General features: G+C 42.3%; 5 protein-coding genes, 2 non-coding genes and 1 pseudogene across 11 annotated transcripts; 7 read left to right on the forward strand and 1 right to left on the reverse strand.

The window, feature by feature from the left end:
• Positions 1 to 1,590: 1,590 nt before the first annotated feature.
• Positions 1,591 to 30,680, forward strand: GLO1 (glyoxalase I). The gene is made up of 6 exons (XM_037063261.1): positions 1,591 to 1,760; positions 19,733 to 19,815; positions 22,506 to 22,646; positions 25,521 to 25,588; positions 26,408 to 26,497; positions 29,254 to 30,680. The coding sequence occupies exons 1-6, from the start codon at positions 1,677 to 1,679 to the stop codon at positions 29,340 to 29,342; spliced, it is 555 nt and encodes a 184-aa protein (XP_036919156.1). The 5' UTR covers positions 1,591 to 1,676; the 3' UTR covers positions 29,343 to 30,680.
• Positions 30,681 to 56,566: 25,886 nt separating this feature from the next.
• BTBD9 (BTB domain containing 9) lies at positions 56,567 to 527,003 on the forward strand. 2 transcript variants are annotated; one of them, XM_037063262.1, is made up of 11 exons: positions 56,567 to 56,663; positions 118,502 to 118,713; positions 121,738 to 122,101; positions 123,939 to 124,203; positions 144,243 to 144,462; positions 147,482 to 147,601; positions 362,383 to 362,492; positions 401,833 to 402,022; positions 450,045 to 450,152; positions 504,583 to 504,661; positions 523,265 to 527,003. In XM_037063262.1, the coding sequence occupies exons 2-11, from the start codon at positions 118,529 to 118,531 to the stop codon at positions 523,460 to 523,462; spliced, it is 1,839 nt and encodes a 612-aa protein (XP_036919157.1). In that variant the 5' UTR covers positions 56,567 to 56,663; positions 118,502 to 118,528; the 3' UTR covers positions 523,463 to 527,003. The 2 variants fall into 2 exon arrangements, with proteins under 2 accessions (XP_036919157.1, XP_036919158.1); XM_037063263.1 differs by lacking the exon at positions 56,567 to 56,663 and adding an exon at positions 56,876 to 57,237.
• Positions 114,919 to 115,277, forward strand: LOC118998943 (40S ribosomal protein S20-like; annotated as a pseudogene).
• Positions 527,004 to 539,415: 12,412 nt separating the features above from the next.
• Positions 539,416 to 876,209, reverse strand: ZFAND3 (zinc finger AN1-type containing 3). Of its 2 annotated transcripts, XM_037063264.1 has the most exons (6): positions 875,864 to 876,209; positions 779,360 to 779,400; positions 631,161 to 631,343; positions 605,729 to 605,794; positions 572,573 to 572,740; positions 539,416 to 541,678 (listed from the first exon to the last, which is right to left on the reverse strand). In XM_037063264.1, the coding sequence occupies exons 1-6, from the start codon at positions 875,932 to 875,934 to the stop codon at positions 541,524 to 541,526; spliced, it is 684 nt and encodes a 227-aa protein (XP_036919159.1). In that variant the 5' UTR covers positions 875,935 to 876,209; the 3' UTR covers positions 539,416 to 541,523. The 2 variants fall into 2 exon arrangements, with proteins under 2 accessions (XP_036919159.1, XP_036919160.1); XM_037063265.1 differs by lacking the exon at positions 605,729 to 605,794.
• On the forward strand, positions 659,858 to 659,992 carry LOC118998994 (small nucleolar RNA SNORA38). The gene has a single exon (XR_005069012.1). It is a non-coding gene; the product is annotated as a small nucleolar RNA SNORA38 (small nucleolar RNA).
• LOC118998980 (serine/arginine repetitive matrix protein 3-like) lies at positions 875,933 to 881,400 on the forward strand. Its single transcript, XM_037063322.1, has 2 exons — positions 875,933 to 876,569; positions 881,294 to 881,400. The coding sequence occupies exons 1-2, from the start codon at positions 875,933 to 875,935 to the stop codon at positions 881,350 to 881,352; spliced, it is 696 nt and encodes a 231-aa protein (XP_036919217.1). The 3' UTR covers positions 881,353 to 881,400.
• A 1,086-nt stretch (positions 881,401 to 882,486) lies between these two features.
• Positions 882,487 to 882,627, forward strand: LOC118998992 (U4 spliceosomal RNA). Its single transcript, XR_005069010.1, has one exon. It is a non-coding gene; the product is annotated as a U4 spliceosomal RNA (small nuclear RNA).
• A 92,222-nt stretch (positions 882,628 to 974,849) lies between these two features.
• Positions 974,850 to 1,030,777, forward strand: MDGA1 (MAM domain containing glycosylphosphatidylinositol anchor 1). Of its 3 annotated transcripts, XM_037063268.1 has the most exons (17): positions 974,960 to 976,006; positions 1,004,216 to 1,004,355; positions 1,010,194 to 1,010,368; positions 1,012,095 to 1,012,291; positions 1,013,063 to 1,013,195; positions 1,013,447 to 1,013,716; positions 1,015,809 to 1,016,138; positions 1,018,856 to 1,019,152; positions 1,019,722 to 1,020,006; positions 1,021,599 to 1,021,750; positions 1,022,625 to 1,022,802; positions 1,023,048 to 1,023,071; positions 1,024,039 to 1,024,191; positions 1,024,524 to 1,024,658; positions 1,029,084 to 1,029,214; positions 1,029,441 to 1,029,549; positions 1,030,245 to 1,030,777. In XM_037063268.1, exons 1-17 carry the CDS (start codon positions 975,940 to 975,942, stop codon positions 1,030,334 to 1,030,336), a joined length of 2,868 nt encoding a protein of 955 aa, XP_036919163.1. In that variant the 5' UTR covers positions 974,960 to 975,939; the 3' UTR covers positions 1,030,337 to 1,030,777. The 3 variants fall into 3 exon arrangements, with proteins under 3 accessions (XP_036919162.1, XP_036919161.1, XP_036919163.1); XM_037063267.1 differs by lacking the exons at positions 1,029,084 to 1,029,214; positions 1,029,441 to 1,029,549; positions 1,030,245 to 1,030,777 and adding an exon at positions 1,024,895 to 1,025,163 and having other exon boundaries at positions 974,850 to 976,006; XM_037063266.1 differs by lacking the exons at positions 1,013,447 to 1,013,716; positions 1,029,084 to 1,029,214; positions 1,029,441 to 1,029,549; positions 1,030,245 to 1,030,777 and adding an exon at positions 1,024,895 to 1,025,163 and having other exon boundaries at positions 974,959 to 976,006.
• Positions 1,030,778 to 1,153,433: the final 122,656 nt, after the last annotated feature.

Here is a 1,153,433-nt window from a genome sequence, read left to right on the forward strand (position 1 = left end):
CACCAGGGCAGGGCAGCCCACATCACTGCATTGTGGCCCTGCAATCTTAGTAAGATGGTTACAGAATCCCCTTTTCTCACTACAGTCTCAAGGACTCTTTCCTCCTCCTGTGCTATTTTGCTTGTAATGCTCTAGACACCCAGCAATCTTATCAAACTGAGCTCAGGACTGCTGAGTTGATTGGTGAAATATATCTTTCTTTCACTTCTAGCCTCCTATGTCAAGTTCTTTGTTAGACTGTTATGGCAAGGGCCTTGCCTTTATTTCCCCTCTGGCTGCTCATTCCTAGCTGCTACCAAACAGCACAAGAGTGTGAATACCTGGAAGTGGGGATTGTTACATTCGAAGAGCGAGTAACCAAATGTCCAGGCACTTAGAGCATTTAGATGTTATTTATTGGCCAAACTTTTAACCTGCGCAGGGGCGAACTTCCCCAACTGTGACCGGAGTCACCGTAGCTCCTCAGAGCTACAATATGGAAGTCGCGCCTGGCTTACAGACTAAAGGGTTTTTATAAAATACTGCAAGCAAGCAATATACAGAAGCAGATGTGGCTGTTAGCAATTGGTGCCATTGAACAATAGCCTCCTTACTCATTGGTGGGACCCTCTTGTTGGAAGGCAGAACATATTTTTCTTTTTTTTTTCCTCCTACTGGCCTTCCACATTCTCCTTATCTAGCTTCATGCCTGACTGGCCTTGTACATTCCCCTTATCTAGCTTCATGCCTGACTGGCCTTGTACACTGACTACATTCTGGGGTGGGGGCCTTAACTATATCCTGTTGGAATTTCTACTTGCAGCTGGCTCCTATCGTAGCTGGCTCCTGCAGGGATCATTGAGTCCATCTCACACCCACCTAAAACAGTTTCCATTTATTGATTGGAATACTAGTGCCATTATCACACTGTGTCACTGCTGCTTTATTAAATATTATCCAGAAGAGTAGGTTCCCCTACCTTTTTATTCTTTAAATGTGCCTTGCCTTTTGAGGGCTCTAAAAATAGAATCTAGATTTAGTTTATTTAGCTAATAGAAAACCCATAAGATTTCTATCTAAATTGATTTGCATTAATAATTTGTAAATGAATCAATATTTTAAGAAACTGAGTCTTCCTATCCATTCACTTGGTTTATCTCTCACATATTCTAGGAAGTTCACGGGGGTGGGGGGGGTGGGGCGGTGGGGGTGGTTAGAGTGGGAAGAAGAAAAAAAACAACCAGTTTAGGATGTCTTTTAAATAAAATATCTCAGGGAAATTTCTTTTGTCTGGGCTTGCAAACAAAGCCTAGACAAAACACCTATGGGTGTTTACTGAACTTAACAGTTAAACAGAAACAAAACCGGGTATCAAGCAAGCAGAGAAACCACTCTTTCCAGCCAGCAGCTTTTGGGGTTTTTGTTTGTTATTTTCTCCCCTCAAGCAGTCCTCCATTAGGCGAAAAGGATCTTGGGGGTTGTAGTCCTGGGGCACAGAGCTCTGTGGCTGGAGGCGCCGACTCACTGGCACTCAATTAGCACAGAGCCAACTTGCTCTCCGCACAGCTATTGGCTAGAAGTCAGCGGCCACCCGCCCCCGGGCAATGTAGTCATTGGTAAAGGCAACTCAGGGTTTGGGCGGAGTGGAGGCGCTTGCGAGTTTTGAGGACCGTAGTCCGTGATACAGCAGTGCCGTCATGGCAGAATCTCAGCCCGCATCTGGCGGCCTTACCGACCAGGTTGCCCTCGGTTGCTGCTCGGACCCGGACCCCAGCACCAAGGTGGGCGCAGAACCTATTTTTCCTTAGTCAGGGTCTGGTGTGGCGCAGTTGAAGGAGCAGATTCCCCAGTCTCAGCCAGCCCGACTGGCGCTGGATTCGAACTACGTCCACCGCTGCTGCACCTCTGCCCGATTTGGATGGGCCGGAGGGGGCTGGGAAGAGGGCTAATGGTCTCCGATGGGGAATCTGTGAGAGGATCCTTGTCTTGAGGTTGTTTCAAGGCCTGCAGCCCAGCCTGCAGTAACTTTTTAATTTGGGAACGGTAACTGGAAGCCACAACTAACTCTCAGGGTCAGATCCCTTATCTGTGAGTGTGCATGTTTCCTAGGTCAATAACCATGGCAGATAAGAAGAGCAGTTTCAGAGCTCCCGGTCTGGGTTCGAAGGTGCCGGCCTCTCCCTGTCTGCATCCTTTTTCCGTAACTGCCCTGGCTCCAGGCTTAAGCTCCTACAACTAATTTGATTGCTTCGAGTTTGACCACGCCCAGAATTTCGACTTTCCTTGGCTCTTAATGTATGCACACGGCCACAGTTCTGCCCTCCCTGTGTGGTGCGTGCTGGCCCCCAGTAGAGATGCCACAATCATGGAGCTTCGATCTGAGAGGAATTTTAGAAATTTCTTCATCAATCTTCTCATTGCAGCTGAGAGCCTGTGGAGGAATGACCTGTTGCATATGAAGGCTTTCACCCCTGCAGCCTGCTTAACATGTCTGTACTAAGTAAGAGTCAGTGTAACTAACTCACTGAGGTGTGGTGCATCTGTGTGTTGCCAAGATTAGACAAAGCAGCTGGCTGGTTTATTCCTGTGTACTCATCAGTGTCAGTAAACGCCTTCGTGTATTTATACAATGGGCTGGAAAATTTTTAAATTCTTTGAAAAATATGCTTTAGACAGCTCTTCAAGAGGAATGTATGACATTGGTCCCTGCTTGTTATATGCGTTCAGGACAGAGTCACACACCTCTCATTGCTAAAGCGTTTGAGTAGTATTTGGTATTTAGCTCTGGCAAACCTTAGTCACTGCAAAACTAAGGGTGAATAAATAAATTTATATATGTATATATATATATATACACACACACGTAATCTCTCATACTCATCTCACTCGTATACCTTGTACTACATAGTAATACCGAGTTATTTCACATTATATAGAGTCATTCAGGACAAGTTAATTTCCCAGATATCTAGGAATTTTATGTACTGAGCTATTAAAAAAAGATTTCAGGGAGATCTTTATAAAGTTTATTCAGTACACATCCTTGCCTTCTTAATTTATACTTTCCATAATCTAAATTTATCTTGGTGATTTGGAGCAGTTATTTTTTGAGATCAGTAGTTTTTGGCCTTTGAGGTACTACTACACACGGAGGACATAAAGTGGACCGTGTACTAGCAGCTGGCATATATTAAGTGTGCCAGGCCGTGGTTGTTGTCTTAAGTACATTACTTAATTTTATCCTCACAAAAACCCTTTGAGGAAGGCATAATTATCTCCATTTGACAAATGAGACCCTGGCACATAGGTATTGAGTAACTTGCCCAGAGAGGAGCCCACACTCCCAGCCTCTACCCTATTCAGCTTCTGGATTTCAGCAGTAATTTTGGAACTTGAAGGAAAGTAAAACAGCTAAATGAATTAAATGCAGCCTGATTGCTAATCACCTGCTGTATTTAAAGAATGCTTTAGGATACAGGGATGAACAAGATGTAGTCCCTTCACCAAACATAACATCAACTCTAACATTAAGTGGAACTGGGAGTAATGTCCTATTGAAGTTAGAAAGCACCCTGGGAGTACAGGAGGTAGAAACTTTTGAAGGCAGCATTTGTGGTATGATTTGCGCATAGGGCATTTGGAGTGTGAATACCTGTATTTGAATCCCTTGTTCTGTCACTGGCTGCAGTGATTTTAGCAGAGTACTTGGGATGAGTTTGTAAAGACAGCATAAAGAGGGCTGCTAGGATGATAAAGTGCATTGGTGTTCTCTAAACTGTGAAAGGTGATACAATTTAAGGTTGTATTTCAACTGGAGATCAGGGACTGCTAAAGCAGAGGGTGGGAGTGGGTGCATTCCTTGAAAGATGGATGGGATTCCAGTACCACTGGGACACAGAATTATGTAGGAGGGCATTCTAGGTGGAGGAAACATCTAAGTAAAAATGTGGTGCATGTTCTGAAGAGGTAAGTTACGCATTTTTGGTGGAGCAGTAGTGCAGAAGGCCAGAACGATAGGTTGAATCCAGATTTTGGAGAAAGCTTTGGATGTCACATCAAAGGAAGTTAGATTTTATAAAGGTAGTGAGGAAGCATTCAGGATTTTGGAGCATTCTGTTGAGTAGATTGGAGGGATCCAACCCCGAGGTGATAAGGACACCTAAAAGGCTCTTCCCAGAAAGTGACATAAGTGATGAGGGTCTGCTTTGAAAAGAAGAGAGCAGCAGTGGTGGAAAGTCAACTTGCTTGTTGATCATTTGCATCTGTCATAAAGGCAGACCAAAGCCTGTGCAGCCACACCACATCCTGAGCAGTCTTACTTGGCTGGCTAACTTTCTTCCTAAGGCCAAATGCTGCTTTTTCCAAGTGGTAATCTGAAATTCACTCTTTCAACTGTTTCCATCAGTGTCCTTTAGTCCAGTAATTTGGGGTGATAGGTGATGGAGTTGGGGAAAACTTTCGGGGTTAGTGACATTAAGACTTTGAGTTTTACCAAACACAAAGTGGGTAGCCAGGTAGAATTGGGTCAGGGGTAAGGGGAAGAAGAAATTTGAAAAGAAAGAAGGAAAGACATAGCTAGATGGACAAATAATCGTTCTAGGCAGAGAGAGCTATGGTATATATAAAATCACAATGACATCAGAGAACTGATACAAACGCACAGGTAATACATACAATGAGACTGAAGCTGCAGGTAGTGCACATTGAGGGAAAGGTACACAGTGCAGCCATTGGGATGCTCAAAGAAATTATGAGCACTTGCATTGCATTTGCTTGGTTTTCTCATCTTGTAAAGATTTTTATTTGGTAAGTAAGTTTTACAATATGTATGTTTTAATAGTATATTTGTACTTTTACACAATTAAAATAAATGTACATTTAGTGGGGTTCAGCTTGTTTTGAACTGATAAGGGCATGAAAGGAAAAATGTTTGAGATAGTTTAGGGGATTTGTGACAAAAAATGAAGTTAGGAAGTAAATTTATTTAATGAATAAACCATATGTACTTGCTTTTGAGACTTAAGTTTAAAAGCTGTGAGGCACCACTGAAGGATTAATTTTTAATCCATGAATGACCCAACAGGGTTTTCATTATATAAAGATCATTCTGGACTGCATTATAAACCACCCAGACAGGAAGTAATGAAGACTTGGTCAAGGCAGTGAACATTGGAAAGGCGAGGAAGAAGATTCCAGAGGGATGGATGTAAGCAGTTGGGTGGATGGGACACTTGGATTGGATTCTGTAGGGGTAAAGAGGGAGATATCTAGGAAGACTCCAGGTGTCTGACTTAGGCTCACGAGGGATTCTAGAGGCGTTCCCTAATGGAAATATAGGAAGGAGTGTTTATCTTGGCTGTGATGAATTTAATATTTTGAGCCAGGTGGAACTGATGAGTAGGCTGATGGAGACTTGAACTGAGGTTAGAGGTATGGCCTGGGGCAACTTGGGAATCAAAAGCAACAGCTTGTAGTGAAAACTGTAGGTGTGTTTTATAACAGCAGGAACAATAATAAGCAAAGTAGTTTGCTCTGGGCCAGGCACTATGCTAAGCACTTTGATGCATTATCTCATTTGCTTTTCAGCTGAACCCTAGGAACTGAGAACTATAATTATTTCCATTCAAAAGACATGAAAACTGAGGTTTAAGGAAAGTAATGATTTACTCAAGATAACAGTGGTAGAGTTAGCATTTGAACCATATTGCCAGGGAATATTTATTTCTCTCACAGTTGTGTTTTTTGTTCTCCTTTTGCATTTTGCATAAAATTTGAAAAGTCTCATGATCCTGAGGGCTTCTAGGGTTTTCCTGTTTCTCTTATGTTGTAAGGGTGGTCTGGCAGGTGTGTTTACTAATATCTCAGGTAACTTTTACATTTAGAAAACTTTCCTTTGTGTCTCCTGGCTATTTCTAGGGAAATATTATCTATAGGGAAAGTATGCTGGAAGTATGTTGTTGGCTGTGGAGTTATAGAATAGGAAGGAAAGGACCACAGAAAACCAATTTAGATAAGATAGAATGAATGTAGAGATAGTGGCTGAATCATTTTCCAGAACATTCTTCACATTCTGACAGGAGCTGAGTCAGGGAAATGACACTAGAAGAAGGAAGACAGTAAATATATAGATATAGTACCATGTGGTGCATCAGCCTGGTGCCCCAGCTATCACATAGTAATCAATTTGTTCCCCTCAGATACACTGTATTTCCCAGAGGATCTTCCACTGAAGGCAATTGTGATTCTAAAAAGTCAGGGAAAAAACAACTTTGTCACTTTTTGTTTTATAGGAGATATGACATTAGGGGTAAAGAGTTAAGCCCTTTCCCCTTTGATAAGAATGTGACTTTTGGGTCGGAATTTTTAACTCTAACTTGTTTCCCAGGAAACAATTAAAATGGTGTTTGTTCCTTGGGAATATTGTTTAAATGACTCAATGACTCATTTTAAAAATGACTCAATTGGTAAATGGCATCTGGAGAGGGAGACATCTAAATACCAAATGGGAAGGCACAGCTTTGGACTTCCCTGAATTCAGTGGCTCTTACAACGCTCTCTTGTGGAGATTCTGGAAGTGATGCCTGTGGAGTTGCTACTAGAAACGTTGGCTCCTCTGGGACACAGGGCTGTACACCAGGTGGTCCGCACGCCTGCCCAGTGTGGACCTTCTCCCCACCCCTGAGCTGTCCCACCCCTTTTAAGGAGTCCTGCCAAAGAGGAACACCCGATGCCGCTCTGTGGCAGGGGGTTTTCCTGACTGAAAGACACTTTCTGCCTCTGGTTGTCTTTTAAGTCGGAATGTTTAGTTACGCTGTGAGATTTCCTGCTGGGGGTGATGCAACACCTTTGAAAATGGATTGGGAGGAATTGTTCATGGGCTCCAAAAGGAATTGGCACCGCTGTTATTTAGGTCAAAATACACACATTAGGCCAGAGAAATTTAGATTTTCTGAAAATTTGGCTGGTGCTAATTTTTTTTAAATTTTTCTGAAGACTGAAGGGGATAGAGATGCTGGAGATTTTTATTTTAAATAAGATGTACTCTTATAAAGCTTCCTAGTAACAGTTCTAGAGAAATGAGTGTCTTCATCACTAGAAAGAGAATCTGAGAGGTAGAGAACACAAAGTCAAGCAACTTTTTTTTGCCATTTGTTCTGGCTTCTTGACAAGTTTTGCTCTACCCTGAAGACACATACTGACCAAACATGTCCCATTGTTGGGGGCCATTGCATAAAATTAATTTGGAGACTTCTGGAAGTGGAGTGTATGTACACTTCCCTGTGCCTCATGATAAGTACAGCTGAAACTCTGGGCATTATTTATATATATATAAATTTATATATATATATATAAAACCAACACAGGAAGACTCTGAAAAGTGAAGAGAAGAAGTCAGACTGGCTAAGAACAACATGGTAGTGAGTTTTGTCATTTTTCTTTTTTCTCATACAGTCCAGACTTGGAGCTAGAGAAGCTAGCAACCTGGGACTGCCAACGGGTACACACACACAAAAAGCCCAGTGAGAGCCTCTCTCTTGCCACAGGACCAGGAAGTAGGCAGTTTTTCCTGGTAAGACAGAAACGTTTAGATAGTAACAGCTCTGCTACAACCCGACACCACAGAAAAAGCTGTGGCTGCAGCCCCACTTATGCCGGCAAAGGCTGAATGGGGAGCCTAGTCTCCTGCCAACAGGCTATACTGAGGTGCCCCACCTTCCCCTGCTAGTACCCCAGCAGGAACCCTATCAGAGGGGGCTGAGTAGGGAGTCAGAACTTTCAAGTTACAAGTCCCCCCACCACCCCAATGCTGTATCAGTGGAGAAACACAGGAAACCTGAAAATCCACCACAACCCAGCTATGGAAACATTTTTTAAAAGAATATATTTTATTCATTATACCATTACAGTTGTTCTATTCCCCCCTTTTCATTCCCCTCCACCCGCACACTCCCTACCCCACCATTCTCCCCCCCTTAGTTTATAACCACTGTCTCAAGTTCTTTAGATTCTATATTTCCCCTACTATTCTTGCCCTCCCCTGTATCTATTTTCTACCTACCCTCTATGCTATTTTCTGTGCCTTCTACCCCCTTCTCCTTCTCTCACCCCCCTGTTTCTAACTAGCTGTCCTCTTGGTTTGCTTTTGTTTTAGATGTGGTTGTTAATAACTGTGAGTTTGCTGTCCTTTCACTGTTCATATTTTTCATCTTCTTTTTCTTATATATGTCCCTTTAGCATTGCATATAATAAGGGCTTGGTGATGATGAACTCCTTGAACTTGACCTTATCTGAGAAGCACTTTATCTGTCCTTCCATTCTAAATGAAAGTTTTGCTGGATAAAGCAATCTTGGCTGTAGGTCTTTGGATTTCATGACTTGGAATACTTCTTTCCAGCCTCTTCTTGCCTGTAAAGTCTCTTTTGAGAAATCCACTGACAGTCTGATGGGTAATCCTTTATAGGTGACTGTCCCCTTATCTCTTGCTGCTTCTAGGATTCTCTCCTTCATTTTAGTCTTGGCTAATGTAATTATGATGTGCCTTGGTGTGTTCCTTCTTGGGTCCAACTTCTTTGGGACTCTCTGAGCTTCCTGGATTTCCTGGAAGTCTACTTCCTTTGCCAGACTGGGTAAGTTCTCCTTTATTATTTGTTCAAATAAGTGTCCCACTGGTGGCTGTTTCTTTCCCCCTTCTGGTATCCCTATAATCCGGATGTTGGAACGTTTAAAAATGTCCTGGAGGTTCCTAAGCCTCTCCTCATTTTTTTTGAATTCTCATTTCTTCATTCCTTTCTGGTTGGATGTTTCGTTCTTCCTTCTGGTCCATTCCATTGATTTGAGTCCCAGTTTCCTTTCCATCACTGTTGGTTTCCTGGACATCTCCCTTCATTTCAATTAGTTTAGCCTTCATATGTTCCTCTAATTTGTAACTATAATCAACCAGTTCTGTGAGCATCCTGATAAACAGTGTCTTGAATTGTGCTTCTAAGAGGCTGGCAATTTGTTGGTTGCTGAGAGTTATTGGCTCTGGGACTTTGAGTTCTTCTTGCGCCATCTTTTGGGCTGTTCGTGCCTGTTCTGTAGCAGGATTGGAGCCCTAAAGTGTTCACTAGAGCAGGGCAACTCAGTCACTGGGTTGTGACGTTGTATGTGGGGGCGGGGTCAAAGAGGAATAATGGCGTCCCGTCTGCCGCCTCCCGCCGCTGCAGCTGCAGCTGCCAGGGTCACCGGGGCCCGCGCATTTCGTCCCACTGCACGTGAATGTACCAACGCCGTCAGCCGTCCGCCACTGGATTCGCCCTCTGGGGCCTGCGTGGTCCGTCTCACTGTGCGCGAATGTGCGACCGTGGTCAATCTGCCCCACACCCCGACTGGGTCCGGGCCACTTGCGAGCCTAGGTCAGGGGATCTTTCCTACCCAACCCTGCTCCGACCCTGTTCCACTGCTAGCTCCGCCCCCCTTACCGTCCCCATTGAATGGTTCGTCATTGTCGGACTTCCGTATAATTCAATTTTCTGGTCTTTGGCTGTGTCTTTGTTCTCCAAACCTTTGTTGTATTCAAACCTGGTTGTGGGAGAAGGCACAGTGTTTCCACCTATGCCTCCATCTTGGCAGAAGTCCTATGGTAACATTTTAAGACAGTTATAAATGGGAGAGAGTAAAGGGATGTAATGAGAGGTAAGGTTTCTGTACTTCACTCAAACCGATAAATGGTGGCACAAAGTGACTGTTGCCCACAGGGGTGGGCAAAAGTAGATTAATAATAATAAGTAGTACAATAATAAATAAATAATACAAGAATAAGCTCATGGACTCACAACTGTAAACCTCCTTTTGCCCACTCCTATATATAATGGAGCACCTAGGGCAACCACCAAAGAAACCATATAAAGAAGTACATGTGCAACTCTAGCCCTGGCTGCTGTGGCTCAGTTGGTAGGAACATCATCTTATAAATCTAAGGGTAGCAGGTTCAGTTCAGGTCAGGGCACATGCCTGGGTTGTGGTTCATCCTGGTGTGGGCGTGTGTGGGAGACAACCAACCGATGTTTCTCTCACATTAATGTTTCTCACTCTTTCTCTCCCTTTCTCTCTCAAAGAGATAAAAATAAAAGATAAAATGATAAAAATAAAAAGAATCAAAAGATAAAAAGAAAAAAATTTAAAAAACACTCTAGAGAAATCAAAGTGGAATTATTAAAAAAAAAAAGTTCCAGTAATCCACAGAAGGGCAAAAGAAAAGAAAGAACAAAGAGAAAGCAAAACAAAAATAAATAAAATGGCCAACTTAACCCCTAATATTTCAATAATTACATTAGGTGTAAATGTACTAATTAAGATAGAGATTGGTTAAGTAGATGTAAAAACATGCCCCAGTTTACCCATATATGAAGTGGTGGAATTTACTGTGATCATTTTGTAGCATGAAATCTAGTCATTATACTGTTAACCTTAAACTTACATTGTACTGTATGTCAATTATATCTCAGTTAAAGGGAAAGAAAAATTTTGAATGTGCCAGCTATATGCTACCTATATGAAACTCACTTCAAATATAATGATAGAGGAAAGTTAAAGGACAGAAAAATATATATTATGCCAACATCAATCAAAAGAAAGGAGGGGTGCCTATGTTAATATCAAATAAAGTAGGCTGTAGAACAAAGAAAGTGAACTTACAGAAGTACATTATAGAGTGAGAAATGGGTCAATTGACCTAGAAAACGTAACAGTCCTAAATGAGTGTGGGGTCAAACAGCAGAACTGCAAAATGTGTGAAGCGAGAACTGAAATATAAATGGAGAGAAGAATCAGATCCACAGTTACTGTGGGTCTATTGGAGTAATGGAGACTTTATTACTCCTCTTTCAGCAATTAAGAGAACTAGACAGGAAATTAGCAAGTAGATAAATTCAACAACAACTTCAACAAATAAGATCCAATCAGCAGACAAGACCTAATCAACATGTATAGAACACGCCGCCCAATATTAACAGAATACCTTTTTTTCCTCAGGTGCCCATAGAGAATATTCCAAGATAGACCATGTTATGGGCCCTAAAATTAATTTGCAGACTATAGCAAGGCTACCAAATCGAGAAGACACAAATTACCGACATCAGGAATGAAGCAAGGACTACCACTAAGGACTCTGCAGACATTAGAAGACAGTGAGGCGGCGATTTTCAACTGGTGCCCCACAAGAATTTTGAAAACACACAATATCTGGCTAGTCAGGGGTGCTGACCTCCTTTCCCATAGATTGTCAAGTAAAAAAAAGGACAACAACCACTACAACAATAGCTGTCCGGTGTGAATAAGTCAAAATTACATCTGTTTTTTTTGTCAGATTGGTAAAATATATTTTTTGGTTTGCCACAGAATTTTAGTAATTTGTTTATGTGTGCCATGAGATGAAAAAGGTTGGAAATTACTGCAACAGGGAATGCTAAAAACAACTATGTACACTAATTAGACAACTTATATGAAGTGGAACAATTCCTTGAAAAACACGAAACTGTCATAACTTACCCAATTTGAAATAATTTGAATAGCTCTGTAACATAAGGAAACCAAATTCGTAATCAATAATCTTCCAAAAAGAACATTATCTCCAGGCCCAGATAATTTCACTGAAGAATTCTTCCAGACGTTAAAGAAAAATTAACATCAGTTACACACTCCCTTCAAGAAAAGCGAACACAAGGGAGCACTTCCCAGTTCATTTCACGAAGCTCATATAACGAGACACTAAAACCACGTGAAGGCAGTACACAAAGAGAAAGCTACAGACCAATATCCCTCACAAACATAGACATAAAAATCTGACAAAATATTAGCACATAGAATTCAGCAATAAATAAAAAGAATTACACACCAGGACTAAGTGAAGTTTATTCCAGTTATGTGAGCCTAGTTCTATATTCAAAAATCAATTAAAATAATTCACCCCATTAAGAAGCTAAAGAAGAAAAACAAACATATCAATTGATGTAGAAAAGGTATTTGATACAATTCAATACCATTCATGGTTAATTTTTTTTAGAAAAGAATAGAGGAGAACTTCAACTTGATAAAGAGCATCTATAAAAATCTTACAGCTAACATTGTTCATAGTCACGATGCTTATTACCTTTGGGGAACAAGGCCAGGATGTCTGCTCTCACCACTCTTATTTAACATAGTGCTGGAAGTCCTATGGAGCACAGTAAGGCTGGAAAGGGAAATAACGGTATGCAGATCAGAAGGGGGAAATAAAACAGTCCCTAGTTGCAGCTGACAATTGTCTGTATCGGAAATCCTAAGGAATCCTTCAAAAAACTCTTGCAGATGACAATTGTCTGTATAGGAAATCCTGAGGAATCCTTCAATAAACATACAAAAATCAATTGCATTTCTATACACAAAGGATATGAGCACCAAGATTAAAAATACAATACCGTTTACAATTGCTAAAACAAAATTAAATACTTAGGTATATGTCTAAAAAACATGCCTAGGGCTTGTATGGTGAAAATTACCCAGTGCTGACAAGCCCTGGCTGGTGTAGCTCAGTGGATTGAGCATGAACCAAAAGGATTTGTAACTCAGTGGATATGGCCTGTGAACCAAAGGGTCACTGGTTCGATTCCCAGTCAGGGTACATGCCTCAGTTGTGGGCCAGGTCCCCAGTTGGGTGTGCACGAAAGGCAACTATACATTGATGTTTCTCTCCCTCTCTTTCCCCTTCCCTCCCCCTTGCTCTAATAAATAAATAAATAATCTTTACAAAAATTACCCAGTGCTGATAAAAGAAAAAAAGGTCTAAATACATGGAGAGACATACTATGTTCATGATTGGATGATTCAGCATAGTAAAGATGTCAGTTCTCCACAAAATGATATGAATATGTTTAACAATCCCTATTAAACCTTTTTATAGATATAAGCAATCTTATTCTAAAATTTATATGGATGGTGAAGAAACTACAGTAATTTTGAAGAGAATAAAGTGGCAGGAATTAGTTTACCTGTTTTTTAAGACTTACTGTATAACTACAGGAGTCACTATCTTTTCAACAAATGGTGCTGGAGTGTTTGAACATACATAGATACAAATGAAGCTTTAAGTAAGTCTCACATCTTATGCCAAAAAGAAAAGGAAAAATTCCATTTAGAGGTACTCAAAGGGACCTTGACCCTTTCTTTGGTTCATGTCCCTGCCCTGTCGTTATAATTTTGTCAGGATTATATTGTAGGCACATAGGACATGCACTAGAAACATTCTTTTTAAAAAAACAAAAACTTTTCATTGCATTTTTCCCATTACTATTTAACCCCTTTATGGTCCCCACTCCCCTACAATCACCACACTGCTGTCCATGTCCATGAGTCTTTTTTCCTTTTTTGCTCAATCCCTCCATCCCCAACCTCCCCCCACACCAGCTGTCATCCTGCTCTCTCAGAGTCTGTCTCTATTTTGCTTGTTCCATTTGTTCATTGATTCCACATGTAAGTGAAATTATGTGGTATTTGAGTTTTTCTCTGACTGGCTTATTTCACTTAGCATAATGTTCTCCAGATCCATCCCAACTGTTGCAAAGGGTAAAATTTTCTTTAATGTAACCAAGTAGTATTCCAATGTGTAAATGTCCCATAGTTGTTTTATCCACTCACCTACTGTTGGGCACTTAGGCTGCTTCCATTATCTTGGCAAGTGTAAATGACTCTACAATGAACACAGGGGTGCTTATGTTCTTTCCAATTAGTGTTTTGGGTTTCTTCAGATATATTCCCAGGAGTGGGATTGCTGAGTCAAAAGGCAGATCCTTTTTTAATTTTTTGAGGTATCTCCATATTGCTTTCCACAGTGGCTGTACCAGTCTCTACTCCCACCAGCAGTGCAAAAGGGTTCCCCTTTCTCCACATCCTCACCAGCACTTGTTTGACTTATTGATAAGAGCCATTCTGACAGGTATGAGATGCTATCTCGCTGTGGTTTTAATTTGCATCTCTCTGATGATAAGTGATGTTGAGCATCTTTTCATATGTGTATGTGCTGCCGAAGCGAGCACAGAGCATCTTTTCATATGTGTATTGGCCATCTGTATGTCCTCATTGGAGAAGTGTCTATTCAGGTCCTTTGTCCATTTTTTTATTGGATTGTTTGTTTTTTTGGTGTTGAGTTTTTTAAGTTCTTTGTAGATTATGGATATTAACCCCTTATCAGATGAACCAACGAATATGTTCTCCCATTCTGTGGTTGTCTTTTTATTTTGTCGATGGTCTCATTTGCTGTGCAAAAACTTTTTAGTTTGATGTAGTCCCATTTATTTATTGTTTTCTTTTGTTTTGCTTGCCTTGCCTTGGAAGATATATCAAATAAAATATTGCTATGAGCAATGCCTGAGATTTTACTACCTATGTTTTCTTTCAGGGTTCTTATAGTTTTGGGTCTAATATTTAAGTCTTTAATCCATTTTTAAAGTATATTTTATTGATCATGCTATTGTGGTTGTCCCATTTTTTTCCTCCCCTTTATCTTCCTCTGCCCTGTACCCCGCCACCCACCAGCATCCTCCCCCTTCCTTAGTTTGTGTCCATGGATCATACATACAAGTTCTTTGGCTTCTCCATTTCCTACACTATTCTTAACCTTCCCCTGTCTATTTTGTACCTACCAATTATGCTTCTTATTCCCTGTAACTTTTCCCTCATTCCCCCCTCCCCCTTCCCCTTACTACTAATAACCCTCCATGTGATCTCCATTTCTGTGATTCTGTTCCTGTTCTAGTTGTTTGCTTAGTTTGTTTTTGTTTTTTAGGTTCGGTTGTTGATAGTTGTGAGTTTGTTGTCATCTTATTGTTCATATTTTTTATTGTCTTTTTCTTAGATAAGTTCCTTTAACATTTCATATAATAAGGACTTAGTGATGATGAACTCCTTGAACTTGACCTTAATCTGGGAAGCACTTTATCTGCCCTCCAATTCTAAATGATAGCTTTGCTGGATAGAGTAATCATGGATGTGGGTTTTTGCCTTTGATGACTTTGAATACTTCTTTCTAGCCTCTTCTTGCCTGCAAGGTTTCTTTGGAGAAATCAGCTGATAGTCTTATGGGAACTCCTTTGTAGGTAACTGTCTCCTTTCCTCTTGCCACTTTTAAGATTCTCTCCTTATCTTTAATCTTGGGTGATGTGATTATGATGTCTTGGTGTGTTCCTCCTTGAGTCCCAAAGAAATTGGACTTTCTGAGCTTCTTGGACTTCCTGGAAGTCTATTTCCTTTTCCAGATTGGGGAAGTTCTCCTTTATTATTTGTTCAAATAAGTTTTCCAGTTGTTGCTCTTCCTCTTCCCCTTCTGGTACCCCTATAATTTAGATGTTGAAACGTTTAAAGATGTCTTGGGTGTTCCTAAGCCTCTCCTCATTTTTTTCTCTTTAACTCTTGTTTCTTCATTCCATACTGATTGAATGTTTTTTATTTCTTCTTTTCACTCTAAGTTGTTGGTTTGAATTCTGTTTTCTTTCTCTTCACTGTTGGTTCCCTGAATATTTTTATTTCACTTTTCATAGCCTTTATTTCTTCCTCTATTTTGCGTTCATTCTCAATCATTTCTGTAAGCATCCTGATTCCTGGTGTTTTGAACTCTGCATGTGATAGGCTGATTGTCTCCTCGTTGCTTAATTCTTTTTCTGGAGGTTTTTTTTCTTCTGTTCTTTATTTGAGCCATTTTTCTTTGTCTTGCACATTTGTACATTGTAGGGGGCAGAGCCTTCGGTGTTCACCAGGGATGCATTGTAGCTGTATGTGGGGAAGGGGTCAGAGAAGGAACAATGCTGCTTGCTTGGCTCTCACCTGGCTTTCAGTCACTTCCCCTGCACCCACAAGTGAACTGGGCCTTTTTGGTGGTGATTCCTGGGTGGGCCAGTTTGTGTGTGTTCTAGGACCTCACGGGTCCCTCCAATGGCTGTGAGACTGGGAATTTCTCCCACCACTGCAACCCCTACAGGTTTTTACACCCAGGTGTTTTGAGGCTTTAGTTTCTTGAGACTTTGCTGCCTGTCTCACTTCCCAGTTGTTCCTCCTGGTGTATTGGTTCTGGACTGTGGGACCGCCTGGTCCCCCAGTCACTGCCTTGCCATGCATCCTTTCTGCCCCAGCTGCCTATGTCTGCTCCTCCTACCGGTCTGGATGAATGTTTCTTCTTTAACTCCTTGGTTGTCATACTTCCATACAGTTCGACCTTCTGGCAGTTCTGGTTGTTTTTTGTTTTTAAATTTGTTGTCATCCTTCTTTTGGTTGTGTGAGGAAGCAAAGCGTATCCGCCTCTTTAATCCATTTTGAATCTATTCTTGTGTGTGGTGTAAGAAGGTGGTCTGGTTTCATTTTTCTGCACTTATCTATCCAATTTTCCTAATACCATTTATTGAGTAAATATCTTTAGCTCATTATATGTACTTGTTTCCTCTATCTTTAAAGGTGTGGATTTATTTCTGGGCTCTCTATTCTGTTCCATTGATCTATGTGTGTGTTTTTATGTCAGTACCATACTGTTTTGATTACTATGGACTTACAGTATAGTGAGCTATTAGATAGTGATTCCTCCAACTTTATTTTTCTTTCTCAGGATCACTGTTGTTATGTGGGGCCTTCTGTGGTACATAGAAATTTTTGAAATATTTGTTCTAGTAATATGACATTGGAACTGTGGTAGGAATTGCGTTGAATCTATAGATTGCTTTGGGTCATGTGGACATTTTAATGATGTTAATGCTTCCTGTCCATGAACATGGAATATGCTTCTGCTTATTTTAGAAGAATTCTTGATTGTACTTTTATAGTTTTACACACTATAGTTTCACACACTCAGTTTTTAAGTCAAGTTTGGAGTATACTCCCTAAAACTGGATTATTTTTATTATTCTTTTTTTTTTTAAGCAAAAGAACAAACCTCTGTTACATAGTAGTTATCCCAGAAAACCTAAGGATAATTTAGGCATTAAGAAATCTTACTTTGCCCTGGCTGCTGTAGCTCAGTGGATTAGGTGCGGGCCTTCGAACCAGAGTATCGAGGTTCAATTCCCAGTCAGGGCACATGCCTGGGTTGCAGGCCAGTTCCTGGCAGGGGACACACAAGAGGCAACCATACATTGATATTTCTCTCCCTCTCTCCTCTCTTACCCTCTAAAGATAAAAAAATAAAATAATTTTTAAAAATCTTACTTTTAGAATGTGATAGGGGAAAGACAGTTAAAAATTGTCTGATGAAGCGTAGGGAATTTAGTTGATAATATTGTAACTATGTGTGGTGCCAGGTAGGTACAGAACTTATCAGGAGGACCACTTTGCAAGTTATATAAATATCTACCCACTGTGCTGTATACCTGAAATTATTATAATATTGAATGTCAACTATAATAGAAAAAATTAAAATTAAAACTGAAAATAAAACATACAAAGGATTGTCTGATGAGATAAAACATGAATGTAAGTCTTTTAAAACTCAAGATATATTTATTTTAAACAGTATTTTATAACTATGTCAGTAAACAGTCATTTTAAGGAACTTTTTAAAAATGGAACTTTTTCTCAAGATCATTCAAGTGTTTACCAGAAGTACCGAAAGTTATAGAATTATACCTATATCATCATTTATGTGCCCGTACATCTCCTAGACAGCAGCCGCAGGTTGAATCCTTCCCATCTTGAAATCTGACTTCCTCTTCGGCTGTACCTCTCCACCCGTACCTTCTCTGCCAGGCTCTCACAGTCTTTTCTGTGTGGCTCTTTTAACATCTCATGGGAGTACATTGAACCCACCTGGATAATCCAGGCTAATCTTCGTGTTTTAAGGTCCGTTGATGAGTAACCTTAATTCCATCTGCAACGTTCTTCCCAGCAGCAATTAGTGTTTGATAGAATAAGTAGGAACATCTTTAGGATTCAGTCCCTGGCTGAAACTCCCTCCCTTCGGAGCTGCAGTGCAGTGGCTGCGCACCACGTCTGGTGTGAGGCAGGCAGCTGTCCTCCATGAGCCTGCCAGGGACAGCCTTCATAATTGCCTGTTGTTGGAGCTGTAGTTTGGCCTGGAGCTGGCCTCCTCAAGCAGATGTTGTAACTGATAAGACAAACGGCAGTCACTCATATTTGCCAGGAGGGAAGGATATTTGCTAATTTTGTAGTGTTCACAGAGCCTTTTTTAATTGCTGCTGCAACAAGAATATGAAAGTGGAATTGGTTCTGCTGCTATTTTGGTCTCAGTACAAAGGGCAACTTTGTAGGTGCGTTTGCACTTACATTCAGCAGGAGAAATCCAGACCTAATTGTGAGTGCCAGCCTAGCACCTGGATAGATGGAGCTGCTTTTCTCTTTTTCAGCTCTTTGCTGAAACTGAGACTTTAAGAAGTGTAGCACCTGACTGAGAAAAGCAATCCAAATATTTTAGACTTGTAATTTCAGAACCAACTGCCTTATTATATGAGATTATAAGCAGTGAATGAAGAATTAAGTTACTACATTCATTAAGATCAGCTTATTATGGTAGTTTTTAGTCTAGTTTTGTTTTTGTTTTAAATGAGACTTCTAATGCTTGAAATAAAGGTACATTTTGGTTACTGAAAAAATTAGCAAAAAGAAACAATGTAATTTCCTAGTGATGCTGAATGAATCACATATGTTTATATTTATATGATGTGAGTTGTAGGGGAGACATGTCTGTGTGGCTGCAAAGGGCGAGTTCAGGATTTTCCGGCCTGCCCTGTCAAGCCCTCGGGTGACAAGAATAAAAATTTGTTAGGAAGCACGAACTAATTAACAGACTCATGGTCTGGAAGGTACCTGTGAAAGAAGAAGACCCGGACTTAGAAAGTTGGGATAGTCGGTTTAAGCACCCTGGAGATGATTCTCACCTAGTAAATGGTGGTATTAGTATCTATAGGTAGTGATACCTCATAGTAATGTGCCTAATGAGGTTAAACCCTCGGCAAATTATTAAAGCTAATCATTTTAACTCCATGAGTTACACTCTCTACCCTTTTATCAGTCAAATCAAGCCTTTTGTTTCCTCATTATTGAATTGGACAGTTTCGCAACGGTGTTACAGATAGCAACTTTTTACCCTTTTAGTTACTTAGGAGTTTAGGATCTTGTGAGTAACTCCTTGCTATATATTGCTAGGATTACCAATATATAGTTCTGTGAGGGCATTTGTGCCTCCATTCAACAAATTTTAATAAGGTTGGACTCTTTATTTCTAATATCACTGTCTTAGTTAGGGTAACTTGAAAGCCAGCTGGAGATAAGGATTTGGTTCTCAGTAGTTTATTTGGGAGCTAGTGAAAGAAATTGCTATGGAATGGGAAAGAGGCAATAAAAAATCTGTAAGAGTAAGGACATTTTGGGCTTCAATCTTGCTAGGAAGCCTCTGAGAAACTGGGTAGAACATGCCTCAGAATTGCCCCACTAAAGGGCAAGGAAGCAAGGGTTTTTTTATCCATTATTGGCTGAGCATCATTCCTGGAGTGTAAATGCCCTGGCACTTTGGACCTGCTCCCCCCCCCCCCCATGACCAGAATATACATCTGGGCAGAGAACCCAGATTGTGGGTAGTAGGTGTAGAAACCGTTTCCAGGGGTAGGCAGAGGAGACCAAGTTGTTTTCTTCTTAAACATCATGTTACAACGGTAGTGTTTACATCTTGTTACGGTAAGCACAATTAATTTTGGTAACAAATGGTAAAGCTTCAAGGTATTTAATATATACTGTTTCTCCTTAGGATTTTCTGTTGCAGCAGACTATGCTGCGAATTAAGGATCCTAAGAAGTCTTTGGATTTTTATACTAGAGTTCTTGGAATGACGTAAGTAAACTCTTTATTGGCACCTATAATGTTTAAATATATAGCTTTGCAAATATAGTGAATGTTTTCATGTCTGTTTTTAAAAATAGGTTAAAGTTTGCTTCCTAAATCACAAAAGTCTTGGACAAGGCTTGCTGACCAGGGCTTCTGTGAAGCTCCTCTCCTCTGTCCCAGACAGGCTCACTGGACAGCAACTCCAGTGCCTATATTTTCTCTTAACTCCCTTCTGTCTGAGAGCTGCCAGTTAAGTCCTTAGTGTGTCCAGCCCTGGTTGGTGTGGCTCAGTGGATTGGGTGCCAGTCTGAGAACTGAAAGAATGCCAGTTCGATTCCTAGTCAGGGCACAGGCGTGGATTGTGGGCCAGGTTGGGGCATGCAAGAGGCAACCAGTAGATCTAGATGAATGTGTCTCTCACACATTACTATTTCTGTCCCTCTCTTTCTTCTTCCCTTCTCCTCCTCTAAAAGTAAATAAACAAAATCTTTTAAAAATTAATAAATTACTATTTCTTTATTAAAAAATAATGATACAAAATAAATCCTTGGTGTGTCCTTATCCTTTTGATGTTATAGCCACTTTTAGCCTCTTGTTTACTTCAGAAAACATATAGATATAAAAACATTAGAAAATGAATGACTTTGCCTAAAACTGGCCATGTGTCCCATTTTTATAGGATTTGGTTTTTTTGTTTGTTTTTTTGCCGGTTAAGTAAATCCACAGATCCCATAATTCTTAAAGTATTTTTGTTTATTTTTCATGATTTGAGGTTGTTGTTTATTTTTGATAATATACATAAAGTATAAAATGATTTTTAATGTACTGCCTAGATAACTTACATTGATGTTGAGAGAAAAATTTCAGGTAAAAAGTATGTCAATGTTTAGAAAATCCAACCAGTTCAGAAAAATACAAAATGAAAAGTAGTAACCTCCCTCTCCTAGTTCTTCTCCCCAAAGATAATTGCTGTAAACGATTTCTTGTGATTTTTTTTTCAAAAAACATTTTGCATATATTTATGGCATATTTAAAGGACAGAATGAAAACAAAGTAATTGCACACTTGCCATTTGCAGACATTTTACGTATTATTTCCTTCCATCTTCACAGTAGGCCTGGAAGGCAGAAACCAAAGCTTAAAGACATTAAGTTACTGACCCCAAATTTGAAGCTAGTTTTGATTGGCTGCAAGGTTGATCTTGTTTTTGAAGAGCCCCCGAGTAGGGAGCTTGACGTTGTACCGAAAGACATGCTCAGCTGAGGAGAGCAAGTTTCAACAGGGCCGTTTGCCTCATTCCCCACCTCACTGGGCTGTAAGGCTGGACAGTCTGCTTCAGGTGCAGAGACAGTTTGTCATGGTCAGAGTATTTGAGATATTTGATACTTTTATAAAGAGATTAGATAGAATAAATCTTATTTGCGATAAGTCAATGCATAGATAGATCTTAGCAGGCCAAGGCATATTACATAGCAGTGATAAGTAAAAGATTTGGAACAGAATTCTAGAAACTTTTGATTTGCTGTGATTATAAATGAGGTCATCTCGCAGCATTTAATCCACAACAATCTAAAGAAAATTTTAATATATGTATGCTCATTCTAAACTACTCGTTGTAAAATAACACGCTAAACTTACTTTATAGGCCATAACGTCAATGATCTTTTCTAAAACCACAGGGTTTAGTAATTCATTCTCTCTATCAGTCACTCCTTTCCACTGGCTCTTTCCTTTCAACGTACAAAAACGGTTAAGTCTTCTCTCTTCTAGGATAATTCTTGCCCTCTGGCCTCTTGCCCTCCTTCCCGTCACTCCCCACTGTCAGTGTAGGTAGAGCATGCTCGACTTGCATGGTCTGCCGTGGTCTACAAAAACCTTGCATGGTCTCTGACTTGCTCACCTTCCGCCCTCTCCCGGTGTGGGTAGTCCAGGCTCTGCTGCCCCACGCTGCTGAAACTGCCCTCAGAGGATCTGCCCGTATCTCATGGCCTGTTCTCAGTCTCAGTCCTGTTTGACTTTTTTGCGGTATTTGACACCATTAACCACCTTATTGTTGACATTCACATTTTTTGTGATAGTAGTCTGCCCTTCCTTCACTCTTACCAGGTAGCCTCAATTTTTTTCCTAGGAATTTTGGCTTAGTAAGAAAGCATACATGTATTTATTTATTTATTTACTCTTTTTCATTTAAATTTTATTTTTCAATTACAGTTTACATTTAATATTATTTTGTATTAGTTTCAGGTGTCCAGGTTAGTAGTTAGACAATCATATACTTTTAATTCATTTATTTTATTAACTGAATGTTATATATCTGAAAGGACAAAAAGTAATGCATTGTATTTTTCACTAAAAATAAAATTTTCTTTTGAAGATATCTTTTTGCCTTTTATAAACAAGTACCATAATTCCAGCTAAGTTTCCTCATGTTTGAAGAATTGATGATATTTAGAGAATTGATAAATTACAAGTTTGCTTTTTAAAAGTTTTTTATTTCACTGATATTACAGGTGAATAGGTTGCTTTTTTTTCTAATGAAAGCATTTTTATTGGTTTCCCCTGCTTTTCCTATTAAAATGGCCTCACTACACACAGGTCCTATTCTTAGTAGAACTTGAATACTTTTACGTTGATTTTAGTATGAATCCACCTTTCCTGTTGCTAATTGATTCAGGCTTGCTATTGTTTAATTTCAGGCTTCTCCAAAAACTAGATTTTCCCACTATGAAGTTTTCACTCTATTTCTTGGCTTATGAGGATAAAAGTGACATCCCAAAAGATAAAGATGAAAAAGTAGCATGGGTGTTCTCCAGAAAAGCTATGCTTGAACTGACGCAGTAAGTATGAGTTTTTATCTTCTTATATTCTACATTTTTTAAGAGCTTGGCTTTTTTTACACTTCTTTTCCTTTCAAGCTTAATTCAGACCTGGTCTACCCAATCACTTTGCATTTGTAACAATATGTTAGACTGTTTTTATGGAGCTTTTGGTCTTTGTATTGTTCTTGTGGCATAAGTAGAACAAGTTAGATCATTTGCTTATTAGATAATCTAAGATTGAAATGGCAAGATATTTGCCAAACTATAGCTAACAGATATTTAGATACTATAACTAAGGTCTTTATAAAGTGTTGAAATAGGTATTCCCATTCTTTTTATTCTTTGTGTTGTTTTGTGTGTTCTCTAACAACCAGTAAACAGCATTTGTTTCAGGGTCTGTGATTTCATGTGTCACTGGATGCACAGCAGCCTTGAAATCAGACAGACGTAGATGTCAGCCTTGACTCTGAACAAGTTACGTCATCTCCATAAGTCACAGTCTAAATTATAAAATGGAGAATCACTTCCGTGAAGATGGAGGCATAGGTGGAAACACTGTGCCTTCTCCCACAACCAAGTTTGAATACAACAAAGGTTTGGAGAACTAGGACACACCCAAAGACCAGAAAATGGAATTATACGGAAGTCCGACAACTATGAACCCTTCAACGGTAAGAGAGGCGGAGCCAGCAGCGGAGCTGGGTCGGGCAGGACAGATCCCCCGACCTAGACGCACAGGCAGCCCGGACCCAGTCGGGGTGTGGGGCAGACTGACCTCAGTCGCACATCCGCACACAGTGAGACGGACCACACAGTCTCCAGGGGGCGAACCCAGTGGTGGAGGGCTGATGGCGGTGGCACACTCGAGTGCAGTGGAACGAAACGCGTGGGCCTGGTGACAGTGGTGGCTGCGGCGCCAGTGGGGGCCGCGGCGGCAGGCGGCAGACGGGAAGCCATTGTTCCTCTTTGACCCCGCCCCCACATACAACGTCACAACCCAGTGACTGAGTTGCCCTGCTCTAGTGAACACTTTAGGGCTCCAATCCTGCTACAGAACAGGCACGAACAGCCCAAAAGATGGCGCAAGAAGAACTCAAAGTCCCAGAGCCAATAACTCTCAGCAACCAACAAATTGCCAGCCTCTCAGAAGCACAATTCAAGACACTGTTTATCAGGATGCTCACAGAACTGGTAGATTATAGTCACAAGTTAGAGGAACATATGAAGGCTAAACTAATTAAAATGAAGGGAGATGTCCAGGAAACCAATAGTGATGGAGAGGAAACTGGGACTCAAATCAATGGAATGGACCAGAAGGAAGAACGAAACATCCAACCAGAAAGGAATGAAGAAATGAGAATTCAAAAAAATGAGGAGAGGCTTAGGAACCTCCAGGACATTTTTAAACGTTCCAACATCCGGATTATAGGGGTACCAGAAGGGGGAAAGAAACAGCCACGAGTGGAACACTTATTTGAACAAATCATAAAGGAGAACTTCCCCAGTCTGGCAAAGGACATAGACTTCCAGGAAATCCANGGAGAAGGGGGTAGAAGGCACAGAAAATAGCATAGATGGTAGGTAGAAAATAGATAGGGGGGAGAGCGAGAATAGTGGGGGAAATATAGAATCTAAAGAACTTGAGACACGTGGTTATAAACTAGGGGGAGAATGGTGGGGGAGGGAGTGGGTGGAGGGGAATGAAGGGGGGGAATAGAACAACTGTAATGGTATAATCAATAAAATATATTATAAATAAATTAAATAAATAAATAAATAAATTATAAAATGGAGGTGCTCAATACAGCCCATGGAGCTGTTGTGAGGGTTTAATGAAATAAAATGTGCTCGGCACGATGAATGATAGTTGCTTTTATTGTTATCAGGATGCCTGGTTTAGTCTCCTTGGTCTAGCTAAAATCATGCTTTGCCCATTTTGTCTGTTTCCCCTTTCTGTAGTTGAAAACTTAATATTTACAATAGCAGAAATTAGACCAAGTAGATTAAGTAGCATATATATATATATATATATATATACACACACACATATGTATATATGTAATATACAGTACATATACAATTTTACGTATAGGTGTATATATACATATGTAGTATATATACGGGGTCAGTCCGTAAAGTATCCAGCCATGTACTATAAAAAATAGAGACATTTATTGAAGAAGATACAAGAACCCTGTACATAGGACAGTGACGCCTCAGTCCCCTTCAAAGCAGGCAACTTGGCACCTCAGACAGTTCTCCCAGTTGCCATCAGCTGCCCTGTTGTATTTTCCTGAATCTCATCAGTGGTCTGAAATCTCTTACTTTTCGAAGGTGATTTCTGATTTGGGAAAAGCCAGAAGTCACAGGGTGCCAAATCTGGGTTGCAGCGGGGCTGAGTCACCTGGGTGTTCTGATGTTTCGGGGGAAAAAACCTGCATGAGGTATGATACGTGAGCGGGCTTGTTGTTCTGATGAAGCTGCCAGTCATCACCAGTTGCCCATAGCTGCAGCCTTCTGAGTCATCCAAATAGTTTCTGCAGAGGAACATTTAAGTTTAACACAACATCTGATGCAGATTTGTTGCTCTGCTCACTCAGTCATTTTGAATGTGATGACCACACAGTACACATGCTCACTCAACAGCCTTTACTACCCCCGCTGACTAGTACAGTGAAGTCATTGTTCACACGTGCGCATTCCAGTCCACTCTCCTTGGATGCTGGTTTACATCAATGTCACACAAATTGTTCTCGTTATATTAACAATGGCTATACGTTTTCCAGACAGACCCCATCTATATAAAGATTTTGAAGACAAACTATTGCAAATTTCCTTTCAGAATATCTGCTCTACAGGTCACTTGTAATTACCTTTTCCCTCCTTTTATAGTAATTGGGGCACTGAGGATGATGAGACCCAGAGTTACCACAGTGGCAATTCAGACCCTCGAGGATTTGGTACGCTTCCCGGTTTGTATGTAATGTGTATGGATTTGTGTGCTTTTGCATTGTGTCCCTATTTATGATTATAACAAATCTAAAACATTAAGTATGATTAATTTATGGTTATTTTTATTTGTGCAAATAATTTTATTGAGGAGTTGCTTGATCTCATAGTCTCAGACTAAACTTCAGATCTACTCTCATAGTGATTTTCTTGTCTGTCTCTCTGTTATAGTGACTTTTTAATATTAAAAAAAATTATGGTTAATAATCTCGATTTTTGTTAGCATGCACCTGAGCCTTGAACTGAAATCTCTCAGTCAAGATAACAGCCTTAAATTGGCTGCTGTATGGTCAGTGTCAACCTTAAACCTTTCAAGTATGAATAAATGATTACTCTTTTAGTCTTAATAGATTAAACTATGTATGAGCCAGTATTGGGCATATTTTAAATAGTTTCTATCAGAGGAACTAATTAATTTATTATACCCCTCCAGTTAGACTTAGATTCTTGTTCTGTAATGCAGGATGGGGCAGGTTTACAGCTGTAAACCTGCAGGTTTACAGCAGGTTTACAGTTGTGAGTACACAAAACAGAGTTTATTCTTGTACTATTGTTTATTAATTATTGTATTGTTTTTCATACGAAGAACTGCAAATCTACTTTTGCTCCACACTGTATATTATCATTTTTGATCCTACTTGATTCAGTCTGGTTTTGGATGCCTTCTGGTGTAAAATGCACTAGTCGTGGAAGCCACTCGTGGCGCTTGGCTTCCCTGTTGTAATGATTTCTTCCTTCTCTCTGCCTTGTTTTGGGGATGGTCACCTCAGGTCACATTGGAATTGCTGTTCCCGATGTACACGGTGCTTGTAAAAGATTTGAAGAACTGGGAGTCAAATTCGTGAAGAAGCCTGATGATGGTGAGTCTGCTGCTTGTTTTTTCCAGGCCTCTCTTGTAGTTACAGAACATTTGCTAAGCACCCACAGAGAGGGGGCTGTTGTAGTAAAACCCTTTTGTTGGAAGTAACTTTGAAGACTTCTACTTCAACCAGCTTAAGGGAAGAAGGGAAACTATTGGAAGAAACCTGCTTGTTTTAGGGAAATGGAAGCCAGAAGCTAGGGTGGCTTCACAAGGGACTAGACACAGGATGTGCGGAGCCAGTGAAGACTTAGGCTCCCTCACCCACCCTCCAACCCCACCACGTTCTCTCACTGGCCACCAGCTTTCACTGTCTCAGTGGCTATATAGTCCCCCACCCCAAATAAGTTCTTTAAAGTCTACTTTTTCTAATATTACTATAAGTATACCAAATCTCTTCAGTTAACAATTGCCTGGTATTTCTTGTTCAGCTCTTACAACCTTAGCATGTCCTTACGTTTTATATGTCTCTTAAAATAGTATATATCTGGATTTGGGGATTTACAGGTATTAGGATTTATTTTACTTAAATCTATTTCTGCCATCCTAATTTATTATTTCTGTTTTCATTTTAAACTTTTCACTGTTTCATTTGAATCCTTTCTTTTCATTTTTTCAATTGAAAGATTTGTTATCCAGATATTCTGCCCGGTAGGAGAAGAACTTGCTGCCTTTTACTCCGTCATGTTACTATTGCCCATTCTGGAATAGTATTGATTTTTTAAAGATGGTAAATACAAGGGTGGGCAAAAGAAGGTTTACAGTTATAATACAAATAAAAAATGCAATGATTAATAATGCAAGAATAAATTGCTTCACGTACAACTATAAACCTACTTTTGTCTGTGCTGTGGATCAGGGTGTCTGGTCACCGTTTCTCTGTGCATCTTTTACAGCACTTTTTACTTTTCTGTCTCTTTGTTAAGTACCTCAACCCAAACTGTTTGCAAAGAGTTTTGAGGCTTTGTGTGCCTGGGAACCATGTCTTTGTACATGAATGGCAGTTTGGTTGAATATAAATTTTAGGTTTATTTTTCTTCAGTCTTGGAAATAGAACGCTGTTGTCTTGGTTTTTCATCTAGCGTTGCTGGTGAAAAATCTGCTATCTGATTTATGTTCTTTTGTATATTCTCTTCTGTTTTGTTCTAGAAGCTTTTAAAATTTATCTCTTTGTCCTTGCCTTCTTTCCAGGAGATTTACTCATACTGGCATACCAGTTAGCTAACATTTCTTCAAATGTATCTGTTATGATAACCATCTTTTTTGTTCTTATTTACTGTTTTATTTCAGGTACTATAATTTGGATTTTCAAGTTATGCTTGGTTCCTTTAACTTTTCTTCTTTTTTCATGTTGGTTATATTTCATATTCCATAAAATAATATGAAGTATAACCATGTTTTAATAGTTCTTGATCCATCACTCTAATATACGTTCTTCTGTTTGAATCTATAATCCATTGTTTGTTTTATGATTATGTTCCTCAGAATCTTGTTACTTTGGTCTTGTTTTTTTTTTCTGCAGCTATTAGCTGTTCAAGTCCATTAGGCAGTGAGAGTGAGGGGAAGACCAGATTCAGTCCTTAACAACCCACTGACCTCAGGAAGATGGGCTGGACAGAGACCCATAGACACCTGAAAATGAGAATTAAACATATCACGTTCTGCATAACAGTCTTTAAGTTAGATATTCTTGCTTTGTCTCTCGGGGACAAAGTGTTAGCAGTATTAGTAAGAGACAGTCCTGAGATGGTCATCCCTTAACCCTGGTTATGTAGAAAGTGTAGGCTGGAAATTACTTGGTTCCCACATGTTTTTCTCAGCTCCCCACAGTCTTCTGTAGTGTTCTCATTTACTCCTGAGGACATCTGAACCAGTAGCACACACCCCCTACAACCTGGGGTGGGTGCTGATGCCCAAGGTACTAGGAGAAACAGCAACCAAACTAATAGAATGCCCTCTCTTTATTTTCCCATAGCTATGATGGACTGCCTTCTGGTCCAGACCTAAAGTACCTCCGTCCACATAGACTGGTTAAAACAGTCATCCCACCCATCCCCACAATTCCTCTCCCAACCATCACCTGAAGGGTTCTTTTTCTCCCTACTTGCCATCTGTGTTCCTCTGGGGTAGACCTTGGAGAAAGGAACCAGAGATAGGAGTCAACTAATTCAGCACCTTGGTCCCATGGTGAATTTCTGAGGTCACATTTTTCCATTTAAGCAAACAGCTCTACTGCTGGACTTACTGGCTTTTCGGTCCCAGGTGTGAATTCCTGTGAGGAATTCCTGTGAGGAATCTGATGGGAAGACCTTGGGTTACGCAGAATAGTCCTGACAGGGCTGGTGTGACTCAAGCGCCTGGGTCTTCTGGCTGTGGGTGAGCCCTGCTCCCTGCTCCCTTGAGCACCTCCTTATTCTTCCTCTTTAAAAATAAGACAATTTCTGTACCTACTCAACTGGTAGCGTGAAGTGATATTGTGAATTGAAGTAATCACCTGATAACTAGAAGGTGTAGCCAGTCCCACAATTTATTTCATTAGAGTTGGTTTCCAGGTAAGTGTAGAAGATAATTAGTCATTCTGAAAAACATACATTTGGGCCACACTGACAACGGAATTTTTTAAAATTAAAACTAGAAACAAAACAATGTATTTTAATGAAGTGCAAATTGAAATTTGAAGTAATAAAAAGTATATTTTAAATTTTTCAGGTTTTTAAAAAAATCTTTTTAATCATGAAAATCATTTTTATTTTACAGGTAAAATGAAAGGCCTGGCATTTATTCAAGATCCTGATGGCTACTGGATTGAAATTTTGAATCCTAACAACATGATAACTATTATTTAGTTCTATGACAATAATGTTTTGAGATTTCAGTGAGAACACTGTGAGAGGTAAAAAAGTGAAACAGTGTGATTTGAGATAGATAACAGAAGCATCTAGGACTGATGTTTCACTGTCCCAGTTCAAATTGTTCTTAAGTCCGTATCCCCTCCTATTTCAGCTGTGTTTTTAACCAACTATTCAGTCATTCTAGTTTTAGAGTAGTGCTTTGTCTTGTGTCCTTGAACGTAGTTGTACAACATTGCTTTTTTAGGTACTAATTAGAACAGTTCCCTTCAAAGGCTGTATTTGCCTTCTCTCTCCTAACTATGACTTCTCTACAAGTCTACCTTTGAATCATTAAAAAAAAAAAAAAACATTTAACTTGTTCTTGTGGCTACCTTCTGGGGTTTTAGTTCCTCAGAGATAATTTTCACAGTAGAAAGTAAAGAGTGCTGAACCAAAATGAAACTTTCTGTGTTCTTCAAATAGTATAAAGTGTTTACAAAAGAGAAGGCACTCTTGGGAGCAGTTCAGAATCCTGCTGACAAGGACGCTGGCAGAAAAACTAATTTCTTCTTATTTATAAAGTACTTTCAAAGTTCAAGGACTAACCTCTTTAATTTGGGATGGGGAGGAGGATGGGGATATTGTTTCCTGAGTATAAATGTCACATATTTTATCTTGCTTAATCCTCCTGACTATCCTGTGAGAAAGGAAAGAGGCTAGACATGTAAAATAACTTGAATGAATTAAGACAATACAAATAGGCTCAAGTACTCAAGATTTCATCATAATTTTTAGTATTTAGATCGCACCTCATAAATTAGTACCTCAAGACACGCCCTCCGCTCGTGCCCTGTTGTGAATACCTTCAGTGAGCTAACGATGTTCTCTCAGCCTGGGAACCTCGGGGAGGGAAGCAGTCTGTAGCACCCAACTGCTCTGGGGATGCCCGTTGTCTTGTGTGAGTGCGCTTGTTTTACTTATGAAGCGCCCCTCCCTCAAGGTCTTTCAGATGCGAGTAATCATTTAGGATCAGTTATGATCAGTGACAACATAACTTAGTTATCAGAAATCAGCTTAGTGGTCTTCCCTGCCGTGATTGACATTTGTTGGATTTTTAAAAACTAAACTGATTTTGAAAACCTCCCAGGGCCCGGAGAAAAAGAACATTCAGCTGTGGTTTGACTACATTTAGATTTCCTGTAGACTGCTGGAAGGTCTTTGGGTAGCCGTGCCAACTGCCGTTACACTGCTAGGGGCACTTTACATTTCCTTTATGGATGGAGTGGATTTATGTGAGCAACTCAAACAAATAGCAATACTCATAAACCAAAATAAAATAAATATTTAATAAGACGATGTTTAACTTGTAAACTTCTGTCCAGCATGTTCTTTTTTGAAAAGTTGTTTTATTGTTGTGCAAGTACAGTTGTCTACATTTACCTCCAACCACTATCCCCCTACCCCAGCCACCCCCACCTCCCTCCCCTGATTCCACCCTGCCTTGGGTTTGACCTAGAGTCCTTGATAGTTGTTCCTGAAAACCCTCCCCCACCTTTCCCCCCATTATCTTCTCCTACCTCCCCTCTAGTTACTGTCAGATTGTTCTTAATTTCAATGTCTCTGATTATATTTTGCCTGCTTGTTTGTTTTGTTCACTAGGTTCCACTTAAAGGTGAGATCATATGGTATTTGTCTTTCACTGTCTCGCTTATTCTTAAAAGAAGTCAAAGGCTGCCCTCAGGGAGTGGTGCAAGGGTTTAAGGGACTTGCCGGCTCACTCTGAGCTGAGAGTAGATGTAGTTCTGTATCCCCCGCAAAGCAAATAGTTTCTATGGCACTTCTATGAAAGTGTGGGGTAGGTGGAAGAGGAAAGTAAATAAGGAGTAAAGTTGAGAGTGGGGGTTAAAAAATACAGAGAAAGCCCTGGCTGGTGTAGCTCAGTGGATTGAGCGCAGGCCTGCGAACCAAAGGATCGCGGTTCAATTCCCAGTCAGGGCACATGCCTGGGTTGCAGGCCAGTTCCCAGCAGGGGACGCACAAGAGGCAACCATACATTGATATTTCTCTCCCTCTCTCCTTCCCTTCCCCTCTGAAGATAAATAAATAAAATCTTTATTTAAAAAAAGTGCAGAGAAAGACAGCCACATATCAAAAGGTGAGTTGTGGGAACCAGCGAAGACCAGTTTCACCTGTTGGGTATGGAATTATCAAGTGAGAGGATTATTACATTCATAAATTCAAGCATTTAAACTTTATTTCCACAGATAAAGCCTTCTCTACTGCTAAGCTAAAACTTGTCAAAAGATAGCTCTTGCTTATTCCTTAAATTCATCCTTATATGCCGTGAAAAAATAGCTATTTGTATCACCAGGCTTTGCTAGGAATTAGGACAATTCACTAATTTCCAAATCAACTTACCTGAGAAGTGGTTGTGTGAAAGGGCGAAGCTGACCCCGAGAAGTGTTCTTGTTTTCCACAAATGGATGGCAAGCCTGTGTAGCCTACTGTCAATGTAAAATAAATCACTCCCCGACGAGCCCCACACAGCTAACCCTGGTACTCATTTCTACTATAGGTGGTTTGAAATAGGAGCTGATGGTTGAGAGAGAGTCACTGATGACTTCCCTCCGTAGCATTCTGACCAGCACTGTGTTCAGCGTGTACATACCCGTTTTTTAGTAACATAACTGCTTGTGAAGAGAGTTACATCAGTAAGAATGCTTGCTGCTGGCTGTAAGACTCTACTTTATCAAATGTAACAAGCACTTCAGAGGTTCTAAAATGGGTTGATATAGGGTTCGGAGATACCCAGAACCTCAGTTCCTTCCATCTCTCAGCCTGTCATTCCCAGTGGGGTTTTTTGGCGGTAGTAAATACTTCAGATCAAAGATGCCTACCATGAGTCCAGGTGTCAGATACACGCCAACAATGTCCAGTTGAAAGAAAACCTTTTGTTTCTCAACAGAATTCACCTTTTTTTCTTTTCTTTTTTATTGTATTTTTCTTCATTGCTTTTATCCCCCTCATACCCCTCCCTCCCCCCAGAATTCTTCCTGTCTTCATCAGCACTGGGTCACTTGCCTGTCTCTCATCACTGGCAGAATGAGACCACTGACTTAAATGGATTATATTTACCCAAGTTGCCTGCATGCAGGTACACACTGGATCAAATTTGAGACTGCCAGAATGGAGGACCAAATAAAGGCTTCTGAGTAGGCGTGAAAAGAAACTGCAACAGGGTGGAATTAAATATTGAGGACCTAGTTGGTGCAGGGTGCTGCAAGAAATAAAACACTTCCTGCCCTCAAAGACCTTAGTCTAAGATTGTGGTTCTCAGACTTAGTGGATTTTTTATTATAACATTGGAACATTTATAACACCTATCACTCCCACTGTCCTAAAGTAAAATTATACATAACTTCCCTGTATACACAGTTTTTAAAAGGGTCAATCCAATGCCTTTGTAATACAGAGGAGAAAAGATGAATTTCTAATCAAATGTGTTTCGATATGTAAAAGCTCAGACACTACACCAGAAAAAAGTGAAGTAGTCAGGTGCTTACTCTTAAATATGGAAGAACTAAAACCAGTAGAATACTGTTAACACTTTGATACTTTAAAATAAAGACTGAGTTCATAATTCATGAGCTATAATGTTACAACTTTAAATGCATACTGATAACAGGTGTGTTTTATTGGTCAAAGACCATGAATAACGCTGCTGTTGGAAACATTGTTTTTCAAAATGGTGATCACATCTTGCTGAAGTTTTGAATAAAAATAATACTCCTGTGTATAGGATAGTTTTGTCTCTAGTAGATAGTAATGTTATGTATACAAATATGTAAAGTAGAAGTTACAGGCTCACATAATAAAGAAGCTTTACAATTTTTTAAATTCAAATATTGATACACAGCATCGGTCTCCAACCTTTTTGGCACCAGGGACTAGTTATATGGAAGACAATTTTTCCACAGACGGGTGGTGAGGGACAGGAGGTAACGCCAGTGAAGCTGGCTTGCTCACCTCCCATTCACCCCCTACTGTGTGCCTGGTTCCTAAGAAGCCACAGACTGGTACCGGTAGGTGGCCCAGGGATTGGGGGTCCTTGATACACAACATTGTGAAAGTTTCAGGTGTGCAATGTGTTGATCTGATACACATATACTTGTGGGGTAACTCAGGACACGGCCCCTCTACAACCTCAGAACAGGTGGCTGCCTGGCCAGCAGCCATAAGGAACAAGGAAAACAGTTTGTATTTAGGTATCCCAGCCAACTCAAAGCCCCTGTGTCTTAAGGCTCCTGTGTTTATCACTATAGTGTAAGACTTTTCACAAGCTACTACCTCCCAAACTGTGTAAGTAGCACCAAGGCCGGAGGGGCGCGGTCCCGCCCACCAGCCTGCCAGCAGCGCGCTCCTCTGCGATGTGAGTAGTAAGTGGCAGGTCCACACGTGCCGGTCTTCCCGGCACGTGCCGGTGGTTTTGGAATGTCACGAACACAGGTGCGGCTCCCTGGTTTGGAGCTCCTCTGTAACAATGTTGTGCAATGATGACACCTGTGGCACGTCATGTAGATGTCATCAAATTTGAGACTGCTGGAATGGAGGACCAAATAAGGGCTTCTGAGTAGGCGTGAAAAGAAACTGCAACAGGGTGGAACTAAATATTGAGAACCTAGTTGGTGCAGGGTGCTGCAAGACATAAAACACTCCCTGCCCTCAAAGACCTTAGTCTAAGATTGTGGTTCTCGTTTCTTTGTGGTGGGATTGGTTGAAATCTGGTCTCAGCAAGTTTGAAGTTTATAATCCAGTGTTGACTAATCTCTATGCGGTGTGTGAAATCTCCAGGACTTATTTATCTGTGAGTTGCAGATTTGTATTTTACAATTAAAAAAATAGGTAGAATAGTTTTAGATTTATAGAAATGTTGCAAAAATAGTACAGAGGTGTATGCCAGACCCAGTTCCCCTTATTTTTAAAGTAAGGGGAATCCTTATTTTAAAGGATTGTATTTTAAAGGATGTCTGGCATCCCATGTATGCCAGACCCAGTTCCCCTTATTTTTAAAATCTTAGATTAGTATGGTACATTTGTCACTACTAATAAACCTGTATTGATACATTATTATTAACTAAATAGTCTATATTTGGGTTTTCTTTGTTTTTACCTACTTTTTCTATTTCAGGATCCTATATTACATTTAGTCACTGTGTTTGCTTAGGCTCCTTTAGAATGTGATAGTTTTTCAGACTTTCCTGAAACTATCACTTGTTTTGGTAGCTGGCAGTTTTGAGGAGTACATCACATACTTTGCAGAGTTTCTCAGTTGAGATTTTCTGAGAAATTTTTTTCATGATAAAACTGGGGTTGGGGTTTTAGGAGGAAGACTAGAGTGTAAAGTGCCCTTGTCATCATATCAAAGACGTATGGTGTTGACATGTTGACTCACTGGTGATGTTAACCCTGATCACCCCACTACAGTGGTAATGTCAGGTTTCTCCACTATAGAGTTACTGTTCACCCACCCCGTTTTTGTACTGCACTCTTAGGAAGGAAATCCCTATGTGAAGCCCTCATTTAAGGTGTGGGGAGTTATGCTCCTCCTTGAGGGGAAAAGTGGCATTTATACCTAAAGGAATACTCACTGAGACTATGAAAGTGTGCAAGTTCTTACAGGAAGTTTCATATCCTTGCCTCTCTCCACTAAATACCAATACTGAAACCCAACTGAAAATGCCCCATGCGTTTCCAAAACAACCCCTAGGGGTCAGTACTGCCCTGTTGGAACCACTGATCTGAGAGATCCAATTATAGTTTCTTTAGAAAAGGAATCCATAGTTTTTTGCTTTCCTTCTCATACACATTTATGTTTGCCACTGATTCAGCAATTTATTTTAGCTATTTGCAGCCCTTTGGAATGTTCAACTTTCCTTTTACATAAACTCACTGTTTTATCTCATAAAATTGTATACTTACAATTATGAAGATAACTGGCTTGAACATGGTAGTAATGGACACAATTGACTTGATGAGCATACAACTCATGCGGGAAGCGGAAGTACACGGGTGTCCTAGAACGTGGCCGGCTAGTAATAGTTCCTGAGCCTGCCAGAGCATCCGTTCTTTACCGAGGAGATGATGACTCAGGTTGATCCAAAAATTAGTGAAGTGGAGATGGGTTAAGAGAATTCTTGCTGAAAATGCATCAGTTTGAACCTTATCAGTATTAGCAAAATTATACAAGATTTTTTAAATGCTAGTGGCTAGAACTGCTGTAGTTTTGATGAAATGGGCACTTTCATAGACCTTATCCAAACTATTGACACACCAATTTTGCAATAGGTTTCAAGAGTCATTTCAGACTTTAAAATGTTCACATCCTTTGATCTGGTATTATTGTTAAATTCTGGGAAATTTGTTTCCTAGAAAATAATCAGATTTTAGTTTTAAAATTATATCCAATTCATTGCTCCCATCATTATTCATAATAGAAAAAATTAGAAACAATTTAAATGTCTAAAAATGGGTAAATAAGTTAACTATTATAGTACCCACGTGTAATAGAATATTATATCATTATACACCATTAAATTGTGTTTTTAAAGGTTATTTAAAGATGTGGAGAAATACTCATGAGATATTAAGTGAAAAAGGCAGTCTGCAAACAAATGTACAAACATTCTTGATTTTGTTAAGAAACAAGTATGCAAATAAATGGCTAGAAGAAAATGTACCAAACTGTGATTCTCTCTGGCTCCTGGAATTACTAGTGACTGTTCCTTTCTTTATATTTTTCTGTATTCCCTAAATTCTCTAAAATGAGTAAGTATCACCTTTATAATCTGGGAAAATGAGAAATACTGCTTAATTTGCTAACATTTACTGTTTTTACCTTTTGAGTAAAATGAAGTATTTTAACAAATATGTTCTTGTCTGCTACCTAAGCGTCTATTTAAGATGGTAACTTATATTAAAATTAGAAGATGCTCTTATATTATTTTAAATTGTTTAGTGTTTAAAATGACTTAGAATTCTAAATGATCAAGATCAAGTCAGTGATATTCAAACTTTATTTAAACATTTAGAGATAATAGTTTTTTAAAAGTTGAAACACGTTATTGATAACCCATGAAGGAAGTTATTATCTTTTTATCCACATTTCCTGCTCTTAGCTGACTGACTTTGAATGAACTTTCTTTTTGTTGCTTCATTCATTGTGCATTTAAAATTGTAGTTTGAAATTGTACCATAGCTACATGCTACAGTTTAGGCACAAGAGCTATGCTGTGTTTAAGTAAGAAAGTGCTAGTCAATGTATATTGAAAAACAATGTAGTGTAGTCATCTACCAGTATTTTGAATAGGTTCACTGTTCCAAGAATGGTCTCTGTACCTGCAGCATCAGCTACTTAAAAATTAAGCCAGTGTGACTCAGTTGGTTAGAGCATTGTCACATAAACTGAAAGTCGTGGGTTTGATGTACCCAGTCAGGGCACATGCCTAGGTTGTGGGTTCAGCCCCAGGTTGGGGCATGTATGAGAGGCAGTCAATCAATGTTTCTCTCTCACATTGATGTTTCTCTCCCACTCTCTCCCCCACTCTTCCCCATCTCTGTAAAATCAATAAGCATGTTCTCAGGTAAGGATTCAAAAAAACAGATTTTCAGGCTTCACTGCAGACATACTGAATGAGAATATTTTCGAAGGATTTGCAGGTGATTTGTGTGCATAATAAACCACTAATATCAGAGAAGTCGAGCTCCAAAAATAGGAATTACTTTCACCCACTGTTATAGAGTAAAACATTCATTTGTTGTAATGAATAGAAGCGTTATGTATGTAATCCACAAACTCAAGTGTGTAAGAAGTGGAATTTTTAATTGCACATAGTTAAAGTCCCCATTTTTGCATTTGCTAAAATGTCAAGTATCCTATTTAGTCCTTTGTCGTAAATCTGCGTTGCTTGCTGTTAGACCATCATTCATTCTTATTGTTGAGGCTGTGTCAGGTTTGGAACCTTCCTTGCTGCTTCATTCTTCAATTTCCATATAATGTTCGCCTACAGGGAAATCTTTGGGGCTAAGACCTCCACAACATTACCCAGGGAGCGCTGGATCATTCTGCTGCTTCTGCATCATGTGAGACCATGGGAAGCTCTCTCACAGCCATTTCTTCCCAGGGGTCTTGCTGACTTCCAAGGGTTCTACCTGGGAAGCCAAATACAGGGCCCCTGTCCTACATCTTCAGACACTTCTATCTCAGGACAGTGATTTGCCTTTATCTTAACCCACAGCTGCAGAGGAAGGTAGAGCCTCATAGGAACTCAACAGGTCATGGAGCTCTCCCTTCTGACTCCCCTCCTCAACCCAAAGCATAAAGGTTTTATTTTCTTTATTTAAAAAAAATATTTTATCTATTTATTTTTAGAGAGAGGGGAAGAGAAGGAGAAAGAGTGGGAGAGAAACATCATGTGTAGTTGCCTCTCATGTGTCCACTACTGAGGATCTGGCCTGCAACCCAGGCATGTGCCCTGACTGGGAATTGAACCAGTGACCCTTTGGTTCACAGGCCTGTGCTCAATCCACCAAGCTACACTAGCCAGGGCAGTTTTAATTTTTTTTTTAGATTTTATTTATTTTTAAAAATAGTTTATTTTATTAATTAAAAAACTAAGTTTACTTCAAGTGGAGTGGTCTTTTTATTAATATTTTATTATTTTATTGCAGCTTTCTCCATTTCCCCCTTTACCCTCTCCCTCCCAGCCCACCCACTGCTCCCACAGTCAATCCCCACTCTGTTGTCCATGTCCATGGGTCATGTATACTTGTTCCTTGAGTAGTCCCTTTCTCTTGTTCCCATCCTTTTCCCCCTCCCTCTCCATTCTGGTCGCTGTCAGTCTGATCCTTGTTTCCATGCCTCTGGTTCTGTTTGCTTGTTTGTTTGTTTTGTTCATTAGGTTCCTCTTATAGGTGAGATCATATGGTATCTGTCTTTTACTGCCTGGCTTTTTTCACTTAGCATAATATTTTCCAGTTCCAGCCATGCTGTTGCAAAAGGTTCTTTCTGCTGCACAGTATTCCATTGTGTAAATGTACTATAGTTTTTATGTCCACTCATTTACTGATGGACACTCAGGCTGTTTCTAACACTTGGCTATTGTAAATAATGCTGCTATGAACATAGGGGTACATAAGTTCTTTGGAATTGGTGTTTCAGGATTCTTAGGGTATAATCCCAACAGAGGAATCACTGGGTCAAAAAACAGTTCCATTTTTAATTTTTTTTGAGAAAATCCATGATGTTTTCCACAGTGGCTGCACCAGTCTGCATTCCCACCATCACTGCACTAGGGTTCCACATCCTCACCAGTACGTGTTAGTTGATTTGTTAATGATGGCCATTCTGACGGGTGTGTGGTGGTATCTCATTGTGGTTTTAATTTGCATCTCTCCAATTGCTAGTGATGTTGAGCATCCTTTCACATGTCTATGGGCCTCTGTATGTCCTCCTTAGAGAAGTGTCTATTCAGGTCCTTTGCCTATTTCTTAGCTTGTTTGTCTTACTAGTGTTGAGTCATATCAGTTCTTTATATATTTTGGAGATCAAACCCTTGTCCAAAATATCATTGGAAAATATCTTTTCCCATATAGTCAGTTATCTGTTCATTTTGATGATGGTTTCATTAGCTATACAGAAACTTTTCAATTTGAAGTTGTTCCATTTGTTTATTTTTTTCCTTTATTTCCCTTCCCATAGGAGATATATCAGCAAAAATACTGCTGTGTGGGTATCTGAAATTTTACTGCCTGAGTTGTCTTCCAGGACTTTTATGGTACCACTACTTATATTTCAGTCTTTTATTGATCTTGAGTTTATTCTGATGTATAATGTAAGTTATTGGTCTAGTTTCTTTTTTTTTTTGCATGTATAAGTCCAGTTCTTCCAACACTGTTTGTTGAAGAGGCTATTTTTACTCCATTTCATGCCCCTACCCACTTTGTCAAATATTAATTGACCATAGAGATATGGGTTTATTTCTGGGTTCTCTGTTCTGTTCCATTAATCTATATGTCTACTCTTGTGCCAGTACCAGACTGTTTTGATCACATTTGCCTTGCAGTGTAGTAAGATCTTTGGTATTGTGATCCCTCCTACTTCTCTCTGCTTTCTCAGGATTGCTGAGGCTATATGGGGTCTTTTTGGTTCCATATAAATTTTTGAAATGTTTGTTCTATATCTGTGAAATAGGACATTAGTATTTTAATAGGGATTGTGTTGAATCTATAGATTGCTTTGGGTAGTATGGGCATTTTAATGATGTTAATTTTTCCAATCCAGGAACATGGTGTGTATTTCCATTTATTTGTATCTTCCTTAATTTGTTCAGTGTTCTGTAGTTTTCTGAGTACAAGTCATTTACCTCCTTGGTTACACTTGTTCTTAGGTACTTAATTCTCCTTGTTGCTAGAGTAAATGGGATTTTTGCCTAGTTTCTGTTTCTGATATTTCATTGTTGATGTACAAAAATGCCCTTAATTTGTGAATATTGACCTTGTATCAGCTATTTTGCCAAATTTACTTATTAGATCAAGTAGTTTTTTGGTGGAGACCATAGGGTTTTCTATGTACATTATCATGTTATCTGTGAATGATGACAGTATTGCTTCCTTCTTATCAATTTGGATGCCCTTTTTTTCTTTTTCTTGTCTCATCTCTGCTACTAGAACTTCTAGTACTATGTTGAATAAGAGTAGTGAAAAACAGGCACCCAGGTCTTGGCTCCTGATCTTAGGGGGAAAGCTTTTAGTTTTTGCCCATTGAAAAGGATGTTGGCTATAGGTTTCTCATATATAGCCTATTATGTTGAGGAATGCTTCCTGTATTCCCACTTCACTGTGTGTCTTTATGGTAAATGGGTGTTGTACTTTATTGGATGCTTTCCAGCATCTGTTGATATATGATTATGTGATTTTTTTCTTTCATTTTGTTTATGTGGTATATTACATTTATTGATTTGTGAATATTGTACCATCCTTGCATCCCAGGGATGAATCCCACTTAATTATGGTGTGTGACCTTTTTAATGTACTGCTGGATCCAGATTGCCAATATTTTGTTAAGGATTTTAGCATCTATGTTCATCAGCAATATTGGCCTGTAATTTTCTTTCTTTTTTGTGTCTTACCTGGTTTTGGAATTAGGATAATACTGGCCTCATAAAATGAGTTTGGGAGTCTTCCCTCTTCTTGGATGTTTTGGAATAGTTTGAAAAGGCTAGGAGTTAGTTGTTCTTTAAATGTTTGGTAAAATTCACCTGTGGAGCAATCTGGTCCAGGGCTTTTGTGTGCCAGGAGTTTTTTGATTAGTGCTTCAATTTCACTAGTTGTTATTGGTCTATTTAGGCTTTCTGCATCTTCTTGATTCATTCATGGAAGATGCTATGTTTTTAAAAATGTGTTCATTTCACTCAGGTTGTCCAAATTCTTGGTATATAGTTCATAGTAATTTCTTACAATGCTTTGTATTTCTGTGGTATTGGTTGTAACTTCTCCTCTTTCATTTCTGATTTTATGTTTTGGGTCCTATAGATTCCTATAGACTCTATAGCAATCTATAGATTCAACACAATCTTTATTAAAATAACAATGTCATATGTTTCTTTTTTTCTAGATGAGTCTGGTTAAAGGTTTTGTCAATTTGTTTATCTTTTCAAAGAACTAATTCCTGGATTTATTGATGCTTTGAATTACTGCCCCCCCCCTTTTTTGTCTCCATGTCATTTAATGCTCCTCTGATCTTGATTATTTCCTTCCTTCTATTTGCTGTGGGGTTTGTTTGTTGTTGTTCCTCTAGTTCTTGTAGATGTAGGGTTAGGTTGTTTATTTGAGATTTTTCTGTCTCTTTTAGGTAGACTGCTATTGCTATTAACTTCCCTCTCAGGGCTGCCTCCTGTGTGTCCCAGAGGTTTCATGTTGTTGTGTGTTCATTTTCATTTGTGTCCAGATACTTTTTGATGTCTTCCTTGAACTCTTGTTAACCCATTCATTATTTAATAACATGTTATTAAGTCTCCATGATTTTGAATGTTTATGAGTTTTTTCCTTGAGGTTGGTTTCTAGTTTCAAGCTATTGTGATCTGAGCACATACATGATATTATTTCAGTTTTCTTGAATTTGTTGAGGTTTGTTTGTGTCCTACCATATGGTCTATTTTTGAAAATGTTCCATGTGCATTTGAAAATAATGTATATTTTGCTTCTTTGGGGTTAAAGGTTCTGTATATATCAGGTAAGTCCATTGATCTAGAATGTTGTTCAATGCTACAATATCCTTGTTGAGTCTTTATTTGGAAGATCTATTCATTGTTGACAATGGGGTATTAAAATCCCCTATGATGAGTGTGTTGCTCTTGATATCTTTCTTGAAATCCTCCAAGATTTTCCATACATATTTAGGTGCTCCTATATTGGGTGCATATATGTTTACCAGGGTTATATCTTCTTGGTGGACTATTCCCTTAAGTATTATGTATTGACTTTCTTTGTCTCTTTTTATCACCTTTGTTCTGAAGTGTATTTTATCTGATGTAAGTATTACTACCCCAGCCTTTTTTCATGTCCGCTTGCTTGGAATATTTTATCCAAACCTTCACTTTAACCTGTGTAGCTCTTTTGTTCGGAGGTGGGTCTCTTGTAGACAGCATATGTATGGGTCATGATTTCTTATCCATTCAGCTACCCTATGTCTTTTGATTGGAGCATTTAATCCATTTACATTTATGTTATTATTGCCATTCTTTTCATTTGACTTGTGTTCCTCTCTATTTCTCTTTCTCTTCATCTTTAAGCAGTTCCTTTAGTATCTCTTGCAATGCTGGTTCAGTGGAAATGTATTCTTTTAGCCTCTCTTTTTTTTTTTTTTTTGGTCTGCGAAGCTCCTTATATCACCTTCCATTTTAAATGAGGTCCTTTTTGGGTAGAGTAGTCTTGGTTGCAGGCCTTTGCTTTTCATTATTTGGAATATTTCATGCCATTCCCTTCTGGCTTGTAGTGTTTCTGTTGAGAAGTGAGCTGCTAGGCTAACTTGAGCTCCCTTGTATGTTACTTCCTGTTTCTCCCTTACTGCCTTTAGGATTCTCACTTTGTCTTTAAATTTTGCCATTTTAATTATGATGTGTCTTGGAGTCAGCTTCTTTGGGTTTATCTTGATTGGGACCCTGTGTGTATCCTGGACCTGCATGACTTTTTCCCTCACCAACGTAGGGGAGGTTTCTGTCATGACTTTTTAAAATAGGTTTTCTTCCCCTTGCTCCTCTTCTCCTCTGGCATCCCCATTGTATGGGTATTATTTTGTTTCATGTTGTCCTGCAGTTCCTTTAATGCCTCTTCATTCTTTTTGAGTCTTTTTTCATTTCGTTGCACTGCCTGGGTGTTTTTTTCTATCTTGTCCTCCAACTCACTGATTTGATTCTCTGCTTCATCTAGCCTGTTTTTAATTCTTTCTAGTGTATTCTTCATTTCGTATATTATAGTCTTCATTTCCTCCTGGCTCTTATTCATAGTTTCTATGTCCTTTTTCTTGCTGATTAAGTTCCCAGTAAGTTCCTTGTAGCTTCCATAGAGTTCCTTGTAGTTCTCACTGAGTATTTTGAGCTTCCTTATAGCCATTATTCTGTGTCTTACAGATTGCTTGCCTCAATTTTATTTAGCACTTTTTCTGGAGATTCCTCCTTTCTTTTCAGTTGGAAGTTGTTTCTTTTTCTCCCCATTTTAGGTGACTCATTTTGGTTTTTTCTGCATATTAGGTTGATCTGTTTTGACTCTCTGTTTTCATGGAGTGGCCTTCTGTGTTAGTGAGAATCCATGGTGCAGTCTTCGTGATCTGAGCTGGATGCTCTTGTGATATCCTTTATGCCATTTTGGGGGGCTCTCTTGTTATTGGGTTTTGGTTGTTGAGTAAATCTTTGGTGGGATCTTCCTTCTGGCTGGCTGACTGAGTCACACTGCTCACCATGTCTTATATGCTGTTGTATAGGCGCTGCTAAAACAAAACAAGCCAACCTATTAAACAAAACTCATACCTCCCCCCAAAAAAGCCCACCCACGTTCCGGCCAAGATGGAAGCATAAGTGGAAACACTGTGCCTACTCCCACAACCCAGTTTAAAGACAACAAAGTTTTAGTAACAAAGATGCAACCAAAACACAGAAAGTTGAACTATATGGAAGTCTGACAACAACGACCTATTCAGCCAGACCAGTAAGAGGGCCAGAGCCAGCAGCTGGCAGAGTGGGGTTGCGCAGGAAAACTCGGCCAGACCGACCCAGGCCTGAACGGTGGTTGGTGGATCTCAGGCGTGGGGTTGCAACGGGCAGACCCAGTGAGGGCACAAGGTGGCAGGCTGACCGTAGTCACACATTTGCACGCAGATAAACCAGGCGAAGGAGCAACCAGTGAGAGACCGCACAGGCCCCAGCAGTGGGAAGCAGCAGAGGGGACCACCATTGCCCCTCTCTGACCCCACCCCCACATACAGTGTCACAACCCAGCAACTGAGTTGCCCCGCCCTGGTGAACACCTAGGGCTCTGCCCCTCATACATAACAGGTTCGAACAGACCAAAACATTATGGATCAAGAACTCAAAGCCCCAGAGCCAGTAACTCTATGCGACCAAGAAATAGCCAACCTATCAGATGCACAGTTCAAAAACACTGGTGATCAGGATGCTCACAGAACTGGTTGATTATAGTCACATATTAGAGGAACATATGAAGGCTAAATTAAGTAAAATGAAGGGAAATTGATAGTGATGGAAAGGAAACTGGTACTCAGATCAAGGGAGTGGACCAGAAGGAAGAACGAAAGATCCAACCAGAAAAGAATGAAGAAACAAGAATTCAAAAAAATGAGGAAAGGCTTAGGGACATCTTTAAACGTTCCAACCTCCAAATTATAGGGGTACCAGAAGGGAAAGAGGAAGAGTGACAAGTGGAACACTTATTTGAACAAATAAAGGAGAACTTCCCCAGTCTGGCAAAGGAAATAGACTTCCAGGAAATCCAGGAAGCTCAAAGAGTCCCAAAGAACTTGGACCCAAGAAGGAACACACCAAGGCACATCATAATTACATTACCCAAGATTAAAATGAAGGAGAGAATTCTAGAAGCAGCAAGAGATAAGGGGACAGTCACCTACAAAGGAGTTCCCATCAGACTGTCAGTGGATTTCTCAAAAGAGACCTTATAGGCAAGAAGGGGCTAGAAAGAAGTATTCCAAGTCATGAAATCCAAAGACCTCCATACAAGATTGCTCTATCCAGCAAAGCTTTCATTTAGAATAGAAGGGCAGATAAAGTGCTTCTCAGATAAGATAAAATTCAAGGAGTTCATCATCACCAAGCCCTTATTATATGAAATGTTCAAGGGACTTATCTAAGAAAAAGAAGATAAAAAACGTGAACAGTGAAAGGATAGCAAACTCACAGTTATTAACAACCACACCTAAAACAAAAGCAAACTAAGAGGATAGCTAGATCGGGAGCGGAACTTATAGAAATAGAGATCACATGGAGGGTTAGCAACAGGGGAGTGGAAGGAGGATAAGGGAGGAGAAGGTACAGAGAATAAGTAGCATAGACGGCAGGTAGAAAATAGATAGGGGGCAGGCAAGAATAGTATGGGAAATACAGAATCTAAAGAACTTGTGACATATGGACATGAGCAAAAGAGGGGGGAATGGTGGGGGAGGGGTGTGCTGGGTGGAGGGGAGTGAAGTGGGGGAGAATGGTACAACTGTAATGGCATAATCAATAAAATATATTTTAAAAAATAAATTTAAAAATTTAAATTTTTATTTATCTATCTTTAGAGGGGAAGGGAAGGAGAGAAATATCAATATATGGTTGCCTCTTGTGAGTCCCCTGCTGGGAACTGGCCTGTAACCCAGGCATGTGCCCTGACTGGGAATCAAACTGCGATCGCGTGGTTCGCAGGCCCGCGCTAAATAAATAAAATTTTTATACTTTTATTTAAAATAGCATCTAGCCTTGGCTGATGTGGCTCAATGGAGTGAGCCCAGGCCTGCTAACAGAAAGGTCAACAGTTCTGTTCCCGGTCAGGGCACACACCTGGGATGCAGGCCAGGTCCCCAGGTCGGGGCAAGGCGACAGATTGATGTATCTCTCACACATTGATGATGCTCTCTCTTTCTCCCTTCCTTCTCCTGTCTCTAAAAGTAAATAAATAAAATCTTAAAAAAAAATAAAACAACATCTAAAAAACTCACACCAAACACCTAGAACTAAATCTAAGAAGATACACAAGACCTCTATAAACTAGAACAATAAAACTTCAGTGACAGGAATTTTAAAACACTTAAATAAATGAAGGAATATTCTATGCTTATAAATTAGAAAAACCAATATCCAAAAGTAAATTACCTCTAAATTAACCTTTGTATTCAATGAAACCCCAGACAAACTCACAGATGAATTTTTATGGAATTTGACAAGCTGATTCTAAAATATATATGGAAAGGCAAAGGGCAAAGCACACTTGGAAAACTTTTCCTACCAGATGTCAAAGCTTACTACAATGCTGCAATAAGTAAGTCAGTGAAGTATTAGTATAACAATAGAGAAATAGATCAAAAGGAAAGAATAGGAAATCCATAAACAGGTCCTCGGGTAGTGGGTACTAGACTTATGAGAAAGGTAGTGCTGCAGTAGGTAGAGGGCAATGCTGTAGTTAGGTGCCCAGGAAAAAGATTCACAAAAATAGATTGATGTGCAGGTCCTATATTTGGGACGGCTTTCAGGAAGCAGGCCTGTAATGAAGTAAAAAAACCACAGCTGGACAAGGGAGAGGTTTAGATGTAATGCAGTGGCGACAGTGGTCTCAGCCAATTCCATGAGGAGCTCTGAAGCTAGGATGGTGTCTTAGAAATGTATATTTATATACATTTATAAAGTTGAAGCAAGGGCTCCAGGCCTGCCCTTTGTACTCGTATGATGACCAGTCGTTTGATGTACACTGCCCCCAAAGAAGGAATCTAATCTTGGGCAAGGCATTTTCCTTGTGCCGTGGAAAATTCCTGGGGAGAGACAGTTGTCAGGAATCCAGCAGTTGAAGGAAAGAGTATCTTGGTTGGATGTGGGCAGTGCACCGCAGCAATCTAGTCCACCCCTTGAATCCATTTACTTTATATAATAAGTTTAATCCTTGCAGGAACCATTCCTCTAGGATTCCGATTGATTTCTTTTTCTGGTTCTTGGAGAAATTCATGAGATGAAGGTTAAGTGGAACCAACTGTTCTCCTCACCACTGCAACTGGAATTGTGACCCCAAATGATATCCATCTCTGTCCTTTACTGCTGCTACTCTAGACTCCCGTCATCCTTGGCTAGCGCCTTTGTTAGTGTAGGTAGCTAACCTGATGGAGTGAACAAGACTGTCATCCTTGAGGGGTCTGATCCCCTGGACATCATGTCCTTGTCAGACCAGCCAGGGTTGGAGCACCTGATCATTTGCCATCAAAATTGGGCACGAGAATACCAACAGGCACTTAAACAGGGTACATGGGTGCTAAGCATATTCGTAGCTGCTTTGGTTGTGTAGAAGCAGCCCTACTTCCTCCTAGTGATAAAGGTCACTTACTTCTGTCAGAATGGTGATTTTCTTCTTCCCCAAAGCAACCATAGCTTACAAGTTAATGAAACTCCCCAAAGCAATATACAGATTCAATGAAATGCCTATCAAAATGCTAAGAGCTTTCTTTTTTTTTTGCAGAAATTCATACTAAAATTCGCATAGAATCTCAAGTGACCCCCAAGCAGTCATAATAATCCAGAGAAGAAAAAAAAGTTGGGGGACTCACAATTTCTGATTTCAAAACTACTACAAAACTATAGTAATCAAAACAGTATGGTACTGGCATAAAGCCAGACATCCAGACAAATGGAATAGAGAGCCCAGAAATAAACCCTCACATATATGTTCAAATGATTTTTGACAAGGATGCCAAGACCATTTAATGGAGAAATGACAATATTTTCAACAAATGGTGCTAAGAAACTAGATACCCACATAAAAAAAAAGTGAAGTACCTTTATCCTACACCATAAAAAAAAAATAACTGAAATGGATCAAGACCTAAATGTAAAGGCTAAAATTATATAACTCTCAAAAGAAAACAGGGAAAAAACTTCATGACACTGGATTTGGCAATGATTTCTTGGAGATAACACCAAAAGCTCAGGCAACTAAAGAAAAAACAATAAACAGAACTTCATCAAAATTTAAAACTTTTGCATCAAAGCACAATGTCAACACAATGAAAAGGTAATGCACAGAATTGGAAAAATAATTCTTGTGAATCATATATCTGTTAAGGAGTTAATGTGCAGAATATATGAAGGATTTCTACAACCCAACGAAATAACAAAACAACCCTGTTAAAAAATGAACAAAGGCCTTGACTGGTGTGGCTCTGTTGGTTGGGCATCATCCCACAAAGCAAAAGGTCGCAGGTTCTGCCAATCAAAACCACAATGGGCTACCATTTCCACCCAGTAGGGTGAATTACTTTAAAACAAACTTAAATAGATAAAAAAAATTTTAAGCCCCTCAAAAACATAAAATTGCAAGATATTGGAACTCTTGTGCATTTCCAGTTGAAATGTAAAATACTTCAGCTGCTAGGAACTCCTCAAAAAAACAAACATAGTATTACCTTATGGTTTAGTAACTATCCAAAAGAATTGAAAGCAGAGACTGAAACTGATATTTGTATACCAGCTAAGGCCAATTTGTTGGAATTATAGTTGAATTGACTATGTAAATATATTAATAACAGCATTATTCACAAAAAGCCAAAAGGTGGAAACAACCCAATTCAAATGTCCAGTGATGAATGAGTATATAAACAAAATGTGGTATATACATAAAATGGAATATTATTCAGCCTTATAAAAAAGTGAAATTCTGACACATGCTACAACATGGATGAACCTTAAAGACATTATGCTAAGTGAAATAGGCCAGACACAAAGAAATAAATATTATATGATTCCCAGACTAGTCAAATTCATAGAGACAAAATGGTGGTTTCCAAAGGCTGGAAGGAGGAGGAAATGGGAAGTTATCATTTAATAGGTACAGATTTTCAGTTTGGAATGACGAAGAAGTGCTGGAGATGGGTAGAGTGACCATTTCACAACTGTATCAAATGTACTTGATGCCAGTGAATTGTATACTTTAAAATTATTACAATGGTAAATTTTACCTTTTGTATATTTTACCACAATAAAAGAAATCAATGGGACTCATGTTGTGTTGCCTGGTGAAAATGCTTCCCTTTGGTGAAGAAGGGCCCCTTGACAAACAGAACCTAGAGTGCAGCAACAGGAAACACGAAAGTTCCCAGTGGCTAATTGGGGCAATGGTGGTCAGAAGGGCTGCTCATATTTCTGCCCCCAACACTTGGTTTCTGAGTCCATGTTATACCTATTAGGAAGGAGTATAGCACTAAAAAGGATAATTGATTTAGGATATATAATGTGTCCTGTCAGATGGCACCTCCTCATTATAAGGTGTTATCTCTAAGCTGGCACCGCAGAGGCACCTTCAAAAACCATTTTATCACCATCTCAGACCAGCAACTTCTGAGTGGTGCAGTGGGGAAAGGCCCAGAGGGTTCCATGGTCCTGCCCTGTGCTCACTGCCACACCTCCTTTGCTATAAAATAGGCCCCATGGGTTGCCATCAACAAGAGAAGAACATCCTGCAGGGAGCCACTGCCCTTCCAGCCTGATTCCCAGAGCCACCCAGGTGTCCCATGGCCTAAAGCAGATGACCTTAGCTAATATGAATGAACAAGAATAAATGCTTATTGAATGTCACTGACAATTTTGTGACTATTTGTTACACAGCAGTTTGTGCCAATAACTGATCGGCACACTTCTATATCTCCCCTCACCACAGTTTCTTAATTTATATTATTTTGTTTCTAAATTCTTTTTAAAAAATATTTTATTTATTTATTTTTAGAAAGAGGGAAAGGGAGGGAGAAAGAGAAGGACAGAAACATTGATGTGAGAGAAAAACATGTCAGTTGCCTCTCACACGCATCTCCACCAGGGACTGAACCTGCAACCCAGGCATGTGCCCTGACTAGGAATTGAACTGGTGAGCCTTTTGCTTTGTGGGATGACACCCAACTAACTGAGCCACACTGGTCAGGACTTATTTCTAACTTCTTAAATAGAATGATTAATTTGCTTACTAACAGTATTTTTAAATCTCAAAGGGAATTTTAAAATATTTTTCCTCAGAACTGTTTTGGTTACATATAATAGCCTTTCATATATAGGCTTTCATTGTTATTCTTTTAGAATTATTTTTTTTGTAATTTCAGTTTTGATTTCCTCTGTAACTCAAGAAGATAAATTCTATTTGCTATCCTCTCAATGTTTATTGTAGTTTATTGCATTGTGATAGTGAATGCGAACTATATATATTTTTTAATTTATTGCAATTCACTTTGTGAAGAAGCACATGCTTGATTTTTGTCAATGTTCCTTGGAAAGAACAACAAGTATATTCTGTTGTGGGATACTAAGTTCTATTTAAAATTCTTAGATCCATGTTTATTGTGAGATTTGGAAACAGCCTAAGTGCCTATCAGTAGGTGAGTCAATAAAAAAACTGGTATATTTACACAGTGGAATACTGCACAGCAGAAAGAAAGAAGGAATGTCTACCTTTTGTGACGACATGGATGGAACTGGAGACCATTATGCTAAGTGAAATAAGCCAGTTGGTGAAAGACAAATATCATATGATCTCACTTATAAGAGGATTCTAATGAACAAAACAAACTAACAAGAAAAAAAGAGCCAGAGGCATGTAAACATGGAACAGATTGACAGCTGTAAGCAGGGATGGGGGAGGCCAGCCTTATTGAAAGAAGGTGAAGAGATTAGTCAAAGAACATACATGCATGACCCATGAACATGGACAATGATGTGGGGATTGACTATTGAAGTGGGGGGCAAGCTGGGTGGAGGGGGACCCAGAGTTCAATGACCTGGGTTTGATTCCTGACTCCATCACTTATTAATTGTGTGACCTTGGGTAAATTACTTAACCTTTTATGCTTTCGTTTCATAAGTTATAGTTGTGATTAATAATATCACCTACCTCAAAGGGCTATTATGATGCTTACATGGCATATTGCTTGTACTTCAAACAGCAACTGGAGCTTAGTAAGCTTCATCATTATTACATTAAATGCTAAAATAAAGAAGTGCAAACTCTTACCTTTTGCAACAGCATGGATGAACCTGGAGACTATTACACTAAGGAAATAAGCCAGTCAGTGAAAGACAATTGCATATGATACCATATGATCTCACTTATACAAGGAATCTAATAAACAAAATAAACTAATGAGCAAAATAGAATCAGAAGCATAGAAACATGGAACTGACTGACAACTGTAAGAGGGGAGAGGGTGGGGACTGGTTGAAAGAAGGGGAAGGGATTAGCCAAAGAATGTATATGCATGACCCATGGACATGGACAACAGTGTGGGCATTGCCTGAGGGATGACAGGGGTGCTGCAGGGAGAGAGAAACAAGGGGAAAAATTGGGACAACTGTAATAGCATAAACAATAAAAAAATGAAATAGCCCTGGCTGGTGTAGCTCAGTGGATTGAGCGCGGGCCTATGAACCACATGATCGCAGTTCGATTCCCAGTCAGGGCACATGCCTGGGTTGCAGGCCAGTTCCCAGCGGGGGACTCATATAAGGCAACAGTACATTGATATTTCTCTTTCTCTCCTTCCCTTCCTCTCTAAAGATAAATAAATAAAATCTTTAAAAAAATGAAATAAAGGTGTGCAAATAATGTAATAATACAGAAAGACACTTAAACCAACTAATGGTCTGAGGGAACATTTTCCTTGAAAGAAGATGCTTCTGCTGGACCTAAATCTTAATTATTTAACTACTGCTAGTCTAACCCTGGCTAAATCACTTAGACTTTGTATCCTCACCTGCTAAAACAGAGATATATGTCAGTTGTTAATATAATAAGCTGATGTTTACAAAATTAAATGAGAAAACTGGAGGAGACACTGTTCCAGGACCTGACTGCTATTTGTCCTGTGAGCTGAACTGGGGCCAGAACAGAGTTGCTTTCGGCACACCCCGCTTAAAGGTGTCTGATAGTCATGCTGACATAAATCAATACCCCTTCCTTGCCTCCTGCTATGTGCTGTTTCCTGGAACAGATTGTTGTCCTGACCTGGTGGAGCATGTCATTTCCCATATCTGATAGCATTTAGGTACTAGGACCCGTGACAATTCCCTCCTTTACCTTGTATAATTATTTGGCACCTGGCAGGTGCTTCAGGGATCCATTTTGTCTTGCAACCTCCCAATACATTCCTTATATGTAAGCTTCCCTTAACAAACTCTGTTAATTAGCAGACTGGAGTAACTAGCCTCTATCTTCAGTCATTCCCTGCCCTTTGCTTATTAGGGTATTTTCAGTCTTACGGCTTTCCCCCCCGCCTAGGTTTGTGTATACTAACAATAATATCCAAGTATTAGATGAGCAAATGTAACATAACATGGCATGTATAATGAATAAATGTTTCCTTTTGAATCTGGTAGAAAAATAAATAAATTACTTTTGCATTTAATTTTTTATGTGTCCCCCTTTGTTTACCAATTAAACAGTATACTTAGTTTGGATTTATTGGTATATAAATATTCAGTCAGATTACAACAAAGCTACTTAGAAAGTTAAATGATCAGCATTGGCTTAGCACAACTCCTGTTTTTGTTGTTGTTGTTGTTATTTTTAAAAAAGATTTTATTTATTTTTAGAGAGCGGGGAAGGGAGGGAGAAAGAGAGGGAGAGAAGGGTTGATGAGCAATAGATACACTGACTGGTTGCCTCTCACACACCCTGCACTGGGGACCTGGCCCACAACCCAAACATGTGCCCTGACTGGGAATTGAACCAGTGACCCTTTGGTTTTCAGGGCAGCACACAGTGCCCTGAGTCAACAACCCTGTTGTTGTTTTTAGTCATCATGGAAATACCTTGGTGTAGTTATGTCCATTTTTGAGGCACATTGTGTCTACCTCAGACAGTTGGTAAATATACAGTGACATCTATCAGACAAAACTGATCACTTCTTCATCTCTGTGACTTAATACATCCTTCATTTCATACAGAATTCTTTTGTAAAAAAGATCTTATTTGTTTATTTCTAGACAGAGTGGAAAGGAAGGAGAAAGAGCAGAAAAGAAGCATCAACTGTGGTTGCCTCACACGCGCCCCCCAACTGGGGACCTGGGATGCAACCCAGGTATCTGGTTGAACTGGGGACCCTTTGGGGCCCTGTGCTCAATCCACTGAGCTATGCCAGCCAGGGCTCATTTCATACAGAATTCTAATATAACACATGGTATGTTGTCATATAGTTCATTGAATTTATGCCTTGCTTTGTTTAAGAAACAACCCTGACAATCAGTTATATACTTATGTGTTTGTCTCCCTTCCAAAACTGAGTTTCTTGAAAACTGTCTCATATCCATATACTACTCTCATTGTTTGGTGAAATGATGTGAGTAGGATTTGAAATGTGCTGTTATAAACAAATGAGCTTATATTTATAAGCAAATAAAGTTGAGGGTATTATTTAGGAATTTATGTGAAAAACACATACTCAGCCAAATTCTCTTCTTTGGTAGATGAGAAAGCCAGCCTGGAATAGTTAAATGCTTTGCCTGATGTTATCTAGCTAGACTCTAAAACTCCCATTAATCAGTCCAGAGGCTAATTCACCACATTTACTTGCCTTTCAGATCCTAGTAATTTGGTGTCTATCTCTACTACCACACTAACACTACTATCATTAAAACATTTTTAATGAAACATCAAACTATCATCAAACACTTTTACGCCACTAAATATAGTCACTGCTTTTCAGCCTTTGAAATACTTGACCTATTTGTGGTCTCTGACTCTGATGGCACCCCTCTCCATTTTGCAATTCTTTCAGGCCTTGGCTTCAGAGGCATGGCTCATCTAGTTCTTTTGTCTCACTGTCCATTCTTCCACAGACTTCTTTTGGGCTTCTGTTAATCTGTCACTCCTTTCTTAAACAGTGTTTCCTGGGCTCACTCTACCTTTAGTCCTCTTTATTGTTTCTTCTGTATTTTCTCCCTGATTGATCTCATTCATGCCTAGGACTTACATGACTAATTTTAAGTTAATGTTCCCCAAATCTGTTTTATTTTAACTCAACTTCTCTCATCATTCATGGACCTATGTAATTCTACTGCTTACTGGATACTTCCCTCTGGATGTGGAGGTTTCTCCCATCAAATCACAGTCACATTGCAGTAATCTTTGAGGGAATGTAATTAATTGCACCCTTCTTTTCAGATCAAGGAGAATGCAGTCAGAGACCAAGTATCATCTTCAGTACTTGATGTGCACCCCAGCCAGCGGGGTCAATGTGTTGTGGCTGTGATGAACAAATGCACACAGACTGCAGAAGTCCTGTGGAGAAAAGGGACAGCATGCCCACTCTCTGAATGAGAGGGCCCTGACCCCTGTTTGGACAGGCTTTTATTGCTTTTCTGTGCTCATTACATCGAGAATGGTCCTCATTTACTATGCACAGGTTCGCTTTAGGTGGTTACTTTTTACATACAACAAAGAAGAGGAAGTTGCTAATTACTACAAAGAAAAAGGATATTTGCAAATGCAAAAGAAAAAGTGGTTGAACTGGTTACACTTGTCCTTTAGAGGTTTAGCATTTAGGAAGTTACTTTAAAGATATGCAGTAAACATTTGCTGCCTCCGTTCAGGGTGAGAGAATTTTAGCAAAAGCAAGCCTCATAGCAGCATAGGTACAATGCTGGCCTGATTCCCCACGGGAAAACCGATCTGTGGGCTTGGGTCCTATGTGATTAATCAGGGGCTCCCCATTGGTTTTTCGAATCAGGGGCTGGGCTACATTCACCATGCCATGTGGAATGCTTCCCTGTAACTACTGACTGTATTAGTTTCCAGTTGTAACAAATTACAAACTTAGTGGCTTAAAACACAAATGTATTTATTTTTAAAAAGATTTTATTTATTTTTAGAGAAGGAGGGAAGGGAGTGAGAGAAGGGGAGAAACATGGATGTGGGAAAGAAACATCGATTGGTTGCCTGACAGGGAACTGAACCCTCAACCTGAGTCACGTGCTCTGACTGGAAAGAAACCGGTGTTTCACTTTGTGGAATGATGGTCAACGAACTGAGGCACATCAGTCAGGCACAGCAACACACAAATTTATTATCTTATAGATTTGGAGATCAGAAATCTTAAAATCAAGTATTGGCAAGGCTGCATCCTTTCTGGGGGTTCGAGGGAAAAATCTGTTTCCTTGCCTTTTCTAGCTTGTAGAGGCTGATGGCCTTCCCCGGCTCCATCTTCAAAGTCAGCAGCGCAGATTCTCCAAATCTCTCATTCTCTCTGACCTCTGCTTCCATCACATTCTCCTTTTATGACTGTAACTCTCCTGCCTCTAGTCAGTCTGATAACCCAAGATAAATTCCGCATCTCAAGTTCTTTAATTTAACCACATCTGTAAAGTCCCTTTTACTACAAAAGGTTAACATACTCACAGGTTCTAGAAGAGTAGGGCATGAACGTCTTTGGGGGGGCCACTATTCTGTACACAATTGTCAAAGTTAGTATTGGATATTATCTGTGGACAGAGAGCTTCCTAATGCCAAACTCTGGAATTAAATAGCTTTACTAACTTTGTAGACCTGGATCTGGCACTCTCAACCCTACCCCCAGGCTCTGCTTCTAGAGAAGTAGGAGAACATCAGGACAGTTGTGTGAAGGAAGCTTTCTTTTAAAAGCGAAAGGATGGGATGGGTACACATTCTTTTAACTTCACTGCTTCGTAGAGGACGAGAGGCCACAAATACTACATTAATGGACATCACTCCATATGGAACAAGACATCATGAGTGGAGAATAAGTGTTTTCCCAGTAAACATACCTATATTTGAACTTATCATAATATCCCACAAATCTAATCATCCTCCTAGGACTGCCAGCACTAGTAATTTAAGATGAAAAATTTCTGGATAACCCCGACTCATTTTTCTTTGTATCTTGCCAAATGTTTCCACCATCTACCCCAGAACCTGTATTACAAACTTGGCCTACTCATTTATCCCCTACTCAGTGCTGTTAATTCTACCATAATAACAGTGCTCACATTTCCCCCTTCCCACTGCAAATGACTTAATTATGCTCCCACTTCTTACCTGGAGTACAGCAAAGGCCTCAAAACTAATCTCCCTGTCTTAAGTCCTGCTCTTCCTGTCCACTTTCACTCCCGTACCTTTACTCATGAAACTTCCTTTGCCTGGAATTATGGCCTTTCCAGTTACTCTCTCCAAACTCCTACACTTTGGTCACCCAGTTTGCTCGTGTCAAGCATAACTAACTATCCAACATCAGCCAGGAGAATCAGACTTGAACCTGATTCCAAAGTCCATGCTCCTAACTGCTCTTGCCCGACTGGCTTCTCGTATAATAAAACTTTACAAAGCACCTTTTCATACATTCTTTCCTTCCAGCCTCAAAACTCTACCATACAGGCTGGATAGGTATTGTTATCCCTATTTATAGAATGACGAAACTGAGTGTCAGGGACTTCACGGTTGGCTCGCTCATCAGTCTTCCACACTAAGCGCGCGCTCAGCTCCATTGGCTTTACTCCTTTGAGAACCTTCCTGCTCCTAACAGAAGTAGCCTGTGGGGTCCACGCCAGTCTGGATGAGGTCATTACTCTCCCCACCACAGGTGCCCTGTAAACTCGCCTTGGTGAGGATGATGGGAACCTTTTCATCTGCAGTGACGAGACCAGTGACGGCATACAGTGACGTGAGGCGACGTGACTTACCCGGAGCTAGGTGCCCGCAGGGCAGCTACACCCCGGGGCGCCCCAGCTCCGCAGAATCCCAGGTCCCGCTGGTGGGGAAAACCCGCAAATCCCGTCCCAGGGGACCTCTGGACCCTAAAACAGATTTCGCTCGCCAGCCGTCGATCGACTGCTTAGTGACGCCAGCGCGCCGAAGCGCGTGCGCGGCCACGGCTGTGTGCGTGAGGGAGGACGCGCGCCGCGGCGGCGGCGAGGACGGCGGCGGTGGCAGCAGTTGAGGGGGCGGTGGCTACGAGGGGTTGCAGAGAAGCCGGAAGAGGTTTCAGAGCCCGCGGCTGGGTCTCCGAAGAACGTTGTCGCGGTGAGTAGCCTGGGCCTCGCAGGGGAGGTGGGGCCTGGCCGCACCTGCTGCGCGGGCCGGGGCGCGGGCACGCGAGCCCCCACCGCACCCGCGCGCGCCCCCACCGCACCCGCGCGCGCCACTCCACGCCCCTCCTCTGCTCCCTTCGAGGACGGGGGCTGACGAGGGTCAGTTACTGGACGCAGGCGCTCTGGGATGCTGCTGCGAGGGGCCGGGGAAGACTGTAGTTTTGAAAGGTGTAGTGGGAAGTAGGTGTCTGGGAGCTTCAGGATGACCCTGCCAGACTCCCAAACTGAGTCGAATCAGGAGAAGCCGGGATTCCCCGAGCAGCCTCTCATCCTGCCTGAGAATGAGAGGAGGCGGAACCGGGGTCCCCGGGGTTCGGCTTCGGAAGTTTGGCACTGGTGGGGTCTTCAGTGCCCCTGCCCTGGCGGGGCCGGGAGGAGGAGCTGGCTGTTGTGTAGAGTTGTGAATCTGTGCCTACGTGCAGCGTCGAACACACCCACGACCTAAGGAAGGCGATCTGTCAGAGATAGGGGGCTGCCTACCTGTTGCCTAGTTTCCAACTTCACATGTATGTGCACGTGCTTAATGCACACCTAAAACTTTGTGTGCTCTGGGCATTTTATCAAGTTATTGCTACAGATTTTGAGGCTAAGGGGCGGATGTCCATTTTCAGTGTCTCCTCATAGACTCAAATGAACTGTTTCATTTCCCAGATTGGAGGCACTGTTTTTTGTCTTTCTTAAACGTAGAACAGGCTTACTATTTACTAGATAGAAAATACAGATTCTGTTCAACGTGTGGGCTGGAGAGTGTTGACGGTCAGACAAGCTTGAGTGTAAAGATGCAGCAAATAATCTGTCCAGTGCTCTCCTCAGTGTGCTGGTTGTAGTTACTGCCATTCTTGGGAGAGAGCAGAATTGGAGGTAGAGAAGAAGTCATTCTTTTCTGACTGTTGATTGAGGCAATGCTTAGAACCAGTAGAAAGATATACTATACTGAAATTTAATCATGATTTGTACAAGAAAATTGCTCCTCAGTTTTCATTAAGCTCTAAAATACTCTGGTTCAGTTTTATAACTGTGTATCTGTAAAGTATGTTGCCTGAAGTTCTTACATCTTGGAACCAGTAAAAAACCTTGCTCTGCAGCACTTACTTGAAATTCGCTGTCTCTTGCTCACTGGAGTACAATACATTTTAGGACAGGAATCACGTATGTTTTTGACATGGTTGCTTCTTCAGTACCGACAAAGGGCTTGCCACAGAGTAGGAAAGCACTAGATATTTGTTATAAATCACACTGTATAAGTGGTGTATAACAAACATTTAGTTCAGTCCTTCAAGTAGATAATATTTGTGCCTCTCTGCCCAGTGTTATGTAACATGTGGAAGGAGGATTGTGGGATTTCAAGTGACAGAAGACCTAGCTTTTGTTACTTTAAGAACAAATATCCTAGCTAGGAAAATAAAGCATATGTATAAAAGTAATTATGCCACCAAATGTGGTCGTATGTAAGTAGGTGCTACGTGAGCTGCTGTACTTTAAATGCAGCAGAGATTTAGAAAAGGTAAGAGTTGTGGTGGGCTGAGTTAGTGAGCCCTTTGGACAAGGTAAGATTTGAGGTGGTTTTTGAAAGAAGTGTAAAATTTGAATTAGAGAAGAGATAAGAAATCAGATGTTGAGTAAACAGCGTGATTTTGGTTTTGGGGGGATATATTGAGACACTTGTTGGATGAGTGGTCTCTGGTAGGGGAATATTGGAGAAAATTTAGTAGATGGGGAAGGGAAAGTGTTAAGGCTTAGGCAGGCTTTATCAGTATCCCACTGATAACAAGGTAGAGTCCACTTGCTGGTGGGATGGGGGTTGTGCTACTCTGAGTAGAGTCTTACACAAGATTAAGTGTTATTCTTATGTAAAGTGAAAGGATATTAACAGTGGGCAGCATCAGGTTGTTGTGTACTTCTGATTCCCATTAACCTTCTTGAATAAATGCCTCACTAATGTGTTGTATGTGTACAGTCAGCAGTGCATGTCCCCATTTCTAAAATATACCTGGTATGCTTGGGCCATTCCATTGGAAATTTACTGAAATGATGTACCCAAAGCAATTATCTAGCCACTCTCAGTGACATAGTTTTGCTTGGGATTATCTCTTATAGGGGCCTGTGAGGTTTGCAGTTACTGCTGATCCTGTAAAAATACAAATAATGTTAGCTGGGAAAGGAGGCTAGTTGAAGAAGGATACTAAAAAATATTGACAAAAAGATTTGAGCAAATTAAAGATGCTCCTGCTAAATATTGAATCTTTGGTCTTTACAATATCTTTTGTGGTTTAGTGAAGATTCTTTCAAATGGTATGTAAACCTGAAGTTGAAGTTAACCTAAGATGTGAAAAGTTACAGCACTAAATGTTTCATTATTTAACAACTCAGCAAATATTTATTGGGTGCTGGCTGTGGCTAAACAATGCGTTGGGTATTGGCAAGACAAAGAATAAGATACAGTATACTCCTGAGACACTAGGTGTCTGAGGAGACAAACCACTAACCATGTTATGTTATGGTAAGAGTTAATTACTTTTGGAATGAATAAAATGCTGAGGGAGTGGCTCACTTTGGCTGGGGAAAAATCGACATAGTCGAGGAAAACTTTAAAGAGAAGAGGAAGTAACTTAGTCCTAATGGTTGAGTAGAATTTTACCACATGTAAAAGGGAAAACGAGCATTCTAGGCAGAAGGGAGAACATAAACCAGTTGCCAAAGATTAAAAATTGAATAGGGTTTTGTAAAATTTTGACTTATTTCTTGTAGGCTTGTTGTATTACAGAAGTGATGGACAGGAAAGGTATAGTTGGGGCCAAATTATGAGAGGGTCTTCCATTCCATTATTTTTTTAAATTGAAGTTATTGGGGTAACATTGGTTAATAAAATTATATAGGTTTCAGGTGTACAATTGTATAATACATCATCTGTAGATTGTATTGTGTGTTCACCACCCGAGTCACATCTTCCTCCATTTATCCCTCCCTTCACTCTCTTCTACCTGCCCCCCCCCCCACCATCTCCCTTTCCCTCTGGTAATCACCTTACTGTTGTTTCTGTCTATGAGGGTGTTTGTTTGTTTTGCTTAATCTCTTCAGGTTTTTCACCCAGTCCCCCAACCCCCTTCACTCTGACAGCTGTCAGTCTGTTCTCTGTAACTGAGTCTGTTTCTATTCTGTTGGTTAGTTTTTTTGTTCCATTAGATTTCACATCTGAGTGAAATCATATGGTATTTGTCTTTCTCTGAATGGCTTATTTCACTTAGCATAAGACTCTTCAGGTCCATCCATGCTGATGCAAAAAGTAAGATTTCCTTCTTTTTTATGGTGGCGTAATATTCCATTGTGCAAATGTACCATGTTTGTTTTATCCACTGTCTACTGACGGACACTTGGGCTGCTTCCAAATCTTGGTTATTGTAAATAATGCTGCAATGAACATAGGGGTGCATATATTCTTTTGAATTAATGTTTCAGGTTTGTTTGGTTATATTCCCAGAAGTAGAATTGCTGGGTCATAAGGCAGTTTTATTTTTAATTTTTTGAGGTAACTCCATACTCCTTACCTCAGTGGCTGCAACTAGTCTGCATTCCCACCAACAGTGTGTGTGTTCCCTTTTCTGTAAATCCTAGCCAACACTTGTTGTTTGTTGATTTATTAATAATAGCCATTTTGACAAGTGTAGGTGATATCTCATTGTGGTTTTAAAAAATTATTGATTTGAGAGGGGGGGACAGAGAAATATCTTTTGATTATTGATTGTACCATTGATTATACCATTACAGTTGTTCTATTCCCCCCTTCATTCCCCTCCACCCACACACTCCCTCCCCCACCATTCTCCCCCCCTTAGTTTATAACCACGTGTCTCACGTTCTTTAGATTCTATATTTCCCCTACTATTCTTGCCCTCCCCCTATCTATTTTCTACCTACTGTCTATGCTATTTTCTGTACCTTCTCCTCCCTTCTCCTCCTCCCACTCCCCTGTTGCTAACCCTCCATGTGTTCTTCATTTCTATGGTTCCACTCCTGATCTAGCTGTCCTCTTGGTTTGCTTTTGTTTTAGGTGTGGTTGTTAATAACTGTGAGTTTGCTGTCCTTTCACTGTTCATATTTTTCATCTTCTTTTTCTTAGATAAGTCCCTTTAGCATTTCATATAATAAGGGCTTGGTGATGATGAACTCCTTGAACTTGACCTTATCTGAGAAGCACTTTATCTGTCCTTCCATTCTAAATGAAAGTTTTGCTGGATAAAGCAATCTTGGCTGTAGGTCTTTGGATTTCATGACTTGGAATACTTCTTTCCAGCCCCTTCTTGCCTGTAAGATCTCTTTTGAGAAATCCACTGACAGTCTGATGGGAACTCCTTTGTAGGTGACTGTCCCCTTATCTCTTGCTGCTTCTAGGATTCTCTCCTTCATTTTGGTCTTGGCTAATGTAATTATGATGTGCCTTGGTGTGTTCCTTCTTGGGTCCAACTTCTTTGGGACTCTCTGAGCTTCCTGGATTTCCTGGAAGTCTATTCCCTTTGCCAGACTGAGGAAGTTCTCCTTTATTATTTGTTCAAATAAGTGTTCCACTTGTGGCTGTTTCTTTCCCCCTTCTGGTACCCCTACAATCCAGATGTTGGAACGTTTAAAGATGTCCTAGAGGTTCCTAAGCCTCTCCTCATTTTTTTGAATTCTCATTTCTTCATTCCTTTCTGGTCGGATGTTTCGTTCTTCCTTCTGGTCCATTCCATTGATTTGAGTCCCATTTTCCTTTCCATCACTATTGGTTTCCTGTGCATTTCCCTTCATTTCAATTAGTTTAGCCTTCATATGTTCCTCTAATCTGTGACTATAATCCACCAGTTCTGTGAGCATCCTGATAAATAGTGTCTTGAACTGTGCGTCTGAGAGGCTGGCAATTTCTTGGTCACTTAGAGTTATCAGCTCTGGGACTTTGAGTTCTTGCGCCATCTTTTGGTCTGTTCGTGCCTGTTATGTAGCAGGATTGGAGCCCTGAACACCTAGTTCACCAGAGCAGGGCAACTCAGTCGCTGGGTTGTGACGCTGTATGTGGGGGCGGGGTTAATGAGAAGCAATGGCATCCCATCTGCCGCCTCCCGCCACCGCCGCCACAGGTGCCGCAGCTGCCACCGTCACCGGGGCCTTTGCGTTTCGTCCCACTGCTCGAGAGTGTGCCACCGCCGTCAGCCCTCCACCACTGGGTTCGCCCTCTGGGGCCTGCGTGGTCCGTCTCACTGTGCGCGAAATGTGCGACCAGGTCAGTCTGCCCCACACCCTGACTGGGTCTGGGCTACCTGCGTGCCTGGGTCGGGGGATCTTTCCTGCCCGACCCAGCTCCGCTGCTGGCTCCGCCCCTCTTACCATCCTGGTTGTATGATTCGTTGTTGTCGGACTTCCGTATACTTCAATTTTCTGTTCTTTGGCTGTGTCTTTGTTCTCCAAACCTTTGTTGTATTCAAACTTGGTTGTGGGAGAAGGCACAGTGTTTCCACCTATGCCTCCATCTTGGCGGAAGTCAGAAACATCTACTTGTTGTTCCACTTATTTGTGTATTCATTGGTTTATTCTTGTAGGTGCCCTGACTGGGCATTGAAACTGTAGTCTTGACATACTACAATGGTGCTGTGACTGACCCCCAGCCAGGGCTCATTGTGATTTTAATTTGCATTTCTCTGATAATTGGTGACATTGAGCATCTTTTCACATGTCTGTTGGCCATATGTATATTTTTTTTGGAGAAGTGTCTGTTCAGGTACTTTACTCATTTTTTAAATTAGATTGTTTGTTTTTTTGGTGTTTTGTGAGTTCTTTATAAACTTTAGATATTAACTCTTTGTCAGACATATTATTGGTAAATATACCCTCCCATTCAGTGGGCTGCTTTTTCATGGGCTGCTTTGTTGATGGTTTCCTTTGCTGTGCAAAAACTTTTTAGTTTGATATAGTACCATTTGTTTACTTTTTCTTTTGTTTCCCTGGCCCAAGAAGATATATCAGAAAAAATATTGCTATGAGAAATGTCTGAGTCTTACTATGTTTTCTTCTAGGACTTCTATGGTTTCAAGTCTAACATTTAAGTCTTTACTCAATTTTGAGTTTATTCTTGTATATAGTGTAAGAAAGTGGTGGTTTTATTTTTTGCAGTTTTCCCAACACCATTTATTGAATAGACTATCTTTACCCTATTGTTTGTTCTTGCCTTCTTTATCAAACATTAATTGGCCCTGGCTGGTGTAGCTCAGTGGATTGAGCGCAGGCCAGCGAACCACATGATCGCTGTTCGATTCCCAGTCAGGGCACATGCCTGGGTTGCAGGCCAGTTCCCAGCAGGGGACTCTCGAGAGGCAACCATACATTGATATTTCTCTCCTTCTCTCCTTCCCTTCCCTTCTAAAGATAAATTAATAAAATTAAAAAAAAAATAAAACCTATTAAAAAAAACCCGTTAATTTGCCATAAAGGCATGGGTTTATTTTGGGTTCTCTATTCTGTTCCATTGATTTATGTGTCTGTTTTTATGCCAGTACCAAGCCATTTTGATTACTATGGCCTTGTAGTATAGTTTGATAACTGATAGCATGATTCCTCCAGTTTTACTCTTTTTAAACTCAAGATTGCTGTGGCTTTTCAGGGTCTTTTGTGATTCCACATACATTTTTGGAGTATTTGTTCTAAGTCTGTGAAATATACCATTGGTATTTTGATAGTAGTTGTATTAATCTATAGATTGCTTTGGGTAGTATGGACATTTCAGTAATGTTAATTCTTCCTGTTCTTGAACATGGTATATGCTTTCACTTATTTATATCTTCTTTGGTTTCTTTCTTCAGTGTGTTACAATTTTTTGAGTACAGGTCTTTTACATCCTTGGTTAAATTATCCTTAGGTATTTTATTTTCTTTTTGATGCAATTGTAAATGGGATTGTTTTCTTAGTTTCCTTTTCTGATACAATTCATTGGTGTATAGAAATGGCAACTGACTTCTGGATATTTATTTTGTATTGTACTACTTTACAGAGTTCATTTATCAGTTCTAGTATTGGGTTGGCCAAAAAGTCCATTTCATTTTTTTCCTTAAAATAAAAACTACATTTTTCATTTTCACCAATAACGTTATTGATTTGGATATTTTGAGTATGTTGGCTATCTCCTACATGGTATAATGTTGATTGTTCTCAATTAATGTCTTGATTTGATCACTGTCTATTTCAACTGGTCTGTCTGGAGCATCATCCAGGGAGAAATCTCCAGCATGGATCTTTGCAAACCACTTTTGACATGTTTGATCAGTCGCAGCACTGTCTCACTGCACAAATCTTTTGCTTTTTTGCATTTAAGTTCTGTTTTTACCTTTCTTGAAATAATAAAACATAATATGCTTGAAAATACGCTATGAAAATGTTGTATATTTTCTTCCATCTTCAATATTAAAATGACTACACAAAATTTACCAATTTTGACACTTAAAAATGCACACTGGTGTGACAGCTGTCACAAAGACAATCAAACAAAATTGTTTTGAATGAAGTTAAAGACAAATAAGTGCCACTACAGCCATCTTTTTAAAAAATGTATTTTATTGATTATGCTATTACAGTTGTCCCATTTTTCTCCCTTCACTCCTCTTCACCCTGCACACCCCTCCCACCCACATTCCTCCCCTTTAGTTCATGTCCATGGGTCGTATATATAAGTTCTTTGATTTCTGCATTTCCTATACTATTCTTACCCTCCCCTTTTCTATTTTCTACCTACCATCTGTGCTACTTATTCTCTGTACCTTTTCCCCCTCTCTCCTCCTCCCACTCCCCTGCTGCTAACCCTCCATGTGATCTCCATTTCTGTGGTTCTGTTTCTGTTCTCATTGTTTGCTTAGTTTGCTTTTGTTTTAGGTGTGGTTGTTAATAATTGTGAGTTTGCTGTCATTTTGCAGCAAATGTGTGTGTACATTCTGGGACCCTGTGGGTCTCTCCAACAAAATCTCCTGTGAGGCTGGGATTTTCTCTCATTGCCTGAACCCCCACAGGTGTTTTCAATCAGTGGTTTGAGTTTTTATTTCCCCATGCTAGGGCCCTTGGTTGCGTAGTCCGACCTGCTCCCAAGTAGTTTCTCCTGGTTTATCTGCACGTGAATGTGGGACCACCCAGTCTGCAACTCACCACCTTGCGGGTCCGCCTGCTGCTGACCTGCCGGCCAGCTGCAGCCTTGCACTTCCCGTTCCACAGTCTGCAGCCTCGCTGGGTTTGCCACCCACCACCTTGCCAAGAGTCCTCTCTGCCTGGCTGCCTGGCTCTGCCTCTCCTACTGGTCTGGATGAATGTTTCTTCTTTTAACTCCTTGGTTGTTGGACTTCCATTTAGTCGATTTTCTATCAGTTCTGGTTGTTTTTTTGTTTTAAATTGTTGTTGTCCTTGTTTTGGGTTGTGGGAAGAGGCACAGTGTGTCTACCTATGCCTCTATCTTGGCTGGAAGTCTTGCTAGAGCAATCTTATGGGGAAACAAACCAAATTTTTGGCCACCCCTATAGTTTTTGCCATCCCTATAGTTTTCTGGTGGAATCTTTAGGGTTCTTGATACACAGTATCATGTTGTCTGCAAATAATGACAGTTTTACTTCTTCCTTTCCAATTTGTATGCCTGTTGTTTCTTCTTGTCTGATTGCTGTGGATAGTCCAGTACTATGTTGAATAAGAGTGGTAAAAATGGACATCCCTGTCTTTTTCCTGATCTTACGGGAAACACTTTTACTTTGCCCATTGAACATGGTGTTAGCTCTGGATTTGTCATATAGGCATTTATTGGGTTGATGTATGGACCCTCTCTTCCCACTTTGCTGAGAGTTTTTATCACAAATGAGTACTGTATTTTATCAAATGCTTTTTCTGAATCTGTTAGTATGATCATATGATTTTTATCCTTCATTTTGTTTATGTGGTACATCCCATTTATTGATTTGGGGATGTTGTGCCAACCTTGCACCCCATTTCATTCTTTAAAGCCTAGACTTCCCCCTTCCACTCCTATGCTGGCAATGGAGCTCTTTGGAAGGTAGAATAATCAGATCAGAAAGTTCACTGGCAGTTCACATGCAGATGTCATTAGAGTGGAGAGGCAGGGAGACCAGTTAGGATGTATTGGAGGTGAGAGATGCTGGAAGCCTGAATAGGGACTGTGGGAATTGATGGATTGTAGAGAAACTGGATTGTACAGTCCCTAAATATTATGACCAGCTGGAAGTGAGAGTGAGAAGCCAAAGACTTTTCTAGCTTGAATATCTGGAGATTATGATGACATTAAGTTAGAAAACACTAGAGGAAGAACTGATTTGTAATGGAGAGAAGGAATGATAGCATGTTAATTTTAAGGTCCTTGTTTAAAGTTTAGAGAAATAAAAAAAAAGTTTAGAGAAATCCACTATGTAATTGGAAATTTTACTCCTGATACAGTTTAGGAATAACTGCAGTTTTCCTGAGTGCCTCTGAAGCTATGGCAGTAGAACCACCAGGAGTTAGCATAGTGATTAGTGCCGTGGACTTTGGAGTAAGAAAAATCCAAGGTCAGATCTGTGTTATACCATTTATTTGGTTAGATTGGGTGACCTTGGGCAAGTTACTTAATATCTCTGAGCCTAAATTTTTTATAAAGTGTTGGGATAATAATACTTTAAATTCTTGTTCAGGGCCCTGCCTGGGTAGTTCAGTTGGTTAGAGCATTGCCCTGTCATGCCAAGGTTGTGAGTTTAATCCCGGTTAGGGCACATACAAGAAACAACCAATGAATATATAAACAAGTGGAACAACAAGTCAGTGTTTCTTTCTCTCTTTCCTCTCCCCTGCCCTCTCCCCTTCCTCCTTTCTTCCCCCTCCCTCTCCCCCTTCCCCTCTCTCTCTAAAAATCAATAAATTTAAAAAAATTACAAAATAATTCTTAGAGATTGAGATAGCATGTACACAGTGGTTACCCAACATGTAGCTTATAAACATGTGATAAATGACAGCTGTTGCTAGTAGTAGTAATAGTTAGAGTTGTAGAGGAGAGTGAGAACTGGAAAGGACAGGGATGGAACTTTTTTAGAAATCCCCAAGTAGATGAAACTTAGATTGGTTCTTAAACTTGAGCGTGCATCAGAAATACCTAGAGGCCTTGGTAACACACAGATTTCTGGGCCCCACCCTGATAATTTCTTATTTAGTACGTCTGAGTGGGGCTTGAGAATATAAGTATTTTTTGAACAAGTTCAGAGGTGATGATGATGCTATTTCCAGGACCACACTTTGAGAACTGCTGGCTTGGAGTGTGCATGAAAGAAAAAAAACCAGCACAGAGACTAACGAAAAGGCCAAGGTTGGTGGAGGGCCAAGGTTGGTGGAGAGCCAAGGGAGTTTAGAGAAGGAAGTAACAGCCTGCAGACTCTCTAGATCCACCAGTCTGCTTTCCAAGTACATAGACCTCATCTCATTCTTATTTCTTTCTTCTCCAGGATTTGGCATAATGCTTGGCACATAGCTTGGCATGTAGCTTGGCACGTAGCATGAACCTTTGAAGCTTAATACTGTTCTTGTGCATGATTGCATGTACTTCACACAGATTTCATTCATTCTCATATCTCTGCTGAGTCACAGAGAAGGTAGTTTCTAATTTTAGACATGGACATGTATGTGGGTGCAGTAATTACAGTACATTTCTCTCAAACAGCTGATGCATAGCTAGGTGCTTTGAATTTGTGTTAGATGCTCTTCTCCCACTATTTTTAATGTCAGAGTCCAGTTTGAAAAATAATTGTCGATGAGAGGTGTCAATATTACAATATGTGTTTTGTGTTAGGCACTTTGAAGGTTATTGGTAAGCAATTAACATTCTCTCTGTACCTGGGAAGTTTACAATAGGATGGGCAAAATGTGCAAGAACACAAAGGACCCTGGCTGGTATGGTTCAGTTGGTTGGGCATCATCCAGCAGACTGAAAGGTCACAAAGTTCTATTCCAGGTCACGGTACAAGCCTGGGTTGCAGGTTTGGTCCCCAGTCGGGGTGTGTGCAAGAGGCAACCAATCGGTGTTTCTCTCACATTGATAGTTTTCTCCCTTTCTTCCTCCCTCACTTCCCCTTCCTCTAGAATCAATAAAGAAAATAAAAATACCCCAAAGGACAGTAACAGGAGGAGATATAATCATAGAATTGTGGATGGAGAGAAATCTGCATATAAGTACTTATTTCTTGTTTGCCGATAATACTTTGGATCTTATGTCTCTTATATACGGAGGACTTTGGCATGTAGTACAAATGTTAGTTCTGATCTCTGATAGAGAGTTATAAGGGAGTCTACTGTATAGGAAATCAAACAATAGTTGTGCAAAGATAAGTTTACAGTAAAGAGATTTTAGGAGTTAAATGTAGCAGTTCACCATGTTTCTTGTTCTTCTTGGCCTCTTGTTCTCTCAAATGTATTCTTCCTGCTACCACTCATTAAGTATTTACTTTGTGTCAGAAGCTGTGCACAGTGCTGGGTGTAGAGAAATGATTGTTGCCCTGGGCATCTGACACTAGCTTTAGTTAGGGGTATGATACTGTCTGCATGAGTGTGCACACACATTATCGGGGTAGATCTGATGCCTGAATTTTATAATCTTAAGAATATATTGATATGAGGAGACATCAAAGACTTGAAGTTAAATTCATTCAGCCTCATGTATGCAAGGAGCCATGAAAAATATAGTGGTAAATGAATTTTTTAAGCATTCAAAGAATATGTAATTTGGTAGAGGAGTAAAAAACATATTTATAGTACTATATAGAATATAATAAGTACTATGTAAATATTCATCACAGATTAGATTCTCCAATGCTTGTCGAGTGCCTTAGTGTTCTGTTTTGATTTAAACTCATAAGCTGCTATAATGTTCCAGAAATTAAACATCATAAATCCCCATTAATCTCATAGGCAGCCTTTTGCATTTTTATATGATATAAAAAATATGCCAGCAGTCTGTGCCCTTATTTTCTTGGTTTGGGAAATGTACTTATAATACATGTAAGCAAAAAGGTCATTAATGACCGGTTACTGTTTTTTGAGTAGCTTGTATTAGGCTAGGCCTTTCTATATGTCCTTTAATACTGGTAATAACAACCTTGTAAATTGGACATTATCCCCATTTTACCAATAAGGCAACTGAGATTCAGAATGAGGAGAAGAGTTTTCCTGCAGTTTGTGGCTGGTGAGGTGGGACAGGGCTTCATCCCCAGGCTTGGACTCCAGGACCAATGCTCTTCTTGTCAGCTCCTGGTGTCAGCATGGGGCCTTAGCATGCAGATGTCCCGATGAAGTCCAGTCTTGTTTCCACTGACCTGGGAAAAGTTATTGGAGGAAATTAGAATTCTCATAAAATGGATTGAAGACAATTTGATAATATCATTAGGGATGGAGGGGGAATGGAGGAAGGCATTAAAAGGCCCTAATGGTGATTATTCTGTGAAGATATGCTGTATTTGACCCAAAAGTTTTAATTGACTGACAAGAGATTTTGCATAAATGTTCAGATTTTCCACTTCTCTATGTATAGGTGCAAACTATTCTGGAAGAGGAACTGCACTTTTCTAAACTAATGACATTTAAAGTAAATTCAGAGCTCCTTTTATTTCCTTTTTATTGAATTTATTAGGATGACGCCGGTTAACAAAATTGTACTAATTTCAGGTGTACAGTTCCACAACACATCTGTTCACTGTATTGTATGTTCACCACTCCAAGTCAGGTTCCCTTCCATCAACATTTATCCCCCCCTGCCTTCCTCCACCATCACCCCCTCAGTCACCACACTGTCATCTGTGTCCATGAGTCCTCCTTTTCGCTCAGTCCATTCACCCCCTGCCCCAGCTCCCCAAATTACACCCTGAACCGGTCATCTTGCTCTCTGAGTTTGTCTCTATTTTGCTCATTAGTTCATTTTGATAATTAGATTCCACATATGTACTTGTTTTTTTTCTGACTGGTTTATTCAGAAGTCCTTAAAGAAAAATTTCACCCAAGGGCAATTTTTTCCCCCAATTTTTTAATTTAATTATTTTTCAAGTACAGTTTTCTGTCTATTACTCCCATCCCATCCCATCCCCCCCGTTCTCCCCCCCTCCCTCCCATTTCCACCCTTCTCAGTTGTTGTCCATGTATCCTTTATATATGTTCCTCTAAATCCCTCCCCTATTTCCCCTGAAATTCTCTCCCCTCTTCCCTCTGGTCACTGTCAGCCTGTTCTCTATTTCAGTGTCTTTGGTTATATTTTGCTTGCTTGTTTGTTTTGTTGTTTAGCTTCCTGTTAAAGGTAAGATCATATGGTATTTGTCCTTCAACACCTGGCTTATTTCACTCAGCATAATGCTTTCCAGTTCCATCCATGATGTTGCAAAAGGTAGGAGCTCCTTCTTTCTTTCTGCAGCATAGAATTCCATTGTGTATATGTACCATAGTTTTTTGATCCATTCATTTACTGACGGGCACCTAGGTTGCTTCCAACTCTTGGCTATTGTAAATTGTGCTGCTATGAACATTGGGGTGCATAGGTTCTTTGGGATTGGTGTTTTAGGGTTCTTAGGATACAATCCCAGCAGTGGAATTGCTGGGTCAAAAGGCAAGTCCAATTTTAGTTTTCTGAGAAAATTCCATACTGTTTTCCATAATGGTTGTACCAGTCTGCAATCCCACCAACAGTGGACCAGAGTCCCCTTTTCCCCACACCCTCTCCAACATTTGTTATTTATTGCTTTGTTTATGATAGCCATTCTCACCGGTGTAAAGTGGTATCTCATTGTGGTTTTAATTTGCATCTCTCTGATAGCAAGAGATATTGAGCATCTCTTCATGTGTCTCTGGATCCTCTGTATGTCCTCCCAAGGGCAATTTTTTCTTTGCTTTTAGAGGGAGAAGAATGAGGTGGAGAAGGGGAAAGGGAGAGATACATTGATCGGTTGCCTCTCATACATACCCCTACTGGGATTGAACTACAACCTAGGCTTGTGCTGATGGGGAATTGAACCTGTGATCAGTCACTTAGTGAAAAATATCTTGCTTCTCACTCTAAACAATGTGTACTTGAGATTTCCCAGCTAATCTCCTCTTTCTCTATAGCACTTACTCCTCCCACCCAGCCAACTGTCTATTTCTTTTAAGATTTTTTTCATTTATCTTTTATTCATTTGTCTTTAGAGGAGAAAGGAAGGAGAGAGGGAGAGAAATATCAATGTATGGCTGCCTCTCGTGTGTCCCCTGCTGGGAACTGGCCTACAACTCAGGCATGTGCCCTGATTGGGAATCGAACTGCGATCCCTTAGTTCGCAGGCCCGCGCTCAATCCACTGAGCTACACCAGCCAGGGTGCCAACTGTCTATTTTTAAATCAGCTAAATTCTTGTCTGTATATTCTATTTATGGCTTAAAATTTTTATTTTGATTTGTTTTATTTCTTTTGCATCTTATTTTATACATTCCTGGAAGTATCAACTATATAGTTGACCCTTGAACAGCACTGGTTTAAACTGCATGGGTCCACTCCTTCATGGATATTTTTCAATAAATATAGTTGGTCATCCATATTCCTGGGTTTTGCATCCACAGATTCATCTAGCTGTAGATAAAAAACTATTTTTGATCTGTAGTTGTGAGTCTGTGGTGGATGTGCAGGACTGACTGTATGCATTGCTGTACACCGTGTTGTACACGGACTTAAGTGTGCATGGGGTTTGGTTTCCATGGTGGTCCTGGAGCTAATTCCCCAGGGATACCAAGGGACTGTAGTTAAGTTTTGGGGGGAGTTAAAAGTTATATATGGGTTGATGCCCCTGACCTCTAGGGTCAGCTGTAATTATTCTAGGGTCAGCTGTAATTATATTTGTAAAGCATAGTCTTGTTCAGCTAATTTCACAAAAAATTTTCTATGTAATTATTATTATACAGATAGATAAATGTAAACCCTGTATTAGTTATCATTGCTGTGTAACAAATTACCCCAAATTTTAGCAGCTTAAAACAACAAACGTATCTTATCTAAGCAGTTCTGTGGGTCAGGAATTCAGTTGCAGCTTATGTGGGTGGTTTTGGTTCAGCGTGTCTGATGACTTACGCTGTTGACCAGCACTGCAGCAGTCATCAGAAGGCTTCACTGGGCTGGAGGATCTGCGTCTGAGGTGGCTGTCTCACAGGGCTGTTGGCACGAGGCCTTAGGTCTTTTCATAGGGCTGTTTGAGTGTCCTCACAACATGTCAGCTGGCTTTACCCAGAGCAAGTGATGCAAGAGAGCAAGGAGGAAACCACATGTCTTATATGTCCTGTCTTGAATACACACATTGCCACTTCTGCTACGTTCTGTTATAAGTGAATCATTAAGTCTGGCCCACACTCAAGGGAAGACAACTAGACTTCACCTTTTTTAGGGGGGTGGGCAGGGAGGGGTTTTGTCAAGGAATTTATAGACATATTTTAAAACAATCATAAATCCCTTGTCATGTGAAACCATATCCTCAGCTGGAATTGATTGTCCCTATTGTAGCTCTGTAATGCTGTGATTTTTCTCACTTATGTATTCACAGTATTTTCTGGAAATGCTATGAAGAAAAGGTAATGGCTTTTAAAATCAAAAGCAAGTTTTCATAAACTACAGATTTGTTGGTGATTTATTGAAGTTTTGCATCCATCTCATTAGCTTTAGTCCTAATACAGTTAGAGTGCTTTAATTTTTATCCTATTTCTTGTATTCAGGTATAATTTTATTCACCCTTATTTAATAATTTCCATAACTAATCTTTTTTATGGGAGGTGTGGTTTTATTTTTAAAGTTTTTCCCTACATTTTATTTTATTATTTTTTAAATATAGTTTTTTGGTTATGCTGTTGCAGTTGTCCCAATTTTTTCCCCTTTGCCCCTCTTTGGGGCAGATTGGTGATGAACTCCTGCAGCTTTACCTTGTTTGTGAAGGACTTTATCTGCCCTTCAATTTTAAGTGACAGCTTTGTCAGATAGAGTGATCCAGGTTGTAGGTCCTTGATTTTCATCACTTTGAATATTTATTGCCAGCCCTTTCTTGCCTGTAAAGTTTCTTTTGAGAAATCAGCTGATAGTCTTATGGGAACTCTTTTGTAGGTAACTCTCTGCTTTTCTCTTGCTGCTTTTATGATTTTCTCTTTACCTTTAACCTTTGACATTTTAATTATGATATGTCTTGGAGTGGGCTTCTTTAAATCCATCTTATTTGTGACTCTGTATTTCCTGGACTCATATGTCTATTTCCTTCACCAAGTTAGGGAATTTTCCTTTCACTGTTTTTTCAAATAAGTTTTCAATTTCTTGCTCTTCCTCTTCTGCTTCTGGTACCCCTATGATTTGGATGTTGGTGTGTTTAAAGATGCCCCAGAGGCTCCTTGGCCTATCCTTGTTTTTTTGTTTTTTTTTTTTAAATTATTTTTTCTTCCTACTGTTCTGATTTAATGCTTTTTCCTTCTTTGTGTTCCAAATCATTGATTTGATTCTTGGCATCATCCCCTCCACTCTTGGTTTCCTGTAGATTTTTCTTTATTTCACTTAATGCAACCTTCATTTCTGTCTGGGTTTTTTTTATGCCATTGAAGTACCCAGTGAGTTTCTGGAACATCCTGATAATGCACAGTTTAGAACTGCACATTTGATAGGTTGCTTATCTCCATTTCACTTTGTCTTTTTTCTGGAGTTTTGTTTTGTTCTTTCATTTTTGCTATATTTCTTTGTGTCCTCATTTTGGCAGCTACCCTGTGTTTGCTTCTATGTATTAGGTAGAGCTGAACCAAAACCACCCACATAAGCTGCAACTGAATTCCTGACCCACAGAACTGCTTAGATAAGATACGTTTGTTGTTTTAAGCTGCTAAAATTTGGGGTAATGATAACTAATACAGGGTTTACATTTATCTATCTGTATAATAATAATTACATAGAAAATTTTTTGTGAAATTAGCTGAACAAGACTATGCTTTACAAATATTATCTGCCCCTCCAATGAACAGCAGTTCATTTTCACTGCTGTTTATGCAATTTCATGACTACATAATTATTGTAAAAGATTTTGTTTATTTACTTTTAGAGAGGAGAAGAGAGGGAGATAGAGAGGGAGAGAAACATCAGTGTGTGGTTGCTTCTCACATGCCCCCATAATTGGGGACCTGACCTGCAACCCAGGCATATGCCCTAACTGGAAATTGAACCAGTGACCCTTTAGTTTGCAAGCCAGCACTCAATCCACTGAGCCACGATGTGACTACATAATTTATTCACCCTTTATGTTGCTGATGGACATTTGAGTTGTTTCTGGAGTCTTTTGTTTTTGTATCTTGCAATGACATTCTGGCTCATGTTCATGAATACATCTTCCCTTAGGGTGTAATAGAGTAGAATTGCTGAGTCGTATGATATGAACATCTTCAACTTTGGTAGGTAACATCAAACTTTTTAAAAATGGCTAGACCAAGTAACTATTTCTACTTGTTTTTGAGCCTTTATGTTAACACCGAGCATCACTTGTATCAAGCCTGCTCATACTCATACTGCAGTTTCATTACCTTGCTAAAGTTTTAGAGATAGAAGGCAGCTTAATGAAGAAATCCCCTTTAACATCTCAGATACACCAACTCATTACCTTTTAAATTTTTATTTATTTTTTCCATTTTTAAAATTTTAATTGTTGTTCAAGTACAGTTTTCTGTCTTTTACCCCTATCCCAGCCTACCTCCCTCCAGCCCTCCCCACCTCCTGTTTGTTTCCACCCCTGGCCACCTTGTTATTGTCCATGTGTCCTTTATACTAGTTCCTTCAAACCCTTCCCCTCTTCCCCTGAAATTCCCTCCCCTCTTCCCTCTGGTCACTGTCATCCTGTTCTCAATTTCAGTGTCTTTGGTTATATTTTGCTTGTTTGTTTGTTTTGTTGATTAGATTCCTGTTAAAGGTGAGATCATATGGTATTTGTCTTTCACTGCCTGGCTTATTTCGCTTAGCGTAATGCTTTCCAGTTCCATCCATGCTGTCACAAAGGGTGGGAGCTCTTTCTTTCTTTCTGCTGCATAGCATTCCATTGTGTAAATGTACCATAGTTTTTCGATCCATTCATATACTGATGGCACCTAGGTTGCTTCCAGCACTTGGCTATTGTAAATTGTGCAGCTTTGAACATTGGTCATTACCTTTTTTAAAAAATCGCTTTTTAAGGATGTAATATATGGGCATGTACAAAATTTAAAAATACCAAGAAGTGTGCAATGGAGAGTAAGCCTCCTATTCATCCTTATCCCCAGATACTCAGTCACTCCTTCTGGAAGCAGCTACTGTTACCATTGGTTAATTAATTTATTCAACAAGTTTTTATTGAGTGCCATTTAAATACCAGGCACTCTTCTAGTGTTGGGAATAGAGGGGTGAGCAAAGAAAACAAAGATTTGCTCCCATTTATGGGTGCTTCCATTCTGCTAGGGGTCATTAAAAGTAATGACTCCTATATATCTTTTTAGAAATACTCTGTGTATATATGGCACATTCTTTTATTTATTCTTAAACACATGTTATCTACCATATTACTGTATTGCACCTTGTTTTTCCCTCATTATATCTTGGCAGCTAGTCTATATCAGTACATGAAAAGACTGTCTCATTCTCCTTAGCAGCTGCATAATATTCCACTGTATGAGTATTGTCAGGAAAAACTGTGAAAGACTATGCTGTGGGCACAACGGATTACTGACTGTTCTATCTAGTGTGCTCTTCCAGGTTATCTATACCTTTCATTGTTTTTGAGTTATTTTATATAACTCTAAATTATAGAAAACTGATGGTGCCCTGGCTGGTGTAGCTCAGTGGATTGAGCACAGGCCTGTGAACCACACGATTGCGGTTCGATTCCCAGTCAGGGCACATGCCTGGGTGGCAGGCCAGTTCCCAGCAGGGGACTCACGAGAGGCAACCATACAATGATATTTCTTTCCTTCTCTCCTTCCTTTCCTCTCTAAAGATAAATAAATAAAATCTTTTTTTAAAAAAGAAAACTGATGGTAATGCAGATGATTCTTGTCCATAGAAATACAAATGGATTTTGTCCAGTGGAATGCAGTTGAATGTTGTCCTAGGGTTATTGACCAGTTTTGCATCATTTTGTAAAGCAGTTTCAGCATTTCATATAGCCTGCATATATGTGTGTGTGTTCTTTGACATCTCCTTTGAATCTGTTGTAACTTACTGGATGCTTCGTTAATTAATGAGTTAAATAAAATCTTTGACGTATTTTATAGTATGTGTATCTGTCATGATTTTTAAAAAATGATCTTTTAACATATATTATAGTGTCCTTTATTTGATGGATATTTTATTTCTTTATAAAGCAACTCACATCAGTTTTAATCACTAGGAAAATCTGTGCTGTGATGAAGTAGTACTGGGATTCATTGCCAAGAAAATTAATGGATGAGACAGTTTTGATAATTTTTCCATCAAATATTATGTCCTAGTCCCTTGCTGTCTAGGATTTTATAGTCTATAGGAGGAGGAGTAGAAATGATATCAGATGAAGAGTAGAAGGAGTATTGAGTAATCTACTAAGAGAACTAAGTTTAAGTTCCCATAAGGGTGAGAAAGAACTGCATGGATTTGCTTTCCTTACTTTGCTAATAAGCAAAGTAGGCTTCACAGGATTTTATGCATTCTTTCTTAGGCCTAGGGAACCCGCCCTTTCCAGCACAGGGTGGCACCCACCTCCAGTATTGTTTTAGATTTAAGGCATTGTTTTAGGCTTAAGTCAGGCAGAGGAAGTAAGGCAGCCAAGAGATTAGGAGACTTTTGCAGACAAAATTAGGACTCAGGCTATGTCAAAGCCGAGGGGTGAGGGTCCATCACCCCCTTTTTCTATAGCCCCCCAAGTCCTTCCCTGGGCCCCCGTGATCATGCCTGTCTTAGGTCGTCCCTCCCTTGAGGAATCTTACCCATCATTGGCTAAAGGGTCATCTGCTCCGGGCCAAGCAGAGTGAAGTAAAGGGGGCAGAGGTGGTGCCCCTGCCAGGGAGATAAGCTTTGTCTCCTTAGTGGCTTATGGTCCGAAGGCTGCTCACTCAGCCTTAGCCTTGGGGAGCGGGGGGTGGGTTACAGCTTCTGAAACCAGACAGGGCAGTTCCCAACAGACAGGAGAGGGAGAGAGACAGACAGACAGACAGACATTGATATGATAGAAAAACATCAATTGGTTGCCTCCAGTATAAGCTCTGACTGGTGGGCGGGGTTGAACTCAAAACCTAGGTGTATACCCTTACTATTGGGGATTGAACCTGCAACCTTTTGGTTTGTGGGACAATGCCCAACCAACCAACCAAAGCACCCAGCCAGGGCATCCCTCCTTTACAGGTTTAATTACCTAAACATTAACATGTATACTTTGTTAACTGCTGAAGTAATTGTGTACCATTTATTTTAGTGGTTATTGAATTCTTTGGATATGGAGAAATCACCCACTGAGAGTTTTTTTAAAAAAGGTTTGATTCCTCTAAGGAGGGATATCCTGGACTGCCAGTTCTTTCTCCTTTTTAAAAAAGGTATTATTTTATTTACTTTTAGAGGCAGGGGCAGGGAAGGATAAAGAGGGAGAGAAGGATCAGTGTGCATTGGCTACCTCTTGCATGCTCCCAACTGGGGACCTGCATACAACACAGGCATAAGCCTTGACTGGGTATTGAACGGGTGACCTTTTGGTTCACAGGCTGACAATCCACTGAGCCATACCAGTCAGGCAGGTCTACCAGTTCTCTACCTCTCTGTTGTCGGTGTTTTACTAAAGTTTTTGAAATTAATTCTTCACTGCCTCCACTTATTTATCAGTGATTGAGAAATTTCTAAAACCATGTACACCTTCTGTGTCAGGCTTGATTATAACAAGGAGCATGTAGTAGAGTGGTGGGTAGCTCTCACTATTTTTTAAAAAAATGTTAAAGTATATTTTATTGATTATGCTATTACAGTTGTCCCATCTATTTCCTCCTGTTTATTTCCCTCTGCCCTGCACCCCCCTTCCCACCAGCATTCCTCCCCCACTTAGTTCATGTCCATGGGTTATACATATAAGTTCTTTGGCTTCTCCATTTCCTGTACTATTCTTCACCCCCTCTTGTCTATTTTGTACCTACCAATTATGCTTCTTATTCCCTGTACCTTTTTTCCCATTCTCCTCTTTCCCCCTCCCCACTGATAACCCTCCATATGATCTCCATTTCTGTGATCCTGTTACTGTTCTAGTTGTTTGCTTAGTTTTCCTTTTTTTTAGGTTCAGTTGCTGATAGCTGTGAGTTTGTCATATTACTTTTCATATTTTTTACTATCTTCCTATTCTTAGATACATCCCTTTAGCATTTTATATAATAAGGGCTTTGTGATGATGAACTCCTTCAGCTTTAGCTTGTCTGGGAAGCACTTTATCTGCCCGTCCATTCTAAATGATAGCTTTGCTGGATAGAACAATCTTGGATGTAGGTCCTTTCCTTTCATGGTTTTGCAATACTTCGTTCTAGTCCCTTCTTGCCTGTAAGGTCTCTTTTGAGAAATCAGCTGATAGTCTTGTGGGAACTCCTTTGTAGGTAACTGTGTTGTTTTCTCTTGCTGCTTTTAAGATTCTCTCTGTACCTTTAATCTTTGGCAGTGTACTTATGATGTGCCTTTGGTGTGTGCTTTCCTGGGGCCAACTTCTTTGGGACTCTCTGATTTCCTGGACTTCCTGGAAGTCTATTTCTTTTGTCGATTGGGGAACTTCTCCTTCATTATTTTTTCAAATAAGGTTTCGATTTCTTCCTCTTATTCGTCTCCTTCTGGTACCCCTATGATTCAGATGTTGGAAAGTTTAAAGTTGTCTCAGTGGTTCCTAAGCCTCTCCTCATTTTTTCGAATTCTTATTTCTTCATTTTGTTCTGGTTGAATGTTTATTTCTTCCTTCTGCTCCAAATCATTGATTTGAGTCCTAGTTTCCTTCCCTTTACTGTTGATTCCCTGTATATTTTTCTTTATTTCACTTTGCATAGCCTTCACTCTTTTCTCTATTTTGCGACCATACTTACCCATTTCTGTGAGCATCTTGATTACCAATGTTTTGAACTGTGCATCTGATAGGTTGGCTCTCTTTGTCACTTAGTTCTTTTTTTCTTGAGTTTTGATCTGTTCTTTTGATTGAGTCATATTTCTTTGCTTCAGCACATCTGTCACATTCTAAGAGGCTTTAGGTATTTGCCAGGGCGGGGCAACTCAGGTTGCTGTGTTGTGGTTATATGTGGGGAAGGGGTCAGAGAGGGAACGATGCTGCTTCCTTGGCTCTTGCCGTGCTTTTGGTCACTTTCCCTGGTACTCACAAGCAAATTGGGGCCTTCCAGTGCTGATTCCTGGGGGGTGGGTTTGTGTATGTTCTAGGACCCTGTGGGTCTCTCAAACAAACTGTCCGGGTGAGGTTGGGAGTTTCTCCTGTAGCTGCAACCCCCATAATTTTTGAAGCCAGAGGTTTTGAGGCTTTCTTTTCCCTGCACTGGAACCCTGGGTTGTGCAGTCTGTGTTGTTCCCCAGTTGTTCCTCCCGGTTTACCTGTATGCAAATGTGGGACCACTAGCTGCTGCCTTGCCTGGCTGGTCTTCCAGCTGCCACCTTGCCACATGCCCTTACTGCCTCCACTGCCCATCCCAGCCTCTCCTACCAGTCTGGATTAATGTCTCTTGTTTAACTCCTTGGTTGTCAGACTTCCATACAGTTCAATTTTCTGGCAGTTCTGGTGATTTTTTGTTTTTAAATTTGTTGTCTTTCTTTTGGTTGTTCGAGGAGACAAAGTGTATCTACCTATGCCTCCATCTTGACTGGAATTCGCTCTCACTATTTCTAATTCCTCCTTCTATGCAGTCATTGAATTCACATTCATTTAAATGTGAGTATGGTGTGACTCCTTTATGATAAGATTTGATCTAATTCAGGTGGAACTGGGGAGGAGATTTCCAGACAGCTTTTCTTTCATGCATGAAAAGATGTGTTAACCTCCTGCTCTGTGATTTTAAGTGCTGTGGATACACAGTGGAATCATTTTTGTTCCCTGAACACTAAGTATCTACAATCTAGGTAAATTTAAAATATATTTATAATATAAAATGATAAGTGCAGTGACACATATACGAGGTCTGTCTGGAAAAAGTCCAGCCATTGTTAATATAACAGGAGTGGTTTGCACAACATCGATGTAACTTGACAGCCAAGTAGGGTGGACTGGAATGCACATGTATGAATGATAATGACTTCACTGTACTAGTCAATGGGGGCAATAGGCACTATTGAGTGAGCATGTGTACCGTGTGGCCATTGCATTCAAAATGACTGAGCAAGTAGGGGGACAAATCTACATCAAATTTTGCTTTAAATTTGAACATTCCTACCCTGGAATCTGTTCAGGTGATTTAGAAGGCCGCTGGAGTGGGCAAGTGGTGATTGGCAGCTTCATCACAACAGTGTGCCCACTCATACATCACATCTCATGTAGAGTTTTTTTGGTGAAACATCAAATCACTCAGGTGACTCAGGCCCCCTGGAGCCCAGACTTGGAGTCCTGTGAATTCTGGTTTTTCCCAAAACTACAGTCACTTTTGAAAGGGAAGAGATTTCAGGCTGTTGATGAGATTCAGGAAAATACAATGGGCACCTGATGGTGATTGGGATAACTGTGTGAGGTCCCAAGGTGCCTACTTTGAAGGGGAGTGAGGTGTCATTGTCCTATGTACAGTGTTTCTTGTATCTTGTGTCTTCTTCAATAAATGTCTTTATTTTTCATGTTACATGGCTGGATACCTTCTGGACAGGCATTCTATATGTAGAAGACTGTAAGCTGAGTAGTTACATGTCATGAATACATACCGATACTTCTGAGGAGACATCTTAAGAAGCTCTGTTGTTCAGAGAAGTCTTCTTGGTTGAAGACTTCTCATTAGGCTGAACGAAGGTTTTACTTATGCAGGGGGTGAAAGGAATGAGAATTTATGTCAGAGAGATTGCAGAGTGTATCAGGGTAAGTGGATGCTAAGTTTGTTGTTGCTGAAGCATAAATGAGTGGCAGAGTTTCTTAGAGAGGAGGAAAAGTTCAATTCAAGGAGGGCTGTAAATGCTCTGTGAATTTGTATACTAGTCGAGTGACAGTAATACCATCATTAGTATTAATATCACTAGTAACTGCCATTTGTTTAGCACTTACTAAATGTCAGAAACTGTGTTAAGTGTTTTATAATTATTATCATTGAATCATCTGGGACATTCACAAGTGAAAATATGATGGCACAGAGAAGTCAAGTAACTTGTTCAAGGACATATTTAATGAGTACATAGAGTGGATTCAAAAGTGCAGAGTTTCTGACTCTAGAACCTCTTATTTTCCCATTCTTGTAATATTATTTTTTAATTTTTCATCTTTATTATACTTTTTCCATAACCATTTAGTCCCCTTATACTCCCCTCCCCCAGCAATCACCACACTGTGGTTTGTGTCCATAGTCCTTTTCCTTTTTGCTCAATCCCTCCACCCTCTTACCTCCCCACTAGCTGTCATCTGTTCTCCATCTATGAGTCTGTATATTTTGCTTGTTAGTTTAGTTCATTAGATTCCGCATATGAGTGAAATCGTATGGCATTTGTCTTTCTCTAAGTGGGCTATTTCACTTAGTATAGTGTTCTCCAGGTCCATCTATACTGTTGCAAATGGTAAAATTTTCTTCTTTTTCACTGCTGAGTAGAATTCTTTTGGGTAAATGTCCCATTGTTGTTTTACCCACTCATCTATTGATGGACACTTGGGCTGCTTCCATATCTTGGCAATTGTAAATGATGCTGCAGTGAACATAGGAGTGCTTATGTTTTTTCGAATTAGCGTTTTGGGTTCCTTTGGATATATTCCTAGAAATGGGATTGCAGGGTCAAAAGGCAGATCAGTTTTTAATTTTTGAGGTACCTCCATACTGCTTTCCACAGTAGCCACACCAGTCTGCATTGCCCTCAACAGTGCAAAAGGGTTCCCCTTTCTCCACATCCTCACCAGCACTTGTTTTTTTTAAATTTATTGATGATAGTCATTCTGACAGGTCTGAGATGATATCTCACTATGTTTTTTATTTGTGTTTCTATGATGATTAGTGACATTGAGCATCTTTTCATATGTCTATTGGCCATCTGTATGTCCTCTTTGGAGAAGTTTCTATTCAGGTACTTTGCTCTTTTTTTAAAAAATTGGGTTGTTTGCTTTTTTGGTGTTGAGTTTTGTAAGTTCCTTATAAATTTTGGATATTAACCCCTTATCAGATGTCTCAGTGAATATGTTCTCCCATTCTTTGGGTTTTTTAAAATTACTTTATTGTTCAATAACAGTTGTCTGCATTTTTTTATTTTTTAAAATGTCTTTTATTGATTATGCTGTTACAGTTGTCCCATTTTCATCCCTTCACTCTCCTCCCACCCACATTCCCCCCTTTATTTCCTGTCCATGGGTTGTACATATAAGTTCTCTGATTTCTACATTTCCTATACTATTCTTACCCTCCCCCTTTCTATTTTCTACCTACCATCTATGCTACTTACTCTCTGTACCTTTTTCCCCTCCTCCTCCTCCTACCCCCCTGTTGATAACCCTTCATGTGATCTCCATTTCTGTGGTTCTGTTCCTGTTTTCATTGTTTGCTTAGTTTGCTTTTGTTTTTGTTTTAGGTGTAGTTGTTAATAACTGTAAATTTGCTGTCATTTTACTGTTCATATTTTTTATCTTCTTTTTCTTAGATAAGTCCCTTTAACATTTCATATAATGCGGGCTTGGTGATGATGAACTCCTTGAACTTGACCTTATCTGAGAAGCACTTTATCTGCCCTTTCATTCTGAATGAAAGTTTTGCTGGATAGAGTAATTTTGGATGTAGGTCCTTGCCTTTCCTGACTTGGAATACTTGAGAAATCAGCTGACAGTCTGATGGGAACTCCTTTATAGGTAATTGCTTCCTTTTCTCTTGCTGCTTCTAGGATTCTCTCTTTCATTTTAATCTTGGGTAATGTAATTATGATGTGCCTTGGTGTGTTTTCCTTGGGTCCAACTTCTTTGGGACTCTCCGAGCTTCTTGAACTTCCTGGAAGTCTATTTCCTTTGCCAGACTGGGGAAGTTCTCCTTTATTATTTGTTCAAATAAGTTTTCCACCTGTTGCTCTTCCTTTTCTCCTTCTGGTACCCCTATAATTTGGATGTTGGAACATTTAAAGATGTCCTGGAGGTTCCTAAGCCTCTCTTCATTTTTTGAATTCTTGTTTCTTCTTTTCTGGTTGGATGTTTCTTTTTTCTTTCTGGTCCACACCGTTGATGAGTCCCAGTTTCCTTCTCATCAGTATTGGTTCCTTGTACATTTTCCTTTATTTCATTTAGTGTAGCCTTCATTTTTTCGTCTCAATTTGCAACCAAAATCAATTAATTCTGTGAGCATCCTGATTACCAGTGTTTTGAACTGTATATCTGATAGGTTGTATATCTATTTCTTTGTTGCTTAGTTATATTTTTCCTGGAGCTTTGATCTGTTCTTTTGTTTGGGCCATTTTTTTTTGTCTTGACATGCATGTTATGTAGAGAGGGGCGGAGCCTTAGGTGTTCACCAGGGTGGGGCAACCTACGTGGCTGTGTTGTGACGCTATATGTGGCAGCAGGGGTCCGAGAGGGAACAGTGGCTCTTGCTCCACTGTCTGCCAGATTTCAGTCACTTCCCCCACTTCCTACAAGCAAATTGGGCCCTTCTGGTGCTGATTCCCAGTTGTTCGGTTTGTGTATGTTCTAGGACCTTTTGAGTCTCTCCAATAAGCTCTCCTGTGAGGCTGGGAGTTTCTCCTGCTGCCTCAACCTCCACAGGTGTTTTTAATCAGTGGTTTGAGTCTTTATTTCCCTATACTAGGGCCCTGGGTTGCAAGGTCTATCCCGCTCCCCAGTTGTTTCTCCCAGTTTATCTGTGCAGAAATGTGGGACCTTCCAGTTACCAATCCATTACCTCACTGAGTCTGCCAGCCTCCTCCTTGCCACAAGTCCTCTCCATCCTGGCTGCCTGACCCCACCCTCCTACAGGTCTGGATGAATGTGTCTTCTTTAACTGTTTGGTTGTCAGACTTTCATACAGTTCAATTTTATGTCTGTTCTGGTTGTTTTTTGTTTTAAATTGTTGTCCTTGTTTTTGGTTGTGGGAAGAGGCACAATGTGTCTACCTACGCCTCCATGTTGGCCAGAAGTCTTGCTCTCTTCTTCTTAAAGTAAGCCCTTTAACGTATGTTTTAGTATTGAATTGGTATAAACAGATTCCTTTAGCTTTTTTCTTGTCTGGGAAGCTCCTTGTTTCTGCTTTGATTTTAAATGATAGACTGGCTGGATAAAGTAGCCTTGGTTATAGATCCTTGCTTTTCATCACCTTGAATATTTTATTCCACTCCCTTCTGGCCTGAAATGTTTCTGATGAGTAATCAGATGACAGTCTAATTGGTGCTCCCTTGTAGGTAACTACCAGCTTTTCTCTTGCAGCTGTCAGGATTTTCTCCTTGTATGTAAGCGTTGTCATTTTAATTATGATGTGTCTTGGTATAGGCCTCTTTGGGTTCAACTTGTTTCAGACTCTCTAAGCTTCCTGGAGTTCTGTGACTCTTTCGTTTGTCAGATTAGGGAAGTTTTCAGTTATTGTTTCTTCAAATATATTCTCAATCCCTTGCTCACTGTCTTCTTCTGGTATTCCCATGAAGTGGTTGTTGTTACACTCATGTTGTCAAAGATGTTTATTACTGTCACCTCGTTTTTTTTTCAATTGTTTTTCATTTTTGCTGCTCTGATTGTTTATTTTCTACCTTGTCCTGCAAAACACTGATTTGATTCTCTGCTTCATCCAGCCTACTGTTTATTCCTTGCATTGTATTATTTATGTCAGAAATTGCATTCTTTATTTTTGACTGACCCTTTTTTGTTGCTGTTGAGTATCCTTATAATCATTACCCTAACCTCTGGTAAATTGCTCACTTCCATTTCATCTAGTACTAGGAAATTCACTTGTCCTTTTATTTGAGGTCTATTTTTTTGACTTCCAATTTTGGCTGCTGCTCTGTGTGTTCTACCTTAGATAGTAAACTAATCAGTCCCTAAAAACTGATTAGTTGTTCATCTAATCAATATGTAATCCTCAGACAGGCCTAAGCACCAGAGAGTGGGGCAGAGTAATTCTTGCCAGTGGACTCTTGCTTTCTCTCAGGCTGATGCCGTTCAGATAGGAGTGGTCTGCCTGAGAGATACGGCTCCTGTAGTATGGGGGATGACTCAACACAGGGGTCCTGGCAGCTGTTCCCTCAGTTCTCTTCCCCAGAGCCACCCACTCTGCCTTCCCTTTGCCGGCATCCAGGGCAAGTGGCTGCACACAAAACTGTGCTTTAGCCCTTTGAAAGGCTTTGTGCATCTTCAGCAGTCTCTCCCTGGCTAACAAAACCCCTGCTGCTTTTTTCGTAGCTGAATGTTATCTGGCTTCCTTTCTGGCTCTGGTGCTGTAAGGTGGGGAGTCCAGCTTGGGATTTAGATCCCACATTTCTCATGGGGAACACCTGCAGCTGCTAAAATATGCCTCTGGCACTTCAGCTGCTGCCAGTGGGAGCCCAACCAGCCCTCTTGTATCTCATCCACACTCCCTACCAGTCATGTTGTAGTAAAGTGTTTTCTTCTGTTTGTCCATGGTTGTAAGGCTTCTCTCCAGCTAGTGTTCAGTTTGTTATTCAAGGTGATCTTTCTACAATTTAGTTGTAATTACAGATTGGTCCTGGAGAAAGTTAGTGTAGCTTTCACTTTACTCCTCTGCCATCTCGGATCTTCTTGGAACCTTTTAATGTGAGCTTCATTTTAAAAAATGTGAATTAGGGGAGTGGCATGATTATATCTTCATTTTTGATTGATTATTCTGCAAGCCGAGTGGAGATAGAATTGAGTGGGAGAAAATGGGAGACTGGAAGATAGTTAAGAAGCTGTTGAGGTAGTTTGGGAGAGATATTTGAAACCTGAAATAGAATACAAGTTGTTAGATAGGTATAGGAGGGTTGAATTAGAAGAATATTTAGGAGGCAAAATTAGAAGATCTAACTAATTGAATAGATAGGGCAGGATCAGGGTAAGGAAGGAGTCAAATAAGATTTACATATTTTTAGCATGGATTACTGTGTAGTGATACTGCATATTAAAATAAAGGACACAAAATGAAGATGTACGTTAAGTGAAGATTAGTTTGAAGTTGTTTATGTTGATTTGTGGTGCCAATGCGGACATGGCAGTGGAATTATATTGCAGGCATATGAATCTGAAATTCAGAGGAGAGGTCTGGCCTAGTGATAGATTTGGAAGTTAGTAGGTGGTAGTTGAAACCAGGAGGGTAGAGAATAAATTTACCAGGAAGTGATAGCCTGGGGAAACACAACTCTTAAATGAGACAGTAGTGAAAGAATAGACACATTAGAGGTAAAGGGAGAACCAGGAAAGGAGAGTGACACAAGGGATAGGGGAGTAGAGTTTCAAGAAGGGCATGCGCAAGAGTGTCACATGGTGCAGAGAAATCCAAGAAAGTAAGGATGGAAAAGTGGATCTTGGGTATTCCAATTGTTATGTGTAAAGCACAAGGCTGAAGAAATGACTCTAAGCTCTGCTTGCTCTCAACCTTGGGGAAGCTGGTTTGTACTCAGTCCGACAAGCTGAAAATCCTTGAATACTTTGGGGAGTGTAGACTCAATTTCTGAGGGTGGGGGTTAGCTGCTTCCTCTGTAGCGTTCTACTGAGTCTTTCTGTTCCCAAATGAACTATAATTTGCTGACATATATATTATTGATGCAGTATATATGTCTGGAAATTATCACCTAAGTACATCATCCTAAGTGATATTTTGGTTTAAAAAAATAAAAGAAGAAAAAGTAAAAAGTGATGGGAAAGATTGGGAGGGACGGGGAACCCTGGGAAGGAAAATGATAGTTAGGTAACAGCAGTTAAGTGTCAGGCTTTGTACCATGTTATTTCCTGTGTTTTATTGTATCTTATTTAGGCTCGTCATTATAGCAGCTCTGTTGGGGGTGGGGTTATCCCCATTTTCTAAATAGGAAATTCGAATTCTATAGTCATCTTTCTTTATCCCAAGTTTTGCCACTGATGGTTGTGACCTTGGACATCAATTTCCTTACCTGTAAAAGGAAATGGTTATAATCCATAAGTCCTTTCCAGCTCTAGGGTTCTAGGAATCTGTGACTGTTTACTAATAATGTTGCATTTTGGCCATGAAAAAAAGACTATTCAGGACTTCCCCCTGTCCCCAGTGAATTAATAACTTAATAGTAACACCGTCAGGTTGTCCAGGCTAAATAATTTATTTTCCTATCACAGAGTGAGAACCTGTTATGTGTATGGGCTTGGAAGGCTACTGTAAAATAAATCAAATAAATAGGCTTGGTGACAGGCTCTCCATCGATTGTTACTAGCCCTGGGCACATGGACAAATAGCTACCTGCAAGATTGTGTGATGATTTTAAAGTGTATTATGGGTTGAATGCTAAGTATTTTTATTAATTTAGGAAGTACTTTGGCATGTGGCCTTTAAAAATTACATTATTATATTATCATAAATCTTGATTAAGGCAACAAAATGTATTTACAATGACCAACTTCACAGCTGGGATGAAATATTTTATAGTATATATAATGAGCCACTAGATAATGGTGATTCTCTAAAAAATGAGAGTTGGGAAATGAAATAGAAGCTGTAAAGGCGTAGTTAGTTGTGAAAGTTAATTTCAAGGAACAGTATTATGTGCCTAGTGAGTACTTAATAATTGAGGAAGAGTAGGGAAAAGGGAAATTATGAGGCTTTCAAACCTTAAGTCCATTTTGGAAAAGGTTAGGATAAAAATAAATGCTAATGTGAATTTCAAATGCATGCTTTACAACAATGATATGCAAAATTAGCAACTATTAGGTTAACATTAGATGAAATACTTTCCCATTTTGAAGCCACGGTGTTCTAGACACACTGATCCTGTAAGGAGAGGTTCTCAGTGAATATAATTTCCACTCAAAGGGCATTTTGAAAATTTATAGGGGATTTTTGTTTTCTAATGTGGTTGAGCTATATATTATTTTATTATTAATTATTTCCTTTTGATTTTTCCCTTATAGTCAATGTATTTAAAAAAAACACTTAGGTTTTTAAACCTAAGTCTATTCAGTAGGTTCTAAATCTATTAATTTATTTCAAAATAGTAAGGGGAGTAACAAGATATTTGTTATAAAAAGTATGAGCTTCCAGTATGATAGGGTTGATGGCTATTGTGTTCATTTTCTACATTAGTTACGTTGTATTACTTTCCATACTAGTTAATGTGGAACAATGTACTACCAACTCATAGCTTAAAACAGTAGTCATGTATTATCTCACAGTTTTTGTAGGTATAGTCCTGGTATAACTGTATTGTTTGCTGAGGATCTCACCAGGCTGAAATCAGGGTGTCTGCATGGCTTTTGATCTCATCTGATGTGCGGGGTCCTCCACCAAGCTCATTGGTGGTTCGCAGAACTCTCTTCTTTGTGGTGATATATGACTGGGGTCCTCATTCTCTTGCTGGCTGTTAGCTGGAGGGTCACTCTTAGATCCTACAGGTCATCTCAGATTCTAACCATATGGTCCTCTCACAACGTGGTAACTTACTCGAAACCAGTAGAAAAATCTCTTCAATCAGCTATATAAGGTAGCCTAATTTTATGGGCAACCATCCCATATTCACAGGTACTACCCACACTAGAGAGGAGGGGATTATACAGGACATTTATACCAGAGGTGGACATCATGGGGCCATCTTGGAATTCTGCCTGTTACAGCCACTAGTATCAAGTCTTCATACTCATGTCGTTTCTGTATGTCAGTAGATTTCATTTATTTGAAATAGGGCCTCCCTAGCTACTTTAAGCACTCATACAGGTATCAAGTACGTATTGTGTGCCAGGTCGTTTTCCAGGCACTGAATGAACAGGGCAGAGTCCTCGCTCTCATGGTGATTATTTCTCGTTATATGTTCAGTGGAGAAAATAAAATGGGGTAGAGGATTAGAAGTGGGGTGAGATAGGAGTTCTTTTAGGTGGATTGGTCAGGGAGCAGAAACTTGAAGGCTGAGTAGCCAGTAGTGTGGACACTGAGAACAAAACATTCTGGCAGAGGGAAGGCAATTATTAGGACCCTGAGTTCAGGGATAAGCTTGTCTGTGTTTAAGGAACAGCAAGGCCAGTGTGGCTGGAACAGAATGTGCAGGAGAGAGAGGTAGGGGATGAGTTCCAGCCGGTGAGTGGGTTCAGCTTGTGCAGAGCCTTGTTGGTCTTGATAAAGGGTATGCTTTTTACTTAAAGTGAGATAGGAAGGCATTGAAGTGTTTTGAATGATGGAGTGACCACTCTGATTTACATTTTCGAAAGATTTGTATTGAGAAAAGGCCTCTAAGGTGGGGGAAATGTATGAATACAGAGAGATGTACTCTGTGAAGGAAGTGAATACAGCAGTCATGAGTGCAGATGACAAGGGACCCTGCCTAGACTGAGGTCAAGGAAGGCTGCCTGAGGACACCTGGGGGATGGAAGGTGAAAAGAGGAAGGGTGGTCCCAGCAAGGGAAACAACTTATGCCAAGACCAAGTGGCATAAGGAGCTTGTCAGGTGCCAGGGAATGTTAAGGAAAATGACTGTGGAGCCAGGAGCCAGATTCCTCACAATCCTTGAAGGCCTAGTGAAATATTTTTCCAATTGTTCTTTTATGTTAAGATCCTTGGAAAGTCACTAAAGGGTTGTCGAGGGAGGAGTGGAGAGAAACTGTTCATAATCAGTTTTATAATTTGACAGATTCAGGTTGAATACTATGTGGACAGCAGTTTGGAGTGGAAGCAGGGTGATCAGTTAGGAGCTAAGTTATGGGCCAAGTGAGAGACAATGGCGGTATGAACTAGAATGATCGCATAGAAGTTGCTAAGAAGTAAATGGATTTGAGAGCTCATTTAGGAGGTAAAATTAAAAAAAACGAAACTTGCTGATGGATTAGGTATTGAAAGTGAGGTTGAGGAAGGTGTCATTCTGGTTTCCATAACTGGATTCACTGAGCTGGGGCACATTGCTTGAGGACAGGCTTTTAGTGGAAGAGAGAATGTAGAGTATGAAGTGAGTTTTGAAATACCTTTGAAGTAACCAAGTGGAGATATAAAGTAAGCAGTGAGTTGTAGGAATCTGGAATTAAGTGAAATCTGATAACATCTATATGGCCTTTTGGTTATTTTTGAGGCTTAATAATGCCAGACACTATATTACATTCTGGCAATATAAAGCTGAGTAAGATGTTCATTCAGTATTTGTTAATTATCTACAGTCACTGTGTCACGGTTATTTTCCTTTGGGAGCTTACTTACCAACAAGACAAGTCAATAACAAAATCAAGTACAATATAATGGGGGCAGTGATACAGAAGCAGATTCCAGAGCATATAAAAGAGTACCTGACATAGATTGGCAGCATCAGTGAAGGCTCTTGCTGAAGGGCAGGGGCCTATTCTGAACCTTGGAAAAGGAGGCAGTTAGAGATAGGGGAATATAAGAATCTAATGGTAAAAGCTGTGGTTGTATGAGTAAAGCCAGTGGTGTCTCAGAAAAGCCAACAACTCTAAATCCCTGATTTTCACTGTAGACTAAACAAGTGGGATAGTGACTTCTGTGCTTAAGATGGATGTTTTGTGGTGGTGGTGGTGGTGGTACTCTGATGTAGCTCTTCTTGCTCTGCAACCCTTTTGGAAAGAGAAGACTATTCATGGCTGGAAGATACTTCAGGGAATTTTAGCCATTTCTTCTCATTCACAAATGAGGTTACTAGTAGCCAAAGAGGAGAGCTAACCTGCTGATACTTGGTCAGCAATTCTTTGTCTCCCAGAGTCCAGGCTGCAGGAGTGGCAGTGCCCTTTACTGTGTATTTTCACATTCTCACCGACATATTTATAAAGAAAGAGGATCTCTGGAAATACCCAGATTCTGCCGTTGAGTAATGCAAGTCTCCATATAGGCTTTGTCTTTGGGAGCTGATGCAAGCCTAGAGTTAGTTCCACTGTATGACACAGTGGACCTATTCCTTACTGGGCCTACCCCTTTGAATTTAAATAGAGTGTTCTCTCTGGACTGCCTGTATTTGTATTCTCTCTCCATCTTTCTTTCTGCCCACCTGTGTTTCTGTGTTTTTTCATCATATGAATGGTAATAATAGTATAGTTGTTGTAGTAGTGATAGTAGTGATTACTGTTTGTTACACATTTATTGTGTCATGCACCATGTTAATTGCTTTACTTTACCTCATTTAATTCTACCAGTAGCAGTCTGAGGTAGCTTTTTATTATTACCACATTTTACAGAAAAGGAAAACGGAGGTTTAGAAAGAGGTTAAATCAAAGGTTACAGAGTAATAAATGGAGATGCTAACATTTGAACTCAGGCAGTGTGACTCTGGATATTCTTTACTGTCTTTCCTATGACAGTCTTCAAAGCAATGCTGTCCAATGGAAATATAATGTGAACTACAAATGCAAGACATTTGTAATTCAAAATTTTCTAGTAGCCATGCTGAAGAGAAAATGCAGGTAAGATTGACTTAAAAAGATTTAAGTCCAATATATCTAAAATATTAACCTCTCAACATGTATTCAATATGAAAAAGTAAATGAGATTTTACTGAGTCTTTGAAACTACAATGTGTATTTTACAATTACAGCACATCTCAGTTTGGACTAGCCACATTTAAGTGTTCCGTAACCAGATGTGGTGAGTGGCTACTGTTTTGACCAGTGCAGTTCCAAAGGGACAGGAAGATGGGTGGGAAGTTCTGACCAAATTCGACAGCTAAGGGAGTCAGAGAGAAAAACCTGCTGAAAATCTGCAGATGAGGCAAACTGAATGAGAAAAAAGCAGAGTGGTAATTCCTGGGTCTGACCCAGGGAATGGACAAGTACACTGAAGCTAGTAAAGGTATCTTTTTTAATTCCTAAAATGAGACTCAGCATTCTCCCATATAGGTTAGTTTTTCTCATAATAGTTAGTTTCCATCCTTAAGGATTGCCATTCCTTAAGGCACTTTGGGAATAAGTAGCCATTTGTGGCTGATTATCAGATATTGTAACATTGTTTTTATGGAAAAGGGTTAAAAAAATCTAACCCTGGAGACTTCCACCAAGATGAAGGCATAGGTGGAAACACTGTGCCTTCTCCCACACCAAGTTTGAATACAACAAAGCTTTGGAGAACAAAGACACAGCCAAAGAACAGAAAATTGAAGTATACGGAAGTCCGACAACGACGAACCGTTCAAGGGGGACGGTAAGAGGGGCAGAGCCAGCAGTGGAGCAGGGTCAGGCAGGACAAATCCCCTGACCTAGGCGCGCAAGCGGCCCGGACCCAGTCAGGGTGTGGGGCAGTCTGACCTCGGTCGCACATTTCGCGCACAGTGAGACAGACCACGCAGGCCCCAGGGGGCGAGGGCTGACGGTGGTGGCATACTCGCACGCAGTGGGACGAAATGCAAAAGCCCCGGTGACGGTGGCAGCTGTGGCACCTGTGGCTGCGGCAGCGGGAGGCGGCAGACGGGACGCCATTGTTCCTGTTTGACCCCGCCCCCACGTACAGCGTTACAACCCAGCGACTGAGTTGCCCTGCTCTGGTGAATGGCTAGGGATCCGATTCTGCTACATAACAGGCACAAACAGACCAAAAAATGGCACAAGAAGAACTCAAAGTCCCAGAGCCAGTAACTCTAAGCAACCAAGAAAATGCCAGCCTCTCAGAAGCACAATTCAAGACACTGTTTATCAGGATGCTCACAGAACTGGTTGATTATAGTCACAAATGAGAGGAACATATGAAGGCTAAACTAATTGAAATGAAGGGAGATGTCCAGGAAACCAATAGCGATGGAAAGGAAACTGGGACTCAAATCAATACAATGGACCAGAAGGAAGAACAAAACATCCCACCAGAAAGGAATGAAGAAATGAGAATTCAAAAAACTGAGGAGAGGCTTAGGAACCTCCAGGACATCTTTAAACGTTCCAACATCTGGATTATAGGGGTACCAGAAGGGGGAAAGATACAGCCATGAGTGGAACACTTATTTGAACAAATCATAAAGGAGAACTTCCCCAGTCTGGCAAAGGAAATAGATTTCCAGGAAATCCAGGAAGCTCAGAGAGTCCCAAAGAACTTGGATGCAAGAAGAAACACATCAAGGAACATCATCATTACATTAGCCAAGATTAAAATGAAGGAGAGAATCCTAGAAGCAGCAAGAGATAAGGGGACAGTCACCTACAAAGGACTTCCCATCAGACTGTCAGTGGATTTCTCAAAAGAGACCTTACAGGCAAGAAGAGGCTGGAAAGAAGTATTCCAAGTCATGAAATCCAAAGACCTACAGCCAAGACTGCTTTATCCAGCAAAACTTTCATTCAGAATGGAAGGACAGATAAAGTGCTTCTCAGATAAGGTCAAGTTCAAGGAGTTCATCATCACCAAGCCCTTATTATATGAAATGTTCAAGGGACTTATATATGAAAAAGAAGATGAAAAATATGAACAGTGAAGGACAGCAAACTCACAGTTATTAACAACCACACCTAAAATAAAAGCAAACCAAGAGGACAGCTAGATCAGGAGTGGAACCATAGAAATGAAGACCACATGGAGGGTTAGCAACAGGGGGGTGGGAGGAGAAGAAGGGGGGAGAAGGTACAGAAAATAGCATAGATGGTAGATAGAAAATAGGGGGAGGGCAAGAATAGTAGGGGAAATATAGAATCTAAAGAACTTGAGACATGTGGTTATAAACTAAGGGGGGGAAATGGTGGGGGAGGGAGTGTGTGGGTGGAGGGGAATGAAGAGGGGGGAATAGAACAACTGTAATGGTATAATCAATAAAATATATAAAAAAAAATCTAACCCTGCCTGGTGTGGCTCAGTGGGCTGGATGTTGTCCAGCAAATGCTATTTCCTGGTTGGGGCATGTGTGGAAGGTAGCCAATTGATGTTTCTCTCTCACATCGATGTATCTCTGCCTCTCTTTCTCCCTCACTTCTCCTCTCTCTTAAAAATAAATCTAAGGCTTATAAATAGCTTGATTTTGGAATGTCTTCTTTTGTTAATCGTGGATGGAGTGAGATTGGAGAGGAAATTGTAGTGATCATTCGTTTGATGGTCTCTAATTTATAGGTGTTAAAGAACAAGGAAATGAGTTAACTTTTTTAGTTTCTATTTAAGGGTAATACTCATTACCTATTTACTTTCTTCTTCCTAGGGCTCCTCTTATAGTAAGCCTTTGCAAATTGTTTGTTGGGTTGAATATTAGCTAAAAAGCAAATATCCTCAGAACTCAGCTACTTGAATTGTTTCCTTCATGAACTTCTGTTCTTAAACGTTTACTTCCTGTGGGTCCTAACCCTAATAAAGAGCAACACAGGCTTATCCAAAGTAACATGGATGTGTAGAAAGAATGGACAACCCTATCCTTCCTCTGTTCTGAAAGTGCAAACCTGTGTACTGTCTAAAAGCACATCAACAGGATTTTTATATTTTTGTGAACTGAAAAATAGACTAGTAATATATCAAAGATTTTTATAGGAATGTTGACTCTCAGGATTATACTGTTCATGTTTATTTATGTATCATTGAAATATTTATATAATTTACATTGAAAAAACCACAAATCACTAAAGACTTGGAAAAAACAAGAAAGGTGCTACATAATAAGTAGTTTTATAAGTTTGGAAATATTTGAAAAATAGGAGAAACATTATACAAAATATAATGTAGGAGTATCACCTTGGTTAGTAAAATGTAAATTAGGAAACCACATAGCTGCTGAATATTAAGGGGAAGGAGAATTTCATGATGAAAACATTTGATTATAGATGGTTCATAGTTTTAAGATGAGCACAGTTCTATAATTAGTTCCTAAGAAAGCATGGAGTCCAACATTTTTGTGTATCATCTATGCTTAGATCATTTTATTTTGCTGTAATATTTGCTTTTCGAGTGCTGCTTTTGTGTGACATTGGGGAGAAAGACAGTCACTACTGCTCTCTAGGAATTTGTGTTTTGGCTTATTTTTCATTACCTCCTAAAAACCTGTTATCTACTAAAAATTTATTCTCATCACTGTTCACTAATTTCTGTTCACATTTACTTTTTCTGTTCACATTTCTTCTCAGTAAAGTGCACCATGTGAGAGCTAGTCTATATCAGTGTTTTCATCCTTTTTTTAGAAGTCTCCTTTTGATAAACATAAATATCTTATCACTTTTAAAAGTTTCCACTTCTTAAGAGATTTTGAAATATCATTTATATAAAATATAAATCAATTCTTGTTTTTGAAAAAGGAAACTCTTTAGAAGTATGTTGAGTTTAAACGTAAAACTTCCCATTCATTCCCTTTGTTCCCTCACTCCACCACCCTGCCTGGAGGTGCCTGCTGCTAACAGTGTGGTGTGTGTCCTTGCAGACCTTTTTTTCTATGTATATTTTTACTTAATTAGTTTGATAGATATTTAAGTACCTTCTTAAATATATACAGCCATCCACATACATTTACATAAGGGGACCATGTTGTACAGAGGCCTGCTCTTTGCACTCATTGTGTTTTAGAGTTCAGGTCGGACCTTTCAGATCTGTTCCATTCTTATTAATGGCTGTGCTGTGTGGATGCATTGTAATTTATTTTACACTTGCCATATTGATGGACATTTAGTCCCCCACAGCCTTTTCCTATTACAAGCAGTTTTGAATTAATAACCTTATATATTTCTAGAAGCACAATTGCTGGGTTATAGGAAATGTATATTTACAAATTTGACAGCTTCTGCCAAACTTACTTTCAAAAGACTGAACCAGCTTGTACTGCCAGCAGTATTCAAGACCATTGTTTCCTATGTGTATGGTTTAGTTACGAGTTTTAAATTTGAAGAGACCACAGAATGTAACTTAACCTCTCCCATCCCATCCCTTTTCCAAGATAGAAGCTGAGTGTCAGGGACTTGAGGTGATTTGCCTAGATCTTACCCAGAAGAACTATGAGTACTTCCTAGTCTTCAATATGTGTTCCCTTGGAGGCAGTTTACTTCAGACACATTTTGTATTGCAAACTCTACCAAACTGTTTATTATTGTCTCCTCTTCTCTGTTGTTACTCAAAACAAGCCTCCTTTTCAGCCTCACATTTTCCGACTGTACCACAAGACTCTGCCCTTGCTATCTTGTCTGTATGGAACATCTTTCATTTAATATCCTTAAAAAGCTACCTTCTTCCATTATTTAAAATCCACCCTATCCACAGGGTATATGGGTTACTTCAGATTTACCCATGGGTGTAGCAAAGTAAAGGAACTATTTTATGAATTTTGTTTCCTCAGCAGTTGACCCTACTCCGTTGACCAAATAAAACATATGCTTCTTCATTTTTAAACTTGGAAGAGGAAATAGATAGCAGACATTTGTTTTTTACAGCATTTCTGGAATGTGTGGTGGTTATATATTTGTCAAGTGTAATGGTATTTCAATTAAGTGATATCCAACTTTAATAGCATTAAAATTTTTTAATCATAATTTATTTTTTCTCTTAGAAATGAGGATGTATTCTGCTTATAAAGTATGAACAGAGTTTTTCTTCTTGTGTTGGTGTATTCATTCCTCAGGTCCATGCATTGTAGGCTTGCTTCTCTTATAAAGGCATGGTCCTAGCATCTTTTCTTGATGAGAATTTGTGTCAGTGACATCCCAAGTTGATGCTGCAGCTGAGCTGGTCACATATCAAGATTATGACTTTGGGTAAAGAATCAACTGATGCAATTCTAAGGAACTGAGATCAGCTTTGATGCATATTTTGATCATGACAAAAGAGATAGAATTCAGTAGTAGGTGTGAATTAAATTTGGTCCCTGAATGTTGTTCAAAACTGTGAATAGCAGTCTAATCATAAGCTCATCAAATATTCAGTGGCATCTCAGGGGTTCGAGTGCACAGAATATGGAAGACCCTTCCACTACCCTTCAGAGTTTTTCTAAAACAGAAGAAAAATCCCCATATATTATTATCTTTTTTTTAATGGATTTTATTTTCCTACAGTGTCAGTAAAGTTTATGTGTGTACCATAAGAGGGTGAAAGGCAGGCGAAATATTTGCTTATTCATGGGGGTTTGTAGAATATTTGGGGTAAGATTAAGTTTGGAATATTAAAGGGTACCAGTTTTACAAGAAAAGTCCATTTTCTTAATCTTAAGACACGTGGGACTAAGTTTTTCTGTTTCTAAAATGAAAGTTATTTGACATGCACTGTTCATTAGCTTATTCTTTTTTATATGATAATTCTATTGCTGGTTCTATTTTAAATTGAATTGGTTAGGATGACATTGGTTAATAAAGTTATATAGGTTTCAAGTGTACAATTCTATAATACATCATCTGTATATTGTACTGTGTATTCACCACCGAGTGAATTCTATTTCTGTTACTATTCATCCCCCTTTACCCTCTTCTCCCTGCCCCCACCTCCTTCTCCTTGGTACACACCATATTGTTGTCTCTGTTTGTGAGGTTATTTATTTTTTTTTGCTTAATCCCTTCACCTTTTTTGCCTAGCCTCCAACCCCCTCCCCTCTGTTCTTTGTATCTATGAGCCTGTATATGTTTTGTTTGTTTATTTTTATTTTTAAAAGATTTTATTTATCCTAATTTAGAGGGGAAGGGAAGGAGAGAGGGAGAGAAACATCATTGTACACACAGTGTTGTCTCTTGTGTGTCCCCCGCTGGGAACTGGCCTGCAACCCAGGCATGTGCCCTGACTGGGAATCAAACCTCAATCCTTTGGTTCGCAGGCCCGTGCTCAATCCATTGAGCTACATCAGCCAGGGCTGTTTATTTTTGTTCATAGATTTCAAATGGGAATGAAATCATATGGTATTTGTCTTTCCCTCATTGGCTTATTTCACTTAGTATAATGTTCTCCAGGCCTATCCCATACCACTGCAAAAAGATAAGATTTTCTTCTTTTTAATGGCTGGGTAGTATCCTACTGTGTAAATATACCACAGATTTTTTAAAAAATCCTCAGTCAAGGATATGTGTATTGATTTTTATAAAGAGAAGAAGTGGAGGGGAGAGAAACATTGATGTGAGAGAGAAACACTGATCAGTTGCCTCCCATATGCACCCCAACCAGGGATGGAACCTGCAACCTTCTGATGTATGGAATGATGCTCCAACCAACTGAGCTGCCCAGCCAGGGCTGTACTGCAGCTTTTTTACCCACTCATCTACTGGTGGACACTTGGGCTGCTTCCAAATCTTGGTTATCATAAATAATGCTACAGTGAACACAGAGGTCAGCATATATGAGGTCAGTCCAGAGAAAGTCCGACCATTGTTAATATAATGAGAATGGTTTGCACAACATCATGTAATCTGGCAGCGAAAGAGAGTGTCTGATTGCTACATGAAGAATGATGACTTCACCGTACTAGTCAGTGGGGGTGATGGACACTGTTGAGTGAGCATGTGTAATGTGTGGCTGTCGTATTCAAAATTACTAAGCAAGTGGAGCAACTAATCTGCATCAAATTTTGTGTTAAGCTTTAAAATTCCTCCACAGAAACTATTCACATGATTCAGAAGGCCACAGCTAGGGGCATCTGGTGATTGACAACTTTACAGTGCTCATGCATCATGTCTCTTCTGGAGTTTTTTGGTGAAACATCAAATCACCCAGGTGACTTAGCCTCCCCACAGCCCAGATTTGGCGCCCTGCGAATTCTGGCTTTTCCCAAAACTAGAATCACCTTTGAAAAGGTGGGGATCACTTTCAACAAATTCTTGACCACCTTTGAAGCATTTATGCCATGCTTTTATTTACACTGCACTCATTGCATCATTCAAGAAAGCCTCCTGAAATATCTGAATAGTTTTTGTAGAGCAATGTTCAAGCTTAATTCAAAATTTGATGCAGATTCATATCTGGTCTCACTCAGTCATTTTGAATGTGATGGCCATGCATTACACATGGTCACTCAGTGGCATCTACCATCCCTCTGACTAGTATAGTGAAGTTGTCATTGTTTCTACATGTGTATTCCAGGCCACTCTCCTTGGTTGCCAGGTTACATCGATGTCACACAAACTGTTCTTGTTACGTTAACAATGGCTAGATTTTTTCTGGACAGTCCTTGTATGCTTTCACTTATTTGTATCTTTTTCAGTTTCTTTCTTCAGTGTCTTACAGTTTTTTGGGTACAGATCTTTTACATATTTGGCTAAATTTATTCCCAGCTATTTTATTGTTTATTTTTTTTGATGCAGTTGTAAGTGGGATCATTTTCTTAATTTCCTTTTCTGATAGTTCATTATTGGTGTATAGAAATGCAATGGATTTCTGTATATTTATTTTGTATGGTGCTACTTTACAGAGTTCTAGTAGTTTTTTGGTGGGATATGTAGGGTTCTCTCTATACAGTATCATTTCATCTGCAGATAATGACAGTTTTACTTCTTTTTTTCCAATTTGAATGTCTTTTATTTCTTCTTCTTGTCTGATTGCTGTGGCTAGGGCTTCCAGTACTATGTTGTATAAGATGGTGAAAGCTGATATCCTTGTCTTGTTCTTGATCATAAGGGAAATGCTTTTTAGTGTCTGCCCATTGAGTATAATGTTGGCTCTGGGTTTATTATATATGGCTTTTGTTATGTTGAAGTTATGTTCCATTTATCCCACTTTGCTGAGAGTTTTAATCATAAAGGGTGCTAGGTTTTATCAGATGCTTTTTCTGAATCTGTTGATATGATCATGTGATTTTTACCCTTCATTTTTTTTATGTGGTATGTCACATCTATTGATTTGCAGATATGGTAACAACTTTGCATCTCTGGAAAAAAATCTCACTTGATCATGGTGTATGATCTTTTTAATATTTTGCTGGATCCAGTTTGCTAATATTTTTTGAGAATTTTTGCATCTCTGTTCATTAGGGATATTGACTTATAATTTTCTTTCTTTGTAGTCTCTGTACCTGCTTCTGGGATTAGGATAATGCTGGCCTCATAAAATGAGCATGGGAGTCTTCTCTCTCCTTGAATTTTTTTGAATACTTTGAGACGAGGTGTTCGCTCTCGAAATGTTCAGTAAAATTCACCTGTGAAGCCATTCTGTCAAGGACTTTCAGTTGTTAGGGGTTTTTTGATGACTGCTTCAATTTCATTAATTGTAATAAGTCTATTCAAGTTTTCTGTTTCAATTTTGGAGGATTTATGTTTCTAGGAATTTTTCCATTTCTGGCAGATGGATAAATTATATGTATCCATAATATTTTCTTAATAATCCTTTGTATTTCTGTGTTGTCAGTTGTTGCTTTTTCTCGTTTATTCCTGATTTTATTTATTCAAGTCCTCTTTCTTTTTTTCTTAGTAGTCTGGTTAAAGGTTTGTGAATCTTCCTTTATCTTTTCAGAGAACCAGCTCTTGGTTTCATTGATCTTTTATATTTTTTGTAGACTGTGTTTCTTTGATTTCTGCTCTAATCTTTATTATTTTCTTTCTTCTACTCATTTTAGTCCTTTTTTTCTAGTTCCTTTAAATGTAAAGTTAGATTGGTTTTTTTTGAGATTTTTTTGTTTCTTTCAGTAGGCCTGTAATTGTATGAATTTCACCCGTAGGACTGCTTTCACTATTTCCCGTAGGTTTTGGGTCATTGTGTTTTCATTTTCATTTGTTTCAGGGTGTCTTTTGATCCCTTCCTTGATCTTATTGTTAACCCACTCATTATTTAGTAACATGTTATTTAGTTTCCATGTCTTTGTGTGCTTTTTTCAGTTTTTTTCCTTGTGATTGATTTCTAGTTTCATAGCATTATGATCAAAGAAGATGCTTGATAAGACTTCAATCTCCTTAAATTTATTGAGACTTATATTTTGTCCTAACAAGATTTGCATGTGCACTTAACAAGAATGTATATTCTACAGCTTTGGGGTTAAGTGCTTTGGAGATATCAGTTAAATCCTGCTGGTTTAGTGTGTCATGTAAGGCCACTCTTTCCTTTCATTTGCTTATTTTTAAGTATACACTTTTGATTTGGCTGTAGTCTTGGCTTTACCTATAGATTTGGATCAGTGGCTGTGGTTTTGGACAGTAACTCCTAGACTACATGAGGATAATTATTTTTCCCATTGGAGTAGAGAATAGTATGTTGGAAGAATAAACACAATGCTCCCCATGGTGGGTGGGGCTCAGTTGGTTGGGTGTCATCCTGCAAAGTGAAAGGTTGCTGGCTTGATTCCTGATCAGGGCACATGCCTGTGTTGCAGGTTTGGTCACTGGTTGGGGAGTGTTCAAGAGGCAACCGATCAATGTTTCTTACATTGATGTTTCTTTCCCTTCCTTTCTCCCTCACTTGCTCTTTCTAAAAAATAAAAGAAATAAAATCTTTTTAAAAAGACAATGCTCATAAAACTAAAGGAAAGAGATTATAAAGGAGAAAAGAAGGAACAGAAGGAAGATTAGTATAATTTGTGAACATTTCCTTTAGATTATGTTCTAGAATGGCAACAAATATAAATCGAGATTTTAGGTGGAGTAATTTTTCAGAATTGATCTTTTTTTAAAAAAAATTCACTATCTTGCCCTGGCTGGTGTAGCTCAGTGGATTGAGCACGGGCCTGTTGAAGCAAAGGGTTGCCAGTTCGATTCCCACTCTGGGCACATGCCTGGGTTGCGGGCCAGGTCCCCAGTAGGGGACACATGAGAGGCAACCACACGTTGATGTTTCTCTCCCACTCTTTCTCCTTCCCTTCCCCTCTCTCTAAAAATAAATAAATAAATAAATAAATAAATAAATTTCACTATCTTGCAGCAATAGCCAAGATACAGGAGTTTAACAAACTGCGTAAATGTATGCATAGTAGAACATTTTTATAACATCTACAAATGAAAAGCCAATTTCCTTACAGAGATAATAATGCAATATTCACAGTAGCTTTGCTACATAGAAATTAAATTGTTGCAGTTGATGATTACACTGCTTTAATGGGAGTTCATGTTATAATAACCTTTATTAATTAGGAAAATATAATTTAATTTAAATCTAGGCAAGACTATTGCAGACCCATAAGTTGCCACTGAAGAAATTAAACAGAAATGGCTTGTCCTGTATTTTCGAGTACCATTACAACCAAGAACTTCTGTTCTTATCATGACTTTTTCATTGTTCTATGGCTCTAGGTGCATTTTTCTTCCTGTTTTCAGTATACAGTTCATGCAGTTTTCAATGGCTTGGGACCAAAAAAGACTGAGCCTGAAAAAGGATGGTTATAAACTCAGATCTATTAAGTGATAGCCACTTCTTAGAGTTGTAGTCTGTAGACTCATTATTTCCAAAGGCATCCTATCTTAAGATTTGCAGTTATTTTGGGAAAATTGTTTTAATTAGAGATTGGATTCAGAGAAACTGAAGAAGGCTTGAATTTAACATAAAATAAAAATAATAATGCAAATTATATATAGGGAAAAAAACAAAAAACAAATTATATATTGGGCTGTTTTGCTTTGGAATCTTCAATATTCTGTGGTTGAATATAGAGTAGCTTAGAATAGATATTATTGCCAAACTGAGCAACAGGCATTGCCTATCTAGGAGAACACATTTCCAAAGATGGCCTAAGACCACTGGTGGACCCTGATAAAAAAATATTGGCAAATGTCAGGTAATCTCATATCCTTTATATACATTTAGCAGCTTACTAATAACCAATCAAGTAGAGCATTAACATTATGCAAAATGTAGCATTCATAAATTCACATCAGCATAATACTAGAGTTTATAAAGGATTTTGATTTAATGTTCTACTGAGAAGTTTGGCTACTATGCAGTCTGTAGCAACATTGCAAAGCTCTAGTTCCACATGTGAATGTGCATAAGGTAGAATTATTTTACATTTTTGGTAAGATACATATTGTCAATGAGTTGGTTATGCTTTTCAGTTTTTTTAATTAAAAAATTCTTTTTATTTATTTTTAAAGTGTATTTTATTGATATGCTATTACAGCTGTTCCATTTTTTCCCCCTTAGTTCCCCTCTGTCCTGCACACCCCAACCAACCAGCATTCCCCAACCTTAGTTCATGTCCATGTCTTGTACATGTGTTATTTGGCTTCTCCATTTCCTACACTATTTTTAACTTCCCCCTGTCTATTTTGTACCAATCACTTATGCTTCTTACTCCTTGTACCTTTTCCTTCATTCTCCTCCTCCACCTCTACCTGATAACCCTCCACGTGATCTCCATTTCTGTGATTCTGTTCCTCTTCTACTTTGCTTAGTTTGTTTTTGTTTTTAGGTTCAGTTGTTGACAGTTTTGAGTTTTTTGCCATTTTAGTGCTCATATTTTTGGTCATCTTCTTTTTCTTAAGATTAAGTCCCTTTCACATTTTATATAATAAGGGCTTGGTGATGATGAACTCCTTTAACTTGACATTATTTGGGAAGCACTTTATCAGCCTTTCCATTTTAAATGAGAGCTTTGCTGGACAGACTAATCATGGATGTAGGTCCTTGACTTCGAATACTTCTTTCCAGCCCCTTCTTGCCTGCAAGGTTTCTTTGGAGAAATCAACTGATAGTCTTATGGGCACTCCTTTGTAGGTAACCTTCTCCTTTTGTCTTGCTGCTTTTAAGATTCTCTCCTTATTTTTAATCTTGGATAAGGTAATTATGATGCGCCTTTGGTGTGTGCTTCCTTGAGTCAACGTCTTTGGGACTCCCTGAGTTTCCTAGACTTCCTGGAAGTCTATTTCCTTTGTCAGATTGGGGAAGCTCTCCATTATTTTTTCAAGTAAGTTTTCAGTTTATTGCTCTTCCTCTTCTCCTTCTGGCACCCCAGTGCATCGGATGTTAGAATGTTTAAAGTTGCTCTGAAGGTTCCTAAGCCTCTACTTATTTTTAAAATCGTTTCTTCATTCTGTTCTGGTTGAATGTTTACTTCTTCATTTTGCTCCAAATTGTTGATTTGAGTTCTGTTTTTCTTCTCTTCACTGTTGGTTCCCTGTACATTTCTCTTCATTTCACTTTGTATAATCTTCACTTTTCTTCTCTTTTGTGACCATACTCAATCATTTCTGTGAGCATCCTGATTACTAGCATTTCGAACTGTATATCTGATAGGTTGGCTATCTCTTCATTACTTAGTTCCTTTTTCTGGAGTTTTGATATGTTCTTTCAATTGGGTCATATTTCTTTGTCTCAGTGCACCTGTTACGTTGTTAGTGCAGAACCTTAGGTAGTCACCAGGGTGAGACAATCCAGGTTGCTACATTGTGGGGCTATGTATGGGGGAGGGGGTCAGAGAAGTAACAATGCTGTCACTTGGCTCTCAGCTAGCTTTCTGTACTTCCCCTGTTACCCACAAGCAAATTGGGCCATTCTGGTGCTGATCCATGTGGGCAAGTTTGTGTATATTCTAGGACCCTGTGAGTCTCTCCAACAATGTCTCCTGTGAGGTTGGGAATTCCTCCTGCTCCCACAACCCTCACAGGTTTTTACATCCAGAGGTTTTGAAGCTTTCTTTTCCCACTCTGGATCCCTAGATTGCATGGTCTGTCTTGCTTCTCAGTTGTTCCTCTGCATGCGAATGTGGGACTGCCCAGTCTGCCAGCTGCTGCCCTGCGCACGCTGGTCCAACAGCTGCCACCTCCCCGCCTCAGTTCTCTAGCTGCCTCCTTGCCGAACATCCTCTTCACCCCTCCTGCCAGTCTGAATGAATGTTTCTTCTTTAACTCCTTGGTTATCAGACTTCTATACAGTTTGATTTTCTGGCAGTTCTAGTTGTTTTTTGCTTTTAAATTTGTTGTTTTTCTTCTTTTGGTTGTGTGAGGAGGCAAAGTGTATCTACGTACACCTCCATCTTCACCAGAAGTCCTATTTTTTTTAAAAAAATTACTCTTTAGCCTTATCATTGTCAGTTTAATTTGTTGTAGGTTGTTCAGTTAACTCTCTAATGTATATTGATGCATATTTATATAAACAATATTCTTGGTCTGCACTTTTCATTTACTAGAGTTTAAATTGTAGTTAAAATAACTTTTTATCCTCCTAGTAGAAAAGCAGATGTATATGTACTTTCCAAACATTGGCTTGAAAAATGACACTTTATTCATGTTACCCATGACATATTTTCCCTGGTTTGAGTAGGGTGTGTTAAAAGAAATTTGAGAACTTCTGGGCTAAGGAGCCAATTGGTAGGTCTAAGAGTCTGGGTCAGAAACATTTCTGATTCCTTTCATGTTGCTACAATATAACTCTTATAAGTTTAGGACCTTGACAGACCTTGGTTTGAATCTACTATTTATTGTCTGTGGCCATGGACAATTGCCTAATCTTGTTTGTGTTTCAATTTCTATCTGTAAATTAGGATTAAAAATTGTGGCTACCTAATCCAGTTCTTTCAATATTAGATAAGATGTTGTCTGTGAAATGCTTAGGGCTCTGCCTACCCTATAGTAAGTGCTCAATAAATACTTACCCTTATTACTAGGTGAGAAGTACTTTTGTGTCCCTACTGCAAAATGGTTTAGTTTCTACTAGATTGTAACTTCTTTTAAGCTTATTTTTGGGTTAAAACTTTCAACCAACTTTTATATGTTGCATATCTTTTAATTTCTTTTGTATGAATGTTCATTGCTAATAATCGTGTGTTTCAGATGATCTTATTTCAAATTTGTGATATTCACTTTTTAATTGAAATGTATTTGACATGTAGCACTGTGTAGATATTAAAGATGTATAACATGTTAATTTGATACATTTGTATATTATAATATGATTGCTGTTGTAGTGATAATTAGTACTTCTTTCATGTTACATAATTATCATTGCTTATTAGTGGTTCAGTTAAAGCTGTAGTCTCTTTGCAGTTTTGATGATTATACATAATACAATAATGTTGTCTATATTCACTGTACTCTGCAGTAGATCTCTAGGACTTATGACAGGGTCACCTTTAAAATTTAATTACTAGTAGTATTGTCATAACAGTCATTTTCTTCTTTGCTTACATTGGCATACATTATCTTCAATCAGTGGTTTCCTTGCAAGAATCTTTTTTAATCTACTTGTCATTTTTGTGAGTAGTAATTTAATTAAAATGAGATTACATTTGGAAAATTCTCATGAGCAAGCACACTGGTAAACCTGATACTTCCCTTAAGCAAATGAAGATACTACCTTCAGCACTGCCAATTTTGTGGGATTCCCGCTCTTCTCTCAAGACACCTATTTGTCTTATGAGATAAGTTTTTGACATGCAGATCAAGAGAGAGAAGCAATTCACCCACATATTACTAAATAATATTACTAAAGCTTAATTTTTCCCTTCTTTTTCTGGGTTAAAAATACATGTCAGTAGAAGGGTTAAGGTTTTCCTTACAAATTTCCATAGTTTGTATTGCACTCTCCCTGGAATGTGAGCACCTCATTTTGGAGAGCAACTTATTTACATAGGCAATTATTTGAATATTTACTCTTATTCTGATGCAAGAGTATAACAGGTAATTTTTTGAGCTCCTGTTTATTTAATAATCTGGCATAGCCATAGTTATTTTGGCATGGTACTTATGGAAGATAACTATATTTGACTTTCGAAAAATCATAAAATCATGGTCTGCTAGTTGTAGAATTCACATTATTTGTCATCTTGTCTTACCTTCGTTAGTAGACAGTGAGTTCTTCAAAGGTAGCAACTTTATCTTTTATTAATCTTTGTCCTTTTGTCATGTGGCACTGGGCCTGTATTGTAGAAGGAGCTCAATAAATCTTTTATCAAATGAATTATATATAAATACAGAAATTAGTTTGTCCCTTGGCAGAGAATTGGAGAATCAATGTGATAATTCCTAAATGGCATTAGATACAATTTCAATAAAATAATCTTGTCAAATATTTTTGTTGTGATATAATTCATTAGTGTTCCAAGCTAGGAATATCTATAAAATCATAGATTGACAAGAATTTGGAGCTGGATTGGATGTTGGAAATCATTTACTCTTTTCCAGAGAAAAACATTTCAGGAATCCTAAATAGAAAATGCTCATGGAGTCCAGTCATGTTTTTCACTGTAGCACTTTACTGCCTGGGTGTTATTACTCTTCTGCGGAGTTTAGATTGGATTTGCAGAACCAAGGTTACACTTACCAATATGGTCATTCTACACCTGTTTATTCAAACTTTTGGATAACATGGGTAGAGTATATATCAAAAGAAGCGAGGTATCCTTCCCACAAGAAATTGGAGGATGTGATGTTCTTTTTTTTTTAGTGTGTTTAAGATGCAGGCAGGACATCATTTATCTCCCCAAGTGATATTAATTTAAACTTAAAAAAATACTACTTAAAATTTCACACCACATGGGTACTACCAAGAGCAAAAAGAATTGCTGAACCATATGCTTGTAAATGCCATCTCTTTCCTCAAGAGAAAGATCATTTATATTTTGCAATTAAAGAGCAGAAGGTCTTTTATCCCATAACGGCCTTTCAGTCAGGAAATTTGTGGGATGGAGAGGGCTTCCCAGGGAAGATTTATACAGCATTCAAGGACTCATTGGCATCACCACCTGGTAGAACTTTGTTCTTTCTCTATTTGCTGATTAAACTCTGGAGAGCAAACTTTGATTCTAAAAAATGTAATACACCCTTGTTAAAGAAAGGTTTATAAACAGTTCTGCTGGAATTGAGCATTAAATAAAGAAATTGATGTTTAGGTCAGCTTGGTTTTTTCATACTCCTTAAGAGGCAATTATAGTGTTACAACATTATGAACTACATATGGTATTATCACTTTACTGATGGACGTTGCATATTATTTCTGGTTAGGACAAAAGGGTGTGGGTTTCTTACTGCTTAATAAACAGTCACTAACCCTGACGGTTTTCATACAGCTGTTTTAGTCTTTAAATTTTTTTTTGTATATCTGAATTCATGTTAAGTTGGCCAACCACAAAAAGTAGTGTAGGTCCTAAATCACCATTCCTGGTAAATATGAAGCCCCAGAAGCCTCACCTAATAATTGTGTATAATAGGCTGAATGGCACCATTTCTGGGTTGAGGGATCCCTGCCCTCTCTTAGAGTAAGTCCCTGTTTCCCCTGCCTTCCTACTTTTTCACTTCCTCCCTCTTTGAAGGAATAGTTTAAGTAAATAGATTACCCTTGCCCTATTCTGTGAAAGTCAGCAACTTTTGGTCTCTGGGGACTGTCAACAGGAGCAAATCTCAGAGCATTTTCTGTGTGTCTGAGGGCAATCTGCCTTAAGTTTAGAAAAAAGTCACGGTGAAAACCCCTAAGGTGAAGATCTTTAGTTGGGATGTATCAGATGGAGTGTCCCAGTAGGTCATGCTATGCAGGTGTCTGATATTTATTACTTTTTGCCTGTCTTAGTGTAATGAACTTTTTGTCTCAGCCTTCAAGTTGTTAATTAATTTTTTATTTGTGGAGATAATATATAGTCTCTTTGATTCTTATCCTTAGTCACTAGATCAGGTACTGCTGGTTGTAGCAAATTAAATCTCTTGCTGTCTCATACACAAACTAATTTATTTTGTAATTTTAGTGGCCAAAGTTATTGAAATATTTGTATATAGTTTTATTTAAAAATATGCTTGTTATGAAATTTTAAACATTGCAGAAATATGTATTGCATTATGTAAATTTTTTTCTCACATCCCTAATCCATTGGGTTAACCCATGTTAACATTCGATGTTTGCTTTTTATTTATTAAGAAATAGGATTTTACTATAATACTATTTTAATAGCTTGCCTTTTTGTATACAATTACATATATTTATGATTTTTATGCCAGTAATATCTAATTTCACTCTTTTTTAAAAATATATTTTATTGATTATGCCATTACAGTTGTTCTATTCCCCCCTTTATTCCCCTCCACCCTGTACACCCCCTCCCCCACCATTCCCCCCTTTAGTTTATGACCACGTGTCTGAAGTACTTTAGATGCTATATGTCTGCTACTATTCTTGCCCTCCCCCTATTTTCTACCTACCATCTATGCTACTTATTTTCTGTACCTTCTCCCCCCTTCTCCTCCTCCCACTCCCCTGTTGATAACCCTCCATGTGATCTTCATTTCTATAGTTCTGCTCCTGATCTAGCTGTCCTCTTAGTTTGCTTTTGTTTTAGGTGTGGTTGTTAATAACTGTGAGTTTGCTGTCCTTTCACTGTTCATATTTTTCATCTTCTTTTTCATAGATAAGTCCCTTTAACATTTCATATAATAAGGGCTTGGTGATGATGAACTCCTTGAATTTGACCTTATCTGAGAAGCACTTTATCTGCCCTTCCATTCTAAATAAAAGCTTTGCTGGATAGAGCAATCTTGGATGTAGGTCTTTGGATTTCATGACTTGGAATAATTCTTTCTAGCCCCTTCTTGCCTGTAAGGTCTCTCTTGAAAAATCCACTAACAGTCTGATGGGAACTCCTTTGTAGGTGACTGTTCTCTTATCTCTTGCTGCTTCTAGGATTCTCTCCTTCATTTTAATCTCGGCTAATGTAATTACGATGTTCCTTGATGTGTTTCTTCTTGCATCCAAGTTCTTTGGGACTCTCTGAGCTTCCTGGATTTCCTGGAAGTCTATTTCCTTTGCCAGACTGGGGAAGTTCTCATTTATTATTTGTTCAAAAAAGTTTTCTACTCGTGGCTGTTCCTTTTCCCTTTCTGCTACCCCTATAGTTCAGATGTTGGAACGTTTAAAAATGTCCTGGAGTTCCTAAGCCTTTCCTCATTTTTTTGAATTCTCATTTCTTCATTCCTTTCTGGTTGGATGTTTCGTTCTTCCTTCTGGTCCACTCCCTTGATTTGAGTCCCAGTTTCCTTTCCATCACTATTGGTTTCCTGTGCATTTCCCTTCATTTCAATTAGTTTAGCCTTCATATGTTCCTCTAATTTGTGACTGAAATCGACCAGTTCTGTGAGCATCCTGATCACCAGTGCTTTGAACTGTGCATCTGATAGGTTGGCTATTTCTTGGTTGCTTAGAGTTACTGGCTCTGGGGCTTTGAGTTCTTGAGCCATATTTTGGACTGTTCATGCCTGTTATGTATGAGGAGTGGAGCCCTAGGTGTTCACCAGGGCGGAGCAACTCAGTCACTGGGTTGTGATGCTGCTTGTGGGAGCGGGGTCAAAGAGGAGCAATGGCGTCCCCCCGCTGCTGCTTCCTGGTGCTGGGGCCTGCGTGGTCTCTCTGACTGCTCGCTCTTTTGCTGGTTTATCTGCGCTCGAATGTGTGACCGTGGTGAGCCTTCGTCCTTGTGCCCTCACTGGGTCCACCCGTTGCTACGCCACACCTGGGATACGTCCATGGCTGCCTGGGCACCTGGGTCGGGGGATCTTTCCTGCCCAACCCTGATCCACTGCTGGCTCCGTCCCTCTTACCAGTCCGGTTGAATGGTTTGTTGTTGTCGGACTTCCTCATAGTTCAATTTTCTGTGTTTTGGCTGCGTTTTTGTTTACTAAACCTTTGTCGTCTTTAAACTTGGTTGTGGGAGAAGGCACAGAGTTTCCACCTACGCCTCCATCTTGGTGGAAGTCTATCTAACTTCATTCTTTTAAAAATCATTGTAGAATATTCCATTGGGTAACTTATCATATTTGTTTATCCAGTTCTCTTTAAATGGGCATTTAAATGTTTTTCCAGTTTTTTACTGTTATAGGAAGTACTGAAGTTGACATCCTTATGTATTTAATTGTGTGCTGTTGTCTGAATGTCCAGCTTTTTTCAAAGTAGCTAGCCATATCTGTTATTTTCTCTCATTGAATTGAAATGCCACATTTATATATATACTAACTTCCCATGTGTACCTGGCTATATTTCTGGACTAGTATGTTCCAGTGATGTTTATCTGTAACATAACATTGTTTAAACTGTTCTAATCTGTGATTTACTTTCTCATCTAGTAAGCTGGCCCCTTTTATCACTTTTCTTTTTCAGAGTATACACCAAATTACATTTTTTCCTTCCATATGAACTCCTTTATCCCAATTTACTTTAAAACCTCTGTTGTGATTCTGATATAAGAATTACTTTTGATTCCTGTATTAATTAGAACTGTGCCAACTTAAAAAATCCTCTTGATAAATATAAAATTCTCACTTCTCATTCTCAGTTTTCTAATTGTGTACCTATCTATCAAATTATTGGCTTTTATTTTTTTAAAGATTTTTAAAATTTATGTTTAGAGAGATGGGAAGGGAAGGAGAAAGAGAGGGAGAGAAACATCAATGTGTAGTTGCCTCTTGTGTGCCCCTGGTGCTGAGGACCTGGCCTACAACCCAGGCATGTGCCCTGAATGGGAATCAACTTGTGACCCTCTGGTTCGCTGGCCACACTCAGTCCACTGAGCTACAACAGCCAGGGCAAATTATTAGTTCTTGTGTTTTACTACCAAGAATGTTTGGTTGAATTTTGCTTTCTGTTACTATTGTTTTTGTTCACAATATAAAGTAGTATAAAATATTAAAGATGCTTTTTATATAGTGTTTTAGAAATGTTTGGTCTCTTTACAACATTGTATCTTTCTATCTCCAAAGTGTATGTCCATTTTTTTCTTAAGTTCCTCAATAGAGAGTTTTATAATTTCCTTTACACATGCTATGAGTTTATTTCTGTGGATTGCATGTGTTTTCCAATTATAAATTGCAGTTCTTTCCTCATTTTCTAGATGGTTGTTTTGACATGGAAGGATTTTATATATTTTTATGTAATAATTCTTTTTCTAACCTTCCTTATTTTCTCTCATATCTTTTTAGTTGATTTTCATGGACATTTCATATGGTCAATTAGATTATCAGCAATAATGATTATTTTGTCTCTGTTTCATCACCAGTTTAGCTTTAACTTGGTTTTCTTAATTGCATTGTATTTTTTTTACTAAATTTTGGGGTGACATTTGTTAATAGGGTCATATTGGTTTCAACTGTACATTACTATGATACATGATCTGCATATTGCATTGTGTGCTCACCACCCATAGTCACTGTAAACCATCTGTCACCATATATTTGGCACTCTTTACCCTCTACCGTTTCCTCACCCTCTTCCATCAGGTAACTGCCATACTTTTTTTGTCTGTCTCTTTTGAGTTTCAGTTTCATATCCCACATATGAGTGAAATCATATAGCTTTTAGCCTGTTCTTATTGGTGTATTTCACTTAGCATTTTGTTCCTGAAAATTGTATGAAACATTCTTACCTTATTTTTGAACTGTCTAGGAATATTTCTAGTGTTTTATTATCAACTAGTTGCTTACATCTGTTACAGTTAGGCTATGCATGTAGGTATCAAGTAAAGGAGGAACCCTTTTATTCCTGTTCAATTAAAACTTTTAAAATTAAACTTAATGATTGCATTAAATGCTATTTTAGCTCTTATTGTGTTATTTACCTGACTTTCTAATTTGATGACAATTATTTTCACTAATATTCTTCATCCTTTTGGAATTAACTCTTTGTCATGAATCCTTCTGCTTAATTCTGTCTTCCAATATTTTACATAGGATTTTTTTTTCATTTATACTGGTTTTTGAGTGTGTGGCTATGGTCACATCTTTGTGTTAGGGTTATATTGCCTTCATAAGAAGCAGCAGAAAACTTTACTTTTTCCTTTGTGCACAGGAATAGGTTATCATTGGAATTATGTGATCCTTAAAGTTTTGAAGACAACTATCCATAAAACTGGATATGGCATATTTGGAGGCCAGTAATATTTTTGGGCAGGTGGGGGTAGGTTATTTTTTTAGTATACTTTCTTTTCTCCAAATCTAAGATTAAATAAGTGTATCAGCTAGGTTTATAGACTGGTTGTTTTCATTGCTTTTTCTAACATTGTTAGATCCTCTGGTTGTTTCTGGAGCCATACAAAATATGTTAGCATAGCAGGATTGAACTTTTATTTTTAAAAAGCCTGCTTGCAAAATTGTCCCTTTTCTAGCATCTGGAAACTTGGGTTTTAGGAGTTCCTGTCATTAATTGATGAGAGGGTCTCATTTAAGCTATACAAACAGAATGGTTTATGTTGAACACTGCTTTCCTTCATGGAGTCTGGGATTTGGATATACACCAATCAAAGGCTACCCACACTCACAGCCTCCCATTAAACACCCTAGGCACTGAGTCTCTGACACAGGCCATCATAGCTCTGCGGGGGAATGAAGCACATCCGATGTAACTCCGTTGGAGAGGTCCCTTGCATCTGGTTTTTCTCAGACTTTGCCCCACTTGCTTTTTTGAAACCTTTGCTGATTTTGCTGTGTATTCTCTTGGTGTAATGAATAACATTTGTGAGTACAACCATATACTGAAGTCATGGGAGTTCATTTCATATGATAGACCAACACAGTGACATTTAAAGGAAGTGGCAAAGTTAAAAAATATAACTTAAGAAAAACCTAATATAATCATTACAGATGTGGAAACAAGCTCATGGGAGTTAGAAAATTTGTTAAAAACCACATATATCATTAGTGGCAGAATAAGTTTCAAAACTGAAGAAAAAAGTCAATAACCAGTTTTACTCCATAAACTTAATTTTTTCAGTTTTAGCTATCAAATTAAAATTGGTTATTTAAAAAATTAAGTTTGTTGGTATGTGGTTTCTATAACATGCTTTTAAAAAAGCAAGCAGTGGACCCAAACTGTGACTTTGTAGGTAAGCTACAGCATAGAGTGAAAATGTTTTCTACATACAAGCTGTGGCATTGGTAACTTTGTTAGCAGTGTTTGCCTCTTTGCAATAAGACTCAAAATGGAATTATATGAATTTTCTTGGCTAGTATTTATTTGTATATTTGTGCATCTCAGTAAGGGCTGGGAATTTACAACAGAGTCTAAATCAGTGGCTCATTAGAATCACTTTAGAATAGTGATTACACATTCCAGACCAATTAAATAAGAATCTCTGATAGGTGGGGCTTAAGCATCTTTTTTTTTTAAAGCTGCCTGTGTGATACTAATATGTGGCAAACTCATTGAGAATCGTTGCTCTAATTAAATTTTTTTCTGTTGTGAAGGGTAAGAGCTCCTTTCTTTCTGCTGTATAGTATTCCATAATACTGTGTAAATGTACCATAATTTTTTTTATCCACTCATTTACTGATGGGCACCTAGGTTGCTTCCAGCACTTGGCTATTGTGCTGCTGTGAATATTGGGGTGCATAGGTTCTTTTGAATTGGTCTTTCAGGGTTCTTAGGGTATAATCCCAGCAGTGGTATTGCTGGGTCAAAAGGCAGCTCCATTTTTAGTTTTCTGAGGAAATTCTATACTGTTTCTGGGGAGCATTGTGCTAAGTGAAGTAAGCCAGGCAATGAAAGACAAATAACATATGATCTCACCTACAAGTGGAACCTAATCAACAAAACCAATAAACAAGCAAAATATAACCAGAAATACTGAAATAAAGAACAAACTGATAGTAACCAGAGAGGAGGCGGGAGAGGAATAATGGGGGAAAATAGGGAAAGGTCCATCAAGGAACATGTATAAAGGATATATGGACAAAGCCAAAGGGGGTAGGATCAAGGGTGGGAGGCAGGGGAATGGGTGGGGTGAAAATGGAGACAACTGTACTGAACAATAAAAAAACTTTTTCTATATGCCAATAAAATTTGTGTTTATTCCATACTAAGTGGCTATTTTTTATACTTGGCAATATTAGCTTTATGTCTCTAATTGGAAAAGCATAATTAAAGTATACATCTAGTAAAAGAAATTGTACTACTAAGAACCACAGATCTAGAGAACCTACTAGGATGATATTTACATGTGTAGCATTAATGTTCATTGTTTATTAGTTGAAGAATTATAAATTTACTCTTCAGCTAGTTAACCAAAAACCAGTTATTTTGTATCAAGAGTCATTTAGTCCCTTTTGGGGGGAAGACACAGTTGTAGCTACAGCTAAGAGCTGACCTACCCGCTCCTGCTTTTGACTCACCTCTGTTCACTCTCGCCAAAGAACAAGTTGGTCAGGAAGCTATGCTGCGGCGATGGCTTTTAAAGATACGGGAAAGGCACCCATGGCACCAGAGGTGGTGATTTCACCAAATTATAATTATTCCAACTGGCTGCACTACAAAGTCTTTGGAGAAGGTGTGTGCTGACTTGATCAGAGGCACAAAGGAAAAGGATCACAGAGTGAAAGGACCAGTTCAGATGCCTACCAACTCTGAGAATCACGACAAGAAAAACTCACTGTGTGGAGGGTTCTAAGACTTGGGGTCTGTTTTAGATGAGGATTCACAGGAGCCTCATTAACTTGCACAGCCCTTCTGAGATTATTAAGCAGATTACATCCATCACTATTGAGCCAGGAGTCGAGGTTGAAGTCACTACTGTCGATGCTTAAATCAACCTTTTAAGTAAATTGACTATCAGTTGTTAAAAAAAAGAATCGTTTAGTTAATTATTTGAATCTTACTCATAAGAGAGTGTATAACAGAGAATATATTCACTGTTAAGCATACTTCATTTTATTGTACTTCTCTTTATTGCACTTCACAAATGTTGCATTTTTTACAAATAGAAGGCGAGAACCTCCACCAGGAAACAGATTACAATTTATTTTATTGCTATACTCACTTTATTGCCATGGTCTGAAACTGAGGTATGTCTGTGTATGCATTGCATTTTTTCAGCCAGGAAAGCACCAATTTAATTCAGAGTCATGCACTATCACTGAAACATTGGATAGTGATGGCAAAATTTATGTTGGGGAGAAATGAGATTTTGCAACCAGGTATGAGTTGCTTTCAGAATTTCATGGTTGATATAGGAAATAACTATGTTGTTTTGAACATTGGTTGGGTAACCTAGCCAGAAATCAAAACAAAAAATAGAAACAATTTGAACCTTTGTCTAAGTCATAGTCAAACTTTGATCATATGTTAGAGCAGTGGTTGGCAAACTATGGTCTGAAGGTTAAGTCCACCCTTTTCCTGTAAATAGTTTCATTGGGACCTAGCCACAGTCATTTATGTAATTACTGTTTGTAGCTGCTTTTGGTTGAATAATATTGTAATGTAGACTGTAATACAGCTTACAAAAAACAAAAATATTTACTCTCTGACCCTTTGCAGAAAGTTTGCCAACTCCTATCTTAGACTGTGGTATCATACATTAAGTGATTGATTTACACATGATTTGCTGACACTCCTTAAGTTGATCCTCTTAAGCTGTCGTTCACGCACTTCACACACAGGTGACGAAATGATTCCATTTTTAGGGCTTTCCAATGGAGGTTGCAGTTGAGGGAAAGGTATTTGCCTTGGCAATGAGGGTAGTGTGCTTCTGGTACTCTGATGCTCCTAACATAGGAGGATCAGGAGCTTGTTCACTTACCTGGGGTGGTGTCTGTTTGCCTAAGCCACCCTCCATGTTCCTCTGCAGCACAGTCCTTGCTATTGATCCTTCTGTTAGGGGTGGTAACTGGCAGGTAACTGGCAAACCTGGATCAGGAGGATCTTCCACTGCAGTCTATGGGGATAAAGACCATCTGTAATGTACTTTGCTGATGTGTACCAGCTCGCAGTGCCTGGGGCATCATGGATGAGATATGAGACAGATTCACATGGACTACTGAGTCCTGTGGAGGAAAAGGGACCACACAGCTACTCCCTCAAGAGGGGAGCACCTCAGAGCGGCTTGGCCACCCTCTGAAGGGGGTAGCACCTCAGAGTGGTCTGGCAACTCTCTCAAGGGGAGAATGTGCTGACCCTTGCCTAGACACGCTTTTATTGGGTTTAAGTTGCTCAGGAATACAGGTACAGCTTATTAATCATTGTCAGGCAGTAAGGATCAAACCATAGATAGCATACAAAGAACTATTAGGGCTTCTTCTGACTCAGAGTTTACCAGCTAAAAGGCTACAAAACTTTGGAAAGACAAACTCATTTCCAGTTTGGGCCTATATCATTTAACTAAGAGCATTCTTAGCAAAGCAGGCTTCATAGGATTTTACTATCCTTTCTCAGGCCTGATCACTGAGGAGCCTGCCCTTTCCAGCTCACAGGGTGCACCACCCTCAGTCATTGTTTCAGGCTTAAGTCAGGCAGAGGAGGCAGATAGCCAAGGAATTCTCAGAGACTTCTCCCAGACAGACTGAGGACTCAGACTTCCTCAAAGCCTGGGGGAGAGGGTCTATCACTCCCTTCTCCATACCCCCCCAAGTCCTTCCCTGGGGCCTCCACATGATCATGCCTGTCTTAGGTGGTTTCCCCCTTGGGGAATCTTACCTGTCATTGGCTAACTGATCAATCATTGGAAGCCAGTTATGGAAAAAGGAGCAGAAGCGGTGCTCCTGCCAGAGAGATAAGGTTTTTCTCCTCAGTGGCTTAAGGTCTGGAGTTTGAAGGTCGCTCATTCAGCCTTACCCATGGTGGGTTACAGCTCCTGAAACTGGGCAGGGCGGTTCCCAACACTTTGCTAGTAGTGGGTCTAGATGTGTAAGTTTAAAGACTAGGAGTGACTTAACCTTAAATCCTTCCTGGTCCAGGTGGAGAGTTCTAGAAGGTGTGGGGGGCTAATGGAGAGATCATATCTGGCTCATTTCCCCTACTCTCTGACACAATAGAGGGTAGCTGGCTCATCTCTGAGCTGTAAGCCACATCGCCTTGGGCACCTGAATGCTAGTGAGGGCTCTCATCCACTTAGTAGGTTACTTATACCTGAAAAAGCAGTATATGTACAAGTACATTTACAAGGACATTAGAGATTTAAGAATATAAAAATTGTTAGGTTTAGATGCATATGACTTCCTTTTCTAACTTGTAAAGTTTTTAAGTTTTAGCTTTTAGGTCTTCAGTTAATGTTTGTTGAAGGGTATTGCAAACAAAAGCAAGGAAGTGCCTGTAAATGAGATTAAGTGTAATGAAGTCCTGGTACACACAGATAACATGACCAGTAGGGCTGAACATTTGGACCAGAAGTTACAGTCTTGAGAAAAATGTTTGGGGTTATTTTCTTTTGAGGGGGATTAGGATGCGTGATACAAGTTTTCATTAATAAATGTCAGGATATTTTTGTGAATACAGAAGATTATAGTTTTTTTCCTAAAATATTTAAGATGGCTTCTGACCAGAATTTCTCCTCTGAAAGCATTTGAAGTCTGATGATTTAGTTTATTCTATTTGTGATTTAGGTCTAGATCTGTGCCCAAATGCCTTTTCTCCTGGGTATAGTTAGTTATACCCTGCCTTATTAAATCTATGCTAAAAGAGGAGTTCTTCTGGTAGTTGACTTTTATTTTCCCAAGGTACTGAGAAATAAGGAACCTGTATTTGGGTGCAGCGTTCTGGATTGGGATAGCTCTCAGTGCTGCTAGTGTTTGAGGACCCTGGCCTTTGTGTTTGCTCTCCCAGTGTGATAGGGCAGTGGAGTAGTAGAGTGAATGGGAGCAGGTTGGATTGCTTCCCAGAATAAATGGGTTCATAAAGATGCCAGTAAGGATGAAATTTCTCTTACATGAGTGTTTTAAAGTAGTCTTAAATTTTACTTAGTTGTGTTTATGGTGTGTAATTTTCTGTGTGTGCTCCCCCCCGACCCCCACTAACTCTCATCTCTTCTTTGAACTAGGTCAGCAGCTGTTCTCTATTCTACAAGATGAGTAACAGCCACCCTCTTCGCCCCTTCACTGCAGTGGGGGAGGTTGATCACGTGCACATTTTGTCTGAACATATCGGTGCCTTGTTGATTGGGGAAGAGTATGGTGATGTCACATTTGTTGTGGAAAAGAAGCGTTTTCCTGCCCACCGGGTAATTTTAGCAGCGAGGTGCCAATATTTTCGGTAAGTCTGTAATACTTTTTGAAGATTCAAGTTAACTTGTGGAAATGTTGGTATTCTTTTAGTCTATAAAAAGTGATAAAACATAACAATAAATACTAGCAATCCTTGACTTCAACATCTATTAGGATTTTATCTTTGTAATAAGTTTTTGTTATTTTTTAAAAATCACCTTTCCTTCGGGAGCCATCTTAGAATTATTGGGTTAGAAGGCTCCTCAGGCTAGACTGTACCCAATCTATCAATTTTCAAGATCTCAAGAATATTTCTTAGGCTGAATTTTTGTTGCCCTCACCTTCTCCTCAGCATCGATTGCTAATTGGCAGATAGGCTTCTGGTATAGACAGACGACCCTCTGGACTTGCTAATGTACATGAATACCTCCTAGTTTCAGACTGTTGACATCCAGAACCTGTAGGTAGCTCAACAGATATACCTTATTTAAGATGAGCAATTTGATGCCCCAAATTAAAGGAAACTTAAGTACTTACTGAGACTGTTTCATAGTTACCCTAGAACTAAAACTAAATAAAATATGTATTTAATTAATGTAAAACTTGTGTTTATATGTGAGAGGTTTTCTTAGGCTCCACCGAGAAAGAAATGCCAATCAGCCATAAAATAGGCAATAAAGAGCTTTATTGGGGTTTGTGCACCTGGGTGAGATTCCACAGTCTACAGGATGAGGCCATGGAAGTCGCGCCCAAGCAGGGAATGTAGTGGGGTTTTATTTTCGTTGGCTCCCCGTGGAAGCTGGGGATTGGTGCCCTCTGAACAAATCAGTGATATAGCATTGGTGGTCTCTTCCTCAGACTCAGGTTACTGTGAGGATGTCCGTCTTGGCAAAGTCCAGACGGAGCTTCCTCCTATCCCCGCCCACCCTAACATTATGTAGCTTTTTTGTTACTCAAATCCTTAATTTCCAGGGTTACAAATGTTAAAGTGAGCTCTGATTACTCTGCATTATACCTAATGTTAGTTATAAGGGAATCATCACTGAGTGATAATTTATCTGATAAATCCATTGGTCTCTATAAAATCATTGATTTCTCTGGGAAACTTGATATCTCAGTTTGAGATACTGATGGTTTAGAGAAAAATTCAGTTACCTTCTGTGAAAACTGAAGTCTGAGTTTTATAGTCAGAAGTAACTGAAACAATGTAATGGGAACACCTAAAACAATGTAATGGGAACACCTAGAGTCACATAGTAAAGTGTGTCTCTTAGGAATATTTACTACTTAACAAGAACTTTTATAGTATTTTATAAAATATTTTAGAACATTCCATTTTTTTACATATAAAATGCCACTGTAGATGTAAGGAAGAGGTAGATGAAGTGAGGAGCCTAGAAAAGAGAAGAGTCTATTAGAGTTCTTGCTAATGCTCTCCTATTCCTCCTGCTGATGGCCTTGGTCTAGTCATTGTTTGTTACCAGCCTCTGTCCTCTGCACAGTTTTCCTTTTGTGTTTCTGTTCCATTTCTTACTTTTGGTCCACTTATTACCATTAAAATGTTTTCTGAAGAATCCTTTCTTTGTTAAGTCAGAATGCTTCAGCTTTATGTTTAATATTTGCTAATAGTTTTCACCTTATCCTCTTTAAAAAATAATTTGAGACAACTGTAACTATAAGTGGGTATCTTTTAGGTGATAAATATATTATTAAAAGAAACTCAAATTCTTAAAAAAATTGAAGACCATATTAAATGAAGGGGATATACTCCTCCACTTACTGACCTCATTCTTGATGTCTGTTTGTGGATATTGAACCTTAATATCCACAATTATCTGATGACTCATGAGGCTAAACTCAGAGTCCTTACCAGTGCTATCTTAAATTCTCGTTGCTGACACCATTCCTTTGTGAAGGTAAGTTAACTGTCAGTAGTCAGGAGAAGCTTTACTAAGTGTTGTCGTAGAGCCTGTCAATTCCTGGAGAAGGACAGGAGGGAACTTCCCACAAGTTGGGGATTCATATTTAGGGCCTCATGGGAGCTCCATCAAAACCGCCTTTAAAGCATTGAGAATCCATGTAAATATCATAGGTCCCACTGGAGTAAGTCTTGGTGAGGTCTTCCCAGGAAGGTGTTTTTAATCTAGTGATTCTAAAGTTGTGTTGGATATTCTCTGAATTAGATGAAACCTTAAGGGTGTTTGTAGGCAGAGTGTACCTACTGAAGAAGTATGCTCAGGATATTCGTGAATCTTTTGCTGGATGGTTTTACCTGTTTTACTGATCCTGGGGGGTGGGGGTGAGAAAAGTTCCTGGCAGGTGTGGGGGGGACCCTGAAATGCTAAACCTGCTGTCAGAATGTTAGGAGCTGGGGAAATTCCTTTTGTCCCCTTGTTCTGTTGCTCTCACTTTTACAAGTTTTCTTTCTCACTCCTCACTATTCCTTTTCTGTGCTCCTACCTTGTCATCCTCTGGCTGCCCTTTCTTTCCAGATAGATTGAAAGTTTAATTGGTTCATATTATTTCTCTGGAGTAAGAGGTAGAAATTCAAATCCATTACATGACTAGACATGACTGTCTAGTTTTCATTTTTTTAAAAATATTTTTATTTATTTATCTTTAGAGAGGAAGGGAAGGGGAGAGAGAGAGAGAGAGAAATATCAATGTATGGTTGCCTCTTGTGCGTTCCCTGCTGGGAACTGGCCTGCAACCCAGGCATGTGCCCTGATCAGGAATCGAACTGGTGACCTTTGGTTTGCAGGCTGGCACTCAGTCCACTAAATTACACCAGCAAGGGCTCATCTTTCTATTTAATGAATGTCTATTATATATCTTGAGCTTTCAGGATATTTCATTGATCTAGTTGTCTATAAAATCAATTCAAAATAGTTTAAAAATGATTTCTCTTAATGTTTTAAAGAACTATTTAAAATGATTACTATGCATTTCTTTACCTGAATCTTTATGTCACTTTACAAACTTCTGTTTGTATGATGTTGATAGCCATTATTTCATAATTTTGTACCAACTCTTACTTGAGGTTTTTCTCATGCATTTCTTGTTTGACACACAGAGCATTACTGTATGGTGGAATGCGAGAATCTCAGCCCGAAGCAGAAATCCCTCTTCAAGACACCACTGCAGAAGCATTCACAATGCTACTTAAATACATCTATACTGGGCGGGCGACACTGACCGATGAGAAGGAGGAGGTGCTGCTGGACTTTTTGAGCCTGGCTCATAAGTATGGATTTCCAGAGCTGGAGGATTCTACCTCGGAGTATCTCTGCACCATACTTAACATTCAGAATGTCTGTATGACTTTTGATGTTGCTAGTCTCTACTCACTTCCCAAGTTAACTTGCATGTGCTGCATGTTTATGGACAGAAATGCTCAGGAGGTGCTCTCAAGTGAAGGCTTTCTCTCTCTTTCTAAGGTGGGTCATTGTCTACGAGGAATTTACAGACATGCATTGTTTTACTTATACATGAACAGTAGAAATGCAACAATGAACTAAGAATAAAAAATAAAAGTTGAAGGTGTGGGAGAGGTTGTCTGCCTAGCCACCCTGCCTCTGGCTACTGAGACTGTAGATTATATAAGAGAAAGGTTGTGTCTGTTTTCTTTTAAGAATCTTTTGGTAAATTTTGTGTGCTGAAGAGACTGTGATGCTGTGTGGTTGTTTTCAATGTGATGACAGTCAAATGATGACAGTCTTTGTGGTATTATTGCATTCTATTTTTTCAATTTGTATTTCTTTGGTAAAGAGAATAACTCTTTATATTGAGAGAAAAAAATTCATAAAGAAAATCAGGTGTATCATTGGATGTCTTTAAGTCACTGTTTTGTATATATTGGGTTGGCCAAAAAGTTTGTTTTTTTCTATAAGATGGCTCTCATAGTGTTTAGTTGTCTTTAGCTTAATTTGAAAAAATTTTGTTTTGATTGTACTGTGACAGTAGTCATATTAGCATGCATTTTTTTTTAAAAAGCTTAATGCCCTGGCTGGTGTGGTTCAATGTATTGAGTGCCAGCCTGCTGAAGGGTCACTGGTTCGATTCCCATTCAGAGCTCATGCCTGAGTTGTGCGCCAGTTCTCCAGTAAGGGGGTGTGTGAGAGACAACCACACATTGATGTTTCTCTCCTTCACTCACTCCCTTCCCCTCTCTCTAATAATAAATAAGATAAAATCTTCAAAAAAAGCTTATCAAAATTGGTGAGTTTTTGTGTAGCAATTTTAATATTGAAGATGGAAGAAAATACTCAACATTTTTAGCATATTATGCTTTATTATTTCAAGAAAGGTAAAAATGCATCTGAAACAAATGAATTGTGCAGTCTGTGGAGAAGGTGCTGTGACTGATCGAATGTGTCAAAAGTGGTTTGTGAAGTTTCATGCTATAGGTTTCTTGCTAGATGATGCTCCACGGTTGGGTAGACCAGTTGGAGTTGATAGTGATCAAATCAGGTTAATTGACAGCAATCAAAGTTATACAATGCAGTATGTAGCCGACATACTCAAGATATCCAAATCAATAAAGTTATTTGTGAAAATGAAAAATGTGTCTTTTATGGGAAAAAAATAAAAGAACTTTTTGACCAACCCAGTATATTTGCTAGCTCCACATTCATTATTATTTGGTGTTTTACACTGTGTAATAGGGTAAAACTATTTTGCTCAAATCTTTCTCTGAACCCTGATGGTTGTCTCTCCTTTCCCTTTCTGTGTTCTTTCCTTTCTCATGAATTTTGAATGAGAACGCCTAATTTAGAAAGCTACATATCTTGTTTTGAATTTAAACTATGATTTTTATGATTCTACTTTATTTTCAGAGGCAAGGTCTTTGAGGGTTGTACTCTATTGCTGGAGGTCAGTCTGAAAATCTGAGAACCAAAAGTATGATCGTGCAGTAGTACTGTGAAACAAAAGATTTTGAATTTTAAATGCCAGATGTGTCTTACTCATAAATGTACACTCTCCTGAAGAACGTGTATGGAAAGACAGCTAGCTCCTCATGTTGCCATTTATTTTTCTTGTTATTTTATTAAAGATGGATGCAGATGTGTTGGAAAGATTGGATGTTTGCTGTAATGGTACAAGATACCTGCAGCTATTCTTATAGCCACAATGTGCAAGAGAGTGCATGGCACATGATGGAGAGAAAATGGTCAAAAAGAGTTAATTGTATACATATAGCTGACACAGTTTTTTTGGATAATGCACATGGTTGAGCTCCATATAACTGGAATTTTTTCTTGTTACCCTTTTCAGACTGCACTTTTAAACATCGTATTAAGAGATTCATTTGCAGCTCCTGAAAAAGATATTTTCCTAGCCTTGTTAAACTGGTGTAAGCACAATTCAAAGGAGAATCATGCTGAAATCATGCAGGCTGTGCGTTTACCTCTGATGAGCCTCACGGAACTTCTGAATGTTGTGAGGCCTTCGGGACTGCTGTCTCCTGATGCCATTCTGGATGCTATTAAAGTTCGGTCAGAGAGCCGGGATATGGACCTCAATTACAGAGGCATGCTCAGTAAGTACCTGTTCATCCTAATCTCCCCAAGGAGTTTGTTTGCATCATGTGACAGTCTCAGCTACAAAACTATAGTGCAGGTGTACATGGCATGTGTGGGTCTAAGAGCATATAGCTCTGCTTCCTGTGTAATGCCTTTCCTTGTCATTTTCCTACTAATTCCCCCCGAGAGTACGTAGCCATCGTAGATTCCCAAAGAGGTATTTCTTGCCATTCTTGGACAGATTTCTCTAGTCGTTCCCTAGAAAGTTGGAAATAGATACTTTCCTCAAAAACTTTTTCTCATGTGAAGACCTCTCCTCACTTTCTCCATCAAATCAGTACTAAGTACATGCTAGGTGCTTACTTCTTTATGCACATGAACATGGAGATTCTAAATAACCATAATAATAGCTAAATCTTATGTATAATTTCCAACCCTTATGTGGCAATTTTTCTTAATAGATAAACAGTAGCATTGAACACATAAAGTTTTTTGTCTCAATAACTGTCTTACATGATCATTTAATTCTCACAGCAGTCCTTTGAGGTGCATACCATTATTGGTTCCATTTTACAAGTGAGGAAACCAAAACACAGAGAGGTTAAGTAACTTGCCCAAGGTCACACAGAAAGAGTCATGGAGTTGAGAGTTAGACTTAGGCTATGGAATTAACCACTAAAATACACTAAATGCAAAATATAGTCTCTTGGATCCTTTTAATTTCGTTGTGGAAATAATAAATACCCCATGAAGAGTTAAATACAGCAATATTTAAGAAGGGTACATGCTCTGTACTTCAGAAGAGGGTGTGGCTTAGAATGATTGAGGAAAATTTCATGGAAATTATTAAGTTCAAAGTGAGCATATTTGCATTTGATTTGAATGGCACCAGGGTGGGGTGTATTTTGGATGGCAGGACTGGTGATGTTCATATTCAGATGAGAGCATTTAAAGACTGAACAGAGGAGCTTGACTGGAGTGAAAGGCTTATGTTGATTAATAACCAAGAAAGTTTGTAAAGGGTAGCTCAGGCAAAATCACGGAAGGCTTTGAAATTAATTTGGGATTTTGCATATGTGCAATGAGAAGATGATTTTAGAGATGGGGAGAAGCATGAATACAGTGGTAGTTTTGAAATATTGATCTGTGGTGGTGCTATACTTGATGATTTAAAATAGGGAAAACTTGATTAAAGGAGACCAGAGACCAGTGAGGAGGGTATTTAACCAGTGTACAACTGATACATCTTTAAACTAGAGTGGTGGCTGGGAAAATGGAAAATAATGGATGTATAGAGGAGATATTTTAAAAACCATATTTTGGTGATTCAAGGGATTTAAATTTGAAGATTATGTTTGGCAGAAAGTTACCTTATTTTATCAAATTTAAGAAACCAGAAATTCTGAGGCACCGTTGTTTATACACCTCTGAGACAGGAAACAATAATTCCACTTAAACCATGACACAGCATCACGTTTCAGAAATGTTAACATTTGGAAAAAAAGTGTATCTTAGAATTAATGAAATATAGTAGTTCTTTGAAGAAATCCTGAACTTATTTTTAGACTTACTGAGTTCGAGGGCTTCCGGGACATCCAGGTCCTAAGTTTTTTCTCATGTTAGTCACTTCCCTGAACAATCTTTTCTTTGACTGTGGCTTTAGACACTCTCTTGAAATATTGACTGATCTGAAATAGGTGTTCTAGCTGACTTCTCTCCTTACAGATTTAGATTTCTTTTCATTGAACATTGAAGAGAAAACATAGACTTTGGAGCCAAATTTGACTCTAAATGTCCAATTAGTCACTTACTAGTTATATAACCTGCTATTAAATTACCTAATGGATTTTACCTTTAGTTTTATATTTTCTGTTATTGTTATGAGAATTAATTGAAATAATGCACACAAATAATGTGTTTAAGCTGTATATAGGCAATTATTGTTATATTATCATTATTAGTATTCTTCCTCATCTCTGTATGTTTGTGTAGGAATTATCACATTATTTTAAATATTTTTTTACTTACCTTTAGTCTTTGAAGGTAGAGATGATCTTCATAAGCCCTATTAATCTTGATATACTTAACGGCATGTAACAGACATTTGGTGAATGAATGCAAGGAAAAATGTCTAATGACAGTGGATGCAGGTTACTGATGTTTAGGAAGCAATCAAAGCTGGTGACGAAAGAGTTGAAACCTGGGCCAGCGCATAGAGAAAGAAGTAAAGATCATAGTCTGCGATTTGCAGTAGGCCTATAGCCAGGGGGCTAAAGGCAGACAAGGAAGAGTTGGAGAGATAGGGAAAGAACTGGAAGAGGGTTACAGAAGCCACAGAGGAGAGAGCTTGTACATGGAGAGAGGGTGATCAGTGGTATCTGGTGATAGTCGGAGGTCAAGAAAATTGAGAACTGAGAGAAAACATTTGGATGTAAATGGTGGTGAGTTGGTGAGTAGTCTAGACTGAAGCTTGGTTAAACAGGGAATTAGGCCACAGACTTGAAAAGGTGGTAACTACAATGTGTTAACTGCCTGCTGTGAACACATTGGAGTGAAAGGTAGTAGAGAAGTAGTTTGGTAGCTGCAGGGAACAGGTCAGGAGAGGTGCTGGGAGAGATTTGAAAGTGCTAGAAAATGGTGCTAGATAGAGTAGGGGTGGGAGGGGGGAGAGATAACAAGACAAGTATTATGATTTTAGACTTTCTAAATGATCATTGTTGGAACCTCTTCTGTAAGCTCCCTTTTTTCCTTTATTGCCCTAGTTTTGATCTGAGGTGCTCATGGGGCCCCCTATCTGGATTTGTTCTTAAGGCTAGGCTTGGGACATTGCTGCAGGAGTACTGAGGTGCTTTGGACATTTCACATAGTAATTGGTAGCTTGGAATTGATCAGCTGCTCAGTATAGTTAGTTGTCTAACCTGGATTATGATAACCCATGAAATTACCGTGTAAGGGGGTAGTCAGTCAACCAGCTGAGGCGCACAGAGTTCTGGAATGACAAACTTACTATAATTATTGCTCATAAATCTTAAGCTCTTCATTTTGGAATGATTCTGTGGGAACTCAAGGAAGAGGTTATACAAATATTAGGGAATCTTTTATCTAACTTCTAAATTTGAGAAATGACTAAGTAGTTGGCTTTTTTTTTTTTTTTACCTTTTAGGTATATGTACAGTAAAAGCAATAATATAAATACTAAGGAAGCACATCACTTTCCAAAAAGCAAGTTAGCTGTTTCCAAAGTAAATGTTATTCAGACATTATATTATTAATTCTTTTATCAGATTGCTTTACTGTTAGGGGAAAAAGAGGATCTAAAAATTCAGAACTGTTTCTGAGGTTATTGTTCTGGAAAGATAATTCTGCTTATTTTGAAATTATTGAGCAAATTTGTTTGTTTTTTGTTCTTTCCTGGATACAGGTTCTTTGTCTTTGGGGACTTTTCATAAAGTGTAGAGAGCTTTTATCTTGGGACTAGGGAATAATATCCTTTTTAAATTTTTTTCTTTTAGTTCATTAGCATGGTTACTGGAAGGTTTAATTCTTAGAGCTGCATATCCTGAGGCTTTTTACCAAATTACAGAGGTTTTTATACCCTTAAAAAAAAAAAGAGGACCCAAAGGATGTTTTAACTTACCAGTGGTGGTTAGTCTTTTAGGGAAAGTGGTTCGGACTAGTTTTGTACACGCATAATGATGAACATTTGTCTGTCAACCTGGGGAAAGGGAATTAACTTTTAATGATAATATATTTTCCCCTAGGGTATTTGAGCTACTTGTGCTCAGACCATTCTCTCAATGTTTAGGTTTTTTTTCCCTTTTCTCTTTTTATTTTTATTTTATTTTATTTAAAATATTTTATTTATCTTTAGAGGGGAAAGGAAGGAGAGAGGGAGAGAAATATCAATGTATGATTGCCTCTGCCAAGGACACACAATGTATCGTGTGTCCCCTGCCGGGAACTGGCCTGCAACCCAGGCATGTGCCCTGACTGGGAATCGAACCGCAATCCTCTGGTTTGCAGGCCCGTGCTCAGTCCACTGAGCCACACCAGCCAGGGAAGTCAATGTTTAGTTTTGTCTTAGCTGTAGGGATAGTTATTTCTGCCTTGAAAGTTAGTGCCACTTTTTCTATTCGGACTAAGTTGTACTCATACTTTGTATTGCTTATCTTAGGTTTTAGACTTTGGCAAAGAGAAGAGTAATTTCTCATTTCTTCATGTTTATAGTATGGTTTATGTCACAACTTTCATCCTCAGGATTTCCTTATTGAGTAAAACTCAGTCTGTTCATAGGACAGCTTAGTTATTGATAAATATGTATAGGTGTGTTTAAGTCTGTGCTGTAGGTACATGGTAACATATATTTATTCCCACATTTTTCTGTATCTCAGACCAATGGAGTTTGCCACTGTAATACTAAAATTGTTGCTTTTCTTGGCCTAGACTCCTAGTAGACTGAGCTCCATGAAGGCTGTAATTGTGTCTTTTCACTTGTATTTTTCTAGCACCTAGCATAGTGCCTGAATCTAGACTTCAAAATAAATGACTGAATGTATTTATCCCTTGATTCTAAACTGGAATTTAAAATTTGTCTCACCTATCACAGAAAGACAGCAATGACAACAGTGACACATTAATACTTTTAAAACTCTTTGACTTCTATTACTAGTATATCTTCCCAACTATAGTTTATTGTATCTTCATCTGTAAACCAGGGGGTTCACGAATAATCTCTACTGAATGTTCCTTTGGGGAGGCAGCTCATGTCTGACATGAAGTCTTGACTCTGTTAGATAGTGAGCAGTTAGAGGGCTGAGTCTAACACAGGGGCCAGCATATAGAAAGCCACTTAGGATGTTTTTCCCTTTAAATAAATAGGATGAAGGTCCCTTTCAGCTCTTATATGTTTCCATTCCTTGATTTTTGTGAGTAATTTGCCTAAAATTCTCAGTGGACTGATGCCTGAGTTGGAACCAAAGTGCTGACTAGACTCATGAGGCCAGTGTGCTCTTCAATAGAGTCTGCAGCCTCTTTTTATTTTGTGGTGTTTGAGGACCAGAGCTGCACAATATCGAAGGGAGGCATGCAGAGAGTGGAGATAGTGGGAAAGGTAAGGTAAGACAGGAGTTGTGAAGAAAGTCATACGTGATACCACACTTGTTGGAAGGGAGGATTTATCATTCTTCAGGGAGGTCAGGTTGGGGAGAAGAGGATTAGGGGTCATCAGAGAGCTAAGTGTGAATCTAAAAGGTCCATTAAGGGTGAACAACTGTATCAACCTAGATGTGTTAGGTTGGCCAAAAAGTTCATTTAGTTTTTTCCATTAAAGACACGTTTTTCATTTTCACCAATAACTTTGTTGATTTGGATATTTTGAGTATGTTGACTCTTCTCCCGTGTGGTATAACATTGAATGTTCTCAGTTAATGTCTTGATTTGTTCACTTTCAACTTCAGCTGGTCTGTCTGACCACAGACTATCATCCAGAGAGAAATCCACAGCCGAAACTTGGCAAACCACTTTTGACATGTTTGATCAGTCACAGTACCTTTTCCATACACTGCACAAATCCTTTTTTGGGTTTCAGTTGAGTTTTTACCTTTCTTGAAATAATAAAGCATGACATGCCAAAATGACATTTTCTTTCATCTTCAATATCAAAATTGCTACACAAAAATTCACCAATTTTGATAAGTTTTTTAAAAAATGCAGACTGATATGACAGCTGTCACAATACAATCTAACAGAATTGTTTTGATTGAAGTTAAAGTCAACTAAGTACTACTAGAGCCATTTTATGGGAAAAAGCCAAATGAACCTTTTGGCCAACCCAATACTAGAGAGTTCAGTAAAAGACAGTCAAGAATATAAGACAATGAAAGAAAAACACAAGATAATTAACCTAGTACACCTAGTACCACTCAGATTTTGGCTTGTTTCTGCTTAGCTGTGAAACTTCAAAGCTTAACTCCTCCCCTTAATGTTTGTAAAATGCTTCAAAAATGACAAATATGTCTCGTCAAGATGGAGGCGAAGGTATACATGCTTTGCTTCCTTGCACAACCATAAGAAGGATCAAACTAACTTCAAAACAAAATACATCCAGAACTGCCAGAAAATTGAACCATGTGGAAGTCTGACAACCAAGGATTTAAAGAAGCCTTTTTCATCCAGGCGGGTAGGAGGGGTGAGACAAGGAACCAGGGTGTAGAGGACACGGTGTTGTGGTGGCAAGGCGGTGGCAGCTGCTACAAGAATGGGCGGTACTACAGGTATGTGTGGTAGATAAATATCAGGAGGGATACCTGGGGAGCAAGTAATCCCAGCCCCAGGCCAGATTACACAGCCCAGGGTTCCTGCACTGAGAAATAAATCCAAATAACTTCTGGCTGTAAAAACCAGTGGGGCTTGGGACAGTGGAAGAAACTGCTGGTCTCTCAGGAGAGTCCATTTAAAGGGCCTGCATGGTCCTAGAATGTCCACACACCCACTCATTCTGGGAACCACCACCAGGGAAACAGGTAGAAGGGCACCAGTCATATATGGGAGAGAGTGTGAAGTGACTGAAAATGGGGTGAGTGCTGAGCAAATCTCCAGCAGCCAGGCAGTGGCATTGTCCCTTTTATGACCCCTTCCCTATGTACAGTCACAAAGTAGTGAAAAGGGTTGCCCCGTTCTGGCAAATATGTAAGGCTCCACCCCATACGACTTAACAGGTGCGCTAAGACGGGGTCAAAGCACCTCTACCTAATACACAGAAAAAAATACAGGGAGGTTGCCAAATTTAGGAGACAAAGAAATATGGCTTAAATGAAAGAATAGAATAAAACCCCAGAAAAAGGACTAAAGGAAATGGAGATAGCCAAGCTATCAGATGCAGAGTTCAAAACTCTGGTGATAAGGAAGCTCAGAGAACTCACGGAATACAACAAGAGTGTAAAAGAAGAAATGAAGGCTACACTAAATGAAATGAAGAAAAGTCCACAAGGAACCACCAGTGAAGGGAAGGAAGCTAGTGTTCAAATAAATGATTTGAAACATAAGGAAGAAAGAAACAGTCAACCAGAACAGAATGAAGAAATGAGAATTTTTTTAAAAAATGAGAGAATAAGATGACTATGGGACTTCTCCAAAAGTCCCAACATCTGAATCATAGGGATACCAGAAGGAGAAGAGGAAAAGCCAGAAATTGAAAACTTATTTGAAAAAATACTGAAAGAAAACTTCCCTAATTTGTGAAGGATATAAACATACAAGTTTAGGAAGCACAGTCACAAACAAGATGGATGCAAAGAAACCCACTCCAAGACACATCATAATTAAAATGCCAAAGGTTAAAGATAAAAAGATCTTAAAAGCAGCAAGAGAAAAGGAGACAGTTACCTACAAATCCCATCAGACTGTCAGCTGATTTCTCCAAAGAAACCTTACAGGCAAGAAGGGACTGGAAAGAAGTTTTCAAAGTGATGAAAAGTGAGGACATACAATCAAGATTACTCTATCCAGCAAAACTATTATTTAGAATTGAAGAATTGAAGGGCAGATAAAGTGCTTCCCAGACAAGGTAAAGCTGAGGGAGTTCATCATCACCAAGTTCTTATTATATAAAATGTTAAAGGGACTTATTTAAGAAAAAAAGAAGATCGAAACTATGAACATTAAAATAACAGCAAACTCACAACTGTGACCACACTGAATCAGGAAAACAAAAAAATACACTAAACAAATAAGCAGAACAAGAACAGAATCATCGATATGGAGATCACTTGGAGGATTATCAGTTGTGAGGGGGAAGGAGGAGAATGAGGGAAAAGATGCAGAGATGCAGAAACTTAATTGGTGGGTACAAAATAGACAGGGGAGGGGGGTTAAAAATAACAAAATAGACAGGGGAATGTTAAGAATAGTGTAGGAAATGAAGAAGCCAGAGAACTGTATGCATGACCTATGGGCATGAGCTAAGTGGGGGGAATTGCCAGACAGAAGGGAGGTACTGGACAGAGTGGAGCACTGGGGGGGAAAATGGGGCAACTGTAATAGCATAATCAATAAAATATACTTTAAAAATTACAAATGTAAAGAAAACTATTGTTACTTACTATCTCCTTTAATGTCACTGTATATATTTTTGAAATTTAAGTATTTTATTGTTTATGCTATAACATTTTTCCCTCTTTGTTCCCCTCCACCCAATCCACCCACTGTTTCCACAGTCAGTCCCCACACTATTGTCCATGTCCATGGTCCTTCATATATATTCTTTGACTAATCTTTTCCCCTTCTATCAAACAGTCTCCACCTCTCCATTCCCCTCTTACAACTTTTAGTCTGATCTGTGTTTCTATGCCTCTGGTTCTATTTTGTTTGTTTGTTCATTTTGTTCATTAGAGTCCACTTAAATATGAGATCATATGGTATTTGTCTTTCACCAGCTGGCCTATTTCACTTAGCATAATAGTCTCGAGTTCCATCCATGCTGTCAGAAAAGTTAAGAATTCCTTCTTTGATACTGCAGTGTAGTATTCCATTGTGAAATGTACCACACATGTTTAACCCACTCATCCACTGATGGATACTTAGGTCGTTTCCATATCTTGGCTATTGTAAATAGTGCTGCTATGAACATGGGGGTGCATATATTCTTTTGAATTGATGTTTTGGCATTCTTAGGATATGTTCCCAGTAGTGGAAATGTGGGGTCAAAAGGCAGTTCCATTTTTAATTGTTTGAGGTAACTCTATGCTTTTCACAGTGGCTGCACCAGTCTGCATTCCCATCAACAGTGCACTAGGGTTCCCTTTTCTCCACATCCTTGCTAGCACTTGTTGTTTGTTGATTTATTAATGATAGCCATTTTGGCAGGTATGAGGTAATATCTCAGTGTGGTTTTAATTTGCATCTCTCTTATAGCTAGTGATGTTGAACATTTTTTTCATATGTATATGGGCCCTCTGTATGTCCTCCTTGGAGAAGTGTCTATTCAAGCCTTTTGCCCATTTTTAAATTGGATTGTTTGTATTCATGGTGTTGAGTTTCTAAGTTGTTTATATATTTTGGAGATTGAACACTTGTCTGATGTATCGTTGGTTGGCAAATATATTCTCCCATACAGTGGATTCCCTTTTCATTGTGATGATGGTTTCTTTAGCTGTCAGAAGCATTTAAATTTGATCTAGTCCCATTTTTAAACTTTTTCCTTTGTTTCCCTTGCCCCAGGGTAGATATTGGCAAAAATATTGCTGTGAGATATTTGAAATTTCTCTGCCTGTGTTTTCTTCTAGGATTTTTATGGTATCACAACTTACATTTAAGTCTTTTATCCATTTTGAGTTTATTTTGGTGTATGGTGTTAGTTGGTGTTCTAGTTTAATTTTTTTGCATGTACCAGAACAGTTATCCCAATGCTATTTTTTTTAAAGATTTTATTTATTTATCTTAGAGGGGAAGGGAAGGAGAGAGAGAAATATCAATGTATGGTTTCCTCTCGTGCGTCCCCTGCCAGGAACCGGAAGCTGGCCTGCAACCCAGGCATGTGCCCTGACTGGGAATCGAACCGCGATCGTGTGGTTCACAGGCCCGTGCTCAACCACTGAGCTACACCAGCCAGGCCAATGCTATTTATTGAAGAGGCTGTCTTTACCCCACTGTATGCTCTTGCCTCCTTTGTCAAATATTGATTATAAAGGTGTGGGTTATTTCCAGGCTCTCTGTTCTGTTCCATTGATCTGTGTATCTGTTCTTACACCAGTACCTGATTGTTTTGATTACAGTGGTCTTATAGTATAGATTAATATCAGGTATTGTGATCCCTCTAACTTTGTTCTTCTTTCTCAAGATTGCTGAGGCTATTCAGGGTCCTTTTTGATTCCATAAAAATTTTTGGAATATTTGTTCTAGATCTGTAAAATATGCCATTGGTATTTTAATAGGAATTGCATTGGGTCCATAGATTTTTTTTTGTAGCATGGGCATTTTAGTGATGTTAATTCTTCCAATTCATGAACATGGTGTATGCTTCCACTTATTGTATCTTCCTCCATTTCTGTCTTCACTGTCTATAGTTTTCTGAGTACAGACCTTTTTCCTCCTTGGTTAAATTTATTCCTATTTTTGTTGCAATAGTAAATGGGATTCTCTTCTTAGTTTCTCTTTCTGATAGTTCATTATTGGTATATAAAAATGCCATTGATTTCTGAATGTTGACTTTGTATCCCACTACTTTGCTGAATTCATTTATTAGGTCTAGTAGTTTCTTGGTGGAGCCTATATAGTTTTCTTTGTACAATATTTTATTGTCTGTGAATGACAGTTTTAATTCTTCCTTTCCAGTATGGTTGCCCTTTATTTCTTCTTCTTGTTTGATCTCTGTGGCATGGACTTCCAGCATTATGTTGAATAAGAAGCACGAAAGCAGACACCCCTGTCTTGTTCCTCATTTTAAGGGAAACACTTTTATTTATTATTTATTTCTTTAAATTAAAAATTTATCATTTTTAAATTAATGTTTGAATATAGTTGTCTCCATTTTCCCACCTGTCCTATCTCCCACCCTCAATCCTACCTCCCTTTGGCTTTGTCCAGGGGTTCTTTATAAATGTTCTTTGGTGACCCTTTTCTGTCTTTCCCCTGTTACTTCACTCCCTCCTCCCCTCTGGTTACTGTCAGTTTGTTCTTAATTTCAGTGTCTCTGGTTATATTTTGCTTGCTTGTTTGGCTTGTTGATTAGATTCCATTTATAGGTGAGGTCAAATGGTATTTGTGTTTCACCACCTGGCTTACTTCACTTAGCATAATGCTCTCCAGTTCCATCCATGCTGTCATGAAGGGTAGGAGCTCCTTCTTTGTTTCTGCTGGGTAGTATTCCATTGTGTAAATGTACCATCATTTTTTAATCAACTCATTTCCTGATGGACACTTAGGTTGCTTCCAGCACTTGGCTATTGTAAATTGTACTGCTATGAACACTGGGGTCCATAGGTTCTTTTGAATTGGTGTTTTGGGATTCTTAGGGTATAATCCCAGCAGCGGAATTGCTGGGTCAAAAGGCAGTTCCATCTTTAGTTTTCTGAGGAAATTCCATAGTGTTTTACACAGCAGCTGCACCAGTCTACATTCTCACCTACAACATACTGGGGTTCCCTTTTTTCCACAACCTCACCAGCACTTATTGCTTGTTGATTTGTTTATGCTGGCCATTCTCACTGGTGTGAAGTGGTATCTCATTGTGGTTTTAATTTGCATCTCTCTGATGGATAGTGATGCTGAGCATCCTTTTATATGTCCCTGAGCCCTCTGTATGTCTTCCTTGGAGAAGTGTCTGTTCACATCCTTTGCCCATTTTTTAATTGGGTTGTCTTCCTGGAGTGAAGTTGTGTGAGTTTTTATATATTTTGGAGATCAAACCCTTTTCCAAAGTATCTTGACAAATATATTTTCCTAGATGGTTGGTTCCCTTTTATTTATTTATTTTTTGCTAATGTTTTCTTTAGCTGTGCAGAAGCTTATTATTTTGGTGAAATCCCATTTGTTTATTCTTTCTTTTATATCCCTTGCTCTAGGGGACCTATCAGTGAAAATATTGCTGCACGGAATATCTGAGATTTTCCTGCCTGTGTTCTGTGGGACTTACATGGTGTTGTGACTTATATTTAAGTCTTTTATCCATTCTGAGTTTGTTTTTATGTATGGTGTAAGTTTATGGTCAAGTTTCATGTTTTTGCATGTGCTGTCCAGCTCTCCCAACACCAATTGTTGAAGAGGCTATTTTTCTTCCATTTTATGCTGCTGTCCCCTTTGTTGAATATTAATTGACCATAGAGATTTGGGTTTATTTCTGGGCTCTCTATTCCGCTCCATTGGTCCATGTGTCTGTTCTTATGCCAGTACCAGGCTGTTTTGGTCACTGTGGCCTTGTAATATAGTGTGATTTCAGGTATGGTGATCTCTCCTACTTTGTTCTTCTTTCTCAGAATTGCTGCAGCTATTCAGGAGCATTTATAGTTCCATATAAATTTTCGAAATGTTTGTTTTGTATCTGTGAAATATGTCATTTGTATTTTAATAGGAATTGCATTAAATCTGTAAATTGCTTTTGGTAATATGGACATTTTGATGATGTTAATTCTTCCAGTACATGAACATGGTATATGTTTCCATTTGTTTGTGTCTTTCATAATTTCTTTCTTCAGTGTTGTTTTGAGTACAGGTCTTTTACCTCCTTGCTAATATTTTTTTGAGGGTTTTAGCATTAATGTTCATTGGGGATATTGGCCTGTAATTTTCTTTCTTTGTTGTGTCTTTACCTGGTTTTGGAATTAGGGTAATACTGGCCTTGTAAAAAAATGTTTGGAAGTGTTCATTCTTCTTGAATTGTTTGGAATAGTTTGAGGTGCTAGTTCTTTGAACAATTGGTAAAATTCACCTGTGAAGCCATGTGGTCCAGGACTTTTGTTTGCCTGGAGTTTTATGATTACTGGTTCAATTTCACTAGTTTCTGTCTGTCTATTCAGGTTTTCTGTTTCTTCTTGGTTCAGTTTTGGAAGACTGTATGTTTCTAGGAATTTATGCATTTCAACCAGGTTGTCCACTTTCTTGGCATATAGTTAATAGTATTTTCTTACATTTCTCTGTATTTCTGTGGTATTTGTTACTTCTCCTGTTTCATTTCTGATTTAAAAAATATTTAGGGCTTTCTCTTTTTCTTCATGAGTCTGGTTAAAGGTTAATCATTTTTGTTTATCTCTTCAAAGAACCAGCTCCTGGTTTCATTGATCTTTTGAATTTTTTTTGTCTCTATATCATTTATTTTTGCTCTGATCTTGATTATTTCCTTCCTTCTATCACTCTGGGCTTTGTTTATTGGTTTTCTAGTTCTTTTAGTTGTAGAATTAGGTTGTTTATTTGAGATTTTTCTGTTTTCTTTAGGTAGGCCTATAATGCTATGAGCTTCTGTCTCAGAACTGCTTTTGCTTGTCCCATAGGTTTTGGGTTGTTGTTTGTTCATTTTCATTTGTTCCCAAGTGCTTTTTAATTTCATTGTTGATCCATTTGTTATTTAATAACATGTTATTTATTTCCACATATTTGAATATTTTTGAGTTGTGTGTGTGTGTGGTTGATTTTTAGTTGTAAGCTATTGTGATCCAAGAAGATGCATGACATGATTTCACTTGTTTTGGATTTGTTAAGATTTATTATGTGTCCTACCATGTAGTCTATCTTTGACCCATGTGTACTCGAGGAAAATGTGTATTCTTTTGCTGTGGGATGAAACATTCTATAAATGTCAATTAAATTCATTCAGTCTGGTGTGTCATTTAAGGTAGTTGTTTGCTTATTGAGTTTTTGTGTGGAAGATCCATCCATTGGTGATAGTGGTGTGTTAAAATCCCATAAAACGACTGTATTGCTGTCTATTTGTTTCTTAAAGTCCTCCAAGATTTTCCTTATATTCTTAAGTGCTTCTATGTTGGATGCATGTATGTTTAGAAAGGTTATATCATCTTGTTGGATTAATACTTTTAGTATTATGTAGTGACTTTTATTTATCTTGTTATGGCCTTTGAAGTCTATTTGTCAGATGTAAGTATTGCTGTCCTAGCTATTTTTGTCTCCATATGTGTGGAATATCTTTCTCCATATCTTCACTTTCAGCCTGTGGAAATCTTTTGTTCTAAGGTGGGTCTTTTTTTAAAAAATATTTTATTTATTTATTTTTAGAGAGGGGGGAAGGAACGGAGACAGAGTGGGAGAGAAACATTAATGTGTGGTTGCCTCTCACGTGTCCCCTACTGGGGACTTGGCCTGCAACCCAGGCATGTGCCCTGAGTGGAAATCGAACCAGCGACCCTTTGCTTCGCGGGCCTGTGCTCAATCCACTGAGCTACACCAGCCAGGGCTAGGTGGGTCTCTTATAGGCAGCAAATACACAGTTCATGTTTTCTTATCCATTCAGCTACCCTATGTGTTTTGATTGGAACATTTAATATGTTTACATTTAAGGTTATTATTGATAGGTACTTATTCATTGCCCTTTTTTCCTTTTGAACCTGTGTTTATCTCATTTTATTCTTCTTAAAGCAGTCCTTTTCTTATCTCTTGCAATGCTATTTTGGTATAAATATATTCCTCTATGTACACTTTTTTTTTGGAGCAAGGAGGTCTTTATTTTGCCTTCTATTTTAGATGACATCCTTGCTGGATAGAGTAGTGTTCATTGTAGGTCCTTGCTTTTCATTACTTGAAATACTTCATGCCAATCCCTTCTGGCCTGTTGTGTTTCTGTTCAGAAGTCAGCTGCCAGCCTTGGAGAGCTCCCTTGTAGGTAAACTATCTGTTTCTGTTCTACTGCCTTTAAGATTCTCTCTTTGTTGTTAAACTTTGCTCATGTAATTGTGATGTGTCTTGGTGTGGGTCTCTTTGGGTTCATCTTGATTGGGATTCTGTGTAATTCCTGAACTTGTGTGATTTTTAACTTCGTGAGGTTGGGCAAGTTTTCTATCATATTTCTTCAAACAGGTTTTCTAATCCTTGCTCCTAATCTCCTTTTGGCATCCCTGTGATGTGAATATTATTAGGTTTTATGTTGTCTCAAAGCTCCCTTAAACCATCCTCATTTTTTAAAGTCTTTTTTCTATTTGTTGCTCTGTTTGTTTTTTTCTTCTTAATCACTGATTTGATCCTCTGCTTCATCTAACCTGCTTTTTATTCCTTCTGGTGTATTCTTCATATCAGATATTGCATTCATTTCTAATTGGTTCTTTATTTATAGTTTGTATGTCATTTCTCATGCTGATGTAGTTCTCACTAAGTTCCTTGAGCATCCTCATAGCCATTACTTTGAACTCTATGTCTGATGATTTGCTTGCCTCAGTTTCATTTAGCTCTTTTTCTGGGGATTCCTCCTTTTCTTTTGTTTGGACATTGTTTCTTTGTCTCTCCATTTTAGCTCTCTCTCTCTCTCTCTCTCTCTTTTTTGTTTCTATGTATTAGATAGATCTGCTTTGAGTCACTGTCTTAGTGGGGTGACAGGAGTCCTGTGGGACCCAGTGATGCAGTCTTCTTGATCTCCTGAGCTGGATGCTCTAGGAATGTCCTTCTGTGGGTTATGGGCCCCCCTGTTGTATTTGGGTCCTGATTGTTGTTGGTACATTTGTTGTTGGGATCTCTTCTGCAGCTGGCTGACTGAGAGGCTCAAACCCACCATGTCTTATATGCTGTTGTACAGGTACTGACAGAACAAAGCAAAATGATACAAAAAATGAAACCAAAGCAAGTCTCCTCCTCTTCCAACAACAGCAAAATCAATGACAAAAGAGCAAAGAATAATAAAAATGGAAAGAGACATGAAATAGTGTAGTAAAGGAATGGGGGAAAAATAATAAGAGAAGACCAAAGGAAAGAAACGTGATTATGAGAGAAGAGGAAGATAACTAATATGAGTACTAAATAGAAAGAGGAAAATTTAGGAAAAGGGAAAAAGAAAGACAAAGAATAACTAAAGTAAGAAAATGAAAGAATAGGGGGAAATGGTGTAAGCCAAGGTCAGAGTAAAATAAGAGATATGAAAGAAAAAGAGAACAACAAAAATAGAAGAAAATTTTAAAAAATAATAAAAAGGCTATGAAAAAGAAAAAATCATGAAAACAGTGAAAAAGAAAAAACTGGAATTCATCTCAGGAGAGTTTAGTGCTTGCCTGCTGGGTTCTCCCTTTGGGTACAGCTTTCTTGTTGTCCGAGGCTGGTGTGTGCCAGTGTCAGGTGTGTGCAGTCCATGTCTAGCCCTCAGCAACCTATTTGAAGCTAGAAGTGATTTACAGCTTGTGGTTGTTTCCTCCAGGCTTGGCTGTGCATAGTATGGCCAAAGCTGTGCCATAAGACTGGTTTTATCAGCACTGGGCCTAGGGGTAAGTCAGCAAATGTCCCTAGGCAGGGCATCATCCGCCTCCACCCACCTCTGCCTGCTGGCCTGCTGACCCGACTGTTTCTGAGAGGGCTTCTGGCAGAATCAGGAGGATGGGACCCCTGGATCTCCTGTGGAAGGTGCCTTTCAAACTTCAAGGAAGTTGGTGGATGTGTTCCCTAACCCCCCAAGCCACTCCTCTGAGTCTGGGATTATTTCTCTGAACTTGCCCCCTATGAGGGGGCACCTCCAGAGCCCAGATTTGGGGTCTGCCAGAAACTAGGAGTGTGCTTTTCTGTGGCTTTCCCATAAAGGGCAAGGGCCAGTGTGGTTCCCAGGAAAGTGTATGGAATGGCTGTACTCTGAAGCCAGCCTCTGACACCCTCTGAGTCTGTGTATGTTGCTCTTTCCTCAGCAGGAGTTAAAAAGCAGGGTAGGAAAAATGAAACAAGGAAAGGGGGAAAAAGCAACCCCCCCAAAAAAAAACAGACAAAAAAGAGATGCGGAAGGGATGGGAAGGACTCCATAGGGTGGGGTGAGCAGTACCCCAAAGAGTGGGGTAATTGCTTTTCCCTTGGGAAGGGCTTGCTCTTCTCAAGAAAGATGGCTGCAGTGAGATCCAGGTATATCCTGTTACAGAAATCGTCACAGCTGCTCCCCCCACGTCTCTCCCCAATGCCTCCCACTGCAGACTATCCAGTCCGTGCTGTCTGCCCTTCACTGAGCCTAAGGTGAAAGGATGTGAACACAAAACCTGTTTTTTGGCCCCTTTAAGTGAAAAAACAAAAACAAAAAATCCCCAGTGGTTCCATCTCTCCCTAGCAGCCAAAACCCCCGTGGCCTTTCCTCGCAGGGTGCTACCTGGGTGGTTCATCCTGGCACTGGTGCTTCTCCGTCCTTGGGAGCCGGGTCTGAGGTCCAGGCTTTTCTTTAGGGGAAGCTCCCACAGCCACCCGATAACTTCAGCTCATGGGAATGGGCAGTTTCCCTTCACATCCCTGTCCTCCCTACCATTCTTTAATTGGTTCCTGGCTGTCCTTGGTTAAAAATCTCTTTTTCAGGTAGTCTTCATTTATTTGGGGTGGGTGTTCTCCTCTTTAGTTTTATTTCCAATTGGTTCTGGAGGAGGTGTGAGAAAGATCCTTCTGCCCTCCTGCCATCTTGCCAGGACCCTCCACCATATATTTTTAGAGCCTTTTTCTCTACTGATAGACAAATATAAGCAGTAAGGATATTTATAGTTTGAATTATTTTATTATGACTTGAATTTTCTCATGTTCAGCTTTTGTATTGAACTCATCATTTAGCTACAGCTTTAAAAAATACTTGGAGTTATATTTTTATCCTGGTACTCAGACTATAGTTACCATGGGAGAATTTGCACTGTGTAAATGATTCCCATTTTAAAGCGAAAGATACTTTCAGAGAATCTGTACCAAAAAGAGTTAGAAAATTTCTCAAGTACCCTTGAATAAACTTCAAAAGATGACTTAGACTTGTGCTAGAAATTTCATTTCTATTTTAGGTTTTTAGTTACAGTCACTTGAAACTCTTGTGCCTAGTGTGTTATTCCTAGCATGATAAATTTTAGAGGTGGAGACGCTTATGTTTATAGAATCAAAGGGTAATGGCAGTTTGTAAATCTGAAAGCTCATGTTCTCTTTTCCCCTTGGTCTTGACTAGTGATGTCAGAACTGGAAGAGATGGTTTCGCTGGTCAGCAAAAACAGACTTTGGATGGCACATCTTATACCTAGCAATAAGGGATTCATGTTTCCTTTTACCAAGTATTTACACATCACTGATACTTCAGAAGCACAAATTTGAAGCTTTTGTTTGTTTGCTTGGTTTATAAAGTACTTAATCTCTAGGAGGCACCAGGAGGGAGAACCCATCTGTCTAATTTATTGAGGTAGTCCCAGGGTACTCACGTGGTAGGTGGCACAGAATGGGTCTACAGTGAATGTTTTTTAACTGCTCAAATTCTTTGTACTTATACAGTATTTTGGCATATATTATTTATATCATAATCTTAATAGTAATTCTTTGGGTGGGTTGGGCAATGTGTTCTTTTTAGATGAGAAAACAGATTAACAGAGACCAAGAGACCTCTCTCAGGTAGTTGGTGGTAGAGCCTGTGTCTCAAACTTAAATTTTTTTTGCTGTAAGTCCAACTTTTTAAAAAGTATGCTATACTGTCTGTTTCTTTCCACTGGGTCTTAGATCACCTTATAAGGAAGGGGTTAGAGGGGGTGGATATGTTCTTCCCACCAGAAACCATTCACACGGAGGTGTTAGAATAGGGACCCTGGGGACAGACTGCCTGTGTTCTGGTTGCAACTCTGATACTTGCTGGCTGTATCTCCCTGGGCAAGAAAATCCATCTAAACTTTCTCCTTTCCCTACTTCCCCATCTGGAAAATGCATGTAGTAGTAATATTACACTCAAGTCAAAGGAATTAATAAGGTTTGTTAAATAAATGGAAGATAAGTATGAACAACATCTATGATTACCATGATCTAATAGAACTAAGAAATTATAAATCTGTGGCACTTAAACTTCTGGTGGTAAGAAACTGAGTATGGCTAGGTTTTATTTTGTTTTGCATCTGAGTTGCCTTAGTTTTTGCAAGTTAACTAAACCACCCCAATTGCATTTCACTTGTACTTATTATCGACTTCTGGAGCCATTCTCTTACCTGTCTTCGTTTGAAAAAAAAAATTAAAACTGTGTTTAATTAATTTGTGCAGAGAGAGGGGCCACAGGAAGAGAGAGACAGAGAGAAACATTGATTTGTTCTTCAGTTATTTAAGCATTTATTGGTTGATTCTTGTATGTACCGTGGCTTGAGACTGAAACCTGCAACCTTGGCATATCAGGACAATACTCTAACTGAGCTACCTAGCTAGGGCCTGAAAATTTTAAATCCCACATTTTTCAAGTAATCTGCAATAATGAATTACCTCCTTTCCCTGAGAGCCTAATTATGGCTCATACTTTACCCTATTCGTATCAGATAGCCCAGATGTATATGTACTGTGAGAATTCACTATTTATTTACAGTGTGTAAACTTACTTATTTGTTTTATTATTGTGTGCTTTTAAAAATATGGTTCATGATAATAATGGTGGTCTTTTTTTAGAGCTTACTGTGTGCCTTGCAAACATCATGTCATTTAATCCTTGAAACAAAACAAACAAACAGACAGACAAACAAAACAGAAACAACTGGGATATAGGTATTGCCCTACTGAGAAATTTAAGTTCAGAGGAGGTAGCGTCCCAAAGGGATACACTTGGTTAAAGGTGGAGAACACTATTTAAACTGTCTTTGAAGCTCACACCCTTGACATCTATTTCATTCTGCCTCTGGTCTCTCCGTGGAGAGTGTGGGTTTTAGAATGTTAGTACCTGGAGGGTGGGTTCCAGGTCTGTGAACCCACAGATCTGTGAACCCAAAAATGTGCATAGAGGACTTCAGAATCCCAGAGACATCGACACTTACTAAATCTACTGTTGGAGAAGGAAGGGTATTTACTTATAACCATAATACTGATTTTGATGAAAGAGTATCTGAATTTTCATTTTTAAAAATACTCAAGTGTAACGTATCTTCTTTTAAACATATATATTTTTAGGTAAATTCATTGATTTAGTACACTCATGTTTGACCAATAGCTCTGCTATATTGGAAACTCTCTTTTTCTGTTATTTTAACAGATGTCTGACCTGTTTCCTTTGCTTTTTCTACATTGTGTTCAGTCCTGATGGTATAGGTATAGGTCATCTTACCTACCATTTTTGTCCAGTAGATATTAAATTAAAGGTAGTAATACAAGGAACTCAGCAGAACTGATTTGTTTGTGTTAGTACATGTTCCCCCCCCCCCCCCAGTATTACCAAATTTTTCTTAATAGCATTAGTCCCAAGCACTTTGTGGCTATGATGGTGTCATTAAATTTAAACTGTGGGTGGTACTTTAATCCCTTATAGACATTCCATATCTTCTATTTCCATAGACTTTTCTCTGCCATTTTAAAATTAGATGCACATACAAGAATCAACTAGAATGCTAGCATTTTATTTTTTCCCCAAATTATAGAATAATTTAATAACTAACCATTAACCTTGTCTTTTTTGTATTTTTAACTGTAGTACCAGAAGAAAACATTGCAACTATGAAGTATGGAGCCCAGGTTGTAAAAGGAGAGCTGAAATCTGCCTTGCTAGATGGTGATACTCAAAATTATGATTTGGACCATGGATTTTCGAGGCATCCAATTGATGATGACTGCCGTTCTGGCATTGAGATTAAGCTAGGTCAACCATCCATTATCAATCACATACGGATATTACTGTGGGACCGAGATAGCCGGTGAGTCTATCCAGCTTGGAGAGATACTAACATTGTATTTTGTGGAGGTGGCCTCACCTTGTGGTCATTTACTTTGGTTTTATAGATTTGGTGATTTATTTCCTTGTGGTCACTTGACTGTTTCTCTTGAAGTTTCATTCTGGGGGAAGAGTTAAAAGATCTGTTCCTTGAAAAAATAACTTTTTTGCTTTTTCTGCTTATGAAAATGATGAATGTGTGTTTATTGTGGAAAACATAGGACATAAAGAAAAGTACAAGGAAATAAAAATTGCTGATAATCTCACTACCCATTATTAATCTTTGTATATATCAGTGTTTTTTGTTATGCATAGTATGTCTTTCTCTCTCTTTTTCCCTGATACATGTGCATGCAAAACAGAAACCAGTAAAACCACACTTAGTTTTACAAAATAAAAATTAGATGTGTCAAAAGCTAACTTCACTTTTAATTAATACATTGTGAATATTTTACCCTTTAGCGGGGAAGGAGAGAGGGAGAGAAACATCAATGTATGGTTGCCTCTAGTGCGTCCCCTGCTGGGAACTGGCCTGCAACCCAGGCATGTGCCCTGACTGGGAATCGAACCATGATCCTCTGTTTTGCAGGCCTGTGCTCAATCCACTGAGCTACACTAGCCAGGGCTGTTGTAAGACCTTCTAAAATGCATTTTGTCTTATGAATGAGAAAAACAATGTTTTTAAGTGTGTGGATAAATATCATTCTCAAAACAAAATAAATTTGTGAAAAACTTTGGTGGTCTCTAGCCTAGGAGTTCACTTACTTTTGCTGTAGCTTCAAGGTGCTATCCTCCTTCTAGCCATTCTTATACTTTTACCCACTGTGGTTTCTGGGGTTCAGCCATGATGGCCAAAGTAGCAGAGTGCTAATGGGTGACCAAGAACTGAACTGTCTCTCTCATTGCTGCTTATCCCTAACCGTACTTACCAAAAACTTGATGTACAGAGGGTCCCCTAGGTCCTACTTATGTCTCTTTGAGCCTGGGTGTGAAGAGCTTAATATTATTAGTGATGATACCTGGAAATCCTGCAGGTTAATTTATTTTTCTTGTTAGCACCACTGGCCACCACCGTGGCCATTTAGGTTATGAGAGCCAAGTATGAGGGAAGCTTTATGAAGTGGGAGTCAGCAATTCTTGTTCATGGGTCTTCAAGGTCCCCAGGTTATCTGTTTTTTAAAAAATTAAGAATATTTTTATTTTTATTTTATTTTACCTTATTATTATTCAATTACAGTTGTCTGCATTTTCTCCCCACCACTTCCCTACCCCAATATTTTTACTGTTGTTCAATTACACTTGTCCCCATTTTCCCCCATTACTCTCCCCTGCCCTACCCATGTCCCCCAACATTCAACCCTCTCCCACCACCCCTGTTGTCTTTGTCCATAGGTCCTTTATACATGTTCCTTGACCCTTCCCTTTCTTTCCCCTGTAATTAGCCCCCTCCCCTCTGATCACTCTCAGTTTTATTCTTCACTCAGACACTTTTATTCAGTGTCTCTGGTTCTATTTTGCTCACTTGTTTTATTGATTAGGTTCCACTTATAGGTGAGATCATATGGTATTTGTCTTTCTGGCTTATTTTACCTAGCATAATACTCTCCACATATCTTGTTGGATATAATATGATGCTTATTTGGCTAAGTGGAGATAATTCACATATCATTTCTAAGTTTGATTAATAATAGTGAAATACTTATACAACATTTTCATTGTTTTTTTATGGCATGAGCAATTATATAAACCTGTATACATATACTCACTCATTTAATTAATAATGAAATAGTATAAAAATGATAAAAGGTTAGTATGTTTGGAACTGAGAGTAGTGATGATCTTTTCCATGATGTTAAATACTTGCAGGCCACTTTGTTTTAGTATGTGTGTTTCATTCACAGGGGACTTAAGTTTACCATACAACATTCTTTTCTCACAGAAGTTGTCATTCTAAGCAACAGTGAAAAATTCAGAATCTTAAACTGAAAAGATTCTGACATGTGTTGTAACTTTATATCCTGCATTACTGATACCCCAGGGCAGGTTCAGTGAAAGGTTATAACCAGGCTGAGACTGAGTGATAAAATGAATGGGTGAGAGAGGACAGCAGAAAACGAGGGGATGGCACAGAGGAAGCTGACCTTTTCTGGTCACAGCTGTTGGTTGCAGGCTGACATTTATGGTCACCCAAATCTTCTGAGATTGTTCCTGTTGATATTACAGTATAAGTAATACTCATCTCAAATTTAAATTTGGCTTATGACAGGGGAATATAGATTTGTTCAGTATGGGACCAGCATGTAATGGTTCAGTGTAGCTGACTAGGGAAGGGTGGTAGGCTATTTTCATTACTGCCAGATTATTATCTGGCAAATTTTAAGTTGTACCCAAAATAAACCTGCATTATCTCTTCACCCATGTCATGTATTTTCCCGCAGGCTGTATGTGAGTGTGAGGTGGTAAGAGACAGGGGGGGAGTGGGAGAGAAGATGGCCTCTGTGGGGAACCGTTTGAGCTGGCTTTCCTCCAGGGAGTATAAGGCTGAGTTTCCAGGCCAGGGAAGGTAGAAGGAGAAGGGACACCTACTTCTGTTTTCTGTCCTGTCTCTGTCAGGACCTCATTAGTCTGCTGGTCGGGGGTGAGCCAGGCATCCTGACCCTGTTTGAAGAGGAACAAATGTCTTGCATGCGTGATATGTGCCAAGCACTGTGCTAGACCATGGATCTTTGAAAATGAATGTGGCATGGTATTTGTTCTTAAGCAGTTTGTGATCTAATACAGCAGACAGATGTGCTGAGAGAGAATTTCAGCACCTTGTGGTGAGTGCTGTATAATAGGGGGATCTGTATAGATTTCATCATTATCCAAATGGGATTGTTAAGCAGAAAATGTAATTCACGAATAGTATAGCTTTTGTGCCTTTTAATGTTTTATTAAAGTATGACATTGTGTTGTTATTTTAATTTGGTTCTTTTTTCTGCTTTTTTCTTTTTGATTCATAGGTCTTATTCGTACTTCATTGAAGTGTCAATGGATGAACTTGATTGGATCAGGGTGATTGATCATTCGCAATATCTATGTCGTTCTTGGCAAAAGTTATATTTTCCAGCCCGTGTCTGCAGGTTAGTTCTCATAGCTAATCAATTATTTTGATGTTTATTTATGGAGATTGGGACTTTGAGGAACAGATTTCATTTTTTGGCCTCACAGGAGAGTTTTCCAGTGCATCCCAACTAAAACTTAGGGAAACTATGGAAAATTGAGCATCTTAAAATATACAGTGTGGTGTGGAACTGTATGTCCAAAGTGTTTTGTATTGTTTTATATAGTAGACATGCAGAGGAATAAGGAGGGACAGGGAACACTGAGAAGTGGAAGTACTTTCTGAATTGCAGGCTGTACCTTGAAAGCAGTTCTTGTTAGGGGGTATGTGCTTCCTACAGAAGCCACAGGAGTATTTCTGGAGGCTTCTTTGGCAGTCCTCAGTGCCAGGAGGAGATTTGGGGGTGATAGTGTACATGTTTTGAATACCTGTGTTCTTTTTCTAGCTCAGTGGATATCCGTGGGATTTGATAGAGCAGGTGTTTCTAGTGGCTTTGGGGAAGGGGAGGCTGAGCTGGTGAGGCTTCAGGCTCACACTGTTCCTTCAATCAGAGCACCTTAGCTTTTATTGTTATTAAGTGTTTCAGTCCCATGTTAGTTTGTTTTAAAAAGTATCAACGAACTACTGTTCTACTGTTTCATATACTTTTTTTTAGGTGTAAGCCATATTTTAAAGTTTCTTCATGAAATTTTACAAAACCTATACTAATAATGAATTTGGGAGTTGGAAAAGGTGGTTTAAGGCTCCCAAAATTCAGTTGTGTGTTTTCCGTTGTAATTTTCTCTTTGAAAAGTGCCCTCAGATAGTCTTTACCTTAGAGTCAAAGGATCAAAGGCAGGTTCATTTGGTTAGGAGTGGCAGGAAAAGAAGGGGAGGGATATGGTAAGTGCAAAGCGGGGAGAATGTGGAGCTGATCCCTCACTCAGTGACCTCCTCACCCTCACCTGTGGCCTTGACTGCTCTCCCATTGAGGCTGATGTGGAGCAGGCGGGTGCCCCACAGCACTTATTCTCTTGGTTAGAAGACACCTTTATACTTATTAAATTTATGACATAGCGACATCAGGCTGAATTCTTACTTCTACCACGGGAACTTCAGAAAACCTTTCAGCCTCTGGTGTAGTAAAGAAAAGAATGTTGCCTACCTTTTTTATGGGTATGACTAGACAATATTGTTACCCAGTGATCCTCGTGTGAAGATGAAGAAAATCAATTTCATTCCCCCAAAGGGGGTCTAAAGTGTCTCAGGTATGGTGGTTATTCTTTTATTAGAGGAATTTTGAATGGATTAAAATGAGAGGGACAAGAAACTGAGTGAAGATTCTGTGTCTCAGACTTGCCTCGGGATACTTTGAGAGTGACAGAGGGGCCCTCATGTGGGGGCTGTGATTGAGTCTGCATTGACTCAGTTTATTGCTATTGTATTGGATTGAAAAATAAGCGGTGTAACAGGCAAAGTGTCTGATGTGCTGAAGGACTGTGTGCTTGTATTTAATTTGAAACAGTAAGAACGTAACTCCCAGAACAAATCATCATGAATGTAAAACCAGCCGTGACAGAGTCTCTGCGTTTTACCCATCTTAAAACATGGCCTCAGTTATAATAAGTCTGTAGCTTTTTAGAAAATATATCAAACAATGGGCATTATTTATACTCCTCTTTCCTTATTTTGTCTCTCCCATGTGGCCTTTCCTTTGTTGGTGTAGCTTTTATATGTTGTAGAACCTGGCTATATTCATGATGCTAGTTTTTGTCTTGGTATACCTAGCTCCCAGAGTGATACTGGGTGGAGGGAGTCAAAGGCGGGAAAATTGAGACAACTGTAATCGCATAATTAGTAAAATATAATTAAAAAATAAAAAAAATTGGGAAAAGGTGGCATTAGAGATGGTGTTAACAAGAAGAGGAAGGAGCCTTGATATTGATACTAATTTAAAATTTTTTAATATTTATAACCACTTTAAAGTACAGTATTGCCCTGGCTGGTGTAGCTCAATGGATTGAGCGCGGACCTGCAAATCACACGATCATGGTTCGATTCCCAGTCAGGGCACATGCCTGGGTTGCAGGCCAGTTCCCAGTTCTCGGCAGGGGACACACGAGAGGCAACCATACATTGATGTTTCTCTCTCTCTCTCCTTTCCTTTCCCTCTAAGATAAATAAATAAATTTTTTTAAAAAGTACTGTATTAATTACTACATTCCTTCATAAACTCTGCCTTTTGTAATAGGTTGGAATTTTGGTAGTATTTTTTAAAAGATTTTATTTATTTATTTATTTAAAAGATTTTATATGTTTATTTTTAAACAGAGAGGAAGGGAGGGGGAGAGGGAGAGAAACATCAATGTGTAGTTCCCTCTCAGGTGCCCCGGAACTGGGGACCCAGCCCATAACTCAGGTATGTGCCCCGACTGGGAATCGAACTGGCAGCCCTTTGGTTCTCCAGCTAACATTTAATCCACTGAGCCACACCAGCCAGGGAGAATTTTGGTAGTATTTTTAAGTGGACCTAAGAATAAGCCCACATTGATTATTAAAAGATGTCTTATACTTGGTGTTTCTTATTTTCACAATCATTTATTGATTAACCAATGTGCTAAATATACTTCTTTTATGAATCTCACTAGGCATATATTTTCTTAGCACATAAGTGTTTGGTTTGCATTATGTTAATTTGCATATTTGTATGTCACCTTTGCATGCTTGTCTTGCCTCTGATACTAGGATTACAAGCTCTTGGAGTCAAGGAGTATGGAATCTAATCTTTTAGTATTCTTACAGTGCTCAGTTATGCTTTGTATGCGTTAGGTACTCTGTAAGTGTTACCACGGGTTTCATGGGCACTGACTAGGTAATAAAGGGAGAGTTCTTCAACATTAACATGTGTATGTGTTCATTGGTTCTTTTATTTATGTATTTGTTAAACTGTATATCCCTTCCGGAAAACTCTTTGGAGTGGTAAATAGTTTGTTTTGTACTATTTGCCAATGTTACTTTCTGCTTTTTCTTTAGGAAACTGAATTTTGAGGTTAATTTCAAAGAATATGAGTGCCACGTAGTGATGAGAGAGTACATCAAACGTACACTCTGTAAATTGGAGAGTATGAGATCACCTAGCCCTCTCTCTGAGTCCAGGCTAGGCTGCATGTAGCTCTAGTGTCAGCATTTTGTAGGAGGAAAATGGTGGGCTGTAGAGTTAGTGAGAGCTCGTCTCAAGTCTTGGTTTCGTCTAATACTGACACTCTGATCTTAGCAAAGCTGTGGCTCTCTGAGCCCTTGTTTCTATACCAGTAAAACACAGGAATAGCCACACCCTTCATGGGGTCTGCTGTGGAGGGTTAGACGGCACAGGGCACATATGAGTACTGAGCACAACTAAGTGCAGCACCTGGCCCAAAATAAGCTCAGTAAATAGTTGTTTTTAGTATTAATTTTTTAAATTATTTTTTTCTTGTTTCTAAAACTCTTAACTAGTGTTTAATCTTCAGAGAAAAAGAGCCATCCCTGCCACCTTCTTTGGCCCCTGTGGCTCTCACTGTGAGGAAATTGTTCCTTATCTCGGGAGCCTAGTCACTTCAGTACTTTGCCATATTGCCAGTCCATGTGCAGTAATCCAAAACATGTTAAACAGGTCTGTTTATCTTAATAACCTGCCCATTTGTGTTTCTGGCTGTTTTCAGATATTTTGACTTTATAAATCAGTTTTTGTATGGTAAAATATATATAAGTAAACTTTTCTATTAATAAACCCCTCTATTTTGTGGAACGTAACTCAGTCAGCATTTCACCTTGCCTAGGTGGTAGATGTTGTCAGTGACGGTAAGTATAATGTCAGACTTCAGAGCCCGAGTGATTGTGCCAGCCGTAACAGTGAGTGGGGGGGATGGTCTGCTCTGTCTTTTGGGTCTTTTTAAGGTATGCAGTGTGTCTTAAGTGGGGACTACTCTATGTAGACAAAAACCTAGACTAATAATTCCTCCCTTAACCCCCACCTGGGGACGAAGAAAAGTGACTTGTCAGTTTTGGCACAATCTGTCATATATACTCAGAACTATGTTATGTCTTATTAGCTTTCTCTTTCTCTTTCTTAGGAAAAGGCAATTTCTGCTTTACCCATAAATTTTCCAACCTTCAAATTGTTTTCTTGGCTATCTACTAAGCTCTCATCAAGTCCTTCCACAGCTTTCTTAGATGGTAGAGCCTAAGACTGGATATTAATAAGGAATGGCAAATGTTGAGTACCCTTGGGGATTTTAAAAATTTTTTCTGGCTATTTCTTAACATGGAACTGGTAATTTGGCAGCCATATAATATTGCTGAAATATAAGAAGACTTGAAACATAGATGGGAAGGATAGAGAGAGATTTCAGAGCCTGCATATGGCTGGTAGCTGGAATTACAAATAAGTGATCTTGGTATGAAACCTAGAAATTGACAGAGAGGAACAGTGGCCCTAAAAGCAAAGGGAAGAAAAAGAGTAGATGGCAGACAGGTTTACCCCAGGGGCTGTTAGAGAGATTAGAGTAGAGTCAGGAGGAGGGCATTTTACTGAAGACAAGGCAAGAAAACGTGTCGAGATGGGTGCAGCTTGATAATTAGGACATGGTACAGGAAGAGTCAACTCAGTCTAACACAAAACTGGGCTTTTTTCTTTCCTCTAATTAAAAGAGATATTTGTTTATTATTTACTTATTATTTTATTTCTTAGAGAAGAGGGGAGGGAGGAAGAGAGGGAGAGAAACATTGATGTGAAAAAGAAACAGCAGTTGCCTCTCACATGCCCTCTACTGGGGACCTGACCTATAACCCAGGCCTGTGCCCTGACCTGGAATTGAACTGGCGACCTTTCAGTTCACGGGCCGGTGCTCAACTGATTCACTGAACCACACCAACCAGGGCTCCTTTCGTTTTTAATTATCAAAATGAAAGTGTCTTTTTAATGAAATTTTTATTATAAAATTAAAATGTACTATGTATTTTAGAAGTTGATAAAGCATGCTCTCAGGTAAGGTTGTACCCAGTTTGTACCAATAGTACATAAAAATGCCCCTGCTCCGAACCCTCACTAATAGAGGTGTCAGCGTTTTGCCAATATGATTTATGATTTGTAAAAAAAAAGGTTTATTTTAATTTGGGTTTCTTTTATCGGTGAGGTAGAGTATCTTTATTACTGTCCATCTATTCTCTTTTATAAAAAGCCTTTTTTTATCTTCTGCATATTCTTCTGGAATGATTGTGGGCTTTTTCAGCCATTGGTAACTTTATATTGGCATATAGATATAATAGATAATGCATTATGTATATACATATAAGTATATAACATATACACGTATACACATATACATATAATAGATATATTTATGTATATGTGTGTAACATTATTCTCTTGCCTGTCATGTATTGTGCAATTTGTTATTAGTTTTTTTTGTTTGTTTTATTGGTACTTTTTGCCATATAGATTTTTACTTTTTAAAAAATGTGATCAAATCTGTCAGTCATTTTTATGATTTCCAGTGGTCTGGTATCATGTTTAGAAAGGTGTTCCTCACTGCCAACATTAAAGAAAGCTATAGTTTTACAAATTTTTTCTACACTTATTATTCTATATGTAAGTGTTTAATCCAGTCAGAATATTTTTTGTGTGTATATTTTCAGGTAGGAATAGTCAGCTAGCTACAACTTTATTGAATGATTGTTTCTTACCATACTAATGTGAGTAGCCATATTTATCATGTATTAAGTTCTAGCATGTACTCTTCTCTGTTCCACTGATTTCTTTGACTATTGTTCTAGTGTTTTAATTATTGTAGTTTCCCTTTTTTTCTTTCTGTTCTTACAGTGAGAAATGAGAACGTGACAAATGTGTCATGAAAAAAGGAAGGTGTCGTAGAGCATCCGCCCACCTCTCTCCTGGTCTCAGCAACCACATTAGAGGCCACAAATCAAAGTAAACCTTTCACTAGAATGGTTCTGCTTTCATTTATAAGAAAAAATTAGGCCTGATTCACCAGCTAAGGAACTAGATTTTTATTCATTTGTTTATTTATTCATCACTCACTCATTCCACAAATAAGCTCCTACTTTGTGCCATGTATTATATATGATACTGAGGCCACGGCACTGAAGAGGACTACTATGGTTTCTGCTTTCGGAGAATTTGGAAGAAATAGATAAACAAATAATAAGAACACATCACATAATTATAAGTGTTGTGACGATGGCGTGTGACAGTGAGCAGGCCGAGGGAAGGAAGGTGGTTATTTTCAGTACGTAGTTGTGGAAGCCCCAAGAGGGGGAGGTGGTTGTTTTAAACTGAGATGAAGGGAGTGATATTCTCTGGCCAGTGTTTTAGGTATTTAGGCTTTCTTTGGTGTACATTTAATAGTATTCAGAAGTATCTGGCCTACTGTAGGAGTCCTCATTAGATGAACACTAAAACTCTACTGCTTTTGGTATTGGGCACATTAATCTCTTTTATTGCTACCATACATTTCAGATTCCTCCTAATCCATGCTGCTATTAGATGCAGCATAATGTTTTTTACCCATCTTCATTAGATTATAGTACCTACAAGGTGCCGTACATCTACAAGACATAAAACAAATGAGAAAGTAAACATTGTTATTTATGGCAGTGTTCTTTCCCTACAATGTTAGCATTATACAAAAGCATGTGTGTCTTCTTTCTTTTTTCTTTTGTTCTCTCCCTGCCCCATAACTGGCATTGATATGTTTATTTACTTTTAAAGGCAGGTACTTTTACACTACTCAGTGGTTTACCAGAGTGCTTTAGAACCATAAATCTTGAGTTACGGTGAGCCTTTACTTTCTTTATCTGATTGACATCTTCAGAGTTCAAGAAATGGTTTATTCAGGTGTAAGTTAAAAGGAACAATTTCAATTTTAAAAAGTAACCATTTTAGCTTATACTTAGTTTGAATTGTATTTCTACCTATAACTTTGATGTCATAATTGAACTTGCACAGAGCAACCCAGCATATAAACATTTTTCTAAGAATGCAAAGCAAAATGTAGCCACATGGTGTCACTATATCATTACAGTTTTACTTAGAGCCAAAGAGGTTGAAATTGCCTTTTTTATAAAACTGTATTTAAATATAAATTGTTCTGAAATCTGTCATTTGTGAAATAACATGTGAAACTATTTGTACCATTTAAGCTATTCTACTCATGTGGAGCATTAATTATGCCTGAAGTTTGTACAACGTAGATGTACATTGAGGTGCTAGCCAGCTCTTGACTTGTCTTCTGCAAAGTATAGCAGGTATGTAGGTTTCTATAGTACAGTTATTCAGTTTCATACAAATAAGTTTTTAAAAAATATTCCTTTGGAATTTTGAAATAAATAGAAGATTAACTCAAAGGGGATAGATCCATTAAATATTTATAAGGAATCAGAAAGCAAAATAAAAGAGGAATGAGGAAAAGAGAAAGAGGGTTATAGCACTTCAGGGGAGAGACAGGAAGGGAACAGTTTAACATTTATTGAGCGTCTGCAATGGGCCAGTCACATATTGTTGTCTTATTTGATTCTTCCAATAGTTCTGTGAGAGAGATACCATGAACTGTTTTTTACAAATGTGGACATTGAGCCTTAGAGAGGCTAAATGTGCAGGTCTGCCTAAATACACAGTTACCACCACAGTCTTACATTGCCTCTGCAGGATATGAGGTTAAAGAAATAGCTCTGCTTTGGAATAGGAGGAGACACACACAGAGCCCTGAAGAAGCTCTTGTTGCCTCTTTGGCGGGAGCAGTTTCCAGGAATGTTAAACAAGGCCCTGGTGTAGCCATCCTCTGCTCATGCGGGTCCTAGCCACCCAGGGAACCGTGATATTAATGCTGAGGATGGTGAGGGTGATGATGAACAATTGAGGAAGTTTTTCTCTTTTAAAATGCTCCAAAGGGGATGTAGCAATCCTTTATCTAGGTCTGTTTTGTCAGTTTGTCGATAGAGCTTTGAATTTGCCTGTCCCTTAGTTTCCTGTAAAATCATTTTAGATTTTATTATTACAGTGAACCTGATGTTCTTAACTCCTAATTTGTTTTGCCTCAGCTGTGTTTAGAAACAGATTTCATATGTTATAGAATTCCTCTTCACAAGATCTCTTCACGTCTTGAATTGCTTTTTCAAAATTTATTAATTTTAGAGAGAGGGAGGGAGGGAAACAGAGAGGAACACTGACATGTTGTTCCACTTACTTGTGCATTCATTGGTTCTTTCTTGTATGTGCTCTGATTGGGGATCAAACTGACGACTTTGGCATATTGGGAGGATTCTCTCACCAATGATTCTCTCTTGATTTTTTTTTTAAGTTGAGGAATTTTTTAAAGTCGTATTTATTGTTTTCACTTAGAATCCTCTTATTAGGCAGAAAACCCCCAAAACCTCACTGTGTTTTATATTTAGTAATACCTTTGAAACACAGATGATTGCACTTAAGTTACTCAGTCAAATCCAGGTTTCGGCTTTATTATATTTTGTTCAAAGGGTAATAACATGTTGAGGGTTTTTTGTGTGTAGTGGAAGAATTAGGACATGAGAAAATAAAACATGGTTGCCCTTTTGCTTTATGTTTTATTTTATAGTTTTAGAATATAAATGTGTCTCTTCATAAGCTGATCGCATGAGATGATATTAATGACACTAATGATCTGTTATTGTCACCACAGATAGTCGTCGTTTGTTTTTCATTCTGGAAGGATAAGAACTATATTTAGTGGTGCTAACAGTTTCTTCCCAAGTAGTTAGATCCAGTGTGAAGTCCAGATAGCACCTCCCTAGTTGACCACCAAACATGCTTTGTCTCATGCTTTTCCTTTTCTCAGTATTACTAAATTACTTATAGGATTTATTCATTTAGACATTCATTCAACAAACATTTATTGAACACCTGCTATATTGCAGGCACTTAGTTTAGGTGCCAGGCATAAAAGGATGAACAAGAATTTCATGATACAATAAGAATGACAACCTTCTCAAGGTTGATAAAGTATAATAGGTGCAATAATGCATAAATAAGTATAAATAAATTACTATATATGGAGAGAGGGAATGAATGAGAATGCAGGCGCATAGTTATGGGGGGAATTGTACTGAAGAGAGGATTTGAGCTGAGTCTTAAAGGACCAAAGGGTTGAGCAGGCAAAACGAGGGAGAAAGGATGTGCTGTGTTTGCAGGACATTTGCTGAAGGCGTAGTTTGCAATGGACTTGACCACATCTAAGCTCTTCACCCAAAGCTCTTCATCAGTGGGCCTTTCTGCTTCTCTAGCTCATCTTTGTTTCTTATTTTAAAGGCCCATCACTAGGCAATCTCATCTATTTACTTATACTTCCTACCTATGTACCTAAGCTCAGAGACTGTACATGAATGATGATCTTGTCCTCTTTATGTGACCTTGTACAACTGTTTCTGGGTGTCTGAGACTTGCTTTTAGTTAAAAGTTATGTTTTTTTAAACTTTCAACAAGATTAGAAGACTCTCTGTGAAGAATTGTAAATTAGGTTAATTTTTACAAATACTATTCAGGAAATAGTAAAAATTCCCAGGAAATGAAGAAAAAGTCCCTATTTTGGAGCCAGGATTTGAATTAGTGTCGTTTCCTCAGGAAAATAGTATATTTTCATAGGCATTGTTGGAATATGCTGCATGTACCATTAGTTTACCAATTTTCCTATCGGAGATCTCCCTTTGGAACCTGTTTTGAGACTGCAGCTCTCTCAGCACTTGATTATGGAACTTAGGACGCCCTGAAGCAGGAAGCCAAGTAGTGAACTACTGGGCAGTAGACTACAGAGCCATCTGGGACTCCAGGCCCCTTACTGTGAGCCAGGTAGGGAACAGAGTCAAAGGTGAACTATGGAACTGTGACTAGGAACCTGGGAATTAATGGAAATGGTGGGGAAGGTTTTCCAGGACCTTCAACTTGGCTACTAGAGTGAATAAGGAAATATTAATGGAGTAAAATTTCATTGACTTTCCTTTTTGGAAGATCAAGAACAGGGAAGGACAGCTACATCTTGGAGGTCAAAAAAACCATACTTGGACACAGATTTATTTGTTATTGCATAGTCATTTTTCCAATCCTGTTTACTTTGGAAATGGTAATCAGGAGGTATTGGTTAAATAGTTAAAATTCTCTTAGTGGGGAGTTAGACACACACACACACACACATATATATACACACACATATACATATACATATAAATGACACCCCACACTGCCCAGCAGTGATTGTTGTGACCTTTCATAGCATTTGTAGCTTGAATCACCCAATTTAGCCATTATCCATAATATATCTTGCATGCCTCTGTAATTATTTTTGTGATTCCTGGACTTTGCTGTATAATTTTTTATAGTAGTTGCAAATAAGATAGTTTGTTGAATCTCTTTAGACCTCTGACATCTCTGAATGCACATGTCTGGATAATAATCAGGTTTTCTAGAAAAATCCTGTTAACACTGCTATTTTTTCTCCCAGTGTTAGAGGGAGATACCAGGAAATAAGAAGATTTTATAATATTTCTTTCCACAGAAAATATGCTTAAAGAGAAGAGTATGTATGAGTCCCATGGTTAATAAAATCATTAGAGCTTTCCCTATGATCATATGATCATACAAACAGTACAGATTCCCTAGGCCAGTGTTCCTTCTGTGGTACAAGGTTGGCTCAGGGGAGAGTGGACCAGAAGTGAAACCAGATTGCTTATCAGCTGCCAGAAATTCTGGGCAGAGTGCCAGTGCCGGCCTTCGTTCACCTGCTAAAAATTCATCTTCCACTATGAAAATAGAGGGCTCGATCCCTGGAACAAATGGTGGTAGCACGAGCACTTGGACTTCTTAGGCTGAAAGTGCTTTATTGTTGCAAGGAAAGGTGGGGGAACTGATTACTGTGGACTGGTGGCTTTGACCTCATTTAAGAGCTGTAATATTTTCTTAGCAGTCTTACTTCATTATATTTCAAATTATAATTTCATAAGTTAATAATTGCTCTTCCAAATAATGTGGGTCATACATACACATGGATATGCTCTGCCTGATAGGAAGCTGTAGGTTTAATTTCTAATAGTTATAGAAATTCTATGCACATTATGAAGCTATTAGGTTTTAACAGCTGTTTTAGTTCATTTCACCCTGTAAAAGAAATGTGATACAGACTAAAATGATCAGTAATTATGTATTTTGAAAGCTAAGCCACCAGTTATAGAAAGAGCTAATTTACACATTAGATACTGATAAAACTACAGTGTGCTATGAGTTTCAAAGCTAGTGTTGTCTCCTGCCTAAGACTATGAAACTGAACCTGTGCCAAAAGACATTCTTCCCTCTTTAAAATTCTCTTTTGCATTGTCTGTTGTAATTTTGAAGTTGCAAATCAACAGTTATGAAGAACTGCTTGATATTTTTCTAAAAAAAATTAGAAGGACTGTTAGCAGGAGTAGGATTTAGAAGGATTGTATCTTATTTCTGTTGATCAGTGCCTACCATCTGCCTTCTGTTTAATGTTGTAGCAGCATGCATGCGTTTCCCAGTCTGAGCAGATGATGTGCATGGTTTGTTGAGATATATGTGTATTCTGGATGTGTGTGTATATATACCTACAGTGCTTAAAATCACACTTGAAGTGTAAAACAGATAATGAGTCTCCATTTCTGGCTAATTTGCATATTCAGCTCTTGTACACAAAACAAAAGACTACAATGACACTGATTTTCTTTTCTACTTTAGAATCAACACTAACCAGCTGTCAACAAATATTTTGATTAAACACTATTCTTTATTGAGGAACTTTGGGGCACATTTTTTGTATAAACATATTGTTTTCTTTGATTTCAAGGGACATATTTTCAGTATGATTCATGGATGCATCACACCGGTAAGCTGTCATGCACAGAAATACATTTTTCTCTGTAAACTTCCTTTTTACCATTGATTTCTCTAGGGAAAAAATATGATTCTGAACAGAATATTCCAACCCAAGATATTTTCCTGAAATTAAGGTGGGAAATAAATGTATAAGCCTGCTTTAAGTGAACTGAAAAATTTAAGGTATAGATTCATAAATTTGACCTTTCCAAGATTTTTAAAGATTTAACAGTTCCTCTAGTACATTTGAAATGTGGTTTGACTGTAGAAATTTTGTTTTTATTTTGACATATATTTGTCTAGTATTCTGTGTGTAACTGTTCATGAACATGTTATTTATAAAAAATGGTATTATGGTGCATACTGTATTGGAACCTTGTACATATATGTATTTACATTTGTGTGGATATTGTTCCATGTCAGTACATGCATATCTGCTTTATCCTTTTTAGGATAAAAGGGATAAAATAGCACAGTGTTCTAATGTACTGTTGTTTATCTAATTAGTTTTCTATTGAGGGACTTTTAGGATGTTTCCAATTTTGCTATAGAACAGTGTAGATTTGTGCACTTTTCTGATTATCTCTTCCCATAGGCAGAGTCCAAGGGTATAGCCACCTTGAAGTGTGAATCATATCTCTAAATACCAGCAAAATCATTGTACCAGTTTACTTCCACCAGCAGTACATGGTAGTACCTATCTCCTCACATCCTTATCCACAGTGGGCATTACTGTTTTAAATTTTTTGTGAAACTGACCAGCAAACCATGATCTCTCATTTGTTTTATTATGTAGAATTTTTATTATTTGTAAAGGTAATTGTGTGTATTTGCTGTTTGGCAAGCATCTATATTTTCATGGAATAGATGAAATTTGAGCTGGCCTGAAAGGAATGGTTGACTTCTTTTTAAATTTATTTTTTATTATATATTTTTTCTATTATCATTCATACCCTTTATACTCCCATGCCCCTTGCCATCATCGCACTGTTGTCTATGTAGGAATGGTTGACTTTTAATTGGGTAATTTTAGAAGGTTTTAACTACCAGCTCACCTAGGAAAGTGGTTCTCAGTCAGTGGTGATTTTGCCCCCTAGCAGTCACTTGGCCGTGTCTGGAGACATTTTTGGCAGTTGAGGGGCAGGGTGCTACTGGCATCTAGTGAGTAGAAGTCAAGGATGCTGGTAAATATTCTACAATGTACACGACAGCCTCTTACAACAAAGGATTATCCAGACCAAATGTCAATAATGCCAAGATGGAGAAACCCTGATTAAAGAGCAAGTTGTGATAATTCCATACATGAAGGGGGATTGAATTAGGATGTTTTTGCTTAATAGAAGATACCAATAGAAAGAGAGATCCTCTAGAAATAGAGAATAGCTGGGAAGGACAATTAGAAGGAAAAGCCAGCTAAGCTTGGTGACTGAACGGAAAAGAAAAAGAAATTAAGTCAAAAAGAGCTTCAAAGTTTGGAACCTAGGGTGGCTGGGAAGTGGGATGACATTAATGGACAGAAATTGTGAGGGAACCAGTCTGAACTGTTTGTGGAATTACTATTTCAGAAATGTATAGTGGCACTCCTCACTGTTTCATCTGCTTCACTTTTGTACAACAAGATTTTAATTTTACACTCGGTGTCACGATTTAACTGGGTTTTGGGTTACAAAATCTCTAACTGGTACCAAACATTTATTTGGTCTCAAACAGTTTCTTCTTCCTGAAATGTTCTTTCATCTCTTCTACTGAAATCATGTCTATTTTTTTTAGCAAGGTGAAATGCCATTTTCTTGGGGAAGTCTTCCTTGATCTTGAAATAAAAGTGTTTTGGTTTTTTTTTTTTCATTTAGTCAACAAATACTACCAAATGCCTGCTACAGGCCAGGCACTATGCTAGGTACTGTAGCTACAGTGGAGAGTTTTACACACACATCCTCTGCCTCGTGGAGATTACAGCTTAGTATAAGTGCCAGATATTGAAAAAAATAATGACATAGCAGAAGAATTACAATCTATGATAAATTCAAAGGAAGAAAAACAGAAGTGAGCATTAGTGGTATAACAGAAGAATACAGTTTCAATTGAGTGAGTCAGGGGTTTGTAGGTAAATGTTTAAGTAGAGACCTAAATGATGATTAGGAGTTAAGTAGGCAAAGACAAAAGGAAAAGGCATTTTGAAAATAGAGATAGGACAGCCTGGAGGGAGGAAAGAACTGGGCCTATTCAAAGAAATGAGAAGACATTAGTGTGATTGGAGGAGAGTGGTGGTGAGATAGAGGGAGAGAGGAAGGTAAGTACCAAGTTGTTCAGGCCTGGCAGAGCCACGTTTAAGGGATTGTAGTCTATTGAAAGGGTGGGTCCTGGGAAGGGCATTATGCAAGGATGTGACGGGTTTTGACTTAAGTTTAAAGACCAATCTCCTTTGTGGGGGATAGATTGAGGTGGACAGGAGTAGAAGCAGGGAGACCAGTAGGGAGGTCTTGCTGTATATAGAGGTCAGGAGGCGTATGGTGGTTGATTGTATAAGGATGGATAGATTTGACATATGTTCTTCAGCTTGTGAGACTTCCAAGGAATATTGTTATTTATGGGCTTGGAGCAGAAAAAGGAGGTCTGGATTGGATTAGAGGATGGAATTTGAAGCCAGGGGATTTGATTAGATTCAAAAGAGATAGAATGTAGACTTCTGGCCAAGATGGAGGCATAGGGAGATACACTGTGCTTCCTCACACATCCAAGAGAAGGACAACAACAAATTTAAAACAAAAAAACAGCCAAAACTGGCAAGAAATCAAACTGTATGGAAGTCCGACAACCAAGGAGTTAGAGAAGGAACTTTCATCCAGACCAATAGGAGGGGCAGAGATGGGCAGCTGGGGTGGGGAGGACTCATGGCAAGGTGGTGGCTGCTGGACCAGTGGTCACCTGTTTGCATGTGGATAAACTGGGAGAAACAAATGGGGAGTGAGACAGACTGCACAATACAGGGTTCCAGAGTGGTGAAATAAAGCCTCAAAACCTCTGACTGAAAAATCCTGTGGTGTTTGTGGTGGCAGGAGAAACTCTAAGCCTCATAGGAGAGTACATTGGAGAGACCCATAGGATCCTAGAATGTATACAAACCCACCTACCTGGGAATCAGCACCAGAAGGGCCCAGTTTGTTTGTGGGTAGCGTGGGAAGTGACTGGAAGCTGACAGAGAGCTGATTAAGTGGCTCAGTTCCCTCTTGGACCCCTCCGCAACATACATAGCCACAGCGTAGCAACCTGGATTGCCACACCCTAATGAATACCTAAGGCTCCACCCCTTACTATGTAACGGGTGCACCAAGACAAAAAAAAGAAAAAGAAAAAAGAATGGCCCAAATGGAAGAACAGATCAGAGCTCCAGACAAAATACAACTAAGTGATGAAGAGATAGCCAACCTATCAGATACAGAGTTCAAAGCACTGGTAATCAGGATACTCTCGGAATTGGTTGAGTATGGTCTCAAAATAGAGGGAAAAGTGAAGGCTATGAAAAATGAAATAAAGGAATATATACAGAGAACCAACAGTGACAGGAAAGAAACCAGGACTCAAATCAACAGTTTGGAGCAGAGGAAGAAAGAAACATTCAACCAGAACAGAATGAAGGAACAAGTATTAAAAAAAATGAGAAGAGGTTTAGGAACCTCCAGGACCACTTTAAATGTTCCAACATCCAAATCATAGGGATACCAGAAGGAGAAGAGGAAGAGCAAGAAATCAAAAACTTATTTGAAAAAATAATGAAAGAGAACTTTCCCAATCTGGCAAAGGAAATAGATTTCCAGGAAGTCCAGGAAGCTCAGAGAGTCCCAAAGAAGTTGGATCCAAATAAGCACACACCAGTGCATATCATAATTATATTACCCAAGACTAAAGAGAAGGAGAGAATCTTAAAAGCAGCAAGAGAAAAGAACACAGTTACCTACAAAGGAGTTCTCATGGGGCTATCAGCTGATTTCTCCAAAGAAACCTTATAGGTAAGAAGGGGCTGGAAAGAAGTATTCCAAGTCATGAAAGGCAAGGACCTGCACCCAAGGTTACTCTATCCAGCGAAACTTTCATTTAGAATAGAAGAGCAGATAAAGTGCTTCCCAGGTAGGGTCAAATTAAAGGAGTTCATCATCACCAAGCCCTTATTATATGTTCATGTTAAATGTTAAAGGAACTTCCCTAAGAATAGGAAGATGATAAAAAATAAGAACGGTAAAACAACAACAAACTTACAATTATGAGCAACCAAATGAACAAAACAAAAACAAACTAAGGAAATAACTAGAACAGAAACAGAATCACAGAAATGGAGATCATGTGGAGGGTTACCAGTGGGTAAGGGGAGGGAGTTAATGGGGGAAAAGGCACATGGAATAAGTAGCATAAATATTGGTAGGTACAAAATAGGAAATATAGAAGCCAAAGAACTTATTGTATGACCCATGGACATGAACAAAGGCGGGGGGAATGGGGGTGGGATGGTGTGGGCCAGGCGGAGGAAAATATAGGGGAGAAAATAGGGACACTGTAATAGCACAATCAATAAAATATATATTTTTAAAAAGACATAGAATGTCATAGAGCATAGGAAGAGAAGAAAAGAGGGCTTAGAACTGAACCTGAGGTGCTCCAGAATATGATAAGGTAGAAGAGGAGAAGCTGACAAAGGAAAAGAGGAGGGAGCAGCCAGCAAGAACCCAGGCAGGAAAATAGTGGCTGTGTGATCAAGTAGATGAGGAATGAGAAGTATCTGTTAGCTTTGCCTTGGCAATGTGGAGGACATGGTTCTCCTTGGCAGTAGCAGTTTTACTGACTTGGTAGGGGTGTAAGACAGATTATGACTGGTTAATAAGTTAAATGCAATTTATAATAAAATTAAATATGTCCATACTCCTTTTTTTACTTTTGATAAAATTCATTCAGAGGAAATATGTATGTAAGAATGCTTATTGCAATACTTCATAGAATCAAGAAAACTATAAAGTACCCCAGGGCCCACAATATGGGAATTCATTAAAATTAAAAGGAATGAATTGTATCCATATGAATTGACTGAGAAGGTGTTCCATAAAAATTGTTACAAGAAAAACAGATGATGTAGATAGTGTGTTAATTAGGACGTTTTCTACCTTGTGTATGCATATAAATGTTTGTATGGATTTATATAAGCATAGAGAATGGTGTGGAAGGATAGACATTAAACATTTTTTTAAAATAATAAGTGGAGGTTTTTTTTAATTTTTAAAATTTTTAAAAAGATTTTATTTATCTTTAGAAGGGAAGGGAAGAAGAGAGGGAGAGAAGTATCAATGTATGGTTGCCTCTTGTGAGTCCCCTGCAGGGAACTGGCCTGCAACCCAGGCATGTGCCCCGACTGGGAATCAAACCGTGATCCTGTGACATTAAAGTTAAATATTGATTAATTCAGGAAGATGAAGATGGGGTAATGAAAATAGAAAGATAGTATCTGATGATTATTTATCTTTTGTTATACTTGCTATAACATTTTATAAATTAAAAAGCATGTTTGGCTTTAAAGGATATGTAGGAGGTAAGGAAATGGAGAAATTAATAACTCTTTTGAGAAACTTGGCTGTGAAGGTGAATAAAAATATAGATGGAAACTAGAAGTGATGAGCCTTCTAGGGATGATGCTAAAACATGTTTAAATGCTGATGAGAGGATCCAGGAGAGAGAGACCGAAGAGGGGAGAAGACAGCCGATGGAATGAGAGACCCCTTTGTGTTGTGGGACAGGAGCAAATGGGAATGTACATCTCTTCCAGACTGTGAGTGCTAGTGTGTTGGTTTCTACTTCCTTAAGGATGTCTGGGACAAAACCATCAGCTGAGAGGGAGAAGGAAGTTGGAGGTTTGCGTGGAAATAGTTATTGCAGACAGAGGAGAAATAAGTTAACCAGGGAAACTTGGTGGCATGCCCTGCAGTTTCACTGTGTATGAGATTGGGAGGCAGGATCTGCCAATAGTGATTCCCTGGGCACTGTGTGGTGTTGTGTGGTGAAATTCAGTTGCTCGGGTTAATGTTTAGAGAAGTGAGTGGTTGAGGACTCTGGTGGATGAGAGGGGCAAGAATGTGGAGAATGTTTGCTAAGACTCAAAAGAAAAGTCTAGAGATAATTGCTGCTGGGATAATAATAATTGTTCATGTCCAGGTACTGTTTGCTACTTTCTTTTTATGTTGATATCACTGTTGACCACTGCTATTGGTTTTAAATCAATGTAAAGAACAGCTCTTTGACCTATTAACTATGAACAAGATATAGCTATTTTTTGGCTTTCTTCTGGTTCTTAGATCCCGAGGTTTATCTTTAAATATAAAACTTGTATAAAGCTTTGTGTGTTCCCAGAATCTGGAGAGAAAGCAAACTAAGAAAAAGTAGTGGATTTAATTGAAACTGAGAATTTGTCCCAGATGGTGTTTATTGCCATTGCCCACATTGTACAGTACTTAGAGGATGGTGTGTTGTTTGTGAACTTTTCAATTGCTTGGTCAATTGAGAGATTATTTTGAACATTGTCAGTGAACAGCACTCATGATTTGACTTTTTCCATTGGTTTTATTAATTTGTTATCTATGTTGTCATCTTAGAGAAGACATGACAATAGATACATCTTAGGAACAGACCTTAGGAATTACTGTCATAATGTGTTTTAAAATATACCCTACAGAATCTGGGTCTGAAAAATACAGGCTCACGTTTTGACCTTTAGAGGTTTTGGGTTTGTGTTGTTTTTTTAAAAATATAAATTGTTATTTTATTTTTAAAATGGCATTATCTGTGGAGTATAATAAAGACGGATGCCTTCTGAGTAGTAGGTGCTTTTACATAAAATTTTTTTTCAGTTCTTACAGTTCTTGGAGATTGGTTTGATTATTTTCATTTTACAAAATCTCAGAAAGGTTAAGTACTTTGCCCAAGATCTCAAAAACAAAAAGGTCTAGTATTCTTAACCCAGCTGTGGCTGGCTTCAAAGACAGTTGTAGCATACAATGTCACTGAGAAAGATCCCCTTTAGAAATTTAAATAACTTTTTTTTCTTTTATTTGTAAGGCTTAACAGATATGTGCTTGGGCCTGGGACCTCACTATTTTGGGGGAGCTTTTTTATAATACTGGCTTTCTCAAGGGGTTCTGACAATCTTCAAGTGATATCTGAAACCTTGTTTTTGTAGATAGGTAGAGCCTCATCAGGGACTTTGGAGGCTACGCACTGTCATAATGCCTGGGAGAAGGAGGAAAGTTACTGTTTATTAGCTAAGTTACAGTTGATCGCACAGGAAATGCCCACAATTTCCCAGAAACTGTAAGTATATCATTTGGTATTTCCTGGGAGCTGTGCATTATTGTCCAAAAATTGTATTTCACAAACGAGGAAAGTGAGATTTAGCAAACAGAACTTACGATCACACAGCTAGAACATGGTATCTGGGATTGAAGCCCAGGTCTGTCTGACTCTAAAGGTCTTTTTAACACACAGTGCTGCTTTTTTCCCATCTCTGTTTGTCATCTTATTGCATTATCTTTTTTTGTATGTGAGGTTTCAAAGATAAAAAAATTTATTCTGGACTTCAAGAATCTGAAGTAATAGCTTTTACTACAGGGTAATCAATACACACATGCTTTATAGGACAGGGATAATATTCATATGCTACATATTTTTTAATCTTCTAAAGGCACTTAGGGTCCTCAGTAAATCCAGATTCTGGCAGCTGTCAGATATACATTTGGATAATTAAGTAAATCAAGATTTTAATTTTGCTGCCATGGTTAGTGAATGGTGCCAGATTAAAATCATTTCTGTTACTAAAGAGTATGGTGCATATTAGGTATCATTTTATTCAGTCTCTTAATACTGTGATGATAGGACATGCAGACAGACAATATTAAATGTAGAATGTTAGGTTGTGCTTCTGGGGTGTGCTTCTAGTCCCCTGAAAAACTTTCTTAGTTCTTGAAGACTGAAGTATTTCTATGATGACTTTGGCCTTTCATTAACAGGGTGCCCTGTTATGAATATTCATTATCTCATGTCTTGCAGTCACAAAGGTTGCATAGAGAAACAGAAGTCATCATAATATTAAAATGTTCACTGATGAACTGTCCACATGTAAAATTAGTTTCCACTCAAACATTCATCCCTGATGAATACCATCCCTTAACAACCTGTTAGTTACAGTGTTTCAGTAATTGTCGGAAAGATATAAGATCATTGTACTCTTTTGCAAAGTCAAATGGCAGGTTTTACAAAAATATAGGAAATAAAAATTTAATGGAAGCAAGAGAAGTGTTGAAGAACTGCCAGACTTGTATGCAGAGCCATTGGCAAATGAAATTCTGGCAGTATTAGACCAGTGGCAATTGAAGAAGAGAAAATTCATGTTACGCATTTCAAAAGAAGGATGTGATATTAAAAATTAAGGGAAACATGGTGATGTTCATGTATTTTTAGAAGAATCTCTGTCATTATAATTGTGCTGAAAAACCTAGTCAGGAAATATTAGAAAAACTATACCAAAAGGTATTTAACAATTGTTTACTACTACTGCTACTATTATTATTTTGATTGCCACATAGTTGCATTTATTATTTAAATTTGTTAAATCGTAGATAAATTATATTTATATTTGATTTCTCAATTTTCTAATTTAATGAAACTTTTAAAATCCACATTCACTATGAAATTTGGCCCTTATTTTTGTGAATTGACTTTAAATGTCCTTTTTCAAATAACTCTTGTCTTGGAATAATGAGAATCTCCTGTAATTGGTTATATACTTGTCTTTATGTGTCTGCATGTCGTTCCTCTTCAGTTATGTCAGTAACAGGCAGCAGCAACAAACACTGATGTGGTGAGTTAAAGATAGGGATGCCTCATCCTGAGTAAAATTGTCTTTTAACCTGTGAGACAAAGAAACGGAACCTTGATGAGCCATAGTCTCTCCTAGAAGACTAGCTAACCAGCAGATTATATTTCTATCTTGGAGAAGGGACTTCAGGTCACTGCCTAAATCAGAGGCATTACATAAAGAAAAATGTCCATTTTGGAGGTGGTTCAGAGGACTGGAGTAGTTTTATTTTTGAATTCTTTGTTTCTCTTTGGTAGCATTGTCTGTACCTTTAATGTTACTCAGATTCCAAGATGAATGTGTATCTTTTGGAGCTTCTTAATCCATTTGAAAAGGAAAATGTGTCTGTGACTTTACCAGCCTTCATGTGGACCACTGGTAGACTTGGCAGGCTCAGCCGCAGCGGCGCGGCAGCAGTAGAATCTAGTACACCCTGCTGGCCACTGTCACTGCAGCCACAGTTCTGGGTGCCCATGGTTTCTGGGGATGATTGTTCCTTTTCAGGTTTTTTTTAAGTCGTGAAGTCTGTGGAATGCCCACAATAGTGTCAGTTTTAGAGAATTCAGTATTTCCTGGGTTTTGAAATATGTGTAAAGAACATGTATGAGTTGAAATTGTAATGTAGAGTTGATTTTCTGAACTTCAAACATCGTGCAATTGTTGTGCAAAACAGAGGCAGAAGATTGTTTTCTTTGTTTTTTGTGGGTTTTTTTTGGAGACCTGCAAAGTAATATGTACCTTAAAGCCATTCTCCAAGTAGAGCTCATTCATTATGACCCTGATTTACATTCATGGTTCCCTTGAACTTAGGCCAGAATACTTATCTGTGCGATTTAAGTAGCAACATCTTAGTTAAGTGCTTGGTTTAAAGTAGCTGACGTTTCAATTTATTTATTTATTTATTGGAAAAGGTTTTTTTTCTAAGAGGGTTTGAATTAGTCATTGTATAGTTTAGGTAAGTCACTTCATCTGGGGACAAAACATTACAGGATTTGGAGTTGTCTGTAGTGCCTGTATGAGGAAAATGTCATGGATTTGTTAATAGTTGTGAGATTGCTTTTCACTGAAAAGTATGACGTATGGCTGGCTTTAGTCATGTAGTTCATATGTCATGCTAACTATTAATCTTAATTTATATTTCTTTAAGGATTTTATTCTCAGGTTTACCTTCTCAGAGCTGAAAAGGTTCAATGCCATATGGTTTATTTTTATTAGTATGATTAAGAATGTATTTTTATTAAACTATACTATCTGCTTGTTATAAGAAGAAAATAGGTAAATACAGTAATTCCCCTTTATCTACAGGGGATATATTCCAAGACCCTCAGTGGATACCTGAAACCATGGAGAGTACCAAACCCTATATATGCTATGCTTTTTCCTATACATATATACCTATGATAAAGTTTAATGTATAAATCAGGCACAGTAAGAGATCAACAATAATCATTAATGATAAAATAGAACAGTCATAACATTATACTATAATAACATTTATGTGAATGTGGTCTCTTTCCTTTAGAATATCTTATTGTACTGTACTCATCCTTCCTCTTGTGATGATGTGAGATAATACAGTGCGTATGTAAGGAGATAAAGTGAGGCAAACGACATCAATAGTGTAGGCTCCCACTGACCTTCTGACCGTATGTCAGAAGTAGGATCGTGTGCTTTGGGTGGTCCTGGATCATTGAGCCAGGACAGTCAGTAGTTGGATGTCAGGGGCAGATGGTACTGATGGTTGGGGATGCTTAAGAGTTGAGGGTTTTAAGGGTTTTTTTCTGCAACCTCTTGATAGAATATAATTGGAAGCTATCTCTTTCTTTTTAACTCATCAAAGTGTTGTTGCAGAGGTTGTAATCCTTCAGTAATCATAAGGGTAACTTTATGCTGTTTCCCAACCAAGGATCATACTCCATAAATGTTGTAAGTAACAGTTACTTGAATACAAGCACTGCAGTACCATGGCAGTCAGTCTGATAACCTGGATGGTATTCAGTGATCAGCGGGCGAGTATTGTTTACAGCATGGTTATGCTGGACAAATAAATGGATGATTCACATCCAGTGTCAGGGGGAGCTGGTGGGGGATGGAGAGGGTCAGTGTAAGACTTTATTATGCCATTCAGAATGGCACACAATTTAAAACTTATGAATTTTTTATTTCTGGAATGTTCTATTAAATATTTTTGGAACAAAGTTGACTGCAGGTAACTGAAACTGGAAGTGAAATTGCAGATAAATCAGGGACTACTCTACATTGATATATTCATTTTTTTAAACCTCCATTCAATTAGCTAATAAGTATAAATCTCTTATTAGAGATTGGATTATTTAGAAAATATGTTAGAAAATTTAAAAATGTATGTGTTGAAGCAGTAGCTCCTTCAGGGAAGATTTTAGCCGTCTTTTTGACCAGCTTGTACCTTTGCATTATATCACATATATAGTAAAATTTCAGAAAATGTGTTGTAGTTATCTAACTGTGGTGTATTATATTATAAAACTATAGGAGTATATTATCAGAGTGGAATTACATTTAGCAGACTGAATGGTTAATGGTTTCTCATTCCTGGTCCAGTGCCTGGCCCAGAGTTGGCATTCCATGACTGTTTCTTGACTGAGCTAGCTAATTAGTTGATTGATTCTTGTGAGAATTTAGTCTGATGACTAAATGAAGTTTAAGAACAGTCATATAAACTTTATTATAATAATGTATTTTAATCCTTCAAGAACAGAATTTGGAAATTTTTTTCTTTGTATTAAGTTTACAGTATTTAAAAGAATACGCTATAGTCTCAAAAACATAATTTCTTTTTTTATCTTATAACTTACTATTTCGACCTGTGTGGCTTTGCTGTTTTTGTTGTTACTCTTTCCATTGATGCTTATAGGTAGTATTCTTTCTGCCTGGATCTCTGTTTTTAAATGAGCCCTCACTGGCTCAGTTTGTGTAGTGTAAGTACTGGAGCCTTCCGGTCCATGCAGTCTAGGTAAGAGTGCCTCAACCCCCACCTCCCATTTCCATGGTCTTTGGGAGTCTACACCTTTTCCCAAGATATCTGAGAAATCTCAGGACTTCTTTACAGCTTCCCCGACTCTGATCTTCCTTATCCTTGTGTCCCAAATTTTGCTGCATCGTTTTGTCCCAGATACTGGGACAAATACTGTTCAAGATACTGAAACTCAACATGGCTTCTAGTTCCTGCGGGGGCGTCCTCTCCAACAGAAGCATTAGTGACTGATTTAGTCTTTTCTGAGGCTTTCACTGGGAGAGATAAGGAAAGAATTAACACCGTTTATTCCATTAGACATTATTTTTAATTTATTCAGTGAAGCATATTTAATGAGTTAGGCCTTGTGCTGGGTACTGGGTAGTCAAGGATGAGCAAAAAATAACAAGGTCTCCCATTTTCATGGAGCTTATAGACCAGCAGGGGAGCCCAGCAATCATTCAGGCACACAGATTGATGTAAAATTCTAACTGTGATAAGTGCTGTTAAAAAGAGGATTGTGGTACTTGAGAACATTTAATGGAGAGTTTTGACCTTACTGGGGAAGAGGGTGGGTGATGATAAAAAGGAATTTATGGGCCGAGGAGGATTCAAGGGTTGGGGTGGAGGAGTAAGAGGTGAGAGGCAAAAGTGAATTTCTAGAATATCTTCACCATAATGCTGTTGTCTTTATTTTTTTTCTTGGACACTTCCATTTCTCAGTGTCCAGTCTGGTTCTCTTCTACAGGATTTCTCCTAGAGTTTCCAAGTTCTTCTTCCTCTGTTAGGCAGAGCACTTCTGCTAGTCTCCAGGTCCTATCCAAAAATTAATTTTTATAAAACATTCAACATTCCTGCCAAGATTTTACCCCCAGATGCAGGAAACTATTCTAAACCACACACTGGCAACATCATTCATTCAACAAATATTTATTGGGCGTTTGTTCTCTGCAGTCAGCCTCCTAGGAGCTGAGGATATAATCCTCAAGGATTTTACAGTCCACGTGGAAGAGCTCGTAGTTAAAACTCCTTACCAGACAGTTGGGTTTATGAAAAACAAAAATTTCTTCTTTGACATGTGAAGTAGTTAGTTATATATGTATATCATAGACACATCAGAATGAAATCCACCAAAAAATGTGGCTTTCAACCTAAAATAACGTTAAAAAATTTGAAAGTTGCATATAGCTTATTTTCAATATTATTCATTACCAAATTAATCATTATGTAAATCTTTAAAAATTTATTTATATATAAATATTATTTTAAAGCAGACTTGTTTATTTTTACTGTTAATGTTATTTCATCATTTCTGCACAACTGGATTACAAAGGCAATGACATCAGATACATGCTTGATTTTATTGTAATTAGAAGAGTTTTTATATTCATGTTTTCTCTGCTCTATACGCTAGTAAATTCTCCTGTTGTTTGATATTATATATTTTAAAGATAGGTGTGCTGTGTTAAAATCATTAATTTTTTGTAACCAAAAGACATATTTTTTGATAAGACTAATGAGTTTTTCCAGAGGGATTATTAGGTCTGACCAGTGGGGAGAGGTAGGCCTCTTTAGCAGAAAAATTGACACTATGAAGACTGAACAGTAAACAGTGTATACTGTTGAATATTTTCCATGTGCTGGGTATTAAGAACAGTCTAGAAATCTACTAGACCCAGAATTCCTCTTCCCAAGGGCTTAGTGATCAGTCTTAGATTTTTTAAGTTGTATCATCCAGCTAGATCACTAATGGGACCTCTTTTCGTTACCTCCTTTTTCTTTTTAAAAAATATTTTTTATTGATTATGCCATTACAGTTGTCCCATTGTTCCCTCTTCATTCCCCTCCACCCTACACACCCTCTCCCCCACCATTCTCCACCTTTAGTTCATGTCCATGTTTCACAAGGTCTTTGGCTTCTACATTTCCCATACTATTCTTGCCCTCCCCCTGTCTATTTTCTCCTCACCATCTATGCTACTTATTCTCTGTACCTTCTCCCCACTTCTCCTCCTCTCACTCCCCTGTTGCTAACCCTTCATGTGATCTCCATTTCTATGGTTTTGCTCCTGATCTAGCTGTCTGCTTAGTTTGCTTTTGTTTTAGGTGTGGTTGTTAGTAACTGTGAGTTTGCTGTCCTTTCACTGTTCATATTTTTATCTTTTTCTTAGATAAGTCCCTTTAACATTTCATATAATAAGGGTTTAGTGATGATGAACTCCTTGAATTTGATCTTATCTGAGAAGCACTTTATCTGCCCATCCATTCTAAATGAAAGCTTTGCTGGATAGAGCAATCTTGGATGTAGGTCTTTGGATTTCATGACTTGGAATACTTCTTTCCAGCCCCTTCTTGCCTGTAAGGTCTCTTTTGAGAAATCCGCTGACAGTCTGATGGGAACTCCTTTGTACTATCCTTTGTGACTATCCCTTTATCTCTTGCTGCTTCTAGAATTCTCTCCTTCATTTTCATCTTGGATAATGTAATTATGATGTGCTTTGGTGTGTTCCTTCTTGGGTCCAACTTCTTTGGGACTCTCTGAACTTCCTGGACTTCCTGGAAGTCTATTTCCTTTGCCAGACTGGGGAAGTTCTCCTTTGTTATTTGCTCAAACAAGTTTTCCACTTGTTGCTCTTCCTCTTCCCCTTCTGGTACCCCTATAATTTGCATGTTGGAATGTTTAAAGATGTCCTAGAGGTTCCTAAGCCTCTCCTCATTTTTTTGAATTCTCATTTCTTCATTCCTTTCTGGTTGGATATTTCTTTCTTCCTTCTGGTCCACTCCCTTGATTTGAGCCCCAGTTTCCTTTCCATCACTATTGGTTTCTTGTGCATTTCCCTTCATTTCAATTAGGTTAGCCTTCATTTTTTCCTCTAATTTGTGACTGTAATCAACCAGTTCTGTGAGCATCCTGATCACCAGTGTTTTGAACTGTGCATCTGATAGGTTGGCTATTTCTTGGTCACTTAGAGTTATTGGCTCTGGGGCTTTGAGTTCTTCTTGAGCCATGTTTTGGTCTGTTTGCACCTGTTACGTATGAGGAGTGGAGCCTTAGGTGTTCACCAGGGCAAGGGAACTCAGTCACTGGGTTGTGACGCTGTATGTGGGGGCGGGGTCAGAGAGGGGCGATGGCTGTCCCCTCTACTGCTTCCCACTGCTGGGGCCTGTGTGGTCTCTCTCACTGCTCGGTCCTTCGCTGGTTTATCTGCACACGAACATGTGACCTTGGTCAGTCAGCTGCCTTGTGCCCTCACTGGGTCCGCCTGTTGCTACCCCACACCTGGGATCCGCCCACGGCTGTCTGTGCACCTGGGTCGGGGGATCTTTCCTGCCTGACCCGGCTCTGCTGCTGGCTTTGCCCCTCTTACTGGTCTGGCTGAATAGTTCGTTGTTGTCAGACTTCTGTACCACTCAATTTTCTGGTTTTGGCTGCATTTTTGTTACTGAAATTTTGTTGACTTTAAACTTGGTTGTGAAGGGAGGCACAGTGTTTCCATCTACGTCTCCATCTTGGTGGAAGTCTCCCCTGAAACTTTTTTCAGTTGGTGGTTTTAGGCTTTATTTCCCGGGACTGGGGCCCTGCTTTGTGCAGCCTGTCTCACTGTCCATTTTTTCACCTGGTTTATCTGTGCGTGAATGTATTCTCGAAGTCAGCCAGCCACCTTGCGCTCTCACTGGGTCTGCCTGTTGCCACCCCACACCTGGGATCTGCCAACTGCTGCCTGTGCGCCTGTGTTGGTCCAGGAGCCACCACTTTTCCCTGCCCTGCCCCTCTCCGCCAGCCACCCACTCCGCCCCTTTTACCTGTCTGGATTAATGGTTTGTTGTTGTCGGAGTTCTGTACAGTTCAATTTTCTGTCAGATTTGGTTGTGTTTTTGTTTCTAAATCTTTGTTGTCCTTAAATTTGGTTGTGCGAGGAGGTACAGTATTTCCACCTGCGCCTCCATCTTCAAGGCCTGCTCGTTACCTCCTTTTTCAAGGGTGGAAGGATTATCTCTTGGTTCTTATGCTAGACAGTATCTTCCATTGTCTAGAATCTTTTTTAAAAAGACTTTTTGCCCTTGATCTTTTAGAGAGGCCATGTGTCCCACTTCTCAACTAATATTAATTAATAATTGAGGTATATCTGTCCAGCTTTTTCTTCTCTAACAGTCAAAATGTCCATCTAAAGATGCTAAAATTCAGGTAAAGTTGCAAAAGTGACAGCTTTTTTTTTTTTTAAATCAGTGACCAGCCTGCTCCTTCCATATCTATTCAAATTTGAGTTAAAATTATAGTTTCCTCAACACTTTCTTGGAATTAATTTGACTTTCAGATTTACAGACAAGTGTGGTGATCCTGTTGGTTTTTTGCCCCTTATTTTCATCACACTTTGTGTCTGGTGGCTTTTTAAAAATATATTAACAATATGCTCATCTAAGTGATCAGAGACCGGGACATTGGCCGTATTTACTGGTGAGTAAGGTTGGTGGATATTAAATGCTCACACAGCCATGTAATATTCTGATTTCCTTCTTCTTCGGGACTGGCCTAACCTTGCTGTTCTGTTCTCCCTCTTGGGGGCTTCTGCCTCTGTGAGGTACCTGCCATTGCTCTCTCCCTCTGGACTACTTCTCTACTTCCTCCTTGCATGTGGTCTGTGTGGTAAGTTGAACCAGAATTCTTCACGTCATCTGGACATTCATCTTATGATCGTCTCATTCTCTTTTGTTTCTTCAGTACATGACTTGAAAAGTGTGCCAAGCACAGACTACTTCAGGTTTCTGTACTTGTGGTTTGTCTGAAATGGAAAAAACCCCAAGATACAGAATTGGATTTAAGGAAAGGTGCAGGCCTTTGATTGAGTCTTCATCCTAAACCAAATGCTGTAGTCCAGCAGTACCGGATTCAGCTTTGTGGTATTTGGATGGTAAATTAACTGATGATAGAGTGATACTTTGATTTTTATTCAGCTCGTGATTTCTTTCTTTCTCCTTCCTTCCTTCCTTCCTTCCTTCCTTCCTTCCTTCCTTCCTTCCTTCCTTCCTTCTATTCCCTTCATTCCTTCCATTCTTTCCTTTCTTTTCTTTTCTTTTTTTACTCTAAATATATATGGAGATAATGGTAAATGGAAGAGCTGGAATTTCTGTCTTCAGCCACAACATTATCAAAACTTCTAATACTTTCTATATTCTGGATGTTTCTAAAATCTGTTTTCCTCCATCCTATTCCCTACGCTAAATTCTGACTTCAACATTTCTAGCCTGGATCTTGCTGTTCTCTTTGTCCTTCGCTCGTACTTTCTCCACACTGCTGTCAGGGTCATCTTCCTCACATGCAAACTGATCCTGTCATTCCCTTGCATAAAACTTTTCAGTGGCTCCTTCTTGTCTGTACCATGAAACTCAAGATCCTTAGCACAAAGGCAATGTAGTATAACAGGTAAGAGTGAAATTCTAGTCAGTTTGCCTGGCTTTATGTTTGCCTTTCATTTATTAGCTGAGTGACTTTGGCCAATTCACTTAACCTCTTTGTCCTCAGTTTGCACCCCTGTAAAACAGAGATAGCAGCAATGGCTTCTTTGTAGGAGAAGTATTGCTGTGATGGTTAAATTGTTTAAAAACAGTATTAAAGGAATTAAAACAATACCTGACATGCAGTAAATGCTGAGTAAGTGTTAGATCTCTGCTTACTTTTGTAGTCTCCTTCCTGCTGAAACCTTAAGCCAACCAAATGAGACAGATTACAGATTCCAAATGCATACTGTACTAGTTTATTATTCTGTATCTTTAAGCATGATATATCCTTTGCCCTGAATGAACTGCACTATACCTTATGTCTAATCATTACCTTCCCTATGAAAATTCCCAGATTTAGAAGCAATGAAGGTAGAGAAAAATGCTTCGGATTCTGTTATATTTTGAAGGTAGAGCTAGTCTTATTGGCTGGTAGATTTGGTATGGGATAAAGAAAGGAATTGAGGATGACACCAAGGTTTATGGCCTGAGGGTTTATCCCTATCCCCCTCCCCCTTCCCCCCTTCCCCAGACCCCTCCTTCCTCTCTAAATCAATAAATTAAAAGAAAAAAGAAAAGCGGTTGAGGACAGAAGGAGGATCCAACACACAAGACCCAGTGGTGCAGTGGGAGCGAAGCCAGGCGAGGATAGTGTCTTGGAAGCCAAAGAACGGAGTGACCAGTTGTGTTGTGCTGCTGAGAGGTCGTAGTAGGTGAGGACTGATGATTGGACTTGGCAACACAGTGATCCTGAATACCCTAGTGAAGTAGCCGTAGATGAGGTGGATGAAAGCCTAATTACAGTAGGTTCAGAAGAGAAGAGAAGAACTGAGAACAGCACATATAGACAACATTTTTGAGAAGTTTAATGAAAAAAAGAAGTAGGGCAGCAGTTCCCTGCTTTCTGGAGGCTTAGCAACACAATCACTTCTGGTACCAGCTGTCTGGGGAAAGTTACTTTTGCAGAAACCGTGTAATTACCATTAAGCTTTTTTCCCCCTCCTGACAGCTGTCATTTTGGGTTGCTTCCCTCACTGACAATGCCTAAGTTAGGACCTACTGAAATCTTGCTTTTTTTTCTGATCCTCAAATAAGATGCAAAAGTACTGAGAAAATACTGAGCCAGCCTTTGTTTGGGGGCAAAGATATGGTCCTCCAAAGCAGGTTAGCAGGAATGTAGGTTTGGAGACACAGCATTTCCTCACAGTTGGGGCAACAGTTTGGTGCGCTTATTTATCCAGTGCTGCTTCTGTGCCAGCACAGTCTGGGTGTTTTACATTATTATCCATTTAACCATAATAGCACTTTGGGGTGATGGAGCTTCATAACGAAAATCTTACAGATAACTAACTGGCATTTGAGACACCTTCTTAGAATTGTCTTATCTTACCAACTTTGGTAGCTCATTGAAATGCCCAGGGATATTTTATGAATAACTATGAAGGGCCAGGCACATGTGTGGAACTAGGCACAGAGACATTTAAAGGAGTTACATTGTGGGGTACTTTCTAAATATTATGAACTTCTGGTTAAGAAGCTCTTTTATTTGTTTGTTTGTTTATTTGTTTATTTAATTGAGAGGCTTGCTTTTGAGAAAAACCAAATGGAATGAAATGAAATCTAATGAAAATTATCCAAAAGATCCTAAATACGTAGAATTTATAGGTCCCTTTTAACCATGGGTTCTGTTGTCCGTTTCTGCAGTTATTGATTTTTCCTGGTGCCTTTTCTAGAGCTCTTGTCTGGCCGTACTCACTTTCTTATGGATTTATTGCCCATCTTTTTCACCCTGCTCTCTTTAGAGAAATACTATGTCAAACTTTTATCCCTTGTATCAGCTTACAATAATTAAAAGATAGATTGTGTTTCTGGCCTAAGCATGTTTAAAATGACCCTTAATGGTAATTGAATTATAGTGTGGTTTTCAGTTAAACATCTTAGTATACTGTGCTTTTTTTTTCCTTTTAATGTGTGGACTTTACTTTTTGACTCATTCACATATCCTTAGGGAACAATAAATGTCGGAATTGGTCAAAAATTTTTTTGCTCTGAAATTGCTCTATTTCATATTTTTTGGTGCCCTAGGAATGAACTATTAAAAAAATTTGAACTTTGTAGGCACATTTTTATTTTAAAACAAGATAGAAAATGACTTTTTAAAATGTGTTGGCAAAACCTGAAAAGAAACCTCTCAAAAAAAAGGACTCTAGCTTGACAAGAGAACAGGAAGAAATGATAACTGCTGATTTCAGTTTCCAGTAAATTACAAAGCATAAATAATAGGCTTAGAAGAGACATGATTCCTGTGGTTTACTTCATGCTGCCTTCACAGATAAGTGTGTAAATGAAGGGGAAGTATGAATTGTTTCAGCCTGGCAAATCTATACCATTTGGTGGAGTGAAAATGAGTGAAATTGAAATAATTCTATTATTCCTTACTGAAAATAAGACACATAAATGTTTTTGATGTGTTTCCAGGGAGTAGTACACTTGTAGATTTGCTGTAAAAAAACATAATAATAAATCAGAGGTAAGTAAGTATGAAAAATAAAAGTATAATAGTGGTTTATATAATATATACTATAAAATCTATGGCTAAGAATGATTGTTTTTAAACTTCTTAGAATTTAGCAAATTGTTTACAATGGGAAAGAAACTTCATATAACAAAAATTTATTGAAAGCCTACAGTGTGCCAGGTTATATTATTAATAAAACAAAGTCCCTGCTTCTATAGGAGGAGATGGATAATAAACATACAGATAAGTCTATCATTTCCTTTAAATGATATCATAGGGGTAGTGAAGGAAAAGACATCCACCCCGAGGCAATGGTGTTCAAGCTGAGACCTGAGGAATGACAAGGAGGTAACTGGTTAAATTGCAGCCTGCTCCTTATATACACATACACACTTACTGACAGTATTCACCACACTCCCTGTATCCCTTTTCACGATCTTTTTCTTTAGTCTTCACCGTCTGCTAATGTGGTGTATAATTTACTAACTTATTTTGTTTATTGTCTATCTCTTCCTACTAGATTATAAACTCCTTGAGGGTAGGGGTTTTTGGCTGTGTGATCCCAGCTCCTTGAATAATTGTAATATACATTTGTTGAATGACTGAGCTGTGTCATGTGGCATCCCAGGCTGCAAAAGAGGCAAGCCTCTAGATTAGCAGAAGTGAGAAAGGGATTGGGAGTTGGTGTTGACCAAGCCCACTTAAAGTTGCAAGAACTATTATGGTAGTATAGTGTTTATCTGACAAATATTTACTAAGTATGAAGCAATGGAATTACAGTGGCAAATGAGACATTTGTGGTTCCTGCTGTAGTAGAGTTTACATTCTGATGTGATATATATAATTGGTAAATAAATAAGCAAGATAATGTTAAATAACAGTGACTTCCAAGAAGAAAATTAGGTGAGGTGATAGAAAATGAAGGTAAGTTGTACGGGGGACACTTCTTTATGTTCTGTAGGCAGTGAAGACTTTTCTAAAAGGTGACATTTGAGCTGAAACCTGAACTGCAAGGAGAAACCAGCCACATGGATATCTATGAGAAGAGCCTTCCAAACTTGGGAACAAGGAAGAGAAAGGATAGTAGATGAAGCATGGTGAGTTAGGGGAGTGGCAGGAGATGAAATTGGACAGGTTAGGTCATGCAGGGCCTTTTAGGCCATGGTAAGAGTTTGGGTTTTTATTTTAATTTAATGCTAAGTCATTAGAAAGTTTAACCAGAGAAATGATGTGATCTGATTCACATTTTAAATGGAAACTTGTACTGGAGTGGGTTCACACACTCATTTGCTTTCAGTGGTTACATAGTGTAAAAGTATAAAACAAAATAATATTGAAACAGCATTAATAAATGGCGGCTTTCCTTTGGCCTAACTGTTGGGAGATAGTGGAGAGGTGGCTGACAAACAAACCATGGGCCCTGCGTTAAGAGCTGTAGCCCCTCCTGAATCCCACCAAGTTTAAGCCAAATAGAAATTGTATGCCAGCATTGCCAGGTCTTTTAATTTTCCAAGAGAAGCCATGGATCTGATTTGTTTTGTTAAACTTTTCAATTTTTATATGATTAGTTGTTAGAAAATACTGTGGGCCAAACATACCAGCCTTGCAAATACAGTGGGGTCCTATAAATGACACTTTGCAATCTCTGGATTAGGGTGATGGCAGTAAAGATGGAAGAAAGTAGATGGGATTGAGATATAAGTATTTTGAAGGTAATAATGACAAAGTAATGAAAGTGTGGATGTGGAAGATGCAGGAGATGGGGGTGAAAGGGAGGCCTCATCATCGACACTGGATTTTTGGCATGAACAACTGTGTAAATTGTGGCCCATTTACTTAGATAGAGAAATCTGGGGAAAGGCATGTTGTGGGTGCCATAAGACCAATATTTAGTATTGAGGCTTTTTAGATTTGAGATGCTTGTAAGCCATCCAACTGGAGATTTCCAGAGAGAGTTGGCTGTAAAGGACTGGTGCATAGAAAGTAAATTTTGGTTGGAAATAAAAGTTAGGAGTTACTGACATACAGTTGGATTGAAGCTACGAGAGTAGATAAACTCAACTAGGGTGAGGGATTGAGAGAGAGTAGAGGAGGGGTGTGTGTCCAACTTGAGAATCATAATTGTGCTCTCTTAATAAACATCTCTGCTCTCCCTTTCTGTAAACTCTATATAAGTTTATGGATTAAATATGTAGTTAAATTTATATGTTTCCTACTTGAGAAAATTCTGCTTTTATCTTTTTAGTAAATGTGACAGTAATCTTGGGAACCTCAGGAACCCCAGGAATTTTAACTTCTAAGGAGTTACACACACACAACCAGAAGAAATGGCTGGTTTTATAGTAAATATGCTAGAAATAGAGGAAGAAAGCAGGGCTAATTCTGAAAAGAGATTTCAGGATATGGATCAGTCTCAATGAAAATTTTATAGTTACCTTTATGTCCATGTTCTACTTATAAAATTCCCTCCTATTTAAATTTTTCTCCTTCCTGCCCTTCTTCCTATCTTCCTCAAGTATTTGAGCATCTGCTATATACAAGGCATTATATAAGCATAAGTAACACAAGAGTAGTAAAAAACAGCCCTGGCTGGCGTATCTCAGTGGATTGAGTGCGGGCCTGTGAAGCAAAGAGTCACTGGTTCAGTTCCCAGTCAGGGCACATGCCTGGGTTGCAGGCCAGGTCCCCAGTAGGGGACACATGGGTGGCAACCACACATTGATGTTTCTCCCACTCTTTCTCCTTCCCTTCCCCCTTTTCTAAAAAAAAAAATAAAATAAATAAATAAATATTTTTAAGGTTCTTAAAAAAAAGAGTAGTAAAAAACAAAACAAACAAAAAACCCATGAAACTTAGTGTCTATTTTCAGTAATAGTATCTGTTCAAGCATTTTATTATTCTGACATCCATTTTGTGATTTTTCATGCTTGTTATAGGGGTACAGTTAGTATGGGAGACCTAAAAATATAAATCAGAATAAATGTGAATAATATGCATTTCACTTTAGGAGTTGTTCACCTGAGACTACCAGAAACATTTCATTAAGTTTTTATTTACAATTTCACCTTTGTTCAACATTAAGATAGCTATTGTGTTTTCTCGCCTTTCTGTCCTTCTTCTCAAGCTGTGAATGTATGTGAAAGAGAAGGACCCTGCTCAGTACAGACCACGTGAGGGTGGTGCTGTGTGCAGGGTATTGCACAGTAGCATTTGGCCTCATAGAACACAGCAGGAGATACATCACAGCTCTGCTTTGCTTTGGAGTTAAATTCAGAGTAGTGGTTTTCTTTTTTAAAAAAGAATACTTAAACCTTGAGGTGTCTTAACACTGACTTCCGGTGAGGCACTGCCAAAGCCGTCCTGCTAATCAGCCTAAGTCTTTCCTGTCTAAAGATAGCAGTATTTTCTTGAGATAGACTTTTTAATAAATCTTTATAAAGTTAGCCCTTTTGGTTGATCTTCAGGTATAGAGCATACTGCTTTTTTTTTAGTGTTTAAAAAAGAACAAAAAAGTAAATCTGAACATAGCCTGGCTTTTCTTTTTGTTACAAGTTTGTACTTGCTTTTATACTGTATGTGTGCCTGGAGGCATCTTNACCTTGAGGTGTCTTAACACTGACTTCCGGTGAGGCACTGCCAGAGCCGTCCTGCTAATCAGCCTAAGTCTTTCCTGTCTAGAGATAGCAGTATTTTCTTGAGATAGACTTTTTAATAAATCTTTATAAAGTTAGCCCTTTTGGTTGATCTTCAGGTATAGAGCATACTGCTTTTTTTTAGTGTTTAAAAAAGAACAAAAAAGTAAATCTGAACATAGCTTGGCTTTTCTTTTTGTTACAAGTTTGTACTTGCTTTTATACTGTATGTGTGCCTGGAGGCATCTTAAGGTGGACGTGATTTTATAAATCTTAAATAAAAGATAAATGCCTTGTAGAATTGGGATTTGCAAGTATTTAACATGCTGTATGTCAGTGAATCTGTTATAATATAATGAATTCTATTGTAATATGAACCAATTTATCAAAAATATGGCTTGCAGATTATTAGCCTAATCCATAAAATGGGCCCCACTGTGGAACATTTTGTAGTAATTTATTATAAGTCCACCATGTGTATTATTACTTAGTACTTATTAAATGCCAGACATTTCTTAGGCACTGAACAGAGGCAGAAAAGGGAACTTGACCCAGGCCAAAAAGTTGTGTGACGTGCTGCGTGGGAGGAAGGCAGAGGAAGGCAAGAGCTGCTTGTCTGTGTGCCTCCTGTTTTGGTGCCTGTGTCCTGCTGTGCTGTCGACTCCTCGGCCACTTCATCCCCATTTTAAACTTGGGAGTACATGTAGCAGTGCTCATGACCCGTGTGTCCTATTCATAGTAAGTATTAATAAAGAACCTCGACTTTTAAGAGGAAAACACTGGTAATGTCAACATCTCTGCCCTTCATTCTGTGAGATACCTTTAAAACTGGCGATCTTGCCACCAAGGGGTTTCTAGAAATATTTATTTCCCTGAGCTTGTGAAATCAGATATAACACAAATTTTTTCTCTCAGAGTCTTAAATTTATATTGTGCTTAGTATAGAATTGTGTTTTAAAATATCTTTTTTTAAAATACTTATCATCAAGTCTCATTTATCTCTTATAGCTGGTCAGTTTCCATTTTTTTTGTGGTGAATTTTTATACCCATGTTTAATTGATTCAACTACCAATTATGCTTCTGTCATTTGGCTTGTACCCAGGGAACACAAGTCATTTTTCATATTATCCTGAGAAAAAGATAATGAAATCAATCTCTTTGAAAAATTAATAGATATTTCAAAGCCAACTATAAGTGATTTGCAGATTGTTTTTGATCATCTGTGCTTCTGCCTTCAGTTAACATAAATAATCGAAAGTTGGCTATGACACAATATCATTCTTGAATAGAATAGTGGTCATCTGGTTATAAATAATTTTAAACCAGCCATCTGTCCTAAAGGAATTCAGGCACCAGAGTCTGATTCTTCACTTCACTTCTACCCATCTTGGAAATTAGCGTTAACCCTGAACTCATTAGGTTAGAGGAATAAATACATTTAAATAAGGCTAAGGAGGGTAATAGTTGGTTGAATTAAGGCATAAATATTAGTTAATGTTTCATTAGTTGTTGACATAAATTGTTGATATTTAATGTAGTACAAGTGATTAACAATTTGGTAAATGAAAGGCTGTAGACTTAGATGAAAAAATTGATGAAGATAATTTTAGATATCAAAATTACTACTGTGTATATATAAGAAATATTAAAAGAATATTATGTAGATAACACTTGTCACTCCAAAAATGTATGTGGATTTCAGAATTAAAATTGTAGTGAATACTTTTATTATTTCTCCCACTCCTCCCACTCCTCCCACTCTCATTTCCTTTTTATTGCTACTGTTGACAATGCATGTGCTCCTCAGAAACCCCTTAATTTCCCCAAAGTAATTTGTAATTTTCTTGTCTCTTGGGACTCAACTAGTACTTTTTTTTTTAAATCTTAAGAAACTAATGAATTCCTAGGCATCAAGTGTGTAGGAATAAATTCATTCTGGATGACTTTTTCTTCTAAATTGGTACCAAAGTACCATGAATTTGCAGAGTGGTTGTAAGTTCTAATAAGCAGTTCTAATGTTTAATTTTATCCATGTCTGTATCAGTAAGGGTACAGATTAAGCTATTGCATCAAAAAGGCCCAATGACTTTGATAAAAGCAGAAGGTATCTTTCTCTCATTTAGTAGTCTAGGGCTGATAGGGAGCTTCTCCCTCACAACCTCGTGGAACTCAGGTTGCCAACTCAGGTTGGCAAAGGACTCTGCTGTCCTTTAGATGTGACTTCTGTGATTCCTGTGGAGACTCCATTGCAGCAGAGGAGCGCTTGCCTAATGTATTAAGACCAAGGCTTAGAAATGTTATACATCACTTCCACTCAGATTCTGTTGATTAGAGCTTAGCTACTGACCACACCTACTGGCAAGGGAAGCTGGGAAGTGTAGTCTCAGTTGAGTAGCCATGTACCAGCTAAAATTTGCTGAAGAAGGGAGAACAAATTTTGGAGGGCTGCCACTCTGTCTTATATCTAATGTTGTCTTTGTTCATACATAAAATTCAATGTCAATTCAAAGTGAAGCACTTGCCCCTCACTCTTCCTCCTACCTACTTCTCAAAAAATAAATGAAAACAAAAGAGATATACTAGCTCTTTTGTTAAAATGGAAGATTAACTTGATACATTCAACCTGCAAAATCAGCAGAAATTGGTAGAATTGTGGATTTTTTTCCACTCATTTGGTATCTTTAACTAGGGAGGGAAAATCAGAAAGGGAGCAGTCTGTGGATGGAATTATCAGATATCTTGAACATGGTTATTAGATTGAAAGGCCAATTGGAGATTGCCTAATGCCTGACCGGCAGTTGGAATGAAGGACTGAAGCTCAGGAGAGCAGTCAGAGCTGGAGTTAGAGATATGGCCGTCATTTCCTTAGAGCTACTTTTGGAGCCATGACAGAATCAAGATCTTCAAGAGACAGAATAGGAGGAGTTGAGCTTACTGCTTGAGGAACATCTGCTTTAAGACAATGTGACAAAACAGCCAAAGAATGGGGAGAAAACCAAGATCATATTAGCAATTTATATTAAAGAAAGTGCATAGTGGGCAGTATGAGAGGCCGCAGAACACTAAATGAGGCCTAAACTAGCTATTAGACATGGCAATAAGGAGGCCATTAGTAATCTTGGTAAGTGAAGTATCAGTAGTGTATAATAAATCAAATTTTGGGACTTCATTTGAGAAGTTTGGGTGAAGAAGGAGGATGTTTCTGGTAGGTTCAAATGAAGATTAAAAAAAAAGATATAGTATCTTTTTAGACACACAGAAGGAGAGAATAAAGATTTGGGGAAGGAGGTGGGATGAACTGGCCAGAAACAGATGTGAAGTATAAGGTGGAAGCTGTGAGATTGGTTCCAGAAAAGAGGAGGCCTATACTCTTGTCAGTGGCATCTTGTGTCTGGATCAGTGCTGGGCACCTGGCAGGTATTTGGAAACAAAGATGTGAATGACTGAAAGAAAGAAAGCAGGCTAGGTATAAAACAGATATTTAGAAATAGAGAGAAGGTGATAAAGAGTGAGTTAAGTCCTGGCCAGTGTGGCTCAGTTGGTTGGGCATTGTTCCACAAAGTAAAAGGTCACCAGTTCAACTCCTGGTCCGGGCACATGCCTGGGTTGCAGGTCGGTCCTGGGTTGGGGCACATAGGAGAGGCAACTGACCGATGTTTCTCTCACATTGATGTTTCTCTCTTTCTCTTTCTCCTTCCCTTCCCCTCTCTCTAAAAATAAATAAATAAAAATCATAAAAAGAGTAAATTAATAATACCTGATAAATTAAATTCTGTTGTTAAAGTAGGAAACAAGATCATCAGACAAGGTGTTCATGAAAATAGTAATGAATAGTCTATGTCTTTTACATGTATTAGCTAATTTATTTCTCAAACCTGTAAGGTAAGCACTATTTATCCACTTAGTAGATGGGCAAATTAAGGTGAGAAAGATGAACTAATTTGCCCTGAACCATACACTTTGTTTCATTGCCAAAAATAAGGGCATGATGGGGATTTGAACTGAATAGTCTGACTTCATGGATCATGATCTAACCACTGGACTGTCACTTTCCAGGCCTTGGAGAATGAATGGCAGATTTAAATATTCATGAACATTTAGAACATTTATGGTGGGAATGGTGCTCAGGAAGCAAGCATAAGATATATTTTAAAAAAATATTTAATAGTAGTGAGTTTTTTTAAAAAATGACTTCTTTTGTGGTTATTCTAAAAGTACTGTACACTTATTGGGGAAAACCTAGAAAATGAAATGTACATTTCAGCATAATAATTCTAAACCCAAGATAACCAATGTTGACAGTTTTGTATATTTTCATGTAACTTTTTTCTAAATTTATTTTTCTTTTTCTAAAATTGTATCCTATATGTATATCTGTTTGTATATACATGTATATATAGTTATGTACAAAATTGTATATCTATATAACTATACATAAAAACTATGTAGTTTATGCAAGGTCTGTCCAGAAGGTATCCAGCCAAGTAATATGAAAAATGGAGACATTTATTGAAGAAGACACAAGACACAAGAAACACTGTGCATAGGACAGTGACACCTCATTCCTCTTCAAAGTAGGCCCCTTGGGACTTCACACAGCTCTCCCAATCACGATCAGCTGCCCCATTGTATTTTCCTGAATCTTATCAGTGGTCTGAAATCTCTTCCCTTTCAAAGGTGATTTTAATTTTGGAAAAAGCCAAAAGTCTCAGGGTACAAAATCTGGGATGTATTGGGGCTGAGTCACCTGGGTGATTTAATGTTTCACCAAAAACTCAGTGCACAAGATATATTGCATGAGTGAGCTTGTTGTTGTGATGAAGCTGCCAATCACTAGTTGCCCATAGGTTCGGCCTTCTGAATTACCCGAATAGTTTCCACTGAGGAATGTTCAAGCTTAAAGCAAAATTTAATGCAGATTCATTACTGTACACACTCAGTCATTTTGAATGTGATGGCCACACAGCACACATGCTCACTCAACACATCTATTGCCCCTCATTGACTAGTACAGTGAAGTTGTCATTGTTCACACAGTGGACTGGAATCAGCTTCTTGGCTGCCAGGTTACATTGATGTTGTGCAAACCATTCTCGTTATATTAACAATGGTTAGACTTTGCCATACAGGCTACACACACACACACACACACACACACACACCCCTATAATGTAAAGTTTTGTAAGGTTTTAATTTAAAATTTTATTATTTCATGTCATCAAATATACCACAAATTTTGCCATTTTACTTTTGTTCAATCAGGTCATTTTGTATTTGATGGTTATTACCAGATTTGCTTTATCATGTATCTGTTCATCTAACAGTCCTGCTTTTTATCAGTGCATCTTTTAAAAATTCATTTCCAAGTAAGTTGCAGACATCAGTACATACCCACCTAAATACTTCATCATGCATATCATTAACTTAGAGCTCATTGTTTGTTTATGTTTATTATGTAAAATTGACATCCAAAAAATGCACACAATTTAAGTTTTCATTTGCTGACTTCTGACAAATCTGTACATCAGTAACCCAAATGTTATGAGACTCACTTTATGATCCTAAGATTTAAAAAATCCCAGGAAATTGTTCTGAATAGTCCATTTTGGGTCTGACACCCATCCCTGGGCTCCGAGAGTGAAGGAAGCAGCACTTCCCACATGGAAGAGGGTGCTGGACAGGTAGAACTATACATGTATCTGTAGGAGAGAGCTTCCTGGAAAGTGAATGACACGAACTGAATTTAGACAGCATACCTTTATGCTGTGCAAAAAAGCACGTTTATTTGTTTCATTCTTTTTTTAAAAAGATTTTATTTAATTATTTTTAGAGAGATGGAAATAGAGGGAGAAAGAGAAGTAAAGAAACATCGTTGTGTGAGAGATACATCAACCGGTTGCCACTCACACCCCCCCAACCAGGGACCTGGCCTGCAACTCAGGCATGTACCCTGATTGGGAATCAAACTGGCAACCCTTTGGTTCTCAGGCCAACATTCAACCCACTGAGCCACACCAGCCAGGGCTGGTTTCATCTTTTTTAGAAAGCTGACTCTTATGTCCCACAGTAATGATTTCTTTACTCTATGTACCTGTACTTCATCACTTTTTTTCTTTAATTGATATAGCACATGTTTTGTCTTTTGAAAAATATATTGCAAACTTTTGAGAGCAAAGACCATTTTTTCTTCCAAATCGAGCCTTATCCTTTGTATAATGGCATGTAGTGGTAGGTACTCAGATTCTTTATGCATCTGTGAAGGGGCTTTCAGCCACAAGTATTATAGGAAACTCTAACTAAAAGAGGCCTAAGTTATAAGGAAGTATACTTCCTTATGCAAAGGTACAGAGATTGGCTAGCTTCAGGACTGGTTAATTTGTGGCTTAATGACATGGTCAAGGACCTAGGATATTTCTGTCTTTAGGCTCTGCCATCATTTCTATGACAGCTTTGTCCTCAAACTGTGTTCTCTCACAGTTATAAGATGGCTGTTACAGGTCCAGGCATCACATCTAGAAGCACTAATATCTCTTCTGTCCCTCAAAAGAGCTAAGAAACCTTTCACAGAGGCCCCTGAGCAGGTCTCCATATGTCACTGGCTAGAACTAGTTGATATTAATGAGCCCCAATCAGTTACTGGTCAAGATAATGGAACCATGGTGATTTCTGGTCATTATTTATGCCTGGATAGGGCATTCCTTTATTTTTCACATGGGAGAGAGTGGACAACAGAGTGGATCACACTGATACAATCAGGACTCTGCTAGTAAGAGAGGAGAAATGTTGTATAGGCAGTAGGCATCACCTGTGTCACAGCATTGTTGAGAGTGCCTGATCTTGTTTGTCCTCTAAAGTTGGTTGTGGGGGGCAGGGCACATTGAAGAAATGCTGTATTTGACTCTTGTTGCTACCTGAATGCTTTCTCAGTCAGTGACATATGATACTGTACTGGCCCCGGTTTTTTAAGTTTTAGCCACTTAATATCTTCTACTTCCTAGGATTTCTCAATCTTCAGCTCCAATTGTATTTTGAAAAACTGTAAATTTTAACAGTTTCTTCTTAATTCTGGGGAAAATTTTCTTTAATTCTAATGTCAGAGCCTGGGTTCTCTGGCAAACAGAACCGGTGGCAAGGATTAAAGTCTTAAAGCTTTCTTTGAGAGATACAGGTCCAGGTCTGTAAGGGTAAGGGGAAAAGGAGGAGAAGCAAAGAAAGAGGGCGAGAAATTGATCTTGTGGATTGTAGAGCTAGTTCTTGCTTCATAACAAGCTGGGAAGAGACGTAACAGTTCACTCAGCAAGCATGTTCACTTGCCAATAGGATTTCTCTGGAAGGGTTGTAAGGACAACCTACACTTGTAGTGGTCCTTGGAAAAGAGAAAGAACGGGGAAATTTATCTGCCTACTTTCCTCAGGTCTCCTGTTCCTAGTTGATGGAGGTTTATCCCATGGGAAAAAACTCCTCCGCATTCCCAGGCTGCCTCATCCATTCCCTGTGTAGCTACTCAATATGCTAGATCCCATGCCCTACAGTGTGATGTTTCCTCCAAGTCCGAAAGTAACTTGGATAAGGCACCAACTGACAGAGAAAAAGAAGACATATAGACACAGAGGTGGTTGTATCTAAGAAGGTACACAGGTTTATGTCCCAATATACCTATGAAGGCTGAAGTTAAATTTTTTTGCCATAGCATTTTCCATTAAATACTTTGGTGTTTAATTATTTGGAAACATATTAGTTTCAGAAAATAAGCCAGAGACTGCTTTTGCAATACAAGACTGTGAAGTTTAGGTAATCACCCTATGAAATGTTTTACTTTTCTGTGGTCTTTGAATCTCTTACAAGAAATGTTGGCAGTGTTTCAGAGCCCATGAATCATATTGGCTGCTGTGGATCTAGGTCAGCATTGACTTCTTCGTAGTCATCTTAAAATACGGTGGAAGCTGAGTGGAGTGGCTCTGGGTACCCTTAGATTGTCCAGTCATTCCAAACAGATCAAGATTGATAGATTCTTTGGAGTTCTAGATACTTGGAAATTCTCTGATTATTGGCTTTGAATTCTGAAAATTCTTACAAACCTGATCTCTTTTCAATAAGAGCAACTTTTGCTTTTTATTCAGAGTGCAGAGAGAAAACTGTGTTGAATTGGTAGCAGAAAAGACAATCTGAGATCTTTTCTGAAAGATTGTCAGAAAAGACAATCTTTCTTGGTTGGTTTGGTCTCTGCACTTTTTCTAGGTTTCTTCAATTTTCTTGGATTAAGATCTCTTTGTTTTTTTCCATTGTGTACTTTACTCAGATCACTGTGACTTCTTAATAGGTATTACAGAGTGATGGTAGCTGTTTTTGAACAGGAGATTAAAGGATGAGCCTGTCAGAGATGAATGTTAATTGGGTGCATCTAATAAGCCTGAGGAGAATTCCCATTTCTGTGTCATCATAGGAACTGAGGCAGAATGTTTGAACATTCTCTGCCTGTTGCTTGCTGAGTGCCCCTCGCCCTTCTGCGTCCCTGGCAGTGGGAGGCACTGGCAGTGCTCTGGGGGGCCACATAGCCCTTCGAGCTGCATTGGAAGCACGCGAATTCTTTGCCAGTCTTTGGTTTGTGTTATCCAGATGTTTGAATGTTTTGACAGGATCTGTGTTTTTTACCAGACTTCAGTGTCTGGATTTTAACCTAGGAATGTAAAGGCACATTAGATCTTTTGGTGTAAAAACACAGAGTTCTATATGTATTGGATTAGTTGGCCATCTTCTTTTTATTTTTAAAAATTAATGGAATGACTGTTATTTTAAGAAAATGTTCAAAATAAAAATCCCCTCCTATTCTGTAGTTCAGTGAAGATGATTGCCTTTCTCTTACATTTACCTTGGGCACTTGTTACCTGTCATGAGGTGTGAGGCTGATTTAAGGTGAGATTTTTCTTCCCTTCTCTTTTGGGCTCTACTTATGAGTTAGAATCATACAAATTCAAGAATTGTGCCAGTTGTTCTCTTGTTGATGATTGTGATTTAGTCTGTTATGTAACTGTAGTGTGTAATTTACACATCCTGAAGATCATCAGTCTCTGTACAGAGTGACTATATTTAACCCTCACTTCTTTGCAAAAAGAACATTAGCAATTATCTTTAAAACTATATTTGTGAGACAGTGCACATTGATCCACCCTCTGTCTCCATTTTTAATTTTGGGGGCATTATGGAGTACTTTATGATTTCTTCTATGCTTATTGTGTGTAAAGGCTAAGAGGAGAAGGAGAGAGCTTAGTAGCTGGTGACTGTGTCTTGAGGCCTCCATTGCTTATACTGTCTAAGCCAAGAAAAATGGGCATAATGTCACTGTCATCCCTATTAGTATGCAGGTCCAGGGAGAACAAAAGGGTAAATTTCTTTCCACTGTTGTCTTTCAGTTGCAGAAGGAGAGTGGAGAGAGGATATTGAAATATTTAATAGTGATAGTTCTATACTTACTAAGAAAAAACACTCTTTTTCTATGTTACGATGCCACTGGTGCCTGTGTCATTTCAAGATTTTTTGAGAAAATGGTTAATATTGGTTTCCTTTTAACTTTTTGTAAGTTAAGTTCAGTTTTAAGCTCCATAATGGTGTCTTTTAAACAAATTCTTTTATTTACCACCCAACATTTTGCCTCATTGCTCTGCCACACGCTTTTTATATGAAATTGCCGTGATGTAAGAGGAAATGTTGACTGTATTCACATAGGACTGTGTTCCCTCAAGAAAGAAAGCCTGACTAAGAAAATGGTGTTCCCATTAAATCAGCTCTTTAAGAGTAGGTGGGAAGGATTGCTATCAATCTAATGGATCTAATAGTTTATATACAAGTCTGTGGAATAGAAGTAATACTCTGCAGCTCAGAAAACTATAGATTAATCCATCTTCAGACAGGATTCCTAAAGCATCTGTAAAACTGGAAAATTACTTTCTCTTTTCTTTTTTTCAGGCACAACTGAACTAAATATAATTCCCAGATACTTTAGAATTAAATTATATTCACAAAGTAGGTCTATTAAAAATTATGTGAAAAATTGAAATAAAATCATAAAATATAAATGTTAGGTTCTTCTTGGCTGCCTTTACTCTGGGGCCAGTTTGTTTGGAAGGGCTGCAGTGTTGGAGGGTAACCAGAGGTCACTTGTAGAAATTCTTTGTTAGGTGGGTTTGTCATAGCTAGTGGTGGTCTGTTCGAGTTCAGCTAGATGAAGTAGTCCTTTTAAGATGAGTGGTGAAATCAGACATTTAAGCTTCTCTTCATGTTCTCTCCTTCTGACCCTTCAAAAACATGTTTCTTTTATTCCACTTGCTGAAACCGCTTCACCAAGCCCTCCTTCTTTGTCAAGAAAGGCCAGCCATTCTTTTTCCCCTTCCTGCCTTAACCTTTAATGAGTGGTTGGTTCTGTGAAGATATGGGGACATCTGAGAATTTTGATAGATCCAACTGGCATTCTGTGGGTGGAAATGAAGTGGACCTTGTTCAGGTTTTATTCTCTAATAAACTGCATATTCCATTCATGCTTTTACACCTACAAGATACTCAATTTGAGCAGCATATACTGTTTGAAGGTTCTCCAGGCAACAAAAAGTAAAACAATAAAAATAGTAATAGTAATATTAACAACTACAACTCTGTTGATCATAAATGAAAAAATGCAGAGGGGATTAGGACTTCTGATAAATTTACAACTAAAAGAAGAAATAAAGCTGTATTAGGAATAGCAGTAGTACCGTGTACTTCTATAGAGCATTGCAGTTCAGAAAGCTCTCTTCATCCAAGTTTACTGTAACTGTGTACGATAGCAGGGGGGTGGGTTGGTTGGACTCCTGTGGTTTTTTAGCCTTAAGATCTCTGGATATAAAGCTTCACACCAGCCATTTTAATTGGCATTGTTGCCGCACTGCGTTATTAGACCGCTTAAATCATCAGATAGTTGACAGCTGTCCTCGTCCTCCTTCATGTTCAATCCTTTTCCTCTTCCGCTTCTCTCATCACTGCCACTCTCTAGTTTGAACACTAGAGCATATGTAGCCATTTTTATTTACTTTTGTTCTATGCTAGCATTTGCCTTCTACTAAATGAGGTTGTCCTTTATGAGACAGCTGGCGATTTGTTTCCACAGTCAAGGATCATACACTGCATTTTGGAACTTGAGATATGTCAGTAAGGCTTCAAAAATAAAAATATCATCTGAATGAGCACTGCATTTTTGCTGGTGAGCTACAGACAACTGCCCTGCCCCCCCAAACAGCTGCCTCCTGATGTGTCTAGGTGATGGCATTGGTGCTTCCGAGTCTGCCTCACCTCTCCTGATAGTTTTACAGCCAGTAGCAGACTGTGAAATGGCTATAAATGGCTATGTATGCATGCATATCTTCACATTAATCTCTCTCTCCAAAGCAGATCATTCCTGGGGTTCATTTTTACTAGCACTACTCCTAGTTTGGTTTTAACATCAGCCCAAGGAACATTTCTTCTCTTTGTTTGCATCAGAGCTTTCGAAAAACATCATGGAACTTTTAAACCAAGATGGGAGCTCTTCTTAAAACATACTTTTATTAAATCAACCTTACAAGAAAAATTCTGTAAGCCAGGTATGCGCCAAGGTTCCCTGGGCTCTAATGTATCCACAGTTAAGCATTGGATTAATAGTAGACCCCATAAATTTCTCAGAATTTATACTTGGAATATATGGTTCAACCTAGTCAAAAACCACAGCACTTGTTAACATAGCTTTCTGACTGGATTCTTATTATAATTTTGTTAATTTTGGTGCTTTTAGACTATACGTAATTTAAAACCTTGCTATTTTTACATTACATGTATAACAGTGTTAAACTTCAACATTAGGCTACGTGGAAATACTTAAGGCTTGAACAAAATTTGTCAGTATAGTAGTTAGTTATATAAAGCAGGGGTGTCCAACCTTTTGGCTTCTCTGGGCCACACTGAAAGAAGAAGAGTTGTCTTGAACCACACATTAAATATACTGCAACATGTAGTCACAAAAAAAAATCTCGTAATGTTTTAAGTAAATTTACAGTTTTGTCTTGGGCTTCATTCATAGCCATTCTGGGATGCATGTAGCTTATGGGCCACAAGTTGGACCCCCCTGAAAAGAATAGTTTATAATGTCTTGTGTTAATTTATTTTTTATTTATTGATTTTTAGGGGGGGGGAGGTGGGGGAACAGTAAGACAGAGAAACATCTATTTGTTGTTCCACTTATTTATGCATTTATTTTTTAAAGCTGTCAATAAGTAAATACTTTATCAACTATACTGAAGAAAAAAACTAAATCATCTTTTTTTTGAAAAAATTCATTGTATTTTTTCATTACCATTTAGTCCCCTTATATAGCTCCCCATAGTCACCACATTGTTGTCTATGTGCATGAGTCATTTTTCCTTTTTGCTTAGTCCCTCAACCGCCTCACCTGTCATCCTGCTCTCTATCCATGAGTCTGTCTCTATTTTGCTTGTTACTACAGTTTGTTCATTAGATTCCACATATTAGTGAAATTATATGGAATTTGCCTTTCCCTGACTGGCTTACTTCACTTAGCATAATGTTCTCCAGGTCCATCCATACTGTCGTAAAAAGTAACATTTTTTAAAAAAAATTCAGCCAGGTAGTATCCATTGTGTAAATGTTCCAAAGTTGTTTTATCCACTCATCTACTGATGGACTCTTGGGCTGCTTCCCTATCTTGGCGATTGTAAATAATGCTGCAATGATCACAGGAGTGCTTATATTCTTTCAAGTTAGTGTTTTTGGATTCCCAGAAGGGGAATCACTGGGTCGATAGGCAGGTCCATTTTTAATTTTTTGAGGTATGTCAATGCTGCTTTCCACAGTGGCTGCACCAATCTGCATTCTCGTGAACAGCGCGGAAGGGTTTCCCTTTCTTCACATCCTCACCAGCACTTGTTCACTTGTTTATAGATTTATTGATAATAGCCATTCTGATAGGTGTGAGATTTTATCTCATAGTGGTTTTAATTTGCATTCCTCTGATAATTAATGGCTTTGGGCATTTTTTCATATGTCTGTATATTATGTATAGGCCATCTGTATATTCTCTTTGGAGAAGTGTGTATTCAGATCCTTGCTCATTTTTTAATTGGGTTGTTTAGGTTTTTTTGTTTTGTTTTGTTTTTTACTGTTGAATTTTGTAAGTTCTTTATAAATTTTGGATATTAATCCATTATCAGATGTGTCAGTGAATGTGTTCCATTCTGTGTGTTGTCATTTTATTTAGTTGCTGTTTTCCTTTCCTGTGCAAAAACTTTGTAGTTTGATGTAGTCCCATTTGTTTATTTTTTCCTTTTTTCTGTTTATTTTTTCCCTTGCCTGGGGAGATATATCCAATAAAAAATTTCTACAAGCAACGTCCCAGATTTTGCTGTGTGTGTTTTCTTCTAGGATTTTTATGGTTTGGCATCTAATATTTAAGTCTTTGATCCATCTTGAATTATTCTTGTGTGTGGTGTAAAAAAGGTGGTCTAGTTTCATTTTTCTACATGTATCTCTCCAATTTCCCCAATACCATTTTTTAATAAGCCATTTTTAGCCCATTGTGTGTGCTTGCTTCCTCAATATTAATTGACTGTAAAGGTGTGGATTTATTTCTGGGCTCTCTATTCTCTTCCACTGATCTGTGTGTTTGTTTTTATGCCACGACCATGCTGTTTTGATTTTTATGGCCTTATAGCATAGTTTGATATTAGGTAGTGTGATTCCTCCAACTTTGTTCTTTTTTCCCAGGATCACTTGGGCTACGTGGGACTTTTTGTGGTTCCATATAAATTTTCGAAATATTTGTTCTAGCTCCATGAAATACATCATTGGAATCTTAATAGGAATTGTGTTGAATCTATAGATTGCTTTAGGTGACATGGACATTTATGTGATGTTAATTCTTCCTGTCCATGAACACAGTATGTGCTTCCACTTACTAGTATCTTCAATTTCTTTCTTCAGTGTCTTATAATTTTCTAAGTACAGGGCTTTTACATCTCTGGTTAGGTTTAATTCTAGGTATTCTTTTTTTTAACTTATATTTGTTTATTTTTTTTATTGTTCAGTTACAATTTTCCCCACTTTCCCCCATTACTGTCCCCTGTCTTACTCACACCCCACCTCCCACATTCTCTTCCTAGGTATTCTTATTAAAGCAACTGTGAATGGGATCATTTTCTTAATTTCTCATTCGTTTAGTTCATTATTGGTATGTAAAAATGCAGCTGATTTCTGTATATTAATTTTGTATCTTGCTACTTTCCTGGATTCATTTATCAGTTCTAGTAGTTTCTTGGTGGAATCTTAGGGGTTCTCCATGTACAGTATCATGTCACCTGCAAATAAAGACAGTTTTACTTCTTCCTTTCCAATTTGATGCCTTTTATTTCTTCTTCTTGTCTGATGTCTGTGGCTAGGACTTCCAGTATTATGTTGGATGAGAGATGAAATTGGACATCCCTGTCTTGTTCTTAATCATAAGGGGTACACATGTAGTTTTGCTCATTAAGTATGATGCTGGCAGTGGGTTTCACATTATGTTTTGTTGTGTACCTGCCCTCTACTCCCACTTTGCTGGCAGCGGGTTTGGATTTATTATCTTTAGTTATGTATCTGCCCTCTAATCCCACTTTACTGAGAGTTTTTATCATAAATGGGTACTGGATTTTATGAAATGCTTTTTTTGCATCTATTGATACGATCATGTGGTTTTTAGCCTTCATTTTGTTTATATAGTGAATCATATTTATTGAGTTACAGATGTCGTACTAATCTTGCATTCCCAGAATAAATCCCACTTGATCATGGTGTATGATCTTTTTGATGCATTGCTGTGTTTCATTTGCTAGTATTTTGTTGAGGATTTTAGCACCTATGTTCATTACGGATATGGGCCTATAATTTTCTTTATTTATAGTGTCTTTATGTGGTTTTGGAATTAGGATAATGCTGGTCTTGTAAAATGAGTTTGGTTGTCTCTTTCTTGAATTTTTTTGGAATAATTTTTTTTGAGAAGGATAGGTGTTAGTTCTTTGTGGAATATTTGGCAAAAATCACCTGTGAAATCATCTGGTCCAGAGCTTTTGTTTGTGGGGGTTTTATGACTATTGCTTCAATTTCACTAGGTGTAATCTGTCTATTCAGATTCCCTGATTCTTCCTGGTTTAGTTTTGGAAGATTATATGTTTCTAGGGATATATCCATTTCGCTATTTTTTTTTCTTCATGTTCTTAAATCAAGCCCTTTAACATTTGTTGCAGTACTTGTTTGGTGTTAAGCTTGCTTTTTTTTTTTTTTTTTNGTAATGTCCGATCTGTACTTGTTTGGTGTTAAGCTTGCTTTTTTTTTTTTTTTTTTTGTCTTGGAAGCTCCTTATTTCTCCTTCAATTTTAAATGATAGCCTTGTTGGGTAAAGTAGCCTTGGTTGTAGGTCCTTGCTTGTTGTCATCACCTTGAATATTTCACCCAATTCCCTTCTGGCCTGAATTGTTTCTGTTGTGAAATCAGATGACAGTCTAATAGGTGTTCCATTGTATGTAACTACCTTGTTTTGTCTTGTTATTTTTAGGATCCTGTCCTTGTCTTTAAGCCTTCCCATTTTAATTATGTGTTTTGGTGTAGGCCTCCTTGGGTCCAACTTGTTTGGGACTCTCTGAGCTTCCTGGACTTGTGTGTCTTTTTCCTTCACCAGATCAGGGAATATTTTTGGTCATTATTTCTTCAAATAAGTTCTCAATCCCTTGTTCACTCTCTTCTCCTTCTTATATTCCCATGATGCTGTTGTTATGCTTCATGTTGTCCAAAATGTTTCTTAAGCTCCTCTCAATTTTTAAAGTCTTTTCTTTGTTTGGATGTTTTTTTCCTACCTTGTCTTCCAATTAACTGATCCAGTCCTCTGCTTTATCTACCCTACTGTTTATTCCTGCCTGTGTATTATTTATTTAAGATACTGTGTTCTTTATGTCAGACTGGTCCTTTTTTATGGTTTTTATGTCTTTTTTCATCCTGTTGAGTATCCTTATAATCTTTACTCTATAAACTCTCTATCTGATAAATTTCTTGCCTCCATTTCACCTAGTTCTTTTTCTGGGAATTCTCTTGTTCTTTCATTGGGTCTGTTTCTTTGCCTTCTCATTTTGACTTCTTCATTGTATTTGTTTCTATGTATTACGTAGATCTGCAAAGAGTCTAGTGCAGATCTTTGTCCAGTGCTACTTGTGACTGGCCCTGAGCAATCTGTTGGGAGCTGTCAGGGATGTGGCTCTCTGTGCTGGTCCTGTTCATGTGCAGAAAGAACCAGGCTGTACACCAAGTCTGGCTTTTACCGGCTTTGGGCCAGGGGCAGAGTCAGCTAAAGTTTTAGAGCTCCCAGTTATCTGCCTTAGTTGTTAAACTTACTTAGTATATAGCCCCAAGCTATATTTAACAGTGCAGCTTAAGATCCACGGGGTGGGGAAGATTAATTCCTGCCTGTGGGCTATTGCTTTCTCTTAGGCTGGTGCCATTTGGAGGGGAGTGCTCTGCCTGAGAAAGATGGCTTTTGTAGTATTACTCAGCACAGGGTTCCTGGCAGCTGTTCCTTCAGTTTTCTTCCCAGAGCCACCAGCCCCAGACTCTTATCAAGTGTCTCCAGTTTACTCTGCTCTTCCCCTGCTGGAGCCCAGGGTAAGTGGCTGCCAATGGAATTTTGTGTGGTGGCCCTTTAAGAGGCTATCTGTGTCTCCAGCCATCTCTTCTTGACAGATAGAAACTGCTGCTTTTATCACAGCTGGATGCTATCTTGGTTCTTTGCTATTTCTGGTGCTGTGGGCTGGTGAGCCCAGCTTTGTTTAGAACCCACACCTCTCAGGGGGAACCCCCTGGCTACTGAAATATTCCTCAGGAACTTCAGCTGCTACCTGTGGGAGCCCAGCCAGCCCTCTTGTACCTCCTTGGCTCTCCCTACCAGTCTTCTTGTGAAGTAGTTCCTTCTGTCTGTCCTTGGTTTCTTACCAGCTAGTGTTCAGTTGGTTATTCAGGATGATTTATCTACAATTTAGTTGTAATTCCAGATTGATCCTGGAGGAGATTAGTGTAGCTTCCAGTTACTGCTCCACTATCTTAGGTTTCCCATTGGTTGCTTCTTAAATTTGCCCTGGCTGGGGCTTGAACCTGTAACTTTGGTGTAACAGGATGACCCCCTAACCAACTGAACTACCTGGCCAGGGACAATGGGTTCACTTTCTAAATCCACCCTTTTAGAGTTAAAAACTTCTTAGTGTCATGGTATTTCCTTAAATTTATTAAATTTTTGATGACTGCCTCTAAAAGGATTGTTTTAGTTTTTTAGTTAAAGGGCCAGGCAAAGTAATTTACTTCCCAGCAACATATATGCTCTGTTACAGAAGCTCATAAAGATTTTGCAGAGCATGTTATATAAAGTTATTAAAGAAGAATTCATTTCAGTTAATTAGGCAAGCTCCTACTTTTGTGTGGCACTGGAGAGACAGTGTTGAATGAGCCAACATTCATACCCTTAAACAGTCACACTTTACTGGAAAAGGGAATTTTACATGGGTCATCTCAATTGATGGCACCTAATTGATAGTCACCATATGGTGTTTGGTGTGCACATGTTCCACAGGTACTGCTCCATGGTTAAATGGCTGATGTGAACCATAGTGTCTGCTTTCTGCTGTAAAACTTAGTGGATCAAGTTCAAAATTCCCACTCTGTGCTTTGAAGAGGGCCCCAGATCATTTCATTTGTATTTCCTGTGCTTGGTTAAGTCTTTCCCCAGACTGTACCTTATACCCTTCCCATCATCCATCCAGGCACATCTTTATTTTTATTTTCCTATGTGGAAAATTTTCAGATCTGTGTGAAAAAAGTGAATGGTTTCCCTTCATAATTTGATTTGCACATAATGAAAATGTAGTTAATCATCCTAATTCAAATGGGATTCAAATATACTGAAGATATTTAGAAAATACTGTGGCAGAAGGTCACAGGGGGGAAATGATTACTTATTTCTGGGGAATTCAGAGGATGCTTTCTAAAGAAGATAATTGTCAGATACAGAGCTCAAAACATTGGTTATAAGGATGATCAGGGAATTTAGTGAGGACCTCAACTGTGTAAAAAAGATCCAGTCAGAAACGGAAGATGTACTAATAACCTTCTAAGGTGTCTATGTTAACCTTCTAAGGTTATTAGCATAAAAAATTCAGTCAGGAATGAAGGATATGAAATAAAGAACAATTTAGAGAGAATCAACAGTAGAGTGAATGAAGCCAAGAATCAAATCAGCGCTTTGGAACATAAGGATGCAAAAAATAACCAATCAGAACAGCAAGAAGAAAAAAGAATCCAAAAAGTGAGGATAATGTAAGGAGCCTCTGGGACAACAAGTATACCAACATTTGCATAATAGAATTGCTGTAAGGAGAAGAGAAAGAGCATGAAATTAGAAAACTTTGAAAAAAATGAAAGAAAATTTACCTAATTTGGTGAAGGAAATAGTCAAAAAAGTCCAGGAAGCTCAGATTCCCAAACGAGATGGACCCAAAGAGGCCCACTCTAAGACACATCATAATTAAAACGCCAAAGGTTAAATGCAAAGACAGAATCTTAAAAGTAGCAAGAGAGAAGCAGTTAATATCTACAAGGGAGCTTCTGTAAGACTTTAATATGATGTCTCTAAAAAAACTTTGCAGGCTAGAGGGCATTGGCAAATATTCAAAGTGATGAAAAGCAGGGACCTACAACCAAGATTACTGTATGTAGCACAGGTATCATTGAGAATTGAAGGGTAGAAAAAGAGCCTCCCAGATAAGAAAAAGCTAAAGAAGTTCATCATCACTAGACAAGTATTATATGAAATGTTAAAGGGTCTTCTTTAAGAAGAAAAAGAAGATGATGGTGAAGAAAAATGTGAACAATAAAATGGCCATAAATACATGTCTATCAACAAGTGAATATAAAAAAAAAACAAGTAGAAGAGAACCAGACTTCTACATAGAGAGAACATATTGGTGGTTGCAATATAGGAGTGGGAGTTGGGAAGATGGGTGAAAAGGTTACCCTTAAGAAGTACAAATTAATAGTTTTAGAATAGTCATTGGGATATAAAGTACAATATAGAGACTAGATTAGCCAAAAAACATATATGCAGGACACATGGACATATAGACCATGGTGTGAGGATTGCCTGAGGAAGTGGGGGGGGGGGTAGGTGGAGGGGGACAAAAGGGGAAATTTTAAGATAACTGTAATAGCATGAACAATGAAATATAATTTTAAAAACATAATATTTATTTAGCTCTTTCAGGATGAATAGTTTTTCAGGTGGGAAGGTTATTTTGGGCAGAGGGAATAGTAGATGTGAAAAGTTGTGGCATCATGAAAGAATCTGGAATGTTACATGCTTAAGGAATGTGGCTGAACTGCCTGGTGTGCATGTTGTTTGCTGGTGCTGGGGGAGACACCCACCAATAGGATTAGTTTTCTAAGCTCTGCAGTGCAAAACCAAGCCCATGTGGTTCTTTTAGAATGTTGTCTACTAGCACATTACAAGCTGATTTATGCCCTTGTTAAATATTTTTTTTATGAAACATGAGTCTAAGATCCGGGAAGGAAAATGTGAGTTAATCCTTTAAGAACCATATTCATTCATCAGGCATTCATTCAACAAATATATATTGAGGCTGCTGTGCTCAGAGCAACAAGGGAGAGATAATGATGTTTCTGCCCTGTTTGTGCAGTGCCTCTTCCCCAAATTCAGGGTTTTATTAGATTTTTCTTTTGAGAAATATTAATTCTGTGCCATTTTATTATGTTTTATGCATGCTTGCTACTAAAGCACTGTGCACTTATTGCTGTCTAAGAGGTTCAGAACCATTTAACCCACTCTATTGCTTTATTTCAGGAGTTCTCACTCTGCATTATGAGGAGAGTACAGTGCTCAAATGGCTGGCATTTTTCTGTGTATTGTGCCTTTCCAGCCAATATTTATAAGGTCAGAAAGTTGGAGCGCGCAGTGTTACAGATGTGAAGGCTGACTTGTACTGAACCTTTTAGGCCTAACATACATAAGCTGGGATTCTTTACTTATAGTTGATGGAAAGAGAATATAGTTTAGTTGTAGCAAAGAAAAAGTGAATAATACTAAAAGCAGAATAGAAACTTTATTCTTTTTAAAAAATATATATTTTATTGATTATGCCATTACAGTTTTCCTATTTCCCCCCTTCATTCCCCTCCACCCTGCACACCCCTTCCCCACCATTCCCTTCCCTTTAGTTCATGTCCATGTGTCACAGGTTCTTTAGATTCTATAATTCCCATACTATTCTTGCCCTCCCCGCTGTCTATTTTCCACCTACCATCTATACTACTTATTCTCTGTAGCATAGAGAATTGAAGGATAGAGAAAGAGCCTCCCCCTCTTCTCCCCTCTTCTCCTCCTCCCATTCCCCTGTTGCTAACCCTCCATGTGATCTCCATTTCTAAGGTTCCGCTCCTAATCTAGCTGTGTGCTTAGTTTGCTTTTGTTTTAGATGTGGTTGTTAATAACTGTGAGTTTTCTGTCCTTTCACTGTTCATATTTTTTATCTTCTTTTTCTTAGATAAGTCCCTTTAACATTTCATATAATAAGGGTTTAGTGATGATGAACTCCTTGAATTTGATCTTATCTGAGAAGCACTTTATCTGCCCTTCCATTCTAAATGAAAGTTTTGCTGGATAGAGCAATCTTGGATGTAGGTCTTTGGATTTCATGACATGGAATACTTCTTTCCAGCCCCTTCTTGCCTGTAAGGTCTCTTTTGAGAAAACTGACAGTCTGATGGGAACTCCTTTGTAGGTGACTGTCCCCTTATCTCTTGCTGCTTCTAGGATTCTCTCCTTCATTTTAATCTTGGGCAGTGTAATTATGATGTGCCTTGGTGTGTTCCTTCTTGGGTCCAACTTCTTTGGGACTCTCTGAGCTTCCGGGACTTCCTGGAAGTCTATTTCCTTTGCCAGACTGGGGAAGTTCTCCTTTTATTACTTGTTCAAGTAAGTCTTTTACTTGTTGCTGTTCCTCTTCTCCTTCTGGTACCCCTATAATTCGGATGTTGGAACGTTTAAAGATGTCCTGAAGGTTCCTAAGCAGCTCCTCATTTTTTTGAACTTTTCTTAAAGATCACATTCCTGGTAATATGTCCTTTTACAAGTATGTAAAAAGAACATTCAAACCCATTCTTGAGGATTGTATTAAATTTATTCATCCTTTCCCTTCTTTTTGCTCCCCTCCCCACCCTCCCTTCCCCTTCCTTTCTCCCTTTGCTTCCCCTCCACACCCTTCTCCTCCTCTCTCTTTCTGTTTCCAAGGTCACATGGGTGGAAGTGAGCATTTGAAGAGAGTGAGAGGCAAGAAACCTCACCTGGGGAAAGGGGAGGGGGACAGGAAAGGTGAGGGCATACTCCTAGGAGGGAGAGTGTCTGTTCCCTCCTTTTCTTCTTCTCATATTTATTGGGTAAGTTCTATGTGTCAGCCTTCTGCTGGGTATTGGGTTACAATAGTAATCATAATGTTCCTTGTCCTCAGAAGGTATAGCTGTTTTTCTCAACCCTGGCTATGCATAAGATCTACACATAAGCCTTAAAAATGTGTAGACGCTGGGGTCCCTGCCCTAGAGGTTTTGATTCCATATTTCTGAGTGGGTAGGTAGGATTACTGACAAGTTAGTAGGCAAATAAAATTCTCTGAAGTGGGCAACAGGATAGTGAGTACCAGAGAGGATCACCTTGCTCAGTCTTGGAATATCGGGGTTGATGGACCAATGAGGAGGGTGTGGGTGAAGAGTAGAAGGCAAAAACCTGGCTGAGGCTTTGGAATAACATGTTTAGAGTACAGGAATAGAAAGCATGGGAAATGGATAGTTTATTGTTGTTGGAACATAGAAAAGGAGGCAAGGAGTTGCAACAGATGAGACAGGAGAGACAAGCAAGGTCCAGATTATTTAGGACTTTATCAACCATGTTTTAAGAAATCTGAATTTTATCTGAAGACCGTTGAAGATATTGATGGGTTTTATTTTTATTTTTTAAATATATTTTATTGATTATGCTATCATACTTGTCCCATTTTTTCTCCCTTTATTCCCCTCTGCCCTGTACATCCCCTCATCCATCAGCATTCCCCACCCTTAGTTTATATTCATGGGTCATACATATAAGTTCTTTGGCTTCTCCATTCTTAATTTCCCCCTATTTTGTATGTACCATTTATGCTTCTTATTCCCTATACCTTTTCCCTCATTCTCCCTCCTCTCCCTTCCTGGTGATAACCCTCCATGTGATCTCTATTTCTGTGAGTCAGTTCTTGTTCTAGTTGTTTGCTTAGTTGGTTTTTGTCTTTGTGTTTTTTTAGGTTCAGTTGTTGATAGCTAAGAGTTTGTTGTCATTTTACTGTTCATATTTTTTATTTTCTTCCTTTTCTTAGATAAGTGCCTTTAATATTTCATATAATAAGGGCTTGGTAATGTTGAACTTCTTGAACTTGACCTTGCCTGGGAAGGTGAAGTTCAAGGGATTCATTCTAAATAATAGCTTTGCTGGATAGAGTAATCTTGGATGTAGGTCCTTGCCTTCCATGACTTTGAATACTTCTTTCCAGCCCCTTCTTGCCTGCAAGGTTTCCTTGGAGAAATCAGCTGATAGTTTTATGGGAACTCCTTTGTAGGTAACTGTGTCATTTTCTCTTGCTGCTTTTAAGATTCTCTCCTCTTTAATCTTGGGTAATTTAATTATGATGGGCCTTGATGTGTGCTTCCTTGGATCCACTTTTTTGGACTCTGAGCTTCCTGGACTTCCTAAGAAGTCTATTTCCTTTGCCAGATTGGGGAAGTTCACCTTCATTATTTTTTCAAATAGATTTTCAGTTTCTTGCTCTTTCTTTTCTCCTTCTGGCACCCCTATGATTCGGATGTTGGAATGTTTCAAGTTGCCTTTGCAGGTTCCTAAATCTCTCCTCATTTTTTTGAATTCTTGTTTCTTTATTCTGTTGTGGTTGAATGTTTCTTTCTTCATTCTGCTCCAAACTGTTGATTTGAGTCCTGGTTTCCTTCCCTTCACAGTTGATTCCCTTTGTTCCACTTTTTGTAGCCTTCACTTTTTTCTCTATTTTGCAACCATAATCAATTCTGTTAGCATCCAGATTGCCGGTATTTTGAACACTGCATCTGATAGGTTGTCTGTCTGTTTATTGCTCAGTTGTGTTTTTCTGGAGCTTTGATCTGTTCTTTCATTTGTGCCATATTTTTTTGTGTCAGCAAGCCTGTTATGTAGTAAGGGGCGGAGCCTTAGGTATTCACCAGGGTGGGACAAACCAGGTTATTATGTTGTGGCACCGTATGTGCGGGAGTGGGTCAAGAGGTAACAATGCTACTTACTCAGCTCTCTGCTGGTTTTCAGTCATTATCTCCACTACCCAAAGGCAAATTGGGCCCTTCTGGTGCTGATTCCCAGGTGGGTGGTTTTGTGTACATTCTAGGATCCCATGGGTCTCTCCAACAGACTCTCCTGTGAGGCTGGGAGTTTCTCCCACCCCCACCTCAGGTTATTGCAGACAGAGATTTTGTGGCTCAATTTTCCCATGCCGGAACCCTGTGTTGCATGATCTGTCTTGCTCCCTAGTTGTTCTTTCCCATTGTGCGTATGCACATGTGGAACTGCCTGCTCCGCCAGCTGCCACTTTGCCCAGTCGGAGAGCTGCCACCTTGCCACCAGTCCCCTCTGCCCTGGCTGCCCTTCTCTGCCTCTCCTACTGGTCAGGATGAATGTTTCTTCTTTAACTTCTTGGTTGTTGGACTTTTATACAGTTTGATTTTCTGGCAGTTCTGTTTATTTTTTGTTTTTAAATTTGTTGTTGTCCTTCTGTTGGTTGTACAAGAAGGTAAAGGGTATCTACTTACCCATTGATGGGTTTTAAGTAATGGAGTAATTAATATAAGATTTTTTATGTTTTCATGTAATTACTTTTGCTACTCTATGGAGAATGGCTTTCAGGGAAATAAGAATAGAATTTGAAGACTTTTGCAGAAGTTTAGGCAAAAAATACCAGCGGCTTGAATCAAGGTAGTGGCAGTGGAAATGCAGAGAAGTGGGCAATTTAATGAAATATTTAGTTGGTAGAATATATTTACCTTGGTTAAAAGTAGATGTGTTGGGGCAGGATGTGTGTGAGAGACATCAGTGTGTCAAAGACTAGGTTTTTGGTTTGGGGTCATGGGTTTGGTGGAGGTACCAGTCACAAAGATGTGGATATGGGAGAAGAGGCAGATTTGGCAGGGAAAGGTGGCAAGTTTACTTTATTTATGTATTTTTAATGTGTTGATTTGAGAGAGAGAAAAAAAACCATTAATTTGTTGTTCTACTTATTTATGCATTTGTTGGTTGATTCTCCTATGTGGCCTGACTGGGGATGGCATCCTCAGCCTTGGAGTATCAGGACGACACTCTAACCAACTGGCCTACCCAGCCAGGGCAATAAGTTCACTTCAAATATATTGAGTTTGAGGTACCAGTTGTACACCCAAGGAGAGATCTGATGGTTTGAAGCCAGGAGAAGGATCTTGGATAAAGATAAAGATTTAGGAGGTATTTGCATATCAATAGTAACTGAAACTGTAAGTGAATGAGTTGATTCACTGTTTATAGAGAAGGTCTGGAAGGTCTAGAGAAGGTCTGGAAGGTCTAGAGAAGGCCTTAGAGAGAGCCAGAGAAAGAGTAGTAAAAGTAGGAGGAACATTAAGAGCATGATTTGCCATGTAAGACAAGAGAACTTTTTAAGGGGGGAGTAGTGATCACCAGGGTTAGATATCATGAAGAGGTCAGTAAGAAATTTCCACTTGCTTACTCACAAGAACCTTATATCAGAAGGAAAATCAGTTGATGTCCTGGAGAGAAAGAGGTTGAAAAGTGTGAGGTGAAATAATTATGAGTAATATAAAATTATCATGTCCTACACCTTAAACTAATACAGTGTTATACGTAAATTATATCAATAAAACTGGAGTAGATTATTGTTTCAAAAAGTTTGAGACAAAAGAGATAAGGTGAATGGCTGATAACTCAGCATGGAGGAGTTGGAGGAGAATTGTTGAGGCAGGAGAGATTTGATCGTTCTGTTGACTCTGTCTTGCAGTAACCATTCATTAAAAGCTTTTTGTGAGCCAGATTCTGTTCTCATAGATCATAATTCTGTTGGAGTGGCTACTTAATAATGGAATAACTAACAAACAAAAATAATTAGAAGCACTATGAAGGAAATAAGCAAGATGCTGTGATTGAGAATAATAGTGAGGCCACACCTAACATACAGTGGCCAGGAAAGGCCTCTTTAAGGAGGCGTTATTTTAAATTGAGATCTGAAGGTTGAAAAGAAACAGGGTGTGAAAAACCCAGTAAAGAATATTTCACTCAGAGAGAGAGCGAGTGTGAGGGAGTGCATTAAGTGGATAGGTCCTGAGATGAGAAGGAACTTGGTGTATTCCAGAAACCAGCAGGAACACGAGGTTTTTATGGGCACAGTGGGGTGAGCTGGGGTAGAGTAGAATGAGTTGAAGCATGTGCACATGGTATAAGTTTGTATTTTATTCAAGAATAATGGGAAGCCATTGGAGAATCTGAAGCAGAATGACACCGTCTGATTGAAGTTGTAAAAAAAGGTCACGATGGCTGTTTTGAGGAGAATGGGTTATAAATTAGAGGTAGAGCAAGAATGGAGGCAGGGAGGCCAGTAAGTGGTTACTTGGATTAGGGTGAAAATAGAAGAGGTTAGCTGGTGAAACATATTGCGTACATAGAGTCAGCGTCAGTTAGCTCATTGTCTTAGTGGTCAAGGGATAGGGAGGAGAAAGCGTCTGGTTATTGTCTGTGTAAATGGTGACCCCATGTACTGAGGGGGAAAAATGGAGAGGGGTCCTGATTTTTGATGTGTGGTGGGGCTAGGAGGACATGTAGAATTAAGAGTTCCCATTTTATACATTCTATAATGTATTTGTATAAGAACTTTTTAACACAGCAATTAAGATATGTGGAAGTTAGAGAAGAGGTTTGGTTTGTAAGATGAAAATTTGTTGGTACTAGGTGTGTTTCAAGTCATGAGAATGGACAAGATCACCTGAGAAGAGGCTGTAGCACTAAACTTTTGAGGAATACTAGCATTTAGAAGTCAAAAAGGAGACAGAGCTTGCAAAGAAATTTGAGAAAGCTAATGAAAAGAAAGAAACTCAGAGGAAGTAGTGTTATGGAAGCTGAAAAAGAGGTATTTTGAGAATGAAGGATTACTCTGTTGGATGGTTCTAGTAGGGTCAGAAAAATAGCTTTGGATTTGGCATCACCCAGATTAATGGTTGTCATTGCAAAATCATTTTCAGTGTTGTGGTGGGGACAGAGGATGAGTGGGGATGGAAGTGAGGAAGTAGAACTATACCAATTGCACTAGATCACGGGTGTCAAATTCATTTTCACCAGGGGCCATATCAGCCTCATGGTTGCCTTCAAAGGGCTGAGTGTAATTTCAGCTTCTTAACAGTTATGTACTAGTTACATTCATACAGCCCTAAAACTATTTGGCCCTTGGAAGGCAACCTCGAGGCTGACGTGGCCCCCAGTGAACATGAGTTTCACAGCCCTGCACTAGATCTATTAGAAGTGATCTCTTTCTTTTAAGGGCTGTATGATGTCCATGGTGTGGTTCTAGAATAATTTGTTCAGCCTTTCACTGTTGATGAGCATCTGCTTTGTTTTCATTTTTTTCCATTGAAAATAAGGCTATGATAAACATTTTCTCCCCTTTCCCTTTTCCCATGTATATGTGGCATATGTGTCCATTATTACATACTGGTGAACTTATTTGCATAGGAGAAATTCTAGGGTTGGGGATACTGGGTTGAAGGATATGAGTATTTTATGTAATGTTAGCTGGTATTACTACATACCTTTCCAAAAGACAGTAAAAATTCACATTTCACCAGCAGTTTATATGAAATTGATGATATACGAGAAGGGGGTTAAATTGATTAGTTATGAGGAGATGGGCTTAAAGTACAAGTGAAGAACCCTGGCTGGGTGGCTCAGCTGGTTGGAGCATCACCCCAAAAGGTTGCGGGTTCAATCCTGGGGGTATATACCTAGGTTTAGGGTTTGATTCTCAGCCAGAGCATGTATAGAAGGCATCTGATTGACGCTTCTCTCCCACATCAATGCTTCTCTCTCTCTCCCTTCTTCTCTATCGAAAAAAATCAATGAAGTCTATTTCCCTTATTTTTCTTTTATTGCTTTTTTCTTAGAATTATAGTTAGAATTTATATTGTACTGGTATTAATATTATTTATATATTCTGAAAACTTTCAGTTTTATGTAGATCCCACTGTGACTTTTAATAGTATTAAAATCCTTTTAAAGAGAAAGAAAAAGAAAAAAGAAATGAAAAAATAAAATCAATAAAAAAGCATATCCTCTCCCTGGCTGGTGTGGCTCAGTGGACTGAGCACCAGCCTGTGAACCAAAGGGTCACTGGTTTGATTCCCAATCAGGGCAGATGCCTGGGTTGCAGGCCAGGTCCCCAGGAGGGAATGAGTGAGAAGCAATCACACATTGATGTTTCTCTCCCTCTCTTTCTCCCTCCCTTCCCTTCTCTGTAAAAATAAGTAAGTAAAATCTTTAAAATATATATCCTTGAGTAAGGATTTAAAAAAATGAAAGTACATGTGAAGGGACTGGGCTTTGTTGGGGAGAGGGACACTTTCTCCATTGTAATTGGGGAGGGAAGAGAAGATTTTAGATGCCCATGATTTTGTGGTTTTGGTGGTAGTAGCATGAAGAAGTTTTGTAGTCTAGGTGAAATAAGACATGAAATCATTAGTTGAAAAAGAGGAACTTAGAAGGCTCAAAATACGAAATTGTTCCCAAAAAGTCAAAAAGGACTATGGTAAGATTATTGTGCCATGATAAAATGAAGTTTGATTATGTGTTTTTTCTCTACTTGTATACTGTTACTTGAGCTTGTGCACTGAGAAAATAGAAAGTAGGGCTAGAGTTTCCCAGGCATGTATGATGGGGAGAGAGAGAGAGGGACAAGGGAAATAGGGTATTCTGCAGGGGAATGCCGTACACATGCCATAAGAATCTAAGCTGAACAAAGTGGGATGAAAGGGCTTGTGAGACTGTGACAGGATCAGTGGATTAGAAGGTTTAATGAGAGGGAAGAATTTTTAGCAGTGGGGATACTAAAGCAAGTGAAGGGAGAGGGTGGGAAGGGTTGTTGAAATGTTGGTTGTTTGAATTTAGAATTTTGGCATGGGTGTAAGTTCTGTTGACCAAGTCAAGGTGTTGCCCATGGATTTGAGTGACTGAGGAAGGGTCCCTGAAAGAAGCTACTGGGGACCTGGGAGGCCAAGATGTTGTTTGCATAGTGTGTATTGTTAGCATGGGATGATCAGAACCGGAGTAGAGGGGCATTGCCCAGGAACCCAAGTTTTCAGCGGGTGGAATGAGTGGAGTTGGTAGATAATGGTGACAGCACGGGGTGGGCCTTGAGTTTCAAAATAAGAGGGAGATTTGCAGGCAGAGTTGGAAGAGGCTGGTTGGTAGTATAGTAATGAGGAACTTGTTGCCTGTTTTATATCCTGGCCCTGGGATTTATGGGCATTGAGAGAAAAAAAACCCAGTCATTTCTTGAGATAGCTGCTGGGGAAGCATGTTTAAATGCTGGTGATAAGAAATCAGGAGTGAGGTAGAGGTTCCTGAGAAGGGAGAATAGATGGGCTGTAGAGTTGTATTGGGAAGATTAAGCTTAGTCTCCTGGAAGAGGACAGGTAGAGGGGCAACAGGCGTAAGTTACTACGCCTGTTGGTTAGGTGGCCCAAGGCTGATCTCCCGAGGAAGGCAATAAGAACAGCTGTGGAGAGTTGAGTAGGAGATGTGAGAGGAACGGAAGAGGTTTGACCTAGCAGTTGTGGGAGTGGAAGAAGGGAATTGACACATAGAAGGATTATCTGGAGATGGTAAGGACTCAGCTAAGACTGGAGATTACGAGTTAGGCACAGAGTTCTTTCTACCCTCCCTTCCCATTACATATGTCCTGTCTCTTTTTCCCTATTTCCACCAAACTAAATTAATTGCTTTTTGAACTATGTTTCCATGGTATTAAACACCTATTTTTATATTACTTATCACATCATATTTTACCTTTCCTGTTTAGAGAGTGAATTCCTAGGCAGTAAGGCTTACGTGTTGTTTATCTTCTCTTCATGATCACCTAAAATAATGAATGGAACAGAGCAGGCCCTCAGTTAATGCTCATTGAATTGAATCGAATTACACTAGTGTGGTCTTTTTATTTTTCTGATACTCCTTTTCCTTCATTGATCTGAAACTATACATTCTAAACTACTTACTGGTTTCTATGGGCACAGTGTGCTCATTGAGATAATCCATCCTATTTTCATGTTATGCAAGAAACAGGACCTGTACAGAGATTAAGATGTTCCCTTGAGTCTACAGGTTTGGTAGGAATTTGTTTGCCTTGGGAGTTTTTGTCAGCAGAATCTTAGCCTTGTCACTGACCTTACCATTTGGCCATAAGGACATTCTCTGAGAATATAGTCAATGGCTTACTCTTCTGAGTGAATGGGACTGTTCTAGGGTTCTTTCCCTTCAGAGTGAATAGAACTGCACTATGTGATTTGAAAGCTGTGGGAGGCTCCAACTGGAGGAGAGAGCTTTTCTTATAAAAAGAACTTAATAAGCAAAATTTAAAAATCACCTTGCTTTCATAATGTTGGAAATATTGTACTGATATGAGGATTATATACAACTATGGAAATCATTAATATGCCCATTAATGTGCTCATATTGTTTCATGGGTAGGAAAATGAAGGGACTTTTAAGTATTTATTCACATTCCATGTCAGTGGCCACGACTTTGGAAGGAGGCTTCCTAGGTTCTCTCTAACATGGAATTACAGAATGTAATGTAAGAAGGGACATGAGAGCAGCTGGTCCAGCCACCCCATACAACAGTTGAGTCCCCTCTTCAACATCACCACCAGGTGGGTGTCCAGCATCTCCTGTGTACTGAGAACAGAAACGAGGTTCTGCTTTATTACAGTAACTCTTAAACTTTGTTTCCTTGTTTCCAGTAATTCTTAAACTTTGTAGTCTTCAGAATTATTAAGAAACCCAAAGAGCTTTTGTTTATGCAGGGTATATATCTTATCAGTATTTACTAATTAATTAAAAAATGCAATAATAAACCTATTACATGTCAATATAAGAACATTTTTATTGAAAAATAACTATATTTTTCAAAACAAAATGTATTCAGTCAGGAAAGTAACCTTGCAAATCTCCTTAATTTCTGATATAACAATATAAGATAGCTGATTTTCATATTTATTTCTCATTTAATTTATTGTGATGTTACAGATGTAGCCTCTGGGAAGCTCCACTGAACATGCATGGGAGGCAAGTAACTTCTTCAAATTAAGAAGCTTTGACCTCATGGACCTCCTGATTGGAGGAGGGACCAATCCCTAGGAGTCCCCAGACCTTACTTTGAGAATTGCTGCTGTTTTATACGTAAAGAGATGGGACAAATATAAAAAAAATAGATACAAATGGGGCTAAGAAAAATGTGCTGACATCTGTGATCAACACATGCTGAGTGCCTGTCATGTGTCTGTATGTAAGGAATGAAAGTACTAACAGTCATATCAGTTATTCTCTATCTTCTTTAATATGAAGACTAAATGTGACTTCAAAAATATTTTAGGATTATAAATTAGCTCTTTTACTTATAGCATCCATTAATTGAGAACATGAGAAAAAGCTACTGTGAACTTAGTTGTAGTTTTTAATAAATTTCAATAGTCATTACAACAGTATCTGCGGACGTTAGAAAACAAATACTGTGGCTGTATTTTTACCCATTATATAGATTGTTCTGCAGGTAGTGCTTGGTGTCCATGGGGACTTGCAAAACCCTTGCAAATAACTCTGCACCTGGCCCTGCCACATATAGTCCACAGGTTGGGAACCATGGTTCTGTGTTTACTTTTTTTTTTCCTTCAGAAGTCATTCATCAGTTCTTATCATTAGTGTTACAGGTTTTGAGTGATGGAGTTGTTTTGAAACCATTTTGACTTTTGGTGCCTTTAGGTAAGATGGCTAGGTGTCCTGACAAAAAGCCAAAGACACATCAATGGTGTGTGTTTCTGGGGCTTCTGATTCTTTCGACTCAGAGCAATGGATGGGTGCTTGTAGATTGAGCATGTTTCCCCCGTCCCAGAAAGTAATGCTGAGAGCTAATGAAAGAGAACTGTGTTGAGTGAGTTAATACTGAGCCAGAGAAAAGTGGAAATGTGGTAATAGTACAAGGGGAGGAGTGAAAAATTAAATGGTATCTTTTTAGAAGTCTGCCTTATTGCAGTCTGCATTGCTCCTTGGGGATTTTTCTACTGAGTACAAGAAAATCAGCAAGCACTTCTTGGAAAACCCGGATGAAATTACTGCCATAAATTTTTATTTTTATTTTTCATGGTATAAAACCCTTAATTTAGATGGGGAGGGTTTATTACCAGTGTTTTCTTGGCATGGCTAAGTTCAATTAATTTCAAATGACAACCTCACCATCCCCCCCACCCCCTTGCCTTTCTCCTTTTCTTCCTCAATATGTGGAAAGTACAATTTGTTATTGCTTTGCCTTTGGCTCTGGAGACCTCATTAAGGGCCTGAGAGAAAGGAATTCTATCTCTCTTTCTTTGACACTCTTCTGTTTTCTCCAAATGCAGAGCATTTGCATTGTGGAAAGTACATATGGTGTATTTGAGGGGAAGGTTAGGGGACAAAAGTGGTGGTGTTTATGCCATTTAGATATTGATTTGATATTGATTTTCTTAACTTGACTATTGCAAGTTAAGAAATTGTTATCTCAGTGTTCAACTAAGATAGAGAGAGCAGCTTCGGATGAGGCCTCTGACAAGAATGTGGGAGCATTTAGACAGGAAAACTTATTTTGCTGCTCTGACAGTTCAGGAGTAACATACCTGGTTGGTTGAGAGTAGGAACAAGATGTCAACAGGATATTGTGTTTACTCACACTCCTAAGACATAGCATGTTGCACCTTCAAGTTCTTTTTCCTATCAGAAAACTGTGTGCATATCTTGCAAATAAGGGAAATAATCTATGGTGTTTTGTTTTGTTTTTCTCCGCATGGTAATACAGAATCTATTGTACTGTGAATAAAAGGACTCGCAGGAGATTCATTACTGTTTGTGAAGTGTACTGTCTGTGTCTTTTGGCATGTGATTATTTTACTTACAAAGTAGATATAAAAATTAGAATGGAGGTGATAGAGAATATATATTGCATAAATAAGCAATTGAAACAAAAGTTTTACCATTATAACAAATAAATACACTGCTTCAGAGGCTGGAGATTAGAATCCTGTTATATTAATGCTTGACAATTAATTAACCATTGTCTATGAAGTTCCCAAGACGACAAGCTACTTAAATACTATTATTAGGAGTAGCTGGATTAGTAATAATAATATTCGTGTCATTGGCAACAATGAGGAGATTCTAAAAATAAATATGTGCGGTGGCAGGCGGAGTGATCCGCGTGCTGAGGGCGGGGCGGCTGTGCAGCGTTTCCCGAGGCTGCGGTGGTGGGGGTACAGCCCTCGGCCCTTGTTCTGGGGAGGATGAGACAAAAGTGCTTCCTTTGTTAATATTTTTTCTCTGCTTTTTGTGTATCACTTAACCCCTTGTCAAAATAATGTTTACTTAGCAAAATTAAAGAGAAAATAAGAAAGATAACAGAAAACAGGCTCAGCAGAAGGCCCAGTGTAAAGACGAGCCTCTGGCAGTTGCTGACAGGCAATGCTTAGATTCCAAATGTGACAGAGCACTCATTAGCATGTTTTGTGTTTCTTTTAATAAAAAATAGTACATAATTGTCATGGAGAAAAATGTGTGGGGATTTAACTTGACTGTACAGGTTTTTGTTCTGTGGAATTTATATCCATAGAGCTGCATCTATTTTGGATGTAATTTTGTGAGAAAATCAACATGGAGCCGAGCACTGACCCAGTGTCAGTTATGGGGGAAAATTACCAAAGGAGATGCTACACACGAATCCTGATTATGGAGAGCAAAGCTTATAAGAGAAATAATATGGGGCTGCTTGATTTTTAGAATTGAAGAACTTTAAAATCGAATGGTGTGGAGAAGCAGTAGTGTTCATCAACTAATTCATGTGTCCCCTTGCATGACCCAGCCTCTGTTGCTGTCAGGTTTGGGCTCTGTGACTAGCTTAGGCGGATAGCCTCTGAGCAGAAGGGATGCATGACACTTTCTAGCCAAAGTATTTAAAAGTCAATGTGCCCCTTCCATCCCTTTCTGGATTACTTCCTGCTCCTTTTTTTTTGGGGGGGGGGGTACTAGATAATAGAACAAAATGGAACCACCTACAGGCAGAAATTCAGCTTATGATATCTATACCTGTTCAGCACCACCTTCTATTTAGAAATATGCATAACATTCTCTCCTTCATGAATATGGAATGTGGATGACAGAATAATTCTGGTGTTGTGGCTGGTCCTTGATAGTTCATATGAGTCCCAGAAAAGCCTTATTATGGAAGAAACTAGGATAAGTTGAATTTGGTTTTAGATATTTAGACAAGTGACTTAGGTAGCCAAATGCATACAGTGAACCACTTTGATAAATGATCAGATGTCTGTCTCTGGTACTTTGTTGGGAAGCAGTTAAATGTCAGTCTTACTATAGATTTTTATTAATATGAAAGTAAGTTTATAATTAGTGTTTCTATAGAGCCAACACAATAAAAAAAAGCAGTGTTGAGACTAAGGGGTGCCTCACCCTCAAATCCATTTGTTTTCAGCCTACCTAACACATTACTCTCACTGAATGCCTTTGTATAAACACGCTGTTTCTATCTTGGTTGATTGCTTGTAGTTTGACTCTAACCAAGCTTTTTTAATTCAGACTTGAAAAAAATACCTTCATCCCTGCCTGGGACTTGAGAGGATAGCAAAATCTGAAACTTTTGCTTGCTGTAGTGGTTGCTTGGCTAGTTGGAGTCTTATAGCAACAAGGTTTGGAAATCCTCAAGTACATTGTGATTTTCATTGTAATAGGTCTAGTTGTACGGAATAGTCAGCTGTGGTTATAACAGTTCTTTCTTACTGAATACTTTATCCTTTTTTCCTTCCCTCCTCTCTCCTTTCCTCCCCTCACTGCCCTCCTTTCTCTCTCCCTCTTTCTTCCCATATAATGATCTGGGAAACTTGAAGGAAGGAACTCCATACTTCTGCCATGTGTGGTGTCCAGAAGTCCTGATCATTTTGAAGACCAGTTAGTTCTAGGTTCTGATGCTATACTTAGGAAGCATTGTACTGAATGTAGCATCTTTTGTGATGGTGAAATGATAAATGAGGGAGTGCAAGTGTGAGAGAAAAAGAAAGAAAGGAAAGCATATTGTAGGGCCTGCATTAGAGAACATAAATCACAAATCAATATAAAGTTCAGATAGTACTTTATCCAGAAATTGTTTGTGACAACAAAGGGACATGGAAAGAGTTCCCACCCTGTGTACATTTTGAGAAATACAGTGTTTTTATTTGCTACAATTGCATATTCATTTCTAACAGACTGCGTCTTGAAAGGATTGGACTTTTTATAGATTCTATGAATATTTAGAGTCACCCAAACCAATTCTGTCCTTTACCTTATAATTCTAAAGTCATCCATCTTTTGCTTGTTAGATGGTTCAAGGTCTGTAACATGAGATTTGCCTTTTGAGAAAAAGATGTTTCCTATGTAGATGGGTGGGATATGTCAATACGTTTGCTGCCCTGGTGGAGTTTCCACCCTCAGGGTGAAACTTGGCGGGGGGTGTATGCGTGCGCACGCATGCTAGGCACTGCCTACTTGGGGATCTGGCATCAGCTGTCCTAAGCATTGAGGGCATTGTTCAGGACACTAACACAGCCAGGCAAGACATAATGGCTGTTGCCACTAGTAAGTCATCATGGTACTTGGCGAGCTGGCCAAAGCTAGAAGCCTTACCATTTACATTTCCTCCCTTCCCAAAGCTGATTTGCATCTTAAAAGTTAAATCAAAGCAAAACATATTTTTAAACATTTTAAAATTCATGCCCTTTCTGATAAACTTAGAAGTCTTACATCTTTAATATTACTTAAAATATCCATTAAAAAGTAAGAATTGTAACAAAAGAATCAAGGCAATGACAATCTTAGAAGATGAGTTTTTTAGTCACAGTTTGAAGGTGGGGTCTGCTTGTTTGTCACAGCGTTTTGCCTATTCTTGTGACAGAGTACAACACAAGGTCACTTTCATATCAAGCCTGTTTAGCTGCTTTGTCTTCAGGTCACAAAGGGCAGTGAGCTTGCTTTGCAAATATTAATCTATTTTATTATAATTCTGAAAATGCAACTTTAGACATAACGTGCACCATCTTTTCCAGAAAAGATTTTGATATGACTACCCTACCATCTCCACCATTTCCCTGCTTTATACACTCAACAAGAAGAAACAGGTGAAAGTAATTAAGATTGGATAAGTGAGACATTGTTTTTTTAAAAATTTTTTATCGATTGATTTTAGAGCAAGAGACAAACAGGCATTGATTTGTTGTTCCACGTATTTATGCATTCACTTGTTGATTCTTGTATGTGCCCTGACTGGGGATTGAACCCACAACATTGGTGTGTCGGGATGACACCCTAACCTACTGAGCTACTTGGCCAGTGGCCAAGACATTGTTATTCATGAGCACATCCATGTCTCTCAGCCACCATCCTCATGGGCTGTGTTAGTGCTCCTCCACTGCCCTGTCCTAACTACCCTTGATTTACCTCCATGGTCATTTGGGCCCTGTCCTCCAGTCTTACCCGAACAAGAATAACCTAGAATCCCCAATTGCCATCTCAGTAATAATTTTGCTGGCTAGAGACCTGTGATGCTTTAAATAATAAGACAATGTGTAGTAAGGCTTGGTGCAGTGGGTAGCATAGGAATGTGTAATAAGATAATGTGTAGTAAGGCTCGGTGCAGTGGGTAGCACTAGGAGAGAACAAATACTAGTTCTGTCCCCTGCCCTCCCATTCCTCCCCTCCCCTCCCCAAAATTCAGTGTTTCTGCTTCTTTGAATCTTCTAATTATAATAAAGGAGGGCAGCGTTTTCATAGAAGAAATTCTAAGTGGGTTTTATTGCTTTATCCATGTGACTCCATATCTCCTCCTCTGTTTCTAGTCCTCCTCCAGGGAAGAATAGGTCTTCTTCATTCTTTCAGTGGTGGTAAAAATGGATAGAAGAAAACGAACATTCTTTGATAATCTCCCATGTGAGGGAAGGCCAAGTATTTTATTTGCGTCGTTACACTGAATCCTCATAACTTTCTCAAGAGGTGGGAAGGATCATCTCCATTTCCTAGAGGAAGAAACTGAGGCACAGAGGTGTTATTTGTAGGTTGCTGTGCACTAGTGGAGTCAAAATCCGACTCAAAGCCATTTCTGTTTATGTTACACAGAGCTGCTTCATTGGTTCCATTGAAATGAATGATGCTTTCAAAATCATATCCAGACATTTCTGTTCTTTGGATAATACTAATAAGAAAAAATTAACTTAATAATAATTATTATTCTTTTGAAAATAACTACCTTATTCTACCTAAATAACTGCTGAAGGATCTGGGCAGTGCTTTCATACTTTGCAATTTATAGAGTAGGAGACCAAGAGTATTATAATTGTTTAACTATTTTCAGTTGTTAGAATTATGATCCCCTTGCATATGAGAAATGAAGTATTTTCAAGAATAAAAGAACGATAGATTTGCCTAAGAGAGCTTTTTTATGGTAATCTGTAAGGGTAAATACTTTTCCCTACCTCTTCAGAATAATAGTTGGGGCTCTAACTTAGGATCCATTTTAATGCTGAAAAATAATAAATAAATAAATAAATAAATCTTACTGTCATATTAAAACAAATCTTCATACATCGAAAACATGAGTAAAAGATATTTCTATATGTAAAAGTTATTTCTATAATTTTAATTAATTTTCATAATTTTGCACTCATTATTTGCACTCATTGTATCGTGTAACAGATAAAGGACTTCCGTAATTTTTATAATATCACTCTAGAGTTTACATTTTAACACATAAACACCACTTCATATTTTTATAGTCCTGGCATTCCAGCCATTTTTTCAGGATTATAGAAAATAATTCACTCATCATTGCAACTGTGTCTGTTCATTGTAAGATTTTATATTGTTTTACTTTGATTTCTTTTTTATTCTCTAGAAAATTTCATAGGAACAAATTAGACTTAAATAAAAAACATTTAAATTTGATGAGATAAATTTTGGCTGTGGATATTGAAACTGTTGAGATAAACCATGTTTTTCTTTTAAAGGAGCTCACCTTGTATTAGCATCTTTCAAAATGAAAGGTTTGCTGTTGAATTTTGGCCATTGAGATTTGCACTTAAGCCTTTTACCACTGGAGGGCGCTGTGCTACTGCAAACCACTTATACAAGTCAGAAGTCATCAAATCTCTTCATTTGTTCTTCTCACTAAAAAGATAAAGGATTTATATTCTTGTAATGCCAAACCAGTTCATACTTAATATTCAGCCTTTAGCTGTAGAAACTTGTTTGAATGACAGTAATGGCTTCATTTCAAGTTATTTAAATGTTTAATGCTATGTAATTTACTCAAATGTGTATAATCCTTTGTTTAACTAGATGAAAATAATATACTGTTAACATTGTTTTTGGCATTAATTAATGTGACTAATTGAAGTTAAAAATACAAAAACCAATTTCCCGTTTTGTTGCTTGATCAGACTGTAAAGAGGTTTTCCTCCGGCCTAGGCTGATCTCAGTTCAGTGCTCCTCTCCCCTCATCCCTGTTCTCTGCCCCACACACCTTCCGCCCTCTTCTTGCTGTTTCTGTCATTAATTTGATTTTAGTATACCGACAGCTGCAGTTGGCGGCAAAACCGATTAACTGTAGATGGTTTTCCCTCTGAACGCTTGTCTTTGCAGTGTATTATGATAGGAACTTCCTAACATCATTTTGTTACTTTAAAATGAATGTAGTAATGATTGAAATCCCTAAGTTACTGTAAGCACTTAGCAAGAGGAAGAAAAAATGGAAGTACATGTCGACTCACTAGTTCAGGCTGTCCGTGAGAACTCATTTTCAGCAGGAAATGGGGAACCTCAGTATTCCTGCCTGAGACCCCATCAACACAGCTATTGTTGCCAGTGGCTCTCAATAATAACCACCCCCCCCCCAAAGATCCCCAGCTGTTTTCAGACCTTTAGTCTGGTCATGGAAAGCAGATGAGTGTAAGTCAAAACAGTCTGGGAGCCTGCTTGTATTGCTCGCATGTGTTATGTGAAAACTGCCCATTACAGTTCTCTGTTTCTAGGCACAAGTAATCCTTTCTTCTGAAGCCCCACTCCTCCAGGGTGGCAGGGAAAGGAACGCTTAACTCTTCGTAATTGTCGTAAATATCCTTTATTCAAAGTGATTGTTAGGTTATAGCATGTTTTGTTAATATTCTAGAGTCTATGGAAGTTTTCTCTATTACCTGGATAATTTTTTTAGGGTTAAAAATGTGAAAGTATCTCATCATTTTTAAATTGAATTCTAGATGAGAATTTGTTGTCTTGGTTTTTTTTAAAAAAAGCCCTGTAAACAGAATCTGTCAACTCTTTATAGTATTTTATATTATTATATAATTGTTTATATTCAGTCATACTATTTAATTTTGTAAATAAAATCTTAAGTTGAAAGCTTAAATTTCATGAGCAAAATGCACATTGATGCTAGTTTGCTTATTAACAAATTTTAAAAAGAATTCATGTGATATTTGTGCTATATTATAATTTCCCTTATAATTTTAAACGTATGTGTGTGTTTAATATAAAAATAAATATGTATATATATTTTAACATTGTGTGCATTTGTATAAACACATACATAAAAATTATCTCCTGGGTAAAACAAAATAATTAAAACAAAAATTATGCTTATTCTTTTTTAAAAATGTTTTTACCTTTTTTAATTGCTTTTTTTTTGCATATGCTTCTTCTTAAATACATGACATGCAGCACTTTTAGGAGATGAGCTTATGAAACTCATGAATAACAGAGTGGTGCAAGTTTAAAAATCATCATTTTAGTTGCATTTTCTTCTCTTTTAAAGCCATAAATGACAGAGTGCCCTGTACTTTATAAAGAACACTTCTTTTCATTTGATTCTTACGAACACTGTATTAGGAAATAAATATAAATATTACCCCTATTTTATTGTGAAGGAAACAGAGCTATATTGTAATGTTAAAACTGCCTTCCCAAGACTGCAGTAGCACGGTCTAAGGCTGGGGCTGTGAACTCTGAAGGGAGGCTCTGAACGAGGTCGCTGGAGAGGCCTTCTGCAGGGAAGAAGGCTGGCCCTTGTTTTCCCGTGTGTTCTAGACTTGCGTTCCATGTGTTAGTTTTCTTGCCTCTAAAATGGGATCTGGTTAGTCATTTTACGGTTTTATCCAGGATAGTAAACAATAATGGAGTTTTAATTTACTGAGAATTTTGAGCCTTGGGGGTAAAAACTATTTACAGTGAGTTTTTACCTTCCGTATTTTGGAAGGGGGAAGTGGCTCTTTTCTTTGTCTTAAATGAAAGACAATGAACTAGCTTGAAAACTACTGGAAGGAGGCAGATGGACTAGGCATCCCCCATTGTTGAAACATAGGGAAGTATCCTCTGATTCTTCTTAATAAACCTTATTGCGGCAGGTGGAGGACTTGGAATTTTTCTGCCTTCATTGCTTCCTAGCTTTGCAGTTTCTTTTCACTTGGGAATGAGATTCTTTTTTTTTTTTTTTAATGTACTTACTGGTGTGTATAATAGATATGCTGATTTCTTTAAGACATGCAATGTTATCAGTGTTTGCTGAGATTAAATTAAGCCATAAATTAGGACATAACATTTCCTAAAGACATTTTATGTCTTAATCAGTGGTAAGATGAAAAAGATAAATTGCTAGCAGAAATAAAGTGAAGACAATGAAGTGGTGTTATTACTTAATATTATGCCAGAAAAAAACAATTACTTGTTAAGTACATGTAAATAAGTCTAGTTAGTTAGTTACCAAATAAAGGTAAGAGGTTTAGCTTATTAATATGATTCCTTGTGATTTTATATAATGTAGACCCAAGACTTGTTGGTGCTACTATTACTTAATCAACACTTTGCCTTTCTTTCCAGAAATACTTAAGAGCAAGTGTTATCTTTGCACAGTATTGTGCAGGTACTTCACAGGGATTGTGGGACATCGCTTTCATCTCTTACTACATCCCTGCTGGCCTGTTGAAGACTGTTTCTTGTCCTACACTCAAGTTTTGCTGCTTGTACAGATCCTTTTTCATGTCTGTGATCTAATTTATGCCTGCCCTCTAAGAGCTTTCAACATGACCCTCATAACACCTTTTCCCTTTCACCTCAAAACTTTTACTGCTTCTTCTCATCTACGTCCCCTTTTGTTTTTGTTTTATTCTGGATTTTAGGCCCATTTACTATGCCCCAACTGACTCAGAGGAAACCACAGTAAGGTTACCTGGTACTTTCTCCAGGAAAAATCTGTGCACTGATGTCGAGCCCCTTTCCACCTTTGGTTCTCTCTCTCTTTCACCCTGCAGATTGTGCTGACTTACTTGACATATATTTCTATACCTACATGTTGAAAGGACTGCAAGTTCTCTCCCGCCAGACATTCCCTTTTACCCCCTCTTAGCTTCTTCTCTTTTCTCATTGACAGGTCTCTCTGGGGTGTGGATTCTAACCAGCCGGCAACATCTAGTACTGAGTTCCCTTCTTTCACTTGTCAAATAAGAATGAGCCTTAGAACCAAATGTGTCTTTTGAGATTGTAGTCTCCACACTTCTTGTTTTATATGTGAGATGTGAGTGTCCAGAGAGATTTTGCCTTGGGACATGTAGTAAGTAGCAGTGAACCTAGGACTAGTGTCCCAGCTTCCTGACTCTTAGTCCCTCCCATGGCATATCCCCTCCACAGTCCTTCCACTTGGCCACTGGGCCGAACCTCTGCAGGCTCAGCAGATTTAGAAGCCAGATGCTGGCTGCTTTTAGAGACGATTCAATCGGTGACTAGCCCGTCCCAGTGGGTTGTCCCTGATGCAGCCCATGTCAACACTGAGCTGTTACTGGTTTCTATCAAAGTTCTTTCACAAAGAACACAAAGCGGGAAATTTGACTAGACAAAGTGCTACATTTCTAAAGTTAAAAACAAAGAGTTAAAGACAGAATTAAAAGGCAAATGGTCAAATGGGAAATACGCAAAATTTATGTTAAAAATGCTTAGAATTTTTGCAGTTTGGCTCTTTAAAAAATAAGATAAACACACTAGAAGAAAAATGGGAATAGGACATGTAACAATGGAATTAGACAATTCACAAAAGACGACATAATAAATGCCATGTGAAGGAAAGATCAACCTCTTTGTGAAGCAATGAGAAACCACTTTGTGCTTATCAAATGGGAAAATATTTTGAATTATGTGTATAGTCCTGTTGGTGAGGGTGAGCCAGAACATTCTCTCATACATGCTGGTCCTGGGAGGATTAATTAGTTATTGAATTATGATAAATATACACAGTGGAATTATATGACCATTAAAACTGTCTTAAGAGAATTTTATATTAAAAATGGTTGCAAATTAATGTGTGACAAGTTAAGTGGAAAAATGTTATCAAATAAGCAATATTCTAATTTTAATTGACATATATGCATATTCATTTTTAAAAATTTATAAGGAAGTATACCTAATCTTAAGTGTTTGTCATTGAATGGAGGGATTATGACTGATTATTCTTTTATAAATGTTTTATACTTTCTAAATTTTCTGTACTGAAGTGTACTACTTTTGCAATTTAAAAAAGAAACAAACATTTTATAAGAGGGATTGGGACCTCACCTTCAGATCACACAATCTTTGCAGATCTGCCGGTTCTTGTCTGACCTTTTAAAAAGCTGTCGTCTCCCGCTTCGTGGTTTGTGGAGTGTGTCTCATATGAAGGTAAAGGCTGCCCAGTGAGAGCAGACCCGGCCCAGGTGCCGGGACGGGACGCTGTGCTGCTACCCCTCCCCTGGGGGTTTCTTCATTGACCGGAGCTCCTAGTGTCTCTGTGGCCCCAGGCAGCTCTAAAATTGGATCACTCTGATCTTTCCCTAAACTGTCTAACACCCTCCTTTCCTTTTTTTGTCCCTTTTTATAATCTCACTGATACTAGGTCGGGAGGCCAGACCCACTTTACAGTCTGGCTCCAGGAAGTTTTGTTGTTCATGGTAAAACAAATAAGCAAACAAAAACCTTTGTAGTTACTTTATAAAACCTTCAGGGAATCACTTTTTCTCATTAGGTATTTTATTCTCTGTTACAGCTCTTTCATATTCTTCCATTTTAAAATTCTAGACCAGAGATCAGCAAACTTTTTTGGTAAAGGACTAGATAGTAAATATTTTAGGCTTTGTGGTCCACGTAAAATCTCTGTGATGTTTCCTTTTAAACAACCCTTTTAAAAGATGTAAAATTCTTAGCTTGTAGGCCATAAGCAGGCCATAATTTGCTGACCTCTGTTCATAACCTTAGAGGAACAAGAAATTATTTTGTCATACCTGGTGATACTTGCAAACTTGTTTTTCTCTTTTCCTATTTCCAAGACAAGTCTTCAGACTATAAATAAAGTACCTAATTTTTTAGGATGACAGAATTTATGTAATAGGTAACCAAAAGCACATTATTTTGTTTAGTTCTTCAAATGCCTGTATGACCAAAAACTCAAATATAGAATTTGCATTATAGTACTGTTTTAAATTGTTCATTATATCATGTTGTTTATACTATTCCTGAAAATATCTTAGAATTCCACATTTGGGTGAAGACTTAAAAAGTTGACCCTCATGCTTTTACAGGGCTGTATCCAGTTCTCTAAACTTTCCCTTCTACACAGAGTGGTTAAGAGCACGGATTTTATAGTAAAATGGCTCCAGCTTGGTCATCACCCACTGTGTGTCCTTTTCCAGTCAGTTAAATGTGCTAAACCTCAGTCTCCCCATCTCTAATGTGAGAACAAGAGTAATATGTCTCTCAGGGTTGCTTTACATGGCCAAGGAGATCAGCTGGTCACGCAGTCTTATTAGCACAGCCCCTGGCACATAGGAGACACTCAGTTGATATAGGATTATTATTATTAATGTTCCATTTTGTTTTATAAACCTGGTAAGTGTTTCTTCTCTGGAACTAATTATAGTCTCAGATAGTAGTCAATCCCAGGAGGTATTTTTGGAGTTCTACCCACAGCTCATCTATCTGGGACTGAGACCCAGTCTACTGAATCTGTAGTCCCTGCTTTTTATTGAATTCTCATTAGACATAAAAAAACACTAGTTATGATCCCCTGAAGAATGAAAATAAAATTTTACTTCCTTATTAATTCTGATTCTGTTAACCTTTTGCCGTAAGTCTGACTTCCCTGTGACTTGGTTATTTTTATGTCAACTTTACCCTTACTGTGCCCTTCTGCCGTTGAAGAACAAAGAGCCGGACACAGTACTCTGAACAAGAATTTCTTCATCCTTTTACTCCTCCACTCAGTAAATGTTTACAGAGCAGCGGCAATGTGCTGAACACAGTGTCTGTAGCTGGGTATACTGCAGTGAACAAGACCAAGCCCCTGCCCTCATGCAGCTCGTGCTCTAGAAGGAGAGGTAGACGGACACACTATAGAGGAATAAATGTGATACTTGTTGGCAGTGTTTTGAAGAAAGTGGAATGGGGTCATGAGCCAGCAGGTGACTAAGTTTGGGGAAGGGACATTTGAGCAGGGTGATCAGCGCAGGCCTCTCTAAAGAAGGCAGTTGGCCTGAGGCTCGCATTATCAGAAGCCGGCCATGCAGAGAGCTAAGGAGAGAGTTCCAGGCTAGTGAACAGCAGGGGTAAAGGCTGTGAAGTGGGAACTGGCTTGTGGTGTTTGAGGAACGGGGAAACGGCTGTGTATGGCTGAAATCTGGTGGTAGGTAGTCTGTGGGGTCTTCGGGGAAGGTATGGCTAGACACGAGGGCAGAGAGGTAGGAAAGAGCCGGAAACTACAGAGCCTTGGCAGTGTGGAACATATTCTAAAGATGATGGGAAGCCATGGGAGGGTTTAAGTCAGGGAGTGAAATAACTTGGGTTACATTTTTGAAAGATCACTCTAGCTACTGTGAGAATGGACCCGAGGGGCCAGGAGGTTAGGCAGGCAAGGAAAAGTGAATAGAGAAAATTGGGAAGGAGTTGCCAGCAAGACAGGAAGAAAAAGAGGAGAGAATTTTCATGGGAGCCTGAAGAAGACAGTCTGTCAGTATGGGCAGAGGAGAGATGGGACTGGGCAGCATTGGCTAATCGATCTGGCAGGGTGGAGCTTATTGGTGACCTTGCTAAGGAGCCGATTCATTCTCTCGTGGGAGGAGAGAATGGAGGGTGAGGCAACTGGGTAACAGTAAATGTAGATGAAAGGACTATCACTGGGTGGAGAAGCAGAGGGTTAAGGGAGTGTTTTTAAGGTATGTTTGTGTTCTCATTGGAATGATCCTGCAGGAAGGGAAAACTGATAAGCAGGGAAGTGGACCATTGCAGGGTAAAAGTCCCTGATAGAGAGGGGCTGGGCTTTGAGCTCAAGTAGAAGGCCGGCTTTAGGTAGGGGTAAGGTTCCTTCTTCCCTGGTAACAGAAGGAAAGGCAGAGTATGGGTTCCCATGGGTACAGTGAATGGCAAAAATGGAAGCATTATCTTCATGTTCACAATCCTTGTGTTTCGCTGGGTCTTTGTGGTATGTTACAGCCTCTAGCCCTTTTTGTGCTCTTGTGCCAATTTTTTTTTTTTGGTGCAATAATTTGTTTTGCTCCCTCTTTAGGCCATGTATCTCGCTTACAGATCTGTTTACATGTCTCTCTCTCCCACTAAACTGGCATCTCTTCAACAGGAGTGGTTATCTTTGTATCTCCAGACACAGCTCGGTGTTTGGCAAGAACCGAGTTGAGGAAATGACAGTTACATCAGTACAAAGGATTTATGTAACAACTACACAAACGTGCAGTAGAAAAGGAAAGTGATTTGAAAATATGAATAAAATTAAGTGTTTACATTACTTAGGAGAAGTAGTATGATTTTTTAAAGTTGAGTGAATGGTTACCAGAGCTGAGGAATAGCTAAGAGTGAAAAAGAAGAAAAGTGAGGTACCATTTCACTGCCACTTGGAAGAAGGTGGGGTTTTAACGGCCACTTTGAGTAGGGGTAAGTCAGTGTAGTGATACCCTACCGGGATGGAAAGCACAGTTCTGGGTTGGGGAGAAAGGGAGACACTTTCCCACATGCGGTGAAAGCACATCTGCGGGTCCCGGTGTGGTCGGCGTGCTTGTGGGGATCTCGGAGTAGCAGGGGAAGTCATGTATTCAGAACAAGAGTGAGTGTTTTGCTTTGTTTCGTTTTTCCACAAGAGAGTTAAAGAAATATGACCTAAGCAGATTAATGGAATGAATGAAAACAACTTTATAGGAAATTTCAGTTTAGCATGCATAGCTCTTCCCCAAATCTTTTTTCTACTTGGTTTGGGAAAAGAAACCACAACAAAACAAAATAGTTAACTTCCCCTTCAACATTATACAGCACATCCTAGATGAAACATGACTTTTCTGAGTTACAAGCCGCCCCTGGCAAAGAGGCTTGTTTTAAGAGCATAATCTCAATGCGTGCCCTGAAATTAATGTTCCGTGGGCACTCCAGATTTGTGTGACGTTCTGTAAGTTATATCCAGCCCAACTGTTCTCTTAACCGCTTGCATTAAGTATCATGAAATGAGTTGCCCTGAAAGGATTCATCTGAATAAAGACGCTTTTATGCCTTTATAACTCCTTACTATATGACCCCAGGTCACTTCTGTTGGTATTGGAGCTTTCTCTCTCACTTTTCACTCTCTTGCTTTAATGGATGGGAGGTCTCCACACCAGGCTTTCTTTCTCTCTGGGCTGCCAGGTGCCAGCAAATGCGCTGCGATCCGTGTGGGGGAAGGAGGTGGGCACTGGCCTCTCCATCATGTCGCTTCCCTTCCCAGAGGCGGATGGGCCACCAGGTGAAGAAAAGTCACAGCCAGAGCCCCCACCACACAGAGTTTATTTTCTCCAGATCGTTACAATGCTTCTTCCGTCTTTCCTCTGGATTTTTATTTTTCAAAACACTTTGCGATGTGTGGCTTCATTTTGTGTTGCATTGAGCTGACAACCTCACATCTCACCAAGTATCAGCTGGGACTACAGTTTGCCCCCACTGTGCTGTACCGTCTTGCCAAGTTCTGTCTTTGTTACTCAGCTCTCATTTAGAAAGGAGTTAATTTGAATTACATGGTGCTGTGATTGTCTCCTTAAAGAAAGCTAGCTGCTTGCAAACCTCGGGAAAATGTCTCTGTGAATGCACTTGATTCTTGCAGATTATGTGACATTCCTCTTCTCTCTCCTTTTCCTTTTCCACCATCGTGGGGCCCCTCATGTTCATATTAAAGCCTCCTGTTCTGCCTCTCTCTCCTCAGTGGGGTTTTACTGAAAGGGCCCATGGCTTCTGTTTTTATTTTCTTTTACATGAGAGAGGCTGATACAAGTAGAAAGGCATTTTTGAGCTTAAACGTAAGGCTACTGCTGTAAGTTAAGAGAATTTTTACATTGCTGGATGTGCCTAGATATTAGCTTACTTCCCCAGGAGGACTCGAACAGCTTCAGTTCAGAAATGAAATTCCTGTTCTGAGTGTGTCGGTAGCCCAGTCACACAGGTGGGGCTCAGAAAGGGAGTGTTGCCTTGCCTAGCGGTGGCTCAAGCTGGAACTGCATTTTAATGTAAAATTGTAAAAAAAAAAAAGGGGGATTTTTTTCTCCAAAGGTTATAACTTTGCCATTGTATTATTAATTACTACTTCACATTTGCCGTGTAACAAAGTTATGTTTTTACTAACATTAAGGGTGATATTCTTTTTGTGCCTTCTCCTTTCTGTGTTTCCATTTTCTCAAATCTACACAGTGGATTATCAGATAAACTTCACTAGAAAGGTGGATGCTAGGTTAAGCAGAGTTTGGATAACACTGTATGAATGGGAGGCTGGGGGCCTGGGGGGTGTTAGAGTTGCCAACAGGTTGTGTATCTGGACTCGGGTCACTCTGATGTACATGGGACCCCTGGCTTCTATTTACCCCGCTTCTCTCTGCCTTCATTGCATATTTGGAAACTATCTTATAGCTAGAACAAAGCCCAGGGAAATCTCTTCTCTTACTGTTTTGGTTGTGTTCTCACAGTTTCCATCTAATAACGTAGTTCAGAGAGAACTTTTAAAGCTTTTTGAGAACTCCAGAGACTCTTATTTTGTCTTCGCCTACAGCCAAGATAATTGAAGCATTGTCAGTCTATTTCAGGGGGTTCCTCAGGTAGAATGTGATCCTGCTTGGAATGTTCAGATAGACCAGAGGGAACACGCCGTGCAGCTCCTCCTGGCACTGTAGTTCTGGTTCTGCGTGTGATGAAAATGAAGTGGGGTTTTAGCCTGTAAGACATGCCAAGGCAACTTAGTCTCCTCCAGTAACAGCCTTTCTTACAATTTTCAAAGTTTCCTCTGATTTCACTCTGGCAATTTTTCATTCCCTTCTTTAAGGAAAACCAGATTCCTTAGCCCTTCCCTTCGGTGGCTGAAATAGACTCACACAGAGTGTGAGGGCGAGCGAACTAGGCCCGAGTCCGTGCAGAAGCCAAGAACCGCAGTTGTTCCCTCCTTGAGTCCTCTGCTTTGCCTGCCTGTGCACATTTCCTCTCAGGGAAGAGAGACCAGAGACGATCCTTGTACGGGGAGCATGGGAAGGAACAGGGTCAAATTAGTGATGCAGAAAGGGCAGAAAGTGGTGGTAAGTGAGTGATGAGATTTGATGCCATTCTCACCGCCAGCCCTGTAACTCTCTTAAAGAAAGAAAGGGAGGGAGGGAGATAGGATAGAGATAGTCAAATCGTACAAATAGACTATTTCTCAAGCATCCACATGCCCGGAGATGCCTAAAAGACCAGTAAGCAGAGGTGTCAGATGCATATGTGGGTAAATTAGTATGATATTCAAATCAACAAAGTAAAACCAAAGATATTGTGAAGATGGTAAGGTCAGGAAAGCACAGTGCTCATGATTATATCACTTCTGCCCGTGGGGGGGNGCCGTCTTACGTGTCTGTCCATTCAAGCAGGACCGGTAGTGAATCTTTTCGAATCAGAGGTTGCTCCCTAGGAGAAGGCATTTGAGGGAGCACAGGTAGTAGCATACTGACCGCATGCTGCTGCTTCCTAGGTACCTGTACCTACTTGTGTCTCACCTAACTCTGGAAAGCATCCCTGTGCCCCAGGGGGCATTCTCATTGTTACAGATGAATAAATTGAAACTCGGAGAGGTCACAGTGTTAACAACAACAACAAAACCATGACAGTGCCACATTTCACAGCCAGGTCTGCCTGACTCCAAAGACCTTGAGTGGATCCTCTTTCCACTAAACTGCTGTCTCGCTGGAAATTACTGACATCTTTACCTGATGTATTTGTACATCAGGTAAATACATCTTTACCTGATGTATTTGTAGCATGTTTGCTCAGTTTGAGACAACTTAGTGATTCTTAACTGACTCCATGATAAGACGACCTCCTGTCCAGGCTTTACAAAAAAAACCCAGATATCCCCAGTTAGCATTACTTTCAGTCTCACTTTCTTAACTATAATCATCATTGATTCTTTCTTATTCCCTGATAGCATTAAGTTATGATAACATTAGGGTGACAGAAAATAAAATCGATAAATGTATCGTACTGCTTAATAGATCAGTAAAATGTGAGAATTGGCAACAAAGTAGGTCTTATCTAAAAAGTATTGACAAATACAAAGCACAGGCTTTAAAAGCATTTCAGATAAAGATAACTTTTTTTTTTTTGCTAAAGAAGCATTTTTAGATGTAAAAGAAAATACAGTCTTGCTTCTGAGCATCTTCTTATCAGCATGTTCTATAGATGAAAATTTTCTCTTCTTCTTACAAAAGAAGCCATTTGTTTTTAATTTTATTCAGGCCTTACATCTAGCACCAGAGTAGGTATTAGGCAAAGGTTATATGATGGGCTAAATGTTTGTAACTCCTAAAAATTTGTGTTGAAACCATAACCACCCCCACTGTGATGGTAATAGGAGGTAAGGCCTTTGGGAGTTGTTAGATTTAAATGAGGTCACTAGTGGGTGGAGCGGGCATGATGGAATTTGTGTCCTATAAGACAAAGAAGAGAGACCAGAGTGCTCTCTGTCTTTCTCTGTCTCCCGCCATGTGAGGACACAGCAGTGGGGTGACCACCTGTGAGCCATGTAGACAGCTCTCACCAGGAACCAAATTGACTAGCGCCTGGGACTTCCAGAACTCTGAGAAATAAATGTCTTTTGTTTCAGCCGCCCAGTCTGTAGCATTTTGTTATGGCAGCCAAGCTAAGACAGGTTAGTTGAAATGAATCGATCTCAGTCTCTAATAAAATGTTGTCACCTTTCAACTGCTTCATTTTGCTTCTGTTCCTTTTACCTCTGAATTGCTGTACTCTCCTCTAATTTTGACTGTCATCCCCGGTGATTAGAGAAAGAAAGCACAGGTTAGGGCTTCTCTTATCCTTTCTCCAACCTCTGCCTCAGTGGTGTTCATGCCATTTCAGGAGCCCTTCCACTTTAGAAAAGACCTCTGTCTTTGTTGTGGGTCTCTGGTACCCAGCCATTGTCAATCATCTTCAAAACCCCACCCATCCCAGGTGTTACTGCACTTACGCCGACCCAGGTGTCTTGGGCAGGACACTTCAGTGTTGTTGCCACCTCTACTCTCTCTGCATATTTTTAAAAAATTTCTCTCTAGAAGTTTCTATTTAAAAGCTCCAAGGGAAAATTAGGTAGAGTGATAACATTTTCATAAGATTATTTGCCATATTGGCATTGAGGCAGAGAAATCTGTTAGAAAAACTGTTTGCTCTTTTCCCATGTGCGGATGTGCTGTCTCTATTCTGAAGCTGTCATGTGTTGTAATAACTGGTTTGACACTTATCTTTTTTAATGCAAAGAGGAAATTGTCAGAGTTTGCAACAATAGAATAGATCCTTTGTTATTTGTATTATTTTCACTTGAAAGTATGTTTTTTACTCTCTTTGCCTTGATGAAACTGAAGTTTATGCAGTAAAAGCTGATGACATGCCATGAAATGCCAGAATTTGGACAGTATCAGAGCAGAGCAGGATTCAAATGAATCATTAATTGGTATTTTTTAGAACCAGTGTTTATAAGCACAGTTGTCAACTCAGATCACAGCCTAACCTTGTAGGATCTTGGTACTTTATCAGAATAATTATTCATCAGTGGCTTTAACGTATCTTCCTGGAGTGGTTCAAAGCGTTCTTTCTGTGCTAGTTGATAAGCACATCTCACACACCCTGGCTCACTCAGGCCTACATCCATTCGTTGTCAGGGTCTGAGGAGGGGAGACGTAGCCTCACTGGGACACTGAATTATGCCTTTAATTTTACATCCCTGGGAGGAATTTGGGATCAGATTATTCTGGCTTTTGTATTGCGCTGCTTTGAGAACAATTTCCAAAGTGCCTAATGACTAAGCTTAAAAACTACTTTCATGTATTTTCAGTGAACCTTTGATATTATACACAGTGAAAAACACAGTGGCAATCCCAAATTAATTTTCTCCAACCTGTCAAATGGATTTTCATGAAATCGAATGAGCATTTCCAAACTTGCTTGCTAGTTCACATTATTTGACGAGTCAGAGAAGGCCTCTTGGAGTTTACTGCCAAAGGACGGGCCAGGGATAAGACCACTGAATCTGAATCATTTTGTTTCCAGACAGTGCCAGCCACTGCCTCTCCCAGGGACCCACAAAGAGTTTCTATGTAATTTTGGGACTCAGTTTCTCCTTTATTCATTTCAGTGGTTGAGCTAGACCCTGTCTCAGGTCTCTTCTCTGCCCTAACCATCTGTGATTCAAATCGGGAAGTATGGCAGCAGCTTTTGGCCAGAAAGCAGCAGGAACACAGGAGATCGCAGCCATGCTAGTCTTCTGAGCTGAAGAGTGGTTCCTGTTAGAGTAACTTCATTCTGAACAATCAGCAGATACTGTGTTTCTATCAAGATGCTACACTTGGTGCTGTGCGGCAGGATGAAAAAACAAAAACAGTCATTTTGACAGAGAAGTGAGAGCTTATGTATGAGTCAAGATAGCGTATGTTGTGTCAGATGAGTGTTTTCGTATAGTAAATGTTGAGAGCAGGGATTGAAACACCAAGGGTGGCCCTCACAGACTCAGCTGCAGAGCAGTCGCAGGCAGTGGTAGAAGCAGAAGCAGGTCATGAGATACAGAGTCACAGACTTCTGAGCAAAGTTTGGAGGGCAGTACGAAGCTAGGCTAAAGTGCTTTCCTTTAAAATTTTTACTTATTTATTTATTTTTTAGAGAGAGGGGAAGGAAGGAAGAAAGAGAGGGAGAGAAACATCCATTGGGCACTTCTCATATGCATCCGGGCTGAGGACCGAAATGCAACCTAGGCATGTGGTCTGACTGGAAATTGAACTGGCAGCCTTTTTGCAGGGCAGATGCCCAACCAGCTGAGCCACACCTGTCGGGGCTGAAGTGTTTTCCTTTTAAATGTAACCATTAATGGGAGATTTTTCTAAGACTAACAGTATTACTATTGTAGAAAATTTGGAAACTAGAAAAGTATCCATTAAAAATCACCCATAACCTCACAATCCATAAATCATTACTTTGGACTTTGATCTATTTCTTTGTGATCATGTGCATGTTTTCTTTTTAAAAGTGAACTCCAGATCGCATTATGTATGTTTTATGTCCTTTTTTCATTTAATGCTGGATTATTTTATTATATGTAAGTGTCATAACTTGATTTTTTTCTATATTGAAGAACATATATATATATTGTTTGATATTGTGAATAATACTGTGGCCACTATTCCTATATGTGAATAAGAAGCGGTGAATCATGGAACTGAATGTGATTTTAAAGGCCTCTGAGGTGGCACTTTCCAGCTGATACTCACTGGCATATTCCTATATGTTAATTTTTGCTTATTTTTATATATAAATTATCTGATTATTTGAGATTTCAGAAATATTTATACTTTCATATAGGGCTTAATGTGACAGTTGAGGAGTTTGAACTTTAAATTGTAGACATTGGATACCATGTAAATCTTTAAGATCATAATGTTGACCAAGAATTTGGCTCTAAAAAATAAATGTAGTTGTATCTTAGAAAAAAAAACTAGAGGATGGCTTCAACCTGGGGTAGGTAGGAGTGTCATAAAAGAAGACTGTAAGACCTGGTGCTGATAACAGTTCATTGGTTCATTCATTTATCTGATCCAGGAGCAGTGCTGAACCTGGGAATGAGGATGGCTTGCCCTAGAACCACTGCAGTGGTCTCGTAACTGGTCTCCCTGTTTACAGGCTTGCTCCCCTTCATTTCCCACCCAGCAACCGTGGTGTTCTTTTTAAGACATTAAGTTGGATCATGCACATAACCTGTAGGTTTCCCATTATACCCTGGGTCAAACCCCCAAAACCTTGCTATGGATGCTGCACTGCCCATTTATTACCTCCAACTTTATTGGTCTTTTTTGTGTTTTCTAAAATGTTCTGAGTTTTTTTTCCTTCCCTAAGGTTTTCCTACATGTTACATTTCTTCCTAGAATGAATTTCGTCAGTCTTCCCCCAATCTTCACCTAGCTACCTAACTACCTCAGAGTTACCCTTCAGTAGTCTCAACTCAGTTTTCAATACCTTAGAGAATCCTTCTTTAAAAATCCTCACCTGGGAATATGTTTATTGACCTAAAAGATAAAGAGGCAGGGAGGGGGGAGAGGGATAGGTGGAAGGAACATTGATTGGCTGCCTACCATACACACCCCAACCAGGGATCAACACTCAACATAGGTATGTGCCCTGACCAGGGATTGAACCTGTAACCTTTTGGTGTACAGGATGATACCCCAACCAACTGAACCATTTGGCCAAGGTGAGAATCCTTTTTTACTACCACCACCCCTTAAGTCCACATAGAAACCAGTCCTTTTTCTCTACAGCATTTATCACAATCTGTAATAATACCTTTATTTGTGTATTTACTTAATGTATGACTTCCCAACTAGACTATAAGCTCCCTGAGGGCAGGGACCATGACTGCCTTGTTCGCTTTTGCTCATTACCTGTCACTGTCCTGAATAAGACAGACGTAGTCCCAGTCTTCTTAGAGTTTATAACCTTATTGAACTTCCTTATTGGCTCTGAGGGTGAGGGAAGAATAATCAGAAATGATGAATGCAAGAACCTTAATTTAGATGGTCAGTAGGATAAAGATGTCATTGATAGAAATGGTTAGGCTAAGTCAGATTAGGAGAGAAATGATGGATCCTGTTTTCAGCATGTGGAATTTAAGGATTAAAGTGGGCTAACTGGGATAGTTCATTGGAAAAACTCCAGCATACCAACACCAGTCTCTTGCCTTAATAAAACAAAGCTTAATCCAAACCTATTGCTTATTTTTTATTTGGGGATATTATTCATGAATCAGAGCGCTCTCTCTTTTTTTTATTGGGATCCTCGAAGGTTTTTTTAAGACTATTGTATTTATTCTCCTAAATTGCAGATGAAGAAATAGAAAGCATAAAACCAGCATTTTAGTCTCACTTGAAGACATGGCATGCTACCCTCTCTGTTACTAAAGCCCTGACACCTCCCCATCCCATTTGGAGGAGAAAAAAAGTTGAAACTCTCCTTCTTCTTACCCCAACAACTACCATAAACTCCCACTCCAGTTATATTGGGGAAAATGTCTATAGTGTTTGTAGACACTGTGTCTGTAGATTCTGTACTGTTTTCAGTACTTACTGGGATCCAACCATAGTATCAGGATTGTGATATTAGATTTTAAGTATAGTGCTTGAAGTCATGGTATTTTACAGGATTACTAAGATAAATTTAAATGGAAAGCTGATTTGTCCCTAGAAATATTCTTTGCTCTCTGAAATGTGAGCAGTGCAAGAATGGACTTGATTGTGACTTGAGAAGGATTATAGAAATTAGCAAGCCAACCCTAGATATAAGTGTATCTCTTCACATATAATAGACCTGGCATACTTTTAGAAAATAAATGAAAAAATGAACCCAAAACCCCAACTTCTGTAGGTGCCTTTTGGCCTTACATCTATAGAATCTATGAAATTTATCCCTGGATTGATGGGTGACTTTTCACTTATTTTCAAGATTGGGGCCACCTTTGAGATGTTGGATACAATCTGGAATACTGACTTCCACCTTTGGAAGTCATGCATAATTTTTTAGAAGTTATTTTAAAAACCAAGGCATTGTCTTTTGCTGCTTTCTATGACAGTGCCCAGCTCTCTTTCCAGTACCCAGCTCAGCCTGACACAGTGGTACTGGCTGCTTACCACTCTGTAAAATGTTATTTAAATATTTCTAACTTATTGTTTTGTGCTGGGTTTTATGGAACATAAATTTCTATTTAGGCCACTAATTTACAGAAGTTTGTTACTAATATCACTGCAGCCTCCATCCATCTAAAAATATTGCTCATAAGCTACGTTAAAAATATGTTATATATTTGCACTGTATGTAAACAGTGTTGTGTTTTATTAGTGTGCAGTGCTTCGACTATGGAAATGTTCGCGCTGCAGCACATATTTAGAGGGGGTAGGAACTCAAGTGTGGTGGAAAGACTACAGAAAAGTGAAACCTCCGCAGGACGGGATTTATGGCATTTTTCAGAGCACTTTGCAGAAAATCTATATACAATACATATATTTTCTACAGATACAAATTAGAGTCTTGCAGAATGTTCTGGGAAGCTGTTATTGCATGTATTCCCATATTTCTAAGTGGTTAATGAAGGACTGAAGCTGTAAATGTATTCATCTCAAAAGAGGAAGTCATTGTTGCTTTAATTACCAAGTTCTCACCTTCAAAAATTATTTAATGAATCAAAGTAACATACGCTATATACTCTTTCTGAGAGTAAAGAAACATAATTCCAAGGATTGGCATTTTGTTTTTTTCTCTAAGTATTCTTGAACTGGAGTAGATGATTTAGGGAATGGAGGGTGTAAGACTTTGGCAGAATTTTTGTGGATCATTTCGACCAATCTTCAATTACGACAAGTCATTTAAACTGGTTACCTCAAAGTACTCAGTTCTGAGTTCTAATTTTTTCCTCCACTAGTAAAGATGAGTAAAAGGATATAGATTCATTACGACTAAGTCCTAATTATAAGAGTTAGTTTGTTTCTGATGTTCTGATGACCAGTTCCTCTGGCTGAGGCACCGCACGACTAACCTTGTCTTCCTTGCTTTGGTGGCAACAGTCACTGACCATGACCTGGTGAACCCGAAGTTGCTAGTATTTACTAACCAGTTGAAAAGATGATGTGTTGTAAAAGACAGACTGACTTAAGTGCCTAAGTAAGCCATCCAGAGAAGAGCTTTTATCACCTTTCAAGGGTATATTGAGATTTGATAACCAGTTTCATAAATGGAAACTCTTATAACTTGCTTAAAATTCATTTGCAGAAAATTAAGGTTATTGGTTCTGCCCCTAAAATAGTGATGCCGTGGTAAGAAGTTTACCATCTTGTATTTATATGGTTCAACAGAGTTCCAAAGCCATCATCTGTGATGGAGATTTTTTTTACAGACAACTCCCAAAGAGTTTAAATGTAGCAAATGAATCTTGGAAAACTGCTCTCTTTCCAATTTACTGGTTCATTCAATGCATGTTAAGGAAGAAGCAGTGAATCATGGAACTGAATGTGATTTTAAAGGCCTCTGAGGTGGCACTTTCCAGTTGATACTCACTGGCATTTTGCTTGGCCTGTTGATCTGAGGCAGGAGGTCTTCCAGAGCTCATTTCTAAAGCCGGGTAAATGTGAAGGGTCCTTTATTGGCAGTGTGCTTCTCCTCATGCCTTTAGATGGCTCACGCTATCATCACCTTGCTCTACATAGGCACTGACTCCAGCAACTCCTCTCTTATTGGTTGTCTTTTACTTAGAAACTTCAAAAATGTTCTCATTAAAATGATGAAGCATTTTTCAATAGGGAGTATTGAGGTAATAAAGGTTTTCTAAAAAGAGGCTTTTTCTGAGTTCACAATAAAATGAGCACTTTCTACCCAACATTTATATCCATAGACAAGGCATTGTCTGCAACTCCCCCAGCTGTAATCCACCCATCCTCAAGCTATGGTTTCATTTTCCAGACGGAGATATCCTTTGGCTGGATGGAAATCCTGTAGCCAGGACCACAGTTGTCCTCCCATCTAAGCTTGGCATCCCATCTAAGCTTAGGCCTGTGCTGGGCAGGATGATAAATGTGAAAATTGGACTGCATTTCATGGCCAGGTTCTTTCTTCACTTGTCATTTTCTTTTCTCCCTGGTTATTTCTTCTGTTCTTATAGAAAGGAAAACAAAGCCCATTTAACAACAGCAAAGCACACAGTCTGCAGGGGCCTTAAAGATTACTGGCAACAAAACATATTTATGTCTTTAATAAGGGATTGAAATTTACCACTCACTAGATAAATTTTCCCTCTCTGTTCTTTCTTTCTGGAAATTGTTGGTATTGGGTGAAACAATTCAGTCTACAGGATATTACATTAATGTCTTTTGATTTCTGAGGAAATACTTCATAGTGTTTCCTGCCAATAAGAGAATTTTGAGATAATTCTAAATACTGGTATACATGAACAGTTTTGAGTTAAATACTAAAATATTTTGTGTGACTTCCAAGTGCCTGAAGACAGAAAGAGCACATCACATGTAGTGAATGTAGGTGGATATGAAAGTTTCCTGGAAGGGCAGAGATATGGCTATGGAGTACAGGTGATGTATTTCAAGGTAAAAATTGAGTGATCTTTTGTAAAACCCACATTAAGATCACTTAGATGAAATGATCACGTTGCCTACATAACAGTCTTCTGACAATGTCTTTCTTAAAAGGTGAGGCAGTTACTTTGCTACAAATCAGGCAGAATATTTTTAGAGTGGGCAGTGTGATCATTCCTGAGATACTTGGTCAAGCAGGTCACAGAGAGACTTCATTTGGAGATGAGGGATCACAATTCAGAATATTTATTTGTACTGGTCACTCATCCAGCATTTCCAAGTAGACTTTTTTTGGGGGGGTAAGGGATACAACTTTAGATTTTTACCAGCATACAAACAAAAATAGTAGGCCTGAAAATTGATATTTTATTTTTTATTAAAGAATGGAATTCTTCTTCTTCATTTTTTTGATGCTTTGACAATCTTCTGAGTCCCAAATCTATCCTCAGGATTTCCTCCACATAGTCAGGCATAATTTTGGATGGTTTTAGGGAAGTAAGGCTAAGAGAAGTAGTCAGAAACCTTTGAGGAGGAATATGGAAACTGTTTTTATACCTGTAAACATTCTTTAACCAAAGTTTTACATACCGAGGTGGTGATAGTCATTCATTGGCCGTTCTGTAAATGTCCGAGTGTAGTCTCTGGCTCTCTGGTGGTGTACTGCACAGAGCAGAGGGCGCTCTCCTTCTGAGTTGAATTTGGGAACCTGGAGATTTAACAGAGAAGAACAAAACATGATTTCTGACTTCAAGGCGCTTACAATTTGATGGGTGAAAAATAATGCTAATAAAAGTAGTGTGTGTTGCCCTGGCTGGTGTAGCTCAGTGGATTGAGCGCGGGCCTGCGAACCACATGATCGCAGTTCGATTCCCAGTCAGGGCACATGCCTGGGTTGCAGGCCGGTTCCTTGCAGGCTAACTACCAGCAGGGGATGCACAAAAGGCAACCATACATTGATGTTTCTCTCCCTCTCTCCTTCCCCTCTAAAGATAAATAAATAAAATTTTAAAAAAAAGTAGTGTGTGTTAAGTGAGATAACAGAATTACAAATGCTGTAGAAGTCTAGAGGAAGGGGACCTTGTAACTCTGTATGTGAAGGAGAGTGGAGAATGAATATGTAGGAGGCAAAGATAATCAAGTGGTTTACCTTGGGTAGTTTAGAAAAATTGTGGAGCCAGAACAGAGAAGTCAAGAGGAGGGAGGAAAAAGCTTTTTTGATGAGTTGATTGGTCTCTTGGACATGTTGAAGCTAAAGTATCTTGCTAAAGCAAGATAGCAAAGCAGTCTTATCCAGCAGGCAGATGGAAGTGTGGAGTACAGGGTAGGTTGTATTTTCAGTTGGCACTGTGCAAGCTGAAGCTGTGGGTGTGGATGGAAGAAATTGCCTAATAAATTCTTATATCTCTAACTTTCTGTTACCCAAGTTAAACTATCCCTAGCATTCTTAATTCACATTTAAGTTGATATTATAGCCTGATATTCTGTTGATAGGGTAACAATGATTCCTGTGATTTCTACTTTGGATTTATGACTGAGGTATTTACATACAGAGATGCTAGTTAGAGCTACAGATTTTTAGAGACAGATAAATAGTTTTATGTTTGTTTTGTGAAAATGACAGGCATTTTCTTTCCCAAGTCTAGGGGGAGAAGAAACCTTGAGGCAAAAGAACGGCCTGACAGTTCTTGGAAACCAAACTTGAGAGGGACAAAAATAGAATGAGGTCCTTTTCCGCAGCATTCCATGTGGGTTGGGGGAACAGTTTTAATGACTTTTTCTGATCTGTAATCCTTTTTTTTTTCTTAAATTTAGAACCACAAATAGGAAAAGCTGTCATTTGCATTTTGTTTTAATCAACTTGCTCATTAGCACACTTTAATGTGTTGTCTGATTTATTGACTACATTTTACTGTATCCTGTATATATATATATTTGGTTATGCATAGATTTGTTACTGTTGCTGTTCTTAAATTTTGGTGCTTTTATTTATCAGTAATACAGCTTATCAGGGTGAGAGGTGTTCCAGATTTCAAGGATTTTCTAGCTTCTTTAAAATATGATTGAAAATGCCACATTTTTACATGAGCGGCAGGTAGTTCTTCCTGGTTCTTTTCTGTCCATTCGATGTGAGTTTTCTTTTGGGTCTTAGTACTGTCTTGTCCCTTTGGTTGTTCTGTCTTGATTTTTATGTTTTTAAAATGTTGAACCATATACAAATAAAAATATATACCCCAATAAAAATATTTTGTTAATTTTCGTAACTGAATTGCACCCATAGAGAAGCATTTTGACGTTTTAGTTCAAGAAAACAGACCAACAACACAAAGGAAAAAAACCCACTTTGCCTTCTTGAAGAAGCAAAGGAAGTATGGAACTCAGGGTTATAATCACCTTGGAAGAGGTTACCATCACTACAGATTCTACAAATGCCAACAGAATAATAACAGTATTACAAATAATTTTGTGCTAATAAGTTAGACAACTCAGTTGAAAAGGACAAACTTGTTGAAAGAAACTATCCAGATCACCCAGAAAGAAATAGTCAGAATACCCATATATTTATTAAATAAATTAAAATTTACAGCTAAAAACCTTCTCACAAAGAAATGCCAGGCCCAAATGGCATTACTGGTGAATTCTGCCTCATATTTAAGGGTGAAATGACGTGAATTCTACACAACTCTAACAGAAAAATTAGAACAAAAGGGAGCATTTCCCAATTCATTGTATGAGACCCTGATACCAAAACAGACAAAGATATTACATAAAGATAAAAAGAAAATCACAAAACAGTAGTATCTACTTTTTCCTCATGACACACAGATCAAAATAGTTAAGACCATTTTAGCAAATTGAATCCAGCAATCCATAAAAAGGACAATACATCATAATCAAGGATGTGAGAGTATCCCAGAAATGAAAGGCTAGCTTAACATTAAAAAATTAATGTAATTCACCATACTGCCAAAGTAAAATGGAAAAATCATGTGATTAGTCATAGCTGGTGTAGCTCAGTGCACTGAATTTCAGCCTGCGAATTGAATGATCACAGGTTCGATTCCTGGTCAGGGCACATGCCTGAGTTGCAGGCCAAGTCCCTGATTGGGGGCATGTGGGAGGCAACTTATGGATGTGTCTCCCACACACTGCTGTTTTTATGCTTCCCTTCCCCTCTTTCTAAAAGTAAATAAACAAAATATATATATTTTTTAAAGATTTTATTTATTTATTTATTTTTAGAGGGGAAGGAGAGAAGGAGAGAAACATCAATGTATGGTTGCCTTTTTGTGCATCCCCTGCTGGTAGTTAGCCTGCAAGGAACCGGTTTGCAACCCAGGCTTGTGCCCTGACTGGGAATCGAACTGCGATCATGTGGTTCGCAGGCCTGCGCTCAATCCACTGAGCTATGCCAGCCAGGGCCTAACAAAATATTTTTTATAAAACCATGTGATCATTTCAATAGAGGCAGAAAAAGAATTTTATGAAACCTAACATCTATTCCTAATTCAGCAACTCAGAAATAGAAGAAAACCTTCTCAAACTGATGAAGGACTTCTATTAAAAGCTATAGCTGCCCTGGCTGGTGTAGGTCAGTGGATTGAGTGCTGGGCAGCAAACCCAAGGGTGACTGGTTTGACTCCCAGTCAGGGCACAGGCCTGGGTTGTGGGCCAGGTCCCCAGTAGGGGGGCGCATAGGAGACAACCACACAATGATGTTTCTCTCCCTCTCTTTCTCTTTCTTTTCTCCTCTCTCTAAAAATAAACAAACAAAATCTTAAAAAAAAAGAACTTACCCATTAAAAAAAAGCCTATAGCTAACATAATACTTTATGGTGAAAGACTAGCAAGCAACAGTGGAACAAGTCAGGGATACTCACTCTCATGACTCCCATAGAGCATTGTGCTGGAAGTTCTCTCTAGTGCAGTAAGGCAAGAAAGAGAAATTACAGGCATTCAGATTGGAAAGGAAGAAGTAAAACTGTTTTTATGCTCAGACAACATCATCACCTATGGATCTACGTTGAAAATCCAATGTAATCTACAAAGAAAGCTACTAAAATTAATAAATGAGTTTAGCAAGGGTGCAGGGTATAAGATCATTGTATAAAAATTGTATTTTTGTATAATATCTATAAACAATTGGCAATTAAAATTTAAAAACAATACCATTTACAATGAATCAAAAATATGAAATAGAGAAAATCTGGCAAAAGATGTGTGAGTCACTGAAAGCCATAAAACAAGGCTGAGAGAATTTAAAGACTTAAATAAATGCAGAAATATACTGTTTTTATGGACTAACAATGTGAACATTGTTAGGATGTCATTCGTAAATTGATCAATAAATTCAACACAATCTCAATTAAAATCCCAGCAGGCACATTTAAAGAAATTCTTATGGAAATGTGAAGACTCTAGATTAATCAAAACAGCTTTGAAAAAGAACAAAGTTGAAAACCTACCATTAACTGATTTTCAGACTAATTATAAATCAAGACAGGATGGCACTGGTGTAAAAGTTGACACATACATCAAATGGGACCAGAGGTCCGGAAATAGACCAATATAATTACGGACAACTTATTTTCCATAGAGGTACAAAGACAATTCAGTGGAAGAGGGAAAGTTTTGTAACAAAAGGTGTTGGAACAAATGGACATTTATTCCAACATCCCCCCCCCCCCAGGCCCCCAAAAGAACTCCAACTTATTCCTGGACCATAAATAAAAATTAACTCAAAATGGATCATTGATCTAAATGTAAAACCTAAAATTAGAAAACTTCTAGAATAAAATGTAAGAAAAAACCTTTATGGTGTTGGCTTAGGTAATGGTTTTTCAAATAAAACAAAAAGCATGATTCATAAAATAAAAATATCAATGAATTAAACTTTATCAAGTGTAAAAGCTTTGGGTCCTCTAAAAACACTGTAAAGACAATGTAAAGATGAGCCACAAACTGAAGGGAAATATTTCCAAATCCTATGTCTGCTAAAGAACTTGCACTTAGAATATATAAAGAGTTCTTAGAGCTTATTAATTGAAAAACTCCCCAAAACCCAAGAGTAAAAGGGCAAAAGATTTTAACAGATAGTTCACCAAAGATAACATGTGAATGGCTAATATGCACATATAAAAATGCCCACTATCATTAGTCGCTAGAGAATTGCAAATTAAAACCAAAATGACACACCACTACTAGATTGGCTCAAATTAAAAAGACTGACTATATCAAGTATTGGTAAAGATGTGAAGGAACTATAACTCATAATCTGCTACTCTGCCGGTGAGAATGAAGAGTGGTATAACCACATTGGAAAACAGTTTGGTAATTCCTAAATTGGCAATTTCATAAAATATTAAACATGCAAGTACCATATGATTTAGCCATTCCACAACTACATATTTACACAAGAAAAATGAAAGCATATATCCCTACAAAGACTTATACAATTACAGTAGCTTCATTTGTAATATAAGCTAGAAACAGTCCTAATGTCCATCAACAGATAAACGAAAAAGTAAGTTGTGATTTATTTAGCAACAAAAAAGAACTGCTGATACATATAACAATATGGATGAACCTCAAAATAGTTACATTGCATGTGTTAAAAGATAAACTGAGGTACATTAAATTTTTGAAGAGTTTATTTGAGCAGACATTGATTCCAATGAGGCAGCTCCAAACTGCACGTGTGTAGAAGTACTCCACCAGCAGGAGTTAGGGGCAGGATTTTTACAGGGGAGACCAGGAAGCAAAGCAATGAAATTAGCTGATTGGCTATTGCTTAAGTGGTTGCATTATCTGGGGAAGCCTAGTTGGCTGCTAGTAATTGGTTGTTCTTCCTAACCAATTTCTGGTTGTTCTGCCTAACCATAAATGTGTGAGAAATTTATAGGTTTTGTTTTGCTGACATGGACTGCTGAGGCATTAGAGCCCCCTCAGTCTAGTGACTTTCTTGTTTGATTATTTTAATGAGTAAAATAAGCCAAACAAGAAGAGTACATACTGTATAGTTATATTTATGGAAATATTTTAGAAAATACAAAATTATCTATAATGTTAGAAAGCCCTACACATTGGGAACAGGGGGCTGGGGAGTGGAGAGATATGGGAGGAGGAGGGATTACAAAGGGGCCCAAGGAAACCTTTGCGGGTGATAGTTATGTTCATTATCTTGATTATATTGATGGTTTTATATGTCAAAAATTATCAAATTGTACCCTTCAAGTATATTTAGTTTGTTTCAGTTAAGCCTTAATATAGCTATTAAAAACAAAAACACCACTTGCCTTTCTCTAAGAGACTTAGGACTTGCCTGAGGCGTTCCTAATGGAGACCCCACAGTACGTGCCTGTAAGGCTTCCATGCCACTCCTTCACCTCAGAGGGGATAGCTTAAGAGTGAAAATCCTCATCAGGACAAGAGAGATGCTTTCCTAAAGAACAAAATTTAATTACTTTTATAGTTAGGTGACAAAAATTAAAGATTTTATCAAGTATTAAGTTATACAGTTTTTTAAAAAGCCCCAACTGTGAAATAATTAGTAACAGATTCCAAGGTTTGGCTGAATGTCTGTATGATATATGAAGAAACATTTCTTTTTGTTTATTATAAATTCACTAGCTATTAGTTTAAATGTCCCATTGTTCTTATATTACACTAGTAAATTCTTTTTGCTTTTCTCTTGGAAGAAGAAATAAATATGCAACCACAGTGTGCGTAATGATGTTCTGACTAATGTTGTTACCAACCCAAAAACAAATAGCAAACTGTTGTCAGCTTCCTGGGTAGAAATGACATAAGGGGCAGTCTGGTTTCATCATTTCTCAAATCCAACTGTTTGGTGATTGCTGTGATAACACTACATTGGAAAGGAAGAAAACACAATACATAAATACACAGAGAAAGTCATGTAGAAAAAAGATTGTTTGCATTTTCTTACTTTATACAATCTAGATGTATACTCTTGAAAGTGTAGTGTTGAAATGAGAAATCTGTTAACCTATGCATTAAAGTGTAAGCCAACATTATTTCTCTGAAGTAATTATATTAGCATTGACTCCTCACTGTATTAAATAGGCTATTGTGGGAGGGTTTTTAGTTGACACCTTTACCCTAAGCCAGCTTGCGATGATCCCTAAAGATGTTGAAACAAATGAGACAACACAAAGCCCTAGCTACATCCACAGGGTGCTGCAAACCATGATGTACATGGCAGTTCAGGGGGCAAAGATAAAATGGTTCTTCAAAAGCGCACTTCCTGCTGACCTCTACTTTACAACAATTAGTCTTTGCAAGTATTCATACTTGTAAATTAAGTATACTTTGTGCAGTGTGAATGATTCTTTCATCAAAATGAGTCTCCAGATTATCCATAATTATAAATGTGATTGTCAGCTGTGAAGGAGTATTTATAAGGTTAGGCTACACTTTGTTGTATCAACAAAAACAAAATCTCAGTAACTTAGCACAGCAGGAGTCTTTTTGGTTGACGTTACACATAGTCAGAGATTCCACATAGTCTCTCAGGGACTGAGGCTGATGAAAGCACTACTATTTCATAGTTACACCATCTGGAACATGCGGCCTCCTTGGTCACTGGAGAAGGGGAAGGGAGAGTTAGAGAGTCAGACACTAGCCTTTTTTAGCATTAAATTGACATGTTCTTTCACTCACAATGCATTGGCCAGAACCAGTAATGTGGCTCCACCTATAACTGCAAGGTATCTGGAGAATTGTCAGGGAACCCATGGATAGTCGGCGATGGAAAGATGGACAGATTTTTACATAACAGAAGGTCTACTTTGCCTGGCACTTTTGAAGTAATACCTTTAGTAGAAGGCTTAATGTTATGTAATTAAAGTATCTAACCGGTAAGGATGTTTATAAAAAGGCACTTTTATGTCACAGTTGAGTTCTTTTCTATTCTTATTTGTTAATAAGGAGAGGGGAAAGAGAATTGATATATTCTTCACTTTACTATTATTCATATAAATAGTAAATTGCCAGTTTCCATTTTTCAAGTGATCAAAATGACCTTGCGTCTGACCACAAAGAGCGATTCTGTGTGTATATATATGTTTGTATAGAAATATGTGGCTATGTTGAAAACTTGTGATATATTTAGAAAGCAGCAAGTGTGACTTCAGGTATCTTTGGTTAGGAGTTTCTCCTGTCAGGGGTGGCTTGAGCCCAGTTTTTGCTGAGTTTTTATGTTGCTTTTCCCTCCTATAAAGCTTAACCATTGAGGAGAGTCTTATATCATGATAGTATTATCTTGAGCTTTTATTTGGGCCATTTTCTAAGTCTTTGTAGGGTTGGGGAGGGGAAGACAAATAAAATGTGGAAGTAATCTAGGGTGGCAATGGCTGGAACTGTTAGAGTCCCTTGGCATTTTTAGGGACATCAGGGAGATTTATATTCAGATTATTAAATAAAAAAATATTCAGTCCCAATTGAACTCGGTCATTTGACCTATTAATTTGTAAACTTTAATAAAGGAAAGACTTCATCATTATTTTACATGTAGGAAACTAAAATAGTACAAAAGTTACAAAAGTTCCAGTTGAAAACCACCTTCTTTTACTTGTGAACAAGTATTTTAATATGTTTTTAGGGCTCCTTTTTGCCTGAGATGCTAGCTGCCCATCATGGACACTGCAAAGTCTGGCATTTGAAGCTTCCGCTCTGGGACCACAGGCTCCTTAGAGTCGTTCATCTTTACCACTCGGGTATACCTGGGACATCCCAATGTCAACTTCCCTCATGTATTATGCTTGTGTAAGTTCCACAAGCACTTACTGAACACTTGTTGAGTATCACATACCAAGATTTGTCAAATACTTATATGAAAAGACATGAGTTGTGCCCTCGAGGAACTTACAGGCCAGTTTGGGGCGAGAGACATGTAAACTGATATTTTCCAGTACTGGAGTACTTGAGGGCTTTATGCTGCACTCTCTCTTTTCTCATATGTGTACGTGCTTCTAGCTCTCAGATTCATCTCTCTGGATGAGGCCTCTCCCTTGTGCTCCAGCTATTGTCTTAAAATCTGTAATTGAGTATCTCTTAGACATCTCAAACTTAACACGTCCAAATGGCACTCTTGATTTTCACTCCTCCAGTTACTTCTTTTCTATCTTAAGAAATGGCATTCGTGTCCACCTCATTTTCTTGGTCCCCTACCCTAGGAGTAATCTTTCTTCCTTCCATTTTTCTTACTCTTCACATTTCAGACCATTGGAGAGTCCTATTGGTTTCAACTCTAAACTACATCTTGCTTGAATTCTAGAGTCATTCCGTACTGCCATCTCCCCAGATGACACCACTATTACTTCCTGCCTGGAATGTAGTGGCCTCCTAACTGGTCTCTTAGATTGCCCCTCCCATTAATTTTTCATGTGGTAGCCAGACAAAATAAAAAGCTAAAGAAGATTGAATTACTTTCTGTGTTTAAAATGCTTCAGCGGTATCTCACCTTCAGAGTCCTCTAAGGCTTGTAAGCCTGTGCATGCTTTAGTCGCTGCCTCTGCTTGTATCTTCATCGCATGCCTCATTCTGCCTCCCTCACTGAGCTCCACACCATAGCCCTGCTTTTCCCCTGGAACTTACCCAGCTCTTTCCCACCAAAGGGTGTTTGTCTTTCTCTTCTCTCTGCCTGTCTGTTCTTCTCTTCAGCTTCTTATCTTTTGGATCTTAAATCTTACCTTCTCAGAGAGCCTTTACAGATAACTCACTCTATCCTTATCATAGTACTTTATTTCCTTCCAATAAAGTGATTATTTTAATGCCACACAGTATAATTTAGTGAAAGTCTGTGGCAAACTGTTTGAGCTAGGGGAATGATAAATAAAACACCTGATATTTGAGAAGATATGTGAAAAGAAAAAAGGGGGAGAAATATTTGCAAGTCACATATATGACACAGGATTTGTATCCAGAATATATAAAGGACACTCAAAACTCAACAATAAGAAAACAGACAAACCAATTTTTTAAAAAAAGGCAAATATGTAAACAGCAGCTACCTCAAAGAAGATACCCTGATGGCAGATAAACACAGGAAAAGATGCTCAACATCATTAGTCCATTGGAACATGCAAAGTAAAACCCCAGTGAGATTTAAAAGAAACAGCCTGGCAACACCAAGTCTAGGCAAGGACAGGGAGCATCTGGTATTCCCAGTCATTGCTGGTAGGAATGCAAAATGACACAGCCGTTTTGGAAAACAGTTCTGTAGTTCCTTAAAAGTTAAACATACAACTACACACGACCCAGCCACTCCACACAAAAACCTAAATAAGAATGTTTATAGCAACATTATTAATAATTTACAGAAATTGGATATAACCCAATACCTATCCTGTTGATATAAAAAAATATTCAGACCTGTGGAGAATCTTTATGAGTTTATTTTAGCCCAAACTGACAAAAATTGCTGGGAAGCAGGATTTCAAATGCTCCAGAGAATGACATTTGTGGTTTCTTTTATGCATTTGAAATTAAGGAGGGAACATAAGGGAGATTACATGAAGGCTGGGAGAGAGCAAGGAAGAATTGGATTATAGGATAGGTAACAAGATTATGTGCTCTCTTGAGGGTTGTTGTGCTTATTTCGAAGGTGTGTTGACCTGGGTGCACTTAACAGTGGACAGGGCTTGCTTAAGGCAGAGGTAACCCTTTTACTAAAGAAGTTGTGTGCCTGTGGGGTGGCTACCTACTGTGACCCAGTTAGGAATTTGTGATGAGATCTGTGAGGTGATTTTCAGGTAGATTTATTACAGCACCCCTCCTTTGTCCACAATGTTTTTAAAACTACCTTTATAAAATAGCAGAAAGATATTTTTTAAACTTAAAATTTCCTAACAGGGGGTTGATTTTAAAGTACTGGGTCAGCACTTTATGACCCAGCATTCCATATGTGAATTTTAAACTCTTTAACCTGAAAAACAATTAGACTAAAAAGGTAGTATTTCCCCAATTTTTAATCTTTGTGCTCATCTCTAATAAAACAGCTGTGTCCACCAGAGAATAGGAACATTGAGTTAACATTTATCAGACAGTGTTTTGTGTGCTAACTTCATTATAGTTTGTCACAATCCGTTGTGTAAATGTTAGGTTAATTACTTGAAAACCAGCCTTATTTGCTTGAAGGATTTCTATTCTGAAGTACATCAGAGTCATTATTCACTGCACCTTTTGATTGCCTTTGAAAAACTTCCCTGCATTTATTTTTCTATTATCTACCTCAACAAAAGGAAACCACTTTTCATCCTGTTGATATGTGACCTGTAAGTTTCATGAGTCTATAGAATACAGGGTTGGATTTGGAATGCATCCTCAACATTCCCGCACCATTTGAAATTTATCCCATTTTCTGATGTCTTCTCTTTTCAAAAAGCAACTTGATTTATTTAGGTAATAGTTAGGCAGTTGTAGCATTTTAATTTCCTCTATCATCTTCTCTCTCCATTTGGGTTGATATGCAGTATGGAGGGGGACATTTGATGTTCCAGTGGATATCGTAAGAGAATGTTGAAGAGCTAAGTAGGGAACATTCTTCATACAAAATATATCCAGTTATCAGGCTGTCCTCAATCACAGGATGGTACTGTAGCTGCATCTTCAGCTACATCATAGCATTTCTTTTAAAACTTGTCATTTAAAAACTATAAAAGCAAATATTTAAAAGCACTCTGGATGTTTACTTTGCTGAGCCTTACTGTTGATTTTGTTGTTTTATGGAATGTTGTAATGGAGTCCATTGTTAATCACGTCCTAACCCTATAAAATATGTAACAGGCTGCTGAATAGAATGATGACAGCAGACAGAACAGTTTCATTTGAACTCATGCAAATGTAGAGGTTTCCCAGAAAGCCATTTTTAAAGTATGAGCCACATTTTGAAAATAAAACAAAGAATAACGCCTTGGAGTAGAGATCTGTAATGAAACCCATAATAGCTGAAAACATACAATAAATTCTGCAGGGAGAGCTTTCCATTTTGTTCCTTTTCAAAATCTAATACTAAACTCTATTAGCAGTCAGTATAAAATAATGAGACATGAAGCCCTGCTGGTATAAAACTATTACTAATCTGTTACTTTGCATAAAATTTTACTCTGATGATTGTCGATGGTCTTCCTCTGAAGGACCTGTTATATGCTTTCTAGCTAAACATATGAGACCTATTACCCATCTCCTTTTAATGAATGGTGTTGGAATTTGCAGGCATTGCACTTTTTACAAGTTGGGAAAAGAAAGGAGTTGCATGCAAGGAACACAAGGGTGTTTACTCCAATCAGAGATCAGTATTCTCATGTGACTTTGTTAATTGAAATCCTTTGCATTAGTGTTAGTTCACATTAAGGAAAAGCGGAAAGGCATTTTTACTCTTATTTTAAAGATAGGTATATCCTAAAGTGGTCACCTTTCTACATCTAGGTCGCATCATTGTTTTACTTTTAATGATTATAACAAGAAATTATCACGTCCTTCCCTACAAACTGATCTTGCCCTGGTCTCTCCAGTTTCGGTTCATCTTGTTTCTTGGTCAAACATACTTACTTACAATTTTAAGTTAGCTTTGGTTCTTTTTCTCTTCATATGTTTAAGCAGTTGCCAAGTTCTTTTTTCATCTTTCATAATTTCTCTCATATTGCCTCCTGTTTCTATTTTCGTTGCCAGCATTCTAATGCAGGCCGTTATGGACTCGTGCCTAAATTACTACGTTTTTAATTGGTTTCCCAACTTCCAATTAATTCCTTTCTAATCTATCCTGCATTTTACCAGTAGATTTATCTTACCAAAACATGACTTTTCTTATGCTTACCAATTTGAAAGTTTGGAAGTAATTGCAAAAATAATTGAATTTATTAGTATTATTAAGACATATCATAGTATATTGGCTTTGGAACCAAGTAAAGATGGGTTGGAATCTCAGATTAATCCCATAGTAGTGGTATGACCTTAGGGACTGAGTTCTTCAACTGAAAATGGTCCTCAATTTCTTCATACGAGAATGGTTATTGTAAGGAGCAACCACAATATTGAAAAACCTAGCTTAGTGGGCTCAGTTAATAATGACGGTTATTAATAAAAGTCTTGTTTGTGTTATTATTATCTTTAGGACAAAATGGAGAAAGGGAACAGAGATTAGAAGATGGAACCAGTGGTGCTCCCCTTAATTAGAAATCATAAGGGAAAAGAGTCTTTCTTTATTGGCAAGTGCTTCAAAAAAAATAAGGGTTTTTATATTTTGTATTTCTTATCATGTTTAATTTTTAATATATATCTAAAGATATCTATATATATCTATTTAAGACTGTATATTGTAATTTTTCAGATACATGAACTAAGATTTCTTTGTTTTTGAACAATATTATGTTATTTTTTTTCTTTTTCAAAAATATTTTGTTTATTATTTATTACAATTGTCCCAATTTTCCTTCTTTGCCCCTTTCTACCCAGCCCCCACTTCTATAGTCAATCCCATACTGTTGTCCGTGTTCATGGGTTCTTCATATATGTTCTTTGACTAATCTCTTCACTTTTTTTCAATCAGTCCCTTCCTCCCCGCTCCTCTCTTACAGCTGTCAGATTGTTTCACAATTCCATGCCTCTGGTTCTAATTTGCTCATTAGTTTATTTTGTTCATTAGATTCCTCTTATAAGTTAGATCATATGGTATTTTGATCATATTCATTGACTGGCTTATTTCACTTCACATAATAGTCTCCAGTCCCGCCCATGTTGTTGAAAAATGCAAGAATTCCCCTTTATCTGCTGCATTGTATTCCAGTGGGTAAATGTACCACAGTTTTTTTTTTTTATCCACTCATCTACTGATGGGCACTTAGGCTGTACACAAATCTTGGCTATTGCAAATAGTGCTGCTATGAACATGGGGGTACTAATTTCTTTTCAATTGATATATCAGGATTCTTTGGGTGTATTCCTAGCAGTGGAGTCACTGGTCAAAAGGTGTGCCGTTTTTAGTTTTTTTGAGGAAATTCCATACCCTTTTCCAGAGTGGCTGCACCAGTCTGCATTTATACCACCAGTGTACTAGGGTTCTTTTTTCTCCACATCCTCACCTGCACTTGTTGTTTGTTGACTTATTAATGATAGCCGTTTTGGCAGAAGTGATGTGATATTCATTGTTGTTTTAATTTGCATCTCTCTGATGGCTACTGATGTTGAACATCTTTTTATGTGTCTATGGGCTATCTGTATAGACAGATAGACACATCCTTGGAGAAGTATCTCCATAGACACATCCTTGGAGAAGTATCTGTTCAGGTCCTTTGCTCATTTTTTAATTGGATTGTTTGTCTTCCTGGTGTTGAGTTACATAAGCTCTTTATATATTTTGGAGATTAAACACTTGTCTGATATATAATTGGCAAATATGCTCTCCCATGCAGTCATTTCCCTTTTCATTTTGATGCTGGTTTCTATAGCTGTGCAGAAGCTTTTTAATTTGATGGAGTCCCATTTGTTTGTTTTTCCTTTATTTCCCTTGCCCTAGGGGTTATATCAGTGAAAATATTGTTATGTGAGATATTTGAAATTTTAGTGCCTATGTTTTCCTCTAGGATTTTTATGGTATCATGACTTATATTTAAGTCTTTTATCTATTTTGAGTTTATTGTGGTGCATGGTGTAAGATGGTGGTCTAGTTTCATTTTTTTGCATGTACCAGTCCATTTTTCCTAACACCATTTATTAAAAAAGACTGTCTTTATTCCACTGCATGCTTTTGCCTCTTTTGTCAAATTTATCAATTCACCATAGAGACATGGGTTTAATTCTGACCTCTCTATTTTGTTCCATTGACCTATGTGTCTGTTCTTATGCCAGTACCAGACTTTTTTTTTATTACAGTGGCCTTGTAGTATAGATTGATATCAGGTATTGTGATCCTTCTAACTTTGTTCTTCTTTCTCAAGATTGCTGAGGCTATTCGGGGTCTTTTTTGGTACCATATAAATTTTTGGCATATTTGTTTTAGATCTGTGAAATATGCCACTGGTATTTTAGTAGAATTGCATTAAATCTGTAGATTGCTTGGTTAGTATGGACATTTTAATGATGTTAATTCTTCCAATTCATAAATGCAGTATATGCTTCCATTTATTTGTATCTTCCTCAATGTCTTTCTTTGGTTCTATAGTTTTCTGAGTACAGGTTTTTTACCTCCGTTAAATTTATTCCTAGGTACTTTTTTGTTGTTTTTGCTGCTATAGTAAATAGGATGTTTTTCTTAGTTTATCTTTCTGGTGATGTACAGAAATGCCATCAACTTCTGAATATTAACTGTATATCTCACTACTTTGCCAAATTCATTTATTAGGTGGAGTAGAGTTTTGGTAGATCCCATAGGGTTTTCTGTGTATTTCTCGTGTCGTCTGAGAATAATGACAGTTTTATTTATTCCTTTCCAATTGGGGTGCCTTTTATTTTTTCTTCTTGTCTGATTACTATGGCTAGGACTTCCAGTACTATGTTCAATAAGAGTGACAAAAATGTCCACCCTTGTCTTGTTCTTGATCTCAAGGGAAACGCTTTTAGTTTTTGCTCATTGAATGTGATGTTAGCAGTAGGTTTTTTGTATATGGCTTTTATTATGTTGAGGTATGCTCCCTCTATTCCCACTTTGCTGAATTTCCTTTTTTATCATGAATGGGTGCGGAATTTTATCAAATGCTGTTCTGCAGCTATTGATAAGATCATGGGATTTTTGTCCTTCATTTTATGTGATATATCATGTGTGTTGATTTTTGAATATTGTAGCATTCTTGCATCCCTAGAATAAATCCCACTTGATCATGGTGTATGACCTTTTTAATGTATTTCTGGATCCAGTGTGCTAATATTTTGTTGAGGATTTTAGCGTCTATGTTCATGAGAGATACTGGCCTGTAATTTTCTTTCTTTGACGTGTCTTTACCTGGTTTTGGAATTAGGATATTACTGTGGTAATACTGATAATTAGGATAAAACAAAGTTTGGGGGTCTTCCCTTGTCTTGAATTTTTTGGAATAGTTTGAGAAGGATAGGTGTTAGTTCTTCTTTGAATGCTTGGTATGATTCAGCTGTGAAGCAATCTAATCCAAGGGTTTTGTGTTTGTGTGCTAGAATTTTTTGATTACTGCTTTAATTTTACTAGTTGTTACCAGTCTATTCGGATTATCTGCTTCTTCCCAATTTAGTTTTAGAAGATTGAATGTTTCTAGAAATGTATCTATTTCACCCAGGTTGTCCAATTTCTTGGCATATATTTGTTTGTAGTAATTTCTTACGATCCTTCGTATTTCTGCGGTATCAGTTGTTACTTCTACTCTTTCACTTCTGACTTTATCTATTTGGGTCCTCTCTCTTTTTTTCTTGATGAGTCTGGTTGAAGGTTTGTCAATTTTGTTTTTCAAAGAACCAGCTCCTATATTCATTGATCATTTGAATTGTTTTTTTCAGTCTCTATGTCCCTTATGCTCTGATCTTGATCATTTCCTTCCTTCTGCTCACTCTGGGCTTTGTTTGTTGTTGTTCCTCTAGTTCTTTTAGATGTAGGGAATCCCAAGATTATCAAAGGTTGGTTTTGATGATTAAGAACTTAATGCTGACCTTCCAAATTGCAGTTTCATATAGAGCAATAGGTTGCCAGATAGGAATGAATCAGAGAGAGAGACATACGAAAAATGATCAAAGATGAATCAATAGAACTTTGTAAGCAGTAGAATAATGGAGGCAGAGAGCGGTAGACCTTTTAACCAGTAGATTTATAGTGAAAAGAGGGAATTAAATGGGGCACTCCCTGTAGGAGGCAACAGAAATACGGGGAGGCTTTTTTTTGTTTGTTTGTTTTTTGTTTACTACAGGTGGTGACATAAAGTATTTAGAAGTAACCATTATTGGGGATAAATATGGAAGCAAGGACCTCCACAAGTTGAAAGCACTAGTGATACTGTTTTTTTATGTGGTACTTGGGCTGCTTTGGGGTACTATTGTTGTCTTCATTTTCATGTGTGGTCACTGTCCTTGTATCAGAGAAGAATTGGAGCCTGCTATTCTTTTAAAAAAAAAAAAATCCTGCCAATCCTGCCCTGGCTGGCATAGTTCAGTGGATTGAGTGTGGGCTGTGAACTAAAAGGTTGCCAGTTCGATCCCCAGTCAGGGCACATGCCTGGGTTGTGGGCCAGGTCCTCAGTAGGGGGTGTGCAAAAAGCAACCACACATTGATATTTCTCTTCCTCCATTTCCCCCTCCCTCCCTTCCCCTCTCTAAAAATAAATAAATAAAATCTTAAAAAAAATCCTCACCTGAGGATATGCTTATTGAATAGAGAGAGAGAGATCAGTGTGAGAGAGAAACATCAATCAGTTGCCTCCCATTTGTACCCTGTCTGGGGATTGAACATGCAACCTAGGCATATGCCGTAACTTGGAATCAAACCTGCAACCTTTTGGTGTATGTCTATACACCAACCTTTTGGTGACAGTCTATTCAACTGAGCTACCTTGCCATGGCAAGCCTGCTATTCTTTTGTGTCTCTTCCTCAACATGTGGACATTATAATCTTTGAGAAATCTCAAAGTGTTTTCCATTTACACATTTGAGGCACACATGTAAGACTAGTAGGAGTTATAAGAAGTAGTGTGGACACTAGATGAGACAACTGTTTGTTAAAATGTCTTATTTCATAAAAACCCAGAAAGAAAATGGCTGTTACTCATTAGTTAGTTGAATCAAGTTTCATCAGACCCTCTGGTCTGTTTAGGCACTGTGCTAGGACCGTAGTGACTAGAGATGAGCATCTGCCGGCGTGATCTGATACTTAAGTAAGCACAAAATATCCATGATGTAGGACCTTCATTCGTTCAGTTAATATTTAAAGTTTATCCGTGTGTGCCAACTTCTGTGCTAAGGAATGTGATAAAATGAGAAAGGCGACACAGACCTTTCCTTCAAAGTATTTTTAGTGTATAGGTACGAATTATTGACTTGGTTTTGTAGTAACAAGCTCCATTGGTATGGCACAAGTAGCAATACAGTTTAATTAGGGATCACAGGTGGTAGGAAAATCAGAAAAAAATCATTTATCATTCATTTAAGCTGTATCTTGAAGGGGTGGATAGGTTTTTAATAAACGAAGAAGGGGTTAGTGAAACTTGGGTGAAGTGTTTTCTGACAGAGGCAATAACAATGAAAGACGATAAAAGCGGGGAAACTATTTGAACAGCCCGAGTGATATTGGAGGATAGTGGCACTTCAAAGGCCCCTTACTTTAGTTCTCAGTGTTGAGTGTACATTAGAATCACCCCAGAGAACTTGTTACAATGTGGATTCCCAGGCCCTTCTCTCTCCTGAGTCATGAAACCTAGAGAGTGATTCAAGAACCTGCGTGATTTTCTGAATTCCTATTATTTTCTGTTTAATAAGCACATTGGGTGGTTCTAATTCAGATTTTCCTCAAATTACACATATAGAAACACTAACCTGGTCCCAAACACTCCATCAGTGATTGAAGAACCCCTTTGTAAACATCTTTCCTAGGTGATTGCCCATCCTTTTACATGAAATGGAACTGTCTTTCCAGGTTATTCCAGCACATTCAGCCTTTGAATAGCCCAGCTAAGAAAATGTTTCCTTTTATTGAGCTGGAATTTCTCTGTCTATTCTACCCATTGATTTTAGCTCTCCTCTCTTGAGGCCAGAGAAAACAATAATAGGTATTTTCCCGTGTGAGAGCCCTTCAAGTTTTAGAATCCTCTCTTCTGTGGGCTGAACACAACCAGGTCCTCACTGGTTTGCTTTTGAGTCCTTGCCCTGTCCTGGAAGCTTGCCTCTGAATGCATTCCAGCTTCTGGTGACCTTTGTAAAGTGTAACACCCAGAGCTAAACATTATTACTGCATGGTCTCTGAGTTGTAAGTGAATAGTACCCAGGTGGGCCATGTGGTTTTGTCAATTATTTTCTCATATGGTCCTCATAAATATTGTAATGGAAACATGGGGACAAAGGGTTAATTGGAATAACCTTTATTAAGAGATTATATACCACTGAGAAAGGAAAGGGACTGGGACTGGCTTGTATGCTCGGTTGTTGGAATGTAACAGAATGAGAGGGAATACTGTCCTTGTCCCCTACCCCCTTTACCCCATGCTTAATTGTACTGTCATCTTGGTTTATAAAAATATGTATCTCTCACTTCCTTCCTCCCTCTTATGGCTTCCTTTCTCCCTCTCCTTTTCTTTCCCTTTCTTTTCTGCGTTAAGAACTTTGTTATCTGTGCTTTCATGTCATCCAGGTATTTGGGGGTAAGGCAAAAAGCAAGACAGTCCTGGAGAACTGGGATGGTTGAGGAGGGGCGGAGGGACAGAGCAAAGGCAGTCATTTCCATCTCTGTTCTCCTGTGTGACCTTTGACACATTCTGATTGCTATAGGAAGTTTTTAAGCTTGGGCTCTGGGGTTAAGTAACCAGAGCTACAGCTGAGCAAGTTGAATTTAAATCATAAATTGCCTCTTGGAGGGTTAATGTATGTCTCTAAGTCTGTTTTAAAGCCACTGAATAGGACCAAAGAACATTCACTGATCTTCCTGCAGGCTTCATTCTCTATGGCTAAACTTTACTCAGTTTGTGTGTCCCACCAACATATTTGAATTTACCCTCAGAAAAGCTTAAATATCAATTATTTCAAGATGGGGTGCTTTTCCAACCTGATAAACCATATCATGTAGCCTTCTTCTCATAAATAGGCTTGTAGGAAGGAAAAAAGAGAAGACATGATACAGTTTTTTTTTTCTTTTGTAATCTTATTCAGAAAGGATGTCTACTAATTGGCTCTTTTGTGTCAAAGTTCAGTATACTGGACAAAGTCAGTACTCTCACATCCTCAAAATTTTTTTCATTTGATTGTCCTTTGGCAACATACTAAATTTGTTGATGATTTTAAGAGCTCTTGTTTTTTCTGCTGATGTTTTTCTTCCAGAATAAGGTTGCCAGTGGTTACATGAAGTCAATCACAGTTTCCAAATATTGCTGTTTTAGTTTCTTTTTGACTTTGCTGAATTATTTGCAACATCTTTTGTTTGTTTCTTGTTATAGCAAGTGATTGAAAAGTTCTTCTCCCTATTTTTATGGTCCCAAAATTGATAGCTGAATTGTAACAAATTGCTATACCCACTGACCTAAATTCTCTGTCTCTGATTGATGGGTCATACACACATACTTCCTTGAGTACTAACAAAGCAGTGGGGTTTTTGTGAGTCTTCACTCTGCTGCATGCTATGTAGCAGTACTAGTCAACTTTTGTGAAGATTGATGTAGTTTCTTTAAAAAAATCTACAGTTAAGTAATCTTGGCAAAAAAAATCCAAGCAGTGACAGTTGGTTTTTTTTTTTTGATGAGTTGTAAAATTGTCATTAATAAAGAAGAAAAACGTGGGGAAGAGTTATTGTTGTTTTTTTAACCAAGGATTTTTAAAGGATCATTCAAGCTTTCTAATTAGCCAGGTGTGCATAGAATTTTGCCTTTCCTGTTTAATTTGTCTAAATTTGTGTGTAGGATTTGGCTTAGGACTTTGCAGTATGTATTAGAGAGATTAATTTTACTCTGCATACCTCTTTAATGTTGTATAGTGAACATTTGGTTTGGCATCAAACAGACCTGGGTTCAAGTACAACTGTATGACCTTCAGTAAGCTACTTCTCTAAGCCTCAATTTTCTTTTCTATTAAATATATGGCAAATACTAGACTTTACCTCATAGAGTGCAGGGTTAAATAAAGTCATAAATGCACTCAGTGCCTGGCATGGAGTTAGCACTCAATAAATGTCAGGTATCAGTGATGAACAACAGTTTTATAAACATAGTCCACCCCACTGTCTAATGGTGGAGAAGACAATAAACAAATCCTTATAACAGTAGTTATTTAATTAGATTACCTATGTGCATGGGCACAGTACAGGGTACATTTAAAGTGGCTGCTTTTCTGTGGTCAGTTCCTTGTGATGCTTTACACTGAGCGAATGTGCTGGGTCTTCAGCTAGGCAGATGCATTTCTGCTAGAAAGGATGTGAGTCCCCAGTTATTTGAGCCATGAGGGTGCAGTCCTCACTGCGTAGGTGTCTTGCTTTTTGTTTTGCTCTAATGTTTATCCATAGGTTCAGTGAGAACATCCTAGGAGGACCAGCAAGGCTGGTCTGTGGGGAGATGAATTGCATTACTGACATTTAATATACTCTTTCAACTACCATCTAGATTGTGTGCTTCTGGAACTGAGTTTTCCAATTTTTTTTCTCTCTTCAGCAGCGGTTGGCGTGATGTTCCATATATAGGCTCTTAGGCTCTTTGATTAGCCAAGAGATAAGCATATGGACTAAGCACGTGGTCTTTTGTCCTTTTTGACATCTCATCAGATTATATGGTAACAGTGTCAACACAAATATCTTCTGAACTATAAATTCTGTACATTCATTCCAAGATCTGCTGATGATATTTTTATTTCACTGTGTAACCATTCAGACATTTTTGTATATCTGTCCAACTGTCTGCATTTGACAAAGAAACTGTGATGATCCAGATAACTCCAAAAGGTTAAAAAGATGTCTCCTTTAAGAAGTTTTTAATAGAGAGTGAATCTCCAATAGTCTTTGAATGTATAAACTTCGGAGTAATCAAACGATAATGTTAGAAAGAATGACTTGAAAGAGGGTTTTATTAGATCACACTAACTCAGTGTCAGGCTGACATAATTTATTTTAAGTTTATAATTACTGGTTAGTCGGTCTTTCTTGGCATACTTTGACTTCCACCAACCTTTTATGAGATTGTTCAGCTTGAGTGCTGGTCAGATGTGGGGGCAGTCAACAGAAGAGGAGTTAGGACCAACAAAGCCTGTGGCTCGTTTAAGAAAGTGGTAGTCTGCAGGTGCTCTTGTGTCCGTCAGAATAGGCAGGGGTTTGCAGTAGTAACAAACTGCTCTAAAATCTTGAGTGGCTTCTCGCTATTCAACACATTCAGTGAGAGTTGGTAGGGGCTGTGCTCACTGAAGTCTGTCAGGGACCCAGACGGACAGAAATTGAATCTCAGCACGTGCTTCCATGACTGCCCGGCGGGGTGGGGGGAGATAGTTCCAAGCTGTTGAATCTTCCAGCTCAGACACAGCTCAGGTACTTCCATTTACAATTTGTGTGGCGCCATCCAGCCATAGAGGAATAGGTCATTCAGTTTTCCATTTGCCTAGATGGAAGAACTAGATAATGATATCAGTAAGTAGAAATAATGAACAGTTACGAATACATTGATGAATCTTCTCTTAATGAAGTTGCCTTTTGTGTATATTGGGCTTGAGAAGTTAGTTTTTAACATTGTAGTTGACAAATTAGACTGTTTCAATAAAGCTATTCTAACATAGTTTGTGACATATGCATAACATAAAATCTTGTTATAATTACAGTAGTTAATACCAACATGGCACTTACTCTGTATAAGGCCCTGTTCTAAGCATTTTACATATTTTCATTCATTTAATCCCATAATAACCCTATGAAAAAGGTACTTACTGCCCCCCCCCATTTAAAGATATTTAATTTAAAACGCAGTGAGGTTAATTAAGAAGCCCAAAGTTGTGTAACTAGGAAATAACAAAGCCAGGATTTTAACTCAATTAATCTGGCTCCAGAGTCCAAGCTTTTAACGAATAGGCTACTTGGTAGTTTAAAAATTTCATGGCAGATCGTTTTCCTCAGAAAATTGATTTCTTAAACAATTATTCTATGTGCCATAATGAGGACTCCTAAGGCAAGAAGAGGGGAATCGAGGTCTTGGCATGGGGCTGGACTAGGTGATCAAGAAGTTCTTTTTAGCCATGTGATTCTATTGTGATAACTGAGTAAATAAAAAAAAATGAGTGTGCTGGGTACCGTGCTAGTTTCTGGGGATTTACTACAGTGAATAAAACAGATGTGGCCCCTGTTCTCATGAAGATTTTGTTCCTGTGGAGCAGATAGTCATTGAAAGCAAACAGAAAAAGTCCCATGAAGACCTATAGCCAGGGGGTTTAACATCTTCTGAGAGAGCTAGGGAAGGCTCCTTGTCATTGGAGATGAGGCAGACAAGGAAAGGTAAGGGGATATGCAAAGAAGCACTCACCCGGTGCTGAGAGGCAGGTGACCAGTGAGGAACTGGGAGAAGTCTGTTGTGAACAGAGCAGAGACCAAAGGCAGGAATGTCACATGGATGCAGGCCTGTAGATGCAGGAAGCCATTAGGCCAGGAAATGCCATGAGCAGCTTGTGTGTTTAGAAACCACTCTTGGCAGAGGTACAGAATGGGTTAGACAGAACCAAGAGTGGATTGGGGAGACCAGTGAGACTGTTACAGCAGTTTTCCTGAGAGAGTCTAGTTAGGGGACTAAGGCTGTGGCAGCAGGGGTGGGAGATGCAAGTAGATTTGAGAGATTTAGAAGAAAGCTGGTTTAGGACTGGCGATTAACTGGATGTGGGTATGGGGGTCAATGGTGGTAAGGAGAGAGGAGGAGGGGTGAGGGGAGGGAGAGGGGAGATAAGGCCCATTTCTGGATTTCTGACTTGAGCAGCTGAGTGCTTGCTTTTTCTCTGCAATGAGAAAGAATGGTGGAGGAGCCTTTGGAGGGGAAGGTGAGGGGCCGTGACTACCTCTGTAGGTGGAAAGAGGAGTGGAGAGGCCAAGATAAGGGAGAAGGTGTGCATTGTAAAGTGAACATGAAAACACATGCCAGAAACAACAGCTAGGTGCTGATACATCTCCAAGTATTGATTGGGACATGGGATGATTCAGCCAGAGAAAACCATCTCGGACCTTCATTTGGACACAGGGCCAATCCATACTAATCTAAAGTGTGTTGTGTATTTACTTTTTTTCCACAGAGGACGTTTGTCTGAAATATCAGGGTTTTAGTGTCTGTTGGTATTCTTCACAGAGGTCTAAATCTGTTTTTGTCTGAATAAGTCAGTACAGATGTATTGTCCAGTCTTAGTTCGGAAACTGTTCATGTGTGACATAAAGTCCTATCACCACAATCCATTTGCCTGCGAAGTAAATGTTGGCTTGAGCGGAAATCAGGATGATTCTGTCCAGCTTGAGTTCCTCACAATGTTTCTTCTTTTTTTAAACACTCTCGCTACTTCCATATTCCACATCACAAGTGAGACTGTGCTGCATTACCCCCTTCAGATTTCTTTCTCCCTGGGAAAAGACATCTGTTGCTGAGCAGCGCAATAGGGTAAAGCGTCTAATGGCATCATATTAGCATGGGTGTCTTCTTTCTCTCTAGGCACTCAGTATTTCTGTTTTTATTTTATATGTAGATACAGCAAGACTCTGTTACTATATGAATTCAAGTTTATTACAGACTAAATCTTGTTCCCACAAAATAATAGTTGAGTGTACCAAAACCCTGTTCCCCAACACCAGCATTATGAAGGTGCCATGATTTTGTTATATGTATTTCCATACATTCTAGTACTTGCATGATTTTACCTGAGCTCTTAAAATAGGAACTTTTGTTTTTCTCTGAGGAATTTGGGGGAGGAAAGCTTCTTACTTAGGAGAGTCACTCCAGAACCAGAGTGGGTTATCTGCTTCCCCTGCATATTCTAGCTGTGTAACTTTAGGCTGTGTAGCAATATGACTTTAACTTTTATTTATGCCATATGTAAAAATGGACTGTTTTTAATATCTGCTTTATACCTGTTGTCAGGAATAATGTAAAGAACTTAGAATAGTACCTGGTACATAGTAAAATCTCAATAAATGTTAGCTATTATTGCATTCCTTATATCTCCCAGTATGTAAAATGTGTAAAATGCTTAGAACAGGGAGGGGATAGGTTTTCTTATCTGTAATAGCATCTAAAATAGTATTCTGTATTCAGAGAGCTCTTTTCTTCCTAAAAAGTTGTGTCAATTATTAAAGAAATGAGAGGGGCTTGGTAGGCCCAGAGGAATCAGTAGCACCCAATAGCCCCTTGTGATCTGTGGACAACCCGTGGCACTTCGGGCCTGGGGTTGGGTCAGGCAGCGTCCAGTGCTCCTCAGGGGGTCTCTCTGTTGCCTTAGCATTAACTGTGAGTGCTGCAGATAGCAGTTTTTACCCTCAGGGTTATAACTCTCTTTACTGCCTTCACAGGCGGCCACCCGGCTCCTCTACTTCCCCACAGGATGTTTCCGGAAACCCTATGATAAAATGTATTATAGTTTTTCTGTAGGCAAACTGTAAGTATAAATAACTTTGCTAGCTTTGAACTCAGTATAAAAAAAATTCTAGATTTGCCAACTGATAAATGTGTAAAGACATAGCAAATAAAACATTTAAGTTCTTAAAATTGCTAAAATTTCTATGATTTTAGGGTTGCAAAGAATTTAAAAATGATCTAATATAATCCATTCATTTTACAGTTAATAAAAGAGGCCCATAGATGCTAATAATTTCCAAATTTTATATAGCTAGTTAAAGGAAGAACCATCACTGGAACCCAGATCCCCTGGCTCCCTGATCTTCTGTCTACATCACATTATCTCTTCTTTAAAAGTTTTGTAAGATATGCCTAAATCTTTAATTGGTATATGTGATACAGAAGACCCTAATGCACTGCAACATAGACATTGAACACACTAAAAATATATCTGTTATGCCATATATATGACATATCCCAAAAGTAATACATTAGGTATAATATACATTAAACATTTCATTAACACTGATGTTGCTTGTTTTTTACAATTTGGAAGGAACTTGATGGGAGGAATTTAGATACCTTATATGAAGATGTTTGATAGTTTCCAGAAATATTAAGAGAGTTGTCCAGAAGCTGGCTTAGCCTCTCAACCTATTCCCAATAGGCCTTCCCTCATACTGTAGCCTCATCTGCCCTTGTCAAGGTCACCAGTTATTTCTGTAAGGCCAAGACCAGTGGTCTGTTCTGAGTCTCAGTCCTCCTTTGCCTGTCAGTAGCATTTGATTCCATTGATCAGACCCTGCTCCTTGAAACACTTCATTGACTTGGCTTCAGGACACCACTCCTCCTGGTTTTCTTCCTTCCTCACTGACTGACTGCTCCTACTTTGTGTGTGTCACCAGTTCCTTCTTGTCTCCCTGACCTCTAAAATTGAATGCCCTGGACTCTGTGTGTGACTCTCTTTTCTCTTTTTATACTCAGACTCACGCTTGATGAGGCTCATTCAGGCTCAAAGTCTTTAAAGCATTTCTAGGCTGAAGACTCCAAATTTATATATCCAGCCCAGACTTCTTCCTTGAACTCCAGACTCATCAGTTCAACTGCCTACTTGACACCTTTACTTGGCTGTCTAATTGACATATGAAGTGTAACATAAAGTTACAATCCTGAGCTGGCCTCTAAAATTCCTTTCATCCTATAGTCTTCCATAGTTTGATAAATAGCAACTTCATCTTTTGGTTCAGGCCAAAAACCTTGGCATCATTTGTCAGTAAGCCCTCTTTGATTTGCCTTCAGAATTATTTCCAGAACATGATCTTTTCTGACCATCTCAACTACACCCCCCACCTCGATTCGACACCTGCCCCCTATCTCCTGCTGTGTTATTACAATAGCCCAGCAACAGGGCTTCTACCCTGGCCTCCAAGAGTGTTTTCTGAGCCTAACAGCCAAAGGATCATGATCTGGTCCTTTCTTTAAAAATGTCCAATCATGCCACTGCTTGTAACACTCCTAGCCTCATCTACATGATTTCCCATCCCACCTTAATGAAAAGCCACACTCCTTATAGTGGCCTCTAAGACCCCACATTATCTGGTTCCCCATTATCTCTTGGACTTTCTTTTTCACTACCCTTTTTCTTGTTTTCTTTATTCCAGCCACACTGATCTTTTTGCTCTTCCTTGAACACACAAGGCATACTTTTGCCTGAGGACCTTTGAACTTGCCATTCCCTCTGTTGGGACCTTTTTCCTTCCCATTTCTGTATGGCTCATTTCCTCACCTTCCTCAGGTCTGCAGTCATGTCATTTTCTCAGCAAGACCTTTGCTGACTATTCTGTTTTTTTTAGGTTGCCAATACTTATCCTTTGTCTCTGTTTTATTTTTCTCTATACCATTGCCACATACCATATATAGTTTACTAATTTATTTTGTTTTATTTAATTTGTTTACTGTCTCTCTCTCATTCCCAGGAAAATGAAGCTCCCCAGGATCTAAAACCAAACCTAGTACATAGTAGGTGCTCGGTAAACATACATAAAATTGAAAAAGTGAACTCTCATTCTTCCTTTGTAGTTTTCAGGGGGGAAGAAATTGTTCATCTAATTGAATGACCATCTTTCAAATGACCAAAAGGTTCATTTCCTAGGAATGTTTATAGTTGAAAGTGTTTCCTATTGGTAGGTAGTATGTGGGTGATATTTTGTATATTGCTTTTTACTTCCTTCTGAAACTGAGTCCTATCCATCACTCCTGTATTCCTGCCAGAAGAAATGAAGTTATATACTTGACATCTGGGTTCTGAAAGAATGTTGGCTCCTGGGGTGTACCTCATGTAGTGATCATCATCTCCCACTTCAATTCTTTCTCTGCTACCCAAGCTTATTGAGAGTCCAAGGTATGGGAAAACTTTTATTTAGGTACTACATTGCCATATACCTATACAAGAGTAGTAACATTTTTAAAGTCATATTTTTTCTATAAATGTATAAGAACTTGATAGTCAGTACTGTTGATGTAGGTGAAGATGTCCTCTTCTCTTCCCAGAGATCACTGGGCTTTGGAGCCCAGAGTGAGGGGGGTTGGAGGGCAGGATTTAGATTAGAATTCCAGCTCTAACACTCATCCATCCTGCTGTGTGTGACGTTGAAAAAGTTGCTTAAAATCTGAGATTGCGTCACCCTTCAACATAGGTTACTTTCTTTGCCTTTTCAGCTTTCTTTTCCCATCTCTTCCCATCTCCCACCCAGAGAAGAAATTCAGTTGCTGGATTTTTCACACCTTAAATGCAGAGCTCCCCCCCCCCCATTTGAACACTGTCCCTTGCTTTAAAATTGTATTCTAGGTTAATCTTGTACATTTTAGTTGTATGATCTTTCCCCCTTAATTATTATAAGGAAACCATCTTTCTTATGTGAACTAAATACTGAGCAGAAAGCCTAGAATTTTCATTTGATAAGACTTGCAAAATAAGACAGGTATGTCTTGGATATAAGATTTAAAAAACAACTGTGTCAGAAAACCTGCAAAGGGTATTAGAGTTTCCACAGTCCTTCTCAAGATGTCATTCTTTTTTATTTTATGTTTTTAAAAGAATTTATTTATTTATTTTTTGACAGAGGGAAAGGAAGGGAGAAAGATACGGAGAGAAACATCAATGTCTGGTTGCCTCTTACACACACCTGCACTGGGGACCTGGCCTACAACCCAGGCAGGTGCCCTGACTGGGAATAGAACTGGTGATCCTTTGGTTCTCAGGCCAGCACTTAGTCCACTGAGCCATACCGCCCAAGGAAGATGTCATTTATTTTATTTTTTAAAGATTTTTTATTTATTTATCTTTAGAGGGGAAGGGAAGGAGAGAGGGAGAGAAATATCAGTGTATGGTTGCCTCTCATGGGTCCTCTGCTGGGAACTGGCCTGCAACCCAGGCATGTGCCCTGACGGGGAATTGAACCACGATTGTCTGGTTTGCAGGCCCACGCTCAATCCACTGAGCTATACCAGCCAGATGGATGTAATTTTTTTAAAAAGAAATAACAATGAGTCCAGAAAAAGATTATTTTTACACTTCTTCTTTTCAGCAAATGGAAGTAAAAATTAATAATAATGGCAAAAGAACATGAATCCAAGTAACATATTTGTGTCTTTCTATATTTCTTCTTCCTCCTGCTGTTGTGAGCTGACAAATTCTGCCATTGATAACCCTCAGAGCCATGGGACAAGAAACAGACTAGGACCCCTCTCTCTCTTGCAAGGAGTTGTATTACTGTCACCCTCACATGGCTTCCCTAGGGCAGTAGGACACATCCAGGGGCACTTTGTCATTGATGTCCATGTTCTCCCTCTATTTTTCTGTCACCTTGAACTTTCAATCTTGAAACATATACAGGTGGTATATGTAGGTTACCTCTGCATATATAGTCATACTCCTTAAGTCTTGGGTTTATTGTGATTTTATTGGTACATTAGTACAGTATAGCGGTTTCCAACCTTTTTCATCCCATGGTACCATAAACTAATTACTAAAATTCTGCGGCACACCAAAAAATACACTATATTTTTTGCCAGTCTGACAAAAAATAGATTTAATTTTTATTTATTCACACCAGGCAGCTATTATTGTGTTGACTGTTGTCATTTTTTTATTTTACAATCTAGAGGAAAAGAGGTCAGTGCCCCTAACTAAACAGTGAGGCACTGCATGTTTTAAAAATTCTTGCAGCACACTGGTTGAAAATTGGTGGTATAGAATACATTATAACTGACTCAGCCCTCTTCGATAACGTTTGATTCTTTATCTTTAGGAGAAACTGGCTGCTTTAGGCATCACATAAAGTCAAGGGAAAACCTGGATACTACAAGAGTAGCATGCGTATACATATCCCTGTGACTACGACTAGCATCACTGTAGACTTGTAGTTTATAGCATTTCCTATTACAGATACTGCAGAGGGGGCTCACTCTGTGACTGACTAATGCCACGAGATGACTCAGACAGACAGGGATTCTGGTTCTTGCTGAGAAAAAATGCAGGGCTAGAGAATGAGGCATCCAAACCTATCTTCCCCATCTTTTTTTTTTCTTTGATGAAAAACTTCAAGAATGAGAATGCTGATGTTAACATATATCCAAATTAGAATCTGGATGGCTATTATTGCTTCATTAGTTTCATTGTTGAAGATTTCTTAGATTTCCTTTCCAGTGTTAGACAGTGAAATATTTGGAGGAATGTGAGTGGGAGATTTGGATTTAAGATGGGAAATTGGAATGTTCCTCACTCTACTGTTTCTATTAGCCGTTGCAAGAATCTTTCAGTCTGAGCCTCACATTTTACCTTTAATAAAATGGTATGTCCTATTTATCTACTTAACAGCACTAGGCAGAGATTCTGTATAACTTTCAGTTTCAAGATACTTAAGAGATTTATGGCATTTAATGATTTTGCTCCGAATTGTTAACTTTACATTCTGAATGTGGATATTGAACATTCTCTTAGATGTGTGGTTATACCGGAACACTCCCAGGCCTTAGTGTATTATTAGAAAGATAGTTGTTTTTGTTTTTCAGTCTGTTCTAGATTTTTTAGAGAACAAATTTCTAATCATTCTACCTCTGAGATCAAATTTAGTAGTCACCTGCGTCTTGTGCTTATGAAATGCTGGAAGGAAAGTTGGGTAAACAACATGAGGTGGTAGACTTCTCTGGGCTAACAGGGACCCAAAGGAGCATATCCCCGTAGCTGTGGCAAAACAAATCAAATTGTATTATGCATTATATATATTCCTAGAATAAAAGCATGTTTCCTGTTCTCTAAAAGTTCCTATGTGGAGATACTGATATTACCCCTATATCCTTATCTATATCTCTATGTATCTATATCTCTACGTATATCTCTATTGAGATGTATGTAGAGATATATATCTCTATATTGAGAAGATATATATGTATCTTCTATATTGATGTATTGATATCTATGGATATCACTCTAAGTTATCTATATCTATGTGTCTATATATTTATATATGTATAAACACACATACATACATGAAACAACAAAACAAAATTTCATGTCATCATAGACTTTCTAAATGTAGACTGTTACTGGGGAGAGAGCATAAGAGAAAACTATTTGAATTTGGATGCACTTATTCAGCAAATATTAAATGAGTGCTTGGCACTCACTGTTCCAGTCACTGAGGATATACAGCGATGAACCCAACATATACGAGCCCTGTTGTTGTGGAACTTGTATTTTGTGGTAGAGGAAAGAAATATAATAAACAAAAATGGCAACTTCAAATATGATGAAATCTGGAATAAAATAAAATATGGTTGAGGAGTGGGAAATCTGAAATTGGGTGATCAAAGATTAAATTCGAGGTGAGCTTAAATGGGAGGAAGGAATTAGATAAGTAAAAATCTAGGGGGAAGCATTCCAGGCAGGAGCACTTGAACTGTCCCAGGTTAGGATGAGCCTGGTGTGCTCAGGGGCCAGAAGGCAGGCTGGTGCTGAAAGAGGGAGGGTGGTGGTAAAGCTGGAGGTGTGGCTGGGCCCCTGTTCCTGTAGGGGCCTGTGGGCTATTTCAAGGAGTTTGCATCGTCTTCTCAGTGAGATCAGATACCATTATAAGATCTTAAGTAATTTTTTTAAAACTTAAAAAATGTTTTATTCTTATTGCAGTAGGGATGTAGATAAGAGTACAACAGAGAGAAAGACAATGGCCTAGAAGAGAAGTGATGGCAGCTGGGCCTTGGGTCCTAGTAGTAGAAACAGAGAGCTGTGGTCAGATTCAGGGTATATTGTGGATTCATTGGAATAGATAGGGCAAGAGAGAACTTTTTGGTTTGGGCAAGTGGATGCATGATATGTGAGGAGGATCATGGGAAGGAGCAGGGATGGGATGGGAATCAAGGGTTTTGTTTTAGCCATGTCAATTCTGAAATACGTAGTTCTGACATTTACTGGCTAAGAAATATTGAACAAATTGTTTCACTATCCTCATCTGTAAAATGAGGATGGTAATAGTACCTGTGCCATATAGTTGATGTGAAAATTAAATGAATTAATACCTTGAAGCACTTAAAACAGGATTGAATACATACTAAGTTCTCAGTAAATGTTAGCTGCTGCTGTTGCTACTGTTGTTATTAATATTATTATAAAAATAGTACATAGCCATGTGAGATATTAAATAGGCAATAGGATATATATAAGTCTGGAGCTCTGGACAGAAGTAAGGATTAGAGATAAACTTTGATAGTATCAGCTTGTAGGTGAGTATTTAAAATTATAGGACAGCGAGATTATCTATGCAGACAGAAGAGAAAACAGGAGAAGACAAGATAAGTAAGATGGTAGATTTGGGAATAGAAAGATGGTCATTTCTATTTAATTGCATACCTTTTAAAATGAAGTATAAGGTGAAGAGTGAGAGAGAGGGTAAGAGTTGAAGTATTCACAATGAGTTGAAGATCTAGACAAATGCTGTGGGCAATAAAAATTGATTTTAAAAAATTTCTAAAGCTATTGGTTGGCCAAAAACTGTTTAGTTTTTTCTATAAAATAAAAGACACATTTTTCATTTTCACCAATAACTTTTATTGATTTAGATATTTTGAGTATGTCGGCTATGTCTCTCGTGGTGTAATGTTGATTGTTCTAAATTAATGTTCTATTTGATCACTGTCAACTTCAACTAGTCTACCCAACCGTGCAGCAGCGTCCAGTGAGAAGCCTCCACCATGAGACTTTTGCAAACCACTTTTGACACGTTTGATTAGTCACAGCACCTTCTCCACAGACCGCACAAATATTTTTTTGCATTTCACTTGTGTTTTTACCTTTCTTGAAACAATAAAGCATAGTATGCCAAAAATGTTGAGTATTTCCTTCCATCTTCTATATTAAAATAGCTACACAGAAATTCACCAGTTTTGATAAGGTGTTTTTAACTGTACAACTATGACAGCTGTCACAGTACAATAAAACCAAAATGTTTCAAATGAAGTTAAAGACAACTAAGTGCTACTAAGAGCCATTTTATGGAAAGAAAGAAACAAACTTTTTGGTCAACCCAATGCATTCTCAGCAATAAGGGGCAGTCCTTACATAGAAGGATTTCCTAATTTTCCTAATATTACTTGCTATCAGTGATAAAACAGAATTATTAAGTTTCTATCTTCCTTCCATTTTCTTCAGTAAGGAGTTCGTACTTGAAATAGGAAAGGAAAAAACAAGCAATGGTTAAGAAGGAATTAAAGCCCTGGGCTGGCAAGCCAGTCAGAGAAAGAGTAAAGAAGGGTCTGCTGCTTTAGATTAGCTTGGTATCTAGGGTCTGTCAAGTTACATCCCAGAAAACTTTCAGATCTGATTTTGAAATTTTTATTCACCATTATTTCTAGCCAGAAAGTTATACTACAGGAGACTTTTCCCCCCAATGAGGAAATTCTATATACAAATAACAGTAGGTCTAACTTCTGGACAAGATGGAGGTATAGGTGGAAACACTGTGCCTCCTTGCACAACCAGGTTTAAAGACAACAAAATTTTAGTAACAAATACGCAACCAAAACACAGAAAACTCAACTGTACGGAAGTCCGACAACAACGAACCATTCAGCCAGACTGGTAAGAGGGGAGGAGTCAGCGGCTGGCGGAGCAGGGTCGGCAGGAAAAAGTGGCCAGACCCACCCAGCTGTGCAGGCGGCAGCTGGCAGATTCCAGGTGTGGGGTGGCAATGGGCAGACCCAGTGAGGGCACAAGGCAGCTGGCTGACTGCAGTCACACATTTGCATGCAGATAAACCAGGAGAAGTAGCGAGCTGTGAGACCGCACAGGCTAGGGCCCCAGTGACAGAAATTAAAGCCTAAAAGCACAAATTGGAAAAACTTTCAGGGTCGAGGTGCCAGGAGAAGTTCCCAGGCTCACAGCATTTCTTGGAAAGACCCACAGGGTCCTGGGGAGGGTATACAGGCCCACACACCCAGGAGCCAGTGCTAGGGGGCCCTGGTTTGCTTGCGGGAAGCAGCAGAGGGGACCAAAATCTGAGAGAGAGTGGAACAAACGCTATTGCCCCTCTCTGACCCCACCCCTACATACAGGATCACAACCCAGCAACCAGGTCACCCCTCCCTGGTGAACACCTAAGGCTCCGCCCCTCATACATAACAGGTGTGAACAGACCAAAACATTATGGCTCACGAAGAAGAGCTCAAAGCCCCAGAGCCAATAGTTCTAAATGACAAAGAGATAGCCAACCTATCAGATGCATAGTTAAAAACACTGGTGACCAAGATGCTCACAGAACTGGTTCATTTTAGTCACAAATTAGAGGAACAAATGAAGGCTAAACTAATTGAAATGAAGGGAAATGCAAAGGAAACCAATAGTGATGGAAAGGAAACTGGGACTCAAATCAAGGGAGTGGACCAGAAGGAATCAAAAAATGACCAAACAGAAAAGAATGAAGAAACAAGAATTCAAAAAAATGAGGAGAGGATTAGGAACCTCTAGGACATCTTTAAATATTCCAACATCCAAATTATAGGGGTACCAGAAGGAGAAGAGGAACAGCCACGAGTGGAAAACTTATTCAAACAAATAATAAAGAACTTCTCCAATCTGGCAAAGGAAATAGACTTCCAGGAAATCCAGAAAGCTCAGAGAGTCCCAAAGAAGTTGGATGCAAAAAGAACACACCAAGGCACATCATAATTATATTAGCCAAGATTAAAATGAAGGAAAGAATCCTAGAAGCAGCAAGAGATAAGGGGACAGTTACCTGCAAAGGAGTTTCCATCAGACTGTCAGCTGACTTCTCAAAAGAGACCTTACAGGCAAGAAGGGGCTGGAAAGAAGTATTCCAAGTCATGAAATCCAAAGACCTACATCCAAGACTGCTCTATCCAGCAACCCTTTCATTTAGAATGGAAGGGCAGATAAAGTGCTTCTCAGATGAGGTCAAGTTCAAGGAGTTCATCATCATCAAGCCCTTATTATATGAAATGCTAAAGGGACTTATCTAAGAAAAAGAAGATGAAAAATATGAACAGTGAAAGGACAGCAAACTCACAGTTACTAACAACCACACCTAAAACAAAAGCAAACTAAGAGGGCAGCTAGATGGAGAGCAGAACCATAGAAATGGAGATCACATGGAAGCTTAGCAGCAGGGGAGTGGGAGGAGGAGAAAGGGGGAGAAGGTACAGAGAATAAGTAGCATAGATGGAAGGAAGAAAATAGGGGGGAGGTCAAGAGCAGTGTGGGAAATATAGAATCTAAAGAACTTGTGACACATGGACATAAACTAAAGGGGGGGAATGGTGGGGGAGGGGTGTGCAGGATGGAGGGGAATGAAGGGGGAAATGAGACAACTGTAATTGCATAATCAATAAAATATATTAAAAAAACAAATAACAGTACATCTGATTTTTTTATCCCTTGTAAAATTCTAAAGCTAGTGATTAAACTTATGGTTTATAGATGAGCATTTAGGGAAAAATACATAGTTCTAGTAACCAATTAAAGTTGTCTAAAAATATGTCATTCCTAAATAAATGGATTTTCTTTTGGAGTTTCCTTGAAAAATCAGGGCGTTTGGTATTGATACAGTGTATCTTAATTTTAGCAAAGTGTCTGGTGGAGTTTCTCACGACACGGATTTGAAGGATGAGCTAACATTTAAGCAGTGGTACCTGTGAATGCAAGGCACTTGACAGGGTGGTGAAATTACATTCAGAGTGTTGGTTCTTGAATCATTGACCTTCATAATGTTTCTAGTAGAGTATCACAGAATTTTGTTTCTGGCACCATCCTGCCCATCGGTCTTCAGAAACCTAGAGAAAACCATAATAGGCACATGGAGAGAACTAATGCAGTAGATGACAGAGTTAAATGAATAAATCATTTCAATGACTAGATAAAGTGTGTTATTTAAGAATCATTTGGGAACCATTCATTCATTGGTATTTATCAAAAGCTTTGTGTCAAATACTGTTCTTGGTGTTGGGAATACATGGGAAAACAAAGAGAAATGAACCATGGTCCCTGCCTTCAAGCCCCATACAGTATGCTGAAGGAATGCTTCTTCAGGTCTGCCTCTCCATCCCAGACCCTGCTAGAGATGCTGTTCTGTTAGCTGGGTTTAAAGTAAACCTGTTACCGAACAGGGGTCCAAGGCGGGGAGGCAATACTTGGCCCACCGAGGGATGCCAAAAACTGCTACAGAAAACAGGCCCCTCCCAAGGATGGTATGCTAATATCTACTGGGCTCTTCTGTCTGCCGCCAATTGGAAAGACATCTCTCAATGCCAGAGATTTGTGAAAAGGAAACAAAATGTTTATTTAATGCTATTCAGGCCTAATGCCTTCATTAAAATATCAAAGTCTTTAAGGGTATACACCTACACACACACAGCACTCCCTTCTCTCACTGTCCCAACTCCAGGTACCGTAAATCAGGAAAAGAGCACACGTCTGTTTTTCAGGTTGCTGGCACTGTGGGCTGTGTCGCCTGTCCAGGCAGGATCTCCAATTACTCCAAAGTCATGTGGCACCTTCCACTGGCAAGAGTTCTTTGTACCAAGTTCCAGTCCAAGTTTCTCCTGCTTTCCAGGCCACTCGGCCAAAGGGAGCGCCCCAAAGCCGCGTGGGCCTCTTCTACCAAAGCTGCAGGGGTTGGCACTCCACCAAAAGCGCGTGTCTTTCTTCTTCACCTGGCCGCAGGGATCTCCATTCTGGCAAAGCTGCGTGGTTTTCCCTTTCACCTGGCCAAGGGGTCCTCACTCTGCTAAAGCCACATGGCTCTCCTGCAGGCCCTGTCTCAGAGGACCAGCCTCCAGTTATATCTTGGGTAGAAGCCACTCACTTCTCCCTGGCCCAAAACTTGGCCACAGCTATTTAACATATCTATGAAACCAGTTAAAGGTTACAGATGTGTTAAATGACCATTCCAGAGGTCAGCTGCAAAACTGTTGTTATGCAAAACAACTCTCAATGGCCCTGCTCCATTTGTCCCTTCCCCCAACTGACACCTGGGTGGGGGGGTGGGGTAAGGACATCTTATATGTCTCTCCCATCTTCCTATACACTTTGAGTTCTGGACACCATTCCCAATTTTTTTGTGGGGCGGGACTTGGCTGCACCCTGTATAAAACCTACTAGAATTTGGTAATAAAAGGTTTTTGAAGTTTCAAAAAATAAATAAAATAAAAGAATCTCTTAATAGAGCAATTTTCAACATAGGGTTGTGAACAAAGGTTTTTTACTGCCAAAGGAGAGGAGTGGTCAACTTACCCAGGGTGATTTTAAGTGCAGTGCTGTTTTCTGTCCCAAATGCCCAACTCCTGCAGGGGAGTCTCATTCTGCCCCCTTTACAAAAGTCTTTTATGCACCTCTTGATGTTTAAACTTTAAGGGATGCATTTCAGTCTTTGTAGCCCCGTTTTTTGGCTCCACCCTCACCCCTCAGACCCTCAACAAAGCACCCTTCCCAGAACCTCTAACCTTGGGAGTAGTTGCTCTTTGTTCCTCATACCTTCAAAGGGCCCCAGTTACCCCTTTTTATGCAAATACAGAAAAATACCTTTACTTATGCAAATGTTAGACATTAATACTTCCCAGTGCCCAGGAGCAATGTTCCCTTAAATAGTACACTGTTCTAGGGTAACAAACTATGAAGGTTAAATGTACAGGAAAAGTTTTAATCTTGTAATCAAATAAAATTTACTCTACTTAACACAAAACCATAATAATGAACCTTATCATTATTGTGCTGTGTTGTAATTGTCAAATAGAGAACGGTTGACCTGGAGAATGCAATAGCATTTCTTTTATACATGAAAGTAAATCTTAGTGTGTTTTCTCTTCATTTTGTTAATTCTTTGTTACCCATAATTATCTTTACTGTTGACAGTTTTTCTTGGTACTGATATAATGTAATTATTTTGTGCGCTCATAAATGCCACACAAATATTTTGACACACGGGTTAGAAAAATAAAACTCTAATACTTCTAGGTGACAAGATTCCTTTTTCTGCCTTCTAGGGAGGTGTCTTTTCTGAGCTTGGTTAACCCCTGCAGTGTGTAGTGGCTCTTGTTCTCCTAGTAAGGACTTTCCTCAACTCCAGCTGGACATCGGAATTATTTGGGGTACTTTAAGAACATTCCAGTACCTAGATCCAACCTCTTGCAGAGTCTGACTAAATGGGTATGGGTTGGACCTGCCATTAATAGTGTTTTTAAAGCTCCTCAGGTAATTTTAATAGGCACCTAAGGGATCCAGGTATGACAATTATTGATGTGTCCCAGGATGCTCAGCGTGAGCACCATGGTGCCACTGTCGAGAGCAGAAAGGTTATGCCAGCCTAAGCTGTAGGATACAGAGCACAGGGAGACCTCACTTGGGAATCCGGGGAGACCAGGAAATGAAACTTCAGGCAGTTAAGGAAGTGTCAGAGGCCCAGTGTTCTGTATCCTAGTCCAGACAGTGTACCACATCAGACGTTCTTTAGTATTTCCTGCAACACGCAGAAGTAGATGTGAATGAAGCAGCTCTAGGCAGTCCTTTCTCTCCTCCTGTGGGTCCTTGTTGATCCTTTTAAAAATAATACCCCTGCAGAGGCATATAGTAATGATACAGAACAGTGTTCATTTTAGTGGCAACATTGGCTATATTAGCCTTATAAGTAGATAAAAGTCTTCTACTTATAAAATAATTGAAAGTTTAAAAGGATTAATTTTTCCCAGTTTTGTTTATTTGTCAGGGAAATGAGATATTCTCAAGAGGTTCTTTCAGAATTTGTAGATTTATGAATACCTTGGGATGAATCAGTTTTGACTGTTTCAGCAGGTCTAGTGTGGGTTATTTACATTACCCTGTTGTTGAGCATTTAGTTTGTTAGAGAGGAAGCTTGCTTTGAGCACCACTAAAAGTGTTGAAAGGTTGTCTCTTAATACTTCAAAGCCAGTATTTTAGAGTCCTTGAAAATGAACATTTTTCTCTACCTTATGAACTAGATCATACTCTGATTCTTTTAATTACCATCAAATTATAATTTTAGACCAAGTAAAAAGGACTAATGAGAGGGTCTCAAATGTGATGTCCAACCATTTCTGAATTACAAACTCTACCCCTTTTTGGTAACAGCTTTAATGAGATGTAATTCGAATGCCATACAATTTACCCATTTGAAGTGTACAATTTAACAATTTTGAGTATATTCACAGTTTTGCAACCATCACCACAATTAATTTTAGAACCTTTGTATTGCTCAAAAAGCAACTCCATGCCCTTTAGCTGTCACCCTCCTGTTTCTTCATTTCCCATAGCCTCGGGCAACCACTAATCTTTCTGAATCTCTAGATTTGTGTAATCTGAATATTTCATGTAAATGAAATTATCAAATTGCAGTATTTTGTGATTGACTTCTTTCACTGGGCATAATGTTTTCAAGGTTTATCCATGTTAGCTACATGGATAATACATAATACATAAATTTATTTCATTTTATGGCCCATAATATTCCATATTCTAGGTATGCCACATTTTGTGTATACATTCATCATTTGAATTAGAATTCTTCAAGAGCTTGAAATCTCTAGCACTTGCACTGATGGGGCTGAATGGGTGATAGGAATTAGCAAATGGAAAGGATTTCCTGACTCCCTTTTATAATCCTTCTTGGAAACAGAGATTACAAGCAAAAATTAAATCTACTCATAACCTCCCCCAAACAGAGTCTACCTTGGGCCATCAGGATGATGGAAGTGGGAACAGAGGACATTGGAGCTTTGTCACTTTGGAACTCAGCTACTATAGTCTCAGTATAGAGGCTATAAATCTTAAGAGGTAGGAATGCCATCTAAATAGCTTATGTAATACATGTTACAGCAGTAAACTGGCAGTGTTCCTAAGTAAAGGTAGGTTCCATGCTTGAAATTCATCTCATTTATTTTCCTTAAATGTAAAAACATAGCTATTTTATTTAATTTTTATTATGGATGAGGGAGAGAGAAACAACATTGATTTGTTGCTCTACTTATCTGTACATTCACTGGTTGGTGGTTTTATGCGCCCCAACTGTCAATCAAACCTGCAACCTTGGCATATGGGGAAGATGCTCTAAATGATTGAGCTACCTGACCAGGGCAACACATTCCTATTTTGTAAGAATGGGTTTAGTGGCCTTTGGCCTAGTTTGCTTAAGAACAGTGGGTGTCAGATTTATAACCTCCAACCCACAGATTCTCATCCAGGTGGATATTGCCCCACATGGGTGAAAATTGGCTCTTGGGGTCAAAAAGATCTTACTTTTTTTTTTTACATATAATTCACAGATATATACACAGAACATAAAGAAATATGTAGTTATGCCACTAAAATTTCATGACAAGGCACAATTACAAAAAAAAATTAAAAGCTCCTTAAGGGAGGATGATAATGAAAAATAATCGTGAGAATGGTGAAGAATACTTCCATAAAGAGGAAAATCACTACTCTAGAGGGACCTGGGGAATTTCAGGCTCCATTTGGGATTTTCAGATCTTAGGATCTCCTATAGTAACTCGGAAACTCACTAGCTTACTTATTCCACTCATATACACATATACTCTCTGCAGCTGCCACCTCCTTCCTCCCCTTCTGTTTAGGGGTGGATGTAGGAGGTTTGGGGACTGGTAGTGATTAAGGAAAGGGCCAGAATACACTTGGGTAGAGAAGTCCAGCTTGTCTGATTTGTAAATGGACGGCCTTATATATGATTAGGCCACTTTTTGCATCTGGGTCTTAATGCATTTACATGGTAGTTATATAACCCTAAACATATTTCTTTCTATACTTAGAGTCAGAAAGAGTGATTTTGTGTAATTTACTTCCCTTGGAATGCTCATCTCATGCCAATACTTTTGTTTCATCAAGATCCTTTATATTTTTCCCTTAAATTTTCAATGCAGTTAAATCTGACTCTTTATGGGCCATAAGGAAAGACATAAATGATAATAGAAAAAAATATTCCTCAATTATAGCAGGCAAGTGTTGCAGGGTACATTGTTCAGCTGCATTCTTTTCTCATGGTAAAAGGCTAATAAATGACTTTTTAAAGGTTTTTCATTTTTACACTGTCCCCCTGGAGAAAAATAAGCTGTGATGATCAGTTACCCAAAACAAATGTTACTCATATTATGGGGAAATTATAAGACAACTAAAACTTATATTCTTGTTTATTCAACAAATGTTTAAATACCAGTTATTTGTGAATATTTTATTAGGTACCAGGGCACAGAAATGAATAAAATAAGTCTTACCCTCAAAGAGAGTACATTCTAGACACAGGAACTAGATTTTAAGAACAGTCAGCATGTTCTCCCTCCAGAGAGCACCCACCCCAACCCCACCAATTGTACCTTTCCTTTCCCCTTTTCCCTCTTCTTCTCCCACAGACATGCATCTCCTAAACTCTAAAGGACCTCGTGAGACTTGCAACCAGGGAAGCAGTGGGCAGTGGCAGCTCGCCATGAGCTAGCGCCCTGAATCTGTCTTCAAAGCCCCTTTTCTCTGACTTCCCAGTGAGCCAAAGCATCCCCACCTAGGCTCTCCCATTGCTGCTTCTACCCTAGGCCCTTCCTTGTGTCATTGTCCCCAGCTTTAATGAATATACTCAAAACTACCCAAATAATATAAATAAATAAAAAACACTCAAACCTTATTTCTCATTGAGATACATACAACAGTGTCCTAGGCAGTATGAGCCTTGAGGAGGTACCTGCTGCCCACAGATAGGTGAGGTGCTTAAACAAGGGGTAGAACCTAGGTGTGCACACATAATGACAGGGGATGAGAGAACCCATTCCCTGAGTCTTGGGCAGACCAGTTATTTGGTACCCAGAACTAATTGTTAGCATTACTGGAGACACTGGGACTAGGTCCCAGATTGCAGAGCCTCCCTGGCCATGTTCCTTAGTTAAAGGCATAAATCTTTCTTAGATGACAATTCAACACTTATCTGTGCCACTCAAGAATGCTCCTGAGGACTTTAACTGCTCCTCATCCTCCCCACATCCCAGTGACATTCTGTTTGGTGTAGTTTACTTCTCTCTATGTATATTCTAGCAATGTTTAGTCCTCAACAATGTTTTAAGGTTCCATATAGCCAATCTCTGTTCTGATAGGGCTTTGTAGGCTATACTCTGATATTTTAACTTATTTCTGAAGTCTTTGAGGAGCCATTTGAAGAAATAAGATCAGGGGAGGGATGCTTTCCTTTCCTTCCATCTCCTCCCCTCCTCTCCCTCTGCCTCAGGCAGGCAGCACGTATCAATGGATAGGAATTAAATTGTAAGAGTACCAAATGAAAGACAGAAATACAACAGGAAACTGTGATCATAGTCTAGATAAAATGGGATGAGGTTATATTAATGGGGATGAAGAAGAGGAATTGGCCTTAGAAGTTGTGTAGGTGATAAATACAGTAACACTTGGAGGATAGTTGACTAGAAGCAGAGGGTAACTCTCCAGCTTCTGCCTTGGGTGCTAGATTAGTTTCCAATGGCTGCTGTAACAAGTTACCACAAATTTTGTGGATCACACCAGCACAGGTTATTGTCTTACAGTCCTCAAAGTCAGAAGTGTGAAATAGGTCTCCCTGGGCTAAATTCAAGGTGTCACCAGTGTTGTGTTCACTTTCAGAGGCTCTAGGGGACAAACCAATTTTTTTACCTTTTTCAAGATTCTAAAGACTGTCCACATTCTTTGATTCATGGTCCCCTTCTGTCTTCAAAGCCAGCAAGGCTAGTTCATTCTTCCTCATACTGCATCCATCTGGCTCTGGATTTCTGCCTTCCTCTTCCTTGTGATTACATTGGTGCCACCCAGGTAATCCAGATCAGCTCCCATCTCAAGGTCAGTTGATTAGCAACCTTAGCTCCTTTTTGCCAGCAACTTAATCTGTTCATGGGTTCTAGAAATTAGGACATGGACGTTTTGGGGAGGAGAGGCATTATTCTACCTAACAAAAGCACCTATGCAGATAGTAGTGTCCTTGCTACATTGGCAAAGGACAAAATTTTGGGGTGGGAGCATTGAGTTGGTGATTATTATCTTAGATATTTGGGATTTAAAGTGTCTGTAGAACCTTCTGGGAGAAATACCCTGTCAGCACTTGGAAGTGTACCTCTGGATCTTAGAGTTTAGTAATTATTAATTTGGGTGTTCTTAATTTTAAGAAGAGTAGCTGAAGTCGTGATTGTGGATGAGATTGCCCGGAGTGGGTATGTAGGGTAAAAACAAGAGAGGACCAGATGAGCCTCTTGGATAACCCCTGAATCTGAGGGACAAAATTAAGGAAGAGGACCATGCATCAAAGAGAAAGGTACTGGTGAAGAGCATAGGAAGAGACACAAAGAATAAAAGAATGGTGTCACCAAAGAATGTTTCTCAGTCAGTAGGACTGAAAAATACCTGATCGGGTCCAGAGGATTGGTGGATGCAGAAGACCCATGCAGCACACTGGGGAATAGACGGGGAGGGGGAAAGTGGAGACTGACGTGAAGGAGAGAAAAGAGAAAGGGCAGTAGCCAGTGGGGGGATATAGGTTTGAGAAAAGTTGTTTTTTAAATTTTTTAAATAATAAATGGTTGGGGAAAAGTGATGAATTCATATTAATAGAGCTCTGTGACTTACATTCTCTATTATTCAAAAGATTAGTAAAATATGGGTAGAACCACTGTTAGCTATTATTTTTAAGATGGCATGGAACACAAAAGAGAGCTGTAAAAAAATACTAGATAATACTTTCTGGGTGACCCCAATAATTACAGATGTCTTCCTATTCCAGATAGCAGGACAGATATTACAACATATCATCAAACAACCCACTTAAAATAGGCACCTTGACAAACAGTGGACACTGAATAGCAATGATGGTGTTTTCGCAAATGGCAAATTTTGTCAGTTGTTAAAGTCTCCTTCAGTGATAGATAGTCCACGAACAAAAAGAGGAGGTACTAAAGGTAACACCTAAACTTTGGTGAAACTTTTGGGGCTATCATGTATTGTGTGAATGTCCAGTGTGCATACAGCTGACATAGTACCTGTAATCACAGGATTAGTTGCTTTGGTGAGTTAACCTATGTGCCAGACGCTGTGCATAACACCACACCTGTCAGATCATTCAACCTTCACAACAGCTCCACCAAGTAAATACTGTATTATTATTTCTACTTTGTGGATGGGAAATTTCTCCAAGATCACACAGTAGGTCAGTGGGACAGACGGGCTGAATCAAGCATCAAAGAAGCAGGCTTCGAATCTGAGCTCTCTTTAATTTAAAAAAACAAAAAACAAAAGAGGTAGCTTTGTGACTGTGGCAGTCCAGCATAGGATGATGCACTACTTTTCTTTTTTTAAAGAATTAGATTTTAGAATGCTTATACAGAAAGTGACAAGTAAAAATAATGTCACACCAATCACATCATATCTTAGAAAATTGTGTTCCTGCTTTTGATCTCTGTATTTTGACAACTGATGAATAACAGCTGATCTGGAGAAGAACCACCCAGATAATTAATTGGTTAAAAAATAAGCCCCCTGGAAAAAGATTTAAATTAGACCTTACAAACTGAAGGTCTAAACAGTGGCATTTTTGCTTGGCCTCTATAATATAGAGAAATCTGAATTGGATATTAATTTTTAAAAATTTCTGGAATTTCCCCTAAGAAATCCAAATCATCAGCTTAAAAAATCATGTGCTTAAAAAATAGGAAGCTTTGTCAACACTAGATTCACATTGCCCCTTGGCAGCAGTCAGTATGTCTTGGACCCCTACCCATGCCACCCACATGGACATTTCAGTTTGCTATTCCTAGATGAAGCTATTATGGCTGGGGAGGATTCTAACTTTGAGAAAAAAATGCTTTTTAAAAGAGGGATATTATTATCCTCCTTGAGAGAATAGTTTTAAAAAGAACAAAGGGAAGGAGTGGGAGGGAAGAAGCTGAATTCTATCAAAGTAAGAGTTTGGTAGGAAGAAATGATTTTTTAAGGGTTAGATAGTTGGAAGCAGGGCCTTACATTGAACAGCTCTAATGGGCACCGCTTTATATGGCCCCTGTGAAAGTTACCCCTTGGGGTTGTGCACTCCTATCTAGGCCCAGAGGCCCAGATTGGAAATTTCTAAGGCAGTTTACAAAATTTCCAGTTGTGAAGTTTTTATTAAAGTCTAGATGGCTGTCACACAGTAACAAGACCTCATCGCTCCGATGTCCCCTCAAATGCTGTTTCCACCTGCAATATATGGGGGACCTAGTTCCTACAACCTTGTAAAAATAGTGTTTTTCAGCTTTAGGAGCCTAGTTGAAGAGAGATCTTTATTTCTCTTACCAGGAGGGAAGCTGTGTGTATTTTCATGTTTAGGGGATACTTAGCAATTCTTTTTGTGAACTGTCCTTGATTCTCTCTCCCACTTTTCTACATGAGTTTTAATCCTTTATTTTTAGGAATTCTTTATATATTGGGAATATTAACCTGTGTGACAGGAGTTGCAGTTGTTTTTTTCTCAGTTTTTTATTTGTACTTTTGTTTTGCTAATGGAGGGTGTTTTTAAACTATGTAGAATTATGGGTTTTTTTAAGATTTTATTTATTTATCTTTAGAAGGGAAGGGAAGGAGAAAGGGAAAGAAATATCATTGTATGGTTGCCTCTCTTGTGTCCCCTGCTGGGAACTGGCCTGCAACCCAGGCATGTGCCCTGACTGGGAATCAAACTGAAATCCTTTGGTTCATAGGCCCAAGCTCAATCCAATGAGCTACACCAGCCAGGGATATATATTTTATATAGTCAAATTTATCAGTCTTCTTTCTTCATGCTTCTTCAGTTATTTATTTGAAAGAATTTCTCCATTCCCAGAATCTATAAGAATTTACCTGTGTTTTTCCTAGTGCTTAATTTTTTCTTAAATTTTTATATTTAAATCTCTGATTTATTAGGAATTTATCCTTGTGTATGGGGTGAAGGATGTTAACACCACTTACTAAAAATTCAGTCTTGAGAGCTTCTGGTCAAGATGGCAGTATAGGCAGACATGGCCTGCCTCTTCATACAACAACATCAAAATTACAATTAAAATATAAAGCAAACATCACTCAGGAACATCGGAAATCAAGTTGCATGGAAGTCTGACAACTACGGAATTAAAAAACCCATCCATCCAGACTGGTAGGAGTGGCACAGACACAGAATGGGCTGGTCCCACATCCGTGTGGATAAAAATTCGGGAGGGATATCTCAGGAGCAAGGAGTCCCAGACCCGCACCACTACCACACCAGATGTCTTCTTATTCCAAATAGCTGGGAAAATATTACAACATATCATCAAAAATCCACTTAAAATAGGCACCTTAACAAACAGTGGACACTGCATAGCAGTGATGGTGTTTTCACAAATGGCAAATTTTGTCAGTTGTTAAAGTCTCCTTCAGTGATAGTCCACGAACTAAAAGAGGAGGTATTAAAGGTAACACCTAAACTTTGGTGAAACTTTTGGGGCTATCATGTATTGTGTGAATGTCCAATGTGTATATAGCTGACGTAGTAGCTGTAATGACAGGATTAATTGTTTTGGTAAATTAATCTGTGTTCCAGACATGCTATTCCAGTACCAGAAAGACTACTCCCCACAGCTTCTGGCTATGAAAACCAGTGGGGAGTGAGTCAGTGGAGAAGGCTGCTGGAGCCTTAAGCAGTTTCTCTTGGGGACCTACAGAAGGACTCACCTACTCAGACTCACTCCTTTTGAGCTCCAGCAACAGGGTGGCAGCTTGAAGGGCACCGGTGATATACAGGGAGACACTGCAATGTCTGGCATCAGGGGGAACAGAGGCCATTGTTGCTTTGCTGAGCTGGTAGGCTGGTGCTATATCTCAGACCCCATCAACTTGGCTAACACTGTTTGGCCCACCTTGGGGATCCACAGAAGCCCTACCATGCCCAATGTGTAGGCCCACCCTAGCTGCTTTCCCATGTGAATGGCTGGTCTTGACTTCTAAATCCTATTAAATAAGTAATAGCTGGCTTCAGTTAGCCCTGGCCTCAACCAGATTAGAGTCACAGCTTGGCTTTACTTGGGAATCTCCAAGCCTAACACAAGTAGCAGCCCTCTCAGATTGCTTTACAGCTCAGGCAGGGTGCCCCGGGAAAAACACATGTGGGGGCTGACTTTGGCTTGCACCACCAGGGAACCCAGGGCCAGTGCACCCAGTGGACAGCTAGAAACCACGTTGGAGCACCACCACTCTGTCTCTGCATGGCTGATCCTCCACGGATGGTGGAAGGTGGTGGTCAGTGGTCACAGCCAGTCCTTGCAGCTGACTGGCTTGGGTAAATTCCTACTATTGATCTGTCAACAATAACCAAAGCTCAACTACAAGAGGAGGGTGTACTCAGCCCACACAAAGGGTACACCTCGAGTACCCATCTTGGGTGACAGAGGAGGCCGTGCTGTTGGATCCTGCAGGATGCCTACTACCTTAAGGCACACTAGAAAGACACAGAGACAAAGCAGCTCTACTTAATACATAGAAACAAACACAGGGAGGCTGTCGAAACAAGGAGACAAAGAAACATGGCCCAAATGAAAGAACAGATCAAAACTCCAGAAAAAGAGCTAAATAAAATGGAAGTAAGCAATCTTCCATTTTGTTCAAAACACTGTTCAAAGCAGAGTTCAAATATTGTTTATAAGGGTGCTCAAGAAACTTAGAGGACCTCAGCATAAAAAAGACCCAGTGAGAAATGAAGAATACACTAATTGAAATGGAGAATAATTTACAGGAAAACAACAGTAAAATGGGTGAAGTCAAGAATCAAATCAGTGATTTGGACCATACAGAAGCAAAAAAAAAAAAAAAAAAACCGACCATGCAGAACAACAAGAAGAAAAAAGAATCCAAAAAATGAGGATAGTATTTACAGCCTGTTGGACAACTTCAAGAGGTCCAACATTCACATCATAGGGGTGCCAGAAGGAGAAGAGAAAGAGCAAGAAATTGAAAATCTAACTGAAAAAATAGTGAAAGAAAACTTCCTTAATCTGGTGAAGGAAATAGACATGCAAGTCCAGGAAGCACAGAGAGTCCCAATGATGGATGCAAAGAGGCCCACTCCAAGACACATCATTATTAAAAGGCCAAAGGATAAACATAGAGACTCTTAAAAGCAAGAGAAAAGAAGTTAGTTACTGGAAAGTTGCCAGATGGGAATGGGCAGGGGGAGAATGGGTGAAGAGGTGAGGGGATTAAGAGTTACAAATAGCCCTGTTTGGTGTGGTTCAGTGAATTGAGTACTGTTTTGTAAACCAAAGGGTTACTCATTCTATTTCTGGTCAGGGCACATTCATGGGTTGCAGGCCAGGTCCCTAGCTGGGGGTGCGAGAGGCAACCACACATTGATGTTTCTTTCCCTCTCTTTCTCCCTCCATTCCCCTCTCTCTAGAAATAAATAAAATCTTCTTTAAAAAAAGTACAAATATATAGTTACAGAAGGCCATTGGGATATAAAGTACAGTATAGGAAATGGAGTAGCCAAAGAACTTATATGCATGACCCATGGTTATGAACAATAGTGGGGGGATTGCCTGAGGGAATGGGGGTGCTGGATAGAGGGGGACAAAGGGAGAAAATCAGGATAACTGTAATAGCATAATGAATAAATTGTATTTTAAATAATTCAGCCCTAGGTGGTGTAGCTCAGTGGATTGAGCGTAGGCCTGCGAGCCAGATGATCGTGGTTCGATTCCCAGTTGGGGCACATGCCTAGATTGAAGGCCAGTTCCCAACAGGGGACACACCAGAGGCAACCATACATTGATATTTCTCTCCCTCTCTTCTTCCCTTCCCCTCTAAAGAAAAATAAATAAAATCTTTAAAAAAAAATTCAGTCTTTTCCAACCCCTGATCTGAGATGTTAACTCTATTATATAATATGCATACATTTTCATACGAAGTTTGGGTTTGTATTTTGGATTTTCTACTCCATTTCATTGAACTGTGTTGACACATGCTGATATCACATTATTTTATTTATAAAACCTTTATAATATATTTTAATATCTGCTCTTCTTTTTCAAGGATTCCTGGCATTCTTGCTTGATTACCCTTCCAAATTAGCTTTTAATCAACTTGTCAAATTCCAGGAATGGGAGCTGGGAGGGGACTGGTGGTATTTTTGTTGGGATGTTATATATTAAGAATTATGGAATAGAGATGGTTAAATGGTTTTTCAGGAATTTTTCTTGTTAAGCTACTATGTAGACATAATGACCCTCACAACTATTTGACACAGGGCTAAGGTGTGAATGTAGTAAGTAGTCTTATAATTATTTCAACCTGCAGAAGGAAAACAAATTTTTTGGGCTCATCTCCCTATCTGTATTACAAAGCTTTGGATTCTTTCATTTGCAATGCATTTAAGTTTTGGGCATTAGAATAAGTGGGCAAAAGGAATAAGAATCTGAAAACATAAAAAGTTGGGAAGTACAGGAAGTTTCCTTGTCACTCAGACTTCATTGCTACTTTAAGCAGAGTGCCATGGCAGGGACAGCCTGGAGAGAGGCATTCCCACCTGTTGGTGATGGAAGGTGGTTGCTCCTGTCTGAGAGGCCATCACAGGGAAACACGTTCGCTCGCTCTGTAGATGTTGTGATTTTACATCATGGCCTTCAGTATGAATAAGTTAAAAAGCTTGCTTTTAGGTTGCATGTTAAGTGTTTTGGGGGACTTCTTTTTCAGGGGCAAAAAATCAGTTACTTCTAGAAAGAAACCAGAAAGCAGTTTTTTGTTTTTTTTTTAAATTATACATCTGAAGCATACATCAGAGTGGGTCCATTCAAGGTCCTTGAATGCAAAGGTTCTTGAATCAATCTGGATATTTAGGCAAGCAAGCATCATGGATTTTGTTAGTCTTCTAATTGAATCCAGTTTTGATGATCATTTGCATTTTTTTTCAAGTTTTCCTATTGATTATCTTCATTGCCATAAATATAGGAAAACATTGTGAAAATATCCTAGGAAAGTATAAGTCATGCATTGCATAATGACATTTCAGTCAACAGACCAAATGTAGGACAGTGGTCCTATAAGATTCATAATGAAGCTGAAAATTTTCTGTTGTCTAGTGACATTATAATTATCTTAACATTGTAGTGCAAAGGTTGCAAAAATCAACAAAGTGTGGTTGAGATGGCAAACGACCTTAATTTCCGTGTGCATGAAGATGACATTGAGGAGCTCCAAGAAGCTGTTTCTGAGGAGCTGACTAATGAGTTGCTGGAAATGGAACAGGAACACAGCTGAAGAATAGGCAAGAGAAAGGGAAGCTGTAGGAGAAGAAAAAGAACCCTCAAGAAAGTTCACAGTGAAGGGGTTAGTAGGAGCATTTTGCAGACCTCAGCAGCTCCTTAAAAAGTTTCAAAACGTGGACCCTCCCCCAACACTGAAAGGTTTTCGTTAATAGAGAGCAATGTTCATGATATATTATCTCCTTATGAGCAAACTGATGAAAAAAAGAAACAAATTAAGCAAACCACCATGGACATGTCACTCTGAAAAGAGTGACACCTTCTCAAGAAGAACCTCAGGCCGGTCCTGCAGGAGGTGTTCCTGAAGAAGGCATGTTGTCATAGGAGAGGACAGCTCCGTGCGTGTTATTGCCCCTGAAGACCCCCCAGTAGGGTCCAGATGTAGAGGTGGAAGACACTGATATTGATGACCCTTTGTAGGCCTAAGCCAATGTGTGTGTTGTGTCTTATAGTTTTTAACACAAAAGTTAGAAAAAAGAAACATTTTAAAAACAGTAAAACATTCATAGAGTAAAATACAAAGAAAATATTTTGTATAGCTATGTAGCATGTTTGTGTTTTAAGCTGCCATTACAAAAGCATCAGAAAGTTTTTAATAAGTTAAAAGTTTATAAATTAAAAAGTTATAATACACTAAGATTGATTTATTATTGAAGAAAAAATATTTTCCTATCAATGTAGTGTAGCCTGACTGTTCAGAGAAAGTACGCACACAGTAAGTAGTTTGCGGTAATGTCCTAAGCCTTCACACTCATTCACCGCTGACTGACTCACTCAGAACAACTTCCAGTCCTGCAAGCTTAATTCATGATAAGTGCCCTATAGGTATGGCATTTTTTCAAATCTTTTATACCATATTATTACTGTATCTTTTCTATGCTTCAGTACATAAGTAGCATTGTGTTGCAACTCTCTGTCTTATTCAGTACAGTACCCTGCTGTACAGGTTTGTAGCCTAGAACAATAGGCTATAACCCATCCACATATAGCCTAGGCATGTAGTTGGCTATTTACCATCTAGGTTTGTGTAAGCGAAATCACCTAATGACACATTTCTCAGAATGTACCCTCATTGTTAAGCCACACATAACTGTATTATTTTGCTTTTGGTAACAATTGCTTTTTTTCAATTTTTTAAATTTTTGTTCAATTACAGTTATCCCCATTTCCCCCATTACTCTCTCCTGTCCTACCCATTACCCACCTTCCACTTTCTATTCTACCCCCCATTGTCCATGTCCAAGGGTCCTTTATACATGTTCCTTGACTTGACCCTTCCTTAACTGGCTTTATCCTCACATTTCCCCACATTTAACCACCCTCCCTAACTCCCTTTTTCTAAAGTATTAGAACTGAAGTTTAACACGTTTAGAAAATGACTTTAAATGCATGGCCAGAATTTTTCAAAACCCTAACCAGACACTCACGAATGATGCAGACTGAACACAGGAAGAACTTAGGCTGGTCTGTTTCTCATCCCGATTCTCGCACAGCCAGGCGTGTGCACCAGCATCAGATAGGGTAAACACCTGAGAATTAACTGGCTGTGAACATAAAATTTCAAAGAACTAGAATTCAAAATCGATCCCCTACTGAAAGAGCTTCCTCTCTTATTGCTCAGAAACAATCTTTCAATTTGGGCTCATTCTGAAAGCTGTCTTTTGAATTGGATGTTGAAATTTAGTGAAAATAACACAATTCTTAATCTCTGACGGTTTCATTTTATTATGTGATCAACAAATGTATTACAAGTTGGATTCAAAATGAAAACAAAAGTTTAAACAGTTTTAAACAGTTTAGAACAAAAGTTTAAAGTTTCCAGAGATATCCAGCCTGTGGCCTGCATGGGCTGCATGCAGCCCAGGAGAGCTATGAATGTGACCCAACACAAAATTGTAAATTTACTTAAAACATTATGAGATTTTTTGGTGATTATGTGTCACAATGTATTTAATGTGTGGCGCAGAGATGCCAAAAGGCTGGACACCCCTGGAACAGCGTGATCACCAAACAACTTTCCAGACCTATAGGAAAATAAAATTAAAATTAGAGAATTACTCAGATGCAACGTAGATTTTTATTATGTTCTTTCCCTGTTCACTCCTATCTCTATCCTCCTGAATATGTTTGTGTGTTTATTTAGAAAAGACAGTCAGGCAGTAGGAAAAGAACAAGGAATTTGGACTCTGAAGACTTCATTTCTGGACCCACTCTGTCCCTAGTTGTGTGACTCCTCAGACTGGTCACTGAGCCTCCTTGAGCCAGGTGAAGACGTTATCTTTCCTGCCTCCCTCATCGGAGAGATTATTGATTTCAGGTGATATGGAAACGTTAATTTCCCACAGTTCCATTTCTTATAATGAGATCACACATCCAGGATTAGTACTTTCGTCTTCGGACGCTGGTTTTGAGGGTGGGGTATCAAACACTGTTTCCCCGATATTTCTGTCACCACTGAAGTCTCTGGAATTGGGAATGCCAGGTTCTTATTGTGAGGAAATTCAATTCCCTAATCCAAGAGGCCTTTCCAAATGCCACTGCTGACAAGAAATTGAATGGAATGGTAAAGTATACATTCCAGTACAGTGTGATGTGGAACTTGCTTAAAGTTGCTGGTAGTCATAATTTGGAGATTTTTTAAAAAAGTCAATCTCAGACTGTAGATTTAACAGAACTTCCAGCTTGGCAAAGAATTTTGCCTTTGGCCTGTGCTCATGCTCCTTACTGTTACTCTTTTTTGGAACTTTAAAGTGTTTGAGCTATATTGTAGCCAGCATAAGAAGATGCTAGATCCCCTCCCAGAGAGTTGTAAAGGACTTCTTTCCTTGTCTTCTTCCCCTGCCTTTTACCTAAGGGCCTGTGAACACCTGTTGGATCTAAGCTTAGGTTCTGGGTTAAGGGGCCTAAAATGTAGCCACTTGAAGTGTAGTTTACTAATGCATCCCTGCTAGTTTCATAGCCCTTTGATGCTCTGGCCACTATCACAGAGCTCGGAAACACTCCCAGCCCATCACCACTCCCTAATTCCTTCACCAAGCTCCTACTTCCCCAGAAGCTTTTTAAAATTTAAGTGGTAACTATTGTACACATGTGACATGTAAAATTAGCCTTCATGCTAAACTGTTTAACATCTTAAAGCCCACTATAATAGTTGTGATTAATATGAAAACTCAAACAGGCTTAATGGCTACTTTTCCTGATTACACTTTTTCTTTCTTTCCTTTTTTTTTTTTTTTTTTGGATATTTGGTATTTAGAAATTACAGAGCAAATCTGGATAAAATAATTTGAAGATACAGTCACAAAACAATATATCATTTGCTCTGGGAATGCAACACTAACTGTGTTCTCTTTCTTTCCTGTTTTACAACAGAACCAATAAAATGATTAATATGTGTTTTTTGCAGGAGCTTGTTTCTCATTAAAACTTCAATATTGGAGCAGAGATTAACTTTCTGAATTTGAATTTAGACTTCCAACTTCCTATAAGTTTTCATGTGCTGATGCAGGGTTGCTGTTTTTAGGTCATGACAACTTGGCTTTTCTAGAAGCTATTCTTTTTCTAAGTGACTGACAGGAATCATTACTCTCTCTGGCAAGAAACCAGACGTTGGCAGGAGCCCTACAACGACTGTCCAGTTGGATTTATTTTTTAAACTGTTGTGCCAATTTCCAAATTATCTTCAGTTATAGGGTATCTGTTTTCTTTAAAAGGTTCAAAGTAGTGATACACATGTAGTGACAGCCTGCCCAGGCCAGCTGTGCAGGGACAGGCCATTGCTTGGACAAGACTTTCCATTTAAAGCTCTGGACAGAAGCTAGATTTCATAGCGCATTCCTAAGATTGTACAAGTCAAAGCCACGGCCATCAGACAATTTTGTATTTATTCCTGAAACTCTCACATTGTGACTTTGTTTCTTCTGATTGTTTGGAGGGGTGAGTCTGACAAGGATTGCTTGGTAATGAGTCACAATAAGCACTAAATACCTCAATATTTCCTGCCTCGGCCACTTCCCAGAATGAATTTTAAAACAGTGAAAAGAAAAAGAACAGATCTGTAGTCTGAATAGCTTTCGGAATTTGCCTTTTTTTCTGCGAGAATTAATTGGGGTAGACAGTGTTTCATGCAAGGGCCACCTTGGAGCTGAGCTCCACCTTTTCACCGGGAGTTACACTCCCAACTGTATCCCCTGCTTGCTGTCCAGGGCCCATTTGATCATAACAAGCCCAGAATGAAACACATCTGTTTATTTTCCCTTACCTGCTGAAAACACCTGGAAATGTTTTTGTTTATTTGAACTCTGCCCTCCCTAGAATCTTGGTATTTTTTTTGAATTTGGGTTTCGGCAAAAACAGATCTCATGCATGCCAGGCAGGCTCAGGGAGTGTGTTTAGTCATGTGAGGTCTTGTTTGGCTACTATAAATAATGCTGCTGTACACATTTATGTACAACTTTTTGTGTGGACATATGTTTTCAAGTGCTCTTGAATGGAATTGCTGGGTCATATGTTAAGTCTGTTTAACATCTGAGGAACTTCCACATTGGGTTTCACAGCAGCATCGTGTTGCAGTTTAACTATTTTTATGTGATGGTCCTGATTCCTCAACACCCTCACTAATATGTGCTATCAGAATTATTGGTTATAGACATTCCAGTGGGCATGAAATGCAGGGTGCCTGATCACTAATGATACTGAACATTTTTCCATGTGCTTTTGGGGTATTTTATATCTTCTTTGGAGAAATGTCTTTTTTAAATCCTTTGCCCAGCTTAATTGATATATTCTTTGCACATTTGTCCTTTTTTTCAGAATTTTATTTTCTATTTTTTAATTTAAGGTATATTTTCTTTTTTCTTTTTTTTTTAAAGATTTTATTTATTTATTTATCTTTAGAGGGGAAGGAGAGGGAGAGAAACATCAATGTATGGTTGCCTTTCGTGCGTCCCCTGCTGGGAGTTGGCCTGCAGGGAACTGGCCTGCAACCCAGGCATGTGCCCTGACTGGGAATCGAACCGCGATTCTCTGGTTTGCAGGCCCGCGCTCAATCCACTGAGCTACACCAGCCAGGGCTAAGGTATATTTTCTTGATAATGCTGTTATAATTGTTCCATTTTTCCTCCTCTATTCCCCTCCACCCTGCACCCCTCCTCCTACCAGCATTGCCCCCCCTTAGTTCATGGGTCATATATCTAAGTTCTTTGGCATCTCCATTTCCTATACTATTCTTAACCTACCCGTGTCTATTTTGTGCCTACCATTTATATTATTCCCTGTACCTTTCCCCCATTCTTCCCCCTCCCTGCTGATAACCCTCCATGTGATCTCCATTTCTATGGTTCCGTTCCTGATCTAGCTGTCCTCTTGGTTTGCTTTTGTTTTAGGTGTGGTTGTTAATAACTGTGAGTTTGCTGTCCTTTCACTGTTCATATTTTTATCTTCTTTTTCATAGATAAGTCCCTTTAACATTTCATATAATAAGGGCTTGGTGATGATGAACTCCTTGAACTTGACCTTATCTGAGAATCACTTTATCTGCTCTTCCATTCTAAATGAAAGCTTTGCTGGATAGAGCAATCTTGTGCAGGTCCTTGCCTTTCCTGACTTTGAATACTTCTGTCCAGCCCCTTCTTGCCTGCAAGGTTTCTTTTGAGAAATCAGCTGACACTCTGATGGAAACTCCTTTGTAGGTGACTATCTCCTTTTCTCTTGCTGCTTCTAGGATCCCCTCCTTCATTTTAATCTTGGGTAATGTAATTATGATGTGCCTTGGTGTGTTCCTCCTTGGTCCAACTTCTTTGGGACTCTCTGAGCTTTCTGGATTTACTGGAAGTCTGTTTCCTTTGCCAGATTGGGGAAGTTCGCCTTCATTATTTTTTCAAATAAGTTTTCAATTTCTTGCTCTTCTTCTTCTCCTTCTGGTACCCCTATGATTTGGATGTTGGAACATTTAAAGTTGTCCTGGAAGGTTTCTAAGCTTCTCCTCATTTTTTGAATTCTTATTTCTTCATTCTGTTGTGGTTGAATGCTTATTTCTTCCTTCTGCTCCAAACCATTGATTTGAGTCAGTTTCCTTCCCTTCACTGTTGGCTCTGTGAATATTTTTCTTTATTTCACTTAATTTAGCCTTCATATGTTCCTCTAATTTGTGACTATAATCAACCAGTTCTGTGAGCATCCTGAGTGCCACTGTTCTGAACTGTGCATCTGATAGGTTGGCTATTTCTTCATCACTTAGTTCTATTTTTGGAGGTTTGATTGTTCTTTCATTTGGGCCATATTTCTTTGTCTTGGCACACCTACTATGTTGTAAGGGGCAGAGGCTTAGGTATTTACCAGGTGAGGCATCCCAGGTTGCTGCATTGTGGCACTGCATGTGGGGGAGGGGTCGAGAGGGAGCAGTGTTACTTGCTCGGCTCTCAGCTGGCTTTCAGTCACTTCTCCCACTACCCACGAGCCAGTTGGGACTTTCTGGTGCTGATTCCTGGGTGGATGTACTTGTGTACATTCTAGGACCCCATGGGTCTTTCTAACAAACTCTCCTGTAGGGCTTGGAGTTTGTCCTACTTCTGCAATCCCCACAGGTTTATACAGCCAGAGGTTTTGAGGCTTCCTTTTCCTGTGCTGGAAGTGTGAGTTGCACAGTTTGTCTCCCTTCCCAGTTGTTCCTCCAGGTTTCTCTGCATGCAAATGTAGGACTACCTGGTCTGCCAGCCACTGCCTGACCCACCTGGTCCTCCAGCTGCCACCATGTCACTTGTCCTCTCTGTTCCTCCTACAAATCTGAATGAATGATTCTTCTTTAACTCCTTGGTTGTGGGACTTCCATACAGTTCAATTTTCCAGTTATTTTTTGTTTTTAAATTTGTTGTCCTTCTTTAGGTTGTGGGAAAAGGCAAAGTATATCTACCTACACCTTCATCTTGGCCAGAAATCCATTTGTCCATTGTTTAATTGGATTATATGTCTTTTTATTGTTGACTTCTAAAAGTTCTTTATATATTATTCTGTATACTAGGCCCTCATCAGATATATGATTTAGAAATATTTTTCTTCTATTGTGTAGGTGGTCTTTTAACTTTCTTTCTTAAAATTTTTATTTATTTATTTATTTTTAGACAGAGGAGAAGGGAGGGAGAAAGAGAAAGACGGAAACATCAATGTGTGGTTGCCTCTCATGCGTCCCCTCTGGGGACCTGGCCTGCAATCTAGGCATGTGCCTTGACTGGGAATTGAACCTGTGACCCTTTGGTTCACAGGCTGGCAGTCAATCCACTGAGCCACACTAGCCAGGGCATCTTTTTACTTTCTTGGTAATATCCTTTGAAATACAAACATTTTAATTTTGATGAAGTCCAATTTATTTATTTTTTTGGTTGCTTGTACTTTAGGTTTTATATCTAAGATTAGGTGTGTGCCTAATCCAAAGGTACAAGCCTATATTTTCTTCTAAGAGTTTTATAGTTATAACTTTTATGTTTACATCTTTGATTTATTTTGAGTTCATTTCTCTATGCAGTGTATGTGTAGGAGTCTTAATTTATTCTTTTTCATGTGGATATCCAGTTGTCCCAGCACTATTTGTTGAAAAGATTGTCCTTTTCCCCATTGAAGTATTGTGGAGCCCTTGTCAAAAATCAGCTGTCCATCAATGAATGGGTTTATTTCTAGACTCTCAACTTCTGTCCTATTGGTTTGTATTTCTGACCTTATGCTAGTGCCACACTGTCTTGAATACTGTGGCTTTGTAGTAAGTTTTGAAATCAGAGAGTGTGAGTCCAACTTTTTCCCCCCCTCATCGTTGTTTTGACTATTTGGGTCATTTCCCTATGAATTTTAGGATTCATTTTTGTTAAAGTTATTCCTAATTATTTTATCCTTTTTTGATGCTTTATAAATGGAATGTATTATTAATTTTGCTTTAATATTGTTTACTGGTTGCATGTTGAAATAAACTGATTTTTATATTGATTATATTAGCTACTTTTAAGAATATACTCTGCTTATCTTTACTGTATTTTCCCAGTACCATTTAGTCTCCTAAGAATATATTCTAATTACAATTTAAATATATTGAAACCAGTGTATAAAAGTGATTATAGTCTTCTTTGGGATTCTTTTAATGATGAGACTATGAATAACTAACATTTATCGGCACCTAAGCTATATGTGCTGCATTGAATTATTCTCCTTTGGTGCTTACCACTATTTCCATTTTACAATGAAAAAAAATCTTTGTCCATAGTCTTATGTTAATAAATAAGTGGCAGAGGTGGGACTTGAACCAAAATCTCTCACCTCCCAAACCTATCATTTTAACAACTTGACCATACTGCCTTTGAGGAATAATTCAAACTAGTTCTATCTTGGTAGCCAGGCAATAGATTAAGTAACATGGAAATATTTTTAGGTTTCTAATTTTTATCTCTTACTGGAGTTGAACATTCTACTTTTGTGCAGTGGTGGTTCTCTCCCTCCCTTGGGTGAACTTTAATTTCAGCGGTATCCTTCAGCAGAGTGTATGAGCCATGATGGAGCCTGCGGACAGGAAGTTCTCTCAACCGGGAGATGGATAAGTATCAGTAGAGAAGATGAGATGAGGGTGTGGCTTTGAGAGACATTTTGAAAGTACAACAAGAAACCATTTATATGGGAAATGAGAAAGAAAAAAGTAAAAATGACTGAGGCTAGCTTTAATGGTTGAATAAATGATGATGGATTTGCTGGAAAGTAGATTAGTTAGGTCAGAGAGGATGGTGGGTTTACTGGGGCAATAGAGGGAAGGTTATAAAGGTTTGGAAATCTTGAGTATCATACAGTAGACAGACAACCTGGTTTATATTCTAGTTCATCAATCACTATATATTATTCACTTTATATATTGAAAAAATATGTTGCTGGTTGTATAGTGGTAAATAAAGCAGACATGCTTCCTAGCTTCATGAGATTTGTAATGAAGGAATCAGACATAGTAAATATAAAGTATATAAATAGCCATTGTGATAAACACTGTGGAAGGAAAGAACAGGATACTATGAGAGAGTCATAGGACATTCCGATCTGGAAAGGGGGTCAGGAAGGGACTCGAGGGCTGTGACCTACCTGAAATATGGTAGGAAGTAGCCTGACTTAAAATGGGAAAGACCATCCAGGCAGAAGAGGTAGTCGATATCTATCTCATAGGGTTCTGGTGAGTATTAAATAGATCATATTCATGATAATTCCTAGCCTAGCCCAGTAACAAAGTAGATACCTTAAAACAGGGGTGTCAAACTTATTTTCACCAGGAGCCACACCAGCCTAACGGTTGCCTTCAAAGGGCCAAATGTACTTTTAGGACTGTATAACTGTAACTGCTCCGTAACAGTTAAGGGAGAGCTCGGTGCTGCTGCTGGGTAGAAACAAGGTGCCAGGCAGATAAAACAAGGTGGAGGGCCAGATTCAGCCTGCGGGGCTTGTGTTTGCTGCCTGTGCTTTAAAACAAACCCTTTTTTAAAGGCCATTACAATGAGCATGGATATTTTTATCACCAGAAGCCCAAATTTACTTACTGTTTAAAAGTACTTGAAGCTCTGAGAAAGACCGAATTAGCCTTGGAGAGTGTATTTGCTGAAACAAGAGTAGATGGAGTGGTAGCCAGGGAATGACCACTGGGGTAAGTCAGAGAGGGTGAGGGTGCAAAAGAGCCTGAGAAGGAATGGGCAGACAGGCAGCAGAGAACTGGGGAGATGTTATAAAAGGTGTGGACAGAGGGAGGGTTTTGAGAAGAAAGTATGCTTAATCATGCTAGATGCTTCTAAGGCTCTCAAGTGGGATAAAGACTGAGAAAAGGCCATGGGGTGGGCTTTTAGGAGGGCATTGGGTGACCTTGAAGATCAGTTTTAGGTAGGAAAACAGCAGATCGAGAAGCTGTATCTGAGGTAAAGAACTGAAGTGTGTGTGTGTGTGTGTGTGTGTGTATGTGTGTGTGTGTGTGTGTGTGTATGAGACTATGAGTTCCAGCAGTTTGATGAGAAAGAGGAGAGGCCCTGACTGGGTAGCTCAGTTTGGCTAGAGCATTGTCCCCATATGGCAAAGGTGCAGGTTTAATCACTTATCAGGACTCATACAAGGAGCCACCAATGAATGCATAAAGTGGGTGGAGCCATAGATTGATGTTTCTCTCTCCCTTTCTCTCTCTCTCTGAAAATCAGTGAATTTAAAGAAAAAGAAGAGAGGGAAGGAGAGAAGGATGATTGCTTACAAAGTGACTAAGGTAAAAAACAGGCATGCTGTTCAAGGATCTGGTGTGAGAGGAAGTGACTGGCAGAGAGAGAGCTGCTACAGACACTTGAGAGAAGGAATAACTGATGGGGCAGATGGAGGAAAAAGTTGGTGAAGGAAGCAGGACAGGGCGGGGTCAGGAACACAGGCGGAGAGATATGCATTAGAAAGGGAGAATGGCAGGAAAAGGGGGAAATATGAAAAAGAAGGAGAGTTGGAAGACACCATGTCTCAGGTCTCCATTTTTTCCATGAGCAAGACACTGGGTTGCCTCTGGAGTGAATGATATAGGGCTGGGGTAGAGTACTTTGAGAGAGAGGTACAGGTTTAGAATGGTTCCTGTAAAGAAGAGAAGCCTATAAGAAGAAGGAATTGCTGAGCAACTCTGATGGCTCTGCAAAATCTGGTATAACTAGGAGGTATGGGGATATGTTTTTTCTCACTTACATGGTATTACTTCACATTTGCATTGTAGGCTTTGTAATAGCACAGTGCTTCTACATACTGTATCCTCCAGCAATGCTATGAAACAGATGCCTAGATGCATTGATTATCACACCTTCATTGGTCTTTTCTTCTTTCTCCTTTTTCTTACAGAGAAAGTAGTGAATTATTTTGTAGATATTTACTATCTGCTATGTGCCAGACATTGTAGATTCAGTAGCAAATAAAATAGACACAGTATTGCCCTCACTAAAATTAAAGTCTAGACAAGTAAGACAGACAAGTAAGCAAACACTTACAGTACAAGTTTGGTAGGTACTAAAATGAGGAAATACATAGTTTTATTTAAAACCCAGGGTAACAATGTTTAAGAACACACTTGTGTAAAAGAAGGTTGAATATAAGGGCAGACCCCCCCAAAACAGAATATATTTATAAAAATTGTGTATTTATTCTTAGTTATGTATGTTTAAACTTCAGTTACCTTCAAAGTATCTCCATTTAAAGTAATACACCTAACAAAACATTTTTCCACTGCTCAAAACATTTTTTGAACAAGTGAATTTTGATGCCTTTTAATGTTTCTGCTATTTTTTGTTTTACCTCTTCCACATCAGCAGTTGTTTCCCTGGGGGAACAAAAAAAGTCATTTAGGGCAAGATCAGGTGAATAGGGAGGGTGGGGCATGGGAGTCATGCCATTTTGGGTCAAAAACTGAACATTTAGCGTGGTGTGGGCAGGTATACTCATAAATCACCCAACATGAAATGGCAAATGCATTGAAAGAGTCTTCAAACAAAATTCAGTGAAGCTGAATGCAGCCTCTCACACCACCAGCTGGTGCACTGATACAGATGGGTTCCTAGAACTCTCGCCTTGCAGGGGAAGGCTGTACTACATGGGGCCCAACCTCCAGAGATAATCCTAGTTTCTTTGGATCCCTCCTTATATAGGCATTCTAGGACTAATCTGGTGACTCCGTGGGGAAAAAACAAAAACAAAAACAGATTCCTTTTATCTCTCTGTTCTGCCATCATGAGTCCCAGCTCCATTCTCAGCCGTGTTGTCCAACTACTGCTGGAACTCCATCTGTCATGACAAAATTCCAGATCACAGGAAGGAAGAAGGGAAGAAGTACCAAAGAGTGCCCTTCCTAGCTGAGTTGGCATCTTTGTTTTGCATAACATTCCTTCTTATGGTCACAACCTTCCATCTTTGGTCAGAACATAGTTATATGGCTACTCCTAGATAGTTTCAGGAGAGGGAGTTTGGGAAGTGTAGTTTTCATTCCAGGCAGCCATGTGCTCAGCTTACAGAACAATCAAAGTTGTTGTACTAAGGAAGAGGAAGAGAACAGACTCTGGGCCATGCAGTTCACACTCTCTGCCACAGACAACCAGACCCATATAGGGTGGTTAGGGAGGTTAGGGTGGTTAGGGAAACAACTCTTGTTGCTTCCTTGAACTTGTCAGGCTGTTTCACAACTGTCTTGTGTTGGCATTTGATGTTTCTTCTACATAGTATGCTTTCTCCATTTGTCCATCTAACTTCCTAGCCTCCATTTCTGTATCCCCAGACTAAACTAGTGTATATATGGAGTGAAAACGATGGATAGCTCAGCAGTCACCTTATTTTACTGATGAGTGAACTGACTCTGAGAAAGGCATTGGTAGACTAAGGAAGCTGCCTCAGCTCCCATAATGAGTAGGCAGCACCGAGGAGCGAGTCTGCGTGCAGCCATGCCAGCGGTCTTTCCACTGCACTGTTGCTCTCCGTGTGGTAGTGGGGGTTCAGCCAGAAGGCAAGTTTAAGATTTGCAGCTTTACTCACAGATATATTCTAACTCTAAGTAGTAGTATATACATTATATTAAAGTCCAGAAAGATTAAGAAATCAGTGAAATTTAGATGTGGTCCATTGAAAAGTTTTTATAATGATTTAATGTAGTTTTTATTCAGAATCTCATTTGGCTTTTGAGACACTGTCACTTCTCAGTGTTGGCAAAGATTTTGCAAATTCTTCCCACCGTAGGACCTGCTATTTTATCATAAAGAACACTGGGGAAGGCTATGCCTGAACACCATTTATTTTAAGAACAAATCTTTTCCTACTGAAAAACAAATGTTTCTCCATCTTAGTACTATGAAATATATTTCATCTTAGAAAACCCATGATGGAACAAAAATAGTGTGATGATAAAAGGCTCTGAATTGAGGAGCAGGGAGTATGTGACTCTGGGCAAGTCAGTTTGTTCTTCTAACCATAAAATAAAACCATTACTTTTAAAAGAAAGGATGTGAGAATAAATTAGGAGAAAAATTGTAAGTGCTTAGACATGTATATTTGAAATAAACAGATAATATTAAATTGTGTTTCAGCCATTAGTTTAATTTTCTTCTCCTTCATTTTCAGAATTTACTTGTTTTTTCTGAACTGAAAAGAATTTCCTTTTCCTAAACTGTTTGCCTCTGAAGGCAGGAAAAGTGTGCAGTGGAATTTCTGAGTGGAAGAGCAGGTGTATTGAGGATAGTGAAAGGGCCTGGATGAGGCCTTTAATGGGGAAGCAGCCTCTGACTTTCATTGTGTCTTTTTTATTTGAGTTGTTCAATGACAGCCCTCACGAGAGTGCTACTTCCTTTCTCCTGGGTACCTTGCCTGAGTATATGATGTGCTGTCGCAGAGTACGCACTGGTTCCTCAGCATGCCCTCATACTCCTAACAGTCCGGTGTAGCATGGGTATGATTAGCTGAGAGCAAGAGCTGGGGCGGGGCAGTGGTGGTAGGAGGAATCGGGAAGGAGAAAGGCAGGAAAGAGAGGGACTTATAAAATAGGCACGAGTACATTTTTATATTTTTCTCGCTAAACTTTTAACCATAGACTGTTTGAGACCTAAAGGAGTCTTCTAGTTCACTGATTTTCAAATTGTGCTCCCCAGAACCCAGTAATATGTCAAGGTCAAATGAATGGGGACTCCTTGAAGTTAGGAACATGTACCTTAAATGTTGTAAAGATCAAATGACGTCATGTCACTTCTTTACTTAAAAATTTTCAGGACTCTTCTTTGCCTACAGAATAAAGGCCAAGGTCCTTCGCTTGAAATAGAAAGCCCTTCATGATCTGCCCAGTCTGTACCCACAGTTTCTTCTGTTCCATTTCTCACACTTTATAATCCAGTTGTACCAGACTCTTGTTGCTTCCTTGAACTTGTCAGGCTGTTTCACAACTGTCTTGTGTTGGCATTTGATGTTTCTTCTACATAGTATGCTTTCTCCATTTGTCCATCTAACTTCCTAGCCTCCATTTCTGTATCCCCAGAATAAACTAGCTACCCAGCTTTTTAGCCCATCACTCAGTATCCTTTGGTCCTGCTCTGTTTCTGACATAATACCATCACCATCTACAACATTCTCCTTAATGTATTTGTTTATTTGTGTTCTCTGCTTTTCTTACTCTGCATTAGTCTCCCAGGCAATCTGATGGGCTCCTGTGGCATTAGTCAGCGAAAGATCTTCACCTCCTGCCTAGTTCTGTCTCCTGTGCTTTCAGCCAGTACACTGCAGTGGTCACTGCATAGCTTCCTTAGAACAATGCATAGCACTTCAAATTTATAGTAGAATACCTCAAGCTAATTAATCCTACAATCCAACGTGTTCCTACCTTCTTATCTTAGTGAAAGACACCCAGTCTCGCCATCCAGAAAGCTGGGTACCATCTTTCATTCCTCCCTCTTCCATACCCAGTCATTTCGGTTTTGGCAGCTCTTTCTCCTGAAATTCTTTTCCAGTTCATCCTCTTTTCTGTATCTCCATTGTGACAACTAGCTGCCCTTTTCTTGCCTCAATGACTTACTGTATTATTCCACGTCCTTCAGAACAGTGCTGTCCAACAGAAATACATTGTTTTAAATTTTCTAGTAACCACATTAAAAAGGTAAAAAGAAACAGGTGAAATTAATTTTAATAATGTATTTTATTTAAACAAGTATGTCCAAAGTATAATCAACATGTAATCAATATTTAAAAGGATTTATTACAGATCTTTAAACCTCTTTATTTAGTTATAATTGATATAACAAAAAAGCTGTACTCATTTAATGTATGCAGTTTGGCGAGTTTGGAGGTAAGTATATGCCCATGAAACCACAATCTATTACATAAACATATCCTTTGCCTCTGAAAGTCTTCTACTGCCCTCTTTGTTTATGATGGTAATAAAGACACTTAACACAGATATAGCCTCTTAGCAAATATTTAAGTATAACAATATAGTATTGTTAACAGCAGGCACCAGGCTATACAGTAGATCTCTAGGTCTTAGTCATCTTATGTGATTTAAACTTTGTACCCCTTAACTGACACCTCCCTGTTAGTCCCTAACCTGGCCCCTGGCAGCTGCCATTGTAGTCTCCGCATCTGTGAGTTCGACTATTTTAGATTCCTCATATAAGTGATATGATGGTGGTATTTGTCCTTCTGTGACTTGCTGACTTCATTTAGCATAATGTCCTCCAACTTCATCCGTGTTGTCACAAATGACAGGATTTTCTTCTTTTTTAAGTCTGAATGATATTCCATTGTTTAAATATATCACATTTTAAAATATAAAAAATTATTAATGAGGTATTTTAAACTCTCATTTTTTAATGCTGAGTCTTCAAAAATCAGTGTGTATTGTACACTTAGAGCATATCTCAGTTTGGATTAGCTACATTTCTATTTCTAGGTAACTATCATTCGTGGCTACTATATTCAACATTACAGCTATAAAATATAGTGCCTGCTGATGCTGTCTTTGGTAGGTTTCAGCCCAGAGTGGTGGAGATAAAGGTCAAATGAAGAAAAAACATGATACAATGCATTGCCATGCTGGCCACCACCTTACAACCACTGTACACACAGAGCAGGTTGTTTTTCCCCATGGGAAGTTCACTTCTCTGCACTTCCTGCAACCCTTTGACAGCTGTTTAGAAAGCAGTATTGTTACTGGACATGGGCCTGGCCCTAAGTGGGTCTGCCTGGGAACAGCTGATAGCATGTGGATGCTCGACTTTGTGCAGGAAAGATTTCACAACATGAGTCCAGGTAGCTGTGAGGATCCATTTATTAAAGCTGGGGACAGTGAAACAAGGAAGGGCTTAGCCTAGAAGAAGCAACAGGGGAGCCTAGGTGGGGCTGCCTTAGCTCACTGGGAAGTCAGAGCAAAGGGGCTATGGGGACAGGTTCAGGGGATCAGCCTGGGACAAACTGTCACTGCCCATTGCCTTAGAGTTTAGGAGACACATGCCTATGAAGAAAGAAGTGGGGGAAGAAGGAGGAAATCCTGTAGACTGCTCCCCAGAGGGAGAGCAAGTACTGTGTCCTTAAACTTAAGGCTTTTTATCTCTTTCTTGCAGGTGGGAATCTTAGGGGAGATCTCAGGGAGAGGGTTTCCGATAATATGCATCAGTTCTCCAGGTGTTCTTTTTTAGGGTCATGGTCTCTGCTGATTGGTCAGCATGAGGGCAGGGGGTCAGTAGTCATTGCAGTTGATTCTGGCTTCACCCACCTGTTTTACTGCTTTTCTGGCCCTGAAGCTGAAACACAACTGAGGGTTGGATGTTGTCTCCAGGGAAGAAAGGTCAGGGGTGGAAATGTTACCCTTGGGATGAGGTCCTTGTTTTCTCAGTTTTGCCCCCTGCCAGGTACTGGGGACCTTCTTCCCCCGTGACCATCTGCATCTGGCTGTAATTGCTTGGCTGTTGTGTTCACCTTTCTGTCTCAGTTTCCCTATTCCACTTGCTAAGGAATTTTCCTAGCTTCTTACTATCCTGTCTCAGTATGACATTTTGTCCAAGTCTGCAGGTGGAAAGGCAACTCAGCATGGGTTAAAGAAAAAGTTGGAGGAGGTTGAGAGAATCTTAGTGTCAGTACTGAGTTTGCATTTAGTACAGTGAGTGAGCTTTTTGACTCTGGTTTTGTTTTTCTTCAGTACATTTTTCATACTTACCATATATTTGCTAAATATAAACCTGACTGTTATTTCCCTCCTCCAATGATACCCCATTGTTTTCAGGGTCAAGTATAACACACTTTTTATTCAAAGTTTCACTTGATCTGGCCCTTTCTAGCTTTAAGTCCCAGCCACCTCCCTCCCATTTTAAATGCCATGTATATTACCTACCTATTGCCGGGTAACAAATTACCCCAGACATAGTAACTTAAAACAACAGCTGTTTATTATCTCACAGTTTATAGATTAGGAATTTGAGACTAGTCGACCTGGGTGGTTCTAGCCTGAGGTCTCATTGTAGCCAAAATGTCAGTCAGAGCTATAGACATTCGAAGATTTGACTAGCCTTGAGGGATTCATTTGTGAAGACAGCCACTTACATGGCTGGTAAGTTGATGCTGGCTATTGGCAGAGGCCCAAGTTCCTCTCCATTTTGGCATCTCTAGGGGCTGCGGAGTCTCCTTGCAATATGGTGGCTGTCTTCCCCAGAGTGATTCAGGGGAGAGCAAAGCAGGCACTGCAGTTTGTTTTTTTAACCTAATCTCAGAAATCACACACCATCATTTCTAGAATATGTAGGCATGGGAGGGAACTGCACATGGACTTGAGTAACAGAAGATAACCATTGAGGGGCACGGTGGAGGCCGGCTGCCACTGAGCAATAAACTTATAGAATTTCTTTAAGTCCTTCTAAAGTGCCCTGATTTATTCTCACCACGAAACAGTTTCCTCTCTTTTTCTCTTCTCTTTGTTTGCCTTTCTCCTGTTTATTCTTTACCAACAGCATCCTTATTCCATGCTATTAGAGTATCGTGTCTTTCTCCTATCATAGCACTTATCACATTTTATTATAGTTGCTGTTTCCCCTATTAATGGGGGCAAAGACCCTTTCTTCCTCATTCATGGTTGTATCCCCTACTACCCAGCACAGTGCTAGGTAACACATTGCAGGTTCTCAGTAAATAGTTGTTGGCTGGATATATGAAGGAAGGATGAGTGAGTAGATGGATGACTGGTTTACCAGACATCTTGCCTCTTCTACCAGGCTCTGAACTCCTAGAGAACAGTGCGCTGATTTTTTAAATTCTGTTTCCCAAGGATATAACATACTCCCTAGCACAGATGGTAGGCCCCCAATAAATATCCCTTTCTTTTTTCTTATCTTTCCCCTATTATTTTTAGTGGAATAAAGATCTTGAGAGACTCAACATCTCAATGGGTCTATTATTAGTGTTAAATTTGATTATTTATAAAAACTTACCTCTTGATTATTTATTTCAATTATTGCTGATATTCTCCTATATAAATCAGCATTATAATAATATTTCAGATAATTTATACCTTGTATTTGTGTTTAATAATTATGGCAGTGTTCATTCAGTCTTAAGTAGGTACATTGAACATGAAGCATGTTTCATAAATGGTGATTAAATTCACCTTATTGATCAGTGCTTTTTACTGAGTAAGTATCATAAAGCTTCAGATTGTATGAGAAATGAAAAGTTTTTCTTAGATCTTGATTCTGTGAAGAGAGGGAATTACTGAAATGTAAGTTGAGATAAATCATTTCTGTTTCTGGATTTGAAATGTAGGAGAAAATTGACCTACGACTTTGGCATTGGATTGTTTTTAAGGCCAGTTCTCTTCAGCTACCCTGCTGGCCAGGAAGACAGGCAGCAAGAGAAGGGGAGGCTTGCTGTTGACAGTGCTAGTCCCTCCCCTTCAAAGTGCAAGACCAGGGGTCAATTACCAAGAACCCGCTGGGAGTAAAGCGATAATGCAGTGAATAAAATGCGTTTACGTGTTCCTCCCACTCTTTTAATTTCCTTTAAAAATCGTTGTCTTATTTTCCTTTATTTTTATACTCTATAAGTTAACTCCATATTTGTTTTTTGATTTTTATTTTCAAATTCCCTACTAGAGGTTATTAAAAGAGCATAGGCTTTGCAATTGAACAGACAGCATTCAAATTCTGCCTACCACTTTTTTTCTGGCTCTGTGTGGTTGGATAAGTTACTTTGTGGCTCTGAGTCTTATTGTGTAGTATGTAAGATGAGGATAGAAGTGATCCCTTCATAAGGTTGTCATCAGGCTCAATAAATTCTCTGATGTAAAGTGCCTTGTGTAGTTGCTGGCATATAGTAGATGCTCAGTCAAGATTGGGTAATACCACCCTCTGCTAGTCTGTTTTTCCTAGCTTGCAGCAGTACTTAGCAGTATTATGGGGATCAGAGCCCTGTTGCCCCAGGAATAAGTGACTCACTGATTCTGGCCGACAAGTAGTTTCCTAGGCCATCTGACAAAGCTTAGTCTGCCCTTTTCATGAGTTTACTTCCTCCAACCAAATAGTACAATCTGAACATATTGTGCGTTTCCTGTGTGTGTTTTCTTTTCTTTTTTGTATTCCCTTTCTCTTTTTGAGCTTGTTTTCTTCTACTTCCTTTTGGTAATGATTGGTATTTTTAGGTCCCTTCTTCCTTTCACTTGCTGGTATCACCAAGACGAGTTCCTCACCATACCTGCCTTTCCAACACTGTAGAATCTAGGCTCTGGGAGAAGAGCCGTCCTCCTGGGATTTCCTGCTCAGGCCCTTACCTGATGCCCTACCAGGGTGTGATTGTTCGGATGCCGTGTCCTCCTTTTTCTCCATATCATCTTCAGAGAGGATCTGTCTAGAAAGAATGTGATAGGCCCCACAAATAAACTGTCTGGAGTATACAAATCTTCAGTTGAGTGGCCTGTTAAAACAGGTCTGTGTCAAAAGTGATGAATAGTTTTTGTGGATTTTCAGCAAGTTGCCAATCGATCAGCTACCGTATAATGAGAGAGAAGCACTGCAAGCGGAGCAAAAGTCTAGCTGCCTGTTCGAGAGCCACCTGCCTTTTCTCTTTACTTCATTTTCTTGCTAATGAAGGAACCAATTGGTTTAAAGCAATCAATGCTGACCTATTAGGATCAGACATTGTTTTGGCATTGCCAAGGCAATTAAATTCAGCAGGGTGAGGATTAGAGAGAGAATGGCCGTGAAAAAAGGAAAAAGGAGACTTTTTATTCAGAAACAACCATTCTGGTATTAGAAGAATAAAAAGGATTAGTTAAAAAAAGAACTAATCATTAGAGCATTTTCTCTCATGGTAAAATAATCAGAAGACTTTTTGACATTAGTTCTTAGATTTAGGGAGCTAGGAAGCTCTGCTTCGCTGGTCTGACTTAAGGTACAAACCTTTATTATTGCCCTTTGTCCTATTTAAAGCTATGACTCATCCCAAAAGCCTTCTCTGGGACTATATTGTATAGTAGGTACTGTGACCTCTATGTGCTACATTTTGCTACAAAGCAGTTCTGATTTTAAAGAGTCTGGCCATTCACCATTCCATTAACAGATGATGTGATTCACAAATTGTTAATCAGTCTATCACTGAAGACTTGGTGAAGAGCATAATATATAAAACTCTTGAGAGCAGAATTCATGAGCTGATCATCTTGGCACACATGCTCTCCTAATTCTTTCAGCCAAGCATGGTGACTTCGACTTAGATGTTCATTAAATATTTGAGTAAACTGACTGACACACTGACTGAATGAATAAGAGGTTGGGTTTTTTTAAATGGGTAGAATTTGAAGACTTGGTATTCCAGGGTTAGGAGAACAGAAGGGGTGAGTAGCATTAGTTAGGGAGACCATAGGTCCTTTGTAGAGTAGATGCTTTGGAAAGCATCTACTAAAGCAGAACTTCACAGACTTTTGGATTTCACCAACCTATGCAATTTCCAAAAGCAATTTTGCTAAGTAAAAATGTTGACTGTCACTGTTGTTGCATAATACCAGCGAAGTATAATTTAATTTTTTAAAAAGGACAGTTCTTTAAATTGCTTACATTGTATTTTGCTTTGTTTAAAAATTTTGATGTAGTTCTTTGGGGTCTAAAGAGAGCTGTTACACAGACACAGGCAGTGGCCTCTTGCTCCTTGCAGAGTGCCTTGCTCAGAGTTGTCCCTAAGTGTACCTTTTGTGGACTGCTGATGGTGTGCCCAGGAAATGACGAAAGCATTGTTGCCACCACCTCTTTGTAGTAAGAGTGGAGACATGTGTCAGTGTAAGAAGTGGTGACTGTGGAATTGATTCTCTACATGTTCCCTAGAATTGAATTGGATAAGGGCTTTCATTTGGAGGTGGTGTTTAAATGTCTACAACTGGTTATCTTTCATCGCCCCACTGGTCTCCCATGCTTTTTGTCTTGATGTGCATGTTATCTAAGGGTGCTCCTTCTTTCTTGCATACCATTAGTTTAAAAACCATCAACATCATTAGTCATTGAGGAAATGCCAGTTAAATCTATGAGATGCCACTTCCCACCCAGCAGGATGGCTAGAATAAAAAAATTTGATAACAAGTGTTTGCAAGGATGTAGAAAAATTAGAGCACTCATGAGCTGCTGATGGCAGTATAAAAATGGTACAGCTGCCTTGGAAAACAGTCTAACAGTTCCTCAAAAAGTTAAATAGTAGACTCACCATTTCACCTATCAATTCCACTTTTAGGGGTATACCCAAGAAAGGTGAAAACATGTGTCCATATGAAAACTTGAACGTGAATGTTCATAGCAGCATCATTTACAATAGCCAAAAGGTAGGAAAAACCCAAATGTCCATGAACTTATAAATGGATAAACAAAACATGATATAGCTGTGCAAGGAATATCACTCAGCCTTTAAAAGGAATGAGGTACTGACACATGCTGCAACATGGATACGCCTCTGAAAACATTATGCTAAATGAAGGAATCTGGTCACAAAATATCACACATACATGATTCCATTTATATGAAATGTTCAGAACAAGCAAATCTATAGACAGAAAGTAGGTCGATTAGTGGTTGGTGAGGGCTAAGGTTGCAGAGCAGTGTAGGGAGTCGACAGGTGAAAGATGGAAGGTTGCTTTCAGGGCAGTGAAAATGTTCTCAAATTGACCATGGTGGCGGTTGTGCACCTCTGTGAATATACTCCAAACCACTGGATTGTATACTTGAAGTGAGTGAATCGTACATGTGTAAATTTTATCTTACTAAGGCTATTACAAAAGGATTTTCAAGTGGACACCCCTCATACAAGTTTATTTACCCAATTGTAAATTATACATGTATGTGTACTTCTGCACTATTACGTACATTATGAGACAGACATTTTTAAAGTATATAGTAAAGGTAATGGTAATATAAATGATAGTATCTTCTTTTCATAACCAGTGAATCAGAATCTTACAGTCCCCTGGAGTGCATGCACCCCACTTTGGAAACCCCTTTTTGACTGCATGGTAGGCAATAATGTGTGTGAGAAAAGCCTAGAGGCTAGATTTCCCAAGTCCAAAGAGCCTGATATGATTGTACCATGAAAATGTCTGGAAGTATCCTACCCCTCAGGGAGTATGAAAGCCTTCTGTGTCCTTACAGCCCAGCACACTCAGACATGTGACAGCACCAGGAGAAAGCTATTTCTAGTCACCTCATTGTACCATCAGAAAGAAGTTTGAGTGGCATATGAAGACAATCAATGATGGCCCTATAACCTCATATTTCATAATTACTACTAGAATATATTCAATATGTATGAAAGGCTCCACAGAGAAAAGGGGGAAAATTCTATTCCCAACTGAATGACATAAAGCTGTATTTTTATTAAGAGCTTTGACTGACAATATAAGTCATAAATCACCAACATGAAGCTTGAGGCACCAGAAGCCATAGAGAAAATATAAACTGTAAATTGTACCATTCTGGGCTACTTTAATATTCATAGTGCCCAGGATTTTAAAGCTATCATATACTAGATTTTTTCTCTTTTGTCTTTTTAATCTCTAGATTGAGACATCTAATTTTTATTCAGTATTTTCTTTCTTTAGGTGAGTTAATCCTGATTTTTTATGCTTTTTCTTTATCATATCAACTGACAGTAATTAATTTGGGTATCTCTGTTTTCAAATTATTGATTCTTGAAAAAGGTGATGAATAATTACTGTGGGTTTTTTTCCATAAAAATCTCTGTATACTAGAAAGTTAATCTAAAGTATATTTAATTGTGAATTAATGTGAACACCCAACAATACCCAGCATAGGGCTATAAGTGTAGTGCAGATTTTAACACATGTGTATTGGTGGTGGTATTGATGTTGAAGGTTTAAAGGAGAGTATAATACTTTGACGTTTCCTGGCTCTATTCGAAATGTATTAAGAATATTGCACTTGCTTGTTTTTGTTGCAGTAATGTATCATTAACAATTTATCATGGTACATCAAGCCGTAAAACAGACCACGACTTGAGCATATTTCTTTGGTGAACAAAGGTGCAGATTTTATGTATGGAATTAACGGAAATGAAACTTGCCCAGCAAGGGTAAGCAGAAAGAAATTTGGCTCTAGAAAGAACATGTCTTAAAACATGGTAAAAATAAGTTTAAAACATTCTTTATTAAACCCTCACCTCTATTAATTAATGTCTATCCTATAAGTTTTCATAGATTTCCTGGCAGTTAAAGACAGTTAAAAGATCAGCTGGAGAGTTTGGTATATTACATAGCCCTAAAAACAAATTATTACTGTATTCTTGTCATTTTCTCCCTTTGTTTAAAAATCTTTCTTGCTAGTATAAAACCCGTGATCTAACAAAACTCAGATTTTATTCTTGAGAAAGGGTAAGACAGTGTGTCATAAAACAATATATGTAACCCCTTAACAATGTAGTTTTTATGATGACATTTTAATAGTATTTCAAAAGTCATGAAGGTTTAATTTTAAGTTCGAGTTTAAATGATTCTCCGGTTTTTGGTATTAGTATTTATTAGGAACAGAGTCACTTCAAGGTTAAAATTTAGAAACAGAATAGGTGTTTTCAAATCTATACAAAGGATATGTATTATCCTACTGGCCAAAGGATGGATGGGGACTGCCATTTTCAACACACTTCATTGGAAAAGGACCACATCAAATCTCTAAACACTAAATTCTGTGGCTATGTTCCCTTGCAGTCGCTATGAACTCTAGTGATACAGTGAAGAGATAGGAAAAAGTTAATACACCATGTACAGAAAAAACACAAATAACTCACTATTCCAAAGCATCTTTTTTCCCCTTTCCTCACTGAAAAACAAAGCTGTAAAACAAATCGTTATAAAAGACTAAGAAGACTGTAACCCTAATCACTAATACAAGTACTAAGTTACACCATCTTCCTTTTTTCTTTTCTTAAAAGGTAAAATAAAACAGCTCCTGATGTTCAAGAGCTGATGCTGCTGCCATTGTACAAGACAAAGAGAAGAGGGGCCCTAGTTACCAACATAGTCTGGCTCCAGCCAATTAAACTGTGAACCTCAAAGCTGTTTTACTAAAGCAGACTTTTTGTCAGAGCAGTTATACAGAAGCATTTTCTTGGCACAAAGTGCACATCTGAACATTTAAATCCAAATATGCTAACAGATGTCTCTTGAGCAAGAACACCATAAAACCAGATTTCACTTGAGTTAGGAAAATACTTTTCCCATCATTTTATATTTGTCACATGGAGATTACATTTCACTCTAGATGACAATCCTATGGGCTGTGATTAGAAAGGGTATCTGAGAAATAAGAATATCTGATCGGTGTGAGGTGAACACATGCATTTCAAATCAAAGTGATGCTACTTTGTTCTGAGAACATGGAATGCTAATGAAATGGATCATTATTTTTTTTCTTGTGGTTTTTAGGCCTCCTCACCACAGATGTCTGCCTCATTCATTCCAAATTCACTCTTCTCCTTTATAATTGTGCCTGAATTTGGCATGTGGGAAAGTCCTTTTCCCCAAAATTTAGTGGAATAGCTTATCTGTTTGGCTGATTTCTCTCCTGGGCACAGGTGGAACTTTTAGAAGGTGGACAAATGATGGACTTTTAGAAGGTTTCTCCCAAAGCCATATGTTATATCTGTTGCCGTTACTCATAATTTTCATCATTCTGACCAGATACCCATTGCTGAATAATGCACGTTAGATACATACTCTTCCTATGGCTTTTGTCTTGTCATTCTAGATTTAATATAATCTTCCTCTACAGCAAACAAATATATAAAGATTTTTATTCAGAAACATAATAGAAAAAGAAATGCGATTTGATTATTTAACTTGAATTATTAGTAAAATGAGTAAATTCTTTTTTTTTAATCCTCACCTGAGGAAATGTTTATTGATTTTTAGAGAGAGGGGAAGGTAGGGAGAAAGAGAGTGAGAGAAACATTGGTTGGTTGCCTTTTGTACCTGCCCTGACTAGGGATTGAACCCACAACCCGTGCATATACTCTGACTGGGAATCTAACTGTGACCTTTCAGGTTGTGGGACAAAGCTCAAGCAACTGAGCCAAACCAGCCAGGGCCAAGAGTAAATTTTTAATTGCATCATTTTAAATTCTATCTTTAAATATATATTTTAAAATCCTCACTCAAGGGTATGTTCATTGATTTGAGAGAGAGAGAGAGAAACATCAATGTGAGAAAAAAAGGTCAATCAGTTGCTTTCCACACATGCCCCCACCAGGTATCAAACCTGCAACCTATGCATATGTCCTGGCTGGGAATCAAACCCACAACCTTTCTGGTACAAGGACACTGCTCCAACCAACTGAGCCACTGGCCATGGCCAAGCCTCTTTTCTTTTTACACAATACAGAATGTCACTTTAGAGGTTTTTCAGATACAGACTTTGGCAAAATAGAAAATTGAGAGCAGAAGTAATCACAGGTGGACTTTTGGCAAATAAAAATAAACCTGAAACTATATCCCAAGTATAGATATTATTATAATTTTATTACATTTTTAATAGTCAGAATTTTAAATTTGACCTACTAATGCAGGAATCAAATTCTCAGTTCTATCACTCATTAAACTGACTAGTAGTAGTAGTCAACTACTACTGCATAATAGTAGACTCTTTCAGTTAAAGTCTGAGGAGGAGCAGGGTATTTGGGGGCAACTCATTTTTTGCTTATTCTGTAATCTCTGATTCCTTCTCTTGGTAATTATTTCATTTAAGTTTAAGATAATTTATCATGGATATTGTTATATGTTATTTTAAAGTCTTTCCTTGTGAAATTTTGAGGTGACAAAGTTGACATTTACTTTACATTTGTCCTCATGTGGTATGAAGATTTCTCAAATACACTCGCTTCTTGGAACTCGTCTCCCAAATACAATGAAATAACTAAAATTAAATCGAGGGCTTTTGCTTAAAGTTATGAATAATAGTTTACCAAATAATATTTTAAAGATTATAGTTATGATACTATCTAATATTTAACAGTTGGCTTGGTATTTTATTTTAATTGTATATGCATATTTTGATTTTGAAAACTGTTCTTCCTAAAGATATCTAGCAAATCTACTTTTAATATTTGCAATATTAATCAATTTCCTCATTTATTTGACCATTCTGGTTTTTAATAATTAATTTCATATGTAAAATTAATAACTTTCATGCCATAATCATTACCATAGCAGCATTTACTCATAATAATAAACATAAATTCAAACTTCAGCTGACTAAGATTTCAATATCCAAAGTACAGGAGGAGCTTCTCATACCTGGTTGCATCTAGCATGCTTATCTTTATTTAAAAAGGAATAATCAGACTGTAGACTTCCGGCCAAGATGGAGACATAGGTGGAAACACTGTACCTCCTCGCACAACCAAAATTAAGGACAACAGAGATTTAGAAACAAAAATACAACCAGAACAGACAGAAGATTGAACTGTACAGAAGTCCTACAATTATTCATCCAGATCAGTAAGAGGGGTGGAGTCGGTGGGTAGAGAGGGATCGAGGAAAAGCCTTTTCCTATCGAGGGATAGGAAAAGGAGGTGGCTGGCAGACCTGGGTGCAGGAGGAAATGAGCAAACCCAGTGAGGCACACAAGGCGGTTGGCTGACCGCAGACACACATTCGCGCACAGATAAACCAGGCAAAAACAGGTGGTGAGAGAGAATGAGCAACCCAGGGCCCCAGTGACAGGAAATAAAGCCTTAAAGCACTGACTGAAAAGGTGCTGGGACTTTCCCAGACTCACAGGAGAGACCCACAGGGTCCCAGAATATACAGAAGCCCACCCACCCGGGAGCCAGCTAGCCACCCACCCTGGGCCCACCAGAAGGGCCCAATTTGCTTGTAGGAAGCAGCAGAAGGGACTGAAATCAGAGAGAAAGTGGAGCAAGTGCCACTGTTCCCTCTCTAACCCCACCCCCACATACAGCATCACAACCCACAACTGGGTTGCCCCACCCTGGTGGACACCTAAGGTTCCGCCCCTCACTTGTAACAGGCACTATTTGACCAAAAAATTATGGCTCAAACAGAAGAACAAATCAAAGCCCCAGAGCCAATACTTTCAAGCAACCAAGAGATAGCCAATCTATCAGATGCACAGTTCAAAACTCTGGTGATCAGGATGCTCACATAACTGGTTGATTTTGGTCACAAATTAGATGAAAAAAATGAAGGCTACACTACGTGAAATGAAGGAAAATGTACAGGGAACCAATAGTGATGGAAAGAAAACTGGGACTCAAATCAATGGAATGGACCAGAAGGAAGAACAAAACATCCAACCAGAAAGGAATGAAGAAATGAGAATTCAAAAAAATGAGGACAGGCGCAGGAAGCTCCAGGACATCTTTAAACGTTCCAACATCTGAATTATAGGGGTACCAGAAGGGGAAGAGGAACAGCTACGAGTGGAAAACTTATTTAAACAAATAATAAAGGAGAACTTCCCCAGTCTGGCAAAGGAAATAGACTTCCAGGAAATCCAGGAAGCTCAGAGAGTGCCAAAGAGGTTAGACCCAAGAAGGAACACACCAAGGCACATCATAATTACATTAGCCAAGATTAAAATGAAGGAGAGAATCCTAGAAGCAGCAAGAGATAAGGGGACAGTCACCTACAAAGGACTTCCCATCAGACTGTCAGTGGATTTCTCAAAAGAGACCTTACAGGCAAGAAGGGGCTGGAAAGAAGTATTCCAAGTCATGAAATCCAAAGACCTCCATACAAGATTACTCTATCCAGCAAAGCTTTCATTTAGAATGGAAGGACAGATAAAGTGCTTCTCAGATAAGGTCAAATTCAAGGAGTTCATCATCACCAAGCCCTTATTATATGAAATGTTAAAGGTACTTATTCTAAGAAAAAGAAGATTAAAAATATGAACAGTGAAAGGACAGCAAACTCACAGTTATTAACAACCACACCTAAAACAAAAGCAAGCCAAGAGGACAGCTAGATCAGGAGCAGAGCCAAAGAAATGGAGATCACATGGAGGGTTAGCAAGAGGGGAGTGGGAGGAGAAGAGGGGAGAAAGGGGGGAGGCTCTTTTTCTACCCTTCAATTCTCTATGCTACAGAGAATAAGTAGCATAGATGGTAGGTGGGAAATAGACAGGGGGGAGGGCAAGAATAGTATGGGAAATACAGAATCTAAAGAACTTGAGACACATGGACATAAACTAAAGGGGGGGAATGGTGGGGGAAGGGGTGTGCCGGGTGGAGGAGAATGAAGAGGGGGACTGGGACAACTATAATAGCATAATCAATAAAATATTTAAAAAATAAAAAAAATAAAAGTGAATAATCATGATTGGCTGGAAGTCCTGACAGCATATCTTGTTCATATTACTTTGGTTGTTACACTAGTTAGATTTTTACAGGAACCTACATGTCATATGATCTTTGATTGTGAGTATATTCAAGGATGCCAGAAATGACACTGAAGGAGATCTTAGGTTTTAACACTCTTCCAAAGGTTAAAGTCATCAAATTGCAGATAGCTGAGTCAAAGCTAAAAGAATCCTGAAGATTTAGATGTAATATGAAGCAAGTGTGTTTTTTGTTAGTATACTCCATGCAAGATGAGACAAAATTCCCCTTGAAGCCCGAAGGTCTTTTATCCTAGGAGTGTTTTTCTATTGAATTGGCCACTGTATTCAAGTGATGTCTTCTTTTGACCTTTGAAGTCATTCAGGAGGTGTCAAATACACAATACCCCAATCAAACTGTTTTCTAGTCTCTGGAGGCCTAAACATCAATTATGTGACTGTTAGGAAATACTAGTTGTGATGACCCTCTAATAAGTTTCTTTTGGAAATGGGTTATTCCAGTTTGTAAGTACTAGCTGATCTGACTTCTCTATTAGCTAATAAGCAGGGTTTTGCTGGTGGGATTCATTTTACATATCCAAAAGAACCATTTGCCAGATGCCTAGGTTCAGAGGAAATATAAAAGGAATTTATACCTGACAGCAATCTTTGTCTCTTTAAATACCATTTTATTGAATTCTTCAAAAGGTGAAAACTACTCAGTGAGACTAAAGATATACAAATTAGGCCAGAAGAATCAAGCACATCTGATGTTATAGCCAAGAAGCAGCAAAATTTTGTACAATGCAGTGTGCTTTATTTTTATATAGCCTAATTCACAGCATCATAAGACACTTTACAGAAAGAATCAGTTGCAAGCTTAAAAGAAAAAGTAAATTTTTAAGGTGAAATTTGAGGACAGAATATACTCTAATTTTGTACTTATCTTCCAGCTGAGTCAGAGTCACTGTGTCTTGTATAGGCTTAAGGTTTTTCCACTAAGCCCTAAAAAGCCAGACTGTCAAATGGAGACACTGGGTGACTGAGGAGGGGTTGCTGTGTGCAGCTTGCCAGTTGTCCAGTACAAAAAGGACAGTGTCTACACTACAGGTGACTAAGTCATCTTTGAATTTGGGCAAAATTCCATCCAAGTTCCTGCCCCTGTTTATCTTCTCGTTATCATCCCAGGCCTTCAGCTGGACACCAGTATCATTTCCATTGTCTCCATTGTACCATCTGATTTTATTCAACTTTTTATGTCATTAATTGAGTGTTCTTTTTGCATGTGTGTGTGAGAGAGACAGAGAGAGAAAGTTTTGCTAAACATTTGATACACTTGTAAGATTTATTTCTGGAAAAAAAATTTAGAAACCTCTTTGAGATTATTTCTTTAAAAATGTCTTAAAAACATTAATATCTGGAGTTTAACATTTTTGTTAAATATACATGCAAAAAGTGCATATATTGTTTATATACAGTTTAAATAATGAGTATTAATAAAATGAAGACCCATTATTCATCATGAAGTAAAAGAGATTGAGGATTAGCAGTACTTTTGGCATCTGTACAACATTGGGTCTTCCTACCCACAAACATAATATTCCACAAACATAATGTGTCTCATCATTTATTTTGGTCTTCTTCATTTATTAAACAATCTTCTTCACATCTTCTTATATTTTGTTAGTTTTATTCCTTATGTTCTGCACATTTATTACAGAATGTGTAGAAATACAACTGATGCCTGGATTTTGATTTTGCATCTTGCTAAAGTCTCTTATCGATTATACTTATTTGTAAATTCTTTGGCGGGGGGTTACATGGAAAAATTCATTTGTTTTGTTTTTCATTTCTTTTTACTCTGATTATAGGATCTCAGGGTAATATTGAACAGAAGGAGCAATGGCAGTCATTTTAAATTTTAAATAACATGCTTCTATTTAACTATACAAAAATGCATTTGGTAATAGGAGTTTGATAAGAAACCTATTATTAGGTTAAGGAAATTGCCTTATATTTCTGATTTGCTAAGAAATTTTTGAATAGTGGTTGAATTTTATCAAATCCTTTTTCTGGAAATATTCAGGTGATCATATGGTTTTTCTCATTTAAAGTTAATAAAATGAATAATATTATCATAAGATTTTCAAGTGTTTCACATAATTGGAATTCCTGGAATAAACCTAATCTGGTCATGAAGAATTACCTTTTCATATATCATTGGATTTGTTTTGCCAAATTTTGTTTAGTTTTCCACTTGTATTTATAAGTCAGGTCAGCTAGAATTTAATTGTGCATTCTTTTTTTGATTTTTTGTTCTCAAGTTATATTAGCCTCATGGAATGTGTTCTGGAATATTGAATTGTTTCTTTAATGTCTTAAAATTCACCAGTAAAACTTTCTGGGCTTTTTGGGAAGACTGTTAGCTAGTAAGTAAATATCTTAATGTTTATTGGGTCACTCTGGTTTTATGTTTCTTGTTGAGTTAGTTTTAGTATTTTATATTTTGTGTGAATTTTCCATTTTATTAGGTTTTTGAAATTTATTGACTTGAAGTTACTTATAATTTCTTTGTAATCTTTTAAACATCTGTAATTGTTTCCTTTCTCATGCCTAATAATGTTTATTGATCCCTTTTTTCTCTTGTTCTTGTTCCACCATGCTGGAATTTTGTCAATTAAACTTTTCAAAGAACCAGCTTTGCTTTTTTTATTGTTTACTGTTTCTGTATTTTCTGTTCTCATTTTTATTTCTTCCTTCTATTGATTCTCTTTTTTTCTATCAACAATTTTAACAATAACAATAAATTGATTTTCTAATTCAGTAATTTTCAGTCCTTTCTATTTTTTGAAGTAAGCATTTATTTTTTAAATTATTTTTCTTTTCTTTCATTTTTTAAAAAAAAATTACCATTGTCTCAATTTTGTTATCCCCTTTATCCTCCTCCTCTCTGCACCCTATCATTCTCCAGTATTCCCCCCACCACTTAGTTCATGTCCATTGGTTATATGTGTAAGTTCTTTGGCTTCTCCATTTCCTATACTATTCTCAACTTCCCCTGGTCTATTTTGTGTCTACCTATTATGCCTCTTACTCCCTGTACCTTTTGCCCCCATTCACTCCCTCCCCCTCCCCATTCGTAATCCTCCATGTGATCTCCATTTCTGTGATTCTATACCTGTTCTAGTTGGTTTCTTAGTTTTTTTTAAGTATTTGGGTTTCTTTTAAATATTTTATTTATTTATCTCTAGAGGGGAAGGGAAGGAAGGAGGGAGAGAAATATCAATGTATGGTTGCCTTTCGTGGGTCCCGTGCTGGGAACTGGCCTGCAACCCAGGCATGTGCCCTGACTGGGAATCGAACCGCGATTCGAACGAACCGTGTTGTTCGCAGGCCTGCACTCAATCCACTGACCTACACCAGCCAGGGGTGTTTTCTTAGTTTTTATTTTTGTTTTTCAGATTCACTTGTTGATAGCTGTGAATTTGTTATCATTTTACTGTTCATATTTTTGCTCATTTTCTATTTCTTAGATAAGTGTCTTTAACATTTCATATAATAATAGCTTGGTGATGATGAACTCCTTTAACTTGACCTTATCTGGGAAGCAGTTTATCTGCCCTTCCATTCTAAAGGATAGCTTTGCTGAAGAGAGTAATCTTGGATGTAGGTCCTTGACTTTCATGACTTGGGATACTTCTTTCTAGCCCCTTCTTGCCTGTAAGGTTTCTTTTGAGAAATCAACTGATAGCCTTATGGGCACTCCTTTGTAGGTAACTGTCTCCTTTCCTCTTGCTGCTTTTCAGATTCTCTCCTGATTTTTAATCTTGGGTGATGTAATTATGATGTGCTTTGATATGTGCTTCGTTGGGTCCAACTTCTTTGGGACTCTGAGCTTCCGGGACTTCCTGGAATTCTATTTCCTTTGACAGATTGGGGAAGTTTTCCTTCATAACTTATTTCAAATAAGTTATCAATTTCTTGGTCTTCCTCTTCCTCTTTTGGTACCCCTATGATTCAGATGTTGGAGACTCTAAAGTTGTCCCAGAACTTTCGCAGCCTCTCCTCATTTTTTTGAATTCCTGTTTCTTCATTCTGTTCTGGTTAGATTTTTATTTCTTCATTTTGTTTTAAATCCTAGGTTTGAGTCCCAGTTTCCTTCCCTTCACTTTTAGTTCCCTGTATATTTTTCTTTACTTCACTTTATATAACCTTCATATCTTCCTTCACTTTGCAACCAAACTCAGTCATTTCCGTGAGCATTCTCATTACCAGTGTTTTGAACTCTGCCTCAGGTAGGTTGGCTATCTCCTCATTGAGTAGTTCTTTTTTTTTTTTTTTTTTTTTNATTTCTTTGTCCTGGAGCAACTGGTATGTTGTAAGAGGTGGAGCCTTAGGTATTCGCCAGGATGGGACAACCCTTTTTGCTGTATCGTGGGGCTGTCTGTGGGGGAGGGGTCAAAGAGGGGACAGCAGTGCCACTTGCTGGTTCTGCTCTACCCCTACTTTCCCTCACTTCCCTCATTTCCCTCACTTCCCATAAGCGGATCGTGCCCTTTCAGATGCTGATACGCAGAGTGGTTTGTGTACATTGTAGGACCCTGTGGGCCTCTCCCATGGACTCTCCTGTTATCGTGAGAGTTTCTCCCACTGCCACAACTCCCACAGACTTTTACATCCAGAGGGTTTGAGTCTTCAGTTTCCCATGCTGAGACCCTGGGTTCTGCGGTCTGTCTCGCTTCCCAAAGGTTCTTCCCAGCTTATCGGCCCACGAATGGGGGACCTACTGGTCCACCAACCTCCTCCTTGGGTATGTGTCCTCTCCACCTTGGCTGCCCATCTCTGCCCCTCCTGTCAGTCTGGATGAATGTTTCTTTAACTCTTTGGTTGTCAGACTTCCATGAAATTTGAATATCTCGCAGTTCTGGTTATATTTTGTTTTTAAATTTGTTGTTGTCCTTCTTTTGGTTGTGTGAGGAAGTGAAGCGTTTCTACCTGTATCTCCACTGAAGCCTGGTCTGCTTCTCCAAATCCTTGATGTATCAGTACATGAGCAGATCCAACAGCATTTTAAACTATAGACTTCTAAGGACCACATTAACTACAGCCTATAATTTTAAAGTCTGTGTCGAGTAAGTCCAACACCTGGTCTTCCTCTTGGACATTTCCTATCAGTTTTTTCACTCCTGTGAATCAGCCATATTTTCTTGTTCCTTTGAAAGTCTTATAATTTTTTCTTGAATACTGTACATTCTGAATATTGTAATAATGGGAAAATTCTGAAAATCAGATTCTTTTCCTTCCAAGAGTTTTTGTTGCTGCTTATTATTGGGTTGTTATTTTTTGCTTATTGATGACTTTTTAAAACTAATTTAAAAAATACTTTTTTTTTTTGCTCTGTGTGATAATCAAAGTCTGAGTTCTATTTTCTTAGTGGTCAGCTGGTGTACTTTTTTAATCCTGAACAATATTATTCAGGCTTAAATTATTGAGCTATAATTATTGAGCTATAGTTTTTTAAAAATATATATTTTATTGATTATACCATTACAGTTGTTCTATTCCCCCCTTCATTCCCCTCCACCCGCACACTCCCTCCCCCACTATTCTCCCCCCTTAGTTTATAACCACGTGTCTCAATTTCTTTAGATTCTATATTTCCCCCACTATTCTCGCCCTCCCCCCTATCTATTTTCTACCTACCATCTATGCTATTTTCTATGCCTTCTCCCCCCTTCTCCCCCTCCCACCCCCCTGTTTCTAACCCTCCATGTGTTCTTCATTTCTATGGTTCCACTCCTGATCTAGCTGTCCTCTTGGTTTGCTTTTGTTTTAGGTGTGGTTGTTAATAACTGTGTGTTTGCTGTCCTTTCACTGTTCATATTTTTCATCTTCTTTTTCTTATATAAGTCCCTTTAGCATTTCATATAATAAGGGCTTGGTGATGATGAACTCCTTGAACTTGACCTTATCTGAGAAGCACTTTATCTGTCCTTCCATTCTAAATGAAAGCTTTGTTGGATAAAGCAATCTTGGCTGTAGGTCTTTGGATTTCATGACTTGGAATACTTCTTTCCAGCCCCTTCTTGCCTGTAAGGTCTCTTTTGAGAAATCCACTGACAGTCTGATGGGAAGTCCTTTGTAGATGACTGTCCCCTTATCTCTTGCTGCTTCTAGGATTCTCTCCTTCATTTTAATCTTGGCTAATGTAATTATGATGTGCCTTGGTGTGTTCCTTCTTGGGTCCAACTTCTTTGGGACTCTCTGAGCTTCCTGGATTTCCTGGAAGTCTATTTCCTTTGCCAGACTGGAGAAGTTCTCCTTTATTATTTGTTCCAATAAGTTTTCCACTTGTGGCTGTTTCTTTCCCCTTTCTGGTACCCCTATAATCCAGATGTTGGAACGTTTAAAGATGTCCTGGAGGTTCCTAAGCCTCTCCTCATTTTTTTGAATTCTCATTTCTTCATTCCTTTCTGGTTGGATGTTTTGTTCTTCCTTCTGGTCCATTCCATTGATTTGAGTCCCAGTTTCCTTTCCATTGCTATTGGTTTCCAGGACATCTCCCTTCATTTAAATTAGTTTAGCCTTCATATGTTCCTCTAATTTATGACTATAATCCACCAGTTCTGTGAGCATCCTGATAAACAGTGTCTTGAATTGTGCTTCTGAGAGGCTGGCAATCTCTCGGTCGCTTAGAGTTATTGGCTCTGGGACTTTGAGTTCTTCTTGCGCCATCTTTCGGGTTGTTCGTGCCTGTTCCATAGCAGGATCAGAGCCCTAAAGTGTTCACTAGAACAGGGCAACTAAGTCGCTGGGTTGTGACGCTGTATGTGGGGACGGGGTCAGAGAGGGGCAGTGGTGGTCTCCTCTGCTGCTTCCTGCCGCTGGGACCTGCGCGGTCTGTCTCACTACTCACTCCTTTGCTGGTTTATCTGCGTGCGAATGTGTGACCGCAGTCAGCCTGCCACCTTGCGCCCTCACTGGGTCTGCCTGTTGCTACCCTACACCTGGGATCTGCCCACAGCTGCCTGCGCGCCTGGGTCAGGAGGTCTTTCTTGCTCCACCCAGCTCCGCTGCTGGCTCTACCCCTGTTACCGGTCTGGTTGAATGGTTCATTGTCATTGGACTTTCGTATAGTTTAATTTTCTGTGTTTTTGTTACTGAAACTTTGTTGACTTTAAACTTGGTTGTGAGAGGAGGCACAGTGTTTCCACCTACACCTCCGTCTTGGTGGAAGTCCTCTATTTGTCTGATTTTTTGTTTTACATTTCTTCCTTTATCCTTTTTGTTTTCTTTTATGTTGATTTTTGTTATCTTTATTTTTTTTTTCTTTTCCCATACTAGTTTGGAAGTTACACATTCTGTTTTCCCTTTAGTGATTACATTAGATTTTGGAAATTTTAAGATGCATTTTTAATGTACTAGCCTGAAATAAATCTGTATCTTTACCCTTCTCTTAGACTTCATAAGGACCTTAGAATACATTTATCTCCCATCATCCTTGATCTGACCTGAATGCTCTTCTTTTCCATAACTTTATGTGTACTTGGATTTTTTAACCACACAAATGTGACATAGTGTGTTTGTTTTACCTACTCTGTGTTGTTTAGTATTATCCACAAATATTTTATGTTCTTGACTCACTATTTCATCTTGTATTTCAAATATTCCTTCGGGCTCTTTTTCCTTTCTGAAATATATTGTTCAGAATTTCCTTTTATAAGATTCTGTTGGTAATGAATTCTTGCCATTTTTATCTGAAAACGCAGTCTTTATTTCATCCTTTTTCTTGAATATATTTTAACTTGGTATATATTTACAATTGTTTTTTTTCTCATTAAAGTAACACATGCATATGGTTTAAAAAGTCAAATATGCATTTTAATGCACTAAAAGCTTGTTTAACAAACACCACAGTTCCCGCACCCATCCACCCTCATTCAGTGCCAACTCCTTCTCCAAAGGTTTTTTCACTCCTTTAATTTTTTCTTCAGGCATTTACACAGATCTGTAATTTTCTTTGTGGTGTGTTTTTCTTTTGATTAATCAATTCTAGTCATTTTCTGTGAACTTTTTATTATGGTTATTAGGTGAAGGTTTGGCGCCCTTGCACTGCTAACTCCTGTGTATCTGTGTTTTATTGTTTTCACACCCAAGTGTATATAATATGATTATTTCCTTTTTTATTTAGTTTTTCCTATATTTTTAGTAGCTGTTGATGATTTTTGGCACCTTCCAGTACCCTCTAAATACAATTTTCCTAGAGCACTGTATCAGTTCCCTTTTTGTACCTTATAGATATCTTTCTTGGAGACCTTTACTCTCCATTTCTCTTAAAGTCTTACAGACAACTTTTGTTCTCGGACTCTTCTTTTTTGTTATTCTTGGAATTTTATGCCTTTCTTCTGAATTGGATTGCCTGCTTCCCATTTCTTCATTCATTCGCCTTTGTTTTTAGTAGAGCAAACCCTTTAGAAGTTTTGTCAGATTACAAAGATTATAGTGGCCAAGGGTATGGTGATGAGAACCATCAATATTACTGTTTGTTGAGTTACATGACTTTGACTATCACATTGGTTGTCCTCTGTGCCTGGTGCACAGTGGCCACCTCCTTCCGCCATCACTCTGCAGTTTCCCCTTGTTTCTCTTTTTTGTTGGATCTTCTATTTCTTATATTTCATAATTTAGGATAAACTTCATCTTTGTAGAGGATACCCTCCAGTAGTTTTCTCAAAAAGATTCATGGGAAGTAAACTTTGAGACTGTGGATGTCTGAAACTGTCTTTGTTCTACCTTTACACTTGTTTAACAGTTTGGTTACATAGAGAATTCTAGGTTGGAAAGTATTTTCCTTTAGAAAGTCAAAAGGATTTTCCTATTGTTTTCTACCTTCAGTGTTCTTGAGAAATCTGAAACTGTTCCAATACAAAAAAATCTGAAACTATTTTTTATGTGTCGTGTTGGGGGGCGGGGTTTGTTTTGTTATGCTTTGTCTAAAAGTTGGTAAGGTTTTTTCTATCTCGAATGTCCCAAATTTCATAATCATGTGCCTAGGTCAGTTCCATTTTTATCATTGTTCTCAGCCCTTTAAATATGAAAACTCACATCTTTCAGTTTTGTGAATTTTCTTCTGCCTGTTTTCTCTAATGTCTTTTTCTGAAACTTTTACTACTTGAATATTATCCTTCCTGGACTGATCTTCCAATTTTTTTCTTTCTTTTTTTTCTTTCTTTATGTTTTAGAGAGGAGGAGGGAGGGAGGGAGGGAGAGAAACATCAATGTGTGGTTGCCTCTCACATGCCCCCTTCTGGGGACCTGGCCTGCAACCCAGGCATGTGTCCTGACTGGGAAGTGAACCAGTAATTCTTTGATTCGCAGGCCAGCACTCAACCAGTGAGCCACACCAGCCAGGGCTCAATTTTGTTATCTTATCTCTCATATTTACTTCTTCATTGCTTTTTGTCATTTATTTTTGTTTTTCAGCCCTACATTCTGGGATATTTCCACGTTTTAATTTTCTGACTTCTATTTTGATTTTAAAATTTTTTGCTATCTTGTTCTTAATTTCAAGAGCTCAGTTTTGTTCCTAAACAGTTATCTTAAGTTTCCTGTTTACTTCAAGTTGCTTTTTTATACATTTCTTTATTTGTTTTTGTCTCTGTCTTCTTCATGAAGAGGGATTTCTTTACACATATAGTCAGTTGTATTGTTAGAAACGAAAGTTCTCACTATATCCTTTAAAATATCTTTCCAAAAATGAATCTAAAGATTTCTATTTTAGGAAGAACTTAGTATAGTATAGTATAGTATAGTATAGCACCCTTTGATTATAAAACATTTCATATTAGAAAAGTTAGTAATTCCATTAAATTGAAAAAAATTCACTATATTGAAAAATAATGTTTTAGATAAATATGATTATGAAAAGAGAAACAGAGCAACTTAACAATGAACATTATCAAATATTGTTATTAGAAATTTCCAGGAGAATACAGAATTATGAAAGTGAGAGAGAGTTCTGGGTAAATCTAATAGAAGTTTATGTGTGCTCTTAATTTTTATGAATCCAATAATGCAATAGATAGTAAATCAAGAGGCAAGGTTATCACTCAGTTAAAGGAGAGAGAAAGAGTTTCCCAAACAAAAGCTAAAGAAGTTCATCACCACTAAACTATCATTACAAGAAATATTAAAGTGAATTCTTTAAGTGGAAAAGAAAAGGCCAAAATTAGAAGTAAGAACATTTATGAAAGAAAAAAGTCTCCCTAGTAAAGGCAAACATAATAAAGGTAATAGGACCAACCTATAAAGTTAATATGAAAACAGTTAAAATGGCAATAAGCACATACCTATCAATAATTACTTTCATGTGAATAGACTAAGTGCCCCAGTTAAAAAACATAGCATACCCGGATTGAATTAAAAAAAGATTTTTATGTATGCTGCCTACAAGAGACTCAGTACAGATGGAAAGACACATAGACTGAAGGTAAAGAGATGGAAAAAGTACTTAATGAAAATGGAAACAAACAAAAAAAGCTGGAGTGGCAGTACTTATATCATACAAAATAGACTTTGTAACAAAGGCTATAATGAGAGAAAAAGAAGCACCCAGCAATTCTACTTCTGGGCATTTATCCAAAGAAAATGAAAACAGTAACTAGAAAAGACACATATATCCCTATTTTCACTGCACCATTATTTATAGCAGCCATGGTATGGAAGCAACCTGGTTGTCCTTTGTTAGATGAATGGATATGGAAAATATGATACACACAAACACAGGAATATTACTCAGCCATAAAAAAGAATGAAATCTTATAAGAGATATGGACCTAGAGGGTATTGTGCTAAGTAAAATAAGTCAGAGAAAGACAAATACTGTATCAGTTCACTTATATATAGAATCTAAAAAACTAAGCAAATGAACAAACAAAACAATCAGACTCGTGGATACAGAGAACAAGACTGATAGTTGCCAGAGAGTGGGTTGGGGTGGGCAAAAGGTGAGGAAGATTAGGAGGTACAAACTTATAAATAAGTCGCAGGGATGTAGAGTACAGCATAGGGAGTACAATCAATACTATATCCATGACTTTGTTGGGTGACAGATGGCTACTAGATTTCTTGAGGTGATAAATTATTAAAGTATGTAAATATCAAATAACTAGTTGTACACCTGAAACTAATATAATATTGTATGCCAGCTATACTTCAATTAAAAAGAGCTTTACATTCCAGAATGAAAAAATAAATGAATACACAGTAAATTGAGAAACAAAACCCAAAGTAGATGTTAACCTTGTTCCTCATCTTTGGATGATAGATTACTTTGGCCTCAGTTCTAACAGTTGTCTACTATCACTGGTTTCTAATATTCTTAAAAGATGACATAATAAATAATGTCTGTCCCTTCATTGCTAAATAAAGAGGATATAGGATGTTTCCATTCTGTTTCTGAGTAACCGTTTCCTGTGGAAACACTAGTCCTAGCCCTAGAGTAGTTTTCTTGCTGTGCCTGACATGGTTTCTTCTGAGACGAATGTATTAGGCAGCAGTATACAGTTACATACTAAAATGCATCTTCTACAAAGGAGTAAGAAATCATTATGTAAAATATTTACTTTTCATTTATCTACATGTCAAAATAGACTTGTAATAAGTTCAACCAAAAATTTATGTACCTTCTGAACAGAATAAGATGGTTATAAAAGAAATAAAGTAGGTTCAGGTAAGTGAACCTGATGAAATACTGGAGATCTCATCCATCAACTCAAAAAATTGGTTTAGATAAGCCTAACTTTGCTCAAGAAACTTATCTCTGCCTTAGAGAGCAGCCTTTGTTTAGTACAAGGCAGGGTTGGGTGGGTGTCACTGAATAGGATGATGCACTTAAAAGAAATAATGACACACTGTATATTCATGTGGAAGTCATTGTAATTCTAATTATCTAGTCCATTCAGGATGCTGGGTAGCTTTTTATGATTATAACCACTCCAAGAAGGACAACCATAAGGTAATAAGCATACAAAGCTATTGAGTACCCAGAGTGCATAGACTAGGTAAAATGAATGATTGAATACATCAACTTGTCTCCACTTTTCTTTGTACACAGTTGCAATAAAATTTGATGTACATTGCAGAGTATTAGGAGGTTTCTTAGTGGTTAATGATTTACATCATGATTTTCCTTTTATCAGAGACTTAACACAGCTCTTGTTTCTGCATTGAGAATAGTTTTGTTACGGCCTTCATTCTATTTAACTTAAATGTCTATCTGCACATATACAATAACCACTCGAGATGTGTGTATTTTATACAGTAACCTCCAAACATAATATTTATATTACATAGATTGTGAGAAAATTCTGATATTGAGAATAAATTTTCCTTCCCTTAATACCATTCCTGTTTCAGTCCCCTGTTTCATACCTCACTGGCAAATATTATCAAAAAAATTCATTGTTGGAATACTCTTCAACATTATTTGTAAAGAAACCTGCCTATTTGTTTAGCCAACCCTTAGCCAAGCTGTGTTCACTTAAGTCCTGCTTGAATCATTCTGTCTGAGCTTTTCTTCCAGTGTTGCTCTTCCTACATTTTATTTACTTTGTATAACATCTTTTTAAAAAAGGAGCGTTTCTTTGTAGTCTCCCATACTCATTAAGCAAGAAGGGATAATTTGGAGTTAGCTTTTTGCCCCTGAATCCTGGGAGTGCTTTCTGGTTGTATTGAACAAATACATGTAAGATGGCAGACTTGGCTTTATTTTCCTGTCATTGTTTCCCCTACACAATTTTTCTAGTTGGCTCAAGGTTAATTGCTTTGAGCACGTTTTAGTTATGTTAAGATTTACATTTTTATTTCAGTAATAAACTGATGTTTGAAACATATTACTTTTATTTTAAAGGAATTAGAATTGCTCAGTGTGCAGTGAGTGTGTGCTTGTGTATGTCTGTGTGTCTATCCCTAGCAACTCAAGCAAGGTGAATTTTCTAACTCCACCTTGCCCTTTCCCACAAACCTTGTCGTCTTGAAGAAGTCTGTTCAATAATTCAAATGGTTGAGTTCCTCTGAGCAAGAAAAGGTCTGATACTATAGTCAGAGTTCAAATATCTAGTAACCCTTCATGTTGTGATTAGCAGTAATGACAACAATCTGGAAGACCTTGTTCCAAGCCTCAACCTTCCGACTTCAGGTGCTTGCCAACTCCCCATCCTTTCTAGTTACTGGTCACAGTGATTAGCAAAGGACTATCAGCCCTTTTGGGACACAGACTTTCTAACTTACACTAAAATGTCTCAATGCTAACTCTTATGCACATGAGTATGCATCTTATGATTGCTCAGTAAATATTTGATGCTAATAAAAAGCAGCATGAAGGCAATTCAGTTGTCCAAATAAGCCTTTCCACAGTTCCTATTGGGCATGATTTTAACCAAACGTATGTTTCATTATTATCTTGATTGTCTATATTTTGCATTTAGAGAAGGAGCTCAGCAGACAACTCAACAATAGCATTTGTTCCACTAACTTTCCTGCAGTTTGTCCAGTCCTGGCACATCTTGCCTCCTGGCTGCTCCTTTAGTGCTAGTCTTATGAAGGGACTCAGAATTCCATAGTTGGAAAAAATACTGAGATGTGATTCAGTCCATAGTCCTGCCTCAAAGACAAGAATGTAGAAAAGACAACCCTAAGCCTCTTCCCCACCCCCTCCAATCTCTAGAGCAATGGCCATCACACTGCAGCTGTGCCTGGAGACTGCCTTGCGTTTTTTGGACATTGTATTCCAAAGATCACTGAAATGTTGCTGCTAACTCGAAATCCCTTTCCTAAATCCCAAATCACTATAGTCAGGGAAAAAGCCAATGACACTATCCTGAGACACAGTAGGTATATCCATATGTCTATCAGTGCTGTCACGGCCACTTAAAAGATACCGATTTGATGCTGATTTCTGTGCAGGGTTAGTTCTCCCTGTAGGTCTCCTCTGTGTGTGTGTGTGTGTGTGTGTGTGTGTGCATGCAAACTTTTCAAATTATTTGTTTTAAAACATTTCATTAATTAGTTTGTTTATTCTGGTGATTAAGCAAAAAATGAGGAGTCTCCAGGAGAGAGTTTTTTAAAATTAGGACTCAGTAAGTCAAAATAGTTTATTAGATTTTCAAATAATGATATTTATAATAGTATAGACATTTCTGAGTATTAATAAATGTACTTCTGAAGTTTATAGATTATAACTTTTTTGTGCTATTGCCTCTTACCCTTATGTAGTTTAAGTCTTGATACCTAAAAAATTTATGTCAGAAATCTGCCAGGCCTTGAATTGGAGTTAAATGTCACTTACTTGATATCTATATATTCCCATTCCTCTTTCGATGTTTAATATTGACTTTCAAATCTGAATATTAAAGTTTTTATGTACCTCCCAACACTAACTATAGCAGAATACTTTCCAAAAGTGCATATTTTGTGGTTTTACTAAAAAGGAACTATCTCAGTGTTTCCTACAACACAAATTGGGTGTTTTAGTGACAGTGTGGGAAATATAAATATAATGTAATCATGATTCCTATAGTCAGTGAACTTAAAACCTATTAATCAAGGTCTAAAGCTTAACAGAAATTTTTCTGAATTCTAGATTATTTTTAGTGAAATCCAGGAAATCTCTGGAAACAGCAAGCTGATACATTTTCCCCTTGATCTCTTATGACTGTGTAGCCTTCTGAGGAAAGTAGCCAGCAAGGACCGATACCACTGCCCTTGTCAAATGCTAGTCCCTAGTTCTTGATGCAGGTTACCTCATAGAGAGCCAGGATCCCTGAACCAGCCAAAAATGCTAATAGAAGAACCTAATCCTGCCTCTTCCGGAAAGTAAAGAAATGCACACATATACACATGCAAGGCCCGCAGAGAATTCTAGAGGGGTGGTGCAGCAAAACATGGAAAACCAGATGGAGGAGAAAGTCCAGCTTAGAGTTTTCAAAGAATCTGACTGACCTTTGCTGTACTTGTTTTATGCCAAGTGCAAGATGCTTTTGGCTAGAGAGATGGCATTTGGATGTGTCACAGGTAGGAAGTGGAAGAAATCATGTCACTTGGGGGAAATTGTTGGAAGAAGGACTGCAAAGAGCCTCTTGTGACCCACATGGAGGGCACAGAAGGAAAAGCAAGGGAATCTGACTAGAATTGTCATTTGGGGGATCACTTTCTAAGGAACATAAATGTCTAATCATTATGTTGTACATCTGAAACCAACATAGTGTTGTATGTCAACCATAATTAAAAATAAATTTAAAAAAGAAAACAAAAATCAGGGAGTCTGAACAGCCCTTCTAGGATTTTCTAGCACCAGATGGGTAGGCCATGGTCTCAATGCTGAGAGTGCCAAAAATATATCCCCCCAAAAGGAAAATAAGCACAGAAAATGATCAATTTGTTTTCCTGAAAATATTAATGAAAAGGGTTTTATCCTGTGCTGCCTCATACTTCAAAGTCTTCTTCCTCTTCTTTTTTAGTCTCTCTCTTTTTTTGAAAGATTGATGAAGTAGGATCTTCTTTTAGCTGACATTGCATTATGTTTGATTTTTTAGAAAATAGGTTATGTCAGTTCACACCAACCCACCAAACCCCAGCTCACCACTGCAGAAATAGCCTGAGGAAGTGACAAGTTAGTGTACCTCATCATACTGTGATTAGGCTTAGAGTCTTTTAATAATGAGTGTGACTCCATGTGGGAAGAGATTAAACTGGCAGGTTTTACAAAGATATAATTCCACAGGGATTTTGGTGATATTTAAATTCTAATCACTTTAGATTTTGGGTTATGAGTAACCCAAAAATGTGGCTAAAATTTCATCACTCAAGGCCTAGAGACACTTGTCTCCTTCTTGACACATGTGACCAGTGGCTTAGAAGATGATGAATTGTGTACATTGCATTTCCCATGGGGTTTTGAGAGGTGAAGTGGAGTGGGGTGGACGTCTAATGGAACCTACATTTTTTACATTGAGATGCTGTGATTTTATATTGTTAGTCTGTGGATAAAATTGTCTTCTTTTGTTTTATTGGAGATGTTCAAAACTGTATACATATCTCCCCTTTAGTTTTATAAAAATTAGAAATAGACATGAGGCCATAAAAGGCACAAGAAGTTGACATTTTAAGTAATTTTTCCAATTGTAATCATAGGTTAGATGTTGTGTAACAGTTTGGAGATAGGAAAGAACATTCGCCACATCAAACTTACTGAATTCACTGAGTGCAGGATGTATTTTGTGAGCTAACCTTGTTTTACATTATTTTCAGTGTGCCAGTGTACCGATTACAGAAAGATTGGGAAGCTGATTTATTATTTACAGAAGGTGGACAGTGGAGTCTATTGCTTTAGGAAAACACAGCTTAGAGCAGCAAAGACATTAATGAATCATGGCAATGGCAGTGACCTTGAGAAGTCATCCATCTCATTCACTCCGTGCTTTTGCACAGGTCTGTGTTTCATAACACCTCTGGGCAGGATGGGCCTGTCTGTCTTGTGCTGGAAGAGATCCTGGGAAGAAGGGCCAATAGTCTCCCTGGTCCTCCTGGCCAGTGATCATCTGGTAATCTAGAGTGATTGAGCATCCATCACAAGTGTACTGGGCTGGTTTTATTCATTGTTGCCTGATTATCCGAACACTTTAAATTTCCCTTTCTTTTAGAGAGAAAACCAAAGTTAAACTCTAACAAAATAAAAGGTCTCATCTATTCACAATACACAGAATGATAAATTTTCCCAGGAGATTGGATCGCCTTTCAGTAAACTAATACTGCTGAGATCCATTAAAGCAGTGGGGGGCTGCCAAGTACTCACATCCTAGACTCATCAACTTATTTTTATTTATTTATTTATTTTTTTGCTGACCACTCAGTCAGCAAGAGCAATGTGATAAGTCCCGGATGATAAACACAGTTCTGTTGCAGAGACAAAATGGATCACAGCAGAGGAGAAAAAATGTTTCAAAAATAAATGCCAGGAGCAAGGTCCTTTCAGATTAAAGCAAGTCCTTTCAGATCCAGGAGAGTCGTAGTTCCCATATGGAAACTCGGGTTTTAAATACCCACTTGGGGAGTGGGTATTTAAAAAATGTCCCACACTAGACCTTTAGCCTCAGACAACTGCAAGTCTGCAGAACATTCTGAGGGAAATCCTTGACTCCATGGCACAGTAAGGGCAAGTTTCAGTGCTTGCTTACTAGAGTAGAGATATGTGTTGCAATGAAATGCAGATCTGCTATTAGTGTGAATTTATTATGCTGCTGTACCATCCTTACTATTTCCTATAAAATATAAGCTGATTTAAAAATAACTGGTCCTATGACACCTACAAGGTTGAATCTGATAGGATGTTCATTGCAGAGGAATTGCCCTGAAATCATTTAAGCCTTTGTCACTTGTGTCTGGATTCTTTTAGACCTATAGTAATTAGCCATAAGTTCTGGAGTAAACTAAAGAGTGATACCAGAAAGTCATGTAGGTTAGTGGGTTCTATTGATTCTTTATAATAACTCTATAGTGACAACTATGGGAAAGTGTTTTTCCAAGTCTGATTAATAGCTGATTTAATTTATAAACCTTAAAGCTCACAGCAAAGATTCATTTGTTTTCAATTCTATCGTATGTTTTCTGGAGCATTGAAGCTTGGCTAGTTTATTGAAATGAGGTATATTTACGACTTTTAGTATGATTGACTTGGGAAGTGGTGGAAGGGACTGAAATCTGACAAAGAGCTGAACAAATGCCATTGTTCCCTTTCGGACTCCTGCCCCCACATACAGTGTCACAACCCAGCAACTTGGGTTGCCCCACCCTGGTGAAGACCTAAGGCTCTGCCCCTCATACATAACAGGTGCGAACAGACCAAAACATGATGGTTCCGGAAGAAGAACAGCTCAAAGCCCCAAAGCCAATAATTCTAAGCGACCAAGAGATAGCCAACCTATCAGATGCATAGTTCAAAGCACTGGTGATCAGGATGCTCACAGAATTGGTTGAATTTGATCACAAATTAGATGAAAAAAATGAAGGCTACACTAAGTGAAATGAAGGAAAATGCACAGGGAACCAATAGTGGTGGGAAGAAAACTGGGACTCAAATCAAGGGAGTGGACCAGAAGGAAGACAGAAATAACCAAACAGAAAAGAATGAAGAAACAAGGATTGAAAAAAATGAGGAGAGGCTTAGGAACCTCCAGGACATCTTTAAATGTTCCAACATCCAAATTATAGGGTTACCAGAAGGGGAACAGGAAGAGCAACAAGTGGAAAAGTTATTTGAACAAATAATAAAGGAGAACTTCCCCAGTCTGGCAAAGGAAATAGACTTCCAAGAAGTCCAGGAAGCTCAAAGATTCCCAAAGAAAGTGGACCCAAGAAGGAACACACCAAGGCACATCATAATTACATTACCCAAGATTAAAATGGAGGAGAGGATCCTAGAAGCAGCAATAGAAAAAGGGACAGTCACCTACAGAGGAGTTCCCATCACTGTCAGCTGATTTCTCAAAAGAGACCTTACAGGCAAGAAGGGGCTGGAAAGAAGTATTCCAAGTCATGAAATGCAAGGACCTGCATCTAAGATTGCTCTATCCAGCAAAGCTTTCATTGAGAATGGAAGGGCAGATAAAGTGCTTCTCAGATAAGGTCAAGTTAAAGGAGTTCATCATCACCAAGCCCTTATTATATGATATGTTAAAGGGACTTATCTAAGAAAAAGAAGATAAAAAACATGTATAGTAAAATGACAGCAAACTCACAATTATTAACAAAAACAAAAAAGAAAACAAAAACAAAGAAAAACAAAAAACAAAAAGAACTAAGCAAACAACTAGAACAGGAACAGAACCACAGAAATGGAGATCACATGTAGGTTAGCAACAGGGGAGTAGGAGGAGGAGAGAGGGGGGAAAGGTACAGAGAACAAGTAGTGTAGATGGTAGGTAGAAAATAGACGGGGGGAGGGCAAGAATAGTGTGGGAAATGTAGAAGCTAAAGAACTTAATGACACACAGACATGGACTAAAGTGGGGGGAATGTGGGTGGGAAAGGGTGTGTAGGATGGAGGGGGTGAAGGGGGGACATGGGACAACTGTAATAGCATAATCAATAAAACATATTTAACAAATATGATCAACCTTCCATTTACACAGAAAGTAGTATATGATAGTCAAAGAGGCAGGATGAGTGAGTAATACTGGCTATGAAACAAAGGAAGGTGATTTGGAGTCTATACTGGGTGTCACTTCTTTACTAATGCTGACATAATCGAGTCCCTTATGGTTCAAGGAGTCAAAACCTACTCAGACTGGCAGAAACAAACTGGGAATTTGCAATTAGGATACTGGGATAGTTGATGGATCCAGGGAAGGCAGTGTGGTCAGGCTTCATTATAGACTGGAAAAAAGACTAGAGCGTGGTCTAGAGCTAGTGTTATTTTTGTAGTTGTCTATGGGCTGTACAGTGGTCTCCTCTCTCTCACCACTATTTCTGACTGCGTACTGACTTTTCTTCAGTGAGAAATATGTGGCCCACCATGGTTGCCTTTATTTCAGACTTGTATTCCTTCCCAATTCAAGAAATACCAACCAACCAGCTAGATCCCTGATTCCTAATCCATGTTCCTGGAAATAAAACCTGATTGGCCCAGGGTGCTCAGGTAGCCAAAGAGCTATGGCCAAGAGGGCACAGTGGTCCAGCACTGGAGAGGCACCAGGGCTAAAGGTATTTCTTGTTATTTCTCCTCCCATACACAACTCTCTTCTTCTGTAAGTATTACAGTTTTAGAACGATTACTTCACAAGAGCAAGAAGGGGAGTAAAGACACTTAAGTTGTTCCAGGCAGAGGACACGGCAGGAGCAGGGAGCTGCACAATGTGCTGAGTGAACTGCATACGTTGCTACAGTTGGTCATCAAATGAGGAGGTGGAATGGCCTGAAAATGAGACTCAAGGAATGAATGATCGGGAGACTCTGATAGAAATCTAGAGCTCTATCTTGGAAGCCATTTTTCTGTGGGTATTTGTCTGTCTGCCCCGCACCCTAGAGAAAAAATTGGTCATTGAAGATTTTAAGCAAAAGCCGACAGGTTTTTTATTCTCAGAAGCTTATGTGGGCAGATGTTTCAAGAATGGATTGGATGGAGAAGGGCAAAGGTAGAGACAGAGACATTGAGACATTGTTTGAGTGGAAGTCTTGGAGATAAGGCCTGAGTTAGAGCAGAGAGGTGAATGGGAGGGACACTTTGAGAAATGTGAAAGAGGTACAGTGGGCAGGACTTGTGGATTGGAAGTGAGGAGAAAGGAATGAGCAGTAATCCAGATTTCTAAGTGGGAAACGGGGATGATAGGGTGGCGTGAACTGAGTTGGAATCCAGAAGCAGGTTCGAGTGGGTGATGATGAGTTCAGAACTGGATAATTCAGTCTGAAGTATCTGTGGGATATCTAAATAGACACTTCTCTCAGCCTAATCTTCTGAGTCTGAAATTTGGAGATCAGTGCTCAGGGTAGGAACTGGGACCCAAGCATACTCAGGTGGCAGGTAGAGGGATGCGAACCTACTGCAGTTGCCCCAGGAGAGCATGCAGAGTGGGAATCTCAGCCAAGGGCCTGTGGATGGGCTCCAGAGGTTGTGATGAATGCCCTCCAGAGGTTCTAGTGTGTAAAATTTTGTATGTGTATATTGGGGGGGGGGGTAGGAAAGAATTTACAGCTTTCGGATTCTGTGAGGAGTTTGTAAATCAAGAAATGCTTAAAGAGCTTTGGTATAGAGCATACATTCTGAAAGGGAGCAATATTTCCCCCCAAAGAGGCAAAAATTGGTTCCCAGGGGGCAAAACATTACTTTTTTATGTATAAAGTGCATATGTACATACAGTGCATACAGATGTACAATGCACCTGTGGTATTAAAGTTTCATGGGGGCAGTTGGAAAGAAAAGGTCTTAAAAGGCTCCTTAGGGGAGTGGTATGGAAAATAGAGGAGTGGAGTAGGAGGAGCAGCGGGTTCTCAGTGTCATAAAGCTGAGGACAGAGAGAATCCATGGTTTTATTGCTGGCGGTGATATTGCTGTATCACACCTCTTCCTCCTTCCTACTATTGCATCACCCTCACCACCACTACCACACATATCCTGTGTCTACCTTCTGAAAAGTTCTATTGCAGTGACCTAAGTTTACTAAGGGTACAGGGAATAAAGGAAAATCAGTATGTTTTTCAGAAAGGGATATTGGGGGGGGGGGGGGTAGGAAAGAATTTACAGCTTTTGGATTCTGTGAGGAGTTTGTAAATCAAGAAATGCTTAAAGAGCTTTGGTATAGAGCATACATTCTGAAAGGGGGCAATATTTCCCCCCAAAGAGGCAAAAATTGGTTCCCAGGGGGCAAAACATTACTTTTTTATGTATAAAGTGCATATGTACATACAGTGCATACAGATGTACAATGCACCTGTGGTATTAAAGTTTCACGGGGGCAGTTGGAAAGAAAAGGTCTTAAAAGGCTCCTTAGGGGAGTGGTATGGAAAATAGAGGAGTGGAGTAGGAGGAGCAGCGGGTTCTCAGTGTCATAAAGCTGAGGACAGAGAGAATCCATGGTTTTATTGCTGGCGGTGATATTGCTGTATCACACCTCTTCCTCCTTCCTACTATTGCATCACCCTCACCACCACTACCACACATATCCTGTGTCTACCTTCTGAAAAGTTCTATTGCAGTGACCTAAGTTTACTAAGGGTACAGGGAATAAAGGAAAATCAGTATGTTTTTCAGAAAGGGGTCTTTTTGCCATTTCTGGTGCAACACAGTTACTATGATGGGCAGAGTAACTGCTGGGAAAATCTCGAGTTTAGAGCACAGTTTAAAGCCAGTCTTCTACATTAATGGACATGACCACTTACCCTATCTGCTGACTGAGCAAGCACAATTTGTGGTCTGGGGATGCTAGAAGCTTCCAGGAATTGTTTTCCCTTGGGTCTTTAACTCCTCTTCTATAGCTCATACTTTTCTCTACTGACTATCTATTGAGCCTTCTGTGTACATGACACCAGATTTAAATGTTGAGTAGCTCTGTAGAATTCAGAGAGGATCTAGTAACCTCTTTGAGAAGCTTTCCCCCCTCCCCTAAAAAAGCAACAGTTCATTTCAGAGGCAAGTCACTGCTGTGGTGTAATGGTGAGATCACACTCTGAGTCCCTTCTCAAGAAAACCTAAGTCACTATAAATACCTAGAGGCTGGCACTTCAGTGTGCAATGTATTGTGTATGTCTAATCTTAATTCTTTTATAAGTTGCTTATGAAAAAAGATGTTTGAATTAACCAAATTTTCCTAATCTTTCCATTCTTTTATTTTGATGTAAATTGTTGGCCACCCTTAGGTCCAGAGCTGAGAGCAGCAAGTTTTGGAAGGGGAAAGCAAGATCAGCAGGTTTCTGGCCCCCGTGGTCCATTAAGCCAGAAATAGTTCATCTGCATTAACTCTTGTTCTAAAGTGTTCATATTTTTTAAACATACATGGGTGTGGATTTTTGTAGGTTTGTGCACTTCAAGGAAAACAGCTCAGCCCCTTGAACCTCTATTTATCTTGAAGCCTCATTCGGAAAGTGGAGCTGTTATTGGGCCTTCACAGGCCGGACGCTGAGAGCATGCCATGGATGTGCTTACATTACCGAACCCCCGACCACGTGCGGCCACATTGTGATAGCAACAGTATGAAAATGGTGGGAGAAACTGAGTAAATATCGTTAGAAGGAAGTATCATTCTTCTTCCCATTCCTAGTGAAAGGCCATAAAGCTGAAAGCCTTTTTTTTTCTTCCAAAAAGACCCTATGATACATCACCATTATGTTTATCATTCTTTTTTACTTTCATGGGATCAATCATGATTTTGTGCTTACAACTATTTAGGAGTATTTCAATGTTTAGCAACTTCCAAATATTTGATTTTCAATACATGTTTCGGTTTTAATTCATAAACCAAAAACTCTGTTTTGTGAAGGGAAGCCCAGGCCTCTGTTTGACATATACCCTGTGCTTCTGCCCTGTAGCGAAGGGAACGGTATAGACGCGCTTTATGTGATGTGCTTTGGGGACAGCTTTCCTTTTCAGACCCTGCTTTTCATGTCGGCTGACAGGCGTCCGCAGTGCTGGGAAACCGAGTGGTTCCTTGGTAACTCCAGATAGCTGTCAGAAGTAGTCGGTAGACAGGAAAAGATTTTCCTTGAAAAGAAGCTGGAGGAAACTGCCAAGCAATGCCTGCACATCACTCTAAGGGTACACTTGTCATCATGGAGGCAAGGAAGGGGGACACTTTTTGCAAATTAAAATTGTGAGCCTTTTTCTTGGCAAGTGAAAATCAGATTCAGCAGTTTTTAAAAAAATCTTTAACTTGTGAATTCTTGACATTTTGGTGAATCAAGACTATTCACCTATGAGGTAGGTCATATTCCCCTTTTAATTCCAAAGGGGTAACACTGGTATTTTTTCACCCTTAGCCACTAAAGAACCTGATTGGAGCCAAAGTTCAGTGCGTAATCTCTTCCTTTTGAGTGAGTGCTCTCCAGTTAACATGGAAGCAACTGTCTCTGTTTTCTGTCATTCCTCTGAACCTTGTTTCTGGAAACCAGCAGTTGTCTAATTTGTAAGCAGCCTTTCCTTTAATTTTTAAAAGCAGAATTTTAAAAAAAGTTATCTACAAATTATTCACTAAGGAGCACACAAAAATGTTACTTACAGACTGACTTAGTCACAGGGATTATATTATCAGTTTAGTAGCCCGTCACCTTGCCAGTGTGTATAGCACAGTTATAAGTGTGTCATGTTTTACTTGTTAATTTAGTTCAGTTCTCATAGCTATGCAGATTAGCATTCACATCCATGGCCATGGACTTACGGACAAATGCAAGTTTAAGTTAAAAAACAACAGGCCCTATCCAAGTCGCTCAGTTGGTTACAACTTTGTTTCATACATAAAAAGGTTAAGGGTTCAATCTCTTGTGAGGGCATATATGGGAGGCAACTGATAGATGCTTCTCTCTCACGTTGGTCTCCTCCCCACCCTTACTATCTAAAAATTAGTAAACATATCTTTGGGTGAGGAATTTTTTAAAATTAAAAAAAAAACAATAATGGGGAACTGTGACTTGTAATGTACTGAAACATCGCCTTTGACAATGCCTGAGTCAAAGCATAGCTCTTTGCTTCTCAGCTTGTGAACTTGTGCAAGTTAGTTAAACACTACAATTGTGCCTCAGTTTACTCATCTCTAAAATGGGGATAGTGATAGTGCCTGTGTCATAAGTTATGAGGGTTTGATTAAATAAAATGGGTGAAGAGCTAAGTATAGTACTTGCCATAGAGTCAGTGTTTAATAAATGTTAACTGTTTTTTTCTTTATGATAATTATAATGTTAGCCTTATGAGCCATTAGACAATAGCCTTGATGTTATAAGCTTTACAATTTAGCATAGTCCTGAAATACCTTTGGAGGCTGGATTGCTCAGTCTCCTCTCCCTCAAGTGCTTAGAATTTGTGGCATAGGATTCAGTTTTCCTAGGGCTTGATTTATTTACACAAAACTGGTGCCTTACTAAATGGTATTGAGGAATCTCTGGGAGAAATCTTAGAGCAGAGGGAGTAAATCACCTCTCAAGATCCATAGGGCCTTGTCTTATTCATCAAACTATTTGGCTTAGTTCTTCTTCTGTCCATGATATGTCAATATTTTTATTTTATCCTGTTAGGACAGCTGAAACAGAGTGAGGTTAAAGGATTTGCTCTAGGTTACCTCAGTCCGATAGGAGAACTAGGCACAAAACCATTTGACTGCTCTTTGTGGGTGTGGTTTATCACATAAAGCCAGTCCACAGCGAAGGTAACGTCTGTATATGCCCTATCACCATTAGCTGCCAAGGTCAGCTGAAGAATACTTTTTATCTTGTGGATTAAAGAGCTTAAATGTTAATTCTAAACACTCTATCATAAATATTTAAAGCAAATAACCAATTTCCACTTAATCATAAAGCACAACTCTTGTTAGTCTGAAATCATTTGCATGGAAAATTACACGTCACTTTAATGTATTTTCTGTCTGCTTTTGTGTCCATTTAAAAATAACAAACCATAGACGCATGATGACATCATCACCACTGACCCAAAGAAGGAAAAAAAGAAATCATTTGTGAGCTGAAGATTTAAACTATTCCCCGTCAGGTTGTTGATGCTTTTAATATTTTTAGGAGGGAGTTACTATTCCTGCGTGTGGAGTCAAGGACAGTTAACACTCATTTCTGCAAAATGAGTCCAAACCTTAAACACAGTGTCCTCCAAATGTCCCTTGGCACCAGTGAATGTGAATTTTTTTTTAATGCTACATTAGGTTCTCTAGTTCATCGCTCTCAGCTCCATTGCATTTTCTCTAATGTTGTATCCAATTTTAAATGATTTGAGTGATGGCCTTTCATCTTTACCTGGCCAGTGTAACCCCGAGTGCCCAGGACTCCCAGGCCTTTTCTCCTGTGGCAGCTGTGCAGTAGCCGACCCGAGAAAGGAGTGGCAGCACTCACAGTGTCTTAACTGCTGCCTAATAGGCTAAAGCAACCTGATCATTTTATTAAGAGGACATTTAAAATTAGCATTTTATTCCAGAAGATGCTTTCATACTGTGGTAGAAACCATGCCAAGAGAATGTATGCTACGCACCCTAATTTTATATTTTCTTAATTTCGTACCATTACTCCTAGTAATATGCCTCTCAAGCCATTTTATATTCTTCTCTTTGTGCTTCTCTGATTACATAAATAATTTTATCTCCTCCTTCTCTGTTTTCCCAGTTATATCTTCCCAGAGTATTCATGATAAGTATAATCCCGCCAATAGAATTGGAGTTAGTGTATTACATGCAGATTTTTCAGCATTAGAGTAACTTTTTAAAAAGTAGACGTTGATGAATCCCATACAAGTAGTCAGTATTTACCTTCTTATAGCAATAATCAGGTAGTCCTGATGTGTTTTTTAAAATTTTACCTGCATTTTCTTCTCTGAAATCATCCAGTCGTGTCATTTCTAGGCTACTTTCTGCTATTACTGACACTCCCATGAGTGAAAGATAGATTTCAATATCATCATCTTTCTAGACAGGAATTTTTATCTATCCTCTGTGATGATATTTGAGCAACTCTGCCATCATACCTGGTTATTTAATTCTATTGTATTTGTAAGCGATTTTCCAACCTGCTGACGATTGTCACTTAGAAACCTTACCAGTGTTTTTCCTCTCTTCTGCTGTACTCATCAAATCCCGCCTCCTCATTCCTGCAACTGTGCCTGTCTCATCAGTGTATGGCTGCCTTATAAAAAGAAGTTTTGAAAAAATAAATGCTATCTAATTGAGACATGCAAGTGGGAACTCCCAAAAATCAGAACTTATTTATAAAAAATTGTGTATTTATTCTTACATGTTTAAACTGTAGTCACCATCAAGGTACTCTCCATTTGATGCAATACACCTATTGAGACTTTTTCCTCACTGCTCAAAACAGTTTTTAAACTCATTAATTTTGGTGCCTTTTAGTGTTTCTGCCATTTTTTGCTTCACTTCTTCCACATTGGCAAAATGTTTCCACTTGAGAACCTTTCTCATCCAGGGAAACAAAAAACAGTCACTTGGGGTGAGACCAGGTGAACAGAAAGGGTGGGGCATGAGCGGGGGTGGTCATGCCATTCTTGGTCAGAAACTGCTTGAACACTCACTGTGGTGTAGGCAGGTGCACTCGTAAATCACCCATCATGAAATGGGCAATTGTGTTGAAAGACTCAAAAAAAATTTCCTGAAGCCAAATGCAGCCTCTCACAACAACACCAGCTAGCACACTGATACAGATTAGTTCCTAGAGCAGTCACCTAGCAGGGGAAGCCTGTACTACCAGGGGCCCACTCTCCAGAAGATAACACTGTTTTTTGGGGGTCCCCCTTCTTATTTACACAAAGACATAGTCATTGAGTTCATAATCTATATAACACCAGTGGAAAGTTCTTGTACTTTGTTCTTTGGGAGTAATTTATACTACTCTAATAAGTAATTTTATATAAATATGATTTGCTTTGATAAATTTTAACAACCTTTAAAATTCTCATATTTTTTGCTGCAGTTAAAATGATTACACATTCTTTATTCACTTTGATTTGTTCGCTTATCAAACATCTGAGGGTATTCAGTGTACTCTACTGGACACTGCACTGGTTACTTTGAAAAGGGAAATGAGCAGGGAAAGGTCTCTGTTTTCAAAAGATCAGAGTTCGGTAGGAGAAGCCAAAAGTGCACACTGAACTGTCATGCACTGTGAGATACCCTGTAGTAGCAGTGCAGTGGGCACTGATGAGGGAGAGATCACTGCTCCTTGTGGTAAGTCAGCATTCATGGAGGTTACAATAAAGTATGTGCCATTTGAGCTAAGCTTTACAGAAGTAAGGACTCAGTAAGGGAAGAAGGACAGAAAGGTGTGCCCAGGAGCGGACCCCATATGAGGAAAGCATAGGTATCTGAAGTACATTAAGGAATGACCTGTGATTTAAACACAGGGCATGGGATACACGCAGCTAACAAGGATCCAGAAAAGTGGAGGTACACTGACAAAGAGGAGCAGCGACAGTCTAGTGATTCAGAGGAGCATTGTCCAAAGGAATTAACGTTTGCTTTTGAAATGTGTATGTCTGTAGAAGTTTATTATGATTTAGATTAGTGGTTCACACACCTAGCTGTACATTAAAATCTCTGCTTAATTCCAGTTAAATTGGAATCTCTAAGGTTGGGATCCGTATTTTTTTTAAGCACCCAAGGTGATTCTGATGGGCAGCCAGGGTTGGGAACTACTGATCAAGATCTCCTCAACCTTTGAACAGGTTTAGTGGAAGTACCTGAGGAGACCCTGACTCATTAAAACTGAGAAGGGGAACCTTAAGTCAGAACCCAGTCCACCCTTGCACTGGTGAGAAGCAGCAGCCTCTACCTCTACTCACAGCTTTCCCTGTGGCACTGAAATGTGCTCAAATCACTTTCACTTACTAACAAACCAGGTCCCTCTCTTAACTCTAGGGTCTCTCTCTAGTCTCCCATCATCCTTTTGTTCTTGTCTTCATAGCCACGCCCTGTGCTTCCAACTCAGTCCCACTGCACTGTCCACACTCTTCCCAGCCTTTCAGCGGGTCACATTCCTAGACTTTATACATGCCACTCTTCTGCCTGGGTTTTTCCTCATGACTCATTTTTCCCTGGCACCCCTTCCCCTACCCCCAATCTTTCAGTACTCAGAGACCACATTGGGGAAGCCCTAGCAGATCTTCCCAATTTGGATTAGGGGCCGTTTCTTTGTTTTACCATGCTATTTTGTGTAGAATTTGTATAATAGCATTTATTAATATATGTTGTAATTATGTATCAAAACAATGGGTCTTTTAGGAATTGACTTATTCATATTTATTTCCATATCTAGTACCTACCAGTACTTAGTATACAATAATTCCTCAATAAAAATTTGCTGAGTTGATCATGTTAAATATGTTGACTTGACAGTTTTTGAGCGCCTACTACTGTGTGTTAGCCAGCAAGTACTGAGCACTCAGTGTGTGCCTGGTCACGTACTGACTGCTCAGCCACATGTATTCTTTAACCCAGCCCTCACTAAGTTAGCCACTGTTATTTTCCCCTTCAAAGATGAAACTTGAGGCTTTGAAAAGTTAAGTGAATAAACCAAAACAGAATTGCTCTTTCTGATACCTTTCTCAAGTTGGTATATCACACTTAGTCTAAACTAGAGGCACTTTTGTAATTGAGCTGTAAAATTTTCAAAGCCTAATATATTATTTTTTGTATTTTTTTATTTAACTCTTGTTCAAGTACAGTTTTCTTTCTTGTATTCGCAGCAAAGCCTAATATATTATACAATTATATTTATTTTGTAAATCAGCAGCATTACCGCTTGTCTCTGGTGTTTGTCAAAGGACAAACCGTCTTTTTAAAAGATAGGATCTTGTGTGGTTTTATTCTTGTTGTCTAACATTCATACTTCTGCTAGCCTGTCAAACCAAATGATTAAGATAAACAAGTAGTTCTACAATCCCCATTTCCCAGTTCTCTTTCCCTGCTGCAGAACCTCTTGAACCAATATTTTGAACACCCTCCCTAGGAAACTTGCTCATAAGTAGAATAATCAGCTAGTTCAACTTTTCCCCTCCTTTCCTTCCTCCTCCTCCCTGCAGTAAAATGGCCTAATAACTAGTGGCAGAGGGAGGGGAGAATAGAGGAGAGTGCCTGAGTAATCCACACCCTGAATTATCAGCCTCTGTGTAATTGAGTTTTCTTTGGCTTTCTTCTTTCAGAGTTCAGCATTTTAAAGGTATTGAGGGATGCTCTGTTTCTCCAGGCACTGAGACGAGTCTCATTCTTTGGGTTTCTGCCTTGATCACTTTGATTCAGCTGTGTGAGCTGGAAGGTTTGCATTTTTGACAGGGACTCCAGAAAGGAAGCTTGGAGAACTCTGAATGACACAGTTCCCTTTTCTACTGAGAGTCTAGCCCAGGCTGGCCTTTTCATGCCCCTGTCTGTTAAACTGTGCATGATATAGGCGAAGAATGTGTGTGTGACAGGAGCGGCCCTGGAAGATAAGGAAGGCGCTGAGCAGAATGTGAATGCAGCCCAGCTTCATTCACTTGAGCCTAGAAGGGGAAATGGCTACTGGGGCTGCAGGGTGAACATCTATCCCGGTTTGCCTGACTGAGCAGTTTCCTGGGCTGTGAGACTTTTGCCTAACACCCGCTTGTTACCTGGCAAACCGGAATAGTTGGTCATCCTGTGCACTTTCCTTGCTTAACAAAAAGTTCACAATCAGCTGGAAATCATTTCCTATTGTCTTCAAATCCTGTCTGACTCAATGAATGAAAACAGATGACTTGAGAGTTTCCTTTTTCTCCCTGGAGTAAGCAGTAAAATTGAATGGACCCTTGTTGAAAGTTTTTTCCCTGATTCCTCCTGCATCTTGCTCTCCATTTGTCTGATTGAAGAACCTTGGGCACCCTGCTCCCCACACCTAGGAGGTATTTCTTCATTTTTCCTCCCCCCTGTCTTTTGCTGCTGCTGCAGCAATAGCTCTAAGGATTACAGAGGATGTCACTATGTACTTTCTCCTACTTTGGCATTCACTTCCCAAGGCTCTGCTTAGATAGAGCTGGCTGAGCTGGGGCATTAGGAAGCCTTTAGGCAACTCACAGCTGAATCTACCAGGTCCTCTGCAACAGCTGTTATCTGAACCAACTGGGTCCTGCCAACAGCAGCAAAGGGAGGGTGCTGTGGGAATGTGCAGGAAGGACATCAGACAAGCCTGTCTCTGCGAGTCTAAATCACTCCATCTGCATGTGGAGTGCGGTGATTGTTCTGGAAGGAGTGGGAAGTGGAGGAGATGGTGCTTTTGCAGTTATCAAGATAAATAGAGCAGCCAGTGCTGTCTGTGCAGCTGTTTCAGTGTGAGGATGAGCTGAATTATTTTATTTTTGTTCAGTGGGAATTACACACACACACATCCCGTTCCTTTAAAGAGAAGGAGACTATGACTAACAAAATCACTGAGTGATTTGAATCTTTCTGCAGAATGGTGATAATTTATGGGACTGTCTGAACATATCCCTGTTTGGACATTTAATTGGCAAAAAGCCAGTTCAGAAGATAAACTAGCTAAATAGTCTGAGACAGCTGTTTGAAGACCTGGTGGAAGAAATGGGACAAGGAAGAGGAAGGAGGAGCAGCAAACAAAGTGAAAATGTTATTTTGAGGCAGGAAGGAGTAAAGATTTGTAGCCCTCCGGCCTACGGCAGGGAAGGAAGTGAGGAGGAATGGTTATATCTCCTGTTTTATTGACATAAGGAGCAGTTTTAGCGGTTGTACCCTGTGGCCATAGCAGCTTGGAAGACCTAAAGTCTAAGACTCTGTGAGTTAGTCCAGAAAAGATCCTTGATTGGACCTTTATCCTTATAGGAATAGCCACAGGCATGGATAAACTCTTCTGAATCAAATTAAGCTTTCAGGCAGTGGTGGCAGAATGAACACACAAGTCTCAGCCCTTCAGAAGAAAACTACACTAAAATGACAGTAAAGGGATTTGTTTTAGGTGTTAACCTACAAGGGTAAAGAAAATAGAAAGAGGAGGTAAAACATGAAAGAGGAAGCTGCAAAGCAGATGAACTAGTGGTAAATGATTTAACCGGCTCACGAAAACTGAATTCTAAGCCACTGAATCTGCGAAGGCTTAGTTATTAGAAGAGCCAGTCTCTGAAGCTGCAGTGCATGAGGCAGTAGGAAGAGGCTAAAGTGAGGAAGATTGGATAACTCTTTGTTTATGAAAAAATGAAGAGCTCTAGATTTTCTCCCCCATTTCACAGAACTTTGACTGGTTCTCCACCACTCTGATAGAAAACTAGAAATCTATTCTTTTTTGCCCCACCAGCTTTATTGAGTTATAGCGACATATAACATTGTGTAAGCTTAACATGATGATGTATAACATGGTGCTTTGATACACTTATATAATGTCCAATCATTACCATAATAGAGTTAGTTAACACTTTCTTCACCTCACACAGTACCTTTTTTGTGTACTTGAGGTGAGAACATTTAAGATCTACTCTCGCAGTAACTTTCAGGTATATAGTACAGCTTTGTTCATTGACGTCACCATGCTGTACAGTAGATCCCCAGAACTTATTCATAACTTCCTTCCCTGTCTTCAGAAGTTTTTCCTGTTAACCAACATCTCCTTTTTCCCACCCCATCCCCAGCCCCTGGCAACTACTGTTCTACTCTGTCTTGGTGGGTTATGCTTTTTCAGAAGCCACATGTAAGTGAGAGCATAAAGTATTTGTCCTTTCATGAGGGTAAAATGAGGTCTCTAAAACTGGAAAGACACCCTGCACAGTTAAGAAAGGTTGTACTATAAGAAGAGTAAGTGGTCAAGTGCTGAGACCCCTCCTCTCAGTAACACCTTGCCCTCCATCCCTACACACACACACACATACATACACACACACACACACACACACACACACACACCCTTAACTTCTGGAATTCTGTTAGTCAAGCCTATACCTTCTATGCAGTGGGTTAAAAACATCTTCCCAGGCAATCTGACCAGGCAAGAGCTGAAGAATCTGAAAGTGGGGTTTTCCTGACAATTGATACATTCAGGCAACTATATTTTCACAATTTTCTATTGTATGTCTAGGTTTTTTCCTGGAAATCTTCTTGACAACCAGACATCTGAAAAAAGCAAATAGGAAAAAATTACATGGGGAAATGAAAACTAAAATACAATAATAATATTTTATTTTTACTTTATTATATAATAATATTCTCCTAATGTTCTCTTTTTATGGCATCTTCTTCTTAGTCTAAGATTGCCATATTTACTCTAAGACAGTTAGAGTCTTTAGAGAATTAGAGTAAATATGGCAATCTTAGACCAAGAAGAAGATGCCATGAAAAGAGAACATTAGGAGAATAAGAAATACAGTTGGATATTTAAAATATTAAAGCAAAGAAGAAAAACATTGTGGGTAGCACAGATGATAAAGAACCTTCCCAGAAAGGAGAACAAATGACAAAAAGACAGCAACTAGAGAAAAGTATAAAAGTGCAGGTGAAGATAAGGAGGTCCAATCTAAAACTAAAAGTTTCATAAAGAGAGATTAGAAAAAATCCAGAAGAAGAAATTGATAACAATAATTCAAGAAAATTTACCAAAGCTGAAGGACATGGGTTTCCAGATTGTAAGGGCCATCTGAGTGCCCAACCCACTGGACGAAAACAGACCCACACCAGGGCATATTATCATGAAGTTTCAGAATACTAGGAATGTTGAGGAAATCTACATTGAGGAAATCTAACGTTGAGGAAATGTCCTGTTTCTAGAGCAGGACATTTTTTTAAAAGAAGAAAGAGGAAAAGGAGAAAGAGAAGTAGAGGGGAGAGGGAGGAAGAGGAGGAAGAAGAAGAGAGAAGCCAAGTCATGTATCATAATGGCTTCTTCTGGCAAAACTAGAAGCTCAACAGTCAGACTAAGACCTTCAAGTTCTGAGGAAAAATCACTTTCAACTTAAAATTCTATATCCAGCCAAACTACCAATCAAATATGGAGGTAGACTAAAGATATGTTCAGACAAGCAAAGCCTTAAAAATTTTACCTTTCAAATTCCATTGGGAAAAGCTATTGGGAGATGCTCTCCATGAAGATAAGAGAGTGGACCAAGAAAGGAAACAACCTGAGACACAGGATAGGGCTGGCTTAGCATGGGAGGAGGATGAAAGGAATCGCTGGAATGATGGTGAAGGCAGATCCCAGGATGGCAGCTTGTTTAAGACATAGAGAGCGGTCAGACTTGATTTAAACCAGCCAAAAGGCCTGGAGGAGGCCTTTTTCAAGAAGAAGAAATTGCTAGAAATACCTGATGTGTCAGATGTTTTGAGAAGAGCTTTAGTTCAAGTAAGGGAGAGTTGGGGCAGAGGAGGCAAATTAGTATTGAGTACAAAACTAAGCATAACAAAAAATCAAGACAATTCCCTACTCTAGTAGGGAAAAAGTTGTGCAGAAAGGGAAAGTACTTCATATATTAGTTTTGATTAATGTTTACAAAATCATAATATAAACACTGAATATTGATTTAGCCAAAATTACAATCTAATCTAAATTGAGGGGGTAGGCCCTGGCTGGGTAACTCAGTTAAGCATATAGTCCCCATACACCAAGGCTTTGATTCAATCTTTGGTCAGGGCACATACAAGCAACTAAGAAATGCATAAATAAATGGAACAACAAATCTATGTTTCTCTCTCTCTCTCTCTCTCTCTTTCTCTCTCTCCTTCCCTCCCCCTCTCTCTAAAATCAATAAATAAAAATTAAATAAATAAACAAATTGGGGGGATGGGAAAGGGTGCATGTGGAGATGGGATCACTAAATACTTGTAGATAAAACCTAAAACTGTAAAATCAAGAAGTAGCATTACAAGCAGGATAATTATAGATATGAAATAAATCCTAAAAATCCCACTAAAACAGGTAGTGGGGAGGGAAGAAAATGGGTCATGGGAGGAGTGTATTGCATAAAAAAACTTATAGGCTGTTCAACTTTCTAAATTACATATGTGTAAAATTTTTTGTTTAAACTGTAGAAGAAGAAAAAGACCCACTCATTTACTGATGGGCACTTAGGTTGCTTCCAGCACATAACTATTGTAAATTGTGCTGCTATGAACATTGGGGTGCATAGGTTCTTTTGGATTGGTGTTTCAGGATTCTTAGGGTATAATCCCAGCAGTAGAATTGCCAGGTGAAATGGCAGTTCCATTTTGAGGAAATTCCAAACTATTTTCCACAGTGGCTGCACCAGTCTGCATTCCCACCAACAGTGTATGAGGGTTCCCTTTTCTCCACAACCTCACCAGCACTTGTTTGTTGATTCGGTTGTGATGGCATTCTGACTGGTGTGAGGTGGTATCTCATTGTGGTTTTACTTTGCATCTCTCTGATGGCTAGGGATGCTGAGCATCCTTTCATATGTCTCTGGGCCCTTTGTATGTCCTCCTTGGAGAAGTGTCTATTGTACATTTACACAATGGAATACTATGCAGCAGAAAGAAAGACAGCATGGATAGATCTGGAGAGCATTATCCTAAGTGAAATAAGTCAGGCAGTGAAAGACAAATACCATATGGTCTCACCTATAAGTGGAACCTAATCAACAAAATAAACCAGAAACATTGAAATAAAGAACAAACTGACAGTAGCCAGAAGGGAGTGGGGGAGTGGATAACAGGGGTGGGGGAAGGGCCATCAAGAAACATGTATAAAGGACCCATAAACAAAGCCAAAGAGGGGTAGGATCAAGAAAGGATGTGGGGATGGGCAGAGCAGGGGAAATGGTGGGGAGTGGGGCGGGAAATGGAGACAACTGTACTTAAACAACAATAAAAAAATTTAAAGAAGAAAAAGAAATAGTTAATTCAGCTTTATTTTAATGAGAAATCCCAACACCACAGGAGTAGCAGAGACTATTAGTAATATCATAGAGCCTCTTTATTTTAAAAAATCCTCTCTTACAAAGTACACATTTTACTTCATATGCCTTTACCTCATATGTTTTTCCTTCCTTGAATTTCTGAAACAAGTGTAAGGTTTGACATTTTCTTTCTGATCAGTGGCTTAGCACTAATGCTGTACCAGTAAAAGTCTAGGTCATGAATGGTTGAACTCTGAAGAAGCTTTGGGTAGGGGAAAGCAATCCTTGCCAAGTACTCCATCTCCCAACCTTCTTGCTAATCCAGAAATATGGCTTGGGTACAGTCTTCAAAATTGAACTTAAGCTGTGCATAAGACTCTTAGCAGAAACGGTGTGAGTATGGGGAGTATCTTAAAGCGATTGGGCAGACTGTTAGGTTTGAAACTCCTGTGTCTGTTCAGACTTACTATAAGGTGCAGACTCTGTAAACCACCAAGTAGTGCCACTTAGAGCATCTTGCTATTTTCTTTCCTGTTTTTCTTATGTTCAAGTTACAACAGATTTTAGCAGCAAAAACTCTTATACCAGTAGTGCTAAAATTAATAATCCTTCATGCTATTTGGAAATGGGAGGACAGGCTTCCACAGTGAAATCAGTCGTGCCCTTCCAGCTTTAACAGTCCCCAAGCTAGCGTGTTGTACATATCCATACCTGTTTGGTGCCCGAGACAAAAATACTTCTCTCCAGTGTTTGGTAGTATTTTTAAAATTTACTTTGACTACTCTGCCTCTGGTTGGTTGCTTTGTACATAATTATATTGATGCTTGAATTATGTGCTAAGCAAATCTCTAGATTTTTTTTCCCTGACCCATTCTCCGACCCAGAATTTCCCAGAGGTGAAGAAGGGTGTCTGATAGTTTTTGTGAGCATTGAAGCAGCCTGGGAATAGTAGGTGGCATGTGTGGGGCTTTTATGGGTTTGGCTTGGTTTCCCCAAATATATTTTAGTTACTTCTCTAAGGAGATATTATTACCTGCAATACAGGTTTCTTCAAATGTCTTGTAAACAATACAGAACCTTTGAGGGACAGATGTTCTGTGGAACTTTGAGCGCAGTCCCCAGCCTGACTGGAGGTGACAGGAAAGGAGATAACACATGCTTGGGTTAGCACGTGGGTGTGTTCAGAAGATGGCGGCATTTATTTTGATTCCAGTGCTAATTTCTCAGGTGTCTGGACTGAAGATTTGTGATTTCCTTACTCCCTGTGCTCTCCTTATTACTCTCTTGACTTTGATACTCAGTTTTCACTTCTGTTATTCTGACTATCTTGGGCAATTCCTGTCTTATTTCTTAGTGTGTCAAATGTTTACATTCTTAGAAGGATTCTGAGATTTTTCTTGGAGAAAAGGAAAATCCTTTCTCCTTCTGTTTGCCTCTCTTCACTATTTAGTCTTTCACTCTAAAAGGAAGAAAGAAGAGGGACCCCTCCAGCCCTTAAAATTTTAGGTTACAATAAATGGCATATACCCATCATAATCTTAGTTGAGAGACAGAGATAGAGAAATGGAGAGTGAGAGAGAGAGAAAGAGAGAGAGACTTGCCTTACCCATCATGTTCCTAAAGCAGGCTTGCTACAGGTCATAGTCACCAAATGAGTTCTTACAAATATGTAGGAAAACTAACAAATTTAATTTTCTTCTGCTTTTTCTCTAGTGCACAATTCCATTAGACTCATTTGTCTACATTCATGGAAATGTATAGTCTATTGGATAAACTGAAAAAGATAATGCAGCCATTCTAAAGATAAAACTAGTGAAATGTTCCCTCCCTCTCCTAGCATCTCAGACTAGCGGAAAAGTTAATGAAAAAATGCAAATGTTGAACTTTTGGTAATTTACTTCTATTTTTTTAAATATACTTTGTGTTGGTTTCAAATATTTTATTGAGTAATAAGATTGGTTAACAGTATTCCCACATGGGGATTTGTTCACATTAGCACATAACAGGATAGAGAAGGGATTGGTTTATTCGCATTCATGCTCTCTCTCTCCCTCTCTCCCCGCCCCCTGCCTTTCCTCCCTCTCTTTTTCTGTCCTCCTCTCTGTCCTTCTCTCTATAACTCATTTTTCATTTTATATCTTCTACTTCCCATTTTGTTTCTATAATCCCTTGAAAATTACAGTCTAAAAAAAAGCAAAGATAAAAAGAAAACTAAACCATAAAATAAATAACACATTTCTTCCCATGAAATTCAAATCAGTTCCTCTTTCCAGATTCTAAGAGGCCTGCTTAATTAGATCTTTTGCTCATATCCTGTTAAATGTCTGTAATAGGTACACTGCGTCTGCACCCCAGACTCATTTTCGGTTCATGCCTCTTCTCAGGCAGAGTGGTGCCTTCCCCCTTGACCTTCTTCTCTTCTTGCAGAGACAGGTTTCAAACTATTATCTTTCCAGTTTAACAAGATGGTCTGTAAAGTTCTGTGCTAAATAGATCACCTACCAACTAGTAGGTAATTATTTGATTTTTTAACTTGCTGTCTGTTTCCTGACCTGAAATGTAAATTTCATGGGGAAGAGATTTTATATTTATTTAATCCCATATCCCAACACCCAGGAACAGTAGCTGACACACAGTAAATACTCAGTTGATATTTGTTGGCTGAGTCAGTCATCACTAGTGTGTGTGTGTGTGTGTGTGTGTGTGGTCGGGGTATTTCTCTTTTAGCCATGTTTGTTTTAAAGTTCATGTTGCTAAATTTGGTGTTTGAAGGTTAGACTACCATGTGTGAATAGGTAAGAAGCTCTTTTATCTTTCTCCTCATCACTACATGTTTTAGTCTTTCCTTAAGGTTTATGCCCTGTCTTTTGGGTCCATTCCTCACAGTGATTAGCATAATTTCTTATGCCGTGTACATATTCAAATCTTGATTAAAAGCAGACTTACGCAATATGCCTACAAGAATAAATATGTAAGCAGAGAATTTGAATGAATTACATAAATTTTACTTATTATATTATTTTTATATGATTTATGTAAGCATTACAATTAAATCCTTTTTGTGATATTAACTCCAAATATAATTTCATAAGTTGAAGGCATATTTTTATGGCAGATTTTAGGTTCTGCATATTTGAGGGTGGGGGAAAAAGCCTGTCATTGTTCAAAATTCATTTATTTCTTCCAAATAAAAAACGTCACTTAAATATTTATCTCTAAAGTTGGAATGACTGTCTATTACGGTAGGGCTGGGTTCTGATGCGTTAGTAATTATATGGCCATCTTTTCCCTTCCGCATACTTGATGTGCATGCCATCAGTTTTCTCTGAGGCACAGACACCCGGTTTGCTGTGCCCTTCAGGTTGAGTGGTGGAGGTGGTGGGGCGGGATTGCTTGCTCTGCAGGGCTGACTGTCCCACAGCGTCAAGGCTGCTCTCTGAGACAGCAGCCTCTGCTTAGGCTAACTCTAGACACAGTGTTTAACCTCTCAATAATTCTTCCTCTCCCAAATAAGCAAACGCTGCTGGGGCCTTTGCTGAAGTCAGTGGACAAGAATCATAGCTCCACAGATCAGCCAGAGGGAAGGTTTTGTAAGACTAACAAATCTTTTCTGTTGCAACATGCTTTTTCTAGAAGCTTTTCGTCATTCTGGCAGTAAACTGTTTTTTACTTGCTGCCTTAGCAACAAGACCTGAATTCCCCTCCCCTTTCAGTCTGTAGTGTGATTATAGAGCAGTAGCATTGGACCCAGAACAAACAGAAAATTTTAGACGAGGGAAACTTGCAGACATTACCTGCATTTGGGGTTAGAGAATTGTTCATGCACACTCTTAGTATATCCTTCAAAGGAAAGGTCAAATAGGAAATCTTAGAAACGGTGATCCAAACGCCACATGGTCCCAAAGCCCTAGGAAAGCTGTAGCTAGAGTTTTTGTTATGACACTGCATCTGGCCACAGCCAAGAACAGTTTTTCGCCTTAGAGTTCTGTGGCTACCTCAGAGGGAGAGCCGGTGTGGTAAGGATCCCTTCTTCTGTACCAGTCTTAGGCCAACTCTGGTTTTCTCAAGGGAACTTGTTTAACCCAAGGATATAAATTTCCTTTTGAGAATAAAACTTTGTCTACCAAAAAATAGAATTCTGAAGCATTTTGGCTTTAGTTGATCCCTTGAGAGCTCATTTAAATATTTCTTACTAAATTCAATTTTAGCTTGTAGTGTAACCTGCTACAAGTAGGCTTGTACTCCACCGGAACTGGAGAATAAATACCAAGGGTTTAAAGTAGGAATATACAAGTTGCTGGCTCTCTCTCTCTCTTTCTCTCTCTCTCTCTCTCTCTCTCTCTCTCTCTCTCTTGTTTTAGTATGTTAAAGATGTAATGTGTGTGACTTAGGAACTAAATCTGCTAGCATCCTGATAAGAAATGATGGAAACATAGGTTAAGAAAATAGGAATTTGTACCTTCCCGGAGCAGACAGGGAATATAATGAAATCTCCAAAGCAAAATTTCTGTAGGTCACAGTATTCCGATGTCTATCTACTATTAGGAAATTCTGTTTTTCTTAAACTTCTATGGTTCGTACAATAAAGAAATGTTCTGCTGGGTATGGGTTGCTGGACCAAATGTGGGCAAAAGATTCTTCCCTTGCCTTCTCATGCGGAGCTGAGTCAGGTCAAATGCATTTTAAACAAGCTTTTCTGGAGACTAGGGCCTTAAAGCAGAAATACCGCAGAGCCAGGTCATTCATACTTGGGATGCAGTTTCTTACTGTGGCCCTTAGTGTTTTTGCCGTTGTGCCCTAAGAGGAAGGATGACACCCTGCCTGGGTGTCTGCCCGAAGTCTGCCCCTGGGCCTGCCTCCTCATTGATGTACCAGTTTAATAGCCACAATAGGAATTCTCTCCCCGACAATGGTTTTCTCAAAGTTCAAGCCAAGAACTTTTGTATTCAATGATCTGCTCTTTAAATTTTTATTTAAACATATCCTGCTTTGCCAAGCACTGCCATTAGACACTTTACATATTTATATTCTATAAGGTCTGTGTTACTGACCTCCTTTTATAGAGAAGGAAACTGAAGCTTAAAAAGGCTGAAAACATTTTCCTCCCGAAGTGACACAACTAATTAAATGGTGGGGCTGGGCTGCAAACCTGGTTCTTTTAGACTCCAAAGCATGTTCTTCAGAACTCTGCTGCCTTTCAGTTTCAGAGTGCTATCCTTGGAGGTTTTAGATTCCATTTTGTTGATGAAAACACAAATCTTCACCCACAATATTATAGCTCCTAGAAACTTCAGCATCGAAAAGAAACATCCTTTTGTGAACTGTGTTCAAGACCCAGTCTTTGTTAGCACCTAACAACTAACATAGAGAGGGGAGAATTTTGGAAGCAGACTGTTACAGTGGGGCTCACGATGGACGGCTTTCACTTCTCCGTCCGAAGAAATGGCCGATCTGTTGTATATCTGCCTTCCTTAGCTCTGTTTAAGTTTTAATTATCTTCCAACTGTCTGCATTGCTGTTGAAGACCTTCAAGAGAACAAAGGATCGCTGTTATATTTTTCAAAAGTCTTCTCTCTGAACACTGATGAAGTCACTAGCTGTCACTGCCCTTATTATCGGGTTAAATCTGAGTCTGACTGTGCATTGAAAAGATGGTGTTGAAAGGGAAAAACTTAATCTTAAACTTTGCTTATTATTCAAAATCTTTCGTGACAGAAAAAAAATGTGGTGTCTACCTCTCCTGCTTCAGTGTTATGACCCAGAGCAAGTTTTGCTCTGTTTTTCAAAAAAATAAAGAAGAGAGGACTCCCTTCCATGCCCACCCCTTGGATTTTCACTGTCTCAGGTAGTAGTAACTTCTCTCCTGCCTCGGGGAGGCTCCCTGGTGAGCCCCATTAAGAAAATAGGTGCTGCCTCCCTGTCCATCTCGGCATTGCTCATGGATCAGGGCTCTTCTCCTTTTGAGCTGCACAGGGCCTCCATGTTTGTAATGTGGAGCTCCAGTCAGTGAGGCTGGGGCACGATGTGAGGCCTATTTGCTAGCTGTAGTTGAGATTTTCAGCAAAGGACACAATCCTGTGCTCAGCAGCAACTTGGTGGAGAAAAGAAGCATGGTTTCTTTCTTCTGACTTTCTTACCATTTTTTAAATGTGTATTTGAATAGGAACTTTATGCCATTTTTGTAAATTATGCTATAATTTTATGAAGACTTAGAAAGTATTGTAGAAATAGAATAACTAAACTTGTTGTGAGCATTACATTTAACAGACTAATCAAGAAGTGTGATATACAGTGGTAAATTGCTAGTTCGACCTCAGGATTATGTAGCAGAGATAACATTATCTTCATTTATATAGAACTTTTCATCTGGAGGCATCTTTCAGTGCTTTTCCAACCATATGTATTATCTTTTTGTTATCACAAACACTATCATTAAGGCTGTAAAATGTATTCCACTACAATTTTTATTTTAAGTTCCTTATAATTGGGGAACAAGGCAGGGGGTAAAATTTGGGAAATGACTATGAGATCTTGGTTCCATATAATGTTTTGAAAAGAAAGAAAGGGAGCGGGGGATTATTACTGCATCCCTTAGTCAGCCAGACTATTAACCTTAAGAAATGCCAATGGGAAAAGGTCCTATTAGTCACTTCCTGGCTCCTCTGTCTTACATAGCGTTAGGAGGACTGTCTCTCCTTTAGCGGAACTAGGGAACAGGAAAATGGTCTGATCAAATTCCACCAAACCACATTCCCTCCATTCCCTCCAAGGTTGCAGACAGCAGCACTCAGACTGTCACAACCATAAGCAGCTGAAAATGCTATGCTGGTTGAGTTTCTGCGGGTTTAAGGAAATGGACAAAATTAGATTCAGGCCAAGGTGCCAGGCTTAACACACCCCTCCCCTTCCAGAAAGCCCAGAGAGAGTGTCACCATCAACAGTAAAGAACAACACAATCTGTTCTGCTCAGACCATTTAGATTTTTTTAAAGCTTTTATTTATTTATTTTTAGAGAGGGAGGGAGGGAGGCAGAAAGGAGAGAAACATCAATATATGAGAGAAACACCAGTTTCTTCTCACACGCCTGCAACCAGGGGCCAAACCTGCAACACAGGTATATGTCCTGACCAGGATTCGAAAGGACGACCTTTCAGTTTGCAGGCTCTCAACCCTGGAGCTACACCAGTCAGGGCTAGAACTTATTTTGAAAGAACCCCACAAACCCAGGAAATTCAGGAACTTCTGTCTGCCTTGAGAGCTCAAGAGAACAGATCAAGGCCAACTTCCTGCTTCACCAGAGAGCTCAGGTGATGGAGCAGTTGCCCTGACTCTCCACACAGGAAAAACAGCATCACTCGGCATTGGATGTGGGCATGCTGAACGCAGTCCAGGAGATGGCATTTATATTGGTTATGAAGATGAGTGATCAACTCGTCTCAAGGAGCAGATGGCTAAATGAGGTGCACAGGGAATGCTGTGAGATTCAGGCTTGAAGAAACAGGAGGGAAAATACTGATGATATAAAACCCCTGAATCTCCTTAATGTGAATTTTTTAAATCGGCATTTATGTTATACAGTTAACTTGGAGTGATGAGAAATGTAAGGAAATTACCAAATTAGTGAACAGCGATTAACTCAGAAGCAAATTATATCATCTAAGTAGGAGGTTGTTTTACACAGTGTGGAGAGGATATTGCTTAACCCCGGCCCAGTCTGTCATCTCCTAATTGAAATCTGTTCGTTTAATATGTCCCATCCTGTAGAGCACATAGCTCATAATTTGGTAGAGCATTATCAGTTAATATACTTATTTTCCTGGTTCTTCCTTTGAATTCCAACAAGAATGTGGCACAGTCCCCATGGATTTTTGTGACACTCAGAAGAATGAGTTTGTCTGTTCATTAACCTGTGAACTGTCAGATCCCTTTGGAGAGTGATCGGAACAAGTCGCTGCAAGGTTAATGCTTATTTGCTGGAGGTGAAGCCTCCAGGGAGATACAGGGAGGACAGGCCAAGATGCTCAAGACCAGCCCTGTGAAACTCTGCACTGTGTGCAGATGCCAGATCTGTGTAGCCAGGAGGGAGGCTGCAGGGCAGGCTGGGTCACCTCTGCACATCACTTCCTCAGGTCAGGAGAAGGCTTCCCAGCAGTCAAGTGGGGGGGCTGGGGTAAGTATAAAGGGTTAACTTTCTAACAAGGATTTGGGAGCAATATTAAAGTACAAGAAACTGAATCATTTCCAGTAGTTTCTGTGGGTTTTCTCTTAAATAAGAAAGCAATATTGATTTCATGCATTTGTCTCCAATGGATGAAATCTTTCATTGAGTTGGAAAGCATTTGATTTTGCGCGTTTGTGCACCTCTCCACTGGCGCATTCCTGACCACAAAGTGAAGATAGAAGCTGTTTGTTAGCCTCCAGCATCAATGTCTCATGGATGCATAATTGTACTGACAGTTGGGGTTTGAGCTGAACAGTACCTGGCTTGATTTTCTAGGTAAATCAAATCTAAGTTCTACTTAATGCTCTGGAAAGTGTCATCTCCCTAATTTTGCTAGCTCTAAGGAGCAGGGTCTGAAGTCTAGTTCAAAGTCTCCTTTAGTTCATGCTGTGGTACACTGTATTATATGTAATATACCTTATTCTATTATATTTGGATTGGTTGCAATGGAAGCTCATTTTCTTCAACAGATTTTCTTTTCTTTTTACCCCCAGGTATATTCGAATAGTTGGGACTCACAACACAGTGAACAAGATTTTTCACATTGTGGCTTTTGAATGTATGTTTACAAACAAAACCTTCACTCTTGAGAAGGGTCTGATAGGTAAGTATTACAATTACATTTTGTATGTATACTTAGATATTTTATCTTCAAATATTTTGTTATTCCATTAACTGACCTAAATTCATCTCTTAATCAGCTTTGACTAAGGAGTCTGGTGGATTTGAATGCCATATGGCTTAGTTACATAGGGGATGACTTATATTTTTAGAAATAGTCAAGATAATAATTCCAATAGACATCAAAGAATATAAATATTTTACTAGTAGTTAAGAACGAAAATGTTCTAGTGATTCATTGAGATTTGCTATGTGGGGAATGCTCATGATAGTTGGGCAAAACCTTTCACACCGAAGGCTTTCCTGTGTTTAACGGTAGGTGAGATCAGGAAGTCTGCATAATATTGATCTAGGCTCTGCAGGGATTTTTGGCTTTGATTTAGTGTGAATATGTCTTCTTTTCTTGGACACATCAGTCCATATCCAAGAAATGACAATCCATACCACCTCAAGAAAATGCCTACATATAATTTGAGTAAGACCAGAATAACTGAATTGTCATTGTAAAAGTCAAGTTTCCTGGGAGGAAGTACTTCCTGACTGATCTTTCAAAAGTGTGTTTTTAATTTTGGTTTAATTATTTATCTAGTTGCTTTCCGTTGTATTTTGTTGTGTTTTGTGTTTGTTTTAGTTTTGGGTACTGTTTAGTCTGGCAATGTGTATAGTCCATCCAGGTCTTGACATTCTAGATATCATCAGTGACTTTTTCTTTTTATTCCTTTTTCCTATGTCCTCAGGTTTTTACTTAGCTCTTGCAAGGATCATAGTTTGACTAATTAGAGTCTTAAATCTGTGCCTTTACTGTAGCTTCTCTGGACATGTACCCTGTGTGTTTAGGTTGGGGTGATAAGATGCCCCTGCCTTGGTACACCTAAACCAGAACTCTGCCTCAACAGGGGGATTCACTCCCCCTCTCTTTCTCAAGTCCTGTCCATGCTGGGACACATAACATAGTGACAGATGTCCTGAAAACATGGTGATGACCAGAATGGGGAGGGCGAGTGTAACTTGCAAGTCTTTTCCTGATTCTTTGGCCATAAGTCTGAATTTTCCTAAAACCTGCTGTGCCCTACATGGAATCCTTTACCTACAAGAAATTTAGGAAAGTAATATTATAAAGTAGTGGGAGTGGAGATTATTCCAACATACAGAGAACGTCTAGAGCTCAACTAAAATAAGTAATTTGGTTTTAAATTTGTTATGGATATGGTTTTTAATATTAAATATAAATGTTCAAAATTTTTGTGACTTTTAAATAATTCAAAAGTTAGTAATACTGAAGCATTACCTGATATTATCAAGGCTTTTAGTTGTGTGAGCTGTGGGATGGGGGCTGTGGGGAGAGACACAGGTCCTTTCAGATCCTTTTAAAGACCACAGACCTCACTGTGTCTGTGCTGATGAGAGTCCTCACTGGGAACCACCTTAGAAACCAGGCCACTTTCCTAATCATAAAATGTGAAGCATTTGTTTACTCATTTCAGCCCAGTGCACCTCGGTTTTCAAACGTGCTACATTCAAGGTGCCACCTACTTAAAAAAGGCCTCCATTTTTATTGGAGAAAGAACAGGTTTGTGGACACTGGAGTTATCAAAGAAACAAGCCCATCTGGCATGAGAGGTCATTCATTATAGGGATGAAACTCAGGATCACTTGTAGTGAGGGATGCTGTTCTTGGTCTGTGTGCTTTGTCCACACTGAACCAGTCAGCATTATCAAAAGCCATGATAGCCTCAGGCATGTCAAGGGGTGAGAGAAGATTTCAGAGATGCAAGAAGTGTTTACAGTGGTCAAAACACCTTTTTTGAGCCGTTTTCTGTGGGACTCACACATCTGACTGCAGAGAACACTGAAATCATCTGCTTCTCAACGTCCCTCAGCCAGATGGGAGCAATGGTGCAGGTAAGCAGGTGTGTGGTGCACATGTGGGCAGATGGCCTGCAATGGGATCCCCTCTGGTCCTCCTACCATCTTCTCAGCTCACAGCTGCCCCCGTGCTGGGCAGGCAGGGAGGTGTGTGAGTCCTGAGGGAGTGCATATCTGATGTGGCAGATGTGCTTAGCTGAAAGGGGTGTCTGCAGTAGTAATGGCCAGCTTTCCATGTTGATGATCTCAGGTACATTTTGGCTGCACATGGGCCTTCTAAGGAAGGAGCGGTCCTCTGGTGTGGGCACAGTGGATGTCACAACCACCCGGAGTTGCTTTCAAATTGTAGCACCAGCCGCTTACTTCTTCCTACATCCTATGAAATACACACTCCACCCTTGAGAACCACTTATATAAACTCCACATTTTCAGGGGGAAAGAAAGAGTAAAACTAAAATAAAGTCATCATGAATAACTACTAAGGTATCAAACCCTACTTTGCTGTTTCAAGATTCAGAACTTTCTTTCACAGTTCCCCGTCTCTGTTTCATGGGGTAAGCTACTCTAATTAGAGTCGTACTCTCCTTATAGTCCTTAAAATTACTTTAAAAACGTTTGTGTTGTTTTTTAAAATAAAATTTTAATGTTATTACTTAAAATGTATAATGATGCCAGGAAAAACACAAATAAAAATGAACTACATTTGCTTTACAAGATATGTCTTCTAAAGGGTTTTTCTCCATTTTTGTTGACAGCATGTCATTCTTCATGCTGTTTCACTTGTACATATTCACGGGGAAGCTTGGGAACCAAGTGGATCCTGGCATCCAGGGGAACTCTGGCCACACTGACCACATCTGAGCGTCACACTCTCCTCACAGCATCCTCCTACCTCATCCGCACCTTCCTGGGGGGGCTGCTTCAGGGCCATACTGGGTTATATTTTTGCCAAGTAGAGTCAGCCTGTGATGACAGTCTCCTCTTTGTTAGGAGGCAAATATGTGGTGCTTGAACCTACCTTACCAGTGAAGCATGGAAGAAATCATTAGAATAGATACAACTGCTATTTTATAAAGCATTCAACCTCCCAAAGAATGTGTTTGCTTTGCCTTGGCTCTCCACTTTGTGATTCACACAGGGTATTTGCCAGGTCCTTCCACTTTTTCATAATCATTGCCAAAACTTCCTTTGCATTTAATCTCATATTTAAATTCACTTCTTTGAATACCCTATTAGTTAGACAGAGAGACAAGTACCCACCACCCATCTTGAGGAACTATCAACTCATAGACAACACAGTTTTATCTTTATACTACCTACCTCCTCCCCATCAGATTATTTTGAAGCCTATCCCAGAGAGTTTATCATCTTATCCATAAGTATTTTGAAATCAATCTCTAAAAGTAAGGACTCCTTTTTTGTAGCCACAATCACAATATCATTGTAATACCCCCAAATTAAATAGCAACTCTTGATGAGTATTGAATATTCAGTGTTCAAATGTCCCTAATTGGGTGAATGAAAGTCTGGAATGAATCTGTGTGTTTTTACAGGTTGTTTGTATCAGAATTTAGATAAAGTCCAAACCATCAATAAATAGCTGATATGACTCTTTTTTTAAAAATATATTTTATTGATTATACCATTACAGTTGTTCTATTCCCCCCCTTCAATCCCCTCCACCCGCCCCCTCCCTCCCCCACCATTCTCCCCCCCTTAGTTTATAACCACGTGACTCAAGTTCTTTGGATTCTATATTTCCCCCACTATTCTCACCCTCCCCCCTATCTATTTTCTACCTACCATCTATGCTATTTTCTGTGCCTTCTCCCCCCTTCTCCCCCTCCCACCCCCCTGTTTCTAACCCTCCATGTGTTCTTCATTTCTATGGTTCCACTCCTGATCTAGCTGTCCTCTTGGTTTGCTTTTGTTTTAGGTGTGGTTGTTAATAACTGTGTGTTTGCTGTCCTTTCACTGTTCATATTTTTCATCTTCTTTTTCTTATATAAGTCTCTTTAGCATTTCATATAATAAGGGCTTGGTGATGATGAACTCCTTGAACTTGACCTTATCTGAGAAGCACTTTATCTGTCCTTCCATTCTAAATGAAAGTTTTGCTGGATAAAGCAATCTTGGCTGTAGGTCTTTGGATTTCATGACTTGGAATACTTCTTTCCAGCCCTTTCTTGCCTGTAAGGTCTCTTTTGAGAAATCCGCTGACAGTCTGATGGATACTCCTTTGTAGGTGACTGTCCCCTTATCCCTTGATGCTTCTAGGATTCTCTCCTTCATTTTAATCTTGGCTAATGTAATTATGATGTGCCTTGGTGTGTTCCTTCTTGGGTCCAACTTCTTTGGGACTCTCTGAGCTTCCTGGATTTCTTGGAAGTCTATTTCCTTTGCCAGACTGGGGAAGTTCTCCTTTATTATTTGTTCAAATAAGTTTTCCACTTGTGGCTGTTTCTTTCCCCCTTCTGGTACCCCTATACTTTGGATGTTGGAACGTTTAAAGATGTCCTGGAGGTTCCTAAGCCTCTCCTCATTTTTTTGAATTCTCATTTCTTCATTCCTTTCTGGTGGGATGTTTTGTTCTTCCTTCTGGTCCATTCCATTGATCTGTGTCCCCGTTTCCTTTCCATCACTATTGGTTTCCTGTGCATCTCCCTTCATTTCAATTAGTTTAGCCTTCATATGTTCCTCTAATTTGTGATTTTGCTCCTCTAATTTGTGACTATAATCTACCAGTTCTGTGAGCATCCTGATAAATACTGTCCTGAATTGTGCTTCTGAGAGGCTGGCAATTTCTCGGTCGCTTAGAGTTATTGGCTCTGGGACTTTGAGTTCTTCTTGCGCCATCTTTCGGGTTGTTCATGCCTGTTCCATAGCAGGATCAGAGCCCTAAAGTGTTCACTAGAACAGGGCAACTAAGTCGCTGGGTTGTGACGCTGTATGTGGGGGCGGGGTCAAAGAGGGACTATGGCGTCCTGTCCGCCCCCTGCTGCCACTGCCCTCACCAGTGCCGCAGTTGCTGCCATCACCGGGCCCACGTGTTTCGTCCCACTGCACGCGAGTGTGCCACCGCCGTCAGCCCTTGCCCCCTGGGGCCTGCGTGGTCTGTCTCTCTGTTCGTGAATATGCCCTCGCGGTCTGCACCAAACCCCAACTGGTTCCCGTCTGCCTGCACGCCTGGGTCAGGGGCCCTGTCCTGCCCGACCCTGCTCGCTGCTGACTCCGCCCCTCTTACCGTCCCCGTTGAACTGTTAGATGTTGTCGGACTTCCGTATAATTCAATTTTCTGTCCTTTGTTTGTGTCTTTGTTTCTCCAAACCTTTGTTGTATTCAAACTTGGTTGTGGGAGAAGGCACAGTGTTTCCACCTATGCCTCCATCTTGGCGGAAGTCTGATATGACTCTTAAATGTCTTTAAATCTATAGGTTCCCCTTTCTTTCTCTTTAATTACAATTTATTTGTTGAAGAGACTAGGTTTTTATTCTGTAGCATTTCTAATAGCCTGTATTTTGTCGATTGAGTCCCCATGGTAATTTTTGATATGTTCCTCTGTTGTATTATTTGTTGTAATTCGGTAGAGGCTTAATCTGATTCAAGTTTTATTTAAAAAAATATTTTTTAAGAATGCCCTATAGGTGCTAGGATATGTGTCTGTCAAGAAACACAGGAAATCTTTGGTTGTCTCTTTTGTATATTCAGTCACATTTATTCAAAATTGCAAAATAGTTAACAGCTAATTCTGTCATTCCTTCTTCATTTAGTAACTAGAAATTTTTCTCAGCACTCATTTGGTTATCCTGAGATAGATATGTTTTGGCCAGAAAGAGAAGGATAAATGTTATATTCTTTCTTTTTATTTACCAGTTTTCAAAGTGAACCTAGCATCCTCCAAAACTGATCAATGAGATTTGTTTGTTTTTATTTTTTACTGGGGGTAATACATATTATTTTGCATTTATGGGATTAAATAAACTGGACATCTTTCAATCACTTGCACTTTCACCGTTTGACCTTTCATCCTCTTTTTCCCACAGCAGCCACAATGCCAAAAGTCATGGTTAGCAGTGACACAGCACAGTAATGCATTGCTCTGTGCCCAGTGCATACCAAACAGTCTCAGGTCACAGTACCTGTACAACCGTGTGCCATATGATAGGTTTAAGATTCTCTCTGATCTCTCTGAAAATAGTTTAAGATTTTTGCAATTAGTTTTGGGGACTTTAGTGTATATCCACTAGAGATATAGAGTACAATTACTGTGCTCTAAAGTTACTTAAAATAATTCTGTGTGTGATCATGCCACTATTTCAGTATACAGTTTGATTCATTTGTTTCATTTCACTTTCAGTATTTAGTGATTGTCTTCAAAGTACCTTTTTTCTTACAACTATGTAAAATATATACATGGTTTCTAAATCAAATTTATGAAAGAGCTATGTTATAGAAATCAAGCTTATATTACTGTTCCCCTTACTTCTTCAGGTATTCTTTTTTTCCTCTTTAGTTTTTTGGGTTGTCCTGTCTTTAAAAATGAAGAATAAGTAATCTTAACTTATATTTTGTATCCTCCCCAACATTGGTAGCATACTGTATACTATATATACCTTCTTTTTCACCTTTCTTTTTTGTAAGCTAGACAAATATATCTAGCTGTATTTTGTATGCTTTCTTTTTCTTAACACTAGAGCTAACTACGTAGAAAGATATTATTGATTCATTTTTATAGCTGCATGGTATTCATTAGTGCAGAGGTACTGCAGTTTGTTCAGCCACTTATCTGTTGATGAACCCTTTGGGTTGTTTTCAATCTTCCGCTGCTACAAATTATGCTGTTGCCTTGTGCATAAGTCATTTCCCATTTTTGCTAATATATCTGTGTAATCCCAAGAAGAAGGTTACATGATCAGAGAGTAAATGCAAGGATAATTTTGCTTGATATTGCCAAATTCACCTCCATAGGGATTGTACCCTTTTCAAATTCTCATTGGCGATGTATGATAATGACTGCTTCCTCCAGCCTTGCCAGTGGCATGTACTGCCAGACTTCTGGGGTTTTGCCAGTTAGACAGGTAAAGAGAGGTATCTCGGTGAGGTTTTGACTACACTTCTCTTATGAGAGAAATTGAGCATCTTCTCAGATGTTTAAGGGTCATTTGCATTTCTTTTCTTTTTTTGAAATAGCTCTTCTTAGGAGTCTTGTAGATGAATAGAGAAAATGCTGTTACAAAGACTTGGGGGAGCAGTAAGCACTTCACACTGATACTAGCCTGTGCTATTTAGCATTATATGAGTCTGATTGCCCTTCTTAAAGTCTCCTAGTTCTTCTGGAAAACGTAAGCTCTCATAAGTCTCTCTCCATCCTTACCATTGGCTCTATCTCTGCTTAAGAGATAGTAACTAGAGCATGGAGCCCTGGGCTCAAAATTCAAGGTTCTTTAGTCCTTTCAGAGAATAAGAAAAAACTTCCATTACCAGTCTTAGGCCCTTCAGTGTTACTGCTGTGTCTGCCAGCAGCCAGCAGGTACCTGTGAAGACTGGTGGCTTTTATGTTCTAGGTTCTTGTTAGTAATTGATGTAGGGAAACCAAAGCAGGCAGCATAAGCACAGGAACGCTGCATGGCTAAACCCGGGGAACACTCACTACTGCTGCCACCGTGGAGCCGTGCTGTCTGAACAGGAATGCTAGAACCCGCAGGCATCTGCCCCTGTGCTACCTGCAGAAACAGATAGAAATGTTTTCTCTCCTCCTCCCGTCTTCCAGTCTCTTACCAGTTACTGGCATTGGCAGAATTTCACTAAAAACCAAGCTGGCAAGCTTAGGAACTATAGCTTTTGGAGCTTTAGCCTCCAAGAGCAAGGGAGGGAATGGAGCTGGGAGCAGACAGACAGGACTGGTTGTGAAAGGGATTCCAGGTATCAGGAAACATATTCAAGGCTGGATAAGAATATTGGCAAGACATAGAAGTATGTGGAGTGGAGAGCAGACAAAGGCATGAGCAGAGTGTGGAGAAAGGTTAAATATTTAGTTAGTCTGTGAAGGAACCCAACTTATTTTCTTGCCTAGTAAAATAAAGCTTCGTGAAGAATGATATTTTGACCTGGACCTTGAAAAATTCAGTAAACTATACAGAGCATTACAAAAGTGCTAATTTACGCAGCAACAGAAACGGTGCTACTTGGTCTCCTCAGAAGAGCTGGAGGCAGGAAATAGAAATAGGTGTTCTGTAGTGGCTTCTGTCATCTAAAAGTATTTTAAAATTGTAACAGTATGTTTAGAATTCTGGAAATTTCCTGGGAAAGTAAAAGGAGTTAGAATTCTGGGCAGTGAAGGGCTTTTGAAATCCACTAAATTAGGGGGTAGGACTTTTGTGCTTGCAACTGTGTTTAAAAAATAAGTGTCTCCTTGAGCAGGAAAAGAAACTTGGAAATGGAGGTGCTCACTAGAGGTTGAAGGTATTAGAATGTGGCAAAGAAGCAAACTTGTTAGAGCAGCAGAGGGGCCCTGAAGACCTTGGTGCAGATAATTTCCTAAAATGGCACTAATGAGTCTAGACTAGTCTAGACCAAGATGCTATGCTTGTCCCAGCCTGTTTCCCCCACCAGATATTAGAGCTCATCCTAACTGTCAGTGAAGTTTAACTTCTTTATCTACTGTAAATTACTTGGCATTAGCAGACATTTATAAAGGGACTTCCAAGTATATCTTCAGCACTGGGGAGAGAAAGATACATAGGTAGTTTCTGTCTTGGAGAATTGTATGAGCTAATGGAGGAGAAAGACACTTAAACAGAAGGTGACAATACAGCAGAATAAGTCACCTACTGGAAAGCTTCAGCAGATGCTATAGGAACACTGGAACAGGGACACCTAAACTGAGTTGGGGGGTAATATGATGGAGGTTATGAATGGGCCAGTCCTTAAGCAGAGGAACAAGGTGAGGATCCAGTGAGCATCACACAAAATGATCAGCAAGTAAAAACACTTATTCATCTCTGTTTCCCTCCAAAGCCAGCATCCTTTCTGTTGGACTGCCTTGCATCTTGTGGGGGTTGGAGTAGGAATTATAGTTATTTTTGGCCCCTCACTCTTCCTCTGGAGAAAATTAAGCATTATCTTCTCATAAGATCTTAAGAGTTTTACAAAAATTCAGGTAAAGTAAATACTCCAGAATATAATACAGTTGTTTGCCTCCTACCCTGGGGAGCCCATGCTCTCAAACAAAAATGGGCCGAGTTCCTGTGTGGAGGAGAGTCGGGGATGATTGGAAAGTGGCTTTCCTGCTGTCATTAAGGATTCTTGGTTTAGCGTGGTCCTTTGTGTACACTTAAGTTCCACTATCCTTCATACCTGTTTTTGTTTTTATATGTTTGATAATTAAGATTGCCTGAAAGATTATATTGCTCTTACTTTACAGAATTTACTTGTACATTTTACAGGATTGAATGTTTTGGTCCCTAATTTTGTATTCCCTTGTTATAGCAGGGATATAGGGGGGTAGGAGATTTGTGTGTGTGTGTGTGTGTGTGTGTGTGTGTGTGTGTGTCTAGGTAAATGTGCATATTTTTTTTCAATTACAGCTGGCATTTGTTATAATTTTATATTAGTTTAAGTTGTTCAGCATAGTGGTTAGACATTTATATAACTTAAAAATACTTAGTAACAATAAAAAACTATAAAATACTTAGTAACAATCCACGAGCCATCTGGTATCATACATAGTTATTATAATATTACTGACTATATTCCCTAATCTGTACTTTATATCCCTATGACAATTTTGTAACAACTATTTGTATTTCTAAATCCCTTTGCCTTTTCTCTCCACCCTCTAACCCCCTCCCATCAGAACCAAGCCATCAGTTTGTTCTTTGTATCTGAGTCTGTTTCTGTTTTGTTAGTTTATTTTGTTTTTATATTCCACATATAAGTGAAATTATATGGTGTTTGTCTTTTACTTATTTAACTTAGGATAATGCCCTCTAAGTTTATCCATGCCATTGCAAATGGTAAGATTTCATTATTTTTCACAGCCAAGTAATATTCCAGTGCATATATGTACCACATCTTCTTTATTCACTTGTCTATTGATGAGCACTTAGTTTACTTCTGTATCTTTGCTATTGTAAATAATGCTGCGGGTAACATAGGGGTACATACATCTTTTTGAATTCATATTTTATATTTCTTTGGATAAATAACCAGAAGTAGAATTAACACAGCTGTTTTTAAATGTGACATCTTGAAGCATATATCCAACATTATGCAATAATATCACTTTCTTACAAACCACGATTCTTCCTCAAACTGGCATTCTGAATGCCTTGTTGTTAATGGGCAAGATGTGTCTCTGGCACTGACTGTGAAAGAGAGCCTAGTGGCCATAGAGATGTAAAACCTAACTCTGTGGGCCTCATCCCTAACTCAGTACCTCAGTCCTCCATCCCCAAACCTAGTCGGTAATTTTTTCATTTAATATTTTAAGTATGATGAGTATATATTCTTTTTCCCCCTTTTTATTAAAAATGTAGGATATATTCACATATATCTTTTTCATTTAACTGTTATCTTTCTCACTTAAGTGTTGTTTGGAAATCTTTCCCTACTGATACATATAGTGCTTTCTCATGCTTTTTCACATTTGTGCAGTATTCCATTGAACAGGAGCACTGTAATTTATTTATACAAACAGCCCCCTTTGACAGACATGTCAGTTTTTGCAGTCTTTTACAACAATTTTGTGATGACCTATTTTATAAATAGTGAGGTTTAATCAGAGGCAGGTCCAGTAAGGCCTAAAACAAAAAAATACCCACTGTAACCCAGGACCAGCTACACGTTTTACCGAGCACACTACAAAATGAAAATGTGGGGCCCTCTTGTTCAAAGAACAGGAGAAACCCACATTAAAAGTACTTTTAAAAGAGGCTCTTTTCTTTTGCAGTTTCTATTTGGCAGTGTTTTATTTGTTTAATGTCATTCTAAATAAAGAAAAAATAAACTTAAATTATTAACATTAATTTTACCATTTATCTTTTTATTGTACAATGGAGGTTTTAAATACAAATATGAGAGCATTTATCTTACATGCAGAATCATCAAAATTATGAAATTCACATTTGATAGCTCATACATGTGTACTTAGTTCTTACCAAAACAGTGGAAATGCCACACAAAACTAAATTGTTATTTTACTTTTCAATTCACACACATTCTACCAAAAAACTGTACCTTTGGTTTACCGAAGACTAGGTAAGGACTAAAGGGAAAGGAACTATGGTTGCCCTCCCTTTCCCTTTTTTTCTATGTCATTATTGTCAGCATAAGTGTTTGGCTGATTTAGGGAAATAAGAGTGAAATGGTACATTAGTGCTTCTTGGAACACTGTTGCCTTCTGTCTACATTTGAAGTAAGCTCTGGTTGGAAAGGAAAGTGTGGCCTCTCCCGGCCATCCACAGCCCGGCTTACTCAGTCTTAGTCAGAGCACATCTACCTTGTCCTTGCTCTGAGTCCTGCTCAACTCCTGCACATTGTGGGCCCACTGGAAATCTGTACTCCTGGGTGTTGTGAACTCCACGTACAAATTGGGGCAGCAGGGAATTGTGCACAGGCACGTGTTGGGCGTGTCCTGTTTTAAGTGTGCTCCATTGTCCCATCAGACCTTACTTCCAAAACATAAGTTCAAATACAAGACTCTTAAGAATTTTAAGCCCTGGCTGGTGTAGCTCAGTGGAGTGAGTGCAGGCCTGTGAACCACACAATCGCGGTTCGATTCCCAGTCAGGGCACATGCCTGGGTTGCAGGCCAGTTCCCAGCAGGGGACTCATGAGAGGCAACCATACATTGATATTTCTGGCCTTCTCTCTTTCCTTTCCCCTCTAAAGATAAATAAATAAAGTCTTTAAGAAAACAAAAGAATTTTAAGACAGGGAAAGTGGAGCATTAAACTAAGTGTGGGCCTCTTCTGCATGCAGGGCTTGTCTGAAAGCACAGGTTGCATGTCTGTGAAGCCAGCCCTGATTACCACTTCTGTTTAGGAAGTCCTGACTGGGGAAGTGGGGTTGGGGTCGGGGAGCAGGAATGGGGAAAGGAAAGAACAAGAAATAAGTATAATAAATATTGGGGAAAGGGGTGAAATAGTATATGAAGATGAATTAACTGAATAATTACTATTACTGAAAAGAATTCTAAGGACTGTAGCCAAATTATGATCATATATACCAAAATCGATGGTTTTCTCAAATACCTACCATAACCAGTTAGAAAGTATAATGGGGAGGGGGGTGATTCCATTCATCACAGCAATGAAAACCATAAAATACTTAGTAACGATCCATGAGCCGTACTTCTCCTTTACACCTGGTCCATCTCTAGCCATATTACCAAAGATCACCCATCTGTGAACCACCTCATGCCATTAGAGATGGGATAAGTGTCAGAAGATGGGAGGCAGAAAAATGATTTGAGCTCATAAGTTGTGTAGATAGGAAGTTAGCATGCCAGGAAGATAAGCTAGAATTTTTTAACTCCCACCTCCTAAAAAACAATACCTACCTGGAAATAAAGTTAATAAACCCACAGGTTCTAATGTAAAGAAGCCATAAAGCTTTAAGAAACACTAAGTAATGGAAAGGTATTCTTGGATGAGAAGATTTAATATAGAAAAGGTGTTGCTTCTTCCCGTCTTAATCTACCAGTTTAATGCAGTACTACTCAGAATCCCAATTGTTCTTCAAAATATAAAACAATTTTGACTAAGGTCTTTAAGAAATTTTCCAAGAGAATAAATAAATGTAAATCTATCTCTCCCCAAAATGAAAAAAACAAAATTAATGAAATGAGAGGTCAACTACCACCATGTATTAAAGTTCGTACTACATACTAAGGTACTTTGGCATTAATGCAAGAATAAACTGGTAAAGTAAGCAATCATCCAAACTCTGAAATATATCCCAGGACACGTAAGGATATAGCACAAGATAAAGATGACATCTTACATCAGTTGAGAATGGAAGAATAATACAGCAAATGGTGCTGAGACAGTTGCCTATTGAAAACACACACTTAGGCTATATACCAAAGTAGTTTTTTGTGAAGAGCTAGATTTCTGCAATATTATTCTAAAGAACTGTAGAGAACTGTTATTAAGCATCCATCTAATCTCAAGGTGAGGAACTACTTCCTCAACATAAAAGCAAAGACGGAGACCATAAGCAGAATTCAAAGGTGTTTGACAAACTGGGAGAAAATAACTGCAACAAAAGTGACAATTAAATATTCACCTTAATACATATGAAGTACTGTCAAATATGTAAGGAAAAACCCTGGCTGGCGTAGCTCAGTGGATTGAGTGCAGGCCTGCAAACCACACAATTGCGGTTCGATTCCCAGTCAGGGCACATGCCTGGGTTGCAGGCCAGTTCCCAGCAGGGGACTCATGAGAGGCAACCATACATTGATACTTCTCTCCTTCTCTCCTTCCCTTCCCCTCTAAAGATAAATAAATAAAATCTTTAAAAAAATATGTAAGGAAAAATATGAATTCCCAATAGGACGTATGTACACACAACAATTTATTTCAAAAGAAAGAATAGTCAATAAACTTGAAAGACTTTGGCCTCACTAATATTAAAAAAATTGGAGATTGAAATAAGATACTGTATTTGGCCTGTTTTATTGGTAAGTATTTGTAATTTAAAAATTTTTATTTATATGAGTAATAAAACAGTCATTTCTCAGCAAAAGGCAAGCAATACAGAAGTACATGAACTAAAAATGTGTGTTTCAACTTGCATTTGCTTAGTTACTACTGATGTTGCTTAGTTAATACAAAATATATGCAAGGGTCAAGAAGCATTTTTTTTATGTTTCTTGACCATTTCATATTTTTATGAAGTATGACTTCATATTTTTGTTAATTTGTTTTTCACTTCCTTGTATTTTTACTATTAGTTTGTAGATTATGGATATTCATTCTTTGCTTTTATATGGATTGCAAATATCTTCTCCTAGACTATTAGTTACTTAACTTTGTTTATGATGTCTTTGTTGTGCAGAAGGCTTATATTTTGATTTAGTCACATATGTCAGCCATTTCTTGCTTCTGGATTTTCCCTCCCCAGACCAGAATATAAGAATATGGTTCTCTATAGCAGTTGTCAGTGTTGATTATTGTTTTTGTCATTGTAGTGTGTTTTTAGCACTTAGCTCTTTAACCCATTTAAATTTTATTCTGCGTTTGGTCTGAAGTAGGGGTTTGCCTTTTATTTCTAAAATACTTGACCAGGAGAACATTATGCTAAGTGAAATAAGCCAGTCAGAGAAAGACAAATACCATATGATTTCACTAATATGTGGAATCTAACAAACTGAACTAACAAGCAAAACAGGGATAGATTCATAGATGGAGAACAGATGACAGCTGGAGGGGGTGGGGGTTAGCAGGTGAAGCATTGAGCAAAAAGGAAAAATGGACTCATGGACATGGACAACAGTGTGGTAATTGCTGGAGGCAGTGTATAAAGGGACTAAATGATAATGGAAAAAATATAATAAAGATTATGTATTTTAAAAATTCACCCTGGCTGGTGTGTCTCAGTGGATTGAGTGCCAACCTGTGAACCAAATGGTGTCTAGTTCAATTCCCAGTCAGGGCACATGCCTGGGTTGTGGGCCAGGCCCCCAGTAGGGGGTGCATAAGAGGCAATCACACAATGATGTTTCTCTCCCTCTCTTTCTTCCTCCCTTCCTTTCTCTCTAAAAGTAGATAAATAAAATCTTTTTAAAAAGAAAAAAATTATTTAAATAAATCAAATATGTGACCAATTGTTTTGAAATCCTGTATTGATTATTTTATCCTTGCCCTCATTGATTTAAAATCATGTATATCATGGATCTATATATTTATTCTAGATTGTGTCATATCATTTAAATAACTACAGCTTTATAATCTATTTTGCTGTCTAGTATGCAAATCCACTTTTAAAGTTATTTTTTTCTAAATTTTGTAGGCTATTCTTTTCAATTTGCTTTTCCAATGAGCTTGAAAATCAGCTTATCAAGTTTCATTTTTAAATCCTCTTGGCAAAGATGTTTCAAATGGAAGTGCTTTGTATGGGTGAGGCTGTCACTAAGTAGGCAGTGTCATATACTGCTGAAATATGTGTGGTGTAAGTTTTCTAGAAGGCAGTTTGGCAGTTTGTATTAAGAGTTGTAAAAATATCCCTTGATCTACTACTTCTGCCTTTAGTAATTTATCCTAAAAAAATATTCACAAAGAGCATTTCTTTTAATGAATGTTCAGCACAGTGTTATTTATGATAACCAAAAAAGGGGAAAGACTACAAATGTCCAACAATAGGGGCATAATAAAATAAATTATGGCACATTCAAACATCACATTTCTGTGTAGCCATTTATAACATAGAAAAATGCCCATAATATAATGTAAATAGAAACAGGATACCACCTTTATAGCCAGATTGATGTCAGTATTTTAAAATTAAAGATAATATATGTATTTTTATATGTGCACATATTAATTTGCCAGGGCTACCATAAAAAATACCACAGACTGGGTGGCTTAAACAGCAGAAGTGTGTTTTCTTACAGAACTAGAGGTTGAAGTCCAGGATCAAGGCGTCAGCATGTTTGGTTTCTCCTGAGACTTCTCTGTCTGGCATGCAAACAGCCACATTCTCCCTGTGTCTTCACAGGGCTTTTTCTCCAAGGGCTCCCATGCCTGCATCTCTTCCTCTTCTTCTAAGGACACCAGTTGTATTGGATTTGGGCCCCTTCCTTATGACCTCATTTAATCTTAATAACCTATTTAAAGGGTTCATTTCCAAGTACAGTCACATTCTGAGGAGCCAGGAATCACCACTTCAACCTGTGAATTTGGGGAGGATACATTTCACTCTGTGATAGTACATGAAACAGATTATAAGGCAAGACATCAAAATGTTAACGGAGGTTTTCTAGTTGGTTAGGTTACAGGTAATTTTAGGTTTTTTATTGTATTTTTCTGCATTTACATATTTTTTTTCAGCGACCATATAAATAAAGTTGTTTCCACGTTGCCTGTTTCAAGTGAGGGACAAGGCAGAGTGGGCAGGGCCAGCACCAGTGCCCTCCGTGCATCACAGCATCCCACTTGCTCCCACAGGTAGCCCCTAAATTAACCAAGTACTGCTTCCAGGTTAGGTAGGGGAATTTCTTCATGAAGGATAGTGATTTACTCGATGATTCTACTCAGTAAAGCAAGAGCTCTTAAAAATCTAGATGAAAGAGGCCAGACAAAACAAGTGTATACTGTGTGGTTCCATTTATAAATAATTCCTGGTAGTTTAATCTAATAGAGAGTGACAGAAAGCAGACCCGTAGTGCCCTAGGGCTGCAGGAGGAATGCAGAGGGGCGCGGGGCACGTTTGAGGGTGGTGGAAAGGCTTATCTCGATTGTGTGCATATGTCTGACTTGCCAAATTGTACATTTTAAATGTGTGCCATTTATTGTGTGTCCTTTATATCTCAAGAAAGATGTTTAAAAATGTCAAGAAGGAACTGGAAGGAAAGATCTCAGTAGCCTTTTGGGCATTACAATATTACTCATTTATTAAAATAGTGGTCTGAGGGCTATGCTTTTGTAAATCAAATAAAACCTTAAGGATTTGGAGACTCCTGGAGCAGACTGCTGTATAAAATGTTTCGGGAGGGGGCCTCTGAACCTCATGGCCTTTTTCTGCCTCATAATTCAGTGTAACAAAGCCTGAGTGTGTCACTGATTTGAGTAAAATTAAGTGATCATATGATAGTGGATGCCTGGTAGGTAGACAAGTCTGGGATGCAGCAATCTTTTGGAATTTATTGGCTCATTAATATTGTGACGATGGGTATGTTTCTTTTATAGCTGCATCCAATACTTATCTTTTTAAAGACGGGAGCCGGTACAGTGCTATGCAAGAGAGCAGTGTACTTAAAAATCACAACATTATCGGTGGTAAAATTATCATAAAAACTACCTAGTATTCAAGCAGGGGATTACTTCAATTCTGCCCACATAATGACAGGAAATGGTCGTTGGTGAAGTTGTTTTCCATGAAGCTGTGATGAAATCAACTAAAATGGTAATAAAGTGGAGTGTAAAAGTGAGGGACTCAAGTGAGATGTAAAAGTGCAGAAGGTGTTAGAATGTTTGAATTAGAATCTGCAGGAAATGATTCTGTAAAATATTAAATATGCGTTGATTGGATTCTCAGTTCAGAACTGTCAGTGGTGCGGGCAGATCTCGTGGCCGTGGGAGGTGGGCCCCTCTGCAGCCCAGCTGGGCAGCTACCATTTTGCTAATGGCCAGAGAGGCCAGCTGACAGAGAAGTGGTCTTTGTTGGAAAATGATAGCTTAGGAAAGGGCTTAGAGCCCTGTTTCCTTCCTTCTTGCTCAAAACCAAGGAACCAGTCACCCCAGGAGCATCATCCTGCTTTTTTCCAGTGATCCTTTGATGAATTTTAATGTTCAGTCAGTGTCTGTTGTAAAAAATTGGAAGCACACCTCAGTAAAACATCAGTGAGCTGTGGAAGCACACTAAAATATATATCATGGGATATTTTTATAATACAGAAATAACTTTTATACTGATACCATATTCCAAATGTCTAATCTGTTTTCCTCTTGCCACTGGTGCTGCTGCCACCCGCACCGTGGTGATGCCTGTCTTCTCAGCAGTGTCCCTGCACCCTCTCAGGCCTTTTCATTGTTCTCCATGCTCCTAACAGAACATTCCTTTGCTCAAAATCACTCGGAGCCTTTCCTTTCTCTTAGGAGAAAGTTCAAAATCTTCACCATGGCCCTCAAGGTCCTGCATAATCTGGCCAGCATAATTGCTTCATCTTGTGCCAATCATCTTGTGCCACCTGACTTCCTACATTCAGGCCTTGAGCCTTCTTCCTATTTCCAGGATGTACCGTGTGCTCTCCGACCACAGGGCCTTTGCACTGCCATCTTCTCTGGAACGCCCCTTACCCTGTCCTCATCATAGCCCACTCCCTTTATCTAGGTAATCTTCTATTAACCCTTTCAGCTTAAATGTCACTTCTTAAGAAAAGTTTATCTAAGTCTTACCCCAATTTAGGTAAAGTTTCTTTGTATGTTGCTAACAGATCTGGGGATTTTCCCTCAAAGCACTTAGTTTTATTTGTACTGCTGTATTCCTAATACGTGGATCCTTACAGTCAGTAAATGTTTACTAGGTGGATGAATGGATGGAATGGTGGAATGATGTTTTGCATTCCGGGGACCAGAAGGTCATCTAAGATTCTCATTCCCACTCTACTGCCAATTTGTAGCATAATACATAAAACACAATTTCTCTGAGCCTCAGATTTCTCCATTATAAATTGAAAAAAATAACCTAATGATCTGGGAATTTTTGTTTGTTTTTAAACAAGTATCCTTTGGGCATAGATAACTGCTGTGTTAATCAGATACCTCAGGTCATAATGCATCATCCTCTGTGGATCAAGCAAGGCCTTCTCTCTCATTTATATTTCCTCTTCTCGGAACCCAGCTCCTGTTGCCCTCGCCTAGACACCATCTCTAGTGTGTTTGATCAGATCCTTAATATGCACATATTTGTCAAATCTGTAATTTTCAGGGTTTGCATATATGTTTTAATTTCAAAATGCTTTTACACATTCCTTTTCATACTTTTCTCACCCAATATTATGTTTTAAGACCTCTATATCATTGCTTCTCAATGTTACTTAGTATTCCATCACATAATTATAAATTTGTTATTAGGAAATTTATATAGTCCTTACTATTTGCCAGACATGGTTCTAAGCCTTTTACATAAAATCATTTAACCCACACAACCATTGTAGGGTACATATTGTTCTGACCTGTTTTATTCACTCATTGCCCTGGTGATGGATACCAGATACCAGATACTGTTGCCTCCAGCTTCCTGCTCTCAGAAACAATACTACAGTGAATTTCCTTGTATCTCTCTCCTTTGACACCCATGTGAGAATTTCTTTGGGACCTATACTCAAAAGTGTGGTCTCTGAGAGCTGAAGCACAGTCTTTAACTTTGCTCCATGCTTCCAGATCACTTTCCCGTGTGGCTGTGCCAGTTCACAATGTCACCCCAGGACTGACCAGAGCACTTTTTTCTCCTGCCCTCACCCGTACTTCTGCACTTCATCTTGGCCACGAAATAGCATCTCAGTGTTTTAATTTGCATTCTCTGATGCCTAGTGAGTTTCTTACACTGCTGTTGCCACCACCCAGTGCTGGCCGCCACCATCTCCTCACGGCTGCCAAGGTCTGTCTCCTCACGGGTCTCCATATCCTCTCTGGTCCTTCTCATGGTTCTCCAGACTCCAGCCAGAGGCATCACGTTGGAATACTCCTTTATTCAGAATCACTTAGAGGCTTTTTTTCCTTTAATCCACTGAAATGATAGATGTTCTGATGATAGCTCATACTTGCATTTCTAGGATAAGTGCTGTTGAACATGATGTATTTTCTAAACAAGTATTGACTTTGGTTGGCTAATACTTATTTTAGAATGTTTATACCTATTTTCTTAAAGAAAATAGGCCTATAAATTTATTTTCTTGACCCATCTCTAAGTCATTTTACAACCAAAGTTACATTACAATGACTTGAGCGGCTTTCCTTCTTTTTTGTTTTCTGGATCAATGTGTAATAAGATATAAATTATCTGTTCCTTGAAATAAGTGTTTCTCAAGGTTTCTTTCTACCTGTAAATTTGATGACTTGAGCTACTGTGAGTTTCTCACCAGTGCTTCACTGGCTGTCTGGATTAGCCAAGCCGATTCACATACATTCAAGATCTGATGATGTCAAAGGGAATTAACCTACTACAGGCACAAAATGCTGTTTTCCATCATGTGCCCATTGATGGCTGTAGACAGGAGTTCCTTAGTCAGCCTGTATCCATTTTTGACCACTCATTTGTTTTACTGAATTTTAGCCACATAAATTTTGGTATAAAAATTGTGTCTAATGAATCACAAAGGGTCTTCTTGGCCTCACTCTCACGCCAGCTGATTTCCTGGACTCTCCTTTCCTTCCATGCTACCTTTTTATTACTGTTGTTCCCTTCTTTCCCACTGTACTCTTCTTCTTCCCACCTGTTATATTTTTATGGTTCTAGAGGAGAATTGGGCTTATTGAGCCTAAAGAGAGGACAAATAGTTTTGTGAGTACAGGAAAGGAAGGAGGTGGGTTTGAATGGGGTGGGGGGAAGGGGTGAGGAGAAAATGCAGACAACTATAATTAAACAACAATAAAATAATTTAAAAAATAAAAATAAGAAAGAGAGAGAGAAATTGCCAGAGGGGTGGTTCATGCAGAGTTAGAGTAATGGGTAGCATAGTGAGGGGGTTTGGTATTTACCAATTGGGCAGGTGACAGAAAAGAAGTGTTCAGGGCAGCGCAGTGTCGTGATGCGGATTCTGGGGCAGACACAGGGCGCAGGTGCAGGGTCCAGACACCTGGCGGTTTTCGAGGACGTGGGCCATGCACACTCTTGTCAGGTAACTGCTTCAATAAGCTTTGCTTCATGATTCTCAAATCTCACTGTCAAAGCTAAAATGAAATCAGAAATCATGGCATTGCTATTCAGATATCTTCCATTCTTCTCGGTACATTTTACTTTAAACCACAACAGTACTTTTCACACCATGTTGTTTTTTATTTGTTCTTTGGCTGAAGACAGAGTGCACACAGAGAAGGTAATCCCTCAGGCCGCACCTACCTGGCACACACAGTCCATGTAATGGCAGTTAAGCTGTGATCCAGAGACTGACAAGCAAGCTATAAAATTTAAAAAGCTAGGATTTCTTGTGGTAGATTGGTTATAATCATTTTAATTCTCAGTATTTTACATATGTGACATTTCGTATGATAAACAATTAACCACCTGCTTTTGACATTTGAAAGTTAATGTGGAGAGAGTCATAAAACAGGCACTGTAAACATCACCTCCCACAGTGACGCGGTAAATGGCTGTCGGCCTCCAGAAGGGTAAGACCTAATTATTCCTCACAGTGCACTCTGTACCTTTTTACTACCAGTTTGGGCTTTATTGTCTTTGATAAACAGGATAATTGATATAAATGAATGCTGTCCTGTAAAATGGTTCCCCAATTGCAGATTTTCATGCTGGAGGTATAATTTTCCTTATGGCACATCACCATTCGTCTTTAAACGGGTAGGGTGGTTAATCTGCTTTCCACAAGAAGACATTAGATGAGTTGCTTCTTATCAGAGCTGATAAAAACATTGGGTGTAACCAGGACGCAGGAAGAAATGACTAATGGTCAAATTAATGAGCAAGAGCATGTGGATTTGTATGTGGGAGGTTTCAAGTTGGGAATGCAAGAAAACTCCTTTGGAGATAAAAGGGAGATGCAGTCCTCCTTGGGAAGAGGACAGAGGCAGTGCCTGTGGAAGAGGGAGGTCCGGCCTCGCTCAGCTCTCCCTCCTGCCTCCCAGCCCTGGCTCTTACCACCTGGAATGCTGATTTTGCTGCACTGACTGACTTACATGTTGATGATCTTAAACAAGGAAGTCCTGATGTGCTTTATTCCAACCCCCCCCTTTTTTTGCGGCAAAGGACTAAGGCTTTGCAAAACTTACATTTTGTTCCATAAATTAATACTCAGCATTCTTGATTCTCTGTTTGAAGGCTCTCTTTGGGAAATGTCAAGGGCCAGGTAAGAGGCTGGTGAGTTTGCTGGTGAGTCGGGAAGTCTGGGATGAGACCCTTATCAGTCTGCTTTGCAGAACCCATTTCTCTTCATGGGTAAAGTACTACAGGGAAGAAAGAATGAGAAAGAAAGTGACAGAGGCTAAGGAGAGAGCACGAAATGGTGCAGCCATGGCTTCTCTTAGGGAGATGTTGTGCAACCGATCGCTCAGAGCCGTGGTGGTTTAAAAAAGTAATAATCAATAATCACTTATTTATCTAGGGCATGCTAATATTTAGCTTTAAAAACGAATTTAAACTCACGGCAAGGAAAACCATGGTAAAATGAGATTTTTCCCAGGACAGTTCTCTTTGGCAGTGTTATCACACAGCCTTTCAAAGATGTAACACGCTAAGGGTAGTTTGCTGTCCAGTTTAATGTCATCCCTTCACTGAAGGGATGGGCTGCCTCCCTCCCCCTCTCCCACTCTTGAAAGGTTAGCCTTTCTTCAGAATAGTACAGGTTTTTCCAGCAACATCTGTCAGCTTGGCAACGAGCACACCCTAAGGAAATTATGAGCATTTGAAGACCATCTAAATACTGTAGGGAACCTTTTCTTTCCCCTCTCTCCCTGCTCCCCCACCTGCCTTCCCCTGAGAAGAGTGGGGCAGCCACATGGCATTTACCACTGTCATTCTCACTGATAGATTATAAGCCCATTTGTGTCTGTGATTTTTTAAATGTTTTGATTTTTCACTCATGAAACCTCAGAGCAGTGACTGTCCTAGAAAGCAGGTTGTGGACAGACAGACCTCTTTGTTTAATGAAAAGAGACCTGCAGTCACCATACTATTAGCACAAAAAAGCTTCTTTGCTCTAATGATTTGGATCGTCTTGATCTGATTCAGTGGGTCAGAAATTGCTGTCCCCAGCAAATATCGACCAGAAGGAACTGCTTTCTTGGTTATTCTGAAACTGCCAGCTGCATATTACACTAGCAGGTGCTAATAGTTTTTTTGCAGGTCAGTTGAATTGTTATTGGTTCTTCTTTCCCTTACCCCCAGTCCTTTTATAATTACAGGGTGGCTCATGGGGATAGAAGTGTCCTTGCTTGTATAATACCAAGATTCCTGAAACTCTTATCCTATCTACCCATTCCACATGGGGCAAAACCTGGCTCCTCGTGGCTGGGAAGTACTAAGTCTGGGTCTTGCCTTTGAGAATCTCAAGATGCTTTTATAAACATCATCTAGTGTATTCTGTCAACGTTCATAAGAGTGTACAGAGAAGAAGGGATTATTCTCTTTAGCGGTAAAGAAACAGTCTAGAGTAGTTAAATATCCTCCTCAAGATGGCCTAGGAATCCATTTACAGAACCCAGGCTAGTCTTTGGGCATCTGCTCTCTAGTCTGTTGCCTTGTCCAGTAGGTATCAGAGCTGAAGGTGGGCAGGAGAGCAGCCAGCCCCCCTCTCAGAATTAAAGTGTGTAGATATGATACAGAGAGAGCTGTGCCTCAGAAATAAGATGCTTCTTTACAGGCAGATATGAAATATTTGTAATAAAGTTCCATTTAAAATTACCATCTTTCATTTCCCAAAACACCATGTTAAGCCATTAAAAGAATGATTAATTGAAAGTAGTAGCAAAAAGCTCTTTTTAAATTACCTTTTATTGTATGTTAGGCAAGACTTTTTTTATCACATACTATAAATTTACTGGAAAACATAACATGATTCTATCTCCTCAATCTAGATTGACTTTGGCCTCCAGAAGGTAGTATAAACTCTGTGTGTGTGTGTGTGTGTGTGTGTGTGTGTTTCGGGTAACTATTTTACTTAGAGGTAAGAACAGAGTTGTTCCAGGTCACTTGAGTGACCCTGACTGTCTGTCTTTGAAGCTGGGGAGCCAGATTCCCCAGGGACCCTAAGTTCTCCACCCCTCTTAGGGTCGTTTTGAATTGAAGGTTCCTTCCCTACAGCCCTTGGCTGGTCCCTCAGGCTAAAGCTGGGAGAGCGCCCAGGAGGCAAGCTTTTCCCTTGGGCATCCTCTGGGGTTGGATTACTGTCAGTTCTGAGAGCCCAGTATTCAGATGTTGAGGATCATCTGTATGTTTCTGCTAAATTCCAGCCTTGATCCCTGAGATTCTCAGAGATTCCTTCTCACACAGCTCAATCCAGGATGCTTTGTGGTCACTAAGACATGCAAGGATTTGCCATCATCTCTAGCCTTTTTCTCTCTTCCTCCGAAAGCTGTGGCGGGAATGTTCTGCCAAAGAAGAACTGTAGGAGCACGCTTGTCACAGGTCCAGTTGGAACGTTTTCCGTACAATGTGCAGGGCTTCACTTAATGTTTGAACAGCCCACTACAACACTACTTTTAGTAACAACGCAAATTGTATAGTTATTGATGCACATTAAAGAAATATCATTTAAGATGTTAAGACTGAAGAGTTATTCATTAGCCCAGAATCATTCGTACTTAAAATTGTCTGAACTAGATCCATCCTTCTGCTTAAAATAAGAAGAGCTACTACTTTATGAAAGGGATCTTTTTTTTTAATAAAAAAACTTCTTTACAAAAAAGTATTAAGCAAACCACCATGCCTTTTGTGAGGCTTTTAAAAAACCTTTTGCACGTCCTTTGTTCTATGCTCAACGGGAATGAGAAGTATTCCCCCAGGCTGTGGTGACATCTCTGATCTTGAGTCACAGAACTGTTGTGGCCTGACAAGACCTTTCAAAAGTAGCAGAATAAAAATAACTGTTGATTTCAACATCTTTTAGGAGATAAAGAAAAATAAATCCTTGCAAAACTCTTATGATACAGAAAATGTTACCCTTTACATTACAACTTAAAAATTTGGGGGAATAATTTTCAAAACCTGTAATACCAATTTCAATAACTCCTTGTATGTTAGGTATTTATCCCCATCCCCATCAGCCTGAATAACTTGTTGGGGGCAGATGCAGACTGTCTTTCTCTGACAGATTATATCCAGAGAAAAGGAAAAAACCCACCTCAGTGAGACATTGCCTACAAGTTCAAACACAGAGTTGGATGTTTGGAGTATCTTTTTCCTTACACCCGGACGTGCCTCTGTCCTAAATTTCAAGGCCTCACCAACAAAGTGAATCCCTCTTTGATAAAATGCAGTGGTTACTGCTGTTAAAAGTCTGATGTTTAATTCTTTAAGGCAGCAATTTGCAACCTTTTTCATCGCATGGCATGCATAAACTAATGACTAAAATCATGTTTTTTGCCAATCTGACAAAAAATGGGTATAGTTTTGATCCATTCAAACCAGATGGCTACTGTTGCATTGGCTGTTGTCATTTTATTTATATGACAATAAAATGGGGAAAAGAGGTCATTGCTCCTGACCAGATGGTCAAGTGTTGCATGTTTATAAAAAGTTTTGCAGCACACTGGTATGCCTCTTGCAGTGCACTGTTTGGAAATCACTGCTTTAAGGTTGTTTTGAATTGAAGGTTCTCTCAGCTAAAACCTCCAGCCTTCAAACTACACAGAAGGGAGTAGACCTCTTAAAGAGTTAGTTCTGAGCCTTGCTTTTCTTCCAAGGCTCAAGGGTAAGAAGAGAGAATTCACCCAAGATATGCTGTGATTTCGGCAACCTTGGTGATGTCAGAGTTAGAGCAAGAACAGGAATGATGAGAACACTAAGATTCATACTAATAAAATGGGTAAAATGAAAAGAAAGGAAAAGGAAAGGGCTCAGAGCAGTGGGACTCCAGCACTCAGAGGCGTGGTCTGTCTTCTTCCCAGGGGCTTCCCCTGCAGGAACAGAGAGGTGCTCCCGACTGACTCCTTGAAATGGGGTTAGGAAGCAGCCTTCTCACAGAGCTGGAAACTAGGAAAATTGGGGAAGGAAAGTTTAAAAGATTTTTCTTCAGCAATGTGATGTAATATATTATTGAAAAGTGATTTTTTAAATATATTTTATTGATTATACCATTACAGTTGTTCTATTCCCCCCCTTAATTCCCCTCCACCCACACACCCCTCCCCCACCATTCCCCCCCTTTAGTTTATGACCACATGTCTCAAGTTCATTAGATTCTATATTTCCCATACTATTCTTGCCCTCCCCCCTATCTATTTTCTACCTACTGTCTATGCTGTTTTCTGTACCTTCTCCCCCCTTCTCCTCCTCCCACTCCCCTGTTGCTAACCCTCCATGTGTTCTTCATTTCTATGGTTCCACTCCTGATCTAGCTGTCCTCTTGGTTTGCTTTTGTTTTAGGTGTGGTTGTTAATAACTGTGAGTTTGCTGTCCTTTCACTGTTCATATTTTTCATCTTCTTTTTCTTAGATAAGTCCCTTTAACATTTCATATAATAAGGGCTTGGTGATGATGAACTCCTTGAATTTGACCTTATCTGAGAAGCACTTTATCTGTCCTTCCATTCTAAATGAAAACTTTGCTGGATAAAGCAATCTTGGTTGTAGGTTTTTGAATTTCATGACTTGGAATACTTCTTTCCAGCCCCTTCTTGCCTGTAAGGTCTCTTTTGAGAAATCCACTGACAGTCTGATGGGAACTCCTTTGTAGGTGATTGTTCCCTTATCTCTTGCTGCTTCTAGGATTATTTCCTTCATTTTAATCTTGGCTAATGTAATTATGACGTGCCTTGGTGTGTTCCTTCTTGGGTCCAACTTCTTTGGGACTCTCTGAGCTTCCTGGATTTCCTGGAAGTCTATTTCCTTTGCCAGATTAGAGAAGTTCTCCTTTATTATTTGTTCAAATATGTTTTCCACTTGTGGCTGTTTCTTTTCCCCTTCTGGTACCCCTCTAATTCGTACGTTGGAACGTTTAAATATGTCCTGGAGGTTCCTAAGCCTCTCCTCATTTTTTTGAGTTCTTGTTTCTTCATTCTTTTCTGGTTGGATGTTTCTTTTTTCCTTCTGGTCCATTCCATTGATTTGAGTCCCAGTTTCCTTTCCATCACTATTGGTTTCCTGTGCATTTCCCTTCATTTCAATTAGTTTAGCCTTCATATGTTCCTCTAATTTGTGACTATAATCAACCAGTTCTGTGAGCATCCTGATCACCAGTGTTTTGAACTGTGCACCTGAGAGGTTCGTTATTTCTTTTTCGCTTAGAGTTACCAGCTCTGGGGCTTTGAGTTCTTCTTGTGCCGTATTTTGGACTGTTTGTGCCTGTTACGTATGAGGAGTGGAGCCCTAGGTGTTGACCAGGGTGGGGGCAACTCAGTCTCTGGGTTGTGATGCTGTATGTGGGTGCAGGGTCAAAGGAAATCAGTGGCAGTCCCCTCTGCCTCCTCCCGCCGGGGCCGGGGCGAACGGTCATCTCACTGCTCACTCCTTTGCTGGCTTATCTGCGCACGCGAATATGCAGCCGAGGTCAGCCTGCCCTGCACCCTCACTGGGTTCACCGCTGGGGCCTGTGGGGTCTGTCTCACCGCTCACACCTCTGCTGGTTTATCTGCATGTGAATGTGTGACCATGCTCAGCCTACCCCGCACCCTCACTGGGTCCGTGATGCTACTCCGGCTTCCTGCTCGCCTGGGTCGCCTGGGTCGGGGGATCCTTCCTGCCTGACCCTGCTCTGCTGCTGGCTCGGCCCCTCTTACCGGTCCCAGTTGAACAGTTCGTTGTTGTCGGACTTCCGTATAGTTCAGTTTTCTGTTCTTTGGCTGCGTCTTTGTTTACTAAACCTTCGTTGTATTCAAACTTGGTTGTGGGAGAAGGCACAGTGTTTCCACCTACCCCTCCATCTTGGCGGAAGTCCTGAAAAGTGATGTTTTTTAACCTGACAGGTAAAACTAAGAATTAATGTAACTTAGTGCCAGTGTTTGTAGAATGTATTTTTGTAGCTTTTGATTGATTCCAAGAAAGATGAGCTTGTGCTCTAACTTCCTATTGTTTTTGCACAGCTGCTCAGACATAACAGCTGTGGGTGTTTGTTCCTTTGGACTACTGGACAGAGGGTGGATTGCAGTTGGGTTGGATGCTTGCCTGGTCAGCAGCAAGTTCCCATGTAGGGAGAATCCCCCTTTGGAAACAAAAAGTGTGGGTCTGTAGGAGAATACATCTGTCTGACCTTCAGCTGGTAGCCTTAGTTGTTTTTTTGAAAGAAATACTTTGTATCTCTGGAAATCATGGCAGTAGAGAAGAATTTATGCTGAAGCTGTTAAGTACTAGTTTGCTGCATGAACCACTGTGCAGTTAGAAAACATTGTGTAATGAACACAGGCAGGAAGTAGTAAAGAAGCCCAGCAAGAGCAGGGTTTTGAAGGCGATGGTCCTTTGCAAGTGCTAAGTGCTGTTTCATTTTTTAAAATTTTCATCAAGTTTGTTTTCTCCACATCTCAAAAGTGATCTCTGGAGACAGTTAAATAACATGTCTATCTTATCTTTAAATATGGCCAATACAGGTGGCCCTCAGGTCCTGTCCTCGTGACGTAACACAGCCTTTTAAAAATGTATTAGTCCTGAATTAAATTTACTGGCAAGCGTTGGCCACCCCTAGTGCTGCATAAGAATGAAGAACAGTGAAAATGTTTTCCGGTCACTTTTTCTGCAGTTCCCCATAGTCTGAGTCATCCCAACATCCATACACTTGCAAAATGTATACACTTTTTAATATGCAACTTTTGTATTCAGAAGCAGCAAATTTAATTTGTTTGAGCAGAATTGCTATGTGCAAGGAGGGAGAAAAGTAATTTGCGCCCAGGCAGTTCCCCTTTGCCTTTTGCTCATAGCATAAGTTGTTGTAATAGGTGTGTAACTGAAGGGTGACAGAGAGACACCAGAAAGAGACAGACCCAAGGTGTTGGATTTGGGCAGGACAGTTTTGGAAACAAAGTGACACAGATTGGGGCAGAAATTCCAGTGGAACCAGGGGGGAAACAGGAAGACTGGAAATACAGAATAAAGCAGAGTCCTATCCAGATGGTGTTTTTAATAAATTTATCAGACGCATATGAAAGATGGTAATGAACATTCAGATGGGGAGTGGCCCAGCCCCTCTGGGAAGAAAACCAGTATGACACCTTCTGTGCATTTCAGTCAGAATCACTCTAATGTTTTGCTGTGAATAAACCATAGAACTTATTCAGAACATTGAGTAATTAACAGGCACTCCAACTAGGCAGGCTGAGGTTTGTGTTTCTAGGAAGAAGAATTAGTAAGAGAATTATTTACTGCTGAAATGGAAGGAGTGGCCTTTGCGTGTCAGCAAACCCAGCAGCGGCAGTCCGGACAGACCAGTTCTGTGAGAACTCCGTCCTGTGACTCTGGCTCGCCCCTCAGGCACTGCATCGTTATGTACACCCTTCCTCTCCTGCCTGAACGCCCCAAAATGGTTTCTCTGTCACAGGGCGTTTCAGTCCACCACGAGCGACCAAACTTTCTGTATGCAGGGAAAACCTGCGTCCGGAGGAGGTTGAGAAAGCTGAGGGCGTGTGCAGTGCTTCTAGGGCGGCTCTCCCGCAGTGGGCGTAGCAGTTTTCTTCCTAATGTGCAGGTCGAGACCCAAAGATTGATTATGCTTTACTTTTCTAAGAGAACTTTCACTGAGAAAGCAATTTTTACTGCTTTATTCAGTAACTTTTAGATTCTTTATCTTTGGTAAGGAACTATGTTAAGCAAGGTTAAGTACCAGAGCCTACATAGGCATCCTTTTGTAGTATTCATTCATTCAGCAAATCTTTACTCAGTCCCTACTATACACTAGGCACTGTTTCTTGGCAGTTAGGAGTACAGCAGTGAAAAAGAGAAATAAGAGTTTCTGCCCTTAGGAAACTCACAGACTGAGTCTGATTATCAGGTCAGATCAGGTCAAAGTGCTGACCTGGATATTAAGCACGGGACTGGTGCGCTCCTGGAGCAATGGTCTTGTCTTGGTTATTTACAGAAGGTTCTTATACACTGGGTTTGTGCTCCAGTCCCTGTCCTCTTCCTTCTGCCTGTTGGCAACATTTGGTCATTTTGCTGTTAATTTGACCGATTATCAAAAAATAGGCATGAGAATTAAGAAAAATGGTAATCCTTTGATTTTGTATCTTATGAAGTAGACACAGTTGTTTATCAGGTTGCTAGTACAGTTCTAGCAAAAGCTATTTCTTGGAAGGAAGTGTTGGACTTGGTGTAGATTTCACTGATAAAGTCCATCTCTATGTGTATATGTTGAAATGTGTCTGTATTGGACACACTTTGTAGACCCAAATTTTGACTAGTAAACATTAATGAATAATTATGTCAAAATCAAGGTAGAAATCATGTGATACTATTTTCCAGCACCCTGACATAGGATTCCTTGTTAAGAAGGCAAACATATTTATTTATTTTTTTTCAATTTTTTTATTTAATTATTTTTCAAGTACAGTTTTCTGTCTGTTACTCCCATCCCATCCCACCCCCCATCCTCCCCCCTCCCTCCCATTTCCACCCTTCTCAGTTGTTGTCCATGTATCCTTTATATAGGTTCCTCTAAATCCCTCCCTTATTTCCCCTGAAATTCCCTCCCCTCTCCCCTCTGGTCACTGTCAGCCTGTTCTCTATTTCAGTGTCTTTGGTTATATTTTGCTTGCTTCATTGTTTTGTTGTTTAGCTTCCTGTTAGAGGTAAGATCATATGGTATTTGTCCTTCAACACCTGCTTTTTCACTCAGCATAATGCTTTCCAGTTCCATCCATGTTGTTGCAAAAGGTAGGAGCTCCTTCTTTCTTTCTGCAGCATAAAATTCCATTGTGTATATGTACCATAGTTTTTTGATCCATTCATTTACTGACGGGCACCTAGGTTGCTTCCAACTCTTGGCTATTGTAAATTGTGCTGCTATGAACATTGGGGTGCATAGGTTCTTTGGGATTGGTGTTTTAGGGTTCTTAGGATACAATCCCAGCAGTGGAATTGCTGGGTCAAAAGGCAAGTCCAATTTTAGTTTTCTGAGAAAATTCCATACTGTTTTCCATAATGGTTGTACCAGTCTGCAATCCCACCAACAGTGGACCAGAGTCCCCTTTTCCCCACACCCTCTCCAACATTTGTTGTTTATTGCTTTGTTTATGATAGCCATTCTCACCGGTGTAAAGTGGTATCTCATTGTAGTTTTAATTTGCATCTCTCTGATAGCTAGTGATATTGAGCATCTTTTCATGTGTCTCTGGATCCTCTGTATGTCCTCCTTGCAGAAGTGTCTGTTCAAGTCCTTTCCCCATTTTTTAATTGGGTTAGTTGTCTTCTTAGAGTGAAGTCGTGTGAGTTCTTTGTATATTTTGGAGATTAAACCTTTGTCTGAGGTATCATTGGCAAATATGTTTTCCCATACAGTTGGTTGTCTTTTTATTTTAATGCTGTTTTCTTTAGCTGCGCAGAAGCTTTTTATTTTGATGAGATCCCATTTGTTTATTCTTTCCTTTATAGTCCTTGCTCTAGGGGACATATCAGTAAAAATGTTGCTGCGTGAAATATCTGAGATTTTCCTGCCAATGTTCTCCTCTAGGACTTTAATGGTGTCATGGCTTATATTTAAGTCTTTTATCCACCTTGAATTTATTTTGGTGTATGATGTAAGTTGGTGCTCGAGTTTCATTTTTTTGCATGTAGCTGTCCAGTTCTCCCAACACCATTTGTTGAAGAGGCTATCTTTACCCCATTTTATGATACTGCCCCCTTTGTCGAATATTAATTGACTGTAGAGAGTTTATTTCTGGGTTCTCTATTCTGTTTATTTCTGGGTTCTCTATTCTGTTCCATTGGTCTATGTGCCTGTTTTTATGCCAGTACCAGGCTGTTTTGATTACAGTGAAGAAGGCAAAAATATTTAAATTAGCACATATGTTAGACCACCTCAAAATTCCAGAGGGTCAGAATGTGAAGTTACTAAAGTAATTTTGCTTAGAGAAAATGTTAGAGACTAAACGAATCTTCTTTAATAAACCCTCTTTGTCAAGGAACAAGTATAAAGGACCCATGGACAAAACCAAAGGGGGGAAGGAACGAGGGTGAGAGGTGGGGGGGGTGGGGCAGGGAAAAGTGGTGGTGGGGACATAGAGACAGCCGTGCTTGAACAACAACCATAAACAGACAAACACACACACACATATATATAATGTTTTACACACACACATATACATATAAAATAAACCCACTTATTTGTCTATAGGAAAGGAGTGCTGAGTACTACTTACCTTAGACTTGTTTTTTCAAAGACCTTGAAACTATCTGCTATTATTTCGTGATAGTCCCTGATGCTGCCATACTAATTGGCCATTAGTTAAGATCAGATTATCTAGGAATAAAATTGTGAAGCTGTAAAATAGGGTAGGTGGAAATTGAAAAATTCAGGGAGCATCAGCAAAGATAACTGATAAGACCTAGTGGATGCTACAGAGGATCAGTGTTCAAAGTAGTCATAAAAGTTTTTATCTTCTGAGAGGCTTTCCATCATAACAGTGTTAAAATGTGTGAGACTTTTAAAAATATTCCATATGCTGGAAAGGATGTAAGGGACATATATGTAAAGTTTGGAAACCAGGAACACACTCATGTTCACTACCCAACTTTAGAAATGAAACCCTGCTAAACCTTAAAAGTCCTTTTGTGTGACCCTTCCCCATTCACATTCCCAGCACCTTCCTGTCTGGATGTAACTATTCCTCTGGAGGTTAGTGTTTACTGTTTTCTAGATTTTCTTTCTAAGTTCACCACACAGTAAAAAAGGAAACGTACTCTATGTATCTTTCTGACTTGCTCTTCTTAAACAGCTTTCTATTTGAAACTGAGTTTTGTTAATGCACACACGTAGCTCTGGTTCATTTCTTTTAAGTGCTATGTAGTTTTTGTTTAGTAGTGAAATTTTAATAATTCAGTGCACAGCTTAGACATACCAAAGGAGAATTTTAAGAAATTACCCAGAATGCTTTAAAAAAAGAGGTAAAGAGGGGAAAAATTAAAGGAAGGTTAAGAAAAATAGAGGATGAAATGAAAAGTTCCAACAGAGGTCTAAAAGGAATTCTAAAGAAGAAAAGAACAGAAAATGAGAGAGAATCAATACCCAAACAAATAATGGCCAAAATTACCCAGATTTGATAAACTTATAAATGTTCATATTCAGTCCTGAGCAGGATAAATTTGATCTACATCAGGGTACAACGTAGTAAAGTTGCAAAACACCAAAACCAAAAAGAAAGCCTTACTATACTAACTGTAGAGAAACTAACACTTGTAATAGAAGGTAGCAGGCTTGAACAGATATAACAGTGGAAGCCAGCAGACTGTGGAGTAGCATCTTCAATGTGTTGAGAGAAAAAACAGCTTTTAACATAGAATTTTTATACCCAGTTAATCTATTTTATGAGAGTGGTGGCAAAATACACTTTAAACAAAGACTGGTGAATACTGATGACATGAAATGTTTCTTAAAAGTTGAGCCAAGAAGAAAGGACTATATAAAAAATTAATGGTGAACAAATTGGTGAATGTGAGTAAGTAAGTTTTGACTGGATGAAATAATAATAATTGATGTACAGAATATAAAGCAAGATGGAACTAAAAGGTTAAATAATGATAAGCTAGATGATGTGTGTTAAAAACTGTTAAGGTCTTCTATATTGTTCAGGAAAAGGGCATATGTAAGTTTTAATTTTAGGCATTGTCAAGTGTGGTTTGCATACCTAAAATTTAGTAAAAGAGTAGAAATATATAACTTTCAAATCAAATCAATAGAAATAGCTGATGAGGAAGTAAGGGAAACTATCACCCCATTAGAAAACAGGACCCGAGAACATGAAGAAGTGGGGAGGCAGCAAGACAAGTAAAAGCTAATCCAAAGATATCAATAATAACAATTAATGTAAGTCATATAAATCTGCCAGTTAAAAAAACACTCCTTTTTAAAAAAATCTAGTTATGTTATTTACAAGAGCCCAGAGAAATATGAAGTAGAGTAATACTAAGCAAATAGTAGCCAGAAAAAGGTACTATATAAGTTATGTAACATCTTACCATGTACTTTAGGACAAAGGCATTATTAGGGATAAAGAATAGTACTACAAATGGTGAAAGGTTCAGTCTACCAGGAAGATATTCTTCTCAAAAGATACATGTGAAATGGGATAGTGTCAAAATATATAAAGGAAAAATGGACAAAATTATAAGGAGAAATGAACAAATCCGTAGCTAATAGTGGGAGATTTTAACAAATGTCTCTCAATAATTAATAAGGATATAAGTGATTTGAACAATACAATTAATACATGTTGTATAATAGATATATGTAGAACCATACATCTCCCAAATAAGAGACTACACATTCTCTTCAGGGACACATAAATTATCAGTAAGAATTAACCATGTGCTAGGCCACAAAGGAAGTCTCAACAAATTCTACAAAATCAGTACCATACAGACCACACTATTTGTTATCCACATTGCAATGTAATTAAAATCTGCAACAAAAAGCTAACTTGAAAAGTTATATTTGGAAAGTTAAATTTTGGAAAGATAGAAACATACTTTTAAATCATTCAAATTTATGGGTCAAAGAAAAAATCATAATGAACTTAGCAAATATTTACCAGTGGTCATTTTTTTTCATTACTTTGCACCCAAGGACATTTTTTCCCATTGCTTTTAAAGAGAGAGGAAGGGAGAGAAGAAAGGAGAGAAAGAAACATCAATGTGAGAGAGAAGCATTGATTGGTTGCCTCCCATGTGCTCTGGGTCTGGGATCAGTGCTTGGACCCAAGATAGCACACGTCCCAGCATACACCCACTCCAGCACTGGGATCAAACCCACAACCTAAGAATGTTCAAATTCCCCAAATGGGAATTGAACCCACAAGCTTTTGGTTACAGGGTGATGCTCTAAGCCAACTAAGCCATACTGAGCAGGGCAGAAGTGATCAACTTTTAGAATACTACAATACCAGACAAACCCGACCTGAGGGATATTCTACACAATACCTGACCAGTAGTACCCTTTAAAATACTATTATGTCAAAACTTAAAAATAAAGATAAATCAGGACTTATAGGTAAATATTGTCTTTAAACACATGTATTAGCCCTGGCTGGTGTAGCTCAGTGGATTGAGTGCGGGCCTGCCAAACAAATAACTGCAGTTCGATTCCCAGGCAGGGCACATGCCTGGGTAGCAGGCCAGTTCCCAGCAGGAGACACACAAGAGGCAACCACACATTGATATTTCTCTCCTTCTCTCCTTCCTTTCCTCTCTAAAGATAAATAAATAAAATCTTTAAAAAATACATGTATTAGAAAAGAAGAAAGATTAATGAGTTAAGTATTCACTTCAAGTAGTTAAAAAAATAGAGTAATTGCAAAGGAATAGAAAGAAGAAATAATAAAAACTTAGTGAAGTAGGAAATAAAGAATCAACAAAACCAAAAGTTGGTTCTTTGAAAACACTAATAAAGTAGGTGAACCTGTATAGGACTGATCAAAAAAGAAAGAAAAGATACAAATAAAAATATTTGGATAAAAAGAAGACATACTGTGAACATTTTTATAAACTAGTGTATTTAAAAACTTAAAAGGAAATTTTTCCTAAAAGAGCCAAGAATATTCAAGATAATTTAGGGAAAGAGAGGGGATGAGGGAAGTAGTGAGAAGAGATGTTTATTTTATCAGATTTTAAGATTACTGTAAAATTATAGTGATTAAAACATCATCATACAGGCACAAGGCTAGGCAAATCTGTGAAATAAACTATACATCTTAAAAAGAGCCACAAATATATACAAAGATTATATATGAGTAAGGAACATAAATTGGGGCCGGGATGGACTGTTCATTAAATGGTGCTGGGGAAATTGCCTAACCTTATGAGTGAAAATGAAAGTAAATTTCTACTTCACAGTATACCAGAAATCCTAAATAAATTAAGTAACCAAATGTAAAAAAGCAAAATTAGAGAACTTTTAGAAAAAAATATAGGAAAATGTTTTATTAATAAAAATAAATTCAAGGTAGGAAAGAATTTATAAATAAAGGAAAGCACAAATCATAAAGGGAAATATTAAATATTTTAACTCAATACATTAACCAACAAAACAGTAACATTCTGCAAATCAGTTAGAAAGACAATAAAAAAACAGACAAAAGGTGGTTTATAGATGAGAAATGGAAAATGATTCTAGAGGGAGAAAAAAGAGAAAAATATTTTATTTAACAGAAACACAAAAACTAAAACCACATTGAGATACCACGTCACACTCATCTGTCTAATATTACCCAGAGATGGTTAGGAGGACCACTGAGTGGAGTGTAGGAGTTTTCCAACCACTTTAGTGAATAATGTGGCAAGTGGAAGGTTAATTCATAGCCATGAGTGCAAATATAAATAAATAAATAAATATATATATATATATATATATATATATATATATATATATATATTCCTGGAAGAAACCCTTACCCACATACACAAGAAAACACTTTTGTTTATAATCACGAAGACAAGAATGATAACTACCTGAATGTCCCTTAGCAGGAGACTAGATATATAAATGCTTATGTATTTACACATTGAAATATTTTAAATACTTTATACTAGAATGAACTAGATATATCTCTTACATATTCCTTCATCCTGGTTTAATGTTTGTGGTAAATGTTAATATTGTTCACAAAACATCCCTTTCTTCTCCTGGGCACACAGCAGGGTCCACTTTCCCACCTCCTTTGAATTTAGATAAGGGCCTGTGACTTACCTCACTCAACCAAATGTAAGCCAAGTGTGTGTTACTTTGGAGGAACAGTTTTAAAAGCCAGTATCTGGCTCACTCTCTTCTCACTGCTACTGTGATGGAGGAACCACATATTAATATTGAATCCCCTTGCAGCTGGGTCCCTGGGTGATACAATTTGCACAGCCTCTAAGCTGATTGTCATTGAACACATCAGGAAGGCCAAGAAGAAACGTGTGCTATGTTAAATGCTGAGAGAGTGACAGCTGTTACTGTAGCCCAAGTTACCTACAGTATTATTTTATGTTTCAGCTCAATTTACTGTGCATCTTGTGTCCCCTCCTTAAGTTCTCTCTTCCAAATCACAGAATACTTCCTCTTTTCTGTGAGTCACAGGTACCAGGACTTAGCCTCTAAATGCAGTCCTTCATCTGTCTCTTTGAAAGTCTTGAGAAACTTCTCTGCCTCTTCTCCATCAGGAAACTGTCCTAACAGGTTATTTCATCAGTGTTTTTGCTTTTTGCTTTGGAGTTAAGCTTCATAGTCGAGACATTCATCATCAGAAAATCTGTCCTCTCTTCCTCCTTCCCCGCCTCCTTTCATCTATGGATGGCTGCCCTCATCTGCTGAGAACAGAGAAGGTCTGTGAGATGGGGGCTCAAGTGCAGGTACGCCCAACTTTAGGAAGTAAATGCATGGCATAAAGGGACATGTAAAGTTATTTACTCAGCATCATTACAAAGTTAGAAATATTTTGGCACAGCGATAATGCTGCTCACTCTCTCTTTTTTCAAAGAGTGTAATATTATACTGAAAAGTACAGTATGCAAAGGTCTGTCCAGAAAGTATCCCGCCATGTAATATGAAAAATAGAGATTTATTGAAGAAGGTACAGCATACAAGAAACATTGTACATAGGACAATGAGGCCTCACTCCCCTTCAAAGCAGGCACCTTGGGACATCACAAAGTTTTCTCAGTTGCCATCAGCTTCCTTGTTATATTTTCTTGAATCTCATCAATGGTCTGAAATCTCTTCCCTTTTGGGAAAAGCCGAAAGTCTCAGGATGCCAAATCTGGGCTGGAGGGGGGCAGAGTCACCTGGGTGATTTTATATTTCACCAAAAAACTCTGCAGATGTGATACATGAGTGGGTGTGTTGTTGTGATAAAGCTGCCAATCACCAGTCACCCACATCTGCAACCTTCAAATCATCTGAATAGTTTCCACAGAGGAATGCTCTAGCTTAACCCAAAATGTGATACAAATTCATTGCTCTCTACTCAGTCATCTTGAATGTAGTGGCCACACAGTACACATGCTCACCCAACAGCGACTACCACACCCACTGGCTAGTACAGTGAGGTCATCACTGTTCACACATATGGATTGTTCCAGTCCGCTCTCCTTAGCTGCCAGGTTACATCGATGTCATGCACACCGTTCTTGTTATATTAATAATGGCTGGACATTTTCTCGACAGACCTAATGAGAAATTTTATTTTTCCCCTGATCTCTTTTAAAGTTAATATAAAATAAGCTATAGATCTTGAATGTGAGTGGCTAGGGTTAATTGTAGGTTTGGGTTAAATAACCTAAATGTCTGAAGGAAAAATCCAGTGCTAGTAAATGTACAGAAAATGCCCCAGGGATGTAAAAGGCCCTCACCTTTTATCATTCTCTTCCTAGTGTTTAGAAAATCTGTGTCATTTTTGAATAGCTATCATTTTGTGGAAGCCCTTGGTTTTTATAAATGAATAGGTTGATACAGCTTTGACATATAGAGAGAAACCCAGGACCAAAACAGCTGGGATTGTGTAGAAGAGGAGGATAGGTGGAGGTTCAAGAGGGTGTAGGTGGGATCAATGGTAATGGAACAAATACAGTAAAATATAAATGAAAGAATGAATGAGTGAAAAGAGCCGGTTTGAAAATACAGCAGTTTGCAAACAAAGAGAAGAGCACATGTATTAAAATGCATTGCATAGTGCTGACTGGTGTGGCTCAGTAGATTGAGTGCCTGCCTGCAAACCAAAGGGTCGTCAGTTTGATTCCCAGTCAGGGCACCTGCCTGGGTTGTGAGCCAGGTTCCCAGTAGGGGGCGTGTGAGGCAACAATATGTGGATGTTTCTCTCTTTCTCCCTTCCTTCCCCTCTCTCTAAAAATAATTAAATAAAATTTTTAAAAAATAAATAAAATGCATGAAATAGTAAACAAAAAAGGGAACCAAATCATGGCTGAGGGCAGCTGTATATTCTGAAAAGGGATTGGTGCCGTGACCTAGATCACTTCCCTGCTTTATGAATTCTAAAATAGTAAATACAGATACACACGCGTGCGTGTGTATAATCTTTCTGTAAGCAGATGTTTAAATGTAATAAATAAATACACTTGAGAGAATACTAATTAAGCAAGTGCCATGTGCCTACCACCTCGCTTAAGAACAGAATGAGACCAGTACTTTTCAAGCCCCTCCAAGATTTCACCTCCCCCTTCTGAGACGAATTATCCTCAATTTTGGATGATAATTCCCTGAATTTCATTGTTAGTTTTGCATTTATGTATGTGTCTCTAAACAAAGCATATTTTTGCTTTTGCCTTTTTAAAAACAATATATAAATGAACTCATACTGTTTTTTTCTGTGCCTTGCTTTTTGTTGTTGTTGTTCAATACTGTGTTTTTTTGATTCATCTATTTGTATATAGTTGTGGTTTGTTAATCTCAGTTACTGTGTACTTTTCCAATGTAGTAATATTTTGCAATGTTTTTGTTCATTTTATGTTTGGGGGGGCATTATGTTTCTTTGTAAAAAAATTCTGTAGGGTTAATTGCTACCTGTAGTTGGTTTATTCCCACCTTAGGTTCAACTTAAAAAAAAAACTATTTGGCTTGGAAAATGTGTTCATAGCTTGAGATAATCAAGATGTTCTAATTTTCCTTTTATCATTAATTTTAGATAGATATTAATTAATTTTTTTCATTGCACACTATTGGGATACATTTGGCTTCTCTCATCTGATGCTGAATCTCGTGTTGGATTCACAGTTCCTACGGAGAACGTTGCAACCATTGCTGATTGTGCCAGTGTGATTGAAGGAGTCAGTCGGAGCCGAAATGCCTTGCTAAATGGGGACACCAAGAATTATGACTGGGATTCTGGCTACACGTGTCATCAACTAGGGAGTGGTGCGATTGTGGTTCAGCTGGCACAGCCATACATGATTGGGTCAATACGGTAAGAAGATTCTTTTTCATTCATCACTTTTAAAATGGAAGATATGTGTGTAAATGATATTTTAGGACAGTGATGGTCCCAGTACCTTCAGTGAAGATGCTCTTCTGTTCTTTGCTCTAAATTATCAAGTAAAGGGTGGGAAAGGGGGAACAAAGGGATTTAAAGTGCTTGTTTGGATTCTCTGGTGGGGAAATGCACCAAAATTAGACCTGTGGAGAAACTGGAACAGAGGCCTCTCCCTGGGCTTGTATTGGTTAGGGACTTATAGTATGATGTCCAGACAGGTTATATAGAATCAAAAGTCATTTGCAACTTTAATAAATTACGTAGGAACCAAGTAGAACTGTATAGGAGACCTGTTTCTAAAAAGTCTTTGTAATGATCATCTGGTTTTTAGTTGTGGTTTTAATTTTGTTTTAAAAAAGGAACTTTAACTCAATATTGCTTGGTTTACAGGGTCATATAATTTTAAAATGGGAGACTGGTGACATCCCCTAGAGAATATACTTTTAGTTCAAGAGAGCCATTTGGGTCTTGAGTAGGCTGCCTTTATTTTTTTTTAATGTTCCAAGAAGCTCTCTGAAAGACTGACTAATGGTATATTATTTATATTTATATTTATATTCAGTATTAGATAAGATATTTTACATTATATCTTAGCTGCCATGGTTAGAGATGTTGGTGGGATATGGCTGCCTTTCCCCCATCATGCTCCACCACATTTGCTTTGTTGTTTCCTGGTCTCATTTTGAAGTCAGTATCTGTAAAAAGAGAAATAGCACAGAAAAATGAGGTAGTAGGATCATAATAGGCAAAGGTTAATTCGTGTTTAGGCTAATAACCATGAAGCTTATCACTGCTTGTCAGTTCCTGGAAGTACCCAGGTGGATTTCTTGGAGAATTCAGACTGTGGATTTCTTCATTTAAATTGTCAACTTTTTTCATAAAGGGCTTAGATAGTCTGAGTACCATAGACAACAAATCACAGGTAGCAAAGTCTGAAGTTTATACTGCAGACCAGACAACCCACTTTGTGCTTAGAAGTGGGGAGAGACGAGCCACAGTCAGTCTGGACAAACTACCAGTACAAATAAACTCGGTCACATAGCAGTCAACAGTCCCTCCTTCCTTTTTCTCAGCTGCGTGCATTAACTGAAGTATTTATAAGCCATTTATTTTATAAACCATTCTAGAGTTTTTGTCATAGATGGTACAAAACTTATCTGAGTATTTCTCATTACAATCTATCCCTCTTCACTTTAAAAATCTGGGAAACAGTTGTCCTTCTCTTGTCACTGTCACTCTTTATAGTCTCCACAATTCCTCGAAGATTACCAATTGTGTCTCCGAGATTACATTCTGCAATTTCTTTCAGAAGGCTTGTGATGTAACTCATCTGAGCCAGGAGACTGGAAATCGTTTAAATTGACTAGATACTCTTTTTCTTTCCCTTCACCTGTTTGGGGCTTCAGTTTTCTTTTTATTATGTTTGTTCTACCATTTCTAATTTGAAGACTGGTCTTCTTGCCAATGAAGATGTAAGCAAACTGGCAGCTTAGCAGTTCTGCTCACTCTTGCTTGATGTTCCTTGCGTTCTATCTGCTTGCCTGGTACCCCATTCCCTTCCCCTACCTAACAGTGTTCCATGTGCATCTCAGTTCAGAAATGGATTTCATTATCCTTCCTTTCCTCTGTTCGAGTTGTCTCATACTGTGACTCCCAGTCCCATTCTGTGATGCCACCCCTCTATCCATCACCTGAGCCAAAAACATGGGAGTCTTTCTAAATTTCTTCCTCTCCTTGACCTCCGCCCCTCCTCCCCTCAACCAGTCATCTCTAAAGTTCTGTCAATACCAGTTCCTACGTGTCTCACAAATCCTTTCCTCTTCTCCACCCCACTTCTATCACCACACCAGAGTTGCATCTTTGTAGTTTCTTCTTTACCTGGTCTTCAGACTTTCACCTAGCCCTTCCTTCCCCACCAGCAACTATCTCCCACCTGTTACCACAAATTTGATGCAGTCATGCCCCTTCCTAAGAAGACTCCTGTCTACTATTTGCCTTCAGGGGAAAGTTCAGACAAAAGCACTTAAAAATCACCTGACTTGATTTCCGTCTGTACAGCCTGGCTCATGTTTCTCCACCCACCCTATACCTACTCTGTCTCAGCCTATCCAGCCACTTGCAGTTTTGCACATGTATCACCCTCTGTTACCCTCAGGCCTTCAACTCTTTGAACATGCTGTTCTCATTGCTTGTGACTCACACTACTTTCTCATCACCCTCTTTTTACCCGGCTCTTATTCCCCCTTGAAGACTCCACTCCTTTGGGAATGCTTTGTTAACCTTCCATCATCTCCTGGGCTGATTTAGACACTCCTCTTCAGTGATTTCTTAACATTTCTTGCACTCCGTATATATTTCCTACAAGAGCATATGTCATATGTGTGTCACTGCTTACTTGCTGCCTCTTCCCAGCCTCACCTGATACATAAGCCTGTGGCAACTCAGAATGAACATCCCTTGTCGGATGAGGTAGTCGTCAAGACAGAAGGGGAAATTATAGTGGGTGCAGTAGGAGGTCTAGAATTTTAGATTGAACAGGGGCCTCATGAGGTCTTTGCCAAAGTGACACCTTAGAAACAAATAGGCTGCACAAGTGACAAGGCTACCTTGGCCTCTAGCTCTAGTCAAAGCATTAGAGAGGTTGAATCTGACTCCAGAAAAAGGTGTGATTAGGGCTTAAGGCAAGAGAGAACAACGCCCATTTGTTTTTCTTTAAATGTGGAATTAAAATTGTTTCTTCAGTTTTTTTTCCCTGTGACTCAGAGGAGGGCAGAGTGGCATGAGCAAAACCAAAGGCAGAATTGTGTGAAGCCTCCAACTTCCTTCAGCCCTGCTATTGTTTCTGCAGTGAGAAAATCCGTGCAATTGAAGCCCTAGGTAACTGGCTGAGCGCTCAAAGAGACACGTCTCTGTGAAACTCACATTATGTTGCCAGGGACTGCGTTTGCCTCTCCTGTGACATTATTAAGAAGAAAGGGAGAGGGATTTCTTAACCACCAGTGCCTGTGGATGATGCCGGATATCTTGGCAGGCCGTGATTAGCAGCAGCTGATGGGCCCAGATAGATGTTTATTGGTAGGAAAGTAGATCAGTGTCACTTCTTTGGGGGATGGGTAATTGACCAATGACAGGCTGATTAGTCAGTGACATTTAACCTACAGTTTCTGTTGCTTCTGATGACTGACTTGCTTTCCTAGTCACTGTTTTGGAAGAAGCCCAGTGATTCTGGATCAACACCTGAGGGAGAGCATTACAAAGCTGAGTGACTTAACACTTTCTCCATCTAAAAAGGAGACCTGGCAATCCCGAAAACTCTTGCTACACTGGCTTTAAAGTTTCAGATTCCCTTGTAGATGATGCTTACACAGGCAAAAGTCTCAAATGCAAATTATTTCCATTACTGCATCTTTATTCGTAAGACAGGACATAATTATTTTGTGGATAAAAAACTATTTGTTATCATCTCTGTCATTTTCATCCACAGAAACCATTTCCTCTTTTCTTGGGAGTTTCCCCTGCAGCTGGACAGGCAAGTAGAGCTGTGTTTCAGTCAGCAGAAGCCTACTCCTGCTAGTGTGTCTAGTACTGGCTCCCTTGTGGTGCCCTGGAGAGGCTGACCTTGGAATATGGTCTCTAACTATCTCTACCTTCCCCTACTTTCGTTGATTCATTCGAGGAACTGTTGTGGAGTCTCTTCCTATGCTCCAGGCACTGTTCTGAGCAGTGGAATACAGCACTGGATAAAGAAAACAATCATCAAACTGACATCTAATGTCAGTTCTTATGGAACTGACATTCTTGTGGGGAGGTAAACAGTAAACAAATACTACATGTAATGTGTCAGATATTCACAAGTGTTACGAGACAATCAGGAGGGAGGACTAGAGGATGGAGGCAGTGCAGTTTTAGATTTAGAAAAGCAAGCCATCTGGGGGCTTGGGGACCAAGAATGTCACAGGTAGAGTACTAAGCCCCTGAGGGGGAAACACGTCTGGCAGGTAGCAGGAGTCTCCAGGAGGCCATTGTGGCCAGAGCAGAGTAGGAGGCAAGCAGAGGGAGGTCACTTGGAGAGGTGACAGCCCTCAGGTGCTTTGTTACTGTTTCTGTAATCAGTCACCAGTTCCCAAACCATCCCACCTATCTCCATGACCCCCTTCCCAGTATTTCACTAGCACAGGTAGAGGAGAGTTTTCTTTGTTGAGGAGAAGGGCAGGGCTGGAGACCATCATGCCTTTAGAAGCACCTTCCTTGCTTCTGACCTTTCTTTATCCAGCTGGCTCCTGGAAAAGAAAGAGCAGGAGGCATCCTAGTCCTTACAGTCTAACCGGAAACTTTCTCCCCATCTTTTGTGTTTCTCTTTCCCAGCAGCCAGAGCAGGCAGCACAAATAGAGTTTGCCTTTGTTTTTGCTAGGTTCACAGGCACAGCCAAACTTACTCATTTTATTTGAGAGAGAGAGGGAGAAATAGCCTGGAATGTGCCATAATAGTGGGTAACTGAGTACTAATTATATCAGTTTCATGCCATTTAAAAAACATTAAAATTTAAATAACAGGAAATTTTCACAGGCCTGACCACATAAAAACACCAGGGTAGAGTCATAATAACCAACCAGATCTACCTAATGTCCTGGTTTATAGCCCCTCTGTCACCTTAGTTTAAGACTTATTGTCTTTCACTCGCTAATCATGATACTCTTTTATGTGTTTTCAGGTTGGTATGAGAAATCACATATGGTGTACATTAAGTACACCTATCACCCAGTCTTTTTTAGCTAATAAATGGAGCACTTTGTTGAAACCCTAATTATAAGATAGTCGACTAAATTAACAATTTTTGCATTAGCTTGAAAGTGATGGTTTTGTAATTGATATGTGTAATGCAGTGAGTAAAATGCCCATAATGCTTTAACTAACAAACCTAATTGTAAGTAAGCAGGCTGCCCAAAGACAAGCAGCACAGGGGATGCTGCTGAATGAACCCAGAACCTCTCTGGGTGCCATGGGGACTAAGGAGTTAATGACACAAAAAGATTTTGAGGTCCTCAATTGGAAAGAGTTAGATGAATATAACATTAGAACAAAATGGTCCTAGCCCTCAGTATGTTCTTGATATTCATGATCGTTTTAGTCTGTGGGGGGAGGTAGGGCTCTTCTTATGTCGCAGCAGGAAAAGCCAGTTCTGTTTATGAAAGTTAATCTAGCACACAATGTCTGAACCGCAGGTCAGTTTGTGTTTTGCAGTTATTAAACTTAAAATGAAGCAATAACAAGTTGATCCTTAAAAAAATTAGGTGTGCCCCTGTAGTCCTTACTCACCCCAGCATATTTTCTTTCTCTGTGAGTTGTCAAGCCCGGGACTGGTTCGGCTGCCCTTTCACTATTGTGTGACTACAACCAGCTCCGGGTGATCTATTCAGTTTGTAAATTACTGAGACCCCTTTTGACTGCTCTTTTTCCTTCTTCCTCTGCTTACCACCCTGCCAAACTACTGCTCATCCACTTCTTGCCCAAAGGCTAGGCATGGAATAGAAAAAGGACAGGAATCATACATTCCATTTTGTTTCCTATTTAATTGCTCCAAACAAAGGCTTAGTCAATAAGGCTGGAGAGAGGAATCAAAGCTAATGACTCAAATGTTGTTTTGTAATTATATGAGTATTTTCCACATCTTTGCTGCCCTCAGTCTCTCGTAGGACCATGGATAATAATCTCCAGGTGAAGGTAATGATTTTGTAGGATTGAGATGGACTTGAGTCTTGGCCGTGATTTCCAAGGGCCTAGCCTAGTACAGTTCTCAGTGTTGTGAGTACTCAATAAATACTCATTGACTGAACTGACAACATGGTATGTTAGTGCAGCTAAAGGGAGTTCTATCTATCAACTAAATTGGACATCATATTTGCTCAGTGTGTCTGATCTAAGTATGTGAGGAAACTGCTAACGATTTGGCATCTCTAGCAAATGACTGAGATTTAGCTCTGGAGTCAGGTGCTGATTTTAGCACAGGTGAGGGTGCTTGCCCCACACGTTCCATGCAGCTTCCATTTCGTTCTGCTGGAGTGCTGCACAGGCAAGTGGTGTGTCTGTTTACATTAGGGCGGGCTAGAGAGCTAGAAATGTCCTTTTTTATAGTCTAAAGAATACAATAAACATCAAAATATATGACTCCTCTGGCTTGGATTAAGGCTGCCTATCATTCTCATGAAAATTGGAAAGATATTTTACAGAATTTGCTTCACATCAGTCATGCTGAGTGTCATCTGTCCCAGCCCTGAACCAAGGAATTCTCACTTGTCTTGCTGATTCATGATTTATTTACCAAGTGTTGTTTCTCTCTCAGCCTGTCTGCATCGCACTAAAGTCTCTTATCAACCTCAGACCTCAGAACTCTGGTTCCTTCCAAAAATTACTGAATAAAAAATTTTATCTGTGGTCCCCATTAGATGCTGGAGTCTGAACTCTGTGAATGCTTAGGGAATCAGAAAACCTGGCACCTGGAAATAGGGAGCACAGTAGGTGTGCCTCTGGCAGTTTCACCCTAGAGGCACTGCAAGACCAGAAAGTATTGTTCTGGCAACTAAATTCCATGTTAAAAATACAGGAGGGGCACTAGAATTCAGATGTTCTTTGGAAAAGCAGGAAATGTTAAGTGCCCCCACCCTCCAAAAAAGAAAGTGTATGTGTGTGTGTGTGTGTGTGTGAGTGTGAGATTTACCTGATGTGTCAACCATTTATCTTTCTTGAATGATTAAAGAACTTAACAACTAGTCATCATAAGATATACCTGGATACATAACCAAAAAATCCTTTTCATTTTCAAAGATTAACTCATCAAGAAGACATTTTTACAGAGTCTCTCAGCTCCATTTGAGCCAGTATTTCATGCAGAAATGTATGTTTAATAATTATCCAGAATTGCTATTTAAGACCCCTCTAAACAAAAACTCACATCACCAATGGTGCTTTGAACAGTCATTTTAAAAACTGGAATCATTCACCTTGGAAGATCAAATGAATGGGAAGCATCAACCTGCTCCTTCTGTACTTGTACGTTGGCAGGTGTTTTACATGCTGCTGGGATGGGCCGTACACCGTCACAGATGTGTGACTCCTCTCATAGGGACTGAAAGAAGCAGAGGCCTTTCAGCTTATTGAACTGAATTTCTAGAAATTTAATATGTCACATTGCTTGAAAATATTTTTGAGTGTTAAATAAAGCTAATCTGAAAACTGATGAATAGTCACAGTCATTTAAAGTTAATACTTGATTTAATCCAGAGGAGTGGGTGGCCTACCTTTGAAAACCTTCAACTCCTCAGGTATTCTTAAATCAGAGATTCCCCCCAGTGGCCCAATTTTTGTCATCCTGTAAAGATGCTTTTGGTGCATCTTGGTAGCCCCTGATGTCAGTGTATCTCACCTTTTTTTTTCATTTTTAAAAATTTTATTGTTGTTCAAGTACAGCTGTCTGCCTCTTCCCCCCATCTCTCCCCACCCCACCCCCGTCATTGGCATCTCCCTCCCCTGATTCCACCCCCTCTTGGTTTTGTTCATGTGTCCTTTATAGCTGTTCCTGAAAACTCTTCATCCTTTTCCCACATTATCCCCTCCTATCTCCTCTCTGGTTACTGTTCGTTTGTTCTTAATTTCGATGTCTCTGGTTATATTTTGCTTGCTTGTTTGTTTTGTTGATTAGATCCCACTTACAGGCGAGATCATACGGTGTTTGTCTTTCACTGCCTGGTTTATTTCACTTAGCATAATGCTCTCTAGTTCCATCCAGGCTGTTGAAAAGGGCAGGAAAGCTTAGCCCTTTGTAAACTGGTAACCATAGGGACACTTGACCAGAACCTTCTCTTATCTGTGTTTAAGAGCAAACAGAAGAACTAAGATCAAGGAAAACTCTTCCACCTCTATCCACCTCCATCCACCTCCATCCACCTCCATTCCTCATCCTTCTCCTGGAAAAAATGATTATGACAGACTGGTTGGTGCCCCTCAGTGACTCCTTTCAGCAACTTTCCTGGACACTCAGGGCCCTAACTCCAGCTGAGGAATCATTTTTTCTGCTGTGTTGACTCTTTCAACAATGTATCAGATTCCATATAAGCGGTATTGGTTACTGGATAACTGCAGACTGTGCTTTTACTTCTGCCTGGATTTTCTTTCTTTCCATCCCCCTAAGGCCTAACAGCAGGGATCCTCTTCCTTCCTCTTACCTTATGGTGTCTGAAACCACGTTCCTCAATGAGTATGACATTACTGGCCTTGTCACATTATGCTTTTACTGTAACTAAATACCAGTCAAGACTGTTTAGGTTTTCTGTACAGTCTAATGTTTTGAAATGATTAGTGCTCCTTTCAGTTGCCATGTCTTAGAGCAGCCCTGGAGCTTTAGCTGCTTCACTGTCCCCATGTGAAAGAGGAAGAAACCAAACTATAATCGAATCCCTCTCTTTCTTTCCACTATGCACACGGCAATGCAGCTGGTGCTAAAACTGTATCTTGGAAGACATTCATTTGTTGCAAGATCCTACACAGCCTCTTATGCCTTAAAAGGAAAATTAGAGGAGGCACCACACTTTGAGGTCAACCCACCCTTATTTCATAAAGGTGGAAGTTATAGAAACTTTTATTAAACATTGTAGCTAAGATAGGACAACATGCATTTATTACTAGTGCTCATCTGCTCCAAAGAAGCTTGCATTTGGGTTTCATTTGAGTGCAGATAACAAAGAACTCAATTAAGAAAGACTTTTAAAATGTTGGAGACATTTAAAAAGACTTTTAAAACATTTAAAATAAATGTTTTTTGTTTTGCTTTTATTTGTTTTGATCGCACATAACAAAAAGTCCATAAGTAGGAGTGTGGCTCTTGGTTTTGGTTCTGCAATTCAGTGAGCTCTTCAGTTTTCTCAGTCTTTTCCACATGTATTAAGGCCTCAGGCAGCTGCTACAGCTTTAACTACCATGTCTCCATTTCGGCCGGAAGGAGAAGAAGGGCATAGAAGGGTAAAAGGGTGAAGAACCCTGCCAGCCAAGTCTGTCCCTTCTTATTAAGAAAAGCCAGAGCTGTGGAGGGGTGGGCTGGGATGGGAGTAAAAGACAGAAAACTGTACTTGAACAACAATTTTTTTAAAAAGCCATAGCTGTATATGAAACCACACTTTGCCAGGTTCCACTTAGTTTTTAGGTAGAACTATGCCATACAGGCTGTGCTGGCAAGGTCGGAGAGGAAGCTGCAGGCAGGGAAGGGGTTGCTCATCCAGTCAGCAGCCCTGCCACGAAACCCTGCCTCCTGCTTCACATTCCACATCCCGTTGGAATTTTAATAAAATCTTCATATTTCATGTGTTCCCTTTGCTTTTTAAAACAGCTTTATTGAGATATAATTCATGTACCATACAATTTACCCATTTAGAGTATAGAATTCAATGAGGGAGGTTCTATTTCTTTATTATTTTAAAAAATTATTTATATTTTAAGTTATTTTTTATTTTTCAATTACAGTTGACATACAATATTATATTAGTTTAAAGTGTACACCCCAGTGATTAGGCATTATATAACTTACTAAGTGATCATCCTGATAAAATCTTATACCCATGTGACACCATATATTATTGGCTGTATTCCCTGTGCTGTACTTACATCCCTGTGACTATTCTGTAACTGCCAATTTGTACTTCTTAATCCCTTCACTTTTTTTACCTGTCCACCCAGCCCCCCTCCCATCTGGCAACCATCAACATGTTCTCTGTATCTATGAGTCTGTTTCTGTTTAGCTTGCTCGTTTGTTTTGTTTTTTAGATTCAATTGTTGACAGGCACATATTTATTGCCATTTTATTGTTTATATTTTTGCTGCTTCTCCTTCTGCTTTCTTCTTCATCTTCAAGACTAACATTTCATGTAATACTGGTTTGGTGGTGATGAACTCCTGTAGCTTTTTCTTGTCTAGGATGCTCTTTATCTATCCATCAATTCTAAATGATAGCTTTGCTGAGTAGACTAATCTTAATTGTAGGTCCTTGCCTTCTATCACTTTGAATATTTCTTGCCAATCCCTGTGGCCTGCAAAGTGTCTATTGAGAAGTTAGCTGACAGTCTTATAGGAGGGAGGTCTCTTGTAGGTAACTAACTGCTTTCTTGCAGCTTACTTCCCATATGTTCCTAGTTCCTTGAAACTGCTGCCCCGCTGCTGGACCTCAGGGGGAGTGAGTCCACGTAAGTCCATGTGCTGGCACTTTAAGAGGAACTGCCTGGGATTCCATCAGCCTTCCATCTCATGCAGCTTCAATTCCCACTGGTTTTTACAGCCAGAAGTTATGGGACTTCTCTTTCTGGCTCTACAACCCTGTCCTGGGGGTTCTGATGTGAGGCTGGGACCTCTCAGTCCTCAGGGGCAGACCTGCACAGCTGAGATATCCCTCTCAATTTTAAACCACCATAAGTGGGTGTGGGATCAGCCCATTCTGCATCTCCACTCCACCTGCCAGTCTCAATGTGGCTTCTTCTTTAAATCCCTAGTTGTAGGACTTTGATTCAGCTTGATTTCAGGTGGTTCTGAATGATGGTTGTTCTGTAATTTAGTTGTAATTTTGATGTGCTTATGGGAGGACTCAAGTACCATGTTTACTTACCCGCCATCTTGTCCATTTATTTTTTTAAGCCCACAACTTCTGGATGTGTGCAAACAGTTGATATAATAGTTGCACTTTATATTATTCTCAGCTTTTAAAATGTTCAGTAAATTAAAAGTCTTTACCTACCTACTGGGTAATTTTGATCCAAAATGAGGAGCATTATTGATTGCATTTATTTGATTTCTTATTCATGAAGTTTACCTCTTGAAAGTAAACTGTAAGTTTTTGTTACAAACTGTTACCTAACATTCAGTTTACTGGTTTCCTGTAACTGCTCTTCGTGCTTTACCAGCACAGTGGTAGTGGATGCGCCTCGTGAAATCTGGGCAGTCAAGACCCCAAGTACCTTCTGGCTGATCAAAAGAGGAATACATTTTATTTGGTGTGGCTTGACTCCAGTTAAATGTATTTTGATCATATCTGAATTCTTGGTAAAATTGGCAATTCATATGGAATGTGTTAACCAGACATATTTGATTAACCAAAACACCTGTTTACCTAACCAGGCTATAGAGAATTGACTTTTCTTGTGTACATATAAAATTCTAATAACAGAAATGTTATTGTACATCCTTTTTATTTTGTGGTGGCAGATTTCATTGTGTCAAAAGTCCTGCTAGAAATAACATGTTTAATCTTTAAGATGTGGAATTAAAGCAGTTAGGCCCTTCTGCCCTAGAATGAAATGATACATTAAAAGACCTCTGATTTTTAAAGGGGATATTGGGCAAAAACTCTCATACTACCTCCAGTCTTTTCCTCCTCTAAGTTCTTGGAATGTGGTGTTTTGTTTTGTGGGATTACAGTGAGTGTTTCTGGCTTTTGGAATATTTGAAACAAGAAGTACAGTCAGTGGGAGAGTGTTTATAGCAATCCCAGGATTTTAGATCTTGGGAGAAGAAATTCAAATACCCTCTGCTTTTTCTCCCACCATTTCTTTGTGCCTTTATCCTGATTTTCACTCCTCCCTGAAATGGTGGTCATGGTCAAGGCATTTAGTTCCTTTCCCGGGGAGATGCTGATCAGATTGGTGAGTTGTTGGGACTGGTAGGGGGGCGGCGGTACTCAGTCCAGTAGCATCACTTCTGTGTCTCCTGTCTCCCACTGGGCCTTGAGTGGCATGGGCCAGGACTAATTCTGCTAGTAAGAGGCCTTCCTTCCTTCCTTTATTCCTGCCTTTCTCCCATCTCTCCTCACTCTTTTCTTCTCCTCTCTTCTGTCCTTACAACAAAGTGATAAGCAGACCCATCCTTTTCTCTCCTTGGTCATTCTTACTTCCACTTTTATCTTTTAAGGCAGCCAGGGTAAGTTTACTGCCTCAGCGCAGGAACAGCTTCTGCTAGGCAGCAAGAGACAATAGTCCTTTACTGTTTTGGTGGTACTAGAATGTGTATTGGGTCGATCCTCCCTTAATTTTTAGTGGTAAAAACCAAGAATAAGTTGTGGTTGTTGAGGGAGGCACAGAGCCAGCCTCCTAGATTGCTTTGGTTGAAGCTGTTCAGGTGTAACCAACTTGGGAATAGGGAGTGCCCCATATCTATGCCTTTCGCACTTGAGTTTTCAAAAATTCTACGAGCAATAAGGGTTCCTTGGCTTTTCACTTGTGATTTCCTTCAGTATATACTTACCTCAAGAACCTTGTGGGAAGGGGTGGTTGTAGTCTAGGATATCGATCTTGTTTCTAAATCCCTTAGGTATATACCATTTAGTTGTCCTCTGATGTCTAATTCAAACTCTTGTCAATTATATTTTTGGTGTCTAGCCTTCTGTATTCTTTTCTTCCCTGAGGTTAAAAAAAGTATCTATAAGCAAGTAGTGTCTTTATTAGTATGTTCACAGGAGCCCCATTAGAGACAGCTAAAGCATTATCTTTAGAGAATTGTCTGAGAATTGATAGTTACAAAATAAATACTAGCTTGTTGATAATAACTTTCTTGGTAGAATAGGTAAATGGCTTTGCCATAACTGCGTTCACTATCGTGAGATGTTAACTGTATGTGTTAGACTTGGATAAAAAGAGAATTCATGGAAATTAGTTGGAACTGTTTGGGAGGAACATGTTTAATAGAGTCATTCACTTAAAGTTGGTTTCATTAAAGATTTCAAATAAGTCATTCTGATAAAACACCAAGCACTATAAGGTTTTTGTTGTTTTGTGGTTAGACTGCCCTGGTCAGTTATCTTATAAGCTGCTTTTTTATAATCATAGTAGACAGAGCTGAAGAGATAGCAAAGGGATAGATTCATACAAATCCATTTTCTGTTGCTGACCAATGAACAACGCAACACCGTCTACCTAATTTATGGCTTAGCCTGTGGTGTTATTTTCCTCTATAACCTGTATAGTATTATTTTACTGCTGTCATATTAACTGCCTTATCAGCGACTATATAACTTATGTGTATAGATTGTTTATTGACTCTAACTTCTTCACCCTAATCTACTATTTATGTAGTTTATAAGGATCTGGAGGTTGGTGCTCAGTGGCTGTCCTGTTTGCATATCTTAAATTTGAGAATGTACTGGGCTGGCCCAAAAGTTCGTTTGTTTTTTTCCATATGATGGCTTTAGTAATGTCTAGTTGTCTTTAACTTAATTTGAAACCATTTTGTTTGATTGTATTGTGACAGCTGTCATATCAGCATACATTTAAAAACCATATCCAAAGTGGTGAATATTTGTGTAGCCATTTCAATATTGAAGATGGAAGAAAATGTGAAGATGGAAGAAAACAGTTTTGGCACATTAGGCTTTATTATTTCAAAAAAGGTAAAAATGCAATGGGAGCACAAAAAAGATTTGTGTAGTGTATGGAGAAGGTGCTATATGACTGATCAAACATGTCAAAAGTGGTTTGTGAAGTTTCATGCTGGAGCTTTCTCGCTGGACAGTGCTCCATGGTTGGGTAGACAGCTGAAGTTGATAGCAATCAAATAGAGACATTAATTAAGAACAATCAACATTATAACTGTGGGAGATAGCTGACATACTGAAAATATCCAAATCGGGTAGGGAAGATGGTGATGAGGCAGGCGGGAGCAGAGCCCAGTTTTCCCTGTGCCCAACTGCAACACCTAAACAATCTTCTGAGGAACAGAGTGAACAGCCAATGGAATCCCAGCTTATATGAAGTTTGGAGGCAAAAAATTCCAGAGGACATTGTAAAACAGACATACTCTTGTAAATAATTGTCGTTCCATACAATTGTACATACTACACAGCAACCCTCCCTGATCTTAGCCCATTTCACTTTAATCTTGAGCATTATTATTGTTGTGGTTAACTCTGTTCTCTCTGATACTGCGCCTATTTTCTATACGTTAATCTCACTATATCTCATCATCTAACCTTGCACAAGCGCTCTGTTTTCTGGATTCAGTTCACAATCATCCTCTCCTCTAACAAGAGTCTTATCTCTCTTTCACCTTTTATAAAAAGTGGCTAGTTGGGTGAAATATCACAGTTAATGCTATACTTATCAAAAGAATCTCCTATCATTTCTCTACTTGATGGTACTTTAAATGGTACTTTAAATCCTATAAAATACTCTCCTGCTGTCTTAATCCATTTTGCTGACCCCCTGCCACTGACCACATACAAGAATAGGTGGGAGCTGCAACTATCAGTATACCTGCTTTAGGAGAAAAACCACCAACAAAGGAACCACCAAAAGGTAAAAACTCAAGTATGACAAGAGAACCCACACAAACAGAAGAAAGAGCAAACCTAGAGCATCCAGACAAGGAGGTCAGAGACCACACCAATGAACCTCACAGAATTCCTAACATAGAGTTTCACCCTACAAAGACAGCTAGCAAAGTGAAACTTCAGGCAGCACAGAAACAAACAAAAAGAGTCACCTAAAATGGGGAGACAAAAAAAAAGAACCTGAAGTCAAAAGGAATGGAACACTCCCTATTAAAAGAGCTAAACAAAATGGAGTTAACCAAACTATCAGATATAGAATTCAGATTAATGGTTATAAACATGCTCAAGGAACTCACAGACAACTACAAGGAACTGAGTAAGAACTACATCACTGTGAAAAAAGAAATAGAAACTATAAACGAAAAACAGGAAGAAATGAATAATAAAATCTCAGAAATAAAAAGCACATTAGAAGGAATTACAAGTGGGCTGGATGAAGCAGAGGATCGAATCAGTGAGTTGGAGGTCAAGGAAGAAAAAACCACCCAGAGAGAGCAAGAAAAGGAAAAGAGACTCAGAAACAAGAGGTTTTAAGGGAGATGCAAGACAACATGAAACGTAACAATATCTGTATAATAGGGATACCAGAAGGAGAAGGAGAAGAGCAAGGGATAGAAAACCTGTTTGAAAAAGTAATGATGGAAAACTTCCCTAATTTGATGAAAGAAAAAGTCACACAAATTTAGGAAACACAGAGAGTCCCAATCAAGAGGAACCCAAAGAGGCCCACTTCAAGACACGTCATAATTAAAATGGCAAAATTCCAAGACAAAGAGAGAATCTTAAAGACAGCAAGGGAGAAACAGAAAGTAACATACAAGGGAGCCCTGATAAGGCTAGCAGCTGACTTCTCAATAGAAATGCTCCAAGCCAGAAGAGAATAGCAAGAAATATTCCAAGTAATGAAAGCCAGAGGCCTGCAACCAAGATTACTCTACCCAGCAAAGCTAGCAATTAAAATGGAAGGCCAAATAAAAAGCTTCCCAGACAAAAGAAGTCTAAAAGAATACAGCTCCACCAAGCCGGCTCTGCAAGAGATGCTAAAGGGACTGCTTTAAAAAAAAAAAGGAAGGAAAAGAGAGACACACAGAGAGGAACAAGGTATGAAAAATGGCAATGAACAAGTACCTATCAATAATAACGTTAAACGTAAAAGGATTAAATGTTTCAATCAAAAGACATAGAGTAACCAAATGGATAAGAAAGCATGAACCACATATATGCTGCCTACAAGAGACCCACCTCAGAACAAAAGACCTACACAGACTGAAGGCAAAGGGCTGAAAACAAATATTCCAAACAAATGAACATGAAAAAAAGCTGAGGTAGCAATACTCATATCAAACAAAATAGACTTCAAAAAAAGGGCCATAAAAAGAGACCCAGAAGGTCACTTCATACTATTCGAGGGAAGAATCCATCAAGAAGACATAAACATGTAAATATATATGTACCCAACATAGGAGCACCCAAATACATAAAGAAAATCTTGGAGGGCTTCAAGAAAGATATTGACAGCAACACAATTATAATAGGGGATTTCAATACCCCACTATCAAAAATGGATAGATCTTTGAAACAAAATATCAACAAAGATATTGTGACATTGAACAATGTCCTAGATTAAATTAACTTAGCTAATATATATAGAGCCTTTCATCCCAAAGCAAAATGCACATTCTTTTCAAATGTGCATGGAATATTTTCAAAGATAGACCACATGATAGGTCACAAAACAGGCCTCAACAAATTCAAGAAAACTGAAATCATATCAAGCATTTTCTTTGACTACAAGGGACTGAAACTAGAAACCAACTTCAAGGAAAAAACTCAAAAACACTCAAAATCATGGAGATTGAATAACATGCTATTAAATGATGAATGGGTCAAGAAGGAGATCAAGGAAGAAATCAAACAGTTTCTGGAAACAAATGAAAGTGAACTCACAGCAACCCAAAACTTATGGGACACGGCAAAGGCAGTCCTGAGAGGGAAGTTCATAGCAATACATGCCTACCTAAAAAAAAAAAAAAGAAACATTTCAAACAAACAACCTAACCCTATGCTTGCAAGAACTCAAAGAAGAACAACAAAGACAACCCAGAGCAAGTAGAAGGAAGGCAGTAACCAAGATCATAGCAGAATTAAACAACATAGAGACTAAAAGCACAATTCTAAGGATCAGTTAATCCAGGAGCTGGTTCTTTGAGAAGATAAACAAAATTGACAAGCCTTTAAGCAGGCTCATTAAGAAAAAAAAGAGAGAGGACCAAACAAACACAATCGGAAATGAAAGAGGAGAGATTACAACTGATACCACAGAAATACAAAGGGTTGTAAGATATTACTATGAAGAACTGTGTGCCAAGAAATTTGAAAACCTAGATGAAATGGACAAATTTCTAGAAAAATGTAATCTTCCAAAACTCAATGAAGAAGAAGCAGAAAGCCTGAACAGACCAATAACAGCAGTTGAAATTGAAGCAGTAATAAAAAAACTCCCGACACACAAAAACCCTGGACCAGACAGTTTCACAGGAGAATTCTACAAAGCATTTAAGGAAGGGCTAACCCCTATTCTTCACAGACTATTCCAAAAAATCCAAGAAGATGGAAGACTCCCATACTCTTTTTCTGAAGCCAGCATCATCCTAATCCCAGAACCAGATAAAGACATAACAAAGAAAGGCCGATATCGCTGATGAACATAGATGTAAACCCTCAACAAAATATTGGCAAACTGCATCCAGCAATATGTTAAAAAGATCATACACCATGACCAAGTGGGATTCATCCCAAGTATGCAAGGATGGTACAATATTCGCAAATCAATAAACATAATACATCACATAAACAAAAGCAAAGACAAAAATCACATGATTATATCAATAGATGAAGAAAAAGCATTTTGTAAGGTACAGCACCCATTTATGCTAAAAACACTCAGCAAAGTGGGAATAGAGGGAGCATTCCTCAACATAATAAAGGCCATATATGAGAGACTTACAGCCAACATCATACTCAATGTGCAAAAACTAAAAACTAAAAACTCCCCACTAAGTTTAGGAACAAGACAACATTGTCCACTTGCACCACTTTTATTCAACATAGTATTGGAAGTCCTAGCCACAGCAATCACACAAGAATAGGAAATAAAAGGCATCCAAATCAGAAAAGAGAAAACAAAACTGTCATTGTTTGAAGATGACATGATAGTGTACATGGAAAACCCTATAGACTCCACCAAAAAACTGTTTGACCTAACAAATGAATTTGGCAAAACAGTGGGATACAAAATCAATATCTACAAGTCAAGGCATTTTTGTATACCAACAATGAAACATGAGAAATAGAAACCAGGAAAAAAATCCCTTTTGTATAGTAACAAGGAAAATAAAATACCTAGGAATAAACCTAACCAAAGAGGTAAAAGATCTGTACTCAGAAAACTATACAACACTGAAGAAATAAATTAAGGAAGACACAAACAAATGGAAACATATACCGTGTTCATGGATTGGAAGAATTAACATCATCAAGATGTTCATACTACCCAAAGCAATTTACAGATTCAATGTAATACCTATTAAAGCACCAATGGCATATTTCACAGACATAGAACAAACACTCAAAATTTTATATGGAACCATAAATGACCCCAAATAGCTCCAGCAATTTTAAGAAAGAAGAGCAAAGTAGGAGGGATCACAATGCCTGATATCAAACAGTATTACAAGGCCACTATAATCAAAACAGCCTGGTACTGGCATAAGAACAGACACATGGACCAATGGAGCAGAATAGAGAGCCCAGAAATAACCCCAAATGTCTATGGTCAATTAATATTCAACACAGGGGTTAGCAGCATAAAATGGACCAAAAATAGCCTCTTCAACAAATGGTGTTGGGAGAGCTGGAGAGCACATGCAAAAAAATGAAACCTGAGCACCAACTTACACCATACACAAAAATAAACTCAAGGTGGATAAAAGACTTAAATATAAGCCATGACACCATTAAAATACTACAGAAGAACATAGGCAGGAAAATCTCAGATATTCCACAAAGCAATATTTTCACTGATATGTCCCCTAAAGCAAGGGACATAAAGGAAAGAATAAACAAATAGAATCTCATCAAAATTAGAAGCTTCTGCATGGCTAAAGAAAACAGCATTAAAATGAAAAGAGAACCAACCATATGAGAAAACATATTTGCCAGTGATACCTCAGACAAGGATTTGATCTCCAAAGTATACAAACAACTCACACGACTCCACTCTAAGAAGACAACTAACCCAATTAAAAAATGGGCAAAGGACCTAAACATACATTCCTCCTCCAAGGAGGAAGTACAGAGGGTCCAGAAACATATGAAAAGATGCTCAGTATCACTAGCCATCACAGAGATGCAAATTAAAACCACAATGAGATCCCACTTCACACCAGTTAGAATGGCCATCATAAACAAAGCAACAAACAACAAATGTTGGAGGGGGTGTGGAGAAAAGGGAATCCTAGTGCATTGTTGGTGGGATTGCAGACTGGCGTCACCACTATGGAAAACAGTATGGAATTTTCTCAGAAAACTAAAAATGGAATTGCCTTTTGACCTAGCAATTCCACTGCTAGGATTATGTCCTAAAAACCCTGAAACACCAATCCAAAAGAGCCTGTGCACCTCAATGTTCATAGCAGCACAATTTACAATACCCAAGTGTTGGAAGCAACCTAAGTGCCCATCAGTAAATGAATGAATCAAAAAACTATGGTACATTTACACAATGGAATTTTATGCAGCAGAAAGAAAGAAGGAGCTCCTACCTTTTATGACAACATGGATGCAACTGGAGAGCATTATGCTAAGTGAAATAAACCAGGCGGGGAGGGACAAATACCACCTGATCTCACCATTTACAGGAACCTAATCAACAAAACAAACAAATAAAGTGTAGCCAAAGACATTGAAATAGAGAACAGCCTGACAGTGACCCGAGGGGAGAGGGGAGGGAATAATGGGAGGAAAGGGTGAAGGGTTTACAGAATCAATTTATAAAGGACATATGGACAATATCAAGGGGGGTTGTGGAAACGGGAGGGCGGGAGGGAGAGCTGGAGTGGTAAGGAGGGGTGGAGGGAAAGGCAGAAAACTATATGTGAACAACAATAAAAATATGTTAAAAATATCCAAATCAATGAAGTTATTAGTGAAAGTGCACAATGTGTCTTTTATTTTACAGAAAAAAGTAAATGGGATTTTAGGCCAACCCAATAGCTCCTGGGCACTTAATCGGTTTAGGGAATAGGGAGGGTTTGGGAATGGCTTGTGGGTTTTCATTTTTTATTTGGAGCCTTTTGGTGGGGGTGGGGGGGTGGTGGGGGGCGCGTGGTGGCTCCCATTTCTTTTCGTATTCTTTTGCTCTTAGGAGAAATATCAGAAATTTTGGGTAAAAGGCAAGCCAAGAATTGTCAGTATATTTATCACAGTAACAAAAATGGGATTAGGACTATAGCAGAATCAAAAAATTTATGTCCGTGTGTCACAAGTTCTTTAGCTTCTACATTTCCCATACTATTCTTGCCCTCCCCCTGTCTATTTTCTACCTAACACCTATGCTACTTATTCTCTGCACCTTCTCCTCCCTTCTCCTCCTCCCAGCCCCCTGTTGCTAATCCTCCATGTGATCTCCATTTCTATGGTTTTGCTCCTGATCTAGCTCTCCACTTAGTTTGCTTTTGTTTTAGGTGTGGTTGGTAATAACTGTGAGTTTGCTGTCTTTTCACTGTTCATATTTTTTATCTTCTTTTTCTTACATAGTCCCCCCCCTTTTTTAAAGATTTTATTTATTTATTTTTAGAGGGGAAAGGAAGGAGAGAGAGAGAAATATCAATGTATGGTTGCCTCTGGTGTGTCCGATAAGTCCCTTTAACCTTTCATATAATAAGGGCTTGGTGATAATGAACTCCTTGAACTTGACCTTATCTGAGAAGCACTTTATCTACCCTTCCATTCTAAATGAAAGCTTTGCTGGATAGAGCAATCTTGGATGCAGGTCTTTGGATTTCATGACTTGGAATACTTCTTTCCAGCCCTTCTTTCCTGTAAGGTCTCTTTTGAGAAATGAGCTGACAGTCTGATGGGAACTCCTTTGTAGGTGACTGTCCCCTTATCTCTTGGTACTTCTAGAATTCCCTCCTTCATTTTAATCTTGGCTAATGTAATTATGATGTGCCTTGGTGTATTCATCCTTGGGGCCAACTTCTTTGGGACTCTCTGGGCTTCCTGGATTTCCTGGAAGTCTATTTCCTTTGCCAGATTGGGGAAGTTCTCCTTTATTATTTTTTCAAATAAGTTTTCCATTTGTTGCTCTTCCTCTTCTCCTCTGGTACCCCTATAATTAGGATGTTGGACTGTTTAAATATGTTCTGGAGATTCCTAAGCCTCTCCTCATTTTTTTTGAATTCTTATTTCTTTATTGTTTTCTGTTTGGTCATTTTTTTTCTTCCTTCTGGTCCACTTGATTGATTTTAGTCCCAGTTTCCCTCCCATCACTATTGGTTCCCTGGAAGCCTGTGCATTTTGCTTCATTTCACCTAGTGTAGTCTTCATTTTTTCATCTAATTTGTGACTGAAATCAACCAGTTCTGTGAGCATCCTGATCACAAGTGTTTTGAACTGTGCATCTGATAGGTTGGCTATCTTTTGGCCACTTAGAAGTATTAGCTCTGGGGCTTTGAACAGCTTGACTGTTCTCTCAAGAAGAACAGTCTTGACTGTTCTTATTCTTGAGCCATAATGTTTTGGTCTGTTTGCACCTGTTACAAATGAGGTGCAGAGCCTTAAGTGTTCACCAGGACGGGGCAACCCAGGTCACTGGGTTATGACGATGTAGGTGGGGGTGGGATCAGAGAGGGGCAATGGCTTTTTTTCTGCTCTTTCAAATTTCAGTCCCCTCTGCCGCTTCCCACAAGCAAATTGGGCCCTTCTGGTACTGGTTCCCGGGTGTGTGGGCTTGTGCACCCTCCAGGACCCTGTGGGTCTCTCCAACGAACTCTCTGTGAGCCTGGGAGCCTCTCCCGGCACCTCAACCCCTGAAAGTTTTTCTAATTGGTGCTTTTAGGTTTTAATTCCTGGTGCTGGGGCCCTGGTTTGCGCAGTCTGTCTTGCTGCTTTTTTTTTTTTTTTTTTTGCCTGGTTTATCAGCATGCGAATGTGTGACCTCGGTCAGCCAGCTGCCTTGCTTCCTCACTGGGTCTGCCTGTTGCCACCCCACGCCTGGGATCTGCTAACCACCACCTGCGCACCTGGGTCAGTCCGGCCACTTTTTCCTGCTTCAACCTCTCTCCGCCAGCCGCGGACTCTGCCCCTCTTACCTGTCTGGATGAATGGTTCGTTGTTGTCGGACTTTGGCACAGTTCAATTTTCTCTCTGTTTTGGTTGTGTTCTGGTTTCTGAATCTTTGTTGTTCATAAACTTGGTTGTGTGAGGAGGCACAGTATTTTCACCTACACCTTGATTTTACACATTTCTAGGTGAAGCTCAGCCTTAAACTGCGCCTTTATTTCCTTCCTTAGTGCCATGTGTCTTGACTGCTCGATGAGAACAGCTTTATTCCCTATTCCTGGCATTGGCCAACTTTTCACATAAAGATCCGGGTAGTAGTTTTAGACTTTATATGCTGTAGTCTGTCACTGCTGCTCAACTCTGCCAAGTAGGTGTGGCTGTGTTCCAATAAAACTTGATACAGAAGAAGCAGTCCTGGGCCATAGTTTAGTGGTGCTTAATCTGTCAGTTCCTTTCTTTACTAACAACTTCAGTTCATACAGGTGAAAATGAGGAGTTAGGGAAGACCATTTGCTTTTCATAGTTTCAAAAAAGTGTGAATAATTATACCTTATGTTATTGAAAGATGTGAATATTAACATCAGCATTTAGTTTGAGGGATAAGATAAACACTATGACCCAGTGGTTTTTCTCCTGTGTTTCATGGGGGATGAGCGTAGGGGGCTGCCCCAAGGGAGAACCAAGAGGAAGTCTGGCAGATGAGGCCTAAGCCACAGATATGACCTTAGAGAAGCAACTCTACTTTTATGTTATGAACACTGGGGTTCTTCTAGGTTGATGTTTGTCAAAAGAGTTTTGCTACTAAAGAGCGTTTTTCTAAACACAGCTTTAGAGGGTTTTCTGGGGTTTTTTGCAGTAATTATAATACCTTTTTCTGATGGATACTTGATAAGAAAAACCAAAGGATTTTTCATGTGTTACTGCGATACCTCAGTAATCACGGGGGATTGTTTCCATTACCGCTCATGGATACGAGAATCCACTGCTGATAAGTCACTATATAAAGTGGTGTAGTACAGTCAGCCCTCCACATCCACAGATTCCCCATCATGGATTAAAACTATGTACTGTTTCTGTGGTTGGATGAACCCATGGATATGAAATCTGCAGTTGTGAAGGGCTGAATATACTTTATAATTTTAAAAAAAGATTTTGAAAAAAGAAATCACAAATCTCCTAAATTAAAATCTATCTCCCTCTCTTTCCCTACCCCATATTCCATTTATAAATTAGAGAAGATAGGTTGCAGGTCAGAGGCAGAGCTGGGGCTCCTGTCTCCTGATGCTGCTGCTGCTGCTAGTATACCACATGGCCTCGGAATGTCTTTGTGTCCATCAGAGGCTGAAGGAGAGTCAGTGTTCCTTCATGATTCAGATAGGTTGAGGAGATAACTTGCTCCATGTCATTGAAACCACAGTATATTCTTCTTCCCCATTCAGGGTGTGTCTTCCTTCGAGCTGCTAGGAGCCCCCAAGCTCCTGAAAGCCCCAAGCTATTAGGGCATGAAATATGTGTGTAGCTCTCACAGGTCTAGTGCCTGCTCCTTGGAGGTCACCCTAGGGTGTCTCCCATTCCCCAACGCCTAAGCATTGATCTGATTGTCTGAAGACTGCTGGTTATGACCATCTCATGGTGACTCAGACAGGCTGCCTTAGCCAGGTCCCCTTTTCTCCCTCAGCATGGATTTCAGTGTTGACTCTTGGGGATTCAGTGCCAGAGTTGGAGGATCCTGAGAAATCTGTGATCTCATCACCTAGGGCATGATTCCCTTCCTGGATTGTGAGAATTCTTAATCTTTGCTGTCTGTACCTTCCCAAAAGTGAGTCAGATCAGTGATGTAGGGTATGCATGCATGCAGGCACACATGCATATTGGGTATCTGCGTGGTGCCAGGACTGTGTTCTCAGGATGCCTCTGTGAGGCCTATCAGCCAAAATAAGAAGAAAGCAAAAATGGGTACAACAGGGCTATGGAACCCTATGGAACACAGAGAAGATAAATGTTTGTTCTTGGTGAGGAAGGATTAGCCAGATGAACAAAATAAATTGTTTAATTCACAGAGTGCAAGATTCTAATGAAGCCTCATGCTGTGCTTGAGTCAAAGTGGCAAGGACTAGCTGCAGCAGGGCCCTAGATAGGAGTGATTTATTCATCTCTGCCTCCTTCACTCCATCGTTCTCCTTTCAGCTGTCCAATATCCATCACCAGAGAGCACAGTTTCTGTACAGGAGTTTACCCTGGTAGCTTGCCTGGAATACATTTTGAAGGATTAGTGTACATGGCATAGAGACTGGCCCTTGTGCCCAGTATACTCTGGTGAATATTCATGCCGGCACCTGGGAGGGTTAGTTCTAAAAAGGCAGCTCGTGCAGAATACATTCTAAAGAGAGTGTTTTTCCCTTGCCTACTGATCCTTCAACCAAACAAATGTGGGAGGGAGGAGAAGCTGCTCTGCCATCCTGGTGAGTATTTATGAGACAGGAACTATATCCTCACATCCTCTGTAGCAAGGGGGAGAACCACAACCCTCCCCACTTGGGGCCTTTGACTAGCCCTCCATTCTGGGGAACACAGCACAGGTGATTCCAGAAAAGAACTGACAACTGCCTATTTAGCCTTTGGTCCTGTAACCCACCTCGGTTTGATTTAATTACAACTGTTTAGCAGTTAGGAAAGTTAGAGTTATTAATGTTCAGTTGAAAACGTTTGAATTAAAACTTATGATCCCAGCTTTGAAGACCTGGATCAAAAAAACTATACTGGGTGGCCAGTGATCAAAAGAATTGCAGTGAAAAACATAATTATCCATTTTTCCCTCTAGTTGTTACCAAAAAACTACATAAAATTGTGCTTTTTTTTGCTTCTTACCATTCTTCAAAACATTTATCACATAGTTACATGTTAAATTGATTAATTATCTTTTGTTTGTAAGTATTGGTAGTTAGGATTCTCACTTTTATATATTATTAGAGAAGATGTTACTATTATTATTCTGATTAATCTTGTCGGTATTTTAATGGTAAATCATGTGCCACATGGAGGATTGTGCTTTGTCAGACACCTCCAACTTCAAATAGAATAATCCGCTTTCTCTGAGTGTTTAAATTTTATAGCACTTACAGTTCTTATAGCTTTATTTTTCTGTTTTAGAGGGTAATTGTTTTCATATGAAAGCGTTACAGAAAAATTCTGTGAAGGAAGTTCATTAGAGAAGGGACTTAAAGGGAGGGAATTCAGACCAGGTAAGTATCAGAGAGAGCATGTGCAGGCAAGTCTTGTCATACAGGAGCTAACAGAGTAAGTATGAGAGTTGGGGATGTGACAGGAGTCAGGCAGTAACTTAGTGAGAGGATTGGAGGAGAAATGAGCAACAGCTAGTCCAGGCGGTACAGCTGAAGGAGGATGGGGGCCTGAATTGGATGGGCAAGTGTTTTAAAATCATTTTCAGCACGAGTTCAGGACGCTGTAGATTGTGTCCTATGGAGAAAAGAATATGATTTAAAGCTAGAGCAAAGGTTGAAACCCACATCTGATTTGGGTGAAAAGGTCAGACTGATAAGAAAGACAGAGAGATGTAGGAAAATGGTATTAGCTGTGTTAAGAGAGACCAGAGAAGAGATTTGGTGAGAATGGAAATAAAGAGATGACATGACTGAATAGAAAGAGTTGTGCCTCGTAGTTCATCCCTGCTGGAATGTTCTCTCACCTATACTATTCAGAGATGAGCCTTCCCACCTTGTTTTGCCCTTCCATTCTCTCTCTTTATCACCAGGTTGAAAGAATAAAAAGATCTGCCTATAGCTAAATCGTGACTTCTCTCACAGATGCGGATTCCTATGAAAACGTGACCCAAGGGACTAGAAAGGAGCTTTGGAGCTTATTAAATTTCTCTTTGGCTCTGCTTCTTGGTGCTTTGTAGGTTCTGTACATGTGGGCACACATTAGCGTGTGGTCAGAGGGGGGGGCACAAGAATAAATTCAAGAGGTAAAATAGCAGTCAGAATTGATAAATTTCATAAATTATCTCTTAAATGAGGCTCTCCAAAATGATGGGGAGAACCATTTAGAGGACTGGCTGGGGGCTGTTTTTGGATTGAAATGTAATACAATCTACAGAGCATTAATGAACAAAATAAACTAACAAAATGGAAACAGATTCATAGATACAGAAAACAGACTGACAGCTGTTAGAAGGGAAGGGTTTGGTGATAAAGGTGAAGGGATTAAGCAAAGATAAAGAAACCTGATAGACATAGACACCAGTCTGGTGATTACTGGAGGGAAACGGGGTGTGGGAGGAGGTAAAAGAGGTTTTGGGGATAAGTGATGATGGACTTGGGGTGGTGAGCACAGACTACAATATATGAATGATGTATTATACTGAATAGAATTATATACTTGAAACCTATATAATTTTATTAACTAATGGCACCTGATTAAATTAATAAAAATATTAGAAATAAAATAAGTAAAAAGAAAATCAAAGGATGGTAAAAGAAAAAAATATTGTATAGGATGAGCTACCTGGGTTTTGTGAGAAGAATTTATCTGTAGCTCCCTCTTCGTTTCCCATCCTCCTCTCCTGTCCTGCCCTCATTCCTCCTTCAGTTCACCTCCTTCATTCCTCCCTCAGTGGGGCTTGTGCTGTGCTGGAGACCATGAGGAACACCAGGACCATAGCCAGGCATAGTCCCTGTACTATAGAAGTACGCACTCAGGGTCCTTCCTCCTGACTGGACTTGGTCCTGAAAGCTGAAGGGAAGGGGCACCAGGTGGTGTTACACGGGGACCTAGAGCCAGGTGATACTCTACTCCCCACCTGTTGGATGAAGGCTCACACTGGGGCCATTTTGTTCTGTAGAAGTCATAAGTGTCAGTAGAGATCCAAGGAGTAAAATCCCTGGCACTCAGCTGGTAGGTTAGTGAGCTCTGAGCTCTTTAACATGCCCATCCCTTCTTCTCACCTCCTAATAATTTTATAGATTTTGGGACAGGGATAAAAAACTGCAAATGTATATTGCCTATAGCCGTTAGCAGAGGATGCTGATTCTGGCCTTTTAAAATTGCAACAGCCCCTAATAGCCTGACCAGCAAATGAGGTTGAAAGTGAGCTGGACTTGATACCTAGGGAGATAAGCCCTGTGGTCTGGGCAGGCCCTCCTGCATTTCTACCTCTTGCCTGTCCTTTTCTGATCCTGCTAGTGAGCCAAATTGGGCCAATCTCACTGATTGTGTATCCGGGTCATGATGAGGAAGCTGCTGAGATCAAGGAAGACGGCCTTGCTGCTAAGAGGAAAATTGATGGTGCCAAATTTAAACACAGGGAAAGATCTGTAAAAGCTCCATACCTGTGTAGTGTGTCGCTGCCGGAAAGATCTGTGACATAATGAGACTTCACCTTTTAAAACATAGCAAGATTGTTTGAAAGGGTTACCAATATTTTTGATGCTAGCATCTTCCCTAAGAAAGGGGCTACATTGGAAAGAGTCACCTTGAAAAATAGAAGAAAACAGCTTTTATTGTCAAGGGCTCTTTGGCCTGGACATAATTTCCTCCATATATTCACACTGAAAACATAAAGTGAAAGAATTTTCATTAAATTGAATAGTATGAAATCTAGACCATAAGCCAAAACTTTTTCATTAATAAAAGGTTTGCTAAGTGATTGAATAATCTATAAAAAATTGCTTGTGCAGTATTTAGTCTCTGTAAGAAAATTAACCAAGTAACTTAAAAAATAGATTTGCATTGAAAGCAGGAAATGTGCTGATTATAAATTGTTTTTTTTAATGTGATAATGTAGTGCAAAAACATTTTGAGGCCAGTGAGGTGTGTGTGAATGTGAGGTGGGATTAGGATTAGTAGGTCACCATTTAGTCCACACTCAGTGCTTATGGAATATTGCAACTGCAGCCATGCCATCTTGATTGTATGGTGTTGCCTTTTATGTTACCACCTAAATTTAAGATTAAAACCGTAATCCCTCCAGGGCATGAAATGGTGGTCTCAGTAAATTCTTGCAAGTGGTAGCTTTGTATTTTCTCAAACTTTTGGAAAGTTTTGTCCTATCTAGTCATCCCTATAGCCATAGACTACAGGCATATTCTCCATTGACATTTCTCTACTTTCACATAATTTACCTGGATTATATGGTATTAAATGTGAGATTTGATGACAAGAAAGCCCTGCCTTTCATCTTTCACTGCCCCTTTGTCACTTTGTCACGTGCCAACCTACCCAGTGGAGCCCAAGTGTGTACTTTGCCATCTCCTTGCTCTCTGTCATCCTGGGGCTTCAGTAACTACACACAGAAACTACATACATCGAACAACCCATAGCTTATACTTGTCTTTTCCCTTATCAGTTCCAAAAGAATATTGTTTACCAGTGCCATTATTTCTCCCTCTCTTAGAGAAATCACCTTCTGTGTCCAAGGTGAGAAATTAAACAGTATCAGACAGGACATACACTGTCTAATGTCCACTGACTAACCTATTTCCCAATATCCCATTCCATGTGGTGAGCAGCCTGTACTTCCCACCTCCTGCCTGTTGGCTGGCATAGCCTTTGTTCTGAACGGTTGGGGCCCACTTAGAGGCAGGGCCCCCGTCAGGGCAGCTCCTTGGGAGTTCTCATGTCTGGGGCCTGCAGGGGGGCCACCTGGTCCAATTCACACACTTCTGATAAAGCGTTGTTACTTGGTCCCAGGCTCCTGTTGAGAATCTCATCTTGGACTTGCAGACCTCCAGCAGTTCCTCTCAGCTTGACCTTGTGTACTACCAGAGGAGGAAGCTACATAATTGAACCCTGTCACAGCCAACAATGAGGAACCCACTCATCTCTAGGCAAATCCCAGATTCTTACCAGTAAAGTTGTTCCCCTGAACCTATATCAATTTTTTCTGGCAGCTGTTTTAGGCTCCCTCCTGACTCTGAAGAGCAGAAATTAGAACAGAGGCCCTAACATGATGTTTGTTTTTCTGCTCCTCATTCAGAAGAGTGAGAACTAGACCCTCCTGAATGAGGTGAAACACTGAAGTTTCCCTTTGTGTCCACAAGTTCTTAGATTCCTCCCTTATCTTCATGTCCATTGCAACTGTTCTTTTGCCTCATGACCTCCAGCCCCTCTCTATTCTGGAAGTTAGTGAGCTCCCTCTGATCCCACTTGACTCCTTAACAGCCTAGACTGGTAAATATATTCTTACTGGTCCTTCATTTGACTGACCCTGCACTGCATCCTCCTTGTCACTGCTGACTCTGCTGTCTTCTTTCCCTTGGTACCACTGCTGAAGGGAGTTCTGAGCTATGCTGATTGTTCTGACTGCAAGGCCCCCTCCCCTGCCTGCAGCACAGCTGGAGCCTGTTCCAAAAAGCCTGTTTTGCCTTTCAACCCCACAATGCAGTCCTCCCCTCTTCTCAGTGTTATGAAGAATCTCCTTTCATACTTGAATGAAAAGATGGTTGCCCGGAATGAGCTTCCTCACCATCCCCATTTTCCCTCTTGCTGTCTCTCTGGTCCTGAAGCCATCTCCTCGTCATCCTCATCCTCATCCTCTTCCTCATCATCTGAACATCTAGTCTTTGCTGGGCACCCTTTTTGTCTCACACACTCTGCTAGGAGCTTGGGCCCTTCTGACTCAAAAACCATAAATGGTGACTTTATTATGATAATTGGCAGATTTTTCATGGAACACTGGGACAGAAAATCTGGTAAACCCTGGTGGACTAAAATCAGATGTTGGAATCCTGCCAGGAGCCCAGATGACCCTCCCTCAGCTGCACCATCTTTCTTTATTTACTCCTCACTACAGATGATTTTTTTTCTTCTTTAGTATGTCTGATGAAAGACGATCACCCCAGAATGCCTGCATTTTTTGTCTTCTCGTTTTAAGTGTACAGAGTCAATTAAGCTAGAATATCACATAATTCTAAATTTTTTAGAGGAAATCTGATTTGGCCCGGCATGGGTTGCATTTCTTCCTAGAATACAGTCAGTTCTACAAACCAAGCTCATGAACGCCCATAAACAGTCTCAAAGAGAGGAGTCAAAATATAATGAACAGATATGCCAAAAAAAAACCCAAACCCTAAAACAACCTCTATTGCATATGTTATTGTAGAGAATTATAAAATGTTAGATTTGGAAGAGCTTTAGACACCATTGTATCTAGCTTCTTAATTTCACAAGGGGTGAAACTGAATTTAAGTGACTTGCCTAATATCACTTAATCAGTACTCAGTAAATATTTGTTGAATTGTTGAATGGAAGACAATTATTTCTAAAAAACTTAATTTCTGAAGACCTTTAACAAAGAATAGTGTGTACAAACTTTTGAGGTCAGGTTTGATTTTGAGCAAGATTAGAAATAGGCTGGGTGGTGAGTTACTCTTGTATTGCTAATGTCCTAGCAGTTGGTCTTCCTTTCGTCACGTGTTTTCACCCAAATGAGAAGACTGCAACAGCAATAGTCAAGGCCCCAGACCTTCCAGTGGGGTCTCCCCCAAGCAAAGGACAGTTAGAAACAGGCAGAATAGACCCTTGCTCCTGGTCCAAATGTTGCACCATTCTGTGGAGAAGCTGTTGATCTCAACTGCTAAACCTCAGCCATTGTTCACAGTCTGGCCCAGAATTAATCCCTTAAGAAAGGGATGAAAAAAACACCATTCAGCACAACATAGTTTGTCATTGCATGCATAATGCAGGCTTTCCAATTAGAATGCTACAATTTGGGAACTTTCTTCACAGACTGATGAGAGAGCAATTATTTTAAAGAAGGGAAAACTCAGTCCACTGGGTTTGCCTGAAGTCACTTCTGACTTGAGCTGCAAAGACAGAGTTTTGAAAACATATTCACTATTGAATTTTGCATCAAAACACCAGTAAGGAGAGCAATTAGTTGCTGTAAACTGAACCCTGGTAATCAATGAATGGTATGCAGCCAGCCAGAACATTTATGGAAGATGTAGGCAAAATCACAGCTGTTAATCAATTTTAAAAAGCCCAGCATTACCCTGCTTTTAAGGGAAACTCCACGATGAGAATGAAGGAAGATGGAGGAGACATTTCACATCACCACATCACCGGGCATTTTATGCAGTGCTTATTAGGTGGAGAGGGGTTTGTGGCAACAGCTAAACACAGACCCAGTCTGCAGTGATAGATCCTGGCCAGCAACTTCCTTTATTCAGCCCCTCTTGGAAATGGCTTCTGATGTATAGTGGAGAGGTGAGATGTGGGGCATATGTTCAGGGGTCTGCTCTCAGTTAAAGTCAGAGAGAGTGTGTCTGTCCCAGACAAGCTCACTGGGCAAACATTCTTCAGCAGGTTAGTAGATCTGTGTTGCAGGTAGAAAGACATCAGACTTCGCTGGTAGGGAAAGAAGTGAAGGGAGTTGATGGGCCTTACTGTTGTGCCTTGTTAGAACAAAATTCCTCTGCATAGAAAAAATAAATTGAGCTTGTTTTCCCTTTACTGTCCTAAAGCTGTACTTGCTTTTTTTCAGTTGGATCAACAAAGGGATTTTCATTCCTGGCTAAGCCCAAATTCCAAGTAAATAGGCATCCTGACACATAAAATTAGAATCTCTCTTAAAAACTCCAAAGCGTAGGTGACTCTGAGCCCTAGGCTTGATAGCCTCAGACCCATCAGTTTCCCTTCTCTATTCAGGAGTCACTATGACCCTGATTTCCAGCCCCTAGGGACTCTTAATAGAGGAATAGAGAGGAGATGTCTCAACCAGTATGTGCATTTGGCTGCTGTTCAGAAAAAAGACTTTAGGCCAGGAGAAATTACGGAGGTAAAGATCAATAGACTAGGCTAATAAAAATTAATATCTTCAGCATGCTGATTATGATAGGCAGCAGATTAATGGCCTTAAAATATAGAGGGCATCTTGTAAGTCATTAACAAAAGAATAAATGTAAGTAGAAAATGAGTAAAAGTTCAAATCCAATGATAAGTAAAAAGCTGCAAACTGAAGTACATAATGAGCTATGTTTCATCTATCAAATTGGCAGTGTTTTTAAAGATAATGCACAGTACCAGTGGTGGTGTGCATTGTGATAGCACTGTGATACACTGCTGCTGATGTGAGTGGGAAATGGTGCAGACTTCTGTTTTGGGGGACAGGGAAAGGTGTGCATCTGTTTTCTAATACACCTCAAGGCCTTACATGCCCTGCTTCGAGAGTTTCACTTTCAAAGCAATAATCATAGATTTAGTTTTTAAGAATGTTTATCACAGAGTTTTCATAGCAATGCAATATTATTAAATACCTAAGTATGCAATAATAAGAGACTGATCAAATATCCATACAGTGAAATTCTATGAAGCCAGTACATAAGATGAGGAAGACTACTCGATAATAATAAAAAATGGTATTCATAATAGATTATGAAGCAAAACAAGCAAGTTACAAATAATTGAACTGTGTATGTGTTTACAAAATTACTGAAATTATAGAAGACCCTCATTTTAACATAATAATTTACTTTGAAACAAATTGGAGGACTTTATAGAATAAGCTACCATGGGACACAATATGCACAACTTTAAAAATTCTTTTAATACGCCACTACTCTAAGAATCTTTACTAGAACATTCATGACACTCATATTTCGTCTTCCTCTTTATCTTCAACACATCCCTTATCGTCAGGACAGTCTTTTCCTATGAAATAGTTTGAGATCTGGTTAGATTTCGTTCCAAAGGGGACTGATTATTTTAATTTGGATACACTGATGGAAACACTAACATTATTATCCAGAAGCAGAGAGATTGTGATTGCCTTGCTCTCCATAAATAACCCAAATATTCTGGTGGGGAAACAGCCTCAACAGTGTCTCCCAAAATGCCTGTTACTGGAAGTGTTAAGAGAATGATTAATTAATTTGAATTTTTTTCCTGGTTTTAATCTACTCTAGCAGAGTTATGAATGATTTCAGCCCAGAACATATATGAAACATACACTATGACCAGGGCACATGTTTGGAGTAGAATTTCTTAAAAGAAAAGAATCAATGGTCTTTATAAAAGGCTTATGATCATCTTAATAACCATACAAACGTAGAAGCAAAAATTATACTTTCAAAAGTTACTCAACATAAATATAAATTAACATAGGCTAACTGCATAAAAGGGCTGAGAGACTAGAATAATATTTGAGGAAATGGCTAGTGAGGTAAATGATTCCCTTTCTTATCAGGCAAGCTGATAAGAGTAGAACTATTGGATGCTTTAAAAAAAACAATAGGGTAAAATCCTGTCAGATTCATTCAGAGCACTTTGAGAGACTAAATACTCAGGTGAATTCAACGGAGTCAGTAGGTGTAATATATTTAGGCTTTCCAAAAGCCTTTTAATAGTTTTCTCTACTTAAAAGTTGAATTCCAAAATATTAGGTATTGTGGATTTAGTCACCGAGAGCAATATATGTATATATAGAGAGAGAGCACTTAACATAGGGCCTGGGCCACAGTAAGCACCGGAGAATTGTTGGCTGTTATGACTATAATAATTGTTATTATTTGTTGTTACAAATAATGCATTTCTCAGCAAACATCCATTGAGTATAGGCTCTGTGTAAGGCACTGTGCCAAGTAACGGGGATAGAAAAACCCAAAGGGGAGGATCCAAGGTGGCAGTGGAGTAAGTGGAAGTTACACTCACCTCCTTCCAGGATCAGTCTGGAATTACAACTAAAATACAGAGCAGTTAACTTGAATAACGACTGAAGACTAGTTGAACAGAAGTCTTATAACCAAGGATTTATAAGAGGAGCCACATCAAGACTGGCAGGACCGGCAGAGATGTGGGAAGAGGGCTGGCCTATGGGTGGCAGCTGAGAATCCAGAGGGTTAGCTCAGCATGAGATTCCCCATAAGAAGTGTGGGGTCTGAACTGACGCTCGGCTCCCCAGCAGAGCTGGGAAGAGATGCCTGTATAACATCTGGCTGTGAAAATCAGCAGGGATTCTGTCTGCCAGGGGTAGATAGCAGTTTGCTAGAAACCCAAGAGTCTTCTTAAAGGCTCAGCACGAAAAATCTCATTTACAGCCACTCACTCACCCTGGGCTCTGGTGAAGGGAGGGCAGAGTGGACGAGAATCATGTGAAAAGAGACAGGGATTGTGGCTCTGAGAAGAGAGCTGAAAGGACAGCTGCCAGGGTCCCTGCGCTAAGTCCTTCACCCACACAGTAGGCACCATCTTTCTTGTGTGGAGCACTCCCCTCCTTACAGCATCAGCCTTGGGGGAATGCAACAGCCCTGCCCTCTGAACTCCCTGTCACCCAACCCTGAGGAGTTCACACCCTGCAGAGGAGTCAGCTGCCTAGGTCAGAGTTTAGAGGTCTGGGCAGACTTAGGGGTTATCAGTTACTGAGTGTGTTGTTCTAGAAATATGGGGGCCATTCTTCCCACACTGCCATTAGCTTGACCAGTGCTACCTCCTCACAGGAGATCTACTAGCCCCACCCTCCAGGCTTCTACCAGTCCCACCCTCCCAGCTCGAGGTGTCCCCGTCCTGCGGAGCTTGGGCTCCCCAGAAGACATGGACAGAATCTAGGGCGGACTGAATTGTATAGCACTGTGGTAGGGAATACCACACCCCCCCCCCACCATCCCAAGAGTCTCCCCCTCAGAGGAGATCCACTAGCCCCACCCTCCTGACTTCTAGCATGCCTGCTTTGCTGACCTTGGGCTTTCCTTGTGGTCCAGGCAGAATCTGGGAGAGACTGAACTGTGTGGCTATAGGATAAGGGCCATTTTTCTCTTGCATACTAGACTGATGCAGAGCCCTTCCTTCACACGGTCAAATTATGGTCTCTTTGGGCCTGATAAAATTTGCTGGCCTCACCCTGATGACCCCATGAGACCCTGCCCCACCACAAAGGTCTGTGGGCACCTGGTAGGTGGCAGCTAGACTTGATATACCCTGGGACTTTTGCTGAGTGGCCTCAGACCTAGCACTAGCACTGAGTTTGAACCTATATTAATCTGGTGGACAGCTCTCATCACTACCTGGTGACTCACTGAGAACCTACCTCATGCAACTTGAGTACTTCCAGAGGGTCATTCAGTGACTGAGCCTAACAGGCAGCCAACAGGTAGAGGCAGGCAGAGGCACATCACAGGGTGCCTTGGGCCTTTTGCTGACTTGCCCCCAAATTCAGTGCTGGTGGAAGCTGGCCTTGATGCACAGCTTGCTCCTTCCAGTGCACACCTGGGCCAAGCTTAGGCAGCCACTGACTGTGGATCATTTGTAGTTCCAAATGACTACAAATGTGCAGGGCCAGTCACAAGGAGTATCTAACATGGACCTGCAGCAGAGTCTCTTCCAATAGGCCCCAGAACCAACACCCAGTGATGAGCTTCAGGCAGCATCAGAGCAGAATACAATTAACTTTACAAGCAGCATATGTAATGAGAGATCTTGGCAGGCTCCAACCCTACTGAGGTGAATTCCATTTTGTGTGGTCAGCATCTATGCCACAGCTCATACACTGTGGTTGGGGTGGATCCATAGAGTCAGCCAGCCTGAGGGTTGACCAATAGTAATCAAGATGCAATTACAATAGGAGGGTGCATATAACCCACACAAGGGACATTCCTAGAGCACCCAGCTCAGGTAATCAAGAAGACTATGCCACTGGGTCCAACAGGATACCTACTATATAAGGCCACCCTACCAAGACTGGGAGAAATAGCAGATATAGCTAATCATAAACACAAACACAAAGAGGCATCCAAAATGGAGAGACAAAGAAACTTGCCCCCATTGAAAGAACAGGAGAAAACTACAAAAAATTTTTTAAATTAAATGAAGGCAAGCAATCTACCAGATATAGAGTTAAAAAATGGTTATAAAGATGCTTTTTAAAAAATTTATTTTTAGAGAGGAAGGGAAGAAGAGAAGGAGAGAAATATCAATGTATGGTTGCCTCTCATGAGTCCTCTGCTGGGAACTGGCCTGCAACCCAGGCATGTGCCCTGATGGGGAATCGAACCGTGATCGTGTGGTTTGTAGGCCCGCACTCAATCCACTGAGCTACCCCAGCCAGGGCTATAAAGATGCTTTTGAACTTAGAATTTTAATAACATAAAAAAGAACATACAAACTATAAAAAGAACCAGTAATATCTGAAATGAAGAAGATACTAGAAAGAATAAACAGTATATTGGATGAAGCAGGGGAATGAATCAGCAATTTGGAAGACAAAGTAGCAGGAAAAAACCAGAGCAGCCAAAAGAAAAAGAATTTTAAAAAATGAGGATGGTTTAAGGGACTTTTGTGATAACATGAAACCTAACAACATCCACATCATAGGGGCACCGGAAGGAGGAGAAAGAGAACAAGGGATCGAGAACCTATTTGAATGAATGATGACTAAAATCTTCCTTAACCTAGTAAAGGAAAAAGACATACAAGTCCAGGAAGTAAATAGGGTCCCAAACAAGATGAACCCAAAGAGACCCACACCAAACACATCGTATTTAAAATGTCAAAGGCTAAAGAGAAAGAATGAATCTTAAAAGCAGCAAGAGAAAGACAGTTAGCTACAAGGGAGCTCCCATAAGACTGTCACCTGATTTCTCAGCAGAAACATTTCAGACCAAAAGGAATTGCCACAGAATATTCAAAGTAATGAAAAGCAAGGACCTACAACCAAGACTGCTTTACCCAAAAGGCTGTAATAGCCTTTGGGTAAAGGCTATTGAAATGGTCCTGGCCGGTGGTTCAGTTGGTTGCAGCGACTTCACGTCTGGCAGCATGTTGCAGGTTCAATGCCCTGTCAGGGCACATTAGCTTGCAGGTTTGATGCTTACTCTGGGTGCATACAGGATGCAACAGATCAAAGTTTCTCTCTCACATCATTGTTTCTCTCTCTCTGTCTCTCCCTGTCTCTCCCTGTCTCTCTCTATCTCTGCACCCCCCTCTAAAGTCAATATACATATCCTCAGGTGAGGATTTAAAAAAATATTACTGAAACAAATGAAATTGGGCACATCTGTAATAGTGTAAACAATAAAAATAATGTTAACAAGGACAAAGAAAAAAGAAAATGAGAACAAAACAATCCAAAAGCTGTGGGACACAGCAAAAGCAGTCATAAGAGGGGAGTTCATAGCATTACAGGCCTATCTCAAGGAACAAGAAAATCTCAAACAATCTAACTTTGCACTTAAAGGAACTAGAAAACGAACACTAAACAAAGTGAGTAAAATACAGGAAATAATAAAGATCAAGCAGAAATAAATGAAATAGAATCTAAAAAATATATATGTATAAAAGAATCAATAAAACCAAGAGCTAGCTCTTTGAAAAGATAAACAAAATTGACAGACCTTTATTCAGACTCATCAAGGAAAAGAGAGGACCCAAATAAATAAAATCAGAAATGAAAGAGGAAAAGTAAAAACTGACACCACAGAAATACAAAAGAATGTAAGAAAATATTATAAATAACCATATGCCAACAAATTGGACAATCTGGATGAATGGTAAATTCCTAGAAATATACAGTTTTGAAAACCGAATCAGGAAGAATCAGTAAATGTGATTAAACCAGTTACAATCAATGAAATTGAAGCAGTATAAGAAAAACTCTCAACAAACAGAAGTCCTTGACTGAATGCCTTAACAGGGAAATTTTACCAAACATTCAAAGAAGTACCACATCTCCTTGTCAAATTCTCCCAAAAATCTTAAGAGGAGAGAGAACCCCCAAGTTAATTTCACAAGGCCAGCATTATCCTAACTCTAAAACCAGATAAAGACACTACAAAGAAAAAAATTATAGGTCAGTGTCCCTGATGAACATAGATGCTAAAAATCAACAAAATATAAGCAAATCAGATCCAGCAAGACATTTAAAAGATCATACAACACGATCAAATGGGCTTTATTCCAGGGATGAAGGTGGGTTCAAAATCTTCAAATAAATAAATGTGATATACCACATAAACAATGAAGGATAAAACCGCATGATCATATCAATGGATACAGAAAGAGCATTTGATAAAATCTAGCATCCATTAATGATAAAAAACACTCCGCAAAGTGGGAATAGAAGGAGCATACCTCAGCATAATAAAGGTCATAGTGACAAGCCCACAGCCAACAACATACTCAATGGGCTAAAACTAAAAGTGTTCTTCTTAATGTCAGGAACAAGACCGGCATGTCTGCTTTCACCAGCTTTATTTAACATGGTACCGAAAGTCCTAGCCACAGCAGTCAAGAAGAAGAAATAAATGGCATCCAAATTGGAAAGAAAAAAGTAAAATTGTAAAGTAGGAGGATAGAAAATGAATATCTAGAAATCATTTACATTTTTATATTGCCAGTAACTAACTAACAGAAAAGGAAACTAAGAAAAAATATAAAATTGCATCAAAAAATAATAATCACTCTTGCTATGTAGGGCCTTTTGTGGTTCCATATAAATTTTTCAAATATTTGTTCTAGTTCAGTGAAATACATTATTGGAATCTTGATAGGAATTGTGTTGAAGCTATAGATTGCTGTGGGTAGTAAGGGCATTTTAATGATGTTAATCCTTCCTGTCCATGAACGTGGTATGTACTTCCACTTATTTGCATCTCTCCAGTTTCTATCTCCAGTATCTTATAATTTCCTGAGAACAGGTCTTTTACATCCTTGATTAGATTTATTCCTAGGTATTGTATTGTTTTTGAAGCAATTGTAAATGGAATTGTTTTCTTAATTTCTCTTTCTGTTAGTTTGTTATTGGCATATAAAAATGCAGCTGAGTTCTGGATATTAATTTTGTATCCTGCTACTTTGCTGAATTCATTTGTCAGTTATAGCAGTTTCTTGGTGAAATCTTTAGGGTTCTCTATATACAGTACCATGTCATCTGAAAATAAAGATGGTTTTACTTTTTTCCTTTCCAATTTGGATGCTCTTTATTTCTTCTTCTTGTCTGATTGCTGTGCCTAGGACTTCCAGTACTATGTTATGTAAGAGAGGTGAAAGCACACCCGTCTTGTTCCTGATCTTAAGAAATATACTTTGTTTTAGCCTATTGAGTGTGATGCCGGCAGTGGGTTTGTCATAGATGGTCTTATTATGTTTGGTATGTTCTTTCTAGTTCAACTTTGCTGAGAGGTTTTATCATAAATGGGTGCTAGATTTTATCAAATATTCTCTCTGCATCTACTGATATGATCATGTGGTTTTTATCCTTCATTTTATTTATGTGGTGAATCACATTTATCGATTTGCAAATGTTGTACCAACCTTGCATTTCTGGAATAAATCACACTTGATCATGGTATAACATCTTTTTGATGCATTGCTGTATTCAGTTTGCTGATAATTTTGTTGAGGATTTTAGCATGTATATTCATCAAGATATTGGTTTATAGTTTTCTTTTTTTTGTAGTGTTTTTATCTGGTTTTAGAATTAGGAAAACACTGGCCTTGTGAAATGAGATTGGAAGGCTTCCCTTCTCTTTAATTTTTTTCTAATAGTTTGAGAAGGAGTGGCAGTAGTTCTTCTTGGAATGTTTGGTAAAACCTTCAGTCCAGGGCTTTTCTTTGTTGGGAATTTTTTGATTACTGCTTCAGTTTCATTTGGTGCAATCTGTCTATTCAGATTCTCTGATCCTTCCTGATTTAGTTTTGGAAGATTGTATGTTTCCAGGAATTTATCCATTTCATCCAGGTTGTCCAGTTTGTTAGCATATAGTTTTTCATAATATCTTGGCATGATCCTTTGTATTTCTTTAGTGTCAGTTATTTCTCCTCCTTCATTTCTTATTTTATATATGTGGGTCCTCTCTCTCTTTTTTCTTGATCAGTCTGGTTAACAGTTTGTCGATCTTGTTCATCTTTTCAAAGAACCAGCTCTTGGATTCGTTGATCTTTTTCTATCTTTTTTTAGACTCCATTTTGTTTATTTCTGCTCTGAGCTTTATTATTTACTTCCTTCTACTCACTTTGTGCTTTGTTTGTTGTTCTTTTTCAAGTTTCTTTAAGTGTAAAGTTAGATAGTTCATTTGAGCTTTTTCTTGTTTTTTGAGATAGGCCTATAATGCTATGAATTTTGCTCCTAGGATTGCTCCTAAAACCTGTGTCCCACAGATTTTAGATTGTTGTGTTCTCATTTTCATTTGTTTCAAGGTATCCATTGATTTCTTCCTTGATCTCCTTGTTGAACCATTCATTGTTTAATACCATGTTATTTAGCATTCATGTCTTTATGTGTTTTGCAGTATTCTTCTTGTGTTTGATTTCTAATTTCATAGCATTTTAGTTGGAGAAGATGGTTGATAAGATTTCAATCAAAGTTATTGAGACTTGTTTGTTTGCTAACATGTGATCTATCCTAGAAATATTCCATGTGCACTTGAAAGGTATTTATATTCTGCTGCTTTGAGGTGAAAAGCTCTGAAGATATCAATTAAATCCATTTGATCTAGTGTGTAGTTTAAGGCTGCTGTCTCCGTGTTGATTTTCTGTCTGGAAGATCTACCTATTGATGTCAATGGGATGTTAAAATCTCTGACAATGACTCTATTTCTGTTGATCTCTCCCTTTGTGTCCTTCCAAGATTTGTTTTACATATTTAGGTGCTTCTGTGGTGGATGCATAAATGTTTATTGGGGTTATATCCTCTTGTTGGATTCTTTTATCATTATGTAGTGTCCTTCTTTGTCTCTTACTATAGCCTTTGTTTTAAAATCTCTTTTGTCTGATATAAGTACTGCTGCCCCAGCTGTTTTTCATTTCCATTTGCATGAAGTATCTTGTACTATCCCTTTATTTTAGTCTGTGTATGTCTTTCACTTTGAGGTGAGTCTCTTGGAGGCAGCATACAGGGTCTAGAAGAAGTGACATCTGCTTGAGCGTGATTGGTAGGGTCACAATATGGGTCTAATAATTTATAGTTTTAATTTGAACACTTACACTAAAATTTCATACGTTGTGCTTGAGGATGATGTTGTAATGTTACAGAATTGCATGCTCATGATTTTGTAATAAAAGGTTTTACAATAAAAGGGTCATTATTTGTGCCAGACCCTGTGTATATGGGTCTTGGTTTCTTATCCATTCACCTACCCTGTGTCTTTTAGTTGGAACATTTAAAGCATTTTCATATAAGGTGGTTATTGATAGGTATATATTTAGTGCTATTTTATTGTTAGACTTACCTCAGTTTTTTTTTTCTTTCTCTTCTTCTTAAAGCAAGCCCTTTAACATCTGTTGCAGTACTGGTTTGATGTACATTACCTACTATAAAACAATAGTATAAGGTCATAGTAATCAAAACAGCTTGGTACTGGCATAAAAACAGACACATAGATCAATGGAACAGAATAGAGAGTGCAGAAATGAACCCACACCTTTACAGTCAATTAATATTCTATAAAGGAAGGAAGCACACACAATGGGCTAAAGACAGTCTATTCAATAAACAGTGTTGAGAAAACTGGTCAGCTATGTGTAGAAAAATTAAACTAAACTACCTTCTTATACCATACACAAGAATAAGTTTGAAGTGTTTAAAAGACTTTAATGTTAGACCTGAAACCATAAAAATCATAGAAGAAAACATAGGCACCAAAATTTGGACATTGCTTGTAGCAATATTTTATCAAATATATCTCCTTAGGCAAGAGAAGCAAAAGAAAAAATAAACAAATGGGACTACATCAAATTAAACAATTTTTGCACAGGAAAAGAAAACATCAACAAAATGAAAGATAACTGACAAAATGGGAGAACATATCCACCAATACATCTGATAATGGGTTAATATCCCAAATTCATAAAGAACTTACAAAACTCAACACCAAAAATATAACGGAATTAAAAATGGGCAAAGGAACTGAATAGACACTTCTCCAAAGAGGACATACAGATGACCAATAGACATATAAAAAGATGTTCAGCATCACTACTCATCAGAGAAATGAAAATTAAAACCACAGTTAGAGCCCTGGCCTGAGAACCAAAGGATTACCAGTTGGATTCCCAGTCAGGGCACATGCCTGAGTTGGGGCCAGGTCCCCAGTGGGGGTGCATGAGAGGCAACCACACATTGATGTTTCTCTCCCTCTTTTTCTCCCTCCCTTCCCCTCTGTATAAAAGTAAATCTTTAAAAAAAAAACCCACACAATTAGATATCATCTTATACCTGTCAGAATGGTTGTCATCAATAAATAAATAGACAACAAGTGCTGGCAAGAATGTGGAGAAAGAGGAACCCTTTTGCAGTGTTGTTGGGAATGCAGACTGGTGTAGCCACTGTGGAAAACAGTATGGAGGTCCTGCAAAAATTAAAAATGGATCTGCCTTTTGACCCCGCAATCCCACTTCTGGGAATATATATGGAGGAACTGAAAACACTAATTAAAAAGAGCATAAGCACCCCTATGTTCACTGAGGTATTATTCACAACTGTCAAGATATGGAAGCAGCCCAACTGTCCATTAATAGATGAATGGGTAAAACTACTATGGGGCATTTACACAATGGAATATTACTCAGCCATAAAGAAGAAAATTTTATCCTTTACAACAGTATGGATGGACCTGGAGAACATTATGCTAGGTGCAATAAGCTAGTCAGAGAAAGGCAAATACTGTATGATTTCACTCATATGTGGAATCTAAAGAACAAACAACTAACAAGCAAATTAGAGACAAACTTATAGATAGAGAGCAGGATAACTGCTGATGGGGGAGAGTAGAGGGTGGCAGGATTGAGCAAAAAGAAAACAGACTCATGGACATGGATGACAGTTTGGTGATTGTGAGGGGGTGAGGAGGGTTTAAGGGGACTAAAATGGTAATGGAAAAATGCAATAGAAAAAAATTAAAAAGTAATAAAATACCTAGGAATAAATTTAACCAAGGATGTAAAAGACCTGAACTTGAAAATTTATTAGACACTGAGGAGAGAAATTGGAGAAGATACAGATTAGTGGAAGCACATATCATACTCATGGACAGAAAGAGTTAACATCATCAAAACGTTCACACTACCTGTAGATTCAATACAATCCCTATTAAAATACCAATGACATATTTCACAGGTATAGAACAAACATTTCAAAAAAGTATATGAAACCCTAAACAACCTTGAATAGTGGCAGCAATTCTGAGAAAGAAGAAGAGTAGGGGGGATAACAATACCTGATAATCTAACTATATTAGAAGGCCACAGTAATCTAAACAGTATAGTACTAGCATGAGAACAGACACATAGATCAATGGAACAGAATAGAGCCCAGAAATAAACCCAAGTCTATGGTCAATTAATATTTGATAAAGGGGGAAGAAGCATAAAATGAAGTAAAGATAGCCTCTTCAACAAATGGTATTGGGAGATCTGGAAAGCTACATGCAAAAAAAAAACACCAAAAACTCTACCACCAACTCACAGCATATACAAAAATAAACTCAAGATGGATAAAAGACTTAAATATAAGTCATAACACCATAAATGTCTTAGAGGAGGAAGGACATAGGGAGGAAAATCTCAGATATTGTCCCCTAGAGCAAGGAACATAAAGGAAAGAATAAATAAATGGCACTTCACCAAAATGAAAAGCTTCTGCATGGCTGAAGAAACCATCAGCAAAATGAAAAGGGAACCAACTGTATGGGAAAACATTTTCCCATATTTGTCACATTTGCAGATGACACCTCGGACAAGAGTTTGATCTCCAAAATATATAAAAACTCACACAACTCCACTTCAGGAAGACAAACAACCCAGTTTAAAAATGGGTTAAAGACTTGAACAGACACTTCTCCAAGGAGGACTTACAGAGGGCCCAGAGACATTTGAAAGGATGCTCAGCATCATTAGCCATCAGAGAGATGCAAATTAAAACCACAATGAGGTACCACTTCACACTAGTCAGAATGGCCATCATAAACAAATCAACAAACAACAAATGTTGGAGAGGATATAGAGAAAAGGGAACCCTAGTGCAGTGTTGGTGGGAATACAGACTGGTACAGTCACTGTGGAAAACAGGATGGAATTTTCTCAGAAAACTAAAAATGGAACTGCCTTTTGACCCGGCAATTCCACTCCTAGGATTATACCCTAAGAATCCTAAAACACCAATTCAAAAGAACCTATGCACCCCAATGTTCACAGCAGTACAATTTACAATAGCCAAGTGCTGGAAGCAACCTAAGTGCCCATCAGTAAATGAGTGGATCAAAAAACGGTGGTACATTTACACAATGGAATACTACACAACAGAAAGAAAGAAGGAGCTCCTACCCTTTGTGACAGAGTGGATGGAACTGGAGAGCATTATGCTAAGTGAAATAAGCCAGGCGGTGAAAGATAAATATTGTATGATCTCACCTATAAGTGGAACCTAATCAACAAAACAAGGAAGCAAAATATAACCAGAGACACTGAAATTAAGAACAATCTGACAGTACCCATAGGGGAGGTAGGAGAGGATAATGGGGGAGGGAAAGGGGAAGGGTTGTCAAAGAAAATGTATAAAGGACACATGGACAAAGCCAAAGGGGGGTATGATCAAGGGTAGCAGGTGGGGATGACTAGGGTGGATAGGGAGTGGTGGGGGGAAAATGAAGATAACTGTACTTGAAAAAAGAATTAGCAAGATAAAATATATGTATATATATTTTTAAAGATTTTATTTATTTATCTTTAGAGGGGAAGGAAAGGAGAGAGGGAGAGAAATATCAATATATGGTTGCCTCTTGTGCGTCCCCTGCTGGGAACTGGCCTGCAACCCAGGCATGTGCCCTGACTGGGAATTGTACCTCAGTTGTTTGGTCCGCAGTGCTCAATCCACTGAGCTACACCAGCCAGGCTAAAAAAAATTTTTTTAAACAGTTCATAATACCCAAAGTAATCTATAGATTCAACGCAATTCCTATGAAGGTACCAAATGGCATATTTCACAGAACTAGAACAAATATTCCAAAAATGTGTATAGAACCACAAAAGACCTTAAATATCCATAGCAATCCTGAGAAAGAACAAAGTTGGAGAAAACATGCTACCTGATATTAAACTATACGACAAGGCCCTAGTAATCAAAACAGCATAGTACTGTCCTGGCCAGTGTGGCTCAGTTGTTTGGTTATTGTCCCACAAAGCAAAAAGTCAGTGTTTTGATTCCTGATCAGGGCACATGCATGGGTTGTGGGTTTGTCCCCTGTTGGGGCACATACTATAGGCAACCAATCAATGTTTCTCTCTTACACTGCTATTTCTCTCCCTCATTTATTTCCTCCCTTCCCCTCTTTCTCTAAAAAGAAATTGAATTTTTTAAAAACAACATGGTACTGGCTTAAAAACAAACATATAGATTAATGGGACAGAATAGACAGCCTGAAAATAAGCCCACACCTTTATGGTCAGTTAATATTTGACAAAGGAGGCAAGAACATAAAATGTGGTAAAGACAGTCTATTCAATAAGTAGTGTTGGGAAAATCGGACAGATACATGCAAAAAAGTAGATAGACCACCTTCATACACCATACATAAGAATAAACTCAAAATGTATTAAAGACTCAAATGTTAGACTTAAAACCATAAAAATCTTAGAAGAAAATATTGGCAGTAAAATATCAGACCTTTCTGGAAGAAGGAGCTCCTACCTTTTGCAACATCATGGATGGAACTGGAAAACATTATGTTGAGCGAAATAAGCCAGGTGGTGAAAGACAAATACCATATGATCTCACCTTTAACAGGAAGCTAAACAACAAAACAAACAAGCAAGCAAAATATGACCAATGACACTCAAATATGGAGCAGGCTGACAGGGTCCAGAGAGGAGAGGGGAGAGAATCATAGGGGAAAAGGGAAGGGACTCACATGAATAAGTATAAAGGACACATGAACAATAATTAAGGTGGGGGGCGGAAATGGGAGGGAGGTGGGGAGCACTGGGGGGGGTCAGGGCAGGGAATATAAAACAAAACTGTACTTGAATGAGAATTAAATTAAATTTAAAAAAATATCGGACCTTTCTCACAGCATTATTTTTTCTGATATATCTCCTCGGGCAAGGGAAACAAAAGTAAAAATGAAATAGAACTACAGCAAGCTAATTTTGGCACAGCAAAGGAATCATCAAAATGAAAAGAGAACCCAATGAATGGGAGAACATATTCTTCAATACACCTGATAATGGTTTAATATACAAAATTTATGAAGTTCTTATAAAACTCAACACCAAAAACCAAATAATTTGATTAAAAAATGGGCAAAGGACCTGAATAGACAGTTCTCCAGAGAGAATATACAGATGGCCAATAGACGTATAAAAAGATGCTCAATGTCGCTAATCATCAGAAACATACAAATTAAAACCACAATGTCAGAATGGCTATCATTAATAAATTAACACACAAGTGCTGGCGAGGACGTGGAGAAAAGAGAACCTTAGTGTACTGTTGGTGGGAAGGCAGATTGATTCAGCCACTGTTGAAAACTTTTCCTCAAAAAATTACAAATGGACCTATCTTATGACCTAACAATTTCATTTCTGGAGATATAGCTGAAGAAACCCAAAATAGTAATTTGAAAGAATAAATGCACCCCCTATGTTCATTGCAAAATTCGGAAGCTGACCAAGTGCCCACCAGTAGATGAGTGGATAAACCCACCAGTAGATGAATGGATAAAAAAAGCTGTGGTACATTTACACAGCAGAATACTCCTCAGCAAAAACAGAAAAGAAGAAAATCTTATCTTTTACAACAGCATAGATGGACTTGGAGAGCCTTATGCTAAGGGAAATAAACTAGTCAGAGAAAGACAAGTGCCATATGATTTCACTTATATGTGGAATCTAGTGAACAAAATAAACAAACAATAGAAAAAGACTCATAGATATAGAGAACAGACTGACAGCTGTCAGGTGTGGGGGAGGGTTGGGAGGCTGGGTGAAAAGGTAAAGGGATTAAGCAAAAAAACCCCAAAAACTCACAGACACAACTGTATGGGAGGGAAAGAGGGGGCAGGTAGAAGAGGGTAAAAGGTTGATAAATGGTGATGGAAGGAGACTTGTCTTTTGGTGGTGAACACACAGTACAATATATATGAGATATATTATAGAATTGTACACTTGAAACCTATATAATTGTATTGACCAGTGTCATCCCAGTAAATTCAATAAAAACTTAAAAATAAATAAATAAAAAGAAAAACCCAGAAGACATAGGTACTGGGACTTACTAGCTTTCTGGTTGGTGGAGGAAACAAATATGCATGGCCAGCTATAAAACATTAAGGTAGACATTGTATCAGAAGGAGTAATGAGGCTGAGGTAGTAGAAAACAATGAGTCCCCACCACTGTGGCAATGCCAGGCAGAAGGATGGACTGTAGTCTGATCCTGTGTTGCAATGCTTGGGTTCTTTTTTTGTTCTATTTTTTAAATTGAGGAATAACACACAAACGGTGTACAAATTTTAAAATATAGCTCGATGAATGTTTTCATATAACTGCCACTCAGATCACCATCAGCACATTTCCGATGTCCCAGAAGGTTCCCTTACACCCTGTCCCAGTCATTGCCACCCTGTGAGGCAACCGCCGTTCTCATTCCCATCACCATATATACATTTTGTCTCTTTTGGGCTTTGTGGATATGGAATCATGTATCTTAGGTTCTTACCTGGGCTAAAAGGGGGGCAGGGGATAAGAATAACAAACAGGACCAGATAAGCAATTTTTAAATAATAGGAAAGTTTTACTAATGAATGTGTTTTCCTGTATGTCCAAATCAGATAATCTTACCAAAGTGCTGCAAACAAACGGTTTGGTAATAATGACAAGGAACCTGAATGTGATAATTAGGTTATTGTGACACTGCCAATTAATTAGAAAGCACAGACTCCCCTATAAACAGTGGTCTCAGGTTATTATCTTTGGTCGGCACAGCTGACCAAGGAATTAGGAAGAGGATTTGCTGACATCTTTTCCCTATAAACTAGTCAGAAGAGCTTTGCCACTTGAGGGACAGAGACTGCCTGGGATCGGGTGAGTTGTGAAATAAAGTCCTAAAGAGACAAACCTCCTGCTGCAGATTGACTCCACCTTCTCTCATCAAACTTTTGTCTGGGGTTTATTGATACTTACTTCCTCCTGTCCTGAAAGTATGGTGGGGTGAAGGCGGCAGGGGGAGAGAGAGAGTAGACACCATCCCTTCATGCCTGCAGCCTAAGGAAACAGCCAGTTAGAACATTCCACAGCATTCTTGTGTTTTCCCTTTGTTCAGGTTATTGCTTTGGGACTGTGATGATCGAAGCTACAGCTACTACATTGAGGTTTCCACCAATCAGCAGCAATGGACCATGGTGGCTGACAGAACTAAAGTCTCCTGCAAGTAAGTGACGTCCTTTGAGGAATTCATTCCAATTTAAAGACAGTATTTCCAATGCATTCAGAGGGTCCCAAGGAAGATTGGTAGAATCACCAAATTTTATTTTATTTGGAATTTGAAAACATTCTGATGATCACTTCAGTTTTGACTATTAAGTACTTAGATGAGTTTACATTATAAGACCAAACAAGCTCTCCTTATTCTGTGATTTGAACTTGATTTTTGAAGATGGCAGGCACCTAAACAGGGGGAAAAAGTATTTTCCATCTGCAATTCTGTCTTGTGTCCTCCCCCCACATCCCACACTACCCCTTTAGGACTTGTTTCTTCCTTACAGAATTTTGCTGATGCAATACACACTTTAGTAGTTATTCTGGGACTCTATCCTATTCTCCACCTTCATGCCATTCTCAGGGGTAGCTTTTAATATTTATCTCATCTCTGTGTTAGCTACACTGTTATTCAAGCTAAGGAAAGCTTGTACCTTGTGTTTTTTATAGGCGAATGGGCATTTTGTGCATGGGGTATTGGGTCTGTTTGAGCTTAACCTGGTTGCAGGGGAAGCCAGGAGGAAGGATTCTGCTAGTTCTGACCATAGAGTCATGCCTAGAATGAATATGTACATGTGTATATACCTATGTAGCTACTACCCAGATCAAAATTAGCATCAGGAGGGTTCCCTCATACTCTTTTCCAGCCATCACCCCAGAAGAGCACAGCACTTTTCAGTGTAGAGGCAGATTCTCTGAAAGGCAAGATAAAGCAAACAGCTGAGACTTTTACAATTTGAGATAATGATTCACATGCCACAGATATCACCCTTTTAAACCATACAGTTCTGTGGTTTTTAGTATATTCTCCATGTAACCACTACCATGTAACATTGTAAGACATTTTCATCACCCCCAAAAGAAACCTACCTCTCAGCAGTCTCTCCATTTCCCTCCAGCTCCCTCATCCTCCAACAGTCTATTTTCTGTTTCTATGGATTTGTGTATTCTGGGTATTTCATATATTTGGAACCATAGTAAGTGATCTTTTGTTCCCAGCTTCTTTCATGTAGTGTAATATTTTCCAGGTTCATTTATGTTACAGCATGTATCAGCAGTTCATTCCTTTTAATAACTGAATAATATTTCATCATATGAAAAGATATATGTATATATCATACTTTGTTTATTCATTTATCAGTTGATGAACATTTGAACTATTTTGCTTTTAAGCTAATGTGCTGCTTTGAACATTCCTGTACAAGTTTTTGTGTGAACATCTGTTTTCATTTCTCTTGGGTAATTGGAGTAGAATTGGAGTAGAATTGATGGGTGATATGGTAACTATGTTTAAATTTTTTTTAGGAACTGCCAAACTTTTCCACAACTGCTACACCATTTTTGCATTTCCACCAGCAATGTGTGAGGATTCCAATTTCTCCATATTCTTTCCAGTACTTGTCATTGTCTATCTTCTTGTTCATAGCCATCCTAGTGGAAATGAAGTAGCATCTTACTATGGTTTTGATTTGTATTTTCTTGATGGCTAATGATGTTGAACATCTCTTCATGTACTATTTGGCCAAGATTTTATAACTGCATTAATGAAGGCTTGTTTGATACAATGTCTGACACCCTCACCATTATCATAGTGTTATCATGTAGCATGTTTATATTGGTTAGGGTAACACTTGCTACTGTAACAAATAGTGGCTTCAACGTTTCAGTGGCTTAACACAATAGTTTATTTCTGTCATGTAACAGTCAGTATCAGTGTTCCTGGTTGTCATGTGGCTCTTCTCTACAGGTGATGGAGGAGAGCCCAGGCATCATCTTTCCTGTGGCTCTGCCATCACTTGGGTTCTTATCAGCATCACCTGTGTCCAACTGGCAGCTGGGGAAAGAACAGAGGGAAGGTATATCTGGTTGGTTCTGAACAGCCTGGGCCTGGGCTTCGCGAACACCCCTTCCACTTGCATTACCCAAGAGAGAAGACGTCAGTTGCCAAAGTCACGCTAGTAGGGCTGGGAAATATGGTCACTTCCTGGCTGGGCAGTAACTTCTCATTGACGCACAAATCTCATAGCCATCTCTGACATAGCATAAGAAAACTAACAATTATGTAGTACTTAGTATTCTAGTGCTTTACATATTTTATCTTATTTTGTCCTGAATACAAAACACCTTGTGGGATATTGTCTCCATTTTAAAAGGAGAAAATGAAAGCCTCTTTCTACTGTACTGCATTGCCTCCTAGCATTAGTAAAAAAAAAACAAAAACAAAAAAAACCCCTAAACCAAAATAGATGATGAAAACTAGTAAATGAAAGGATTAATTTGTTTCCAAGCTCCCAGAACTCTTTTTATTTGAGAGAAAGACCTTCAAGGCCCACGGGTAGTAGCCCATTCATCTTTCCAGAGACATTACTTATTGGCTGTACAGCTCACAGGCCAGATCCTCTGCTTCCTCAGCTCTTGTTGTCTTTTACGCATCTCACTGGTCACCATCACCCATCTCGTCATCTCATGTATTATAAATTGGATTCCTTCTTTCTTTATGCTCCCCTGCTGAAGGTGTTCTACAGTGTGTTTTTTTAAATAAGAATTGGCTGACTAACTACTGATTAGGTACCTACATAACTATTTTATATTTACTTAAATGTTTTTTCTTGATTCAAGAATTCATTCATTCATTAGACCCTTTCCTAGTAGGTTTGCAGTAAGTTATCAACATCTTTTTTTTCTTTTTTCTTTTCTGTTTCCATTAGCTGATGGCTGTAAATAATTGATATGTTTTTAACTTTGTATGTTAGCACTTAGATGCTACAGCAGTGTTTTATAAGTTAATAAATAAATAATATATGAGGAGAACAAGAGTAGTAGCAAGGAGTCAGGTGCCTGTCAGCCCTTCAGGATCATTGGAGCCAAATGTTGTGATTGTGTGTTTATGGGCATAACCTCAGTCTACTGTGTCTCTCATGTTTGTGTTAAGTCTTAAGAATTATAATAGAAGACATGCAGATTTGATTTAAAAAAAGAAAGCCTCTCCTTTTTAACTAGTGTACTCCAAAGGAGTCTACTGGCTTCACGTATTGCAGCTTGCTTTTAATTGAAACGAAGAATGTGAGTCATGTTACAAATGGAATCCTATAGGATCTTTATAGATCACAGCTCTGCCTCCTGACAGTCAAGAGATAATACGAGGGCAGACTGTCACGGTCCTCTGAGAAACCCCTTGGCAGTGAGAGGCTCCAGTGTTCCCTGTAAGCCCCGCTGCTCTCTGGGGGTTGGTGTGTGTGTGTTCCTGTATTAGTCCCTCAAGTGCTTTCCTTTTAGAATAAAGGCTCATTTTCTGTTATAGAGAACTCTCTCTTTTTTTTAATGATTTTGGTTTTTCCCAGCATTATTGAGATATAATTAATATATAGCACTGTATAGGTTCAGGATATACAATGTAATGATTTGATATATGTATGTATTAAAAATAATTACCACGGTAAGTTTAGCTAACATATCCATCTCTTAGCACTTTCAGTTACTGTTTAGAATTGTCATTGTAATCATGATGCTGAACATCACATCCCCAGGACTCCCCTTATAACTGGGGGTTTGTGCCTCTTGACCACCTGCACCTGTTTCCTTATCCCCATCCCACTGCCCCTGGCAACCACTTAGCTTTTCTCTTTCTTTGAGTTCATTTTTGTTTGTTCGTTTATTTGTTTAGAGTCCACGTATAGGTCAGATCACTTGGTGTTTGTTTTTTCTTTCTGACTGACTTCACTTAGCATAATGCCCTCAAGGTTTAACCATGCTGTCTCAAGTGTATTAACTGACTTTATAAAATTATATTTTACCTCCCCTTTTTATACATAATCTAATCCTGTACCCTTTAGCCTTATTTCAAAAAACCTCACTTTCCAATTTTTTTTTCATTTTCTGTACTGTTTCTAAATTGTCGAATCCTAAGTCTGTATCAATACAGTAAGATATAGACATCAGTCTTTTTATTACCAGTGTAAAGCATGCACGTGGAAAATTAATTTAAACAATGAAAAACATATAAGTGAAAAGTAAAATTTTACCTTCCCATCTTCTGTTCCACTCCTCAGGAGTAACTATTTATTTATGCATTCTTTGGTTGATTCTTCTATGTGCCCTGACTGGGAAGCAAATTCACAATCCTGGCGTATTGGGGTTACGCTCTGACCAGATGAACTACCCATCCAGGGCAGCAGTCCTTATTTTTGTTAGTTTAGGTTTTTTGTTTTGTTTTGTTCTGCTATTACTTACCTGTTAAACTTAAATGGTAAACTTAAATCTCTGGTTTTTGATACATGAATTGTGGACAGTATTTCTTCACTGCTTTCTATGTTAATAAAAAATTACCATCCCTTCATTTCTCTGTCTCTCCCCATCTCCTGTTAACTATCCTACCACATTGACATTATAAATATTTATGGTACTGATTTTTCTGTTCTGTAACTTATAGTTATATCTTCTATGTGTTAAGTGTAAATTGGTCCTAAAAAGGAAAAGCTACTGAGAACTCAATATAATAACATGACCACACAAACATTGTTCACTACAGATCTGTAGTGGGGAAAATAGTCAATGTCGCTCAAATTATACCCCTCTTGGAAGAACTGTACTGTGTTCAGATCAAGTAGATTTGATTTTCTTACAAGTGCTCAGAATTATTCCACAAATAATAAATAAAAAGCTTTATCTTCAGCTCCCTGTTTTTCTGGAGTTCCTAGTTGCTTTTCTTTTCCTTGTTTCAGAAGTTTCTGTTTGGTCACTGTTTCATTTTTTAACAGACTGCTTCTTAGGCCTACTCTCTATCTGTGATCTTCAAATTGTTTTTTCTTTGGTATCTAGGTTGGTTCCACTGTTTCTTGGATTTTCTTTTGTAAAATTTGGATAAAAGGTTAATAACAAACCCCCTTTCTCCTTTGCAGGAGACATTGACCTGGGACCCAGTTGGTTACCTTTTAGATCTGTCCCCCAGAAATGTGATAGGTGTGGAGTGTCAGCTGTACATCAGGCACTATCGTTTATGATAAAAATTACCTGTGATTAGGTAAATGCACCTGGCCTGGCAGGACTGTAAATATTTACTTGAAAGCCATAGCTTTAGCTTTTCTGAGTATGCTGACTTTTGTGACTAGGCGTGTCCATCATGAAAATTCTTGGATCTGTGTTTATAGAGCTGTTTACAAGAGCTAATAATTTGTTTAAAATATGAGGCTTCTAAGCCAAAGTGGCCCCACACCTGCCCGGTGTGTCTCATGCACCTGAGTCGTCCCCTGCATGGCAGCGGGAATAACTCCTCTACAGCTGTGTGGACTATGACGAGGACTGCCCGTGAGGTCAGATGCCTGCTGCTACCCTCGTGGCATGCTGTTGTCTCATCTCTCTGCTGGGTGACTCTGAAGCCAAATACGATTTTGTAGGTCTTTGTTAAGGAGATCCCTCATGGGCGTTGCATACAGTGAATCTATAGGTGATTTTTTTAGAAAGGGTATGTGGAAAGCAAATTTTCAGAATTTTGCCTATCTGAAACATACTTTATATATAGAATTCAATGCTTGGATTTATTGCCATCTAGCATCTAACATTGCTGATGAGAAATCTGATAAATCTGATTCTTACTCATTTTAGTAATTTATTTTTCCCAATAGAATCCTATAGGATCTTCTCATTATCCTCGGGGTTCTTAAATTTCACAGTGATATGGCTGTATGTGGGTTCATCCTGTCCACTTTACTTCAATATGGAAATCTGCCCAGTTTCCCTCAGATTTATGAATATTTCATGTACCTACCATTTTCTAGAAATTCACCAAAATCTTGATTTATTAACATCCTTCCCTCCAGTTTGCAATACCTTTATGAATATATTCCCTTTGTATTTCTTTGATGTCACTTCACTGGGTTACCAGGAAGGAAGAAAGGTTAATGTGCCTGCCTGCAGTGTTGGCCATCTTGAACTTGAACTTCCTAAAGCTCTGCTGCATGGGCTATTGATGCTCCCTTGACCCAGATCCTTTCCATTTCCTTCTTTGTGCCCTGCTGTACTTCTCTTATGTTATGGAGTTGTCTTGTTTCCTGCCAGTGTGTGTTTCCTTAGCATATTGACCTCATTTGTGTTCATTTTAAACTGTTTCTTCACTTTCTTATGGTCCCATTGACTAGTAATTCTGCCTGCCAAAGTGTTAATGATCTCAGACATCAACTGCCCAAAAATGACCTTGGAAAACATTTTGGCATATAAATGATTATATGTAATGAATTGGATAATACTGAAATTATTCTTTCCATTTGAGAATTCTGTGGTCAGGTTAATAGAATTACCTGGTATTTCCAGCTTTTAGTTTAATTTTCTCACAACGCATATATCTCCCTGCTAGATATACTATCCAGATTTCCTTTTGTATCCAACCTAAGTGTTCATTGAAAATGATGTAAAGAGTTTTTAATAACTTAAGAAAATACATATACAATAAGATTTTTTTAAAACAAAGGTACAAAATTATAGAAGTATTATCACATGTAACAAATAAAATTATGGAAAAAGACAGCCAGAAGGAAATATGCCAAAATGTTAATAATGACTGCCTTTGTGTATTGAGATTATGTACTTATTTCTAGTTTTCTACATTTTTGACAATTTACATGTAAAATCAAAAAGAAAGGAGAGTTTTGTCTTGCTGCAGCCATGAATGTTTTATATTTATTTGTCCAGAGGGGCATATGCTGGCAGAGTGGCATGGTTTATTCACCGTCAGCAATTAATGAAAGACATTAAGTAAGTACCATCCACAGCAATATTCTAGTAGCTTTTTGGAACCTGGAAGCCACTCACACTGAGCATGGGGTGTGCTGCCCTGAAAAGGACTCCTGTGCTTCTCCCCTTGGGCCTCCTGGAGCCCAGTTCCCTGAGACCACCTCATCCACTTGCCTTTCCCCAGGCCTCCAGCAGTCCGTTTCCATGTGGGTTTCCCTTTCAAAGAAGCCTGGCCTACCTGAGAACTCGGAGCATCATCGTGGATCAGGCAGTTTCTAAGTTTAGACAGTTTCTAACTTTACGTGATTTCTGGCTTTAGACAGCATCCTAACTTTAGACAGTTGCTCCACTGTGCCTGAGGACCATCTCTGTGTCACCTGGAAAGGCCTCTCTGGCGTCAGCTTGTTTGCTCCCTGGTCTTCAGCGTGATGACACTCACATCTGAGAAGCAGTGTGTCCCCCTCACTGATATACTGTCACTTAGTCCTGGGGATGGTCAACATTCGGTTCTGGGTCTGTTTCTGTAGCTGGGTCTAATCACTGTTCACCAGGAATCTTAGGACGAGGAGCCGTGTTTCTTTCTCTGAGTGCCTCAGTGGTTGAGGGCGATGAGGTAGATTAAAGGTGGAGATTTACAGCCTCAGTAAACTTTTCCAAAGTGTAGCAGGATTGAAAAACAGCACATTTAAATCTAAATTATTTACCTTGCCTGTGATTTTCTGCATCTAATTTCGTATCATTAGCGATAAAGTTGAAAAAGCTTTCCTTCTGCCAGTGTTGTTTCTTAGCCTGACACAACAAAAGTCTTGGGTTGGTTCCGAGAGGTCACTGCTGAGCATGTGACCTGGGGGTTGTATGCAGAGGGCTTGGGGTCACTAATGTGGTGCAGTAAAACGAAAGTGGGTTTTAAAGGAGGGAATGTCTTCATCAGTGAGACTGCTGATGAGAAATTTATATTCAGTGCCAAGTTTTCATCTCCAGGACAGGATTGTAGCTCTTGACTGTCACAGTCCTGCACTGAAATATGACTGCCTCTTGCAAGTCTCTGCTGTGGTAACAGACGGGCTGCTCTCCTCCCTGTGAGGTCAGAGAAGTGGACTTGCTTGTTCTTTCTTGAAGTGTGAGCCAATTAATGGGCTCTGGTTGTGTAATTGCCACTTTTAAAATGCTTGGGGAGATTTTTTTGTCTTCTCATACTTAATTACATTTTTCTATATAGCATCTGACAGAAATGAAAAAAGCCGGTCATGTTCTTTCCTATGTTTTATTTTTAAAGGGCAAACATTGGTGTTAATTTTGTCAAAAAGTTTAAAACTTGAATGATAAAGAACATGTACCTGTAAGAGGTTGGCAAAAAATGAAAGTGAAAAATAACAGAATTTATCTCTCTCTCTCTCTCTCTCACACACACACACACACACACACACACACACACAGAGGACAAGTCTGACACTAGGCAGACCCCTGTGTTAATGCTGAGATATCAAAGCCTGCCCTGTAGAAGGCATCTGTCAGTTAGACCAGACTTGGAGACACCTGTTAATCAAACTGTTGCTTATGGGGTAATGAAGTACCAGGAATAGATGAATATTTTCCTGTAGAAAACATCACTAGGGAGTCAGTCACTCATACCTGTGCATCTAGACAAGGGGCTTATCTTCTATATTGCAGAAAGTTTTTATGCAAAAATTTACCCATATATTGGAAGCCATGTGGAAAGTAGATTTTGATGCTAAGTATGTGAACTGAGTTGTAAAGTCAGAGCTATCAGCAGGCCCTGTCAGCCACCAGTGGAGAGGTTCCTCCCACCAGAACATCTGACAGATGAAGGAGCTGGAAGGAAATGAAGTTCCCTCAGCTAGCGAGTGATCGGGAGGGAGAAGCTGAGAGCTCCTTCCCTCTGCCTTGCTTAATCCAGGAGCCACGTCACTCTGTGAGGATAATAACTTTTTCTAAGCCTGTCATACATAAAATGAAGCATGCCTCAGTAAAACTTTCTCAGTGAGCTGTGTGAGCACATTAAAATGTACATGGTCAGAAGGTTTCTCTTTTGTTATGAAAAAAAGTTCATATTAATATTGCATTCATAATGACAAAAATCAAGACCACACTAGTCCAACTGACATCAGCTTTCCCTTCTCTGTTCCACTCTGTTAACTGCTGCCTCACATTCTCTCTACATCCTCTTCAAGTTTACTTACTGTAGCCAGAGTAGCATTTTTGAAGCATAGCTCTGGTATTATACCGCTTAGAACCCTTTCACTGGTTCCTCATTAATGGTTCTCTAGGTGGAGACCAGCATCCTTTACCTGGCCTGGAGTGCCTGCACAGTCTGGCCCCGCCCTGCCTTTCCTTGCCTTCCTGCATCACGCCCCCCTGTTCACCTCAGCCTGGCTTCCTCTCACCTCCCTCCGTGCATCATGCTGCACCCTCCCACAGAGCCTTTGCACATGCCATGGCCTCTGTCTGAAGCCCTGCACTCTGCCATTTGTCTGGTTAACCTCCGTTATCCTTTGGGAGAAACTAGCCCTTGAGCTGGTTTCTCAGGAAAATCTACCCGACCACCCATCTCAATCAGATTACTTTGTTACTCCTGCTCACTGAATGGAGCTACTTCCCTTCACAGCTCCCATTACAGTTTGCAACAACCCTGTCCTTAGTGTGGTTATATTGTGAGACTGTTTTTCTGCCCCACTAGACTGTAGGCTCGTGAGAGCAGGGATTAGATCTGTTTCACCCACGCTTATTCGTGATAGCCTAGCAAGGACCTAACACTTGCATCATCTGAGTGAACGGATCGATGAGTGCTGCCGCTGTCTCCAGTCATGTGAACATGTTGGCTTCATTGTCCTGCTGCTCTCTGGAGCTGTTGTCATCACGGGGCTCCGTCAGGAGGTCTGTCCATCCCAGCTCAGATGCTGTCACGCAGAGCAAGGCAGAGTTTGTGTGGGAGAATAAGAGTTGCTCATTCCCCCTGATAATATTGTCCTTATATACTAGAAGAGTGCCTTCCCCACTTCTCTTTATTAATCCATTATTGGTCTGTCATCCTTGATTTATTTACAGCCTTGTTCCATAGATTGAATCATTGTCAAAGGTTTAGTTTTCTCTGGTCTTCACATCTATCCTTGCCCCTCAAGTTGGTGACTTGGAAACCCCAGTAACTATCACTTGAGATTGGTTACTGGCTGGAAGTCCATTGCCTTTATTTTCAACCACTCTTAGAGAGAGTTAAGTTTTTCTTTATGGAGAGGCCAAGTGCTTTAAAAACTGTTTGCCAGCTGTGCCCCTTTCATTCGGAAATTGATTTGATTTAAAATCTGAAGTTTGCCAGGCTAATATGTTTCAATTGCTTCTCTGGATTTCAGAGTGAAGGGTTTAAAAAAAAAATCTGGCCTTAATCTCTGGAGAGGAACTCTAAACCAATTGCCAAGGCATTCTGTGAGCCTCTCGAGCAGGGTAGGGTCTGTCCAGCAGAACAGACCCCACTCTGGCATCCCGGGGCTCTGGGTCCCTCACCCAGTTTCAGGATGTTTGCAGAGGGCCCAGCCTCAGCACGGACCAGAGAGGTGCTTGTTGGTACACCTTACTGTGACTAAGCCGTGGTCAGCCCCTTTCCTGAGATAGGCACTGCCCATAGAGCAATGCAGACTGACCGTCAAGGGGCCGCTAGTAGGAGTCACAGAACCCTAATGAAGGCAAACAAACTGAACATTCAGAAACACCAGAATAACAGTCATCATAAAAATACATTTTTTAGCCCTGGCTGGTGTAGCTCAGTGGATTGAGCGTGAGCCTGCAAACCAGAGTATCACGGTTCGATACCCAGTCAGGGCACATGCCTGGGTTGCAGGCCAGTTCCCAGCAGGGGACACGCGAGAGGCAACCATACATTGATATTCCTCGCCCTATCCCCTTCCCTTCCCCTCTAAAGATAAATAAATAAAATCTTAAAAAATACATTTTTAAAAAATGAATTTTCATCATTCACATGTACAAAAGAGGAGAGTAGAGCCTATTAGGAAGGTTAGTGTAGTTTTGATTGTATATTCTTAAAGTGACCTGCCTCAGTTTGCCTCTGGGTCCTAATGAGAAGCACTGTCTTGCTAATCATGCTGTGATTAATGCAGACTCAGCTGTGTCCCAGAATGCTAACAGCCTTGTGTTTCCTTCCTAGGTTAAAAACAAAAAAAAAATTGTTCCTATGACTTCAGGGATCCAGCATGCACATATAATTCGTTTTCAGAGCTGAAACATCACTCTTCCTTGACTCTCTGATTTATTCTTGAGGCTTCAGCTGTCTCATCCATTCATGTCTTCCATTAAATGTTGGCCCTTTCTGGAATGGCTTGTCGAGCCCAACTTGTCTGAAATGAACTTCATTGTCCTCTTTCTCCATAAAGCAGCTCCTCCTCTTTGATGTCCCTGCTTGTGTTAGTGGTAACCCCTCTCTGGGCATCTCTTACTGCTCTCATTCTTCCTTGCCCTCCACAGCCAGTCAGGTATCCTTGTTTTGATTGCATATTCTTAAAGTGACCTGACTCAGTTTGCCTCTGGGTCCTAATGAGAAGCACTGTCTTGCTAATCATGCTGTGATTAATGCAGACTCAGCTGTATCTTCTCTTTCACACCTTTGCTTCCTTTATGTCTAGTCCCATTGGTCCCCCTGAATTCAGACCTTACACTTCCCTCCCATGGCACCACAGGAGCCTCTCATGGATTTTCTGGAATTTGTACTCTTCCCATCTCCGGCTGTCCCGGTGTCCGGGACACATTGCTAAACTGGCCTGGCTTATCCTTACTCCCCTCTGTAGGCACGCCAGTGGTCTACCGAGAAAAGCCTCTGATCCCTGCCTGGGTCATCTGCTATCTCTACTCTACATGATCAGCTTTTCCCAAAGATCTTGTTTTCAGTATTCTGTGCCACTGTAGGATCTCATGTCCAGATTTCAAATACATAATTACCATGTCTCTCTGACTCTCACCAAACTTCCTAACCTTTATCTCTTTAATTCTAACCTTACAGGTATCCAACTTTCCTTTCACTCTAGCCCAATTACTATTGCCAAATGAGTCCATGCTTTAGATCAGCTAATTATCTTTATTTCCACCTGCTGATCTTCAGGTCTCTGCCCGTCCTCTGTTCCCTTCAAAACCCAGCCAGAAATGCTCAGAGCATTCTTCCTTAATCTTCCTTCTCCCAAACACAAATAACTGCCCTATTGGCAGAATGTTCATCCTAATTTGTTTGCATATAACTTGATAACATTCACTTTTTCTTGGGTCTGTTTCAGAGAATGGAAAAATAAGAGGCTAGGCTGGGAGGATGTTTGCTTTTTAAAAAATTTAACCTATTTTTCAAGGTGCACTGGAATTGACCCCTGTGAAAGTATAGCCCCCCCCCCCTGCCTACCCTACTGTTGTGGCTCAGTTGATTGAGTGCTGTCCTGCGAGTCAAAGGGTTGCCGGTTCGATTCCCACTTAGGGCACTTGCCTGGGTTGCTGGCTGGGTCCCCGATGGGGGCGTGTGAGAGGCAACCACACATTGATGGGTTTTTTCTCTTTCTTTCTCCTTCCCTTCCCCTCTAAAAATAAATAAATAAAATCTTTAAAGAAAAAAAAAGTACAGGACCAGATTTTCCCAGCAGCCTCTAACAAGTCCAGCTATAATCAAATGCATAGCCCAACCCACTTTGATTCAGTCCGATATTTATTAAGTGACCTAGGTACAGGCTGCAGGGTAAGGGAGAATACCTGGGAGAAAGGAAGACATCTCCCCTCTGAAGGAACTTACAGGTTATACACACTCCAGATATTTGGGAACCATCTCAGACACACAGAGTACAAAATACAAAACAGGGTCCTATAATCATAGAATATTGTAATTAAAAGTACCTTGGGCCCTGGCTGGTGTAGCTCAGTGGATTGAGCGCGGGCCTATGAAACAAATGATCGCAGTTCGATTCCCAGTCAGAGCACATGCTTGGGTTGCAGGCCAGTTCCCAGCAGGGGAACCATGAGAGGCAACCATACATTGATATTTCTCTCCCTCTCTCCTTCCCTTCCCCTCTAAAGATAAATAAATAAAATCTTTTTTAAAAAAGTACCTTGGAAATCATAGTCCAAGACTCTCTTTACAGATGAGAATCTGAGGCAGAAACCACAAGTGCCTTTCCCAAGTTCTCCTCTAGTGGAATGGCCCAGGTTAGAACCCAGATGTCCTGATTCTGAGTCTCCCAGAATTTTGCATGACCTGTAAGACCATAGTGAAAAGAACACAGACATATAAGGGCTGTAAGAATATAGACATGATCAGAATATGGCATGAAGTTGGGGAAGTTTTTCTGAAAAGATGCATTTTTCAGCCTAGTCACCTACTACTGGCCTCCACTGTAGCTGGGAGAACTGGTGATTCACCAACCACAGAAACCTATGAACTTCAGATTTTAAAATCACATAAAGGAACAAATCAGAAATAGACTCACCTTCTAGAAGTTGTGATGTAGACCATAGATTATAAATATATGACACTTCATATGATTTCATACCTTGCTGTCACTACTACTTGCTCTGTGGAATATTAGGATGTCCAGCCTGTTAGCTGTATCATAATTCATATTTTAAAACCAGTTTTTAAAGTATAGTCTCTATACCAGTGGTCAAGACCAGACTGCCTAGGACTTCACTGTCCAAGTTGTAGAGTTATCAGCCTCTGCTTTGTTTCCCTTTTCCTTCCTATTACCTACTTTTAAAAAAATTCATTACTCTGTTCATCAGGTTGTTCCCTTCTGTCAAAATAAGACTTGTGTGTGTGTTTTTTCTCTCTGTTTTAAGCCAATATCTATAAAGTGTGTTTTCCCCCACCGTTGACATTTTCTTTTCACGATCCCTTGAAATGGAATGTAAGTGAATTTCACCATGGTATTATAAATTATGTCCTGAGTATCAGTAATAAACATTTCTTACAAAGTTTTAAAGTGTAGTTTCAGGCTGGTGATCATCTGGAATTGCACACATTAACCAGCTGCTTTAGTGGGAATTAGCTATTGTTTTCTGCTCATACGCTTTTCAGCTCTTTATTCAAATTTATACAACAAAATGGAGCCCATGTAATAAACCTTAACTGAGCAAAAGAATGTTTGTACTCTGAGTAGTGTGGCTTGGCAGTCTTGACCTGGAAGGGGTGCTGGGAGTCATTATGTCCATCCTTCTACCTTCAGAGGAATTGTGCACTAAACTTGTCCCAGAGAGCTCGTGATTTTCCTCTGGTGACAGAGATTGGGTGATATTCCTTGCTTCCTCATCGCCTCTCTGAGCCTTCAAGTGTAAATTTCTTAAGTGGGAGTGATGCTCAGGCAAAGGAGGGAAGCCGTGTTGGTGCAGCTGCTGTTAAATGAAAGTAACTTGTGTATGTTGTTCTTTTTTCCTTCCTAATTCTCTGGGGAGTTGCTGAATTCTCTGTAGAATCTCACAGTGGATATATAGGCTTCATAGAAATTCTGACTGCTGGAGCTTTGAAATGTATAGTCCTTTCTCTAGGGTATGCTGGGGATGGGGGAAGGGGGGACTCATGGATGCTTATTTGCTTGTTTTACATTTCTGAAACTTCTGAATCATTTCTCCCAATTAAAATAAAAATTGGAACCAAAGCTAATTGAATGTGGAGATCACAGGTTTAAACTAACAAGAAGGTATGATCCCCAAGTTCTTGTTCTCACAGCACCTTTGGGCCCCTCATGTCATTGCTCCTGCCTGTTTGTAGGTGCCTCAGGTAGACGAATAACAGCCTCAGATGCACAGAGATGCAGTTGTGTTGCCCTGTGAGGCCAGACAGCCACCGCAGCAACATTTAGTAGTAATTACGTTTTTAGTAAGACATGGCATGTACTGTGATCTACAATTACGAATGCATTCATTTTTAGATTTCTAGTCTGATTTTCAAATTTATACCTTCACATTGCATTAATATTGCATTCTTACATAAATATTAATTAATGTTCTAAATTTCTGAAATGTGAAGGAAACATGGGGCACACACTGTCTTCTAAGCCTTTCATATCTGGGGATGGAGCAACTGATATTCCCAGGCACTATTTTCTCCTTTTGTTACTTCCTTAACTAAGACTGTTATTCAAGTAATCGTTGCCCTGACAAAACCCCCAATGTGTGGGGCACAGAACCATGTTAACTCAAAAATGTGTTATCTGTCCACCCATTATCTTATCGGACATATTTTGAGTCACTGCCCTAGGCCAGGCCCTGTGCTGGGCGCTTCACTCCTCTCCTGGGCTCATTAGTAAACCTTTCCCTTCAGCTCAGGGCCAGTAGGAACTGAGGGCCTTGATCCGAATGTAGAGGCATCTGTGGATTCTGACACACCTCGATGGGCCATACCTTCTCTGAGGGAGTAAGTAGGGTTAACATTTATGGGAGCAAGCAGCCTGCTGCACTTGGAAGCATATACTATGCAGAAGGGAGTGGGCTCAGCGTGGTAGGTACAGAAAGATCACTCCTTCTCCCTTCAGCCCTTCAGAGAAAGTTCAAGTGTACCTTTGAGCACAGATCTTCCCAGAGACCACAGGATTGCAGCCTGCTCACTCAGCCAGTCCACTTCTTGGTTACCTTTGTATTGGAAACAATAGGCTCCGCCGTGGCAGCCTTAGCAAACCGAGCGTGTTTTGTTGCAGGCCGGTGCCGGTGCTTTCTCCTCGCCCTCTCTGATGATGAGTGTGATGTGCATTTTGTAATGAGCACTTACAGTTTCCGTGAACTGTGTAATACCATATAATAAGCGATAATTTCCCACTTACCCTTGATAACAGGAGATTTCTGTTTGGCTTTTAGTGATAGCCAAAACATGGGTGGTTTTTTACAAAGGTGATGAATTTTCAGAGGCATCTCTTTTCACAAGATAGATTGGCAAGTTGTTTTCCAAGTGTGTCCAAAATTTGTAATATATAATCTTGCTTTTAAAAAGTCAAAGTCAGATCAAATAGTTCTGAAGTAGCCATTTGTAATAAAACGACTATATCCATTCTTAAACTCATTTTAGCTCTCTCCTGGCTGTACTTTTCCTCAAGGGGTTAGTGGCTTGAAGCTTAGCCCAATAGTTTAGATGATAAAACTGTCTCAAGTTATTGTTTTAAATTTTCTATAAGAGATTATATCTTAAGTATAAAAGTGAAGTTGCCCCAGATGACTTGGTGCCCTTCCCTGAGAGAGGAGGCCCGTCATGCTTTGTGCTCTTCTCCCCTGAGGTACACACTGTGAAGACTGGATGGGGTTCTTGCCCTGATTTTTTTTTTAATTATTACAAAACACTAAAAAAAACAAAACAGACACAAGCTATACACTTTAATCCTCCTCACCTCTGTTTAAAGTCATCTCTTGACTTTCCCTTGACAAGTGCTCAGAACCCATAAAATTCAGTATTTTCCTGCAATAAATGAAGATTTCTCTTCCTTTAGACTGTCTTACCTGTTTCTGAGACACGGCTTGCGTTCTCTGTCCATGCATTCCTGTGGGCCCCTTGGTGACCACTTACCCTCTGAGACAGCATGGGCCAGACCAGCAGCCGTTCATTTTGTGATATTGGGGAAGCTGCATGAATCATGATGACAGCGGCCCTGGTGCTTCCATGATCGCAGGCTCCTGCCATTTATCTGTCCCAGGCTGGCCTTCCTACAGATTGCTGGCATGGCACTTCAGTGTATCTGCCTTTCTAAAACTAGGATATCAGTGAATGGTGTCAACTAAGATGCAGAAGTTACTTGAGCTGACCTCACATTTAAAAGATGATGGTGCCTTTTTGGCACAAAAGGTTGGATTTGTTCATCAGAATGATAGATCAATCTTCTGTGTGCAGAGTCGTGTATGGAGTTATGAAGAAGAGAGAAGATAGACTACCTGCCTGTACTCTACTTCAAAAACAACATACACATCAAAAAAGACTCTCCTATCAGCTCTTTCCAAGTGTCACCTAAAAAGCAAACTGGAGTTGAATGAGTGTTTACTCTCAGTGTCTGCTTAAAAGTTCATCTGAACACCAGAAGAAATAGTGTACAGTTTAAGAACACAGTTTATCGAACTACAAAGCAAGAGAATCACACCTTTATAAAGTTAGTTTGCTGCTGAGTGAGGTGTGGGAGGAGTGCCTTCCTGGGTGAAGACCATGCTTCCCACGGTTACCAGCATCAAGCAGGGGTGTCCAACCTTTTGGCATCCCTGGCCCACACTGGAAGAGTTGTCTTGAGCCACACATTAAAATTGTTGCAACACGTGGTCACAAAACAATCTGATAATGTTTTAAGTAAATTCATGATTTTGTGTTGGGCCTCATTCACAGCCAACCTGAGACACATGCAGCCCGTGGCCGCAGGTTGGACACCCCTGCCAATGTTGCTCAGAGAAAGTGCTTCTCATCCATCTGGCACTTTCATAGCCCCTTTGTGTCCTGAATACACCATCTCAATGGCTGTTGTTTTCTTTCTCCCACAGCGCCTAGCTTGAAACAGCCCCTGTGCGTGTGAAACTGAACAGTGCTGCCCATGAAATGCACTGACCCAGGTGGAAGCCGATTTTTAATCAAATACCAAGAACAACCCATTTTCTACCAAAATCTCTGGAGTCTTAGTAATCACTGGTCCCCACATTTTTTAGTTGTTTACTGGGATTTGATTTCTAGCCAAGCATGTTGTGTTTTGGGGTGTATTTAGATTGATTTAATTAAATTCAAATTTATGGTCTGTGGGATCCTTTTACGTGGAGACACCTCCCCACCCCACTACAGGGAGAAGAACACTGTACGTTAGCCGACGCTCGTGATAAAAATGAAGGTCTTCCCTTGAAAGCAGAGTGTGTTGCCTACATTTGACTTAGTGTTATTGTTTAGCTTTTGTTAGGATGTTGGGTATTTGGATTTAAGGTTTGGGGCTAGTTTTCCAAGTTGTTCAAAATGTTGTCACAGACCAGTGTTTTCTTTTAGAAAAGTCTACATCAAATCATTTGTTAATTTTACTACCAGTAAGAAGCAAGGTAACATAGGGGGGAAGAGATGGAAAACTCAGCATTGTATTCTCAAAGAGTACCTAAAATTTGTACCGGTGTTGCCAATTTCTGATGTCCATTCTGTTTGGAAAGGGAGCAGAGGAGGAAAAGCACACAGCAGGGGGGCTCCTGGAGAAGGGTGTGGGGAAGCAAGGTGAAAGCTGTTGTCATCATTGTTATTTCTTGAATCAGATGCTCCACTGTTGTAATGAGGACTTCTGATTCGTGTTTTCTTGAGAAATGAGGTTCTTTGCTCTGAAGTCTTGTCCCATGCAAATGACAAGGCCTGTCCTTTCTACCTGTGGCCAGGGGTCCTTTTGCCCAAGACATCTGTGGACAGCACTGCATTTCTGTACCAGTGTTTCCCACTGTGTTTTATTGTGTGTATTTGAAAGCATTCCGAGAAGGGGACTGTCAGAGAGATCCATGGCACAAAAAGGGAGGATTCAAGGGTCAGATGAATACCCATGTATGAGAACCCTCAGGAAAAGCAGGCACTTGGAAAACACGAGAAGTGTCAGCTACTGACATCTTTGTTACTGGTCTCCTTTACCTTCTTTCTAGTTGGTCTCCTACGACCTTGTCCACCTGGTGCACACCCTGGGTCTGGGCCCATTTGCTGCTAAGATGACTATATCATGCTCATGTTCATCACTGACCTTGCCACCATAAGCCTTGAAATGTGAGGGATGCTGGGAACCAAATGAAGTTCATAGTGAGACTTGAGTCTTCTCCACCAGGCTCAGATTTCAGATGTCAGATTTCAGAATCATTTCTCTTTTTGCGGCTGCATTTGTGTATCAGTCCTGTAGGTTCATTTTAAGAAATCGGAGCTGGGGAAGCTTTAGCCCTTGCTCTAGCCCTCCTTGACTGCCTGCCTTCTTTCTGGACTCCCATTTTACCTATGGGAAATCTGTACGGTCATCCGAAACTTGCAACTTGGCATCCCCGTACTCATGTGTCCCAGACACTTGGCTAGGGGAGGGTTCAGAGCCCTGCCCCCAGGGAAAGCACAGATTAGTGGATGAAATAATGTATATGAATGAAAGTAAGAAATCTACATTGGAATTATTTGTTAAATGTAAAATTACTTCAATCTCAGCCTTTGTGTTAATGACTATGTTCTTGAAGTACTTACCTACATCTCAGCACCAAGAAGAAAAGTGTGCAGTCTGGCAACATTAACTGCACGTGAATGAAGTAGAACAGGCAAAACAAAAATCCCTGGATGAGGATTGGTAGGCCTTGCTCTTAGCCATGTTCTGCCCAGACTGGCAAATATCCTTGGGCAAGTCCTTCACTCTCCCTGTACTCTGTCTCCACATCTGTAAAGCAGCTTCCTAAAATGATGCTTACAACTAGACTCTAAGATCTGGTTTATTGAAATAGTAGAGTTTATTGTCATGTTATCAATGAAAATGCATAATACTTCTATAAAAATTGAAGTACAATGGTTTTACCTCAAAAGCACCTTCTAACACTTATGTAGCATGATTCTGCAGTCCTAGGATGGTGTGTTGGCTGGACAGATACACAGACACTGACATACATGTGTGCTAAATGTATAAAATACATATGAGTGGGTTTTTAACTCTTACACATGAGGTAGAACCAATCTCTTTAGCTGTCTCTCTCCATCTCTTAGGCCCTGCAAACTGGCATTAATTGTCGTGTGCTGGGCCCAGACAGCTGGGGTTCCACCTCTAGAGAAAAGCTTTCAACCACAGATATTCTTGTTGGGAAATGGAAAACAAAAACAAGTCTGAAATATATCCAACACCTTGAGCTTCTTGGAGATTCATGCTACTGTGACATATATAGTGAAATTATATTTGAAAGAAATAAGTCATGTACAACCACAAACAGAGGTGATGAGTTTGTATTGACAGAGGGTTAGGAAGTTAGCCTTTTTCTTCTAAAGTCATTAAGTACATACCTCGTGACCGGAAGCCTTTTCCTAATGAAATATGAACATCCATAAGATGTTGAGTGCACATTAAAAATGTCTTAACATTTGTATTTTTAGCATGGACACAGCAGTATCAGTTAAAATAATTAGCCCTTGCCTGTAATCTAAAAGTCTTATCTCTTTACTCTTACTTTTTTAGAAGGCAGATGTTTTAAAACTGATTTGAAAATCAAATTTGCCCTTCAGTGATTTCATTTGGAAGAAACATAGAAGTAAACATTATAAAGAAGGCTTTTCAATACATTATGCATGCAAATGTGGCAGCCAAATTCAGGCTCGCAAGTGGAGGTGCATGACTGTTCCGGTTGAGAAAGGTTGAGTTGTTGAAACGAATACAAAGGTCACCGACCCGCGAGTCTGTCATTTAGCAGCAGGGCTGTTGCTTCATGTTAAACTCTAGCTGCCAAAAGGTAAGAATTGAAAGCTTCCAGCAGGCAAAGTGAGGCCACGTTAAAGGCGCAGTGCTGTCTTTGAACAGTCTGTGGAGCACTTTTATTGACCTTGCCCTTTGCCTAACCCTGTGCTGGATGCAAGAGAGTCGGGTTATGAGGGGTTTGTGCTCTTCCCGGAATACTCCACTGGTGCCAAGGATCTGGAGGCTGTGGTCATAGGAATGAAATATGTGCTGCAAAGACGCACTCTGATTTATTTACACCATTGTCTGGTACCCCCTCAGGGGTCAGGGACTATGTCTTATTCATCTTCGAATCACCAAAACACAGCACAGCCTGACATGTGGTATGAGCTTAGAAATGATTTGTGAACAAATAAATGAATGAACTAATGAGTGAATGAGTAGTTATTTGGGGGAGGAATTTTTTAAAAATTAAATTGTAGCACAAATTTGTCAAAGTGAATTAGATAAAGGTTGTTACTATGGAAGAGTAGAAAATGAGATTTAAACTAATTCAAAGCAGTTTTTTGCTCTGAGATCTAGAGAGGTCTTATAACAAGGAAGTATGGCCACCCTACCCTAAATGTGAATTAAAAACTCAGTTGGCCCAGCTCTTCAGTGGGTGGATACAGAAAGCGGATGGCTCCCCAGAACATCCCCTGAGAAGGGCTTGCAGAGTGGGCAGGGCTCAGCCCGGCCGTAGGAGGAAGTCTGGCTTCCTGATGTGACACTAAATCATGATCCAGAGACACCCGTTTTAAAAGACCTCATTAAATGAACGGCAGCGTGAAAGTCCATCCCTGACCCTTCTCTGACTGGTGACTTCCAGGTCACCCTCTATGCCCAGGTGTGTCACCTCCTTTATGAATTCTGCTCCCCCCCACCAGACTAAACTTGGAATAGCCAAAATACCCAACTCAGGCGAAATGTGGCAAAGACCTTCTGTTCTCCTTGTTCAGTCCTAAAACAGGACTCACAGACTTGGCAAGGAAAGGGGGCATTTCAGGCCTGATCAAATGATGAAACCACTTTTACTTCACATCTCTTCTCTGGTGAGGAGGAGCTGAATCTGGTTTTGTTCACTATATTTCTGCCATTTGGCAGAAGCTTGGTGTGTGTCAATTTGCATGAGTTATCCAGAATATTATCTGTTTCCTAATGTAGAATTGAAAGTTACAGCTGGGGCCCTGGCTGGTGTGGCTCAGTGGATTGAGCACCATCCTGAGAACCAAAGGGTTACTGGTTCAGTTCCCAGTCAGGGCACACGCCTGGGTTTCAGGCCCGGTCCCCAGTAGGGGGCACACGAAAGGCAACCACACATTGATGTTTCCCTCTCTTTCTACCTCCCTATCCCTCTCTCTAAAATTAAATAAAATCTTGTTTTGGAAATGTTACAACTGAAACTTGGGGAACTTATGGATAACATAATAATTAAAAAGAAACTAGGGGACCCAGAAATTCTCCTCCCAGGTATATACCCAAGAGAAATTATAATATACATCCATCCAAAAACTTGTGCATGAGTGTTCATGGTAGCATTAGTCATAATAATCCCAAATTGGAAACAATTCAAGTGTCTACCAACTGATGAATGGATAAACAAAATGTGGTATATACATGAAATATTATTTGGCAATAAAAAGGAACTTCTGATACCTGCCACATCATGGAATAACTTTGAAAATATGCTAATTGAGCCCTGACTGGTATGCTCAGTTGGTTGGGCGTCATCCTGCAAAGTGAAGAATCTCCAGTTTGATCCCCAGTCAGGGCACATGCCTGGGTTGCAGGTTTGGTCCTTGGTCAGGACACATGTAAGAGGCTATGGATTGATGTTTCTCTCCTTCTCTTTCTCCCTTCCTTCTCCTCTCTCTAAAAATAAATAAAATCTATTTTTAAAGAAAGAAAGAAAGAAAACATGCTAAGTGAAAGAAGCCAGTCACAAAAGACCATAGATTGTATAATCCATGTCTATGCAGTGTTCAGAATAGGCAAATCCATAGCGACAGAAAGTAGATTATTAATTTCTGGAGACTGAGTGTGTGGGGAAATGAGGAATTACTGCTAAAGAGTAAGGGGTTTCTTTTGGGGTGATGAAAATGTTCTGAAATAGATTGTGGCGATGGTTACACAATCCCGTGAATATACTAAGACCATTGAATTGTATAGTCTAAAAGGATGAGTTTTATGGTATGTGTATTGTGTTACAATAAAGCTGTTATTTGAGAGACAGAGGCAGATACAGGGGGACATTTCTTGATCCAGGACAGAAAGTACTCTTGTAAGAAGGACTGTTTACATTAGGGACCCGGGACAGCGCTGTGCAATAGAAAGGCCCTCATTTTCCCCGATGTGTTCACGTGAATAGTGCAGATTACAAACCCCTGCAGCTTCCGGTTCACAGCAGTACCACGTTAATGGGGTTCTCAGCCTCTGAAGAAGGCTGGACTGAAACTGCAGCCAAGACACATAACTTTTCTCTCCACTGCATTTGTTCTGCCTTCTCCTTGCAGTTTCTTGAAAAGGAAGATGAGAGGGTGGGTCACATTCACTTTTCCTTTCTCTCCTGCTTCCTGCCCCTGCCCCACCTCTTCCTTATTTCTCATGGTTCTCTCTGCACAGATGAGTGGCTGAACCAGAGAGCACTGCTTTAATGCATTTTCATTTACGTATTCAAACCCAGAGATTTCACTGTGGGGCTTTGGGGTGAGAGGAGGGTAAAACACAGACCCTAGGGCCCTGCTGCCACAGTAAAAGAATGGTCCAGTCTTCCACACATATGGCTGGGCCCCCGCCGCCCCCGGGAGCCATGCAGGCTTCAGGAGTGTTGGCTCGTTGGCCTTGGGTTGATGAATTCTCAGGCTCTTGATCAGCCATTTCAGCCTCTTTCATAGCCACTTTATATGTTGGCTACTAAGTCAACAGTGTGAATTTCTACTATAAGTAGTCTTACCCTTGTGTAATAATGGGGTTTTAAGTCAATAAAATTCAGATTCTGAAATCAAAATGATCCTTGCCCCTGATGTTACATTGGAATAAGTACATATAAATGCAAGAGTTAGAGACATTTGCATGAACTTGACCTGAGTAAGCAACAGTCCTTTTTTTGATATGGAAACAGTTGAGTCCTGTGACAGAGCTACATTCCAGAGATTAATTCTGCACTGACCTCGTAGAGGCCTCTCATAGGACATGGTTTTTAAGTAGCATGTCTGTGTTATCCCACATAATGTATTTTTGCTACCAATTACTGTCTGCCCTAACTCAGTGCTGGTAATTCAATTTGATTCTTTGATGGCATCATAAAATATTGATAACAAAGTTGATAATAATAATGGTGTGAGATTGGAACCAAGAACCGTAAATCAAGTGAAGACATAGCAGATGTATTTGATTTCTCCTGATTCCATAATGCTCACTATTATTCATTCATTCATTCAAGAAATAAACAAATTGAGCACCTACTAAGTGTTAGGCACTGAACAAGGCAGACAAGATCCCGGTTTTCATTAAGTTTACATCCTAGTGGGAGTAATGGCAAAGACAGATAAATAAGAATGTTTCCACTCCTGACAAATGCTATTAAGAAGATGAAACAGGGCACCAGGTAGACAGTGACAAGGCTATGGTAGGCAGGAAGCAGCTACTTGAGGTCAGAAAGGCTTCCCTGAGAGGGTAGCATTTCAGCTGAGTTAGGTGATATAAGAGTCAGCCTTACAAAAGCTGGGGGGAAGAGAATTTCAGTTAGAGTTAAGGCTATGAAGAGAGAATGAACTTGGTGTGTGTGCAGAACAGAGAGATGGCTAATGCTGCTGAAAAGTTTGTCAGAGTGGTACGAGATGAGATGGGAAGGCCAGCAGGTCTCAGACCATACATGACCTTCAGGTCTTGGTAAGGAGTGTGAATTCTAAGAGCGATGAGAGTTATTGAAGGGTTTTAATCAAGGGAGTGGTGTGAACTGCTTTCTGATTTTTGAGAGTCACTCAGGTTGCTGTGTGGAGAATGAATTGGAGGGAGTAAATATGGAACTGGGAAACCAGCAAGGAGGCTGTTGCTGTAGCCCAGACAAGAGACCACAGGGTCTTGTACTAGGATGGTGACATTGGAAATGGTGAGAAGTGGTTGGCTGTGGAAAACCTGTTGTTGATGGACTAGACCGAGGGCCAGGATGGAGATGGGGGAGAAGAGAGAAAGAGGCCATGTGTACCTCCTGGTTCTGTCCTTGGTTCTGGACATTTCATCATTTCACCATTTTTTTTTTCAGTGTTCTGAAATAAGACAGAAGGCATGCTTCTTGGGCTTCTTAGATGGGAGGGAGAAAAGGTGACTACTAGGATAGATGACAGATGTGAGCTGTTACATCTCCGCATCCTCTAATGTGGGACCAAACCAACAGGAAGGGATTTAATGGGGATAAATGTGATGGCCTCCATTTAGGTTCAGAAAATCAATTGTATAAATACAGCATGGGGGCAGTCAAGCTTAAGAGAAGTTTATGTGAAAAAGAGCTGTGCTTTTAGCTGGCCACAGACTTAGTGTGAGATCATAGTTAGGATGAGGCTGCCACAGACCTGGGCCAGCATCAGTCAGCACTGGCTGCCTAGTGTCCACGTGCCCATGCCACCCTCCACTGTGCTCTGTGTTGGTCAGGACACACGCAGCCCTGCTTAAAGAGGTGCATTGAAGGTGACCAGATGCTACGAACTCAGGAAGCCATTCCATTGGGGGGGGGGTCAACTGAAGGGACTAGGGATGAGACAAGGCTCAAATAAGACAAGACCATGGGAGTTCTGAGGTCATGATAATTGTCTTTAAATATGTGCACAGCTGTCTCATGAAAAAGAGACCTAATTCTGTTAACCCTAGAAGCTGACACTAAATAAACTTTTCAAGTCTGTCTGCTGATCAGCATGGAAAGACTGCTGGGCTTGTGCTGCCTTCTCCATTGCACTCACTCAGAGCTCCGTCTGCAGGAGGACTTGTAAGCACAAAGGGGAGTGGTCCCTCATTTTTTCGTAGATGTGGAGCTGCGACCTTTGGCAGGTGTCTTTATGGCCTCTTCTGCAGCGCTGTTGCACCTACCCATAACCAGCTAACTCAGACTGCCGCTGTGGGCCGCCAGCCCTGCTGCTGGATCTCTTTCTGTCCCTTCTGCCCTTCAGAGCAGAGGGGCCAAGGACCAACGAGTGTAGCATTCAGGCTCTGTAGCATTCAGCCAAGCCTGGTTGCTTGGCTCCTTACTCTCCAGCTCTTTTTGAGAGACTCATCATTTAGGCCTTCAAGAATCTTCAAGAATCTTCTAAATCTTCCTCTGATTTAGAGGAATTTGAAGCCAGGAGGTAGAAGAATTTAAGCTGCAAACCACATAATAAATGTATATGCCCTTAAGACAACATTAAGTGGCAGCATTAATGAATACAGCCAGGACTTCAAAGCACAAACTCCCAAGATGACCTCATTTGGAAAGAAATTACAGTCCTAGAATTCTCTGGAAACCTGAAGAAAGGAAATTTCTGACCTCTTCTCTAGATGATGTTCCTTTGTGTCCTTGCCTTAGAGGATTTGGTTTCTCTGTTAAGTGGCTTTGCACTGGGAAAGACTTGAGATGCAGTTGGATGACAAAGCCACTCCAGGACACATGTGTTGAGTGGTAACCCTCACACTGCCCCAACATCTGCTTGTCACAGCTGTAAAATGCTGGGTCAGATTATGGTTATAAAGTCAATTGCTTCCAAAGCAACCCTGTGTCTCTAGGTCTTTGTTTTACTCGGGGCTGCCCTGTCAGCCGCAGGCTGGTTTTTCACGATGGGCCGCAGCAGCGTTTCTCACGTCCAACCAGTGTTTGAATGTTCGTGAAAGACTGCAGTTAATTGGATCCCCATGGTACCGCAAATGGCTCTAGAAGCCTCATGTGTCGGGGACATAACTCTGTGGCTCTGTGCATGCATATATATGTACATGTGTGCCTTCACACCTGAGCAAGCACCATGAGACTTTGGTGGCCTGACCCAGGTCTCAGGTTTGAGCTTTTAATACTTCTTTTTCCAGAGTCCAAAATCTTGGTATCACCCCTAGATTCTTAGACTTTTTCCTGTCATACTCTTTGTTCTGTGTGATGTTTGGGGGCCAGTTGGAGCTGCCCAGCCAGACTCATCTTAATGGGTGGTTCTAATCTGTACTTACAGATCTGTTCTGAACCTCTACTGACTTGCCGCTTGCTGTGTGCCAGCCCAGACCTGTTTTCCTTTCACAGGGTTGAAGCAACAGCAAGGGCCTCCACTCTCCCGTCTAGGAAGTGCTCTGCTCAGTGACCATGAAAACTGCCAGGTGTTGCCCAGCTGCTCCATCTTGTGAAGGATGGCCACAGTGCGTTCCTTATGCATAGGTTGCCATGCTTTGAACTGTGCAGTCCAACCGCTTAGGCGGGGATCGGTATCTTACCAGTTCTCCACAAAAGAGAGGGTTTGTGCTCCCATTCCCTCGGAAACCTGAAGTGAGCTATTTTTAGTAACGTGAACCAGCCTAACATACCCATGAATGGAGCTGGGAGACCCAGACAGAGCAGCATAGGGCAGATGTTTATGTAAAGGAATAGGAAGGCACAGGAGTTGCTAAGTACCTTAGGATAAGACAGTCTGGTGTGCTTTGCTTTAGGTTTGCAGACACCTGGAAAGGAAAGAAGCTACTACCTCTGTTTTTTTGCCTCATATTCCTTGCTCATTGAACACTAGTATCATTAGACTTCTCTTTTTGCATGTGTGTCATATCTGCCTCAGATGAATTGGTGCACATGGAGATTGTCCCTAAGTGGTAAAACACTATGCAAAGAAGATATCATTAGAGTTCTTCAACTAGAGCATAAGCTCATTGAACGTAAACTCGAAGAAGCTCATCAGGTTGCCCTGGATGCTTCTTTGCTCTCTCACAGTCAGTCCCTAATCTCTTTGCTCCTTGTCTGGCTGGTTAAATGATGATTTCCAGTCAAGCTAGAATTGACCTCTTGTTTACCCTCTCTCATAGCACAGTGTTTGCTCCTTCGTGACACCTGTCACAATTTATAATTTTATGTTATTTATAATTTACCTACTAATGTATGCCTTTCCCATTAGACTTTAAGGTCCATGAAAGTAGGGCCCTGTCTGCTCTGTTCATAGCTACACCCCCAGTAGCCGTATCAGTGTTTTTTTTGAGTTACTAAAGGGGTGGTTCCCAGGGGGACATTAGGGCTGGAAATATCTCTGTTCTCCTAGATCTTACCAACTGGGGAAGTTCTTGGCCTTGACCTTCAGGTTCTGCTGGGCCACCTTCCTGAGGTGCCCGGACCATTCCCCCTCTTCCCATTACCATTGGATTTGACAGCTGGAGACTTGATTCACATAAATCTCAGAGCCTTGAGAACATATTACTGGGCAAGAGACAGCAGCTGCCTTAGTTGACTTGTCCTTGTTCCATTTGTCCATGGTGTTAGAGGACAAGGGCCGATGGCTTTGGAGCTCCGTATTCAGAGAAGGGGGCGAGTGGACTTATGACTGAGCATGTAGAGACAAATTCAGAGGCCCGCGGAGAATGCATGCTCTTTCACACCTTCCTGTCCATGGTGACAATGTGTGCCCTTCTTGGAGGGAGCTCGTCAAGACAGTCACCTGAACCAGCAAGAATTTCATCAGACATCACTTACCTTTAACTAAATGTCTTTCAGACCGACATTTATGGATTTACCCTAATTAGATTGTGGGATTGTAGTATCAGACTTCATTATTACCTTAAAATCACAATTTCACTCTGAATGACCAAAACTTGTAAGCAATTTAAGCACCAACTGACGCACATACTCTGAAGTAAGCTCACGGTAAGCTGCAAGTTCGTAATGGGTCATGTTTGGATAACTCTCATTAAGTATATAAATAATGGAAATCAGAATCGGAAAGAAAAAGTCAGTTCTGTACTTGAACCGCCACACACCGGTCTTTGGTTCCGTAACGGCTCGTTCTCCCTCCTGCAGATCGTGGCCTCCCACAGGCGTTTCCTCTCTGATGTTACCTTTCTTTCACGACACTCTCTTACCTGGTTCAGACCTTCCCTTTCTACTGCTTACATATTGTGTATACCTAGGAAATCTCTAAAAGTCTTTGTGTTCGGTTCTTAAGTATTTTCCATCAACCTTGGTTTTACCCCAGGGGTCCTCTTCCACAAGCAGTGGCACTGGGTTTTGATAATCCTTTTCTTTCTCATTATGAGATGGCCCTCACCCAGAATTACGCTCATGGCTATATCCAAAATTAGGACCATTGCTCAGAAGGCTGGGGTTTGCCAGCTGCGCCAGGCAGACGATAAATCCAAGAAGAGGAATGACAACATAGAAAAGCAGGTTGTGCTGGCCAGGAGACTCAAATAAATCTTATTACTGATTTATCTATTCCTCAGAATTACACAGAATTTCCAGGCACTCCAAATACTGTAGGAAGAAGTGAAACCAAAACAGGGATTTCCAAAGCAAAATGAGAAATTGGGCCCTGGTTGATGTGGCTCAGTGGATTGAGCACCACCCTGTGAACCAAAGGGTTACTGGTTCAATTCCCAGTCAGGGCACATGCCTGGGTTGAGGGGCACATCCCCAGTAGGGGGGCACTCGAGAGGCAACCACACATTGATGTTTTTCTCTCTTTCTCTCTTCCCTTCTCTAAAAATAAGCAAAGTCTTAAAAAAAAGAAAATGGGAAAATTTGGGGAACATGTTGGGGCTGGATGTAAGCAATTTTAATTTTTTTAAAAAGAATGGAAAATAAAAACACAGCAAATAAATGAAATGTTTGGGTGAACTTCAGCAGAAGTAGTATGACAGGGTAAGGGCAAACCTGTGGATGGGTGAGGAACTGGGTAGGAAGAAAGATGACTGAGTAATCAAATTCAGAATGCCTATGTGAGAATACCTTCTGTGTTTTAGAGAGTAATTGTTTGGCACTATAGTTTAGTGGGATCAGTTGTTAGAATATTTTCAAATTATTTTTCATGATAATCTACAAATCTTCCCCCAAACTCAGGATTGGAACTTCATTCCTGCTGACTTGCCCACATCAGACATGCATTTAAAAAAAATAGGTACAGAGTTAGTAAAGAAAGCAGTGAAGGGGGGTGGGAACTAGGATGGGACACCAGAGAGCACATGTGTGGGCTCACAAATGTGTATTCCACACATCTGTCTCTCTCCTTTACATTGGATATCTGTGAGGTCCCTGTTTTTGAGATACCAAGATGAATGTTATATATGCTTCCACGGGAACCTTTATGCATATGCTACATCGCTCTTGCCCATTATTAAAGTCAGGGCTCTTTTGTTAAGTAAAGAAACTGGATGAATTATCAATGCTAATTTAGTTCTTTCTCCCTTCATCTGTGTGATTTAAGCATTTTTATTAATACTTTTAAGTGTTGTACTTGAGTGACCAAGAGCCTTGCTCTTTTCTTTAAGGCAAATTTTATATTTCAGTGTCAAATGTATCTAGTTCATGATAAGTACTTAGACCATTCTCTTACCTTCTCTGAGCTTCATTTTTTCTTCAGGACAGTGAATAATTATTTCAGCTCCACCCTGCACTGCAGAGATATTTGTTTATTTAATTATTTTTCAAGTACAGTTTTCTGTCTGTTACTCCCATCCCATCCCACCCCCCATCCTCCCCCCTCCCTCCCATTTCCACCCTTCTCAGTTGTTGTCCATGTATCCTTTATATATGTTCCTCTAAATCCCTCCCCTATTTCCCCTGAAATTCCCTCCCCTCTTCCCTCTGGTCACTGTCAGCCTGTTCTCTATTTCAGTGTCTTTGGTTATATTTTGCTTGCTTGTTTGCTTTGTTGTTTAGCTTCCTGTTAGAGGTGAGATCATATGGTATTTGTCCTTCAACACCTGGCTTATTTCACTCAGCATAATGCTTTCCAGTTCCACCTATGTTGTTGCAAAAGGTAGGAGCTCCATCTTTCTTTCTGCGGCGTAGAATTCCATTGTGTATATGTACCATAGTTTTTGATCCATTCATTTACTGATGGGCACCTAGGTTGCTTCCAACTCTTGGCTATTGTAAATTGTGCTGCTATGAACATTGGGGTGCATATGTTCTTTGGGATTGGTGTTTTAGGGTTCTTAGGATACAATCCTAGCAGTGGAATTGCTGGGTCAAAAGGCAGGTCCAAGTTTAATTTTCTGAGAAAATTCCATACTGTTTTCCATAATGGTTGTACCAGTCTGCAATCCCACCAACAGTGGACCAGAGTCCCCTTTTCCCCACACCCTCTCCAACATTTGTTGTTTATTGCTTTGTTTATGATAGCTATTCTAACTGGTGTAAAGTGGTATCTCATTGTGGTTTTAATTTGCATCTCTCTGATAGCAAGTGATATTGAGCATCTCTTCATGTGTCTCTGGATCCTCTGTATGTCCTCCTTGGAGAAATGTCTGTTCAAGTCCTTTCCCCATTTTTTAATTGGGTTAGTTGTCTTCTTTGAGTCGAGTCATGTGAGTTCTTTGTATATTTTGGAGATTAAACCTTTGTCTGAAGTATCATTGGCAAATATGTTTTCCCATACAGTTGGTTGTCTTTTTATTTTAATGCTGTTTTCTTTAGCCATGCAGAAGCTTTTTATTTTGATAAAATCCCATTTGTTTATTCTTTCCTTTATATTCTTTCTTTCTTGCTCTAGGGAACATATCAGTAAAAATGTTGCTGCGTGAAATATCTGATATTTTCCTGCCAATGTTCTCCACTAGGACTTTAATGGTGTCATGGCTTATATTTAAGTGTTTTATCCACCTTGAATTTATTTTGGTGTATGGTGTAAGTTGGTGCTCGAGTTTCATTTTTTTGCAGGTAGCTGTCCAGTTCTCCCAACACCATTTGTTGAAGAGGCTGTCTTTACCCCATTTTATGTTACTGCCCCCTTTGTCGAATATTAATTGGCTATAGAGAGTTGGGTTTATTTCTGGGTTCTCTGTTCTGTTCCATTGGTCTGTGTGCCTGTTTTTATGCCAGTACCAGGCTGTTTTGATTACAGTGGCCTTGTGATCCAGTTTGATATCAGGTATTGTGTTCCCTCCTACTTTGTTCTTCTTTCTCAACATTGCAGTGCAGCGATATTTGGAAGGTAAATGAGATCATATCTCTGACAGCATTGCCTGATTTTCAGAGGCAATCTGCAGTGTTGTTATTAGGTCGCTATTGTTCTCTTCTGAATTGTACCCCATGCAATATAATGCTTATGGCGCCCACAGTTGAGCTAAGCTTTCACTGGCAAAGTAATTTAAATACAGTGGCTCATCTTGGGTTGTGCTCAGGGTTGTCTGTGATGTTCTGTAGGCAGGAATTTAGTGGTGGTCCTGGCCTATGTTTCTGCACAGGGATGTCTGAGACGGAAGCGAAGATGGTGGCATTAGCTTTCTCGGGGGAGGCTTTGGTCAGGAGGTAACTAAGTGATTACAGGAAGGCGGGTGCTGATTTACCTGTTTGCCAGTTGATTTTCTTTAGGGAGGCAGTGTTTCAATTTACTGCATCCCTTGGAGGTTTGACACATCAATTAGATGCTATCGACAGTAATAGAGGGGCAGTTGCTGTAAATGTGAAGTTTTTACTGGTAAGCCATGAAATGACACCCCAAGGGACTGTAACAGAGTGGTGTGATAAATATCATGTTACCTGCATGCAGGCAGAGGGACTGATTAATAGGGGAGGATGACTCTGTCTCCCGCACTAAAACATTATTTATTCATTTGCTGTCAATCAAACCTTCTGTTCTAATTGGCTAAAAGGTTAAATCATCAATGCTCATAAACCAAGGTAAGGTAGGAAGAAAAGCAGCATTAAATCACAATCAGGAGCTTGTTTACTTACTGCATTGTTGCATCTGTGTGACCTTGGAGAGCCTTTCTCTGTTCTCTGGTCTCAGTAGCATCCCTAAGCTGAGGACTCAGAAGCATGGGTGGAAATGAACAGAAAGGAGAAGTCTGCCACGCCTGGTGGACAGGCTGGAATCTGTAAAAGACGGTGCTCAGCGTGATGGTACAGGCTGCCTCAGCGTAATACAGTTAGACACTGCCGCCCTTCCTGCTGTGTTTTTAACGTGTGGTTCCTGTACCGCATGGTGCTTGTAAAGAGGGTAATTATTTCCATAAGGACAAATATATTTCCACACTAACAGTTTTATAAAGATGTCAGTGAATAACTATAGACATCATTGCATCACATTTTAAAGTCAGGTTTCTCATTGTGATAAATCTGCATTATCAAGTCTCATTTCTGGAATGAATCATAAACTGCAAAACTTTGAGAGTTGAATGAAAGCTCCCTTGTTGGCCAGTACAAGTGTATCTTGCCAAACCATGCACAAAGGACAGCTTCAAATCCCAGTGAGAACACTGATAGGGTGACACCCCTTTCTGGAAGCAGTAGGAGTTCAAGTACAAGCTCCTTTTGGGTGGTAAGGAGTTTTTCTTACTGCCAAAGTAGCTTATTCAAAGAAAACCAAGAGTAAACTTCCATTCGAAGGATCTTTCCACTCAGCTCTGTGCTGAAAGAACACAGCTCGCTCATTAGGCAACTTGTAAAGGTCAGTATCCCAGAAGCACATTAGGGAAGAAGGTGGGACCTACCCTGACGGGCATGTTCATGCTCAGGGGTGCTTGGCTGACCTCGTGCACCACTCGCGGCTTCTTGCTCTCCTGCTCCTGCTGCCCTGCCACCAGCCCAGGGAGGCAAACACTAAGAAGTGGACTGCTTCTCCATTATCTTGATGTTTAACAAATTCCCTCCCACAGTTGTTCATTTCAGTAGTTTAAGCACAGACAGCCAGGTCAACTCATGAATCTGACATACTGTATTACCATATTAAGTACTGTGTTAAATACCATCAATATACCCTGTTAAAAATACAATAGCTAAAGACTGCCTGTCAGCTCTTCAAAGAGTGTTTCCGAGAGAGCAGGGGTAGTCAAATGCTTTTTTAGTGTTTAAGGTTATTTGTATTTGTGTATCTATTTTGGTTATGCATGTGAAAAGATGTAACAGAGCCATTGGTGACTCATGTGGCAAAAAGGGCCAAAATTATTTGCTTTTTCATCTATTGGTGGTGGCTGAGCTAATTTTACCATAGGAACACACTCATCTCGAGACCACCTGACCTCCTCTTTCTTAGTAAATATGAGAACTTTGTGGTTGCATTGTTCCATGGTCAGGTCACACATGAGAAGTATGGCAAACTCCTAGACTGCACGACAGAACTACAACAGTTTAAAATCAGAGCATTTATCAAAAAGATGAAAGTGAAGAAGCTGGACTTAGGTGGCTAATTTGTGAGAAGAGAATATGTAGTCCAAAGAAGAGAAAGTGATAAATCAGTGTCCTCGTTCTCCTTCTGAAGGAGCAGACAGCAGCACGTGCATGCCTGTTGCTTCTCACTAGACCTGCACGGAGAGCTCGTCAGTCACGAGGAGCCTTCCGTGTCGTGGACCTGGTGCTGTCTGCATGGGCATGCGCAAGAACTGCACAGGGAAGGGTGGTCCATCTAGAAAGTCACACAACAAATGGATTGGTTTTCCCTCATCAGATAAAATGTCATGTGTAGCTAGAAATTAAATTTTATATATACAGAAATTAAATGTCACATAACTAGTCATTAAATTTTTGTGCCTGAGAAATATACAATCTATTGATCATTGGGATTTGAGAATAAAGAAAATTAAATGAAAATGACAGTGTTTCCTTTGTGAAGTTGCCCAGTCATAGATTCAGTACGTATGTCCTTGTGAGCTTCTGTCTGTGCCACACGCACTCAGCCTACGGGGGAACTGGGCAGCTGGCGGTAGACATTCCAGACCAGGAAAACTAGGACCTGGACATGGGTCCAACCCACTCCTATGTAAAAAAAATGCTTCAGAAGGTCACTGCCATAGGAGGCGGGAAAAGTCAGGATAAGCAATCCTTGGGGAAATCTGGTAGGTCCAGGGGGTTGTTCTGGACAATAGCAGAGCCCAGAAACTGGCACTTAGGGAGTGTTCCAGGCAGGTGGCTGCAGGGACCCAGCCTTGGAGCCTGGGGTCAGGAACAGACCGTAGCCCTAGGAAGGCTGGAAGGGCTACGGCGGGACCTGAGGGTGTCAAGGGGATTGGCCAGAGCAGGGCATCGGGGCCAAATTCAGCCCATGGCCTGCTTTTGTCTGGCCTCTAAGCTTAGAATGATTTCTATGTTTTTACAGGGCTGTAAAAAATAAAGAAGAATGTGAGATGGGGGTGCCATGCGGCCTAAAATATTCACTATCTGGCCCTTTGCAGTAAAGATTGCTGACCCCGGGGGTAACCATAGACGTGAATTAGAGTAATTGCTGCAACCAGGGGCCTGACGTGCTTGCTCAATTGCCAGGAGTGAGGTGGCAGCTGGTTTTTAGGACCCATAAGGAGAGCAGGATCCAGAGCAGGACTCACCCAGCTGCATCCCCCCTTACTGGGGATAGGATTGACCGAGGCCCAGGCAGAGTCTGCAGGTGAGGGAGAACCAGGTGGGTCTGCGGCAGGCGGGAACCTCTCGGAGACAGACGATGCGGCAGCAGAGGGCGCCTGACATTTACAGTGGCAGTTTACATAGACTCTGCGCCTGTCAGACTGGCTTAACTGCCTGCGGGATAGGTGTGTTTCGGGAGTGACGGCAAACACTCCAGAGATCAAGTGATTCGCCCAAGGCCCTGCAGCTAGTAAGTGGCAGAACCCCAGATACGTGTCTCCTGTCTGGTGGACTTCTGCTCCACCAGTCGTCCCCATGGTCGTCATCCTTGGCCACAAACCTCTCCACCTGACCACGGTGTCTATGGGGTACTTTTGAAGGCTGGATTTGGAACCTTCCAGCTCACAGCATCACCTCCCTATCAGCCCCTCATCCTCCCTGCCACAAAAATTACCTTTCTAAGTCTCTGCAGTTCCCTTGTTCTAAAACCTCCCTTGATTTCTCCAACTTGCTGTCTTCCACTACTGGAGCATAAGCTTGTCCTTTATGTTATTGACTAAAACAGTGGGTCTCAAAGTATGGCCCCTGGGCCACCAGCATCACCTGGAAATGTGTTAACAGTGCAGATCCTCAGGCCCCAGAATCAGAAACTGTGGGGCCCATCCCAGTGCCCCCCACAGTCTGTGTTTAGCACACCCTCCAAGTGATGCTCAAGTCTGAGGGCCCTGGACAGCATGGTAGATGTGGTCTCTCTAGAAGGCAGTTGCTGATTCTTCACTGACTGTGAAGGTGTTGGTGACAGCTACAGCACAGGTCATTGTATATTGGCTCTGTTATGAGGACTGGTGAGAATTTCACTTATAGGCACATTCTTCAGATGCTGTCACCAGCTGCTAAGCAATCCTGTACTGGGGGAGAAGGGGGCCATCATTAACAGAGTTTAGGAGTGTGGGACATAAACCTTCTACCATAGATGCTGAAAACCCATTCATCCAGGGATCCACACTTGGGAGTCCCAACATGTAGGATCTTCAGAGGGAGACCTGTGTTTCCCAAATGCTGTGTTTCAGTGGAATGCACTCTAGTGCATCCAGCTAGACTCACTCACTGCAGAAAGTGGTCCTAGCCAAGGGCGCTCAGAAGTGTTCCGCAGAGCTTGTACCTGTGTGCTGGTCCCCAAATTCAGCTGTCAGAGTTGCGATCTAAATCTGGTGTGGTTCCCTTTCATGATGTTTTGTCATATCCAGAAGAAGTGCCCCAAAAGGAAATTTGTCATCTTCAGGTATGGCATAGAGCAGTGGCCCTTCACAAGGAGTGAAAGGCAGAAACATATTCTCCCCAGAGCCGTGAAGTGGATGCTGACGGGCCTTCTCCCTGGGGCAGTATTTAGGCGAGACCATGTTATTATTGGCAGTGGTATTAGGTTGTTTGTTAGTGGCCAGTTTAAAGGCTCCTTGGTACAGAGTTTCAGATCTCAAGTTCTGTTGACATAGTACGGGGAGAAAAGAGAGCTGAATGCGAGAGCAGCTGCAGTTTCAACCACTTCTGCATATCATGCCCCACAGCCTTTCGGGACTGCCCTGCGGGACACCAGCATGAGTGCGTGGGGGCAGAGCCACAGCACAATAGGGAGATGAGTACATTATCCAGCAACTTTAGGAAAGTCTACTTTGTGCTTTCACACACTTGGTTGAGTTTTTCTAAAATATTGACTAAACAACTTGCCAGCTGTGATTACCAACAGCTCTATTGGACAGTCTTTGACAGAAAGCCAATGGGCATTTGCTACGTCATCCAGCAGTAACGGCCTCATTAGCAGTGGCTTAGGGGGTGGGTGCTCTCCAGGCCTGGGTGAGTGATTCCCGTCCCCCAGTGGTGCTCACTCAAGCATCTGTAAGTTGTTTGCCTAGTGAGCCCAGGGGCAGATGTGAAGCCTGCCTGTACATCTCCATCAGTCTGAGCGTTTTTTATGTTCCGCTCTCCAGGAACACAAATAATATTCTCTCTAAGCTGCTCTAAAATACAAGTGAAAGAAAATATCATGGAAGAGGTGAATTGCCAGAGAGTAAGCCCTTATGACCGAGAGCTTATTCATAAAACGATGACAAATTTATTGCACACATTCACTTCTGGCTTTCTGAGATTAATAGCTGATCTATCTGATTTTAAAGCCTGACAATGGAATCAGAAAGAGTTACTGGTCAGTCTTCTCATCCATTCCCTTCACCCAGCAACCTTTCTCCCCAAAATAGAATACAGAAAAATAAGCTGATTTGGCTTCAGCAACATCCTCACTGTATTTTATTGCAAGAGATTTCCATGTGCCAAGGATAACTTTTAACCTTGTTGAATGCAATTTGACTTCTTGACATCTGCCTTCAACTCTGCAAAACCCTCAGGGCAGGGGACCAGAATGGAAAATAACTAGGAGTATATTGAAACAACACCTGAAAGGAAGCATATTTTTGCATGTGTCACATGGCTGTTTGTTTACTCTGAAGTAGTAAAGAAGTCACTGTTTGATGTCTTAGCCTTGGAGACATGAACAAAATGCAAAGCAGGTGTTAGGAAATGCACTGCATTGTGTTATTTACAGTAGCCAAGATCTGCAAACAGCCCAGGGGCCCATCAGTAGATGAGTGAATAAGAAAAGCTGTGGTACATTTACACAATGGAATACTACATGGCCATAAAAAGGAAGGAAATACTGCCTTTTGTGACAGTGTGGATGGGCCTAGAAATTATTATGCCAAATGAAACAAGCTAGTCAGAGAAAGACAAATGCCATATGATCTCACTTACATGTGGAATCTAATGAACAAAATAAACTGATGAACAAAACAGAAACAGGGATGGATTAGACTGACATCTGTCAGAGGGAGGAGGAGGGGGGCTGGATGGAAGGGATTAGCCAAAAAACATACACACATGCCACACAGACAACAGTGTGGTGACAGCCAGAGGGGAGGGGGCTGGGGGCTGGGGGCTGGGTGGAGATGAGCAAAGGTGGGGAAAATAGAGACGCAAAGGGGCTTGGCTTGGGGCAATGGGCACACAGTGCAGTGTGCCGATGATGTTTTATTGAGTTGTGCACTTGAAACCTGTATAGTTTTGTGAACCAATGTCACCCCAATACATTCAATTTTTTAAAAAACTACAAAGCAAAAAAAGACAAAGAAACAAATATGCTGCATCATATCTTGGGAACAGTGCATGCAAACACACGTGACCTAGGTTCCAAAGATACAGGGAGAGAATCTCTGAGGTTCCTGGCTTGAGGAGAATCAGGATTCATCACAAAGAGTGAGATGCCTGCCATGCAACTTCTTTCTCTGATTTTCTTTTGCTGGTTAACGAAAATGATCTAAAATGATTATGCTATTACAAATAGTCCCATTCCCCCTCTGCCATACCTCCCACCTCTCTCCTTGCCCAGCCAAATCCTCCCACCTGTCTTGGTGTCTGATTTTTTTGTCATGAATTACCTAAATTATTTAACTTAATTCATGTACTTCACACATGCCCTGGTTGTCAGCTGTCCTATCTCATTGCCCATCATGCTTTGTGAGTTCACAGGGAGCCCACAGGCTGCCTCTTCCCTGTCTGCCCTATGACACCGCACAGCAGCCCCGCTGAAGGCATTGAGATGGGTAGAGCAGGCTCTCAGGTCAAGTTCGTTCTCTCCTGCTTCGAGGCCAGGGCACAGCGAGGATCTGGGGAAGGGGTCAGACAGTGGCTTGGAACCAGCACAGGCAGAGCGAGGGGCTTACAAAAGAACACACACCTCATAAGTCTTGAAAGGTCTAGGCCAACAAAGACTGAACCCAGAGAGTCACGAACACCAAGTTGAGGGCAGTGGTGATTTTTGTTTGTTTGCTTAATCAAGATAGTGTTTGAAAAGAGAAAGAAACGCTTTTTGAAATGTCACTTTTTTTACTGTCAGGAAAGTCCCGGAAGAAAGATTGTTACATGTACTGTATCAGCTTTCACGCCGTTCACTGTCTTGTTTTAATTGTGGTGAATGTGGCAGTTTATGCAAATTCCGGAAAAGGCCTTCATGGGGCGCGCCACGCACACTTGTCACCTGTTCATCACAGAACTCGTACTCAGAGACTCGGTGCGTTAAATGGCTGTAGGCTAATCTTAGGTGGCTCTATGCTAAGAGCCTAAGTTTCCATCATAGAAAAACATTTTTTTTGGTACTCAGAGATTTTTAAAGCTCTCTCCAGTGCCCCCAATTTCTTATCTGTTCAGCTACAAATATCATGCCCTTAGTGGCAGGAGAGAGAGTCTATTTTTAAGTTTGTACTAAATATACACCAGTGTTAGGTGCTGAATGGCTTTGGCGTGTCATCAGATCTGGAATACCTGCAGGGACTTAGTGTAATTTTTAGGTATGAAATTGGTCAGGTTTGATTCAGAGGATGTCTGGCAGTCCTTCTGGAGGCCTCTGGCTTGCCTAACTGTGTGCACTGTAGTGGGTTTCTGCGGTCAAGGCCAGGTTTTGTTCTACTCAGGGTTTTGGCATGAATTTCCATAAAAGAAGCCCTTTTTTTAAACTTGAAATTCAGGGGGCATTTAGTCCTCATTGTGTTCTAAATGCATTTGGTATTTAAAACACTAGGAAATAGAATTGCCAAATGCTTAACATTTGAAAATTGGCTCCTGCCCATGACTAGTCTTCATATTTCCAGTGTGCATCTCAGAGCGGTGTGCTGCTGGGGAAAAGGGAGGTGGCGTTGGACAGCCGTGCGGAGCCGCAGAGGAGGGGGGCTCTCCTCTGAGGCAACAGCCTCTTCAGGCTGTGCTCTTCACAGGCTGAAAGGAGTCCCTTATGTCAAATCAATCATTCTGTGGAGCATTGAGCTTGCCGGGGACAGGGAACCCTCTGGGGAACAGCAGACTGAATTTGGCCTCTCCCACCAGGTTCTAGAACTGCCTGCAGGCACCAAGTGTGGACAAGCTGCTGGCTCCTCTATTCATGCAGTGGCTCTTACATTTCAGGCAGATTTCAGCAAAGTTCCCAAGTGCCTGAGCTGGGCGCAGAGAGATCAAAACATCCCTAATGAGTAACATGGAGCGAATCAAAGTGTTTGGAGTGTACAGGGCTATGGGGGAGGAGATCTGAGCCCTCCTTCACCTGTTCTCAAGCCCCATCACCCCACCACTTACCTGGCCTACAGTAGCCTCGGCTGTACTGATAGGAACTTCACAACATGTGAAACACAGCCCCAGGCAGGGATGAACACAACTTGTGCTTGGTCCAGACCATTCTACCCAGCTGCCATTGGAGGGGGGTGATAGCACAGAGACTGTGCCGTGGATGGAGAGCCCTTGCTCCAGAAGAGAACTCTTCCACTCTCCTGGCCTCCGAGGGAGGACCACATCCTTGCTGCCTCATCATTACCTGGACTGGACTCCACAACCATTCCTGGTCACCACGTTGAACTTCTCTGCTGGGCCAACAGTCACGACTCAGTTTTCAGAATCAGGAGGGTGCTGATTTCCCTCCTGCGCCTCAGCCAGTAGTGAGCCCAGGCACATTAGAAGGGTTGGTTGCTGGATTCCACACGGTGCAAATGTTGGTCTAGACAACTGTCTGGCTCTGAAGTCTGTCCGCCTGAGTTTATTGCCAGAGATAGCCAGGAATTTTGGCCTCCCAAACAAGGGGCAACAAGAGTCCCTTTGTTTGTGAACTACCCAGACACGCCCCTATCAGCCTCCTCTGCTTGTACCTCCACAGAGCAGGCACTGTCCACTTGCTGGCATTTTTTTTTCTGGGGGAAAATAAAGGATATTCTTTTCCGATGTGGACCTAGAACCATAAGAGCAATGAATTTTATCTGAAGATGAGTAACTGATCTTTGGCAAATAGATAATCCTTCAATGTCAGACAAAGTGAATACTGAAGCCAAAGTGAATACTTGTACAAAATCCATATTCACTGGAGCCTTTGAAAACTCCAAGGAAAAGGACAGAACCCGGACAATCTGGGGTTGAGGAGCTCCCATCTCTGCACTGTAGCTTGTGAATTAGTTTGTTGAAGGTCTTTCAGACTCCAGATTTCTAAACTTTGGGCAAGTTTGGTTTTGGTAGTAGCTATTTCTGAACCCATTTTTTATTCCCTTATTTGTTTAGAAATCTTCTTAGAGGTGGGAACTTGTAACATAAAATCTTTTTTTTCAGTTTCTAATTTTTTTATTTTTTAAATATATTTTATTGATTATGCTATTACAAATAGTCCCATTCCCCCATCCCTTTATTCCCCTGCTCACCCCCTCCTACCCACATTCCCCCTGGGTCATGTCCATGGGTCATACATATAAGTTCTTTGGCTTCTACATTTCCTATAGTGTTCTTATCCTCCCCTATTTTCTACCTACCATCTATGCTACTTATTACCTTTTCGCCCTCTCTCCCCTTCCCACTACCCTGCTGATAACCCTCCATGTGATCTCCATTTCTGTGGTTCTGTTCCTGTTCTAGTTGTTTGCTTAGTTTGTGTTTGTTTTTGTTTTAGGTGTGGTTGTTAATAATTGTGAGTTTGCTGTCATTTTACTGTATATGTGTTTAATCTTCTTTTTCTTAGATAAATCCCTTTAACATTTCATATAATAAGGGCCTGGTGATGATGAACTCCTTTAACTTGACCTTATCTGGGAAGCATTTTATCTGCTCTTCCATTCTAAATGAAAGCTTTGCTGGATAGAGCAATCTTGGATGTAGGTCTTTGGATTTCATGACTTGGAATACTTCTTTCTAGCCCCTTCTTGCCTGTAAGGTCTCTTTTGAGAAATCAGCTGACAGTCTGAAGGGAACTCCTTTGTAGGTAACTGTCTCCTTTTCTCTTGCTGCTTCTAAGATTCTCTTCTTATCTTTAATCTTGGCTAATGTAATTATGATGTACCTTGGTGTGTGCTTCCTTGGGTCCAACTTCTTTGGGACTTTCTGAGTTTCATGGACTTCCTGGAAGTCTATTTCCTTCACAAGATTAGGGAAGTTCTTCTTCATTATTTTTTCCAGTAAGTTTTCAATTTCTTGCTCTTCCTCTTCTCCTTATGGTAGCCCTATGATTTGGATGTTGGAACATTTAAAGTTGTCCTGGAGATTCCCAAGCCACTCCTCATTTTTTGAATTCTTATTTCTTCTTTCTGTTCTGCTGAATTTTTTTTCTTCCTTCTGGTCCACATCATTGATTTGAGTCCTTCCCATCACTGTTGGTTCCCTGTATATTTTCCTTTATTTTACTTAGCATAGCCTTCATTTTTTCATCTAATTTGTGACCAAATTCAACCAATTCCATGAGCATCCTGATTACCAGTGTTTTGAACTGTACATCTGATAGGCTGGCTATCCCTTTGATGCTTAGTTGTATTTATTCTGGAGCTTTGATCTGTTCTTTCATTTGGGCCATTTTTTTTTTTGTCTTGGCACACCTGTTACATGTAAGGGGTGGAGCCTTAGATGTTTAACAGGGCAAGGCAACCCAGTCCCTGGATTGTGACGTTGTATGTGGGGAAGGGGTCCGAGAGGGAACAATGGTGTTTGCTCTATTCTCTTCTGGTTTTCAGTCACTTCCCCCACTACCCACAAGCAAATTGGGCCCTTCTTGTGCTGATTCCAGGTGGGTGGGTTTCTGTATGTTCTAGGACCCTGTGGGTCTCTTCAGTGAACTCTCCTATGAGGCTTGGAATTTCTCCAGTTGCCACCTCAACCCCCACGGGTGTTTTCAGTCGGAGATTTGAGGCTTTATTTCCCCGGGCTCTAGCCCTGGGTTCCGTAGTCTGTCTTGCTCCCCAGTTGTTCCTCCCAGTTTATCTGCACGCAAATGTGGGACTGCCTGCTCCACCAGCCACCACCTCGCCGGGTCCTCCAGCTGCTGCTTTGCTGGCCAGCTGCCACCCTGCCGTGAGTCCTCTCTGCCCAGCTGCCCATCTCTGCCCTTCCTACCGGTCTGCATAAATGTTTCTTCTTTAACTCCTTGGTTGTTGGACTTTCATATGGTTTGATTTCTGGCTGTTCTAGTTGGTTTTTATTTTTAAATTTGTTGTCCTTCTTTTGGTTGTGCAAGGAGTCACAGTGTGTCTACCTACACCTCCATCTTGGCCTGAAGTCCCATAACATAAAATCTGTATACCTAAAAAAACCCAGCTATGTTGGCCAGCTACATCAGAGAAACCAATGAGCAAGGTTCCTGAGTGGGGAACGAGATGGGAGCTATTGGGCTGAGGCCCTCAGATGGCCTGTGACCTAACTGGTGTTGGGGACGGTCTGGGGGGACCCCTAACAGTAGGCCTATGATACATTCACTCGCCCCTGGAAAAGCCGCAGGTTTCTCCCTCATGCCTGCGGTCTCTTAGAGGAGGCTGATGATCATCAGCAAGGCTAACGGTCATTAATTATAAGAGCCAACTGTGACAGAAACCCTACTAGAACTTCTCTTCAAAAGACTTACCAGACATTTAGAACTGTCTGCTGGTTTAAATTTGAAAGAGAAGCCATTAAACCTTGTAAGAAATGCCAGACCACTAATTTGGTTGAGTAGGCGGCCTCGGCTTCTACACCACGCAAAAGCTCTTGTCCAGATATGGAAATGTGCACAGGTGTGAGTGTGTTTGCACACCCAAATACACCAACTTCCTATCACCAGTTGTGTACAAACATGAATAGAGAAGTAGGAAGAAGCAGGATTTTTTTTTTCTGCATGATACTCAAAATCATTGAGTTTGTAGCACAGCTGCTGCAAGAGAGAGGAAAGCACTTGGCCCCAGAGTCTGTTTATGTGTTTGAGCCGAGAAAGTGATTTTTGTGGCAAGGAGCTCTGAGTGAGACCGAGAGAGTCAGAGAATGAGAGAGAGATAATTATCTAAATTATGTTCGTGCTATTATCGAAGACGAATATAGTTAAAATGTAATTAAATATGACGGGCTAGCAGGATGTAAGCCAAGCTTTGGAATGCTAATCATCAATTACTGCACCCCCTTAGGGGAATCGAGGAACGCTCTCTGGCTGTGAGTGGGAGCAGGAGCTAGGGGATGGGGACTGGGTGAGATTCAGAATATTAACACAGCCCCCTCTCCTCATGTCCCCCCACATACTCACTCAGACACTACCAATGTCCCTGGACACATACCTTCCTGTAGCTGCCACAGGTTAGAAGCTCTCAGCTCAGCTCATGAAGAGCTGGCTGGAGGGTCCCGACCTTTTCTTTGAGAGGAAATTCCTCTAAAAGGGAAAATTATGCTATGAACAGGGAAGGCAAAACCCAAGATTGGCTCAGGTTAGAGCAGTAAAGGCAAGTGCCTTCCTTCACCAGAGAGGCCTGAAGTTGCCCTCAGCCACCTAGGTCCAGCAACCCCAGGGGCAGGAGGAACCTAGGGGAAGGCTGAGCTGGACTGTAATTAAGAGGAAAGATGACCTGTGTCCTTCCCAGGAAGCCACCCCCCACCGCCCCATCTCCAGCAGGAGGAAGGGCACCACCTTAGCTGTGTGTTGAAATCGCCCGAGGAGCCCACGCTGGACTCATGCAGGGCCCACCCACAGATTCAGAGTTCCAGCTGGTCTGAGGCACGGCATGGAGTTGAGTTTTAGAAGCCCCACAGAAGCACCTGAAGACTGTCTATCAGCTGTTCTGTCCTTCCAGGAACCTCACTTGTACCTGTCTTCAGGCTAAGAAGAGAACAGCGTAAAAAGATAAATTCTTTTTTTTTTTTAACTGAAGCATAATTTGTCTATCAGTTCTCCTGCCGGATCTCCAAAGAATTTTGTGGTGGTGGGATTCCTGTACAAGAATTAGAAATTTGATTGATTCCATCTCACCACCGCCTGAGCTCTAGCTCTACTTGGACAAGGTGGTTGGCATGAGCTGGCACAGCCACAGGGCAGGCTTCGGGGAGTGATGGAGGCCACTGGAAGTTTGAGGGCTGGAGTCTGTCATGTTCACCTCATTGCCAGCCAATACTGTCTTTGTGGAAAAGAAGATCCAAAGATGCCAGGTCTTCTAGTTTTTAAGAGAAACCAAAATTTTCTATTTCTATTTGAAATCTTCCAATTTTAAGAGGCAGCTAGCTCAAATTTAAAAAAAAAAAACAAAAAACTTATCAAACCAGCAAAATGTCTGCAAGCCTCCCATGTGTGACCTTTGCTGTCAGTAAGCATTAGACTGATCAGCATGATCACCAATGCTGGTGGCTCCTAACAAGCTGTTTTCCTGCCACCTCAGGTCTGCTTGGTGCCAGTTTACCTAAGCCTGATACATGGAGGACTCTCAATAAATACTTGTTGAATGGATGGGCAGACAGGATGAATAAGTGAGCCTAAATTCCCTGTAAATCAGGGCAGTGAGCCAGCTATAAAATGTGGTTAAGGCATCGTGCAAGACAAGACAACTTCCTCCTGGTGCCAGATTAGACAGCGAGATCTGCACCCACAACTTCAGAGATCTGGGGACTGGGGAGCTCTTGGAGGAGGTTAAAGGATCTGGGCTGACTCCACAGCAGACTCCGCTGCTTAGACACCCTCTCTCTGCCTCTGGAGCAAGGGAGGGAGTCCCCAGGACATGCCAGGCTGGGAGCCACCAGGGAAAAGCACTCAGAGCCCAGTCTCAGGGCTGTGACAATCCGAGAATTCCCACCTCACCCAGTGTTGTGGGAGACACGCTCTCCCTCCCATGCCCAGTCCATAGCACGTCTTTAGATATGATTAAAGAGACAACTGCTCTGGTCCTTGGCCCATTTCAAGGGCGAGGAAGACAATGAGAATAGCTTGCTCTGAGGGATGGCAGGCAGCTGTGGGGTCAGCACGAGAGGCACGCTCATAAAGAACCGTCAGGGCGGTCAGTCTGCAGGCCGGTCTGAGGCTTGCTCAGGGCCACACGGCTCGCAGAGGGTGCCACTCTCACTGTGTAAGCTCAGCTGGTAGGGAACAGCCTTTATTATTTCCTCCTTTTTCAAGAGTCTTTTTGGAAGGTTCAAGTTTGCCTTCCAGCCTTGCTTCCAAAGGTTGTAAATAAATCTGTTTCCCACATACCCTTTCTATTCCTTATCGCCACGGGCTTTGCTCCCTTTCCTGGCTCTGCTTTTCTTTTCTTTTCTTTTTTTTTTCAACTTTCAATTTTTTTTCACTGTTATCAAAGTTAGATATGTGCATAGTTTTAAAAGTCAAGTAGAACCACAAGGTTTATAACAAAAAGCAGCAATCCTTGCTTCACTCTTTTCTACCTCAGATCCTACTCCCCACAGGCAACTTCTTTCCTTTTTCTCCTTTCAAAAAAAGTTAATATTTTGAAAAGATTATACACTCAAAGAAAATGCATTTAATATGGTTTAAAAGTTAAAAACTGTGGAGATTGTGAAATGTCTTCCTTCCACACACCTCTTCTTCCAGAGATCATAGTTGATGCCCAAATAGATGTGCGTATTTTCCCTGTTTTTTATACCTTGAAGATCTCTAGAGTCTTGCCCTGACCCGACCCGACCCGACCCGGTGACTGGTTCTGTCTTCTCTCTCCTCCAGCTTGCTCTCTGTTTCTCCCCCCCACCCTTCCCTCTTCCTTTCCCCAGCCAGTTGCTAGTCTTTATTTTTGTTCAGCTGCTAGCCTTTCCTAGCAGAGATAGAGATGTACCAGGATTTACTTAGCAGTGTCCAGGGATGGGCATTGAGGTTGTTTCTTTTCTTGTGCTCACACAGTGCTGCTACAGGGTCCGGTGCCTGCTGTGTCCCCACGCTGTGAACGTATCTTACCCACAGCGATGTAGGAGGGGCATGGACATTTCAAAGGATGCTGCTTTGGGGGGGGGAGGTGATCAGTTTACACCTTCCTGGGCTTGTGAAGGTGCCTGAGTCCCTCCACGTGTCCCACATAGCATGTGATCAGACTTAGATTTGGGGGTAAACATGTCCATTTGTTTTAGACCTTTCTTTTTCTTTTTCCTTTCTTTTCTTTTTTTAGTTTATACATTCATGTTTCTAAACTATATGCTTGTTTTATTTCTTAACTCTTGTTATCAAAATCATCTATTGTCTTCCTACTTTGGAAGATAGGGATTGGGCTTTGTTGCCCCTCCCCGTGGCAAGTACGACACGCCCTCCTCTCTCCAGCCTCCCTCTCTAGTTAAAGCAGTGTGTTTCCTGGCATCATGTATCACAGCTACTAGCATGGCTATGTGACTGCTATTCAGAGCTGAGCCACTTACTATGTTATGGTCACCTTTCTTTTTTCATTCGTTTTACCTGTAGTTAAAAATCTCGTAGTATTATACATGGGTGTACACATATACATGTGTATATATACATATATACAAATATATGCATATATTTCATTAGTTTTCCGTGTACTTACCACTAATTCTTCCACCTAACTTTTTTCAGGGTGATACAGATTCCCTCAGCCTGCTCTAACACCTGCTAAATCAGTTTGGGTTTCCCCACTTGAAAGTCTGCTGGGAGCCCTGCCTTCCCTCTCCATCTGGGCTGGTTGCACTTAGTGGAGTCACACAGTCCTCCTGGAGCCCCGCTGTCACCTAGGGCTCCCACCGCTATTCCACGGCAGCGCCTTTTTTCTGGATTCCATACCTCTCTTTGCCTTTGTTTAATGCTTTTTTTGGTGGAGTACATTTCCAGTAGTTTCTTATGAATGCAGTGGAAGTAAATTATTTTGAGATTTATGCCTGAAAGCTTCTTGGTTCTATCTTAACACTCGATGATAATTTGGCTGGGAACAAAGTTTTCCCTCAGCATTTGGACTGAAGGGCTCCATTATCTTCAGGCTCCCAGTGTCCTTTTTAAAAAAAAATTTCATTGATTCTGGTTCCCACATCTTTATGTTGACCTGCTTTCCCCACTTTCCAGAAGCATTTAGACCTTCTACAGTTTCTCAACACTATACTTCGGTGTGGGTGTTCTCATTTATTGTAGTGGCCTCTTTAACTTGGAAACTTATGCCCTTCATATTTGGGGAAATGCCTCATGTTACTATGACAATTTTCTAGCTCCTATCTTTTCCTTTCATTTTCTGGAACTTGTAACTGGATGGTGGACTTCTTGGTTTGATTCTCTCCTTCTTGCTCTCTCTCTTTTTTTAATTTTGTTGATTTATTTGAGAGAGGGAGATTTGTTGTGTCACTTATTGATACATTCATCAGCATGAGCCCTGATTGAGGATTGAACCCACGATCTTGGCCTATCCGGAGGACCCTAGAACCAACCGAGCTACCCAGCCAGGGCTGAGTCTCAATTTCTTTTCTCTCTCTCTTTTTTCTTTCTTCCTTTTATCTTTTTTCTCCTATTTTCTATCTTTGTCATTTTGTTTGACATTCTGGGAAATTTCCTCAGCTTAAGCTTCTAACTGTTTTGTTGAATTATTTATTTCAAATCATAGTTTTAATTTATAAGAGCATTTTCTTGTTCTCTGAATATTTCTTTTCATATTATTTTATTCTTATTTCAAACATGTAATAATACTTTCTCTTATCTTTCTGGAGGGAGTATAGGGTTTTTTTCTGAAGTTTTATTCTGCTTATTGAATTATATCTATTTCCTCTGAGTTATTTTTCTTTTCTATTTGCTTTTGGTCTCTGTCTTTCATGTTAGAGTCTTTGATGATCCTTGACTGGCTGTTTACCTTTAAAAGTGAGGCACTGAGAAAGCTGTCTGGGAGCTTTTTGTGTGTGGTGGGTTTTGTGGGCCTCACTGAAGGTCATCAGACAGGGATTAGGTTTCCCTGGGGGACCCCTGCCCACTTATTCAGGCCCCACTGGCTGCCTCCTCTTCCTTCACTGGAACACTCTTCCAGTTCTGCGTGGCTATTTTCTCCTATCCTGTGAGTCTTAACTCGTTGCCCCTGTACCAGAGAGTACTTCCTTGAAGACGTTATTAAAGGCAAGGCTCCCCGCACTGTCTGCTTACACAGCTCTGTTTTTCTCCGTAGCCCTTCTTTAACTCAGATGAACGTTTGTCACTCTCTTCCACTAGAATGGAAGCTTCTTGAGGGCAGTCTGAAACAGGGCCATGGGAAGCTCTTGATAAATATTGATGAGAAAAAGACAGGAAGGACAGAGGGAAGGACGGTGGATCAGCATCTCAAGATCTTTCCTCTCAGGCTGGTCAGTCTCCTGCTGGGGCTTAAGCCTGGATCACGGTGGCCTGAATGCCCAGGACTGTCCATGTGGGAAACTCACCTCTGTGTGATCCCTTGCTCTCAGCCCCTGTAGCATCCCACCCTGCTGTGCCTGGTGCCCTCAGAGTCCAGACCCTGTGTGTTCCAAGGCTCGAGCGAAATCTCTATCCACTGCCAGGTGGCAGGGGGCCCTTCCCGCCGGGTTGGGCGGAGGACAGGGGAGTTGGAGGGTCCACCTGCTCCTTTTACCTAATTTCAACTAATGCTCTTAGTTCAGCCTCCTGCACACCCTCATCATCAGAGGTGGCTGGTGAGTCAAGGGCATGAGCCTTTTCAGGTCCTGCAGGGTGAATCCGCCTGCTCCCTGTGTGTTTTCTCTCTGAGGTGTTGGTGCAGTTAAATGGTAACATCTCCTTATCCTTCCCTTTCTGTGTCTTGTGCTCATGTGTGTGTGTGTGTGTTGGAACACATGTATTAGATAGGAAGTGTTTATTAAGTGTCCTTCCTGTGTTTTTAGTAGAGGAAGCAAAAGTTAACCCATGTGATTAGTTTGCCATGTTTCATGCCAGTTCGGCCCCAGCCAAAGGCTTTCTTGTCTCCATCTCCCCACCGTTCAGCAGGTCTGCTACAGCAAAATTCTGACATTTGCATTCTCTTGATAGTGTAGGCAGCAGAGTCATGTATTTTCCAGAGCCGAAAAGACCAGGAACCCTTGGCACAGGATCCGTAGTGTCTCTGGAGAAGGCCGGGCAAGGTTTAGGCTGGAGAGCCATTCTCCGTGTCCTTTTTCCTTTAGCCCTTAGGGGTCTGTGAGGTGCTGTCCTTCATCTAGAGCCACTGGCACAAACCCTGCACTTATAGACGGTGACGTTCCTCCCCTACCCGGCCCCTCTCCTGTCCTCTGCTTGCTTCCCACACAGGCACAGCTGTCTGGAGCAAGTGGCACCCCCTGGCAAACCCACACCCCCACCAAGAGTAACTCCACCTTTCCCCCTAATTTTTATATTTGATGTTTAGATAATTCTACCTCTGGCAAATTCTCACATAAACACAGATGTGGTTTTAGTCCCTTTCTTTGTCCTCTCTTTTTATTTATTTCAAGAACTGTTTGAAATACAGGAAAGATTAAAGAGTGATATAACATTCTCTCACATACTCGTCCCCAGAATTTACTAGTTAATATTTTCCACATATACTTCAAGCTTTTTTACTTTAATTGAAGAAAGAAAACATTCCAGTTAGTGTTGAATTCTCCTTTGCCCCCAGAGCAATCCCATTCCCCACCTCTCCTCGGAGACAGCCCCGATCCTGAATTCGGCACATGTCCTCCCAGAGTACTCACAAGTATTTACCAGCATGTATGTTTTCATGAGTAGCCTGTGTACAGATTTGTGCGTGCAGTCCCACATGGTAGGTAGCGTCACCTGACTTGCTTTCAGTGAACCTTGTATTCCTGCCCCTCAGTGGTGTGTGTGGAGAGAAGGCGCATCTGCCGGTCCCCCTCCCCGCCCCCGTTCTCCCTGGGTGTGAGTAGGAAGACTTACTGGGAGCAGCCAGCAGCTATGATGCCTGTTCCCCATGCCAGGCCCCCTCTGTTTGCTCGTTGAATTCTCACCCCAATTTCACACGGGAAACAGATTTCAGGGGACTGCCATTCACCTGTGGTCACCTCGTAACCCACCTGTGTGGGGAGGGTGTGATCTCTGGTCCTGGTGTTGTGACGCCCACACCGGGTGAGGTTCTGTAGTACTCTGGGATTCCGGCGTCAGTGCCCTGGCCCCTCAATCATTTGAAAGTTTCTCCCGTGAGTTTTGGTGGAAAAAGCACCAACTAACAGTCATCAGATCCGGCTTCTCTGGATGGCTCCACACCTGTGGCTCTGGGGCGCTGACAGATGACTTGCCTTCTGTAGCTGCCTCAGTGTCCTGCCTCTGAAATGGGACTGCAGCTGGTGCTGACCTACCGAACAGACTGCATTCAGGACCCAGTGAGAGGGACGGTGGCTGTGAAGCACTTGGGAAGGACCCGGTGCTCTGCAGAGGGGGCTTTCAGGAGGGTGGGCCGCAGCCCCCCTTCTCCTGTTCCTTATCGCCAGCCCACCTGCCATATTCCAGCCACGTCCCCATGATTTTATATTCATTGCAGCATTTAATCCTCACTCAACCAGCAGCGCTAGAGAGGTTGTTTTAAATTTCTTGCATTTCTAGCTTAATTACCACTATGGCAACATCATTTTTTAGCTTCATATATATCATGCTTCAGCCTCCTTGTGGGTCAAATTAAGTTTTATGGGTGGGCCTGGAAACCCAGTCAAAATGTATAGCTATATTTCTCTGGAAAAATTCCTTTTAAGCTTGAGACAACTAATTACAAGGGACGTTTCAGAACACCACCAGTTCGTGAGCTGGGACGACTGTATTGTTTGCACTGTTGTCAGTTCACAGAAGGGCAGCAGGTCTCCTCACAGACATTACAAACTTCTTAAGGGCGAGCACAACAGCTCGTGTGGATGCCCATGATACCTAGCTATTGTGGTCTGCCTCCGAGAAGTGGGTGCTGACCAGGGTGCCTTGGGTTCCCCGGGGGCCTCTGCAGTCATTCCATCACACACTGTCCTCCTCGATGGCTCCCAGGTGAGGCCCAGGGAATCGGTGTGTCTCGTCCCATTGAGCTGAATGATAATTATAGTAGTGATCGATGTTTTACATTTGCGAATGTACAGGGTCCAGGACAAATCAAGCCCCCTTTTTATTACAAAAACTCTTATTACAAAATGGAGTTTGTAACTCTGTAACATAGCTATAGGACATTCAAGCACTGCATGTGACATTTTAGGTGAAATGTTCAAATTAAAACGGTATGAAAGTACAGTAAATGTCTCTTGAAATTCTTCTTTTCAAAGCTAAAGACTTGATCAACATTTCGGCCAGCATTCCTATTGACATCTTTGACTTCCTCCGTGTGTAGATACATGTTTACAGTGTGATATGAGTGGGACCTCGTTCTGTAACCGGGGGGTGGCATCATGCCCACCAGCATTGGACACACGGGGAAATTACAACTCAGGAAAAGGGACGGACTCTCTGGCGCACAGCCAGCTCGGGGCTGGCGGGGCTCCAGGCCATGCGGGTTTTTATGGTTTGCGGGGTAGTGCCCACAGCAGAGACCGTGTGTGTCCTTTGACACCCACGGCTCCTGTCCGGACACTTCCTCTCAGCACCCAGGCCCCCTCTGACCTGAGTGGGTGCCATGCCCCTGATGCTGCCTTGCCTACCACAAAGAGATCGGAGTAATTGTGGGTAGGAGTGCTTCTACAGCACCCAACAGCAATAGCATTCCAGTTTTTGAGCGGGCTGAGCGATGGTGTCGGTGCCCCTGCCCTGCGAGAAAGCTCGGCCGCGGCCGCCTCCTTCGAGGATGCACAGTGATCGAAAACGTGGCTCGGACATGAGGGTGACAGTGACGCTCCAGTGCCACCTTTCCCGTCCAGCAGCATGCAAGGTCGTTTTGAAGCAGTTGAAGGGAAATGGAATCTGATATTTGGGGAGGGAGAGATGCGCATTACCTCATTCTACCTACCTCCTCCTTTCCTACTGGTACCTTGGCCTTAGGTTTGGTATCCAGTTTTAGTGAAAATGAAATCATCTATTCAACTCTCAGGCTGTGTTAGTGAAAATGAACTCTAACGTGATTAGATATTAATGTAATGTAATGGAGGATCGGTATTCAGTTGAAGCCTTTGGAACTTATTACTCCACAGGTGCTCTCTCCTGCTCAGGTCGCTGCCCTGTCTCCCCAGCAAAGCCCCCAGTCCCCCACCCCAGCCCACTGCAGAAGCCTGGGGTCCCATATGTCGGGCAAGAGAACAGCAGCCAGTGAGAGGAAGGCAGCCCGAATGAGACCTGACTTGGCTCCCTGGGCTTCTGCCTCTTCCTTGTGGGAGGGGTTGGGTCCCCGGAGGCTGAGGGTCCTGCCTGCACTTTCAGAGCCGCCAGCATGTTGTGAGGACCCTGAGCTCATAAGTGTCAAGTTTTACCTTTACCTCCAGAAGCACTTGAAGATTTTTTTGATGGGCCTGGGGATAGAAAGCTAAGAGCAAAACCTTTACCCCTTCACTCCCACCCTTCTCCACCCCTGTTTCCGATACCTAGGGGAGTGGTCTGAGAAGCAGGGACATGATGGGACCTGATGCCCTGTGCAGTGTGCACCCCTTGCGCTCCCAGCCCTGTTAGAAGGACATGAGTCTGTCATGAGTTACATGGCTTGTCTAGGAAGTGACAGCTAGGCCCGAGTCGAAGCCCCACAGGGCCTGCCTGGCCCACAGGCCACAACCTACCCAGCAGGTTCCCCAAGGAGCCACGTGGGTTGGGAGGAAAACAGCCCCCCCGCCAAGGAAACTGGCCAGGGATGAGAGCTCGGGGGTGGTCAGATGGCATCAGCTTCACGTGTGAGTAATAGCGTTTTTACAAGGAGAGTGATTTTTCTTGTGCTGTTTCCAGAAAACTGCTTTCAGAGGCACACCCTCCGCACACAGGACGGTAATGACTTTTTAACGACCCCGAGGGGCCGGGTGTCCAGGCAGCAGTGGTTCAGTCTCAGTGGGCGGCTCACAGTGAGAGACTGATGGAACACCTGAAACCAAAGAGGGAAAAACAAACCACAAATGCATATATTTTCTTTGGTAGCGTTACTTGGTAATTAGACAATTACAGGAAACAGCTTCCCAGCAGCTGGCATTTCCACTGTGTGCGCAGAGGAGGGATGGCAACAACTGCGAACTCCTCACATTCGTTACAGAAAATACTACTAGCGCTTACAGTTGGGGCGTCATGCGCTTCCCCAGTGCGTCCGGGGGAGCTGTGGGCGGTAAACTGCGAGCAGAGCTCCTCCTCTCGGGGCTTGTTTAAGGCTGGTCTTTAAGTGAACTGGCCTAGGCCCTGCTGATCCTGAGGAATTGCCTTTAAAATATTGGGGCTGCTTTGGGGCCTTACCCAGAGCCTGTGTGTCTTAAGAATAAATCACCTGGGGGTGCACTGGGGTCAAGAGGGAGGGGTGGGAAATGGCCTCATCCTCCCAGATGCCACCACTTGCAGGGCAGGGCCTGGGCGTGGTGGTCAGGCAGAAGAGCTGGGGTTTGCTCTTTGGTGAGTGACCCCACTTCTCTAACCGGAGTGTGGGACTCTGCAGCCCTCCCCACCCTGCCCACAGTCCTGCCCTGATTCGAAACTCCCCCTCCCCCCAGCCCTCCTGCGAAGCCTGCACCCTCTCCCATGTGGCCGTGCAGTCGGCAGCCCTCTGCGGTAGGCCCCATCTCGGAGGGCAAGGTGTGTCTTATGAACTCCCGCCGACCTCGATCTCTTTTCTGTTAGGCTGCACTCTGTTGTGATGGGAGCTTGGTCTGTACTTGGTGCTTGGTTGAGGAAAGCTTTATAAGAAACCACATCACCTTCACAGAAGGGTAGAAGCACCTTCTGTAATGAGACTAGGCTCTCATTACTTGCTGCCCTCCTCAGCCACACATCGGGTGCTGCCTGCCCCGTCCCCACCCCTCCTACAGCATGGGCGCGGAGGGCAGAGGCCGCGTGGCCCTTCCCTGTGTGCTTGGTTACCTGTGCCGTCTAACCAGGCAAATGGCTGTGCTTCCTCTCACAGGTCCTGGCAATCAGTAACTTTTGAAAGACAGCCTGCCTCCTTCATTCGAATTGTTGGAACACACAACACAGCAAATGAGGTAAGGGTCTCGTTTCTCAGAAGATACTATGATATTTTGTGATGCACAGGTAAATGCTACACCCCGAGTTAAGTGGAACCGTTTGTCCCACCCACTCATGGCCTGTTGTCGACACAGCTTGGGACAGGAGAAAGCCCAACTCTCACACAGTGGGGATATCATCATCATTTCTGAGTGTGTCTTCACTGGCAAGTGAAAGCCAGCTCCTGTGGCTTTGCTTACTCCTCCTGCCTCTGTGGAACTGGCACCACAGGGACCCCGAGGGGCCAAGTGCCCTGTTGTTGGGAACCACTCTGCCTGGTTTCAGGAACTGTAACTGCCCCCCATGGCTAAGACTGAGTGAGCGAACTCCAGAGTGCGAGCCACTGAGGAGACAAAGCTTGTCTCTGCTTCATCCCCTGCCCCCAGCGCTTAGTCAGTTAGTCAGAGACTGTACGACTCCTCAGAGGAGGGGCAATCTAAGCCAGACACGATCACTTGGGAGGCCATCATGGAAGGACTCAGGGCCGCCACAAAGAGGGACTGATGGACCCTTGCTCGCTGGCTATTCCGACAGAGCCCGAGTCCCCATGTCCTCTGGGAGAAGCGCTTCCTGGCTCTAATCCACTTACGCCTGAAAACCTGTGATGGGGGAGGATGTGCAGCCCCTTGCCCAGCTAGAGTAGGATCTGGGGTGATCGAGCAAAAGAAAGAATTCCTAAAAGTCCTGTGAAGCCTGCTTTCCTAAGAGTGTTTTCATTCATATGTTAAGAATCTGAGCAGGAAATGAGTATGTCTCCCAAAGTTTCCGCAACCTCCCTTCCTGACAGACACTGACTCAGACTAAGCCCTCAGATTTCTTTGAAATGTTATCTACTGTTTGATCCTTGCCGCCTGTATTCCTGTGTATTTCAACCCAGTAAAAGCCGTTGAGGAAGGGGCTCCTGGCCTTTCTCCTTGGAGAGATTGGCCACCTCTCCTTCCCAGGTAGATCATGTTTTGGTGGTGGTACTTTCATCTGTCTGGACGGGGGAGCTTTGTGGGCACAGTTGCCCCCACACCCTGTCCTCAGAGTCCTCCGTCCTCCCAGAGGTCGCTTGGCCCTCTGAGGTGGCATTGAAGGAGCCCCAGCGCCACGGGGGCAGTCGTAGCGCACAGTTGCTGGTTTGCTGTCTGTCCACTCGGTCCTGTGCAGGCTGCACAGAAGTGTTTCTGATGGAGCCCCTCCCTCCAGGCCTGTTCCTCCCCTGACCCCACACTGGGCTCCCAGGGACGGGCAGTCATTCCAGCGGACCATGCTATTTGTAGGCGTTCCTTCACCTTTGGGTTTAATGAGGGAAGAGTGGGTAGGTTGTTTTCCCTCATTTTTGGCGCCCGAGGTCAGGGTGGCAGTCCAGTGAGATGCCTGGCCCTCAAACACGGCTGTGTTGTTTTGTCTGAAATGGAATTGGCTCAGCCAAAGGGCACTGGGCTCCTCTGCACTGGGAAAGAGGAGACAGCGCCTACGGGGCTTGCAGAAACCCAGACACTGAGTGTGAGGGAGGGCGCCAGCAGCGACTGCACCAGCACGGCAAACGCAAACCAGGACGGAGCTGGGCAGGCCTGGGCTTCTGTCCCACAACGGTGTGGAGTCCCGTCGGGCTCACTGAGGCCCCTCAGGGTTCACTCGCACAATTTCAGGTGAGAATAGCATCTGCTTTGATTTTGAGTTTAAAGTAATCAATTCATAGTTCATTCTTAAGTCAGAGAAGGCTGGTGTCTAGCGGATTGCCACACTGTCAACTTAGTCTGCTCATCACTTACTTGCTTCTGTACAGCCATGTGTTCAGTGTGCACCTCTGAAGGGCCACTGGTTAAAGACAAGAATCAGGAGGAACAGTACGGTTGACACTTCAGTGGTAAGGGAAAGGCATACAAATAATAACAGTTCGGTGATTTCGCTTTAATGTGGTCTCTCTCAGACCTGTATGGACCAGCCTCCTGGGCAGGCAACCAGGGCACCTGCGTGGGGTCCACGCCCAGAAGGGCCCGTGCTGGAGATGGAATGCACTGCACACCATCTTGAAATTCTTAGCAATTGTACTTTTGATGTTTTTGTTTATGATGCAAACCCAGTGGGACAATGAAACACCTACCAGGATCTTGGAGCCTCACTCTCAGACCTGCCTCCATCCCCTGATGCCTTCCCAGGACAGGTTCTCAGCCACCCACTCTCAGACCCTCAGTGCCTCCCCCTCCTCAGCCTGCCTCACAGTCACCACCTCCCTCCACTGCAATGGGAACTGGCACGTTTGCAGGGGGTCAGGTCCAGGTGGGAAGCCTGCATGCACGCAGTCACCGGGCATGGCCCCGGCACCTGTGTCTGCCCTGGCCAAAGGGCTCCTTGTGCCAAGAGCGACACAGTAATAGCAAATGCAAACTCTGTGATAGGTCAAGAGAAAGACTGGAAAAGGCTTTTTGAGTACGAGGTTTCTGCATATTGTTACATAGCTGGTCTGAGATTTATATGTTGTGTTTGTCAAATCAGAATCTCCAGAGCACATCAAGGGTTTCTCTGGTACTTCAAAAGCATTTTAAAAAGTGAGAATATTGTGATATTTTATATTCATTTTGCCTTTTTAGTTTTTAGAATAAAAATGATACACCCCCACAATGTGTCTCTTGCAGAGAACTTGTAAATAGAAGCCTGAAACGATTCTCTTATCTCTTTAAATCAAAACACACCTGAAAATTATAAAAGTAAACCAGCTGATGATTTTTTAGGCACAAAATTAAAGAATTCTAAATAGGAGTTCATAAGTGCTTTTTTGATGACGTAACAAAATTTAAATCTACATTGTAATACATATAGGATCCCCATATTTTTTAAAATTCTGACAGTAAATGCCAGTCTTTTTTACCGCTTAAATTTATGTTAGCTAAAATGAAATACTTTTTATTTGCAGTCACTTGTTTCTTACATAAAACATAAAATAGACTAGATTTTTCTTTAATTCCTAAGAGGGGCTTTGCAACTATGTGTCACAACAGAAGAAACCCATAAGTCAGAGGAGGCTGAGCAGCCGTGCAGTGAGTCTCGGGGTCCCCGCCCCACCCTCAGTGACCAGAGGGAGAATGACTCCCCACCGCCCGGCTCTGAGGTGGGGGCGTGCGGCCTTCTCTCCCTGATGCCTCCCGAAGCTGTCTGTGCGAGGGGCCCGTCCACTTCAGACCAGCCAGTTTCAATGTGCTGGCCACTGTGATCTGTCACATTGGCCAACCAGCAACTTGATCAGCTGCCTTAGTGACTCAGTTATTGATCGGGAAAATAGGTTTCAGTGTAGTGATGCCCACTGGGAAACATCTTAAGTCATTAAATAAATAGTGGCTGATCCTGGATCATAAGGCAAGATCCACAAAACATCGTTCTCAGAGGACACAAGAGATCCCAAAAGCCCTGGCTGGTAGCTCAGTTAGAGCGCCATCCCCATAAACAAGGTTGTAGGTTCGACCCCAGCGGGGCACATGCAAGAATCAACCAATGAGTGCACAAATGAGCAGAACAACGAGTCGAGGTTTCTCTCTCTCTCTCCCCCCGTTTCTCTCTCTCTCCCTCCCTCTCCCAAACCAATAACAAAAGGCACAGTAAGTTAAATTTCACTGGGCGTCCAGCATGCAGCAAACTGTCACAGAGAGTGTTCTTTACTGCAGCATGACTGGGTTCTGGGACATCATTTGGAAGAAGTAACATCACCTATCTCAGGCATAGCAGGAATGTGGTCAGTAGTCAGTGTGGCAAAGAGATGTGAGGAGCAGGGGCTGTTTTAAGGGAAGGGGGCAACTTGGGCAGCAGAGGCAGCCCTAGAGGAGCACCCAGGTGGCACAGACAGCCAGAAAGGAGGCTGGGGCAGAATCGGGGAACCAGGATGGCCTGGGCTCCAGGACGTGCCTGATCCAGAGTCCCATAGGCACAAGAGCCATACCACCCGATTGTTGGAGAACCTTCGTCACTGTGGAGGGCATGTAGAGGGGAGGCAGGGTTTCCTCAGGGTGTCACTGCTCGTTTGCCAAGCGGCATCAGTGGCCTCCCCTTAGTCAGAGGCAGAGCCCGTTTCCATGTGGACACTGCATGTTCAGCAGCCCGAAGACTTGGGGCTGGTCTCAGGAGCATAGCTGGTCCTGGTGTTTGGCATGGATGCGAAGCTCGTCTGTGTGACAACAGAGAGAAATATGGCTGAATAACCTGCCACATCTCCCGGTAAGCCTGTTTTCTACAGGTGCTGCCCCATCCAGAGAGGGAGGGTGTGAGCAGGGGATGGTGGGGAGTGTGCAGTGTGGTGGCTCCTGGGAGTTGAGGAGCATTCAGAAGAGATGGAGCTGGGCTGTTCTGGCAAAAGGCCTGCACGGTACCTGAGCGGTCATTGCAACCAGCAGCTGTGTGAGGGTGGCAGTGGAAACTGCCCTGACTTTCCAGCATCTGGCTGCTATTGGAGTAGCAGAGGCCTCCCAAGCTAGAGCAGATACAGATTTCCTGCCCATTGCAGGTGTGTGTTTGTGTAGCTCCAGCCAGCCAGGCCTTCCTGCATGCAGGGCTCAGCATCTCTCTGCTGCATGCTAATTTCCCTCCTCCTCTGGATCGGGGCAGGAGCCAGCTCGCAGGTGATGCAGCCTGGGCAGTCTGCGGAGGCTCAGATTTCTTGATCCTCTGTTTTGGCATGCCTGTGATTTCCCGTGGCATTTCATCCCTCTCCTCTGGGAAGTGTGTGTCTGCTGCGGGCATCTGCCTCTCATCTTCCTTTGTGAGCACTGCAGCAGCGAATCTGTTTAATGTTTCCGCTACCTTTATGACTTCTGGCAGAAATTCCCTGATGCTTGCCTCTTAAAGATGGGTGCCCCTTCCTCCATGACCTCCTGCTCCAGCATACTCGGTGTCCTCCTTGTCCTTTGCCCTAACTTGGAACAGTTCCCTTTCATCCCTGTGTGCATGTGCATGTGTGGTGCCTTGCTCTGTTCTGCGCGCCCCCGTGCTTGGCATACTTTTCACATGTTTCATGTTTCTCTCCTGCACTCTCAGATGCCTTTTTGCACATCCTGTGTGCCCACTCACGAGGGCTCTTCTGTTATCTGCCACACTTAGCAGTGGATGGCAGACACATGCCAGTTCCACCACAGCCCCTCGCCCTGCTGTCCTTCAGTTGTTCTCACTCACGTGCTTCTCCCCAGTGCCTGAGCCAGGAAGATCCATCATGGCTCCTTCCGCAGTCTCTCCACGTGGTGTCTGGGCCCCCCTGCCTCAACTGATGATGGGCTCTGAGCTCCGAAGGAGGCATTTCTGCCCATTTTCTCCTGTCAGGAAAAGGTTAGAAACTGGGCCTTGTCAACAACACCACTAATGTCACTGGATCTGAAGTTTCAGCTGCAGTGACCATTACAGAGCCACGCTGGTTCTGATACCACACCACTCACAGACCCTTCATTTCATCTCACTAATTACCATGGCAAATCGACCAAGGCCACTCCTGTGTCCTTAAAGGGAGCAGGCCGGACCCACCTGAGGCCTAACTGTGGAGGCCTATGAAAATCGGTCAGTGTAGCAAAAGAAATAGAAGTTATGCTTGTTTTGTGTGTGTGTGTGTGTGTGTGTCTTTTATGAAAAGCTGGGTTTGAGAGCAAGTTTTGGTGTGATTTTTTTTATTAGGCATTGAGCTCACGGCGTAGACAGCCCCGAAGGTTAAAAAGGGCTGTAGGAAAACTAGCGCGGCAGTACAGAAAGACTGGGCTCCTGCCCTCGAGAAGCTGCGTGAAAGCCTTTGCCGAGTCAATAACAAAGCCGAGGATTGTATTGATAGTCTGTAGCCAGCTCTCAGGGTTCCATTTACTTATTGAATTTATGTAGCTGAGGAGAGAGGCCGTGTGGTGTTTATCTTTCTATCCCTGGCACCCAGCATGGTCCTGGCGCATGTGCGTACAGAGCACCTGCTGGCTGCATGAGCGAGTGGGTCATTCAGTCTGTCCATCCGTCTCTGCCTCTCCCCGTCAGTCAGCCAGATACAGGAAAAGATTTAGTAATTCGATTTGTCATCGTTCCAAGGCAGAGTTTCTGTACTCACACTGAGGAGTTTCTTAAACCGGAAATTTTTGTAAATGGAAAAATATGCATGCTAAATACCTCAGCACCTCCTACTTTAGGAGATAATAATAAATTATAATAACTAATATTTACTGAGCACTTACTATGTGCCAGGCCCTACTTCAAGCCCTTTATATTTATCACACTGTGTAAGCCTCATGTGAAGTATTCTCACTGCGTTTTAAAAATGAGGAAGCTCAGCACTGGTGAAGCTGAGGCACCACAGGCAGTTCCCATCAGCACCGCGGCCGCGTGAACAGGCACAGTCACTTGGGAGAGCAGTTTTCTGCCAAAGTCAAGTATGTGCAACCCGCCCTACGACTAAGCATGTCCACAGTTTTGTATAATCTCTACTGAAACTCCTTTACAAGTTCGGGATTCAGGAACAGGATGCTCCCAGAAGCACTATCCATACCAGACCTACTGGGCTCCCACCCGATGGTGCAGCTTCCAGAGAAAGGACAAGCAAGGTGCACCATGTGGTCCAAGAGGGCCACCATCCATGTGAAGGGAAGAAGCCAGACAAATACAAAAAAATGTATGTAGTAGGATTATATTCATACAAATGTCAAAAACAGGCAAAACTAAGCTATAACATTTAAGATACATATACAGGTGGTGAAAGCTTTTTTTAAAGCAAAGGAATGATTCTTATTAAAGCCAGAATTGTGGTTTCCTCAGGTGGGCTGGCTTAAATCAGGAAGGGCCATGTGGAGGGACCAGGGCCCCAGCTGTGTTGCTGGTTCTTGACCCAAATGGGGTTTACATGCTGTTGTACAGCAGTTACATGCTGTACACACAGTAGGCATTTCATGCATTTTTAGTGCATGGTTTTCATGAGAAATGTTTAGCTTTCGACAAAATGGGAAAATTGATGAGGAAACTGAAGCTAAGCTGTGTTAAGTGATCGGCACAAGTCTCCCCACCCCCTGTGAGTGGTGGGCAGAGCCAGGATTTGAACCCTGCCCCTATGGCGCTCATGACCCAGGCTGCTCTGTCTCCCAAAAAGGCATACTAAATAGCAAGGCGGCACAAACGAGCCCAGTTCTGCTGTGGCCACATTACCGAGTCAGAGCTTGGTGAGCAAGTGGCCCCTGTGGCAGGCTTATGCCCAGCCCGAGCTACATCTAGGACAAACCGAGGCAGGCCCTTCATCGTGGGGATCGCAGGTCTACTGCCGCGAGAAATCAACTTGTGTGAAGAGGACCTTAACTCCAGTGACGGTGTGAACGGCAGTCAGTGTCCCAGACCAAAGCACAGTGCAGTGTGTTTGCAGCAGAGGCTGGTGTGGATGGGCGTGGGCCAGGTACTGGGGAGGGGCTTTCCTCGTCTATAACGGGGGTCCAGGGAGTCCGGCACTTGGGAACTGGGGGGCCATGAATGAGCTGTTGCGTAGGGTTTGGGAGAGTGGGAGGGTGGCAGACCCTCCCTCCTTGTTGGATGCTCTGCCCATGGGCCTGCTGCAGGAGGCTCCACGCAAACCCAGCGGCACCAGCAGATCTGAAAGCCCAGAAGCAGCTGCTGGAGCTGCCCTCCAGGACCACTCAGTGGGGCCTGCGGCCAGGCAGTTTATTTACAGGCTCTGTCAGGCCAGCAAGTGGCTGTGGGCCCCCAGTGCCATCCCCATCCCATAGCAGCACGTGGCTCAGTGGGAAAACAAACAAACAAACAGGGATATGGACTCTGCTTCTAAATAAAAACAACCCAACTTCCTTCCTGGGTTGGTAATCAGTACTTATCAGACCCCAGCCACTAGGTCTGATCACATCTCTCAGCTCCCAGAGGGTGTCCCCCGTAGCGTCTCCAGAGGAAGCCCTCTAAGCCCTGAAGATGCACCTCCGTCCTGTGTTGGCTCCCAAGGTCAGAATTCCCAGTCAGTCAGCACCAGGACTGGCCTCAGGGGCAGAGACTGAGAGAGCTCACGAACAGGCGAGTCCTTCCCTCTGTGAGATCAGGACCTGCAGAGAGAGACACAGTTCCAGCCCTCAGACTCCTTCTTTAGCCAGGAGAGAGAACCCGGTGTCCAAAGGTTGCCTGTGGCAGTGATGGGGAAGGGGCACTCTCAGATAAAACCTGCTCGGAGTAGAAACAACTGAAACCAGGTTTGAGACGACGCCTGGGTGCCCTGTGCTGTGTACAGTGGTGGAGGTGGCATTGGCAGGGGCAGAACTGGGTGTGGGCCAGAGAGAGGGTGAGCACTGGGGCGGCAGGTCCGAGGGCAGGTGGGCCAGCCCGCCCCGGTGAGTTTGCTGACAGTCCTAGCAGGAGGCTTTGCCTGGACCCCCCTGCAGTGCACTTATCGAGGGCAGAGACGGTGGGATGGCATCCTGTGTCCAGCACACAATGGCCTCCCCCAGTAAGTCAGACAGGGCCAGAGTTTGGGTGCAGGGTTCTGAGGGAAATCAGCTGTCAGAACTCACTTGTGACCACCTGGATCTGAGGAACAAGGGAGTAGAGATCATACCATGGCTGCCGTCCCCTGACCTTGGGGAATGGTAGGGCTGTGCTGGCTATGAGGCAGTCTGGAAGCATTTATTGCAAAAATAAGTAGTGAGGGGTGGTTAAAGGTGAGCCATCCAAACAAAAATGTGAATTTAAGGACTCTGTGTGCAGATAATGGTCCAGGTCAGCTGCCTCTGTAGAGTCAGGCTAAGAAGAAAGGATCTGGAAGTAAGCCTGAGAAACAGCCATGATGCACAGGGCAGGGAGGTGGGGAGGAGCCGAGGAGGACAGACGAGTGCGTACAGACCTCAGTGCTGGGGCGCCTCACCCCAGCCTGCTGCTGTGGTCCCGGCTCTCAGGACACTTGTATTTAAAATGAGAGTGAACTACGTCTTAAAGGTTCCTTTCCAGTGAGACAGAAAAAAGGCAGAAAAATGTTTAATTTGTGGCATAATTATAAAAGATCCTTTTGTAGGCATCTTTATACTTAAATGTCTATTATCAAAGATTTTGTCAGGAAAAGAGAGGGACAGGACACAACAGCGAGTATGTGTCATTGTTCTGAACACTCCACAGTCCTCTTAGGCCTCGTGTACTGGAGCAGCAGTGATTCTGCATCAAACAGCTGGCTGCGGAGAAAGTGCTGCAACCTGAGCAGGTGCCGGGAGCCTCTGAGCAGTGAGAGGGACGGAGACATCAGCCTTGGGGATAACTCAAACAGGGTCCCGCTGCCGAGACCTCCATGCGGCTGGAGCATGTCACCAGCCCAAGTGAGCAGCTGCCCAGGACAGCCTCCCCGGGCGCCTGGGGCCCCAGCCAGGCTCCCCTGGTGCCTGTCCAGCAGGGACGGGGCCTTCGTAAGGCCACACCCACCAAATGTGCCTGGAACTAGAACATTTCCTTGTTTTTGTTTTTCAAAAATAAAAAGATATTGTCTATCACTTTGGGGCCCAATTAATTGAGGGAGCGAATCGCTTTCACTGGAACTCTGGACTGTGCATGCGTCAAAAACAATCCGGAGTTCTGGGGCTGCCTGGGGGAGTAGTACTGGAAAAGCTTTTTTTCCAGAACCTTCCAAGAAACGAAGTTGCAGTTATTTGTGGGTGCCCTGGCCTATGTGAATATGGGTAAGAAAGTTAACACACTGTTGTCACATGTAAGCAGTGTCACCAAGACACTGTTAGGGATGAGTGCTATTCCTAACAGTGCAAAACTGTTTGGGCTTCCTGTCACCCCCAGCAAAACTGACAGGTGCTGCTCACAATCTAAAATGAAAACAGTGTTGTGGGTTGTTCAGATGTCCATAGATAAAACTTGGTTTATAGAAAGGGATATTTTGTTGGAAACGCTTGGCCTTCATTTTCAAAGGGACAAAAGTAAAACTTCCTGCAGTCTGTGGGGCCCGTGCTCCTGACAGAAGTGTGAGAAAGGTTAGTACCACCGCACGGGATCGGTGTGTGTCGCTTGCGGAGTGGGTGTGTGGCGGCACCGCCACACCAGGGGGTGGAAGAAACACGGGACGTCCTCAGGGCAGTGCCACTGAGATGCCTGGTCCTTGCGTCCAACTCATGGGCAAGCATCACTGAGGCGCAGGTATCATTGTAGAGACACATCCCCTTGTGACGTAGCTTGAAATCTTGGATCAGAAATCCTATTTGTATTGGTTGGCATGAAAACAGCCAGTAAAAATTACTCAAGAGAAACCAGAAAAGCAAGGTAGCAGAGTCATTGATCACCATTTATTAAATTTTCCCAATTTCTGCTGTAGTTCACAGCGGACTCAGGCCAGCGTGGAAAAATTAGGAGAGGCTTCTCTGCTTTAAAAAACCTTGAAGGCACATCAAACAAATAGTGCCTGGGGAATCCCTGTAACGGAAGGTGCAGACAGCCCCAGCAGAGGCATCGCCAACCCCTGAGAAGGGGCTGCTACACCCACGTGCATCCTTTCCTGGGCTCAGGGAGAAAAGAACGCCCCGGACTGTCTCAGGCACATTGGGAGTGATGGCTCCAGAGAGGAAAGGCAAAGCGATTCGAAACAGCAGCTTAAAAAAGGACACCGGATGGTGACTGGGGCTGTGGCAGATTCATACATAGGACTACATTCCAAATTAGCCAGCCCCTCCCGGGGGGACAGATCCAGAGGCCACTGAAGCTGGTTCCGCGAAGGTGCCCCTTTGTGAGCAGTGGCCATCAAACAGGCTGATGGGGTGCATGATTGCCAAAAGGGGGAGGGAAAACGGTGCGGGGACCTTGGTAATGGTTTTGCATAAATCAGCAGGGCGACTCTGCCCTGTACGCCTCATTCCCTTTTGGTCACATCCTTTCCGAGTTGTACTGCAGTGTTGGGAAGGTTCAGAGGAAAGACACTGAATCACAAAAGCTTCTGAGGAAAGAGAAACTCAGGCCTTGGCTGTTCCACCTAGAGGGAGGCCTACAGGTGTATGGTAAGAAGGGGAGCTTGGGGTCTGCATTTCTAGATGCCCCCCAATGCCTGTGGTGGTGACAACTCCTCCAAGAATCAGCTGCTCCTCCAGCTTCCTGCAAAAAGAGCAGAGGCACCCTCTCCCTTCATGCACCTCTTCTGGGGCACAGCCCCACCGCGTGGCCACTGGTGAAGGAACCAGCTTCCCTGGGATGGGCTTACTTTCTACCTTTGCTCCCAAGAACATTTTCAAGACCAATTGCAGGCCCCTCTCTGAGTGCCCATTAGCAATGGGTGCACGTCTGAAGGTGCCCGGCAGCCTGAGGGAAGGAACTCTAGCCTTGCACGAGATGATGATGGTGAGGTTACCTGGCCAGTGTTGGCTTTGCACTGGTGCTGTGTCAGGTGCAAGGCTGGTGGGCTGGATCGTCAACGGAGATGACTGAGCCAGCACACTGTTCTGTGGAGGGTGTGCAGGGCCGGTGGGGGCAGGCTGCAGGAGCCCAGACCTTTATCCGGGAGTAGTCCCTTCTCTCCTCCACCCAGAGGGCCACTCCCCACCCCACCCCACCCCCTGCCCCCGTCTGCCTCCCTACTCCTCACTGCCTGGTTTACATGCCTCTTCCTCTCTGACCTCCCCCTTCCAAGCAAAATTAATTTCTAGGATTACCAAACACAATCCTATTATAATGCTGTTGGAATTTTCTGTGTGAGGCAGGCATTCAGACACAGAGAGAGCATGGGCTTGGGAAGTGCTCGGCCCAGAGCTCGAATCCCAGGAACTGCCATCTCCCCTGCTGGGCGGGGGTGTGTGGGGGGTGGTGCCGGGCCTGGTCAGAGTTCCTGAACAGTGAGGTCGTGGAGTTTCACAAACAAAACCAGAGAAAGGCTCTGAAGAGGAGAACGAATCCTCAGTGGCTGGCTGAGCGCGGAACCCCCTAGGGGCCCCGCGGCTGTGAGCTTCGCCTCTTGGCCTCTCGGGGGCACTGCAGCCTGCCAGCACCTTCTCCCGGAGAATCTGGAGTCACCACGGGCCTGTTCTTTCCCGTCTGTCTCACTGAGTCTGTTCTCAAGTTGTGTTATTCTGCATTTAACAATGAGTCTTTCCTGTTTATCCCAAATTGCCAAATTCTGCATCAGGGGATTTCAAGTATTCACCTAAAAATAAAAGGCCTTTCAAAGTGAAAGGCAACAGGCATTTATTTGAAATCAAAGAATAGCTAATAGGGAAGCATTGCTTCAGGCAGAAAACCAATAATGTTCCAATTAGGAGACACAGGCAAAGGCGTCTGTGAGAAAGGGAGGGGACAGTCACGTTAACCGAAGGGAGGCGTTTCCGTCAGTGCAGATGCCATAGGGACGCTATGTAATTTAATCAGTTTTTAAATTTTCAGGCCTGTGGTCTTAAGTCTGGTAGTCATATTGTCTGCTTTCTTGTTATCCTTGCAAACAGTTCTTCTGGGCACAATGCTGCATAAGGCCCAGTGAAGAGGTTATTTTGCCCTGTTTTAAAATCTCAGACATTTGAGGCATGAGACGTGCCGGGCACACCCTCTGGGCCATGACTCCGGCTCCATTCTGAAGTGGCTCGGTTTATATTATTACGCTTTTTACATGAGATTTAAGTGTTTGTCGTTATCTGCTTTCTTTCTTTGGACACTTATAGTATTCTCACCATATGTAAGTATTCCTTTCATACTATTTTAAATTGAAGGAATATTCTTTGGTAAGAGTTTTCTCCCTCCAGAAGACCCAGCTCCCTGCCCAGACCCGGCCGGGTCCTCCTTGTTGTCCCCATGGCCTGGCCTGTGGCCTTTTGCCTCTGCTGCCCCTGCTCCCACCTGCCCCACACCTCCTACTTTGTCATCACCCTCGCCTCGAGGACCTACAGTGGCCTCCCCTCTCCTTCTGCATGCAGGCTCCCTCCACTGACCTTCCCGACGCAGCTCGGACGCCCTTCTCCACCTCGGGGCAGCTCCGCACAGGCCCAGAGCTCCTTGCCTGTGACCTGCTGCTCTGCTGTCCGCACCGGGCGGTGCACCCTGGAGCCAGGACCTCCACGGGGAGCACGAGGGAGGCGCCTCCCCCGTGTGCGTGGAACGAGTGAATGAATGCACTCAGACATCCTGACCTGAACCCCGTTCACACTTCAGCTCCTTGGACCACGCCTGCTGCACGCGTCACTCTCATTCTGGCCTCTGTGCCTGGCATGTGGAGGCACTGGCCCGCCTGCCCTTAGCCTGCTCACCCGGATGCCCGCTATACTCTCTACCTCTGTGACTTAGCAAAAAATAATGGTCTCCTGTGTGTTGCCTTTGAATCTGGCAGAGCCTGCTTGGCCCTCTGCAAATGCTCAGAGAGCCCACATTCAAGTTAGCTGGTCCTCCAGTGATGCTCTTGGGGCTCCAGGTCAGTCTGAAGCATGGCTCCGAGACGGCCTCGGTCCTCAGGTCTGCTCGTCACTCCCTGGTCACAGCGCACCCACTCAGAGTCCCCAGGGAGCCTCGCCAGGCAGGGAGCAGTGGGGCTTCCAAGGGTCTCTAGTTCCCCCACCTCGGGTAGAAGGGTCTGCCATGAGCCCTGCAGTGTAGGGGAGGATGGTCATGACTTCTGGAGAAGTATGCAGACAAGAAAACCAAAACAGCCAGTGGGGATCTGCCATTGGTATTGTTCAGTGTGTTGGAAATAGCAGCCTTTTGCACTGTTAGTTTGAAACAGGTTAGTTACATGGGCTAGAGGCAGTTGCACAGTTACCACCACCAAGTTAGACAAGTGGGACTGACACCAGGAACGAGGCAGCAGGAGTCAGGCCAGCGAACCCTGGTTTGTTAAGTGCCCCCTGCAGACAGTGTCCTCCGAGGCTTTTCCCAGCTCTGTGCAGAGAGCAGAAGGCCACCCGCTCCTCCAGCAGCATCACTTTCGGGGACCTTTCTGAGGAACTAGCCATTAGTCAGTGCCAGGCCACACCGAGATCTTTTTTAACTTTATTTTTCAATCCTGGATTTTTATTGATTTGTTTATTCCTTTGCAAGACACTGAGCAGGAGAAAGGATGACCATGCATGGCCCTTGAGTCAGATGGGGGCCCCCAGACCAGCAGACAGAGGCAGGAGGGCAGGCTGGGCCTGGGGACGGGAGGCACCCAGAAGCCTCCCAGGGAGGGCTGGGAAGAGCCCACCTGGGAATCTAGAGGCTGAAGAGACGAAAGGAGAGAAAACCCATTGGCTACAAAAGGGGCAGCACTTGAGAAAGGTGACCAGGAGCAGGAGAGATGCAAGTCAGTGTGGGGGTTACATCAGCCTGGACCCTGGGAGGCAGCCTCCCAAGGTATCACCAGGCACACGAGCTCGAGGATTACACCAATAACTGATTAAAGAACGTGGTGGAGCAGGATGAGGAGCTCAGGAAGGTGCAGGAAAACGCAGCGCGTTCAGAGAAGCTGAAACACCAGTGCCGGGAGGAAGCACGGCTGGGCACACTGAGGAAGAGGACGGGCTGTGAGCCCGCTTACACGCAGCTCGGGGGGCAGCGAGAGGGTAGGGTGGGATGTGAGGAAGCAGAGCTGTGTTTGCAGGGAAGGCCCTGGCCACTCAGCAAGAACGTATCTGGGCGTGTCCACCCCCACCCCCCTGCCCACTGTCCCTGCCTGGAAGGGGGAGTGTTCATAAAGCAAGAGAGACTGTTGATAGCCTGCCAGGAGGGGTCTTGTCAACGCAGATTCTCACAGAAGGCAAAGCCAAGGGAGAAGGAGATTCATGTTGCCACTTAGGAGAAGATTTTCAGATTTACCCCGTGTGGCTTAGACCAGAACTGAGGGGTCGGAGAGTTTTTAAATCTCCATAAAAGGCCCTCCTGTCTGGCTGTTGACAGGTAAGCACCTGAAGGTGGCCCTGAAGAGGGCGATTTGATATAAAAGGAGGAGAGGGAGGAAAGAAAGGAAAGAGGAGAGCCAGGGCCAGCTTGGGCAGCTGCCACGTGGAGTCCCCAGGAAGGGACGGGATGAGGACAGCAAAAGCCTGAGCTCTGAGGAATCGGCTCACTCCGAGAGAGAACCGTTTCTGCCAAAATGAGAACAGACCAGAGGATGCACGCCTCACTCAGGCTTAATATTAGAGTTTGAAATGTGGAATTTGAAACAGTGGTAGATCAATGAGGAGCAGGGATATGGAAAAAGTAGTGATATATAGGAAGGTAAGCAGAGAACTTCTATTTTAAATATAATGTCATAGTTGATACTACATTTGTCCTCTTTGTGAACTTGATTCTTCCGTAGACGAGTGTGTGCGTGTGTGGTGCGTGTGTACCTGGTGTGTGTTTCTGTGCACTGTGCGTGTGCCGTGTGTGTGCGTATCCTCGTCCAGGCTATAGAAGATGCAGGGCTCCAGGTAAAAGTGGCAGCCCCTCGGCCCCCGTCTCTCTGCTGCACCCTTGCTTCCTGAGCCCCCTACCTTCTCCTCTGCCTGCTCCTCCCTTCAGGGGACAGTCCCGCCCACATCCAGGGTGCCCATGCCTTCTCCCCTAAAGATGGCTCTTACCCAGGAGTGGACTCAGCAAACATGGGCAGATCCAAAGCTCAGGGTCTCTCCAGCCAGCAGGCCCCTGGGAGGGAAAGGGCGGACCACCCTGTGCCCCACCCCCCCCAGGGAAGCACAAGGAAGCATTCCCCGTGAGCACTGCGTGGCCAAGGGAGGGCTACAGTGTGTCCCACCCTCGTGGGCTCAGAGTGTGGCCATATCTCTGTCACATGGCCTCCTTTCATGCTGGCCACACTGGCTTCAGGCAGCCCCCAGCCCCTCACAAGCGTATCAGTACAAACCAGTCACTCACATACAGTTTAGCCTTAGCATTTTCAAGCTTAGCATTTGACAGCTTTACATCCTCTTACTTATCCAGGGCCTTTGGCTAGTGTGGGAGGAGCCTGGGGGTCAAAGACAGAAAGCCTTGAGGTACCATAGCACCATGTGGAGAACCTGGGCCCCACCAGGCATTTCTCCAGGAAGCCTTGGTTCTAGGGCTGGTCTTCTCCCCGGTCCCACAGGCCCAGTCTCTGGTGGCTGTGCAGCTCCCCCCGCCTGGTCCTCCTCACATCATTGGCCCAGCACACCAGTTTCTGTAAGGCTCTCTTGGGCCCTCAGGACCTTCAGGGTCTGGAACTCACCCGTACATCTCATTCCAGCCCTGGCTGGTGTGGCTCAGTGGATTGCAAACCACAGGGTCACTGGTTCAGTTCTGAGTCAGGGCACATGCCTGTGTTGCAACCCCTGTCCCTAGTTAGGGGCCCACAAGAAGCAACCACAGATTGATGTTCCTCTCCCCCTTTCTGCCTCCATTCTCCTCTCTCTAAAAATAAATACGTAAAATCTTTTTAAAAACATCTCATTCCAGCTGAGGCCTCATCTGCTCCCTGCTGCCCCCTCACAGACCTTCACCTCTGCCTCTTGCTGGGGTCCTGAGGCCCCTCCTCCTCCCCCCTTAGCACCCCCAGTGAGCTGTGCCAGCCCGTCTTGACCTAAAGGTTGGGGCCTCTCAGATCGATCCCACTCCTCTGAACCTCATCTCTAACGAGCTGCCTCGGTCTGTCTGGGTTTCTATTTCAATACCTCATGGACCATAGTGGCCCAAGCGGATCTCCCTCCAGGCAGTGTCCTCCCAAATACCCAGGCACCACAACACCAGCAAACGCTCTTTGTGTCGGAACTGAAGCACAGGCCACCCAGCCGTCTACACGGACAAGCAGACCACACAGGGTTCCTGCTGCAAAGCCCTTGCAGCCCCACAGCCCGAGGGCCCCTCCCCCGTGGTCTGTTGGCTGCGCAGATCTTCGGGGACCCCATTCATTCCTCCGGGGTGTCCCCACTGCATCGCTCCCTGCGCCCGGAACACGTCTGTCACGCACGCCGCTCCTTTCCTCCAGGAGCCACCTACCACCCTAAACAAGAGCACGCCAGGTCTCTGACGTGTGGTGTGGAGCCCTAACGTTGCATCCGCGTAACTCCTGAAGGAGCTTTGGAAAAACTTGTACACAATCCTTGGAACACTTTAAGGTTCAGAAGTACAATATTTCTTAAATTTAAATATAGTTATTAATATGAGATAGGGAAAATAAACAAAATAGAAGGTGAGGACGAATTACTAGGAATAAATATTTGATGACATGATTTGCTAAAAGAGATTTTAACCAACCCATTGAACAAAGCATAGTAAATGTGAAATTGTGGAAAACTTGTATCCATTGGGTGTCTTGAAAATATTTTAATAATTTGGGGAAAATTCCAGGTATGTTTTTAAAAATTACATGAGCTGTGAATACTCTTCAGGTGTGAATTCAGATCTCACTCAGGCGGGGTCCTTCTCGTGACCTGGGACAGGGCGCCGGGGCCCAGGTCTCAGGAAGCCTGCAGCCCCAGTGCCAGCCGGAGGGGGGCTGCACCCCAGCCCAGCGCAGCCTGGTGAGGGCAGGCGAGGGCTGTGCTTTTCCTTCTGGGAGGTGGGGAGGGTGTTGTGAGTTCAGTCACATCTCAGGCAATTTTAGGAAATACAGAATTTGAGGATCTAGAAATTCATTTTCCTAAAGCTCCCTGCCTGCTCCTTGGAAAGCAGTCTCTGTGCACCCCAGACTGAAGACCACCACTGCAGAGGGTGCGAGTGAGTCTTCCTGTGAAAAGCTCAGGACCAGCGCCCCAGGGCAGCCAGGGCCCCAGTGAGACAGGACCTTCCAAGTGTGCCTGGCTGGGGTCTGGTCCCCAGAGGCCCACCTCTGATAGCCCCTCCCCTGCACACACCGAGCTCACACTGCGGAACCTCCGGCCTTGTGCCAGGCGTGCCACACTCGCACCAGCCTCCCCCATCCTTGCTGTGTGTTGCCGGCGGGGTCTGCACAGGGGCTGGTGGGGTCTACACAGGGGCTAGCCCGGCACTGAGCACAGAGCTCAGAAACGCTCGCACGCAGACACGGAAGGCAAACTCTCTGGCTCCGGTCTGGTGGCTGCCCACCCGCCTCCCCGTGTGAGGGTGTTTGTTCCGGGTTGACCCACACCAATCAGAGTGCTGTGCCCTCCCCAGCGTGTAATTATGCCTCAGAGCTTCTTCCTGAGGACGTGGGCATTGGAGCAGGAGGGGCTTGTTTGTGCCCTTGGAGATAAGCCTGGGCTCTCCCCTGGGGAGAGCCCCATGGCTTTTTTTAAGTGACACCTTTATGGAGACAATCCACACACCACACAAGTCACCTGTTGAAAGTGTGCAGGTCGGTGGTCTCGACATCCTCACAGAGCTGTGCAGCCTCCACCGTGGTCGGCGTTGCCCTGTCGACTTCTAACCCAGCATCTGAGTGCAAGAATTACCAACTGATGAGAAAGAAGAGCTCCCAGGACCAAAGTAGCCAACAGTAGAGGAATCCAGTGAGAACATTTTGTAGGGATCCAGACCTGCTGTAACTTTTCGCCCATCAGTCCATCTACCTACTTCTACCCTGAAATGTGTCTACAACCTTCCAGCTGCTGCTGGGTGTCGGCGTGGGGGCAGGGGAGCGGGAAGGACTCCCTTTAATTCCCTGTCACAGCCCCCAGAGCTGGGCAGGACAGTGTCCCAACTGGTGGCAGCTCCAGGGTGGGACACTGGCCTGTCACTCATGGGTTTTTGCCTTCTCTCACCAGGTGTTTCATTGTGTCCACTTTGAGTGCCCAGAGCAGCAGAACAGCCAGAAAGAGGAAAACAGCGAGGAACTGGGGGCAGGGGATACCAGCCCAGCCGGTCAGCAGCTGGAGCCCCGAGCCCTGCAGGCCCCCAGTGGCAGCTCACTGCCCTCCAGCCCAGGCTCCAACTCTCGCTCGTCCAGCCGGCAGCACCAATGAAGGGGGCACTGATGTGACTCGGTGGGCCCAGATGGCAGCAGGAACTGGCATCCTCCTGAGCAGGGATCCTTGTTGGCTGCCCCTCCCCCATCCCAGGCAGGAGCAGGCCTGGCTGCAGACACGGACACGGGACAGGTTTGCTCCCAAGGACAGGAAGGAGCTGCTTTGTTCTCAATCCATTTGTTCAAATCAGCTGGTCTCCAGGGGGAGAAAATGGGCCTTCAATCTTCATCAGTCCACCGTTAACACCCTACCTCTCTCATCTAACCCGGGCAAGGGCACAGAGGAGCAACAGACAGGCACGTCGGGGTAAGAAATGCCCAGCGACTCTGGCAGGGAGGAGAATGGTGGGGCCTTCAGTACTTTTAGGAAACGGGTTTCCACATCGCCCTGGCAACCAGATGATTTTTTTAAATTTCTTTTAGTTATTTCCCATTTGCTGAATCATGTGTGTTCCTGATTTTTTTGAAACGCTCAAACAGCAAACCACCCGTTTAATCCCTTCAATGCTGTGATTTTCCGTCCTTAGTTTTGAATGGGGTGGAGCAAGAGCCTGTGCCCAGCTCCTACATGGGCCTCAGGTGCAGCTCATTGGGGCACCCGGGCTGACAGGAAAACTCGTTTGAGAAAGTTCAATGAAAGCCACAAGGAGCAACCCCCCTGTGGACACTGGAGCTAATCAGCGCTCGACTGCTGGGTTATGAACCTGCCCTTCCTGAAACGTATCCAGCCTTCTGGAGGCTGACAAGGAAATGGTTATTATGCCACCTTCTCATTTAATGTTCAGAAGTCCGTGTGCACAAATCTGCACCAGCTTCCAGTTGGGCTGGACCTGTCCTCAAACCGCCAAACCAGGGCAGGGCAGGGAGGGCAGACTGTGGTGTCAGGGACACCACCCAGGCCTCCGGATGCGTGCAGGGTTCACGCAACCCCCAACCACAGCACTCGGCCTGGGATTGAAGAAAACGCAGATCCAAGGTGCTTTCCTCCCGACCCTCACTGAGACGGCCCCTCTGACTGTCTCCACCCCTGCGCTCCTTTGTGTTTCTGTCAGTCTCCTCCATGTCCACGATTCTGCAGTCTCCCTTGGCTGGCTGGCCGTTAGCCCCATGCCCCGTGACCTGCAGGGTTGGGATGTAAGGGGAGTTGTTTCTGGGGACATAAGGACACACCGACTGTGGGGATACAAAGAGCAGTGGGACAACTAGCTTCTCTCCTCACGTAACTGAGTTCTGAGTGACGGATGGAACAGCAGGGTAGCCTCAAATGTGGGACTCACCAGAAGCCTGTCTCCAGTGAGTGCAAGCGAGGGGAAGCCCAAGGGCCCTGGTCTCCCTGCCCCCTCGCTCTCTGGTCTCCACCCACCTGCCCTTATGGGGCATGGACCCCTGAGGGTCCAGGCGTTTGCAAAGGGGAGGGAGACTCCTACCACCAGTGGCAGTGCCACCCGCTCGAGGTGGGTGGCCACCCTCTCTGCCAGCATCCAGCCCCGCGTTGCCTGTTACCTGGAGAATCCCTGTCTGCTCAGCACTCCTTCCAGCTGTGCATTCGCTGGACAGCCAGGGAAGATGGAGCAAGGGTGCATTGCAAATGCTTTCAAAGGGTCACCTATTGAAGGGCCTCTATTTAAACTCTGAAGTTCCCCGTTCAGAGCGGAGCCCCAGGCTCAGAGGCCACACTGTGCACCAGGGATGTGGGGTGGGCTGGCGATGGACCTGTCGGTTCTGCTGTGCATGCAGCACTCCCCTCGCCGTCCTGGCCCAGGTGCCACTTTATGCCTGGAGGGGAACAGGGTGTGTCAGATGCCTCCTCGAAGGACCCACATCAGTGCCCTTCCCACCAGGCCACCTCCTCCCCATCTCCTGGGGATTTCCTCTGGAGTTTGCACCTTCCTGACCTCTTTATGTCTCGAGAGAACAGAGTTTGTCTCCCTCACCCCCTCCTGCAACACTCCAGGTGCTTGCGTTATCAGATAAAAGGAAGGGGAAACTGAGTCTGACAATGTGGCGGCAGAGAGGCACTCTGCACCAAGGTTCCATGTTCACCTTCCCCATAGCCACCAGCCTGCCTCCTGCTGTCCCCCCTGGCCTGTCTGGAGGCCTTGCCTTCATGGGAGCTGCCCTGGGCCCCAGGCCTACACTGACAGAGCTCAGCAGATCCTGCTCTGCCTCCCTGATGGGCCTTCTGATTTGGGGAGCAGATGGGGCTCTTTCTGTGCTCTGGCTGGGCCAACGCCCACTGACTGAGGCTGGAGACCCCGCTCAAGCTGTATCACAGCAGACAGGCCTGGACCAAGGCCTGGATTTTCAGGGCATGAAGGCTGAGTGAGGAACCGTGGAAAGTCCCCAGACAACTGGTGTTCTCCAGAGCCCTGGCTGAGCCTGCAGAGGACTTCTCCCCTGTGGCTAACTGGACCAAAATGGTCTGAAAACATGAAGAGACCAAAGGCACTAACTGGGGCTGCGGGTGACAAGGTGGGCTGGCACTCAGCTGGAAGGATTCCCGGACACCCTCTGAGTTCTCAGCCCAGTGGTGAGGTGTGACTCCCTTGCCTCTGTGAGGACACTGCCTGGTGGTGTGTGGTTTGAGGAAAGGCCAGGTGAGGCTGTACCCTCAGTGGAGATGGACAGAGAGAGGTACTCGTGACCTCTGGCCCTTGATTGTGATGCTTGTCAGTCACAGACTAAAGCAACAGCTTTGTAACTGCCACCCAGATGGAGAAATACTCCCTGCCAGAACCCCCGCCCTGCGTTTCACACCATGTTTTCCTTTGCTTGCTTGCTTGTTTTTTAGGAGTAAAAAGCAAACTTCATTAGGGCTTTTGGGGAAAGCTTTCAAAATCGCCTTCTGGCAGCTCCTTGGAGGGCCGGTTGGGGCAGCACTGAACGTATTGGGCGGGGCTTCCGTGCTGCGCGGGGCATGCCCAGTGAGGCCAGCCCCCTGGTCCCGGAAGTCTTCAAGGCTGCGGACTGGAGACCCGTGTAATAGTATCACACAGCTGTCCACACACGCTCTTGTTTTCCCGTGTTATCACTCCTTTTACTGTTTTCTGATTTTAAAACCATGAGCCCATGCTCTTTAAGTTGTCACTTTTTAAATCTTATTTAATGACAAATACATTTAAGTGTTTTATTCCTAGAAGAATTGGGAAAAGAAATTATTTTCAGCAACAGTGGGATATGTTTGTTAGACTGATTCTTCGGCAAAAAAATAAAAAGCGTTTGAATTGTGCAAAGAATTGCTCAGTAGTCATGCTGGCGTCCCAATTGTTCGACTGCCGTGCGGATGGCTCCAACCCAGTCAGCCTCGCCTTTTCTTTAATTTAGAATATACCAAAATTGTAATCACTTATCCTTTCCAGAGATGCAGAGGAAAAAGAAGGTATAATCTGTGATAAAAAGCAGAGCATCCTGTGTGCCGAAGCCACTTGGTAATAAAGAGTTTCCGTTCCCCGTGCGGACTTCAATTAAGAACCTCCCTTTGGACAGAATAGGAAGGTGTCAAAGGGTAAAGGGAAAATTAAATTTGTCTCCTTCCAGGACTTTTTCTTCATCAGTGTTTGCTTTGTGGTGTTTTCGGCGTGACCGTACCGTGTGTGTGTGTGTGTCGTGTTCCTCCACGCAGCAGAGGCGGCCTGGGGCCTGGCGGCTGCCCGTGGCTGCAACCGCAACGGGCCGGGCCAGGCTCCATTTATTTTTGCGAGGCGGCCATCGGTTCCGGTGCTTGTCCTGACAGCAGCGCCAGCAGGAGTTCGGGGCTCATTAGTGGCCCTGGGAATTAAAATGCAGTTCACGGTTCTGTGCCCCCATGGTTTGTATTATTATAATATTAAATTAGAAGTCCTCCTGGTGCCTGGTGTTTGCTCAGGAGTTTCTGGAAACAGGAAGGGAATGATTTAGACGGCGTGCAGGGCAGTCCGAAGGCTTTGTTTTACTCGAAGTTGGCCCATCCTGCGCAGTTACTGGACAGGATTCTAAAACCCTGGATGTATGATAGAATGACTGTCACCTTTGGAAATGATGGCGAGAAGGGACTGGTTGGAAGGTGGACTGGCCTCCTGTGTGCCCCGGCCGGGCCCCTGCAGGGCACCGGAGGAGAGGGCGCGGAGTCCTGCTGGTTTCCATCGGACTGGCTGACTGGGAGCCCAGCCACCCCGTGCCCCCAGTCGGACTTTGTGTGGGACTGATGGGGCCTGGGACCTGCCTCCACTGGGGAAGTGGGAGAGGCGCACAGGGCAGCCCAATGAGTCCCCCACAATATACACTTGTTAGAACTGGCATTTTAAAATTACTCATTAAAAATTATTAAAGAAATAATGTTCATGGAATGATGTTCCAACCTAGCAAAAGCAGCAAGGGTGCCCTCCCCCTTGTCTGGCTCGGAGTTACCCTTGCCCTGGGTCTGGCCATCTTGCTTCCTCTATGGCTGACACCCTGAGCAGGGCAGCCTCTTCCCGACACACGAGACTCAGGGGGCCTCCCACCACACTGGCTCAGTTTCTGTCTTTTTTAAGAACTAAAATACTTCCCAAGAGGCCACACAGCGTAAAGACTCACAATCATCCACCTGTAATTTATGATAAATGTCTCGAGCATTTGCCATTTGTATCCTGCGTATTTATAGCCCTGAGCTAGGGAGGTGAGGAGGAGGAGGCCTACACCTGTCTCCACTCCTGTCTGCTGTGCTGTGGTGGCTGGGACAGCTAAAGAATGCTGCCCTGGGGAGCCATCGTGCAGAAAGCCGGGCGGCGAGGCCCCGGTGGGAGTAGACTGGCACCTGGAGAAGAAGGTGCGGGCCGCAGGTCTAAGGCCTTCTGGGTAGGGATCTGGGCCTTGGGTTTCCTGGGACACTTTGGGAACACAGGTGACGTTGATGATTACTGTCTGTCCCTCTCCCACCAAATTGCCTTCTCCTGCCATGTGAGTCCCATGGGCTGGGCACCCCTGAGCAGTGTTGGGGTGGACAGGACCAGGCCGTCCAAGGTCACCATGTCCATCCTGGGAAGTGTGGCCTCAGTGTTTGGCCCTGGGTGCAGGGGTCAGGCTGGTCCGCCCATGGCTACTTGTGGCTCTGGTTTCCCAAGTTCACTCCCTGTCCATACCTCCTTGCACCCATGCCGGATGGTAGGGGTGGGGGTACCCTGCAAACTGGCCCCAGGCAATGAGGTTTTCCTGGCCCCTATTCAGCGCCCCCACATAGATGGGACAGGACACTGCCGGTGAGATCTGAGAAGAGGATGGAGCGGGGGACACACAGTCAGCTGACCAGAGGCGGCGCTCCCTGCACAGAGCAGCCCTGTCAGAGCTCTTCCCTCCCGAGATGACCTGAGAGCAGCCAGGAGCACCACCACCCCTCCCCCACTAAGCCTACTCTGGTCCCAAGGCCACACCCCGTCCCAGCACCTGGAAAAGCCAGCAGAGAGTGAGGGCAGAGGCTCAGCCACTGGACTGGGGCGTGGGAAGGGGTGACAGGAACACCTCAAGGTGACGTGGGCCCATGTGCTACTCTCATCACACCTGTGTATATCCTTAATTCACCAGAGAATGTGACATTCTCTGCCTTCGAGTTCTCTGAGCCTAAAAGGTGGGAGGCGGGGTTGGGGGGGGGCAGCACTTTGGGCCTGGCCCGAAACGGCTCTTCTAGGCCACCTGTGAGGGACGAGCCTGAAAGTTCTGTCCAAAATTCTAAAGCTGCACAAAGGGTCGTGTTGGGAATGTAGACGAATTTGAGGGCAGGCTGTGGCTTCTTCATTTCATGGAATCTGAGTGAGCAAATATGCAAACTGCATATATTCAAAAGCACCCCGAAGTCCACGCCTGTAAGCTGCTCTAGGTCCTCTGAGGGACAAAGTGGTGACTTCCTGCTCCATCCAAACCTGTGTCGTCCTTCACTCCACAGCTCACCTGCCCAGTCCCCTCCAATGGCCACTGGCCACCCAGGCCCTGAGCATCAGTGGCTTTTCTGCCCCTTGCTCTGCTTTCTCTCCTGTGGACAGGGAGTCAGACAGCATCCAAGCAAGCACTGTCCCCTTCAGTCCCCTTACAGCCTTGTGACGGGGGCCAAGTGTCACCACGTGGACAGCGAGGTGCGAGGGCTGACTTGTTCTAGGACATAAAGAGGCGCCTCGAGCTGGGACCACTGCTCTGCGGCACTTCCTTCTCAGAGCAGAGGGGCTCCTGTGCACCAGAGGCCCCATCACGCCCTCACCGCCCTGAGGTGGCCTACTCAATGGCATCTTTTGGTGGGAAGAAGATTTCATCACTTTGAGCCAGGTCCATATCCCTTGTCATTTCTCCTGCTGAGTGCCACTCCGGCTGCCATGATTTTCTTCTACATGACCAGTGCACAGGAACCAGGGTGCGGGGACCTACCCCTACCTTTCTCCGATTCAGACTCTCCTTTGCCTGAGTCCCCAGCGAATGTGACGCCCACAGCTGTGCGTGCCAGCCAGCCCTGCCCGGTGCCCACAGAGACCACGGTCCAGCACAGAACCTGAGAGTGCACTTGGCTCCTGCTGAGCTGGTCACTTAAGACAGCTTGAATCAACAGGTGTGTGTTACCATTTAATGTAGTTTTTTTCCTGGACCTAAACCCAGGATCTGACATTTCTCTGGTTAACTTCCACTTGGTGGTTTTAGCCTCACAGTAGAGCCTAATGTCAAGCAAAGCCATTTCAAAAATTGCTTTAGTCATCTTCATGTGTTTACCTTCCAAGCTCTGATTGTCAGGAACTGACATTTTCAGTAATGTGTTGACCTAAGTGTTGAACAAGACAAAAGCAAATCCAGAGAGCGCTGCCCCCTCTCCCGGTCCTGTGCCCTCAGGCTGGTGTCACCACCACCATGCTTGTCATTTAGCACAGTGGGTGGGGCACCTGCCAGGCCAGGCCAGGCCAGGTTCTAAGTGTGGGATCCTGCCTTCGAGGCCCTTACAGTCCAGAGAGAGGCGGCCAGCCACGCACGTCAATGTGCTTGTGGCCCAGGCCCTGCGCCCTCGTGCAGGTGAGGACCAGCAGCAGAGGTGCAGGTGCCAGTCAGAGGCCAGAGACGCTTCTCAGAGGTGACAGCGGGGCAAAGCCCTGAGAGGAAAGGACCAAGACAGAGGCCAACATCGTTGCAGGAGAAAACAAAAGGCCATGGCGGGCAGGAGGTGGGAGAGGAAGCCGGCTGGACTGCTGGTGGCTGGGGGCCCTGGAGCGCGAAGGACCTCTGGGCCCCTGAGTGTCATGGGAGCCAGGGAGAGGTTAGGCAGAATTGGCTGTGATCTGACTCCAGCTGCAGAGAATTCCCATAGGAAGAAGGGAATGAGGAGCAGCTGAGTGAAGGGGATTGTCACAGCCATCGGGGACAGATGGTGGCCGCCTAGACTGGGTGGGCCACAGAGGTGGTGGGGGTTGTGGGTGGTGGGTGGGGTCCAAAGGATCTGTGGACTCCAAGGGGGACTGGGGTGCAGGAGGCTGGCCTAGGGCAGGTCAGTCCCGACGTGACACCCTGGGTTTGTCACAGCACAGAGAAGGCAGGGCAGCTGGGCTCAGAGGAACCGGGTCACCTAACACAAGACCCAGCAAGTATTTAAGGAAAACGGCACAAACTTTACAAGGTGGTCAGGTTCACACTAGCCCATCTGTGATGGGAAAGCTCAAAAGGTCATGACTTTTTGTACATCAGCTGAGCAAAAAGTTAGGGATAAAAGTGCTTTAACACAGGGGGTCTCTGTTTGTGGGAAAGAGGCAAGATTTTGTTATACGGGAACCAGACTGAGTCAGGATGGCCCTGTGGATTTCAGTTTAGCTCAGAGTGTGAGCTGGTTTGTTTTTCCCCTGAAGGTGTCGTGGGAAGCGCTGTGAGTGCCGTGGCAGGCAGCGTGTTTCTCTTCCTGCAAGTTGGAGATGACTTCTAGAGCAGCAGGACTCAGCCTCTGTGATGAGTAAGAGTCACCTGGGAGCCTGATATGTCACCTGCACACCTGTGCCTACAGGTTGCAGCTCTAGCTGCACTTAAGTGCTCCACAGCATCCGGCTCTGACAACCCACCCAGCCTGCGGTGGGTGCTGAACTACACACATAAGCAATTGGAAACCTGAGCCCAGAGGTCGGGGTGTGTAGGGGGAAATCTGGGGTCACTAGTGCTTATGGAACCTGGAAGAGATCACCAAACAGGAAAGTGACAGGTCCCAGGCTGAGCCCTGGTGCCCCACTGGTAGAGCCCAGGGAGATGAGAAGGGACAGCAAAGGCCACTGGGGGAACAGAGAGCCTGTGCCCGGGCACCTGTGGCGACAACCCGAGGGCGGGCGGAGCATTGTGTCACATGGGCTGAGGGCTCAAGCTGGAGGCTGAGGACTGACTGGGGGTTTCAGGAGCATTTGACTCTGGTGGAATGTGGTTTTCTGAATCGATCACCTTTGGGCCAGTCCCCGAGACTGGCTGTGTGCTCACATGTAGGTACCTGGGACTCCCCCTTTCGTTTCTCCAATGTCCACACTCCTACCACATCGCCCTCTCATTTTGCTGGGGGTCGGAGCCAGGCTGTAAGGAAGGCCTGTGTCTGCCCCTCAGAGTCAGCGGCTCCTCACAGGAGAGATCTTCCCACCAATGACCAGCGGGGACTTTGCAGTATCTGTGCCTGGGACATGCTTGCCCGGGACTTGGAGGGAGAAACTCTCCTGAAGTGGCTGAACATTCCACTGTCCCTTCACCTACCCAGGACCACAGAACTTCCAGTATAGTCTGTTTCATCTGTTTACATTTTAAAGCTCTGAAGTCTCAGTAGGCGGCTAGTTTGGAGGGCAACTGGCGGTCTCCACAGCCACTGAACGTGTGCGAATGAGGCACAAAGACAGATGTTGTTGCCTCCCCTCCCTCCAAATCACAAGCAATGACCAAAACTATGTACATTTTAAGGAATAAATACAGAATAAGAAGTAAGGAGGGGATGTCAGAAACTCTGGAACTGGTGAAAGGTAAGCATGGCAGGCTTGGTTGGACATTTATACACAGAACATGAACGGAGGACACAGGTCTCTCCAGACGCACATGAAGAATTCATTTGGTGGCATCTCTGCAAAGCGGTGCCACACACTCTGCAGGGAGACGTGCAGGTGCCCCTCCCCCTCCCCAGGCCAGTTCAGGGCTCTCCTAGTACCTGCAGAGCAGACGCACGGCTCAGGCAGACATGTGGGCTACAAGGCCAGCAACTCTGAGCCTCAGTTTTCTTATCTGTCAAATGGAGCTAATAGTTAATACTTCACAGGGCTGTGAAGATGAACTAAGACAGTATGTGGACGGCTGCGGGGACAGTGCCTGGCATGAAGTGGGTGTGTGATGAATGCTAGCTTTTTGGTGATCTGTGAACATCATCCCATGGGTGTGAAGCAGTTCTTAGGCCTTTCTGTCTCCATTTTCCTTACTAAAGAAAACAGTCCTGAAACCCTGTTTCATTGTCAGGTGCGTTGGCCCAAGCCCCAGCTCTCCTGGCTGCAACTCTCCCAAATTTTCTTTGGGTCCTTTGGAAACAGGAGCCCTTCAGAGCATCTTGAGTCACCGCCTGCAAGCACCTCCCCCCAAGAGGTGATCCCTTTGGGGTGGACAAACCCTGAGCAGCAGGTGACCCTGATGGGGGTACTGGGGTCTGGGTGTTGGGGTGACAACCTGGCTGGGTGTGCCTTTTGACGAAACAGAGGACCCACCTTGATCAACACCAGTGAGCGCACGGCAGTGCCCTGGGGCCTCTGACTGCTATTTCTCCACTCGAGTTCTCCACGTGGGCTTCCAGCACGGCAGCTTTGGGATGGCCAAACTTTTTTAAAAACTGAGTTGAGATATACATAATGTCAAATCCTCCGTTTTAAATGAACAATTCCATGGAACTGAGCACATTTACAAGGTTGCACAAAGGGCATCCTGGTCCAGAACACCTTCACCACTACAGGAAACGCCCTCCTGTTTAGGGAATCGGTCCAGTCGCCTCCCCCCAACCCCGCTGATGCTGCACATCTGCGGTCTGTGTACCTTCGCCTGTCCTGGACACTCCACATAATCGGAAGCGTATGGCCTGTGGCCATTTGTGTCTGGCTTCTTTCAGTTCGCATGTTCTTGAAGCTCACCCAGTTGTCACGTCGGCGCTGCTTTGAGGCTCAACTTATGTATGTCCTACATCTTCTCTGTTTGTCCCTCTGAGGACACCTGAGCTGTTCCCACCATTTGCCCACTGTGACTGGAGCCGCTGGGAACGTGTGTGGACACCGAGAGTTCCCGCTTGGAGCGGAATTGCTGGATGATGTGGTCATCCTGTTTGACTTTTTGAGGGGCCACTGAACTGGTTTCTGCAGCAGCCACACCATTTCACACTCCCAGCAACGGTGCCCAAGGGGCCCAGTCGCCCCAGGCTCCCCAGCACCTGTTCTTTTCCACTTCCCGATCACCACCATCCTCTTGGGGGAGACGAGGCCGACTGAGCGCGGGAGACAGCCAGGTGGACATCTTGTCCTACGCCTTTCGGATCCTGCGGAGTCAGGAAGCATCTCCTGTGCCACATGCTTGTTGCCAGAAGCAAGTCCCCACAAGGCCAGGCCACATTCAAAGGAACTCCACTTTTTCAAGGGAGGAGTATCAAGGAATTTAGGGGCACATTTTAAAATCCTGACATCTCCAAAGCACTTCTCACCTGCTCCCTTAGCCCTGTGCTACTCACAGGCTGGTTTGTGGCTCAGTGCCCTGCCGCCTCCTTCGAGACCCGGGGCTGGTCTGAGCAGGTGCACAGCTACGCAGGGAACTGCTCGGGGACCCGGAACCCCTCTGAGCAGCACTGGGAGCCTAGATGACCATTTTACACCCTCCTCAAGGATCCCATATTTTATGGGGCCTGAAGTTTACACATTTTGACAGCCCCCCCCCGTTAAGAAAAAAAAGTATATAACTACAAAGTTAGGTTCAATATGAAGAATGAGAAATCACAACACACTACACATTTTTGGAAGTTGACAAACACCCACACACTGAAGAAATCGGGAGATCAACACAGCGGTGCCCGCCTGGCACCTCTGGAGTACCTGGGCCCCACGCTGCTGGCGGGTCCCGCCGATCACCCTGTCACGTGACGACAGGTCCATGACATCACGCCGGAGCAGAAACAGTCTGCAACCCTCCCTCAGCATGGCTGATCGAAGCTTGAATTATTGGTACTTTAGGAAAGTTTCTTTCATTGTCACAGTACACAGTGGCACAGATGTGAGTTTTTACACCTGTTGGGGAAACTGTCACGACGTTCTTCTCATGTATGAGCTGTAAGATTCTGGGAAACGCCGAGAACTGCCGCCTTCGTCCTCTCTGCTGAGCAGAGCACGGCACCCCCCATACCGCTGAGCACACTCCTGTCTCAGCGGGTGAATGAGAGCCGTGCCCTCCTCTTCCAAGTTCACACGCCCACGACTGAAGAATTTCCCGCAGACTGGCTTTGGGCACCACACATGTCAAGACTTGTGTCCCCACTGCCACGGGCAACTCACCCACTCCCTGGGCAAGGTTCTGTAGGACGCGTTCACGTTGCAATCACCTTAGCCCTGCACTTTCCAGTCAGTGACGGCACACTGGGCAGCTGGCGCCTCCCTGGAAGCTGTCCCTACACCAGGATGACTGTCCATGACCTGACTGGACGTGGAAGTGACTGCAAACCACTATCCCACTAATTCCAAACTATCTCCCCAACTTGACTCCCCCTCGGCCAAATCCCCCAAACACCCATGTGGCCTCAGCACCTCCCCAAAGAGGAGGAAGAATGATGGGTGGAAGTGGGGAAGAACAAGGGACCCCTTTCAACCAAGTGCAGTTGAAGCACCCCGCTCTGGCAAACCTTATAAAACCTCGGGGACATGGGAACCCACTGCCAAGGCCCCTGCGGGGATGAGGAGGGGCCCCGGCTGCAAGTCCCCTGCTCTGTGAACCCGCCTCAGCACCCACCGAACCTTGTGCAGTCCCGTCTCCGACCTCACAGGCACCTGGGCCCTGCGTCCTTCTTTCCTGAGGGAACAACAAGAAAATGTCCACAAGCCACTGCCACCTGCCTGCCCACCCCTGTGCACCATGCCCCACCCCAGGCACCTGTCCCCTCCCTCCTACGTAGCCTATGTCTCCCTCTCTGCTGGGTCATCTGGTGTAAAAACACCAACTTCTCCTCTATTTGAAAACAAGCTTTCTTGCTCCCACACTGCCCATTTCTCTGCTTCTTTCACAGCAAAATCCCTGGTCAAGAAAGGCCCTGTAGCCAGGCATCCCGGTTCTGCTGCTGAGTGGCCAGTCCCCAGATGCCGAGTCCCCAAGCAGCACCTCCACAGGTGACCTCCACGCCCTTCTCCTCAAAACTCGGCAGGACCCCACGCCCTTGGTCTCCTCTGCAGTTTCCTCCCTGCCGCCCTGGCCCTTGTAACACCAGCATGTCCCTGACATAGCCTGAGCCTCTTGATCCACACCCCCAGTGACCTTGGCCAGGCTGGGGACTTTAAATGCTAATTGTGTCCTGGTTACCCAGAAATGAGCATCTCCGGCCAGGGTATCCGGGTGTTTCTTCCACATTCCCACCTGGATGCCTGGGATGCACCCGGCATGGTCTGTGGCCACCTGGTCCCCCACTGCACTCCCGCCAGAGTCCTGTGTAATGCCACCTCCGTCTTTCCAGGGGCACAGCCTAAACCATGGAGTCGCTCACCTCTCTTCTCTGCCCTCCTCCCTGAGGTCTGTGCCCCCACCACCTGTCACCTGGGTTATCAAGTATGGCCTCCCACTTCCTCCCTTGCTCCCTTCCTGCTAATTTTCCCCCAAACCCAGGTCAGACCACCACCGTCCCGGATAGCCCCCATCTCTGAGAAAATCATGCCAGTCCTGCTAACTGGCCACCTCACTTTGTTAGATACGTACCCCCTTGGAACAGTCTTCACACTTCCCTTCTTTTGCCCCCCTTTCCCCAAGTGTTTTTGGTCACCAGTGTATCCCCAGAACCAAGAATGGTGCTGAGCAGATGTTGAGTGAGGGCCACCAAGCCAGGGCTCTGCCGGATGGGCTCGAAAGGCATGGACCAGGAGTGTCCACCTTTTAGGCCTGTGTCCTGGTCGCTGCCCCTTTCCTTTTGGGTGCCGAGTCGCCTGTATCAGATCCTTCTCCTCCTAGTCTGGGACCTTGCCCCTCCCCCTCCCTCCCTGTTGCCCGGTGAGCCTTGGCCTGTGGACTCCAAAGCCCCTACCCTAGGGGGTTGGTCCATGCTCACATCGCACAGTGTGGCCCTCCAGCTCCCAAAGCCTTCCACAGCCCTGCCCCCCAAGTCCACATTCCCCCAGAAGCTCAGGCTCATCCCACTTTCAGGAGAAGGGAGAGAAGGGGATGCCTGCAGGGGTGAAACCGCCTGCCCAGCCTGCCTCCTGAGTACATGGACCCAACCAGAGGTTTGATCACCATCGCGTGTAACCACAGTCTGGGCAGCACTGCATTCGCCAACAGCTTAACCGGCCCAATCTGTGAGACCCCCTTGAGCCCCAGGGGCTGTGTGTCACCCCCTTCCCAGCCAGACCCCTCCCGCACGTGCTGAGGGGGGCTGTCAGTTTTATTTCACAGGCCTTTTGCTGAAGCTCGCTCAGCCTCTGGCCACAGGCCTGTGAGTGGGGTAGTGGGAGCAGTGTCTCCAAGGCAGGGGCCAGCCCTGGAGCCCAGGGTCACCCACCTCAAACTCCCTCTAGTCATTGGTCACAAACACCCTGATGTATAAACCCAGGAAACAGGACTTGGGGGGAAAGGTGAAGCTCTAGGAACTGGCCAGCAACCCCACAGGTGCTTCGGGTTTCAGGTTGCTGTCAGGGCGCAGCCCAGAGGCCCACACATGCTGGAACCTCCAGGCTGGCTGAAGCTTTTCCTCAAGAAACACAGAAGATGCTCGATGAACTGGGGCAATGTGTCCCAAGCTGTGGTCACTGAAAAACAAGGTCTGAGGTCAACACGGGTCTTGTGCTGTGCAATCAGCTGCACCCACCGCCTGCATCTTCCAAAACATGTCTGACCACGAAGCTCACCTTCTGCTCCGCACGGTGGGAACCCGGGTGTGCACCCCTCCCAGGAGCACCAGGGCACACCGGTTTCTGAACTCATTACTCCCACACCCTGGGAGCTCTGTGCCTTCTGTGTTTGCGTTTTTAAAATCAACACTATACACATGCACAGTCACAGTAGTAGTAAACATAGAGCTGACCTCACTTCCATCCCCCACTCCACAGGAAATGAGTGGACTTTCAGCTTTTTCTAGTGCACTTACATTTCTAAATTTTAGACACTGTGGACTTCCTCCCAGGGACAATGGGAACTTGATCTCCTCCACTCTCCGCAACTCGCACGCAGGCCTCCCTGCCTCCAGACAGAGTCCAGGCACCAGTTCCCACCAAAGCAGCACTGCCCATTATTTGTATTCGGTGTTACAGCGAAGTCATGCAGGATCTATGGTTCCTTTCCCAATTTTTTTTGTTTTGCAATAAATTGTCTATTTTTGTTCTGTGTAATTGTGTATCTAAGATTCACACCCAATCCCAGGACATCAAGTGCTGACACTCTCAGACTCACAGCCCCTCGCAGGCCCTGCGCCCGGGCGGCGGCTGCTCACTCTCCCGTTTCCCCACCTCTCCCTGGTGATTTCTCTCCTTCTGGAGCCCTCCCTCAGGAAGGTCTGAGAATGGCTGCAAAGGCGGTCGATTTTCTGAGGCCCATGCAACCTTTCTGGGCGTTTCTATTGTTCTGTTGCCCGTCCTTCCTTCTCTGGAGCAACAGGGCTCCCTCAGTCCCCGAGTGTGGCTGACCACCCCCTCTGCCACCACGTCCCACACTGACCTCCAGAGAAGCCCCAAGCCCCAAGCTTCCTGTTTCTGCCGCCCAACCAGAAGCGCCCCCTTTTATTCCCAAAGCTGAGTGGAGGCAAGGCAGCAGGGGAAGAGCCAGAGCCGGCATGTTTCAAGGCCAGCACAGCCCGTGCTCTCTGCCCCCTTGTTCGCCTCCACCTGGCACCTCTGATTTCCTCTGAGGATTCTTCAGCACCGTCATGACAACTGTGCGGCCACATTTCTGCCTTAAGGGTGGTGGGGATGGCTGCCACTCCTTTGTTGTGTCCTGCCAAATGGTTTCAAATATCTTCAGACATATTAAGTGTATCCTCTACACCAGCAACTTTCAACCAGTGTGCCAGAATAATTTCTAAAACCTGCAGTACCCATGTAATACCTATTAGCCAGGGGCACTGACCTCTTTTCCCTTAGACTGTCAAATAAAAAAATGACAATAGCCACCTGGTGTGAATGGATCAAAATAATACCAATTTTTTGGTCAGATAGGCAAAAAATAATTTTTTGGTGTGCCATGGAATTTTAGTAATTAGTCTCCATGTGCTATGGGGTGAAAAAGTTTAAGTATCACTGCTCTACACTGAAGAGGTCACAGCGCAAATACACCATCTGATTGGCCCTTCAGGGGGACACCAGTCTCCATTCTCTGGGTTCTTCCTTGGCTGGGATTTGGGTCACAGAAATGCGATTCCCCCCCCTCCACAGCCCATGCAAACCTGGGGAGCTCAGGGCCAGTGCTCACTCTCCCACCACCTGCCCCAGATACACAACTTCCCCGAGGACGGTGAGGAGCAGGCCGAGGCCTCCCGAGGCTGAGACGCTGCACAGGGCAGGGCGGCAGCTGTCCCGCCTGGACACTTACCCGGCTCACGACACCCAGACAACACAGAGGGCACAGCACACAAGAGCCCCATCTCTCCAAAGCCCAAGGACGGGGACACCTTGTATCGTTGTTCTGGTTATCCCAGTGGCACTTAGGAGAAGGGGCAAAACAGAGCAATCCAAACTTTTATATGATTGGTTTAATTTTTTTTCAGCAGGAGAAAAAAGAATAAAGTTACAAGATTCTTTTAATATTTTCACAATGTTAAAACTAAAACTGAGCTCTAGGCTATGTGTGTAAGTAAATCTAGAACACAAAAGGGTTAAATAAGATTTTCTCTTTTAAAGATACGGAATTTAAGCTTCCTTACATTTAAGAAACTTCACAGAACAGATACTGCAGGGGAACAAGCCCCTCCCCCCCAGCTCTACAGTCAGGAAGTGAATGTGGGCAGCGAGCCCTGAGTGCCAGCTCCCCGGAGAGCCTGCTGCCCGTTGCTGCCTCCAGGCAGCAGCAGGTGGGGCCTGAGGAGGGCAGAGGGCTCTTGGGTGGCCTCTTCGGAATCAGAGCTTGGCAGGGGCCTGAGTGGCCCGCCTCACTGAGGGTGGCCATGGACTGTCCCGAGGGCCGTGGCTTGACAAACAGTGGTAAACGTGGGCAGACCTGGCCCTCTGCCCTGGGTTGCCCTAGAGCAAGACACCGGTCTGGGTCCTGAAGCAAGAATTAAGGCTGGAGATTTTGCAGCGGATTCCACTCTGGTGGGGGTGGGAGTGGGGAAAGAGAAGGTTGGGAAGAGCATGATTTTCTCTTTCAGTATTTTGGATCAAAAACATTTGCAGTTGCAGGTACTAATTTGCAGACAGAGTTGAAATTCTTGTTGCAGTATAAAAGGGCAAGTTGCTGGGTTAAACCCTTCCAGTGGCCTGTGGGTGGGCAGATGCGAACTGCCTCTCCAGGAGCCTTCGACTCTTGCCGCCCTGGACCAGACAGGGGTGCTGGGCCACGCACCCCTGCTCGGCTCATCCTGTCTACTTACCACACCCCCACCTGATGCGTAATTCTTTCCTAACGTGGGCAAATAGGCCCATCTCCTCCCTTCCCTACCTGGCCTGAGCTGCTGCACTCCTCTCTGCCCAGGCAAAGTGCCACAGGCTGAGAAATGTGCCCCTGGCCACCTGCTGGAGCAAGTGTCTCTTGGAGCTGGGCCACAGCCACCAACCCCAGTTCTAAACAAATCACACCCACTGTCCTGTGGCAGATGCTGCCTCCCCTACTAAACCTGCTGTGTGGTGGATGTGGACTGGTTGTCCTTGGCTATAGGGCTGCACAGGCTGGAGAAGCAAGGCCATCCTTCCCTTGGCCCCCAGGGGGCGCAGCAGGTTCCTGCTGGAAGGGGCAGTCAGTCTGTGGACACAGCTTCCCGGGTGCTCCCCAGCATTTCTAGTGATTCCTATCGGCTATGAAATGTCTTTTTAAAAACTCCCAATGTAGAAATCTAGTTGCAGAGGCCAGTCTGTGGAGCCCAGCCACAGCTGCTGTGCTGCAACTAGCCTTATCTGACCCATTGCCAGACCCCTGTTACTTGGCAAGTGGCAAACCAGAGCCAGCAAGGTCAGAAGTGCCCCTCCCTGGTTGCTTCCCCTGACCACGGAGTCCTGTGCAGAAAGGTGGTTCTCGCGCATGGACTAGTCTTGAGTGGAGCTAATTTCCAAAGTGAGGTTATTGTTTCTCTTCTCATGTGATGAGTTTTTTTCATAGCAACTCGGGTAAAAAAATTCGTAAGATTTTCACAAGAACCTGCTCCCCTAACCCCATTTCCAACTCTGTGGGAGAGCGAGGCCACCACCCAGCCAAGCCACATAGCCAATCTCAGCAGCCTCCTGTGGCCAAGGCACGCATGGCCATCCAGCATCCTGGCTCCCGGGACTAAAGATAAGGGAAGAGGTGAAAGGCCGGACATTAACCAGAGTCTCTGGCAGAGCCATGTGCGTTGTGGGAACTTTAACATCAGCTTCTACTCCTCTATTAACTCAGAGTCTCTGTCTGGAACACTTTCCGCTTAAGGCTTTTTAGAAGTCTGACTCCAGCAGTGACAGGTATGTGTTGTTTTAAATCCACTAGCCATGCTCAAACAAAAAATATTCTTCATGTTTTAATTTTATACAATGGCTAGCAGGCACCTTAGAACCAGCCAGAAATCAATTGCAACCACCGTCAACCCCTAAACTACAGTACCAGGATGGCTGGCCAAAGAAAGGAAACGGACTGGCTGTGGTCTGACGCGTGCCCAGTACAAGGTGTCTGGCTGACTCTGTCCTAATAAGGCTAACATTAGTGAACTAAGAACAGCGTCATGTGGTGGCCGTGCCCGGCCTTCAGGAGCATCCCTCCCCGATGCGCTGGCAGGAGCGCCCCACTTTCCGGTCCAGTTTCACCATTTTCATGATGGCTTCCTCTCGGCCACGGCCCATGTGGTCAAATGTACAGTCATGCTGCTCGGGGAGGCGATGTAACATACAGAACACGTAACCTGTGGGAGCAGAAGCAGCAGAGAGAACAGGGTTAGGGTGGCTTCCAAAGGCCCAAAGCCCAGGAGGACGGGAGGAGCACGTCCTCCCGGTGAGTGGATGGGGCTCCCGCTGCTGAGAGTTTATTACCGCAGCGCCCTGCCCCTAACAAGAGGGCCTGCACCTCCACACTTCACAGCTCCTCCCCCAGTCAGTGTGATATCCTCAGAGTATCCTAGGGGCAATACCCTTGCCAAGGGCAGTCACTCTGGAGGCTGACTCTGCATTTAATTCTGTTCCTGCCTGGGTGGACTGTGAAGGCAGAACCCCAAAGGAGGCTGCTGCCGAGAGATATACCCCTTTCCTTAGGAAAGAGTGGGCATGGAGCGCCTTCCCTCCCAGCCACCACACAGACAAGAGGGCACAGAGCCGCCAGCTCAGCATTTCCCTGCCTTGGACAAACGGGATGTCCACCCCAGGACACCACCATTTCCAGGAAGAAGAGGGGGAGCAGCGTAAGTGATGACGGCTTAAATTACATACTACCTCCAGCACAGCTTGGGCTGGGGCAGGGGGTGGGTGGTGCAGAGGTGTGGGAGTGATTAAACCCTAACCTGCAAAGTGAGTGGGGGGTTCTCAAAGGAAAATGGTTATGTCAAGTGCTGGGAAAGGTATTACAAATAGAGAAAAATCAGAAGTGCTGAGCTCTAATCATCATCTCAAAGGAGGCTGATACTTCTAACCTCACTAAGCAGGTAGAAGGCTGAACCCCTACACTCCCAGAAGCGGTGGAGGCTGCAGAGCTGGTCCTCTCCAGCCACAGAGAAAACCCAAGGGAAACACTGGGGAGGCTGGTAGAACAAAGCATGAGGGAGGGGGCGGGTGAGTCCCCCTGACAGGAAACAATGAGGCCTCAGGGAGTCAGCAGAGAGGCTCCAGGGACAAAGGGAACACACAGCAACACCAGAATGTGACCATTCCTTCCCCTCTTCTGGTCAATTTTCTAGGAATGCAGGTGTACGTGTGTGTGTGACAGACAGACAGACAGACACCTGATGTCCCCCGAGTCTCTCTTTGGGGGAGGGGGGATCTGGGCTGGGAAGACGCCTGCCATTGCCAGATGGCTCCTCATCCCATCAGCTGCTGGAACGTGCAGTCCCCATGAGCTTACACCAGGTCCACAGGACCAACCTGTAAGTGAATCTGAGTCCTTTCCGAAACCACTTCTCTCTGCACCTGGAGCAGGCTCCCCTCAGCAGCCCTGCCACCCAGTGCTCCCCCCTCACTGTCCAAGCAAACACCATCTTTTTTCAGAGACGTCTTTCTTTTAAGCTTAGATGCCAATGACCAGGGCAGCTACCCCTTGCAAATCATGATCCATCCATCTCTACATCTTCCTTTTCTTTTCAAAGACAAGGAGTGGAGGCAGTGATTTTAGAAGAACAGCAGCAGGTGAAGCAAAGACTCAGAGGTCAGGATGGACAAAAAGTTTCAACAGCCTTAACTTTTAAGATAAACTTCACCCAGAGAATATTCCTCAGCTGCCACCACTGTCCCCTGAGCTCCTGCTGTGTGCAGGCCTCGCCTGGACCACCCGGTGCCGTTATTAACCACTTCCCAAGGAGAGCATGGCAAGTAATATGCTTGACTCTAAATTTGGACTGGGTTTAAGGAAAAGAACAGAGATGAAATTTCTGTCTCCTGAGAAGCTAAGCTCCCATTTGGTCCAAAAGCAAAGTTAAGATTAATGAGCTCATGCGTTATATTTACTGATAAGTTCATGACTGGAAGCTATTGAAAACCAGTTGTCTTTCTCCTGAAGGACTTCACAGCAACGTGTGGACTGTCTCAGCATGTGCGCCTAAGTGCACAATCACCCTTGTGAAGCGAAGCCCACCTGATGGAGGAGAAGCTGCTAGGTCCTGCCTTTGGGGCGGGGGAGGGGGGGGGCACCTGTTACGTGCAGGAGGTGTGAGCAGTTTACTTCTGTATCTGCAGCATCTATAAGGGGTGGGGAGGTCCCAGAGGCCCTTCTCTCCTGATGATGAATGGCACTGGCTAAATGCATTCCAGTGTCAATAGTCAGAGTGGGCTGTTCTGGACATGGGGGAGGGTGGGATGCACCTTTACCCCCCTTCTTGGTACCCACAAATCTATTTCCAGAAACCAGTGCAAGTGTCATGGACTTTCAATTACTCTCTGACGGGATTCTAGAGACCAGGCTAGGTCTGGGGGGAGATGTATTCCAGCTTAGGGGGAAGGTGACTGTCCCTAACTTCAGTGGTCAACAGTTTTAAAGCACCAGGGGACTTACAGCCCCCACCTTGGCCAGCCCATCCCCCGCACCGTTCACCAGGAACCAGGCGGAATCTTTCCAGAGAGTCAGACAAGGCGGTGTCCGGAAGGGACAAAAGCATGAAGGGCACTGAGCTGAGCACCTGAACTGTGACCCAGGCTGTGGTAATTTATCACACAGCATCTTTCCCCCCGATTTTAAAGTTATATATCAAAATTGAATTCACTCACTCACCCACATACACACAATCCATACATATCTACACTTCCCTTATGGCCTCATGGTTCAGCTTCACGTAGTCCCCCCCACCTGTTTTCCCAGGGGCTTGTAAGACATATGTTGATTGGTTCGGCAGCTGGAACTGTAGGTATACAACTCAGCTTCCCCATAGTTCTAAAAACATTTTCAATATGCTCTTGCTTATAATCGTGTACCATACAGTGATCTTGAGGGATAAGGAGAAATATGGGTAGGAGAATATCAGTAAAAGGATGCTGACTTCCAAAAGAGAGGAAAACACCCAAGGCAAAAGTTTCTGAAGATATGATCTGCCTGTTAAATGTGGCTTAACCTCAGGCCTTTCCTTGCCTTGTCACAGGGGCCCCGGATCACTAGTTTCTGTGAAACACGGAAACTGGCCAGGTCCAGAAGGACGCTGCAGAGCTCCTTTAAGGCCCCCAGAGCTTTTGGTAAATCTGCACAAACCACTCAAGAACCTCTGCGGGCATTTCTCTGCTTGCTGGCACTGAAAAGCACTTTGGGACGAGCCCTTGCTGGGCTTGGACAGGGAGGGTGAGGCAGCAGCTCTAGTGCTGGTCCAGGGCCCCTCCACTCCACTGCAGGCCCCTCTCAACCTGCTACTACCTGGCGTCTGCCGGGCCATCCTGGGCATGGGAACAGGGGCAGTGGGCCTGACCACAGCAAGTGACCCCGTAGAGCTGGGCTGGAAGGTCTCCAGCAGCTACACTGTCAGTATGAAAAAAACCTTCTCCAACTAAGTAGGCAGCACGAGGAGGGAGGGAGAAAATGCCTAGACCACTGTGCTGCGACAGTTCACCACGGGGTGAACCACTGGGGGGGCTCATCCCAGGGCACGGGCCCAAGACAATGGCTGTGGACGGAGAGATAGGGAGAGGGCAGGAGCTTCTCTGACTCTGTCACCATCAGAGACACAAGATCATGGATGGCATAAGGCAAAAAACATAACAAAATAAAAACCAATCTGAGACCTATCTAATCCTCTGTCCTGAAAGGATCCCATGGAATGAGAAACACAGAAGGCAACATTTCATCACTCACCCTGAGCGCAGGGGCCGGGGGCACCCTTGGGAAGAGCAGGAGTTTCAGTGAAGGGAGCTCCTGGGTGTAAACAAGCACATCTGGACTTGGCCTTCCTGGCACAGACCTGGCGCTGTGACTCAGTGAGCCACATAAATCTGAAGATGCCCACTGCAATGGCCCTGAGAACACAGTCCCAGCAGAAAATGAAACTGATGCTCATTCTCCCAAGATTTACTAAGGTCTGACAGCAGGCAGGTTTCTAAAAATGCTCATTTTGTGGGAACCCAACCTCTGACCTGACCCTTCAGCTTTTCAAGGAGAAAAGCTGAGTTATGCCGTTCATTCAGATGAACTCATTCACAGCTAAACCTCACCTCTGCTGGCTGGGATATTTTAAGAATAAACAAAAAAAGATCAAGAACAATCTGTACAAACGAGGTCACTAGACAGAGATAACATAACCCTAACACCTTGCTCTAAGTGCTATGGAAGTTGCAACGATATTTCCTGTTTGACTTGTTTACAAAAACCAACAGCAATGGCTACCCAAGAGGAATACTCAGGCCTCACTGGGCCTGAGGAAAAAGGGCCTCTGCTCTCCTTCTCAGTTTAGGCACGCAGGGCCCCCAGGGCAGGGAAACCAGCTAACTGGCCTCATTTGCCAGTTCCCTTCCCTCACTGCCCACCCACCCAAAGGCCACAGAGGATGGCTACTGTTTGGGGGGTAAGGAAGGTGGGTGGAGGACAAGCTCCAGGCCAAGCGGGGGAGAACCGCATACCCTGCGGGCAGTGCAGCCCCTTCCTTTGGCTGAGGCCTGGGCCCCAAATCCAGCACTTCCTCCCAAACCCTAGAGATTAAGCAGAGGCTGGAACTGTCTTCTTCTATGGAATTTCCTATGGGAGACAAAGAAAGTGATGCCAAAATTCACATTCAAAGTCTGAGCCCTTGTCATTTTTATTCAATCCTGCCAGACTGAAATGTTGTTTTTTACCTTTATCTTGGAGTAAAAAGCACCATTTAAAATTGGCAAAACTGGGCAGCTCTGGATATTTTTGGACTTTAATTAATTAAACAATCGCCTCCCTGCAGATTCCTCCCGAAGCGGCCATTTCAGTAAAGGCGGGAGCAGTACGGCATCAGCTCCAGCTGCTCGAGTGTTTCTGCCTCAATTGCAAGAAATGTTTTACACACTTTCTTGCTCATTTGAATTTCCAACTGTCAAAGGTTCAAGCAGAACCTAAAAATACTGGCAGGCCTTGGGGACTGAGGCTCTGTGCAGCCTGCGCTGGTGGGCCACACTGGTCCTGGGGTGCCAGCTGCAGTCTGGCACTGTGGCCCCGGCGAGAGTGTCCAGTTAGGAGGAAAATCAGAAGCTGCTCCTACAGCTGCGCATGGGCGCCAGCCAACGGGGCCTAACCCAGACCTCCAGAAGCTTCCAGAGACCTAGGTAAGGATGCCTCAAATCTCAACTTATCGACAGGCTATGTAAAGTGCCTGCTTAAAAAATAAATGACAAATATGCCTGACCTATGTGTCTGAAATGATCAGACAAGCTCGTTAGAAAAAAAGAATCACATTTTTCGAGCAAGGTAAGAGTTTCTTAAAGCTCAGGACAGCTAAGTGACCTCATAGCTCATTTGTAAGTCCACTTGTTTAATAGCAGATGGCCACAGGAAAGCTTGTTGGAAAGCATTAGCCATTTATACTCCTACCAGCAGCAATCCCTGGATTGTATGACATCCACTGGACCAACACTCAAGGTGGAGTTTGTAGCACAGAAACAGGTTAAAGGATCTTAATGCATTTACTTCATCAGGGTCATGGTACAGGCAGCCGCAGTCACAGCTGTTGTGGGAATGGACTACTTTACATTCTCCTCTATCCCTGGATTTGCCTGATGGAGGAAAAAGCATCACACTCCAGAAACAGAACTGCATCCCAGCTCACTGAGTTGGCTGACACAGTGCTTGGCTGGGCCGGGGGAGGAAACCTGGGGACAAACAGAGGTCAGCTGTCAAAGGCGCTAGAACCAAAACTACAGTGAATCTCTGAGCTGGACATTAATGTGTCTGTTTCTTGAAGGGAAGAAGAGCCCATTCTACTTAACAATTTAATAAAAACCACCAGATCATACTGAAACAATCAATTCTAAAACAGCAGCAATCACCTGTCTGTGACCCCCCACAATCAACTAAAATACCAGTGAGATACAAGCTAAAAGCTATCAACAGAACAAAAGGCAGTGTGATAGGAGGCAAAGACACTAAGGAGCTGTGTGCACTAGGCAAACGGCTCTGCAAGAGGAGTCAGCAGTGCAGGGAGATGAAACTGTGTCCCAGGTCCAGCTTAACGAAGTTCCTGCCGCAGTGTGTCCGCCGGTCACTTACAAGTGTAATGTATCCACCACTCTTGTATCCTCTAAGGTAGCTCTCCAGACAGCCCCATTCTGGCAGAAACCCTAACGTCCCCTTTCCCCGCCTCTGTGGGGAATGTGCACCCTGTCCCAGAAATGTCCTCTTCCACTGTTCAACTCCAGCAGCCTCACTTCCCCTGACATTCAGAGAACAAGTCTTCCTACCCTTCATTCTTGTCTCCAGGAGGATAAACTTGTTTTTGTCACAGGGGATGGGGAATGAGGGCTGGGGTGGGCTGGGCCTGGTGGTGAGCCCACACCTTGAAGGATCCTGTGCCATCATCACCCTGACTTATGAGAACCCTCCTCTTAACAAGCCCTTCAAGTCCGCAGTGCACAAGAAGGAGCTGGTGGCGGGCTCACATTATGCTAGGCTGTTTTATCTAGAAATGCACATACATTTAAAAACTAAGAGAAAAGGGCTCAAGGCAGTTCAACGGAATAATGACTTGGTCTTTGAAACATTATTTCATTTCAGTGGCTGGAAGCAGGCAGCATTAGTCTCTCGGTACCTGGGGCAGTTTTTAGGATCTGAAGAGCCCTAGGAGGTGCCTGCACTCCTGGCCTCCTTGCCATGCCTCAGGAAAATAGTGAGTTGCTAGCAGAAAACTTCTGTTTTTCTGGGTGACCTCCTCCTCCTCCTCTCAGCAGGCTGCTGATTTGTTTGGCCTTCTTTTTCAGCATTTCCTTGTCCTTTAAAAGATTATCTTCTCAAACAGAAATGTCTTCCAGAAAACCAACTCCAAAGATGAAGTGGAGAAAAGACAAAGGGCCACACTCAAATTACTCAACAGCCCGAGGGCATGGCCTGGGTCCCTGGCTTGCTGGCAGACTGTGGCCATCCCCAAGGGCTAAACTAGCAAGAGACAGTTCATCCAGGTCACAGAGTGTCCAAGTGACAATGCCATTAGGGGCATCAGACTGTAAACGCCATGCATCTCTCTCCAGAGCAACACCTGGGAAAGAAAGGCATACCTTCTACATTTTTCTAGGCTAGGCTTTCAGTCCACGTGCTGAGGCTGTAGGGAGCACAAAAATGACAGATGTGCATTGGAAGAGACCTATGGCAAGTCCTTACTTAACAAGTAACCTCAAGTTCTGTTTCTGAATAATCCAGTATGGAACTCATGCTTCAGAACCCAAGTACAGATTCATGTTCTAACTGCATTACCTTAAACTGTGTGGTTGCAGGTAAGCTGTGCAACCTTTCAGAGCCTCGGCTGTTTCCTGCAACACAGGGGTGTTATGGGCCTTACAGCAGCCAGTGTACGTCAAGTCCCTGCACACAGAAGGCTGGCTGTTCCCAGGGTGGCTCTTCCAGATGTTGTTATCTTGTCACCTTACAAACCTGGCTTTAGGCTGAGAGCCCCAACACCTGCTTTGCTTACCCCATGGCTTCTGCTCTGCCATCTTTTACTGCTCAGTCTAGACTCTGGTTCCCTTCTCCTTTGAGAATCCCCTATGGACAAAGGAGACTGAACAGGGAAATCTTCCTTTAAACGCGTGATGCGCAAGTTCCCTCTGTTCCTCCCCACAAACCTATCTGTACAGACTATAAATGCACGGTAAGTGACAAGTTCCACAAAGATTTCTGTTGAAGATATGCAAATTTTAGAGAAACCTGCTTTAAATACATGAAGACTACACAAGGCAGGCTGCAAAGCACTCAGTGGTAGGAACACCATGAAAGGGACACAGAAACTTTCCAAGGACAGCAGAGAGCAGCTTCTTTTTGCTCCTGTGGGGCTTCTCCACAGGTATGACTGAGAATTCTACAAGCTTCTTTCCTAAACAGAGGCAGAGCACATGCATTCCCAAGTTTGGTCACGTACTGACCTGTCAAAGAGCCCTGTGTTTATTTCCCTGAGACCAATGAGCTGGGAGCTGCAATGAAAGGAGGAGCGAGAGAGAAAGCAATGGGCTGTGGACACTGCAAACACCCGATGCTTTTGCCCAGACAGTGCCTGCATCACGCACCCTCTTCTTATGTGTTTCCTTCAAGAATGAAAAGTCCACGTGCTTCTTGTTTTCCCAATACCTCAGAAAGGTCATTCTGAGGACCTTACCAGTATAAGCACGCTTCTCTATTTTCATAAAATCTGCGTTCTAAGGTTACAAGTCCCACATCTGCTGCTCACTGTTGTGTGTGCACGTGCATGCAGTGTGTGTGTGGGGGGGGGGGGGAGTCTGAGATGCTGGCTTCTTGATTCTCCATGTTTAAAGTTAGTTTATTTAAACACACCTCTCCTGGAGGAAAAGAGTCTTATTCAGTGGCAGATTGTTTTAACTGCAGACATGAGTTCAAATTTGAAGTCAGATTACGGACTATCTATAGTGAACCCACCACTGAACAGAGAGCACACTCCAGGATTCTAGAGAATTTCTATCTGGACAGGCCACAGGAGCTGACCTCATGGCCCAGATCCATTTCGCTTGGGGAGTGGGTGGGGAGGGGGCTCAGACATGAAAACTTCCAATGGTTACGGTCTAGGTATAAAAATACCAGCATGAATGGAGCCTGAGCATGCTAAATCCAACGGGCCCTTCCCACGGACAGCATCTGGAACAGCTGACTACTCCCATGGGCCCTGTGACATACTTGCTTTCCTTCTCTCTTTCTCTGGTAGCTCCTCATCTACTGTCCTTAAAATATCAGAACTATTCAGTGCTGGATTCTCTCTTTATCTTACCACATGCTCTCCCAAAGTTTAATATTCTAACTGTATATGCTGACAACTCTGAAGCTCCTCTCTCTGCCCCAGAACTCTCTGGAGCTCCATGCCTCTGTATCCAGTGATCTATTTGGTATCTGGGATAGCTGACTGAAGACGTCAAAAATGGAACACTTGCTACTACTTCCCCGCAAACCTGCTTCTCCTTCAGTGTCCTCCACTCTAAGAGAATGAGGCCACCATGCAGCCAGTGGCTCATGACACAAACCTGGAGTCATCAACTGACATCTTCCTCATTCTTCACATCTAATTACCAAGTCCTGTGGAAGCAATTTCCAAAGTGCACATCCTTTCTTTTCTTTACATCTTTACTGCCACCATCAGGTCAACACCACCAGGATCTCTTTTGCCCAGGCCACTCCAACAGCTTCCTCTAGGTGGTCACCAACATCAAATCCATCCTTATAGCAGTCAAAGTGATTCCATACACTCCTCTTTGTGACAAGCAGACTTTTGTATTTAAACCCTTTAAAAGTTCCCAAGACTTAATAGAATAGAATAAATGTCACCATCTCAGTACACTCTTGTGTTCCCACTGCCTCTTTCATTTCCCTTATACACAGGGCCCGTCGGGTGAATCCGGCCTCCACCTTATTTTATCTGCCTGGCACCTTGTTTCTACCCAGTGCAGCACCGAGCTCTCATTTAACTGTTATGAACTAGTTACATTTAAACAGTCCTAAAATTACATTCAGCCCTTTGAAGGGAACCGTGAGACTGACGTGGCCCCCGGTGAAATGAGTGTGACACCCATCTATGCCAGTCACCTCCTTGTAACTCGATGCTCTAGACACACTGACCTCCTGATTAAATGCTTGCTTCTTCAGGACTATTTCAATGGCTCTTCCTCAAGATGACCTTCCTAGATGCTCAGAGTGGGCTAGGACCGCATTCTAAGCCTTCATGGCATCTTGGACTTTTCCTTCAGTCACTAGTCACAATTATAAAATCATTTGTATGATTTTTTAACTTACCCTGTTTCTCTAACTAGATCTTATGAAAACAAGAACAATACTTCTGTAATTTATCACATATCCCCTATGCCTAAAACAGCGTGTGGCTCACTCAAAATATATTGCTTGAGTGAGTGAATGAGAGTCAGTTACAAATAGACTATTTTCTGAACCTCACAGGAGACAAATAAAAGACAGTCAAGAACTCAAGTGGCCAAATCCAATATCCTCATCTTGGCCTCTCAGCAGCGTTTGTCTATTTCTCCCTCTTTACTGAAGTACTTCTTTCTCTCGTCTTCAGCGATAATCACACTAATTTTTCCTCCCATCTCAATGGTTGTTGTTCCTTGGAATCCTTTACTGGCTTCTCTTCCAAAAACCACTGCAGAATGCAGTCTTCCTGCATTTCTCCTTTTATGTCCCCCCCTTTAAGTAATCTCATCTGACCCATGTCTTCAGTATTATCTAAATGCTGATATCTCTTGAACTTGTTTCCATCCACAAATTCCTCCCCTAAACTCCAAACTCCTATATGCAGCTCCCTACTTGTCAAGCACCTCCAACTAACAGGAATCTCAGCATGCTCAAAACAGAACTCTCAACCCTTTTGACCCCTATATTAGCTCATCTTCCAGTCTTCCCTGCCTCAGTTAATGATACCATATCCACAGAGCTGCTCAGGCCCAAACCCAGGACTCATTCTTGTTTCCTCTCCCTTACCCCTCACAGCATCTTTTTTAGTCATCTTGTTGGCTGTTCCTGAATCCACCCTGCTTCTCTGCATCTCATGCACCAGTCCTCTGGCAAGAATGAGTGCAGCATGCTGATGAAACAGGAAGAAAGCCAGCAGGGCCAGGATTACCTTTGCTGCACTCCAGGCCTTCTCCCTCACTGCAGTTGGAGCAATTATTTTTTTATTTTTTCTTTTCCAGGGTAATTATTCTTAGCTTTACTTTTTAATATCTGTTAATTTATTTTTCTGTGAATAGGTAAAACATCAATATAACAGAAACTCAATTTGTATAAAATATTCAGCAAAAAGTTAAGTCTCCAGCCTCACTGTCTCAGTTACCCTCCTCTGAGGCAAAGCAACCACCGTTACCAGTTCTTATGTACTCTTGAGAGCCTATCCATACACAAGTAGTTATGTGTACATCCCAGAGGGATATTGTAAAAAAGGAAATCAGATCATGTCACTGGCTTTGCTTAAAACCCTTCAATGCCTTCCCACTACTTTAAAATAAAATTCTAACTCCTTGCAAAGGCCTGCAAGCTACCCCACGCACTCCGGCCTCCCTCTCTACTCTCCTCGTGTGCGGGGCTCTGGCTCCAGCACTGCCTTCTTGGCCCCCCAGCGATGCTGCTTTCTCTGCCTAGCACACTTTCCTCCTCACTCTCTACATGGCTGGCTCTCTAGCTTTTATGTCTTGGCTCAGCTTTCACATCCTTCCTCAGCTGGCTTCCCCTCTGGCAGCTCTCTGTCACCCTCCTCATCCGCTGTCATTCTGTTGTATCATGGCGCTTACTCCCATCAGCATATCCCTGATCTGTTCCCTGTTTACTGCATCTCTCCTCCAAGGAATAAGTGCACCATGTGGTCAGTGACTCTGTCGGTTCTGTTTTCTGCCATTTCTCTGGAACTCAATAAAAAGGAGTAAGTAGACTGAAGAAATAAGTAATCTGAGTCAACATTTTCCTCATTAAAAAGACAAAAATTACTTGTAGCAATAAAAGAATATTTAATGCTGGTAACGGGGCTGCTCACCCCAGCCCTGGAGAGGCCTGCCACCACACTACCTACGTCCAATCACCTAGGTGAGCAGGGGTGCAGTGGGCATGATCCCAAACGGCTTGTCTGGCTAAGGAATATCTTATTTCCTTACTCTCCCACCTATTCTTTTGTACTGCCATTGTTAGTATCAGCCAGTATTTGCTGAGGTCACTCTGAAAGGCACCCCAAGATGTCCAAGATAGCATTACACACTCGCCCTCCTGGAATTAAAACTTTGCTGTAACTCATAATCACAAATTTGGTGAGTACAGATAATGAACAACTGAACAGAATCACACAGGTTCCCACTGACACTCACTTCCTACTCTACCCTTGTATTTTGGTCAATTACCCCAGATTCTGTGGAAAATTAATCCTGGGACAACAATTTAGTTCAAGGGAAGAGCAATTTAATTGATGCCAGAGTATTAACACACTGCAGACGGCTCAGTAACTCATGCCAGGTGGCTCCAGGGAGGCTCCAGGAGGTGGCTGACCCCGGCCTACACATTCTGGGAGGCCCCAGAGCCAGAAAATGTGGTGAACAGCTTGACCATGCTGGCTTACAACCCAACCACCTCCACAAGCAACACAACCTAGGGGCGGACTCGGTGGGCACTAAAGCCCCAATGAAGTGAGCTGTGCTCTGTGTGGTCAGCTTCTGCACAGCAGCTCATCCAATGTAGTCATGGCTGGTCCTTACAGCTGCTCAAACTGGGGGTGGCGGGGGAGGGGGTGGTCAATCCCTCCCAGCAATACCAATAGCAATCAAAGCTCAATCACAACAGCACAGAGCCCACATGGGGGGATGCGCCTGGAGTGCCCACTCAGGTGAGTTGGGAAGGCTGTGTCATTGGGCCCTACAGAATACCTACTAAATAAGGCCATTCTACCAAGACTGGGAGATGTAGCAGTTCTACCTAATACATAGGGAAGTAGCCAAAATGAGGAGACAAAAAAACAGGTTCCAAACGAAAGAACAGGAGAAGTCTCCAGAAAAGGAACTAAATGAAATGAAAGCAAGCAAACTACCAGATACAGAGTTCAAAACAATGGTTACAAAGATGTTCGAGGAACTTAGTAAGATCTTCAACAGCATGAAAAAGGACATAGAAACTATAAAAAAGAACCAGTCAGAAACAAAGGATACACTAACTGAAACGAAGAATACATTACAAGGAATCGGTAATAGAGTAGATGAAACAGAGAATCAAATCAGCAGTTTGGAAAATAAGGAGACAGAAAATACCCAATCAGAACGGCAAAAAGAGAAAAGAATCCAAAAAAATTAGGATAATGTAAGGAGCCTCTGGGACAACTTCAGGCATACCCACATAATCATCATGGGGCTGCCGGAAGAAGAGAGAGAGCAAAAAACAGAAAACCTATTTCAAAAAATAATGACAGAAAACTTCCCTAACCTGGTGTAGGAAATGGACATATAAGTCCAGGAAGCACAGAGTGTCTCAAACAAGATGAACCCAAAGAGGCCCACTCTAGCTCTTGCTGGACAGCTCAGCTGGTTAGAGCTGCCAAGGTTGTGAGTTTGATCCCTGTGTCAAGTTACTTACAAGAACCAACCAAAACATATTTGCCAATGATACCCTCAGACAAGGGTTTAATCTCCAAAATACACAAAGAACTTACACGTCTCCACTCTAAGAAGACAAGCAACCCAATTAAAAAATGGGCAAAGGACTTGAACATTCACTTCTCCGAGGAGGTCATACAGAGGATCCAGAGACACATGAAAAGATGCTCGATATCGCTAGCTATCAGAGAGATGCAAATTACAACCACAATGAGATACCACTTTATACCAGCCAGAATGGTCATCATAAACAAAGCAACAAACAACAAGTGCTGGAGAGGTTGTGGGGAAAAGGGGACCTTAGTTCACTGTGGGTGGGATTGCAGACTGGTACTACCACTATAGAAAACCATATGGAATTTTCTCAGAAAACTAAAAATGGATCTGCCTTTTGACCCAGCAATTCCACTGCTGGGACTATATCCTAAGAACCCTGAAACACTAATCCAAAACAACCTATGCACCCCAATGTTCACAGCAGCACAATTTACAATAGCCAAGAGTTGGAAGCAACCTAAGTGCCCATCAGTAAATGAATGGACCAAAAAACTATGGTACATTTACACAATGGAATTCTATTCAGCAAAAAGAAGAAGGAGCTCCTACCCTTTGCAACAGCATGGATGGAACTGGAGAGCATTATGATGAGTGAAGTAAGCCAGGCTGTAAAAGACAAATACCATATGATCTCACCTTTAATGGGAACCTAAACAACAAAACAAACAAGCAAGCAAAATATAACAAAAGACACTGAAATAGAGAACAGGCTGACAGTGACCAGAGAGGAGAGGGGAGGAAATTTCAGGGGAAAAGGGGAAGGGTTTACAGGAACAAGTATAAAGGTCACATGGACAAAAACTAAGGGGAGTGGAAATGGGAGGAAGGTAGGGTACACTGGGGGGGGTGGGCTGGGCTGGGAATAAAAGACAGAAAACTGTACTTGAACAACAATTAAAATAAATAAATTTTAAAAAAGAATCAACCAGTAAGCGGGACAGCGAATTGATGTTTTTTTCTCCTTTCCTCTCTCAAATCAATAAATTTTAAAAAAATTTTAAAGCCAACACTAAGACATCAAAATTAAAATGCCAACAGTTAAAGACTAAGAGAAAATCTTAAAAATAACAAGAGAAAGGCAGTTAGTTACATTCGAGAAAGCTCCCATAAGACTGTCGGCTGATTTCTCAACGGAAACTTTGCAGGCAGGAAATATTCAAAGCGATGAAAAGAAAGGGCCTACAACCAAGATTACTTTACTCAGCAAGGCTAACATTTAGAACTGAAAGGACAGATAAAGAGCTTCGCAGACAAGAAAAAGCTAAAGAAGTTCATCATCACCAAATCAGTATTACAAGAAATGTTAAAGAGTCTCCTTTAAAAAAGATTAAAAATATGAATAATAAAATGGTAATAAATACATACCTACCTACAATTACTTTAAATACAAACAAATTAAATGCTCCACTCAAAAGACATACAGTGACTGAATGGATAACGAGACCTTTACATATGCCATCTGCAAAAGACTCGCTGAAGATCAAAAGACTCATACACTCTCAAAGTAAAGAAATGGGAAAACATATTTCATGAAAATGGAAACAAACACAAAAAAATTAGGGTAGCAATACTCATACCAGATAAAATAGACTTTAAAACAAAGACTATAAGAGACATAGAAGGACCCAGCAACTCTGCTTATGGGTATTTATTCAAAGAAATCCAAAACACTAAATTAAAAAGACATATACATCCGTATGTTTATTGCAGCATTATTTACAATAGCCAATATATGGAAGCAAGCTAAGGTCCATCAACAGATGAGTGGATGAAGAAGTGCTGCATACACATTAGAATATGCTTCAGCCATACAAAAGAGTGAAATCTTGCCAACTACAACAACACGGATAGACCTAGAAGGTACCGTGCTGAGTGAAATAAGACAGAAAGACAAATGCCAGATGATTTCATGTATATGTGGAATCTAAAATACAAAATAAAGAGAACAGAAACAGGCTCACGGATACAGAGAACATTTTTTAAAACCTATTCTTTTTTTTTTTTAAGATTTTATTTATCTTTAGAGGGGAAGGGAAGGAGAGAAGGAGAGAAATATCAATGTATGGTTGCTTCTTGTGAGTCCCCTGCTGGGAACTGGCCCGCAACCCAGGCATGTGCCCTGACTGGGAATCGAACTGCGATCGTGTGGTTCGCAGGCCCGTGCTCAATCCACTGAGCTACACCAGCCAGGCACAGAGAATATTTTGACAGATGCCACATGGGATAGGGTATGGGTGAAAAGGGTAAAGGGATTAAGTACAAAATTGGTGGTTACAGAATAGTCATGGGGATGTAAGGTAGAGCATAAGAAATATAGTCAATAATATTGTAATAACTATGTATAGTGTCAGATGGGTACTAAATTTACTGGGGTGATCACTCTGTAAGTTATATAAACATCAAATCATGAGGTAATACATCTGAAACTAATAAAATACTGTATATCAATTGTAATTTAAAGGAAAAAATTAAGTAATTGGTTACTTAAAAAAGAGCATTAATACAAACCTGGCCCTCTCATTTGTAAATCTGGAACATTTGTCCCTTCCTGAATCTGTAACACTGCAGTGCATAGCTCTTGAGAGCAGATGTCATCCTGTGTTTTAATCACAAGGACACACAAACTGCCATGTGCTGACTCACAGCTTCTGTCTTCCAGGGGCTACTGGGCTGACAATGTTCAAGAAGAAGAGTGTGTGTGTGTGTATATGGAGAGCAGTAGCCTGAGGGTGCATGACAGGCATCCTTATAATCCTTATAATCCAAAGTGGAAAAGGCCTGCTCAGCACCTCTAGAAACAGCGAACCACTGCTAGACTATGTCTCTTGATCCCTGGGAAATGTCTTCAATAGCCAGTGCCTGCTACCTCCCATGCTATGGCCTAACAACAACTCATCTCCTATATCAAAAGCAGTATCTTGATTGATACTTAATAGAAAATTTTGGATGACAGCATCCAATACCTGTATGGTACACTTCCCCCAGCTCCCCTGCAGCACCTGAGTACTCTTTTGAACACAGAGACAACCAGTGTCATCTGTCTTCCAGATGTCCACCCAGGCACTGCACATTTTAGCACACACAAGAGCTGGTGCGGCCCCGTGACCATGTATTAGGAGGTATCCAAAGGAAAAACAGGCACTTCTTACCATCTCTTCCTTCCAAACCCACAGGCAACAACAGGGAAAGAGAACAGCTTTCAATTCTCAGATGGGAATAAGCAGTGGCACGCTCCTCAGATCACTCACTCCACCCTTGAGTAAATGCTGGCCTTTCCATACCCACCACACTCCCATTTCAGCCCTCTTCACGTCTCTTTACATTTCTAGTCCTTCTCTACTTTATTTACTTCTTCTTTTTCTCCACACCCCCCCTCTTCTTTGCTTCTCAATGTGCCTCAGCAACTATGACTGCCGTAACTCCTGATCTGAGAGTGGAGGGTGTTTTCTGGACAGCAGGATGGAGGGCAGACCAAGTCTGGTGATGCTGATAAGCATCCACATCACGCAGCTTCTATGTGTGCACCTCTCATCCGTCCGCAGAGCCCAGAGGAGACGTCTTTATTTCCTACTGAGTTCTGCCTAACCCTGAATAGGGATGGGAATAATGCCTGTACAAACAAGATGTGAAAAGGGGAGCAATTCCCTAGAGAAGCCAGCTGATCCAATTATTTTAGGTACTTCTCCAATGAATTATAGGACTGACTCATACACCCTTTTCAGCTTTTGGGCTCTAAACTTTGTCCCAATATTTCAGTCACTCCTAACTACCCAAATCTGCAGTAGGACAGCTCTTCTTCCCAGTAGCTAGCAGAGACCATCTGTCAGAACCAATTCCCTGCCTATCCAGCACTTGAATGTTTAGGTATCATGCCCTTTGTGGGTCTGTCCCAGAGACCCAGCTCCCTAGAAGCATGACTTTCAGTCTCAACAGACTAATGACACCAGGTACTTATGTGAATCAACAACCCACAAACAGTGTATGCTGGGGTATGGATAGTGGGCAGGTGTACTGAGCTCCGAGACAGGCTTCTCTGTATCTGCCTTCCAAAAGACGGAATGCAAGTTCTCTTCCTGTAGCAAGCACAATGTCACCAACACTGGAGAGCTGGGGTTGCTATTTGTCACAGTCATACTCAGGCTCACTGCCAGGAACAAGACAGCAAAACTTGAAGTGGTGAGGCTTTTCTTGGGAGTCTGGCTCTCCAGGGCCCAACAGCTGAGAAATAAGGGCTATCATGTGATCTTATCAGAACCATGGTCTGCTTAGGTAAAAGCACTTTCCAGAAGCAGAAACAAACTTCATTGATATTGATCTCTTCAGAGGGGAGATGCTATAGAAATCTCCTCTAATAAATAAAGGATTCAGGCTCCAGGGCTGGGATGTCAGTCTAGCAAGGGAAGGAAGCTATCAGGCTCAAGGAGTCACAAGTATCTACCGGTCATCTGTGCCCTATTTACAGAGCTCTAGTGTGGAGGACGGGTAGAGAAGGGAAAAAAATGTCTTTGATTTCCTGCTTTTAAAGACAGCTGGAGATGCACATGGAAGAAACCAGCTGAAGGACATAAAAAGAAAAGCAAGAAATCAACTGCAAATAAAATCGATACAATCCACTATGTGTAATAAATCGGGGGCACCAAGGAGAGGTCAACTGTGTAAGGTATACAGGAGGAGATAAGTTTTCAAGGAAAATGAGGACATGAATTAGCACTCAGGAGAAAATGGAACATACACATCAATAAGAATTAAGTGTGGCTCATATTACCCATTACAGTGGGAGACAGAAAAGTGGTAAGCACTGCGGGCCTTGTGCTCCAGGAGCATCTGTGTAGATGGACTGACAAATGGCACATGGAACACAACTGAACACAGCGCACTGAGACGGCATTAACATGGTCCGAATAGTTCTCACACAGTAGGTCATACACATTTTTACCATTCAGTGTTCAAAAGAAAGCATCTCTGAAATGAGGGGTGATTACAGACTGGGCTAAGATCTGCATGGCTGAGAACACAGACAACTCATGCTGCAGGGCACCGCATGGGCCAGTTGGGAGACATGTGAAGTGGTAGGATTCTGGGAGCTCAACAGACCTGGACTCGAATGCCAGGAATTCCCTTAGTTACTTACCTTCAAAGCTTGAGTTTTCACCTCGGTAAAAATGAAGTATCATTTGTCCAGTGATGCTTTCATGGAGGTCAACTGATAACTCATTGTATAGCAAGTGCTCAATAAAGCTGTACTTTTTCCTTCACCCAGAGGTTAACACCATGAACTGCAGTAGGAGCTTGGAGCCACCAAAAAGGACACAATATGTCCCTCCCATTCCAGGGAGACAGACATGTAGACAGACAATTCTTAATATGGTCTGAGAAGTGTAGCAACAGAGGCCAATCATAAACCACACCAAAGAGACTACTTTTGAGCACTCTCAGAAGAACACTGGCAAGTGAAAAGCTTTGTTAAAAAAGACACCCAGATTTTGTGAGGGACTCTGATGAGAAAAACTGTGGAGACAAACACTGAGCCCAGTCTGGCATTCCTGCATCCAATCTTGTCCTTGATGCCCCTACACTGGTTCTTTATCCCTGTGAACTATCTCGCCACTTCAGCAACAAGGTGCTGGAAAACCAAAGCCACTGCGTTCAAATATTGGAAGAACAGGCTCACAGGAGGGCAAGGTGATTTGTGATAGGTCACTCTGGAGGGCAGAGTGAGGAGGAAGGAGGACATGTTATACAAAGAGACTCATTTTAGTTGAAGCCGCACCTAGTCCATCTATACTGCCCGGCAGTAAGACATGTCACACTTCCCGAAGGCTGGAGTGCACACGGTGGCTGGATTATGTGTTCCAGGACACAACTGATGTGGTTTCTGCTGCGTCAGCTCAGAGGGCTGGCCTGGCACCAGATAGACAACTTCCAAGTTATCTGAGTGCTTAGATTTTACATCAGAGAGTGACAGGTTTGTTGGGCATGAATAAGAGATTAGTGTGGTTTCATTCACACAGTAGGTCTGTGACCTCCAAAGAGTCCATCTTACTCATGAGGCAGATAAATCACACATTTTATTTATGCTACCCCAAAGTCAAGTATTTAATGAAACCATAGCTTTTCAAATAATTTTAATTAGACCAAGCAATGTTACCTTATCTAAATGTATATACAGGGTGGCAAAAGGAGGTTTACAGTTGTTTGTATGGAAAATAATACAATAATTAATACGTAATAATATAAGAATAAACTGTGTTTTGCGTACTTATAACTGTCTGCCTACTTTTGCCCCACCCTATATGTTTTGTCTGATTTTTCTCCATCTACCAATAAAAATTCAAGGCAGATGAAGCTGCAGAATGACAACTGGTCCTAGCCCCTGTAATTTTAGGTGATTTTAGAGTCTAGCAGGGGACAGCAGACCAGCGGAAGAAGGCATGTGTTAAAAATTCAGAAGATAGAAATCTCAAAGTGAAAGAAAATAGAGTCAGCTACATCTGATATAAAACCTCCATGATATGGATCACCTGGTACTTGGAATTTCTAGTAATTCTAGTTGGTCTTAAATTACCTTTGCATTTCTTGTGAAAAATGAGCTATTAAGTGTAACTTTGGGGTGTATTAGAATTACCTGAGTAAGTGCAATTTTACTTTCTAAAGAAGCATCATATCCTATCCAGGGCCTCTGAAGTGCTGGTCTCAGGTCCACACTTTTTAAGAGGCACTGCTCAAGAGGGACTCATGGGAAGAATCTAGTAAAAAGACTGAGTGTGTCTACTAGTAGATACTTGCATACTGTGTTGTGAACACAAATTACTCAGCAAAGCTTTTTGAACAACTTGTTATCAATTAGAAAAAAATAATTTAAAATCCTATTTTTTGATGAATACTGTTTTTACAACTGGTCTAATTTGGTGACATTTTGCTGAGAAGGGTCCACACAAGAGTCCTGAGCAATGCCTTGGAGGCCAGACTAAGTAAAAGGAGGTTAAACAAATCAGGTGTATTAATGTGGTGGGAAGACTAAGAAATCTTCTGAGTCCTTCAGAAAGATAAGCTGGTTTCGGGGGAGATGACAGAGCAGATGTTCAGGGAGGGACGGGCAGGAATGCATGATGAGAAACTGCGGTTAGCAGGCTGAAACACACACTGACAGGAGGGATGGGAGTCATACGGGTCAGAAACTTTACAGCAGTCATGGAATTTCTAGTTCAGAGGCTGCATGAAATACCAGTATTTAGTACACACGTTTGATCTGAGGCTAGTAACAACCTCTCTGGTCTCATTTATGAAAGAAAAAAATGAGGTTTGACAAAACGGTTGCTAAGGCTCTTTCTAATCTTGGTGGTATTTACCTGCACATTTTTACAATTTTGTCTTATGGCAAAAAAACCCCATTTAATTTAAACAAAGTATCTTTAAGCATCTCTCAGTGTGGTTTGCTTTCATTACCTCATGTAAGAATAACCCAGAAAAGCACCTGGGGTGTGTGTTGTGATAGGGGTTGGAGAAAAAGGAGTGTTCTCAGGCCACCAGCTTTCCCCACTACAGACACACACATCATATACGAGTATGGACAAAGGGAGTGTGCTTCGACTGTAAATAGTAACGAACTCATGGGGTGACAAACTCTTTACAACACAGTTCTGTGGACCTTTTAGGCAATGTGATAGCTCACCATAGTCAACAGCATCTGTTTTGGGGGATGCATTTGAACATTTCCTATGTTTTCACAGAACATATTCAACAGCTACAACTATTAAAATTTGTCAGGGTGAGGGGCAGAGATGGGGAGCAACTATGTGAATCTACAGCTAAATCATACTCTGGTAAAAAACTGAATGTTTTCTACCTAAGGTCAAGGAAAAGGCAAGGAGGTATATATTCTCAACACTTCTATTAAAACAGTAGTTGGAGGTCCTAGCCAATACAATAAATGAAAGGAAAAATAAACAAAAACAGGCAAACAATTAAAAAGGAAAAAATCCTAAGGAATCTAGAACTAGAAAATGAATTTAGCAAGGTTATAGAATAAAAAAGATTGCATATAAAAACTGACTTAGTAAGTCACAGCAAAGGATATTCTGAAAACAAATTTAAAAATTCTATTTACAGCATCATCAATAATTAAAATACTTAAGGATTTAACAAAAGATATGCTAAAAAACAGAAAACAATGTTGAAAAATTATATGAGACTTAAATAAACGGAGAGACATGTATTCATGGGTTAGAATATTGTTAAGATGGCAACTCTGAAAATGTTATAAATGGGTGAACTATTTGAAGTATGAACAGATTCATCACAAAAGAAGATATATGTGTGGCCAAAGAGCAAATGAAAAAGATGCTTAACATCGTTGGTCATGAGGAAAATGCAAATTAATATAGCATAGTGACAGAGTATCACATACCCACTTGAATAGCTGAAGTTAAAAAGAATGACAATATTAGATGTTCCAAATCACAGAGAAATCAGAACCCTAATCACTGCTGACAGGGCTTTCTTAAACTGCTGACTATATCTGACCACTCAACCTGGCAAGTCCACCTCTGTGTATCTGCCCAAGAGCAACTAAAACATGTGTCCACACAAAGACTCGTGCATTAATACTTACAGGAGTTCTATTCATAACATCCCCAAACTGGCAACAACCCAAAGGTATGTCCACAGGTAAATGGATAAACAAATGTGATACTATCTATACAATGGGATACTTCTAAACATTAAAGAGAAATTAACTAATGGTATGTAACAATATGGATACATCTCAAAAACATGCTAATGATATGCAATATAGACACACAAAACTATATACAGTATGAATCCATCGATATTAAAATTCAAGAAAAGGCAAAATTATATTAACAAAGCAGATCAGTGGTTACCTAGGCCTGGGGTAGAAGAGTGTAGAGATTCATTAAAAAAGGGACAGAAGGGAAGTTTTGGGGGAAGATAGATTCTAAAATCTGAACTTGGTGATGGCTGTACAACTTAAATTTACTAAAACTCAATGAAGTATAAATTAGGTGAGTTTTATGATATATAAATTATATCTCAAAAAATCTGTAAAAAAAACCCCACACACACACCTTGTTGGGCAAAGAATGAACTGAAACTATTTACTTTTAGACCTAAAACAATAAAATATCAGTAATTAATTTCCTTTTGTAACAATTCATTTTTCTCCCTACAAAGAAGAATTCTAAACAGGGTAACTTACCCAAATAGCCTTGAGAAAATTATTGTTGTGCTGTGATGGCTGCTAAGAATGGACCCTAAGAATGTTGCCAATTTGCTATCCAGATGGAAAATACTTTACTTCATGGGACAAGGGTCTCCTGGCTCACCTGTCAGTCGGTAGGGTATGAGCAGGGATGTGACACAGGCTTCAGGCTCTGCACATTCTGTCTTTTAAAAGCTTGGTCTCTGATGCCTGTGCTGAGGAAGGGGGCTATTCATGCTTCTGAAATCTCTCTACAGCCTTGTCCAAGGACAGATGGTAGGCTGGATCTCTGGGACAGTGCTGAACTAATGGGCTAAATACATGAAGTTCATGTTCAGTAAAAGGTTGATTTGTTTTGCTTTAACACTTCAACTTGTAATTTATGGAGGAGCAGCAGAGGGACTATCTGTTTTGTTTTAGATGACACTTCTTATACGTTAAAGATTACATGGGGAACGCAGATGACATATTCTTTAGGAAAAACATAGTGAGTGAAAGAAAAGGAGTAGGAAAAAGAGACAATTTCTCAGAATTTGCCTGAAGATTTCTAATAACCCTCACTTAGCTTTCACAAACATAATAATTCCCATCAAATTTTTGTGTGTGTGTGTTTTTGGGAGGGTGAGCAGGACAGCTTCTTCTCTTGAGCCATAGGTAACATACACCTACCTGCTGTCTTAGAATTACTGGAGAAGCTTTTGCCTTTAGCATAAAATAATAATAATAATAATAATAATAATAATAATAATAGAAGCTCCTAAAGGGCTGAGGCCTTGGCAACCACTCTCTATGTACATATGGCAGAACATAGACTCTCCATTCCATGGCAGTAATAGTAACACCTAACCACAGCCAAATCAATCTGGTCACAATAAAGGATCTCAGGTGTCTCCCTGGAGAGCAGGATATTATGACGGATCCAGGCCAGAACTCTCTACACAGAATGCGGTCTTTCATAAGAACATATTGCCTTGTCTTCTCTTTTCTTTCCCTTCTTATCTATCTATCTATCTATCTATCTGCTGCCTTGTGTTCTTTTTAGACTCATAGGATAAAATGCCCAGTGTTCTTGACAGGTTTACATCACACTTGGACAAGAGCGAAAATGAAGGCATATACGCATGGGCTTATTTGTGGTGATTTCTGATCTGGTGAAATGGGCCAGCCTGGAAATTTCATGTCACCAACATGCTGCATAATCACGTTGCCCCACACTGAGCCTCAGTACATCACTGTTCGTTCACTGGGCAGTACCCTATAGTGGCAGCAACAGCTGTGACACCTGCACATTCTTTTTCACTCAGTGAAATCAATTCACACACTTCCCAGATCATTCTTTAAAAAGATCCAGCAGCCACCTCAGTTCTCCTGTGTGCTTACTCAAAAAAAGAGTCAAATTAGATCAGTTGGTTCACAACCACTGACAACTTCTCACTGCAAACCAACATCCGAACCCTACATCCTGGAATCTTTCTTTCCTGTTTTAGTAGTCTCTCCTCATTCAACCCCAAGGCTCCACCCAGCTGCAAAGAGGTCACCTTCAGGATATGAGCTTTGTCCAAGCATTCCCTTCTTCCCCACATCTAAGTCTCACTCTTCCTTTAAAGCCCTAATTGTGGAAGCCTGTCCAGAGTCTTTCAATTAAAATTTATCTCTCCCTCCCCATATTCCTATAACATATGCTTCATGCCTCAGTTAAAACTTTTATGGTAGGCTGCCGTAACACAACAGTTATTTTAGGCACATGCCTACCTTCCTCTCAGGCCCAGCAACTTTCTACTTTGCATGCATATTAAAATCATTTTGGGAATCCTTGCAAAATGGCTAATTGCAGAACTCAGTAAAGGTAAGGGGCATACCATATCACAGAAACACATGTCTCTGAAACATGGTATGGAAACACGAAAGCTTAAAAGAACTTACACTGGCCAGCCAATATGGGACAATTTCAGCACCAAAATAATTAGGCTTAGCAATGATTTAGAAACCATTAAAAAATATAAGAGCCCATGAGTCCATACTAATAAAAGGTAAATAAATGGAGTGGAAGAGGGTTCTCACTTACTGAAGAACATCAGTGTCAAATGGTAAATATTAGAAGAAGGGCCAGAGTTAGAAAATCATCATTGTGCAACCATCACAGTAAAGACCAGTGCAGGCAACAATCATCAATGAATGCTAAACCTTGGAGACATTTTTTTGGTGAAGAATGGAACATTTACATGGTCATAAAGTATTTTCTCCCAGCAACAAACAAAAAGCCAACCAACTGAATAGAAGAAAGTTTTGCAAACAGTATCTCCAACAAGGGCTTAATATCTAAAATATATAAAAAACTCATATAAGTCAACACCAAAAAACCAAACAATCCAATTAAAAAATGGGGAGAGGACCTGGGAAGACATATAAAAGACTTCTCCCAAAAGACATGTAAATGGCCAACATCTACATGAAAAGATGCTCAACTTCAGTAGTTATTAAGGACATGCAAATCAAAACTACAATGAGATAGCACTTCACATTATAAGAATGGCTATTTTCAACAATGACAAGGAATACTGTGTTGGAGAAGTTGTGGAGGAGAAGAAACTCTCATTCACTACTGGTAGGGATGTGAACTGGAATAGCCACTATGGAAAACAGTATGGAGGTTGCTCAAAAAATTTAGACTTACAATATGACCCAGCAACCCCTCTTCTGGGTATTACAAAAAATGTGAAATCATTTAGTCACAAAGATATACCCTATGTTCACTGCAGCATTATTCACAGTGGCCAAAACATGGACACAGCCCAAGGTCCTTCAACAGAGGACTGGATAAAGACGTGGTGCATATGCACAGTGGAACACTACTCGGGCATGAGATGAACTACTGCCATTTGTGACAACATGAGTGGACCTTGAGATATACTAAGTGAAAGAAGTCAGCCAGAAAAATTTAGGAACCATATGATTTCACTCACATGGGGGATATAAAACTGAAAACAACAAATGAACAAACAAGACCAATACACTCACAGCCGCAGACAATAGTACAGTGGTTATCAGAGGGCAGGTGGGTGGGGAGTGGTAAAGGGAGTCAAATATATGGTGATGGAAGATGATCTGACTTTGGATGGTAAACACACTATGCAATACACAGAAGTGCACACACACTCGAAAACTAGATAGTTTTATTAACCAATGCCATACCAATAAATTCAATTAAATTAGAAAAAATGCATTAAAAAGTATTTCCCAAGATTGCTTTCTAGCTCCAAGGCTAAAAATATTAACTACATACCAAAAACATCAAACAATACGTTGAACGGGTGAGTGAATCACAATTAACACAAACAATGAGAGGATAATGGGTACCTATGCCTTCCAATGTAAAACCCTGAGAAGGACACAACATCACTTACATAGTATTCTGGCTGGGAGTATGTACTCTGAATCTAATCTTGAAGAACAATCAGATAAACCCAAAATGAGAAATGTTCTACTAAAAAAACTGTGGGTGGGTACATGGGTAGGGGGAGGAGGGTACAGTCTTTAAAAGTGCCAGTCTCATTAAAAACAAAGAAAGGCTATGAGAGGGCTCCAGGTTAAAAGAGTCTAAAGAGCCATGACAACTAAGTGCAGTACCTGATCATGAAATGAAAGCTGTGCTGGATGGGAAAAAAATGCTTTTTGTAAAGGACGTTATTGGACCAACTGACAAAACTAGGAAATGGACGAGAGACTTGATAAAAGCACTGTACCTGTGTCCGTTTACTGACATCACTAACTGTGCTGTGGTTATATAAAATAACATCCCTAGTCTTAGGAAACATTCACTGATGTTTATAGGATTAAATGGCAATGATATTTGCAACTTACTCTCAAGCAGTCCAGGAAAAACCTTTTAATTTCCAAATAAAAAGTTGGCCTGGCTGGTGTGGCTCAGTGAACTGAGTGCCGGCCTGTGAACCAAAACACCACTGGTCTGATTCCCAGTCAGGGCACACGCCTGGGCTGTGGGCCAGGTCCCCAGCTGGGGGCGGGGTGCCTGTGAGAGGCCACCAATCCACGTTTCACTAGCACATCGATGTTTCTCTCCCGCTCTTTCTCGTGCCCCTCCATGCTCTCTAAAAATAAATAAAATCTTAAGAAAAAAGTTCATGGTAACCACACACACAAAACTAAAACTGAGACATATAACTTAAAAAAAGAGGAAACCATGGAATACCACGAAATAGAAACACAAAGGAAAAGAACCAATGGAGGCACAGAGCTACCAGAAACAGGAGATAAAATAGCTATAGGAAATTCTCATACAGCAATAATTACCTTAAATGTAAATGGACTGAATTCACCAATAAAAAGGCACAGAGCAGCAGAATGGATCAAAAAACAAAACCCAACCATATGCTTGCCTTCAGGAGACACATCTAAGCTGCAAAGACAAGGACAGACTTAAGGTAAAAGGGTGGAAAATGATTCTACAAGCAAACAATATTCACAGAAAAGCAGGCATAGCCATACTTCCATCTGATAAAATAGACTTTTAAGATGACAAATGTAACAATAGACAAACATGGACATTTTATGTTAAAGGGACACCACACAACACTAAAATATGTAAATCAACTACTAAAGGAACTAAGGGGGAGAAACTAATGAAAAAAAATTAAAACAATACCGGGAGACCTCTTCTGATTTAATTTAGAGTGAGACCCAGACATTCTATTTTTTAAAAGCCTCCCAAGATTGAGAACTGCCTAGAACAGCAGTTCTCAAAGCAAGACCCTCACTTGGGAACTTATTAAATATGCACAGGCCTACTGACTCAGACCCTGTGGGGGGCAGCCCAGGAGCTGTATTTTACCATACCCTCCATATGAGTCTCATACCCACTTAAGTTGGAAGCCGCTGACCTAGACTACAGTTCCTACATTCTGTATATCTAGCTCCTATATTCCCACAAAACCTAGCAAAATGCAGTGCACTGTCATATCTCAATAAATGCTTGCTGAATTTAGTTTGGCAGAAACGACCACTGAGGCACTTGGAGATGATTACTCTAACAGTCCCAGCTAAAGCATCACTCACAGTTTCTAAAGTGAATATAAAATTTATTTCAAAAGCAATGAAGAAAATCAGATTACTCAGGAGAATAGTAAAAGCACTGTTGTCCCTAAAGGGAGCGTATCAACTTACAGTTTGTTAAGTCACTGTCAATTGAATATATGTGGTAACTTACGCAAGCTATTAGACTGGTACTTAAAAATTAATTCTGTGGTCCTGGGAAACAATACACAGCAATTAAAAAATCATGCTGTGTGTGCCATGCAAGGTCTGCTTAGAAAACCCAGCATTCATGTGGCAGTGATGTGGCCCAGATTTGATGAGGATGGCCAGATTTCAGAAGAACATCCTCTAGGTGGCATTTGGAGAAAAAAGACTCCTATAAAGAGAATGAACTATCAATCTGCCTCCTGAGTAGAAAATAAAACAAATCCATTTTTATGCAACTGTTTTCTATCTTGAGAAGCTGAACTGCTGAAGATATTCTAGCATGGAGGGCATCATCCCATCCCCACCCCGTCTTTTCTAATTGGCATCCTGAGTGACTTCACAGGAAAAGGGTGTTACTTCGGTATTGTTGACTTAAAGGCTATCTAGTCACAGTGAGGCAAAGGAGAATTAATCTTCAAAATTCACCTATTTACTGAAAACCCATGGAGTGTCTTGGCAATTAACAATTCCTATCACCTCTAGCTGTTCCCTAAGTGAGAAGGCTCAGAACTCATCTTACAAATTGCTCTTCTGAAGATCAAAGGGAAGTTGAATGTGTCTGTGTGTGCTCTCCATGAGACTGTAATTTAATGGAATTTTTAGAAAAGGCTTGCTGGCAATGTTTGGATGACAGCCCCGGGGCAGAGGATTCAGGGGAGCTTGGCCACTCTTCCCTTTGGAGCATCTTCCCTGTCTTTAATTGGCACCTCATTAGAAATTAATGAAAATGACATCCTCTGTTCTTCCTGCTCTAGGCAGTGAATGCTACAAAAAGGCCCATCACAATTCATAACACATTCAATTTATATAAAAATGGCTCTTAAGCATTATTTATGAGATGTGAATTTCTTGTCAGCAGTTAATAACCTGTACAGAGTGGAAGGGGAATGGAAAAAAAGATTGTGAATAAATATATATAAATTCTCTGCAGTGGAGAAGTGTGCTGTTTGAGTTCAAACTATCTTCCTGAGTCCTCACTTTCAGCAGTAAAGTACTGTTCCCCCACCCCTCTAAAACCTTTCAGGGCAGTTAAATGTCCTTCCAACACTATGCATCCTCAAGGAAATAACTATATAGCTTACCCTTTCCTAGAGAGATCCAAGCAGACAGGCAGGAGAAACACAAGAGCTATTTGTCAAAGATAGTCCCAGAGGTGTCTATTCCCACTGCTGTCCTTCATCTTTTGAAAGGTGGCAGTTGACTCGGTCATCTTTCTGGGCACAGAAGTATAATGCTCTCAGTGGGCCAAATGGAACTCCCAGCTCTCTGGGAAGGCTACATCTGGAGGGACTGCAGAAAGCTGAAAACTCTCTTCTCCACCAGAAGAATCCAATCTCTCTATAAGCATACCCTCAGAATTGGGCACAAGCCAAAGGACTACATACTAGATCATTTAAAAGAATACACGTTTGTTGCAAACCCAGTAAGTACTTAGAAATCCAGCCTCCTGCCCAAGAGGTGAAGAGCACAGGAGAGTAATCCACACTTACCAGAGACAATCAAGTTGGTTCCATTTACGAGCATATGAATTTATCCCACATGTATTTCTAGACTTTTTTTCAGCAGTTTCCTAAGCCCATAGGGAAGTAGATGGTGTGCACTAAAACTGAAGGGTTAACAACACTTCTGGATCTCTCAGCACTAAACTGAACTTTTAACTGCTTGCCTGACAAGGAGAGGAGGTATTAACCACCGCCAGAGGCAAGACAGCACACTCATGGACCAACTGCTCGATCCACGAAAGCAAATCCTGTGTAATACCCAGGATTCAGTTACTTTCAAGAAGGAAACAAGAACATAAGGTACAAGCAAATCCCTTGATTCTAATTTAGGAACAACCAAAGGCCTGTGTTATAAAGCAACGGGCAAAATGGCCAGGTGGGTTTCACAACACTGATACCAGACTGAACTGCAGAAACCCCCCAATAGTTCGCATGAAGACCAAAGCAAGAATGTGCACCACAAAAGATTAAGCTTTGCATATGGGTAAAGGTGGTCAGCCATCAGGCCCCAGAGTTTCCTTAGCTAACCATGGTATTCCTTCCTTACCTCACCTAGAACTGAAAACTACCTGGCAGAGGTGATCCAGGAGCAGCCTACAAATAACATTCTGGGCTCACCCAGGCCATGCCACATGCATGAACGGAACTGAAGCTGGGAAGCTCTGCTGAAAGCCTCTGCACTTATCTCCCTTCTTTATACCTGCACATACGCATTTAGGAGGAAACTAAATGCCAAGCTAAAAAATAAAACCCTGTCCAGTGACACCTAGACTCCCCATGCAGGTCCCCATTCCTGCAATTTAGGATATGCTTCTAATCTTACGGACCACACACCCAAGCATGTAACAGGAGTTCCAATTTAGTTTCCTGAGAAGCTGGTACTCTCTCGTTTCCAACAAGGCAGATGACTGAGGGACAAGGGCAGCAATGGCTATGTCTTCAGAAGATAAAGGACTTGGGGTAACTGTGACTTTCTAACTGCTGAGAGAACCAGTTAGTCCTGACCTCCATCATCAGTGCTTGTAGGGTACCTATTGCTGTCCCAGGAGTGAAAGGAAGCTTAAGCTCATTCCTAAGGACTAAGGGTATAGATTCTCAGAGACTAGACCTGGGCCTCAAAGTCTGCCTGGTGACAGTTTTGTCCCATAGAATTATGCTTTAAATCAGGAAATAAGAAGAGGGACAGGAAAACTCAAAGTGAGCCTAAATGATGTAGCTATGTAATTCTGAGTGGTTGAAGGGAGAGAAAGAATTGGTCCACAATTTGCCCCACGGTGGGTGTGCATAAAGTGCAGCAGTTCTAAGAGGTGGTATTACACTGGAGAGGTAATACAGAAGATGTTACTTTAAAGCTGTCTTCAAGAGGTTAACTGCCGATGAATTACGGTTCAAAGAAAATAATTTTCTAATCTAACTTTAATTTAGAAAGGATATGGGAGGAGAAATCTTCCATTTATTATACATAGTAAGAGGCTCATTCAAAATTAATTTAATATCTGAATTTTACAGTACATATCCCAGAATTTTGCTAGTTTGGTTAATTTCTAAATAAGTCATCAATGAGAAGGAACCAGAGAAATCAGTGGAAAGAGGCTGAAAGCAGTATGCAGTGACAATGTAAATCCAAAGAAACTTGTAACAAGGAAGTGGGGATGTTTTTGCTTCTTTGAATGTGTTTAGAAGTAAAAATACTCTACTCCTGATTTCTCAAACTCTAAATCTATTGCTCTCAGGGAGGTTCACAGGAGAACAAAGGAGGTCAGCCTCTTAGCATACTTTCCAAAACTATGTCACGGTGTCAAGGGTGCAGTCTCCATCATGTCACTGGGAGAGATGCTTACCGCAGCGACAGGATCCCAATTCCTGCTGCACCAGCTCCAGCTTGGTTTGGCACTGGAAGCACCGACGTCGACTCTTCTGTTTAGATCGGCTGGTTTCTTCAGATCGTTCAGTATTCTCCAGTAGTCGTGGCCGCTTCACTGGTGAAGCCTCGTTCTCAGATTGTGAATCTGACCAAAACAACACATTTGGGGATTAGGGTTAGTGCTTGGCCTGGTAAGCACAGCTGATTAATATACTGCCAGGCATACTTCTGACCAGGTTCCTGTCCCTTCCCAGGAATTAGACCTGTGCAAGCAACAGCCAGCTGACTGGCCTGGTTTATTCTCCACAAATTGTGACAAGCATGAACCTTCAGGGCTGACTTCTAACAACATAGGTCTGAACCAGGAGAGAAGGGTGGGGTTGGCTCAATGAAAATCTAGGTTGCTTTAAAAATAGCTGTCTCTATGAGGAGACCATTCAAACTGGAAAGGGGATCATCTCTTTGCATTCCTTCTTTGGGCAATAGCTATTTACTACTTGTATTGCTTGTCTACCTTCTCTTGAATATTTGCTTGTCCTCAAGTAGAATGTAATTCTTTAGAGACAGGCCGTGTCTAGTACTTGTTTATACTGCCATGTTCAGCACAATTCCACACCTAAGCCAGCGTTTGAAGAAACATGAGCAAAAATACTCATGTTCTACTCCTAAACAGGTAAGAATCGGGTCTAATATTGGAAATAATTCCAACTGTATTCAGAGTTAAGGAATACCTCTGCTTGTTTACCAGTGAGCTGCCCCAGGACTCCGTTATGGAGTGGTACAGAGGCAACACTTTGAACCACAACCCTAGGGTTGGTGCCAAAAACTTCATACTGTAACAGGGAGGCTGTGAATAACTCTCCTGAAAAAGGGCAGCACCTGAGGGCTCTGTAGACCTCTGAAAACTGAGAATGCACCTCCTGCCAAGGTCCCAGTGGTTTACGCTAAACCACCTCAGGAGGGCAATATCCTAGACTATCTTCTCCAAAACAGATCCAGATCCTACCACTTCTCACCCCTCCACCACCACCAGCGCTGGTCCACATCATCACCATCTCATCATCCATCCTAGTACAAAGACCGTGAATGTTCCCCTCCCCCCCGTCACCTCTCCCACTCCATCTACTGCTGCTCTCTCCCTTTGCTCCATCCACCCTGTGGGCCTTTGCACCTTCTGTAACCTCTTTTAAGTCACATTTTCCTTTTTTTTTAAATTTAGTTTTAAGTTGCACTTGACATATAATACTGTATTAGTTTTGGGTGTACAACAGAATAATTAGACATTTTATATAACTTACAAAGTGACCACTGCTCTCAATGAAGTCTTCTTCCCTGATCACCCTATGTAGACGACTCTTGTCACCATTCTCTAGCATTCCCCTTACTCCCTTCACTTGCCTTTTATTCCTCCATAGCATTTATCTTTTAACATTATCCCCAAGGAGAATGTAAATTCCTGGAGGGCAGGAAGTTTGACCTGCTTTGTTCAATAATGTGCCCTCTATGCCTACAACTCAATATACAGTTCTTGAATGACTGAATCTTCTCTTAGGCCATCCTGATTTTCTATTTAACGTGGATCTAGTGAAAAGCAGCAGATGGTTGGCTGCATTTCAATGAAGGCTGTCTCCTTCACCCCAGGCTGCCTCTGTGTGAAGACAACGCTGCACTTCACCAGACAGCACTCACTGGTCCCGACAGTGAGGATGGAAAGCATTTGCTCACAGCTCCCCCAGCCCATGGAACTGTGCACTGACTTATGGAAGACACACACTATTCTTAGCAACTGTAGGCTTCATTTTTTTCTCATTTAGTTCTTCCCATCCTGTTTGACCACATGACATTTTCCCCAAATATAAACCAACTAAACAAGGCCTTTGATGAAAACAATTGAAAGCAAGTTCAGCCTATTTCCTACCTCTGCTGAGGGAAGCTGTCCAAACCTAGTTGGTGTGATGACTGAGACAGCCACAGACACACCAGGTCCCCTCTCCTTCCCCTACAAGAGTAACAAGCAACAATCTAAATGTAAATCATTACAGAGCAGCCAGCCAAAAGGATTTCACCTTGTATGAGCCACATTGCCCTCTGGGAGTCCTTTTTCACAAATCAGCAATGGCACTATTTACATTAATAACCCTATTTAGACATGCCCCCCACCTTTTTTTTTTTGCAGTGAGAAAATTCTAGAGTAAAAGCTGTACAAAGAAAAATGGTATCTGTTCTGAGACAAGGTCCTAAATCTGGAGCATCCTTATAAGAAATTATCTGTCAACTCCAGAGGGCAGGGTAGAGAAGAGAGAGAAGGGTCCACATAAGAAGGGGAGACACTTGAATCCTTTGAGTTTATTAATACTCTTAACATCTGGCAATACAACCAATGACACTCAAATATGGAACAGGCTGTCAGGGCCCAGAGGGGAGAGGGGAGAGAATCATAGGGGAAAAGGGAATGGACTCACATGAACAAGTATAAAAGACACATGGACAATAACTAAGGGTGGGGGGTGGAAAGGGGAGGGAGGCGGGGAGCATGGGGTGGGGGGCGGGCAGGGTTTGGATTATAAGACAGAAACCTGTACTCGAACAAGAATTAAATAAAAATTATATCAATAAATAAATAAATAAATAAATAAAAAGAAAAAAACATCTGGAGGACCTCAAGATGAGGACAACACATCTCTAACGAAAAAGAGGTGCACTCAGACCATAAGCCTTTCATTCACACCACTATCTGATAAAATTGAGTGTGTGTCTGGAAATGCAGAGCTCACAAAGCTGTTTTTCACATGAATCTGTCTCAGATTGTCAAATGTGCTGTCTACCTGCATAGCATCCAACTCCACTTCTAAAGCAACCTTTGCTACAAGGAGAAGATAATTTCCTTTCAGTGTGGCAATGCTATCCACAGCTAACTGTTTTAAAATAAGTCAGGGATGATATATGAAGAAAACATTTTTAAATGTATGATTCCTAAACTGGGGGACAGAATTCATATTTATACGATCATAATCATCACTGGTCATCACCAAACAACCCACTTGATGGGCCCACCAAAATAAGGAGGCCTTCCCAGCCCATTTCTCTTTTAATTCTCCACCTTCTCTGACCAATCAGCATTCAATAACAAAACTAAGGAATAAGTCTGCTTGGTCTCAAGCTAAAATTTTCCTTTACCCATTCCACATTATAGATAAAGACTACTGAGTTATTTGTTCTGGTAGGCAGGAGGCATGGGACATTCCTGAAATAATGGGTCCTAAGGGAGGCTTCTGATGCTGCCAACAGCTTCTGGCTGCACTGGAGAGGCCATCCTAAAAGAACACCACCCAGCCCCAGTCAGCCCTTGAGAGTCAATGTCTTGGCATCTGCACAAGTCTAAGACCGAAGGCATCAGTCAGTATACAGAAAGTCTGAGCCAAGAGAAGCAGCCCTTCAGTGATCCTAAACCAAGAGGCACACACTGTTTACCAGAATGTGTTATTTTTTAGAATCAAGAAAATTTCCCTAGACATTGAGTGATTCATAATTTTTTGCATGCTGAAATATGTCCTCTTAACCTTCTTCACTCAGTCCATGGTCTATTCATTGGAAAGGAACCCTATACCCTCTAATGCCCCTCCCACAAAAAGAGAAGGGAAATAAGCTCTAAACTGTTTGCCACCCTGTACACACTGCCATCCAGGGAGGTGACTGTTCCATATAATTTCTTGGTAAAACAAACTATTCCTTGGCATTTTCTCACAAGCCAACTTACTGTTTTAATTAGAAGCTAATAAAATAAACAGCAGTCTACAGGATCATCATCATGTCTATAAAGGAAATTTATACCTTCTCTGCTAATTATTTCATGAAACTTTAAGCCAGGGGTGAGTTGCCTAAATAACAGAAACAGATGTCCAGAGCAGGGATTCTAATTACATAATAATGAACTAAATAATTCAACTATTCAATTATAAATTTTATGTCAATTAAAAAAAAACTACTATAAAGAAAAGATCCAAACATGGTCAAACGAAATTAGTTTTTGTCGGCAGTCCATATTTGAATAAATTAAACTTTGATTCTTTATTTTTATTCACAAATATCACTTCGGTTACTCTGCAGCACTTTGAACTTGCTCAGCAATGACAGAAAATTCCTACCAGTCTACTTGCACAATCAGAACCTGGGCAGTAAAGGGTTAAAATACCGAGGAAGGTGAACAGAAATAACTTACATGCAGCTTTAACTGTCAGAAGAAACGAGTCCTTACAAGGAGCATGCTTATTAGCAGCAGGAGGAGCTGTACTGGCAAGCTAAAAACTGTTCCCACCCCAGGAGTTAAGGGTGCTTTCTAATTAAGGTCATTCATAAAGGGCCAACAGAGAACGTATTTTTTCCAGTATGCTTTTTCTTGAGAACATAATCTAGTCTGTATATACCCACACAAGAGACCCTTCCTTTCTCTGCCTAAATTTAACAGAATGAAAAAATATCACATCAGGTCTTCTAGTCTGATCAAGAATTATAATGTGATTAAACTAGAAATAAAATCTTAGAAAAAGTATTTTACAGATGAGTTTCCTGGGTTTGAAGGTAACTAGTGCTTACTTTGTGACAGAGAAACAAGTACAGTTAATTTAAAACATATAATTTTCTGAAGAGAGAAATTCTTCTAATTGTACTTTCCTGGCCAATCACAAAAAGTAGTGGTAAGACCTTCAATTTAGAAACACAGTTTAACTGGAAAGCTTGACTGGAGACAACAAACAGAGCTGCTGCTTTTAAAATTCTGTTTTGCCTCTGACAGAAATTCACATTGTTTCTTACTGGCACAGTTCTTGTCTTTATTACTCATGTTCTTTCCCAGAAATTTCCAAATAAATTGTATCAGGCCTGTCAGAGTCGAATCCCAATGTCTCTTAATCTCCCGTCACAGTGCAGCTGGCAGCCTGCACACACCTGGGACTGCTAACCACGACTGTGGCCTCCTGACACCTCAGGCGGGCTCTCCGTCCGCTAGACAGGCCAATCCTCACAGTTTATAGGACAGTGGCAACAAAGAGAAGGAAGCCCTCTTCTATTCACTTCACCCACACCTACCCTCACTTCTAAGAAGGAAAGATGAATCTGTTTAATCTCAGGCTCTATGACAGCTTTTGAGGTACTCAATCAATTTTTTTAGAACCTATCACAGTCTCTTGACAGACTGACATTTATGATCCCAACAGCCGTACAAACATCAGTAACAGCAATAATTAATAAACCCTCACATGTCACTGCTGTCTCACCTTTGACCATTTAAAAGGACCTTAAGTTGCTAGAACCTCTCTGCCCATGAACAGCACCACATTCTCACTGATAAAACTAGGGGGCTTTTTAAAAAACTCCGTTTTATAGGTATTTTCTCCGTGTTTCTCCTCATGCAGCACTTTCAGAGTTTATGCAGGGATTAGAGTCATCCTCTCCTGGCACTTTACTGTGTGTCATGAAAGACTTCATGAGAGAAAACTCCTTCATTATCCATTAAAAACTTTTTTCCCCACTTTATTCAACTGGGATTTTTCCCCCTCCTTTCTTATTTTTCTAATAGCCCATAGACCGTTTTTGGAGTAACACACCTGTCAAACGCTATTACATGGACAGAGAAAGAAGTTCAAGTCTTTGGAAGAGGCTGATTATTAAAATCTTGTGCCAGATCCCTTCATTTTCACTTGATATATGATATGGAGACAAATATAGCTTGAAATACACCTAGGATGTCTTGTCTTAGATCATAACTACTTCAAAGGTCAGTTGTTCTCAAACTGCCAGGCAGTACTGTTCTTAGTCCCTCTCTTCTCCTTCTGTCTCCACTCCCAAACCCCCCAGGTTATTTTTCTCTGTCTCCTATGCTGTTAGCGATACTGGCCTCCTCTATCACAACCTCAAGGCTGAAAACAGACCCCTGACTCTTCTGCCTGCTGAGAACACTAGACTGGGAGACCTGGGGTATCTCAGGTATCTCAATCTCCATGCATGTATGTATGTATGTATGCATGCATGCATGCATGCATGTATATATGTATATCTACCTGCCTGCCTACCTATCAGTAGAGTTGACTGTCTTGGGAGTGCACTGAACTTTTGGGGGCTCTGTCCTCTTTGGTATGCTCAAAAGACATAAAATTCAGAAACCTTCATGGGGGTAACTGTATCATGTAATCATCTGATTTTGGTCCTCATGACAGAAGAGCAGAAGCTGCTTCTATAGGGACATTTCTGGTTGAAAGAAAGCTTAAAAAACAGCAGAACAATGATGAGTCATGGCATGTTCGCTTCAGAGGATGAGCACCCACATGTCCCAAAGGCATGTTTTAAAGCTGGGATCAGATTTGTCACTTCTTCTTAGTCCGTTTCCCTCTCCTGATTCCTGCTATACCAGTAGCTGAACGCTGATTCTGGTGGAACACCTTGACACCAGAAAGAAAGTGAGTATGAATTCATCAAAAGATTGACTAGGAGAAGCTAATGTGCTGTGGTGAAAACAAGCTCTCCATTAAATAAAATAATCTTTAAAATGGCACTGGAGTCCAACAGTTCTAAAGGAAGGGTTTCCCCCTAAACTTTTCTAATTGTCTGCCTTTTATTTCTTTCTCTTGCCTACTGCACTGAGGAGGCTTTCTAGTAGGACGCTGAGTATGAGTGTTGAGAGAGGAAATCTTTGCCTTGTTTCTAATACCACTCAGGAGAAAAGTACTCAGCCTTTACTCAACTTATTTTGGAAAATTTCAAAAATATACAAAAGTTCAAACAATACTATAACACACACCTGTGTACACTCCATTCGGATTCAACAACTGTTAACAATCTGTCACATTACTTTATCTCCCTCCATATTTATACTCCCTCCCCTAAAATGTTTAACAATAAGTTGCAAACATCAAAACATATACACATATACATCTAATATAGGCATTTCCTTACATAACCAAAATGTTACACCTAATAAAATTAAGAAAGCTTCAATGTCATTCTAGTCCATATCAAAATAACTTCCATTGTTTTCAAAGATATGTCCTAGCAAGTTTCATGTGTTACATTTGGATCTTACATCTAAGTCTCTTTTGATTTAGAACAGTATGTGCTCTTCGAACTGTTCCTTCCTTTTTAACTTCCTTCATTCAAACATGGACTTTTTTAATAGTCCTGGATAGTCTTCTGTGGAATGTACCTTTTCTTTTCTTTCTTTCCCCTTTCCTTCTTCCTTCCTTTCTGCCCTCCCTCTCTTCTCTCTCAATCTCTTTTTCTACCTTATCTATTTATTTTAATGGCATCGTTTAACTTGTAAAGAAGAAGATTTACAGTCGTACCCCTTCTTTGCTTCATATCCAAGACCAAAAATTAAAACTTCCATCAAGCACCTGAGAAATGTACATGGCTGGAGGGTTGGAATAAGGAGGGCAGGTGAAGAAGGGCAAGTACTGTGTAATCAGCTCAGTTCCTGTTGTTGCACCTTGGCAATGGGGGGAGGAATGCTCTTTCTCTAACCACCTCTACTTGCACCCCTGCCACATACGGTACATTAGACTATAGTTTATCTGTGCCTTAGTACAGAATGATGCTTAGGTAAGCATTAGGAGATGAGCTAGCTACTGGTGTTTTAGCCCATAATTTCTTATAGTCTGATGGCACTGTCTGTGACTGAAGTTGTTCCCAAAAGGCCACAAGTCATCCCTCCAATTACCTCCTTGGCCTTTTTCTGATTGCCCTTCCCCTTCTGGCTGACACTATGGTGTTGCTAATTGTTGTTCTAAGATATCTCTTCATTGCTGAATCATTCAACTCTCCAAAATTCTTCCTTATTTTTTTTTCCAATTTTTTTATTTAATTATTTTTCAAGTACAGTTTTCTGTCTATTACTCCCATCCCATCCCACCCCCCATCCTCCCCCCTCCCTCCCATTTCCACCCTTCTCAGTTGTTGTCCATGTATCCTTTATATAGGTTCCTCTAAATCCCTCCCTTATTTCCCCTGAAATTCCCTCCCCTCTTCCCTCTGGTCACTGTCAGCCTGTTCTCTATTTCAGTGTCTTTGGTTATATTTTGCTTGCTTGTTTGCTTTGTTGTTTAGCTTCCTGTTAGAGGTGAGATCATATGGTATTTGTCCTTCAACACCTGGCTTATTTCACTCAGCATAATGCTTTCCAGTTCCATCCATGTTGTTGCAAAAGGTAGGAGCTCCTTCTTTCTTTCTGCAGCATAAAATTCCATTGTGTATATGTACCATAGTTTTTTGATCCATTCATTTACTGACGGGCACCTAGGTTGCTTCCAACTCTTGGCTATTGTAAATTGTGCTGCTATGAACATTGGGGTGCATAGGTTCTTTGGGATTGGTGTTTTAGGGTTCTTAGGATACAATCCCAGCAGTGGAATTGCTGGGTCAAAAGGCAAGTCCAATTTTAGTTTTCTGAGAAAATTCCATACTGTTTTCCATAATGGTTGTACCAGTCTACAATCCCACCAACAGTGGACCAGAGTCCCCTTTCCTCCACACCCTCTCCAACATTTGTTGTTTATTGCTTTGTTTATGATAGCCATTCTCACCGGTGTAAAGTGGTATCTCATTGTAGTTTTAATTTGCATCTCTCTGATAGCTAGTGATATTGAGCATCTTTTCATGTGTCTCTGGATCCTCTGTATGTCCTCCTTGCAGAAGTGTCTGTTCAAGTCCTTTCCCCATTTTTTAATTGGGTTAGTTGTCTTCTTAGAGTGAAGTCGTGTGAGTTCTTTGTATATTTTGGAGATTAAACCTTTGTCTGAGGTATCATTGGCAAATATGTTTTCCCATACCGTTGGTTGTCTTTTTATTTTAATGCTGTTTTCTTTAGCCATGCAGAAGCTTTTATTTTGATGAGATCCCATTTGTTTATTCTTTCCTTTATAGTCCTTGCTCTAGGGGACATATCAGTAAAAATGTTGCTGCGTGGAATATCTGAGATTTTCCTGCCAATGTTCTCCTCTAGGACTTTAATGGTGTCATGGCTTATATTTAAGTCTTTTAGCCACCTTGAATTTATTTTGGTGTATGATGTAAGTTGGCTCGAGTTTCATTTTTTTGCATGTAGCTGTCCAGTTCTCCCAACACCATTTGTTGAAGAGGCTATCTTTACCCCATTTTATGATACTGCCCCCTTTGTCGAATATTAACAAAATTCTTCCTTATTTTAAACCTAAGGAAAAATTTCACCAGAATAAAAAAATACAAAGTACATATCCAGGAAGGTTCATTTGTAAAAGTAGTCACAATCTTATTAAGTTCAATAGTAGTCTCAGTTTACATGATCTAATTTACTTTAGCCTCCAGATTAACGACCACTCTATTCAAGGCCATGACAACAGTCAATGTTTCATTAATTATTTCTCAAATGACTGCTGTATGCCGGGCACTGGGTTTTGAACTGGCAAATCAGAACTGTGTATGGCAGTGATCTCTCCCCTCAAGGAGGCCACAATCCAAAGAAAAAGCCATATATACAAATAAACCTACAGCATAATAGTGGCATGGTAATATATGAACATAATACTATCAGCACAAAATAAGGAAGTGATACATTTTGTATGGGATACTGGTGATTAGGAAGAGGTTGAGGAAAAGGTCAGAAAAGGTACCTCCTTGAACCTAAGAACTTTATTGCCCATTATGCAGACAGGCGATTTTTTAGTTCACATTTGTCATCCTTTTCTGTGAGGCCTGCTCTCCAGAATACCACTTGTATACAAGTTGTTGCTCATCTACCTTCTAACTTCTGTTCACCAAAAATCATATCAACTAATAGACCATTTCACAGTCTGGGAAGAAAAGGCATTTGGAGAAGACCAGTTTCAAAGGTTTTTAGGGAAATAAGCTATTGATTACCTTTCCTCTATGACCCCCAACTGGTTCAACTTTTTTTCTGGGAGTTTACAAATATCTCACTAAAATGTCAATGACTACCGCACAGTTTTCCTTCCATCACATTTATTAACCTTAATATTGGTCTGTCTGTCTGCTCACACATGTACTTCAGCTCTGACATTTTTTCTTTATCAGGAATTTCCCAAGCCCATTTTCTTTTTATATTATCAAAATAAACTATTTATTTTGAGATAATTGTAGGTTCACCTGTAGCTATTAAGAATCAATACAGAAAAACTCTATGTACCCTTCACCCAGTTTTTCCCAGTGATTATATCCTGAAAATTCTAGTACAAAATCACAACCAGGATATTGGTATTAGTATAGTCAAGCTATAAAACATTTCCATCACCACAAAAATCCCTAATGTTGCTGTTTTACAGCCATGCCTACTTCCTTCTCTCTCTCCTTGCTCCCTGGTAAACACTAATGTAGCCTCCACTTCTGTAACTTAGTCATTTCAAGAATGTCCTGTATATGAGCATACACATGGACATATAAATGGAGTCATAAAATGTATCCCTTTGTCCAAACTCATTTTTAAGGCCTCTCATCATAGTAGGTAGATATGATAAAAGAGATTCCTAAGCTTCAGTAATAACTGCAATGACAAGAATTAACACAAAGCACTTTTTGTACTAGCATTTTCTAAATGCTTTTACATATGTTAACTCGTTTAGCTTTTATAACAAGGCTATGAGGAAGGTACTATTATTACCCACATTTTAAGATGAGGCAACTGAGGCACAGGTTAAGTGAACTGCCAAAGATCACACAGCTAGTAAGTAGAATTGGGGTTTGAACCTGGGCAGCCTGACCTAGAGTTCTTGCTCTTAACCACTATACTATCCTGTCTCAAACTGTTGTTACACTTCAAGATTCTACTTCTGCTTTTCCATGAGCCCACCGTACCATGAAGATGAATTTCTTCTACTTCCCGTGTACAAAGGTGATGCTATCTCTGGGATGAGGGTGGGAAGGCAGAGATACTGGGCCATGAAGGGGATGAAAACAAACACCTCTCTCCATTCAACTTAGAATCATCTTATCCAAATATTTTGGTGCAATTTCTCCAAGTACATCTCTGTTGAAGAGTTGAATAACCCCACTTGTCCTCTGCTCTTAGAATGTGATTTGTAAGACTTATTGCTCATACTATTCCCTTCCCATTCCTGCTAAGTCTCTGGATTTCTGTGGATTGCAGTCACAGTGTTTAATTTTCATAAAAACCAGCTTTATTTTTCCTCTGTTATTTTTAAAATATCTGTCCACAAAAGTTTCTTTACTGTTTATTTTTAGGAAGATACAAAAAACTTTTTTTTCTCCCAGTAACATAAGAAATGCCAGTTACTGTTAATGGTCAGAAAAGGCAAAACATGCCTTCTCACCTTTACATGGGCCCCACAGTCAAAAGACAAAGCTTTCTCGTCTCAATCACCCTGATAGCTTCCTACAGCTCATATACCAGATCTCTCTCTCTCTCTTAAGATTTTTAAATTTTATTTATTTTTAGTGAGAGTAAGGGAGGGAGAAAGGAAGAGAAACATTAATGTGCAGTTGCCTCTCAAGTGCCCCCAATTGGGGACCTGGCCCACAACCCAAGCAAGTGCCCTGGCTGGGAATTGAACTGGCGACTCTTTGGTTAACAGTCTGATGCCCAATCCACTCAGCCACACTAGCCCAGGCCAGAGCTCTTAAGAAGGACATAGATGAGGGTGGGTAGCCAATAAACCACTCCTGGGTTTATCTGAAAAACTGCAGCTGCTATTCCTGTTTCTTAAGTGTCATTCTTGCCACACTATTTACTTATAGGGTATCACCAGGAGCTAAATTCTACAAAGGTATGTTAGTCGGCAGATCTGTCCAACTAGCAATACAGCAGTCATCCTTTATAGCTGGTACCAGCCTGGCACCACTTCCTTGTTTCAGCTGCTCCATTAGAAAGACCAACTAAACTATATTACCTTTCTTCATAGGTTTTTCAGTTACTCATTGTAACTGACAAATTATCCTCAACAGATAATCTTTCCTTTTATAACCTGCTTGGGTATTTTAGAGTTCAAAAACAGTACAATACATTGATTTTTTAAAAGATTTTATTTATTTATCTTAGAGGGGAAGGGAAGGAGAGAGAGAGAGAGAGAGAGAGAGAGAGAGAGAAATATCAATGTATGGTTGCCTCTTGTGTGTCCCCTGCCGGGAACCGGGAACTGGCCTGCAACCCAAGCATGTGCCCTGACTGGGAATCGAACTGTGATTGTGTGGTTCGCAGGCCCGTACTACATCCACTGAGCTACACCAGCCAGGGCTCATTGATTTTTAAAAAATATTACATTTACAGCATCTGTAGAGTACAGAATAAGGTGGCAAACAGAGTGAAGCAAAATTAAGAAACCTAAGAGAAAAATATACTTCTCAAAGGCCACACGCCCAGGTTCCTCAATTTCTGTTCCTGACCACAAATCAGATCAATGATCATGAGGGTTCTAAGATTGGTCTTGAACTTCTGTTCTATTTATCTTTTCCAGTTTTTCCAGAAAACTAAGATTAACAATGATTTATTTTCACTTATCCAAAGAAAGGGAAATCTGAGAGAATCTATCAAGTATCTATTTATTCAGATTTATTTTCATATTAACTGTGTATAAGACAATACTGTTTTCATTTAGTTTAAGAGTGCTCTATTAGAAGCTGACTAAAAATAGGGAGTAAGACTTCTTCTTACTCTGCAGTTACCTGAAGCCTAGAGACTTTCAAACAACGTCATATAAAATTACACAACTGTTTTAAGCACCTGGGCAGTACACAGCCATAGACTATAGCCACTTCTTCCTAAGGCTGACTTATATTTGAAAAAGCCTTTGAGGGAAGAGATAGGCTAGAAGTCTTCAAATAATGTTCTACTCCCCTATCTTGTCCTCCAAAGCATAAATGACTTGCCCAGGAGTTAACCTGGTCTAGCCTTGCGTTTGGGGCTAGGAAGTCTGAAAATAGGTGTCCTTTATGGGAAAACACTGAGTATGGGGTTGGGGTTGGGGTTGGGGTTGGGAAATGGGTAAAGAAGGTGAGACACTAATTCAATTTTTCTCACTCTTTGTTAAAAACATACACAGAGACAAAAAGTTAAATATTAAAATGCAGATCATCTCACCTCCATGAAACTTAACCCCCTTCCCTGTGAGTGTTCTAAAATTTCCAATAGTTTTGCCTGACTTATAATGCAAGCTTCTAAGGGGCATGGGTAGAACTGACTATATTTACTACTCCACTGGTGTTCAACAATAAAATAAGAACAACAACAACAATGATGATGATGGTAATAAAGAATAACTCTCTAACAGGGAAGAAGTTCCTAATAATGGCAATCTCTCAATGAGATACTGTCATCCTGTAGGCTGTATTCCAGGCTTAATGTAAGGGGAAACAACTTTGAATGTTTTTATTTTGCTATTAAAAAAAAAAGTCAGCTTGAATGCATAACTAAGTAGTGTCGATGCCGAAGTTAAATAGCTGATTTGCTTTTAAACTATTTTGGTTTCTAATATAGTATTAGCTTAATTCAGTTCTCTCTACTTATCACTTAGTTTCTGCTACCCAAGGTCTAGTCTTTTGGCTCATTACTCCCAAGTTAAATCCTTAAACTTATAAATATTCCTGTACCTCACTTTAACTCTTTTTTAAAATCACTTTTTATTTTAGTTACAGTTCACATACAATATCATAGCAGTTTCAGGTATACACCCCAATGATTAGACATCACATAACTAAATGATCATCCCAATAAATTTCATATCCATCTGACACCGTACATAGTCATTAGAACATTACTGACTATATTCCCTATGCTGTACTTTACATCCCCATGGCTATTCTGTAACAACTGATTAGTATTTTTAATCCCTTCACCTTTTACACCCATCCTCCGAAACCCCCTCCCATCTGGCAACTGTCAGTTTTCTGTATTCATGACTCTGTTTTTGTTCTGCCTGTTTGTTTTTTTAGATTCTATTTGTTGATATATATGTTATTTATTGACATTTTATTATTCATATTTTTTTATCTTTTTTTTCTTCCTCTTAAAGAAGACTCTTTAACATTCCATGTAATACTGGTTTGTTGGTGAGGAATCCCTTTAGTTTTTTCTTGCGTGGGAACCTCTTTATCTGTTCTTTGATTCTAAATGATAGCTTTGCTGAGTAGAGTAATCTCAGTTGTACGTTCTTGCTTTTCATCACTAAATTATTTTTTGCCAGTCCCTTTTGGCCTGCAAAGTTTCTATTAAGAAATCAACCCACCGTCTTCAGGGAGTTCCCTTGTAGGTAACTAACTGCTTTTCTCTTGCTACTTATAAGAGTTCATCTTTGTCTTTAACCTTTTGCATTTAATTATGATGTATTGTGGCATGGGCCTCTTTGGTTTTATCTTGTTTGGGACTCTCTCAGCTTCCTAGACTTCTATGTCTATTTCCTTCACCAGGTCAAGGAAATTTTCTGTCATTTTTTCCAAATAGGTTTTCAATTTCTTGTTTTCTCTTCTCCTTCTGGCACTCCCATGATGCGAATGCGGGTATGCCTGAAGTTGTCCCAAAGGCTCCTCACACTATCCTCATTTTATTGGATTATTTTTTCTTTTAGCTGTTCTGATAGGGTATTTTTGGCTTATGTTCCAAAATCACTGATTTGATTCTTGATTTCATCTACTCCACTGTTGATTCCCTGTAAATTCTTCATTTCAGTTAGTGTAGCCTTCACTTCTGAGTGATTCTTTTTTATGGTTTTCATGTGTTTTTTTTCATGCTGCTGAAGTTCTCACAAGGTTCATTCAGCATCTTTATAGTCAGTGTTTCGAACTCAGCATCTGGTAGATTGTCTCCATTTTGTTCAGTTCTTTTTCTGAAGTTTTGTTCTGCTTTTTTTCATTTGGGAAATGTTTCTTTGTCTCCTCATTTTGGCACCCTCCCTATGTATTAGGCAGAGCTGCTACATCTCTCAGGCGTGGTTGAGTGGTTTTGTTTAGTAGGTGTTCTGTAGGGCCCAATGGCACAGCCTCCCTGCTTGCCAAAGCTGGGCATTCAAGGTGCGCCCTCCACTCTCTGGGCTGTGTACGCCTTCCAGTGGTACAACAGCTGAGCCTTGATTGCTGTTGGCACATCAGGGGGAGAGATTTACCCACAGGCTGATTGGCTGCAAGGACTGACTGTGACCACTGTGGAGGATCAGCTGTGCAGGGTTCCACCCCACAAAGCAGGGCTTACTTCAGTGGGGCTCTGGTGCCCACTGAGTCTGCTGCTTGTGGAATCGGTTGGGTGGTGCTCTGACGTGGCCTGAAGCTGTTCACCCAGGTGTGCTGGCTCTTGAGCCTCCCAGTAGGTAAGGCCAAGTACAGCCACTGCTTGTGTTCTACTAGGGAACACTTGGCATGCACTACACAGCCATCTGTAGATGGTTGCTACTTGTGCCGGGCTTGGTGGTGCCCAATAGAAGCTAACTGTGAACCAAGTCTGGCTGCCACTAGTGCCAGGTCTGAGGCCACTTAGAAGTTTGGGGCACACTGAGGCCAGATGCTGCTTGTCTGAGAGATTTTAGAAAAATCTGAAGCATGAGCCATACAGGCCATCTGTCTAGAAAGGTGACTGAAAACAGGCTTGGTGAGGTGGGGTGTCAGGGAATCACCAGAGCAGGCCAAGCAGTGTGAGTCAGTTTGATGTAGACTCAGATGTGAGGCCTGCATCCTGCTTTGTTGCTGGGAAGCTCAGAAAAGGACAAGGGCCTCTGCTAGCACATGTGGGAGAAAGCTGCCCCTCTAGCTCTCATCCTGATGTCAGATGATTCAGTTCCTCCCCATATGTCCCTGGTGCCTTTTGTGCTGTTGCTCCAGTGCTGGATTCAGAGGGAGTGAGTCCACATTGGGCCCTTTAACAAGAATTGCCTGGGACTCCAGAAGCCTTCCATCCCACTCAACCTCAACCCCCACTGGCTTTAAAACCAGAAGTTATGGGGATTTCTCTTCTTGGCACTGGAACCCTGGGCTGGGGGCGTAGCATGGGGCTGAGACACCTCATTCCTCAGGGGGGGACCTCTACAGCTAAGATATCCCTCCTGATTTTTATCTGCCACATATGGGTGTGAGACAAACCTGTTCTGTGTCTCTGTCTCTCCTACCAGTCTCGATGTGGCTTCTTCTTCAAATATAGTGGTAGGATTGCCATTCAGCTAGATTTTGGGTGGTTCTGAATAATGGCTGTTCTGTAGTTTAGTTGTAATTTTATGTGGTTGTGCAAGAATTCAAGTACTGTGTTTACCTAAGCTACCGTCTTCACCACCATTTTAACTCTTTCTAATTCGAGGGTAAATGAACCTCAAGTTATACTTAATACATGATGGCAAACTGCCCAAAGAAAGCCTTGTCCTCCTCCCCCATGAATATATTAGGTGTTCACTATTCAGGGTGTATCACTGTTGATGTAGGTACTACCAAGTGTGCACTGGATTGAAAAAAAAGCTGCCTTAAGAAAATAGCTTATGAAGTAAAGAGAAATAACCCCATTTGTAAAAGGAGGGTCTGGAAAATCAAAATCAAAGGCAAGGAATCCTGCATAAAATCATTATGAAAATTGTTCTTAGATCCTGGCTGGGTGGCTCAGTTGCTTGGGCCATCACCCCATACATTAAAAGGTTGCAGGCTGGATTCTGTCAGGGCACATGCCTAGGTTGTGGGTTCAATGCCCAGCAGGGACAGGAGGCAACTGATCATTTTTCTGTCTCACATCAATGTTTTTCTCTCTCCCTTTCTCTCAAATCAATAAACATAATCTCAGATGAGGACTACAAAAAAAAAGAAAAAATGTTTGTAGTCCATATTTAAAACACTAGAGGAGCAAGTATCTAACATTTTAACCTCAATTCAACTGACTTTGTTCAATACTCTTCACTGAAAGTATTATTATCAAGATGCCCCAGCTATGTATAACCATACTAAAAAAAAATACTTTCTGGTATGTCCAGAAAGTATCCAGCCATATACTACGAAAAATAGAGAAATTTATTGAAGATACAGATATCAGAAACATTGTACATAGGATAATGACACCTCACTCCCCCCTCCAAGTAGGCACCTTGGGACTTCACACAGTTCTCCCAATCTCCATCAGCTGGCACATCTTATTTTCCTGAATCTTGTCAACTGTCTGAAATCTCTTCCCCTTCAAAGGTACTTTTAGTTTTGGGAAAAGCCAGAAGTCACAGGGCACCAAATCTGGGCCGTAGGGGAGCTGAGTGATTTGATGTCTTATCAAAAAACTCTGCATGAGATGTGATCCATGTGCAGGCGCAGCCCAGAGCTGCAGCCATCTAAATTATCTGAATAGTTTCCATGAAGGAATGTTTAAGCTTACTGCAAAATCTGACACAGATTTGTTACTCTAACTTGCTCATTTTGAATACGACGTTCACACAGTACACATGCTCACTCAACAGCATCTACCTCCCCCACCGACTAGTCCAGTGAAGTCATTGTTCACACATGCCCATTCCAGTCTACTCTCCTTGCTTCCATGTTACATCGATATCAAACAAATTGTTCTTGTATACTAACAATGGTTGCACTTCTTTTAGACAGACTTCATATTATATCAATATTAATTTCCCAATTTTGAGAACTGTACTATGGCTATTAACATAATACCTTGATTTTAAGAATTACAAATTGAGTATTTTAGTGTAACAAAAAGCAACGCACTGAAATGGTTAGCAATATGGATATAATACATACATGCATGCCCAGGGGTAGGGGAAGAAGAGAAAAAGCCAATGCTCCATATGGTAAAATGCTATCATTTGGAGACTCTGTGGTGGGGGAGAGGCATGTGCACCTGAGAATTCTATGTAATCATCTCGTAACTTTTCTGTCTGAAATTATGTTTTTAAAAAACCTAACAACTATATTCCAGAGTAGCCGTATTTGGAGATAAATGCCTGCTGGATTATTTCCCAGTAAATGCTGACACTACTTAGGTCTGATGGAAAAGTGCAAGATAAAATGGTTGTATCACGTAATCAACAGAAAGGCCAAGGCTCACACTTCTTCAGGTTTGTAGTGAAGTCAACATTTACCTGAAAGTATACTTCAGTGATTAGTCAGTCTTTTACATGTTACTTTCTTAGCCTATACTTCCTCCAATCCAATAAGGACCCATTTTTAACTGCATCAATTACTGCAACTGCTGTTCCAGGAAGGATAATGATCAAGACCTTAAGGTGTGATTTTAATCTTCTAGAAATGGATTTATCAACAGGAGGCCAAATAAAAAGTGGATCTGAATCCTTGTCAATTACAAGTACTATCAGTTAATGCCAAGCTGGAAAACAGACTCTGATGCAGCTAACACTTCCTGTTCAAATCAATGCTACATTAAGTTCCCTCCCCAAACCCAAATATCTTTTAGAAGTCATTTTGCATATCTGGACACATGTTCCAAGCTGTAACGTGATAACATCTCTTGAGAAAAGTTATTCAACTTTCTTCAGGAAAAAAAAAAAAAGAAGCAGTGTCCAGTGTATTTTTTCAAGTAAATACTGGCCAACATTCAAGGTAAAAATCTTACAGGTTGTCTACTATATTCTATTTATCCCTTGCTAAAGGGGCAGAAAAATACCATAAAATCTGAGTTAGAATGCCCTATATTCTTGCTTATATATGTATACATTTTTAATAAATTCTGAAAGAATGAATGCATGTGGAAAATGTATAACATGCCTAATACCCCTTTTCCAGTGAGCTAAGAGAGATGTGGTTTGTTTAAAATTCTGAGTTGTGGTTCTGTTATTCGGGAATGGCTTTCTGAAACTCTGTGGGTGAATACTGGTAATGAAACAGAGAATTCAGAACAGCAGGGAGCATAAGGCCACATAAGCTTTTATAGCAGTATGTATGCACTAAAAATAATTATACATATGTAGTGGGAGGCTAGTTAACTGAACCCACAGAGGAACTTGGCTGTTAGGATAACTAATCACAATATGAAGTCCCCCATGACAAAAATGTTTCCAAGGTTAAACTGTCTGATTTTTAATCATAAAGAAGTGAATTTATTGGCTCAAGTTCTATCATGTTCTTGGTCTGGATGCAATAGCCAGTCTTTTTATCAAGATTTTACCCAGAAGAAAATGATCAACCTTCTGTGGCTCCTAAATGTGTTTTTCTCCAGAAAAAAAGAGAAGTTCTCGATTTTAAGAATAAAAATGTAGAGAAGAGCTCAGGAAACAAGACTTTTTTTTTAGAAAGCAAGCTTATGAATTCTCTGTAAAAATTATTTTCCACCAACACATATAATAAAATTTTACTTTTAAAACAAGTCCTAGAAACAAAACAAAAAGAAAAAAAAAGTTTGATCTTTGCAGTTCTGATGACTTCTTTTCTTGAAGTTTTTCTGGGTTTCCAGCCGTTCACAGCCCTCACCTATTTGAAAAAGAGCTGGTGACTATTCTACCCTCCTCCTTGACTTCACTGGCCCAGACTCCCTTTCCATGTCTGTACTCTCCAATCTGCTTGGCTTCCAGTCTTCATCACCAGTTTCTGATTCCACCTCTTTTTCTAACCAAACTATCTGAGTTATGTGAGTTCTTTCTCACTTCCCTCTACCTTCCCTTAAGTTTCTCTTTACTCTACTTTTACTCAAATCTTCCAGCACCTTCTGTTCACATCTCTGTAGCCTATTAAGGATTATCAGGCACCATGTCAGGTGCTTTAAATGCACTGTCTCATTTCCCTCTATGATTGGGTCTATTATGTTACAAGAGAAATATCAAGGCTCACAGAGATTCAACAATTCTTTCAGTTATGTAGCTGATGAAAGGGAGCCCTAGAATGTGAATCCACATAAACTGCCTCTAGAGCCTACAATCTACACTACCAACTTCTATACTTCCTTCCCTTTAGGATTAGGAGCTTTTAACTTGGGTACATTCTCCTCTTCTAGATTACAAGAACGACAACATCCTATTGAGGCTACCCTTCCCTTTTATCCCGCACCAATGATCAAATCAGAAAACACAGTCCTGACTTTGTTTCAGATAACTTTTAGGTCAAGAGGACTAAACACATTTTCCTCTAACCCTTCCCCAGACCCAAGTGAAAAAAAAAGCACAAAAATAACATGAAGAATGAACCCACTGTAATATTAATAAATTGTGTGTTTAACATAATCAACAACAGATTTTAAACAAATGTCTAGACATTAATAGAAATGGGAATGGGTAGAGGCTGAAGCCAGGGGGCTGCAGAGGCAGCCACAATGTGACAAAAAAAGAAAAATGAGAAGCAAAGCAGAAAGTAGGGGGATCCACTCAAAGTACATATGTAGAACTACTGTACTAGTCTACACCTCCCATTCTTAATAGCAGCCTACATTTACTTGGCAAAACTCGGGACAGCTCTTCTACAAAGTGAATGACCCATCTATGCAAAGCTCTTTCTCTGCCTCCTCATAGTTAAGTCCTCCTTCTCCACTTCAGAGCCTTGACAGCAGGCTCTCAACTTCCTCACAATAAATGGTTGCCACTGGTATCTGCTGGTTGCCACTGGTATCTCCTCCACCCCATACAGGGCAAAACATATGAATACAGGTCAGAAAAAAAATAGTGACATAGACTTCCGGTCAAGATGGCAACGTAGGCAGGCATGGCTTATCTCTTTGCACAACCACATCAAAACTACAACTAAAATATAGAACAACCATCACTCGGGAATGTCAGAAACTGAGTTGAATGGAAGTCTAAACTACAGAATTGAAGAAACCACATCCATACAGACTGGTAGGCGGGGCACAGTCATGGAATGGACTAGTCCAACATCCACATGAATAAAAATTAAGGAGGGCTATCTTGGGAGAGAGGAGTCCCAGATCCACACCAGGCCCCCAAGCTAAGGATTCCAGTGCCAAGCCAAGGAGGTTAAGTCCTCACAAACTCTGGCTGCAAAAACCAGTGGGGACTGAGTCAAGGGAATAACCTTCTGGGGCCCCAAGCAGTTCCCATTAAAGACCCCACACAAGGACTCACCTACTCAGACTCCCTCTGAGCTCCAACACCAGGGTAGCAGTTTGAAAGGCACCAGTGGTATACAGGGAGACACTGAAGTGTCTGGCACCAAGGCGAGCAGAAGCCATTGCCCCTTTGCTAAAACCCTCCCCCTACAGAGTTGGTAAACTGGTGCCATATCTGAGACTCCACCAACCTGGCTAACACTGTATAACCCGCCTTGGAGATCCCCAGAGGCTCTGTCTGCCCCACCCAATTTATGCACCCACCCAAGCTGCTTTTCCATAAGAATGGCTGGTACTGGCTCCTAAATCCTACCAAACAAGCAAGCTGGCCACAGTGACCCAAAGCAGCAGCCAGATTACACTCACAGCTTGGCCTCACCCTGGACTCCCCAAGCCTAGCACCAGCAGCAGCCATCTCTGATTGCTCTACAGCTCAAGCAGGGTACCCCAGGCAAAACACAGGTGGGGGCTGACCTGGGCCAGCACACCCAGTGCACAGCTACAGACCACCTGGGAGCACCACCACCCTGCCACTGCATAGCTGATCCTCCACAGATGGTGGAGGTTGGTGGTCAGGGTCACAGCCAGTCCTGGAAGCTTACAGACCTAGGTAAATCCTTCCTATTGATCTGCCAACAGCAACCAAGGCTCAACAACAAGAGGAAGGTGTGCTCAGCCCACACAAAGGGCGTACCTTGAGTACCCAGCTTGGGTGATAGGGGAGGCTGTACCAGACACCTACTGCATTAAGGCACACTACCAAGACATGGAGTCAAAGCAGCTCTACCTAATACATAGAAACAAACACAGGGAGGCTGCCAAAATGAGGAGACAAAGAAACATGGCCCAAATGAAAGAACAGATCAAAACTCCAGAAAAAGAGCTAAACAAAATGGAAGTAAGCAATCTGTCAGATGCAGAGTTCCAAACAATGGTGGTTATAAGGATGTTCAAGGAACTTAGTGAGCACCTCAGCAGCATAAAAAAGACCTAGTCAGAAACAAACATTACAATAGTTGAAACAGAGAACAATTTACAGGCAAACTACAGTAGAGTAGATGAAGCCGAGATTCAAATCAATGATGTGGAACATAAGGAAGCAAAAAACAACCAATCAGAACAACAAGAAGAAAAAAAGAATACAAAATAAATGAGGAATACATTTGTGGGACAACTTTGAGAGGTCCAACATTCACATCATACGGGTGCCAGGAGAAGAGAAAGAGCTAGAAATTGGAAATCTACCAGAAAAAAATTAGTGAAAGAAAACTTCCTTAATTTGGTGAAGGAAACAGACATGCAAGTCCAGGAAGTACAGCATGTCCCAATTATGACAGAGGCAAAGAGGCCCACTCCAAGACACATCATAATCAAAAGGACAAAGGTTAAAGATAAAGAGAGGCTCTTAAAAACAGCAAGAGAAAACAAGTTAGTTACCAGGTGGTTACCAGAGTGAAGGAAGGTGCAGTGAAATGGGCGAAGAGGTGAGGGGATTAAGAAGTACACATAGCTACAGAATAGCCACGGGGATGTAAAGTACAGTACAGGAGATGGAGTAGCCAGAGAACTTATACGCATGACCCTTGAACATGAAAAGTGGTGGGGAATAGCCTGAGTGAACTCAATGGAGGGGGCAAGGAGAAAAAAAAAATCATGATAATTATAATAGCATAATCAAAAATATAATTTAAAAAACAGTGACATATAATCAAATAGTGCAATGAAAAAAGACAATTATAAATGCCAAGAAAAAAGTAACTATGAAAAAGTTACAAACTAAAGTATGGCTTGATTTGACCAACTGATGAAATAAAACAAAAAACTAATTTGGCTTTGATGTGGAACATTCTCCTTCAGTGACCCAGAGACTGTGACATTAGAGTCACAGAAAAAAAATATCTATTCCTAGCAGATAACATGGCTGCCTGGGTGGGATAACATATACAGAGTCATAATAAAATAAATGCCATTTATTGGCTTCCAGTTTGGGGAAACCTATGTATATAACACGGAAGATTTGCTTGTGGTTATAGGCTTCAATGTAAAGTTAACAACTGTGACAATAAAAAAAGTACAAGCATAGCTGACAGGAAGTATCACAAGGAAGTATCGCTAATCAGAGGTACTTCCTCATTAAGAGATGGTGCTGCAAGTTGGTGGATCAAGAAAGAGAAGAATGAAAATAAATACTACAAATACCAAACACTGAGGTAAGGGACAGTGTGAGCTAACCCTTCTATTTCACAGTAAGTGACATTTAAAGAGTAGGGATACCAACATTGTTTTCTTCCACAGTTGTAAAGGTAAACTACAGGATGAAAATAGAACAGAAGTTGTCAGGATTGAAATGCTGGCCAGTTTTGAGGAGTGAGACTGTCTCTAGACTCTCTTTCTCTAATAAACTATTTTGTGTTCCTTTTAATTGAAAAAGAAAGAAATAGGCACCACTTGTTCTCTTTTTGCTCTTTCCTTTTGGGCTAAATGTAGTAACCAGAGATACTCTGGACCACTGTAAATTTAAACTATTTAATGACCATTTGGATTAGGCACTACTTGAAAATCCCGTTTTCCCTCTTCAGTCCACAGTAATCCTCTCCTTACAGCCTCAGTTCTCTGCTGCTGCTTACGGCTGATGGCATTATTTATTTATTCAGAAAATGATGACTTTCTAGGATGAACTCCCTTGTTCATCTCATCTCAGCTGTCTATACATGAAAAGAGAAAATGTACTTATCTATATTTGTATCTCTTTCCATACACTTTTGAAAGCAACTAATGCTTCCAGGTTTCTGCCTCTAAAGAATCTTGCTTTTGAATCTGTTTCTTCTAATATTTTCTAGTTTTTTTCTCTTCCTGTGTATCTTTCCTTTGTATCTTTAACAAAGGAAAAATATTTCCCTATTCTAACTACCTCCATACCAAGAAATGCCTGACCCTGTTTCTCCCACCAACTACCACTACTTACATCATTACTTACTGGTTTTTAATGGCTCACCTAACTCCTTAAACTGAATGATTTCTATCTGCTGCTGCCCTTCCTTCCTTGTTATGAAGTGCCCCTTTAATGCCTTCTCATCAGGCTTTTAATCCCACCACAGTACACTAGGCTTCTCTCAGGGTTTCAGTGACCTGCTAGCCACAGGCAACAGCTTCCCTTAGTCCTCATGTTTCCTGGTCCCTCTTCTCATGCATCTTTCATAATTCTGTATGAAGCCTTCTCCTTCCTTTAACTTTGTTAACTTACTGGCTTGTTTCCCAGCCCCCTAAGTCCTTAGCCCCTTGTCCTTTTGTATTCATTTCCCTTACCCACTTTAATTTGTTTCTAGTCTGATGATTTCCAAAATAGGCCTATTTTTACCCTTTTCTACAATCTAAAATAACCTAAAATTTAGCTTATTAGAAACTAAAAATAGATTCAACCAATTTCTCTTCCCTGCCGAGAATTTCATCTTTCTTCTGTCAGACCCCATGTTTATAACTTTACATTCTTTCTTCAGCTAATTCTAATCAGCCATCAAATTCTGTTATTACTTTTAAACACTTGTCTCACGTTCATCTCTTTCTCCATTCTGTTAGCTACTACCCACAAAACATTACGTGAACAAATAGGATAAGCAGGGATTAATTATTTGGTACGTCAAATATTACTTTATATGCAAAAGAAAAAACTTAATCTACCTTAACTCGGTGGCAGGACATTTTACAGACCCAAGGGCTCTCTTATAACATTAATTCTTAATTTATCTGGTTTGCAATATTCAGATTATCATACATCAGGCTTCTTTAAAATAAGGTACACCTATGCATAACTTAAGCCATCAAAGAATGCCAGAAAAAACATAATTTTTTCAAACAGCAGAAAGTCTCCTGATAAGTTAACTTTGAATGCATCACATAGAGAGATGTATTCATTTAAAGGTACACATGACAATTGCACTACACAAATGCTCTTAAAACTCCTCGATCAGACTGGTAAATTCTTTTGAAAGCATTCCTCTGTGGCTCTGCTACAGAGTTCTCCTATCTCTAAGGTCTAACTGCTGTGACTTAGTGAGGTTGAATGATCAAAGTTGAAGAGAGCCATATCTCAATTTTACCAAGTAGTAGGTGCTTATCTACTACTCAAAAGCATTGCCAAGTCATTTTTTGCTGTTTTCTGTTCACTAAAAAACACAGACCTACTTCTAGACGTTCCCTTCACATTCAAGTATCCCTTTATCACTCCTATTCACTCTAAGGAACTAAATTCTAAGCATATCATTAGGAAGATAATTCTTTAAAAGAGAAAGACAACATTAGTATTATATTTGCTCATAACGATTAGCATCACTGATCCTTCCTGTCCTCACTTTTCAAAATAACATCAGTTACATTTCTTGATTGCTATAGCTGGAATTAGTTGTATTTATGTTTCTGTACCTATTCTATCTCTGGTATAAGCTCCCAGGGGCAAGATGCACCTTTACCACTTCTTTTGCATGTTGCTATAGAATCTACTACAAGACTGTTACAGTGGTCTTTGAATAAAGTACTGGACTGGCTGGCTAACTACAGTGCCTCAGTTGGTCCTATATTCCACATAAACAACAACTTCTACAGCAGACAATACAATGAGGTTACAGCTTTTATCAGCAAGATTATGACATATTTCTGACCATTCTTCACAAGGGTGTTGCCTCAAAAGCAGACACAGGTATGAGAACCAAATGCCGGTCCACCTGCTGGTACAAGAGGCAATGGGGCTGTCTTTTCAGACAGATGAGCAAGCAGGAAAACGGATAACATAGCTTGTTTTGGAAGCAAGCAGCACGATGAGGCAGTAAAAACCCATCAGCATACATCATCCTATCATGGCCTAGTGTCATTCCCAGCCTCTATTAGCCCTCACTGCATCAGTGCAAGTCCCAGACATTTTATCCTGTTTATAATTGCTGATGAGCAGTAATAAGGCCTCTATGCCTCAGCTCTGTCCGTTCCACTTCAGCACCTACCTATTAGGTAATAACTTTTATTTACAGCCTTGCTTGGTGTGCTGTGCTATTAGTACAGCTAGGAACTGAGTGGGGCAAAAAAAAAAAAAGTCTCCTTAATGGGTAGTATCACTGCAAGGCCCCAATGATTTATGATGCAGCTTTGTGGCTGTTCTACCTCGCTCCTTCTGGTAAGACTGCTTTGGGAAAAGTACATTTCTAACATGCCGCCAGGCAGGCACACACGTGCTGTGGAGCAGCACCTGAAAAAGCCCCCCACAAAAGCCCCCCTCCAATAACCCAAAAGTTTCAAAGGAGGAAAGGGGTTTAAATTCCCCTGATATCCTTTTAAAATAATGTTGGCTCAGACCTTTTGCCCCAGTGGAGCAACAGAACAGCTAATTAATGGAAGTTCAGGGCTTTGTCCTTGGTAAGAGTGCAGACTATGATAAAATAATTTTACCATAAAGGCAAAACCCCCAAGTTGTAACTGCATTCAAGAATCCACGCAAACCAAGTTAGCACAAATCAAGTCGACCACGAGCAGCTCAACACCACAGCCTAGACTTCTTATATACACACACATCCAAAATAGCAATAAGCCTCATCACACAGCATTTTCCTTTTTATAGTAGAGTGCAATTTTATCCTTCAAGTGCAAAAATTCCTCTTGATTACACTGGCATCCTGGCTTCACATTCACTTATATCAGCCTGTTCTTAGAGAGGAAGCTGCTGCTTCTCAAATAAAGCCCAAACAAGGCCTATGAAACAAGACAATAACTTCAAGTTCAGCAAACTCATATGTTACATGTGTAACTAGCCTGTAACACAAGCAGCGATTGGTGGCAACCAGACTGCATTCTCATTCAAGAGTACAAATGAAAAACAGTTAAGGTATCCTAACTTCTTCTGTGATCCATACATTGCACGAGGTGCTTTTAAACTCACTTGCCATCATTTATATCTCATCAAATCATCTAATTATTTAGTGCCTTGCTACCTCCTTCTATTCTTTAATATAAGCAACGACTCAGGCAGATTTAAGTTTTTACAGAAAAAAACTCCACAAAAAAATGTAGTCAATTATTTCCCTTCTCCAGTTATTCACTCAATGGCCAAAAATCACATTCTGTCAGCAAACATTATGGTATACTTTGATAACCTACCCCATTTTCTGATGGTAAAACATAAGATGCACCTTTTGGCAATATTGCCAAATATTTGGTATTCATTTTTCCCCCTGACCCAGAAATCAAATAAACTCCTTCGGGACCCAAGATGATGAATGAACGAGGTAAAACTTTTAGTAAAGTCATACCTTGTCAACTTCAACTTGTCAAACCCAGTACTTGTCTTATTTTCATGAGAAAAAACTGTTTCAGCATTTGGCACTTGCCCAGGACTTAACTACACTTGCTAGAGTTTGTATGAGTCACAACGCTGCCCCACAGAAGAAAATGCTTCATCATTCACTATTTGTGGGTTCTAGCACTTATCATGAGTTCCCAAACAAATTAACGAGTACCAGGGTACCACTGTACCTTTTTTCGTTGCCATGATAGATTTACTGTTTTGACCTTCTTTCAATGGTTACATTAAATCCTAATAAAATATGAAAGGTTTATATTTTCCCTAATACTCTCCTGATGGGAACTTGCATATTACATAAATAGGTCAACTTTAAATCTTTGTCTCAAATGTTGATACTAGAGACCTGAAGGAAAAGTTGTACCTTAAGGACCAAAAAGAGAGAATAAAAAGAACTGAATTACAGTTGAACCACACCCAAATCTACCTTCCTTTAAAGCTCTACAGTCATTCCCAGAAGTCATTTACAAAATGTTATAGTGACCAATACAGTTTGTAGTCACTGACTCGACTCTAGGGTTAAATGTGCTGTTTGAAATGTTTCCGTGAGTATTGACTCCACCAGGAGATAAAATACACAACTGGAGGTATTTCTAAGATTTACAGGGCCACCTCTGATTTAACACTGCCACTCTTTAGCTTCTGACTCAATCTAAAAGATCTTATATAAACCTCATGCTAACATAACAACAATGAAACATTCCCCTTTAAATGGCTTCTGAACACTGATGTGGAAAGTGTTTAGCACAACAATCTTCTCTTAACTCACAGGTGAAGGGGGGTTTCTTTTCTTGTCTTTGTAAAAACAGACAAATACCACAAGCAGGTTGCCCAAGAGAAGTGAATCAAAAAGTTTTTTGGGGGGGAAAAAATGGAAACAATGAACAATACAAGACTATCTAGTTCATGTCACTGTTCATCACGCTGAGAGGAAAATAGGTGACCTAAAAGGATAATCATGTGCTAAGGAAAGGAAGGGGAAGGGAGGAGAAAAGGAAACGAAAGGAAAGGGGAAAGGGAAGCAAGACAAAGAATATATAAACTGAATTAGCATGCTTCTTACTGAGTGGAAAGATGATACTTTCTGGAAAAACCTGGTGTTTAATGGGAGTTTCTAGCCCCATCTCTTTTATCCCAGGCAATACTACTGCTCCCTACGGCCCCACCAATGGCTATTTTACTTGAGAACCTATTAACTATAATCACATTTTTAACATACACAGAGCATTTTAAAACCATCATTTTTCAAGTCTATCAGAGAGAATATTATTTACTCAACATTATTTACTGGAAGAAGAGTACAGTGAATAGAGAGAGAGATAGTGGAGCAAAAGTGTGTAGACAGTACCATCAAGTCTGTAAACTTGTTTATGACTTTTTTATTTTAACTTCAGAAATAAAAGGACTATAAGATGAAAAAAAAGCCACAAAGTGGTAAGAAAGGGAAGGATGAATTTCCTTTCTTCATATGCTAAAAAGTCTACCCCTCCATATATCCAACCCAGGCCCCTAGTGGTAAGAGTTAGCTGGTCAATGCTCCATTGGAGAGAGACGAGTCCTCAGGTCAGTCACTGTTCAAGGATCCTGTTGCACAGAAATGATTTCTCCACGGAAATTTAGGACAAGACGTGGTCTGGCTGCCCATTACAGCTTAAATTTTAAAGTTCACCAATAGCAAGCTCCAATAAATAAAAATCAAAATAATTTATTTTGCTGTAACTCTCTACAAATAAGTCTTATGAAAAGTCATATATGTCTTTAAATAACAAGTACTAAGAAAAGGTAACAGGCCTCCCTCTTTTCTCACAAAGCACTTTAAACATGACAAATATAACTTCCTGAATATATTCATCTAAATATACAAATACCTTCCAAATAAAGTTGCCTGAAAAGGATGACCACGGGTGCTTTGTTGCCAAGGAAAGTAAACTCTCTTCCTTCACAATATACTCATTCTTGGCAAGAATGCTGTGAGAATTAACAAGGGAACATGTGCAAAACATTCAAACCTCTTTGAAGAAATGGAAGCTCTCTCTAGTAATCTGAAGGTGCAATATGCTTTAAACTCTCACATTCTAACCAAAGCAACCTGGGACTTGTCACTATTTTTCAACTCTTTGCTGACTGTAGCTATCCCAGAGCTCTGTGAAGCCACACACACTGTCACTGAATTTTCTCTGCTTTAAATACCGAAATGATCATGGTGCAGCTGTTTTTTTCCATCTAAAGATTACGGAGTTTAACTGTTAACAGTGCTATATGGCCAAAAGACAACATCTGAAGAAAAGCCTTTCTCACCTAGTTCACAAATACAAACTGATCTTTCACTTGCCACCACTGCTTTTTGTAACCTGCCTCTTAGACTCCTCACACTTACGGTTAACACAAAACAATTTTTTAAAGAGTTCCCGCTCACACTTTGATAGTTGTAGACCAGCCACTCTACAATGCTTTCCACCTGTCTACATTACAATACACTCGAATCCACGGTAGTCCCTTGAAACACAGAAATGTTAATCAGCCACTCAGGCTTGTAATTAATTTACTAAAAAGAAAATGACCTGTGTACTGAAAAGGTCACTAACCATTTTTTGAGAGTACACTCCCACCTAATAAGCTATCTGGCTATGTACCTTTAATATGTATACAGTTACATACATCTTTGATGGGTCTAAACTGTAAATATGGCCTAATATATAATAATAAAATGAATCTGAAAAATAGAAGCTTTGAAAGTCTGATATAAAGAACTTTTACTACTTCCTCCCCACACCTCACAGACTGTAAGTCACTTAGTGGTGACTTAAAGAACCACTAAGTATATTCTAGCCTAAGTACCCTTTTCCTAACACACATTATTACTAAGCTGGAGGTTGCTTTAGGTCCAACCTTGTATGGAACAGATTAGCTTGGAGTGAGTTGGTAAGATCTAATTTAGAGGGTCTCACTCCATGGGATAAATGATACCACTATAAGGTAATTATTTATGGACCTCTATGCTTGAAGCCTTGTACTCTAAATCTTTGGGAGAGCTATTACTACTGTGCCCCTCGTGGTACAAGCAGGTACAAGCACCACAGAGCATGTGTTAGAAGCATGAGTCCTCTCTTGAAGAACCTAGACGTAAGAATACAAGAACACTCCAGCAATGTAGCACTATAACTGATGATGATCCTAAGAAAAATGCTCAGAACCCCCACCATGGGCATCCTGCTGATTCCCAGACATGCAGAAAATGGAGACAAAGAGAGTAAACCTGCAGTTCTCAAAGCAACTCATTCAGTTAACCTTTATCAATCAGGAAGCTCTGTCCTCTAGTGTCAGGGCCACCACTTAAGGCTGAGGCAGTAAGACTAGTTTAAGACACCTGAGGGGGCATAGATAGGCTTCTTGAAAAGTACAACAGGCTGAACTTCATGGCCTTTAACATCCAAGCTGAGAAATCTCAACTTTCCTTCAGGTGTTTTAGAAGATGGCCTGCACATTGCATTAATTTTCTCCCAAGCCAGAAATTCTCGATCTTTTCCTAGTTAAGAAGTATTCAGTCACCTAAAGAATGCCTGAAAATGTGTGACTGAGACCTTAATTCCTCGCTTATATTTCATCATGTGAAGACCTAAAAATATTACCATCAGTCCTACTACAGTACTGAAATGCAACAAAGAATGTGACCAACATAAAATCAATTAATTAAACTAAACATGGCAATGAATTTTGGTACTTCTCATCTTTTCTTCTTTCCAGCTAAATTACCTACCGATGTGTTACCCACAGCATTTAATGGTTGGCCACTTTATATATAATCTTTAATGTTAAGATTATACTATAATAGTGATTACCATTAAATTGTACTATGTGAGCTTTATGTATATTATTTCTTACATCAAATCTATGAGACAGATCTATCACCTGTTTACAGATGAAAAACAAGTTTTGAGATGTTAACTTATCTATTCAAAAATCATATTTTGTAAGAGGCAAGACTAGGGTTCTGAAATCAGATCTCTTTTAGAACTACTGTTTTTAAAACTACTTCATTACATGCTATATTTCCAAATCTGTGTTTCTCTTTCTCTGTATTTCATTCAGTGATATGCTTTTCCACTGTCTGGCTAGGAGTGTAAGTATAATACAATATGATAAGCAGTAACATGATGTACTGCAAAACACAGGCTTTAACATCTGAAAGATCTGTGTTTAAGTCCTGGTTCTATTACTTACTAGCACTATTACCCCAGGAAATGTACTTACTTTTCTGAGTACCTACTTTTATCATCTGTAAGAAGAGGAATAACTCTCTTGCAGAATTGGTCTGTAGATTGCATGTAAAGCACACTGAATGGTGCCTGGTAATACAGTTAACATGCAATGTATGTTATTATTTTTAGTACACAAAATATCGTTGGAGGAAAGAGAAGAAAACAGATCTGCCTACAAGGTGAAGGACACAAGTACATGATATGCAAAGAATAAGAATTCCTACTAGTTTCAGTGTCTAAACTGAGCATACAAGCCTCTTTCCTAAATCTCTCACGATGACCCAATGTGTTTGAGGCTCATTCCCTGACTGCTACCTGTACACATAGGTGTATTAACAATAAACCCTGCCCTGAGGGGTAAGGCTGGAAGGAAAGAAGAAAGATTAAAGTACACTGTGTATGTGAAATGCTGGACCTGAAATCAAAGGGCTCTGAATGTTTTCAAACTTCTGGCTGGACTGGGTAGGAAGCTGGCTCTGACTTCCACTGGCTAATCAGGCAGGTCTGTCTCACTCCAGGGCACAACTCTCTTCCATCTCCATCAGTAACTACCCAGAGGAACTTGCATACTGAGGACAGGAGGGATGAGAGCACACCAGGACCATCTCACACAGCCCTGCATCAAAACTGGTCATTTGGAACAGAAAAGTAAAATTAAGTTCCTCAGAGTTCAATACTTGGATGTTACTTATAAACTGCTCGAGGACAAGCCTGTTTGAGGTTTAACATCAAAACTATGAGCATTTAAAGGGGCTGAAATTTCAGTGTATATTTGAACACAGAAATAGTTTGTGCTATTTTTGCTTAAAAGTTAAAAAGGACTTTTTAAGTTATGAAAAATACTTTGAATGTGACCTTTCAGAAAACAATATAATTATTTTTATTCTTCCAAATATAATCCTTGAGATATTTTAAATAGCAGGCCACATTATTGGAAAATGAAAATATTGTTTTAAAATATATTAAGCTATAGGCTAAGAGAGGAATGGCCATTATGACTGCTTTTTAGAGGGCTACAAGATTCATGGCTTCATATTTAATAAAAATGTCACAGATGCACAAAGATTTCTGGGAGACTTTATGTATCTGAAAAGGATGATTTTAGCATATCCTCTGGCTTGAAGATGAAAGAGAGAAAATAATTTCCCACAACTATTAGGATATTATAACAGTTAGGTTAAAACACTGATTTTCTGTACCAAAACTGATTTCTCTCTATAGTCTCCATTATTTAAAAGATGTATTTTAGTAAGTCTAATATGTAGATGAAGTAGCCACATGCTAGAAACAGGACAATGTATCTTAATATTCTTCAGACATTAGGAAGTAGGTAAACTGTCCACCTTCTTGGTTCTAGCTGCCAGCATTAACTCAGTCAACCTGACCTCCAAGAGCTTCACTTTGACTTCAGCTCACATGCCACGCCCAATATTAAGCACATAATACATCATTTCAAAATTGATGGAAGGAATTAAAGAGCACCCTGGCAAGACTACCACATTAAAAACAGTAGCTAATTTCTGTAAAGGATTCAGGTAAGAATGAATCCAGGTAAGGGAATGCTGTACGTACCTGTACCAGAAGATCTTTTGGTAGGTGTGATTAATGAGACATGAGCTGTATCTGTGCATGGCCCACCTAGAAACAGAAAGGCAGGACATCAGTCAGGTCGTATCTGCTCCATGCCCATAGCTGCTATCTTGGATAAAGAAAAGCTGAAAAATGCATGGATCAACTGGCAAATATGCGTAAGAGAGTCAGGTAGTAGAAAGAATGGGGAAGGTGGTAGCTGTGGTAGGTTAACCTTAGTTAGGCAATTTAGATCTGTATTCTTTCTACATTAGAACACGCTTTTCATAAAAAAAAAAAAAACATCTCACAAAATGTTAAGAAGTAAAAGAATAAAATTTTAACTAGAATTCCAATGCAGGTAAGAGAAAATTACTCCCAAGTTTGGGGTGATGAATTTTCCCACAAACTATAAACAGGAGTACTCACTCCTCTTAGGCTGATCTCAGTGGTCACGCTACCTTTGAATTTATTGCAAAACTAGTAAAGGGTACATGTGCCTAAGGAAAAATAAACTGCTTGTTAGAAGAAATAAAGATAATTTTAATAAAGAGAGCACTGCTGACCAAAAAGAAATGTCTAGTTTAATTATAAGAATATGCTATGAAGAGGACCTGCATAGAATCTTTGAGGGCCCAGAGATCTGATAGATGGGTATAATTCAAGAGTATGCAAAAGTATATATATATATACACACACACACACACACACACACACACATATACAGAGACAGATATATGAATATAGATACAGTCAGTTGGTGGGTAAAGGCTTGAAAAGCAATAATTTCAAGACTACCAACAGATTTTTTTTAAAGATTTTATTTATTTATCTTTAGAGGGGAAGGAGAGGGAGAGAAACATCAATGTATGGTTGCCTTTTGTGCATCCCCTGCTGGGAGTTGGCCTGCAGGGAACCAGCCTGCAACCCAGGCATGTGCCCTGACTGAGAATTGAACCGTGATCCTCTGGTTCGCAGGCCCACGCTCAATCCACTGAGCTACATCAGCCAGGGCTACCAACTGATTCTTAAATTGATATTGATATGTACTGCAACATTCCCCACCAACCATACCTACCTTCTGAAATAGGAAGTTATTATATAAACATAAAGATCAGTGGCTCTTGATATGCCCTAGGAGAGCCAATAGTGATCATAAAGGAATAGAACACACAGGCAAATGTTACACATGTATTTTGAAAAGGCTCCCCAGGTGACTATCACTAACAAAGGTAAACATGGTTAACTGACAGAGTTGTATGTCACTTATGACAAGACTTCATATCATTGAAGTTATTCATTGATAAGGAAAGAAAGATGAGAGAGCTCTAAGATGTTCTTAGAGTTTATGCCACCAAGATCCATGGGTTTAGGGACCTGAAAACCCCACTTAAGAGCCAACTGTTAATCCAATCTTTCCTATATCAAGGAAATATTGTTATGCATTATCATAACAGCAGCAAACCTTAGTGGGTGTAAGAAGACAAAGAGGAGAAATGGAAAAGGGGAGGAAAGACTAAGTAAGTGTATTGTCAATGTCAAAAGCACTTAGCAAATACCTACTGTGTGCTACCCTGGGTTAGTTTCATGCTCGGGGAGCTTATAATCTTGTTAGGAGGACAACATTTATGTAAGTAAATAAAGAACAATACATGCCAGCAGTAAAGAGCTGGATCAAAAAATGATCAAGTGTCAAAGATTATGGAACAAGTAATGAATGCTAAATGTAATCAGGAAGAATATTCACCATTGGCTAGCATCAACTGAAAATGCTTCTGAAGAATTTGAAAATGAGGCAAGAACCAAAAGTTAGAAAGACCAAAAGAGCAGGGCCTTTTTCTACAAATACCACATTCCATAGAGAAATCTTAAACTAAAATTCTAGGGATCCAAATGGGCAATTGTGACATGAAAATAAAAAACATGGAGAGACAATGAACTGCAGGAAAACCTAACATAGACCCCACATCCCTGAGACCTCTCTTCTGGGCTCTACCTTCAATAGCTCCATAAATATCCTACAGCTTCTGTTTCCATGAGGGATTTTTTTGTTATTTCTGGGAAGATAACAGGCTTTTATGAAAGATTTGGTTTTCTTTTTTCATTTATTTATTTTAATTGTTGTTCAAGTACAGTTTTCTGTCTCAGTTCAAGTCCTGGAACGCTTCAGTTTCTTTACCAAACAATGGAGATAACAAAACTGCTCGTGAGCCACAGTGCTGATGAGAATCACCTGTACAAAAAGACGTCATAAACTATGCCATTTCATACTCTGTATCACCACTTTCTCTTTCACCAAATTTTATGCTCCCTAAGGCCAAGTCCCAATTTGTCATCTACTCTTGGGTTATGATTCTGTGGAGAGGGGGCACTTAATAGCATTCAATAAGACCACTGCAAACTGCTTAATTTAATCAAGAGACTAATGTACATTTATTAAAATTTTTTTAATTGAAGTATAAAAAACAAAAGAATAAAATACAAAAATGTAGTATAAAAATCTTAAATGTACACCCTGAGGAGTTTAAACATATATACACTTTTGTAATTACTTTCACATAAAAATATTACAGCACTTTGGGAATCCAGATAGTTCAAGGGAATGCTTTTAAAATACAGATTCCCAGACCCTGACTCTGGAAATTTTGACACAATAGGCTGGGGCAGACAAAGAAAGATATTAGTGTACATTTTTAAACCAGCTGAGCACAATATAAATATTAAGAGCCCAGTTAGTTCCAGTCTCTGACGACAATTTTTTCAACTCCCAGCTTAGTATCTGGCCAAGATCACTGAGTTTCCACAATATAGTGAACGACATAGAGCACACGAGTTAATAATGGCTTAACCACCACAACACTTTTTTAAAAAAAATCATGAAAGAATTAATCTAGTAAAATTATAAGAAGGAAGAAATTGGTCAAATCAGAACACCCTAAAAAATCTGCCTGGGATTCATGAATTAACACTCTTGTATTTACAAACACAAACTTTACTTCATCTGTAGGTTGAGAGTTTATTCTTTCTAAACCTCCTAATGAATGAATTTCTGTAGGTTTGGCAAATACGCAAATGACCTGAAAGCCACCTACCATGTCTCAACATGCATTATGATGAATCTGGTCTCCAGAGAGCTTGTTAAACTAACAACACAATCCAATATATTCGCTACATTACAGTAAAGTATACATAGAACCATAGGCAAGCCAAAACAAACTGACAGCAAGAATAACTGGCAGTAATAATATATCCCAGCTTTGATAATTGCACAGTATTATAAACAGAGAGCGTGGAATTCAGTTTGGTCTGGCAGACTATAACCACTGAAACTCTTTAAAAATACAAAATTCTTATACTGTCAAAAAAAAGCCTCAGGAGATTATGAGACCTACTCTTACACAATTACTTCCAAATCAACGCTGTTAAAATGAATACAAGAAATTACGGGCCATGCTAGGCGAACCTTTTCAGGTTTTTGCCTATAATGAAAAAAATATACCATGAGCCCCATATGGTTACAGCAAACAAAATAATTTTGACAGCTGAGTTGATAGTAAGGGTGAAAGTCAGGGCATCTGCTCCATCAAGAAATACTGTTGGCTTTTTTTTTAAACTGGGCTAATGTCTGAGAGAGGGCCTGGTATATGGTCCCATAGATCATTGTAAACTCTTTGACTTTTGGCCTTACTTCCTCTTCTTCCGAAGCAGCAGGGTGAACAGAGCTAATAAGAGAAAGATAAGAAAGCTTCTTGATAACTGGGCTCTATTGGTGAGTTGTGTGTGTGTGTGTTCAGTGGGATCCAGTGATAACTGAGCTCTATTGGTGAGCGCTGTGTGTGTGTGTGTGTATGTGTGTGTGTTCAGTGGGATCCAGTTGGAAAAATAAATGTATTTCTAAGCACAGCACGATTCCTATCATTACCTTCTAGCCTATATTAGTGGCAACTGAGTTTCAAATGATAAGTTTCAGATTTTTAAACATTTTTTAAAAAGCATAAAGTTCCTTCCTTAATCTGACAGTCTCTCTGCAGATTATGAACCAGGAAACAAGATTAACCAACCCAAACTAACTTTCAACCAATCACCTGAGTGCTACTTACTTTCTTTTGATAAAAACAAATTAAGTATCTGTTTTCAAGTTTCTTCATTATCTGAAGATACTTAATAACAGATTATCATTTGGCATTTGACACTACATCTGGAGGACTTTTTTCTAAATTTCAACAATTCAGAGTATGGAATTTGCAAGTAAATGATGTCTGTGGTAGCTTGCGGTTTGTGACCAAAAGTCTGAATATTCACTCTATGTTCTTCTAAGGAATGTTTCTACTCTTGTATTAAAGGTGTCAGACATGATGCAGCACTATGGATCACATCTGCAAGTCCACATGAGAGCCATGAAATGAAATTCTTTAGCTGCATTCCCAACAATTAGAAATCTTTATAGCATTTGCAAGATGGTAGTGGATTTTCCTGAGAAAACAGTACTGATTTTCAGGCCTGTAAAGCTGATCACGGGTCAAATCTACATACTAATTTCATTGTAATCTGTAAAACCAGAAGGCTTGAATAAAGGTATCCCATTAACTATCAACAGTTTCATTTTAAGCTGAAGTAGCAGAATTCTTAAATTTTCTTTTTCAGCTATAGAGTTACTGAGCATGCCAAAAAGCCCTGAGCTACCCGCCATGTATACTCCACTTCATAAACTGGTTGAATACTATGACTCATGAGGAAGTAGAGAACACAGGTTCAGAGGGCAGCTGCGTTTAGGCTGGCAATCATTTTAGGCACTCAAAATTTAACACTGAATAAATACAGAAAAATAGTACTTCTCCTTAACCTTGAAAACAGAGATCAATATTGACCCAAAAAGCTTTTGTTAAAATAGCTGTGATGACTGGTCATTTTTGGCTCCAGGTTCCACTAGCCCTCATTGGCTGCAGTTACACATGTGCTAAAACACATCAATTATGATAAATGGACTGTCAAGGAGTCGGTTAGCTAAAAATTTCCAGAAGCTAAATAATCAAACAAATATTCTATCAGCTCTTTCACGGTAAGTGCAAACATTAATACACAAAAATAGCCATTCCTTTTGCAGATTTATAACACTTCAATATTCTTGTTTAATTAACATAACATTTACATCACAGTATCTAATTAATTTCCAACTAAAGGCACTGTGGGCTAATTAGAAATGCACCATCCTTTTTTTAACTAGCTTGTCAATTCTATTCTATCTTCATCTGCATGATGTTTACCTCTGCAGCAGCCAACTTTTCCAGCTCACTGTTCCTGAGGTGATTTTGGACAAAATCAAGGAGCTACAACTCACCCCCTACCCCCAGAGATTCATATCTTCAGAGTTTTTTGATGAGGCACCTCAAACAAACAAACAAAAACACACACTGGAGATAGTGAAATACACTACATTTTCTCCTGATGAAACCTAAATAAGAGTGTAAAACTGACTTCTGGACAAGATGGCACCATTGAAAGACATGGCTTATCTCTTTGCACAACCACATCAAAACTACAACTAAAATATAGAACAACCATCACTCGGGAATGTCAGAAACTGAGTTGAATGGAAGTCTAAACTACAGAATTGAAGAAACCACATCCATACAGACTGGTAGGCGGGGCACAGTCATGGAATGGACTAGTCCAACATCCACATGAATAAAAATTAAGGAGGGCTATCTTGGGAGAGAGGAGTCCCAGATCCACACCAGGCCCCCAAGCTAAGGATTCCAGTGCCAAGCCAAGGAGGTTAAGTCCTCACAAACTCTGGCTGCAAAAACCAGTGGGGACTGAGTCAAGGGAATAACCTTCTGGGGCCCCAAGCAGTTCCCATTAAAGACCCCACACAAGGACTCACCTACTCAGACTCCCTCTGAGCTCCAACACCAGGGTAGCAGTTTGAAAGGCACCAGTGGTATACAGGGAGACACTGAAGTGTCTGGCACCAAGGCGAGCAGAAGCCATTGCCCCTTTGCTAAAACCCTCCCCCTACAGAGTTGGTAAACTGGTGCCATATCTGAGACTCCACCAACCTGGCTAACACTGTATAACCCGCCTTGGAGATCCCCAGAGGCTCTGTCTGCCCCACCCAATTTATGCACCCACCCAAGCTGCTTTTCCATAAGAATGGCTGGTATTGGCTCCTAAATCCTACCAAACAAGCAAGCTGGCCACAGTGACCCAAAGCAGCAGCCAGATTACACTCACAGCTTGGCCTCACCCTGGACTCCCCAAGCCTAGCACCAGCAGCAGCCATCTCTGATTGCTCTACAGCTCAAGCAGGGTACCCCAGGCAAAACACAGGTGGGGGCTGACCTGGGCCAGCACACCCAGTGCACAGCTACAGACCACCTGGGAGCACCACCACCCTGCCACTGCATAGCTGATCCTCCACAGATGGTGGAGGTTGGTGGTCAGGGTCACAGCCAGTCCTGGAAGCTTACAGACCTAGGTAAATCCTTCCTATTGATCTGCCAACAGCAACCAAGGCTCAACAACAAGAGGAAGGTGTGCTCAGCCCACACAAAGGGCGTACCTTGAGTACCCAGCTTGGGTGATAGGGGAGGCTGTACCAGACACCTACTGCATTAAGGCACACTACCAAGACATGGAGTCAAAGCAGCTCTACCTAATACATAGAAACAAACACAGGGAGGCTGCCAAAATGAGGAGACAAAGAAACATGGCCCAAATGAAAGAACAGATCAAAACTCCAGAAAAAGAGCTAAACAAAATGGAAGTAAGCAATCTGTCAGATGCAGAGTTCCAAACAATGGTGGTTATAAGGATGTTCAAGGAACTTAGTGAGCACCTCAGCAGCATAAAAAAGACCTAGTCAGAAACAAACATTACAATAGTTGAAACAGAGAACAATTTACAGGCAAACTACAGTAGAGTAGATGAAGCCGAGATTCAAATCAATGATGTGGAACATAAGGAAGCAAAAAACAACCAATCAGAACAACAAGAAGAAAAAAAGAATACAAAATAAATGAGGAATACATTTGTGGGACAACTTTGAGAGGTCCAACATTCACATCATACGGGTGCCAGGAGAAGAGAAAGAGCTAGAAATTGGAAATCTACCAGAAAAAAATTAGTGAAAGAAAACTTCCTTAATTTGGTGAAGGAAACAGACATGCAAGTCCAGGAAGTACAGCATGTCCCAATTATGACAGAGGCAAAGAGGCCCACTCCAAGACACATCATAATCAAAAGGACAAAGGTTAAAGATAAAGAGAGGCTCTTAAAAACAGCAAGAGAAAACAAGTTAGTTACCAGGTGGTTACCAGAGTGAAGGAAGGTGCAGTGAAATGGGTGAAGAGGTGAGGGGATTAAGAAGTACACATAGCTACAGAATAGCCACGGGGATGTAAAGTATAGCACAGGAGATGGAGTAGCCAGAGAACTTATACGCATGACCCTTGGACATGAAAAGTGGTGGGGGAATAGCCTGAGGGGGTCGGGGATGCTGGGTGAAGTGAGGCAAAGGAGGAAAAATCAGGGTAATTATAACAGCATAATCAACAGAATATAATTAAAAATATAACACTAAATTTTAAAAATATTCAAAGCATCTGTATCTCTTCAGCAGTAAAATGTTTTCTTCTTTTAAAAGCTTTCTATGTACCCACAAAGACTTAATATAGTAAACTGTAATAAATGAATATCAAGAACAGAGCAAAATGTACAATAAAATAAGTCATCTCTCCAGAAACGAAAACCCTGTCCTCCAATTTCACCCTAGACCTGCAATTCATGGATTGTTTTAATCACAAAGAACACATCCAATCTGTCCACATAATTGAGTTTGAAAAGTGCCATGGATGAAAAAGAAGGATAAAGATACAAGTGGCAGCTGGTGCCCCCTCCCTGTTACTTGACATGTAACACAGCAAGTCCCCAGCACAAACCCTGGCTGAGTAGTGGACAGAGACCCCCTTCTCCACAGAAGTAGTCACTCCTCCAGTGCCCCAAGAGTTTGTGGAGATCTGCGCATGGCACACTCACCCAGGTGATGTCAGCCTCACCCAGGTTTCTGACGGAGAAAAGGAAAAAACCAACAAGGACAGATATGGTGTGCCTCTAGGGGCCTGATTCAAGTTGGTAGACTGGATGGGTAATCTGTTTCCAAGCTTGTTCAATGAGCAAAACTTCTGAAGATTTTAATGCTGCGGTACACAGAAATCTGATATACTCAGATGACTTGAAGGAGTAACCATGCCCTTTATTGCTCAATAGATTCTTATTACTATTAAGATCAATCCATCTGCTACTGATCAAATTATTATATTCTCGCCCAGGATGGGTTACTCAGTTGTTAGAACAGAGTCTCGAAAAGTTTGTAGATTCTATCCCCAGTCAGGGCACCTATAAGAATCAACCAGTAAATGTATCAATAAGTGGAACAGCAACAAAAAAACTGAGTGGGAATCTAAGTTTACAGAAAATCACTGGCATAGATAATAGCCCTCCCATTTCTCCAAATGAAACTTCCAAATTAAACCATTTACAAAGCTTGTGGCACAATCGAAGTGTTAATCTCTCAGAAGTTCCAACTTTAACTCAGATCACACCATTCAGATCTAAATTATGAGAAAGAGAATTTCAAAGTAGGTTGAAGTTGCTATTGGTAGCCCTCTATTTTGCTCACAGAGGGCAAATTTTCATTACCATTCCATGTCTACACCCCTGAATAATTACAGTGCTGGGCAGTTCTGCAAATATAAGTGTGTATGTACGTGTGCACTCATTACCCTGTGGTGCAATAGAAAAAAATTAAAATTTCCCCTGCACCACCTTCCCCAGGGAAAACCATTACAAGCAAAATAAAATCAAGAATGCTTTCCATTTACCCTGTACTGACAAACTCTTCTACAGCAGAGTGAACATCCGTATTAGTGGAAGAAATGTTCTCTCCTAAACAAGCAGTGACATCAATGGAATAAACCTCATGGGCAAGGACAAAGTTTTATACCCATCTTGGTAATCTAGCACATCAGGTATTCAGAATATATTTTTCAGTAGGGAATATGGTCAATAATATTGTAATAACTATGTATGGTGCCAGATGGGTACTTTTGGGGCAATAACTTTGTAAGGCATATATATGTGTCTACTACTGTGCTGTACACTTAAAACAAATATAATACTGGATGTCACCTGTAATTAAAAAATAAATTAAAAAATAAAACAGTATTGAAAACTAGAAATTTGCCATAAGAGTAGATTTCAGGTACTATTATTACAAAATTAACTATGCAAGGAAAGGAATGTTAAATTTGCTTAACTGTGATAATCTATCTTTAACCTTATATTAAATCAGCCTGTTGTATAGCTTGAGAATATGTAATTTTTATTTAAAAGTAAATAAAAGCAAAAATATATATGCTTCTCACCATTGAATGAAAATGATCCAGGCCAAAAGTAATGACTGGACAAACATAGCTATTCAGAAAGACAATGGAACCCTTAATAAATATAGTTGATTTTCATACTTACATGTTAATCTAGCATAGTAATTCTGAAACATTTTGGTCTTGGAATCTTTTTACACTTAAAAATTATTAAGGCCCATGGCCAGTGTGGCTTAGTTGATTGCACCATCGTCCTGTGAACTAAAAGGTCACAGATTTGATTCCCAAGTCAGAGCACATGCCTAGGTTGTGGGTTCAGTCCCTGGTCAGGGGCGGGGGGGGGGGGGGGTGAACAAGAGGCAACTGATCAATGTTTTTCTCACATCAGTGTTTCTCTCCCCCGGGGTCTCTCTAAAATCAATAAGCATGCCCTCAAGTGAGGACAAAAAAAATATTATGGACACCTAAAGAGCTTTTATTTATGTGGGTTATATCTATTGATGTTTACCTGATCTAAAATTAAATCTGAAAAAATGTACAAATATTATCTTCATTTAAAATTCCCAATTACATGTCAACATTATGTTTTATTAAAAATAACTAAAATATTTAAAAATTATGAGAGCGGCCTGGCTTAAAGACATCTGATTTTCATATTTGTATCTATATTTAATCTGTTTCAATGTGTTGTTTATATGAAGCATATGAAGAAAAAAAAACACCCTCACACAGATTATGTGGTTAGAAACAGAAGGACTTCATGGATCCCCTGAATGGATCTTGGGGACCACTACAGGCCTTTGAATCACACTTTGAGAACCAATGACACAGAACAAAACAATGAATCTAAAGGTTGATATAACTTCCAATTTCTCTATACCTCCCTCACATGCCAACTGGTTTATTCTAGTCCTGCAGAAACCAAGTGATGCACTAGTGTAAATAACAGTAAAAGGTTTGCCCATTTTAAACAAGATGATAACATTTAAATAAATAAAGGCAAGGGACAGTGGAATAAACTCTACACTCATTTCAACTCAGGTTACTTTATTTCTGCTACTTACTTGTAGGAGTAAAAACATGTTTCATGAAACCCAAAGGATTCTGAGCAAGGAGTTGAAATTGTTCAATTTCAGCTTTTCAGATGCAATCTCTCACCTAAAATCATTATGACCCAAACAGAGTTTCCCATGTATTAAAATACTGGTTAATAAACATCCACTACAGCAATTAACACTGAAATTCTATGCCACCATCTTGGGGATCAAAACTAAGAACCCTTTTTTAAGAGGTTAAAATACCACCTGGATAATAAACTCAGTTCTACTTTTAAACACTTTTGTTTCTTTCTGTGACAAAGAATATTTAACATGGATATGAAATCAGGAGCTGTCACTCCTCCAATTAAGACTTCAGTTCTGACTACTGACAGGCTTAACTAAGGCCCAACTCAAATTTTTATATTTGCATTTTACCATCAACATGAGCATGAATCTGATAACATTAATGGAGAAACCACTCAGCATTAGACGAGCTTTTATTTTTTGACACAGTTTAGCAATCAAGAGCATCTTCATAAACTGTAGACTGCATCAACAACTGAAAGACAGCAGTACCTTCTTCATAAAAGGAAGTGACTTGTGCATGTTCTTCAGAAGACACTTCAGAGAAAACGAAAAAAGATGACTATTTAGGCCACAGATATTATCCCATGGACATTTAAAAAGAATTTTGAACGTAAGTGTTCTTCTTTCCTGTCCCTTTGCTGAGCCTCTGCTGTAAGCAGCTATACCACAGCTGGCAACATTTTCAGAATGACAACGACTGGGAGGTACCTTAGTCCAACCTTGTCTCACAGAGAACACTTGCAGGTCTTACTAACAGGACCTCTTTTTGCAAGTAATAGTTTAAAATGTCACAATTTGAATTATGCAGAGAAGTGTTTATATCAATATTTTGAAATATTAAAAATTCCTTAGCAAGGTAGAATCTTATTTTTTAATTAAGCCTAAAGAATCATCCTTTTGATAGATCAAAAATTAAAATGGTTATGAAGTAACAACACAAACTGATAAAATGTAAAGCTATGTGTAGTCATTTTTTGGCATTGGCAGCTGTGAATTTTGAGAGAGAACTTCACAAACACAATTAAAATATATTCATGTAACACCCAAATAGATGCCCCTATTGTAGTATGATTTTTTTCAGCGAAATATTTCTGTCATAATAAAGCTTAGGTTTAGTTTAAAATCAGCACAATGTTACCCATCACCTGTGTCTACACAAAATAAAAACAGTATGACAACTGCAAAGGGCTAAAATTACGTCAAGTGTGGTTGTTCACTATGACCTTTACTTTTATAGCAAAATACAGAGCATTTCATTTAATAAGAACATTTTTAAAAACTGCATTTGTAAGATGGAGCAGCAATGATTTTGCTTCAAAACCTAGTTTGAATACCAATAACTGCATAGGCTGCCAAGAGAAATCTTTATGGGAAACCAACCTTTCAGATTTATAGATTTCTAAAAGGACCTTTGAAAATAAGTGTTTCAAGTTTGCCAGTTTTCTATCCTGAAAAAGGGAATCATTTTGAAGACAGAAATTCAGATGAGAAAAAACTGTTATTTCACAACAGGTAGGGGCTATCTGCACAATTTTAAAAGTCTCTCGTTATTCCAATTATTTTAAAAGTTCTGTTAAAAGTGATGACTTGTCACCATACGAGGCAATCAAATTTGTAAATGTGGTAGGGAATGTGCCTTTTCAAGTTGCTTTATCTTGGAATTACCAAATGGCACAGGAAATAGTAAAAGAATATGAAGTTACTGTCCAAAATCACATTCAGGCAATGAAGACATTTCTCTTAATTATATCTAAACACATGAAGTAAATTTCAAAAAATAAGAAGAATGAGGATACTTCTCTAAATATTTAAATCAATCAGCATTTACTAAGTACTGCCTTGGCAAGCACTATGCTGAGTGCTCTGAGGCATAACAAAGCAGCATAAAATAAAGTCTTTGCTAATTTTGGGTTTAGCCTATAAACTGGTTGAGTGAGATGGCATTCTCACGTCAAAGAGGTAACCAAGACTGTATGTAAATAGATGTTACAGGTAAAAAATACATGAATATGGATAAGTTCTGAAGTGGGCTTCTAAGAACATGAATAAAAATGGTAATATGACTACCATGGTATCTTCTGTGGACAATAAGTAAATAGTAAACCAGACATTAAGGGTTTGGTTTAGCTTAGAGCTCAGCATCAGTGCTGGGAAGGATCAGTAGGTCAGATACAAAGAGAATCCATATTATGCGGGAGGATGTCTGATAAAAGAGTAAGAATCTGGATGACCAAGGAGGTAGTAATGAGACTTCTGACCAAGATGGAGGTGTAGGGAGACACATGTGTCTCCTCACAAAACCAAAAGAAGGACAACAGAAAAATTAAAAACAAAAAAACAACCAGAACTACCAGAAAAATTGAACTGTATGGAAACCCAATAACCAAGGAGTTAAAGGAGAAACATTCAACCAGACTGGTAGGAGGGGCAGAGAGGACTCACAGCAAGGAAGCAACTGGAGGACCAAGTCTGGCGGTCCCACATTTGTGTGCAGATAAACGAGGAGGAACAACTGGGGAGTAAGACACACCTTACAACCCAGGGTTCCAGTGCAAGAAAATAAAGCCTCAAAACCTGACAGAAAAAAAACCTGTGGGGGTTGTGGCGGCAGGAGAAACTCCCAGACTCACAGGAGAGTTCACTGGAGAGGACCACAGGGTCCTAGAACATACACAAACCCACCCACACGAGAATCAGCACAAGAAGGGCCCAGTTTGCTTGTGGATAGAGGAGGAAGTGATTTAAAGAAGTGACTGAGAGCTGAGAAAGCAGCATTGTTCCCTCTCAGACCCATCCCCTACATACAGCGCTACAGCACTGCTACTAGGGGGTTGCCCTGCCCTGGCAAATACCTAAGGCTCCACTCCTTACTACATAACAGGTGCACAAACAGAAAAAAAAAAAGGCCCAACAGAAAAAAAAAAAGGCCCAAAGGAAAGAACAGATCAAAGCCCTGGAAAAAATACAACTAAGTGACAAAGAGACAGCCAACCTATCAGATGCAGAGTTCAAAACACTAGTAATCACAATGCTCACAGAATTGGTTGAGTATGCTCACAAAATAGAGGAAAAAGTAAAGGCTATGAAAAGTGAAATAAGGAAAAAATGCACAGGGAATCAACAATGACAGGAAAGAAACTGGGACTCCAATCAACTGTTTGGACCAGCAGGAAGAAATAAAACATCTGACCAGAGAAGAATGAAGAAATGAGAATGTAAAAAAATGACAAGAGGCTGAGGAACCTCCAGGACAATTTCACATGTTCCAATATCCAAATTATAGGGGTGCTAGGGGTGCCAGAAGAAGAGGGAGAGCAAGAAATTGAAAACTTATTTGAAAAAATAATGGAGAATTCCCCCAATCTGGCAAAGGAAATAGACTTCCAGGAAGTCCAGGAGCTCAGAGAGTCCCAAAGAAGTTGTACCCCCCAAAAAACACACCAAGACACATCATAATTACATTACCCAAGATTAAAGATGAGGAGAGAATCTTAAAAGCAGCAAGAGAAAAGGAGACAGTTACCTACGAAGGAGTGCCTAGAAGACCATCAGCTGATTTCTCAAAAGACACCTTACAGGCAAGATGGAACTGGAAAGACATATTCAAAGTCATGAAAGGCAAAGACCTACATCCAAGATGACTCTATCCAGCAAAGCCATCGTTTAGAATGAAAGGGAAGATAAACTGCTTCCCAGATAAGATCAAGTTAAAGGAGTTCATCACCACCAAGCCCTTATATATGAAATGTTAAAGGGACTTATCTAAGAAAAGATTACAACTATGAACAGTAAAATGACAACAAACTCACAACTATCAACAACCAAACCTAAAAGAAGAAAAACAAAAACAAACAAATAGAACAGGAAAAGAATCACAGAAATGGAGATAACAAGGAGGGTTATCAGTGGGGAGGTGGAGGGGGAAGGATGGGGGAAAAGGTACAGAGAATGAGAAGCATACATGGCAGGGAGAAAATAGATAGGGGGAGGTTAAGAATGGTATGGGAAATGTATAACCAAAGAACTTACATGTATGATCCATGGACATGAACTAAGGGAGGGCAATGTGGGTGGGAGGCAGGGTTAGGGGTGGAGGGGAATAAAGGGGGTAAAATGGGGCAACTTAATAACAATAATAACATATGTTAAAAAAATAAATATTAGCAACAGCAAAAAAAAAAAAAACAAGAGGCAGTGACGAATCCAAAGAAGAATCTCTTTTTTTTTTTAGTTTAATACAGTATCAATGGGAGATTCACCAGACAAGTTTACAGACTAGAACAAGATTAGAACAACAGTAAAGATTATGGCTATAATCCTAAAAAAGATGTAATCCTATAAAAAGTGACAACTTCTCTCAGACCTCTATTATTTCTACATGGAGCTTAACTAGAGGATTATAAACAAAGACTAATTAGGAAATATAAACGGTATTATAGTAATTAAAATTATTTGTACACTTAGATAATATGTACTCTAACATTAAAAGCCCTTTAGTAGAGGAAATTTCAAAAGTAATACTATGTACAATTCTACTCTAATAAATTTACAAATCTAGATGAAATAGATGTTTTATAATAATATTAATGGCCAAAAGTGACTTTAAATGAGGTCAAAAGCATGAATATCCTAATATCAGATATCAGGCCAATTTTAAGAAAAGTTCTACAAGCTTTCAAAGACTAGATACAGTACATAATGTCAGAGCATAAGACAAAAGTCTATGTTAAAGTATAGGAAAGAAGCCTGCCACATACACATCACATATAAACAGACATATACAAAACTAACTTACTTATTAAAAAGGTGTAAAATTTAAAGTAAAATTAGAATTTTGAATTCAGCAGTATAATGAAAGAACTAGTAGGGTTTATTCAAGGAATGGAAAAATGGTTTAACACAGGAAATCTATTAAATTCGGTTATTAGATACTAAAGGAGCAATCCACACAACCATCTCAACAGATGCTGAAGAAGCATTTTATGTAATTCATTACGCCTCTCAGATTAAAAAGAACATTAGCAAGTGTAAAAAGAAGAGTTTCCTTAATGTGATAAATAATATCTGTAAGAAACCCACTGCAAAACTGTATTTGTGAAATCACACTGGAAGTAGTCTTATCAGAGTTAGGAATGAGAAAAAGAAAAAATATAAAGCTGCAAAGGAGAAATTCTAGCAAGAAATGTATAAGGCTTATTTAGGAAAATAATAAATCTTTACTCAAGAATATTTAAAGTTTGAATAAATGAAGACAAATAATATAACTATATAGAAGACTCAATAGTGTATTAAGATGTCCACAATTATTCCCAAAGAAATCTATACATTCAGTGTAATCCCAATCAAAACCATGCTATAAGTTTTTATTTTTATGTTTATTAACTCTCACCTAAGGATATGTTTATTGATTTGAGAGAGAAGGGTGTGGGGGGGTGGGGAGACAGTCAGACAGACTTCGCTGTGAGAAACATCTATCATTTGTTTCCTGTAAGCACGCCAACTGGGGATCAAACCCAGGTATGTGCCTTGACTGGAAATAGAACCCTCAACCTTTTGGTGTATGGAATGATGCTCCAATCAACTGAGCCACCTGGGCTGTAATTTGTAACAGACCTTCACAAACTGACTATAAAATTCATCAAGAAGAGAATATACAAAAGAAGAGCCAATAAAATTTAAAGAACAAAAATTAAGGAGGACTAACTCTATCAGATATAAATACAAACCCCAAAGCTATTGTCCACTCTCAGAATTATACAGGTAGACCAACGGAACAAAATACAAGAGCCTAAAAACAAATCTATGTTTGTATAATAATGACATTTCAAATCAAGGCTATTTAACAAATGGTTTTGAGATAACACTTGGGAAAAATAAAAGGTAAATCCTTACACCTCATATCATATACAAAATAAATTCCAGATGGATTCAAGAGCTAAATAAATGGAAATGTAAACTATAAAAGTATTAAAATATATAGAGAAAAATATTTTTATAATACTGTAATAGAGAAAACCTTCTAAGAAAGACAAAAACCTAGAAGTCAAAAGACCAACAGACTTTAATTTTAAAATCTGCATATTTTCTCATGGAATCCAAGGTACCCAAATCAAAAATAAAAGCCAAGTGACATAACAGAAGAAAATACTTGTAAGATACGTAACAAATATTTATTATCCAGGATATGAGTTCCCACAAATCAGTAAGAAAAAGATGGATAATAAATAAGCAAAGAATGGAGACAGGCAAATCACTGGAGACACAAATAACTAATAAAACATATGAAAGAATGCTCAATTTCACTATCAGCAGATGTCAGAGGAATGCAAAAGAAAAAAGAAAAAAAAAGACTGTCTAACATTGGTAAAATATGGGAAACAGTCTCAAACACTATTCTTAGGGGTATAAACTAGTAATTTTTTAATTAATTTGGCCATGAATATCAAATTTAAAGTGTACACATTCTCTGACTTACTAGCTCCTCTTCCATGCACCATTAGTGATTTACAAAACTTTTTACTTCACATGGTTATAATAGTAGTGAAGTATTAGAAACAGCTCAACAGAAAATGGTAAGTATATGGAATACTATGGAGCAGTTTAAAAACAATTAGGCAGATCTCTTTGTGCTGACCTGGTAAAATCTCTAAAATATACTGTTAAATTAAAAAACAGTTTGTAGAGATAGTATACTCTGTTTTGAATAAAAAAAAGAAAATATATGTATGTAAGCTGTATAGAACTACAGCAAAGAATGTATAACCCCAAATGAATGAACACTGGTTACCTCTGGAATGGCTTAAAATTTGATGGGGGTGGGGTAGAGATATTAAAGAGGCATTCGTACCTTTCATTCTATGCAATAAACCTATATGTCCTGAACTTTAGTTGTATTCTTAAAAATGGGATTAAGCCCTGGCTGGTGTGGCTCAGTGGACTGAGCCCCATCCTGCAAACCAAAGGGATGCTAGTTCAATTTCCAGTTGGCACATACCTGGATTGTGGGCCAGGTCTCCAGTAGGGGGTGCACAAGAGACAACCACACATTGATATTTCTCTCCCTCCCTTCCCATCTGACTAAAAATAAATAAATAAAATCTTTTTAAAAATGGGATTTAAAGTTTAGAAAAAGGAAAAAATAGTAAATGGGGCAAGGGACTTCTGCCAAGATGGAGGCATAGGTGGAAACACTGTGCCTTCTCCCACAACCAAGTTGGAATACAACAAAGGTTTGGAGAACAAAGACACAGCCAAAGAACAGAAAATTGAATTATACGGAATTCCAACTACAACTAACCGATCAACCAGATGGTAAGAGGGGCGGAGCCAGCAGCGGAGCAGGGTCCGGGCAGGAAAGATCCCCTGACCTAGGCATGCAAGTGGCCCGGACCCAGTCAGGGTGCAGGGCAGACTGACCGAGGTCGCACATTTGCGCACAGTGAGACGGACCACGCAGGCCCCAGGGGGTGAGGGCTGATGGCAGTGGCACACTCGAGTGCAGTGGGACGAAACGCGCAGGCCCCGGTGACAGTGGCAGCTGCCGCACCTGTGGGGGCCGAGGCGGGAGGCGGCAGATGGGACGCCATTGCTCCTTGTTGACTCCGCCCCCACATACAGCGTCACAAACCAGCGACTTAGTTGCCCTGCTCTGGTGAACACCTAGGGCTCCCATCCTGCTACATAACAGGCACGGACAGCCTAAAAGATGGCGCAAGAAGAACTCAGAGTCCCAGAGCCGATAACTCTCAGCAACCGAGAAATTGCCAGCCTCTCAGAAGCACAGTTCAAGACACTGTTCATTAGGATGCTCACAGAACTGGTTGATTATAGTCACAAATTAGAGGAACATATGAAGGCTAAACTAATTGAAATGAAGGGAGATGTCCACGAAACCAATAGCGATGGAAAGGAAACTGGGACTCAAATCAATGGAATGGACCAGAAGGAAGAACAAAACATCCAACCAGAAAGGAATGAAGAAATGAGAATTCAAAGAAATGAGGAGAGGCTTAGAAACCTCCAGGACATCTTTAAACGTTCCAACATCCGGATTATAGGGGTACCAGAAGGGGGAAAGAAACAGCCACGAGTGGAAAACTTATTGGAACAAATAATAAAGGAGAACTGCCCCAGTCTGGCAAAGGAAATAGACTTCCAGGAAATCCAGGAAGCTCAGAGAGTCCCAAAGAAGTTGGACCCAAGAAGGAACACACCAAGGCACATCATAATTACATTAGCCAAGATTAAAATGAAGGAGAGAATCCTGGAAGCAGCAAGAGATAAGGGGACAGTCACCTACAAAGGAGTACCCATCAGACTGTCAGCGGATTTCTCAAAAGAGACCTTACAGGCAAGAAGGGACTGGAAAGAAGTATTCCAAGTCATGAAATCCAAAGACCTACAGCCAAGACTGCTTTATCCAGCAAAACTTTCATTTAGAATGGAAGGACAGATACAGTGCTTCTCAGATAAGGTCAAGTTCAAGGAGTTCATCATCACCAAGCCCTTATTATATGAAATGCTAAAGGGACTTATATAAGAAAAAGAAGATGAAAAATATGAACAGTGAACGGACAGAAAACTCACAGTTATTAACAACCACACCTAAAACAAAAGCAAACCAAGAGGACAGCTAGATCAGGAGTGGAACCACAGAAATGAAGAACACATGGAGGGTTAGTCATGGGGGAGTGGGAGGAGGAGAAGGGGGGAGAAGGTACAGAAAATAGCATAGACAGTAGGTAGAAAATAGATAGGGGGGAGGGCAAGAATAGCGGGGTAAATATAGAATCTAAAGAACTTGAGACACGTGATTATAAACTAAGGGGGGAGAATGGTGGGGGAGGGAGTGTGCAGGTGGAGGGGAATGAGGGGGGGAATAGAACAACTGTAATGGTATAATCAATAAAATATATTTTTTAAAAAAAGAAAAAATAGTAAATGAATAATCATTATGTTGCTTTAATTTGGCCCTTATTTCAAATACAAGTTGAAGGTCAGATGACACTGAAAGTGCTTGAACAGTTCTGATCCAGCTAACATTATGAAATAGAAATAATTTCCATAAAAAAATACTGCTAACCTGCTCAAGTCTTCCTGCATTTTGATGCGAATTAACTTAATGATCCCATGCATTCATTACTGTGAATTATAGCCATTCAATTCAATACAGCACATAACTGTACATTATTATACTGTACTGCCAAGTATCAATCTTTTTAGAACACAGCCCAAATAAAAGCAGCATATTCTACGGAATCAGCTTCAGGATAAATAAATACACTTTAAAAAAAAAAACCTTTAAATTAAAATCAAAAGAGACATTTAAAATTTGGGCATTTTTCACTATGGGGAAGAATCTTCCATTTTGAGACTATTATATATCAGAAAAGCTCTATCTGTTGTATAATTATCTCTGATAAACGGCCTGATGCTTTGAGCTTCATTAGAGAAAAGGGAAGAGAAAGACACAAAGACACAAAGAGAATGGTAAATAAATCTCATACCATATTTCATGTAAAACCAGTCCAACAGGAAGTCATAAAATATTTTCAATAGTAATATTTTCTAAGTGTTCTGTTAGAATAAGCCAGCCTGATTTGTCCAATATCTGGTCTTCTAAAGTAGGCATACTCCAAAAAAAGGAAAACTAGTTTCACTTAGGCATTACTAGAAATGGGTAAAAACAAAAAGCTTAGCCACTTGCTGACAGTGATATTAATTTTCCAGGGGACAGATAATGGGCATGTCAGACAGGAACGAAGACTAGTACCCACTGAGGTCCAATGTTGTTCAAAGACCCAAGAGCTGTCTTGGGAAATTTGTTAAAATTCACCTTCATTTTACTTTACTTTTTTAAATGGCCAGGGGAGCTAGAAAATATCTCCAGGAACCAATTTCTAAGAAAACAATGGAATTCTCTTCATTCAACCAAGTTAATTTAACTACAGATGAAGAATGTTCTCCAATTTCCTTTGGGAATCACTGTCATATTAAAGAAAAATCCAGCCATCACTTGGAAATTAAACTTTAGTCATTAAAAATCTTCACTAACATTTGCTTAGTATGGTTCTCACTTTTTCTGTGTGTTTTCTCTTGCTACAACAAAAGCATCTCCTGGGTAAATGCAGTATAAAAGAATAGGGGAAAATTCCTCAAGTATTGTGATGAAAAGGCCCATAGCTGAGTTCTAGCCCTGTCATGTGACTCAAGGCGGGTCATCCTGCAAACCTCTTTCTTATCTGTAGAATAAAAAGGAGGTTATCTGCCTTGCCAACATGGCACACTGTCAGGATGATCCCATGAAAATGATGTTTGTCAAAGTGCTTTGTAAAACAGAGATGGGCAAACTTCTCTGTAAAGGACCTCTGGGTCTCTGTAGCAACTACCCAATTCCCACTGCTGTAGTGCAGAAACACCCACAGAAAAGACATAAATGCATGAACATGGCTGTGTTCCAATAAAATTTATGAACATTGAAATTTGAATTTCATATTAATTTTATGTCACAAAATTTTTGATTTGTTTCAATCATTTAAAAATCACTCTTAGTTCAAAGGCCATACAAAAATAGCTGTTGGACTGGCCCTTGGCCCTCTTGTAAATATAGTTTTATGTATGTGTTGGTTGCTATTTATTTCTGAGTATGTGCCTCTACAGAATTTAGGAGAGTGTTCTGCATCAGGTGGATCTTCTCTTGAATGCTAGATCAGAATGTCAATATTTGAAAATAACTTCTTGCCATGCCTTTTCCCTCACAGCACAGTATCAGTTCTCTTCCTCGCCTGCTTTGAAACAGACCCGTTAACTCTCCTCCAACACCTCAATTTCCATCCACTATGTAGTAGGATTGTGAGTGAGGGAATAGAAACCTAGGTAGGCATGCACATCATAAGGCTCCCAAACAGGTCATCAATAGGAATGCTGAAGTTTTTAAAAGCATGACAACAGGAAAGGGGCAAGTCCAAAATGAACAAAAAATGCCCCTTTCTTTTTCTCTTCTATAAATGAGAAAGAAAGGGGCATTTTTTGTTCATTTTTAAATCCAATCTGGTCTCTGACTTAAGGTAATCAGTCTTCCACCTGTCATTCAAACATAACAACAAAACAACTTGTTCCAGCATTCTACCAGCAACCTGACATCATCCCCAATAGCTGATTCAAGAAAATGGGGGAGAGGAAGGAATCACACTTTATATCCTCTGCGAGAAAAAACCTAGTAAAAAGGTAGCACGAAAAACAGAAATGTTTTGTTCCTTTTAAGTGCCTGTGCAACACCCCTTCCCTCTGTAGTTTTCCTTTGCACGCAATGTCCTTTATACTACAAATCACGGTAGAGACGGGCAGCTATGGTATGGTGCCAGATAGTAGGGCTGCTGATCTTGGGCAAGATCCTGAATCATCCCATGCCTCCATTTCCACCTGTGAAACGGATATGGTAACAGCACTCACCTTACAGGGTTATGAAGATAAATTAGATTAATACAGATCAAGTATATGAAACAGTCCTTGATGAGTATGCTAGTGTTAGCAGTTACCATTATTATAATATTTAAATGCTGTGACAATTTCTTTGGTTACTATTTGAATTTTGTTTATGCTGGGTTTTCTTTAAATGTTTCTAAAAAGGCTAACATTCCATGGACTCTTCTGCAGATACGTAAGATGGGAGAGGAAGAGATGTATGGGTGTTCAGACAAATATCACTTCGATATATCTGTTTTATTTGACCTTCAGTCAGGTGTCTTAATTCTTTTGGATACAAATCTGTATTTTACACACTCTTGTCAATAGTTATTATGCTAGCTGCAGTCTTTTCAAAACACCATTAATGTCCTGACTCTCAGAACATTTCTGTTCATATATTCATTGAACAGCAAGTAGAAAGTAGATGTAAGCAATACTCACTCTCCTGATTATTAGGAAAAAAGCAAAACATTTCAACAAGCCCCAAAGACATAGCACTTCCAGTTCAACACAGTAACAATGGATCTATAACTACTCAACATTTTAAAAATTATTTAGTCTTTGAACTGGGAACCCCAAACCCAGTTCCCAGCAAGTCCCACTCCCTACTTCTCCATCCCTCTCTAGGGAAGGAAACTAAGAGATTCTGGTCCCCTGGGGATATGGAAAGATCAACACAAGTAACTCCCTGCCACTTCTTCCTTCATCCTTCTCCTAGGTAGGTCACAGCTGAAGAAATTTGCAAGGTGTCAATGGATGGGGCTGTCTAATCTCTCCTGAGTCCTCACTACTCCTTGACAATCATTTTAACTTGTAATGCATTCACCTGGACAGCTCTGACAGCTATGAAAAACCTTTACTTTCCTCATCCATACACCTGCTACCTACAAACCAGGCACACATCTCCTTACTCTAGCATAGTTTTCAACCTAGGTGAGGCAGCAAAACGCACATGAGAAAGTTTTTGCAAATGATGAACCACTGATATAGCTGCTGCCTCCCTTTTACCTCAAAATTCTGAGGTACCTGTTTGGGAGAACAAGCCAGAATCTCACGGAGAGGCATGTGTATTTGAAAAGGTGACCTTGTGAATAGAGACCTAATTCTTACTCATTTCTGTCCTAGAACATAACCTGGTGTTTAATATAGTAGGCTCTCAGCAAAGACTCTAAATGAATATACAAAGCTCTGAGATAGTTTATTTAGATAATCAATCTCACAATCACCAAATCCCAATGTCACTTATTAGTTTGGAGTCTGTAGCATTTTCACAATGTTGAGGCAATATGCTATAGTTATTGAAAGCATAGGCTCTGAAGCCAGATTAGTGGGGTGGAACTGAACAATACCACAAACCAGGAGCTCTGTAACTTTGGGCAGAAGTTACTGAACTTCTCTGTAACTTCCTCATTAAGAGCACCCACCCCACAAGGTATTGTGAAATGAAATGTTAGTACATGTAAAGAGTTTAGAAGAGTGTTCAGAATGTAGCAAACACTTCATAAAAGTGAGGTAACATTTTCATCTGAAGCCCAATGCCTGAATTTGAATCCTGTTTCTGGTATGCACTTGCTTGCAAATTCCTTGATCTCTTTGTGCCTGTTTCCTTATCTATAGAATGAGGAGAAGGATAGTATCTATGTCATTGATTGTCATGAGGAAGAAAAAATGTGCAAAACATATATTACAATGTCTTGTACATTAAGTGCTCAATAAATAGTGCTCAATATTGTTTCTCAGTCTCATATATATTTTGGCTGCTGAAGTTGGTTTGCTGTGGCCCTACCCTGGTGTGTGTGTGGGTCCAATCAGCTAAGTTCCATCAAATGAGATCCTGACCAACTCCAACCTTTCTCATAGACAAGGCATTCTTAACCTAATGGCCATAGTAAGCTTTAGAAAAATTATATTAAAAACTAAATATAAATGAATGGCCTGTATTTTTCTGAGGCCATAGCTTTTATCAGTTCAATAAGTATATTACTCCAAACAGATTTTTAGAAACAAAACCAAACCTACAGCCTTAACATTACCACTACTATTTTCATCCTTTTTCTCTTCTTAAATGATTTCTACATCTTTCCCTGGGTCTCTAATTAAAGTTACAGTACTATAAGGTCTCTTCCTGCAATGTTATTCTCATATAATACTTCCCATTTTCAATACTGCCATGTTATTTCTCCAGAAGAACTGTAATATTACTTTCTCTGTTCAAAAACATATTGTCCAAGATCCAATTATCTTAGTTGGGCATTCAATCCTCTATAACTTGATTACAATTTGCCTTTCCAGCCTTGTCCCCCATAAATGGTTCTGAAGGGGTCACTTGCTATTGCAGAATTCCATACAGCTTTCCTCCTTATCTAAATCTACTCTATCTACAATGTCTGTAACACCACTTTCTCTAGTAAATCAACATTCTTCTTTAACAGTGACTATCTTTAATAATAAATACTTTTACTTCCCTCTGCTAAAGAGTAAATTCTTTGAGAACAGAGACCATGGCTTTCTTTCATTTTATATTTTCAATTTTGCCTTGTACCATGATTTATGATGAGTCTGAATAAATATTCCTTCTCTGGCAATCTTTTCAAAGTCAGTAGACAGAACATTCTAACCTACCATATTCCAAGGATTTCTAGATATTCACTCAAGTTGAAACACCAAATTTCAACCTGTAATCTAAAGCTTTCAAAAGGTAAAAACTGCTATGTCATAACATTCCTATAATTTCAACACACTGTTAGTTATACTTATGCCCTAAAGGAGATGGTTATAGCATTATAAAGCTTAAGTGGACAACAGATTTCCAAATCACATATGTAATGATGGTAATTCTATCACTGAAGACTTACAGAAGAGTAACAGAAACCATTTCCTCCTCTCTTCAATTATCTATGTTCTGAGCTAAAGTCGTGTTATTATCTCAGTTAATTGCCTAGAAAAAGTCAAGGCTCAGTGAATGACAGAAGAAGGTTTCACGCCAAGGTTCCTAAATCAGGGTAAGTTCCCTAGATCAGTGGTTCTCAACACTTGCTGCACTTTAGAACCCTCTGAAGAGTTAAAAAGAATGGATTCCTGGGCCTCCATCCAGACTGAGTAAATTAGACTTAGGGGATGCTGTTGAAAACTGAAAGTGTTTTACACCCCCCCCCCCCCCCCGCACCGTGGATTCTAGTTTGCAGCCAGGGCTGGGAACCACTGCCCTAGACTGGTTCAAAATCTTGTGTACCTTCACAGTTAACATAAAAAGTTATCTTTTAAGATCAACTTAAGCTCTATGGAATGGAGCTTAAGCTCTATGTAATTTATTCTGACTTGCTGGTTTGGGCCTATATGTAAACACTTATTCTTGAATTTAAAAAGTTGCTATCTTTTTGGGGGGGAGGTATTACCAAGAAACTCACAATAGGATTCTTGGGCTGATTTCTCTACCACTGCACAGATCTGGGTACTTACACTCCTCTTTACTTGGTGAAGTTACATTCAGTTCTGTCGGAAGCGGCTGCTGGCTGGGACTAAGAGTTGGCGTGGTTATCGAGGTATTGTTGTTGTCACTGGTGGTCTCTCCGGAAAACAAATCTGATTGGCTGTTACTTGTACTTGGAGTGGAATCATCGTCTGGTTGTTTCTTTTGAAAGTCTGAAGAGAAAAAGTAAGAACACTAGTTTAATGAAGAAGTTCACAATCTCCTTGAGTATTAGAAAATAATGAAAGAATAAAAATGAAATTAACAGCAGCAATAAGAAAGACTAATTTGGGTGATTAAAAAATGGAAGTAAAATACTGATCAAAAATATGTAATTTTTGAGATCGTACTAGAGATTAACTAGAGTGAAAGCTTTCCAAAGTTCTCATCTTGTTTACAACAATGGTAGGTAGAATGCTGACTTTAATTAAGACTTTGCAAAGCAAAATGCACTTTGAAATTTTGGGGGTAATCAATATAAAGTGGAAAAATACAGAGAAGTTGCACAAAAAAACAGGTAAAAAGATTTTTAAAAACTGCAGAAAACAAAGCAGGGTAAATAGAAAACATATAATAAAATCCCAGTATAGACACACCAGTAATGGTAATGAACGTAAACACAATAAACTTAGCAGTTAAAAGGTAGAAAGTTCAGAATAAAAAAAACGAAGTCTGTTCCTTGCAGTTTACAAAACATATTAAAAACATCAATGAGGATACAGAAAATTTTATAGTGTATAAAAATGTACCAGAAAATACATGATTAAAAAGCCAAACGTAGTGCTCTGATCAGTATGACTCAGTTGGTTAGGTGTCATCTGCAAAATGAAAAGGTCACAGGTTTGATTCCCTATCAGAGCAACTGCCTGGGCTGTAGGTTCAGTTCCCAGTCAGAATGCGTACGAGAGGCAACCAATCGATGTTTCTCTCTCACATCAATGTTTCCTTCTCTCCCTTCCCCTCTCTCTAAAAAACAAATTAGCAAAATCTTTTTTAAAATATTAACACAGGTGAACACCTGGGGCTCTGCTCCTCATACGTAACAGGCACGAACAGTCCAAAATATGGCTCAAGAAGAACTCAAAGCCCTAGAGCCGATAACTCTAAGAGAAAAAGAAATAGAGAACCTCTCAGATGCACAATTCAAGACATTGGTGATCAGGATGCTCACAGAACTGGTTGATTTTAACCACAAATTAGAGGAACATATGAAGGCTAAACTAATTGAAATGAAGGGAGATGTCCACGAAACCAATAGTGATGGAAAGGAAACTGGGACTCAAATCAATGGAGTGGACCAGAAGAAGAACGAAACATCCAACCAGAAAAGAATGAAGAAACAAGAATTCAAAAAAATGAGGAGAGGATTAGGAACCTTCAGGACATCTTTAAATGTTCCAACATCCGGATTATAGGGGTACCAGAAGGGAGAAAGAAACAGCCACGAGTGGAAAACTTATTGGAACAAATAATAAAGGAGAACTGACCCAGTCTGGCAAAGGAAATAGACTTCCAGGAAATCCAGGAAGCTCAGAGAGTCCCAAAGAAGTTGGACCCAAGAAGGAACACACCAAGGCATATCATCATTACATTAGCCAAGATTAAAATGAAGGAGAGAATCCTGGAAGCAGCAAGAGATAAGGGGACAGTCACCTACAAAGGAGTACCCATCAGACTGTCAGCTCATTTCTCAAAAGAGACCTTACAGGCAAGAAGGGGCTGCAAAGAAGTATTCCAAATCATGAAATCCAAAGACCTACAGCCAAGACTGCTCTATCTAGAAAAGCTCTCATTTAGAATGGAAGGGCAGAGAAAGTGCTTCTCAGATAAGATCAAATTCAAGTTCATTATCACCAAGCACTTATTATATGAAATGTTAAAGGGACTTATTTAAGAAAAAGAAGATAAAAAAATATGAACAGTGAAAGGACAGCAAACTCACAGTTACTAACAACCACACCTAAAACAAAAGCAAACCAAGAGGACAGCTAGATCAGGAGTGGAACCATAGAAATGAAGAACACATGGAGGGTTAGCAACAGGGGAGTGGAAGGAGGAGAAGGGGGGAGAAGATACAGAAAATAAGTAGCATAGATGGTACGTAAAAAATAGATAGGGGGAGGGCAAAAATAGTAGGGGAAATATAGAATCTGAAGAACTTGAGGCACGTGGTCATAAACTAAAGGGGGGAAGGGTGGGGGAGGGGTGTGCAGGGTGGAGGAGAATGAAGGGGGGTAATAGAACAACTGTAATGGTATAATCAATAAAATATGTTAAATAAATAAATAAATAAATAAATAAATAAATAAATAACAAAGAAAGAAATACCACAAAAAAATAAAATAAAAATATTAACACAATTCAGGATAGTGATTACTTCTTATGTTGAGGAAGGAAGATGTGAAGATGAGAAGTACACAAAAATGTTTAAAATTATAGGTAATGTCCAGTAAAATGTCCATTCTAATCCATTCTTTGGATATTCAATCATATAATAGAATGTTCTATGGCAGTTACAGTAAGTGAATAAAGCTACAAATATAACAGAAAAACCTCAAAAAACAATGTAGGGAGAAAAGCAAGCTACAGAAGGATATACAAAGTTTCTCTAGAAAGTATCTAAGCATGTAATATGAAAAATAGAGACGTTTACTGAAGAAGATACAAGATACAAGAAACATTGTACAGAGGACAATGATGCCTAAGTCCCCTTCAAAGTAGGCACCTTGGGACCTCACAAAGTTCTCCCACCTGCCAACAACTGCCCTGTTGCATTTTCCTGAATCTCACTGATGGTCTGAAATCTCTTCCCTTTCAATGGTGAATTTATTTTGGGGAAAAGCCAGAAGTTTGGGGGCATCAAGTCTGGGCTGTAGGGGGACAGAGTCACCTGGGTGATTGATGTTTTCCCCAAAAAAACTCTGGGATACCAGAAGGAGAAGACAGAGAGCAAGGGATTAAGAACCCATCTGAAGAAATAATAACAGAAAACTTCCCTAATCTGGTGAAAGAATAAAACATTCAGGTCCAGGAATTCAGAGAGTCCCAAACTTGGACCTAAAGAGGCCTACACCAAGACAAACTATAATTAAAATGACCAGGCTTAAAGACAGGAGAGAATCCTAAAAGACACAAGAGAAAAGAAGGCAATTATACACAAGGAAGCACCAGCTAGACTATCAACTGATTTCTCAACAGAACATTACAGGCCAGAAGGGAGTGGTATGAAATATTCAAGGTGATGAAAAGCAAGAAATTACAACCAAGGCTACCTTCCCCCAGCAAGGCTACCATTTAAAACTGAAGGAGAAATAAGGAGCTTCCCAGACAAGAAAAAACTAAAGGAGTTTGTTAACACCAAACCAATATGACAGCAAATGTTAAAGGGCTTGCTTCACGAAGAAGAAGAAAGAGATAATAAAAGAAAAACAGATTTCCGGCCAAGATGGAGGAGTAGGTAGGCACACTGTGCCTCCTCACACAACCAAAAGAAGGACAAAAACAATTTAAAAACAAAAAACAACCAGAACTGACAGAAAATCGACTGTATGGAAATCCAACAACCAAGGAGTTAAAAAAGAAACATCCATCCAAACCAGTAGGAAGGGTGGAGATGGGCAGCCGGGCAAAGAGGAATCACGGCAGGTTGGTGGCTAACCAGCAAGGTAGCAGTTGGTGGGCCTGGTGAGGTGGTGACTGGTGGAGTGGGCAATCCCACATTCACATGCAGATAAACTGAGAGGAACAACTGGGAAGCGAAACAAACCACACAACCCAGGGTTCCAGCTTGGGGGAAATAAAGCCTCAAACTACTGATTGAAAACACCAGTAGGGGTTGAGGCAGCACTGGAAGAAACTCCCAGACTCACAGGAGAGATCACTGGAGAGATCCACTGGGTCCTAGACCATATAAAAACCCATACACACAGGAATCAGCACCAGAAGGGCCCACTTTGCTTGTGGGTAGTGGGGGAAGCGACTAAAATCCAGCAGAGAGCGGAACAAACATCATTGTTCCCTCTCACACCCCTGCCCCACATACAGCATCACAACGCAGCAAAGTGGGCTGCCCTGCCCTGGCAAATACCTAAGGTTCTGCCCCTCACTATGTAACAGGTGCATCGAGACAAAAAAATGGCCCAAATGAAAGAACAGATCAAAGCTCCACAACAAATACAACTAAGCAACAAAGAGATAGCCAACCTATCAGATGCACAGTTCAAAACACTGGTGATCAGGATGCTCACATAATTGGTTGAATTTGGTCACAAATTAGATGAAAAATGAAGGCTATGCTAAGTGAAATAAAGGAAAATGTACAGGGAACCAACAGTGATGGGAAGGAAACTGGGACTCCAATCAATGCTGTTGACCAGAAGAAAGATACAACCAAACAGAAAAGAATGAAGAAATGAAAATTCAAAAAAATGAGGAGAGGTTTAGGAACCTCCAGGACATCCTTAAACATTCCAACATCCGAATTATAGGCATACCAGAAGGAGAAAAGGAAAAACAGCAAATTGAAAACTTATTTGAACAAATAATAAAGGAGAACTTCCCCAATCTGGCAAAGGAAATAGACTTTCACTAAGTCCAAGAAGTTCAGAGTCCCAAAGAAGTTGGATCCAAGGAGGAACATGCCAAGGCACATCATAATTACATTACCCAAAATTAAAGATAAAGACCGAATCTTAAAACAAAACCAGCAAGAGGAAAGGAAAGTGTTACCTACAAAGGAGTGCCCATCAGACTGTCAGCTGATTTCTCAAAAGAGACCTTGCAGGCAAGAAGGAGCTGGAAAGAAGTATTCCAAGTCATGAAATCCAAAGAGCTACATCCAAGATTGCTCTATCCAGCAAAGCTTCCATTTAGAATGAAAGGGAAGATAAACTGCTTCCCAGATAAGATCAAGTTCAAGGAGTTCATCATCACCAAGCCCTTATTATATGATATGTTAAAGGAATTTATCTAAGAAAAATAAGATGATCAAAACTATGAACAGTAAAATGACAGCAAACTCACAGTTATTAACAACCACACCTAAAACAAAAACAAAAAGGAACTAAGCAAACAACTAGAACAGGAACAGAACCACAGAAAGAGAGATCACATGGAGGGTTAGCAACAGGGAAGTGGGAGAGAAGGGGGGAAAGGTATAGAGAATAAGTAGCACAAATAGTAGGAAGAAAATAGGGAGAGGTTAAGAATAGTATAAGAAATGTAGAAGCCAAAGAACTTACGTGTATCACCCATGGACATGAACTAAAGTGAGGGAATGTGGGTGGGAGGGGGTGTGCAGGGCAGAGGGGAGTGAAGGGGGGGAAATGGGACAACTGTAATAGTATAATCAATAAAATGTATTAAAAATAGAAAAAAAGAAAAACAGAAGAAAATACTCTAACAATAAAATATATATGTATCAATAAGCACCATAAACATAAATGGCTTAAATGCTCCAACCAAAATACAGCATAGGTGAATGGATAGAAGAAAATAAGATCCATATATGTGTTGCCTCCAAAAGACCCACTTCAGATCAAAAGATACACACTGACTAAAGGTAAAGGGATGGAAAAAGATTTCTTACAAACGTAAAGGGAAAAAAAAGCTGAGGTAGCACAGTTATGTCTGACAAAATATACTTTAGAACTAGGGCTACAAGCCCTGGCTGGTGTAGCTCAGTGGATTGAGCACGGGCCTGCGAACCAGAGGATCGCAATTCGATTCCTAGCCAGGACACATGCCTGGGTTGCAGGCTGGTTCCCTGCAGCTCAACTCCCAGCAGGGGATGCACAAAAGGCAACCATACATTGATGTTTCTCTCCCTCTCTCTCCTTCCCCTCTAAAAATAAATAAATAAATAAATAAAATCTTTAAAAAAAGAAACCTTAAAAAAAATAGGGCTATAGTAAGGGATGAAGAAGGATCCTATGTAATGAAAAGGGGAACAATCTAACAAGAGGATTAAGCCTAATAATTTATGCACCCAACACAGGAGCACATAAATATGAGAAGCCAATCTTGATGGACATAAAGGGGAGGGAGAGACAGAAATACAGTCACAGTCAGGGATTTTAACGCTGTTGACTTCAATAGATGATCTTCCAGACAGAAAATCAACAAAAAGACAGTGGCCTTAAATGACACGAGGTCAAATGAATTTAGTTAGTATTTAGAGCATTATTTGCCAAAGCAGCAGAATATATACACTTTTCAGTGCACAAGGAACGTTTTCTAGGATAGACCACATGTTAGGACAAAAAAATCAAGTCTTTATTGAGTCTCAGTAAGTTTCAAAACAAGTCTCAATAAATCACCCTGGCTAGTGTGGCTCCATGAATTGAGTGCCAGACTGCAAAGCAAAGGGTCACTGGTTCAATTCCCAGTCAGAGCACATGCCTGGGTTGTGGGCCCAGTTCTAAGTGGGGGGCACATGAGAGGCAACCACACATTGATGTTTCTCTCTTTCTCCCTCCTTTTCCCTCTCTCTAATAATAAACAAAATCTTTTTAAAAAGTCTCAATAAATTTAAGAAGATTGCAATCATATCAAGCATCTTCTCTGACCACAATGCTATGAAAGTAGAAATCAATCAGGGAAGAAAACTAAAAAATACACAAAGACACGAAAGCTAAATAACATGTTATTAAACAATGAATGGGTCAACAATGAGATCAGAAAAGAAATCAAAAGATATCTTCAAACAAATGAAAAGGAGGACACAACAATGCAAAATTGATGGGACATGGGGATGCAGTCCTAAGAGCAAAATTCATAGCGTTACAGGTCTATCTCAAGAAACAAGGAAAAGCTCAAATAAGCAATCTAACTTTACATTTAAAGGAACTTGAAAAAAGAATAGTAAAGCCCAAAGTGAGTAGAAGGAAATAATAAAGATCAGAGCAGAAATAAACAAAATAGAGTCTAAAACAGATATAAAAGATCAATGAGTCCAAGAGTTGGTTATTTGAAAAGATGAACAAGATAGACAAACCCATAGCCAAACTCATCAAAAAAAAAAAAAGAAAGAGAGAGAAAGAGAGAGAGACAGAGAGAGAGGACCTAAATAAATAAAATCAGAAATGAAAGAGGAGAAAAAACAACACAGAAAATACAAAAATTGTACTGAAATATTATGGACAAGTCTATGCAAACAAACTAGACAACCCGGAAGAAGTGGGTAAGTGCCTAGAAACATAAACTCTTCCAAAACTAAATCAGGATGAAGGAGAGGATCTGAATAAGCATTTGATAAAAGCAAGCACCCATTTATGATTAAAAAAACACCTAGTAAAATTTGAAGCAGTAATCAAAAAACTCCCAACAAACAAAAGCCCTGAACCAGACGGCCTCACAGGTGAATTTTACCAAACATTCTGAGAAGAACTAATTCCTCTCCTTCTCAAACTATTTCATAAAATACAAGAGGAGGGAAGGCTCCCAAACTCATTTTATGAGGCCAGCATTTTTCTAATTCTAAAACCAGGTAAAGACACAACAAAGAAAATTACAGGCCAATGTCCCTGATTAACCTAAGATGCTAAAATCCTCAACAATATATTAGCAAACTGAGTAAGACAATGCATAGAAAGATCATACACCATGATCAAGTGGGATTTATTCCAGGAATGCAAGATTGGTACAACATCTACAAATCAATAAAAGTGATACACCACATTAACAAAATGAAGAATAAACACCACATGATCATATCAACAGATACAGAAAAAGCATTTGGTAAAATCCAGCACCCATTTATGATAAAAACTCTTAGCAATGTGGGATTAGAAAATCTAATCAGGACATACAAAGAAGACAGAGAGTTGGCCAACAGACATATGAAAAGATGCTCAATGTCACTAATTATCAGAGAAATGAAAATTAAAACCACAATTAAGATATCATCTCATACCGGTCAGAATGGCTATCATCAATCAATCAACAAACAACTGCTGGTGAGGTTGTGCAGAAAGGGGAACCTTTTTGCACTGTTGGTGGGAATGCAAACTGGTGCAACCACTGTGGAAAGCAGTATGGAGGTTCTGAAAAAAAATTAAAAATGAATCTACCTTTCATCCCAGCTACACCACTTCTGGGAATGTATCTGAAAGAACCTAAAACATTAACTCAAAAGAACATAAGCACCCCTCTGTTCACTGCAGTGTTATTCACAATCACCAAGATATGGGAGCAGTCCATCAGCAGATGAGTGGATAAAACAAGTATGGGACATTTATATGATGGAACAGTATTTGACCATAAAAAAGAAGAAACATTTGCCCTTTGCAACAGTATGGATGGACCTGGAGAACATTATGCTAAGTGAAATAAGCCAGTCAAAGAAAGACAAATACCATATGATTTCACTCATATGTAGAATCTAATGAACAAACTGAACTCATAAGGAAAATGGGGACAGACTCATAGATGAAAAATAGGACAACTGCAGCAGGAGGGGTGGGGGTTATTGAACAAAAAGAAAAACAGAGGGTAGAGGGATTGAACAAAAAGGAAAAAGGACTCATGGACAACAGGGTGGTGATTGCTGGGGGAGGAAGGGTATAAGGGGACTAAATGCTAATGGAAAAAAATATAATAAAGATTAAATAAAAAATTTTACATAGAAGTACCATATATTGTTTATAGATACATAATAACAATATAAACACATGATGATGATACATCAAATTCAGAATAGTAGTTTCTAGGGGAGGGAGAAAAGAGGCATCTTCAAATCTATCTGTAATTTTTTGTTTTTAAAGCTGGTGTTGAGTTAAAATTATTATGTATATTATCTGTATGTTTCACTTAAAAATCTAATGCCAGTCTATGAAGTATAGATATTTTACTACATCAATTCAGAGAAGGAATGGGAGATCTTGATAACTCTGCATCGCTTCATCTTTTGAACTACAGAGAAACTGCTACTGTATGATCTCATCAGAACCACCGTTTTAACATATTCTGAGCATCGGAACAGCTAGCATTTATGTTACTTTTACCATGTGGCTAGGCACTAAACTAAACTAAACATTTTAGGTAGATAACTCATTTACTTTAATCCTGGAGACAACCCTAAAAAGGGAGGTAAAATTAACACCACTTTACTGATAAAGAAACTGTGGCTGAAAAAATTGGGGTAATTTGTTCCAATTAACGATTAGTAAGTAGCACGATCAGGATTTAAATTTGGGCCCATCTGACACCAAAACCCATGGTTTTCAATCACAACCATAGGATGCAGGAATGGTGATCTCCAGTGTGGCCAAAGAAAAGGCCTCCATGTCAAGCCTCCACCTACTTACATGGCAGCAAAAATGAGTGCCATGAGAGAATCACTACCTGTTTGGGGCGATCCATGATCTAAAGCCTCTAATGCTTTTCTGCGTATTTCTCTTAGGCACTTTTTATTCTTCAGTGTTTTGACATTTTTAAATGGCCTATTATCTCAATGTTATTTGTATAGCACCTTTGGAGAAAAAGGGAGTATATAAATACAATGAAATTACTGCATAATGATGCTTCTTTTTTTATGTCATGTCATCTCATTGGCTCTCCTATGTCAATAATCATTGTGTCCCTCCTACACCTATCTCTCTACCATTTAATTGGAAATGGTAAAAGGCCCTAACACAACTGAAACTGAATAATCATTGTATCATCTAGCACAACCACCAGTCCTCCTGACACACACACGCACTCGGGCAAAATAACTCTAAGGTTAAATAATGTTTTTGTTTAAAGACAGCATTACCAGGTCCCACCCACACAATCTCTAGTCCATACTTGCCATGCTCCTTGATGCTCAGAGTTCTTTAAATTCTCGTTTGTAAATCTGCAGTTGACACAATGTACCTTTTAAAACTCATCCTTCCACTTTCCTGCACCTCCACAGGGCAATGATGTGAAAAATCCTCAAGCTAAATGTACTCATTACAAACCAAACCAGTAGAAACTCTATGTTCTCTGCTTCAATTTAATAAACAACCCAAGAATTACAGAATTTCACAACCAGAACTTTACACATCCAGCTCAATCCTTTCATTGCACAGAAAAAGAAAGCAGGAGCCAAGGAAGTTAATGCCAACTCACCAGAAATTCACAGAATTAATCCTAACAGTTTTCTAACTCTTAGGCCTAAATTAGCAGGTTGTACAACAGAGCTTTAGAGGTGAATCTGAGTTCAAACCTTGGCTTTGCTATTTACTGGGCATACTGCTAAAAGCAAATTGTTTAATCTTTTGGGGCCTCGTCTGTAAAATGCAGGAGGTTTATTTCTACCTCTCAGAATAATGTGGATTAAATAAAATAATGTACTATATAATATATCTAGCACGTGGGTACAATCATTAAAAATAAAAGATATTTCCCTGCCCTGGCTGGTATGACTCAATGGACTGAGTGAGACAGCCTGCGAATAGAAGGGTCACTGGTTCGATTCCCAGTCAGGGCACATGCCTAGGTTGCAGGGCAGGTCCCCAGTTGGAAGCACATGAGAGGCAACTAATCCATGTATCTCTCACATGTGTCTCTCTTTCTTTCTTACTCCCTTCCCCTCTCTCTAAAAGTAAATAAATCAAATCTTTTTTTTAAAAAAGGTATTTTCCTAGTTTAAAGAAAAGGCACTGAGTTATCTCTTCCACTTAGCCCTGAAGTCTACATCATATTTCTTACTCTCTTGTTCCTTTCTTTCTCAATCCAACTTCTGACTAATGCCAAAACCAAAACAAAATCCCCAGAAGTCTAGAGTAGCAGGTTTATATCACATGTAAAAAAAGTAAACAACACAATAGGCTATTAGTCTCTTAACACTCAACTCTAGAAAGTGCCGCTTCATTTGACCCAGACACAGTGAACACTTGTTCACTTGTTTTACACTTTTTGTATAAATGGAAAACTAGAAATCTCCAAGCTTATACATCTCTTGGAGGGGGGGAGAATCTAGGCCCCAGCTGGTGTGGCTCAGGTTGGAGCATCTTCCCATAAACCAAAGGGTTACATGTTCAATTCCAGGTCAGGATACATGCCTAGATTGTGCTTTAGTCCCCCAGTCAGGGCTTGTGCAAGAGGCAACCAATGGATAGTTCTCTTTCACATTGATGTTTCTCTCCCTCTAAAATAAAAATCAATATAAGCATGTCCTAGCGTGAGGATAAAAAATTAGGAATCATTACATATTTTGTGAATTGGTAATAGTTAATGGTATATCCAAAGGTGTAAACATGGTCTTGAATAAAGCTGTGAGGCTGAGAGAGGTTTGTGTGAATAAAGCTTTTCCAAATTAAACTGTTATTTTTAAAACCTGAGAAAAAAAAACCTTTGAACTTTAACAGCACTGCTGTTCAAAACAAACCAAGATCTTGGCAGCTTACCTTATTATCAACTAAAAGGAAAAATAATTTCTTAACAAAAGCAACATGAAGTATCCAGAAATGGGATGTTTTCACAAGATAGAGACTGAATTAATGGTACCAGCTGAGCCAAAATGGCCAGTGAAGTCCCTCGGGCTGGTTGCCCATGTACTCTCTAGTCATATTCTTCTCCATTTTCAGAATAATTTTGTCATAAGTCAATCTTCTTACTTCAGAATGTACTGCAAAAGACTGGGAGCACTAAAAAGGTACCTCACCCTGCTCTGCTGACAAGCCCATTCACCTGGGCAGTCTCTCTGGGACTATACCTTGTCTACTCATTACTCAAAACTCACCTTTCGTATGTATATGCCCCAACTGTGTACTTCTCAGACACACTACAATGATTTGGCAAGATGCTTATTAATTCAGTTAAATTCCCACCCCACTTCCAGATTATACCAATGTCATATCTTTGAATGATTTCTTCATGGCATAAAATATACAAAAGTGATTTGAAAAAGATTTCACTGAACTTCCTTTCTTTGAAAATACATGGTCTTTAAAAACCCCCAGTAAGCTAGAGTTTCAGCTCTTAGCAATACCTATATGAATATTTTTTCTTATGACATATAGATCTCCATGATCACTGATGGGTACATAGTATGTCCATTTATAATACAGCAGTTAAACCAGTTCGCTATTGCTACACAGTTGCAGTTACCAACTTTTCACTAGTATAAGCAAGATTTCATCAAGCTACCTTAGATTATATCGCTAAAAGAAGATCAACAGGTAAGGGAAGATGCACATTTTTAAAGCACTTGGTACATATTGTCAAATTCTCTTGGGAATTCACAAACCCTGTGATTTCCCATTGCACAAGACTTACTATGGTGTATAAAAATCATTTATTCAACAGCTTCCCACACTAGACACACCCAGGACAGTAACAGTGCTCAGCAAATGTTATCTGCATTTAAGAGGCAAAATGTTTTTCTATAGAAAACCTACCACTGGATTACATTTAAAATTATTTACCAATTGTTATTTAAACCTTCCACAAAGTATTTTGTGTGCCTTTAAAGCCATGCCTAGCATCATCTGGGTTAGCATTTCTAAAAGATGAAGCACTCAGTACCTGTGAATTTCCACTTTCATAATCAATAAGTAGAGACAAGAAATTCAACTGTACTTGTTCTAACCCACCCATCAAGTGTTTCTGCCACTAATATGGCTTCCATATCATTATTACAGACTTTAAAGCTAGGTGAAAGATGAACTCAGAGTTAAATGCCTACAATGAGCAAGGCGCTCTGCCAGAGGTCTTACATTCATTTTCTCATTTAATCCTCAAAGTAAACTGGGCAATAGATGTCATCCCCACATTTCTGCCGAGGAGAGTAAAGCATGGCAAGCTGGGGGAAACCTGCCTCCTCCTAACAAGTGCTGGAGCAAGGGTTTGAGACCTAGGTTTCTGAGGCGATAATGTCTACACTCTTCTCACTATAGCATGCACCACTGAAGCAATCACTGCCCAGCTTGCCAAAATGCAATAGCTGGAAGTTTGCAGGGGTTACTTTTCCACTTCCCACATTCCCAGTCTCTAAACCCCACCCAACTCTATCAGAGATTACAACTCACGTTCTCACTGGAGGCATTAATTAAGTGTCTGACACCTTAAAATGCTTCATGTTTCAAGTATCCAATTAAAGTAAAATGGAAATATTGCAAATAAAAATTCAATTCTGATATCTGCAGGGTTTGGGTAATACAAGACATTGTATAATATAAAAGCTTCCTTTTAATAGAATAGGGTTCTTTTTCCTCTTCCTCATCCCTTCTCCAAATTTATGTCCATAATAGGTTACAGCCTCCATTTATAAGTTGATTTTGAGGTTTTTGAAGCTTCACATTCCCACCCCTACCTCAGTCACAAACCTTGGATATCTTATTTTTAAAAACTACAAAGCCTAATGGCAATAGCCAGCCAATTCATAAGCCAGAGATTTAGCCTTCTAATTAAAATTTTAATAAGACTCTAGTAGTTGGAATGTTAACCTAGGTTAATAGCCTCAGCAAAAACAAAGTGGTTTAAACAAAGATTAGCAAGAACCAAATGTCTGGTTACTATTAAAACTTTAAAATGCACTCACCTAGGATCCTAGCTTACGGGAAAAACTGTTATCTACTCAATGTGGCCGAGTTCATTTAAACTTCCTTTCATAAGTAATCTTTTCTAGCTTCTTTATAAAAGAAAAAACAAAAACAAAAACCCCAAACCTTTATCCTACCAGATTCTCACCTGAGTTTCTCATAATGATTTCTCCTCTTTAAAAATCAGACTCCCTTCACCGATTTCAGAACAGACAGACTGATACTGTTTTGATGTTGACTGATACTTTTCAGACAGGTTTGAAATATACATATTACACATACCACACACACACACACACACACACATTATCCTACTAGTGATAAATCACTCCTGTCCTATGTTCCCTACCTATGTCCATGAATCTCTCAGGGGATGGCACCAACATTCCCCAAAGAGTCTCAAGTCAGAAGCCTGGGTATCCTCTCAGATTACACATTCTCCCTCCCTTAATTCTGCATCTCAAAAACCACCAAATCTAGCTATTTACAACTCCTAAATAGTTACTGAATCCATTTACTTCTCCATTGCACTCTAGCCTAAGTTAACATCATATCAAAGATTCTCCCAATTTGATTTTCTTTGTATACTATGATCTGTTGCCCTGCTCCAATCCATTATCCATAAAGCAATCAGAGCGACATTAAAGACAAATTCTGATCAAGTCATTTTCTTCCCTAAATCCTTGAATGGTCTCCCACAGATTTTAAAATCAGAGCCAAAATCCTAAAACATGGCCTGGAAATTAGAAGTTTTGCCAAGAACCAGCTTCTGGCTCTTTGGTCTCTTCTTAAGCCATTGCTCCTCCTTTCCCTCCCACAGCTTCAGTCATTTGGGGGTTCTTCTGCTTTTTCTAACACTCCATGTTCTTTCTCAACCTGGAGTATTTTGTGGCATGCAGAAAAATACTATTCTTTATCCTGCTATTCACCTTGGAAATTCCTACTCATCCTTGAACCTGTTTCCACAGGGAGGCCTTAAGATCATCCATAGAAGGCACTTAATAAATATTTGCTAAAGGAATGAAAGAATGTCTTAGTCACCGGTCACTGTATACTCCAGCCCCTAGCAAATGCTTGTCATATAACATATACTATGCTTTTAACTTATTTGATACTAATGAACATACACAAATATTAGTTCTCTGAGACATTAATACATTTCAAATTGCTATAAAATTTATTTATAGGAAACAATGCTTCTACATACAGTAGAAATATAAAGTACCTGTCAATAACCAAATGTTTGAATTTTACAAACTATCCCTGCACAAAATTTTCTTCCTTACTACTCAACACAGGTAAATGGTTCTGAAAGGACTCAAAATTCTAAGACCTCTCAAGTCCTGTTAGCTAAGATTCAAACCACAAAGCTGCAAACTTTTTTAAGAATAGAAGTAACACTAGTTATGTTCTCAAAAGCATGTCTTCAAATGTTTCTTGCAAAATGTCAAGAATTGAATGAATACATAAAGCTGAAAAAGCTCACAAACAAAACTTATTGGTAATTAAGTGTAGTTTATAATCAGGTTTATGACTGAAATTATACAGTCCCTAGATTCTTTATACCTATAGTGCCAACTGCTCAGAAGTGTGAACTAACAAAACAAGTTCTTGAGAGGAAGGCTTGTTCCTTATATAGCATTTATTGTGCAGACTATACAGTTTTCCCAGTAATAGTGTCTTATATTCATTTACAGGGCATAAATTAACATGTTAACATTACAGCAAATATCTAAAAATCCATTAGTACTACAATAATTGCACAAGAGAGACATTTACCTCATTTCAGTTTAACCACAAAATGTGTCAATTTTTTTAAAAATTGAAAACACAGGGAGAAGTTTCCTGAATATTATGACACTGAATTCAGTTTCAACAAAACAAATGTTTGAAATGATGTGTGTGTATATACATATACATCATACACATACAGCTCAACCTCAAAATTACCAGTAGGGCTTGGCATACTGCAGAAACACTAGACAAATTAGAACCTAAAAACAAAACAAGAAGATCTGACCTATCTGTATACAGCTGATTATTGGTACCATTGAAAGACCTCCTCTGAAGCTATTAGTCCTGTCACTCATGAATGAGTTCAATGGCACCACGTAAGGGTAAAGAGGCTGGAGGCTGGGAATCTTTTTCGGTTCAGAGCTAAGGTTTCAAGTGCCCTATAAAGACTTCAATGACAATAGAATAGAAAATTAGAAAAACATGGGAATAATTCAGAAAAAAAGGTCACCCCCCTTTTCTAAATCCCTGACTGCTTTTACAATGGTATCCACAGTTTTCATATCACCAGTCCTTCATTTTACAGGGCAAAAGTAATCAAAGAAAGAAAAAAAAACAACACCTCACACTGGCAACTCCTTTTTTGGGTGCTCCTGCCCACTATCACCTTTGCAGCTTGATCTTCTTTTGTCTTTGCTTCCTTCCATCTATGACGGTAACTCAGGCCTTTAACGAGCCATTCCCACCCCCTGATACTTCAATTTCCACTCAGTTCTCAGCCTCATCATCTCATATCAGGGTCACATGCTACCAGTCCTCTGCATTTAAGTTCTATTGCCAAGATGACCTTTTCTCTTCTTTTTTTTTTTCCCAGAAAATTCAACTCCGGTGGTGGTTGGAACACACTTTTCCCTTGATACAAAACTGTTCAGCACAACTAAATGTTTCTCAAACAGTGCAATGTGATACATGTTGAAACCGTGAATTTCTTTCCCCAAGAGTAATAGACCACATACACTGGCTTAAACTGCTAAGAGATATTCTTTTAAAAGAATGAAGTAATGGGTTTACTAACATTTTATTACACCTATTAAAAGCATATCAGGGGGATGTTCAGGGAAGACCATGAATTTCACACATCCAAACATCAGGGCTAAATGACTAATTTTTATCCAATGAACCCAAGGTAGCAAAAGAATATATGTCTGTGTGATTCACAATCCCCCAAAGGTATCTGTCTAGTAGTAGAAAGAGAAATGCCTTTCTGAAGAACATTATGAATAGTCATAGAAAAAGCTGTAGCATAATATAAGGGAAAACTTTTTCTTCACATAAAGGCAATCATCTAAAGACTGAAGCAATTTCTCCACTCTTCAGAAAAGCTCACGGATAGTTATCTACATTATCCTCTGCATAGTATGGTGTTTAGGAGTTCAAAGTCACACTGAGTTCAAGTCCTGGCTCAACCTCTCCACCACTGTGTGACCTTGGATAAGTTATTTAACTTCTCTTGTTTCTGTTTCTCCTCTAAAATGAGATCATATCTACTTCATAAGGTTATTGTATGGACTATGTTAGATAATACACGTTGAAGTCTTTAGGAGATTGCCTGACACATTCTAGCGATGCCTTTTATTATTTCCCTATGCTTTCTTGCACACAGTTTAAAAATTTGCTAGCTTGAGACTGTAACAATGACAAATAATTTCTCTGGTGTCAATAAATGACCAGGTGGGAATTACACCTAACTTGGTCTCATTAACAATGCACACAGGAGTTACAAACTCAAAGATTTTCAGGGACTAGGTAGATATAAATGTACCAAGTCAGCTGGCCTAAAACACAGGGAATTGTGGTTGCTTGTGTTTAATTGGCAAGTGCGAGCCTCACCTAAAGGCATGTGATTTCAAACTCAGAAATAAAAATTAGAACTTCCAAATACAACATATTTGTGCCTGTCAAGGGAATAGTTTAAGACTCATGACTTAAATACAAGGTATTTATAACCTAAAGTTTTGTACACTGCATTTTTAATTGTACATACTGGTGACAAAATGATTCATCAGATTAATGTGAAATAGATATAAAGAGCAAATAGGAAAGTATAGCAATAAATAACAAATGAACATCAAAAATTCATCTATGTCTAGAAGAAAGATTCTTAACCAAGGGTTCTTATATCAGTCAGCATAGGCTAACTTATGCTGCAATAACAAATGACCCTAGAATCTAGAGGCTTTACAACAGGGTTTTTTGCATAGTAATCCAGAATAAAAGATGAAAAAGAGAGATAAGCAACTACATCGTGTCTGTTAGAAGTTTCTGTTCGTATGTGGCATATAAACTTTTCACTCACATTTTGTTTGTTAAAAGATGTCACAAGGCTGGGCCTAATATGAGGACAGGGAGGCATAACCCTCCCATTGGAAGGGGCAGCAAATAAGTGCAAGCAATAATATCAACTAGGGTTTATAAACTTGTGCACACAGAAATTTACATACAGGCATACCTCATTCTATTGCATTTTACCTTGTCCTGTTTTGCAGATAATGTAGAGAGTTTGTGGAAACCTAGTGAGTCTATTGGTGCCATTTTTCCAACAGCATTTGCTCACTTTGTATCTGTCACATTTTGGCTAATTCTTACAGTATTTCAAACCTTTCATCATTATTATTCTATTTGTTCTGGTGATTTGTGATCAATTATCTTTGATATGACTTGTTAATCGTTTTGGAACACCCATATAAGATAGTGAATTCGGTCAATAAATGTTGTGCATATTCTGGCTGCTCCACTGACTGGCGATTCCCCCATCTCTCTTCCTTTCCTTAGGCCTACCTACACTCTCAGATAACAATATATTTTTTAAAGATTTTATTTATTTTTAGAGAGAGAGGAAGGGGGGAGAAAGAGAGAGAAACATTATTGTGTGGCTGCCTCTCATGCACCCCCTACTGGAAACCTAGCCCACAACCCAGGCATATGCTCAGACCCCTGAATCAAACCAGCAACTCTTCTGCTCACAGGCCAGCACTCAATCCACTGAGCTATACCAGCCAGGGCTCAGATAACCACAATATTAAAAATTAGGCCAATTACAATGGCCTCTAAATGTTCAAATGAAAAAGTCACATTTCTCTTACTTTAATCAAAAGCTAGAAATAATTAAGTTTAGTGAGAAAGGCATGCTGTAAGCTAAACCAGGCTAAAAGCTAGGCTTCTTACACCAGTTAGCCAAGTTGTGAATGCAAAAGGAAAGTTCTTGAAGGAAACTGTACGTGCTACCACAATGAACAATATGAGGGTAGAACAATGAAGGTATAACGATATAGGGAAAGTTTTAGTGGTCTGGAAAAAAGATCAAACAAGTCAAAATATCCGCTTAAGCCAAAGCCTAATTCAGAGGGCAGACCCTAACTCTCTTCCATTCTATAAAGGCTGAGAGAGGTGAGGAAGCTGCATAAGAAAAGTTTTAGGCTAGCAGAGGTTGGTACATGAGATTTAAGGAAAGAAGCTGTCTCTGTAATATAAAAGTACAAGGTGAAGGAAGCAGCAAGCTACCCAGAAGATCAGACTAAGATCATTAATCAAGGTGGCTAAACTAAACAACACATTTCCACTGTAGACAAAACAACCTCTATTGGACTTTCATAGCTAGAGAGACGTCAACACCCAGCTCCAAAGCTTCAAAAAACAGGCTGCCTCTCTTGTTAGGGACTAGTGCAGCTGCTAAGTTGAAGCCAATGCTCATTTACCATTCTGAAAAATCCTAGGGCCCTTAACAATTAGGCTAAATCAACTCTGCCTGTGCTCTGTAAACGGAACAACAAAGCCTGGATGACAGCACATCTGTTTACAACATGATTTATTGAATATTTTAAGCCCACTGCTGAGACCTACTGGTCAGAAAAAAGATACATTTCAAAATATTAGTGCTGCTCATTGACAATGTGCCTGGCCACTCAAGAGCTCTGATGGAGATGTACAACAAAATTAATATAGTTTTCATGCCTACTAACATAATATTCATGCTGCAGCCAATGGACTAAGGAATAATTTCAACTTTCAAGTCTTGTTATTTAAAAAATAATTTTGTAAGGTGATAGTTGCCAAAGACACTGCTTCCTCTGATGCATCTGGGGAAAAATAAATGAAAAACCTTCTAAAAAGGAGTCACCATTCAGGATGCCTTTTAGAACATTTATGATTCATGGGAAAAGGTCACAATATCAACGTTAACAGCTTGGGAGAAGGTGACTCCTACGTTCACGGATGACCTTGACAGGCTCAAGAGCAAGTAACTACAAATGTGGTGGAAATAGCAAGAGAACTAGAATTAGAAAGTCAAGCCTGAAGATGTAACTGAACTACTGCAACCTCATGATGAAACTTTAATGAATGCAGAGTTGCTTCTTATGATGAGCAAAGCAAGTGGTTATTTAAGATGAAATCTACTCCTGGTGAAGATGCTGTTGAAATGACAACAATGGATATCACACAAATTTGATTGAAAAAGGCAGCTAGAGGGTTTGAGAGGATTGACTCCAATTCTGAAGGTCTATTGGGGGTAAAATGCTATGAAACAACATTGCTATAAAGAAACTGCATGAGAGTCAATCGATGAGGCAAATTGCATTGTTGTCTTACTTAAGAAACTGCCACAACCACCCCACCCTTTAGCAACCACCACCCTGATCAGTCAGCAACCATCAACATTAAGGAAGACCCACCAACCCTCTGCCAACCAAACCATTACAACTCACCAAAGGCACAGATGACAGGTAGCATTTTTTAGCAATAACATATTTAATTAAACTATATATATATATGTTTTTAAGACACAATGCTATTGCATACTTAGTAGAACACAGGATAGTGCAAACACAACTTTTATATGCATTAAGAAACAAAATAATTTGTGTGACTCACATTATTGAAATATTTGCTTTGTTGCAGTGCTCTGGAGTGAAACCTACAATATCCCTGTATAATTCTAGGTTAACATTATGGAACTATATGCAATATTGTATATGCATACAGGCCCATTTCCCCCCCTCACAGAATTTAGATATTATATTCTGAAAGGTATCACAGACCAAAAAGGTTTAAAAGAAATTAGATTGGGCTTGAAAGAAGTCAGGTCTTTAACATTTGACCATTACTATATACATCGATTTTATAATACAGCTGACCCTTGAACAACATGGATTAAAACTGTGCAGGTTAAGTTATACATGAATTTTTTTCAACAAATACTGTTAATGTATGTTCTCTTCCTTATGATTTTAACAGTTTCTTTTCTCTAGCTTACTTTATTGTAAGAATACATGTTCATCAACTTTATGTTATTATTAAGGCTTCCAATCAACAGTAAGCTATTTGTAGTTAATACTTGGGAAGTCAATTTTTAGTGGCATAGGGCAATAATATTCAACCCATGTGCTACAAGAATTTTTAAAACATGCAACACCTGGCTATTCTGTCAGGAGGCACTGACCTTTCTCCCTTAGACTGTCAAATTAAAAATAATAATAATAAAATGACAGCAGCCAGCCAGAGTGAATGAATCAAAATTATACCAATTTTTTGGTCAGATAAGCAAACAAATATATTTTTAGTGTGCCACAGAATTTTAGTTATTAGTTTATGTGTGCCATGAGGTGAAAAAGGTTGAAAAATCACTGGCATAGGAGATTGGCACCCCAACCCCCGCACTGTTCAAGGGTCAATTGTACCAGATCAGTACAATATTCCTAACTGATGCTCTCAGCTGCTGATTACTAGACAGTGTGGGTGGGGAAAATAATCTGAACTTTCTACCAGGCTCTCTTAAGTGCTATTACTGCATTATGAAAATCTAGGTATATGAATTACAATAAAACTGTATTAGGCTGATGCTAGTTTACTGAAAATAACATCTTACCTGAAAAAAAAACTACAATTTCTAGGCAACTATAAATCCTGCTCTTTATAAACTACAAAATAGTATGACTCTAATTCAAAATTCTGTTTTGAATTAATGAAGCCATGCTATGTTTATTTTATTCCTCTTTTAATGACTACAACTCAGGCTCACTCCTGATTCTCAAGTGGACAATGTCAATATTCTGAATATTTACAGCTTCCTATCAAAATAAAAAGTTATTAGAAAGTCCTTCTTAGAAACCAACTGTCTTATATAAACTAAATAATTCAATCTGTTTTTGTCTAAAATTAGTTTAAGACAGGTGAAACATGTATATCTAACATCCATTTAAAAACATTTGCCCATTTGCCCTGGCTAGTGTGGCTCAGTGGATTGAATATGCCAGTCTGTGAACCAAAGGGTCACTGGTTCGATTCCCAGTCACGGCACATTCCTGGGTTGCGGGCTGGGTCCCCAGTGGGGGGCATGTAAGAGGCAACCACACATTGATGTTTCTCTCCCTCTCTCCCTTCCTTCCCCCCTCTCTAAAAATAGATAAATGAAATATTTTTTAAAATAATATTTTTTCATTTGGGAATTTGCTTTTTATTTAACTTGCAATATGAGTAAATGTGTTTTGAACAGGATGAAGAGGAAGAAGTTGTCTATTTTAAAATGATGTTTAATAGTATGTGATACAGATTCCTCCTTAATCTGTATTAGTACCAAACAATTAAGTGTTGCTATTCTATGTAGACACAACTAATTGCCCCTTACTCTTATTCTAGGGAGCCCAACAAGAGGATTTGTAAATCAAACCCTTTATAACTTCTAATTTAGACAGTTAACTGCATTTCCATCTTGCATTAGACTGAGAAATTATATTTATCATTAATTCTGACCAATGAGAAAAAGGAAAACGAGATGTATTGTCACCCTGGAACTCACCTTTCATAGATAATGCTCTTGGCTTCTACTGAGGGATGGTATAAGAAACAGCCATGTGAAATGTATTTTGAAGGGTTGTTGCTGAGATCACTGTCCACTACTATTCTCACTATCCACTTTAGAGCTCACAGGATGTCAACCCTTTAAACATTTACACTTCCGCTTTTGCTTTGACTCCTAAAAATCTCAGATCTCAGTCTGCACTGTCTTTCAGAAGTATACAGCTGTTTATGGCATGAGTTGGTGTTCAAATTAAATTCCCCTTGTCTTCATCTTACTAATCAATCTGAATTTTTCCTTTGTCCTGATTTCATTTTAAAAAGGAAAAGCTTACTATATTCTGTTCTGTTTTACTAAACTATCATTTTGGAGGAAAGAAGTGGTGATAATTAAATTAAACTAAATATCACAATCTCATTGTTTTATATTGGGATTTCAAACATTTATAAAAAACATATATTTATGCCTACCAAAGTCTTCAGACCATAAGATGCACCAGACCATAAAACACATCTAGCTTTTAGAGGAGAAAAATAGGAAAAAAATTTTGAAGCAAAATTTTAAAAAGCGGTAAAATATTTAATAACATAGGCCACCCCCCACCCCCCCACACACACAGCAAGCCAGGTAAGCTACATTTGGACTATAACACACATTTCCATTTCCTCCCTGATGGCGGGGGAGGGGGGTGGTGGTGCACATCTTATAGTCCAAAAAAAGCAGTATATCTATAGTAAAGTGAAAGTTACTAATCAACCAAAAGGAAAAAATTACTGGGAAATATGTATCAAAATTGGAATAAAATTCTACATAAAATGCATTAGAACTTCTGTATGAGGAGATCAGGGTTAATAGATTTTATTTTTCATTTTACCTTTCAGGGCAAATAATGCATGCCAAAGAAATATCAACTAAACAGAACCAAACAGGCTTCAAGGTGAGACACACCAAGTCTAAATACTACCTCTAAAACTGAGAAGCTGAAAAGTAATAGACAAACAAAAATGAACACAGGATGCGCTTAGGAAACGAGGGCCAACACTGCCAAAGCAGGACAACAATTTCCCTTGCAGTTCACACTTCGATTATTTCAGCATGAATCGTACAAACCTAAAAGATCCGCTCTGAAAAGAGTAATTACTTTTGCATCTTCAAACATACTTTATCAAAAGCACAAGCATCTCCCAGCCACAACCAGCCACAAAGCTCCCATTTCGTGATTTACTATTTCACTTGGTTTCTATATGTAACACTAGTGCAAACTCCAAGGGAAAAGGCTAGCATGACAAGGAAAACTGAAGCACGTTGCCAACTTCTGTTTTAATATTGTGTTTATGAATTTGACTGATGTTAAATTCATCTTTTTTGCTAAAAACTAAAACTGAGAATGACAAGGAAAATTAGTCTCTTCAGCCAAGTTCTTGCTGAGCATTAGAGATGCTGGCATATCTAGTCAAGAGTGAACTGTGGTGCTACCACTCAGGAGCTCAAATTCTTCCAGATAGTTCAAGGACAAGCTTTTGCTTTCAATTTTATTCACTTTATATAGGAAGAACATTACAGACAACCTTATTTGCACAGATAACAGTGTTTCCTTGAAAGTACATTTCAAAAAGAGTAGGGATTAGCCTTATTTTCAAGCAAATTAAAGTCAGCAATATTTTTTAAATCAATCTTTTCCACTAAGTATTCAATTGGTCAAGGTCAGAAAAAAAGAGTAGATAGTACTTAGTATATAGCTATGAATGCAAAGCAGGGGGGTGGGGCAGTGCAGAGGGTCATTTTAAGGGGGGGAGGGGGAATTACAAAATTGGCCTATACTAGCACTGATTATAATCGGAGGGACAGATTAAAAACTCTTAATTAGATACTGATTGAACTACTTGTTAAACTGCCTACAACTATCAACACAACAGATGCTGTTCTTTGTGAGTACTCCTATGACAGACCTTGTTCCAAATTCTTTAATTTTTATCTTCTAATTTTAAAAGACTTTTATAGAATATTATCATGTAAATTTGGAGCTTGATGAGCTTTTAGAAATAGTGTACTACAACATTTTTGATGTAAAAACAATTTTAAAAGTACCTCTCAAATTTTAAAGAGAATAGAAAAATAGAGTGCACTGCAGACAGCAAGGTTAAATTTTGTTTTAAAAAACTGACTTTGTTTGATACACACACACACACACATATATATTATGCACGCATATATGTATGCAAAGATATTTTTGAAAATATTTTAGATTGCAATGTAAGAATGTATTTCTTATTGTAGGATGTAGCAAAAATAATAGGTCAAATATATTAGGTCATCAGTATTGACCTAATATATCTTACCAATGACCTAATGTATCTTCATTTTATATATGAGTAAACTGAGGTACAAAGAAGAAAAGAAATTGACTTGTTCTAGGTATCTTCATCACTGCACTAAGAGTTCAAATGGGAAACACAAAAATGTATGACTCTAGAAGGGAAATGCACTATTGATGCTACTCTGTAACTTTCCCAAGTAGGTTTTTGTTATTTAATATAAATTATACACTGTTCATCATCTGTTCTTAAAAAAACCCTAAAGGGCCCTGGCTGGCGTGGCTCAGTGGAGTGAACGCCGGACTGCAAAGCAAAGGGTCGCTGGTTCAATTCCCATTCAGGGCACATGCCTGGGTTGCGGGCCAGGTCCTCATCAAGGGGCATGTGAGAAGCAACCACACACTGATGTTTCTCTCCCTGTTTTTCTCCTCCCTTTCCCCTCTGTCTAAAAATAAGTCAGTAAAATCTTAAAAAAAAAACAAAACTCTAAAGGTTGTGAACTATTAGTCCTAATGGCACTGAAAGATAATCCCTACTTTATCTTCATCTCCCTTTCTTTTAGACATTTATTGTAGCTGAAATCCAGTAATCACAATCTCTTTATGCTTCTTACAAAGCAGCACAAGAAATACCAAAAATTTAAATGAGCATACCTCCTAACCACCTTAAACGGGCCACAGGTGTGATTTCTTTAGTCCATACATTATTTGAAAGGCGCATACTTTTATAAAAAAATCCTCACCTGAGGGAGGACATCTTTTCATTGCTTTTAGAGAAGAAGGAAGAGAGAGAGACAGGGAGAGAGAAAAAGAGAGAGAGGGAAAGAGAGGCAAAGCAACAGAGAGAGAGCGAGACAGACAGACAGACAGACAGACAGAAATATCGATTGCCTGCCTCCCATACTCACCTTGACTGGGGACAGAGCCTGCAATCTAGGTATGTGCCCTGACCAGGACTCAAACCCACAACCTTTCAGTGTATGGGACAATGCTCCAACCAACCAAGCCGCATCGACCAGGGCAAAATGTGCATACTTTTTAATCCAACAATTCCACTCTGAAAATTGTTTTAAGAAAAACAAGTATAAAAAGAGGTGTGTGTGTGTGTGTGTGTGTGTGTGTTTGTGTGAGAGAGAGAGAGAGAGAGAGAGAATATTTAAATGGTGACACAAAAAGACACAGAAATCAACTTGAAGGGATACACAGGCCGAATCTGGGGCAATTTGAGCATCAAAAAAATGATAGTAATAGATTATAACATACTAAGAAAGACAGACATTCATAGGTTCATACTGATACAGTTTTTAAAATGGGACAGAAGTGAAAACTTGTTACAGTAGAAAGCAAATAAATGCAGAAGAAACTATATAATTAATAAAAATCATCAATGGATGCTTAAACTAGTAGGTGAAATTCTTAATAGGAACAGGATATTTGTATAGTCTCAAAACACCGCCCCCAAAATTCTTTTTAATTACAGGAAATTGACTGTATAGCGAAGAGACCCAGGGATAACCACCTTAATCACATGCCTCCTGATGTGACACAATGAGGACAAACAAAAAAATTGTCATATTTCCCTTAAAAGTTTTTTAAAGGACCCGAAGAGTTCTCATCTTAATTATGGAGTACTAACCATGATGGGGTGCCTTGTGTGGCTCTTCCCCAATGGAAGTGCTACCATGCCCCAGTTCTGGGGATAAATGTATCCTTGATCTACATTAAAGCATATATTCCTTTCAGAATTCCAGCCAAGATGGAGGCAATAGGTAGAAACCCTTTGCTTCCTTGCAAAACCAAAAGGAGGATAGCCAATCTAAAACCAATAAACAACCAAAAACTCCAGAAAATCAAACTTCATGGAACTCTGACAATCAAGGAGTTAAAGAAAAAAATCAACCAAAACAACTGGACTCATCAGGCAGACACGAAGGTGATTCAGAAAAAAACGTGGGAGGTGGCTGAGGGGCAGGGCTGACAGTGGAGGTCCGCAGAGCTGGACAGGAGGGACTAACTTAAGAAGGAAACTGAGACTCAGAGCTGAATGTGGGCTAAGGTTGGGGTTGCCTCGGTGGAAGATATGTCCAGTCTGACACGACAGTCTGTTGGAAAGCGCACTAGAGACAAGCAGGCAAGTTGCACTGTTCCCTCTCTGGCCCCTCCCCCAGAGGCAGCACAGCAAAGAGGGTTGGCCCTGTCTGGGTGAATACCTAAGGCCCCGCCCCTAACAACTTATCAGGTGCACCAAGACAAAGATGTATGGCTCAAATGAAAGAGCACAGCAAAACCTCAGAATTAAGCAATGAGGAGATTGCCAACCTATCTGATGGAGAATTTAAATCCCTGATAATCAAACTGCTCAGAGAACTGATTGAGCTTGGTTGAAAAATAAAAGAACAAATGAAAGATATCCGAAATGAAATAAGGCAAAATATTCAGGGAACCAACAGTGACAAAAAGGAAACGAGGATTCAAAGCAATGATTTGGAACAAAAGGAAGAAATGAACACCCAACTGGAAGAGAATGAAGAAACAACAATCCAAAAAAAATGAAGAGAGGCTGAAGATTCTCTGGGACAACCTGAAATATTCCAATATCCTAATTATAGGGGTGCGAGAAGGAGAACAACAACAGCAAGACATTGAAAACTTATTTGAACAAATAATGAAGGAAAACTTCCCCAGTCTGGCAAAGGAAATAGACTTCCAGGAAGTCTAGGAAGCCCAGAGAGTCCCTGAAGTTTGACCCAAGGAGGAACACACCAAGGCACATCAGAATTACATTACCCAAGATTAAAGACAAAGAGAAAATCCTAAAAGCAGCAAGAGAAAAGGAGACAGTTACCTACAAAGGACTTCCCATAAGGCTATCAGCTGATTTCTCAAAAGAAACCTTACAGGCAAGAAGGGGCTGAAAAGAAGTATTCCAAGTAATGAAAGGCAAGGGCCTACATCCAAGATTACTCTATTCAGCAAAGCTTTCATTTAGAATGAAAAGGCAGATAAAGTGCTTCCCAGGTAAGGTCAAGTTAAAGGAGTTCAGCATCACCAAGTCCTTATTATATGAAATATTAAAGGGACTTATCTAAGAAAAAGAAGATTAAAAAATATATGAATAAAATGACAACAAACTTGCAACTATTAACAAATGAATGGAAAAGAAAAGAAAAACAATGAGATCAAAAACTAAGCAAACCACCAGAACAGGAACAGAATCAGAGAAATGGACATTACCCAGAGGGAGTTCAGTGGGAAGAGGGAGGAGGGGAATAGGGGAGAAAAGGTACAGGGAAAAAGAAGCATAAGTGATAGGCATAAAATAGACGGGGAGAGATAAAAAATGGTATAGGAAACAGAGGACTCAAAGAACTTTATATGTACAACCCATGGACATGAACTAAGATGGGGGGATGCTGGAGGGTTGGGAAAGCAGGGTGGAGGAGGAAAATTGGGAAAACTATAATAGCATAATCAATTAAAAAAACATTTTTTAAAAAGCATATACACCTTTCACCTATTAGCTGATGCCTTTCAATTAATTACATTGTCAACATCACCTAATGACCTGGGCAACTGACTGTGAAAACATTTTTATCAAGAAGTTATTTATGCATCTACCTTTAAAATGGTGATGGGTTAGTAGTTATATAGCTTGTTAAATTAGCACCGTAACATTTTTAAGAACCAAAAATTTGAACTGCAACATACTCCAAATTCTTCCTGGAGACAAATGAATATTGGGTCAACCTAGACAAGAATGTAAGTTGTTATACTTATTTAAGGATAAATGTGCTTGATACAATTTGTGTATGATACCAGGGCAGAGAGGGAAAAATATTTTCAAGTCTTACTTATCATGTATATCTGCATTATAAATATGCCTATACTTTTTTATCAGCTGGAGTAGTCCAACCATGCTTATCCTGATCAGAACATTACAGTTCAGGATTTGATAAATCTGAGATGACAGTATAGCCAGAAATAGTGTTTACTGGCATTCTGGGAGGCAAGTTCTACTCATCAAAACAGCCTTGCCAAAAATTCTATTCTGCTGAACCCCAAATGGCTAGACTGTGCCAGACATGAGGAAGATCACAAGAGGAGGGCTACAGCAAGGCCTGGCTATCATTCAGATAATCTAAAAACATTTTCTACTGATTTCCTGATATTTTATGTTGTATGTGCTTACCCATTACCTTTACAGCCCTGTAAGGGGTTATAAGCTAGAAATGGCCATGGGATCCCTACTCTTTGTTCCCTAAAAGAATGAGTAGCCAATCCTCCTACAAAGGTGTGTCTGTGGTTCCCTGTCTTTAGACACATAAGAATTGGAAGCAAACAAATTGGACTTGGAGAAATCTGGGATCAGCTTACTCCCTTCCCTGCAGGCTCAAGATCAACCACCCCACATAGAGATTAAAAAATAAATAAAAGAAGATTGAGTAGCCCAAATAAAAAGAAAAAAATTATGTTGGGTTAGTAGAGTTTGTGACTAAAGTAAAGATTCTGCTCCTTAGACAAAAAGCACATTATGTTTTACATAACCTTTGAAGCAACTTGGTGTCTTACAAAACGAGACGAATTAAATGGAACAAGTGTTGTCTGCCCAAGAATAGACACTGTATAGAAACTGAACTCTGATTTCATAGTTTCTGGATATACTATCATATAGTTTACCTTTTAAAAATATAGTCATATATTTACCATTACATGTTAAAGTTTGCTTACCAACTTAGCTTCTAAAGTCTCCATTTCTACTTGGCTCCTTTTTTATAATTTCTATTTATTGATGTTCTCTGTTTGATTCAGAGTCATTGTAATCATGCCTTCCTTTAAATATATGTATACTTACACAATTTTAAAACATAATTTGAAATTCTTATCTAAGTCTAATACCTGGGCCCCCTAAAAGACAGTTTCTATTGCCCACCTTTTTTCCTATGTATAGTCATATTTCCCATTTCTTTGCATGTCTTGTCACTTTTTGTTGAAAACTGGATGTTTTAGATAATATATTGTACCAACTCTGATTACTTACCCTCCCCTTCAATGGGAGGCTTGTTGTTTGGCCGGTTGGTTATTTGTTGAGAGGCCTGGTTAGACTAATTTTGTGGGGTCTATTTCCCCTGCAGATTGTAGCCTCTGATACCCTTGCTCAGACTTTTCTCCCTTGTTTTACATCTATTAGCCTACATCTCTAGGTGTCACTCCTGGGCCATACATATGCACATACTGATCAAAGGTTGTAACTTAAGTCTCCATACCCAGTTAGATTTTTCACCCCTTACTGTTGAATGTGTGTGTGGCTTGGAAACTTTTCACTTTTCAAGGAATTTATGATTTTATCCCACACTCAGCCAGAGATTAGAAGCTTGGAGGCTCTCTTCTCTCTGGTCACTACTCAAGAGGGTACAGCACTGAGCTTGCACACAATCTTCCATACCACCAGACGCGACTGTGGAATGTGATTTTACTGTTAAACCTGGCTTTCTAGCAATCCCTCCTGGGTCAGAATAAGTTATTTTTAGTCATGTTTGTTCATAGGTTGTGTTTAAGCCCCTTGAGTCATTTTACCGATGAATCTGTTTGTGGCTTGGAAAATGCTTTCAAGTCCATTCCACATCTTGCTCAAATTGCTCCTGAGTGGGTACTGCCTAGTGCATGCCCACAGCTTTCCAGATTTGAAGGTATGGCTGTGATCCCAGGAAGGCTCTTTTTGGCTATCTTTTTCCTTGGTTCTGTTCAATATCTGGCTGCTGTATAGTTTTGCTTTTCATTACTAGTATCACAGAGCTACGTTTCCTCTTAGACTTGAACTTCTCTAGGCTTTGTTCCAAATAAAGTCAGTGTCTTCACCATTCCTCCCACATCCCCACTGCCCAAAGCAGAGCCTCTACCACCACACAGGTACTGAGGGTCAGGACAACAGCTCACCTCTCTCAAAGCCGACTCCCTGGGTTCACCTTGGCTTCCTTTTCCTGGTATAGAACCTCAGCCCTATGAGCTAACTGGGGAAAGTACAATCACAGGTCCAGTATCTCTGGCTTGTTATGCCTGAAGTTGAGTCTTTTCTGCTGTATGAGTGAGAGCTGCATCATGGAAGGAATCACCAGTCCCCTCAGCTACCCATGTCCACAAAAGTGTTTTTGCAGTAGGGCTGGAGGAAGAGTGACACTGTATCCCCAGCTCAGAGTTGGGGGAAGAAAGGGCTCTGTACTCTTGGTCACACAAACCCGAAGTGGACTTTCTGTCACATGGTGCTGGGAGAGAGAGTGAAAAGGTGCAGGTTGTGACTCAAACACCACACAGGTTCTTGCCAAGATTTAGATTTTATTGAATAGGCGTTTCTCTACTTGCTATGTGCCCTTAGGACAATATCCAGAGATTTAAAAAAATTTTAAATGATTTTCAGTAGATGGCTGTTTCACTGGGAAGAATGTCTACTAACCTTATCATATAGCCATTCCAGAAATTCCCACTCTGAACCATTTCTAGAAAATTAAAACATACATATGACAGAATCTGTACCTTTTTTAGATTTCTAGTGTGCCTTCTCTGTTCTGAAATGACCCAACAATTTGTATTACAGAAAAAGAAAATGCAGTAATTTTTACAAAAATTATGTTAGTGAGGAACTCTCATATACTAATTAAGCAACATTAGTTTACTGTTCTGCCTGTGCCTACATATACATATTACTAAAAACTCAGAAAGTGGTTACATTAAAGATGTATCACCTTCTCACTTTTTGAGAATTATTTTTAAGGGTTTCAAAGGTAAAATAAACCATCACTTAAATGCTGGACATACATATCCAACCATGTATTACCATGATTGTTTAGAAACCATAAAACATAGCCCAAATAAGCAAAATTTAGGCAGCAGAAGGAAGAGATCCTTTGTTAAAAAGGTTTCAAAACTGCCCTGGTTATAATCATATATTTTGAAAATGAGATTGCAAAGTAAGCAAACATAATGGAAGGTTTAGAATGTCACATGTGAAGATGTCTTCTCAAGCAAAGCATTTTAGTTTTTTCTGCTCATGAGTTATATACTTCATCTCAGTTGTAGTTCACCAAGAAAAAGGGACAGCTTTCATGCATGTACAAAACCCCATGTATCAAAGTGTCAAGAAAACACCAAAAAAAGAAAAGATGACCTATATTTAAGAACTCCAAAGGTCAATGTAAAATCTACTCTACACTAGGCTCAGGAGGTGTAAAAATTTAATTTCCACTCAATTCTACTTACTAACATGAAGCAGATAAAAAGCAACCCATCCCACCAACAACCCTGTATATTTAATAGGAAGTTCCAAACCTAAATAAGAGAACACCTATAAAGATTATGGTGCCTCTAATCACATGTAGAAAACATTTACTTAAATTGGTTCTATGAAATATCCATCACAATTTATATTTGGTTATATCTAAGCAAAAAGTGACCTTTAATAATTAAGTGAATTTAAATTCTAATTTTTAGTATTCACTCTGAACCATTACCCTCTGAGAAGATATATGTGCTCTAAATTTAAGTAATCAACCCACTCTGAAACAAAGCATAATAAAAAATAAATTGCAAAACTGGTTTAAAGTAAGAATTTCTTAAGCAAGAAAAGAATGTTCTATTCCTTTTTAAGAGGAGAGGAGTAAAATGATTGTTAAAAGTTTCCAATGGTTAGTTTCCTGTAGCAGTTAGGAAAATTACTTTAGATACCAGTAAGAAATATCATATAAAGTTAAAAAATTCTTGGGCATAGTCTGTCTTAAAGGCTTTTACAGTTCATTTGTTTGTGAACTACAAATCTTGAGACTTACAAAATTTGCAAATGGTGATTTTCCTGGCTGTGCAGATCAAATAAAAAAAAGAAAGTCCTCACCACTCAAAAAGGGATGACTCCTCCTGCATGTTCTAAAGGTCAACAGAGGAACCTTGATGCCTCTTTGTGTGTTGTCTCGGCACAACCTGATTCCCATTTAACTTGCCTTGATTACTTCTTAAAACATAATGAACAGTCTGAAATTTCTGAGAAAAAAAAATGGGCTATTTCTTATCTTTCTATATTGAAACTAATTCTAGGGCTAGAGAAGTTGTGTTTAGGGTCCAATCTGACTTTGTTATTACATGTTAAGGCACAATGAACAGTTCCCTAGGATATAACAAATCCAATAAACAGGAACTGCTATCCTCACCCTTATCCTGCAGACAACCTCTCCAACACAGATGTCACGAGGGCCTTCACCTCATTTCTAATGACAATTTATCACCCTTCTTCTTCAGTTAACTACTTCCAAGGTAATAATGACCCTGAGGACTCCAAACAACCCATTTCAGAAAATCTGTAACTCACTAGGTCATACTCTGACCACAGTCTACTTTACTTTCATAGTCTGTACTCCTTTCCTTTATTCCTACAATTGTTGCTTTTCTTCCCCAGTTCCTCTTAAATGATCATTAGTTTCTTCCCAGTCTTAAGTCCTCATCCAACCTGTAAATTCCTATGGTCCAGTATTTAGACTACTGTCACCAATCCCTTTCAATCTTGTCTTCTATTCCATAGCTTCTGCAAACAAACAAACCCATGCAAGTTCAACACAGGTCATTACTGTATAATGCTTTTAAAAAATATTTTTAGGAAGCAATATTAACACAGTTGTATCTATCAAATTAAATGTTTTAACTGTAAAATAAAACCCCAGATAAATGACAATTCTTGTTGGTTGTTCAATTCTTCTTTTTTAAAAAATTTAGGTTAACTCTTTTAAATGCCTACTAAAGTCATTCTGTTTTTGAGAACCATCCTTTAGAACTGATAATTTTCCATATACCTGACATCTGTATTTGGGGAGAAGACCCATTATCAGATTTTGACAGAGAATCTTTTTTTTCTCTAGTTTTACTAATATCAATTTTGAAATCACATTGGAAAAATTATCTTGCTTATTTTTAGCTGTTTTGGTCAACAGTCGTTAAAAAGATACAGCATTTTTCTTTCAATATAACTCAACAGACAAAGGATATGCTCCCTCTGCTGGCTTTGCAGTATTTCTTTTTAGATGTTCCTTGCCCATTGAAGTAGAAACACAAAATACTTTTTTTCCCCTAGTAAAATAACTAGAGAAGGGCCAACACATTATAATGTATTGGGTGGCCTTTCATCAAAGCAGACTTAGTAAGAGTCTATTAGACCAATCTCAATGGACTTTCCCCTTTCTCATTTGCATTACTTTCTTGTATTTTAACATTCCATTTCTCATACAGGCTGGGGTAGTGGTGAGGAAGCTTTTACAGCTTCATTCAAAGAAGAAGGGGAGAGACTGGTTCATTTCACTAAATAAAAACACTGAAGAAATGCAGTTTGGCACATCTGAGTTCATACAAAAGCTGAAATTGAATATAAAACATGACTGGTAAGTTCAAATTTGTTTTAACAAGCTGAGGAAACCACTACACCAGTAAAAAGGCCAACTTTGTATTAATGCTTTAATACAAAGCACGGTTTAGGAGATCAATGCATAATACTCTCTCATTGGAAGTTCTTTTAACCCTAGAATTTAAGTCAATCGAAGAATAAAATTTATTTTGAAACAGTAAGTAGAGGTAGGATATTTAAACAAAAAACTTAACTGTTTGCTTAAATATCTAAACCTATAAATATCTAAACCTATTCATTTTAATTATTTTGCCAAATGCCATTAGATGAATGAATGTCATGACATTTGTTTCAGAGCTGTCCTGTGACTGACTGAGCCATCCCTAAAAGACTTCTAGAGAAAGTGTAAAAATCTACATGGTTCCTGACTATCAGTAAAATACAAAATGAAAGGAATTTAACTCAAGTCATGGTTGCTAACTATATAATGAGTACAGTGTACTACCACAGAAAACTAACTCTGGATTGACAGGTAAAATTCAGTATAAATAGAGACACGTGGGTAAATGGAAAGGTAAATAATCCTTCCAGACAGAGCTGAATTACTGCTTTAAACTACTGGCTGTCACACACATGCTCACAGAATTGCCTGGTTAAAGCAAACCTGTACACCATTCCCGTGAGCCTCCTACAAATGACAAACTTGGTCTCACAATGAGGGAAGGAGAGGCCCACTGCAATAAATGCAAGTTCCATATCTAGATCAAACAAATGGCTGGTGCAATGACATCCACTCCAGGTAGCAAAACATTTCAACTTGACTTACACAAAAAGCAAAATCTCCACCTTTAACAACATTTAAGACTAGTAAAATTGGACAGATAATTTCTATCGCTGAATTCTAAGTCCCTTTTCTCATTATAGAATCTATCTATATAAAGTTCAGTTTCTATAAAGAGAAACAAAAGCAAAGCTAAGCTCTTTCCTATCTTTTTGTATCTAAATAAATTATTTCAAACTTAGATCTCAGGAATCTACTCTCATGGTACCCCTATGATGTGGATGTTCTTACTCTTCGTGTTGTCCCAAAGGTCCTTTAAACTACCCTCATTTTCAAAAATTCTTTTTTCTTTTTGCTACTCTGGGTGTTTTTCCTACCTTGTGGCCCAGATTGCTGATTCAATTTTCTGCTTAATCCAAACTAGAGTGTTTATTCCACCCACTGGATTCTTCATTTCAGATATGATATTCTTTATTTCTGACTGGTCATTTTTATGGTTCCTATGTCCTTTTTTCATGCAGTTGAGCATCCTTATAACCACTACTTTGAACTCTCTATCTGATAAATCACTTGCCTCCATTGCATTTAGCTCTTTTTCTGGGGATTCTTCTGTTCTCTCACTTGGGGCCTGTTTCTTTGCTCCCCATTTTGGCTGCCTCTTTACATTTGTTTCTATGTATTAGATAGATCCACTATGAATCTTAGTCTTCATAGGGTGCCTTATGTAGTAGGTGTCCTGTTGGAGTCCAGTAGATCAGTCCCCTTGATCAACTGAGCTATGTGCTCTAGGAATGTCTCTTGCGTAGGTTGAGTCCTCCTGTTGTAATTCAGTCTTGGTTACTATTGGCCATTTATGCATGGAATTTATTCTGAGGATGTAAGATTGATACAATATCCGCAAATCAATAAATGTGATATACTACATAAACAAAAGGAAGGATAAAAGCACATGATCATATCAACAGATGTTTAAAAAAGCATTTGATAAAATGCTTTTATGATAAAAATTCTCAGCAAAGTGAGAATAGAGAGAACATACCTCAATGTAATAAAAGCCATCCATGACAAACCCACAGCCAACATCATACTCAAAAGGTAAAATATAAGCATTTCCCTTAAGATCAGACAAGGCAGAGATGACTGCCTTCACCACTCTTATGCAACATAGTACTGGAAGTCCTAGCCACAGCAATCAGACAACAGGAAGATAAAAAAGACATCCAAATTAGAAGGGGAAACGTGAAACTACCATCATTTGTAGACTACATGATACTCTTAGAGAACCCTAAATAGTCCACCAAAAAACTTCTAAAAATAAATTCAGTAAAGTAGCAGGACACAAAATAAATATCCAGAAATCAGTTGCATTTTTATATACTGATAATGAACTGCCAGAAAGGGAAACTAAGAAAGCAATCCCGTTCACAACTGCTTCAAAAAGAATAAAATATTAGGAATAAATTTAACCAAGGATATAAAAGACCTATACTTGGAAAATTCTAAGATGCTGAAGAAGATACAAATAGGTGGAAACACATACCATGTTCATGGATGAGAAGAATTAAAATCATTAAAATGTCCATACTAACCAAAACAATCTATAGATTCAATGTAATTCCTCTCAAGATGCCAATGACATATTTCACAGAACTAGGACACATATCTCCAAAATTTATCTGGAACCACAAAAGACCCCAAATAGCAACAATGATTTTGAGAAGGAAGAACAAAGTTTGAAGAATCATGCTATCTGATATCAAACTATATAACAAGGCCACAGTGATCACATCAGCATGGTAGTGGTACAAGAACAGGCATATAGATCAATGGAACAGAATACAGAGCCCAGGAATAAACCCACACCTTAAGAGTTGATTTATATTTGACAGTAGAGGCAAAAACATATAATGGGTAAAGACAGTCTATTCATAAATGATGTTGGGAATACCAGACTGGTATATACAAAAATATGAAACTAGACCATCTTCTTACACCATACACAAGAATAAATTCAAAATGGACTAAACACACAAATGTTAGTCAAAGCCATAAAAACCCTAAAAGAAAATACAGGCAGTAAAATCTTGGACATTTCTCGTATATTTTTCTGATGTACTGTATCTTCTTGGGCGAGGGCAACAAAAGAAAAAACAAATGGGACTACATCAAACTAAAAAGTTTTTGAACAGCAAAGGAAACCATCAACAAACTATAAAGACAACCCACCGAATGGGATAACATATTCACCAATTATACATCAAATGAGGAGTTAATATCCACAATTTATAAAGAAATTATAAAATTCAACAACAACAAAAAATCCAAAAACATGGGCAAAGGACCTGAATAGACATTTTTCCAAAGAGGATATACAGATGGCCAATAGACATATGAAAAGATGCTCAACATCACTAATAATCAGAGCAACGCAAATTAAAACCACAATGAGATGTCACTTCACACCTGTCAGAATGACTACCTTCAAAGAAATCTACAAACAAGTGCTGGCAAGAATGAAGGGAAAAGGGAATCCCCATACACTGTTAGTGGGAATACAGACTGGTGCAGCTACTGCGGCACAGTACAGAGTTACCTCAAAAAATTAAAAATGGAACTGCCTTATGACCCAGGGATTCCACTTCTGGGAATTCACTTAAAGAAACCCAAAACACTAATTCGAAAGAATATATGCACCCCTATGTCCACTGCAGCATTATTTACAACAGCCAGAATTTGTAGATGAGTGGATACTACTGAACCATAAAAAAGAAGGAAATCTTACTTTTTGCCACATCATGGATAGACCTGCAGAGCATTATGGTAAGTGAACTAAGCCAGTCAGAGGAAGACAAGTACCGTAAGATTTCTATCATATGCGTAATCTAATGAACTAACAAGAAAAAGACACAGACTCAGAGAGAGGAGGCTGACAGCTGTCAAGTGAGAAGGAAAGGTGCTGGGTAGGAGGGATAGAAGGATTGAACAAAAAAGAAAAAAAAGTCATGGACATGGACAACAGTGTGGTGATTACGGGGGGAGGGAGTAGGGAAGGTGCAGGAGGGTATGGGGGGGATAAATGGTGACAGAGACTTGACTTCGGTGGTGAACACAATACAGTGTACAGATGATATGTTGTAGGATTGTGCACCTGAAACCTGTGTAATTTTGTTAACTACTGTCACCCCAATAAATTCGATAAAAAGGAATCTACTTTAGGAGATAAGGGTTCACCTGCAAAAATTTTGGCTAAAGTGTTCAAATTTTTCAGCTACCAGGTTTCCATATCTTTTCAATAAGCTTCCCTTATTAGCTTTATACCAAAATACATTTTTGCCAACAAACTAACTATAACATAACAGCTTTTGTATTGGAATTTGGGGAAGACAACCAAGACTTATGGTTTTATACAGAGCAGCAACATGAGCTCTGCGTAGTAAATTCAGTCACAAAACCACGTCTGATCTTTACTTTGCAGGTCCTAGATTTGAATACATAGTAATAAATCAATTCAGAACACATGTTTTAAATCAACCAGATGCTAATTATAAGCAAAGAAGTTTGCTAGATTCTAGATAAGACATAGTTCCAACTTTGCAAGTACACTCAAGCTAAACTAAGTCGGACTCCTTTGGGCTTTGCTTAGTCACCATTGTCCTCCAGTTATTACCTAAGCAACTTGTCTCAGTTGTCCTTAATTGTAGCTTTTAAAAGAGATGCAGATATTCATCAAACATCTTTCGAAAATAATCTAGACTCTGTCTTCCCCAGTATTTCTTCAGTACATTTTAAAGGAAGTAGGTGCTCAGAGTTTTTTTCACTTCTGGACAGTAAGGTCCATGTTCCTTCCCTATACTTGCTCTATCACTTAATGGTCCTTCCTACCATATCTCCATGACCACTGAGCAGAACCCAAATGGTATTTCTGATACAACTTCATCAACTCAAAGACTTCACAAGATATTTTCCACAGGATTATTTCTATTAGTGAAACTTTAAAACAGTTGATATGCTCAATAAAAAAATGATTAAAGTACAAACATAAAAGCATGAATCATTATACAATTAAAAATATTTTCAAAGATTATTATTTTTGCTATAAAGTAGAAGTATTATAATTATATTGATTATATTACCACATGATCTGTAACAACATTATTAGGATTATCATATTTCCATAGATAAATGGTCATGACATGCTATGTCAAATAATACAGGATACAAAACCATTAATAGATTACAATTATGTATTTATAACAAAGGAGATATATTAAAATGTATTAAAATGCCTAACTAGGAACTCTATTGGGCATTAGGTGTTATTTCAATTAAACAACAACCTTTTGAAGTAGCTTAATCAACTTCATTTACAGATGGAGAAACTGAGACTCACGACAGCTGGGAAATTTGGTCAGAGTCACAGAGCTGGAAAGTGGCAGTCAGGATACACATCTGTTGAATTCCAAAGTCTGAGCACTTTACTCGCACCAAGGAAAAATTCAAAACTGAGACAGGTTTGCCAGTAGAGCTTGAACTGAGGACAGGATTAAACATGCTAGGGAGAATTTTTCCTTTCCAGAAGAGCAAGGTAAGAAAAAATAGGGCTGAGCTTAGTGGAGTCACTAGAAAGACGTCTTCTTTATGGAAGATGAACATGAAACTGTGTTATGTATTAAGGTAGCTACACAGGAAGTGAACAAAAGCTGTAGTGAAATGCAAGTACATAATAACAGAATAAGTATATATTGTTTTAAGGGAAAAGACAGGATGCAAACAAGGAAGAAACAGGTGATAGCCCAAGAATGGAAAAGAAACAAAAACATCATCAAGTGAAAAAAAAAAAAAAGCAGAAACTTGGTTATAGACCAATCTGGGTTCCATCCCAGCTACATAACCTTGAGGAAGGCAGTTTTTTCCTTTGTGTCCTTAAGCTTTCACATTCTTGTTCAAATGATTTTTTTTACCTTATTTCAGATACCACTAATGCCTCAGCAGATTTACACCAATTAACGTTCTTCTTCCTTTAATTGTTGCCTTCCATTTTGGTTCAACTTCTATTTTAAACTCCAGAAGACAATGGAATTGATAAATTTTCATAGTCAATATTCATTTAAATTAAGTCACAGTAATTTTATTTCATCGCTTGTTGATCATTTTTTCTTTACCAGCATTTTTCCCCTTCTGCCGAGAGGGTTTTTGTTTCTTTAGTACTCTTCTATTTTTTTAAACTTTTGTTTTTAGAAAATGGGGAAGGGAGGGAAAACAAGAAGAGAAACATCAATGTGTGATTGCCTCTCACATGTCCCCAACTGGAGACCTGGCCTGCAACCCAGCCATGTGCCCTGACTGGGAATTGAACCAGCGACCTTTTGGTTCACAGGCCAGCACTCAATCCACTGAACCACATCAGCCAGGGCTGTTTTAGTACTCTTTCAATGCAGATCTGCAGATGTATTACCCTTTCAATGCAGATCTGAAATGCAGATTTTCAGATGACAGCATCCCTTGGTTTTTGTTTTCATGAAAATGTGTTCTCACTTTTATTTCTGAAGGACATTTTCTCTGTGTTTTAATTAATTTGACAATTATTTTCCTACTAACCTTTAAAAGAAGCCATCCCACTGCCTTCTGGATTTCACTGTTCCTGCTGAACTGGGCTATTTGGTCTTAGTATTGCTTCTTTCAAAGAAATGTGTCCTTTTCTCCGAATACTTTAGTTTTTAGCAGTTTTACTATGGTTGTTACCCAATTCTCTCTACTTTCACAGAATTCATTTTACTATAAGCACTGGTGTGGATTAAATACTCCATATTTAATATTCACCTTATTTAATATTTAAATACTCCATATTTAATATTCTCTGGTGATTCACCAGAGAGCTGGTGATCACCATTCTGTTGCATCTATGGGCTACTGTTTGCTTTGTTAGTTCATTTGTTACTTTTTTTGTTTTGTTAATACAGAAACATATATGTACCCCTATCTCCATTATGAGAACAGCCAACACATGGAAACCACATAAGGGTCCACCATCAGATGAATAAAAAAGATGTGGGATATATACAACAGAATTCTACTCAATCATAAAAAAGATGAAATATTGGCATTTGCAACAACATGGATGGACCTTGAGATTACTACGCTAAGTGAAACAAGCCAGATGGAAAAGGACAAGAACTGTATGCTTTCAACTCATGAAGAATATAAAACAAAAAAAGATACAATATTGAGGACAGCTAGGGGAAAAAGTACTACTGAAAAGAACTTCAGCAGACCTTCACATCTGAAACTATGAAAGCCAGAAGCAAACAGAGCATGTTTAAAGTTCTGAAAAGGAAAAAAACAAACAAACAAAAAAACCCCCAGTCAACCCCAAATTCTATATCCAGGGAAAATATTTTCTAATTTTTATAAATAAAACTATAATAAATGCCTCATACCAAAATCTTAAGCATCTCTATTTCTTCGAATACAATAAAGCATCTCTATTTCTTTAAATAAACTAAAAAGAATGACTAGGTAAATGGCTAGATATTTTTGAAATGATTTTGATATCCATTGCTTCTTAGTATAATATACTCTTCCACATATAAGTGCAAACTCTTGCAAATACTAATAGGTCCATCATTTCAAAAATTGAGCCTACCAATTTATAGTGATTAATGTTACTTTATTTATTTTATTATTAGCAGTATTGTATGTTATTTTCATGTATTTGTTGGGCATTTGCACTTCTTTTTAAGTTTCATGTTCATGTTCCTACCCAGGTTTTCTGTTGGACATCTGTCTTTTCTAACAAAGGAGAGCTTACTATACAGTAACAAAAGTAAGCCTTTGCCACCCTGGCTGAGTAGCCCAGTTCGTTAGAGCATCATCCCAATACACCACAGTTGCAGGTTCAACCCCTGGTCAGGGCACATACAAGAGTCAACCCATGGCCTTGGCTCAGTTTGGCTCAGTGTGGCTCAGTTGGAGCATCATTCCATAAACCAAAAAGGTCATGGGTTCAATTCCTAGTCAGGGCAAATGCCTAGATTGTGGGTTTGATCCCCAATTGGCACATTTATGAGGCAACCAATCAATGTTTCTCACACTGATGCTTCTCTCCTTCCTTGTCCCTCCCTCTAAAATCAGTACGCATGTCCTCAGGTGGGGATAAAAAAAAATCAACCAATGAATGCATAAATAAGTGGAACAACAAATCAATGTTTCTCCCTCTCTCAAAAATAAATAAAAAATTTAAAGACCTTTCTTCTAAAAAAAGAGTCACCTTTTGCCATATATGTTGCTGTTATCTCTTTTCAATTTGACATTTACTCTTAAAATGCTTATAAGTTTCTCTACAAGCCATCAAGAATGTTTATGCTACTGAATTCTTCACTCTTTTTCTTACTGGGTTTTTTTCCTTTAGTATTAAATTTAGAATGGTCTTTTTTCCAAGTTATCTCTTGATAACTGCAGTGTACTATAATTTCAATGTACAGTGGTCTGTATTCCAAGATTACATTTTGGAAGGTTAGAACAGTTCCTTATATTTTCCTCTTTATTTTATAATATTGAGGTATAACTGACGTATAACACTGTATTAGTTTCATTAGTTATTATGGATTCAATATTCATATATTATCATGAAATGATCACCCCAAGTCTAGTTAACACCTATAATCTTAAATTTTTTTGTGATTAGGATTTCCAAAATATACTCTCTTAGCAACTTTCAATATACAATTATGGAATTATTAACTATGGTCATGTTATATACATTATATCCCCATGACTTATTTATAACTGGAAGCCTGTAACTTTTTTGATCCCCTTCACTCAATGTGCCCAGCCCCCTCCCACCTCTGGCAACCACCTGTCAATTCTCTGTATCTGTAAGTCTATTTTTTTGTAAAGATCCCACGTATATAAGTGAGGATATAAAGGTTTTTTTCTCCCACCTGAATTAGTTCCCTTAGCATAATACCCTCTAGGTTCATCCATGGCACAAATAGCAAATTTTCTTCTTTTTTTTTGTGACTGAATATTATTCCTGTATGTTTATGTATATAAGTTTCTTCATCTACAGATGGACACGAGTTGTTCTCAATATCTTGGCTATTTAAAATAATGCTGCAATGAATATAGGGGTGCATATTATCTTATATGTAAATATATATTTTAAATATGTATTATATAAAATAAATATATTATATAAAATATAAATATATTTTTAAAATTAAGGGTAAATAAAAACCTTCTCAGATATACATACACACAAAAAAAAAGTTGAAGATTTTATTGTCAGCAGACCTATATAACAAGTAATGTTAAAGCAAGTTCTTCAAATAGAAGAAAATTGATACTAGATAGAAACTTAAATCTATACACAGAAATGAAGAACACTAAATGTAGAATAATTCAAGGTAAATATGAACAATGTTTTCCTTACATTTATTTGCCTTCATCTGTGACTCATTAAAACNCATACACACAAAAAAAAGTTGAAGATTTTATTGTCAGCAGACCTATATAACAAGTAATGTTAAAGCAAGTTCTTCAAATAGAAGAAAATTGATACTAGATAGAAACTTAAATCTATACACAGAAATGAAGAACACTAAATGTAGAATAATTCAAGGTAAATATGAACAATGTTTTCCTTACATTTATTTGCCTTCATCTGTGACTCATTAAAACAAAAATAACAGCAACTTATCTGTGTATTACAGCACATGTAAAAGATATGGCAAAAACTTCACCCTCCAAATAGAAATGCATAATGATTGCTATTGCCCTATAGCCTCACCAACACTTCATATTTTCTTTGTACTTCCCCAATCATTAGAATTTGTAACTATTTTTTCATGTTTACTGACCAGCGGGATATCCATTTTTATAAAATGCCAAATTTTTGCCTATTTACTACAGAGTTTTTTAAAGGGGGAGAAGTATCTTTTATTTAAAAAATTAATATGTAGGTATTCTTTGTGCACTTTAGATATGAATTCTTACTTTGGTTATAGCTTGACATTATAGCCAAGTACAACCTGTAAGTGTTGTTTCACTGGTATTATATCCAAATGAATACTTTAATCGTAAGTTAACCACAAGAAGCCCTGACCAATGTGGCTTGGTTGGGCACTGGTGAAGAGTTCAATTCCTGGTCATGGCACATGCCTGGGTTGCGGGCCTGGTTCCCCACATGGGACACATGTGAGAGGCAATCGATCAATGTTTCCCTCATATATCAATGTTTTTCTTCCTCCCTCCCATCCCCTCTCTTTAAAAATAAAATCTTTTAAAAAAGAAACCACAACACACACATTTTATGACAGTCACATTTAAAGTTTTGCTTGTTAATATTAGTAACAAAGGAACTAATAGAAGTGACAGCAAAAGGTAAAATTAGAATTGCTACCCTTCCTGAGATCCAGAGGCTGAGAATTTGTACAATCAGCTTAAAGGATGATTGTCAGCTTGGGTAACCTTAGATCAGCAGTAAGAAAGAGGGCCACCCACATGCAAATAGTTTGTGGATATATCTTGATGGAAACTCTTACAAACATTTTAAAAACTATACTGTTTTAAAGAAGATGGGTAAAGAAGGCTGACAGATCCCTCATAGCTTCTTCTACTAACCCTAGTTTTTTTCAAGGTAGGAGTTCAGATAACATTGGAATAGCCAGCCAGGCCCAAAACTGAAGATTTGAGTCCTACTGACTTCCCAGTTACTCCATGAGCTGTTATTCAGTAAGGCTTAATCAGGTTGGTCAAGAGAAACAAATGTGTCTGTGATAAGAATCAAGGTCAATCTCACTGAAAATACATCTAATCAGAGGTCAATAAAACAACTGCTTACAAGCAGAAAATAAGAGCTTGATATGGAGTAGGTTATTCTGCTCCATGCTTTCTTCATAAAGGAAAAAAGTCAAGTCATCTAGTTATACTACACAATGGAATTCTATACAGAATATATGAAATCTATCCGTGATAAACCAGATGCCAGGCCAAGATCCCACAGCAGAGTAGAAAGCTGCAACTTGGAATTTACTTGCTGGCACATTAACTTCAACCTTATTTTGTTGCCATACTGTTAAAAAGAAGTCAATAAAATTCTTTACTATCATAGTCTTTCTTCAGACAAGCTTTAGCTGCAATGGGACACCACCTTCTGAACCTAATCAAGCAGATATGCATTTGTCTAAGGAAATTAACTTGGAAAAAAGACATCTTGACTCAACAAAAAAAATGTAAGCTTGGAATACAGACCACTGTACATTGAAATTATAGTACACTGCAGTTAGCAAGAGATGACTCAAAAAAAGATAAAGGGAGAGAAATATTTTTAATTGTAATACAATACAGAAAATTTGGTTCAATGTTTACCTGAAACCCTCTTAATACATATCACACAGGCATTTAGGTTCTACAAACCTAACTCAAAATTTATAATTGAGGCCAGAGACCTATGTTTTCTAACTCACATACATTGTTTATCTTGTGAAAGTATGCTATATGACTATGCGTTCTTAAGTCTGAATTTCAGTAGGAGGCACAAAATACAAAACAGAAAGGGAAAGGAAGAGACAGACTTGTTCCTAGGTTTTAGGGTATTTCTGGGATACTGACTTACAGAGAGGCTTACTTACACACCTCTATGAAATAAAAACCTGAAGCCAATTTCCAAACCTTCTGGTAGCAAATGTGTTCTCCCAAACGACTGACAACTTGGGGAGAACAAAGAATGTCCTGGGGAACCTGGGTTAACCACCTTTAAGCCTGAAAAGCAATGCCTTCCTATTCTTTGACACAAGAGGCCTGAATGAATTACAGAGACAACAAAAACGAGGCCCCACAGCAGGGTCAGCTCAGATGAGATAAGCTGTGTTCCTGCCTTGGACTGCAGCTGAAGGCTCCCAGAGATGTTTCGCTGAGGCAGTCAGTCTTCCACTCACCCTACCATACACCTCCCACCCACCTAAGACACCCAGACTGGTTTCAAAACTCCGCTGAGAGCAACAGCCTTTTGTACAAATATTAATATTTTATACCTACTGGGGCAGCCAGCCATGAAAAACAGTTTTTCTTTAAAATTTTGCTTTGATTCCTTTCTACTCTCTCTGAGCTACTGAAAGCTAGATAAGTTACACACACCACTGGGTTTTTCAAGCTTTAGTACATTCATTAATATTTTATAGACTTAATTCCAAGGCAGCTAAACAATATATTCTATTAAAAATGCTCTATTAAAAAGAGGTACCTTTAGAAGGGCAAACTGCTGCCTAAAATATACTCACAAAAGGAAAAGTTACCCTTGGAAAAAGGTATCTCCATATCTTGGTGTTTTTTTGTTGTTGTCATTGTTTTTTGAGAAGGACTTGAAAGATTCTATGAAAATGGGTTCTTGAATGAGGACTGAATGAGAACAAACTGCTAGTAAAAAAAAAAATAAAGCATTGGAAAGGCTTGGTGAATTCATCTTTATAAGAAATATTCACAAGCAGAAGGACACACAAGAAAATCACTGGAATCTACTCTATAAACTATCCTTTATTTTGAGGGTGTAACAGATGTTTGTATTCACATAACAACACCATTTTGCTGGTGCTCACTGTTCATTATCTATCATTACTATGTCCTTAGAGTCCTGTAGGCATTGGAAGGTTTCTCTTCTGGGACTGGGGAAAAAAATAATAAAATGGGACAGGAGTTTACTTAGTTCCAAAGGAAAAAAGGTCAGTAAATCTAGTCCTTATTTAGTAAACAGTAACCAATTAAAAAAACCTTGGATGTGGAATTTCATCTACAAGAGAAAAAAAGTTAGCTAATATGCATAAAGAACTAAAACTAAATTTGCTTCCTAAATAGAGCACTCATACTTTGAGAGAGATGTCTAGGTTTATACTACACACACGCATCCCATATAGTTAGGATATTTTATTAAAATATAAAGAGCCACAATATCTACCACACATGGTACATAGGAGATGTCCACTGTCAGATTTTAAAAGCCATTAAGTTCATTTAAAGAGATCCTAAAATAATGCAAATAATAAATGCTTACAAAATCCATAACATGATACTGAACTAAAGGGCTAAGTCCCAAGCAACAACTATTGTTACTTGTAGGTAACAAAGTCCTAATTACGGTGCTAAAACGAGTGTAAAGGAAATTGTTAGGACTTGGAACTAGAGTAGAATGCCTTTGCCTCTACTTAATAATGTCCACTCCTAAAAGTAGGTGACTTGTAAATTCCTAGAGGGAAAAAATTTTTTCATGCTGCTATATTTATAGCAACTTAATTAAAATCCCTGAGTTAGATAGTGAAATTTATTTCTGAAGCTAAAGAATGTAATAAATGGATCCAAAATTAAAATGTATTAAACTTAACACTGAATTCCAGAAAAGCATCTCTGATGATTATGTGACATTATGACCACATACCTGATGTAATAAAAGATTCAACCGAAGGATAAATAATGAATATGTAGTTTGTATTGAGGTGCAATTCACATAACATAAAATTAAGCATTTTAAAGTGAACAATTCAGTGATATTCAGTACATTTATAATGTTGTGCAACCATCGCCTCTATTAGTTCCAAACTATTTTCATCACCCCAAAAGGAAACTCTGGCCTGTAAGCAGTGGCTCTCCATCCCTCTTCCAAGCTGTTCCTGGTGACTATCCAACTGAGTCCTGTCTTTATGGATTTACCTATTCTACCTATGTCATATAAATGGAATCATACAATAAGTGACCTCTTGTGTTTCTTTCATTTTGCATAAATGTTTTTGAGTTTCATCCACATAACAGCACACATCTATACTTCATCCCTTTCTACAGCTGAATAATATTCTGCTGTATAGATACACCAGAAGTGTTTGATCGATTCATCCAATAATACATAGGAGGGCAGTTTCCCCCTTTGGACTCTTGTTGATAGTGCTGCTATGTACAGGAACGCATATGTACTTGTCTGAGTACCTGTTTTCAATTCTTTGGGGTATATATACCTAGTCATTGGGGTATATATACCTAGTCATAGAATTACTGAGTTGAATAATATACTTTTGAAGAAAGGAATACTAAGTACAGTGATTTCTACAATTGACCAATATCATTAACCTATTTTTTTTTTCCTAAGAGTAGTCTGTTCGAACGCTGAAATAAAGTATTAGAGACCAAACTGAGTAAGGAAGTAGAAATATCACTTAAATTACTTGAAATCTTTTTAAGAGCTTTTCTGAAGGAATCATTTCTGATTTTTCCAGACAAGTAATGACATTTTTCTTTTGTGTGCATGAAACTGCTCTTAAACTTGGATATTTCTCTCTTGCCAAAATGAAATGTTTCCTCCTTGCCTATGACAAATGTGCTTAGAGGCAGCACATTCTGGATTTTTCCTTAGAAGAATCAGCTTTCAATTCTTCTTTTAAAATATAAAATCTTCCTTATTGTTATTAAAGTGTCTTAAAAATTGTTACTAATGTTCAATGAAAAGGGGAATGTCTACCTTAAAACAAACTTCACAACATACATACATAGCTGCTTCTCAAGATAAGTTTTCTAAATAAAAACTTTGAGAAAAATTTAATTTTCCCCCATTCAAAGTGTTTGGTTAGCTCATCTCTGGAAAGACCCTTCTAGCCATAAAGATTTGTTGAAAGGTATTACAAAATACCCTTCCCCCTAGTATATTACAATATGAGAAATTTAAAAATGATAGTATATTCTAGTAGCAAACTTGATTCTACATATTTGCAAAGTTTATGAAAATTCTTTGTCTTTAAAGCTACACACCTCCCCCCGCCCCACAATATACCTGGCTTCCAAAGGTTGCAAGGGAAAAAACAAGGCCAACGAAGCTAAGTGCCATCGAGTTTGTGGCAAAACTATACTAGAATTCTGACCTCCTGAATTCTAGTCCAAGGCTCTTTCCATCAAATTGTATAGTGTACTATGTAAGACCTAAAGAATCATAACTCTGAAGGCAAATATTCTATATTAGTAAAAACTAACATTTCACCTACAAGCTTTTAGATAAATTCTGACCACATGGAAGAAGAACAGAAAAGCACACTGGCTAAGAGGTTTTGGGCTCAGACAAATTTAGGTCTGAATCTCAGCCTTAATACTTAAGGAGATATGACCTGACCAAGTCACACTAGAATTCTCTGGGCCTATGTCCTCACATTTGAAAGGAAAAGGGGGGAGCACATGTTGTAAGGAAGGATTCAATGGGAATTTATAAACTTAGTATATAGTGCCTTGAGCATAGCAAATTCTTAATAAATGGTAGCTGTTATTAAAAGAACCACCTTATTTCTGCTGAAGAGATTAAGTAGAAGTAAGTGCATTTATAAATAGCATCTCCACAGCACCAAACACAGCACCAAACAATGTGGCACTGCAACTGTTTGGTGCTGTTTGGTACCCTAAAATCATGATCAGGCCTACTGCTGGTGAAATAAAAGGCATTTTCTATTCTTTTTAAAAACACTCTTGCCTACTTTGAACAAAGGTAAGACATAACAGATGCTAATATTTTTAAAAAGCAGCTATGATTTATAACAGAGCTTCTCAAAGTTTAATGTACATTCGCATAACTTTGGGGTCTTGTTAAAATGCAGATTCTGATTAACTAATTGGTAGGTCTGGGACAGGGGCTGAAATTCTGCATTTCTAACAAGCTTCCAAGTGATGAGGATGCTACTGGTCTGGAGATCATATTTTGAATAGCAAGGGTTTACAGGATACTGCATTCAAACAATTATCTCCTAACTAGTCCTGATACCAAGAGCTTGATTTCCAAATCACAGGAATAGAATGGTGCTGTTACCATTGTAAGTCTGCTATGCGATATGAGATCTATGTTTAAGTATTGGTATACTCATCTAAGCCATTCTTTCTTTGCCAGGGCATACACTGCTTCAGAACGTGCAGGTGTCACTCTCCCCGCCTTACACTAGAGTGGCTCAGAAAACAGGCACTTGTAGCTGAATGAGGAAGTAGGGACTATCTTGGGCAGCCCTTCTGAGTCAGGGAATCTAAGGTTATAACAGCAGCTCAATTCAATTTTACCATTAATGATGCATGCATGCAGTGGGTCAAGAGGACTGGTATTACCTCTACTACCATTTTTCACCCATTCACCTTTAGACATCTGCCCCAAAAGGAATGATCATGATACCACAACTTACCCAGGGAAAGGGGAAGAGAAAAACTACATTGCCAAGCGGAAGACAGAAATGAAAACCTTTAAAGTTATACAAGGAAGGCAGTTTATTCCTAACCCCTCCTCTTTCCAGGTTTCAGCCCACTTTCTAGCCTCTGGGGGTGTAAGTGAAATTTAAAACTTCCTTGGTTTTATCAAGGAAGAAGGAGCTAGGGAATCACAAATTCATGTAAAGAAGGTAAGCATACAGCTATGAAAAGCATGATCTGTCCTTCCTCCTTGCCACCTCTCTCAACCTCCACCTATTTAAAAAGGGCACAAACGCAGACAATACTTACTGGCTTTCACAGACAAATCATTAATCTTCTCCACATTACTTATCACCACAGCCAGGATAATATTTGCTGTAATCTAACAGATTTTCATTTCAAAACCAATTGTAAAGCTCAGCAGGGTGCTATACACAACTTTAATGAGAGCTTCTTACCCGAGTCTCCTTCAATATGTGCTTGTTCAGAATTGCTGAATTTTACTGGTGGAGGTTGTTGAATGAAGGGAAAAAGGTTAACCAAGAAACAGAACTTAAACACGGAAACTCACTTTCTTTTCTATCTTTTCTATTCATGTAAGTATATAACACTAAAAAATTAGACCCAACTGATGACAGGATTTATGTTTACCTTCTATATACTTAAGCCAGTCCCTTGTAACTCCTTTACAGACCCTTTTACATTGCACCCTACGGCTTCATACAATTAATGCAGAGCAAGGGAGCAGCTCTGTAACACTGCCGACAGCTGTTTAATGGGAGAGGTGGAAGGTAGTGGACGTATCCTGGCAGTGTGCTTAATGGATACACAAACACCAAAGGCATCAGACTGAAGTGATTCTGGCAGAAAATTAACTTAGAGATACAAAACTCATTTGGTGAGAAGACCCACAGCAATCTGGACAATAAAAGACTGTGTAATGGGGAAAGGAGCAAAATAAGATGTGTTTTCTAACCTCCTCTTTAAGAACATTAAAAAAAATTTTTCCACATGCCACTGCAGCTTTCTTGCTTTAACATACAAGCCTGCAATTGCATTCTCTTTAGAAAACAAATGCTACTATTTATAAATGATGCAATGAACAAATTATATCTGAGATTTGTTTGTTAATACCAAAGTATCACTAAAGCATAGTATTTTATGAGATAATCTGGAACATGTTTTTTATCATCAACTGATGCTACCTTTTTAAAATTTGCCCCCCGTGACCATGACATACAGTTCAGGGAAAGGAGAAAACTAGTATATGTTGAATTATAGATTGTGATGCCCTGCTATAAGGATATAACTAATATACACATTATCTTCCAATTTTCATAACTATCCTGGAGGTAGGTACAATTGTCCTTATTTTACTTATGAGAAAACAGAGACTTAGATACATAATCTGCCCACCTCACAGAGCAATTAAGTAACAGAGCTATGATGTGACTATTTGTCTGGATTTACAGTCAATGCCATACTGGCCATCCCACAATTAAACAGCAAAGGCTATTATGAGAAAACCAAAAATGGTGTATTTTGCTATTCATTTTAAGTATTTATTGCCAAGGACTAATTGAACATAAATAGGGGAAACCAAAAACTATTACAGAAAATATAAACCTTTTCAATTTCAGAGAAAGGATAGCCTTTCCATCTGACACAAAACCCAGAAGCCAAAAAAGTAAAAATAGATAAATGTGACTATGCAACAATAAAAATTCTCTGTATCTCAATACATACAATAAATGGTCAAATGACAAATAACTGGGGAAGATATTCGCAACACACAGTATATCAAATAAAAAGAACTGATTTTCTTAATATGGAAGGGTTCCCACAAATAGAGAAAAATGGACAAAGGACATAAAAAGCACAATTCACAGAAAAGAAATCTAAATCACTTTTTTTTGCATTTCCAATTCTTACCTTTATTCGTATTTTATTTCTTGCAAGCTCAACCAAAAATTATTGTTAGCTTAACTCAGACAAAATAGTTCCAGAATAAATAAGTGATTTTAAAATAAGCTGTTGATAATATTGGTCAGTAAAGTTTTTTTAAAAAATTATTTAATTCTTATTCAAGTATAGTTTTCTGTTTTATATTCCCTGCTAATCACTCTTTAAAAAAATGCAGAAAAATATTCAACCACAAAATATATGAACTAAAGCAAAATAAAAGTTCCATTTTTAAAAATCATTTAGTTTGGCAAAGATCAAAAGGTTTGCTCCCTGCTGCCACAGGAGTAGATGAAACGACACTCACACACTGCTACTGGGAGTACAAACTGCTGCACCCCCTACGGAGAGCAATTTGGTAATGTCAAAATTAAAAGTGTACATTTAATTTGTATATTAATTTGTACATCTTTGACCAATCAATTCTACTCCAGGACTTCATCTTACAGATAAAATCCTGCATGTGCCAAGTGCTTAATGTACACAGACAATATACTGCAACACGGTCTTAGTAAAAGTCTAGGGGAGAGGGGAGAACCTAAACATCCAACAACAGAGAACTGGTAAAGTGAATTACCAGGATAATTTAAAACTATGCTGCCATAAAAAAGGAATGATCCAATTTCAACTCGGTTTGTACTAGTACAAAATGACCTCCAGAACATGAATGAAATGATCAAGGTATAGTATAATTTGTTAAGTATAAAATCCAAATAAGTATACATAAAAACTATGTGGATCAGGGTCCAGCACAGATTACTTTTTGTAATGTAGACTCTTGCAAGTGTTTTTAAAATATTTTATTGTTAAATAAATATTTATGCTATTATAGTTGTCCCAATTTTTACCCCTTTGCTCCCCTCCACCCAGCACTCCCCAATCCCTGCTGCCCATGTCCATGGGTGATACATGTATGTTCTTTGGCTAAGCCCTTCACCTTTCAACCAGTCCCCACCTTCCCACTTTCCCCTTTTACAGCTGTCAGTCTGTTCCACATTTTCATTATCATGGTTTCAAACTTTGTAACCACTTGTTTTAAGCTTCACAACCACTCTGTGAGATAAATACTATGATCCCCATTTTGGAGGTGAGAAACTAAGGCTGGAAGACCTCAACGAACCTGACTGCAGCCACATGGCTGGTGAGTAGAGGAGCCTGGATCTGAACCCAGACGGTTTGACTCAAGTCTTTGCACCTGTTTTAAGATTTTGCAGAATGTATGTGTACTTCCTGTTCAAAAAGTTATTGTTTACATTTTTAAAAAATAGTGCAAAGATAGTGAAAAAAGAAAAACATTATATGAGAGCTTAATTGTAAGCATTTATAAAAAGTTATATTTTATTTGTAGCTATATTAAGATATCATTGACATAAAACACTAGTAAGTTATACCTGGTTTGGTTTGATACATTACATATTACAAAATGATTACCACCATAGTATTAGCTAACACCTCCCTAGTCACATAATTTCCATTACCTATTTGTGGTGAGAATTTTTAAGATTTACTCTCTCAGCAACATTTAAATATATAATACAGTATTATTAGTTATAGTAACCATGGTGTACATTAGATCTCCAGAAATTGTAAATCTGATATCTGAAGTCTGTACTCTTTGATCAGTATCTTTCCCATTTCTCCCCCACCTCCCAATCCCTGGTCACCACTGCTCTGTTTCTCTGACTTTGCTTTTTATAGATTACACATGTAAATGATATCATACACTATTTGTCTTTCTCTGACTTATTTCACTTAGCAAGATGTAATATTTTAGAGTATTTTATTTCACAAAGTGAACAACTAAAATGTTTTCTTATTTACTCATATGAAGACAGTAAAGGAATATGTAATGTCAGCGGATCCCTTTTATTTATTTTTTATTGTTTTAAAGATTTTATTTATTTATCTTTAGAGGGGAAGGGAAGGAGAGAGGGAGAGAAATGTCAATGTATGGTTGCCTCTCGTGCATCCCCTGCCGGGAACTGGCCTGCAACCCAGTCATGTGCCCTGACTGGGAATCAAACCATGATCGTGCCGTTCGCAGGCACACGCTCAATCCACTGAGCTACACCAGCCAGGGCTCAGCGGATCCCTTTTAAAATAAAGAGTATGGATGACAAGGCTAAAAACCACCATATAAAATGCTATGTTTTAATCACTTAGGAGACAGGTTACAAGTGACATTATTTAATCCAACTTATTTTGAAAGTCAGATATAAACATGATAAATTCATATCCCACTGAGATAACTGGCTTTTCAGCTGCAGCAGTCCACCGAGGACTGCAAAAGGGAGCTGACCCTAAAAGGCTGCCAAATGTGGGGGAGCAAGGGGAGGTAGAAGATAAATAATTATAGTTAGTTTTCCAGAAACCTAGGAAAAGCACATTTTTGAGATTGAAGGGATAGAGACTTGAGTGATAGGGAACAAATCCCAAAACCAGAGATCCAAGAATGTTGACATGAATGCTACTTTCTACTGTTTGAGAAAATATATTCAGCACCTATTTCCATAAAGAAAGAGCACACACAGATAGAGGAAAAGAAAAAAGATGAGAAGAGATTTTTTTATGAGAAGAGAGGTATTTCTCTTCAGTGAGACACAACTGTACCTCAATTTCTCAAGTATCAAACACAAAAGTTCTAAAATGGGTATTCACCCTTAGAGCATCATTTACTTTGCAGTTTAGTATTCACAAAATGAAAAGACAGGCTCTGCTAAAGTACCTTCAAAAAATATGAACAGTAGTTTAGTGGAACTAAGCAGATCAAGTTTTCAGACTTTATTTTAAAAACACTGAGCTACCTCAGGAATGCATGGCTCACTGGGCACACTAATAACTAGCTTCAACTACCAGTTGAAATCACTGTGGAATGCAAAGGCGGCGCTTCTACCTGAATGCCAAACAGTCCTGCCCAGATCTCTCCCACAATGGTCCCTCCCTCCTGTGCTTTATCCCAAAGCCTCCTGCCTCCTGACTTGTGAGTTACCTTTTGGGCTGGAATTTCTAGATGTGATCAATACACTGGGAGAAGCTGGATAAGAAAGCTGATCCTGTACTCAATCATTCCCTCATGTTAGCTTTTGACTTTGGGCACCTGCCACATACCCACAACTCTAAAATACCTGTAACCCTTCCACTGGTAGTCTTTTAAAATGAAATCTTCTCCAATATCAATGTACTCCCACCCACCTCTCAATTCGATGAATTTGACCAGATGGCAAGCAATGCCAGCTTAGAAAATATTAACACAGTTTAAAAAGAAAAAGAAAAGCTTTGCCTCCTCTCTTCTACACATGGTAAGGAAGGAGTCCCCAGCTGGATTAGATGTTTGTGTCTGGTTTATAAATGCAATGTTTCTAGAGATCTTTAAAGCCAGTTTTCAAAAGACAGTTAAAAATATATTAACAGTAATCCTGTATTTAAAAATCAAGGCAAAGCCCTGACAGGTGTGGCTCAGTTGCTCTGGCATCTTTTCACAAAGTGAAAGGTCTCAGTTTGATTCAGGTAAAGGCACAGGCCTGGGTTGCAGGGTCAGTCTCTGGTTAAGAGGCATACAAAGAGGCAACCAACCAAGTAATGCTTCTCTCCCTGTCTCCCTCCCTTCTCCTCTCTCTAAAAATAAGTAAATAAAATATTTTTTGTAAAACATCAAGAAAAAGTCCTGCTCAGGTGGCTCAGTTGGTTGGAGTGCTGTACCATGCACCAAAAGGATGTGGGTACAATTCCTGGTCAGGGCACCCATCTAGATTACAGGTTTGATCCTGGTTGGGGTGCTTACTGGAGATGACAATGTATGTATCTCTCTCTCTCAAATCAGTAAACATATCCTTGGGTGAATAAATGAATATCAGGGGGAAAAAATCACCAAAAATGTCTTTACAAAAAACCTTTTTTCAGCCCATGAAATACCACTTCATCTGTTGTATCTGTATTTGTTTTAATATATTCATACCTGTGTTTATTAATAATTTTCATGGAACAAATTCACTAAGCATGAGATTTCAGTTGCTAAAAAATTACAACTGACCTATTTTTAAGGAGCTTTTCCTTTTAAAAAGCAAGGCTATCCAAGAGGAAAAGCACAATAACAACTTTATCCCATGATCATTCATAATTAAGGTTGCAGGGGGGACTCAGTATAGAAATAGAAATCTAGTGTAGTCTCTAGGTTTTGCATGGAATTTTTATTTTAAAAACTTTTAATTACACCAGTCATACAAAAAACAAGCAATAATGTGTATTTAACATACTGTCTCCACACCACCAGGAATCTCTATGGAACAATGGGTCTTTGTAACTGGAATGATTTAATCTGTGTGGTTAAAGGCTGAGTGTAACAATCATAAATTGAGTGCTTGCTACCTGTCCCAGACTTTTCCCCCTAACCTATATATATAACCCACAGCAGGAGGTAAATTTCATTGCTCATTCACAAATGAGCACAATAAAGCCCAAAGTTAAGACAGCTAAGTAGGTAAACTGATACTCCAAGCCCACATATATTTGACTCGAAAACTTAAATTCTGAAACGATGCCTTTAGTCTCAGGATTATATATCAAAAGGTGGTCTGCTCTTCTATTGGGAGGGCAAAAAATCTGTTAGTTTTTTCCTGTAAAATAAAAGACACATTTTTCATTTTCACCAACTTTATTGATTTGGATATTTTGAGTATGTTGGCTATCTTCCACATGGTATAAAGTAGACTGATTTCAATTATTCTCTTGATCTGATAGCTATCCACGACAAGTGGTCTACCCGACTGTGGAGCATCATCCAATGTGAAATCTCCAGCCCAAAACTTCACAGACCACTTTTGACTTGGTCAGTCACAGCACCTTCCCCATATACTGCACAAATCTTTTATTTTTGCATTTCAGTTGCATTTTTAACTTTCTTGAAATAATGAAGCATAATATGCTGAAAATATTATTTTCTTCCATTTTCAATATTAAAGTGGCTACACAAAAATTCATCGACTTTGATGATTTTTTAAAAATGCATGCAGATATCACAGCTGTCACAATACAATCTAACAAAACTGTTTCGGATGAAGTTAAAGACAATGAAATGCTACTAGAGCCATCTTATGGGAAAAAAACAAATGAACTTTTTAGCAAACATAATATATTATTACTGATGCATTTGTGCCACCTTTATGTGTGACAATCATGTTTTATAAATACACAGAAATTTATGAAGAATAGCATGATGATCTGCTATCTATTTTTGTCTAATCTTAACATTTCACTATATTTGCTCCAGGGTCTTAAAAAGAAATAAAACATTACAGGTCAAGTTGAAGGCCTATACGCATTCCTTCCCTAATCTTATTCCCTCTCTCTTTCCCAGAGGTAACCACTATCTTAAATTTAGTTCAGGAATTGCATCCCATGGCAAGATTTTTAATTAATTTCTACAATCATCCATAGAAAGTATGATTTTTACCTGTTTTCAAACTTTATATAATGGCATAATACACACACACACACAACACTCAGAAACCTTTTTTTCTACTCAACCATGTTAATGGGATCTATCCTGTGCCAACCACAGCACAGCATTCGAGTATATGAACAAACTACAGTTAATCTTTTTATCTGATACTGGGCAGTTAGTTAGCTTGTTCCTAATTTTCCACTAATACAAACAGTTCTTATACCTGTCTCCTTTGCATAAGCATTACAGCATTTCCAGGGTACAGACTTGAAAGCAGAATTGCCAGGTCAAAAGAAAGGATTCCTTTACCAAATATTGCCAAATTGCTCATGAAATTGATGTTCAATTCACACTCCTACCAACAGAAGGACCTACACATCCTCTCCAACACTTGATATTGCCAGACGTTTTAATTTTTGTCAACATGATGGATGTGAAAGTATCTCATTTTCATTTTAATTAGTATTTCCCTAATTACTAAAGAAAGTGAGCATGTCTGCATAATTACTAGCCACCGTTTTTTAAAAAACAAATGACACAGTCAACTAACTATGGATATAAATGGATATAAAGGTTTCCCTGGGCTTCTGGCCAAGATGGAGGCATAGGTAGACACACTGTGCTTCCTCCCACAACCAAAATAAGGACAACAACAATTTAGAAACAAAATAACAACCAGAACTGACAGAAAAATTGAACTGTATGGAAGTCTGACAACCAAGAAGGTAAAATAGACACATCCATCCAGACCACAGGAGGGGCAGAGCCAGGCAGCTGAGCAGAGAGGGGTCCCGGCAAAAAAAAGCAGTGGCACTGGGTGCACAGGCAGCAGCTGGCAGACCCCAGGAGCCGGGTGGCAATGGGAAGACCCAGTGAAGGCGATGATTGTGAAGCCAGGCACAGTGCACAAGGTGGCTTGCTGACCTGGCAGTCTCACATTCGCTTGCAGATAGACCAGGTGAAACTGGGGAGCAAGACAGACCTCACAACCCAGGGTCCCAGCACCAGGAAATAAAGCCTCAAAACACCTGTGGGGGTTGAGGCGCAGGGAGAGGCTCCCAACCTAAAAGGACAGTTCATTGGAGAGACCCACAGGGTCCTAGAATGTACATAAGCCCACCCACCAGAAATCAGCACCAGAAAGGCCCAGTTTGCTTGGGGGAAGTGGCAGAAGGAAATGAAATCTGACAGAGAGTGGAGCAAGTGCCATTGTTCCCTCTCAGACCTGACCCCCACATACAGCATCACAACCCAGCAACTGGGTTGTCCCACCATGGTGAATACCTAAGGCTCTGCCCCTAATATGTAACAGGTCCAATAAGACAAAAAAAATGGCCCAAACAAATGAACAGATCCAAGCTCCACAGCAAATACAACAAAGCGACAAAGAGATAGCTAACCTATCAAATACACAGTTGAAAACACTGGTAATCAGGATGCTCACAGAAATGATTGAATTTGGTCACAAATTAGATGAAAAATGAAGGCTATGCTAAGTGAAATAAAGGAAAATGCACAGGAAACCAATAGTGATGGGAAGAAAACTGGGGCTCCAATCAACAGTGTGGACCAGAAGGAAGAAAGAAACAACCAAACACAAAAGAAGGAAGACACAAGAATTCAAAAAAATGAGAAGAGGCTTAGGAACCTCCACGACATCTATAAATGTTCCAACATCCTAATTATAGGGGTACCAGAAAAGGCAGAGGAAGAGCAACAAGTGGAAAACTTATTTGAACAAATAATAAAGGAGAACTTCCCCAGTCTGGCAAAGGAAACAGACTTCTAGGAAGTCCAGGAAGCTCAGAGCATCCCAAAGAAGTTAGACCCTAGAAGGAACACACCAAGGCACATCATAATTACATTACCCAAGATTAAAATGAAGGAGAGAATTCTAGAAGCAGCAAGAGATAAGGAGACAGTCACCTACAAAGGAGTTCCCATCAGACTGTCAGCTGATTTCTCAAGAGACCTTACAGGCAAGAAGGGGCTGGAAAGAAGTATTTCAAGTCATGAAAGACAAGGACCTACATCCAAGATTGCTCTATCCAGCAAAGCTTTCATTTAGAATGGAAGGGCAGATCAAGTGCTTCTCAGATAAGGTCAAGTTCAAGGAGTTCATCATCACCAAGCCCTTATTATTTGAAATGTTAAAAAGATTTACCTAAGAAATTGACGATCAAAAACTATGAAGAGTAAAATGACAACAAACTCACAACTATCAACGAATGAACCTAAAAAAAGAAAAACAATGAAAACTAAAACTAAGCAAACAACTAGAACAGGAACAGAATCAGAGAAATGGACATCACATGCAGGGTTAGCAACGGGAGTGGGAGGAGGAAAGAAGGGGAAAAGGTACAGAGAATAAGTAGCATAAATGATAGGTAGAAAACAGAGAGGGGAAGGCAAGAATAGTATGGGAAATGTAGAAGCTAAAGAATTTATGACACATGGACATGAACTAAAGGGGGGGAATGTGGGTGGGAGAGGGGGTGGAGGGGAGTGAAAGGGGAAAAATGGAACAACCAACTATAATAGCATAATCAATAAAATATATTTCAAAAAAGTTTTTCCTGGAAGTAAATATTCAATGTTGAATTCTAGATTAAGATAAAAACAGTAAAATATGTACTCCCCTTCCCCTGAAGCCTTCAATAATATATTTTCACCTAACAATCTTAGTCACTGTGCTGGTAAAAAAGCAAGAGGTTAAATAAATTCAATGATCAAAGGGATCTTTCAGCCCTGGCCGGTATGACTCAGCTGCTTGAAGTGTTGTCTGTGAACAAAAAGATCCCGGGTTTGATTCCCAGTTAGGGTACATCCCTAGGTTGCGGGTTTGGTCCATGGTCGGGGTGCATGTGGAAGGCACCCTATCAAGTCTGTCTGTCTGTCTCCCCCTACCTCCACCCTTTCCTGTCTCTCTGGAATCAAAAAATTAATAAACTTTAAAAATTGCTATAAAAAAGGAAGGTATCTTCCAGCTAAAAATTTAAGTCAAAGCCCTTCTATGGGAAAAGCATTTAACTTTCTGTATAAATGAATAAATACATGAACGAATTAATGAATCAAAGACACATAGCAACCAGCAAATTGTTTTGTATTTAGAAAACCTCAATAATTATTTCCTGAATTTGCAGAATTGTACCTGCATCATCTCTAGACATCTTTGAGAGAGTAATACTCTGTGCCTACAAAGCAGAAGAAAGAGGCGGAAAGAGAAGTATGCAGTTGCTACACTGGATACCACCTTCTCTGTATCCTGAGAATAGAATAAAAGAGAAGTATGCAGATGCTAGACTGGATGCCATCTTCATCCTTTACAAAACAGGGCCACAGGAAGAAGAGAATCTCAGATAAATGACAATATGAATGAAGAGATGACTAAAAGCCAGATGGACTCTGTTCACCCCTATGTTTTTAAAAATTAAAGACAAAAATACCTCCCTAAATATTTTGTCAATTAAAAATGTGAGTTAATAACTATCTTTCTTATAACATTAAAAAAAACTTTTACCATAGTTACAAGACTAATACAAAGAACTCCCACATATCTTTTACAAGATTCACCAATTTTTTACATTTTTTTGCCCAATTTACTTAATCATTAATTTTCTCTTTTGAGTTTTTTTAATCATGTGCAAGTAAATTGAACAAATACCTCTTTTAATAGCAAATATCTAGATGTTAAGCCTGTTAAGTGTTTATAGTTCTTAAACCATCAAAACCCCTTACATCTAGCTTAGAAAAAGTATTTTCCCATAAAAATCAAAGTTTTATATGGCAGGAGTTTAGGATCTATGCATTATAGGTTAAATAGCACAGTGGTTCATAAACTTTGCTTTGGATTAGAATCATCTGGGGACCTTTAAAACTACTGATGCCTTGCTTCCATCCCAAATACTTTGATTTAATTAGTATGAGGCATGGCCTAGGCAATGGCATTTTAAAAACTACCCAGAGTTTTAAAATGTGCACCAAAGTTTTGAAACCTGTCATAGGGACCAGGCACCAACAAACCATTTGAAATACTGCTTCTAGCAAAATATGTTAACAGTTCCAAGCAAGTGAAAATAAACAAGAAAAATACAATCAAATTGTAAGGCAAAAGCTTTCAACATGTGGTTTTAGTTAAATACTTATTGTCTGTTTTCTGTGTGCTGTTCTGGGGCTACAGGATGTAAAAAGGGCATATTAAAGCAGGAAACAGGCAACATATAACTACAGCAGCAGGCAACAAGTGCTATATTAAAAATATTTTAAGACTAACAGGAACACATAATATACTTACTTTGAAGAGTCACAGGAATGGTTAATTGTCCCAAAAGAAAGTATTTGGGGTAGTCGTTAAAGCGCAAACTGGACTTTACTGGGCAGGACTGAAGGAGAGTGAAAGAACATTCTGAGAAACAGAATCAGCAAGAACTCTGTGCCACAGAAATGTCAGATAATGATCAGCGTTCTAGTAAAACCTCAAATAAGGATGAGTGAAATACAGGCCATGGTACATAGATAAATCCTGTATGTAGGAGTCAATGTAACTCAAATCCATATTAAATCCGTTTTTAACAGTACCTGGTACATAATAAGTAAGAGGAGCATTCTTGCTTCTGAATCTCCCTCTTTATTTCTCTGGCTTCCAACAAATGAAACAAAAAATTAAATGAATAAAATTCAGAAAATACAAAAAAGTGTAATCATGAAAATGAAGTCATCCATAATCATACTACCCAAATAGCTAATACTGATATTTAAAAAAACTCCATACTAAAGTCTAGATATTTCACAACGTGGTACAAAAGAAAGAATTCTGTAGAAACAACAAACCCCTCAGCCATTACCCTTCCAGATTTACACAAGGAGGATCAGTTAAAGTTGCAATATGACCATAGCAGCCACTAGAGGGTGGCCAAGTCTGACACATTCATACCCTCCCCTACTTTCTCAAAGGCCCTTTATTGACTGACATTCAAGTTAGAATTTCTGGACCCTAACATTTTATTACATAAAGAGTAAAAATTAGTTTCAAACAGAAAGGAGAAATACCCTCAGAGTAATAAAGTGTTAATAATTAAGACACCAAATTTGGCTGCTCACATACTTAACCAAATGTCTCCCTCCACTTTTTGGTTAACAAGATGAAATGTCTCCAATAGGGATGTGAAATTTGCATTATACAGCATGTAGGAGCCTTCCACTACTGCCTGCCCAATAACTCTTTAGTGTACTGAAGCATACTAGGCCAAAAATCTCAATTCTGAATACTTCTACAGAATTTACCTCAAAGTATTATTATATCCCAACTATCAAATGTTAAAATTTAAGAATATCTTTTCTTTTGTATTTTCAGCTTTCATATTATAGTTTCACCAAAAAATTAAATGACATGATTCACGAGTATAGTTATATATCCCTTAATTAACTATTAAAAAGGTTAAAACCATTTTGAAAATTTACATAAAGTATAAAGTACAATCACAGAGAATTATCCTAATGATATAATCTGATATTTTAATTGTAACAAATTTCTAGACAACCAAGAACACCAATTAATATAAAATAATTATACTGCTAATTGTTGAGAATCAAATTATGTTCTTAGAACATAAGGGTTACAAAGCAAAATGGTAACAAAATCTTTAAAAAGAAAAAAAAAACACACAAGACTTCACCATATTTGGTGCTTTTAACACAAGTGCCACAAAGTACACATCCACATCCATTAAAAACAAACCTTAAGAAAATGCAAATTAAAACCATAACAGGATTATCACCACACCTTCACTTGAATGGCTAACATTTGAAAAGACTTACAATACCAAGTGTTGACAGGGCTGTGGAGCAACTTGAACTCTCATACATTACTGGTGAGAATGCAGAATGGTATATACAGCCACTTAACAATACAGCAGTTTCTTAGCCGAAATTTACACATGCTGAACTTTATCCTACCTACAATACAGAAATGCCTCTCATGTATTTATGCAAGAAAAATTAAAACATGTCAAAACAATAACCTATACTCAAATATTCACAGTAGCTTAACTCAAAATAGTCCAAAACTAAAAGCAACCCAAATGTCCATCAACTCAACAAACTGTGATAAATCCACACAATGGAAAACAATGAAAAGGAACAAACTCCTGAAAAATGCAACAACATAAATCAATCCGCAAGATATTATGCTAAGTGAAAGAAACCAGACGCAAGACTAAATACTATATACACTTCCACTGATACAAATTTTTAGAAAAAGCAAAATGATAGTGACAGAAAATAGGTCAGTGACTGTCAAGGACCAGAGGTAAAGGAGAGGATGACTACAATGAGTTTTAAGGTAACCTTTCAGGATGATGGAAATGCTATATATATATAATATTCATTCATGATGGTAATGCTGATTACACACTGTATACATGTGTCAAAACTCATCAAAGTACACTCTTAAAATCAGTAAATGTTAAAGAAATTACAACTCAAAAAAAGCTAATTTAAAATTTCATTAAAAACCTACAAGATAAACTGATTCTAGTGGTTAATGACAGCCTAATAAATCAAAGCATGCACAGAAATAGTCAAAATGAGGGCAATACATGTAGGCATATAATTTTTCTCCTTTAAAAGACCCATAATGAATGTTTATATGTTCTTACATGTAAAGATCTACATATGTAAGATATGTACACACACAAGTGGTAATGATTTCACTATTCACAATGTAGACAAGCATTCAGTCTCAGTTGCTGACTAAATGTACTAAGTCTGGAACATGTCTCCTTATCAATGTTCTCTCATGTCTTACTGGCTAGCCATGGAACCCTAAGAAACAAACCCAGCTTTCCCCAAAACTACGTGTTCTAAATCTTCATAAAAGAGGAATGAAGTAATCCATTCACTCCATCTCTAGGGCACAACATGGGACACCAAAATGACCTGTTTCTTATACCCTTATCTCAATGTCTAAAATCTTTGCCACCAGAGTCACTCTTTTGAGTTATTAAATAATGTTCGAGAGGTCTGCAACTACTGTACAAAATATGTGGCTAACGATCTACATTAAGCATGATAAAATCAATACCATTTTATGGGTACTGAATTTTTTGGGGGGGAATGTTCTAAAATTAGACTGGTTATGTGATGGATGCACATCTCTTGTGAATATACTAAAAATTACTAAACTGTAAATTTTAGATGGGTAAATATTACGGAATGTAAATTATATCTCATTAAAGCTATTTTTTAAAAAGTCAACATAGTTTATCATGTTAGGTTGGAACTCAACACTGGCACCAGAAAAGCTTTAATGCAGCTTGAAGGCACTGGTTAATGACTGAAAAAAGATAGGTGTCAGGGGGAGCCTCGGTGACCACTGGGGGAGGAAGGTGGAGGGGCAGAAAGAAAACAACATACATACATTGGCTCAGGGTTGGGAGAGTAAGCTCAGGAAGAAATGCTGAAAAAATGCCTAAAGGTCCTCCAAGTCTGGTTCTGAACATCTATTCTAAATAAAAATTTGTTGCTTTTCTTCAAACTATTAACACTGATGTTTTTTTCCTTCCCCCTCTCCAATTTCATGATTATCAATTTTTTCAGCCACCTACTAAAGTATTTTAGCTAATTCACATCTTCTATGAAACTGCCCTGAACTACATAAAACTAGATAAATAATTACACAGTATTCTGAGCCCTTAAATAACACATTGCCTACTTTCCTATTTTTACAGAGGATGCACAGCAAGTGACTTGTCAAGGTTATCAGCAAAAATGCAGTAAAGACTACAAAGACTTCTAATCCAATGCTGATTTTACACACATCACCTTAGAAGTTCACAAAGGGTGTAATTATTTACATGTAATCATGTAATCTTATTTTACATGTAATCTTATAACCACATAATCATGTGTATATGTACAAAATTCTTTACATGTGTATAAAGTTTTTAAATCATGTACATATGTATATAATTCTTTATACATATAGAAACTGCTTTTTCAATCCACTCTGAAACAACTATAAAGTAGCCAAACATGTCATAGGTACACCAAGTATACCAATGTTGTGACTCACACTCAATTCAACTGGTAAAAGAAAGCTTCACTATCAAGTTGCAGATTTTACCTGAGTGAACTCATATTCTTTTCAGGGTTCTGAAACAATCACAAACTAAATATTAGATATGTAAAGCACAGCCCTATGGAAACATCTATTTTCAAATTCAAACTTGTAATTAAGCATTCACCAGTTATCTTTCATATTCTGCATACAAAGTATTTAGAGAAAGTTCAGCTAAATTAACAAACTAAAACAGAACACTTAGAAATTTTTACAGTCTGCCATTACTACATTCCCACTGAGGCTCCAACAAAGGCATGAAAAGACTAACAGATTCAGATGAAAGACATACTCTTGTGAGATCCAAGATGAGGGAGGAGTAAGAGGAAGCGACACTAACCTCCTCCCAGGACCAATCTGGAATTACCAGTCAACTGTAGAGAAATCACCCTGAATAACCAACTGAACATGGCTGGAGAGAAGCCTTATAACCACATACAGATAAAAGAAATTACTTTACCACAATAAGACTAATAGAGAGTGTGGAGGAAGTGCAAGAGTACTGGCTGGGCTCCCATGGGTGGCAGCTGAAATTCCAGAGGATATTTCAGCAGCTGGGGGTTACCCCTGAAGAGGGGTCTAAATCCCACACTGGGCTCCCTAGCCTACAGCAGGAGAGACAGGAAGGAACCCAGATAATAACCAGCCGTGAAAGACAGCAGGGTTTCTATCTGCCAGGGAGACACCTGGAAACTCAGAGAGCCTCTTAAAGGGCCAAATCGCAAAATTACATTTGCAGCCACAGTCCCTGGGCTCCAACAGAAGGAGGGCAGAGTGGACTAAGAGACACTTGAGGAGAATCTGGGGCTGGTGTCTTTGGGGAGAGAACTAAAGAACAGGCACCCTGTGCTGAATCATTCCCCATCCTGCAGAAGCCATCTTTCTCAAGCAGAGAGATCAGCCCGAGGGGCTTCAGCCTGAGGGGAAGCAATAGCCATGCTTGTAGGAATTACTCTGCCTGACCCTGTGGTGTTTAAGCCAGGCTGCTGATTACAGCTGGAGGCTATGTGACTGATCAATTTAACTACTAAGCTGGAAAATACAAAGCAGCAGCAAAAATGAGAAGACAAAGAAACAGGTGCCAAATGAATGAACAAGAGGATTCTCCAGAAGAACTACTACTCAAAATGGAGGCAAGCAAGTTATCAGATAGAGAGTTTAGAGTAATGATCATAAGGATACCCAACAGCATGAAAAAAGACATTAAAAAAGAACCAGTAAAAAATGAATAATACACGGAAGGAATAAACAGTAGGTTAGATGAAGCAGGGGACTGAATCATTCATTTGGAAGACAAGGCAGGAAAAAAAGAACCACCCAGGCAGAGCAGCAAAAAGAAACAAGAATTTAAAAAAATGAGAAGACCTTAAGAAATATTTTGGACAACATGAAACGTAACAACATCTGCATCATGGGTATACCAGAAGAGAGTGAGCGAGGGATCCAGAACCTGTTTGAAAAAATAATGACTGAAAAACTTCCCTAGTCTAGTGAAGAAAAACAAAAACACACAACTCCAGAAATTCAGAGAGTCCCAAACAACTTGGTCCCAAAGAGGTCTCCACCAAGACAAACCATAATTAAAATGACAAGGCTTAAAGACAAGGAGAGAATCCTAAGCCATAAGAGAAACGCAGGCAGTTACACACGAGGGAGCACCAACTACACTGTTATCTGGTTACTCAACAGAAACATTTCCGGCCAGAAGTGAGTGGTATGAAATATTCCAGGTGATGAAAAGCAAGGACCTACAGTCAAGGCTACTTTACCCAGCAAAGCTATCATTTAAAATTGAAAAAGAAATAAGGAGCTTCCCAGACAAGAAAAGGCTACAGGAGTTTGTTAACGCAAAACAAGTACTGTAACAAATATTAACGGGGAAGGGGAGGGAAGGAAGACAAGAAGGAAGGGGGAAGAAGACAGGAGGCAGTGAAAGAGAAAAAAACAGAAGAAAATAATCTAACAATAAAATGACAATAAATACATTTTATCAATAATCACCTTAAATATCAATAATGCTCCAACCAAAAGACACAGGGTCTGATGGATAAGAAATCAAGACTCATACATATGCTGCCTCCCAGAGACCCATCTCAGATCAAAACATACACACAGACTAAAAGTATAGGGATGGAAAAGGTATTTCATTCAAATGGAAAGGAAAAAAAGCTGGGGTATTATAGTCATATATGACAAATTATACTTTAAAACCAAGCCTATATAGTAAGAGACAAAGTAAAGGGAACAATCTAACAAGAGGATATAACCCAAGTAAATATTTACCCACCCATTTGAGCACCTAAATATCTGCATCAAATCTTGATGGACATAAAGGGGAGACATCAATAGAAACAGAGTCAGGTTGGGGATTTTAACACACCACTGACATCAATGGATAGATCTTCCAGACAGAAAATCGACAAGGACACAGCGGCCTTAAACGACACACTATGTCAAACGGATTAAATGATCCCTTCAGAGCATTTCAACCCAAAGAAGTAGAATATACATACTTTCAAGTGCACATGGAACATTTTCTAAGATAGACTATGTGTTAGAACACAAAACAAGAAGACTGAAATCATATCAAGCATCTTCTCTGACCATAATGCTATGAAATCAATCACAAAAAGAACACTGAAGAACACATAAAGAAATGGATGTTAAATAACATGGTATTAAACAATGAATGGGTCAACAAGGAGATATAGGAAGAAATCAAAGGATACCTTGAAACAAATGAAAATGAGAACACAACAATCCAAAACCTGTGGGACACAGAGAAAGCAATCTTAAAAGTGAAATTCATAGCATTGCAGGCCTATCTCAAAAAACAAGAAAAAGTTCAAATAAACAATCTAACTTCACACTTAAAAGAAATTTGAATTTGAATAGGAACAAAGCCCAAAGTGAGTAGAAGGAAGGAAATAATAAAGATGAGAACAGAAATAAACAAGTTAAGAGTCTAAAAAAAAAAGTACAAAAGATCAATGAATTTAAGAGCTGGTTCTTTGAAAAGATAAACACTATCGGCAAACCTTTAACCAGTCTCATAAAGAAAAAAAGAAAAAAGACCAAATAAATAAAATCAGAATGAGAGGAGAAATAAAAACTGACACCAAAAAAATACAAGGGACTGTACTAAAATATTATGAACAACTATATGCAAAAAAACTGGACAACCTGGAAAAAATGGGTAAATGCCTAGAAACATACACTCTCCCAAAAATAAATCAGAAAGAAGCAGAGAATCTGAATAGACAGATTACACCTAGTAAAACTGAAGCAGTAAGCAAAAAACTCCCAACAAACAAAAGCCCTAGACCAGATGGCTTCACAGGTGCATTTTACCAAACAATCTGGGAAGAACTAATTTCTCTCCTTCTCAAACTATTTCATAAAATACAAGAAGCAGGACGGCTGCCAAACTGATTTTATGAGGTCAGCATTTTCCTAATTTCAAAACCAGATCAAGACACTACAAAGGAAAAATTATAGACCAATATCCCTGATGAACATAGATGCTAAAATGAAATCCTTTGGTTTGCTAAAATATTAGCAAACCAAACACAGCAATGCATTAAAAAGATCATCCACCATGATCAAGGAATGCGATTTATTCCAGGAATGCAAGGATGGTACAATATTTTCAAATCAATAAATGTGATTCACCCCATAAACAAAATGAAGGACAAAAACCACATGATCATAATCAATAGATGCAGAAAAAGCATTTGATAAAATCCATTACCTATTTATGATGAAAACTCTCAGCAAAGTGGAATTACAGGGACCATACCTAAACATAACAAAGGCCATATATGACAAAGCCACTGCCAGCATCATGTTCAATGGACAAAAACTACAAGCATTCCCCTTAAGACTGGGGGGGACAAGATAACTACGTCTGCTTTCATCTCCTTTATTCAACATAGTGCTGGAAGTCCTAGCCATAGCAATCAAACAAGAAGAAAATACAAAAGGCATCCAAATTGGAAAGGAAAAAGGAAAACTGTCTTTATTTGCAGATGACATGACACTATACATAGAGAAACCCAAAGATTCCACCAAGAAGCTACTAGAAATCATAGATAGCAAAGTAGAAGAATATAAAATTAATATCCAGTAATCATTTGCATTTTCACATGTTGCTCTAGAAATCATAGATAGCAAAGTAGAAGAATATAAAATTAATATCCAGTAATCATTTGCATTTTCACATGTTGCTAATAAAGAACTAACAGAAAGGAAATTAAGAAAAAAATTCCATTCACAATTGCTTTAAAAAGAATAAAATACCTAGGAATAAACCTAACCAAGAATGTAAGAGACCTACACTCAGAAAATTATAAGATACTGAAAAAAGAAATACAAGAAGATAAAAATAAATGGAAACACATACCATGTTCATGGAAGAATTAACATGGTTAAAATGTCCACACTATCCAAAGCAATCTATACACTCAAGATCAATGGAACAGAACAGAAAACCCAGAAATAAAGCCACACCTTGATAGTCAATTAACATTTGACAGAGAGAAAGCAAGCACATACAATGGTCTAATGACAGTTTATTCAATAAATGGTGTTTGGAAAATTGGAATGATACATGCACAATAATGAAACCAGACCACCTTTTTACAACACACACAATAATAAATTCAAAATAGATTAAAGACTTAAAATGTTAGACCCCAAATCATAAAAATGCTGGAAGAGAATATAGGCAACAAAATCTTGCACATTGCTTATAGCAATATTTTATTGGATGTTATCTCCCCAAGAAAGGGACACAAAAGAAAAAGTAAACAAATGGGGCTACATTGAACTACAAAGTTTTGCAGAGCAAAGGAAATCATCAACAAAATAAAAAGACAACCCACAGAATGGGAGAACATATTTGCTGATACATCTGATAAGGAATGAATCCACAATTTATAATGACCTTACAATACTCAACACCATAAAAACAAACAACCCAATTAAAAACTGGACAACAGACCTGAATGGACACTTCTCCAAAGAGGACATACAGATGGACAAGAGACATATGAAAAGAGGCTCACTGTCACTAGACATCAGAGAATGCACATTAAAACCATGATGACGTACCACTTCACATCTGTCAGAATGGGTATTATCAATAAATCAACAAACAATATGTGTTGGTGAGGATGTAGAAAAAGGGGAACCCTTTTGCCCTGTTGGTGGGAATGCAAGCTAGTGCAACCACTATGGACAGCAGCATGGAGATACATCAAAAAATTAAACATGGATCTGCCTTTTGAACCAGTGATCCCACTTCTGTGAATATATCTGAAGGAACCCAAAGCACTAATTCGAAAGAAAATAAGCACCCCTATGTTCACTGTAGTGTTATTTACAATCACCAAGATATGGAAGCAGCCCAAGTATCCATCAATAGATGAGTGAATAAAACAAGTATGGGACATTTACACAATGGAAACTACTTGGCCATAAAAAAGAAGAAAACTTTAACCTTTGCAACAGTATGGATGGACCTGGAGAACATTATGCTAAGTGAAATAAGCCAGTAGAGAAAGACAAATACCATATAATTTCACTCACATGTACAATCTAATGGACAAACTGAACTAACAAGGAAAATGGAGACAGATTCATAGACGGAAAGCAGGATGACAGCTGGTGGAGAGGGAAGAGAGAGGGTGAAGTGACTGAGCAAAAGGAAAAAGGACTCATAGATATGGATGAGAGTATGGTGATTGCTGGAGGGAGAGGGTTATAAGAAGACTAAATGGTAATGGGGAAATACAATAAAGATTAAATAATTAATAAATTTAAAAATAATATTTAAAAAAAGGAGAAAAGTAAAGGCACACCACTGAACCTGAATTAGTCCAATTAAAATAATTCTATTATATAGAAACTTTCAAAATCCAGTTATAATTATATACTGAAACTTTGAGTTCAGAAGCCTGTACCATTATGGCCAGTTACTTGGAATAAATTAAACAAAGTAACACTTTTTCTCCACACCATCCTCCCCCTGATTATTCTCATTTCATCAGGAAGACCTAAACAAATGAGAACTCTCTATTTCAGAAATGGTATATAACTACCATGGTTACTCCAAAATCTGGATGGTGGCTCCATGTTATATATTGTGGCAAAATACAAGTATATACAAGTGGCAAAAACAAGGCCCGAGGGCTGAATCTGGCCCTCCATCTTGTTTTATCCGGCCTGGCACCTTGTCTCTACCTCGTGACAGCACCAAACTCTCGCTTAACTGTTAAGGAGTAGTTACATTTATACAGTCCTAAAATTACATTCGGCCCATTGAAGGCAGCTGCGAGGCTGATGTGGTCCCCCTAGTGAAAATGAGTTTGACACCCCTACTCTAGAGACTTATTACACACAGTTCATAACTTTAAAGGCATTTTGATAACTACTATTTATAACATCTGCTCCCTTAAAATATGTACAGATTAAAACAAAGATAGGTCTCTCTGTTGGTATGTAAATATAGTTGGAAGGAGGAGACCTAATTTGCTCCAGGAATTTCTTTGGAAACCCCCTCCAAAAATAGCTAAACCAAACCCACTTTCAAGCAAAATCTGGATGGTGGCTCCATGTTATATATTGTGGCAGAATCCTATGAGTGCAGGATACAGTTTTGGCAGGCTCTTGCAAACTAACAGATGTGAGTGAGATTTGGAAGATGGTTTTCTCTCTCCAGATATAATCATTTTCAGATGGATATTTACACAGAAGACCACAAGGTAGGAGATGAACAATAGGCTCTTTCCTAACCTGATATCTAGCCATGTTTCGGAAGTTACTTGCTGCAGAGGAGAGAGAGAAGAACCCCACCACCAAGGATGCCCAAAAGTATTTATTTTTTGTCAAGATGCCATCCAAACCTCCTATTTTCTTCCCTTTCACTTGAAAGTGCTGGCATCACAAATCACACACTTACTTAACTATTTATTTGACTAGCAACACATTCACAGGGCTCAAAATTCAAAAGGCATTAAAAGATACACAATGAAGACTCCCTAATGGTCAGATCTTGCAATCATTTAATTCTTCCACAGAAGGCAATTCAGGTACTTAATGTTTACTCACAACCAGTATTAGAGAACTAGTTCTGGTACAGGAGTAAGAGAGTCAGTTTTTAACAATATGCTTGCAGGTTAAGCATCCTTAAGGGAATTCTTAATTACATGGCACTAAAGACTCTGAACCCTACATACAAACATAAAGGAATGATTATATATTTAAATATCTATTACTAGAAATTCCATTGTTGTTACTTTTTAAAAAGATTTTATTTGTTTTTAAGGGGAAGGGAGAGAGAAAGAGGGAGAGAAACATCAATGTGTGGTTGCCTCTCGCACACCCCCTACTGGGGACCTGGCCCGCACCTGACTGGGAATCGAACCAGCCACCCCTTGCTTCAAAGTCTGGGACTTAATCCACTAAAGCCACACTAGCCAGGGCCCACTGTAATTCTTATAGATCATAATTCCACTCAGTAGATTTAAACCTATGCCTTTCAAAGTGCCTTTCAAAGTGAAAAATAGTCTTTGTGTAAGTACTGGACAAGTTCTCAAGAATCTTAGTACTATCACCAAGAAATTTAAATTTATACTAAGAGTTAAACTATCTGTTGAAAAGGGGAGGAAAAAAAGTGTGAGAGGGGATGGGGAGATGGGAAAAGAGACAAACAGGGAGGGAGTGAGGATCTCCCCACTGCTAGACATATCCAGACAAAACAGAGTCCTCGCATTCAAAATACTTGCTGTTAACACAGCTTTGAAGCTGGCTGTGCTGGAGAAGGGGTGAAGGATGGACCAAATACCTTCTAACATTAGAAAATCCCACTGCTCATTACTGTGCATTTCAAAAACGGTAATACAAATTTCTTCCTGCTTAAAAAATGTTTCTCTATTTGCAATTTTACCTAGGTTTTATTAAAAATAAAATTAATCCTGAAACACTGGCTGGTGTGGCTCAGTTGGTTGGGCATCATCCCACAAACCCAAAGTTTCGTTGGTTTGACTCCTGGTCAGGGCACATGCCTGGGTTGTCGGTTCAGTCCCCAGTTGGGGAGCATGTAAGAGGCAACTGATTGATGTTTCTCTCCTTCTCTTTCTCCCTCCCTTCCACTCCCTCTAGAGCCAATTATAAGAAATTGACTTAAAAAATAATCCTGAAAAGATAAGCCTTAAAAATAACTTCCGATTCCTTTAGATATACCAATTTATATCTAATTGATAAGCTAACTATGTCATTATCATTAATGTTGGTCTTAAAACCCCTCTGTACTACACTTTTGGACTACACTTAGTTGCTATTTTTAATAACCTATTTCTTCTAATAATCCTCACTTATAATACTAGTTAATTAGATAAGACAAAGGAAAGGCTATGTGGAAATTACCTAATTGAAACCTTAGCTTTCATAAAGATACCAGAAAGCAGTATCCAAGTTTGTTATGCATGTGAATCACCTAGAGATCTGGTTAAAATGCAGGTTCTGATTCAGCAGGTCCAGGGTGGGGCCCAAGATTCTTTATTTCCAGCAGCTCCCAAGAACTAACATAGCTAGTCCCTAGATTATGGGTGGAGTAGTGTCACAGGTAGGCACAGGTAACCAGATTCTTGGTGATCGGGACAAAGAATTGAACTGAACACCCAGAGTTCATAGCAGAGAACATGGGGGCATGCCAACTCCAAGCACAGATTGACCTCATGGGCTGGAGGGACTCTATTCTTATAGGGCAGATCCTTCCTGGCTTGTTTAGGCAGGCTTTTATTGTGCATGTACAAGTAGTTGTATTACTTTAAAGCTACTGCACACGTAGTCTAACCATGACTTCCCCTGATTGGCCCATCAGGGAAGGGGGTCCCACATTACCGAATGGACGCCCTCCTTCTCCTGGGGTCCCTGTGTACTAGGTTCGCCTTTCCCATAGCCAGAAAATTACAGCTCTTCGTGGTGGTGATTCTCTGCTAAAGCCAAGTGAAGGTTCTTTGCAAAAGCTGCATGGTGATTCTTCTCATGGCTGCAGGGGTCCTGACTGGCCAAAGCCACGTGATTCTCTTTTCTAAAGCTACATGGTGATTCTCTCTCACATGGCTACAGGAGTCCCCATTCTGACCAAAAGTGCAAGGTTCTCTCTCTCCATGGCTGCGGTGTCTGGGTTTAAATCTCCCTCTATAGCCCCATTTCCAACTCCTCCCACAATCGGCTACACTTGCCAGCACTCCCATATCCTTCCAGCTTTACTGAGCTACCATGGTGAGTCTGGGCAGGCATGGCCCTGTGGAGTGGAGCCAATCATCTCCAAGCTCTCACGTAGGTGCTATAACAGAGGCAGGGGAGTTGCCTCCCAATTACATCTTGGAAGTCACCCCCTTCTCCTATTTAACATATCTATGAAACCAGTTAAAGGTCACAGATATGTTAAAAGAACATGCCAGAGGTTATCTGCAAAGCTGTTGCTATGCAAAACAACTCAGTGGCCCTGCTCCATGTATCCCACCCCTCAGCTCAGACTACTGGGGGTAAGGACATCCCCTACTTTTAATATTTCCTGGACACCCTAAGTTCTGGACCCCATTACAAACCCTTCTTTGGGGGGGCCCTCTGGCTGCACCCTCCTACAGTAGCAAGGCCCTAAAATACTCTTCAAGATTTCAGTGTATATATTCTACAATTCCAAGAAAACAGTTATTTGTGAATACAGTAATTCATATGGCAATGTACACCACCTACCTTCAGGGGCACCTACCAAAATTGATTTGGGTTGCTTTCTCAGTTGTGTTCAAATTTTCTATAAGCCTCTCTAGTTGCTGAATCTAAAATTAATTAAAATTATTCTGCAGCAGTGCTTACCATCAGGCAAGAATTAACTTTGAGCTGCAATAGGCTAACATTGTAATTTTTAATTTTAAATTGTCATAGCATTGTTCAAGTTAATTATATCACTTGATTAGTAACTCCTAAATCCTAGGCCAATCCTGGACCAGGTGATGAAATTTTTCAGTTAAATGAGTACGAACAATATCAGTTTTTCATAAAGGTAAACATATTCTACCATTATTACATGTATGGTTGCTATAATTTACTTTATTTGTAACTATCTTGAATAACTTTCTCTTTAAATGTCCAACTGAATAAAAGCTGGCAAACACATGTCAGTCACATTCCCTTCTCTTTTTAAAAATTTTTTAAACAACTTGATGTGATCCAAATTCAGATAATTCCTCCATATCTCTCCATTCTCTGGGATCAGGGGATGCTGGACTCTCAATAGAGGGAATAGGTGTACTCATAGGTAAAAGCGCAGGAACAATGAGAATCCCTTCTGGCACTTTAAAGTCCTCCCCTCCAACTGCCAGGTTGTGACATTATTTACAAAGGGAAGTGTGCCAACTTCCTCAGGTGATTCTGGATTTCTTTGGGGGAGGTGTTAAATACTTAGGCACACTACATGAGACAATTCTTCAGGTCCTTGGAACTCTGGCAGCCTTTTATTTCAAGAAATCTACACCTCTCATTCCTCCCTCCTCTCTGAACAATCCAGAGCTTACAAAACCATCAGTCAAAAAAAATCTCATCCTCTGCTCTGTAGGCTGAGTATATGTCAGTGTTATGCATAAGTTTTGGTTTTTTGCGCGAAGTACGTGGGTGAGTTTTGCACCCTGTGTTATTCATAACAGAAAGAAGGTATGTTTTAGGCAGGTGCTAGCAGCTTATTTTTACATTAATAGCACTGAATGCGGACAAAGCACTAACAGCAGAGTTCTTGAAGAAGGTAACTTTAAAAGGACAGCCCCTTTTTATAGGGTAACTTTAAAAAGACAGCCCCTTCATTAAACAAATTTCACATGTTCTGTATTTAAAAAATTAGAATTGTTAAATGTGAAATAAAATTACTGTGAAAATTTTCACCACCTCACACTATTGCATTAAATGTAGAGGAGACACACAAGAGGTGGTCAATTTAACTTGTATCTTCTGTTATTAAACATTACCTCAGGTCCATTAAACGTACTTTCTCCAATTCCTTTGCCCACAAAAGACGATATATATAAATGGTATACCATGTGTCATAATGAGAAGATGATGACCTTTCTCTGAGATATAATGCATGTTGAAGCTGTCACCACAGAAAACCAAAGTAAAACCAACCCATATTATATACATCTTCAATGTGAGCCTCACAGCTACATCATGTAGGGGACAGTTGCTGAAGCTAGCTGGCTCTATCCTCATCTGAGTTCATTTAGTACACCACGAGATGACTCTTCTGGTTCAATAATCTGTGATTGACTAATTAATTAATTTTTAAAGGCTTTCAAAGGACAAGAATTATGGGTTTAATAAATCTGCCAAATGTGTGTATATGCTCACGTGCCCTGAACTGTACATTCAGTTTAGTGCAGACTGGTAACAGCCAAGCAGTCTACTTTACCTCATACATAGCAAAAAACTGTAAAACCACAGTAATATTTTGAAACCTATCTTGTTCTAGAGACCTGATTAAATTAAGACTTTTCAGCTGTAATATCCTCCTCTTGGTAAGTCACACATTATTAACTATTCAGAATATAATATCTGTATAATAATTAAAAAGATTTTTTTAAAAATCCATCATTATAAGAAAAGTGATTATTTGATTTAATATATTCATATTCTTGTATAACACTGGATAAATGGAAAGTTATTTGTCATAACTGGCAAAAGAAGAAAAATTACTCTGATTTCAATGGTGCTTAGAGAAAGATAGCTCTGTCAACACTGTTTTCTACTTCTTACAATAAATAATTCCATCACATCTGTGAAAATATACATGATCATGACTTATTCAGAATCAAATAAAAAAGTACACAGTTTTTACTGGATTCTACACAAAACCCTAAAATGGCCGCAGACTTAAACTCTCACCAGCACCCAGTACCAAGAGGGTCAGACGTAATAATAAGAATGGTACTTGCCTGTTAAAAATCTAGACTACATCTTTGACTTCAGTGCCATAGTTATAATTATCCTTTCAGAAATTTATGTCAAATACTTTTGTGTAAAAAGTATACAAAGTTACAAAACTTGCTTTATCCCTTCCTTTCTTCTCCTTCCCCTTCCCTCCCCCCACCAAAGACCATGAGAAGCGCACGGCTGGTTTTGAATCTAAAGGAAAAAAGATCAATGTAGTAAGAGTAACTGACCTGTATCTACAACTCACTAGCTATGTGAGACAGATTCCAGTTTTTTAATTCTAAAATAAAAGAGTAGAAACTAGTTTCACGAACAATTTTAAACTACTGATTCTTCCCCCTTCCCAAACAATGGGCTTGTGACAGTACCATGGCCATGAATTAATTTCTAAGTATGTTTTCAAAATACTTTAATATACATATCTTCTCATAGGAATTATATGATATGAATAGAATAGGTAGTATTATTATCATTCTACAAAAAAGTAACTGTCTTTCAGAGTGGTTTAATTACTTGCCCAAAACTAAGAGAAGGCTGGAGACTTGTAACTCTTGTTTCAGAACTTTCTTTACTACGCTCTGTGATTCTGATCTAGAAAAGTTGGGTGCTATTAAAAGTGTATTTTTGGCAATCAACTGTTAGATCTTATTGAAAAATGTAATAATATATACCTATACTCATTTTATATCTGACACTATAAAGAAATTAAAGTTTGATTGCAAGGAATTATGCTCAGATACCATCTGTCAATGTCTGCCATCTATTGGTAAAGATATTAAACCCCGTCTTTGAGAGTTCAGCACTCTTTTTCAAAAAAATGCTTAGACAGATCTATCCAGTGAGAGTAGCTATATATAATATGTCCATAAGAGAGCCCAAAATAAAGCTATCTTATATGGAGCTCCTGGGGTTTGAAATAGCACTAAAGAAATTTATCAAAGATTCTCTGCAAATCTGCTGGGCAGACTCTCATTTTCTATCTTCCTCATATAAAAACTTCAAAGCCACTGCTCTTTCAGAAGCTGATTATCTCACTGAAGACCAACTATCTCCTTTTGTTACAGGCTTAGCATTTCACAATTCACATATACTTCCACTAATTTCTAACGCCAAGAAAATCACCAACTTTCATAGTTAGAGAAGATAATAATGATTTCCTAGTTCAGTATCTGTATTTTACAGACTTTGTGTAAGGCCAGGCTGACTATCGCCTGAGCCCCCAAAAGAACTGCCACTGTTTCTTCCGATCTGGCACCTTTACCGCATCTGTTACACAGCTGGACACTTAATGGAAGAGATGAGCATTTTAACTTTAAATGGTTAAAAATAAAGGTTGAAAATTATCTCTGGGATCTCATTTTTCCCAACCCATTCCTATTCTACAATAACATTGTGTGCTGGGCTAAAAAGTTAAGTTTGAAGGTTATAAATTTATATGTTGCACATTCAAATATTCAAAATTTAGAATTATAGTATCAAAAGTACAAATGAAAAATTTGTTACATTTAATATTGTTCACTTTCATCTGAACAAAACTATTCTTGTCAAAAACAAAGTTTTTGCATTTATAATAATGGTTCATTGCCTGAATCAGGATATTTCTGTCATAGCGCAACCCCAACAAATGCAAAAGGTGGGAGGGGCGAAGACAGTAGGGAAAGAGAAAAGGAGGAAAGGAATCCAACACAGAAAGAACACTGAACACATCTACAAGGCAGGCAATACAATACTAAGAGCTAACATGATGGAAATCAGATTTCCCCTTTGCTATACCAAATATATACTATCAGAAATCAACTTCATAATACACAAAAGTTTTCTATAACCACAAGATCCTAAACTGTATATACCCAAGTTTGAGGACATTAATTTGAAGCTCCTGCCACAGTAGCCTGTCCCCATCTGCTACACACCCAAATCCTGTTACCAAAGTTTTAAAATACAGTACTACAACATTCCTCTAAGGGACTGCTGTAAAACTCAGAATGCTGACCCCAGAAAGCTGAATGATGAGCCGGGGTAATCCTTTGGTCTGATATTAAATATTGAAAAAGTAATGAGTAAAATTGCAAGGAAGAAAAAGTAAGTTGCCACCATTTAATAGTACAGCCTTAAAGAAAACATAAATTAGAATGTTTTCATTCAGAATACAGAAAATGATGGCTAGAGGAAAGAACCAAAGTAATAGGTTGTACCCTGAGGGAAGAGGGTAGAGAGATTAAAACAGGAACCTCAAGATTCTGTCTGCCTAGCTTTCAACAGTACAAGTTCGTTTACTCACATTTCATTAATTCCCATTTATAAGCAAATATAATGCAAAAGATGACTTAATAATTATAAGTTAAGTTAAAATACAGCTGTATAATTCAGAACTAGACTCTAAGCTTCCTGAGGGTGTTGCTCATGTCTTTATAGAGCTCAGAAAGTGTTTATTGTTGAACCAAACCTAGTGTATGTTTACACTGGCTTATATAACACAGAGGTTCTGATAGTACTATATTTTGTTCTTTAAAAGAAAATCACATGCCTTTTTAAAAAATATTCTGTAACTGATGCTTTTTATTAATTGGACAAAGCTTCTGGGGCTTCCTTTATTTAAAATGTTCACATTTGACGTATTTTCACTCGTGAAAACATATATCCTTCTAATAATATAATAAATTAGTTCAGTCTGTCCTTATCTGACAACTGCAGACCAAAGATGTGGGTCATAAAAGGTGGGTACTTTATAGTGAACAACCAACTATCTATTACCTGCTAGCCACTGGGTCAAATATTCCAGCATCTCACTTTCATGGATACTAGAAGCAAGTTAATTAGCTCTGTCTGGTGTGGCTCAGTCGAGCACCGGCCTGTGGACTGAAAAGTTGCAGTCTGATTCCCAGTCAGGACACGTGCCTGGGTTGTGGGCCAGGTCCCCAGCTGGAGGCATGCAAAAGGCAATCGATCAATGTATCTCTTGCACATCAATGCTTCTCTCCTCTTTAAAAATAAATAAATATAGCATTAAAAAAATGAAAAAAAGTTAATCAAATATAATCAAACTACTTGCTTTTGATCACTGAACAATTTGATCTTTGAATTAGTTTTATTTTCACTTTAGTATGTCAATGATTTCAATGGAGAAATAGTAGAAGCCCGGTACAATTTTAGCCACTTTAATTAAAATCTAAAGTGAAGATTCGAAGCTCATAGAACTTGAACCCTAAAATTTCAGTAAGTTTGGGAACTCTTCTCATCTATATTTCAAATAATGAGAAAACTAAAACATAAACAATAACCAGAGAATCAAGCAGAAAGGTAGTACATAATTGTTAAACTCAGTACTCACTTAATGTATCAGTATTTAGACTGAAAGAAAAAGACTGAGAACACCTCAGGCCAACATCTCACTACACCAACTACATCATCCAAATTTAGGATATTTGCCTGTTGGGAAACAGCCCTGCCTGGTTTCAGGAGCTGTAACCACAACCACCACCCCCCACCCCACCCCCCGCCCGCCCCATGGCTAAGGCTGAGTGAGCAACCTTTAGACAATAAGCCACTAAGAAGACAAAGCTTATCTCCCTGGCAGGGGTGCCGCCTCGCCCCTTTTACTTCATCCATAACTGGCCCCCAGTGCTTAACCAGTTAGCTAATGAAGGGTAAGATTACCCAAGGGAGAATGACCTAAGACAGGCACAATCACATGGAGGCCCCAAGGAAGGACTTGGGGGGCTACAATAAAAGGGGGTGACAGACCCCCGCCCTTCAGCTATGACATAGCCTGAGTCCTCATTCTGTCACCTAATCTCTTGGCTGCCTGACTTAAACTTGAAACAATTCTGGTGGTAGATACCACCCTTTGCTGGAAAGGGCAGGTTCCCTAAGGCAATCAGGCCTAACAAAGAACATGTAAAATCCTGTGAAATCTGCTTTGCTAAGAATGCTCTCAATTAAATAAAGGTCCAAGCAAGAAGCGAGTTTGTTCCTCAAAGTTTTATATATATATCTTTAGCTATCTGACTCTAACTCAAAATAGGCCCTCAGAGTTCTTTGTTATCTATTGTTTGATCCTTACTGCCTGACAATGATTAATGAGCTTTACCTGTATTCCTGTGCAAAACGAACCCAATAAAAGCCCACTGAGGAAGAGACTCTTGTTGGCCCTTCTCTTCTGACAGATTGGCCACCTTTCCTCCCCAAGAAGAGCATGCCTTGGTACTTACTCTCATCCGAGGTGGCGGGGGGGGGGCGCGGGCCGGGGCAGTCCTGAGGGCAGCCTAACTATGACCATAGAACAAATTAATGGTTAAAAAAAGAAAAGGTGCAAATATCAAGCTTATAATTTTATGGCACAATAAGTAATGCTATACTATACTCTCCAAAATCTGGAGCTCTGAACCTTTGGCCAAAAGCCCACTGAAAGAAAAGATTCTAATATAGTTTATGTTGCTCTGCTTTGTGGAAAGATCAGAGAAACACAAAATAAATTGAGCAGGAAAGGACAATAGGAGCACAAACAGAACACAAACTGTCTCACAAGATACAGTTGTATCAGCCCTTTAGTTCTCAGACCTAACTATAGTTTCGGGGGTACTCTGTACATTCAAGAAGGGCAGACACTAGTAAAAATGGATTCATGATGAAGGGAAGAGTGAACTAGTTTCAGAAATAACTGAATGGTTTCTAGGGGATTAAGAATATTATTCAACTTCGAAGTTGGTACTAACCTCTCCAGGTCAAGAGAGTATGATTTATTTAAGCAGTATTGAATACAGAAGAGTTATAATTCTTTCCAGTTTATTTTGGAGACTACGTAAGTATTCTTGCATTTCTAAATTACCCTACATCTTCAACATGTTCTCCCGAGTGCAATTAGAGCAAACTTTGTACTTTATCTGGTGCATCAGAAGACTCAGTGTATATAATTTTTTAATTTATGACTTCTACTAATATAAATATACAAAGAATTATGACACAAAGTAGAAGGTAAGCATGACCCAAGGTCAGGATTTGTGGACATTTCACTTTTTCATAAACATTTTTTGGAGGGTACAGGAACACCAGTTTCTACTACTCAATTTCAGAATTAGATGAAAAAGAGTTAGTAATTAATTAACAGAAGCTGCTAGGCTGTTAAAGTGGTAAGTATAAGAATCAAGCCAGTTCTCATGCTGAAACCTCTAGGATTAACACAGGAAGTTTTTTGGTTTATCTGAATTTGCTTTTATTAAAATTTTTAAATTTCATCAGGAGATAATTCTAGCTGTGTGCCACTAAGTAGTATTTTCTTTAAAAAAATAAGTTTTATTTTTATAATTTTAGATTTATAGAAAAGGTACTGAGATTGTATCAAGTGTTCCTATATACTCAGAAGCCAATACCCTATCATTAAAACCTTACATTAGTATGATTTGTTACAATTAATGAACCAGTACTGATACCCTGCTTATGTTTAGTCCATACTTCCTTCATATTTTCTTAGTTTTTACTAATTCCTTGTCCTGTTCCAGAATCCATTCAGGAAAACACATTACATTTTATCATCAGGTCCTCCTTGGTTCCTCTTAGCTCTGACAGTATCTCACAGTTTTCTTGTTTTTTCCTGACTTTGACAGTTATGAAGAATACTGGTCAGGTATTTTGTAGAACAGCCATCAATTTTGGTTCATCTGATGTTTTACTCATATTTACACTGGGTTTATGGGTTTAGAGGATAAAGACCAGAGAGTGCCATTCTCGTCACATCATATCAAGGGTATATACCATCAACATGAATAATCACTACTGATGTTGATTACCTGGGCTGAGGAAGTGCTTATCAGGTATCTTCATTTTAAAGGTACTCTTCCCCCAGCTTTCCATATCACTCTTTGGAAGGAACTCACTACTCACAGCCTACACTTAAGTTGTGTAGGCTGTGGAGGCCTAGGTTAAGTTGTGGAGGCCTAGGTTCCCCTTCCCTGAGGGAGGAATATCTCCATAAACAATTTGGAATTCTTCTGCACAACAAATTCATCTCTTCTCTCATATTTATGTATTATATTAGTATGGACTCATAGGTGCTTTATACTTTGGGTTATAATCCATTACTACTTAATTTGTTGCTCAAATTGTTCCAGCTTCAGCTATTGGGGAGCTCTTTTTAGTTGGCTTTTATGTGCCTTTGGCATTCCCATCTTCTTTTTCTTAAATCACCTCCTTTACTTTCTGCCATTACAATATGCTTCATGTTCATCTTGTACTTGTATATTTCCTGCCTCAGCCCTAGAACTTGCTATTTCTCCAGGAACCCTGGTTCTTTGTATTGGAGAATACTTGATACTACTGGGCTGTCACTGCTTGTAGGCCCCCTCCACTGACTAAGGAAATGTTTGTGTGTGCACCAACCTATGTGTATATGTATCTGTAAGTATTCCTCTATATAACCACTTGTATCTGTAATAATCTGTATTTGTAATGAGTTCTTACTAGTATCTCCAACTATAACCCATTACCACAGGGGTGCCAAACTCATTTTCACTGGGGGTCACATCAGCCTCGTGCTTGCTTTCAAACGGACGAATGTAATTTCAACTCCTTAACAATTAAGGAATAGTTACATTTATACAGTCCTAAAATTACTTCGGCCCTTTGAAGGCAACCTGGAGGCTGATGCAGCCCCCCGGGTGAAAATGAGTTTGACACCCCTGCACTGCCATAAAGATCATTCTAATCTCCATCCCTTGCTTATCTGTGAACTCCCACTCAAATAGTGGAAAGCTGACTTTGACCAGCCACCATTCATTCACTTAACTGTTCAATTCCAGTATACATGTATAGCAGTATCAAAACTATTAACCTGTATACCTCCCCTAAAGAAACAACTTTATCAAGTAAAGTACAGTACTTAGGTGCAGGTCTTTTGCCTTTGGTCTTGTTTCCAATATTACTTAGGTCAGTATCTTTTCCTCCTACCCTCCCTTCAGTGAGGCTGTTTTATACAAAGTAATTTTCTTACATTCTGTCTTCAATCCTGGGATCTCGCAATCTCCTAAATGATTTTTTAAATAGCATACATTAAGGTTCACCCTTTGCGCTGTAAAACTCTATGTGTTTTGAAAAATCAGTGTCATGTACCCACCATTCTAGTATCATACAGCATAGTTTCATTACCCTAAAACTTTCCCCACACACCTATTCAACCCTCCCTTTCTCCTCCCAAACCCCTGGCAACCACTGATCTTCATACCATCACTTTAGTTTCATATAATGGAAATCATATGGCATGTAGCCTTTTCAGACCAACTTTTTTCTAACAGCAACATGCATTTACAATTCATTCATTTTTCCTTGGGGTTTAATAGTTCACAATTATTTTTATTGCCAAACAGTATTCCATTATATGGATGTACCAGTCTGTTTATTCATTCACCTATTGAAGGACATCTTAATTGCGTCTAAGGTGTTTTGAAGACCACAGTAAAGCTACTACAAAAACATCCTGTGCAGATTTTTGTGTGGTTTTAAGTTCTTAAATGAGGTTTCAATATAGCAATTAACATCATCTCTTCTTCCTGAGCAATCTTCCAATTCTGTTGGCTGCCAATGAAGCCACCAAAAAGCTCCTCTTACCAACTTTTGTACATCTGCCCAAGAAGCCTCAAGTTATTTAATACAATTTTCATGGCATATATGCTAGCCACTCTTTTCAAAGCTCACCCATGAATTTAACAACTAAATAAGCATTTATGAAGGGACTACTATGTGCCAGGCATCGTACTAGAATTCAAAGGATGAATGAAACAGTAATCTTGGCCACCAATAAGGGAAGTAAAACACTTCTTGTGAAACACAAAGCACAGTGCTTGATCCAACAGCTCTCTCCCCCTGTAGTGGCTGTCTTAACCTTAAGCAGGAACTAGCTTGGTACTCCTTAGGTATGAACTGTGTATTTATTTATTTGAGTCCTTCCTCTACTCCTGCTACTATGTGTCTGCACTGGCTAAACTCTCTTACACATAAGACATAAATCCACTGCCAACCCAGTCAATAAGCATTCTTGAACCTTATTCTATCAATGCAATGGCATTCTTACCTTTGTTCCTATTTCTTACAGGGTTTAGAATCATACACCAGTTATATTCCTAAAAATATGAAAACTAAAAGACCATGCCACAGGATAAAATTGAAATGCTACAGCACTTCTAATTTACTACTGTCTATATTTCTACAATTCTTATTTTTCCCATGTAAATAAGAAATAGTATAGCCCTAGCTGGTGTGGTTCAGTAGATTGAGTGCCAGACTATGAACCAAGAGGTCACCAGTTCAATTCCCAGTAAGGAAACATGCCTAGGTTGTGGGCCAGGTCCCCAATGGGGGGCATGCAAGAGGCAACCAATTGATGTACCTCTTACACATCGATGTTTCTCTCCCTCTTTCTCCCATCCTTCCCCCTCTCCAAAAATAAAGAAATAAAAAAACACAGTAATAACTATAAAAAAAGAAATAGTATAAATAACTCAACCTCTATGGTTTATATGCAAAAATGACTACATGGTGCAAATGACTTCATAGGGAATGTAACACATTTTATTCTGCAGATTTTCTCCCTACTTAATAAACATAAAACTATTACTAGACACAATCTAACATGAGGTTCAACAGCAGATATGACCCACTTCTGGAAATTTATCCAATGAAAATACTTCAAAGGAAGAAAAATATTCTTTTTAAAAAATATATTTCATTGACTATGTTATTACAGTTGTCCCATTTCACCCCTTCATTCCCCTCCACCCTGCACACCCTCTCCCTCCCACATTCCCCCCCCTTTAGTTCATGTCCACACGTCTTAAGTTCCTTAGCTTTTACATTTCCCATACTGTTCCTGCCCTCCCCCTGTCTATTTTCTCCCTGCCATCTATGCTACTTATTCTCTGTACCTTTCCCCACCTCTTCCTCCCACCCCCCTGTTGCTAACCTTCCATGTGATCTCCATTTCTGTGGCTCTGTTCCTGTTCTACTTGTTTCCTTAGTTTGTTTTTATTTTAGGTATGGTTGTTAGCAATTGTGAGTTTGCTATCATTTTATTATACATGTTTTTATAGGAAGAAAAATATTCTATTCAGAAAAATGTTTATTACTATGTTATGTATAATAATGAAAAACTGAAAACCAAAACAGAGTCTCAAAGTAGGAAATGGATAAACGAACATGGATAAATTAGGTCAATGGCATAATCTGCAACAGTTAAAAATAATAAGAATTTAAAAAATGTGAAATGCTGCCCTGGCTGGTGTGGCTCAGAGGACTGAGTACCAGCCTGTGAACCAAAGGGTTGCTGGTTCGATTCCCAGTCAGGGCACATGCCAGGGTTGCAGACCAGATCCTCAGTGGGGGTCGTGCAAGAGGCAAACAAACATTATTGTTTCTCTCCCTCTCTTTCTCCCTCCCTTCCCTGTTGGGAACCACCCTGGTTTGGTGGTTTCAGAAGCTGTAACTCCCCCATGGTTAAGGCTAAGTGAGCAATCTTGGGATCCTAAGCCACTAAGGGGACAAAGTTTATCCCCCTGTCAGGGGCTCTGCCTCTGCCCCTTTTACTTCACCCTGCCTGGCCCCCAATGCTTGATCAGTTAGCCAATGACAAAGATTCCTCAAGGGAGGGATGACCTAAGACAGGCATGATCTTGGGGGCCCCCGGGGAAGGACGTGGGGATCCGTAACAAAAGGTGGCAATGGACCCTCGCCCCTTGGCTTTGATATAGCCTGAGTCCTCATTCTGTCTGCAAGAAGTCTCCTAATCTCTGGGCTGCCTTACTTCCCCTGCCTAATTTAAGCCTGAAACAATGACAGAGGGCAGTATAACCCTGTGCTAGTAAGGGTGGGTTCCCCAGGATGATCAGACCTAAGAAAGAATACATAAAATCCTGTGAAACTTTCTTTGTTAAGAATGCTCTCAGTTAAATGATAAGGATCCAAGCAGAAAATGAGTTTGTTTCCCAAAGTCTTGTAGCCCTTTAGCTAACAGATCCTGACTCAGAATAAGCCCTCATAGTTCTTTGTATTTTATCTGTCGTTTGATCCTTACTGTCTGACAATGATTGATGAGCTTTACCTGTATTTCTGTGCAAGCTGAACCCAATAAAAACTCACTAAGGAAAAGGCTCTTGGCCCTTCTCTTCTGAGAGATTGGTCACGTTTCCTCCCCAAGAAGATCGTGTCTTGGTAGACTTACTCTCATCCACGGCAGCCGGGAGGCCCCGCAGGTGGACCCCCCCCCACACTTCCCCTCTCTAAAAATAAACTCTTTTAAAAAGTGTGAAATGCCTAATTCAATGACAGAGAAATAGTAGAATATAAGATTACAAATACATTTAAACATTACAAAAGTATGTATATATACAGAACTGAAAAGAAACATTGAAAATGATTTAGATAATGAAATCAGCCACATTTTTGCTGAAGATTTTCTTTTATAATACAAGTTTGTAGGAGAGAAAAGTGTATTTCTTTACTTTAGATTGAATTTTGCAGGTTCTTCCAAATTACATTGAACAGAAAAAGAAAGGAGAACCCAAAAACCTGCAGGGAGTGGGTGAAGATAACTGAGCCCAAGAAATAAAAGCAGCTAAAAAGAAGCTTACCACTTGGTCTCAATCCAGGGTCTGCCTGCTAGTAGATCTGTAACATGAGATAGTTACTAATCTTTTTTAAGAGTTTCCTATAAAATTTATTCTTAAAGTTAAGCTTATTTATTTATTGTTAAGTAAAGTTTAGTGATAATAAAAAGAGAAAAAGTGTATAACAAGTGTATGATAAATGTAAGTGATCATTCCATTCATATGTGTGTTGATCAGATAACACTGTTGGAAAGAAATACTATAAAGACTATCAATATAATCTTAAAGCAGAACATATTTTGTGTTATTTATATAGTGTTGGCAATACAACTTTTGGAAACCTACTCTTAATTTTTTTCTGTAAGATAAGAATTCCAGTGTTTAAAATTTTGTACTTAGATTAAAATGTTAGTATCCTCTAAAAAAATATTGCCCACTGACTTTCTTATATTTCCAACACATTTTTACTCATTTTACTTGTTTTACTTTTTTATAATTATTAAAAGGCTTTTAAAAACATAAAATTTCATTCAAGGAAATTTCATCTATTTCCCCAGCATCAGGCAACGTACACAACATATATAGTTAACGATGAATATTCATCAATGAAATTCTTTAAACATTTTTTATTCCCACTACGGAATTAAATTATGCAACAATCTGGCTAAGGAACAGTTACCAGTGCACATTCCTAATGGATTTTTCAAAAAAAGAACTTCTGTTTTATTCTAGAACTTGTCATTAACAGAAACCCAGAAACAGTGTACACAAGAAACCAACAGAATGGCATCAGCTAAAATTTATTTCCTTAATACATATCTGGGGTTGCTAAAGGCAACTAAGGTTGTGAATTTAATGCTTGAAGACAGTAAGTTCACCTAAAAACTTGCCCCTACAATTGCATATGAGACTGACGCAGACAGAAATTTCCCTTTCCTTAAAAAAAAGCTGAGAGAAATAAATTTCTACTAAATAAATCACCAAAAAATGAGGAAAAAATCTGGTTAATAGGATCTACCAAAAGTCAATAGCGGCCTGTATGCGCTGGACACAGCACACTGCATCAAGAGAGCTAATGTCTTCACACAGGAATCTCCAGCAGTATTGTCACCTTCCTATTAATAGCCTTGCCTTTTATTCTCTCATTCATTCATGGTCACATTCAATGGAGCACTTCAACCACTACACCACAGCCAGCAACAAAGGCAGTTAGTTAGAAACACTGGATCACCTAGAGACAACATTCTAGAACACAATCATTTGGATCATCCCTCCTGCCTGAGATAGGAAATTTCAGGGCTGGTCACTACTTGGGGAACCAGTCCACTTGGGGAACATACCATTAAAGATGAATGTTATCAAGGCACAGAATAACCACCTGCAAAAATTTGGCCCTATACTCTTGGTAAATCTTCATTGTTTCAAGTAACTCTAGTGAGCCACAGAAGTAACAAACTGCTTAATCCAGGCTGATTTGTAACTAAGCAGCTATGCTTATTGATGGGAACTGGAAGGTAAGAGTTACAAATCACATATTTAGTATTATAAAGGCATCTACATTGTATTTGATAAATTATAGACACCCTAAAGAAGTAAAGTACTCTACACCCTGCCAAGCACACAATGTCAAAACAATGAAAAATGTTAAGACTTCAGCTCATAATTAGTCATTCTACTGCCAAGGAAGTGATGGCAGGCAATTTCTGTGGGAAAAATAATGTCTGAGCTTGAAATACAGTCTCTCTGTATCAAAGAAGTGGACACAAGAACTGCTTCTGCCTGCTCATAAATATTCTCACCCACCTAGAGACAGACATCAGGTGGTCTACAAAATCTAAGTGATTCTGAGTAGGAGGCAATGTAAGAAAAATCAAAGAAAGAATGAGTGTTTTCCCATTTCCCTGGTCTGATATGGCAAGTTACCTGTCCTCCAAAAACACTTTAGAATTTACTGACCAATGACTTTAACCTTGTTGCTCCAACTCTGAGATCAAAACATTTCAATCATTATATAATTATTTTTTTCTAACAGAAGCCAACACAGACATACATATGCACACACATACCATCATCTTGTTTTCTAAACCAAACATGTAATTCTAGTAAACAAATTCAAAAATGCAAAAAGTTAGGGAAAGAAATTCTCTCATTGATTTTATGACATAGCCTGTTTAAGCAGATCAATAATGATTTATTTTTTATTGGTGACATTCATTCTTTAAAGGAGGATTTCTGTAACTTTGCCCCCTAAAATTAAAATATCATAATCAGCCTCAAAAGAGTTCAGAATTCCATACTAAATAAACACACAAAAATACTACTATATTGTGCTGAATATATGTAAATACATTTAAACTAATCGCTACCATGTGACAATTTCAGCTTGATTAGGCTGAAAACAAGCTATTAAATAGTTCACTGTTTTTTTACTTCAAAGTTAAATTCCTGAGCTTTGAAAGGAAATTGATAAGTCTATACCAATACTTTTTATATTTAAAACAATAAACAGCTCATGTTACCAATAAGAACACAGACATAGTCTCTTGTATTTGTAGCTTCATGGTTTCATTATTCAGTGTGTCTTAGGTTAATATTCCCAGGTTTTCTAGACTGAAAAGATAATGTTTGCCTATATAAAATGTAATCCAAAAGTGAGTCTAGATCCTACAGATGGGAAAATATGAGAAGCAATCTGGTGTTCACTAATTTAACTAAGTAATTGAAATGATCTACTCATACCAAGCGTAATACAATCTGACTCTGTGAGACCCCCAATGGGGTACAATAAGAAGTACCATCATATGTCAGCTATAAAGCATTCCGGCAAAAAAGAAAAGTTAAAGCTAAATTTAATCATAAGGAAACCAATTACATAAATCTGGAATGAATAAAATAGGCTTTGACCAAGGCTTAGATTTAAAAAAAAAAGAGTCAAGAAAAACAAGAAACAAACCAAAAAATAGCAGAGAGACCACTGTAGAGTAAAATAAACATACTCAAATGCTTGAACCTTCATTGAATCCTGGATTTAAAGCAAAATTTTATATACTGCCATAAAAAACATTTTGGGGCAATTAGGGAAATCTGAATAGGAACTGGGTATTAAATTGTTGGTATTTTTCTTAGTTATGACAATTGTTATTGTGGAAATGTAAAACAACATCCTTTTTCTTGGTTAGGGCATGCTGAAGGATTTAGGGTTCAAGTATGTCTGCAACCTGTATACAGCAGGCAGCAAAGAAACAGTGGGGAAAAAATTACAAAGGGAAAGCAAATATTACAAAATACTAATTGGTCGGGCTAAGTGAAGAATATACAGATCTTGTGTTCTAGTCTTTTAACTTTTCTGTAGGTTTGAACATTTTTAAACTATAAAGTTTGAGGAGAGGAAGAACAGGTGTGAGGGCCCAAATTTTTTCATCCACTTGCAGTTCTGTGCTTTACTTTTATCTCCCCTCCCAAAAAAACCCCAAATCATCATTCCATTTCTCTCAGCAGCAAAAAAAATGGTAAATACTGATGATGTGTGGCACAGACATAAAATTCTTTCTGTTTCTAAGCACAGGAACTGCTACCTAGAAAAACAAAATCAGAAGAGAGCCCTTCAAGGGTGAGTGAATTTAAAAGCATTGTTTTTTTTTTTAAGCATAGTTTAAGAAACAACACAGTTCCCAAACCTTGTTACACAAGTTAAAAGAAAAGCCCTGATCAATTTAAAGAAAGCCAGTCAGCAATAGTAGTAAAATATTTTCCAAAAATGTAAATCACATTGCCCATTTATAAATTTAAATGCTTTATCAAACATCATTTATTACCCATGGGCAAGAAAATCTTAACATTGCATTTGTTTACCTTCAAATGGGTTAAGTGTGAAAGGATGCTGAATGAATATAAAAGGTTTAATAAGTACAAAAACCTTTTTCCTATTAGGATTTGATTATGCTGCTTACAATATGTAAAAGCTGAACAATTGACAACAAGCTCTGAAAAATATGAAACTCCAAAGAGGAGCTGTAAAAAATTTTTAAAAACTGTACCAGGTATATAGTGAGTACTCAAATATTTGCTAAATGAATACTTACAGAATACAAAAGTACACTTCTTGCCTTTAATATATGCTTAACAGAATAGGGGCATGTGAAAAAAAATTTCCCTAATTAAGACCACAATAATCGATACACATAGTATACCCTAGCAAAATCCTAGCCAAAACCTTGGTACTGTGCCTGTTTGAAGAAGTATATTTATCAAAAACTAATCACAAGTCCTATCCTCTTCCACAAGAGACTCTCCACAGACAAAGAAGGAAAATGCCCCTCTCATGAGTCAAGAGGCTAAGTTCTAGAAACCAATGACAATACATGTGCTTTTAGGAATCAGGGCTATTCCTTACCTCTTCCAGATCCACTTTTCCAATGACAAATACTAAACCTACAGAATTTACAGGAGATCTTTCAGAGGATATTAAGTTCCAATGTGGCACAATAATCTGGAAACTGAAACTGACTCTGAGGAATAGAAATTCTCATTCCTCACTCATCTCTTAAAACAAAGATAGGTCTATATCCAGCTTGAGGACACCTGCCCCACCCAAGGTCATTATTTCTGCATCAAGTGAAACAAGCTTCACTTGCATGTCTATAATTAATTAGACCAAGAATCAGTACCTGAAGCAAAGCTAGACATAATGGAGGTGGCCAAGAAGGCAGGGGAAGAGGAGCAGTGGTGAGACTGGCACCATCTAAAATGGTTAATATTGTCCAGATGTGGTTTAATAGACCTCCTATATTACAACTGACTCCATCTTTTACCAGTCTATTAGTCTTCTACTTTGCACCAGCTAAAAGTGGTGTCTTTGCTGTTTCTGGTATACATCTTGAATACTCTGGAGCCTCAGGGCCTTTGAACTTGTCACCTTTGCCTAGACACTGTTTCTCCCAAATAACCACATGGCCTGGTCTTTACCCAATGACCAACTTCCCCTGCATATTTATACAGCTCTCTCCTAGCAGCCCTCTCTCCCCTTAATTATTCTTTTTATTTCATAGCACTCATCACCATATGACATACAACATATTTATATCAATATATTTATCTCTCCTCCTACAAGAATATAAGGTAGACTGCCACTTTCATTTTCTGTTATATTCCTAGTGGTAAAATAATGCCTAGCATACATTAGGTATTGAATTAAACCTTTTTGGAGTGAATAAAAACTAGACACTGAAAAAGTAGGCAAGCCTCCCATTGCTCTTATTTCTGGAGCCTAAAAGTCTCTGACATAAAGCATATTCAGTAAATGTTGGAGAAAAGGAGGGAAAGAAAGAGCTACTAATCTAAAGCCACATTTTTAAGTGAGCAAGAAGACCAAGAGTTGTTGGAAGAAATATGAAGACAAATTATTTATCTCAGAGTAAGAAAAGAACACACAAAGTTTTTTAAAAAAGCATTTAGGAAGTAGGTATTTTAATCCTGCAAAACAAAACAAAAAGTAGTAAGCATATTGTTAGAAACTATATTGAGATAATGTGAACAGCCTGAATTATGGGGGGAGGAGAGAGAATGGGTACGGGGGACGGGACACAATGCAGAAAGTCAGATATATGGAGACAAGTTTCATAACAATAACATTTCTGGTAGGGAGCGAGGGGATGGAAAAGTGCAACAGATGCAGCAAGATACCACAGCAAGGACAAAGTTTGGCAGGAACAGAAAGTATAAAGGTCAAAGTGGAGATACACACTGAGACCACAGGTTTACACAGCTTACTGGGAAAGCAGCATTAAAGTTCATTCCTAGTGGTACCGAAAGAATCCTCTGTGGTTCTACGGTTATCAGGAAAAAGCACTGATTACACAGTCCAATGGGGTAGTAATGCAGTTGTGTGAGGGCAAAGATAAGGATATTTGGGAACTTTGGGAACTTTGCTTCATTTTTCTGACTTACTGGGAAAATTAATATTGTACTTCTAATGTAGCATTAAAAACTTTTACAAAAAAATCTAACATACAGTGTTTCCTCCCAACTACAATAATTTTAACGAGAAGTTTTCAAAACATCCTCTCTATAAGGAAAAGGATATCCAAGTAGTTAAAAGAGTTCTAGACTTGCCTGAGAAACTCCAAATTTATTCTCAGAAACAATACTAAACCTATTCAAGACATTATTTTAAAGAGGATTTTTCATTCTGAAAGCATATCCAACAGTAATATAGGTATCCCTCATGGTGAACAAAATAAAGGCCTTGTCCATACACTGAACTTGCCTGTGCTCACCATTCATACTATTTACACAGAGAGAATCTTAAAAGCTACGAAAGTTAACTCTGCTTCTGCTGGTAGCAAAGTGGTCTCTCTGGTCAGCATCCAGTAATGGATAAAACAGAAAAATCTGTTGCTGGAGTGGAATGATAGGTATACAAATCATGGTGTTCTGGTACCTTAAACTTCTGGGTAAATCAGTCAGTCTTTTAAATAAGTGAAACAACACTATATATACATTTTTACTACTTTATACAGACTGTGAATTTACCGTATTATTCCTGCTTTTACTATATTTAGTGTTGTTCTAGGCTGTATCACTTGGCATGATTTGGTAGGTTATTTTTTACATCTGGGAATGCTCCAAAGTTTTTCCATATAAATTAATTGTAATTGCTTCTTTGTTTTCACATCATTTTGACTTACAAAAAGTTTCACAGGAATGCTCCACTTTGGGATAGAAAAATCTTGTTGTATCCCCTTTTTAAGAAGGAGCAAAACCAAGTAAATCATAACCTACAGGTGTTAAGTCCATGCCAGTTTCTAAGGACGAATCAGAATGTCACCTGTCTGGCTCTTGCTTCTCTCCCTTCTTAATCTTGATTCAACAAAGGGCAATTAAGTACTGCACCAGGACAGCAGTGTTTACACCGAGACAGCAAGGATTAGAATTTACAAAAATTCGACAGATAATTTTGAACTACTGTTTGAAAGCAGACAATTACTACACTGAGAATGTTTAACATTTTTTAAGGTTAGGTTTATAGTCCCAATACCACACATAAATAACAGCCATCCTAATTTTTCTCAGAAGAATATAGACCAGGACTGTATTTTAAATCTATGTAAAAGTGAATTATGTTTTTTTCTACTAACTCCATTTGAATGCAAACTTTTGGGCAATAAAGTTGCCAATGAAAGGAATGTGAGATATTGTCCTGGGAGGATTCTGAGGGCAAATTCAAAACTCTGAATTGTTTTTTCAAAATCTAGAAACTAATGCCTCTGAGTATCATGACCTGTAACCTCTGAGTCCCCATATTACAGGAATGAATTTCTCTCATGCTTTGGAGATGTGCTGGCCACTCACTCCAACTCCCCAACTTTGTTCTCAGTATCTCCTAGAACTAGAGTTAAATTTCAAACCATGTCAGTGGGTACCACAATCTGATTCAAAGTAAAACCACACTCCAATCTAAATATTGTTAAATATTGGGTCTGAGGTAAATCACTGACCCACATTCAGAAGTAACTTTTAAATCACTGCCTATCTAAAGGAGATCAACATGTTTATCATCTTTGTATTCCCCATGCCTTTAACGTTTAGTAAACTTTCTAAAAAAAATTTCATGGACATAGTTATGACTTAGACTTCTTAATAACATGTTGAGCATAGAACAAAGTTTGTCTTTAACCATATAATAAAGGCATAAATAAGGAAAATCCATCCTTTCTGTTTAAGTATGAATTGTTAAATAATATAACTGCTGTCTTCATAGATTCGTCTCCTGCTATAATTATTAAGCTTTCTTAGATGGAAAGATAAATGTAACTGATTGGCCAAAATGGTTTAAAAGAAAAACTGGATCAATGTTTTTTACTAATTAAAAACCTTAATTTAAGCCGCTAAAATAAGAATAAGAAACTTATGATTGGGAGCTAGCTAATATAAGTTACTTAAGGATATTAGTGGAGTTATTTCTTCACTCCACAAGAAAGGTATTTCTTATGTGCAGGTGGTAACAGCCTACTAAGCATAATTTTTGGTGCCTATGACAGAGTAAACCACTATCACCACTCCCAAATCTGTTTGAAACCTCTCTCGGGTAGTAGAGTATCATCAGACCTCAGTCACTTAAGGGTATGAGTTATAAACACCAATTCTACAGGAACTGAGAAGGTAAAATAAGTGAGCTAGGTTCAGAACAACAAGGTGAGAAGAGGGACTCTAACAAACAAAAGAATGCCTGCCACTCTAAAGGGGCGACATCTAGTCAACTGGAGTCACAGAGAAATTATTTTTCAACTACAGTTTACAGTCAATATTATTTTGTATTAGTTTCAAGTGTACAGCACAGTGGCTAGACAATCATACTTTACAAAGCATTCCCTGAGATAATTACAGTACCCAACTAGTACACATACATACAGTATCACTGACTATATTCCCTATGTTGTACTTTATATTCCCATAGCTACTTTGTACCTACCCACCTGCATTTCTTAATCCCTTCACCTTTTCACTTAGTCCCTCAACCTCCTCCCCTTTGCCAACCACCAGTCTGTTCTCTGAATCTCTAAGTCTGTTTATTTTGTTTGTTCATTTATATTGTTCTTTAGATTTCACATATAAGGAAAATCATTTAACATAAAAGACAAATGGTATTTGTCTTTCTCTGACTTATTTTACTTAGCATAGTACCCTCTAGGTCACAGGTGGCAAACACAAGGCCCATGGGCCAAATCCAGCCCTCCACCTTGTTGTACCTGGCCTAGCATCTTGTTTCTACCCAGCAGCAGCACCGAGCTCCTTGCCCCTAGTTAAAGAGTAGTTATATTTATACAGTCCTAAAATTACATTCAGCCCTTTGAAGGCAACCCCGGTGAAAATGAGTTTGACACCCCTGCTCTAGGTCCATTCATGCTGTCATAAATGGTTAAGATTTTTTTTAACCAAAATAAAGCTCATTACTCACCGTATCTGGAAGAAGTACAGTGTGTGCTTCTAGGGGCTACAAATTTTGTTCTTTTTTTTTTTTATGGCTGTTTATTATTCACTTTTATCTTTTCTCCTTCTTCTTATTCTTAAAGAAGACACTTTAACATTTCTTGTAATGCTGGACAGTAGGGATAAACTCCTTTAGCTTTTTCTTGCCTGGGAGCCTCTTTATCTGCAATTCTAAATAATAGCTTTAAATGCTAATGTTGGTTCCAGGTCCTCACTCTTCATCACTTTCAGTATGTCTTGCCAATCTCTTCTGGCCTGCAAAGTTTCTGTTGAGAAATCAGCTGACAATCTTATGGGAGCTTCCTTGTTAGGTAACTAACTGCTTTTCTCTTGCTGCTTTTAAGATTCCCTTTATTTCTAACCTTCGACATTTTAATTATGACATGTCTTAGTGTGGGTCTCTTTAAATTCATCATGTTTGGGACTCTTTGCACTTCTTGGACTTGTATGCCTACTTCCTTAACCAAGTTAGGGAACTTTTCAATCATTATTTTTTCAAACAGGTTTTCAATTCCTTGCTGTCTCTCTTCTATTTCCAGCACCTTCATGATGTGAATGTTGGTAGGTCTGAAGCTGTCCCAGAGGCTTCTTATATAATCCTCGTGGTTTTTTTTTTTGTTATTGTTCTTGCTGTTCTGATTGGGTGTTTTTTGCTTCCTTATATTCGAAATCACTGACTTGATCCTCAGCTTCATCTCCTCTACTATTGACTTGTTGCAATTTATTCTTCACTTAAATTGGCACACTTTTCATTTCTGACTGGTTCCTTTTTATGGTTTCCATGTCCTCTTTTATGCTGAAGTTCTAAGTTTCATGAGCATTTATGTAACCACTGTTTTGAAGTCTGTATCTGGCAGTTTCCTTGCCCCCATTTCATTTAGTGTTTTTTTTTACTAGAGATTTCAGTTCTTTCATTTGGGACCTATATCTTTGTCTCCTCATTTGGGCTGCCTCCCTGTTTGATCCCATGTATTACATAGAGCTGCTTCATCTCCCAGTCTTAGTACAGTAGCCTTATGTAGTAGGTTTCCTGTAAGTGCCAGTGATGCAGCCTCCCCAGTCATCTGAACTGAACACTCCAGGGTGCCCCCTGTGGGGGTTATGTGCATTGTCCTATTGCAGTTGAGTCTTGACTGCTGTTGACATGTCATTGGGAGGGATTGGCTCTCACAAGGCCAACTGGCTGTAAGGACCAGCTGCAACTATACCAAAGGATCTGCTGTGTAGGGGGGTCAATCTTAAAGAGCAGGATTTGGTTTAGCAGGGCTTTGATGCCTGCCAAGTCTGCCCCTTGAGAGTGTCATTCAAGGAGGCAGTAGGGTTGTAATCTGGCATGGTCTGAAGCTGTCCACTGGGGCCTCCTAGGAGACACAATATCATCCAGGACTTGTGCCCTGCCTGGGGCCACCTGGTACAAGCTACAAAGCAATTTTCAAATGGCTGGTACTTATGCTGGGCTTGGAGGTGGCCAGGAGAGGCCAAGCAGCAAACCAAGGCCAGCTGATGCTAGTTCCAGGCCTGGACCTCTGAGCAAGAGATAAGGATCATGTGTGAACCAAGAAAGGTGATTTGTATGGAAAATCTACTGGAGAGCATGGACCTGCAAGTTAAGTAGGGCAAGGCCTCAGGGAATCACCAGGGTAGGCTAACATTGTTAGCCAGGTTGATGGAGACACATATCAAGCCTGCCTGCTGGCTCTGTAGGGGAAGGGCTCAGCAAAGGAACTCTGCCAGCACTTCTATCCGGGAGAAAGCTACCCTTCCAGCCCTTGCCTTGAAGCCAAACAATTCTGTTCCTCTCCTTATGTCCCTGGAAGCTTTCAAGCAGCTAGCCGCCCCAGTGCTGGAGCTCAGAGCAAGTAAGTTGAGTAAGTCCATGCATGGGCCCTTTGAGAGGAATGCCTAAGACTACAGAGCACTCTGTCTCACTCAGCCTCAATCCCCACCGGTTTTTACAGCCTCATGGCAAGTCATGAGGACATCTCTTGCCACACTGTAAACTTGAGCTGGGGGTTCTGCGGTAGAACCGGGACCTCTTGCTCCTAGGAGGATCTCTGCAGCTGAGATATATCCCTCTTGATTTTTAACCACCACACCTGGGTATAGGACCAACCCAGTCTACATCTCTGATCCTCCTACAAGTCTTGATGTAATCTCTACTGTATACCCCTAATTGTAAGGCTTCTGTACAGCTCAGTTTCAAAAGGTGACGAATGATGGTTGTTCTGTAATTTAGCTGTAATTCTGCTGTGGTTGTGGGAGGTTCTGAGTAACAACTTTACCGACACCACCATCTTGACCGGAACCCAGCACAAAGAAATAAAAGAGTAAAGAAAACTACTACATTTTATAAAGAGAAGCCAAACGCTCAAAAAAAAATTGTGAAATCTCCCCTACATTTAAAATACTGCAGACCAAATCAAAACCATCTTCAAACAATCTCTACTTTCTGTGTTTCCTGTTATAATACAAATGCCCTTGGAACAGTTGGTTTTCAACTCAGCCTAGAGATGTCAGCATAATGCCTTTAGCAGAGTAGGGACTGAGTAAAGACTTGTTAGATGAATAGATACATATGAGATTACAAAATAATTCAAGTATTAAGAGAGACTAGAAGAATATAAAAAGAATTTCACATAGCTTCACAACTCCACAGAGATCTGCCTCTCCTGCCCTGTTCAACTTTTCTCCTATTATCTTAATTCTTTTTTTGTCTCTTCCCTGTTTTCCCCCCAGAAATTTCTTATGCATTGCTCAGTTAGTGACACTAACATACGTGGTAACACCAACCTAAACTGCACTGATGACCTTTTTTACACTGAAAATTAGAGTGTTAGAATAAGCATTAAATAAAATCTAAGATTAGGGGTCAGGCAGGATTGTTATGTTTCTGTATTTTCCAACTACCACTTCCTTATTCCTGGTTCCACTTAAATTCTTTAACTATTTGTTAGAGCTTACCAATGTCATGAAAAAAACAATTTTCTATTTTATTTTTCTAAAATATTCCCAAGTATCATATTCCTCCAGAGTCTCAACTACACCTGGTATTCAATACATACTTATTGCTTGCTTATAGATCTTTATTTATTACAGGAAGCTGAGGGAAATAAAACTAAAGTACTAAAGTCTTACATAATTGAACAATCACAAATTTTTTTCAATTTTCATATTCGACTTTTTATGAGTATGTTTTTTTTAAGTACAGCTACCTGCAGCTGCAGCCATACGAACACAGAGTATACAGCAATATCTACTCAGAAAACTAACAAACCAGCTGCTAGGCTTTCATATTCTGAAAAGAGAAATAACGCCAATAGCAACCACAACTCACTCACTGTCTTAAGACAGCCTTAGTTGAAACTTACCTTAACCTCTGGAAAAGCGGCTCACCCTCATATGTTAAAGTCATTATGCACACCTAGATGCCAGGACAAGGATGTCCACTGGGTTTCTAAAGAAGTTTTAGGGTAGGGAAGGCGGCTACCCAGTAACCCAGGGATGAGATGGAGGTGGAGGTGGAAACACTGCCTCCTCGCACAACCAAATTTAAGGACAACAAAGATTTAGAAACAAAAACACAACCAGAACATCAGAAAACTGAACTGTACAACGAACCATTCAACCAGACCAGTAACAGGGGCGGAGTGCATGGCCGCCTGAGAGGGGTCTCACAGGAAACAGGGGTGGTTGGCGGATCCAGATGCATAGGCGGCGTGGGGCTAGCAGATGCCAGGAGAGGGGAGGCAATGAGCACACCGGTAACAAGCAGACCCAGCAAGGTGCACAAGGCGGCTGGCTGACCTCAGTCACACATTTGATTACAGATAAACCAGGAGAAAATGGGCAGCGAGACAGACCACACAATCCAGGACCCCAGTGCCAGAAAATAAACCCTAAAAGAACTGACTGAAAACATTCGAGAGGGGTGAGGCACCAGGAGAGACTCCAGGCCTCACAGGAGAGTTTGTCAGAGAGATTCACAGGGTCCTAGAATGTAGACAACCCCACCCGACCAGGTACCAGCACCAGAAGGGCCCAGTTTGCTTGTGGGAAGAGGCAGAAGGGACTGAAATCTGGCAGAGAGCAGAGAAAACACCATTGTTCCCTCTCAGACCCTGCTCCCACATACAGCTTAATAAGCCAGTGACTGGGTTGCCCTGCCCTGGTGAACACCTAAGGCTGTGCCCCTCATATGTAACAGCCATGACCATACCAAAAAATTATGCCTTATATGGAAGAACAAATCAAAGCCCCAGAGCCAAAACTTTTAAGCGACCAAGAGATAGACAACCCATCAGATGCACAGTTCAAACCACTGGTGATCAGGATGCTCACAGAACTAGTTGATTTTGGTTGCAAATTAGATTTTAAAAAATGAAGGCTACACTAAGTGAAATGAAGGAAAATTCACAGGGAACCAATAGTGATGGGAAGAAAACTGGGACTCAAATCAATGGAGTGGACCACAAGGAGGAAAGAAACAACCAAATGAAAAAGAATGAAGAAACAAGAATTCAAAAAAATGAGGAGAGGCTCAGGAACCTCCAGGACATCTTTAAACGTTCCGACATCTGAATTATAGGTGTACCAGAAGGGGAAGAAGAAGAGCAACAAGTGGAAAACTTATTTGAACGAATAATGAAGGAGAACTTCCCGAATCTGGCAAAGGAAAAAGACTTCCAAGAAGTCCAGGAAGCTCAGAGAGTCCCAAAGAATGTGGACCCAAGAAGGAACACACCAAGGCACATCATAATTACATTACCCAAGATTAAAATGAAGAAGATCCTATAACCAGCAAGAGACAAGGGGACAGTCACTTACAAAGGAGTTCCCACCAGACTATCAGCTGATTTCTCAAAAGAGACCGTGCAGGCAAGAAGGGGCTGGAAAGAAATATTCCAAGTTGTGAAATCCAAAGACCTACATCCAATATTGCTCTATCCAACAAAGTTTTCATTTAGAATGGAAGGGCTGAAAAAGTGCTTCTCAGATAAGGTCAAGTTCAAGGAGTTCATCATCACCAAGCCCTTATTATATGAAATGTTAAAGGGACTTATCTAAGAAAAAGATAAAAAACATGAACAGTGAAAGGACAGCAAACTCACAGTTATTAACAACCACACCTATAACAAAAGAAAACTAAGTGGACAGCTAGATCAGGAGCAGAGCCACAGAAATGAAGATCACATAGAGGATTAGCAAAAGGGAAGTGGAAGAAGGAGAGGGGGGAAGGTACAAAGAATAAGTAGCATAGATGGTAGGGAGAAAATAGACAGGGGGAGGGCAAGTGTAGTGTGGGAAATGTAGAAGGTAAAGAACTTATGACACATGGACATGAACTAAAGGGGGGGAATGTTGGGGGGAGTATAGGATGGAGAGGAATGAAGAGGGGGAAATGGGACAACTGTGATAGCATAATCAATAAAATATATTTAAAAAATAGAAAAATTAAGTCTACCCAAAGGGGAAAATTTATGAAATTAAAAAAAGAAAAAATAGTAAGTTTTAAACAAATCATCAGTACTTAAAGTTTCTGCCAACTCACCATAAGCAACATATCAGGGATGACTTTGCTTTGTTCAAATTATGTAATCTATCAGATACAATTTAACGGCTACAGAAAGTGAGACCTCTATACCCCACCATTAAGTGAAGAAGAGTCCATAAGGAAGTGACTGATGTCCAAACTTTTAGTTTATTGTCAAACACCAACTGCACAATGTGGAAGCTAAGATTGCAGTATGTCTGATCCTCCATTATAACCCATACTTCTGCCAATGACAATCTATTTCTGCTTCTTATATGTAGAGTAAAAGACAGAGACAGCTTTACCTTAAAAGCTCTTAACCCTCCTTAGTTAACTGGACCCAATTTTAGTTTTCAGTGTCTTTTCCACAGTTCTAACTAATTATACAGATTAATATTAATTGATATTTATTCTTTCTTAGAGTCACTGAAAGAAACTTTGTTTAATTTAAACAAAGTTTAATTAAACTTTGTTTAATTTTGCAATTACCATACTGGTGAATTGTACCATTTTATAAATCTAAGACACATGATGGAAGCTTACTGATCTTATTTTTCCTATATATCTTTAAACATTTTGCCATTTCATCATCCTGGGAGTTATTTTATCACTACTGATCATCATTCATAAATTATATCCAACTACAGTTTTAAAAAGACTACAATAATAAGAAAAAAATTATGGAATTGCCTACATTGAAGGATGATGAAACAGTGAAATAAATGATAACTTTTAGTTTTCTCATTGCATTGTTCAAAGTATTTGCATTGTTTTTTCTCAAGAGGGAATTATAAAAGACTAGAGATACCATCTCAGTAGCCTGGTTTTAGTTTTCAATGAATATAGCTGAGAATTCAGACTTCCAGCCAAGATGGAGGCATAGGTAGATACACTTTGCCTCCTCACAGAACCAAAAGAAGGAAAACAACAAATAACCAGAACTGCCAAAANGCATTGTTCAAAGTATTTGCATTGTTTTTTCTCAAGAGGGAATTATAAAAGACTAGAGATACCATCTCAGTAGCCTGGTTTTAGTTTCCAATGAATATAGCTGAGAATTCAGACTTCCAGCCAAGATGGAGGCATAGGTAGATACACTTTGCCTCCTCACAGAACCAAAAGAAGGAAAACAACAAATAACCAGAACTGCCAAAAAGTCAAATTGTTTGGAGGTCTGGCAACTAAAGAGTTCATGAAACATTTATCCAGACTCGTAGGAGGGATGGAGACCAGGAACTAGGGCAAGAGGAAGCACGGAAAGGCAGCAGCTGGAAGATGGGTGTGGGGTGGCAGCTGGCAGACTGGGTGGTGCCACATTTGTGCACAGATAAACCAAGAGGAACAACTGGGGAGTGAGACAGACCATGCAACCAGGGTCCAAAGGGAAATAAAGCTTCAAAACTTCTGACTGCAAAAACCTGTGAGTGTTGTGGCATTGGGAGAAACTCCCCGCCTCACAGGAGAGTTTGTGGTAGACCCATAGGGTCCCAGAATGTACATAAACCCACCCACCAGGGGAATCAGCACCAGAAAGGCCCACTTTGCTTGTGGGTAGTGGAGGAAGTGACTGAAATCCAACAGAGAGCCAAGCAAGCGGCACTGTTCTCTCTTGGAACCCTCCCCCACAGACAGCCCCGCAAGGCAGTGACATTGGTTGCCCCATCACAGCTAATACCTAGCACTCTGTCCCTTACTACATAACACATGCCAAGGCCAAAAACAAAAGGCCCAAATGAAAGAACAGATCAAAGCTCCAAAAATAGATGTGAGAAATGAAGAGACAGCCAATCTATTAGATGCACAGTTCAAAACACTGATAATCAGGATGCTCACAGAAATGGCTCAGTATGGTCACAAAATAGAGGAAGAAGTGAAAGCTATGAAAAGTGAAATAAAGAAAAATGTACAAGAGGAGTTCCAGCAAAGATGGAGGCGTAGGTAAAACCCCTTTGCTTCCTCCCACAACCAAAAGGAGGATAACAACCAACCTAAAATCAATAAACAACCAGAAGTGCCAGGAAATCAAACTACATGGAACTCCAACTACCAAGGAATTAAAGAAACAGTTAACCAGACCAACCAGACCAACCAGACCAGTAAGACGAGCAGACAGAGAGACCCCAAGGCAAGGCAGTGGACCTCACAGGCAGGGCTGACTGAATGGGAAACTGAGACTCAGAACTGACTGTGGACTACAGCAGGGGTTGCCACGGTGGGAGAAACCCCTCAGTCTCACACTACAGTTCATTGGAAAGGAGGCTAGAGCTAAGCAAGCAAGCTGCATTGATCCCTCTCTGGCCCCTCCCCCACAGGCAGCACCACAGGGCAAGGAGGGTTGCCCTGCCCTGGTGAATACCTAAGGCCCTACCCCCTTACAACTTAACAGGTACACCAAGACAAAGAAATATGGCCCAAATGAAAGAACAGAACAAAACAACAGAAAGACAGCTGAGCAATAAGGAGATAGCGAACCTATCTGATGGAGAGTTAAAAGCCCTGGTAATGAAAATACTCACAGAACTGACTGAGCTTGGTTGAAAAATGAAAAAACAAATAAGATATCCAAAGTGAAATAAAACAAAATATTCAGGGAACCAACAGTGAAAAGAAGGAAACCAGGATTCAAAGCAATGATCTGGAACAAAAGGAAGAAGTAAACATCCAACTGGAACAGAATGAAGAAGTAAGAATTCAAAACAAAATGGAGACTGTTGAACCTCTGGGACAACTTGAAATATTCCAATATCCGAATTATAGGGGTACCAGAAGGAAAACAACAACAGCAAGAAATTGAAAACTTATTTGAACAAATAATGAAAGAAAACTTCCCCAGTCTGGCAAAGGAAACAGACTTCCAGGAAGTCCAGGAAGCCCAGCAAGTCCCAAAGAAGTTGGCCCCAAAGAAGAGTATACCAAGGCACATCATCATTAAGTTACTCAAGATTAAAGATAGAGAATCTTAAAAGACGCAAGAGGAAAGGCCAATTACCTACGAAGGAGTGTGCATAAGGCTATCAGCTGATTTCTCAAAAGAAACCTTAAAGGCAAGAAGGGACTGGAAAGAAGTATTTGAACACATAAAAGGCAAGGGCCTACGTCCAAGATTACTCTACTCAGCAAAGCTATCATTTATAGTGGAAGGGCAGATAAAGTGCTTCCCATAGAAGGTCCAGTTCAAGGAGTTCATTGTCGCCAAGCCCTTATTATATGAAATATTAAAGGGACTTATCTAAAAAAAGAAGATAATCAAAAATACCAACAGAAAATGACAACAAACTCACAACTATCAACAACTGAAACTAAAAAAATAAAATAAAAACTAAGCAAACAACTAGAAGAGGAACAGAATCACAGAAATGGAGATCACATGGAGGGTTAACAGCAGGGAGGAGGAGTCGAAAGAATTGGGGGGAAGCTACAGGGAATAAGAAGCAAAATGGTAGGTACAAAATACACAGGAGGAGGTTAAAAACTGTATGGGAAATGTAGAAGCCAAAGAATTTATATGTACAACCCACAGACATGAACTAAGGGGGGGGGGGGGAATGCTGGTGGGAGAGGGTACAGGGTAGAGGGGAATCAAAGGGAGGGGAAAAATGGGACAACTGTAACAGCATAATCAATAAGATATATTTTTTAACAAGAATATAGCTGAGATCAAAATTTCATTTTCTGCCCGTGATGGCAAAGAGAAGCAAATTAACAGAGGAGGGTGTTTCACAATTATTAAACAATCAGATGAATGAAAAGAGACAGAAAGCAGCACTCTAAACTCTAATACATTTCCAGAAATAAAAAGAAAATCTGGTATTCTCATCAGTTAGTCAATTATCAGGAATGACATTGTCACACTAAATTTTGCAGTAAGAATACAGACCATCTCATTCTGTTAAAAGTACATGTGACAGTATTCTCTCACTTTTTACAATGTTGCATGCCAAAATCTACTTAATACAAAGAGGTTTGCCACATTTAAATTCTAATCAAAATTCCTAAGTTTCTCACTATCCTTTTATTTCTGTATTATTCATAAAAGTAACAATAGAATTTGTATATCTACTGTACACACATAATAAATGGATTATTTTTCCAACCTACCAAAGACTCAACATCAATTTTCCTCATCCTACCCCCCACAATGACCCTCTTGAAGGTTGCTACACTGTTTATATCACTCAAAAATATGAAAATGTATACAATTGGCAAAATTTTCATTATAACATGTCAATTTTCCACAGAAAGTTTAATTATCATTAAATTTTTTATATTTTTACAAAATATAACTATATTTCAGCTTGCTTCTTTCATTCAAAAATATAAAAATTTTAAGCTAAAATTTATGTTTTGGTTTAAATAATTAAATGGAGAATTACTGTAGAATGCCTTCCACAGTAACAATTAGCATTCCAGATCATATTCCAAAGCATTATTAGAAATCACCGAAATACCCTAAGATTTCACAACAGAGCTCACAGACATGACACTTATATCTGCTCCCCTAGGGGTGAAAATGATAACTTACTTTTTTAAAAAAGCATTCACAGAAAAGCAGCATTTAGGCTTAATTTTGGAACAAAATTATTCCTGAGTCCTGATGATGACACCACCAGGATTTATAAATGTTGACCTTGGCACGTAATTTTTAAGTGCACCTAATTTCTTGGACTAAACAAAATATTTTATTCTCATTAACATAACATAAAACATTGTTAGTCAGCCCAAATTCTTCTACCTGTAAATCTAACACCATTGGCATTTCTATCTGCCTTTAAGCTAGAAGTTTAGATAGGTGTGGTTTGGGATCCCAGGTTCAGGCTCTGATTTTCTTAAATCTCTTTTTGAGAAATTTTACATACTTTAATTTTTACCCTCTCCCTTGCTATATTCTCCCTGTGCCCTTAGAAATATGTTCTACTTGTGCTTTTTTGTGTGCACAAGAACAAGTAGAAAGCAGAGAAATAAATTCATGTTATAATTTTTCCAGGAGGATTCAACTTCACCAAGCAAGGTACAGCTTACCCTACAATTAATTTTAATATTGTAGCAGGGGAGACTTTTTTCCTTTATGTTTTAATCTGGGAACAAGAACAAATGCAGTAACAGAACGTCAACATTAATTTGAGGGGAGATGAAAAATGACTTAATAATACTGCAGCAGGATTAATATTGTACAATAGATCATGGAACCATAAAACTCTTGACAAATTCATTTTTGTATCACTGTATATTCTTGCTAATAGGGCAGGACATATCTGAAAGGCAGTTAATACCTTACTGCACAAATGCCAATCAAATTGCACTGTAAAGGGTGTATTCTGCAGGAGATAGGAGGAAAAAAGAATTGTCCTCACTCATCCACAGCTTGTACTTAAATGCAACATGGAGAAGAATCAGGGCAGAGTGATTTCAAGCAGGAAGCTAACACTTGCTAGAAATCAAGTGGCAAAATTCTGAAAATGAGTTGATAGTTACCAATTCAAGGCCAAAGAATTAAGAGTGGAACACAGATCAGCAAATGACAAGACAGATTTTACCTCAAACCCTATCTAAGCAAGGTGCCAAGCCAATAGAACAAATAGAGGAATCCTAACTTGACACAAAAGAAGCTAGTTACCAAGTCCTTAAACAAAAAAGCAGCTATCAGATCTTTACACTAAAAATTACTGCTTCCAGCTAAGATGGACTAACAGAAACTGAGTTTATCTTCTTGCCTGAAAAAAATGACAACAAAACAAAACAAAAAAATGAGGCAACAGTGTTCATCACTCTGGACATCTGGCAAAAAAAAAAAAAAAAGGACAGTGAATCCTGAGACATGGGAAAAAACAAGTAGACAAGTCCTATGACTGTCTCATCTTGTTGCTTTGAAGAGAGTATGCAGGCCCTGGAAAAAGAAAGGGAAAGTGAGGGGAGACCCTACACTAGCACTGGTTTGGGGGACACACAACCTATGCAGCTACAGCTCACAATGGGCCAAATGTTCCGCAGCTGCCATTTTGAAATTCAAAATAATTTTCACAGAGGGCATACACTTTCATTTTATGCTGAGCCCTGCAAACTGTATGGTTGGTCCCGCCAGGCAGGTGCCCTGGGCTAACAAAATGAGCTGAGAGTCTGGCTAGTCCATGGTAGCTAGAGTTCATAGGAAAGATAAGCACACGCATATTTGAAAAACTATCAGAGCCCAGGGAAAGAATCACCCAAGAGGATTCAAGTAATAATGCCTGTTCCCAAAGGTCAGATTGAGAAAACTCATAATTCAGGGGCAATGGGTAAAGTACCCAAGAAAATCTTGCTTTGTAAGTGGAGAAGAATTAAGCCTCAACTGTCCATTCTGAATCCATACATTAAACAAATCATAAAAGCACAACTCCAAATAACTGCATCCCAGAACAAAGTTCAAAAAAATCTGTAGGAAGATAAAAATACCTAGCATCCAAACAGAGATTATTAGGCAAAGAAAGAAATAGAAAAACAAAACCTCTAATAAAAAATGGTTTTCTTATGGTTATCATTCACAACTGCTATCTATCGTCTCATAAACTCAACTTCATCAAGATTAAAAGCTTCTGCTCTTTCGAAAGTCACTGTTAAGAGAAAAGAGGACTTCTGGCCAAGATGAAGGCGTAGGTAGACACACTGTGCCTCCTCGAACAGCCAAAATAAGGACAACAACAATTTAGAAACAAAATAACAACCAGAACTGACAGAAAATTTGAACCGTATGGAAGTCCAACAACCAAGGAGATAAAATAGACACATTATCCACACCAGTAGGCAGAGAGGAGTCAGGCAGCCAGGCAGAGGGGGGCCGAGGCACAAAAAGCAGTGGCACCAGGCTCCCAAGGCACCCCAGGTGTGCAAGATGGCAGCAGGCGGACCCTGGACTGGGAGTGGCAACAGGCAGACCCAGCAAGGCAGTGACTGTGAAGCAAGGCACTGCATGCAAGGTGGCTGGCTGACCTGGCAGTCTCCCATAAGCTTGCAGATAAACCAGGAGAAATTGGGGAGCAAGACAGACGGTGCAACCCAGGGTCCCAGCACTGGGAAATAAAGCCTCAAAACACCGATTGAAAACACCTGTAGAGGTTGAGCTGCAGGGAAAGACTCCCACCCTCACAGGAGAGTTCACTGGAGAGACCCACAGGGTCCTAGAACGTACACAAGCCCACCCACCAGGGAATCAGCACCAGAAAGGCTCAGTTTGCTTGGGGAAAGTGGCAGAAGGGACTGAAGAATGTGAATAGAGTGAAGCAAGCGCCATTGTTCCCTCTCAGACCCCACCCCCACACACAGCATCACAACCCAGCAACTGGGTTGACCTGCCATGGTGAACACCTAAGGCTCCACCTCTCATATGTAACAGGCCCAACAAGACCAAAAAAATGGCCCGAACGGAAAAACAGATCAAAACTCCACAGCAAATACAACTAAGTGATGTAGACATAGCCAACATATCAGATGCATAGTTCAAAGCACTGGTGACAGAATTGGTTGAATTGGCTGAATTTCAAATTAGATGAAAAAATGAAGGCTACGCTAAGTGAAATGAAGGAAAATGTATAGGGAACCAATAGTGATGGGAAGAAAACTGGGACTCAAATCAAAGGAGTGGACCAGACTATCTTGAAAACAAGAATACTTTGATAATGGGAAATATGACTCCCAATTTTACCTACATATGGAATTTTATAAAGGAAAGAATACTTACATGCAAAAAATGTTCAAAGAAAATAAGTAATAAGGGTAAAGGTGACAGGTATGAGAAGCAGTACAATGAAGAATTATTTGTTGTAAAAAGACAAAATCTACTATTTCCACTTCTGAGTCCAGTAGTTTAGAGTTAGTAGTCAATAAACTCTCAGGTCACTAGAACTGTCTGAGATAGAGAAAACCAATCTAAGCTGTAACACAATACACTGACTACTGTATGCTCGTCTAAGTTTACAATAAATGCTTTATTAAACGGACAATAAAGAACATTTCAGAATTTCCCCAATGTGAAAACTGGGAGTAGTGGAAGATGGTCCTTACGTATTTAATGGAAAAAAAAAAAGAATAATGTCAAGCAGTGTTTAAGTGTTGTGGACCACTCTGCCTGGTTTCAGGAATTGTTAACTCTCTACCCCCTGTGGCTAAGGAGGAGTCAGTGGCCTCTGGAATTCCAGTCACAGGAGACAAGGCTTGTCTCTGGTAGCAAATGCTTCCTCAGTTTCCTGCCTGCCCCCAAAACATGGTCAGAAGTCCTTGATGAGTAAGAACCCTTAGAGGAGGGGCAACCTAGGCCACACAGGATCACCTGGGAGGCCATCATGGAAGGACTCAGGCGGGGGGGGGGGGGGGCCGCCCTGCAACAAAGAGCAATAGACTCTCCCCCCTCCCCCAGCTTTGAGACAGCCAGAGTCACCATGCCCTCTGGGAGAAGCACATCCTGGCTCTAATCCCCTTAAGCCTGAATACCTGATGGGGAGGGGTGCAGCTCCTTGCCTTGCTAGAGTGTGTCCTGGGGAAAAATCTGGCATCACAAAGACTTCCTGGTAAACCTGTGAAATCTGCTCTGCTGCTTTCATTCATATGTTAAGTGTTCCAGCAGGAAACCCTAAAACTCTTCCTGACAGACTCTGACTCAGACTGAGCCCTCAGATTTCTTTGAAATGTTATCTACTGTTTGATCCTTGCCAACCTGTATTACTGTGTATTACAATCCAATAAAGCCCTTGGAGAAAGGGGCTCAACGCCTTTTTCCTCTGGGACACTGGCCACCTCTCCTCCCCAAGCAGATCACATCATGTCTCAGTCATGTTTACTCTCATCCGTGGTACACAGTGGGGCTTTCGAGGAAAGTTGCCCTCCACATTTAAGTCTTCAGCTTCAAGAAAAATCCTAATGGGTTCATTTTCTTTCAGAACCTCTAGCTCAGGTACTCAATGTAATGCTTCAGAACTGTGCCAACACAAAAGTACATCTACAGAGAACTGTGCTGTCACACGTGCCTATTCAGACTGAAGTGGAAAATTCAGTTCCTCAGTCATACTAGTCAGATTTCAAGCGCTCAATAACCGCATGTGGCCAGTGACTATCATAATGGAAAGCACAGGTAACAGGACATCTCCTCCAACACAGAAATTTTTATTGAGCAGAACTTCTCCAGAATAACCAAGTTTAGAGTAAGATAACAGTGCTCCTTAACAAACTCTATTTAGTCTTTTAGATATTTTCACAAATGATGTTTCATTTTGGTAAAAATAACATTTTCATTTAAAATATATAATTTTATGAATCTATGCTCTTTTTTAAAACCCCAGGCACAAAAGTAATCCATGGAATAAAATTAGCCCTAGACAACATCAACCTAGAAAGCATCACAGAATTTTTTTAAATCCTATAAAGCTTCCATTGCCTTGGGTGTGGTTAACTACCTACCACGCGCCATCGGTAACTGGCACTCAAAGCTGTTCTGCTCTCTTTGGAACATCTGAAATCTGACAGAGAAAAAAATCATAACAACTTTACCAATCAACACCTCAGGAACTGAGAAAAAGCAGTCAAACAATTCAAACACATGGATACAGTGATAGAAGATTTAATGACTTTTATCAATGAATTCAGGGGAGTGAGTGAAGAGCCAACAAAACTCAGTAAGTGCAAAGTGTTTTTCAAAATAAACTTTATTAATGAATAATATAAATGATGGTAAATTGCATGGATAATGCAGGTCCACTTTCATTTACATGGTAACTTCACTGAAGCTATACATTACTATCTTCACAGTACCTGCCTTCCAGTTGACTGTTAACAAAACTACCCTAATCCTAGTTTGAATTCAATAGTAGAGACGAATATTACCTATCCTTCACCTACCTCTTTCACTGAAGTTCCTTCTGTCAAAATAAAATATTTTCCCAATGTCATATACAATTTAATAAGGCCAAAAACCTTACAAAGGGAAGGGAGGACATAAAGTGTGGCACCTGGTCCCAATTATCAATATACCAATGATACAATCCCATTCAAATAAAATAACAGCTATTGTGACATTTAGAGTTATCCTCTGATGTTTCGTATCATATTTTGGTAAGTTCTAACTCTTTATAGGTCTTTAAAATAAACATCCTTAAAATTCTATATACCTGCAAGGGTCTAAAAAAGGCTGGGCAGCCACATCTGTTATTCTAACAACATATTTAATGAGCATCAGACATCTAAGGATGTGTTTCATCAATAGGAGAGTCATTAATTATTTCAGAAGCACTACAGAAACAAATATAGGCTTTGAAAGGCTGACAAAACAAAAAGACTGGTTTAACTAATGCTCTGAGAATGGGGTTTATGTGTGAATCACTTTGTGTGGGTCCTCTTCATGCCACTGGAGAGCAGCTCGTGCCTAAGTCACTGAAAAAAGGTACTGCACTGAGGTGCAACAGCAGGGTCTTACCAAGCCTAGCAAACTGTTAACAGGTTATAAAATGAAGGTGGTTATTTAACCTAGAGGAAGGAAAAGCAGAAAAACTAAGTGCACATAACTTTGGTCTTCTATTTTTTTCCTTCCTTCATACACATCCAAAAATCATTTGGGAAAGCCACTACTTAATAAGAACAAGATACATCAACTAGAGGAATGTGATACAAATGCAATATGAAACCATCATTTCTGCTACTAAGCCAGGGGAAAATAATGAAAAACAAACATTGTTCATTCAGAAAAAAACCTTAAATAAATCTTAGAAATAAGTGTGAAGCTGCTGACTAGAATGAATCAAAAGTAAATTTAGTCATTTTATTAGAACTTGGCAACAGGAGGAAGTCTACCCAAAAACTTCATCAAAACATCAGCAACAAACTGAGGATGTGTTCATCATGTTACTCAAAAGGCAGTGAAATCAGCAAGTATCAAAAGCAAAAATTTAACCTCAATTAGACAGTTGATCAACCTAGGACTCAGTCCTTGATGCAGATACACAGAACAGCATCTCTTTTTACAACATGCACTTGAATATATACAAACAAAGGGTTGTGAATTAATTACAATAATTAAGGGCTGGGACACTAGATGGCTTAGAAAAAAGCCACATAACCTAAGGACTAGATTACAGGTTCAACAATAACAAAGCCTGCAAAAGTACTCTGCTCTGTGTAAAGTAAGTGATAGTGAGAGGAGCAGAGACTAAAAACTAGACTAAAATGAAAGCTAAAAGAAATTCCTGGTGCAGAATGGATGATATCTTTCAGATGTCTGTGTGTGTGGGGGGGGGGGGGGGGGGGAACACCTTTATTGAAATCACAAACCTCATCACCAATCCACATTTTCCCAGTGAATGAAAGGCTGAGAAGGAATAAATAGAGACTCTCATTCTAGAGAGTCTTAGTCAAAAAGACTAAGGCATACTTAGTCTTTTTTAATCACTGGGAGCTTCCATCCCAACTATCCTGACATCTGAGTCAAGATCTTGGACCTACTGAGTCCTGCTCTGCTGCCACAGAACCAAACCAACAACACTCAGTCGCTGGAATGGGCTCCCCTGGCCTCTCACTACACCAAAAGAAACTGGCTGGAACTTTAGTGTATAAAATTTTTTGACTTTTAATTCTTACTTAATTTCAAACACTGATAACCTGCAAGAATAGTACGGGAATCTCCACATACCCAAATCCACTAACTTCTCACATTTTCTGGCTTAGAAAATCTAATAACATTTTTCATCTCTGACCCTATTTGTTTCTTTCCCTTCTAAAAATAACTGGACACTCTAAAAAATAATAAGACCTCTAACTTTTCTCACCTTAATGATACTAAATCAAGTGAATAACCACAAGGAATGTGATTGTTTCTTAGGGACATGAACTGAGCAAGAACTTACTAAACAAGGTTCCCATCAAAGAAACAAATACGTGGGGAAGTAAGTAATTCCCAAATTACTGAATTCAGGTAGAGGAGGGACAGAAAAAAATGAAGACTCAACCTAAATTTCAGTAACTACTAGACTACTTTCCCTCCACATCTTAAGTTTTTCAGTGTAAGTCATCACTCTGACCACTATTACATATCTGATTCATCAATATACCTTTCTTTTTGCAAAACAAACCAACCCACAACTTCGAATAGCATACAGCTTACAGTTTGTTTACTGGCACTGAATTACATCTTTAAGATTTTTAGGGGTAGGATTTCATATTGTCAAATTACTAGGTTCACTCAGAGGTGTTTCAAAAACAGGCTTAAAATAAGTTTTCTTAGAGAAAGTGTGTGGTCCTTAGAACAAGCATACTCTAGAACAGTGTGCCACCTTGCTCACTTACTGCCCACAGTTCTCATTGTTAAGAGATTTAAAACCTCCCTCTCAGTACCTGCTAGCCATCCTTCCTGCTTATTTTCCCTGTGGAACAGTACAGACCAAACATAACTGTCACCCCACCCCCATATTAACACCCAGCTTCATGCCACCTCCTACTAATCCTCTGGCACACTATTTGCTGCTTCATCCTTCCAAGAAGTCTCTGTGTCTAATTTGCCCCAACCCAAGTCTCCACCCTGTTCTACTTGCTGAATGCATACTATCTTGCCAATGGTTAGGCCTAGCAATTAGTTCCTTCAGAAAAGATTCCATTCTTCTATCCATTCTAAGTCCTCTTGCCCACCCAGGAACACACCTTATTTTACATCCTCTGCATAAGAGTAAAGCTTGCTTTTCTTTTTAATCTCTAATGAGACTTACAGAGACAGCCTACTCAGCCCCAATTTCTTGTCAAAAGAACAATTCTACTCCTGTAATAATGTTCAGAATACAAATTACTGACCCAGGCTGATCCTAGAAAACGTTATCTTTCAGCTCTAATGTTCAATTCCTCCCACTTAGATTATTTTCATGGTGCTCTCCTACAAGCAGGACCATCATTTTAGAGAACTCTCAATGTTGCCGTGTATATACAGTAGCAAAAACACAAAAATAAGAGGTCTGAAACAGTGTAATGTGGTCATTATGAAAATTCATTTGAGAGCCCAAGTTGGGGTATCCTCCATTAGGAGAGGTATCATACCAGGATATGATACTCCTACCCTGGGAAAGGGAAAGTACAAAGTGTCTAGAAGGAGGAGTCAGAGCCCAAGAAGGAAAGCAGAACATCCCTGCAGAGGAAAAAGTAATGACAAAGATGGGAGACCGGTAACAGAGGGGTACTGTTCACTTAGTAAACTTATTAAACAAGTTTCTCAGCATCAGAGAAAGGCTTTACAAAATAAGAAAGAAGGAAAACTAGGAAGAAACCTGTGGCATTAGACTGGAATCATATTGACTCCAGTTAATATACTGAAAAATTTGTGACTTTTCAATATACTTAGGGATATAAATAAATAAAGAGATAAATGTGTAAGTATCCACTAAGAAGGTCTGGGGGCAGCAACATCCAACAGCAAATGAGCAGAGTAATCACCCAAATATTGGCTTCTAAATACTACTTTCCACTAAAGAGAACCAAGGTTCCTTGGAGAAACGACAGTGGCATAGAAAGTACAAGATGAGCCTGGGCATCCTGTTGTGCCAGAGGGCAAGAAAATGCTCAGAAATATTTTGTCAAGGGACACGTCAAAAACATATCAGCCTGAAGGGGCTCTCACCAGCCAAATCTGAGACAATCTGGACATCAAAATACATACTGGTAGTAATAGATTATAAACCATTAAATAAAATTGAAAACCATGAATCCATAAAAAACACAAATTTAATAAATAATTAATACTGTCATGGAGATGTAGTATTTACATAGTTGAAAACACTTTCCAACAAAACATTTATTAATTACAAAAGTGAGAAGAGTAACTCTACAGTAATGAAGACCAGCAGACAACAAACACCTCAATAAAGCAGTCAGAAGTAGTCGTCATTAGTAATGGGTCAAACTGAAATTGTATTACATGTGATAGTGTGATAGGGTACAATAAACATCATTTATGCACTATTCCTCCAGAAGGGCATCACTTGAATCATGAGGAAATAGAAGAAAAGCAAATCAAGACACATTTTACAAAAGAACTCGAATGTTAACTGCAAAAGTGCCAAGAAGTTCATAAAAGTCAAGAAAACACTCACGAACTATTTCAGAAGAGAATAAGGAGACAATATGGAAATATATACTATAAAAGACATCACTGGGACAAATGCCAAACTTGAAAGCAGTACGAGGATTAGATAATAACACTGTATCAGTGTTAATTTCCTTATTTTGATCACTGTACTTTAGTTACAATTGAAATTGTTATTGGTTTTAGAAAATATCAGTGGATTGAGTGCGGGCCTGCAAACCACACGATCATGGTTCGATTCCCAGTCAGGGCACATGCCTGGGTTGCAGGCCAGTTCCCGGCAGGGGACACACCAGAGGCAACCATACATTGATATTTCTCTCTCTCTCCTTCCTTTCCCCTCTAAAAATAAATAAATAAAATCTTAAAAAAAAAAGAAAATAAACACTAAAATATTTGGAAGTGAGTGGGCATCAAGTTGGAAACTTACTCTCAAATTGTTCCAGAAAAAAAGTTATTTGTGATTTATTTTTTTTGGGGGGGGGGGGGGAGAAAGAAAAGGAAAAAGGAAATCCACTTAGGAGTCTGGCAAACGTAGTTTGAAAATCAGGTACTTACAACTACAAGGCTTCAGACAAGTTGCTTAATCTCTCTAAACCTTGTTTGCTTGTTTAACAATGGGGATCAATCTATATGCAGTGAGAATTAAGTGAGATATGTTCATAAAACATATTAGCACAATGCGTGGACACTTAGTATGTTCTTGCTAACAGTTATACTTTCTCTGAAGATAAAATGTGATAATGCCCAGTTTCCTCTAAGATACTTGGGGAAAAAATGCCAGCCCTGCTTGAGCCTAGCATTTTGCAGACTTTTGGTTGTCAACCACAGTTGCTATTTGTAAAACCTGCTGTTTGCAACTCTGTACCACAAATAAATGGCAGTCTGTTATTGCCTCTGCACAGAAGAATACACAAATGCCAAGCTCTTTCTGTCTATGGCTCCCCATTTGTACACTAACATGCAGTCTGGTTTGAGGTTATGCTTTAGGGGATCCTTAAATTATTAACCTGACCACACTGCCTGTGACTGCTTTTGCCTCAGCCCACAAGGCAACATCCTATCTCATCCACTTAGCAGAGCCATTTTGTTCAAGAGATAGCATGGTTATCCGAACTTCAGGGAGTAGAGATTTCTTATTTCTAAACTGAAGAGTAACTAGGAGAGAACTGCACAGCTCAAAGGAAAAGACCAACTACACCACCTGGGAAGAGTGGAATAACAATCACGTAAGGGAGGCATTCCAGAGGCTTCAGATGGCCCTCACACACTGTCCAGGTCAATAAATGAATCTGAACTAAATGTTAGATTTAGTTACTAGCTACTAAATGTTATAAGAATGGTTACTCTGCAAAGTATTTATAGGCTGTAATAAGAAGAGATACCAAGGGTAAAAAGTTAGAAACTTTTATAATAACTTGATAGAATAACTTATCTACTGAATATATTAAAACAGGACATATATCTTTATTATTGGTGATTTCTTAATCTAGTAATTCATTTGTATTGTATGTTACAAAATCACTGAGTTGTGACAGTCTGGGGTAAAAAAGAAAAAAAGAACTGCTCTTTTATCACAGACAGTTTCAAAGCAATACACTAAGATTTTCATAAACCAAATTTGTGAACAAGTGCTTACTGTATGCATGCAAGGTATACCTGCTTAACAAAAAAAAATTTATTAAATCCTCACATCAAGAAAAGTCCTAACTCCATACTCATTTTCTAGGATGAGAAAACTATGGCACAGGATACAATTTGGTACAACCTGCCCAAGTATCAGAGTAAAGGATATGTCTGACTTCTGAGCTTAAGTCATTAATTACTAAGCCACATTTTTGAAAGCAATACAAATTATGAAAAAAATTGGTCAACTTACTTGGCAATAACAAGAAAGGATTCTTGAATGCACAATGGAACAGCTGCCATTTGTTGAAAATAGGTATTCAGACTAGACTCCATTGTGTGTAAGAGAGAGTAGCCCACTTTACCTGCCTCAAGTAAAGGTAAAGTGGGTAGTCACAAGAAAACATACATATATCACAGGGATCCAACAGCAGAAACTGGGTCATGGTCAGAAATCAAAGTTGGCTGGCCGTCTCTCTCAGGGGCTATGCAGTCACTGATATCATGAATACTACTGCTTTCTTCTCTGCCTGAGGCTTCCTCTGCTTCAACCTGCATATAACCAAAGATGTTCCAAACCAAGTATACCTGCCCATTATCAGTTTAAATTTCCCTTTGCCTCTTTTGCAGTTACATTTCTCTGATGACTCACACAGGTCAGAGGTTAAGGGCTGGCTACCTCATGACTCAGGTACCCCTTCTGGTGCAGTGGCTTGGCATGGTGGTCAGGTGAGACAGAACCTGAGTGAATCCATCTATAATAGCTAAAGGTCAGGGTAGGACTACAACATCCATTCAAATCCATATTTCTTCTACTACATTGTGTTACCTGATCTTTGAGAAGACGATAACAGCCTATAAGTGGTGAGGAAAAATTCTGTCTCAAAGATCTGTTTCATTTCGCAGGACTTGGGGAAGAGAGAGTAAGAAAAACACTGGAAAAAATTAAAAGAAATGGTACAAATGAAAAACAGAATTACAGCAGAAATAAGATATGAGAAGGCTTTTAAATGTAGGAAACACAAGTCCAATCCAAAAACAGTTGACACTTCTTTGGGAAAAGTAGGCTTGATCAGTAAGATAACAAATTTCATAATTGAGATCCTGAAACAGTACAGACAAGTGTGAAGTTATATATCCACCTTATGTTCCTTAATTATTGACTAATCCTGTTATAGCATAGTAGAGTATTATATTCAACAAAGAGACCCTGGATAGAAAAGTTTAACACCTAGATCAACAGAAGAATGCTATGTTCTCAGTTCAGAGGGAAAAGGACAGAAAGCCAAAACAAGAAAGAACTTGGGAGGAAAGGCTTTCCACATTCAGAAGCAGATTAGGAACCTTCACAGGAGAAGCTATTGGTATTGTTGATGAAGCAGGGGGAAAATCTAAGAACTAGAAACAAACCTTAATTTTAAAAAGAGGAAGAGAGGCCTATCAGGACAGATGATAGTCATTTAACATGGACATGGCTAAAAATCTGGTAACTTCTGTATCTAAAATAAGTCAACAAATAAGTGAATATGGCAGTGTTTTCTCAACTTCTAAATAAAGGGAAGATAAATAAAGGGAAGGTACCATGGGCAGGTAGCTACACAACATTCTAAGATGGCTGTTTGAATATCAGCACTGTATGTATGTGCTAAGAAGATGTAACTCATGAAGAGTGAGCAGTTCTGAAAAAGAAAGGAAGCTGCCAAGCTCTGGTAACTGTCCAGAGAGCAGAAGGCATACAGGAATATGTAATGGCAACAGAGACCTGAAACATCTGCCATTCTAAACATTTGGTATTCAAGGATATAACACTTGGGGTTTCAAGGTTTACTGCATGTAAAAATTGCTAAGAATGAAATGACCTGTGATGCAGGACAGCTGAGTAGTCATGATTTACTTGGCTAATCAGTGAGTCTAATAAGATCAGCCCAGTGTGGTTTTACAGTTTTTATTTAACACAGGATCTTAAGTAATTCTCACAGTCATGAGAGGTAGGGTACTATCACCCACATTTTACAGCTGGGAAAACTAAATAAAAGATATGCTACACTGGCATCTTGAAGTTTTCAGAACACATCTCCATAAATTACAAGAGTCTACTATACCACCATTTCAATGTTTCTGTCAGATCTCCCCAATGGTCTCTGAGAGCAGAGACTACACAGTTCACCCTACGTTGAGACTCTATAGTAGAAATTATATAGTTCACCCTATGCTTTACATTAAGCACTAAACATAGCAGATATTCAAGAAAATCATTGTTTGAATAAATGCAATTAATTTCCACACAGCATTTCTTTCAAGTTTCAGAGGCCCAGATTATAAGTGTTCTCTTTAGAAGGAAGAGCTTAAGTTTAAATTAGAAGTCTTAAGAACTTGCCTCTATTTGGTCTCAGTTTAATTCTGAGTCTAGGAGATACAAGTTAGGCCAATTTAGTGGGAAAATGTTCAAAGCACAGATACAACCAGGAAGCAGCTTGTTTATATAAAGCAAGAATCACAAGGAAAAGGTCTTTTAGTAAGGCTCAATGGTGTTTACATCAAATTCTGTTACATTCAACTATTTATATTTATATATTGGACAATTTATGTGAAGTCATTACCATTTCTATACATAATGTATATCCATATTATTCAAACTGACATCCTTTTAATGGTGAAACAACACAGATAAAATACCACCAGAGTCAAAAGAAAACACAAGATTATGTTAGCTGTTTAAAACTGCAGGTTTATTTTAAGGTAAAAATCTGTTTTTAACATTGTGCACATAATGATAGAGGACAAAATTCCCAGACGTGAAGCCATCTATATGATTCCAATGCTAACATTTCTATCTTGATGAAGCCAGCCTAAAAATGCATTTTCAGGAAACCATCATTACTGTGGAGAAGCTGCACTGATAACATTGAGACATTTTTTGTTGCTGCATATTAACGTCACAAAGCTAGACTTCGGCTTGATTTATGGACTTCTGTATTGTGCTAGGCTATACTGCATCATGTTGTTAAAACTGTAGCCTCAAAACAAAGCCTTGCATTTAAGAGAATTCTGAAAGTGAAATGGGCTGCCAAGAATACTATACTCCAGAACTCACTATTCCACTTCCACTCACCATGGACTTAGCGCTTTAGTTCTTCACCAAGAAATAATCTTAACTGAAGCCTACAAATGGGTAATAAACCTTAAGATAACATAGGTACAAAACCTATGGCAGGATATTGGTTCCTCTAGCCATTTAACCATTTTGGTACATTAAACTAGGACTCAGATTTAACTCTACAGATACAATTACGGGAGCTAAATCATCTTAAAACTTAAACACATGAAGCAAACCTAGATGAGAGTTTATCATAATTCTTAACTACTTCTACAGGGATAAACCTCTGTACAATACAGAGTGAAGCAAAAGGAGGTTTACGATTGTGAGTACATAAAACAAAGTTAATTCTTGTATTATTATTTATTGTATTATTTTCCATACAAACAATGTAAATATACTTTTGCTCAAACCTGTATAAGCAATGTAATCATAAACTACATTTGCCTACCTGCATCTTGAAAAACCAGGCAAGGTTTCTTTAAAAGCTTAACTGTGGAAGAAGAGCTGATATATACTCATCATAAACTTTATAGTTAGAACTGTATCAGCTCAATTTTGTTCTAAGTAAAAATCAAACCAAGTGCTCAGTATCCTAAATCAAACATTTAGTTTCCAGGATTAATTAGAGTGATGATAGCATTATAGCATTGGAAATGGTTCAGAGTAGACCTGAGGTAATTTTTCAAAAATCTTATTTTTATGGTGGAAATTTACACATCCAAATAAATACAAAGAACAAAGACAACCATCAAAACAATATTGTATGGCTACCTTTCTGTACATAGTCATACTATAAATTCTTTCTTCCAGAAAAAAAAAATCCACATTTACGTTAGCTTTCTACCACATTAATCTGGTCTAATCTCCCTATCTGATTTGTGTACAAGATCTGTATACTAACTATAGTGAAGCAAATCATAGACTCTAAACATACTGTATGTTGCAAACATAGCATATCTGAGTTTTCTCCAAAGGCATATCTATAAATTATTCCATAGTAATATTTACCAGAGTCATGCTGCCTCTCCTTGTAATTTCAGTCCAGATCTGTAGTGCAGCTAACATGTGAAAGCAAAAGCAAGTTTCCTAGAATAGATCACATTTCCTTGACAACAACTAAAAGTAGAGTTCTACTGCATTCCTTAGGTAGAAAGCAGCTGACAACTCTTACTTCTTTTACATTTGTTTTATTTCTCCAGCTTTCTTAAGGGATAATTGACAAATAAAAATTGTATGTATTTAAAGTGTATAGCCCTGGCTGGTGTGGCTCAATGGACTGAGTGCCAGTTTGCAGAGTAAAGTGGATAATGTGATGATTTGACATATACAACGTGAAATGGCTACACAATCAAGCCAATTAACATACCACCTCACATGGTTGCCACTTTTTGCTCTCAGCAAATTTCAAGTATGGAAAACAAAATTATTAACTATAGACATCATGCTATCCATTAGATACCCAGAATTTATTCATTTTGTAACTGGAAGTTTCTACCCTGTGAACAGTATTTCCCATTCCCCTGAACCCCACCCAGCCTGGACACCACCATTCTACTCTCTGCTTCTGGGAGTTTACATTTTTTTTTAAGATTCCACATTTAAGTGCAGATTTTAGACATAAAGAATTTGCCTTTCTCTGTCTGACTCATTAACATAATGTCCTCTTGAGTCACCCATGCTGTCACAAATGGCACGTTTCCTGCTTTTTTATGGTTGAGTAATATTCCACGGTGTGTGCACAAGCATGTGTATCACATTTTCTTTCTCTGTTCACCCACTGACAAACACTTAGGTTGTTTCCTTTCCTTACCTTAGTGACTATAAATGGTAGTACAACGAACATGGAAATGCAGGTATCTCTTTAAAATACTGATGTATTTCCTTTCGATATATACCCAGTTAGTTAGACTACAGAAACACATGATAGATCTGTTTCCAATTTTTCGAGGAACTTCCTATTTTTTATCATGGCTATGAGAATTCATATTCCTAAGAGTGTGCAAGGGTTTCTCTTCTTCACACCCTTACCAATACTTACCTGTTGTCTTTTTTAAAATATATTTTATTGATTATGCCATTACAGTTGTTCCATTTCCCCTCATCCTGCACACTCTCTCCCACTCACATTTCCCCCTTTAGTTCATGTCCATGTGTCATAAGTTCTTTAGATTCTACATTTCCCACACTACTCTTGCCCTCTCCCTATCTATTTTCTCCCCACCATCTATGCTACTTATTCTCTGTACCTTCTCCCCCTCTCTCCTCCTCCCACTCCCCTGTTGCTAACCTTCCGTGTGATCTCCATTTCTGTGGTTCTGTTCCTGTTCTAGTTGTTTGCTTAGTTTGTTCCTGTTTTTGTTTTATGTGTGATTGTTAATAACTGTGAGTTTGCTGTCATTTTATTATACATGGTTTTTATCTCCTTTTTCTTAGATAAGCCCCTTTAACATTTCATATAATAAGGGCTTGGTGAACTCCTTGAACTTGACCTTATCTGAGAAGCACTTTATCTGCCCTTCCATTCTAAATGATGGCTTTGCTGGATAGAGCAATCTTGGATGTAGGTCCTTGCCTTTCATGACTTGGAATACTTCTTTCCAGCCCCTTCTTGCCTGTAAGGTCTCTTTTGAGAAATCAGCTGACAGTCTGACAGGAACCCCTTTGTAGGTGACTGTCCCCTTATCTCTTGCTGCTTCTAGAATTCTCTCCTTTATTTTAATCTTGGCTAATGTTATTATGATGTGCCTTGGTGTGTTTCTCCTTGGGTCTATCCTCTCTGGGACGCTCTGAGCTTCCTGAACTTCCTGGAAGTCTATTTCCTTTGCCAGACTGGGGAAGTTCACCTTTATTATTTGTTAAATAAGTTTTCCACTTGTTGCTCTTCCTCTTTCCCCTCTGATACCCCTATAATTCGGATATTGGAATGTTTAAAGATGTCCTGGAGGTTCCTAAGCCTCTCCTCATTTTTTTGAATTCTTTTTCTTCATTCTTTTCTGTTTGGTTGTTTCTTTCTTCCTTCTGGTCCACTCCATTGAGTCCCAGTTTTCTTCCCATCACTATTGGTTCCCTATGAATTTTCCTTCATTTCACTTAGTGTAGCCTTCATATTTTCATATAATTTGTGACCGAAATCAACCAGTTCTGTGAGCATCCCAATCACCAGTGTGCATCTGATAGGTTGTCTATCTCTTGGTCAATTAAAAATATTGGCTATGGGGCTTTGATTTGTTCTTCCGTTCGAGCCATAATTATGTGTGAGGGGCATAGCCTTAGGTGTTCTCCAGGGCAGGGCAACCCAGTTGCTGGGTTGTGATGCTGTATGTGGGAGCGGGGTCAGAGTGGGAACAATGGCATTTGCTCCCTTAGATTTCAGTCCCTTCTGCCTCTTCCCCACAAGCAAATTGGGCCTTTCTGGTGCTGGTTCCCAGGTGGGTGGGCTTGTGTACATTCTAGGACCCTGTGGGTCTCTCCAATGAACTCTCCTGTGAGGCTGGGAGTCTCTCCCAGCACCTCGACCCCGGCAAGTGTTTTCGATCGGTGCTTTTTGGTTTTATTTCCAGGCACTGGGGCCCTGGGTCGTGCAGTCTGTCTCACTGCCTGTTTTTTGCCTGGTTTATCTGCACACAAATGTGTGTCCACAGTCAGCCAACTGCCTTGCACACTTCACTGGGTCTGCTCATTTCTTCCCCACGCCGCCTGTGTGCCATGTCTGCCAGCCACTGCCTTTTCCTGTAGCAACCCCTCTCTGCCGGCCACTGACTCCACCCCTCTTATCAGTCTGGATGAATGGTTCTTGTCAGACTTCTGTACAATTTAATTTTATGTCTGTTCTGGTTGGGTTTTTGTTTCTAAATCTATGTTGTCCTTAAATTTGGCTGTGCGAGGAGGCACAGTGTTCCCACCTCCATATTGGCTAGAGGTCAGAAAATTAGCTGTTGTCTTTTGATAATAGCCTCCTAATGTGTGAGATGCTATCTCATTGTGGTTTTGATGTGTACTGACCTGATGACTAGTATTGAGCACCTCTTCATGTATTTGTTGGCCAGCTGTTTATCTTCTTTGGAGAAATGTCTATTTAGGTCCATTGCTCAATTTTAAATTAGGTTATACAGGATGGGACAAAAGTAGGTTTACAGTTCTTTGCATGGAAAACACAATAATTAACAAATAATAATATAAAAATAAACTGCATTTCTCATACAACTATAAACCTACTTTCTGCCCTATCCTATATGTTTTGTTTTGTTTTTGCTATTCAGCTGTACAAAGTCTTTATACATGGGTGACATAAAGAAACTGGAATTTACTTAAAAGTTATACATTTCTTACATGTTTAAACTTCAGTTACCTTCAAAGTACTCTCTATTTGATGCAATACTCCTATCAAAATGTTTTTTCCACTGCTTGAAATGGTTCTTGAACTCATTGATGTTGATGCCTTTTAGTGCTTCTGCCTTTTTTGTTTCACCTCTTCCACATCGGCAAAACTTTTCCCTATGAGGACTTTTTTTAAAGATTTTATTTATTTATCTTTTGGGGGGAAGGGAAGGAGAGAAGGAGAGAAGTATCAATGTATGGTTGCCTCTCGTGATTCCCCTGCTGGGAACTGGCCTGCAACCCAGGCATGTGCCCTGACTGGGAATCGAACCTGGATCGTGTGGTTCGCAGGCCCATGCTCAATCCACTGAGCTACGCCAGCCAGGGCACCTATGAGGACTTTTTTAATCCAGGGAAACAAAAAAAAAGTCACTTGGGGTGAGACTGGGTGAATAGGGGGGATGGGGCACAGTGGTCATGCCATTTTTGGTCAGAAACTGCTGAATACTCAGTGTGGTGTGGGCAGGTATACTCATAAATCATCCCTCATGAAATGGGCAAAAGCACTGAAGAGAGTCTTCAATAAAGGTCACTGAAGCCAAACGCAGCCTTAAACAACAATGCCAGCTGTACACTGATACAGATGGGTTCCTAGAACACTGACCTAGCAGAGAAAGCCTGTACTACAAGGGGCCCATCCTCCAGAAAATATTTCCGGGTTTTGGGGGGCTCTCCCTCATATATTTTTAATATTAACCCCATTATCAGATATATGATTTATAAACATTTTCTTTAGTTCCACAGATTTGTCTTCATTTTTTCCAACTTCATTTAATGAAGAAACCATACTTTCCCCACTGTACATTCTTCACACCCTTGTCACAGATGAGTTAACTGCATATGCATGAATTTATTTTGGGGTACTCTATTCTGTTCCATATTCTGATGTCATGTTATTTTGATTACTACAGCTTTATAATATAGTTTGAGATCAGGATGTGTGATACCTCCAGCTTTGTTCTTTTTTCTCATGACTGCTTTGGCTATTTAGGGTCTTCTGTGGTTCTATATAAATCTTAGGATTTTTTTTCTCACTTCTGTGAAATATGCCATTACAATTTTCATAGGGATTGCACTGAATCTGTACACTACTTTGGGAAATATTTTAACAATATTAATTCTTACAATCAATGAAAACATGGTATCTTTCCATTTACTTTTTTCTTCAATTTCTTTCATGAATGTCTTACAGTTTTCATTTATCATTCACTTACTTTAAACTATGCAACAATTCTTCCACACCAGCTTCTAGTTTCAAGATAGTAAAGCCATATTTTCTACTTGAATAAAAAAAAATGTAGGCCCCTAGCATTGCTTACCAATCTTTTATTAAATTGTGTCTAATAAGAAACAACTTACATACATATATAGGTTTACGGTTTACTAAGTACCTTAAAATTTTATTTGATCCTTTAAAACTCCTATAAGGAGTCATCACCATCATCACTGTGCAAAAGAACAAAATGTCACTAAGAGAAATTTAAGTCATTTATCCAATGTCACACAAGAAACAAAAAGAGAGCTGCAACTCAATAAAAAAAATATTTGATACCAAGTACACCACATCATCTGACCAAGAATACAAACATAGTGAAATGTGTCTACCAGAACTAGCAAGTAATATAAAAATAATTAATGTCATTCTAGACAAAAAGTAATTTGTTTTTCCTGAAAAAGGGAAAATTTGCTGAATGCATGAAAAGAAGACTATAAGGCTGAATCATGCCAAACGCAATCAACAGTTCTGAGCCCTCCAGAGACAAAAGGTAGCAAAGAAAAAGTAGCCAGTAAAGAAAGTCAGAGAAGCCATGGGATATTTCAGTTTTCTGAAATGAGTACGTTTCTTTCATTATATCCCCCAAAACTAAGAAGGTTGTGCAGATTGCCACAGGCTTATTTTAAGGTCCTCCAAGAAGGGAAATTCCACAACCACCAGTCAGTCCACTACCAACAATCTTCACAATCATCAAGGGCTGTCCATACACACAATTGCTTCCTTCCCACTCTTTCCCTCTTGAAATCTGGCTTCCATATCCATCACTCTTAATGAGACTACCCTAAAACAGAATTCTTGACTTTGACGCAGGAGTCACAATGAAATTTATGAACTCACTAAAAAAATGTGTGCAAAACTAGGAACACACATACCTTTTTCTGAGAGAAGAATCCATAGCTTTCGTCAAATTTTCAAAAGTTGGTGACTCCAAAAGTATAAGCATTGTTCTTTAAAGTCACTAATGACAATACTATTCATTAAATCTGATATTCATTGCTCAGTTATTCATCATCTTCTTTCAACCTCACTTGAAACCAATTATTACCCAACTCTGAAATCCTAAATACCTACTTTCTAGACTCTGAATCACTGGTCTCCCCTCTAGTGACTGGCAGCCACTACCTCTGTGACTTCTATTATCTTTTCCTCCTCTCCCCTGACACCCCACCAAAACTTGAGCACTTTCTTGTGCTTTCAATATTCACTTCCCTAAGTCAGTGGTTCTCAAAATGGGGTCCACAGAGAAGCAGCAGCGACAGCATGACCTGGGAATTTGTTAAGAGATGTGAATCACTCCAGCCTCATTCCACATGCCCACAAAATAACTCTGGGGGGGCAGGGGGGAACTGCAATGTGTCTTAAAGGTCCCTCCAGGTCGCACGATCAACATTGAGAACTACAGTCCCATGCACAATAAGCTTCCATAGTATTAGTTTATTTTGTCTTTTAACGCTAGCTTTGTGCAAGGAACCCATCCCATCTTAATATGGCTACTTTTTGAAACCAATTTTACAACTTGCATGCAGTCCCAAATTCTAAGTTGCCTACAAAACAGCTGCTGTTCCTGCATTACCTAAAATTGAGTCCAAAACTAAAAGCATTGAAACACCCACACAAACACAAGCAGAAAATGCAAAATTTTCTTACTCTATTCACTGGCTACAAATCTTATAGTCACATTATTTCTTCCTCTTTTTCTACATATGAATCTCAACAATAACTCATAGATTATTTTATCCCAATATGATTTAGACTTACCACTTGCTCTCCATTCCCATACCAGCACTCTGACCTGGTACTTTACTGTTCTTGTGAAAGTCTAACCAGTAACTTTTCCAGTGCTAAGAAGTGGAGAGCCAGGGAATGAATCACTGGCATTTGACCCCAGAGTTCATGCTATCATTCATTATACTATACTGCTTCCAAGGAGCACAAAGAACTGACATCATTTAACTCCCTACTTAAGATCCTCAATGTCTTAATGATTACTACTGGATTATAGATGAACTTACCACTCTGGCATTCGTGGCCAAAACACCTATTTCACTGATAATACCCATCAATTTCTTCCTGTGATCCAATACTGAGCCTTTCTACTCTGGGGATTTCCATGTCCTTAAAAGCCCCCAAAAAGGCATTTCTGCTTAGTACAGCATGACTGAATGGCACACACATCAATAAAGCAAAGGCCAATGTAAATTCACAGAACAGCTGAAGGTCCCCCAAAGCAATCAATCTTCAATTTAATTGAGATGATCTCTCAGAACTAAGCAATAAATCTTTAGCCTTTCCTACTAATTTTATAAAGATTATCTGTGGAACTTACACTACTAGCTAAGATGAAGAAAGAAAAACTGAATTTATCAGCTCATGTGAAACAACCAAAGCATAACAGGCAAAATATATGAAATACTTTTCAAGACTAGTTATCAGACACAAAAGACCGTGATCCCTTTAGAGAGAGGAAACTAATATGGTGGACAAATACAGGCAAAGCCAACAAGCTCCCAGAACTGAAGATGCAGAGCCAAGAGTCCACAGAGACCAAGGATACTGACGTTTACAACACAGGAGAGAGAACACAGGAGACTGCAGTGAGTCCCTTTTGAGTTTAGCTCAGTACTAATCAAGAGCATTGTGTGAGAAAAGAACCCTAGACTAAGAACAATGCTGAAGGACTGGTTAGAGGGAACAATATCTGGTACTCACACAGGACCAGGAAAACTGTTCCCACCAGAGTTGGAAACCTCTTAATTCACAGGACACAAAGTATGCAAAAGAGCCTTGCCTCAATTTCGTGGAATAATTAGCCCTCATGAAGAACTACTCCAGAGCTCCCTAACAAATCTTACTATGAAAAGCACCAAATTGTTTCCAAGTTAATAGCATCCCAGAATAAAGCATAGGAAGATCCCCAGTAATACAAAAACATTCAACACCCAACAAGAATAAAATACAATATCTGACATCAAATCACAAACTAATAGAACTAAAGAAATAGAAAAAATATGAGTCAAAATGGAGAAAAATCAATAAAAACTAATCAAGAACTGAGAGATATTAGTATTGGTATTTATTAGTGCCAATTTATTATAATGTCTTTATTAGATAAGAACATTAAAGCATATAAATAACTATATTTTTTTAGTTCAGAATGTTCAGAAAGGAGTCATGGAAGGTACAAAAGACCCAAATTAAACTTCTAGAGATGAAACTATAATGCCTGAGGTGAAAAATACACTGGATGGGATCAGCAGAACAGGAGAAATTACCAAAAAAAACTGAATGTGAAAAATGTAACAAAAGAAACAATCCAAAATACAACAAAAACAAGAGAGAAAAAAATGTATTATTCAGTTGTGGGATAACTTCAAGTGGGTTACTATATGTACAACTGGAACACCCCAAAGAATGAGTGCTATAAAAAAATATTTGAAGAAATACTACATTCTGCCGTGTGTAATGCACTCCCATGTATAGGGCACACCCACATTTTTGGCCCCAACTTTCAGAAAAAAATAATCTTTTGCTTTAATTAAAATTTTTATTTATTTATATTTTAAAACAAAACTGATTATTATATTCCAGGATATTATTTTGCATGTGGACATTGTTATTGCTTTCAAGAGTTACACTTTGAATACATAAGCATAAATAAAAGAAATAAAAACATTTATATAGATATAGAATTAGTACTACCCATATATAATGCACATCCTTACTTTTCCCTCAAAAATTTGGGCAAAAAGTGTGCATTATACATGGCAAAATATAGTAATTGCCAAAATGTTTTCAGATTTAATGAAGCTGAGGAACCCACAGGTCCACTACATATATATCATAAATATACATTTTAAATATATTATAAATGTCCATTATAAATACATCATTATAAATATATATCCAATAACATTATAATAATATATTCATGATAATATAAGTACTAAAGAATTATTTAACCAAAAATTGCACTATAAATATATTTGGGGGTAAGAGATAGAACAAAATGGTATAGGAATGCAAACATTTTATATATAATGAAAAGAAAAAATGTCTGAAGGTGATAAATCAAAATATAATAAGGTATGTATATTAATCCGAAATATTAAGAGTATAACTTTGGAAAAAATAGCAAAAAGAATTGAAAACTGCTTCTGCAGAAAACTGGAGGGAGTATGGAGGTGTAGGGCATTTTGTTACATGTAAGTCTTCGATTACGTGCTTGCAGTATTTTGATAAAATAAATACTTCAAAAAGAGATTTCATCTACATCATCTCATATGATTCCTAGTGAGAGAAGTAGGATGACCTCCATTTGACAAAGAATTAACTGATATTGCAGGGTAAGTAGCTTGCCCAAAGTCAGAGCCACTACACTTTCTTTGATAATCATATATACAACACTTATCATGGCATCATTTATACCAGTAATTAAAAAGGAAAAAATTATTTTCGGTTCTAGTTTTTATTTCTGTAAATACTTTATTTTTTTCTCTTCTACTGAAGATGACCAATTGGTTGCATAGAAGGAATGTTCAACTTAATCTCCTGTTTTAGTATACATACTGCTACATACTGCGAAAGCAAGCACTTAACCTCCTGTTAAAAGAAATCTGAACAAAGATTGACTCTTGGCAAATGTGGAGAACAAAATTGTATTCAAACTCCAAGATTAAACATTTTTTTAATCTTACTTTTTAACTGTGATAAAATACACATAACATCAAATTTACCATCTCAACCATTTTTAAGTGAGTTCGGTGACCACTGTGCAACCATCACTATACCCATTACTACAGCTTCCCATTCTCCCCTCCAGCCCCTGGGAACTGCCATTCCACTCAGAGTTTGACCTCCCTAGGTCCTCCCACATGAATGGAATCATAGTTAATTGTCCTTTTGTGACTGGCTGACTTCATTTCCCATAGTGTTCTTAAGATTCATCCATGTTGTAGCAAAACTCTTAAAAAACTCATTTCCAAAACAGCAAAAAACCAATTCCTTCATAATACTGTAAGAAATTAAAGCACAGTGAACTTAAGAGATAATAATTTAGTTGAACTTAAATTTAGTTAAGAAAAATTAATATTTCCCTCTCTCCTAACCATGATCAGGGAACAATAAAGGGAGTACGTCCTATTAGTAAACTATTGAGACAGGGTAATCTTAGTACTTTATAATGTATACAAAGCAAAGGAAAACCTTTACTTTTGTTTCTGAAAAATTCAAACAATGACTTTTCCTCTAAGGTTGGTGCTCTTTTATGTTGTGCAGCAAAGGTCTATCGGGAAGAGCTTCCGTAAATGCAGACTGAGTCTTTGTTTTGTATTATAAGGGTGAGGCCACAATAAAGACAGTACTAGGTATTCACAAAATACTGAGTCATAGTAAATATTCTATAAATCAGAAGCCAAATAGCCTCTACTTAGACACACAAAGCTAAAATAGGAAATACATGAAACCTGGCCTTTCCAATATACTTTGAAAAGGTTCCCTTGGTTGCAGTTTAAAAAAAAAGTTTGTATGCCATGACATTCCTCTCCCTTCTCTCAGTCTGAATTTCTGCCCTAAATACTGTACATGTATTTCCACCTAAAACTCACACAGAGATCCCAACCTTTCAATGGAGCCACGAAGAGAAAAAAGCACACCAGCCCTCTGAGATATCAAAAATATCACTCTGATACTAGGGTGCAGCTGGGTCTGAGTGTTGATTTATGATGTAACTAGAGGCACCCAAAGAATTTTAACAAGGACTGATAACCAGTAGTGCCTCAAGTGTCCAGGTGTCTGACAAGCACTTAAGCAAGAGATATACTTTTCATACACTCAGAATATTAACACTGAAAAAAGAGAAAAAGGTCTACCTAAAACAAAATCAGATATTTCATATGGCAACTATATAAAAAGGTATTTTAGGCGAGTCATTTTTGTTTTACAAAAATTAAACTATTTACCATGTCCAAAAGTGATTACCACTGTTAACTAAAATTAAACTGCCAATAATGTTCCAATGCATCTGTTTCACTTGCTATTCATCTAGACAATATGTAGTTTCTCCTAACCTCACAAAAGACAAAATATTAAGTATCCATCCAGCACTGCTATTACCTAAGTTTTTAGACGAGATTGGGCAAGTTCAGGGTGGCATGGCCATGACTGTTACCTAACTTTTTAGACTGCCACACAAGCTATCAGTGGACCATCTCTATGTGGCACCACCCACTATAGGTCAAACACAAGACCCCAGTCATCTCAAAAGAAAAGGAACTTGTTGCTTTTGACTTTCCTTTCAATGAAGACAAATTCTGGCCTAAGGAGAGTATATAAAGTACTTTTTTTTTTAGGCTCCTCCTCCTTCAGCTCCTTTTAAGATTTTTGAGAGGAGGATTTTGTCTGGTTTAGAATATGATATAAAACCATACTATTTGACAAGAGGACACCATAAGAAAAGGTCCATTCTCAGAGAGTATGTATCTTAAACATACTCTCTGAGAGAGTAAACATGAAATACTTCATCCTGGCTTGGAAACAAAAAAGCTTTACTGAAGACTTGTTCAGAGGGATTGCTTTTAGACACTGATGATGCAGAAAACATTTTTAGGACATTTTAGTTATTCTTTAATTGCTACATGGGATAAAATCTCATAAACATGTATAATGCAAGCCTCACATTTAAGAAAAATTTTAAGATAAGAAACTGTAATCAATACAGTTTAAACTGTCAACTGCACCAACTCTACTGAGTAACGAGTAAACTTAAATAATTTTACAAAACAATCAGCAAACCAATAAATAATAAACAGAAACGTGTATATAGTGCCTTGGAAATACCAACAAATAAAAGTAGTTACCACTTTGTTTTTGTTTTTTTTTAGTCCCATCTTCAAGATTACTAACACAGTATAGGAGGAAAAAAACTGAGGTTGAGATATACACATAAAAGATGAAAAAAACAAGCCATTATTCAGGACCACCTCAGTTTACTTTGAAATTCAATAACTCAACAGGCATTTGGAATAAGCACCAGTATTTTGGAAAGACTTTAATATTCCTTCCAATCATATATTTCATGATCAGCCCTGGCTGGTATGGTTCAGTGGACTGAGCATTGGCCTGTGAACCAAAGAGTTGCTGGTTCCATTCCCAAAACAGGGCACATGCCTGGGTTGCAGGTCAGGTCCCTGATGGGAAGGGAATGGGGAAGGCAATCATACATTGATGGTTCCCTCCCTCCCTTCCCCTCTCTCCCAAAATAAATAAAATCTTTTTAAAAATTCCATGATCATCACCATGATCACCATTTCCTAATATCACCTGACTAATAGGACTCAACACTTCCAAACTTTAAAACATGTAACAAAACACTTCTTATGTATATAACAAAACACTTCTTATGTACACTGAGTAACTGAATGGACACAGAAGAAATTAATAGTCAAGCTTCCAGTTGCCATTAGAAGTCTTACAACTTCTGTTAAAAGAATTTTTGAGAAAGACTCTGACATTACTTTGTGCTTCAGGTATGGAGATTAACAGACCTGCTGGATTTTAAACCATGTGAGTCAAAGAAAACTCTATTATCACTTTACCCAAAGGTGGCAAATTCAGTGATTTCTGAAGATGGTGACTATTTCAAAGTTATCTACCACAGCCTGTTACTTCAGTTACAGATTAGAACAGTGTTAAGGAAAAGGTAGCAGCAGATTTAAGCCTTCGTTATCTTTAATCAGAAAATTTTTCAGACTTAAAATACTATCAATATGAGTATTAATCTTCTAATATGGATTATGGGGCATTTAATAATAATGTCATAATGACTATCTCTTCAAAGCATCAGTAGGACTCACAAGACTTTCACAGGACAGTGTTAGAAATGTACAACACTTTAGTTTCATTTAGTCCAATTAAAATTGCTTCCTCTAGTACAGAGCTCTTTTTTCCATAAAGTTTTTTTTCCAATAAAATTTAACTACATACTTTTTAAATTGTTCTGAATGAATATCTTCCCCTTGTTCTCTCTTGCTTGTATAGGTTAATAAATGTTAAGTCCAATGAAAACGAAAACACAAGCAACTTCATGTTTTCCTTGTGCCAACGGTGAGTTTCTAGTTTTTTTCCTATATAAGCTAAAAACAGAACTCCACTATTTTTAGTGTAGACACATATACAATACTGGAGCCAACTAAGAGGGAATCTCCCTATGGAGTGAAGCAGCAAACTATCTGCCTATAAACGTCTATTTAAAGACATCTGTCCTTCAAAAGTTTAATGAAAGTTCTACTAAAATTACAGAGTCTTAAGTCAATGATGACTCAAAATTCTATTATCATCTGAAAATAACATCCATATACTATGGGAAAATCTTATATTCTCCCTCATAATTTTCAAGTATCTTTTGGGGGTTCTCTACTACATTGCAAACTTGGCTAGATATATTAGAAAATAAAAAGGCTACCAAAGCTATGGCTTTATATAACCCCACTTCCCTACAGATGAATACTCAGGAGTTCAGGAAATTCTGCTAACACATCTTAATCATGAAGAATAAAGTAGATCTGAAATGACAAACTTTTCAATTTATTTAGTCCATGAGGAAATTTACCTCCGTATTTTATGGAGGTAAATTTTTACTCTTCTTTTCCCAAAAAACAGTTGATCTTTAGTAATGATTCTTCTTTGTGAGTCAGAGTTAAAACCATCTTTTACTCCCAAATGAGTGTCAGCCCCACTCAGAGGTGCCATGTTTTATTTAAAACATACTCTTTCTCAGTAACTGCTTTGTTCTAATTGGCAAGGCAAAGCCAGTCCCTAAAGCACATAGCTCATTACATTCAGTTTGGATTACAAAAAACATACCACAGAAACAAACTGCATCAAAATGTACAAATTAAAGGCACAGGAGTATAGGACAGGGAGGTGGAATTAGATTGTAATATGGAACAAAGCCCACAGGGAGGCTGGGGAACAAATCACTAGTGTCTCTATAAACTATTCAAGGTTTCCAAATGAGCAAATACACAAGGCAGAGGACAGGCTTTCCCATAACTCAACCAGAGGCTCCCTGGTGGTCTAGCAGTCAGGATTTCGTTCTCTCCCATAACTCAACCAAATTGCTAAATATGGATGACACAAAACTGGAATTTTTTTCAACACTATTATGCACACATGTATGAGAGAATGGGAATACCAACAAAAAGGTTTAACAAATGAAACCTGCAGGTTACATTATCTAAATATGAAGCTCCTCTTTTCCTTAACACTGACAATATGCAAAGAGCCCTGCAATTAAATCACACCTCCAAACATTTTTTTTTAAAAAAACCTTCTAAGAAGCTAAACACAGGAGACCAAATTAGAAAGGGTGCTTCACTATGCAGCACAGAAAGATTAATGAACTAAAAGTTATATGAACAAGAAAGATGTTAAGAAATGAAGATCTCACCACAAAAACAGAAAATGCAAAAAACACTCCCACCACCACATATGCAAACCTTTTTCCCAAATTAACTACGCTGTGAAGCTTCCACTACTATTTCTCTGATTTTCCCCGGAGATCTAAAGACAAACTGCACCTGAACTAAAAGAGAATATACATAATAAATGTAAATCCCTAACCCACACACAAATGCAAAACAATGCTACTGCTACATCCTCACAGGAGGGTTTTTACAGTACAATCCCATCTAAACCTACTACCTCTACTCCTAAAAATATCAAACAGTGGAAGATCACATTTGGAGTCTAAATACCTAAAATCAAATCTAAGTTCTCTGCTTTAAAACTTATACTTAATCTTGCCCTGACCGGTGTGACTTGGCAGGTTGGACATTGTCCCGCCAACCTAAAGGTTTCAGTTTGATTCCAAGTCAGGGCACATGTCTGGGTTGCAGGTGTGCGAGAGGCAAGCAACTAATGTTTCTCTCCCTCTCTTCCCCCTCCCTTCCCCTCTAAAAATAAGTAAATAAAATGTTTTAAAAATGTATTTAACCTTGGGAATGTTATTTAATCCATTTGAGCTGCAGTTTCCTCATCTGTAATATAAACATACAAAATCACCAAAGTTGTAAGGATCAAACGCAATAAATATTGTGCAAAATGGCTTTAAAATGTAAAAAGGCTGTGGAAATCTTACTTACTACTGCAATTATTTCATCTCAGGATTTTACCACTTTTTTAAAAACAATATATAACTGTCCGTGCCCTTCTTCCATCTTATTTCACAAACATTAATTCTTGTTCCATTCCTCTTTTAAGTTATCTTTTTTTGGCATTCCTCTTTTAAGACTATGTACCCTTGTTATTTTTCTCCCAGCCAGAATTCTTAGATTAAGGTTTTTTTTCTTCTCTATATCCAATTTTTAGTCTAAAAGTAAATTAAGAAATTTTAAAAAACAAAAACCTTTGGTAATAGTCATAACTGTTAACATACAATTGGTTCTACTTTATACACTAAGAACCAACCACCTGAGCAGTGAGACTTAACTGATAAAAATTTTTGTATGTTAAAGATCATATTTTTGTATGTTAAAGATCATATTTTAGTTAGACATTAATGCCTTGAAAATAAAGCCCCATCATTTTACCCACCATTTCTACTGTGATGGAAGAATTAAGTGAAAGGGGGTTATAACCAGCAAAAGTGTCAACAAATTAGAGTGTCTCATTATAACCCTCTAATTCAAGCACAAAGTAAACAGCCAGATCAAGAATTACTCTACGTATCTATAGCAGGGTGGAAGCAAGACCACTGAAGCACATAAAAAGTCTCACGCTGCTTTCCTGAGTGTATCTGATAGTTATCCATACTCTTGCCAAATCTAAAAGCAAGTCCATAAACCTAAGTCTGATCATTTTAATTTAGTTTGCATTAGTCTGCTGACAACATGTAACACAGAAAATATTAGCAGTTAACTCATATCACTTTTCAGGTCATAGAAGATGCTTTTATTACATGAAAAAGAGCCAACCAAGCAGGTCTCAGAATTAGGGTCCTCCAAATTTCTTTGGTAGAGGCAAATATTAGTATAAAATTTGAGCTCTGCTTGCCGACACTTTAATTTCAGACCTAAATATTTACTCAGAAATAGAGCCAAATGACAGCCAAACTATCTTAAAAGACCCACTCACTCTTATATTTCTTCCTTTTCACCTAAAATTCTACCATATGGTCACAATTTTTCTACTTAAAGCCAACAGGGGTGTCTAACCTTCGGCCCACTGTCTATGGGCCAGATGCAGCCCAAAATGGCTATGAATGCAGCCCAACACAAAATCGTACATTTACTTAAAACCTTTTTTCTTTTGCTCCTCAGTTTCCATTAGTGTTTGTGTATTTAATATGTGGCACAAGACAACTCTTCTTCCAGTGTGGCCCAGAGACGCCAAAAGGTTGGACACCCCTGGAAAAGAAGCTACCTTTCTGCTCCTTAAAACACTGAGCATTTTGTTTCCCATTGGAAATGAAACAATTATTTTTGATATGGTTTCCATAACATCTTCAACACACTGCTTCATTTATCTTGACTAGTATAAAAATTAGCAGCACAATTTAAAAATGCTTATAACTAAAACAGCAAACTGCTATAGACTAAGAGGTCAGAAAGGCTGCCAGAGCTCAGCTTTCCTAATCAGTGAAGAACCCACTGACCTTGTCTTGCTTTCATTTGAGAACAAGGAAGCTATCCCACAAAAAAATACAATTTCTGATACAAAAACATTGACATATTTCTAATAAATGTTAATTTTAAAAAATAGAAGAAAACATGACTTTGCAAATGTAACATAAAAACAGTAGTTGAAAAGAACTGAATATATCACCCTGACCAGTGTGGCTCGGTTGGTTGGGCATCGTCCCATGAAATGAAAGGTCGCCGGGGTTCAATTCTCAATGAGGGCACATGCCTGAATTGTAGGTTTGGTCCCCGGAGCGGGCACATGTGAGAGGCAACTAATCAATGTGTCTCTCTCACATCGACATTTCTCTCCCTCTCAACCAACTGATGTTTCTCTCCCTCTCCCCTCTAAAAATAAATGTTAATCTTTAAAAAAGAAAAAATCTTATATGTCCATCAACAGAGGACTAGAAAACCTGATGCATAGTATAATGAGGGTTACCAGTAATTCACCAACCACACTGAGGAGTACTGGTGTAAAAAGCAAAAACTGAAATATTCCAGGTAAATCCCAACATTAATTGTAATAAAATATTGTAACAGTTAAAATGATGATTGGTTTCTAAAAGCATTATTTTATTTTAAAAGCCCTGGCAGTTGGCTGCACCATGGTCCCGTAGACCCAAGGGTCATAGGATTGATTCCCAGTCAGGGAATATGCCCAGGTTGCAGGTTCAATCCCCAGGTGGGGTGCATACTAGAAGGCAGCTCACTGATGTTTCTCTCCCATATCAATGTATGTCTGTCTTTCCCCTCCCCTCTTCCTCTCCCCCTCTTAAAAAAAAACAATGAAAAAAAATGTCATTGGGTATGGATAAAAAAAATTAAAAGCATTATTTTAAAAAATGCAAGTTGTAAAATGACTAGTGCAACATGCTACTTATACATTTTTAAAACAGAATCATACATTGTTTATATAAATACCTGTTCATAATGTAAGTATAAATACAAGAATAAAAAAGATAATGGTTGTCTCTGAAGAGGAAAGAGGATGACTGAGGTAAAAGAAAACTCTAAGATAATGTTAAAAATGCCAAAATATTAGTGTCTATTAATTCTGGGTTGACTGGTAGACCCTCCAATGGATGACACATAACGCCTGAGAGAATCTGATGAACTGAACTGTCTCTTTTCAACAAGTACATAACAACTGCGTGTTACACTTAAGAAATCTTTCTTGGATTTTTGGCTTTAAAGAAATCAGTCTACAACAGTAATCAAGTCAACAGAATTACAAAGACAGAAATACACTGGGTTTTTTTTTAAAAAAAAGCAGCAGCTGAGCCCTGACTGGTACGGCTTAGTGAGTTGAGCAGCCTCCCCTAAATATAAAGGTCATAGGTTCAATCCCCAGTCAGAGTATGTGGCTGGGTTGTGGGCCAGGTCCCCCCAGCCGGAAGTGTGCAAGAGGCAACAGCAACAGATCAATCAAACTTTCTCTCAGACATCAATGTTTCCCTCCCCTTCTGCCCTCTCTCTCAAATAAATAAATAAATACACAAACAAAATATTTTTAAAAAATAAAGAGCACCAGCTGCCTTTCTTCTGAGAAAAGGCAATTTGAAAAATCAAGGCATGAGAATCATACTCTCCTGCCTGTACCTCACCATGCTATGAAATAACTAATTGGAGAGGATACTTTTACACTATTGCCCTGATGGGTACATGTTCTCACAATTTCTAAAAGGATATATGTGTAATAAGGAGTACTTAAAATTTTCAGATTCACAGTTGCTCTTAGTTGCTCTTTGCGGATCTGAGATCCTCAAAATTCAGCTATATAACCTACAAATCTTCCTTTTCAAAAGTACTGGAATTGGGCCACTTCTATTCTTAATTTCTAACAGGAAATAGAAGCAGGAAAAAGATTAGAGTGTAACTCCAAGCACTAAGAGTAGCAGGTTCATGTGAAAATGTTTTAATTTACTTGCTATGAAATAGGAATTTGTTACCCTGTTCTGGAAGTAACCATGAAACTCAAGCCACCTCCAAGAAAAACATTTTCATTTTGGTTTACCTGCTATTCCACTCTATACTCAGCATCATTGTATTACTTACCTTCAATGTTAACATCTAGATTCCCTATGCTGCAAGCTACAGCCAACTCTATTTTGCTCCTTCCAAAAAGAAGCTAACCACTTTGGAGACGGTCAGGCATAAGTACAATGCACTTTACTTTCTAAATTTTTTATAATTTTTACAATTACATTAATAACAAAAGTCTGGATGTATAAACCAATGCTTTTCAACTTTTTTTCATCTCATGGCACATATAAACTACTAAAATTCTGCAGCACACCAAAATATACATTTTTTGCTGACCTAACAAAAAAATAGGTATAATTTTGTTTCACACCTGCTGGCTATTGTTGTGTTTGGCTGTTGTCATTTTTTTATTTAACAATCTTAAGTGAAAAGAGGTCAGTGCCCCTGACTAAACAGTCAGTAATTGCATGTTTTAAAAACTCCTGCACACCGGGGTCCCTGCAGCACGCCGGAGTCCCCGTTGTGGCGCACCAGGTGAAAACTGCTGATATAAACAAAATCCAGTACAGTTAAAATCTTCTCCAAATGCTCCTACTCTGAGACTACCAAAATTAAAATTTTCATGTAACTTCTTCCACCTTTACCCCATGTAACTATATAAATAGACATTTGTGCAGTCTAATTAAAAAAGGATATTTCACATACTGCTTTTAGTATTTTTTCAGTCAGCATTTAATTAATGTCCCCATGTTATTTTTAAAAAGGAAAATATCCCCAAATAAACTAACATTAAGAACATAAATTATGGAACTCTATTATTCAATTAACATTTTGTACTTAGAAAATTAAGAAAATTTGACAGGCAATAAACAAGCTTGGTAATTTTCAGACTGGATACCAAGTACGCAGCAACGGAAAAAATAAAATCCTACACTGATACTATTTCAATCCCTTATAGCCTTCCTGAACTCCATGTTGAATTTAGAATAATAATATGACAATACCAACAAATAATAAAAATGGAAATGAAATTATATACAGAATTAAGTTTTCTACTAGCTGACGAAGGCTAGTAACTGAAATATATTAATTATAACAATATTTTTCTCCAAAGTTAAATAAGAAAACCGAATACCTAAGATTATTCATTCTAATAGGTACCTGAAAACAGATTCCTATGAAACTAAGTACGCAGCTGTAAAGACACACCAGAATTGCTTTCTACACGACCTATATCATTTTCTTTATTTACTGCAGCATTCTTCACCAACAATGGGCACAAGGCATAAGCAACCATCAAACAAAAGTAAGCTTAACTATCTTCCCAGTAAAAAAGATATATTTTTGAAAAATTACACTGAAACTAATTTTCATAAAATTAAATAACTTCACCATTATCTTATAATTTAAGAAATGCTTTACCTGTATTTTTAATTAATATTTAACTGACGAGACCCCTATACTTTAGTTCTTCTAGTCTTGTCTCTCTCTGTAAATCAACATAGCATTAAAAGTATTTTTTTAAAGAAACTATTCTATAAACATTTTTCAAAGCTTCTTGCACTGCAAATAATCATCTCTCCCTTATATAGCCAATTTTATGAATCATGCAAGTTTCTTAAAAGTAAGCCTTCCGTGAAACAATATGTTTAAATCATGTCTATAGTTTAAAAAGAAATTGCCTCCTTTGATTTCTCAATAAAGAACCTTTCTCATAGTTTATAAATAATATACACATTTCAGTATAGGTTTTTATATTTTATTGTATTTTTTCTATCATGATTTATCCCCTTTATACTGTCGTCTACCCCCTCCCTCCCCCCAACCCCCCACAATCACCACCCTGTTTTCCATGTCAATGGGTTTTCTTTTTTTGCTCCAACCCATGTTAGTTATTTAAAGAAATTCTTGAAACTTATTAAAAATTAAATACATACTGTTATCTAAAAGTCCACAGGACCAACTCATTCTTTTTAAATTGAGCACATGCTAAGTTTTTCCTCTGATAAGGATCTGTCATCAGTGCTACTCAAAGAATCTTTCCATCCCTTGGGACATCAGGCTTATTCCCTTCTGAAGTATTAAATCTATCAATTATAGCTAATCCATAGTCACCATACTCCTCTCTCCCCAACAGCAAGCATTTCTAAGGGTGGCAGAGATAATGTCACATTGCAGAAGTTCTCCAGTCAGTTCTTTAAAAATTTCAGCCTTCCCCACTTCTGATTATCCTGTTTGATTTTTTGTCATCCATGTAGTCGTATCATTTTGTGAAAAGCAATGTTTTAATGATAATAGGGCTTCAATGTGATAGTACAGGAGGTCACTGTATATTAAGTAATAAATGTCCTTAAATATTAAACCAGTTAGTATCTAACACTCACAAATTCATAAAATGAGTTGGTATACAAATAGAAAATTAACACCATAGGCAATATCATTTTCTACCTTTGTAAGGGGCAGGACTACCCTTCAGGTGCTATGCTTGATTTTTTTTTTTAATTGTTGTTCAAGAACAGTTTTCTGCCTTTTCCCACCACCCCCGTCCTCTCCACCTCCCTCCCCCACTTCCACCCTTCCTTGTTACTTTCCATATGTCCTTTATAATTGTTCTTGTAAACCCTTCACCCTTTTCCCCCATTATCTCCTCCCCTCTCCCTTCTGCTATGCTTGATTTTTCAAGTATATTTTAATAGCAATCAGGTTTAGCTCATACTTTCACAAAGAAAATCATGAAATCCAAACTAGTTAAAGAGTTCAGAATGGACAGAAGTCACAAGAAATCAAACGGTTAAACCCTTGCCTAAACACACACACACACACACCAAAAAAAACCTATTTTGCAAAGAAAATGAAATCCCAAATAATTCAATGACTTTTCAATGAATTTCTGCAATTGAGTGGTTTACAAACTTTTTAAACTATACTCCACAGTAATATCCAGGGAAAAGAAAAAGTAAGTTTACAGCTGTTCATATAGAAAACAATACAAGAATAAATTGTGTTTCATATACTTACAACTATAAAACTACTTTTGCTCCACTCTGTATTTTTTCCATTCCATTTGCTGTTTTTCTGCCTTCCCCATCAGCAACCCCTTCACATGTTCTGTATTTTTCTTCCTCAAATCACAATTGTACATGTTTAGAAATCTGGGTTTCTCTTAAGACTGAAACTATTGTATGAGCAGAAGCCAGAAACACCTGCAGTGTTTGAGTAAGGATTCTCCCATCTTTGAGTTTTGATGTATTATCCTCCCAGTCAGGAGTGTTAATTATTTTTACCTTATATATAAAGAAAGGATTTGCATAGTAGATCTGCAGTTTATTTGAAGTTATGGAAAGAATATGTAAATAATTTAAAATTATGGCATTTAAACACCTTGATTATAAGTTATCAATTGATAACTTATATCACAGACCTTGACTCTTTTTAAAGCTAAGAGTCCTTTTTTTTGTTTTGTTTTTTGGGGGGTTTTCGTGTTTGTTTGTTTGTCCTAATTATGGTTTTCCTAGCCCCTAGGGAATATTCTACCTGTCACACTCTCCTTTCTTTCACTGAACATTTTTTATATTATTATTTATATGACTTTACTAAAAGATAGATATATAAAACAGAATTCCATGACATAATATTTATGCTATGGTGAACAGACATTTACTGGTTGAAACACTACTTTCTAATGCAGTTTTTCAAACTGTGAGTTTTGTGATTCATTAGTGGGTAGAGAAATCAGTTTAATGGGTCATGATATGCATTTAAAAAATTGAGTTCAATAGGAAATGATCACTGCAAATACTACATACAACACACTAAAATTAAATCTTGCCTGTTTTTGTTTTGTTTAAAGGTCAAATAAATAGTAACTCAAGATTAAAGAAAATCCAGAAAAGCATTTTAAGTCCATTTGTACCTGAAATCCTAATACTGGAGAATTAATCTTTTCTAAGAGCTTCCCCAGAATACTTCCTTTAAATGTCTGGTGATCCTAGCAGAGACAATCATGGATGATAAGGGTCTTCAGGCCAAAGCTCTTTAAGGCTAAGAAAGAAGTATAGTATACAATGGGGGGGAGGGGTGGGGGGAATCCAAATTATCTTAAATGATTTCAGTCAAGCCAAACCAGAATTCAAGATGAGGGTTGTCAAAAAATAAAAATAATAACCCCCCATTTCAAAGAGAAAATTTTAATTGAGCTGCAAACCTTTAGGAACAGCAAACTCAGCCAGGTTGAGCACTCTTCTACCTACAAGCAAATGGCTGACACAGACATTTCTTATGCTAACAATACAGAGAAACACTATTATTTGGTATGCAATTTACCAGCAACTAACATTTCAGTGGTCTTTTAGTAATTCTCACTTTCCTTTCCAAATACTCATTTCCTTCCCTTTCTTTGACCTCGAACAGCCCACAAATATTTTATAAAGAAAAGGAAATTTATCTAAGTGATGATAGTTATTGGGAGTATGTGCTCACCAGTTGTATTTCATCAGAGGTTAAGAGTTATCAAAGCTAACTTTAAACAAGCATCCTTCTCCTTCAACAACACTTTCGGTACATTTTTACTCATTTCATTCAATTTTATGTAAACAAGTTATAACAAACTCACTTTCACCAAAGATTTATTCTGAAAAGGAATCTTAAAAAATCTCTAAATAAACCTAATGATACACAACAGCTATTTTTACAGTGATTTTTCCATCCTCCAAAAGTGTATTTTACACTTTAAGTTATACTTTAAGAGTATTTACAATCACAGTGGCTGTGGCCAAATAACCTCCACAGAGTCTCGTGTATCTCATGACTCTGCTACAATAACACATTTCTATAACCTATCTTCATACAGGAACAAAATTCACAAGTATATCTTTAACACAGAATGATCTTTTTTTCTTTTGATTTTTGAAAAGAAAAACAAATGCTACTTCAGCAAGCAGGATGTTACTAGTTATCCCTTTCAAAGGATGGAAGAATCAGGAATGGGCAGTTAAAGATAAAGGGGAAAAAAGAAAAGAGTATCTTCTTTACACACTTGAAAATCTTTTAATATTTTAAAACAAAAATGGCAAAGTTGTGTACAGAGTAAATGGATTTAGATCACCAGAGGAACAACAAATAATAATCATGGAAAATGAAGCTAACAAGTCCAAAGAAACACAAAGACCATGGCTGAACTGTTTTATTTAGTAATTTTTAAAATTTTATATTTAGTTAGGGACACGAGACAATTCTTTGAGTATCTGATCTCAGCCACGTTACTCAAAGGCCTGGCCTTCCCCAAAGCTACATTTTACTGAATTATAAGGGGAAGCTAGCTCTACACGGAGAGTTATACAATCAATCTAACCTACATTTTGTCTCATTTCTACTTTCATCATTACTATAAATTCATCAGTGAGGAAGCATTTCTTCATATCTGTAACTGTAGATATAAAGAGTAAGAAAAGCAGTATATACTTCTTTAACATGGCAGATACTGTTGAAAGTTAGATAAAAATCAAACTCTCCAATATTTTTCCCTTTTTGAAAGACCTAAAGTATTTCACAAATTCTAAATTTCTAACAGATACAAAGAGCCAGTATCCCCAGCCCTCTCAACTCCTTCCCACCTATCTCCTAGTTTAGGCATAAATGCAAAGGTCTAAAGCTTATACTATGATTATTTACACAACAAACAGCATAATGAATAGAAGATAAAAATTGATGAAGATTCTCCCCTTAACCAAACTCTAGCCAGGCTTCTCTGCGCCCTCTTCTCAACCAGGCCTAAAAAAACTATAGACTCGTAATACAAATAACTTCATTCACACCTCTCACCCAACATTAAAAGATTTAAACAGCCCTGGCTGGTGTAGCTTAGTGAACTGAGCACGGGCCTGCAAACCAAAGGCTTGCTGGTTCGATTCCCAGTCTAAGGCACATGCTTGGGTTGCGGGCCTGATCCCAGGAGGGGGCCTCTGAGAGGCAACCATACATTGATATGTCTCTCCCTGTCTTTCTCCTTCCCTTCCCCTCTCTCTAAAAATAATAAATATTTTTTTAAAGATTTAAACAAATGCTAACATTTTCTAATAGCTTAAGGCCCCAACCCTAGATTGACCATAGCACCTTTTAAATTGCCTGCCTAGGAAAAGAAAGCTCAAAACAATTTAAGATTTGTCATAGTCAACACCTGAGAGAGCCCTGAGCAACCTGTCTTAGAGCATTTACTAAAAAGAGTTTACAACTGTGAATCCTTCCTCTGTTCCTTTGAGATGTATATGTGTCTCCTACAACTCAGAAGATTTTTCTCAAGGACACAGGAAAGCCATTCTTTTAAAAGGTAACCTTCAGTAAGGATAAAGCCTCAATCTCTCAGTCTCTGTACCAGGATAAAATCCTAACTGTTATGGTTGTCAGATAAGAGACTCGGCCAGCCTTATCATACACACTGACCAACCCTTTGTAATCTTTCACTTCCCCTACTCTACTGAGCCAAGGTAGCAACTCCTGCCTTCTCTCACTCTGCCTTTAAAACATCCAGTCCCCCAAGAGGACAGCTAGATCAGGAGTGGAACCATAGAAATGAAGAACACATGGAGGGTTAGCAACAGGGGAGTGGGAGGAGGAGAAGGGGGGAGAAGGTACAGAAAATAGCATAGACGGTAGGTAGAAAATAAATAGGGGGGAGGGCAAGAATAGCAGGGGAAATATAGAATCTAAAGAACTTGAGACACGTGGTCATAAAGGGGGGGAATGGTGGGGGAGGGCATGTGCAGGGTGGAGGGGAATGAAGGGGGGGAATAGAACAACTGTAATGGTATAATCAATAAAATATATTAAAAAAAATATCCAGTCCCTCTGCACAAATCCAAGTTGAGTTCAGTTCACACAGGACCTTCTTCCCTATTGTAGCAGCACATTACTGATAAAGATCTGTCTTTACTACTTTTAACTAGTGTTTGGCTTTATCTTTGACAAAAATGAAGTAATAAAGAAGAAATGTTAAACATATCTCAATTAGTAAAGACTTAACATTTTCTATAAGATCCTTGAGATATAAAGTTCTTTTTTAAAAAAAGAAAACATGAAGGCTTCAATTTTATGAAGGAATCATAATTCACAAAGTCGACTGATCAGCATTCGGGGACAGGAAAAAGTTCCTGGCAAACACCAAGCCCCAATCCTTCCAGTTACAAATGATGAATCTAAGACCCAAAGATATTAAATTATTTATCCAAGGTGATTTCAATGAGGGATTGGATTAAAAATAGGTAAATGTGCATCATTGTCTTCCCAACCAACATGAAAATATTTTTACCCCTCCCCCACATACCTTTTTTAAAAAATATATTCTTTCTCTTGCATTCTCATTGGTAAAGGCAATATTCACCATTAATCATTCAATACCAAACATGAACATATATTACTTTAGTACAACATGAGATTTTATAATTCCACTGTATACCAACAACTCTACAATGAAGAAAGTTTGTTTGGTGCAACTGTACACATAAGATTTCATTTCACTCAGGGAAGACTATTTCAATAGTCATAGGCAAATACATGAAGCACCCTGGTGAAGAGAAACAGCTTTCACACACAAGCAAAAAAAACAAAATCCCATGCATTCAACCCAAAGGAGGGCCAAATGATTTAGACAGTCTTGAAAACAACCAAAAGCAGAAAAATAAAAGTAAATTTAAAATCCTTTTCTGCACTTACCAGCAAAGCATTTGGAACAGAGGTTCATAGTCTTACTGGACCTAGAACAAAAGAGAAAAAAGAACAAGCTAAAATTTCAGTATCACTGGTCAGGCAATGGAACTAATAAACAAATGGTAAGTCCCTAACCAGCCACACTCTCCCACAACAAAACAAAAACAAACAAACAATGCTTTTTATTTGTGACTTATCCAGTGCATTATTTTTTGTGATTGGCAGCTTAAGATGACACAGGAGCCAATTTCTCCCACATGACTACCACATTCCCATGTTCACACTGGAACATATACCACAAAGTTATCATTGCAAACAACAAAAACTTTGCCTGAAAAGGAGTAAAATTTTCTCCTCGTATATGCACTCATTTATTTCCACAGTATTAGTTGAACTTTTATCCCATCTTCTTTCCCCTCATTCTAGTCCTATTTCAGATTCTGGTCACATTATGAACTTGTTTAAAATGCTTTCTGTGGATGTCCCCAATCAAATTGTTTTTCATGTCCTTTCATCTGTTAATAGCTACAATTCACTGAATAATAACTTGGATGGGCACTTCACATACATTATCTTAATCTTACCAAGTCCCTGAGATGGGCATTTATTATAATATTGCTTTGCTTTGAAAATGCACTTTTCAAGAAATCACATTGACATTTGTACAACCAGGAAACATACAATTGGCTACAAGGGATGACTAAATTACTGAGAAAATGTTCCCACCACCACCTCCTCCAAGGAGTCTTAAATTGAGAGGTCTTAGGAAATCAAAGACATACAGTCTCATGCCCATTTGACAGGTGAGCAGCTTGCCCAAGGTCACACATTTGGAGAACTGCAGAGGAAGTATGTGACCTGAGTACTAAGCTAACTACAAAGGCAATTCTGCCATCCTTTGTTCATAACATAGCACAGCACCTGGCACCATACAGCAGCCCAGGCACAACATGACAGGCACCTATTTATTTCTTCTCACTGCTGTTTCCCTTCCTGATTCTCTTCCAAGTAGACTCATTCCTTCAGCTTTCTTCCAAAAGCCTCCTAGAACACTGCATGTTGGATAAGCTGAGCTATTTATAGCCTCATTCCTCACCAACTCCCCTCCTAATATGTTAGTCTTTGCCCAGAGCTGATCCTACATATGAAATAAACCAACTTTCTTCTGCGCTCCTTAGCAAATTTGATAATTAATGAAAGCCTCCCTCAGGAAGTATGCCCTGATGACTATGACTGTATTCCATCCAGTGTACGGAACTGAAGACCTAATGGTTAGTTTAACTGTCATAGGGTGACAAAATCAGGAAATGGGGGGTGGTCATTACTTCTCTTTCCCAAAGGAGACGACGCTATGTTAACAGGTGGATTTTCCTTTTAAGATTCTGCTTAATATAAAGACACAAAAGGAAGTAGGAAATTTAAGTATCAATAAATGCATAAAATGAATAAATGAACAAAGATGTATTAACAGTAGAATCTAACAGTTTTTACATGCCTACTATGTGGTAAGCATGTTACCAGATGCCTTCAACTTCAACTACCAAATGAGGAAACAGAGGCTCCAAGGGCTATACAACTTGCCAAAGGTTACAGAACATGTAAATATATAAATCTGATCTGCCTAACTCTAAAGCCTGTGTTCTTCTCACCACGTGCCTCCAATACTGAAGGAAAAGGGTAATTTGGGAGAATGGTCCCACAACTAAAGATTTAATCTATAGAAATGAGGTCAGCTCCCTAAGAAAGTAAAGTCTTTCATATGGTGAAAGCACAATGCCTGTACTCCCCTCCAAAAACATGTACACGCTGCAGGGAGCAACACAAGGCTGCCAGTTCCAATGCACAGATCTAAAGATAAAGAAATTCCTTCGTTACCAGAACTCCCCCCAGGGGAGCAGGCCTCTCTCCCAGATGTGGTTTCCCTCTCTTATATACATGCACTGCCACTAGAGCCAAAGGTAACTTGTTTGTCACCTCTGCTGCTCCCCACTGTCCAGCAGGAATCATGAAAAGTCTACAGAGACCAACAGAAGACAGATCAGCACCAAGGGTGCTAGTTTTAACATCTGTGTAAACTGGTAAGAAAAAAAAATGGCAACATAGCATTTTTCTCTACATCCTCTTATCTGCAGATACTTCATGTATTTAAAATATTCACTAAACCTATATAATACTTAAATGACATACATTCCACTTTCTGCTTAGGATTTTATCAGCAATATGTTTATCAATCAAATTATAAATGAAATAATACAGCTACCTGGTACTATTATTCAAAACGGAGATGTCTGAAATCTGAAACAAACCAGATTCTGGCTACAGAAATAATGGCTATTGGTAGTGCCAAATTATATCCTGCAGGTCAACAAAAACTGGAGGCTTCTAAGAATTTTGCTCCTTTCTCATTTTAACATGTAAAACTTGAAGTTAACCACAGGCATACAACTACTGACTGCCCATCTGATCAATATGCACAATCTTGGGACAAATAGTTCTCTCTGTGGCAGCAAACATGAAAGGTAAAATATGTTTCTCTAATGTCCCCACTACTCCCCCCAAAATCACTCTTACTGAGCTCTCTAATGGCTACATGTTTTTAAAACCAATGTTTAGTAGGTTGGATAATAACCACCTAAAGATACAAAATCCTAACCCCTGGAGTACACCTTATTTGGGGGGAAAAGGTCTTTGCAGATTAAGAATTTTGAGCTTACCCTGTATTATCCATTTGGGCCCTCAATGACATTACAAGTGTTTTTGTGAGAGGGAAAGGAAGTTTAGAGAGACACACAGAAGAGACACTCAGTGAAGATGGAGGCAGAGACTGGCGAAATATAGTCACAAACCCAGGAACACTGGGGCAGCTATTAGAAGGTGGAAAAGGCAAAGAATGGATTCTCCCCTAGACATCCACACCCCCAAAGGGAATCAGACGCCCCTGATCACTCATATACTACCATCCCTCCAAGGGAAGTCAGTCCTGCCAGATTTTGGACTTCTAGCCTCCATACTTTAAGAGAATTACTTCATGTTTAAGCCATCAAATTTGTGGTAATCTGTTATAGCAGCCTCAGAAAACTAATACACAGTTATGTCTCTGATCTCAACTTACTCCTTTCTCTCAGCACTATTCAACCAGATTCTTCTTGAAATTCCATTTTTGCCTTCTTGTCACTCAGATTCTTGTCACTCAAATTTGCCCCTACCCTCCAGTTTTCCTCCCACCTCACTGCTTCCTTTTAGCCACCTTTTCTGACTCCTTCTCCTCCATCATCAAGACTTTATCTGGAGGTCCAGGACTCAGTCCTCATTAATGCTACTTCTTGCTTAGTGATCTCATACAGTCCCATGGCTTTAAATAGGATATACATAAAAGACTCACAAATGTTCACCCTCATCCCAGACCTCTTCACCTTGCTCAAAACTTAGTATATCTAACTGCTCTAACATCTCAAATCCAACATTTCAAACTAGAACTCTCAATATTCCCCCCAAATGTACATGACCCATTTTGCCCACCTTGTAAAAGGCAATACATTCTGCTCATTCAACTCAAAATCCTAGAAACCAGCTTTGATTCCTATCTTTCCAGTAGTCTCTCATACACAATACTCAGCGAGATTCATTAGTTCTATTTCCAAATAGACTGCAAATATACCTACTTATCTCCTCTGTCAACGCCTCTACTCTAGCCACCATTGACTCACATTGGGCCTATGTAAGTGGCTTTTTACTGGTCTCCCCATTCCCACTCTTGACCTTTCACAATTATTTTAAACATAGCAGACAGAGTAATCTTTTAAAAACAACTTACATCATGATATTTTCAGGCTTAATGCCATCCAACAATTTACTATAGCATTTAGTATAAAACTCAAACTTCTTACCAAAGCCCTCAGGTCTCCTCATGATATTGCTCTGCCTACCTCCCCTCTCTTTATTTCTTATCATTATGCTCCTCTTAATTACCATGGTCCAACCACACTGGACTTTCTTCTGTTCTAGAATGTGTTATAGCATTCTTGTCAAATTTGTTCCCTCTATCCTTAAATCACTGCAGGACTGACTCTTGTTACAAAGGTCCTAATGCAAACCTCCTCAGTAGGCTTCACCAGACTATCCAATTTAAATCAGTCCCTCTTCCTGTTTTCTTCACATTATTTTTATATCCAGTCACTGATCTTATTGAGTACTTATTGAGTACTTTTCACTACTAGAAAGAAAATAAATGTCTTCTGGCCAAGACAGAGGTGCAGGTAGACACACTGTACCTCCTCACACAACCAAAAGAAGGACAACAACAATTTAAAAACAAAAAAGAACCAGAACTGCCAGAAAATCTAAAAAGAAGGACAACAACAATTTAAAAACAAAAAGAACCAGAACTGCCAGAAAATCTAACTGTATGGAAGTCTGACAACCAAGGAGTTAAACAAGAAACATTCATCCACACTGATACAGGGAGCAAAGATGGGCAACCTAGGTGAAGAGGACTCACGGCAACATAGGGGCTGGAGGACCCAGGTGGGCGAGGCAGCGACTATCGACCAGTAGCTGCCACATTTGCCTGTGGATAAACCAGGAGGAACAACAGGGTAATGATACAGACCAAATAGTCCAGTATTCTAGCGTGGGAAATAAAGCCTCAAAACCTCTAAATGAAAAAAACCTGTGGGGGGGTTGATGTTGCGAGAGAAACTCCCAGCCTCACAGGTGGGTTCATTGGAGAGACCCTCAGGGTCCTAGGACATACACAAACCCACCCACCTGGGTTTGGCCCAATTTGCTTGTGGGTAGCAGGGGAAGTGACTGAAAGCCAGCAGAGAGCTGAACAAGTGGCACTGTTCCCTCTCAGACCCCTCCCCAACATACAGCACCACAACACAAAGATTTGGGTTGCCCCACCCTGATGAATACCTAAGGGTCCTCCCCTTATCACATAACAGGCATGAGAAACAAAAAAAATATATGGTCCAAATGAAAGAACAGATCAACGCCCCAGAAAAAATACAATTAAGTGATGAAGAGATAGCCAACCTATCAGATGCAGAGTTCAAAACACTCGTAATAAGGATGCTCACAGAATTGGTTGAGTATGGTCACAAAATGGAGGAAAAAGTGAAGGCTATGCAAAGTGAAATAAAGGAAAATGTACAGGAAACCAACAGTGACAGGAAGGAAACCAGGACTCAAATCAAAGGTTTGGACCAGAAGGAAGAAATAAACATTCAACCAGAACAGAATGAAGAAACAAGATTTCAAAAACTGAGGAGAGGCTTAGGAACCTCCAGGACAACTTTAAACGTTCCAACATCCAAATCATAGAAATGCCAGAAGGAGAAGAGGAAGACCAGGAAACTGAAAACTTATTTGAAAATATACTGAAGGAGAACTTCCTGATTTAGCAAAGGAAACAGACTTCAAGGAAGTCCAGGAAGCTCAGAGAGTCCCAAAGAAGTTGGACCCACAGAAGCACACACCAAGGCACATCATAATTATATTACCCAAGATTAAAGAGAAGGAGAGAATGTTAAAAGCAACAAAAGAAAAAGGAGGCAGTTATTTAAAAAGGAATGCCCATAAGACTATCAGCTGATTTCTCAAAAGAAAACTTACAGGCAAGAAAGGGCTGGAAAGAAGTATTCCAAGTCATGAAAGGCAAGGGCCTACACCCAAGATGACTCTATCCAGCAAAGCTATCACTTAGAATGGAAGGGTAGATAAAAGTGCTTTCCAGATAAGGTCAAGTTAAAGGAGTTCATCATCACCAAGTCCTTATTATTTGAAATATTAAAGGGACTTATCTAAGAAAAAGATGATGATCAAAAATGTGAATAAAGTGACAACAAACTCACAACTATCAACAACTGAACTTTAAAAACAAAAACAAAGACAAACTAAGCAAACAACTATGACAAGAACAGAATTACAGAAATGGAGATCATATGGAAGGTAGGTTATCAGCGGGGAAAATGGGGGAAAAGACACAGGGAATAAGAAGCATAACAGTAGGTGCAAAATTGAAGGGGGAGGTTAATAATAGTATGGGAATAGTATGTATTCTTCCAAACCTCACAGTGAAGAATGAAAAGCAGGAGTTTTTTAGAACTTTTAATCTTCTACATTAAAAGACACTAGGAAGAATAACAACCTATTGCAATCTATAACTCATTTTTGAATTCTGGATTGAAAAAAAGTGGAGGCACAACTCTAGAAGCTATTTTAGGAGCACTGGGGAAATTTCAGTATGTATGTAAAATAGAAGACATTATAAAATTACTGTTAACTATTTTTTTACTGTTAACTTTTTATTTTAATTATTTTTTTAATTCTCACCAAAGGGTATGTTTATTGATTTAAGGAAGGGAGAAAGAGCAAGAGAAATAATGATCAGTTGCCTCCCTTACACATCCCCACCTGGGATCAAACAAGCAACTTAGGTGTGCCCCCTGACCAGGAATCAAACCTGCAACCTTTTTTAGTGTGTGGGATGACACTCCAACCAACTGAGCCACCTGGCCAGGGCAAAATTATTGTTTAATTTTTAAAGTCTGATAATGATGTTGTGGTTATATGCACGAATGTACATCCTTGTTCTTTGGAGATTCATGCTGAAATATTAAAAGGTAAAACTGTCATGATAGCTGCAAATGGTTCTGGAAAGGATGTATTTATAGAAAGAGCTAAAGCATGGGTAACATGTTAACTACCAGTAAATCTAGGGGAAAAGTGTATGGACATTCATTATACTACTTAACCAATCTGTGGTAAAGTATTTAAAAAAAAAAAGTTGATGGAGGATATCCACACAAAAATTTATTTGCACATTAATATGCATTATTCATAATAGCCAAAAACTAGAAACAATCCACATGACCATCAATAAATGAATATACAAATAAAATGTGATATTAGCCACAGAACGGGCTTACTATTCATTAATAAAAAGGAATACTATAGATACACGCTACAACATGGATAAACTTCAAAACATTCATCTCAATGAAAAAAGCTAGTCTTCTTTCTATTGGGTTGGCCAAAAGCCCATTTACTTTTTTCCATAAAATGAAAGACACATTTTTCATTTTCACCAATAACTTTATCGATCTAGATTATTTTGAGTATGTTGGTACCTCCTGCTATTGGCTTCTAGTGGGTGGAGGCCGGAGCGCTGTTCAACATCTTCTGATGTATATGACAGCCCACAGCAAAAATTATTTGGCCACAATGTCAATAGTATCAAGAAACTTCACAAACCACTTTTGACACGTTCCATCAGCACTTTCTGCATACACTGCACAAATCCGTTTTTGTTTCAACTGTGTTTTTACCTCTCTTGAAATAATAAAGCATAATATTCCAAAAATGTTACATTTTTTTCTTACATCTTCAATATTAAAATGGCTACACAAAAATCCACCAATTTTAATGTTTTTTAAATGCACACTGATATGACAGCTGTCATAATACAACGCAACAAAATTATTTCGAATGACATTAAAGACAAATAAGCATTACTATAGCCACTGTACAGAAAAACTAAACAAACTTTTTCACCAACCCAATACATCTTATGATTCCATTTATGTGAAATACCCACAAAAGGTGAATCTATAGAAACAGAAAGCAGATCAAGGTTTCCTGGAAATGGACACAGAAATTTACCACCAACACTCCTGAAAAAACTTTTGAGGGTGATAAAAAATGTTCTAAAACTGGATTGTGGTAACTGGAGTATACTATACAAATTTACTAAAAAGCTTCAAACTATACAGTTAAGATGGGTGAATTTTATAGTATATAAATTATAGTATAAATTAGAAAAGAAACATTCTATAATCTGAAAAAATATCAATGTAAAACAATGATAATTTGGAAAGAAATAAATTTGGTTATCTGCTAGCATACACTAGAAGCAGGTGGTAAGACATCAGGTTAAACTATATAATAAAAGGAGTTACATTTCTACAAAAAAAGAGAAGATAAATAGAAAACACTGAATAAAAGGTTATTTAAAAAGTAAAGAACTCCAATCCCTTATCATTATATTCTCAAATATATTTTTGTATTCCCAAACCAGACCCCTCCCAAGATAATTCGTAAATTAATTTTATATCAAAAGACTCTGCCTTCAACAATAAAATGACAAACAACCCAATTTAAAAATGGGCAAAGGGTTTGAATAGAAATTTATCTAAAGAAGATACGCAAATGACCAACAAGCACAGTGAACACAAAGTCATTAGTTGTCAGCAATATGCAAATCAAAAATCATAATAAGCTACACTTGACACCTAACGGAAGAGCTATAATTTTTTTTAAGTGTTTGCCAGGATGTAGAGAAATTGGAATCCTCATAAATGGCTTGGTGGGATGTAAGATGGTGCAGCAACCATAAAAATTTTGGCAGTTTCCCAGTAAGTTAAATACAGAATTACCGTATGAACCAGAAATTCCACTCCTAAGTATATAGCCCAAAAAACTGAAAACGAGTTTTGAAACAAAAACTTGTACATGCATGTTTGTGGCAACACTATTCACATTCTCCAAAGGTAGGAAGAACTCAAATGTTCATCACCTGATAAATAAATGATGACTTATGTCTATACAATGGATTATTCAGCCATAAAAAGGAATGAAGTAATAACATGTGCTGGAACACAGATGAACCTTAAAAACATACAAAGTGAAAGAAGCAATACAAACAAGGCCACAAGCTATATGATTCCACCCATATGACATATACAAAATAGGCAAATTCCCAGAATCAGAAAACACATTAATGATTGTCAGTGGCTGAAGAGAGGGGGAGGGAATAGGGAGTGACTGCTTACCATTAGGGTTTCCTTTTGGGGTGCTGAAAGTGCTCTGGAACTAGACGGTGGTGGGCAATGGTTGCATAACAACATGAATGCACTAAATGTCACTGAGTAGTACACTTTAAAGTGGTGAATTTTATGCTATATGTATTTTAGCATAATTTTTTAAAACTCTGCTTATGTCTTTAACTTGAACTTATACTTCTTCTGCTTCTTTTGGCTTCTATGTATATCACAGATCATATAATAAATATACCATAAAATCTAACATTTAGTGACTACTTGCTACATGTAAGTCACTTTCTCGGTATTTTTTGTGTGTTTTAATCCTAAGAACCTGTAAGGTAGATAGGTAGGTAGGTATAAGAAACCAAGGTTCAGGCAACAACTAGTAAGAGGTAGAGCTGGAATCAAACCCTAACATTTGTAAGATTAATTCAAATATAAAAGGGAATAAACTTAATTATTTTTAAGACCCCTTCCAGTAATACAACTCAATGAACATGCTATGGAAAAAACAAAATCATATCCTTTCCCAAACTGTCCTGATAGTAGCTTTCTGGTGATATATATGGACAAAAGTTAACACTAGTCCTCAAAGACCTTCAGTACGATATATGCTAAGCATTTCCTTCCTTCTACCAGGATAACACTAAGACATTCATTATAGTGTTGGTTATAATTTCCAAGAGCCCAAAAGATTCAAGTAACTGTCACCACTCATTTCAAAGTAAATCATGAAGAGGGGTGAAGACACTGGCTGCACATAACCATTGGAGAAAAGGAAATAACTTAAAAATACATATTCACACTGACCAGTGCGGCTCACCTGGTTGGGCGCTGTACCACAAAGTGAAAGGTCGCTGGTTCAATTCCCACTCAGAGCACTTGCCTAGGTTGCAGATTTGGTCCCCAGGGAGCATGTACAAGAGACAACTGTTTCTCTCCCTTCTCTTTCTCCCTCTCCTCCATTCTAAGTAAATTTTAAAAGTTAAAGAAATGTATGCATAGAGATTCCCAGTCCCCACTCTAGGCCTAGTAAATCAAAATCTCAGGGTTAATGCCAAAGAATCCTTATGTTTTCTTAAAAGCCCAGGTAGGCAAACCAAGTTTGGAAATTACCAGAGTCAAGTGAAAAAAAAAAACAAAAACAAGCTGTTTTTTAGTCAAATGGAACAGAATAGGTAAGTCTGGACCAGTTAGAACTGGTATTAAAGCACAGGAGTATCAGACTTAGTTATAATCTAATTATGATATTAGATCTATTTACTGTATGTACACTTAGATTTTAGAGGGCATGATTCTACCCAAAATGCACTTGAATCTTTGCATTAATTCATGATAATCAATATATCAAATTGTACCTGTAATGCCTTTAATAAATATTTTATGAATTCCAGCTGCAAGGGTATATTATGTATATTATGTACATACAAAAGTGTGTGTGCACACACATTTGTAAACCTAAATAACATTAAGCATGCCTGACAATCTAGCCTCAATTAGTTTTCAAATAAACAAACACAAATAAATCCAATGAATGTTTATTGGCACCCATACTATGTGCCAGGCACTATATACTAAGTGATGTTAATACAGCCCAAGAACAAGACATAGTCTCACAACACTTCTTATTAACAGGGATCTATCCAGTCATTAAGCAGACTGCTATGGAACCCATCCCTTTTCATCCTTTTCCTTATTTTACTTCTGGATGTGAACATTCTACTTCATTCTTCCCTAAAGCATTATAGGATTCTCATTTTGTCTATCAACCCCTTTAAATTCCAATTTTCATTTCACACAGGGAAAATGCACATCCCAGCAGCCTCTGTTACTATTTCAAAGCAACCGGGAAAATTCTAGATCCACATTTCCATTGGGCTGAGACTTCCCAATATGCCTAATAATGATACTTTATGACCTATAAGTTCCAATGAATTGGTAGTAAGAAAACATTGATCTGCTTCAGTGGCACTATAATTGGAATGGTGGTTAAATGCATCATGTTAAATTTACTCTGGGCCTTTTCCAGTGTGGCAAACATATAATGAACTATCAGCATCAGCAGAACCTAAACCACACTTTCCTTCTAAAATTGTACTTCTATGTCAAAGATGATCTCCAGCTTGTCCATTAATAATTAAGTGGCATAACGTGGCAAACTGTATACACCCACACAGGTTTCCACAGGATGTACATGGCCCAACATGGTGTATTGTATTTAGCAATTTAGGACAACCTTATGTATGTCAGAGCAGTGCATTTGCACCACTATAGTTAATGGCCTGTCAGCATTTCCATTATAAAGCAATTTTCAAAGGTTTATTGCTCTGCTGAAAAATTTGCTCTGAGCTGAAAACTGACATTCCAGAAAAGCAAAAACTGTAGCCCACAGTTGTTTATTCCCTTCCAAGTAGGTAAAGTACTTTGCTTTTTTTAAAAGTTAATCTGACTCTTTATTTTAGAATTTCCCCATCTAGCCCTTTGAGAATATCCACAGAATAAAAACCTCACACCTCACAAAGTGACTATTTTTCGGTAATAGCAGTTAGCAACTTGCAAAGTACAAGCACAGATTCCAACTTATTTATGAAAAACATGTTTTTAAAAAGTAGGCATATTTTTGATGAACTGGCTGCAAGTTTAAAAATTTTTTCATCAGTTCTATATAGTTATACTAAATTATTCATAATACTAGAGTACACTGCCACTGATAATAAAATCAATAGACAACTTTTAAATTCCCAATTGTTAAACCTCATTTTATCCTTCCCATTCAAGAACCATAGACTGCTACTAACCTACTGTAAATTTCAGTCCTGAAATCCTATCAATGTCCTCTTATCCTACTTGTTAAAGGGGATAAGGGATAAGTGCTGTAGGTAAAAGCTAGGTAGCAAGAAAAGTTATATACTAGATAGGAGAAGCTTTAAATTTTTATTATTTATTTATTTTTAGAGAGAGGAGAAGGGAGGAAGAAGAGAGGGAAAAAACATCTATGTGCTGAAGCTACATCAATAGGCTGCCTCTTGCCCCAATCAGACTCGAACCAGCAACCCCTCACTTTGCAGGGCAATACCCAACCCACTGAGGCACACCAGTCAGGGTGATAGAAGAAGCTTTAGAGACAATTTAGAAAATTTGGAAAATGATGATCAGGCCCTGAATGACAAAGTTCACAGAAAATGTACTAATCTAGAAGACTGGTATATCAGTGATAAACTAACAACTTTTATTCAATCTCTGGAAAATGTTCTATTAGTCTAAAGATGTCAAACAAAGATGAAATCAACTATTCCAGTATCTGGTTTCTTGTCACTGAATCTAACTTGAAATCTTTAATATATATACTTTAAATTACAGGGTTTTTCGATTATACAGCTAGTTATAATTCTGATGCAACTCTACCCAATAAATAAGAGGGTTAACAGAAGAACAGTTTTCTAAGCTTCAAAATTCTTATTACATACAAATAAACACCCTCTAAAAGCCTTGTGAAGATTGGTGATCAAAGCAACCCTTTAAAAATAAACACTTTTGCCCTGGCAGGTGTGACTCAGTGGACTGAGTGCTGGCCTGCAAACCAAAAAATCGCTGGTTCCATTCCCAGTCAGGGCACACACCTGGGTTTCAGGCCAGGTCCCCAGCTGGGGGCGTGTGAGTGGCAACCAACCACACACTGATATTTCTCTCCCTCTCTTTCTCCCTCCCTTCCCCTCTCTCTATAAATAAATAAAAAATTCTTTAAAATAAAACACGTTTTTAGAGACGTGAAAAGATTCAAGCTAGGGTACTACTGATACAGATTAATATATTTTGTTGATTTTTCCAACTTTCTATTATTCTGAAGAGAACTAGTTATAATCTCTGAAATTATTAATATTTTAAAACATCTATGAAACCACTTCCAGACAAGTAAAACCACAAAAGAATGTTTGTAAAATATTAAGTAAATGGGATCCAATTCATGACTAAAGCCATTAGAAATATGGACATGCATGCACCAAACAAGAACTAGAAGGGTCTAACCAACATTAAATGATACAGAGAAAGTTTGTTTTATAATTTTATTGAGGTTATGTTCTTTTTATAACATATTTCTTTTTCAGATTCCAAATTAATCCCGGTTTTACCTCTGGCAGGCACTGACCTTACTTGCCAAATTTACAACTATGAAAGGGTAAAGTAAAAAATAGTTACATTTATCAGGGACAACATAAGAGAATACTCAAGATTAACCCTCAACAGTACCAATGTTACAAATTAATTGGTTTGATGTACAGAATCAAGTATCAATGTAAGAAAATAAGTTATAATTTTGTTAAAAGAAACAGTTAGACGGTTCTCTCCAGTACTTAACAGAAACAGAAGGACCTGTGAATCCCTTTCACTTTTGTTAAGAGAAACTTCAAGTCAGCCTGCAATGGTGGTTCAGAGGCAGTAACAGAGAAACAGCAATGGAGTACATGGTGCTGAGTATCACACCTTCACTCAGCTCCACTGCTTTTTTTTTTTAAGATTTTTTTTAGATTTTATTTACTTATCTTTAGATGGGAAGGGAAGGAGAGAGGGAGAGAAATATCAACGTATGGGTGCCTCTCTCACGTCCCCTGCTAGGAACTGGCCTGCAACCCAGGCATGTGCCCTGACTGGGAATCGAACTGCGGTCCTTTGGTCCACAGGCCCACGCTCAATCCACTGAGCTACACCAGCCAGGTCAAGATTTCTTTCTTTTTAGAGAGGGAAGGGGAAGAAGAAAGTGAAGGAAAGAAACATCGAAATGTGAGAGAAACATCAATTGGTTGCCTCTTGCAGTGCCCCAACTGGGGAATGGCCCACAGCCCAGGCATGTACCCTGACCAGGAACCAAGCAGCAACCTTTTCACTTTGTAGGGACCTGTTTAACCAACTGAGCCAGCCACAAAGGTCAGGCCCACCCTCACTGCTTTTAATCAAATTACTAAAGCTTCTCTAAAAGGCTTAACTGAAACACACTGGCAGGTAGTTATGGATGGTTTCATTTCCATGTTAAAAAGATAAATATAGCCTTGTCAATGATTTAAAACACACCAAAGGGTTTTCACCAGATCTGATAACAGCTTTTCATCTCCTTTGATCCACTTAACCACTCAAAACTCCCTTACTCTCTCAGGAACTCCTTTTCCTTAATATGGTATTGGTAGAAAAAGAAAAGGCCCTGTCCACAACAAAAGGACCAGAATGATCTGCAGAAAGCAGGGTAGCTTAGCTAGCCCTCACCTCTAACACCATAGTAGCCTGTAACAATTATGGTACATACATTTTTCTGAACAAATGTATCACATGATAGAAAATTCACAAGGCATTAATAAAGAGTATTAGTGAAAATATATCTCATTCCACTCCTCTCTGACAGACACCCAGTTCACTGTATTAAAAGGAGCCACTATTACCAATTTCTTATACATCCTTCCCTAAGGCACATCTTATTTTAAAAATAAATCCCCTTACCCTCCAAAGCTCAGTACTCTCTAGCCTGCCAGCACACTTTTTCTCTCTAGACTGATTAACAATGAGCTTATCATTATATATTCATTACTTATTATTATATATTTGATTACTTTATTCTTTTTCCCACCCCCACCAGCAACAAAAATAAAAGCCCAGGAAGAACTCTGTTCACTGCTATATCCCGAGAGCATGGAACACTGCATGGAAGTTAATGGACCCTTAATAAGTATTTCTTGAATGAGTTCATAACCTTCCATTACCAACACTAGCAATAAGTAAGCTATCTATTCTTTATAAGATACTCAGTATTTCCAAAAAAGGAAAAAAGCTACAGAAAGAGTGCACTATAAATCAGTTTAGAGTAACTAAAATCGCTAATGCTCAATATTGCCCATTGTGTGAGGTTATAAATTTTACAATGCCTTTCTACATAAAAGGAAGTATACCCGAACACCACCTGTAAGATTATTTTCTCCTGAGATTTTCTGAAAATAAGATGTCTTCTACAAGTCTACCTAAGGGAGTAAAATTTTAAATGGTAATTTGCAACATCAGGAGCACTAAAAAGTAGTTTGCTATGTTTCCCCCTCCAGAATAAAGTATAAAATACATTATAAATAAAAACATTAAGAAGTATGGGAAGAAATCTTCACACATGAAAAAAAGACATGTATTACAAGGCTTTCTCCAACACTGTTTCAAAGAGTTAAATGACTAAACAGTTAAAACAACATTGACAAAAACCTGAATATCCACTAAAAAAAGACTAATTAAGTAAAGATTGCTGTCTCTATTCAGTACAATATGAATCCATGTAAAAGAATATGATTCCATACATGCTGATATGTAACAATTTACAAGACATAACACAGGAAGCTGAACAGTATGTATAGTACATATCCAAAGGTGTATTATTTAAAGGTATAATTGTTAAGCCCAGTATTCTTACCACCCAAAAACACTTGGTAGATGGTTGCCACAGGGTAGAGTAACTGTGAACTACGTAAAGATTTACTTTTCACGCTATATCATTTAGAACTGTTTGAATTACCATGTGAATATTATTTTTTCAAAAAATGGAACTACAAAGTAAACATTTTAAGTAAAATTGCTTTTACTTAAAATATGCAAAGATAATGGCATTTCTGGTGTGTAGTAGGCATACGGATTAAAATTAGATCACTCTCATTTAAATGGCACTTATTTCAAGTAGTAATTTATATATACAACTGAAATCCAATATATTCTAAATTAAACAGATAAAAAATACTTTTGGATCATGAAAGTACTGATGTCACTCCAGAAAAAAAAATCACAACACACAAGAAAGTCAATAACATATCACTCACTAGAATAGCTAAACTTAAAACAATGATAATAAGACAACTACAATAGAACATTTTTAAAAATAATAAAAATTGGAAAAGAAAAAAAATTGATGACAATAGCAAGCTAATATCACACAAACTGAATGGTGAAATACTGTCTTCTTTCCCCTTGATGTCAGGAAAAAGGTAAAGATGAACACTATCACCACATCTACTACATATTATACTGGAGAGCCTAGCCAGTACAATTAAGCAAGAAAAGCTAAATAACAATCTTAAAAATTAGCCCTGGCCAGGTGGCTCAGTTGGTTGAAGCATCATCATCCAGTACACTGAAAGGCTGTGGGTCCAATTCCTAATCAGAGCACACACCGAGGTTGCAGGTTTAATCCCTGATCAGGACGTGTCACGTAAGGGAAGCACCAATCAATGTTTCTCTCTTTCCTCCTCCTCTCTCCCCACCCCCTCTAAAATCAATAAACATATTCTCAGGTGAGAACGAAATAAAATCATAAAGATTACAAAGGATGTAAATCTGTCATTATTTATACATGACATAAATGGATACAAAGACAAGCAAAGGAATCTAAAAATATCAAAATTAGCACATGAATTTAGCAGGCTGACTATAAAGTCAACATACAAAAATTTTATTTCTACACTTGAAGCAACAAAAAGGTAAAAAATAAAATTTAAATCAGTAGTGCTTACACTGCACCCCAAAAAATCACTAGCAAAAAATAAATCTAAAAGATATACAGTGCAGGTACACTGAAAATTATTAAACATTACTAAGAGAAATTAAAGACATATAAATAGAGGTATAGACACTATACCCACACTGGAAGGCTCAATGACAAAATGACAGTTCTTCCCAAACTGATCTATAGATTCAACAGAATTTCAATCAAAACACCAGCAATTTCTTTTCTATTGCAAATGACAGCCTCATTCTAAAATTTATTGTGGTATTGCAAAGAATACAGAATAGCTACAACAATCTTAAAGTGGAGGACCTGCACTACCAAATATCAAGGTTTATTTAAAAGTTACAGCAATACTTCCAGCCAACATGGAGGCATAGGTGGAAATACTGTACCTCCTCACACAACCAAACTTAAGGACAACAAAGATTTAGAAACAAAAACACAACCAAAACAGACAGAAAATTGAACTGCACCAAAGTCCAACAACAACAAACCATTCATCCAGAATGGTAAGAGGGGCGGAGTCGGCAGCCAGCAGAGAGGGGTCTAGGCAGGAAATAGCAGTGGCTGCGGGACCAAACCAGGCGACCAGGCAGATCCCAGGTGGTTGGCAGATCCCAGGCGTGGGGTGGCAACAGGCAGACTCAGTGAGGGCACAAGGCAGCTGGCTGACTGCAGTCACACATTCATGCGCAGATAAACCAGGCAAAAAAAAACAGGCAGTAAGACAGGCCTCACAACACAGGGCCCCAGGACCAGGAAATAAAGCCTAAAAGCACTGATTGAAAACACTTGCAGGGGTTGAGGTGCTGGAGAGGCTCCCAGCCTCACAGGAGAGTTCACTGAAGAGACCCACAGGGTCCTAGAACGTACACAAGTCTACCTACCCGGGAACCAGCACCAGAAGGGCCCAATTTGCTTGTGGGAAGTGGCAGAGGGGACCAAAATCTGAAAGTGGAAAAATTGCCATAGGTCCCTCGCTGACCCCACCCCCATCACAACCCAGCATCTGGGTTGATCCTCCCTGGTGAACACCTAAGCCTCTGCCCTTCATACATAACAGGCATAAACAGACCAAAACATTATGGCTCAAGCAAAAGAACAACTCAAAGCCCCAGAGCCAATACTTCTAAGCAACCAAAAGATAGCCAACCTATCAGATGCACAGTTCAAAGTACTGGTGATCAGGATGCTCAAAGAACTGGTTGATTCTGATCACAAATTACATGAACAAATGAAGGCTACACTAAGTGAAATGAAGGAAAATTCACAGGGAACCAATAGTGAAGGAAAAGAAACTGGGACTCAAATCAATGGAGTGGATGAGAAGGAAGAAACATCCAACCAGAAAAGAATGAAGAAACAAGAATTTTAAAAAATGAGGACAGGCTTAGGAACCTCCAGGACACCTTTAAAAGTTCCAACATCCGAATTATAGGGAGTACCAGAAGGGGAAGGGGAAGAGCAACAAGTGGAAAACTTATTTGAACAAATAATAAGAATTTCCCCAATCTGGCAAAGGAAATAGACTTCCAGGAAGCTCAGACAGTCCCAAAGAAGGTGGGCCCAAGGAGGAACACACCAAGGCACATCATAATTGCACTACCCATGATTAAAATGAAGAAGAGAATCCTAGAAGCAGCAAGAGATAAGGGGACAGTCACCTACAAGAGAGTTCCCACCAGACTGTCAGCTGATTTCTCAAAAGAGACCTTACAGGCAAAAAGGAGCTGGAAAGAAGTATTCCAACTCACGATAGGCAAAGACCTACATCCAAGATTGCTCTATCCAGCAAAGGTTTCATTTAGAATGGAAGGGTGGATAAAGTGCTTCTCAGATAAGGTCAAGTTCAAAGAGTTCATCATCACCAAGCCCTTATTGTATGAAATGTTAAAGGGACTTATCTAAGAAACAGAAGATAGAAAATATGAACAGTGAAAGGACAGCAAACTCACAGTTATTAACAACCACACCTAAAACACAAGCAAACTAAGTGGACAGCTAGATCAGGAGTGGAACCACAGAAATGGAGCTCACACGGAGGGTTAGCAACAGGGGAATGGGAGAAGGAGATGGGGAAAGAAGGTACAGAGAATAAGTAGCATAGATGGTAGATAGAAAATAGACAGGGGGAGGGCAAGAATAGTATAGAAAATGTAGAAGCTGAAGAACTTGTGACACATGGACATGAACTAAAGAGGGGAATGGAGGGAAGGGGGTGTGCAGGGTCGAGGGGAATGAAGGAGGGGAAATGGGACAACTGTAATAACATAATCAATAAAATATATTTTTAAAAGTTACACCAATAAAGACAATGTGTCATTAGTACAGAGATAGACAAAGCAATGGAACAGATTTAAGACTCCAAAAAGAGATCCACACATATTTTGTCACCTGATTTAAGACAAAGACACTACAGCAAATCAAAAAGGGAAAATAATCTTTTCAATAAACAGTGTTGGGTCAACTTGATATCCATATAGGAAAAATGAGCTTTGATCTTTACCACAAATGCAGCTACTCAAATGTGAAATGTAAAACAGTAAGGCTAGAAAAGTGAAAGAGTGTCTTCATAACACTGGAATACAAGATTTCTTAAACACAAAGAACACTGATTACATAAAACACTGATAAACTCTACTTCATAAAATTAAGAATGTCTGTTTGTCAAGAGATAACACTAAAAGAATGGAAAAGTAAGCCACAGATATATATAATATATGCTTAAAATATATAAAGGAACTGACATCCCAATTTAAACTAAACAAAATACTTGAAGAGGCATTTGTAAAATATGGATATCTATGTGGTTAATATGAATGGAACTGGAAAGCATTATGCTAAGTAAGCCAGGTGGTGAAAGGCAATTACCATATGATCTCACCTATAAGTGGAACCTAATCAACAAACAAACAAGCAAGCAGAATATAACCAGAGACAATGAAATGAACAAACTGACAGTAACCAGAGAAGAGGGGGGAGAAGGATAATAGGGTATTATAGGGGAAGGGCCATCAAGGAACATGTATAAAGGATACATGAACAAAACCAAAGAGTACAGGACCGAGGGTGGGAGGTGGGGATGGGTGGGGTAGGGGGCAGTTGTAGGAGGAAAATGGAGACAACTGTACTTGAAGAATAATTAAAATAAATTTAAATACATAAATATTTAATTCATTTTGAGTTAAATAAAATATGGATATTTATGTGCCTAATATGCAAATGGAAAACTGCTCAACACCATTACACAAGAGAAAATACAAATTAAAATCATAATATAATACCAATATACGCAGAACAAAATGGCTAAAATTAAAATTAATGTTGGCAAAAGTATGGGACACTGGAATCCTAATACATTGTTGCTGGGAGAATAAAAGGGTATAGTCATCATAGAAAAAGCTAAGCATACATTAACATATGACTATATATAGATATACATATCCAATAACTTATATATATGGTCTTTTATACACACACAGACACACACACACACACACACACATACACACATATATATGGTCTATCCAGAAAAAGTCCAACCATTGATAATATAAAAGAGTGATTTGAGTGACATTTATGTAATCTGGCAGCCAAGGAGAGTGCACTGGAATGTACATGCATGAACAATGGCAACTTCACTGTACTACTCAGTGGGGGCTGTAGACACCACTGAGTAAGTGTACTGTGTGACCATTGCATTCAAAATGACTGAGCAAGTGGTGCCACAAATCTGCATCAAATTTTGCATTAAGCTCAAACATTCCTCTGCAGAAACTATTCAGATGATTCAGAAGGCTGCAGCTACAGGTAACTGGTAACTGGCAGCTAATATCCATATCCATAACCCATATATGGATATATATAGATAAAGATATAGATATCCAACAACAGGGTACATCAAATTTAATGGTGAAAAGCTGAAAGCTTTCTGTTTCAGAACAGAAACAAAACTGTAACTGTTATCATGATTTTCACACATCTACTTCAATGATATACTAGGCAACCCAGTTAATGCAGTAAAAAGGTAAGTAAAAGGTACACAAATTTAAAAAGACAGAAGTTAAAACTAACTCAAGAGGACATGACTACGTAGGTAGAAAATCCAAAGTCCCAATAGGTTGCCTGATACAAAGTCAATAAACAAAACCCCACTGTATTTCTTCACAACAGCATTAAATGTCTTTGGTGACATTAAGGCATTATTACTTAAAGCACTATGTTAAGGCATTACAGTAAGGTATTGGGTTGGCCAAAAAGTTCATTTATTTTTTTTGTAGGATGATTCCAGCAGCGCTTAGTTGTCTTTACCTTCATTGGAAACAATTTTGTTATAATGCATTGTGACAGCTGTTGTATCAGCATGCATTTTTTAAAAAGCTTATCAAAATTGGTGCATTTTTGTAGAGCCATTTTAGTGCCTAAACCACTGAAGATGGAACATGATACAGAACATATTTGGTGCATTATGTTTTATTATTTCAAGGAAGGTAAAAATGCAACTGAAACGTGAAAATAGATTTGTGCAGTGTATGGCGAAGGTGCTGTGACTGATCGAACATGTCAAAAGTGGTCTGCAAAGTTCCTATTAACATGGTGGCCAAATAATTCCTTGCTGTGGGACTGTCTTCTGCACTGGAAGATGTTTAGCAGCTATCCCTGGCTTCTATCCACTAGAAGCCAATAATAGGAGATTGCCAATATACTCAAAGTATCCAAATCAGTAAAGTTATGGTGAAAATGAGAAATGTATCTTTAATGGAAAAAACCATACAGACTTTTTGGCCAACCCAATAATGATTTTGTATTATAATGGTGTCAATGTTACGTACAGAGGGGAAAAAAACTCCTGAGTTTTTAAAAAACATTTTACATTTATTTTAGATGAAATTATATAATCACTAGGATTTGTTACTAGGGGTACAAATTACTAAAGGGGCACAAATTAAACAAATTGAACATAAGCTAGTAACTGCTGGAACTACATCATGGATACAAGAATGATTTATAATACCATTCTAATTTTTTGACATTTTTCCATAATAAGTGAAAGTATCAAGAAAATAAAATAGGACACAGACTAGGTAGAATTATTTGCAAAAGACCTCATAAAGGCCCATCATCCAAAATACGCGAAGAACTTGACATTATATGTCATTGAACAAATGCAAATTAAAGTGACAATGAAATACCAAACATCTGTAAGACTGGCTAAAAAATCAAATACTACTTGACTATAAAAAAGAAGAAAGTTTTATCCTTTGCAACAGCATGAATGGACCTGGAGAACATTATGCTCTGGCAGAAATTAAGTCTGGCAGAGAAAGACAAATACCATATGATTTCACTTATATGTGGAATCTAATGAACAAACTGAACTAACAAGCAAAACAGAGACAGACTCATAGTTGGCAGGATGACAGCTAAGGGAGGGAAGGTTGAGGGTAGAGGAATTGAGTTCGTGACCGAAAGATTCAATAAAGACAGTTCCTCCCAAATCTAAAATAATAATCAATGCAATCCCAATCGAAATTCCAATCAATTTTTGTAAAAAAAAAAAAAAAGACAAGTTGATTCTAAAATCTATATGAAAGTGCAAATTACCAAAAATAGATAGCCAGGGCAATCTTGGCTGGGGGGTGGGGGAAAGCTAGAAGGCATGCTCTATAACAGATATTAAAACTCTCTGTAAACTATAAAACTACAGTAACTAATCAGTCTGGTACTAGAAGAAGAAAACTAATATATTATAAAACCCAGAACCAGACTACATGCACAGACATCTGATTTATAAGGAAGGTGTTACTGCAGAGCAATGGGGTGAAAGGTTTTTTTAAATAAATAAATGGTGTTGGCTCTTTAAACATCTAAATAAATAAAATGAGCCCTGACCCCTACATCTCACTTCACACATAGAAATTAATTCCAGGTGGATTACAGAACTCAACATAAAATCAAAATAACATAGCTCCTAAATAATAAGACAAATGTTTTCATATGCTTTAAATAAAGATTTCCTAGTCAAAACACTAAAGCACTAATCATAAAGAATTACTGCACTGGAATACATTAAAATTAAAACTATTTCTTCACTGAAAGACACAACAAAGTAAAAAAGCAAACCATAATTAAGAGAAACTGCCCTGGCTGGTGTAGCTCAGTGGATTGAGCACAGGCCTGAGATCCAGAGGATCGAGGTTAGATTCCCAGTCAGGGCACATGCCTGGATTGCAGGCTGGTTCCCTGCAGGCCAACTCCCAGCAGGGGATGCACGAAAGGCAACCATACATTGATGTTTCTCTCCTTCCCCTCTAAAGATACATAAATAAATAAAATCTTTAAAAAGAGAGAAAAAACATATTGTTAAAAAAAAGAGAAACTATCTGTAGCACACAGAATTTAGTGCTAATATCTAGAATGTTTAAGAACTAAAAAGTAATGAGAAAAAACACAATAAACCAAAAGTAAAGGGAATCAAAGGCCTGAAAACTTCACAAGGAATTTTTTTTTTATTTTAGAAAGAAGGGAAGAGAAGGAGAGAGGGCAAGAAACATCTAAATGAGAGAGAAACATCCACTGATTGCCTTCTGCCTTCTTCAAGCATCCCACTGGGGCAGAGCACAGAACCCACAACCCAGACATGTGCCCTGGCCAGGAATCAAACCAGCAACCTTTTGGTTTGCAGGACAATGCCCAACCAACTGAACCACCCCAACCTGGGCACAGGGAATGTTTTAAACATAGGAAAAAGAATGCGGTAACCAAGGGAATGTAAATTAAAACCACAGTAAGATAATTGTCAGTATCAAGAGAATGGTTAATATCAAAAAGAATCAATACCAAGTATTGGTTAAGAATATGAAACAACTAGAACCCACATGCACAATTTTGGAAAATAGTTTGTCATAACCTATTAAAATAAACAATACAGAAACCTATGGCTTAGCATTCCTAGCTATATACCCAATGAAAACACATGCACATCCCAAGATATCTTACATGAATGTTAGTAGTAAACAACCTAAATGTCCATCAATAGTAAAATGAATAAGTATATTGGTACATTCCTAGAATGGAACAGTACACAGAATGAAAATAAAATAATGCTACATCCAATAATGTCAATATATCCCCTAATATTGATCAAAAGAAAGCAGACTAGAGAGAGAATACAAAGTGGGCTTTTGGGATGCAGACAAATGTGCTATTTTATGTTCTGGGCAGTGGTTACACAAGAATCCTTTCATGATAGTTCAGTGAGATGTACACATCATTTTCTGATATATGCTACATTTTTTAATTCTGTGCATGTGTGCACATGCACGCACGCACGCGCACCCACACACACACACACACACGATGAAGACCTTCCATTTTTGACCAAAACAGAGTAAGAATCAGATTTACCCTCCCACTTCAAACAACAACAAAAGTAAACAAAATATCAAACAACAGATCTCAAGAAACTGACCACTGAAGAAACACTAAACAACATGGGTTCCTGGTTTCTCCATTTTACTAAAAGAAGAAAGTGTATCCAAGGCTACAGCACAGGGCAAGAGAATCTAAGGGGCCAAGGAAGCTAAGTCCTCAGGGTAGTTACAGGAGAGGAGAGAGCTGCACAAACAGAGAACTTTGGAGATGAGCAAAAGATCCTCTTTGAATATTTAGCTGACTGTTTATCAATGTGTATGTGTGTGTGACGAAGAAAAAAAAGAATCACCAGAAAGGAATAGAGAAAACAACAGATACAGCTCCACAGGGCCTCCAATAGTATCTGGTCTTATGAGTCAAGATGGAAAAACCTCATAATTCATAGGGTACCAGGTAGAGTGCTCAGAAAGGTTCTGACTTAGTAGTGGAGTAAACCAACACTAGATTAAACACCAATCAGGTGTAGACTTAAAAAGCTCGAAAAACATGAAATGTTCAAATTCTTTCCAAGAAACTAAATACATTCTAAAACAAAGCTCAAGAGTATTTATAAGAATACTAAAAATATCTACCACCCAACAAGCTAAAATTCACAATTTCTGGTATATAATAAAAGCTGCAAGCATGCACACAAACTAGGAAATACAACCCAGAATTTTTAAAAAATCAAATTAAAACTGACCAGGGGGCAGCAGGGTAGGGAATGACCCACAATTGTTGCAGATGACAGAATCACTAACCAAGGACAATAAAACAATATTATAACTGTAGTCTGTATTTTCAAAGAGTTAAGTAAAGATTTGGAAGAGATAAAGAAGAATAAAACAGACTCCTAGAGATGAAAAATACACTGGACAGACTAACAGTCTCAGAGAAGACACTTCAGAAAAAAGATAAATTTACTTGAAGACCTAGCAATAATAAATATTCACAATAAAAGAGGTAAAAATGAAGAAAGAGAAACGGTATCAGTGAGAAAACTTGAAAAGGCATAATATATGTGTAACCATAGTCTATGAGGGGGTAAGAGAAAGACAAAATAAATTTGAAGAAATAATACCAGAAACATTTAAAATGTTTATTAAAACTAGAAGCCCACTGAACCAAAAAGCTCGACAAATATAAAGAAAACTACACCAAGGTATACCATAATAAAATTGCTTTAAATCACTGACAGCCAAGGCCCATATGACTCAGTTGGTTCGAGTGTCATTCATAGACCGAAAGGTTATGGGTTTGATTGCCAGTCAGGGCACAAACCTAGGATGTAGGTTTGGTCCCTGGTTGGAGTGTGTATGAGAGGCAACCAATTAATGTTTCTCTCCCTCTGTCTCTAAGATCAATAAGCATGTCCTCCGTGAGGATTAAAAAAAAATAGCAGTGATAACACAAAATCTTAAAAGCAGGCAGGAAAAAAATAGACATGTGGGAAAGAAGGTAAGGATGACAACAGATTTCTCACAGAAAACAAAGCAAGCTAAAAGGACAGTAATATTTTTAGAGTACAGAAAGAAAACACTGTCAAGCTATAATTCTATACTCTGAAAAATACATTTCAAAAATGAGTAAGAAATAGACCTTTTCAGACATATAGAAGCTGAAGGAACTCCATAACAACAGACCTGCACCACAAAAAAAAGTAGTTAAATGACATCAAATAGAAATGCAGATCTACACAAAGACATAAGTGTATGGAAATAATGACTAATTATTCATACTCTTTTAAAAAATAACAATGTACTATGGATTTTATAACACATGGAGAAGTAAAACTATATGACAACAATAACATAAAGTTCAAGAAATGAGAAACAGCCCTGACCAGTGTGGCTCAGTTGGCTGGGCATTGTTCCGCAAAGTGAAAGGTCACCGAGTTCAATATCCTGTCAGGGCTCATGCCTGGGTTGCCAGGTTCAGTCCCTGATTGGGGCACATATAAGAGGCAACCAATCTATGTTACTCTCTCAGATCAATATTTCTCTCCTTGTCTTTCTCCCTCCCTTTCCCTCTCTCTAAACAAAAAATAAAAATCTTAAAAAAAAAGAAATGAAATGTTCTACCAAACATGAAGAGACTGTATACCACTTTAAGACAGACTGTCACAAAGATAAAAGTAACTACTAAAATAACACAATGAAAAGCTATACCTAGATGTCTTTTAAAGGGTTAAAGAAGATCCCTTCTATTCCTAGTCTGTTAATTACTTTTGTCATGGAAGGGTGTTGAATTTTATCAAATGTTTTTTCTACGTATATTAAAATGATCCTGTGATTTTTGCCTTTTATTCTATTGATACATAACATTAATTCACTCCAGATGTTAAATCAGTATTACACTCATGAGATAATCCCATTTGGTTTGATATATAATTCTTTTTATATGTTACCAGTATTTACCTGAAGATTTTTACATCCATATTCAAAAGAGATACTGGTATGTGATTTTCCTGTGATACCTTTGTCTGGTTTTGGTATCAGGGTAATACTAGCTTCATTAAAATATATTGAGATGTACTCCATTATTTTTTAAGAGTTTGTGGAAATTTCGTATTAATTCTTTAGATAAATGTTTGTCATTTTGTTGATATTTTCAACAAACTATTTTTTGGTTTATTTTCCTCTATTGTTTTTTCTATTAGCTATTTCAATAATCTCTGCTCCAATCCTTATTCTTTCCTTCTCTCTGCTTTAGGTTTAGTACGCTATTTTTCTCCACTGTGTCTTTCTTACTCCTTTCTTAGTCTAGGTGTTTTATAGCTATAAATTTACCTGTGAGCACTATGTAAGCTGTGTTCCATACATTTTGATGTGTTGTATCTTCATTTACATTCATCTCAAAACATTTTATGATTTCCCTTTTGACTTCTTCTTTGACTCACTGGATATTTAGGAATATGTTGTTTAATTTCCACATGGTGGTAAGTTTTCCAAATTTCTTCCTGCTATTCATTTCTGATGGCGTTTTTATATGGTAGGAGAATGTAAGTTGTATTATATCTATTCCTTTTTTAAATTTTCAATTACAATTTATATTCAATATTACAGTCAGAAGTACAACAGTTCTATTACTCTTAATGTACTGGGGTTTATTTGACCACCTAGCATTATGGTCTATCTTAAAAATGTCCCACGTGCACTTGAGAAAAATGTATATTCTGTTGTTTGATGAAATATTCTACAGTTGTCTGTTAGTTCTACTTGATTTACAGTGTTACAGTCTTCTATTTCCTATATCTCCTGCATAGTTGTTCTATACATTATTGAAATTTAGGTTTTGAAGTCTTCAACTACTATGGTTGAATTATATATTTGTCCCTTTCTTTGTATCAGTTTTGCTTTATATTTTTTTTTGCTCTATTATATGGAAATGTGAAAATAACAGAAATTCCCAACAACTGGTGGATGGATAAACAATATATACTGTATTCACACAACGGAATATTTGGCCATAAAAAAGGAAGCAGCATCAATGTATGCAACAACACAGATGAGCCTGTGAACAGTATACTAAGCGAAAGAAGCCAATCACAAAAAACCATACATTATGAGACTTTGTTTCTATGAAATGTCCAAAAGACAGAAATCTACACAGACAGAAAGCAGATTAGTGGTCAATGGGGGCTGGTAAGAATGGAGAAGGTTGGCTGGTAGGAAGGTGATAGCTAAAACATATGTGGTTTTTATTTGTGGTGAGGAAAACAGTTGCTTGGCTGCTATAACCTTTTGACTGTTTTTCCAGAGTTCTAACAAAGTTAGTTCTGACCGTTTCAGCTTGTTTTTGTCGATGTTTCTGTGGAGGGATGAATGTTTGGAGCCACCTCCTCTGCCATTTGGCTGAAATCATTTCTGGGCTTATTTTTAAGATATTAAGCAGAAGGAATTATGAAGATAATTCAAACCATTCAAAATAAAAATGAATTTAAAATAACTTCTATTCTATATGTTGATACCCAAATTCTCAGATTATTAAGAACTTTTAGAATACCAGACTGTACTTATTTCAGAGTGAAGTAAACTGATAAAACAATGCTGTTTTGGTGAATTAGCAAAAATTAAACTAATCTGATGGTGTTAGTTTAACCATACTTCTCTGGTGTTTAACATACCATTCACTATCAAATTACTGCATAAAACTTACTATTAACAAAAATAATGATGTCAAGTACATTCATGAAATCTTTTAGAGTATTCATAGTTTAATTCATTCCACACAACAACCCAAATGAGATAGAATGATAAGAGCAGGTAAGGCAACTGTGTCTTCTTCATACCACACAAGTAGTCCTCTAATGAAGTCAGAAGGAGAGCCAGGAACTCCTGGCTCTCATTCAACCTGCACTCCTCTATGGAGACTCAAAATTCCAAATAGCTGCAATAAAGCCTTAATACTCATCTAAATATCTTAAATTTAATAAAAGAAGTACTACTAGGGATTTAAACTGAAGTGCTATTTATTTTAAAATCAAAAGGCATAAACATATCATTAAATAACTGTTAAGCAGAAAAGGATTTATTAATGCATGTGTAAATTTCTCAAAGTTATTTATTACAAACTTATGCCAGCAAAGCAATGCCTGTATGTGTTGTCAGCTGGGATATGAATAAGAAAGAACTAAGATGATTCTTGCTGTTACGAACAGTTATATGTAGATTTTTTCCCAATTCCTGTTTTCATCCTATCTAAAACTAAGATTAAGTGCTAAATACAAACAGTAACACAAAAACTACAAGGCTTAGTTGTTCAAGTGAAGTATTATAAGAAGTACCCTAAAGATGACGGATGGAACATGTCTTAACACGCCAAATCATTTCACTTTTCAAAGATAGCTGCAAAAGTAATCAGGAAAAAAATGAACCCCTGTTTAAAATATGTACTTTGCAGCTTCTAAAAATGAAACATACATTTGAATAAAATGAAAATATATATTATACAATAAAGGTTATAGCAACAAACAAGAATACATTTTCTATTTTCTCAAGTCTGAATGGTTACTGACATGGTTAGAATCAAATACACTGTAGCCAATAGGCAAGTATTACACAGCAGCAATGTGCAATGGCAAATACTAGACTCAAGAGGGGCCAACAGTCCAATGTCAAAGAGTAAGTCTCAAAGGCATTTATTATTTTCATCTCACCTTCCTATACCTTTCTTAACTATAACACAAGTTACTAAATTCAGTGATGGAGATTCTCAGGCTGACCTCTGTTTTGTGTGTCAAATACTACTGGTAAAATGGTCAACCATTCTTGCTTCCTTTGAAACTCCCCCATTTTCCTCTGGTGATCCCACGCATAACAGCAGGGTAGAAATCAAGACTGCTCTAAACCAGTATGGCATCCATTGTTCCTCTATGCAAACAACTGATGTGGCTATGGCTATGAGACTCAGTTAGTCCTGGACAATGAAATGTAAAGGGAAGTTTCTGAAGGTGGCAGAGGAGTTACTGAGAAAAGCTGTATTCCCTTACTAGAAGACAAAGCAAAAGAAGAAGTCTCTATTTTCTCCTTCCTACATCACATGTCCAATATGAACAGGGATACTTAGAGTTGCTATAGCCATGTTATAACCACAATGGAAGGATGAGCAAATTGCAGAGTTGCCAAACCCAACCTGGAAACACTGACTCCAGACTTCTTATTAAGTGAAATAATAAATGTCTGTGTGATTTCAGCCTGTGCTAATCAAAGGGCGGCCCATGGACTGCTGCCAGTCTGTAAAGTGTGTACTGCTAGTCTATAATGACATAAGTACAGAAATTAAGATCAAGCATTCAGAAACTTCCTACAAATTTTACATTCCCATATTTTAACTGTATTTTACAAAATATAATTGCAATAAACTAAAACAATAAAATGGTTCTTCACTATAAAGTATAAAGGCATTTGTTTAAGCTACTTTTAAGATGGGTTTTAAGTCACTTGCAGCCAAAATATCCAGGGGTTCAGCAACATGCTAGAGAAAGCAGTCTATACAATTCCTCTTATATCATCATCTAAATAGTTCAAGAGTAACTTTTCTCAAAATAATAAAACATGCCAAGTGAAATTAAACAAAATAGAAACAAATATGATTTGGAGAACAGCATTTTGGTCTTTCATCTAATTATAAATTTCCCAGGATCCCAGAGCACTGTGGAAAAGGAAAGGGAAAGTCAAAGAAAACTGAATACATGTACAATCCAAATGACATAAAAATTTAAACCCTAAAAGAAATCATAAATGGTTGGATTGTTATGCATTCCTATTGATGTCATAATTGTGTGACTACATTTCAGATGTTAATTCTCTTTAGAACATATTACTATCTGACTTCATTAAACTAGTTCAGAGCTCAGTTGCGCTGATCCACAAGCTATGTAATATTCAAAGTTGCCGGTTTGGCTTTAAAGTTAAACAATGAACAATGGAAGACTGCTTTTTAACCCACCTATTAAATTTCTCCACTCATAATCTACAAAATTTTTAACTATATTCTAATATAGAAAGCTAAAACACATACAAAAATTTATAGCAAGAGACTTAGAAAAGTACTTACCAAGAAGATGCAACACATTAAGAAAATTTAAAAGAGATCTTAACTTATAGTCCCAACTTATGGTTCTTTTTCATTTTGTAAATTAGGAAAACACTTAGGAAGAATCTGTGAATGCCTACTAGGAACAGTTGAAAACAACAGATGAGAAAATAAAATTAGCATCTCAACACAATGAAAAACCCAATGACACTGAAGACAACATGACTTTACAAATGTGTTTGTCAAAGCCATTTGCTTTTCAAAAAGCTATATATTAATTTCCTTTTATTGGTTTATTTTAGAAAGAGAGGAAGAGAGGGGAAAGAGACATCAATTTGTTGTTCCATTTATTTATGCATTCACTGGTTGATTCCAATATGAGCCCTAACTGGGGATCAAACCCAGAATGCTGGTCTAACAGAATGACACTCCATCCAACTGAGATACCCAGCCAAGGCCTATATATTAATTTCTTAAAAGAATAATTCACATCTGTAACCATCAACTAAAAGAGCTTATACCAAAATTATGGTTGTAGTTAACAAACATCTTAACAGACTAATTAGAATAACTCTCATTGATTAAACACTTAATTACTAAACAAAGCAACAACATATCTTGGGACAAAAAAAATTCGTATCGGTATACTTATGGAAGCTGCATCTGACACCAAATAGAGTTCTCTATCTAAATAGATACAAAACTGAAATGCAAATTTATATTCATCTTGCCTTGAACTTGAAACAAATCAGACAAGAGTCTTCCATCAGGGAATACAATTCAAGGTGTTTTGTTTCTTTTTATATTACAAGTTCATTCCCAACTACCAGAAGTTCCAACTTGGTTATGACTTTTCTCATAATATACATTAAGGCAGGGGTGCCAAATTCATTTTTACAAGGGGCCACATTAGCCTCATGGTTGCCTTCAAAGGGCCAAATGTAATTTCTGGACTGTATTAATGTAACTACTCCTTAACTAGGGGCAAGGAGCTTGGCACCACTGCCAGGTAGAAACAAAGTGCCAGGCAGATAAAATAAGGTGGAGGGGCTGGATTCAGCCTGCGGGCTTTGTGATTGCCACCTATGCATTAAGGTCACCTAACTTGTTTAAAAGATAAACATTTCTTTTAATAACTCTGACATAAAGTAAATACTTTAGTTGGTACAAAGTATAGTCAGCCCTTCTTATCTGTGGGTTCTACATCTGCAAGTTCAGCCAACCATGGAACAAAAATATTCAAGGGGGAAAAAAGTTATGTTGTTGCTGACATGTACTACTTAGTTGTTATTAGGCCTATAACAGTTGCATCTGTACTCAACATGTACAGACTTTTCTTGTCATTTACTCCCTAAAAAATACAGTATAAAAACTACTAACAAAGCATTTACATCACATTAGGTATTACAAGTAACCTAGAGATGATGTGCATAGATTATATGCAAATACTATACCATTTTATATAAAGGTCTTGAACATCTGCATATTTTGCTATCCAAGGGGGTCCTGGAACCAATCCCTCACGGATACCAAGGCACAACCATACTAATGATTATTATTTAAAGAAAAAAGTCACACCCTGATTGGTGTGGCTTATTGGGTTGAGCACTGTCCTGCAACCGGTAAAGTCACTGGTTCGATTCCTGGTCAAACCACATGCCTGGATCGCGGGCCAGGTCCCCAGCTGGGAGGCACATGAGAGACAGCCCTTCAATGTTTCTCTCCCTCTTTTTCCCTCTCTAAATAAATAAATCTAAAAATAAATAAAATGCTTTTAATTAAGTCAGGAGGATTACACATTTAATAAAATTCTCACACATGCCAAGAATAAATGCATTTCTTTTAAATTGAGAAGTAGCTCTGATACACTTTTCAAGAGAATTACTTCCATTACTCTGTGATTCCAGTTTTCAAATCCAAGAACAAAATTTATACCTAGAATGACATTTAAAAGAAATGTAAAAGGGGCTTATTTCACCATATCACCACACTCCAACTTCATTAAAACACTCTTTATACTTTCTAATTTTCACAGATTGAATAATGAATTGCCTGGTTTAAGGAACAGAAGCATGCTGTACAACCAATAGCCTCCTGATTGTAACATCCACAACATGGAATTCTTACTGTAGCAAATACGTGGATATTCATTCACACAGGCATGTATTAGGCCATCTTAACTTTTTATGGCAATGGCTTTACTGAGCCAAAGTGTGAAGAGATAAATATGGAATCAAGGGTCCTTTCCACACTAGGACAATGGAAGTTCTCCAATTATAAATCACTAGTCCAGCCTAAACAATCTATACTGTTTTAAGATTAAGCCTTTCAAACTAAGTAGGCTTCTGTTTTAACAGATCAAATCTAAACGTCTAATTCTCCACACAAAGGAGCAAGGCCTAGAGCTGCTTAACTGATCTAATATCACATTACTCCTCAGTTAAAACCAGGCACTGATTTTCCAGTTTGGCTGTAGTACTCAAAGCTGCATTCCATCCATATTCCATTTCCGTCCATATTCTTTGGACGGAAAAAATTTTTTTCAACATCCAGACAACTGAATAGTGTTCTGTGCTAAAATAAAATGATCTATCCTCCCTGACTGGTGTGGCTAGGTGGACTGAGCCAACCAAAGGGTCACCAGCTCAATTCCCCATCAGGGCACATGCCTGAGTTGCAGACCAGGCCTCCAGTAGAGGGCACACGAGAGGCAACTATACAATGATGTTTCTCTCCCTCTCTTTCTCCCTCCCTTCCCCTCTCTCTAAAAAAAATAAATAAAATCTTTTCCAAAAAAAGATCTATCAACATGAAAAGACATGGAGTAAACTTAGATGCATATTATTAAGTGAAAGGAGCCAATCTGAAAAGTCTATATACTTTATGATTCCAATTATATGACATTTTGGAAAAGGCAAATTATGGAAGCAAGAAAAGGATCAGTGGCTGCCAGGGGTTGGGATGGGGGGAGAGATGAGCAGGTAAAGCTCACAGTATTTTAGTACAAATAAAATATCCTGTCCCTGTTTGATATTATAATGATGGATAGATGTTATCATTGTCCAAACCCATAGAATGTACAACACCAAGAGTGAACCCTAAGGTAAACTATGGACTTTGGGTGATTATGATGTGTCACTGTAGGCTGATCAATTGCAACAAATGTATCATTCTGCTGAATAATGATCATGGGAGAGGTTATGCACGTGTGGGGACAGGGATTATATGGGAAATCTCTATACTTTCCTCTCAATTTCAATGAACCTATAACTGCTCTAAAAACAAGTCTTTAAAAAAATTAAAACTCAAACATTTGCTCAGTTGCTTCTGCTCAAATTATACAGAATTTTTTCCTTTTCCTTTAAACAAGTAAACCATATGCCCAATAAGTGGTTTGTTTGGTTTTTTTTTAAGAAGTAATCTCAAAGAAGTTATTACGGACATTGAAGCCAGTACTCAAAAACAATGTTAGAATTCTCCTTCAAAATTATCTTCAGATCTGCATTCACAAACCATAAGAAGGAATTACCTACCATATGTGAAAGCCAACTACAAACTAGGCACCAAGACTCTTACTTTTCTCCTCTACACTAATCCTGTAAAGTGGGTATATGTTTTTGGTTTAAGAGATGAGAAAACCAAGTCAGGAAAGTCTTGTGACTTTAAAGTTACTGACACAACACTGGCTCCTTTCACTGTTCTATAGCCACCCTCAATAAACAGACCTTAAGCATTCTTCAACTTAAGGATCATCAACCCTTTTTTTCCCAATCTTATCTCCAAAACATTTGTTAATCACCCCCCCCATCCACCAAAAGACATATCCAAGTTCTAAGAAATGACTGACCATCACAAGGAGCAATCAAGAGAAATGTTCCTCAGTCCTTGAAGACCAACCTAGGAAAAGGGACCCCCCCCACAAGGCATTCTGAGCAATGATGGTACTATTCAAGTAATTAATAAAGCTAAAACCAAGAACTATGAAAAATGTCCATACAGTTGTTAAAAACATAGACGTACTTGTGTACAAGAAATGGAATTTGAAGGTGGGGGGAAAATAAAGATGCAATCAAAATTCCCCCCCCAAAACTCACATGTGGATTTGGAAATACTACTTACTATCTTGCAACAGCTTTCAGAATGACTAGAACTGTGATAAATATTCTCCATGCAACAACAGCTTGAAGAACCCACTGATAATTTCTTTTCTTTAATCACACCTCTCAGAAAAGTACTGAGTGATATATATCACTGTATACTTGAATGACTTGACAATCTAATTTGCTTTTTGATAATCTTACCTTTCCACTTAATATTTACAGTAGTAGACAAATAGTAGAAATGAAGAGACTTTCACAGGTATCTGCTTTATAGCCTGAGGCCACAATGGAACTATATGAATCTCTCAAAGGACATGCAACAGTACCCAAAGCAATTCTCACTTTTATAAATCAAGATATACTTCATTTTCAACCACTTGTAAAGCCCTGACTGGTCCCAAACAATACCAAAACCATACCAAACAACCTCTTACTTTTATGTGATCAAATTCAAAATTCTCTTCATTATGAGACCTACACATGCATGGGAACCCAAAATAAACAGAATTTACTGATAATAACTTATTTATTATTACATAAATAACATTACAATGTTAAAAACTATTAAATTACATTTAAACGTCAGTCACCTTCAAAGCACTCTCCATTTGATGCAATACACCTATCGAGAAGTTTTTTCCACTGCTCAAAACAATTTCTGACCTTGTTGATTTTGGTGTCTCTTAGTGTTTCTTCCAATTTTTTGTTTCACCTCTTCCACATCAGCAAAGTTTTTCCCTTTGAGGACCTTTTTTTCATCCAAGGAAACAACAACAACAACAAAAAAAACACTCAGGGAGAGACATGGGGCCGTGCTGTTTTTAGTCAAAAGCCGCTGAACACTCAGCACAATGTGGGCAGGTACGCTGATAAACCACCCATCATGAAATGGGCAAACACACTGAAAGAGTCTCCAAGAAAAATTCACTGAAGCTGAACAACAATGCCTGCTGGTACGCTGATACAGACAGGTTCCTAGAACACTCTCCTAGCAGGGGAAAACTGTGAGACAAAGGGCCTGCTCTTCAGAAGATAATTCCAGGGTTTTTGGTGCCAACCCTTGTATGCCAGAACTCTGGACATCTTTCATTTCTTTTTTTTTCTTTCTTTCCTTCCCCCTATTTTGTGCCTACCTATTATGGTTCTTATTCCTTGTACCTTTCCCCCCATTCTCCCCTCCCCTTCCCCACTGATAATCCTCCCTGTAATCTCCACTTCTGTGGTTCAGTTTCTGTTTCTAGTTCTTTGCTTAGTTTTGTTGTTTGTTTTTTAGGTTCAGTTGTTAATAGTTGTGAGTTTGTTATCATTTTTACTATTCATAGTTTTGATGATCTTCTATTTCTTAGATAAATCCCTTTAACATTTCATATAAGGGCTTGGTAATGGTAAACTCCTTTAACTTGACCTTATCTGGGAAGCACTTTATCTGCCCTTCCATTCTAAATGATAGCTTTGATGGATAGAGTAATCTTGGATGTAGGTCCTTGCCTTTCATGACTTTCAATACTTCTTTCTAGCCCTTTCTCGCCTGTAGGTTTCTTCTGAGAAATAAGCTGATAGCCTGATAGGAATTCCTTTGTAGGTAACTGTCTTCTTTTCTCTTGCTGCTTTTAAGATTCTCTCTTTATCATTATTAACTTTTGGCATTTTAATTTTAATGTGTCCTTGTGTGGTCCTCTTTGGGTCCAACTTCTTTGGAACTCTATGAATTTCCTGAACTTCCTGGAAGACTATTTCCTTTGCCAGATTCGGAACATTTTCCTCCATTATTTGTTCAAATAAGCTTTCAATTTCTTGGTCTTCCTCTTCTCCTCTTGGTACCCCTTATGATTCAGATGTTGGAGCATTTAAAGTTGTCCCTTGAGCTTTTTCAGCCTCTCCTCATTTTTCTGAATTCTTGTTTCTTCATTCTGTTCTGGTTGGATGTTTATTTCTTCATTTTGTTTCAAATCCTATGTATGAGTACCAGTTACCTTCCCTTCACTTTTGGTTCCCTATGCATTTTTCTTTATTTCACTTTGTATAGCCTTCATTTCTTCCTTCGTTTTGTGACTGAGCTCAATCATTTCTGTGAGCATCCTCATTACCAGTGTTTCAAACTCTGCATCAGCTAGGCTGGTTATCTCCTCATCACTTAGTTCTTTTTCTGGAGTTTTGATCTGTTCTTTTATTTGGGCCATATTTCCTTGTCTTGTCGAACCTGTTATGTTGTAAGGGGCAGAGCCTTAGGTATTCACCAGAGCAGGGCAACCCTCTTTGTGGCACTGTGGCACTGTCTGTGGGGGAGGAGTCAGAGAAGGAACAATGCCACTTGCTGGCTCTGCTTTAGTCCTACTTTCCATCACTTCCCTTACTTCCCACAAGCAGATTGTGGCCTTTCAGATGCTGATTCGCAGATGGGTGGGTTTGTATATGTTCTAAGACCCTGTGGGTCTCTCCCACAGACTCTCCTGTTATCCTGAAGAGTTTCTCCCACTGACACAATGCCCACTGACACAACTCCTGCAGATTTTTAGAAGAACTCTGGACATCTTTTTATCCACACAAGTTCTTAAGACTCTAGAGCTCTTAGTCATTCAGGTTTTCTCCATGAAGGATGCCTATAACCTTTAGAAGCTCTAGCTAAAAGTTCTTGGAAAAGAACTTTCCAAGGCCTGGAAAATCTCCAGAACATCACGACCCTCTTAGGTGGGTGGGTCATGGGAAAAGGGAAGTAAACAATAAAAGAGACACACCATTTAGATATGGAAAAGATTTCTATAGGCTTACCTATTTTAAAACATCTGCAAATAAAACTCATTTGTAATCTGAGTAGTTTCTATATTATCAACAAGAAAAGAGGCAGGGAGAGACAATGACAGATTGAGAGACAGAAACTAAAATGAACAGAAAAACCCAATGTTAATTCTCTTTACAATGACAAATAATACTGCTGATTCAATGAGATAAAATCCTAGGATGCAGTTGCCTGCCAGATGTGCCTTGTCCACTACTTATATACTATTGTGACTCATATTACCAAGTTATTAACCAGAACTATAAGATGTTTTAAATATAATCATATATCGGATAGTGCTAGTGAAACATTAAGCCACTACAGAAATATCCTGAGCAGGAGTAAATAGAGGGGAGGAGGAGAAGAGAGGAAGAACACAGGAGAGGAGGAGGCCAGTAGGAGAGGAGAAAGGAGGAGTACAGGAGAAAGGAGGAGGAGGAGAGGAAAAGGAGGGGGGGCGGAGAGGAAGGGAGAGGGGAGGGGANAGAGGAAGGGAAAGGGGAGGGGAGAGGAAGGGAAAGGGAGGGGAGGGGAGGGGAGGGGAGGGGAGGAAATCCAAAGTCCCACAATGAACAAATATAAAGAGACACAGAGGATTTCTGATAAATACCACAAGATCTGGTCAGCTACTCCCTGTTCTTCATCTTTTATGTAGCCCAGCCAAAGAACTGGGTTAATCTAGTCCTGGCCTCCTTCCCTAATGTCAAAAAGGGGCAAAATAAACCTGCCATGCTAAACAAATGGTTGGGGATGGTTTGGGGCATGGTAGGGAGGGGTTGGGGGGGTGAAGAGGCACAGAGCAGAGAGGCTGTTGTCTCTGTATACAAGAATTATACTCTTCTCTGCTTTCCTTCTCCAAATAAAAGTCTAGGAGCTGGGACTAACCCCTAGACTGGAAAACATACCTTCCAATGCAATCCTTCTTTCAGACATCAGAAGAATCCTAGGCCTGAAACCCCTAACATTAACAAATACCTCCATCCTTGGGCAAAGGGAGAGGAAAAAGAATAAGAGGGGTACATCATGCTTCAAATTTGAACAATGCCCTCCAAAACCAGAATCAGAAGAGCCTGAGGTTAAGTGCTTAATCTGGCCACTTCACAGTGATAAGAGGGGCAACAAGAAACCAATGCTAGAACAAACAACTTTAACCATTTTAACCTAATTCTTTTCTATTTCAGAGATGGTTGGATTGCTTTACCGACAGACACAGAGTAATACTCTTGTTAATGATGGCCCTACATTAAAATCCCCTCCCCACAGCCCCATGTCCAAGGAACTAACCATACAACTGGTCTGTCACTTAAAAGCACCTGAAACCACAGCTGTATTTATTGTACAATAACCGTGCTTTAGAGTACCTGAAAAATTCAACATTGAACATTTTGCTGCAACACCAGTGAAATTAAATGGGCTATTAATAAATGAAAAGAACAAAACTGTTCTAACATACATAACTGGCTAAGCCCTTCACCACAATGACCTGTGATGTAGACCTGTGTCTACATGTGATTATACAGCAATCTCTTTGAACATAGTGTACTTTTAAACTATATACTATCATCCAGAAGAATGATTTCTTTTAAACTACACTTGCTGAAATTCTAAATACAGTGTTCAACTCCACCCCTGCCTCAATCAACATCCCTGCAGTCCTTTCTCTCTCAACTCTGAATCTTTTCTTTCAAATCTTAAGCAGCCAGAAACAAAAATCTCTCTGAAGGTTCCAAAGACCTACATTCTTGTTTTTAAGACCACCTTTGGTGGTCTAATGCTTTGTTAAAAACCCTAAATAGAAGGTATCTTTTGGCTAAGGAGACTGAAACACCAAAATGCCAGCAGTCCAGCTGTTTGCTTTTCTGATTAGTGAACAGGAAACACACAGAAAGATTAAAGATTTAGCCTTGCCCCAGAGCTAACACCCCCCCTTCCAGCATCAATCATACCTCTGCTGCTCTAAGCAGAGGGAATCACATCTAGATCTCTGATATCACTTTACGGGACATTAATAATGACCACGACAGTCTGGCCAGCCACTCACCAGCTCTTTAATTTAAAGGTCATTATAATTCCAGTCCTCCCTTGCAGACCATCCTTTATGACGCACTCCCAAACAAGAGCAGGGATCTAAAAAACACTTTTCAAGAAAGGTATGATAGAGCAGTAATTTATGATCTAGAACTACATTGCTTTTTTAAAAATATACTTTAATTATTAAATATAACCTTCATGAAAGATGTTTATAAAACAAAACATACCTGAAAAAGTGAATTCTGAATAATGATTTGGGGCATATTTTCTCAAAACATGCAATACAGACTTTTGAATTCCTTAATCCTGGAGAATTATTCCAGCTTGATCTTCAATTCCAAGTGTCTCATTCAGGTCAACTCTGGAACATCTCTAGGGAAAGAGTCTCACTGAACTCCCTTAGCAAGTTATTCCAGTGTCTGACTGACCTCAATGTCAGATGAAATTTTAGAAGATTAGAACATTTTTCTTTTTCAGTTCCAGAACAAAGTAGTTTAAAGATCAAAAGAACTGCTACACATCCCTGCTGACACAATAGGGTAAAGAAAAGAAAACCACTAGCTAATACTATCCAGCTACTGGGGAGTGTATTTCTAAAGCTATGAATATAGTTTTGAAATATGAAGCTTAAAGTAACATAGACAACCAGAGTGTGTGTTTTTTGCTGCTACATTTCTGAAAATTAAATCCTTTAATGGCTATTCTGTCCATTCACCTTTCTTTTCTTTTAACACTGAGAAAGGGGAAAAGAAAAACATTTCATGCTAGTAAATGCTTTATGGACCTACTCTTATCTCAACAAAAAGACCCATATACCTCACAACCTTTAAAAGATTGGGGATTTTTTTAAGCCAAATATACAAAACATCAAATGCAAAGATTTTGCTTTTAATCCTTAGACTACAGCCAGGTAGCTAGCACTAATGGTCTGCCCCATGTTTAGCCTACTACTCAATCCCCTCACAAGGTTCCAAACCAGTATCTTTAAAGGGCTACACCGAAAACAATACAATACTTAGTTCAAAATAATTAAATACCAAACATACCTGATTCCAGGTGTTACTTAGTTTCATACTTAAACCCACATTCTAAAAGATCTATATAACATGTAAATAGTATCTTTTACTAATAATGAATTTATCAAACACATTTGTTCATCCATTTCATTCAGTTATTTGAATACTAGTTTTAAAATATTCACTAAATACAATCAAAACAAAGTTTCAAACCCACATATTTAAGTACCTTTGGTTATATAGTTAATTCATTTAGCTGGGTTCTGGTACATGGAAATACCTATGTACATATGTATTAGTTTACACACAGAAAAGAATTCCATTTCATACTCAAAGGAAGTAACTACCCATAGTATACAAATCCATGATGGTATCAAAGACAATGAAGATGGCTTCATACAAACCTCCCACATCCAAAAAAAAAAAATGAATCCCAACACTCAACCCCTCCCCCACCCCCAAAGAAACCTCTTCTGCATGTAGAATAAGAATCAGAAGTAAAATGAAGCCTGTTGCTGATGGACCAAAGACCTATGAAGCATACAAAGATAATTCTGAGCAAAGTTTTCCCAACCTGTTCTCTCTTTGCCATCCTATTGCACTCTCCTCTGTAATCCTTTCAAGGCGTACTATGTTAGCAACATAAAGTCAATAATTACACAGGTCACAGGGTTTGAATGAAGAACAGTAAGTTTACTCAGGCTCGGACTTTCGCCAAGATGGAGGCATAGGTGGAAACACTGTGCCTTCTCCCACAACCAAATTTGAATGCAACAAAGGGTTGGAGAACAAAGACACAGCCAAAGAACAGAAAATTGAATTATACGGAAGTCCGACAATAATGAACCGTTCAACACAAACGGTAAGAGGGGCGGAGACAGCAGCGGAGCAGGGTCGGGCAGGAAAGGTCCCCCAACCTAGGAGCACAGGCGGCCTGGACCCAGTCAGGGTGTGGAACAGACTGACCGTGGTCGCACATTGGCACAGTGAGACAGACCACGCAGGCCCCAGCGGGCGAACCCAGTGGTGGAGGGCTGACGGCGGTGGCACACTCACATGCAGTGGGACGAAACACACAGGCCCCAGTGACGGTGGCAGCTGCGGCACCTGCGGCGGCAGTGGCGGGAGGCGGCAGACAAGACAGCCATTACTCCTCTTTGACCCCGCCCCCACATACAGCGTCACAACCCAGTGACTGAGTTGCCCTGCTCTGGTGAACACCTAGGGCTCCTATCCTGATACTTAACAGGCACGAACAGTTCAAAAGATGGCTCAAGAAGAACTCAAAGCCCCAGAGCCCATAACTCTAAGCAACCAAGAGATTGCCAGCCTCTCAGATGCACAGTTCAAAACACTGGTCATCAGGATGCTCACAGAACTGGTTGATTATAGTCACAAATTAGAGGAACATATGAAGGCTAAACTAATTGAAATGAAGAGAGATGCAAAGGAAACCAATTGCGATGGAAAGGAAACTGGGACTCAATGGAATGGACCAGAAGGAAGAACAAAACATCCAACCAAAAAAGAATGAAGCAATGAAAATTCAAAAAAATGAGGAGAGGCTTAGGAACCTCCAGGACATCTTTAAACGTTCCAACATCCGAATTATAGGGGTACCAGAAGGGGGAAAGAAACAGCCACAAGTGGAAAACTTATTTGAACAAATAATAAAGGAGAACTTCCCCAGTCTGGCAAAGGAAATAGAATTCCAGGAAATCCAGGAAGCTCAGAGAGTCCCAAAGAAGTTGGACCCAAGAAGGAACACACCAAGGCACATCATAATTACGTTAGCCAAGATTAAAATGAAGGAGAGAATCCTAGAAGCAGCAAGAAATAAGGGGACAGTCACCTATAAAGGAGTTCCCATCAGACTGTCAGCTCATTTCTCAAAAGAGACCTTACAGGCAAGAAGGGGCTGGAAAGAAGTATTCCAAATCATGAAATCCAAAGACCTACAGCCAAGATTGCTTTATCCAGAAAAGCTTTCATTTAGAATGGAAGGACAGATAAAGCACTTGTCAGATAAGGTCAAATTCAAGGAGTTCATCATCACCAAACCCTTATTATATGAAATGTTAAAGGGACTTATCTAAGAAAAAGAAGATAAAAAATATGAACAGTGAAAGGACAGCAAACTCACAGTTATTAACAACCACACCTAAAACATAAGCACACCAAGAAGACAGCTAGATCAGGAGTGGAACCATAGAAATGAAGAACACATGGAGGGTTAGCAACAGGGGAGTGGGAGGAGGAGAAGGGGGGAGAAGGTACAGAAAATACCATAGACAGTAGGTAGAAAATAAATAGGGGGGAGGGCAAGAATAGTAGGGGAAATACAGAATCTAAAGAACTCAAGACACGTGGTTATAAACTAAGGGGGGGAATGGTGGGGGAGGGAGTGTGCGGGTGGAGGGGAATGAAGCGAGGGGAATAGAACAACTGTAATGGTATAATCAATAAAATATATATATAAAAAAGTTTACTCAGGCTCATAATCAATCACACATGGGGTAGGCATGGGGGGTTTCTCTCTGTGACGTTCCTCACTACAACTGGGACCAACAAGGATGTTTGCTCCTGGCACAACAATGCTAAATGAATCCAATCAAACCACATCTGCAGGATTAATCTGAAGGGCGAAGAAGCGGGTATCTGGAGTAGTTTAGCTGCCTTGAGCAAAAATGAGACACTTTCCTGGCTATTCAAGAATTTTATCAGGAATATTAGGAATTGAGTACTTACCTATGCAGTGAATGAAGCAAATTCCCCTTTTACTTATCATTCCATCCTTGTGATTATCATGTCCCTTCCTTGCAACTCTAAGAAACCTGACCAACCAGATGAGTATAAACTCTTTTTCAGAAACTACACTAATGCCCAACCTAACAGCATAAAGTTGCTTCCTTTCTCATATTTCAACCAGTTTCAATAAGTATTTACACAACCAGGAAAGAAATAATTTCCATAGTAATCTGAGGTTCTTATTAAATATCTACTGAATAATAAGTGAGAAGGCTACACTAAGGCATTTTTCTCCCCACAAGGATGGGGAAAATACCAATGAGAAATGGTATGATTTGTCAATGCTAAGAATAGACAGATCACCACTTTATGTATTCCCACTAGAGAAATGATGATACATTATGAAGAATGTCTTAAAATATATTACTGAATATTTATACAAACCTTCCAGCCCTCCATTCACATGCATAAAGTGCTTGCATAAATGTACAAACTTTAAAACCCAGGATCCACGAGTCACTCAAGGAAATGACTGCAGGCACAGAATCAATTAATAGACTTCCAAAGTTTCCACAATAATGAAGACATACTTTCAAAGCAAAGGAATTTAATACATTTGCATAAAAATGACTAAACAACTAAAATAGCTAATTTCAATAAGTTAATTTATATTTAATAGTGTGCATTTTAATCTCAGAAACAAGGCAAAGAGATCATACAATAACCATCCTACTCCAAGTCAACAGGAACAGAGCTCTACACAGTAATACTCTCGCATCAACATTTATATAAGAGGCTCAGTGCTCTCTACCACATTCCAATCTATCTGAAATAGCATGAGATACACCATAACTGACTGTTGTTCCTTTCAAACCTGGAGTTGGTAGGAAAGGCTGATCACAAATAAAATATTTCATAATCTCCTCAAAAGAACCACAAATCACTCTGGCCAGTGTGGATAAGTTGGCGGTGTGGCTCAGTTGGTTGGAGCAACAGCCGTAGACCGAAAGGTTGCAGGTTCAAATCCCAGTGAGGGCATGTACAGGAGGCAATTGATTTACTTTTCTCTCTCTGTATGCCCTCCTCTCTCAAATCAATGAAAAATATCCTTGGGTAAGAATTTTTTTTAAAAAAGAACCATAGGTCATTTCAACTACATAAACAAGTATAAGAACTGCTAGAAGGAAAATATATTCCAAAAATATAACCTTTTATATACAACAGAGATAGAACCCTTCCTTTTCTGTATTTTCTTCTATACCTATCAGCACAGTCAAGAAGTATATATTTTAAGACCTTCCTAGACGTATCAATACTTGCTTTGCCATAATGCTGACAGAGACGGCTTCTCTCACCACTGATGCGTAAGCAAGAAGTCATTTCACCTGTTCAGAAGGAACCAAAAACTCAACTCTACAGCTTATACCAAGAAATAAGAAATAATGATATGCCTACTGAAGTTGAAGGAAGAAACAGGTCAGCATCCATAAAATTCTAAAAGTTGTCAGGGAAATGAAGACAAAATTTGGATAACTTGTAACAAATTGATTTCATTTCTGCTGTGCCTTCCCTATCAGGATATTAACCGAATTAAAATAACCAATCTGCTTTATCTCCTGCCTCACCTTTTCTTAAGTTACATATGGTAAACAAGAAATTTTCCAAATTTTCAAGTAATAAAACACTTCCTTTCAACTGAAACCTTACAAATAACATGAATATAAAACTAAAAAAAAAAGAAAAACAAGTGTTCTAAAGCAGCAGTCCAGTTTCACGCAAGACAATTTTTCCACAGACCAGTACCCACCACCCCACTGTCGCCTCCCACAGTGAAGCCAGGGGTTGGGAGCCCCTGTTCTAAGGTAAATATATATTCTAAGTTCAAATGTAAAGCCTTCACATATTATAAAGTTTATTACTGAAAACAAGGCTAATTAATGTAGACTGAAAACAAGAGTTATGGATAAGAATCACAAACAAAAATTAAATATTATATGAATAAGAATACAATAAATGTCAATCAAAAATCCTGATTCATACACCTTAGTTGTTAATAATAACAACTAAGTTGTTAATAATAACTAAGTTGTTAATAATAATAACAAAAAAAGATTTTTATTTTAAACAGGTTACATCTGAGACTTGAGAGGTTCTTTGTATTAAACAGATAGAAAAAATATGCATTTTGGGATCACAAAAATGACAATGCAATAAGCATCAATTAATGTATTAGTGGTAGCCAATGTATTAAAATTGAGTTTGTTTATTTATTTATTTTCGGAGGGAGGAGAAATATCAATGTGTGGTTGCCTCTTGCACACCTCCTACCAGGGACCTGGCCCACAACACAGGCGTGTGCCCTGACTGGGAATCGAACCAGCAACCCTTTTGTTTGCAGGCGAGTGCTCAATCCAGAGCCACACCACCCAGATCTAAAATTGAGTTTATTTTTAAAATGAAACTTTAACCAAATATTTATGAAAGCCGCCCTGGCTGGTGTAGCTCAGTGGATTTGAACGCGGGCCTGCGAACCAGATGATCTCGGTTCGATTCCCAGTCAGGGCACATGCCTGGGTTGCAGGCCAGTTCCCGGCAGAGGACTCACGAGAGGCAACCATACATTGATATTTCTCTCCCTCTCTCCTTTCCTTTCCCTCTAAAGATAAACAAATAAAATCTTTAAAAAAATATTTATGAAAGCCTTAAAAGCACATCCACAGAACACACTGAGCAACTACTCGGTTGGCCAAAAAGTTCATTTGTTTCTTCCATAAGATGGCTCTCATAGCACTTATTTGTCTTTACCTTAATTTGAAACAATTTTGTTAGATTATATTTATGACAACCGTCATAACAGCATGCATTTTAAAAAACTTCTCTGGGGATTTTCAGTCAAGATGGCAGCACAGGCAGACATGGCTTACCTCTTCACACAACCACATCAAAATTACAGCTAAATATAGAACCACTATCACTCAGGAACATCAGATATCAAGCTAAATGGAAGTCTGACAACTACGAAATCAAGTTGAATGAAAGTCTCACAACCACAGAATTAAGAAAACCACATCCATCTAGACTGGTAGGAGGGGTACAGATGAAGAACGGGCTGGTCTGACAACCAGGTGGATAAAAACTCCAGAGGCCTACCTCAGGAGACAGGAGTCCCAGCCCCATACCAAGCACCCCAGCCCAGGGTTCTGGCTGCCAAAACAGTAGGGATTGAGTTGGTGAAAGAAACTTCTAGAGTCCCAAGCAGTTCCTCTTAAAGAACCCACACATGGCCTTAGGTACTCATTCCCTCTGAGCTCCAACACCAGGGTAGCAGTTGAAAAGACACCAGTGGCACAAAGGGAGACACTGAAATGTCTGGCATCAAGGTGAGCAGAGGCCACAGTCCCTTTTCTGAACCTTCCTCCCAGGGAGCCAGTAAACCGGTGCCATATCTGAGACTCCATCAACCTGGCTAACACTGTTTCACCCACCCTAGAGATCCCCAGAGGCTCTGTCTGCCCCACCCAATTTACGGTTCCACCTAAACTGCTTTGCCCTAAGAATTGCTGGTATTGGCTCCTAAATCCGATCAAACAAGCAACAACTGGTTTCAATGAGCCCTAGCAGCAGCCAGATTACAATTAGAGCTTGGCTTCACCTAGGACTCTCCAAGCCCAGCACAAGTAGCAGCCATCTCAGATTGCTTTACAAATCAGGCAGGGTACCCCAGGCAAAACACAAGTAGGGGCTGACCCGGGCCTACACCACTCAGGAAAACGCCAACATATCCAGTGGATAGCTACACACCACACTGCAGCAACACCACCCTGCCCCTGCACAGCTGATCCTCCACGGAGGGCAGAGGTTGGTAGTAAGTGGTTGGTAGTCAGCTAGTCCTGGCAGCTGACTGGCCTAGGTAAATCCCTCCTATTGATCTGCCAACATCAACCAAGGCTTAACTACAAAAGGAGGGTGTACTCAATCCACATGAAGGGCCCACCTCGAGTACTGAGCTTGGGTGATAGAGGAGGCTGTGCCACTGGACCCTACAGGACACCTACTACATTAGGCTACATTACTAAGACATTGAGTCAAATCAGTTCTACCTAATACATAAAAACAAACACAGGGAGGCTGCCAAAATGAGGAGACAAAGAAACATGGCCCAAATGAAAGAGCAGAACCCAACTCCAGAAAAAGAGCTAAACAAAATGGAAATAAGGTAATCTTATCAGATGCAGAGTTCAAAACACTAGTTATAAGGATGCTCAAGGAACTTAGTGAGGACCTCAGCAGCACAAAAAAGACCCATTCAGAAATGAAGGATACACTAATTGAAATAATGAACAATTTAAAGCAAACAACAGTAGAATGGATGAAGCCGAGAATCGAATCAATAATATGGAACATAAGAGAGCAAAAAACAACTGTTGGGGACTGCTCTGCCTGGTTTCAGGAATTGTAATTCCTGAGTGAGCGACCTCCAGTCTGCAAACCACTAAGGAGACAAAACTTGTCTCTGACAGCAGCGCTGCTGCTGCTTCATCCCCTGCCGCCAACGCTTGGTCGGTTAGTCAGAGATGGGTATGACCCCTCAGAGGAGGGGCAACCTAAGCCAGACACGATCATTTGGGAGGCCATCAAGGAAGGACTCGAAGGGCTGCAGCAAAGAGGGTGTGATGGACCCTCGCTCCCCGGCTACTCTGACATAGCCTGAGTCCCCATTTCTGTCTAAGAGAAGTGCTTCCTAGCTCTAATCCACTTAATCCTAAAACCTATGATGGGGAAGCTGATGCAGCCCCTTGCCAGCTAGAGAAGGATCTGGGGTGACTGGGCTTAAGAAAGAGTTCCTAAAGTCCTGTGAAGCCTGCTTTGCTAAGAGTACTTTTCATTCATATGATAAGGGTTCGAGCAGGAAATGAGTAAGTCTCCCAAAGTTTTTGCAACCCCCCCTACATGACAGACACTGACTCAGACTAAGCCCTCAGATCTCTTTGAAATGTTATCTACTGTTTGATCCTTACCACCTGACATTGACTGAAGAGCTTTACCTGTATTCCTATGTGTTCTGAATCTAATAAAAGCCATTGAAGAAGAGGTTCGTGGTCCTTTTGCTCTGGGAGACTGACCACCTCTCTTCCCCAAGCTGTCTTGGTAGTTTCACTTTCATCCGTGGCGGACAGGGGTATTTTCTGGCAAAGTTGCCCCCACATCCACAAAGAACAAGAAAAAAGAATCCAAAATAAATGAGAATAGAATAATCAACCTCTGGGACAACTGCAAGAGGTCCAATATTCGCATCATAAAGGTGCTAGAAGGAGAAGAAAAAGATCAAGAAATTAAAAATCGTTATGAAAAAATAGTGAAATAAAACTTCCCTGACTTCCAGCCAAGATGGAGACGTAGGTAGACACACTGTGCCTCCTCGCACAACCAAAAGAAGGACAACAAAAATTTAAGAACCAAAAAACAATCAGAACTGACAGAAAACTGAACTGTACGGAAATCCGACAACCACTCATCCAGATGGGTAAGAGGGGCAGAGTCAGCAGCCAGTGGAGAGGGGTCGTGGCAGGAAAAAGTGGTGGCTGGAGGACCCTGGCGTGCAGACGGCACTGGCAGACCCCAGGGCATGGGGTGGCAGCAAGGAGACCCAGTGAGGGGCGCAAGGTGGCTGGCTGACCATGGTCACACAATTGCATGCAGATAAACAAGGCGAAAACGGGCAGTAAGACAGAATGTGCAATCCAGGGAACCGGCGCCAGGAAATAAAGCCTCAAAACACCAACTGGAAACACCTGTGGGGAGTTGCCGTGCCAGGAGAGATTCCCGGCCTCGATAAAGAGACCAACAGGGTTCTAGAATGTATACAAGCCCGCCCATCCGGGAACCAGCACCAGAAGGGCACAATTTGCTTGTGGGCAGCGGTAGAAGGGACTAGAATCCCACAGAGAGTGGAGCAAGCGCCACTGTTCCCTCTCTGACTCCACCCCCACATACAGCATCACAACCCAGTGACTGGATTGACCCACCCTGGTGAACACCTAAGGCTCTGCCCCTTACATGTAACAGGCACAAAGAGACCACCCCCCACCCAAAATGGCTAAACGAAAGAACAGATCAAAGCCCCAGAGCCAATACTTCTAAGTGACCAAGAGATAGCCAACCTATCAGATGCACAGTTCAAAATACTGGTGATCAGGATGCTCACAGAATTGGTTGATTCTGGTCACCAATTACATGAACAAATGAAGGCTACACTAAGTGAAATGAAGGAAAATTCACAGGGAACAAATAGTGATGGGAAGAAAACTGGGACTCAAATCAATGTAGTGGACCACAAGGAAGAAAGAAACAACCAAACAGAAAAGAATAAAGAACAAGAATGAGGAGAGGCTTAGGAACCTCCAGGACATCTTTAAACGTTCCAACATCTGAATTATAGGGGTACCAGAAGGGGAAGGGGAAGAGCAACAAGTGGAAAACTTATTGGAACAAACAATAAAGGCGAACTTCCCCAGTCTGGCAAAGGAAATAGACTTCCAGGAAGCTCAGAGAGGCCCAAAGAAGGTGGACCCAAGGAGGAACACACCAAGGCACATCATAATTGCACTACCCATGATTAAAATGAAGAAGAGAATCCTAGAAGCAGCAAGAGATAAGGAGACAGTCACCTACAAGGGAGTTCCCACCAGACTGTCAGCTCATTTCTCAAAAGAGACCTTGCAGGCAAGAAGGGGCTGGAAAGATGTAATCCAAATCACGATAGGCAAAGACCTACAGCCAAGATTGCTCTATCCAGCAAAGCTTTCATTTAGAATGGAAGAGCAGATAAAGCACTTCTCAGATAAGGTCAAATTAAAGGAGTTCATCAGCACCAAGCTTTTATTATATGAAATGTTAAAGGGATTTATCTAACAAAAGGGAAATAAAAAAATATGAACAGTGAAAGGACAGTAAACTCACAGTTATTAACAACCACACCTAAAACAAAAGCAAACTAAAGAAACAATCAGAACAGGAACAGAACCACAGAAATGGAGATCACATGGAGGGTTAGCAACAGGGGAGTGGGAGGAGGAGAGAGAGGGGAAAAGGTTCAGAGAGTAAGTAGCATAGAGGGCAGGTAGAAAATAGACAGAGGGAGGGTAAGAATAGTATGGGAAATGTAGAAGCCAAGAACTTATAAGTATGACACATAGACATGAACTAAGGGGGGGAATGTGGGTGAGAGGGGGTGTACAGGGTAGAGGGGAATGAAGGGGAGAAAATGGAACAACTGTAACAGCACAATCAATAAAATATACATTTTTAAAAAGCAGCTACTATACCCATGCTCAAGGACTCAAGAAGAAAAAATATTCATAACAAATAGGAAATCCCAGCAGAGGAAAAGAAACTATTAGAAAGAACCAAATGAAAACTCTAGATTGAAAAATACAATATCCAAAGTAAAAAGATTCACTGGATGCAGAAATAAGATGGCAGAAGAGTTAGTACACTTGCAGAAAGATCAATAGCAATTATCCAAGCTAAACAACGTAGAGGGGAGGGGGGAAAAAAACGTAAGAAAACTAAACAGCCATATGTGGTACAATTATTTCTATAGACCAAATTATTTCTGTGCATCCTCTTTTGTATCTTTTTGTGTTTCTTCAAGTGAACATTTGACTATGAGTTATCATTTCTCTAGTACAAAACAAACAAGGCAAAATAAGCCTTCTCCACAAACAGAGCTGTTTCCTGTGTAAACACCCCAAGTCCTTATAAAGGAGCCTATGTGTTTGATGCTAACAATGTCTTTTATACACAAATTCCTAAAACGTTTGGTGACCACAGAAGTCTCTCTCACTGACATTTACAGTTATTGAAGTAAAAACAAGAACCTCTTTTCTTCAAGCAACACAGAAAATTCAAAGGCCATTGGATAATATAACTACCAGGTAGAGTGCACCAGTATCTCAAATACTTCTGAACTCAAAATTATCTGCTTTCAACAATCTTTGGGAGTATCCTAGAAAAACCATTAGATAACCTAAATTTTTAATCAAGTTTTAGTGAACAAAATAGCTTTATTATGACATTATGGATTAGCCCATTTATAACTTCAAACTTCTCTTTAATTCCAGGAAGAATTCAGAAATGTTTGAGTATGTCTCTAAAAATAAGGGAACCTTTTTAGATTTAATTATTTTCCTCATCAGCTAAGAAATAAAGGTAAAATTATCAAGGTAATTCAAAATTCCTTCAAGTACCACCTCATGTAATAATGTTAAGCAAACTATATACCAACACTTCACAATACCACCTTCAAGTCTAATTTCAGGAAGAAATTAAAAATGTTCAAAGAATGATAATCCCAACTGATCACTTTCTAACACTTTTTTAAAGCTCTCTTCTTGCTAAATAATTCTAATCCAAATATTACCACCATCGGCCTGGGGGTGGCAGAGCTGTTGCTATCTCAAGGTTAAAGTTAGGAGTTCCCACTTAACAACAGGCAGAGGGTGTCACAAGAGATGTGGCACTGGGGGACACAGACCAGAAGTCAAGTAATGCTTTATCCAGAGACTCAAGAAGATTAAAGGGTGAAAGCCCTACTCCAAGTTCCACAGTTGGAACAAAGAAATTTGTGCATCCATCATTCCACTCCCCCAAACTTATCTATGAACTACATTTTCTGTGACCTACTCCTATTCAACCCACCTCTCCATTCCCAATGGTGGCACCCTTCCCTCTAGCATCCTAAACACCTAATTAAGCTCTTTAAAAATAAAAAGTCCTATGTGACCCTAATCTGCAGCTGAATTCTGAGGCCAATTTACTTTTTGTACTCAAAATGCTCAAACCACATCCCCAACCTACATAGTCCTGTTTCACATAAAATTTGCTTAAAGGTTAGCATTTCAGATATCACAATGCATGTGAAATATGTAGCTTCTACATTTTTGGCAAAAAGGAAACTTCTTCAGTTAAAAAAGCTAAGAAACTGCATCACTGAAATTATAGCACATAATTGTGCTATAATTGTTTTATGTGTTTCAAAAATCAATTTCAACAGAGAAAAAAATACACATATATTGAAAATGTTGACAACTTTTATTATGTGTATGTATAATCTTCTTGGTATTCATACAAAAAATGCTTTTCAACACTTGCACACCGTTGGTGGGAATGTACACTGGTGCAGCTACTATACAAAACAGTACAGAGGTTCCCCTAAAAATAGAACTACGGTGTGATCCAACAATTCCATTCAGCTATTAATCCAAAGGAAACAAAATCACTACCTCAAAATTAAATCTGCAGCCCCATATTCACAGCAGCATTATTTACTACAGCCAAGACAAGGAAAAAAATGTGTCTACCAACAGATAGAGATCAATAGATACAGAAAATGTGTTATGTATATCAAATGGAATATTATTCAATCATGAGAAAGAAAAAAATCCTGCCATTTGAAACAACATGGATGGACCTGGACAACATTATGCTAAGTGAAATCAGTCGGACAGAGAAGGACAAATACTGTATTTAAATACTTTAAAAATGAACTCAAAATTACAGAGAACAGATTGATGGTTGCCAGAAAAGAGGAGGGAGTGGAGAAATGGGTGAAGGTAATAAAAAAATACAAATTTCCTTTTAACATAAGTTCTGGGTTTCAGAGTCATTTACAATCACCAAGACACATAAGTAGTCCAAGTGTCCATCAGTAGATAAAACAACTGTGGGACATTTACATGATGAAATTCTACTCAGCTGTAAAAAAGAAAATCTTATGCTTTGTAACAGCATGGCTGGACCTGGAGAACATTATGGTTAAATGAAATAAGCCAGCCAGAGAAAAACAAATACCATATGATTTCACTTATATGTGGAGTCTAATGAACAAACTGAACTAACAAACAAAATAGAAACAGACTCACAGACAGAAAGAGGAATGACAGCTACTGGGGTGGGGGGAGGTTAGTGAGTTGCGGGATTGTGCAAAAAGGAAAAAGGATTCATGGACATGGAGAACAGTGTGGTAATTGCAGGAGGGAGGAGGGTATAAGGAGTATAAATGGTAATGGAAAAATACAATTAAAAAAATTTTTTTAAAGATAAGTGTTGGGGCTATAACATACAGCATGGTGAGTATAGGCAACAATACTGTGTTACATATTTCAAGGTTACTAAAAGATCTTAAAAGTTCTCATCACAAGAAAAAAAAACTGGTAACTAACTATGTGTGGTGATGGATGTTAAACTTATTGTGATAATCATTTCACAATATATACATATACCAAATCATCGTTGTAGACCTAAAACTAATACAATATTATGTCAATTATATCTCAATTTTTTAAAAGGCTGTTCAACACAGACATCATACATGACAACGTGCTACATTCCCTCTTCTAACCATTCATCATGTCCCACTGCAAAGAAGAACCTTGCAGGAAAAACTATAATCCTTTCCAAGTGGAATTATGGTAGGTAATCAACAGTTCTCATTTAATTAAGAAACCATTTTGCTTATCTTAGATCCCCAGTAAGTTTGCCATTATAGAAAATGTTGCCTGGTAAGAGCATAAAGAAAAATTGTCTGTATATGTGAAAGAAATTAGATAAGGGTCAGGCCTCAAAGCAAAAGCCTTATTTGATTTAATTTTTACTTAAATTCAAAAGGAGAACTTTCAAGTTGCCACTAATCTGAAAATTGATCCAGGTACATCTCTTCCAATCAATAAACTCAGTAAACATTTATCCTTAAGTGATCAGCTGGGGAAGAGTAAGAGTACCTTAGTCCTCAGTAATACAGAGTGGCGATTTTCAACCAGTGTGCTGCAAGAGTTTTTAAAATATGCAATATTTGACTATTTAGTCAGAGCACTGACCTCTTTCCCTTATATTGTTGAATGAAAAAACGACAACAGCAAACGCAACAATAGCCATCTGGTAGTAATGTCCTGTCTTGAACCATAAATATATAGGTCATACAATACAGTTACATTTTATTGGTCACATCGCATAATAAGGTTGAGTTTGATTGGTTAATTCATGGTATCAGAAATCCCTATGCACAAGCATAGGCACCTGATTTTTTAAAAAGTCACCTTGAAGCAAAAAGGATAGGTAATGACTATCTTTTTGTAACTTAAAATTACAAACCTACTTTTTTTATACCTACTTTTTTACCTACTTTATCAGAGTGACAAGAAAAAGTAAGATTTTTGGTGTGCCACAGAATTTTAGTAATTACTTTATGTGTTCCATGAGATGAAAAAAGGTTGAAAATCTCTGATCTAGAAAATCCCCTCCCCATGTGGAGTTAAGTGTGTTCCATCAATCCAATCCATCCATTCGTTTACACAAAAACAATTTTACCTGTCAGGATTGGCAAATGTTCCAAACACCAACTGTCCTAAACTGTTAAGTCTATCTCCCAGAACAGAGAGATGCCTTGCTCTAGTAAGGCATTTATTATAATCAAAGCTTACTGCGTATCCATTCGAAAATATGTTTGAGAAATCATTTTGGCTGAATGGGACAGAAAAACCTGTGAAAGCTAAAACTTCCCAACAATAACACCAAAACAGGTCATCATTAAAAATAAAAGAAATCAGCGACAGGGGAAAAGTGGGACAACTATAATAGAACATTTTTAAAAAAAGAAAAAGAGAGGCTCCCAGCCAAGATGGAGGCAGAGGTAGATAGGCTTCGCTTCCTCGCACAAAAGAGGGCTACCAACCAATTTAAAAACAAAACACAACCAGAACTGCCAGAAAATTGAACTTAAGGAAGTCCGACAACCAAGGACTTAATGAAGAAACATTCAGCCAGACTGTGGGAGGGGCTGAGATGGGCAGCCAGTGGCTGGCTGGCCAACCAGTAGGTGACATGGCAGCTTGCAGACGAGGCAGTCACACATTTACATGTAGATAAACCATGAGGAAAAACTGGGGAGCAAGACAGACCACACAACCCAGGGTTCTAGCACCAGGAAGGAAGGTGCCTCTGGCTGAAAAAATCTGTGAGCATTGTGGCAGCAGGAGAAACTACCAGTCTCACAGATGTCCACTGGAGGGGCCCATGGAGTCATAGAGTGTACACAAGCACACCACACCAGAAATCAGCACCAGGAATGCACTTTGAGGGGTACAATTCACTTGTGGGTAGCCAAGGAAGGGACTGAAAATGGGACAAGAGTAGAGAAGAGGCATTGTTGCCTCTGACCCCCGCCCCGACATACAGCACCACAATGCAGCAGCAGGTTGCCCCACCTGATGAATATTTAACATTCCACCCTATACAATGTAAAAGATGCACAGAGACAAAGAAATATGGCCCAAATGAAAGAACAGATCAAAACTCTAGAAAAAGAACTAAGTGACAAGGAGATAGCCAACCCATCAGATGCACAGTTCTAATCACTGGTAATCTGGATGCTCAAAGAAATTGTTGGCCCTGGCTGGTGTAGCTTAGTGGACTAAGCGCAGGCCTGCAAACCACACGACTGGGGTTCAATTCCCAGTCAGGGCACATGCCTGGGTTGCAGGCCAGTTCCGGTTCCCAGCAGGGGATGCACAAGAGGCAACCATACATTGATATTTTTCTCTCTCCTTCCCTTCCCCTCTAAGATAAATAAATAAAATCTTAAAAAAAAATTGTTGAGTACAGTTGCAAAACAGAGGAAGAAGTAAAGGCTATACAAAGAGAAATAAAGAATAATATACAGGAAACCAATAGTGAAGGGAAGAAAACCAGTACTCAAATTAACAATTTGGAACACAAGACAGGAATAAACATTCAAACAGAACAGAATGAAGAAACAAGATTTCAAAAAATGAGAAGCTTAGGAACCTCTGGGACAACTTTAAATGTTCCAACATCCAAATCATAGGGTTGCCAGAAGCAGAAGAGGAAGAGCAAGAAACCGAAAACTTATTTGAAAAAATAATTATGGAGAACCTCCCCAATCTGGTGAAGAAAATAGACTAAGAAGATGAGGAAACTCAGAGAACTCCAAACAAATTGGACCCAAAGAGGAACACACTGAGCCACATCATAATTAACTTAGCCAAGATTAAAGAGAAGGATAGAATCTTAAAAGCAGCAAGAGAAAAGGAGAGGGTTACCTACAAAAGAGTTCCCATAAGGCTATCAGCTGATTTCTCCAAAGAAACCTTAAAGGGGAAAGAAGTATTCAAAGTCATGAAAAGCAAGGACCTACATCCAAGATTACTTTATCCAGCAAAACTATATCATTTACAATGGAAGGACAGATTAAGTGCTTCCCAGATAAGGTCAAGTTAAAGGAGGGGCTTATCACCAAGCTCTTATCATATGAAATGTTAAAGGGACTTACCTAAGAAAAAGAAGATCAAAACTATGAACAGTAAAATGACAACCAACTCACAACTATCAACAACTGAACCTAAAAAAAAATAAAAACAGCCCTGGCTGGTGTAGCTCAGTGGATTGAGCACGGGCCTGCGACTCAGATGATCGCGGTTCGATTCCCAGTCAGGGCACATGCCTGGGTTGCAGGCCAGTTCCCTGCAGGCCAACTCCCAGCAGGGGACGCACGAAAGGCAACCACACATTGATGTTTCTCTCCCTCTCTCCTTCCCTTCCCTTCTAAAGATAAATAAATAAAATCTTTAAAAATAAATAAATAAATAAATAAAAACTAAGCAAACAACTAGAACAGGAACAGAATCACAGAAATGGAGGGTACCTGGATAGTTATCCGCAGGGAGCGGCAGAGGGGGAAATAGGGAAAAAGATACAGGGAATAAGAAGCATAATTGGTAGGTAGAAAATAGACAGGGGGAGGTTAAAAATAGTACAGGAGATGGAGAAGTCAAAGAACTTATATGTACAACCCATGGACATGAAGCTAAGGGTGAGGGGGATGCTGGAGGGAATGGAGATACCAGGTGGGGGGTGGGGAGAAAGAAATGGAGCAGCTGTAATAGCATAATCAATAAAATATACTTTAAAAAAAAAGAATAAGAAAAAGAAACAAAAGGAATCAAAGTATAACTTAAAGAATAAAATTGAAATCACACAAAGTTTTCTTATACTATTCCCTTCAGCGCATTTTTTTTAAAATGAGGCCCAATCCAGATTCAATAGGAAGAGTGCCATGGATCAATTATTCCATTTCTATCCATGATACTGGTAGAGAAATGGGGTAAAGAGCAGTAGAACACATAAAACATATTTTCTCTTTTCTATCCTTACTAACAATAGTTCAATAAAATTTTAGCAAGTTGTAAAAACAGTGAAATCTTAGAATAAAGCTTCAGTTACCCAGACTTAATGCCCACTAAGACATATTTCTAGAACTTTGGCAGGTAAAAATCACACATTGTCATACATAAGCTCCATGGCCCTATCCAACTCTCTTCTCAGCTACAGCCAGAGGGAGGTAGACTTCAGCTGCACCCAGATATGAACAGGATAAAACCCTGTAACTTTCATAACTTGTAAATGGAAATGCTAACAATAATTTTAATTTCTTAAGGAACTTACTTCAGTTGTGAAGTGCAAAGTCACACGATTCATGTGATGATTAAATTAAGTGAAGGTTTAAAGACCTTTGAACAGTGTTTTCACTATACCTTAAATAAATTACACTAACATCCCACTAATGCCTTTTGCCATGTTGTTCCCTCTGGTTGGAATGTCTGTCCTCTTCCTTGTTGCTTATCCCTATCTGAACCAATGCCATTCTTCAAAGTTTTTTTCGAGTCATTCTTGACACCTACCCTACCTCTGACTACCAATGACGGCCTTTCCTCATCTTTAATATCTAGTTGTCTACTGTCTATAATATTCACCATGTTACTTAATGAGTCAATTCTCTGAATTTTAGTTACTATTTCACTGGCAAACAGTAGTATAGATCTCAAGAAGAGGAAAGGCTCCAAGTCTTCACGTCTCATCCTTCTATGTCCACTCTAACACCTACCAGTCCTTCACAGAAACTACAGCAACAATCAATAAAATATGAATGAATGTCCAAATAAAGGCACAGAAATTACAAGTTGTCCTGTTTGGGAGAAGGGAAGGGAAACTAGATTAAAAAAGGTAACTAAGATAGCTCTTGAGAAAACAGAGAGTAAATTTATGACACATGCTATATAACTAAAAATAGTTTACCTAAAAGTAATTTCTTAAAACTAAATGAATATCCAGTGAGCATCAAAAACACTGCAAGTAAGTTACAAACAAGGGAAGACATTATGCAATCAACTACTTAAACAAAACGATACTTCCTATAACATTAGCCACTTCTACAAAGAATATAAAATTTGACAGATATCCTCAGCTGAGAATTGCAATTCTTTTCCCTAATTCACTCTACTCCTAAAGGGTCAGCCAGCAGGTGGTGTACAAGTTCACCAACACTCCAGTCACAAAATAGTGGTGGGAAGAAGTAGATCATAGTTGTGAGTACACAAAACAGAGTTTATTCTTCTATTATTATTTATTCTCATATTATAGATTTTTTCCAGATAATAACTGTAAGCCTACTCTGCCCACCCCTGTACTTAATGGCTAATATATTTTTTTAATTCTGAAATTATTTTTAAAAATTAAACTTTTAAATTTTAGCCCAAAAAGTCACTGGAGCACATGGCTTTTTTTTTGCTATTTGTTTTATTTTTTGCCTGACAAACTATTTTTTTAATTATATGTTATTGATTATGCTATTACAGCTGTCCTAATTTTATCCCCTTTGCTTCCCTCCTACCAGCACTCCCTACTCTCTCAGGCAATCCTCACAAGGGTCATGAATATAAGTCCTCAGGCTTCTCCATTTCCTATGCTGTACTTCACATCCCCATGACTAGTCTTTAACTACCAATTTGTGCTTCTTAATCCCTTCACCTTTTCACCTATTCCCCCAAACCCACCTCCCATCGGGTAGCCATCAAACCACTCTCCATATCTATGATTCTGTTTCTGTTCTGCTTGTTTACTTAGTTTTTAGATTCAACTGTTGGTAGATATGTATTTACTGCCATTTTATTGTTCATAGCTTTAATCTCCTTCTTTTTCTTAAATAAGTCCTTTTAACATTTCTTATAATAATGGTTTGGTGATGGTGACTCCTCTAGCTTCTTCTTGTTTGGGAAGCTCTTTATCTGCCCTTTAATTCTAAATGATAGCTTTGCTGGATAGAGTAATCTTTGTTGTAGTAATCTTCCTTGCTTTTCATCACTTTGAATATTTCAGCCAATCCCTTCTAGCCTGCAAAGTTTCTTTTAAGGAATCAGCTGACAAGTCTTATGGGAATTCCCTTGCAGATAACTACCTGCTTTGCTCTTGCTGCTTTTAAAATTCTCCCTTTATCTTTAACCTTTGGGATTTTGATTATGATGCGTCTTGGTATGGGCCTCTTTTCGTCCATCTTGTTTGGAACTCTTGCTTCCTGGACTTATACGTCTACTTCTTCACCAAATTAGGAAAGTTGTCTTCCATTATTTCTTTTCAAATAGATTTCCAACCTGCTGCTCTTTCTCTTCTCCTGGTACCACTATGATGAGAATGTTAGTACACCTGAAGTTGTCTCAGAGGCTCCTTATACTAACCTCATTTTGGGGGGGGTTCTTTTTCCTCCTTGCTGTTCTGACTGGTTCTTTTTTGCTTCCTTATGTTCTAAATAATTGATTTGATTCTCAAGTTCGTCCACTCTGTTGATTCAATTAGTGCACCCTTGCCCTAGCTGGTGTGGCTCAGTGGATTGAGTGCTGGCGTGCAAATCAAAGGGTCACCAGTTTGTTTCCCAGTAAGGGCACATGCCTGGGTTGCGGATCCATGCCTGGGTTGCCAACTGGGCCAGATCCCCAGTTGGCAACCACCTATTGATGTTTCTCTGACTCTCTTTCTCCTTCCCTTTCCTCTCTCTAAAAATAAATTTTAAAAATCTTTAAAAAAATTAATGTACCATTCCTTTTTGACTGGATCTTTTTTATGCTGTTGAGGTATTCACTAAGTTCCTTGGGCATCCTTATAAACAGTGTTTGGAACTCTGCATCTGACAGATTGCTTATCTCCATTTTGTTTAGTTTTTTTCTGGAGTTTTGTTCTGTTCTTTCATTTGGGCCATGTTTGTCTCATCATTTTGGCAGCTTCTCTGTTTCTATGTATTAGGCAGAGCTACTGTGGTCTTCCTGTCTTGGTAGTGTAGCCGAATTTAAGATGTGTCCTGTAGGGTGCAGTGGCAAAGCCTCCCATATTACACAAGGCGTGTACTCGAGTGTGTGTACCCACAGTGTGAGCTGAGTACAGCCTCCTCTTCTAGTTGAGCCTTGATTACAGTAAGCAGTTCAATGGGAGGGATTTACCCAGGCCAGTCAGCTGCAAGGACTGGTTATGACAACCGACCACCAGCCTCCACCCTCTCTGGAGGATCAGCTGTGCAGGTGCCCACTCCACAGAGCAAGGCTTTACTTCAACAGGGCTCTTAGTGCCTGCTTGTGTTCTATCTGGGGCCACTTGGCCTAAGCCATAAGCAACCTGCAGCTAGCTGCTTCTTCTCCTGACCTTGGAAGTGCCCCAGCAAGCCCAGACTGTGAACCAAGACCAGCTGCTGCTAGTGCCAGGCCTAGAGCCACTTAGCAAGGTATGGGGGCTCACTGAGGCCAGCTGCTGCTTGTTTGAGAGGATTCAGGATGATCAGAAGCTTGAGCCAAGGCCAGTCATTTGAATGGAAAAGCCACTGTTAAACCAACTAGGTGGACCTACAAGTTGGATGGGGCAAATTCTCAAGAAATCTCTAGGGCAGGGCAGACAGTATGAGCCAGGTTGATGGAGTCTCAACTATGGTGCCTGCTACACTCTGTGGCTCTGTCAGGAGAGGGCTCAAAAGAGGAACAATGGCCTCTGCCAGCAGTTCTGTCTTGGAGAAAGCTGTCCCCCAGCTCTCACCCTGATGCCAAACACTTCAGTTCCTACCCATATACCACTGGTGTCTTTCAAGCTGCCCCAGTGCTGGAGCTCAGTGGAAGTGAGTCTGAGTAAATCAGGCCCATTAAGAGGTATGAATCCAGCAGAATTCACCTCAGAATCCAGCAGTTTCTTTCCACTGACCCAATCTCCACTAGCTTTTACAGCCAGAAGCCACAGGGACATTTTTTTCCTCAGGACTGAAATCCCGGGCTAGGGGACCGAGTGTGGGGGTAGGACTCCTCGGTCCTGAAATATCCCTCCTGATTTTTCTCCACCACAAGTGGGTGTGGCACCAGCCCATTCCGTATTTCCATGTCTCTGCCCCTCCCACCAGTCTGGATGGATGTGGCTTCTTCTTTAACTCTGTGGTACAGGACCTCCATTCAACCTGATTACTGCCATTTCTGAGTGATGGTTTTTCTATAGTTTAGCTGTAATTTTGATGTGGTTGTGCAAGGAGGCAAGCTGTGTTTACCTAGGCCACCATCTTGGAGATCTCCTGACCTGGAGCCCATAGTTTATAAATTATCCTACACCATATATATACTCCATAAAACTGTCATCTCTTACCTCAGGTTCTTTTGTGATATAAGTACATTCCAAATAAATAAAATATAAACATACATCTATTTTAAAAACATAAAAATAAATCAATATTAATCAAAATTCCTATGACAATGGAGCAAAGCTGCTACTTTCTAAAAATGTTACTCTGAAGTACAAGGCCAGTCTCATACTTCAGGAAGCCACTCATCAATCCAGTCTTCTTCTATTGTTCACCCCAAAACCTCCTGTGCTGCTCTCCAGGCTTCAGCTATAATGACCCTCCCCAGTAAACAAATGTCATTTTTAGTCTGTGACCACAGGAGTCAGAAAAAAGTTAAGACTCTACAAATTATGTATTTCTAAAACACAGTTTAAGGAATAGCCCAGTCTCTACTGACAACTACAGGCAAGCATGGCTACAGATAGATAGATACTACAGGAGGATCAAGAATAGGAAACACTAACAGTCAAGTTCAAATTCCCAAACATAGATTACTCAAAATTACTTTAAGTAAAATTGAGTCATGACTGTCTTTAATTAAAAGCAATGATAGGCAGAACCTAAACATAATACCCAAATTTATCTGTTCTACTTAAAATGTACCAAATTTTGCCTAAAATGTACTTCTATATTCATTACTATATAAGCCTTACAACAACCCTTCTGAAAAGCAGGTAACATGGCTTTTTTAAAATTAAGGAAATTGAAAAGTGGAAAGGTTATCTTATTCAAGGTAACAAAGTTAACAAGTGGTGGGGAGAGGATGTTAGTAACTTGGGCTTCCTGGCTGCAAAGTCAAAACTCTTTGCATCACAACATGATGTCTGACCTGCTCCCACAGAGACAGCAAATTTTTTTCAACAACAAATATATGAACAATTATATCTATAAATTAGACAACCTAAAATATAGATAAACTCAAAGAACACATAACCTACCATAACTGAATCATGAATGAACACAAAATCTGAACAAATCAATTACACTAAGAGATTGAAAGAGTAGTCAAAAACCTCTGAACAAAAACCCAGACCAGACTGCTTCACTGATGAATTCTATCAAACATTTAAATAAGAACTAATGTCAATTCTTCTGTAACTCCTCCAAAACATAGAAGAGGAAGAATACTTCCAAACCCATTTTACCAGGCCAGCATTACCTAATATTAAAACTAGACAAAGACACAACTAGAAAATGAAATTACAAACCAATGTCCCTGATGAACATAAATGCAAAATCCTCAAAAAAAATAGCAAACTGAATTTAAAATACATTAAAAAGATTACACCATGATCAAGTGGGATTAATTCCAGGGATACAAAAAGGTTCAACTTCTACAAATCAAGGAATGTGAACCATCACATTATCAAAATTAAGGGTAAAGATCAGACAATTATCTTAATGGATGCAGAAAAGACATCTGACATACATTCGTGATTTAAAAAAAAAACTCTTGACAAACAGTAGCAAGGGAATGTACCTCAACACAGTAAAGTCCCTGTAAGATAAGCCCAAAGGGAACATCATACTCAATGATTAAAAGGCAAAAGTTTATCCTCTAAGATTAGAACAAGACAAACATGCACACTCTCACCACTTTTATCCAACATAGTACTAGAAGTCCTAGCCAGAGCAATTAGGCAAGAAAAAGAAATAAAAGACATCCAAATTGGAAAGGCAGAAGTAAAACTGTCTCTATTTATAGATGACATAACATTAAAAAACCCTTAATATTTTACCATAAGAACAGTAAGAACTACTTAACAAATTCGCTTAAGTTGCAAGACACAAATTCAATATACAAAAATCAGTTGCATTTCTATACACTAATAATGAACTATCAGAAAGAGAAATTAAGAGAACAATCCTATTTACAACTGCATCAAACAAGAATTTAGACCTGGCTGGTGTAGCTCAGTGGATTGAGCGCAGGCTGCAAACCAAAGGGTCACGGTTCCATTCCCAGTCAGGGCACACCCCTGGGTTGTGGGCCCAGTCCCCAGGGGGTCCATGTGAGAGGTGACCACACATTAATGTTTCTCTCCCTCTCTTTCTCCTTCCCTTCCCCTCTCTCTAAAAATAAAATATTTTTTTAAAAAGAATTTAATACTTAGGAATCAATTTAACCAAAAAGGTAAAAGAGCTATACACTGAAAACTTTAAGACATTGATGAAAGAAATTGAAGATACAAATAAATGGGAAGATATCCATCCTCATGGATTGGAATACTGTTAAAATGTCCATATTATACAAAGCAATCTACAGAGTCAATGCAATCTCTATCAAAATTCCAAAGGTATTTTCTTTTAAGATTTCATTTATTTATCCTTAGAGGGGAAGGAAAGGAGAGAAGGAGACAAATATCAATGTATGGTTGCCTCTCATGAGTCCCTCACTGAGAACTGGCCCGCAACCCAGGCATGTGCCCTGACTGGGAATCAAACCACGATCGTGTGGTTTGTGGGCCTGCGCTCAATTCACTGAGCTACACAAGCCAGAGCCAAAGGGTTTTTTGGTTTGTTTGGTTTTTTTCCCACGAAAACAGAAAAAAAATCTTAAAATTTGCATAGAAGCACAAAAGACTTCAAATACCCAAAACAATCTTAAGAATGAAGAACAATGCTCAGGGATCAAAATTCCTTTTCTCAAATAGTCATGAAAATAGTTTGGCACTCTGGCATAAAAACACACAGATCAGTGGAACAGAATAAACAGCAGAGAAATAAACCCACATACAAGATGGTCAATTAACTTGACCATCAATGAATAAATGGATAAAAATGATGAAGTCACACACATACATACAATGGAGTATCATTAGGCCATGAGAAAGAATAAAATCCTGCCATTTGTGACAACATGCATGGACCTCAATGGCATTATACTAAGTGAAATACAGCAAACAGACAAAGGTAAATACTGCACGGTATCACTTGTATGTGTAATCTTAATTTTTAAAAAGGTCAAAAAGTCAAAATTCATAGAAAGAGTAGAAAAGTGGTGGCTGGGGTTTGCGGGCAGGCAATATAGGGAAAGGTAGGTAAAAGAGTACAAAATAATAATAATATTATTAATAATAATAGATACATGAATAGAAATCAATGTGACATGCCCAGTGCTGGCCCTGATAGCATATTTGTTCTTTCTAGCTCTTCCAGTCCAAATAACAATGAAGTTAGAGGCAAACTCAAAAATGATGTTTGTAGCAGAGCTCTGTAAACACAAAAGAGCCAATTAAGCATTAATAATTTCTCAAGGAGTAAACACATTGGTCTTCAAAGTACTACACAAAGGATTGTCCTAAAACAACAGCTTAACCTTTTGTAACTTTTCCTTACCTGGTTTAATGGATTTTACTCACACTCAGCAAATATTAAATATACAGTGTCAGAAAAGCTGGACAGCAATATACGCCATTCAAGTTCAAATCAACAAATACAAATATACAATAGGATATGTTTTACACTCAATGTCCCACTTTTCAGTCAATAGGTGGGAATGTAAGCTTTTGCTATATATCTGCAAATTTAAGAAAAAGCTACCCTCTACTGTCAAAAGCCATTCTTTACTAGGTCTAAAACCTCCAGAACAACAGATTTCATAGTCATAATACCTCAGAATCTACTCAGATTTAAACTAAAATTTTATTTTAATTCTCATTCAAACCTTTGGGCACTTCAAGGCTAACTGTTGCCACCAACACATCTTGGCATTCTGGTGAAAAGTCCTGAAGGCCCTCACTATCTGTTGCAAACCATCTACAGTTTACCATTCTCCCCTCAGGAAAATGCCCCAATAAGTTCTGGCATGAAGATGCATGTGTCTCTCACTGAAGATGACCCTGCATTTTCAGTTGCACCAGACTGAATCAGGGACTGGTGTTCCAGCCCAAGGCTGCCATGGACTAACTGGACAACCTAGGGTCAAATTTGACCTAACAGGAATAACTGCACATGGAATGGTGACAGACCTGTCCAAACAGACCCTCTTGTAAAACACTAAGGCACAGAGAAGGGAGACCACTACTCCCGAATGATTTCAAGCTCTCCATGAGGACTACTGTCTATATTCTAGCCTGGCAAGTATTGGGACCCTGAGTAAATACAGCTAGCAAGCAGGCACTATCCTGTACTACTGTACACTCCTTTCATTAAAGCCCCATTTTTCAAGATGTGTTTCTATTCTGCACAGCTATAAGAAAATCTAATACAACATATGTACTTTTCTAGGAACACTAACATGTTCACTCATCACACCCATGGACCTGGTCATTGGAAAGTCAAGCCTTGACACAAACCATTATACAGTAGGGACAGATGAAGTTGAGGTTAGATCCTGCCCACTACCTAAAAGTCTCTCTCAACACAATAATCCATAGTAATCTTGAGCTACTTGATTACTCATCTCCTTCAAGACTTCTCCAACTGATCCAAATGATATTAAATTACTCCTTTACTCTGTAACTCCTCCATATAGTTGTTCTATAAATCATACATTTCAGTGAACTTTTGAGATTCAGTTCAACCTATAGTAAACAGAAATTACCTTGTGCTACACATTATTTGAAATCTGCTCAGCCTCAATTAAAAAGAAAAAAGAAAGCTTTATTCCAATACAGTTTGAGCAGTATATTTATTCACAATCATTTCCACAGTACCATATTCTTCAGATTCACTTGTAAAAAGCACTTGTCTCCCCAATACAAAACAAATAAACTAGTCTTTATCATGCCTATTCTTTTATATGTTCCACAAAACACAGAGTTTTATCCTCAACAAGTGAACAATTTTGTTAACAAACATAATATTTATCCTAATCAAATTATTTAAGGACATTTCAAAGCAGGCTATTTTATTACTCCATTGTTCTGAATTTTCTAATACAGCTTGCACAAACATGTTAAAAGAACAGTTATAACCATGGATTGTATTTTAGGTGCAGTATTTACTATGTTAATTAACATTATTAAATATATCCTCACAAAATTGTTGCATATAAACAAATGAGATATGTGCATATTTCATTACTTATAAAGCACAAAGGTATTAGCCAGTGAACATAATGTACAATATCAAAAGAACAAAATCAGAATGTGCCCTAAGAAGTTTAGAACTTCACAGACAACCCAAGGTAATTAGAAACAGTGTGCATGTGGGGCTGAAGGGTACCCCTGACAAAAAAAGACCTGAAGATAAGGGAAAGACAGCAGGTAATGTTTGCTTCACTGAACAAGTAGAGTTCTGAGTGGTTTGAAGGAGTCAGAAAGCTAAGTGTGTTCAATAATGAAAGAAGCAGGTATCTGGCAAAGCTAAAAATGGAATATTGGGTGTGTAGAAAGAAGAGTGACGGGGATCCAAAAAGAATGCTTCTAAAAGAAGGCCATGCAAATGAGATGACAGAAAATAAGGATAAAGAAGAAAATGAACCAATACCAAGGTTTACACAAGGAAGGAATAGGTTAAAAGAGGGAAAGAGGAAAAGATGGAAGGTTATGGATCATTCGTGAGTACAATGTCAGAGTTCAAGAAAAGCATAATGCAGTATTTTTTTTTGCATAATGCAGTATTATGCCTGAATATAAACAATGTCATTATTTTACAAAGTTTCTATCCAGAAAGAAAATTCTTCCTAGTTATTCCTCACAGATTAAGGAAGCAGTAATTTTAAGGTATATTCATAGTACATGAAGTTTTACATACACAGTCCCATTTTGAAACGTGACCCAGATTTTACATTCATAAAGTTATTGCATTTCCCCCTCCCCCAGAAAAAAGGAAAGAAAAGGTGTTGCTTTTCATTTGACTAACAAACCAAGATAGGATACACTCTCTGCTCTCTTCAAATTTTAAACTTTGAAGCAGGTATCCCTGGTAAGAAAAAATTCCTAATGCCAAAACCAAATTCCTCTCCTTTTTCATTAGGTTCAAATCACTATCAACAAATTAGTATTTAAAAAAAACAACAGTTTAATTAGGCCCTGGCTGGTGTAGTTCAGTGGATTGAGCGTAGCCTGCGAACCACAGGATCGAGGTTCAATTCCCAGTCAGGGCACATGGCCTGGGTTGCGGGCCAGTTCCCAGCGGGGGACTCATGAGAGGCAACCATGCATTGATGTTTCTCTCCTTCTCTCCTTTCCTTTCTCTCTAAAGATAAATAAATAAAATCTTTAAAAAAAAAGAAAAAGAAAAAAATTTAAAAATCAACAGTTTAATTGAATTATGGAGACAAATTCCAACTGCCACAGATTCCAAAGTAACTCCCTCAGTGCAATCTTCCAAAAGGTAGGGTTTTAGATGGTTGACATCTGATACTCAGAGATCAAAAAGGAGATGTATTGATTAATAAGCATCCTTATCACAATCCAGCACGACCCCAAATGCCTCATACAGAACAATTCTATTTCTCTCATGAACTGCAAACTTTTAATATTTTGCCTTCTAAATTGCACTTACTACTAGTTTTTTGGCTTTAGCTTTTTTAGAGCAAATCTGATCAGCATAAAAAACCACAATTAAATGATTCAATTTTCGGGCAGCCCAGACCAAAAAAATAATTAATTAAACAAAATTTTTAAAGTTGTTATTGTAGCCTACATGCTCTCTTTAATACAGTAGTTAAGAGAGACCTCTGGAATCAAACACACCTGGTACACTCCAGACTGACCTTAGGCAAGTAACTTAAATCTGAGTTCATTTCCTCATCTGTAAAATACAGATATTACTAAGACCTATCTCATAGAGCTGTTAGAGCCAAAAGGAGAAAATACAGGTAATATTCTTTGAACAGTGCCTGGCAAATGGAAAATGTTCAGTAAATGTTTTAATCACTATTAACATTTCTCTAGGCTTTGAGATGTACATTAAAATAACCTAAGGACCTCCATTACTAGCTCCAAGAACCTCTGTGAAGTACAGGGACCTGAGGTTTTATAATAATGTCCTAATATGTCCTCCATTACATTTTGAAACTAAATCAATAATATGGCTTGGGTTTTCTTTTTTGTTGTTTTTATTTTGTCTTTTTACCTGAATCGCCCCTCCCTAAAGATAGCACATTTAGGAAAATGTTTTATCTGTTGTTTTCTTTCTTCCTGGTAGACTTATAGTGAGATCACTAAAAGAAGAGCAAATGCCCTACTTTTGCATCTTTGAGTTTTGTCCTGAACATGCATTACTTTAGTAATGAGAAAATACAACAGATGTTATAAGATTAGCTCCCCCCCCCAATAATTTATTTTGGCAGTCAGGAATTCCTATGCAATGTACTTATTTATTCAAGTGCCTAATAAAATAGTTTACATTCTTGGAGGTTTTATTATTTTCTTCCTATTTCTTATACCTATTTCACTGCTCATTAGCAAAGGCTTGGAAACAAAACACATTTTCTAAACAATATTACATAAGTAAATTTTATATACCACCAGTTCACTTTTAGAATACAATCTGTAATTAATTAATTGTTTGGAATTCAAAACTCATCTTCTCTTACGATGCTTAAGTATGGTTACAGTCCCAAGATTTACTCAAAAATTATTTAGCCATAGTATTAACTGAATTCTAATAATGAGTTAATTGTACTACCTTCTAAAATCCAGAGTCGAGCCATAAAAACAAGAAATAGAAGCTTAAAAAGTCCAGCACCTTTTTTGGAGACTCAGTTATAGCCCCTGGCAAAATTTTAAAATAGGCAGCTTGTCTTGATATCTTTTGACTGCCCTTAAGTTTGTGCCCATCTAGTACAAAACCCCATCCAAGCCAGGTCTCACATGATGCACCCTTCCTTATCCGGCCAGTCTTTTTCTATCAGTGTAACTGATCCCATTTATGTATGAATGAAATCAATTCACATGGAACCCCCTATTTTGAACATAGAGAGTTTCTGGTAATATAAAATGAAGTAAAATATTCGGGATACATCCAAACAGACATTATAGTCACAGTCAGCTTCTCAAAACTTTTATCTTACTCTTCTTTCTAAGCCCACCAGGTTTCGAAAGTACTCAACTCCTCAAAGACAAGTACAGTGAAGAAAAGATTACAAGCAGAGACTGGATGCCCCTTGAGAAACTAAAAAGTTTAGAAAATACACATAGGAACATGTGAAATTATGTCTTGGACACAAAAATTATGTCTTGAGGGACATTAATAAGTATATAAGGAGGAGACAGAAAGACATTCCAGGAAGAAAGAAAATGAGAAGGCAAGGAATTTGAGAGAAGAAACAAGGTATGTGCATGGGTGATAAAGACACCACACTGAGATAAAAAAAGGAAGGACTATGATTTTGATCTGGAGATATATAATATAGGCCCCAACAGAAAAAAAGTCTTCAAGCAAACAGGTACAGTTCAGATTTGAGCAGACAAAATTGAGACACTGCCAGCAGGTATTTCTTTGCTGTGGAGAATTTTCTGTACTTTGGAGGGATCTTTATCAGTAACCTTGGCATCTACCCACTTGATAGCATTAGCACCTCTCTCCACCAAGTACTGACAATTAAAACTGTCTCCAGACCTTGTCACATGTCCTATAGGGGGCAAATTCACCCCTCCAAAAGTACTTTATCAAATCTATCCTTGTAAGTACCAAGTATTTTTCCCCCAGTTTTAACTCTCTTAGAAAAATATCTTTACTTTTATACACTGCCTTACCCGCTTAAGCGAGAACATCAAAGATAATTTAAAGTCTTTGATGGCGAGTGCTTACTCTTAATCTAAGAGTAAGCACTCGCCATGCTTTTTTGGTGGGTAAACGGCATGAATTAGTCTGTTTCCAAAGATCAGAAATGAACAGGATGGAAGAGAGCAAAACAGACTCTCCCAAATAGCTCCATTTAGAGGTAACAGGTCAAGTAGGAGGCAGAGGCTGCCTGAACAAGGGTGGCAAGGATGGAAAGGACAGAGGGACATTAAGATATAGCCCGAAGACCAATCTGGTGAATGATGGGTGAGAAATGGAGGAGCACAGTCAAAGATGACACTGGCTTCTAGCTGGGTAGACACAACCAAGAATGAGAAAACATAAGAGAACCTCATTTCCAAGGGAAAAGATTGTAAGCTAGATTTGGGTTTTAAGGCCTAGCCTCATGGCCTCAGTGAACTAGGCTTTACTTATTTATGCAAGTCAAGTTTTTACTAAACTTCATCCTCAGTGAAATGGGGAAAAATAAGTCATCCAAATTATATGTGAAGATCAAATGAGTAAAAGTACTTTGTAAATAACCAGTCTACTATAAAGAATAATTTTTCTTTTAATTCATGGGAAAACTACCACTAAGTACGATCTTCACAGGGTACCTTTATTTCCCTATCACAAATCTTTGTGATCACCCCTTATATAATCTACATGAAAGCTGTCAATGGCTTCCTCCTAGTTATTTCTGTTCTACTGTCCTGGTTTTTAATTTCACCACTGTGTTTCACCTATGCCTTGATATTTGTAACAGTATCTGTTACAGAAAAATCACACTAAGAAAATTAACTCTGAAAGATTTTTTCCATTGGCACATTTTTCATCTTTACATGTTTCTTCTACTCTGCCTTGCCTACTCTATTTCCTACTACCCCAGCCCTACTTTGAATCTGCACTACCTCAAGTCTCATAGCCACTAACATTTTCTGACATTAAAAAAAATGTTGGGGCCCTGGCTGGTGTAGCTCAGTGGATTGAGCGCAGGCCTGCGAACCAGAGGATCGCGGTTCGATTCCCAGTCAGGGCACATGCCTGGGTTGCAGGCCAGTTCCCTGCAGGCCAGTTCCCAGCAGGGGATGCACGAAAGGCAACCATACATTGATGTTTCTCTCCCTCTCTCCTTCCCCTCTAAAGATAAATAAATAAATAAAATCTTTAAAAAAAAAAAATGTTGGCACTCCCTCCCCACCCCAGAAAAATCCTGTGAGGATCTGACTAGTCTGGATGAAGGAGAGAATCAATAAGCTAAATGTTTGTCCTCTATATATCAAACCTCAAAAGGGAAAAGATCTGCAGGCAGTTAGAGCGCCATAACCTTCCTTTCCTCCTAAAAGAACCTTCAGAGCTGACTCATCAGACTGTGTAAAGAAACTTGGGAGTTTTACAAATAAGAATGAGTGGATAGAAAAAAAGGAAGAAAAACCAAAATATAGAAAAATAGATGAATACATCACACAACCTGCCACAGCTGATTGTATGTTTTATTGGGCATGTTTCATTGCCTATATTGACCATCACGTCTTTCAATAGTAACTGACCCCTAGAAAACTTCTGTTTAAATGAGGAGTGGATATCAGACACCACTGGTGGCAGAAGTAATTAGAAAATATCCAGATGTAATCAGAGGTAAATCTATTAGATAATCACTCGAAGCAGCTTACCAAAGTTCTCAAAAGTGTGGAGGACCCCAGAGAAACAGCATCAGCATCCACATCACTGGGAAACTTGTTAGAAATTATTTGGCCCTATTCTTGGAACAGGGCCTAGTAATCTATGTTTCAACAAACCTTTCAGGTGACTGATGCACCCTAAAGTTTGAAATCACTAAGGGATAAACACTTGCCTCTTACTAAGGCCCTCAGAGCCCTCTTGGGTCCATGTTTATTAGGCATACCATGAATCTTGCTCTTCGATTTATGTGAGATTTCCCAGTACCCTTGAACACATAGATAGTGCCTGACTCAATGTCTGTTGAATGAATGAGTGAATAACCTTAAAATAAACGTCGTCCTTACTAAACCAGTTTTAATGGAACTGTTTCTTATAACCAAAGTAATCTTAATTAAGCACTGTGTATGGGGGATGAGAATGGCAAACACACAAGATGTCCAGAATCACACGGAGCAAATCTGTGAGGCCTTAGAGAGAGCTAAAACATTCTTTTGAAAAGAAAGAGCTAAAAAAATACATGTCTCAAGAAAAAGTAAAGGAATTTTAAGGGGCAAAATTGAGAATTTAACAACAGGGTCAAGCAAATTGTAACTGTAAGGAACAGTGATTTGACTTTGTGTAAGGCTCTGAGACCAAAGCAGAAAACTGTCAAGCTTTCTTAAAGACCTAGAAAGTTAATAAAAACGTTGACCTCTGCTTCAATGAGTGACAAAAGTCTATGTACTTAATGATTTACCTGATCTGTATATAATTTATACCTTAAGATTCTATCACACCATGGAAATAATTTATGCATTTCAACTCTGCTGTAGCAAAGAGAAGAGGGAGAGAACCATCAAAAATAAGAGCAGACTAAATTCTGAGAGCTCTCAGAAACAGAATTCTACCTCCTTCCCTATCACTGCTGATACTTGGAATATTGACAACAGAAATTTACTCCCCATGACACAAAAGAATAAAAGAAAAACAAAAACTTCTGAAGGTGAAAGAATGAGAGGGGCTGCTGCTATTGTCAAAATTCCTTAATTCCAATTCCCTGTACGTCACAGAAATATTCTTCTTTCTCAAGTACTGTATTAATTATATTACAGCCCAGCGGTGGTCTCATAATGAGACACCATCTTCCCAATGGTCTCAATAAATCATATTTAAGGTACTCATCATGGTCTTTATTTTTAAGGGGGGACATCATTCTACTCTTAGACTACATCCCACTATTCTTCCCACTTAGGCCCTCTGCTGCATTAACTATATTACCCAGCAGATATGTCACTCTCAACACAGGATGCAGGAGGGCAGAGATGCTCATATCCATAGGACCTAGAAACTGCCTAGCACAAAATAAACAGTATAACATTTGTTGATTCATTTACTCCCACTCCTATTTCTAATCCCAATTTTTAAAATCTCTTTATTAACCTCAGTTTATTCTTCTGCAGACAGAAAACCTAACCTCTTCCTAAAGGCTTCTCCTAATTGGCTCCAAAGAGCTTCAACAGAAAAAAAAAAATCTTGTTTCTGTTAACACATATGTAGAAATATTAATGCTTATGTTTCAATCATCTTTGTTTATTCTTATCTATCTTCCCTTTGATAAGTTATCCAAGAGCTAGAAGCAAGCCCCCATCAAAGCAGTAAACCGACTGGGACTGGGCCCAGGGTGAACACAACATTCTTCTTCCTAATGACCCACTGCTCAACTTGTTGATTAAATACATAACACAACTACCTTACAGGTCCCACCTGCAGCAGGCAGTAGTGGCAGTACTGAGTAGGAGTAGAAGGGAGTAGAAGGGAGTAGAAGGGAGTAGAAGGGAGTAGAAGGGAGCAGAGGAAGGGATAAGGCAGAGAAAGAGTCCACACCTACATGAGACTATGGGTACTAAAAGGAGGGGATGGCAGAACCCACAAAGCCTCACTCATTCTTTCCTTGGCACCATCATGGTCCCTCCCACAAAGCACCTGATTAAAGTTTTAAGCCCATCAACTATTCATCAGAACATTTCCCTGCTATTATCACAACTCTATTTCATCTTAAATATGGTAAAGTTTTGGCCCTGGCCAGGTAGCTCAGCTGGTTAGAGCATCATCCCAACATTCTAAGGTTATGGGTTCGATCCCTGACCAAGGCACATAACAAGAATAATCAATGAATGCATAAATAAGTGGAATAACAAATTGATGTCTGTCTCTCAAATCAATAAGTAATTTTTTTAAACATGGTAAAGTTTTAAAATAAAACTACTAATGGCACAGGCACACACTATTAAATGAGGCAAATAACTGAAAAAGATAGATGTTCATAAAAAGATAGGTGTTCATAAAAGATAGGTGTTTATAATGTACTTACCACTCCTCTCCCCTAAAACATGGTTGGGGTAAGACAAAAAAAGAAAAGTAGCAACACAAAACGACTCCAAAAGGAGAGCTCTGGCTCTAGGGAGCGGTGCACCTGCACTCCCCACCTCTCCCCCATTCACCTCCTTTACTCCAACTTTCTGACCACCTGCTACTACTGCTGAAGGGCAGTAGGAATACAGAATCTGAGCTAATTCATCCTATCTTGTAAGGCAATTTACTTCAATTACCTTAATAATACAAAACTATTGGCTGATGTGCCATAAGATTTCTGTCAAACCTTGAAGTTGATTATTTAAAGGACTACTTCTACAGGAAAACATGATGTTGAAGAACCTCACTTGTCAAAACTAAATCAAAGTTATAAAAGTTCCAGGTGGGGAAGTAGAAGAGGGTATTTGGGGGAGTAAATGGTGATGGAAGGAGACTTGACTTGGGGTGGTGAACACACAATACAACATACAGATGATACATTATAGATGTGTACACCTGAAACCTAACCCCAATAAATTCAGTTTAAATAAGTTATAAAAGTTCCATACAAAATAGAAGTTTAAAGGAAGAAGTCAACATCTTTCTCAACAGTTCTCTTATCCTTACCTATTATATAATTGTCTTCAGTTTCATATAATACAAAACTACCAGCATTGAGACAGCAAACATATCCCTATTTTTTTCAAACAGATTTTCACTGATAAACTCAGTCACTTTCTAAGCCAGACAGCTCCCTCTCCAGCTTAAAAGTTCCATGGCTAGTTTAAGTTACAACTCAAGCATTTCTATTTCTGCATTTGCTAATTAAAAATTTACCAGAGATACAATTTTTAACCAAAGCCAAAAAGACGTTAACACTGATTAATTTATGATGAGGCTACAGAGACAAAGGAACTATTCCACAGAGACAGACTATCCATTTTCCCCACTGAGTGCTGCAGCTCCAGGAATCTAATGATTCTTCATTTATTTAAAAATGAAAATGATAATAAAATTCCCTAGTGTTGACAGCAGGTGATTTTTAACTTCACTGCTGCCTGACAGGCACCTACAGGCTTTACCTGGCCTCAATCTGTCCGGTTTAGAACTGCCAATTAGTACCTTCTCAAAAGCAAATCTCAATGTAAGCCATTAAAAAGTGCTTTTCAAAGTGTCAAATACAATGGATTAGTCAAACTCAGCATGTTAGAACAAAATAAAACCTGAGTGCCCAATCCAGGCTTCAACTGTCAAAGCTAAGTGACACAAAATATCATTCCAGAGCAAAGAAAGGATCAAATTCTCAAAACAGTTGTGGTACACATACTCTCCCCCATTAAACACAAAGAATGCCACAGCAATCTAACAGGTGTCTTCATTGGTAATCTTAGCCTTTCTCAATTGTGGTTCCACAAGAAAAAAATTAAGCACTAATGCCCGAAGACAGAAGTTGGCAAACCTTTTCTGTAAATATTTGAGGCTTTTCAGACCACATGGTCTCTCTGTCACAACTACTCAATTGTGCCGCTGGAGCTCCAAAGCAGCTGTCAACAGTTAAGTAAATGAATGAGTGTGACTGTGTTCCAATGGAACTATTTATGGACACTGTAATTTAAATTTCGTGTAATTTTCACAGAAATATTTTTCCAATGATTTAAAAACAAAACCAGTTCTTATTTTTTAAAAATTCTTAGTTCTTTGGCTAGATTTGGCTCTGGGCAGCAGTCTGCCAACCTATCTTATTTTGCTGTATAGAATGTGCTCCCGTATATAACGCATACCCTCATTTTTGTGCACATTATACACAAAATTATTATAACCATTATTATATCCATGGTACTGCACTCATGGTACTTTCCTGGCTGGTATACCAGCCAGGAAAGCTATCATTTAGAATTGAAAGGCAGATAAAGAGCTTTCCAGACAAGAAAAAAACTAAAGGAGTTCATCATCACCAAACCATTACTATAGGAAATGTTAAAGGGACTTATTTAAGATGATGATCAAAACTATGAACAACAAGGCCCTGGCTGGTGTGGCTCAGTGGAATGAGTGCCAGTCTGCAAACCACAGGGTCATGGGTTCTATTCCCAGTCAGGGCACATGCCTGGGTTGCTGGCCAGGTCCCTGGTAAGGGGCACAAGAGAGGCAACCATACATTAATGTTTCTATCCCTCTCTCTAAAAATAAATAAATAAAATCTAAAAAAAGCTATAAACTACAAAATGGTCATAAATACATATCTATCAACAACTGAATCTAAAAAACAAACTAAGCAAACAAGAACAGAGACAGAATCATAGATAAGGAGAGTGTTTTGATGGTTGCCAGATGGAAGGGGGTATGGAGGAATGGGTAGAGAAGTAAGGGGATTAAGAAGTACAAACTGTCTCTTCAAAAGACACCATTAAAATTTTTTTAAAAAGAAGTACAAATTGCTAGTCACAGAATAGCGATCAGGATGTAAAGTACAGCATAGCAAATGGAGTAGCCAAAAAACTTATACCCATGACCTATGGACATGAACAATGGTATGGGGATTGCCTGAGGGAGTGAGGGGAAAAAAGAAAGAAAAATTAGAACCACTGGAATAGAATAATCAATAAAATATAATTTATAAAAACTCTTTAATTAGTTCTTAATGCAGCCTTCAGCTTCAGGGAGACAAGTAGATTTTACAAAATTGGGTCATACATGAGGACAGGTACACTTTCATTTAAAAACAAAATTCACCTTAACAGGGTACAGTGAGCTAAAGGTGTTAAGATTTTAAAAACCATTCCCTAATAGAAATCAATATATAATGGATGCGATGGTTTGGAAATGGGGTGCTCATGGGGCCAGGGCATCTCCTAAACCATACTTAAAGTCAAACTGAGGCAACCAAATAAGGCAAAGCTGAAATATAAGTTATCTAAGAAAATTACAATCTAAAAAAAGAAAAATACAATCTATTCCAGTCCATTTCCTCATGTCAGGTTTGCTGATAAATGACTTTTGTATTAGATTATTATTTAAGAAGCAAATTTAAATGTCTTTAAATGGAATAGACCAAAAAAGGGTGCTATAATCACACAATGGAATACTATTTAATATTATTGTACTATGCAGTAATAAAAAGGAACATACTAATGATACACCCAACACTGACAAAATTAAAAACATGACACTGAGTCAAATGAGCCTTAACCAGAAAGAGTTATGTACCACAGGATTACATTTACATGACTTTCAACAGGCAAAATTAACGTAGAGTGGGGAAAAAATTAGAGCAGCGGTTGCCTAAGGAGGAAAAGAGAAGGGGGAATGGCAGACTGACTAGAAAGGGACATATGGGGAACTTTCTGAAGTCTGAATAACATATAATGTGGTATAGTATAGTATACATGGTGTGGCAAATGGAGGTTTACAGTTGAGAGTACACAAAACAGTTTATTCTTATATTATTTTTTATTAATTATTTTGTTATTTTCTATACAAATAACTGTAAACCTAGTCTTGCCTCACCCCTACATATCTTGATAAAGGCTTAGAATATGATAGAGGTTATGTACACAGGAATACACACTTGTCAAAACTCATCAAACAGTATTTTTCAGATCTGTGTTTTTCATCACTGTGTAAACTGTGCTTTGAAAAAAAATTTTTTATGTTAAGCTCTAATAATATGCATGTTTAGGTACATGAGTAAAAAAGGTACTGATGTCTGCAATTTTCTTAGAAAAAAATTTTAAAGATAGATTAATAGATTAAAAGGAGGGTAAAAAGCAACCACAGCAAAGTATTACAAAATCTAGGTGGTAGGTAAATGGCTGTACAATTTGTATAGAACTCTTCCAATGTTTCTTTTTCATCATAACTGGAAATTGTATCATAAAATTTTCTCAAGATAAAATGTTAGCAGAAAAAAGAAAATTATAAGAGAAACAGCCCCTATGAATTAAAGCTATTATTCAAAAAATTAAAGCTCACCTAGAGTCTCTTCTTTGGAATAGGGACTATCATTACCCTCTTCCATTTCTCTTTCTCACTCCCTTCCCCTCTAAAAAAAAGAAAAAGAAAAAGAAAAGAAGGAAGGGCAGAAGGGAGGGAGGGAGGACAGACAGACAGACTCAAACTAATCTTCTAACCTTAAAACATGAGAAAAAGAGCAAGCAAGAGGAGGGAAATAATAATGATGTCGTAAGTAGAAAGTAATAATATAAAAAACAGAAAAACGGTAGAGAAATAGGGAATTAGTAACTGAAAAACTGTGTACAAAGAAAGCTCAGGCACAGATGGTTTCACTGATGAGTTCTACCAAATAAAAGTTCTTCACAAACTTTTTTTTTTAATGGAAAAGGAAGAACATATCCCAGCTTAACCTATGAGGCCAGTTATTATTCTGCTACCAAAACCAAAAATATCACCAAAAAAACCCAGAGACCAAAATCTATTCTAAACATAGATACAAAAAAAATTCTTAGTAAAATACTAGCAAACCAAATCCAGCAACGAAAAAAGGGATATACACTAAAAGACCAAGTGGGACTTATCCCAGAAATACAAGTTTGGTTTAGCAGAAAATCAAGCCAAAGTAACAAATCATATATTGATAGATTAAAGGACAAAAACCACATGGCAACCTTAATTCATACAGAAAAAGCAACTGACCAAATCCAACACTATTTCATGGGGGAAGAAAAATACTCAACAAACTAAGTATAGAAAGAATGAAACAACAATTCAGATTGGAAAGACAGAAGTAAAACTATCCCTATTTGCAAATGACATGATCTTGTATGTAAAAAATTCTAAGTAATTCACTAAAAAAAAACTATTGAAGCTAGTAAGTTCCACAGCATACAAGATCAACACACAAAACTCGATTGTATTTCTATACACTATCAATGACCAATCTGAAAAATAAAATTAAGAAAGAATTCCATTTATGACAATATCAAAGCAAATAAAATAGCAATAAATTTAACAAAACAGGTACAAAATATACACTGAAAACTATAAAATACTGTTGAAAGAGAGTGAAAAACATAGATAATTGGAAAGATACCCCAATGTTCAAGGATAGAAAAAATAAATATTGTTAGCATGGAAACACTCCTCAAGTAACCTACAAATGCAGTGCAATCCCTTATCAAATTCCTAGCCAGCTTCTTTGCAGAAAATGACAAGCTAATTCTAGAACTCATATGGAAATACAAAGACCAAAATTAGCCAAAACAATCTTGATTTCAAAAGAACAAAGTTGGAGGACATACACTTCCTGATTTCAAAACTTATCAGTACTATAAAGTAAGTATTCAAAACAGTGGCATAAAGATAGGCATTGTAGATCAGTGGAATAAAACTGAGAGTCCAGAAATAAACTTGCATTTATGCTCAACTGATTTTCAAAAAGAATGCCAAGAAAATTTTGGGGAAAGAACAGTTTATCAACAAGTGGTGTGGAAACAGACATCCATATACAAAAGAATGAAGTTTGAATACTATCTCATACCATATATGGAAATGAACGGAAAATGGAACGAAGATTTAAACGTAAGAGAAGAGCTAAAACTGTAAGACAACTGGAAAAAAAAGGGTTGTACATCTTCACAATTTTGGATTTAAGACAACAATTTCTCAGACATGCACAAGAGACCAAAAGAAAAAGATAAACTGGACTTCACCAAAATTAAAAACTTTTGAACTTCAAAGGACACTATCCCCCAAAAAACATGAAAAACAACCCACAGAATGGCAGAAAATATTTGCAAATCATATACCTAATGATTTGTACCCTGAATACATACATAAAAAGAATTACACACACACATACACACACACACGCAAAAGAATTACAATTCCACAACAAAAAGACATATAACCCAATTCTAAAAAGGGCACAGGATTTGAATAACCATTTCCCCAAAGATAAACAAATGGCCAATAGGCACATGAAAAGATGCCCAACATCATTAATCACTGGCAAATGCAAATCTAAACTACAAGAGATACCACTTCACATCTGCTAGGATGGCTATAATAAAAAAGATGAATAATAACAAGGGCTGACAAGGATGTTGAGAAAGCTGGAACTCCCGTACATCACTGGTGGGAACGTAAAACATACCACTGCCCTGGAAAACAGTCTGGCAGTTTACTCAAAAAGTTAAATACAGTTACCATAAGACCCAGCAATTCCCTTCCTAGATACCTATCCAACAGAATTGAAAAATACTTATTCAAACAAAAACTTTTATACAAATGTTCACAGTATTATTAACACCCCCAAAATAGGAACAACCCAAACATCCATCAGCTGATCAGTTGATAACCAAAATATGGTACATCCATACAACAGAACATATTCAGCCATAACAGACAATAAAATAATAATGTATGCTACAACATGGATAAACCTTGAAAACATTATTCTAGGTGAAAAGTCAGACACAAAGGCCATATATGTATTTTATGATTCTATTTATGTGAAATGTTCAGAATTAGCAAATCAATAAAAACAGAAAGATTTGTGGTTGCCAAAGAGCTAGAGAAATGTGGAATGACTGCAAATGGGTAGAGGATTTCTTTTTGAGGTGAAGTTTCTAGAATTAGGTGGTAGTAATGGTTGCACAATTTTTTTCAATATGCTAAAAATCACTATATTGTACACATTAAAATGAGCTTTATAGTATGTGAATTATCTCAATATTATAAAAAGCAGAAAAAATTATGAAGAACAAGCAATTGAAATTTACTTTCCACATTCAATGATGTAGTATTGTCATATCCAAAAATTTTCAATACCTTTCAAAACTATAGACAATCCCAAGGTTGTAGCTAAAATAAGATCAGCAGCACTTCAAAGACACATCTAATTCTATCTGAGCCATGAGCCCAAGTTCCAACTTTCTAATCTTTCTGGGTTAAAATACAGCTCGCTATCCTTGTCTGCAGACGAGGAAGTCAAGTAGACAGATCCAGCAGGAAGTCAAAATAGCTTCAATCTCACCTTCCTGGCCTGAATCAACAGCAAGTTGACACTGTGCCTCCTCACACAACCAAAATAAGGACAACGATTTAGAAACAAAATAACAACCAGAACTGACAGAAAAATGAACTGTACAAAAGTCCAACAACCAAAGAGTTAAAATACACACATCCACACAGGTAGGAAGGGCAGAGTCAGGCAGCTGGGCAGAGGGGTCCCAGCAAAAAAAAAAAAAAAAGTTGGTGGCACCGGGCTCACAAGGCATCAGCTGACAAACCCCAGGCAAACAAGACGGCAGCAGGCAGACACTGGGCGCACAGGCAGCAGCTGGCAGACCTCCAGCAAGCAGACCCAGCGAGGCAGCGATTATGAAGTGGGGCATGGCGGCGCAAGGAGGCTGGCTGATCCGGAAGCAGTCCCACATTCACGGGCAGATAAACCAGGAGAACCTGGGGAGCGAGACAGACCACTCAACCCAGGGTCCCAGCCCAGGGAAATAAGGCCTCAAAACATCAACTGAAAACACCTGTGGGGCTTGAGGTGCAGGGAGAGACTCCCAGCCTCACAGGAGAGTTCACTGGAGAGACCGACAGAATCCTAGAACATACACAAGCCCACCCACCCGGAGAACCAGCACCAGAAGGGCCCAATTTGCTTGTGGGCAGCGGCAGAAGGGACTGAAATCCGGCAAGGAGTGGAGGAAGCGCCATTGTTCCCTCTCAGACCCGGTCCCCACATTCAACATCACAGCCCAGCACTGGGTTGCCCCACCCTGGTGAACACCTAAGGCTGCGCGCCCTCATAAGTAACAGGCCCGACAAGACAAAAAAAAAAAAGAAAGAAAGAAATGGCCCAAACAAAAGAACAGATCCAAAGCTTCACAGCAAATACAACTAAGCAACAAAGAGCCAACCTATCAGATGCACAGTTCAAAGCACTGGTGATCAGGATGCTCACAGAATTGGTGGAATTTGCTTGCAAATTAGATGAAAAAATGAAGGCTACGCTAAGTGAAATGAAGGAAAATGTACAGGGAACAAATAGTGATGGGAAGAAAACTGGGACTCAAATCAATGGAGTGGACCAGAAGGAAGAAAGAAGCAACCAAACAAAAGAATGAAGAAACAAGAATTTTAAAAAATAAGGAGAGGCTTAAGAACCTCCAGGACACCTTTAAATGTTCCAATATCCAAATTATAGGGGTACCAGAAGGGGGAGAGGAACAGCAACAAGTGGAAAACTTATTTGAACAAATAATAAAGAAGAATTTCCCCAATCTGGCAAAGGAAACAGACTTCCAGGAAGTCCAGGAAGCTCAGAGAGTCCCAAATAAGGTAGGAACACACCTAGGCACATCATAATTACATTAGCCAACACTAAAATGAAGGAGAGAATCCTAGAAGCAGCAAGAGACGAGGAGACAGTCATCTACAAAGGACTTCCCATCAGACTGTCAGCTAATTTCTTAAAAAAGACTTTACAGTCAAGAAGGGACTGGAAAGAAGTATTCCACGTCATGAAAGGCAAGGACATACATCCAAAATTACTCTATCCAGCAAAGCTTTCATTTAGAATGGAAGGGTAGATAAACTGCTTCCCAGATAAGGTCAAGTTCAAGGAGTTCATCATCACCAAGCCCCTATTATATGAAATATTAAAGGAACTTATCTAAGAAAAAGAAGGTAAAAAGCATGTATAGTAAAATGATAGCAAACTCACAATTATTAACAACCACACCTAAAACAAAAACAGAAACAAACTAAGCAAGGAACAGAACCACAGAAATGGAGATCACATGGAGGCTTAGCAACAGGGGAGTGGGAGGAAAGAGGAGGAAAAGATACAGAGAATAAGTAGCATAAATGATAGGTAGAAAATACGGGGAAGGCAAGAATAGTATGGGAAATGTAGAAGCTAAAGAACTTACGACACATAAACATGAACTAAAGGGGGGATAATGTGGGTGGGAGAGAGTGTGCAGGGTGGAGGGGAGTGAAGGGGGGGAAATAGGACAACCGTAATAGCATAATCAATAAAATATATATATTTTAAATAGAATGGTGGGGAACCCAGCAAGTTGCCATCATACTTAAGACTATTAAACTGTATCAATGTAATTTCAAACAAATTTAAAATATATCTTTGTGTATATTTACCATTAACATACTTAATATTAACATATCTACCAGTAACACAATGGTATATAATGGTACTTTCATAAGAGTTCAACTATAAATTCTAATGACATAACTCTTTGATCACATAATTCAAATACTTAAAGTTCCTTAAAGTCATAATATAGCAGTCATATAGCTAAATACTGCTTATAGGAAATAACATGCACAAAATAGCATTTTCATAATACTGTACCTAAAAAATGCAATCTGACCTTAACTCTCAATCGCACCATGTGTGGACTATATCCTGCCTTCTTATACTCACACATATGACCCATAATCATGAATGAAATGGCATAAACCACATGAGCCAAGGAGTTTGCCCCCACAACCTAGTTTTTTAGGACAGTGAACCCATCTGTATAATACTATAATGGTAGATACATGTCATACATTTGTCAAAACCCATAGAATATACAACACCAAGAGTGAACCCTATTTTAAACTATGGACTCTGAGTGATAGCTATGTGTCGATGCAGATTCATTGACAGTAACAAATGAACCATTCTGATGGGGAATGCTGATAGTGAGGGAAGCTGTTTGTGTGGGGGGCAGGGAGGACAAGAATATAGAAGAACTTTCTGTACCTCCTATTCAATTTTGCTGTGAATATAATAGTGCTCTAAAAAATAAAATATTTTTCAATGCATTAAAGTATACACTTGAAATGTGTGCAGTAAACTAATTACATCTCAATTAAAAAGTGGAAAAAATAACTAAGAAAAAATGTAAGGTAAAATACGGTGTTAGACAGTATCACCCTTGAGGAGGGCAGTGACTGGAAAAGGAGAGGAGGAGGGTTTGTCACGGGCTTGGAAAGCTACTTCTTAATACAGGTGCTGGTTACTTGGGTATATTCACTTTGTGAAAATTCATTTTGCTATACTCTGAAGATTTATGCATTTTTCACTATGTGTGTCAGACTTTAATAAAAAACTTTAAAAGGGATACAATATAAAATACATCAACATGCTATCTAATTCACAAAAATATATACTCAACCTATCTAAAATTAGTCATCTCTTCCCCACAACCCACTCATCTTCTAGACAGAGTCACACTTCAACTTAAAAATTTCCAAAGTATAAACTCTCATCTACCAAACGAAACTCTGCACACCACTGACAGATGGCATTAGTGGCTGCTTCTACAATTTCACTCTGGACTTAGGAACAAATGATACCATCTTTCACACAGTTGCCCATGTTGGAAATGTTACTGCCTCTCTTCTCCTCTCTACCTCCTCCACTTCATCCTTCATCCAATCTCTCTCTGCTCTTATACTCAAGCCCTCCTCTTCAGTCCTCACTGCCCCAGAGCTAGGGACTGAAATGCTTGTGCCCCCGCCCCACCACCATCATTCCAAAATTCATATGTTAAATCCTAATGCCCAATGTGATGGTGTTTGAAGATGTGACCTTGAGAGGTGATTAGATCATGCGGGCTCTACCCTCATGAATGGGGCTTAGTGCCCTCAAAAAAAGAAGCTGGAGAGAGGTCCTTTATCCCTTCCAGTATGTGAGGTCACAGTGAAAAGACAGCATCAGTGAGGAAGGAGGCTCTCATCAGACACCAAATCTGCTGGTGCCATGATCTTGGACTCCATAACTGTGAGAAATAAATTTCTGTGTTTATAAGCTACCCAGTGTATTTTGTTATAGCAGCCCAAACGGACTAAAATACCCTACATTTAGCCTACATTCATTCTCAGTTCTCCTTACATAGCATTCACTCAGGGTTGCTTGATCTAGGGACCATAGCCCCCATAGTCCATGGATAGAAAGAAATGAGTTTAGATCTATTGGTTTCCTGTGTTCACAGGCATTTTATGTTATACATTATTCTGAGAAGGGATCCATGGGCTTCATCAAATTGCCAAAAGGATCCATGGCCCAAAAAGGTGTCTACATTCTACCTGGACTGTGCTTCCACCCTCCAATTCTCCTCCGTACTGCTGCCAAAGTAAATTTTTTAAAACATAAGCATCTGCGAACCACACTTAAAATCGTTAAGTGGTCCCAACTTTTTCCAGGATAAAATCCAATTCAATAGCGTGGCAATCATATTCATTGTTGGTCCCTGTCCGTCTCCCCAGCTTCATCTTCCCTCATGCCATACACTGTAACTAACATACTGAGTTAGAGTAACAATTTGCTGAACTCAGCAATGCTCTCTCACTCCTCTCTGCATTTGCACAAGCTGTTCCCTCTGCCTGGAAAGCCCTTCCTCACCACTGTCACATAGTTAAGCCCTGTTTATCTTTCATAACCACCTTCCCAGAGAAACCCTCCTGGCCGTCCTGCACTCCCAAGTCCAGGTAAGATGCCCTGTCAGTGCTCTCACAGTACTCCGTGATGATCTCCCATAGCACTTCTTTTCTCATGATGTTTTGTCAGTTTATTAGTCTGCCTCCCCATCCAGCTTTCTTAGGGCAAAAGCCGGAGCAGGATATATCATTCCTAGCAGAGCTCAAGAAATGACAGAGTGCTTACCACCTGCTGAACTAGGGACTAGCTCCAGAAAATAGCCAAAACGCCCAAAGGCTAGCCAGGAACTTCATCAACTAACTAGGTAGCACTGGTCTGGAGAGTACCATAAATGCGAACTGCCCAGTTGAGGCAAGATTGTCTGCATCTATTAATCTGCCACCAATACTCCTTCATTCCAGGCTGAGAAGTTAGCCCTTAATAAATGTAATTACCATGGTGAGGCACTGTGCCAAAAGCTTGACAGGCATTAGATCTCACTGAACCTCCAAACAACTCATTTTTGAAGATAAAGAGGCAGAGAGGTAAACTGCCCAAAGTCTTAAAGTTATAACATCAGGTTTTCTTTTTTTTTTTTAAGATTTTATTTACTTATCTTTAGAGGGGAAGGGAAGGAGGGAAAGAGAGAAATACCAATGTATGGTTGCCTCTCGTGTCCCCTGCTGGGAACTGGCCTGCAACCCAAGCATGTGCCCTGACTGGGAATCAAACTGCGATCCTCTGGTTCATAGGCCTGCACTCAATCTACTGAGCTACACCAGCCAGGGCATAACATCAGGTTTTAAACCCAGGACTTTGATTCTGAAGCCCATGCCTACCCACTGAGCACAGCTGGTTTTCCAAAGATCAACATGCCCTTCGTCCTTGAAGGCATTTCTTGGACGAGTTTGGGTTTGATGAGAGGGGCCCTTCATTAGCTTCTCAGCAAATGAAAAAGGTCTTATTTCCCAGGTAGCACTATTAATAAATACTTTAAGATTTCATGCAACCTCCCCCGTATGTATTAATTGCAAAATCCTTTAAAAGAAAAAGGCTTGTGAGAGTGTTTTTCCAACAAGTAAACCAGAAGATAGGGGTTGGAAAGGTAGACAAAAAAATTAATCCCAAAGAATGAATCTGTGGCAATCCCAATAAAAGACGATGTATTGAGCCTCCATGGCCTGCTACAAAGAGACACCATTAAACACCATCTTTTACCTGACTGAGAAGGTGCCTTTGGGCTTAGCAGAAGAGCAAGCCCATGGGGTTCTAACAGTTGGAACACCAATTTTGCTGAAAGCGGCTGTCATGTCCACTGAACTTCAGTTTGGAATTGCACCACAGCTCTTATCCTATTATCTTTAAAATTTCCCTGAAAGACTCTACTGCACTCACATTCTACAATACATCTCAAGACAGAATGCTTTATTAACTCACCCACCACCTGTTCACATTAATTTTGCTAATGTGAACATTAGCGAATGTGAATGTAATGGTGCAGACTGTAATGATGCAGCCACCTCTCACATTTTGACTGGGAGCAGATGACCACAAAGCATTTTCCATCCACATTTTCCCATCCTCATCCCACTCATACTACAGTCTTCCCCCTGACCACCCTGTGTCCTTAGCTCTTCCAACTCACTTCCAAATCTGGTATAATACAGATCTGTCTAGTGACTCTTCTGCACCCAAGTTTAAACACAAAACCAACATGTCCATTCTTCCTGTCCCTAGCTCCAACCAAAAACACACACAATGCATCTAAGGTATCTTCTAAATGTTATTCAGGTAAACAGAGGGGACTTTCAACTATGGAAGTAGAGTGTCTAGTCACTAGATAGTTCAAAACAAAAGGTAGTAACATGCAGTCTTTTGGGACATATACTTCCACAGGACAGGTTTTACTGAGGCTATCATTTTCTAAATTAATCTATATTGATACTATTGAAATCATAAACCCCTAAAGAGACTCTATTATACGTCATGCAATACTTCACACTTTCACTCAAGATATCTTTATCATTAAAGCAACCATTCCCTGACTACAATCCTGCCCAATGTGCACTGAAGAAAAGAGAATCTGCCTCACAAATAAAACACACAGTTTGAACACATCTTAAAAGTGCTACAGCACTGGGTGGCCAGGCTGACAGTGGCGGTGGTGGGGGTAGTTTACAATACGGATAACAGGCAGACCTATCCATAGAAAGACCAAATACAGGCCTCAGAGATTAATGAATATGCACCGCCAATCAACAAAAGAATAAACCCAATTTTCCTTAGCAAGTCCTTTTTGTGGATCAACATCCAAGAACACCCCTTTACTTTTCAAGGTGAGTAGCACAACTCTTGTTATGTTAAAAGGGAAAAGCAAACTAGATAAAACTGTGTAAAGCCATACACTGTGGAGATTTCGTAGATACTATATGCAAAGCTTCACATGCAGACAAAGACTTGAAAAACCTGGTGCTCTGGATTTCCGTGGCATTCTGAAGAAAATAATTAAGAATCCCATCCATGCCTCCCCAAGACAGACACCAAGAAAGCATAAATCTAGAAACAATTCATATTGAAATACACACCTTCTCCCAAACCTCAAGCTTATTTTTTTAATTTGTTGTTGGTTTAACACATTTATGGGCAGTTTAAGAATGAGTGTATTATTCAATTTACTGAGTATCTTATTCATGTCAAAAAATATTCTTTCAGAAGATAACTTTGTCAGCATATCCATCCATATAAAACACCCTAGAATGGGTTGAAAATTGAAAAATGATGACCTGAAAATGGCAGAGACTTTGAACACATAGATGTGATTAGTAGTCTTCCACCGAATCTGTAGTCTCCGAATTTTTGCCCCCCGCCTCTTCCAGTTAGGTACTATAAGCTACAGAAACCTCATGTGGTTTTCAGGAATGCTACCAATGCGAGCATGTAACAGAAAATCTAATGCCTGGCCCAAGAACCTAAATGCAACAGGAGTATTTGTGATACTTCTGAGTGGTCAGATACTTCTTTCAGGAAATGTGGCTGAGAGATAATTATTTCATACAAATGACTTCAACATAGCAGCATATAAGAAGTAGATAAAACATCAACAACTTTTACTACAATACCACTCCACTTTAGCATAAAGAAATGAGAAAGGCGTTCCCCAAAAGGTCCCAAGTACATTACCAACTTTACTGTTTGCCAGATCATTAATGATGAGGCAGCAATCAGGCTAAACAGAGCCTGTCCACAAACTAGAAACACAAAATACAGTGGTGTGATCTGTCCTCTCCCAGCCAAGCCAGCAAGCTGCATCAATGACCTCTGCCAGGAATTCTTCTGCCCTGATACAAAAACCACACCTGCCTATGATACAGGACATCTGTTACAGTTGAATGAACAGTTGCAGTTAGCTAGTACTGCATCTTCTTCCTACTACATTCTTCCTGCCTCTAGTTAACAGCTGAAGCCACAACCTCAGCTGTCCAACACTGTTTCCAGCTCTGACCACTAACCTCAGGGATGACATTGCATTTTCATTCATCTTGTACTATTCCCTCAAGCCTGGTACATCACAGATCGGTGTGATTTTGCCCACCGCTGCTGGATATTCCAATACACTCCACCTTCCACTGTAAATAAAGGCCTTGAATTTATCAGAAAATTCAATGGACTTTTCCCTAATCACATATCAAAAACTGTCATATGAAATTTACATTTGTAAAAACAAATATTACTCTTCTACAAAAGTCACAAGAAAAATATGATTCTCTATTAGTCCAACACCTTCCTATACAGACCTGACACTGCCAGTTTAATAGGGCGAAGAAAAGAACAAAGACAACTGACTCAAAAGCTAATATGAAAACACTGTTCAAATTATAGATTAACTTGTACTGAAATTTTAGTTCCCAAAACTAATCACACGGGCACTTCCCAGAAATCCAGATTAATAATAGCACTACTTCCCCCAACAGATATAAAATATCAACAGTATGTTAGAGCTGGAAAGAAACTCAAGAGTTAACTTAGAAAATCCCTCCTTCTCAGAGTATGTGAAAACAGGGATGTGGAGAACTCACAAGAACAGAAGATTGTACGTCTTTATATCTCAATAAAACTAGGAAGAAAAAAAGTAATAGCCTCAAGTATCCTGGCTGCCTATCTGGTGAACATTCTAAAACAGTGCTGAACATTCTGGGAGAATGAAGTGTTCTTTCTATACCTGTGTTCCTCAATCCAGTAGTCACCAGTTCTTGAGCTAGTGAGTACTTAAAATGTCGCTAGTAGAACAGAATTTTTAATTTTAATTAGTATGATTTTAAATTGCTACATGTGGCTAGTGGCTACCACAATTCTAGAATAGGGTCTTATAGTGTGATTATTAAACATTTCAAATGAAGTTGTTTAACCTCTCTTCTGCATTTAACAGGAAGTTTCTTCCTTATAACCAAATAGCTCATTCAGCAACATAATCTTGATATATAGGGACCCAGAACAGAATCAAGCTGTTTCTCAAAGTCCCTAGTTCAGCGATTTTGAGCCCATGTATCACAAGAACGTTTAAAACACGCAGTACCCAACTCCTTAGATAAGGACACTAACCTCTTTTCCCTTACACTGTAAAATTAAAAAATGACAACAGCAAACACAACGATAGCCATCCAATGTTAATGAATCAAAATTACATTTTTTGTCACATTAACAAAAAATATACTTTTAGGTGTGCCATAGAATTTTAGTAATTAGTTTATGTGTGCCATGAGATGAAAAAAGTTGAAAATTGCTGCCCTAGTAGAAGTGAGTGACATGTCATCCACCCGGTTGGAGTGAAGGTCCTCTTTTGCGAATTACTACAACACAAAGGCCTACAACATGCAAATAGGCTGAATTTTGATCTTTTTAAGTGCTTCATTTAAAAGTATTAAAGTGTTGAGTTGTGACCAATCACTTCCTATATATGGCTTTGTTGAGAGACCTTTCTCAAAAATAAAAAATAATTCTGAACCTCAATCTTAAACTATGATTATTATAGGATTTCAAAACTTTCCATCACTTTACACAGATACAACCTGCTTGTAACTTAATTTAAAAATCCAAATTATATTAATTATCACTCTATTCTCAGTAATATTTAATACACTGGGTTTTTTTTTAAGGACTGTATTCATTTCAAAGAATTCCCAGTCACTCTTATTTTTCCAGCTAGGAAAAAGTTATTTTGTGAAAACCAGTGTTAACTTTTATACATCAAGGACTATAAAAAATTTTTAGTCAAAACTTTTCTGTATGGCCCTGGCTGGTGTAGCTCAGTGGATTGAGCACAGGCCTGCGAACCATAGGATCGCGGTTCGATTCCCAGTCAGGGCACATGCCTGGGTTGCAGGCCAGTTCCCAGCAGGGGACACACGCTACATTGTGTGTCCTCGGCAGAGGCAACCATACATTGATATTTCTCTCCCTCTCTCCTTCCCTTCCCCACTAAAGATAAATAAATAGAATATTTTTTAAAAAAAACTTTTCTGTATGACTTGAAAGTATTGGGTTCTCCTCTTCCTTGGTTGGAAAGGAGAAGGATGATGAGGGAGAAGAGGACACTACCAGATGAGCCATATGTCCTGTATGTTAACTGGATATAACTCTAAATAGCTACTGCCTCAAACCAACGTAATCAAAGACTATATTTTCCTTTAAAAAAAATTATCTCTTGTGTTCCATCACATTAAAGGGGCAAAGTTCCTATTGTCTGGACACCCCAAATGTAATCAGGAAACAGGGCAAGATAAACTTATTATTGACAGTGAATACTTCACTTAAATCATGTTGTATCTTCAGGTGCACACAACACTCAAAGATGCAAGAAAAAACTACACAAACAAGTTGCTTTGTTTTTAAAAGAATACTTAAGGAGGTTTTATAATCAAAGATAATTAGTGACATCGCTGGACTGAACATTCTACTGATTAACTAGTGATTCATTCTGTGCTCACATGAACCTGAAAGCCCAGGTTAAGCTGGTTGAAGTGTGGAAACATGTTCCAACTGGTAGACAGACTGAAGAATCAAACTGAGTGTGAGGGCCACACACTGCCAGGACCCAAGCACAATGGCCAGATGACTCACAAAGTGACAGAAAACAGAAAAAGAGATCTAATCGATTCCCAAAGACTAGGCTTGGGCGGGGGGGGGGGGGGGGGGGGGGGGGGGGGGGGTGGCCTCGGGCAGAAAAAGAAAACAGGTATACAGATATATGTATGTAGATTCTACTTAAGGTAACTCAATTATCTTGTAATTCTCAAACGTAAGATGGAATAAAACATGTTATATGTCTGATCAACTTTGTACTAGCAACCATTTCAGGAATATAATTTATTTTATAAATCCTGATCTATGCATAATCCCATTTTATTTAAAACAGCACATCTATTATCTATCTAGCAGACCTAGTTGGTAAGGAAAATGCTTCAACAGAATAGATCACAAAAGTGAAATACCAATAAAATCTATTTCCCTAATGAATATATACTGATTTAACCCTGACAGGGTGGCTCAGGTGGTTGCAACATCAGCCTTTACACCAAAATATAGATCAGTTTAGCCCTGGCTGGTGTAGCTCAGTGGATTGAGTGCGGGCCTGTGACCCAGAAGATCACAGTTCGATTCCCAGTCAGGGCACATGCCTGGGTTGCAGGCCAGTTCCCAGCAGGGGATACACAAGAGGCAACCATACATTGATATTCTCTCCCTCTCTCCTTCCCTTCCCCTCTGAAGATAAATAAATAAAATCTTTAAAAAAAAACAAAATATAGATCAGCTTAATATTTCTTTTATAACATGATTCATTAGGAAAATTTTTTAAAAAGCTCCTCTAGCAAAACAATAAATGGGCTACACAATAAATCCCTTATTTAAATACTCCACTATTCCCTAAATATCAAACTGAACATTTATCTACCCTAAACCTATGTATGGACAAACGTTATTTCCCAAAGTTTTCATAAAATTACATTATGATAGTGACTGTCTTCAGTTATAAAAGCAAGATATTAATACTAGTAATTGGATTTTTATACTTAATAAGTAAAATGAGGAAGAAGTCCATCTTTCCCCAACCTACTTAATTACCCTTTCTATTAATGTATCCAATAATACATTCAGTATATTCTTACTGCCATAGTCTTCTTCCTGTCTTTTTTATAATATTCTAGGTTTGCATTTTCAACAACTTTTGGAAATCTCTGAAAAATCCACATGCCTCAGTACATTTTAAATGTCTAATCAATTTCAAGTGCAGCTTCAACTAGGCACTCATATCTGTATAGTTACATACATTTGTGTGCTCTTCAGTAAGTGTATATACTTCAACTAAAGAAAAATCTACTAATTGACTATTTCATTTCATATTTGACAATTATAAATTAGTATGTATTTTGCATGATTACTGATCACCTAAAATAAGCGAGAAAATGCTCATACTTCATTAAAAGTTTCAAATCCCTATCTCAGAGGAAAAAAAACTGTTTATGGTCATTAACCTAAAAACACTGTTATATTAAACAAACAACTTCCAAGCTTTAAAAGCAGGGGAATCTTCAACAATTTCCAAGGTAGCAAAGTTTCCCAATGGAAAGATGGTCTCCCTACTAAACAGTTCAAAAATTACCTGCACACAATTACACAGTATAAACCAAGAGGGAGCAAAACTAAAAACTTTATGTTCTAAGCACTAACACATTTGCAACATACAGGTATGCCCCTCTTGGCATTCTCTTTTCTAATTGTGTCCCCACAAAAAGACCTCAAAGCTCTTCTATTTAACCAAACTGCAATGTTGGTGTCCTGACTAGACAACGCTGGACAGCCAGTCCTTAAGCCTAAGTCACTGGAGAAAAGAGCAATCCTAAAGGAAATGCCTTTAGTCTGCTGGTACCAGAACATTCTGCTTGAGAGGCTCTTCTGCAAAGGACTGCATGTATGCCCTGGCTAACTGACTTTACAGACTTACAACTTCCACAGAGTGCAACGCACTAACTAAAATTTTTAAGACTCACCTTCATTTTCATGAAGGGAAAAGGCAAAGATACCTCCTGAATGGCTTTCACATCTGTCTATTTTTCTCCATTCTCCCTGGCCACATGCAAGTGCAGGCCACTATCACCACTGGCCTATATTATTCCTCTTGACAAGACTTCTGTTACCTCTGGCAACACCCCAAAAACAAACATAATATACCATATTCAAACAGACTCACACAATCACACCCACAAATCCAGGCCACTCTCAAGACGATCCAATAACCTCTCTCATTAAAGGAAATCACATCACTACCCATTCAAGGTTCTTTATCGCTCCCCAGGATGAAGACCAAAGTCCTAGGCATTATCTCTGGGGCCCTGTGTTACCAATTGCTCTCACCACCTAAGCCTCATCTCTAGGCAATCCCCCTTTCACAATCTATCAATCACACCCAATGAAATTTCAATTCTGCAACTCCAGTGCTCTCTCTCAGATCCAGGCTTTCCCCCATGCTATTCTCTCTGCCTGAAACACTCTTCTCCCTATTTCCACTCTCTCCTACAGGTAGGCTGGTGTCACCTCTTCCAGGCTACCTTCCTCTACCTCCCATCATAACCTGTACCAGTCCTAACACATTTTATTGTAACCATCACTTTACTTCTCTATGCTACCTGCTCCCAGGGAATGGGGCCAGTGCCCCTTTATCTACCCACCATTGTTATCAGAGGCACTAAAAAATGTTTTAATACATTCTAAGTTTGCTTAATGAACATAATATGAATGCCATGCATGCAATAAAGGAAACATGTTCAGTCAGTTAAGATACGATGAAAACTAGGTAGCAATTTCATTATACTTTGGTATAAAATGCAAACTACACAGGTGCCCACAAACACCTTTAAAGGAAAGGTTAAAACATTACATATTTTAAAAAGTACTTTAAAAAAGTTTTCACTATAAAAATACTACTTTTGTGGTCACTACTATTAGGTAAATTGCAGTTCATAAATGTGTCATACTGAAAGTATCAAAAAAGGCAACCTTAGTTGCTTATAAGCCAAGTATGGCATCAGTCTATCACTCTCTGCCACTACCAAACTCTTGGCATTACTCAGAATTCTGCTAGCTATAGGGAAAAGGCTACTCCAATTCCTTAATTTCTAAGCCTTGATATGTCTTTCAATCAGAGTTCCACTCATGATAATCGTCCCAAGAACATACACATGTTGCCAGGAAACAGACTTCTAATGCATCCTAGGCATTAGCAGCTACTTTCTTTGAGCCACATGTCTTCTTATAACAAATTACAATCTGAGGCTTGTGACACCAGATTTTTCCACGGCTGCAGACTGATGTCATAAACATGATAGTATTAAGCACGCTAAAGAGTTCTCCAGATCAATTCCAAACTCCTCCTATGTAAGGGGTGAGTTATCCACCCTCTCTCCGCCTATTTCCCCATCTATAAATAAATAGATAAGATTTCATAAGATTCTTGTGGGAGTTAGACTGTCCAAGATTGCACTTAGCAAAACCCAATTATTATTTTCAAGTCAAAAAAGAAGGAAAAACTATAAAACCTGAAATATTTTTACATCCTCAGAACTTTTGGTAATGTCAAAACTTTTTTACTAATGTCATTCCAACTAAGAAATTTTTCATGAAAGGCAGAAAGATGAAAAATGACACACTATTTCTTCATCATAACCCTTGGATTTGACAAATTCCACAGTCATCTACATTAAGATATACTTCCTAACCTTCCCAATCTTTCTCTGCACTCCCAAAATCACCTTAACTATTAGGAGGTTCAAAAAGATAAGAAATATAAAATAACTTTAATACATCTTCCCAAGATGTTCTCACTAGAAACCACTTCCATAAGAAATATAAAATAACTTTAATACATCTTCCCAAGATGTTCTCACTAGAAACCACTTCCTTACTGTTTCTATGCACCTCCAAATATACCGAGTCTTTGGAAAATAAAACAAAAAAAAAGGTCTCAATCACAAAAATTGGCCTTCAAAGTCTCCAGCTTCCCTACAATAGAATCAGGCGCTGTGGAAACACCTGTTAAGTAAGAGGGATGTCAATCTATAAAACTCAAGTATTCCAAGTTAAACTGTAGGTGGGAAAGTTTATTTCCCACCTCATACTTTTCCATTCTAACACAGAGTAGCCAACTAATAACGTAGGTGGCCAATTCAAATATTTCTGTCACTAAAAAAAAAATGTAGAGAGAAGGGAATTTGAGCCAATTAAGCAAATTGGTTCTCTCTTCCCAAGCCAGGCTGACTTGAGGTTTTTTGACAAGGAAATTTTTCAGATCTTCTAAAACGTGTTTCAAATAAAAGTGAGACCTCAACAGTCCTAAAACTTTATCTCAGCCTGGATTCTGTTCTCGATTTTTAAAAATGGGTGACGTGCGAAGTTTCCTAAAAGCAAATGGGGCACTGGGATATAATTTAGGAAGTGATGATGCAAGTCTCTGGGGGAAAGGGAGGAGCGGAGGTGAAAAAGTCAGAGGAAATACCCTCCTGGTGCCTGGGCACCGACTCAAACCAAGAAGGGGAAGAGGGAGATGAAGGGCTGGCCTCCACATGCCAAAGAAAGAAGGAACTCCAGTTCAACTGGAGGTGCCAACACCGCCCTTCATCCTTCCCCGCTGCCCAGGCCCCCTCACCAGGGCCCCGGGCAGCCCCGGTTGGTCCAAGCCTCGAGCAGGCAAGTCCCAGAGGGTGGCACTGCACCCCGGGCAGCGCCTTCTCTGACCACTCCAAGTCCCCACCCGGCACCCCTCCCCAGGACTCGGCCCTTGCCTCCTCCACGTAGGCCCGGCTTGGGCCCAGCCTTCAGGGTTCGGGCCTCCCCTGGCCCGGAGGCCCGCCTAGGAAGCCTCTGCGCCCGCGCCCCCGGCCCCAGCCCCCACCCGGTCGGGCACTTACCCCCAGAAGCCGCAGGGACAGCGAGGCGGCAGGCTCGGCGCTTTGCTGCGCTCGCTCCCGGCGTCTCCCATGGTGCTCGGCGGCGGAGGCGGCGAAGCTCAGCGGCGGCAGCGGTGGCGGCGGCTGGGCCTGGGCCCCGCTCGAAGGAGGCGGAGGCGGCGGCGGCGACGACCGCGGGGGGCTTGGGGCGGGGGGAGGGGGAGGGAGCGGGCGCGCGGGCGGGCGCAGTCCGGGGCTCCCAGCCGGGATTCCAGGCCGGTCAGCTGGAGGCGGGTCACACCACTAGGCCAGCGCAGACGGGGGGCCGGGAGAGGCTCGGAGAGGAGGGGAGCTGAGGAGGAGGGGCGTGCGGCTGAACCTAGGACCAAGGGGCGGAGAGGGAGGGGAGGGGGAAGACCGGGTGCCCTCGGCAGCTCCCACCGCCGTTCCCAGCCAGAGCGATGTCCCGTGCAGCGGCGCTGGGAAGGACCTGAGCCCCCCGCCGGCTCTGGCGTAGCAGCGGCCGCAGTGAAGCTCCAGGCCCCGCTCGCTCTCCCTCCCCCCGGAGGCTGCGCTGACCGGACAATGGCCGCTCCGCCCCCACCCCTCCTCACGCACCCCTCCCAAGGAATCACAATGGTCTCGCCCAGGGGAGCCGCAGCCAAAGCCCAGCAGCTGATCAGCTGGGATCCGGGCGTGCCACTTTGTTCAGTGCCTCAGAGGAAGAGTATGGATCTGTGAGCATACCAAGAGCAGCAGGCTGTCACTGGCGACGGGCCTCTGAGGCTTTCGTATTCTTGGGACATCCGAGGCAAACTTACTCCTCCACCCCACATTTGAAGCGGGGAAGCTGGTTTGAGTACTTTGGGGCGCCTAGCGTCCCCGTCCCCCACAAGCGTGAATGGTATACCCCAAGTGGGAGGGAGAAGAGCAGATTAGTCGCTTGGGGTAAGTTGGGCCGGTCCCGGAGCGGCGATAGTGTTGCGCATGCGCTCAGAGACCCCGAAACGGGGTACCGGGAGGGCTGCAAGGAGCGCTTCCAAACCCGGAAGTGTGCCTTGGTCCTTCAGAGACTCCTGGGGTTTCATCTGCCCGAGAGATCTCCGAACCCGCTGCTCTCGCTCCTAGGTGATACCGGGCAGTATTTCTCAACAAACTGCCAATCTCCTGGAAATCTTTCTTTCTTCCCAGTACCCCCAGCACCCGACCCACTCTTCCAGTTCCACCCGAAGAGCTGGTCTCCTCTTGGCAGTAATGGACTTTAAGGGAAATGGTCCGCCCCAACAATGGGGGGGCGCGAGAGAGTAGAGTCAGGTTCTTTGCCCATCCTCCCTTCTCGGTACCCGGCCCCCCGCAAGCCTCAGAGACATAAGTCCACTCCCCATACCTAGGCTAGGAGAACCTCTCCTCCTCCTAGAGTGGACGTGTTTCGATTTTGAAGGGGAGGGAGCTAAGACCGAATCAGTGATGGAAATTTATGAGTGACCCAAGACGTTTGAGCCAGTAGAAAAATGAGCCCTTTAGCTCTCAGTGTCCTGGGTTCTGAACTCATTCTGAGCTCTAGTCAAATGTACCCAGAAGGCTATTGTTGGTGACTAATTTCAACAGGGAGGAAACTTCCACCAGACCTCCTGAAGAGTTGACCCACAGCTGAGGCCCTTATGGGTGAATTTCTAAGGACGTGATACTTCCAGGAAAGAAGGCTTCCTGGCTTTTAGAAGTAGCTGCTGTGTATCCCAGACCCGGTGGAGACACCAGATTAATTTTAATAAAGATATTTCATTTCTGTATATACTGTTGTATTTGTGCATGTTCTGTGGACTTCTTACATTGATGTTGCTTCCTTTAGCTTCTAAAGAGCAAGGATTACATTTAGCTTGGCCTTTTCTTAAAGATAATATTGATGATGAAGACAAAGATTGCAGAATCATTGCCATTTAAGTAAAGCCATTTAAAGCCAAACCACCCCCCAAAATGTGAGTGCTAATTTATTTTGTGTAATATTTAGTTTCGATTTTGTAGACTTTAACAAATTCTATAAGTATTTCAGAAGTCCATTGGAATCAAACCATACAGCACACCTAGCTCTCATTGCCCTTAAATCTTCAATTAAATTGACATAACATTGCCACATTTGTGGAAAACTTATGGCGAATGAGTTTAACAAACAGATTAAGTAGACTATTGCATTTTGATTTTCTTTTCTATATGGAAAAGGAAACCCTAAAACCAAAAGGAAATTTTAATATAGAATGTGATTGTTATCTTAAAAGCTGCTTGTCTGTCTGTTGATTTGCAATCTGTTCAACTTAAGCATTTGTGGAATATCCTGTATTTCCTAAGGCCTTGTCTCTCCTATTCTCTGCCCAACTGCCCTTCCTCTCATTTGCCCAGCACACTCCTATGTTAAGCACATGTTACTTCTTCAGTGTCTTCCATACTCTGACAGGACACAGAATTGGTCCCTCCATCTGTCCACATAATCTCCATTGTAGGACAAGGAAATTGATGTTGGTCTCTTCTCACAAAACCTAGCTCCAAAAGGACTGGCTCTTAGAAATAGCTGCAATGGACCTCCAACCCAGTGGGGATACAAGAGGCTCAGGGGGTATTACCTAGATTACTTTTATTACCAAATGCTGCTATTTCTATGTATGTCATTCTGTTTGTTTATTCTCTGTGGACTTGTGGAGTCCCCAAATCTCTATCAAATTGAAGCAAACTCAAGCTATGCTTGCTGAGCAGCAGAGCAAATCTGAGAAAATCTACTTTTTTTTTCTGCAAGTAACAGAAACCCACTGAAACTTCTTTGTGCAAAAAAAATTATTGACAAATAATCTTATAGAACCCAGGGGCATAGAGAGCAACAAGATCTCATGAAGTTCTACAACAAGGATCTAAAATAACAGGGAACAAGTAGCTATTCCTTCATTATCTTTCTCTGTGGTCAGATATTCTAACACCTCTACTCACTCTACAGAGCTGCTTCTTGCTTTTTTGCAGACTTGTTTGCCCTGCTTCTCTGGGAGCATTGTAGAACATGACTGTCCAAGCATACCTAGCCTCACTCCAAGACCCAACAGGGATTAACTCATATCTATGAATCCCAATTGGTCTAGCTTATGTCAGATTGTCTATTCTAGGTATAGTCACCTTTAGCCTGTGGAGGAGAATGTTGTCAAGGCTCTTTGTTTTGTAATGTACATATGACTGCCAGAGACCCATCTTGTAGCCTATAGTTCTCAAAGAAGCTCAGTTGTGTTCTTGGGAAAGACTCTAAAAAGTGTCTACCACCAAAAAAAAAGGAATAAATAGCAGCCTGAAATTCAAAGCAAAAGAACAATGGGTACAGTCAAGAATTCTCCAACAAACTAAGTTCTACTTGAACTATTTCAAGCCTAAATTTGAATGACACTCCGTCAAAGAGGTCTTAACTGACCACCCCCCCCACCAGCCACAATTAAAATTATGCTTCCCCATGTTTATCTTCTGACACCCTTCTCCTTTGTAGCATCTCCCAGTTTATAATTAAGTATTTATTTGTGTATCTCCTCTCCAAAGATCATGCCTGGGTTTTTTAATGATTTTATGTATTTATTTTTAGAGAGAGAAGGGAGGGAGAAGGAGAGCCCAAGAAACATTGATGTGAGAGAGAAACATCAATCAGGTCAAGCCTGCAACCCAGGCATGTGCCCTGACAGGGAATCAAACCAGTGACACTTTGAATGGAAGGACAATGCCCAACCAACTGAGCCACACAGGTCAGGGCACGATCATGTTTGTTTTTTTTTCACTGCTATGTATACAATGCCCAGGGCATATTTGCTAAGACATTCTACAAACTTGGCACAATAAATTAATAAAATGGCACAATAATTTGTTAATCAATGGTTTATGTTATTGGTAAGGCTATTGGTAGTTAAGATTTGGGGAGAGTCAAAAGTTATGTATATGTGGATTTTCAACTGCATGGGGGCAACTAGGTGCCCCTAACCTCTCTGTTATTCAAGGGTCAACTTTATAACTATAAGTATTGTCATGGAAAGATCTCTAAGGTACATAGTTAAGCAGAGAATGAAAGTTATAGAAGTATACGTGTTGTGCAACACCACTAATTATTTTGAAAAGCCATACAAAACAAACTGGTTTTGAAGCATGTGTATAATATGTACAAACTCATAACAAAAGTCTGGAGAAAAACCCACTGAACTGAAGAATTAGAAAGGGTGGGAGTAGGATGGTAATGACTTCTGCTTTTATACTATTGGTGCTACAGATAGATATGTTTGTTTTTTAACAACAAGAATGTATGTGAGCATTATTTGGGATATTTTGAATGCAATCAAGCATTTGAAAGGCCTTTTGTGGTGCCTGGCACACAGTAGGTCCTCAGGTAACACTGGTTTGCTGCCCCTTTGAAAGCGACGTCAGTAAAGCTAGTCTAACCCTCCCTGATGTCTAGCCCTTTGGTGTCTCGGGATCTTGCCAAGGAGGTATGGCTGATTGATCTCTCCCTCCTCCCTCTCACATTGGCATCCTAATCAGACTATCCTGAGGAAATGTCTCCATCACCACCCACTTCTCTAGAAAACTGAAACTCACCGTGAGCTTTTTTACCACAATGTAGTTGTGTGCGATGAGACCCAGTGATCATCTGCTTCCTCTTACGATGCTCGTAGCTGGCTCACTCTCCACTCTTAGTTCCCAAGGTTTCTATATGAAGAGCCTTTGAACCAATTCCTATAACATGCCTATTTATTTGGCCAAAAGCTCAGAGAGGCCATAAATTGTCAAGGCATCATCAAATTGGGGGACCAAAGTGTGGGGCAATTGGCTGAAGTGCTTTTGTCATAATTGTCTTGACTACTTTCTAGTGTGGATTGCATTCCAGATAAACCTGTGGTGTGACTCTTAGAGGTAGTTTGCAATCACCAATGGCCCAAAAGGAGCCATGTACATGCTCAGGGGGATCTAGTAAAAGAAAATATAAATGCTTCAGCAGCCAGAGCCCTTGAAGTAGTAACTGAGGTTGTATGGGAAAAAGCCAGATGTGACTCAGGGACAGGGGTTCACAAGGGTTGCTTTCTTGGTAATACTGAGTCCAAAGACTTTAACCATGGAAGATATAACCAAAAAAGAGGGCTCACAGAGCTCATAGAGAACTGAGAGAGAGCAGACGGTCCTCCAACTCTGATTCTAGCTTTATCCCACAACTCTAAATCCCAGTTCACACCCTTTTGTCATTATAGTTCATTTTAATGTAGTATTATCCCCAACATCTAATCCAGCCTCTGGCCTCTGTATTAATCCTAATCCTAGTGTTATCTGTAAAATTTAATCCTAGATTTCAAACTTAATCCCAACCCTAATACTCTGAGCCCCTAGCCTTGCCATTGAGCTGCTTTCCCACCTCTTCTTTCTTGTGTCCCTTGACCCTAATTCCACTTTTAGGAGCAGAGAACTCTATATTACCCTGGGCCCCTGTGGGGAATGGATGCCAATTTCAATAATCCTTTAAAAAAAGAAGAAAGAAAAGAAAAGAAGAAAGAAAGCAAGCCTTGAGCTGCCAGGAAAAAGTAAGTGAGGCATTTCTCACCTGGGCAGAACACAGAGACCCTGTCTAGTGATACCTTGCCCTGTTGCCTAATTCACAAGCTGCTCAGCCTCTGAATGTCCAGAAAAGATGTGCTCCAAGTCACCTGTGTAGATTCAAGAATGTGTGGTTCAATTGACCAAGAACAGAAAACCTTAGACCCTTCTGCAAAATGATCAGGTTAGATTAGGTAAATGACTTTCAAACCATGTTCTCAGAGCAAGAATTCTGGTTTCTACTTGTTCTCCTCCCTCATTTGGACTCGGTTTTCCAAAGAAAATTTTTTTTTCTTTGAAAAAAAATTTTTAATCTCTGAACTAGACCCTCTCTAACATTCCTTCTGGCTCTCAAGTTGATTTTCTTAGCTACTTTTGGTCAGTCTACTTGGCATGGATAAACTCTCAGAGCCAAGAGAAAAGAAAAGCAACCAAGCATACCCTCTCCAGACCTTCTCAGCAAACTAAAAATAAATAAATGAAGAGTACAATGGGGAGGAGAGTAAAGGAGAGGAGAAAGTACCGCCATTCCACATCCCATGGCCTCATGTCCTTGAAGCACTTGCTGATCTCCCTGCTGCTCACACCCTTCTTAGTGTGAAATTTGATTTTACTGACTTTTAAATTTCTTCTCAAAAATGGAAATATTGTTTTTCTCAAAAATACTTGATCTGTCTGGGGGAAGAAATTCAAGTAATGAGAAAACAAAAGTCCTCTCAAATACCATCCCCCTGAAATACCCTTTGTTAACACTTTGGTATACAGCCCTTCAGGCTTTTGGTTTATATATGGTTAGATAAAACGGGGTGACTCAACACATAGTATATTCTATTTTTAACTTAGAAATATGTCATGGACGTCTTCCATATCTATGCATACAGCTTTGAAGAATTGTCTTATAGCTAAATGTATTAGTAAGAGTTCTCCATAGATAGGTAGATAGATAAATAGATAAAAATATTATAAAGTGTCTATAACTATACATATAAGATTTATGTATTTATATTTACTACATGTATATAAGAGAGATTTATTATAAGGAAGTGACTTATGCAAGCTTTGCGCAGGGGCAGTATCATAGCCAATGAGGTTTATCCAAGGCACGATTATTGCTAATTGAAAACTTTTCCCAATACCCCACCATGACAACTTAAAATATAGTCAGCACTGGCAATTTTTGACCGTCTCTACGGAGACTGTTTAAAAAAACTTTTTTTAAAGAAAGGAATTGACTTAAGCAATTATAGAGGCTGAGGGCTCCTGAGATCTGCATTCCAAAGACCTGAGGACCAGGAGAGCCGGTGGTAGAAGTTCCAGTTTGACAAAGAAGAGACTGATGTCACAGCTGGAAGGCCATAAGGCAGAAAGCACATTCTCTCTTGCTCAACGTTTTGATCTACTACTGATGCCTTTAACAGGCCTGCCCATATGGGGAAGGGCAATCTGTTTTACTCAGTTTATTGATTCAAATGTTAATCTCATCTGGAAGCACTGGCCGGACATACCCAGAATGTTTAACCCAACACCTGGGCACTCCATGGTCCAATCAAGTTGACACGTAAAATTAACCATCACACTGAATTCATGGGCTACAAAGTCAAGCTGCCTGAGTTTGAATCTGGATTCTTCCACCTACTAGGTCTGTGACTTTAAGAAGTCATTGAGCTTCTCTGTACCTCAGTTTCCTCATTTGATGCAGGAGACATTTGTAATAGGCTATGCTTTTTTTTCAATCCTCACCCAAGGGTATGTTTTTATTGATTTTAGAGAGAGAGGGGAAGGGAGAGGGAGAGAGAGACGTTCATGTGAGAGAGAAATATCAATCAGTTGCCTCCCATACGCCCCTTGACTGGGGATCGAACCCGCAACTTAAGCACATGCTATGACCAGGAATCAAATCCACAACCTTTTGGCATACAAGACAATGCTCCAACCAATTGAGCCACCTGGCCAGGGCAGGAGCTATGCTTTTCAATTGCCCAGTTTCTCTCTGGTGGGCCCACTTCTCCTGCTCCCAGGCCTTCTCAGAGATGCATTCACTAACTAGGTTTAGTCGGGGAGCCCTAGTCTCTGGCTCTAGGAGTCCATCTGACTCAGGGAGAGCCAAGGACTTTCCCTGGATGACTTGCTAGTTTTGCTTCCAGGGATCAAATGTCCTTAGGCCCATGTAAGCTTGGAGCTGTGGAGGGATCCTCCATGTGGAGCCAGTGTGCCTGGCAATAAAGCCAACATAGAGGAAAAAAGATGGAGAGAAAGAAAAACTAAATCATTTAGACATTGTCTGAGTCCTTGAGTCCAACTAAATCTGCAGCCAAAACTACTCTTTGGACTTTCAGTTACATGGATCAATGTTTTTTTCTAAGCTAATTTGAGTTAGGTTTCAGTATGTTTCAATGAGAAAAGTTCTGACTATGAATCATAGTATCTATCTATGTCATAGGTTTATTGTGAAGATTAAATTATATGATCCATGAGGAAACTTTAACATAGTATGTAGCATATAGTAGACACTCTGTAAACATTCACTATTATTATTTTTTCTTTTTAATGGCTGCTCATCACTCTACTGTATGAGTGAACCATTTAATGAATTTTCTCTTGATTCATTTATCTTATCATTCATTCATTTATTCATTCGACAAACACTGTTAGGCATTAAGAGTGCAGTGGTGAATGAGGCAGGTAAAGTTCACTACCCTAGTGCTATTTATCCTGTTAGTGGTAGAGGGAGACAATTTTAAAGTACTCAAAAATGTCTTAAAGGACAGTGAGGCCCAGCCTGCTACTTTTATAAAAAAATTTACCGTGAATCTTTGTCCATTTTTCCTCTTAAGGTCTTGAATAAATTGTTAGGAACAATGGCAATACCACTTCACATTTGGTATTTATGGCCAGACTTCCATCCAGAGAAGTTGTACCAATTTACACTCCCTCCAACAGTCATTGAGAAGGAAGATTTCCCCACATCTCAGTAGCACTGGTATATCATTATTCATTACCGGTGTAAAAGGTTAAAAAAGGCACCTAATGAATGTGTTCTTTAATTATATTTTATTGACTGTGCAATCACAGTTGTCCTGATTTTCCCCGTATGTCTCCTCTCCACCCAGCACCCCCCACTCCCTCAGGCAATCCCCAATCCGTTGTTTGTGTCCATGGGTCATACATATTAGTTCTTTGGCTACTCCTTTTCCTAAACTGTACTTTACCTACTTGTACTACTTAATCCCCTCACCTCTTCACCAATTTCCACACACACACACCCCCAACAAAATTCTCTCTGTATCCATTATTCTGTCTCTGTTCTTCTTGTTTGCTTAGTTTGTTTTTTAGATTCAATTGTTGATAGATAAGTATTTACTACCATTTTATTGTTCATAGTTTTGATCTTTTTTTATCTTAAGTAAGTCCCTTTAACATTTCCTATAATAATTGGTGATAATGAACTCCTTTAGTTTTTTTTTGTCTGGGAAACTATTTATCTGCCCTTCAATTCTACGTGACAGCTTTGCTGGGTAGAGAAATCTTGGCTATAGGTCCTTGCTTTCATGACTTTGAATATTTCTTGCCAATCCCTTCTAGCCTTCAAAGTCTCTTTTGAGAAATCAGCTGTTGGTCTCATGAGTACTACCCTGTCAGTAACTAACTTCTTTTCTCTTGCTGCTTTTAAGGATCTCTCTTTATCTTTAACCTTTGGGCTTTAATTATGATGTGTCTCAGAGTAGGGCTCTTTGCATCTACGTTGTTTGGGATTCTCTGTACTTCCTGGACTTGCATGTCTATTTCCTTCACCAAATTAGGGAAGTTTTCCTTCATTATTTTTTCAAATAGATTTCATTTCTTGCTCTTTCTCTTCTCCTTCTGGTACCCCTATGATGCCAATGTTGGACCTGTTGAAGTAATCTCAGAGGCTGTTTACGCTATCCTCATTTTTTTACATTCTTTTTTTTTCTTGTTCTGATTGGTTGGTTTTTTGCTTCCTTATATTCCAAATCATTGATTTGATTCTCAGCTTCGTCCACTCTATTGTTGTTTTCCTATAAATTGTTCTTTATTTCATTTAGTGTAACCTTCATTTCTGACTGGATCTTTTTTATTCTGTCGAGGTTCTCTCTAAATTCCTTGAACATCCTTACAAACAGTATTTTGAACTCTGCATCTGATAGATTGCTTATCTCCTTTTTGTTTAGTTCTTTTTCTGGGGTTTTGATCTGTTCTTTCATTTGGGCCGTATTTTTTTTTTTTGTCACCTTATTTTGGCAGCCTCTCTGTGTTTGTTTCTATGTACTAGGTAGGGCTGCTATTTCTCCCCGATTTGGTAGGGTGGCCTAAAGTAGTAGGTATCCTATAGGGACCAGTGGCACAGCTTCCCCTATCACCCAAGGTGGGTACTCAAGGTGTACCCTTCATGTGGGCTAAGTACATCCTTCTTTTGTAGCTGAGCCTTGATTGCTCTCAGCATGTCAATGGGAGGGATTTACCAGGCCAATCAGCTGCAAGGACTGGTTGTGACCACTGACCATAACCTCTACCCTCCAAGGAAGATCAGCTGTGCAGGGGCAAGGTGGTGGTACTCTGATGTGATTTGTAGTTGCCCACTGGGTGCACAGGCTCTGGGGTTTCCCAGGTGGTACAAGGCAAGGACAGCCCCCACCTGCATTTTCCCTATGGCCACCCAGCCTGATCTGTAAAGCAATCTGAGATAGCTGCTATTTGTGCTGGCCTTGGGGATTCCCAGGTGAAGCTGTGAATCTAGGCTGGCTGCGGCTAGTGTTGGGCCTGGGACTACTTAGCAAGAGGTATGGAGACTGAGGGATCACTGAGGCCAGCTCTAGTTTGTTTGAGAGGATTTAGGAAGTTGTGAACCATGAGCCTAGACCAACCATTCATATGGAAAAACAGCTTGGGTGGGATAGAGTCTTAGGGGATCTGCAGGGTGGAGCAAACAGTCTTAGCCAGGTTGATGGAGTCTCACATATAGCACCAGCATGCCAGCTCGGTGGCTCTGTGCAGGGAGGGTTCAGAAAAGGGACAATAGCCTCTGCTTGCCTTGATACCAGGCACTTCAGTTTCTCCCTGTGTGCCACTGGTGCCTTTCAAGCTGCTACCCCAGTGCTGGAGCTCAGTGAGAATAAGTCTGAGTAGGTCCATGTGTGCATTCTTTAAGAGGAATGGCTTGGGGTTCCAGAAGTTCCTTTCACTGATTCAAGCCCTGCTTGCTTTTGCAGCCAGAAGTTGTGGGGAAGTTGAAGCCAGAAGTTGCAGCCAGAAGTTGAAGTTATCTTCCTGGCACTGGAACCCTAGGCTTGGGGGCCTGGTGTGGGGCTGGGACTCCTCACTCCTGAGTATTCCTCCCGAATTTTTATCCACCACACGTGGGTGTGAGACCAGCTCACTCCATGTCTGCTCTCCTCCTACTAGTCTGCGTGGACGTGGTTTCTTTAATTCTGTAGTTGTCAGACTTCCATTGAACTAGATTTTTGACGGTTCTGAGTGATGGTTGTTCTGTATTTTAGTTGTAATTTTGGTGTGGTTGTGGGAGGAGGTGAACCCTGTCTGCCTATCCTGCCATCTTGACCAGAAGTCAGGCACCTAATGGATGTTTTAATTTTAATTGCTTTGGTTATTAATGAGGTCTCACAAAATTTAGACTTATTTGAGTTTATTTTTGTGTGGATTTTGGATTTGGATTAATTTATGTGTGCATTATCTCTTTGCATTACCTGTTTATGTTGTTTGTCCATTTTTCACAAAGGTTTCTTTTTCTTATGTAGTTTACGATACAGGATGGGGCAAAGGTAGGTGTATACTTGTGAGTATGTGAAATAGTTCTTTCTTGTATTATGACTTATTAATTGTATTTTTCAATGCAAAACCCATTTACTTACTTTTATTTTATTAATTTTTATTAAATTTATTAGGGTGTATTGGCTAATGAAATTATATGGGTTTCATAATTATTGTATTATTTTCTATATGAACAACTGTAAACCTATTTTCCCCACTCTGTATTTGTGTTGATATTAAGAATATCAGCCTTCTGTCACATGTACTGCAAATTACTTCTCTGTCATTTGTCTTTTAATTGTATCTATACTTTTAATTTTCAAGAGTCTAAAATGCAAGAGAACTATGTGAATTAACTTTGGCTAATGTTGGAATTGTCCACATCGGCACTTTTTTCTTAAGACTTCTAGTTACTGAAGAAAGAAAGAAAGAGAGAAGAGGGGGAGGGAGGGAGGGAAGAAAAGAAAAAGAAGAAGAGAGAGGGAGGAAGGAAGGAAGGAAGAAAGGGAGAGTGAGAGGGAAAGCAGGAGAGGGAGAGAGAGGAAGGAAGGAAGGAAAGGAGGAAGGAAGGGATGGATCTGAGAATTGAAGGGGAAAAGATAGGAAATTGAAGGAGATGGGGAATAAGGGCTGAGAGGAAGCCCATCCCCTCAGCCTGCCCCCAACTTCACCTTTTGTTGGGCAGGCTCAACTCTGAGGCAAATGGCCAAGGCCTCCAGGGTGAACTCAGCCCCTAGGCTTCGTGCCAGCCCCAGGACCCTGAGGTGGATCTTCCAAACTTAGGTCTCAGGCTTCCTGTTTTCCTGTCTAGAGGTGTGGCCTAATAGCTTTGTCAGCCCCCAGGGACTGGCCTGAAGTTTCCCATCAAGCCCCTTGCTCAGGATGGCAGACATAATATCTAGGAGTGAATGACACCAATACAGCAGGGCTGGGCTCCAAGAACTGACCTAATGGGGAGAACCAAGGGTGCTTGAGGAAGAAGTAGTTAGGAAACAGGGGTTCAGTTAAAATTAGGGAAGGATTCAGAGGTGGAGGGATTAGGCTGGGTCAGGAGTAGGTATTTAGAACACCAAGCAGAACCACTAGCTCAGGAAAATGTTTATGAATGGAGAAGAGGCTTAGAGATGTCTATGATAGGGTCGAAAGGCTAAGGCTAGCTTCTTAGTTTGGATTTCTCCTTCCCAAAAGCTGACCCTGAAATAAGAACTGGGAGGTGCAGAGAACACTTCTAGGAATAGCAAGATGGCCTATAAAGGGTGTATCATCAAGCCAGTTATCTCTGGGAGTGACTAGAACCTGTGACTAGTCCTGTGAGGACTGTGCAAATCACTCCTTGAAGTTCTCTCATCTGAGGCGGACGTGGACTGAGTATTTGTACACCCACTGTTCATAGTTAACAGCTGCTCACAACACTTCAACCTGCCTTTTGCTGGCAGAACACCCTTCCGTGGTTTCAGAGAAAGCCCTCAGGCAGAGAGATGCAGAGACAGGCCAATGAGAGTTAGTGGGGCTCTCTGAAGTGGTAAGGCCAAAGGGATACGATATGGATGGAGCACCTACATGTCTGGTACAGCTGGGGACACTGTGTGTGTGTATGCATGTCTCTGTGTGTATAATTAGGTAGTGTGATATTTGATAAAATTATTCAGGGGTTTCTTCCTAAAGCTATGAGTAATCAAGTAAAGTTATTTGCCCTCTGGTTAAAAGTTAGAGAGCAGAGTTAAGGTTACAATAGGATCAGAAAATTAGGGTTCTGTTAAGAGCACTCAGAGAGGCTTATCCATCCTGCCTGATGGGGCAGGATTGCAGGTGGGGCAGGATTGCAGCCTGGTCTGTGTTACTCCAAAGCCTGTTAGGAGGACAGAGTGCAGGACGGCCTAGTGAAGGGAGGGAGGTAGCCACAGAATCCTTGCTGCCCGGGTTTCCCTGGCAGCCAGGGAGCAGGGCTAGGAGGATGCTGTGCAGCTGCCATCTGTTCTCTTGGTTCCATTACCTGGCAGCTGCCGCCCATGCCGGCCCTCTGCTCTGGAGGAGGACACATTCCCCCACAGCCCAGTGGGCAGTACAGGGAGCCATGCCCTCACTAGAGCTGCACCACATGATGGATTCAATGATTATGACTTTCTGATGTGGGGGTGCTGCTCAGTCATGAAGCGCACCCAGCCCATCTGCTGTATCTTTCTTGAAAGAGCTGCAGGGAGGAAAACTGCATACTGCTCATGCTGGCAGGAATGTGTGCATGGACACACAGGTACAAGTGTGTACATAGGCGTGAGACTGTGTGTATTTGTATTTTTGCATACAAGTATGGATGTAAACATTGGGAGTTCAAAACCATTGTGGTTCTATTTCCTTCACAGAGATTATTAGCAAATTAGTCATTAATACATAATAATGCTACCATTTTTGAGCACCTTCCACATGCCAGTAACTATAATAGGTGCTTAACACACATCAGTTGTAGTAACATAAAGCTTATAGCTACTACACAAGAGAAATTTTACCTTCTTCATTCTGCAGATGAGGAAACCAAAGACGTAATTGGCCCAAGGACTTAATTTTTAAGTGGTAGAGCCAGGATTTGAGATTATGTCTCCAGTTCCACAGTTCGTGACACTTAATTTCCACCTCCTCCCAAATCTTCTCAGGGTGGGAGTAACACACAAACTACTGCTCCGTGGGACCATGGGACCCATTCACGTAAAAGCGGTGTTGAACAAAAGAAGTCAGGCACAAAATACCAACCGCATCATTTCATTTACATAATGTTTAAAAACAGACATAGCAATCTATGCAGTTGAGAGTTAGGAGAATGGTTACCCTTGCAGGGGGCAGGGGATGACTGGAAGGGGGCGGTGAAGGGGGCACTGAAGGGACTTCTAGGGGGCCTAGTCATATATAGTATTTTACTTCTTGATCTGGGTGCTGTTTACATGTATGTATTCAGTTCATGCAAAGTCATTAACTGTATGTAGGATTTGTGCACTTTTCTATATAAATATTTCACCTCAAAGAAAAAATTCAAAGTTTAATAAAAATCTCAGCAGGGGCTGTGAGTGATTCAGAGGGAGGAAGAACCACAAAGGTTACCCTTGTGGGAAGGGGAGGTGTGCTACGGTTCTAATCAGGAAGCTCCCAGGTTGCGAAGGGGCTGGGGGTGCGGGGTGGGGGTGATGAAGCGTGGCAAGGGTGGGTGCTGAGGTTAGTGGACTCCACACTGCATGCTCCAGTCCAGCTAGCGAGGAGTAGGAAGGGCCTAGAGGAGTTAAAGATGGTTCAAAGTCAATAGACCAGGACACAAGAGACATTTTCAAAGGTAGCCAGTGTATAGTGGCCAAGAGAAGACTGTGGCCTTTGAAGCCCAGCATACCTGGCTTGACCTCCTGGCTCTCTCCTCTACTGGCTATGGGACCTAGAGAGGGTTATTTATCCTCTCAGAGTCTTGGCTACCTCTCCTGTACAATGGGTCACCAAAGACTGCTATGAGGATGAAATGACATGATAAAGTAAAAACACTTGGCACAGAGCGTGGTACATGGTTGGCATTCAGTGAAAGTATGTCTGAAGGTGGAAGATGCCTCCTGCTCATTCTGGGTAGCTGTGGCCTGAGCAGGGGGATTTATTATCCACGAGGCAGTGCCTGACTGCGGTGGCCAGGGAGGGGTAATGGTGGCGGAGGCAGGGAGATGGACTGGTCCTCCTGCCATGAAAGTCCCACCGGGAGAGATCCAAGAAAAGAGTCTCAGGAGGGGGATCCAGGCATGCGGCGGCAGGGAGAGGTTTCCAGGTTGGCAGCCCAGCCAGGGAGGAACTTTTGGGGAGAATAGCCTGATTTAGTGGAGGCTTATGAAGCTGTGTGCTGTGGAGTGGGAGTTCTTCCCATAGGAAAGCATCTGGAGTCGTCTCCCTCTCAAACTTTTCCCACAAAATGCAGAAACTGGTAGAATCTGTTCTAAAAACTGGTAAAAGGACCAAGTCCATGCAGACTGATTGAGCATCAGCTTTCCAAAAAACACAGCTGACAGGTGAGAAACTTAACGAAGAACTTTCTGACTCATCTCCTAACTCAAATGCCAACTTCCCCGAGAGGCTTTACTCCTCAAGTTCCACTTGGAATTTTGGACTTTTTCTTGCTCCTCTAGCCTCCTGTACACACTGCACAGCCTATGGGACATTCTGCTTAGAGAAGGGAAAGAGGCATATATCCGTTATTTTTCTGCTAATGACACCATAGCAGTTTATGTCCGTTCCATTTAAGAGCAGCCCATAAAAAGTTGTGCTTCAAAAGGTAGCATCAAAATATGAAAAACAAGCCACAGACTGGGGGAAAATATTTGTAATTCAAATATTTGATACAGGCCTGGCATCCAAAATATATAAAGAATTCTCAAAACACAATGATAAAAAATAAACAATCTAATTTAAAAATGGACAAAAGATTTGAGTAGACATTTCACCAAAGAAGATAATGAATAGCTAATCAGCACATGAAAGAATGTTCAACATCATTAGTCATCAGGGAACTGAAAATAAAAACCACAATGAGACACAATTTCACATCCACTAGAATGACTATAAGCGAAAAGACAGACAATAATAAGTTCTGGCAAGGATGTGGGAAAACTGGAGCCCCCACCTATTGCTGGTTGGAATGTAACATGGTGCAGTCACATTCGAAGACAGTTTGTCAGGTTCTTAATAGGTTAAACATAGGTTTACTATATGACCCAGCAATTCTGCTCCTAGGTGTGTGTCTGCTGAGAAAAATTAAAATATATGTCTTCGCAAAGACTTGTACACAAATGTCCATAGCAGCAGTATTCATAATAGTCACAAAGTGAAACAACCCAAATGATCACTAACCCATACCTTGGAATATAATTCATCAATCAAAGGAGAGAAAGAAGCACTTTACACGCTACAGCATGAATAAATCTCAAGAACATGCTCAGTGAAAGGTGCAAACTTCCACTTAGTGTATGAATGCGTGAATATAAAATGTCAGGAAAAGGCCCTGGCTGGTATAGCTCAGTGGATTGAGCACAGGCCTGTGAAGCAGAGGGTCGCAGGTTCGATTCCCAGTCAGGGCACATGCCTGGGTTGCAGGCCAGTTCCCCAGTAGGGGACACATGAAAGGCAACCACACATTGATGTTTCCCTCCTACTCTTTCTCCTTCCCTTCCCCTCTCTCTAAAAATAAATAAAATATATTTAAAAAAAATAAAATGTCAGGAAAAGGTAAATCCACAGAGGCAGAAAGAAGGTCTGCGGTTGCCAGGGGCTGGGTGGGAAGGGAGGCAAGTAGGCATAGAGATCCCAAGGAGTGAGGCCCAGGCACGGTTCGGTGTTATCTTCCTGAACTTTTTTTATTGAGATTTAACATTCATACATAAAAGTGCACAAACCTTAAGTGTACAATTTGATTTACACGCACACATACCTGCGTAACAACCACCCAGATCAAGACAGTGACCATCTGAACGCCCAGCACCCCGTTAGACCCCTGCTCTCCAGCCCCTGCACAGAAGAAACCACGTTTCTGACATCTGTTACCCTAGAGGAGTGTTGTCTGTTCTGAGAGCAGTACTAATACTGCCCCAGAGCAGGCACCCAGTGGTTCTTACCCACCCTTTTCTACTCCCAGGTGGCTCTTAGAATTCACCCTCAGCTCTTTGGCCATGGCCGTCTTATTGCAACACTCTACCCCACACTGGACACCACCCTTCTTTCTTCATCCCCTGAAAGTGCCACTAACACACCATGACCATGTGGGTTTTTACTAAAGACTTGGAGTCACCTGGGAACAATTACAACACGGGGCAGAAAGTAGCCTGAAGCTCCTCCTTCAGAGTCACAGGCCCCAGGACTGAACCGGCCATTCAGTCATTGGGTGGGCTCCCCCTAGTTCCCTTCTCAATCGTGTGATTGCCCACCTCCTGTGTCGGTCAAGAACATCAGCTCCAAATCCACCTGGGAAAGGAAAGTAACACACTTGTGTGAAGTGGCCTGGGTGTAAGGAGCGCCTGTGATGAGCTCCAGAGTGCAGGCCCCGTGAAACAAGAGCAGCCACACTCAGCTCCAAACGGACATCCCTCAGGCAGGGGCGGGGGTGGGGGTGGGGGGTGTCTTTAATAAAAGTGGCCTGCATTCAGCCAGTTTCTGCAACAGGCTCCGGACCCTTCTGCCCTTTCCCCCTTTCAAGGCTTCTTACTCCCCTCTGTTATGCAGAGTAATTTAGTCCCCCTCAGCCAAGCTGGGCCCATAACACCTCCTCTTTCCCACCAAAATCACCTATCCAGACTCATCAAGGCGTTTTCCTAAATGAAAGAACCACCTATTCAGGAGGTAGAAGAGACTGCATCAGCTTTTTTAAATAACTAGCTCTTTCATTTTTCCTGATTTAGTCTCATTTTAAAGATGAAGACACTTTGACTCAGAAAGGTGAAATAATTTGTCCTGATCACCACACTCTTGATTAGTGAGACTGGAAGTTGAGTCCTGTCTCCAAAGTCCATGAAGGTGGCTTGTTGGTCTCTCTACCCCAAGAACTTAGCAAGATGCCAGAGCTCAATTAATGCATGTTGTATTTGAGTCTAAATAAAGGGTGGATGGGAGGGGGGGGACATCCCAGGCCTGCCAGGAAAACCAGAGAGGAGAAAGGACAAACTGGTGAAGTTGCTGGTGAAGGGCAGTGAAGTGAAAGGGCCTGGGCCCTGCCCTCGGGCTCTTGGGAGGGCGCTGTCCCCTGGCTGGTCCCTCTGCCTCCTGCCCAGCCTTCCAGAGAGGCTGTGTGCTCTGGGCAGAAGCCACTGCCACCATTCATCAAAGCCAGGCAGCCTGAGGAAGCTCAGGGCCTATCCTGTAGGTCACTTTCAATCAACTTCAGTCCAATTTGTTCCCTCCAAATGACTCTGAAATGTAAGTAAAATTAAATTAATGCTACTGTACTTGTCTCTGTTAGGGCTCTAATGGGTGGTAGTAATGCTACCGCGAGATCAGCAGTGGGGAGAACGGCAACAGCAGGGTGGCCAGCTTCGTGCCCCCTCCCCCACACCGCCCCACCCTCCCTGCTCTGGAAGGACAGGCTACACTGTCCAGATTCATCCATTTGGGAGGTGGGGGAGTTCAGGTCACTTCCATCCTTTCTTCTTCCACCTCAGACCCATCCAATCTGGGCCGCCTAATTACTCTCCACCAGCGGTGTCCAACCTTTGGCCCATGGGCTGCCTGCAGCTCAGGATGGCTGGGAATGCGGCCCAACACAAAATCATAAATTTACTTAAAACATTCATTATGAGATTTTTCTGTGATCACATATTGCAGTGCATTTATGTAATGTGTGGCCCAAGACAGCTCTTCTTCCAGTGTGGCCCAGAGATGCCAAAAGGTTGGACACCCCTGCTTCACAAATGTCCCCATTCTCACTGTTTCTCATCACACTCTCAAAGTTTTGGAATTCTAGACATGGCAGCATGGCTTTCTCTTTGCCCACCGAGCCAAGAGTCGCAAATAGCTCCCTCATCAGGACTTTATCCCTGTGTCCTCTCACCCCTCCAGGGAAGGGGCTCCATTGCCCCAGATGAGGCTTCCTCAACCTCCACACTATTGACATTCCGGGCTGGATAACTCCTCGTCATGGGGGACCGTCCTGTACATTGTAGAATGTTTAACAGCATTCCTAGTGTTTACCCACCAGGCACCAATAGAATCCATTCTCCCAGCTGTGACAACCCAAGATGTCTCCAGACATTGCAGATGCCTCAGAGTGGAAGGTGCGGGTCAAAATCATGTCTAGCTGGGACACTTTGCCCTAGAGGAGGGGATGAGGCAACTCGAGAAAGGAGAAAAAGCATGAGGGAAGAGTAGACTCCCGAATCCTACAATGTACATGTCTTTTCACTCTCCGCCAGTCTCATCTATCCTGCCTTCCCCGATAGTTTCTTAAAACAAATAGCATTGTTCTAACATGACCATCCCACCTTTGGACTAAACGCCGGGACACCCCTCCCATGCGGCTTCTCGAGTTGCTTCACTCTGCTCTCTCCCACTCCTGTCCCCTAGGCTACACAGCCCTGCCTGGAGGACTACCCACCAAGAAACCAAAAAAATGTTTTCCCTTAGGATTTCTTCATTGGTAGAGATACCCCAAGTAAAGGAGATCTCAATAGATTAGGATTTTCCAAGGAAGAGGAAAGTTCTTGCCAAGAGGAGATCTCTAAAAGACGGGCATTCTGGCCCTGGCTAGTGTAGCTCAGTGGATTGAGTGTGGGCCCGCAAACCACACGATCGCGGTTCGATTCCCAGTCAGGGCACGTTCCTGGGTTGCAGGCCAGTTCCCAGCAGGGGACTCCCGAGAGGCAACTATACATTGATATTTCTCTCCTTCTCTCCTTCCCTTCCCCTCTAAAGATAAATAAATTTTAAAAAAATAAATAATTAAAAGAAGGACATTCCAAAGAGAAGGCAATTTCCCAATAGAATTAGGTCCCCAACTCTCTTTACAGACTGGGCTATGAGAATTCCTCAGTGTCTTCCTAGCACTCAACTGCCAGAGCCCACAGGCCAAGCAAGTTGGGCGCAGGCAGAAAGCTCTCCAGGGGTGCTGCACTTGTGCCTGCATCAGGAGGAAGCTGGGAAGGGAGAGGAGCATTGGTGTCCAGGGTTCAGATAGCAAAGTCAATAGCAATGAATTTGCCCCAGGAAAGGGGGGACAGGGTCAAGTCCCCACCTCACTGTGCCCTTCCACCTCTCACCTCAGCCATCTCAATTTACAGCACAAAACTGTGGGAAAACAATCCAGGAATTTAGCTCTATTTATAAATCACTTAAAGCTTTCATGTGGTCCCAAAGAAGGCCTCGCCAGAGCATTCCAGCCTACACAGAGGAAATCAAAGAAAATGAATTGTAATCACAGCACAAAGCCTGAGCCCGGAAGTACAGGAGCCTGGGAGGCTCCCTGCCTCCTACTGGACTCATTAGCACAAAAAGAATGAAAATCCCACCTTCCCTCCTTAGATTTCATCATAATCTGTCTTGTGTGTGTGTGTTTGCTATATTTACATTTCTACCTTCTGCCAAAGTCTGTTCCTGGAAGAATTTCTGATATCTGAAAGCCAGTAAAAGCCATGGTCCAAAAGTACATTCATAATCTGGAGAATGTCCATCTGCCAGCTTCCTGTTCGCAGGAAGTTTATTTGACCCACAGCTGCTGGGCTCACTAACTTATCAAAATGTGCTTCTCTGGACCCAACTGCACTTGTGCTAAGGCTCTGGGCTAATTTTTATTTTTCTGCTAATTCTGCTGCACTAGGAGACCCTAATGCAGATGATAAAAGATCCACTGACAAGACAGAAAGGTGAGCAGGTCACACATCTTTTCATCGGTCCCGCAGCATGGCAGGGACTTCCAAGTACATGTGCACCCCTTCCAGGTGTACAAGTAGCTGCCTTGATCACAGCCTGCTGGCAGATGCAGTGTGCCGCCCTCCTGAGCACAGCCACTCCGCAGTGCAGAGGGAAGGGCTGGAGTTGCCCTCACTCTGGCTGCTGGCTCGCAGGAACCTATGGAACCCATTTGGTATCAGACTCCAGGCTCCCTGAGCCTCTGCCTGCCTGCTCCCTCCTGCTGCAGCTGTCCCCAGGCTGTCCCTGCCCCCAGCTCTGGAGGGAGCCTCATCCTTAGGGGCCAAGGGCTGGGCCTGGTGTACCAGGGAACTTCATCAGCCCTGTGTCCTGTCACATTCTGGGAGGCAGCCAGAAATAGAGCTGGACTGCAAGGAATCCAGATCCTTTTTCAGATCCTTCCTGGAGAGCTGAGGTTAAATACTTGCCTCTTTCCCTCCAAAGCCCATGTGGGACAACCAGGATTAGAGAGACTTTCTCTGCCCACCAAGGCACTAGCCTCCGACCCTGCCTCCCTGACCCCTGGCTTCCGTCTCCCCCAGCCCTCTCTCCAGCAGCATCCTCCAGGATGAGACATTGCTAGCACTTGGAGATTGGAGTGGGAAGTGTGTGTGCGTATCTATGTACCAGACACACGAGTGGAATGAGGCGAAGACAGGAAGAGGAGAGGAACAGGAGGCAGATGAGAGGCCCAGATACCAAAGCTGAGGAAGAAAAAGGAGGTGGGTTGGGAGAGGCGGAGAATCAAAATGGGGCTCCAACAAAACCCCAGGTTGATCCAGAGGAGCCAGAGGAGTTAAGTTTGTTGTTAAGCGCCCGTGCCTCAGTTTCCTCATCCATAGAGAGGGCAGTGATAGTAGCTACCTCACAGTGTTATTGCACAGATCAAATGATTTAATGTACGTATAGTGCTCAGAACAGTGCCTGGCTGTTCTGTGTTATTGAATATAAATATTAGCTGTTACAGCATCATCAGTATTGTTATTGTCACCATCATCTCTAGCTCCCAGTCCTGGGGCCCAGGGAGCGTGGGGAGAAAGACAAGCCTCTTTCGGCTCCTCTGCCCCATCCTTCTAACTGCCCGTCCTTCTTCCCACCCGCACCCTCCGCCAGCAGCAGAGGGTCTCAGCACCGCTCTCTATCTCTGGGGACACATTTCTTTCTTCTTTCCTGTACTTCCTCACTCAGTGGACAAGTAGTTCTATTTATTTGAACTGTGTGTCTAAAAAACATATACACTGGCTGTATGAGGTAGGAGATAAAGCTGAACAGATTATTTAGATTCGGTGCTAGAGGACTTTGAATGCTCAGCGAGAGTTTGGTCTTTGTTCTGAAAAACAGGGAGCCCTCGATGATGTTAGAGAAGGAACATGGTGTGGTCCAGGCTAAGCATCCATAGGATGAGTTTTCATGGACTATTGAGTACAGAGTGGTATTTTAAGCTTTTCTCAGTCATATACATGTTTGTAACAATGAGTTTCAAATAATTCCATGGGAGCAGGTTTGATGGCAGAGGAGAAAGGCATGAAAATTTGGGATAATTCAGCCTGGGAACAGTTGGCCTGGATGTGAGGACTGATACAGGCCCCAAGAAGCCGGGGCCAGGCATCTTATCCCGGGTACTTCTCTGCAACTGAGCCTTGGCTGGGAGCCCAAGAGAGCCTGGTTCACACACGAGTCCTGCGGTGTGTGCATGTGCACGTGAGCGGGAGCCAAGGCTCACACACGCATTTTGGAAGGCACAGTAGAATTTCCCTAGTGTTGCAGGAGTGAGGAGGTGGAGCAGCGTGGCTCCACAAGCCTAATCTGACGCCATACTGCCTGGCTTCAAACCCTGGCTTCCAAGTGTGCAACCTTCACTCAAGGAGGAAAGCACGCTGCCTCAGTGTCCTCATCTGGGAAGTGGGTGTGATGAGAGCACCTACCTCATGGGGCTGTTCTGAAGAATAAGTGAGCTAATACACTTAAAATGCTTACAATGGCACCAAGCAACAGAATAAGTCCTTAGTCTGGCATGGTTCCTATTACCATTATTGTTCTGTTTATTATTGGTATTACAATACCATTATATTATAATACTATATTATTATACTATAATTATATTATTATATAGTTAGTACTATACTAATTAGTATTAGATTATAGTACTAATTACTTTATTATTATACTACTGATAATACATATTATTAGTATTATTACACTATTGTTATTACTTGGAAGACTCTGAATCGAGAATGAGGACATCCTGATCTCATCTTGGTCTCTGAGATTTCTCCTTGTCTCCCACCCTCCTATGGAGCTGTCTCTTCCTCCTTTCTTTCCCAGGGATGGCCTCGCTACGGCCCTGTTCACTGGTCCCTGGCATGGGATCAGGGATGGTACCTACCCTGAGCTCCGACAAGGGGAGGCTCTGCCTAGGCATTTGAAATCGGGAGAGAGAGAGAGCTCTAGGGAGCCTGAGTCAGACCCAACTTGAGGCTGGTACCAAAATCTAAGCTCAGATGGGGCAGAGACCAGCTGTGATGACACCTGTGGATTCCTTTGCCTTCATAATAATACGTTTCCCCTTTCTTTCTTAAATTAGTTTCTTTTTCACAAGAAAAAGAGTACTTTTAGTACTTGTAACCAGACTACTAAAAGGCAGCCTTTTACATGTTTATAATCTTATTCTCTGTATGTGTATGTATGTGTTTATATGTATGTATGTATGTTTCTATACATATTCCCACTCTAAAAGACACACACATGTACACGCGCATTTTCCACTTCAGTCACCTGTCGCTAATCAGGGCCAGGCAGGTATTCTGGCCCCTGTGGCCAAAAGATAGACAGTTCACAGCAGGCAAGGCCTTTATCTCTTACAGCTGCTTCCTCCCACTGGGGCTCTGGTCCTAATGGCTTCCTGGAGTTCCATAAATATGGAACTTTTTTATCGGGCGTGGCCACGCCTTCAGGCCTTTGCACATCTGGTGTCCTCCACCAGAATGCTTTCCCTTTGGGCTTACTCCTCTTCCAGTTTTTAGATTTAGCTCCAGCATGGCCTTCAGAAAAGTTCGCCTGGTCCAATCCCTCTGCCCAATCTGGACGGGCACTCCTCCCTCTGGGGCATTTCTAACAGATGAGCACTGGCCACACTGAGTCAGTTTCCCCACCTGACTCCCCAGGAACTGGGAGCCCCCTGAGGGTAGTGACTGCACCTTCTATTTCTGAATCACTAGTGCCCAGAGCAGCACTGGACACAGTGGGGACACTCAGTGCTGTACTGAATGAGCACAGACATTGGGGCGGGGGGACAGACAGGCGTTTGTTACTGTTTACTCTGCACACTGGGCCCTTTTTGAATGTTATACCTCAGAGCAATCTTCAAGGTAGACATTGGTATCTCCATTATACAGATCAGGAAACTGATGCTTAGAGGATGTATTGTCAGGGATCAGTTTTGTTGTAAATAATACAGGCCCCCTAGAGAGAAGATTACTTCTTGCTCATGTGATGGTCCAAAATGGTGGCTAGAGCTCCAGCCATCACATTTTTGTTCCAGGTAGAAGATGGATGAAGACAGAATGAATAAGAAGGGGAAGGGTGCTTGACTCTTAAGGAAGGTTCTCCAAAGGTTCTCCAAAGGAAGGTTCTCCATGACACTTTGGCTTATATCCCATTGGCCAGAACTTAGCCACATGGTCACCTAGGTATAAGGGAGGATGGACAATGTGTTCTGAGCTCAAATCTGGAGATGCTATTGCTGTGGAAGAAGAGAGACAACACTAACAGTCTTTGAAACAGAAAGATTAAGTAATCTACCCAACGTCACACAGTAGATTTGCCAGACCTGAAATTCCAGCCTGTCTCTGCGAACCCCCAGAGCCAATGTTCCTTTTGGTGAATCACGCTGCTCCCCTCAACCAGGAGGCTGGGGCAAGGTGTTTACAAAATTTTAAAGAAGGAGTAGAGCATTTTAGGGGTTGGAGATAATGAGAATTCTGAGGTCAAGATCAACACAAATATGTGCATTACAACACAAATTTATTGTCATGGACAACCTCCACATGAGGGGCTGGCAAATCCCAATGACATTCCTTGCTGGAGTATCCTCTCAGAGAAGGAGTTTGGAACACAATTCCCAAAAGGACTGGGGTTTAGGGCAGAGTCTCCTAGCCCAAACCCAGACAGGCCCCCCCGGGAAGGATCTGGGAGAAGCAAGATTTCCTCATGACTGTCTGCAGCACTCCAAGGTGGGCTGGTGCTGGGCTATAGTGAGGGATCGCCAGCTATAAATAGAAATGGCTGGATTTCGCTCCTAGCATAAAGCCTCAGTCCCTTCTTGAGTAAAGCTTGCAAGCTTAAGCCCTTTGGGGTTGGGCGTGGTTTTGTTCTCTCAGGGTTCTGTCCAGCCAAGGTGAGGCATCCTGGCACCAGTGGGGCCAAACAGGAGTGGGCAAGGGAAGAATCGACCTCAGCTAGTGGAGGCAAAAGTGTGCCCAGACCAAAACTGGCTGCCATGGGGATGATCGAGCACCACAGGCAGCTGCTGGGTGCTAAGGTTGTGTCCAGCACACCTGCATCTTTTTTCGAGCTCTCCAAACACTCTCTCCCTCCAAAAGCATAAATGGTTCTATTTCTAGCTAAGTGACTTCGGGCAAGTCACATTGCTGAACTTCGGTATCGTCATCTGTGTAATGGGCAGAGAGCATTTTGAGGTCAGAATGCTCTATGAGCATTGAGCAGAATGAAGCATGAGGGAGCCTTCCGGGGCACTGGAGATGCTCTATATCTTGATCTGGTGGTGGATACGCAGCCGTGCATATAGGCAAAGATTCATCAAGCTGTATGTGAACTTAAGGTTAGGGCTCTTTACTGTGAGTCTGTTATAGCTTAATACAAAAACAGAGAGTGAGAAAGGATGCCCTTGGTTCTCAAGTCTAGCCTGAAGGGCAGCGTGAGCATTCACAGGGAGTGTGAAAGCACAGCATTTCCCACAGACAAATTGGCAATATCACGTCTCTCATTGCTTGTTTGCACCCTGATGGGTTTGTAAGACACAATCTCAAAGAAAGTAGTTCTCTGGAAGAGGAAGTAAGTCTTTCTGGAGAGGAAAACTGGGAGTGTGTTTATTTACATATATCAACCAGGAAGACTTCCCTGACTTATCAAACTTGAAGCATAAACCCAAATGACAAATGCGACCTCCTGGTTTTAGGCAGAAGAGGTCTCTCGTCCCACCCATGTTGCAGTCAGCTGAGGCGCAGAGAGAGAAAGTGACTTCCTTGCCCAGGGTGGCCAGCATGTAGGAGGCCAGGAAGGGCTGGCACCCAGGATCTCCTGACTCCCATCCGTCCAGTGATCTTCCCAGTGCAGGAATCGCCCAGATGGCCTGAACACCAGGCCTGGCTCCCCCTCGCCCCCCTGTGGCCAGCCTGGGAACACTCATGTTTGTAAGGCTGCCAGGACTATCTGTGCACAGATGGGCGAGGAGGCAGGTGCCCCTCCTCTCTGGAACTTTCTGCACTCCTGACAACTCGGCTATGAGTCATTCCAAAGAATGAATGAGCGGAGAACAAACTCCACCTCCTTGAAGTGGGGGCAGAAATCCGAGAGCAGCTGCCTTGCTTTACTGAGTAGTCTTTGCAAACTTGCTTGTCCTGCCCCTGGACTTACAGAGGAACAGGGATGACGCCGTGATCTCCCAGGTGCCCCGGCTGACCTCTTGACCCAGCCAGCTCCATGCTGATTCCTGCTCCCACCCCAGAGCCCCCATATTTTGCATGTCCTGGTGAGAGTTCCATTCATTGCCCACGTGGTTCCCCTGTGGTTCATCTGCTGTCAATGCCCCTTTCTCTTCCCTACAGGCCCCTTCTCCCTGCTCCCTGGTCTGTGCTCTCTGACCAAACCTCATCATCTACCAGGCCAAGAAACCCTTCCTGGCTGGGGTGAGAGCCTGCCATTGACATCCAGCAACCTCCTGTCCCACCCAGTCCATTTCTCCATCGCATTAATTCCCCATTGGTACCCAGTCTAAAGACTTACAAGAAATTTCCACATGAATGCCTGGGTCTATTTGTTCACTCCTCCTTTCAGCCACTCAATAAGCACTTGCAGAATTCCAACAGTGTGCTAGGACATTGAGCATACAGAGACACACACGGTCACGTACCCTGTTTCCACTCTTACTTTCTTCCTTGAAGAGCTCCTGTTCCCTGCCTTTATTTCTGTGTAATCTTGAGCAGAAAATACACCAGAAAAAATCATTATTACAGATGCCAACTAATTTGTTAGGTGACTTACATCTGTTTTTTAATTCTGCTGACAACCCTGTGAGGTAGATATCATTATTTCCATTTTTCTAGGTGAGGAAATGGAGGCTCAGAGGATGTCAGTAAGCGTGTCCAAGGCCACACCCCCAGCAGCAGGCAGAGCCACAGTTTGAGCCCAGGTCACTCAGCCTCCCCCAACCAGTTTCCTCATCTGTGAAATAGTCTCTGTGCCACACACCCCATGCTAGACACGCCCGAGCTGGTTTTAGGACCTTTTCTGCTTTTCCCTGCCCCTGGGTACTTGGTACAGACCTGGGTCAGGGCCCCAGCTGTGGCAGGAGTGTCACAAAGACCCAAGGTGGAAGCTTATGGGGTCTGTCCAGGGGGTCCTGAGGCTGCCTCCTCTCCTACGGACGTGTCCACACTGCAGTGGTGTAGCAATCTCATCCCTGCATGGCACAGCTCAGTGGGAGGGCGTGGAGAGCAGTGTCTTGTTGTTTATTTTAAAAGTCAAGTACATGTCTCAAAATAATGTTAATGGATTCATCAAAGGACAGGTACAAGGGGGTTCAGAGCAGCTTCACTCCTATTAGCCAACAACTGGAAAAAGCACAGATATCCACCAGCAAGAAGTTGAATAAATAAATTGTGATTATATGTAAATTGTATTCATTTACATACAATGTAATAGTACTTGCAGTATAGAGTGAAATTCTACTCAGGAATAAAAAAGAATTCCTATAACCACAGGCAACACCATGGGTGAGTCTCACAGATAGAATGCTGAGTTAAAGATGCCAGGCACAAAAATATCACACACTGTATGATTCCATTTACAGGAAGTTTGAGAAGAGGCAGAGTTAATTTATGGCGATAGAGATCCTAACAGTGGCTACCTGTGGAGGGTGTTGATCACAAGGAGGCACACACACCTTCTGAGGTGCTGGAAGTGTGGACATGTTCTCTGCCTTGATCCCGGTGGTGGTTACATGCATGCATCTGCACGTAAAAACTAAGTGAGCTGTACCCTTAAGGTTTGTGCACTTTGCTTTGATGTATATTAGTTATCAATTTTAAAAACTAATGTTAATGTCTCCCAGGGTGTTACCCATGGCCTGCCATGTCCCCAGAGTCTCTGAGCACACCCTCCAGGATAGTCACTTGAAGCAGAATGGACAAATGAAGGCTTTGCCTAGGGGAGGGGCAAGGGTATCTGAGTGGGGGGTGGGGAATTGGAGGCTGTCTCAGGGGAGAGGGCAGGATAGGCATCCACTATTCCCAGACTCCTTCCCATTGTCTAGGAGTAGGTGGGTGCCCCCTCCCTTAACCACCCTGTGAGTCACTCTGAGGGGGCATTGCCCTTGGTCTGTGGGGTTGTACCCTGGAGTTCTCTACTGACATGCTAAGCAGACTGAACCGACAATCCTCAAATCCAAGTAAAGATCTGCCTTATTCTTTTAAGCAGAGAAAGCCTGCAAAGCCCTTGCAGGTGCTTTACCTCCTTTAAACCTCTGGGGTTTATTGGATTTTACTGCTGAGGGAAGAAGCCTGAGAACCGAGGAGCTTATCCAGGGTCTCCAGCTGAGTTAGTGGGTTGGAGCCCAGCCTCTTCCTCCCTGATGGAGGACTCCCTCTGGAGGGTTGGGGGGGAGGCTTACTCTTCTGGGGGTCTTTCAGAGAGGGGCGGGGCTTCTCCACTGTGGCACCTCAGCATGGGAGCCTGCACAGGGGAAGGAGGGTGTGTGATGACTGGGCTGGCTGTGGGCCTGTGGGGGGTACTTTGAGAGCTCAGATTTCCCTCTACCCCACTCCAAGGGAAAAGAGGGCTGGCTGGAAGCCGTCCTGCCTTTCTGTGTCAGTGACACCCCTGCCTCCCCGCCCTCCCCCTAGGCCTCTGCCTCTTACCCTAGGCGGTGCGGAACCCTTTCTGTACAATTCATGATAGGGTTTTCGTTTTAAGAGGATTTCCTGTGTTTCCTGGCTGCTTGTGAGAGCTGAGAGTGGAAGCTGAGGTTGAGAGAGCTGGGGTGAGAGGCTGCCCTGCAGAGAGAAGGGAAGCAGGGAGGGCTGGGCTGCTCACGCTGATGTGGGCCCTCCAGAACCTCACTCACTGACCGGGTCAAGGGAAAGAACAGTTGCAGTTCATCTGCCACGGGAGAGTTGTATAGACACGCCTGCCCTCCAGCCAGCCCTCCAGCCAGCCCAGGGGCACTCAGGACAGATTTCAGGGAAGTAGCTCGGCCCCATCCTGCCAGGAAGCTCTCTCTGCTATCTAACTTCCATTCCTCCTCTTAGAGGCACCTCTTGTTCTGTCTTCACTGGAAGTGGAGGGGCTAAAGGTCAGTGGAGGGGAAGGCAGAGATACTCAGAGCCTTACCTCCTTGTACTTCCCTGAGCTTCCGGGAAATCTCCCCCAGTCCCTTTCACCTGCTTGCTCTCTGCACCTGCCTCTCTGGGTCTGAGGTGGCAGCTGGCACAACCTGGACACTCTTACCAAGTGACTGATGGCAGGCCCAGGGTCTGGTCATCCCAGGAAGAGCAGGTGGCAGTGGCAAGTTGCTCCGATGAAACTCCTACGTTCCGCATTCCTGGGATTCCCAGCCACCCATCTAATTATCAAATATTTCCCGTTTAGTTTTAATTAGGATTTTTTTAACTGACTAGGTCCCCAAATCCCAAAGCCGCAAACTCCCTCAATTCCTACCCCCAACCACCCAGTTCTTCTCAGAGACAATCAATGTCATTAGTTTTTTTAGATTTCTTCTAAAAAAGTATGTACATACCCATAAAAACATGTATGTTGTTTTCCTCAGTTTTACACAAACACACACTGAGCTTTTTCACAGTGTGTCTTAGAGGTGGTTCTACCTGAATACAATCAAGCTTTGCCCATTTCTATGCAGCTGCATTGTCTTCCCTTGGATGGATTATAACATAAACACAAAGCACCTATTACGTGCCAGGGACCTCACTGGGCAGCAGGGTCATGACAGTAAATGAGTCAAAGCGCCCGCCCTCATGGGGTTTACACTCAGGGGAGACAAAGTAAGGACACAGGCAAATGCCTTCGCTGTACCAGAAGTTTTGGAGTGGGAGAACGACGCTTTAAAACAGAGAGCCAAGGGAGTGCTAGGAAAGACTTCTGAAGAAACCGGCACCTACGGCGAGGGCCAGTGGACATGGGCCCGATCCGGGTGCGAGTGGGAGGAAAGAGCGTTTTAAGCTGAAAGGACGGTGTTTAGGGGCAGACGTGGGGCATTCTGGACACTTGGTGACTCAATATGGGGAGGGCAGGGAGTGAGGCTGGTGAGGCCCGAAGGGCCCCCGATGGGCTCTCCGTGTCAGCCGGGGAGGATCAAAGGGTTGAGGATTTGGACTTGATCCAGCGGAGAGCGTTGAAGGGATTCAAGTGTGACTGACAGGATCAGGCTTGTGTTTTGGAAAGATCCGGTGGCCGCTGCGTAGAGAGGAGGTGGGTGGGACGTGGGGCCCGGGAGCAGCAGGGAGGCCAGCTGGGTGCTCCACCTACCATGCCTGAGGCCCGCGTGCTCACTGGCTTAGCAACCTGGCCCGCCCCTGGCCGCCCCTGCCGCAAACCAGTCGACTTGGGGTAATCCCAGCTTTTTCGGCCACGTTCCCTCACCTCTAAAACACAGAGGAGGGGGGAGGGCAGTAGACCAGATGAGCCCCCAGTCCCTCCTATGACTTCAGCCTCCTGCTGCAGAAATGGTTTTGGAGTCCTTCCCTCCCCCGTCAACCCTCCCCCTTAACACCTTTTCCTACCTGGATGCTTTTATGTAGACTAGTACCTTCCTTGCGCCAGACTCAGTGCTTGGGGGCTGGTATTCACTCAGCTCCTTCTCTCTCCTCCAAACCTGCAGGCAGACTCCCCTTCTGCAGGGACCCACACAAGCTCTCCTGGTTGGTTATCCAGCCTTTTGCTGGGGTCCCGATTCTATCTGGATTTCTCTGGTTCCCTGACTGATGTCTGGGTCCAAGGATACCCAATTAACGGGTACCTCCCCTCTCAACAGGAATTGGTGGTCTCCCATCAGACAGCAGTTGGGTTCCAAGTCTGGGGGTGCTCTCTTCCTGTCCCCTCTAGACTCTCCAGCCTCTATTGCATCCAGTTGGCCCTTTCTCAGAGAACCCCCCAAACTTCATACTAGTTATTCACTTCCCTTCAGATGCACTTTCTGTCCTGCTCCACTTTGCTTTGGGCCCTGGAAGGCTGACCCCTAATGGTCTGTTTGTTCACTGGCTTCTAGTTGAGTTCCCGCAGCAGATAGGAACCACTAGCGGTAAATCGGGTGCAGTGGGGATGGGGAGAAGGCCAGGGTACTCACGTGGCCAGTCCCTCTCTGCCAGGCAGTTTACAGGGCGGCTGCATTTCTACACCAAGGTTCCTGTTGAGTGGGCTGCCAGCTCCCACAGCCACAGCTCTTGGCAGCCCTCACCCTGCCCGCTTCACGCCTGGCATGGTAAATAGCCCTGGGTGCTTCATCATCTCTTATTAGTTTCCTTAGAGCTGTCTGTAGCTCTGTAAATAGTCCCTTCATTTACATGCCTTCAATGAACCCTTTGAGGGTGCCCTGTTTTTCCTGCCAGGACTGATGGATACATTCCTCAAATACCCACCCCACCCCCGCCCCCCACCCCCAACTCTCCCTCCACCCTCTAGCTGGGGTGAGGATCTTTGTACCTCTCCTCTGGGGCGTTGGTGATTCTTCCCTTTGATCTTGGACAAGTTGCTTCTGCTCTGTTTTGTGGGCCAACAACAATGTCCTAACTTTGTTCCCAGGTGGTCGTAAGGATTTAATGTGTCTTCATGGGTCGTAGTCCTAGCGTACATACAGCCTAGTATATTGTAGAATCTTAGCAAACATAAGGACCCTCTCCCTTCGGGCACTGGCTTTCACTCAGTACCTGCCTCCACCTGACCTGGGGGAGAGCTTTCCCTCCGAGAGGGGCCTGGGCACGGGAGAGAGGGGGAGTCAGGGACGGGGGAAACACTCCTAATGAAAAACCCTGTCCTCAAGCCATATGTGCAACTCCATTAACCTGGAGAGCATCTCTCAATGCTTCGTTCTCCTCTTAAACAAAGAGTGGAGTGGGAAGTGTGTGGGGGACCCGCTCGTTACAGGAGAACCCGAAAAGCTGCCCCCCCTCCCTGGTCCATGCTGTCTGCCATTAGCACAGCCTGGACAGGTGCTCCTCTCACTCCATTAGCCTTCAGGAATAAAAAAAAAATGATTTCTTAAGTCCAGAATAATTATTTCAGCCAGCTTTCTACCTCAGCATGCTGCTGTCAGCCACGTGTGCTGGCTGACAAATTAATTTCTATTATTTATATTGAGCTAGAGAGGAACCACGTGTCTGGGGAATAGAGGGGGAGAGAAGAAGTGAGAGACAGAGATGAAGAAACAGCCGCAGGGACAGGGAAGTGGGAAGAGAAGGTGGGGGGAGCACAGTTGGAAATACAGAGAGAGAAGAAAAGACTGGCAGGCTGGGGTGGGCTCCAGGCTCGGGAGGGCTAGCTTGGGCCCTGGAGTGTGGGCACTGGCTCTGCTCCCTGCACTTGCAGGGTGTCTGGGTCTGGGCTGGTGGGATGGCCAAAGTCCACCCCTCCTGGAAATCTGCCAGTGTGCTGGCCCCCCATTCTCCCCATCTGGGACGTGCCCTGGAATATCATCTAGCACTCAGGGCCAGTGCTCTTCATGCACCATCAAAATGCACAGAAATGTCTCCATCTCCCCCGGCCTGCCAGCTCCTGCCAGCCCCATGCCTCGTCCCCAGGAGGCTTATTTCTCACTGAACTTATCCCATCCAAATCAGAACCACGGGAAGCTTGTAGGAAACATGTCCTTACCCACTCCTCATCTGCCCCTCTTTCCTCCCTGTTCTTCCTTCTTCCTCCCCCTCACTTCTCCTCCCCCCCAGGATGGAGTGGATAACTAGCCTGGCCTACCCTGGAGAAGGAGTTGGGGGAGCACAGCATACAGACCCCCCTCCCACTATGCAAAGCCTCAGGACCTCTCCCTCCCAAAGGAAGGGAGAGCGAATCAGGATCTGCCCCCTCACACCCTTTGCTGCGAGGATGCGGAGTTCACATGGCTACTCTGACCTTGGCTCTGCACCTTATTAAAAGATACACAGTTGACCCTTGAGTGAAACCGGTTTGGACTGTGCGGGTCCACATCTAGGTTGATATTTTTCAATCGACAATTTGAAAAAATTCACATATGAACTATATAGCCCAAAACAGACAACATAAACTTATGGTATCAATAAATATAGTACAATACTGTAAAATTATTTTATCTTCCTTATGATTTCCTGTTTTTTAAAAAAGATTTTACTTATTTATTTTTAGAGAGGGGGGAAGGGAAGGAGAAAGAGAGGGAGAGAAACATCAATAGAGGGAGAGAAGCATCAATGTGTGGTTGCCTCTCACGTGGCCCCCACCGGGGACCTGGCTGGCAACCCAGGCATGTGCCCTGACTGGGAATGAAACTGACAGCCCTTTAGTTCTCAGGCCTGTACTCAATCCACTGATTGAGCACCAGCCCTGTTACACCAGCCAGGGCTCTGTTTGTAATTTTTAATTTTTTATTGATATTAGAGAGAGGAAGAGGGAGAGAAACATAGATGTGTTGCTTCACTCTGTGTATTTATTGGTTGACTCTTGTTGCACCCTGACTGGGGATCAAACCTGCGACCTTGGCGTATCTGGACGATGTTCTAACCAACCAAGCCACCCAACTGAGGCCTCCCCCCCATATAATTGTCTTAATTAACATATTTTTCTAGCTTACTTTATTATAAGAATGCAGTATATAATATACATCACATATGAAATATGTGGTAATTGTTTATGTTGTCAGTGAGGTTTCCAAGTCAGCAGTAGGCTATTAGTAAAGTTTTTGGAGAGTCAAAACATAGATTTTTGACTGCAGGAGGGTCAGTACCCCTAATCCCCACAATGTTCAATGGTCAACTGCGTACTACAGGTTTGTTTGTTTGTTGTTTATTGTTTATTTTTCCTTTTTATGGAGGAAAGTCTTAAGGGTACAGCTTGATGAGTTTCATATATTTATTGCTGGAGAGGAAAAATGTTTCCTTTACCCTTCTAGGTTCTTCTGGCTGGTGTAGGAATTACATTAACATGATACAGATTAACAGGAGAAAACCCAAATTTAATTTCATGTGTGTACTGGGGTCCCATAAGAATATGAGGACCACAGGCAGTCAGATGGTGGAGGCGTCCCTGCCGTCCTNATCCCCACAATGTTCAATGGTCAACTGCGTACTACAGGTTTGTTTGTTTGTTGTTTATTGTTTGTTTTTCCTTTTTATGGAGGAAAGTCTTAAGGGTACAGCTTGATGAGTTTCATATATTTATTGTTGGAGAGGAAAAATGTTTCCTTTACCCTTCTAGGTTCTTCTGGCTGGTGTAGGAATTACATTAACATGATACAGATTAACAGGAGAAAACCCAAATTTAATTTCATGTGTGTACTGGGGTCCCATAAGAATATGAGGACCACAGGCAGTCAGATGGTGGAGGCGTCCCTGCCGTCCTGAACTAAGGAGTGGGGCTTGGAGTCTGGGACTTCCGAGGGGAGGAGGACAATTCGTTTGGAAATAGGAGCAAACGTTTGGTAAACAAATGTTTGCCTGCCACACAGAGAAGTCTTTCTGATGTAAACAAAGTTATCTTTGGTAACAGCCTACAGGCACCCTCTCAATTCCTCCAGTTAAAGAGGTGATAAAGAGAACTTCCTGAGTCTTCTGTTTCCTAAAAAAGTCAGCCTAAAACAAGTCTCACATCAAAGAGATACATTTTGGGGTGGCAAATTTTGCTCCCCAACATATACTCATACCCTTGTACCCCAACCACTTAGATGAAGATAGAAAACATTTCCAGCACCCCAGAAGCCCCTTCATGCCACAGTCCCAGTCTGTACCTTCCCCACCCCCCCACCTTGGGGTAACTGTTATTCTGACCTTCAGCACCACAGATGTGTTTTGCTGGTCAGTGAATTTTATGTGAATAGAATTGTGCAGTATATAGCCTCTTGTGTCTGGCTTCTCTCACTCAACATTGTGTCTGTGAGATTTGTCCACATCGTTGTTTGTGGCAGTAACTCACTCTTTTTCATTTCTATAAACTACTCTGTTGTGTGAAAATACCAGTTCATTCAATCAGCCTTCTCTTGATAGACACCTGGGTTGTTTTAATTTGGGGGGATTACAAATAAAGTGCCATGAATACGCTTGAACCTGACATATTCTGAACATTAAGAGCAGTATAGCCTTGGGAAATGCGATATTGTGATTTATAAGAAACATATTTGGAAGCCCTGGCTGGTGCAGCTCAGTGGATTGAGCGCGGGCCTGTGAACCAGAGGATCGCAGTTCGATTCCCAGTCAGGGCACATGCCTGGGTTGCGGGCCAGTTCCCAGCAGGGGACTCACAAGAGGCAACCATACACTGATGTTTCTCTCCTTCTCTCCTTCCCTTCCCCTCTAAAGATAAGTAAATAGAAATAAAAATTGTTTAAAAAAAGAAAGATATTTGGTCTTTGTGCACGCTTCTTGGCTCACAGCTCCCAAAGCCCTCGGGATATACTGAATGATTGTTCTTTTGTCCTCGGCTCCTGAAATGGCTTCAGAAACAGAAAAGTGAAATGGGTGTCTCGTTATTCATAACAAATCCCTTTCCACCACACCTGACTTTATGTTAGTAAGGTGACTTTGGGAAAGCACTTAGACATGGGGCTGGTTGCTGGGAGAACCAACCGTGTGATTGGAGAGTTGAAACTTATAGTCCTCCTCCCTGACCTCTGGGGAGTAAGGAGGGGCTGGAGGTTGAATCAATCACCAACAGTCAGTGACTTAGTCATGCCCATGGAATGAAGCCTCTACAGCAACCAGGAAAGAGGGGTTCAAAGAGCTTTCAGGTTGGGAAACCAGATGCTTCTATGCGCCACTGTGCCAGGCACCAAACTCCATGAGCCCAGATGTCCCACATTTGTTTGGGACCCTATGTAATTGTTCATCATGCTGCTGATTTGTATATAAACTAGTAATGTCGTGAGTAAATGGGTCTCCTGAGTTCTGTGAGCTAGTCAAGCAAACCGACCAAATTCAAGGAGCAAGTCATAGAAACTTCCAATCTGCAGCCATTGGGTCAGAAGCACAGATACCAGCAACCTGGGCTTTCAATGGGCATCTGAAGCAGGGGGTGACCTTGTTGGAATGAGCCCTTAACTTGTGGGATCTGGTGCTATCTCCACGTAAATAGCATCAGAATTGAATTGAATTGTAGGGCATCCAGTTGGTGTTGTGAAGAATTGCTTGGTGGTATGTGGGAAACTCCTTCCACCAAGCACTGGATTGTGGGTGCAGAATCTTTTTAGCAAGGCTTCTCTGAGCCCTAATTCCCTCCTCTCTAAAATGAGAGAGAGGAGAGGTGTTAACCATCCCATTAGGTGATCACAAGGTTTAAATGAGATAACACATGCAAATTATCCAACACAGTGCCTGGCACACAGCAGGTGCATGACAAATGTCATTTCCTTTGTCTTGTAATCTGTTGGGAGCTGGGAAAGGAGGTTGCAATATACTTTCCAGCCTGGGACCCTGAGGTGAGACAGCTATCTCAGGAGCAAGTGCGACCCCCACAACATAGTAGTGACACACTGATGAGCATTCATGGGGATTCTATGTGGCAGATGCTGTGCTGTTGACTTTTGCTGTCATTTCTATCATCCATAGCGTCCCCCTGAGACTCAGTTATGTATGGTCTTTCAGGCTCCCTATAGCATCAGGTTTGATTCCCAACTTAAAGATGGAGAAACTGAGTCTCATAATGATGGAAACAGTTTGCTCCGAATCATTCATTTATTTGGCCTGAGACTAAAGACCTGTCTCTTTTACTTCTGCGCCCTCTCACACCTGGCAGAGGGTCTGACGCAGGGTGGGTGCTCCTATCTGCGGAATGAACGAAGTCGCTCCTGTGCTCCATCCTCCCTCCTGAGCAGCCTTTATCAGGGATTTTTGACTGTTGTTCTCTGTGCATGATTTCTCCCTCAGAGAGGGCTCCTCTGCCTTAAACTGCTATGCAACAAGCAATGGGGAGCTTTACAGCCAGTTTTGAAAGTAGACTGGGCCACACACCACATTTGCTCTTGCCAGCACTTGGGAGAATCCCTGCATCTTGTGCTTATAGGAGACTCCCAGGGATCATCCCATTTGACTTCTGGCCTGGGGATTGTCCTAACCAGGTCAGTGGCTTGCCTGGCCTCCAGAGCCTTTAGAGAAGGGGCTGCCTTTCCTAATGATGGGGGAGGAAGTAGAAACCTGAGACTGGGGATGCAGTGCAAGGAGGCTGAACACCTGACTCCCTCCTGCTTGCCCTGGGGCCGGGACATGGCTTTCCTTGTCTAGGGCAGGTCTGGGTGAATCAAACTCTTCTCCAGCTGCATGTGTATTGGAAGAGAGGCAGGGGCAGTTTCACTCTGTTATAGAGGCTTTGGTAATAGGTGTAGGTGCAGGAGCAGTGGAGGCTGCCTCAGTCCTGCTCATGGCCTTGGGCCACCGAGGCCCAGGAAGCTTTCTTCCCCTCCCGTAACCATGTGGAGGAGGGGCCCCTAATTTCGAGGTGAAGAGCTGCTTATGAGCCCAGCAAGGTCAAAGACCTTGGAGGATCTTGGAGACAGCTCCGATGTGTTAAAGAGCTTCCCTGAGTTTCCTTAAAAGCCCTGGTGACAGTGAATCCTTCATTAATTAGCAGGAGGATTAATCACCAGATGGGTCTCAGTCACCCCCTTCCAAGGTGCCCTCAGTTGTCCCTGCTGAACCGTTGAGATTGAGAGATGCCCCCACCCATGCCCCACCCTGCTCTGAGAGGAGAGAGCAGGGCAGGGAGATGGGAGTCTGTGGCACTAGGCCTGGAAGGCATGGGAGACAGAGGGTTGGGAGTGGAGACCTGAGAAACAGGGACAGAGGCCTTTAGGGGGCGATTGCAGAGGCTTTGACAGACCCTAGGAGAACACAAATGATATGCAAAATATGAAAACCATTAGTGATTAGCTGTGGCTCAACAGCCTAGGTCCTTTAACTAATGAGTTGATAGGTCTGCACTCTAAGCCTCTGACTGGGCCCTGGAGAATGTCAGGTGGTGTGCTGTTGGTGGGCCCAGATCAGGACCTTTGACCCCTGGGCTTGCTGAGCACCCTCCCTGGCGACACCATGGGCAGTGCAGGGTTCGGGCAGCCAGAGGCTCAGAGAAATCCCTGTGCAAGCTGCAAGTTGCCCCACCCTTTCCTGGGGTGGCCAGGTCAGGCTCTCTGGCTCCAGCTTCCATGTCCTCCCCTTCCCTCCCCTTTCACAGTGTGTGAACTTCCTTTTCCCTCCTCCCTCACCCCCTGCCCTTTCTCCTCCAGCCTCTCAGCCTCTCTCTCTCCTCTCTGTGCCTAGTCTCTGGATATCTCCAGTTATTCCCAGTGACCTTTCCTCAGTGCTCTTGATGGAAACTTCACAACCTCAATGCCTTTGTGCCTCAGTCACTTAATTTGCACCTGGTTCTCATTTGATGGGTTTAGAGGACCCAGCCAGCCCTGTATGGTGGTGTGTATGGCCGGGAGACAGGGGATAAAATCTGCTCCATTGAGAAGACCCTCAGCTGCCAGTCACACCTGCCTCTGAGGACACCCAGAGGGCACGCTGAGAGGTCACCAGGCCATGCTCCTGCCTCCCCCAGGCCATGCTGAGCAAGCAGAGAGGCCTTTCCATGCTGGCAGGACCCAGGAGGATGGCACAGTTTTCTGAACACCCAGACCTGCCACCAGCACCTGCATGAGGGGGAGATTCTTCCTGGAGGCATGGCAGGGGAGAGAAGAGAATGAATCCATGTTTGCCAGGTCCCTGCTGCGTGCCTGGCAGTGTCCAGGTTCTGTAAAATAAAGTGTGTGTGAGGGACAGGCAGTGGCAGGATGTCTTCAGGGAAGCCACCTTCTAAAAGCCCCTCCTCAATGTGCCTGCCAGCCAGGGAGGTCTGTGGGCTGTGGGAGCCCCACCTCTGAGCAACTGGAGGCAAGACGGCCTGAGGGAGCAGGGTGCTGAGGGAGACCCAGGGTAGGGGAGGGAGCAGCTGGCCTGACCTTCACCACGTGGGACCTGGGACAGTGACACTGGACCCTTCGGCCTGACCCTCTGCAGTGGTGGACATGGGAGACCAGGCAGTTCTGAGTGCAGGACAGCAGGGGGTCCCTAACATCCCCACGCTGGCTCTTCTGCAGGCTCTATTGAGGGCCGACTCCAGGAGAACGAGCTGAGGTTGGCACTTCCTGACAGAGTGACACTTGGAGCCACACATGTTGTCGTTGGGGGTGGAAGTGGTGGTGTTTGCCCCCCGTCTGACCAGGGACCCTCGCATGTTCCTGGTTTCTCAGGAGCACTGGGAGACCCGGGGCTGTGAGCAGGATGACCTGTGGAACTCCCTGCAGGGAGTCCCCTCATTTGCAAAATGGGGATCATCCTGCCTGCCTCCCAGGTGTGGTGAGCACCAGGTGAGAATGGTTAGGGCTCTGGGGATTTTAAGAAGCTGTGCAAGTAAGGTCTCAGGGGCAAAGCCTCCCAAGAGGACTGTTATAGTATGTTCCTCAAATCTGTTCTTCTTCGACAAGCTGGACTCCACACTCCGAGAACTTCCTTGCACGCTGTCTGCACTGTAGGCTACTCCCCTTCCCCCAACCTCTGGAGCGGAGGCACCCATTTCCCAGTCTTTTCCTACCCCCTCCCCGCAGCAGTGTCCTTTGTGACATTGCTAGATTGCTAGAGTGGCAGGGAATCAGAACCCGCCCCTAGGGCTTGCCTCTCTGGTGTGTGAGCAGCATCAGCTTTCTAGCATCAGCCCCCAACTTTGGTGGCACAGACATGGCTGGCTAGGGACCCTAACATTCAGGCAGTACCAGGATCCTCTTTCATCTCTCCTGTTTGCACCCCCCACCTCCAGCCTTGATCCTCTCTGCTTGCTGCCAGGCTGCAAGGCTATCTCTGCAGCCCCAAGGGGGGATCAGGTGTGTAGGGGCTAGGCCCTAGCTCCCCCCTGGGGCCCAGGAGGAATTGAACAATTTCTCTTCTCTTCTCTGACTCAGCAACCTGAGCCCCCATCTCTCAAACCGGAGCAGAGAAATGCACAGCTGGGAAAGGGCCTGCAGAAATTGAGTTCTGGGCAGCTGAAGCCCAGGATGACTTGCCAGGTTGGGTCTGAGGCTGGAAAGAGTGGGCAAAGACGGAAAAAGTTCAGGCATGAAGTTTAAGAGGAGCCCAAAAAACTCAGCGATCAAGGGAAATAAAAACAAAATCCATGATTTCATAGGCAGAATAATGCTTCTTCCGACCCTGCCAAAGAGATCGATCTTTCTGCATCCTAGTCCCCAGAACCTGTGAATATGTTACATGGCAAGGGGGATTTGGGGTGGCAGGTGGAATTAGATTAGTAATGAGCTGACCTTAAGATAGGGAGAATATCCGGGGTTGTCCAGGTGGGACCACTGTAATCACGGGTCCTTAAAAGTGGAAGAGAAACACAGGTGTCAGAAGCAGGAGAGCCAGGAGACTTCTGGCCAAGATGGAGGCATAGGTGGAAACACTGTGCCTCCTCGCACAACCAAGTTTAAAAACAACAAAGTTTTAGTAACAAAAATGCAACCAAACACAGAAAATTGAACTAGACAGAAGTCCGACAACAACGACCTGTCCAGCCAGACCGGTAAGAGGGGTGGAGCCAGCCACTGGCAGAGTGGGGCTGCACAGGAAACTCGGCAGCAGGCACCGAGGCGCACAGGCGGCAGTTGGCAGATCCCAGGTGTGAGGTTCGATGGGCAGACCCGTGAGGGCGTAAGGCGACAGGCTGACTGCGGTCACACATTCACATGCAGATAAACCAGGTGAAGGAGCGAGCAGTGAGATGGACAGCGCAGGCCCCAGCAGCGGGAAGCAGCAGAGGGGACCGCCAGTGCCCCTCTCTGACCCCGCCCCCACATAGAGTGTCACAACCCAGTGACTGGGTCACCCAGCTCTGGTGAACACCTAGGGCTCTGCCCCTCATATGTAACAGGCGAGAATAGACCAAAACATCATGGCTCAAGAAGAACTCAAAGACCCAGAGCCCATAACTCTAAGCGACCAAGAAATAGCCAACCTATCAGATGCACAGTTCAAAATACTGGTGATCAGGATGCTCACGGAACTGGTTGATTTTAGTCACAAATTAGAGGAACAAATGAAGGCTAAACTAATTGAAATGAAAGGAAATGCACAGGAAACCAATAGTGATGGAAAGGAAACTGGGACTCAAATCAAGGGAGTGGACCAGCAGGAAGAAAAAAATGACCAAACAGAAAAGAATGAAGAAACAAGAATTTAAAAAAATGAGGAGAGGCTTAGGAACCTCCGGGACATCTTTAAACATTCCAACATCCTAATTATAGGGGTACCAGAAGGGGAAGAGGAAGAGCAACAAGTGAAAAACTTATTTGAACAAATAATAAAGGAGAACTTCCCCTGTCTGGCAAAGGAAATAGACTTCCAGGAAATCCAGGAAGCTCAGAGAGTCCCAAAGAAGCTGGATCCAAGGAGGAACACACTAAGGCACATCATAATTACATTAGCCAAGATGAAAGTGAAGGAGAGAATCCTAGAGGCAGCAAGAGATAAGGGGACAGTCAGTCACCTACAAAGGAGTTCCCATCAGACTGTCAGCGGATTTCTCAAAAGAGACCTTACAGGCAAGAGGGGGCTGGAAAGAGGTATTCCAAGTCATGAAATCCAAAGACCTACATCCAAGACTGCTCTATCCAGCAAAGCTTTCATTTAGAATGGAAGGGCAGATAAAGTGCTTCTCAGATAAGATCAAATTCATCATCACCAAGCCCTTATTATATGAAATGTTCAAGGGACTTATCTAAGAAAAAGAAGATAAAAAATATGAACAGTGAAAGGACAGCAAACACACAGTTATTAACAACCACACCTAAAACAAAAGCAAACTAAGAGGACACCTAGATCAGGAGTGGAACCATAGAAATGGAGATCACATGGAGGGTTAGCAACAGGGGAGTGGGAGAGGAGAAAGGGGGAGAAGATACAGAGAATAAGTAGCATAGATGGTAGGTAGAAAATAGATGGGGGGAAGGGCAAGAATAGTATGGGAAATATAGAATCTAAAGAACTTGAGACACATGGACATGAACGAAAGGGGGGTAATGGTGGGGGAGGGGTGGGCAGGGTAGAGGGGAATGAAGGGGGGCAAATAGGACAACTGTAATGGCATAATCAGTAAAATATATTTTTTAAAAAAGAAGCAGGAGAGCCAGAATCCACAAAGGACATGTAGCAACAGAAGCAGTCATTGTGATGTGATGTGATGTGATGCGATGTGATGCGATGTGACTGATGTGACGAAGATGCTGCTGCGTCCATCTTCGAAGATGGGATGGGGCTAGGAGCCACGGGACGCTGGCAGCTTCTACAAGCCGAAAAAAGCAGGGAAACAAGCTCTTCCTTCCAGAAATAAATAATGTTCTCCTGACACTCTGGTTTTAGCTCAGTGAGACCAGTGTCAGACTCCATCCTACAGAAATATAAAATAATAAATTTGTGTTGTTTTAAGCCACTAAATTTGTGGTAATTTGATATGGGAGCAATAGGAAACTAAAACAAAGGTGAGCCAGATATCACTATTTTATTTTTTATCCTCACCCAAGGATGTGCTTCTTATTGATTTTAGAGAGAGAGGAGTGAGAGAGAGAGGGAGTGAAACATCAATGAGAGAGAAACATCAATCAGTTGCCTCTCTTATGTGCCCCAAATGAGGATGGAACCCACAACCTAGGCATGTGCTCTGACAGGGAATCGAACTGGCAACCTTTTGGTTTGCAGCCTGTGCTCAATCCACTGAGCTATGTCAGCCAGGGCTCATTTTCTCACTCTTTGTTTTTGTTCTAATTTGTGGGAGACTTCCATCATTTTATTTTTTAACTTCTATATCAAATTCAGGCAGTTATCCTTTTAAATTACTTTCAATTTTTTAGAGAACTTGTTTTTTTAAATATAATTTTATTTTTATTAGATGAATACAATATATTCTCATCCCTGTGGAAAAAAATTTTATATATATTTTTATTTTGTAAATTTTCTTTTTTTTAAAATATTTTATTTATTTATCTTTAGAGGGGAAGGGAAGGAGAGAGGAAGGAAACATCAATGTATGGTTGCTTCTGGTGCATCCCCTGCAGGGAACTGGCTCCTGCCGGAAACTGGCCTGCAACCCAGGCATGTGCCCTGACTGGGAATCGAACCACAATTGTCTCATTCACAGGCCCGCACTCAATCCACTGAGCTACACCAGCCAGGGCTTATTTTGTAAGTTTTCATGCGCTTCCTGCATGGTTCCCATTCCCTCAGATTTCCCTTTTCTTATCTTTTGTTTTGCTGTTTGGTCTCTGTCTCTTGGGTCAGAGACGTGCTGTGCACATTCTAACCATTCATATTTAAAAGTGGGTCACTAGAGAGTCATTCAATAGCTCCATGGGAAAGCTGTCAACGAGTGGGTCTCATGGAAGGTGGTCAGGTGGGGACCGAGCTGCTTCATTGGCAGATGCTTGATGTCAGTATATACCGACTTTTCTCTTAAGCCAGTCTGCTTCTCTAGCGAGGGAATCTCCAACCTTCCCTCCCCCACTCAGGGGTATGAGCCTGACTGCCAGAATGCTGAGAAACTGAGTAGGAAAGGACGGCGAGAGTCCCACAGTTCAGAATGCAGTAAGTCCCTACTTAACGTCATCCGTAGGCTCTATGACTTTAAGCAAAATGATGTGTAAGAGAACCAGTTTTACCATAGGCTGATTGATATAAACAAGAGTTAAGCTCCAGCAGCAGCTCATCACCATTACAACAAAACGATGCTGAACCTACAACCTTAGTCCAGAACCTGCTGCACAGATGCTCACTTACCATCTTTTTCAGTGCAATACCTGCAGTGAGAGGTTTGGTGGCCCCCACAAAAGATGTCCATGTTGTAATTCCTGGAACTTGTTCATGGGGACATGTTTGGAAAGAGGGTCTTTGTAGATGCAATCAAGTTAAGGATCCCAAGCTAAAGTTATCCTGGATTGTCCAGGTGGGCTCAAATTCGAACGACTATGGAGAAGTCCATGTGCAGATGGAGTAGAGATCAGAGTTACACAGCCACAAGCCAAGGAGCCACCAGAAACGTGAAGAGGCGAGGATTCTCCCCTGGAGCTTCTGGAGGAAGCTCAGCCCTGCCAACTCCTTGATTTCCCACTTCTGGCCTCCAGAACTGTGAGAGAATTGAATTTCTACCGTTTTAAGCCACCTACTTTGTGGTAATGTGTTACAGCAGCCTTAGGAAACTTGCACAACCCCTTTCTTCCACCGGCCTGTTATCCCCGAGACCAGAGGCTCACTGGTTCAACCTCTCCTGGGAACAAACCTCCAGGCTCCTGCTGGGGGAAGACAGGGAAATACCAGGCTCTGAGTGGGGACCCTAGGGTCCAGTTGTCCCTACCAAAGACTTTTAAACTGGTCTCCTGGTTTTCAGCCTCCCCCCTCACTCTCGCCTTCCGTGGTGCTTGGTGTGTTTAGTGCTCAATTCTCACAGCGGTCCTTGGTGTGCATTGTCTGGCTTCTTGTTGATATATCCCCTCTGATTTCCGGGCTTAAAATGATGCTTTTTACAGTAAAAATCTACTACTGCCCATCTGTCAGCTTTCCAGCTTCCAAAATTTTAATATCTCTCATCTGCTATCAATTCCTCTTCTATTCTTTTCATTTTGGTGCACTTTTGCCTCTAAAAATATCTTTCACTGTCATTTACAAAGGAACAGAGTAAATGTGTACATTCAATTACTTTGTTTGATCAGAAGATTCATATTCTTAACATAACCAAATGATTCATATTCTTTAATTATTTGAGTTTGACTGCTATAAGGAGGGTCATGTACCCTCCAGTTTCCCACAGGCCTCACCACTTCCTGCTGTACTACACCTGGTCTGCTTTGCACATTTGTTTCCCACCTGGCTTCCTGCTGTAGGCATCTACGTATGTGACCACTGGTTCAGGTCCACTCCAGAGATCAGAGCTTCAGAGAGCCATAGTGGAAAGGGGAATTTGGCAAAACAACTTGTCTGATCATTCCCCACTTTTAAAAAATCCTGGAGAAGTAGAAAAAATTGGAGTTAGAAAACTGGGGCAGGAGAGGAGGGACTTAAGGATGTTAATTTCTTAATCAGAAATTAACTTTGTTGAATTTCTGATTCGTTGGTTGTACGACCGATGTTCTTTATCTCTGCCTTAGTTTTCCCACTTGGCTGATAGCCACAATCATACATGCCCAGTGGAAAGAGGTTGGTGTTGAAAGATAGGACATAAAAAGCCTCACCAGGAGGAAGGTTGAGAGCTTTGCTATTTTTCTGTTGACTGTAGTGGTACAAGTTATCATGATCAGCACAGGATTGTATTTCTCAGCCTCATCTGCTCCTCCCATTGGAGCTAACTTCCTGGGCCTGGTTGGCCTGGAACACTGTTGGAAGGAAAGATCTTGATACTAGGAGTCATTTGGTTTGGGAGTCCTGTTTTTGGAATTGGCACTTCCCAGCTTGGAGACCTGAATACCACACTTTGGGCCCCTAGCAGTCCCCGCAACTGTCTGCCTCCAGTATTGAAGGGTGGAGTGGTCTTTCAGCTACAGAAGAAACAAAAAGCAGTAAGAAGGATTCTAGGAGGAGCTAGAGCTGCGAGGTACTTCAGGCCAAGGTCTTTGCTCATGGCTGTACATGAGGTGCTATGTGTGGAGAAGGAGAGATGGAAGTGGAATGGGATGATACATTCTCCAGGGACAGCCAACTAAATATTCGTGATATTTTCAACCTGACCTCCTTCTCTCATCCCTCCCCACCTCCCTAAACTACAGGGGCCCCAGTCAGATCTTCGCACAGGGGAGTGTGGACCACTGGGGGCTGTTGGTTGGACAGAGTCAAATGGCTGCATCCTAACAATCTCCATTCTCTTGCGGGGCTGGGACCCAGAGAAAGAAGACCCAGGATTTTGGCTTTAACTGCTCTCCCAGATCAGCCAGGAGCAGCCGCTCCTCACTACCCACCAGGGCTGGTGCCCCGTGGTGCTTGTCCTGGGCACGGGGGCCCAGGGGAAAAGCAGAATCTGACAGCCCAAGGCCCTGCTACTGCTTCCTCTTCTTCCTGAGCTCCCGTCTCTCATGCCTTTTGCTTGCCATCCCTCAGGATGCAGCAGACACAATCAGCAACTTTTATTATTATTATTTAAATAAAAAGGCAGTTTAGGGCTTTTACAGAGGAGGCTGAGGCCCATTAAGACATAAATCAGCCCTGGCTGGTGTAGCTCAGTGGATTGAGCACGGGCCTGTGAACCAGACAATCGCGGTTCGATTCTCAGTCAGGGCACGTGCCTGGGTTGCAGGCCAGTTCCCAGCAGGGGATTCATGAGAAGCAACCATACATTGATGGTTCGCTTCCTCTCTCCTTCCCTTCCCCTCTAAAGATAAATAAATAAAATTTTTTTAAAAAAGCTCAGATGGTAGCTGACAGTATTGTTAAAAAAAAAGACATAAATTATATCTTTGTGGGAACAGCCAGATTCCCTGTGTGAGGAAGGAAGGCTCAGCTGCCACAATCCCCAGGCTTCCAACAGCCTGAGGCCCCACCTCCTTCCCTCCCCCACAACCAGATGGAAGTCCACCTTAGCAATGGAAGGAAAATTAATTGGTGTTGGCATTAAGTATGTTATAGGTCAGGGTTTGAGCAGGGTAGAGGAAGAGAGAATGAGGCAGGTGAGGGTGGAGGGAGTGGACATACTGTTTTATTTAAGTCTCGCACCAAGTGTAAGGAGGGAATACAATGGTTATCTCCCATTTTACAACTAGAAAATACTGAGGTTCCAAGAAGTTCAGTAACATGAGCAAGGTCATGCTGCTAATGTCAGCTGAGATTTGAACCTCTTTTTAGAGGACTGGGCGGGGGAGGAGAGATACGCATGCATTGTTCCTCTTCCCTCCGCACCCTTCACCTACTCCAACAGCATTTCTCTGCAGTCAGTTTAGGGGTCAGGGAGTCCTTCGAGCTGCACTTTCCCATGACTGTCACTCTCTAGGGTCCCTCAGAGAAGGTGTGTTTTACTGAGTTGAGGGCACCAGAGGACATATGGCACCCACAGATAGGTGGATTTGGAGGGAGGGGCCATTAGTCAGTCTACTGAATTAACCTGTTGGGATCCAGGTCAGGCCAAGGGCTTTGGCCATCCAGATTTGGGCAAATGGGGAAAGGCAGCAACTGAAAAGGCCCAGAGCTTGCAGGTTGCAGAGTGAGAGTACCTGGGGCAAGTGGGGGAGGGCAATGTGGGGTGACGCTGGCAAAGATGGGCTCCTGCTGCCTTCTTCACACCTGTTTGGGTGCTGACCTGTCACTCATTCGTTGACTCAACACACGTTTATTCAGCACCTGCCATGCAGCTGGTGGGGGGCTAAGTGCTTCAGTCTGGGGAGCAATAAGAATGAGAATAATGCCATATTCATCTTTCTAAGAAGCACATTTCTCTCCCAACTTTAACATCGCTGAAATCAGGACGTGTCTCACAAGCATCAGAGGGTACAGTTGTTTTCAGCAGTGTCTCGTTTTTCTTAGAGGTACGTAAAGTCATGGTGCATCTAAACCACGATGGCTTAGATTGGATGAAATTTGGTAATAGCTACGCTCACAGGGCTTCCCACTTGACAACTCTGTTCTAACTGCTCTCTATGTGTTAGCACACTGGGCTTTCCAACCTCCCACCCCTGAGGTAGAAATTCTTCCTGTTCCCATTTTAGAGGTGAGAAAATGGAGGCACAGAGAGGGGAATTCTCGTTTCCCCTTTAAGGAGAGGACAGCCCCATGGGCAGCCTTGGAAACACCAATGCCAGGCTTATAACCTCTGCAGAACTGTGTGGAAGGCCACAGAGAAAGACCCAGAGGAGGCAGCCCACCCTGGAGAGCTCCCTCCCAGACCTTCCCTTTTGCTGAAGGGTCCTCCCGTCTCCCTGCCTGCCATTTGCCTCTCCTTGCCCCAACTCACCATTCCCTCCTCCCCCAGTGTGGCATACGGTGATTAATCACAGAAGCAGCTGTCATTCCTATCAGCCCAATAGCTATCAGCTCAGTCCAGGTCTCAGGAAAGGGGAAGATGGGGTGGGGAGTGGAGATGGGGGCTGAGAAGCCCTAGAGAACTCGGAAAGCTGGACACAGAGCGCCTCATAATCCCTGGCCCCTTCTGTAGCAGACATGTGGCCCCTTCTCAGGGTTTGCATGCGTTTTTCCTGGTCTGTCTCAGACTGAGAAAGCATCTGCCGATGACAAAGGATTACAATAGGGAGGAGAAAAGTGAGAGAAGTTGCCAGAAATCCTGCCCGCCACCTTACCATCCATACTGCAAAGCAAGCCAAAAGCCAGGTTAAGAGGTAGAGGGCCTGGGGTGTCACCCCCCACCCCCCACTAAACCTGTGCCTCTGGGAAAATCTCAGTGACCCTTCGTTCTCAGATTCTCTATCTGGACAGTGGGGTTAATTCTGCACAAGAGGCCCTGGTTGGGGGCACAGGTGCCTGAGAAATGATTCTCCAGACCTTTGTTCCCTGGAGCCCTCACTCTCCTGACTAGGCTCCCCACCTCCCTGCATTCAGTCCTACCCCTTCCCCAGCCTGACTCTGCGAAGTGCTGGGAAATGAAGACCTCACCTGCCAAGAGAAGCTGGGAGGGGCACCACAGGCCCTGCCAGCAGCCCGGAGCCGGAGCCGTCAGGCTGGCTGCCTTCTCGTGCTGATGTTGGAGGTAATTAGTTAATCAACCCACCCCGAGGCCCAGGCAGCAAGCGTGGGCAGCCTCTCCCTGACACAGCACAGCAGAGAGGGCGGCACCTCCAACCAGGTTAGGGTCTGGCAGGCTCTGCTACGCTCAGCCTTGTGGACCCGGGGTCCCACTCTGAGAGGGGCCAGGGGGAGGTGAGAAAGGAGGTATCCTCTTCTCAAGCCTGGTATGTTTCACACTCATTCGCTCACTCAACAAATACTATTGAGCACCTGCTGTGTGTCTGGAGCCAGAGTCCCTGAAAGCAGAGGGGGATTCAGACACACGTGGTTCACTGCGGGGGCTTGCTTTCAAGAACCTCTTATCGAGAAGGGAGACATCTTAGTCTTTTTGAGCTGCTGTACAGAATACCATGAGATGGGGCAGCTTAAAGAACAGACATACATTTCTCACAGTTTTGGAGGCTAGGAAGTCCAAGATCATGGCGCTAACTGACTAGGTTTCTAGAGTCTCTTCTTGGCTTGCAGACATCCACCTTCTTGCTGCGTTGCTCACATGGCTTTTGCTCAGGGCATGCTCTCCGAAGGAGACATGGTTCTCTCTCTCCTTGTAAGGGCACCAACCCCATTATGAGGGTCTCACCCTTATGACCTAATCTAAACCTAATTACCTCCCAAAGGCCCATTTCCAAATGCCATCACACTGGGGATTAGGGCTTCAGCACATAAATGGGAGGACACAAATCTGAGAGCTGAGCGAGGATGTGCTCTCAGCTAACACGTAACCTTGGTGTGATCTGCAGGGAGCTCTGAAGCATAAGCCAAAAGTGCAAAATTGTCTCCCCATTAAGAGCAGGGCCGGCCCTTCATCAGCTGGTCCTTGGCTGTGGGCCATGGGAGGTGTGTCGCCTCAGGACAAGGTGCTGCCCACAAGCAGAGGAAGCCAGGAGCCATCAGCAGGCACAGCAGCTGAGGGATGCTGTACCTGCCTGGATGCAGGGCTTCTGGGCAAAGGGTAGGAAGTTCTACTATACCAGTGGTTCTCAAAGCGTGGTCTCTGGACCAGCAGTACCAGCATCACTTGGGAATGAAAACTGTCAAGCTCAGTCCCAGAGACCCTAAATCAGAGACTCTGGGGATGGGACCCAGCAAGCTCTGTTTTCAACAGTCCTCTTGGTCATTGTGAGACTTGTTTCCTTTGGAGAACACCCGGTGAGCAATAAGTGACCGTCCCAGTGCCCATGGGACTCCGAGAGTCCGCTGTGGCCAGACCAGCAGGATGCACATGGGTCTGTTCATGGGTCTGTGCACCCAGATCTGTGGCTGATAGCTTGACTGGTTTGACCAGGCTTATCGGGGAGGAGGTGCTCCCTACCGTCCCCCCAGCGACCCTCATCCCCAAAGTCCCCGATCATCTAGGACCCCCTTGTTACACCCATTATACAGTGCCCTTCGCTCATCACCCCACTGTGGCACCACTATAAGGGGAGGACATTCATATTCAACCAAAGTCTATTGAGTCTCTTCTGGGCTCTCATATCCCACTTAATTTGGTTCCTCCCACAGCATCCTATGTTGGAGATTTTAGCATCCTCGTTGTACAGCTGAGGGAACCAGGGCTCAGAATGACTTGCCTAAAGTGACACTATTAATAAGGGGACTGACAAATGAACTATTGTCAATTTCTTGGGCTTTTCACTTCCAAGCTCAGGTATATTCTGCTATAAAGAACTTCGGCAGAAATCAGGATCGCGGCTGCTGTTGGGCGGGGGTAGTGGTCGGATGGGTTACGAAGGGGACTTCTGTGCCACTGGGAGCGCCATGTTTGGATTTCGGCAGTGATAACACCCCCGCATGAATAGGTAAAAAATCACCGGCCTTCACACTAAAGATTTACCCATTTTATTATATGTAAGTTGTGTCTTGTTTTAAATAATGCAAAAATAAAAGCCCTAAACAGTCACAGAAAGACAAAATGCTATAAAATTTCACTTACAGAAGTTTCTGAAGTAGTCAGACTTATGGAAACAGAAGCAGAATGGTGATGGCCAGGGCCCGGGGGAGGGGCAACAGGAGTGGTTGGTTAGTGGGGAAGGGTTCCAGTTTTACACAGTGAAAAGTTCTAGGGGCTGTCTACACAATCATATGAATATAGTGAACACTGCTAAATGGTACATTTAAAAATGGTTAAGGTGGTAAATGTGTATTTTATCAATTTTTAAAAAACTACTCAAAAATGAAGCTCTTAAACCATTGCGCTGAGATGTTCCATGGAGCCAAGAGGACAAGAGGGTAGACAGTTGCCCTTTAATGGTACTGACCAGGCACTTGCCTCCTGAAGGAACTGGCTGGGACTCTGGAATCTTAACGTCAGAGAAGGTAAGCCTGTCCATTTGGTTCTTGAACTTTCTCCTATGAAATCTCTGCTATGTGGTTTCTAGCTTGTGCTTGACCACCTTCTAAAGACAGGGAGCTCTGTCTATCCACACTTTTGACACAAGTAATGCAAGATAATGCTGGATACTGAGAAGGTGCAGACATGCACAAGAATGTCCTTTGCATAACTCTGTTAGAAAGTGTCTACTTGTATGAAGCCCACACATCGGGCCTTGAGTCCCTGTCCCAGGCCTCAGGGCCATATGGAGAATGCAACTCTTGCATAGGACTGCCCTGGGGGGGTTTTGTTTCGTTCGTTTTGGGCTCCATAAATGTCCCACTTGATTTCTTCTCCACTATTCACATGTTTCCAGCGTCAGCCATACAGGGCACACTCATGGACTCCACCCCCTGCCCCTGCCCCTTTGGGTCCCTCGGCTGGATGAGTCAGCACAGTAGATGGCCGGGAGTATTCCTGAATGTCACTGCTGCACCAGGACAGAGCAAAAATGCAGCTGTAACACGGACATGACTGTGAATCAAATACACTAAACCCGACCTGAATTGGGTCCCTTACTTGGTTTCCTGTGAGTGGATCCCATCGGTGCCCATGGCCACTCTGATACCAGACAACATAAGGGAAAGTGTGATGAAGGGGAAGTCAGACTGGAAAGAGCAGGAATCTTAAATGATTAGGGTTAAAATATCTATGTCTACAAATTTTACAAAGCCATATGACCGTATTTTTGCCAACTCCCATCTGTGGACCTCAGAAGAGGGGCCTATTTACATGAGGGGCCCCAAAGCAGGAGTGTCGGCAGTTCCGTGGTGAAGCCAACTCTGTCCCTGGGCCCTGAGTTCCCAGAGGGCAGGGCAGCCCTGCGGGCTTTTGAGGACCCTGACCGTCCTCACCCCTGCCCCCACCACCAGGCTTACATTTTGCTGGTTAAACATGGCCAGTGCCTTCAATGGCTCCTAAACAACAGGCTCCTGGCCTCTGGGTCAGTTTGTCTACATCCCTTTGAAAGGGTCTGGAACTGGGTGGTAGGCTGCGGGTGCCACCTGCCAGAGCAGGACATCCAGGTCTGCATGGCCACTGATCCCTTGGCCAGGCTGTCACAACCAGGCACAGCCCCATCCTCCTTGGCAATTATTTCTGAGTTCTTCATCTGTGACAGGTCCTGAGGCAGACCCTGGGGATCCAGACACAGAGCAGGAGGGTCCCTGTCCTCGCGGAGCATACACCCTCCACTTACAGAGCAGCACTTGTCAGGTTATGACGTCCGCCCCATCCTGTTCCCATGAAGTTAGCTTTCAGCTGGCCCCAGTCACAGGGTCTCCCATAGATCCTTGACTCAATTTCATCTCATTAGATTTGCTCCACTTGGCCGTTCTGCCAAAATAATTTTAGATCCTGCCCTGTCCTTCCTCTCCCGCCCAGCTTCATGTCATCTACAGATGTGATAAGCTCCCGTTATGTCTTCATTGCAGTCTGGGATAACAGGGTCTGACTGCCCAGGACAAGGACAGAGCCTGGAGGCATTAGAAGTTCCCCCCAGGTGGACACTTATTTCTTAATTGGCAGCCTTTGGGGACAGTGGTTCAATCCAGCTAATTACACGGTCACCCAGCCACATTTGTTCGCTCACAAGGACATCATAAAATGTCTTGTCACATCCCTCATGAAGTCCAGGCACACCACGTCGGAGACAGTTTCCTTTCTGTCAGTGTAGCCACCCTGTAAAGAGTGGAAGAGTGCATTCTGTTCTCCAGCTGCTGACACCACACCAAAAAGACCCACACCACAGGTGTGCAGCCTGGCAGCTTCCCACAAACGCCACCCCTTGGAATCAGCATCCAGATCAAGAAACACAACAATACCGCCACCCTGAAGCACCCCCATTTTTTCTTCAGGTCACCTACCCCTGCCAAGAATAACCCTCTGTGACTTCTAAAACCATCGATCAGTTCCTCCCACTTTTCCAACTTTGTTTCAATGAAATCACAGGGGCTGTATTCTTTTCTAAAAACGTTTTATTGATGGATTTTAGAGAGACAGAAAAAGGGAGTAGGAGAAAGATTGGATTTGTTGTTTCATTTACCCACACATCCTTTGGTTGCTTTTTTAATGTGCCCTGACCAGGGATTGAACCCACAACCTTGGCATATCCAGATGACACTCTAAACAACTGGGCTACAGGTTGTATTCTTTCGTATCTGGCTTCTTTGCTCAACATTATATGAGATTAGTCCACATTTTAGGCAGTTGTAGGTGTTCATTCTCATGGTTACCCAATAGACCATTATCGGGGTCTAGCACCATTTATTCATTGTACGGTTGACGATTAGAGTTGCTTCCAGTTGGGACAATTATGAGCAGTGCGGCTATGACAGTCTGTTATTTATAATTTGGTGCACACATTACTCATATTTTGGCTCTATCTTTAGGAGCACAGTCTCTGGGTCACGATGTATGCATTTTGTCGGTTTTGCCAAACAGTTTTGGAAAGTAGTTGTAGCATTTTTATACTCCTACCAGAAACACATGAGCACCCTCACCAACATTTGGCTTTGTCGATCTTTTTCATTTTCTCCCTTCTGTGCGTGTGAAGTGGTATCTCATTGAATGTGCATTTCCCTGATGACTAATGATGTGGAGCACCTTTTCATGTGCTCATTGGCCATTCTGATGGCCTCTTTTATGAAGTGTCTGTTTAAATCTTTTGCTCATTTTTCTATTGTGCTGTCTGCCCTTATTGATTTCTAGTAGTTTCTTTTTTATATTCTAGATATGCACTGACTCTGCTCTCAACCTCAACCAATTATTTTTGCAAATGAGTGTGTTTGATCCCAGGAGACAGCTGGGAGGGAATGAGCATCCCTTCAGTGAGAAGCCATGTCGTGCAGGGGCGGGTGATTCCAGTTGTCACTGTTCGTTATCGGGCTGCCATGTTGCCTGATTAAAAAGTGGTGAGGGTGTGAGAAAGACAAAAGGACTCCCAAACCACATGTTGAAGGGAACAGGGCCGAAGGGGCAGCCCCAACAGCCTTGACGGGAACTCTGAGGTTGCTTGCCCGAAGTCCTGAGCTGGAGCACTGGCCTGGCGCACCACTTCCGGATGCGTGATCTTGAACAAGTCACTTAGCCTTTCTAAGCAGTACTCTCTCCTCGAGGAAATGAAGGTGACACCCTTTCACATGGTATTCTGAGGCTTAAATAAGAAAGTGGGTTATTAAATGTAATATTTCATGCCAATGACATGTATGTCTTGGAGTCGGGAGGACCCTATGAGTCTGACTTATTATAGCAGCTGCTCAGTAAATACGAGTTGTCGAGCGCCTGACGTATTCTAGGTTGGCTATCTGGTGGAAAAGGCTCCGGTGTCCGGTCACTTGGGTTCAGATGCTAGTTTCATCACTTAACTAGCAACGTGTCATTAGGCAAGTTAATTTCCATCTTTGTGCTTCAATTCCTTACCTTTAAAAGAGGAATAGGGTAGTACCTAAGCACACAGCGCTGATGTATGAATGAGATCATTATCTCGTTAAATGAGATCATTTACACAAAGACCCGTACCAGGCTTAGAGAAGGCACACAAATATTAACTATTACTATTATAATCAAAAGCTTACATATGTCATCTCATATTTTCATCGTAATAAAGCTGTGTGTGTGTCATTGTCTTCATTTTTTAAAAATATGTTTGTTAGTTTGTTTTTAATTTTTTAAATTGATTTTAGAGAGAGAGGAAGGTAGAGAGAGAGAACAATCGATGTGAGAGAGAAATATCTATCAGTTGCCTCCCTCTGACTGGGTATCAAACCTGAAACCTAGTCACGTGCCCTAACCAGGAACTGACCCAGCAAACTTGGTGGGCCAAATGACACTCTAACCAACTGAGCCACACGGGCCAGGGCAGACATTGTCTTCATTTGGCAGGCGAGGAGAGGGTAAGTGAACTGCCAAGGCCACGTGACTGGTAAGTACCAGAGCTGGGACTAAAACCCAGGCCTCTGTGGGTATGCTGTGATCCAACGCATCTAACTGGATTACTGCCCAGCTCATATTTGTCCAACCTGCTTCGAAGGACATTCAGAAAACCCCCATTAAATGCCTCACTGGATTTTTTGTGGTGGGGAGAGTGGACAAGAGAGGCCTGAGCCCTGGACACAGCTGAAGCGTGGGCTGAGCCTGCCAGGCCTGGTGTGCAGGGAGCGCTGAGCGGGGAAGGTTGGTGAGTCCAGCATCTGCAGAGCCCTCCCTCGAGCAGGGGCTTCCACACAGGAGGCTCCCCGGGCCAGGCAGCCCAGTGTGGCCCTGGAGCTTTCTGTAATGAGCCTGCCACATGGCCGGACAGAGACTTATGACTTGTGGTGGTTAGGCTGCCTCCTCCCGCTTGTCCTCCCTGGTTATTTATCACATTTGTTTCTTTGGAGAGACAGGCCCATCGCTTACACTGTTCAGAACAGAGAATGCAATAAAGCCAGTTCTGCAGGAGACCCTAAGCCCTGTCCCCTTCTTTGAAGGTGGGAGGGGGCAGAGGGACTGTCCTGGTGGGGCAAGGCACCAGCAGCAATGCCAGCCTGAGACCAGCTTCCCAGGAGGTCTCCAGCAGCATCACCAGGACCACAGGGACAGACATCACTCACCCTCCACAGCTAAGCTGGCGGCACTAGAAGGACCACTCACAGCATCCCAACACCCACTCATGGTGTCAGCCCTCCCACCACCCCAGGCCCTGCCGCTGCCAGTAAGACAAACACGGTCACTGGTGACATCATCCTCGAGCTGCCACGGCCAGCATCCCTGCCTCCACCATCACCACCATTATCACCAACAGGAAGGTAATTACCAGCCAGGCTTCATTACCCACTTTGGCTTGGCTCAGAGCAATGAGGTAATCAGAAATGTTAGAGCTATTTCTAACCCCTTTCCGGACTTCTGCCACCAGCTTCTCCATGGCTCTTAGAAAGAATCCTTTTTGTCTACCATCCCTAGTTCTGTGGTGGCAGAGTGGGGTCATGAGAGGAGCTTGGCTCTAGACAGACTTGACCTTGGACTCCTCTGTGTCACTGACCAGATGAGGCCCAGAGCCAGTCACGTGCTTTCTGGGCCTCAGTAGACCTATCTGTAAAATAGGGATAGTAAAATTCATCTCGGTAGGTTGTTGTAAGGATAACATAGTTGAACACTCAGCACACATTGGTGAATAATTATTATAATTATTCCAGGGCAAAACTGCTTTCCTAGACACCCAGTTCCCCAAATGGCAGCCTCCTTGCGTCTTCCCAGAGAATTTCCTAGATGTCCCCATGCTGGCCACCTAGCCCAGGACAGTGACTTCTCTCTCTGTCTCCTGCTGCCTGACTCAGTTTCTGTGAAAATGCAAGTTTCTCACTGAGCAGAGACAGCAAAGTCACATCTCCAGGTCTTATCGTCCTATTAGGACAACATCAGTGTAAACATTAGTTATTCACAAATCCAATTACATTTTGATTGCTCTGACCCAAGTGAGATTGGGGTTACTCTCAATCCACATTTATTTTTTGGCACAAGCTGCTTAAGGTGCGGCAAGAGGAAAATAGACTCCCTCCTCCTTCACTGTACCCAGGCAGGAATTGTCCCCCGGACTCCCTAGTTTCCTGTCCTTCCCTGCTGCAGAGCGTACTCTGACATTACATGGAAAGCGGGAGAGGCTGGGCCAGGGGGAGAGGGAAGTCCGAACTTAGAAGGAGACCCTCCAACTGGGAAGGGGGTAGGAGAGGGCAGGAGGGGAATGAGAATGTCTTTGCCCAGTAGGGGAGGCTGAGAACCGAGCTGCCTGTATTTGGGGTGGGGGCGGGCAAGCTAACCTCCCAATACCTGGGACGCTGTGCATCCACGTTCTAGGCTATGCCCTTAGGTAACATGTTCTGGTGCGAGCTCTGGATCTTCCCCCTCCCCAAACCTGCTTCTCCGGATGTCTTCCCATCTCAGTAAATCCTCCAGCTGCCCAGACTAAATCTTTGGAGTGATCCACAATTCCTTTCTTTTTTTTCACTCCAATCCATTAGCAAGTCCTGCTGGCTGTACTTCAAAATATGTCTAGAATATGGCTGTTTCCCCCCACCTTCACTACTCCCATCTTAGTCCAAGCTGCCGCCATCTCTTGCCTGGCTGACTATAGTAGTCAACTAAGTGGTCTCCCTTTCCATTAGAGTCGATTCTCAACGCAACAACCGGGGTCACGCTTATGAGTGTGTGTCCCACCTAGTCACTTCACTGCTCAAAGTGCCTCAGGGATCCCTGTTCTGCTCACAGTAAAAGCCAAAGTCCTTAAAATGCCTGTCAGTCCCCAGCTGCCCTGACCTCCTGCCTTCTCTCTGCCTTTGTCTCTGTCGCCCACACTCCTTGCTCGCTCTGCTCCAGCCACAGAGAAGCCAAGTACAGCCCTGTCTCTCGCTTTTGCACTTGCTATTTCCAGTGCCTGGGAAACATTCCTTCCAGATATCCACGTGTCTTGTTCCCCCACCTCCTCAGTCCTCTGCTCAAATGTCACCTTGTCAGTGAAGCCGTCTCTGTTTGTAACATCCCAGCAGAAAACAGATGGCATACTCAGGTTCAGGATACTTCACAAAGACACAGGCAGGGGTTTGGAAACCACAAGGGGTCGTGCAGGGCCCCATCGCTGTGAACCACTAGCAAGGGGCTGTGGCCATCCCAAGGCCAGATGGGTGGGGAGGTTGGGTTGGAGAGAGGCAGCTGTTATAAAATCCTAGAGGCAAAACAGACTGGGTGGGAAGGAAAACTTGATAGGGACTGAGTGAGACCTTTGGGCAAGGGATGCAGTCAGCCTATGTATTGGCCAGGCTTAACAGAAGCCAGAGAGCAGCGGGCCTGGGTGTGGAGTCCATGAGGTCAGTCTCCGCAGGGGCAAACTGGGTGGAAAAGGACGGAGGGAGGATCTGGAGAGGCAAAGGGAAGAAGGTTGGGTCTTCGCCAGTGGCTGCACTGTTTAAGTATCACTTCCAGCTCTCTACTCCTCTTCTCTGCTTATTTTTCTCCATCCCACTTATCACTTCCTTAAATACCATATAATTTTTGTTTATCTTTACCCATCGGAGGGTAAGTTTCAAGAGGACAGGGATTTTTTTCTGCTTCTGTCCACTGATGTACCTCAATGTCTGGCATATCACTGGTGCTCAATACACATGTGATGAAGGCGTGAATGAAGGAGCAGAAGGGGCAGCAGTGGGGGAAGGGCCAGGTGAGATCTAATGGGACCTGGGATCTCTGGATTTCATCTGAGAATTGCCATCTGTAATGGAGAAAGAATTCATTTGTTGTTCAAGTAATTGGTAGTAACTGATGGTAATTTCAAGTAATTAAACACTAATTAATTCAATGAGTCAGTAATATATTTATTTATAGTATCTGTGTTTGTTCCCTTATAAATATTGGTATTACTTTTGCCAGGCAATTAATATCCACTGGGGAAGTCAATGAGATCCCCGGATGTTACAGAAGCGTGGCCTGGCTGAGCCAGCCGTGAGCGGTGGGACCAAAGCTGGGGGAAGGCTGAAGGAGGAGCCCACAGAGGACAGTGGGGGTGGGGGTAGAGAGCGCAGCAGGCTCCCTCCCATAAGGGGTTTTGTGTGCTTGGCTGATCCTTGTTTGGGATTGGGAGTGAAGACACTCAGTAACAAAATCCTTTCCAATTTCTTTCCTCTTTTACTCCCTGGGTATAGGGAGCCTCCCCCCGCCCCCACCCCCCACCCCCCCACCCCGGCTTCTTTTCCAAGAGAATGGCAGTGTCCTGAGCTGCTCCACTGCTGTCCTGAGCCCTGACCTCCTAGGCACAAAACCAGCCAGTCCTGGGCAGGACAGAAGATGGAGAAGAAGAGAAGAGGGGGTATCCCAGGTCACAGACCCTGAAGAACCCAGGGCAGGCCTGAAGTGCTGAGAGGAGTTGGAAGGGGGGTCCTTGGGGGAGAGCCTGGTGCATACAAGGTGAGCCCCAGGCTCTGGGGGGTGTCTGATGACTTTGGACCAGACAGGTATAAGTACCTCAGTCCCACAGGTGGACTGGCATAGCACCCACATTGCCCTCATCTTTCTGGATTCCCAACTGCATTCCCCAGGCACCCTCAAATTAGTGGTGTCAAGCCTTAGGCCAAATTGTAAGCCTCCCCTCCCCCATCATACTTTGCTTTTTAGCTCCTCCATGGCCAGTTCATAAATTGTACTTATGACGGGCTAGAAAAAATACCAAATGGGTATGGAGAAAGCAAAGAAAGCCGTGGGGCAGGGCTGGGTGACTCAGGAACTATGGTGTGGAAGAGGTCTCCTCTTTCTTCATGAGCCTTCCACAGCCGCTGTCCCCAGATCCTGTGTGGCCTTTTCCCCTCCAAAGTGGCAGCAGGAAGGCATTAAGTAGCAGGCTTTGGAGGTTGACATGGGGTGTCAGGTGACATGGGGTTAGATACTGGCTGGCTTTCCTACTTCCTCACCATGTGAGGCATTGAGCAAATTACTTAAACTCTCTGAGCCTCAGTTTTTCATCTGTGAAATGGGGATAATAACAGTACCTGTCCCATAGAGTTGTTATAATGTTTCAATACATTTAGCACTTAAACACTAGCCCACTCAGCCTGGTAGGCAGAAAGCGCTAATCCACCAACATTTACTGGAAGAACTAACACAGGTGTCCAGACACCTGTGACTCGCCTTCTGCATTCCACTGTGCGCTCATCTCTACCCTGAGCAAATCTCATGACCCCATCGGTCCTGACCAGCCCGAAGAAGTCTCCTTCTAAGGGCTCAGAGGAAAGAGCCCTATCCTTCCTCTGGGAGGTGGGCATCTTCTTCATGGCAGACCTTCACTCCTGGTGCCCAAATGCCAGCACAGAATTGTCTGTCTTCTGCCCTTGCATCTCCCCAGCAGCCTGCTTCTGGAGGGGCCCCAGCTGCAGGGTGACCTCCAGCCTCAGGGGTCCCACTGTGTGTGGGTGACTCACCACTTGGGCAGTTTTCCTTTGTCTCGCCGTCTCTGTCTGTCTCTCTCTGACCCTGTCTGGGTCTCTCTTGCCTGACTCCCATGGCCCCTCCTTGCTCCTGCTTTGTTCTCTCCGTTTGTCTCCCTTTAATTAGCCATACTCAGGAACCAAAGTGTTTTTATTATGTTTTATTTATTGACCGGCTGTACATTTCCTGTTCCTAATTTAAAAGGCAGATCGATAAAATGCTTTATATTCCTTGCTTAAAACAAAACAGAGCTAAGTTAAGTTGTGCTTTGTTCATGTGGCTCTTGCTTGCTTATTTCTTTTTCGCAGGAAGAAAACGTACTTTCTCCCCATTCCCCTAACTGACAGGCACACTTAACCCACTCACTGGCCCATTCATTCAGTTAATTATTCAATAAACAGCTAGTGAGCCCAGTTGTGTGCCAGGCACTGTGATGGACTCAGGGGACATATAGGTGATATGAAGCAATGTTCTTGTCCTCGAGAGGCGCCTGCCTAGCTGGGAAAACTGATCTAGGCACTGGTATGTGCCAGAAAACTCGAGAGGTGGTGTGTCCGTGTGTAATCATGTAGGATGTGGCACAAAGGAGAGAGTGGGAAAGGTTTCCGGTGTGCAGAGCAAGTTGGATGAGAAATCAGACGCCTTGATGTGCGCTTACCCAGAGGCAGACCCCAAGACAAGGAAAGGAGTGCAAGGATTGGGAGGACCCACGGAGGCATCGCGGCGGAGGGGAAAGGGAGCTGGGACAGGTACATCAGTGAGATGGTCCCCACTGTGGACAACTAGCGTCACTCCCTCTGGGAACCTCTGGGGGACTGTGTGGAGCACGGCTCAGAGTGTCCCAACTGAGTGGTGAGGGAGCTGGGGTGTGCATACTCCCATCAACTCCCATCAATCATTGGTAAGGCCATCCTGGGGTGCATTAATTCCTCAGCACTCCTGGCCTGCTGAACAGATGGAAAGGAGGGCTCTCAGGGCCACAGAGAGACTTCAAGCAAAAGACACAGGTCTGGCAGGTGGAAGTGAGGCAGGTGTGCGCTGGAGTGGTAAGGACAAAGAGGTCCCGCGGGACGTGACATCTCTGCATGGTAGGTACTGGGGAAGCGGATGGGCGTGCTAGACAGGTGAAGTGAGCAAGGGCAAAGGGTGTGATGACTCAGGAGCCCACACATAGTTTTGGATGGATCCAAAGTCCAAGCCCAAGAATTCTGGCCTTGCTTCACCTGGGTCTCAACTTTCTCATTTATAGAAGGGGAATAAAAACACCTTTCCTACCCATCCAAGATGATTTGCACAGATCTCTCCACCAACTTAGACCTGCAGAGCAGGGCTCAATTCAGCCCTTCCCTTGAATTGCTCCTCCACACCACCCGCCAGCCTCTGAGGCCCTGGATATGCAAGGCTGTTTATGATGCCCTGTCGATATCTGTCTTGGCAGAGGAGCGTGGAGGGGGACGGATGGAGCCTGGGGTCCTATCCATCAGTCACTTGGCTGCAATCTCTAAAGAGATTTTAATTGTGAGCTCAGATTTACTCCAGTCATCAGTAGTGCCCGCCTGCCTCTTTACCAGTGGAGAGCGGGGCCTGCAGGCCCACTGTGGTTTGCCAAATGGACGTCTTGCAGCAACGCTGAGGAAATATTTGCTGCAGTGAAACAATGTGCCCGGCGGAAAGCAATCGCCCTAAATCGCCCCCTGACAGCCCGCCAGAGCTCTACCGGGGCTCCTTCCACTGTATGCACAGCTTTCTTTCCAGAGTTGTACCCCTGCTACCTGCCCAGGGAACAAGGATGATGACCTCAAACTGGAACTGGAGAGAAACTGAGCCAGGGAGCACCACTTCTACTCTTCTGGTCTGTGTGAGATAGGGGGCAGCAGGAGAAGAAGGTTGCAAAGGGGTGTGAGAGCGGCAGGGAAGAGAGTCCAGGGTTAGGAAGGCTTGTATCAGGCTCACCCTGAGCAAAATGTGCAGTAGATTTCAGCCCATTTACAATGTGCACGCAGAGGCTAGGTGAAGTGGGCGGCAAGCCTGAGACTGCATGGCAAGTTATGAAGGAAGAGGCTGGCAGTCTCAGGCTCTGGTTTTCTGAGTTCTTGAATAAGGTTTTGTCTTTGGACCTCTCAGCAGCCCTGTCTGAACTCCCTTTCTCTTGTCTCAAGGTTTCTTCACTCCCTCTTAGAGCACCAGGGCCTCTTCACTCTCAGGATTTGCTCTCAGAAAATGACCTGCTTCCAAGGACTTGTGCCTCTGAGTGCGCTTATGTGGCTCTTCATTTAGAGGGGGCCACATCTTCTCTCCACCTGTGGGGTAAAACTACTTGTATCCTGAAAGATTAAGCACCTCTGGGGGAGAGGAGTGAGGGGAGAAGGAAGAGGAGGAGGAGAAAAGAAGAGATCCTTTTTAGATTGTGAAGTCACCCTAATAAGGGCCTTCTAGGCTTCCTTAATGGTCCAGGACTCAGGAGGCACATTCCCTTTGATTCCAGCCTGTTTTTGCAGAATTTACTCAACAGGAAAAGACAAAACAAAACAGAACCACTAGCTCACAAGAATCTTGTACTTGACATCTATTGCCACATTGCTGGTGATAACAAAGTACTTGAATGTCCATTAATAGAAGAATGGTTGAATAAATTATGGTCCAATTTTGGAATATTACCTAATTGTGAAACATGACATAGACCTATTTGTTGACTTGGAAAGTTGCTCATGAGAAAATCAAGTTGCAGCATAAAAATGTTTGGATTCCACAAGTCTATACATGTTTGTATTTTGGGGGTAGGTAACGAAAAGCATGTCAAAGGCCCTGGCTGGTGTAGCTCAGTGGATTGAGTGAGGGCCTGTGAACCAGGCAATCTCAGTTCGATTCCCAGTCAGGGCACATACCTGGGTTGCGGGCCAGTTCCCAGCGAGGGACGTGCGAGAGGCAACCATACATGGATGTTTTTCTCCTGTCCTTCCCTTCCCCTCTAAAGACAAATAAATAAAATCTTTTTAAAAAATTTAAAAAATTAAAAAAAAAGAAAAGCACGTCAAAGGGTCAAGTTAGGATTAGGTTCAGTTGTAACAGAAAAGAAGACCACAAAACAAATGTTTTAAACAGGATAAAGTTTATTTCTCCCTCACTTAAACTTCTGGAGGTAAGTAGGTCTGGATTGACATGGTAGTTCTGCCCATGAAGTCCTCCAGCTTCCTTCTATCCACCATAAGTGACCTCCATTCCCAAGGTCCCCTCATGGCCCAATATGGCTGCTTGAACTCAGCCATCACTTCAACATCCTAACCAACAGAAAAGCAGAAGGCATCAAGAGTAACATGTCTTCTTCCCTTAAAAGGTCACTTCCTCAAAGTCTCACATGTTAATTTTGGTTACATCCTATTCACCAGAACCTAGTTGCATAGCTGCAATGGAAACTAGAAAATGTAATTTTCGTTCCTTGTGGCCATGTGTCCAGCTAAAAGTATTTCAGGAAAAGGAGTATTGATATCAGAGGACAAGTAATTGTCTCTGCCCAGGGGAAAGAAAGGAACTTTATATTGTTCATTTTAAGGAACAGCATTGCAAAAGTAGTAATTTTCTAACAATATTGCATAGTGGTTATAGACAAGGAGTCAGGCAGTCCTAGGTTCAAATAATAATACCTGGTTAAATTACTTAATTTTCTAAAGCCTCAGTTTCCTCATTTGTAAATCGGAGTTTATGATACAGGTCCATATACAGTAGGCTTGCAATAAGTGGTAGTGATGGCCCTGGCCAGGTAGCTCAGTTGGTTAGCACATCGTCCTGATACACCGAAGTTGTGGGTTTGACTCCCAGTCAGGGCACACACAAGAATCAACCAATGAATACATAAATAAGTGGAATAGCAAATCAATGTCTCCCTCTAATCAATAAATAAAACTTTAAAAAATAAGTGGTAGTGATTTTTGATTATCAGAAGCCATCTTTCTCTCTTCTTTCTCTCTTTAGCCTTCCCCTAGTCCAGTGTACGATGCTGCTCACATCCTCTGTCCAGCCCTTTGGCCTGGCCAGACCCTGCCTGTCCTCCCCCCCAGCCCTCGCACAGAAGCTGCAGGAACAGGGAGAGGAGGAGGACATCTTGGATGGAAAGGTGTTTGATGTTCCTTAAGTGATCACACCCTCTCCCACAGGTTCTCCTGCATCTCCTCCTGAGCTCAGTGGCGTGGGCAGTGTCTTTACTGCTGGCTCCTTCCCTTCTAATTGATCAGAAGAACCATTCTCTACCCACGGTCCTTGAGTGACCCTCCTCAGGGTAGTGAGTGGGGCACTAGGCAGATGCTCTCTCTAGGAAAAGAACAAGTGCCCATGGAGGAAGACACTTTACTCCATAACCCCCAATGCCAGCTGATACCCACCTTGGCAGTCGACCCCTACAGCCCCCGGCCAGGCAGCCTCACTCTCATCCTTGGGCACCCTTCTCCTGGGTCTGCCACCACAAGAAGAAAAATCATCTTGAACTCTGGAGAGGGTACACATAGGGGCTTCCCATGCAGAGGCACAAGACTCTATTCTAAGCCTGGAAACCCCACAAATCCGGTCTGTAGATGGCCTACACGCGTGCACACAGGTCAGCAGTGGCTTCCCCAGGGACCCCCCATCCCCCACCCAGCTCACAGCTCCTCCCTAGAGTCTCCCACTTCTTCATAATTAGAGGCTGTGGGGAGAAAAAAATGGCTGCCCTTCCTTGTCTTCTGGGCTCTACTATGTCCAGAATCAATGTCTCATTCCGTGACACCCCCTGTACTGAGCCAAGTGGCAGCGGGAAAACTGTTGGACCAGGCTCTAGCTTTGGCCACCCATGCACATACGAACCGCCCTTCCCCACCCAAACAAATAGGAATGGAAGCATTTGGGAGGGAGTGAGCACAGGGGCTTCTGGAAGGCGTCCTCTGCTTCTCCCTGGAGGACAGACGGTCGGCTCTCCCGCTGAGTGCTGGGAGGGCAGGCTGGGGCCCATTGTCCTTTCTGGGTGGGGAGAGGAGCTGGTGGGGCGAGACAGCAACCTTTTACCAGGCTGACCAGATGACTTCTGGGCTCTGGGTTCGGAAGCCCTGGCTGCCACACCTCACGAGCTTTTGTCACTAGTTTTCCAGCTTCTGAGATTGTGTCTTAATGCCCAAGTCCTGACTATTTCCCCAGTCTTCTCCCTCAGGCGGTGGGGCTGAGGTAGGTGTAGAAACCTGGGGGGGGGGGGTTGTTTTTGTTTTTGTTCATTTTTTTGTTTTACCAGAAAGGGGCCTCCTGAAGGCCAGAACCCATGTCCTCTAGCAGATGGGGAATTGGCAAAGGCTAGGAGAGGACTGGGCACTAATTTTCAGGACAGGCCCTACCTCCCCCATCAGACAAGGCACCCAGCTCTGTCCTAGGGGCCTTTCACTGAGGTGGGTGGTTTGGGCAAGAGAAGGCAGGGCCTGCCTCTGCCCTCCGCCCCCACCCCAAATTGACTTCTTCACCTTTCCCAGGTTGTGTTTACCTTGGCCTCCTCCTCCTGCCCTGTTCTCCCAGCCAGTCTGATTGCTGTAATTAGTTAATCAGTAACTGGCATAATTTCTCTCTGATTAATGCAGGAATAATCACCCGCCGGGGCTGCCAGCAATTTGCTTATCAGAGTCACTTTCAAACAGCTTTGCAAATGAACGATTGGCACCTTCCTCAGGGTTAAAATTAGAGCCCAAGCAGGCCGCCCTCTGCCATGGGCGTCTGGGGCCTTGGCAGAAGCCAACAGGGGAGCCCTAGTCCTGGGCCAGGACCCAGCTGGTCCCGGGGCGGGGCGGGGGCGCTGAAAGGGAGGGCGGGCACACGCTGGAGCTGCTCTGTTCCGCAGGTCTCTTGGCTACCAGGACCCAGAGCAGTCAAGGTCCTCAGCACTGCATCCTCGACCCACGTTAGCATCTGCCTCGGTTGCGCTCAGACAGCCGGGGGCTTTCCAGAGCTCGCGAGCGCCACGCTTACCACGGCGTCTAGCTGAAAAAGTGTTCGTTGAATGGAACGGGAGGGACGCTGTTCTTGCTCCCTGCGCGCTTGCTCCACTGGGCGCCCAGGGCCACAGGAGGCAGGCACACGCACTCGCTCACAAAGTGTACAGCCGAGCCGTCATTTCTAGGGCTGCGGCGCCCTCTCGGAGGGAGCTGGTGGGTGGAGGAGAGCAGGACTGAGCTTGTCGGGAAATAGAAGGCTGTTGGTGAAGGGCCATAGGGCAGGAGAGGCCTGTTCTGAATAATAATAGTAGTAGCAAAAAGACAACCGTCCTCTCAATGGAGTACGAGAATTATACTAGGCTCTCTACATATATTATCTCAGTTAGTCCTTATGAGATACTGATGAACATATACTATGTGCCAGAACTGCTTCTTTGTTTTTATTATTTTACTTTTAATTACGGAAATTTTCAAACATACAAAAAAGAGAATCGTTAATAATGAACTCCTATGTACTCAACACCAAGTTTCTACAAGTTATCGATATTTCTCTAATGTGGTTTTATCCATTCCACCTGCCATTCTGAGTATTTTGCAACCAGTCAGGCCCAGAAAGCACATCACTTCACCTGTAAAACGAGATGTGGACAGTAAGGGCATGGGCCTCCTAGGGCTGTTGAAGGGTTTGAGATCTGGTCCTGGGACACAGACGTGCTCTGTAGGTGTTGGTTACTATACAGAAGTGGGGGGTCGGTACTTCTGCGGTGAGGCTGCTGTGCCCCTCCCACCCTGTATCCCAGCCCTGTGTCCCGTGGTGGGGAGGCGGCGCTTTCCTAGGTCTCCCGCTGCCTCAGCACAACACTAACACTTTGTATCCATCTCCTTCCTTCTTGAGACTCTCTCCTTTTACTTTGCAGAAACTGAACTCATTCATTTCTCCCACCTTCTGGGCAGCTCGTCCCCTGTCTCCTCCACGTTGCTGGCTCCTTGCTCGGTCCTCCCCTTAAATGCAGGACTCCATCCCCAGCAGAATTCAATCTCGGCACCACCTGCCCCTCTTCGTGTGATGTGTTTGAGCCTCTTGTCTTCAAATCCTTTATTTCCACCAAGCAGACTCCCAAGGAAATTCCTATCCTTTGTCCCGATCTTTCTCCAAGGACATCACCAGTGTGTTCTGGGCACTTCCAGTAGGCTCTCCTGCTGGAAACCTCAAATTCAATTTGCCTATAGCAATTTGTCAGAACCTTCTGCAAATTAGATTCTCCTTCTGCAATCCTTAAACCCTCACCCGGCATCATCACCCTTTCAGTCCCTCTCTGTAGAGACTTGGTAGTCACACCCAGCCCCCCTGAGGATCCCTGGGGCTCCATCCTGAATAGCTCTTGCTTTTACTCCCTCCTCACCATCCCCACCCCCGCCCCCCACCATCCTCCTGGCTCAAGCCTCTGCTCTCTGTCACAGAGGTTCTTAGCTTCTCATCTTGTCCTATCTCTCGTCTACCCTCCAGCCAGGTTATAAAGGCCGGACTCCTCAGGGAGGCCCAGGAGAGCTCCCCATGTTGATTACAACCGCTCCATCTGCCTCGTCTCCCTGTATTCACTTCTCTCTCCCTGAACCCTCTGCCTAAGCATCACCCTGGGTGTGGCAAGTTGCATATATTTGTCCCTCAACCAGGAAGGCCCTTCCCAGCCCTATCCCTGATTTCTACCTATTCTATTCTATTCTACTCACCTTATTAGCGTTAGGTTAGCTGCAAATAATAGAAACTCCAAATAATAGTGACTTAAACAAGATGTTATAGATGTTGTTTCTCTTTCACATAGCAGTCCAGACAGAGCTCTGTTCCATAAGTTCCTCAGGGACCCAGGCTCACTCCAGTCTACTGATTTGTCATCCCTCAGGTGTAGCTCCCATCCTCCTGATCCAAGACAATAGCTAGAGCTCCAGCCATCCCTTCTACATTCTAGGCAGCAAAGAGGGCAAAGGGCATGCGTGACTTCATTTAAAGGCTAGCAAAGGTACTAGGAGAGCGGGCCCCCCAAAACCTGGAATTATCTTCTGGAGGGTGGGCTTCTTATAGTACAGGCTTCCCTGCTAGGTGAGTATTCTAGGAATCCATCTGTATCAGTGCACCAGCTGGCATTGTTGTGAGAGGCTGTGTTCGGCTTCAGTGAATTCTTTTTTGAAGATTCTTTGAACACATTTGCCCATTTTATGATGGATGATTCATGAATGTACCTGCCACACTATGCTGTGTTCAACATTTTTTGACCAAAAATGGCATGACCCCCAAGCTCCACCCTCCCTATTCATTCAGTCTCACTCTGAGCAACATTTTTTTTTCCATTTTCCCAGATGAAAAAAGTCCTCAGAGGGAAACATTTTGCCAGTGTGGAAGATGTAAAATAAAAAACAGCAGAAGCACTAAAAAGCATCAAAATCCGTGAGTCCAAAACTGTTTTGAGCAGTGGAAAAAAACGTGTTAAGAGGTGTATTGCATCCAATGGAGAGTACTTTGAAGGTGACTGAAGTTTAAACATGTAAGAATAAGTACACAATTTTTAATAAATAAATTATGGGTTTTCTGTGGGAAGTCCCCCCGCCCCATACATTGCATTTGCACTTATATCTATTAGCAGCTGCAAGGAAGGAAATTTATTTTGAATCATGTACCTGGCTAAAAATGTTGTCTAGGGCCTTGCTGCTACAAAAGAAAGGGAGAGAGGATGTTGGGGGGAAAACTAGAAGTCTCTGATGTCATCTGACAGAGACCTGTTCAAATGCCTCTCACAGTATGTAAATTCTTTGAGCCCCACGTGAGATTAACTACTTCTTCCTGGGTTCTTGCCTACGGTGCTTATCAGAAATTCTCTGTGCTATCTATTGCAGTCAGTTCTGGAGTTCGTCTCCACTCCTAGACTGTGAGCCTCTGGGGCAGGGACAGTGACTTCTAGAGCCTTGAGCCTCCTCATGGCCAATTGCAAGTGGGGCAGAGATGGTGTTTACTGTGTCTGTGTTGATTACTTTGAGCCCTTGAGGATCTCAGGTCCTTGCTCCCTGAAGACAAATGATGTGGCTTTGAGAGTGCCCAGTCACTGTCAGGACCATAGCCTGGAGCTAGTGCACGTGCAGACCTACCCTGTGGCTGTGGTTTGTTTAGTTTATTGAGGTATAATTTATACACCTGAAAGTGCCCTAATCCTAAATCAATGACTCTTAATGAAGGGTCACACCCATGTAACACCACTCGGGCCAAGAGAGAGAACATTTCTAGCACCTCAGATGGTGCCTTTTTGCCCCTTCTCAGTAAGGGCCCCTGCAGAGATAACCACTGTTCAAGTTCTTTGTGTGGCTGTGGTTTTATTGATGCTGTGTTAACTTCAGCAGCACCTGGCTGCATGGTGGCCAGGAGGAAAGCAGGGTGCTGGGGTGGGCAGCACACATCTGTGCTGCTGCTGGTCTTTTCCCACCAGTCTTTTCCCACCTCTTCATGTGCCAATCACATTAGTTTTTTTTTAATTTTGTAAAGATTTTTATTTATTTATCTTTGGAGGGGAAAGAAAGGAGAGAGGGAGAGAAATATTAATGGATGGTTGCTTCTCATGTGTCCCCTACAGGGAACTGGCCTGCAACCCAGGCATGTGCCCTGGCTGGGAATTGAACCTCGATCCTCTGGTTTACAGGCCTGTGCTCAATCCACTGAGCTACACCAGCCAGGGCCTAATCACATTCATCTTTACGTTCCTTAAACTCAGTCTTCCCTGGCTCTGTGGACTTTGCACATGCCACTTTATTTTGCTTCCTATTTTACAACACTCTTCCTCCACACATGAACCATATAATTCCTGTTTTACCATCAGGTCTCAGATCATGAGGCTGTTCCCTCCTCATTTGGATGGGTTCTGCATTCCCACAGCACCTTACACTTCTGTGTGTGCGTGTGTGTGTAACAATCATCGCCCTTGTAACTCAGGTCCTGCTGTGGGCAGACGCACCCAAAGATGACCCCTCCATGTGTCTCGTCCTCTAAGTGTGAGTGAAACTTGTGATTTGTTAGAGGGTTTTATACTCCCAAACCAATGAACTTTGGACTAATAAAAAAAGGAGATTACCCTGGGTTGGCTTTACTTAATCAGGTGAAAGCTGTTTGAACAGGGACCGGGGCAGGGTTGGGGGGGCGGCCTCCGAGGTCAGAGACTCTCTCTTGTGGGACTCGAAGAATGGAATCACCTTGATTCCCATGTCTACAAGGACATTAACGTTGTCTGAGGGATTTCAGAGGTGGGTCTTTCTCCAGTGAAGCCTCGGATGAGAATGCAGCCCCAGCTGCTGTGAGTGTTGACTGATAATAACTCATAGTGGCCCCTTGTTTGGAGAATTGCCCTGGGCCCCTGGGAGCCACCTGCTGCAGGTCCCTGCTGCGGGGCAGCCCGCATCCAGTGACTGACTGGCCAACCCACACAGCAGCACGCAGACACAGGCCACCACACTCTGCCCACATACCACCAGTGAAGCACCCTCGTGCCAACTGCACGTCACCCATACCCCAAGTACACACACACCATTCATTTACTCTCTGACCCTGCGGCTCATCCTTGTCACCACCATCTCCCATCCACCCAGCACCCGATCATTCCCAGACCTCCATGACCTACACTTTATGGTGAGGTCAGAAGGCCAGTGATCATGACCTTGCAGTAACTGGCACAGAGAGGGGAAACCTGTATCCCTAGGCCACACAGCGCCAAAACAACTCTTTGGCAGTACAAAGTTCTCATTTGTTCGGTTAAAAAAACATCTTTCCTTTGGTAATTTAAATTTCCAGTGCATTAGGGGGAAGGGATAAGGGTGGGGATGACACAAGACTGGCCCTGTGCTGGTAACTGCTCAGTGATGGTGACTGGGAGTCCCTTGAAGTATTCTCATTACTTGGAAATATGTTTGATATTTTCCATGATAAAGTTTGTTTGTTTTTTGTAAGTCCCATCTACATATTGCCAGGGAGACAGCTTCACAGAATTTAGAAGCATCTCCCTGGCTGCTTGCCCCATTTGGGGCCTGACTCTGGCCAGCCGCCTGCTGTGGGAAGGGGAGGAACATGTCTCACTTGCTTTTCTTCTCTTTCCTCAGTAGAGCCCCCCTTCCCATGCCCAACTCTCCAGGCCGCTTGTGCCCCTCCAGGTCTGGGGTGGAGTGGTTCAGAGCGGGAGAGGTTCCACTGGCCCGGTGCTGTCCCACACTCTGGCAGAGCTCTCCCTGGGCTGGGCGGGGCGCTGCTGCCTTTCCCTCTCATGGGGATTTTCAGGGATTCTTTTGGGACACCGCCTCTCAACCCATGGCTGGGCTTCCTCACCTGTCATTGTTCCCTGGTGTGAGTGTGGCACTCTCCAGCTGTCGTTTCACCTGCACTCACTCTGGGGGCATCATCTGGTCCACCCCTGTGGAAAGACTAAGTCAGTCCCAGTGGCCCCCACACGCTCCACAGGAAATCCACAGCACCTCTCCTCACCGCAAATGCTGACTTATCTGCCATCGAAGCGGGTAACAAGAGCAGCCCAAGACCGGTTAGGGTTTCCCAGGCAGGAGTCCTAAACCCAGCTCCTATATCCCACCCTCCCTGCAAAGGGAGAGGAGACTCAGCTCGCCAGTAGCTCTCTCCTCCTAACCTCCCTGCTGGCAGCGAGGCTCAGCTCTCTGCCACCTCCTTTGTACGTCCTGCTGGGGTGGTCTCACACCTCACTCTAGATGTGGATCACTTGGCACCTGTTGACTTTGGGGCCTCAACTCAGACAGAAATAGTGCCGTTTAACCTGGCGACCCTATGATTACTGAGCAGAAAGTGATCCACGTCAGTAGAGAGACTGGAAGTACTCCAAAAGGTCAAAGGTGGGAGATGGGACTTCCGGCCTGAGGGCAGAGAAAGCTTCATGAAGACAGTGTTGGAAGTGTGGATGGTGCTTTGAAGCGTGTGGGTGAGGAAGGCCCACCAGGGAAGAGCATAGAAAAGGCTCAGAAGTGGGGAATAGAGAAACACCCGCCCGACTCAGCATGACTCAGCATGCAGTTCACGATCTGGCTTAGCAAGGGAAGGGGGATTCGGGGGCCAGGTGGGAAAGTGGGTGCTCTGGCTCTGACCACAGATGGCTTGAGTGCCGAGTGAAGGACTATCACTTTCACGGCGGGACTTCACACACACAGGGTCGTGTATGAAATGGGTGGTGTGGAGTTGTCGTAGATGGTGGCCAGGGAGAGAAGCATGCAGCTGTCGGCGGGTGTGCTCTGGGCTCAGGGTATGTAATGATTTATCTGATTTGCCTTCCCCTGTGTCTCCCCTCCTGGCAGCCGACTGCATCTCATACATACCAAGGTTCTTATCACATCAAGAATTCATAATCATCCCAAAATATTCAATGGGGATATGAAATATTTACACACGAGGCTCCAGATGATGAAATGAAGCGTGCCCATTCCCAGACCCTTGCAGAAACCTCCCTCCTGTGGGAACAGGAGTGGAGGAGCTGGGAAGTGGGGGTGCCTACATGGGTCCCCACCCCCAGAGCGCTGGGGACCCCAGAGTTCCCTGTATGGGCATCCCTCCATAACCATCCCTAGGAGGACAAGAATGCCTCTGCTTGGGGGGAGGCGCAGGGGTGCGGCTGAGGGAGTGGCAGGGAAACTGAGAGGGCCTTGTCCTACCTTGTAGAAAATCAGAATCATGGAAGTGGAAGCAATCACAGAATTCATTCATCCTTCTCTCCACAAAATGCTTCAGGGATCCTCATTTATCTGCTTGCTTAACTCTGAGAATGGGCAGCTCATTACCCTTATTTAATAGCTGGTGACTTATGGTTACAAAAATCTTCGTTACATTGAAATGCCTGCAAACTCCACTAACAAGACTTTTTCAGCTGACTTTTTCAGCTCCCTCTGAGGGTCACCTTGTCCATCCCCCTGCCATTCTGGGTTCTCAGTGTCTTGAGGCCCCAGACCTGCCAGCCACCCTGGGGTGCCCCAGAGCACAGATGGGCCCCTGAACAGCTGTAATGGCCTCATTTATTTAATTAACATGCAATTAGCCTAATGCATATTTTAACATCACACCAGAGCTGCTCAGCAATCATCTGTAGCTGAGGAGAGACAGTCCACCTGCAGAGCCCTGAGGAAGAAGGTCTTCTCAGCAACTTTTCAGGGGCACAGCACTGCCCCCCCCCACCACCACCGAAGGTTACGAAGCAGCCTGGAGAGTTGTGCTATGTTAAAAGCTCCAAAGTCCTTCCCTCCAGTTTCCAGACCAGGAAGATGATGCTCAGGCCTCAGTTTCCCCAATTGCAGCTAGTACTCCCCTTATTTGGGCCAGCAGAATTGGCTGTGGCTTCCTGCTAATAATGTCAACTCCTCGGGGATACTGCTTTCCCCAGCAGGCTGGAAATCCTTCAAGAACAAGAACCCTGTCTTCTGTCTCCTATCTTCTCTTCGCTCCACCTAGAATCCCCAGCTCAGAACTATGATCCAGAAAAGAACACTGACTGAGAGCCACTGAACGTGTGTGTTCTGTTGACAAGCTGTGCCTTCTGACAGACTATGTGTCCTGGCAGAGACACAGGGAAGAGTGAAGAGAACAGATGTCTGCAAGCTACATCACTGTTCCATTTCAGCTCTACCACAGGCTAGCTGTGTGACATTAGGAAAGTGTCTAAACCTCTCTGAGCCTTCATTTCCTCAAGTACAAATGGATTATAATACCTACCTTTTTGGGTTGGTGGGAGAATTAAATGAGTTAACACTGTGCTAACACATGATTCTCAAGACATGATGCTCCCCCCCCCCTTGCCTTCCCCTTTCCCTTCTTTCTCAGAATGCCTTGAATTCATAGGCCCCTCCGTGGATTCTGGCCCCTTTGCTGGGTCTCTGGGGCCAAAAGAACTGTTATTGCCAGTTCCGAGTGGGGAGGGGAGGGTCTGTGCTGAGTGGTGGGATGAGGCAGGGAATTCCTGGTTGACACATCTTCCGTGAGGATAAGCTGGAACGTGACTGTGTGATTATCAGACCTCGAGCGACAGAACACGGAGGAACCTAAATATTTCATGGTCAAATTCATCAATAATGGAGACCGAAACTAAATTACATAACTGTCACCTTTCTGTTAAATAATATTTTCTGCAGGGGCTGGGAGGGGTCAAGGTGGCCTTTATTGCAAGTCATGAATGATTTAGGCCAGCAAATAAAAGAGATCAGCAAGCCGAGGAAGAGGGATTTTCTAGGATCACCTTACTCATCCTCAGGAATGGCTGGAGGGAATGTGAAAGCTGCGAGGATTTGGGGAGGAGGGTGCTGGGCAGAGCTACAGGAAGGCTTTGGGAGCTGAACACAATCTTCCAGAGCAGGATCTTGTGGTTAACGTGCTAATCTGAGTCTCACTGTCAGGTTCCACTCCTTTACATGGAGTCGGGCAGGGGGGAGCTCAGAGACAACCCGAAGTCAGGGGCTGTGTGATAACCTCTCGATCAAATAGAGAGTTTGCTCCCAGTGCAGGCACTTGTCTCCACCAGCAGCCCCGGCAGGCGTGGCTCAGTGGGTTGAGTGCTGCAAATCAAAGGGTCTCCACCATCGGGCCAGGGACTCCCCGAGGCAGAGGCTTGTCTTTCCCATCAGACCAAGGGCTTTCTGAAGGCAGCAGCTGTGATTCCTCCATCAAAATTGGAGCCCTTGTAGGCAGGTACCGTGTCTCCTCCGTGAAACTGGGTCCCAGCCCCCAGGCCAGGGCCTGTACCTTAGCCATCAAACCTGAGGGCAAGAGTGCTCCCTCTCCATTAGACCTGGGCACCCTTGAGTGCCAGGGATGTGCCTCGCCAACAAACCCAGCGCTCCCCAATGTCCTGGGCATGATCTGATGTCTGGCCTGCTGTCAGATCAGGGGCTCCTGGAGGGCAACTTTCTGTAACCCCAATGAGAGTGGGGTCCCTGTAGGCAGGAGCTGTATCCTGAGGTTGTAGCCTATGCCTTCTTCATCAGACTGGGGAGCCCTGAGGGCAGATTCGATGTTTTCCCAATCATATTGGATGCTCCCTGTGTGGGGTTTCTGAGCCCTTTCCTCACTGTCTTCCTTTGCTCAGCGGAGGAGGTAAGGGATGAGGCCAAGGAGCCTGTGTAGTGGGGCATCAGCAGCAGGCAGGCGCTCCCCTCCACAAGAGGGAGCCTTGGCAGGCCTGTGTGCAAACTCACCCTGCACCGTCAGCCCTCCATGGGAAGGGTAAGGGTTGGGAGTGCTGTGCCCGCTAAGTGTATAATTACACAGTACTTGGGGTAATTTTCTTCTTCCTCAAGAAGCGCTGTGTTGGCCCTGATTTTCCTATCTGCAGATTGTAAGCGCGTAATTAGCAGCAAATTACTCACACAAGTGACAAATTTTTGTGCTTTCAAGTAAACAGACAAAATACCCACAGTTCATAAATTGCTTCTCAGTGTAGCAGGCACCTGGCTCCCACAATGCCCAGCCTGCCCACATGTGGCAGGGAAGAGGGCAGGGAGCCAGCTTGAAGGCCGAGGCTGCAGACACAGGGATTAAGGGTAGGCTGGCTTGCCTTTAGAATCCATCCTTCCTGCTCACTGACCAGCGCTGGCAGGTCAGAATCCTGGTCCCTGGTCCTGGTCAGTTTCATGGTCCCCCACATGGATGTGGAGCACTAGGGTGTCAGCAGCAATCTCGAGGATAAGAAATAGGTTTCTAGAAGCCATCTGTCACTCAGGAGCTCACCGAAACCTGTCCTGTGGCTTCTCTCAGCAGGTATCTCCTCTCTAGGTACCACGGGCCTGCTGAACACTACCTCTTACTTCCATTTGAACAAAATTCTTAACTTTTCTTTCTGCCACGGGTGCTTTGGAGCTAGGGGATGTAAGGAGATGATTAAGGTTAAGTGAAGTCATTAGAGTGGGACCCCGATTTGATGTTAAGAAGAGGAGGAGACTCGAGCTCGCTCTCTCCCTCCACCTGCACTAGAGGGAAGGCCACGTGAGGACACTGAGAAGACAGCCGTCTGCAACCCAGGAAGGAGGCCTCAGCAGAAACTCACCCTGCAGGCAGCCTGATTCAGGACTTCCAGCCTCCTGACCTGTGAGAAAATGAATGCCCGTTGCTTAAACCTCCCAGTCTGGAACCTTATTATGGCAGCCTGAGCAGACTAACATACCAGGTAAGTTCTCTGAGCCTGTTTCCTTGTCAGTAAAACAGGTAAAATTGGTAAAATGCTCATACTTCCATGTAGGATTGTAAGGATTAAATGAGACAAGAAACGTAAAATTCTTATCAACATCCCTAGCACATAGTAAGTGCTCAACTACTGTACTAAGATTAATATTTTAGGATTTGGGTGAGTTAATTCTTATTCTCTTTGTCCTTCCTTTTCATGTTCACTCATGTTATTCCCATCACACTCCCAGATTTGACACGTTTAAGAAGAGCTGATTTCCTGTATTCCCCAGTAGTCTTAAGCTCCCTAACGCCATCTAATGCCTACAATGCCCCACCCCCCTGAGGAGAGGTGCCTCGCCACTGGAGGCAACGGGAATAAGGTTGACACGCTCTGTCACTCTCTCTGATCACAGGGGGCACCTTGAAAAGCTGATTCTCGTCAGGCTGAAAGGCTGAAAGCGGGTAACATTTTGCAGAAGGCCTGGCCCACGTGTCTGGTACCTGTGAGAACAATGTAACAAAAGCTGTGGTCAGTTTTATGTTGCTGGGAATTGGTCACTTTGGTGGCTGTCAGCGGAGCACACCTCCACGCATACCAGCCTGGTGTGCTCCTGGACTGGAGGTGGCAACTGATTCTGGACTGGCCTGAGACCTACCTTAACCAACAGATTACGGCAGAAGTAATGTTTGGTCAGTTTGGGGCCGAAACCTTAAGGCCTGGCAGCCCTGGTGTATTGCAGCTGGCTCATAAGGCCTGCAAGAGCTGTGTATTAAATATTCAGGAATATTATGAGCTGATTGACATCAAGTTGGTAGCTTGAAATTAGCCTTGGTAGAAGTATTTACACCTCCTTCTTTCCTTCCTTTTTCCTTTTTGTCCTCCCGTAGAGCCAGTTACCAGCACTTCGCTGCCTGTTAGCGTCTACTTTAAACATTTGTGAACCCTTAACTACCACCTCAGTGCAGCTACCTTTTAGGAAAGACTGGCACGTGGAAAAAAATCCCGTGGAGAGGGAGAGGCCCTGAGACGCATGGAGGAGGACCAAGGAACCCGGACGAATGGCCTCGTTGGCCTTTCAGCCGGCTCCCAGCCTTCCGTGTCCTCTGGGCTGAGCTGTCTGACCTGTGCACAAACAGGCCACGGGCATTCCAGCCCCGGAGACATCGCATGGGTCAAAGGTGAGCTGTCCCTGCTGTGATTGTCTGAACTCCTGACCCACAGAACTGTGATCAGATAAAATCTTTATTATTTTAAAATATTAAGCTTTGGGGTACCTTAGTATTTACAAACAGGTAAAACTGCTGTCTGTCCTTAGGCAAAGGGCCAGAGGGTCTCACCCCTTACACGTTACCTGGGTGCCAGGTCTCCTCCGCTCAGCAGAGGCAGCCTGGCTTGCCCCTAACGACCCTGATCTTCCAGGGATCCCAGGTGTGGGTACCCACCAAACTCCCCTGCATCCCACATAAGCAGACGGTGAGCTGTGGCCTGCGGGATCCTGCTGGGACGTGTGGTACAGAGATGAGGGAGGAACAAAGCCCCTCCCTCCCTGATGACATTTGAAAAGGACAGAATTAGGAAGAAGGTAAATGTTACTCTTCTGTTCTCCTGGGGGCCAGGCAAAGGGAGGCAGACCCCAGGGTCTGACTGGTTCAAGTTTGGTGAGGGTGCCAGTGTGCTGGGCAGGAGGTCATGCCGGATGAGGTGTGTTTGTGGGCTCAGTACCCCGCAACGGAGGTTTCCGGGGCTGGTGTGGAGTGAGACTGCCCTCCACCCCACGCCAGCACCCCTGAGGCTGAGGAAATCCGGGGTGCCAGACAGGGGGAGTGCCACTGGTCTGCAGTATGTTTCCAATTCCTAGCAGCTGCTAATTTGGGGGACTTGGGAGTGAGAGATTGGAAATCTGAGAATTCTTGGAAATTCCTGAAATTATAAATTAATCTATATTTTCCATAACACTATATTTACATGTTTTAAATAATGAGTGACCGTAAATAATACTTTTCTCTAATAGGCTGATGCTAAAAGTTTAAGAAGTCTTTTGCTTGAAAAAAGATACAAAGTTAAATTAATAGTTTATTATTACTATGAACCACTTATTACTATGAAGACTTACTACTTGTGAGTTGTCACAAGATTATTTATTTCAACAACATGTAAAATTGTTCCCTATGTGATATAGACATGTGATAAGACGAATCATTAAAATAAAGGCAGTATTAACACAAAATTAGTGACAAAATTCATTAAAATGAAAAGATACACATATTTAATATCTAACAATTTTTATTCTTAAAATGAAAATTTTAAAACAAACAAAACATTAATTGATCTCACAGTCTTGGTTTTATCTTGTAACAAATATTCCAGACACAAAAAAAATTATTTTTGCCTTGGCTGGTGTGGCTCAGTGGATTAAGTGCTGGCCTGCAAACCAAAAATTGTAGGTTCAATTCCCAGTCAGAGCCCACACCTGGGTTGTGGGCCAGGCCCCAGTTGGGGATGTGTATCTGTCACACATTGGTGTTTCTCTCCCTTTCTCCCTCCCTTCCCCTCTCTCTAAATAAATAAAATCTTTTTAAAAGATATTTATTTATTTATTTACCTTTAGAGGGGAAGGGGAGAGGGACAGAAACATCAATGTATGGTTGCCTTTTGTGCATCCCCTGCTGGGAGTTGGCCTGCAGGGAACTGGCCTGCAACCCAGGCATATGCCCTGACTAGGAATCGAACCGCGATCCTCTGGTTCGCAGGCCTGTGCTCAATCCATTGGGCTACACCAGCCAGGGCTGAATAAAATCTTTTTAAAAAAAGTCTTTTGTATTGACATTGTTTAAATCACAAGAAAGAAGGAAGGAAGGAAGGAAGGGAGGGAGGGAGGGAGGAAGGAAGGAAGGAAGGAAGGAAGGAAGGAAGGAAGGAAGGAAGGAAGGAAAGAAAAGAAAGAAAGAAAGAAAAAGAGAGAAAGAGAGAAAGGAAGAAAAGAAGGAAGGAAAAGTTCCCACATGTCTTCAGTTGGAGTGTTAGAGCTCGCGTTGCTTCCTATAAACTCCTTTTTTAAAAAAATAATATACTTTGGCCCTGGCTGGCGTAGCTCAGTGGATTGAGCACGGGCCTGCGAACCAGAGGATCGTGGTTCGATTCCCAGTCAGGGCACATGCCTGGGTTGCAGGCCAGTTCCCTGCAGGCCAACTCCCAGCAGGGGACGCACAAAAGGCAACTATACATTGATGTCTCTCTCCCTCTCTCCTTGCCCTCTAAAGATAAATAAAATTTTAAAAATAAAATAAAATAAAAAAATAAATATACTTTGTCTGCCCCAATTTTAACTTTTTTTCCCGCTGAAATTGATATTGCTCTTGTTCACTCAGATTTTTTTATCCGTTTCTGATTTTGTGTGTGAGAATTTCACAACATTCCTAGTTTGTTCCCTTTGCATTTCTTCCACAGCAGATATCCAAACGTTGGAAAATGCCCCTGACTGTGACTGGGTAGGACTTCGAGAACGTAATGTTCCAGTCCCAGCAAAGTAACAGCATGGCGCATACCAAAATTGCCAATTTAAGGGCTTGTTTTGCTTGGAATATTGCTCGTAGGATTTATGTAAAGTACACTATGCATATACGCTCATTAATGTTTATTTTATTCATAAACAGGCAGGGCCACATCCACGCATTGACGTGATGGCAGCAGCTACCAGCAAGACCAACCGATTAGATGGTGAGCCTCACCTCTGAGTCCCTGTTCCAGTTCCCAGAGACACTGATGTTACTTCTCCACTCCATGTATTAGATTTCCAGCTCCTGCTGTAACTTGACATCAGTTAATCCCTTTAGACCAGTAACATCTCTGTCTTGATTATGAAGCTTTCATTCTCTCAGGAGAATTAAAATACTGTTCCTTGTTTTTCAGTTTTTTTGATTGACTTTTCTTGGGGCTTTGGATTTGACAAAGAAGGTTCCTGAGAATGCAGGGAAACCACCGCTGCGTTGCGACACCAGGTCCACAGCACAGCCTGAGGGATGTGAGCTTTACGCAGGGAGTGTGCACTCCTGACATGCCTGCTCATATGTGGGATGATGTTGCCCAGAGACTGAAAATGTGGTTGAAGAGAGAGCTGGACTCTGGCAGAAAGACCACCCAACCCCACTGGCACCCCAACTCCCTGCCTCCCCTGCTGGACCCTTACAAGGCAACATTCCCCAAGGGCCTGTGTTTTGTGCTCTTCCTGCCTTCATCTTTACGCTCTTCTGGGCACCCCGACCATGACCTTGGTTTCAGGGCACTGGGGAAACCCGAATTTCCCATTCGTTCATCTAAACACCCTTCTGCAAATTGTTTGCTTCCTATCCGTGTGACTCCAGACTTCGCTGGTTTAGACGTCTAAACGTCCAAGGTAGAAATGCTTCCAGCAGGGGACAGAATGGTTCCACCGAACTGGAAGGTGAGTTTGTCACTAGGCCCTTTCGGTTTCTCCTGCAAAAGTCAGGGATTACAGTGTTGGCTTGGGTGACGGGGCCTGACTGTCAACGGGAAATGAGGAGGCAGGGAGGCGCATGGAGCACCCGCCCTGTACTTCTAGATGGACCACAGCAGCCCCAAACAGGCCACACCACGGAAGGCTCCATTCTCTCCAGACGGAAGATTAGGGTGGTCCCACGGGACAAAGAGCTCTGACTAGCAGAGGTGAGGGACACGTGGGACAGGCGGTGAAGTGACCCAGCCCAGCTACGGTCTTGTGACGAGGAGCACAAGCAGGAGCTGTAGTGCTCCCCTGTCATACTCCTGGCTTTGGGTATATTGACCCGTTTCGACAAAATTTCTTTCTTACTTCCACCCTCCTTCCCAATTATATTTATATAAGGGTTTATAGTTGTATTTACAACTTGTTGCATGGATTACAGAAAATCAAAGTGGGAACATGATGGAATTAGAAATAGAATGGGCATCCCAGGCACCTGATATAATTACTGATGTGAATTTGTGTTGTCCCTTTTTGGGCAAAAGGGTATGTTTTCATTTGGGAAGAGTAATCACGTTGCTCTGGATGGAAGCAGGTTTTGGGGGGGGTGGTCATGGTCAGTAAATTTAAGAATAAAAGAAGGGTGTATGTTGATTTGGGCAGCCCAGGGGTGGGCCACAGTACACATACGTCATTATTCTTGGCTGCCTAGGACCGTTCTTCCTTCACTTGGGACCTCTGTAACTTATGTGTCTGCCTTTTCCCTAGAAGCCAGAGCTTACCTTCCCATAATCCCTTGCACTAGGTATATAATTAGACTCCATTGAACAGACATACCCAGGAAAGACTCTGCAGAGGGCTGGCGTGGAGTCTGTTTCGTGACTGTGACAGCACAGGCATCCAGCTTCCAGAGGCTGTGCTGGCAAAAGTTCTAGATAGTGCTTACCTTGGACCTGGGGGGAGTCTTGCTCCTGTCTTCTTCCAGCAACACTTCTCTCCTCAGGGACAAGAATCTGTAGGACCAAGGGACATGCCCACCTCTGTCCCCTCACCTCCATCATACTGCAAGAACCAGGACCCCAAAGTCCCTGTCCAAATGGTCCCACTTCCAGGGCTTGTGCAGCCCTTTCCTCGTGTGTCTGTGGAGTGTAGATCGGCCGCTATTGTCTGCCCTAATGCCTGAGGAACAGCGATCGGAGCTGGACCTGTGGGCAGGTGGGTCCGAACCTGAGTACAGGAGGCCCCTGGCTATGCAGGGGGAGTCTGAGGGGAAGAGAGGGGATGGGGGCAGGGGCTGATTCTCCTCGTACCATCATGCTGTGACACAGTTCTGAGCAGTTTCCAGATTCCAGATTTGAACCTGACCTCCCTGGTTGTTAGAAAGGTATATTTGTCAAGGTGACAGAATATGTGAAAGCTTGCATTCTTTAGAAATGCTCACAGCAGTATTTCTTGTCCCACTTACTCTATCAGATCTTTACTATCCCACCAAGAGGCAGTCTGCTTCCCCTCCCCTTGAACCTGGGCAGGACTTTGTGAACACTGGCCTTGGAGTCCTTGCACCATTCTGTAAAGAAGACTAAACTAGTCCACATGGAGAGATATATGGGAGGCCCACTGTAGAGAGAAACTGAGGCCCTAGCCAACCACTGGACATGTGGACAAACCTACAGATGATTCCAGTCTCCGGCCTTCAAACCTTCCAGCCGAGGCCCTAGGCATTACAGGGCCAAGGCAAAGATCCGGGATCTGAAATCCTGACCCACAGAACATATGGGCATAATAAATGCCTCTTTGAGACCACTAAGTTTGGGTGTAACATGTTATGCAGACACAGTAACTGGAACAGATTTGAATATATTTTGTTTAAGAGATTGTTGCATGTATACCTTGAATATGTTTTGATGCATAGTGTATGGACCTCCGCTTGTACTGTTTCCTGGGCCCTGTGAACGGCAGGCACTGTCTCCAAGTCTGGCACCTACTGTTATCAGCGCACACTGCGGGGGCCTGTGCCGGGTCCTGGGGTGGGCGGGTGTCCACCACAGCAGGTCTAGGATGTCATCCGGACTTTGTTCCTGGTTCTCTGGTCTCCAGCCCATGTCCTCTGCTCATCCCAGAGATTTCATGAGTCACCTAATAATACCCTTTGTAAATTCCTCTTCTGCCTAAATCAGTCAGAATGGTCTCTGTTGCTTGCAGCTAGAAACCCTGTCTGAAATGGAAATCGGCTCCAGGTTATTTTACTGCAATTCAATTCAACAGACATTAATTGAGTATCTGCCATAGGCCAGATCTATTGTAGGCAACAATGATACAGAGATGAAAAAGGCAGAATCTTATTATTAGATGATAGCTAATATTTATTGAGCGTTTGGATGCTGCCGGACACTGTATTAAGAACTTTTCCTGCTATCTCTCAATTCTCACAACTACTCAAAGTGGTAGGTACTGTCATTAGCTTCATGTTGGAGACTCAGAGAAGTTAAGTAACTTGCTCAAGATCACACAGCTAAAAAATGGTGGAACTGAAATTAATGAGTGGATGGTGGACATGGGGCAACTGACTGCAGGAACTGGGCTTTTAACCATTGGCCCCCAAGTGACACCTGTGTCTCTAGTGGAGATCCAGGAAGAGTGTCGCCTGAGATGAGTCGTGAGGGAGGTGGGGAACTAGTCAGATATGGGGGGTGTGAGGAGGGCCCTACAGGCTGTGAGGACTGCATGTGCAAAGGGCCAGAAGAATGAACTGGCATGACTTTGCATGGCCATATTGCAGTGGCAGGGGTGGGGGAGTGGGCAGGAGAGGGGAGGAAGGCAGGGCCCAGATCCCACAGAGCCATGTGCTAAGCTGGAGAGCCTGAACATGATCCTGGAGGCTGTAAAGATCCTCAGAGGGATTGTCAGTGGATTTGCAATTCAGAAATCTCTGGCAGAGCAGGAGGACAGGTTGTAGGGTGTGTGGGCTGGAAGCAGGGAGCTATGGGAGGTTTTTGCATAATCCAGGTGAGAAATGAGTAGGATGTCAGTGAAGCTACCCAAAGCTACTGTGACGGAAAGAGGAAATGGATGGAGGGCATGGATGTGAGAGGCATAGAGGAGGTAGTCTTCAGGACTTGAGTACAGATTTGAAAAGCAAAGGAAGAACTCAGAGTCTCGGGTGTAGCTGCCTGGGTGATGGGGGAAAGGATGACCATTCGGTGAAATGAGAAACGCAGGCGAGGAATGAGGTTGTGAGTTTAAAGCACAGAGCTGAGCAGCCCCAAGGAGACGCAGGGTTAAGATGGAGCTAATAACAGCTAACAGTCACTGGGTGTGTGCAGCACACAGCCCTGTGCCAAAAGCCAAGCTCACAGGGACATGGCGAAGATTAAATGAGTTAATACATGTAAGGGGTTTAGAATAGTGCTGCTCACAAGGTAAGCACTCTGGAAGAATGTGCCGTTATTACTATTACAAACCTTGTTTTACAGACAAAGAAACTGGGCTTAGAGGTGGGGTAGCTTATCCAAGGTCATGCAGCCAAGAAGTGGCAGTTTGACTCCAGGGCAGTGCCCCGGGCCTACACCATGCCATATGTGGGTCACAGTGTGGGTGGTGGCCAGAGCCATGGGGTGGATGAGCTCATACTGGAGAAATGTGAAGGGGGCAAAGCTGGGACCCAGGGAAGACTGACAAAGCTGCCCCCACAGACCCTCGGCCACCTGTGTGCCCTGGACCCCTCTGGGCCTGAGCTCTAACACACACACTGCTCCAGTGGAATGAAAAGTACATTTTCCAGCTCCCATTACAGCTATGCAACCAGGTTCTGGTGAATAGGATGTAACCAAAATGAACATGTGAGACTTTGAGGGAGTGACCCTTTAAGGGAAGAGGGCATGCTACTCTTGGTGCCTTCTGCTTTTCTGTTGGTTAGGATGTTGAAGTGATGGCTGAGTTAAAGCAGCCATATTGGGCCATGAGGGGACCTTGGGAATGGAGGTCACTTATGGTGGATAGAAGGAAGCTGGAGGACTTCATGGGCAGAACTACCATGTCAATCTAGACCTACTTACCTCCAGAAGTTTAAGTGAGGGAGAAATAAACTTTATCCTGTTTAAAACATTTGTTTTGTGGTCTTCTTTTCTGTTACAACTGAACCTAATCCTAACTTGACCCTTCATGCTTTTCTGTGCCTACTCCTGGAGTGTTTTTAAACCCTATATTCCCAATACATTCCTATGTCCCATCTAAGAACCTCAGCTGCAGTCCTTCTGAAAGAGTTGAGATCCTGGGCCCACCTTGAGAGAGACTGGAGCTCCCAGTGACCTTATCCAGCATAGGAATGATGCTGAATGTCCTCTCCTGAAAGGTGGGAATGTATACACTACCTCATAACAGGCTGAGATGAAGGCTGAGATAATACTGTACTTGTACTCCATAAAGTGTAGGCATTATTATTATTATTATTAGCCATTATTGTTATTACTGGTGCTCATGTTTGAATCTCCAGGGACTGGCACAGCATCCAGGACTTACCAAATACCTGTGGAGTAAATGTCTGAATCGGAGCACCTTGGTTCTGGTTCTAGCTTCCCCTTGGGGGAGTCACTCAGAGCCCCTGTTTCCTCATCTGCAGACTGGAGACACTAATCCCCACCTCACAGGCTTCCAGGATGAAATGAGAGACTATGGGCCTGTACTTCAAGGGCTGCAGCGTGTTCTACAAATGCATTGCACAGTCACACTCTGTGTGCTCTCCCCGGGGGCGGTGGGCAACAGACTGGGAAAGGCGGGTGGGAGGCTGCCTGCCTGAACTGGTGGGCAGCTCAGTTCTTTGTCAGACAAGTGGGGCGAGGCCAGCACGATGGCACGGAGGATGTGGGCTAGGTGCCAGTGACCACTGACTCACCAGGTCCAGGGGAGATCATTGAGGCTAATGGACTGTGGCCTCCCCCATGCCTGTCCCAGCTCATGTCTGATTGTTTGGCATTCAGTGCTATTGCATCCTGCATGCAGACTTGTCTCTGTACATATGTGGGTATGTCTGTAGGCGTGCATATCTGGGGGAGGCGCAGCCATCTCCCAGAGTAAGGAGGCGGAAAATATAAATTCTTCCTTGAGAAGCCTCCTCTCATGCATGGCAGAGGTCATTGGATCATGGAGCATTTGGGTTTGTTTGAGGGTCCCTCCTGAAGTCTGTGAGCCAAGCATGCTCATGTGCCTGTGTGAGCTGCTTAATGGAGCTGGCGAGACACACTCGGATGGGGATGGGGCCCGCGGTGATGACCAGGCCAGCCTGGTGGTTATATACTGTGGCGTACACTGGTGGTGACAATGTCACTGGTGTTGAGGGCGAGTAGATGGTCTCTTGGCTTCCCCTTTTCACGCTTTGTAGCCATTTTCCTTGTAGGTTAGGCCCTTCCTTGAGAAGGAAGGATAATGAGGAGGTGGAGGAGGAGGACAAAGAAGAGGCGTCCTTACCTCTCAGCACTCAGTATTCAGCCAGCAGCCTCATCCTGACAATCCAGCTCTTACAATATCTATTTTTGCCCACCAGAAAGTAGTTCACTTTTGCTGTCTGATTGGGGAGGTAGAAAATAGGTGGGAGCGACGCCCTGCCTTGGCATTTTTATCTAAGTGGAGTGAAGACACTCAGCCTGGCCCTTCCTCTAGGCCTGTGCTCAGAATGCTCCCACGACCCAGAGCACCCTCCCTTCGGGTTGACATCTCGCCTATCCCAGACACTCAGCTCAAAAGCACCCCCTTTCTTGTGCCTTCCTAGGTCTTGCAGAGAATTAAATTCTCTGTTCTTGGTACTCCCAGGTGGCAAAGACAAATCGTGTGGTTCTGAGGCCAACAGATCAGGACGGGCCAAAATTACACTGTAAATTGGGTCAATGATCTTCTTTGGTTTAGACTCTAGTTCTTGGGGTTTGCTTTCTTGTTAACCAAGACACCAAGACCTGGCACAGTGGTGTGTTAGTAAATGTTTAATAACCTGCTCTCTGGGGGAAAAGCCTTAATTTTTACCTTCACCAATTTCTACGGTATAACTACACCTGCCATGGCCGACGCAAGCTGCCAACGTGACACTCTGAAGGTGAGGTTGAGAAGAGATGTGCACAATCAGCTCTTGAGCTGGTATGAGCTGGTTCCAGTATACAATAGTTGACTCACGTCTGTGTTCTGCAAATGTTGACACCAGCTAGTGTCTGGCACATAGTGGGCCCTCAACACAAGTTTGAATGAATGATAGAACCAATGCGTGAATCAATGACCACATAACTAAATGAATGGATAGAGCTGGATGAGTGGGTAGAGTGTCCAGAGCGGCGGTGGCTGGTGGCTGGCTTTGGCAGTGGGGGGAGGGAGCGGAGAAGAGGTTGTGTCTTGTGTTGGGCTGGGACATTAGTGACCAATGCCAGGCAGATTCCCAGCCCCCCCCCCCAGGACCTTCCTGCCATCCCCAGGCTTGCCCCAATCCTGAGGCCATTTTGGGTCTCTCATAAATAACCTGTAAGGCCACAGAATGTGGTTTTCTTATTGGGACTTTTGTTTCTTCAATCATGACAAAAAGCCCACTAATGAGTTATTGGAAAAACCCAGCGCCACTCTAGGCCAGAGAATTTGGGTTGAGCATAGAGGGGAGCTATGGAGGTCATTAGGCCTGGGAGGGAGGAGGGAGGTGAAGATATTCCTTCCACCCCTGAAGGGACAGAGATTCAGAGGGCCTTTGTTTGGGTCCCTGTCCCTTGTACCTGCAGTGCCAGAAGGGGATATCTGTGGAGGCTGGGTGATGAGGGCTGAAGCCCTAGGGTCTCCAGGGCCCACTTGTGGTCATTGAGAAGGCTGCTGCTGAGACCTCCCGGAGCCTGTCCACAGCAGCCTGGATGACTGAGCCCTGGCCCAGGTTTCAGGAGCCAAGGCAACGGGAGTCAATTACCATGGCAACCACAAGGCCCGGAGGCCTCTTTTTCTGGGTCCCAGGTCCTTCTGTGACCCTGGAGACTCCACCCAAACAGAACGAAGGCTGCTTTCTCAGCACTCTGGCAAGTGGAGACTTGGGATCAGAATTTATTTGACTCAAAAAAAAATACAGTATAACATTTCTTGCACATGGCTGTTGCTGAGTAAATTCAAATCCATTCTAGTGTGGAGGGACCTGAGGGCCTCTGCAGGAAGGGGACGGAGCACACACGGGCCCCAATCGGCTAGCAGGCCTGGCCAGACAACGCCAAAGCCCAGGTCAGGCCTCCTGACTCCTTGGAGGGTTGAGGAGGCCACAGGGAAAACACCGGAGGGATTTTCCTTTTTTAAAAATGTATTTGAAAATCACTTTTATTTATTTCTGATTATAAAAATAATACATACTGCTTGTAGAAAATTGGGAAAAAATAGAAACATATAAAGACAAAAATGCAAATCACCCATAATCCTATCGCCCACGATAATATTAAAATGGTATTATCTGTCCTCATCTTCACTTTATATACAGCTTTTTACATAACTGAGACCACATCAATGTTATTTATATAATTTATATTCTATCTATAGCTCAGGCCCCTGAGCTCTGCATGGTGAACAAATGAAGAACACATGCACATAAGTTCTCCCACACACACACTCACACGTGAATTCACACAGACAGTGGAGAATGGAGCAGGACAAGAATATTGAACAGTGATAAGTCCCTACCCTGCACTAAACAGCAACACGACCTCAAAGAAGTTCCTTTATCCTCTCCATGCCTCAGTTTCTCAATTTGTAAAACGGAGTTGATGAAACCTCACTTGGTGGCCTCCTGGCATGTTGGGGAGTGTCAAATGTAAAAGTCCTTTATCAGCTATAGTGGTATCACTAGGTGTTGGGTGGAATTAAAAAACTAGGAGCCTCAGGTTTATAGCACCTCATTCGCTGTGTGGCTTTAAGCTAGTTCCTCAGTTTTTGTGGCCCTTAGTTACCTACTTAGTTAAACGAGGGACTGGACTATGTTTCCTAGTAACAAAGCCAACAATTGGTAGCTTGCTTACTTTGTGTCAGGAACTGTACTGAGCACTTCGTATGCATCTTCTCACTCAATCCCCCTAGCAGCTCTTGGGGTTGGCACTATTCTTATCACCATTTTAGGGATGAGGAAGCTGAGACACAGAGAGGTTAATTAACTTGCCCACAGTTGCTCAGCTAGTAAACAGTGGAGCTGGAATTAAAAATAAGGAATCCTGGGACTTCCGCCAAGATGGAGGCATAGGTGGAAACACTGTGCCTTCTTCCACAACCAAGTTTGAATACAACAAAGGTTTGGAGAACTAGGACACACCCAAAGACCAGAAAACGGAATTATACGGAATTCCGACAACTACGAACCGTTCAACAGGGACAGTAAGAGAGGCGGAGCCAGCAGCGGAGCTGGGTCGGGCAGGACAGATCCCCCGACCTAGGCGCTCAGGCAGCCAGGAACCAGTTGGGGTGTGGGGCAGACTGACCGCGGTCGCACATTCGCGCACAGTGAGACAGACCATGCAGGCCCCAGGGGGCGAACCCAGTGGTGGAGGGCTGATGGCGGTGGCACACTCACGTGCAGTGGAATGAAACGCGTGGGCCTGGTGACGGTGGTGGCTGCGGTGCCAGTGGGGGGACGCAGCGGCAGGCGGCAGACGGGAAGCCATTGTCCCTCTTTGACCCCGCCCCCACATACAACGTCACAACCCAGCGACTTAGTTGCCCTGCTCTAGTGAACACTTTAGGGCTCCGATCCTGCTACAGAACAGGCATGAACAGCCCAAAAGATGGCGCAAGAAGAACTCAAAGTCCCAGAGCCAATAACTCTAAGTGACCGAGAAATTTCCAGCCTCTCAGAAGGACAATTCAAGACACTATTTATCAGGATGCTCACATAATTGGTAGATTATAGTCACAGATTAGAGGAACATATGAAGGCTAAACTAATTGAAATGAAGGGAGATGTCCAGGAAACCAATAGTGATGGAAAGGAAACTGGGACTCAAATCAATAGAATGGACCAGAAGGAAGAACGAAACATCCGACCAGAAAGGAATGAAGAAATGAGAATTCAAACAAATGAGGAGAGGCTTAGGAACCTCCAGGACATCTTTAAACGTTCCAACATCCAGATTATAGGGGTACCAGAAGGGGGAAAGAAACAGCCACGAGTAGAAAACTTATTTGAACAAATAATAAAGGAGAACTGCCCCAGTCTGGCAAAGGAAATAGACTTCCAGGAAATCCAGGAAGCTCAGAGAGTCCCAAAGAAGTTGGACCCAAGAAGGAACACACCAAGGCACATCATAATTACATTAGCCAAGACTAAAATGAAGGAGAGAATCCTAGAAGCAGCAAGAGATAAGGGGACAGTCACCTACAAAGGAGTACCCATCAGACTGTCAGCGGATTTCTCAAAAGAGACCTTACAGGCAAGAAGGGGCTGGAAAGAAGTATTCCAAGTCATGAAATCCAAAGACCTACAGCCAAGATTGCTTTATCCAGCAAAACTTTCATTTAGAATGGAAGGACAGATAAAGTGCTTCTCAGATAAGGTCAAGTTCAAGGAGTTCATCATCACCAAGCCCTTATTATATGAAATGCTAAAGGGACTTATATAAGAAAAAGAAGATGAAAAATATGAACAGTGAAAGGACAGCAAACACACAGTTATTAACAACCACACCTAAGACAAAAGCAAACCAAGAGGACAGCTAGATCAGGAGTGGAACCATAGAAATGAAGAACACATGGAGGGTTAGAAACAGGGGGGTGGGAGGAGGAGAAGGGGGGAGAAGGCACAGAAAATAGCATAGATGGTAGGTAGAAAATAGATGGGGGGAGGGTGAGAATAGTGGGGGAAATATAGAATCTAAAGAACTTGAGACACGTGGTTATACACTAAGGCGGGGGAGAATGGTGGGGAAGGGAGTGTGGGGGTGGAGGGGAATGAAGGGGGGGAATAGAACAACTGTAATGGTATAATCAATAAAATATATTTAAAAAAATAATAAGGAATCCTGCCCTGGCTGGTGTAGCTCAGTGGATTGAGCGCGGGCCTGTGAACCACAGGATCGCGGTTCGAATCCCAGTCAGGGCACATGCCTGGGTTGCAGGCCAGTTCCCGGCAGGGGACACACCAGAGGCAACCATACATTGATATTTCTCTCCCTCTCTCCTTCCCTTTCCCTCTAAAGATAAATAAATAAAAATAAAAAATAAAAATAAGGAATCGTGGCTGGTGTGGCTGGATTGAGCGCGGGCCTGCGAACCACACAAAAATAAGGAATCCTGAACACTGCTGTCTGTCAAACTCCTATGATGATGAAAATATTCTATAGCTGCATTGTCCAATACAGTAGCCACTGGCCATGTGCGACCATTTAGCATTCAAAACATGGCTACTGTGACAGAAACTGAATTTTAAAATTTGCTTTGTTTAACCTTAAATAGCTACTAGGATGTCAGCTTTGGCCCCACTTCCACGGAGAGGCAGCACTGAACGGTGGCGAAGGGTATAGACGCTACAGTCTCTGAAACCAGACTCTGCAGTTTGAACACCCCCTCTGCCACTTACTAGCTGTGTGACCTTGGAGGTGGGACTGAGCCTCTCTGCTCCTCAGCCCCCTCTTCTCTAAAAGGATGATAAATCTACCTACCTGGTTGGGTGGTTGAGAGGGCAAGCGGCCTCTAGGCTCGCATTTTATGGGTTTTTGTTTTCTGTGACATGCTCCTTCAGGGCAGCCCTAGGTTAGAGGATAGTAAGGATGGGAAGTGGGCTGGACGCCCCCATGGGGCCGAGTGAGAGGGTCCATTAGAGTCTCCCTTTCTACGCTGGGGCCAGATATGGCTCCTGGGGGCCCCCAGGACGGTGGCATAGGGGATCCCTGAGGACAGCGGGAGAGCCAGCTAATGAGCGGAGTTAATCAAAAGGCAGCGAGTCCCCTAAGCTCGTTCTGTGTCCGGAACAATAATCGTTGTGTGCCGGGGGCAGGGCCTGGGACTCCTCTCTTCCCCCAGCAACCTGCGGGGTGAGGAGTGGAGGCAGGCCAGGGGCGCCCTAGAGTTTGAGGGGCCAGAGCGATCAGGAGAGGATTGGGGAAAGAAGGAGCAGGAGGGGGTGCGGGGGAGGGAATGAGGTACCGCGTTGGATGCCACGAGCTCCTCCCGGGTCGGGTCAGACCAGAGACAGATGCGGCAGTGCCACCACATTGCACTCTGTGGGTGGAGGTGGGAGCAGTGCCTGTCCTATTCTGTGTGAATGGCGCCCCCTGGAGTTCATGCCACGCAGCGATTGTGTGTGTGTGTGTGTGTGTGTGTGTGTGCGCGCGCGCGCGCAAGATTCCACTCAAGATCCCTCCCCCTTCCCCGCCCGCCCTTGCGTGGGTCAAAAAGAGGTGATGGCTAAAGGAAAAAGAATTTGCTGAGGAGGTTAAACAGAAAGAGAGCAAAAGAGAATCGCCGGCCCTGTCCCTGGGCCCAGCTGGTCCCTCCCCTCTGGTGACCTCAGCTTCACCCCCTCCTCTCCTCCCCTCCCTCCCCACTTTTCCCCTCACTCCCTACCCTGTCCTTTCAAGCTCGAGAACATTTGATCCTGCAGTCTGAAGAGCCGCCAGGAGAAGGTGAGGAACACCAGCTCAGCGAAACTTGATGCCTTCCCTGGGGCTGCTGTGGCCCTGGGGGCAGATGCCAGAGGACAGAGCCACCCTCAGCCTGGCAGAACCTCACACCTTCAGGAAACACAACCGACCCAGATGGCCCCTCTTAGAAGGCATGGAGAGTGAGGCAGCAGTGGGGGTCACTTGCGCCCCTCCCCACTTATTTACACAGGATTTCCCAGAACATTCTACCCCTCACTGGCCTTCTTCGATTCCCTAGAAACTTGCTTCCCCTCAGCCTGTACATTTGCAAACACTTCTTATATATTCATTATTTCTATCTGCCCCTGACCCCTAATTTGGGCCTCCCTTATCCTGATAATTCAGGTCGTGCCCAGAGCCGCCTTTTGTCTGAGTTAAGGCAGTCCAACACAATTCATTTTAATGAGCAGACACTGAATGGCTACCACGCGCTCAGCCCTGCACTGGGTGCTGTGGGACGCCCACCCTGCTAGCGAGCTTACAGCACACGTGGAAGCAGAGCTCACTGCATGGACGTCACTCCAATCCTGGAGTGGGGGTGATATCTGTGAGCCTGGACTGACAGGTGGGCCTTCAGATTTCCAGGTGCTCTGCAGTCCCTTTGGCCACATCTGTCTCCCTAGGACAGTCAGTGGCGTGAGGTGAGGAGGCGGCTTCTTGCTGGGGTGAGTCCTGTTCCCCAGAGAGACTGGATTCTCCTCCCTGTGGGCACTAACTGCTCCATGCTAGCTTCACAGTCTCGCCTTCAAATAGGCCTGGTTTCCAAGAGCCCAGAGAGGCATTGCACAAGGACAAATAAAACACCAGGCTGCTTCCCTCGGTCTTGGTTGGAACTTGAAAGGCTGCAGGCCACAAGGCTTCAAGGATAGGAAACCATTCTGCCCGAGGAGCCAAGAAGTCAGAGTAAAGGCTCCAAGCCGTCCGTACCCTCCCCCTTAGTCCTTGCCCAAGTAGTAAACATGTCATCACTGTCACAGCGTGTTGGCTCCCAGCTCCTCTTCAGACCAGGATCTGTAACCCTATCATAGCATCCTCTTCACTTCCCTTGGGAGCCCTGAGGACAAGGCTGTGTCCCCCCTGAGACTGGGGCTCCCTGAGGGCAGGGCTGTGTTGTTAGTTAATGGGTGTCTCCCCAGGGTGCCCTGTTTGGTGTAGGTAAAGTGACTGACTCAATAAATATTTATTTAATTAGCAAAAAAGTAGTCAAGAGAACCTAGCTTCTCCAGTGTGTCAGCTTTCCCCAAACCCCCCCAACAGGGAAGCAGAGCTAGGTACAAACCAGTGTTCCTTACGCCTATTCACAGTGGGAAGACCATGTGCTTTCCAAACTGGTATTAAAACCAAATTACTTTTGATCCACTGAACTGTCAGCTTAAAAGTTAAACAAAACGTCCCCTGTTTTAACACTAGTGTGGACAAAGGGAGCTCGGGACAGCCCTGGAGACCTCACTCAGGAAATGGTGGCATCCAGATACCAGGTCTCAGACACAGCTTGCAAGGCTTTGGAGTCTGGGCAAGGGGTCTCAGAACCAGTCCAGGCACATCTGCTCATTGTGGAAATGAGAACCCGGAGAGCAGAGAGAAAGGATCACACAGTGAGGCAGGGCGCAATTGCGACAGAGTGGCCAGCAAGCAGGAGGGACTCCTGTATCTTTTGTACCCCCACCCCCATCATTCTAGGACTGGTATTTTCAGTAACTCACTGTTAAGCCAGGTAGTGAAGGTCTCTTTGCCTCAGTTTTCACATCTGTAAAGTGGAGGGGGCCACTTTCTTAACTTACCTCACAGGGACGTTTTAAGGACCAAGTAGGAGAGTGGGTGTGGAGTTCCTTGGAAAGTTCAAAGCGGAGGGTACCTTTGGTGACAGTTGTGAAAAAATTTACAAGAAAGTCCAAGTAGACTGGCCTTTCAAAGTGAGCATGATTTCCAGACTCACAATGTAGCCCCAACAGTACAACAATACCCACGCGGTGAGCATTTACCGAGCACCCACTGAGTGCCGGGTGTCAGGGACACTGTGGCACCCCTTCGGTCACTCCTCACACTGACCCAGAGCTTGCTGTGCGTCCTCCTGTTCTCACTCTGCCACAGTTCCCGGTTCACTCCAGGTAACGCCCAGCACCCCGAAGTGACTCTAGGACCCAAATGACCTGCCCCCTTAACCGCTGATCTCAGCTTCTGCTACCTCCTCTCACGGGTGCAGCCACACCCCCTCACCATGGCAGGGCCTCTGCACTCGATGGCCTTCTCCCTGCAATGCTCTACCCCCACTACTGACACGGTCTGCTCCCTCTTTCTCTCAGCCTCAGTCCGCGCATGTCAGAGGGATCCTCTCTGGACTCCCTCTCTAACACTTCAGCCCTCACATTTTCTACCCCTCCCCCTAGCGTTAATATTGTCTTCACCATCTAAATACTATTTATTTTACTTATTTGCTTAGTCTGTTGACCGTCTCTTCACTAGAATGTACCTGCCAAAAGGGCAGGGGTTCTTGTCTGTTTTGCTCACAATGAACTTGCAGTGCCTAGAGTAGTGCCTGGCATGTAGTAGGAGCCCATGAAATGTTTGTTAAATGAATGGATGGTGAACATACAGACAGGATCCCTGCTCTCCTAGAGCCAGCACTCCACTGGGGGAGGGTCTGCTGAGGTTGTGGGTGAGGAGAGGGTGGACAGGCTACAGACCCTAGGCCACAAAAGTCTTTGAGACCCCTCCTCTCCAAAGGTGTCCTCGTGGATTGCATTATCACTAGTCTTGAGCAGCAGCACAATTTATAACAGGAGTTAACTGCTTACTAATTAGCAGCTGGAAAAATTAATTGGCTATTTGTTAGGCCCCGATTTAATAAACCAGTCTTTCAGCGAGGTCGTAACTCTCCCTGTTGCTCACCCCTCCCAGCCAGCTTTCTCCACCTGACCGGAAGGTGCCTTGCCCTCAGATTGAATCGATACTTGCCACTGTATGGTTTCAGAGACAATTTCCCTTGCAAGGCGAAGACAACATCCCCTGATAGACTCTTCCTTTCTTCCTCCCCCTCCTCCTCCAGTCCCTGACTTGCTGGGGGTGAGCGAGCAAGAGGCAGAGGCGATGGGGGAGCTTTCTAGCAACACGCTCTCACAACCAAAGCCCCCAGCTGCCCTGCTGCACAAGGTCCGCGCTCCTGGCTCCCTGGCCTATCGCACTCCCCACCCCCCTCAGTCAGCAGCTGGTTCTGGAGCCCTCTTGGAGCCCAAGGGCTGGACTTTCTCTGGGAAAAATAATGGGATTTTTCTTGGAGCATCTTGGGTGCAGTGCAAGAACCGCAGTTGAATGCTGACCACCACAAGCCTCCGGGCCTCAGACTTCAGCATGCTCAGGTCCGGTGGTCTCGCTCTCTGCGCCCGCCGCCCACCCTCCACCCCGGACTGCCCAATCTTGGGCTCTAAGAGTTGTTCTCTCTGCGTGAAGAGAATAGAAAACATTTCTTGTAAAAAACACTTACTAGGCACATAAGCCCTTAGGTCTCTTCAGTAGAGAACAGTGGGAAAGAGCAAGGTGGCAGAGCCAAGCTGCCTAGGTCAAAGCCCACTGAGGCCTTTAGCAGCGGCACCAGTCACTAATCCCTTGTTATTCTGAGAACAGCAGCCCCATCTCACATAGCTGTAATGAGGATTAAATACTCGATACACATAAAGGGCTTAGAACAGTGCCTGGCATGTGGTGTCGGCTATTATTCCGTCTCCCAACCACTCTGAGAAGCTGGGATCCCACTGACTTTACAGCTGGGGAAACTGAGTCCTAGAGAGGCTAGGACCGGCAGGCAGGACCGAGGGCCCCCAAGGCTAGTGTTCTTTCCCTTTTCTCCGCTGCCTCACACCGTCAGACAGAGCGCTCCGGCAGAGGCAGCAGGCCGGGCACGCGTGGGGGGTGAGATGACTGAATTTACAGACACAGCAAACAGGCTGTCAAGGTATTTACACTGCATACAATTAGCTGCAGCATATTCACAAGTGGATTAGCTACAGCAAATGTTCAATCCCAGCGTGGCTGCAATCTGGTTCTCAGCTCCCCCCTCTTCCCAGTGCCTCCTCATCAGAGTCCTCTTTCTCCTCCAGGCCACTGTAGGTATTGGGAGACGAGGAATGCAACAGAGTGTCCGCTGAGCCAGTGGGGTTCCCAGTCCCGCCCCAAAGGCAAAGAAGGACAATTAACTGCTGTTTGGGGTTGGGCTAGCTGATTGGGAAACAGGAAAGCAGTTTACTGCTGACAGTAAACGAGCTGACATGGGTAACAGCTCATTCAACTCAGAACGGGCAAAGCCAGGGAGGGCAGCAATCGCTGTGATCACTTCCTGAGAGCTTCCTGGAAAAGGTGAGCGTTTCTAGGAACGTTTAAACATAGGAAGAAGATGACAACAAAAAGAAGCTACTTATCATTAAAGCTTTAGTTGGTACCACTTTCTTTTCAGACTGGGGGGCGGGGTGGGTGCGAAGAAGCTGTACACCTCTGTATCTCGGTGGAGGCAGAACGTGGATTTTTCTCCCGGATGGATAATGGCCGAGGGGTGGGGAGTAGAAAGGGTAGTCTAGGTCAGTGGCATCCGGCCTAAGGTGGGCATCATTCATTCATTCATTTAATAAATCTTCAGCTGGCATCGGATGGGTATGGATCCCCTCATGCAGCCTTGGACTCACAGGAAACTAAGGAGAGAGAACAGGGGGGAGGGGATGAAGGCGGTGCGATTAGGTGGAGGTGAGTGCACTTAATTGCACCTCCAGCAATGGAGACTAGCATTCTTCAGATGTTTCGGACTTCCCGAGATGGACAGAAGGGGAGCTTAGGTTTCAGCTGATGGCACCCCTCCTATGTCGCCTTAAATTTCGCCCAACACCTCTTACTTCTGCCCCCGCAACTGGGAGCACGCACTTCTGAGGGAGCGAGCCCCTGGGCAGCCAGGGGAGAAGGGGTCCAGCAGGAAATGGGCCTGGGGAAGGAGTGGTAATTATTAAAGGAGTGGTTTTTTAAAAAATTATGTTTTAATTTGCATACGAAAATATTTTTTTTTTTGGTGTACAGTTCTTTGAGTTTTGACAAATGCACAGTCGTGGAACCAGCATCACAGCCAAGACACTAAATAGTTCTGGGGGTTGGGGGTCGAAGGTTGATAATCTCCACGCTTGGTAGCTGCTGCGGTTGCCCGCGATCCCACCCGTCGCCCTAATACAATACCTGCGCACAGACCGAGATAAATAACGGCGACAGGTGGAGCAGGTGAGATTAGCAGAACCCGGGTAGGTGGACACGGTCGGAGACCAGGGGGTGGCCTCCCGCCTCGATTCCCAGTCCACACTCCTCCGCGCCGGCGTTTGAGAGGAGCGCTCTCCCCAGCCCTGCGCCAGGAGGGCCCGGTTGAAGTAGCGGAGTCCCGGAGTGCCAGACCCCAGCAACTGGAGCGGGCCCCCGGCTCGGGTGCGGGAAGGGAGTGCGCCCCTGGGGCGGTTGGGGACGCCTGAGGTCCTGAGGGGAGGCTGGACGGCGAAAGGGGCGAGCTGAGGATCCTGGGGACGGCCCGGGGTAGCTCTAGCGTTGGGGTTCTGCGGACAAACCTGTTGGCAACCTGTGGGCCGCGGCAAAGGCAGAAGCTCTAAGCCAGCGGCTCAGCCAGCGGCCAGGCACTGGCCACACGCCCTACGCGGGGAGAGGCTGTAGCAGCCTGGGAAGGGGCGGGGGCTCGGCCGGGGGCGGAGGAAATCCGCGGCCGCACGCACGGCCCTGCAGATCGACCGCAGGAAGCCGGCTCGCGAGGCGGCGGAACCACGGGCGCCCCGGCCTTTCCCTCCGACCTCCGCTTCAGTCTCGCTCCCAAAAGTGCAAAACATTTACAAAGTGTGCAGCGCCCCGTTGGCTTGGGTCCCGGGGGTGAGCGGCTGTTCTAGCCCTGCGAGCGCACTGGGATCGGTGCACTCGGCTCGGGCAGCCGGTCTGGGTTTGCAAGGGCGGGTGGAGAGCGAGTGTGCGAGCGCGCGGCTACCGAGCCCGCGCCGAAACCCACGTCCCTCCGCCACTGTCCTCGGGATAGATGGATCCATTTCTGCTTTCTGACATTTTCCCGCCGGGGGTGCGGGCGGGGGGCGGGTGGCAGAGAGAGGGAGAGATGGAGGAGGGGCAGAGAGGGGGGCGTAGAGGGGGAGAGAGAGGGAGAGAGAGAGAGAGAGAGCGCGAGGGAGCGAGCGAGCAAGCAGTCTGCTTCCCCCATCCCTGTTTTGTTTTCTCTAATTGGTCCTGGGGGAGGCGAGGAAATTGGACAGAGGCTGGACCGGGCGAGCAGGGCTGCCTTTAATTGGCTCCTTTTTTTTTTTTTTTCTTTAACTGGAGGGGAATCAAACAGGAGAGCGAGCGACAAAGGGTGGGAGAGCGAGAGCCCGAACGCGGAGACGCGAGGAGAAGGGAGGAGGGAGGAGGAAGGGAGAAAGGGAGGGAAGGAAGGAGGAGGGGGGAGCGCAGAATGAAAAGCTCGGAGTGGGGAAAAAGCAGCACAGTGGAGCCCAAGTTGCGGAACGTGCGGAGCGCTCCCGCGGCGGGGAGCCCAGCGGCCGCCGCGCCCGGGAGCCCGGCCTGACCCCGCCCGCAGTGGGCCCTCGCCGGCAGAGGCCGCCGGGCGGGGGCGGGGACGATCAACTTGGGGCGCGGCGCAGACCCGCTCTCCAGAGAGCGCCGAGTCCGGGAGCACCAGGGCCGTCGCCGGACCGCGGGAGCGGAGCGCGGCGAGCGGAGGCGGCGAGCGGCGCCAGCGCTGCAGCTCCGGCCTCCACGAGGGCGCGAATATTTTTCAAACGACTCAAACTTTCCTCCTTTCCCCGCTTCTGGGGTCTCTCTTGACTGGAATTGCTCTCCAGATTCCCGTGGGGCGACCAGGCGCGATTCTTCCCCGGGGTTCCTTGGTGGTTCAACCAACTTCGTGGACCGGGGCCCCGTGGCTCGCTCTCCTTGGCCGAGCCCAGCCCACGTTGCTCCTCCGCTCGGGAGAGCCAGGGCTGGGGACCCCGGGAGGGAGACCAGCTCGCCCCTTTGGATCGGGCCCTTGAGCCCAGAGCACACGCCGAAGGACTGGAGACCGAGGATTAACCCTCGCGGAGACCCGGCCTCCCCGCCCGGCTCAGCAGAGGGGCGTCCCCTGGGTGGAAAAAACGACAAGTTTATCAGCGGTCACTGGCCTGTTGGATCGAAGCGCCACGGACGACGCAGTGGGTCTTTGGCGCCCAGTACCCTGAGGGGAAAGCCCTGGGGACCCCGGAAGTCTTGGCGGCCGAGCTCCTCGGGCCGGGGCGCTGGTTGCTGCTCCGGGCGCACGGAGGCACCCGGGGCCGGGCCAGCGCCCCCTGTATTCTCACCCGGGCAGCCGCCCCGCTGGAGGAGAAACCCGGATCGCCGCCGCCGCCGCCGCCCCCTCAGTTTCCTGGTCTCCGTCGCCACAGCCGCCCCCTCCGTCGCCTCTCGAAGAAGGGGAAGAGGCAGGGGGCATCGCGGTCCCTCGGCGGATGAGCCCCCCGCCGCCTCTCTGGATGCGCCGCCTCGCGGGGATGAGGCACTGGCCGTGAACATGGAGGTGACCTGCCTTCTACTTCTGGCGCTGATCCCCTTCCACTGCCGAGGACAAGGAGTCTACGGTAAGAGCCGTGTCCCGCTGCACGCTGGCTTAGCACCGAGCGGAAACTTTGCAAGAGGCGCAAAGTGCGCGCCGCCGGGGTTTCGTGGGGGACCCCGGGCCGCACTCTGGAGTGGTTGCCGGGATCCCCACCCTTTTCCCCGGGAGCAAGGAGATCGAGCTAGCTGCTTTGGAGCACGGAGACGGGTCGTAGGGTCTGGCGTGAAGCTGGAGGTGGCAGGGGGAGGTACCCTCTTTCTCAAACCCTGTCAGGGGCGGAAGGGACTCGTAACCCTGGAGAGCACCCAGTCGGCTTCCGAGATTCCCACAGACTCCAACCCGGGTCCGGGGCAGACGCTTAGCTTGCGGAAGCTGAGCGATGTGCAACCCGGAGTTGCGTGCGGCTTGCGGGAGAGCCGGCTGCCGGCACAGCAGCCGAGCCGTGCGCTGCCTACCCGGATCTCCGGGAGACTTCGCTTCTTTCACTCGCTTCTTGACAGCTCGGGCGGATGCCATCTCCCCTGGATCCGGCGCCGAAAAACCCATCGTCCCTTTTCAGACCTCTCCGGAGCCAGTTCTTCCTGCTCCCGGTATCCAGCTGCGAAAACCCAGCCCCACCTTCCTTCTCAGTGTACACAAACACACTCAGCCACCGTCCCCAGGAAACGCAAATTCATCACGCACCCTGCCGCTACGAGTCCAAACTCTGCCTCCTGCCCCACATCTTTTCTCCCGCATCCCCACGCTTCACTCCAGGGCTCCAAGGGGACTCCAGTCACCTCTTCTCCTTTTTCTCCCTTGAGTTTTCCCTGGGAAAGGCCCCAAGAGCGGGCACCATCCTTCTCAGGGACCACCCCCCCACCCCGAGTTCTGTCGCCCGAAATGCCCTGACCCCACAACACAAAAAGTCAGTCTCTGGGCCCAGTGGCCCTTACTTTGCCTTCTCCCGACTGCTGGGCCGTCTGTGTAGGCCACTTTTTAATGATGTGTAGCTGGAGTGGGGCAGATTCTCTTTCTTTCTCAGAGCTTGGGGGCCTACTTACTTGCCTTCAGATCAGGAGAGAGTTTGCCTGTCCAGTTGGTGAGGGTCCGAGGATTTGTCCCTCCCCCACTGTTTTGACTGCTAGCCTCTGGTGCAGATGCGAAATGCTGCCTTCTGAGGGTACCTCACAAGAAGGAGGCATGCCCTGGGGGGTTTCTGGAAGTGACTTGCTGGCTGGCAGTGGGCTTAATTCCCTAAGGAGGCTGGCCCAGGCATCTGGCCAAACTCTGCTTCTTAATTAGTTTGTGTGTCTCTTACTGCCTGGCCCTTTAGATGGGCCAGAAAAGGCAAGAAGGAGGAAGAATGTAGTAGGGACTGAAGAGAGGCTGGCTTATTGGCAGGAGGCTACTGAATGGGTTCCAGAGGCCTCAGCCTCCCCAGTGTAAGGGAAGACATCAGGGAAGGGGGTTAGGGTGGGGAGTGTCATTTTCCTTCTTTCCCCCTAAGATTTCCCTACAGCCTCACCGTCTCCTTAAGACATAGCCTAAGCGGGTCATCCATCAGGCCTTTACTTCTTCCTCATCACACCCCACAGGGCTCTGTGACTGAGTGACTCTGTGGAGAGTGACTGAGAGTGACTGAGAGCCCTTCTGTTTGCAGGGGTCCTCCACCTTGCCCTCCCTCGGAGTGCTCTTGGGTGGGTCTGGCAAGCCCATCTCCTGGCCATCCTCCTTCTCCATTCCCTCCACCTTCTCCAACCTTCTCCAGGGCTGCATGGGGGCACATCTCAAGGAAGCAACTCTGAGTCTAGCCTGGAAAGCCCAGCGATGAGGGCAGGGAGTAGGAGACTCTCTGTGAACCAGTCTCTGCAGACCCTGATTTCAGAGCACTTTTTAAAAGATTTTATTTATTTATTTTTAGAGAGAGAGGAAGGAAGGGAGAAAAGGAGGGAGTGAAACACTGATATGTGAGAAACATTGCTCTGTTGCCTCTTGCATGCTCCCAGCTGAGGACCTGGCCCGAACTGGTGACCTTTCGGTTCCCTGGCCACTGCTCAATCCACTCAGCCATACTGGCTGGTATTTCCTCCTCTCCAAGTGCCTGGGTCCAAGCTGCTCTCACTCAGAGTGAGTAAGGTGGGTGGTGCGCATTGGGGCCAACCCTGGACTCTTGGGTAGCATTCTTTCCACCTGCCCTTTGAGAGTGTGGCTCCAGAGATGACTGGGGGCTCAGGAGATTTGCTGGGTGGAACGTCTTTATGGAGGTGAATGGAGAGAGAGGAAAAAGATCTAGTATGAGGAGGAGGATGGCAAGAGCCTACTGAGTTCGTTGTGATGCTAAAAGCTTTGACGAGATACAGCAGAAGGGAGAAACAGTGTAGGGCTGGACCTAGGGTAAGAAATAGTGTGGAGAGCTGGTTTTCTGCTCCCTCCCCCACTTTCCCTCAATCTCCAAAGCAGGTGAAACAGCTTGAGAAAGAGTGGAATGTGGGGTGAAATGGTCACTGGTGTCCTTACTGTATACCAGCACCCAGCATGGCGCCTGCACCTAGCAGGAGCTCAGCAAGTATTTGTTGCAAAAATGTAGGGCCATGGTTTGGGGGGATTTTGAAGAAATGTTCTTCAAATTTCTTCTTCCCAAGAAGTCTGTCTAAGATGGTTTGCAGCAGGGTAGTTTGGCATTCTTTGAGGGTCTCTGGTTTGGGTGCGGCACAGAGACTTAGGTCGGCAGCTGTAGGGGACCTAAGGGAGAAGAGAGAAGAGGCTGGGAGCTCAGTGCTGTCCGGGCAGTGAGGATGGAGGCAGTTTTTACTCAAGAAACACGCACACAAAGAAGCATAAGAGTGTGCCCTGGAGAGGGAACCTTCACCCCCTTTCCCCCTGCCCCCAGAACAGTGTGGCTGAGGGAGGGGCAGATTAGGAAACCTGGAAGCTGAATTGAAGAGGGAAGAGCAGGATGTGGAGGGCAGATCCATCAGAGTCTGCCCTGAGCTGTGAGTTTCTGCTGAGGCTGGTACAGGCAGGGGCCGGGAGCCCTATGCCAGGCTTCCCTCTGAGGGTCCTCTTGCCGGCTCTGAGCTGAGCTGTCTGCAGTAGGACTGGGAAAGCGCTCTCAGCCTGGCCAGGTGGCTTTGCTCTTCTTTGGGGCACAGATGCTACAACAGCCGAGAACTAGACCAGATGGTCCATTTGGAGCTGGTTCCTTTCTTCCCTCTTCGCCTCCCAATCTCCTGGGTGGATCTTATAAGCTGCTTTCTGGCAGCCCAGGGTGGTGGGCTGGCCCTGGAGGCCTAGTTCTGGGCAAAGGCAGTAGCCTATTGAAGGAGGAGTATCCTCTGTGAGCATAGCATCAGAAACTGCTTCCCCCGGCTTCCTTATTTCCTCCCGTAGCTGCCGGACTTCCAGCCAGGGGCAGGTGGAAGGCATTCTTCTCCCTTACAAAAGCACAACAAACCCCTGGATTATTTAATATGCAGGAGTGGGAATTGACATTATCCTTAAGACAGGTTGTTTGCAACTTACTGGTGGAAGTCAAAATATTTCACCAAAGGTGTCATCAGAAACTACTATCCTATGCTAATTTTTGTGGGAACATGAAGACAGATGTTGAATAATTTGACAAGAGCAACATAGCTTACAGAATTATCACCAAGTCAGGGTTTTTTCCCCTCCTCTGAGGGGTGCGGAGAAGGAATTTCAGGAAACGTGTCTCCCAATGCTATCTTCTGGGTGTTCATCTAGGTGTGGACACTCTTGGGATTTTCACAGGAATTTCTACCCTGTGTCTTGAAACTGCCTGTCAGGTTGGACTCTCCCCTTGGAGAACGCGTCGCATCAGGAAACTCTGGTGCCCTACAAAGGCTAATAGAAAGCTCAGGGTTTCCCAGATGTCCTCAAGAAGCCCATGCCTCTGCCCTTCCTTCCCTCTCAATTACAGCAACTGCACGAGGGAGAGGGCCTTGTGTCCTCCCTCATGTCCAGGCGGCTTTGCTTGCTGTACCAGTGTTGACGGCATGCCCCCTCAGTCGATGCTGGCCTCTGAGCCTGCCTGAGGGCTCTCCAGGTCCAGAGTCAGAACGAGGAGCCCTCATAGGTCAAGATCTGTAAGATCTTTCATTTTATGAATCTGTGCTTCCTGGCTGGTGGGATTCTGGGGGGTGGCAGGGGCGGTTAGAGAGGATTTTATTAGTCAGGAAAGCACCCTTGGCGGGGCGGGCTGCGGACACTCCAAGGGCCTACTTGTAATTGGTCAGGCTTGGCTGTGAGCTGCTGGGGCCGGGTGGCAAAGCCTCATTTAAAGCCTGGTATTAGCTCTGCTTTTCTGGAACATGGAGGGACGGGCGGGGGGCTCCATAGGGAGAATGGAGGGAGCTAATCACAGCAGCCAAGGCCAGCAAATGAATGATGCAGGAAATCAATACCTGGGTGCGGGAGTGGAAATCCGGGCAGTGGTAGCAGCCGTGGCTTCTCTGGCTGCCCAGGAGGCACAGGCAGGCCTGGGAGGAGTGAGACAGGCAGCAGTGTGGCGCACCCTCCTCTCCACGTGCTCCGCACACTGCCTCCAGCTCTGCCTTCCACCCCATCCTCACTTTTGCCTTGCAGCTGGGCTCAAGGAGCTTGGGGCAGAAGATGTCCCACCCAACAAAGACAGGGGACCTGGGAGATGGAACCTTGAGCCTCTCAGTCTTGGAAGAGCCCTGCCCCACTCCTACCTGCCTCTGTTCAAAGTCTGACTAGGCCCCAGGTTCCCCGGGGTGTGTGCCTGGAGACCCAGTCCTGTGGACTGGGCACTGCCACTCCAGATGTGGCCAGCAGGGGGCGGACTTGGCCGCCACATTGCTTATTGCTTTTCCTAGGTTCCCTTAGCCTTAAGACTCTGGGAGGATGAGATTTACTCTAATACCTTAGCATGGGACCCAAGGGGGGCGCCTTAGGCCTTCTGCAGCTCCTTGCCTCCCTCCAGCTCTCCTGTTTCCCCTCCTACTGTCCCAGGGCATTCACTTGTGGCCAAATGGTTCCGGGGGTTCAGTTCCCTGGGCTCTAGCCCAGGTGGGGCCCTGTGCAGAACAGTTGCATGCGCTGCCAGCGCCGCCTCTTGGTGAACCTGGGGTGTGGCCCCTGCCCTGCGTCTTCCCCTCCTTCGTAGGAGACCTTGCTTTGGATCTGCTAATGGCAGGCACCGGCTGCTAAGGGGCCTCTATTGCATTTAAATGCTGATGTGGAGGCAAGAGTAACACCTAACTTGAAGGAGTGAATCCTTTTTAAAAAAAAAAAAGAAACAAAACAATGAAATCTTTCCCCATGTCTATGACTAACACGTGCTCTTTGCAAAACAGTCAGAGAATACATAAAAATATAAGGAAGAAGGTAAAATTCACTTGGCATCCTGCCATACCTTTAGTGATGGTTCTTTCTGGCATTTTTGGTGTGTAAAGAGGAACAAACTTTCCAGGGAGAATCACTGGTTATAACCTCAATCCCGGATGGGTGTGTAAGTGCCGCGTGCCTTACCAAGCATTTTCATGCCTCCCCTCATTGATTACATAACCTTCCGAGAGGTCGGCGGAGCAGGTCCGATTGTCCCCTGTTCACGGATGAGGAAATGAAGCTGGTGGCACAGCTGGTCAGGAGTGGTTCTGAGACTCCAGTGCAGCGGATCTTCTGACTTGGGGGCAGGAAAGCTGTCCAGGGTGGACCTCACCATTCATTGAATATCCACCTAGTATCTCCCTGGAGCAAGGCCCCCTTAGGAGAACTGGCAGGAGCTGAGAGGAACTCGGGGGAGGTTCTGCCCCGAGGGGAAGGGTGGGGAACTCACAGACCTGGTTCCTGTAAGATCTTGATAAATGCCCGGTGACGAGGGCAAGTAAAAGGCTTGGGAATTTGAAGGGGAGGGAGATTACAAGGCCTTGTGGGGAAGGGACACTTGAACTGTCCTTGACAAAGAGAAGAAAGGACTGAAAAAGGCATCCCTGGAGGAGGCAAAGGCACAGACGAGAGAGAATCTGAGTATGTTGGGGAACAATGTCACTCTGCTGGGCTGGAGCATAGGTTGGAAGGGAATCAGACAGTCGGAGTTGGAACAGTAAAGGCACAGCAATCAAAATCACTAACGTTTACTGCTAAGCAGGGCTCATGAATGAGCAGTCTGTTCACCCTCACTACAACGCCCAAGAGAGGCATTCATAGCCCATTGTACTGACCAGTAAACTGAGGGCCCAAGAAGATGAAGTTCCTTGTCCAAGTGGCAGAGCTGGGCTTAAATCCAGATCTGCTGATGTCAAAGCCTTTGCTTTCCGAGAGGAGGCTGGAGGCCTGGGTTTGGGAGGAGCTGTTGGGAGGGCCGTGAGCAGGGAAGTGGGTCGTTGTGAGCTGTATTTCAGGCTGGGTGGCTGCGTGGCGGTGCGTTTGAGGAGGCCAGGATCAGGAGGACCCTGGAGACCGGCCAGGAGGTCCTGTAGCTGTCCAGGGAAGAGGTGGTGAGAATGTGGTCCAGGGCGGGGGCCGTGAGAGTGGACAGGAGGAACTGGGTACAAGAACTGCAGTCATTCCACAAACATGAGTGAGGATTCTGTATGGAACTCTTGAGATATTGGGGGAAAAACAAGTTCTTGCTCTCAGAGTTTATATTCACATTGAGGGGAAACAGGCAATAAACAGGTCAATGAATAAGTATATAATGTATCCCATTATGATGAGTTCTATGAAAAAGGGACAAGGAGTGGCAGCCTGTGGTTCAATTCATATACGGTGGTTGGGGGAGGACTCCTTGACTAGATGCCCCCAGAACAGAGACCTGAAGATGCCTGGGGGAGAGAGAGAAAGCCTGATGGGTATCTGCAGGAAGTGTATTCTAGGCAGGAGAACAGCCAGTGCAAAGGCCCTGAGGTAGAAGCATGCCTAGCCTGTTTAGCCACAGGAGGAGTCCGTGTGGCTAGAGCAGAGGCAGCCACGGGGAGAGTGGCTGGGGCCAGATTGTTGAAGGCTGTGTAAGGATGGTGTAAGGCTATACAGGGACTTTGGCTTATATTCTCAGTGAGGTGAGGAGACACGGGAGGGCTTTGAGCAGAGGAGGGACATGAACGGACACCTTTTTAATAGAATCCCACTGGCTGCCATGTGGAGAATAGACTGTAGGGCATTGGGCATGGGGGAAGAAAGCCAGTTAGAGACTCTTGCAGAAGGCAAGAAATGAGAGAGACTGTACAATCGTTAGGTCCTAAATGTGCTTCAGGAAGAGCTCAGTCAAGGGGTAGGAGCTGAAAGTGGCCCTGAGGTTTGGGGCGGGGAGGCTTGGCACACCGTAGCATCCAGGGAGAGCAAAAGGCACAGGGAGTCAAACAGGTCTGGGGTGGTAAATGAAGTAGTTCAGAGCCTGGATTTTGGGTGAGAAACCCGGGTCTGAACCCCAGCTCAGCTCGCACCAGCTCTGAGGGCCCATCTGCTCCCTGAGGGGTGGCTTGTCCATGGGTCAGATGGAGACCACTGCACCCGCCTACCTGCCACGTGGGTTTGCCATGAGGCAGGGCCCGAGAAGCCTGAGCACTGGGCCTGCACTGAGGCCACGAGAAGCAGCTTTATCTTCATGGCAATGCCAGTGCGTTTTGAACTTGGTGGGGTTCTAGTGTGAGATGTCCGGGAGAGATGTTGTCAGGGCTGGTGAAGTGCACGTTGGTGCTCAGGACACAGATCCACTCTGACGAGGCAGGTTTGCACATCTGGGTGTGTGTGCACGGAGCTGAGGCCAGGAAGTGGAATAAAATTACTGGGAGAGAGCGGAGTGAGAGAGGACACTGGCCAAGACCAGCACCCTGGGGTGGGAGGAGAAAGACGAGACAGAGCAGGTGGCCTCAGGGAGGGAGGAGGAGACCTGTGAGGGGACAGGGCCTGGAAGCCAGGGCAGGGACAGCGTCTGAGGGGGAAGGGCATCTGGGGCGGTAGGTGGAGGAGGCAGATCCGCCCCAGTGGGGTTGGGCTACGGCGACAGTCTGTGTCTCTAACACACCCTGGGGCGATGCCAGTGCTGCGGGCGCGTGGGTCTGTGGGTCTGTCTTTGAGTGGCAAGGGCACACAGGAAGGAGGGCTGGACGCAGGTGGGCAGACCTTAGGTTGGAGCGCCAGGTGGGCAGCATGCTGCCTCTGAGAGACCCTCGCCAATAGCTCGCCTGGCTGCGCCTCAGTTTCCCCATCTGAAAGATTAGTTCAGGCATACCCACCCCTTGGAGTCAGAGAGGAGCCCAAGTGATAGCACTTTGTAAACTCTCAGGCAAACGGTGGGGACTCTGTTTCACAAGAGCAGAGGGGGTGGCAGACAGATGGCAGGGAGCCCCGGCAGGGGTGGGGGGGGGGGAGGCGTGTGGAAGTCGGAGGTGCAGGCTGTGCTTTTGAGAGATGTGGCAGGCCAGCGAAGGCTGAGGGCAGCTGCCCCTTGAAGGCCTAGCGCTGGCTGTGGCCGCGGGTCTGGGAAGCTGGGGCTGCAGGGGTGAGTGACCTCAGTGCCTGGGTGAGGCCGTGTGGGGTCGGGGTGACTTGGCAGGTGTGACTTACTCGGCTTTGGAGATTCCACCTCAGGCTCTTCCTGGTTCCTTTTGAGTCCCAGAAACTCAGCCAAAATAGACTTTGATTATCTGGAGGATTGGGAGCCGTGTAGAGAAGTGCTTCTCAACCCCGGTGGCCTGTCGGAACCACCCGGAGCGCTTTCAACAACAGACGCCTGGCCGCGCCCGGACCTCCTGAATCAGAAACTCCGCAGGTGGCCGCGAGGCAGCTGTGGTCGCTAGAGCTCTCCGTTGGTTCTCAGGCACAGCCGGTGTAGGCAGCGCATCGGAAGGAGTCAGGCCCTAACAGCTGTCTTCTTCCCTGGGGCTTTCCGAGGGCGTTTCTGAGTTTTCTGGGCCACTGCCCGAGCTTTGGTTCAGTCAAGCTCATGTGGACCCTGGGGTCTTTAAAACACAAACACACACTTTTTATTTTTTAAATTATGAACAAGGAGACTCACTGTTTTAATAGTGGTAACTGGAAGGTCCAGGTTAGGAGCTTGGGAAACTGGCCCCTCTCTCTGCTTCTAACCAGGGAATTTCCAGTCCCAAACCTAGAGAGACTGAAAGAAAGCACTGCCCCAAAAGTGCTGCGTTCATTGGTTTGCAATAGGTAAATCCTGTTACCTTTCTGAAATGTGGCTCTTTTGTTTATTCTCTTCCCTGTTTGGTTTATAAATAAATGAGAATCTCAGAAGTGAACTACACTGTAGCAAGTCAATGTGACCCACGCAAATAGTTCAGGGGTACCTGCTAAGCATCTGGAAGGGTGGCGGGCGCTGTGGCTGCAGAGGTGAGGGGCACCGGCCCCACGGAGCTCGCAGTGGAGTGGGAGAAGGCACCCGTTTCCCAGGTCCTCATTTTTCAGATGGAGAAGCTTGAGTGATTTGCCAAAGGCCCTACAGTTGGCAGGTAGTGGAGTCAGGATCTGAACTCAAGCTTGCCTGAGGCCAAGTCCACTGCCTGCTGCTCCGAGTGCGAGGCTCCTCAGGGCAGAATCGGGTTGGTGTGTGTTCCCTGGACTGTGCTGTGGAGTTAGGAATCTCTTTCCGTTGCTGGAAACAAAGGCCTGATGACAGAGGCTCCAACAGGTTAAAGTTGACTTTTTTAACTTCGGAGGTAGGCTGTCCATAGCTGCTGTCCATAGCTGCTCTCCCTCCCCTTCAAATTCCCACTCCTCCAAGTGGCTCCCTGGTCACTGGAGATCCAGGCTCCTTTCAGCTTGTTGCTCTGCTCTGTTTACAGTGCTGGCTCTCAAACTTTGCTTCACATTAGAATTACCTGAGGAGTGTTAAAAATCCCAAGGCCTAGGTCATACCTCATACCAGTTAAATTAGAATATCTAGGAGTGGGAAATAGGCATTAGCATTTTTTTTTTAAAAAAAGATCCCTAGGTGATTCCAATATACAGCAAAGTTTGGGGACCCCTGCTTTCGAGCATTTTGCCTCAAAGTCACCAAAGGGCTGCTGGGGCTCAGCCATCACGACTCATTCCAAGTAGGAAGAAGAGAGGAACATTTAAAGAGCAGGCCTGCCAGCTGAGTCAGCTCCCTTTAATGAGCTTTTCCAGAGACCCCCCTCCCAACGATTTCTGCTTATACCTCATGAGCCATTCTTAGCTGCAAGCAAGCCTGAGAAGGGCACATTCTCACCGAAGAGAATATTGGGGTTTAGCTAGAAAAAAGGGGAGAATGGCTATTGAGTAGGTAGTGTGCAGTCTTTACCACAAATCTCCACCTCATAGTCAGTTGGTGTTTCTTGAAATGAGAGAGGATTTAGATGAGTGTGAACACGGCGTTCCTTCTCCCCCATCCCTGCCAGCCAAGCTCAAGTGGGGTGGGGTGGGGTGGGGTGGGGTGGGGTGTAGGCTCTGGTTGCTCTGAGGATGCCCAGATGGAACTTTATGGAAGACCGAGACCAGAGCAGGGGAGAGACTTGCTTGGGGTCACCCAAGCATTCATACAAGGGTCCCAGCTTCATGTCTGCCAGAACTCTCCTTCCCTCCTCCCCGCCCCCATGCCCGGTTCACACTTTGTGAGGTTGTTGGTTTCTGCTGGTTGGTACCTCTCTCCTTTGGCAAGTGGCTCCTTTCAGTACCAGCCACAGGAGAGCTCTGTGGAGTTTTTGGGAACAGAAACTAAGGGGCTGTGCCAGAAGCCGTGGGCCAGAGAGAACTGCAGAGGTGATCCAGGTCATCTTTCTGCCTTTCGGCAGGCCCACACCCACATGAGACCTGGGGACTGCACCACTGTTTGCTCAGTATCTCTAGTACTTGGCTTTGGGGAAGTTCTTCTCATTGTCTGACTTTAATTCAAGTTGCTGTAACATAACCTCTTATTAGAAAGATTCAGGAGCTGAGGCCTCTGAGCTGAGCTTGAATAATTTCCTTGGCCCTGAAACTTTCCCTATGTGACTCTTTAAAAGCTCTTAATGAAGTACTTTTTTCCATCTCTGAGAGGGACATCAGGAAGGCAGAGGTGAGGAGGGAGCTAGATTCTTGTGGCTTTATCTACCTGGGTTTGGTTCTGGTGTTCTGGTAAAATGGTGACCTTGGGGAGGTCAGTTTACCTTCCAGCAAAATATGTGAGCACACCAGCCAGGCTGAAGTTCTGTGCTGTGGTGAGGCCTGGCTTTACTCTCCTTTCTGAGTCAGGCCACAGGGTAGACACAGAGAAGGCCGTGAGTGGGGCCGAGGGTGGAGGAAGGAGTGAGCTCACTCGGCTGCCAGCCCGTGGCCCTAAGTGACCCAGAAGCAGGTCTTTGAGATTCAGTGCAGGAAGAGGCTGAGACCAGAGAAGGTAAGTGAGTCGTCAAGGTCACACAGCAATTAGGTACAAAGGCTGAAATTAAAAACCGTGTCATGGAACTTTACAGCTGGATCTTATTCTCCTACATAAACCTGTAGGCTCAGGAGAAGCGAGGGTGTATCGACATGGTATTTATAAGCTCATTTTGTGCCTGCATTTCTATAACCTTCCTCCCATCCCATAAACCCCATTTCTTATTCCCAGGCCTCACTGCATCCAGACTACAAAATAGGGGGCTCCTTCTGGGCCCAGGACTCATGGGTAGATGCACTTTAGGGTTTCCAACAAATCTGCCAGCAGGAACTGCTTCTGTTCCCTCTACTCTGGGAACACCCGGCGGCTCTCAAGACTTTCCCTGGAGGCTCGGGTTGGTTGATCTGTTAAGTTGGATCTTGAAGCATTGGGATTCAGGCCAGGGGGTTTTCAGAGAAGCGATGGGTGGAGGTAGAGTGCGTGTGTGCGCACGTGTGTGGTTGTGGGACACGGTGAGGGCCCGGAGTTGTGGCAACGTGAGAGACCTAGTAGAGGACACGTTCTGAACAATCAGAACGGTCTTGGACTCATGGTCTCCATTTGGGTTCCCCAGAAGCAGACCCTGAGCTAAGGAGCCAAGTGCAGGTAGTGTGTTCAGGAGGTGAGCCCGGGAAGCTCGGGGAGGAGGATGGGGGTGGGAGTCAGGGAAGAGAAGGGAACCATGGTCAAGTCAGTCACCACCATGTCTCACTGGGGACCTCTGGGACACCGGAAAGCACACACTCAGAGTTCGCCCCTCGCGGTGAGGAGGCCGGGCAGGCGCGCAATAACTCCCATCTGCCGCTGGTCCTGGGGCTGTTTTGTCCCTGGTGCTTCGCAGCACATGCAGACAGTGGGACTCTAGCCGCAGGTTCTGGCGCTGTGCGTGGCAGTGGCCAGAGGAGGCGACCGTCCGGACTTCCTCCTGTCCAAGGCTTTCGTCTTGCTTTTTCAGAACCAGTCTGTTTTGCTGAGCTCTTTGTTTGTAGGTCTTGTCTTCTGGGCTGTGTGCAGAAGCCCTGACTCCAGGCAGAAAAACCTCTCCTGTGGCCACCAGATCCATGAGCTCTTCATTTATTTCCTTGGATTCTGTGACCAGAATTCTACCTTGTTAATTTTCCCAAGACCTTCCTGGTAGAATCCAGGCTCTCCCCGAAGGGTTGAGGGGCCTCACACCTGGGGAGAGCAGGGTTGGGGGCATTGTTGAGGACAAACCCAGAGTCTCCAGGGTCCTTGGGGCATTGCCATGGGCACCATCATTATCTCCCCACCCTCTGAGTTCAAAACTAAGAAGGAGGTTGGGACAATCTCTGAGACTGGAAGATTGCCCTTTTTCTCTGCAGGCAGGATTCTCTGTGGGTAATACAGTTGGTTGCATTCTGTCCGCTTCTCTCTGCAGGAAAGAAACCTCCTGTCGGTAATGGCCTGGCTAGTCTGCACCCCTGAAGGTCCCCGGGCCTTCGGAGCCCAGATGAGAGTGGTACCTCCACCCTGCTGTAAATTTATCTCAGTCTTTTCCCTGCCAGCTGGGACCTGAGATTAATTAGTAAATCACAACTTTCTTGAGTATTGTCTGTGCCTGGCACTGTTTTGGGTGCTGAGACACAGCAGAGAACAAGACAAGGAGGTGATTGAGAATCACAGGCTTGTGGAGTGACAAAGCCAGGGGACCCTCAGGGCAGACCTCATCATTTGTCAGGAGAGAAACCCGAGGCTGAGAGAGGGCAAGAGAAGTCTTCAGGCCGCACAGCCAATAGGCGGCCCAGCTTGGAATTATGAAAAGGTCAGAGGTAATGGGCTTAGTGCTAGGGTTAGAGATCACCTGGCCCTAAATGCTCAGTTTTTAGAGGCAGAAACCAGTGGCCAGAGGTGAAAGGTCATGCCAAGCTAGTGGTACTGATTTGCCTGCCAGTGAACAAAACTTCTCTTCCTCATCTGGGCTCTAATACAGTGAGGGGTGTGTGCACGTGTGTGCATTAGATAGAGCCACTGGCATTAGATAAACTGCTCTCGCTGGGTACCCCGGCAGGAGCTGAAATACATTCTGCGTGTTCTACTTTGTGCATGTGCACTGTATCTGTGTTTTTGTGCGCATGTGAATAAGCGTGGCCTCGCATGAGCTGAAGGCATGCACATAACATGCTGACGCTGCACTCACAAACATGGAGCTGTGTTCAAGAGGCAATGCTTGACTGTGGGGGGGTACTACAGACCTCTTTCACAGTCCACCTTTATCCCGTTGCCCCTCCTGGATACCCTTGCCTTGGTTCCCAGGCAGAGAGGTGGGAATGGGCCGTCAGCTGGTGCTTGTGTCCAGCCTGGGTTATGGCTGCCCCCTCCCTTCTAGGAGTCCTGATGTGGGGGCAGGGGCAGGCCAAGGCTGACCTGGAGCTCTGGGCTAATTTTCCCGGCCTCCATCGATCCAGCTGCTTCTCCTGAGTCTATTAGCAGTCGGCGAGTGAAAATATCCCCCATCGTGAGCCCTGACCTGAGACAGGGAGGAATCCATAGCAATTTGTTCAAACAGAAGAAAGCATTTTTCTCTGATTTGTATTCCAATTTATTCCAGGCAGGAAGGGGGTCAGGGTGGGGAGGGGGTGAACCCTAGCACTCCAGAGCTGGGCTCAGGCCCGGCAGCCCCCATGCCAGCCAGGGTGGCAGCTGGAGCTCCCCATGGTGCCTGGGGGAGGGTGGGCCCCAGCGGGGGGACGGGAAGAGAGGCCTGCCAGCCTTCCCAGCAGGCCCTGCTTGGCTGGAGAGATCAGTTGTGGATTTGGTTTTCACAAAACACAAAGCCACCCACTTGGAGCCTCTCTCCCAGGCACTGGGGCCTGTGCCAGGCGTGCGCTCACCCGCTGCGCCTGTGCCAGGGTGGGGGCTGGGCTGAGCGCACGGACACAGTGGCCCCAGTTGGGTTGAGTGGCAGGGGATCTATTCTCCTGACGTGATCCCCAGCCAGCTTTGCAGGGACAGAGTTGCTCAGGCTCAGAGGGGACCTGGCATCCTGGGAAAGCTCTGTGCAGGACGGGAACCCCTCACAGAGAGCCCCTCAGCACGGGAGCCCTGAGTGCGTCTCCCTGACACAGTGCTCGTGCTTTATTCCTGCTCTGAGCAAATTGGGGCTCGTTGGTATCCTAACCAGTAAGTCTCTTTTGAGCTGACATTTATTAAGTGCCTACTATTTGCTGGGCATTGGGCTAGTGCTGCCAAGTACCAGTCCCTGCAGGGTCTGGTCTTCTTCATGTGCCCACCCTTCTTCACACCTTTGTCACCTCCGTCACCCATCTCTGCTCAGTCTTTCCCTTCTGGGAATCGCTTCTCCCTTCCACGGAGGGTGAACCTGATGAGGGTCTGAGGTCTGATGGCTCTGCAGCCCCATTTTTCCAGAGGGACCCTATAAACAGGCCAGTTCTTTATCTTCTGGGTCACTTCCTTCAGCCCCACCTCACCCTCCCCTCCTCACCAGGGCCCAGGCCTTTGCAGAAGTGGCGCCATGGCAACCACAGAGGAGGATTCTGGGAAGGGTCAGCCAAGTGGTCCTGCAGCCCCCCCCCCCCCACTGCTTCCTTCCCTCATTTGTCATTGTCCCCCAGGGAGGGAATAAGCAGAGAAGTTCTTCACATCGAGGTGTTAGGGACTAGCAGCCCTGAGATCAGCAGTGGCACATGACTTGCCAGGCTCCATGACACCACCAAGGTCTAATTTCAGAAGCAAGCAACTAAATATATCAAAGTCGATGAATAATCATCTCTCTGACTCAGGTGGGATTATAGGGAGGCAGTGTGGCCTGAAAGATAGAAGTGGAGGCTTCTGGACCAGATCTAGGTTCAAGTTCTGCCTTAGCCACTCACTGGCTGTGTGATCTTGAGGAGGTGATGCTCCGTGCCTCAGTTTCCCCATGCACAAGATGGCAGTAATAACAGCACCTTCCTCAGGGGGCTGTGGTGAAGAGGAAATGGGGGGTGCTTGTGGAAAGCCATTCTTAGCCCGGTTCCTGGGATGTGGGGAGTAAATGACCCAGCTGTTCAGAGGAGGACCTGCTAAGTGGGTGATTTCAGCACCCAGTTTGACTCAGGAAGCCGGTAAGTCACAGAAGCTGCCATCAGGGAAGTGACATGTGAGCCTCTGGGAGTGGGCATGTGACACAATGTTGGCAGAGAGAGAGCAGGACCCAGAGCCTGGTCCGGAGGAGGGTGGCAGACTTCCGGTGCTCCTCCCGTTTTCCTCTTGGGGAAGTCCAGAGCGGGAACCTTCCCGTGGAGCTACTTTGCAGGTGGGGAGATGGGCGTGTTTGCCTTCAGCCTTTGCTGCCACCCCAGCACTGCCCATTCTGGACCTCACTTTCCTCCCGGGGGGCAGCCCCTGCCTCTTCAGCCTTAGCCCTGAGGAGCCTCCTAATAGCAGTGACTTTTCTGGGCCTGGCCGCGATTGAACTCTGGTCCAATTGGCCTCCCCCAACCCCAAGCACCTCACTTTTCTTCCCCAACCTGCTGGGTTTGGAGTCATTTGCAAGTTGTTCAGAGGCTCAGCATTATAATCAGGTCCTACAGTGCATACCACTTATGTGGTTTCTAAAATTTTAGCCTAAAAAGGCGAGAAACCCTTCAGTGATGGAGAGAAAAATAATGAGAATAATTAAGCGGTGGGGGGGCAGGTATGGCATTTCCTGATTTATAAATATAGCCGATGCTAAAGAAAATGTGTTCCTAAACTTCATGCTTCTCAGATTGACTCTTGAAAAAAAGGATTGTTCATCCCTTTCAAGGGTATAACATGCTTTCTCCCCCAGGGGTGTTCACCTTTTGACAGGGACACAGAGGATGGACAAGTGACAGTTAGTTTATTATGCCAGGTGTTGATGAGTATGGGGAAGGACACACAACACAGGGAGAGGACTGAGGGCGATGGGAGGGGATGGACTGGCATGCCGTCTTCAACGGGGTGGCCTGGGAAGGACTCTGGAAGGGATGGGTGATGGGCGAGTCCTGGGAATCCCGGCAGGGCATCCGGCAGAGGGAGCTGCAGGTGCAAAGGCCCCAGGAGGGAGTGGGCTTGGCCTGCAGACAGCAGGGTGGCCACAGTGGGGCGGTGGGCAGAGAATGCAAGGTGGGCATGGGAGACCATGACAGGGGTGTGGCAGTCCCTTGAATAGCATTGGCTTTGATTCCAAGTGAGTTGGGAGCCATGGTAGGGTTTTGAGCAGAAGGGGGATCCTCGGGCTGTGTGCGGAGGGCAGACCTCACTAGGCAAGGGAGGAGCAGGGTAGACCGATCAGGAGGCTGCTGTAATAACCCAGGCAGGAGGTGGTGGCGGCAGCTGAGGGGTCATAGTCAGGATCTGCTCTGAAGTTCGAGCTGAGAGGGCTCGCTGGTAGACTGGGTATGGGATGTGGAAGAAGAAGTCAGGGACAGCTCCTAGGTTTCTGGCTGACACTCGGTCAGCAGGGGACAGTGCGTTTTCACTAATGGGTGGGTGAAGGGTGGCTCTCAGGCCTTGGGGTGTTAGGCAGCCTAAGGGTGGACCTCCCGGGACCAGTGGATGAAGAGGGGCATAAAGCTAATCAGGCCCCTACATTTGGCTTCCTGGTTGTTCTGGTTTGTTTTTAAGATTTTACTTATTTTTAGAGAGAGGGGAAGGGAGGAGAAAGAGAGGGAGAGAAACATTAATGTGCGGTTGCCTCTCATGTGCCCCCTCTAACTGGGGACCTGGCTGGGAACCCAGGCATGTGCCCTGACTGGGCTGGCTCCCCGGTTTTTAGCCTTAGAGGCACTGTTCTCCCGCCTCCTGAGCTGGGATGAAGGCCTGGCTGGAGGAACTCTGCTGGGGCAGCTTTAAGAGGTTTCAGGAAGTCGGGTTATGGCACCCATAACCCCACCCCACAGCCGGGTGGGCTGATGGCCCGGAACCCCCAGTGGCCTGGGGTGGGGGGGGATCAGAGTTCTGCCTGGTGGTGGTAAACTCCCCAGAAATACTGTCCTTCCTTCCTTTGCCCTCTGTCCTGGGGTCTAAGGCCCCTCCCACTCTCAAGCTGCGAGATCAATTTTGCTTTCAGGTTGTTATTGTTATTATTACCCACTTAAACAACTTCATAGGGGGGAAAAAGGAACCCAGTGACCATCAAACCTCAAGCATTCATTCCGAGTTCCCTGCCCACACCTGTCAATATGTTTTTACAGAGCAGTAAACAGTGGTCTGCTCTGCTTTCTGGGATGACTTTATCTCCTACGCACGTCTCCTGATGCCGACTGAGCCCTCAGACCTGTTACTTTGACGGCCCCAGGGCGCCCCCTGCACCGAGGGGCTGCCGTTAGGCCACCACGTCTCCATTTGCTGGGCGTTTGGGCAGACGCCAATGTTCTTTTCTTCTGAACAGCCCTGCGTGAATATCCTTGTGTGAATTACTTTTTCCTTTTAAGTTATTTCCTTGGGGCCCAGTCCCCAAAGTGAGAGTGCCTAATGGGTCACGGGATGGGAACGGTTTTACGGCTCTCACTCGCACGGCTGGGCTGTGCTGTAAGGAGGGCGAGCCAGCCCTGTGCACAGCCCAGCCACAGCGGATCTTATTATTTTAATTTATTTTCACTGGTCCGATAGGTGCATTATGGCCTGATTCTTAACTTCCACTTTTCACTTCCTGAAGCTACATTTGGGTCTTCCAGCCCCTAATGAGACCTCATCTGTGCAGAACTTCACAGTTTACATGTCCCTCTCTGGTATGTCATCTCACTTAAGACACCGTTGGCCTGACAGTACCGGTCTCTGTTTTATATGGCAGACTTGGGTTGAGTCAAGTTCAGTGCTGGAGTGGAGCCTTCAGGCAGTTCCTTCAGATTTGGTTGGAAACGACTCCCACCCACCTGCCACCATCCCTTTCTTTCTGAGGGCCCAGGGTCCCCACATGTTCATTTCAGCCCAAATGTGGTGCCCCAGCCCTGTGTTTCCCCTCGGCCAAGCCTGTGCCCCAGGATGTGCCCTGTGCTTCCGACGTGGGGCTTGGAGGAGGCTGCCAGGGTTTGGAGTTAGGTGGGGCTTTGGGGCTCTTTGCTTCTGCAAAGCCCCTGCCCCCTCCATTCCCTGCCCCAGGACTCCGTGTTCTGGGGGGGGGGGGCAGTCCTGGCAGTGGCTCTGGTCCCACCCAGGATGTGCCCCATACCTAGTTTTGGTCACAGGTACACTGAGCCTCAGGCTCCTAGGGCCAGGGTCACTCAGGGGACTGTTGGGGTCCTCATTGGACATTGCAGTGATGTTGCAACTCTCAGACTCGAGGGACCTTCTCACGGAGGACACACCTGAGGTAGGAGTTTGGTTTTATTCTGTTCCCTCTAACTAAACTTCCTGAGCATCTACAAGGCAGCTGGTGCTGTGCATGGTAGGTGCCATTCTCCGAGTATTTAGCACTCATGATAAGAAACACTCTTCTGCCCATTTTACAGTCAGGGAAATGAAGCTTTAGACTAGAGGGTTAAACGATTTGTCCCAGACCACACAGCAGTCACTGCAGCAGCCTGGACCAGAGCCCCAGGCCTGAGGCTGTGTCTCCTCCAGCCCTGCGCCTCCTATGGACGGGGTCAGGGGGTGTGCTTCAGCACATGGGCACTTAGTCATATCTAGTCTGGGTCACTTTCAGAGCCCAGGGCCAAGTGAACTGCAGTGATGGGGTCCCCAGGACCCTCAGAGCTTGGTGGGTCTGGGTTGCTGGCACCCAGGCAGGAAATTTTTTTTTAAATCCTCACATAAGGATTTGTTTTTTTTAAGAGAGAGGGGAAAGGAGGGAGAGGGACAGTGATGTGAGAGAGAAACATCGGTTGGAAGCCTTCTATACGTGCCCTGATTGGGGATCAAACCCACAACCTAGGTATGCACCTTGAGTAGGAATTGAACCCACAGCCTTTTGGTATAGGGGACGGTGGTCCAACCAACTGAGCCACCCGTCCAGGACCAGGCAAGATAGGGTCAGATCTGGGTTCCAGAAGCCATTCTCTGCCCTGATAGTTGCCAGCCCCTCTCTCCCACCATCATCCGGTATGTCCTCCTGGAGAGAGCTTCCCTTCCACTGAGCACCTCTTTCAGCCCACCTTGGCATCTGGTCTCTCGAGATGATAGCTCTTGGCGTTTCCCCCAAAGTAGACCTCCTCATTCAGGGGCGCATTTCCCTCTTACAGGCCCTTGGAACAGGTTCCCAGAGGATCCTTGGCTATATTACCAAATGGGAAGGGGACGGTTGCTTATCGAGCACCTACTAGGTAACAGTCTTTGTGCTCTGTATCCAACGCACATTATCTTATTTAAGCCACACAACCTAAAAGTTGTTACCACTACAGCCTCAGGTGTGGTATTATTCCCCTTTTGCAGATGAAGAAACAAGGCTTCAGGAGGTTAAATAAATGACTTACCCAGGGTCATGTGGCCAGTAGGTGGGAGATAGAGCCCTACCTCTTGGCCCTCCCACCAACGGCCTGGGCAGCCCCTCAGGCTGGCAGTTACAGCCTTGGATGAAGCACTGCCCTGCCTGAGGCCTGTGCCTTTCTGCTCTCTTTTTGAGTGTCCTTCTGCACTGCTTGGAGCTGCCCTAAGTCCCCTCATTGGTGAGAGTTTGGTGTTCTGGAGCCCACTATGGAGAAAGTCCCTTTACAGTTAGTTTCCCACAGGGGACCCAGGAGCTCTCACTTGCAGGGCTCTCGCAGTGGCCTGTCCTGATATCCCAGTGTTCCATATGTGGTGTGCAGATTAGACTTCCACTGATACCCAGACATGGAGGAGTGTGAGCATATGCTGTTGAAACCCGTGCACCTTCCGACGAGGCCGGGATGTGGATGCAGCAGTGCCAAATGCTCCTAGGGACTGGGGCACAGGTGGTCTGGCCACCACTTTCGGCAGAGGAGGGCTGCTGGGAGTGCCAGGCTCTGCCAGAGTGTCAGGCTCTGAAAATGGGCCCGGGCCCTGTAAATGGTAGCAGGCTGGGCAAGCAGCAGCAGGCCCTGCCTCTGACTACGAGAGCACAGCTAGGTTTTACCCTCCATTACGGTGACAGGGTGGCAGGCTGTGCACTGATCCGTTCAGCTCTGCCTGCTCTCTACACGCAGTGACAGCCCCCTTGTACCCAGAGGCCAGCGGCACGTACACTGGGGCTGGGGAGACATTTTTGCAGCCGAAGGGGAGGTCGGTTGAATGGGGGTTTGATTTGATGAGCAGAGGGGCCCTTGGGGCGGAGAGCAGACCCTGATGTGGTCTGTGGCAAGGGGAGGGCAGAGCTTCTTCTGTGAGAAGGGCTGGGCCTCCCTTGGCTCTGCATCCCAGCGCCGAGAGCTGGCTAGTTCACATACTAGGTGCTCAGGAAATGTTACAGAGGGATCGATGGATCAGTGGCACACTAACAGGTGACTGGGTGTTCCTCGTGGAGGGTTTGGGAGGCCAGGGAGCAAGAGGGAGGTTGGAGAGGGAATTGGCTTGGAACAAGACCTAGTGACTTGAGAGAATGTCCAGGGGTGGACAAGGCAGTGCACTTTGTATCCCTTCCAGATGACCAGCCTGAAGGTGAGGCCAGAGGAGATGATGAGGGCTGGGTGGGACTGTTTCCAACTGGTTTTCCCGTCATAGAATCAGAGCCTGCCCCAGACCTGGAGTGCTCCTGAGAAGTCACCTGGCCCATCCTGGCAGGCTGTGACAGGCTTCAGCCAGCTCCAAAGCCAGCCTGGTTGGTGGGGAGGGCAGGACAAAGCCCTGCTGTGGAGAGCACAGAGGGCAGGGTTCCTCCATGGTCAAAGGCCCTCATGAGAGGCACATAAGCCCCATTCCTGGCAGAAGGAGGCCCAGGCGGAGCTGGCCAGGCGCCTGCCCTGACAGCCTTCTCCCAGACCCCAGCCACCATTCTCTGAGCAGCTAATTAAAAGAGAAAAGCCTGTTAATATTTCAGCACTGTTAACCCATTAAAGTATTAAGTGTACATTGGCATTACATGCATAAAGGGGTCGATAAACATGTGCACACCTGGGGCTGGGAGGGCAGGGGAGAGGTAGTCTCCAAGGACACCGCACAGGAGTGGCCCACCAGCAACTCAATCTGGCATGTCCTCAGTACTGTGTGGGCACACAGGCGCTGGAAATGCATGGGGCTGAGCACAAAAGTCAGAGTCAGGCAGACTCCCAACCAGCAGGGCATCCTTGGGCTTAACCTTGCTGAGCCTCAGCTTCCTCATCTGACAAAGGGGAACAATAATAGGCTTGTTATAAGCAATAGATAAAATAGCAGCTATAAAACACTCCATGCAATGCTGGGACAGAGTGAATTGTTATGTTACGTGTACAGTGTTGTTACGGGGGAGACCCCAGACGTAACTCCAGCTCACAGCAGTCCCTCCCCACTTCCTTTCTGCCTCTTTGCAGGCTTTGTCCCAGCTCTTCTAGACTCTACACTGCCCTAGAGCAGGGCCTGGTGCCACGGCTCCCCCTACCCCAGCCCCAGCCTCATGAGGATTTGCTGGATGACCGTGAAGCCAGGACCAGAACACTGATTGCGATGCCACGTTGCCTGGCTCAGATCACCCAGCAATGCTGCAGAGGCGGCTAGGGTGGCCGCCCTGGAATCTGGCAGCTGGGCAGATAGAGCCAACTCTAGGTGGGGAAGCCCCGCTCCCCTTTCCTCTCCTTGCCTTTCCCCCACTCTGCTCTGTTCGAAAGTTTCCCCAGGCTGCAGACACGCTTCCCCTGAAAGAGTCAGGAGCAGGGAGCAGGACAACAGCCCCCCACCTTGGCTACAATGGACCTTTTCAAATGTGGCAGGAGAGGAAACCTGAAGGAAAGCTGCCGGGGCTTCAAATTCAGGTTTCCATGCATTTTGCTGCCTGGTTGCCTTATTTGGCTCTACATGTACTCTTGCATCCTCACACGTTTGATGAAATTCCCCCTCTAGGTTCCAGTGAGAATTGTCTTCGGAAGCCCAGTGGTCAAGTTGGAAGTAGCCTTTACATGAGTGTTGAGAGTTTGTGGCTTCACTGGGCCTGCTGGGCCCCGGAAGTCCCCACCCCCATCTACAATTTGAGGTGTCTACTTTTGGGGGAAGAAAGGAGTGAGCTGATTGGTCAGAAGCATTCTGCCAGGGACTCGCCATTTTTGCCTCAGCCGCCCTCACTGTGAGGTTGCCCCATGGGTGACATCTTTCACGCTACTTGACCATTCTCAGCCGAGGGACTGGTGTGTGTGTGTGTGTCCAGCGGGGGTGGGGGTGTTACTCGACTCCCTAACCTTAGCTTTGTACTGAGCGTCGGATCAGCACTTCCACACTTGCTATATACAACACTCCTGTTCCTCAAGGTGTTAAGAGACAACTCTGTGAAGAAAGGGCCTTATGGCCGAACACAGTTGGAAAGCGCTGGAGTGAACCCAGTGTTTGCTGCGGGTCTTTTCAGAGCCTTTAATGCTTGACTCCTGTGCGCTGAGACTGAGGAGAGAGAAGATGCAGTGTCCTTATTGGCGGGGGACTGTTGAGGAACACTTTGTGGCACACAGGTTGGGGACAGTTTTCCTTTTTTCATGGGGTTTTATTGATGGAGCTCAGAGAGTGACGTAGGAAAAGTCTCAAGACCAGAGGCAGGGAAACATACTTGGTTCCCAAATCCTGTTTTGTTTCCTGTCCGCCAACACGACATCAAGCGGAGATGATCGGGTCCGGAGGTGCCTCCGAACTTCCCGGGGACGTGTTACAGGTGTGGACTCCGAGGCCCGTGCCTAGAGAGTCAAAGCCTGTGTTTCCACGGGGGACTGGGAATCTGTGCTCTGACGGGCTCCCTTGGTGACATGGGGTGGGGGTGGGGGGTCTGAGGGTGACTGAGACAGGAGCTGAGTTCCAAGCTACCAGGTGGAAGGCCCGGGTTCGAGTCCCAGCTCAGCTACTGTCCTGTGTCAGTGAGTGACGTGGGCATTTGCTTCTCCAGGTTTCCGTTTCCTTCTCTGCTGAAGGAGCAAGATAGCACTTGCTCTTTCTGCCTCTCAGAACGGAGGCGAGGAGTTTGGAAACATACTGTGGGCCCCGGGAACACATCAGCCCTCGTCATCTGTGCAGAAAAGCCAGGGTCCTGTCGTGCAGTGGGCTTCAGGCCCCCAGGGAGGTGGGCTGCCGAGTGGGAGGTGGGGTCATTTGTAGAATCAAAATGCTGGGTGATGTGGCCAGATTGCTCACTGTGTACCAGACACTGTTTTAACCACTTCACGTGTGTCTACTTACTTATTCCTTGCAACGATGTGCTGTTTTACAGCAGAGAAAACTAAGGCTTAAGTGATTTGCAGAAAGTCACAAAATAACTTGCTGAAGGCCTCCTGAAGCCCTACACAGCCCCCAACACGAGTCTTGACCATATTCATGAAAACTCCCTGCTGGTTTAATGCCTGTTTTGAGTGTTTCCTCCCCCAGGATGCAGAGGGGGCCGCAGAGGGGGCCCGCCTGTCCCCATCTCTTGCTCCTGTTCCATCATCTTAGGAGCTGTCATTTAGAGAGAGCGCACATGCTCTTTGTCCAGGTGTTTTGCATATATTCTTTTAAACCTTCCCACCAGCCCTGGGAGAAGGCATTACTGTTCCCATTTTACAAATGAAGAGGCTGAGGCTGAGAGGGATTAACCTTCCCGTTGTCACCCCACCACTGGGTAGCAGAGCCGGGGATTCATCCCAGACTGTCGGCTCCTTCCATGTCTCTACAGCAGGTCTCTCTCCTCAGCCCTCTGTTCCTTGTCACATGCCTCAGAGGCGTCTTAGCACTTAGCATGCTCCGAAACTGCCCTGTTCACGTCTGCTTTCTGGTTCGCTGTCCATCTCCCCACAGATTCTCTTTCAGAGCTGGTCCTTGTTTGCTTTTCACGACAGCCTCTTCAGCACCCAGCACAGCGGCAGGCTCGAAGCGTTTGTTGTTTGACAGACTGAATGAAAGGATTATGTCGTGGCACCTCTTGACACGGGCCTGGTTGCCTTTGGAACCGGAAGATGCCGCTGTTGGCAGTGCCGTCCCGGGGTGTGAGGAGGGGCAGCTGAGGTTAAGTGGGACAGAGCTCCTCTGGGGGTCTGCCCCTCGGCGGGGGGTTCCTGGTCAGAAACCGGGTCCAGACATTCCAGCACCGAGCAACGTGGGGGAGGCTGACTCACACTAAGGAAACTCAGTGGGGAGTGGGGTGGGGTGATGGACACACTGAAATGCCAGCCAAGGTCAAGGAGGTCTGGGCACTTTGCTGTTGGCCAGTGCTCCTCCAGAAGGACTGTCTACGCCTGGAAGACAGCAGCCCTGTGCAGTGGCTCCTCAAGTGGGAGTCACAGTAAAGGGCGTGAGGGGTTGCAGAGGTTAGTGACGTAAAGGAAGGGGACCTCAGCGTGCAGTGTCACCAAAGGGAGGTGGCTGCTTTTTAAAAAACTGAAATGTAATAACTTAGATACTGTAAAACCTGAAGTAAATAGTGATACATTTTTACGTGTGCGTCCACCTGTGTAGCGCCCCCTCAGGTTAAGATGTAACCAGATGGGATCCCGCCTTCTCCCCAGGAAGTCCTCTAGTGCCGTTCCGCCAGTAACCGCCTCCCACCCAAGGGCCACTGCTGTTGTGGCCCCATTACTACAAGATTGGTTTTTCCATTTTTTAGTTTTGAATAGATAAAACTATACGATAGTTACTTTTTTGTATCCAAGTTCTTTCACTTAAACTGTGCCTGTGGGATTCACTAGTGATGCATCTGGCAGCAGTTCATTTTTCTCATGTGTGATATTCCATTGTATATACCAATTCATTACCCTGCGCTGCCCCTGCTGGACATGCAGGTCGTTTCTTGTCGTGAGCTACAGTGGAAAAGGCTGCTGTGGACAGTCTAGTGCTTGGTTGTCAGAAGCAGTCACTTTATCAGGGACATAGCCTGCAGTGGGACTCCTGTGTCGTGGGTACACACTTGTTTAGCCCGAATCTCTTCAAAAGTAGTGTTACCATTTTTAGAGTTGAATAGTCTTAGTATCGTCATCAAAGGGGGTTAAGTAATCTTAATGATGCCATCATCCCTGGTGCCCACTCCTCGCCCCGCCTCCAGTGAGGACACGTACCTGTCAGGAGACCGGAGGCCTTGTGTCTGCTGGCCAGGCCCGGTCTTGTCTGGCCTGTCCTGGCTGAGCCCTGAGGAAGCTTAGCTCTCCAGCTCTTTTGTAATATTCCTTATTAATCACCAAATCTTCTGTTATTGCCACACTGTCCGGCTACAGGCAAGCCACAGTGTCCAAGCTTATAGTTTATCTTCCTTGGCAGCCTGTTAAATCAATACTTTCCTTGTTGAGAGGCACCCGGGCCTCCTGTAGACATCCACGTGGCTTCACGGGTTATCAGCAATACATGTTGTGCATTGGTGGGGTGTTTCCTGATGGGATTTCCTGGAGACCTGGCCAAAAACAACTCTCTCCTCCGTGTTGTGGTCATGTTCATGCATTTTCATTGTGTGTGTGTGTGTGGGGGGGGGGTTGGGCAGTGTCAGACCCATTCCCCAGATTCTAGGATGCATAGTCTAGAGACTATGTGCTGATTAGAAAATTCAGAGGAAGTATGAGTTGAAAAAGACCACAGAGAGGTCATCACATCCATCCCCCTCCTGTGGGCGGGGAAGCTCAGGCCCACGGAGGTCTGACTTGCCCAGGGTCACACAGCTTGTCTCCTGACAACTAGTGTAGGTTCATTCCTCTGGGGCACCAGGCAGGCAGGATGGTCACCTGGACACTCGGACTCCGGGTGGGTGGCAGCTGCCGCTGTTTGCAGAACCTGCTGCTATTTAGAGAGACTCTCATGGTTAAACGTGGCCTGTGCCACTCCCAACTGCTGCCCCACAGGCTTCTTCACCTGCAGCCAGGCTGCCTCTGTGGACCCCTCTCTGCAGCTGGTTCACGGCTATCCCCCCAGCGTTGCTCGGAGAGACTCTGTTAAGGCACCACTGTGCCATCTGCAGAGCAGTAGAGTTCCACCAAACATTTCTCATTTACACTGTGTTCTTGTACATCCACCCTGATGGGTTCTCGGAGTTGGCAGCATTCTCTCCATTTAGAGATGAGAAAACAAATGTCCAAAGATCACTACCGGCTTACCCCCAGTGAATCGTAATATATAATGCAGTCGACTGCCCTGTTGACTGGCACGCAGGCCCCCTGTTCTTTGAAGTCTTGTTCAAAAGCTACCTCTTCCGCAGAGCCTTCTGTGATTCTTCCTCCTTCCGCGAGTCTTCCTCCAGCTGGTGGGGATGGCTCTCTTCTCTAATCTCTCTCACAACGCTTAGCAACTTCACCAAGGGATATTTTTGTAAATTCATTAATTCAACATGCCCTAAGTGCCTGTTGTATTTAAGGCCTTGTGCTGGGAGTTCCAAGATGAAGTTCACAGCCTGATAGGCAGAAAGACGAGACCCCCGAACTTGGTAGACATACAGACTGACGCTTTGCCATTGTGCTGGGGGAGTGACCAATACAAAAGGATGGGGGTGCAGTCAATCACGGGGCACTTCTGGAGAAGTTACACTTAAAAAAATGCTCACCCGAGGATATGTTTATTGATTTGAGAGAGAGAGGAAGAAGGGGAGAGGGAGAGAAAGAGAGAGAGAGAAACATTGATCAGCTATCTCCCCTACGTGCCCGGCCGACTGGCGATCTGCACTGGACGATGCTCCAACCATCGAGCCACCTGGCCAGGGTGGAGTCACATGCTTTAAGCACAGGTTCTATCTCAGCTTTGGCGCTGTGATTTAGGGCAAGCACTGTGTTCACTCCCTGTGTCCCTGGTATTCTGTCTGATCAGCTCTCCCACCTCCACTCTCTCCACCCTCAACTGTGAGCAGACAGGTGTGAACTTGGGGGCCTTACTCTCCTTCCCAGAGCCCACGCATCTGTGGGGTGGGGGCTAGTTTACCTTTAGCACAGTGGGCTTGCCACTGAGGGAGGGGCTGTGAACTTTTCCAGTTCGGTCATTTCCCCCTCCCCAGCCTTGGGCATTGCGAGAGAGGTCACGGAAGAGCCGGTTTTTTGAGAACTTCTGTCCCTTGGAGAAGAGCTGGCACAGGTGCAGTGGGGGGAAATTAGCAGGGCTATGGGTAAGGGGAGTGTGTAGTCTGTGGGGTTGGGGGTGTCTTAGGTTAGGCTCTCTAGGAGTAGAGCCTGGGATTGTTGGGGGTAGGTACAGTTCAGGCAGGTGATTTGCTGAGGAAATATTCTCAGGAGAAAATAGGACAAAAAGGGAAGCAGTTGGGCAAATATGTGGTTGAGCTGAGAGCCTCAGTCTCTTCCTGGGGTCATGGGGTCCAGGGGTCCAGGGGTCCAGGGGCTCAGAGGTGGGGCTCTGGAGTGTAAACAGCACCATAGTCATCCCATCTTAAGGTAAGAGGGCTGGGCTGTTGCACCTGTTTGCCAGTCATCGGGAGGGCGTGTGTGTATTGGGGAAGAGGGCGCCCTCCTAGGCATTTCTGGTCCAGTCAGCTCCCATGGGCTAAGGGCAGTTCCCTGGGGAAGGTGAGCTCTGTGCACCCAGTAGCTGTCATTCAGAGCAGCTGGGGACGCATGCAGATGCCAGATACAGGGTGGAGCACCGGCAGCCTCCACCACAGGGGGCTGCTAAAACAATCTGTCTGGATGACAAAGCCCCTCACCCTCATCAGCTCATGGGTGAGCCCAGATCTCTTGCAGTGGGGGTGGGATGAGGAAGAATTGCCCCTTTCTGAGTTCCTGGCCCTTCTGGTGGCCCAGGGCTCTGGGAGGGTTCTTTCCTGAGCTCAATGGGATCGGGCCTCTGAAGAATGACCTGGGGAGGTCTGGGCTGACCTCTCCCCCTGACATAGTCAGGAGGAAGCCTCAGACCCCCTGGGGCCCCGGTGCCCCTTGTCTAAACCTCCTCGCTCTCTGCCAGCTCCAGCCCAGGCCCAGATCGTGCACGCCGGCCAGGCGTGTGTGGTGAAAGAGGACAACATCAGTGAGCGGGTCTACACCATTCGGGAGAGCGACACCCTTGTGCTGCAGTGCCTTGTCACTGGGCACCCTCGGCCCCAGGTAAGCCCCCACCCAGCCTGTGCAGCCTCCCTCTCCATCCCCTCTCTGCAATCAGAGCTCAAGAAGCCGCAGCAGGTGCGGGGGACTAGAGGCCACGGTGGCAAATGAACAGAGGACAGGAGCCAGGGCTGGGGGAAGAGCTGGAAAATGAACTCTGAGGAAGGGCTGGAGGCTGTGGGCTTAGTCACTCGAAAACGTTGACGGCCACAGGGAAAACAGAAGGCCAGTTATTCAGCTCCACTCCATCCCTGGCAGAGGTGAGCAGACACGTCCTCAGCTGCTCCGCAGCCGTACTCGAAAGCAGACAGGGCGCCCAGCACTATGCCAGGTGCTTTCTCCAGTGTTTTCTCTTTGGCTCCTCACAGCCATGCCACGAGGAAGCCATTCATGCCCCCATTTTACAGCTGAGGAAATAGAGGTTCAGGTTGGGTAAACTCCCAAGGTCACACAACTCTCACGAAGGGGGAAGCGGAATTTGCATCCAGAACCAGTGTTCCCTGTAGCCTGTACACTTCCTCTCAGTGTATTTGTCTTTGGACTGGGGGCTCCAGGAATGATCAGCAACAGAGAATACAATCTCTACTTTGGGAGGCTTCTGGTGGGCAAGGCCTACACTCTTGAGGTTAAAAGGCTCAAAGCAATTAGAGAGCAACAGATGCTGGGTGTCTGGAAATGCCAGGTGAATTTTGTCTCAGACCAACTGAATGGTTCAGACAGGAAGTGTAGGCTGCTTACCACTGAGAGCTGATGGGAGGAGGCAGGAGGCTGGAGGGATGTGTGGAATTTGCTGGTGAGCTGCTGTGACCTTTAAGAGCAGCAGGAAGGTTTAGGTTGGATTCTGGGAAGGAGAATGAAATGTGAAATCCTTTTATTAGGGTAATTTTGGGAACAGGGACAGCTTTAGTAGGTTTGGCCTTGAGATAAGCAAGTGGACAAGGAGACTCCTGCAGAGGTGTCCAGCTTGTGGCCCACAGGCTGCATGAAGCCCAGAATGGCTATGAATGCGGCCCAACACAAAATCATAACTTTATTTACATGCTATGAGATGTTTTTGTGATTACATGTCACAATGTATTTAATGAGTGGCCCAAGACAACTTTTCTTCCAGTGTGGCCCAGAGATGCCAAAAGGTTGGACACCCCTGCAAGACTCTTGTCACCTGAAACTGTGACCGCTGCTTGCTCCTTCTGGAAGGCCTGTGTAGAAGTGAAAGCCGGGCTGCCAGTCTTCAGGGTGGTGTCAGGTGTGACCGTTAGGGGTGGTCCATCCTGTGGCCAGGGAGGCAGCTGGGCCATCTGTCCCTAAGGCCACACTGGCCATCTGTGTATGTCCCTTTGTGCGTCAGGTGTGTGAGTCATCTGCGGTGGTGGCTGTATGTACATGCATTCCTTTTTCTATTTCCATCCACAGTTTGATTGTTTTTCCTGCCACCAGGCTTAAACCCCTGTGCTCACATGTGCCTCTGTCCCATCTCATTTCCCACAAATTGCCAGCCCCTGACACCTTTCTTTTTATGCTCTTGCGTGGGTCCTCTCCTGTCTGTTCCTCATTATTCCTCTGGGTCAGTCCTTCCGTCCTGTTCCCTGGTCTATTGCCCATTCTCCCAAATCTCCCCTTCCAGGCCATTCCTGCACCCTGGTCCCTGATTCTCGTCCTCCAGCCTGCTACATCATATCACTCCCCTCTCAGAAACCCTTCATGGCGCCCCATTACGGACCAGACCCAGTTCGGGCTCCTGGAGGTAGAATCAAAGACCTCCCACAATCTGCCCCCACCTGCCTTTCCTGTCTCATCCCCCACCTTCCTCACACCTGTGCTCCAGTCGCACTTGCCCAAGTACACCCCGTTCATTCCTGCTTTGACACTGCTGCTCACCACTCCCGAAATGCCTTGTAGTTCCCTTTCCACTCATTTCATGACAACAAACATGTATTGAGGACTTGCTCTGTGCCCAGCCTTGTGATGCAGCCCAAGGATACAGTTGTAGTTCCTCTTGTCATGGAGCATCTTGTCTCACAGGGGAGCATCAGCATCTCGTGGTCCTCTCTGTGTCGGAACGGGGGACGGGTGGGCGGGAGTTCTTCACTCCAAATATCCAGAGAGAGGGAATCCCTGGGGCCCCAATGAAGAAGGGAGCTAGAGTGATGGCAGTGAGCCGGAGCTGGAGAACCTGGTCCTTGGAGCGGCCCGGCCTACGTGGACCTCGGGGTTGTAGTGTCGATGCACACATGGAGCCGACTGAGGAGAGGCCGTGGGCCGTCTGTGGCTAGAAGCTGGAACTGGACTCCATCCAACTCTGGAAGCTCAGAAGAGTGGCACCGCCTGTGAATGGGGACCAGAAGCCCTCTCTCCCACCGCCCAGAGTCACAGCGGGGAGCAGACTCTGTCTTTCAGGATGTGCATGCAAACAGGGCCCTGTGAGGGAGCGTGACCCTCAGCCTGCCTGCCTCTTGCACTGGGGAGGAGACCCCCAGCTAAGAAACTAACAGACAAACTGGTTGGCACCTGGGAACCCATGTGTCTCGGCCGTAGGCAACCACAGAGCTACACCACCGACAGGCCTGTCAGGGCCTAAGTGGGACTTCTGTGGAAGATGATTGCCACTGATTACAGGCCTGTGGAGTGAAAGTTTAAAACTCACTTAAAAATCCAGCACCAGGAGAGCCAGGCTGTATACTTAAATAACTGAACAATTCATATCTGAGGAAACAAATAATAGAGCAATTTTAAAGGATCTTTAAAATAAGTGTTTAAAATGTGGTGCCCTGGCTGGTGTGGCTCAGTGGATTGAGTGCCGGCCTGTGAACCAAGAGGTCATTGGTTCGATTCCCAGCCAGGGCATGTGCCTGGGTTGCAGGCCAGGTCCCTAGTTGGGGGTGTGAGAGACAACCAATTGGTGTTTCTCTCACACATCCACATTTCTCTCCGTCTCTTTCCCCCTCCCTTCCCCTCTGTCGAAAAGTAAATAAATAAAATCTTTAAAAGAAATGTTTAAAGAGGTACGAGGAGTAGAGTCTATAAGACAGGAGACTGTAAAACCTGATCAGTTAGATATGGAAACAAAAGCAAATAGAAATTGTAGAAAATGAAGTAAGTTTTTAATTTTATGTATTTATTTATTAAACAATTTTATTTATTTATTTTTAGAGAGAGGGGAGGGGAGAGAGAAAGAGAGGGAGAGAAGCATCAGTGTGTGTTTGCTTTTCACACGGCCCCCTGCTGGGACCTGGCCTGCAACCCAGGCGTGTGCCCTGAATGGGAATTGAACCGGTGACCCTTTGGTTTGCAGGCCAGAACTCAGTCCACTGAGCCACACCAGCCAGGGCTGAAATAAGTTTTTGAAAAATTTGGCCTTAATAGCACAGAGATAACCAAAGAGGAAATTAATGAATTAGAGGCTAGATCTGAGGAAATCAGCCACAGTGCAGACTGGAGAAGACAGAGATGGAGATGTGAACAGGAAGTTGGGAGACAGGAGGAGAGAATGAGAAGCTACAACATAGACTCAGGTAGTCTAGGTGAGGCTAGAGATAACCAAGAGGAAGCAATATCCAAAGATTAAAACTGAGAACTTTGTAGCCTTGTAGACTGTTCACATGGATAAAACAAACCACGTTGTAAGCAGTGTATAAACAAACCCCATCTAGACAAATCACATTAAAACCACAAAAATCAAGTACAAAAAGAAAAAAAAACTCATGGCCTTGTTCTCTTTCCAAAGTACCCTCCAGTCTCATGATGGATCACCTGAAGCAGCCCGCCTGTAGCCTTCCCCAGGTTCCGTAAGGGTCCGTAAGAGTCCCTGAGGGTACAGCTGAGGGTGGTGAGGGAATGAGTAGCAACATCATGGCCGGCAGTGACCACCCCTGCACGAGAAGGTTGTCCTTTCACCTATTTCTCCCAGCGTTTTTGTCTTTATGACCCATGACCTGACCTGTTCACCAGTGTCAGAGCCCTTGCTCTGTCTCAGTAACAAGCAGTTCTCCTTGACTTTATGATGGAAGCTTCCCTACGTCATCCTCCCATTCTTAGAATTTAGTAATCTGGAGCTGATCCGTTTTTCTTAAACCTCTGGTGATTGGAGTAGTGTTCAGTAGCTCCAGTTTCGTGTGATCTTTGATAGTGTCCCGTGATCTAAGGCAATGTCAATAAAAGACAATTGTTGAGTGACTAATATAGTCCAGGACCCCACTCAAGTGCTTTGCATACTTTGTTTGTAAACCTCACAATGACCCTGCAAAGTGGGTATTATGCTGTGTAATAATTATTGGTATCTGTTGCTGCATAACAAATGCTCCAAAATTTAGGGGCTGGAAATGACAAACACCTATTGCCTCATCGTATCTGTAGGACAGGAGCCTGGGGTGGCTGGTTCTGGCTCGGGTCCTCTCCCCAGGCTGTCCTTCTCTGAAGACTGACGGGCTGGGGGATCCCCTGTGGACCCCTCCGTAGCATTGCCCAAGACGTGGCAGTTGGCTTTCCCCAGAGCGAGTGACCCGAGGACACAATCACGATGGGTATCACGGCCTTTTATAACCTGATCTCGGAAGTGACCCACTGTTCCCCCTGCTGTATTCTATTGGCCACACAGACCAGCTCGGCTACAAAGGGGGGGGGACTGCAGAAAGGCATGAGAACCTTTCTCTGCAGGAGGTGGGATCCTATGGGGCCGTCCTGGAGGCTCATCTTGCCTCAGAAGAGAGGCTCCTCCTGTTCATCTTGCAGAAAAGAGAAATCTGAAGCTGAGAGATGAGTAACCTTAGTCTTCCAGGCACTAAGTGTACGAGATCTGTCCAGAAAGTATCCATCCATGTACTATGAAAAATAGAGTCATTTATTGAAGAAGATACAAGATACAGGAAACATTGAACATAGGACATTGGTGCCTCAGACCCCCACAAAGCAGGCACTTTGGGGCCTCACACAGTTTTCCCAATTGCTATCAGCTGCCCCGTCATATTTTCCCAAATCTCACTGGTGGTCTGAAATCTGTTCCCTTTCAAAGGTGATTCTAGTTTGGGGAAAAGCCAGACGTTGCAGGGTGCCAAATCTTGGCTGTGGGGGCGCTGAGTCTCCTGGGTGATTTGATGCTTTGCCAAAAAACTCTGCCTGACACGTGATGCATGAGCGGGCACATCGTCACGGTGAAGCTGCCAATTGCCAGTTGCCCCCAGCTGCAGCCTTTTGAATCATCTGAATAGTTTCCATGTAGGAATGTTCAAGTTTAACGCAAAATTTGATGCAGATTCTTTGCTGTACTTGCTCAGTCAGTTTGCGTGTGATGGCCACACAGTACACACGCTCACTCAATGGCATCTACTGCCCCCACTGACCAGGACAGTGAAGTTGTCACTGTTCATGCATGTGCATCCCAGTCTACTCTCCTTGGCTGCCAGGTTACATAGATGTTGCGCAAACTGTTCAAACCATTCTCACATTAACAATGGTTGGACATTTTCTAGATCTTGTACATTGATTAAATCCTTTTAGTAACTGTAGGAGGAAGTAATACACTTCATTTTAAAAATGAGAAAAGGAAGTCAGGAGAGGCTGGGTAATTTGCTCACAAATGCATACCTCTACTCTGCACGCTGCCGTCGTTAAAGCCTCAGCCGTCTGACCCCGGATTCCCCAGGCCCTTGGCTGAATCGTGCTACCCCATCTGTGTATTTCCACAAGTCTGTCTAGGTTAGTTTCCTAGGTCTGTGTATGCCCCACGTGCCCTTGTGAAAAACTAGGGGTCAGAGGGGAGACACAGTGCAGGGTTGGCCCAGAGCCACCCCCCTCCCCACCCCGCCTGCACCACGCGTCTGACTCTGCCCCACCCTGCCTGCCCAGGTGCGGTGGACCAAGACAGCTGGCAGCGCCTCAGACAAGTTCCAGGAGACCTCGGTGTTCAACGAGACGCTGCGCATTGAACGCATCGCACGCACACAGGGGGGCCGCTACTACTGCAAGGCGGAGAACGGTGTGGGCGTGCCCGCCATCAAGTCCATCCGCGTGGACGTGCAGTGTGAGTCTGAGCCCCCCTGTCCATTCCGGTCCCTCCCTGGGGAGGAAGGGACTCAAGCTCAGGCTAGGAAGGAGCAGTGCCGGTGGGGCACCGTGGAGAACCGACCCCTCCATGGAGGAGGACGGTAGAGGTTTCCTCTCTTCCATGCTGGGGAGGGGGATCTCTGCTGTTCCTGTGATGTGTGCTGCCCTGTACCACTCACGCATTCCCATCTGTGGGAATGTGAACCTCGGAAGATCCCTATAAAGTGCTCAGGGAGGGCAGGACAGGTTGAATTTGTACCCATTCCACAGATGAAGATACTGAGGTACCAAGGACTCTAGACTTGTTCGTGGGCATAGGCCTCTTCATTATGGTTGACTGGACTTCCCACAGTACCTCATGCCTCTGCTTTTGCCCCAGGGCAACTCTGAAACTTCCTTATCCCACCAGGTGCAGGAGCAAGCTAACACCTCTCAGACCTTGCTGCTGCTTGAATGAGAAGCCTCCAGTCCCCACCTGCCCTCCATGGATTGTCCCTTAACCCCAAGAGTCTGTCTCCCTGTTTGCCACCCCCTCTATGCCTATTCAGGCTGACCTAGGAACCTGGAACCTGGGAGGCCAGGCCGAGGACCTGTCTGATACCATCTTAATGTCTACAATGAACTTGCCCATTACACAGGCCTCACACTCCCCCGGCGGGGCCCGATTGAGTGGTGAGCAATGGAGCCCCAGTCGTCTCTTCTGTCCTGCATCAGCCACCCAGGCACCTGCCAAACCCTGGGGCTGAGGACCATTTCTCAAGTTATCGGTCTGAAAGGAGCTGGGAGGCATGGCCTGGACTTCACCAATGCCCCACCAATGCCCATGGCCTTGATAATAACCTCTGCCTAAGTGGGCTGTGAAAGGAGGACAGAATGCTGGCATGTTGGAACATTCATTGTAGGGTGTTTGAATGTGGACTTGTTGGTGACTTTGGTTCACAATCCTGGTTGCACATTAGACTCGCTAGGGGACCCTTTTCAAAACCACTGATGTCTGGGTCCTACTTCAGAGACTCTGATATCATTGACTGGGGTGGTGCTCAGACGTTGGGATTTTTTTTTGATTTGAGGACTAACCTACATCTAGTAGAGTACACTAATCTTAAGTGTACAGTTTAATGAATTCTTACATATGTATGTGTGTGTATAAACACATGTAGTTCAAGGGAATCTCCAGGACCCCAGGACGTTTCCTCACGGCCCCCCCAGTCAGTAATCTTCTTACAGATGATCACTCTTCCTCTGACTTCTGGCACATTAATGAGCTCTTCCGGGCATTAGTATTAAACAGGAAATCTCTATGTGATTTCATTGTGCAAATGAGGAGGAACTACCAATCTAGTCCAATTCACCAGTGAGGAACAGGCAGAGAAGAGACTTAGGTCACAGAACAAATTAATAACTGGCCTGGGATTTGAACCAGGGTTTCCCGATTTCTAGTCTGCTGCTGCTTCCTCCATCCCATGATGGGCGGGTAAAGATAGACAACCCCCATGCAGGTCCCTGAGGAGGGACAGCTGGGAAGTCATTAAGTCCAGACCCCTAATTCTAAAGGTTGGTTAAGCTTGCAGGGTTGGGAGAGCACCTGGCTGTCTAGAAGCATCCTTTAGGGTGGCTTGGCTTTCTCCCAGGGCTGCCAGGAGCCCAAATCCCCCACACTGGGGGCATCCAGTCCTGACTCGACCGGGGCCGTGTCCTTGCAGACCTGGACGAGCCGGTGCTGACGGTGCACCAGACAGTGAGTGATGTTCGGGGCAACTTCTACCAGGAGAAGACGGTGTTCCTGCGCTGCACTGTCAACTCCAACCCGCCTGCACGCTTCATCTGGAAGCGGGGCTCCGATACCCTGTCCCACAGCCAAGACAACGGAGTGGACATCTATGAGCCCCTCTACACCCAGGTCAGGATGGGCAGTAACTTGCATTCTTCCTCCTGCACCCAACAAGGAAGGGGGCGGGGGACTGAGGCCCCACCGTTGGGAGTTCTTGGGACCGGCCTGACTAAAGCAGTTCTGCTCTGACATCAGAAGCAGCATTCAGACTGGGGTTCAGGTACCCTGGACAGATGAAATTTGGACAGAGGCTCAGGGGAGAGTGATGGGGACAGGAGAGTCTCCAAGGCAACATGTCCTTCTGGAACATTGCCAGCGAGGAAAGGCACCCTCTAGAGGCAGGCAGGCCCCCCCTGCCCACTGCTGGCTGTCAGAGTACTGGGACCCCACGGGCGGAGCGATGACTCCACTTCCCATGGGCCCCACACTGTCCCAGGAGATAGTGATGAAGCCATCCTGCCAGGGAGGGCTTTCAAGGTGGCTTTCCTAGGTGGCTGTCAGCGCTTCACACGTGGCCGTGGCCTATGGAGCCGCTCCATGTTTATATGGGTGGCAGGGCTCCCTCCTTACCCTTCCATTTCTCAAAGTAGAGAAACTGAGGCCTGGTACTGGCGAGTGTGCACCAGGGCAGCCTCAGATGCAGAGAAGCCCAGGGTTTGGAGAGTGCAGCATCCCCCCCCCCCCCCGACTCAGGCTCCCTGGGGGCAAATGGTGTGGAGGCTGGGAAAGATAGGGATTAGAATAAGAATTTGCTTTAGCCGCTGGTGCTGGGTAAATATATGTGAGGGATCCTTGGAGCCTCAAGCAGACCCCTCATACCTGTGGCCCTCTGCTGCTCAGGGGGAGACCAAGGTCCTGAAGCTAAAGAACCTTCGGCCCCAGGACTACGCCAGCTACACCTGCCAGGTGTCTGTACGCAATGTGTGCGGCATCCCGGACAAGGCCATCACCTTCCGGCTCACCAACACCACAGGTACAGGCACTTTCCTGACCTTACCTTTGACCAGCTGAGCTGGCACCCCAGTCAGGAGACGGTGCCTCACCCCACAGAAGACTCTAGGTCATCACCGCTAGTGCATCCCCTCCTCCCCTCTGCCTGCTCCCTGCCTTCTCCTCTTTCTTATCTCCCATCCTTCCCCAACCCCATGGTTTTCCTAGCTCCCTCTATCCCACATTTAGCCCTGCCTTGTGGTCCCCTAAGACCCCACCTCCTTGTCCTCTTAGCACCACCAGCTCTGAAGCTGTCTGTGAACGAAACTCTGGTGGTGAACCCCGGGGAGAATGTGACGGTGCAGTGTCTGCTGACAGGCGGCGACCCCCTGCCCCAGCTGCAGTGGTCCCATGGGCCGGGCCCGCTGCCCCTGGGGGCTCTGGCCCAAGGTGGCACCCTCAGTGTCCCTTCAGTGCAGGCCCTGGACTCTGGCTACTACAACTGCACAGCCACCAACAATGTGGGCAACCCTGCCAAGAAGACCGTCAACCTGCTGGTGCGATGTACGTGGCACGGAGGGGCGGGAGGGAACTCAGAGGCAGACAGGGCCCCTGTCCTGTAAGAACTACCAATGACATGGGACAGGGGCCTGTCTTCTTTTTCTTGGTAGGTGATAAATGCTGAGGAGGCATGCTCCAGGCACTTTTATTTCCCTGCAATGTAGATGTCTTCCAGAAGACAGCAGGATTAAAATTTGTGTAAAGTTTTATTTATAATTTATAATCTACATTTCCAAATATAACCTCAGAAATGCAAGAGGTAGGAAGGACTGGCTTTGAGTACCTTTTTTTTTTAGGTTGGGAAACTGAGGTTGCAAAAAGCTAAATGTGGATTTCCAGTCTTTAGGAGAAATTTCTTTTGTACTCTGGTTTCCACAGAAATCTCTGAGTTAAAGTGGAAATAAAATGTTTCCATATACCTCAGGTGTAAATCTCTATTAGCAAAGCATTTTAATGAATCTGAAGATAATTATTAAATGTAAAAATGATACAAAACTTGGAGTACAATCTAAAAGAAGTACAAACACTTTCCTTACTAACCCTCAGCCTCAGTAGTTAGCACCAGCTGCTTGGTGTGATCCGGATTTTACTACTCTGCTTCAAGGAGAAAACTTTAAATTCTTCTGCTTGTGTAACATTAGGTTGTTTGTTTGTTTGTTTGTTATATGTTTTTTAAAGAAACAGGTTGTTTCCAGCTCTTTTTTAAAAGACAGGTGTTATTTTTTAAAAGATTTCTTTATTTATCTTTAGAGGGGAAGGGAAGGAGAGAGGGAGAGAAACATCAATGTGTGCTTATCTCTCACGTGTCTCCTACTGGGGACTTGGCCTGCAACCCAGGCATGTGCCCTGACTGGGAATCAAACCGCAATCCTTTGGTTTGCAGGCCCACGCTCAATCCACTGAGCTACACCAGCCAGGGCTGTTTCCAGCTCTTTAGCACTTGAAAGTAAAGTCTAGCCTCTGCCGAATTCAGCTCAGTCTTCTGAAGAAACGAGCCCTCTCTGCTGCTGCTCCTTCACTGACCAGTCTCTCCCTCTGATGCTCCTCACAAGGAGCTTGCTCTCTGTGGCGTTTTAGTGAATCAGAGCGAGAAAGAAAGGAGCAAGATGGCAGCTATCTGATAACGGGTTTTCCCTTTGATGGTACTTTTCCCGTCAGAAGATTCTTTTTCTCCACCTGTTTTCATTTGGCCTTTAGAACCTGGGCTGATGAGGTCTCAATTTACATGAAATACTTACGGTCACTTAGGGTGACGCTTGGCCCAACCCAGGCCTGGTTTATGGCCATTGCGCCCATTTCCTGTCCAGTTAGCACCCAATATTTAGGTTCTGTCAGCTCCTGAATTACATTAAACAATATTGAGACTTTGAAAAGAGGCCAGACCCTTTGCTTTCTAAACTCTGTGCTTTAATGTAATGACATGTAAAATTATTGTATTGGGCTTTTATTATAAAAATCTCACAGACTTGCTGCAAAGAATTAAATAGCACAGAAGGGTAAAATGTACAGATTAAAATTTCCCCTCAGTTCCCCTCAGTCCCACTGTCTGGAGAGAACCACTCTGACATTCTGGTGCATGCTTCCCAAATTTGTATTTTGTTTGTTCAGGGCTTAAAACAAGAAAAACAGATGAAGTAGCATAGTGGTGAAGCGCAGGCTCCGAATTAAGCTCTCTGAGCCTTGGTCCCCTCCGTGTGGACTGGGTGCACTGAAGTGCCTCCCTCACAGACCGCTGCGTGAGTTAAACGAGTAAACCTGTGTAAAGCGCCTGGAACAGAGCCTCTCACAAAGTGTATGTTTAGTCAGTGGTGACTTTAATGATGACTAAATCTACTTTTCTACAGCAAGCTATTTTGAACTTTTAAAAGTGCATCTGAAGAAGCAGAACAATTTTCAAGCAAAATGGCGGTTTTTTGTGGTGGTTGTGTTTGCCTCGGGGGGGGGGGGTTGTGGGGGGTGCGGAGTGGGGTGGGTGACGTAGCTCCCGGCCTGCAGAAGGCCACTCTGAAGGAGGAGCTGGGCCTGGATAGGAGTGGGACACACACCCTGGCTTTGGGCCAGCCCCAGCCACCCTGTCCTCTCCGTCCACCCGCAGCCATGAAGAACGCCACGTTCCAGATCACCCCAGATGTGATCAAAGAAAGCGAGAACATACAGCTTGGCCAGGACCTGAAGCTGTCGTGCCACGTAGATGCAGTGCCCCAGGAGAAGGTGACTTACCAGTGGTTCAAGAATGGCAAGCCGGCACGCATGTCCAAGAGGCTGCTGGTGACCCGAAATGACCCTGAGTTGCCCGCTGTCACCAGCAGCCTAGAGCTCATTGACCTGCACTTCAGTGACTATGGCACCTACCTGTGTGTGGCTTCCTTCCCAGGAGCACCTGTGCCTGACCTGAGTGTTGAGGTCAACATCTCCTCTGAGACAGGTGGGCAGCTGCATGGGCAGCGGGGAGGTGTGGGGGAGCTGGGGAGGCCCACAGAGTGGAGGTGGGGCAGCAGCTTGCAAACGGGAGGTGCTAGGTGCTGGGGTAGAGTGGTGGAACTAAGTAGGAAAGCAACATTTTTCAGATAGTCTCATAGATATATTGCCACAAACTTGATAGATACATGAGAGTCAGAAAAGTTTCCTTGGAGAGAATCTTTGATCTGAGACCTGAGGAGGGGAAGACTTTCACTAGGCAAGGGAGAACTAGGGAGGGTGGAAGAGAAAGGCAGGCCAAGCAATCAGCAGGTGAAAAGGCACGGAAGCAGGGAAGTGTGTGGGCTCTTTGGAGAACTGAAGGAAGGAGAGTGTGGCTGGGAGAGTCGACAGAGTGGAGAGGTCAGCAGGGGCCAGATTATGCAGGGGATTTGGGTCTCTATTCCAGTAAGAATAAATATCAGTAATGAAATAATAATGCCTAACATTGCTTGAATACTTATTATGTGTTCTGATGTTACTGTGGGTCACTATATCTCATTTGCCTTCATGATTTACCCTATGGAATAGACAGTTTATCTTCAAATTTTAGGGTGAAGAAACAGGCTCAGAGAGTTCAAAAAACTTACCTAATGTAACCAAATTTGAACCCAGGCAGTCTGCCTTCAGAGCCTGATCTTAAGCACCCCTAAAGATTTTGCACTTTGAGAATGACAGGAGTTTGGAGGGGATGACTTTGGAGAGGGTCTCTAGAATTTCCAGTCCCAAGCACATTGCACTGAGGAGCTGGCTGACCTCAGTGAAGCCTCTTTAACTCTCTGGGTCTTGGTTTCTCCTCTGTGAGACATTGAGCCAGATGGCCTCAGTGGCTCTTTCCATCCCAACATTTGCACAGAGAGAGGCTAGGTGAAGCTGGGAGGGGGTGGGTGGTCAGGAAAGGCTTCCAGAAGGAGACTGACCTGAGCTGGGCTTTCCCAATGGCCTCCACAGATTCCACAAATCTGTTTTGCCAACCACTGTGTGTCAGGCCAGCAGTGAAGGGCTGGGAACCCAGAGAAAGGCCACAGCCCCATCTTCAGAGCCCACTGCATGGCCTGGAAGACCCACCTATTGGGGTAAAGCGGGAATTGGAAAAGCAAAGCTTAGAAAGGACACAGGAGCCAAAGACGGAGTCTGCAGAGCATGGTGGGAACACGAGAAAAGGACTCCCAGGTGGCTAGGGCATGCCAGGGAAGGCTTCGCAGAGGAGCAAGCTGTACTCCATGTGCGCATTTGCTAGGCTGGGGGACAGGCCCAGCAGAGAAGGGATGAGGAACCCCCAAGGTGTACAAGACTTGGCCTGTCCAGGGAGTATTTCCTTCACGAGTGGATCTCACAGCTGGAACATAGAATGGGAGAGGGAAGATGAGGTTGGCGGGGGGAGGGGGCGGGCAGAGGCCAGAGCACAGGGGCTTCTTTACAGAGCCAAGGAGCTTGAGCTTTAACCTGAGGGTGGTGCAGCCTCCAAGTGGGGAGACAGCCTGTTAGTGTGTGGGGGTGAAGAAGGGTTGGGAGCCGGGATGTTTTAGAAACAGGGAATCAACAGGGCACAGGGCCATTTCCTCCATTTGGCTCATAAGCCTAATTCTTAGGGCATGGAAGCTTTTTAAGGGCCTGTGGAAATGGTTTAGACCTGGAAAAATAAATTAACTGGTACCAAAATACAAAGAGAAAACTGCAAAATTTAAAGCCAATAAATGTACAAATTCTTACAGACCTAAATTATGCTAACTGGATAACTGGACCTCAGCATGCCTCGTGGAGTTATTTGCAATTTATATTTAATGTAGGACATTTTAATTTGATGTGATGTGGGATGGAACCCATGGAAATCTTTAAAAAGACCCTCTATTTGGGCATGTGTTGGGTTGGATTAGGTTTGGCTGTGAATAATAGAAAAACCCTAAATAAAAGTGGCTTACATAAGCTGGCTGTGTATTTCTTGTTCATGCAAAAGTGAGCAGTCCAGGCTGGATAGCAGCTCTGCTCCACGGAGGCCTCAGGGCCCCACACTCCATCTTGTCTTGCTGTCCCATTATCCTTAGCGTGTGCCACCTCCTCCACAGTCCCAGCTGCAGTCAGCCTTCGTTCCAGCCTGCAGGGAGGAGGAAAAGGCATGACTTCTCCCTTTAAAGACACTTGTTTTCTGTCAAATCCCACTGGCTAGAATTTAGTCATGTGGTAGCCATAAAGGCAGGCTGGGAGACAGTCTTTATTCTGGCTGTGTGTCCTGCTAAAACCTAGATATTTTATTAGTTTGAACAAGAGTAAGGATGTTGGGGATATGGACTAGCAATCTGTGATAACCGTCCAGAAGGGGAAGATAGTGGCTTTAACTTAGAGAAGGATCGGAGAGAGGAGATTGAGGGAGGAGATAGCTAGTAGAATTGTTTAAAAGGTGGACTCCCCAAAATATAGTAATGTTGAGGTAAGGGAAAAGAAGGAATAGGCCAGGACAACTTCAGCTTTTTCTGAGTTGGGAGAGCCTGAGGTAGAGACCCAGGAGGTGGGTTCTGCTTGGAAATACTGAGAGATCTGCTGGAGACCCCTTCCTCCGTCGGAGATGGGGAGGGGGCGTTGCACCCGGGGGAGGAAAGCAGAAGCCCCACAGGGGAAGTCAGGTGGCGGGGAGGCGGGGTGGGGGGTGAGGGGGGGAATCTAACCTGCTCTTATGCCCCCACCCAGTGCCACCTACCATCAGCGTGCCCAAGGGCAGGGCCATTGTGACCGTGCGCGAGGGGTCTCCCGCCGAGCTGCAGTGCGAGGTGCGGGGCAAGCCGCGGCCGCCCGTTCTCTGGTCTCGCGTGGACAAGGAGGCTGCTCTGTTGCCTTCTGGGCTGCCTTTGGAGGAGACCCTGGACGGAAAGCTGCGGCTTGAGCGAGTGAGCCGCGACATGAGTGGGACCTACCGCTGCCAGACCGCTCGCTATAATGGCTTCAACGTGCGCCCCCGTGAGGCCCAGGTGCAGCTAAACGTGCAGTGTGAGTCCCACTGCCCCATCCGTATTACCTCCTGAGCTGTCCTTCCTGCCCTCTGTCCTTCCTACCTCTCTTCATCCCTTCACCCACCCCAGTCCAGCCAAAACCCTCCACCTACTGCTGATACCCCTAAACCCTCATTGACACCTTGACACATTTTTACAAATAGGGAAACCAAGTCACAAACAAGTTAAGTGCCATGAGTGTTCTCACAGCTAGTTAGAGGTGGGGCTGGGTTTTGAACCTAGGTCACCCAGCTGCAGAGATCAGACTCCAAATCCTGACGTTATGCTGCTTTTCATTACATGGGGCGTGAGGGGGCATTTGAGGTATGAATAGAAGCCCAGCCTGGGACTCATGGCTGGAAGGAATGGCCAAGAGAGAGTAGGTATCTGCAGGTCGAGAGATATGAGCGTGGCTATTGCATGAGTGTGTTACGAGCTAATATCTGCCCTGACACCCTTCCAGGGTGGGGGGCACTGGAGTAGGGGCATGTGAATCGATTTCCCCATGGGGCTGCTCCTCAGACCCAGCTCAGCCCCGCTGACCTCCGTCCCCGCCTCCACCCCCAGTCCCACCAGAGGTGGAGCCCAGCTCCCAGGAAGTGCGCCAGGCTCTGGGCCGGCCCGTGCTTCTGCGCTGCTTGCTCCTCCGAGGCAGCCCCCAGCGCATCACCTCAGCTGTGTGGCGCTTCAAAGGGCAGCTGCTGCCTCCGCCACCCGCCGTCCCTGTAGCAGCGGAGGCCTCCGACCACTCCGAGCTTCGCCTGGACGCCGTCACTCGAGACAGCAGCGGCAGCTACGAGTGCAGCGTCTCCAACGACGTGGGCTCCGCGGCCTGCCTCTTCCAGGTCTCGGGTGAGCGTCCAGTAGGTCCCACCCTACCCAGCCAAGCCCACTTGGGCCCAGGCTCCCCGCCAACTCCAGCCACGGGCACGACTGGCTCGGGCGTCGCTGCAACTCCTGCCCACCTGCACCAAGTTTAGGCCACTGACTTTCCAAGAACCGCACCTGCTAGGCCTAGACAGCCCCCATTCCACCCAGATCCACCGTGAGCTCCAACAGACCTGGTCCCTCCACTCACGCCCATTCTAGATCTAGGCCTTCCCCTTTCAGGGCCCCTGAATACCTGCCGTAAGCCCCGCCTGTTTTAGCGCAGCGTGCTTCTTTGGGCTATGATAGTCCCTCCTCCTTCAGGCCCGCCCTTGACCACGCCCATGCACCTCCCCTCTAGCCCAGCGGTCCCCAAGGCTGGGCCCTTTTAAAAGGCCCAGACACACAGCTTAGGCTCCACCTACATAAGGCATAGGCTCCTCCCCTTATAACCTTATCCAATCCCATCTCTCCACTTACCGCTGTTTGTAGAAGTGCCCTCCAGCCCCGCCCACACCCAATTTAGACTCACATCCAGTTTAGACCCTCCCACTCAAGCCCTTGCCTCCGCACTCCCAGTGCTAAGTTTCAAGCCCCGCCTCCTCCGTCTTTGGTCCCAGAGGCCAAATGGGGAACCTCTTTTCCTGACCAATGTGAGAGGCCTGAGCTGTAGCTTAAGGGAGAGAAGACGTCCCTCAATAATGTATCTAGAATTTGTGGGACGTGCTGGGCCAGCTCGCACACGTTTTCTGAGCTGTCACCCTAAGAATTTCAGGCCCCTCCGTGCCCAGAAATCCCTCTCAGCCCCATCTCCTAGTCAGGTCATTCCTGGGTGGGCTGATGGGGCTGCAGATGGGAGTGGAGGCGTCAAAAAGGGGTGGAGGTCGTGATGAGGAAATGGAGAGGGGCTGATGGGTTGCCCAGCCTGTCTCCCTTCCTCCACTGGAGCGGGGGGTGTCCCTGTCAGAGCTGGTAGCACTGCCCCTAGAAGGACCCCAAGCATGCCTGTCCTCGGTTCCACCATTCTCCCAGCTCGTCCAACTGCCCCAGACTGATTGACTGCCCCTTTAGCTCTTGTTTGGATCCACTTACTCAGCAGCAGGGGGCTAGCACCACAGGCCACTGGCCACCTCCCCAGCCCTGCCAGCCGGAGGCCCCTGTGACATTTCCCACCTCCTCCCCCTCCCCTGTTCTCCCCACCGCTTTGCCCCTCCTGTCTCTTCTCTTCCTTCTACCTCAATTCCATGGCCCTTCTTCCTGTCTTGCCCCCTATCCTCATTCTTGTGTTCTAATATCTCTTCCATCTCCCCAAACTTCTTTCTGCTCTGTCTTCTTGGCTTTTCTGCTCCATCTCACCAACACCACCTCTTGGAATTCTCCATCTCCCACCTTCCCTCCCACCACACCCTCATTCTTCCCAAACCCCTCTTCTCCCCATCTCCTCTCCTCCCTTCTCTTTGTCTCTCCCATGCCCTCTCTGTCCCACTCTCTGTCTCCCTCCCTCATACCTCCTCTCTCTGTGTCTCTCCCCATCACCCCCGCTCCATGGCCCCATGGCCCCCTCCCCGCCCTCTCAGCCAAAGCCTACAGCCCGGAGTTTTACTTCGACACCCCCAACCCCACCCGCAGCCACAAGCTGTCCAAGAACTACTCCTACGTGCTGCAGTGGACTCAGAGGGAGCCCGATGCTGTTGACCCCGTGCTCAACTACAGACTCAGTGTCCGCCAGGTGGGCCAAGGGGGACAGGGCCCCAGTGTCAGCTGACCCTGGAGGTGCTCACTGAGCCAGGGAAAGGGGTTGGAGATGGGGGTGGGACACACCGCTCTCCTTACAGATGACTGTTCAGTGCCGGGAAGTGTTCTGGACACAGCAGGAGAAGCTTGGGGGTGCTAGGGACTTGACCCCTCTGGACCCCTGCTCTGGATCAGCCCTGAGAATCAGGCAGAGGTCAATGGAGGGGGGAGAGGGGCAGAGCCAATTCTGCTCATGGAACACAGGCTCTACTCTTACATCAGAAGCTTAAGGCAGAAAGTCAGGGCATGAGCTTACGTCTTACCCACCGGGTGTCTAGAATGCAAGGCCAGAGCCACCGTGCTCGTTTTGTGAGCTGTCACCTAATTTCATATGGTTCTGCCTAGCCCGTGGGGCCCTTCAGTGAAGGGTAAGAGTGTGACTCTGGGCAGACTACCTAGGCTAGGATCCAGGTCTGTATGATATGGGCAAGCCACATCTGTTTGGCCTCAGTTTCCTCATCTATAAAATGGGGGTAAAATTATAGTATTCTACCTCATAGAATATGAGGTAGAATCATCCTCATAGGATCATTATTTTGAGAGTTAATAATTGCACAGCATTTAGTGCCTAGCACACATTAGTGTTCATATGTGTTGCTGTCATTTATTATTAACACAGCCCTGGGAATAGGCATGGAAGAGGTGATTGCCCTGTCCCGCAGATGAGGAAACTGGGGGCCTGGCTTCCTAGTCCTTTGCTCTTTTTGCTGCTTGACACTGACCCTCAAAGTCACACCAGGGCCTGGGGTGGTGGTGCTCTGGTGGAGGACATGGCCTGTCTAGCATTTGGGAACTCCCTGTATCTGCAGTTGAATCAGCACAATGCCATGGTGAAGGCCATCCCAGTGCGGCGTGTGGAGAAGGGGCAGCTGCTGGAGTACATCCTGACTGACCTCCGTGTGCCCCACAGCTACGAGGTCCGCCTCACACCCTATACGACCTTTGGGGCCGGTGACATGGCCTCTCGCATCATCCATTATACAGAACGTAGGTGGTGGTGGTGGTAATGGGGAGGGTGGGCCTGTCTTGTGTCCAGCAGATACCCTCCCCCCTCCCCCCAGGGCTCCTAAGCTTGGGTCTCCCCACTGTGCAGTGTTCTGCTCTGTCACTGTAGGCAAGGTCCCCCTGGCTCCCAGTCCTGGCTCTGGGGACCCTAGCCCTGGTCCTGTGCTCAGGCACCCTCTGCACAACCCCTCTTGATTCTGACCTGGTTATCTTGCTTGCTTTCTCAGCCATCAACACTCCCAGTCTGTCAGGTGAGACACTCCTGCCCACTTTTTCTTCTCCTCAGGGACAGAAAAGCACCCCTGGTGGGAGGAAGGGACCCAAAGTGATGCCCAGAGAGAAAATGGGATGGAGGCCAGCCGCTGGAAGGAGAAGCAGAAGGGAGCAGGGCTGGGCTTGGAGATGTTTGCATCCAGGATTTATTCTGGGCCTTAAAGTTGGGGGACAGGGTGGAGTCGGGGGACATCTCTAACTCAGGGCCTCATTCAGCATCACTCGATGTTCCCCAAAAAAGGCCAGGCTCGTCCATGCCCCCTGTTCTCTGGAGCAGGTGTCCTTGGACCCCAGAGGATCTGTGTACAGCATTCAGTGGGTCTGTGAATCTAGAACCTGGAAGGGCACGCGTTTATTTTCCCAACTTCTAGCAGCTGTGTAACAGCTCCTTCAAGGGCGGATGTAGGCAACCCGCCGCAGTAGTACAGTCAGTACTTGTGACTTTGTTGTCAGAAACCTGATGTTGTCGTGTCACCTTAAAGTTCTTGCAGCTGTCTCTCAGTATTACTTATAATCATTAGTCTTTCAACACTATGGAAGTTATTAGACCTAACACTGTGTTTTCTGGTTTAATTAGATGATAGATAAGCCCAATTATTGTATGACAACTTTGTTTTAAAATATTGACACCTTTTAGTACAGCTGATTTTCTGTCAATCCTTTGTATTTCATTTTATGCATTTTAAGTCATTATTCGTCTCTAAGGAGATGGGATCCTTAGACTTCAGTAGTGGCCAGTAGGGTCGGTGGCGGCACACAAAAGTGGAGAAGTCCAGTAGGGAACAAATTGGTCAGGGGCCCTGTTGCTTGGTTTCCCAAGCCTTGGAATCCCGGGCCCGCTTACTTGGGCGCTGCCTGCGGGGTGGCCAGGGAGGGCAAAGCTGGTCCAGTGAACCCCAGGAGGCTGACCCTCTTGTCTCACCCCCACTCCCCACCCTGATGCAGACAACACCTGCCACTTCGAGGATGAGAAGATCTGTGGCTACACCCAGGACCTGACAGACAATTTCGACTGGACACGGCAGAACGCCCTAACTCAGAACCCCAAGCGCTCTCCCAACACTGGTCCCCCCACGGACATCAGTGGCACCCCTGAGGGTGAGGACATGGCCTGTTGCTAGGAATAGGGGACTGCTTCAGGGGTCCTAGGGAACCCCAGCCTCACGGAGAGACATAGCCCTCTCTTCAGGGAGCCCCAGTCTGAGGAGAGGCACGGCCCTGTCTGGACAGGATCAGGAAGAACTTCAGTGAAGCCAGGAACTCATAAAGACTGGCCTAGACCCCTGTGCTGTGAGGCAGGGAGGACGGGTGGGATGGGTGAGGCCCCTGGTATTCATTCAGCTGAGACTAAGGCAGGGAAGCAATCAGGCAGAAAGAGGTCTAGGTGGGGTGCAGAGGGGGCTGTCGGCTTATCTCCCCCTCCCCTGCAGGCTACTACATGTTCATTGAGACGTCAAGGCCCCGGGAACTGGGGGACCGTGCACGGTTGGTGAGTCCCCTGTACAATGCCAGCGCCAAGTTCTACTGTGTCTCCTTCTTCTACCATATGTACGGGAAGCACATCGGTGAGTCAGGGGACCAGGTAGTCTGCCCTGTGTGTGTTGGGGCTGGGGCAGGGAGGGGCGTCCAGCGGGGGCTAGGAAACTGCCCTCATGTGGCCTCTGTTTCCCACCTTAGCTGAATCAGCACAAAGGGGAGGTCCAGAGCCAGAGGGAAAAATGGCTTCACCAGAGGAGACGGGGGTCTTGGAGGGGTTGGAGAAAACAGCTAAGATGTCACTGTATTATTGATTTTCTGCCAGGTGCCAGGCAACATCTTGGGTTCTCTGCATCTGTGGTCTCATTATCCTGCACAACCACAAGGCGAGGGAGGTGTTCAGAGAGGTTAAGGGTTTGCCCAAGACCACACAGCAGTCCAAAGCTGTCTGACTCCCTCAGACCCTAAAAACAGGGTTGGAAGTGTGCTGCTTTGTGAGCAGTGAGAGGAAGTCCTGCTTTCTAAGTGTGGGTGTGCACCGAAGGAACGCCCTTTGGAAAGAGGCAGCCTTGGTAGGAGCGCAGGTTAATCAGCGAACTCACCAGTGCAGCCCTCGCGTCCAGAGTTTCTGCTCTGTGCCAGGCGTCAGGTGCTGCAGCCAACCGCATGGACGGCCCGCCCTCTCCCCGCACCCACAGTCAGGTTAGAGGCAGACATTGAACAACCAATTGTACCAGATAAGACTTAGTGGCCACCGTGACACGTTTCCGCAGCAGAAGACAGGAGCCAAGACAGCTGATAATAGAGACCGACTCTGCGGCCTGGTTACAGAAGACTGCTGGGCAATTAACATTTAAAAAAATTTTAATTGTTTGCTTGTTTAGTTACTGATGGGAAAGGTAATGTACTCTGCGTGGGTCAAAAGGTACAAAAGGGCTCCTGGTGAGAGTCCTGCCCATCCCAGTCCTCTTGCTGCCTAGAGCCCCGCTCCAGAGGGCTCCGAGCACTAGATTCAGGGGCATTGTCAGCAGTACTTGATGCACGTGGGACCAGTGCACACACGTTCTCACCCCCTTCAGTTTTACACACAAAACTGTGTTCGGAGCCTGTGTTCCCTCTGAACCACTCGAATTGGAGACCAAGCCTCGTCAGGCCACAGAACCCTCAACTGCTTTCCAAAGCTGCACAGGAGGGGAAGTGACTTTCAGCAGGTGTGGACTTAAAGGCTCATTATGGAGAAGTCTCCACAGCTCACATGACCGGTCAAGCTGAACCAGTGAACTGGAATGGGGTGGGATGGAAGGTTCTGCACCCCCTGGCGCCCCCAGACCAACTACGCAGACCAGTATGGCCATGGCTGTGGCTGGGCTGGGTGACAAGCTTCCCCTGGGGTGAGGGTGGGTGACAGGACTGCCTGCTCTGTTCGGCCCTCACTTCCATTTGGCTTCCCAGCTCTAGTAGCCGATGCAAACCAATTCTGCTCTGCCCAGCCTTTCCGTTTGACCCTGAAAGTTCCACATTGAAGGCACACTTGGAGACTTGGCCACTTTATCCCCAACTCAGGAGGGACACTGGGGACCCAGCTGCAAAGAGGAGCGTGTTGGGTCCGCTAGGCCCTGGGAAAGCAGGCCTTGTGAGCGGGGATGCCACAGTAACTGGGAGCAGTCTGGGCCCCAGGGCTTGCTCAGTGCTCCTCCGGGGCTGGCACAAACCGTCAGTGAGCGCTTCCCAGGAGCAGACTTGATTCCAACGGAAAGAGACCCTGGAAGCGTCAGGTGTTCTCTGTCCCTGGACAGGAGGACTGTCGACAGGGGTGCTGTGGCGGGGGCCCCCATCTCCGTCATGCTCCCCCCGGCTCTGTCCCCTTCCATCACCATCTGCTCCGGGCCTCCCGCCCCTGACCAGACCCTGCCTGCTTCTCTGACCTCACTTCCTGCTGCTGGCCCTCTGGCTACCACTCAGCCCGGGCCACTGGTCTCCTGGCTTTTCTTTAAATACTCGAGGCAGGTTCCTGCCTTAGAGAGCTCTGTTCGTGATGTTCTCCTGGCCTGGAACATTCTGCTCATTCCCTCTTTCAGGTCTCCTCGGAGAGGTCCCTGAGAGCCCCATCTGAAATGTCTTCATTCCCTTCCCTGAGTTATTTTCTTTAGAATGCTTCCACCAGTAGCACATAGGCTCCTGGACGGCAGGGATCTTTGTCTTACTCACTGATGTGTCGCTAGTGCTTAGAATGGTGTCAGGCACATAGTGGTGCTCAAGTAGTTGAATGAATGAATGAACGAATGAATGAATGGCAGGGAGGTCTGAACGTGATAAAACCCAAGGTAACTTCTAATCCTTAGGTTCTGTGAAAGTCCTTTCTCACTCTTGATGACAGTTGTGAAAAATTCTTCACTCAGCATTTAAGTATTGAGAACCAACAGCAATGGGATGCAGACTTTCCCTCAAGGAGTCACAGGGAAGAGAAGATAGGAATCCCAATGACTGCCACACCCCTGAGCTGAGAGTGGGCCGGGCCTGCAGAACTGCAGTTTCAAGACTCCAGAGTTCCCAGGAAGCATAGAGAACTCCCAGTTTAAGCCTAGGAAGACTTCTTGGAGGAAGTGACATTTCAGAGAGACCTTGTAGCACAGGAGGGATTTGTCTAGGAGAACGTGGTAGGGAAGGACATCTCAAGCAGTGGCAACGGCTTAGGCAAAAGTCCAGGGCTGGAATATGTCCAGGCTCCTGCATACAGTTGCATTTGGCTTTGGAGGAGGTGAGGGACACAGGGGAAGAATGCGGTGAGCAGGTCCACCCTTAAGGGAAGTTGAAGATCTTAGGCCCTGGTTGACACCTGCAAAAGGCTATTAGCAGTCCCTGAGCAGGGGGAAATCTTGGAGCTGATGGGGTGCTCAGGGAAGGGGGCAGAAATTGAATGTTTGTTCCAACAGTGAAAGGATGGAGTTTCCGCATTAGCGTTCTTGGGGCATGGCGGTGAGGGAGGAAAAGAAGGTGTGAATAACGCTGGGTCCCAAGGGGTATAGGATCAGGGGAAGATCTCCAGGAAGGGGAAGAGAAAGAGGTCCCTTGGGGGCCGGTGGGGAGCCCAGAGGCACGGCGGGGAGCCCTTCAGCCCTGCTGAAGCCAGTGTGGCACCTCCTGGCCCACTGGGTGCTGGTGGCAGCCCTCTTGTGGCTCCATCTGCTGGCGAGGACGGGAGTGTTTCTTGCTGTCTTTGTCTCTCCTCTCCCCTCCCCTCCCACTCTGCCTGGCAGCTCTGGGCACCAGCTGTCCCCAGACCTTGTGTTTTGTGGGCTCTTCTTGGTCCAAGCCAGCTCCTCTTATCTCAGGCAGGTAACACTTGGTGGCTCTCCCCCACTGGGGGTCTGTGTATCTGGTGTCGCAGATGGTGCGGCTTTGTCTGTGGGCAGTGCTATGGAAATGCCAGCCACCGGGCGCCATCAAACTTGATTCCTCTTCCCTCTGAGCCAGGTCGTTCACATCTCTGGGCGCTGGAAGAGCTGAGGAGGGGACATAGTATGGCCTGGGTGCTCTTAAGCAAGCCGTGATCCCCTCTCCCTCCCAGCATCTCTCAGCTCCTCCAGGCCCCGTGGCCGTGGTCCGATTGGCTCCGCACCCCCAGGCTAGCACCTCCAAAATTTCACTTTCACTCCTTTTACCTTAGCTACGTGGCACATACACTGATCTCATTCTTCAAATCAGCTCATTCCTTTTTTCTTTGCTTTGCCCTAAGCATTAATATTAGAGAAATTGTGGCTCTGAAAGGCTAGTTTTATTCAGCTCTTAGAGATACATGTAAGTATTAAAAGTTTTAAAGTTGATTCCTGTACTTCCAGGAACCACCCCACGTCTCATGCACTGCTGTGGTCTGCGTCTCATGTTTTGGAATCCTACTGTGTGCGCAGACAAGGCCCCATCACCCTGGACAAATGTCCTGTCTAGAGGGGAAATGGCAGTGTGTGTGTGTGTGCGCGTGTGTTGAGGGTGGGGCCTTAGCTGATCAGGAAGGAAGGGAAAAACTGAAAGAAAATTCGCAAATTGTCCTGATGAACTGAATCCCTGCTGCTGTTTCTCTTTGATGTGTTAGCGATTGCCCCTCCCCTTGGCCCCAGGTAATGGGACATTGAACCAGTAGGTGATGGGCAGGGGACATCTAACAGGGACAGTGCTGGGGGCAGTGGTGGGAGAGGGGGCCTTGTGCATGAAGAGAGGAAGGGTGCCCTTGTTCAGACCTCACTGGCCTGCTTTCTTCACACCTACCGCAGGTTCCCTCAACCTCCTGGTGCGGTCTCGGAACAGAGGAGCCCTGGACACGCACGCTTGGTCCCTCAGTGGCAATAAGGGCAACGTGTGGCAGCAGGCCCATGTGCCCATCAACCCGAGCGGACCCTTCCANGACATCTAACAGGGACAGTGCTGGGGGCAGTGGTGGGAGAGGGGGCCTTGTGCATGAAGAAGGGAAGGGTGCCCTTGTTCAGACCTCACTGGTGCTTTCTTCACACCTACCGCAGGTTCCCTCAACCTCCTGGTGCGGTCTCGGAACAGAGGAGCCCTGGACACGCACGCTTGGTCCCTCAGTGGCAATAAGGGCAACGTGTGGCAGCAGGCCCATGTGCCCATCAACCCGAGCGGACCCTTCCAGGTGAGTCCGCCGGGCCCAGAGGCCCCTCACAGGCTCTCCTGGGCGGTTGCTCGGGCCAGGAGTCACTTCAGAAGGCTTAGTGGTGTTCCTGGGAGCCGGTGCGGGAAGCAGGCAGGGTGTAGGGTGTGGGGTTGGGGGGCTTCCAGGGGCACTGAGGGGAAGGGGTGGCAGTCTCTCTGGCAGAACCTCCCTAACCCCTGCTCCCTGCTCTCTGACCCCACCCCAGATTATTTTTGAGGGGGTTCGAGGTTCGGGCTACCTGGGGGATATCGCCATAGATGATGTCACACTAAAGAAGGGAGAGTGTCCCCGGAAGCAGATGGATCCCAATAAAGGTGAAGGCCGGAAGGGGTGTGTGAATCTGGGGGGGGGCCCATGGGTAAGACACCTGTGTCGGGGAAGGAGACTGTGTAGTCTGAATGAGGGTTTGGAGTGGCTCGGTGACAGGCTGTGTGTGTCAGTGACTAGGGGACACCTGGGCTCCAGCTTGGCTCAGGCTGTGGGGCCTATGCAGGACAACGAGAAGACCAGACCCCGCCCTCCTGTGGGCCTGCCTCCTGTGCCCGTGTCTGGGCATGTCTCTGCGTGGGTCCAGAGGTCCCCCCCGCCCGGCCCTGGGAACAGCTCAAGTTTACCGAGCCGTTACTACATAGTAGGCAAGATACAATATGCGAGAGCTCATTCAATCCTCAAAACAGTCCTCTGGGGTAGCTTTTACTATTAAACTCATTTTAGAGATGAGGAAACTGAGGCCCACTGAGGCCAAGTACATTGCTCCCTGTCTTAGCCACAGAGCCAGGACTCGGACCCCGGCAGGCTGAGTTAACCCCTGCCTTATCCCCACACCACCTCAAGTCTGTGCTGATAAGTGTGCCTGTGTGCATTGAGGGCGATGTCTGCCTTCAGGTCTCCAGAGAGAGGGGGCAAAGTAACGGACCCCCCTATGGCCTGCCTGCCTACCTGCTACTCCCTCGTCCTCCTGAACTGACTGGAGCCCTGGCCTGTCTCCCCTCTCTCCTTCCTGTCGCAGTGGTGGTGATGCCAGGCAGTGGAGTGCCCCGCCAGCCCCACCCACAGCTCTGGGGGCCCATGGCCGTCTTCCTCTTGGCGTTGCAGAGATGATGAGAGCTACGTGGCCCCCACCCCGCCCCTGGCACACCAAAGTGTCTGCATCGTACCAAAGACTGACCCCCGCCAGCCGGGGTGCCTGGGGCAGGACCAGCCCACCAGGGAGGGGGCCGACGTTGACTGTGAGGATGAGCAGAGAACAAGGACAGAGGTCCAGCGCTGAGGCCCTGCAGACAGTCGTTCGACACACGCACACACGCACACACCCACACTCACACACAGAAGTATATTAAAGCACAAATTTCTATCCGACCTGCCAGCCAGCACCTTCTTTTCTGCAGAGGCGGAGACTCACCTGAATGGTGTCTGCCAGCCCAGGGACCTTGGCGCCATCTAGGCCGTGTCCTGGCTGCACCTGTGGTGTGTTTCTGCCCTCACTTCATCCCTAACTTGAGGCTGAGCCCCAGCCCTGTGGCTTTACTAGAAAGGGAGTAGAAAGGGAGTAGAGCCCTGTGGCTCTACTCTCTTGACCAGACCTGGACTCCCTGGCATGGGGGAAGCTGGGATCAGAGAGGCCAGGGGGCACTTTGTGAGCTCTGTGAATGTCCCCGTGCAGAGGACAAAGAAGACGAGGCGCCTGCTACTTGCAACTCTTCTTGGGGCAAGGGCTAGAAAGTGGAGACCCCAGGTCACCCAGACCCCCTGACCTGTTCCTGGGATGTCATGCTCCACCCTTTACTCCCTGTGCCCCCTTTGAAGGGACCCAGCGTGGGGTCTTGAGCCTGGGCCGTCTGAGGGTTGACACCTTCCCCTGCTACTCCCACCTCCCTCTGAAGCATCCGGATTCCTGAGAGCACAGTGCCCACCCCAGAAGGCTGGCCCAGCCTCACCCCCCAGCTGCATCTCCAAAGAGCCAGAGTGGCCAGGCCACTTTCTGGGGTGAGGCCTGACTCTGAAACGGGCAGAGGAAAAGTTCTGCTTTCATGATTTTGTGTCCCCATGTCAGACATGGAACTTGGGAGTAGAGTCCAGCCTCCATTTCTTACGTACTTGGCATGAGGGGCTGCCCTGGGCGGGAGGGTATTGGGGGAGGCCGCACCTGCCCTCTTCCACCAGTGAAGGAGGAGGGGTTTGTAGAGCTGGGGTGGGGGTTGGGGCAGTTGCTGGTCACCCTGTTCCCTGAGAGCTGAGCTCTTGTCCCCCATCTGTGAAAGGGCTCCCTATCCTTGGGATGCTTGGGTCCTAGATAGGGCGCCTGAGCTGGGCATGATGCGATCTAGACCTGTCCTCCCCAGCATCACCCCCGAGCCCCCACCCAGCTGCCCATGGGAGAGAGCAGGCCTGGCCCCTTCCAGGATGAGTCTTGATGCCTGTGTGCATGTGGCCATGTGTCCCTGTGGGTGTGCATGGGTGTGCATGGGTGTGCATGGGTGTGGGCCTATTGTGTCTCTGTAGCCCTGTGGGTACATCTCTGGGCACCAATGTGTGCAAGTATGAGCCTGTGTGTGCAGTAAGACGCGTCTGTCCCTGAGGAATGAATCCATGCGCCTCATCCCTGTGAGTGCCCATGTATGTGGGCATGGATGTCCATCTCCACGAGTGACAGGGAGGCTTGTGGGGTGCTGGCCAAATAGGCCACGTCTAGCCCTATTCTGCAGTCTCAAACTGCCTGTCACCACCTGCATTTCTACCTTTCATTCCCTGTGGGTGACGACGAGCCTACAGACAACCCTGTCGGAAGGCAAGCACCTTCGGGAGGGGCTGCCACAGGGCTTCTCCTGGAGCATGTGGTGGGAACAGCTGCAGAGAGGAGGTAGCAATGCCAGGAGCAGTCAGGGAACCGCTCGGCCAGGCCTGTGTCACCAGCATCACCAGCAGCTGGTGGGCCCTGGGCCAGGGTTGGAGCCGGTCTCCCGATACCCAACCAGCCTTTCGGGCCCATCCAAGGCCTCTCTTCCAAACGAGTGGCTCCAGGTCCCCAGAACGCGCTTCCATCACACCTGCCGGCCGCTGTTCCTTCCTCGTCCCATCTGGGCAGGGTCTGTTGCCCCAACCAGACTGTGAGCTCCGCCTCGGGGCTTTCCAACCCTCCCCCCACCCCATCCCAACTTCACGGCCAGCACAAGTGGGCCCGTTTTCTGGAAATCACTTAGTGGGCTTTGCCCAGTGGGATGAAATATATCTGAATCAGTGCTTCCCAGCCCTGGCTGCAGGTTAGAGCCACCAGAATGTCCTTGAGAGAGCACCGATGCTTGGCTCCCGCCCCACAGGTTCTGATTTGATTGGACTGGCATGTGGCCTGACATCAGAAATGTTTAAAAGCTCCTTAGGGGGACCCAAGAGTGGGAACCACTGGCCTGTCCCCTGCTGGGGACTTCCTCTGCCCCCTGGGGTGGGGCCGGACACCCAGAGAATAGCCCTGAGCGCTTTCTCCTTGATGCTCTGGTGCCCTAGGCTGACTTCCCTCAGATGGCCTTGGAGTATTCCTGTCCCCAGCCTGACTGTTCCACGACGGGGACCTTGTCCCCCTGTTCACCTCCATAGCCATAGGGTCTGATGCAAAAAGTTCCTGGACATGTGTCAGCCAAGCTGAACTGCGTACATGTGGCCACGAGCTTCTCATCTGGAGAGAGGGGACCTGGTGTCATTGACAGAGAATGCAAGGTGAGGAGGTGACAGGGAGCACTGCTGGAGGGAGGTCGCAGAGGTCCTGGGGAGCCCTGACCTGAGGGTGGCTGGACCTGTGTGGACGAAGCGTGCCTGAGCGAGACCTGAGGTTCCTGGCCCTTGCATGCAGGCGGGTGAGGTTGGTATGTGTGTGTCTGTGTGTGCCAGCAGGCCTGCGGGATGCGGGTGTCAGTGTGTGCTGGCACTAACAGTGGGTCGTGTGAGCACCTCGGTGTGCCAGTCCGTGTGTATTTGTGTTGCGCTGAGAGGTCTGCAAAGAATGAGTGCCTTTGTGTGTCCCTGGGCAGCTTGTCGGAGTGTGTGTGTGTGCCTGTGAGTCAACACTTCTGTACCAGTGTCGCTTGTGTGTTTTTGTGTGCCATTGAGGTTGGTATGTGTGTGTTGATAGGTGGCCCGTGAAGACCCCGGACCAGGGAGACCAGGCTGGCTGGATCCAGTGCATCTCCCCAGTGGCAGTCTCGCCCTCTGGGTCAGGGTGGCTGAGGCATTTCGTGGCCTTAAAACTGGGAGTCCAAGGTCAGCTCTCAGGGTGTTAGGGTCCCTCCACCCTACCCACTCCAGGTTGGTGTCTGGGGGATAAAGGGACTCCTGGGCCAGGTGCCCTTCAGGTAGGAGAGGGGGGATCTCTGCTTGGCTGTCCTGCTGCTGGGGCCATTGGACAGCCACCTGGGGTGCCGGGCTAAGCCTGCAGACCAAACCCCTGCTCCTAGGACGCTCCTCCCACCTTTGCCCTCTCTGAGACAGCCCTGGCACCACTTCCCCATTCATTCTCCTTTCTCCCTGTGCTCTGTGAAAGCCCCTGGCTCAGGCTGTCAGCACCAGGATGGGCCTCAGAGGTCCATGCTGCTCACGGTGCAAATGAGAAGGATGAAACCTGGAGAGGGAAGAGACTGGCCCTAGGTCGGCCACACAGCTAGTTAGAGTGCAGCCAGCTGCGGAAGCCAGCACTGGCCACCGCCCCTGGGGTCTCCTATCAGGTAGTGATGAGGAGCGTGGTCAGACTGCGCTGTGTCTGGGACTGGAACAGTAACAGGTGTTCCCGGGCTCTGCACTGGGAGAGGCGCTATCTCCCTGTCCTAAATTCTGGACCCTCACCCCAGGCCACAGCCCTTCCGGCCCGGTCAGGCCTGGGTACCACACAGAGGCTGCCTTCTTCTGCTCACACTGGCTGTAGCTGTGCTTCCCTCTACCCGGGTTCTCAGAAAGGAGGGACTCTGTTTCCTCTCTTCTCCCCTCTGTCTTCACACAAGCCTGGGCTGGAAAGGAAGGTCAGCATGTGCTGGTGTCCACATCCTGTTGACCCCCCAAGGATAAGGAGGGCCTGAGGGAACACGGGCAAGTCCTGGTGTTTTCTTCTCCCTGGACATCTCAAGGGGCTGGGGAGCACTTCCAGGATCGTTCCCCAGGAGTAGGTGGGCGCACCTGCTTTGGAGAGTCCCTGTAGGGCCACTGGTTGAGGTTCTGGGTTTGGGGGCCCTTCCCACTTCCAAAGGCAGGGTAAGTACCACCCCCTCTCTGTTCGGTTAGTGCTAAGTGTGTCTCTGAGCGTGCGTGTGTGCGTGTGTGTATATGTGTGTATGTGTGTGTGTGTGTGTGTGTGAGGGTGTGTGGCTAGGGGGGAAGGATCACTCTTTCCTGAGGATCCCTTGACCCCTAGCGCTGGAAGGGGCCATAGAGACCTTCCAACCCAGTGTCCCCACTGTACAGGTGAAAAACCTGAGGCCCAGAGAGATGGCCCTTGCCCACCACCCCCTTCTTTCCCCTGTGTCATCTACATTCATCCCCCAGGAGCCCGACAGGAAATGCCCTCCTTCCTGGCATCCCCCTCCACCAGCCACCCACATGATCACCATCTCCACCCAGTTCTGCCGACTCCTCTGCCTCAGTGGTCTCCAGCACCCTTCCCACCCCAGTGGCTGGCTCACCAAGGCCTTTACCCCGAAGCCAGGAGAAAGGGCAAGGGGAAGGAGAGGACTTCCAGCCCTGGGTCTCTCAAACTTAGGAGAGAAGCCCCGCACCCCCATGCCCAGGCCCCCCACCACCATGGTCAAAGCACAACAGGAGACCCTCACTAGCGGGTGAAAGGTACTGGGGTTGTCTGAGTCACATGACCCCATCCTCACCCCTTTGCCTTGCTCTCTGTCTCCACCCCAGCCTCTGTCACCCCTTTGACTCTCGCCCCAAGCCCCCCCGATGTAACCTCTAGTTGCGGACGCGGTTGTTTCAATAAAGCTGCAGTGTTCTAGAGCTCCGGGTCAGACTGTGTGTGGGTGGCACGTGGCGGGGGGGCGAGCTGGGCGGGGGGCAGGGGGGAGGCTGGGGGCTCCTCACAGGCCCCTGGGGAAGCCTTTTTTCTCTTTGGCACCTGCTGTATCCTGGTCTGCCACCCAGACAGTGGGGACCTGCGTCCTGGTCTCCTATCCAGTGAACTTGGATGTCCTCATTCATTTGTTCCTTCAACAAATGCTACCAAATACTGCCTTCATGGAAGCTCCGGGTTAGTGGGGGAGACAGACTCTGTGCCAATAGTACATAATGACGCAGGAAGTGCGTCATTATGAACATGGTTAGGGCTGCAAAGGGCAGCTGATGCTGTGAAAGAAGGGAAGAGGAGGTTCTAGGGTTGGACCTTCAGGAAAACTTCTGCGAAGGACAGACATTTAGGAGATACGTAAAGAATGATTGGAATTAGGCTCCTGGGGCAGAAGGATCTTCCAACCAGAGGGGTCAGGATGTGCAAAGAGCCAGAGGGGTGAAAATAAAACGCCTAGAAGCTCCAAGGAACGGGGAGAAGACGGCGAGGAGGAGTGGAGCTGGTCAACCACTTGCACTAACCGTGCGCTCCCCCTTCCCGGCTCCCAGGCCCGCATTCCCTGCCCGCCTCCGGTTCCTCTCACAGTCCGTGCTCCTGCCTCGGGCCGTAACCCCACTCTGCCCTCTGCCTGGGCCTCCCTTATTCATCACCAGGTAGTTAGCTACCCACTCGCCCCGATGTCATATTATGCCAACCATTGTCTTTCCCCAAGACCTCTCAGAATCTTAGAATTTCAGAGCTCCTTAAAAGTCACTTCTCTCAACCACCTAGGTCATGGGGGCAGGCAGTGATGGGGGGACAGACCCTCTCCTGTGAAGTCATCGCAAATTGCGGGCATGGGCGCCCTGATAGGAACTGAGAGATCAGGCAAATGACAGGAAGGGAGTCTTTGTGTCACTTAGTTACAGTGACTCAGGGAGACAGAGCAAACAGTGCACTTTCATGTTCTGGAGGGCAACTGAGGGTCGGGCAGGCGACAGACTGGGGCTGCCCCAGCTGTGCCAGCTCACACCTCGGGTAGCTCTTGCTGCCGCACCCGGGATTCTCTTCTAGAGCCTGGGGCTCAGCTCTGTGTTGGGTCAGCTCATTGGGTCCGAGGGGGAGTCCCTCATGCTCCTGCAAACACAGGAGCGTGAGTGCGAGGCTCTGCGTAGAGAGGGGGACAAGCGCTCTCAGAGATCCAAACACAAGGGGTGTAACAGGTGGGCTTCTGGATTCAAGGTAGCTTCAGGAGTTGATGGGTCCTCCGCTGTGGCAGAGCAAAGGTGGCCGTCCATTCCTTGCTATTCTTTTCGTAGAGGGGAGGAAACTAATGCCCTCCCCCTTGAATTGGGATTGCTCGTAGTGAGTGGTTTGGCCACTAGAATGTGACGTTCTGTGGTGAAGGTGACTTGCAGTTTCAGCTCAGGCCTCTTGGGACATTCTCTCTGGGAACTCTGAACCACCATGTTGGATGTCCAACTCCCGTCGGACTGAGGTGCGGGAGGGCCTGCACGAAGGGGTCCGGCTGACCGTTCCCCTGAGCCCAGCCTTCCTGCCAGACATGGGAATAAAGCCTCCGTGGACCCTCCAGACCAGCCCGGCACCAGCTGCATACCTCTGTCGCTGCCCTGGCACAGAACAGAAGAATCTGCCAGCCAAGCTTGGCCCGAATTCCTGAGCCACAAAGTCATGGGCTAGAATCAGAATAATTGTTGTTTTTAGTCCCTGAGGCTGAGCAGCAGATAACCGCCCTGGCATGACTCCGCCACTTTCCAGCTCCTGCTTCTTCGGCCCCCGCAGCTCCTCTCCTCGCTCCCGTTCGCTCCTTCACGGCTTCGGCTTCCCTGGCATCATGGCCTCTCCAGCTCCGACTTTCCCTTGCAACCCGCCACCAACTGGTCGGGTAGGAAGGAAGGGTCACGGTTCTAAAACGTAGCTGCCCAGGGGCTGTTGCTTCTAGAAAGGCTGTGGAGGGCCCACTTCAGAGGGGCAGGGGGCTGGCAGGCACCCTAAACATACCTCCCTGGTTCTGCCTTCTTTCCCCCTCCTCCGTGACACCCCATCCTCAGGAGCACAGGTGTGCAGTGTGTGCGCCATGCAAACAACCCGTCCAAGGGCGGGTCCCTATGTAAACCACACAGGGAACTTACAGGAACACAGCCTTGGGTTACTCACGATGACTCCGATATTTTTATTTCCATCTGTGCTGGTGAGGAAACTGAGGCTCGGAAAGGTACTCTCTGGTTGCCCAAACTCAACCAATTAGGAAGGGGAAGAACCTGGGGGCACGTCCAAATATTTGGCTTGTGGTGCAGTGTTCTTTCAGCCAGATTCCCTCCTTTCCTTCCTTCCCTTCCAGAGCATTCTGGTTTTCTCACCAGCTCATCTCCAGGGGCTGGAAAAGCAGGACCTTTTCCTGTGTGGCCCTCCCCTGCAGATAGAAATGGTCCTGGTCCTAATTTTCTATTTCTAGCTGCCTGACCTTTTTGCATATGTCCTCTGTGAAAAGTGACTATAACACCTTTTAGAAAGAGGCTGGGTATAAATAAATCCAAGAAAAAAGTTGGAAGTCTTCTCCTTGAGGTCACCCTGACCCTGGTAGAAGCATCCCTCCACACTGCTTCTGGAATGAGCCCCTGCCCTGAAATTCGTCTTTCCTGGACATGCAGTCCTGCCAGTGCCCAGCGTGTCCCCCTGCGCTGAGGACAGCTTGGCCGCTCCCGACCCCCACCTGATGCAAATCCTACCACTGAAGCCGTCACTCTGTCTCTTTAGCAGTTTCAGTGTCTAAACTTCCTGTTTTCTCTCAGGCCCCACGAGGCCAGCCAAGGATCAGCCCAGGGGCATTCAGCATTTTGCAAGGCCTTATTCCATCTACGCCTGCCAGTTCCCTTTCTCAGCGTCCTCATCCCCCAGAACCACCCTTCAGTTCACTCTCAGCAGCGGGGGTGGGGGGGAAGTGGGGGGGGGTGAGAAGCAGAGTGACGCGTCAGTTAGAGAGGCTCAGAGTGTCAGACACCCACACAGAGGGAGTCAGTCTCTGCTGCCATTGAGAAGCGTCCCTAGTACAATTCAGACAGGGACAGATTCGAAAAGGGCATGCCTGTTACTGCCTTGTTATTTTATTGAGAAACATCCGCGTGTATATGTGAGCGTGTGAATGTTTTTAAGCCTAGAATGTTCACTGGACTAGCTGTTGTTATCTCAGCGGTAAAATTTCAGATGCTTCTGACTCACATGTATTATTTTTAATAACCAGGCAAAAATCTATTTTTTTGAGAAAAGAAAAGCCAGAAGTCATCAAGGATTATAGATTAGAAATAAAGGTCACTTTCTGTTCTTAGCATTATTTTTATAACTACACACCACAGAGATTGGGGAAGGGCTTTGAACTTCGACCTTGCAATCTTTTTCTGCAGCATTACTCCAATAAAAATGCTCAGACAGCCCTGCCTGGTGTGGCTCAGTGGCTTGAGTGCCGGCCTGTGAACCAAAGGATTGCTGGTTTGATTCCCAGTCAGGGCACATGCATGAGTTGCAGGCCAGGTCCCCAGTAGAGGGTGTGCAAGAGGCAACCACACATTGATGTGTCTCTCCCTCTCCTTCTCCCTCCCTTCCCCTCCCACTAAAAAGAAATAAATAAAATCTTTTAAAAAATGCTCAGACCAAGCCCTGGCTGGTGTGGCTCAGTGGATTGAGCATGAGCCTGTGAACCAAAGGGTCACAGGTTCAGTCCCCAGTCGGGGCACGTGCCTGGGTTGCAGGCCAGTTCCCAGTAGGGGACACATGAGAGACAACCACTCATTGATGTTTCTCTCCCTCTCTTTCTCCCTTCCCTTCTCTCTAAAAATAAATAAATAAAATCTTTTAAAAATACTCAGATAATTGGGATGAGTAGAAGAATTGGGTTGCATTCACCAGAAATGAGGAAGTGAGGATGTCAAGCCAAGTTTTGAATAAGGAAATCCCAAGGAGTCCAGGCCGGGTGGCTCAGCTGGTAGGAACATGGTCCCGTATACCCAAAGGTTTTGAGTTCGATTCCTGGTCAGGGCACATACTTAGGCTGCGGCTTCTATCCCCAGTCAGTCAGGCACAGACAGGAGGCAACTGAGTGATATATTTCTCTCTCACATCGGTGTTTCTCTTTCTCCCTTCCTCTCTAAAATTAAAACAAAAAAATCCCAAGGAGAATAATGCTCTTTCTAGAACAAACACTAACATTGGAGATATGCCTGACACGTGTGTGTGTGAGTGTGTGAGTGTGCATGCACACAAGTAAGTGTATGTGTATACCCTCTTTGGGACTCCCCAAGGCATGGGCAGCCCCTTTGCAGCACTTGTGTCTCCTTCCCTCCTTGAATGTGGGGGCATTTAATGAGGTCTCCCTCCAGCTCAGGTGAGTGTGGGGCAGACACAGTCACAGTGGGAGCCAGCAGTGCCAGGCTCCACAGCCTGGGGGGGTGGGTCTGGGGGGCGGGCCAAGAATTTCCACACTCCTCCCCCACACAGCAGGCAGAAAGCCCCTTGGAAACTCTCAGATCCTTCACTAGAAGCATTCAGGCCTCTGCTGATCTCCGCCCCAAGACTAGGGTCAGAGAAGGGGCCTGATTCCAGGGACAGGGAGAGAGAGGGGCTGAGGACTGTAATGAGGGACAGGGACCCCTGAATCCAAATTCTAGCTTGTGGCCTCAAATAAACCAGCCCCATCTAGGCCTCAGTTTCCCTGTAAACTGGCAGAGGAGATGGGCAAATTTGAACTTGAAGGTTCTTCTAGCTCTGGCAGTCAGTGAAATGAGGGGTGGGGTGTTCTTAAGCAGTGCAGAGGGAGGGGCCCCACAACAGAATAAACGCAACCCCAGTGACATAGCCCTGTTTCTGTGTGTGTGGCTGTCTCTGTTCCCCTCCCCAACGAAGACCCCCCATTACCCAGACCTAACTGGAAGCTAGACAACTTGCTCCTTTTCTAACCCCCAATTCCTGAACCGGCCCCTCCCCCGCCAAGAGTCAGGCAGGTGGCAGAAAAAGCAAGGCTAAGTCTTAGCAGGGTGTGGGCAGGAATCAGACGGCTGCGGCTGAGTAGGGCAGGCGAGGGGCAGCGGGCTCCCGGCTCTGGGCTCTGTGCCCGGGGGCGGGCAGCCTGCTGCGCCCCAGTGGCACCAGCTTGGGAGCCTGGCAGAGCCCTCTGAGGCAAGGGGTCTTGGCAGGGTAGGGTGGCTGTCAGATCTGGAGGCAGAGCCAAATACAGAGGAGGAAAGGCCAACAGCCGGCAGAGAGGATGGCTGCAGATCAGGGGAGGCTGCAAGTAGGTGGCAGGGCTGGGGTCACGGCAGCTACTAGGATAGGGAGCCAGAGGAAGTCTTGTCCTCCATGGCTCCCCAGAGATGTCAAGAAAAGCCCTATCTGGCCCTTCTATGTCGGTGGTGGGGGTGGCCCAGTACACCCAGAAGGTTCCCAGGAGGTCACTGATTAACACTGGATGCCAGCTCCTGGAGTAAGGATGGAGGTGGGGCCTGTACTAGGTCTCAGAGATGTTCCTTCACCCCCTTCATCCTGGGTCCAGAAATGGGGACAACTTGGGGTGCAGTGGGGGCGGGAAGTCCCCATCTTCCCTCTGCCATAAGGTGGAACTATGGGGCCCTTTTCTTTGTCTAAAACTTGACAGGCAGCAAAGTTTCTGGATGAATCAATCTTCTATCTCCCCATACCCCAGAGGACTCTCTTTCCTTTAGGATTCTGGTGGGAGACCTGTACTGCATCCTGGCAGTTTCTGGCCCATGGAATGGTGACTGTGGGGGTGGGGTGGGGGTCCAGGTCTCTTCTCAGTCCTGATCCTCAACTTCTAATGACTCTGAGGAAGTGGTGCTCCCTCCATCCTGTCCAGACTGCACAGAGCTGCACCTTCAGAGGCCTCCTACATCTCTCTCCCCTTCTCTCTCTCTCTCCCCCCCACCACCTGTCACCATGGGAACAACAGGGCTGACAGGTGTGCTTGTCTCCAGGCCTGAGCAGAGCTTGACCCCTCCTAGCTGGTGAGAACTGAGTCAGTCTGAAGATGTTGCCTAGGGTTTCGCCATTGAAGGGAACCCCTGGCCACCCTCTCCAATGGCTGGCCAGGGTCCTCCCTACAGCCCTCCCCCAGCCCTACTTGAACTGTGCCGGTGACTGGGAGCTCAGCACTTTGCAGACATCTCATTCCCTATTGGCCAGCTATTGTCCCCTCCAAACCCTCTGCATCCTGTGTGATGGAGGGGGTATGGCTATTGCAAAATGGGGGTGGGGGCTCTGTTCTGCACCCCAACAGTGGAGAATGGGCTGGGGAAACCAATCCATTCTGTCACTCCGTGGAGGTGATGGCTCTGCCTTGAAAAACTGTAATGCCCAATGGGAGGGGCACACACCCAGGTCTCCGGATCTGCTTCTGGTCCAGGCTCTGCAATAGACTTTCTTTTGTTCCTGTGTCTGGACCTCAATCCTCCACCTGCAAAATAGAAGGAGTTTGGAATAAATTATTTTCTTAGGATCCTAAAGCTCTGACTTCCCATGTCCTGTGTTTTTATTTGTTACTAGGCTAAATAATTGGGCACACGGAACCATCACTAATAGCCAAACAGTTTTTCCTTTGTATGTCTGGGTTAACAGAAGAAGGATTCCTGTAACCCTTGTCTAATCCGAGGCCCACTGCCCACGTCTGAGCCCCAGCACCCTTGCCTGTCCCACAGGCCCTGCCCAGGTTCTTAGGCTTCATCGAGCTCTGTTTCCTCTTCTAGAAATGGCATTCTCTTCGACCCAAGGTGGATTTCTCTTTCTCCCCTATTCCCCTGTTGTTCACTTTGCCCAGCTTTCGGGTGCCCTCTCCGTCTTGGATCCATCCAGTCTGTTTCAAGCCCACCTTCCTCACCACCCACCCTGACTCCAGGAACTCTGACCTTCTTGCCTCTAAACCCCAGGAGAATTCCCACCCCTTTCTCTCCATTGTTTGCTCCTCCCTTTCAGGATCTGGACCCTGGGAGTTCTTCCAACTACCAGGGCAGGGAAGGAGATAGTTGCACTTTTACCACATAGTGTTTGTTCATTCATTCATGTATTCATTCCCCCACTTAGTCACTGTGGCGGACACTGTTGGTTACTAATGCCATAGACACTCCCTTCTTTTTGCCCCCTCCCACTATACAGCTTGAAAAACTGAGGCACTCATTTCGCAGCCTCTCTTGCAGCTAGAGCTGGCCCATGTGACCCAGTTATGACCAATGAGATATGATGAAGTCTGCTGGGAAAGTATTTTCTCTCTCAGGAAAGAAGGAAACTCAAGAGAATAGTCCTATCTTCCCACCTTGGCCCTCACACTGATTCCTGCCTATGGGCATGATTGTGTGGGGTAAGATGTCAGGAACAGTGGCAGCCATCTTGTGACCATGAGGCGCCAAGCCCAAGAACAAAAACCAACATTCAGAAGATGGTGGAGCAAAAACTTAGAATAAGCCTGGGGTTCTTGATGATTGCTGAGCTGTTGAATCATCCCTGAAACCACACCTTCCATACTTCCCATTAAGTAAGTAAATGTCATTACAGTTAAAGCTTTATAAATGAGGTACAGTGGTACCTTGGTACTTGTTGTTAATTCATTCTGATGAGTGGCAAGCAATGATCGACGAAGCACTTTCGCTTGTGGGGTAGCGTTGTGACTCATACAAGTTCTAGCAAGTGCAATTATTGGCAAGCAAGCACCCAGTGCTGAAACATTTTTTTTCTCATTGAAATACAACCAGTACCAGGTTTGACAAGTTCTGAAGGCAACGAGTACCGAGGCATGACTATGTTATAGATTTTTTGTTGTTGTCATCATACAGCAACAATTTATACACTCACTCACTCACTCATTAATTTACCCATGCATGTGTTTACCTTCTTGATTTAGGATAGAGGTTCAGATGTTCTAACAGAGACCCCACACAACAGTGGCTAAATCAAATAGAAATTTATTTCTCTCTCACATAACAGTCTGACTATTAGTAGTCAAGGGCTGGGATGGCAATTTCAAGGGACCCAGGATCCTTCTAGTTCATTGCTCCACCTCACCTGGGGTGTTTTCTTGTCCATATGCTCCAAGGTGTCCCCACCACATTGCGTTTCAGTGGGAGGGAAGGGGGAAGGCAAGAGAGGGCTTGGTCTGTTTAAAGATATGATCTGGAAGTTACATAGGCCATACTTTTGTCCACATCTCATTGGCCAGAACTTAGCTATGTGACCATTCCTAGGTGTGAAGGAGGCAGGGAACTGCATGTTTCATTCTGGTTTGCTATGTGTTCTGCTATAAAGTATATATATATATATATATATATATATATATATACACATATATACATATATATAAGAAAGTGTGAACATACATGAGGTACAATTAGCAGTCATTGATTTTTTTCATTCATTCATTCATCACACATGTATAAATTTGTACCTTGCAGAAAGCACTGTGCCAGGTGCCCAGGCCCCAGATTTCATGCTATTCATGATCTAGCGGGAAAACGAAGAAAGTTGAGACACTCCAATCCAACTAAGCTCGTGCGCACCCCTCTGCCCAGACGTGAATCCAAACTGAAGAAAAAAGAGCACCAGTGACAGTACATTTGGTGGGCTCTGAGATGACCCACATGTCCCCTGTCTCTACAGAGCCCAAGGGCATAGGAAGAAAGGTGACAATGGCAAGTGAGAGCACAAACCTTCACTTAGAAAAATCCTTCTTAGGCCCCGACCCGTGCGGGTCCGTTGGTTGGGCGTTAACTCACAAAACGAAAGGCCGCCGGGTCCATTCCCAGTCATAGTGCACACCTGGGGTGCTGGCTGGGGCATGTTTGAGAGGCAACTGGTCAATATTTCTCTCTCACATCGATGTTTCTCTCTTTCTTCCCCCCTTTCCCTCTCTCCAAAAATAAATAAATAAAATCTCTTTAAAAAACCCTTCTTAGGTTCTGATGAGAACCCTGCCTGCTGAGATGTTCACCCTCCTGTTGTCCTGTTGTGCGAAGAACGTCAGCGCTGGCACCCCCCACCCCCACCCCCACACCCTTCTGATGCCCCTGAAGGAAAGCTGTCAGTCTCCCACCCTTTGGGTGGCAAGGTGACTCACTTCCTTGGGAAAGCAGAGAATTTGTGCAGGAGGTTCTGGCCTCGTGCCTGGCACACAGCAAGTGTGCCACGAAAGTGTGATAAATCGGATGAATGAAGGATCAAGGAGCATGTGGTAGACTGTGCTTTCCAAAATTGACTGCAGTAATATTTCTGGTTCTATATTAGTTCTTCTAGGACCTGGCCACTTCTCACGAATCTATCTCCCCTCTTTTTAAAATTGGGCAGATTTGTGACTGCTTCCGCCAAAACAGTGTGAAACCACTTTGCCTGGGTCTCCCTCTCCCCCCTCACTAATAGCCAGCGTCAGCCCCCAGACGTAAGACTGAGTGAGCTTCAGATCACTGCAGCCCCCATCCTTGCATCTGCCCCTTTGATGCTGGGTGAAGTAGAGAATCCTGCCCAAGTGGAAGATTTGTGAGCAAAAGAAACGTTATCATTTTAAGCCACGAAGTGTCAGGGTCTTTTTCATTTAGCAATAGATAAGCATGATGGTATGGCAGATTTTAAATGGCCACGAATTCTTGGCAACTCCCACCGAGGGGTGGAGTCTATTTCCCCTGCCCTTGAATCTGGACGGGCTTTGACCAGCGGCTTACAGCAGAAGTGATGTACGACTGCCAAGCCTGGGCCTCAAGGGCCTTGCGCTTCCATTCTCATGTTCTTGCTTCCCTGAGACTGTGAAGGGCAAGCTATCCTGCAGATGCTGGAGACACAAGGTCCCGCTGACAGCCTGCACCGACCTCCACACACATGAGTTTGTCTGGAACTGTTCTGCCCCAGTCAAGCCACCAACTGCAGCCACATGAGGGACCCCAGGCCACAACCCAGCCCAAATTGCTAACCTGAGGCTTGGGACAAAAAACTGTGGTTCTTGTTTTCTAAGCCACTGAGTTTGTTTCACCTCGCCAGATAACTGATAATAGCAGCTCCTCTTTCTGAATCCACGTTTGAACCCAGAGGCAGTGTGAGGGACCAGTGCTCTGCCAGGTTGTGGGGACAGATAGAGGAGATGAGATTCTTGGCCCCAGGAGCTGACTGCCCAGTTACATCACAGGGGAGATCGAGTCTCACGCAGGAGTAGATTGCTGGCTGACAACTCAGGTCCATTCTCCACCCGTCCTGGCGATGGGACTGAGGCCCAGCAGCACACAGCTGCCCAGCTGCACCTCGTTTCGCAGCCTCCTTTGCATCAGGGGATACCGGGTGACTAAGCTGTTTCCAGTGGGATGTGGGAGGAAGTGATGAGGCCACTCCAAGCTAGAGCCTGAAGGACAGGGGGCCGTCCTCCCCACTAGGGTCTGCACAGTCCAGGTCTCTGCACAGCCCGGGTCTCTGCATCACCTTTTGGAGGAGAGCTACTCACTGTCTGAAACTCAGACTCCAGCAAGAACGTTATAATCCTCTTATTTACGCTTCGGATTCTGTTATAGGACATGAGTTCTACACTACTTAATGCAGCCAGCCTCTCCTGCAAGACAGCCTGCAGTGTGATCCTTGCCTTGGCTCCAGACTGGGAGCCGAGGGCTGGGGCAGGGGGTGGGGAAGAGGTGCGTGGTGACTCCCTCCCACTCAAATGTGAGCTCCCTGAGAGCAGGTTCTTGTGTTCTTTTTGTTCACAGCGATGCCTCCAATCCAGGGCTCTAGCTCCATAAATATGTGATGATTGGATGAGTGAACCAGAGATAAGCAGTATATCCTTATAATTCTGGGAATTCCCTGAGGACAGGGCCTCATCTTCCTCAGACTGGGGCTCCCTGAGGACACGGTTGAGTCTCCCTTCAGAATGAGGACAAGGCTCCTTGTTCCTTCTACTTTCTCGGGTCCAGAGCAGTGTGTCTGGACAAGTGAGGCTAATGCAAGGCAAGGCCCTTGGGTCTCCTTCCCTTGAGCCTCGGGACCCTGTGACATAGGCATTGACTGTGGCAGGGGCCGCAGATGGCGTTCGCTGATGGCAGAGGGTGGCTGAGCACCCTTGGAATGAAGCTCAGCCTCATTACAGCTTGTTGGAGAGAAGAGCCAATTAGGGAGGTAATTCTCCTTGAGCAGTCTGAAGAGCGCAGCAAAATGATACCCAAACAGACAGGAAGCCAGCAGCCACCCCACCTCCACTGGCTCCATGGCGGCCCCTGCCAGCCCCCTCGCCTCCTAGGAGTCCCCCCAGCCATTGGTGGCCGTTGGGTAGAGAGGAGCAATTGAGCCCCAGCTGAGGCAGCGGGGCTCCAGAAGGCGTTATGATCAGCCTCCTCCCCACCCCTGTGAAGCCCCCCACTAACTTAGCACCTTGTGGCTGTAAACACTCCCAGCCTCTAAGAGCCCCACGTTCCTGGCAATGGGAAGTCCTTCTTGATCACTAATTGCCTTCTTTGGGGCTGCTGTTTCCTTTTATCCCATCCTGTGTGGGGAAGGAAAAGTGGAAGCACCCTTAGGGAGAGACTCAGAGGTCCCCTTTGTGCCTTTTCCATCCAGGGTATATTTGTCCAGGAAGTCCTATGCCTTCTCTCATCAGCCATCGGAGGAAAGATGGTTTCCTGGGGGCTCTGCACAGTCCAGGACTTGATGGAGAGCAAATGACAGAAATCCAGCTAGAACGATTGAGCTACGGCAGAAAGGGTGCGGAGGAGGACTTCTGGGGGATCTGGAATCTCTCTCAGCCAAAGCAGGGGGGACACACAGGCAGGAGAATCGCAGGAGCAACTGGAAGGCAGTCATTTTGTCTCTCTCTCGCTGGTCCCAACTTTGCTGCCCACTGACCGGAGTCTGACAGACCCTCTCCCTGCACAGGGTGGGCACCAGGGCCCTCTTCCTCGAAACCCAGTCCTCAACAGACCACTGATGGCCGAGGCGGGGGGGGGTACAGTCGGCACCCTCTTCTAGGCTGGGTCACAGTGCTGGACAGGTGGGGCCTGTCCTCCAGAAAGAGGAGGTGCCAATCCCAGAAGGACAGGGGCTGGGAAGACCCTGCAATGGTCCCAGTGACGGGACACTGCTGTTTCCTTCCTTCACTCTGTGCCTGGCATCTTGTCAAGTAGTTGGTCTAGCTTATCCCCTTTATTTTTTGAAACCACTATGAGATGAGGTTCTATGGATATCACCCATGATATACAGACAAGGAAACTGAGGCTCAGAGAAGTTAAATAATTTGCGCCAGGTCTGGGAAGGGAGGGAGGTGAAATCCATGTGATGAGCTAAAGCTTGGATATGTGAAACGGAACTCCTAGTACTAGCTGGTCTGTGTCAAGTGTCCAAAACAGTTCACAAAGAACTGAAGGGAGCTGAAGGGCAAGGGGGCAGAGTTGAGCAGGCTCCAGAAATCATGGTGGGCTTCCAAGAGTAGGTGGTAATTGTGAGCTTAGATGGATGGTTAGGCTGCAGGCAAAGAGGCACCGTGGTAACTGGAAACTGGGCTGATGCATTGCAGGGAAGAACTATGAGGGGACACAGGTGGGCTCCAACGGCATTCCATTCGGTGGTCAAGCCAGAGGGCTGCATGGCCCAGGTCAGAAAGGTGGGCTGCAGAGGCCCTGTGAGTGGGGCTGACACTAGGACCCCGGATCTTTAAATAGAGGTGCCAACAAGGAGGGGACAGCATCTCTGGGAGGTGGGTCTCAAACACTTATGGAACACGGCAACCCACAGCTGGGGCTCAGGGGGGTAGAGCAGGGAGAGTCGGGGTCCTCGCCTACTCTGCGCCCCATCCCAAGGCCACGTGTTTCTTACGCTTGGAAGCAAGCCCTCAACCTGAGCCACCCTGCAGGAGCAGCACCCAGCACAGTGCCAGGCACATAGTAGGTGCTCAATAAAGAGGAGTAGCTACTACCCAGCCTCGGTGGTGACCACGCTGTTAGCTGGGATGTCAGGTGGAGAGGGGCTGCAGGAGAGAACACACTCAACCACTGGGTACCTGCTGTGTGCCACGCCTAGTGCAGACGGTTTGTCCTGAGAGCAGAGATTTTGTCTGTGTGGATCACTGCTCTGTCCTCAGAACAGTGTCCTGCACCTGGTAGGGGCTCACTAACTTAACATGTCTACGTGAAAACAATCCTAGCTTCCAAGAGCTTCATGCTGTTGGCATTGGGAAATTCTTGATCACTAATTGCCCTCCTGGGGGTCGCAGTTTCTCATCTCCATTGAATCTGCAGGGTAGGCCTCCTAATCTTCATTTTACAAGTGGAGGCTTGGAGAATTAAAGGGACATGTCCAAGGTCACACAGCTAGACAGTGAGGGAATCAGTTCTGCTGATTTCCCAAAGTCATTTTTCTCAACCAGTAACTCTTGGCCCTCCCCAGGGCATGGGTGGTACCGAGACAGAGGGGGGCCTCCCCTGTCTGGCTCACTGGGGAGAGGTCTGTTTCACCCTGCCTCCACTTTCGTCCAGCCCTGCTCAGGGTGTGAGCCCTTCAGACCTGGGTGGGGGCCAAAGGGGAGGGCACCCGCAGAGGCTGCAATGGCCTGGGCCCACGCTTGGCACCAGCAGCTTCTTGGACAGTCTGAGGGAGGGAGCCTCAGCAGCAGGGGCGGCCTGCTAATTAGGGCGAGGTCTTCATGACTCGCTATTCCGAGATATCATTTTCTAGACTTGGGGTTGGGGGTGGGAGTGGAAAGGCATACACAGAGTTGTTTTTAATTACATTTGGTTTGCTAATTTCTGATAGAAAATAAATATTTACCGGGAGCCATATTTCTTCATTTCACGCCAGCTGACTCCAGAGTTTATCAGGAGCCCAAACAGGCACTTCCTGCTCACCTCCCAGCCCCGCAAGTCCTCCCCCCTCACCCCGCACTGGAGCCACACACCCAAGCTGGGAGAGGGGGTGGGGGAGGAGAGAGATGGAAGGAGATGGAGAGGCAGAGGGGAGCCAGGCCTAGCTTCTGTGGGCGGCAGGTCCACGTTCAGGTGTGGACAGAGGGCAAGAGGCCCGAGGACGTGGAGAAACTGCGGTGTTTCTGGCCCCCAGAAGGGTCTCTCCAAGAGAGACAGTCTTCTGAGGCCTTTTTGAGTGACAGGGGTGGCAGAGAGCTTTAAAAACTCATCCTGTCCACTCCTCAACTTCCAGATGGGCCCACGGGAGGGAGCATGAGGGAGGAGGGGGAGGGAAGGTGCAGGAAAGAGAGGAAGCGATGGCGAAGTCCCACGGGCACAAGTGGGGATAGGTGGGTCTCAGGAAGAAAGGTGCCCTGCTCTCTGCTGAGGGTCAAGGTCTTGGGACTTTCATGAGACACACAAAAGGGAGTTGTCTCCCTGATGCTGGACAGGGGAGAGGACATTAGAGCACCCTTAGCTGAGGGCTGGGGGCCGTGGCAGAGTGGAGAGTTGGAACAGGGCGGTTTCTCATCCTCACACTATTATTTACACTTGGGCTGGATAAGTCTTCACTCTGGGGGCAGTTCTGGGCATTATATCGCTGGCCTCTACCCACTGGATGCCAGTAGTGCCCGCCCCCTGCTGTGACAAGCAAAAATATCTCCAGACATTGTCAAATGTCCCTCGGAGTGTGTGTGTACACACAATTGGCCCTGACTGAGAAGCAGTGTCTAGGATAACTTGGGAGAGGGGAAGGGAGGTGTGTGGGGACTCGGACTGAGAGGTGATGAGGCCCCCTAAGGAATGGGGGAGAGATAAGGGGATTTGGAGATTGCAGAGTGGAGAAGCCCCTGCCCCCAGCCTGGTTTCTAAATCCATGTTAAGCCATGATTGTTTTTTTTTTCCAATTACATTTCAATTTAGCTCAATTACTTTTCCATTATTGTTCAAGCGACTCGGTTTTAATTGAAGCTGCTGGTTCTTATCTCTCTCATTCCCCCCCCACACAGAACTGGGGGTGCAGAAGGGGGGCAGGGGTTAGGGAAGCCCAGCTTGGTGGAGTTTAAGGGGCAGTGGACATATTCAGCAGAGAGACCAAGGCCTTTAGGGATGAGGCACCCTCGGGAGCTCTCTGGGCTATTCCAGAGTGGCCTGCAAGTCTGTAGGGGGGTGGGGAGAGCTATAATGGAGGAAAACTGTGGTAATGACACTTAGCCAAGTACTAGACATTGTTGTCACTAAGACCAATAAGTAAGATACGTGCTATCATCACACCCATTTTACAGATGGGAAAACTACGGAGCAGAGAAGTTGAAGAACTTGCCCAGAGCCATACACCTGCTAAGTAGCAGCGCTGAGAGGCAATCTGGCCCTTTGAATTTTGTGTTTAGCTGCTTAAGCCCAGGTTACACTCTCTGCCCCTCAGGATTATGCCTACTGGCACCCTCCCAGCCCCAGCCCCATCTCCCTGACACTCCTTCCTCTCAAGCTACAAGGTTCTGACTCAATTGCTTTTAGGCAGCTGTCTTTAATACGCCTCCAGCCTTCAGTGCCTAGTCTTACCTACCTCTTCCTGGAAGTCTTCCCTGATTGGCCTTACATACTCCCACACCCAGGGCTGCCCATCCACCCATCTACGTTACTAGCTGCTGTGGGTGTGGAGGCAGGTGGTGGGGTGGGGGGGGAGGGTGGAGGTAAGGATTTGGAGTTGGACAGATCCGAGTTAGGCTGTTTAGTCTGGGCAAGTCACTGAAGTTTGGTGAGCCTTCGTTTCCTTGTCTGTAAATGAAGGATGAATAACGCCAACCTCCTGTGGATGAGTGTTCTGAGGATTAGACTAAAGGGGGTGAAAAATGTAAAGCACCGGCAAGAATCAGAGCTTTAATAGGATAGGGGTTTCTCAGCCAACCCTATGTTGATCCTGAGACACAGGCACTGTAGGGATCAACCTCCCCACTTCGCAGAGATGTGTTCAAACCCTGCAAGGAGGCGGAGCAGAGACTGGGACTGGGATGCCCCTCTTAACCCTGCATCAGAGGAGAGGAGGGACATGTATAAATAGCTGTGAGCTTTCTGAGCCCATGGAGTGAAGAGCTTGGGCTTTACTCATGTGCCCACCACCTTCCTCGTTCCACCTGGGAGCCTCGTGGATTCACAGAGCGCCTTTCCCTGTGGCTCTGAGGGTGGGTGAGTGGTAGAGGTGAGAGTAGTCAAGTGTCCCACCGTGCATTTGGGGTGTGCGCATGTTTTCCTCAGTTTGGAGACATGCCTTCCTTCAAAAGGAATTGAATATTAGACCAACATGGCTTTAAATTGTTTTTCTCAAGTAGCAAAAAATCTGGAAGTGGCTGGTTCCATGGTGGCCAATGACCAGCTTCTCCAGAGACTCCTCTGCTGTGGCACCTGCGGTGTGCTCACAGTGTCCACCTCGTGGTCACAGATGGCTTTCAGAGAACTACACTGCAGCTTCTCAAGGCAGCATCTGCAGCTAAAAGGAAGGAGAGAGAAGAAGAAAGCCCTCCTAATGCCCTATCTCCCTTCATCAGAAGGAAGAGTCCTTCCCAGAAAGTGCCCTGCAGATTTCCCATCTGTCTCCTCGGCCAGAACTCAGGCCTGCAGTCGCCCCCAGCTGCGAAGGAGGTTGGGAAAGCTGCTCTCTGACACCCTCATCCCAAGGCACACCCTCTGGGGCCCCCGCTTGAGGCGGGGTCTCCTGGGAGATCCCCCCACCTTGGGCCTTGGTCGGCCTTTGTGCCCCTTATCTGGAAATTCCCCTGAACCAAACCCCAAGAACATAGTGTCTACAAAGAACCTCAAGAAAGGCAGCTTTGGTGCTTACCTCTCCGGTTAGAAGCTTTCACTGCCAAATTAGCTTGGTCTTGGGATTCCTTGCTGCCTTTCATCTTTGTCTTGAAGACTTTTAAGTTTCTTTCTTTTCTTTCTTTTTTAAAAAATTAAGTATATTTTATTGATTCTGCTATTACAGTTGTCCTATTTTTCTCCCCTTTATCCCCCTCCACCCTGTAACCCCCCTCCCACGAGCATTTCCGCCTCCCTTAGATCACATCCATGGGTCATACACGTAAGTTCTTTGACTTCTCCATTTCCTATGCTGTTCTTAACATTCCCCTGTCTATTTTGTACCTACGAATTATGCTTTTTATTCCCTGTACCTTTTCCCCCATTCTCCCCACTCCCACTCCCCACTGATAACCCTACACGTGATCTCCATTTCTACGACCCTGTTCCTGTTCTAATTGTTGGCTTAGTTTGTTTTTACTTTTGTTTTTTAGGTTCAGTAGTTTATAGTCGTGAGTTTGTTGTCATTTTACTTTTTATAATTTTTTATGTTCTTTTTCTTAGATAAGTCCTTTTAGCATTTCATATAATAAGGGCTTGGTGATGAACTCCTTTAACTTGACGTTATCTGAGATGCACTTTATCTGCCCTTCCATTCTAAATGAAAGCTTTGTTGGATAGAGCAATCTTGGATGTAAGTCTTTGGAGTTCATGACTTGGAATACTTCTTTCCAGCCCCTTCTTGCCTGCAAGGTTTCTTTGAGAAATCGGCCAATAATTTTATGGGCACTCCTTTGTAGGTTATTGTTTCTTTTTCTCTTGCTGCTTTTAAGATTCTCTCCTTATCTTTAATCTTGGATAATGTAATTATGACGTGTCTTGGTGTGTTCCTCCTTGGGTCCAATTTCTTTGGGACTCTCTGAACTTCTGGACTTTCTGAAAGTTTGTTTCCTTTGCCAGATTGGGGAAGTTCTCCTTCATTCTTTTTTTTTCAAATAAATTTTCAGTTTCTTCCTTTTGCTTTTTTCCTTCTGGCACCCCTATGATTTGGATGTTGGAACATATAAAGTTGTCCTGGAAGGTCCTAAGCCTTTCTTCATTTTTTTGAATTCTTATTTCTTCATTGTTCCTGTTGAATGTTTAGTTCTTTCTTCTCTTCTAAAATCGTTGATTTGAGTCCCAGTTTCCTTCCCTTCACTGTTGGTTCCCTGTATATTTTTCTTTATTTCACTTCACATAGCCATCACTCCTTCCTCTATCTTATGTCTGTACTTAATCATTTCTGTGAGCATCCTGATTACCAGTATTTTGAACTCTGCATCTGACAGGTTGGCCATCTCCTCATCACTGAGTTCTTTCTTTCAGAGTTTTGATCTATTCTTTTACTTGGGCCATATTTCTTTGGCTTCGCATACTTCTCACATGGTAAGGGACAGAGCCTTAGGTATTCACCAGGGTAGGACAACCTATGCTGCTGCACCGTGGTGCTGTATGTGGGGGAGAGGTTTGAGAGGGAACAACGCTGCTTGCTCAGCTCTCACCCCTCTTTCAGTCACTTCCCCTGCTTCTCATAAACAAATTGGGCCCTTCTGGGCTGATTCCCAGTTTGGTAGGCCTGTGCACCTTCTAGGACCTTGTGGATCTCTCCAATGAACTCTCCTGTGAGGCTGGGAGTTTTTCCCACCACCACAATCCTCACAGGTTTCATTTCTGGTGCAGGAACCCTGGGTTGTGCAGTCTACCTCAGCCCCCAGTTGTTCCTCCCAGCTTATCCAAATGCAAATGTGGGACTGTTTGGTCTTCCAGCCATTGCTTTGCTGTGTGTCCTCTCCACCCTGGCTACCTGTGTCTGCCCCTCCTACTAGTCTGGATGAATATTTCTTCTTTAACTCCTTGGTTGTCAGACTTGCATACAGTTTGATTCTCTGGCAGTTCTGGTTGTTTTTGGTTTTAAATTGGTTGTTGTCCTTATCCAATAGATAAGCAAAGCATATCTATTTATGCCTCCATCTTGGCTGGAAGTCTAAGTTTATTTCTTAAAATATATTTTGTGCAGTTTTTTTTTCCTGAAGGAGGGTTTGTCTGAAAGCCCTGTGGGTCATTGCCTGGAACAGAAACTGTGGTGCCCTGCAAAGAGGGGTGGGGTGTCACACTCAGCTAGACAAGTGACTCATCCTCTGAGGCTGGGCACATTGCTGAGCCCCTCCAAAATTTGGGTTCTTTAAGAGAAAGAGGAGAGGAAATGGCTGCAGTGTGGACCATCAACAGCCAGCACCATGATAGTGATAATTATTGCTGAAGCCGGTGCTCAGGCCACAGGGGACGATGACTGAGGGGCTTGCCTGGGAAGTGTGCTTTTTTGTCTATACTTTTGGGTTTATTGGCATTTTTCTCCCAACAAGCATTTTTAAAAAATTTTGAGACAATGACAAACTCACAGAAGAATAGGAAGTATGGGCCAAAGAAGTATTTTCTGAAACATTTGAGAATAAGGTGCATACCTCACATCCTATCACTTTCAAATGTAAGGATTTCTTATTTACAAGGGTGTTCTCCTGCATGACCACAACCACCAAAATCGGGAAATTAAAACTGGTACGTTAGTACCTTCTGATCCTCAGACCCCACTCCAGGTTTCACAGCCATCCCTATGATGTCTTTCATTCCCAACAGATGCCATCCAGAGTTGCATTGCATTTAATTGCCATGTCTCTGTCACGTGAAGCTTCCTTCACTCTGAAGGTTCTTTGATATTTCCTTGATTCTTATAACTTCAACATGTTTGAAGATTGTAGACCAATTATTTTGTACAATGTTCCTCATTTCAATTTGGCAAGAGTTACAAAGCAGTGACGCTGTGTTCTCCTCACTGTATCCTACCTGGTTTCAATGTGTACCATTTTGAACATATGTATATAATAAGCATGGTCTCTGACTTTGCAGTGTCCCATGCCTGCTGTTCAGACCTGCACACATAAAGCCAACCAACAGGGGCTAAGGCAGCCCCGAGTCAAATGACCTGTTATGGGTAATTCCATTCAGAGGAGAGAGCAACTAGGGAGGGCTTCAAGGAAGAGAGTGAGTGTGGCCTCTGAGAGTGGGAAGGTTTTGGCAGGGACTGATGGGAAAGCATTCCAAGGCAGGAGGGAGAGTATCTGCAAAACCTCAGAGCTGAGAAGAGTAAGGCATGGGTGACCGAGACAAGATATTCAACAAAGCCTTGTCATTTTTGTCTTGGATATGCAGAAAGATTACAATTCCCAAACTCCCTTGCACTCCAGTTGGGCCATGTGACTGAACTCTGAACAACAGAATATGGGTGAAACTAATGAGCACTGCTTCTAGGCTTCCCATAAATACTTCTGGATACTCCTCCACACTCTCTTCTCTCCTTGTGTGATGATCTGGGGCACAGTGCTGGACTCTGGAGATAAGCAGGGAATAAAGCTGTGGCCTCATTTGGAGAAGTTCCCCAGCCACAGAAACAGGTGTATGAACAGACAGTTAATTTATGACAGAGAAGCTCTGACCCACAGGCTCACCAGGTTTGTAGCTCTCATTTTCTTCTTGTCCACAAGAGTGGCAGGAACTCTCCAAGGTCCTGACTTGGGTTCACCACTCCTTCTGTGTGGGCTCTGCCAGGCACCAGCCAGAGAGACAGAGTCACCAGCAGGAGAGGGTTCCTCCCTTGTGTCTCAAGGTGAGGAGACGTTTCCATCTGAATACATAGGAGGGTTTGGGAGGAGGTGAGTGGAGAAGCAGAGAGACCTGGGTGTTTGCAGCAGTGTGTGTTTATGGCAGCTTGAGCCTGGGGTGGTTGTTGGGTGAGTTTATGGGAAATATGGCCCTTAGAAGCAGGCTGACAATTTGGCTGCCATTGTGATGGGGTGTCCTGATGGTGCAGTTCCAGACACCAGCAAATGGAGTTGGATGGTTTCTCCTCGATAAGAATTTGGGTTTTGGTCCTGAAAAGGTAAAATAAACACACTCCTGCCTTGTCTCTTCCACTGCATAAATCCTGAATTCATGGAGAAGGTATCAGAGGATTCTGAAAACTAAATGGTGGCAGGTAGATTAAGGAAAAAGGAGAAGCTTCACCTCCCTGGCATTGCCCACATTGGACTTAAAGGCAGCCTGGAACTCAGAAGTGCACATTGGGTGTGGACAGAAAGAACTCATCACAAGCTCTCTATTTCTGGACCAAGGACTGGGAAAGGAGACTCCTACGGGTTATCAGCAGTAGGGAAAATCCCGAGGTGGGGGTGGGTTGTGTTCCTCTTTTTTCTGGCCCCAGCTCCCAAGCGATGCTGTGGTGGCAATGGGTGATGCTGGGTGGTGATGGCAGTTTAGTCAGCAGGCCAGGTGCCTAAGTCTCCAAGAGAGGGGAAACTCATCTCTTACCAAAGTAACTGAGGCTCCAAGAGTCTAGGGTGAATTCCCATTAAATTTTTTTGTGTCTTCCCACTGCTTGCTACTGAACACAGAGGCAGTAAGGGAAAGAATGTGGCAGAGCAGGGAAACAAAATCCCCAGATTTTTGGCTGGAGGTCTGGGAAGGGCAGCTCCAGTGATCTGGAAAATGTCTAATGGAATGTGGAGAACAGGAAGTTCAAGCACTAATCCCATAAATGTGTGCATAAATTCCAGGCCTCACCTCCGAGCTGTGAATGCCTGAATCTTGTCCTAAACAGCTTATCTGGGCTTTAAGAAGTGAGCTACATATATATAACCACTCAAGTCTGAATGGGGTAGCACACACTGTCCCTTAAAGCACTACAGACACCTTGAAGATTAAACTGATGTTGGGATCGCAGACCACAGAAGGCAGGTCAGAACTCACAACCTAAACCTGTCTTGGTTGATTACTGGCTAACAACAACAAGTCCACATACTTTGTAGGGTTTGAACAAGACCCAAAATATCTAGGATAAAATCCAAAATTGTTTGGCATGTGAAGAACGAGGAGTGTCTTGACTCACAGAAGAGAAGAAAAGCAACACATGCCAACCCCAAGATGATACAGATGTTGGATTATCAAAGATTTTATAGCAACTATTAGAACTATGCTTCAAGAAGTTAGGGTGAACACTCTTGAAACAAATAGAAAGGTAGACCAGCTCAGAATATAATTAGAAGATTCGAAGAGGATCCAAAAAAGAAACTTTTGAACTGAAAAATTTAATAACTGAATTAAAAATTCACAGGCTGGCCTCAGTAGCAAGTGAAGGTGACAGAGGAAAGAGAGAAAAACCCTGAGTGATCGATAGTTACTCAATTTGAACAACAGACAAAAATATTTAAAAACGATCAGATTCAGGAATCTATGGGACAATAACAAAGGTTGAACATTTGTGCTAATAAATTTTTAAAAAGTGAATTCAAAATATATTTCCTGAAATAGTAAATTAAACTAGAAATTGGTAACAGAAAGACTAATGGAAAATCTCCAAACACTTGCAAATTAACCATACACTTCTAAGTAACTCATGTTTACTTGATCAAACAAATAAACTTAAAGAACAAATATTTTGAACGGAATGAAAATGAAAATAAAACATATTGAAACATGTAGCATGGAGTTAAAGCAATGCTTAGAGCAAAATTCATAGAATTAAAAATCATATTAAAAAAAGAAAGGTCTCAAGTCAACAATCTAAGCTTCTTCCTTAAGGAACTAGAAAAAAAAGTGTAAAATAAACTCAAAGTAAGCTGAATGAGTAAATAAAGACCAAAGCAGAAATCAATAAAATTGGTTATTGATAGAGAAGGAGACAATAGAGGAGAATCAATTAAATTAAAATCTGATTTTTTGAAAAAATCAATAAAATTGACAAACCTATAGCTGGACTGACAATGAAAAAAAGAGAAAGACACAAATTATCAATATTAGGAATGAAAGAAGGAACTTCACTGTCAACTTCATAGAATTTAAAATAATAGGAGAATACTACGGATATCTCTGTTTCTGTAAATTAAACAACTCAAACCAAAGGTCAGCAAATTATGGCCCATGGACCAAAGATAGCCCACTCCCTGTTTCTGTAACTTTCTTTTTAACGTGACTATACCGGTCTAAATAGTTCCTACCCCCACCCCCAAATTCATATTCACCTATAAACCCCTCATAATGTGACCTTACTTGGAAACAGTGACCTTACTTGGAAACAGTGTTTTTGCAAGTGTAATTAGTTAAAATGAGGTCACATGGGTTTAGGATAAGCCCTAAATCTAATGTGACTGGTGTTCTTATAAGGAGAGGAATGGAAGATTGGAAGGCAGAGAGACAGAGGAAAGAAGGCTGACGTAGGAATGGAGGAAACAGGATGGATTCTACCCTAGAGCCTTCAGTGGGATCACGGCCCTGCAAACTCCTTGACTTTGGACTTCTAGCCCCCTGAACGGGGAGAGAATAAATTTCTGCTCTTAAGCCACCCAGCTTCTGACATTTGGGATGGGCAGTGCCGGCAAACTGTGACAATTGCCTCCCTCACTCGTTTGCAGCTTTTACCCCACAGAGGCGGGGGGTGAACAGTTGTTACAGAGACCCAAGATGCTTGCAGCGCTTTCTGTCTCTTTACAGAAAAGGTTTGATGACTCTTGACTTAGACAAAATAAACCAAGTCCTAAAACCCACAAACAACCAAAATGTATGCAAGAAAAATATATCATTAGAAATAACCAGAATAATCCTGTACCCTTAAAGAAATTGAATCCATAGTTTAAAAGCTCCCACCCCTCCCCACCAAAACAAAGAAGAAATCTGGCCTGGATGGTTTCTCTAGCGAATTCTAACAAACATTTAAAAGAAATAACACCAATTCTACACAATCTCTACCAGAAAACAGAAGAGATGGGAAAACTTCCCAGCTCCTTTGATAAAAGTAGCATTACCCAAATGCCCAAAGCAGAGAGACAGTAGAAGAAAAAAACAGTAGAGACCAATATATCCTTCATGAACACAGAAACAAAAATCTTAAACAACATGCTACAAAACTGAATATACGCTGTGTGGGAAGGAAGAGTGCATCGTGACCCCCCGGGGAGTGTGTCCCGGGACCAGCAGACTGGTTTGGTCGTCAAAGAGCAACCAACGTAATCTACCACGAGAACAGACCAAAGAAGAAAATCCACACAGTCATATCAGCGGAGATAATAAATGTATGCTGCTTTAAGCTGCTAGGTTTTGTGGTGATTTGATACTCAGCAACAGATAATTAGTATTAGTAACACATTTGACGGCCCCTCCCTCCTGTGTGTCTTCCCCACCCATCTCAGGTCCCCAGAGAAAATAGTTGAATAACCACTAGGTAACTGCTAACCTGAATGCGTTATTTATCTTCCCCTTGCCTTTAAAAAATACTTGTATTCTACATGCCTACACCCCCAAGCCATGCATGGTATATTCTATGTGTTTTTAAATTTTATAAAAATGATAACCACGTTGTGTGCAATTTTTCTGATGCTTATTTCTTTTAATATTATGACATTGAGATTCATCAGTGTTATGTGTGTGGCTCGTGTTCACTCACCCCCACAGCTGTACAGAATTCCTCAGTGGGCCTGGGCCACAGTTTACCCGTTCCTCTATTCACTGACACTTAATTTGTTTGCACACCTTTTGTTTTTCCAGTGTTGCTGGGAAGCTTCCTGTCCGTGTCTCTCTATGTATATGTGTGGGAATTTCTCCAGGGAGGGGAGAGCTTGGCCTAACCCTTGGGTGCTGAGACTTCTTTTCAGATTTCATACTGGAGTGGTGACAACCGAGCTGAGTGTGGGGGTGTGTGTGATGCTGTCTCTGTGTGAGAGGCTGCAGAGGCAGAGCCATGACACAACAACAAAGAGCCATGACCGCGGGTCCCCAGCCCTGTCTACGTACCTGAACCAAGCCACTGAAGTGCTTACCGTAGAACAACCCTGTTGGAGAGGGACTTAAATGCCATTTGTCATACTTTCTGGGAATCTCCTGTTCTCTCTTGATTCCTGTCTTGTCACGGTAATTTCTCCCTCAGCTTACATTCCGTACCCGAATCCCGCAGCCTTTGTCAAGGGCTTATGAGAAAGTGCGAGGGAACAGGAGGGGAGAGGAAGGAGACTTCGCTCCCCAATCTCCGCAGTGAGTGAGGGGCTGAGGGCTGCTAGTGGGCTGGGCAAGAGCTGTGAGACCACAAGGAGGGGGAAAAAAGGCGGAAACAGGCAAGGGGCTTGCAAGCAGGGGGAAGTGCCCTCTCCCTCTGCAGAGCTCAGGAGCACTGCCGTCTGGACGGGGAGTGCCCCAAGTGTGTGTGAGCAGCACAGCACTGTGAGATGCCATACCACATCCACACTCGCACCAGCACACACAGAGCCTGTAACAGCAAGCACACACACCATGCCCACAGACACATAGGTATACAACACCTGTGCATCCAACCAAGCACTCATGCACACTGCAATTACATACGGAACCCACACGCCCCATGTGTGCACCCATGCACACACTGCTCACACTCTTTCTTGGTCAAATAAAAGTGGAGAATGACTTATCACCTAATCCCACCTTGTAGATCCCTGGTGCACATCGGAATGTCAAAGCCCCTGAGAAGTCCAGCATGAAAGAGCTTCCTGCTCCTTCTGTTTAGGCACTTCACTCATTTCATATCGTTTACTTCCTAGTTATGTCCTTCATGTTGTTATTTGTTGTTCAACATAGAAACAGGTTGTTTTTTTTAATTAGGAAAATAATGCATACCCACTTAAAAAAAAGTTAGATAATGCATTAGAGAGAAAGAACAAAGCAAAAAGCCCAGAGGAATAACTACGGCTAGCTTTTCGTGTATATTCTTCCAAGATTTTCTCATAAATATGCATAAGCGTTTCTCTTTTTAATAAATGTTTCATAACTTTTTTGCATTTGGTAATATAAATCCGTTAATGATCGTATGGGATTCCATATTATGGTTTGTGGCAGGCTGTGCTTTCCAAAGATGGCTGAGCAGTAGCTCTCACCTCGAAAGCTCTTGTAGGACTTCTCCACTCTCCCATCCGTAAGTGGTATCTGAGGTCCCCTCCCCAGAACCTGGGCTGACCTTTACAACTGCCCCCTAAACACTATGTGATTAATCATAAAAATTCCAACCTGCCCTCCTGGGACCAGCCACCATGCTGTGAGGAAGCCCATAGGGCTTGAGGAGGTGAAGGCCAGTACCAACTTGCCAGCCAGGTGAAGAAGTGGCCTTTAGGTGACTCCTCCAGACTGAATTGAGCTGTCCTGACAGGTGCCACAGAGAGTGCACAGCTGCCTTGCTGAGCACTGCCCAAACTGCAGATATACGGGGAAAAATGATTGCTGTTGTCTTAAGCCACTAAATTTTGGGTTCCATTTATTACATAGCAATGGTTAGCTAGAACACGAATGGTTCATGCTTTACATAAGCATGACAATACTTTTGCATATTGAGGTGGTTTTGCATCCTCCAGCATTCATGTCTAATTGCCTTCTGGGTGGCTGCAGCCCTGTCTGATACGTTTGAGGCCAGTGCCGGGTTGGGTCCACACTGGAAGAGTTCAGTATGTGCTTATTGCAGAGGTTAGTGAGGGGGAATGGATGGACCTGGGAGGAGGGGTGCTGCCTTCCCTCACCCCTGCTCCTGGGACATAGCTGTCTGCTGTTCCTACGAGGGCATCTTTCTCATCGCACATCTCACTGGCTCCCATGGGTCCCTGGGAAGGAGGAGCAGACATAATGTTTGGGGCAGGGGTGGGAAGGTAGCCTCAGCGGGTGATGGTCTCATGAATGAAGGTGACCCAGTCTTCCCCCAGAGGAGCAGAAGCAAACCTCTGAGCCCACAGACTTCTTCAGGAGTGGGGTCTCCTTCAGTGAGCTGAGGGCAGAGCGGTGCAGGGCCAGCTCGGTAGTTTGAAGAGAGGCTGCAGTTGCTGGCAGCCATGCCCACCATCCTGCTGGGGACGAGGATCACGGCCTCTCTCTCAAGAGGCCGAGATCCTCCCTGCCCACACACGTGCACGCACACACATGCACCCCTCAGCCTCTTGCTGCCACAAAGATGCTGGGGCACCCTGAGTTGGCATGGAGGGTGAGCAATGTCTCTGGCCACCTGGGTCATTGTCCACCTAGGTCTCCTTGTGGCCAGGTAAAAGGTCCCTTCTTTTCCTGTCTGGCCAGCCTGAGCTGCAGTGTGGGAGGTGGGTCAGAGAAAGACAGACAGTGAACATTGGGGAAGGAGGGAGATACAGGATCCTGGAAACACAGCCACTCGCTGGCAGATCACCTGCCTCTGGAATTTCATGAGTTGTGAGGGCTCCCTGCCACTCCAGACTCAAGTCCCACCCCTGGGCTCAGACTGCTGCTCCTTCCCATTTTATAGTTCTTCTCTTCCCAAAATGAGAGTTTTCTGAGGCCAGATAGAGAAGTCCTTGAACTTTCTTCACAGTAATTGCTGAAGCCAGCTTCCAAAAACTATCAGCAGAATTGGGAGGGACCTCCGGGCCGTGGAGTCTAGTTTGCCTGTTTGCACGCGCACACGATCTAGTGAGTCCAATGTAAGGCCCGAGACCCTCCACTTCTAGCCAGTCCTGAGAGATGCTGACGATCTAGTGAGTCCAATGTAAGGCCCGAGACCCTCCACTTCTAGCCAGTCCTGAGAGATGCTGATATTGCTGGTTGGCAAGGCACTCTTTGCAGCTCAGGGGGCCAAGGGATGATCTTGAGAAGGAAGAGAACCTACCACTGGGGTTATTGTGGGGTTAGATGTGGTGCTGTCGGTGAAGCAACTGGTAAACTGTACACCATCACATGCTCATGGTGAACTATTACTACAGTTTAACTGTTACCATGTACCTTACTGAGGTGGCACTACTTCGGGTCCTCCATCAGGTGACATGACAGCTGCCTGCCCTCTGGGGTGGCAGAGTCGAAGGCAGGAGCATGGGCCTTGATGCACATATTTCTCTTAGTAGCCAAGGTGCACCTTCAGGAGTACCGTTAGGCCCTGCTGGACCCCATACCCACAAAAATTCACGCAGCCCTGCCAGGGAGGTCATAAGGCCTGTGCAAGACACACCGCCCTGCCCATGCAGTTCCCTCCCCCAGGGCCCAGGAGCTGACAGCCCAGGACACTGAGTATTAGCTAGTCACTGTTCCTCTTTCTAAAAAAAACCCATGACTATTAAAATAACAGTGTGATTTAGTTAATTATTCTCCCTAGTAAGTCAGTAACTGTAAGAATACAGTTCATCCAGCTTCCTGCTATTTCCTAAAACCCCGCTTTTCACTTGTCACTGCATCTCCTCCCTCAAGAGCCTTCAGTGGCTCCCAAGATTGTGTAGGATAAAGCCCCAAATCCTAGGTCTCCGATTTCAGGACCTCCACCTTCTAGGCCCTGCCTACTTTCCTGCCTTGCTGACAGGACTCTACACTCTGGACAAGCTTGACTGTCTATTCCCTGTTCCTGTCTGCTTCCTTCAACTCAGCCCCTTTAAGATTCTGATCAAAGCCGGCTTCCTCCATGAGGCCTTCTTTGATTGCTGCAGCCCAGAGTTCCTTGAAGTAGACCTATACCATCAGCATCAGAGTCACGTGAATATGAGGGGGGTGTTAAAATTTGTGGGCCCCACCTCAGATCTACTGGACCAGGCTGAGGGGAAAGTCCAAGACTTTGTTCATCTGGCACCCCTCACACCCATTCCATCATGCCTCAGTCCTTGGTAATTGGCTGTCCTGCTCTGAACCCCTGTAGCAGTGCTTGAACTTGGACTTCTCATCTAGACACATCACAGGTAGGAACATGATGGACTACACACTCCAAAACACCCTCTCTCTATAACACACTAGGATCCTACTTCAGATACCAAGATAATAAACCATATTTAATAATGTGGAGCTTGGGACAAGTCAAGGGAACCCTCAAGACTGCCCCCAGGGAACACACTGATACCAGCTCTGCAATAGGATAACTGCAGGGAAGGCAGAGAAACTGGCCTGACACTCCTGCTTTAATCAGGGACTCAAGTGGCCAATGTCCCTCCGCTTCCAACAAGAGCTATTGCAAATCCTCTCTGGAGGAACACATTACGCAAAAAAAAAAAAAAAAAAAAAAGCCAACAACAATAACAAACCCCCTTGTGATCCAAGTGCACCAAACACCTATGAAAATAGCCACCATAAGGGAGAGTCAGCAGAAATCATAAGCAGCAGATGTGAATTCCCTAGGAGTTCTGATACTAGGATAATTAGACACTGTACAAAATAATTATGCATAAAATATTTTAAAATTAAAAATAGAATGACAAAGATAATCATGCAACGAAGGTCTAAAAAATAACAAGGCAGATTTTTTGAAAAGACAGCATACACTCATAATGAAACTGAATTAATGTCTGGGTCAAACAGAAGATTAGACAGAGTTGAAGAAAGAATGAATGAAGTAGAGACCAGAGCTGCAAATTGCGCTTTGATTGCATCACAGCAGGTCAAAGACATAAAATATGAGAGAGGGGTGAAATGGTGTGATAGACCAATTGGAGTCTCAGAAGAAGAACAACAGAGATGAGGAATTATTTGAAACAATAATGGTTGGAAATTTTCCATTTTCATTGTTGCTTCCACAGAGACTGAAAGCACAATGAAAAGCAGGATAAATACAAAGGTCTCATATAGACCACCTGGCCAGGCTGCCTGGGTTTTGTGGGTTCAGAGGCCAGTGGGTTCTAACTGGCTTCCTAAAGATGGCCCTTGGCTATTCAGAGAAACTCATTATGTGAAACATCAAACAGAAAGAGAAAATTCTAAAAGCATCCAGGGAGAAAAACTAGATCTGGTGTCATGCCTTCTCCTGATGTCAGCCCCCTACAGAGGAGCATGCTCAACCTCTCCAGCCAGATCCAAGCCCACGAAGGCCTAAGCCTCTGTCGCCCTTGAACCCTCCGTGTCTGGCTTTTCACTAGTGAAAGTTCGAGGGACGTGGTGCATGCGGTACAACGGAATCTTGGCTTTGGAGACAGGCAGGCATCGGATGAAGTCTGGCCCTGCTACTCACTGCCTGCGGTCACTTTTGTTTTTCCAGTGCCAATGCTCACACATAGTCATTGGCTTGAGTGTTACTATTGAAGTGGAAAAGCATGAAGAGCAAGGCAACAAAACCCCCATAGGAGGGTTCTGACTTCTGAAAGATTTACTTAAGTACCCACTCTGTGCTGCGACATGCCTCAGAGTCTCTCTCAGGCAGCCCTTGAGACACCCCTGTAAAGTGGCCATCATTTGCAGAGGGGACCTCACGTGCCAAGCATGAGAAAATCACTCCCCTTGACTTACTGCGCGCTCTCACTGGTCTGTGCAAGGCCTGTCTGTCTTCACTTTCTTTCCTCTCCTACATCCCTGGCCCCCACTGGCATTTTCTCCCTGACCCCAGTGCATATTCTGACATACTTGCTGCGTGTCCTTGAATATGTATGTCTGCCTTTGTTAAACATGTAGTGTTGGTTTGCCTCAAAACACATTTCCAATTTCCATAAATGATATTGTGCTACAGACCTTAATTCTGTTTCTTTTTCCTTCACATTCAATCTTATAATTTAAATATCTACCTCAGTATCTGTCTGTATACCTAGTGTGTTGTTTTTCACTGCAGCCTGGAATTTTATGGTGCCCACACTTAACAGGTGAGATAACTAAGGATCAGAGAGCCTAGATGACCTTGCCCAAGGTCACACAAACTGTAAGGAACCTCGGTCAGAACCTCCACATGAGGCCTCTCTGCCTTCACAGATTCAGAGAGAGGTGTTCACTGTCTGTTCTCACTGGATCCACTGACCTACCTGCTCCCTGCAAGGAGAAGGTCCCCTCTGGGCCTCCATTGGCCTACACAATACCCCGCTCACCCTAGTACCTGGCGTCTGAAAGGCTCCATCTCTTCTTTAAAACCTCTTCACTGGAGTTCTGGCCAAGATGGAGGAGTAGGTAGATACCCTTTGCTTCCTTGCACAACCAAAAGGAGGATAACAACCAACCTAAAATCAATAAACCACAAGAAATGCCAGAAAATCAAACTGCATGGAACTCTGACAACCAAGGAGTTAAACAACCAGACCAACCACGCCAGTAAGATGGACAGACGGAGAGATGGCCACGGCAGTGGACCGTTGGGGCAGGGCTAGCTGAACAGGAAACTGAGACTCAGAGCTGACTGTGGACTACGGCGGGGGCTGCCATGGTGGGAGAAACTCACACGAGAGTTCTTGGAAAGTGGGGCTAGAGCCAAGCAGGCATTGTTCCTTCTCGGGCCCCTCCCCAACAGGCAGCTCTGCAGCTCAGCCAGGAGGGTTGCTCTGCCCTGGTGAATAGCTAAGGTTCCGCCCCCTTAAAACTTAACAGGTACACCAAGACAAAGCAGTATGGTCCAAATGAAAGAACAGAACAAAACTCCAAAAAGAGAGCTAAGCAATGAGGTGGTGGCCAACCTCCCTGATGGAGAGTATCAAGCCTTGGTAATCAAAATGCTCACAGATCTGATTGAGCTTGGCTGAAAAATGAAAGAACAAATGAAGAATACCCAAAGTGAAATAAAGCAAAATATTCAGGGAACCAACAGTGTCAAGAAGGAAACCAGCGATTTGGAATGAAAGGAAGAAATAAACATCCAACTGGAACAGAATGAAGAAACAAGAATTTTAAAAAGTGAAGAGGGGCTGAGGAACCTCTGGGACAATTTAAAATGTTCCAATATCCAAATTATAGGGGTGCCAGAAGAAGAAGAACAAGAGCAAGAAATTGAAGACTTATTTGAATAAGTAAGGAGAGTTTCCCCAGTCTGGTGAAAGAAATAGACTTCCAGGAAGTCCAGGAAGCCCAGAGAGTCCCAAAGAAGTTTGACCCAAAGAGGAACACACCAAGGCACATCATCATTAAGTTATTTGTGATTAAAGAGAAGGACAGAATCTTAAAAGCAGCAAGAGGAAAGGAAAGAGTTACCTACAAAGGAGTGCCCATAAGGCTATCAGCTGATTTCTCAAAAGAAACTTTGCAGGCAACAAAGGGCTGGAAAGACGTATTTGAAGTCATGAAAGTCAAGGACCTACATACAAGATTACCCAGCAAAGCTATCATTTAGAATGGAAGGGTAGATAAAGTGCTTCCCATAGAAGGTCTGGTTCAAGGAGTCCATTATCAACAAGCCCTTATTATGTGAAATGTTAAAGGAATTTACCTAAGAAATTGAAGATCAAAAACTACGAAGAGTAAAATGACAACAAATTCACAACTATCAATGAATGAACCTAAAAAAAAAGAAAAACAGTGAAAACTAAAACTAAGCAAACAACTAGAACAGGAACAGAATCAGAGAAATGGACATCACATGGAGGGTTTTCAGTGGGGAGGGGAGGACTAGGAGGGGAAGGTACAGGGAAGAAGAAGCATATTTGGTAGGCATCAAATAGAGAGAGGTCAAAAATGGTACAGGAAACAGAGAATTCAAAGAACTTCTATGTGCAACCCATGGACATGAACTAAAAGGTAGGAGAGGTGCAGGGCAGAGGGGAATAAAGAGAAAAAATTGGGAAAACTGTAATAGCATAATCAATAAAATATACTTAAAAAAACCTCTTCATTGGATTTTTTTCAATTGAATATATATATATGTAAATAACTTACCTTATGTAAATAGGTAATATAATTACATGTTTCAATATTCAGAAGATATAAAAGGATATACAGTAAAGTCCTCCCCTCCACCGACCCCAGCCGCCAGGTTCCCCAACCTGGAGACACCCACTGTTAACAATATTTATGAACTTCACCAGAGATGTTTTATCCTTTCACAAAAGTATGTTTACATAATGTTCCCACCTTCCCCAGTTTTTATGCAAATGCTAGCATTATCTTTATGCTGTTTACACATCAGTTTCCTCACATCAGACTACCTCTGGGGGATTGTTCCACAACAGTATTCTAATAGCCTTGTCTTTCTTTATGGCTGCATGGTATTCCACTTTGTGGATGTACCGTCATGTATTTAACTAAGTGCTTATGGATGGACACTGTCCAATCTTTTGCTAAATAAACTGCTACAATGCACAGCACTGTGTACACGCCACTTCTCGTGTAGGCAAGGGGAGTGCACACTATGGCGCACTGCCCAGACTCCTTCAGGCCTGGGCTCTCATTCCCCGGCTGCCGGGCATTGGCCACTGTCGGCTCACAGCTGCAAACCTCTTCAGAGCCTGCCCTCCCCTGATCCTCACCCAGGGATGCCCTTCCCTACGGCAGAAACATCCACGGACTGGTCCACAAACGGCCCTTCCCCCATTTTGGGACATCCCTGCAGCCATCCTGGCCCAGAGCTTCTGTGGGGTCTGTGTGGCCACTCAGTTCCTCCCTCGGCCCATCCTGCCCCCCTCACTCCACGACGGGTTGCGCTCAAGAACCTCCCCCAGTTCCTGTACTGCGTGCAGGTCTCTGCCTCAGAGACTTTCCAGAGAATCCAGCCAGAGACAGAGAGTCTGTTTGTAGGATAAATTCCTAGCTAGAGAATTGAAGGACCAATTTCCACATACTTTCAAAGGGCGAACAACGGAATATGCGCACCACTGGTGTGTCATCTCCTGGGTGAAGCCCTTCCACTGGACCCAGGGGAGAAGGTGCTTTTGTGCAGGGGGTCACATAGGATTTCCCAGTGTCTCTATGCAGCAGGCAGGACAGATAATCGGGCCCTTTGCCGCTGGAGAGGTTGGGCTGGTAGGGAGCTGTTGGCCCCGGATGGCACAGCAGGCACAGCAGAGGCCGGTCATCCTGGTTTCCATCAGACATGGGGTGCTGAGGTGTTGGCCTCATCCGAGGACTAGAGAAGGGGGCGGAGCTGCAGGAAAAATACGTGTAAATAGAGGGTGCACCTGGAGAACCCACATCGCTGTGGGGAGGGTCCTAGAAGTGGCCATGATATCATTCCTGTCAGTGCTCTGGGGACCTCAGAAGCTTGCATCCCTCAGAGTTGAAGCAGGAACCAGCTGAAGGGACATCTCAAGGACAGGAATCTGAGCTCAGAAACAGAAGGGAGGAGGAAAGAGGAAAGGAAGCATCTCCCTTTTTCATGTGCCTGCCTGTGCCTGTGGGAGCCTTTCTCCTGTGAAGGGCTGCCCCTTTCCACAGCTGTGCAACCGGAAGGTCTTAAACCTCAGAGACACGAGCCAGCCAGGGTCTCCTGACTCTACCTGGAACCCCAGTTCCACACCCTGGTGGGATCGGGGGTGGGGAACAGCCTGAGAGACTTTCCCAGGGCTGCCTGGGCAGCCCAGCCCACAGGGCCAGGCTCTAGGGTCCAAGCTATTCAGAAAGGAGGGGAGGCGGGCCCCATACCTTCTTGCTCCTCAGTTCTGCCTCTCAGCCCAAATCTGTGCTGACAACCACTCTGTGCCACAACCAGTCACAGCATCGTCACTCCAGGACACTGCCAAAAAACTTTCCAACTTGGGGGGCTGCAGCTGGGGGTCAGGGGAAGGCTGTGTTCCCAAGACCTCCTAGTTAGGGCCCTGACCTTCTCTGAAGGCCCTAGACAGCCCAGCTGGCCCAACCCTTGCTCTTCTCTCCCGCCCTCCCCTACCCATCAAGGCCACTTTGAGCTATCAGACACCTACAACAAAGGCATGCAGACAAACATGAGGGCCACGTGCAGCCTCTCCCACAGCTACTCAAGCCCCTGATTCTCAGACGGTACAAAAATAACCTCGTACACTAAAACCACCTTTCTCACCACTGGCAGCAGCCCGACCGACTTCCAGACGCTGAGAGCTGTGCGTGGATATGCGCCCTCAGCCCAGACTGGCCTGTCCCTCCACCCCGTGTCTCCACCTTTCAGACACATCCTCACCTCCCAACCCGCACCCAGACATCACCTGCTTTGGGGGCTCCCCCATCTTCCCAGGGAAGTGTGTGGCCCCTTTCACTGACCTTAGTAACCCCTGTTGACACTCATTGTCAGGAGTTCAACTGTGTCTCCCCACATTTGTGTATTGGAACCATAACCTCCCAGGACCTCAGAATGTGACATTTGGAAGTGTTTCCTGCAGATGTAATCAGTTAAGATGAGGCCACACTGAAGTAGTGTGGGCCCTTAACCAGTATGACTAGTGTCTTCATAAAAAATGCCATGTGAAGAGAAAGAGACATGTTCGGAGGAACGAGGGTGTGGAAGTATCATCTTCAAGGAAAGCCAAAGATTGTCAGCCAACCCTCCGAACCTGGCAGAGAGGCCTAGAACAGATTTTCCTTCATGGTTCTCAGAAGGAACCAAGGTTGATCTTAGATCTCCAGCCCCAGAACACGAGACAATAAATTCCCGTTGTTCAGCCTCCCCATCCATGTGGTACTTGGCCCCGGCAGCCCCAGGACGCGGAGGCTCTCACTGGGCTCCCAGGGCGCATGGGCCAGTGCTAAGCTCCTTGCAAGGATGAGCTAAGGCCCTCCTGGGATGTTACAGACTGGGTGCCTTGGCCCTAGTCTACGCTTTGGGAAACTGAGAGGCTTAAAGTTGATTGAGTGGGAGAGACAAGACATGGGCTCAGCCGCCTGACTCCAGAGCCCGTTTCTGAACCCTTGGCCCACCTGCCCCGATGGTAATTATCAGCGGTATTGCTGAAGGCAGGCCTGCAGTATCACTGCAGGCTCTGGACGCAGCGGAGGACTCCCACAGCACGGTGAGGCGGGGAGAGTTTCAGCATCGCTGGGAGCTTGCCCAGGCTCCTAGCCAGGATGAGGCAGCCCAGGAGCTGATCTATTGGGCCTCTCCTCTCCCAGAGACAGATTGCACGCTGCTCCATGGTGGTGGGCACATTTGTTTTCAGGCCCAGCTCCTGTGCCCTGAGAGGGCCAGGTCTAGTCGTGCCCACCTCTGCGCCCCAGGGCCCAGCAGGGTGCCGGGCACGCAGCAGGTGTGCCACAGCTGCAGTGGGAAGAGTGAATCCATGCATATCTCTAACGCAGTGGCCTCCTTGGATCTCATGACAGCCTTTCATACACAGCTCCAAGTATCGACAGAATTCTTATTTCAACCTGCTAAATGCCTGCCTAATTTTCCAGTCTATTGACAGACTTCATTTTACTTAACTGGCCCCTACTGTGTAGCAATTGGATGGTTTCTCATCCCCTCTTAAACTAGGGGGAGGCACCAGGAGCACTCCAGCTGGGGCGGGGTGCCATCTGAAGCAGCCAGCCTGGGAAGGGCATTTCTGTGCCACAAAAGGCAGCAGCCAGCTGGCTAGAGGCTTGGGGGCAGTCCTGAGCCACCCCGGAGTTCAGGAAGTGTCACTTTGTCCCCAGTCATTCTCTAGTCATGTCTTGAGTCCCTGATCATCTGACCCCTTCAGGGAAACAAGGGACAGAGCTCCCATGTGGCCTACCCCCAACTCTGTCTGGTTTCCCTCTGACCCCCACTCTTGTCTTCTCTGTGTCTTACATCTTCCGAACCTTCTCTGAGACAGAATCCTGGAATTCTTTCAGTAATAATCACTGAGATGATATCCAACCTGGGGTGCAGCACTGACCCGAGTGCTAGCCATTAGGCCACGGACAAAAGAGACAACGTCCCTGCTCCCAGGGCTGCCGTTCCTGAGTGGAGCGATGGGCAGGAAACAGAGAGACGCCCAGTGGTGATGAGCGCTATGATAACGGGGGGGAGGGGCTGGTCATTTAAATGGGTGGTCCAGGAAAGCCTCGTGGGGGGATGAGCAGAGACCTGAACAGAGAGGAGTGGCCCATGTGGTCGTGGGGAGGAAAACTTTCCAAGCCACGGGACTAGCGAGTGCAGAGGACCTGCAATGAGAGAGGCTGGCGCGTTCTGGAAATAGCAAGGAGGCCCCTACGGGTGGAGTGGGGGAGGGAGAGTGGCTCGTGTGCAGGGCTCTGCAGCCTCACAGCTTTGACTTTACGGCCGGGTGTGATTTGCGCAGATTCGGGGCTTGGACCGGTTTGTTTCAAAAGATGCCTGTGGCTGCTGTGTGGAGAGATGACCACAGGGAGAATCCCGGCAGGAGACAACGATGGCCTCTACCAGGGTTGGTGTGAAGCGTGTATACACACACACACGTGCACACACGTATGTGTATACACATGTGTGCACACAGGTGTGTGGTCTATTCTGAATTTCAGGCTGGTAGCATGATCAGATCTAGAAGAACTTCAGAGCCCACTTCCCAGCCCCACTGTAGGGATGACAGTAGTTTCCCCTCGTCCACGGTTTTACTTTCAGCAGTTTCGTTAGCCGTGGCCACCTGCAGTCTGAAACTGTTAAATAAAAATTCCAGAAATAAGCCATTCCTAAGTTTTAAATTGCAGGCTGTTCTGAGCAGCGTGATGAAATCTCACGCTGTTCCGCTCCATCCTACATGTGATGTGAATGATCCCTTTGTCCAGAGTGTCCTCACTGTGTACGCTCCCTGCCTGGAAGTCACCTGGTAGCTGTCTCAGTTAAGAGAGTGACTGTCCCAGCATCACAGTGCTTGTGTTCAGGTCCTGTCAGAGGAGCCTCGGGCCTCGCCTCACTTCATCACACCTCGGAGGCCCCGTCCGGCTCACGTCATCGCCCAAGGGCGAGTGCAGCACGGTGAGGTATTTTCAGAGGGAGAGAGAGACTTCATTCACATAACTTTCATTACAGTATGTTGTTATAATTATTCTATTTTATTATTAATTATTGCTGTTAACCTCTTGCTGTGCCTACTTTATAATTAAACTTTATCAGAAGTATGCATACATAGGAAAAAACATAGTGTATATACAGGGTTTGGTACCATCTGTGGTTTCAGGTACCTACTGGAGTTCTTGGAACATATCTCCCAGAGATAAGGGGAAATTCCTGTACAAAACTGAGGCCGAGAGAGGGGACCTGACCCATCTGGGCCGCACTCACAGTTGGGATCTCAGACCTGGAGTCCTGTCTCAGCATCTCCGCACCAGGCTTTCACCCCAACGTCTCTCTGCCTCTTGAGTGTTTATGGTGTGTCTCCTCCCCCTTTGTGTCTCTCTGTGCTCGGCCTCTGTCTCTCTATCTCTGAAGATGCCTCAGCATTTATTTTTCCTCTTGTCAGGCCCAATTGGAGCATTAACTAGTGAAGAATTAGCAACGTAAATCCCAGGGGTTGCCAACATCTCGTGTCCACTGGCTCTTGGAAGGGACCTTGCAAATCTGATCTGAACACCTCTCACCTCCTCTCTCAGGGCAATTACTTCTCCCATCATTTGTCTGAAGAGGCTGTGGCCAACCCCCACCCTCCAGCCGGGCTGAGGACAGCAAGCTCGTCTTTGTCAATTAATTATTGAACGGTTTATTTCGCACCGGGAGGTGATAAGGGAAGGGGAAGCCGCATGTTGTGAAATCATCGTGGTAATTACACAGACACCGTCTCGGTGTCCTGCATCACAAGGCCGCAGGTGCCCGTGCGATGCGGAGAGAAGAAAGGGCCAAGGCCCGCTGGTGGGTGGGAGGCCTGTCTGTGTGGCATTAGGACAGCCCTGGCCTCTCCTGATTGTGATGGACAGACACATGCATATGGAGCTTTCATAGCCCAAGTTCAAATGGGGAGGGGGCACAAGGAATTAAGCAGGGTTGTAACCACAGGTGCACAGGCCACGCTTCTTCATCTGGGGTGATCAGAATACGAAAGGCCACCCTCAGACCACGTTCATGGTCCTTCTCAGCCGAGCTTTGGAGCCCCACAGCACGCACAAATGACTGTTGCATGATACAGGGTCTTTGATATTCTAGGGGGAAAAAAGTACCTTACCTTACTCTAGCAAAAATAGCCCACAAAATCCAGAGCCTCCCTCCTACGTGCCCTGCCCGTTACCCCTCACCTCACCTTCCACTGCTCTCCCCTTTCCTCACTCCATTCCGTCCACACTGGTCTCTTTGCTATCCTTGCTATTCTTGACGAACACCAGGCGCACCCCCGCCCCCCCCCCCACCGCTCCAGGGCCTTTGCATGTGCTCCTACTCCCTCTGCTGAGAGTGTTCTTCCCTCAGAAACCTGTGTGGCTCACTCATCCTCTGCTGGCTGTTAGGGAGCATCTCCTTTCGGTGAGACCCCTCCTGAGCACCGAATTTAAAATGGCAACCCACCTGCACCAGACTTGCTGGAGGATCACTCTGTAAGTCACACACACGTCCGACCACTATACTGTACACCCGAAAAATATTGAATCAATGGTAATTAAAAAATTAAAAAATAATGAAAAAAAATTGCAAGTCACCCACTCCTTGCTCTGACACAAACATCCTGCATCTTTCTTCCTGCTTTATTTTTTCCAGCTCATTTTATCATATTTGACCTAAGGTGTGTTTTACTTATTTGTTCTCTCTCTCTCTCTCTCCTCCCTGCCCCCTGTCACAGTATAAGCTCCACAAGGGCTGGGATTTTTGTCTGTTTCTCCCTCACCCCCATCCCCCATCTGGTCTGTGTCTGCAGCCCCAGAACAGCACCCGACACAAAATAAGCGGAGTGGATAATTATTGAATGAATGGATGAATGAATGAATGACTATTTGTGTGGGATGGGGTCTGGATATGGACAGGACAGGGGTGAGCTCTTTTTCCAGACCAGCTAGCAAAGGTCCACAATAGCACCAGGAATTTAGAAAGATTCTTGACAGAGATGGGGGGTGCTGGTCAGGGAAGAAAACTGCTGGAAAGTCATTTTAAAAGCAAGTGTTCCCGTTGATTTCATGTCTGTGCACGCCCGGAAGCTGGCACGCTTGATGCTGCCCCTCCACCGGTCACACACAGACTGGTCCCCGCCCCGCTCCGAACTCTCCCCAGGGAGGGCACAGGAACCGAAGAAGCTGCGGACACTTTGATTAACTCCCCAGCAAGAGTTGCTTCACCTGTGTCTCCTTCTCTCCCCAAGGCTGTTCTGGGGAGCGGGCAGTGCGCCGGAGGCTGGGGCCTGGGGAGTTAGGGCTTGCAAGGGGAGGGGCTGCTGAGCAGCACCGTGTGACCAGCCCCAGTGTTCTATCCCACCAGGAGGAGGGGGAGGGGCCTGAGTTGAGAGATAATGAGAGGCCTCGGTGTGGCTCCGAGGTAGGTGGGGCAGAAGAAAACGCAAAGAGAGCTTGAGCGCAAAGGAGGGGGCTTCGGGAACTGATGGGGGCAGGCCTGGGCCAGAGGGGACATCAGCTCTTCTTCCAGAACCCTCTCTCCCTGAAGCTCCCCTCCTCTCCACTGAGCTATGCTGCCCTCCCCCCTGAAACGAAGATGGTGATTTTTAGAGTCAGTTTTTCCCCAAATCTCTGGAGATGCCAGAGCTGCTGTTTCCATGGAAACCTTCCCCCACCAACCTCAGGAAGGAGGAGATGGGCAGCCCCCCACGCCGCCCCTGCTCCAGCCTGCAGGGGGGCCCCAAGTTGAAAATAACCCCCCTCCCCCAGATTTTCCCAGCAGGGCTCCTCTTCCTCTGAGGGCTGGGCAGCTGGTTTTGTCTCTGGCCTCAGGCTTAGATGGGGGCTGGGGGATGGAAGACCCAGGCAAGGGAGAAATGGGGCTACTGTACTGGAGAAGTCGGTGGCTTCTAGGGAGAGCTCCATCTGGGGTCATCACCCCTCTCCCCCACACACAGAAACACACAGAGCATCTCACTTTCCCAGGAGATCCCCAAATATCCCATTTCTCTCTGGTCTTGTGCCTCTGTGGGAGTTGCCCTCCCAGGCCTCAGACCGCTCCCCCCCCAATTCATCAGAGACCACACTATAAACTGTAAAAAACAAAAAAGCTCTAACTCAAGTAAGAAGGGGATTTATCGAAAAGACCCGTTATAGCTCCAAATACCTGATGAGACAGCTGGAGAAGCAGGCTCAGAAAACCGGCCAGAAGGAAGGGCCAGGGTGGGGGAGAGCCAGAGTCGCCCCGAGATGGCCAAGCCAGGCCCAGGGATGCTGCTGCCTCTCGACACTGGCCACCAGCGTCTGAACCCTGCCACCTTGTAACAATTCTAACAGTCCCCACTTCTCCGTGTCACTCCCTGTGGCCTAGATTCTGGGCACAGGGAGAGGATGAGGAGTTTTGGGTGACGGAACTATTCCATGTCCTGATTGTGGTGGTGGCCGCTGCATGAATGTACATAAAGGTGAAAATTCACAGAACTAGGTACCAAAGAAATTAATCCATTCCACTCTTTGTTAATGTAAAAAATAAAATCCTTGGCAAAAACACCCTCTGGCCAAGATGGTTTCTATGTCCACAGTCCAGACTCTGGGCCAGGGGAGGGGGCCGTCGGTACCCCCTTGGTTCCCAGAATGCATTGGGACTCCATTCCTTGGCCAGGCTCACACACAGAGAGCAGGGCCTCACACACTGGGAGATTCTAGGAAGAAGTAGGGAGTTTAGGTGCTATGCAGCCAGCAGATGGACAGATGTCCACTTCCCCAAGCAAGCGTTTGGCTGCTTGGAGCTTCTGAGGAAATGCAACCAGTGAAGGCCCCATGTCGGCCAGACCAGCAGCTCCTGATGGAGGGGAGGGAGAGGGCAGGTTTCTGACCCGAGGACACAAGAGAGCCCAGGTAGCCATTCAAACAAGCACACTTTCCATGAGTGCAAATGTCCGAGCAAGTACACACGCATGGGCTCCAACACAGGCTTACAAAGCCCCAAATCGCCGGTTTGATCACCAGGAAACCCTAGCCCTAATTTACTGTACAATCTCAAATACCTCTCTGTACCTGCTGAGCTAAGCACCCCCTCTGTGGGAGGGGAAGCCTCCAGAGCCCTCTCACTCTTCAGCCCAGCTATGGCGTGCTGCAAAGAGCCCTGAGAATCAGTGGGACTGCAGCCTGGATTCCTGGGGTGACCCTGTCCTGCCACTGTCCTGGACTACTGTGGGGTGGAGGCAATTACCCCATGTCACAGAGAAACCCGCTCCCCCTTCCCTTGCCCTCCACCCGGGGCCTATCTGAAAAGGAGCACTCTTCTGCCAAAGCTCTCCCTGGAAGGACAGGAGGGACACTCCCTGCTCCAGCCAACCTCAGCCCTGGGACTGTCCTGTGAGCCAGTATGCGGGTGCTCCTCTGGGAGGAAGGGGTTGGGGGACTGCCTTCTCCAGGCCTGGTGGAGGGTGGTGGAGGAGGGTCTTTATTAAGGAGCTTGGGACAGCCCAGCACTGAGCCTCACACAGTCCAACTCTCAGGGGCCCAGGGAGGGAAGGCCCCCCACCCTCCCCAGCACTCCTCCATTGGCTCACACTGACCCCCACCAATTCTACCCAAATCTGGACTGGGAACTTAGTCTGATTTCCAACCAGGAGCTTCCCAAAGACTGCATGCGACGCTCTTCCTGGGAAAATGCAATTTCTAACTCCTCAAGCTCACGAAAGGAGCAGCAGGGAGGGAAAGGTTCCCGAACTTGGACGGTTTAAGTGTGCACCCACACTCCTGGCTCTCCTTTGAGCACCTCTCCCAGTCCGGAAGCTGTCTAAGGACTTGCTCCCCCTGCTGGCATTACACGGGGCTGGAAGGGGCCCATTCCCCACAGCTCTGGGTAGAAGTATGTGGGACACTGCAGGCAAGCGGAACAGCTAGGAGTGGCTTCCTGCACTGTCCTGGACACTGGACCAGAAATCCAGAGCAAGCCAGGGCTGGGGGTGTGGGAGTGTAGCTTACCTGGTGCCTTCTCTCCTATCTTCCCCTGGGCCTGGGCCCTGCTCCTCGGCCCGAAGTCCTCCTGCCTGTGCTGGGACCACAGAGGTGGAGGTAGGTGGGGAGGGCAGCAGTGCCTCTGCAAGGAGGGGGCAATATACTAGGGGGCAGCATGAGGCTTCCCCTGAGCATATATATGCATCCCCCCAAAACAGAGCCCTTTCCACAATTTTAAAGGTCACATGTTGACAGATATTGTTAAGACCACATGAGAAAGCTGTGTGACAAGACCAAGAGACAGCAAGGGGTACCTTTTTCTGGCCCGCTGCCCCAGCCACCACAGGGCACAGCCACCTGGCTCCACCAGCTTGGTGGGGTGGTGGGGGGTCCTCTGACCTGGTATGGAAACTGTGGATGCCAGGGGGATAGAGAGTGGACAAGGATGAAAACTCCACTGGGACCCAACACTGACTGAAGCCTTCTTGAGGTCTCTGGCAATAGAAATAAAAGGTACATCCGGCTATGGGAAGGCACACAGAGAAGTGAGAATCCAGTAAGTGTGTTCAGGATGGTGAGCACAGCGGGGTGGGAGCATCCGGGAGGGCGCCCACCGAACCGAACCGAGGGAGGGCAGGAAACAAAACCATGAGCCCCAGAAGGCACGGGCTGCAGGGGCGCACAGGGCCTCGCAATTAGACCTGCTCAGTGGGGAGCTACTTGTGTTGGCAAAGTGCCTATGCAGTGCTCCCACCACTTTACATTCTTTGATTCCTGACCCAAAGTTGGGCTGATGAGAATGTTCGCCTTCAGGCTGGTAGCCACTGGCCACATGTGGCTCCTGAGCCCTGGAAATGTGGCTCATGCCACTGAAGAGCTGACTGTACATTCTATTTAATCCTTTAATCAACACAAATGCAAATTCATATAGCCATTAGGCTTCCTAGCTACTAGATTGGACAGCACAATATGGAGACCATGGGACACATTGGTGACATTAAGTTCAAATAGGGAGTTTGAGTGCTATGCAGCCAGCAGATGGACAGATGTCTACTTCCCCAAGTAGACAGACACCGTGTGGTCTGGTGTGCCAGGTTGTGATAAATGCCATGGAAAAAAACTCAGTTACAGAGTGATGCAGTGGGCCACCGTTCTAGGGAGGGTGGTCCGGGAAGGTGCCTCTGAGGTGACCTGCACGGAGACCTGAATGGAGGACAGAAAAGAACTGTAGGTGCACCTGGGGGAGTGGGGGAAAGCATAGAGGGGCATGCCAGGCTTTGAGCTGGGAATGTGCTTGCGGCAGCCAGCAGTGTCTGAAGCACTGGGGATCAGAGCAGGGGTGGAGGACGTGAAATTAGGTCTGACTGGACCCAGGGGCCAAAGCGCACTAGGCCTTGCAAGCCACGAAAGGAGCACAGGTTTTACGCGGTGAAGTGGAGCCCTTGCCGTTGCCATAGGTGATTGGACCAGGAATTAGTGCCTGAGGCTACTTTGGTAATCCAGTGGTCTGCTTACTCTTTGCTTTCACATGCTGCCACATTTACTGTGGGTAAAGAAAATAGGTGTGCTTGCCGTGTGCCTCTGCTGCCTAGTGCCTCCCCCTGCTCCCCACTCCCAGCTCTGACTCCCTACGTCTCTGTGCTTGCCTAATCCTGTCTCCCTTGCTCCTTACCCCTGCTGACCTCTCAGCCTGGCATCTGACGTGTCCCTCTGAGACTCTGTTCCCCTGCCTGGTACATGTTCCCCTTCCCCTAGTGGCTCTGAAGAGACCATGGGAGCCTGGCCAGTGGGGAGGTGGCAGGGCATGAGCCCCAGGGAGTCACAGGTGACCAGCCTGGGTGTGGAAGAAAGGAAAGCAGCAGGAGAGTGGTGCAGAAGATGGGGGGGGGGGCGGGGAGCCCTGTTCCAGAGAGTGAGGGGGCACATGGGAGATTCTGTGTCTGTGAAGAGAGACATGGAGGAGTTGGTTGGGGAGGTGCTGTTATTTTTCTCATTGCAACTGTAACAAATTACCACAACCTCAGAGTCTTGACAATGCATACTTATTCTCTTACATTTCTGGAGGTCAGAGTCCAAAGTGAGACCCAAGGGATTAATATCAAGGTGTCAGCAAGGCTGCTTCCCTCTGGAGGCTCAGGGGAGAATCTGTTCCTTGCCTGCTGCTGCGCCTACAGGCCGCCAGTTTTCCTTGGCTGGTGGCCACACCACTCCGGCCTCTGCTTCCACCATCGTGTCTCTGACTCTCCTGTCTCTCTTTCCTTTATAAGGACCCTAGTGATGACACTGGGCCCACTCGGATAATCCAGCACAGTCTCCCTACCTCGTAACCTTGGCTTAATCACATCTGTGGAGTCCCTTTTGCCAAATAAGGTAGCTTTTATGGGTCCAGGGATTAGGATGTGGACATATTTGGGGACACATTCAGCTCACCACAGGTGCTCCACTGAGGGTACCTTGCTGCGGGCAGGGGACTGTGAGGCCCTTGAGGCATGAAGCCTGTCTTTTCCCACTGGCATCTGGCAGATTAACAGGATAGCACAGCTTCCGGAGCCACGGGGTTCATCTTGCCTCTGGCTCTACCCAGCAGTGATCTGGGCGAGTCACTTAACCTCTCTCTACCTCAGTGTCTTTATCCTTAAGGTGGGGATAATAACAGCGCCTGCCTCACAGGGGTGTTTTGTGTGTTCGTGAGTATTCAATGCATTAAAACATAAAAGGTACAGAGAACCTTGCCTGGCAAGCTAATAAGTGCCGTGGTGAGAATGTGCAGTGCCCAGCTGCACAATGCCACGTCAGTGCCATTGTTATGATGAGGATGCCCATTGTCTGCTTCTGGTGGGCCCAGCCCTGCGATGGCTAAAGAAGGAGAAAGGACACTGCTTGTCCTCAAGGAGCTGACATGCTAATCAGAATTACAAAGCCTTGTAGAAACAGAACTTTTTTTTCCTTAGAAGGACAATGTCTAAAACTTATCTCACAGATTTTTGTGTTATTCAAGCTTCTGCATTACACATCGGTGATAGTCATCAGTGCGGTTAGCCGAGTCACTCGGCGCTCCTCCTTTCGGGCATGTGGTGGAACTGCACTCCCAGGGCTCACTGAGTGTGAGTAGGTGGGCGGGTGAGTGAATGTGCGGGGTCCTGGGACTGATCATGGCCAATGAGTTGCGAGCAGAAAGCAAAGCGTCACTTCCAGACCTGAGCATTTCATTTCTGGTGCGAGACCCTCCAAAGTTCTCTCTCCCCCTGGCACAACTCCTCTTCCAGCCGGGGGCCCTAGGGGCCGTGACGAGCAGAGCCTCCTGCCCACCCAGAATGGACAAGAAGAGCAAGTTATAATTAAATCAGATTGTTGTAAGCCCTTGCTATTTAGGAGCTACTTGTCACCTCAGCATAACCTAACCTCTTCTGATTAACTTAGCAACTAAAGCGTTTTATAGGAAAAAAATCCGATTGGCACCATCACGCTGTTCGATCGTGCCCACTCGATCATGGTCTCGGCACCAACGCACGGCTTACACAGTAATCCATGAAGGGCATCCACTCGCGTGGTCTTCTTTTCCAGGTGGTGTGTTCCCCCTATGTGTGTCCATCAGTAAGGATGTAGTTGGGCTACTGATGACAGAAAACACAAATTAGCAATGACCTAAACACCCAAGCTTCCTTCAATCTCCCAAGTAAAAACTTTAGAGGTAGGAGGTCCAGGATGATATGACAGCTCGGTGACAATGAGAAATCCAGACTCCTTCTTTCCACTCCTGGAGGCCATTCTCAACAGTCTGCTTCCCCCAGACGGCTTAAAATGGCTGCAAAAACTCAAACCATCACATCTGCATTCCACCCTGAAGGAAGGAGGAAGGCAGGGGTGGAGGTGGGGGAGTATGTCCCCTCTCTGTAAGGACATGTCACATGTGACTGTTTTGTTTATATCTTGTTGACCAGAACTTGGTCACAAGGTCACACCTAGTTGCAAGGGCGGTTGAAAAAGGAAATATTTATTCTGGGCAGCCAGGTACCATGCCTGTTTTATTGCAAGCAGAAAGAGGGGTGGGTTTAGAGAACTGACTGGCAGTCACTGCCACGGTACAGGGTGGTATTGCTTCACCGACAAGTTCCACGGTTTGGTGACCAGCTTGGAATTTTTCTAATTTCTTCACATTCCATATCAGTGCAAATTGCTTTTCTCCATTTGTGTTATTTCCTTGAGATTTATTTCCCGATGTGTGATAACCTGCCAGGTTGAAGGGTGTGACTAGAACGTTCTCTCTGGCAGTGTTACATTTGGCTGGACTGGGCTCCCAGACATCAGCTGAACAACGCAGCCATGAGGATTTACGAGCCAATGTTTCTGTTTCAGCCCAGCCAGCATCAGCCTGTGCCATTTGAATTCATTTTTACTGATTTAGTAAGAGGTATTGTTAAAGGGTGTTTTAGTGTTTATGTCATTCATTAATTAGCAGCCAGCTGGGGATTGGGCCTGGGCTGGTATATAATCTACATTTTCACAAACAGCAACTGTTTTTGTTTTTGTTTCCAACTGCAAGGGAAATTTAAAAGCCAATTTTAGAGCTGAGAAAACTGAGACCCTGAGGCTAAAGTCACAGGCCAGTCGTGGCAGGGTCAGGACTGGACTCCAGCTCTGACCACTGGCCCAGTGCCCCTACAAAAGGACCCCTTGAAACAGGAAAGCAGGGCTGTGGTGAATGCTGAGGTGCTTTGGGAAATCCCTGAATGGGGCATCGTAGGCCTCCCTAGATGAAGTTTATCTGATTAACCCCCATGGCGTTGTGCAAGGTGCTTCCTCCCTCTGGCTTCAGTTTCCCCCATGAGCACAGTGGAGGGGGGGGCGGGGAAACCACCTCTAAGGCCCCTCCCCGCTCTGGATAGAAAATGCAGTAACAAATGCCGGTAGTTTGGGAGGGTAGGGCAGGGTGGGGAAGGGGGCACTGAGTCGCTGGGGCGGGGGAGGCGGAAAGGCCTCAGGGGACGAATGGGCTGGAGCCCGTCCCTGCCCCGACCCCATGCTTGCCTGTGCGCACTGCACTGCGCGGTCCCTGTGATTGTCTTGAGTCTGGAGTCTGGGCAGAGAGCAGATGGGCGCCAAGTCTACTTAGGACGAACGGGACTGGGGAGGACTGAGTCTGTCCCACGTAATGGACAGACTCAGTGTTGGGACTTGAGTCTGCTGCTCTTTCGGGACTGGGGAGGACTGAGTCTGTCCCACGTAATGGACAGACTCAGTGTTGGGACTTGAGTCTGCTGCTCTTTCTCTCACCCTGGGGAGAAGGGTGGAGGCTCGGTCCGAGTCCCGGGCACAGGTCAGGGAGGACACACAAGCCTGTTACTGGAGGGTCTGGGGTGAGCTGCAGGCCAAGACCCTGGCTGGCGTCCAGCTCCAGCCCTTGGTGAAATGTTTCCCAAATGCTCCAGGTCACTGAGGCTAGTGGCCTTGGAAAGGTGAAACTGTGAAGTCACTGGGTGCCTCCCTGGCCAGCTTCTCCCCCCGCCCACCCCCTCGGATCTCCCACTTAAGTGATTTCACTTAATCCGCTGCCCTGTAAGGTGAGGGGCCAGTCTCATTCCCCACGGTGCAGTTGAGGGAACTGAGGAGAGGGTTAAATAACCCCACTCAGCATGCAGGATCGAAGCCTGGTCTCTCAAATTCGAGGGCCGCCATTCCATGGCTGAGGCGACGTGAACAGCAAACTTTATACGAACTCTTCAGAGGGACGGGACAGCTGAGTGGGTGCGGGAGACCTAGGGCCGAGTGCAGAGCAGCGCGGAAAGTCTCAACTAGAAGAACAGGCGGACTAGAGCCCTGGTAGAAGTGCCGGCCAAAGGAAGAGCTCCGGGTGCCTTTAGATAGATGTGTATTTGAGTGTGTGTGTGTGAATGTGTACCGTGTGAGTGTGCGTTGGTGTAAGTGTGTGTCTGTGTGTGTGCATATGAATGTGGGAATGTGTTTTGTCTAGCGGGTCCTAAGGGTTGAGGAGGCCTTAGAGGTCAGAGAACCAGGGCTTGCGCCTCTGACTTTGAGGGAGGGTCAGGGAGGGGTCCCACATAATGGATAGGTAAGAGGAGGGAAAGCACTAATGCCCACCCTAAGGGTCTGAGACACCAGCTGTGGTTTCAAGAGGGGCAGTTCTGACCTCACTCCTGGAGGCCAGGTCAGGAGCCAGGGGTCAGAGGTGGTGGAGAGGCCCACAGCCAATGAGGAAGTGAGGCTCAGAGGCACAGGGGCCCAGTGGGTCGTCCTTCCTCCCTCCACTTTTCCTCTTGCCTCCCCAATACCCCATTTAGACCTTCTGCGTCCTCTCCTCCCGTCCCCTGGACCTCTGAACAACCCAGTGCTGGGCTCAGTCACCGATGCCTTTCTCCTCTCTGTCTACATGCTGTCCCCGGGGTCCCCGCTGTGTCCTGCTAAGATTGTCACCTGTTTGTCAATGTCTCGGATTTACTGCCGGCACTTAGACCTCACTCCTGAACTCTGGGTCCATGTGTGTGTCTGTCTCCTTGACATCTTCACGGGGGAGTCTAATGGACATTTCAAGCCCATTGTGTCCAAGACTGAGCCCCTAGTCTTTCCTCCACGAACCCCTCACACCCGAAATCTTGCCCTGCTCGGTGAATAGCAACAGCACCCTTCCCAGTGCTCAGAGCAAGAACTGGGGAATCTTCCCTGACTCCCCTCTGTTTCTCACACCCCTGCCGGTCCATCAGCAAATCCCATAGGCTCTACTTCAGCACCTATCCAGAATCCATCCACTCTTCACACCTCCACTCCTGCCCTTCCCAGGTCCAGCCGCATGGCCTCTGCCCGAGAGGACGGCAGATGCCTCCTCACTGGTCTCTCTGCTTCTGCCCAGACCGCCTATGGTCTCCTCTCAACACAGCTGCCAAAGATATTCCTTAAAAATTCAAGTTAGGTCATGTCTCTCCTCCGCTCAGAAGGGCTGCTCCTCTCACTCTGAGTGAAAATGGAAGCCCTCACAATGAGCTACCATCCAGCCCTTTGTTACCTCTCAGACTTACCTCCCGCCCCTGTTCCCCTGCTCCCTCCACTCCAGCAGCCCTGGCCTCTCCTGCCTCCGGGGCTTTGTGCTGGCTGTTACCCCTGCCCGACGCTCTTCCCCCAGATACCTCCCTCACCTCCCTCAGTCTTTCATCCAATGCCACCCTCTATGACCTCATGTAAAATTGTAACTACGCCCCATCCAGAATTTCTTATCCCTCTTACCTGCTTTATTTTTCAGCACTCATACCCTTTAATGTACTATATAACATAGTGATTTCTTTTGTCTCTGTATCAGCTTTTCCCCCTAAAATGTGAGCTCTCAAGGGCAGGGGTATTTGTCTTTTTGGTCACTGATGTCCCGCCAGCGTTCAGATGATACCTGGCACACAGTAGGTGCACAGGGCACACTCACAAAATGAATGCATCTAACCCAGCCTGTCATTTCACGGATGAGGAAACAAAGACCCAGAGAGGGGGCCAGTGTCCCTGAGTCACAGGAAAATCAGTGGCAGGACCCAGGACCAGACCAAGCACCTCCGGACTCACAGTCCAGTGCTCCTGCCCTCCATGCTGGAGTGCGGCGGACACTGCCGGGGACACTGCCTGGGCCCTGTCACAACCCCTTTCACTGGTCTGTGTGTCCATCCCCAGCTGCGGTGTGCTTCACAGCTCATGTCTGCCATTGCGACCTTTTCCAGAGTTGCCCTTGGACGGTTGGGGTCCCCTGATTGTGAGGACAGCCAGGAGTGTCGGACCGTGCATGTCTCCCCCTCCACACAGGTCCAGGCAGCCTGGAGCCAGTGACTGCGGGAGACCAAAAGACCAACACCTGAGGCCTGAAGCAGGAAAAACCCTGCGGTGTGATCTACACTGCGGAGCGCTCTGTGGGATCCGGCTGAGGTTGGGGCTCGGCTTCTTCCTTTCTGTGCTGCTTCACCCCCTCTCTTGCCAGATTCCCAGTGAGCATTCCTAAACATATCACTCATGTGCGGATCCTCATGGCAGGGTCGGCTTCTAAAGAACCCAACATAAAATAGGGGCTTCCCTGCTGATCTGGGAGAGACTTGTGAACCTGCCAAGTGTAGGAGAAAGACCACAAGTTAGAGACCCAGTTTCCAATCTGAGCTCAGCTCCTGACCTAGTGCGAAACCTCTGGGAAAATTCTGAGCTCTGCTCACCCTGTAGCTTTGTGTCTATAGCCATCCCCACATCCTGACTCCCACCCTGGAGCTGTGTCCAGGCTTTGTTGTAAGCCCAGTTGCTCCCCAGAAGCAAGAGTAAAGTTCATCTTTATTTCTTTTAGAGAATAAGTGCACTGGATTATATTTTAGAACTGGAATTTTTGTCATTCATCAGATCCAACCTCCTCCGTATTTTGAAAACACAACAGCGGATGCACAGAGAGGAAGATGGCCTTTTTGGCGTTCCGTAGTGAGTTAGCAGCAGAGCCAGAGGGCAGCCCTGATGCCATTCTGCTTTATTTTGTCACCACAGGGACATCCATTAGAAGTTGGGTAGATGAGGTCACTGCCAGAGACACACCCATCCTGCCTTTGGCCCCAACTGCAGAACTGGGTGGGAGCACGGGTCAGACAAGGCTGCCCCCATCCTGCTTGCTGTTTGTATCAGTGGCTGGAGGAAACCATTATAGGGCATTATAACGTACCTGTCATGTGTTAGGCACAACTAACATATTAAAACTGAATTTTCAATGGAGTCACCAACATGTAATAGAGGTAAAATTCCAGGGTTAGTCCTTATATACAGAATTTGCCAAAGAAATGTTCAAGAACAAGCTCTATAACTTGTAGCACCATTGGCCAAGCCAAGGACATAAAGAGGACAGTTATGAAAAGAAGATCTGGTGAAGGGGTTACTTTGGCGAGGGCTCTTGCTGTGCTGCAGACCACCTCCCATATCCGTGGCTGCAACGAGAAACAAGCTAAAACAAGTGTCGGCAAGGATGTGGAGGAGTTGGAATCCTCATGCACTGCCGGTACAAATGTCAGATAGGCCCTGCCCTATGTGGCTCAGCTGGTTGGGCCTCGTTGCACAAAGCAAACATCATCGGTGGATTCCCGGTCAGGACACATGCCTGGGCTGCAGGTTCAGTCCCCAGTCGAGGTGCATGCAGGAGGCAACTGATTGATGTTTCCCTCTCACGTTGATGTTTCTCTCCCTCTCTCCCTCCCTTCCTCCCTCTCTAAAAATAAATAAATAAAATCTTATTAAAAAATTGTCAAAAGGTCCAGCTGCTGTGGACAAGTCCGGAAGCTCTTCCAAAAGAGTTACCATTTGACCCAGCAATTTCACTCCCAAGTACGTTTCCAAGAGAAATGAAAACATATGTCCACCAAAAAAGCCCATGCATAAATGTCCATAGCATCATTATTCAGAATAGCCCCCACATGGGAGCAATAGCCCCCACAGTCGTTCATCATTGATGAATGGATAAAAAATACACATTCACACAGTGGAATATTATTCAGCCACGAAGAGGATGAAACACTGGCACATCTACAACGTGGGTGAACCTTGGAAACACTGTGCTAAGTAAGAGAAACCAGGGACAAAAGCCGGCATACTGTAGATCCCATTTACACGAAAGGTCCAGCGTAGGCAAATCCGCAGAGACAGAGGTAGGTTAATAGTTGCCAGGAGCTGCAGACGAGGTGGAGGAGGGAAGTGGGGAGTGACTTCTATGGTTCAGGGTTTCTTCTGGGGGCAATGAAAATATTCTAAAGCTGATTGTGGTGATGGTTGTACAACCCATTGAATATCCTTAAAACCACTGAATTGTACACTTTAAATAGGTGAATTTCATGATGCATGAGTTATATCTCAATAAAGCTGTCACCCAAAAAAGTGACTGCAGACTCATCAGTTACCTGAGAGAGAGCAGAAAAACCACGAGCCCGCTGGTGCTTTCCTTTGCATCAGGGGACGCCAACCCCCACCGGATGCATCTGAAAGAGGCTGTGGAACACAATAAAAAACATCGTGGTGTTTGTTCATCACACCGCTAGATACACACTATCTTGTTGAAGGAGCTTCTCCAAACTGCCTGGGACTGAGAGCTGCCGGAATCCAGTTTTGATTGGCTGAGTGTAAAAGATGAAAAAGATTGGGAAAAAGTAATCTGATGTTTAACATCAGCATAAATTCAGAGAGGCTGGGGTGTTCAACAGGCGTGTGGCTGAAGCACCGGGTTTCAGGCGGCCCCCACTGCAGCCGCTGCTCACCACCTGATGTGACAGCTGTAAAAGCCCGTCCATCTCAGGTTGCATCACACGAAACACAACCTCTGGGCCAAAGGAAGCGACAGTCCCAGTGCGGTGAGCGTCCAGCTCACCTGCCATGTTCTCTCCTGGGCATCATGTAAGAAGTGCGCTGGCAAACACCAGCCAGTCCAGAAGAGAAGTGCCGGGAATGTAAGAGCTGGGACACCATGTCAGATGAGAACAACAAAACCTGAGAGTATTTAACTGGAACAACAGGATAGCCTGGGGCCACACGGCTGTCGCATGCAAGGTTGGTGAGCCTTGCACTGTGCCATTCTTTAGGGATAAGCAAGGAGGGTGCATGTAAACCATGGAAGGGCAGGGCTGACACAGAAACTAAACTAGTTATCAAAAGAGACGTCCTCAAAAAGGAATTGTACTAGCCATAGTTTATTGAAAAATAAGTGACAGGCACTTATTTTATCTGCTTATTTTGAATATGTTCTACATTCACATGGCTCAAAAGCAAACGAATATGGAAAGGTTTACAGTGAAACGTCTTGTTCCTATCTGTGCTCCTACATATGGGAACCACTTGTTAATCATTCCAAAGCTTCCATATGCGCGTAGAACGTATATTCTTACACCCCCCTCTCTACAAAGGTAACACGGTGCACAGGGCTGTGTCTTCACTTCAGTCTGGATATTTTCTATCAGCCTGTTAAAATCTTCTTTTCTATTGTGTCTATCTGTTAAATCCACTGAGTTCTTCATTTTTCAGTTTCATATTTCCATTAGATTCTTTTTATAGATTCTATTATCAGATGAAATATTCCATTTGTAATTGTTTTTTGTCTCCTGGTTTCTTGAACTTATTAATCATAGTTATTTAAAGTCCTTGTATCTGGATCACTTATGGGTCTGTTTCTAATGTCTATTTTCCCCCCTTGACCTTGGCATGCCTAGTAATATTTGTACTGAGTGCCAAACATTGTATTTTAAACTCTTCACAGTACATCATAAAGAAATGTTCATTGGTATATTGGAATATGTATTGATATATTGAAAAATTCCCTCTTTTCTAGGTAGCCACTCTGTCAACACTGTCTCCAAAACATACAGCAACGCTGCAAGCTGCGTATTTCCCCCAGAGAGAGATGCACAGTGGAAAACCAGCAATGACAGGATTCACGGCCAAGTCTGTCCAGTTCCAGTGCAGATGCCCACCTACCACATCTGCAACAGCCATCACAGGAGGGGCCCGGGGGGGTCCTGGAGGCCGGTCCTTGTGGAGACAGTTCCAGCTGGGCTCTGCTGATTAGCAGACCCACTCAAGTTAGCTTGAGAATAAAGGGTCACACCAGTTAAGAATTCTGGTGGCTACAAGAACTGTGTTAGTCAAGATCTCATAGCACACTTCAGTTAGGATAACTCGAGGAGGGCTTGCTTACAAAGGGATTAATTCAAGAGGTGTGTGTGAGGTGTAGGGAGACCCCAAGGGAAAGCGAAGAGACCCAGGGATGGCGGCGGTGGAGCTGCCACCACCCAGAGCTCAGAGAGATGAGGGGAGGGAGGTGTCACTGGAACCGGAGCAGAAAGAGGCATGGAGAACAGGCCGCCTTGGCAGGAACAGTAACCTTCGGCCAGCCCAGAGTGACCTTGCAGGGAGAGAGCTAGGAGCACAGATAACCCCAATGTCACTATCCTTCCCTTTCTGGTCTTTTGCCAGGGCTCCCTTTGGCCAAATATCTGAGGCAAAGAGGAGGATGGGAAAGGATATAGATTGGATCAGAACAGGCAGGAAAGTATCTGGCACAGACAACACACACACAGACACGGCCTAAACGATAAAGACACGTCACTGTGGCACAGACGGGTCTGTTTGCAGGCAGTCCCACTGCTGCCCAGTGGCTCAGTGACATGGTCCGGGGTGTCGCTGAGGGCCCAGGTTCTCTCTATCTTCTCACCTCCCCGTCCTCAGCATGGCTGACTTTTGTCCTTAGGGTTCCACGGCTTCAGGCATTATATTTTTTTTTAAATAAAATTTAATTTTTTTATTTTTTAAAATTATGTTTTATTGATTATGCTATTACAGTGGTCCTGATTTTCCCTTTCTGTCCTCCCTCCTCTCAGTGCCCTCCCCGCTCCCTCAAGCAATCCCCCACATGCTTCATGTCCGTGGGTCATTCGCATAAACTCTTTGGCTGCTCCCTTTCCTGTACTGTACTTTACGTCCCATGGCTACTCTGTGACTACCCACTTGTACTTCTTAATCCCCTCACCTCTCACCCATTCCCCACAACCCTCTCCCATCTGGCAACCTCAAAATGCTCTCCGGATCCATGATTCTGTCTCTGTTCTTCTTGTTTGCTTAGTATGTTTTTTAGATTCCATTGTTGATAGATATGTATTTTTTGTCATTTTATTGTTCATAGTTTTGACTTATTCTTTTTCTTAAATAAGTCCCCTTAACATTTCATATAATAATGGTTTCATAATAATGAATTCCTTTAGTTTTTTTTTTTTTTTCTTGGAAGCTCCTTACCTGCCCTTGGGTTCTAAATGATATCTTTGCTGGGCAGAGCAATCTTGGCTGTAGGTCTCTGCTTTTCATGACTTTGAATATGTCTTGCCATCACTTCTAGCCTGCAAGGTTTCTTTTGGGAAATTAGGTGACCACACATGTCTCCAGTACAGGGCACACCAAGGCAACCACACATTGATATTTCTCTCCTCCTTCTCCTTCTCTTCCCCTCTCTCTAAAAATGAATGAATAAATTTTTTTTAAAAAGATTATTTCTTTATCTTTAACCTTTGGCACTTTAATTATGATGTATTTTGGAGTGGGCCTTTTGTATCCATCTTGTTTGGGACTCTCTGTGCTTCCTGGACTTGCATGTCTATTTCCTTCACTGAATAAGGGAAGTTTTCTTTCATTATATTTTCCAAATAGATGTCCAATTTCTTGATCTTCTTCTTCTTCTGGCACCCCTATACAAATGTTGGATCTCTGGAAATTGCCCCAGAGGCTATTTATACTATCCTCATTTTTTTGGATTCTTTTTTCTTCTTGTTGTTTATTTCCTTATGTTCCACATCAGTGATTTGATTCTCGGCTGTATCCACTCTACTGTTGTTTCCATGTAAATTGTTCTTTATTTAAGTTAGTGTATCCTTCCTTTCTGACTGGATCTTTTTTATGCTACTGAGGTCCTCCCTAAGTTCCTCGAACATCTTTATAACCAGTGTTTTGAACGCTGAATCTGATAGATTGCTTATCTCCATTTTGTTTAACTCTTTTTCTGGAGTTTTGATCTGTTCTTTCATTTGGGCCATGTTTCTTTGTCTCCTCATTTTGGCAGCCTCCCTGTGCTTGTTTCTATGTATTAGGTAGAGCTGCTTTGACTCTGTGTGTCTCAGAAACCATGCCTAGTAAGAAGGGCATTCTGGGTATGTAGAAGATACTATTGGTGCCCACCCAGGTCCCCCTTTTCAGGCCCGTATGTCTGACCTCAGCTGCTAAGGGCTCACAGCTATCCCCTTTTCTAAAGAACAGAACCATTGCATGCAGGTGTCTGGGAGGCTCCCCCACCCCCCACCCCACACATTCTGGGTTCCTCACTGCCAATAACTACCTGACTGGGTGTGGGGTGGGGCAGGGGAGGTATAATAAGGAGCCAGTCCCTTGCCCCAGAGGCCAGCTCCGTGGTGCTGTTCATGCTCCAGAGTCCCCTGTGGGTCAGGACTCACCTGGGCCAGGCATTTTCTCCTGGCCTCGAGGATCTGGCTGTCCTCTCTTACTCCTACCTGCAAATAATTCCCATCCCCATTTCTACTTAAAGAGAAGTTGTCGAGACATCGAAGGCCTGTCCACTCCAAGATCAGGGGACCAGGGTTCTCCGTCTCACGGAGATCCCCAGGGGCAAGAAGACTGGACAGGAACCCCATGTCCTCCATCTTCCTCCTCCTCCTCCATTCATTGCACAGAAATTATTAGAGTAGCCATGAACTATATAGCCTGCTGGCCTCTGTATGAAGAAGCACAAGACACAGACTCTGATTTCAAAGGGTTTAAGTTCTAATTAGTGAGGCAGGCCATGCTTATAAAGAGGAAAACCTATGCTAAGGCCTAATGGCTGGCCCCTGCAGAAGAGGGTCCAACAGGTATGCAGAGAAGGGAGAAGACAACACAGCCAGGGAAGGCTCTCTGGAGGAGACACCAGTCCATGCAAAGCTTCCACAAGCAGGAAGGAGGCCCGAGGAATGAGCTAGGGCTCAAGGGCCCAAGGTATAGGCCGTCTGGCAAAGTAGAACTCTCCGCAAGGAAGCAAGAGAGGTAAGATGGCAGGGTGCTGCCTGGGGCAGCAGGAAGGACAGAATGGAGGAGGTGACCCCAGTTCAAAGTTGGAGTGACTGGAAGAAGGAGGCTCAAAAATGGGGAAGTCAGTTTGTCTTGTTCATAGTCATCCTCGCTCCTGACCCCCACAGCGCCTAGCACAGTGCTGGACGCAGAGCAGAGAGCCTGTAAGTGTTCACTGAACAGGGGTCCACACAGGGGTCCCTGCTCCTCAACCCCCTGCCTGGACCCGGGCTGTTCCGAGCAGGAGTGAGGGCTGAGGGAGTCTCCCAGGTCAGCATGGCCCTGTCCCCAGAGCATCAGGGGAAGTGTAGGCCCTCCCCTTCCATCCCAGCAGGAATTTAATTAGGAGAGCTAATTAGTGGACTGGGAACGAGAGACAGAGGCATTGGTTCTTGTGTGCGTGCACCGGCACGGAAACTGAGGGTAAGTGTCATCCAATGGCGCTGCAGGGATCGAGGTGCAGTAGTCGGACGAGAGCCAGGGCCCCTGTACTGGGTGGGCTCCATCCCCCCACCAGAGACAAGCTCCAGGAGCACATATGTGTGCGTGTGTGACCCACACAAGTGCCCATTCTCTTATGCATACCTGCACACTCACACATAGACATGCATGTATTGAAATCACAAGCACCTTCTCATATACCCACTCACACATTTCATACACTGACACACATTACACCTTCACATGTAGCTTTGCATACAACCACACTATACACTCACATACATGTTGACACAGTCACACACACTCAAGATACTCACAGATTCACACATCTGCTCACGCCTGAGCACACACTTCCCAGGTACACACTTACACTCACACATTACACACATGCAGGAAGAGCAGTTGTGACCTGCACGGCTCCACACCCAACTCAGACCCCTCCTAACTGTTCTGAGCCGCACCCCAGGGCAGTTAGCAGAGCCTGAACTCTGCACCGCACAAACACCAGCCTTCTGCCCTCACACCCAGGCCCCCAACAACGTCCTCTCCCAGCCCTTGGAGTTTCTGAAAGGAAGAGAAACTTCTCAGAGCACATGCCATTGCCTCTCTCGCCCCCACACCTGCACCTCCCAGGGTGAGGAAGCTCCTCCTCTCAGGCACCATCATCCTCTGTGGAAGCAGGGCAGCTCAGGTCTCACAGACAGAACCTTCTCACCAGTCAGCACAGCGCAGGCCCAGGAAAGGCCCAGCGACCTTGAGCAAGCTGCTAAACCTCTTTGGGTCTCACTCTCCTTGTCTACAGGGGGAAAACCGTGGTTCCAGGTTGTGTGGAGAGTGAGTAAAATTACACATCTAACATGCTTAGCACAGAGTGAGGCACATAGTACATGCTCAATAAATTTAACACTTATCATCACGGGAACCAAACCCAGTGCTCCCAGCTTCCTCTCCGCAACCGGAGTTCACTCTTGCCCTGCAGGCCCAGTTCCTGCTTGCCTTGCTTCCCTATCTCTGAATAAGAAGACAGGTTATTAGTACAAATTTGATCAAAATGACACATGGATTAGCATGTACGCTGCAAAGTCTAATTCTGTTTACTGTTCTAAGGGAGCATGCAATTATTACAGGAGCTGGGACAGAGTGTTTTTAATAACATTTCTTGTTAAGATTTAATTATAGGAAATTGTATTTTCTTAATCACTGAAAACTCAACTGGCTAGGAAAAGAATCGTGATAATTTTGTTTGCAGTTTATTAAATCCTTAGGATATTCTTTCTCTTACATTTGCTTTTATTATGTGCTGCTGCTAAGTGCTTTTTAACCCTTGGAGCTGTGAGGAGGGAGGCCCCGGGAGGACAGCCCTGGCCTCCCCATCCTGAGGCCTCCACTCCTGGCAGACTCAGGTGCCAACAGCCCCATTAGCCAAAGCCACTTCCGAAGCTAAGTTGTTCAGTTTCTTGCTCAGTGTAAAGAATAGCTGTGTCCTCCTCCTCGTCTGAAGTTGGGGCTAAGAAACCATCCACAGGATACCTGGCCTTTATTCCAGCCTCCCCCAGCAACCCAGCCTTAGACATCTTCAAGCCAAGAATCCCTGAGAAAGATTGCAGAAGTGATACCGTCACCGGCCTGCATCCACAGGATGTTTCTGACCTCCTCAGGAGGTCCCGAGCCTTGAGAAGTGGCCTGAGAGCACAGTGGCTCTGCAGGTCCCTCTGACACCCTTTCTGTTCTCTCCTGGATGGGGTGGAAGTGTGGGTGAAATTTCATGCCTATAACTGACCTCGCATGAGGCCCCCTATTCCTTTTTTACCAGATACTAAGAACTGGGGATGCAGAAATAGAAATCACAGAGCCCTGCCCAGGATGTCCAAGGGCCCTCCTACTTCCCTTTCTGCAGCTTCTGTGTGTCCGTGAGGAAGCGCAGGGGGAAAAGGGGGCATAGGAAGCCTTACCCTGAGAAACAGGGTGTGTGAAAAACAGAGGCACAAAGGAGCCATGGTCTACAGTTCCTCCAGGAAACCAGACCCAGGGGAAAAGATGCAATATTATCAACAACATGAGGAGTGATGCTTATAAAAACCAATGTGAGACGCCAGCTCCAGGGGGATTTGTGCTGCGTGGTTAAGTAACAATTCCTTAGTCAAAGGAAAGCACCTCTGACTGTGAAATCCCAAGATCCCAGAAGAGTGTGGGGGTTGTGTTTGTATGTGCACGCTTTTGCCCTCAGTCACAGCCCTTCTCCATCCCTACCCGACCCCCTCACTTGATGGGGCTGGACCATCTCCGTACAGACATTTCCTTCCTCCAGAGAGTGCCACCCTTTCAGGAACAAGTGCCACTCGTGTCTAGCCTGGAGCTCTCCTGTTGCAAATCAAACCTATGTCGTCTTGATCTTTTGGGAGGGGGAGAGAAGGACAATGAGACAAGGAGTGGAATTCCCAGCAGAACAGCTCAGCTGACACATCCCCAGCTCTGTTCACTCCCCTTTAAACTCTGAGACCCCAGCTCTCTTAACCACTCTCCAGTGACCTCTCTGTTCCCTCCACGTCCCTTTTGTGCCTTTGTTCTCCAGAGCAGGGGAAGGCAGGCCTGGCAGCATCAATCTCCCCCACCCCCACCCCAGAGCAGAGTGCAGGACATCAAAGAGTCGGCAGGAGAGGTGATGGATAATAGATGGCTAGAGGCATGAATGATACATATGCAGATAAATGATGGATAATGGGGCCCCCATGATGTATAGGAGGCTGTGGAGTAATAGATGTGTAGATACATATAGATGGATGGAGGGAGACAGTTGCAGAAACAACAGACACAGGGGCAGCTGGAAGGACTGATCCAGGATCCACGGTAGATGCACTGATACTAGACAGGTGGGGAGATAAGAGGCAGGACCTGGGAAATAAGACAGGGGGATATGCCCAGAGAAGGACTTCCTGGGCACGGGGACTAGAGAAAAAACAACAGGCAACGAACGGATATCCAGAGCCTTCCACGGACACACTGCTGCTGACCAGGCGTCCATGGTAGGTCGCAGGATATAGGGGGTGAACTGGAGGAGCCTGGACACATGGTGATGAATGAATGTGCCAAAAGATGAGAACGGATGGGCGGGCCCCTGGGTACAGCCCCAACAGCTGGATGCTGCGCCGCTGGTGGCCGGGCGGGGGCGCCCACGCCGGGGTACCTAAGCGGAGGGGCGGGGAGGGGCTGTGGCCAGCCCCAGTTTGTTTCCATGACGGCCAGACCCACGTGACCCTTCCCACTCCCGCAACTCCCCCTTTCCTTCATAAATAATGCCCCTGGTTGAAAACTCCCCAAGGAAGGATTGGAGAAAGGCTTCTTGCTGGGCTGCCTTCCCCAGAATCGAAGCAAATCTTTGAAGCCCGCCTGCCTTCCAGAGCTGCCCGAGCCGGTTTGCTCCTTTTCCCTGTCATTCCCTGGCTTTTCCCTCTTGCCCTGCTTTAAATCATTTTCCTCTCACCACCCCTGCTTCCTTCACCCCAATCCTCAGGGTCTTGCCGACCCCAGTTCCTCTCTGGAGCCAGCTGGTACAGAGTGGAGAGGCAATGAGGGAAGCTATTGTTCTGGAAAGGGCAAGGCAAACTCCTGGGGGAAGGATGTGTGTGGAGCGGGGAGGGGGTTAGCAGATATGACCCTCTATCAGGTAAAGCTAGGATTAAGCCTCGCTGGGTAAGGGCCTACCACCCACTGAGTTGGGCTGCGCTTCCTCCCCAGAAGCCTGCACGCCCCGCCCACGCCATACACACAGATGAGAACAGATGCCATCTCTCCGCGCCTGCCCAGCCCTGTCTCCAGCTTGGACGGCACACAGCTACAGAGGAGGACACAGGAGGAGCACAGACTCAGTAGCAGTGGCCTTCGGGAGGGTTAGAGTCCTGGAGGGGCGCTCTCCCTGCTGGAGCAAAGGGCCCTTGCCCAGACTCGCAGTTTCATTGTATCTGCAGGATGTCCAAGCACAGACCGAAGCCCTCAGAGGAGACAAACTCGCAGCCTCCAAGACGTGCTTTCACAGTTCTTTTCAGCAACTGCTTATTGCCCTACCCCATGGCCCTGGAAACAGAGTCTGGGAGAACCCTCTGCTGAGAGAACCGCCAGGGAGGCCCATAGAGGTTAAGTGAGTAGCTCCACGCTCCACAGCCTGGAAGCTTCGGGGCTGTAGCCACCACCAAAGCCAGGGGATTCTCAGTCCTGACGAGGGAGGGAAAGCAGTCAGAGAGGAAGAATATGAGACACACAGAGAAACTGGTCAAGGTGGGCATCTTTCATATACTGGTTTCCCCTCCCGGCAATGGCCAAGTCCTACCCTTCGCATGCCCCCTCCAGTTCACTGCCCTTGAGATCAAAAAAATACTCTGGCTACTTTGCCTGGGCACAACAGCGACACCAAAACTGTCCTTACGATGCAGTAGGGGCTGTGAAAGGGGCCAGAGGGGAAAACCAGGCAGAAGGGACCACATGGCACCGGCAGGGAGGCCTGGAGTGTGAGGGGAGCAGAGACGGCTCTGTGTTCCTGGGATGACGACATTCAGCAGGACCAGAAAGGACTTCAAGAGAAAGAGGCAGTGCTGAGGTCTTGTTTTCTATCTAAGACGCTTGTAGTAAGGAGGTACTGAAGGGTTCTGAGCAAAGAGATAACAGGTTCAGCTCTGTAATGTGGAGGGTGGGTTGGAGGCATTGGGTACGCAGACAGGGGGCCAGTTAGGAGACCACTACAACAGTCCAGGGAGAGGGGGCGTGAGCAGAACCACAATGGGGTCACAGGGTTGGCCTGGGGAGTGAGGGGCGTCAGGAAACATTTTGGAGGTCATAGCATCAGGACCTAAGAGGATGGAGACTGAAAACTTGAAGTCAAGGCCGACTCCTGGGTGTCTAGCCCAGGTGTTTGGCCTGGGTGTGAGCAAATGGCAGGGCCACCCTCTGAAAGGTCACATGGGAGGAAGAGCAGGCCTAGGGGAGATGTCCTGTTCGGAGCAGGTTGCATTTGAGGTACCTAATGGTGCAAAGGCCAACTGTTCAGGGGTTAGCTGGACATTCTGGCCTAAGCCTCCTGGGCAAAGGCTGGATGGAGCAGCGCTGTCTGTGGTGGCTGAAATCCAAGGGGAAGTAGAGGGAGCTGATGGGCTGGGAGGCAGGGAGAAGAGCTGGAGCCCAGGTCAGAAGCTGCCAAGAAGGTGCAGTCAGAGAAGGAAGTTGGCAGAGTGGGGAGGGGCGGGGAAAGGGGCTGGTGAAGGAAGGAGGGAGGGAGTGGTGCCGGGTTGGATGCAGCAGAAAGTGCCAGTGAGAAAAACACCCAGTGACCCGCGGACTTGGTGCTGAGCATCTTATTCATAATCAGTGTCTAGCAGGAAACTCAGGGAACGTTACAACTGAGTAAGTCAGAGAGAGTTTAATGAAGGTGTGGGCAAGGTGCAAAGGTATGGGGAGGGTGTAGCGAAACCAACAGTGGGTCGTGAGGTTCCAGGGCTGGTGACTGGAAGCTGGACCCAGGAGGCCTGGAGGGAGAGCCACATGGAGGGGACACTGGACGGGAGTGGCAGCTGGTGTGGGGGGACACAGCCAGTCCCCTGCAGCTTTACAGGGAGCAAGTCAGGAGGTTAAATACCTCCGCCTCACTCTCTCCCTCCCTCCATCTCCTGTGAGTGTCCCCACCGCTAGGGCCCAACCTGAGGGGGGGGATAGGGAGCCTGGGTGATGTAACCCACGGAGGTCAGCCCCAGGGCACACGCTAACCATCAGGCTTCACGAGCTTGGTGAGCAAGCGGTCCCTGACCCATGTAACTCATGAGACAGGTGGCACTGGATCCGGGCCCCTCTTGTTTCTTGCTTTCAGCTCTGCTTCTTCTGCCTTACCCTCTCCCGCATTCTTCCACGGCTAGGGCAGCCCCACATCTAACCTCACCCCAAAGGGAGATGACACTCTTTCCTGCTAGTTCCAGCAGCAAAATCCTGGATGAGGTGTCCCAGTGGTGTGGCCCAGGTCACATGCCCGTCCCAGAACCTGCCACTCTGTCGCTGGGTGGTAGTCACCCCAGCAGCACTCAGACGGAGAAGAGGGGCAGCTGCTGGGAGGAGGAGACTTGTGAAAAAAGGTGGGAATGTGATGAGGGAGCAAGCTGAGACCAAAATATGGCCCTTCGTGTTTCTAAACGAAAGAGCAGGTGAGAAGGCAACAAAGAGAAGCTTTCCTTCTTTGCCTACTGCTGGGCGTATACCAGAAATGCAGAGATTTGTCCTCGAGCACAGTAAACACACATGACTGCAGGCATAGCACCGTAAATGTATAGGCACATACACAAGCCTATACAAACATGCCTGCTCACTCACTCAGGTATAGACGTATACACAGTCACCAACACATGCACTGCACAGGTTGATCAGGATAGGCTAGGTTATGCCTCATTAACAAACAGCTCCAAAATCTCAGTGGTTCAAAAATGCACAGGCTTCTTGCTTGCACTGCACGTCTGTCACAGCCTCTGCTCACCCTGGTCTTGTGAGGACCCTGGCTGACGGAGAAGCCTTTGGCTCAGAACTTGCTGGTCACTGTGCCAGGCGGAGAGATGACCTCTGAAACACCTTACACTGCTGATTAAATCCTGCTGCCCAGAAGTGACATTTTCTCTTCTGTTCATAGGCCAGGATTGGTCATATGGCCCCACCCAAGGGGACCAGTGAGACCCTGAACTTTTCAGCAATGGTGATTATCACAACTAATACAGGTGTGTGCTCACACACTCACCACTCTTCTCATGGCTTTCTCATTTTACTCTTTTATATCTCAGACAGCTAACAATACCGTGCTTCCAGCAGTTAGGGTCAAAATTTCCCTGCCAGGAGATAGAGGTCATTGTATCTCCCTTCCCCATTTATTCCAGGCGCCTTCGGCTGCCCCCAGCTCTCCCACCTGGGCCCCTCCACCCTCACTCTCCCTCGCCTCCCCTGCCCCGTGCTTCTTCCCTCCTGCCAAGGGGAGAAAAGGGACAGCTGCATGTTTATTCAGTGCTACTTCGCACGGACACCCGCCACTTGCTTCCAGTTCCCTGCTCCCTCCCTTTCTTCTTTCTGCAATTGCCTTGAAAGCTGACTGAGAGAGAGCTAGTGGCACATGGAGAGGCTAGGCTGCTACGGAGCTGGAGGGACAGGGACGTGAGGCCCGGGGATCTGGAGGAGAGAGGACAGGCACAGACAACGACCCGAGATAGGACCTGAGATACAGAGAAACAGACAACAGACAGAGGCAGAAGAGAGACGTAGAATGTGGCAGAAAGAGAAGCAGAGGCACAGCCAATGACAGGGCAGATGGGAAGAGACACAGATTGACAGAGACAAAAACAGAGACAGAAGCAGGTGGGAACCGAGACACAAGAGGGGGCCAGAGAGGTGAACGCAGAAAGGAGCAGAGACAAAAAAAGATCCTTGAGTTCCAGGGTGGAGGCAGGGGTGTGCCAAGGTTGTGTGTGAGTATGTGAGTGTGTGAGTGTGTGTGAGCATGTGTGAGAGTTACCATAGAGTTCTGGTTTCTGAGCCTCATTATCTTTCACTGAAAGCAAGCGCTGAGCTATCTTTAAAGACGGAGAGAAGACATGGCCTTTTCAAGCCAGTGGCTGGGGTTTGAGGCCAGGCCAGGCGTTCGCTCAGGGGACTGGCGGGGGTCTCCTTGGAGATTTCAAGTGCTTGAGTGTTGGGCTTAATGGCAGTGGCACTGTCACTTGGAGGAGCCTGCAGGGACTGACCCGTGAATACATTCGCAACTGCCACCACCGGACCTCTGCCTCCTGCTCCCCCTGGAGGGAAGACAGAGCTGGATGGAGGTGGGGCATGGCAGGGGGGCTCAGGCTGAAAAGAGAGGCAGACCCCTGCCTTCGGGGAGCCCTGGGTCTGAGCAGAGGTTTACGCTGCCCTCGCCCACCCAATGAGTCTGGAACCTGTGCCAGGCTGCGGGCCAGGCCTTGGAGACCCAGTGGAAGACAAAAGCCACTCGAGGTAGTCTAGTAGAGCAGACAGACTCCAAACAAACGGCAACTATAATACAACAAACTGGGTCAAATGATACAGAGGAAAAGAGCTTTTTCATAAATGAGGGAATGGCAGCGATGGGGTGTCTTTAAACTAGGTGCTCAGGGAAGCCTCCCCAAGGGGGTGATATTGTGACTAAGACCTTCCTGATGAGGAGGAGACAACCAAGAGAAAATGGGTAAGGCTCGGGTAGGAGGGGAGAAAGAGGACACAGGTGGACGAAGCAGGGACACCAAGCTGGGTCACTGACACCAAGCCCTAAGGAGAGCCAGCAAAGCAGGGGCAGTGAGCAGGGAGTGTCATGGCTGAGATAGGCCAGGTGGGCAGGAGCCTGTAGGGCAAATCCTCTGTGGAGTGTGGACTCTCCTCTAAGGACTATGAGGGAGACACCAGTGGTACCCATCCGTTCTCGTGCTGGCACCTACCACGCGCTGGGCCTGCACTGGGAGCTGGAACCCGCTAAGGTGTGGGATTAGATGTACGAGGCTCCTGGAGCAGAGGAAACCAGCACACCTGATCACGTCACTCCTGTGCTTAAGTCCCTTTGGTAGCTCCCACCACCCCGAATAAAAGTCTAGACTCCTTAGCAGAACTGGTGAGGCCCTCCCATCTGTCCCTACTTCCTCCCCATCCCCTCGGCTCCTGCCAGCCCTCTGTCTCAGACTCACTGCTCCCCGCCTGCCCATTGCCCATGCTGTGCCTTTTGCCTGGAACGCCCTCCCACCGCTCTCTCCCTCCACCTGCCGGCTCAGCTCTCTCCTTCTCCTCGGTGAAGCTTTGGTTGAGCCCAGCCCCTGCCCCAGTGCAACTGACCCCTCCCCCTCCAGGCCTCACAGCAGCAGGTACCCAGGAATATTTCATTGCCCTTGTCTGTCTGTCTGTCTGTCTCCCAGATAGAGTGCAGGGAGAGCAGCATTCTGCCTGTCAGAATCCCTAGGTGAATTACCCACCTGTGGTCAGGTAGATGATTAGAGGCTGAACTCTTGGTCCAAAGGGACTGTTCCAATTTCCACTCCCCAACACCCCCTCAGAATAATCAGAGGTAATCCCTCATTTGTAGGGAGAAGAGATTGGGGACCAGAGTTCAGAAGATCAGTCTAAGAAGTCTTCCCGACTGCCGTCTCGCTGCATCCTCAAAAACAAGCTTGGGAGCTCTGCTGCAGCTGCCCAAAAGGACCTGGCCTGGGCTCTCACTCTTGGCTCTCGCCCTGCTCAGACGGGCAGTGTGACCTGGGCACACGGCCTCCACACGAGCCACTGTCGTTGCCCTATGCACATGAAGGTTATGGGTCTTATTATGTCGGAGCACATGACCTTCCCTCAGTGGGTCATGAAAGACATCTACCCGACTGCAGAAACAGTGCTAACTTCTTGTATGCAAAACATTTTCACCTTTTTAAAACAGATTTTATGTACTTATCTCAGAGGGGAAGGGAAGGAGAGAGGGAGAGAAACATCAATGTATGGTTGCCTCTGGTGTGTCCCCTGCTGGGAACTGGCCTGCAACCCAGGCATGTGCCCTGACTGGGAATCGAACCGCAATCGTGCGGTTCACAGGCCCACGCTCAATCCACTGAGCTACACCAGCCAGGGCAACTTTCAACTTTTTTAAAAGAGGAATTTCTCAAGGAAATGAATGCAGGTCAGAGCTCAGAAGAAAGGGCAGGGTCCTGACTCAGCAGTAGAAAGTGAGGGGCTCAAGCTGCAGAGGCGGGTGGCAAGGGGCAGGGGTGTGCTGAGGGCTCCGGGGGACGGAGGCAGGGACCCGGAGAGAAGGGTGGGCCAGGGAGATGCATCCCACTGGCTGTCAGGTGTGAGTGATTTAGGGCAGTCGGGGACAGCAGCATGACAGTCTGCCTACTCCCAGGAAAGTGGCTGCCACAGAGAGATTTTTATCCAATATGCCATTACTCCTCTGGGGACTCCCTGTGCTGCCCGGACAGAGACAAAGAGAAAGCCTGTCCCTCAGGAGGTGACTCCCCGAGACTCCTGCTGCGCTTCAGTTTCGAGGAGGACACGGGTGTCTGAGCAGCAGCGTCTGCTTAGGAGGACCTGGGGTAGGCCTTGGGGCGCAGAGCTGAGAAGTCCAGGAGAGGTGGGGAGAGGCTGGAAGAAGCGAGGCAGGGGCAAGGGGAGCCTGGGAGAAGAAAACCTCGCAGGAAACGGTGGCCATTCACCAGGCCCCCAGGCCTGGGGGCGGCAGGAGGAGGGCCCCAGGAGACGGAAAGCTGAGAGACACAGGGTTCGGAGGCCAAGGCCAGCTGCCTCCATGGCCGTTGGCTTCTCTCTCCCTGAGCACTCCAGGGGGCTGAGGGGGCATTCTGAAGTCCGGTGTGGCTTGGGCCCCCACAAACCAGGCTCCAGAGGACTGTGCAACTAAGCCAGCCCCCAGGACAGTTAGACCATGCTGCCAGCGTCTCTGGAGGCTGGGACGGTATTTGGCCTCACCGAGCCCTCAGCCTGGCAGCCAAGACAGCTTCCTTCACTCACTTTGGAGCAGTCCTGAACCCGGAAAAGGCCCTGGGTCAGAGGGCAGCACAGACACCCCAGACCACGAGGCCCAGACGAAAGGACGGGCAGGGATGGACGCAGGGGCCGGGGTGGGGTGGGGGATTTAAGGAAAAGAAAGGGACCATACCAGCTGCTGCTACAGGCAACGCCCTTCCTGTCAGGGGCCTGACCTGTGAAAGTGTACTTCCTCCTCAGTCCCGGTCCAGTGCCAGGGTCGCTGCTGGGCAGCCTGGTGCATGGCCCTTGGGGGTCCAGGCTTCCTCCTCCTTGTGGCTCTGCCGCCTTTAAGATCTCTGAGTCCTCCTCGTACAGCCAGCAGACAGGGACAGTCACCCAGGAAGGTACTCCCAGTTCTTGGTCTTCTTGCCTGGAAGAGGCACACCCCGCCCCGCGCAGATTCCACTGGTGAGAACTGGAAGTGAGGCACGAGCTGGGCGCAAACGGGTCTGAAAAATGGGCTCCTGGCTGGGCAGCTGCCTCCCAGGCCAAAACTCCACAGCGTGGAAACGGGGCCCTGAGCATATGGGGGGGGGGGGCTGGCCAGGCGCTGCCTCCACTGCCTCCGCTGCCTCCGGTGCCTCCGCTTATTGGACATCCGTTCTGGGCCGAGCCTTCTACAAAGTGTGATTTGTTCTGTTCTTCACAACAACCCTTTAAACATAAAAACTGTGAGACCCATTTTATACCAGGCAGTGGGAGCTCAGAGAGGCTAAGAGGCTGAGTCCGAGACAGTGAGGCCTGCGTGTGAGTGCAGGAGAGGACGGAAGCGAGACCTTTAGGGGCTGCCGTTCCCAGCTGCCCTGTCAGAAGTGGCTCTGCTGACAGGGAGGGTGGCTCAGGAAATGAAGAGCGAATGCGTTGCTAAACTGTTTTACTTCCCCAGCTGTCTGCCTGGGGGCTCTAATGAGGGACAATGTGTCACTTGACCTGCTCACCCTAAAGGATATTAGAGGGTGATGCTCCCCCTTGCAGGCCCTCAAACAATCCACTGCTGCAGGGCCTGTAAATTTTATGACTCAATGAAGAGTTCGCCAGTAAATGTTACTTACCCGGGAATGAAGGTGAAGACAGGGGGAGCGGCCACTGGCACAGCCCGAGGTAGGGGCTGACGGAGTGGAGGTTAGCCTTCTTGGGAAGGGGGAAGGGGGAAGGGGTACTAGGTCTAGTGCCCCTTGTCCCCCCAGGGGATCACAATCTTTAATAACGATCTCTGTTTCTGTTGGGGTGCAGAGGGCAGAGACAGACTTGAAAAGCTATCATTAAACTGGACTGGCTAGGAATGGAGAGCAGGCACCTTGGGGTCCCCGTCTGCACCTGTCTCCTCTCTCTGTCTCTCTCCCATTTCCTCTCCCCTGCCCTCTTCCCCTCCTGTGTCTCCTTCACCAAGTCCCTTCCTCTCCCTCACTCCTTCCTTTCGATCTTTCTCTCTCACCCCAGCTGTCTTGCATGGTTCATGGATTTGTCTCTGCTTCAGTGGACCCTGAGGGCAGAATTGAGGAGGAATCTTAATGAGTCTGACCCAGGACAGAGGGCCAGGGACCCAGGCCAGAGGGAAGGGCCAGCTTTGCTTTCTAGCTTCCCTTTTAACTTTCAGAGGCAAGGAAAGGTCAGTTTCCAACTCTCCCCTGGAGGCCCTTCTCTGGAAGAAGGTAGACCTTCTCTGGCTCACCTTTTTTTTTTCCGTTGCAAAATGAATCTCATGTTCAGAAAAGGGCATGAAACAAATGTTCCATTTAACAAAGTATTTTAAAGCAAACACCAGGGTAACCACAGCCTCCGCCAACAGCCAGAACATCGCCACACCCAACAACCCAGTGGACTGCCCCTCCCCCTGCGTGCCCAGGCAACAGCCTCCTGCTTCTCCTTACAGTCGTGAGCTCCCTCAACCCAAGGCGCTGCTGTTGGGCCTGTTTCTGACCTTTGCATGAATAGAACCATATGTTAGGTAGTCTTTTGTGTCTGGCTTCTTTCAGCCGACGTGGTGGTGGTGTGCGACTCCTCCACATGGTCGGTGTAGTCACAGTTCATTCATTCTCACTGTTGCAGACAGGGGTGTCCAACCTGCGGCCCTGGGACCTTGCGTGTGGTTCAGGATGGCTATGAATGAGGCCCAACTCAAAGTTGTAAATTTACTTAAAACACTGTGACACTTTTCTATGATTATGTGTCACAGTGTGTTTACTGTATGGCCCCAGACGACTCTTCTCCCAGTAGGTCAGACACCCCTGTGAGGGGCGTGGTTGTCTGTGTGCCTGGCCCCACCACCGGTCATCCCGGCCCAGCACCTTAGGGCTCCAGGCTGCCTGTGCGCTGGGGACGTGGCGGGTCCTCGAGGCAGCCTGGCCTGGCTGGGCATGATTCTCTGAAGACAGCTGGCACAATGAGGAGTGCTGGGGGAAAACTGCCCCCAAGCTCTCTACCCTCCTGGGCGCCTAATTGTTGCCTGGTAGATGTTTGCTGAGTGAATGAATTACCACCCTCCCAAGGTCCCTGAAACCAGGAGTCCAGGTGGCCTTCTTCCCTTCCTCCCAGCTGCCAGGCACACCAGCTCCTGGCTCGTGTGTCTCGTTCTGGACTGCAGACCACCTCCCAGACTCCTCACCCCGCTCCTGCCTTTTCTCCGGGTGGATGAACTGCTCTCCCCTCACCAACTTCCTGTCCCAGGGCCCAGGAAGGAAGTATCTGCGCTGCTGCCACCTGTTGCTGTTGCAGGGGTCCCACCGCCTCCTTCCTGGACGTTCCCCTCCGTCTAACCTCCACCCTCCCACCCGACTTGGCTGCTTTGCTGGCTCTGATAAGGTTGGGGGAGAGGGGAAATACTGCAAAAATACACATCGATGCCTTCGCAAGGCGTTTTTCAATGTAAGAAGCGCTTCCTAATACACTAATTGAGTGTGGATGGTCATTATCGTCCTGTTCTAAATACTTTACATTTTTAACTCATTTAACCCTCAGAACCACCTCTGCAGTAGGGACTATTATTATCCCCACTTTATAAAGAAAGAAGCTGAGAAGTTAAGGAGCTTGTCCAAAGTAGAATTGCCAGATAAAATACAGAATGAGCAGTTAAATTTGAATTTCAGATAAACAAGGAATTTTTTAAAGTATGTCCCAAATGTTGCATCTGAAATTCAGATGGGCATTCTGTATTTTTTATTTGCTCAGTCTGGTAACCCCAGTCCAAGGTCACCAAGCAAGTATCGGTGGAGTCAGGATTCAAACCCCCACTTGCCACTGCCCTACACAGCATCCGATCTGCACTAAGGCCCTGGCGGCCAGCCGACAAGAGAAGCGGATGGATTTGAGACTATTTAGTGAATCAAACCGGCAGGGCTAGGAAACAGATTCGATACGGAGGCTGAAAGAAGCCCAGTTTCTGGCTCTGGTAGATAAGATTTAGAGAAGAGCTTCAGCTGGCAGGAGGCAGCGCCTCCAGAGGCCAAGGTCAGGTCCCACGGGTGTACAGGGCCGCTGGGGGCCAGTGTCGATGCCCTCTAATCCCTATTCTCCACCAAGCCACCAAGGGGCATGGCCCAGCCCTGACCCAAACCCAGTCACCTCAGTCCTTCCACCAGCCCAACAGCCCCGACCTCCAGACTTAAAACCCATAAACCACCTCCTCACTGCCTGGGCCTCGGCAGGGCCTGCCCTCTGCCCCCACCCCCTCCCCCGACACCCCCCCCTCCACCCCGTGGGCTAATTCTCTTATTTAGATTCGATGTTGCTCAAGACTTCCCAACTGTGAAAATTTCAGAAAGAATATCATGGTGTCTGAGGCAGCAACTGCAGATATATACTTTTATTTTGCACCAAATAACACATTTAATTACTTCTTCCTTCGAGGGGAAGCCTGTTTGGCAGATAGCAGTGCTAATAATAGCGCGTTGCACTGAGGGCCCCACTAAGAGGAGGAGCCATGAAAGGGTCCTTTTCTGTCCCTCACAACTTGAAAGCTCCCCAAACACGTGGGCCTCCTTCCTCGAGAGCACAGGGAATTGGGAAGAAAATGCTGTGGCTTTTCGCTTTTAACTCACTGTTTTGATCTTTTCCAACCATCAGAGTGGAGGACCCCCGGAGACACTGGGGTGGGGGGTTGCTGTCATCCCTATCTCCCCCTCCATCCCTCTCCCAAAGGGCAGGGCCAGAAGGAGCCCCCCTAGATAATGCCTGCACTGGCTGAGACGCAGGGTTTTTTTTTAATCTTAGTTTGTGATCACAGTTTGCACTCCACACTATTTTGTATTAGTTTCAGATGTGCAAAGAGCACAGAACAGCGAATCAAGAGAATCTGTTTTGCCAGTTTGGGCAAATTATGCTCCACGTCTGGGCGTCAGCCCTGCTGTGGAGGTCCAGCCTCGTAGGGGTACTTACCCTGCTGTGGGGGTACTTACAGCGCTGGGGTGTCCTGAAGGTTCAGTGAATCCGCTCGCATGAAGGGGCTTGGCACAGGGGCCAACACAGATGCCCCTAGTAAATTCAGCCACAACCACAATAACAACAGTTAATGTTATTTTCTGAACCGTGAGGGGTTTCGGCCAGCTCACAGGCCAAAGAAGAACGTGGGTGAGGAGACTCAGGGCGAGGCCACAGCCTGTTTTAAGACAGCACACCAGGCAAACAAACTCAAATGTAAATTTATGAAACACTCTGCAAACTGAACGAAATGGGCTTGTGGGCGGCGTACAGCTCTGAGACCACCTGTTTCAACGTGGCTGAGCATTAGGGTTCCTCTGCCGTCACAGTCCCTGGGATTCAATCCAGCCACAACCACTCCGGTGTAGAACAGGAAGGTGCCGTACAGTCCATCACGTGCGACCCACTCCCTCACCCATTCTACAGATGAGGAAACCGAGGCCCCAAGAGGGGAAGTGCCTTGTGAGCTGTATCTGCTCTGGGACTCCAAACCCAGCTGCCACCCCTGCAGGGCCCCTGCCCACACATCTCCTGGCCTGCTGCAGTGTGCTCTTGGGGAAGTCGCTGCACCTCTCCAGGCTCCACAGGGCTTGGATTGCCTGTCAGAACAGTGTGGGGGAACAAGCCAGAGAGGCCTGGATCTAAATTCTAGTTATACGCCCTGAGCCTGTACTGTCGATCCCCTGAGCCTCAACCATCAGCACCCTCCCCCACCACCGTCCTCACAGCTGACGCTCTCCAGGGCTTGCTTGTGGAGACCCTGTTTGGTTTACGTAGCTTTCTTGGACCAACTCATTTCGTCCTGACAACAACCGTGGGAGGTGAGTCTCTAATTTCAGATGAAGCAACTGAGGCCCACGGAGGCTAAGTAGCTTGCGCAAGGCCACGTACCTCTTTGGGCTATCACTGGGAAGGATTCCAGGTCCATTGTGGACCCCAGTGCCGGGCGTGGAGTGGGCTGGCCGCTCAGTGAGCATCTGTGCTTGCCCCACCCCCCAATTTAGTACCTTCCAGGAGTCTGCCACCGCAGCCAAGACTCCCAGGAAGCAAGAGACCTTTTTACACACCATATGGCTATAGAATTAATAAAGTGCTGTAACCAAAGATTGGAAAAGAGATTAGGGGACTCAGTTCCTGAAGTAGAACTATTAAAAAAAGAAGGAAGCCACTCAGCTCTGCAGAGGAGGAGTGGGAATGAGGCCCAGGCCTCCTCTTAGCTGCTGGGCAAACACCAGGCGAGGGAGCGTCCCTAACCAGCTCAATGTGTCTGCTGTCGGCCATAAAGACACAGCTTACTGGCGCTCTGGCGATGGGAGAACGGAGGAGTAACAAAACAACCTCTCTGGAGGGGGATAAGAAGGCAGGTTTATTTCCTCAGCAAAGAGGGATGCTCATGCAGAAATGCCCATCCTGAGGACAGGAGACAAAGCCAACCCCACCGGGCCTCGGGGCTGCAACCCTCCACCAACTTCTGGTCACAGGTGGGGCGATGAATCAGACTCAGCAAGGCTTTTGCTCTTCGTCTTTGGCCTTCTGGAGACACGTCTAGCCCCCACCCCAACGACGCAGGCCCAAACAGGCTTCCTGACCCTCTCTGTCCTCCGTCTCCATCGATCCAGGCAGAACTGTCCCCACCTTCCTTTGTCTTTCCTAATGTTGGGGTTGACTACCTGGGTTCAAATCTCAGCTCAACCAGTACCGGCTGTGTGACCTTGGGCAAGTCACTTTACCTCTCTGGGCTTCCGTGTCATCACCTGTGAAATGGGTATGATAACAGAAGCCCCCTCGTGAGATAGGTGTGGGGATTCAATGAGGCTTGTTAAGTGTTTAGCCCCGTGTGTGACACTGAGAAAACCCTCAATAAATGCTGGTTGTTACTATTATCAAGACCAGTTCAGCCCTTACCACATTACATTATGATTTGATGATCTTGTCTTTCCAACTAGACCATGGTCTCTGGACTCCTTGTGTCTTCGTAACGACCTCATGATGTAGTTATTATTGTCCCCATTTTAAAGATGATAACACTGCAGCTCAGAGCAACTAATCAACTGCTTGCCCCAAAGTCACACAGTTGGGACTAGATGGGGCAGAGGTCAAAGTGGACTTTGCAGCCCTTTCACTTTGCTCCCAGGGCCCCAGCCTGGACACCCTCCATGGACCCCCAGTGTGCTGGCCTATGAGGCAGTAAATAAAGATGCCACTCCAGAGCCCGGCCAGGAAAGAATTAAGGAAAAGTAGTCTCAGCAACAGGGGCACAGGTGCCAGAAGTTGGTGTGGAGGCTCCTGGACGTGGATGTCTGAGGCCGAGGTGATCTGAGCTGCGGAGGGTGAGAGGTCAGAGAATCGTAAGGTTGGCAGGTCTGGTTCATGCAAGCAGGTCTATCACCCTCCCCACTACCCCTCTGCCCCGATGCTTCAGATTCCAGTGAACATCTGATACACCTGGGGAGCTAAAGTTCAGATCCCTGGGCCACCCCATTGGAGCTCATCATCCTGTTTGCAGGTGTAAAAACTAAGGCCCAGAGGCTGGGTCGTTTGTCCAGGGCCACTTACTGGAGCCAGAATGTGACTCCAACCTGGCTGGTGTAGCTCAGTGGACTGAGCGCGGGCCTGTGAACAAGAATGTGACTCCATGGCCCAAGCTCCGTGCTAGTCCCTGTCTCAGGTACCTGCAGGCGCAGGGGCAGGCATCTGAAGAGGCTACAACCAAGCCCTTGGTGGGGCAAGAATGGGAGCAGGTGGCTGAGCTGGGCGAAAAGGGGCAGGGCTGCAGGCGCAGAGGCAGGGGGTCCAGGCAGGGCTCTGTTTCCACGGGGGACTGAAGACTCAGAAGCCATGGAGGCAGATGCAACTGCGTGGGCTGGCTGGACCCAGCTGCAAGACAAGTGCCCAGCAGTCAAGGACATTGACTCTGGAGTTAGGAGGACTGTGTGAATTTAGGCAAGTGACGCTGCCTCTCTGAATCTGCAGCAAAACCAGATGGGAACTCTCCCTATCACACAGTTTTGTTGCAAGGGTTGGGCCAGCTAATGCACACATCCTAGCATCAGGGAATGCCTGGCTGGGTGGTGGCCTAGTCTCCCTTAGATCCAGTGTGGGTGACCCTTCCGTTTGGGGCCGGCACACAGCCCAGATGCCCAGCAGTCCACTCCTCCTGACCCACACTGGGCCACCTGGAAGCCAGCGTGACTCACCTTCCTCTCCAGGAACAGAGCAGAAAGGAGGCCGATCCTGGCTCCAGTTTTGGGTCCCCGCCCTGGAGAGCCATCTGCGCAGCGCTGGGTGGACCTGCCCACCTCAGAGGGCGGGTAATTTATAACCAGCCCTGCTCTGGGTCTGTACAAAGCCAGAGGGGCCTTGTCCCCCAAACCCTCAGCCTCTGAGCAGGAGAAGGACTAGGGAGCACAATTGGAAACAAGTTCCAGCTGAATTCTTTCCTTCCCGTGGACAGTGAGCCAAAGGGACACATAGGTGAAGCCTGCTTCTTTTAACTCCATCTATCAAAGCCTTGGTCTCACATCTACACCTTCTTAATCTGCACACTTTACTGACAGGCAGAAGGGCTCTGCAGCCTGGGCCCAAACTTTGCAATCTTGGACAAGTTGCTCACCCTCTCTGTGTCTGTCTCCTCACTTACGAACTGGAGATAGTAATAGAAGCCACCTCCCAGTGCTGTTTTAAGGATTAAATAATTCACATAAAGATTCCAGACAACCCCAGGCACATATTAAATGCTCAACGGTCATTATCAGCTTCTCCTGATGGGCCCATCTGGCATCACTATGGGCACTGGGGTGGCTGGATATAAAAACTGAGGCAGACGGGCCTCAAGGCCTCCCTGGGGCTTGGGGAGGCGTTTGCTGAATAACAGGTCAGGATAATGGGAGAAGGCCTCAAGTGGTGAGGGGGAGGAGCAGAGGGTGTCCCCAAGGAGCAGCAGCAGAAGTCAAGAGGTCCTCTGGGCAAGGGGATGGAAGTCTGGGCTGAGGCTGCCCGGCCTGGCTCCCCCCGCCTTCCCCTCTTCATTCTTCACCTTCTTTCCTTCCTGCTCCACTCCTGAAGGAGAGACATGAAGAGAACTCATCTGTTGTAGGGCGTCCCCCACCACGGGGCTGGCCTCAGGACACCAGCCATTCTTTTAGGGTCTCTGGCCCCTGGATGGGTTGGCCCAGGGGCTCCATCGGGAGACTGTGGTCCCTGCTGCAGGGGAAGGCAGCTGCTGAGCAGGACAGGAAGCTCGCTTGACCAGGAGTGACCCAGCTGGGGCCACAACAGAAAAGCGTCTTGTCCTAACTGAACGTAAAGCTGAGGCTCCCACACATGTGGTATCTCCCAGCCTAGACTTCCAGCTCTCAGAAGAAATGGCCACTGTTCTGCCCCCTCAGCCTGGGGCTCCCTGAGGACAGGGCGTGTCTCCCAAAGACTGGGGATCCTTGAGGGCAGGGTCGTGTCTTCAGTCTGGGTATCACTTCATTAATCTTTTGTAACAAGACTATGGCCTCATGGGTGATCTAGGGATGGAATGATGAATGTTACATTGACAGTAGTCCCCCCTTATCTGTGGGGGTATGTTCCAAGCCCCCTAGTGGATGTTTTAAACTGAGGATAGTACCCAACTTTATACGGATGCTCCTTGACTTATAATGGGGTTACGTCCCAATAAATCCATCATTAAGTTGAAAATGCATTTAACACACCGAACCTACCAACCATCACAGACCAGTCCAGCCTACCTCAAACGTGCGCAGGGCAGAGTAGCCTCAGAACGCTGCCAACACAGTGCGCCACAGCGTTCCACAGGGCTGCTACTGCACAGCACTGAGAGACAGGGTCCTGCAGCAGGCTGCTGGCCTGGAACAAGGTCAAAGTTCAGAATTTGAAGTGTGCTTTCTGCTGAATGCATGTTGCTTTTGCACAGTCATCAAGCTGTAACATTGTTGAGGTAAACCATCATAATTTGGAGACAGTCTTTCTCTCTCTCCATACTGATTTTTCCCTATATATTTATGTATTTATGATAATGTTTAATTTATACATTAGGCACAGTAGGAGATTAACAATAACTCATAATAACACAACAGAACAATAAAATAAAATAGAGTAATTAAATAAAGCTGCGTGAATGCAGTCCACCTGTCTCTGTGACAACCCAGAAGCTGCTAAGTGACCAGCGAGCTGGTAACAGACAACAAGGCAGATACACAGGACAAAGGGTTGGTCCACATCCCCAGCATGAAATTCCACCCTGCTACTCTGAACGCCACCCAATGTAAAACGTACAGGTTGTTTACTTCTGGAATTTCACATTGAATATTTTCAGACCATAATTGACCAAGGGTAACTGAAACCGCAGAAAGCCAAACTGCCGATGAGCGGGAACCGCTGCACTCAGAAACGCCCCTCACGTCCCTGGGTGCGCGGGCACCGGGGTCGAGAACTAAAGGCCCCAGCAGGAAGTGGGGAGACCTGGTGAGAGATGAGAGTCCATGTATCAAGGGTGGCGGCAGATGCAGGGCAGCTCCAGGATATCCCCTCGTCTCTGGTCCTGATCCCAGCACCAGATGGTGGCTTGTACACATCCGTCCCTGGCCTCAGGGGTGGGGAGGTGTGGGGATGGCTCCTGGTGCCCAGCCTTCTTCGGAGCCCAGAGGGAAGCTCTGTGCTGTGGGAACCAGAAGGGCCAACTCTGCTTGCGTCTGAGTTGCTGCCCAGCTGCTGTTCGTTGGAACAATCCATGCCAGCCAGTTCTCTGCCCAACCTAGACGGCTCGCCCCCACCAGCTTCCATCCTTCCAAATCCTCCAAGGTCGGCCCATGTTTCCAACCAGCTCAGCTGCAGATTCTCTCAACCTTCTCTGACCCGCTGTTGCACTCAAATGTGGCCCCGACTCCAGTCCCCAACCTTGGCATTGACTGGACTCACCAGGGGAGTTTCCTAAAACACAAAAGCCCAGGCTCCACCAGCAGGTGTTCTGACTTAATTGGTAGGGCGGCAGCGCACTGATTCTATGTAACTCCCCAGGCCATGCTAACATGCCACCAAGATTAAGAATGGAGGGACCACGAGACCAGGCCATGGTCTCTTCCAGAAGGAGGAGCTATCATTTATGGCTAAATCCCAGCGCCTCCCACCACATCTGTCTCATAGTAGGTGCTCCACACATGTGTGCTAACAACTGCATGTTCAGTGACTGCATGACAGGTGGGCCGGTCTTAGAGGTGCTCAAAGGTGAACAGGACCAGAGCCGCTCTTTCTCTCCAGCAGGTGAGGCAGTGGTTCAGAGCTTATCTCTCGCTCAGTTGGGTGTGGTCCTGCAAAGAGAGAGGTTGCTGGTTCGATTCTCAGTCAGGGCAGGTGTCAGGGCTATGGGTTCAGACCTGGTCAAGGCGTGTGCAAGAGGCAACTGATGGTGTGTGAGAGGCAACTGATCGATGACCCTCTCACATCAGTGTTTCCCTCTTTCTCTCCCCCTCCCTCTCTCTCTAAAATCAGTTTAAAAAAAGAGAGAGATGGTGTAGGACCCTGGGGCTGGCCACACTGGGGCACTGTTAGCACCCCAGGCCTGGAGGGGTGTGGCGTCGATGTGGTCATGGGAGCCTGAGGGCAGGGCTGCGCTGTAGGAGAGAGGCCGAGATAGGCCCCGTGAGCACTGGGTCAGCGGCCACTGCATCCAGAAAAGCATGCCTCACCTTCCTGTCCCCTCTCTGTCACCTGGCAGTGCCTTTCCCTGGGCAATGCCAGCCAGGGGAGGTCACGGGAGCCTCCCTGGGCGGGAGAGGACGGTAGTGGATTTGGGGGAGCATATGCAGCACCCTAACATATGGTCAGCACTGATTAGCTATTATTACAGACAGCCCTCCGTGTGCTCCGGTTCGACATCTTCAGATTCTACTCACCACGGATTAGTTAATCCCTGAACAATACAGTATAACTATTTATGTAACATTTACATTTTAGTAGGCATTATAAGTAATCTAGAGGTGATTTCAAATGTAGGGGAGGGTGTGTGCAGGTTATGTGCAGTCTATGCCATTTTGTATGAGGGACCTGAGCTCCCGTGGGGGCCTGGGTGACTGCACTGTGGCCACTGTCCATGGGACTCCTGTGAATTACCTGGTGACATCTGACCTGGATATTTCAGTATTGTGAGCACACATCGTCGGGTCTCCCTAGTGTAGCAGACGGCCTAGGGGACAGGCCAGTTCCTCGGCTGCCCCATCCGCACACAGCGTGTGTCCCACAAATGACAGCACATTACCATGTTTAGCCACAGGCTGCAGCATGTTTGACAAGCCATCAAAATGGCCTTGTTGTGATAGCAAGCTTCATTAAAATGGAAGTGCAGTGTGCTCTAGCACGCAGATGGGGCCACTTTATTACTTTTTAATTTGTTTACAGAAAGCCCATGTTTGGCGCACACCATCTTTGCAAATAGTAACGAACGGGTCTGCTTGCTGCCTCCGAGGCTGTGGTGTCCCTGGACGAAGGGGCCAGGGTGGCGTTTGAACACTGTGCTTCGTTCCTCTTCATAGACTCTGGCGCACTCCTGAAAAAATGCGAGGGGCTGGAGGGAGGGAGCCCGAAGTGTGGTGTGTGTGTGTGTGATGTGTGTGCACGCGCGCACCTTTGGGCAACTCACACCCTCTCTGGAGTTGCTGTCTAAGTCTGCACAGTTAGTGACCTGGGCCCGGTGGTCTTCACAGCCTTTGTAGCTTTCCTACCCCTTGGCTTCCAGATTCCCCTGCGGCCCTGGAAGCCACAAACTTCCCTGAACCACCAGCTCCCCAACTCCCAAAGGAAGCCCTGTTCGCTAAAATGAAACAAAACTTACAATTACCAAATGTGTTTGGAAAATGGGTCAAATCGAATGAAGTCTGCTTGATAGAATGCAACTAACTATTCAAGTGGCTGTTCAAATACTTACACTGTAGCCCCCAAAGTAACAGTGTTCATAAATCCATCAGGGCCCTCAAATGCCAGTTTCACTCATTATTAGCTGTGTGGTGTTGAGGAAACTTCCTTAACCTCTGTACTCAGTTTTCTCATCTGTAAAGTGGGGGTAATAATACAATCGCCATGGGGCTGTTGGGGAGATCAGAGGAATCAATTCCTGCAAACCTACCAGCAAGCACTCAGTAATTGTTAGCTACTGTCATCATTATTGTGTCTGATGGCCGTGTTTCCATTAAAGAGCAAGGACTTCGGACAACCTGTCACACAAAGTGCCCAGTTAGCAGAATCTATCCTGTCCTGACCACGCCCAAGGCCACGCCCTGGTCCCCGAGCCACCCGCTCCCGGTGGCACAGCATGCCCTCGCAGCACTCGCTTCAGCTCTCCGCTCACCTCGGGTCTCTCCCCACCTCCATGCAGGCTCCACGGGGACACAGCCGTTCTCTCCATAGCTTTCTCCCCAGCCCCTAGAATGGCACTGGGCTGTGTTCCATAAGTTTATGTCCAGTGAATGAACATCTACATCCAAAAAGCGTGTGGTGTTGACCGTATGTGAGGGTGAACTCTGGGAACGGTCAGTCAAGGCTGGGCCTGTGTGGACGCCACGTGCATGCACTGCACATTTTAGGTGCACATCTAGCCTCTGAAGTCTCAGCTCACTTTGACTGTCTGTTACAGTGTTTCTACTTCAGGATAAAGCAAGATCCTACAAGAACATAAAAAATGAATAAAACATCATCCCATTCCTGGGGGGAATGTCCCAGACTCAGCACCCTTAGGCCAGCTGTCTCCTGGGCCTCCCCTCCTGGAATGAGTGGATTTCTTGTCCTGGAAACGCACTTCCTGGGGCTCCCCAGTGAGGGCGATGCACACCTTTGGGTGCCCAGGGTTTTACAGTTCACAAAGTTCACTTGGAGCCCTCATCTCACCTCGGGAGAGGGAAAACCCGTAGTCCCTTCCGGTGTCATGACCCCATTTATAGATGCAGAAGCCAGGGGCAGAGGCAGTTGCAGGCTCCTCACAGCCTAGCCTGGCTCTTTCCAATAATACCTTGAGGCCTTCACAGAAAGGAATATCAATTACCCTGCTGACTAAAGCAAGGAAAGGGGGTTGTGCATTTCAAATACATTTTCAACTACAAAGGGAATGAAACCAAAAGCAATGGATTAACCAGAATATTCTATCAGCCAGGAACACACATACACACACATCCCACTCCCAACACTAGCTGGAAGCATACCTTAAACATCATCTTTTGTTAAGTATAATTTATTATTATGCTATTACAGATGTCCCATTTTTCTGTTTGTCCCCCTATGCCTGGTACCCCAGTTCCCTCCAGCAATCCACCCCCTTAGTTCATGTCCATGGGTCATACATATAAGTCTTTGGCTTCTCCATTTCCCATAATATTCTTTTTTTAAATTAAATATTTTATTTATTTATTTTCAGAGAGAAGGGAAGGGAAGGAGAGAGGAGAGAGGGAGAGAAATATCAATGTGTGGTTGCCTCTCATGTGTCCCCCACTGGGAACTGGCCTGCAACCCAGGTATGTGCCCTGACTGGGAATCGAACCGCAATCCTTTGCTTCACAGGCCTGCACTCAATCCACTGAGCTATGCCAGCCAGAGCCATTTCCCATAATATTCTTATCCTCCCCCTGTCTATTTTGTACCTACCATTTATGCTTCTTCTGCCCTATACCTTTTCTTGCATTCTCCCCTGCCCTCTCCACTAATAACCCTGCATGTGATCTCCATTTCTGCAATTCTGTTAGTGTTCTAGTTGTTTGCTTAGTTTGTTCTTGTTTCTTTAGGTTCAGTTGTTGATAGTAGTATGTTTGTTGTCATTTTACTGTTCATGTTTTTAATATCTTTTTTAAAGATCTTATTTATTTATGTTTAGAAAGAGGGGAAAGGAGGGAGAAAGAGGAGAGAAACATCAATGTGTGGTTGCTTTTTGCACGCCCCCTAATAGGGACCTATCCCCAAGCCCAGGAATGTGCCCTGACTGGGAATCAAACTGGCAACCCTTTGGTTCCCAGGCTGGTACTCAATTCACTGAGTCACACCAGCCAGGGCTGATCATCTTTTTCTTAGATGAGTCCCTCTGACATTTCATATAATAAGGGCTTGGTGATGATGAACTCCTTTAACTTGACCTTATCTGGGGAAGCACTTCATCTGCCCTTCCATTCTAAGTGATAGCTTTGCTGGATAGAGCAATCTTAGATGTATGTCCTTGCCTTTCACAACTTGGAATATTTCTTTCCAGCCCTTTCTTGCCTGTAAGGTCTCTTTTGAGAAATCAGCTGATAGTCTTATGGGTGCTCCTTTGTAGGTAACTATCTCCTTTCCTCTTGCTGCTTTTAAGATTCTCTCCTTATCTTTAATCGTGGCTAATGTAATCATGATGTGCCTTGGTGTGTGCTTCCTTGGGTCCAACTTCTTTGGGACTCTCAGCTTCCTGGACTTCCTGGAAGTCTATTTCCTTTGCCAGACTGGGGAAGTTCTCCTTCATTATTTGTTCAAATAAGTTTTTAATTTCTTGCTCTTCCTCTTCTCCTTCTAGCATCCCTATGTTTGGCTGTTGGAGTTATCCCAGAGGTTCCTAAGCCTCTCACTTTTTTTGGGGGGGGGGAGTTGGAATTCTTGTTTCTTCATTTTCTTCTAGTTGAATGTTTATTTCTTGCTTCTGTTCCAAACCATTGATCTGAGTCCCGATGTCCTTCCCTTCACTGTTGGTTCCCTGTATATTTTTCTTTCACTTTGCATAGCCTTTACTTCTTCTCTATTTTGCATCTATACTCACCCATTTCTGTGAGCATCCTGATTACCAGTGTTTTGACCTGTGCATTGGAAATATTGACTAACTCTCCGTCACTTAGTTCTATTTTGGGGGTTTTGATCTGTTCTTTCACTTGGGCCATATTTCTTTGTCTTGTTGCATCTGTTACACTGTAAGGGGCAGAGCCTTAGGAATTCGTCAGGGCAGGGCGGATTCCACTTCTCTGCACTGTGGTGCTGTCTGGGGGTGGGGGGTCAGAGAGATGCCACTTGCTCAGTCACTGGCTTTCAGTCACTTCCTCCACTACCCACAAGCAAATTGGGCCCTTCTGGTGCTGATTCCCAGGGTAGTGGGTTTGTGTACATTCTAGGACCCTGTGGGTTTTTCCAACAAACTCTCCTGTGAGTCTGGGAGTGTCTCCCAATGCCTCAACCCCCATAGATTTTTACAGCCAGAGGTTTTGAGGTTTTCTTTTCCCCACACTAGAACCCTGGGTTGTGAGGTCTGTCTCGCTACCCAGGTGTTCCTCCGGTTTATCTGCATGCAAATGTGGGACTGCCGGCTCCACAGCCACCGCCTTGCTGCGTGTCCTGTCAGCCCCAGCTGCCTGTCTCCGTCTCTCCTACCAGTATGAATGAATGTTTCTTCTTTAACTCCTTGGTTGTTGGACTTTCATATAGTTTGATCCTCTGGTGGTTCTGGTTATTTTTTGTTTTTAAATTTATTATTGTCCTTCTTTTGGTTGTGCAAAGAGGCAAAGTGTATCTACCTATTCCTCCATCTTGGCCAGAGGTTGAAAAAAGTGTGCTAAACATCATCTTGTGGGTGCTCCTCCAGATTTCAGGTGGTGTATGTTTCTAATTGTTCGCTAGCAAGGATTCGGGACCCAGCATGATAAAAACAAAGAGCCCACCTTCCCTGAGAAGATGGTCCCTGGACACAGAAAGCCTGAAGCCCAGAGAGGTTAGGTGACTTGTCAGAGGTCACACAGCAAGTTAGCAGAAGACTCTAACCCACTCAGTTCAATGAACATTATATCACATCTGCCACATGATTGAATTATGTTCTGTGCACTAGAAGCCAGAGAGGAAGCTGGAGGCCAGATTGTGGTGGACCAGCTTGTTAGCTAGTCGGGGGCAGGTAGAGGAGGATTAAAACCAGCTTCTTCCATCACCCCAGCCACAGCCCAGGTCTATTTTTCTGCCTAAGTGCAGCTGCTGCTGCTGTGGGGTAGTCACTTAAGGGTTTTAGCCCTTGGTTCTCCCCAGGAGAGGAAAAGGAAAGGACGGACACCTCCTGATCCTTTCATTTGAAGGCCAGTGAATCACATTCTCCTCTCTGAAACTTCCAAATAAGCCTCTCTCTTCCAGTAATTCTAGGAGAATGAAAATTGACTCCCACCTACCTGCTTCTCCTACCATTCAAGCTAGATTGATTAAGGAGAGGCCAAAAACAGCTCCTTTGTGTGTCTGTGGCCTCCTCCTCCTTCTCTTTTCCCAGGTCTGGGGGACATTGATAATCCCCACCAGTGATGTCACAGGACCAGGTGGGAAGGAGGCCACTGTCCTGCAGGGGACATGAAGACAGGTCTGAAGCGAGGTGGCCAGGAAGCAGAAGAGCAGAGGGAGGAGTCCAGGGGCCCCTCTGAGGGTCGGCACTGGAGGCTTTTGGGTGAGGTGGCAGCAGCTTATTATGGCTAATTTCCTTCCCTTACCAGAACTGCAAATCCACAGGGCTTTCACGCAGCGGATCTGCGTGTCTGGCGCTCTCAACTCACCCCTCCTTGGGGACCAAAAGAGACGCTGAGGGAAGAAACAACGTGGTTCTCCATAATTTCAAAGACAGCTCCAGAGTTAATAATAAATTAAGAGCTGGGGCAGGCGGAGGAGGATTCTGCCAGCCAAGACAGAACCCCCTCAGGAACACCTGGGTGTCTGGAGGAATTGTGGGAGCGCTGGGGTCTGAGATGCTGAGGTACCTTCACCAATGTCACATGCCCATTGGACACTGTAGACTTGCAGTACAAAAGCCAGTGGGTCCCTGTCCCCCGGGATGGTGTGTGTGGGAGGGGAGAAATGAACAGCATTCTCTCCCTCTTGTCCCTTTCTCCCTCCTGGTGGAGGGAGCAGGCTGCCCCTCCTCGGAGCACCTGAGGATCCCACACCCTCAGAGAAAGAACAGGACAGCTGTTGCTAGGAGAACTGGAAAATTCCTCTTCCTGGTTGACTTGACTAAACCCACTCACCTCTGAGAAGGTTTCTGGACCAGCAGCCTAGAAACTGGCCATTGCCGGTTGGAAATCCAACAGCCCCAGATGCCTGTGTGAGATACTCAGTGCTCTTGGTCCCAGGAAGACTATGTCCCAGACTAAGAGCCCCCTGATAGTCAAGGGCAATGCCACAGGACTAGAAGCTCAAGCAGCTCTTGTCAGAGCTAAGATCATGAGGCAATTTGGAAGTAGCCCTGAGGACACTGGGCGGGGTTCACCCCAAGATGACACTGGGGGGTATGCAAGGTGGCTGCCCTGAAATACCAGGAGGGCTGTCCTGTGACTCCTATAGAATTCACTCCTTCTCTGTGATGCCCCAAGAAGAAGAGCTAGAATTAAGGGGAGATGGTACAGAGGACTAGACCTTTGTTCTAGAAAATTTTCTAAAAGAGAAAATTAGGTGGAAAGCCTGCCACTATGAGGTTGAGTTTCTGAGGAAGAGCCAGAAGCACCAGGTGGCAGCTGGGCCAGGTGGCCCTCACGATCCTGTCCAAACCCAAGAGTCAGGAGTGATGGTGGATGTTCTTGTCGCATCTGCCCCCACTCCTAGGGCTGTTAACCAGAGGGAGGGACAGAGGCAAAGGGCAGGAGGACGGAGGGACCCAGCCAGAGCCAGGGAGGCCACTAAATAAACGAGTCAGGCAAATGGCTACAACAGAGAAGGATGAGCACAGTGGAGGCTGCTGCAGGCCTGGAAGATGCCCCCACTGCCTGCAGCTGAACAAACAAACAAATAGGAAAATAAATCTCCCTTGCTGACCAGGGCAGTGCTCCATCCCCACCGCCTCCGGGGATCGAGGCTGCAGCCCACTCAGTGAGCTGCAGGGACCCACTCATTCTTCACCAGAGAACCTGGGCCCAGCAGGGAGTGACGCGCCCACAGTCACACAGGTGGTGAGGCAGGGGTGGGGCAAAGCCACAGGGCTCCCCACTTGCAAGCCGTTGCCCTTTCCTTGCCCTTGGCTGCCCCCCGCAGCACCATCTGCTCCTGCAGCAGCTGGGGTTCCTTTAAAAAATATCTTCATCTCAGACAAGTCCCCAAGTGGACACAAATGATATATATGTTCTTTGCTGACCCAGGAGGAGCAGACAAAAATGAGCTCCTGACCTTTCTGGAATAGCAGGAATGTGTTACCCTCTGGTCTCCGTGTTTCTTCCCCTTACAACGTCTCCTCCCACGCTCTCTGAGCAGCTAGGAAGTGAGGGTATCTGCCATCTTTTGCTTCCTTCCAGGAGCCCCTCACACCTAGTCCTGCCAGCTGCCTGATGGGCTGATAGATGCTAGTGGAGATTCACCCCACCCCCACCCCCACCCCCACCCCCAGGTGAATTTGCAATTTAAGTCAGGTTCTGCCAGAGGAGAGGCTCAGACTCCAGAGCCTTGACAATAAGGACCTTCAGGATGATATGGAGAGATTTGGGGTGCGAGGGAGGCAGGAGTGGTCAGAGATGCCTACCCTGGGCTCCTCAGCTACTCCCCCAGGGGAAAGGAGGGCCGGGCTGGAGGAAGGGGCCCTATGCTGGAGGGGAGGCAGACAGCCAGGAACCTGGGCACACTTCTGAATGTTGGGGGCACGCCCTTGCCAAGCACCAATAGCAGGACTGTCCTCGCCAGACATGTTCTTCAGGGACCAATGACCTTGCCCTGTTTGTTGGTAAACCCCGGAGAACAGGAAGGGAAATGTTCACTGTTGATGCACATCTGGACAGACGACCACCATAAGCCACTGCAGATCCATCTTCCTTCTCACAGGCTTGGGTCCCCTCCGGGGGTTCGTTAACCGCACCCCCTCTGGGTGCCAGAGACTGGATGCAGAAACTTCTGGAGGTCCCCGCTGCAGGTTCCGGGCTCCATGGGTCCCCAGGAGCTGGAAGGAAGGGCACAGCAGAGCTTCTATCAGGAATCCTGGCGTAACGTCGACACCGACCCGGCAGGGCAGGGTCTGGGACTCTGGTCCCGCCGCCCGCGCCCCGCCGCCCGCACGCCTTCTCCCCCACCCAGGGCAATTTCCCCAGAAGTGCGCTCGTGCTGCGCCCTTCCAGCCTCGTTACCAATTAACTGGATTTCAGTCAGAAATCCATCTCCCTTAAGGACCGCTTTGGATAAAAGCAGAAGTAACCTGCAATCTAGATGCTGATGCAAAGCCGTCCTCAGGGAGCCTGGCGGGAGGAGGTCGTAATCTCGGCTGCCCAGCTCCGCCCCCGCCCTCAGCTGTGGCAGACTCAGTTTCCAGGGTCCGAGGGAAGGGGGCGCCTGATCTCCCTGCCCCCCTGCCCCTGGCCGGGGCAGTCTGAATCGACAAGCCAGGCCGAGGAGTTGAAGGGCTGCCAGCAGATGGCTGGGGTCCGGGAGCCAACCATGCGACCTGGGCGCGCTCTCCGGCTGGTTCCCAGGGCGCACGAGACAGGAGCTCCTATAGACCAGCTAAAGGGGACCCGGGGTGTCCTTCAGAGAAGGAGCCGCGGGCTCCGCACTTCTCCCACACATCACCCGCCCCCCCGACCCCCGACCTCATCGCCAGCTGCCACTTCGGTCACGCCTTCCTCTCCCAGTCTATATTGCAGTCGAGGAAGAGACACCCAGAGAAGGCGGCTGCGGGCGGGGGCGGGGCTGCGGGGACCGGGTGGACCCCCGGCGGAGCACTGGTGGCCGCGATGCGGAGCGCAGGCAGCCTCCCTGGTAAATAATGCACGCCTCCTAGTCTCCGCTGCAGCAGGTAGTGTATCAAAGTAATATTGAGCCGCGAATTGCAGTGTAATCGCAGTAGTTTAGGGCCCCATGGGTGAGCCGGTTTCCGAAAGGCTGCGCGCCGGACGGGCAAGGTGACTGGAGCGTCTGCGCCGACTTTGACCTCTGGATTTCCTCCAAGCTAAGTGAGGCCATAAAAAATTCAGAAACCGAGGCTGTCTGCTAGCAAATGGGGTGTGGGCAGAGGGACTGTATTATCTACCTAGATCCTGCGAGACGGATGCCCCCCGGAGGGTAAAGCGCTGTCGCTGGGCGTGCACCACCAGACACACTGGTGTCCGCGCGCTGCGCCCCTTCTCTCCCAGGCACCGGAGAGAGGCCCTGGCAGTGCGCCGGGGAGCCCTTCCAACAGCGAGGCGATGTTTTCAGTAGGACTTGGGCCGACTCTGCAGCGTGCCGAGGATCTACCCTACCAGGGACTGCTCCCCAACCATCTTCCAGACAGACCCTCCCAGGACCGAGCTGGACCGAGGCCGCTCCCCGCCCTGCGCTAGAAAGTCGTCGGGACATTGAAGATTCCTGCCCAGGTTCTCCCGAGGGGCAGGCTGCCCGCCTCCGCTCCTCCGGCCCGCGGGGAGATGATAACTGGAAATGTATCTGTGGGCTCCCTTCTAACTTCTTGATGGGAGCCAGCTGGACGCGCCAAGAGCTGTGCGCTGTCCCTCTGGGGCTCCGCTCCTGGTGACCCAGAAGGTGATAATCATGAGCTTCTCTCAGAAAAGACAAAGAAATGGAAAAACTTATCAGGCCCAGCAGCCGGTCACATGGCATTAGCAGAAGGCTTTGTGTCTGTGGCCTCACCTCGGGGCCACAGGGCTGTTTTGTGTATATTCAGAAGCCCCCAACCCCAAGTCTGATGGTCAAGACCAGGAGCTCCCCGTTCCTCTGCCTCCCTCTCCAAGTCATTTTTGTCACTCAGCGAAGAGGTGCCACGCACGCCAGCCTTTTCTGGACAATCTGCTGATACACCCCAACCCCATCCCACCCTCTGGTTGTCTGTCTTTAGCCGGCCAGGGAGCAGGAGAACCTGAAGGGCCCTCGGAAACCAGCAGTTCTGGCTAAACAAGCCATGGTGCATTCTATTTTTTAAAATTATATTTTATTGACTATGCTATTACACTTGTTGTGATTTTCCCCCCTTTGTCCCCCCTCCACCCCATAGCCCCGACTCCCTCAGGAAATCCACCCACATAGTTCATGGCCATGGGTCATGCACATAAGTTCTTTGGCTGCTCCATTTCCTATGCTGTACTTTACATCCCCATGGCTACTCTGTGACTACCTATTTGTTCTTCTTAATCCCCTCACCTCTTCACCTCACCATTCTCCCCCACCCCCTTCCCATCTGGCAACCATCAAAACACTCTGTGTCCCTGATTCTGTCTCTGTTCTTCTTGTTTGTTTTGCTTAGTATGTTTTTTAGATTGTTGATAGATATATACTTTTTGCCATTTTATTGTTCATAGTTTTGATCTTTTCCTTAAAGAAGACCCCTTAACATTTTATATAATAATGGTTTGGTGATGATGAACTTTTTTAGTTTTTTCTTGTCTGGGAAGCTCTTTCTCTGCTCTTTGATTCTAAATGATCATTTTGCTAGGTAGAGCAAAGCTTGGCTGTAGGTCCCTTGTTTTTATCACTTTGAGTATTTCTTGCCAATCCCTTCTAGCCTGCAAAGTTTCTTTGGAGAAATCAGCTGAGAGTCTTATGAGAACTCCCACAGGTAACTCGCACCCATAGGTAACTCACTGCTTTTCTCTTGCTGCTTTTAGGATTCTCTCTTTATCTTTAACCTTTGGCATTTTAGTTATGATGTGTCTTGGAGTGGGCCTCTTTGCATCCATCTTGTTTGGGACTCTCTGTGCTTCCTGGACTTGCATGTCTATTTCCTTCACTGAATTAGGAAAGTTCTCTTTCATTATTTTTTCAAATAGATGTTCAGTTTCTTTCTCTTTCTCTTCTTCTTCCGGCCCCCCTATGGATGCAAATGTTGGACCTCTGGAATTAGTCCCAGAGGCTGCTTATACTATCCTCATTTTTTTGGATTCTTTTTTCTTCTTGTTGTTTGTTTTCCTATGTTCCACATCATTGATTTGATTCTCAGCTGTATCCACTCTACTGTTGTTTCCATGTAAATTGTTCTTTATTTAAGTTAGTGTATCCTTTGTTTCTGACTGGATCTTTTTTATGTTGTTGAGGTCCTCCCTAAGTTCCTTGAGTGTCCTTGTAACCAGTGTTTTCAACTCCGCATGTGATTGTTTGCTTACCTCTATCTTGTTAACTCTTTTTCTGGAGTTTTTATCTGTTTTTCATTTGGGCCATGTTTCTTTGTCTCCTCATTTTGGCAGTCTTCCTGTGTTTGTTTCTGTGCATTAGGTAGAGCTGCTATGTCTCCCAGGCTTGGTAGTGTGGCCTGATGTAGGAGGTGTCTTGTAGGGCCCAGTGGCACGGCCTCCCCTATCACCCAAGGTAAGTCCTCCAGGTGTGCCCTCTGTGTGGGCTGAGTACACTCTCCTCCTGTAGTTAAGCTTTGGTTGCTGTTGGCTGATCAATGGGAGGGATTTACCCAGGCCAGTCAGCTGCCAGGACTCACTGTGACCACTGACCATTAACCTTGACCCTTCATGGAGGATCATCTGTGCAGGGACAGGGTGATGGTGCTCCAAGGTGGTCTGTAGCTGTCCACTGGGGGTGCTGGCCCTAAGGTTTCCTTGGTGGTACAGGCCAAGGTCAGCCCCCACCTGTGTTTTGTCCGGGAGGAGTGGGGGGGGGCAACCTGCCTGAGCTGTAAAGCAATCTGAGAAGGCTGCTAGTTGTGCTGGGCTTGGAGATTCCCAGGTGAAGCCAGGCTGTGAATCTAGGCTGGCTGCTGCTAGTGCTGGGCCTGGGGCTCCCTAAGGCCAGCTGGTGCTTGTTTGATAGGATTTAGGAACTTGTGAAACATTAGCCAAGACCAGCTATTCATATGGAAAAGCAGCCTGGGTGGGCCCATAAATTGGGTGAGGTGGAGCCCCTGGGGATCTCCAAGGTGGGTCCAACAGTGTCACCCAAGTTGCTGGAGTCTCAGATGTGGCACCAGCTTGCCTGCTCAGTCTGGATGGGTGTGGTTTCTTTAATTCCGTAGTTGTCAGACTTCCATTCTGACAGTTCTGAGTGATGGTTGTTCTATATTTTAGTTGTAACTGTTTTAGTTGTAACTGTTTTAGTTCTATATTTTCAGTTGTAACTGCCAGTTGTAACTGGCCACGTAAAGAGGCAGGCCCTGTTTGCCCACGCTGCCATCTTGACCGGAGGTTTCAGTGCATTCTTCCAGCAGAACATTCCACAGCCGGCAAGGATGAGGGAGATTTGCGCGTGTTTGGAAAGACATCCGGGATATATTGTTCAACAGAAAAAGCAAGATGCAGAATAGCATATAGAGAATGATCTTACTGTGTCACCTTTTAAATAAAGGCTACGTATACTCACGTGCATATGCATGAAAATGTCTGGGAAGATAAAAAACTGTTAACAGTGGTTGTTAAAAACTGTTAACAGGGATAAGGGGGAGAAAGGTACTTTAACCTCTCATGCTTACATTTTTATACTGTTAATTTTTTTTCAACTAACCATTGCATTACTTTCATAATTTAAAATATAAATCTTCCCTCTTCTCCCAAAATGAGAAAAGAAAAAGAGAAATCTTCCAGTCCAACCTTCTCATCTGAAACTGGGCCCAGAGAGGGAAAGGGGCTTTCCCAGGTTGCACAGCGCTCACCACCTGTGTCCAGTCCCCATCCTACACTGTCCGTGTACCAGGCTCCTTCCCTGCTAGCCAGGCTCCCAGGCTCACGAGGGAATCACGGAAACCCTTCTATTAGTAAGAAGGGCTCCTGACAGAAGTGTGACCCGACTTGATGGAACAATCAGACAAAGGCGGGGGGTGGGGGGCAAAGACAAGAGTTGGAGATGAATTTGGACAGCTAGCTGGGTGACCTTCACTTGCCCATGACCCTGCCCTCATCCATCCTGTACAGACCTAGTCTTCTGATACAGCTGGCTTCTCCTGGTCCAGCTTTAGCGGGGGTGGGGACTGCAGGGTCATGCAGAGGGTGTCCGACCATTTTGATTTGTCCAGAACTGAGAAGGTTCCAAGGATGCAGGGTTCAGTGCTAAAGTTGGGGTGACCTTAGGCAAAGTGGGACACGGTCACTCCTGCCATGTCAGCCATGTCTACGGTAACCCGCTGGCAAGGACACCCCTTGGCAACTCAGGGGTAAAGGTTCCAGAGGCTTGTCTCTGGACAAGGACAGCCAGCCCCTGCTCTGATTTTTCTGAGAAGTAAAAAGCTGCAAGAGTTAATTTATGTCTCGTCAGTTATGATTTCCTCTTGATCCAAGCAAGCACGCATGTGCGCACACACCCCCACCCCCACCTCCCTTGGTCTATCTAGAGGCACGTCCACCAGGGCTCAGCTACACCACGCAGAGCTCCCTGTGTCTCCTTGAGCAACATAATCCTCAAAAAATTCTAGAGGCTTTAATTACACATGGGGTACACCGCAATTTCTCATCTCTCCTCTCCACCTCAGGAGACAAAAGGGAAATTTCACACCCTAGTGAGCCCAGCGCCTCTTCTCCTCTTTGTTGCCAGCCCGGGGTTAAAAAGCAGGGACAGCCAACACACGTCTCCTCCAGGTCCTGATGCCTTTGCTGATTTTGAGATTCAGAGCATGCATCTTAAAGATCATAATCTGATTTCGCCGTGCCCGCCTTCCCGGCCGATTAATGGCCCCCTGGCTTCCGCACTGCAGCACCCAGTGCTCCGCAGAATGCCGCCTTCCACAATCCCCCCCCCCCCAAGCCAAGGCCGGGAACTCAGAGAAGGAAGGCTGGGGGCGGGGGGCAGGGTGTCAGTGAAGGAGGGGGAGATCCAAGTTCAAGTTCTGGTTCTGTCACTAGCTAGCTATGTGATTTTGGACAAATTGCTCCCCTTCTCTGAACTTCAGTGTTCTCATCACAAATTGAAGGGATTGACTTAGGTTGTCTCTAAGATTCCTTTAAACCTAACAAACCAGACTTCCTCGGTTCCCCTTCTAGCTTAAATCCTGGGTTCCCCTTCAAGCTGGGTGAACTTGGGCCAGTTACTTAACCTTTCTTTCTGTGCCTCGGCATCTTCATCTACCTTATTGGTTTATAGTAAGGATTAAGTGGGTTAATATTTGTAAAGTGCTTAAACAATGCCAAGCATACGCTAAAGCAGTTAGGACAGAGACATTGGCAACCCTGACATACGCCCTCGGCACTCACCAGTCCCACTCTTGGCTCTTGGACTTCCTCCAGTTTCAAGCACCTGTGTTTCTCTGCCTGACAGTGTGTTGGCTGCCTGCATGCTCCACCCCCACCCCAGCCTGCTTGCCCTGGGTCCCAGACAGGCTGGAAGCACAAGGAGTTCAAGTGCCCAGAACCACCCTCAACCAGGGAAGGTTAGACGTTGACATACAAACACCCAACACGCTCGCTCAGATAAATCTGAGGCTTGTCCTGTGGTCTCCCAGAGGTCCAGCAGGAGAGAGCCCAGGACACAGGGTGGTAACTGCAATTCAACATACTCTTTGTTGGCTTCCCGCCCTCCCTGTCTTCCCCACCCAGGGCTTCCCAAGTTCACCCTCCAAGTAAACTCCTCGCACTCAAATCCTTGCCTTACCTCACTACCTTGTGCCAATGCACTTCACAGACATTCCCTTCACTTGTGAAGTGTGATCGCTCCATGTCACAGGTGCGGAAACTGAGGCCCACCGAGGTTAAGCTCCCTGCTCGAGATCACACAGTGGGTGAGTGGCCCGGCTGTGAGTTGAACCCAGATGTGTCTGCCTCCCCCTGCTCCCTCTGAGAGGCCGAATCCTGCTTGCGCACAGGCACCTTGTTCCTTCCGAGCCTCAGCAGCAGCTTCCTTGCTCCCAGCAAGGAAAAGGGGCCCGGGGCCAGGGCCATCTGTGACACTTCCTCTCTGGCAGCCATCCCAAGGACTGAGCGGTCCCCCCAGGGACTCCTTTTCCAATCACACAGACACCCACGGAGCCCTTGGGTGGTGCAGTCCTGGGGCAGAGCAATCAGGCTCCTGATATTATAGCACCAGTGTAAGTGCTAACATGTGGGGACCCTTGGGGGAAAGTGGTCTCCCAAGGTGCCANGCAGCTCCCTTGCTCCCAGCAAGGAAAAGGGGCCTGGGGCCAGGGCCATCTGTGACACTTCCTCTCTGGCAGCCATCCCAAGGACTGAGCGGTCCCCCCAGGGACTCCTTTTCCAATCACACAGACACCCACGGAGCTCTTGGGTGGTGCAGTCCTGGGGCAGAGCAATCAGGCTCCTGATATTATAGCACCAGTGTAAGTGCTAACATGTGGGGACCCTTGGGGGAAAGTGGTCTCCCAAGGTGCCAGGGATGGACCAGGCTGCTGCCTGCCCTGAGGGGGCGCCGTGTTTCCTGGCCCCCAGCTGAGCCCTCCTGTCGGCCTCTGAAAGTGTGAACTGACATCAGAGCAATGAATGGGCTATTGCCTGAGACCAGAGGAGCCCAGCCTCACTGTCATCCCCTCAGAGGGGACCTTGCTTCAGACTTGGGCTCATTATAGTGCCTGAAGTTTTAAGTCAGGCATTAAACGTATCCATAGCTTCTATATGCATATGGTTGCAAGTTCACAAAAGCCTTCCTCCTGCCCCTGTACCCCGCTTTCCCCCACTGAACACAACAGCTGCTGTTGCTGGTTTACTGGGAACCCTTCCGGAGAGGTTCTCCAGGGGATGAGTGCACAAAGGGGCGTTACAGAACACTGCCTTTTCTTTCCTCTCCAGACCATGAATCTTGGAGATCTTTCTATATGAGTTCTTTCTTTCATAAAGAACGTCCTTGTTCCTTTTTATAGCTGTCTAGTATTCCAGTGCATTTTTGTCCCATAACTGATGTAACCAGTCCCCAATGGATGGATAGTTGAGTTATCATCAAACTTTTGCCAACGCCAAGCCTGTAAATATGTTATTCTGCACACTTGGAAGTTTATCTATGGGAGAAATAGCTAGAGATGGAATTGTTGGCGCAAGGGACATGTGCCTTTGTAATTTGAAAGATGCTGCCAAAACGACCTCCAAAAATGGCGAATCATTTACACTTTCACCAGCCGTGTGCCCTGCTGAGAACCAGCTGTTGTATGTATGTGCTTTGCTGACTTGGGACTCACAACAGCCCCAGGAGAGTGGCATATTATTATCCTTGTTTGATGAGAAAATTGAGAGAGATCGAAATTTGCCCAAGATGAGCCCATAAAATTTTCACTGGGCATGTAAATGACATGCCAGGCTCTGTGCTAAGTGCTTTACATTCATTACCTTATTTAACCCTTCCAAGTAATACTCTGAGGTGGTCACTCTTACCGTCATCATTTAGTTTACAGATGAACCAAATGTTAGAGCTCAGAGAGGTTAAGAAGCTTTCCCAGCATCACACAGCCAGTAACTGGCAGAACCAGGTTCAAAACTTCTCAGTGTGGCTGCTGGGCTGCAGTTTCTCCCAGGATGCTCTCACCGACTCTGTTTGCTGCTTTACTGTGTGCCCCTCCGCCCTCGGTCACTGGGGGGCTGCACAAGCAGACTCCCCTCAAAGCTTTAGGCATGGAATTGAGGAGCCAGAGACTGAGAGAAGGTCAGAGCCTGAAAGAATCTCGCAGATGCTTTGCAGGGAGGGGTTTCTGCCTGGAGTAGGGAGGGAGAAGTGGGAAAAGTGAGGGGATGGATGGTTCTGGTTGCTTTGATGTCTTGTAGCTCACTGGGGTGCTAAACTGTCCCAGGCTGCATGGGAGGGTCTCACAAAAAATCACTCCCTTCAAAATGTCCACAGCTCCCCTACTGAGAAATCTGGGACCCCCTATTCTGTAGAGGAGGAAGTACAGGGAGGGTCCACGCAGGGCAGGGGCAGGAATACAGCCAGGCTCACCAAGAGGCAAAGCCAAGACTAGAAATTGCTCTGCTGACCCCCAGGCCATGGCTCAGGGCTCTGAACGCACCCTGTGCTACCTCCTCTACAAATGTCAACCAAGAGAACCTGACCAAGCTGCTTAGTGTGTCGTTGTGGGGGGGTGCTCAATTATTAAGCACCTACTGCTTACACACAACCACTTACGTTCCATGATGACCCAGCTGAAGAAGGGGGTTTTTGAGAGGTGGAGAGCACAGTGGTCTGTGAGTGGAGAAGGTCTGGGGAGAAGCCTGCAACGCGAGCAGAGGGCTCTCTGTTGACCATAACATGGACCCCAGAGAGCTAACCAGGTGACTGTAGGTTCTTGTGCCACGACACGACTTGATCAAATTCGTGTTTTAAGACACTAACTCTGGTGGCAGTGCTTTCCCCATGCCTTCCCCTGCCTGAAAAGCCCCTCTCAGGTTTGTATAGTGGGAAAACCAGAGCTGAAAGCCCTCTGTGAAGCATTCCCTGACCCCTGAGGGTTTGACCTGGTGCGTCCACACCCCTCAGTTAGATGGGAAACCCCCAAAGGCAGCGGGTGGGTCTTATCTTTGCATCCCAGTGTCAGGTAAAGAACGGAAGCTCCATAAATGCTAGTGGAAAGGATGAATGAATGAATGAAACGTGAAGGCCTGTCAGACAGTGGCAGCAGGAAGAAAAAAGGAAAGGCGAAACCAAGGTGAAAGCAGATGGACAGGGCCTCCTGACTGGAGAGATACAGTAATAACAGCTTGCACTTATAACCTATACACCCCTCACTGTGCACCAGACCCCATAAGGGAGATACCATTACCATCCCCATTCAGCAGGTGAGACAACTAAAGCTCAGAGGAACTACACGTTATGCAGCAATCTCACACAGCCAGTAAGTGGTACAACCAAGCTTTGAACCAAGACACTCCGGCCTAAAGTCCATGCTCTTAACCTGTTGTCCATTTTACACAATTTACAATGGCTGACAATGGGATAATGATGCTTAGAGACTTAGGTCTTCTGACCTCTGACCTGTTGCATTATTCTTGCCTCTCTCCCTCCCTCCCATTCATCACCTCCTTGAACATTCTTACCAGACCCAAGCTTCAGTCCCCAAAAGATGCAAAGCCTGGACATAAGGGACAGAGGCCTCCCTTTTCAAGGCCCAGTGTGGGGGCTGGGGAGCAGGTGAGAGTGCTGACAGGAGTCAGAGCCGCACCCCGAGGCCCTGGGCCTGCCCCAGTGGGCTCTGGGCGGACAGCCAGTGCAGCTGGTGCTGCCCTGCCTCTGCCAGGCCTCCTCCCTCACCCAAGTTACACGCCACACGCTCAGGTTCCTTTGTGGTGAGTGTTTTGATTAATTTTATTCTAATTAATTCAGTAATCTCAAGCTGTTTGCAAAATCTGCACTGAGCGCTGCTCCGTGATGGATCTGCAGAAAGGGGCTGCAGACAAACACAGGATTCATTTCTCCGTTGATGCTATATATATCTTACGGCTGGGAGAGGGTGGGCTGGGAAGAGGAGCAGAATGCTGCATGCCTGCTGGCTCTCAATGTCATTTCCCAAATGCCCTCTGCTTGTCCAGACCAGCGCTTCCTGACTGGTTGGAGGACAGACATCCCAAAAGCTTTCTTGCAAGCAGGTGGCCAGGTCCGGTGGCCAGGATGTGAGTCCCACTTCCGCCTTTCTTTTTTGTGGAGCCCCAGGTGATTTGCTTAACCTCACCAACTTCAGCACCCTCACCTAGAAAATGGAGATGAAACACCTGCCCTGGCCACTTCATGGGCACTCAGAACCAGCTGGGATTTGAGATCGTGGGAACTGCACAGAAGCTTAAAGAACTGCTGATGTCATTAATGGAGAGAGAGGCAGGGCAGTGTGGTGGTTGAGATTCAGACCAGGCTTCCTCCCCTCACCTCTTACTATCTGGGTACCTTGGAGAGGTCACTTCATGTTTCTAAAGCTCAGTTTCCACATCTGTCAAATGGGGGTGAAAATAGCAACCATCTCATGGGGGTTCTTGCCAGAATTCAATGAACATGATTTTTAGAACAGTGCTTGGCATGGTCAAGTACTAAATAGAATAACTATTTTGATAGTTGCCTTAGTCATCTTTGTTCCATTAAGAGCTTAGGCAGGAAGCATTCTCTGACTACCCATAACGAAACTGGCGCCCCTGGCCCACACGCTTCCCTTGTTGCTCTGGGCGTGCTGAGGTCTTCATCCACTGTCTCTATGTCCTCCTGGGTGGCGCATATTTCTTCTTGCAAAATGAAACACCCCAGATTACAGGGCCCATCTTGCCTGAGGCCCATAACTTCCAGAAGGCGGGGTTCGAGGGGCTCGGCCGTGGCTGTTCCGGAAGGTCCACCCACAGGGACTTACAGGCAGCAAGCTGACCCGAAGGGAGCGCATGCCGCAGCGGGGTTCGCTAAGCACACTCAATGATTTTACCTGAAATCGAAATAAATATAAGAAAGTTTTTTTAGTTGATGAAATGTCGATTGTTTGTATGAATGATGATTTTCTTTTATATGGGAGACACTGGAGGAACACAGGTACAGAAATGGTGGAGGACGATCCCTCCCAATATACCCTCGGAATCTGAATAGTGCCGCAAAGAGGAAAACCAACAAACAAATCAACCAAAAAGGTAATGGGACAGGAGGGAGGTGATGCTTTCTATTTTTTTTTTAAAGATTTTATTTACTCTTTGCCCTGACTGGCGTGGTTCAGTGGATTGAGTGCCAACCTGAGAACCAAAGGGTTGCTGGTTCGATTCCCAGTCAGGGCACAAGCCTGGGTTGTTGGGCTGGTTCCCTAGTAGGGGGCACAAGAGAAGCAACCGCACACTGATGTTTCTCCCCCTCTCTCTCTCTAAAAATAAATTTAAAAATCTTTAAAAAAAGATTTTATTTACTTTTAGAGAAAGGAGAAATGAGGGAGAAAGAGAAGGAGAGAAACATCGGTCAGAGTCCGGCCCTCAGTCCGGGCTTGTGCCCTGACCAGTAATTGAACTGGCGACCCTGCAGGTTGCTGGACGGTGCTGAGACCACTGAACTACACCAGTCAGGGTGGGAGGCAGTGCTTTAGGTGTGTACTCAGGGAAGGCCTCTCTGAGAAGGTGCCGTGCCAGCCACGCCCTGATAAGTGAGAGGAATCCCTTTATGTGACCACCTGGGCAATGTTCACTCCAGAGAAAGGGCACAGCCCTGCAAAGGCCGTGAGATGGGAGTAAACGTGGGGTGTTTGGAAGACTGGCTGAAAGGGACAGCAGGATAAATTAGGGTGGCGAGGACACGAGTCACTTCAGCTGCCTCTCTAGAATTCACCCATGTACCTTCAATCCGTTCCTAACAAGACGTACTGCACACCTACTTTCTGCCAGCCATGCCAAGGACTGCTGGTTCAGACTGCAGTAGAACATCGCCCTCCCCTCATGGAGCTTAGCGCTGATGAGAAAAGAACACAATGAGGCTTTAAAGGCAGGCTGGCGAGTGCCATGGTAGAGCTGTGCACAGGGTTCAAATGTGGCAGAAAAGAGCGGGCCGGGGTTGGGAACAGGAACAGCTATTGGTTAGAGCGGTGGTTCTCCAGATTGAAAGGCATCAGAAACAAATCGCTGCCGTGCTCACCCAACGCCCCGCCCCCAATTCTGATTCGTTAACTCTGGGGTGGCCTGGGAATTTGCATTTCTAGTTAGCTTCCCGGTGGTGCTGCCGATGTTGGTTCAGGGACTTCGCTTTGAGAAGCACTGGGTAGGAGGTCCTCAGCGTCTACGGACCAAAACCCCTCGCAGCCCTTTGGGCCCTGCACAGCATCCAGCGTCCCCCGCCACTTGGGAATCTTCCAACCAGGCCCGAGACAGGGGCGCTCTGAGGTCGGCCATTTCCCCACCGTCTCCCTCCTGCTGCTGCCCCTTGGGATCCACTCACAGCCCCTCCTTCCCCACTCCCTCCTCCGGGAGGCAATCTCCAAACTCTGTCCTGCAACCGAAGGAGGAATTTCACTCTCGATCGCTTTCACCGATTCCTTTCAGATGTAGAAGACCCCAGGTACCAATGAACCTGGCTCCCAGCCTGCCAGCAGGGAGTCCTCCTCCCCCTCCTTCCCAAAACCTTGGGGTGGGCTGGGGGATCCCAAGTCCCCTAGTCCTTATCTGCATGTTACATGTTTTATTTTATTTGTATTGAATTTATTGGGTGACATTGGTTAATAAAATTACATAGGTTTCAGGTACACGAGTATAATCCTATAATACATTATCCGTATATTGTATTGTGCGTTCACTACCCAAGTCAAGCACATTTTAGTGATTTCATACCCTAGGGCTCAGCCATCTCCCCACCCCCTTCCTCTCTTCCCCACCCGCTTCCTCCCTGCCTCTGTGCCCTGAATGTCCTTCTTCCCCCTGTCATATTTCCCCGGACCCCTCCCCTATTCTTCCCTTTGCCCATCCCCTTTGTGCTAGATTGGGCAAGCTTTCCCATAAAGACCTCGATTACCAAGGTTCCTGGCCACCTTGGCCCTTAGTTGCTGAAAGGGACAGGGCTGAGATTTCCAACATCAATCAGAGCCCAAATTTCAATACTTATAAAAATTCTCCAACTTGGGGTTTTCCCAACTACGCGTCCTGAGCAGAACTCTCCGAGGATTTTCAGTGGACAGCTGGTCTGCTCCCCTATCTTCCACTAGATGGTAAATGCTGAAAACAAGGAGCTGGACCACTCACCTTCAAGATGATATGCCCAGCACAGCACCCAGCACCTAGTCAATGCTCAGGGTTATTACTCTTATCATGATTGCATTCCTGTTGTTACGGTCACCTCCTCTCCTTATGCCTTGCCCAGAGCTTGGCACAGAAACTCTCAACAAAGTTTTCCAGATAAGCACACACCAGAGTGCGGAGTCGTCACTTGTAGCCTCCCGGTCTCCCCTCCTACTGCCTCATTCACCTGTGACAGCTTCTCTCTCATTTGCCTTTTTTCTTTCTTCCTTAACTACTGCTGTGTTCCAAGCCAAAGCGTTTGAACGATTTTTGTGCAATAACTCCCCGCCCCCGATGCCCAGATTTTGGAGGCTGGGGAGATTAGTGTCAGGAGATTTGGTGGGTAATGGGTTCTGGGCGATAGCAAACGGCCCCTTTCCAGGATGCAATTATGCAGGTTACACTTGCCTGGCTTTAGACACAGCCACAGACCTCGGGGAACCAGGCCACATCACATAGAGAGTTCTCCACTTGCTGTAAAGCTGTGGACAAACATAAGAAAAAAAGATGGTTTTCTTTTCCTTTTGAAAATTATTTATTTATTTTTAGCCAAACACCTCAGGCCCTCTTGAGTCACAAAAGTTTGAGATATTACTCAAGTATATAGAAAGAAAACTCCATATTTCACCCTGTCAAAGGTTTGGTTTTCTTATTTATTCACTGGCAGGCCACTGGGTAAATTGAACCCTGGACAACACTAAAGGGAAATGAACATGCCCCTCAGCTGCTTCTGGATCCAGGGTGCTCATGCCTGGCACCGGGCAGGAAGCTGGATTATCAACCGGCCATTGCTGCTGGGGGCAACCTTGCAGCCTGCAAGTGGGGTGGGGTCCAGGGGTCTGCCTGGGGAACCTACAGCCCCCACACCAGCTCTATAAGAGTCCTCTCCCCACGGCCAGCCTCCAAGGCCTGAAACAGGTGGACGCCTGTGCTCGGTGTCCATAGCAGCTCTGGGCAGAAATTATCCTTTCCAGGATAATTTCCTTTTTATTTCCACCTTTCTGGTCCCTGTGCTTCTCACAACCCACCACACACACACACACGGTCCAGCAATGACAAGCAGACCAGAACCACAGGAGGAATGTCATCTCAGAGTCACATCTGCATGGTTGAAATCAGAAGCTGGGACGCCCAAGAGCATTCTTATGGCCTGCTTATAGTCACAGGGGATCGATACTCACATTTGGGAAAGAAAACACACACACACACACACATCTGGGGTGGATGGATGGATTTTTCTCACCCTGAAAACCATGACAGATAGGTTTTGTTCAGACCTCTATGCATTTTAAAGGTGCATTTCAACTCACTAAATTAGAATCTGGGTCGGCGTTGGCACCCACCCAGCCCTGACCTGGCCTCCTCTCTCCCTCGGCAAGTAGGCAGTCAACCAGGGCCTCATTCAGAATTCAATCTCACCTAAATGGTGTGACTGCCTCTCTCTCAGCTCAATTCCCATGATGAGATAAACTGGGCCCTTCCCCAGAGGGCAGGCCTGGACTAGGTGGGTTTATAGGGACGAAGATAGATGCTCCACTGCCCTGTGGTCTTCAGAGGCCTTGACCCCACCGCAGCTGTGACTCAAAGCTCGTTGGGATGATGGCAGGCAGTCCACACAGGCTCCAGGAATACAAAACCCATTCTGAAACTCTTCTGCTCAAGAAACTGCATTGGCTCCCCATTACCCAGAGCAAGTAAATTTCCTCTTGATTGCAAGTGGTAGGCAGGAGCAGCCTGGAGCTGCGGGTTAACGAGGACTCTAAGGCCCCACATGGCTCAGCAAGGACAGTGTGGCGTTGATTGGCGGCGTCTCCCAGACAACATTGTTGAAGAGCTGTCTTCCTCGGATTTCAGAAATAAGTTCAAATACCTTGGCTGTTCTTTCCAACCCCTCCCGGGCCTGGCCCCTCCCCAGCATTATTGCCCACTGCTCTCCCACAAGGCCACCCCACTCAGGTCCTACCTGGCACGTGCCACCTCAGAGCAGCCTCTGTGCCTCTAGTCAGGGTGGTACCACTCGCCCTCCCGCCAACTCTCCATCTTTCGTGTATGAGTTTAATTCCTACTACTTCGTAAGGTCCAGCTCAAACCCTCCTCCCCCACCAGGCTTTCTTCATTGCTTCCATCTGCACCGGCCCTCAAAGTGGGCGCTCAGGGGCATTGCCACACCCTGAAATGATGGGGTCAGATTCGCGTCCTGTCTCTAAGAGCTCATATCCCCAACCCACTGGTGCCCCCTCCCTGTCGCCTCCAAATAAGAATCAAAATGTCATTCCTTTTGCATCCCCACAGTATTCCACCCAGCTCTTGCCAGGACTCAGCTCGGCCACAAACACTTGCTGATTACCAGGCCTTCCACAGGTCTAACCGGGGTTTGGAGATCTCTGGGGTCTTAGAAACCAAACTTATGGGACCAAAGGTGGAGTTTGATGGGCCTGCCCTGGACCAGGAAGTCCCAAGACCCAAGTTCAACCCCAGACTCACTGTGTAGCCTATGGCATCGGTGCAACTTAATCAAATTTCTAGGCCTTAATGTGCCCACCTGCAAAATGGACAACCACTTTCTGCCCCACCCCACCCCCCTCAAGCGGCAGAGCTTCAGTCTCCACCCTGCCACTGACGGGCCAGTCACCCAGGGCCATGGAATAGGCCTCCTTACTCCCAGTGTCCTTGCAATAAAATATAGCAATGTTCTCCCAGGGGCTAAGCATTAGGGGACATTTGCTCCCTTCTCTTTGGTTGCGCACCCTGCCCTGAAGCGCAGTAGAGGAGGACTGGGGGCGGGGAAGTGGGGAGGCAGAGAGATGTGAGCCCCAGCACCTTGTTGGTACTGCTCACCTTCCTCCAGAGCCCTCTTACTTTCTCGCCCCACCCCCGGGACAGGAAAGGGTTTGGGAAGACAGATGTGCTCAGAGGAATAAAAAGCAAAGGGGCCCGAGCCAGCAGGCCCCTCCCTGTCAGAAGCACACGGATCCTTCCTGCCCCGACAAACGGGGACCATGCCGGCTCCTTTCCCCTCAACTGTGGAGATGGCCACTCCACCCCGCCCACCACAAAAGGTGACTACAAAAATCAGAAGAAAGTGTCTGCGGCACAGTTAGATGCAGAGAACCGGGCAGAGCACAGTGTGCAGCGGAAGTAACACGGTGTGGAAATGTTGAGAGGTGGGGTCAGGAAGAGGCTAAGAGGACAGGCACTGGAGCCGGGCCACCTGGGTTTAAAACACAGCTCGCTCTCTTCTAACCTGTGTGACCTCAGCAAGTCACTTGGTCTTCCTGTTCTCAGTTTCCTCATCTGTAAAGTAGAGATGACTACCGTGGGTATGCATCCAGAGTGAGTTAATCTTCAGAAAGAACTCAGGACAGTACTTTCTGACACTATAGAAGCTACTGGGAATACAAGCTCAGAAAGGTGCAGACTTTGGCTCTTTTATTTATTTTTTAAAATAATTTTCTCAGAGGTAGAGGAACATTGATGGTTTGCCTCCCACATGTCCCCAACTGGGGTCCGAATCTGCAACCCAGGCACGTGCCCCAGCCGGGAATCAAACTGGTGACATTTTGTTTTGCAGATGACGCCCTCCCCACTGAGCCACACTGGTCATTGCAGACTTGTCTCTTTTAGTCACGGCTTTATCCCTGTACCTAGAATAACATAGGCAGGAGGCATCAACAAATATTTCTGAAAAGGTGGAGGATGTGAACACACAGATCCATCACAGGCTGCCACACACCTGTCCCGTCGGCAAGGCGGACCGACCCTCCTTGTGACTGTCTGTAGGAGCCGGTCTCTGCACCCGGAAATGTGCTTTAGTGCGATCGGAGCACAGCACAGGGACAACGGGCGCTGCCAGTTGTCTCCATTCCACTCTCCTTTTCTTCCCTAGTCCTGGAAATTTTGGCCAGTCACATGGCCAAACAGAATAAAGACTACATTTCCCAGCCTCCCTTGCAGTCAGACATAGCCATATGACTAAATTCTAATCAATAAAATGTAATGGGAAGTGTCAAATGATAGCTTTTGGAACTCTCCTTAAGAGATAGCTAGCACTCTCCCCCCAGTTGATAGGAAAGTGGGGCAGTGGCTGGAATCGGAGCAGCTATGTAAGACAGAGAGGGGACCTTGGTCAGGGAAGTCATAGAGCAACAAGATAGCAGAAGCCTCGGTAGACTCCAGACTTTCGAGAGAGAAAGAAATAAAGCTTCCAAATGGAATAAACCAACATTTGGGTGTTTGCTATGGCCTGTAGCTTGTTTTAATCCTAACTGGTGCAGACCCTGGCAGCTGCAAGTCAGCCGAGGGAGGGGCACACGAGAAAATAGGCGCTGTGGTCATGGGTATGCACGGGGTACTGTGGGCAAAGGCACAGAGGGGGAAGAACTGCAACCCAATGGCGGTTGGGGCTGGGAGTAGGGGAGGGATCCAAGAAGGCTTCCTGGAGGGAGTGCCACTCACTTCTCATGAATCCCAAAGGATGGGAAGGAGTTTTCAAGATGGTGGGCACGGGGTGAGGGGGGTGAGTGTGCTATGACTGAGACATAGGAGGATGCTGAGGGTTTGAGGGGGAGACAGGACTAGAAGGAGGGATAGAGAGAAACTTCGTCCTGAGAGATCAAGAACAGTTTTCTGTAATGATGGATCCAGACTCTGATGAGGACTTTCACAGGCCAAGGCTGGGAGGGAGGGCATTTCTGGCTAAGGAACAAGTGCAAAGGTGAAGAAGCCAAGGCCAACAGGCAGAGTTTGAGTGCAGCGTGCACAGGAATGCAGTAGGAATGACGGGAAATGAGTTATGAGTGTTTAAAGCCCCATGTGGAGTAAGACTTGGAAGCCAGCTACCAGGTGCGTCGTGTTCTAAGGGTGTAACACGTGTCAGCTTCACCACAACCCTCGGAGGCAAGCACTTTGCTGATCTGCGGATGCAGAACCAGGTCAATGGGGTTCAACTCCTCTCTCCAGGCTGCACAGCAGCGAGTGGCTGGGCTGGGCTGGGAGGTTGGGCAGTGGGACTCCTCAGCCTGCGTGCTCTCCAAGACCCTGTACGTCCTCACAGCACTGTGGGCTTCTCGAAAGGTACTCTCGGCCAGAGAAAGGCACGTCTGGAAAGGGGGCTCCCGTTTTAGGGGTGAGACTTCCACTCAGAAACATCACCTCTCTAACCTTGTGAATGTGTTAGAGCATTACTTCCATGATCCCATTTGTACCCTGACAACAGTTCTATGAGATTGACGTGCTCACCCTCACTTCAGAAATGAGATAAGGCACAGACGTGACGAGTCACTTGGCTGAGGTTGCCCAGCTCCTAAACGGTGGAGCCAGGGCCTGCCCCAGGTCTGTGCCACCCCAAGCCCAAACTCACAGTCATCTTGCACTTACCAGTTCTTTGTCAGAGATCTTTAGATCCATGACAGAATTTTATCCAGATGCTACTGCCTCCTCCCTCACGGCCCTCCCTTCCCTTCCCTCCCTCTCCTGTCCTGCTACCACAATCTGTAGCCAACATCCTCCCAAAGTCCACAAAGCCACAGGCGTCCTCAGAAGTTTTCTAAAATGCAGTATTATTATGCAAGAACTGAGAAAATCATTGCCAGAAACACCCTCTGTCCTACTGAGTCCTGGCGCATTTGGAAGAGCCATCCTAAGACGTGAATCTGAGCACCTTCCGCCACCAAGACCCTGGACAGTTCTCCATCTCCTGCCTCTGGGAGGGAGGCCTCATAGCACCGTGGAGCAGAACTGCTCCTGAGACGGACTTGTGCGCTTCTCTTGCTCCGGCCGCGGGTCTGTAAGTTCTCCACGGGGAGAGGCTGGGAGCCGGAGTGCCACATCCCATGAGTCCAGGGGCACCATTTCCACAGCTCAGGGTGCCTCGATCCCTGGAGCTGCTGCCGCCCGCCCACTTCCTCACCCACTGACCACAGGCCCTCAGTGCTCCACTGCCCTGCCCAGCAGCCGCCCTGGGGCTCGCCCTGACCGAAGGCCTGCCCACTCCAGGCCTCGTGGCATCTGAAGTCCACACTTGAGTCTGACTGATGGCTGGATCCTGGGCAGCCTGCATGTCTGGAATTCTTCCCAGGAGAAGCCCTAGGTACAGCCCAGTAAATCAATAAGCAAATTAATAAGCAAATACTGTTGTCTGCTGAGCCGAACTGGGACTCCCGGGCCAGCGGCTTTCAAATCCAAATCAACAGCAAACGGCCACAGGGCATGCCGGGAACCAGTGCACCTTTCTGGGTGGAATTTTCAAAGCCAGTTTCTCCCATAACTAGAAACAAGACTCGGGGCCGGGCCAGCAGGGAGCCGTGGGGGGGCCGAGCTGTTGCAGAGGAACTGAGTGTCATCTGTCGTCCTCACTGGCTCCAGCTGTCTGTTCCCTGCCGAGAGCAGGGCTTAGTGCTCTGCCAGAGGAGCTTTGATCTGGGTACCACTGGTGATGATGTGGGTGACAAAGCCGCCCTGAATCACCGGAGGCACCAATTAAGGGAGATGGCCCTTTATTGCTGACTTGCAGTTACATGCAGCTGCTTCTGCCCAGTTCTCCGTGGGGCCTGCAAAGAGTGAGGCCAGGTGGATGCAGATGACCGTGGCAGGGAACTGACCCCTGTGGATGTCACTGTCATCAGCCCATTTGTGAGAGAATAGGCAAGGAGGGTGTCTGGGCCAGGACTGTAACTTCAGCTCTGGGCAGCCGCCACCCAGTCCTCCAGCCATGGAGGCTCTGGTGGAAATCGTGAGCCAGCTCCCTTCCCGCAGGCAAGCAAAGCCCACCCTTCAGTGCCCAGCTGCCAGGGTCAGGATGCAAACAGAAATGCCTGGACGGCTGAAAACAAACTCAAGCTAGACCTCGGGAGACTTCAGCCAGGAGGCCTGCAGAGCCCTCTTCTGAAAGGGCCTCCTGAATGCCTGCACCTTCTCTTTTGTGCTCACAAATGCCACCCAATCACAGAAGCCGCAGAGGCTGAATTACAAGGCAGAGAGTGTCTGCCTGGGGCGCTGGCCTCTGGGCTGTCTGCCAGGGCTGTCAGGCTGCCTAGACTTCAATACCAACAGAGTTAAGGAGCAGGAAAACGGCTCCAGTCAAGGCTTAGAAGCTGGGGAGGGAAATGACCTGTCTTGTGAGGCCACAGAGTTCAGCCTTCCCAGGGCATTCTGACCCGAGGCCGCCTGAAGGTCCGTTCCAGAGGCTCTCTCCCTCCTGGGTGGGTACTCCTGGGGCCTGCAGCCAGCGAAGCCGGCCTTGTAAGTGCTGCCCTGTCTGGCTGCCCATGGCTCGTGCTGCTAATGAGCCTGGACCCACTCCTTCTTCTGCAGCCTCTGGGAGGGATCTTGTCAAGCTGCTATACCTCTCAGCAAACACTCATCAGAAGGGAAGGAAGATGTCAGCCCCAAACACCTGGGTACTTAGAGCATTCTGATCGTGAAGTGCACGTGCTGAAAAACCTCTGACGACTCTCTGTGAGCCCACAGAACAATGTCAAAGCTTATGAAAGCACCAACATTTGAGAACAGGCCCAAGTCTGCTTCCTGAAGCCAAGGGAAGCGGCATGCTGAGGGTCAGAGCGCAGACCCCAGGTGGAGTTCTAGTTCTACCCCTCACTAGCTGTGCGGCCTTGGGTGAGTCTCTTCCTTCTCCGTCCTCAGTTTCCTCCTGTGTAAAATGAAAGTAGAAATAGTGCCAGTGCTCACAGAGTTGTGGGGATCAGATTTAAGCACAGCAAGTGCCCAGAGCGGCTCCCAGCATGCAGTGAGAACTACAGATGTGTCTTGCGTTGTTATTCCGAGAGAACTAGGGGGCTGAGCCCCCTGTGGCAGCAAGGCGCCCTGGGCCGAGGGGGCAGCAGAGAGCAGAGTGAGAAGAGGGGAAAGGGAGAGAAGTAGCCCTGACACTACAGGCGGCTCTAGCCTCCCGAGTTAGTGATGGAAGAAAAGTGGCAACCCTCTGGGCCCAGGCACACAGGGATTTACCTATGGTCGGATGTTCTACACCTGAGGGTGTAGTTTGATCAGATTTTACACCTGTGTACGCTTTATAATCACCATGCAATTCAAGATCACATTTCCATCCCCCCAAATGTCCCTTCAGGGACAGGGACCTTTAACACAGTCTTCGTCAGACCAGAGAGCCCACACCCCAAAGAGGGGGTGAAATAATCTATTGGGGTGCCACTTCTATCCATTTTATTTCATCTTTCTCAGTTTTCCTCTTTGTGTGTACTCTATAATATACACATTAGGGCCCTGTTGCTATGGCTCAGCACACTGAGTGTCAGACTAGGAATCAAAGGGTCACCAGTTCCATTCCCAGTCAGGGCACATGCCTGGGTTGCAGGCCGGGCCTCCAGTAGGAGGCACTCGAGAGGCAACCACACCTTGATGTTTCTCTCCCTCTCTCCCTCCCTTCCCTTCTCTAAAAATGAATAAATAAAATCTTAAAAAATATAATAATAAACATATTAGCACATTTGCGCCTGCTTGATAACCAGTGTCTGCCGGGCCCCTGAGTGAGGAAGGGGTCACAGGAAGCACCTGAGGGGGGAAGCACCCTCCTCCAGGAGGAGGCCTTGCAGGAAGCGTGCGCAAGGCTGGTGAGGCGCCCTCCTACTCCCTTCCAGATGTGGTGGCCGAGGAGGAGGTGCTGACCTGCCAATCCAGCCCGGGAAGAGGACAGGCTAGATTGGCAGGTCAGCACCTCCTAGGTGCTGAACTTTTCCAGAGAGTGAGGAATTTTGGATTGGTAGATTTAAGCAGAGGGAAGGAAAAAACACATGCCTTTTTCTTTCCCTTGCCCGCCCTGTTGGGGGCCAGGGCACTCACAGACCGGTAGGCCCTAGAGGCTGCATGGCCGGGGCAGGCCCTGGACCCCCTGCTCTGGAAGGGGTGGTGGCAGTGGCTGGCGGCACAGGTTGCACACGCACAGACTCAGGAAAGGAGCCTGAACCAGACTGCAACCAGGAGCAAGCTGAGCCGCCTGGATGATCACGCAGTGGCTGCCTGCGGTCCGCAGAGGATGGTATTTTTGCGTGAGAGAAGGAACTCTGGATGCAGCCTTGCACTGGCNATTTAAGCAGAGGGAAGGAAAAAACACACGCCTTTTTCTTTCCCTTGCCCGCCCTGTTGGGGGCCAGGGCACTCACAGACCGGTAGGCCCTACAGGCTGCATGGCCGGGGCAGGCCCTGGACCCCCTGCTCTGGAAGGGGCGGTGGCAGTGGCTGGCGGCACAGGTTGCACACGCACAGACTCAGGAAAGGAGCCTGAACCAGACTGCAACCAGGAGCAAGCTGAGCCGCCTGGATGATCACGCAGTGGCTGCCTGCGGTCCGCAGAGGATGGTATTTTTGCGTGAGAGAAGGAACTCTGGATGCAGCCTTGCACTGGCCTGGCAGAGGGTGGCGGGTGTTCTAGAGGGGATGGGCTCCGGGGCAGAAGCCTGCCATTCTTCCAATGTTGTGCAGCTGCTGAATAAAAGACTCTTTTCCTTTTTCCCCAAATCTCTGCCTCCAGAATCGCCTATGGGCTGTGGGCAGCAGAACCCCATTCCTGTAATGGGGTTACTAAACACGGTAGTGTTTAGTGTTACTAAACACGTTCAGTAACGTGTTTAGGGTTTATGAAAAACTAAACATACTTTTGCTGGAGACAGAAACTGAGTATCTCCTGTTCATCCCCCGGGCTCCTTTGCCCCCCTCCCTCACCTGCCCTGTGGGTTCGGGCAGGAATAGGCTAAGGGAAGGGCTGCAGGCAGGAAGGTGCAAGCAGGGAACTTACTGTGGTGGCTCCCTCCTGCAGGGCCACCTCAGGTGGCTCGGTCCCTAACTGGGAAGCTCCCCACAGACTGGCTCTCTCCCTCCAGATTTTGATAACCACTCCATTGCCACCCTGTGGACCGCAGGCCGGTCACAGCTCTGCTTGCTGCCCGGTCCCTGGTGGCTCCTCTATACCCACCCTTTATAAGGAGTCCTTCGTAAGCTTAAGCCTCCTTGGACTAATTTAAATGTGACATCTGTTGCCTGCTGGGACCCTGACTGATACACACGTGCGTCCTCAAAAATGTTGTATCCACAGGGGTGTGTGATCAAAATGTTTGGACATCATAGTTTGCCACACAGTATGCTGTCCATTTGTGGTTCTGTTAGTGCCCTGGAACCTGGGCCCGACAGGGTGGTCTTTCTCTTCCTGGGAGAAGCGAATGCTGCCGTTTTCAGCGTTTGCTCTCCCCTCTCAGCCTGGAAGCAGCAGGCATTTAGAACATCTGTTTAAGAGGAGATGAAGTTGACTACATTCCCATCTGTGGCCCACCAGGGTCCCTCCGTTCCAGGGACCCATGGCCAGGGAGTGGTGTCAGGTCGTCCTGCTCACGAAGGCAGCCCCCTCCGTCTGTCCCTATTTCCTGTTGGCGATTCAGCTGTTTCTCAAGTGGCCAGTACTCCATTTGTTCAGGTGCCTGGGAGCAATGAAATGACAGCCTCACCCTGGATAATGCAAGGAGAGTTTAATAGTTTGTTTACAGAGGTGCAGGCAGGGTTAGCGCAGCCGACAGGCTGTTGCAGCGCTGCACTCCGGGGCCAGCGAGAGCAGGGAGGGCAGCAGTGGGGACAGGGCTGCCTGCCCGAGGGGAACTGTGGGTAGAGGGAACAGCCAAGCCCTGGTGACCTGGCGAGGAGGGAGCTAAGGTAGTAAATTCCCTGTCCTTGCTCGGCTCCTTTTCCCCCGAACCAGAGCCCTCAGAGATAGAGGCTGCCCAGGCCAGGGAGCAGGGTGTTGACAGGCTGGGTCTAGATCTGGACAGAAGCACAGCACTGGAAACGACCTGACCAGCTGTTTTGGAAAGGCCTTCCTGTCCCCAGGCCCTCGGAGATAACCTCAGTCCAGCTTCACAACACCTGAGAAGCCAGGGAGGCTGGGGGAGGGAGCTGGGGAGGGGAGGGGCCCAGGCACTCCTGCGATGTCAGAGAAAGAACTCTGAGCTTCCTGGGCAGACCTGGGTTGACAGCTAAGCAGTGATCCAGCTAACATAGGCCTGAGCCACCCCCCTGGAGGGGAGTCCGGGAGAGGGCTGGGCCAGGGGGCGTGCTGGCTCTGATTCCTCAGAAACTCAAAGGGACGTGAGGGAGACTGAGGCCATAGATGAAAACGCTGGTGCCTCTAGCAAGCCTGTGAGGAAGAGCTCTGGTGCCTTTGTTCCCTGCAAAGTACATGCATCAGGTTCTGGCTTTCTCTCCAGAGCTGGGGGTTCTGGCGTTTGCGGCTCTGAATGAGAGGAGACGGGGAGCCAGCTGGCAGAGCAGCGGGAGGGAGGTTTCCCTCTCTCCTCCCTGGGAAAGCTCAGGAGCCCCCAGGCCTGTCTCTGCATCTGTCTGTGAGGCTCCAGGCAGCTCCCCACAGTTCTCTGGGCCACAGTGTCCTCGTCTGGAAAGTGGTAATAACAGCACCCACCCAGTGAGGTTCAGGGCCCAGTGACTGTGACAGCACCTGTGAAAGCACATGTTCCTCCCCAGAAGAAATGGAGGGTGGTGGGCAAGTGCCATTTTATGGAATACCCAAAAGGAATATTGTCTCCCAAAGTGTCTCCTTAAAGAAACAGGGCAGTCTCCTAAGGGTTTACTGAGGGTGTCTCCTGGGCCCAGCCTTGGGGACTGCTCTGGAGCAGGGATGGGATGGAGATCGAACACACAGGACACAGCGGAGAACTCTGGGAGGGAAACACCAGTGTACACGGATTCCGAGAAGGGGGAAATTGGGCTGGAGGAGACAGGGTGTGTGGCTAAGCAGTGCTGTTGAGTCAGAATTCCACGGGAGATGAGTCGCCGAGGCAGAAGGCAGAGCCTGGAATGAGAGCCTCACCCAGGAGGGAGGCAGGGCAGGGAGATCTCTGTGTGCTGGGCCAGCTGGCGGGAAGGGCCAGGCACAGGTCCTGGAGTCCTTGCTCTCACGCACCACACCATGGGTCTCGACAACCACAAACACAGAGACCCTACCCCATAGAAGCCCTTCCAAAACCTGCCTCTCTTGCTGTCTTTCCAAAACCTGCTCTGAGCAAAGCCTCACCCCTGAATCAGTCCAGAAGTTTGCTTTGATTCCTTAAAATTTTTTCATTTTGTCCTCATCCAAGGCCATTTTTTACTGTTTTGGGGGGCAAGGAGAGAAACACTCGGACTTCCGCCAAGATGGAGGCATAGGTGGAAACACTGTGCCTTCTCCCACAACCAAGTTTGAATAAAACAAAGGTTTGGAGAAATAGGACACACCCAAAGACTAGAAAACGGAATTAAGACTAGAAAACTGACAACTACGAACCGTTCAATGGTAAGAGAGGCGGAACCAGCAGCGGAGCAGGGTCGGGCAGGATAGATCCCCCGACCTAGGCGCGCAGGCAGCCTGGAACCAGTCGGGGTGCGGGGCAGACTGACCGGGGTCGCACATTTGCGCACAGTGAGACGGACCACACAGGCCCCAGGGGGCAAACCCAGTGGTGGAGGGCTGATGTCGGTGGCACACTCACGTGCAGTGGAACGAAACGCGTGGGCCTGGTGACGGTGGTGGCTGCAGTGACGGTGGGGGCCACGGCAGCAGGTGGCAGAGGGAAGCCATTGTCCCTCTTTGACCCCACCCCCACATACAACGTCACAACCCAGCGACTTAGTTGCCCTGCTCTAGTGAACACCTAGGGCTCCAATCCTGCTACAGAACAGGCACGAACAGCCCAAAAGATGGCGCAAGAAGAACTCAAAGTCCCAGAGCCAATAACTCTAAGCGACCGAGAAATTGCCAGCCTCTCAGAAGCACAATTCAAGACACTGTTTATCAGGATGCTCACAGAACTGGTTGATTATAGTCACAAATTAGAGGAACATATGAAGGCTAAACTAATTGAAATGAAGGGAGATGTCCAGGAAACCAATAGCGATGGAAAGGAAACTGGGACTCAAATCAATGGAATGGACCAGAAGGAAGAACAAAACATCCCACCAGAAAGGAATGAAGAAATGAGAATTCAAAAAAATGAGGAGAGGCTTAGGAACCTCCAGGACATCTTTAAACGTTCCAACATCCGGATTATAGGGGTACCAGAAGGGGGAAAGAAACAGCCACGAGTGGAAAACTTATTTGAACAAATAATAAAGGAGAACTTCCCCAGTCTGGCAAAGGAAATAGACTTCCAGGAAATCCAGGAAGCTCAGAGAGTCCCAAAGAAGTTGGACCCAAGAAGGAACACACCAAGGCACATCATAATTACATTAGCCAAGACTAAAATGAAGGAGAGAATCCTAGAAGCAGCAAGGGATAAGGGGACAGTCACCTACAAAGGAGTACCCATCAGACTGTCAGCGGATTTCTCAAAAGAGACCTTACAGGCAAGAAGGGGCTGGAAAGAAGTATTCCAAGTCATGAAATCCAAAGACCTACAGCCAAGATTGCTTTATCCAGCAAAACTTTCATTTAGAATGGAAGGACAGATAAAGTGCTTCTCAGATAAGGTCAAGTGCAAGGAGTTCATCATCACAAAGCCCTTATTATATGAAATGCTAAAGGGACTTATCTAAGAAAAAGAAGATGAAAAATATGAACAGTGAAAGGACAGCAAACACACAGTTATTAACAACCACACCTAAAACAAAAGCAAACCAAGAAGACAGCTAGATCAGGAGTGGAACCATAGAAATGAAGAACACATGGAGGGTTAGAAACAGGGGGGTGGGAGGAGGAGAAGGGGGGAGAAGGCACAGAAAATAGCATAGATGGTAGGCAGAAAATGGATAGGGGGGAGGGTGAGAATAGTGGAGGAAATATAGAATCTAAAGAACTTGAGACCTGTGGTTATAAACTAAGGGGGGGAGAATGGTGGGGGAGGGAGTGTGCGGGTGGAGGGGAATGAAGGGGGGGAATAGAACAACTATAATGGTATAATCAATAAAATATATTTTAAAAAAAAGAAACACTCATGTGAGGGAGAAATATTGATCAGTTGCCTCTTGTACACACCCCAACCAGGAGCCAAACCTGCAACTTAGGCATGTGCTTTGGCTTGGAATCGAACCTGTGACCATTTGGTGTACAGGATGACGCTCCAGCCAACACTGGCCAGGGCTACTTTTATTCTTTAGGCTGCCAGAGTCAGCAAGAGAAAATGACACCTTCCTGTCAGTCCTGGAGTCCCTACAAATTCATTCACTCAACAAATATTTATTGACTATCTATATTCACTATTGTAGGCCCTGGGGGATACATTAGTGAATAACGTGGAGCTACATTCTGGTGGAGAGAGGCTGTAAACAAAATAAATTTAAAAAATATATGTAGTAAATGCTATGCAGAAAAGAGGAGAATAAGGAAGACTTAGGAGGGGGTTCAATCTGAAGACAGTTACCAGAGAAGATTTCATTGGAAAGGTGACTTCTGAGTAACAACCTGAAGGAGGTTAGAGAGGAAGCCATTTAGGCATCTGGAGGGAGAGCATTTCAGGCAGTGGCAACAGCAGGCACAAAGGCCCTGAGGTGGGAATGTGCCTGGCACGTATGACCAACACCAAAAGGCCAGTGTAGATGGGGTAGGGTGAGGAAGGCAGAGTAAAAAGAGGTGATGGCAGAGAGTGAGTGGGGGATACATTGTGGAGGACACTTCAGGCTATTATAAGATCTTTATTCTCAACTGAACCCTCCACACTGTTCTTAGTTTCCCTGTTTCTAAACATACTTATTATTTCAAAATTTCAAATCCCATATGCCAGTTGGGATGCATTTGGATGCAAGTAACAGAAAAACTAAATGGCAATGGCTGAAATCATAAGTATATACATTTGTTCCAGACAAGTGTCTGAAGGTAGTGGACTCCGAAGCTAGTTTAACACTTCACAGATGTCACAAAGGACCAAGGCTCTTCCTGTTCTTTCATTCTCCATCCTCAGTGTGTCTCCTCATGGTGACAAGATTGCTTCTGGAGCATCTAGCCTCACACTCCCTCCCAACAGCTTTCCACATAGAAATAAAGGTAGAAATAAAGGTGTCAGGAAGACAAAAATATATGTGTAGAGTGAGAGGACAGGAAGACTTTCTCCTCACACATGCATCTTATCATGGAGGAGAACAGTTTTCTAGAAGACCCAGCATACTCTCCCTCATGTCTCATTGGCCATTGGAGTCACGTGTCTACTCCTATGCCAATCAGTGGCAGAGGGGTACAGATAGTCATAACTGATTTGTACTGCTTATGACGTCTTGGGCTGAGCACACTGACTTCTGGAGGAAACTGGGGCTCTTCTAGCAAGGCGGGGGAAGTGCCGTGGGCCACGTGATAGGCAGTGTCTGCCACGCCCACCCCAATCACCACCGCACCCCTTTTGTGCCACAAAGAAAACAAAGAACCTTCAGGCTCCCTCAACCAGCCGCCTTACCCTCCCACCTCCTCTGTAGTCCCTCCAGGGCTACTGCTCCGCTGAGCTCACCATTGCCCTTCCCAAATCAGCAAATCTGCCTGGTGTTCCCTTCCCAGCAGATGGCAAACTGTCCATTGGTCCAAGGCAGAAAGGTGGGTGGCTTCTGGATTCTCCCCTTCATTTACTCTCCACATCCCTTTATAAATCACCTTCTTCATAGCTCTTTGAAACGCAACCTCCTTTCCAGCCTCACTGTGACTGCTTTGGCTCGGCCCCGGACCACTGCCACAGCTTCTCACCCTGGTCCCTGCCTCCAGTTCCACTGTCTTCCCGACCAGGGCTGGGAGCAGAGGGAGGTGAGTGAGGCACCTGGCAGGCAACCTGTGAGGAGGTGCTCGGTCACAGGGCCCGGTTGCGGCTCTGCTCCTCACCATCTGCAACCAGGCTGATGCTCCTAAAACGCAAGTCTGATCACGATGCCACTCAAGCTGAGAACTGCCCAAGAGCTCCTCTCTGTCTTGGTAAGAAATCAAACTTTTTGGAATAATCTAGAGACTCCATCTGTCTTGCCAGCCTCTTCTCCCTGCTTCCCCCCTCCCCGTGCCTTTCATGCCTCATTCATTCTAGTCTCCCTCTGCTGTTAGCTTTGCGTCCTAGAGCCTGGGCCTAGAACACTCTTCACCCATTCCCTGTGTTGCCCTAACTCATTTTTTCCTATTATGAAATATTTAGGACCTAATCAAAGCTATAAATAGTAATGCAATTAATATCCTTGTACTGCCACCATCACTCAACTGAAGAAAGAAAGCATTACCAAACAGTAGACGGTCCCTGGCACCCGTCCGCATTCGCATGCCTCTCCCCGATTACTGGGATGATCACCATCCTTCTTAAGACGTTTACAATTTACACAGCATTGGTTTTGAGAGTTAGACACTATATTGTATTGTTCCGAATATTATGAATGTTTTTAAGCTTTAGGGAGTCCTGGCTGAGCAGCACAATTGGTTAGAGTATCATCCCAACGGCCCACGGTTGCAAGCATGATCTCTGGTCAGGGCACGTACTAGCAGCCAATGAATGCATTAAAAAAGTGGAACATCAACGAATTGATGTCTCTCTCTGTCTTCTTCCTCTCTTCTCTCTCTCTCCCCCCTTTCCTCTCTCTCAAAAAATCAATAAATAAGATTTTTAAAGATGAAATAAAACTTAGGTAAATAGTATCATATGGGTTACATTCTTCTGCAACTTTTTCCATACACTATATTTGTGAGATTTATTCACGTTGATGTGTGTAGCTGTAGATCACAGGTCAGCAAACTGTTCTGGAATGGACAAATAATAAATATTTTAAACTTCATGGGCGCAACAGTCTGTCGCAACTACTCAACCCTGCCATTACAGTCTGAAAGCAGCCATAGATAATACATAAGTGAGTAAACGTGACCATGTTCCAATACAGTTTTAATTACGGAAACAGGCAGCAAGCTGGAGAACATATCCCTGCCCCATTAACTGTGGGTCTGGCTTAACAGAATTTGACCAGCAGAATGCCAGAGAATGTGATGCATGCAAATAGAGGTTTTAAATGTACTTGAATGGTTTAGCTGAACCTGTTGCAGCCCTGCCATTTGCCATGAGAAGAGCATGCACCCAGCAAGTTGTTGTCTCTTTGGCCTGAGTCCCCAAATGAGAGACACATGGAGCGGAGTGAACCTAAGCAGAATCACCCCAGGTAACCTAAAATCCTGTGAGCAAGACGTAAATGTTATTTTATGTCACTGAGATTTTTTTAATGATTATTTGTTACACAGAGTTATTATAGCAGTAGCTAACTAATACAATGAACAACTAATAAGTTGTTTCTAACTCTTTGGTATTGCAACAACGTGCATGCTTGCAATATTTCAAATGGTGCATCAGTGCCTCTACAAATTTTCTAGTTAATGCTGGTTTGTTCTCTAAAGTTTTGTA

The sequence above is a fragment of the Sturnira hondurensis genome, unplaced genomic scaffold, assembly GCF_014824575.4.
Source record: "Sturnira hondurensis isolate 20B ecotype Veracruz unplaced genomic scaffold, ASM1482457v3 Scaffold0014430, whole genome shotgun sequence".
Lineage (NCBI taxonomy): Eukaryota > Metazoa > Chordata > Mammalia > Chiroptera > Phyllostomidae > Sturnira > Sturnira hondurensis.

Coding starts and splice junctions, on each gene's coding strand:
- GLO1 (XM_037063261.1), top strand. CDS start 1,677: ATGGCAGAATCTCAGCCCGCATCTGGCGGCCTTACCGACCAGGTTGCC. Junction 1,761..19,732: donor ACCCGGACCCCAGCACCAAG/GTGGGCGCAGAA, acceptor GTTTCTCCTTAG/GATTTTCTGTTGCAGCAGAC. Junction 26,498..29,253: donor CGTGAAGAAGCCTGATGATG/GTGAGTCTGCTG, acceptor TTTATTTTACAG/GTAAAATGAAAGGCCTGGCA.
- BTBD9 (XM_037063262.1), top strand. CDS start 118,529: ATGAGTAACAGCCACCCTCTTCGCCCCTTCACTGCAGTGGGGGAGGTT. Junction 124,204..144,242: donor CAATTACAGAGGCATGCTCA/GTAAGTACCTGT, acceptor TTTTAACTGTAG/TACCAGAAGAAAACATTGCA. Junction 450,153..504,582: donor AGAACTAAAGTCTCCTGCAA/GTAAGTGACGTC, acceptor TTCCTCTCACAG/GTCCTGGCAATCAGTAACTT.
- LOC118998980 (XM_037063322.1), top strand. CDS start 875,933: ATGGTGCTCGGCGGCGGAGGCGGCGAAGCTCAGCGGCGGCAGCGGTGG. Junction 876,570..881,293: donor TTCAGTGCCTCAGAGGAAGA/GTATGGATCTGT, acceptor TTCCACTTTTAG/GAGCAGAGAACTCTATATTA.
- ZFAND3 (XM_037063264.1), bottom strand. CDS start 875,934: ATGGGAGACGCCGGGAGCGAGCGCAGCAAAGCGCCGAGCCTGCCGCCT. Junction 631,344..779,359: donor CTGTTCCAAATGCTTTGCTG/GTAAGTGCAGAA, acceptor TTTTCTCTTCAG/ACTTTCAAAAGAAACAACCA. Junction 605,795..631,160: donor TTCACCAAGTAAAGAGGAGT/GTAAGTACCCAG, acceptor TTCTGTTTCTAG/GTGGGCCATGCACAGATACA.
- MDGA1 (XM_037063268.1), top strand. CDS start 975,940: ATGGAGGTGACCTGCCTTCTACTTCTGGCGCTGATCCCCTTCCACTGC. Junction 1,004,356..1,010,193: donor CTGGGCACCCTCGGCCCCAG/GTAAGCCCCCAC, acceptor CTGCCTGCCCAG/GTGCGGTGGACCAAGACAGC. Junction 1,013,717..1,015,808: donor CGTCAACCTGCTGGTGCGAT/GTACGTGGCACG, acceptor GTCCACCCGCAG/CCATGAAGAACGCCACGTTC.